General features: G+C 39.4%; 5 protein-coding genes, 4 long non-coding RNA genes and 2 pseudogenes across 16 annotated transcripts; 4 read left to right on the top strand and 7 right to left on the bottom strand.

Moving 5' to 3' along the window:
- Nucleotides 1-117,148: 117,148 nt before the first annotated feature.
- DIPK2A (divergent protein kinase domain 2A) lies at nt 117,149-143,657 on the bottom strand. Its single transcript, XM_005546012.4, has 3 exons — nt 142,739-143,657; nt 123,650-123,953; nt 117,149-120,019 (listed from the first exon to the last, which is right to left on the bottom strand). The coding sequence occupies exons 1-3, from the start codon at nt 143,393-143,395 to the stop codon at nt 119,688-119,690; spliced, it is 1,293 nt and encodes a 430-aa protein (XP_005546069.1). The 5' UTR covers nt 143,396-143,657; the 3' UTR covers nt 117,149-119,687.
- A 45,069-nt stretch (nt 143,658-188,726) lies between these two features.
- On the bottom strand, nt 188,727-235,550 carry LOC107128809 (uncharacterized). 4 transcript variants are annotated; one of them, XR_010584973.1, is made up of 4 exons: nt 235,303-235,550; nt 214,574-214,748; nt 195,658-196,043; nt 188,727-189,887 (listed from the first exon to the last, which is right to left on the bottom strand). It is a non-coding gene; the product is annotated as an uncharacterized lncRNA (long non-coding RNA). The 4 variants fall into 4 exon arrangements; XR_010584971.1 differs by having other exon boundaries at nt 214,574-214,687; XR_010584972.1 differs by lacking the exon at nt 235,303-235,550 and adding an exon at nt 233,418-233,843 and having other exon boundaries at nt 214,574-214,687.
- Nucleotides 235,551-267,159: 31,609 nt separating this feature from the next.
- Nucleotides 267,160-273,119, top strand: LOC141409752 (small ribosomal subunit protein eS17-like). Its single transcript, XM_074033694.1, has 3 exons — nt 267,160-267,343; nt 267,729-267,778; nt 272,742-273,119. The coding sequence occupies exons 1-3, from the start codon at nt 267,160-267,162 to the stop codon at nt 273,117-273,119; spliced, it is 612 nt and encodes a 203-aa protein (XP_073889795.1).
- A 7,241-nt stretch (nt 273,120-280,360) lies between these two features.
- On the top strand, nt 280,361-867,358 carry SLC9A9 (solute carrier family 9 member A9). Its single transcript, XM_005546010.4, has 16 exons — nt 280,361-280,671; nt 296,315-296,517; nt 331,523-331,600; nt 333,322-333,398; nt 440,010-440,125; nt 481,866-481,971; nt 550,727-550,865; nt 555,204-555,309; nt 580,891-580,979; nt 637,046-637,159; nt 638,727-638,838; nt 671,506-671,659; nt 747,202-747,256; nt 765,698-765,777; nt 863,918-864,023; nt 865,635-867,358. The coding sequence occupies exons 1-16, from the start codon at nt 280,497-280,499 to the stop codon at nt 865,857-865,859; spliced, it is 1,935 nt and encodes a 644-aa protein (XP_005546067.2). The 5' UTR covers nt 280,361-280,496; the 3' UTR covers nt 865,860-867,358.
- Nucleotides 507,824-511,280, bottom strand: LOC102114933 (ubiquitin domain-containing protein 2-like; annotated as a pseudogene).
- Nucleotides 619,609-631,087, top strand: LOC135969642 (glyceraldehyde-3-phosphate dehydrogenase pseudogene; annotated as a pseudogene).
- Nucleotides 734,625-747,362, bottom strand: LOC102115314 (uncharacterized). Its single transcript, XR_012430786.1, has 3 exons — nt 746,953-747,362; nt 745,363-745,490; nt 734,625-735,007 (listed from the first exon to the last, which is right to left on the bottom strand). It is a non-coding gene; the product is annotated as an uncharacterized lncRNA (long non-coding RNA).
- A 148,286-nt stretch (nt 867,359-1,015,644) lies between the features above and the next one.
- CHST2 (carbohydrate sulfotransferase 2) lies at nt 1,015,645-1,018,840 on the bottom strand. The gene is made up of 2 exons (XM_005546011.5): nt 1,018,066-1,018,840; nt 1,015,645-1,017,963 (listed from the first exon to the last, which is right to left on the bottom strand). The coding sequence occupies exon 2, from the start codon at nt 1,017,785-1,017,787 to the stop codon at nt 1,016,195-1,016,197; it is 1,593 nt and encodes a 530-aa protein (XP_005546068.1). The 5' UTR covers nt 1,017,788-1,017,963; nt 1,018,066-1,018,840; the 3' UTR covers nt 1,015,645-1,016,194.
- A 34,636-nt stretch (nt 1,018,841-1,053,476) lies between these two features.
- Nucleotides 1,053,477-1,055,786, top strand: LOC141409636 (uncharacterized). Its single transcript, XR_012430785.1, has 2 exons — nt 1,053,477-1,053,596; nt 1,054,436-1,055,786. It is a non-coding gene; the product is annotated as an uncharacterized lncRNA (long non-coding RNA).
- A 4,021-nt stretch (nt 1,055,787-1,059,807) lies between these two features.
- LOC135969641 (uncharacterized) lies at nt 1,059,808-1,060,212 on the bottom strand. Its single transcript, XR_010584970.2, has 2 exons — nt 1,060,083-1,060,212; nt 1,059,808-1,059,999 (listed from the first exon to the last, which is right to left on the bottom strand). It is a non-coding gene; the product is annotated as an uncharacterized lncRNA (long non-coding RNA).
- An 18,043-nt stretch (nt 1,060,213-1,078,255) lies between these two features.
- Nucleotides 1,078,256-1,135,729, bottom strand: U2SURP (U2 snRNP associated SURP domain containing). 5 transcript variants are annotated; one of them, XM_065540071.2, is made up of 28 exons: nt 1,135,658-1,135,729; nt 1,126,352-1,126,396; nt 1,124,547-1,124,678; nt 1,122,491-1,122,589; nt 1,120,247-1,120,361; nt 1,119,672-1,119,805; nt 1,116,612-1,116,679; nt 1,115,955-1,116,049; nt 1,115,294-1,115,329; nt 1,115,124-1,115,206; nt 1,113,996-1,114,161; nt 1,113,594-1,113,805; nt 1,112,633-1,112,676; nt 1,109,412-1,109,516; nt 1,108,257-1,108,327; nt 1,108,018-1,108,177; nt 1,103,768-1,103,930; nt 1,103,369-1,103,448; nt 1,101,723-1,101,810; nt 1,100,600-1,100,722; nt 1,099,363-1,099,519; nt 1,098,506-1,098,601; nt 1,097,752-1,097,818; nt 1,093,523-1,093,682; nt 1,087,747-1,087,857; nt 1,085,042-1,085,160; nt 1,083,682-1,083,858; nt 1,078,256-1,082,493 (listed from the first exon to the last, which is right to left on the bottom strand). In XM_065540071.2, exons 1-28 carry the CDS (start codon nt 1,135,700-1,135,702, stop codon nt 1,082,355-1,082,357), a joined length of 3,090 nt encoding a protein of 1,029 aa, XP_065396143.1. In that variant the 5' UTR covers nt 1,135,703-1,135,729; the 3' UTR covers nt 1,078,256-1,082,354. The 5 variants fall into 5 exon arrangements, with proteins under 5 accessions (XP_065396143.1, XP_065396144.1, XP_073887331.1 ...); XM_065540072.2 differs by having other exon boundaries at nt 1,115,297-1,115,329; XM_074031230.1 differs by lacking the exon at nt 1,112,633-1,112,676.
- Between the last annotated feature and the right edge of the window lie 17,704 nt (nt 1,135,730-1,153,433).

Here is a 1,153,433-nt window from a genome sequence, read left to right as displayed (position 1 = left end):
CATCTGGGTATGAGGAGCTAAGTACAGTTTACTGTGTACAAGCTGTGTAGTTATACACGGAAGCCCTGTAGTATCATTTTTAAATAGTACATATAAATATGTTTTACATGTTTCAAATACTATAGATAAATACTTATATACTTATATAGATATGTACTTATATACATATGTGTATATGTACATGTCTATGATATTTAAAACAGATATACATATATTTACACACACACAGGACAGGGGAAGGTATCTTACTATAATTATACTTTTAATCTCTATTGATGAGATTATACATATATGTATAGATGGATTGAAAAACACCTTGGAATCAGAATGCAACTCTTTGTAGGTGTAGAATCTGCATGTTTTAAGGAAAAACACCAAAGTGAGTCAGGAAAAATGGGAGATTGTGGGACTTCGGATAGGCAAAAATACTAGGAGAATGTGGATTGAAAGAGGAGAATGAGACCCTTCCCAGAACAGGGAATGTGGAGTTAAGACTTAGACGCAGGCATGAATTTTGGATTTGGGGGTCCCATCAGGAGTAATGCCTGTTGAAACTCTACTGTTTTCATGCCTTTCTATTTTCATAATCTAACATAGCCATGCAAATACCTGCTTTGAATGGAATTGTTCCTCATAATTTCTTGGCCAAAGGTATCATGAAAGTCATTTTAAATTGCTATTTTTCCCAACACAATGTTTGTAGGTCCTTAGGTAATTCACAGTAGATATGTATGGATTAGGCCAGGTCATCTGTAACACGTCCTTTGATTCTTACTAGTAGAGAAATTCTAAAGTGAAAAGTATAAAATGCCACACATTGATTTTAATAACTGCTCAAAACAAACAACTACACACACACGCGCACACACACACACACACACACACACACACAAAGATTCTTTGCAGCAGGATCTGGTTAAATGGATCCTGCCATGTCTGGAGTGGTTAGTCCTCTGGAGGGCACAAAGGTAGCACTCCATGGAACCACAATGAGCCACTATATTAATCTGTCTACTTATTGTATCATTCGTACTGAGAAGTACCAGTGATTATTTCTGCTTTTCCAAAGAACATGAAACAATAGTTAAAGTGTCATGGGATCCTTGGGGTGATGCTTTGCCAGCCAGAAACCTCTGTGGCTGGTGGTGCCTTCTGCCTGAGAATTGCTCGCACCCACTGGGTTCATTCTGCCCGTTCAGCCTGGCAAGTTGTGCTTGGGTTGTGCTACCGGCCCAGATCCCACACCTGCAAGGGCAAGCCAGACATGGAATGACAAGGGGTGTGTGGGTGAGCAAGCACAGGGTCTGTCTACTCTGCACACTGCACATGCTAGCTGCTGTGGTGGGGCAGGCAGTTCCAGGCATCAGAACAGGTACCAACTCCATGCAAAGCTGTGGCTGGACCAGATGTACCACACGTGGCTTCTGCTGTGGGCACCTGCATCTAGATGAGGGGAATTCAGTGGTGCCCAGAAGCTTGGAGATGCCAGGAACCACAGAGCCCCAAATTGGGTATCACAGCCCTGGCTTGGGGAGCTTCTAGGTCTGGGCTTCCTGAAAGGCCACAGCCTTCTCTCCTCTTGTCATCTGCAATGTGGTGAGGAAGGGGGCATGTTTCAGCCCTGTTTGTGTTACAGCTCTTTCAGTCCCACCATTTGGGGAGTCCCAAGTTCTTGTCCCATGCCCAGGAAGAATCAATTATGTGGACAACTGGAGGGTAAGCACAGCAGAGAGGAGCTTCATTGAGCAACAGAACAGTTCTCAGAGGACTCAAAATGGGTAGGTCCTTTCTGCAGCCAGGTCATCCTCAGCAGAGTGGAGACTGGCAGTGGGTAGCTCTTTCCCACAGCTGGTAGTCCTAACGTCTGTCTGAGTCTAGCTGAGTCAGAAGTTTTTATGGGCTTAGAAGGGAAGAAGTGAGTGCTGATTTGTCCAAGGGTGGCCATAGGTGAACCCAGAAAAAGCACCATGAGTTCTCACTCTGGGCTGTGGACTTCACCCAGAACTAGAAGCCCAGTCCAAGGCTTCAGACTGTCCCTGGCTTGAAGGTGGGGCTTTACTGGGGATCCACCCCTTCCTGCCTAGGAAATTATCTGCCTCCCACTGCCACCAACATGTCATCCATGGCACCCAGGCTGTTTGCACTGAGGAGTGCCTGCAGGCCTGCCCTGAGCCACCCTCAGCCCCACTTGGCCTCCCCCCCGTGAGCTCATCAGTGCCAAAGTTTTAGAGCGGGCCTAGCACGTCAATGCTGCCCCAAACACACATATACCTGGTCAGGTTATGACAGTACCTGGGCTTGGCTTCAACTTTGCTCCAGAATTAAGGTGGGCACTGGGAACAGGGAGAAGCTAGGGAGTGAGAGCAAGCACTCCCAAGTCTGCAGGGACAGGAGGGCTTCTCAGGCCAGGAGCACCAGGATGCCCAGGTCAAGAGTCATGGTTCAGTGGCTGCAGCTGCTCCCCAGAGCACTGGGCTCCTCCCTTGCCAACCCAGTAGGAGGGTGGTGCTTCTGCCTATTCCTGGTCCCTGTCAGCTCTGTAGAGCCAGCAGCCCTGGATGAGCCTCCCCTGTTGCAGCTGACGTACCACAGCGACTGCTCCAGACAGGCCAACTCCATCATCAAAAGAAATGATTACATTCTTCTCAGAGCACAAGGCAACATTTTTAGCTTTATAACTTGACATCTGAGATCACACACAGACAACATTCAGCTTCCTATATCCTCAGGCTCACAATATTTTACATCCTAAAATAGATTGTGTTGTTTCTCAGCTGCAACTTCAAGACAGAGGTCCTAAAGAGAAAAAGAGATATTAGAATCCTTTTTGTGACCCAAGTGATCCAGTGAAATGGAGGCAGAGCCAAAGTTGAAGAAATTGTGTTGCTTCTCATAAGAAAGTAGAACTAAGAGAGGAGGATGGTGTATTTGCTAGCTGTTGTTGCAATTATGCTGCGTAACAAAGTACCCAAAAACTCAGGGAAGTACAATATAAGTACAATTTTTTCTTTAGCTTGCTTCATTCAGACTGTAGGTTGGCTCCAAAATGCAAGTTGGAACCAGATTCTCCCCAGATGTCATTCAAATTCCTTGAACAGGAAGCTTCCTTGAGCAAAGTTCTTCCTGACACTCAGCAACCTGGGTCATTAAAACAAACCGAGAATCAAATGTGAGAAAAAATCTGGAGCATCTTAAGATGCTCTTGAAACCCAAGAAAAAGAAAAAATAAACATTTATAATTTGTGACCTGGGAAACATGGTTCTCTACATACAGAATTCCTGACCTCACATCATTGCTCCTCTCTTCCATGTACACTTTTGGTAGGTAATCTAAATTTTTCCTATTCCTTTAAAGTCTACTGATGCATGGTTAAATAAAGAACTCCAAAAATGCTGGATAGTAAAGGAAAAAAAGAAGCAAAGAGAGAGGACTCACTTTGAAAGCAAACAGCAGATCCCACTTTGTAAATTACTCATTCTCTCTGAACCTCATTCTCTACTGCAAAATGGGAATTTTTGATTACAGACTAGAAGCTGTAAAACACAGTTCCAGCATCATGAGTGCTTTGCTCAGATAAATGCTGGAATTACACAAATTTAGCAACATCTTCTCCTCAAATAACAATCACCGCCAAGTAATTTCTAAAGGCCAAAGCTGAACCCAAAATAAATAGGTCAATAGATGTTTATGTGGGACAATTGCCTTGAGATAGACGATTCACATTGCAGCTAAATTTCTTTTCTGAGAAGAAGATCAGGGTAGGGAGAGCTATCAGGAACAGAAAAGAGTAAGGTTAGAAATAATTTATAGGATGTCGTTTTTTTCTTGAAATAGGCAGAGGCACCATTAGAAACTCCATTTCTCACCCCTTCCTACCTGTTGATCTCTGTCTTCCCCACACTCAGTAGGGCTGGGCCCTATGCAAATGAGTAGACAGAAGATCAGAGGAAGTGAACCAGCAAAATCCACTTAGACCTGCTGGGAGCACTGGGCTCCACTGGGGTTGTGGCCAGTGGCCAGGTGCTGCATTCAGCCCTCTACAGAACAACCTCCTTCGTCAAACAAACAAGCTGCTATGAGCTTCCTCTGCCAACTACTTTACCACAGAAAATGTCAGTGGAGACACCAGTCCCCACCCCCCACACTTCTGCTTTCCACACTTCTGCTTTGTTTTTTGGAGGCATTTTTATATCATGGCCTTCAGGTTCAGGGCAAGTGTCTATACCTGCAGGGACAGAACATTCTGTTAATCACCAGAAAATCCTGCCAACTGCTGGAGGAAGAGGAACTTCATGGACTAGAAAAATCAACTTCTTAAAAGGCACCTATAAGGTGAGCAAAAATATATCCTCTTCCTTTGTTAATGTCCTACAAGATGGAGAAGGGGGCCAGGCTCACAAGCTCAGGAGAAAGCAAGGAAGGGGAGGATCATAAAACTGCCAGCTGGATGGTTTCTGTGTTCTGTGTTTTTTCTTAGTTTGCTTTTCTCATGTACTCCCTCAGTATTGACTAAGTTATATTTTTTTGTTTTGCATGCCAGCCTAACCCAGGTGAAACTTTCCAGTGAAAAGAGGCCTCCCCCAACCAAGAGCAGCCTGTGGTGGCAGCCATCACTCCCAAGGAGAGAGAGACTCAGGGTGGATGTAGCCACAGCTGCCCAGTTAGGTGGTTTTCCACCAGGAAGCCAGTCAATCTTAATCTTAGGAGGTGAATTTTCCTCTCAAAAGGGATAACAAGTTGTTTGTTGTATAGGGAAGAAGTTCCCTTGGTGTCCAAGGATGTGGTCTCTGGAATTAGACCTAGGATTGAATTTTTAGCACCTAAGAATAAGCCTCTTACTCATCTAAACCACAGTTTTCTCATCTACACAATGAAGATAACAATTTTAATTTGTAAGGTTGTTGTAAGGGTTAAATAAAGTAATGCATGTAAAGTTCTTGGCCCAGAATCATTAAGGGTTTAATACATATTTATCATTATCACTATTATGATCATTACTATTACTCCCCATGCTTTCCAGAAATATGGAGAACAATGGTGATACTCTTAGTCAAAAAAAAAAAAAAAATGTAGGATGCAAGGAATTGTTAATTCCCCTTTCTCCTACTTCTCTCTCCTACCCTAGGTGGATTGCTGACTCCAAATACATAGACAGGCCAAACATACCAGGGTGGAAGGGAACCATTACTAGAAGTTAGTGAAGCTTTTTGTTAAGGCAAATTGGCTTCTGAGATGAGCAGGAAGAAACCAAATGCATATTACCAGCATAATACTGACTTTTGCCTCATAGGGCAGAACTAAGGCCTCGATATTGACCAAATTTTCAGAAAAAAAAAATGAAAAACAAATGATCCATTCACCAACATTAAAGCTTACTTTTAGAGGACAAGGTTCTTGTGTTCGGTATGTAGTTTAAGAGTCTGCGATTCACAGTTCATAATGAGGAACGATCAAAGGGAAAACTTAAACTAGGAAAGCTACATCTCCATTCATGGGACGGAAACCTCTCCTCTTCCTTACTCGAGACAGCAAGATTCACTAAATGAGAGGAGAGAGAAATAATCCAGGGGCCCAGGCCTCTTCCTTTGAGAGAGAATGTTTTCAGATGAGGAGAAAAGGACAGGGATGTCTGGGGATGGGAATGGAGAATGTGAGGGCAGGGAGATTGGAAGTTGAAGCCCAAGACTAACTGGCTCACTCTCTGTTAGGTCAGATGAAAATGGAAGTCTCACCAGGAACCTTCCCTGAAATATGTTGTAAAGTCCCTCAGACTTTACCAGGATTTCCCTGAGACCCAGTGGAAAGTCCAAAATAGCTAGACTAGCCTTCCAGTAAAGAAAATTACTTATACCAGCCCATTTTGGAGTGCGAATCTTGGTGAGATTAATGATACAGAGTGAAAGGGGAAGAAAGGGGGCCTGTTTGGTCTTCTCCCTTTCCAGGCACAGGAAGAGGCAGCTCCAAACATGCATCATGCATCATGTCTCAGGTGCACTGCATCTTGTAGTTATAGATGGAGATCAGTACTTCAGGTTAGTGGGGTCAGCAAACCCAGAAGTGGCAGGACAGACAGACGGGGGGGTGAGGGATCAGGGAGGGGAGCTAGAGGAAGTGAGGAAAGCTGAGATCAAACAATAACCATTAAAAAAAATTGAATCAGGCCGGGCGCAGTGGCTCACGCCTGTAATCCCAGCATTTTGGGAGGCCAAGGCAGGCGGATCACAAGGTCAGGAGATGGAGAGACCCTCCTGGCTAACATGGTGAAAACCCGTCTTCACTAGAAAATACAAAAAAAATTAGCTGGGCGTGGTGGCAGGCGCCTGTAGTCACTCAGGAGGCTGAGGCAGGAGAACGGCATGAACCCAGGCGGTGGAGGTTGCAGTGAACTGAGATCGCACCCCTACACTCCAGCCTGGGAGTCAGAGTGAGATTCTGTCTCCAAAAAAAAAAAAAAAAATTGAATCAGTGGGAGAAAATTTCTCCGACAAAAAGACACTAGACTGAGACAATTTTACCAAATGTAGGCAGTTCTACCAAAACTTCAAGTAACTATTAATTTTACAGAAATCATTTCAGTAACCTGAAAAAGTGAGAAAGCTACTTAACTCATTTTGGAATGTCAATATAACCTAGATACTACAACTGGATAATAACAGTACTATAAAAGAAAATTTGTATCTGTGTTGCTTATGAAAATAGATTCAAAAATACTAAATAATAATAGTACATAAAATTCAATAACATACTTTTAGAAATGAATGAGAAAGTTCATCTCAGTCTTAATGTTTTGTGTTATTGGCAAAAGGAAATAGCTATAAGTTCTTTGAAAATCAGAAGAACACTAACTTTTTGCAAAACTACCTCGAAGCTCCATTCCATGAAGCTAAGATCCAGAAAATGTATACAGTGCATTTAAAGAGGTCCTTAAAACCATTTGCCTAATGCTTCAGTTACCATGTTCTTATTCCAGCCAATAAGAAGGAAAAACGGAGGAAGAAGAGCATCACCCCTCCCTTTTGGGACACTTCCTCACAGTATCACAGAATACATTCACTTCCATACCATTGACCTGTTGTCTGGAACATAGAGAAATGTCTCCTCCTTGTTTCAAGTTCAACTAGGAAGTGTGCTTTTTGTTACAGAAAACCATGTTCCCAATTAAAGTTAGCAGATTTCATACTAAATAAATAAATAGAGAATGGATAGTCACTCAATTTTAATTTAAAAAGATTTATAATAACAATATTACATTATATGTTATATAGGAACAAATCTAAAAAATAGCAACCAAAAGCCAAAGAATATGTGATAAAAGATGGAGAAAATTAATTATTAAAGATTACTAAAAAACATTATAATAGATTACCTTAATAATATAATAGTAGATCTGAATCTTAATAAGGGATAGAGCATGCTCATGGATAAAAAGACTCAGTGGTATAAAAACTTTATTTTCATCAAATTAAGCAGTGAATTCAAAGCAATTTCAATAAAAATCTCAGCTCGGTTTTTAATGAAATTCTCAAGCTAATCATAAAATTCACAAGAGGTCAACAATTAATTTTGAAGAAGAATCAAATGGCAAGACTTACCCTATCTGATATTAAATAATAATAAAGTAGGAAAGATACTGGCATTAGCAGTAGAAAAACAGACAAATCAAACAAAATAGAGGCATAAAAATACCAAAGCATGCACAGAAACTTGATATCTGACAATGAGGAAAATATGTGGTGTATTAGTCCATTTTCCTGCTGCTGATAAAGACATACCTAAAACTGGGCAACTTACAAAAGAAAGAGGTTTATTGGACTTACAGTTCCATGTGGCTTGGGAGGCCTCACAAACACAGTAGAAGGTGAAAGGCACATCTCACATGATGGCAGACAAGAGAAGGGAGCTTGTGCAGGGAAACTTCTGTTTTTAAAACCATCAGAACTCATGAGACTCATTCGCTATCATGAGAACAGCACAGGAAAGACCTGCCTCCATAATGCAATCACCTCCCATCAGGTTCCTCCATGACTTGTGGGAATTGTGGGAGTTACAATTCAAGATGAGATTTGGGTGGGCACACAGCTAAACCATACCATGTAGCAATCAAATCAATGGGTGTATTAGGGATCTATGTATCTAACTATCTATCATTTATCTATCTATCTCTGTATACAGAATTTGCTTACACAGACATAAATGCTGGCAAGTTCAAAATCTCCAGGATAATCAGTGGGCCAGAGACCCAAGGAAGAGTTAAAGTTGCAGTGTAAGTCTGACGGAAGTCTGTTGGCAGAATTGCCCCTTCGTCAGGGAAGGTCAGTCCTTCTATTCAGGCCTTCAGCTAACTGGATAAGGCCAACTCACATTATGGAAAGTAATCTGCTTTAATTATATTCTAATGACTTAAATGTTAATCCCATCCAAAAAACAAACACCTTCATGGAAACCTTTGGAATACTGTTTGCCTAAATATCTGAGTGCCACGGCTTAGTCAAGGTGACACATAAAGTTAACCACTGCAGTGCAATAAGATAGAGCTTTTTTAAATGTGATGCTGGGACAAATAATTATCCACGTACAAAAAAAGTGATAGATTCCCAGTCACTTCACTTCAAAAATTAATCCTAGATGAATTAAAGCCTTCAATGTGAAATGTAAGTTTCAAACATTTAGAAAAGAATGCAGGCTATTTTTGTTGTCCCAGAGTAAAAAATGAATTTATTAAACACAACAAAAACACAAACTATAAAGGAAAATTGATATATTCAGTTACCTAAAGGTAGAAACTATTCCTTCAAAACAGAACTGTAACCAAAGTCCCTAGATAATGACAAACTAGAAAAATATTTGTAATGATAGAAATAGCGAAGTCATAGTATCTGTATTTCAAAATGTCTTAAAATTGGCAACAAAAAGACAAACAAGCAAATGAAAAATTAGGCAAAGGACATCAGAAGGCAATTCACAGAAGAGGAAACTTGAGTGGCCAATAAAAATATAAAACTTGTTCAACCTGTGTAGTAATCAGGAAAAGAAAGTAAGACAATGCTTTGCTATTTCACATCCATTATATTAGAAAGAGAAAGTCTAATAATTCCATTTTGTGGTAGCAAAAATGTGAAAACAGGTAACTCATGCCCCGCATAATGAAATTACTTTAAAGAAAATTTTGGTCTTATTTAATGAAATTAAATATGCACATGCATTTCAAATCAGCAGTTGATTCTTCATATATCTCCTTGAGAAACTCTCCTATCTATGAACAAGAAACAAGAAGGAATGAACATGGTGGCATCATTTGTAATAGTTAAAACTGTTTTTTGAAATTGCTTTGAATATGATAGAGCACTGTAGTGGGTATCAGATGTTCCCTGTATTATTCGATGTACTTGCCTGTCATGGTTGAATATTTCAAATACAAATTCAAATAATATTTCAAAATAAAAAATACTAAGAGTTTACTAGTAATCTGTAATTTCTAAACTGCCTTTGTCACAAAAAGGCTAATATCTGTTCCAAAAACATAATTTTTTTCATATATATATATTTTTTTATTATACTTTTAAGTTCTAGGGTACATGTGCACGATGTGCAGGTTTGCTATGTATGTATATATGTGCCATGTTGGTGTGCTGCACCCATCAACTCGTCATTTACATTAGGTATATCTCCTAATGCTAACCCTCCCCCTTACCCCCTCCCCACAATAGGACCCAGTGTGTGATGCTCCCCTTCCTGTGTCTAAGTGATCTCATTGTTCAATTCCCACCTATGAGTGAGAACATGTGGTATTTGGTTTTCTGTTCTTGCGATAGTTTGCTGAGAATGATGGTTTCCAGCTGCATCCATGTCCCTACAAAGGACACAAACTCATCCTTTTTTATGGCTGCATAGTATTCCATGGTGTCAATGTGCCACATTTTCTTAATCCAGCCTGTCACTGATGGACATTTGGGTTGATTCCAAGACTTTGCTATTGTGAATAGTGCCGCAATAAACATACATGTGCATATGTCTTTATAGCAGCATGACTTATAATCCTTTGGGTATATCCCCAGTAATAGGATGGCTGGGTCGAATGGTATTTTTAGTTCTAGATCCTTGAGGAATTGCCACACTGTCTTCCACAATGGTTGAACTAGTTTACAGTCCCACCAACAGTGTAAAAGTGTTCCTATTTCTCCACATCCTCTCCAGCACCTGTTGTTTCCTGATTTTTTAATGATTGCCATCCTAACTGGTGTGAGATGGTATCTCATTGTGGTTTTGATTTGCATTTCTCTGATGGCGAGTGATGATGAGCATTTTTTCATGTGTCTGTTGGCTGTATGAATGTCTTCTCTTGAGAAATGTCTGTTCATATCCTTCACCCACTTTTTGATGGGGTTGTTTGTTTTTTTCTTGTAAATTTGATTGAGTTCTTTATAGGTTCTGGATATTAGCTCTTTGTCAGATGAGTAGATTGCAAAAATGTTCTCCCATTCTGTAGGTTGCCTGTTCACTCTGACGGTAGTTTCTTTTGCTGTGCAGAAGCTCTTTAGTTTAATTAGATCCCATTTGTCAATTTTGGCTTTTGTTGCCGTTGCTTTTGGTGTTTTAGACATGAAGTCCTTGCCCATGCCTATGTCCTGAATGGTATTACCTAGGTTTTCTTCTAGGGTTTTTATGGTTTTCGGTCTAACATTTAAGTCTCTAATCCATCTTGAATTAATTTTCATATAGGGAGTAAGGAAAGGATCCAGTTTCAACTTTCTACTTATGGCTAGCCAATTTTCCCAGTACTATTTATTAAATAGGGAATCCTTTCCCCATTTCTTGGTTTTGTCAGGTTTGTCAAAGATCAGATGGCTGCAGATATGTGGTATTATTTCTGAGGGCTCTGCTCTGTTCCATTGGTCTATATCTCTGTTTTGGTACCAGTACCATGCTGTTTTGGTTACTGTAGCCTTGTAGTATAGTTTGAAGTCAGGTAGCGTGATGCCTCCAGCTTTGTTCCTTTGGCTTAGGATTGTCTGGGCAATGCGGGGTCTTTTTTCGTTCCATATGAACTTTAAAGCAGTTTTTTCCAATTCTGTGAAGAAAGTCATTGGTAGTTTCATGGGGATGGCATTGAATCTATAAATTACCTTGGGCAGTATGGCCCCAAAAACATAATTTTTAACAGATTATTAAAAATGTAAAGTGACTTCCTGATTTGGTTCCATTCAACATACTCTACAGAACATTCTTTTTTATAAACTTTTATTTTAAGTTCAGTGGTACAAATACAGGGTTGTTACATAAGTAAACTTGTGTCATAGGGGTTTGTTGTACAGATTATTTAATCACCCAGGTATTAAGCCTAGTAGTCATTAGTTATTTTTCCTGATCATCTCTCTCCTCCCACCCTCTACCCTCTGAAAGGCCCCAGTGTGTGTTGTTCCCTTCTATATACAACATCCTTAATTCCATTAAGTACAAATTCTGTTTACCACCACACTTGTAGATTTTTAGTAAATTTTTCCATTGATATTAAGGATCCATTGGTGAACAGAAATATAGTAAATTGTTAAAGGAAAATATTAATATTTAAAGTGTTAATCCAAACAGAATAAAAATATATAACTAGTTCTTTTAACAACAATTTGTAATATGCATTCATTATATTTGTGTACACATTATTCTACTTGGCATGATATGTAATAAAACTGTACTAATATTCTTCAGTTAAATCCTATACTGGAAATTAAAGATTGCCACCTTCAACTTTAGAATATTTGAAGTTATACAGTAATAAAGAAAGGTGCAACAAAGCTTCACTCTCCTCTTTTCCTTTCTTGCATGGATCTTAAAGTGTATCCGATGTAAGTAATTAGTTGTGTGAAAACCATGTGGCATCTTAGCCAATGGAAATACCACAGGCTAAGGAGTAAGAGAGATTTGGTTCCATCACAAGTTTTGCTATTTTCTAAACATGTGACTTGACTTGAGAGTTTTCCCCACATTGAGCTTCAGCTTCTTTGCCTATAAAATCTAGATAATATTACTCACCTTTCAGAGTGAAAGCTCAATGAACACACTCATACATAAAGTATAAACAGTAGTCATATAATACATGCCAGCAAGTTGGAGCTATTAGTACCAGCTTTTAGGTAAGAGAGTGTACGTTTCAGCTCATATTTGAATTTAGGAATAGCTTCAATCAAATTCCATATTGGTGCAGTCCAAATGAAGAAAATTATTCAGTCATTCAAAGTCAGTGATTTGCAATCAAACTTTAAAGGCACTTGTAAATTTTGGGGAAAATGTATCATTGCCTATGGTAATTTTTGGATTTTGAGCAGTACCTGCTATGGTTTGAATGTTTGTGCCCCTTTAAAATTCATGTTGAAACTTAAACTCCAAGGTGATGGTAACAAGAGGTGGGGCCATGAAGTCATGAAGGCTCTACCCCCGTGAATGGCATCAGTCCTCTTATAGAAGAGGGTTTAAAGACCTGCCTGGCCCTTCCATCTCTTCTGCCAAGCAAAGACATGACCTTTGTCCCGTTCTGCTCTCCCACCTTTCTCACCTATGTCAGGATGCTGCGAGAAAATGTCATCCATAGAACAGGCTCTCACCAGACACCAAATCTGCTGACACCATGATCATGGGCTTTTCAGCCTCCAGAATAGTGAGGAATAAATTTCTACTGCTTATAATACCCAGCCTGTGGTATTTTGTTATAGCAGCAGGAATGGTCTAAGGCAATATTTATTCATGGAAAGACATGCTCATCTATAAATGGGCCATAGCATGTGCATTGATAGAAGCACAGAAAAAAAAATGCTTTAAATGTATACATTGATTTTAGTAAACACAGTTCTACTCTTTACAAGTTCGTATGTTATATCATGCTTGCTGAGGCAGCCATGGAGTGGAGCTGCTTGGCTTTTCCTTCAAGAAAGAACTTGCTGCAAAAAGTGCAGGTAGCTGACAGCACCCTAATGCAGTACCTTTTCGACCTACTACAGTCTTCAAGCCACAGCTGCTCTCACTGGGAAGTTTCCAGCCAATGAATAAGTGTGCTGGGGGTGCTAGGGCCCAGCCATTTCTGCAAAACATATACTTTCTCTATAGGAAATCTTTGCACCAGAACTTCTCATTAGTTTGAGAGCAAGACTTGCAGCTGCATCATAGCCTAATGTTCTTCCCACTCAATCCCTGCTCCTACTCACTCTCAAGTCATAGTACTTGCTGTAGAAGTAGTACCTCCTTATCTGGAGGCTTTCCTGCCTACTTTTGCCCCTGCTACCCTTCATCTTCCACGAGTGTAACCTCCCAGTAAATCTCCAGCACTTGCTTCTATCTTAGCTTCTGTTTCCTGGAGGACCTGAATTGACACAGGGAAAATAAATATTCTTGCCCAAAAGGAACTTAGAATCTAGAGTTGAATATAAATTATAATATAATATATAGTATAAATTAATTATATTACTATGACAGTAGGTACATTTTAAGCACATTATGATCAGTCTATTGAAAGCAAAATAATTGTAAACCTACCTTCCACCCTAAAAGCTAATAAGATTCAGTGACTTCGTAGACATGTAGATATATGTTCTGCCATAATCTCCCAGGAACAAATAGGACAGATATAGGGCAGTGGTTCTGCAAAAAATTTCAACTTTAACTATCAGATTTCACTATGGCTAACAAGTAGCTGTAGTTACTCCAACCAACATTATCCAACATTATTGAAACCTTTTTCTTTTTGAGGAATTACGGAGTATGATTGACTCCTTGCTTCCGAACTCTGAGGAACTATTCTTGAGATGTATTGATGGCTAGTTGAATTGATGCATAGACATACAAGCCGAAAAGTAATATTCGACGAGATATATGACAATATATCCAACATATTTATTTATTTTACAAATATTTGCTATGCCTTATGGGCAAAGCTCACTGAAAGTGCCTAGAACTACTGGAAAGTTATAACATTGAAAGAAATATGAATAGTCTCTCAAAGAACTTAGAGTCTAGTCAAGGAATTCAAGATTATTTGAATATTTCCATTTTTAAAGTCATACTTGCAAATTTAGAAATATTTGAAAATCAGGAGAAAGTCAGAAGAGAAGCAGATTAAAACAATAAAGATAAATGCAAGGCATCAACATGTTAAAGAGGCTAAAACAAAATGCTATGGCAATCCAGAATAAAGAGCAATACCTCTCCTGGGTTGAGAGCAGAGAAAGTGGATATTATAGAAGATTTCACAAAGGAGGTGGAATTGGAGATAGGAGGGATGGGATATGGACTTAAGCACAGGCTTGAAGCTGTGCCCTGCACTGGAAGGAAAGTAACAAGGAGAGGAGAGCACAATGGCAAGGATAAGTGAGGAGGTCTTGAGAGGAGGAGGGGCATTACCTCAGGTGTGCTGGCACAAAGAATAAATCAAGAGATATACGAGAAATACCGTTGGAGAGTTAAGTTGAGCTGGATATGGAGGGCTTTAAGTGTTACACAGAGAGGTCTTACTTTAAATACCCCGTATGAAAACCAATCAATGTACTATGCCACATTACAGAATGAAGGGAAAAAATCATCATCTCAATTGATGCAGAAAAAAGCATTTGACAAAATTCAACACCTTCTTATGATTAGAAAAACAGTAAACAAACTGGGAATAGAAGAATATCATGTAAACAAAAAACCCATATATGAAACACCCACAGTGAACATGCTCAGCTATAAAATGCTAAAAGCATTTTCTTTAAGATCAGGAAAAAGGCAAGAATATCTGCTTTGCTACTTTCATTCAACATTGGACTGAAAATGTAAGCTATAGCAATGAGGCAAAATAAGTAAATAAAATGCATCCAAACTAGAAAGAAAGAAGTAAAATTATCTCGGTTTGCAGATGACATAATCTCATATACAGAAAACCCTAAAGACACACATACACACACACACACACACACACACACACACACACACACACACACCTGTTAGAAATTAATAAATGAATTCAGGAAGGTTCAGAAAAGAACAAGAGAATGATGAAAAAATGCACAGGTATGTTCTTTTACTCTGCGTGACCACCAAATTAAAACATCAGAACCATCTTTGACTTCAATGTCACAAATACCTCTGACAAACAAGCAAAACTTTTCTACACATTTGAAAAATATTTACAATAAAGAACAAGTGAGTTAGTCAACCTGAAGAGAGATCATGGAAAAGCACTTTGTATTTTTTTTTAACTTTTTAAATATGTATTTCTACATTTGATACTGCTTTTATACTGAAACAAAATTTTTTCAACACATTTCACCATCAAAATAAGTATCAGATATTTATGTGCAAAGAACAAGGCATATTAAAAACATCACTTGGCGATTTAAGTTCTGGGTTGGAATGGGAGATTTAAGTTCTTGGTTGTGTCAGAAAGCTTTAAGCTCCAAGTGGCATAAAACGTCAACTCAACTAGCTAAAATAATGAAGAATTATCATCTCATATAACTAGAAATCCAGGCCAGAAAGTTTCCAAAATTGGTTAATTCAGCAGCTCAGTAACATTAACAAGAACCCCAGTGATTTCCACCTTTCTGCTCTGCCACCCTTATCATCCTGGTTTGCCTTCAGTCTAGTGCCCCTCATGGTGGCAAGATGGCTGCCTCAGCTTAACGCATCAAATCCCAAAGGAATGTGCAGACAAAAAGAAGGTTGTCTGTCCTGTGTGTCTGTTTTCATGAGCCAGAGATCCTTTAGAAGAAACTCTTCAGCAGACTTTGCCTCCCGTTTCATTAGTCAGTTACTACAGCAATTCACATACCCCTTCTTAAACTGATCCCTGGCAAAGGGATTGGGGTTGCATGATTGGCTGAAGCCAGTCTAGATTAGCTCTGAGTCAGTGAGGTAGGGGTGGACACCCAAAAATTTAAGTGGAATGGCCTTGGGTTGGTGACTAACAATGCCTGCTGCATAATATCTCACCACTTTGTATGACTGTGTATGACACTTAACGTCTATGAGCCATAATGTCATCATCTGTTAAATAAGATATTTCATAAACTCCATGTCATTTTTAACTTGCTACTAATTATTCTTTATGAAAATGTATCATTCTCTTCAAATTTTTCTTCCCTTTAGTTGAATTTCTTGTTTTTATATTGACAGAAATTTAAGAAGGTGGTGGTTTAAAATTGCAGTGTTTCAGATGAAATAAACAGAACAAAAACTAGAAAAAAATTTGCAATTCATACACAGAAAAAGGACTTATTTCATATACACACACTCATATACACAAAAAGAGAAGAAAAAGGACATCTACAATTAGGAAAAACTTCAGTTAAAAATGGGCAGTTTATGAAGAAACAGGTCCTGAAGGAAAAAATACAAATGATTCTTAAATACATTAGAATGACTCAGCTTCGGTCAAAAGAAGAGCAATGTGCATTAAAGCTAGGCTGTGATAACAGTTTTTACATGTAACACTGGCAAACATCCAAATGTTGGTAATGTCTTCTAGGGACAAAATTTCAAGAAAGCAGGAACTACGTATGTTGCTTGTAGGACTGGAAATTGGGGAGGTCACAATGGAGGGTAAACTGCCTATAGCTTTCTGTATCACAAATGTACCTGCTATCTGACCCAGGAAAGCAACTTTTAAGAAATTACCCTACAGAGGTACCTCTGGTAACAAGAAAATTTACTGCCAATTTGTTTCTTAAAACAAAAGACTATAGATATCAAAGTGTTCATCAACAAAAGATTGGCTAAAAAATAGTGTACTGAATCCATATAGATAAATAATATAAATATGAGGAAAAGCAAAGAAAAAAGACTGAGATGCTCATATATGTACTGATGTAAAAATATCTCTAAAAAGCACAGTCTAAACAAATGCACATAATATGATACTATTTGCTCAAGAAAAGCAAAAATATATATACTAACATTTGCCCGTATTTACATAAAATATCTCATGAAGGATGCCTTAAAAACTAATTATATTGATTCCCAGTGGGAAAGGAAACTTGAAAACTGGGGTCAGAGTTGGAAGAAATATTTTTTTCCACTGTAAATTCTTCTACATTTTAAGTATTTAACTATATGATTGCACTGCTCATTCAAAGCTAAAGGCAAATTTACATTGTTATAATAGATGACACAAAAATAAAGAGGTTGCTTCAACATCTATCTCATAAAATGTAACATTAATCATCAGTTGAAAAAATCCACAATATACATTTCTATCCAGGAAAAAAACACCTTAAACAATTTTTAAGTGTGTACAAGTAGATTTATGACAGCTTTTGCTAATTAATTACTGACTATCCCTAATTATGATGCATATGGGGTGATGATATTGGCTCACAACAGTGTATATCTGGAAATTGATTATGTATAGAAATAAAACTTCAGTATCCTATATTTGACTGAGGCAGCCATGTCGTCCATTGACAAGAAGCGCCTTCAGGTGGAAAGGAGCCAATACATTTCCCAATTTCCTGGTTCATCTGCCACAAACCAGCAAAATATGATTAGACCCATGATACAGACCAGCTCAAAGCTTCATATCATTATGGAGTTTGTTTTCTTTCTTAAAGATGGAAATCAATATCACAATTTAGGCAAGTACACATAATATTTATTTTGAACACTAGACAACAAGAAAACTTCTCTGATTTTTAGTTACAGCAAGCTATTTTGGGAAAACGGTAACAGTTTAGGTTACAATCGGGGGACAACAAGAGAGTTGTCCAGAACAGTTTAACCATTGCCTGAAATGAAACTTCTCTCTGTACATCCTGATTGCATCTCAACCCAACAATATAATTTTTGACTTCATATTCTAATATATATGCATATTTATTTGTAGTTATCTACCTACATGTAGTTGTTTAGTAATAACTTATAAGTACTATATGTTTTGCATAAGAAATATCAACTTTTAAAATATAAAGAGAAAAATAAATATAAATATTCTAATATTTACTTCTCACCTCCAATGTTATGCATTCTCTGTGGTGTGCACACCCTAACATGGAATATCAAAAATTAGTTAACTTAGTAATTTTGTCATAATTTTCATACAATTAGACTTTTTTATTTGTGATAATATTTATAAATATCTTCATCTAAACAGATAAAATGACTTAGATAAGATAATTTCATTTATCTAAAAGATATTTCACAATCCTGAACTACACATAAGGCTGTGTTTTGCTTGCTTTTAATGAAAAAAGGATTAAGAACTAGTTATCACTGCCCTTAAGGAGCCTAGAACTTAGTAGGGATGTTGAAATCTATACTTTTATGTAAAAGATATATTATTATGACATGATAACTACAGTACGCACCAGTGCTTTGGAGTTTAGAGGATAGAACATATGTCATCTAGACAGGAAGCTTCAAGAAAAGCTTGATTGAAATAGCTAGGGTACACCTTGGTTTTGTCTCATGAGAAGCCTTTCAATCAACAGAGGTGGCCATGGGCAGGGGATGGTGAGGCTGAGATGCCATTCCAGGCAGGTGGAGTGGCAGGAGCCATACAGGTATAATTAAGTCCTTGTTCAAAGGACAATGAGAGGTCAGCTGGAAGTGTTAACTGAGAGTCAGGTTGTGGAAGGATTTGAAGTGCTAGCTAAAGCTTTGGGTGTTTACTCGGCACACACCAAGAAAGCTCTGGAGCATATACAATGGAACTGAAAGAACTCTAGGAGTTAGGACACCTGGGTTCTAGTGCTACTTATACTTCCTTGATTTGGGGAAAATTACTCAGTCTCCCTAAGCCTCATTTTCCTTCTCAGATGAAAGCTTTCTTCACTGATGATATTCTATAGTTCCTCATGGACTTTTCAGGCTGCCTTGGTTTAAGTTGGAGTCTGCTTAAAAGAATCTCATCATAATCCCAAGGAGGATTATGGTTGCCTAACCTAGGGAGGTGACAATGGAAGGTGGAAGTGGTGTCCACAGTAAGAGTAAGTACTTCTCTGATACAGGCTCTACCTTATGAGTTTGTCCAAAGGCAATTGTGAAGAAAGATGAAATTATTGACATTGGCAAGATCATTCCACTGGAGCATAATGAGCAATTGGAAACAGGGGGTAAGGGTGTGAGAAAAATGCAAGATAATTTTAAAATTGTTAAACTACATTACTCAAAGAATTTCAGTACCATTAACAGGGAGATTGGAATAGTAAAAGAAAAATATTCCAAAAGGAGGTGAGAACAGTTTGGAACCTATTAAAGTGAGTGAAAGAAGATTGTCAAGGTCAAAATGTCCAGCAAGTTGATAACTTAAGGCTAAGTTTGAGCATCATCCTTTATGAAGGGAAAATTAAAGATTAATAAATGTTTTCAAAAAATTTATAAAGACATAGGAAAATATTCTGGAAATGTTTTCATGCAGAAACACAATAAGGGGTGTGTGTGTGTGTGTACATTATATACATAGATATATGTCAGAGAGTATGCATCTATATGTCCATAGAATAAAAGTAGGAACAAAATAATCAATTTCATTTATTCAGTCTACATTGTGACTATATATGAACAAATGAATCTTTATAGTGTTTATACTCCTTCATTTTTCTATGCGCATATATAACTTTTTAAACAGAGAATATAACATATAAATTTAGTTCTTTATTTTTTAGCATATTAATTTTATTTCACCTTTTAAGTTCAGAGGTACACGTGCATGATGTGCACATATGTTACGTAGGTAAACTTATGCCACAATGGTTTGCTGCACAGATCATCCCATCACCTAGGTATCAAGCCCAGTGTCCATTAGTTATTTCTCTTGATGCTCTCCCTCTCCTCACACCCACCTTCAACAGGCCCTAGTGTGCGTAGTTTCCCTCCCTGTGTCCATGTGTTCTCATCATTCAGGTCCCAGTTATAAGTAAGAACGTGTGGTGTTTGGTTTTCTGTTCCTACATTAGTTTGCTGAGGATAATGGCTTCCAACTCCATCCATGTCCCCTGCAAAGACATGATCTCATTCCTTTTTTTTTTTTTTTTTTTTTTTTGAGACGGAGTCTGGCTCTGCCGCCCGGGCTAGAGTGCAGTGGCCGGATCTCAGCTCACTGCAAGCTCCGCCCCCCGGGTTTACGCCATTCTCCTGCCTCAGCCTCCCGAGTAGCTGAGACTACAGGCGCCCGCCGCCTCGCCCGGCTAGTTTTTTGTATTTTTTAGTAGAGACGGGGTTTCACCGTGTTCGCCAGGATGGTCTCGATCTCCTGACCTAGTGATCCGCCCGTCTCGGCCTCCCAAAGTGCTGGGATTACAGGCTTGAGCCACCGCGCCCAGCCTGATCTCATTCCTTTACATGGCTGCATAGTATTGTATGGTGTATATGTACTACATTTTCTTTATCCAGTTTATCATTGATGGGCATTTGGATTGATTCCATGTCTTCACTATTGTGAATAGTGCTGGAATGAACATAGGCATGCATGTATCTTTATGATACAATGATTTATATTCATTTGGGTATATACCTAGTAATGAGATTTCTGGGTCAAACAGTATTTCTGCTTTTAGGTCTTTGAGGAATTGCCACACTGTCTTCCACAATGGTTGAACTAATTTACACCCCCAATAACAATGTAAAAGTGTTCCTTTTTCTCTGCAACCTCAGCAGCATCTGTTGGGCTTTTTTGACATTTTAGTAATAGACACTCTGATTGGCATGAGATGGTACCTCATTGTGGTTTTGATTCGCATTTTTCTAATAATCAGTGATATTGATCTTTTAAAAATACGTTTGTTGGCCACATGTATGGCTTCTTTTGAGAAGTGTCTGTTCATGTCCTTTGCCTACTTTTTGATGGGGTTGTTTAGTTTTGTTTTTTTGTAAATTTGTTTAAGTTTTCTTGTAGATTGGATATTAGACCTTTGTCAGATGGATAGATTTCAAAAATTTTCTCCAATTCTGTAGGTGTCTTTTCATTCTGTGATAGTTTCCTTTGCTGTGCAGAAGCTCTTTAGTTTAATTTGATCCCATTTGTCAATTTTTGCATTTGTTGCAATTGCTTTTGGTGTCATCATCATGAAATCTTTGTCCATGCTTATGTCTTGAATCATATTGCCTAGATTTTCTTTTAGGTTTTTTATACGGTTTTAGGTTTTACATTTAAGTCTTTAATCCATCTTATGTTAATTTTTGTATATGTTGTAAGGAAGGGGCATTGTCTCAGCCCAAAAGCTTCTGAAGCTGATAAGCAACTTCAGCAAAGTCTAGAATACAAAATTCATGTGCAGAAACCGCTAGTATTCCTTTAGACTAACAACAGGTAAGAAGAGAGCCAAATCGTGAATGAACTCCCATTCACAATTGCTACAAAAAGAATAAAATACTTAGGAATACATCTGACAATGAACATGGAGGATCTCTTCAAGGAGAACTACAAACCACTTCTCAAAGAAATTAGAGAAGACACAAACAAATGGAAAAATATTCCATGCTCATGGATAGAAAGAATCAATATTGTGAAAATAGCCATACTGCCCAAAGCAATTTACAGATTCAATGCTATTCCCACTAAACTACCATTAACATTCTTCAAAGAATTAGAAAAAAAAAACTATTTTAAAATTCATATGAAACAAAAAAAAAGCCCAAATATCTAACACAATCCTAAGCAAAAAGAATAAAGCTAGAGACATCATGCTATTCAACTTCAAACTATACTACAAGGCTACAGTAACCAAAACAGCATGGTACTAGCACAAGAACAGACATATAGATCAATGAAACAGAATAGAGAACTCAGAAATAAGACTGCACACTACAACCATCTGATCTTCAACAAACCTGACAGAAAAAAGCAATGGAGAAAGGACTCCCTATTTAATAATTAATGGGAGAACTGGCTAGCCACATGCAGGAAATGGAGTCTAGGTAACTTTTATAAGTAGAAATAAAAACAGTTAAAAGGAAATACAAAAATAAATTGGTAATAAAAAGTTGCTATTAAACCTTAATAAGACTTTTAAAATATAAATATCTCTAAAAACCAGGTCTGTTTCAGAAGTTCTAATACTAAAAAAAAATCACAACTCACAAAACTTCATGAGGTACAACGCAAGAATTAACTATTTCAAGTCTACATCGTTCCAGAGCAAAACATTTAGACATTTATTCTCACATTCCTGGTTGAATCAAGCACATTCTACCTGTCTTCTCCCATAAAATGTTTCTGTATACTTAAAGAAGATAGGGAAATACATTTGGAAATGAAGAAAATCTTTGAGGAGAAAAGGTAAGTGTCAAGACAGAAAACACGAGCTTCAACAATACAGGATTACTCTATTTAACTAACTCTATCACTAAGCGTTAGAACTGAGACTTAGATTTTAATATAATCTTTTAACACATGTTGGCAGTATCTGATCCCTTAACCCCTAGAAAAAAAGCTATATCAAACATAAGAGCAGTCTAACAGGGGATAAGGTACACTTTTTATTAAATCGAGAATTAAGCAAACTAATTTTTTAAGTCAAATGTAACCAAAATATAACGAAAAAGTAAGTAAATTGGTTGTGTCAATGAGACTCTTATTTATGATGGCATTAACTATAATTAGGCTGGAGCAAAATATAGTGAATAATCCACCAAATACGAGATCCCAGGATTCCATTGTAATTGGTTAGTATTTTTCTTTCCCAGCTGCTTGAAAAGAAGCTGTTTGAGTTATACCAGGTGATCTGAGACATTAATTCCTAATGAGAACCCTCTCAGAGCTACCTGAATATAATAAAACCATAAGTAACCCATGTTGTGTTATGATGCAGAGAATACATAGTGATGGTGATGAAGGAGAGGTCTATCTTTTATAACATTTGTGTGGGAAGTAGCTCAGGCATCTATACATTTTTTAACCCAATTATAACAATCACTGTATCAGCTTAGACTGCTGGCCCCACATCTGCAGCAGCAACAAGTGATATCTAGCTTGATACTAAAACTATTTAGAACAATTCTTCAAATAGAACCATTCCACCATAGTTGACTTTCTAATCTCTCTGTAATTTCTCATGCATTCGGGAAGGCACGTAGCATATTGGACAGAACACAGGTTTTGGAACTAGATAGGGCAGGATTTAAACCCTAGTGCCACCCTGTGTTATCACCCCGCAACCTTAGACTAGTCACTTAATTACTTAGAATCTGAGTTTTTGCCTCTGTTAAAGAGGGGAAAAAGTATCACAGGGGAAAAATAACACAGGGGATAATTGTGAAAATTAAGTGATGTAACAACATACAAATATTGTAACTATATCAACTCAATGTTAATGTAGCAAATTGCTATGTAATAAAAAAGTACTGTATTAGTTTCTCCAGAGAAACAGAACCAACAGGTGTGTGTGTGTGTGTGTGTAGAGAGAGAGAGAGACAGAGATTTAATTATAAAGGATTGGCTTACACAATTATAAAGACTGAAAAGTCCCAGAATTTGCAGTCAACAAGCTGAAAACCCAGGAGATACCCAATGGTTTAAGTTCTTGTTCAAGACCTGGTTGGTGGGTGAGTTTGGGGGTTCCTATTTTACTCATAGGAGGGTCAGCTTTTTTGTTCTGTTCAGGCCTTCAACTGATTGGGTGGGGGTCACTCACATTAGGGAGGAAAATCTGCTTTACTCAGTCTCCTGAATCAAATGTTAATCTCATTCAAAAGCACCCTCACAGACAAACCCAGAATGTTTGACCAACTATTGGGGCACCCTGTGGCCGAGTCAAGCTGACACATAAAATTAACCATCACAACTACAAAACCTCAGTGCTTTGCAAGGAGCATTCATCCTCTTTAGACCACTGGCTAGCTGAGGCACGATCTCACACAAACTGCGGAAACACAAGAGAACATGCCCATCTGCACAAGCCCATTTCAAGCACCTGCTGACATCATGTCTGCTAACATCTAGTTAGCTAAAGCAAGCCACATGGCACTCTCAACATTAATAAAGCATGGAAATATACCCACCTATAGTAGGAGAAACCAAAAAGTCATAGAACAAAGGGCTTGGATACAGAAAATGGCAAAAATTAGGAACAGTAATGCAATTCACTATGGTAATCAGTGGCTGACACAGGTTAGATATTCAAAAAATTTTATTTATGTGCTTTCCCATTCCCCTACCCCAGTTCCACTTGCCATTTTTCTTTTTTTTTTTAATTTTTTTTAAAATTTATTTATTATTATTATACTTTAAGTTGTAGGGTACATGTGCATAACGTGCAGGTTTGTTACATATGTATACTTGTGCCATGTTGGTGTGCTGCACCCATCAACTCGTCATTTACATCAGGTATAACTCCCAATGCAATCCCTCCCCCCTCCCCCCTCCCCATGATAGGCCCTGGTGTGTGATGTTCCCCTTCCTGAGTCCGAGTGATCTCATTGTTCAGTTCCCACCTATGAGTGAGAACATGCGGTGTTTGGTTTTCTGTTCTTGTGATAGTTTGCTAAGAATGATGGATTCCAGCTGCATCCAAGTCCCTACAAATGACTCAAACTCATCCTTTTTTATGGCTGCATAGTATTCCATGGTGTATATGTGCCACATTTTCTTAATCCAATCTGTCACTGATGGACATTTGGGTTGATTCCAAGTCTTTGCTATTGTGAATAGTGCTGCAATAAACATATGTGTGCATGTGTCTTTATAGCAGCATAATTTATAATCCTTTGGGTATATACCCAGTAATGGGATGGCTGGGTCATATGGTACATCTAGTTCTAGATCCTTGAGGAATCGCCATACTGTTTTCCATAATGGTTGAACTAGTTTACAATCCCACCAACAGTGTAAAAGTGTTCCTATTTCTCCACATCCTCTCCAGCACCTGTTGTTTCCTGACTTTTTAATGATTGCCATTCTAACTGGTGTGAGATGGTATCTCATTGTGATTTTGATTTGCATTTCTCTGATGGCCAGTGATGATGAGCATTTTTTCATGTGTCTGTTGGCTGTATGAATGTCTTCTTTTGAGAAATGTCTGTTCATATCCTTTGCCCACTTTTTGATGGGGTTGTTTGTTTTTTTCTTGTAAATTTGTTTGAGTTCTTTGTAGGTTCTGGATATTAGCCCTTTGTCAGATGAGTAGATTGCAAAAATTTTCTCCCATTCTGTAGGTTGCCTGTTCACTCTGATGGTAGTGTCTTTTGCTGTGCAGAAGCTCTTTAGTTTAATGAGATCCCATTTGTCAATTTTGGCTTTTGCTGCTGTTGCTCACTTGCCATTTTTCAAGGATTTTTCCATTTTTCTTTACTGTATTCCACACGGAATATAGATATAATATTTTTAAGATTTCAGATAATGCTTTAAATAAGAAAATGCTCTTTCACTCTGTCAAAGGTTTTATGTACCAGGCAAGCTGCTATTTTAATTGATCCACCATATCTGTTAGTTCATTTACTTAAGAGTTTTACAATCAATTAGACACATACAATGTGTTTAAGAAATTTACATTATGTTCTTCCTTGTGCCCTACTTCACACCAGCCTACATCAAATTTCACTTGCTATTATTTTTCTCAATTGGCTATGTTTGTTTCACAATTATCTAGTCAATTTATTATGTTCCAGGGGTCTTTAAAGAGCCTTTCTCATCTTTGTCCTGACTAAATAACTTATCATTGAATACGTTAACTGACATGCCATTCAGCCCTACTTGTCAGAGAGTTCTTTGAAAGTATGAACATTTCAAGTCCCAAATGAAGAAGGTGAAGATGTTGTACAATCAATTTAGTTTCATGCTGTGACTTACCTTCTCTTCCTTGCTTTACCAATCTTTCAACGCATTCTTAGATCTATAATAGAATGTTACATCTTACCACAATGGCGCCAGTCACTTTGGATACTTCTTTATGGAACAAATATATGAAGATCTTTTCATGACAGCAACAGTGACAGTTAATATCTTGAGGCAATGTGAAAGTCAGTCATAGAGAACTGAAAGATTCCCATGGTATTTTAATCCTTAGAAGCCATTGTTTAACATTAAGATATGGTTTTAACTCTTAAGATGTCTTATTTCAAGAGAAGAACACTAATAATTTGCCCTTTCTAGGCAACACCACTACTTTATAGATTTAAAAAAGCTGAGATTAAATGAATTTAAAGAACTTGACCAGCATTACCAGGAACCAAAAAATAGAGCAAAGGTATGAACCTTCTAATGGTTGATTACAAAATGCATCCCATAGCAATATTCAAAAATAAGTATCACATTTCAAAAATGAATTAAAGCAATAGGACAAAATCTACTTTTTTCAAACTATACTTTCTTTTCTTAAATTAAAAAAACAAACATAGCCTAAGATGAGGGTTTTTCCCTCTCATTTTGAGAATCAATCCTTTGTAACATTAAAATCAGTTGAAGAAAAATAGTTTCTCCATACAGGTGTTCAAAATCAGTAGCCTAATCTGTTTCTCTCACTATATAGTCATCGAATGTTTTTGATTACACATCCCTATTAGTAAAAATTTTTGCATATGCATCTCTAATGTAAGTATATTGATTTATAAATCATTTACATAAACTACTTTAATCTGTATGCTAAATTTCTCATAAAGCTAATGTTCTTTTCATTTATTAGGAAACAAACAATATCAGAAGTTTTCATATCTTTTCCCCCACCTCAGTGTGGGGAGAAGGGTAGTTAGTGCTAAATTATAAGCTCCTTGAAGTACTCAACAATGTCTTATTTGACTCTTGAAGACCTAGCACAAACTTGGAACTGCTAGAAATGTAAATGAGGCTTATTAGACAGATCATGAATGAATAATAGAACTGACTGTTTTAGAAAAAATCAGAGTCAAGCTTTTGTTGTATTTCTTTAACTCCAGAATAATATCCTTTTCCAGGGACACAAGATAATTTATATTCCAGACCCAAATAACATGAATTTTCCCATTAAAAGAATCTACTTTCATGCCGCAATACTCAAATCCCAGCTCTAAGATGGAATCATTCATAGGAAAGAGCACTGAAGTCAGACCTCCTGATTTGAATCAGCGCTGTCACTGGCCAACTTCATGCCCTTGTGCAAGTTACTGCAGCTCTGTCAGCACCTTTCTTATCATCTGTTAGAGAAGGTTTGGATAAATCATTATGAATATCCCTCAAACTATCCCAATCTAAATAAAAGAATGCTTGTGATTTTTTTCTTCAAACATTCATATTTTATATATTCTAAGCCTTATATAAACATCTTGAAAAAAATAATTACTGAGCCAGTCCAATATACTGAGGAAAAAAATTATAAACTATTCTTTCTACTTCATGTACCTAAGTAAATAATCAAATGATGTCCAGAGGTGAGTAAGGATTCAGCTTGGTTTGATGTTCTACTGGATCCAGGCATAGTAATCTTTGTAAGGTATGCCATCCTTTAGTTCCTCCCACATCAACCCAAGCTTATAAATTCCAAACTCTGTGCCCCTACGAAGCCTACCCTTTTGGTAGAACCTAAGGAGGGATAAAGGCAAGTAAATTAAGGCCAATATGTGATGCAATAAGGACTACAGTCATAAAGTTACTTGCACTAGTCTGTTACTTTCTGTTCAGGAAATGGATGCAACTTGATTAAGTTTGTAGAAATGCCATTGGAGGAAAAGACAAAGAAAGAGGGTGAGGGTCAGGGGTTGAGAGATTTTCTTAGAATAATTGACAATTTTCATTTTAGAAAAATTAGCATTTCTTTATATAATTATATATATCACATATAAATCATTCTGCCAGGCATACATTGTATCTAAAAATTGTCTTGTGGGATATTATTAAATTTTGATATTTCAAAGACTACACTAATGTGAATGATTGAAATAAGTTATGCTATATAAATGAAAAATTCAGCCATCAAATGGCAATTTTCCATCAGAGATCTGCCTTTTATCTCTTGAGTTAGATCTATTTGTCTTTCTGGAAATAGGCATTCTTATCAGCTATTGAAGCAGTCACAATATAAAAGAGAAAGCTTAAATACTCTAAAGTTTCATGAAGCAAGCTTCTGATCTCCCTGTATTTCTTGCTTTGAGGAACGTAAAGTCACGTACAGAATACAGACAAAATCAAAAAGGGTAAATTTTAATGTGCATTCAGCAGGACTGAAATAGAACTCTTAATTTTTCCCCTCCTTGAAATGGTTTCCTTAAGGAAATTCCACAATCAAATGTTCTATGTGAGAAGTGCTGCTGTCTGGACAACCTCCTGGGTAATAAAGTGGATTAGGAAAAGTTTCTCCTGATTTAAATGTTGCATCATTCACAGAAGCAGTTCTTTTGCTTTTTTTTTGTTTTATTTGTTTGTTTTTTCTCATTCTAATAAAGTGCTTCCCCTCACAGACATGGGACCTAGAGCAAGGAGTCCCCAAATCCAAGATTTGAACAAATGCTGTCAGTATGTCACTTGAATTTAGATAGAATAGTGTCTTAGTCTGTTTTCTGTTGTTTATAACTGGATAATTTATAAAGAAAAATATGTATTTCTTACAGTTCTAGAAGCTGGGAAGTCCAAGGTCAAGGGGCCACATGTGGTGAGGACCTTCTTGCTGTGAAGACTCTGCAGAGTCCTGACGTGGCACAGGGCATCACATGGCAAGGGGGCTGAGTGTGCTAGCTCAAGTCTCTCTTCCTTTTCTTATAAAGCCACCAGTCCCATTCCAATGATATTGCAATAATCCATTAACCCATGAATGTATTAATCCATTCCAATCCAGAGTCCTCATGACCCAACCACCTCTTAAAGACCCTACCTCTCAATACTGTTACATGGGGATTATGTTTCCACGTGAGGTTTGGAGAGGGAAAACATTCAAACCATAGGAGACAGTTATTATCTTTTTTAAAAAAGCTGAGGAAATTGAGGCCTAGAAAATTTAAATGACTTACAAAACCAGACAGCTGGCAAATGGCAGAGTTCCATTTACACCAAAGCTGACTATACCATGTTAATACATGAACAAACTGCTGATGTTCCAGTGTGGTTTTCACCTCAACAATGGTGGAATAAGATATAAATTCTTCCAGGTACTCTTGCTATCTTATACAAGAGTAACTCCTGGCCGGGCACGGGGGCTCACGCCTGTAATCCCAACACTTTGGGAGGCTGAGGTGGGCGGATCACGAGGTCAGGAGATCGAGACCATCCTGGCTAACATGGCAAAACCCCGTCTCTACTAAAAAGTACAAAAAATTAGCCGGGCATGGTGGCGGGTGCCTGTAGTCCCAGCTACTCGGGAGGCTGAGGCAGGAGAATGGCGAGAACCCAGGAGGCGGAGCTTTCAATGAACCGAGATCGTGCCACTGCACTCCAGCCTGGGTGACAAAACAAGACTCCGTCTCAAAAAAAAAACAAAAAATAGGGTAACTCCTACTATTAACTTGACTTTATATCGTGAGCATTTTTTAATATTTAAAATTGAATACAACGTTTTCTCTAAAAACAAATCTCACAAAGCCACAGTTCCTTAACTAATCATGTACATTCATGAAGTCGAAAACCAGGAAAAGTGAGGTACCCAGATTTATAAATAAACCTACTATAGTAATAGCATTCTCCTTACAATTTTATGTTTTCATGTCTTTGAGCTCATTCCTTACAACATCTTTCTATAAAATCTAATTGCCACACTTCATGCTTAGTCATAGGCTCCAAAGACTGTCATTTCTAAACTAGTTCATCCAAAGAAGCTACAACAGGAAGGAAAGATTAATGTCATTCATTGTCTTAGCTAAGGCAATGGTTTTTCCTAAATAAAAACAAAATTGAAGTGAGGACAGAAGGTGTATGTTCTAGTAAGAATAATTCTAACCGGCACCTACAGTCTAGTGACTTTTCACTAAGAAATGGCTCTTTCCATTCTGATATTAATGCCTGCTAACTCCTTTCTCCTCACTTTCCTCAAAGAAAATTGGGACAGATTTTAGAATCATAATCAAGTGAATTTCTCCATCATCCCCATGGCATACAATGCATACACATGAATGTGCACACACATGTCCATTTATTTATTTACTTATTTATGTGTTAGAAAAGCTACAAGACTATGTCTTTTCTTACTAAATCCAGATGGTTATGCAAGTTCAGGCATGAAGAATTTGTGTAATTGTCTCTGGAATTTTACAAACTTTGAATTTCTCACAATTTTCTTTCCTTAAAAACTAGTGAGTAAAGTGACACTTAAGAATTATGCAGAAAAATATACCGGACTTTAAACATAAATAGACTGGTAATTAGACTCAAAATGTGATAATGAAATTAGCCTCATGAGGTTTCACACACACTGATCTCATTCAACATGTCCTTACCCAGCTCAAGCATACATTTTCATGGCATTCGGAGAATGACGCCACATTTTATGAAGTAAGCTATTGATCTTAATCATCACCAAATTTTAAGAAGAGGCTGGTGCAAACACAGGAGAACCAATGATCATGAGGAAGCAGTTTCTCCCCTTAAAAGCTAACCAATCTAAGAGAGAAACTGGGCACAAACACAAGACATATAGCAGTACAATGTGCTTGTGACAAATTCTAAGATAAAACTTTGTAAGTCAAATTACATTCTTTCGTTTCCTTTTTATTGTAATTCTGCATTTACCGGTGCAAACAAATTGGACTTGTTTGAGCAACCACAGCAGCAAATTTCAGCCATGACTTAATAAGCGTGAGTAGAGGCCAAGTGCAAATATAAAATCCACCTGGAAATTGCTTTTGGGTATTATAGGCCAGTATCAGAGCTCAGTGTACAATAATATGTTAACAGGACTTTTATGTCCAGTTTCCTTGCTCAGAATGCTAATTGCTATATTTCTGCTAGCATGTAACGCAACTACCAGCTGTCACATAAGTTGTTTTATTTGTTTTTCACAATCCAGAGAGATGTATTGCACATTTTGAAGTGAGGATGCTGAAGCCCAGGGTACCTTAGCTGACCTGCCCAATGTCACACCACAACTTGGCAGTAAACACAGGACATGATTTTGAGTTCTTTCTCCTTATCCACACTGATCTGCTTGTCATAAAGTCAAGATAAGCAATGCAATCCTTGAGTGAGTAAGTTTGCTTTGTGCAGTTTTTCAGTCAATCTGCACCTGAGCCAGGAAGCTGTCTCATAAATGTGTTTTGTGTGCCACAAGCCTATCAGTGAAAGATTGTGGGTGAATCAGTAAAAACAACTCAAAATGAATGTTCTACCAATTCTGGTCCAGGAGCTATCTACCTATCTTCTTCCATGAAAAATATTCTTATAAATTGTATTACAGACAGCCAACTTAAAAACTGGCATTCTTTGGCGCTAGCTCTATCCCCAGAGCCATGATATACGAACTTTACAAATCTGTTGCCATGGTTCCATGCATTCACACAATAAGTTCCAATTTGCATGGGTCTTTTCCTTATAGACTGTAATAGACTGTAAACAGCAGACACAGAAGCAGGATAGTTGTTGCAGAGGAGGGAGATAAATGCAATAGAACAGTCTTTAGAGTTGAGCTTTCATGCTGGTGATTCTCAAAGCACCAGAGTGGTCATGGTCCTAGGGTGTTGCAGGAAGTCAGGGACCCCGAATGGAGGGTCCGACTGGAGCCGTGGCAGAGGAACAGAAATTGTGAAGATTTCATAGACATTTATCAGTTCCCAAAATTACAACTTTTATAATTTCTTATGCCTGTCTTTACTGCAATCTCTGAACATAAATTGTGAAGATTTCATGGATATTTATCAGTTAACAAATAATACTCTTATAATCTCTTATGCCTGTCTTTAATCTCTTAATCCTGTTATCTTCATAAACTGAGAATGTACGTCACCTTAGGACCACTATTGTACATATTGATTGTAAAATGTGTGTTTGAAAAATATGAAATCAGTGCACCTTGAAAAAGAACAGAATAACAGCGATTTTAGGGAACAAGGGAAGACAACCAAAGGTCTGACTATCTGTGGGGTCGGGCAGAATAGAGTCATATTTTTCTTCTTGCAGAGAGCCTGTAAACGGACGTGCAAGTAGGAGAGATATCACTGAATTATTTTCCCAGAAAGGAATATTAATAATTAATACCCTGGGGAAGGAATGCATTTCTGGGGGAGGTCTATAAATGGCCACTCTGGGAGTGTCTATCTTACACAGTTGAGATAAGGACTGAAATACGCCCTCCCTGGTCTCCTGCAGTACCCTCAGGCTTACTAGGGTGGGGAAAAGATCCCACCCTGGTAAATTTGAGGTCAGACCGGTTCTCTCCTCTTGAACCCTGTTTTCTGCTGTTGAAGATGTTTATCAAGACAATATGTGCACAGCCAAACACAGACCCTCATCAGTGATTCTAATTTTTCCCTTTGCCTTGTAATATTTATTGCCCTTTAAAACATGTGATCTTTTCTACCTACTCCCTGTTCATACACCCCCTTCCTCTTTTAAAGTCCTTAATAAAAACCTGCTGGTTCTGCAGCTCAGATGGACATCACAGATCTACTGATATGTGATGTCACCCCCAGAGGCCCAGCTGTAAAATTCCTCTCTTTGTACTCTTTCTCTTTATTTCTCAGACCAGCCAACACTTAGGGAAAATAGAAAGAACCTACAAGGAAATATTGGGGGCTGGTTCCCCCAATATCTAGGGAGACATCAGAACCATCTGGGATGGTAGATTATGTCCCAAAATCGCAGCAACAAGCCCTGGCATTCCCATGTCCTTTCAGAAATGTGACTGCACCCTCCTTTCATCTAGAGGTTGACATACTTCCACTCTATTAGAAGCTGGGTTGGCTCTGTGCCTTACTTTAACTTTGGTGCTATTTGAGTTTTGGACCTAGATCTTAAGAGTTTTAAAGCTTCCATTTGTGTCCCCTTGGAAGCCAGAGATCATGTAGAGAATCTGGGACTAGACTACTGAATGATGAATGACCATCATTCTGGGACCGAGAATGCTCCCAGCCTTCTAGACATAGCCATCAAAGACCCAACATGTGGCCATAGTTGGGGCTATCTTGAACCTTCCTCCTCAGCCCAGCTGCTAGATGACTGCAACTTTCCTGAGTTAGCCAGAGAAGACCAGCAAAAGAACCCCTGTGCCAACCCAAAGAATCATGAGAAAATAAATGGTCATTGTTTTAAACCATTGTTTGGGTAGTTCATTACACAGAAAAAGATACCTAAAATACCTGAGAGCTTTTCTGAAATACCCATACACCTCTAATTTCTTCCCTTGGACTCTGACACCCTGCCTGTCTTCCCAAGGACCTCGGATTTATCAGGTATGAACCCATAAGATGACTTTTGCCTGCCCTCCAGTTGTTCAAATGAAGACAATTAATCATAGTACCAGCCAGCTTGTGGTAAGTACCATAATGAAGGAGCATGAAAATGTTGTACTTTATCAGAAAAGCACTCCACGCTTGGTGTCAGAAGAAAATGAGAATTATTTATTTAAAGAACTGTTAAAGGTAATTTTTATTCAACAACAACAACAACAAAAATTTAAAAATGGACAAATGACTTCAATAGAAATATTTCCTAAATTCTGGAGAAATTTTTTATTGGCCAGTAAGCACAAGAAACATTTAACATCACAGATCACTAAGGAAATACAAATCAAAACCATAATGAAATACTGCCTGACATCCATTGAAACGATTACTATAAAAAATAGATAATACTAAGTAGTATTGACAAGGATGTTAAAAAAAATTGTAACCCTTGTGCAATGTTGTTGGGAATGTAAAATGGGGCAGCCTCTGTAGAAGGGTATAGTGGTTTCTCAAAAATTACACATAAAATAGTGATGTGATGCATCAATTTCACCTCTGGGTATATACCCAAAGTAACTGAAATCAAGGACTTTAAAAAGTAACCAGTGTCCATAGCAGCATTATTCCCAATAGCCAAAAGGTAAAAACAATGCAAATATTTGTCAATAGGTGAATAGATAAACAAAATATGAAGATATATACAATGCAATACTATTCAGCCTTAAAAAAAAAAGGAAATGCTGACACATGCTACCATATAGATGAACCTTGAAGAAATTATCCTAAGTGAAACAAGCTGGAAACAAAAGGACAAATATTGTACCATTCCACTTATGCAAGGTACCTAAAACAGTTAAATTTATAGAGACAGAAATAGAGTGATGGTTACAAAGCGGCTTGGTGGAAGGGGGAATGGGATGGTATTGTTTAATAGGTGCAGAGTTTCAGTTTGGGAAAGTGAAAGTGTTCTGGAGATGGATAGCAGTAATGATTACACAACGATGTGAGTTGAGTGTACTTAATGCCAATGAACTATACTTTTTACACTGGTTAAAATATTAAATATGTTATGTATATTTTACTACAGTAGAAAATTAACTTTAAAAATGATTCTCAACCTGGTTGCACATTCCAATAATCTGGGGGAAGCTTTAAAAATCCCAGTGTCCACCCACGGCATATGATCACTGTGTGGGCATTCATGAAAGTTGAATCAGTCTGCCCACTCCAGACCAAGTATATCAAAATTCTCAGGGATGGGGCACAGCCATCAGGATTTTCTAAAAATTTTCCAGGTAATTAAAATGTGCAGCCAGTGTTAAGAGTCACTACTTTAAAATACTGGAAGCGCTCCATCTACTTTATGCATTCAGATTAGCACACACCCAACACTGAAATGTATGCCATCAATTAAGATGTGGAGAGGATCACCATAATTAAAAAATCACACTTACGTTCTTGAACACTTTTTTTTTTTTTTGAGAAAGAGTCTCCCTCTGTTGCCCAAGCTGGGGTGCAGTGGCACAATCTTGGCTCACTGCAACCTCTGCCTCATGGGTTCAAGAGATTCTTGTGCCTCAGCCTCCTTAGTAGCTGGGATTATAGGCGTGTGCCACTATGCCTGGCTAATTTTGTATTTTTAGTAGAGATGGGGTTTTGCCATATTGCCCAGGCTGGTCTCGAACCCCTAACCTCAGGGTGATCTGCCTACTTTGGCCTCCCAATGTGCTGGGATTACAGGACTGAGCCACCGTGCCCATCCCTTAAAAATGTTTTCAGGTAAGTAATGTAATAATTTGATTGAGGCTATATGTAAATGCTGCTGATAACTAAAGCTCATCCAATCATTTGCTCATTCAACTGGGGTTGTTATAAAAATAAAAATAAAATACAGATCTTCTTGGCACTGCACCAGGATTTCTCACTTGTCACCCATCTCCGCAGGCTCCAGCTGTCTGTCCTGTTGCCCTGTCCCCTCTCTTTCCTTTCTCTCCCCTTCTACTCTTTGTTTCTTAGGCTGAGCAGTTTACATTTAATTATTATCTCTGTTAACTTTTTAACAGTGCCTGACTCAGAGCAAGAGGTTAAGAAATATTTTTGAAGAAAAGGAGGTAGAGAGGAAGGAAAAAAGGAAGTAAGGAAAAAAGAAAGAGGGAGGTCCTCCTCTAGCCTTTGCCCTCAGGACTAGTATATACTTCCAAGTGTTTTATAAAAGGTTTTTGCTGTTTTTTGACCCCCAAACTAATTTATCTTCCAAAGAAGAACACTTGTACTAATACTAAAATAACAAGTTCTATACACACACACACACACACACACACACACACACACAACATACTTATTTTGTTTGTTTGCTTGTTTTTGTTTTGTGAGGTTCTTTTGTTTGTTTTTGAGACAGAGTCTCCCTGTGTCACCCAGACTGCAGTTCAGTGGCGTGATCTCGGCTCACTGAAACCTCCACCTCCCAAGTGCAAGTGATTCTCCTGCCTCAGCCTCCTGAAGAGCTGGGATTACAGGCGCTTGCCACCACACCCGGTTAATTTTTGTATTTTTAGTAGAGACAGGGTTTCACCATGTTGGCCAGGTTGGTCTCAAACTCCTGACCTCAAGTGATCCACTTGTCTCAGCCTCCCAAAGTGCTGGGATTACAGGCATGAGCCACCGCACCCGGCCCACCCCACATATTTGTGTGTCTATCTTAACTGGGTGTGCTTAGGCATATAATTTCATTGTATAATTTACTTGTTAAAGAGCCTGTAACAAGAACCAGAAGTGACAAGTTTTGACTTTCTGAAGTTGGAAAGACAGGACCTTGAAAGGTAGAACAACAAACAAAATAACTTATCAATATTTACACATCTAAGAAGATACCATTGTTTTCTAGAGGTAATAATAATGTAAATTATAGAATAAGAGAATGTGAGAAGAGAATAAGAGAAGTAATTCTGGTGAACTGCCTCAATTTCCCCAATGCAAATGAGAACACATTAGGAGAGTAGTTCTGACAAGACTCAGAAAGACATAGAAGATCTTAATTTTGTACAGTATGCCTTTCTACATAGCTCATCAAGCACTGTGACCAGGAAGTTTCCTGCCAAAAATGAAAATGACAGGTCTACACCCACACAGATAAAATAAAAGATGAACTTCATATGGCTTGATATCAGTCTATTCTCAATCACATTGGAGAAATGAGATCAAGGTAGAAGTGAAGAGTGAATAAATGGCCAAGTTCTACCCTTAAGGCTCTCAAAGTTCATAAAAGAATTATGCACCAACAATTGGTGACTGCCTGATACAACGGGGGTTACAGTGGAATGCAGGGAGTGCCATGAGAAGACAAGCAAGGTAGCTGAACCAGAGCATCAGTGAAGACCTAAAAGGAGAAATGATATCTGGGTTTTATTTATTTTGTTTTTATTATTTATTCATTTATTTATTAGAGAGAGGATCTCACTCTGTTGCCCAAGCTGGAATGTAATGGCATGATTATAACTCCTGGCTCAGCCTCCGACTCCCAGGCTTAGGCAATCCTCCTACCTCAACCTCCCCAGTAACTGGGATTACAGGCATGCACCACCACACCTGGTGTGGGTTTTCCTGACGGTAACTGAGAACCATGAAAAGTTGTTAAGCAAGAGAATGAATCATGTTTTAGAAAGAGTTCTCTAGCACTGTATAGTAAATTGTTGAGGTAGTGACTAGAGGCAGAGAGACCAGTTACAGGGTGACTGTAACAGTCTGCATAAGAACTGCTGAGAACCTGACCCACTGTAGATGGGAGACAAGAAGGAAAGTATTTGAACTCTAGTTAGAAAAAAAGTCAGAAAGACTTGAAAAGTCACTTATGATGGCAAATTGTCTATGTTGACGGAATGGATAGATGCCAGTTTTAACCTTCGTAGTAAAAACCAGTAAAAAGCAAATTTGTGGTATAGTTTTCATAAAACTGTGCCACTGAGATCTCCTGCTGCAGACAGCATAATTGACTGAAGCCTCCAAATACTGTGAACCCACAGTTGTCTTAATACCGAGGCTATGCTTCCCTTAGGCTGCTCTCAGCCAATGACTAATGGGATGGAGCACTAAGGCAAGTTGGCAAGTTCTTCCTGCAAGGTTTGGTACTTCTCTGGTAGGAGACTTTGGCTCAAGGACTTCTTGCTGAAACTTTCTCAGAGCCATACTGTAGTTTGAGGCTCAGTCTAGCCAATCCTCTTTCCTTACCTCTCTCCTTCAGAGAGGTCGGATCCTAATCTCAAGCTCTTCCAGCCTCTCGCAGCTTCCTCCCATTTTTCCCTTACAAGTGTTCCCTCCAATGGATTTCTTTCAATCTTCTCCCATGTTGATATCTGCTTCTCAGAGGACCCAAAATAATAAATGGGGAAAAAGAGGAAAAAATTATGCTTTTTTCTCATTAGCATATTTTATTATTTTACACTGAAATTCAACATTCGTTGAGCAAATATTTTTGAGCACCTGTACATATAATGATCCAGACCAACTGAAACTGAATACTTCTTGGCTACAGTTGTTTTCCAAGGTTCTATGGTTTTGTATAACCTATTAATGGCTTGGCCTTGGTTCAGTACACTTTTTATATTGTAGAGGAATATTGACTATTAATATAAAAAGAAACTTTGCATAATATTGAGAGGAAGAAAAGGAAAATCAGAATTTTAAGGCTGTCTCAAATATTTTAAGCTACATTTATATATAAAAAGAGAAAAAAACTAAAGAGACAATAACAGACAAATGGATGCTGAATTTTTAGTAATAGAATTGCAGGTTATTTTCTGTTTACTCCATTATATTTTTCAAAATTTTCCAGAATTTCTGTAATAAACATTTTAATAATGAGTGAGAATTTTATTTTTTAAAGTTACCTATAGAAAGAGCTAAACTCTTTGAAGTAAATTTTTTAAAAAAGGTTATTTTCTAGTTTCAAAGACTTTCTATAGACTTAGTGTGTTGCTATGGGAATGAAAATAAAAATAAAAATTGCTGTAATTTTTAAAAAAAATCTAGAAATATTCATATACAGTGTTAATTTCCTAGATTATTCAAATTATCCCTCTGCAATTCAATGTAAATGTTTTTATAAGTCCTCTTATTAAAACCAGGTTTGAGATCTCACCCCTACAAACTGTACTAAACTATAAGAACCTATCCATTTAAAAATAAGAATACATGCACACCCAACACTCATTAACACCGAAAGGATATTTAAATAAAATGTAAATTCTCAAAAGAGAAAATTTAAGGACAGTATGATATCTGTGCCTGAGATTTCAGTTCCCTCCCACCTACTCCCACTTATTCTAGAGTTGTGGGGTTTTTAAAATTTTACTTTTGGTCTTTTTTTATAAAACCCCATCCCCTCACCCTTTTTCCTTTTTGCGGGTGGCAAAAAAGTCACATGGGGCATTAGCCTGTACCTAAAAGATAAAACATAAAGAACATTACAGTTTTATCCTTTGGAGATTTCATTTTGCTTGCTTCATTATGCCTACAGCAAGCTAGTCTTTCAACATTTGTGCCATTCGATTTCTCAACCAGAAGCCAGTCAAGAATAAAATACAATTATTTATAACTCTTGCCAACACTCAGAACAATCGTCCAAATAGAACTCCAGATTAAAATACCCACCAGCTATTAAAAAAATGGAGATTACTATTCAAGAAGTTTGACGTAAAAAGGCATTACAGTGTAAGAAATAATAGCATGATTAGAAATATGGAATCATTTTCCTTCCTTTGAGAAGACTAATTTCATCTTTAGAAGACTATATTCTAATTTTAAGCAGAGAGCTCAGAGCCAAAGCCTCCAGCTTTAACCTCTAACTATAATAAACTTTGAGCCAAGATTGGCAAGTCCAGGTAGCTCTCAGTAAATGTTGAAAGACATTTGATTTTTAGATAATTTATTTTGCTGAGAAACAAAATAAATTTGGAAAATATGGAGTCTATTTTGGAGTAATCAGAGTAATCTTGTATGCATTGCTATGAATTTGACTAGTGTTCCCAGTCTAAAGTTAGTATATATTTTTTAAAAAGTAAATGCTTCGGCCGGGCGCGGTGGCTCACGTCTGTAATCCCAGCACTATGGGAGGCCGAGGCAGGCGGATCACGATGTCAGGAGATCGAGACCATCCTGGCTAACACGGTGAAACCCCGTCTCTACTAAAAATACAGAAAATTAGCCGGGCGTGGTGGCGGGCGGCTGTAGTCCCAGCTACTCGGGAGGCTGAGGCAGGACAATGGCGTGAACCCGGGAGACGGAGCTTGTAGTGAGCAGAGATTGCGCCACTGCACTCCAGCCTGGGTGACAGAGCCAGACTCCATCTCAAAAAAAAAAAAAAAAAGGTAAATGCTTCAATACACAAAACCAACAGAACTTGAAATATAAGCATTCTCATTTCACAATACAGAGCAACAACAACAAAAGTAAAGCAGGTCATTATTACAAAGTCTATCTTAATTACTCCCATTTACTAAAACAATATTGGACAGAGAATTTTAAAAGGCCAGATTCTAATGTCAGACTCACCCTCTACAAGCTATGCTAATCGGAGCAAGCAAAATGAACTCTCTTGTCTGTTTCTTTATCTACAAAATGGGTTTAATAATACCTGCTCTACCAACCTCAATAAATTATTTGAGGTTTAAATTGAAAAGCGGCATAAAAGTGTTTTGAATATGGTGAAGCGTTACTCAGAATAAAGGTGATGTTTTCTTCCAACTCCAGTCAATTATGAATGTACAGCATGTGAAAAAGGTGGCAATGAGGATTCCTATCACATAAGCAATGGCTGATAGTACATAATATGGACCCTAGGACAGAAAGAGTAAGCCACAATAGAATGCTGGCCCCCACCACACACACACACACACACACACACACACACAACACACACACACACACACACAGAGACACTCCAACCGTGGTCAAAGACAGCTATGCGTAACAACTTGGATGATAAAAGGAAGAGTAATACTTAACAACAAATTAAAGATATTCTTAAACTCATTAAAGAAAAAAATTTAAGTATTTTGTGTTCATATTTAATATTAATTCAAGAGATAAAATATTCCTTTATTGTCAAATATATATGAGAAAAATTATAAACCTATCTCATACCATTGACCAAAATAAAATCTACATGATAAAAAGAGTGAAGAATATATATGTATACCTACACTTAAATATATACATATTTTAAACTTAAGCCAGGTAGAAAGAAATAGATGAGTAAACTTATAGGAAGATGAAAACTTTGCATGCATAAAAACAAAGGTAAAACTATAAAATAAATTATTGATGGAATGTAATAAATATTGAAACTTTATGTATATCAGAATGCTATTATAAGCAAAATGTAAAGGTGGATGACAAAATGGGGAAATATCTATAACTATAACCTGTTAGAGAAAAAATTATTCTTGATACTTGTTAAAGAACAGTAAGGCACTCTCTAAGCATAGCCCTCCCTACTACAATGGGGCTTTGTGGCAGGAGAGAGATATCAAAGTCACCTCCAAATATAACAAGGACAAGTGGAGATTTTTAGGCAAGGAGAAGGGTAGAGGTCAGTGGATGGAAATTACTAAGAGGAAACATCGAGGGTAGGAAGGAGTCTGGCTAAACCAACAGAACAGTTATTGCTAAAGGCAGACCAAGAGATAAGATATTGAGGGTGGAGGAATAAGAAATTTCATAAGGTATCAAGGATGGAGGATATTTGCTAAACTGACTCAGCAGAATTTTTGCTTAAACTGGACTAAGTGGACAAAGCAGCTAGATTGTGGACAGACCCTAAGGTTGGGGCAAAGTCAGAAAGAGGATTCAAAAGAGCCTGACTCAAGTCAGTCAAACGAGAGAGCCTTCATTACATATTATCAAAAGATTAATACTCTTAACATATGAATAACTCATTCCGATCAAAAATTTGATATAAGATAGTTCACAAAAGAATAAAATAGTCAATCAGCATATCTTTAAAAGGTAAATTTTCAACATAATTTAAATGGTAAATCGAAATAAAACAAAACCATTTTTCTCCTACAAACTTGGTGAAGGTTGCAGGAAGACTGGCATAACTTTAAATGGCAAATGGGAGTTTAAGTTATTACACCATTGCAGAAGGGTCATTTGGCAGTATCAATTATTTCACTTATTTAAGATAAATTTGGTGTCAATAAAAATCAGATACTCTGCTACAGACTGGGGAGAGAGCAAGATATACAATATCCCATACATCAAAAAGCTTACAATCTGCTATGAAAAATAAGCATTAAATTGTTCTACAAATAGCTACACAATCACTTGTGGTGTTAAGCACTATAGTGAAAATGTGTAGGTTGCTATGAGAGAAAATAATGAGAAGCTCTAATCTAATAATGGGGTAGTGAAGATGGATTCAGAGAAATGACAGCTAAACGGTTGGATGAGGACAAGTAGCCAGATAAAGTGGGGGAGAAGGGGCAAGAAAGAGACTCCAGAGAAAAAGAAAAATGGATGAGGATATCTGGAAGAATGAGAAGTGTAAAGTTTGGCAATTCAAGGTATACAATAAAGGACTGTGGCAAAAACATAATAAGATTATGGTAGGGCATGTTAAGAAATCTGTGTCTCGGAATAAAGAAGTAATTGAGTTTTAAACAAGAGAATAACTTGGTCTTGTTTAAAATGATCCCTTTGACACTGCATGGAAAATTAATTATCTGGGGCAAAGGAAGTTTCAGGAAGATCAACTAGAAGGCTACTGATAATATTGAATTTGGCCTTGGCCTTGTGCTCCAGGAAAATGGTGAGAAAATCTCTTCAAATTTTTGTGTTCCAGGAAATGGTTTACTACAAAGAACTACCCTTCCCCATCTGAGTTAGACATAAATCCCTGCTACTTTTAGTAGCAGAAGACTCCCTCCCATATTTGTGGGAGGTCCACCACACACCATTCCTCTTTAGCCCCTCCAACTTCCCATTCTTTTTCTCATAAATTACTAGCTGAGATTAGAGTGATTTATTTTGTTTTAACTGTCTGATTAAAATCAGTCTCCTCCTTTGTTCAATTTCTGCCTTTGACACAATTAAAATAGTAACGGTATAAGATAATGAACTGGAAGTAGGAGATAAACTTGAAATCTATTTTGGATATAGAGGTACTAGAACTTGATGTGAGGTATTTGCTATCAAGAACAGCTTCCTAGCATGAGCAGCTGACCACCACCTGGGCAACTGGATAGATGGTGGTATCATCCATTGATGGGGGCAAACCTCAGAGGAGGAACAGGCTGGAAGGGAACAAGGAAGAAGATCAGACCTGAAGACATTGGGTGTGATATGCCTGTGAGACATCCAAACTGAAGATGTCAGAAAACAGATCAGAAAAGAAATCTGTGTGGGAAACAGAAATTAGTGAATGTCAATCCAGTTTATATTTTAAGCCATGGTCATATATAAGATAGGCTGGTAACAGAGAATAGAGGGGAAAAAAGGATGTTGCTGTTGAAATTGCCGAATTGTGGATTTAAAAATATTGTTGTAGTCAAACGTGTCTAAGAAGTCGGAGAATATAAGAATGAAAATGTCCTTGGAATTTTCCAAGCTAGAGGTCATTGGTATGTGAGTAAAAACAGTTTCAGTCACTCAACTTCTAGAAATTTATTCCAAGAAAATAATGAGAAAGGCACAGAAAACATTAAGGAAAAAAGATGGCACAGAATTATTTGTAATAGGAAAACAATGGAAACAATCTAAATGACTCAAAACTGGGCGGTTAATTTGTGTTTCTTCTTAAGTAAAATGCTATTCAGCCATTCAAAATGTTTTTTGAGAATGTATAAGTAGACAGGAAACGTTTCATGAAAGAAATGTTTAATTTTTAAAGAGCAGGATATAAAAACATAGTGATTTCAAATTTTGAAAAAAATACAAATATAGAGCACACAATATATTTGAGGAAACTATATCAAATTTATTCCTGTGTGAGCTTATGAATAATTTCTATTTACTTAAGGTTTTTAAAACTTTTCTCAATATTCTACTATGACCGTGTATTATTGCCCTAATAGAGGAGAAACTATACATTAAATACTTATTTTCTTTTCTTTTAGAGGCAGGATCTTGCTCTGTCACCCAGGCTGGAGAGCATCTGTGCGATCACAGCTCACTGTAGCCTGAAATGCCTGTGCTCAAGCAATCCTCTCACCTCAACCTCTTGATATATATTTTAATAATAGGCTACCCATGCACCTCTGAGTTCCCTAGAGTTTTTACTGACACTAAAATCAATTTTCACAATTCAAATATAAGTTCCAAATGATGTGTTTAACGAGCCCAATATGTTTTTAATAAAAATATGGAAAATATTAATCCAAAAGTTTTTACATAAAATAAACTTAAGTTATGAGGAAGAGATAGGGGAGAATGAATAACCCATGTGACAATTTGGGAGGAATACTGGAAAATAAATGATCTCCAAGGCTTCTTACAAGTACCGAATTCGAGGCTCAGGAAAGCCTACCTCTCTCCATTGTCTCTGAATCCCTTAGCAAGAATTACAGGGTTAAAGGTGATTGGACAGCCTCTCTTCTTCTAAAGTCAAGACATCTGCATCTTCATTTATTTAGCTGATTCTGCTGCTAAAACTGCTAGCTGTATGAAAACAAAACAAAACAACAACAACAACAACAACACCACCAAAACTCACTCTCAAAAGTTAAATTTCTGTGTTTCTTTCTTTCTAAAGTGGTCTAAATAAAACTAATAACCTCAGAAAGAAAAGAACAAAAATTGACCTAGGCTCCTGGATTCAAAACCCAGTGTTCAAATCCATTGTCTATCAAAAATAACACTTCAAAGAGAAGGCTTAGAGATCTAGCTAATAGCTTCCAGCTAAAAACAAAAAGAGCAATAGAGTAGATTTCGAATGGGTCATTGAGTTTCTAGCCTAGGACAAGCCACTCTGCCTTAAACAAACAAACAAAAACTACAAAACCGCTCCAACAGTGTTGTTATGCTTCAGAACCATGATTGGGAAGTTTGTCATAAAATACAATGTCTACTTGCCAAAAAAAAGTACAGAATAATAAAACAGTTATAGAAAACACAAATCTTCAGTGAACTACCACCATCCCCCAACACTGCCCCACCACTACCCCCAGTACACACACACACACACACACACACACACACACACACATTCCTCAAAAATATGCCTGCCTGGATTGAAGAAACATTGAAAACCTGGTACCAAAAGTTATTGCAAGCATACAAAGATGTGTTAAAATAAGAAATCAATCTTTGGTTTCTGGAATTAAGAATTATAATTATCAGTGAAGATTAACAAACACCACACATTCTGAGCATATTCAAATGCAGTTTTCTCTTCTACATCTGGTCATATACCCTCAAACTTTCTCTAGCACTAGTTATCACAATACTTTTTTTTTTAATCTGCTTTACTTGCTTCAAAAGCAATTCCACAACAAAACAAGAACTTGAGGCAATTCACAGTTATAATAAGTTTGTTTGTTTTGTAATCACCTTAATCATCAAGGCTAAGAAAGAAACTCACCTTTATGAAATGACACACAAGTATATTTCCACCTCTGAGGGAAAGCACAAATTAGCACAGCTAAGTTTGTAACATGTTACAATACCTTGCTTACTAATCCTACCGATTCCATTAATTTTTTCAAAGCCTATCATTTTTTAGTTATACGTGACTTTCTGCCTCAATTTTTAAGATAAAGTGAATATATGCATTTCATTTTGACAGATTTTAATATTGCTAAGTGCCACTTCCAACTCTTAGATTTCCAGAAGTTTTTATTAGAGTGGATGGTTAGCAGAAGCTTTTTAAAGATAACTTACTTTTACTCAGCATCTTCTTTTAGTACTATGGATTTAGTTTCCAATAGGCCTCTAAAATACATCTACAAAGTAATGATAATTCTCAGCAGACAACCCACTTAGTTTCTGTATCATGGTTAATTTTAGCCATAGTAATGCAAGGACTTATGTGTGACTTTCAAAAACTTTGCCAACTTATGAAATCCAAGAGACTATTTTTTTATTATTGAAGAGCGGATAGATATTTTAAATTGTCATTTGATATCAAAGAGGCAAAAAAAAAATTTAATTTGCTCTTTGGTTTTTCTTGCTCCCCAAATCCAGGAAAAGCCCAAACACAGAGTGACTAGACCAGAATTTCCAAATGCAAATACCCACCAATGTCAGGAAAGTTAAGAATATGAGAAAAATACCACTGCACTACACAGTACGAGGATATGACCCATCCAAAAAAAAGGTAGCTGCCACACAGCAGCAGTCAACTCATTCTGAGAGAGAATGTGGACCAAGTGAAACCAGAGCTTCTAACTCATCAAGAGAAACCCAAAATTTGGATTTTAAGGGGTAATTTTCAGATTTACATATTAGCACCTAATAGTTTAAATACACAGAGTTAAAACAAACAAAAAAATGTTTGTGGCCCCTATCCAACCACCATTTTGCCAATTCTGAAATAAGAAATCCCTACATGTAAAGCAACTTGCTGAAGGCCACTCAGTGTGCCTGAAATTCCCACCATAGATGCTCCTTAAACAATGCTATTTAAACATAAGTATGCTATGGGGAAGAAAAAACAATAATAGCAGTTACCATCGTCTCTTAGTTTATAAAATCAGAAAATAATTAATCTGAAACTAACAAATGAAACACAAACACTAGGTTATTAGGAGGAGATGAAGGAAAGAGTCAGATTGAGAAAACTACAGTGGATTATAGCATGAGAAAGTCTAGCTGTAAAGGAAGCAATAATCAGGGATTTTTCATGAATACCTGAACTCAGGAGACTTTGAAGACTCAGAGGCTTCTTAAGCATCCCAAGGAATAGGGATGAGGCCACAAAGTCCCTATTTCTTAAAGTTGCCAGAGGCCACCCCAGCTCTCAAATACCTACTTCTATTGGTAATTTAGTTTAATAGGGCTCAATCAATTAATCAACTAAGTACTATACAGGGGGAGAGTTGTTAACTTATTTTCGTCAATCATGTTAAAATTGAACAGTATGTGCCACATTTAAACATTTAAGAATAATATTACTAAACCACCACCAAGTGTTGGCAACCAAGACACAACAAGGAATCAAAGCTAAAGAGGAATTTTAATAGTACAGCTGGTGTTTTTTGCAAGCCAAATTGTTTATAGGCATTGGGTAGCAAACGAGAGAGTTCTTGTACCCTCAAAAGAGGGCCAACTACTGACAAGTGCATTGCCAGTTTCCAAATTACGTATCTCAAGTACCACGAGGCCAAAACAGCCCCCACCTCCATCCCTCAACTACCTCTATTCTCCCTGTCCATTTTCACTCCTTTGTTTCCTTTGATGAAGAACAAAATTTTCTTGGGAGGTTCAGGATGTTAAAAATAAAAAATCATCCTTCTTCATTATGGTACTTACCACAAGCTGGCTTGTACTATGGTTCATTGTCTTCACTTGAATAACTGGAGAGCAGGACAAGGTCATATTATTATCACTAACAACTAGCAGGGAACCTGATAGAAAATATCAGCTCCTAGCCGGGTACAGTGACTCACGCCTGTAATCCCAGCACTTTGGGAGGCCGAGGCAGGTGGATCACAAGGTCAGGAGCTCAAGACCAGGCTGGCCAACATGATGAAACTCCATATATACAAAAATTAGCCGGGCATGGTGTCGCGTGCCTATAGTCCCAGCTACTTGGGAGGCTGAGGCAGGAGAATTGCATGAACCTGGGAGGCAGCAGCTGTGGTGAGCCAAGATTATGCTACTGTACTCCAGTCTGGGTAACAGAGACTCTGTCTCCAAAAAAAAAAAAAAAAGAAAAAGAAAAGAAAAAAAGAAAAAGAAAATATCAGCTCCAGAACTCTACATGAATCTGATTGATGCAGGCATTTTCTTCATGCTTATTGGCTCCTCTCTCTTCTTTATCTATTCGCAATAAACATCTGCTTTGTCTTCTTATCTGGCTCTCCTGCCAGCCCTATCAAGAGTAGTCTGACTTCTCTCTTCAGAGTCTGTCATCCCAAAACTGTTTACAAAGTTTACTTTTCATATTGCACTTAAGCTGGCTCTAATTTTGTGTCTTGGTATTGAAAATGATCTTTTAAAAACTAGTTTCCCTTTCATATTTAAAAAATTATTCTTGACACAAAGTTCTCTTAATCTCATATAAAACCTAAAAACTATCAAAATTGTCCTAGTGTAGTCAATAACCTTCGTAAGGCTTTATAATGATAAAGACTTCAGAAGTGACATCTACCTCTAAATTTCCTAGTATTGCAAATTCCTGCCTCTCCATAATCATTATTTAACTCTCACATAGGACATGATTTGATTCCTAACAGGTATTCCTCTTTTTAGCAGTTCAAAGACACCCTTATCCATAGCAATAGATGAGATTTAATTTTCCATTCTCTCTGCTAAAATAGCTGTTAAGAGAAATGTTGCTGAAAAGTGAATCAGATTTTCCATTTGGACGATGAATCTGTGTGTTCAAGAGGGCATCCTGAGCATCTGTCAGTGACCTTGAGAGATCAGAGAACCTGATTTTGTTTGAACAGGCCCTTGGCAATAGAAGCACGCAAGACCAGTGCTTCTCAACTTTAGAGTGCGTATGAATTACATAGGGATATTGTGAAATGCCCATTCTGATTCAGCTGGTCTGAGTCTCACATTTCTAACATGCTCCCAGGTACTATTGATATTGCCGGCCCCGAAAGACCACTCTTTAAATATTTAGGATCCAGACCATGTGCATTTTAAACTCTTCCCGTTGAAACTTTTTCAGTTTTCCTTTTCTCCAAAGCACCCACCCAATTACTACTCCTGTCCTACCCACTGTAGTAACCTGCTCAAACCTCCCTTACATGTACAGTCTACCTTAGTACCTCATTATCTGTTTATCTTTTCGATGTATATAGGAACCTACTCATATAGGATGCCATGTAGGCTGCAACACTGCAAAAGAAAGGTAGTCCACTGACTCACATGAAGCATTAATAGCTGCTTTTTGGGCCATGCTTTATTTTATGAATCTCTAATTGATTTAAGGGCAGTGAGAGAGCAATTCTGAAACAAAGGTGGGGGCTTTCTCTGGGCTCTTTAAATCCTTACACATTAAAGCTCCCTAATTCACTTGTGTCTGCTGATTCACTTTTGCTCTTGAATGTTATTATACTAGAAATTTCCATTATTTGGCACCTCTCAAGTTTACCTCCCTTCAGTGACTATGATTCCGCTCATTTTCTCCTAACCCCCAGGTTGAGATGCTGTGACAGCTTACTCAGAAACTGGGACTGTTAAAAATGTTGAAGTGCTTCTGAAATTCTATCAGACTTGACAATATTACAGGGATGAATCAGACACAAAGGAATGTTCAACTTTCAGCTGAAATGAGAATGTCTTTATCTAAATCTCATTAAACCTGGCACCTTTCAGAGATTTCTCTGACAGAAACAAAACTCAAACACAGTGTCTGCAAGCCTGCCAAGCTCCCCTTATCAGAATAACCTTCAATTTAGGGCTGGCCTATATCATTGACTTTAGAAAATTACCTGTCATTCCATTTTTGCTTCTTGTGTCATTTAGGTTTTGTTATTGTCAAGTTCAAGTATCATTTACAACATAACATTAAGATTCTCTTTATGGTCGTTATTTTCACCTCCATGAACATACATGTCCATGGATGAGAATGAGAAGAGATTCTGAAGTTGACATTTTCAAAGATTGCCTGATCAACTGTTGCGGTACCACCATGGATGAACTGCCAGCCCCCAAATATGGATGCATTTGTTCCAGGGAAATATGTGGGAAGCACAGCTGAAAGTTTCATGCTTGATAAACTGAATGAGGGTACCTCATCTCTTTCAGAGGTTGGACTTCAGTAGAAACAGAAAGAATAGATTCGGTCAAAAAAAAAAAAAGTGATTCATGTCATTAGGCAACGAAAAATAAGATAGTTACCAGAATGGGAATCAGAGAAAAGGAGAATGTTTGTCTAGAATTTTCTTCTAAACCCACTAGCAGGATTCTGATTATAGCTCCAAACTTTTCTTCTTTAAACAAAGATTACCTTAATTATCTTAATGATTTTTTTACCTTAGGTTACTTAGAAAAGCATTGCCTTATTTTTTCAGTTAGGCAAACAAAAATAGACTCTGATTTTGCAACACTGACTGGATGAACTCAGCCACATCCCAGGGTTAGCAGAGCAATGTATTGACAACCACAGACCCAATGCCGCCACTCCTGAATGTCAAAAGGCACATGAAGTGTTTCCTAGCATTTCGTATCTTAGAACTCATCATTTCCTTTTCCATCAGTCCAAGAAAAAATACAGATTAAAAATCTCAGGCTTAAATTTTTAAATTTGAAACTTCCATATTAAACACCATATAATGGGCAAGATACAGCAAAGTGAAGGTGCTCCTCTAACTGAGTTGTGAGTCTAAAGCTGACCGGTCTTTTTTTTTTTTTTTCTGACAGAGTTTCACTCTGTTGCCCAGGCTGCAGTGCATTGGCGTGATCTCGGCTCACTGCAACCTCTGCCTCCTGAGTTCAAGAGACTCTGGAACTAGAAATACCATTTGACCCAGCCATCCCATTATTGGGGATATACCCAAAAGATTATAAATGCTGCTATAAAGACACATGCACAAGTATGTTTATTGAGGCACTATTCACAATAGCAAAGACTTGGAACCAACCCACATGTCCATCTGTGATAGACTGGATTAAGAAAATGTGGCATGTATACAACATGGAATACTATGCAGCCATAAAAAAGGATGAGTTCATGTCCTTTGTAGGGACATGGATGAAGCTGGAAACCCTCATTCTCAGCAAACTGTTGCAAGGACAAAAAACCAAACACCGCATGTTCTCGCTCACAGGTGGGAATTGAACAATGAGAACACTTGGAACACTTGGACACAGGAAGGGGAACACCACACACGGGGGCCTTTTGTGGGGTGGGGGAAGGGAGGAGGGATGGTATTAGGAGATATACCTAATGTAAATGACAAGTTAATGGGTGCAGCACACCAACATGGCACATGTATACATATGCAACAAACCTGCACGTTGTGCGCAGAACTTAAAGTATAAAAAAAAAAATGCAGAAGCTCAATTAATATATCAAGTAAAATATTATAGTAGTATTAATTTAAAGCATATAATAAATAGCTTTATAAATTACATGGTAGAAAGTGTAGGATTCAAGAGACCCAATATTAGTTACATCTTTCTTACTTGCTGTGCTATTAAGTTAGATAATTTTAATATTTCTTTCAAATTTAAAATCCTCTAATCAGGTAATAAAATTGATTGTAGATAGAATCTATGTAAGTTACAAATGTTTCCAAGACAACATAATTAACAATATAGTTTACTTACTTCTATTCAGTTGTTTAAAACAAAAGTGGGAGAAAAAATGTCTTTGTAAGCCATCAATGTTTGACTAATATTTTTCACACTATCCTGATAAATTGATTTGTTTTTGTGATTATGCTACTGAATGAAAAATTTAATTATTAAATGAAATTGTAGTCAAAAATAAACAAACATAAAAAAGAGATTCTCATGCCTCAGCCTCCTTAGTAGCTGGAATTACAGGCACCTGCCACCATGCTCGACTAATTTTTGTGTTTGTATTAGAGACAGGGTTTCACCATGTTGGCCAGGCTGGTCTCGAACTCCTGATCTCAAGTGATCTGCCTGCCTTGGCCTCCTAAAGTGCTGGAATTACAGGCATGAGCCACCGCACCGACCCAAAACTGACCAGTCTTAAAAGTTGGTATATTCAGTCTCACAAAACCCTGGTCACCTATGAAACTTTGAATTATCAAGATGATCCCCAGACAACTCCAAGGCTCTGGCTTGAAAGGATCAGGCTGGAAATGATTAGTTATGGAGCATCACCCAGCAAGCATGCGCTGCAAGTTATATATACCCAACTAACTCCTAACTCCCTAAATCACAGATTTAGAGCTGGAATCCCAAGATGGCATCACGGCCTCCCACCAGCAGCCTCTGAGGTGTGAAGAAAGGAAGAATGGAGAAGCTAATGCAAGTTTGTATTCTATTGGTGACCTTGGAAGCTGGAGACAGCTCTGGGTGGAGAGCCCTGGAAGCTTGCACTCAGAGATTGCCCAGCAGCTAGGAAACATAATCCTGAAGTCACAGAGCCACTTCTCCTGAGCGTGGGTTGCTTGCAGGTGCCCTCCATCATCCTCAATAAATGTGTGTTAGGTTTTTGTCACGTTCAGGGTTATGGTCAGACAGAAAGAAAGATGACTATGGCAAGCTCATTTCCTTATTATCCTTTTGTTTACTTTATCTATAAATGCCACTCAACCCTTTGGCCCCAAAGAAACTCTCGGTGAGCATCTGTTGAGAAGGCACACAGCCCAGAACGCAGAATGGGAGCATTTCAATAGATTAAAGGACAAGAGCCAACAGAATCACTTATGAATGTTTAAAAAATTAGAAGAAAGAATTGTAGACAGAGGTTGGCTTAGTGAGTTTGGAAACTAATCAAGCTCCCGTCGGTATTAGCCGGATTTTAAAGACATGGCATTTTCAAAAATTTCCTTCCTTAAATAACATAATGCCCAAGGTTTTCCTTTCTGAAAATGGCCAACTCATGAAAATAATGTTTTTATGCAATATTTGAAAACTTACATTTCTCTTCTATTTTTGCACTAACATGAAATCTGGTCTTTTCTGTTCCAAAAAACACTTACCAATATGCAGCTTTAAAAATATTACCAAATATTTATTGCCTTACATCACTTCACCAGAAAGTGGGCTGAGAATAAAATGACAGAAGCATTCTTTACTCCTCACTCAGCAAGAGCCATTATAATGCCCAAGGCAAGCAATTCGTTGCCAGACTGAACTATTAAAATATCTTATGACTCAGAACCAGTTGTCAACATTATAATACAAATATTTTAGAAAGCTTATTTACATAAGACTAGCTGATGAATGAAAAGTTCAAAGTATATTTATTTAATAAATATTTATGTTGATCAGTAAAATATTAAAGGTAGATTAAGTTTTTAAAACTATTTCTGTTACAAAACACAAAAATAGTTATTATTATTATAAGGTATTTTTCTGCTTAATGTCTTCTTTTATTTATTTATTTTTTTAGGCAGAGTCTTGCTCTTCACCAGGATGGAATACAGTGGCATGATCTTGGCTCACTGCAACCTCCGCCTTCTGGGTTCAAGCAATTCTCCTGCCTCAGCCTCCTGAGTAGCTGGGACTACAGGCACGCACCACCACTCCCAGCTAATTTTTGCATTTTTAGTAGAGACGGGGTTTTGCCATGTTGACCAGGCTGGTTTTGAACTCCTGGCCTCAAGTGGTCCACCTGCCTTGGCCTCCCAAAGTGCTGGGATTACAGGCATGCTCGGCCAATGTCTTCTATTTGCTAGTAAAGTAGAATATTACCCCAATATATAAAAAGCCATACCCTTTTATAGGTAAAGCCAAAGTCAACACACTTTTTTCTGTCAGAAGGCAGATAGTAAATATTTTAGGCCTTGTGGGACATATGGCTTCTACTCAACTGGCCATAACTACTCAATGGCCATAACTATTCAACTCTGCATTTGTAGCAGAAAAGCAACCACAGATAATACATTTAAAAAATGAACATGGCTGTGAGCCAATAAAACTTTATTAACTAAAACAGATGACAGGCCAGATTTGATTCATGGGCCACAGTTTCTCAACCCCTGAGTAAAGCCAAACCTCAGTATAGAAATCAGGTCCAACAATGTTGTCAAGATTTACTTTAAAACTTCAATACTTGAGGTTTATTCCTATTCCATTTTATAATTACACTAAACTAATATTTTCATAAATATGTAGGGAATGAAAAAATTCTTATATAATCAGGTTAACAGTTTTTTCAATTAATAAGCATTCATTAAACTAGGATTTGTCATATATTACTGTGCTATTAGATTATACAGAAAATTCTATTAAGAGCAAATAATATTCTGCTAAAACATCATAAGCAAAGTACATTTCAGGATCTTAAAGTTGTGCTGAAATACAAGTATAAACAACTTTCATCATATAATATTGTTAAAATATAATTTTCCAAAAGCCAAATGATGTCTCTCAAGCACATATAGAATGAATGCATGTTAAAGATTTTATTAACTCATGATTTAATGAGAAAAGTGGTAAGATGCCAAAACTGGCCCAAAGAGCATTTGAAAAGGTAGGCAATTTAACAAAGAAATGTTAGAATAAGATTACTGGGTTAGATTTAAACTGGCTAAGGCCCAACAGAACCATAAACTGTGGTTATCTGTTCCACTGGACAGAAATTATTTGAGTGTCTACTTGACAAAAATCTGCAAGTTTATTTTGTCCTATTGAGTTGTATATGTCCCAGTTGGTAGAAGCCCAGCACGGCACTGAAAGAACACCCTGCAATCTCTTTGATCTATTTCCCAGTTTCAAATAATTTTTCTGACAATATTGGAAATTAGCCTATGTCTGTCCTGCATCTCTGACACATCTTGAAAGATACTAAATTAAATATTACCTTGCTGTCTTGTATTTTTTCCCATAAAAGTAGAGAATATGATTAGGAAATAATGACCTTCCCTGCATCATAGCACAATAGAGACTCATAAAAAGCAATGATAACAAACAACATTCTCCCAAGTTCTTCTGCACTAAGCCTTTGGTTGTGAAGACTGCACACCTGTGTCCTTGGGCTTTAGTGTTCTGAGATTCTGTGTTAATATGGTCAACAATGGACAGCTGAATATGTGGTAGTACATTAGCAGCGTGGAATATCCGCAGCTGTCGCCATTGTGTCGTAGAAACATGTTTATTAGCATGAAAATATTTTTACAATATATTCATAGGTGAAAAAAGTAAGTTACTAAATGGCATATACAGTTTTTTTTTTTTTTTTTTTCTGTGTGCACATTTTCCTGGTTTTTGGCATTACTTTTACAGTTTTTAAAGTTTAAGATTTCCTCCTCATTTCCTTTTTTTTTTTTGAGACAGAGTCTCGGTCTATCACCCAGGCTGGAGTACAGCGGCACGATCTTGGCTCACTGCAAGCTCCGCCTCCCGGGTTCATGGCATTCTCCTGCCTCAGCCTCCCAAGTAGCTGGGGCTACAGGCACCCGCCACCATGCCCGACTAATTTTTTGCATTTTTAGTAGAGACGGGGTTTCACCGTGTTAGCCAAGATGGTCTCGATCTCCTGACCTCATGATCCGCCCACCTCGGCCTCCCAAAGTGCTGGGATTACAGGCGTGAGCCAACACGCCCGGCTTCCTCCCCATTTCTTCAATGTGTAGGCTGTGTATAATGACTTTATTCCAAAGAGTACAGTATGGAAAACTGGGGGAGAAAAGTAGAGAAACCTGAAAAACGCTATTATCTCACCCAGGTGATCAAGGTCAACATCAACAGTGATGACATGTTAATAGCATGTGTCCTCGATGTGATGTAATGAAAAAGGCAATTTATCTCTGTACTCTTCCTTTCAAAAACCCATAACCCGAAATCTAGTCATGAGAAAAACATCAAACAAATTCCAATTATGGAGCACTCTACAAAAAACCTGACCTGTACTCCTCAAAATTATCAAGGTCATCCATAGCAAGGAAAGTCATGAGACAGTCATATCCAAGAGAAGCCTAGAGAAACATGACAACTAAATGTAATGTGTATCCTGGAACAGAAAAAGGACACTCGGCTAAAACAAATTCTGAATCAAGTATTAAAATAATGTATTAAAATTGGTTTATTATCATAAAAATACATCATGATAGTGTAAGATAATAATGGGCTAAACCGAGTGTGGGTATATTAGAACTCTTCTAACTTTGTAATTTTTCTGTTAATCTAAAATTGTTTTAAAATAACATTAAACAAAATTTTCTTAGGTTTAAGATTCTCTACTTTTGCATCATTATATTTTCACTTCAATTTCTTTAAAAGTTTTCATTAATTTATATTTCACCTTCATAAAGTGTTTTAAGTGAGGAAGGCAGATTCTGTGAATTTATGCTTCTGTATTTTCAAAACTGCATTCTTAAGTCTCAAATTCTCCTTTCTCAAGAAAAATAATATGCATCAAGCCACTATTTTCTTCAATCTGTCCTTAGCAGTCCCCTTTAAGAGAGTTCTCTGCACAAATATGAAAAATTGTAACTTTGATATAATGAGATTTAAAATTCTTTGTAGGGCTCACATGATTGATTTCCTATCACACAAACTATCTTCTGTAATAATATTTTACTTCATGAATACCACCCTGATGCCTAAGTTAAATCAATGCAGCTTTTCCAATCAATCTTGGTAAAGAGAAAAAATGATAAAAATATTTTACAGGCCCTACATTATAAACATTCCAGTAGAGTCTGCTGTGACAGAAGAAACTAACAAGTAATCCCAGGATCATAATTGATTTTGAGCCTGAACTTCACTCAATATGTACCAAGAGATCAAATTATTTGTGTGGTAATTTACTTTAAATATAACTAGTATTACATGTAAATGTAAATTCATTTAAATTTTTATTTCAGTGGTGGCTTGTTAGTGGTTGAAAAACTCAATCAGAAATCTACACTTCAGAGGTAGCTAATAAGCACTTCAAATGCCATTCTTGACATCTGCACCAGAATATTTGCTAATCAACATAGGAGATGTTTAGAAAATAACTTTCATTGGCGAAAAACTGTTGTTCAATGATGGTTGACCTGGACTAAAATTATTCTACAGACTCCGCCACCCTTGAATGAATTTAGGTAGTAAAAAGTCAACAAGCCAAACACTCTAAGCCTACTGCTCCACTGGACTCTGAGTCCTCCCCACTTCCCAGATGACCCTGTCCTCTGACCGCACTAGAGTGTAGGCTGGTTCACCAGGGTGCAGAACACCATTTGTGTCCACATCAGAGGGGAGCTCTAAATAGTCATTTATTGATCTTTATTGTGTGTCAGGCACTGTGCTAAGCTTCATACACATAGCAGCTAATGCAGTCTCTCTCGATTCTATTAGATACTCAGAGCTACATATTGCACGTGAAAAAATCGAGTCTCAGAGAGGTCACTAAATTTGCTGATAATGAAAGAAACTCTCCTTAACCCACAGAACTTGATTATGTCCTGTATTCTAACAGCTAAACACTCCAACAGTAAAAATAACCTTCAGGTGTTTACTGCCTTGAATAAACTCCATGAAATGACTCCTTCAATGTCATACTCTCCTTTGTTCTTCTAAAGGAATATTTGACGTCCTTATATTTCAAATGTTTGCTGTGATTCCCTTGTTTTACAAATGTTTATTTAACTCTCCTTTCAAATGTGTATTTGACTTTTTCACTACGGTCTCCTAAATTTGAGAAATGAACATTTCCACTGATTTCAAGGTAGTGTGTTATAAACAATTTTGTCATAGTCACCGGACTCTGGCTGGTGGTGGTCAGTCCCATCACTTCCTCCCCCAAAGTGACAAATGCCATGCTTCATCTTTGCCCACCACACATTGGTGTAGCCTTGGCATAACCTGAAACAGAGCAGGTCCTGAAAAACAAGAGGTGAGCTACAAGACATAGACCATCTACAGGTGGAAAAACGCATAATGTCTTACTTTCCAGAAAATCTCCCCTGAAGAGTTTTCAGTTCACATGGTTTCATCATTTTAGGTAGAATCATACTAAGGCCATCCTCTGTGTTTGCTTGTTCTTCTGACTTGCTTGTTCTCTGTTATCTCTCTCCACCACTCAACATAATTTCTGTGAAGTTTCATAAATGATTTTTTTCTAAGCAGCCTATTTTTATCCTTACTCAAGATCTACCTTTTACGGATGTTCCCATGTCCAACAATCAGAAGATAGAGTGTTCTTTACCTGCACAGTTACTTTCAATCAAATGGACCCCATTCTGCATTAATTTGGTGTACCAGGGATGAGCCAACGTATTCTCTTGATGGCTTTTAGAACTATCACGACCTGAATCAGCTAAGAGAATTTTTTTTTTTCCTAATAGAAAAATTCCATTATAGCCAAATGGAGCCTGGTATCTATGGGAAAAGGCATACAAAAGAAAGCCAACTCGTAATTGACTCCCACTCAGGTGACCAGGAGAGGCTGCAAGTCTCACTAAGTATAGAGTGAGACAGAGAAACAGAGACAGAAATAGATACACAAAGAAAAAGAGAGAGAGAGAATTTAGAGACAAACTTGCAAAAGTATCTAAAAAGCCCCCAGGGGCAAAAGTCCTAACCCTCGCATCTTGGAGGAGGCTCAGGTCCCTTCACCAGGCTATGCTAGGGAGCGTGGACTCCTGTGAAACACCTGGCGTTGATAAATCACTGCCCAGCTACCTCAGTAGCCTTTGTGCTTTGTTTCTAGACTTATAACCACCCTTGCAGTGAGTCCCTACAAGCTTCCAGATCTCCCTCCTCAGGCATGCCAAGAAAGGTTCTGTGAAATCACCTCAATATTAGATTAAATATTCAAATATTCAAAACATAATTATTGAAGTTTCTAAACCCTAAGGGGGTCACTCCCTCAGAAATAATAGCCAAGGCTGGCCACCTCACTTATAGCAAATGGAACAAAAACTGATCCCCAGGAAGTCTGTTTTTCAGAAATTAAAATGATCTGCTGTCCATTCCTCCACTTTTAAATAATTGGAAGTAAATCAAAATAAACTCTCTCCTCAAGTAAGCCTAAATTACAAAGGACAGTGGAATAGAACAAATGATTCATATGGCAGAAAACAGTGAGTACATGCTTAAATCCAAACAGGTATAACTGAGCAGCACTGCTTTCACTTGTAAAGTAATATCTCTTTTATATTGAAGAAAGACTGTATTATCCTAAAAAATGAAATAAACAACCTACTTGAACAAGTATAAACATATTATAAACCTATTGAATTACAGATGATGTTGAGAATTTCTTGACTTTTATGAATTGTCTGGAAAGTGGCACTCCAAATTCATTACCATATAAAATTTCTATTTTAAAAATGTATATAGTTAAAAAGTATTAAATGTGTTGAATCTTATAGAATATTTTGTTTGACTATAACAGTGGATTTTTTTTAACCACAAAGACACTGAAAGTCTATGTATGAAACTAAAAAATACATAAAATAATTCTCATTTGTTTCCTAGCAGAGTCTTAAGCTCAAAAAAATAAACAAATAAAAAATAAAAAAAACCAGTTACTATCTTTGGTCTGATAAAGTCCAGCTACAGTTTAGAGATTGATTATAGATTAGATCCTGAGGTCAGGCTCTGAAAGTGAGTAAAAAGGAGGCGGGAGGAAGAAATAGTGTCAGTTTAACATCTACAAATAGCAAAAACTTCAGTTCTAGAAAACTGGGAAAGGAGGCAACCTAATTACCTCTTTCTTCTTTAATGAAATATTCAATTTTATTTTATTTCCAAAACATTCATTGCAATTGGGAGGAGTTTTGTGTCTTGTTTGAGTTAAATGCCTTGTTAGAAAAAATTTATCAAGCCAGGCATAATGCCTCACGCCCATAATCCCAAAACTTTGGAAGGCTGAGGTAGGTGACTCACCTGAGGTCAGGAGCTCAAGACCAGCCTAGCCAACATGGTGAAACCTCGCCTCTACTAAAACTACAAAAATTAGCCGGGCGTGGTGGCAGGTGCCTGTAATCCCGGGTATTGGAGAGGCTGAGGCAGGAGAATCACTTGAACCCAGGAGACGAAGGTTGCAGTGAGCTGAGATCACGTCAATGCACTCCAGCCTGGGTGACAGAGTGAGACTCTATCTCAAAAAAAAGAAGAAAAAAGAAAAAATTATCTAGTACATAGAAATGGAAATAAAGAAAAAGGATGGCTGTGTGCTCTTTCATTATCATACTGGAACAGTCTACAAAGTCATCGGGTCTGGCACAGTGGCTCACGCCTGTAATACTAGCACTTTGGGAGGCCCACGTGGGTGGATCATTTGAGTCCAGGAGTTCAAGACCAGTATGGGCAAAATGGAGAAACTTCGTCTCTATAAAAAAATAAATAAATAAATTAGCTGGGCATCGTGGTACATACCTGTAGTACCAGCTACTCTGGACCCTGAGGTGGGAGGATCACTTCAGCCTGGGAGGTCAAGGCTGTGGTGAGCCGTAATCAGCCACTGTACTCTAGCGTAGACGACAGAGTGAGACCTTGTCTCAAAAAATTAATTCAATTCAAATAAAATGAAATAAAAATTTCAAAGTCAGCTGACTTTAGTTGACTATTTACCATTGATTGAAGTCCAGACTTCGTAAAGCTAGTTATTAACTTGTAGACAATTGATAACTTGTAAATAATTTTTGTTTGGTAAGGATGTAGATAATTTCTGCTCTGTAGGAAATATAAACCTAAAGGTTAAGACTTTATTTTCCTGTTTTTCACCTAATTTCATGCTCATATTTCAGCATTCTTTTCTGAATCTTCCTTCGACCCCAGCTTTGTATCCTGCTGGCTCCCTCACTGATGAGTTAAATAAATCTTTGACTCACTACATATTTATGCAAGAATTATGTTAACAATTTGAGTATTATATTTTGACATCATTAAATTTCAGACAATGGTTTAAAAATATTGCATAGTAAGAATAAAATTTCTATTGGTTTACATTAATTTTAAAGAATATAATTTTACATTATACTCTACAGTTACAAATGTAATTAGTACAGGATATGAAATTGGAAATCTCAGGCACAGCATAGTTGTTTCCAGACAAGAATTTGAAGTTCTGTACCAAAACTAAAGAGCCAATTAATGCTTTATGTCAATATCATGTAAAAGATGACATTTCCTTTTCTTTGGAAATGAATTGCAATTGAAATGTGTTATAATTGTAAACGTCAGTGTCCTTTACAAATATCATTCTAACAGGTCCCAGATAATCTAAAAATTACATTAATCCATAGAAGTGTTTCCACCTGAATTTCTCAAGTATAAAATCTTTCACATTTTCCAGTCATTTTTAAACCAATTGCATTTTATTTTGATATGCCTTTGATATGTTTTATAATATTCTTAGATTTTAGAATCTGAATTCAGTAGTGCTAAGGTAATAAGGTATCTACTTGTGTTTATCAAAAAGCTTCTGAAAAACTGGCATTGTACATTAGACCTTTCATTAAACTAAAGATATCAATAATATATATGCAGTAGGTTTACTTTTGACCCATAATTCTAGGCAAATCTAAGTACCTCTATATCCATCTTTTGTTCTTTGATAATTACATGAATCGTAATATATGGGGTATTGCCTTGAGATCCCAGGTGCAAAATTAAAGATTGACTTGTACTGAATTAATATGATCCTACTTGTGAGATCTGGATTTCTATACTGTAAACTTGGTATATCAATTTAAGTCATGACTTGTTGAGTTCTTGAGGGGATATTATACATTAGAAAAATTTTCTTTTAATTTAGCTCAGAAAAGGAAACAAAATAAATTTAAAAGCTTGGAAGATACAGATATTATTTAGCAGAGTTTAAAATATATTTAATTGAATGTATAAAACACACAGATTCTGATATTACTAAAAAGTCAGTAATATATATGAAGATGTAATGTATATGCAGTCATGATTATGTTCTCATTAAAGATACTGGTGATACTATAATATACAAACTTTTGAAGACCAAGCTATTTACATTTTATTTTATCACATGGCAGAGCAATTTCTTCTCTCTCCCAGTAGTTGACGATAGCCACCAAGAAAAGACGAGTAGCTAACCGCTCCTACTCTTAGAATTTATATAATTATCTGTAAGAATGCCAAAGCCTCAAATTGAAAGCTAATGAAAATAACTGAACCAAACTATCCATCACTAAGTAATTATGCAGCCACACAAAGACTATATACTTTCCAGAACAAAGTAATTTGATTGCAAATCCTTAGAGTAATGCAATTTATAAACAAAAGGAAATACACAGACATGTTTGAACTTCATTCCAGCAGTTTTATTGTTTGTATTAATGTTGTACTTTTATCTTGGCACTGTGGTGTTATTAGTAAATATTAATAATTATTATTATGCATTTAGTGAAGTAAATAACTATTTATATTGACTTTGTTAGGAACCTAGAGCTCCATAAGATTTATCATATACTATATATCATATAGGAGAAAATAAAGAAGGTGGTATTTTATAATTGAGAATTAAAATTGGAACTGATAGATTGAGTTTAGAAATTTCCCATAAGCAATATGCCTTTGAAGCAAGATGATCTCATGTCTTTACAGAGAATCTTAAAACAAACAAACAAAAAAACAAAAAAACAAAAAAAAAACCTTGTTTTTTAGCTTTGTACACTGAATATCCCAGAAATAATGCCACTCTAACAAAGCACGCTTCAGGTTCTGGCATCCAATACCTTTTTGCCAGGCTTCTTAGACACATGACTGATGCTGTATTTGAGGCAAGAAGGTATAAAGTGAATGAAGATGACCTTACTGTGCCAAAAAGCTAGAAAACTTTCAAAGTTTATGAGATCATGTCAAAATTACAACAAAGTCAATCTAAATGGGGCTTCCATTGGCCAAAGTTGCGATCACTAAGCATCAAAAAGACAAAATTGACTGACGTTGACTGCCATACATCAAATCTGAAGAGCCATAAATCCACAATTATACATGGAAAAGAAAAAGCTAACATAAAATAACCTAAGAAGGGAGAAGAGAAAAAATGTATTTCTATTTCGTTTTGTATTAAATCAAGTTGATATTATTGAATCATTTATTATGATGAATATATAAATAAGTAAATGTAAATACATCAATGGAAAAGAAAAAGCTAACAAAATAACCTAAGAAGGAAGAAGAGAAAAAATGTATTTCTATTTTGTTTTGTATTAAATCAAGATGATATTATTGACTCATTTATTATGATGAATATACAAATAAGTAAATGTAAATACATCAATTATAAGTCTTTTTCTGATTCTAGGGAAATAACATTAGCAAGATTCCATAAGGCATGACCTGGAGTCAGACAAAGCCACATAAAATGTTTAAAAAGTAATTAAAATAATAAGTGTTTTGAAGGAATGGTATGATCCAAAGAATAGAGAAAAATGCAAGATTTCATCAAATCTCCAGACTATATTTCTCAGGAGTGAGGAGGAGATTGATTTAGGTGGAAACTTCAGACTCATACAATTAATAAAAAGAATTCGGCTATAAAAATAATGCAATTTCAGGACTATAGGTTTCACCACTCTCTTGAAGTTATAGAATAATTGGCATAATAACTGCAAATAGGATTCAGCACATTTTTTAAAAGAGTATATGTGTAGTGTACAACCATATACACCACAACATGTAAGCCTGGAAGAACTACATGGAGGCACAGGACAAATAACTTCAGGACTCTGACATAAATTGGAAAAACTATTGGGTTAACAGTGGCTACAGGATTCATTCCATCTTGCCCTCACGTGCAGTTGTAGTTTGCTGCTGCCTACCAAAAGATCCTTCTTACTTACTTCTCATCATGTCCATCTTCTCCAGTGTCTCTTACAGTGAACAATGACAGTATTTTAAAAGGCAGAGGTAAGGCTAAATAATGTAACAGTATAAATATGTATATTTTTATATCCAAAGAGGAAAGAATATGATGATAAGATTAGTTCCCCTATAATCAAAATAAACTTGCAATATATGTTCTAAAATTTAAAATCTCAATTATATTTTTTAAAATCCTTAATTTTTACTCTATGTAACACACTTCATGAGCCCTTCAAAGTCGTATTGCTCTTTGTTCTTCCAAATAATAACAACTCCAGTTGTTTTCAAAGTATATCTACAGTTATTTTGACACCTATATTTACTTTATGGTGTGTCCCTGGGTTTTGAATGTACATTTAATTTTTTAAAAATCATATTTGATCTAATTTATTGTTAATAGTCTCATTTTCAAAATATTTATTTGAACCACTTTGAAACTGATGTCCTAAGAACTAAGGTGTCTGACTTCTGATATGTGCTCTCTTCTTTCTTTCCTCCTGCATGAAGATTTTAAATAAATAATAAGAGCCATGTTTCCAAAAACCAGTAGATTCCAAATGTAATCTATACTTGTATCCATGGAAGAGTCTGGGAATAAAACCTAGTATCCCATTGAGCAAGTGTTTGAAGACAGAGTGTGGAGCATTTCCCACAGACCTAATAAGTTCCATGGTATCTTTTTGTTAATAAGTAATGGTTCACTTGGTAGAATTTGGCATAGATCTTCCTTTCATTGTAACATACCCCTAGTACAAAGAGTGTGAAAAACCACTTGTACAAAGAGTGTGAAAAAATCTTGATATTTATTGAAAGAGCCTAAAAATTGCTGAACAGCTGCTGAACAGCTCTAGTCATAGCGCAAGGTTATTTTGCTATGTTAAATATTAATATTCTTATGGACTAGATCAAAATTAATCAATAATCAGAACTCAGACTTTGCACTTTGCACCATAAAGTTGGACAAAATGCTTCTTTAACTACTTTTGTATGCATTTTAAAAATAAGCGGGCTAAGTTTTGTCATTTTATCAATAAAATCTTTTTAAACTTATCATGGGTTTATTTCTTTCTCTTTTTCTTTTTTTTTTTTTTTTTTTTGAGATGGAATCTCGCTCTGTCACCCAGGCTGGAGTGCAGTGGCACTCAGCTCACGGCAAGCTCTGCCTCCCGGGTTCACACCATTCTCCTGCCTCAGCCTCCCAAGTAGCAGGGACTACAGGCGCCCGCCACCACACCCAGCTAATTTTTTTGTATTTTTAGTAGAGACGGGGTTTCACTGTGTTAGCCAGGATAGTCTCGATCTCCTGACCTCAAGATCCAACCGCCTTGGCCTCCCAAAGTGCTGGGATTACAGGTGTAAGCCACCACGCCTGGCCACCATGGGTTGATTTCTAATCATGTAGTGTAACTTTTTAAAAATGCATATGCCCCTGGAGAGCCAAGAGACCCTAGTGTGACTTCTCTCAGTGCTATAATTATCTGTAGTACCTTGCACAAGTCATCCTGATTTTAACACTTTTAACTCTCATTCTCTTTCCTCAGAGTATTGTGATAAGATCAAACAAGAAAATATACATGATAGCGCTTCAAAAAGTTAAAAACTAATAAGGCTACACTTCTCAACCATTTTTTTACTACCAAAGTTCACATAACAGATGACATTTACATACACTGTCTACTCCTATAGGAATATTTATATATTTTACGAACACAGCACTTACTATATTCCAGACACTGTTCTTAGCAATTAGTAAATAACAATGCATTTAATCCACAACTTCCTATGAAATATCTATCATTATGATTCCTATTTTACAGATAAGAAACTGAGGCATGCAGAGGTCACATGGCTTGTCCAAGGTCATGCAGATAGTTGAGTTACAGATCTAAAATTCAAATCTAGCACCATGGCTCCACAGCTACTACAAGAAACTGTCTCTAATGAAAATAAAGTGAATTATTGTTGCAGTTTCTGTTTATTGTTTGTTTTTGAGATTGTAGCAGTTAAACAGGCAAAGTCACATGAGGGTTGACATCAACTACTTGAGGACTCTAAAGTGTCATTTTTCATGGAAACAAAGAAGCTCTATTTAAAGTTTAAATCTTTTCTGAAATTGCAAGATTTTAAACCAGCTCCCCTTCAGCTAATAATAATAAAACAATCACTTGACAGGCATATGACACAGAGGAAAAGAGGAAGATTCTGGAGTTAAACTTCACAACAATTTAGCGCCAAAATTTTCGAAAGGTCTTGTAATTGTTGGTCATGAGTGTTAAGGCCAAAGAATAATTTTTGTGATTTTCCTTGTTCAAGACCTGCTGCTGAATCATTTCCCACAGGTTCAAGTTCCCTAAAGCATCTCATCTATCTGTTCCACAAGGGAGAAAAAAAAAAAAAAGCGGAGAACAGAGTAATGCTTCTCAGATGATAAAATTCCTGTGGCTTATTTTCCCTTCTTAATCAGAAAGCAGTAAATTTTCACTCATAAAATAATAAAATGAAACCCTTGTTCCCAGGCAACAGTCCTAGTGGTACCTGCCGGTCAGATGTTTAGCAAAATTTAGTACTGATGGATTTCCTCTTCAGCTAGAATTGCCACTAGCAGCAATTTCATTTTATGCATATTTCAGCAAGGTAATTTTTTAGAAATGATACCTCAACAGCCTTGCATCCTTAACAGAAACATGAGTTTTAAACACTGCAGCAAAACCAAAGCGTAATTTCATAGTTATTATTACACAACAAACATGCATGTTAGTGAATGCATACTAAGTGCCAGGCTCTGCACTCATCAGAAGAGACCACGACAAGCCAAAGACCACATCCTAAAAGAGGTTTCACAGCAGCAATGGAAACAGTTGTAGGAGTAAATAACAACAGAACAATGTGATTCGTGGACTGACATGAGCATATAAAACACTGTGGAAACACTGCAGGTGAACAGCTCCATCATCCTGAGGAATCACTGATGAGATGACCTTTACTTTTGCCTTGAAGGGCAGTAGAATTTTAATAGGTGGAGAATGGTGGCAGAAGGTGTCGATATTTCAAGGAGGAAGAACAGTACGAGAAGGGCAGAGATGAATGAAAGGCAATAATTTGTTTGTGGAACTGATGATAATTCTTAGTGGCTGGAGAATAGCACCCAGGGGAAGAGGTTGGTGAGGAATGAGGCCCGAGAGGTGCAGGTGCATGTAGACGACTCGTGAAGAACCTTGTCAGGCATTTTAAGGAGTTTATATTTTATTCCACAGGCAAATAGGAGCTGTTATTGTTGTGTGTATATGTGTATGTTTTTAAGTTTAAAAGCCAGCCAAATAACATAAAAAATTATGGTTTTAGAATATCACTCTGGTTGTAGTGTCAAGGTTAGAGTAAAAGAAGAAATTAGAGACAGGAAAGCTTGTTGGGGGAGTGTTATACAATAATTCTAGTGGAAGATAATGAGGGAGTAGCCAAGGACATCAAGAAGGTGGATTTAGGAACTCTTTATGATGTAGAATCAATAGGAGTCAGTGGCCATCAGGTTAGTTGAGATGAGAAAAAGGATGGCTCACAGATTTGTGGTTTGGATAATTGACACCACCAGTTAAGCTAGGGAGTACAGAAATAGATAGATTTACTCAGAAAGTAAACACTGAAAAAAGCATACCTGATCCCCATGCTCTACAAGAAGAAAAACAATTGGAAATAACTGAAACATAGTCTCTGAAGGGGTGTTTGAGTGCAAAGTGCACAGGGAGACAAGAGTAGGTAGCATAATCAGAAGTGGAGAAATGCTCAGAATAAGAGCAGTAAGAAGGAGCTATGATCCTGTAGAAGTCATAAGGCAGTAGAAGACACAGGGCATCAAAAACCATGACAAAAGGAGAGTGAAGAGAAGTCCGCTGGTCAAGGTAAAAATAATAGAAGCAGAGACAATGCTCAGTGGGTCACTTTTATGTGGAGCCCCTCCAGAGTCAGGATGCTGGCTCCAAAGGGTACAGCTTTTAGAGTGGCCACTAGGTCAGCAGGAGTACTGTGTTAACTGCAGGACAACTGCTGTCCCCCAATGAGTCCTGACCACATGGCTGTTCCAGGTCTTCCAGGACTGTACAGAGAGCCCTCCATTCCTCTGCTCTGTCCCATGTATCCTAACAACAAACCCAGATAACTTGAATCAGCATGAGCACATCCCTGTTTCTTTAAAAAAAACAAACAAATGAACAAGAGCACAATGTGTAATGCCTTTGAGAGTTTCAGAGCAATTATACTTTTCAAACAGCAACTTATTTATTTTCTTTCGCATGTTTTTTACCATTTTATTTGGTTTTTCTACAAGCTTGCTACAAAAAAAGACATTTAAACCCTGCATATTATTTAAGTCCATGGCATTGAATAATTTACTTGGCAAGCACTTCTAGAGATTTGATACAGTAGTACATGTTAACCCATCTGAAGGATAGGCCCTCTTAGAAATTAATTTCCAAAAAAGCTCATGTATTTGTGTTGACAATTTTATAATCATATGTGTATGATTTTAATGCCAAAGATATTTCAATACAAAAAGCTATTCTTCAGACACTGTACATTCCTGGTTAATTATATCTGTCCATAATTTCTAATGTGTTTTCTTCTCATGTTAAGTCAGAGGTAGCTGTAATTCCTGAGGCTTTATCTAAATCAAAATTAATAAAGAATTTGCTGTGGGAAGGTACAGAACAGATTATGTGGTTTCTTCAACAAATAATCAATAAAGATAAAAAAGTAAAAATTATGAAACCCACAGATTAAAAGAAACTTCAAGTCATATTAATCATCGTGTGTACCTGATTCAAATAATTTAAGTAAATTCAAATAAAATTTTAAATAAACATTAAAAACTGTGATTGATGAGACATTTGGAAATTTTGATGACAAGAAGGAATCTTATTATTTTTTGGTAATGTGTTTGGTTATGTTTTTAAGAAAACAATTCTTGTCTTTTGGAAACACATACCAAGATTTGTTTCAAAATAACACACGAGGTGAAAGAATGGGTGAGTGAGGACACAACTGGAAGAAGATTGGCCATGAGATGACAGCTGTTGAAGAGGGGTAAGGGATTCCTAAAACAATTCTGATTGCTCTTGCATATATTCTGAAATTTTCATCATAAAAACTTTTTAACATCAATGCAGAGCCTGAGGACTTGCATTTTCTGAACCGTGATATTACATAAGTGGGAGAATTTTGGCATCAGACTTCTTCCCCCAAATGTGTGTGTGTGTGTGTGTGTGTGTGGTGTGTAAAAATATGATCGGAAACAAAATACCAACATAGTAGTGATTATATGTGGGTGGTATAATTCTAAGAAAACTTTTTAAAACTTTTCTACTTATCTAGATTATATTTTCTATTCTTTCCTACACTGGATATATATGATACTGTAATCATATTTTTTCTTGCATTTTGCACAAATATTCATTACGCCTGTGATGACAGATGAGATTACAGTGCTTAAAGTATATTGCACAAATTGATTGATTTCCTTGAACTAAAATACGTGTATGTTGAGAGTTACTGAGACAATCGGACCCTAGCAGGCATAAATATTTTCATTACTAGTTCTTCCTTATTTCTTGACTCTCGCATTGAACATGGTATTGTTTCAACTGCTTTGAAATTTATACTTTCTTCATGATTTACTTTAAATTACCACATTTTCATAAGGCAAATTCTAAATTTTCTGCCAAAAATACTGTTTCTTTCTTCCTCATGTTTAAGGTGTCAAGTTAATTCTTTTGACAGGATGCATTTCCAGATATCTGTAACTTTGAAAACATTTATTGAGCATCAACTATGCTTAAGATACTGTACTGAGCACTGCAAAACATAAAAATATAAACAACATATGTCAGTCCTCTCTCTCTTTCTCTCTCTCCCCATATATATAAACAAACACATAATTTTTGTGAGATTACATACGTATATTTTAAATACAATTTTATATTCAGTCATGTGTTGCTTGACAACAGGGATATATTCTGAAAAATGCATTCTTAGGCAATGTCGTTGTCAGGCAAACAGGATAAAGTGTACTTGTTTATACAAACCTAGATGGTATAACTATACAGCTAGGCTATATGGTATAGCTCATTGCGCTTAGGCTACAAACCTGTACAGCATGTTACTGTGCAGAATACTGTAGGCAGTTGTAACACAGTGATAAGTATTTGTGTATCTAAATATAGAAAACATACAGTAAAATTACGGTATTATAATCTTATGGGACCACCACAGTATATGCAGTCTGTTGATGACCGAAACGTTGTTAGGTAGTGCATGATTGTATATAATGAGATTAATATATTAGTACTAGTATATAATATAATCATTAGTGCTAATATAAATCCCATACAATATATACAATATAATATATACTAGTATTAATATAATTATTAGCATTAATATAAATATTAGCATTATGATTCCAACTATTAATACTAGTATTAATATATTTTACTAGTATATCTAAGGAGGCCTTGGATGCCATGCTGAGATCTCTATGCTGCAGATGGTGAGGACCATTAAAGGCTTCCGGGCAAAGGATTACCTGGACTCTGGCAGCAGAACAGTGGGCTAACAGTGGGCTAAAGTGAGATGATCTTGGATGCAGGAAGACCAATTTAAGCAGGTAATATCCAGTCTAATGACTAATCAAGTGCCTGAAGAGATGAGAGAAGAAGAGGTCAGAGGAACTCCCTCTCCCTCCTTTCTAGAAGATGTACCACATGTGGGTCTGAGAGAGTAGCATTGTCATTCAGTGACATGGTGATTAAACTTGGTGAAGGTCAAAAGGGGAGGTGGGAGAGAACAGGAAAAGCTGGCCAATGTGGGGATTTGAGGGGCAGTCAGGGAACCACCAAGTAAATACCTAATCAGTAGTTGAAATGTGGGGCCAGAACTAGATATGTGCTGGAAGTCTGTAATGTAATCCTAAATACAATCTTAAAGAGGAGTCGGTTAGGTCTGGAGGAAGCACAAGATATCCAAAGTGGAAAAGAAGTTCAATTGTTGTACCCATATTATTTCACTTAATCATCACGACTATGGCAAATCTTTTAAAATATGATCTATTACAGATATTTGATGTCAAAGCAGAATGGAGTAAATCTGCAGGCAGATAGGAACTGTTTAAAATCTCCCCTATCTCTAATTCACTTACAGGAACTTTAGATTTAGTGTAAAACCTGAGTCGTTTTAAGGTTCAGATATTTCCATATAGAAGTTTCTTTTATTTTTTCATTTAATCTAACTCAGAGAGTTTCAAACTCGATATGCATAAGAATTAGTGTATAGTCCTAGACATACAAAGCTATATATACTTTATTTTATGGACATTTAAAGGATGTTGAAAGGCAATTTTGACTGAAATGTTGCCTTTGTGCTGATTTTATTAGTTAATTTCTTTGTTAGATACAACAATGCTATACCAGGAATGTAATACTGTATCCACAGGTTAAGGAAATTCAGCCAAAAAATTAAATTTTACTTTGTTGCATTTGTATTAGTGTCATAATGACTTCTAAATGTAATTATATATTTAATGGCTGCAATCCATACTATTGAAAATTTTATTTAAGTGGGTTCCTCAGAACCCTTGGGACCAAATACTCTGGTTGGATCAGTTCTCCACTAAAGGTATTGCTGTGGATAGAGTGCTTGGAAATGCTTACATACTTAGGAAGTAGGTAAAATAAGAAGGAAAAGTGGATTCATTAAAAGAACACCCCCTTGAACTTCCATCAAGGTTTTTGCTTAAAGCTCATACTATTCCTCTGCCCCTCATCCAATGCCCTCTCTCTGGTGACTCAGTTTTCCTTATCTTTCAGTTTACATTCCAGTCTCTGAACTTATCTGGACGCTTATCTGGACATACTTCAATAACTAAGCCTTTGTCTCTAAGATCACATGAAAAAGAAATATCCTCCCTCTCTGGACATTCTTTTTATACCACCAACACCCCCAAGAAATATTGATAGTAAAATCCCATTATCACAAGCCCCAGATGGGGTAAAATGAAACACAACATAGAGGATTCCACCTTGATTAGAGCTGGAGAAATGCACCAGGGTTGGTCCCTGTCTACATCCATTGTTCAGCCAGCAGGCCCAACTTGAGACCCAATGGAGGTGCCCAGAGTGAGAATTTTATGACCAACAGGTTTCTAGTATAAGAAATGTTACAAAGCAGCCTTAGGTAGTAGCGTATACAACTGTGAACAAAAACAATAAGACCCAAATGTCAGGCATAAGAAATGTATTTTTCTTACTTTACTCTGAAAGAATGCACTAGGGACAAATTCAACAAATAAAGCCTGTTGAAAATATGAGCATTCCTGCAGGCTTATTTCCAGTGGGACATTAACACTCACTTGCTGTAATACCTCTATTAATGAAGAGAATGTGACACACTTGTCCGTCAGGCATTTCATAAGCAAGACAGAGAAAATACAAAAGATTGAGGTGTTAGCCTCAAAACTCCATGTAGGAGAGTAAAAAAATATGACATGTGGCATGAAAATACGACAAAATACTAAAGGAAATAGCACCAAATCTGGGGGAAAAGATAAAATATGCCTCTTAAGATTTAGCATATAAGTAAATGAAGAGAAACCACACTAAAGGATATTAGTGAAGAAATACAATATTAACTCTATGGTCAAGACAGGTGGAAGGTTTGAATAGTGGTTGGTTGGAGAAGGGTCACAAACTGACCTGTTGAAGGGCAGGGCAGCATAGGTTTCAGTAAGACACTCAATGAACACAGTTTGATGTAGCTCCAGCCACTCCTGTAGTTGCCATCAGGGACACAGAGGTATGGAGGGTGTGTTGGAGGAATATGCTGGGGGAAAAAATTGATGCATCATCTCTCCCCTCTCATTTTTAATAGCAGTAACTCAATTTCACTTTCCTAGCCTTGAGAGCTTCTCTTCCACACTTCCTTCCCAAGGTCTGGTATTATTTTAAGAGAAAACCAAATCTTTCCCTTCGCAATTGAAATGAACAGGTATAAAACTTAAGTTTGTAAGACATAGTGCTATTCAGGGTAAGACATTTATTAAACACACTCAATAGTCAAAAGCTCACTCAACAGTCAAAGACTCAAATGCTCACAGGGGCTAGCTAGTGACAAAACTGAGTGAAGCCACTGAGGAGGGAAAAAAAGGAAGAGATGTGTAACTGTAGAGGACATGTCTTGTCTGCAGGGGACAGAACATTACCTAGCTTCAGCTGGGTGTGACCAAGGAAAAGTCTGGATCATTACAAATATTGCAAGAGCTTCATATATTTCAAAATGGATGTTGATCTCAATTTTTATGTAAAAACCCTTTTTTCAAATGTTGGTAACTACTTTATTAAAGCAAAGCAAACAGAAAAACCAGGTGTGAGCAAACAAAACAATTTTGCTGTCCAAACACAGCAAATGCAGGGCACAGATTAATGCTTTGTGACCTGCTCACCAAAGAGTATTCTGTCTCCCCATGGTCAACTAGGAGTTACTAGAATCTCTTCTACTAGAAGAGAATAGGAAGGAACTAGCCTAAGGTGGATGAGGCAAAAAGAGGTGAGGTATATTTTGAAAGCCTCACAAGTTTGCTCATTGCAGCCCTGTCTATTTAAGCAGAACAAGTAGAAGCTGTGTAGAGACACCTGTCAAACCTAGCCACATACAAAGCTTTGCTTCCCACAGTTTTAACTCTGCCAACTTCATTATAAAGGAGATTAATTCCCAGAGTTTTCACTAATCAAGGTAACACACTTACATTTTCTGGCATAAAGAATATTTATGAATCACATTAAGTTCTATCTATATGAATGATTCTTCCTAGATACAGCAGACTGTGGCTTTGGATTCTGTAGCCCAAACATCATTGAGGACCCCAGAATGCTCATTTTTTTTAAGGAATTAAACTGTAATCTGCAATGCAGCAATAAATTACTGCAGAGCTTTGAGCAAGAAGCCTGCTGCACATTGTCAGTCGGCAATGTTAAGACATCAGCTATCAAGGTCACCAAAAAACACTATAGAAGTTTCTTTTACTGTTCTTAGATGGTGAAATGTATAAATCACTTAACTGGTACATAGGACTTACTTTAAGCAAAGAAAAATTTAACATTTCCTCTTTATTTCAAGGAAGGCAGCAAGCTGATGAATAGTTCTGGGGATAATAAGAATGCCACAGCTTTAATTAGATGGCAGGAAACACCCACCAGGAAACCCTGAAGTACTCATGTCCCTATGAGTTTGAAACATACATATGTTTATAGGTATGTGCCTGAAGAATTTATCATGTGTGTGGAGAAAGTGTTCTCTTGGAGAAACTAGAAACATTCATATGGTTTCACTATGAATTTTTAAAAGCTGGTGCTGCTTGCTTACATGCTTTTTGCACTCTGTTGTAAATTTATTTTCTATATAAATAAATATTATCTCATTACCAACCACCTCCATTAGAATCTAGCAGACCATGAAATAGGCTTTGGAAGATCAAGCAATGCTCTTAGGCCCAGAAAAACATTGTTTTGGCTTCTAGCTTAAGAACTCATGGAAAAAATAAAACTTTACGTAACAGTTGGGAGAACATACACTATATCATCTTTTCTAGTCAAAGGCGGCAACTAAAAATGAAAGCAGATTACTCCTAACTGTGAAAAGTAAATCAGTTTCTATTTCTACCTACTCATTTGTCCACCTTTTTAGTATTTCTCACTCTTGCATTTTTTCAGTAATCTATCTTTATAAGAGAATATTTTCTTTAATACAAAAATAACACAAGGAGAAAGTATCCTGAGATTTATATCTACTAAGTTAAATACTAAGTGATCGATCTACTCTCCCGCTTACTCTAAGTATATAACAATTTCCAAGAATAATGTTACTAAAAGTGTTATGAATTCAAGAGCCACATTCTAGATTCCATTCTGAAATGTTGCTAAACTACCAATGAATCTAGTGTATATTCCATTAAATAGGTAAATGATGCCCAATGACAAACACAGCAAATGGACAATTTTAATTAAAATCACTTATTTAAATCTTTATTTAAATTGCATAAATTATGTCAGCTTTTATAAAAATATATCAGCAAGTCCATGTGCCCAGAGTTCAAAATTCACAAGAAATGTTTAAGTACCCTCCCAAAGAAACATTAAGGAGTAATGTATTTGCCCAGGATTTAAAAGTGAGCAGAAGTGTAACAACACAAGGTTTGTAACACAAATCCTATTGCCAGGTTTAGGGACTGGCAAAAGCCCAGGAACTGACACAAGAGCCTGGCACAGCAGGATTGGTCAGTTTTGACTGGCAGAAGGCACAGTTTGAGAAGTACAGCAAAGCACACAAAGCACACTTATGTTCCATGTCCTGAGAGCCCCAGAAAAGATACAGTGTTGGGACCCCTGAGTGCCTACACAGCAAAAGCTGTCATAGTTTTTGCAGCATGAATGAAACATGTCAGTATTTGTATTTAGTGGAACAGGAAAGAAAGTTTTAAAAGAATTTTGAGCTTATACTTCAGGAAAAATTAATTTGTTAAAGTGATTAGTCTAAGACAGTGTTTCTATTACCCACTAAAGAAAGTTGATGTTAGATGGCCGTATTTCAAAGTCAAGGACTTTTTTCACATACTCTAGGGGCTTTTCAAAATTAAGCATATTTAAATATGAGCTTATATAAAGATGTCTATTTTCAAAAAAAGTAATCATTCTTAAAATCTAGCTAATGAGTGGTGCCACAGCATCACTGTAGAGACTGTTGATTGGATGGGAAGAATGTGGCTTTGAGAAGTATCTGTCTGGGACCACCTTGACTCAGGGGTCAGTCTTGGCATAACAGTGGAGAGACAGCTGGACATCACGCATCTCAGAATAGGATGCCACACAAAGTAGGTGACATTACTCATAAAGCATTAATTCAATGCTGAATATTTGAATAAATATTCAACCTGAATATAATCAACCTTAAAGATTGAGCTTCTGGTTTATAGAAAAATGTGATAGAACAAGTTAAAACAGCACCACCAAGAAACAAACAAATTCAAAAAGCAGGCTGTTCCATAACACAATTGGCCCAGTCACATTAACAAGTTAATATCATTAAGATGGAAAAAGGAGGAAGGGAGGACAAGGGAGTGTTCTAAATTAAAACATACAGGAGACATCACAAATAAATGCAATGTGTGTCCCTCATGAGGATCCTGGTCCCAACAACTACAATTGTAGAAGGCATTTTTTAATAACGTGGAAAATTTGACTATGAGCTCAGTAGAGAGAATAAGGCAATTATTATTATATTTTTAATTGTGATAATAGAATTATAGTTATTTGGAAAATTGTCCTTATTTTTAAAGAGATGTACTTTGAAGAATTTAGAGATGAAATGTCATGTTGTCCATAATTTAATTTTTAAAACTTCAGAAAAAAATAGATGAAGTAAGTATGGCAAAAGTTTTAATAACTATAAATCTAACTGGTAGATATACAGGAGTTTTTTGTAGTATTCCCTCTACTTTTTATGTGTTTTAAATTTTAATAATATAAGCAAAACAAAGCTACCATTTTTTTAAAGTTGTTTCTGTTACATCCTTTTTAAACTTTAGTTATTCAAAGTAAAATAATATTTATTGCATTTAATTGTCTTCCTGTTTGATAAATCCTAAAGAATAACTTGTGATCTTCCATTTATTCCTATTTTTTAATTGTTTCCGAAAAAGCAGGTATCTGGGCCTTAATTCAATAACTTTTGTAGAACACTTAGGAGTATATTTTTTTCCACTCCATTGAAATCTAGATAAAAATACTATATCAATTTTATTTTAAAAACATTTTAAAGCAAATATGATCTGATCAAATGTGGTATTTCAAATGCACAACTTCCTTGATTTTTTTGAGCTCATTATTTACATTAAAATATTCAGAGTTATTTTTAGGGTAATTGTGAATGAAAATGTAATAATAATTATTACTATTGCAAAATTTGTATATGAAATTTTCATTTGGGCCTAGTCATGGTGTCTTTTATGTAACATATCAAAATTTTTTTTTTATAGCAAATGTGATCAGTCTCTCAAATAAAACTGAGACTTATAACTAGTTGCATTTAAGTACTCCTGTTGACAAAGGCTACAACAGGAGAAAGGAAAGGGGATATCAAGGGTGAGCAGCAGGGGAGTGGAAAATTCTCCAGTGCAACAGAGAAGAAAACAGTTTACGTCACAACATCTTGATCTTGCATGTGATATAACCACTTAGCTAGAAAGAATGAAGTGATCACACTGATATTCAGATGTCTAAACATCATAATAGTTAAGATTCGGAGTGCTTATTTTATCAAAGTCCCAAATACTTACATGCCTTATCCCTCTATCTATCTGTCTATCTATCTATCTACCTATCTATCTATCTGTCATCTATCTATCTATCTATCTATCTATCTATCTATCATCTATCTATCTGTCTAGATATGCCTTATGCCTATATCATCTACCTATTAGATAGATATTAGGTAGATAGATATAGATAGATAGATACATATCTAGATAGGTGATAGATGGATGGATGGATAGATAGATACATTTCCACAATTTCCCCATGGATATAATATCAGAATAAGAGGAATAAAAGTTGAAAAAGGTTGGGCATGGTAAATCACGCCGGTAATCCCAACACTTTGGGAGGCCGAGGCAGGTAGAGCACTTGAGGCCAAGACGAGCCTGGGCAACATGGAGGAACCTCGTCTCTACTTAAAACACAAAAATTAGCCAGGTGTGGTGGTGTACGCCTGCAGTACGAGCTACTCAGCAGACTGAGGCACAAGAATCAATTTAACCAAGGAAATGGAGGTTGCAGTGAGCCGAGATCACACCATTGCACTCCAGCCTGGGTACAGAGTGAGACTCTGTCTAAAACAAACAAACAAAAAAGTTGATAAGAAGTTGGGGGACACCCAGCAGTTCCTGATGGCATACTGCCTGGACCATTGTTGACATGGAACGATGAAGCATGGAATGAGTTACAAGTCACACAGGCCATTCAACTAGCTCTCAGACCCTGCTGTTGGGCCCAACACCACTCTGCCCATCTCCTGTTGCTGAGCCTCTGTGGTGTTCATGAATGCAGCACCAGGTTTAGCCACTAACATCTTACTTGTGGAAAGGGAAGCAGCAGTAGTAAAAACTGTCAGTCCATTATTCTTCATGTCTATTGGAGAAGCCTGCCTACACACACATGCTCACGTGCGTGCACACACACACACACACACACACACACATGGATGCCCTGGGAGCACTCTGGAAACACGGGAAAAATGACATGGGCTCCAGAGAGCAATGTTGCTGGCAAATCCAGATGGTGGTGATGTAAAACAACACAAAGATGTTCACTATTACTCTCAGCTGTGAAAATTTACGTGGCAGTACCACTTCTTACTTTCACTCCATTTCCCCTTTCCCACTTCCCCATTTAGCATCTGTAAGTTACTCAGTCTCATTTTATAAAGATACATTCATTTTCTCAGCAAGTATTTACTGAGTTCCTATCACATGCTAGGAACCAGGAATTTGGTGATCAACAAGAGAAAGACCCTGTCGGCTCTCCAGAAGCATACCTTCTAGTTAGGGAGACAAATATAATTTAGTAATTTAGTATAACTTCAGAGATGGAAAAATCACTCTGAAAACAAAAAAAAACCAACAGAAAAGGGACTGAGCAGAACTGAAATAAGATCAAGGATATTTAATATAAGGTGGTTTGAGAAGCCCTGCTGAAGAAAGGACATTTAAGCAATATGGGAATGATAAAGAATCAATCCGGTGAAGATCTAAGAGGGGAGAATTCAAAGCAGAAGGAATAGCAAAGTTTCTGAGCAAGACAGCTTGCCAGATTGCAGGACCAGATTTTGTAGCCTAATTATAGTTAATAAAGATATAAGTGATAGAATAAGAGGACCCAGAGCAAGTCTCATAGGCCGTAGTCAAGAGTTTAGATTTTATTCTGAATGTGTTATGTAACCATTGGAGATTTTAAGAAGTTGGATTAAAATGACCATGTTGACTCTTCTATGGAGAATAGGCTTTCATGATGCAAGAGTGGACATAAGAAGTAGAAAACAGGTTTTGCTATACTTAGATGAGAGATAACAGTTAGGTGGGAGGATAGTTGAGAAGATGGTGAGAAGTCACAGGATTTGGAATGTATTTCGCATATAGGATTGACAGAATTTTTGCCTATGGATTCAACTTATAAAGGGGCTGGCAAGGAAAGAAAAGAAAAATCAAAGATAACACCAAGTCTTTGAATTTCACTTGTAAATCTTCCTAATGGGAATGTGATGAGAATGCCATTGGTGTAAAATACATGTACTATGTCATTAATGATACAAAGAAATGTATATTTGTTGAATGAATGAAGGAGGAAAGATTATTGTATAAATAGTTGATATTAAGCATGGCGTTGTCTGCATTATGTTTTTTTTTTAACTGAACAATATATCCCAAATATTGCTACATAGAAGTATACAGAGGTATTCCTCATTTCCTTAAACATTTGAACAGGATTTTCAGTATGAATATAATATAGTTTTGTCAATCAGTCCCAACTGATGGGCATTGACATTTTTTCCTAGTCATTTACTGCATATAATTTTGCAATAAATAGCATGTAAATGTCTTTTAACTTTTTGCCTATGAATCTTTGAGGTAGATTATTAGAAGTGAGATTGCTGGGATACCTAAGAACCCAAGATAAAGAACAGCAATAGACCAGGGTAGGTGGCTAACATCTGAAATCCCAGATTTTTGGAAGGCTGAGGTGGAGGGATCACTTGGGGCTACGAGTTTGAAACCTACCTGCACAATATTGCAAGACCCTGAATCTTAAAAAAAAAAAAAAAAAAAAAAAATTTTTTTTTTTAAATAGACTGAGCAATGTTATTTGGCTGTGTCCCCACCCAAATCTCAGTTTCACATTTATCTCCCAGAATGCCCACGTGTTGTGGTACGGACCCAGGGGGAGGTAATTGAATCATGGGGCCAGTCTTTCCTGTGCTATTCTCATGATAGTGAATAAGTCTCATGAGATCCGATGGGTTTATCAAGGGTTTCTGCTTTTGCTTGTTCCTCATTTTTCTCTTGCTGCCACCATGTAAGAAGTGTTTTTTGCCTCCCACCATAATTCTGAGGCCTCCCCAGCCAGGTAGAACTGTGAGTCCAATTAAACCTCTTTTTCTTCCCAGGGTCAGGTATGTCTTTATCAGCAGTGTGAAAACGGATTAATACTAGGTGGGAGTGTTGTGGAAAAGATACCCAAAAATGTGGAAACAACTTTGGAACTGGGTATCAGGCAGAGGTTAGAAGAGTTTAAAGGGCTTGGAAGAAGACAGGAAAATGTGGGAAACTTTGGAACCTCCTAGAGACTTCTTGAATGGCTGTTATAAAAATGCTGATAGTGATATTAACAATAAGGTCCAGGCCAAGGTGGTCACAGATGAAGATGAGGAACTTGTTGGGAACTGGAGGTGACTCTTGTTATGTTTTAGCAAAGAGACTGGCAGCATTTTTTCCCCTACCCTAGAGATCTGTGGAACTTTTTGAACTCAAGATAGATGATTTAGGGTATCTGGCTGAAGAAATTTCTAAGCAGCAAAGAATTCCAAAGTTGATTTTGTTGCTATTAAAAGCATTCCATTTTAAAAGGGAAACAGAGCATAAAAGTCAGAAAATTTGCAGCCTAACAATGCAGTAGAAAAGGAAAATCCTTTTTTTTTTTTTTTTTTTTTTCAGGAGAAATTCAAGCTTGCTGCAAAAATTTGCGTAAGTAACAAGGACCCCAATGTTAATCCCCAAGACAATGGGGAAAATGCCTCCAGGGCATGTCCTAAGTCTTCACAGTGGCCCTTCCCATCACAGACCTGGAAACCTAGGAGGAAAAAATGGTTTACTGGGCCAGGCCCAGGGTACCCATGCTGTGTGTAGCACAGGGACTTGGTGCCCTGCATCCCGGCTGCTCCAGCCATTGCTAAAAGGGACCAAGGTACAGCTTGGCCTATAGTTTCAGAGGGTGCAGTCCTCAAACCTTGGCAGCTTCCACGTGGTGTTGAGCCTGCGAGTACACAGGAGTCAAGAATTGAGGTTTGGGAACCTCCACCTAGATTTCAAAGGATGTATGGAAACTCCTGGACGTCCAGGTGAAAGTTTGCTGCAGGAACAGAGCCCTCATGGGGAACCTCTGCTAGGGCAGTGAGGAAGGGAAATGTGGGGTTGGAACCTGCACACAGAGTCTCTACTGGGGCACTGCCTAGGGGAAGTGTGAGAAGAGAGCCACCATCCTCCAGATCCCAGAATGGTAGATCCACTGACAGCTTGCACTGAGTGCCTGGAAAAGGAAGATAACTTAAAATATGTATTTGAAAATTAAATTTACTCTTTATTCTTTATTATTATAAAAGTAATTCTTGTTTATTGCAGACATTTTGAGAAGCACTAAAAAGTATTTTATATGATAGCAAGTCACTAACAGTATTACCACCCAAAATGACCACTTCTAATACTAATATTCTAGTCTTTTTTTTGAGTACATATGTTTTTACATACTCAAAATTATTATATATGAATTTGTACTCTGTGTTTTTTTTATTTTTTATTTTTTTTTGAGACGGAGTCTCACTCTGTCTCCCAGGCTGGAGTGCAGTGTCCCAATCTCGGCTCACTACAACCTCCGCCTCCCAGATTCAAGCGATTCTCCTGCCTCAGTCTCCTGAGTAGCTGGGACTACAGGCGTCCACCATCACCCCGGCTAATTTTTGTATTTTTAGTAGAGACGGGGTTTCACCATATCGGCCAGGCTGGTCTCGAACTCCTGACCTTGTGATCCGCCCGCCTTGGCCTCCCAAAGTTCTGGGATTACAGGTGTGAGCCACCGCGCCCAGCCTCTGTGTTTTTTTTAACAGGCCACATAGTACTATTTTTTTTCTACATATTATTAAATTGTCTTGAAGAATTTTCCAATCACAGAGTAGATTATACAACTACAATGCACTTAAGTATAAGAAAGGATTTTTTAAGTCAATATTTAATTACCATTTTCCATTAGAGAAATCCCTATTGGGGAAGCCACAAAGAGGACAATCATAGTTAGTAGATAACCACTAAGCTATATTACAATTGGAATCATGCCTTCAGGGCTCCCCACTGCCTGGGTCCAGCCAGAGATGGGACCAAAGGCTCATTCCTGTTAAAGCTGCATAATATTGACATCTAATTTTATAACTTCAAACAACTTGAAACAACACCAGACAATTTAGGCTTGGGAGTATGCTTCTTCAGAGAAGAATAATTATGAACTGAGATAGTCAGAAATATACACAGAAATAAGATTTAGCTGGACCTGAAAGAAAGCATGGCATGGGTATCTGGGTTAAGAGTTAGGGTAAAGATAAAAGAACATGGGAAAGGATTGAATTTTATAAGGGTTTGAAAATGAACATCTCTGGCAGAGACAACATAAGCAAAGGTGTGGCACTGGGAACATGTCTGTACATGGCAGAAACCAATCTAGTTATAGCAGAAAGTGTATTCTGATAATATTTAAAAGACAACTTTTGTGTAATATTAGAACAATGATAAAAGACTTGAATAATAGTCTAATACAACTGGATTTCAAACTTCAAGCAATATCCAATTCCTGTGAGTCCTCAAGCCAAAGAAAGCAATAGTGAAAACAATGTTTTAGAAAGATTAAAGTATGGGAAAGTACATAGGGTGGTTTAAATTGGGGGTAAATAGAATCTGAAAAAAAGGGTTACATGTCTACAACAATGAGTGAGCGATGGCTATAGTCATGAGACTAGGAAGGAGGAGCACTGTAAAGAATAATAAACAGGACTCCATGGCTAATTAAGACACATGGTAAAGAGGAAAAAGTCAGTGATGATGAAGAATGTATTCCTTAGTGACTGGGGGAAAGTTATACCACCAACTGAAAAGTGGAGTGAGGAGATGGGAGGAAGATCACAATGACAAGTAGGTTTAATTTGGGATATTTACATTTGCGCTGCTTGTGGGACATGCATATGAAAATGTTCTACAGGTACCTGGAAAGATGAACTCAGAAATAAAGTGTAGAGTGAAGTCGGAAATAAAGAAATGTGAAGAGTTTCAAGAGTGGTTTGTAGAATCCACCATCTTAACTATCTAGATGCTCCTTAAATAGGCCAGTAGCTTAAGTAATCATTGAAACAGGGGTGAATATAATCTTCATTAATTAATTTATTCATTTATTTATTCAACAGATATATACTTATTGCGTCACAAATGACATATATCATTGATTCTACATCAACGACATTCTAATCCTATTCCCATTAAGAAGATTTACAAGTAAAATTCAAAGCAGGCTAAAGTCAATTCAGGATAATTACAGAATGTGTGCTGTCTCCTGTATGCTGGAAATTACTTGTGTATTGAAAAATCAAGACAGGTTGTTTTCATATCATGGAAAATATCAGTGTGATTCTATCTCCACAATTTCATAACACATTCCATCCTTTTAAAAATATCTGTTAATAAGCCTGGTCTTAAAATTTTATTGCATCTAGATTCGACATTGCATTAAACCCATTTATACCAAATTATATGCCTTCAACTTTGCTATACTTGTCAGTATTACTCAGCTTCCATTATCCATGATATGATTAAGTTCCTCTGAGTCTATTCCAGCTCTCTTACGTAGTTATTTATGGTGTTTCTGCTATGTCTCTAACCCAGATATGTAGAAGGTCACATAACAATTCACGAAACTGTCCAAATAAAAAGTAAATTAAAAGGACATTAGTGTAAGGGCTTAATCATCCAGTGTTAGCTTCACATGGCAAGCCAGCTGCCCCTTTAGAACTCTTTTCCCAGGGTATCAAATTCCTGAGTTTCTTTTATCCTGTGCCATGATCATCAAGGTTTTCCCATATCTTTGTTAACATTTTTGTACACAATGTCAGTAAAAGCCAACATGTCAGAAATAACCATTTTTTAATGGTTCATTAGTTGGTTGATATTAGCTTTCAGCTGCGAATAATAAACTGATATCAGCTGACTCAGAGGAGAATCTGTATTGGCTCAAATATCTAGAAATTCGGAGGAGGGCATAATGTAGGCTTTGAACAAGCCAATAACTCTAGCCCAGTTTTTCTGTAAATGCCTCCACTAAGACCTCTATTGTGTATTAATTTTGTTCATAGATTAACTTTCCTATGGTGGAAAAGTAACTGCGGCAATTCTGAGCTTTTCATCTGCAACTCCACAGTGACAAGGTGAAGAGACCGTGTCTCCTTCAGTGGGTCTTTTTTCAGAGCAAGAAAATTTCTTTCTCAGAAGCCCTTAGCAAACCTTCTCTCCTGTCTCATTGGCCCAAACAGGAATCATCTTAGGTCTGTGATATCGATGCCTAGAATCGGGAGAAAGGTCTTTTTTTTCCTGAATTCCATGGGCTAGGAGGGGGAAAGAGAATATAATAACAAAGAAAGGAGATGCAGTGAGGGAGGGAGGGGCCTGTTACAAAGAGGAAAGGAAAGAATGGATGCTATGGCAGACTAACAAGCTCTGCCACTTGATACTATTTTTGGTTTTTAAGTGGGAAACTTTGGTGTGGAGTAACGGAGAAAATGGAAAAGAAGCTATTTGACAGTTCTTATGGTTACCTACTCCCACAATTGCCTTTGTTTTTCTCTTTTTATATTTCTCCTAATATTTTCCCTGTTATTGATTTCCATTTATTTGCCTACTTGCAAGTTTAATTTCTCAATAAGATTAGTGATCAGGGTCTAATACACTGGGACCTCCAGTAACTTTTTTCATGTATGTATTCTTCTTTCCTCTAGTTTTGGAAATATTAGTCAACTTTCTAATATTCGAAGGGAAAATTCATTAAGAAATAAAGGCTTTCCATGTATAATTTCCAATGCTTTTTCAGGGGTGGGGGTATGTGTGGCATTTCTTTAAAGAGCATCAATTTCAGCACTTTGGGAGGCCGAGACGGGCGGATCACGAGGTCAGGAGATTGAGGCCATCCTGGCTAACACGGTGAAACCCCGTCTCTACTAAAAAATACAAAAAACTAGCCGGGCGAGGTGGCGGGTGCCTGTAGTCCCAGCTACTCGGGAGGCTGAGGCAGGAGAATGGCGTGAACCCAGGAGGCAGAGCTTGCAGTGAGCTGAGATCCGGCCACTGCACTCCAGCCTGGGCAACAGAGCAAGACTCCGTCTCCAAAAAAAAAAAAAAGAGCATCGATTTATCTAAGGTGATCTCACGTTTTCACTGCTAGAGTAAAAGCTAAACATTTAAAACCGTATACTTGACACTAGCCAGCTTTAATCTTTTTTTCTGTCTGCTGTACACTGCTCTTTTGAAAAGCGTGTAGTTTTATCTATTCACTTCATAAGGCTCCAACCCCTGGGGGTCAGACAGCAATGGGCATATCTCCTTCGTCTCCCACTGATATGGAGGATCAATTTCCTGGCCCCAGACTTGAAATGTATTATAAATAATAACTGCTGCCATTTGTTGAGTTTGTTGGAAGTTATCTCAGTCTACTCCTCATAAAAATCCTGCAAGGTGAATATTACTCGCTCATTTTATTCATGAGAAAACTAATGCCCAGCAAATTTACATTTCATAGCTGTTAGACTAGAAATTGGTGGAGTCAAGATTCAAATAATGACTGTTTTATTCCAAAAGTCATGTTATTTTCAATATCTCAAATAGTTTCTTAATCCCAATTGCTTACCAGCAATTTTTTAATTAATAAACTTTATTTTTAGATCAATTTTAGATTCGCAGTGAAATTGAGCAGAAAGTACAAAGTTCCTATATAATACCCCTGTCCCTACACATGCACAGCCTCCGAAGCTATTCACATCCCACAACACAATGGTACATTTGTTAAAATCGATGACCCTACATCAACATCACTATAACCCACAGGCCATAGTTTACATTAGGGTTCACTCTTGATGTTGTACATTCTGTCGGTTTGGACAAATGGCAAATGACATGCATCCACTATTGTAGTATCATAGAGTATTTTTACTTCCCTAAAAATCTTCTATGCTCTGCTTATTCATCCTTCCCATCCTCTTAACCGCTCGCAAACACTGATATTTTTACTATATCCATAGTTTTACCTTTCCCAGGATGTCACATAGTTGGAATCATAACATGTAGCCTTTTCAGATATGCTTATTTCACTTAGTAGTATGCATTTAAGTTTCCTTCTCTTCTCATGGGATAATAGCTCATTTTCTTTTAGCACTGAGTAATATTCCATTGTCTGGATGTACTACCATTTATGTATTCATTCTCCTATTGAAGGACATCTTTGTTTCTTCCAAGTTTGGGCAACTATGAATAAAGTTGCTAAAAACATCCATGTGCAGGTTTTTATGTGAATCTAAGCTTTCAAAGCCACTACAATTTTCAGTCACTTTCAACCCCCAACAAATCCCTTAGAACTACAACAGTGGTTACAAAGATTTACTGTAGACTTTTCTTCTGAGTGGAGTTTCCCAGGGACATAACCAATTCTCTAAATAAAAAGTAAAATGTTTTAGAAATAGAAATTTGCAGTTAATAATATTTTATTAGAAAATTTATATAAAAGTTTTACAAATGCTTAATATGGATAGCTTGATGCAAGTGAACTGTTGAAACACCACAAAAATGCAATTTGAAGAACATTATTAAAAAAGATTAGTTTTCACTTTTTCCAGCTGATAGAAATGAAAGTCTCAACACTAAATTAAAATGACAAAGGGGAATTATTTTCCAAGTATTATATATTCTTATATTGTCCATTCTTGGCACATATTTTACAGTGAACATATAAAGAAAAAAAAGACTGCAAAGCAAATGCAAGAACCTCATCTTCACAGGCTTTAGGTCCTGTGTTCCTGTGGGAAAGCGAAGGGTGTGATAACTGCAGCATTAGAGAGCAATACCATTAATTCCAAATCATAAATTCCATTGAGGGCTTAATGTCCAATATGAGTCAAGACAGTAATTTTTAAACAAAGAGACATAAAATAAATTCCATTTTCAGTACAATTTTAGGAGTTTAATTTGAATTAGATAAATTATGCTTAACATTTATATGAATTTTTATTTATAGAGCTTATTTTAGATTGTTTTTTTTATTATGATGGATATAGACAGATACAAGAATCGCCTATGGAAAAAGAAGTATTTAATCAAGCCCTTATAACTGATCATTTCAAAGTCACTGATAACCATATGTAGCTATGCAAGCTGACACAAGGGTACCTGTTTTGCAAGTTGGATCTGAAGGAAGGGCAAGAAAGGAGTAAAGAAAACTGACACTACTCTAAATAACAATGTGAAATACAAACTGTACAGTAACTGAAGCAGCCTGGTAAATGAAAATCGGTTTCTTTCTCCTTATGAACTTAAGAGCAGAAAGCAGTCATGTAACTCAAATGTCTATAAGGAGAGGCAGGTAACAGGCAGGGACTGAGGAAAACTGGAAAATGCATGCACAATTTAAGGTGGCAACGGCTACCCAGCAACAGCCAGTTGTTGCCGTACAGGAAGGAGGATTCAGTGTGGTTAGAGTTGATTACTTTTTTAAAGCATCAAGAATAATAAAATCTTATGTGAAATCTCCTGATTTTATTTATGTATTTATTTATTTTTTACAGACAAGTTCTTGCTCTGTCACCTAGGATGCAGTGCAGTGGCATGATCACAGCTCAGTGTGGCCTCAAATTCTTGGCCTCAAGTGATCCTCTCACCTGGGCCTCCCAAAGCCCCAGGCATAAGCCACCACGACTGGCCCCTGATTTTTAAAATACAATAGGGCCAGCCAATAGGACTTCATGCCAAATCTAGCTTACATGGCATTACTTTACAACCCCTTATGTATACTCTGCCATCTATGAGAATTCATGACTGACTTCAATAAGTCAGAAAAAGGCAGTCCTGAAAATCACAGCGATGAGATCTTTTTCTTTTTAATGACAGTACAATCAACATACAATAAACTGCACCTACTTGAAGTATAAAGCTTGTTAAGTTTTGATGTGTACACACGTATGAAACCATCATCACAAGCAAGATATAATAAATATATCCACGAACATCATGTTTCTTCATATCCTTTTGAAATCTCTCCTTCTGCTCCCTACCTGCCTCTCCTCACCCCTGTCCCCAGGCAACCACTAATCTGCTTTCAGTCATTGTCTAAAATTTGTCTATAAATGAAATCATATGGTACCTACTTGCAATGGTTTCCTGGGGCTAGGGTTTTAAAAGTATCACAAGTTGGGTGAATTGAAATAACAGAAATGTACTCTCTCGCTCTTCTGGAGACTAGAAGTCTGAAGGAAAGGTGTCAGCAGGACTCTGCTACTTCTAAAGGCTCTAGGGAAGTATCGATCCTTCCTTGCCTCTTCTGGCTTCTGGTGGTTGCCAGTAATCCTTGGCATTCCTTGCCTTATGGCAGCCTAACTCTAATTACTGACTCTGTCTTCACACAGCCTTTTTCCTTCTATCTCCTCTGTGTCTTCAAATCACCCTCTTCCTATAAAGATAATAGTCATTAGACCTAGGGCCCATTCTAACCTATCATGACATAGTTTTAACTTAATTATTAATAAAACTGCAAAGATGCTATTACAAAGTAAGGTCATATTCACATGTAATGGAATCAGAACTTCAGCATCTTTTTTTGTGAAACACAATTCAACCCACAACAGTATTAACAGTATTTTTTTTTCTTTTGCTGGCTTCTGCAACTATGAAATTATTTTAAGATTTACCCATTTCGTTGCATGTTTTAGTTTATTCCTTTCATAGCAGAGTACTATTCCATTGTATGGCTACACCACAATTTATCAATTCAGTTGTTAGTGGATATTTGAGTAGTTTTCAGTTTTTGACTATTACAAATCAAGTTTCTATAAGCATTTGTGTACAGGTTGTTTGTATTCACATAAGCCTTATTTCTCTTAAGTAAATACAAAGACGTGGAAGAGTTGAATCATACAACATATTTAACTTTATAAAAAATTATCACTGTTTGCCAAAGTGATTGTACAATTTTATATTGTGAACATCAGGCATACAAGAGTTCCAGTTTGTCATCAACAATTGCTATGGTCAGTCTTTTTAATTTTAACCAGTCTAATATGTACATAATTGTATTCACTGCAATTTAATTCTTATTTTCCCAATGAATAATGATGACAAGTGCCTTTTTATGTGCTTATTTTTCATTTGTATGTTTCCTTTGTGAATCGTCTTTTCAAATCCTTTGCCCATTTTTTTTTTTTTGAGTTGCTTGTTCTCTTACAGAGTTTTGAGCATTTTTAAAATGTTTTGGATAAAAGTCCTTCACCAGATATATGCTGTACAAATATTTTCTCTATTTCTGTGGCTTGTCTTTTTTTTCTCATGACAGTAACTTTTGAAAAGAAACCATTTTAAGAAGCACAATAGATCAGTCTGTTCTTTCCTGAATTGTGCTTTCGGTATTATATCTAAACAATTTTTAAATAGCCTAGGCCACATATATTTTGTCTTATGTATTCTGCTAAAAATTTATAGTTTTAGGTTTTACACTTTAATCTACAATACATTTCCAGGTAATTTTATTACGTGGTGTGAGTTATGGAACGAGTTTATTTTTTTGCATGTGGATTCCCAAATGTTCCAGCAACATTTTTGAGAAGACTATTGCTCTTCACTGATTTAAGTTTGCAATTTTGTTAACAACGAGTTGTCAAGACTTTTGCTTCTAGAAAATGAAGTAAATGTACCTTTCATGTTTGTCCAATGACATACAGCTAAAAACCCTATGCATTTTATATAAAGCAAATATAAAAGACCCTGAGAGGTGAAGAGAAGGCAGACTGCCTAGGGAACTCAGGACCCAAAGAACAACAAATTGGTGAGTTCTACAGGTTTTCTTTTTTCCTATATATCACGAATTTGCAGTTTGAAGAAGCCAATGATCCAGAAACACCAATGGGTGCAAACAAACAAAAAGCCTGCCTTCCTCACCCAAAGGATCAAGAGGGGAGAAACCTGGCAAGACAGAACACGTTAAACAACTATCACTATGCTCCAACCAAACACCATGGAAACAAACAAACAAACAAAAAAAAACTGTGCCATGCCAGCAAACGTTAAGTAGGGAGCCTGGGACACCCTGCTTTGTGAGGCGGTAATGAGGTGCTCCAACATCCCCTTTGGAGTAGTGTCAAAGAAGGCAAAGCAGCAAGCAAAGCCAGCAAAACCCTCCATACTGGAGCAGACATATATATTCTGCATTGATTCATACAAATAAATCTGTTGTCCATTTATTTTTATTTATCTATGGCATTTTTTTCTTGTCTCCTTTGGTTGTTTTTAAAGTATTCCTTTTATCACTCCTCTTAGGTAATTTAATTGTGATTAGCCTTGTACTTTTGTCCAGGTTTCTTGTGTATGGAATTCATTGTGTTTACTGAATCTGTGGGTTTAAAATGTCAAAAAATATGGAACATTTTTAGCCATTATTTATTTAGATATTTTCTATTCTCCCTTTAGAGACTCTAATTACATGCATATAAAGCTGCATGAATTTATCCCAACTTCACTCATGCTCTTTTTTTTTCTCTATTGTTCACTTTGGGTGAATTTTATCATATGTCTTCAAGTGTACTGATCTTTTTTTTCTGTAATGTCTAATCTGTTATTTATCCTATTTATTATATTTTAATATTTTAGCCATTATAAGTCTCCTCTCCTGAAGTCTGATTTGATTTTTTTAAAGATATTTTACTTAGCTTTTTGAAGATATGGAATATAGTTATAATAACTGTTTTGATGTCCTTATCTTGACCCAATTTTGGGTCAGTTTCCATTGATCATTATTTCTCATTATGACTCATATCTTCTTGTTTCTTGGAATGACTACTAGTTGTTGATTGGATGCCAAATATTGTGAATTTTATAGTTTTGGGGTCTGTATAGTTTTATATTCCTATAAATATTCTTAAGCTTTCTTTTTCAGCACAGTTGTATCATTGCCTGATGTCCAGTGCCTTAAAAACCATTGTTTCTATATTTTGCTTTGTTTTCTTTTTTGTTTTTGACAAGAGGGTAAGTTCAATCTCCATTATTCTATCTTAGCTGGAAGTAGAAAGCTGGTGAAAAGATCTTGAAGGAATCCAAATATGGAAATTGTATAGTCAAGGAAGAAGAAACCCAGCTCTGCCTATTCTTCTCTCCCTTCAGTTGGATCTGGCATTCTAGCAATCACCACCGATGAACTTTCTTGCCTCTTTAGTCCCCATCATCAACCAACTAGCAGAATACCTCAACCTTAGTGAAATGTATTATTAGGAAAAGGGGTCTAGGATACTTACATCCTACTTCTCTGTATAGGCATTGGGCTTTTCTGAAAGGTCAATGAGATTCACCCAGCACACTTTCAATAGAAATTTGGAACTGAGGGTGTAGAGCTGAGATTAGTACCTGACATATCTCTGTGAAGACCTGAATGCTTTCAGTGTGTTTTCACACCAGCCCTGGGAAGTGTGCATGATCCTAAAGTGCAAATTCTTCTAAGAGGACTTAGGAGGAACACATACTAAAATCTCCCCTTTCCTAATGTATTCTAGAATAAGCAGTCTTTACTTGCATTGCTTCATTTTCCCCAGAATAGAGTATAAATAATGAACTCATAAGTACAGGGAGAAGAAGCTGTGGTGAAAGCCACAAGTTCTTAAAGTTAAGCTCATTTGTTTAGTCTAAGATTGCTAAAACTTGATCTTTAGAGAGCAATACATTCTGGCTCTGTAAAAACAAGTTTATTCTTAGAGCAAAACAAAGAAATTACCATTTCAGAAAAAAAAATGATTTTCAAGTTACGTAGACGGATGCATTTCTTTTTCTTTTCTTTTCTTCTCTTTTTTTTTTTTTTTTGTTTGTTTGTTTGTTTTTTTGTTTTTTTGAGATGGAGTCTCACTCTGTCACCCCAGCTGGAGTGTAGTGGCACGATCTTGGCTCACTGCAACCTTTGCCTCCTGGGTTCAAGTGATTCTGCTATCTCAGCCTCCTGAGTAGCTGGGACTCAGGTTGCAGTGCATTTCCAATGCAGTGTTACCAGAACGTACCATTTGCTTTGAAGTTCTACTAAAAATGTTAATGCTCACAACTAACTAGCTTCTCTGACTTCTTCCAAACTTCACTCTGACTTTCTTCTTGAAGAAACACCTTCTGTTTAAATTAAGACTCATTTCCATCTTTTTATAAAGTTACTTCCTCAGAAAGAGTCCAAAAGGAAGAAAAAAATAAAGAAAACTGTATATTTATATTACCTTGTTTGACTTTCATGACATCAGACATGTTGATAAACTTTACGAGAAAAAACTTATGTCCTAATACCAACACTCAGGCTTAAAGGCAGATATACTGTCTGTTCATAGAATCTAATTCAGATCCTTCAAATATAGGGAGATGACTTAAATTTCTGCTTCATTAACTACCACGACCAACAATGACAAAACACATTCCTATTAGAAACCCAGAATAATAGCTGCAGCCACTTCTTCCTTAACCAATAGTCCCATTTGTCTTCCCTTGAATCCGGGAGGCAGTCAATAGATGTGTAACAATAATCTGTCAGAGGTAGCTGAGCCTTTCTTTATAGAGCATAGATGTGCCCAAGGGCCCTCTATACTCTGAGCACATAATCCCCTGTTCTATACTGAGATATGATCACAAACTGGCTAAGTCTTGATTTCCCAACTTCACTGAAACACAGATGTAATAATTAAGTACTTTTAGGCCCCAGAAACATGGCAGGGGAGATTCTCCCTATGATAGGACTAGAAAAATTTTCACTCAGTTCTAGAACATCAAGGCACCACGCAATCTCCAAGTCCTGGAATTACTTCCTGATCTTAGATCCAATTCTACAATAGCAATCCGTGCTCCTAGTCATCCACTGAACAGGTATTTATTGTGTTCCTGAAATTTCCTAGGCATTGTGCTAGCTATTAGACCCAAAAAACAAGTTGGAAAAGACCTCTGACATCATGAAAGGCAGAGGAAAGTGAGAACAAATAATAAGCAAAGAAACAAGGTAATTCCAGAAAAATAAGTGCTTGTAAAGGAGACAAAACAGAGTAATTATGAAAGAGTGCTTTATATGTGATGTGGGGGTTAAATAGGGTAGTCATAAAAGGCCTCTCTGAGTATGTGACATTTGAGCTGACATTGAATACAAGGCACATGAGGAGCCCAGGTAAGAATCTTCTCCCACTTAAAAGAGAAGTAAGGTCAAAGTAAGGTCCTATACTCCCCCAATTCCATCCTGAAGCCTCTGGCCTCCTAGACATCAGATTTCATGGACACTGACTTTCTTACCTGCTGTATTAAGTACAAGGCCTAAGGTTTCTTATTAGAAGAGGTCCCCACTCCAGGCCCAACCTTCTGCTAGTAACCAACACTCTATGAACTCCATTTGCTTTATCCTATAAGTCTATGTAGAAATTGCCTTCGGGTGTCTTCCCAGTCAGGAGTTAGCTCTGTGTTAAAAGTACACTTGCAAGAAGTTGAAACAAGAAATGGAGAGAAAGAAACTGACGCTTTCTGACTCCTGGCTTCACTTCTTCTTGAAGCCTGGTCATCTTTCTAATGTTGGAGTATGAGGCACTAATAATACTTACATTACAAACACAATCTAGTTTGAGTTACTCTCTGTTACTTTCAATCAAAGTATATTACCCATAATGCACTTCAATTTTTCCTCTATCATGGATTTCTATTTAATGCCAGTTCTGAATTATGCACCCAGTAATTTAATATAATGATGAGTAACCACACTTGGGCAGCTTTCTCATGTAGTTTCTTTCTGATTGTGAAGAAGTTTCACTATACAGCCTGTCATTTCTTAATGCTGGTGGCTTATATTCTTTTTCAAATATGATATTGGCAGCATCTAGCCTTCAAATTGTCCAACTGTTATACCACATCTTTCATCTACTGACTTTGCCTGTTGATAATAATGTGTCCATGCTCTTGGTTTTATTATGTTTGCATATCTTTTTATTTTTTAATTATACTTTAAGTTCTAGGGTACATGTCCACAACGTGCAGATTTGTTACATATGTATACATGTGCCATGTTGGTGTGCTGCACCTATTAACTCGTTAGTTACATTAGGTATATCTCCTAATGCTATCCCTCACTGCTCCCCCAACTCCACGACAGGCCCCGGTGTGTGATGTTCCCCTTTCTGTGTCCAAGGGTTCTCATTGTTCAATTTCCACCTATGAGTGAGAACACGCAGTGTTTGGTTTTCTGTTCTTGCAATAGTTTGCTGAGAATGATGGTTTCCAGCTGCATCCATGTCCCTACAAAGGACATGAACTCATCCTTTTTTATGGCTGCATAGTATTCCATGGTGTATATGTGCCACATTTTCTTAATCCAGTCTGTTATTGATGGACATTTGGGTTGAATCCAAGTCTTTGCTATTGCGAATAGTGCCACAATAAACATACGTGTGCATATGTCTTCATAGTAGCATGATTTATAATCCTTTTGGTATATACCCAGTAATGGGATGGCTGGGTCAAATGGTATTTCTAGTTTTAGATCCTTGAGGAATCGCCGCACTGTCTTCCACAATGGTTGAACAAGTTTACAGTCCCACCGACGGTGTAAAAGTGTTCCTATTTCTCCACATCCTCTCCAGCACCTGTTGTTTCCTGACTTTTTAATGATCACCATTCTAACTGGTGTGAGATGGTATCTCATTGTGGTTTTGATTTGCATTTCTCTGATGGAGAGTGATGATGAACATTTTTCCATGTGTCTGTTGGCTGCATAAATGTTTTCTTTTGAGAAGTGTCTGTTCATATCCTTCACCCACTTTTTGATGGGGTTGTTGTTTTCTCGTAAATTTGTTTGAGTTCTTTTTAGGTTCTGGATATTAGCCCTTTGTCAGATGAGTAGATTGCAAAAATTTTCTTCCATTCTGTAGGTTGCCCGTTCACTCTGATGGTAATTTCTTTTGCTGTGCAGAAGCTCTTTAGTTTAATTAGATCCCATTTGTCAATTTTGGCTTTTGTTGCCATTGCTTTTGGTGTTTTAGACGTGAAGTCCTTGCCCATGCCTGTGTCCTGAATGGTATTGCCTAGGTTTTCTTCTAGGGTTTTTATGGTATTAGGTCTAACATTTAAGTCTCTAATCCATCTTGAATTAATTTTTGTATAAGGTGTAAGAAGCGATCCAGTTTCAGCTTTCTACATGTAGCTAGCCAGTTTTCCCAGTGCCATTTATTAAATATGGAATCCTTTCCCTATTTCTTGTTTTTGTCAGGTTTGTCAAATATCAGATGGTTGTAGATGTGCGGTATTATTTCTGAGGGCTCTGTTCTCTTCCATTGGTCTATATCTCTGTTTTGGTACCAGTACCATGCTGTTTTGATTACCGTAGCCTTGTAGTATAGTTTGAAGTCAGGTAGCATGATGCCTCCAGCTTTGTTCCTTTGGCTTAGGATTGTCTTGGCAATGCAGGGTCTTTTTTGGTTCCATATGAACTTTAAAGCAGTTTTTTCCAATTCTGTGAAGAAAGTCATTGGTAGCTTAATGTAGATGGCATTGAATCTATAAATTACCTTGGGCAGTATAGCCATTTTCACGATATTGATTCTTCCTATCCATGAGCATGGAATGTTCTTCCATTTGTTTTGTGGATTCTTTTATTTCATTGAGCAGTGGTTTGTAGTTCTCCTTGAAGAGATCCTTCACATCCCTTTTAAGTTGACTTCCTAGGTATTTTATTCTCTTTGAAGCTATTGTGAATGAGAGTTCACTCATGATTTGGCTCTCTGTTTGTCTGTTATTGGTGTATAAGAATGCCTGTGATTTTTGCACATTGATTCTGTATCCTGAGACTTTGCTGAAGTTACTTATCAGCTTAAGGAGATTTTGGGCTCAGATGATGGGGTTTTCTAAATATGCAATCATGTCATTTGCAGAGACAATTTGACTTCTTCTTTTCCTAACTGAATACCCTTTATTTATTTCTCCTGCCTGATTGCCCAGGCCAGAACTTCCAACACTATGTTGAATAGGAGTGGTGGGAGAGGGCATCCCTGTCTTGTGCCAGTTTTCGAAGGGAATGCTTCCAGTTTTTGCCCATTCCGTATGATATTGGCTGTGGGTTTGTCATAAATAGTTATTATTTTGAGATATGTTCAATCAATACCGAATTGAGAGTCTTTAGCATGAAGCACTGTTGAATTTTGTCAAAGGCCTTTTCTACATCTATTGAGATAATCATGTGGTTTTTGTCTTTGGTTCTGTTTATATGCTGGATTATGTTTATTGATTTGCATATGTGGAACCAGCCTTGCATCCCAGGGATGAAGCCCACTTGATCATGGTGGATAAGCTTTTTGATGTGCTGCTGGATTCGGTTTGCCAGTATTTTATTGAGGATTTTTGCATCAATGTTCATCAGGGATAGTGGTCTAAAATTCTCTTTTTTTCTTGTGTCTCTGCCAGGGTTTGGTATCAGGATGATGTTGGCCTCATAAAATGAGTTAGGGAGGATTCCCTCTTTTTCTATTGATTGGAATAGTTTCAGAAGGAATGGTACCAGGTCCTTCTTGTACCTCTGGTAGAATTCAGCTGTGAATCCGTCTGACCCTGGACTTTTTTTCGTTGGTAGGTTACTAATTATTGCCTCAATTTCAGAGCCTGTTACTAGTCTATTCAGGGATTCAACTTCTTCCTGCTTTAGTTGGGGAGACTGTAAGTGTCCAGGAATTTATCCATTTCTTCTAGGTTTTCTAGTTTATTTGCATAGAGGTATTTATAGTATTCTCTGATGGTAGTTCGTATTTCTGTGGGGTCGGTGGTGATATCCCCTTTATTATTTTTTATTGCATCTATTTGATTCTTCTCTCTTTTCTTCTTTATTGGTCTTGCTAGCAGTCTATCAATTTTTTTGATCCTTTCAAAAAACCAGCTCCTGGATTCATTGATTTTTTGGAGGGTTTTTTGTGTCTCTATCTCCTTCAGTTCTGCTCTGATCTTAGTTATTTCTTGCCTTCTACTAGCTTTTGAATGTGTTTGCTCTTGTTTCTCTAGTTCTTTTAAATGTGATGTTAGGGTGTCAATCTTAGGTCTTTCCAGCTTTCTCTTGTGGGCATTTAGTGCTATAAATTTCCCTCTACACACCACTTTAAATGTGTCCCAGAGATTCTGGTATGTTGTATCTTTGTTCTCATTGGTTTCAAAGAACATCTTTATTTCTGCCTTCATTTCGTTATGTACCCAGTAGTCATTCAGGATCAGGTTGTTCAGTTTCCATGTAGTCGAGAGGTTTTGAGTGAGTTTCTTAACCCTGAGTTCTAATATGATTGCACGGTGGTCTGAGAGACAGTTTGTTATAATTTCTGTTCTTTCCCATTTGCTGACAAGTGCTTTACTTCCAACTATGTGGTCAGTATTGGAATAAGTGCAATGTGGTGCTGAGAAGAATGTATATTCTGTTGATTTGGGGTGGAGAGTTCTGTAGATGTCTATTAGGTCCACTTGGTGCAGAGCTGAGTTCAATTCCTGGATATCGTTGTTAACTTTCTGTCTTGTTGATCTGTCTAATGTTGACAGTGGGGTGTTAAAGTCTCCCATTATTATTGTGTAGGAGTCTAAGTCTCTTTGTAAGTCTCTAAGGACTTGCTTTATGAATCTGGGTGTTCTTGTATTGGGTACATACATATTTAAGATAGTTAGCTCTTCTTATTGAATTGATCCCTTTATCATTATGTAATGGCCTTCTTTGTCTCTTGATCTTTGTTGGTTTAAAGTCTGTTTTATCAGAGACTGGGATTACAACCCCTGCCTTTTTTTGTTTTCCATTTGCTTGGTAGATCTTCCTCCATCCCTTTATTTTGAGCCTATGTGTGTCTCTGCACATGAGATGGGTCTCCTGAGCACAGCACACTGATGGGTCTTGACTCTTTATCCAATTTGCCAGTCTGTGTCTTTTAATTGGAGCATTTAGTCCATTTACATTTAAGGTTAATATGGTTATGTGTGAATTTGATCCTGTCATTATGATGTTAGTTGGTTATTTTGCTCATTAGTTGATGCAGTTTCTTCCCAGCATCAATGGTCTTTACATTTTGGCATGTTTTTGCACTGGCTGGTACTGGTTGTTCCTTTCCATTTTGGTGCTTCCTTCAGGACCTCTTGTAGGGCAGGCCTGGTGCTGACAAAATCTCTCAGCATTTGCTTGTCTGTAAAGGATTTTATTTTTCCTTCACTTATGAAACTTAGTTTGGCTGGATATCAAATTCTGGGTTGAAAATTCTTTTCTTTAAGAATGTTGAATATTGGCCCCCTCTCTCTTCTGGCTTGTAGAGTTTCTGCCGAGAGATCTGCTGTTAGTCTGATGGGCTTCCCTTTGTAGGTAACCTGACTTTTCTCTCTGGCTGCCCTTAACATTTTTTCCTTCATTTCAACTTTGGTGAACCTGACAATTATGTGTCTTGGAGTTGCTCTTCTCGAGGAGTATCTTTGTGGAGTTCTCTGTATTTCCTGAATTTGAATGTTGGCTTGCCTTGCTAGGCTGGGCAAGTTCTCCTGGATAATATCCTGCAGAGTGTTTTCTGACTTGGTTCTATTCTCCTTGTCACTTTCAGGTACACCAATCAGACTTAGATTTGGTCTTTTCACATAGTCCCATATTTCTTGAAGGTTTTGTTTGTTTCTTTTTACTCTTTTTTCTCTAAACTTCTCTTCTTGTTTCATTTCATTCCTTTGATCTTCTATCACTGATACCCTTTCTTCCAGTTGATCGAATCAGTTACTGAAGCTTGTGCATTTGTCATGTGGTTCTCATGCCATGGTTTTCAGCTCTATCAGGTCATTTAAGGACTTCTCTACATTGGTTATTCTAGTTAGCCATTTGTCTAATCTTTTTTCAAGGTTTTTAGCCTCTTTGTGATGGGTTCGAACTTCCTCCTTTAGCTGGGAGATGTTTGATCATCTGAAGCCTTCTTCTCTCAACTCGTCAAAGTCATTCTCCATCCAGCTTTGTTCCATTGTGTGAGGAGCTGCATTCCTTTGTAGGGGGAGAGACACTCTGATTTTTAGAATTTTCAGCTTTTCTGCTCTGTTTTTTCCCCATCTTTGTGGTTTTATCTACCTTTGGTCTTTGATAATGGTGGCATACAGATGGGGTTTTGGTGTGGATGTCCTTTCTGTTAGTTTCCTTCTAACAGTCAGGACCCTCAGCGGCAGGTCTGTTGGAGTTTGCTCGAGGTCCACTCCAGACCCTGTTTGCCTGGGTATTAGCAGCGGAGGCTGCAGAACAGTGAATATTGCTGAACAGCAAATGTTGCTGCCAGAACGTTCCTCTAGAAGCTTCATCTCAGAGGGGCACCCGGCCATGTGAGGTGTCAGTCTGCCCCTACTGGGGTGTGCCTCCCAGTTAAGCTACTTGGGGGTCAGGGACCCACTTGAGGAGGCAGTCTGTCTGTTCTCAGATCTCAAACTGCATGCTGAGAGAACCACTACTCTCTTCAAAGCTGTCAGACAGGGACATTTAAATCTGCAAAAGTTTCTGCTGCCTTTTGTTTGGCTATGCCCTGTCCCGAGGTGGAGTCTACAGAGGCAGGCAAGCCTCCTTGAGCTGTGGTGGGCTCCACCCAGTTCGAGCTTCCAGGCCACTTTGTTGACCTATTCAAGCCTCAACAATGGCGGGCGCCCCTCCCCCAGCCTTGCTGCCGCCTTGCAGCAGACTCAGACTGCTGTGCTAGCAAGGAGGGAGGCCCCTGGGGTGTGGGACCCTGAGCCAGGTACGGGATATAATCTCCTGGTGTGCCATTTGCTAAGACCCTTGGAAAAGCGCAGTATTAGCATGGGAGTGACTTGATTTTCCAGGTGTTGTGTGTCATGGTTTCCCTTGGGAAATTCCCTTACCCCTTGTGCTTCCTGGGTGAGGCGATGCCTTGCCCTGCTTCGGCTCTCGCTCGGTGGGCTGCACCCACTGTCCCGCACCCACTGTCCAACACACCCCAGTGAGATGAACCCAGTAGTACCTCAATTGGAAATGCAGAAATCACCCGTCTTCTGTGTTGCTCATGCTGGGAGCTGTAGCCTGGAGCTATTTCTATTTGGCCATCTTGGAATCACCCCCCACATATTTTTCTTAATGTTCACTTTGATATTAGAATATTATTGTTTTTTTCCTCTATAAATATTTTTTAAAACTTTCTTATATTTGCCTTAATATTATTGCAAATACCAAATGAAGAATTCTATTGCAGAAAAGTGTCAAGGCTCTATTATTGGATCAGTAATATGTGAAAGAAATGTCACATTTTCCTTCCCCCTTGTTAATTTAGTTCAGTGTATTTAGTGGATATTGTAGAATCCATCAATTATAATCCCATGTACAAGTAAATACACAATAAAAGCAAAATCAGGAATTGACAATAAAACTTTTCAGGAAAGGAGACATTGGAAACTATTTTACAAAAAACAAGTTAGAATCTATTCCTAGTGAGAAAAAGGTCTCCTGAGAAAACAAATTCTGTGTTAATAGTAGCCATCATCTTTCCTATGTATACAGAACAATTTCAATAGAATTAAAAATTGTTGGGAACCAAAAATTGTTGGAAAGATTCAGACTTTAAGTCTCTTCCCTAGCTGAACAAATGATCCTTTGTTACTCTTTTTAAGGTAATTTTAGTAATCCATCTACATTTGATTTAATTATGCCAACAAATTTTTTTTTAATTAAAAAAATAACAAACCACGATTAGGCAACTGTTGTCTAATGGAAACCCTAATTTCAAATACAGACAGTCCCTGACTTGTAATCATTCAACATATGATTTTTCCACTTTCCAATGGTGCAAAAGTGACATGCATTCAGCAGACCCATACTCATACAACCATTGTTTTTCACTTTCATTACAGTATTCAGTAAATTACATGAAATATTCAGCACTTTATTCAGTACTTTTTTATTATAAAACAGGCTTTGTGATAGATGATTTTGCCCAACTGTAGGTTAATGTAAGTGTTCTAAGCACATTTACAGTAAGCTCAACTGAGCTATAATGTTCAACAGGCCAAGTGTATTAAATGCATTTTTGACTTATAATATTTTCAGCTTACTCACTTTATTGGAACATAACCCCATCATAAGTAGAGGAGCATCTGTATATTTTTTTAAAATACTAGAGATGTGCAGTGTTCATATTTTGGTGTTCACAATCCATAATGTGCCTGTAATGGGATAATTTAGCCTATATATTGAAATGGCACTCCATATATTGAAATGGCACTACTATTTTAAAGCATTAGGCCAGCCCATTTAATTTTCTGTCTAACATAATCACTTCATATATCTAAATGAGATTGTTTATTTTCAAAGTATTAGACCAGCCCACTAGCCATTTACCCCATTCTCTTTGAAATGCTCTGGACACACTGGGCTAAGATCCCAGCAATATTTGTATTATGCAAATCTATCTACTTGACCTTTGTTGATTGGATCAGGAGAAGAAATGTGAGAAAAAAAGAATAATAAAATATAATTTACATCAAAGCTATTCTGTGCACCCCTTTTTTACTGTAAAGGCCATTTCAAGATCTTAAAAATCTCTCCAGAACAGCATTTCAAAAGGATGAAGTTTTTCAAGTGAGGCTTTGTGTATCCCAAATTATTTCTTTTAATTCCCTAGAGAGAATATTAGAATGCTTCATTCAAACAATACTTTTTTTGACTGGACTTTAAATACAACTTTATATTATAAAGTAATGATCATTCTGTCTTATCCCCCAAATTGTTAATGTGTTTGATTTTCTATCATAAGAATAAAATGCAATTAGTATACATTTCTTGGTTTGCACCTTGTGGTTATATGCTTGCTAGATAATGAGAGTTACTGTATGTTTGGGGCTTGCTTTTAAATACAAAACAGTAAAACATAGTCTTTTAAAGTTCTGAAATGCACTCTCATTCATTCACTCAACAGATATTTCTTGAGTGTCTTTGTGGGGCAATATTCCAGTCATTGGGGTTAAAATAGTGATAAATACAAATGAAATAAAGATAAATATAATGAAACCCCCACCTTCATGGAGGTGACACACCAAGAAAGGGAGGGAAAAAGCAGTGACAATAAGCAAATAAAATATATAGTACTAAAAAATACAGTACATCAGGTGATAAAAAGTGCCATCGAGAAAAATAAATCTAGAAAGAGGTATAGTCATATTTAATGCACCTTTTCCACAGGGGAAAATGTATTTTCTATTTCAAATGTGAATATAATTGTGTCTTGCAAATACTTTAAAAAAAATGACAGGATTAGTAATGAGTTCGGGATCTAACTGAACACATAGCTATTTAGAGACTTTAAGAATATGCAAAGGAAATACAATTTTATAAAGCTTTATAAACAGCTCCTATAAATAATAATTTAAAAAGCCTTACTAAATTCTAGCAATAACACTTACATAGCAACAAGATTATCCTTTACACTTATCTCCATCAGTGCCACACCCCACCCCAACAAACTACACACACACACACACACACACATCTATGAAAGCAAATATATTTCATTTAGGTACTAAAATCGCTCACGAGAATATGGGAAAACAGATCTAAGAAGAACTTTATCCATTGGTCTTACTTTTTGTACTAACACATTTCTCACAAAATCTGCCACAACCCATTACAGTTTACAAAACATATCTAATCCTCATGTAAAATTTTAATATGGATCATCTTGTATCACACTATATTTATGAATGTTCACTTCCTATCACCCTCATAGACTGCAAGTTTCTTAAGGGAATAGATATTTATTGAAATAATATTTTTAAATATTTAACAATTTTTAATGACTTTTTCACTATGACTTATCCAATGATGTAATAACTACTATTTTAGAACAGAGATCTTTGAAAATTAATACACCTCTTAAATTATAATATGTAAATATATTTTAAAGACCACATTCAACATATCAACTTGAAATTATAGGAAACTGAAATTGTCCTTAAGAATAATTTAAACCTACTTAACCCTGCTTCCTTTTAAGAGCAGAAAGTTAAAAACCAAAGAAACGGAGTGATTTTACCAAGATTATTCAGTTCATTATTGGTAAGGAGAGAGCTCAAATATAAATACCGTCGCATACAAGTCACACCTCTTTTTGCTAAAACTTCATAAATGCCCTAAATATTAAAACTCAATAATCTGAATTATGATCTAGCACACAAAGTGAATCTTTAAAGATTTAGGTTAAAGAAAAATCCTTAAAATGCTTAAATATGCTCTGACAATGTATATCCTTATATTTACTGTATAGGCACCACTTGTGTTATCATAGACAAGCAACAGCATTTAAATCTTCTTTGCCAAATCATGTTTAAAAGAAATAAACACAGTCTTTGCCTTGCGGTTGCAGCCATCGTGACCTTGGTACACCCATTGTCCAAGATGAAGACATTTAGGTAGACATTGCAGTAGCTCTCAGCAAAGAATATCTGATTCTGAAATCTAACGAGCTAATTCAACCTTAAGAATGAAGCGTTTTCTTATACTGTCCTCCAGGCTTCACCTAGCCTCAGAGACAACGAGATTATTTATGGTGACTCAGCTTTGGAGAGACAGCAAAGGAGCTAAAAGGTGGGTACAGAGAGTACTTAAATATGGAACATTTCTGTATAAAGCAAAAGATGAGAAGGAGTTCTTTTAAGTCCACAGAGTACATATGGAAATTACAGTGGAAATTTTTGTCAAAGGTTTGACAAAATCCTTGCATTTTGCAGAGAAAAGCACACAAATAAATGTTTTTTTCTCAACAGAAATCACAGAAATGTCCTAAACATTCTTTTTCATTCAACCAATGTCACTACTGACCGGATATGCACAATTATTTATAAGGCGGCTGCTCAGAGGAGAAAGGGGGAAATCCAAGTATTTCTTCATTTTTAATAATGTGATTAAAATACATTTTAAGTGGAAAAATATTTTCAATAGCAAATCAAAGAAAAGGAAACGCAAAGTTTATGAAAGAATAGCTGATCTGAAGTTTTGTTTAAAGATACCTATATCTGTCAGTCACTTTGTATTAAATATTTTCCAAGTTACAGAGGGAAACGGAGTTTCCAAGCTGAGCTCTAAATGTGTTATACTTTAAAGTACAAAATTGCTTTCTTCTAAAATATATTTTACTTAATTACTCAACCACGTCAGGAAAATAACATGGACATATGTTCTACATCTGTACTATTCAATACAGTAGTAGCCCAAGCCACTGTGGCTTCTGAGCATTCAAAATGTGGCTAGAGTAACTGAAGCACTGAATTTTTTATTTATTTAATTTTAAGTAATTTTAATTAGCCTCCTGTGGCTAATGGCTTCCATATTAGACAATGCAATCTATATAATCACTTGATACTAGTGCCAATGCAAGGGAACAAGTATATGAGGCATTTGAATTGTTATGAAATATACTCCTATACTCTTCAGAAAAGAGCTCAACAATTAAGAAATTCCACCTAAAATGTAATGTTAATTAATGGACTAATGCTTAGTTATGATAAGACAGCACAAATCACTTTATAGTGGTAAAAGTGAACTTGGTTTCCTGAGGACTTGAAATGTAAACAGATAAAAAAAATTAACGACTATGTCTCACATTTTCAGATTATGCTTTTTCCTCTTTTAAGAATGATTTTTCAACAGTCTCTTATTTGGTCACAGGCTGAACATTTCTTCTTGGTCTTGTTGAAGACAAGTGCTAAGTTGATAAAGGATGATTTCCTGTGGCCACAACTCCTTTTCTCTGTATCTCACATACGTAACTCTAGGTACATTCATCCACGAATAGAAATGCCCTACAAAGGGAGAGCGGCCTCTCAAAATGTGGCAACACGTATGAGAATACATTTTGTTTAGCTCAAGGCCTGGTACAAGCTAACTTTTTAGTGTCAAAAAATAAAATGGTGAAGGCAAGTATTGAAGATCACATCACAGACATATATTTTTTAAACATCAAGTTGTCAGAAACTTGTCAAGAAAAAACAAAAATCACACACAGAAAAGAAATCTTGCCAAAAATTTGAAAAAAGCTAAAAAATAAGCAGACATAAAATTTCTTGCAAGTAGCACTGAATATAATGAGAGGACATGTAAACTCAAGGTAATCTCATCAAAATGAGTTATTTCCTAACATGTGACTTAAGAGTATTTTAAAAGGAAACATGAAACAGATATGAACATTACTTTTAGCTGTTGGCAAACTTTCGATTTAGAATACTTATTAAAATCATACATGAAGAATATAAAAAAACTGCTTGAATTCATAGTTTTTATAAAGACCCTTTTTTATTCCCATAAAACATACCAAAAAAGGCAGCAAGTAAATGCTTCTTAACCGAAACAGTATTAGTTTGGTAAAAATACTTTGAAGAAAGAATTTCTGAGAATTTTAAGTGGGATCAAACAACTAAACTGTTTACTTAACAGCAAAAGAAAGGGTTTCTTCTTCCAAAGACATGACACGAATTACTTTTTCTTCAGGGACCAAATTACCTAGATACGTTTTTGACAGCCTGGATAGCTTTTTGGAACTAAAGCATTGCTAAAGATCTACAGAGCTTAACAATGTTCCCCATGATTGCCAACATTCATCTAAATTTTCAAAATGTAACAGCATAGTTAGAATTCAGAGCTTAGCTTTATGAATCCAGTTAAGAATGGACAAATCATTTCCCACTGAAATATCTGTACTTGGGAAAAGTATGCATCCCAAGAAAAGAAAAAGAATCAAGTGAGAAATTTAATATCTTCCAACTTAGATTTTTTATTATGGCTACCATTAAAAATGAGATAAATGTGGCCGGGCATGGTGGCTCATGCCTGTAATCCCAGCACTTTGGGAGGCTGAGGCAGGTGGATTACTTGAAGCCAGGAGTTCGAGGCCAGCCTAGGCAACATGGCGAAACCCCATCTCTACTAAAAATACAAAAATTAGCCGGGTGTGGTGGTGGGCACCTGTAGTCCCAGCTACTTGGAAAACTGAGGCAGGAAAATCGGCTTGAACCTGGGAGGCAGAGGTTTCAGTGAGCTGAGATCATGCCACAGCACTCCAGCCTGACCTACAGAGCGAGACTCCAACTCAAAAAAAAAAGAAAGATAAATTCAATATTTACAGTTTTAAGTATTTTCTCACCTACTTCTTTTATTCACTATACCTTTTTAATATACATCATCCCACTATGATAGATATAAAAAGCATATCCATTTTAAATAAATCTTAACAAAACAAAATGCGTAAAATGAAGAGATCCTCGAATACTGGTAATAAGATTTAAATTATGAAATATTACTGAGTGAGAGGAGATTGAATGAGAACTAGGATGTATGTGAAAAAGCCCTGAACTGAAGCAGGATACCAAGGTTCAAGGCCAGGTACTACCATCAACGCCCAAATTGCCTGAGTAGACTGACCTTCACCATTCCTGATCTGCTTTCTTAGGTACCAAATGACGAACGAGATTCAGTGAATTTTTTTTAAACTGTGTTTTTCAAAGTAATACAGTTCTGAGAAAGTGCCTATTTTGGGGAACGCCATAGGGATGCACAAGGTGATGGCTACCAATCAGTCAGAGTAGGTCGGTATTTAACTGCCATATCTATTGGGAATTCATAGCAGTTTTTGTTTGCATACAAATTTACCTCTGCCCATAATAATTTCAAAAACTATTGGACTAAACTTCTCACATCCTTGTCCAGTTCTAATTTTGAAAAGAGCAGAATTAGTTACGTATTTTTAAAAAGAGTTTCTGCTGTAATCCCTCAATGTTATTGAATTATTTCCACTGAAGAGTAACATACCCATTTCTTTCTATGGCTGCCTTGCCATGGGTTTAAGTATTGTTCTTAATCCAGGTATTGCCTGGATTTTGGTGGTCCTTTACAGACAGAGGCAGTCTATGTGTCAGAGAACGTGATTTTAGTACCAAAAGATAATCCGCAAGACTGGAGAGAAGGGGATGTCTTTCTTAACAAGTTCTGTGTCAGCACTGTCCTAGCTGACCTGACATAGCAGGTCCCAGCTGACCAGGCTGATACTGGAAAGAAAGAGCAAAAGCATCAAGTGAAAAGGTGCAGAAACAAATACATAATAATCCAGATACAAATTGAGACAAGAGAAAGCAAAAAATAGAGAGAGAGAGATGAGGGTAATCAGAAAGTGTAGAAAGTTTCTTGGTTTTTTCAATTCAATTAATTTTTTAGAGACAATGTCATGTTCTGTCGCCCAGGCTGGAATGCGGTGGAACCATCAGAGCTCACTGCAGCCTGGACCCTCTGGGCTCAGATAATCCCTCCTGCCTCAGACTCCTGAGGAGGTGCTGGGACTAGAGGTGTGTGCCATGTGCCCAGCTAATTTTTGTATTTCCTGTAGAGATGGGGTTCCATCGTGTTGCCCAGGCTGATCTGGAACCCTGGGCTCAAGTGATCTGCTCACTTCAGCCTCCCAAAGTGCTGCAGTTACAGCACTTCAGGGTGAGCCACTACACCCAGCAAGAAAGTTTCTGATTTTAAAGCTGAATAAAAAAATTAAAATTAAATTTACAAAAAAAGCCAAATAGGGGTCATGATGGTTGAGGAAATGCTACGAGGTGGAAGTTCTATCTAGCCACTTACAAATGGAACCTCTGGCTATCTTCTGATATTCTAAAGATCCAGCATCAGGAATCTTTATGAAAATCATGTAAGATTTAAATGTCTCAACAAAATAAAGTGGGTGAAATTAAACAAGATATTTTCAAATATAAATCTGCTTGAAATTCATATTTGAAATACATTCAACATGAAATTTTCAAAATTGTTTGACTTCATATTTGTATAAAGAAATAGTAGCATTGTTTATCATGTGACCTGCAACAGTTTTAAGTTAGCTGATCTATAGCCTTATTGGAAATATTCTAAAAACTTGTGTGGGGTAAGTTATAAGACCCTCCTTGAACATGAAAAAATGCCCAGGCTGGGTTAGTGCCAGGATCATTCATATACTGCTACACCAAATCTTAAAGACAGAGATAGAAGCATAAATCAACCACCATTTTATACGCTCACAGTTCAGTGGGTTAGCAATTTAGGCTGCCTCAGCTGGGCAGTTCTGTGGGTTTTGCCTGGGGTCAGTCATGTGGCTGTAGGTATTAGTTGGTTCAGCTAACACAAGATGGTCTACGATGGCCTCACGGACATAATCTGGCAGTAGATGCTGCCTGTTGGCTGAGCCACATGTCTCCAAGGAGTGTCCTCAGGCTCCTTCTCAGGGGCAGCAGTGTGCCAAGCAGGCAACAGCAAAAACTGCCAGGCTTCTGGAGGCTTAGGTCCACCAGTCTCGCCATTCTGGCACATTCCATCTGCCCAAGCAAGCAACAAATCCAGTCTCAGATTCAAGGGGTGAGAAAATTGAATCTACCTTTTGATGCGAGAACAGTCACATTGCAAAGGAACCTGTGTATGACATAAGATGGGAGGAATTATTGGGCCTTCTATCTTTACAAACAATCAACTACTATGTCTTTAGTGTATGTTTCCTCAGTCATATTTTGAGTGCCAGCTCCAAATAATATCAACTGGCATTTAAAGAAAAGGTGCTGATGTAAGTCACCTTGGAAAGTACTATTTTGACTGGAAACTGTAAGACTAAACACTAAATGTACATAAACACAGTAGTTAGGTTGGTAAGCACATTCAAAATGCAAACAGGCACAAACATAACACACATGTTTAATCACTACATTGCAGAGACAAAACGAAAATAAATACACCAAAAGTACAAATACAACAGATAACCTTAGCTGACAGTCCTCTACGTAGCCAATTAGGCTCTTCTGATATAAATATATACACATATTTTATTTATGTATACATTTAAAACTTAGAACAGGGGACAAGTGTGGTGGCTCACGCCTGTAATCCTAGCACTTTGGGAAGCCCAGGCGGGTGGATCACCTAAGGTCAGGAGTTCAAGACCAGCCTGCCGAACATGGTGAAACCCCATCTCTACTAAAAATACAAAAATTAGCAGGGCATGGTGGCACGTCCCTGTAATCCCAGCTACTTGGGAGGCTGAGGCAGGAGAATCATTGATCCTGTAGCGGGCAGAGGTTGCAGTGAGCCGAGATCACACCACTGCACTCCAGCCTGGGCAAAAGAAAGAGTGAGACTCTGTCTCAAAAACAAAAACAATCCAAAAAAAACAAACTAAGAACAAAATTTTACATGCTGTTCAGGAACCTACTTTCTTCATGAAGCATATTTATGAAGCTTAATCTTCAAAGTCCCACATTGGCATAGGCTTTTTCCAAGTATCAGAACCTATTTTTTTAAAGATAGTTTCTAAATTATGTAAACTTCAGGTCCCACAAAACCTGTATACACTCCTATTTCTAAGTGAATAAATATATATTTGCATTATCATTTTAAGTGGCAGATAGTAACATAGTATTTTACTGCATGAAGGGACCATCCTTTTTTTTTTTTTAACCATTCCCTTAGACAGATGTTTAAGTTTTCTAATTCTGTGAACTATTACCCAGCACCTCAGCCTGGTTGTTGAGTTAGCATCCTCTAAGATACTCTCTCTGTGTCCTGAAGCCCTATGAGTGTGCACTCAATTCAGGCTCCTTGCTACTGCTCCTCACCCTGGTGCTCCTGACTTCTAACAGTCTTGAGAGAACAGAGAGTAAATTTGGGATAGTAGAAAATAAATGCAGGTTCTTGAGGAGAAATCATTGTGAGGCAGCAGTGTACTGTAGAACGTTATGACAATCAATTTATCAATAAATAAGTAATAGGGTGTTTGCACTGTGCAAATGTAACTCTCAGAGTAGCAGGGAAAAGAGAAACAACAGATCTGCAGACCCCTGTAGTTAGTTGCAACCCAGAGATAGAAGTCCCCTTGATATAGCATCTAGGAGACAACATTTCTTAAAATGAAAAATAAATTAAAAAGGGAAATGGAGAATCTGTTGATAGGGTAGGGGTGGGGTATGTTGGCACTTTAGGAAGGCACCCCTGTATGCCATTTTTTTTTTCTTCCAGTGAAAACACAGGGCCTCCTTATGAAGCAGAGTTGCAATTTTGTTGATGAGGAAGAACTTCCAAGCTCAGCAGACATACCTCATACACTGAAGCACGCCAAAAGTAGACAGAGAAGGTTAGAAGAAAGTAAAATAACAGCAGTGCAAAGGCTCAGTTTGAGCTTGGGAATGAAGCTTTATGCTTCACTAACCAGAAACCGGACACACTAAAGGAAAAACACACTCTGGGCAGTCTCACAGCAGAACAATGGCCAGTCCCAGTGCAAACCTGAAAGTGAAAAGAGAGGACTCACTCTTCCCAAAACAACTGCACACAGAGAGTGGTGGTCAAAAACAAATTCCATTACTGGAACTTGCAGGGTTTGTGTGGCACTGTGAAAAGGGCTTGGGCACATGAAGAACCAGAGAACCCTAAATTCAAATACCATCTTGGCAACTTACTGGCTCTGTGGCCTTGGACAAGTCATTTAATCTCTATATCCATAGTTTCTTTATATGTAAAGTGAAAATAGCATACCTATCTTGCTTTAAAGTACGTAGCACAATGTCTGTCACTTAGAGTGTGCTTGTGAGGAGTGGTATTCTTTATTTTTTATAATTTCAACTTTTATTTTAGATTTGAGGGTAAATGTGCAGGTTTGTTATATGGGTATATTGACGCTAATACATCTAAAGTAATTGTTCCTTCTCTCTCCACCTCCTCATACTGGCCTCTGCCCTTTACAAGCCCCAAATGATGCCTGTGGTTTCTCAATCTCTCTCCCTTCCTCAAGCAGCCATTTAATGCTTTCCCACCTACCATTTCAAACCTTTAAAAAATGAATTGTTCAGTATCTCTGGGCATAGGCCTACTCCTTAGAGTTACTTACAACAGTGTCTTTGTTTCTAAAGATGTAATTGAAGAACCTCTGGCAGCTCTTGCAACTGTAAGACAAACCTGCATGGATACTGTTGAGAGATGGGTCACTCCCAATTTGCTCACAGTCAATGCCACTTCCTTACTGGCACTGCAACAAGGGTGGACAACTTTCTACTCATCCCCACAGTATTAATCATATCTTAGAGATAAAAGATGTGTGACAGTTTAGGGGCTCCTCAAAAAGTTAAATGTACTATTATCATACAACCTAGCAATTCCACTCCCAGGGAATTGAAAACAGGAACTCAAACAGATAACCTATACACCAGGATTCACTGTGGCATTGTTCACAATAGCCTAAAGGTAGAAACAAACCAAGTATCTATTAACAGATAAGTAGATAAACAAATATGGTACATTATGCTAAACAAGAGAAGCCAGGCACAAAAGGAAAAATGTATGAGTTCACTCACATGAAATATCTAGACTAGGCAAATTCATACAGACAGAAAGATTAGAAATTATCAGGGGCTAGAACAAGGAAAAATGGGTAATTATTGCTTACTGGATACAGAGTTTCTGTTTTGGATAAAATATATTGGAAATAGATAGTGGTGATGGTTACACAACATTATGAACATAATTGATGCCCCCTCGTTGTATTAGGTTGGTGCAAAAGTAATTGCTGTTTTTGCCATAATGGCAACATCATTACGTGAGACAGAAAACATAAAAGTGAGTCAAGACAGTAGGTGAACTCAACATAGAATGTTTTGCAAATACCTTAATCATTTTGTTTTCACTTTTATTTTCTCTTCTAAATAAACACAAAAAGTTTAAATTCGCTTTTTTTATAAGTATAAAATAAAAATTCTAAGTGATAAGAACTCACCACAACTGCTTTTAGGATGGGCAAAAGATAAAACAAGCAGTTCACAAAAATTTACATGGCCATCAAACTCATGGGAGAGATGGTGAGCATCATGAAGTTTGGAGCTAAGATTAGGGGAAGATACTGAATTTCTACTTCTCAAGTTTCCCCGTGTAAGGACCTCCTACAAGGAGGACTCTCAATCTGTATTTTCCCCTTCACCAATGACTCATCTAATGGGTGAATTTGAGAAAAGGAACTAGGCATGTGCAGTCAGTCACTTTCTCTTCCCTTTCAGGATGGCTGTCTCATGAATCACAAATTCTCTGCTTCTTCATGTATGTTTCTCAAGGGGTGATTGCCAATGGCAGGTCTGTGGTTTCCCCACTCTGTGACAAAAGCAGAGAGGATTAATTTTGGGACACAGTATTAGGAAAACTATGTTACCTTGTATATAAACTACGCTAACAGCTTTAACATCAGCATAGATGATATTCCCTAGCTTCTTACTTCCTACATCTGTTTCTTATTCTAAATCAAGTAGGAAAGTAAAGGGATGTTATTAGTTCCTTTGAGCCTCATGAACAAATTAAGTAGTTGCAAACTAAGTAGTTGCAAAGTTACCTGTTTTACAGGTAATATTGGTAATATTTATAAAAATAAATCAAGTAAAATAGCCAGTGTTGGCACGGCCTATAAGAAGCCCATTCTCATACACTGTTTTGGGAGTCGAAGTTGTCAAAGATCTTCGAAGGAGAATTTGGAAGTTTACATGATTAAATATGCACACCTAATTGCAACTAAAGCAAAAGTTGACAAATGGGATCTAATTAAATGAAAGGGCTTCTGCACAGCAAAAGAAACTACCAACAGAGTAAAAACGATAATCTACAGAATGTGAGAATACTTTCGCAAACTATGCATCTGACAAAAGTATCTATAAGGAACTTAAATTTACAAGAAAAAAAAACATTTAAAAGTGGGCAAAGGACATGAACAGACACTTTTCAAAAGAAGAAATACATGCAGTCAACAAGCATAGAAAAAAAAAAAGCTCAGTATCACTTATCATTGGAGAAATGCAAATCAAAACCACAAGGAGATACCATTTCACCCCAGTCAGAATGCCTATTACTAAAAAGTCAAAAATAACAGATGCTGGTGAGGTTGCGAAGCAAAGGGAACGCTTACACAGTTGGTGAGAGTGTACACTGGGTCAACCATTATGGAAAGCAGTGTGGCAATTCCTCAAAGAGCTGAAAACAGAACTACTGTTCACTGGTTCAACCACTTTGGAAAGCAGTGTGGCAGTTCCTGAAAGAGCTGAAAACAGAACCACTGTTGAACTCAGTGATACCATTACTGGGTATACACCTGCAGGAATATAAACCATTTTATCATAAAGACACATGCATGTCTATGTTCATCGCAGCACTACTCAAAATAGGCAAGACATAGAATCAACCTAAATGTCCATCAATGGTAGACTGAATAAAGAAAACGTGGTACACACCATGAAATACTATGCAGCCATAAAAAAGAATGAAATCATGTCCTTTGCAGAAACATGGATGGAGGCCATTATCTTTAGCAAACTAACGCAGGAACAGAAAATCAAGTACTCCATGTTCTCACTTAAAAGTGGGAGTTAAATTATGAGAACACATGGACAAAAAGGGGGAAACAAGAGACATTGGGGCCTGAGGGAGAAGGGTGAAAGAGGAGCAGAAAAAATAACTATTGGGTACTATACTTAGTACCTGGGTCACAAAATAATCTGTGCAACAAACCCGTGACACAAGTTTACCTATAAACAGACCTGCACATATACTCCTGAACCCAAAATAAAAATTTGAAAAAAATATGCACATTTTGACCTGCAAATCTCACTTCTTGCAGAAGTAGTATTCATACATGTGCAGGGTTATTTGCATAATGATATTCATAACAGCATGTTTAATAGTGAAAAGTTGGACATTAACCAGAGAAATGATTAAATGAAGTATGGCATATTTTTATGTACAAATACTATACAATACTTTAGAACGCAGGTTGGCAAATTATGACCCACAGGCCAACTTCAGCCTATTTTTCTTTTGGAGTTTTGTTTGGCATAGGCATCCAAAAGGGCAAAGAAGTGTCTGGATCCACCATAGGATTTCTCTCTTTGCCTTATAGCACCCCTGGTCCCTCCACCATCTCCTTGCTGGAGACACATGTTCTGCTAAGTCAAGGAGGAACACTCAATCTGATTCTCTACCATTTTTACTGGTACTGTTTCCTTCCAATGATGAGGGTAGAGATGGAGTGACCCATTATTTGATTTTTAATGAGCTTGCACATTTTGCCATGTTAGTTTCTATTGTGTTTTCTCTTTTGAGGATGTCAAGATGTAAGTTAGACTTACTGGTTTCAAATACTGTAACTTATTTAACATAACTATATAAATATACTTAAGTATAACTTAATATAAATTTATATATACTTCATATGTATATAAATTTATAACAACATAAATAGTTACTTATGGTAACATTTTTCCTTACTTTTGATATTTCAACAAAAGATAGTTAACTTCAAGAATAATTTGACAATACTAATTAATAGTCTTGAACAGTCTCCTCCCCTCAAAATGTATTTTTCCCCCAGCTAATTATAAATGCTTATCCTATGAAATGCTAAGAATTGGAAACTTAAAATCTTCACGCCAAATCATATCTTTGGCAAATTCATCTAAATCACAGGAAGTTTTCTAAAAGTATATGCTGAATGTCTCTCCCCTGCTAAAACTAGTTTACAGTCTTGAGTTACAAAGAGGTAGAAGTCATTGGTGGCTGTGCCCGGCCAGCTAGCAAGAAATCAATTATTTAATTCTTGAATGAAGTCCCTTCTTTCTCTCTAGGCAAACCATCAATGTTTATATATTATTAAACTATTCTTGTATAGTACTTCACAGCTTACAAAGTGCTTTCCTATACATTACCCCATCTGTCCAGTGACCTTGTAGTAGGGTCAAAGAGAAAATTCTGTGTGAACAACTGTCTCACAGATGTTAAATGATTTGTCTAGGAACACAAGTGGCAAATGTCAAAGAAGAAATTCAAATTCTCCCTCTCAGAAACATCTAAGTATTCATTTTAAGTAGTTCAAAGATGTCTGTTTCCTCTTTTTAACTGCCTTTTATTAAATGGCATCAGAGAAATATTCTCTCCCTTGAAAATAAATGAGTGTCAACTGTTTGAGATTTCTATTTATGGTTTTAATGACAGCAATGACTAAAAAATGCTGCTAGAGGGAGATAGAGAAATAGCCTCAAAACTTGCATTACATCTCACAAAGAGTACACCAATCTATTTAGGTTTGTATGACCAAAACCTGCCTGTAATCTGATTCTCCTTCCCCAAATATTTGAAACTAATTTGTCAGAAAGTCATAATATTAAAGAACCACAGAAATATACAGTGTCCAAATGAGACCAAAAAAAAAAAAAAAGAAACTCAATCAATAGTAATACTATAAATATATAGGCATTGTTTTAAAAACCAACTCTAAAATGTTGCCTTTCTGAATTGCTGATGACACTATTGAAAACACACCTTTTAAGGTAAGTCTCAGAAAATAAGTGAGAGTGGGTATGTTTTCCTTACCACTCCTCCCACCCAAAAATATTACTAAGTGATTCTTCAAAAAATAGAAGGACAATTTACATGGAGTCCTTAGGATACGGTTGAGTATAATTAGAGTAGCTTTAAAAAAAAATGAAAACATGACAAGAAACTAAAACTAGTAATCAATGACTTCAAGTACAAAAAATAAATAAATTAGTTCACTTAATGATACTGGAGCACTATTGGTTTTGTTCCAGGATTAAAATGAAATACTAAAAGAACACTGCATCTGCTACTCCTATCTTCATCTAATAGCCTATAGGTGACCTCTTTCAATATACTAAGTTACATAGACATCTGATATACAGACAGAAAAGGCAGGCTAAAATTAACAAAATAACAAGCCTGATTGAATAACTGTCAAGCATATTTTTAATCATCCGTCACTTTAAAAGGTAGTTTTTATTTTTTTTTTACAAGTCTATACTCTTAGAATTTAGGGTACAAGGCATGGCCTGCAGTTTCAACAATATTCATAGATAAGGGGAAAGAAAAGGCCGAGGTAGATCCCTAGAGATAGAATACATTAGTAGATCCATGTTGAGAAGAGTAATCTAAATCATCTGTATACATATGTGAGAAGCCTCAAGTTTTGAGGTCAAAGGGAACAAGATCTTACCCTTTCTTTCCATGAGATGTTAATTCTCTCATTTTCTACCCTCTTCACCCCTCCCTCTAACTCTTTTTATCTTGTATGTCACTTGATTCTTCTACCTCTTCTTGTCTTCCCAAATCTTCCCTTCCCCTAATTTATAATAATTGAAGAAATTATTTTTTTTCTTTACAATTGTATGATTTTGCCTTCAACTATATACTTCTAGGACTTCAAGCTGAAGAACTTGGGCAGTAGAAAAATTGTTGAAGTCAATCAAAAAATCAATCAGAACACTGAACTCCAGCTCTGCTACTACCTATTTTTGTGACTAGGGGCAAATAATCTTTGGGGGGAAAAAAAGGAACCCTACTAAATATTCTTATCCAAAATTTAGACTTACAGTTAACAATATAAATTAGTAAACTATGAGTTACTTAATATAAAGTAGGTACTTCGTGGTTTTTTGACATGTCAAGATGCAAAATTAAAATGGATGAGCTTACCCAAGACATTCACCTTATTGTTCAGTTGTTCAAATTTCAACTTTTTCAAAAAGTTGATTTATTCAAATAAGTATACAAAGGTAACACTTGCATTTTTGTGTTTCTTAAATCTTGTAAAAGTCCCTCCCTCCTTTTCCCTACAACTTGTTAAAGAAAACCGAGTCATTTATCCTGTAGAATTGCCTGTTCAGAATTTTGTTGACTGCGCCCCCATGGTGGTTCTTTAATGTGTTCCTTTGTGCTGTTCACTCTCCATTTACAGATAGGTGTAGGAGCTTGATTCGATTCAGGGGTTTTGTACTTTGCCCAAACACTTCATAGGTGGTGCTGGGTACCTGCTGAGTCTTATCAGAAGGCACATTACTGTAAGATTGACCAGTGGGTTCAGGTATTGCCATTCTCATCTATCCTTACAAGGTTTCTCATCAGCTTTTCAACTAATACTCTCTGAAGCCATTGATGATCATTGCTTAGATTTGTCAATTTAACAGAATTGAAAAACAGCGATATTCTAACACTTCTTCTGCATTTGTTAATTGCAATAATTCTATGTAGTCAACAAAATTTTCCCTTCATAATTTGATCATCCTGAGGTAAGGCAGGATAAATGTTTCTTCTTCTCCAAGTTAGCAGTTTTCAGAATGATTTTTTCAATATCCTTTCAAAGGTTATCGAGGTAGTTTGCTGTTTGTGGTTGCTGGTTTTAGTAGCATTTTGAATGCATAGGTTTACATATTTATAATAGCATGTTGGAATCAATTTCAGTTATTACTCTTACTGATCAGGAAATTACTCCGTCTATACAGCCAGTGGTTCAGAATCCCTGTAGTGGATCCAGTGTTTCTGAGAAAAACAATGGTGTTTAAGTTTTCCTCCTTTGGTGATACTGAGTTTGTACTGTAATTTTTTAGATGTAAAATAATATTGTAAGACCAGAGCAGTGGCTCACGCCTGTAATCCCAGCACTTTGGGAGGCCTAGGCAGGCAGATCACTTGAGGTAAAGAGTTTGAGACCAGCCTGGCCAACATGGAGAAACCCGTCTCTACAAAAAATATAAAAATTAGCCGGGCGTGGTGGTGGGCGCGCCTGTAATCCCAGCTACTCAGGAGGCTGAGGTACAAGAATTGCTTGAACCCAGGAAGCAGAGGTTGCCGTGAGCCGAGATCGTGCCACTGCACTCCAGCCTGGGTGACAAAGCGAGACTCAGTCTCAAAAAAAAAAAAAAAAAACAGTATTGTGTTTTACTAGGAGAAAATGCCTAATATAAATCTAATGATACATCTCAGATGTGCTTCAAAATAAGCTGGAAGCAAGTAGTTTAGAGATGAAACTAGTTTGGCCACATGTTTTTAACTTTTGAAGTTAGTGTAATGATAGTTATACTACTGTTCATTATGTTATTCTCTTGCATACATTTGAAAATTTCCGTAATGAGGTTTTTTTTTTTTTTTAATTCCATTTTAGTGGTAAAAATTTTTTAAAAACTCACTACTACAGAAAAAGGAAACACACACAACCTTAAAGCCCGGTGTACAACCAATCAGTAGTTCCCTCAAAATTCTAATTAAAGTGCATGCAAGAGGAAACTAGTAACTTATCTACTCAAACTTTCCACTCAAGAAAATGTGAATATCTGAAATTAAGAAATAGTCTGAAAAGTGTCATTCTTAAAGTATTCTTTATTAAGATCATTAAAAGTTGTAGAAACAACTTCATATTATAAAGGCACAGGGAGACAGTTTGATAAAATATTCAAATTAACAGTAACTTACAGTACAAAAGACAATTTTAATGCACATACAAACCCCAAATGTCTGATTCAAAAATATTTTACTGCGTCTATTAATGGGCAATGATTAAAAATATAAATTGCTGCCATATAATAAATATCTGATAGTGAACTTCTTGATAGCAAAGTGAACAAAATATTTATTGCTTTTCACTTACATATTTTTCCCTGTAATTTTAAATTCCTAATTCTTTTACTATCTTCTCAACTTTTCCCAAAGATAAAATAAATTTCACATAATTTCATGGAGGGGAAATGGTAGTTATTAAAAACTACCTCAAGTAGCAATCACTGCTGGCAGTGTTTTCTCACTTTCTGTTCTGCAATTGCAATCACATTTCCAAAAAGAAAAGCAAATGTTTGCTAAACCATAGACAGACAACCTCTTTGTGACTGGTATTGTAAGGTTTATAATGAAAACTTATCAAATATAAAAGGTGCTCCCTTTTCAAAATGTGTATTTTATTTGAAGTTTTGAGTAAGAGGTGTTTGGCAATTTTAGCTACTCCCCTCAAAAATCTCCCAAAGTTGCAAAAGAGTCAGTTTAGTAAAATTCCAAGCACTTAAATGTTTCATTGAGGGCCAGTTGATATATGCAATGCACTAATATGTAAAAATTAACATAATGCAACTATTTTATAATGGAGAGCTCTTACCTTTTCCTTCCACTTTTTAAACTGGAATTAACTTTATTGACTTCATCCTCCTATTTTTATAGCAACCTAGTTTTAGATGGTACAAGTTGAATTTCTATCACAAGACAATAAAATAACATGAATGCATTATCCTAGTTAATGCTATTTCAACTTAAGAAATATGTACATTGAAGTATTTGATAATAATTGTAAAGTTACTTAACCATATGTCATGTTCAGACAGTATGTAGCAGCTAGTAACGTGCCTGGCACTGAGTTGATGCTTAATAAATAGTTGCTGAATAAATGAAAAAGAAAAACGTGGCTTTGGTTGTGCATACTTTAATCACTTTCTGATTTAGAAAAAGATCAGTCTAGAGCTCACTACTGCACACTACATCAAATTTTGCTGTAAACAAAAGTAACAACTTCAAACAGAAAAATATTACCTGTTAGTGATAGTCAACTTACATACCGTAACATTTTTTAAAGAGCCCACACATTTCTATGCAAATAATTAAATTTGATGTTTTGATGTTTAACCATTAGGTAAAGAAGACCAAAGTGGGCTGACTGGCTAACTTGTCTGCTTTACAGTAATAATGATTAGTTCCTCAACAAATAAAAGGTTATGATGCCCAATTAAATTCAAACAATGGCTACCATGTTACTTTTGCAAAACTACCTACTAGTAAAAGGTAGGATAACTTTAAATTACTTAAAAGCAGTAGTTTAACTTTCAACAGAAAGAATCATCAGGAAGATCTGAATTTAATAATGACAGAGCTAGAAAACTGGAAGTACGGTGGTAAGAATAAGTAGGTGACCAATTCTATTTTAAATTCTAAACATGAGACTAGCTGTAAGATTTCTTTGGCATATGCATTACTATCTTGGACTAGTTAACACTTTTTAGATACTGGGTTGTATTTTTTTTCTGAATCAAAATTAACATCAAGATACAGATTCCAGTATATTCTTCTTAAAGTCTTTAGTAAAAGATAAATGACATTTTGCAACATATGCCAAACTTCATGTTTAGTGTATACTTGTAATTATTGGCATAGAGGGATGTAACTGTTAAATAACCTGAAATGATACCATGCAATGGTGAAACTATAGAAGGTGGTGAAAAGAAGTATTTACATAATATAATATTTAGCTTTCTTTAAAAAAAACACACACACAGTAAACCTGGGAATCCTGCCCTAACAGTAAATATGTACCAAATAGCACTGAATGAGAACTAGTAAAAATTTAAATGAACACCTACAGTAACCTGAATTTTCAAAATTTAATTTAAAAGAAAAACAAAAATGGGAAAAAACCCTACACATCAGAAGGAAAAAGCGGCCTATAAAACAGGCCAATCTGACTTGACATTCAAAGTAAATGCAAGAGATTCACAAAATCATGATAGTAAATGCAAACTAAGTACCAAGTACCCTTTGATACACAAGTCAATGTACTATCAGACTCATTTCCAATAGCTTAACAATATTCATTAATCCACTCAAGCATTCCGGTGTAGTGGGGAGCAGCTGATGACAGCTCAAGCCTCCAAAGTATAAGAACATACTTATTTGCAGAAGCATCATGTGATTTTTGAAGTAATGTCTTATTTTGATGGATGTTAACATTAAGATCTATCAGTGCAAGTTTATCATCCTCTGAATGTAACACTTCCAAATTTCATTTTTTCAGATAGTTTTTTGGTGGTTTAGTTTTAGCCAGTGCTGTTTAAATGAAGGAAAAAAGAAAAGGTCACCATAGACTACCTCACGTTGTTACTTAATTGTGCTAGGTATTCACGCAGTTCTTTTGCAGCCTGGAATCTGCCATAGCGCTTCTTTGGGTTGGCACACTCATCCAGCAAGGCCTCGAGCCGGCCATCTTTGGCAATTTCACTTGGTGGATCATGAAGGAGTCCTCCAGAAGTGCCACGCCAGGTGGCATGTCTGGATAAGAGGTTCTGACAAACAGCATAGTAATTGTGGTCCACAGTGGCACGAGCACAAAGAATTTCTTTTGAAAATGATAAGCAAGCCTCCTTATCACAGTCATCAAACTTGCTTTCATACCATACATCCCAATTTTCAGGTTTATCTGTGAAAGGAGGAAAAGCAGAAGTAGAAAAAAAATGTTTTAAATAGTTTTCATTGCTTCCAAAAATAGAATATTTCACTAATTAATAGTATTTGTTCTACACTTTTAGGTAAAAGTATATTATAACTTTAAACATTTAAATATATAAATTCATACAAACATTCACTGAGAGCCCACCAACGCTAGGCAGAAAGATTCAAAAAGGTCCCTACCACTTACAGGTTTAGTCTAGTGACTTTCTATGGTACACAGAAAGTGCCATAAAGAAAATGACACAATGCTACAGGAATAGTGGGGAATTCGCACTTATCCCTGGGGCTGTAGAAGACTGCAAAAAGGAGAACATCTGATTTAGGTCTTAAAAGTAACAAATCTGAAAAGAAACTAGGAAAAATAGCACTCTAGGTTCAGGACACAGTATATGCAAAGGCATGGACTTAAGAGATTGGTCCATTTGGTTGACGAGGCAATAAGTTCACTGTGGCTACAGTGTGAGAAAGGTAGTTGGCAAGGAGATACAGGTGATGCTAGAGAAATAGGTCGTAACTTGTGTAATCATGACCATAATTTATTTTATAGAAAGATAACTGTGGCCTGAAGACTGGAAGGATTAAGACCATGACAGCAACTATAGAGGGCCCAGAATGAAAAGCTAGATTGGGGAAACATTTCAGGTAAAAATAAGTAAGTATATGGGTAAAGTTTAAGGTTCTAATTGGATGACAAGGTATGTACAATTGCATAATAGTGTCAATATTTTATATATAGACAACATAAATATAAAGGAGCTATAAGGTATCAGGTGGGCATGTCATATGTGCAACTAGAACTAGACTTGACACATGAGTTTGAGATAAGAGGGATAATAGGCATATTGAGAACACATAAGCACACACGTACTTGAAGGAGCCAAGGCTTGAAAAACAAATAGCTAGCTGTATATGGAAGGAAGAGACATTTTTGGAAGAGGAAACTGCATATGGGAATACCCAGAAGTGGGCCAATTCATTCAGGAAAACAAAAGACCATTGTAGCAGAAGCACTGAGGGCAATAGACAGAGGGGTATTAAAAATGAAACACTCGAAAAATACATACATATGGCCGGGCGCGGTGGCTCAAGCCTGTAATCCCAGCACTTTGGGAGGCCGAGGCGGGTGGATCACGAGGTCAGGAGATTGAGGCTATCCTGGCTAACATGGTGAAACCCCGTCTCTACTAAAAATACAAAAAATTAGCCGGGCGTGGTGACGGGTGCCTGTAGTCTCAGCTACTTGGGAGGCTGAGGCGGGAGAATGGCGTGAACCCGGGAGGCGGAGCTTGCAGTGAGCCGAGATCACGCCACTGCACTCCAGCCTGGGAGACACAGGGAGACTCCGTCTCAAAAAAAAAAAAAAAAAAAAAATACATACATACATAAGGCTGGGCGGGGTGGGCTCACATTTGTAATCCCAGCACTTTGAGAGGCGAAGGTGGGAGGACTGCTTGAGCCCACAAGTTTGAGACCAGTCTGGGCAACACAGCAAGATCCCACCTTTACAAAAAATAAAAAAATTAGCCAGGCATGGTGGTGTATGCCTGTAGTCCCAGCTACTTGGGAGGCTGAGGCAGGAGGATCACTTGAGTCAGGGAGGTCGAGGCTGCACTGAGCCGTGATCATGCCACTGCACTTCAGCCTGGGTGACAGAGAGCCTGTCTCAAAAAAGAAAAAAAAAGAAAAAAAACAATCAGAAGAGGGCCAAGTCACACAGATTACAGATTATGCCCTGGTAAGGTGTTTGGATTGTACTTCAAGAACAATGGGAAGTCATTAAAACCATTTAGGCAAAGGAGTAGTAAGATTAATGTTTTTTTAGGGTTACTATTCCAAAGGAGGAAAAAACTTCAAGAAGTTGATACTAGTCAAAATCACTTCACAAATTTGCCAATTAGGTGGTTGCTAATGGCAAGGCAGAGGTCTATGTCAGGTTTTAATGGACTAAGGAATGAACAGAGGCTGAGGAAGCAGAAAGGCAATAAATACTTTTAAATAAAACAGTGGACAAGCAAGGAGAAGCAGAAGAGAATCTTATATATACTTTTTATAGGGAGGCAAAAGAAACGTTGGATATTAAAGGAAGGAGGTGGGACACTGAAGAAGGTAACTGATGTAACAAATTCTCAAAGAAGAATCTATCTGAAAAAGAAAGACCAATGTGTGTTGTTTTAATGAGGTTTAGACAATAAAGGACACTGAGGGATTTGCCACAGCAAAATCTCAATTTCCCTGTGAAGAAATAAAATAAAGGTAATTTACTAGAAAGTGGAAAGAAAAGGGAGTGAATGAATAGACAGAGGCTTTTGCAAAGTGGCTACTTAGAGGACCCATGAGACATTTGAAAAGAAATGACCACACTTAAAGTAGCACTAGAGCAATGCTCACTGTATGAAATGCAAGAATACAGAAGCTATATGGTTGGATTCATCTAAGGTCAGGAATTAGTAATAATTATTCCAGGAATGTCTGCATAAAATGAATTATAAAAAAATTATTTTTATAAACACTGAAATAATTTTTTAAGCTTAGGAAAATTGCACTCTATGAATATAATAAAAACCACCTGCTTGTGTACACTTTAAAAAAGAAAGCATAGTATACGCTGCTACAATATTCACAAATGTAGGAAGAGGTAAATAGAGAGTAGAATATTTCAGCAGGATGTTCACCTCCCATAGGAGGATCTACGGGGCAAGTCAATAAATAATCAGAAAATAGTCTGGTAAGTATAAAATCTGAACAAAGGGGTGGGAAAATCAAGTATTTAATAGGATCATGCTAAGATCATGCAAAAAGTAAATGTCAACCTAATATATGGCTGTCACGTAAACTTTTCCCCAGGTGCCACAAATTTTCAGCCTTTGTCAAAAGATATTCATATTACTTTTATCAGGGGGAAAGAAGGGATTAAAAAATATAAAACCCTCACCCTTTGGTTTTTCTAACTGAATTGGTTCTAGACCTACAGGCTTTGTCCCTGACGCTTTAAAACTTCCATGGCATTTAATTTTCAAAACACTTCAGACACTATCCATCTATCCTGTGAAGAACTCAAAAACAAACGGAGAGCAAAGTTTTGGGTGAGATGTAATAATCAGAATATCAAACCAAACTCACAGCTGCAGTGCCAGGAATCACCAAAATAGTTAAATAAAGTACAAACCATATTTCAAGAACCCATACGACCATTCTGTTTTTCACTTTCAGTACAGAATTCAACATATTACTTGAATATAATTATATTCAACAGTTTATTATAAAATAAGTTTTACTTTATGCAATTTCTCCCAACTGTAGGCTAATGTAAGTGCTCTCAGTATGTTTAAGGTAGGCGAGGCTAAGCTATGATGCCCTATATGTTAGATGTATTTCAAATAACAATATTTTCAACGTAGACTGGGTTTATCAAGATGTAACACCCTAGTAAGTCAAAGAGTATCTGTATTCGTTTATTGACAGTGGTTATATAAAGCAAAGAAAGACGTGTAAAGTTGCCATCTAAGGAGGAAATTCAAGGCTCATTTCATATAAGTATAAACATTATATTGACATAGGAAAAAATGAGTAGAAAAAAATCTAAAAACTATATACTTACTTTGTCTAATTAATCTTTTGTCAGCAACCAAAACATTTTCAGCATCCACAATGATTACCTTCCCATCTCTAGGACCAACTGCAAAATTGTCAAAGCTGACGTCCAGGAGGTAGAGTGCAAATTCAAAGTCATTGTTTGTAAGCTGTTCTGCTATTTCCATTAATTGCCAAGCGAGGTCAACTCGTTTCTCCCATGGAGCATTAAAGTAACTCCACAGTTCTTCTCCAACATAATTTACAGCCACCATTCTTCCACAAGCTCCAAGATACTTTGCAAATGGCCAACCTTCATCAGACGGAAAACTCTACAAAAGAATTATCTTAATATTACAAGAGATTCTGATGAATATATCCTAGGTCTATCCTCAGATCCTTTCAGTAGAAATTGCTACTAGGAATGACTTTGGATTTTCTTACTACATTTGACAGTTTATTAGAGATTAAATTCATTTTTTCCTAATTCATACCAGTACTATGGACCTGAAAAATATTTAAATAGAGAACTTTACACTATAAAGCTGAAATAGGATGACAAGTCTTGCTTATCAAAATCTAAGAACCACATTGATCAATAAGAGGGAAGATACTGTCTTTATTACCAAATCTGAAAGTATTTATGCTTTCCCTTATCTTCTTCACTTGTGTAAATGTAGTCAACCAATCCTTTTATTTAAACCGATAGCACTGCAGCCTATTAACCAGCAGTTATTTACCAGGCATCAGGAACTGTGTTATGGTGGCAATTAAGGGTGAACCAAACAGTCTCCATTTAGCCATGGGCTTTTATTTTAGAAGAGCATGCAGACACCAAACAAATACGAATATGAAAAGTGTTAGTTACTAAGCAGCGGTGCAGGTCCCAGGGGAGCATTTAGCAGGGGCCTTACCTAGTCAGGAAGCAGGTGGGGTGGAATTCAGGGAAAGATTCTTGAGAGGTGTCTTTTACCCTACATCCAAAGGTTTGGAAGGGACAAACCGATATCCTATTAATGCAACCTCCATTCTGAGCACATCTGGTCCAAGTTTATCTTGTTTCCCTTTCCCAGCCATATTTTCTGTTCTCCTTGGCCCAGCCTCAAAATTATTCTCATCTTAGCAAGGTTTTCTAATGGATTTTAAAACTACTGGGAGGATTATCATCCTAAATCAAAAGAAAAGTGTTCCATGGCCATGAACATTCATTTTCACCTTAAGTAAAATAATAGGCTTTATCTAAGGTACTTTCCACTGCTAAAATACATATTAGAAAATGAACATTGGAGAAAAAAAGGAATCAATAAATGTGTGTGTTGTGACTGATCCACCAACCAGCCGTTCCCCCAACTCTTCCCTCTTCTCGGGCCTCCCTGTTCCCTGAGACCCAACAATACTGAAAATAAGCCTATTAATCCTACTATGGCCTCTAAGTAAGCAAATGAAAAGAGTTGCAGGTCTCTCATTTGAAATCAAAAACTAGAAACAATAGGCATAGTGAAGAAGGCACATCTAAAACTGAGATAGGCAGAAAGCTAGGCTTCTTAACCCAAACAGCCAAGCTGTGAATGCAAGGGAAATATTATCAAAAGAAATCAGAAGTGCTACGCCAGTGAACACACAAATGTTAAGAAAGCAAAACAGCCTTATTGCTAATAGGGAGAACATTTTAGTGATCTGGGTGAAAGATCAAATCAGTCACAACATTCCCTTAAGCCAATACCTAATCCAGAACGAGAACCCAACTCTCCTCAATTCTATGAAGGCTCAGAGTTCAGAAGAAAAGCCTAAAGCTAGCAGAGGTTGGTTAATGCAGTTTAAGGAACGAATTCATCACCATAATATAAAAGTACAAAGAGAAGCAGCAAGTGCTGATATAGAAACCACAGCAAGTTATCCAGAAGATCTAGCTAAGATAACTGATGAAAGTGACTAATCAACAGATTTTCAATGTAGATCAAACAGCCTTTTATTGGAAGAAAATGCTCCCTAGGACTTTCACAACTAGATCCAAGAAGTCAATGCCTGGCTTCAAAGCTTCAAAGCAAAGGCAGACTCTCTTGTTAGGGGTTAATGCAGCTGGTGACTTTAAGTTGAAAACAATAATTGTTTACCATTCCAAAAATCCCAGAATCCTTAAGAATGATGCTAAATTGATTTGCCTTCACTCTATATATGTAACAAGAAAGACTGCATGACAGCACAATGGTTTACAGCATCCTTTACTAAATATTTTAAGCCCACCATTGAGATCTACTGCTCAGAAAAAAAGATTCCTTTTGAAACATTATTGCTCACTGACAATGCACCTAGCTACTCAAAAGCTCTGATGGGGGTGTGCAAGGAGATTCATGTTGTTTTCACGCCTGCTAACAACATCCATTCTGCAGCCCACAGATCAAGGAGTAATTTCAACTTTCATGTCTTATGATTTAAGAAATAATATTTTGTAAGGCTATCACTGCAATACATAGTAATTCCTCTAATGGATCTTGGAAGAATAAATTGAAAATCTTCTGAAAATAATTTGCCAATCGAGATGCTATTAAGTGTATCTGTGATTCATGGGAGGAGGTCAAAATATCAACATTAACAGAGTTTGGAAGTAGTTGATTCCAAATCCCATGGATAACTTTGAGGGGCTCAAGACTGTAGTGGAGGCAGTAACTACAGATAGAGTGAAAATAGCAAGAGAACCACAATTACAAGTGGAGTCTGAAGATGTGGACGCTAAATTACTGAAATCTCACGATCAAACTTGAAAAGAAGAGGAGTTGATTCTTATGGATGAGCAAAGAAAGTGGTTTCTTGAGATGGAATCTACTCCTGGTGAAGATGCTGTGAATATTAGTGAAATGACAACAAAGGCCTTAGAATATGACATAAACCTAGCTGACAAAGAGCAGTAGAGTTTGAGAGTACTGACTCCAATTTTGAAATTCTACAGTGGGTAAAATGCTATGAAAAACATGGCAAGCTACAGAAAAATCCTTCGTGAAAGGAAGAGTCGACTGATGCAGCAAACTACATTTGTCATTTTATTTTAAGAAATAACTGTCATAGCCACCCTGATCAGTCAGCAGCCATCAACACTGAGGCAAGACCCTCCACCAGCAAACAGATTACAACTCACTGAAGATTTGGCTCAGATGATCATTAACATTCTTTAGCCAAAAATAAAAAGTATTCTTAACTAAAGTATCTATATGTTTTTTAGACATAATGCTTACATACTTAGTAGACTACAGTGTAATGTAAACCGAACTTTTATATGCACTGGGAAACCAAGAAATTCACATGACTCACTTTATCATGATGTTTGCTTTATTGAGGTGGTCTGGAACTAAACTCTTAATATCTCCAAGGCATGCCTATATCAATACTCTATTGCTACAAACTGAACAATCTACATACACTTAGTGACCCCAAAATCAGGCTCCTATTCTTGTATCTCTTAGGAAAACAGGCAATATTAATTTTGCCCTGAGCTTTATAAAACTGTCACAACTCAATATCCTTGCATTAAAATTTTATCAACTTTAAAACAAAAAACAAATCGAGAATTATACTTTATCCAGAATTACCAATTTCAATTGCTCCCTTTCAACTATAACAATGCACAATATCTGTACTTGTTCTTTGGGTATGTAACGTTTTTCTCTTAAGTTTTAATATTGCAGCTTTGTGATGAAATCCTAATTATGTAAATGAAAAACTTAGATATATATGAATCATTAATCAAAGTAATTTAATTGATTCCATTTTAGTTAGGAGGTCATAGGTACTGGTTCTTTAGAAATTAGAGGTAAACACATATCTAATTTTGTGCCTTGCCTGATAATTTTAAAATTTATTTTGGGAATTAGAAAAAGAGATTACTTGTGTCCAATTAGAAAAAGAGATTACTTGTGTCCAATGTGCAATACAAAAACTGTTGAGGAACCAAACAGCATTCTCAGCGATTCCCCTAACTTAAAATACCTCCATGACCTTGAAATTTTTGTTAGACAATTACAAAAGATTTAACTATTTCCCAGAAACATTCAGGTATAAAGACCCTGACATAAAAATGAAAGCACTAAAATAAGAAATATGTAAGATTACACAGTTTTGTCATGCAAAAAGTAAAACAAAAAACTCCTCCATACACTACTGGTATACTATTCACATGCCATATTGTAGAACAGATACAAACATATCTTTGTGAAAATAAAATGGTCTTTGACAACAGGAGAAATGAGGAACCGGGCCAACATCTGCACATGTACAAATGCTTCCTTGTTTTTGGAACCTTTCCAACTGACAAACGGCAGTCAAAACTACACTTCATTACCCAAGTTCCCCATAGAAGAGGGTAACATATATAAGTAAATGTCACATTGAGCAACTTTATATTCATAGAGTGCTTTCTGACAATGTTAACTGAAATTCTGTTATGCCTCATTTTAAGAAGAGCACTATAGTTCTTTCATATAGTTTGCTACCAAATCTTTCGGAAGAACTTTAATAAATGAATTCACACCATTTGCTCAGATGGTAAGAATTTTTCATTGTCTAATCAAAAGTCAGATTTCATTACTGATAATACAATTATATTGAACACACTGTAGTCCAAACAAAATCCTCAAGGAAAGCCAAAAATTTGTAATTTGCGATTAATGTAATTCGGGCTTAGAACCAAATTACCATGGTCAAGCAGAGTTTGAGAGACAAAATTTATATACGTTAGAACTTGGATTTGTTAAACTTATCAAGCAGTCAGAAAATAACTTATTCCTGATTACCAAACTCCCACAGTGCATAAAACACATTAGGTAGGATAGAAAGTTTACTGCTAAGGTCTACATTTTTCTATTTAAAAAAAAATTTAAAATCAGATTTTTCAGATTGTCTAGCACAAGCATATAGTTTAAAGTAATACAATAAAATGTGATTTTAATAAATTATTTACAACTGAACAAAATGTACAAATACTTTTCAAATGAAAAAAGGAACATTTAAATTTAGAATGATATCAGTCCTAACTCAGGATTGGAGGCACGTCACTTAATTTTGCTAGGCTTTTAATCAGGATTGAATATATGACATTAAGTGTAAAACGTAGAATTTTTTAAAGTAAATATTAGTTAACGGTTGTACAAAGGCCCAAAACAATTATATATTTACTTTTCTATAACTGTATTTTTTTTAAAAATTAAGTTGGTAATAACTAAAGAAGATGTCTTTAGAAAAGCAGCAAGGTTAACTGCTAAGAGCTGAAAAAATATTAAATGCTTTCACTTTTAATTTTTAAAGCAAAATTTGTTTTGAATTTGAAGTGTAATATAAATCACGTCTAGGCATCTTTTTAAAATTTGGTTACAAAACCACAACCTACTTCTCGGATAGCATACAACTCAAATAATACTAATAACAATATTGCACATACTGACAGTATCTGAAAGCCAAGATTTCAGAAACAAAACTACTAACGTTGCCTTAAGAGAAGGTGATATGTAATGTATGTAATCAATATTAAAGACTGGAAAATTTGGATACTTTATACTCTTTATAGGAATACAATATTTCATAAAATTTCCATATTTAACGGCCAATATAGTATATAAGTAGAAAAATGAATCTTAAATTACAATGCTAGATTGTGAAGTCCCTTCCACCCCTACATCTCACTAGCTATAACGATGGCAAAGCAGTAACTTTTCTGAGCTTTGGTTTTTTCCTCTGTAAAACTGGAATATTTGTATCACCATATTCATCAGGGCAATCTAAGGATCAAAGAAAAAAAGATATGAAAGGTACGTTGCACATTCAACACTATGTAGTAAGGAATTATTTACCTAAGTATTTACACTTTTATTATTATAAAGTTCTGGGATACATGTGCAGAACGTGCAGGTTTGTTATATAGGTATACACGTGCCATGGTGGTTTGCTGCATCCATCAACTTGTAGTCTACATTAGGTATTTCTCCTAATGCTATCCCCCTCCCCCAGCCCCGTACCCCCTGACAGGCCCTGATGGGTGATGTTCCCCTCCCTGTGTCCATGTGTTCTCATTGTTCAACTCCCACTTATAAGTCAGAACATGCGGTGTTTGGTTTTCTGTTCCTGTGTTGTTTGCTGAGAATGATGGTTTCCAGCTTCATCCCTGTCCCTGCAAAGGACATGAACACATCCTTTTTATGGCTGCATAGTATTCTATGGTGTATATGTGCCACATTTTCTTTATCCAGTCTATCATTGATGGGCATTGACTGAGTTGGTTCCAAGTCTTTGTAGGGCATGTGCACCCATGCCCAGCTAACTTTTGTATTTTTAGTGAGACAGGGTTTCACCAGTTTGGCCAGGATGGTCTCAATCTCTTGACCTCATGATCCACCCGCCTCAGCCTTCCAAAGTGCTGGGATTACAGGCAGGAGCCACCATGCCCGGCCATAAATGTCTTCTTTTGAGAAGGGTCTGTTCATATCCTTCACCCACTTTTTGATGGGGTTGTTTTATTCTTGTAAATTTGTTTTTCCTTGTAGATTCTGGATATTAGCCCTTTGTCAGATGGATAGATTACAGAAATTTTCTCCCACTCTGTAGGCTGCCTGTTCACTCTGATGATAGTTTCTTTTGCTGTGCAGAAGCTCTTTAGTTTAGTTCGATCCCATTTGTCAATTTTGGCATTTGTTGCCATTGCTTTTGGTGTTTTAGTCATGAAATCTTTGACCATGCCTATGTCCTGAATGGTATTACCTAGGTTTTCTTCTAGGGTTTTTACAGTTTTAGGTCTTATGTTTAAGTCTTTAATCCATCTTGAGTTAACTTTTTTATAAGATGTAACGAAGGGGTGCAGTTTCAGTTTTCTGCATATGGCTAGCCAGTTTTCCCAACACCATTGATTAAATAGGGAATCCTTTACCCATTACTTATTTTTGTCAGGTTTGTCAAAAGATCAGATGGTTGCAGATGTGTGGTGTTATTTCTGAGGCTTCTGTTCTGTTCCATTGGTCGATATATCTGTTTTGGTACCAGTACCATGCTGTTTTAGTTACTGTAGCCTTATAATATAGTTTGAAGTCAGGTAGCATGATGCATCCAGCTTTGTTCTTTTTACTTAGCATTATCTTGGCTCTACGGGCTCCTTTTTGGTTCCACATGAAATTTAAAGCAGTTTTTTTCTAATTCTGTGAAAAAAGTCAAAGGTAGCTTGATGGGGATAGCACTGAATCTATAAATTACTTTGAGCAGTATGGCCATTTTCATGATACTGGTTTTTCCTATCCACAAGCACGGAATGTTTTTCCATTTGTTTGTATCCTCTCTGATTTCCTTGACCAGTGGTTTGTTACTTCTCCTTGAAGAGGTCCTTCACATACCTTGCAAGTTGTACTCTTAGGTATTTTATTCTCCTTGTAGCAATTGTGAATGGGAGTTCACTCATGATTTGGCTATTATTGGTGTATAGGAATGCCTGTGATTTTTGCACATTGATTTTGATTTTGTATCCTGAGACTTCGCTGAAGTTGATTATCAGCTTAAGGAGATTTTGGGTTGAGACGATGGGGTTTTCTAAATATACAATCATGTCATCTGCAAACACAGACAATTTGACTTCCTTTATTCCTATTTGAACACCCTTTATTTCTTTCTCTTGCCTGATCGCCCTAGCCAGAACTTCCGATACTATGTTGAATAGAATGGTGAGAGAGGGCATCCTTGTCGTGTGCCAGTTTTCAAAGGGAATGCTTCCAGTTTTTGCCCATTCAGTATAATATTGACTGTGGGTTTGTATAAATAGCTCTTATTATTTTGAGATACCTTCCATCAATACCAAGTTTATCGAGAGTTTTTAGCATGAAGGGGTGTTGAATTTTATCAAACGCCTTTTCTTCATCTATTGAGATAATCATGTGATTTTTGTCATTGGCTCTGTTTATGTGATGGATTATATTTATTGATTTGCATATGTTGAACCAGCCTTGCATCCCAGGGATGAAGCCCACTTGACCATGGTGGATAAGCTTTTTGATGTGCTGCTGGATTCAGTTTGCCTGTATTTTATTGAGGATTTTCACATTGTTATTCATCAGGAATATTGGCCCAGGAATACTGGCCTGAAATTTTCTTGTTTTGTTGTGTCTCTGCCAGGTTTTGATATTAGGATGATACTGGCCTCATAAAATAGGGAGGAGTCCCTCTTTTCCTATTGTTTGGAATGGTTTTAGAAGAAATGGTACCAAGTCCTCTTTGTACCGCTGGTAGAATTCGGCTGTGAATCCATCTGGTCCTGGGCTTTTTTTGGTTGGTAGGCTATTAATCACGCCTCAATTTCAGAACTTGTTATTGGTCTATTCAGGGATTCGGCTTCTTCCTGATTTCATCTTGGGAGGGTATATGTGTCCAGGTATTTATCCATTTCTTCTAGACTTTCTAGTTTGCGTAGAGGTGTTTATGGTATTCTCTGATGGTAGTTCTAGCGGTCTATTTTTTTTAATATTTTCAAAAAACCAGCTCCTGGATTCATCGATTTTTTGAAGGGTTTTCCGTGTCTCTATCTCCTTCAGTTCTGCTCTGATTTTAGTGATTTCGTGTCTTCTGCTAGCTTTTGAATTTGTTTGTTGTTGCTTCTCCAGTTCTTTTAATTGCAATGTTACGATGTCGATTTTACACCTTTCTCGTTTTCTCCTGTGGGCCTTTAATGCTATAAATTTCCCTCTAAACATTGCTTTAGCTGTGTCCCAGAGATTCTGGTATGTTGTATCTTTGTTCTCACTGGTTTCAAATAACTTATTTACTTCTGCCTTAATTTCATTATTTACCCAGTAGTCATTCTGGAGCAGGTTATTCAGTTTCCACGTAGTTGTGTGGCTTTGAGTGAGTTTCTTAATCCCGAATTCTACTTTGATTGCACTGTGGTCTGAGAGACTGTTTGTTAAGATTTTCATTCTTTTGCATTTGCAGAGGAGTGTTTTACTTCCAATTTTGTGGTCAATTTTAGAATAAGTGCAATATGGTGCTGAGAAGAATGTGTATTCTGTTGATTTGGGGTGGAGAGTTCTGTAGATGTGTATCAGGTCTGCTTGGTCCAGAGCTGAGTTCAAGTCCTGAATATCTTTGCTAATTTTCTGGTCGTTTATCTGTCTAATATTGACAGTGGGGTGTTAAAGTCTCCCACTTTTATTGTGTGGGAGTCTAAGTCTCTTTGTAGGTCTCTAAAAACTAACTTTATGAATCTGTGTGTTCCTAGTATTAGGTGCAAGTATATATAGTTAGCTCTTCTTATTGCATTGATCCCTTTACCATTATGAAATGCCCTTCTTTGTCTTTTATGATCTTTGTTGGTTTAAAGTCTGTTTTATCAGAGACTAGGATTGCAACCCCTGGTTTTTTTGTTTTGTTTTGTTTTTTTGGCTTTCCATTTGTTTGGCAAATGTTTCTCCACCCCTTTATTTCGGGCCTGTGTGTGTCTTTGCATGTGAGATGGTTCTCCTGAATATAGTACACTGGTGGGTTCTAACTCTATCCCATTTGCCAGTCTGTGTCTTTTAATTGGGGCATTTACACAATGTACATATAAGATTAATATTGTTATGTGTGAATTTGATCCTATCATTATGATGCTAGCTAGTTATTTTGCCCGTTAATTGAAGCTGTTTCTTCACAGTGTCAATTATCTTTACAATTTGGTATGTTTTTGCAATGGCTCATACTGGTATTTCCTTTCTATATTTAGTGCTTCCTTCAGGAGCTCTTGTAAGGCAAACCTGGTAGTGACAAAATCTCTCAGCATTTGCTTGTCTGGAAAGGATTTTATTTCTCCTGCGCTTATGAAGCTTACTTTGGCTGGATATGAAATTCTGGGTTGAAAATTCTTTTCTTTAAGAATGTGGAATATTGGCCCCCACTCTCTTCTGGCTTATAGGCTTTCTGCAGAGAGATCTGCTGTTAGTCTGACAGGCTTCCCTTTGTGGGTAACCTGACCTTTCTCTATTTAAAATTTTTTAATAACAATTCCAGACATTCATCAAGAGATATGCTTATTTTCATGCACCTACTGAACACCTACTAAAACGGCATCTACAAATAATGAACCCCCTTCCAAATAGAGTGAAGAATCACTAAATTAGAGAAACATCTTTACTGAGCTCTAGTAATTTCTAATTCATAATGAAATATATAGACTAGTCACTAAACCTTTAAAACCACTGATGCTATAAGAAATGTAGACAGCATCCACAAGCACTAAAAGTGCAAGAAATTTAAAAACTGGAAACATGTACACACATAAACACAGTATTTTAACTGGCTTTTTATTTATTACTGATAAGCACAAAACAAATTCCAAATGCTGAAATAACCTATAATCTACCAAGATCAAAATCAAGTATTTTATGTGATCAATAAAAAATGTAAAATCAAAGAAATTTAGAGTTTAACAGTACCTCAATTGTAAATCCCATGCAATCTTATTAGTACAGTGTTAAATGATTTACCTAAAGTCACACAGGTAGTAAGAAGCAAATTTAGGTCAAGCTATAATTACCTTTGCAAGAGTCAAAATAGATTCAAAAGATAGATTAATACAACCCCCCTCAAGCCAATAGCCTTCTGTTGAAGTTAAACTTTATTAGTTTGGGGTGGCTTTTTTGGGTTTTTTGTTTCTGTTTTTGTTTTTGCTTATTTACCATCTGTTTAAGAATTTTTCAGATTTTATAAAGGTAACAGGTTATATATTACATAGCAGCATTCCAGAAGCCATTATGCTGGAAAAATAATGTAAGATTGACTATTTACCCTAAGTGATCTACACCTAGGCTGAGACCTAAAGGAAGAGTTTAATATTAAGCAGACTGGAGATGGGGCAGTTTAGGCACATGAAAATCTTCTCAGAAATGAATAAAAGACCAAAGCAGCTGCAGTGAAATGAATGGAGAAATGACTTGAGGTAATGGAATCTGGAAAGTGAAGCAAGGACCAGATCATGTTGGGACTTACAGAATCAAACAGAAATCTTCAAAACAGGCTTTACAGCGTGGTCTATATGTATGTCATGCAAAAACAAACACACGTCAAAATCTTAATGTTCAAGATTATCTTACATACTGAAATCAAACAGTATGCTGTGGTATATTTATTCTAAAAAACAAGTCTTTAAAATATCACAATAATACCCTTTGATCAATATTCATCATCCTGCCAGGTTAATAAGGCCATTTCACTCTATCATGTTATAACACAGTCATGAAAAAGGTAGACATGGAATATATGAGTAAAGATACATAAACGAATACATTTTGGTTTTATTTATTTACTTACAAACAATAAATGACATAAGACTAATAGATTAAAATAGAGTCTACTTAAAAGTGCTTGCATTCTTTTTTCTCCTACATGACCAAAAACATTATATACTAAAATTAAAAGATCAAAATTCCTTTTATACAATATAAAATATTTTATAATACTTCATTACCTCATAAGATTCCACTAAAAGGAACATAGCTTTGCAGTTGGCCTTAAGAGAGAAAACAAATACAGACCAAGAGATGTGTTACCATGCAAGACTGATTTTTGTTAAAGTTGAAAGTTCTTAGTATAAATAAACTAACTTCAAAAAAACTATTAATAAAACATACAATCTAAAATGTGAATATCGATTTTCTACATAACTGGCATTTCTACAAAAAAATTAAAAAGTTTAAGCTTGAAAATACTCTTACAAAGTATATGTCATCAAAAGGATAGAAAACGTTTAAAGGGGCCAGGCACGGTGGCTCACACCTGTAATCCCAGCACTTTAGGAGGCCGAAGAGGGCAGATCACCTGAGGTCAGGTGTTCAAGACCAGCCTGGCCAACATAGTGAAACTCATCTCTACTAAAAATACAAAAATTAGCCAGGCGTGGTGGTGTGCACCTGTAATCCCAGCGGCTGAGGCAGGAATTGCTTGAACCCGGGAGGCAGAGGTTACAGTGAACTGAGACCATGCTACTGCACTTTGGCCTGGGTGACAAAGAGAGACACCATCAAAAGACAGAAAAGAAAGAAAGAGCTAACTTAAGTTTTAAAATTATTTTTTAAAGCCCAAATTTGAATGAAATCACATTGTAGTAACACACATGTTGTAACAGCTGTTCATAAAGATTAGTCAACTGTACTGGTGACACACTAATGTGTTCACAGTTTGGTGAACTGTCTGGAGGGGAGATATAGTAAAATTACTGGGATGATTTAATGGTTACTGAATTTTTGCTAAAATTTCTCTAAGATCTTAGCTTCTTAATTTATACTGCTAAATAGCAGCCAAAATCCATGGCAAATACTGTAGAAGCTTAACAATTTCAAGATTTTAAAGTCCTAGCATATGTCCCATTTATTTCATGAAATAATTTTCTGAATGCCATTTTCCACCCACCTCAAATTCCAACGATATTAAGCAATGCCTTGGAAATAGTAAAGTTGTGTTATTTTACTGAATATCATCTCCAACAGCTGTATCTAAAATTGGAAACTGATGTCAAAACACATTTTTAAAAAACTAAATTTAACAGAAATACATTATCTTTTAGAATCAATTGCTTAAGAAATGCTGCCCCCACCAAAAAAAAAAAAAAAAAAAATCACTTGTTCACAGGTTTTAAAAATGCGTAAGTTTACTAGTGTCAACTGACCCTTACTGTGTCCCAAGGGTGTACAGATCAGTTCCTGGCGCTATTGACCAATTCCACATAATTACTGTCAGATCTTTTCACTTCAGAGTTAAACCTCAAAAAAAGCATTAAAGAAAAAATACAAAGAAGACACTGAAGCATCATACTTACTTCAGATTACAAATATTTTAAGATTCTGTCTGAGTCTAAGTTCCAGACTTAACCTGTTTTTTTGTACTACCATTTACAAATGTACTAAATAGAATTATTAAACTATAATAATGATTTACAGAGGAAAAAAAGAAACTATTTGCTTTTTATTTCTTAATCCTTATCTAAACCCTCTTTCCTAACATATTCATTCTATTCAGTATACTTCATATGAGACAAATCCTTAACCCCCTTTTAAACTGCTATTCTTAAAAAATTATAGCCTGAATAGGTACATATGATGTATGTATATATAAGGACGGTGACATTTCAATGTCTGCAATAAGAAAAGTAGGATTTTTACATTTCTAAGACAGATATCAGCATAATGTACTAAAGAACTTTTAACTATTATAGCTGACTAAAAATGGAATAAGCTGATTTTCAAAGACATAATACACTGTAAAAAGCTTTACAGCTGAAAACATTTAACAGATATTACTTGAATAATCCTTTCTCCTTTAATCTTTAAAACAATCCTGTTAGGTAAGTATTAACAACCCCATTTTACTGGTGAAAAAAACTTAGAATCTGAAACATTAAGTGACTTGCTCAATACCATCCAACAACTTTGTGGTAATACAGAATGTGAACCGGATGCTCTATCAATACTGTCTCCTCCACCCTTCCTCCCACTCTCCACCTCCATCTATTGGCAAAATCTCTGAAACATTCCCTGGTACCATTCCTATCAATATACAATGAGATGTCCCTCCTTGAGTCATGTGACAGTGTATATATACACCTTTTGTATAGGGCTTATTACATTACATGGATTGTATATTAATTAGTCACTTGTGTACCTACCTCCTACATAGTAAGCTACTTGTTTCCTAGGGCCGTTTTTCCATCTTTTCAATCCAAATGCCTTGTCACAGATTGTAAAATGAACAGACAAATTCAGTTCTTTTGGTTATAAATTCAAAAAGTTCCCAAGAATTTCACAGACAACTTCCTATCACCTTATACTAACCTCACCTTACACTAATAATTTTCAGTCATTTTACAACCATTTACTAAAGTTCATCAAGTGTATTAGAAAAATGCAAGATTTAAATTATAAGGCCATGATTTAACGTATAGGTAATGAGTGAAAGTGAAGAAAGAAAAAGTCAGCATTCTGTGAAGAGTCAGCAGCAATGACAGAAAAATAGGAAGTAAGCCAGAGACCACAAACCAGAAAAACAGAATAAAAACCAGTTTGACAATCCCCTGGGAAGCTGGACACCCATGTCCAGAAGACCTATAAAAACAAGCCTTCTATTTCCCAACATGTGTGAAGAATATGTGCTAACCTATGCAATGGAAATATAAAGAATAGTTCAAAGACTAGACAAACGTATATAAAGAACAAAATTCAGAATGGTCAAAAGATATGGATACGTCCAGAAACTAGACCAGGATGCCAAATGACTTTGCTCTACTGATTCGGAAGTGATGCTTTCTTAAGAGTGATTGTCCGTTTCTAGGGTCTTTGTAAAATAAAAGTCCCCACCCCCTTTTTGGACTTGAGGTACACAGAATTTTTTTATTATTTTTGTTTAATGGACTCTCAGATGAAAAGCCACAAAAAGTCCAAAAACTTACAAAATTCATTAGATTAAAAACTGCTCTACTAGGAACCATCTCCAATGTGTTTTGAAGCCGAAATCTAGGAAGACAGTAACTAAAGAAACAGCCAGTGAAGGAGAAGTAGGTGGTTCCTTAAGCTGTTGTTTGAAAAGAAAAGATCTTGCACACTATTGCCTCACAAGATCCTTAGCTACCCTTAACTCCACATATTTCCCCTTAAAGGAAGGTTTTGGTTTTGGTTTTGGTTTAATCTGATTTCATGTGTGTAGGGGGTGAGAAAAAAGGCTTGAAAGACAGCATCCAACTCCCAATCCCCTTTCAGAAGAGCTTAATTAAACCCACTCGTTAAAGTCAAGTTCAAAAGAAAACAACAACAAAAAAAACCCCAAATTTCTCAAGTCAAGAGTTTGGAAGCCCCAGAATGTTGGGGCTGAAAGGAGCTAATCCAATAGCTTCATTCTATAAAGAGGAGAGTGAGTCCAACAGTAAAAATCTATCAACTTTTCTAAAGTACCATTAGCTAAATAATCTATTTGTTTACTTCAAAAACTCTATTGTTACCAGTGAACTTAAAAAAAATGTTGTTCCCTATATAAATTACTTTTAAGGGCAAAAACATTCATTGAAGGTTTTCTACAAAAAAAAAAAATAAAGTAAAAATGGACAAAAATCAGTATAACTAAAGTATGGTTGATATTCAAAATCACTGTTATTTTTAAGGTGATCCATACCCCACATGAGCTTCAAAACAGCTGATCAAATGCACCAGGCAGTTACAATTACCTTTACTTTATTTAATATCTAACATTCATGGAATGCTTACAATTTGTCAGATACTACGTGAAGTATTTTGCATGTATTACAGCATTTACAAGAACAGAAAAACAAGCTTAAAAGCCATAGCTTAATGATAGTCACATACTATAAAAATAAAGTAAATCCTACTAAAATTATGATTCAGAAAATGTAAAGCAAATGAAGTTCCACAAATAGTAAAACTCCCAGCTCTTCCCCCTTAACAAAGAACTTTCTCCATTTCCTACAAACAAGACCATCTTCACTACATCCAGGTTATAAAGTCAGAGACTCTGTCTGAACTTCAAGAAATCCAGACAGCATTTCTCTTTCTCTCTTTCTGTAAGTTCAATAGGTGAAATACAAATACTGATAGAAAAGTTATCAACCATAACTTGTCGTCTTGCCAATAACTTCAATAACTCAATTTTTGAATACTCCAAGACTCCTATCTACACAATATAAAAATCAACAAAGTTCCTCTCCCCCATTTTTCTCCATAGGATTACAGTATACTTGGCACTAAAATACACCTCTTAGTAAAGTAAAAATGTGAAGATGAAAAGAGAGTATTAGAACAAAAGATAAAGGTACTACTAGCATTCTCTTGTTGCTTGATGTTTATAAACATTTTTTTGAAGACAATAATTCTATGGGTAAACTGTTGTAAACTAGTGAAACTATCCAACAATAGGAAGAAAGCCGTACTCTCAAGCCATTTTATATAGGGAAATTTATATTACAAATCTATACAGCCTTACATAGATAAGGTATGTGTGTACACATCTTACAGACACTTAGTATCTTTCACCTCTCCTTTCAAGACATAATAGCAACTTCAAATTTTACTGTTTTTTTCCAAATCAGAAGAGGTGAGTTTAATGGATTAAATTCATAAGTATTTTTCAGTTCTTAACCACCTTATCAAAAGAAATTTTTACATGCTTATTCTGAAGCATTCTTAATATACTGGAAGTTTTGTTAAGAATACTTTGATGAAGTCAGTTCGAAGACTTTTTTTCCCCTAAAGTTGTTAATTTCTGGACAATGTAAGAAAAATCTAGTTTGTCACCAGCTGTCCAAAAATTCGACAAGTAGCTCCCTCTCCTGGAGGAAAAAAGTGAGTTCCTCTTAAAGCTGTAAAACATTTGTACTCTTAAAAAAATTTTTTTTTAATACATGAAGTAATAAACAGCCAAATCTGAGTTTTTCTATAAGTATCAATTAATATCCCAATATTACTGTAAACAGCTATAAACAGTTTTATAGAAACCTGTATAAATACTAAAAATGTAGTTTCCTAGCTAACAAAGGTAATGAACATCATAATTTGACTTACTGTACAGCAACCTTTGTACTTGACCACAGAATGTTGAGATACCTTCCATTTTGGTGGTTTTATACAATCATCAGTCCTCAAGTATATTGTTCAGACTTGTAAATTCACTAGCTTTTACCAAAGATCAAGTGATTCTACAAAGAAAGCAGCAGCTCTACGAAGACTTTTACTTAAAAATATCTTCTTCCTCTACTTGCTTGTTAATCCAGTTTTAAAAAAATAACATGCCTATATGACTGGTTGGTACTAAAGACCCCTAAATTATACTACACCACACGTAATTAGCTATAATTATAATACATATATTAGTATTAGTACTATTGCCGGGAACTGGGTTGTGTAAATTTAAAATGTAATTTACAAATCTCACACTCTAAAATGTTGAGACATGTTTCATCACATACTAAAAACAAATTGTTATCCTATGGCCCATCTATTTACCCACTCAGAGCAATTGTGCCGTTATGTGTCATATATAAGAAAATAATTGGGCATTTTCAAAAAAGGCTGTTTCATCACTAAAGATGAGAAGAGATAAAGAGTACGTTTGAGGGAAAAGTTAAACAGAAAACAAGATAAAAGCACACTTTATCTCAACTACAAAGTAAACTGAGAATGCCATGATAAGTTCAAACTTAAAAAAATATAAAACCTTCCTGCACAAAGCACAAATTTACCTTAGCGTAAAATCAGATGCCAAAGTTTCTCAAATTCAATGCTATGACTACACTTACAAAGAACTGGCTACACAATGTTCTTAAAATATCAATTCTACTATTAGTTGTTACTAGTACACCACTATTCAAAATTACCTAATAAAAAAATCTTTCAGTAGGGACGCCAGCATTTTAAGTATAGTAAATGTATATTACACTAAGATAGCTTCTTGCTAAATTTTTGGGTCTCAGAGAATTTGTCCAGGTATCTACTTCAGCAAATTGCTAACAATCTCCATGAACCAACCTTGTTAATATAAACAAGGCTTTTTTTCTTTTTTTAAAGATAGCTTAATGAGAAACTTCAGTTCAAGTGTATGTACATCATAGATATAGGCTAAACCTTTAGAGACTGACTAGTTTGGAAACTACTGAATAAAGAAAATTTCATGGAAAGTTTAACCAGTTTTATGCATCCATTCAGTTAGGAGATACAGCAGTATTTAAAATACACTCTGACTTTAAAATTAACCCAATACACATAGCCTCTGATGTCCTGAAATTTATTAAGACCCACACTAAAGTTTCATTTGAGGCAAAATATTTGTTTTACATTATTTGGCTGAACTAATCAAACGAAGCTGGTTTCTTTTGGCTAAAATGGATAGTGTGGAGCTTGAGAAAAGAAAGTAATATAAATAAATCTGCACTTTCCTATTCATGCATTTTAGATTAAAAAAAAACAAACAACAACAAAAAAAACACCCTGTACAAACCCTCCAGCCCTCAGTGACATTCTTAAAAACCCAGAAAGAATGTGAAGTATACCAAAATTACTTGTGAACTTTAAATCATTTTTTTCTCTTGTCATGGAAAGGAGCACGGTAACTTTTCCTGTAGACAGCAAGAGAAACCACAACCCCACAGCTGTAATCACTGTTCAAGGACACCGCACTGAAGCCGGGTGGGAATGTGCAGAAACAAGTAAATACTCCGAAAGTAAACAGTGTTTTTGTTTTTTGTTCTCTTTTTGATGTCACCAGTAAAGAGATTCCATCCTATTCCCCTAAAAGACACATTACTTTTCAGAATAAAATCAGACGAAAGCAAATAACGCAATTGGTGAAAGGCAAGAATCTCCTTCCCTGATACTCGCTCTGGCCTACTATTTCACCTCCCTTCAACTAGATTACCAGATGAACAGGGCAGGTCACAGGATCAGGATGAAAATGTCCTTCTGGCCTTAAGCCCTCCCAGCCAAGTCCGACGCTGCCTTACTTTTCCTGTTTCTCTGATTCTAATCCCACCCAAAGCTCGGCTCACGGATTAACCCCACCCCGGCCACTGTCCCATTCTCCGACTTCATCCTCCCCAACTTGTCCCCGAATTAGCTGTCCAAATGACTGCCAGGTAAATGAGGGAAAACAAAGACTCTGAGACCGAAGTTAGGCCAGCCACCAGCGCCAGAAAAGAAGAGCGAACGCGGTGTAAAACACTTCAGAGGAACTAAGAAAGGGTCCAAGGGCTCGTGAACAGCCTGCGCCGCGGACCTGCAAGCCCCGGCAGATAAAAGCAGAAAGGCAGGGAAGCGAGCGGAAGGAAACTCGCGGCAGAGACATTTTGGGGAGCGTTAAGAGACGCACTCCCTCTGGCGTTGAAGGATCCGCAGTCAAATCCGAAATGCGCCCGAATCTAGGTGACAAGAGCATACTCTCCATCAGCCGAGTCGCCCTCGGCCTCCCTACACAGCCCCGGGGCTCCCCCGGAGCCGCCCCTTCCCAAGCCTGCACCCGGCCCAGCCTGGCCGAGTCCGAACTGGCGGCGAGCGCGGGCGGAGCCACTTCTCCCGACTCCGGTTCCCACGCGCGGCCCCTCCCAGGACGCCCCCCGCCCTGGCTCCGCGCCTACCTGTAGCACCAGCGGCTCGGGGTTGAAGGCCAGGGTCAGCAGCAGCTGCATGCGCTCCGAGTCCTTCAGGTTGCGGAGCAGGAAGCTGCCCGAGTCCTTGGTCTCCGCGTAGCGGCGCACCAGGCGGTCGAGAAGGCGCTGCGAGGGGCAGTGCACCAGGTCCGACCAGCCCTCCACCGCCTCGGGCGTGAGCAGACGCACGTCGCCGTTGAGGCGCGCGAACTCGGTCCGGGGCATGGCTTGCAGCAGGTCGCAGCGGGGCCGGCCGGTGGCCCGCTTGCAGATGCTCTGGTCGAGCTGCGCCAGCTCGCGCTGCGAGCCAAGGCGCTTGAGCACCACTCGGCGGCGGCCGCCCTCGCGGGGCTCGCCGTACTGCGCGAAGTACACGTTCTTCACGTTGAGGAAGTCCAGCAGGCGCAAACGGCCCCACGCCTCGAACACCACCTGCCCGTTGAGGAAGCGGCGGCACCAGCTCGTGCCAAAGCACGCCGGGCACTTATTGAGCTGCAGGAAGCGCCGGTCGGTCAGCTCGTTGCGCTGCCAAGAGGCGAGCAGCGACGGCGAGTGCAACACCATCAGCACCAACAGGCTGCCCAGCGCCGCCAGCTTCAGGGAGCGGGACAGGCGGCCCAGCTTCGGGGGCACCAGGCGCCACATACCGCCCGCCCGCCCGCAACGGGAGGGCGAGGGCACCCCCGGGGCGCCCCCGCCGCGCCAAGACCCGGAGAGCTACCGGCAGGAACCCCGGGCGAGAGAAGGAGCGAGCGCGGGGGCTGGGGTGGAGGGCGGAGTAGGTGTGTGAGAGAGGAAGACGGGGAGCGGGAAGACGCGGGCCTGAGCGGGCTGCGACTTCTCCTAGTCAGTAGTCTCCACAACTCTCGAGCTCCCTCCTCCTAGCTCCCCGCCCTCCGACTCCGGCGGCGCCTCCTCCACGCCAGCCAAGTTATAGAGGAGCGGGAGGGGGAGGGAGCGCGGGGGCCCGACGGCCGCGCGCCCGTGCCCGCGCGCACGCGCACTGCCGGCTTGGCACGAGAGCTGCGGCGGCAGCCAGCCACGACGAGTGGGGTCTGCGAGGAAAGGAGGGACTCACGGAAGGGGAAGAGGAGCTGGGATGTCTCACACCCACAAGCGGGAACGCACGTCCCAGAGCCGCACACCCCTGCTTGTGCGCGTCGGCTCTCCTGAGACCGAGAAGGGGGGCCGGGGGCGGGGCCAGGGGGCGGAGCTAGCGCGTTGCGCGCCGCCCGGAAAGCGTAAGCGCGGGCTCGCGGGAGCGGCTGTGGGGGCGGTTCAGTGAGGGCGAAGCTCGGGTTCTCGAGGTCTGGGCCTGAACTCGCGGTTTCTAGTTTCAGAAAGACTCTTAGTTACAGTCATCTTTTATGATTATTGTGGTTTACTGGTGCCTTCCTTTTACCATTGTGGAAACGGCCCTTTAAGGGAGGAGGGAATAAGAAGAAATGAACTGAGGAAGTCTATTGCAGTTCCTTTCCTCCGAAGGGCGCGCGAGGCGGAGGCAGAGCTGGCGCGATTGCCTCCCCCGCCTTATATGGGTTGCTTGCGCGCCTGGGGGCGGGGCGAGGCCTGGGAGTGCCCGACCGAGCTTGTGTTCCCCGCAGCTCGTGCGCCTCACGGTAGGGGGTGGGGCCTGCGGGGAGACGGTAGGAAAGGCGCGAGTGGTGGCTGGCTGGTTGGAGCTTCATCTTTGGGGTTGTGTGTGTAAAAGCATTTAAAATTTTCTTGAGTGGGCACAGAAAAAAGTTCTCAAGCCAACGTCTTAAAGGGAAAAATAGGATGAAGGGGAACCGACGCGGCCTGGTGTCGCCAGGACGTCTGCCTCAAGCGCCACGAAGAAGCCGGAAAGAGCTTGCCAGGCTTGCCTCTGCTCCCCGCTGGCTGCCACAGCCAGGCCCCGGAGCACTGCGGTTCCTCTCCGCGAGGCGGATTTCCCGGCGCCGCCTCTGAGGCGGCGGGCCGCGAAGCGTTGCCCTGGCGGTAGCCCTGGGGACCCGGGGCTGCTTGGCGCTCCGCACGGTTACGTTGACTCAGTCACCCCAGACTGTGAAAGTAAGGTGCAGATGCCGCACGAAAGCACTGTGTTTAGGGATAAGTTTTAGGGGACCCAGACTGTTTAGGTAGCGCCAGTGATTACATTATTATCATGCTTTTCACTTTTAGTGCTAGAATAGTTAAAATGAGAAGTGATTTTTAGTCTGAGGGACAGGTGGTTCCCGATAGGTTATTAAAACATCTGAGTCTTAACTGAGTTAATTTTAGGGATTGAACAGTGCTTTTAGAAGACCATGGTCACTGGCATGTATAGATCAACTCTTTACAGCAGGTGAATAAGAAACATCTATACCAATGCTTTCAGTATTGTTTGATTGTAACAGGTATTTGTTACAAAAAAAAATTTCTTAGAACTCAGATTTTGAAAAACTTTGAGAAATTTAATAAATTCAAAACACGTGATTTTGTAACGATTTGCATTGAATACAGACACAAATTGAAATCTTCAAAGCTTTGTAGAAATTGACTTACTGTACTTAAGTTTGGCTGCTTCTACCTAGTGCCTTATGCTACCTTTGGTGGGAATTTTATTTAACTTGCTTTCAAATATTCCCAAACTCCATATAATACAGAGTTAAAAGCTCAAGTGAGATATTCTTAGGAAAAGGAATTTGGTGATGGTTCTGGAGACCTGTGCTGTAGTTCAGCTGTGAGGCTGCTGCTGCTGCTGCTGAATTGTAAACAAAGGGAGTTATTACTTAACTACAATTTTTTTCTTTCTGACATCTTTTCTATCTGCCTCATGAATTTGTTCGATTAATACTAGACAATCCATGTAGAATTGGTTTAAAACAATAAAAGTACTACATAAGTTGCCATTAAACTGATTAAGCTGAGAGCACCGGGGCATAGTGACACTATTTAGGTAACTAGTAACAGGATTAAGGAGGTACCTGTACTGCTTCTTTGTATGGAATCGGTCTTTGGAGTTCCTAAACTATTCTCAGCCTCCAGATGCTTGGAATTGTATAGACATCGCTTGAAACATGGAAATAAAACGCGGTTACTAGTCTACGCAATTTGAATTTTGAAAAATGTTTGCTTTGCATCTAAGTAGTTAACATTTGTTTAAAAACTGATCTTTTCAGTTAAATTTTCTAGACGTTTATCAAGAAAGATAGTTTTCAAGAACTTAATATATTCATCAAAAGGAAAAAAGTCTTAGAACTATATAAGATAAACGTATAGTGTTCTAAAGTGCCATATTAGGGTTTGCAAAAGATCTCTTAATTGGGGCCGGGTGCAGTGGCTCACACCTGTAATCCCAGCACTTTGGGAGGCCGAGGCAGGCGAATCACGAGCTCAGGAGATCAAGACCATCCTGGCTAACATGGTAAAACCCTGTCTCTACTAAAAATACAAAAATTAGCCAGGCATGGTGGTGCACGCCTGTAGTCCCAGCTACTCGGGAGGCTGAGGCAGGAGAATTGTTTGAACCCAGGAAGCGGAGGCTGCAGTGAGCTGAGATCGTGCCACTGCACTCCAGCCTGGACGACAGAGCAAAACTCAATTTCCAAAAAAAAAAACTCTTAAGTGAAGGTTAATGTGCGTTACTCACCTTTCCCATAAACTACAGGATGCTTTCAACCAGTGGATCATTTAAAGTTCTTGACCATTATTTTAAATAATGGTAAATAATGTAATTTCCAGTGCACTGTAAAATATTTTACAATAACTATCACTGTTTTAAATGTTATCAAATGGAATTAAATACCATAGTAATTTGATACTAAAATCCATTTTGATAGTCAAAGTTTTACATTGTATGACTATTCTATTCTCTACAGCAGTGGTTCTCAGCAAGGGACTGTTGCCTCCCAGGGGACAGTTGGCAATGTCTGGAGACATTTTTGGTTTCATAAACTAGGGAATGGGATGCCACTGTTGTCTAGTGGGAACATGCCAAGGATGCTGCAAAATATCCTACATTGCAAAAGACAACCCCCAACAATAAGAAAATAACCCACTCAACATCTCAATAGTGAGCTGTTGAGAAACCCTGACTGACAAGAATTCTATGTAGTACGGTTTTAGGCATAAGCCTTATTGGTTATCCTTTCCTGCAGCAAAAAAAAATATGTGTATACTGTTGTCTCTTGAACAACACAGGTTTGAATTGTACTTACACACAGATTTTTTTCAACCGAATGAGGATCAAAAATATAGTATTTGCTGTATATGAAACCCAAGGACAGCTGACTTTTACTGTAAGCAGGTTCTGCAGGACTGACTGCAGAACTTGTGTATGAGAGGATTTTGGTAGACGGGAGACCCTGGAACCAATCCCAGGTATATACCAACAGACAACTGTATTTAAATTTTGTGCATATCCTGTGATCATAATCTTCTAAATGTTAACATAGGAATTTTTTGTATCATTACAACTATTATTAGTGTTCAGCTGATCAAAATAACATAAATATCCCAATTTGAATAAATAAATACAAAAAGTAACATTTTATTGAAATGTATTTCTTAATTAGCTTGGGCATTTTTTTAAATTAGATTTTCATGAACAAATATTATTTATTGCTAGAGTCAAAGTCTAACATCAGTTTTCTCTCTTCACTTTTAGACATGTAAAGGCCAAAACGTCTTCATTTATGTTGAAAAAAAAGTTTATATAGGAATTTCATTCATTTCTTTTTATTCTTTTTGACTAGAATCATTTACCAATGGTGATCAATCATCAGAATATTATTGATATGTATTATTATACATACCAATTAGGTTTTCCAAGTTAGTTGGATTTAGAAGCAAAGCATTGGAAGCCCATCTTGGAAAATGATTTTTTACTTGGGTATTAGAATTATTTTCTCATATTAAGTATATTTAGTGCTCTGGCACTCATGTCCTGGGACAGTGCACTATAGTAAGATTCAGGATGGATAAGAGGTATTTGTTTTGTAGAGTCCAAAAAGACAGTTTCCTGTGTACTAAAGAACCCAGAACAGTGTCTGGTTTAAGTGGTTTGTTCCAGTAGTGGGTAGATGAACAATTGAAGGAATAAACACTTTCAGATTAACTATTATTGTAATAATCCAAACTAGAAATGATGGGTATTAACTAGTTTAAAAAAAAAAAAAAAAAAAAAAACTAGCACATTCTGATGTATTGTGAACACAGAGCTAACAAAGTTTACTCAAGATTTTAATGTGAGAGAAAGGCAAGCATCAGGTATCACAGCATGGTTTTTGTCTTAAACTATTGTAAGAATTACCATTTGTCTAAGCCCTTTGGGGCTGCTGGAACAAAAATATTTTAGAGTAGTGGCTTATAAACAACAGAAATTTCTTTCTCACAGTTTTGGAGGCAAGCCCATGATCAAGGTGCTTGCAAATTTTGTGTTGGGTATTTTCCTCATTCATAAATGTTTCTGCTGTCTTCGCATGGCAGAAGGGACAAGGGAATCACTCTGGGGTCTCTTACAAGACTATAAGTCATCTCCCAAAGGACTCACCTCCAGATACCATCACATTGAGGATTAGGCCTCAACATAAGAATTATGGCACAAGGGGGTGGAGGTGCAACTGACACAACCATTCGGGTCCTAGCACCGTGTACTGAGATGGGGGAGACTGAGAGGAAAAGGATGAGGAAGATGCCAGTACAGTTCACGTGTCCATATTCTTCAGTGTCCATTTATGTTTCAATTTCCTGATTTATGTGTTAGGAGATGTACCTTAAGGACCGGTTTTGTTAACAGGGTTTTTTTTTTAAGCCGTTTAGCATTTTAATCAAATTTTTAAAACATTTTATTGTATTTTAAATCCATAACTCTCCACATAGGTATTTTCTAGGACAGATTTTGTATCAGACAGTTGGCTTCATTAGTTGTAAAAATAGAATTGTCAAACATATGCACCAAAACCATGATTTTGCTTGAAATAATTGAATCATATAATTTTCTGACCTTGTCAGAATAATGCAAATTAGCCCAAATGCAACTGTAATATTATAATTCATGATTTATATTAATTCCAAATAATTTGCAGTGTTATAGAGTTTTCCACATTGGCTAGGTTAGTAGAGAGGCACATTTTCGTTTTGCTCAGTAAATTTTTAAAACTTGTTTTTTTCCAGTTTGTTTCAGCACAGAACACAATATTTACAAATATTTAAAAAATTAACACATCACTGAGAGGGGACTTACGTACCCACTTGTTAAGATCTTTTGAAAAGTCATGTATGTAGGTATAAACATTACAATCGTCTATTTTAAAGCTTGGCATACATCTGAAAGTGTGGTTTATTTAGTTCCAACCATGTACAAGATTCTAGGCATGTGGGTTCTCAGAGTCCAGTGGAGGAGGCAGATATATGCATACCAATGTTCATTACGTGTTTGTGACAAATAGTGAGATAAAAGTAAATATTAAAAGAGCACAAACAAAAAATTCCTGTAGCTATAGATGTCTTTGCATCTATATGACTCCCCTCAGGAGAATAGGCTGTGTATACTAGGAGAATTTTGCTGCTGCTTTGTCAACTGTTTTTCTCTCAAGCCTCACCTCCTAAGTCTCCTACCTTTCCTCATTCTGACTTGTGCAAATGGTGTTCCTGCCACCTTTTTGGATGATGGATGCTACACAGCTCGTCTCTGTGGGCAAGCATGCCAGAGATCTTGGAGAAGAGCAGCTGCCTGTTCAGAGCAAAAGCATCCTTCTGGATACCAGAAGTGCTGCCTTGTTTCTGACTCAGTTTTTTTTTAACAGGCTCCTTTTGTGGAAACCACTTGTATAGGTAAAAGAGCTGCTATAGTCTTCAATGTAATGACCGTGCCAGTTTTAAAGGTCAGCCACAGCTGGGAGAGAGAGGCCAGGTAAGTGTTACACTTGGATATCAAATACAATGTGTATTTAATGTTCAAAATGATACAGTCCAGAAATGTCCATTTTGTTTTCTTATTACAAAAGGACTTATAAAACTCTGTAGGCAAATAATTAAGATATCTAAGTTTAGGGAACTAATTACAGAGATGTCTTATTATCCAGTGTAGTCTAATCAAAGAGTATGGCTAGTAGAATTATGGGTTCACCCAAGAGAGTCTCCATCTTTGAGCTATAATTGATACACTGGTCTATTTGATTTGACATATCATCTCCTACTCCTCTGCCCTTTGCAGCTTCATGCCTTTCTGTAGATTGATATCCAGGACATTTTTCTTTTTATATTTGGGAAATGGTAAAGCTCTAATTATTTTTTGAGAAATCAGGAATTAAAATTTACATCAATTGAAATAGAAATATGACATATTGTTTTGTTATAATTAGGTTTCCTTGAAGATTTGCCTGCTACTTAGAAAATAAAACTTGAATAATTATAAATAAGTGAAATATATATATATATATATATTTTTTTTTTTTTTTTGAGACAGAGTCTCGCTTAGTCGCCCAGGCTGGAGTGCAATGGCGCGATCTTGGCTCACTGCAAGCTCCGCCTCCCGGGTTCACGCCATTCTCCTGCCTCAGCCTCCCGAGTAGCTGGGACTACAGGCGCCCGCCGCCTCGCCCAGCTAATTTTTTGCATTTTTAGTAGAGACGGGGTTTCACCGTGTTAGCCAGGATGGTCTCGATCTCCTGACCTCGTGATCCGCCCGCCTCGGCCTCCCAAAGTGCTGGGATTACAGGCGTAAGCCACCGCGCCCGGCCGTGAAATATATTTTGTGCTGATTTAATCATAAGATAACCAGACCATAAGAACTTGTTGGCAAACTGAAAGTAACAATTTAATGGATTAAACTGTGATGTCATAATATATTTAATTATTCTAAGATAAAGTGACCCCTAATTGCAGTCATCAGTAAGCAGATTAAATAAACACAGTTATTGGAGTTCTAAAAGGAACGTTGAACTCTATAAAAATCATTACATCATTCGATAGTTAACATGTGTGTCTATCCATTTTTTGGAATGTATCTTCCTACCAAAATGACTACCAATGAATTACATTTTTACATTGTTTTTCCACATAACACTGGAAATAGATTGCAAAGGACATTTCGGGGAAAATTCTAAGAAAATAATTATTTTAAAAATTACTTTCCTCCAGGCATGGTGCCTGATGCCTATAATCCCAGCTCTTTGGGAGACCAAGGCAGGCAGATCACTTGAGCCCAGGAGTTTAAGACCAACCTGGGCAACATGCTGAAACCCTGTCTCAACAAAAAATACACACACACACACACATACACACACACACAAATTAGCCAGGCATGATGGCGCGCACCAGTACTCCCAGCTACTTGGGAGGTTGAGGTGGGAGGATCACTTGAGCCCAGGAGGTCGAGGCTGCAAGTGAGCCATGTTCCTACCACTGTACTCTAGACTAGGTGACAGAGCAAGACCCGGCCTCAAACAAAAAATTACTTTCAAATTCCACAGATCCTTCTAACTCATGTATTAAAAGAAAAATATTTTTCAAATAAAACAGCCTATCTTTTTTATAATTTTTCTATTTGTTGTTGGCATATAGAAATAAAATTGCTTTTTTAATGTTGTCTTTGCAATTAGGAAAATTGCTGTTAATAGTCATCACGATTAACTACCGCAGTAGTTTCTTTTGGGTTTAACATACAAAAAATTATATTATAAATTACAATAGCATCATTTTTAAACCTTTCAGATACCTAGGAATAAACTGAAGGAAGAATGTACAACATCTCTACACTGAAAACTACAGGTCAGTATTGAGAGAAATTAAATATCTAAATAAGTGAAAGTATATACTGTGTTCAAGGATTACTGGATTTAATACTGTAAAGATATCAGATGTAAAAATGTTAATTTACAATTCAATATAACCCTCATCAAAATTCCAGGAGATTAAAATATTTATATTGACAAGCTGGCTGGGCACAATGGCTCACGCCTGTAATCCCAGGACTTTGGGAGGTCAAGGGGGGCAGATCGCTTGAGCTCAGGAGTTCAAGACCAGCTTGGGCAATATAGTAAGACGCAGTCTCTAGAAAAAAAAAAGTAGCAAAGGATAGTGGCACCTGTCTGTAGTCCCAGCTACTGAGAAGGCTGATGTGGAACGATTGCTTGAGCCTGGGAGGCAGAGAGATTGCAGTGAGCCAAAATCGTGCCATGCACTCCAACCTAGGTGACAAAGCATGACCTGGTCTTAAAAAAAAAAAAAAAAAAAGACAAGCTTAAAGTTTACATAGATATACAAAAGGCCACAAATAGCCAGGCCAATTTTGAAGGAGAGCAAAGCTGGAGGATTTAATGGATTTGAAGTACCATTATAAAGAATTAGTAATTGAGACATATTTGTTCAAAACAGTAAGATGAACTAATGTAACAATAGAAAATAATATAAAAACATACAGATCAGCTGATTTATGGCAAAAGTGACATCAATGTAGTGAGAAAAGGTAGTCTTTTCAATGAATGATGCAAGATGAAATGAATGTCACATAAGGAAAAAAATGTATCTTGACTTGTAATTCATATACCACATTGTGCACAAAAAGTGATTCTAGAGTGATGGCATAACCAAATGTGCATTACAACAAAGCCTTAAAACGAGGACATTTGCATGACCTTTGATAGGCAGCAGTTCCCCAAAACCCCCCTCAGGTTCAGTAATTCACTAGACAAACAGAACTCAGCAAAGTTATTATACTCATAGTTTGCTATATCAAAAGGTTATAGATTAAAATTAAATAGAAGGAAGCATATAGGGCAGGGTCCAGGAGAGAACAGACAGAGCTTCCAGTTGTCTTCCAGTGGAGTTGCGTGAACAGTGCTTACTTCTAGCAAAGATGTAATGGAACCTTATGGCAATGGAACCAGGGAAGCTCAACCAAACCTTGGTGTCCATTGTTTTTAGAGGACTGGAGGTGGGTGTGGGGAGGGTATCAATGGCGTAATTATGACTCACTTCTCACATTGCTGACCTTGGAGCTGCCAGCATCTCCAGAGGTCAATGTGGTACCACATGACCCAAGGTCCCAACCATAAGTAACGGTGTTAGCATAGACTGGTGATGCAGTTTGGGTATTTGTCCCTACGCAAATCTCACGTTGAATTGTAATCGTCAGTGCTGGAGGTGAGCCCGATGGGAGGTGTTTAGTCAAGGGGACAGATCCCTCATGGCTAGGTGCTGTCTTTGCAATAGTTCTCGCAAGATCTGGTCATTTAAAAGTGTGTGGCACCCCCCAGCCACTCTCGCTTGCTCCTGCTTTCCCATGTGATGGTTCTGCTCCCTCTTCTCCTTCTACCGTGATTGAAATCTCCCTGAGGCTTCACCAGAAGCTGAGCAGATGTCAGCATCATGCTTCTTGTAAAGCCTGCAGAACCGTAAGCTAATTAAACCTCTCATCTTTATAAATTACCGAGTCTTAGTTATGTCTTTATAGCAGTACAAGAATGAACTAACAACTGGCATGGACCAAGGCATCCAGGTAAACAAAGATACTCTCATGAAGCAGGACATTCCAAGGGTTTGCAGATTACCTGCTGGGATAAGGGCCATAGCTTTCTTTGGACAAGCTCAATCCTTTACTATATGTAAGCAAAGACAAAATAACCATAAAAATTTTTTACATGAGCAACTGGCCTGTATTAAAGGTTGATAGATTTATTAGGCATTAAAAGAATGATTAGGCAACTCACAAGAGTGAAAGAAAGTATTTCCAATAAATATATTTGACAAAGGACTGGTATCTTCCAGACTATATAAAACACTAATATAAATTAATAAGAAACCCAATTAGAGGGTCCAGGAGGTAAACAACAGGTGAAAGATTTTTAAAGGCACTTCAGAAAAGAAGATATCCAAGTCTCAGCTTCTTTAGTTATCAGCCTAATGTAGATTAAAATGATAATGTAATACTATGGCATACCTAGCAAAATGGCTAAAATGAAATAGATGGACAGTAACAGAGTAGGCAGAGATGTGGAGCAATCACACCTCTCATACACTGCTGGTGGGAGTCTGAATTGGTACAACCACTTTGGACAACTGTTTGGCAGTATCTACTAAAGGTGAATATATGCATATCCCATGGCTCAGCAATTCCACTTCTAAGTGTTTACCCACGAGAAAATGGATGCATCCATTTGCCAACAGACATAAATTAGAATGTTCATAGAACACTCTTCATAATAGCAAAAAACTGGAGACTATGCAAATGTTCATTAATAAAGACAATAATATTCCACACAGTGGAATACAATACAATGAAAATGGTCTACCACTATAAAATATGGATGAATCTCAAAATGTTAAGAAAAAGTCAGACACAATAGAATACCTTGTGATTCCATTTGTATAAAGTACAAAATCAGTAATTTGAAATGAGGATAGCAGTTATCTTTGGCGATACAGGAGGCATGAAGTGAGTGGAGGGTGCACAAAGAGTTTCTGGGATGCCATTCAAGTTCTGCTTCTTGAGCGTTATATTAGTTATGCAGGTGTTTTCAGTTTGTAAAAATTAAGCAGTTCACAGGTTTTAAAAACTTCATTAGTTAAATTTACATCTATCAGATAATATCATGAGAAACATATTCTAATGGAAACAGTCAGCGTGATTTACTTTGCACCTGATAAAATTTCAATTTCAGGTCCCCTCACTTTCACGAGACCCTGTAAGTGCAGGGAGTTTCTGGGAGTAGTAATGAGTCCTAGGTACAGAATGGAAGCCAGGTTTCAGTCAGAAGCATTTCTGTGTAAACATGCCTGGTTAAATTGCCCAAAGAGACCTCAGAAGAAAGGCATCTGAATTACCTCACTGATGTTTTCTTATTCTAAATAAATACTTTAAACCTAATTTTGTATTTATTTTGTATTTTTTCTCTTAAATATGAACCACCACCACCACCACCATCCTCCGCTCTACACACACACACACGGTGTAAATTTCAGGTCTGGCAAATCTAGATCTCTAAAGAGAAGAGTTAGCTGTGGTTTGATTTTTTAACACTGTCATCAAATTGTTTTCATTATTTTCCTTGCGGTAATAGACTTCATTTCTGTTCAAGAAAATATCTTAAATACTCAGAATAAATAATCATACTTATTGTTTCAACTAAAACTATGAAAAAAGCCCCTATTTGAGATTGCAACTCAAAGAATTACACAAATGCTTTTCCTGAAGATATTGTACTTCAATATTATTCATATTTGCCATTCACACAAAATGTTAAAAGAATGTGCACTCAATAAAATGAATATTTATTTTTCTGTGTCTCATTCTGTCACCTAAGCTGGAGTACAGTGCTACAATCATGGTTCACTGCAGCCTCAAACTCCTGAGTTCAAGTGATCCTCCCACCTCAATCTCCTCAGTAGCTGAGATTACAGGCATGGAACACCATGCCCGGCTATTTCTTTTTTTTTTTTTTTTTTTTTGTACAGACAGGGTCTTGCTATGTTGCCAAGGCTGGGTCTTGAATTCCTGGTCTCAAGGAATCCTCCCCCCTCAGCCTCCCAAAGTGTTGGGATTGAAGGCATTAGCAACTGTGCATGACCAGTAGATCTTAGTAAGCTTTTAAAAGGCATTTTCAAATTAAACTGTTGTTTTGTTTTTAAATAGCTGTTACGTTCAAGGAAAAATACAATGACTGGATGCATGCTAGCAGTTTTACTCACTATTGTTTTTGAACCATTGATGCAAATGTCAACACAGGAGTTCTAAAATAAATTATGATGTTCAAAATATTTATTTAACATGTTAATATTTTAGTGCAACTTGCATTTAATGCCAAATATTCAAATAAAAGATATTTGATGATTACTTGGTGCTGATACTAGACAAATGCAAGCAAAAGAGCATGTCCAGCAAAATCTGTAGACCTGTGCATTTTTAGAAACAATTACAATTCTATAGACATCAATACAGTCTTCATCTTTGTAATTAAATCTTTCATTCAAAAAGTTACTATGTTTGGAAAATGGAGCTTTCCTGATTACTTTCAGTGACTTTTCTTCCAGCAGGCATTTAACACTGTAATTTGTATATGGTTTAGTATTTTGTTGCACTCTAGCCAATGCTATACAATAATTCATCCTGTAAAATGTTTCAGTAGCTTTTTCACTTATAATTTCAAATGCCATAATAATTTTTGGTTTAAGGAGCTTATCTCTGTTTAAATATTCAATTTCTTTTTCATAAAACTATGATCTCAAAATGAAAGTATAACTTATCTGAAAAGGTTTCTTACATGAGACACAATAAGATGGGGGCAAGGAAAATATACCTTTTCTCATATTTTTTATTTCTTATTTACATTATACCCAGTTTATATGAGTAAATTACTTCCTTCTATGAGTCAGAGGACTCTCTTATATCTGAATCTTATTTTTATTTTTTTTGGCATCATTAGACATAATGCAGATGCAGTTTGAAACAGCAATTCTTCTTATCTCCCTTTTTAAATCAATGATACATCTATTTCCCATGCTCCTCATTTAATGTCCATCTTGGACATTTTTCTTTTCTATTTCTTCCTTTACAATTTCTGGTAATGCAGTCTATTAGTGATGCTATTTCTCAAGTTTTTAGTCTGATAAAGCATATCACCTCAAGTTTTGAAAGATATTTTCTCTAGATGTAAAATTGTAGGTTGACTTTTTTCAAAACAAGATTTTCTTTCATTGTCTTCTGCCTTGCTTAGTTTTGAGAAGTCTGATGTCATTCCTAGCTTTATTCCTCTGCATGTTATGTACCCTTTTTCTCTGCATTAAATTTTTTTTCTTTATTACTGATTTTCAGCAATATTATTATTATGTGCTTTGGTGTGGTTTTCTTCACATTTCTATTTGGGAGGTATTGAGCTTCTTGAATATGTAGGTTTCTACTTTTGTCAAATTTGGACATTTTTTTACCCAATATTTCTTTAAATGTTTTCCCCTATCTCTTCCTGTGATTCCAATTACACATAACATAGCCTTTTTGAAATTTTCCCACAGGCCACTAACACTGTTGATTTTTTTTCTTAATTTATTTTTATGTTTCATTTTGGATAGATTGTATTGCTATGCCTTCACATTCACCAGTCTTTTCTTCTTTAGTATCTATTCTGCTGTTAATCCCATTCAGTATATTTTTCATTTCAGATAAGTATTTTCCAACTCTAAAAATGCTATGTGATTCTTTTAAATGCACACAAAAATGAACACACAAAAACTACTGAAGTGAAATACCATGCAAGTAACTACAAGAAAAGATGGCCATAAAAACAGAATAACCCTGTAGACAATGAAGCCACACTAGAAAGATATACTCGACATATGAAAATCATTTTAAAATGAATGAAATGATGTTGAGAAAACAATATGAGACGTTAAAAACAACATTAAATCAGAATTAGAAAAATTCAGAAATGAGCCGATTACAGCTCACAAAAGAAAGGATTAATGAATTAACCAGAAAAAATATAAAATAAAACATATGTGCACACACGTATGTCCACCAAACACAACAAATAATTCCTAAGGAATAATAAAAGGGGGGATTTTTAAAAACCAAATACAAGATGAAGAAGGAAAAAGGATTTGAGAGAGAATGACAAAGATTGAAGGTAAGAAGATACAATGTACCTATATAAGTCCCCACCCTCCCCCAAAAAAATCTAGGGAATAGAACAATGATTTAAAACTTGCTGAAAATACCATTGTGAAATACACATTAAAAGATCACACTCTTCTCTGAGAATAACAATCCAGGAAAAAACAGAACCAATACATATCCTAGAAAAATTACTAGACTTTAAAGAAAAAATAATTCTTTAAGAATGCAGAGGAAAATAGCACATGTTGTGCAAGGACATCAATATTATCAAATAGTCTTAATTTTCTTAAGATACTCAACAAAAGAAAATTTGAACCAAGGATTTTATATCCAGCAAAACTAATCTCAAGTATAAATGACAGAGTCAAACTGTAGAACATGAACTCAGAAACCATTTTTCCCATGAGCACTTCCTAGGGAATCTGCCAGACAGCAAGCCTTGGACATCCAAAACGACTTGACAGAGCTATCCAAGGACTGGAAAAGAGCATTAAAAATACAGTTACTTTTAGAAGTAAGAAGAAATAAAAGCTAAAAGGAGAGATTATAGTATGTAATAGCTATATGATCTGAAAGAGTAGAGAATATTTTTTAAATGGAGGAGTGGTGAAGAATAGCTAAAACATATGAAAAACCACTTTTGTTTAACATTCAATAATCATAATTGTAGTTATGCTATTAATAGTGTTATCTTAAGCCTGTTGTATTATAAAATTGGATAAAGCAAATGAATAATTGTATTCTAAATCTATCATTTTCTGTGACCTTGAGAACCAGAATTCTCACTGTGGAAGAGAGGAGATACAGATGTAAAATAAAAGAAACAAAAGCCCTGTAGAAAAAAAATTTATAATCCTAGAAAAAAATTGTAATTTCTAAAATCCTAAAAGAAAAAAAGTCACTAAACAGTAGCAAACAGCAACACTAGCTACCAAAATTGCAATAAGAATATGTTCTTGTTACTGGATTCTGGCCAAAGTAATGTGGTGGAAGTGATATACCCACTTCCAGTTTTGGCAATAAAATGTTTCATGAGATCTTCCACTTTCTTGACAAGCTAAAATCAGTATACAAAAATTTCTGAGAGACCATAGGAGATAGCTTGAACTAATTTGTTCTTTTCTAAATATGAATATATCTAGTTGATAACTTATATTTATTTCTCTAGAGGGCATAGCCTTTTATACCAGAAGGTAGCTTCTTCATGGGTAATTTTCTAGTTTCTGAGGCCTGAGTATGCTCAAATCCCACTTATCATATATCCTTAAACTTCAGGTAAAAGGTAATACTGAAGTATTGCTGGGTAGTTCAAATAGAAAACATTTCCATTCACCTACCTTCTACCGTGTAGTAATCCTGAATCACCAGCACCTTCCAACTATTAATATTTTTAAGTCAGCCCAATCATTTGATAATAATCTCATTCCAATCTTCTCCCTTTGGACAATTTGTTTTTCAATACTGTGTACTGGCTTTTGACTTAGGGTTATTGTTTCTTGTTCTTCTGGATAAAAACACAGCTAATCTTTGTATCCTCATGGTATTTTAATTATAAACTGGTTGCTAACTCCTGATTACCACTTTCTGTTACTAAATATATCTCACTTATTGTTGTTTCTTGAACCCACTTTTGACATAGTTTTTTTTTTTTTTTTCTTCCCCATAAAATGAGGTTTTCTGGTTTTTCTCTTAAACATCTAAAGAATTTGTGGCTATGGCATTTATACATATTTTTTCAGATTGGTGGTTGTAACTAGTGATAAAGTGCTGAATTATATCAATGTATTAAAATGTGCTGTAAGCATTTAAATAACGCCACACTTTAGATTTCAAAGTTCTATTGAACTGCTCTGAAATCTCAAGCTTAACGAAATCACTGTTGACAAAATGATGGATGTTATACTTCTTTAAGAGTTTCCTTATGGGATTATTTAAAATTCTCCCTGCCTCCTCCCCCATCTGTCTGGAGTGCCTGTACTACCTTGACCAAATCAAATACTGTTTTAGGAGTTTGGGTAACATAATAACCTCCTTTGTCTTTTAGGCCTGTGGCTCTGGTAAAGTTTGAAAGTACATTATTGGATGTTAAAGCCTCCCTTGTTACACTTGTAACACTAGCTCATATTCTCCAGGTTTATGTGTCTGTATAATTCTCTATCTAGAATCACCCTGTAGTTGTCTTAAAGTGGAAAAAATGTGCTTTATTGCAGAGAGCTACTGAGAAGTCCAAGATTAGCGCACAGGCAGGTTCAGTTGTTTGGTGAGGGCTGCTTTCTGTTTTCATGACATTTTTTTTACTTAAAGATTGTACTATCTGATTCATATTTGCCTTTCTGCCCCTCGTAACTGCTTCTGGAAGACAGTAGACATAGCCCCTTTTCCAATAAATCCCCACAAACAGTAAATCTTCCTAAACAAATAATATGCCTTGTTTACATCCGTGGACTTTATTGAAATAGTAGCTATATTAGTTTCCTAGGCTGTCTTAATAAAATGTCACAAACTAGGTGGCATCAAAAAAATTACCCAGAAATCTATTTTCTCAGAGTTTTGGAGATACCTCAAACCAAGGTGTTGGCAGGCTTCTACTCTCTTTCTGAAACTTGTAGGGAAATCCTCCCTTACCACTTCCTAGCTTTTGGTGGTTTGTCAGCAATCTTTGGCATTCTTTGGCTTGTAGATGCATCACTCCAGTCCTTTGTGTCTTCACGTGGTTCTCTCCTTGTATCTCCTGTTAGAAGCATTCCTCCCTTTGAAACTCAAAACTCTGGACCAGCAAAGCATAAGGTGCAGGAATTGCTATGCTTTCAATATGTCCCCTCCAAGACACAGGCATTGCCAAGTGATAGTATTAGGTGGTGGGATCTTTAAGAGGTAATTGGGCCATGAGGGCTCCTCCCTCATAAATAGGATTAGGTGCCTGTATGAAAGAGCTTCAAGAAAGGAGTTTGTCCCTCTTGCTCTTCTACCTTCTGCTATGTCAGAACACAGTATTCCTCCCTCCAGAAAATGCAGCAACATGGTATCATCATGAAAACAGAAAGCAGCCCTCACCAAACAACTGAACCTGTCTGTGTGCTGATCTTGGATTTCTCAGCTTCCAGAACTGTGAAATATAAATATCTATTCTTTGTAAATTACCCAGTCAGTGGTATTCTGCCACAGCAACACAAATGGTCTACTGCAGAAAGGGAAGCAAAAATCTTGCTAGTGTATCACTAGAAGTAACTGGTGCCACTTCTGTCTAGGAAGATGTTTGTATCTAAATCAGTTTCCAATATATGGTGTCTTTTTCTTCCATAGCCAGGATTCACAGCTCCAGGAAACAAGGGGTAGAAATGGGAATTAACACTATTACTGTTCAATGCAACTGTTTCTGTATTCTAAATGTTGACCAACAATAGAACTTTACTGACTAGTTAAAATTAACTCTCAAAAGAAAACCTGTCAGCCATAAACATATCACAGTTACTAATATAAATGTATGATTTGGTTGTTTATACTGTTGAATTTAAAAGAGACTTGAGTTGCAGTTTATTTGTGCCTTATCAGATGTCTTTATAGTTATTTTATTTCTCCCATCAGTCAGTGGTTAATTTTCAGTCTATCCATCTCAAATACACATGTTATTTCTCCATGAGAGAGAAAAAAGTATAAAACCAACCACATTAACAGCTCAAAAATAAATAATAAACTATCATCATCAGAGAAACAATTACAAAAGGGGGCGTGCCCAAGATGGCCAAATAGGAACAGCTCCAGCCTGCAGCTCCCAGTGTGAGCGACGGGTGATTTCTGCACTTTCAACTGAGGTAGCAGGTTCATCTCCCTGGGGCATGTCAGACAGTTGGTGCTGCTCTGCAGGTGCAGCCCAACCAGTGAGAGCTGAAGCAGGGCGAGGCATCGCCCCACCTGGGAAGCGCAAGGGGGAAGGGAATTCCTTTCCCTAGCCAAAGGAAATTGAGACACACAACACCTGGGAAATTGGGTAACTCCCACCCTAATACTGCGCTTTACCAAGGGTCTTAGCAAATGACACACGAGGAGATTATATCCCACACCTGGCCCAGAGGGTCCCACGCCCATGGAGCCTCCCTCATTGCTAGCACAGCAGTCTGAGATCTAACTGCAAGGCTGCAGTGAGGCTGGGGGAGGGGTACCTGCCATTGCTGAGGCTTAAGTAGGTAAACAAAGCCTCAGGGAAACTAGAATTGGGTGGAGCCCACCACAGCTCAGGGAGGCCTGCCTGCCTCTGTAGACGACTACTCTGGGGACACGGCATAGCTAAACAAAAAGCAGCAGAAACCTCAGCAGAGGTAAATTCCACTGTCTGACAGCTTTGAGGAGAGCAGTGGATCTCCCAGCATGGAGGTTGAGATCTGAGAACAGACAGACTGCCTGCTGAAGTGGGTCCCTGACCCCTGAGTAGCCTAACTGGGAGACATTCTCCACTAGGTGCAGAACGACACTTCACACCTCACACGGCAGGGTACACCCCTGAGACAAAGCTTCCAGAGCAAGAATCAGACAGCAACACTTGCTGTTCAGCAATATTCTATCTTCTGCAGCCTCCGCTGCTGATACCCAGGCAAACAGGGTCTGGAGTGGGCCTCAAGCAAACTCCAACACACCTACAGTTGAGGATCCTGACTGTTAGAAGGAAAACTAACAAACAGAAAATATACCCACACCAAAACCCCATCAGTATGTCACCATCATCAAAGACCAAAGGCAGATAAAACCACAAAGATGGGGAAAAAGCAGAGCAGAAAAGCTGGAAATTCAAAAAATCAGAGCGCATCTTCCCCTCCAAAGGAACACAGCTCATCGCCAGCAACAGAACAAAGTTGGACGGACAATGACTTTGACAAGTTGAGAGAAGAAGGCTTCAGTCAATCAAACTTCTCAGAGCTAACAGAGGAACAACATAACCAGTGCAAAGAAACTAAAAACCTTGAAAAAAGAATGGATGAATGGATAACTAGAATAATCAATGCAGAGAAGACCTTAAAAGAACTGATAGAGATGAAAACGACAACACGAGAACTATGTGACAAATGCACAAACTTCAGTAACTGACTCAATCAACTGGAAGAAAGAGTATCAGCCATTGAAAATCAAATGAATGAAATGAAGCGAGAAGAGAAGTGTAGAGAAAAAGAGTAAAAAGAAATGAAAAAAGCCTCCAAGAAATATGGGATTATGTGAAAAGACCAAATCTACGTCTGATGGGTGTGCCTGAAAGTGATGGGGAAAATGGAACCAAGATGGAAAACACTCTGTAGGATATCATCCAGGAGAACTTCCCCAACCTAGTAAGGCAGGCCAACATTCAAATTCAGGAAATACAGAAAACTCCACAAAGATACTCCTCGAGAAGAGCAACTCCAAGACACATAATTGTCAGATTCACCAAAGTTGAAATGAAGGAAAAAATGTTAAGGGCAGTCAGAGAGAAAGGTTGGGTTACCCACAAAGGGAAGCCCATCAGACTAACAGCAGATCTCTCGGCAGAAACTCTCCAAGCCAGAAGACAGTGGGGGCCAATATTCAACATTCTTAAAGAAAAGAATTTTAAACCCAGAATTTCATATCCAGCCAAACTAAGTTTCATAAGTGAAGGAAAAATAAAATCCTTTACAGACAAGCAAATGCTGAGAGATTTTGTCAGAACCAGGCCTGCCTTACAAGAGATCCTGAAGGAAGCACTAAACATGGAAAGGAACAACAGGTACCAGCCATTGCAAAAACATGTCAAAATGTAAAGTCGATTGATGCTAGGAAGAAACTGCATCAACTAGCGAGCAAAATAACGAGCTAATATGATAATGACAGGATCAAGTTCACACATAGCAATATTAACCTTAAATGTAAATGGACTAAATGCTCCAATTAAAAGACACAGACTGGCAAATTGGATAAAGAGTCAAGACCCATCAGTTTGCTATATTCAGGAGACCCATCTCACATGCAGAGATACACACAGGCTCAAAATAAAGGGATGGAGGAAGATCTACCAAGCAAATGGAAAACAAAAGAAGCAGGGGTTGCATTCCTAGTCTCTGATAAAATAGACTTTAAACCATCAAAGATCAAAAGAGACAAAGAAGGCCATTACATAATGGTAAAGGGATCAATTCATCAGGAAGAACTAACTATGCTAAATATATATGCACCCAATACAGGAGCACAGAGATTCATAAAGCAAGCCCTGAGAGACTTACAAAAGGACTTAGACTCCCATACTATAATAATGGGAGACTTTAACACCCCGCTGTCAACATTAGACAGATCAACAAGACAGAAAGTTAACAGGGGTATCCAGGAATTGAACTCAACTCTGCACCAAGCGGACCTAATAGACATCTACAGAACTCTCCACCCCAAAGCAAGAGAATATACATTCTTCTCAGCACCACATCACACTTATTCCAAAATTGACCACATAGTTGGAAGGAAAGCACTCCTCAGCAAATGTAAAAGAACAGAAATTATAACAAACTGTCTCTCAGACCACAGGGCAATCAAACTAGAACTCAGAACTAAGAAACTCAATCAAAACCACTCAACTACATGGAAACTGGACAACCTGCTCCTGAATGACTACTGGGTACATAACGAAATGGAGGCAGAAATAAAGATGTTCTTTGAAACCAATGAGAACAAAGACACAACATACCAGAATCTCTGGGACCCATTTAAAGCAGTGTGTAGAGGGAAATTTCTAGCACTAAATGCCCACAAGAGAAAGCAGGAAAGATCTAAAATTTACACCCTAACATCACAATTAAAAGAACTAGAGAAGCAAGAGCAAACACATTCAAAAGCTAGCAGAAGGCAAGGAATAACTAAGATCAGAGCAGAACTGAAGGAGATAGAGACACAAAAAACCCTCCAAAAAATCAGTGAATCCAGGAGCTGGTTTTTTGAAAAGATCAACAAAATTGATAGACTGCTAGCAAGACTAATAAAGAAGAAAAGAGAGAAGAATCAAATAGATGCAATAAAAAATGATAAAGGGGATATCACCACCGACACCACAGAAATACAAACTGCCATCACAGAATACTATAAACACCTCTATGCAAATAAACTAGAAAACCTAGAAGAAATGGATAATTTCCTGGACACTTACACTCTCCGAAGACTAAACCAGGAAGAAGTTGAATCCCTGAATAGACCAATAGCAGGCTCTGAAATTGAGGTAATAATTAATAACCTAGCAACCAAAAAAGTCCAGGACCAGACGGATTCACAGCTGAATTCTACCAGAGGTACAAGGAGGAGTTGGTACCATTCCTTCTGAAACTATTCCAATCAATAGAAAAAGAGGGAATCCTCCCTAACTCATTTTACGAGGCCAACATCATCCTGATACCAAAGCCTGGCAGAGACACAACAAAAAAAGAGAATTTTAGACCAATATCCCTGATGAACATCGATGCAAAAATCCTCAATAAAATACTGGCAAACCAAATCCAGCAGCACATCAAAAAGCTTATCCACCGTGATCAAGTGGGCTTCATCCCTGGGATGCAAGGCTGGTTCAACATACGCAAATCAATAAATGTAATCCAGCATATAAACGGAACCAAAGACAAAAACCACATGATTATATCAATAGATGCAGAAAAGGCCTTTGACAAAATTCAACAGCCCTTCATGCTAAAATCTCTGAATAAACTCGGTATTGATGGAACGTATCTCAAAATAATAAGAGCTATTTATGACAAACCCACAGCCATATCATACTGAATGGGCAAAAACTGAAAGCATTCCCTTTGAAAACCGGCCCAAGACAGGGATGCCCTCTCTCACCACTCCTATTTAACATAGTGTTGGAAGTTCTGGCTAGGGCAATCAGGCAAGAGAAAGAAATCAAGGGTATTCAGTTAGGAAAAGAAGAAGTCAAATTGTCCCTGTTTGTAAATGACATGATTGTATGTTTAGAAAACCCCACTACCTCAGCCCAAAATCTCCTTAAGCTGATAAACAACTTCAGCAAAATCTCAGGATACAAAATCAATGTGCAAAAATCACAAGCATTCTTATACACCAGTAACAGACAAACAGAGAGCCAAATCACGAAAGAAATCCCATTCACAATAGCTTCAAAGAGAATAAAATACCTAGGAATCCAACTTACAAGGGATGTAAAGGACCTCTTCAAGGAGAACTACAAACCACTGCTCTGTGAAATAAAAGAGGACACAGACAAATGGAAGAACATACCATGCTCATGGATAGGAAGAACCAATATTGTGAACATGGCCATACTGCCCAAGGTAATTTACAGATTCAATGCCATCCCCATTAAGCTACCAATGACTCTCTTCACAGAATTGGAAAAAACTGCTTTAAAGTTCATATGGAACCAAAAAAGACCCTGCATTGCCCAGACAATCCTAAGCCAAATGAACAAAGCTGGAGGCATCACACTACCTGACTTCAAACTATACTACAAGGCTACAGTCACCAAAACAGCATGGTACTGGTACCAAAACAGAGATATAGACCAATGGAACAGAACAGAGTACTCAGAAATAATACCACACATCTACAGCCATCTGATCTTTGACAAACCTGAGAAAAACAAGAAATGGGGAAAGGATTCGCTATTTAATAAATAGTGCTGGGAAAATTGGCTAGCCATCAGTAGAAAGCTGAAACTGGATCCTTTCCTTACTCCTTATACGAAAATTAATTCAAGATGGATTAGAGACTTAAATGTTAGACCAAAAACCATAAAAACCCTAGAAGAAAACCTAGGCAATACCATTCAGGACATAGGCATGGACAAGGACTTCATGACTAAAATACCAAAAGCAATGGCAAAAAAGCCAGAATTGACAAACGGGATCTAATTAAACTAAAGAGTTTCTGCACAGCAAAAGAAACTACCATCAGAGTGAACAGGCAACCTACAGAATGGGAGAAAATTTTTGCAAATTTTGCAATCTACTCATCTGACAAAGGGCTAATATCCAGAACCTACAAAGAACTCAAACAATTTTACAAGAAAAAAACAAACAGCCCCATCAAAAAGTGGGCAAAGGATATGAACAGACACTTCTCAAAAGAAGACATTCATACAGCCAACAGACACATGAAAAAATGCTCATCATCACTGGCCATCAGAGAAATGCAAATCAAAACCACAATGAGATACCATCTCACACCAGTTAGAATGGCAATCATTAAAAAAATCAGGAAACAACAGGTGCTGGAGAGGATGTGGAGAAATAGGAACACTTTTACACTGTTGGTGGGACTGTAAAGTAGTTCAACCATTGTGGGAAACAGTGTGGCGATTCCTCAAGGATCTAGAACTAGAAATACCATTTGACCCAGCCATCTCGTTACTGGGGATATGCCCAAAGGATTATAAGTCATGCTGCTATAAAGACCCATGCACATGTATGTTTATTGCAGCACAATTCACAATAGCAAAGACTTGGAATCAACCCAAATGTCCATCAGTGACAGACTGGATTAAGAAAATGTGGCACATATACACCATGGAATACTATGCAGCCATAAAAAAGGATGAGTTCATGTCCTTTATAGAGACATGGATGCAGCTGGAAACCATCATTCTCAGCAAACTATCGCAAGAACAGAAAACCAAATACCGCATGTTCTCATTCATAGGTGGGAACTGAACAATGAGATCACTTGGACACAGAAGGGTCCTATTGTGGGGAGGGGGTGGGGGGAGAGGTAGCATTAAGAGATATACCTAATGTAAATGACGAGTTAATGGGTGCAGCACACCAATGGCACATGTATACATATGTAACAAACCTGCACATTTTGTACATGTACCCTAGAACTGAAAGTATAATAAAAAAAAAAAGAAGAAAAAATAAGTAAATGACGAAATGAGTGGATACAGAGGGGGAAAAAAAGAAACAATTACAAAAAAGAAAACAGATAAGACTTTTAGACTTCATGCTCTTTAGTTTAAAATACTTTTCCACAAATGTATCCTAGTGAGGGTAGCATCATTGCCATTTGCCATGAGTTCTTGAGTACGAGATACATGACATTTACTAATAGAGAAGAATGCGGACAGTATTCCTTGATTTATTGTATCTTTCTGCCATATATAATTTGGTGTTTATAAAATGCCTTTACAAGATTATTTCACTTATCATCACAGGAGACTTTTGAGATAGATTGCCTTTTTACAAATAAAGAAATTGAGGTTCAGGGAAGTTAAACAATTTGTCTTCAATCACGCAACAGTTTAGTGGCAAATTTGAAAATTAAAGTTCTGTTTTTTTCTACTGTAACTCAGCTTTTCAACAATTTTACAAACTGAATATCCTCTTGTGACTATTGTAATAGAATATACTTGATGTATTAAAATTCTCCATTGAAGCTATCAAAAATAATGCTACTTTTATGAACTAATTTTTAAAATAGAATCACATAAAAATTAATTTTTATTCATAATTTATTTACTAAAAATACTTTTGTATTGTTTGCAAATTAAAATATGGGATAAAACCATTTTAAGAGAAAACACAGTTATAGCTGAAAATGATCATTTCTTTGTCATAAGAAGACCTTTCTCATTATAGTCTAAAAAGACCTCATGCGTCATCCAATATACTTTTCATAGTTGCTTTACCTGTGCCTGCCAATAACATTTTAAAATTTGTAGGGGACAATTGTTTCTCTTATGTACATTTTCTGTAGTAAATAATTGTAATTATATTATCAAGTGCTAGTATAATTTAGAGGTCATAGGTATAACTCCTAGAGAAGGTAATTCACTGTGAAAGGAAATGACTGTCCCACTTTGTTTAAAAACAGTCCAATTTATGTTAAACTTGAGAGAGAGAAAAAAAACCACTCCTGTTTGTATAGCCGATGATCTAAATTTATTTCTGCAGCCCTGATTGCTTCTCTGAACTCCAGATATACATATCTGCCAAATGGTCCTGCCCACTAGGATGATCATTATGCAACTTTAATTTAACATAGCCCTACTAGAACTCGTGTGTCAGCTTGTCATCGCCATCTTAGAAGATGGATACAATGAAAACATTCTTATTTCTTCTTTCCTTCACATCCACATTCAACCTATCAGCAAGTACTGCTGTACACTTTCAAAGTCTATTCTAAGTCCAGGCACTTCTTGAAACTTTGACTGCTACCACCCTAATCCAAGTTACTGTTACCTCTCACCTGACCTACTGAAGTTGTCTCCTAAATGTCTGCCTGCTTTTACCCAACCATTACCTAGCACCAAGTCTCTAGATGGAAGCCAGAGTGATATATTTATTATGTAAATTAGAACATACCTGTTACTCCACAACTCAAAACTTTTGAATGGTTTCCCATCACATCTGGAATATGACTCAATGTCCTTACCTTGGCCTAAGGGCCTACATACCATTCTGGCTTCATCTTGTACTGCTGTCCCCCTAACACTGGCTTAGCCATGCTGTCCTTCCAACTCTTACTAGGAACACACCTAGCTGGCTCAAGTCTCAAGGCCTTTCCACTTGCTATTTCTTTTACCTGTCTCTGGAGATGTTTGCATGATTCAGTTCTTCACCTCATTCATGTATCTGTCAAGTGTCCTCTATGAAGCTTTTTTTCTGATTGCTTTATTTAAAATGCAGTGCTCTCCACCACTCAATTCCTTTTTACCCCTTTATTAATTTTCTTTCTTACAAGTATTTATTTTCTGTGTTCATATGAATTGTCCCTCCTACAGGAATAGGAGCTTTGTGTTTTCCATGGCTCCATCCCCAGTGCCTGGTACGGTGCCCAGTGCTTGGATAGAAATAAGTATTTTTGAGTAAATGGATGAATGCATTTATTTAAATAATTCGTAGTTCTAAAATTGAGGCAAAATGGTTTAATTTTAAAATGTGTAATGCTAGCTTAATAAAGAGTTATTTTGCTTTGGAAAAATTTCAATCGGCTAAAATTGTAAGCCAATTTGCTTCTCTGAAAAGAGTTGATCTGCTCAGTGAAACAAGCATTAATTGGCACATCTGGTGGCAGGTGCAGGCTCTGCAAAGATAAGGCCTAAGAAAACCTAATTTGTCTTCATCTACAGCAAGTGGCTTGCAACTGTGGCCACACATTAGAATCACCTGGGGAGGTTATAAAAGTCTGATGAGTAGGCAAAACTCGAGAACAAGTAATTCAGAATATTTGAGAGATCCAATTGGGGCACAATTAACTTTTTTTTAAAGTTTCCCAAATGATTACAATAGATTGAGAATACTGAGATTACAAGATGGAGAATCACAGATGTGTTCTATGAAGTATGGGGTTTGTGGAAAACTATTCTTGATGCTAACACCAGTATGAAAGGTATTTAGATACCTACTAAATAAATAAATGAGTGAGTGAGTGAATGTAAAAAGTGTTGTATGCCAGTTTACCTCATGAGCACTACTTGAAAAACCATTCAAAGACATTAGCCTACTGATACAGATGCCGGATTTAGCAAATAAAAATACAAGACTCCCAGGTAAATCTGGAATTTAAATAAACAAGGAACTCTCTTTAGTAACATATATCTCAAATATTGCATGGGTCATACTTATACTAAAAACTATACTATTTGTCTGTGATTATTTGACTGGACATTCTGTATTTTATCTGGCAACTCTACATACTGATGAGGGAACAGCTAAGGTTCTCTTCTAAAAATCAGCATGTTATTATAGATTTTAAACAATATACTGTGGTATATTGTAGAAGTATTAATTTAATCTCTTCTGTCTTCAACAATACAAAGCTACTATGAAAATGTCTACACTTAGGAATAAATTTAATTTTGCCTTTTAAAGCTTTTAATGTAGTAATCATAAAAATGAGTTCTTGTGCATTATGAATTTTCCAGATTAATTTGGAATTTAAATTCTTCAGAATCTGGTTTTGAATTGTCAAATCTAATACTCTAAAATGGCAAAAAAAAAAAAAAAAAAAAGGAAATTTCAGTGCTTTTAAGACCTATGAAATCCACTCTCAACATGACCTCTGAATCAGGAACTGCATTGCAGATACTATATCTTCAGTTCTCATTATGCTCCTAGGCAAAGTGAGAAAGACAGGAATCCCCCAGGCTATAGAACTTTACCTTAGTTATTTTAAGCTCATTATACTGACCTGCTAAAACAACATTCACATGGTAATAATGAATAAGACCTGACTGTGATGCTGAAAAAATAAAACTATTGGAACAAATCAGTTGAATCATTAATAATGCAAGCAGAAGCCTCAGAATACTGCTTTTTTCTTAAAGGACCCAAAAAGTTTCAATCGATCTTTTGCAAATGCCTGATAAATACTTATCTACCACCAGGTGGCATGCTCACATGTTCAGAAATTCTCCAATGAGTGGGTGACACAAAGGGTCAATTATGGTACATTATGAGTATAGAAAGAATGGAATCATGAGAATGCAAAACAAAAAAGAAAGACTAGTCCTTAACTATTTGCATTTCTAGCATTTTCTTTCCAGGTTGCAAGGTATGGACTAGTCTTATGCTTCCTGCAGAATTTGCAAAGTGGCTTGCTTAGAATGGTCAACAAATATTTGATTTTTTTTTGAACACTGTATTTTATTATTTGAAGACATTTTCTTCAAAACTTGTCCAAATGTAATAAAAACCAAAGTTCTTCAGCAATTTTCCTGCTATATGTAATTTATTTACAGAAATTTTAGCAGCCATGTAAATAAAAAATCAGAAGAGAAAAAGATGTCTATTCAAATAGAAATTCTAATCCATCTATTCCATAATATCGACTATTTGGGTAAAGGGAGTCAGGCAAGCTATATATTTTCTCATATCACTTGGGCTGACAATCTGCAGTGAGGTTACAAGAACACAGGAACTCAAACTGATTTTTCTGACATTAAGTACATCTGGCATCATGTTCTTTCATAAACATTACTACACCTTACTTTTTCAGCGCTTGAAAATTGACAAGGCCCATAATAGCTTTGGGCTTTGTCAGTTCTCAGCAGCACATACTATTTAAGATGTTTGATGTAAACGCAAACATAACTTTGAAATAAAAAATTTCAAATTTTGTTATTTGAAGGCTTAGGGAAGTGGATCCAGAGGTGGAGTGTTTAGTGCTGTTTTGACTTTTAGAAGTTGTCTTCATATCTACTTTGCAATTCAGTACCAAGTTGGATGCTCTCAATTCAAGAGATTATACTTAAAACTATTTGGTTCCCTAAATATGTTTGTCAAATTTCAAACATATACTTCACTGTGGTTTTTAGCGCATAGATTTTTGTTTAACTGATACCTGTGGCAATAATAATAATAGTAATAATAATAAAAACAACAACAACAATACCTATGCCTTACTGAGGAGTATAGTAAAAGTTAAAGGCAAAGGACCTGGGAATTTATCTTCCTGGATTCTGATCCTAGTTCTGCCTCTTACTAGCTGTGTAACTTTGGCAAACTATTTAACCTCTTTAAATCTTAATGTTCTCATTTGTAAACTGGAGATGATAATAGCATCTACCTCCTGGCATTGCATGGTATATGAGAAAATATATACAATTTCCCCTATCCCAGCATGCAGTAGGCACTAGACAATCAGGAGCTGCTCTTTGTAAACTGGAAGTTAACACCTCAACTAACTCATCTGTGAATTAGGTATAATAACAGTAAAGTATATGACACTGAGCTTAGTGGTTGGCACACAGTTGATAAGTAAGAGTTATTTCATTATTCTTTTTCAGGCACTATACATACCACCACTCCAAGAAAAGTATTATCCAATATTATCTCTATTTTATTGGGTGGAAATTTAGGTTCAGACAAGCTAGAAAGTAGTTGGACCAACAGTCAAGCCCCAGTTGGGTCCAAAGCCCCAGATCCTTTCAAATTAATCTATTTGGCTCTAATGATATATTGAACCAAACACCATTCTGACATTAAGAGAACTGACATTGAAAGACCAAGAAATATGTTTTATTTCAACTTAAGTACTCAGAACACTACTCATACCACTTGGCTGATACTCTACTATATAATAAATGAAAATACATTGTTTATTCTGAGTTTTGAGGCCTTGTGTAAAACATCACAATCATTTCTTCTATCATTCACATAATTAAAATGCAAAGATTGTGTCACCAAAGAAAGAAAAGAAAAAAGATAATATCAAATTCTTTAAATTTTCCAATATCTCTGACAGAGTTGTCTACTTGTTTGTACCTCTTGGTGTACTTTAAAAGAGCAAGAAAGCTTATATTTTAAATTAGAAATATTTTTTACAAAGATGTTACATGAAATTGCTATTTTTACCTGTAAGGCTTTGTTTTTAGGTAAAGTGTTTATAAAATGCACCTGCCTAAATATAAATGATTTAATCAGGTGGTGTTCTGTATCTCTTGGGAAACATCCAGATGTTGTGGTCTTAAAAAAAAGATATTTTCAAAACATTTTATTTTGCCACTTTTCAGCTGCATGTGCTAGCCTCACTATTACAAACTTAACAATAATTTGACTTTTAGTGTAAAACATTCTGAATTGTTTCAAAAACAAATCCAATTCAAAAAATATAAACTTTAAGTCACTTCCAAAACATTCTGGTAAATTAGAATAGAAGAAAAAAGAGTCTGTCTAAACCAGGGATTAGCAATCGTTTTCTGTCAAAGACAAGATAGCAAATATTTTAGACTTTGTAGGACACATAGTCTTCTTGAAACTACTCACCTTTGCCTTTGTAAAGTAGACAGGTGTGGCTGGATGCCAATAAAACTTCATTTACAAAAGCAAGCAGCCAGTCATGAGCTGCATTTGTTTGGCCCAGTATAAAATACTGAAGATATCAGACATACTTTATTTTGGGTAATCAGTAAACATTTGCCATAATCTATAAGGGAGAGAAAATTTCAAAATGGTGGCATCAATCACAATCTAATTGACTTTGAAGATATGCTGCTTATGCTTCATTTGCTCCTACCTCCCTACTCTCCCTTTTTCACTCGCCACTGTCTCCTGGAAGGCTGACCTTAGACTGTATCACCCTTGAGTTTTGGTTGGCATCAGTAGGAGATGAGAAGCCAGGAGGATAGAGAAACTTCAACTTTGAGGATGCTTTATCCAGACACAGATTCTTCACTGTTTGCCAAAACTGGACTGCTGTCTCCTGAGGGAATCTTGTACTGTGCACAAATCTTTCTCCTCTCTTCCAAACTAAAGCTTATTGCTTCTCTATTTCTCCAGGACAAGTTGCCTGCTGATTCTCATTTAGAAAACATCTGATAAGTCTACTAAGTGTTAACTAATCCTCAGGGTAGAACTTTCTTTTTTTAGGAGCCTCCAAGAAATGCCTTAAAAAGTAAGAAAAGAATTTATAAAGGTGGGACCTAAAGCTGCTCTGCAGAAAGTGAGGGCAGAAGAGCCATTCTGGAGACTTACCATGGAGATAATTGTCCGTAAGGTCAACCTTGATGCTGTCAGTGAACCAACATTTGGGGCATAATTTTGTTTTATTCCCTCACCAAATAGCATTATAGCTTCAAAAATAAGTGGTATAATGTCTGCTCACGTTTGATAATACTTTAGTGTTCTAGAGAAATTTTAAAATTTCTCTGGATTCTCAGGTGTTGCATTACCCATGATATAATTGAAAAATTATAAAATGGAACTCAGGTGTAGTGATTTTTTTCATGTTTTCTTAAAGACAATTACAGATGTTACTGATTTGACTATGTGTCTACAAAGACTCTGCTCTTGAAAAAAATATATATTTTAAAATTATGTTAATGAGCCATTTGGACTTCTTCCTGAAGTTTGCTTCTTAGAACACTAATTCTATGAGTCTCTGTAGAAGATCTTGTACATATAGCCCGCTCTGAAAAGATCACAATGCACAGGAGCAGATATAATGCCCTGGGAAGAATTGCAGTAGCCTATTGATTTTCCTCATTAAATATTTTCAAGTTTACTTACCCAAGAAATCTTGATTTGAATGTGATATTAACATTCCATGGAAGTTACTTTGGTATATGCTGTGATACGGTTTTGCTGTGTCCCCACCCAGATCTCACCTTGAATTGTAATAACCCCCATGTGTCAAAGATGGGGCCAGGTGGAGATAATTGAATCATGGGGGCGGTTTCCCCCATACTGTTCTCATGGTAGTGAATAAGTCTCATGAGATCTGATGGTTTTATAAATGGGAGTTCCCCTGCACAAGCCCTCTTGCCTGTCACCATGTAAGATGTGACTTTGCTTCTCATTTGCCTTCTGCCATGATTTTGAAGACTCCCCAGCCATGTGGAACTGTGAGTCAGCTAAACCTCTTTTCTTTATAAATTACCCAGTCTCAGATATGTCTTTATCAGCAGCATGACAACAGACTAATACATGCTGGCATAAGGTATTAAGATGTTTTATTTTGATCTCTAGCAAAAAAGACACTATTTCACTCAGTTTTTTGGCATTTATAAATTGATTTGAATATGGATACTTATTACTTCAAATGCTTGTCTTTGAAAAGATTTATAAGGAAATAAGAATAATAAGACATTCTCCAAAATGTCTGTAAACACAGCTTTTGCCTAACCTAAGTGTTAGGTCTGCCAAAGTCAGGTCACCAATACTGCTTGACAATAAGTACTTCCTACCCGTGTCCAACATCAAACTCAAGTATCACCACTGGGAAGCTTTTTGAATCCATTACCTAGTGACTTGCTACCTCCTTTATGTTTCCCTTATTGTAATACTTAATGGTAACGTTTACAGTTAGTGATTTACTTTTCCAGTCGCATTCCTACTAGACTATAAAATCTGAAGGCAGAGACTATAATCATCTTTTTGTTTCTAATACTGAACACAGTACTTGCTTTTAGTAGAAGCTTAATAAAGTGAATTATTCTGCAAATTCCGTAGAATTAATTTCTAATCTCACTAGACATTTAAGTGGTGGTGTTCTGGAACTGGCGTGTACCAGATCATGAGAGCAGGTTTTTAAAATTTAAGGAATTTTGTAAACCACTTGATTTCACATTAGTACCTTGATGTTGGGCCATGATAAAAGTATTTACATTACAGAAATTGGCAAAAGATACAAGGCTTTTCTTTTTCCTAGAGCATCAGTTCTTAAACATTTACCAGCATACCACTATATGTGATTATCATATATATTGTATCCATATATTATCTATATAATATATATTATGTATTCTCTTATTTTTTCATTAGATAATTCAATAATAAAATAATGTTTAAGTGTTTTACATTTTTTAAAAATAAGTGGTCTAGTCTCCTCATTTAGATTGCAAAGTCTCTGTGGAAAAGGTTGGTACTTCTACTTGAATTGCCTCAGTGCCTAGGAATTTATAGACACTCAATAATTGTATGTGAAAGGGTTGACATCTTAAATAGTCTTTGTGTTTTGAGCAGTGGGTGCTGGTGGAGAGTCAAAAAAAAGTGAAAAATACAACAAAATGTTTTGAGTTGACTCCCAACACTGAATTTTATACTCAGAACTTATAAAGATTATAAGATTATATTATATATAATATTACATATTATAAAGATTGTAAAGATTATACCATATATTACTTTTCCCTTCTATTTTTAAATTCTCAAATTTTCTATATATTGAAACAGTTGTATGAAAATCAGTGACATAAACATAGCCACAACATTATAATCTCTGAGATGCAGGATTTTGTTATGGTAGGACTAAAAAGATACACTTTTGCTGCCAAAAAAAACTGTAGCAAAATGAGATGGAGTTACAGAATTCCTCTAACTTTTCATTTTTTAAATTTACCTTAAGAAATCATTAATTTCCAGGGATAGTAATTACCCTTATCTAGTTAATTGTATGGAATATGATGTTCCTCCAGAATTTCAATACGAGTTTTTGTCCATACACAAAGAAAATATAGTCCAGCTTCATGCCCAGCTAAAACTTATATTTATATTCTCCATTAAAATACCAAACTTGGATGCTTATTTCATGCCATATATTATTTCATTTACCAATATAAAATCATAACATAATTTTGTTTCAGGGAAATTGAAGTTTGAGGAAACATATTTCTTAAGTTGTTTTCCTACATGGACATGTATTTATTAAATTCACAATGCATTTTGAAAAATATTTATTCATCAGTAAAATAGCTCAATGAGCATGCTTTCACTTTACAAATTCATTATTTAAATATTAAGGTCAAATGCATTAAACATTGGTGAACAGGTTTAGTAGTCTTCAAAGTACTGTGCACACACCTCAGTTGCTATGCAAATGGATTTAGTGTGATGCGCGAAGAAAATATTAGAACATATGTTTCTTGTTAATTTTTTTAAAAGTTCACTCATTTAAAATGGCTATTTTTATGAATTCCCATAATATGTAAGATATTAGTATAGACATACGTGTATGTAATTTGTAGATAAGTTATATTTAATGGGTATGCTGGTGCACAATTGAATTTCCTAATAGCATTGCGCAATTTAAAAACTTTGTAGATCTATTTTAAACTTTGAGGAAACTTTATAGTATTTTTCATAATGGCTGTACCAATTTACATTCATATCAACAGTGTACAAGCATTCTCTTTTCCCCACATTCTAATCAACAATTATTTTTGTATTTTTGATAATAGTAATTCTACAAAATATGATGTGACATGTAATGGTGGTTTTAGTTGTACATTTTCCTGATGATTAGCAATGTGTAGCTCCTTTTAAAATATCTGTTGGTCATTTGTATGTCTTCTTAGAAATGTTTACTCCAATCCTTTGTCCATTTTTTAATTGGATTATTTGTTCTTTTGCTATTTAGTTGAGTCCCTTGCGTATTTTGGATATTAACCCTTTATCAGATATATGGTTTGCAAATACGTTCCTTCATTCTTTAGCTTTAGTTTTCACTTGATTGCTTCCTTTGCTGTACAAAAGATTTTCAGTTTGATGCAATCCCACTGGTCTATTTTTGCTTTTGTTGCTTGTGCTTTTGGTAACCTAACCAAAAAATTGTCAAGACCAGTGCCAAGAAGATTTTCCCCTGTCTTTTCTTCTAGTTTTGCAGTTTCAGGTCTTACAGATTTTAATATATTTTGAGTTCATTTTTGTATATGACAGGAGATAAGGCTCCAATGTCATTATTTTACATGTGGATATCTAGTTTTCCCAATACCATTTATTGAAGAAACTATCCTTTCCTTGATTATGCATTTCTTGGCATCTTTATCAAAGATCAGTTCACCATAAATATATGGATTTATTTCTAAGCTCAATTCTATTCTGTTGGACTGTATGTCTGTTTTTAAGCCAGTATACTGTTTTGTAGCTTTGTAATGTATTTTGAAATCAGAAAATGTGATATTTCTAGCCTTGTTCTTGCTCAAAATGGCGTTGGCTATTTGAGGTATTCTGTAGTTCCATACGAATTTTAATTTTTTTTCTCACTATAAAGAATGCCATTGGGACTTTGATAGGTATTGCATTCAATCTGTGGATCACTTTGGGTAGTATGGACATTTTTATAATATTAATCCTTTTTTCATTTGTTATTTTTAGATTACAGTCTTGAATTCTTGGGCTCAAGTGATGTTTCTACCTCAGCCTTCCTAGCAGCTGGAAATAAAGGCACATGCAACAATGACCAGCTAATTTTTAAATTTAGTATTATTGAGATGGGATCTTGCTGTGTTGCCCAGGCTTACCCAGAACTCGTGGCCTCAAGCATCCTGCTGCTTTAGTCTCCTAAATAGCTAGGTTTACAGGCACAAGCCATCACTCCCAGCTTAATTCTTCTAATCTATGAACACAGGGAGGTTTTTTCATTTATCTGTGTCATCTTCAGTTGCCTGCATCAATGTTTTAGTTTTCAGTATACAAGTCTTTCGCTTCTAAATATTTCGTTCGTTCTGTTGCTGTTGTAAATGGGATTGTTTTTCTTAATTTGGTTTTCAGATGTCTTGTTGTTAGTATATAGGAATACCACTGATTTTTGTATGTTGATTTTGTATCATAAAACTTCAGTGAATTCATTCGTTCTAACATTTTGATGTATTGTTGAGTCTTTAAGGTTTTCTGCATATATGATCATATCATCTGCAAACAGATAATTTTACTTCCTTCTTTCTTTGGATGACTTTTCTTTTTTCATCTCTAATATGTTCTGGCTAGGACTCTCAGTGCTATGTTGAATAGAAGCAGCTAGAGTGGGCATCTTTGCTCTGTACCAGATCTTAGAGGAAAACCTTTACTTTTCCCCCATTGATTATGATGGTAGCTGCAGTTATTTCATATATGACCTTTCCTATGTTAGTTTCTTCTATACCTGTTTTGTTGTGTTTTAATCATGAATGGGTATTAAATTTTGTCAAATGCTTTTTCTGTATCTTTTAATATGTTCACCTGGTTTTTATCTCTTATTCTCTTAATGTACCACATTGATTGATTTGAATGTTAAACCATCCATGCATCCCAGGGATAAATTATACTTGGTCATGCTGTATAATCCTTTTAGTGTGCTGTCAAATTAATTTTGTTAGTATTTTACTTAAGTTTTTTCTATCTATGTTCATAGGGATATTAACCTGTAAGGTTTTTCTTTTTCCTATGGTAACTTTATCTGGCTTTGGTATCAGCATAATGCTAACGTCATAAAATGAGTTTGGAAATATCCCTCCTATTTTTTGGAGGAGTTTAGGAGTTTAAAAAGGATTGGATTAATTCTTTTTGAAATGTTTGATGGAATTCACCCATGAAGATGTCTGGTTCTGGGATTTTCTTTGGGAAATTTTTATTACTGATTCAATCTCAGTATTTGTTAGCGGTCTGTTCAGGCTTCCTATTTCTTGACTGAATGATGATAGGTTTTGTGTTTCTAGAAAATTATCCATTTATTCTAGGTTATCCAATTGGTTGCCATATAAGTGTTCATAATAGTCCTTTATGATCCATTTAATTTCTGAGGCATTCATTATAATGTCTTCTCTTTCATTTCTGATTATTTATTCGAGTCTTCTCTCTAGCTAAAGATTTGTTGATTTTTGTCATTTTTTTTTTAAAAACTCATAATTTTATTGATTTTTTTCTTATCATTTTCTATTTTTTTATTTCCTTTCTATTTTCTGCTTTTTTTTTTCTGATAATTTTAGACTTTTCAGTTACTTGAGGTACAAAGAACTGAACCTTGTAAATTGGGTTGCTTATTTGAGACCTTCCTTCTTTTTTAATGTAGGTATTTATTGTTATAAGCATCCCTCTTGGTGCTACTTTTGGTGCAACACATTAGTTTTGGTATATGGTATTTTTGTTTTCTCATTTTTCTTGAATTTTTTTAAAAAATCCTTTTGATATCCTCCTCGACCCAAAGGTTCTTCAAGATTATGTGGTTTAGCTCCCACATATTTATTAATTTTTTCATTTCCATATAATCCAGCAATCCCACTTTTGGGTATGTGCCCAAAGGAAATGAAATCAGTTTTTCTTTTTAATTTTTATTTCTATTTTAAGTTCTGGGGTACATGTACAGGATGTGCAGGTTTGTTACATAGGTAAAAGTGTGCCATAGTGGTTTGCTGCAACTACTAACCCATCACCTAGGTATTAAGCTCAACAGGCATTAGCTATTTTTTCGAAAGTTCTTCCTCCCCCACCCCCATTCCCTGATAGGCCCCAGTGTGTGTTGTTCTTCTCCCTGCGTCCATGTGTTCTCATTGTTCAGCTCTCACTTATAAGTGAGAACATGAGGTGTTTGGTTTTCTGTTACTTTGGTGAGGATAATGGCTTCCAGCTCCATCCATGTCCCTGCAAAGGACCTGATCTTGTTCCTTTTGAGGGCTGCATAGTATTCCATGGTGTATATGTACCACATCCTTGATGGGCATTTAGGTTGATTCCATGTCTTTGCTATTGTGAATAGTGCTGCAATGAACATATACATGCATGTATCTTTGTAATAGAATTATTTATATTCCTTTAGGTGTATACCTGGTAATGGGATTGCTAGTTCAAATGGTATTTTGGGTTCTGGATCTTTGAAGAATCGCCACACTGTCTTTCACAATGGTTGTGCTAATTTACATTCCCACCAACAGCGTAAAAGCGTTCCTATTTCTCTGCAACCTCACGAGCATCTCTTGTTTCTTGACTTTTTAATAATGGCCATTCTAACTGGCATGAGATGGTATCTCATTGTGGTTTTGATTTGCATGTCTCTAATGATGAGTGATGTTTAGCTTTTTTTCATATGTTTGTTGGCTGCATGAATGTCTTTTCAGAAGAGTCTGTTTATGTCCTTTGTCTACTTTTAAATGGGGTGGGTTGTTTTTTTCTTGTACATTTGTTTAAGTTCCTTGTAGATTCTGGATATTATACCTCTGTCAGATGGACAGATGGCAAAAATTTTCTCCCACTCAGTATTTCAAAGAGATAGCTGCATTTCTATGTTCATTGCAGCATTATTCGTAATTGCCAAGATATGAAAGCAACCTAAATGCCCACCGATAGATGAATGAATAAGAAAAATGTGGAATATCACATGTCAGCTCAAGTTTTAGTTTTTCAAGGAACCTGCAAACTGTTCTCCATAGTGGTTGTGTAGGGGAACATAGGGAGATGTTGATGAAAGCGTACAAAGTTTTGATTGTGCAAGATGAATGGGTTCTGCATAGCTAATATACAGCATGGTGACTACAGTGAACAATACTGTATTGTATACTTGAAATTAGCTAAAGAGTAGATCATAAGTGCTCTCACTGAAAAAGGAAGAAAAAGGGAGAGAGAAAAAAGAGAGAGAGAAAGGAAGGATGAAAGAAAGAAAAATAGTTATTATGTGAGGATCATAAATTTGTTAATCAGCTTGATTATGGTGATCATTTCACAATATATCAGAGCAGCAAGTGTGTATCTTAAATGTATATAATTCCTGGCTGGGCACGGTGGCTCACACCTGTAATCCCAGCACTTTCGAAGGCTGAGGCGGGCGGATCACGAAGTCAAGAGATTGAGACCATCCTGGCCAACATGGTGAAACCCCATCTCTACTGAAAATACAAAAATTATCTGGGCGTGGTGGTGTGCACCTGTAGTCCCAGCTCCTTGGGAGGCTGAGGCAGGAGAATTGCTTGAAACTGAGAGGTGGAGGTTGCAGTGAGTCGAGATCGCGCCACTGCACTCCAGCATGGCGACAGAGTGAGACTCCGTCTCAAAAAAGAAAAAAATGTGTACAATTCCTATTTGTCAATTTTACCTCAATAAGGTCAAAAAATATTAAAACAGAAACAACAAAGCCTGTTGGAATTTTGATAGGAATTGCTTTGACGTCATACAGCAATTTTGGGAGAAGTGACATTTTCTTATCTGTGATGAGCATATGTCTTTCTATTTTTTAATGTTTTTCAGTAAAGATCTGTAATTTTATCAAAAAAGATAAATGTGAGTATTTAACTTTGCATATTTCGTTGACCACAGCTTACATCTTGGTGTCTAGCTGTTTAAGTATGTTATCATCCCAAAAATATAATAAGTTCCTTGAGGGTAGTAACTGTAACTCATTTCTCCAACAATATTTATCTCGGTGCTCAGGTCTCATAAATGTTAATAAATCCTTCTGTCCTGACTAAAATTGAAAAAAGTAAGATTCTAGCATTGACCAGGAAGTGATAAAAATGTCAAATTGTAACCTGATTAATAGTAAATATAAGAAGTAAGCTCAATAATATTAAAATATATAACTAAAAATGAAAACAATATTTAGTCAAATCACATTCTGAGTACAATATAATTCTCTGCATCATATGTCTTGTTGATTATCATGCAACTCTTAGTAAACTAATGTTAAATGTAAAAAAAAAGAGTTTGTAGATTTGTAAACATTTAACTCTAACTGTAAGCTTGTTCTCTCTTGTGGCTGGTATGTAATATAGTGCTTGACATAGAATAGAGATGCTCAGTAAATACTTGTGAATTAATAATTAATAAGAATGGGTAGAGAAGGACTCCATGCATTATTTACATTTTGGAATGCTATAGAAATAGACCCAATTCACAAATAGAGTCGATGATGTTTCCTATACCTGTTTGTTTTTGTGAGTTGTTTTTTGGGGTTTTTTTTTGACACATAAACTTAGTGTTTGCTGTAATACTGTATTATCTCAGAAAGTACAGAGACTTCTGAAATGCATTCCCCTATTTTTTTTTAGCTTTAGTGTAGAACAAAAACAAAAATAAAAACAAAAATAAACAATATAAGTACATAGTTGATATGCTTGAATTCCATTTGGACTTAATGAACAAGAGGTTAGGGAAAATGTTTGCTATCGAATCTAAAAATGTTGAAAGGGAGCAAAAAGAGGTGTTACAGGAAGACTCACAAAAGACATATCTTTTACTACTAATGTTCAGAACCTCAGCTTTCAAGAATAAATGTCATTTTACTTTTTAACAAGACTGTATATCTCTAAGTTTACCTAGGTTTCTAAAATTAAAATTAAGCATAAGGAGAAATAAAAATTTAGGAGGAATTCTTTTGAAAAGGAATGAGTAACTGCATAGCTTCTTACACAGAAATTATAGCCCTGTTATTTTGGAAGGAATTGTAGTATTTTCTCAGAAACCTGCAGTTTGGGTCTCAGCAAGGTGTAGGAAATGAAGGATATAAGATTGTTAACAAACTTGAAGATCAAAGCAGAGAGTATAATCCCTTAGGTATGTGAAGTCAATGGAAAGAGAATAGTCTTGGCAATTCCAAGTCTGACTGAATCATCATGGTCAATGAAAAATTATGCCAATAATGGGGGTGATGCTCAGTCAAAGAGCACCTATGTAGTAGTTGGACTTCAGAGTATTTCATTTCAGATGAGTTCTGGTATATCTACAGATTCAGGGAGTATAACCAATGGACATTTAAGGGGTTTTTTTGGTTTTTGTTTTTGTTTTAATCAAGACCATTCTTATGGAGAAGTTTAAGTTAGTGTCTCTGCTTGATAGGATTCCATCCCAACAAGGGCCTCCTTCTGATTTGGTTGCTTACATGGGCACATGTACTAATTAAATGGGCTTAGGTCCTTTCTGATTCCCTTGATAATGGTTCTTAAGGTGAACTAATCAAGTGGCTTCTGATGATGTTTGAATTCAGGCTGAGAAGATGACCATAGTAGAAATGTAGGCATTCTAAACCATGACGGGGAGTTCTTGTTCTTGTGTCTTTTAGCTGAGATTCACTTTAGGAACCAAGAAACTTGCTCAGGTCTTATCACTCCTGTGTGAAGATAGAAAAAGTCCTCATTTTTCAACAGTAAAAGGTTTTAATATAAAAAGGCTTAATATTGAAAGCATTTTTCAATATTAAAAGGTTGACCAAAAGCCAGGATTTCGCAGTTCAGTGAGCTCCAGCCAGCCTCCATTTCAAGAACCTAGCTAGCTACTTCTATGTTCTCTTTCTCTTAACCCAAAAAGAATTTTTACACAAAACACAAAGTCAGACGTCTACCTCTGCACAAAATAACCACCAAATAAACTACAAAAGACTTGAAGAACAAGGTGGGCATTTGCTTTGCAATTTCCTAAAGGGGTGGCACAGTAATCTCAGACTGCATCATACAACATCGACATAAAGCTGTGCTCCAAGTTTTCACACTTGAAACAGCTGTTTTAAAGTCAGTCTCTCTCTTCACCCCCATGTTTTTGCAAATGATCCTCTCATCGACACCCCTTGCATTTCATAGTCTTTAGCTCAGGTTCTACCACTTTCAAAATCTACCCAAATTCTGACCTACACTTCTTCTGAGAAAAGCAGTTGTTTCTGAGTGTTCTCTTAGTAAACAGTCCCCCTGAGATTCTGGAGAATAAAATCCTCTACCTCAGTACACTTGTAGGAACAAAAATAGCCTTAGAAAGTCTTTGAAATGATGTATCATTTTTGTTTTAAAAAGTAAGTATTGAATTGCTATTTTTATTTTGGCATAGGCACAAATTATTTAAATATAAGAATAACATATTGAGAGAAAATGATTATTTAAACCCTTGAGTTTGATAGTAAATTACCCTATCACAAGTAAAAAGAGAAAGGGTTTGACAAGAATTCCAAGGGATATTTGAAAATGTTTGGTAATGAAATAATACTTAGGATTGAATTTATTTTTGGTATTACAGAATTGATTGCTAGATAAACATTCTTCTTAATCTCAGGTCATTACTCAGGTTATTGTATTTTGCTTTTATTCTAAGGAAACTCATTTGGATGGACTTGACTCAATTCTTTTATTTCCTGGTGATATGATGCTAGCTAAGTCATTTCATTTCTTGGAACTGTAGTTTTTTCACCTGTAGCATAGGGTTAATATTTGTACTGTTATCAAGAATAAATGGTATAATTTTCTATGTGTAATAAGAAAAATTTTAACAACTGACATCACAATTCATCCTAGTAAGAAAGTTAAGAGACAATTGCCTATATGCTAGAACATAACATGTGAGTTTCAGTTTCTTCCTTAAAATTATTTATTCCTCAAAAAAAAAAATAGCGATCTTAAAGTCTCATGTTATAGGGCATTCTTTTAATAGTTTCATGTTGAACAACAGAAAAACTGTTTGGGGAAGCTTTCTGAAACAGCCTCAATCAATGTTAGTTTCAGTTGTTTATAAAGGTTACCCAAGATAATTGGTTACAAAAAAGGAGGCAAATAAATTTAACCCAGCTATAGTCATTATTCCCCAACCACAACTGTTCAATTGCAAGTGTTGAATGTCACTGAAAATAAAACTTAAAGGTCACTTGAAAAAGTAATAAGTGGTTACATCATGGAGAACATAAATAAGTGTTCGTTTTGGCATTGTCTAAAATTTTGGTAAAAGCAGCCTGCTTGGATTAAAAATGCTACACTTGGAGCTAGTTAGAAAGAAATTAACTTGTGTGTGGTGGTTAATACTGAGTGTCAACTTGATTGGATTGAAGGATGCAAAGTATTGTTCCTGGGTGTGTCTGTGAGTGTGTTGCCAAAGGAGATTAACATTTGAGTCTGTGATTGGGAGATGCAGACCCACCCTCAGTCTGGGTGGGTACCATCTAATCAGCTGCCAGTGCAATAGAATAAAGCAGGCAGAAGTTGGGAAGAGCAGACTTGCTGAGTCTTTTTCTGGACTTCATCTTTCTCCACGCTGGATGCTATCTGCCCTCGAACGTTGGACTCCATGTTCTTCAGCTTTGGGATTCTTGGGCCACAAGCAGGTGGGAGTTGGGAGCACTAAAGCGTCTCATAAAGTTAAGATAGTATTATTCTCAGTCCGATAACTTGTATCAAAAATTTAACATCTTCTATAAGTACAATGGAGTATTTTGTGTCCAATTCTATGACTTAAAAAATTAATTTGAGGCATTTGTGTATTTTTATAATTCAGATTAATTCTCTTATCTTTTGAGCTCTATTTTCAAATAAGGAATATTTGAGTAACCAATTGTTTATTTCGAAATAAGTATTTTATGAAATAAGGGTAAAGCATCATGTTTTTAGTGAAGACAAACCTGTCACTGAGATAACAATTGATTTGAATCTTCCTTCATTTTTACATGAAATCTCCATGCTTATGCTAGAGCCACAAGCTTGCTAGATTTCTTTGCACACAATTTTGTAGTTATTGCCTTCATTTTAAAAGAGCCATGTTAGAAATTCAACCGCATTATTTACTTTATCAGGGAGCTTTTCTCAGGTTCATAAATATTAGGTGTAGAGAACATGTGGATCACAGCACCTAGGTAGAAGGCGGCTCAGGCAAGATCTTTAGAAAAATTGCCTTTAAAAGTTAATGGAAAAAGCATTAACTTCTAGAACCGTAACTTAAAAAAAAAAAAAAAGCATGAGAAATTAAAACATTCTAATTGTATCATAAAATGATGTCATATATCTATATATCTATATCTATATCTATATTTCTATATCTCTATATCTGTATCTCTATATATCTACATGTCTATATCTATATTTATTTATATCGAGATATAGAAATATATATCTGGTTTCCATAATAAGAAAGCCTTCATCATTTTTGGTAAATGAAAGTGGCATTTTATAAGCTTTAGGTAAGAAAAGCAATTATGTGAAGTTATGTCTGCCAGTAACTATTGCCAAATTAGCCAGTCTTATTTAAGCTACTTTACATCTTAAATAATCTTAGGGATGTATCTGTTTTGAAAGCATAAGTCTAGTTTATGCAAAACTGAATGATAAGAATTCAAATTAAAAGCTGAATGTGCTTTGTGGTTTACTGTCTTCTGCAATAAGAATTTGTCTCCACTTAAAATGGAGGAGTGGAGAGGGGCAGGATACCACTTCCTCAATCACAAAGGGTTCTTACCATGTTCCTTATGTCTCTTGTTATCATGGATCTATTCCTGTAAAACTTGTAGTCATTATTTTCTAAAAAAAGACTTTGAGGCCTAACTGCTGACATATAATCATAGTAGAATTATTATGTATCTTGGTATAATCCACTGTAATCAAAGTTGTATACTTTCTGATTACATGTGCAATTGTCCTACCAGTTATGAAACAGTTGCTGGGAATGTTATTGAGAACCAGTTTTCCCCCTTATCAGTCCTTCATGAAATCTGCTTCTGCATTTACAGTAAAAATCTTAAAGACTTTGTTCCCTCAAACACTCATTATCTTCTATATAAAGCTTCATGGGAGGAATTTCTTCTGGAATTTCATTTTGAAGTCCTAACTTTTCTCAACAACAGAGAAGAATGAAAAGTCAGAGATGCTACCAGAGAGAATTAAGTAAGAATTCTAAGAGAGAAAAAAATTGTCCTTGACCAACCTTATTTATAATATTTTTATTCCTCACACTGGAAGGTTATTTTTGTTCACCCACAAACATCCCTTTTCATCCTGAGGGTTGGAGTAGCATCAGTATTCCTAAGTTCTCAAGCTGTACACTCTACTTCCTGTGCTTGTGACAGACATTGTTAGTTGATCTAGGTACTGTTTGTTGCATGATCTCAAAATCTTTGTCAATACAAAGGATTGGCAGCCAATGCCAAGCAGTCACTACAAGGTGAAAACCATCTGTCACCTTTAGGTTAGAAAGCATGACTAAAAATTCCCCCTTTAAACACTTTGGTAGATGTTTGTGTGAAGACATTGAAACCTTATCAGATTTGCAAAAGGTATCACAATGTGAAGGTCGACTTATGAGAGCAACTTAGTGTTATGCAAAGAACAGTGATCTGAGTACAAGCTCAGACTTTGACTCCCAGGATGATACTGTGCAAATCACTTTCCATCTTTTTCCCTTTGTAAAATTAATACCTTAATATACCACTTGGATCGGCAGTTAAGATCTAATTTAATAATGGCTGTGAAAACCCTTTATAAAGTGTCCATTGATAGACACTTGGAAACCAATGTTATTTTTATATATTCTTTGGAAAACTGTGAGACAGGCACATGTTTTACTCATCTATTGTCTTACCCTGTTTGGGCTTCCGTAACAAAATACTGTAGATTACATAGCTTAAATGACAGAAATTTATTTTCTCATAGTCCTGGAAGCTGGAAAGTCAAAGATCAAGATATGGCATCTTCAGTCTCTAGTGAGGATTCTTTCTGGCCTGCAGATGGCCACCTTCTTACCATGTCCTAACATCATGGAGAGAGAGCAAGAAAATTCTGATGTCTCATCTTATAAGGAAGCTAACTCTACTGGATCAGGATAGATCCTTATGTATCACTTTATTTAACCTTAATTTTATAAAAGACTTATCTCCAAATACTGTCACATAAGGGTTAGGAATTCAGCCTACGAATTTGGGAGGGACATATTTAATCCATATCAACTGTGTGTCTTGAACTCCTGGCTTAGAAGGGCTGACAGTCATGTCAGCAAATCTGAACCCAGGCACAGAGGAGCAGCATTTATTTTTATTTATACCAGGGAGATGCAGGGAGTTCTGGCCCAAGAGGAGCCAGGCTGATTAGTGTAGTTCTTAATAATACTAGGGGGCACCATATTAGATTCTGAGTCAAGTGGTACCACGAGATTGAGTTTAGTTAAAGGTTCAAGAAAAAGAAGGGGGATCCAACTGTGTCCAGAATTAGTGGGTTCTGGGTCTTGCTGACTTTAAAAATGAAGCCACGGACCCTGGTGGTGAGTGTTACAGTTCTTAAAGATGGTGTGTCCAGAGTTTGTTCCTTCTGATGTTCGGATGTGTCTGGAGTTTCTTGCTTCTGGTGGGTTCATGGTCTCACTGACTTCAGGAGTGAAGCTGTAGACCTTCGCAGTGAGCGCTACAGCTCTTAAAGGCAGTGCGTCTGGAGTTCTTCCTCCCTCCTGGTGGGTTCATGGTCTCACTGGCTTCAGGAGTGAAGCTGCAGACCTTCATGGTGAGTGTTACAGCTCATTAAGGCAGCGTGGACGCAAAGAGTGAGCAGCAGCAAGATTTATTGTAAAGAGCAAAAGAACAAAGCTTCCACAGCGTGGAAGGGGACCTGAGTGGGTTGCAGCTGCTGGCTTGGACAGTCTGCTTTTATTCCCTTATCTGGCCCCACCCACATCCTGCTGATTGGTCTGTTTTAGAGAGAGCTGATTGGTCCATTTTGACAGGGTGCTGATTGGTGCATTTACAAACCTTGAGCTAGACACAGAGCACTGATTGGTGCATTTACAAACCTTGAGCTAGACAAAGAGTGCTGATCGGTGCATTTACAATCCTCTAGCCAGATACAAAAGTTCTCCAAGTCCCCACCCGACTCAGGAGCCCAGCTGGCTTCTCCTAATGGATGCCACGCCAGAACCAAAGGCAGAGCTGCCCATCAGTCCTGCACTGCGTATCCACACTCCTCAGCCCTTGAGCAGTCGATGGGACAGGGCACCGCAGAGCAGGGGGCGGTGCCCATCTGGGAGGCTCGGGCATGGCGGGCTACAGGTCTTGAGCCCTGCCCTTTGGGGAGGTGGCTGAGACCTGGCGAGAATTTGAGCTTGGTGCAGGTGGGCTGGCACTGCTGTGGGACCCGGCGCACCCTCTGCAGCTGCTGGCCCCGGGTGCTAAGCCCCTTACTGCCCGGGTACGGCAGCGCCAGCTGCTCTGAGTGCGGGGTCTGCTGAGTCCACCCAGAACTCATGCTGGCCCACAACTGCCTTGTGCAGCCTCAGTTCCCACCCACACCTCTCCCTCCACACCTCCCTGCAAGCAGAGGGAGCCGGCTCCAGCCTCGGCCAGCCCAGAGAGGGGCTCCCACAGTGCAGCAGTGGACTAAAGGGCTCCTCAAGTGTGACCAGAGTGGGTGCCAAGGTCAAGGAGGTGCCAAGAGCAAGCGAGGACTGCCAGCATGCTGTCACCTCTCAATCCCCCCTCTAAACAGGACACCCAAACTGCTGTTGGGAATTTGACCGATGACCATTCTAGCTACTTCCTGCTGGATAGGGGTGATAAAGGGGTCCTGCAGTTGTAGTGTTCTCCAGAGCAGAGCTCTCTAGGCCAGGGAAAGTGCCAGCGGGTCAGTCCAGGGGTCCTCGGTAGAAGTTGTTAGTTGACCTCATTTGGGGTTCCATTTGTAAGACCATCTGTAGCTTAATGGCCTCGATTCTAGAGGAAACAAATTTGACAAGAAGGTTAAAAATACAGGGCCCAAAGGTGAGTAATAGCAAGATGGCTGCCGTGGGACCTAGAAAGGGGAGAAGCCATGTTGCCCAACTGCAGAGGTTGGTATAAGACTTTGAAAGGCATTGTCTGATTTCAGAAGCCTTTCCCTATAAACACCGGGTGGCATCTCATACTATCCCTGACTGGTTAGTGTAAAAACAACACTCTTCCCCTAAGAAGGTAAAGAGTCGTCCTTTCTCAGCAGTGGGGAGGTCTAGGCCTTCGCGATTTTGGAGAGTCACTGCTGCTAAAGAGTCTATTTGGGATTGTAAAGTAAGGATAGATTTCGTTATTTCTTGCAAACTGTCTGAGAAATCCTTTGAGAGTGTGTGGTAGTAGGATAATGAAATAGATAAGCCAGCTCTTCTGGTTCCTATAGCAGTAGCCATTCCTAACCCTATAAGTAGGGGTACTAGTTGTATGGCTCAGTGGGGAGGCAGACATAGGTCAATATTCCACATAAGAAGAATATACCTTGGCTGGGTAGACAAAACTTTACCCTGGCTTTTAAAGGAACAGGGTACACTGTTTTTTCTTTACTACCTCCATCTCTCTGTCTTTCTCTTTGACTTCTTCTTTGCTTTGTCTCTCTGTCACTTCCTCTCTCTCTCTCTGACTTTGTCTCTCTCTTTCTTTCTTCTGTCATTAACCACCCCAAGGGGAGAAAACTATGCCACTTCTGTCCCCATCCTGTTTCAGTTGGGGAATACTGGGGCTTAGTCTCTTGGAGGGGGTTGTTCCATACCTAGGGTCTTTCCATAGGTATTTCTAATGGAGGGTTCCACCTGGCAGTAATTTTGGCCTCAGCATCTGCCCAATGGTTTCTTTCTGCCTTTTCTCCTTCACCTTTCTGATGGCTTTGGCAGTGTAAGACTGCCACCTCCTTGGGTTTTTACACTGCGTGCAATAACTCTATAATTTCCTTGTGGTATTTAATGGGGGTTCCGCCAGAGGTTAGGAACTCCCTTTCTTTCCATATTGCAGCATGGGCATGTAGGATTAGATAAGCATACTTGCTATCTGTATACACATTTATTCTTTTTCCCTTTCCCAGTTCTAAGCCTTGGGTAAGGGCCACTAGTTCTGCTAACTGGGTGCTGGTCCCTGGGGAAAGAGGCTTACTTTCAAGTATGGTTATATCACTAACTATGGCATAACCTGCCCTTCGTATTCCATTCTCCACAAATGAACTTCCATCGGTATATAGGTTAAGGTCGGGATTAGCTAAGGGGACTTATAAGAGATCACCTTGGGTGGCATAAGTCTGGACTATAATTTGTTGGCAGGCTCAATTGGTTCCCCATCCTCTGGGAGAAAAGTGGCAGGGTTGAGGGCCACGCACATACATATTTGAAGCACCAGTCCCTCAAGGAGTAGCACCTGGTGCTACTCCTTGTTTATGTCTGGTGTCCATAAACTTCCTTTGGCACCTAGTAAGCCATTTACATCATGAGTAGTACAGAAAGTGAGATACTTTCCTTGTATTATTTTGATAACCTCTGACACTAAGACAGCCACCACCGCAACTACCCTTAAACAGTGAGGACAGCCTTTTGCTACTACATCAATTTGCTTACTTAGGTATGCCACTGGTTGTGTGGTTGTCCCATAAGTCTGAGTAAGGACTCCAAGAGCTATCCCTGCTCTCTCTGTAACATATAAAGAGAAGTTTTGTCCTGTCGGAAGGCTTAAAGCTGGAGCTTGTACTAGGGCCTGCTTTAAGGTTTTGAAGGCTGTTTCTGCCTCTGGTTCCCATTCTACTAGATGAGTATTTGCCCTCTGGGTTTCCTTGATTAGAGTATAGAGGGGCCTGGCTATCTTGCTGTATCCAGGGATCCATAGTCAGCAAAAGTCGGTAATTCCAAGGAACCCCTGTGACTGTTTAAATGTCTTAGAGTGAGGATAAGCCAGTTTAGGCTGTATTCGTTCCTTGCTGAGGGCCCTGGTCCCTCTGGCTAAGATTAGGTCTAGATATTTGACCTGCTGTAGGCAAAGCTGGGCCTTTGACCTAGACACCTTGTACCCTTGATTAACTAGAGAGTTCAAGAGATCTAGAGTAGACTGCTGGCACGAGGCTTCCAAACTGGTAGCCAAAAGTAAATCATCCACATACTGAAGGACCAGGGTGCCTAGACTTGAGAAGTGGCCTAGATCTTGGGCCAGTGCCTGACGAAACAGATGAGGGCTATCCCTAAACCTTTGGGGCAAGACCATCCACATAAGTTGGGACATGTGGTCTGTGGGATCCTCAAAGGCAAAGAGAAACTGGGAGTCAGAGTGGCGGGGAATTCAGAAGAAGGCATCCTTCAGGTCCAGAACCATGAACCATTCTGCTTCCTCTGATATTTGAGAGAGCAGAGTATAGGGGTTGGGTACAACTGGATACAGAGGAATTACTGCCTCATTGATGAGTCTAAGATTTTGCACTAGTCTCCACTGACCATTCAGTTTTTGTACTCCTAGAATTGGGGTGTTGCAAGGACTGCTGCATTTTCTTACTAAGACTTGAGCTTTTAAATGTTTAACAATATCCTGTAATCATTTATGACCTTCAGGCCTTAAGGGATATTGCCTTTGATAAGGAAAAGTGGTGGGGTCTTTCAACCTGATTTGGACTGGGCAGGCATTTTTTGCCCTTCCAAATTGTCCTTCCAATGCCCAGACTTCAGGGTTGATTCCCTTTCAAGTAGGAGACAACAAATGGGTAACTTGTTCCCCTTATTCATGTAGATAATAGGTCCAGCTTTGGCTAATATATCCCTCCCTAATAAGGGTGTGGGACTTTCAGGCATAACAAGAAAGGCATGTGAAAAGAGCAAAGTCTCTCAATTATAACTGAGGAGGTGGAAGAAATACCTGGTTACAGGCTGTCCCAGGATTCCTTGGATGGTAATGGACCTTTAGGACAATTGTCCAGTATAGGAGATTAACACTGAGAAGGCTGTGCCAGTGTCCAGGAGGAAGTCAATTTCCTGGCCCTCAATAGTTAAGCGTACCCAGGGCTCCATGAGGGTGATGACATGAGCTGGCACTTGCCTCAGGCACCCTCAGTCCTGTTGTTGGATCATCTGGTTGGGGGCTTCTGACCCAGAGAACCTTCATCCTCTGGGGCAGTGCACCTTCCAGTGATTGCCTTGACATAGTGGACATGGATGAGGGGGAAGCTTGTTTCTTATAGGACAATCTTTTTTAATGTGTCCTTGCAAACCACACTGGTAACAAGACCTACCAGGTGATTAGCCTGCTCCATTTTCTGTCCTCTCTGAACCACCAAGGTTGGTTTGTCTGAGGGCCATGACTAAGTCTGCAGCCTTTCTCTGGTCTCGCTTTTCCTTTTGGGCCTGTTCCTCTTGATCCCTATTATAGAACACCGAGATTGCCAGGTTTAATAATGCCTCCAAATTTTGTTCAGGACCCAGGGCTTGCTTTTGGAGCTTTCTCCTGATATCTGCAGCTGATTGGGTAATAAACTTATCTTTTAGAATCAATTGACCCTCAAGTGATTTGGGTAACAGGGGAGTATATTTTTCTTAAGGTCTCCCGTAGTCACTCGAGGAAGGCAGAAGGATTTTCTTCCTTTCCCTGAGTTATGGTGGACATTGTTGAATAATTCATCAGCTTTTTGCTAATTCTCCTTAGTCCTTCTAGAACACAGGTCAACAGATGTTTACGACTCCAGTCCCCATGATCTGAGTCAAGGTCCCGGGGGGGGTCCATACTGGGGACGGCTTGGTGACCGGTAGAGAATTTGTCCCTTTCTTTGGCTGTCATTCTATCATTTACTTGACTAAGATACGAAGTATCTCCAAACTCTTGGGCTGCAGCTAAAGCCGCATTCTTTTCATTAAAGGGTTTGATCTAACAGTAGCATGACATCTCTCCAAGAGAGGTCAAAGGTTTGCCCTAGACCCTGTAGGACATCTGTGTACTTGTCAGGATCATCTGAAAACTTCCCCAGATCTACCTTGATCTGCTTTAAATCAGAGAGGGAGAAGGGGACATGTACCCAGGCTGGGCCAAATTTCCCTCCCCCTACAGCTTGAAGGGGACATAACCGATAGCCTGGGGGTTTTTGTGGTCATTTGGAGATTTCTTTACTTATTTCCTTCTGGGCAGGGGAGATTAGAGGAGGATTATCAATAATAGGAAGAGGAGCTATAGGGAGGCTAGGATATGGGGGTAAGCTGAGAGGTCCTCCTGTGGGATATAAATTGTAAGCTCTTTGCATAGTTGTGTATTCTCCCTCAATGAAAAGAAAGCTTGGACATAAGGTATCACTCCATTTGCCTTCCCTCTTACAGAAAAGGTCAAGCTGCAGGATAGTATTGTAATTTGTACTTCCCTCAGGTGGCCATTTTTCCCTACCAGAGAAAGAATATTGGGGCCAAGCCATAGTGCAGAAAAAAATGAGACACCTCTTTTTTAGGGGTTGCAGGTCAAATTGGTCCCAATGGCTTAGGATGCATTTCAAGGGTGAGCCTGTTGATGCCTGAGTGTTTCCCATCTGAAAGACAAAACCACCTGCAGTTTTGGTTTGTTTTGTTTTTCCCCCTGCCCAAGTACCTGCAATGGTCCCTGGACCCTGCTGATTGGAATAGTTGCACTCACCGATGCAGCAGCAGAAACAACCCCTGCCCAAGAACCTGCAATGGTCTCTGGACCCTGCTGATCGGAATAGTTGCGCTCACCGATGCAGTAGCAGAAACACTAGTTTTCCTCCCAGACCACAAGGAGGACTGAGGAAGGTTGGATTTAGTGGCCCTTACCAACGCATTCTCGAAAACCTGCACCCTTACCTGTCCTCCTAGACCACAAGGAGAACCGAGAAAAATCAGATTTAGTGGCCCTTACTGACACATTCTCAAAAACCTTTTAGAGTCCTAAGCATTCTCCTGTTAGTATTGGGATCTTACCCATGTCTTATAGAGATGTTATGCCCCAAAAATGAAGTGGAGGGCCATACCCTGAGGGAGGAAAGGGATCTCCAGTGTTGGAAGAGTGACACCTTTTGTCCTCATATGAATAGGAAGGATACAATTTCTGAGGCTCCCTATATTCTAGCTTCAGGAATAGCTTTTGTTAGGCCTGCTAGTCCGAGGAGGGATCCTAAAATTCCAGATAGTACCCCCTGCAATGGGACTTTGGGCAAAAATTATGTCCTTCTGATTGGTGAGCCCACGTGCCTAAAGTAGATAACAGAGTCCTGGAGTTTATACTAGAAGTCATTCTTATAGGAGAAGCTAGAAAAACACCAGAGACAGGGAGTGATTTTTAAAAGAGGGACTAGCCTCAGAGAAGAGTGGTAAGAGGAACTTTGTTTGCTAGGCATTAGGACCCAGGGGGCAAGGGTCAGGATAGATAGGAGAGATGGGCAAGTGTAGCTTGGGTGACATGCCTTTGAGAGTTCTGCTCATGGCCACAAGGTCAACCAACTTGTCAGGACCCCGGAGCTGCATGGCTTTCCTGTCAACCCTCAGCTCAGTCCAGAAGTACAGGAAAAGTGGAAGCTGGTTCCAGGCAAACCAATGCTCCCAACTTCAAAAAGTCGGGGGTTGTTAGAGAGCCCTTTCCCAGAAAGCCTGACACCCATGTCTTTAGTCCGGCAGCCATGCTAGTTGCTTTTAACTGGCCAACAGGTACCTGCTATTTAGCCCCCGAATTCTAAGGAAAAATAGGACAGAACAGCAAGTGAAAGGGGTCCGATGGTACTCACTGCTTGGCTATAGTCTCACTGCTTGGTGATAGACAATAGTCCCTTCGTGGTCGCCAAAATGCATCCAGAGTTGGTGGGTTCTTGGTCTCGCTGACTTCAAGAATGAAACTGCAGACCCTCACAGTGAGTGTTACAGTTCTTGAAGATGGTGTGTCCGGAGTTTCTTCCTTCTGGTGGGTTCATGGTCTCACTGACTTCAGGAGTGAAGCTGTAGACCTTTGCAGTGAGTATTACAGTTCTTAAAAGTAGCGTGTCTGGAGTTGTTCATCCCTCCTGGTGGGTTCATGGTCTCACTGGCTTCAGGAGTGAAGCTGCAGACCTTAGTGGTGAGTGTTACTGCTCATGAAGGCAGCGTGGACACAAAGAGTGAGCAGCAGCAAGATTTACTGTAAAGAGTGAAACAACAAAGCTTCCACAGCATGGACAGGGACCCAAGTGGGTTGCTGCTGCTGACTTGGACAGTCTGCTTTTATTCCCTTATCTGGCCCCACCCACATCCTGCTGATTGGTCCATTTTACAGAGAGCTGATTGGTCCGTTTTACAGAGAGCTGATTGGTCCGTTTTGACAGGGTGCTGATTGGTGTATCTACAAACCTTGAGCTAGACACAGAGTACTGATTGGTACATTTACAATCTCTAGCTAGACATGAAAGTTCTCCAAGTCCCCACCCAACTCAGGATCCCAACTGGCTTTGCCTAGTGGATGCTATGCTGGGGTGTGGGCAGAGCTGCCGGTCAGTCCCATGCCACTTGCCTGCACTCCTCAGCCCTTGGGCAGTTGCTGGGACCGGGTGCCATAGAGCAGGGGGAGGTGCCCATCAGGGAGGCTGGGAGTGGGGCAGGGGCCTCGGGCATGGTGGGCTGCAGCTCCTGAGCCCTGCCTTGCAGGGAGGGGTGGCGGCTGAGGCCTGGCGAGAGGCCTGGTGAGAATTCAAGCATGGTGCGAGCGGGTCAGTACTGCTGTGGGACCCAGCACACCCTCCGCAGCTGCTGGCCCGGGTGCTAAGCCCCTTACTGCCCAGGGCTGGCAGTGCCAGCTGCTCTGAATGGAGGGTCTGCCGAGCTTGTGCCCACCCGGAACTCGCGCTGGCCCGTAAGCACCTTGTGCAGTCTCGGTTCCTGCCCGCGCCTCTCCCTCCACACCTCCCTGCAAGCAGAGGGAGCTGGCTCCAACCTCAGCCAAACCAGAGAGGGGCTCCCACAGTGCAGTAGTTGGCTGAGGGGCTCCTCAAGTGCAGCCAGAGTGGGTGCTGAGGCTGAGGAGGAGCCGAGAGTGAGCAAGGGCTGCCAGCATGCTGTCACCTCTCACAGCTTTGAGGTCTGGCTGAGGACACATAGAGATCATGCCCTGGTTTACTTCCTCACCGAGGCCCTCTAAGAAATCCCACAGTGGAAGGCTACAAAGCCTAGAGGGACCCATTCCAAGGATAGTGAAACCCCAGAATGTAGCAGACATCGTGAGACACAAGGGGTAGATGTGACTAATATTGTTATTTGCTCATTATCTAGGCAGGGCTACAGTCAAACAGACCACTCATGCCTAATAGGCAACTGAAGTGGTTTAGCTGTCAGATCCAAAGAACTGGAAATTTTCCCTTCCTTTCCATTCCCCTGTTCTTCCCCTTCCCTGTCTGCTTTCTTCATCTTCTTTTCCTTTTCCTTCTCCTCATCCACCTACTTCTCCTCTTCTCATGCTTTTTCTTCTTCTCCTTCTTCTAGAATATATTAGCAGAATAGAAGACTTTGTTTTCTTCCAGGCCTCAACTAAATGAATAGATTCTTTTTATATGGCAGTGAATAAAACATTCAAAATGCCAAGAGATAGTTATTAGTCAAGTTTCTGAATGAAGTTGCTTCATTTTCTACTCAAGAAAAACTGAGGTAACAGATATTACCTGTACTGGTTTCTCAGCCCTGACAGGTGAGACCTTACTTTATGTATTTCAGGAATGAAAAAAAACCATCTTAGGAAGGAGATATTCAAAGGGAGTCATCCATGTCAGACTCTGCAATACAACCTGGTCACTTTTTCTTTCCCCTTGAGGTGAGCTGTCTCTTTATAAGCAAAAAGGGTAACAGAAAATGAGGACTTCATGTCCATCTTTCCCGTTCTCATCTGGTGCAATGACAGGCCAGCTTCCTTTACTCTCCACTAAATTTATAAAGTCACAATCATGGAAAGTCAATTACCCAACAAAAAGCAAGCTATAAAGCATCTTACACTTTTGTTCTCTTTCTCTTGATTTAATTTATGTAAGTTAGCTTGTGGGAATAGACCAGGTTAAGTTTATCACATCAGGCTTCCTGAAGAGTAAGCACTCACTGCATGTGTCCACAGATTGCCCAGGGTAGGACACTCTCTGTGTGCCTTATGGGATTAGACAGGGTTCTCTTTGAATGAAACACAAGAGCCCATTCTGAAAATGAAATCTCACATAGGATTTCAGTGTGAAGATCAGGTGGGGCGGCTGTATCCAGAGAGAGGAGAGAGATGAGTTCAGGGAGAGGTGAGATGCACACTTTGAGAAAGAACCACTTTGCTCTGGGCAAGTTTTCATCAGCAGAATCACTTATTGGATTCTGTCCAAGATGGTGGAACTAAGGGGAGAGCCTAGATGTTATAGGACAGATTTTAGTTCAGTTTAGAAAACAAAAGAAACAGAAATAGAAACATCCTTGTTTAGAGCCATGTAACAACATAGTAGGTTCTTTCAGAAAGCAGCAAAATTCCTGACACTATAGCATTGAAGAAAGTCTGGTTGACACATTTGAGAGATATAACTATAGAACTTTCCTCATCAGGTGAGACTGGTTCAGATGACATCTGGCTGTTCATTATAATATTCATAAGTTTTCTGGTGATATTTGACATCTTAGCAGTATGCAGAGCCCACAGGCAGCTGAAATATAATGAATTGCTTAAGGAAAATATTGAGTGTATAAAGTGTACGATTATAGGAATTATGACTATAGATGCCAGTTCTGGCCAACTTACCAATACCAACACACAAAGGCTGCTGGCTGTCAGTGAGGGCCACCTCAGCTTTTCAGCATTAACATTTTAGATCAGTCCAATTTTTATATACTCAATAACAGCAAGGGTGAGAAGAGCAGTACTCCTAGGTACTCATACTTGGTATGCAACATTGGTATGGGAAACAGTCACAGAAAGAAGCACTTAACTACAGGGAATAGATCCCAAAGCTTCTGTGGCCAGAGGTCTGTACCATTGTTCTGTCCTCCCACATTTGAAAGTTGGTTATTTACTATATTTAAATAAACAAAATGATCCTTGGCACAGAGTAGACTCATAGACCCTGGGGTGCCCACTTGACCACTGCCAGTGGTGCTGGACGTGGGGTGCAAAGCATGGCTTTTACAGCAAAACACACTACTGTGCCTGTGTGTGTATGTGAATGTGGGCAGGAAACATGGGACTTCTAGATAACCACTCATGCATGTTCCTTTTTAGCATCAGATACAAGTATTTATAATTTAATTTGAGGAAAAAGCTTAATGCAACTTCAGAAATGAAAGTGAGAGTCAATTTCGGGTGTTAGAAAATGAAAGAAGGCCTGTTTCCATTTTGCTGCAGTTTTTCTCTTTTTTTTCCTCTCAACACTTTAACTTTGGAGTGAAGCAATTCAAATTATATTCCCTAATGGTCTTTGGCATGCATTTTACAAATTGAAGAAACAGAGCAAAACAGAAGAGAGAAGCTACCATTGGTATAATGGATTTCATTTCTCTTTTCTTTTTTAGTCTGTTGTTTTTGAAGTGGATTCCCACAGGTATAGAATTTCCTTCATGAAAGTTGAAATGAAACTGAAGAGCTCTTCACAGAGAGAAGGCCGTGTGATACCAAACATGCTTTCTATTTCATCTCCACAATGAGAATGGATTTTTGGTGATACCGCTCTGAGGAATTTGGCTCAGGTCCGACTTACAGTGGGTCCAGCAGGTACCTGGACACATCCTGTGATCATATCCCCAGTGCCAGAATGCGTAATTGACATAGACGTACTTAGCATCTGGCAGAACCCCCACACTGGCTGACTGGTAGAGTTAGGGTTACTATGGTGGAAAAGGCCAAATGGAAGCCATTGAGGCTGCCTCTACCTAGAAAAATAGTACATCAAATACAATATCACATCCGTAAAGGGATTGCAGAGATTAGCACCGCCATTAAGGACTTGAAAGATGCAGGGGTGGTGATTCACACCACATCCCCATTCAACTCTGCCATTTGGCCTGTGCAAAAAACAAATGGATCTTGGAGAATGATAGTGGATTATCATAAGCTTAACCAAGTGGTGACTCCAATTGCAGCTGCTGTACCAGACGTGGTTTCATTGCTTGGGCATATTAACACATCTCCTGGTACCTGGTGTGCAGCCATTGACTTAGCAAATGCCTTTTTCTCCATTCCTGTCCATAAGCACAAGCAATTTGCCTTCAGCTGGGAAGGCCAGCAATATCACTTTACTGTCCTACCTCAGGGGTATATCAACTCTTTTTGTGTCATAATCTTATTCAGAGAGACCTTGATCACTTTTCACTTCTGCAGAATATCACACTGGTCCATTACATTGATGGTATTATGCTGATTAGATCCAGTGAGCAAGAAGTAGCAAACACATTGGACTTATTGGTGAGACATTTGTGTGCCAGAGGATGGGAAATAAATCCAACTAAAATATAGGAACTTTCTATCTCAGTGAAATTTCCAGGGGTCCAGTGGTGTGGGACCCGTAGAGATATTCCTTCTAAGGTGAAAGATAAGTTGCTGCATTTATCCCCTCCTATAACCAAGAAAGAGGCACAACACCTAGTGGGCCTGTTTGGATATTGGAGGCAACACATTCCTTATTTGGGTGTGTTACTCCAGCCCATTTATCAACTGACCCGAAAGGCTGCTAGTTTTGAGTGGGGTCCAGAACAAGAGAAGGCTCTGCAACAGGTCCAGGCTGCTGTGCAAGCTGCTCTGCCACTTGGGCCATATGACCCAGTAAATCCAGTGGTGCGTGAGGTGTGAGTGGCAGATAGGGATCCTGTTTGGAGCCTTTGGCAGGTTCTCATAGGTGAATCATAGCAGAAGCCTCTAGGATTTTGGAGCAAGCCTCTGCCATCCTCTGCAGATAACTGCTCTCCTTTCGAGAGACAGCTCTTGGCCTGTTACTGGGCTTTGGTGGAAACTGAATGTCTGACTGTGGGTCATCAAGTCACCATGGGACCTGAACTGCCTATCATGAACTGGGTGCTTTCTGACCCATCTAGCCGTAAAGTGGGTCATGCACAGCAGTATTCTATCATCAAATGGAAGTGGTATATACTTGATCAGGCTCGAGCAGGTCCTGAAGGCACAAGTAAGTTACATGAGGAAGTAGTTCAAATGCCCATGTCTCCACTCCTGTTACCCTGCCTTCTCTCCCTCAGCCTGCACTGATGGCCTCATGGAGAGTTCCCTATGATCAGTCAACAGAGGAACATAAAACTAGAGCCTGTTTCACAGATGGTTCTGCATGATATTCAGGCACCACCCGAAAGCGGACAGATGCAGCACTATAGCCCCTTTCTAGGACATTCCTGAAGGACAGCAGTGAAGGGAAATCTTCCCAGTGGGCAGAACTTTGAACAGTGCATGTGGTTGTGCACTTTGCATGGAAGGAGAAATGGCCAGATGTGTGATTAGGTACTGACTCATGGGCTATAGCCAATGGTTTGGCTGGATGGTCAGGGACTTGGAGGAAGCATGATTGGAAAATTGGTGACAAAGAAATTTGGGGAAGAGGTATGTGGATGGACCTCTCTGAGTGGTCAAAAACTGCAAAGATATTTGTATCCCATGTCAGGGTGCACCAACGGATGACCTCAGCAGAGGAGGATTTTAATAATCAAATGGATAGGATGACCCATTCTGTGGACACCACTCAACCTCTTTCCCCAGTCACCCCTGTCATCACCCAATGGGCCCCTGAGCAAAGTGGCCATGGTAGCAGGGATGGAGGATACACATGGACTCAGCAACATGGACATCCACTCACCAAGGCTGACCTGGCTACAGCCACTGCTCAGTGCCCAATTTGCCAGCAGCAGAGACCAACACTGAGCCCTCGATATGGCACCATTCCCTGGGATGATCAACCAGCTACTTGGTGGTGGGTTGATTATATTGGACCTCTTCCATCATAGAAAGGACAGAGGGTTGTCCCCACTAGAACAGACACTTCAGATATGGGTTTGCCTATCCTGCAGGCAATGCTTCTGCCATGAATACCATCTGTGGACCCATGGAATGCCTTATCTACCGTCATAGTATTCCATAGAACATTGCCTCTGACTGAGGCACTCACTTTACAGCTAAGAAGTGTGGCAGTGGGCTCATACTCATGGAATTCACTGGTCTTACCATGTTCCCCATCATCCTGAAGCAGCTGGGTTGACAGAATGGTAGAATGGCCTTTTGAAGTCACAATTATAGTGCCAACTAAGTGACAATACTTTTCACAGCAAAGTTCTCCAGAAGGCCATGTATGCTCTGAATCAGCATCCAATATATGGCACTGTTTCTTCTGTAGCCAGGATTCATAGGTCCAAGAATCAAGAGGTGGAAGTGGAAGTGATCCACTAGCAAAATTTTTACTTCCTGTTCCCACAACATTTCTTTCTGCTAGCCTAGAGGTCTTAGTTCTAGAGGGAGGAACACTGCCACCAGGAGACACAACAACGATTGCATTAAGCTGGGAGTTAAGATTGCCACCTGGACACTTTCAGCTCCTCCTGCCTTTAAGTTAACAGGCTAAAAAGGGAGTTAGTGTTGGCTGGGGTGATTGACCCAGACTATCAAGAAGAAACCAGTCTACTACTCCACAATGGAGGTAAGGAAGAGTATGCATGGAATACAGGAGATCCATTAGGGCATCTCTTAGTATTACCATGCCCTGTATTTAAGGTCAGTGGGAAACTGCAACAGCCCAATCTAGGTAGGACTACACATAGCCCAGACCCTTCAGGAATGAAGGTTTGGATCATTCCACCAGGAAAAAAACCACGACCTGCTGAGGTGCTTGCTGAAGGCAAAGGGAATACAAAATGGGCAGTAGAAGAAGGTAGTCATCAATACCAGCTACAATCACGTGACTAGCTGCAGAAACGGGTACTATAATTGTCATGAGTATTTCCTCTTTCTTTTGTTAAAATCATGTTTGTGCACGTATATATTTGCACTAAGAAAATACACATGTATATATGTATATTCCATTTTGTCCCTCTAAAGAACTCTAATATATCATAGATGGAGACTAATAGGGCAAAGTCCATCTCAGGCAAAAAGAAGAAGAAGACAAAAAGTGAACTATGAGAGAATTTGCTTTTCCTAGTGCCCCTTGCCATGCACAGTTGGTAATTCATCAAACACCATGTCTGCCCTTTCTGAGGCTTTGGTGAGGAGCCCATTTGGGGATAGGGCTGAGCTGAGCTCATTGTAACACAAGACATGAGAGCAGCTTGGGAGGAGCGTTCAGATTCAAAGCCAGTCCTGCAGTCTGATTCAGAGCACTAGATGTTTGGGCCTAAGAAAGTGTGCTTCTTTTGAGAAATGTCTGTTCATATCACAAGCACACGTATGTTTATTGCAGCACTATTCACAATAGCAAAGACTTGGAATCAACCCAAATGTCCATCAGTGACAGATTGGATTAAGAAAATGTGGCACATATACACCATGGAATACTATGCAGCCATAAAAAAGGATGAGTTTGTGTCCTTTGTAGGGACATGGATGCAGCTGGAAACCATCATTCTTAGCAAACTATCACAAGAACAGAAAACCAAACACTGCATGTTCTCACTCATAGGTGGGAACTGAACAATGAGGTCACTTGGACTCAGGAAGGGGAACATCACACACCGGGGCCTATCATGGGGAGGGGGGAGGGGGGAGGGATTGCATTGGGAGTTATACCTGATGTAAATGATGAGTTGATGGGTGCAGCACAGCAACATGGCACAACTATACATATGTAACAAACCTGCACGTTATGCACATGTACCCTACAACTTAAAGTATAATAATAATAAATTTAAAAAAAAAATTAAAAAAAAAAAAAAAAAAGAAAGTGTGCTTCACTCCATGGCTGTGAGCGCTTTGCGGAGGTGGGGAAGGGATTACCTTCACTACTAGACTTGGTGTCTTTCTTTAAACCATCATGCATTTTCAGGACATCTTGAACTCATTTCTGGCAGCCTCCTACCATTCTATCCAATGAGATAGTTCTGTTGCCTTGACAGCTAGTCTGAGAGCTGCAGATAGCTTTCCAAATGCCTTTATCCCTTCTGTCCACTTCTCCCATCCTCCTACCTGCCCCAGGCCCAGGCCTTGCCTCTGGGCAATGGTAATACCTCCTCATGGGTCTCTCTACTTTGCTCAAATCTATGTTCCATCCTGGAGCCAAACTGTCCTGCAGATAAAGCCATATTCTTTCTAGGTCTCATAAAATAAGAGCTAGAAATAAAAATAAGTCCTAGAAATAAAAATAAAATGCATGTCTTATATTTTATTTGACAACAAATAAAATACAGGACATGCAGTTAAATTGCAGATAAATAAGGCATTTTTTTTAAGTATAAGCATATCCCAAGTATTACATGGGGCACATATACTAAAAATTTGTTTTTTTATCTGAAAATAAATTAACTAGGCATTCTGTATTTTTATGTGCTAAATATGGCCCTGCATATTCTGGCCCAACCTTACTTTTTGCCTCTTTGCATATTATAGGTTCACTCTGTTACTTAGCTGCTGGCAATACCCCCAATAGGCTGCTCAGCCTGAGCTCCCCAGAGCAGACCCTGTGAAGGACTGGAGTGCAAGTACTTTATTTGGGAAGTACGGAAAACACTGGTAGGAAGTGGTGACGCAACACAGGAAAAGAAAGTCAGAACTCACAGTGGATGGCTGGCACTAAATCCTGTGGGGAAACAGTGGGAAACATTATAAAACTCACTAAGAATTTTCCCACTTGTGGGGAAAAGGACCTGGTATTTACAAATCAACTATGCCAGGCATGGAGGGAGGGCTATACTTAGGGTGTCATTTCTCTCATGCATTTTACCAGCATTTTACAGGAGAAGGAAAGTGGCCTCTGCCACCTGGGGAAAGCCCTCCAGTAGAGATGCAGATGCAGGCAGGTGGAAGTGCACTGCTGGAGAACTAGGAAGAGTTCAGGCTCCAGGGACATGGGCAAGTTTGCCACAGGCCTGCTACACAGGTATTGCCTTTCCTCTTGTAGGTCCTTTTTGTTTGCTACTCCCTACCTCCTCAGACTGTTGCTACCTCATCCCTCACTGCCCTTTCTTCTTCTCATTCTACTCAGCTTAGATATCACTTCTAGATGAATACTTCCTCACCTCCACACCTACCCACCATACCTCTGAAACTCAAGTACTCCCCATATCATTTTACTGACTTTTATCACAACTCAGTAATTTCCACTGCAATGTTAAAAAAGGGCGTTCAGCCAATTTCATTATGAGCATGTGTCAAAATTTCATTATAACTTTGCTTCCAGGAAAACAAGGTCTGTGATAGAGTAGAGCAACTTAAAGATTCTTTCTTGGTAAGAAATTGTGTTGTTACCAAGAATCGTTAGATAATTATTGTTGAAGCAGATACAAAAAGAAAAGAATATTTCTTTAAAGATCACCAGGCTTTTAACTGACAGTCATCCGGGTGGCAAATCACTTAATTTCCCAGAACACATTTTTATCGATTAAAATTTATAAGAAAATTATTTAAGCATTAATCAGTCCTCAAAAGAATGTCATGAGTTACATTATACTAGATATATTCTTGCTCAGATCAGGTTTGGAACGACTTGCTCTTTTTCAAATAGCAATTACATGTTTTCTTCTATCTTGCCTCCCTCTAACTCCTTGAGTTTGATGATCATATCTGGTCCTCTGTCGTATGGCCAGTAACTCCAGAAATTGCAGAGACCTCAATATACAACTTAGGGGGGACTCAATAGATACACGTTGAATAAATAAATATTTAGTAGAACAGATACTGCCAATGAAGTACGACTTTGGCCATATAACCTTGAATTTTGTGGCTCAGCCCTTACTAAAAATGTACTTCTAATAAATTTCATCAGGAATTTCTAACTTATAGTTCAACATGTGAAGAACTTAAAAGTTGCTACTTTGTCCTAAAAACAACTAAAACCTAAACAAACTGAAAAAGTCAGCAACTCTTCTTGGACCCATCAGAGAAGTGAAGTCACAGGGCAAATTGCTGCTCTGAGAATTGGGGAGAGAGGCAGATGTAGAGAATCACAACATACTACAGCAGGAACCCCTGAGCAGAAACTGCCACAGGAACCAGTGCTGGTGTAGAAAAACTTAAGCTGTAATTGATGCATTACTGGAAGCTCGGCATGGGCAAGTCTGAGAGAGAAAAACTTCAGGGGCCCCACATTTCTGTGAGTTTTACTTCCAGGATCTCCACTAGATTCTCACAGTAAATTTTGAAGAAAAGTATCCTCATGGTTTGGCAAGAAGGGAAAAGTTACAATTTTGAGATATGCCATAACAGTCTGTTCTTAACAATACCTGTCCTTAGGAGAACTAACGTTACCAGAGCCACATTTGTTGAGGTTTTATCAGAGCATTACCTGAGGGAAGGGAAGGGAAAGATGAAACTCCTGTACCCTCTAAGATGGGAAAAAACCGAGAAGTACTGGTGAAGTTCACAGTCCAGACACAGGTTCACTAAAAGAATGAGACTTAATGATAAGACAATTGAACACTTCCCCTCCAACAAATGTCCCATCACTACATCACTAAAGGCCTATTTATGCCCATTCCTTTTACCTAGTATATCATGTCTACCTTTCAACAAAAATTTATAAAGCATACTAAAAGGCAAAGTGCACACTTTGGAGAGACTAAACAAGCATAAAAACCACAGTCAGATCTGACAGTAATGTTACAATTATTTGTCCATGTATTTTTTTAAACTATGATTAGTGTACTAAGGACTTTGATGGAAGAGGTAGACATCATACAAGAACAGATGAATAATATAATTAGACAGATGAAAATTCTAAGAATAAAATGAGAGCAAAAAAAAAAAGCTGTAATAGAAATGAATTATTTTGATGATTTCATTAGTGAACTGGGCATGGCTAAGGAAAAACTATTCAGAACTTGAGGATATGACAATAGAAACCCAAAAATTGAAAAAAAGACTGAAAAAAGAACCCAAAACAGAATATCCATGTAGAAAAAAGACTGGGGAAAAAAAAAAACCGGACCGGATTGGCCAAGAACGGTGGAACAACTACAAAAGATGTAGCATATGTGTAATGGAAATACAAGAAGGAGATGTAAAAGAGAAACAGCAGTATTTAGAAGCAATAATTACTGAGAATTTCCTCAAATTAATGTCAGAGAACAAACTACAGATCCAGGAAGCGCAGAGAACACCAAATAGGATAAATGCAAATGAATAAAGGAACAAAAACAAAAATGCATTTGTTAGTCTTATACAAATTTCAGAAAATCAAAGCCAAAAAATCTTTAATATTTCTATATTATAGTAGATGTGTATACTTACTAGGTACATTAGATATTGTTACAGGCATGCAATGCATAATAATCACACCATGGAAAATTGGGTATCCATCCCCTCAAGCCTTTTAGTTGTTTTTAATTGTACAGCTAGGCTTGGTGTGGTATATCACACCTGTAATCCCAGAAATTTGGGAGGCTGAGGCAGGCAGATCATTTGATCCCAGGAGTTCAAGACCAGGCTGGGCCACATAGAAAGACCACGTCTCTATAAAAAAATACAAAAATTAGATGAGCATGGTGGCACACGCCTGTGGTCCCATCTAATTGGGAGACTGAGGTAGGAGGATGGCTTGAGCCTGAGAGCTTGAAATGGCAGTAAGCTGTGATCATGTCACTGCACTCTAGCCTGGGCTGTTTAACAGAGCAAGACCCTGTCTCAAAAAGTAAAATAGAATATACAATTAAATTATTATTGACATAGTCACCCTGTCATGCTATTAAATACTAAGTCTTACTATTCTTTTAAACTTTTAAACCCATTAACCATCCAAGCATCTTTCCAGTCCCCTTCCTCCGCTATTATTCCCAGCCTCTGGTAACCATTCTTCTACTCTCTATCTCCAAATGTTTTATTGTTTTGATTTTTAGATCCCACAAATAAGTGAGAACGTGTGATGTTTGTTTTTCTGTGCCTGACTTATTCCACTTGACCTAATGACCTCCAGGTTTGTCCATGTTGTTGCAAATGACAGGATCTCATTCTTTTTATGGTTGACTAGTATTCCATTGTGTATAAGTACCACATTTTCTTTATCCATTCATCTGTTGATGGACACTTAGGTTGCTTCCAAATCATACCTATTATGAACAGTGCTGCAATAAACATGAGAGTACAAATATCTCTTTTGACATACTGATTTCCTTTATTTTGGGTATATACCCAGCAGTGGGATTGCTGGAACATGTGGTAGCTCTATTTTTCTTTTTCTTTTTTTTTTTTTTTTGAGGAACCACCTAACTTTTCTTTATAGTGGTTTTAGTAATTTACATTCCTACCAACAGTATTCCCTTTTCTTCACATACTCACCAGCATTTGTTATTGCCTGTCTTTTGTATAAAAGCCATTTTAATGAGGGTGAAATCATATCTCATTTTAGTTTTGATGTTCATTTCTCTGATGATCAATGGTATTGAGGACCTTTTGTTATGCCTGTTTGCCATTTGTACGTCTTCTTTTGAGAAATATCTATTCAAATCTTTGGTCCATTTTTAAATCCAATTATTAGATATTTTCCTGTACAGTCGTTTGAGCTCCTTATATATTCGGTTATTAATTCCTTGTCAGATGAGTAGTTTGATGAGTTTACTTTGTTGATTGTTTCCTTTGCCATGCAGAAGGTTTTTAACTTGCTGTGATACCATCTGTCAATTTTTGCTTTTGTTGCCTGTGCTCGTGGGGTATTACTCAAGAAATTTTTGCCCACACCAATGTCCTGGAGAGTTTCCCCAATGCTTTCTTGTAATAGTTTCATAGTTTGAGGTCTCAGATTTAAGTCTTTAATCCATTTTGATTTCATTTTTGTGTAAGGTGAGAGATAGTACTCTAGTTTCATTCTCCTACATATGGGTATCCAGTTTTCCCAGCCCCAGTTATCGAAGAGACTGTCTTTTCCCCCAGTGTATGTCCTTGACACTTTTGTTGAAAATGAATTCACCGTAGGTGTGTGAATTTTTCTTCTGAATTCTCTACTCTGTTCCATTGGCCTATGTATCTTTATTCCAGCACCATGCTATTTTGGTTACTATAGTTTTGTAGTATAATTTAAAGTCAGATAATGAGATTCTTCCAGTTCTGTTCTTTTTGCTCAAGATAGCTTTGGTTATTCTGTTTTTTTTGTTTGTTTGTTTGTTTGTTTGTTTGTGATTCTTTATAAATTTTAGGATTAAAAAAATTCTGTGAAGATGTCATTGGTATTTTGATAGAGGTTGCATTGAATCTGTAGATTGCCTTGGGTGGTATGGACATTTTAACAACATTGATTCTTCTAATCCATGAACATGGAATATTTTTCCATTCTTTAGTGACCTCCTCCATTTCTTAAATGTTTCATAGTTTTCACTGTAGAGATCTTTCACTTCTTTGGCTAAGTTGATTCCTAGGTAATTTTATGTGTGGCTATTGTAAATGGGATTATTTTCAGATTGCTCTCTGTTAACACGTAAAATTCTGTGGATTTTTGTATGTTGATTTTGTATCCTGTAACTTTACTGAATTTGTTTATGAGTTCTAATCGTTTTTTGTGTGGAGTCTTTAGGTTTTTTCAAATATAAGATTATATCATCTGAAAACAAGCATAATTTGACTTCCTCATTTCCTCTTATCTGTTTACTCTAGCTAGGACTTCCAGTGCTATGTTGAATAACAGTGGTAAAAGTGGTCATCCTTGTCATACTCCAGATTTAGAGGATAGGCCTTCAGTTTTTCCATTCAGTATTATACTAGCTGTGGGTCTGTCATATATGGCTTTTATTCTGTTGAGATAGGTTTATTCTATACACAGTTTTTTGAGGATTTTATTATGAAGAGATACTAAACTTTATTAAATGCTTTCTTGAAATCAATCATACAGTTTTTGTCTTTCATTCCTTTGACATGGGGTATCACATTGATTGATTTGCATATGTTGAATTAACCTTTCATCCTTGGGATAAATCCCTCTTGGTCATGATGAAATATCTTTTTAATGTATTGCTGAATTTGGTTTGCTAGTGTTTTGTTGAAGATTTTTGAAACAATATACATTAGAGATATTGGCCTGTAGTCTTCTTTCTTTGATGCATCTTTGGTTTTAGTATCAAGGCAATACTGGCCTCAGAGAATGGGTTTGGAAGTATTCCCTCCTCCTCTATTTTTCAGAATAGTTTGAGTAGGTTGGTATTAGTTCTTTAAATTTTTGATAGAATTCAACAGTAAAGCCACTGGGTCCTTGACTTTTCTTTGCTGCAAGACTTTTTATTACAGCTTCAATCTCATTATTTGCTATTGGTCTGTTTAGGTTTTGAATTTCTTCATGGCAGTTTTGGTAGGTTGTATGCATCCAGGAATTTATCCATTTCTTCTGGATTTTCCAATTTATTGGCATACAGTTGCTCATAGTAGCCACTAATGGTTCTATGAATTTCTGTAGTATCAGTTATAAAGTCTCCTATTTCATCTCTGATTTTATTTATTTGGGCCTTCTCTCTTTTTTCTTCATTTGCTTAAAGGTTTGTCAATTTTCTTTATCATTTCAAAAACCAACTTTCTGTTTCATTGATCTTTTATATTGTTTTTTCATTTCAAATTCATTTGTTTCTGCTGTAGTCTTTATTATTTCTTTTCTTCTACTAATTTTGGGTTGAGTTTGCTCTTGCTTTTCTAGGCCATTGAAATGCATCGTTAGGTTATTTATTTGAAGGTTTACTTTTTTGATATAGTCACTTATAGCTATAAATTTCCATCTTATTACTACTTTTGTTGTACCCCATACAGTTGGGTATGTTGTGTTTCCATTATCATTTATTTCAAGAATTTCTTCAATTTTTTTTTAATTTCTTCATTGGCCCACTGGTCATTAAGGAGCATATTATTTAATTTTCATATGTTTGTATATTTTCCAAAATTCCTCTTTTTATTGATTTCTAGTTTTGTCCCATTTTGGTCAGAGAAGATGTTAGATATTATTTCAAATTTGGAATGTTTTAAGACTTATTTTGTGACCTAACATATGGTCTGTTTTTGAGAATGATTCATGTGCTGAGGAGACAAATGTGTATTCTGCAGTCATCGGACAAAATGTTCTGTAAATATTTATTAGGTCCACTTGGTTTATAGTGCTGATGAAGTCCTACATTTCTTTGTTGATTTTCTATCTGGGAAATCTATCCCATGCTAAAAGTGAGCTATTGAAGTCTCCAGCTATTATTATATTGGGGCATATCTCCCTCTTTAGTTCTAATAATAATTGCTTTATATATCTAGGTACTCTAGTGTTGGGTGCATATATATTTACAATCATTATATCCTCTAGCTAATTGACTCCTTTATCAATGACCTTTTTGTCCTTTGTCTCTTCTTACAGTTTTTCTTGAAATCTATTATTTTCTGGTAGAAGTAGAGCTATTCCTGTTCTTTTTTGGTTTTCATTGACATAGAATATCTTTTTCCATCTCTTTATTTTCATTATCTGTGTATCTTTATATGGTGAAGGGTGTTTCTTGTAGGCAAGAGATCATTGGGGTTTGTTTTTCAACTATTCAGCCATTCTGTATCTTTTGATTGAAGAGTTTAGTCCATTTACATTCAATGTTATTATGGATAAGTAGGGGCTTGTTCCTTTTATTTTGTTATCTGTTTTCTTGCTATTTTGCAGTCTTTCCTTTCTTCCTGTCTTCCTTTTAGTAAGGTGATTTTCTTTGGTAGTGTGCTTTAATTTTTTGCTTTTTATTTTTTGTGTATCCATTAGATGTTTTTCAGTTTTAGATTACCATGAGGCTTGCAAATACAATCTTATTACTCATTATTTTAAACTGATGACAACTTACCACTGATTGTGTAAACAAATATGCCAAAAGAAAATGAATAAAAACTCTACATTTTCAGTTCTTCCACTGATTTTTAACTTTTTGTTGTTTTTCTTTGACTTATTGTACTGTTTATGTCTTAGAAAGTTGTTGTAGTTATTATTTTTGATAGGTTCGTCTCTTAGTATTTCTAATGAAGTCAAGAGATGTTAACACACCATAATTACAGTGTTATACTAATTTGTGTTTTGCTGCATGAATACTATTACCAATGAGTTTTGTATCTTTAGATGATTTATTCTTGCTCATTAGAGTTCTTTTCTTTCAGATTGAAGTACTCCCTTTAGGATTTCTTATAAGACAGGTCTGGTGTTGATGAAATCCCTCAGCTTTTGTTTGTCTAGGAAAGTCTTTATTTCTCCTTCATACTTAAAGAATATTTTTGCCAGATATACTGTTCTAGGGTAACAGTTTTTTCTTTCAGCAATTTAAATATGTCATGTTACTCTCCTAGTCTGTAAGGTTTCCACTGAGAAGTCTGCTGCCAGATGTATGGGAGTTCGATTTTATGTTATTTGTTTCTTTTCTCTTGCTGCTTTCAGGGTCCTTTCTTTATCCTTAACCTTTAGGAGTTTGATTATTGAATGCCTAAAGTTAGTCTTCTTTGGGTTAAATCTGCTTGGTGTTCTATAACCTCTCTGCACTTTAATGTTGATATCTTTCTCTAAGTTTGGGAAGTTATTATCTTTGAATAAACTTTCTACCCCTGTCTCCTTCTTTACCTCCTCTTTAAGGCCAATAGCTCTTAGATTTGTGCTTTTGAGACTGTTTTCTAGATCTTGTAGGTGTGCCTTATTGTTTTATATTATTTTTTATTTTGTCTCCTCTAATGATGTATTTTCAGATAGCCTGTCTTTGAGCTCATTAATTCTTTTGCTTAATCATTTCTGCTACTAAAAGACTTGCTTTTTTAGCAGTTCAATTACATTTTCAGCTCTAGAATTTCTGCTTAATTCTTTTTAATTATTTCAATATTTTATTTAAATTTATCTGATCTGAATTCCTTCTCTGTTATTTTGAATTTGAGTTTCTTCAACAGATCTATTTTCAGTCATCTGTCTGAAAAGTCATATATCCCTGTTTCTCCAGGATTGGTCCCCAGTGACTTCTTTAGTTCATTTGGTGATTTCATGTTTTCCTGAATGGTGTTCATGTTTGTAAATGTTCTTCAGTGTCTGGTCATCAAAGGGTTACTTTATTGCAATCTTCACGTCTGGGCTTATTTGTGCCTGTCCTTCTTTGGAAGGCTTTGCAGGTATTCAAAGGGACTTGGGCTCCAAGCCCAATAATGCTGTAGCTTTTGCAGATGCATAGAGGTACTGCCTTCATGGTCTTGGATAAGATCCGTAAGAATTCTTTGGATTGCCAAGCAGAGACTCTTGTTCTTTCTCCTAATCATATGGAGTACCTCTCTCGGTGCTGAGCCACCTGGAACTGGGGGTGTGGTGATGCAGGCACTCTTGTGGCCACCACCACTGGGAGCTTGCTGGGTTAGCACAGCACTGACCCTTTTCCAAAGCCCTTCCCTTTAGGGTGGTGAGTTCCCCAGGCCCTAGGCATGTCCAGAGATGCTGCTTAGGGTGGTGAGTTCCCCAGGCCCTAGGCATGTCCAGAGATGCTGCCTGGGTGGCAGGGTTGGAGAAAAAACCTTAGAAATTTACCTAATGTTCTATTCTACAGCAGCTTATCTGGCACTCAAACCACCATATAAAGACCTTCTCACTCTTCCCTTCCCTTACCACAGGTAGAAAAGCCTCTCCCTGTGACTGCCACCACTCATCAACAGGAAGTTCTGCCAGGCCACTGCCAGTATCCATGTGGTTTGTGGTAAATGTTGCTAAGCCTCGGACTCACCCTTTAGAGTTGTGTGCTCCCCTCTTCCCATGGCATGTCCAGAAATGCTGTCCAAAAGCCTAGGCCTGGACTTGGTGACCCCGAGAGCCTGTGTGTTACTCTACCCCACCGTGGCCTAGCTGGCTCCTAGGATGCAGGACAAAGTCCCCTTTACTTTTCCTTCTGCTTTTCTCAAACAAAAGGAGTCTTTAATCATAGCCACCACAGCTGAGAATGTACTGAGTTTCTCCTGAAGCCAGCATGTCTCAGAGACCAAGGCCCATGGCATACTCCCTGGGTACTACTGATGGGTATTCAACGGCCAAGGGCTCTTTAGTCAGCAAGTGATGAATCCTGCCAGGACTAGGTCCTTCCCTTCAAAGCAGCAGGTTCCCTTTTGGCCCAGGGTGTATGTAAATTATATCCAGGAGCTAGGGCCTGGAATCAGGGGGTCATGACTCTGCCCAGTACCCTATCCTACTGTGGTTGAGTTGGTATCCAACTCAAGATAAAGTCCTCCTTGCATCAGCAATTCAAGTCTCCTGCCCTTCTTGATATCTCTTTCCACAATAGAAAATTAAAAGCTTTGGGAGGCCAAGGAGGCATATCATGAGGTCGGGAGTTTGAGACCAGCCTGACCAACGTGGTGAAACCTCATCTCTACTAGGCATACAAAAATTAGCTGGGTGTGGTGGTGCATGCCTGTAATCCTAACTACTCAGGAGGCTGAGGCAGGAGAATCGCTTGAACCTGGGAGGTGGAGGTGGCAGTGAGCCGAGATCATGCCATTGCACTCCAGCCTGGGTGACAGAGTGAGACTCTGTCTCACAAAAAAAAAAAAAAAAGAAAGAAAGAAAGTTAAAAGCAGGTACTGTGATTGCTCACCTGATTTTGGGGTCTTGTGACAGTGCTTTGCTGTGTGCAGATAGTTGTTACATTTGGTGTTCCAGCAGTGGGGATGAACAGTGTAGGCTTCTATTCTGCTATCTTGCTCCACACCTCCAAAAAAAAAAAAAAAAAAAAAAATTCTTGAAAGAAGCTAGATGGGGAAAAACCTTACCTATAGAGGAAGAAAGATAAGAATTACATTAGACTTCCCCCCAGAAACTAAATAAACAAAAGGAATGTAGAATAAATCATCTGTATGAAAGTGAAATATTTAAAAGCATTGAGAGAAGAAAACTATCAACCAAAAATTCTGTAGCTGCAGAATTTTTCTTCACAAGTGAAGAGGAAATAAAGACCCAGACAAACAAAAATTGAGACAATTTGTTGTTAATAGACATGCCTTGCAAGAAATGTTAAAGTAAGTTCTTCAGAGAGAAGGAAAATAATGTAGGTCAGAAACTCAAATCTATATTAAGAAAGGAAGAGCACTGGAGAATGAACAAGTGAAGGTAAAATGAATGTGATACATTCATTGTTTTTATTCTTGATCGAACTAACAAATAAGTTTTTTCAAAATAATAGCAAAAAAATAGCAACAATGTATTCAATTTTGTATTAAAATGAATAGCAACAAAGAGGAGACAGGAGAGAAGAATTAGGAATATTTTGTAATTACAAGTTATTTGCACTATCCGTGAAATGTTATAATATTATTTGAAAGTGAACTTGGATTAGTTGTACATTTTTATTACAAACTCTAGGGCAACTACTTTTAAAAGGATATAATTGACATGTAAAAAAGAAGACATATATGCCTAGTAAAACCCACAAAAGGCAGAAATAGTCTGAAAGACAAAGTAGAAAAATAAGAGAAACTAATAGAAACAATAAAAATATGGTAGATATTAATCAAATGATACAATGTCTGCTCTCAGCCTACGGTGAAATTAAACTAGAAATCAATAACAGAGCAATAGCTGAAAAATACAAAAGTACTTGGAGGTTAAGCTACACACTTCTAAATAACATATTGGTCAAATAAATCTCAGGAGAAATTTTTTCAATATTTTGAAATAAATGAAAATGAAAACACAACTCATCAAAATTTGAGGTACGCAATGAAAGTAGTGCTTACAGGGAAATATTTATCATTAAATGTATATGTTAGAGGCCAGGCACGGTGGCTCACACCTGTAATCCCAGAACTTTGGGAGGCCGAGGTGGGCGGATCATGAGGTCAGGAGATCGAGACCATCCTGATTAACATGGTGAAACACCATCTCTATCAAAAAATACAGAAAATTAGCTGGGCATGGTGGTGGGCACCTGTAGTCCCAGCTACTTGGGAGGCTCAGGCAGAAGAATGGCGTGAACCCGGGAACCTGAGCTTGCAGTGAGCCGAGATCGCACCACTGCACCCCAGCCTCGGTGACAGAGCGAGACTCTGTCTCAAAAAAAAAAAAAAAGTGTATGTTAGAAAAGAAGGAAAATTTAAAATCCACAATCTTGGCTTCTACCTTAGGGAACTAGAAAAAGAAGAGCAAATACAATTCAAGGTAAGCAGAGAAGTAATAAAAATTAGAGCAGAAATGAATAAAATTCAAAAGATGATATAGATTAGGAACATCAACAAACAAAAGATAGTTTCTTGAAAAGATAAATAAAATTGACAAACCTCTAGCCAGGCTAACTAAAAAAAAAAAAAAAGAAGAGATGAGACAAATTACAAATATTATAAATAGGAGATATCACTACAGACCTCATAGACACTAAAAAGATAATGAAGGAATATTATGAACAACTCTATGCCTACAAATTTGATAGCCTAGATTAAATGAACCAAATCCTTGAAAGACACAATTGTGAAAATTCACACAGGCAGAAATAGATAATCTGAATAGCTGTATATCTATTAAAGACATTGAATCAATAATTAATAACTTTCCAAAACTGAAAAATTTGGTCCAGATGATTTCATCAGTGACTCCTACCAAAAATTTAAGAAAAAATTACACCAATTTCTCTACAGTCTCCTTCAAACAGAGAAACAAAGGCAATACTTTTTAAAATTGCTCGAAATTCTCTACAATCTCCTTCAGAACAGAGAAACAAAGGAAATACTTTCTAATTCCTTCTATGGGGCAGCATTAACGTACTACCAAACCCAAAGATATTATAGGAAATGAAAACTACAGACTAATATCTCTCAGCAACATCAATGCAAAAACCTCCAATAAAATATTAGTACATTGACCAAGAATGAATATAAAACATTATACATAACAGCCAACTGGGATTTATTTTTCCCTAGGTATCTAAGACTGTTTCAACATTGACAAATCAATTAATTTAATTCATCACATTAACAGACTAAAGAAGAAAAATCATTTGACAATATACATAGATGCAGAAAAAGCATCTATCAAAATCCACACCCATTTATGACAAAAAGTTTTAGCAAGTTAGGTTAAAGGGCAATTCTTCAACTTGATAAAGAACATAAAAAAAAAAACACAAAAAACCTAAAAACTACAAAAAAACTTAAAAACTATAGCCAACGTCATATGTAACGGTGAGAACTTGAAGCTCTTCTGTAAGATCAGAAACAAAACAAAGTTTTTTTGTTTGTTTGTTTGTTTTTGCCACTGCTTTTCAGCATCATACTGGAAGTACTAGCTAATTAAGACAGACAAGAAAATGAAGTAAAAAGTATTTAGATTGGGAAGGGAGAAATACAACCATCTTGTATGTAGATTACACGATCATCTCTATAGGAAATCTGAAGGAATCTGTAAAAAACTCTTGGAACTAATAAGCAATTATAGCAAGGTTGCAGGATAAAGTTAACATATTAAAGTCAATTGCTTTTCTATTTATGGGCAAAAATTACAAGTGGAATTTGAAACTAAATACACATTATCATTTACATTGGCACCCAAAAATTTATACTTAGGTATAAATCAAACAGAATAATTAAAAATATATTATTTTATAATTATATTAATTATTTTTAAATTATAAGTTGCATGTTATACTTCTTTATATTTATAATTTTATAATTATGTGTGAAAAACTATAAACCTCTCATGAAAGATATTAAAGAAGAATTAAATAAATGGAGAGATACTCCATGTTCATGGATAGAAAGATGTAATATTGTCAAGATATCAATTATTTTCAACTTGATCTGTAGATTCAATTTAATCCCATCAAAATTCTGGTAAGTTATTTTGTAAATATTAACAAACTCATTCTAAAGTTTATATGGAGGGGCAAAAAAAAAAAAAAAAAAAAAAAAACCCAGAAAGCCAACTTAATATTGAAGGCAGAAACAAAGTCAGAGGACTGACACTATCCAACTTCAGGACTTACTATAAAGCTACAGTAAGCAAGATAATGTGGTATTCGTGAAAGAATAGACAGCTAGATCAATAGAACAGATCAAATGGAACAGAAAACCCAGAAATAAACCCATATAAGTATCACCAACTGATCTTTGGCAAAGAGTGAAAGCAGTACAATGGACCAAAAATAGTCTTTTTAAAAACGATGATGGAACAACTGGATATTGGCATGCAAAAAAAAAAAAAAAAAAAAAAAAAAAAAAGACTCTAGACACAGAATTTATACCCTTTTCAAAAAAAAAAAAAACAAACAAACGAACGAACAAACAAAAAAAAAACCTCAAAGTGGTTCATAGACATAAACATAAAACACAAAACTATAAAACTTCTAGAAAATAACAGAAGAAAACCTAAGTAACCTTGAGTATGGCAACGGCTTTTTATATAAAACACCAAAGGCATGATTCATGAAAGAAATAATTGAGCTGGACTTCATTAAAATTAAAAACTTCTGCTGTAAGGAAGGGCAATAAATCTATTCTGTATGCTACCGTATTATGCTACAATGGTTGATACATGCCACTGTGCATTTGCCAAAACTCATAGAATGTACAATATCAAGAATGAACTGAAATTTCAACTATGGATTTTGGGTGATAATGATGTGTTACGGTAAGTTTATCAATTGTACAAATTGCACCACCACTGTGGTTCAGGATGTAGGTAGTAGGGGAGGTTGCACATGTGTGGGGACAGGGGCTATATGGGAAATCTCCATACCTTCTGCTCAATTTTCCTCTAAACCTAAAGCTTCTCTAAATAATAAAATTTATTCGTTAATAATCATCATCATCATCCCTGTGACACAGAGGTTTTATTTTTTTCTCCTGTGCCTCCATTACCTTTCCTGAACCCAGTCGCCTCCTGAGGTGATAATCATAGATAAGGCCTTTTAATAAAACAGACTAAAAGAAATGCCAAAAGAAGGAAAAATAAAGAAAATTTCTAAACAGAGATTGTAATTACCTTTCAGATATCTCCTAAAATAGGATTGGAAACTTTTTCCATTCCTAGTGCTCTAATTTAAGACCAACTAGCTGCCTAGTGCTGCAATGTCTTTTGCTCCAGTGATAGATACACTGAAGGTCCTGATTTCATCACAATGCAATATATCAATGCAGCAAAATTGCACTTGTACCCTATGAATATATACAAATAAATAAATTTTAAAAAGACCAACTAGCACCAGAGGCTGAAAAAGAGTTAGAAGAAGGGAGACTCCACAAAAGAAAGTGAAGTCCACATTATATGATCACATTTATATGCAATGTCAAGAATATGCAGATTTGTAGAGGCGGAAAATAAACTAGTGGTGTCCTGGCATTGGAGGGAAGGGGCAGTTAACCAATTGTGATAGCTGAGAAGTATATAGGTTTTAGGAGGAGTTGAGGTGATGAAAATGCTCTAAAATTTATTGTGGCAATGGTTGCACAAGTCTGAATATACTGAAAGCCATAGAAATGTATGTTTTAGGCAGGGTGTGATGGTTCATGTCTGTAATCCTGGCACTTTGGGAGGCTGAGGTAGACAGATGTCCTGAGCTCAGGAGTTTGAGACCAGCTTGGGCAACGTGGTGAGATCCCCATCAGGTTGCAGTGAGCCAAGATCACGCCACTGCACCCCAGCCTGGGAGACAGAGCAAGACTGTCTCCAAAAAAAAAAAAAAAAAAAAAGAATTTTATGCTTTAAACAGGCTGACTTTATGGCATGTAAATTATACCTCAATAAAGTTGCCACACACACAAAAAAAGTGGTAATTGAGGCAAACCAACAGTGAAAATGACCAAATGACCAAGGGATGGCAGGAAGGGGGAGGACCAAGAGAAAGAATCAAAAACAAAGAGTTTGCTTGCCAAATTCCAACCTCAGAGGGGTGGCCACATAGAGATACTTTGACAATTTAAAAATTCGGCTTCAAGTGTTTCAGGAACTGCAGACAAATGAGAGTCAAGAAGCCAATCCTAAATCTCAGTTCCCCTATTAAGTATGTAGGGCTTGGATTAATCAACCTGAACCAAAATAAAAGACACTTTTCCACATGATATTCAATGAACTCTATCTAATAATGCAGTTGTTTGCTACCAGCCTCCTTTTATTATAAAGGGAGTACCTTTAAACTCAAAATAACGAGTTACCTATATTTTAATCCTTCTTGATATTTTATATTTTAACATAGGATCAAACGTGAACCCCAGAGAGCTGTGTACCCAGACTGTATATTCTTTTTGACCACATAAAGTTTAATTTAATTGTTTTTTGCCATTATGTCATCTGCTTCTATTGAAGAATGCATTGAAAAAATATCCCTTGAAACTCAACATCATCTTTTTTGGAGGAGTGGTTTCCCCAAAGCATGTCCATGGATTTGACTACATCAAAAGCATCTGAAGTTCTTGGCCAGGCGTGGTGGTTCACACCTGTAATCCCAACACTTTGGGAGGCTATGGTGGGCAGACCACTTGAGGCCAGGAGTTTGAGACCAGCCTGGCCAACATGGCAAAACCCCGTCTCTCTTAAAAATACAAAAATTAGCTAGGTGTGGTGGCATGCTCCTGTAGTCCCAGGTACTTGGGAGGCATGAGAATCGCTTGAACCTGGGAGGCAGAGTTTGCAGTGAGTGGAGATCGTGCCATTGCACTCAAGCCTGGGCAACAGAGTGAGACTCTATCTCAAAAAAATAATAATAATAATAATTGAGGCTCTTGTCAAATGCACACATGCAAAGCTACTGAATCATAAGCCTGAGACTGTCGCTTAGGATTATGATTCTATATGCTAACATATAATTCTGTATATTAACAAGGACCTCTTCTATACATATCCCAGTTGAAAACCACTATGACATATCACATATCTCTCCTTTGTAAGAAACCATGAGAAACATCTCTGATATAGTTTGTATATGTGTCCCCACTCAAATCTCATGTTGAATTGTATTTCCCAAGGTTGGAGGTGGAGTCTAGTGTGAGGTGATTAGATCATGGGGGTGGATTGCTCATGAATAGTTTAGCACCATCCCTCTTGGTATCATCCTCATGATAGTGAGTTCTTGTAAGATCTGGTCATGTAAAAGTGTAGCGCTTCCCCTCTCACTCCCTTGCTCCTGCTCACACCACTTGAGATGCCTGCTCACCCTATGCCTTCCACCATGATTGGAAGCTTTCTGAGGCTTCCCCAGAAGCAGATGCCACTATGCTTCCTGCACAGCCTGCAGAACGATGAGCCAATTAAACCTCTTTTTACAATAAACTACCCAGTCTCCAGTATTTATTTATAGTAATGTAAGAATGAACTAATACAATCTCTTACTTCAATTCTAGGAATAACTGTCCAAAGTACCTCACCTCCACTTACGCTACAGCGAGCATTTCCACACACAGTACTTAGAGATACAATGAGTTTTGTAGTTGACTATTCTTTTTAATTCACCTACAGGAAGATTAGAATCCAATTTTCCACCTCTTTATATTTGATGTGCTGTTCTTGGACTAAGTTCATTTTCCTCTTAGTCCAATTACTTCAAATTATTTTAATTTGTTAGTTATCTAAGTCACCTCAAATACTTTTTGCAACAAGGGGGTGTAAATAAGTTATTAAGAAAGATCTTTAACAGTCCAAAGCATCAGGATCCTGTAGTCAAGGAACCAGAAGCTCATTTACACAGTCAGTTGCCATTCCTCCCTTGAATGCTTTACGGTTTCCTGTCCCCAGGGGACAAGTGTACATCATCCTTCTCTGAGGAGCAGAAATGCAGACTGTTTATTTTTCAGTTATTAGCCATAGTATTAGTAATGGAGACACTGTCAAAGCTTTACCTGAAACACCCCTACATTTTTAGAAGGAGCTAAAGCCCAGAAATAATAACTAGTTGGCTCAAAATTGTTCCTAGAATGAGAAAGCTGGGATAAGAAAGCAGGCCTCTTGATTCTTCACCTATTCCTTTTCTTACCATACTATACCCATAGCACTTCCCAATTTGCTAATTTCTAGGGATAATTCAAGGAGGGTTATTGCTTCTTATTGCAAGTGCTCCTGTATTCTAAACAGTAACCTGAGGGATGCACTCTGGATGACCCAAGACTTAAGCACTAAGAAGACACCCTCTGTTTCTTGCTTTCTGGGGTTAGTTCATGAAAGTAGCTAGAGCAGAGGGAACAATGACCAGGTGATGAATAGCCCAATAATCTACAAAACATTGGTTCATTTCCCACTGGGTTAGTCTGGCCTTTCTCCATATTATCTCCAAAATTCCAATCTCTACCATCCTTTCAGTGAGAGCATCTCTTAGAAATTTGAGAATCCTCTTATTTCTATGGAGAAACTCAGTATGACATGAGCATGTTCAAAGAAAAGATAGTTCTTTGAAGAAAATTTTATTGATGAGGGTTTTTTCCCCCTTAAGAAACATGAAAGGTTTGGTCTAAGAAACCCAGGTATTAGACAGAATCATTTATACCTTGGGGTTCCCAGAAACCACAGTGTATGCAAAGTCACAACACTCAGAAGGGCCATTTATTTATATTATATGTCAATTAGTAATATGCAGATGTCCTCAAATTGGTTGTGGTTATATATTGCAATAATTTCTAATCCGTTACTCATAAAATGACTAATGAAATTACAAAATACAGCAACAGATCTGATTCCTCTTGAGTCACTCTGCTCCTATTCTTGCTCATTTGCTATTTTTTCCTCCACACACACACACACACACACACACACACACACTTTCAGCAATTCAGTCACTCAGAGCCGCAGCAGAGATCAAAGTTTCTACATTTCCAGTTTGAAGTTTCCTTAAATAATTAAACCTAATCTAAAAATAACTTAATGTTTCATAAATCTTATTTGCATTCTTCAGCCACATTCTACCTGGTTCATTAAGTGGGGAAGGATGCCTAGATAGTATAAGAAATAAACCACCAACAAGCCAAATTAAAGATAATGTTAATTTGTAACAATTGTTCAGTTAGTTGGATTTAGTTATTGTGATTCCAGAATGTATGCAACTGAATATAGGGCCAACCGTAGGGTTCCTGGTATGCTTCTTTGACTGATCATGTTTTGGGCTGTGGTGTCAGTTTACTTTCCTGAGCCTGAAGGGAAATATTGCAAATGTGACCAAGTTAGGCAAGTTACCTTAATTCTCAGAGCTTCAATTTCCCCATCTACTAGTTTCTTAGCTTTCAAGTCTATAGTGAGAATTAAAGATAATAGGTGTCTGGCCAAGTGTGGTGGCTCACAGCTGTAATCCCAGCACTTTGGGAGGCTGAGGCGGGCAGATCATCTGATGTTAGGAGTTTGAGACCAGCCTGGCCAACATGGTGAAACCACATCTCTACTAAAAATACAAAAATTAGCCAGGTGTGGTGGTACACGCTTGTAATCCCAGCTACTCCTGAGGTGAGGCAGGAGAATCACTTGAACCCAGGAGGTGGAGGTTGCAGTGAGCTGAGATCACACCACTGCACTCCAGCCTGTGTGACAGAGCAAGACTCCCTCTCGGTGGGGGGTGAGGGGGAAAGATAATAGGTATCACTTACTTAATATAGTGCCTGGTACATAATAGGAAGTTGGTATTGTTATTAATAATAACAGAGGGGCTCTTGTTCTATGATAAAAGAAACTAGTTTTGTAGCACAATTAGAACAATTATAATAACCACAAACTGCTTTTCATATCACTCTACAAGCAACATCATTTTACCTGAAATTCTCTAGAAATCATTAAACAATTCCAGAATAGTTACACCTTTAATTTTCTGGAAACGTATGCCCTGGGAATATAGAATATTGAAACTTTTTAAAAAATATTGTGGTGCCTCACATCTGCTCCAATAAATTAATGTTATCTTGATTGACACTTTTGGTGGAGGCAAATGTAGGAACCGATGAATAAATTGATCCAATAACACATTAGCAAAATTCTGTGTTTTGATATCTTTAACACACTTTGAAACATGTCAAGTTTGTATTCTTCCTTTCTGGTTGTGCATGGTCAGTTACTGACCTTCATCTGGCACTTTGAATAATAGAACATGTGTCACTAAAAAGGTCTTTTTATGTTAGTCCTGAGCAAGCTTTGATGCTGTGGCTGCTCACTTTCTTCATGTGAGTGGCACAAATGGGAGGACTAGTGTGAATGATTGCAAGCTGTCTAACTTAACAACCTAGGGAGGTAACACAATTGCAACAAAAGAAAAATTTTGTACAGCTTTTCATGGGCGAGTTATACTATCTATAAAGATGGAAATAGTTACATATTTCTTAATATTTTTGAGATTAAAAAAGCTGTAACAACAAAAAGGATCACAAAAATTCAATCAATGTATCCATTTGGTTCCATTGGTTTTTGTTTTGTTTTGTTTTGTGCGATGGGGCGATCTCAGCTCACCACAACCTCTGCCTCCTGTGTTCAAGCAATTCTCCTGCCTCAGCCTCCCAAGAAGCTGGGATTACAGGCATGTGCCACCAAGCCTGACTAATTTGGATTTAAGATGGGGTTTCTCCATGTTGGTCAGGCTGGTCTTAAACTCCCGACCTCGGGTGATCTGCCTGCCTCGGCCTCCTAAAGTGCTGGGATTACAGGTTTGAGCAACGGTGCCTGGCTAAATGTGTCCATTTTTATCTCCTGGTTCATCTAGTATTCAAAGACAAAAGACTGATAATGCACATTGCAATACTCTGTGGTTCTCTTACTTGGGTATATTCCCAGAAATTGATATCTCTAAAATCAAAAGCACTTAAGAGCTATTAATGTTAAATAATATTAGGGTATCATATTAGTCATTTTGTGCTGTCGTAAATACCATAGAATAGGTGGCTTAAACAACAGAAATGTATTTCCTCATACTTTTGAAGGCTGGGAAGTCCGAGACCAAGATGCCGTCTGATTCGGTTCCTAGTTAGGGTTTTCTTCTTGGCTTGTAGGCAGCTGCTTTCTTGCAGTGCCCTCTTTTTTGTTTCACTTTTATTTTAGTTTCAGGGGGTACATGTGCAAATTGGTTCTATAAATAAATTGTGTGCTGTAGGGGGTTGGTGTACACATTATCTTATCACACCGGTAATAAGCATATTACCCAATAGGCAGTATTTCCATCCTCCTGCCCTCTACTCTCAAGTAGGCCTAGGTATGCATTGCTCCCTTCTTTGCATCCATGTGTACTCAATGTTTAGCTCCCACTTATAACTGAAAACATGTATCCTCTTCTTATAAGGCCACCAAACCTATCAGACTAGGTCCCTACCCTAATGGCTTCATCTAACCTTGATTACTTCCTAAAAGCCCTATCTTCAAAAACCATCACATTGAGGATTAAGACTTAAACATATGAATTTTGGGAGGACACAATTCAGTCCATAGCAAACATATTTTTAATGCAAAAAAAAAAAATTAATAGATTAGGAACAGAGGGCAAGCAAAGTGAGGGAAGAAGAGGAATTTTACATGGTGTAAAGAGTAAATATTGGTGTCTCTGTTTTTCAGTTACTGAAGAATGAGCTGCCCTTAAGTTTACAGACTTAAGTTTTAGTACTAGGAATAACCATTAAATAAGAAACGTTTCCTGGCAAGCTGTCCCACAGAAAGGTGTGAACTAGCATCCTTCTCACAAGTTTCCACAGAATTCTCAGCTAACTGGCATTGTTATAGCAACCAGAGTGCCAATGGAAGCAGTCATGGCCTTCGTAATCAAGTATCACTATGGCAACAGGAGCCTCTGGAAAGTAAAAGAAAAAAAAATCTTAAACTGTCAACTGGAATCAAAGACGTTTGAAAAGGAACAAAGGCGGAGGCTGAAATGAACACGAGGCTAGAGCAAGGGCCAGAGCAAAGAGAAATGATTGTACAGAAGCTGAACAAACAAGAGAGAAGGGAAACAATAAGCCAAACAGAGGGCAGAGACGTGGCTCGCATTAAGAAAGAGCAAGGCAGGAAGAAACGCGGAAACAGAATAGTCAAAGCCATGTTCAAATGAGAAGATTCATAATGTTTACCAATTTTAATAGCCCAGGGTCAGATAAGCATGGAATGTTAAAGTCTATGTTGAAACTCTCTAGAATGCTAATAGAAGTATTGAAGAGATATTTAGAATGAGGCCACAAGATAGTAAGAAAGGGGAAAACCATTTGTGGAGTGCTTTTGGAATAGCATCCTGCTGACTAGGAATTCTTGTAATATTTGGTGTTCAAAAGTACCACATTTGAATGTGAGTCTTCCTTTATTGGACAGTGTAATTGCTTCAGACAAGGGCACATTGCCATTTGGTCCATTACAAATATATGTTTTCTTCATTAAAGGATCTTAATGGATTTTTTTCCATGAAACAATTAAGGGAATTACTCTAATACTATTAAAAAGTAAGTGGCAATGTCATTTGGAATAAAACATCTTCACTTGATATTTTCTATGTTTTATTATCAGTTAGACAGGACTGAAGTTTTTATGGCCCAATATTAACTTTTTGGGAAGGGAAAATATATTTTTTACTAAAAGATGCCACTAAAATGTCAATACTTCATTTGTATAATTAAAAAATGATTTTCATAAGAGATTTCAAAAGGAATGAAAATAGAAATTATAGGTGCAGTCATAAATAGTCAAGAGAAAAATAACACAAGTTCGAGATTAAAGCATAGAAATAAAACCAGCAGTCTGGGTGCTTTGCAGAAATCTGGTCCCACGAATTATAATAGGATTTTTTTTTTTTTTTAGGCGGAGCCTCTTTCTGTCTCCCAGGCTGGAGTGTAGTGTTGTGATCTCAGCTGACTGCTGGCTCTGCCTCTCAGGTTCACGCCATTATCCTGCCTCAGCCTCCCGAGTAACAGGTGGCCGCCACCATGCCTGGCCAATTTCTTTTCTTTTTTTTTTTTTGTATTTTTAGTAGAGACAAGGTTTCACCGTGTTAGCTAGGATGGTCTCGATCTCTTGGCCTCATGATCCTCCCACCTCGGCTTCCCAAAGTGCTGGGATTACAGGCATGAGCCACTGCACCCCGCCTATAATAGGATTTTTTTTTTTTTTTAAATGACAGGCATTTCTTTCACTGTATTTTGGGTGTGATTTGCTAACACGGCAAGGGGTGGTTTGAGGTCATTGTTTCTTCTGCTAAGAATAAGTCCACTGGTTGACAGCCTGGATGAGGAAACCTCTTTAGGAAGGCCCACGTGTTCAGCCAGAGGCACTGCTGACCTGCTTTCATCAGAAGTACAGACCAAGCCACAGATCTCATCACAGAACCATCATCTCTCTGACCTTTGGGATCCATCCCATAAACTTGGGTGCCAACAATGACTGCCTCTTTCTGAGAGTTCACGATTCAAAAACCAGTACAAACCTTTTACTGGATAATCCTCAGTTTAAAATATGTGTTTTTAAAAAATATTGTGGCTATGTTTTTAATTTTTTTTTCTATTTCTCTACAAACATACATACCAAGCATCATTTGTAAAATATGTATAAAACTCAATGAAATACATAAATAAAATGGCCAAAATTCCCAATGTTCTAGATACATGAGAATTGAAATGAAAAAATCAAAGAAACATGATTAGGAGTAAAGTTAGGAACTATACCCTTAAAAACAAGCTTTTTAAAGTAAAACATGTAAACATAAAAGTACCTAAATTATAAATTTGCTACTTGTTGATTTATCACATAGGGAACACACCTGTTTAATCACCTCCCAGATCATAATATGAAACTTAATGTCTTTTCAGTGATTTTCTAATAATATAAGAAAAGAGTTTGACATATTTTGCAATCACATCCATTTACATTGTAAGATGGATAAGCAAAATAAAAATATTGCACTGTGACTGTTAAGAATTTTTTTGTACCATGTGCAAAGAGAGACCCCTGCTGGAACTTTTTTTTTTTTTTTTAATGAGAATGTCTAAACCAACTCAGATGAACTGTATTGTTAAAGAAATGCACAGGTACACCTAAACTTAAACATTTAAAAAAAAAAAAAAAAAAAAAAAGCAAAAAGGAAATAGCAATGACTTTGCAAGCTGTAAGATAAAATTTCTGAATACATTTTACCCCAAGACAAAGGAAAAATTTTTTTTGTTTGTTTTTTGAGTGGGAGTCCCGCTCTGTCACCCAGGCTGCAGTGCAGTGGGACGATCTTGGCCCACTGCAAGCTCCGCCTCCCGGGTTCACGCTATTCTCCTGCCTCAGCCTCTCGAGTAGCTGGGACTACAGGCATCCGCCAGCACGCCCGGCTAATTTTTGTATTTTTAGTACAGACGGGGTTTCACCGTGTTAGCCAGGACGGTCTCAATCTCCTGACCTCGTGATCCACCCGCCTCCGCCTCCCAAAGCTCTGGGATTATAGGCGTGAGCCACCGCGGCCAGCTGACAAAGGAAATTTTTAACCTCTCCACAAGAAAATTTCTACAGCAGGGGAGGTTTTGGGGTTTTCCTTGATATTTTTTTCTCTGCTTATTTTCTTTTGATCTCCAAGCTTGAGCAACAATAGGTTCTAACTGTTATCTGCCTGTCTTGACATGTCTGCGGAGGTGGTAATTGACTCCAAAGTGAAAACCAGGGTTTCTATAGCTAGATGGATCCATATCACTTACACTTTCTCTACTATGTGACTTGATTTATTCTAGAGTTCAATACTGCATATTCACTCTTTACTGGGATTTTCCTGGTGATGTATTGGGAGTGTGTGGATGTAAAGGATGGAAACTGGATTTCCAGTCCGTCGCTTGTGGTGAGGTGGGCCAGTGAAGACAACAAGCAAGAGAATTTGGAATTGAAGGAATAAATGCAGGGGGTGTTGTCCTGTCTGAAGTAGAAAGGTAAAGCCTGGAACCATTCCCTGTCCCAACTCTCAAGGCCTTGTGAAGGTTTTATTGAGGGTTCCTTAGGCAGAAAATGTGGCATGCCCAGAGGGATTCAGGTGCATAAGACATGGAAATGATAAAACTTTTAGAACCTGAACTACTCTAATTTTATCGAAAGCTCCCCACAAACCCCACTCCATGCATAGCTTCTCTATGTGTTTCCTCTCCCAGAAAAATACTGCAAAAAAGCCCTCCACTCCCCACAAACCCAGGATGCTACCACATTCACATCTCCCTCTCCTTCACTTGGACCACCAGTCATCAAATTCTATTGATCCCCAATTCTTAACATGTTCTGTATCCATTTATTTCGGCTTCTGAAATGCTCTGGGGCTGCTCCGTGTAGTGGTAATTTTTCACCTGGACCACCATGGCAGTCTAGGAATTGGTGCCTTGACCATCTCAATTCTTCACATAGCAGGGATAAAATCATAGCTCTCTTATTATTCAAATATTTCATCTCAGTTCTTTTGAGGTCAAAACTTCTTGGTACAACATAAAAGGCCCTTTCTCATCTGGAAACATCTTAGGGTTTTCATTCTGTCTCTTGGTAGATACTTCCCCACCTTTCTATACTAAGACATTCCTCGCTGCTTGGGGTTTTCTGACGACATCTGCGTATGCTCTTCTAACAGGAATATCCTTTGCCTCTTATTTACCATGCCAACTGCTTATAACTTCCTCATTTTTGAAGATTTTATAATCCTTTGCTTTCAACCCAATGGTTGAAAAGAACCATTTCCTCATGCTACAACTATAACCTCTACATACTTGCTTGGTCACCCCTTTGCCAATTTCTTGAACCTATTTATTTACCTGCCACTTTCTCCAAGCTGGAAGGTAATCTGGGCCACACCTGCTTCTGACTGATATTCTTAGTGCTTAGCCCTGGGTCTGGCTCCTAAAAGGAGCTCCTTAAATACTGGTTAAATGTGTAGTAAGAGGCTTCAAGGACTGAACCCCAGTAATTCTGAAGGAGTGACTGCTAGAGATGTAGACAAGTTTTTGTTGTTTTGGCTAAGAAGTAGCCTAAATTTTATTTTGTGAAAATATATTAATGGCCCTTTTGTTATGCAAAGGTAAAGACAAATCAAATTTCAGAATGTCCAAGCCAGGATATAAAAAAGCTAAGCTGAGCTACATTAGCAAGTGCAGTAGAGTCTCTTCATTTTCATCAGAGTGGCATTGTTGCAGAGATTATCATGGCATTCAAGGGGCATCATGCTGGAGATAGGTTGGGATAAGGAGATAATGTTCCCCTCCCTTGTGACATAGTTAAAGACACTTATGGGTACAGGCAGTAAGCTGATCTCTAAAACCTGGCATCCCCCTGGGGGCTAAAGAGACAAATGGGCAGCAGACCTGACCAAGGGAAGGAAAGAGAGTTGAAATATAAAGATATTTGCTTCTTCCTTTCTTGTATTTTAATTCCCCTCTGTAAGCTCCAAGCCTTCAGTTGCATTAAGCACTCTAGCTGGTTTCGGTTGAACTTTGGGGAAATATGTGAATGACATTGTTTACTCTTAGGACAAAGCAGCTTAGGAGCAGTCAGGGCATCTCATGATGTCCACTCATCTGGGCTGAAGGAGTGACAGAAAGAGCTCTTTCTACCTCTTACAACATTCTTACAAGAACTAGGAAAAGTGCCCATTCTTCTTCAAAGGTAACTTTTTACTTACCTCTGCCGGGAAATGGATTTGGTATATTAATTTGTTAAAACAAAACTCTTCAGTCCCATCTGCCAGAAAATTGTTACAATAAATCTATGGTGTCTATAATGGAAATGATGCCCCTTATATGTGGTGCCCTTGTGCATTACAGAATCTACATAACCAGACACATTATCTGTGTTAATGAGAGAGACAAAATGCAAAACATTAACATGTCCCGAAGATCCTGAGTACGATTTGAGAGTGAGCCTCCTAATCTTGGCAGGTGAGGGCTGACCAAGAACATTATCATTTCTGTTTACCTGAATGATTGATATCTTTAAACAGTTGCATAATGTGTACATTTTCCCCAGACTAGGCTGCAAAATAGACTGCTAGAGCTATAGTTCAGGACATCTACAGTTACAGGAAAATCCCCTTTGAAGCCAGTCCAAGACCTTTCCCCAGATACTTCTTTACAAAAGAAAGGCCGAGATGTCTAGTCACTTCGTTCAAATCCAAAGAATTAGATTCCTGCTGGTTCTGACTTTAATCTTTCTCTACTTAAAAGATATAAAATATCCAGCATTTTCTGTTTGTATCTGAAACTATCCCCTCTTACTTTGCGGGAAGCAAAGAACTGCAATGCCAAAACCACACAAGGGACCAGTGCGAGGGCTAAGTGTGAGAGTCGGCTCGTTGGCCTGTGGGCTGTGAAATGCAAAAGAGAATTAAATTTTACATTCTGGGATGGGGATGCTAGGAAGAATGAGGCAATATGGAACATGTTTTCTAATGGGAAACATGGGAAAAACAAGCACACTAGAACAAAGGGTCTACAACAGCTGAAGACTGACTTGGCAGGGTTAGGAGATGGAAGTGGAGGAAATACCCTGGGGTGACACTGCATAGAGGGAGACACTCCACCCAGAGAAACCCAGGAGCAGGAAGAGAGCCGCTAAAGCCAAGTGGATTCAGAGGGAACATTTGTCACCATTGTGCCTGTTCAAAATCCAAACACTGTTCTTACTTGGGGTTAATCCAAATAGATGAGAGGCAGGACTCCACCTCTCTTCATAGCATCATAAGTGAGTCAGATGTTCATTTTCCCAGTTCCCTGGCAGTAAGGATGTGGCTTGTAGCCCAGTATCAGCCAACTGACTGCTCCAGCCCAGAAGTTTAAAATTTAGAGATATGACACTAACTTAGCACATGTTCCCCAGGAAACAACGCCTGGGCAAAAAAAGCTTAGATGCCATGTTTTTATTGAGGATGTGCAATTCCAAGGAAGTGAAAGTAAGAGGGAAAAGGAAAGTGAGACAGAAGGAAGAAAAGGGAAGGAAAGGGGAGAAGGAAAATACAAAGTGGTGCATCACTAGGCTACCCACAGCTCTCAAGCAGACACAATTTGCTGGCTTAGTTATATGAGACATGTCCCTTCGGAGAGCATGGGATCTGTCTTAGTGGCAGCTTCTGGGCAAGGCTCTGTGTACCTATAAACAGGTTGTTCTAACCCTCAAACTGCTTTGGCTTCTTGACAAAGAAGACATAGTGACAAGATACTGACCATGCAAAACCCAACTCTGCCCCGGGGGGCCTGATCTCCTACTTCATAGGTGGAAGTTTCAGCGGGGGAGTAGGTGGGAGTGGCTGATGTGAAGGAGAAAAACTGCCGTGAGGGATAGAAGTTGGAATGCTAGCTGCTTTTTTAGCTGCCTTATCAGCATAAGCATGGTCCTGAGCAATGGTAGGGGGAAGAAAATAGATTTGGGAAGTTATGAGAACTGTAGAGAGTTGAGCATAGTTTGTGATTTTTAGGGCCTCTAACAGTATTAAAGCAGTGGCAGCCGCTGCGTGCAGACATGAGGGCTAGGCGAAAACAGTAAGGTCATTTGGACAGAAAGGCTATAGGACGCGGTCCCGGCTCTTGTGTGAGAATGCTGTCCGCACTAACCATGCCTAGGAAGGAAAAGAGTTGTTGTTTTGTAGAAGGGATTGGGGCTTGGAAGATTAGCCGGACACGATCAGCAGGGAGAGTAAGTGTGTGTTTATGAGAATTATGTCGAGATAGGTAACAGATGAGGAAGAAATTTGGGCTTGACTGAAGTAATGGGGCTGTCCGTGAGGCCTTGTGGCAGTACAGCCCAGGTAATTTGCTGAGTCTGATGGGTGTCAGGGTCAGTCCAAGTGAAAGCGAAGAGAGGCTGGGATGAAGGGTGTAAAGGAATAGTAAAGAAAGCATGTTTGAGATCTAGAACAGAATAATGGGTTGTGGAGGGAGGTATTGAGGATAGGAGAGTATATGGGTTTGGCACTATGGGGTGGATAGGCAAGACAATTTGGTTGATAAGATGCAGATCGTGAACTAACCTGTAAGCCTTGTCTGGTTTTAGGACAGGTAAAATGGGGGAATTGTAAGGTGAGTTTATAGGCTTTAAAAGGCCATGTTGTAGCAGGCGAGTGATAACAGGCTTTAATGCTTTTAAAGCATGCTGCGGGATGGGATATTGGTGTTGAGTGGGGTAAGGGTGATTAGGTTTTAATGAGATGGTAAAGGGTGACTGATCAGTCACCAAGGAGGGAGTAGAGGTATCCTATACTTGTGGGTTAAGGTGGGGGGATACGAGGGGAGGATGTGAAGGAGGCCTTGAACTGGGGGAAAAGGCGGCAATGAGGTGTAGCTGTAGCCTAGGAATACTCAGGGAAGCAGATAATTTAGTCAAAATGTCTTGACCTAATAAGGGAGCTGGGCAGGTGGGGATAACTAAAAAAGAATGTTGTCGAAATTGGCCCCAGAGTTGGGGAGTTTTAAGAGGTTTAGAAGCCTGGCCGTCAATACCCACAACAGTTATGGAGGCGAGGGAAACAGGCCCTTGAAAAGAAGGTAATGTGGAATGACTAGCCTTCGTATTGATTAAGAAGGGGACGGACCTACCCTCCACTGTAAGTGTTACCCAAAGCGTCTGTGATGGTCCAGGAGGCTTCCAAGGAGATGGGGCAGCGTCCATCTTCAGCCGCTAAGCCGAGAAGTTCTGGAAAGGAGTCAGTCAGCCTTGGGCCAGAGCTCCAGGGGCTCTGGGAGTGGCTGCCGGGCGAGATGAACAGTTCAATTTCCAGTGGGATCCCGCACAGATGAGACACGGCTTAGGAGGAATCCCAGGCTGCGGGCATTCCTTGGCCCAGTAGCCAGATTTCCGGCACTTGTAGCAAGCCTCTGGGGGAGGAGGTTCTGGAGGAACCCCTGGCAGCTGCAGTTCAGGCGTTTGGAGTTGTGTGCTGGAGATGTGGCTGGGGTTTGTCTCACAGTGGAGGCAAGGAATTGCAACTCAGAAATAAGTTGCTACTTGGCTGCCTCTACTCTATTATTGTACACCTTGAAGATGAGGATCATTAAGTCCTATTGTGGGGTTTGAGGGCTGGAATTTAATTTTTGGAGCTTTATTTAATGTTGGGAGCAGATTGGGTAATAAAATAAAACATGTTAAGAATAAGACAGCCTCTGACCTTTCAGGGTCTAGGGCTGAAAATCGTCTCAGGGTTGTTGCTAAACAGGCCATGAACTGGGCTAAGTTTTTTATATTTGATGAAAAAGAACCTAAATGCTAACTGATTTAGGAGGGGTAGCATAAAGAAAAAGGAGCATTAATCTTGACTATGCCTTTGGCTCTAGCCACTTTTTTAAGAGGAAATTGCTGGGCAGGTCAGGGAGGGCTAGTCACGGAATGAAACTGTAAGCCAGACTGGGTGTGAGGAGGGAAGGTGATAAAAGGATTACAGGGTGGGAGAGTGGACGGTGAGGAAAAATTGGGACCTAGCTCGGCCTGGCGAGGAGGGAAGAGGTCAGATAGGTCTGTAGAAAAGGAAGATTAGAAAGAGTCGGCGATGCTTGGGGTTGGGACTGAGGGGACAGGAGGGAGGGAAAGAAGGAAGATTTGGGATGAGTTGCATTGGGAACAGAGACTAGGGAGTGACCAATGTATAAAAAAATGCCTGGACATCAGGGACCTCAGACAGTTTGCCCATTTTACGACAAGAATTATTAAGATCTTGTAGGATGGAAAAATCGAAAGTGCCGCTTTCTGGCTATTTGGAACTACTGTCGAGCTTGTATTGGGGTTAAGCGGCATTGTAGAATAAGGTATTTAGGTTTTAGGTTAGGTGTGAGTTGAAGAGGTTTTAAGTTCTTGAGAACACAGGCTAAGGGAGAAGAAGGAGGAATGGATGGTGGAAGGTTGCCCATAGTGAAGGAGGCAAGCCCAGATAAAAGAAAGAGTAGAGATATGGAGAGAAGGAGTTCGGGGGTTCTTGCCCTCCAGAAAAGCGGGAAAGGGGTCAGGGCGTGGAACTAAGGGATTGGGTGCAAAAATAAAAGGTCGGGGCACAAAAGAGGTTGGGGTGCAAAAATAAGAGGTTGGGGCATAAAAATAAGAGGTCGGGGCACAAATAAGAGGTCGGAGCACAAAAATAAGAGGTTGGGGTGCTTGCCCCTCCCCCAGAAAAGTGAGACTTGCCTCTTAGGGTGAAGGACCAAGGCAGGCATCCCTGCAGCGTGGTCAGACACCTCTGAAACATGGGTGAGTAATGAGAGAGGCGTCCCTGCAATGATTAAATACCAAGCTAAGGCTGCCTTCACCAGTCCGTGACCAGCCTGGGCGTTTTGGGTCCATGGATAAAACGTGTCTCCTTTGTCTCTACCAGAATATGAAAGGAATTGAAATTAAGAGAAGGGAGAGATTGAAGGGTGGTGCCAAGATTGAAAGGAGAAAGACGTTGAGGGATAGTGAGAGAGGTGCAGAAGAGAGTAAAAAGGGGGCGCTTACCCGATTTAAAACTGGTGAGATATTCCTTGGGCTGGTTGATCTGAGGACCAGAGGTCATAAGTGGATCTTTCTCACGGAGCAAAGAGCAGGAGGACAGGGGATTGATCTCCCAAGGGAGGTCCCCTGATCCGAGTCACGGCACCAAAATGTCATGCATGTCCATGTGAAGAGACCACCAAACAGGCTTTGTGTGAGCAATAAAGCTTTTTAATCACCTGGGTGTAGGCGGACTGAGTCGGAAAAGAGAGTCAGCTAAGGGAGATAAGGGTGGGACCGTTTTATAGGATTTGGGTAGGTAAAGGAAAATTACAGTTAAAGGGGGCTTGTTCTCTGGCGGGAAGGAGTGGGGGTCACAAGGTGCTCAGTGGGGGAGGTTTTTGAGCCAGGATGAGCCAGGAAAAGGAATTTCACAAGATAATGTCATCGCTTAAGGTAAGGACCGGCCATTTTCACTTCTTTTGTGGTGGAATGTCATCAGTTAAGGCGGGGCAGGGCATTTGCACTTCTTTTGTGATTCTTCAGTTACTTCCGGCCATCTGGGCATATTCGTGCAAGTCACAGGGGATGCGATGGCTTGGCTTGGGTTCAGAGGCCTGACAGTTGGCAGTGGAGCTTTTCGTACCACAGGAATTGCATGAGCCATTTCTCTTGAATTGCCTGCCTGGAAAGCCAGGCGAGTGGCACAAGCCTGAAGATATGAGGGTTCAGCGGCTCTGAGATGGTACAGAAATAGGGTCTGGTACTAATAGATAGTCAAGGAAACCAATGAAGATTTTTAAGCACACATCTGGTATTCCAGGGTGACCATGCCAGCAGCGACATTGTAACAATTGCCCCCACTGCTAGGGGAAAATGGAAATGAGTGTTTATTTTTTAGTTCTCTATTGATTTTTAAGCTACTGGTCTTCTTTCCAATAAACCAGCTTTCAGCTTAACTAACTAGAGTAGAATTGATCTCTTTCATAGCCCATTATCCTTTGGCTTGCAAAATGCAATAATACTCTTTGCTTGCTCTGGATGTGGGTGTGTGTGAGCATATTTATGTATATATAGGGGCTTGTGACAGGCAGAAAATATTTTTTATGGCTCCAGAATAAATCATCAATGAAAACATTTGATAATTATTTCAAAACTTTAAAACACTGGGAAAAACGTGTTTTATTGTTTTGTTCATTACAGGGTATGAACAAAGAAACTAGCATTTGCTGGGGGTTACTCAATGTACCGTGTGCTTTATGTATGTTATTTCATTTAAACCTCAGAACGACATATGCAATAGGCATTAAACAGAGACACCACAGAGAGTTTCAACAGAGCCAGGACTGTACAAATACAATTAATAGCCATTTCTTGGAAATCTAAATATCTGTGTTTTGTAACACCCTCTCCCTCCTAAATCTTTATTCATATTTTTTGTTGGTATCTTTCAATTCCTCATTGTATTTAATACAATACCTCTCACATAGTAGGCCCTCAAAAATGTTCAGCAAATGGAGTTGGAGTCATGCCATATGTTAAAAAAAAAAAAGCCTTTTACAGATTAAGTAAAAAGCTACTTTGTATTCATTCTGCATATTGTAGCAATGGGTTTTCAGTTTCTTATGGACTATGTACAACATAGCAAGCATGATGTCTCATCAAATTTGTTAAAAAAAAAATTTACCTGTCTGCATATGTCTGTGCATGTGTAAGTCTTTTGTTTTAGAAAATGATGGTGACTGTGATTACCATCCACAAAACACTAAAATGACTTCTCTGTAATTAACAATCATTTCTACATTGTACACACAAAAATTCCCATTTGATTTTAACCCACTGTTACTGTATTAGTGAGCTGCTTGCTCTTCTCATGGTAAACTGTAACACACTACTTAGATGTAGTTTCAGGCAGATTTTTTTATGGAACAATGGGGTATCTCTTGCCTCAACAGTTCCTAGTGGTGCCATACTCATTCATTTAGTAACTATTTAATATTTATGGAGCACCTCCTGAGTGCCAGGTGCTGTGGGGCTTTGGTGCTATTTGGCCTTCAGTGAATTATAAGTGTGGTTTCAATTCCCTACATGGGCCCTTGGTTTTTGTATTGGTTACATGAAAACATGTTACTATAACAAAGAACTCAACAGATCAGTAGATTAAGGAAGATTATGTCTCTCACCTAATGATCCAGGACAGGTAGGTGGGCTCCTCTGCCTCACATGCCATTCAGAGACCCAGGTTCCATTTCTCTTGCTTCAACTCTAGGTTGAGGCCCTCATTTGTATGGTCAAAGATGGGTCACAAGCACCTCACTGTTCCGCCTCATGGGAGGAAAAGTGCAAAGCAGGTTTCATGTGCCATGTTTTAAGGTGCAGGCCTGGAAGTGACATACACATGACTTCTGTTCACACTCCACTGGTTACGTCTAGATTCAAAGGGGCCTAGGAAATGTTAGTCTCTAGCTAAGTGGCCACATGACCAGGTACAACTGGACTCTACTGGAGAAAAGAAAATAGTGAAAACCCATAGACAGCTAGTGCTCTGTCACAGCCTCTCAGGGCAATCAGGACTCCTTATGCTTCACACATGCGTTGGTTCAACAGCGTAGGTCAGCACATTTTTACAATCACCGCTTGAAAACCATTCTGAGACCTCACTTTTGGAGACAAAAGTTAGGATGACCAGCTCCTCTAAGAGTTGACACTGGTCCAGGGAAACCTCATCTTTCTTCCCTATACTTGATGTAGCACCTTTCTTTCACCTTTTATCCTGCTTTCCTGGTCTCACTCCTAACCCCTAATTCCAAGCCAGTACACTGCTACCACATCTCGTGCTTGGAACTTGCTATTTCAGAAACCTGTTATTGGTAAAGTTAACCCTTATGTGGCAGGATAATTTATTAAAATATTTATTGAGATATTAATTTGTGTTTTTGTTTTCCTGTTACAGAAAAGTTAGAAAGAATGAAACATGCTTATGTTTTATATTTAGTGTCTATTTTCTGAATACGGCCAGGCCTCTCCTTTCCCTTGCCTTGAGTAGAGCTGAGAGTGCTATATTGAAGGCTGAAAACAGAAGTTGCCTAATACTTTCATCTTCAAAACTCTGAGTTAATTGACAGGATTGTGATAGGTCAGTTTTTCTCAAAATTTAGCTTTGCATGAGAATCACCTACAGGGTTTGTTAAAACACTGATTTCTGGGCCCTTAGAGATTCTGATTTAGCCAGTCAGGGGTAGGGCCTGATGATTTACATTTCTAAAAAGCTCCCAGGTGCTGCTGCTGCTGGGCTCCGGATCACTCTTAGAGAACCACTGTGATAAAGGCTCATCAGGGCAAGAGTGTTCTGAGGGTACTTCAGAAGCAGCATAAGAAAGCAAAACAGTCTCCCCAGAGGAGAAAGGGGCAGAGATCTATGAGGACCTGAGGCCTCTTGGGTATCCTGGAAGATAACAGAAAATGAATATCATCAGAATCTCATACGTTGACCGAAGCAGGAGCAGCACCCCTGACCTTCAGCGACCATATAGCTTTTACTAATGCACGTAAGTAACACAGAGTGATCAAACTCCTGAATGCTTCTTACACCTTTGAACCATTCTTCTCTCTATAAGATTGCCAGAACCACCCCAGACCTGATAGGAAGGCCTAATAATCCTGAGATTGAATTTCCCAAAAACTCTGACAAATCAAGACATAAACTAAAATTGAATTTGCTTTAAATAAACATGACATTCTTGCACACCTGAGTCTGTAGGGTAAACTTGCTATGTGCTTCACACATTGCTAGCCAGGAATTTCTTAGGGCATTAACCCTTCTGTATACTTGTAAATTATTTTAAAGTACCTCCAAAGGTCACTTTGGTAGCCCACATGATTTAGATCTGGAAGAACACTGGGGCAGAAGGAACTTTTTCCAGAAGTTGTGCTCATGACCCTGAGCCTCCTCCCGTCTGAACCCAGAATGCACAGATGTCCTGAGGTTACCAGGGAGATGGGCTGCACTCTGCTTCAGCAGAGCTCTATTTGCTCTGAATCTCAGGACTACACTCTACTGCATTAGCGCTTCTACAGACACTTTGACATTTAAACAACAGACAGAAACCTTTTGCAAAAATTATTACTGTTCCCTAAATCTCCCAAACAAAAGGACGTATTAAAATATTTTTCAAAATAAGTGTTCTAAATCAGAAATATTTTCTATCCAAACATTATAAACAAAAAAAATTTCCAGTTTCCATGCACATACCCAAATAAAGTGTTTTTTGGAAAGCATGTATCAGGGAAATCTCCAAAATATCTAGAGTGTGGCATATAATGCTTTTGCCTGTGCCGTTCAAAATTACACTTTATTTGGACTTTGGTTGGCTCTTTATTGACTGAAACTCTAAGTGTAGCCAAGTGTGTCTTCTGAGTTACTTTCTGGTCATTTTTCACAGAAACAGGGAAGGAGATGGTCATTACATTTAGAGGAGATGGCAATGGAAAAAGTTGATTTAAATTCTTATCAGGTATTAACAGTAGGACTACCACTGCGAATGAAAGTGGAAGATGTCTCCATTATAAAAGTACAGTTTTCACGTTGGATCATTAATTTATATCTTGCTGTATACAGACCACATGACTATTTGATATAGGACCAGATAAGATTAGTCTTGGGCTAAACTTTATGTCACCTATGTGGAGACCACAACTCCTCAGTTTCTGTACATATATGAACTCTTTTAGGACACACATTGTATGGCTGTATTAGGTATGATATAAAAGAAATACAATATGTAGGACCTCTTCAAAAAGGCAACATTGTATTATTGTTTCTCTACTTTCATAGATTGGGTTCAATACATTTTTAGTAACTATTAAAATAAACAAGTTTCTGAATATAACTGCATACTGGGTACTGGTATTTCTTCACATTTCAAAATAAACTAGTGAAAGTAGCAGATTTTTTTTTTTTTTTTTTTTTTTTTTTTTTTTTTTTGAGACAGAGTCTCACTGTCTCGCCCAGGCTGGAATGCAGTGAGGAGATCTCCGCTCACTGCAAGCTCTGCTGCCTCCCGAGTTCACGCCATTCTCCTGTCTTAGCCTCCCTAGAAGCTGGGACTACAGGCGCCTGCCACCACGCCCAGCTAATTTTTTTGTATTTTTAGTAGAGACAGGGTTTCACCGTGTTCGCCAGGATGGTCTCGATCTCCTGACCTCATGATCCGCCCGCCTCAGCCTCCCGAAGTGCTGGGATTACAAGTGTGAGCCACCGTGCCTGGCCGAAAGTAGCAGATTTTGCTGCTGTAAATGTATCACTGGACCCCCAAACTCTTAACAGCAGAAAAAGAATACAATGTACTGGAGGGACTTCCAAGTCAGCTGAATAGTCAGCCTCTATTCACTGTGGTTTCAGGTTCTGCCTTTTTGGTTAAAATGTAGGGTGTTCTTAGACACTGTGCTAGAAGTCGTACATATATTTCTCATTTAATCACCCCAGTAGTGCTATGAGGGTCATCCTATTGTTATCCCCATTTTATAGGTAGAGAAACTGAGGCTCAGAGAGGTTCAGCTAATCGGTAGAGGAGTCAGGAGTTGTGCCTGTTCTGCCTCCACCTCCTAGTTCCTTAATGGCCAGGCTATCTTCACTGAGCCACCCTTGGGACAATTCCTCACTGGCTGATGTCAGTATCACCTAATTCCCCAGCCCTTAGCAGCCCATGCGTACAAATGGAGATAGGTTTCCAACTGGATCTCTCCTCTCCTTCTCATTCAGGGTCTCATCCCTTATAAATTGCAGCCCCTCAGTCCTTCTGGCAGATTACAGGGAGATGTCACCTGTGGGCAGCAATAAGCTTCAGCAGGACAGTCTGTCCTCAGGCAGCTCCCCTCCCCAGTCCCCACACTTCACCCTAGGCTGCGATCCTGAAGCTGTCAAGCTTTATGACTTCCTACTGGAAATGATTATTGAATGCCTTCTGTGTTCCTGGCACTGTGCTTTGTTCTCCCACTGTGGGCAAGACAGAAAATAAACAAGTGAAGTGTATATGTATATATATGTATACAAACACACACATATATACACACACACACACACAGATATATATATACACATATATATAACTACAAATTATGATACATGTGCAGAAGATTTCAAACCTATATGCTTGCAAATGTGGGAAAAGGATACCTTTCTTTTCCTTTCTCAGAGTGCTATAATTTGAATGTTTGTGTCCCCCTCACCAAATTCGTATGTTGAAAACTCATCACCAATGTGATGCTATTAGGAGTTGGGGCCTCTCAGAAGTGATTGATGATGAGGATGATGTTCTGTAGAATGGGATTAGTGCTCCATTCTATATAAAAGGGACTCCAGAAGGCTGCTGTGATGTTGCTTCCATGTGAGGACACAGTTAGAAGGTGCCATCTGTGAATCAGGAAATGAGCCCTCAGTGATGCCAAATCTGCTGACACCTTGATTTCAGACTTCCCAGCTTCCAGAACTGTGAGAAATAAATTTTGTTTTGTTTTGTTTTGTTTTTTTTTTTTTTTTGAGACGGAGTCTCGCTCTGTAGCCCAGGCTGGAGTGCAGTGGCCGGATCTCAGCTCACTGCAAGCTCCGCCTCCCGGGTTCACGCCATTCTCCGGCCTCAGCCTCCCGAGTAGCTGGGACTACAGGCGCTGCCACCTCGCCCGGCTATTTTTTGTATTTCTTAGTAGAGACGGGGTTTCACCGTGTTAGCCAGGATGGTCTCGATCTCCTGACCTCGTGATCCGCCCATCTCGGCCTCCCAAAGTGCTGGGATTACAGGCTTGAGCCACCGCGCCCGGCCAAATTTTGTTTTTTATATGTGATCTTGTTTATGGTATTTTGTTATAGCAGCCAGAACGGATCTGAGTAAATCAAGAAAAATCATCAAAAACTTCTTTTAAAATCACGCTAGACTAGTGGTTCTTAAACAGGGGCAATTTTGTCTTGCAGAGGTCATTTGGCTATATTTGGAGACACGTTTAATTGTTACAATTGGGAGAGGAGGTGCTACTGACACCTAGTGGGTAGAGGCCAGGGTTGCTGCAGAATATCATACAACATACAGGACAGCCCCCCACAACAGTTACGGGCCCCAAATGTCAATACTACCAAAGTTGAGAAGCCCTGTACTACAACATTGTCTACTAAGCCTGATTAAGAGTCATCTGATGCTCTACGTGATTTTAACTTTGTTTGGCTTTACATTGATTACGCCTTAGACTCTGCAAAGTGGGGTGCAAATTTAGAGAAGATTGACAAGTAGCTAATAAGTTCTGTCTAGTACAGAAGTTGTATTGTCCTAATAATCATTGACCAGCTCTAAAAAAAATCTAGCTGTGCAATTTTAGTCCATCATTCTTGTTTTCTCTGAATGTATATAGAGTCAATGCTCATTATCTTATTCATCCAGCTGGGAACTTGTGTGTTGGGTGACCCAAACATTTTGCTGCTCGGCACATGACATATACAGGTCTGCAGGAACTCTGCATGTGACTGCGAAAGTGCTGTGAGTCTTGATTTTGGGTTTACAAATACATTTTAGCAAGAAAATACAAACATGGAGTATTCTCTGAAGCACAAAATCTATAAACAATAAGGATCAACTGTATTAGGTTTTCATGTTCTGCTTTGAGCTAGCTTCTCATTCTGTGGCTTCCTTCATCACTAAATCAGATAAATATTTGACACCTGCTCACTCTATTTGTATGAGAGTTGTATCTTTAACTTTCTGGAAATCAAAACAGAAAAACACTTTTCAATGTTTAACATTTTTTTTTAATAGAAAAAATGCTTGCTGTCTTATGGTGTTTTAGAGCAATAGCTCTTCCAGGTTTATTTTAGTGGCATGATTCCCCAGCTTCACTGGGACTGGATCTAGAGACAAATGTACATGGCAGACAGCTCACTGTACTCATAGCCTTCTCTCCTTTCAGATGTTCCTGGGCTGAGCTCTTGGGTTTGGCACCTATTTCTCTCAGAATAAGTTCTCCCTCAGAAACCTCAGGCCAACACGCTGCTACTGAGCCCACCTACAACTTCCAGAAACACCAGACGTATCTACATCCCAGACTAAACTCGAGCTGGAAATCCTAGGGACAGCTAGGAAGCTGGTCTTTAGGATCAAAGCAAGCATAAAGTCAGGAAGGCTGAGGTCAGGAAAGTTTCAACAGATTAACCCAGAGAAAACACTGAGGAAAAAAGCTTCTTTCCAGCGTGAATCCTCTTTCAGTGCAGAGCTATCTGGAACCTAAAGAAATAAGGCCCAGGGCCCATATACTCCTTTTCCTCCCCTCCCCTCCCTCCTCTCCCCTCTTCAGTTTCCGTGTTCTTTCTTACCCTGCCAACCTGAATTGTCCTCATAGCCTCAATTAGGAGGACTTGTGCTCCCCAGGAGATATTCAGCAGTGTCTGGAGACCTGTTTTATAAGGGAAGGAGTAGAGAGTGGTCCAAAATATTGATAGTACCAAGGTTGAAACACTCTGATTTACCCAGAGGTTAGCAAACTGTTTTTTGCAAAGGTCCAGGTAGTATTTTATTTATTTTTTTATCTTAGAGACAAGGACTTGCTATGTTGCCCATGCTGGACTCCAACTCCTGAGTTCAAGTGATTCTCCTGCCTCAGCCTCTTAAGTAGCTAGGACCGCAGGTGTGCAGCACCATGCCCAGCTGATGATTAAGTGTTTTAGGATGCTCTCTGTTGCAATTACTCAACTGGTGATGTGAAACCAGGCATAGACAGTAGAAATAAAAAAGGTGACTGTGTTCTAATAAAAGTTTCTTTATGGACACTAAAATTTGAATTTCACTTAATTTTCATAAGTCACAAAATATTATCTTTCATTTGGTTTTTTTCGAAGATTGAGAAATATAAAAACATTCTTAGCCTATAGCCCATACAATATCAGATTTGGTCCAAGATCCCAGTGAATAGAAAGCTTTTTTTCTTCTGTCTATTTTAGAGCAAGCACAGTATTTTCATTAAGCATAACAATGTATTTTTCTTTTCTTACAGCATTTTAAAGTATGATTTGTGTTGCGTGTTAAATACCAGTGATTCAGCTAAGAACTGTGGATGAAAAGTAGTCCTTTTTATGTAAGCAATGGTGTTATGTTCTGGTCATTTAGAAGTGAATTTTTAATAGTCTCAGGGACTGGGGAAAATTATTCCTTTTCTAAGTGTTTATGATTTGCTTACTTAATCTTGGCCCTCTCTTTCAGTTTTCTTAGCTTCTGTTGGCTCTGTGCTAGATTTTCAGAGTGAAGCCAGACCCAATTTTCTGCGGGGCTGAAATTTCACCAGAGGCGAATTCATTCAGATTCTGGGTCATTTACATTTCCAGTCTGTAATATGATCTGATCATCACTGGTTGAGGTGAAACATTAAGAGCTTTACTTATCATGTGGGCTGAGGTGGATAACCCATCCCGAAGGCTATGGTAAAGCAGGGAGAAATTGGGAGTCGGGAGAACAGTTGTTTTCTTTTTATTTCTCAGCAGTAGATTAGTATGGATGAGTTTCACAAACATCATCTTTCCAAGGACAACTGAGAAAAGCTTGAAGTTTTTGCTGAAGAACCAGGAAGAGAGAAACACTTTCTGGTATCCAGAGCTGCCAGGGTGGAAAGGGAGGAAGAATGGAAGGGGAACAAAAATGGCTTGTTACGGGGCAGACTGAGACATGCCTAAGTAAAGGGAAGGGCTGCAGCATTGCACTTCCAGTACTTTTTCCTTTCCTAATGGATGTAAAGAGCACCTGAAAAACTTCTAGAATTGATAAGAGAGTTTGCTACAGTGGTCATATACAAGATAAAATATTTCAAAGTAAATAATTTTTCTAAGTTTACCTATTAGAAGACCTGATAAAGAAAACAAAGGATACAATTTCCAAAGTCACAAAAGACATAAAATAGCCAATTATCCTATCAAGAAATGTGCAGAGCATACATGATAAAAACTGTAACATCTTACTAAGAAGTATTTTTAAAATGGAATAAATGGAGAGACATATAATATCAGTCAGGGTTCTGTCAGTGAAGGAGAACCATTGAGCGCTGTAGAGTAAGAGATTTATCCAATTGTGGAAACCAGTAGAGAAGTCAATGCTTGTTGTTTCTGCATCTGGTGCTGGTGTCACGTCAGTGGAGCTGGCACATTGAAAAGAAAGATGGTCTTAATTTGGGGAGAATAGGGACAAAATGGAACCTGCATCTTTCATCACCTCCAGCCTCAATGACATGGATGAGATGCAGGATAAACTGGCACCTTCACCATGGGGAATGCACCACATGAACCCAGCCTAGCTTTGGAGAAACTGAAGGAGGAGATTCTGCATGAACTAGAGTAGCTGTGAATCCAGCCACTGCTTCATTTCCACCCTCCTAATCTTGCATAAATTTCTCTTGTGGCCAACCCTAACCAGAACCATATAGAGGAGGAAAATCTGAGAAGCATAGTTCTGCCTGAGATAAATTGATCCTGTATAAATCAACCATATATAAATATAGAACATGTCCCTGGGTAATAAGAAGAACAAATGCATAGCATTTATGACATGCTAGACACTCTCCAAGTGTTTTACATTTATTAACTCATTTTTATCGTCACCACAACCCTCTGAAATAAGTATGACTATTCACCTCATTTTATAAATGAGGAAACTGAGCTTTAAAGTTACATATCTTGCCTGTGGCCACATAGCTTGCAAGTGGCAAAGCTATCCAACCCAGACAGTCTAGAAAGACTTTTTAAAACGTTAAGCCTCCTCAGATTAATGTGTTTAATATTATCTCAATTGAAACCCTAATGGACTGAGCCTTGAGAATTTTTGAAATTTTTCTAAAGGGTATCTTGAAGAGTAAACATATAACCACACAGTACAAACCTCCAATAATGAAAATGAAATCTTTCCAGAGGAATCAACAGAGAATGAAAGGTAGCCCTAAACAGAACTTAATATGCAAACTTAGAAAAGAAGGGTTAAAACTTGGCAAATGGACCCATGAAAACTGGCTCCTGGGGAAGAATCTAGTGAGGCCCTCACATTCCCTGCATCACATTGTGACGGTGGCATCAAAAGAGACAGGGGCGTCAGTCCTTTCCATGCTTTCTCATGGCCATCTCTGCAAACCTGCCATGTTGACTCCTTTCTTTTGTGTACTTGGGTACTGTCCTGGAAGGTAGGTCCCAACATTTAGCCAACCATTTCTAGGTAATAAAAGTCCCTTCAGTCACATGGATTTATTTTATTTAGTCATAAAAGTAGGAGTGGTAAGGGTCAGAAAGATGTAACTGACAGGCACTGATGTATGTTGGCTTTGGTTTCCTGGCTGTCACAGATGTTTAAAGCTGGCTCTTTATTATGCAGGCATTCATGGGGGTGGGGGGTACCCTAAGATTTCCCTACTGGGCCCCTTCCGTTGCAGATCCCTTGAGGGGCAGAGCTTCTCCATTGGCTAGTTCTTGTCTCTTGCCTCAGCCTTTTTCCTCATAAAGGTTGCCCTGCCTCTTTTTGCTCAGCTCCTCCCACAAGGTATAGGACGGTGAACCACCCTGGTTTGTCTGAGACTGAAGAGTTTCCCAGGATGTGAGCCTTTCAGATTAAAACTGGGAGAGTCCTGGGCAAACCAGGATGGCTGGTCACCATAGAAGATCCCTTTTAAACAACACAAGTCTGACCTCCTCACCACTCCTACTGTCCATATCTGGCCCCTGGAAATAAGCACTCTGACCCACTGGCACTTCCTGATTGCAGCTCTCTGCTGCCATGGGTCACTTCAGCCACTGTGTCCCCACAGACTACTGAGGGGTGGCTTGAGTCAGACATGGTACACAGTAGCCCGTGAAAACACACACCATGCTCCCAGAGTGAAGAGCCCCAAATCCTCCCTTCAGTGTAGTGTGGGGCCCACCACCACAACTCTCTTCAGAGAAACCCACTGTCCCTTGGCTTTTTTGTAGTCAATATTTTTATGCCTTTTTCTACGTGCTACATGGAGGTATCTGTCACTCTTTCTCTGGTGCTGCAGAGGCACCCCTCTTTGGATGTGGGAGTACTTGCCACCTTTAAAAAAAATCACAGCTTTTTCAGGCCTCAGAAAACACTGTGATGGAAAGTATTGGAGTTTTAATATCATGTTTCATAAAACCACAACAAAATTTCTAGGCAAAAGAGGATTATGAAGCATGAAAATAATAGATTTGATATATATTGTAGAAAAGTTAAATTTCTGCATGTCAAAAATCATATGCAAATATAGAAGTAAAAAGACTAGAAATATACTTCCAACAAAATAAGAGGCTAATAAACATAATTATATTTAAAAATACTTTCACAAGTAATAATCTAGAATCCACATCTCACTGTCTGCCCTCCACTTTTCCTGTCCAAGCCACACTTACCAATTTTCTGTCCTGGAAGCATAGGGATTTAGAATAATGGACACCTCTTTTGCCTTCCTATGTTCTACTCACCACCCAACAGTTAGAATGATCCTTTAAAAATTTAACAAGATCATGCCATTGCTCTATTTAGACTTTCTTTATGGATTTTCATTACATTTAGAGTAAAACTGAAGTCCCTATACACCCTGGCACAGAAAGCCCCATCCCATCTGGTGCCAGCGGTATTTCTGACTTTATTTATATCCTGTTCATTTGTAAGGGCAGGGGCTCTGTTTTTGGTTATAAACCCACACTTAGAACAGTGCCTAGCACAGAGTAGGCATGTGTTAAGTTTTTGTTGAATGAATGAATTAGTGGATGGACGACTGTTTTTTTTTTTTTTTTTTTTTTTAATGAGATAGAGTCTCACTCTGTTGCTCACTGCAACCTCTGCCTCCTGGGTTCAAGCAATTCTCCCGCCTCAGCCTCCCGAGTAGCTGGGACTACAGGCGCCTGCCATCATGCCAGGCTAATTTTTGTATTTTTAGTAGAGACGGGGTTTCACCGTAATGGTCAGGCTGGTCTTGAACTCCTGACCTCAGGTGATCCGACCGTGTCGGCCTCCCAAAGTGCTGGGATTACAGTCGTAAGCCATCACGCCCAGCCGAGAGTTTTTTTTTTTTTTTTGAAGAAAGGATAATATTCATCACTGGCTAGTTGATAAGGACGTTCTCATACTCTTGAAGAAGTATAAATTTAGTCAACATTTTTGGGAAACAATTTGAAATTAAGAGTGTAGAATATATGAAGTATATATCTTTTTAAAACCTAGTACTTTCAATTCTAGAAATCCAGAATATGGCATGCCAATTGATATAGCTAAAAGGTGTTTATTACAGCATTATTAATCATAATAAAAAACTGAAAAAAAACTAAATGTCTAACACTTAGGGAAATAGTGTAATAAATTTTACTTTTTTTCTTTTTTTGAGATGGAGTCTCACTCTGTCACCCAGGCTGGAGTAGAGTAGCGTGATCTCGGCTCACTGCAACCTCTGCCTCTTTGGTTCAAGCAATTCTCTGCCTCAGCCTCCTGAATAGCTGGGATTGCCCCACACGGGTGGATCACGAGGTCAGGAGTTCAAATTTTACATTTTAATAGAGGAAAAGTTTAATACATTTTGATTTACTCACATAATGGAATATTAAACAGGCATTAAAATGATTTCCATGTGATCAAGTTTTTTATCTTCCACATTCAGATGAGAACATGTTGTGTTTACCTTTCTTTTCCCGGCTTATTCCACTTAATATACAGTTCCAGTAAAGAGTAGAACAGAGGACTCATGCCTGTAATCCCAGCACTTTGGGAGGCTGAGGCGGGCAGATCACAACATCAGGAGATCGAGACCATCCTGGCTAACATGGTGAAACCCTGTCTCTACTAAAAATGCAAACAATTAGCCGGACGTGGTGGTGGGTGCCTATAGTCTCAGCTACTCGGGAGGCTGAGGCAGGAGAATAGTGTGAACCTGGGAGGTGGAGCTTGCAGTGAGCCGAGATCCTGCCACTGCACTCCAGCCTAGGTGACAGAGTGAGACTCTCTCTCAAAAAAAAAATAATAATAATAACAATAATAGTAGAACAGAGAATACTAAAGGCTGACAATGGGAAGGAGAAGGGGGAGGATAGGAAGAGATTTGTTAATGGTTATCAAATTACAGCTGGGTAGGAAGAGTAAGTTCTACTCTTCTATACAACTGTCAGTTGACTATATTTAACAATATTATATAGTTTTACATAGATGGAGGATATTGAATGTTTCCAAGACAAAGAAATGACAAATGTTCGAGATGATGAATATGCTCATCACCCTGATCTATTTACTGTACATTATATGTATTGAAGCATCACTATGTACCCTGTAAATATGTACCATTGTTATGTCAAATTTAAAAAATTAAAAATTAAAACAATGAGTTCAAACCAATTTTTACTTTAGTCCTAGAAAAATGTTCATGATACAATGCTAAGTAGAAAAGGAAAAAGCAATATCTTAGATATCATATGATTATAATATATAAAATGTATGCATAAATAAAAGCAGTAAATCCTTACAATGTTAACTTTGGCTAAAATTCTCATTGGTAGAGTAAGTAGTGATTTAAATTTTCATATTTATATTTTATTTAAATATCACATTTTATTGTCTTTAGAATCAGAAAAGTATATATAATTTGTCTTAAAACTCATTGTAGTTCACAGGGAAACTTCCGCTCCATGAATGCTCATGGTCATTAGCACTTCCACTGACAGATGTGGACCAACAGATGGGTGAACAGGAATCAAACATGCGTAAAATTCAATTCATTGCCTTACAAAGCAAGGCCAGATATCCATTTAGCAAGATTTAAGTTCATTTCTATGGCTCAGATGTGTGTAAAAAGGAACTTTCTTTATTTACCATCATGGGTCACATTTCACACTACCTTTTCTCATGCCACTTGACAGAAAATGCTTGAGCTGTCAACTAAAGGGGTCTCTATCTGGTGTAGCTTAAAATAGTATGTTTGGGGTAATTCTTCTGTGTTACTTTTGGTTTTTCCATCTCGTCTTTCTCTGATTGACATAAATCAGGTGAACAGCATTTACAAGTTGGCTCCAGAGAAGTGCCATTTGGTCTTTGCTGGCCCTGGTTTCCTATGTCACTTCATTTTGCCACTTGCCACATCAGCCACAGTGGCTCTTGGCCTCTTGGTCACTTGGGTCCTGTTCTGTGAACCATGGGAGTGAACCTCGTCTCACTTGGTGTTTGGGGCAGTATTTGCAATTGATGTTTATAACAACTAGCTTTCATTGAGCATGTGCTATGTGCAAGATCATTGTTCTAACACCTTGAGGTGTCCTAGCTCATGTAATTTTCATGCCAGCTCTGTGAGGTAAGTATAGATAAGAAAATGGAGACTTAGAAAGTCCAAGCATCTTGTCCACAGCCTGTAAGTCTCAAGGTCAGAATGTCCATGGATCTTGCTACTGCTCCCAGTTGTCAAGACCCCCAAGCATTCTCATTTGAGCTCCAGTCTCCTCTGGATCTCTTCCTCAAGGGTCCAGGAACTCTTGGCAGCTTCTCCACAGGCTACTGGAGTGATCAGACCCTTTGAGTGTGTTCTCATCTACCTGTACCTAGGCTCCCCACCCATGGCTATTTTGCCTTTCCCAGGCTGGGCTGGAAGCAGGAATGAGAGGCTTGCCGTTTTCCCAGGCTTCTTACAGGGAAACAAGGGAACTTTTCACAATGACTGACCCAAACTTTCCAGAGCCTTCTTCCCATGAGCTGAATGTTTACATTCCCCTCAAATTCATAAGTTATGGTTCTAGCCCCAGTGTGATAATACTTGGAGGTGGGGTCTTTAGGAGGTAATTAGGTTTATATTAGGTCTTAAGGCTGAGGCCCTCATGATGGAGGAGGAGGAGGAGGAGGAAGGGGAGGGAGAGGAGGGGGTGGGGGAGGAGGAGGAGGAGGAGGAAGAGACAGCTTTCCATGAGCACACACCATGGAAAAGTCATAGCAAAGATGACTATGCACCAGGAAGCACCCCCTCACCAGACACCAAATCTCTTGTCACCTTGATCTTGGAAGTCCCAGCCTCTAGAACAGTGAGAAATAAATTTCTGTTGTTGAAGCCACCCAGTGTATGGTATTTTGTTATATTGCCCTCCCTAAGACTTTCAGGAGGCTCTTTCAGGGGCCGGAGGAACAGCCCTTGAAAGAGCTCTGTCCTTTCTCCTCCCTTTGATCTTCAAGCTTTGGACCTTAATGTATAAAAACATAGCTTTTGGATAATCAAGAAAATCTTTAACACAAGTTAGTTATGAGGAGAAAAAATATCTTGCTAGGAACTTGGGAAAAAGTCCAAACAAGTCTTAACTTCAGATGTTACCACTTTTTTGCTTTCCTGGGTTGGTCTTTACGGTATGTAGCTGAAGAAGAAGAGAAGCCACCTGCATTACACAGAAAGAACATTGGTGATATGTCATCACATTTTCCTGATCCTTACACTCTTTTTTTTGTTTGTTTGTTTTGAGACAGAGTCTCGCTCTGTCGCCCAGGCTGGAGTGCAGCCGCGTGATCTCGGCTCACTGCAAGCTCCGCCTCCCAGGTTCCCGCCATTCTCCTGCCTCAGCCTCCTGAGTAGCTGGGACTACAGGCGCCCGCCACCACGCCCGGCTAGTTTTTTGTATTTTTCGTGGAGACAGAGGTTCACTGTGTTAATCAGGATGGTCTCGATCTCCTGACCTCGTGATCCACCTGCCTCAGCCTCCCAAAGTGGTGGGATTAAAGGCGTGAGCCACCGCGCCTGGCCTCCTTACACTCTTTAACCCTGACTGATTGGTGCTGGCAGGGAGCCCTCCCCGTCTGGTAGCACCCCTTCCTGTCTCAGGGCTTTCCTCTCCCAGGCTCTGCCATACACACTCCAGAACTATGGGTGCCTAAGTTTTCATGTTCAAAGTTGGCATTTGGAAGGGTCTTGAGTTTCAAAGTGTCCTTACATAAACTCCACACGGGTGGAAGTAAAGGCTTAAGTATCAAAAGCGGACATCGTAGCTACAGTTAGCTTGTGTGTTACAAGTGAGAGTGGGAGGAACAACCCAGAAAGAGAGCCCCTAGAAGGCCAGTGACAGCATCAGCATTTTCTGCAGAACTGAACCTCTTATTTCTAATAGGAATGTTCTCATTACCCCAAAAGAATGTCGTGTTATATAGCATGCAGAAAAATACTTGCAGTTTCATTTATCTGCGGGAGTCAGGAGGCTATATAGAGATAATAATGAGTCTTAGTTGCTAGCTTTCATTTTGCCTGTGTATCTCGATCCAGAAAATGTTTTCCTCATGTACAGAGAAATAATCAACACTTTCTTTTTATATCAAAGGGTTCAGACTCACATTTTGAACTCTGTAAAAACTCTGTGCTGCTATTTCTATTTCCAGACTAAGACATATACAAGAAGGTTGGGTTTCTCCTACCTTCCACCACCCCTAGGCAATTGGAGCAGCAAGATTATAAAACACAAACACAGGCAAATATAGACAACCCAGTTTGAGGTTTATTTGGGTATCTTTGCCTTGTAAGCACTTCCTCAGAACATGGCAGAGCAAGGAAGTGGGAGGGAGTTCAGTTAGTTACTTGGACTATTTATAAGGTCAACAGGAAAGGCTTGAAATAATGGGAAAAATGCTCTTTTTTTTCTCTTTGTGTTTGCCATGGAGTCCACTTCCTAGTCTGTCCCACTGTCCCCAGTATCAGAAAAATCCAAAGTTGGCCGCATCCAAAGCAGTTGCAAAGCAGTTGCATCATGAACCTTACCAGCAATTTGCTCTTAGTTGACAATAACCTTCCCCTTCCCCTTTTCCTCCCATGTTCAGGTTCATTGCCACAAGGCATCCCCCAAACTGCAGCTGGATGAGACCCCCATGCCAAACTAGATATTTAGCAGATGATGAGAAACCCAGAGAATCCTATTCTATAACAATGATTATTATTATTTTGAGACAGAATCTTGCTCTGTCACCCAGGTTGGAGTGCAGTGGTGCAATCTTGGCTCACTGCAGCCTCCGCCTCCTGGGTTCAAGTGATTTTTGGGCCTCGGCCTCCTGAGTAGCTGGAACTACAGGCTCATGCCACCATGTCCGGGTAATTTTTTTTTTTTTTTTTTTGAGACAGAGTCTCATTCTGTTGCTCAGGCTGGAATGCAGTGGCACGATCTCGACTCCCTGCAACCTCTGCCTCCCAGGTTCAAGCGATTCTTCTGCCCCAACCTCCTGAGTAGCTGGGACTACAGGTGCCTGCCACCATCCACCATGCCTGGCTAATTTTTTGTATTTTTAGTGGAGATGGGGTTTCACCATATGTTTGTCAGGCTGGTCTCGAACTCCTGACCTCAGGTGATCCACCCACCTCGGCCTCCCAAAATGTTGGGATTAGAGGCATGAGCTATTGTGCCTAGCCCACATAATTTCTTTATATTTTTAGTAGAGACGTGGTTTCATCATGTTGGCCAGGCTGGTCTCGAACTCCTGTACTCAAGTGATCTGCCCCTTGGCCTCCCAAAGTGTTGGGATTACAGGCGTGAGCCACTGTGCCTGGCCCTATTCTATAGTTAAATAACGTATTTTTAGCTTGGGAACATTCTAAGGTGAATAAAAATGAACAAGCAAACAAATAAAAATCCACAGATGGTGTTACAATAGAAAAAAATAACCAGAAGAATCATTTTTCAGTCAGGTATTTTTTTTTTTTTCTTTTTTGAGACAGAGTCTGGCTCTGTCGCCCAGGCTGGAGTACAGTGGCTGGATCTCAGCTCACTGCAAGCTCTGCCTCCTGGGTTCACGCCATTCTCCTGCCTCAGCCTCCCGAGTAGCTGGGACTACAGGCGCCCGCCACCTCGCCCGGCTAGTTTTTTGTAGTTTTTAGTAGAGACGGGGCTTCACGGTGTTAGCCAGGATGGTCTCGATCTCCTGACCTCATGATCCGCCCATCTCGGCCTCCCAAAGTGCTGGGATTACAGGCTTGAGCCACCGCGCCCGGCCCAGTCAGGTATTGTTACCATTATAATTTTAATCAAAACAATTTTGCCTAAAAGTTGAGTCAACAGACAATCCACAATCCATTCTGCCTTACCTGGAAAGGCTCAACTAAGGGGAGGAACAACCCCTCAAGAAATCTCATTTTTCCTAGATACAAAGTTCTAGAGTTTGGAAGTTTGTGGGCGAATGATTACCTAGATGCTGAGTCAAAAGAATGAAGGCACGAACTGTTTCAGTATAATAAAGAAAATAGTTAAAATAAAAATAGTCATAATACAAATTAGATACAGAGATGATCATGGACACTTATCAGTCATTATAAACATTATTAATCATTAGCTTTTAATATGACTCTTTGTTTCATTACTAATATAACCTAGGAATAACCGTCAGGTATAGGGTCAGATACTGAAGGGACATTGTGAGAAGTGACATAGAAGGCAAGAGGAGAGCCCTCTGTCACGCCCGCATAAGGGCCGCTTGAGGGCTCCTTGGTCAAGCGGTAATGCCTGTGTCTGGGAAGACACACATTACTTAGCAAGGAGTCTCCTTTCCTTGGAAGAGTCAGGGAACACTCTACTCCACCAGCTTCTTATGGAAGATGATATTATCCAGGCCTGCCCACAGTCATCCGGAGGCCTAAACCCCTCCCTGTGGTGCTGTGCTTCAATGGTCACGCTCCTTCTCCATTTTCATGTTCCTCCCGTACTCCTGGTTCCTCTTTGAAGTTCGTAGTAGATAATGATAAAAAAAAATAGTGAAAGTCTGAAAGTCTTTAATCTTTCTTATAAGTACATAAAAGAAAACCCTGAAGTATGCTGCCTTCTCCCTCTGCTCTGGCTATCTAAAAGGGAAGGGCCCACTGTCCTATGATCGCGTGACTTACTTCACCTTATCAATCACTTAGAAGATTCACCCTCCTTACCCTGCCCCCCTTGTCTTGTATACAATAAATATCAGTGCACCCAGCTGTTCGGGGCCACTACCGGTCTCCATGTCTTGGTGGTAGTGGTCCCCTTGGCCCAACAGTTTTCTCTTTATCTCCTTGTCTTGTGTCTTTATTTATTACAATCTCTCATCTCCACACACAGGGAGAACACCCGCTAAGCCCCGTAGGGTTGGTCCCTACAAAAGTTCATCTAAGTTGGCATTTAATGGTCTTCTTTCTCCTTTGAATATATGGCATGTATTTGATATCTCCTTTATTGAAGTTACTAAAAATGCAGAACCACTTTCCCTATGCCACTCTGAGTGAATGGCTCACTCAGAGGTATTTTAACAATTGAATCATGAAACAAGTTTTTTTAAAAAAAAACTCTCTTAAAGAAATTTCTTCTACTCTGATGTCCATTGTTGTAAAGTCCTTCCCATTGTAGGTCCTTTCTCTGTCCTTCCTTCTGACTTCTCCACTGAGTGATGCATAGGGCAGTGGTTGCAGATGTGTGATAGTGGGCCAGAACCAGTTCATAGCAAAGAAGCAAAACAATAATGATATTGTTAATAATGATAAAAATGAAGTCATTGCTAGTCAAATAACTCTTTAAAGGGCAAAGAATATGAGCGGACAATTCAAAGAAAAGGAAATATAAAGGTCTCAACATAGATGCTCAGCACCATTCATAAGAGAAATGCACATTACCCCGGTAAACCATTCTTTTTTCACCCGGCACACTGACAAAGGTCAAAAAGTCTGATAACTCATTGTGCTAGGGAACATGTTGCAAAACAGACACTATCAAAATTAATGCTGAGATTTGGAAAAATTGAACAAAATTGTCCATGCATATAGTTGTCGACCTATAAGTTACACTTCCAGGAAATTTATCCTATAAATATATTCACACACATGCCAAGTGGCAGATGTGGAACATTATTTACTGCAGTATTGTTTGTAATAGCACTTTATTGGAAACAGCTTTAAATGTTTATCGATAAGTTACTAAATTATGGTACATCCCCACATTGGAACAGGTAGCAGCCTTAAAAAGACTGAAGAGATGGATAGATGATAGATAGATATAATGATTTATAATTGTTAAGTGGAAAAAAATACCAAAGAGAAAGATACCATTTACATGGAATGGGTGGAGGAGAGGTCTATGTATATGCACAGTATTTGCTTATAGAAGCAAAAGCTACCTCTGGAAGGACACGCAAGAAAGTGATAGCATATGCCACCCTCACAGAGGGAAACTGGAGGACTGGGGGTAAGGAGGGAGTGAAACTTTCCATTATATTTCTATCTATCTACACACACACACACAGACACACACACTTGTGTATATGTTTGAATTTTGAACTACAAATGTACTATCCATTTAAAAACTTAAAAACACTCTTGTTTGTAAGGAGCAGACATTTTTATTTTTAAGAAACACAATTTGTATCTCCTTAAACAGAGTATGGCAGATCAAAATTTCCAAAGATAAGTATATCAATATATCACATCCCACATGCTCTTCTTACAAGGTGACACTGACACTCCCCTTGAATCTGGCTAGGCTTGGGACCATGTGGAAGTGACTATTTGAATTTCAAGGGTAAAGTCATTACAAGTAACATAGCTGCCCCAACTGTCTTCCTCTCACCTGCCCTCAACTGCTTGTCCTTGGAACTCAGCTACCATGTTGTGAGGAAGCCATGCAGCCCCACTGAAAGATTTGGGGTAGGTGCTCCTGCACCACCCCAGCTTAGGCCCCAGCTGACAGCCAGCATCAACCACCAGACTTGGGAATGAACCAGCCTTCACACAGATAACTTTCAGGCCACCCAGCTGGTGCTGACCAGAGCAGAAATGACCCGTCCTTTCCTAGCTCTGCCCAAACTGCAGATTTACAAACAAAATAAATGATATGTTGTTTTAGGCCACTATGTTTTATGATGGTTTGTTGCTATACAGTGATAAATAACTAGACCAAAGAAAAAATTTTGGTTATTTTTGAGAAGATCCTTGTGATGCCTTCCTGAGATAAAGTAGAGTCAGGGATGCAGCTGGCCCCAGCTAGAATCTGCAGTTGGTCATTTGCAGGATTTGCTCTCCCTCCATCAGTTTCTTTCCAGTCCTTCTCCCTTGGCCCCTGGGAGCTCCTCCTGAGAATTAGTACTATTTTGTGAGAAGGGGAAATTATAAAACGAGTAGTCTCCACTTCTAACTTTGAAGGAATTTTGCCAAAATAATAAATTGCTTTTGGTGTGAATTTAAATCTCAAGGAGATTGTCAAGCAAAATGCAACTTTAATTTTATTTTTTAATCTGAATATTTAGAAATTAGTGTCAAATAGAATTAGTTGAACAAAATTTTTATAACAGTATCATCTCAGATTATTCCTATAAAAGTCATCAAGATCCATTAATTATGGCACTACCAAGGACATTAATAGTAAATTGAAAGAAAAATTGTGAAGGGCAAATTCGTCCAGTGGTTTTATGTTTGTGGAGCAGCAACATACTGTAAGTGTTCGGAGCCTGGACTTTGGAGCCAGATTGCTAAATGTGGCTGTACCACTGGTATCTTTATGATGTTGAGCAAATTATATTTCTGTGCCTCAATTTCCTCATCTGAACATTGGCTCTAATAACAGTTCCTGTCATATAGGGTTATTGTGAGTTTTAATAAATTACATTCAAAACACTCATTTCAGTATCTGGCACACAGGAAGTCTTCAGTGAATAACAACTGTTATTTTTGTATACCAAACACCAGATCTGATATCCTGTGAGATTTATTCTAAATTAAGCTTTTGTCTCTAGAATTTATAGCCAAGGTAAATTCAGACATTGCGAGCAAGACCGCCAAAAGCTATATGCTAATGGAAAACTCCTTTCTATTGCTAACACTTTGGTTCCTGTTTCTGTCCATATTTGAAAGAGACAGAAATGTTATATAAATGGTAGGTGCACTCAGCATCATTTCCAACCTCCTGCAAGGGTGCCTAGAATCCTGCAAAGGCCAGTGAACTAAAACCTAGCTTTCCCAAACTCCCATGAAGCTAGTGTTCTGAATACACAGTAGGTTTTCCAATCAGGTGCATTTATACAGAGTATTTAAGGTAGATGTGTGGTGGGGCCATTTTCCTGTTGCTTTGACTCTTCCTACTGGCAAATATGGTTGTCAGGACTCTGGGTTTTCCTGGAGCAGAAGCCCAGCATCTGCTCACTAATTTTGTGTGTGTTGAAGAGGCAGCTGTGATGGGGTGTGAAGGCAGTGGCTGCAGCTCCCTGATCCCTGGATCACAAGCATTAATAGTCATTTTGATGTCAACCAACCAAAAATGTATCTCCTGAAATCCTACATGTCTGAATGTGTCAAAGGTAGCAGCTCCCTTGGCAGAACTGTTCTCTGATGGTGACTGGGAATCATTTCTGGACTCCACACATGCAGCCCCTCCAGCGATTGCATAAGCACCCAATTCCCTGAATTCCATCCTTTCAGCTCTTTTTATTTTTTATTTTTTTTGTACCCAAATTCTGTCTGATTCAAACAGGGAGTCACAAAAGTTGTCTTCCTCATGGCAGTCCTTTATCAAGTGACTCGTTTTCCCAATTTATTCAGTGTGAACTTCCAGAGCTTCTCTTTATATAGTGCAGTAGAGTAAGAATGGAAGCAGCCAGCTGAGGTGTTAGAATGCTGATAAAGAATGTTTCCTTAAAACAACAGCAAACAGGGTTTATCATGTCTATAAGGGGAAAAGTCATTCTTTTGCTGTAGCACTGTTATGGGGTGCAATGGAGTCATCTGGTAAGAGCACCCAGACTAGCCCTCAACGTGGTCACTCTTTAAAAATATCAGTAGTTTTTGTGAGTTACTGTTTGATATTTCTGCTTCATCAGAGAGATTCAGATCTGTTTTAATGTCCTCTGCTGTGCACCTTGAAAAACTGACTTTTTAATGCCTCTCATCCTTCATCAGCACTAGCACTGGGCTTCTCCAAAAAGGTTCACAACCACGCTTTTTCTTGCCACCTTCCTCCACAGAGCCTAGAAAGCCATACACTCACTGCCCTCACTTCTTTTGTCTTGGTCAGATAATCCAGTTCTAGAGGAACTCTGTTTGAGGCAGCTTCTGGAAAAAGTTTTGCTTTCCTTATAAAGGAATAGATGTGGTTAGTGGAGTTTCTCTCCTTCCATTCCTCCTACCTTGAAAATAAATATGATATCTGGACCTCTAGCAGCCATTTTGATAACCTGAGATAACAAGCCCATTCACTAAAGAAAGCAGAGGGAAGAGATAGAAGGAGACTGGATCTTTGAGGACACCCCTGGGACTCTGCCCCAGACTCTTCCTTAAGTGAGAATAATAAACCCCTGTTTGTTTAAGCAAGTGTTTGTAAGGTATCCTATTTGCTGCAACTTCATTTCCACAAAATATGTTATTTATATCTCCCGGAATTTTTGTAGGAACCCAACAAGATAACTGGTATGAAAGTACTTCGAATACTATAAAAAGAGAACTCATTTTAAAGTTCTGTTTTAAAAGGAATCAGATGTTTGTCTCAGGAGTTCAAGCTTAAGGTACAGGAAGTTTCAATGAAATGATAAATGGTTGAAATAAATATGCCACATATTCCTTTCAACAACTCAGATGAAGGCTTGCTTCTTTCTTAAATTATTAATAACCCCATTTAGTACTTTCAAAGTGCTTTGCCATCATTTGATACTTAATCCTCAGAATTTCCCTAGAAGAATGTAAAATCTCATTTTACAAGGGAAGAAGTGAAAACAACGTTTTTCAAAGACTCTCTTTGAGACACCATCCACCTGTGGCAGACTCGGAACTAAAAATCAAAGAATTGAACAGTCCAGTGTGTAATTGGCTTTCTCATGTAAATTTGATATGCAGGCCATGACACAGCCCACAGAAGCTCTAAGAATTCTTAAAAATTTTACCTTACATGTATATTCAAAATCAAGTCAAGCTAACCATACAGGATTCCTTATGTGAATAAAATGCCTTTATGCCCAACATTAGAAGTGGACAAGGAAAGAATATATTCTATCGTTAGTGAACTCGTCTATTTGTACACCAAGAATATCACCCAATCCTGGCATAAAATAAATCATGTCAGAGTAACTCTTGTTTTACTGATGTATCTGGTAATAAGCAGTAAAAGAGTAGCTCTGAAACAGAAGCAAAAATAAAGAGAAATATCAGGCGGGCACGATAGCTCACACCTGTAATCCCAGCACTTTGGGAGGCTGAGGCAGGAGGATCACGAGGTTGGGAGTTCCAGACCAGCCTGGCCAACATGGTGAAACCCCGTCTCTACTTAAAATACAAAAATTAACCAGGCATGTTGGGGCACGTCTGTAGTACCAGTTACTTGGGAGGCTGAGGCAGAAGAATCACTTGAACCCGGGAGGCGGAGGCTGCAGTGAGCCGAGATCGTGCCACTGCACTCCAGCCTGGGAGACGGAGAGAGACTCCATCTAAAAAAAAAAAAAAAAAAAAAAAAAAAAAAAAAAAAAAAAAAAAGAGAGAGAGAGAGAGAAAGAGAGAAAGAGGGAAATATCTACCTGCTTAAACAGGAAGTAAGTTCTCAATCACCCTTTAAAAATGAAGCAAAGATTTATTTATGGCCAAAACTTTATTTAGAAGTGTGGTGCTCAGAATCTTCCATCACCTTCAACCCAGGAAAATGTTCTCTCAATTTTAATTGTGTTTCACATGATGAAACAGAAATTTGACCTTTAATTAATGATGTAATTTTTTAAAAATTTATACATTTCCAAGTCTTTTATTGAAATTCTGAATATGATTTACATGATATGAGATCAATGAGAGAAAAAAGAAAAAGCAGCTGAAACAGAGATAGAAAAAGCTCTTAATTAGACTATATTACTATTTTTATTTTCAAATCCAGAGAAGGCCAATTTAAAGATTTCCTGTGCCAGCTCTACTACTTCCTACCCATGGTTCCTTAACCAAGTTGCCTCCTCTCTCTACGTTTAGTTTCCTTATGTAGTAAATGGGCACAATAATAATGCCCACTAAATTGGGTGGTTGGGCAAATTGAATGAAAGAGTACAACATCAACAATGTTAGTCATTATTATGGTCTGAAAAATCCATAAAACATTGGACACAACTAAGAGATGGTACATGAGATAAATACGATACAAGCTGACTGAACATCTAACCTGATTGCAGTGGCAGTAAAGGTGGTTTGACTTTCAGGATAGTACTGCTCCACCGGCTCCTGCTGGGATTTAAATGATTATTGCTTAGCTCTTTCCTCTTGACTTGTTATCAAGTGCCTGGCAGGGCCTATTTCAAGTACATTTTGTAAAATACCACAGGAAGATCCTTAAGAAATAACCAACAGCATGCTTGGGTCTGGTCTGATATTAAGGGCAACAGTGGTCACTGGACATTAAAGGGGGCACAGCTGAATTTGAGAGCTAAAGAGGGTGGTGCTTAGCAAAAAACAAGGGCGTTCCTGAACAGAAATCCACCATAAAGGGGAAAGAAATTTTTGAGAAATTCTTATTCGTCACAAGGAGCACACAGCTGCCCAGAAATGCACTTTCCAGAAAACTGGAAAGGTGGAATTCTGACATGCCCTCTGGATTTCTAGCTGGAGCCTGTGAGTATATGGGAACAGGGCACACCTTGGGAGAATGGGAATTTTGTGAGGTGTTTAAACCTCTGTCACCTGCGGATTTAAAGGTTGTCGTATATGCCTATTTTATTTATTATCTCTTCTGCTCTAGTGTTATACTGGTAAGAACAAGGGAGTGAAGGTTACAATTGCAACAGGGGTTACAATCTTGCCTGTTTCATATAGCAGATATTCCATGAGTGCTGTAGGGTTGAGGCAGGAGGAAAATGAGGCCAAAGAAACCGAGAACTCGAAATTGGCAGAGTCAAACTGGGCAACCTCCTGAGGAAACATGCACAGAACATAAATGTCAGACCCATCCTGGCTTCTAAATATTGCATTGCCAGGAGTAGCCAGCGAAAGATTGAGCCCTTCAGCCTCAGGGTACCAAGTGTCTTCCATGTCCCAAGGTCTCCTTAGTGTGTCCACCTGCCTTCCAGGTGGCTCAACTGCAGATCCACTCAGCCTCTGTTGACTGAAACTGAGCTGAAGGGGGATATAAGATGAAAGAAGGGTGAAGAAGAGAAAGCATCAGGGAAAGGAAAAGGATCTAATGGAGTGTACAGAGGAGTGAGAAAAAAAATCAAGGAGAAGGGAAGCAGAAAATAAAATCAGGAAGAAAATAAGATAAAATACAGGGAAGAAAGATGAGAACGGGATAAGCATAGGATTCAAAAGACTTCAGTAGGGACCTGGGATCAGATGGTTGTACTAGAACTGGATACAGGAAGGAAAGAAAAAATGTATCTTAGAGGAGCTTCTGAGAATAAAAGAGGAGAAAAGAAAAGATAGAGGATTAAAAATACTATTTGTTATTCTAAATATCTGGATAATAATCATCTTTGTGTCTGTTGTGTCAGAGCTTTTAGTGGCACTGTATGCAGAACCACAATCAATATTATTTCAAAACAGTGATGCCCTTTGAGGAGGATATAAAGGGGAGGGAGAAATCAGATAAACTATGAAGGAGGAGAGAAGAAGCCAGTTCTGTCAGATACTGCAGAGACAGGTTGATGCTGAACCCTTGGGAATAGAAGTGATGCAATGCCTGTAAGAATGAGCAGGATGTTTACTATCTTTCTGCACAGAAAAAAAAAAAAGGAAAGGAAAAGAAAGAAGACAGAAAAAATATGGCAGTGGCTACGCACAACTCCTTCTTAAAGAAGAACACATTGGAATCTGATTCATTGATCACTGAGTTAATTGTTATCTTGAGGCTTTGGTATGTATAGTACTTATTTACATGTGACATTAGGTACCAGTTATTTTATTATTGTTTAAAGAAAAATTGGGAATCCATTAGGCTGAGACAACTTCAATGCCTTGAGTTCTTACATAAACAACCTGAAAGGAACTTAATGTAAACAATAAAATGAAACTTAAGCTTAACCAATCAGAAACTGCCAACTAACCTCTAACTAGGGACTTTGCACATTAACCAAACATTTTCATTGTCTGCCTTATGTAAACACTTTATAAAAGCTTTCACCTGGGCCGGGCATGGTGGCTCATGCCTGTAATCCCAGCACTTTGGGAAGCCTAGGTGGGGGGATCATGAGGTCAGAAGATCGAGACCATCCTGGCTAACATGGTGAAACACCGTCTCTACTAAAAATACAAAAAGTTAGCCAGGCATGATGGCACCTGCCTGTAATCCCAGCTACTCTGGAGGCTGAGATAGGAGAATCACTTGAACCCAGGAGGCAGAGGTTGCAGTGAGCCGAGATTGTACCACTGCTCTCCAGTCTGGGTGACAGAGTGAGACTCCATCTCAAGAAAGAGAAAAAAAGCTTTCACCTTAAGCCCCTTTGGTGGAGCCTAAACCACTCTCAGTTTGGTGCTGCCAAATTGATGAATTCCCATCAGCCCAAATAAATTATTTAAAAGTTTAACGTACTGAAGTTTATCTTTTAACACTATTTATTTTTAAACCAGCCTTTAGTACTTTTTTGTTTGTGTATTGGCTCCATTTACTTTATGACGTGAGTCATTTATTACTGTATCGATTGAGACATCTATCAAGTCATCTCTTAGGCAAGCAATCCTCAATCTTTAATGAGCATCAGGATCATCCAGAGGACTTGTTAAACACAGATTTCTAGTCTCTACAGCACCAGAGCTTCTGACACAGTGGGTCCGGGGTGAAAGAATCTGCATTTTAACAAGTTTCCAGGTGAGGCTGATGTTGCTGATCCAGATACATCACTTTGAGAAGAACAATATTTGAAAAACAGTAGAGTGTTTCTATGTGTAAACATTATTATTGCAGATGTGTTTAAATATAAAACTGTATTTCAAGGATAAAGTTTTTAGAGTTCAGAAACAATTATTAGAAGCATTAATATGCAAAGTGATCTACTATATCAATAGTAAAATCAAAGAGCTCTGTGGCATTTTGAAGGAAAAACTTCTGAAATGTATAACTTTCTATAATAAGATGACCTGGTTGAAGTTCTAAACTTTTCAATGTAGTATTTCCAATTTTGAAACCTCAAACTTAAGAGTTGTAGAGAAAAATATTTTCTCTTCTTCACATGATCCCAGGTTGGCCCAGAAAGAAGGACACATTCACCAACACTTCTGTCCTCTTGGAATAGTCCTGGCGAGGAAGCTTGGGCCTCTCTCCCATCCCCTCTGAACAGAGTGTGCTACTTTTGGGCCATGGTGTACACTAGAGGACTATGCTCTTAACAGTGGAAAGTGCCATCTTTTTCTCTTTCTTTGACTCCCTGAGCTTTTAGGTGCAAACAGGCTTGTCTCCTCTTTTGTCACCATGAAGTAAATCCACCTAGACAGTGTCTTCCGTAGTCAGAAGTCCCTGCTGAAGACAGAGTACAGTAAGTCTGTGCAACCAGCTGGGTGAGTGGACTCAGGGTCTTATATGCAGGCTTGGATATACACCCAGTGTGAATGTGCAGATTCTGGATCTAAAAAAACTTTGTGTCTAAGCAACATTCTCCCTTCTTTAGCAGAAGCCCTGCTAAGCCATTGATACAGTTGGCTATCTGTCCTTTGAGTGTTTACTTCATCAGTCAACATCTTGGAAAGAAGTGGGAGAGAATTTTAGAGCTGCTAGATCTCGAAAATGCAGGCTGGGAAATCACAGGATGGACGCTTGGGCAGCAAAGGGCAACCCAGGGAGAATGAGGATCTTGATATAGGCCAGCTTGGGCTGGGGCAGTTCACAGTGGCTTGTAACATAGCCACAGCTGGTACATCAGAGCCCAGAAAGGCTCCAGTTAAGTGCCACCTCAAAACAGATGGACTTCACTATGTAAAGTTTTTTTAGGGTTTTGTGAAAAGAATAATTATTACTTCCATAGTGTCTTTTTCCCCATACAGTGTTTCTCAGCCAGACTTGCAAAGGGAATTGAGTTTCCCATGGGGCACAGAATACTCTGTGTTCATGCTGACCTTCAGGTTGTCAGGGTCAGGCTGAAAGCAGCATCTCCAGATTAGTTAATCCAAATTCAGATTTCTTTATCATTCTGTAAATGACATCAAGATCTAAATGGTCTCTTGGGCTTGGGAGGCTCCTGCATAGGGTCTTGGAAATAACCTACTTCTATCACATCTTCTATACCTACATAGGGTCCTGAAAATACCCTACTTCTATCACCAAGTCTTAAATTGGTTCTAAACTGTGTATGTTGTAAAGTCTGCTCATGGGTGAGAATTTTAGAGACCCCTACTGAACCTTCAACCACAGAAGGGCAAGGGAATAGATAAACAACAATACAGATTTTCTCCTATAGGGCATATGACACATTCTTTAAGCAGAAGCAAAGCAACCCACCCTCATTATGGACCAAAAGTTTAGAGGGACCATTTAAGATTTTCCATTGAAAACTCCCTGTCATTAAGAATTTGGTTTGCATAGTGACATATTGGGGAAAGAAAACCTTGAAAAAAGGTTTGGTCTTGCAATCAGAACAACAATGAAAAAAAATGAAAGCAAAATAAAGGTATGCACATTGAGAAATAAGATAGGGTGGATAAACAGTTTTCTCCTCTAGAGACAGATTGAATTAAAAAAAAAAAAAAGGTGAGACTAAAAAATGAGAAATATTTTAGCTGTTATCTTTTTAAGGAGTGTTAGGGCAGGGGGGCTTATAAAAATCAAATAAAGGAGGCAAGATCATGAGAGCTCACTAGGTTAATTCCTCCAGTGAGAGCCCAGAGAGAGCAAACTATTGAGAGAGGGTGTTTGTCTTTTCTTTTATTCTTCTTATTTTTCAAAAACTTTTGATTATGGAAATTTCCAAACATACACAAAAGAAGGGAGAGTAATATAATGACTCTCCATGTGCCCATCTCTCCACTCCAGCAGTTATCAACATACGGCTATTCTTATTTCCTGTGTACCTCCCCCCTCCTCCTCCAAATCCCAGCACCTGCTGCAGTATTTTAAAATTAATCCTAGACATTATATGATTTCATCTATATTATCTCAAAGAAATAAGAATTTTTAAAAGTTTAACCACAATATCATTTTACATCTAAAATATTAATAATATCTCTTCATATTATATATCTAGCTAGTTTTCTAATTTCACCATTTTAAAAATAACATATTCTCTTTTTAATGTTTGTAGATTTGGGGGCACAAGTACAGATTTCTTATTTGCATATATTATTCAGTGGTAGAGTCTGAGCTTCTAGTGTGCCCACCACCCAACTGTAATTTCACCATTGTTTATAAATACCATATAAATATATGGTTTGTTTGAATCAAGATCAGAAAGAAAACTACCACATTACATTTGGTTGATATGTCCCTTAAAATTCTTTTTATTTATTAACTGCCTCCAGCTCCCCGCTTTCTTTTTCTAATTTATTTGTTGAGGAAACTTTGTCATTTGTTTTCTAGCGTTTTGAGAGGTGTCCTCTTAGAGTTGCAAGAATAAGAGAGCAGTTGGAAAACTTCATGGAAGAGCTGCATGGGGTGATTTCAGAAACATTGGACATTTGTTATAGAAGGGCTGAGAAGATTAGCAGAGAATACACTAAACATCCTTAGATGAGTTTGGAGGTGACACAGTCATTTCAGGTGGCAAAACTATGGCCATGGTTTGGGGGATGATTTCCGGGAAACACATAGAGTTAGGACTCTGTGCAAAGGTTTAGGGAAGTGAAGCACAGTAAAGGGTAGCATAGTAGGTGCAAAGGAGATCAACTCCAGGCCAGGGTTAGCTGTTGGGCTGATGGAGGGTAGCTTATAGACAGAATTTTCCAACTTGGGTTGGTGATGGCGACTGGATGCATTTGAACAACTGATGCAATTGACTGACTCAGAACTCAATGATTTCATATGGGAGACTCCAGGAAAATTGTCTGGTTCTAAAGAAAAAAGAGGAGAGGAATTCTGGTCCAGCAATCAGTGCTACACAGGAGGAGGAGGAAGAAAGCAAGGCTCTGCTGATCCTGCAGAATCCGTGGAAGAGCAGAAGGAAATACAACATTAGGGCGTATTCCATTGCCGCAGGTAAACATGTAGCTGAGAGAATAGTTCTACTGCTGATGATGTGAGAAAAAGGTTATAAGGCTTGGAAATTCAAAAGTCAGGAAAAGGAAAGGTTTTGGGGAAAATCACATGAAAGAAATCATAATGGAAGGTCCAAATAAGCTCAGTTAGAAATGAAACTGAAGATATTACAACCAGTACCACAGAAATACAAACAATATAATAATTCAAGACTACTATAAACACCTTTATGCACACAAACTAGAAAATCTAAATGAAATGGACAAATTCCTGGAAATATACAACTCTCCTAGATTTTCAGAAAGAAATAGAAATCCTGAACAGACCAATAACAAGCAGCAAGACTAAATCAGTAATAAAAAAAACTGTCAACAAAAATGTTCAGAATCAGACGGATTCACAGCTGATTTCTACCAGACATTCAATGAAGAACTGGTATCAGTCCTACTGAAACTATTCCAGAAAATAGAGAAAGAGTATATTCTCCCTAAATTATTCTATGAAGCTAGTATCATCCTAATACCAAAACTAATAAATGACATAAAAAAAAAAAACAAAAGAAAACTACAAACCAGCCAGACGCAGTGGCTCATGCCTGTAATAATCCCAGCACTTTTGGAGACTGGGGTGGGTGGATCACCTGAGGTCAGAAGTTCAAGACTAGCCTGGACAACATGGTGAAACTCTGTCTCTACTAAAAATATAAAAATTAGCCAGGTATCGTGGTGGGTGCCTGTAATCCCAGCTACTTGGGAGTCTGAGCCAGGAGAATCGCTTGAACCCAGGAGGCAGAGATTGCAGTGAGCCAAGATCATGCCACTGCACTCCAGCCTGGGTGACAGAGCAAGACTCTGTCTCAAAAGAAAAAAAAAAAACAAAAAACTACAGACCAATATCACTGATGAACCCAGATGCAAAAATCCTCAATAGAATACAAGTTAACCAAATCCAACAGCACATCAAAATGATAATACACCATAATCAAGTGGGTTTCATCCCAGGAATGCAGGGATGGTTTAACATACACAAATCAATAAATGTCATACATCGCATAAACAGAATTAAAAACAAAAACCATATGATTATCTCAATAGACACAGAAAAAGCATTTGAAAAAATTCAGAATTACTTTATGATAAAAGCCCTAAGCAAAATAGGCATAGAAGAGACTTACCTCAAAGTAATCATAAAAGCCATATATGACAAATCCATAGCCAGTATCATACTGAAAGGGGAAAAACTGAAAGCATTCCCCCTAAGAACTGGATAAGACAAGTATGTCCACTTTTACTACTTCTATTCAACAGAGTACTGAAAGTCCTAGCCAGAACATCAGAAAAGAGAAAATAAAGGGCATCCAAATTGGAAAAGAGGAAGTCAAATTGTCACTGTTCACTGATGATATGACCATATACATAGAAAACCCTAAAGACTCACCCAATAGTCTCCTAGATCTGATAAACAAATTTGCTAAAATTTCAGGATACAAAATCAGTGCACACAAATCAGTAGCACTGCCATACACCAACAATGACCAAGCTGAGAATCAAATCAAGAACTCACTCCCTTTTACAATGGCTGCAAAACAATAAAATATTTAGGAATATACTTAATTGAGTAGGTGAAAGATCTCTACAAGGAAAACTACAAAGCACTGCTGAAAGAAATCATAGATGACACAAACAAATGGAAACACGTCGCATACTCATGGATGGGAAGAATCAATATTGTGAAAATGATCTTATTTCTTAAGGCAATCTACAGATTCAATGCAATTCCCATCAAAATACTGTCACATTTATTTATTTTTGTTTTTGTCATCATTCTTCACAGACCTAGAAAAAAAAATCCTAAAATTCACATGGAACCAAAAAAAAGCCACATAGCCAAAGCTATACTAAGCAAAAAGAACAAATCTGGAAGCATCACATTACCCGTCTTCAAGCTATACTACAAGGCTATAGTTACAAAAACACCATGGTACTAGTATAAAAAGAGTCACACAGACCAATAATACAGAATACAGAACCCAGAAATAAAGCCAAAAATGTACAGCCAACTGATATTTGACAAAGCATACACAAACATAAATTTGGAAAAGGACACCCTATTCAATGAATGGTGCTAGGAAAACTGGCAAGCCACATATGGTAAGATGAAACTGGATCCCCATCTTTCATCTTATGCAAAAATTAACTCAAGATAGATCAAAGACATAAATCTAAGACCTGAAACCATACAAATTCTGGAAGATAACATTGGAATAACTTTTCTGGACATTGGCTTACACAAACAATTCATGACTAAAACCCCAAAAGCAAATGCAACAAAAACAAAAATAAATAAATGTGATTAATTAAACTAACAAGCTTCTGCATAGCAAAAGAATAATCAGCAGAGCAAACATACAGCCCACAGAGTGAGAGAAAATATTTGCAAACTAGGCATCCAAAAAAAGGACTAATATCCAGAATCTACAAAGAACCCAAACAAATCAGCAAGGAATAAAACAAATAATCCCATCAAGAGGTAAGCAAAGGATATAAATAGACATTTCTCAAAAGAATATATACAAACGGCTAATAAATATATGAAAAAATGCTCAACAGGACTAACCCTCAGGGAAATGCAAATTAAAATCACGATGAGATACCACCTGATTCCTGCAAGAATGGCCATTATTAAAAACTCAAAAAACAATAGATGTTGGTATGGTTGTGGTGAAAAGGGAACACTTTTATACTGCTGGTGTAATTTACATTGTATTAGTGTAAATGAGTACAACCACTATGGAAAACAGTGTGGAAATTCTTTAAAGAATTAAAAGTAGCTCTACCATTCGATCCAACAATCCCACTACTGGGTGTCCACCCAATGGAAAAGAAGTCATTATACAAAAAAGATACATGCACATGCATGTTTATAGCAGCACAATTCTAAATTGCAAAGATATGGAACCAAACTAAGTGCCCATCAACCAACAAATCGATAAAGAAAATGTAATATATACACACCATGGAATACTTCTCAGCCATAAAGCAAAATGAAATAATGTCTTTTGCAGCAACTCAGATAGAGCTGGAGGGCATTATTTTAAGTGAAGTAACTCAGGAATGGCAAACCAAATATTATATATTCTCACTTGTAAGTAGGAGCTAAGCTATGAGGATGTAAAGGCATAAAATGATATAATGGACTTTGGGGACCCCAGAGGGGAAGATTGGGATGGGAATGAGGGATAAAAGTTTATACACTGTGTTCAGTGTACACTGCTCGGGTGACGGGTTCACTAAAATCTCAGAAATCACCACTAAAGAACTTATCCATGTAACCGAAAAACGCCTGTATCTCATAAACTATTGAAATAAAAAAAGTTTGAATTATGTAAATGATAATATAGAAAAATATATGGGTAGAGAAAACAATGAAGTAAAAAAGATAAAGAAAAAAGAGCATAATGATTCCTACTTAGAAATATCCGCAGTGGCTTTAGTTAGGGCTTTGCTGAGGGTAATCCTCCAAATGAGGCCACTAGGGTAATGAGAGAGAACTTTATCCATAAAACAGAGTTCCCAGATGAAAGGAACTCCAGGACCAAAGCTGCTGCAGTGCAAGGCTAAAACCCTTTTGGAATTCTACTCAATAAGGAAAAACAGAGAAGGGAAAGAGGGTGGGATTTCACAGAATGCATATCATGAATGTGCTTAAAGAGGGAATGGAAGATACATTACTAGGCAGCATTCAAGCCCAGGGAGGAACTGGATCCCCCAAGTGTGAAAATCAAGAGGGAAATAAAAATACATAAAAAATCGTATTATGAAAAATTTCAACCACTCACAAAAGTAGAGAGAAAAATACCATACGTTCCCATCATGTAACCCCAGCAACCATAAAATTGTCATTACTTCCGTTTTAACTTTATCTCACAAGATTTTATGAGGGAATATGTTAAAGGTCCAGATGTTATATCATTTCACTAATAAATAATGAAAAGGCTTTTTTTTTTTTTTTTTTTTTTTGAGACGGAGTCTCGCTCTGTCGCCCAGGCTGGAGTGCAATGGCCGGATCTCAGCTCACTGCAAGCTCCGCCTCCTGGGTTCACGCCATTCTCCTGCCTCAGCCTCCCAAGTAGCTGGGACTACAGGTGCCGCCACCTCGCCCGGCTAGTTTTTTGTATTTTTTTTTAGTAGAGACGGGGTTTCACCGTGTTAGCCAGGATGGTCTCGATCTCCTGACCTCGTGATCCGCCGGTCTCGGCCTCCCAAAGTGCTGGGATTACAGGCTTGAGCCACCGCGCCCGGCCTGAAAAGGCTTTAAACACACTAGATGAACACAGAGGGGACTGACAAAGCCTTGCATAAAACTGGAGGACCAGAAGTGTCAAGTTGGCACATTTTAAAATTTTAGAAGGAAGTATTTTAAGTGCCACTCTCTAATGGCAGGACAGTACATACAAGTGATTTCCCCACTGGCACAGGGAGCTCAATGTTACAATAAATGGACAATTTCTTTCTTGTGGGTTTAAATTCTTTCATAATGACCTCTGGACCAAATGCCCAGTTGATGTCGATATTGGTCAGCCTGAAACAGAAAATATCATATCTATAACTTTGCATTTCTTCATGTTCTTGCCTTTCCCCAAATTGTACTATTTGCAATACTAGGAACAGATAATTTGGTTTAGGACAGCTACTCTAGGGGCATGGGATTTGCTCATGCTTCCTGTTTTTTGGCTCAGTGTGAGTAATCTGTAGTTAGGTTCATTCAACTTTATTGTTGCTGAAGACTCTATAGATATTCTAGTGCTCCAAAGATGGCCCCAAACATCACAGCTGGTGAAGAAAATCTGGCACCATGAGACTGAGCCCAATCCAACAAAATTAGAAAGCAAAGTCAGAAAAATTCCAAATTTAGCTTACAGAAGGAAGGGGAATTTGATTTCGAACTTTAGAGCTTTTTCTCACAATTTAATAATCAAATAACATTCAAATTAGGTGTTTGAATAGTGTATCTACAATATATTTTTTGAGTATTTTTTAAAATGGCATACTTTTTGCTGAACTGGTTAAACACAACTTGTGATCAACACAATTAAAAAAAACTGTATAGGAGGAAATATTAATCCTTTGGTATGGGGTGAAGTTAAGGCAATTTCACTGAGTTCGTATTCTCCTTACAGCCTTCAAGTGCAACATTTAGGCCACTCTACACACTAGCCCTAGGAGGATACAAAACACACATCCACATTAACACAGGAGCAGGCCTGCTCAGACACAATGCAGATTTGCTCTCCCGAGTGCGCCAGCCCTGCTCCAACAGGTTTAAAGAAAAAAGACATCGGGAGAGTTAACAGGGAGTCCTTCGCTCACATGACCACATTTGCACCAAAATCACGAAGAAGGCCACCCAGGTCTTCACAGACCAGTACTACACACCCCTGGGCAAAAACTTCTGCACGAACAAACGTGCGTGCGAGGAGACCACCATTATCCTCAGCAAGAAGCTCTGCAACAAGATAGTAGGCTATGTCATGCATCTGATGAAGCGGATTCAGAAGGACCCAGTGAGAGGTATCTCCATCAAGCTGCAGGAGAAGGAAAGAGAAAGGAAAGACAATTATGTTCCCGAGATCTCAGCCACGGATCAGGAGACCATTGAAGTAGACCCTGACACTAAGGAAATGAGGAAGGTTTTGAACTTTGTCAGTCTGTTCAACCTACAGGTCACTCAGCCTACAGTTGCGATAAATTTCAAAATGCCTCGGGGAGCTGTTTGAATCTGTCTGCAATGCTGTAATTTTTTCAGTAATCCTGGGACAACGGCAAATAAAACAAAACAAAATCCCCTCCCCCGAAAAAACCTAAAAATACAGGGGGCCCTTCTGCTTCTATCCCTACATTTCCACAGTGGTCCACGAAGGAGGAAACTTCTACCTCCACTTCTGACCTCTTGGAAGAGTCATAGAAAGTATATCCCACTCTTAATCCCTTGGAACAGGGATGGTCAGTGGGTGATCCAAGCACCACATTGGCTAGGCCACGCCTTACTAGAGGTAAGTTTTCTGGGCTCAGGTGCAGAGAAGGTTGATCCTTTTCTCTCTCTGATCAGTCAAAATGAGCCCAGAAGCTTGAGGGGTGGGAGGAGGAGCCCTAAGATTCCCTTTCTAGCTGCTGTCTCTGCAAAAGGCAACCCTTCTTTAGAGAGGTTGAGTACTTGGAAGTAGATTCCACTGTGCAGATAGATTTTACCCCAGCAAGCCTGTCTCGGAGTATGCTGTCCTTGGCTTTCCTATAGATTGAAGTGAGATGTGGGAAGCCTCTGGTCTAAGCCACGTTATCCAACAAAGTTCACCAAAAGTCTTACATTCTTGGTGTACCCTGTTCTTGTCAGCTGTATATTTTGTGTGTATTGTCTTTTGGTTACCATGGTGGAAGGGAGACGCCTGAGGTTTTGGCTGTTGAATCTCTAACAAAAAAATTTTGGTTTTTTTCACTTAGAAATAAATCTAGTTTTAAGAGTAGATTTTGGTGGAATCCAATACTGTTTGAATCTTAAACTGCTGATAATTAATTGGTTCTGCTTTTTCCCATTTCAACAATTCTCAGATAGTGCCATGAAGGACATGGCTTAAGTAAGAAGCTAGGAAGACATTTTTTTTTTCCAGAAAGATTATTCCTTTAACATTTAAAAACTGTATGTTATTTATAGTCCCTCAATTTTGAAGCCCAAATACCCTGGTGAAAAACTTTTTAAATTACCTTTTTAGCAAGGATTCAAAGGATAAGCAAATATTCATAATTAATCATCTTTTTAGTGATTTTGTTGAGGAACCTGGGAATCTGGAAGAGTCTGTCCAACAGCTGCTAGAACACAATGTTTCTGTTACAGATTTAACTGAGATTTATAGGTTCTGATTATATTCTGAGAAACAGTTCTTTTCCACACCTAGAGTTTAGAAATGAAAGTCGTTACTTAGATACTGGAGCTTCTGACTGGATAGTATAAGTGTCATTATTTGGGAATTCATATTTAGCCTAGCCAACAAAGAAACATTCTTGAAGCTACATATGGTGTAACCAAAAAATTGTCATTGTTTGCTCTATCTTGCTTTGTGAATTTGTTTTTTTTTTTTCCACAGCAATGCAGGACATTTTTATAGAAGTAAAATCACATTGTCCTGTGACATCCATTAAACCTGTTGGTCTAGATTTAAATGAATACGTAACCACCTGTTGTTGATTTAAAATTCATTTGGAGGAAGACCTTGGGTGGTAGGGTAGGGCATAGTGTATGTGTTCGTGTGTGATACACCAAGTTATAGTCTTCAAAGAGTCTCAGAGTAGTTTTAAACTTTTAACTTAAAACTTATACTTTAGATATAATATTACCATCAGAAAATTGTATTCAAAGTAAATTGAATTTTCTCTGCACAAGTGACATGTGGTTTTAACTCTGCTGGCCATGGAACATGATTTACCTTCTTATCTAAGAGAACCAAAGTGTTTGTCATAGAATTTGTTATGTAATTTAGTTGGCTTAAGCATAAATAAAATTCATCTTGTGTGCTACTTAAGGATTACTTTGAGCATAGCTATAAATTATAAAAGTTTCAAAGTGCATAGACCATATACAGAATTGAATGAAATGAAGAATGAATGAGGCTTCAATGCAAATTAAAATTGTATTTTTGAAAAATGGTATTTTCTAGTCTTTGTGCAAACTTTTTCACCTGGGATTCCTTGGATCCTTTCCTAAATAAACTACCTGTAAGTCCTTGTCTCAAGGTCTGCTGTGAGGTAACTCAAACAGAGACACCCTCTAACAAAGGCTGCCTCAAAGGCTAGATTTTGAATTGATATGGGAAAAACTAAGAAGTGAAACTGTCCAAATCTGCTTGATTTTGACATACTTCATTTCAGAAAATATTTCCAAGCGTATTCAACTTCTCCTAATCTGGAGCTCTGTCTTCTCTCCTAAGTCTCTTTTTCTCTTTAGAGAAAAATGTAGAGATCACGGAGAGGTGAGGGGCATGATGGCTTTCTTTGTTTATATAAAAATTTTATAATTTAACACACAGTGTATTTTAGCTAGTGAGGTCAGAGTTATTACTTTGTAAGACATAGAGTAGCAGTTATAGCCTAAGAAGAATGCAAATTTATCAAGTGGACACTGAATGGGAGATGAAAGAAATGAATTTTCTCAGCTCTTATTTCAGAAATTTTGTGCTAAAACAAGTTGTAGCATGGAGTAGCATGTCTCCATCTTTTCCTTCTTGACCTTGGCTCCAGAGCTCACACTTCTTTTCATCCTTGAAGTCTTTATCTTGGGTTAGGAGTAGGTTCCAACCACTGTGATGAGCCTGCATTACCTCTGCCTTATGCAGAACCAGCGACTGAACAAAACAAGAAGCCAGTGAGTGAATTTTTTTTCTCATGATGGGCCTTCCAAGATGTGCAAGACAGAAGAGGGGACCTATAGACTGGAGTTTATTATTTCTATTGAAGAGGTACCATTTCTAAAGGAAAAGAGATGATGTGCTGTGGACAGAAAGCTGAGGACAAAATGGGGGGATTGCAGGAAACAGGGTGAAGAGGGGCTGAGTTGGGAGTCAAGGGATTTGCATCTGGGACCCTCCTCATTCCCCAGGCTTCAGCTGTACGACGGTCCCCTCTTTGATAACATAGGGATGACATGACTGGATCACAGGTATTCTATCAGATTTGCCTCAACCTGGCTGTATACAGTTTTGGGACTCTTCAATGCAAAAATGCCTAAATAACATCCAGTACGTGTTTGGTGGGGCAAGGCCAGCCAAATAGCCTCTAGTGCAGGTGGAAGAAGATTCCCCTTTGCTCCGGTCATCACTGAGTGATGGACTTCTAAGCATCAAGAATCAACACAGAGATAACAGTTCACAGAGAAAAACAGTGAGGTCTTCACCCATTTTTCCCTCCTCAGAGCATGGCTGGAATGCACCTGTTGGGTAGAAGAAGGAAAGGATCCCCTATTCATGCCACACACGTTTCTACACTTGCATTGTTTGATAAAATGATACAAATTCTCTGATTTCACTCGTTTTCAATGATTTTTAATCTCACCTTCCCACTGTAATGAAGAGCAGTGGAAAGAACATGGAGTTGGGGTCACATCCTGGGTTCATGACCCTGGATCCCACAGACCAGACTTCGTAAAGGCTGAAGAAAAGAAACCCAGCATTGAACAGTGAACTTGGGGTGGACTTAATATTGTCTAAGTGTTTATTATGGGATTTAATTACCTGTGAAATTTTTGAACTTTCATTTCGCTATGGAAATATACTAATGGGAGGGGTCCATATTACTCAAATTTAGGGGCAATTTATGCTAACATGTGACTTTTTTCAGGTAGGGACAGCTAAGATAGGTCTATGATGAGCTTGAAAATAGGATAGGGGATAGATTTTTGGATGGGGACATTGTGTGGCTTTCAAACAAACTTAATTACAGTCCTGTCCTGGCCCATTTCAGAAGCTTGGAGTAGGGTGGGGCAAAATATGAAACTTCCATTTCACTGGTCTCAAAGATGGATAAATAGTAAGGGAAAGGCCACATGAAAGAGACAGTGGAATTTTCCTATAACCCAGGGCCTGTGTTGTCTTAAGCATTCTCTGTTAATCCTAAGGGCTGAGAGAGAACTAAGATGGCATTGTGGAGCTCCAGGGAGCTGGAGAGGGGACTTCTCAGTATCTCTCCCTACCCAAGGCAAACTTAGCTTCTCGATACTCTGACCCCACAATCTTCAATGACCTCTTACAAGAACCAGGAGCGCAGAAGTGATTGGATAGATTCTGTAAAGTTGATTGGGTCCCATTCACTAGTGGGTGCGATTACCGCACCATGCAAAGTTACACTGGCCTGGGAGGTTCCACTCTTCAGTTCTTTCTTTCATTGTGGCTGGATAGGCAAGCTGAGACAGGGCACACTGACTGCAACAGGCTGGGCCATCCTGTTCTTTCTCTTTGCTGTTTGTCACTTGCATGTTGTATCTTGCAGTGGCCAGCAGGTATTAATATTGAGATTTAGGGACTGTCAAGAATTCCTCTTTGGTCCTTGTGCCTAAGTTTTGAGTCCATCCCAATTTCACCTGAGAACCTGGAACTAAGGATTCTGGTTACCAGGTCATAAAACAACATGTAATTTTTAACTGATATTCTTTTTTCTGTGAATATCTCCTTCAGGAATCTCATGAAAAATAGTGATTATTGACAGTACAGGATCTGAGAATTTGAGGAACTTTGGCTGTTAGAGTGACCAACTTCCCTTGTTTGTCTGTGAGTGAGGGGGTTTCCTGGGATGCACAACTTTCAGTAGCAGACCAGGAAAGTCCCTGATAAGCTAGGATGAGTTGACCACCCTGGCTGAAAAGCCATCTAGGCCAATATACCCCACATGTAATTTAACTGCTAAAGGCTGTGTGACCTTGGCTATGTTGCCAACTCTCCCTGAGCCTTAAATTACTCACCAGGAGAAGGGTGAGTATTTTCTGCATATTAAATTAGACTAAATTAAATTCCTTGGCATATTTTCTGGTCCATAGTAGACTCTCTATTGTTACATGTTTCTATTTTATTTTCTCACTTATATTGGTACAGCAAAATTAAAAAATGATATTCTAAAAAGAAAACACAAAATAGGAAGAACTGAATTCCTTTTCTGGGTGGAGGAATTGGAGACATTTCCTGAGACCCCTTTCCTTTAAGCTTTTCCCCCCAGTGTGAAGCAGCATCAGGAATGAACAATGAAATAGTGAATGTACTCCATGCCTGGAATAAAGCAGGGGTGATACATTCAAACATCTGCAGGAGTCACACAGGGACCACGAATGAAAGAAGAGGGATGAATGGACTTGTGGCAAGCTGGCTGCAAATGCAGCAGGCAACCACTCAGCCCCAACAGATTGTGGCCATGTAAGAAGGGCCCAGTGTGCCAGATCTTACAAGTGTTTCCTGCAAGAAGCCATATGATTTTTTTTAAATGTTAAATATACTGATTTGAATGTGTTGACATGAAACCTAAAACTTTTAAAAAGATGTAAAAGCCAATCAAAACATTGTATGGGCCATTAATCTTTTGTCAAGTTGTTTCATTGGGTAAAAGAGTGAAACTGGATGTCACAGGTCAACCAGAAAATGTTTATTCTACTCAGATGGAATAACTGTGATAAAAGAAAACCAAAGTAATTCCATAATGACAAAAAACAAAAAGACAGGAAGTTTCTAGGTTTTGAATTTGTGTTATCTTGTATATCTGACAACTCGACTGAACCTGTGGAGTTGCAAAATTATAAAGGTAGAACCTGCTAGCAAAGCTCCATGCAATGCTTGCAAGCATTAGCTGACAGGTTTCAAAACAGTATGAATATTAGTCATCACAGATATTCCTGCCAAAAAGGGTAGCGTGTTAGAAGAACATCTGCAGCACACATAAATACCCTCTGCTAAGTTAAACTCAGAGAGGAAATAAGCTTCAAAAGTTGCACAAAGCAAAGATGCTGAAACAGCAGAGTTTTGTATTAAGGGGTTGACAGATTTACTCTCATGGTGAAACTGTTTGTTGAGGAGGTAGTTAGCTCCCAATAATATTATATGCTTGACCTTTAGCTTTTAGTGACAAAAATTGTTTCAGGATGCGTTTGGGCTCAGCCTACTCAATAAGAAATCACATTGTATAAATTGAGTATTTATTCTGTCAAAATGGGGATAATAGGTGATTAATACTCCTAAATTCCAATGATATGGTAAAATGAAAAAGAAAATCACTTAACCCCAGGATATATCCAAATGTGTTATGGGATCAAGTGTTAAAAGCAAGCAAGTCATAACATTTGCTAAGAAAAAAGAAAGAAAAGGGGGGAAAAAAGTTGCAGAACCCATGGTATTATCTTGAACTATTTTAAAGTAGAAAAACATGAAATTAAACAGAAGCAACCTGCCACATGGAAGATGATCTGAAGAATCATCACTATTATGGTCAGAATCCTGTGAATACAGAGCTTTCATTTCTGGTGGCAGAACCATTTCTCAGTGAGCAACATTGTTTTGCCACAGGACAGAGGACGTTGTGATCTGTTGCAGATTTCTGTGGGTCCTGGATGCCTAGACCAGGAACCCTACAAAGAGAAATCCATGCATGCAGCATTGCTGAGGATGGCTATGTGAGTTTCTCTTTCAAAGTTATGTGTTTTGTTTTTTTTCTTTTTTGTCTCAACACATCCAAACAGTACAGTTGTAGAGATGGAGATGGAATTTTATTTGTCTTTTGCTTTCATTGTTTTCTCTTGTTAAAAGAAAAACAATTGATTTAGAGTTTAAATGCTGTTCTGCAGCTATCAGTTATATAAAGCCAAACAGAGTCATATACTAAATCCTTTCTTGCTTCTCAACAACTACAGCAATAAAAAAAATCCTATGAAATCACTTTAGGTTTGCTTAAACAATGTATAGTCATGATTTGAGAACATAAGAAACTCTGTGCCTTAAGTGAATCCCATAGTGAGATACTTGAGCTATGAGGCAGAAGTTTGAGGCTAAGCAGTGTAGTATCTTTTCAGGAGGCTAATATGCTGATCCATTTAGTGCACAGAGGCTGATTGATAACTGTGCTATCAATCCCCATCACTTTGGCAGGTTTTGGTTAGAGAGGAAAGATCTTACATTTAGGTGAAGTTGAATCAGGAATTGGCTTTTGGAACTTAGAAAACGTTGCTTGTGCAAGTCTACCTTTTTTATTATTAATCTACGGTTCATATTTATGCAGCTTAAGAAGACTTGTTTGGAACAAGAAGACCATGATTCAAGATCTTAGAATCATTGCTTGCAGATTTGTCCAGTATGAAAGATATTTTCATGAGATGAATCATTTAAAGGCATTAAGAGTCAGTGATGAAACCACACACTCTGGAATTTGAAAAGAGACAGGGCTGCTTTAAGAGAGAAACAGGAAGTTGTAACTAGAAGCCATCTGAATACTAAGCCAGGGCAGAATGCTTGTGAAGTAGCAGCTAAAGTGGCAGTGTTTCTTCTGAAATTCTCAGGCAGTCAGACTGTCTTAGGCAAATCTTGATAAAATAGCCCTTATCCAGGTTTTTATCTAAGGAATCCCAAGAAGACTGGAGAATGGAGAGACAGTCAAGGATTATGTCAGAAAAAGATGAGTATCAGTTTCAACATCAGGGAGCGGTGGAGCTGCTTGTCTTCAATTTTTTGCTCATCCTTACCATTTTGACAATCTGGTTATTTAAAAATCATCGATTCCGCTTCTTGCATGAAACTGGAGGAGCAATGGTGTATGGTGAGTGCATAAATTGGGAGATTGATGTGAAACTTGTTGCTTGAGCGTAATTAGAGACTTGTGCTCAGATAGCAAAGTACCGAAACTGGAGAAAATGTGCTGATTGAAATGTCATTAGCTTGATGAAAGGTGCTGCAGCTTAATGATTGCTAATCTCTTTCCAGACAAGCCGCCGAAATTTGCCATGTCACGAGAGCAAATGTCATAGTCATGTTCTCACACGGCACATAATGCAAGTCTGTTGACAGATGCGGGTCCATTGTCATGTGGGGAATCGAGGGCGAGCTGTTTGTTTTTGTAATGATGTTGGGAAGTGATGGCTCTGCAGTCACAAAGAGCAGCCTTCTCTCACTGGCTGCGCTGATGAACATTACAAAGTTCTAGAAAAAACATCACTTCAAAATGTCTGGAGTAAATCCTCTTATATCAACTAATTTCAAAAAGAAAACTTGCAGAAACTAACCCCACCCCTCTTATGAGAATATAGTGTCCAAGTCCTTTTTATTTATATGAACAACGTTTAATTTTCTTGTAATAAAAAGTTTTAAATAAACGAGTTTCTTTATGCGGTACTTTTTACTTCTTAGCCTGATTTCAGATGTTCTAATTTATAATTATCTTTGCTAGTGTTATTTGTTATGTATCTTTCATTTATTTATTGGAGGCCAAGGTGTGGAAAAATATTTAACACCTACAGTATTGCTCTTTCTGGGCAACTTACCATATTATTCCTTTCAGAAAGTTTAATAAAGTCCAACAGAGATTATCTAGTCTGTACTCTCATCTTTTAAAGTAAAATGAAAGACAACAGTTTTTATTAATAAACTGGTGTTACTGATGAAATAGTTGACTTCACTGCTCTTATCTCAGCCTGATAATGGATAGGAAGTTTGAATACAATGGCAACAGGCAAGGCATTGCTATAATTTATAGCAATTTTGGAAATCCTGAAACCCTTTCCTAAGCCTGAGATTCAGGGTACAAGATCAATGCACATTATATAAGCTAATCTTGTGATGTCCTGATATTAACAGTGTATAGTCATGATTTGAGAACATAAGGAATCCTAAGCCTTAAGTGGATCCCACTGTGAGATACTTGAGCTATAAGGTGGAAGTTTCAGGCTCAGGAGGCTGATATGCTGATCCATTCAGAGCACAGAGTTAAATTCCTTGGTATTGAGGGTCTTTTAAAAATTTTTTGCTGTATTGTTTTATTTATTTTTTAAAATTTAGTCTCACTATGTTGCCCAGGCTGGTCTCCAACTCCTGGCCTAAAGAGATCCTCTGACCTTGGCTTCCCAAAATGCTGGCATTATGGGCATGAGCCACCATTCCCAGCCAGTATTGAGGGTCTTAGTGGATTCAAGAAAACTCTCATTTAAGAGAAAAAAGTCACAATCAGGTGGGAGAGAAATAGCAAACAAAAAGGAAATGATGCCATCAGATATGAAGCCCTAGGTTCCTGTCATTTGCCTATCTCCATCGTGAACAGAATTTTTCTCTTGACTTGACTAATAAGTAATCTGCAAGGATGTGGAATAGAATCTGAGACACCAGAAACAATGTAATTCTTGATATCATATTAAAGGGACATATGTGCTTTAGCAAAACTACCCAGATTTAATAGATTGGCAACCTTTATTAGAGGGAAAGATTTCTTCACGTCCCTGAATTTGATTGAACTATGACTCGTGTACCAAGTTCAATGGTGGGGATATTATTTTTGTAAAAGTTTTGATAACCTACTAAAATTCAGACATATTTTGCATTCACAATACAAACAGTAACTCTTATTTCTGAACCTGAAAAATTCCAGATTACCTTTAATCGTGAAAAACTCTCTGAAATATTTTTAAATTGTGCTTGAAATCATAAAATAATAGTTCATTGACCACTGCTGTTGAGGTAGCATTTCTCTAAATTGCTGTTCTTAAGGCAGATAAGGCTTAAAGTTTATGAGTGGAATTAAGTTGGGTTCTCTGATTCCTATTCTTCTTTCATGAGTTTTTAAATGTAAAAGTTATTGAAAGCAACTTCTGAACCAGTGCAATGTAAAAGGATTATAAAAATTATGAAGCTATGTATATGTGTATGTATTCTATTACTAGAAATTTTGAGTATCTTTCAGTTATCTTGAACTACATAAATCAATGAAAAGACATATTTTAGTGATGTTTAACTTTTTCTTGGCATAGAATCGTAATTGTTAGGATGTCACAGAATTTTAGAGGTTACCTTCTCTGTCCCCTTTATTTTACAGAGAAACAAGCTGAATCCCGGAGAAGTGAAGGGACTTTCCAAAACTGAATAGCCACTCATGGCTGGTCCATGTGCCTTCACTCCTCTGTGTGTCTTACTAAGGTTCACGTTCACCTGAAAGAACTCTCCCTATGTTTTCTGAAAGTACTCCATATGGGTGGCATTCATGACTTGTCACATTTCTTCTTCAGGGATGTCCTAAGTGTTATATCTTAAATGCTTATTAGGAACTTTCTGTCAGTAATGTAATAAAATAGTCTGAAACTACACCAGAAGAAGACGATGGGATACTCTAGTAAACACTTTTAATGATAGGGGAAAGGAGATGCCAAGTGAATTAATTGTCCAACAGTTATAAATGAACTTGGAATTCATAGATGGGGAAGGAGCCTCAAAGATCATAAATCCAGCATTCTCATTTTGCAGACAAAGAAATGAAGACAGACAGATGAAAGTCACATAGTTAGCTGTTGAGGTGGGATTCAACCTCCATCTCTTTACTAAGAGATGCTAAGATATTTAAAAATAAGTAAATTATTGCAATAATTTTCCTGGAGAAAGGATGTGTCTCTGGGATTTGGATGCATCCTCATATGGTTAAGCTTTCAGGATTAGCCAGATTCTCTTTTCCAGGAGGTCTAAAAGAGTGAATTTTCAGCATCCCACACTGTACAAATTCCCTTTTCCGTTAGAGGATTAAACTCATAGCTTTTGCAAGAACAGGGGGCATGCTGATAAGCTGATAACCAATGGGGAAGAAAAGAAACAAAACTATGTTTAAAACTTAAGCTTTTTGAGCTATGACTGTGCTACTTCACTCCAGCCTTCACTTGAGCCTAGGTGACAGAGTAAGACCCTGTCGAAAGAAAGAAAGAGGGAAAGAAAGAAAGAAGGAAGGAAAGGAAAGGAAAGGAAGAAAAGAAAAGAAAAGAAGAAAGGATGTAAAAACTTTTAAAATTTCTTATTCTTAAGGATGTGAACATTTGAGAGTAGACTGTGACAGTCATCTCCATGCTACACACACATATGCTTGTTATGCTTGTAATGAAACATGGTGTAAGATTTAGTGGACCTGCATGTAATGCTTATCAATGAATTTGGCTAGCAACTCCCCTACTCCACCGAGTACTGCTCTTGCTCTATTTGTATAATGTATCACTTGTCCTGTATCGAGAGTGATAAATGTTTTTCCCCAGCATCAAATTTCCTATAATACTTCAGCCTATTCTGCCATCTGCATTTCTGCCAGTATTCCTTTGACATGTGTCAAATGTTCTTTAGAAGACTCAATAGATGTTCAGTCTATTTTATCAATGTCCCTGAGAGTCCAATTTAAAAATTCTAGATACCAGGGGCTTAGAAAGTGAGCAGTTTAAAAAATGCAGAGAAAAGTTATCAAGCAGAATGTTTAATGTTCTTTTATATTTATTGTTAGAAATAATTTTCAAGTTGTTAACCTTAAAATATCATATGAAGAGTTGTAGAGACCAAGAAAAATTGTGTGGCATTTGGCTAGACTCTGTGTCAATCAGAGATACATATGGTACTCCAAATAGTATAAATAATCCATTATATAAAAAATATTTTTTCTTGTTATTAAGAGTCATAGGAAGCTTATAAAAAATTAGTGGCAGCTTTATAACCATATTTTTGCTTCACCAGGAACAGTAATGGGTAATCTATTATGATATTCGATGGTTCTCATTTCAAAATTGAAGGATTAGAATCCATAACTAGTTTAAAATATAAGCCATAATGATATTCATTTACATTGGACTGAAAGCATAAATGACAATTAGTGGTTAAAATATTGATTGACAGCAGCTGGTGCACTTAGTACCGCTCACTTAGGGCCTGTATCCCCTGTTCAGTGCTCTTAAAAGAAATTTGCTCCTTGCTCACTGATAGCATTAAGAATTCCATTATATATCACTGGGGGCTGCCATACTTTACAGGACATTTATAATCCTGTGCATTTGAGGTCTGGGATCTGAGCTTAGGGACGGAGCAATTTAAACCTCTTAGATTTCTGCCTTTGATTTCCTAGCCTTCCCATAGAAGTTAGTCTCTGAATTCATGTAAAAACTGTGGCCACTGTTTAGTGGGCAAATAACAAATTTCAAGGCACAAAATTTACATTTTGAATTCATTAAACTATTCCATATTGAAGCGTTTTCTGATTCTTTAGGAATGTGCTTAACAGTTAAATAGGATCAATTTAATTCACTCAACAGCAAGTTTTTCAAGATTTAAAGAAAATACAATTACATAGTGAATCATCAAGGTTTGAAAAATTATATTCTCTGAAAAATCTTCTGCAGGCATTAATTTCTTCCTAGCACTCCCTGCAGGTTCCTCAGGATTAAATTGGGTTGTTGGACATGTGTGGCTACACCGTCCTGATCCATTTTACCCTCTTCCAGGACAGTCCAGCCTCCCTGACGCCAGGCCTATGGGAGATGCTTCCTGCTATTTCACCCCCTTCCCGCTGGCTGAAGGTCCTTCCAAGCCTCTACTTATTTCACTGTGGCATGTTTTATAGAGAAAACATTGATGTGCTACCCTGGAGATTTAAGTTTCTTAATCTTGATGATTTTTTTTTTCAGTAGCTAGATGCATTATCTTGGGCAAATGATGTACATCTGGCCTTAGTTTTCTCATCTGTAAAATGGGGAAGAAAGGAACAGCTATCATACATCTCCCTTCCAGCTGCAAAAGTCCTTCAAAATTCAGGCCAAGACTGAGTTCAACCATCAGGCATCTTTCCACCACTGCAGCCCAAACCAGAAGCTTTCCTTCCAGAACATGGCAGTCTATAATGATACCCAGTCCTTTCTCTCAGACGGGATTTTAGTGAGTGTTATTTCAGCACTGTTAGTACTTCCTGCTTCTGCTCTGATTTTGCAAGGAGTGCTCAGTAAATTCTGTTGAGTTCCTGTCAGAAAGGTGAGGAGAACAAGTTAAACCACCAGAATAGTGAGGACTGGCTACGTATTCCACAGTTTGCAGATGCATTTTTTATGAAAACAAGAGTAGCTCTGGTTTAATTTGAAGGGCTCTGCAGGAAAGGTAATCAGGATTAGGAGCCCAGCATACCAAACTTCTTCTCCCTTTTGGTGTAAAAAACTTGATTTTTAAGGAACTTCAGAGATTTGTGCAATGTTTTCCTTGTGTTAATACATTTGCCAGAGAAAGGTAAAATAATGGAAGAATGAAAGGCATACTGCAGTCTGTATGTTTATTTGTTTGTTTGTTTGTTTATTTATTTATTTATTTTTTTTTTTTTTGAGACGGAGTCTCACTCTGTCACCCAGACTGGAGTGCAGTGGCACGATCTCGGCTCACTGCCAGCTCCGCCTCCCAGGTTCAAGCCATTTTCCTGCCTCAGCCTCCTGAATAGCTGCGACTACAGGCGCCTGCCACCACGCCTGGCTAATTTTTTGTATTTTTAGTAGAGATGGGGTTTCACCGTGTTAGCCAGGATGGTCTAGATCTCCTGACCTCGTGATTCGCCTACTTTGGCCTCCCAAAGTGCTGTGATTACAGGAGTGAGCCACGGCGCCTGGCCTGCACCCTGCATGTTTTTAAAAGTTGATTTTAAGAAAATAGCCAGGTCAGGTGCTGTGGCTCACTCCTGTAATCCCAGCACTTTGGGAGACTGAGGCGGGTGGACCACCTGAGGTCAGGAGTTCGAGAGCAGCCTGACCAACATGGTGAAACTCTGTCTCTACCAAAAAATACAAAAATTAACCAGGCATGGTGGCGGGCGCCTATAATCTGAGCTACTTGGGAGGCTGAGGCAGGAGAACTGCTTGAACTCAGGATGCGGAGGTTGCAGTGAGCTGAGCTTGCACCATTGCACTCCAACCTAGGTGACAGAGGAAGACTCTGTATCAAAAATAAATAAATAAATAATAGCCTCTATATTTTGAATAAACTAAATAAATGAATAAACTATATATTCTGAATCTCAAAGAAGCTATAGATGAAACTGTACTGTGAACTACTGTGGTGCCTCAAAGGTTTCCCCCCTCAGTGTTTGAAAGGCTAATGAATGTGCATATCAAGAAAATAGATTTATGATTCAAATTATTTATGTAGATATTGTAGACAATCTAAATTGAATTAATGTTATATAGTTAACGAGGTGGGGATATGGAGAGCTGATGTTTACTAAACATCTAAAATAGATGTTTGTTAAACATCTGTTATGTCAAAAAGTTGATATACGAAAATAAAAATAGCTAACACAAATAGCATTCCTGATATAAACTATGCTGTTATAAGCACTTTACATATATTAACTCATTTAATCCTCACAACAACCATTTTTTTAGGTAGGAAAACTGAGGTACTAAAACATTAAGTAACTTGCCCAAAGTTGCACATCTACTGAATGCCAGGGCTAGGTCTCAAACTTTAGTAGTTTGGCTTCATATGGTCATCTGCTATCTAAAATGTGGGTGTGTTTGTGTGTGTGTGTGTGTGTAGGAGGGAGTGTTATTTTCATGTTACAGATGAGGAAACCAACACTGAGAGACAGAAAGTAACTTGCTGATAATCAACAGGGCTGTACTTCAAATTCAGAACATATAACCTCTGTTCCTTCACCTCTATCGCTTATGTAGTCCTAGAATAATTGCTGTTTTTTAATTAACTGCTCTGTCCCAGATGATGATACCTTAGGAGGTTTACAGAAGAGAGATAGAGGTTGAGATATGTAACTATATACATTATCACTAATCCTCACAACAACCATGCTGAACAGGCAAGATCATCTTTAGTTTGCATATAAGGAAACAGAAACTCAGAAAACTTACGACTTAACCAACTCTGCCCAGAAGAGTTGGCAAGAACACTCTTTTGAAAGCGAGCACTCTCAAAATCTGGCTACAGTCGTTCTCTCGTCCAAGTCTGCTCTTGATGTGTAACTGTCCCATGAAGTCAGGGTAGGGAATGATTCAGGGCAAAGTAGTTAAGTTTCTCCTCTACCTGGAAGCCTCAGAAATGTTCCACTGTCTATAGCGAAAAGCCCACTGTGGGAAACAGAATGGGAGCAATACTGTGAAAATACATCCATATTAAGTAGCTGGAGTTGAAATATTCCAAGCCTACCTGGAAACATTGTCCCAGCTTGAGGGATAGTCATGTTGCAAGTTCATGTTGTTTCTGGTTTTAAATGCCTATGGTTGAAACAACGGGTGGGACAGGTACTATAAATAGTTTGAGAAGGGACTGTGAATGTATATGAATCATGCAAAACAGGCTTTCATCATATGTTAGTTAAACTGAATTTAATTTTTGGAAGAGACTGAAGGTAGAACCATTAACTATGCTTCTGGGTTTTCCAAGCTCTGAAACCTGTGTGCATGAGCCCAAGATGATATGAATTTTGATAGAATTTCAGGACTGTGAGGACTCATGTTGGTAGGAACTGTTGTCTCATAGGACAATGCTTCTCAGTGTGTTTCCTGTCCAGCACCATCAGCACCACCGGAGAACTTGTTAGAAATGCAAATATGTCGTTCCCAGCCCAGATGTAGGGAATCAGAAACTCCGGGGTGGGATCCAGCAAACTGTGTTTTAACAAACTTTCCAGGAGGTTCTGATGCAGTGAAGTTTGAGAACTACTTTGCTAGGAAAATAAAATTAAAATGTTGTTCCTAGTTTCATTTCCTGTTTTCTCTTATTTCTTTCTTATCCCTTTACTCTCCTATGGTGAAAGGGGGAGGGTCGGAAGACCATCTCCCTTTACTAAAGCGTCTTTGTTTCACTGTCTACAACACTTTGTAATGTCTCCACCTCTGGTTTGAGAAAAAAATAAACTGTGTTGTATAAACATTACAAAGTAAGAAATCATTTGTTTATTCAGTATACATCTAGTTAGACATCTCTGTCTCTACGTTTCTTCTGTCAACTTCCTAAGATGATTGCAAGGAAGGGTGTTAGCTATATATAAGCTGATGGCTGAGATAGGTTCTAAAGAAAAGTTATCTATTATACTGTTAGAAATCCCGGAGTTTTGTGAAGTGTGTACTTTGTGTATTTGTGTATGTGTGTGTTTGTATGTACTTGCATGTGTGTTGTGTCTATGTATGTGCATGTGTGTGTACATGTGTGTTATATATGTGTGCATGCATGTGCTTGTGTGTGTGTGTGTTGTTGTGAATCAAGGATGGATTGTGGACATTAGACACCCCACTCTGATGGAGGATCTGATGGTTGGAACTTTCTGGCAGTTTTCATGTGACTCTATCCTGTGAGGAGAGGGAAACTTTGAACAAGGCATCACAAGGTGAATTAGCTTCATGGACTACTTTCTACTTTGGAATTTAATAAGGTTCTCTTAATTGGAAGGTGCCCCAGATCTGTTCTGAAATCATTCTGGGACTCTTCACCAAAACAAATTGATGGTGAGCTAGCACAGAGCAATAAATTGTGACTTTTTAGTAAGACCTATACTTTCCTTAGTTTTTTGAATTTAAAAAGTTGGTGGGAGAACAGAGAAAGAACAAACTCCCTCACCAAAAACAGAAGGCATTATATGTTGTTACTTTTTGTTCCATCCCTGACTAATCTCAGAGCAAAACTAAATTGCTAAAAAGGAAAACATTAGGAAATGCATTTAGGTATTTGAAGTTCAAAACCATATTATCTCTCTAAATTCGTATTCTAAAAGACTTTTCTAAAATGGGAAGGGATAAACATCAAATAAAAAGTTAAAAATTTTGTAGATGCAGTTAAAATATGATCTTTGTGAATACTATCTTACAGTTAAATGTTGATCACTGATTTTGTTTCCTTAGATTATTTTTCAGATTATTTCCTTCTTCTTTATGCTCACATTTGAATTCCTAGTTCATAATTTTTTAATCTGAGTGACTGAAATAATAATGTCACAGATTCCTTGCCTTAAAGTCTTGCATTGTACAAAGTTCTAACGATGGTAAAGAACATTCCTCCTTGAGCATTATGCCTTTCATCTTGAAATTCCTCCACTCAGATGTTCTAAATTGTCCCTTATGTAAATATAAACTAAATATAATGTTAACTTCCTCTCGGTGTCTTCTCTGTCCCTCAATTCTCTTTTCTCTCTTCAAATAATTATCTCTAAATGCTGTTTCCTCTGCTCTAAAACAGAGCAAATCTGCCTCCCTACAAGAAACTCACTCGGTTTTTCCTCAAGACCACCTTGCTGACCACCTCTCCCTCCTAAACACTCGGCAGTCCTCTGTTGTGCCAAGGCCCTTTGCCTGCGCTGCCCTAAGTGCCCATCCCAAACTGCTTGATATGCATCATTGACACTGGGCTCCTTGATTTCTGTATACCTCTCCCTAAAATGTCATACCCTCTTCTCTAATTGGTGAACTCTTACACATCCTTGAGAACCTCTTCTATTAAGTTTTTCCAATACTGTAGTGGGTGGGGTTAGTTGGTCTTTTCTTTAGGGTCCGTTAAAACTTTGTACATTGCTTTGTGAGAGGAAAACCAATGGCTTTTCTATCTGTTAAGATGCATTCAGTTTCAAGTAACAGAAACCCTGAGAGAAACAGAATTAAGCAATAAAGACATTTATTATCTGCCATAACTGGAAGTCCAGAGAAAAGTAGTCTTCAAAGCTATTTGATTCAGCACCTACTTTTGTCATCAAAAACCCAGTTTCTTTCCTTTTTTCTGTTTTTCTACCTTCAGTGCTGACTTCAACATCAGGCTGGCAGTGAAGTGGCTACGGCAGTGCCTGGTGTCCTAACCGGGCCCAGTAATATACTGGAAAAGAAGAGAGTTCATCTCTTCTGTGTCTCTATTGTAGGATGTGAAACCCTTTCTAAGAAGCTCCCTAGCAAATTCCCTTCACTTCTTATTGACAGGAATAGGGTCACATACCCATTCCAGAACCAGTTATCAGCAGGGAGAGTGAGAACATCCCTGGAGCAGGAGTGAGTTCAACTTCCCCTAAGCATATGGCTATGTGTGGAGGGGTGGACAGCAAATAAACCAGGGCTTTGTGGGGTAAACAAGGATAGACATTGGGCTGGCAATCAATAGGACCTGATACACTTACCAGGCTGAAATATGATGTTATATAATATTACATAGTTTAAGGTTATATCTTCTTATTTTAGGGAATTGGCAATGCCTCATTAATCTAGATTATTCTTGGTAGCCACTCAATGCAGTGAGAGCAAAAGAACTGCAAAACTCAGTTCCCCTACAATCTTCATGTGTTAACTACATTTGCTTTAGACTCCTAAATTCTTCCAACATCATGTAGCACTTAAATATAGACCTTTGTAACAGTCTAAGTAGGCACATGTATATAGTTGTGCTTGCTGCATTGTGCAACTCTGGGGAAGCCCAACTCCTATAGGAATGGAGTCTAAAGCGATCTGGCCAGAGTTGTGCCAAGCAGCAGGGAACTCTGTGATGGTGTCTGGACACAATTATAGTGCTGAACACAGCCAAAGAGATTAAAATCCCCTTAAAACACTTTTGCGTTTTAAAAAACATTCTGAAATCTACTTTGAGCTTTTTAAAAAATAAGTCCCTATCTTTTATTTCTCTAAGAAAAGCCACTTTAAGAAAATGCTTCAGCATCATGTAGAATGACCATCAATAAGATGCAAGGAAAATTGGTTATGAAATGCAGACTTCATATAAAAAAATTAGTAAATACTTGTTATACCTTATTCTTACTGGAAATTAGGATGGCAGGATTTGGCAGAAGGGAAGGGGCTGGTAGGTTAACATAAGGACAAAATCATATTTTATTCATTTTTATAACAACTCCTACAAGCCCTAGAGCAATGCCTTGGGTGTCTGCAGCCTGAACAGGTAATAAGAGAATAATAGAGTAAGGGACTGGTGTTTTTCTCTTATTTTCAATGTGGATAATAAAATGAGAGTCAGTTCAGGAAGATAAGTCTCATCTTTCTAATGTTTCTTGGTTTGAGTGCTCCTGAGGCTGTTTCCTCCTTCTGTCCCCTCTCTTCTTTCTTCTCTCACAAACATCATGCTATCAACTGTATGCCATGCATGTGCTATATAAGAGTTATGTTGAACACTCTGCAAGGACAGGGACATCACAGCTTTTGGTGTGATGTTCCTTCTTTGTGACACTCAAAATGTTGGTAACTGACTGACTACATAAACTCGGAGGATCCTTTTCTTCTTGACTTCAGGGGAGCTTGTGGACTTGGAGAAAGTTGGGCTACAATTCTGCCCAAAGTGCTTGGCTTTTCTAGAGAAAAAAAGATAAAGAATAGCACAGTGCCTCTACCTTAAACAGTCTCATTGTCTAGTTGGGGAGAAAAAGCCAAGATCTGTAAAGCGGCACTGAATAATATGTCTTTATAAAGCTGGCCTCTAAAGTGTGTGGTTCAAACAATAAATGCTGTCAGAATGCAAAGATGAAGGACCTCAATGAGCACAGACTTTATCGGGGTTCTGGTGCTCACAGGTGGGACTTAAGAGGGACATTTTAGGATAGTGAGTGCTTTAGGAATGAAGTCTATTGTCCATGCTTTCTGTGGGACTTGTATGCTGTGGAGAGAAGTCAGGGTTCATGAAAGCACAGGTGCACCCTGCTGTCACCCTAGGTATCCAGACGCCCAGACTTGAAGGAGCACAGGATGCATCTAGACTAGAGTTCCTTCCTAGAGAAGGAGATGCCACCAACTGGCCAGGGGACAGATCTCAGAGAAGTGTCGTGTATGTGGGACCCGCGACCTGGGACCAGGGCTGTTTGCACATGGACTGGGTGGGTATCCCTTTGCAGGGGCAGGCTGGCTTCTTTTCTTCTCCAGCAAGAAGGGGCCTGCTTTCATGGTTTACCAACAAGAGTGGTGCTTGTGTACTGTTCATAAGCCATGGCAGCCAATCTCCTCTTTTCTTCTTCTGCGAACAAATGATTTCTGCTTTCTTAATCTTGTATCTTTGTGTGGTATAAAAACAACCCACTCTCATGAACATTTTCTTTCTACTAGCAGTCCTACTTTATCTGTCACCTACTCATATACAATATTGTGTCAGTGTACATTAATTCAACACTCCATATTTCTGTCAGCATATGGCAAAACACTGAGTAGATGTTTCGCTATAAAAAGCATTATGAGGCTCTATGGGTAAGTAGCCTCTGACAAATAAGGATTTTCCAGCTGCCGCTACTGCAGCAAGGGTGCACAAATGAGTGCATGGGTTTTTTAACCAGATGTGCTAGGAGGCTGAGATCTTCCCACTGGCTCTTAACATCTGGCAAGACGTTGTTTCTTCTCAACCCTTGAGGTCTGGGGAAAAGGAGAGCTGAAGGCTTTTGGCAAGTGTGTTAATTTGGGTCCTCCAAGAAGCAGATGCTGGAAAGAGATTCATTGTACAAAAGATTTTCATTCCTTTAGAGAATGTGGGGAGTGAGCATGAGGATGCCAGGACAGACGTCAGGTTTTGAGGCAGACCCAATCCTGTGAAGCGAGGAAAGGAAGGAAAGCTGGGTAGGAAATCTTTAGGCTGTGGTGCAATTCTAAGAAGAGTTTGGCAAGATTAATGATGGGTCCCTGAGCCATGGTTGCCCTTCAGAGGAGTCCCCATCTCCCTGCCTTAGTATCCCTGCTGTGTTCAGTCGTCAGCTGGGAGTCTGACCTCAGTGTGAAAGTGGTGATGGATTCCAGAGCACAGAAGCTGAGACCACTGGCCAATTGCCTCCTCAGAGTGGGAGATCTATCCAAGAGGTGCGTTTTCATGAATATTACATCTGGTCACCTCCGCCACAACGGTGGCAAGCAGCTTCCTCCGTTCACTTCAATGTGCTTCTTCTCGAAGGATGAGGCCAGAGCTGGTGCAGAGGGATAGTCAGGGCCATTTAGGTTTGGAGGTCTTGCATGAATTTAACCACTCTAGGTACCAGGCAGTCACTATTATGACGAAGACTTGCTTTCTCTGCTTGGGAAGTAGTAGTGGACACTTCCTGTTTATTTCTTGTTGTTTCATTGAAAGCATTTTGTAAAACAGAAAACAAATGGCTCACCCACTGGCAATTTCAAATGACATTAATATGGGTTCTTTCCATTTAGGCCCCATGCGGATAGTATCTTGCACTTCCCTTCTTTGTAGAAGTAGAAAGAGCAGTAATGGTGTCATTTGTGGTACTCGCTGAACAACTTTTAGGAATTAAATCCTTTCTAGGCAAAATGTGTTGAAAAAGTGATGTTCTTATGCAAGCACCCTAAGCCATATAGAGTGTAGATGATCTATCTTCCCTTCTTGCTCCTGACTAGTTTTATTGTCGTCATTCAACACTGAGCATTGAAGGTTTTCTACTGTGCTGTGGTGGATCAAGCACTCAGTGAGGGTTACATATCTATCACTTATTTTCTCTTGCTCCCAGAGATTAGGATACAATTTTTCTAATTACTCTAGAGGAGTCAGCCAAACACTGAAGCAGGAATAATAAAATAAAAATAATCTTGAAAGAAATCTGTTTGCATTCTCATCTCTCACTGATTAGTTCTCAACATTGTTGCCAAAGTGTTGGTGGTTACATGAAAGTCTGATTGTTTTACTCCCCCTGCCTAAAATCTTTCAGTAGTTCTCCATTACCATTGGGTTAAAAATCAAAACCTCTCAGCAGGAGAGAGGAGCCTCCTTATGACCTGGCTCTGCCTACGGTCTAGGTCTAGAGTCTCTCTCTGTCTCTCTTTCTCGCTATTCTTTTTACATCACTAGTGACTCCCTAAATGTACCAGATTTCTTACGCCTTTCTGTATATATGCATTGTGTTTGTAAGGTTATCACTAGTGATTTCTTACACAGTACCCCAACATTTTTCCACTGGTAAGAACCAGCCAGATGCAAGACAATCAGGAAGCATAGCCCGTGGCTGAACAACCACTTGCCAATAGCAACTCTGCACACAGGGAGAGCATAGATCCTGGTCTACACACAGGGAGAGCACAGATACTGGTCTACACACAGGGAGAGCATCCCAGTGAACTCTCAGCTGTCTCTGCTCTTATGTGCTGGTACCCACACGTGCAAACTGGATCCCTACTCATTCCGATTCAGCTCATCTGGACAAATCTATGCAACCTTTTAAGATTCGTCTCAAGCTTTGCATAATTCAAAGGGCTTCAGAGTACCTCCTGTCTATACTCATGTATCACAGAGTGCTTCCCAGCGGTCATAGCACATGTCATGTTGTATTATAATTCTTTGCTCATGAATCTTCACTTATACAAACGAGCTCCTGTAAGACTGGGCCTGTATTCTTATTTTATACCTATAAATGTCTGGTACACAATATGCACCCCAAAAATGTTTTACTGAAGAAATAAAAGGTTATTAAATGACTAGATTCATAAGAGAGGTAAAATCTCCAAAATTAGATGTTTTAAAGAGTGAACTCTGGATCATTCATCCCAAAACACATACATCAGTCCTAATTTTAAATTGACAGAGTTTAGGCTTCTGATGTTTCTTTGTTGCTTGTTAATAAATCCACATTTAAAAAGCCCACAGTTATCAGATTGCCATGAGCATCTTACCAGAGTTTAAAAACTTAAAAGTCAAGGACTGTCACTCAGGTTGAATTGTTTATGAAAAGGAATGTGGTATCACTAGAATGCATTTGGCTACAAGTAACCAGAAACTTGATTCAATTAGAATCAAGAAATTAGAGAATGTATTATATCACACAGCAAGAAGTTTAGAGTTAGGATAGCTCTAGGGCAGGCTGCTTGATCTAGTGGCTCTGTGATGTCCTTCAACACCTAGGCTCTGTCTTCTGCCAGTGTCTTAGTCCTACCCTCCTCAGTATATTGGCTACATTCTTGGACTGGATCTACTTATGGTCACAGATACCTGCCAGCAGAAAAAAAAAAAAAAAAAAAGAACTATATTGCCTTGGTCATGTCCTGAGAGAGAGAACAAGAACACCTCTCCCCCCAACCATGGGGTATGACATAATAAAGTCTGATGGGGATAACTGAGATTTGTGCTGGTCTGTGGACCAGAAACACTCCCAGGGGAATTCCATCTCCTAACTGATTAGATGACTCAGTGTCTACCACAGAGCAAAGGTTTTCTTGAAGGATTTGGATGGATAGAAGGAGTTAGGTGTCTTTTCTCTCCAAAATTGGTAGGTCCACTAGGAAGAAAAAAAATGGGAAGATATGCTGGGTATTCAAGCAATAGTCCACTACAAATGTTTTAACACTATATTATGTTGAACTGGTACCCATGCAAAAGTGAACACTTTTCTAAACCAGGCAATAAGCCAACACTTTCTCCTGTCACTTCTGAAGGTTCCAAATCATGTAGGTTTCCAATACTGGCATTTTAGATTGCCTTCCTCCAGTACCATTATTTATTCTTTTTTTTTTGTTTTTTTTTAGGCCTCATAATGGGACTAATTTTACGATATGCTACAGCACCAACTGATATAGAAAGTGGAACTGTCTATGACTGTGTAAAACTAACTTTCAGTCCATCAACTCTGCTGGTTAATATCACTGACCAAGTTTATGAATATAAATACAAAAGAGAAATAAGTCAACACAACATCAGTCCTCATCAAGGCAATGCTATACTTGAAAAGGTAAGGATCCTGTTGGTATTATATTTTTGTTTTACAGTATAAATAATTGCATCATATTTGAGCCTTTATACTTTATATATAATGCATTCACACACACATATATGCCTATTTTAACACCACTCTATTGGAGACATTAATTGACTAAGGAGTCAAACCCTGAGTTAAACTCTTATTACAAGCTGAGTTGTCTGTATTTTTTTTCCTAGAGGTTAGGAAAGAAAGGTTTTCTTTTTTTCTTTTTCTGCAAGCCACAGTTATATTTGGTTAGAAGAAAATAACATTCATCAACTCTGCCTTTCCTGATATTTGACTCAAGTTTTCACACATGTGTTTTAAGCACCGTTGTACATATTGCTAGCTGAATGTGCAGTTCAAATCTTTCTTAAGCCAAAAGGAAAATGGAGTAGAAATAAAAATATTTTCACTCGCAAACCTTGAAACCTAGGATGACTGGCTTTTGGCTACCAACACAAAACACTGGCCACTTGGCTATTTATAAATACACTGACATGCAGTCAGTCTCAAGAAATCATGACTCTATCAGTTTGGTTAGGGAATCTTAGGTAGAAAAAATTGTGAAATGATTCATCTTTTAAAAATAGTTTCATAATTGCAAATTTGTGAACTGCTTCAGTTACTGGAAGGAAAACTTTCTTCTGCTCTCAGGAATCTGGGTCAGAAATCAGATGAGGTTACCTTTTGTGGTGCCGTGTACACCCTGGATCAGTCCTTGGAATAAGTGAATTTCTGTTTAACAAGTGTGTACTAGGAACCAGGATCTCACATCATTTATTTGAGATTTTTTTTCAGATCGGAGCTGAGAATTTTCTGACATTATGGAAGTCTATTGTTTCACTTTTATCCCATATGTACTTAGTTTTTATGTTCAAACACAACTTTTTTTTTTTTTTTTTTTTTCCATTTTAAGAGGTTTGGGGCAGAAGGGGAGGTACTTGGCCTGCCCTTTTTCTCAGTCAAGATGACTAATTTATAATAATTGTTTTCATATTATCTTCCACTAGCACATTTTTAGATTAACTTCCCCTGGTACTTGGTGAGGGCTCAGGAAAGTCAAACTAATTATAATATTAGCCTAAATCAGACTTTGCAAAGTAAAGTGAAGCACAAAAAAAGAAAATTATATAATGTATTTCTGAAATAAAGAGGAGCAACTTCTAGCTCTGCCACTGCTTTTGGATTATTTGTTTTGGATTATCTCTCCCATGTGTTTCTGTTTATATAATCATAAAAATTATCTCTTTTAAAATAAATATTTTTTAAACTTGTTAGCAACATAGGATTTAAATTAAAATACATTCTTGAGTTTTACCTTTGGTTAGTACCTGGACAGAAATTATTTCTCTCCTCACTCTCCCACACATTTTTATCTGCATTTCTATACAGCACTATTTCTTCAAACAGGTTGACATCTCTCCTTCCACCAAAGGCTGATAATTATCCTTGTTGCTGTAGCAATTATGTTCTTGAACAGGACTGCCAATAAATGTCTGATCAGAAATTTTGTTATTGAATTATTGACATATTTATTCCTTCATCAGCATCCAGAGCCAAATGTTTGCTTTTGAAAAATTAAGGCAAGAGATGGAGAAAATGTCTAAGTTGCTGGAGCCCTCTTGGTGTTTTCAGTGAGTGGATTATGAGCTCTGCAAGTTCGGTACATAAAATGTTTACTTGACCTTGAGTGGCTCAAGTAGTTTCTAGAAGAACTTGTCAGTCATGGCATCTGGAGATGGGAATAGGTGACTCAGCAACCTGACTAAGTCCTCCTCTCATTGCCGGTATAGAAAGGGGCATCTACTGGCATACTTACTATATTACATGACTTTAAGGGATTTTGTTTATAAATATCTGGAGTGTGTCACAATGCGCATTTGTTGCTTATGTGCCAATGCTGGGGGACGCTAGTTAATCTGCAAAACTGAACAACCCATAGCCTGTCTTCCTTACTGAGAATTCTCTTTTGGGAGGCTTATAAGGAGGGAACATTGAGTAATGGTTAAACAAAATTAGGGTTAGACAGATCTTCCATCCCCCTTCTGTGAGTTTCTTAAGCTTCCAAATCCCCAACTTTCTTATTTGTGAAGTGAGGAGCTTAAAACCTATTCTGCAGGATTGTTTTAATGTTTAAATGAGGTGATGTATAATAAAGTGCCTGGCTAATGTGGGGCCTTTACATTGTACCATCGTTACTACCAATACTACTACTATTAGTACTACTGTCACTGCACTAACACTGCCAGTGTCACTGCCACTTCCACTACCTCCGAAAATAATGCTACCATTGCTACTATTAAATAATGTTTGAATGCTTAATATATGCCAGGAATTAATAAAATGTGTATTTATTTTATTAACTCATTTAACATTCATTTGGGGAGATAAAACCAATATATAATGGATATTTCTATATAATTCAGTCCTAAATTGTATCACATGAATTATGAGGACTGTGAAACTTTACAGATTCGTTGTTGTAGATACTTGAGCTTATTACATAGGCTTCTTGGGGAGATGGCACTTGAGAAGGGCTTTGGGTAGACAGTAGGGATTGAACTCAGAAAGGCCATCAGGGCAGGGTGCATTGGAAGGTGAGACAGCAGTAAGTGAGTATCCAGGTAAGAATTGAAGAGGGCTTCATGAAAAGCCTGGCTGCTTTGGATCAACAGAGCCTGCTTGATCTGTAGGAACAGTGTGAAGAGAAGAGCCTAAGATTCCAGGATTTTAAGCCTGGATGAAAGAATATGAGGTTCGAGGGTAAAAGTTTGGGGAGGAAAGACTTGAGGAAGGGGTGGGTGAAAATGCCCTGGATCTGCACATACATATCCCCTAATTTAGAGCAAGAAAGAGACCCGATCTCATTAAATTGAACCTCATCATTTTATAGATGGGCAAAACAAGAAATTAAGCACTAAAATCAATTTAAGTCAGTGGTTCCCAAACTGTCTGCACTTTGGAATCATTGGGAAGCTTCAAAACATACTAATGACTGTGTTCTGCCTCTGGGCTTGTCATTTGGCTGATTTAGGGAGTATCAAGAGTTTGGGAATTTTTAGAAGATCACTAAGGTGATGCTAATGGGCAAATGAGTTAGGGATTTAAGTCCTACTTCGAGTTCAGGTGAAATGGTGAGGAGGAAGATGCTGCTTTTGTTCTTCTTTACTTCACATCCACTGATGCAGATGTACCAGCTCCTTTTATTTTGTTCACTCAGCACAACAAGAACTTTTTTGCTTCAGGACCTCTGTACCTGTCTTTCCTTTTACCTAAAATGGCCTCATTTCTACCCTTTGAATATCAGCCACCTTCACATTCCTAGAGTTTTGGCTTGAAATACCATCTCTTCAGAGAGGGCTTGCCCCTACCATTTTCTCACACTGTATCCTCCCTCCCTTCTCTCTCTCTCTCTCTCTCTCTCTCTCTCTCTCTCTCTCTGTGTGTGTGTGTGTGTGTGTGTGTGTGTGTCTGTGTGTGTGTGGGTATGTGTTGGCGGGAGGAGTCAGTGCATGCCTGTCTCTTTCTCTCTTATTTCATAGTATTTGACACCATCTGAAATTATACATGTATTTGCTTACTTTTTGTTTATTAGCATTCTTACATTGCTTATTGTCCACTAGACTGTAAACTTCACAAAGGCAGGAACCATACCTCTTTTACTGACCAATGTATCCCCAAAGCCTGTCCTGGTGCCCCATGCCTAATAACTGCTAAACAGTGATGAATAAATAATTGAATGAGTCTGAGATCTTGGCAGAGCATATATGGCTAGAGAAATACACAGCATTTGGAAATTATCATTCTTGGAGTTGGTAGAACTGTAGTGTCCTGGATGCTTAATGTTTGTAGACACCTGACACATTCTTTAAGCTTAGCTGTGCATATGTGGAAAATACATTAATGTCTAGAGAAAATACATGGTGAGTTCAGGGTCCCACTACTGGTTAGAGCAGAGATAGAACTTGGACTATACTACTTAATTCTGAGTCCTAAGTAAATAATTGTACCCCACACTACTGGACAGGCTCTCTGAGAGGCCACATGGACAGAAAAGGGCAGGGCACCTGGGGCTGAGACCTAGGGTGTCTCACCGTTAGACAGGTGGAAGGAGATGACCAGTGCTGGGAAGAGTGCAGGGAAGTCAGAGTTGAGGAAGAGGTCCAGCTCAGCAGAGTCACAGAAGTCATTAGTGTGGCCCCACTGGGTCCTTTTCCTTTGTGATGTATTTTAAAGGGAGTATTTGGCCTTTGTTTCTAAAAGTTACATGATTTGAAAATGGGTTTTACTCTTAGAAAAAATGTAGTTTAGTGTCTTGGATGAAATTTCTGACTTCAGAATTTGGAGAGGCTGGAATGAATTCTTATGCTGTGTAATCACCTCTTAGAAGGTTTTATAAGAGCCTGCGTATTTCTGGGATGGTTAGGCATTGATGTGCTTAGAGACAGAACTCGTTTGATGGCTCTGTGAGTTCCTTCCAATAAGAAGGTATAAAACTGGAAATATACGAGAGCTGTTGGCATTTATATAAACAGCAATGCACTGTGATTTTATGCCATGTTTAAACATATAAAAATTTCAGGAAACACCATATGCCAAACTTGTTGTGTTCATGCTCAACATAGATAAAAATGTAGAAAAGAAAAATATTTTCACTTAAAGATTGGTGAAAACAGTATTCTTCTATATGTCATGAGCAGCTGATGAATTCAAAACAACCTTCTAAGAGGATAAAACTAGACCATGTTGCTCTGTATCTACTCAGCCAATGTTTCTAACCCCATTTGTCAAATTGTTCTGTGTATACAAGATACCTGCAACTGGTTGTAGTCCTTTAGGGCCTATATCCTATTACATGATAGTTTTGCAAGCATTAATTTGTTATGTAATATTTAGGAATACCAAAATGTCTACCAAATATTTCTGAATGTTATGTCAATAGGAAGTTCAAAACCTGCTTTTGAAGAGAAGATGATAAAATAACTTTCTCTCCCATACTTTCACTCATTTATTCTTTCAACACACATGAACCGAGTTCTATCAAATTCAATTCTGAAATAAGATGTGGTCTCAAGGAGTTTAGTAGTAAATCAGAGAAAAACATAGCATATGAATAAATGAATGAGTAACACTAAAGGCAGGTATCAAAAAAGTGGGACAAGAACCACAGGTACCCAGAACAGGACAATATGGTCTCTTATTAGGGGTAAGAGGAAAGACTTCAAAGAAGGGCAGTTGATTGACTCTGGTGATAGGGGTATGTGTGGTGTGGGGGGGGGGGTGGGGAGGCATTCCATGCAGAAGGAAAAGCATGTTGTGGTTGTGGGAAAAGAGGTAGACAGTATTCCAGGGGAAAAAAAAAAAAAAAGCATTTCCAATTTGTTGAAGTGTAGAAGACCAGTGAAACCTAGGACCGAAAATGAAGGCAGACCTTGATTTGGAAGCCCCTGAATGACAGGTTGAGTAATGCCCTCTCTATTTGTAGTCAGAGGAACAGTGTAACGTTGACAAAAGCAAAGGGACAGTGTGCCTGCTGTGTACAGGGTAGAGAGTGAAAGCAAAGAGACAGGTGAAGCCTAGACTTGGATGGTAACCAAGAGGTAGATGCAAGAAAAACAAGGAAGGAAGGTTGTGAAGGGCTTGGCCCAACTAGTCAGCAGAAGAGGAAAAACAGCTTCCTCTGCTACCCTGGTCATGTGGGTTCACAGAAGGGTGGTGAGGCAAAAATGTGGAAGTTAAAAGTTAGAAGAAGGATTTTATTTGATTTGTTGGAGAAAATCACAAATCACAAATATGGTGGGTTTTTTTTTTTTTTTAAATTTTAAAGACGAGTCTTGCTCTGTCACCCAGGCTGCAGTACAGTGGCACGATCCCAGCTCACTGCAACCTCTGCCTCCTAGGTTCCAGCAATTCTCGTGCCCTAGCCTCCCAAGTACCTGGGACTATAGGTGTGTGCCACAACACCCAGCTACTTTTTGTATTCTTAGTAGAGATGGGGTTTCACAATGTTGGCCAGGCTGGTCTCCAACTCCTGACCTCCAGTGATCTGCCTGCCTCGGCCTCCCAAAGTGCTGGGATTATAGGTGTGAGCCACAGTGTCTGGCCACAAGTATGGTTTTAAACTGGAATGAATGAATCGATCTATTTCATCATTAATTTATTCATCATTGATTTAGCATGTTAGGTGTTTATAATACTCAGTTGGAAAGGTCAGTGGGCCATTTGGCTGGAAAGGTCTTGCAGATGCAGTAAATTATCAAAAAGTTGTCAACACAGTTAAATTTACGCTTCCTATCACTCATAAATAAGTTGACTGTAATGTAAAAAGTCAAAGGAAACCACCCAGCGAAAATTTTGCCAAGTCTTCACTTCCTGTGTGACAAGTAGACACTATCGCTTGGTGAAGGAAGTTATTTTGAAGTAAGTTACACTGCCGAGCAATCTGTTCTTTCTATTCTTTCAATAAAGAAAATTGTCAAGCTGCAAATAGGTCATCAGAGCTCATTTCAATTGTGTTGATAATACTACATATTTTAGAGATATTTTAATGAAGCCCTTATAGAAACAGCTAACCATAAGACTTTTAAAGTAATTTTGTTTCTGAAGCATTAAATGAATAGATTAATTTGTTTTAGCTTTAAATAAATAAATCAAAGTCCTTTTTTTCTCACTAACTTTTCCTGATGGTGATTTTGATTTTTCATCATTCAGTTTTAATTCTTATATATTTATTTGTAAACTACATTTGCATTTTCTAGTCTTTTCCTTTACTTGAGCTTCAATAAGGCCAGGGGCAAACCTCTTCCTGTAACAGGAATAGCTTGAGCAGAGAGAGTCACTGGGCCAAGAGATAAATATGTACGCTTAACACTAAGACACTCTTGGGGAGGATAAAGAAAGGACTGAAAAGAAACTTTTTAAAAAACTTTTCTAGGCACACTGAGAGAAAACAAGCTTCATGATGATAAATCAGCATTGGGGGTTTGGAGAAGCATTTGTAGGATACTATCAATTATTCTTCCTTTCCACAGAGAATGGGGCTTCATGATTTGTGTTTCTCTATCATGACATGTCTTGGCTCTTACCATGTGAGATGGTTCCAGAGAATGTCAAGTCTGGCAGTAAATGGGAGGCTATTTGGGCGGATGTAGCTCCTTTCATCCTAAACCTTATTTAAGAGATTTGCTGTTAATAAACAAACTAAAAATTTATTTGCTTTAGCTGTTTTCTTCCACTTTCATTCAACTTTTTTGGCAAAAAGTTGGCCTGTGAGATGACCTCAGAAATGTATTTAAAGACTCTAAACATTCCACTTGATTTTGATTTAGTCATTGAACAACACAGATTTTCTTCATTCCTTTAGTCATTCAAAAAATATTTATGTATTGAGCACTTGCCATTTTCCAGGCATTGGTTTTAGGTGTTGCAAGTATGGCAGTGAACAAAACAAGGTCCCTGTACTCATGGGGTTTAGCTTCCTGGAGGGGGATAGACAAAGGAAGTTCAGCACAAGCATTTGTAATCCAGAGCTAAGTGGAGGCAAGTGCTATGAAGAGAAGTTAGCAAAATTAGAAGGTTCGGAGCAAAGGGTCTTCAGATACGTCCTGTGGAGAAGGCCTCACTGAGGTGAAGTCGGAGCTGAGACCTAATGAGGTGGGGACTATGCCATGCAGAAATCTGGAAGAAGGGAATTTCAAAGCAGAGGACAAAACTAAGTAACAGTAAGTGCCTGCTGCTTTCTGAAAGGCAGTTTTTTGTTTGTTTGTTTTCGTTTTTGTTTTTGTTTCCTGCCAGCTCTTTGCCATTTTATTCATGAATATTCCAAGATCATTTTTTATACATAAAAGGTTTTAGAAAAAAAAATATTTTTGTAGTAGAGAAGGGCAGAGAAGAAGAGAGCGATCAGCCTGGCATAGGGATTGGAAATCTAGAAACACAAGGATGCTCTGCTCCGAGGGGCATGAGGTGCCATGAGGTACCATGGCCACTTTTGAAAGCTTGCCTTCAGAATGCACCATGCAAATACTAACTTCCAAACTTTTGATTATGCACTCCACCAGTAAAATGCCTTTGAGCATATGTACCGATATGCCTTTTTATTTACAAGTTGGATGTAAGTACTACTGTATCAATATACTCTATACATTATAAAGCAAATATCAAACTAGAATTTTTTAAAAGGAAGAAATAAAATGAAATATAAACAGAAGTTACAGTATGTCCTTTGCACACCAAAATCATCCTTTCCATTCTCTAGGATATGGACACCTCATTTTAGAGACCGATATAATATCTTATATTTTGTTAAAATTTTATTTTTATTGTAACTATTAAATATTTTTGATAACTATCTTTAAAAATTCCACTCTTTTCTGAAATCTTTTTTAACTTTTAATTTTTATTTTAAAGTTTTATTTTAAATTTTTATTTTTTATTTTTGTGGGTACATAGTAGGTATATGTGTTTATGGGTTACATAAGATGTTTTGATACAGGCATGCAATGTGAAGTAATCACATCATGGAGGATGGGGTAGCCATCCCCTCAAGCATTTATTCTTTGTGTCTTTTCTGAAATCTTTTTTTATTTTTTTTTTGAGACAGAGTTTCCCTCTGTCGCCCAGCCTGGAGTGCAGTGGCGTGATCTCGGCTCACTGCAAGCTCTGCCTCCCGGGTTCACGCCATTCTCCTGCCTCAGCCTCCCGAGTAGCTGGGACTACAGGCGCCCGCCACTGCGCCTGGCTAATTTTTTTTATTCTTAGTAGAGACAGGGTTTCACCATGTTAGCCAGGATGGTCTCGATCTCCTGACCTTGTGATCTGCCTACCTCAGCCTCCCAAAGTGCTGGGATTACAGGCGTGAGCTACCGCACCCGGCCCTTTTCTGAAATCTTAAATCCTGTATTCTTAGTCTTGCAGCACCAGTATGGCCTGGTTGGCCTGACGTGAGGATGTTCATAGGGGCTGATTAGCTCTGGGAGAACACTCATCTTCACCCCAAATGTCCCCATACTACTATACTACAGTATCCAGGTCTTTTGTCTCATAAGTCTGCAGTCTCATAGCTCCACCTGTCATTCCCCACTGCATTTTAGCTGAGTTGCTAATATTTGCTTCTATTTTATATATATATATATATATTTTTTTTTTTTTTTTTTTTTTGAGACGGAGTCTCGCTCTGCCGCCCAGACTGGAGTGCAGTGGCCGCATCTCAGCTCACTGCAAGCTCCGCCTCCCGGGTTCAGGCCATTCTCCTGCCTCAGCCTCCGGAGTAGCTGGGACTACAGGCGCCCGCCACCTCGCCCGGCTAGTTTTTTTGTTTTTTGTTTTTTCAGTAGAGACGGGGTTTCACCGTGTTACCCAGGATGGTCTGGATCTCCTGACCTCATGATCCGCCGGTCTCGGCCTCCCAAAGTGCTGGGATTACAGGCGTTTCTATAATGTTTTGATTCATGTCTGTCTTCTCAATGTCACTTATCTATATTCTCACTAGACTGTGGGCTCCAGGATGGCAGAGGCTAGGTCTGTTTTGTGGTCACATTTATTCCACGATTCCCGGCAAATGGTGAATTCTCTGTGGATCTTGATAAATGAATGGATGATGTAACCAGGTATCTATCATTCTCTGCTTGTCAGTAGCTCCTTTTCACTGCTACTCTGTCCTGTCTTAATTGCTGACTATTTTGTAACCAAGCATCTACCTCAGATTTCTCTTCAGGGTGAATTCTGTGTGCTCTGTGATGGTTGTTTACTACTCAGAGGACTGAACTGCTAAAAAGTCTGCTCTCCAAATAATTGCTTAGGGATGGGAGGAGGCAGAGAGAGATTCAAGACAGGGAGAGAGGGAGAGAAAAGGAGGCTGAGCAAAGAACAGAAAACAGAGAGAGAGTGGAAGGGAAAAAACGAATTTCCCATTGTACTTTACGTCTGAGTAAATAATGTTTGCAATAGATCATTCAATTCTTTTCCCCATTGCTTTGTTCTTTCTAAAATATTACACTGTGGCAAGAGTGCACATTTATCATTCCTGGTCTCCAGTGAGTAGTTATTTAAAGCTCCACCCACCTGCATTTCCCTGTTCTCTCCTGAGGCCATTAGGAAGCTCCTGGTTAGTAGCAGATACAGCCTGAGGTAGGCTCCACAGACAACTGGGCACAGGAGGGGACGGGACCTACTGAAGCTGCACATTCATCTGGTTGTCTCTTGTTGCCTTTTAAGCTTGCCCGGAGTTATGGAGTCTCCCAGCTGCTCCCTTCACATCCATTTCTGATCACAGGGCTAAATGGGCTCTGATTTATCACGTTCCGCCCCAGGTTGGGGTGCGTGGAGCAAGAATGTCCTGCAAATTCAGGTGGTCTTCATCTTTCTTTCTAACTGTCACATAATGGGTTCCCAGAGGAGCAGCGGACCCTGAGGTAGTGTGTAGTGAGCAGGACGTTTATCAAGTACCCTTGAGACTGACACTTTCAGTAGAAGAGGAGGGAAGCCTGAGTGGGTAGAGAGAGAAATACAGCTGAGATGCAGGCCCAACGATTGTGGCTGCCTCCTTGGGAAGCTGTGGAGCTAGAATGAGCCTTCAAAGTCATTCTCAGTTGGACTCAGAAGGCTAGGCCTCTAAAACACCAAATTGCTCTGTTCTTTTGTGTGGGTCACTCTGGAAAGGGCGTGACCATGGGTGAGGTGCTTCTCTGCAGTCTTGGCAATCCCTGAAGGGACTGACAGTGCTCCCTGCAGCAGGGGCAACACAACCTTCATCGAAGGGGAGTCAGGGTGGCACAGCACAGCACCAGGCTCACTGACCCCCCATAGGCTGGGAAGCTTTATCTAGATTTTACACCTGAGAACAGTACCTAGATGATGAGTTAACACATAGTTGGAGTAAAATGCCTGCAGTGGAGTGCTGGAGCAGGCTTGTCCCAGCTTTTGAGAACTGATTATTAAATATTCAACAATTTTGTGAGCCTGTCAAAAACTTGAAATGGGCCATGATAGGAGTATTTATACCACAGAAATTGGCAAATGCTACAGATCAGGGCTTGTGAGGTTTTGTTTTTGTTTTTCTCCAGACAGATGGTTTACAAGCCCATCACTACATACAGGCTTACCTAATTTCATTTTTAGGAGAATTGGAAATATCTAAACACTTCATTTTTCACCTCCCCAAAAAGTCCTTTCCTACTTGACAATTGTCTTAAAATTTTACTGTTAGAGCATCACATTTTCAGCTCAAACTCTGACTGCCTCTAAGATCACATGGCGAAGTGCATAAGGTTCTACAATTAGACCTAATTGAATCTCATCTCTGCCACTCCTAGCACTGAAATCTTTGGTAGGTTAATTTCTCTGAGCATATTTTTTCTTATCAATAAAGCAGGGATTATTGATACTACTTTAGAGAGTTACTTTCAGAACTAAAGAGAAAAGTTATGTTTAAAATTAGGCAAGTTATAACTATTAGTCTACTTCCTTTTCTCCTTCCATAACATCTGTCCTTAGTGGGCATGGATTTCCCCTTGGAGTAAGAAGTCTGAGGAGGGCATGATGGAGAAAGTTTGGTGTTGCTTTTTATCGTACCATTTAAAATGGTGCTTAAATGCATTTTAAAAATGTGCATCAATTTAATTTTAAATCGTGCTTTCTGCTGATTTCAGCACACACAGCTTCCTGCTTTACCCCAGTCCCCTCAAGGGTGCCTGCTGTGACTGTGGTCCTTGCTGACTCAGCCCTTGCCAGTCCAGCTTCCCCAGGCCTGTTGCTCCCTGGTGAGGTCATGTGATGGGGGAAGTTGTATACACACTTCAAAGCTAAGGTCTGAAAAAGATACTGCAAACTCAAAAAAAAAAAAAAAAAAAAAAAGTAAGGCAAAGAAAGAAACTCTAGGATTGAGATGCTCCTGTATATTCTGAAGTGATAGAAAGCAGTTTCTTTTGCCTGTAATAAAAAAAAAATAGCCAATATTAAGATCTATTCTAGATTGGAAAAAAAGAAAAAAAGATATCATTGTTGATGTGCAAAGTTTCAATTGTTTTGGATGCATGGCTCCTGACACCTGAGGAATGAGTAGCTCTTGGTGAGATGCAGGACCAGGCTCTTCTCTCATGCATCTGGTATCATGTCAGTCTTAGAGTGAAGTCACATTATTATGTCAATACCACAGCTAGTGAGGGGTGGTAGAGCAACCCCCACATGAATGGCAGACTTACAAGGGACCAGCAGCAGCCAATTCAAGTGTGCAGAAAACGAGAAGGCCTGGAGTCTGGGCATCTATGTCCAAGGGTAGGAAACCCAGGATATATGGTGTTGACCTTAGCAAAGAGTCACAGAGATAGCAAAGGTGAGTTTGTGCATCAAGAATCTTATGCAAAGCATAGGAGAGTTTCTAGCCATTGGTGGTTTGTTGCCATGGCAATGATCTAGAAAATTTAGATGTCCTCGATGTATTTGCATCCAATGAGAACAAATTCAGCAGTTGAGTGGGTGACCTGAACCCACTTATGAGTAGGAGATGGGATACTGAAGTTAAAAGGCCAATCTCTGGAGCCATATAACATGGATCAAATGCCACTTACCAGCTGTGTGATCTTAGGTAAGATAATTAACCATCCTATGCTTCAATTTCCTAACTACTTTGTAGGGCTATTGTGAATTGCAAATGAGAAATTTCATGTGAAGCGCTTAGAATAGTGTCTGGCTCATAGTAAGTGCTCAAAGTATATTAACTGTTACTTGTTATTGTTGTTATCAGCAAAGCAATGGACTTGCAATTAGAAGCTATGATTTGAGTCAAGACCTTGGCTATTTACAAGGTAGGTAACCTAGGGCAAATGACATACCTTGTAAACAGCTAAGGCCTTAACTCTGAGCCTGGTTCCACCTCTGTAAAAATGAGGTGTGCATACTTAACTCAAAGGGTGTTGTAAAGAAACAAAAGAGACAGTGTGTATGAAGGAAACTTTAAAACTGTAACAGCCTTATGGAAAGATTTTTTTTATTACTTACTATTATTATTAATTGGCAAATAGTAAATGTACCAGGTTATATGTGAGGAAGTCAAATCCTAAACTTCAGCCCCACACAAGTTATAATAGTGACAGTGTATTTTCTTTTCCATGGAAATTTTTTATTTACAAAGGCTTCTCCTGTTGCATTGTCCATTCAGTCTCACCATTATTCCATAAAACAAACAGATATGACCCACATTACAGAGAAGGAAACCAAAGTTCTGGAAGCTTAAGTGATTTGGCCAAGTTTGATTTACAACAGAACTAGGATTCGGACCAGGGCTTCTGACTCCAAGTTCAATGTCCTTTCTACAACTCCATGCTGCCAAGTTAAATGTTTAGAATTATGTAAATGTTTTGGTCTTAATTCACCACTTAATTTTGCATGAAGTCATAGGCACTGCCTACCTCCAATGAAATAACAGTGTTTATATCTGTCATTTTTGCTTGTATAATGTTCACAATGGGACATTTCTAACTTCTAGCATTTTAATGACTTGAAAAGTAATTATAGCTTTGTGGTATTCTACTCTCACCAATTCTCAATGATAACTTGTTATTTTTCTCTGCATTGTTCTCCCTTCACTGTTCCTCTGTAATTTAGTTTTGCTTCTATGAATTTCAATGAAAATGTATATATTTCAGTGATCATCCTCTTTTTTTTTTTTTTTTTTGAGACAGAGTTTCACTCTTGTTACCCAGGCTGGAGTGCAATGGCGCTATCTCGGCTCACTGCAACCTCCGCCTAATGGGTTCAAGCCATTCTCCTACCTCAGCCTCCTGAGTAGCTGGGATTACAGGCATGTGCAACCATGCCCAGCTAATTTTTTGTATTTTTAGCAGAGATGGGGTTTCTCTATGTTGGTCAGGCTAGTCTTGAACTCCTGACCTCAGGTGATCCACCCACCTTGGCTTCCCAAAATGCTGAGATTACAGGCCTGAGCTACCACGCCTGGCCAATCCTCCATTTTTTAACTGTTAACATGCATAATACTAAGTTTTCTAGTTGGAGGGATTTGCCACAGACTTCCAGTAATTTTTGAAAAGAATGAAAATAACTCAATAGGTTTGGACATTCAATGAGTGTTTATTGCTCACCTGCCTGATTCTGTATTAGGCTTTTTCAGATATTTTATCACACTTAAAAATCATGGCTGGGCACGTGGTGGCTCACACCTGCAGTCCGAGCACTTTGGGAGGCTGAGGCGGGTGGATCACTTGAGGTCAGGAGTTCATGACCAGCCTGGCCAATATGGTGAAACCCAGTCTCTACTAAAACAAAAATCATCTGAGCATAGTGGTGCGTGCCTGTAATCCCAGCTGCTCAGAAGGCTGAGGTAGGAGAACCATTTGATCCTGTGAGGCAGAGGTTGCAGTGAACCAAGATCAAGCCATTGCACTCCAGCCTGGGCAACAGAGCGAGACTCTGTCTCAAAAAAAAAAAAAAAAAAAAAATTATAACAAGTCTGAGTCTCCAGGTCTTAACTTTTTCTTATATTCTATTTTCAGCTTTTATTATCCCTTGATCTTTAAAAGATAATTTTTAAAATATATTGATTTTCATTAATAACTCCATATTTGTAGAATAACTTCATAAATGGTAACTTTACAAGATATTCCTTTAGAATGACAAGAAAGTATTTTACCTGAAAGAATTAAAATAATCCCACAATATTATGCAATCACTATAAATTTTGGTAAATTTCCGTCAGTCACTTTACATATTTTTTTCTGTGTAGCTTAAATCAGATGGTCGCTAAAGCTTTGTAACTTGCTTTACTTACTTGTTATCATAACCTAAACCTTCTCTCAGACTTTTAAAAATTGACTGTAATGGGTGGAAATGTGCTTGATTTTGTAGTTGTTTCTAAATTTTCACTAATATAAAAAATACTTCAGTGAATACCTATCTGTATAAAGATTTTCCTATATTTTGAAACATTAAATAGGCTATTAAACATTAAATAACTATCAGATAACAGCTATAAAATATTTATTAGAATAAATATCTTCTGGGTCTTTGAAAAAGCGCTGGAAAGTGGCAGAAGAGCCAACTGAAATCAACGGGAAAAGGATTAATTACCAAATACCTATGAATTTTCCTAGGACAATTGGCTGTCAATATGGAAGAAAAAGAATTAGATATCTATCTTACATCTTATTGCAAATAAATCTGAGATGGATTAGAGACTTAAGTAAAAATCAAACTATACAACTTTAGGAGAAAATATATATATGACATCAGGATAGGAAAATATTTTTAAAGATATCACCAAAAGCATAAATAATAAAGTAAAAATGGAATAAATTTTACTACATTAAAATAAACTTTTGCATGAAAAAGATACTATCAACAAAGTTAAAAGACAAAGTTTAAAAGCTTAAGGAGATCATGAGAATAGAAGAATGTATATGAAATCTAAATAACCAAAGCAGAATAGTAACCAGATTACATTAAGAATTAATCAATAAGAAAAACTAATACTGAGTAAAAGAGATCAGAAAATTCACTAAAGAGATACCACAAAGGCCAATAAATGAGGAATATATGTTCCTTTAATTAGTAATGAAAAATTTTAAGTAAATGATCATGTGATATCATTTCATACTTACCAGATTGCCAAAAATTAGAAATTTGTCAATACTAAATATTGGCTAAAATCTGGGGAAATACTCTTATACTTTACTGTGGGAGTATAAATTGGTATAGCCCCTCTAATTTGGTGATACCTACTAAAGTTGAAGGTTTATATACCTCATACCCCAGCAGGCCCACTTCTAGGTATTTTCACTTCTGGAGAAACTCTCACATGTATACACAGACTTAAGTACAAGAATATACATTGCAGCATTTCTAGTAATGGTAACAAGAGAAGGGAAAAAAATCAAATCATGATATATTCATCTCATAGAACATTACACAGCAGTTTAAGTGAGTGGATGAGATTCACTTGTATATTAATATACATAAATCTTAAAAACTATGTTGAATGCAAAAGGCAAGAGGATGCCTTTTATATTCAATAAATGTAAAAGGGTATTTATGACACAATTTTAAAATAAATATACAAAAATATTTTAAAATTAGGTGGCTGTGGTGGTATGCACCTGGGGGTCCTAGCTACTTGGGAGGCTTAGATGGAAGGATCACTTGAGCCCACGAGTTCCAGGTTGCAGTGAGCTATGATTGCACCACTGTACTCCAGCCTGGGCAACAAAGCAAGACCCTATCTCAAATATAATAAAGTAAAAACACACAAGCAATACTAATTATGGTTTATGACCACACACATATGAAATACATAAATACAGTAATGGAAGGAAAGGGCACTGATGTCAGGGCACTGCTTATTTCCAGGGCTGGGTGAGAAGAGGAGGAACTTCAACTCTAGCATATCATTTAAAACTTGTTTGAGGTGAAGTTAAGCACATACATAAAATAAGAGAAAAACGTCTCTGGTTTAGAATTTCCAAGCTTGGTGCTGCCTCTGAACAAGTTGGACCTTACACATGTCTCTCCATCTCTCTGGAGGATTATATTAGGTCAGGATTTTTGTTTTGTTGTTTTTTGTTTGTTTGTTTGTCTTTGAGATGGAGTCTTGCTCTGTTGCCAGGCTGGAGTGCAGTGGCGCGATCTCGGCTCACTGTAACCTCCACCTCCCAGGTTCAAGCGATTCTTCTGTCTCAGCCTCCCGAGTAGCTGGGACTACAGGCTGTGCCACCATGCTGGGATAATTTTTTTGTACTTTTAGTAGAGACAGGATTTCACCATGTTGGCCAGGATGGTCTCCATCTCTTGACCTCATGATCTGCCCACATCAGCCTCCCAAAGAGCTGGGATTACAGATGTGGGCTACCGCACCCAGCTGATACTAAGTCAGGGTTTTAAACCTTTTCTTTTCCAAATGGCAAAAAGCCCTTCATTCAAAGAAAATCTAACAAAGAAAGGACTTCACAGTGTGTCAAGCAGGTGAAGTCAAAACTGCTAAGACAGGAATGGAGGGGGCAGTTGTCCCCACTTTCCATTACTGCCACCCTTCTCCCCAACTAGGTGACCTCTAAGGCAGCTTCTCCCTCTAATGGCCTAGCTGTCAATGCACTGGCTGTTAGTCTGCACGAGGTATGTCCCATTTCTTTGACAAGTGCCTGCCACGTCTGAGGGCTCTTCAGCAAGCACCTGGAGAAATGGAAGAATGCTTTTTACTATGAAACCATCCCCTAACTTGCCCTATCCACAGATTTGAATGTCTTGAGTAAAATTTCTCCCCATTTTAAAAGCATTCATTTATTAATTTTGCTGCTCTTATCACCTCTTTAATTTTCTTAACGTAGCACATCTTCATTATTTTGGCCCTTACCACTCTGTTTCCTGATGTCCTCTCCTACCTCCTTCCTCCCCTTTTGTGGCCTTTGTCCTTTTATTTCCCCTCTCCGTTGTTACTCCTGTTCATCCAAGAGCCATTTATCAGGTTCCTGAAAAAGCCACTGCTCAGCCTGCCCTGTGAAAGGCCCAGAGCCCACCTTGCCATCACTCATTTTTTCCTTAACCTCCTGTACCCACTTCTTGGTGTAAGTCAGTCAGAAATGATCAAAAACCACTTCCTAATTATGAAACCCAAAGGATTTTCCCTTGGTCCTTAAACTCCTTTTTTCAGCGGCTGACATCAGAGCAGGGAAGGTGGAGTCGGTTCCTCCCCATCCATTCTCTGAGCCAGGTGCAAAAACAGGTCCACTTTGGGCGGTTGCATTCTTACATCTCTTTCTGTTTATTGAATTTCAGATACATAGTCAATGATTGGGGAAAATTATGACTCAAATGCAATATTATGAAATTATTCTGAAAGAGTGTTTGATGTTTATCTGAAGTTCCAATTTCACTCAGTATCCTGTGTTTGTATTGCTAAGCCTAGCAGCACTGCATGAGAGAGTGGCAGCTCCTTCTCATCCTCCACCTCTTTCTGGCTTTCTGCAGCCCTGGGTTTCATTCTCCTCCTGTCTCTGATTGTTGTCTCTCTCCCTGGTGGGGCCACTGCGTCCCCTCCCAGCATTCTGTCTTTGATCCTTGGCTCTTTTTTATGGCACTCACTTCCCAGATATCCCATCTATGCTCATCAACTCATTTTTTCCATACCGATGATTCTGGATCATTTCTCCTTGGCCCTGACTTTGCCACCAGGTACATACTTCCAAGCGGCGTACAGGCACCTCCAACTTAGTGAGCAGAAGTCTCCATGGGCCTTCAGCCTTTCTGACCCTCTTACTCCTGGTGAGTCAGCTCCTCCTCAGTCATATTCTCAGTCACTCACCCAGGTACAGAAACATAGGTTCCTTATGGAGTTTTCTATTTTTACCTCTATTTTACCCACAAACCCTGCTAGTCCTCCCTGCCATGTGCCTGGCTTATTTTAAGAAAACACATGTTGAGTGAATGGATGTCTCCTGGTCTTGTTTCTTTCTTTCCATTCTATCACAGCCACCTTCATTCCCACTATCATTACCTTGTGCTCGTTCTGGTGACTGCAGCCTGGCAATGGTTTCCCTTCATCCGGGACAATCTTGAGGTCTCTGCAAACTAATCTGCACGGACATCTTCTTTAAAAATATATATATTTTTGACTAGGTAATACATTCACATGACCTGATGTTCAAAGGGTACAAAAGAGTATGTGAGAATCTTGAAGTTTCATTCATTGTTGTCTCTTTTGCCGGCTCATGTTGTAGCCAGTGGATAAATAGATTCAGGAATCAGAAAGATGGGGATCAAAAGCAAAATGCAAAATAATGGGGCTTGGTCTAGGGATGCCTTGCTCACCTTTACACCAGAATTAGAAAGACTTACACACCCAGAGAGACCCAGCTGGACAGAATTGTCCTCCATGCTGGGCTCTGCTCTTATAAAGCTTGAGGATGGGAGGAAGAGAGTGGGGATTCACTCATCAAGCGGGCTTATTCCAGTGTGAACAGAGGAGAAGGCTGAGAGGCACACACTTAATTCCTCTTCTCCAACTCACCAATCAGACTAGTCACTCTCTATTCCCTAAAAAGGGGTGAATTAAAGTTGGGACCAGGATTGGGGGATTGAAGCCTTTCCAGTACTCCCAGGCTGGTGTGCTGATGGATTACAGGTGTGTCACGAGATATGGATCTTTCCATCCTTGGATCAAGGATTAGCAGAGCCCCAGACTTGTCCTCTTCAGCCATGAGCACCTTCGTCAGAACCCTAATATCCTTCCAATTTAGCCTCATTGACCCAATATTATCATTTTCTGTTTGTATCATATTGGGGAAAATTCTGGCATGTACTGCTCCCAGCAGTGGTCACCTCTGTATTTATAGATTTGAAACCAGCACAAAGAAGGTCACCCCTTGCCCCTTACTTGGTACACACAGAAAATTCTTTTGCCAAACGCCCTTCCTGCCACCAAGCTCTCCCCAGCCTTCCCCAAAGCAACCAATAGTTACTCTTTCTATACACAGGTAAATATTTCATGTCCTTCTTTAAAAAAAATACACAAATCACAAGATAGGCCAAATACTTTAATAAAATACTATCAAATCTCAGCAGCTTAATGTAGTAAATGTTTATTTCTTGTGCATGTCTCAATCCAGTGTGGCTTTTTGGGTCAATGATGGGGCACTGGGTTCCTCTCCTGGAGTCATTCATGGATCTCACTTCCTTTAATCTAGTGTCTCTGTTAGTCTCTAGGGATTCATAACTGCTGCTGGATGCTCTACGTGAGCTGAAAAAGGAAGGAAGGAAAGAAAGCATGGAAAATCTGGGGGATTTTAGGGACTAGGAAGTGATAAATATTATTTCCATCCATATTCAGTTGGCCTGAACTCAGTCATATGGTCCCACCTGACTACAAGGAAATGTAGTCTACATGTCTGACCAGGACAAAAAGGAAATGGATGTTGTAAAGTCATAGAGATTTCTGTAACACATGCCAGACCTGCCATTCTGCACCTTGCTCTTTTGACTTGACAATACATTTTAGAGCACAGTCACATTATTTCATATGCAAGCAGTTTCCTCAGCTTTTCTAACAGGTGCATTTTATGAATTATATCATAATTTATTTAACTAGTCCATGGTCCAATCATCCTCAATGTTTTGTTTTTTTCCATTATTTCATCTGCAATAAATACTCTTGTAATTGTATTATTCCACACATGCGCAAGCATATCTGCAGGATAAATTCTCAGGTGAGGTGTTACTGAATCAAATGGTATCAACAGTTACTATTTTGATACCTATTACCAAATTACCCTTCTTAGGAGTAATACAAATTTTATTCCCAACAGCCATTTTATTATTTAATTCTGCTTGTGTACAATATTTTGTCAACAAGTTTGAGTAAATATAGTTTAAATCCAGTGGATCTGAGAGAGGCCCACAATCTTGGTTGTATCCTCCTGTTGGACTTTCCCTTCCCCTCTATTCCTTAGGAACCCAGTGTTGTCTATTTCTGTTCCCCAAGTGTTCCTTGTGCCTCATATTCTCAAGCCATTGCTTCAATATTTTATTTCATTTAGATTCAGATCTCGTGAACACTTCTTTACTTCTTTTTTTTTTTAATTTCTTTCTTTTTTTTTTTTTTTTTGAGACAAGATCTCTCTCTGTCACCCAACCTGGAGTGCAGTGATGCAATCCTGGCTCACTATAACCTCTGCCTCCTGGGTTCATGAGACTCTTGTGCCTTAGACTCCAGAGTAGCTGGGATTACAGGCATGTGCCACCATGCCCGGCTAATTTTTTTGGTTTTTTGTTTTTTGTTGTTTTTTGTTTCGGTTTTTTGCCATGTTGGCCAGGCTGGTCTGGAACTCCTGGCCTCAAATGATCCACCCATGTCGGTCTCCCAAAGTGCTGGGATTACAGGTGTGCCAGGCCAGTGAACACTTCTTGAAAAATAGGGCTGGGTACCAAGCAGAACCCTTTAAATTCATTATTACATATAATTCTCAGAAGCAACTCTAGCAAGTAAGCATTTTCATGCCCATAGTACAAATAAGGAAACTGAGGCTCAGACAGGTTAAGTAAATAGACCAAGGTCATCTAATTAGTAGGTGGTATATTTTCATTAGGTATTCTGAGAGTTTTCTTTTTTCTCTCACTCTGGTTCTTCCAAACCAAAGCATAACTTAAGGCAGAGGAAAAGAAATGCACACACTTGAGCTGTCCCTAGGTGTGACCCAAAGCTGCCTGAGCCAAGATGTTTCCTTTGAAGTCTTCTATTTGTATTAAAAATGGATACAGATTTTTAGTTTCACTTTTTCACATATCTGCATTTATTTTAATATTTTATTTTATTTTTTACTTTTTTATTTTATTTTAATTTTTTTTTTTTGAGACGGAGTCTCGCTCTGTCGCTCAGGCTGGAGTGCAGTGGCCGGATCTCAGCTCACTGCAAGCTCCGCCTCCCGGGTTCACGCCATTCTCCTGCCTCAGCCTCCCGAGTAGCTGGGACTACAGGCGCCCGCCACCTCGCCCGGCTAGTTTTTTTTTTTTTTGTATTTTTTAGTAGAGACGGGGTTTCACCGTGTTAGCCAGGATGGTCTTGATCTTGTGACCTCGTGATCCACCCGTCTCGGCCTCCCAAAGTACTGGGATTACAGGCTTGAGCCACCGCGCCCGGCCTATTTTAATATTTTAAATTCCTTGCTACCAACTGTAACTGAAACCCCAGGAAGCTACTGGTGTTCTCTGTGGTTTGGGGAACTCTGGCCCACTGCCCCCAGGGCAGGCAGGAGAGCATGGTTCTGCATGTCAGCGCCCCACAAATAGACTCTTACCCATTTTTCAAAATCCAACTCATATGCTGCTTCAACATCAAAGTTTCCTGGGGGATCAGCAAGCCCAGAATGGTGTCGCTGTCATAGAAAACTCTGAATTACGGCTTATCCCAGGGCCTAAGATGCAATTACACAGTGTCTTTCCTTCCTTGGACTATAACCTTCATGGAGTCAGTCTCTCTATAATATATCTTCAAGTGCTTTGCAGCAAAAAGAGGATTGTTAAATTTTTAATGAATAAAGCATTGAAGATGATTAACACGTTATTGTTAACCACTTTTACTTTTCCAAAAAAAAAAAAAAAAATCAGCAATTGCAAAATAGCAGAAGCCTACTTCTTAGTTCCAGCTTCTCTTAAACACTCCTAAATCTTGCTTAAAATTGTTATGTTAGCCTCATGTTTCCTTGGAAAGCACACATTTCGTTTGTCCATGCATATATATCCAATTCCCAGTGATAGTCCTGTCTTATTGATTGACACTGGGTAAGCCATTAATTTATTCTCCTGTCTCTGGAAAATGGGGATAATTGCATTTGCCAGCTACCACTTGAGAATGTTGTCAGAATTGATGAAACAATGTTTTTAAAAGACCTCTTTGGAAGGAATATACTATATAAATCACAATCTCTCACTAGGATGGTTGTTTTACTGATTATTTATTTAGTAGTTCAGTGGAACACTGATATTTCTTCCCAGATAAGTCATCTTGAGTCAATGGATTCCTTAATACTCAGACCTAAAAAGAATTTTGTATCTATAACCTTCTGATGAACTTGGAAATTAACTTGGTACATATCCTTTCTACTCTGGGAAGTGTTCAAGTTGATTATCTCTGTAAATATATGTCTGGGCCATTGCTAGCCAAATGCTGGTGCACATATGAGATAATGTTTAAAATATGCTGCATCCTTGTGAACATATTATTTTTCTCTCCCATATTAATAATTGAATTTTAATATTTAAAAATCTCACTGCTTTCATAAGACATACATAATGTTTCCATCTCGGAGTTGGAAGTCTGTTGCTCCAAATTAGTCACACCTTGTGTAGTATGACAGAACGTCTAAAAAGGAAATGGTGTAAATTTTAAATTCTAGTAAATGTACTCTCCAATTGCCGCTAGCCACCAGTGTTAAAATTAGAAATTCAGTCCCTCAGTTGCACTAGCTACTGTTCAAGTGCTCAACGGCTCATGTGGCTAGTGGCCACCATATTGTATAGTACAAGGAAAGAACATTTCCACCATCACAAAAAGTTCTAGTAGGTAGTGCTTGTCCATAAGATTTGTATCTTAGACTTATGAAAGGCTTAAGCTGGAATATTGTTAGCTTTCGGCTCTTCTCACCCATCCCTTGCTTGGATTTTTTCTCCCCGTGTTACAATAATTTCTGTTTAACTGTTTGGGCCTTAAAAACAGCCCCACCTCCAAGGCCATGATTTGAACACAAAGTCTGGAGAGAATGACATGTGGAATTCCCATCTGGAGGTTAGTACAGCAGCAGATCCAGCCATTTCTGAGAAATTGTCTAGGTTTGGACTTACTCCCAGAACTCTGATTTAGCAGTTCCTAAGCTTACAGCAAGTCTGAAAAGAACACAAATCTGTTTTGTATACACAAATAAATCCTCGCATGCTGCATGCCATTCTCAGCCTGCCAGTTTCATCTGGCTGCTCCAGAAAATATAATTCAATAGCATATTAGTTAACCTGCATGCAGGGAATGGGGCATTCTCATTATTGAAATGTTCTGGTTGAGTGATTAACCCGATTTTTGCAGAAAAACTGCTGAGGCAAGGGATTTTCTGTCCAGGAGGTTGTGCCACTGTGTTTCTGTCTTCCAGATGATCACAGCTGCACTGCTTCATCCCTCAAGCATTCAGAAATACATCTCTATGCTAAAAGCTTTCAAATATGCATTGATAGATTCTCAAAGAATCCTCATAAAAATAGATCAATAATGGTGTTCCTGATACTCTTAGAAAGGGAATGAACTTAGATGAAAAAATAAGATCTTTCCTCAAATTTTGCACAGTTGTGTAACCCTTAGGAGTTTCTGCCAATAGGGCAGTTTCTTCAAATGCTATAATTTGAACATACTCATTCAAATATTTTATTTTCTTTTGTAATAAATAAAATGTGCTTACTAGATGTCAGGCAATGTTTGGAGGGCTTTACAAATATTAATTCATTTAATTCTTATAACATCTTAGAATTAGGTACCACACTATTATGTCTATTGTAAAGATGAGAAAACTGAAGGACAGAGAGGTTAAATAGCTGTCCAAGTCAAGGAGCTTAGGATTTGAACCCAGGAAGCTTGGCTCTGAGTGTCCATGCCCTTAAACACTACTCCAAGTAATTTACATAACAGAAGGAACCTAGATCATGAAATAAAATGATTTGTTTTTCTCTTTAGTGCCTCAGTTTTCATATATTAAAAGCCAGAGGTCTGTGAGGTAAAAACAGAATCAAAACATTGGTGCTTCTCTTCGAAAGATAATTACAAGCTTTGTACACCAAAAGTCAAATGTACTAAGAGCCCAGAATCAATTATAAAATACAAAACCTAGTAGAATTAGATTGATTTTCTGAAAAGAAATTAATGTAATACGTTGGTTTTAAATATATGATGAGCAGAGATCATCGTTTTCAGCTTCTGAGTTGATTGTTGCAGTCCAGAGTTTTTTTACTCAGGTTTCTGAATGAGCCAGTATAACAAAAGAAATGGCTGGAGTTTAATCATGTCTGATTCATAATGTAAGTAATATAATTTTTCTAGACATGTGGAATATGTGCTAGTGAAAGGAAACCAACGTTTAATGAGCAGCTATGATTTAGCAGGCATTTGACCTTTAGGCTTTCTTACTACCTAAGCAAAAAACCTACAAGTCATTTCTCCCTTTCCTGTTATCCCCAACACCTAACTTGTTGACTGCTCGTTCTGCCTCCCCAATATACTTGGGTACTGCCTTCTCTCCCCAACTCCAGGCCACCATCCTCTCTCACTGCGATTCTGCAGCAGCCACCCAAGTGACTTTCTTAAAGCATGGAGGTGTTTTCTCATCCCCGCCCAGCCCTCTACCGGCACCTTCTCCATTTGGGACCAACTCCTAGTGCTGCCCAATTCCACCTTGTTTTTCTTCAGCCCCATTGCCCCATGCTGTGGCCTTTGCCCACTCCATCCAGCCCCTCTGGCCTTTGGGTTTCTGAACACAGCAGCTGTTTTCTTTTATTTTTCTTTTTTTTAAAGACAGAGTCTCATTCTGTTGCCCAGACTGGAGTGCAGTGGCGCCATCTCGGCTCACTGCAATCTCCGCCTCCCCAGGGGATCAAGCGATTATCCTGCCTCAGCCTCTCAAGTAGCTGGGATCACAGGCATGAGCCACCACGCCCGGCTGATTTTTGTATTTTTAGTAGAGACGGGGTTTCACCATGTTGGCCAGGCTGGTCTTGAACTTGTGACCTCAAGTGATCCACACTCCTTAGCCTCCCAAAGTGCTGGGATTACAGGCAAGAGCCACTGCGTCCAGCCTACACACAACTGTTTTCTGCCTCAGATCTCTGTGCGTGTTATGCTCTGGCTGGGATCCTCTTTCCTCCACTCATCTCCTGTTTTTGTCACTTTTCTGCCTTTGGATCTCAGTTCAAATTTCACTTCCTCAGAGAGCCAGTATGAGGAAGGGTGAAGGGAGGCTCTGACAATACCCAACCAGGCCCAGGGTAAAACATGAAGCCAAGAGAGGCTTTTAAAATTTTCAGTGGTGAAGGTATCCATCTCCTCAAGCATTTATTATTTCTTTGTGCTATACCCATTCCAAGCATACTCTTTTAGTTATTTTTAAATGTACAGTAAGTTATTGTTGACTGTAAGTACCTTGTTGTGCTCTCAAATACTAGATCTTATTCATTCTATGTAACTATGTTTTGTACCCATTCATAATCCCCACTTGCCCCCCACCCCCACCCCATAATACCCTTCCCAGCCTCTGGTAACCATCATTCTACTTACACTTTCTCTCCATGACTTCAATTGTTTCAACTTTTAGCTACAGAAATGAGTGAAAATATGCAAAATTTGTCCTTTGGCTTTTTAAAATTTTTAATTTAAAAATCCTTACCTGTGATATGGGTATAATTCATTCTATTTTAATACATTTGACTCTCAAAAATAAGTTGTTTTCTTTTTTTCCAGTTGAGCAAATATATACTGAGCATTGTGCTAGGCACTGGCAGAGGAGAAGGCAATGCAGACTAAGGCATCACTGTGATCCTTGATACAATCCCAATATAGTGGAGAAACAGTCAAATACAAACCAATAATCATCAAAGTATGCGATGAAACACAGATGCCACAAAAGAGGGGCCAAAGTGCTGAAAAAGCACAGAACAGAGAGTGGCTGGTTTGGAATGGCAAATCAGGCAGATATCACGGGGAAGTAACATTTGAGAAGCAGATTGAGAGATGAGTAAGAATTCAGGCATAAAAGGGGAAGAAAATTGTGAATTAGAGTTGTGAAACTCATACATTTGATTTTGATGAGGAGTCTAATGGTAAGAAGCCCTTAGTGGTAAAATAATGAATGCCTGTGTGTGCGGGTGGGGGGCGGGGGGTAGGGGATGTGGGAAGAGGGAGGGAAAAGAATAAAGGATAAAGAGAAATAGGGAAATAAGAGAATAAGTCCAGGAAAGTTTTAGAGATCAAGTGAGTTTTTATTTTCAGATTTCCCAGCAAAGGGCAGATAGATATTGGATTCACGAATTTCCACATCATTTCTTTCACTCGCGTCCCTGTGAAGAGACCACCAAACAGGCTTTGTGTGCTCAATAAAGCTTTTTAATCACCTGGGTGTAGGCGGGCTGAGTCCGAAAAGAGAGTCAGCAAAGGAAGATAGGGATGGGGCCATTTTATAGGATTTGGGTAGGTAGTGGAAAATTACAGTCAAAAGGGGGTTGTTCTCTGGCGGGTGGGGGCAGAAGACACAAGGTGCTCAGTGGGGGAGCTTTTGAGCCAGGATAAAGAATTTCACAAGGTAATGTCATCAGTTAAGGCAGGAACAGGCCATTTTCACTTCTTTTGTGGTGGAATATCATCAGTTAAGACAGGAACCAGCCATTTTCACTTCTTTTGTGATTCTTCCCTTACTTGGGGCCATCCGGATGTATATACGTGCAGGTCACAGGGGATATGATGGCTTAGCTTGGGCTCAGAGGCCTGACAGTCCTGCCTTCTTATATTAATAGGAAAAATAACATAAAACAGTATTGAAGTGTTGGGACAGTAAAAATTTTTTTGGGGGGTGGCATGGAGTGATGTTTCTCAGGGCTGCTTGGAGCGGGATTAGGGGCAGCATGGGAACCTAGAGTAGGAAAGGTCAAATTGAAGGAGGATTTTGTGGCAAGGGGTGATATTGTGGGTTTGTTAGTAGGAGCAATTGTCATATACAATGATTGATGATGGCCTGGATATGGTTTTGGATGAATTGAGAAACTAAAGGGAAGATACAAGGTCCTAATAAAAGAAAGAGAAAAATAGGTATTAAAGGACTAAGGATTGGGAGGACCCAGGACATCCAATTCGAGAGTGCCCAAGGGGATTCAGCATAATTATTTGCTTGGTTGGTGAGTATTTGGGCTCTGTCCTTGAGTTTTTTTATGTTGTCATATACCAGGCCAGATTGATTTAGGTAAAAACAACACTCTGCATTTAAAAACTTACAGAGTCTTCCCTTTTAGCAGTGAGTAAGTCAAGGCTTTGGTGGTTTTGAAGGACAACTGCAGCTAAAGAGTCAACTTGGGCTTGGAGGACTGATAGTTTGTGATATGTCTGTGATGCTAGCGTATAAGTAAACAAGAAGAGGGCCTGGGAGGAGAGTCTGACATTCAAGGGGCAGGTACCCAAAGACAGAATGAAATACAGGGTGTCTTCCTAAGCAATAATTATTGCTAATATCTTTAAGTTTGCCAGTATTGATAGAAGGCTTATCTGTAATACGGAGCTAGAAGGCTCCAATTGTTTCAGTGATGTGTGTAGTTGGGCTTTGGAGATGAAGAGTGAAGGAACATTGAGAAGGTGAAACATTACCCAGAGGAATTCCAGTGGGTCTTTGCCAAGAGGTACATAAAGGAATGGCCACAGGAATAGTAGTTTGTGTTGTGAGGGGTCCAAATATGGGAGGAGTAGAGTTGATATAAGGAGAAAGGCTTTTTAAGTGCAGAGGAGGGTGGCAGCTTGCTGATGTGAAATGTCTGGGGAGGTCTTGCTGGACCTGTCTAGAAAGTAAATGAGTTCTTCAGGAGGGTAAAGGTGAGGGCTGTTAAAGGAAGCTCAGAGGTGTAGGGAGACAGGAGATGTTGCCCAGTCTGTATGTAAGGCAGGGACAGCTGTGTAGGCACTGGAAGAAAGGGAAATGCAAAGCCAGCAATTGTTCACTAAGGAGGGATTAGAAACGGCTAGGAGAGAGTGGGTAAGGTTGATAGCGTGGTGAAGATAGTTGGGGAGATGTAGAGGGTGGCATAAGGATGGAAATGAGAACAAGAGTGAGTATAAAAGTAAATAATAGAATTTCATCATGGTGAAAGTATTGGAGGGTGCCCTACCAGCAAAGATAATCTGTCCACTCTAAGAAGGAGTTAAGAGTGGTGGTTTGGGGATAGCACCAGGAGATAACAGCTATGATGGCTGGGAGAAATAGTGTAAACCGGCAGTATAAGCAATAGTAGGGCATTTATGAGTAGTTGAGAATGATGAATAGGAGTATGACTAGACAGAAGATAGTAGAGATGACTCATTTTTGGGGCTCAGTCCAAGTAGTAGGGGTGACTACGTAAAGCCCTGTTGCAAAAAGTAGAGTAAGGATGAACAGATCTAATAGAATAAAGGGATGTATTAAGCTCATAAGGGTTATTACTGTTCTTCAGAAATGCGAGTGAGTTTACGGGAAGTAGGTGAGAGTACTTGCGACTTCCAGGAGGAAGAGGAGAGATTAGGCTGGCTGGCTGACGGATACAGTTTTATTCTGGAATGGTGAACCCAGTGGGGAGGATCCTGCAGGCAGACAGCAGTTGGGGTACTATAGATGACTAAGTAGGGTCCAGTCCATTGAAGTTGTAGAGTTTGAGGGGTCAGATTCTTAACAAGAACTGAGATTCCAGCTAGGCTGTCTTCATATGGCTGGGAATCTGGAGTAGGCAAGAGGAGATTAGTAGCCTGGCGAATTTCCTGTCTAGCCTGCTGGGGGACTGGAAGATAGTTGCCTAGAGGGCTGGTGTCTGGGATGAGGTTGGGGCCGAGCAAGAAAGTGCGTCCATATAAAAGTTCAAATGGACTGTACCCTGTAGCATCTGAAGGACAGGCTCTAATTCTGAGAAGGGCAAGAGGTAAAAGTACTGTCCAGTCCTTTTTAAGTTGGAGGCTGAGCTTGGTGAGGTGTGTCTTTTAAAGACCATTAGTCCATTCTACCTTTCCTGAAGATTGAGGACGGTAAGGGATATAAAGGTTCCACTGAATACCAAGAGCCTGAGAAACTGCTTGGGTGATTTGACTAGTAAAGGCCGATCCATTATCAGACTGTATAGAAGTGGGAAGGCCAAACTGAGGAATTACGCCTAACAGAAGGGAAGAAATGACCGCGGTGGCCTTCTCAGACCCTGTGGGAAAGGCCTCTACCCATCCAGTGAAAGTGTCTACCCAGACTAAGAGGTATTTTAGTTTCCTGACTCAGGGCATGTGAGCAAAGTCAATTTGCCAGTCCTGGACAGGGTCAAATCCCCAAGCTTGATGTGTAGGGAAGGGAGGGGCCCTGAACAATCCCTGAGGGGTAGTAGATGTAACACTGAGAAGTGATTTCCTTGAGGATAGATTTCCATGATGGAAAGGAAATGAGAGGTTCTAAGAGGTGGGCTAGCGGCTTGTAACCTACATGGAAGAGGTTATGAAGTGACGACAGAATAGAATGGGCCTGTGAGGCTGGAAGGAGATACTTTCCTTGGTCTAAGAACCATTTGCCTTGTGTGGGAAGAGACTGATAGGTGGAAGTTTCAGTGGGGATGTAGGTGGGAGTGACTGATGAGAAGGAGAAAAACTGGCTGTGAGGGACAAAAGTTGGAATGCTAGCTGCATCTTTAGCAACCTTATCAGCATAAGTGTTGCCTAGAGCAATGGGATCTGATGCCTTTTTGATGGCCCTTGCAGTGAATGACTCCAGCTTCCTTTGGAAGTAAAGCAGCCTCGAGAAGAGTTTTTATTAAAAAGGCATTAATGATGGAGGACCCTTGTGTAGTGAGGAAACCTCTTTCAACATATATAACAACATGGTGGTGCAGGATATGGAAGGCATATTTAGAGTCAGTATAAATATTGATGCATAGTCCCTTTGCAAGAGTGAGGGCCCAAGTTAAGGCAATGAGTTCAGCTTGCTGAGAGTTAGTGGTGCGGGGCAGAGCGGTAGCCTCAATGATAGATGTGGAAGATACTATAGCATAGCCTGCCTTTGCTGGCGAGTGGCGATGATGCCTGGTGGAGCTGCGTCAATAAGTCAAATGTGATCAGGGTGAGGAACAAGAAAGAAGGAAATATGGAGAAATGGGGTGAATGTCAGGTGTATCAGACAGATAGAGTCATGGGGGTCAGGCATGGTATCCAGAATAATGTGGGAGGCCGGATTGAAGTCCGGGCCAGGAACAATGGTAATTGTGGGAGACTCAACAAAGAGTGAGTATAGCTGAAGGAGCCAGTGAGCAGAAAGTACATGTGTCAGGTGTGAGGAAGAAAATAGATTTTGGAAGTTATGAGAGCTGTAGAGAGTGAGTTGAGCATAGTTTGTGATTTTTGAGGGCCTCTAAAAATATTAGGGTGGTGGCAGCCACTGCATGGAGACATAATAGCCAACCTAAAACAGGAAGGTCAAATTGTTTGGACAAAAAGGCTTCAGGGCGCGGTCCCGGTCGTTGTGTAAGAATTCTGGCTGCACAGTCCTGCACTTTGGCTGTGTGTAATGAAAAGGGTTGGGATGAGTTAGGGAGAGCTAGTGTGGGAGCAGTCTCTAAAGCTGTCTTCAAGGAATGGAAAAAGGAGTGGGGAAAGGATTTAGGATCTATGGGGTCAGCTAGGTTTCCTTTTGTGAGTTTATATAATGGTTTTGTTAGGATGGCAAAACCAGGTATTGAAAGGCAAAAGTATCCAACCATGCCTAAGAAGGAAAGGAGTCATTGTTTTGTAGGGATTGTGGTTTGAGAGATCAGTCAGACACGATCGGCAGTGAGAACACATGTGTTTTTATGAAGAATTACGCCAACGTAGGTAACAGATGGAGAAGAAATTTGAGCTTGGGGGGGATACCTGATATCCTTTGGAGAATAAATGTTGAAGGAGCAGGAGGGTGTCTCACTGGGAAGATTCAAAGGAGGGGCTACAAAGTAGAAGGTCATCAATATATTGAATAAGGTGAGAAGCAGAGGGGTGGAAAGAAAGTAAATCATGAGAAAGAGCTTGGCTGAAGTAATGAGGGCTGTCCCTCAAGCCTTGCGACAGCACAGCCCAGGTAAGCTGCTGGAACTGATGAGTGTCAGGGTCAGTCCAGGTAAAAGCAAAGAGAGGCTGGGATGAGGGGTGCAGGGGAATAGTGAAAAAAGCATCTTTAAGATCAAGAGTGGAATAGTGAGTTGTGGAGGAAGGTATTGAGGACAAAAGAGTATATGGGTTTGTCACCACAGGTAGATAAGTAAAATAATTTGGTTGATAAGGTGCAGATCCTGAACTAACTTGTAAGACTTGTCCACTTTTTGGACAGGTAAAATGGGGAAATCGTAAGGAGACTTTTTAGGCTTTAAAAGGCCATGCTGTAACAGGCCAGTGATAACAGGCTTTACTCCTTTTAAAGCATGCTGTGGGATGGGATATTGGTGTTGAGCAGGGTAAGGGTGATTAGGTTTTAATGGGATGATAAGGGGTGCATAATTGATCACCAAGGAGGGAGTAGAGGTGTTCCATACCTGTGGGTTAAGGTGAGGAGATACAAGCAGAGGATGCGAAGGAGGCTTTGAACTGGGGAACAGGCAGCAAAGAGGTGTGGCTGTAGCCCAGGAATAGTCAGGGAAGCAGATAATTTAGTTAAGATGTCTCAACCTAATAAGGGAGCTGGGCAGGTGGGGATAACTAAAAAGGAGTGCTTAAAAGAGTATTGTCTAAGTTTGCACCAGAGTTGGGGAGTTTTAAGAGATTTAGAAGCCTGGCCGTCAATACCCACAACAGTTACAGGGGCAAAGGAAACAGGCCCTTGAAAAGAAGGTAATGTGGAGTGGGTAGCCTCTGTATTGATTAAGAAGGGGACAAACTTACCCTCCACTGTGAGAGTTACCCAAAGCTCGGCATCCATGATGGTCTAGGGGGCTTCCGAGGTGATTGGGCAGCGTCAATCTTCAGCCGCTGAGCCAAGAAGATCTGGGAAGGAGTCAGCCAGAGAGTCTTGGGCCAGAGTTCCAGGGGCTCTGGGAGTGGCTGCCAGGTGAGTTGAACAGTCCAATTTCCAGTGGGGTCCCACACAGATGGGGCACAGCTTAGGAGGAATCCCGGGCTGCTGGCATTCCTTGGCCCGGTAGCCAGATTTCTGGCACTTGTAGCAAGCTCCTAGGGGAGGAGGTTCTGGAGGAACCTCTGGCAGCTGCGGTTAAGGCATTTGGAGTTCTCGTGTGCTGCAGATGTGGCTGGGGTTTGTCTCACAGTGGAGGTAAGGAATTGCAAACTCAGAAATACATTGCTACTTGGCTGCCTTTACTCTACTATTGTACACCTTGAAGGCGAGGTTAATTAAGTCCTATTGTGGGGTTCCAGGACCAGAATTTAATTTTTGGAGCTTTATTTAATGTTGGTAGAGGACTGGGTAATAAAATACATATTGAGAATAAGACGGCCTTCTGGCCCCTGTAGGCCTAGGGCAGTAAAGTGTCTAAGGGTTGTTGCCAAACAGGCCATGGATTGGGCTGGGTTTTTATATTTGATGAAAAAGAGTCTAAATGCTAACTGATTTGGGAGAGGTCAGATAAAGAAAAAGGAGCATTAACCTTCACTATGCCTTTAACTCCAGTCACCTTTTTAAGAGGAAATTGCTGGGCAGGTGGGAGAGGGCTAGTGGCAGAACGAAACCGTAAGCCGGAGCAGGTGTGAGGAGGGGAGGTGATAAAAGGATTATAGGGTGGAGAAGTGGAGGCTGAGGAAGAATTGGGACCTGGCTCCGCCTGGCGAGGAGCAGCCTGGGGAGGAGGGGAGAGGTCAGATGGGTCTGTAGAAAAGGAATGTTGGAAAGACGCAGCAACACTTGGGGTTGGGACTGAGGGGACAGGCAGGAGGGAAAGGAGCAAGATTTGGGATGAGTTGCGTTGGGAACAGAGACTAGGGAGGGACCGATATGTAAAAGAATACCTGGACGTCAGGCACCACAGACTGTTTGCCCAGTTTACGACAAGAATTATCTAGATCTTGTAGGATGGAAAAATTGAAAGTGCCATTTTCTGGCTGCTTGGAACCACTGTCGAGTTTGTACTGGGGTCAAGCGGTATTGCAGAAGAAAATAAGATGCTTAGATTTTAGATGAGGCAAGAGTTGAAGAGGTTTTAAGTTCTTGAGAACACAGGCTAAGGGAGAAGAAGGAGGAATGGAGGGTGGAGGGTTTCCTATAGTGAAAGAGGCAAGTTTAAAGAGAAGGGTAGAAACACGGAGAAGGGGGTGGGGAACAGCACTGGGCTGCTATGTGGGTGAGCAGCCAAAGCAGGTGTCCCCGTAATTGACTTGCCACCAAGGGAGTGTGGGTGAATGACCAAGGCAGGCATCCCTGCAGTGATTGGACATCAATGGAATGTGGGTGAATAATCAAGCAGGCATCCCCATAGTGATTAAACCCCAAGGGAAGACTGTCTTCCCGAGTCCGTGACCAGCACCAGAGTTTTGGGTCCATGCATAAAATGTGTCTCTTTTGTCTCTACCAGAAAAGGAAAGGAACTGAAATTAAGAGAAGGGAGAGATTGAAGTGTGGCGCCAAGATTGAAAGGAGAAAGAGGTTGAGGGATAGTGAGAGATGTTGGAGAAGAGGGTAAAGAAAGGCTGCTTACCCCATTTAAAATTGGTGAGATGTTCCTTGGGCTGGTTAGTCTGAGGACCAGAGGCCGCAGGTGGACCTTTTTCATAGAGCAAAGAGCAGGAGGACAGGCGATTGATCTCCCAAGGGAGGTCCCCCAATCTGGGTCACAGCATCAAATTTCACATGCGTCCTTGTGAAGAGACCACCAGACAGGCTTTGTGTGAGCCACAAGGCTGTTTATTTCACCCGGGTGCAGGCGGGCTGAGTCCGAAAAGAGAGTCAGCGAAGGGAGATAGGGATGGGGCCGTTTTATAGGATTTGGGTAGGTAGTGGAAAATTACAGTCAAAGTCGTTCTCTGGTGGTTAGGGGCAGGGGACACAAGGTGCTCAGTGGGGGAGCTTTTGAGCCAGGATGAGCAAGGATAAGGAATTTCACAAGGTAATGTCATCAGTTAAGGCAGGAACAGACCATTTTCACTTCTTTTGTGATTCTTCACTTGCTTCAGACCATCTGGACATACACGTGCAGATCACAGGGGATATGATGGCTTAACTTGCGCTCAGAGGCCTGACAATTTCACTGTACTTCATACCAAGTCATACTTGCTTTATGGCCAAGTTTATTTTAACATTTAAGTAAAACTCAATAAACAAATACTAGAAAACTCCATCTTCAAGTTCAAGTGTGTTCTTCCATGGACTGGAAAATGTTTTAAATTTTGGAATGGGACAAAATAGGGAAAGCGAAGACCCAATTTCCAAAAATGTTTTATTTGGGGAAAACTTTAAATAAATCCTTATCAGAAGCCTACACATATGTAAAATATGAAAATGGATAATTAATCACAGTAAGACATTTTTCCCAAAGAGATTTCACTGAGTTTTTGTTGTTGTTGTTGTTGTTAGCTATAGTGTGGAAGTATGTAGATTTTACATTTAGAAGCTACAGTTATACTATATTTATGAATTTCCAAATTTGCATTTTTTCCTACCGTCATCTCTGCCAAATTAATAGTTAATATGCCTCATACAGGCTTAGCAAAAGTAATTATAACTGTTTTTTGAAACATTTTTTTTTAATGACCCAAAGGCGCATCATTCTAACTATCCTTTTTTTTCCTTTCTGGCAGATGACATTTGATCCAGAAATCTTCTTCAACGTTTTACTGCCACCAATTATATTTCATGCAGGATATAGTCTAAAGAAGGTAAATATATAGTGATCGTTTTCTTCTTTTATCATTAAGTAGAGAATTTTTCCAGCACTAATGAGAAACTGTTATTTTTATGGGCTTCTCTTTTTGCTCAGAGTATCATTATCTTAGATTTGTGATGCAGATTCAAACCTGACATGCTTAGAATTCTAGACTTCTTCTAAACCTACTCTGTTGAATATAGGCCATTAGCCACATGTAACTATTTAGCTCTTGAAATGCAACTCATCTGAATCGAGATGTTCTTTAAATGTAAAATACACACTGGATTTTAAATACTTTGTATTTATTAAAAGAATGTAGATATTTCCATTGATTTCATGTAGAAATGTTAGTATTTTGGATAGATTGGATTAAACAAAACATTATCAAAACATATTTCATCTTTTAAAAACATTTTAATGTAGCTACTAGAAAATTTAAAAATTTTTATATATGTGGCTTGCATTATATTTCTATTGGACAGCATTATTGTGGATGATTGTAACCAAAGACTTTGGTTATTAATTAACATTGGGTTTATCCTTTCAAGTGAAAACTCAAGAATACTGTTGATGCTCATAGAGAGGAAAGTCCAGTTTTGCAGTTTCTATGCACTTGTCTAACAATACTTGGGCACAGCCTGACTATGCACATTTTGTACATTAGTAATTCTCATAATAGTTTAAGTACTGGCATCCCCTGAGCCACAGAGTGAGGCCCCAGCCTACATGGTTTTTGAGAGGCAGAGGTGATGTGACTGCTCTTCTGCTGCTCAGTTCCCACTCTAGGAGATTCCTGGGGCTTTCCTCCCCTTGACCAGTCATTTTCAGCAACCAGGCAGCTTGTTCACTACAGACCTGATTTTCTTGTGTGTACTCCAGGCTCCCTCTTGCTCTCAGTCTGGCTCCTCAGATCCCACTCAAAAACTTGGAATGGAGTTTTCCCTAAGCAAGCAGTTGAAAAAATGTAGAAGGCTGGATTTGTTCAGGTCACCCTTCCTCATTGCCAGTCCCAATACTAAGCATCATTTTGTGGCTCACTCGTTAAAATAAAGTGAATTGCTGTAAGTTGGGGGATTTGTTTTGTTTTGTTTTGTTTTGGAGACACGGTCTCCCTCTTTTGCCCAGGCACAATTATGGCTCAAAGCAGCTTCGACCTTCTGTACTCAAATGATCTTCCTTCCTTCAGCCTCCGAAATTGCTGTAATGACAGGCATGAGCAGGCTGTTGTAGATTTTTAAAGTTTATTTTCATCACATTTAGAAGACATAAGAGAAGTCAGAGATCCAGTAAAATCAAAAGGCAACTTAAAACTCTTAGAATAGTTTTGTTTGTTTGTTTGTTTTAATGCTAAAGGAGTTGCATTCACAAGGAAACTTCATGAAAACTGTGTCTTCCATTATTGCCCCGATTCTGGCATAGACATTGCCCAGTTCCTTCCTTCCCTGTCAGGTCCAGCCAGTTCTGGGAATTGCCTCTCTCATCCCTACCTACTCATCTTCCAGTGGTTTTTTTTTTTTTTTTCTGTTTCTTGCCCTTTCCCCCCAGTCCTTTGCAGTGAAAATCAGTTAAGTCCCTATTAGCACAATAAGGCCAGGAATGAGGCTCCAAAACCAAAATTTGCCTAAACAGTGAGGGATCTGTGAACTGCATACATTTATTTTTATTTTCTATTGTACTAAGAAAAAATTCTGATGTACTCTATTAAGTGTTTTTTTTTTTTTTTCTCCCCAGAGACACTTTTTTCAAAACTTAGGATCTATTTTAACATATGCCTTCTTGGGAACTGCCATCTCCTGCATCGTCATAGGGTAAGTGACATTCGGAGCTCAAGTTGCAGGTGGCTGTGGGGTCTGTGATCTGTGTGAGGGATCTAACACTTCTGGGATTCTTGCTGGCTGGGAAAATTGTCTTTTTTTTCTTAGTATGTCACATATTTGTACATTTTTTTCCTGGATTAATTCCGAGGCTTCTGACAAACACAAGACTTCAAAGCAAACTAGAGGATTGCTGGATTTTCTCTGTGAATTCTGGACTTCTGATTTAGGGAATGTGGATCACTTGCCTTGAGTTATGTGAAGTGCATTGCATTCTTCTTTTAGTTTGAATAATGCTGATATGTTCACTGCATTCTTTTTTGTTTTCTATTGAGGGACCTTACCTGTATTTGGCAGGATTGCACTAACTATATGCCAAGGGTTTTCTTTCTAAAAGAAAGTTTACAAGACAGCAGTCTGAAACAGATGTGTGCAAATACCAACAGAGTTGCTTAATACTGGGATAGCTTTTCAGTTAACACCCTGTAGAACGCAGACTCTTTTTCATTATATTTTCTTGATTATGCTACTGAGCCCTAAGTCACACTTTATACACTCTGGCTTGCAGCTCATCATAAAGCAAAATGTGGTCCCAAATGGTGAAGGCAATCCAGCCTCTGATAATCCCATCCAATACATTAAAGCTCCACTGCAGAAAAAAAATATATCCAGATACTATGACTGTGATGATGCAGATGTCTTCAATTTTCTGATACAGTCAACTCTACCCTTGATTTTTACTGTCTACAGCTGTTACAACCCAACACAAGAAACTGATGCTAAAAATACACACGGTTCATGCCTCCACCCCTTCTCTTATGGAGTTTCTAGTGTGTGTCAGTTGAAGACCAACCGGGTGTCAGGCAGTGTCTTTACTTGTGCCTGCAAGCAGAGGGATTTTGTGTTGAATGCACTGCTAAATTTCTGTTGAGTGGAGACTAGAACAAGTCAGGCTATGTTATATAAATATGTTCACAATGGTTTAAGACAGTGAGAAAATTAAAGATTTTAGTGCCCGAAAAGGGAGGTTTGCAAGTGTATAGATTAGGGAGCCCCATTAAGTCTGGACACAAGTGGTCTTTAAACTGTGAGTGACCTGAGAGACACAGGGTACTTGACCCTTCTTAAAGCATGTTCTAGGAGGGCTTTTTTGTTCTGTGAGTATGCAATAGCTAAATATTCACATTTCTAAACTTTGCAGGGGCCTAAGAGATCTATGTAACTACAGCCTCTCATTCTGAAGATGAGACATCTTCAATAGTTAAATAATTGGCTCACTCTTTCTGAGAATCAGGGCACTGGTCAAGACAGAACTCAGAACTTCTGCGTCTGATCCAGCAGGTCTTCACTCTCTCTTCCTTTAGCAATTTCTCTTGAATTCCTATACATCCCTATGCATTGTTTCTACACATTGAGAGAGGGTTCTGAGACATGTGAACTCACAACAAATGTTCATTGGTTAATAGTAAAGATATATTGCTGAGAATGATGGTTTCCAGCTGCATCATTCTCAGCAAACTATCGCAAGAACAGAAAACCAAACACCGCATGTTCTCACTCATAGGTGGGAACTGAACAATGAGATCACTTGGACTCGGGAAGGGGAACATCACACACCGGGGCCTATAATGGGGAGGGGGGAGGGGGGAGGGATTGCATTGGGAGTTATACCTGATGTAAATGACGAGTTGATGGGTGCTGACGAGTTGATGGGTGCAGCACAGCAACATGGCACAAGTATACATATGTAACAAACCTGCACGTTATGCACATGTACCCTAGAACTTAAAGTATAATAATAAAAAATAATTTTTAAAAAAAAGAAAAAAAGGCCGGGCGCGGTGGCTCAAGCCTGTAATCCCAGCACTTTGGGAGGCCGAGATGGGCGGATCACGAGGTCAGGAGATCGAGACCATCCTGGCTAACACCGTGAAACTCCGTCTCTACTAAAAATACAAAAAACTAGCCGGGCGAGGTGGCGGGCGCCTGTAGTCCCAGCTACTCCGGAGGCTGAGGCAGGAGAATGGCGTAAACCCGGAAGGCGGAGCTTGCAGTGAGCTGAGATCCGGCCACTGCACTCCAGCCCGGGCTACAGAGCAAGACTCCGTCTCAAAAAAAAAAAAAAAAAAAAAAAAAAAAAACTTTAGTATTAACCTCTCTAGCTCCAGAATAACAATGACAATGTTTTAATTGGGAGAACTACTATCTTGATGATATTGAACTACTCTATCCAAAAACAATGAATATCTTTTCATATGCTTAAAAAAAATAGTAAAGATATATTTTAGTGGTTCTATAATATGGAGTCTTGAAATTTATAATGTATCCAAATTCTAAACTCTTGGACAATGCTACCAAATTGTAGAATAGTAAGTTTTTATTGTTACTTCATTTCTTTGGTACAACTGGTTTTAAGTATATTTAAGTGCATTTATTTATATTATATGCTTTCACTATCATGAAAAATCTAAATTCTTTCTTAGATCTTTCGATATCCTTCTTTTTAAGAAAGCACCAATATATACTGTGTGTGTGTGTGTGCGCGCGTGTGTGTGTGTGGTATATAACTGCCTTTATCTAAAACATTTCAATTTAAGAGATCAAGTGATTTTCATTTACTGGGGTTGAGAACCTATTTTGATTTATTTTAAGACAAGATTTTAAATTGTTGGTTGTCCAACAACTTATAATGGAAAGTCATTTGAATAAAAGAGTAGTCCTAAGAAAAATTTTAGAACGGTGTTCTTAGTTTGAACTGGGTATAATCTGAGCAACAAAAATTTGTAGTTACTTTCTTATTGTGGGTCATTAAAGTACAGAAGGGAAAGATAGCTTAAATATTTTAGAACCTCATCTAGTGAAGTAAGGGAAATCATTGAAATGTTTTAGCTTGAAGATGAAAAGTCAGATTCCTACTTTAGGAAGGTCATTTTGGTAGCTGTGTGAAGGAGAAATTTTAAAGTGGGTACCATTTAAGAGGTAATTTACATGGGCCAGGTTGGAAATGATAAGGGCCTGGACTCAGTTAGTGGCAGAAAAGGTAAAGGTGGAGTCATTAGCTTGGCGAAAGCTTGGGAGAATATGGCATCACCCAGGGCAAGTACGTGAAGCGAGAAGGAAAGAGATCTAGGGAACACCAGCATTTTGAAGAAAGAGAAGAGACACTCACAAGGCACCGAGGAGTATTGGACTCGAAAGAAAACCAACACAGCATGTGTTCTGGAAGTCAAAGGAAAAGGAAAAGGGAGGGTCCACAGAACCTAACACAGGAGAGGTCAAATGGGATAGGAATTGTGGTACCACTGGATTTGACCCCTAGGAGGTAATGGGTGACTTTACACTTGTCTTATGGGCAAAAATGAGGGAAGAGTATTGGCAAGTCCAGTTGTTTTGGGATCCATATAATCAGAAACAAGAATTTACTTTTATGCTGCCAGTCTTGATATATAATTTCAGAACTTCTGAAGAAAAGGGCACATGCTTAAATTCAGATCAAACTGACACTTTCATAACTTGGTAACTTCCATTATATGAGATGCAATCAAACTGTAGAAAATGACTGGCTATATTTTCCTTACAAATAAATGGTGATAAGAACAACAACAGTTTATGGAGTGCTTGATACGAATCATGCCCTTTTAAAAAGTACTTTATATGGATTACCCATTTAATCCTCAAAATAATCCTATTAAGTAAGTAGATACTATTTATTAACCTCATTTAACAGATGAAACAGCTGAGGTTAAAAAAGAGTAACACAGTGGTAAATAATAGAGCTGGGATTAGTAACTAAATCGTTTGGCTCCAGAGTCAAATTCTTAATGCTAAAACCTGCTTTACTTCTGTTTGTTGAATATTAGCACCAAAAAAATGAAATTGTATAAATCAATCAATATTCATTCATCAACATACCACATTTCTTCATTATCCCAGTAGGAATTCTCATAGACATGGGAGATTTTTATTTGGGAAGTCCATCCAAAAAGAATTCACATTTTTAAGGGATGGCCTGAGTTTATGCAGATATACTCAGACTTGCATGAAATGGGCAGGGGGAGGGATTCAGAAGTTAGATCAAACTCTTTAAGAATGATTTCATAGAGGAAGTGGATCCCGGGCAGACATTTCATGGAGAAGGATAAAGAAGTCAGATTTTCCATGCCATTAAGTGCATTAGTTCTGGTGGGTGCCGGGAACACTGTGCAAGGTTCCAGGATGGAGAGTAGGTTTCGTATAGCAGCGCCAGAGATTGTGGGAATGAAAATGCTAGAGTCAGCTGACAAAAGGCCATGAAGTCCAGCATCCAAAATGTATGAGAATGTGAAGGCCATGGAGAGAGACTGTGGAACATAAATAAAACTCAACTAGTGGGCTGTGATCTTCTGTAGCTAAGCAATATTGGTTTTAGCTGGACTCAGATACTTTACAGGAATGGAGATCATTGGGTTTATTTGCATGAACGAGGTCTTTAAGTTTTATTAATTTCATGTCATTTCAGAAATTAGATGTAAACCATTTTTCATATTGCATGGGAAAGTTTAACAATATTCTTTCTGGCAAAAAAGTCGAATAAACCTTTTTTAATTTTAATGATGGATTGCTCTGAAAGAATTCACCTACCTTTTCTAGTACCCTCTCCCACTTTATCACTTGAGAAGTAGTATCTTACATCCATCTCCTTCTAAAAAGAAAAGTCCATGTGTTTGCAATACATTTGTATTCATGTCTTCCATCTTGGGGGACTAGTATTTGATCTTTGACTCTATGTCTCCACCATATACACCATGTCAATATATCACAATGACAACCTAGCTGAAGCTCACTGTCAGCACATACATTTGTTCTAAGAACTCATTAGTATCTATGAAGTGCTTCTTTTTAAGAGCAACAAAATTTATATTCTCTTAGTTTCTCTGTTAATGAGGAATTAATACAAATTCCACAGTTTCAAAACTATTTGAAGAAAGGGACATTAAATGATCAGGAATGGAAAATTAATTTTAAGAATACCTCATTTAAAAAATTTCTTTCCATGTGCCAGACAGTGACTTATGCTTTTTACATGTATTATCTCATTTTATCTCATACTACCCCTATGAGGTAAATACTGTTATTATCATCATTTTACATATGAAGATGCTGCAGTTGAGACTTGTCCAAGATTATACAGTAAGTGGTAGTAAATTCAGAGCTAGTCTGACTCTAGAACACATGCTCTTAGAATCTCCTTGTCCTTCTCCTCCTTCTAAAATGACATTTCATGTGTCCTGCAGTATTTCATGAAATGGGCAGTATATGTCAGTAATTATATCTGTCTGACAAACCAAGACCTCAATAATTTCAGATTCTTACCTTTATCATTATGGCTAGAAATTATGAAAAATCTAAATATTTCAGAATTGTCTGTGAATATAATTGCAAACAGGAAATCAAACCTGTCTTTTCTTACTGAAGGTGGTTGGAGGGATGGTATGAATCTATTTTACTTGCTTAATGTATTAGTCCATTCTCATGCTCTGGTGAAGAAATACCTGAGACTGGGTAATTTGTAAAGAAAAGAGGTTTAATTGACTCACAGTTCCACATGGCTGGGGAGGCCTCAGGAAACTTACAACCATGGCAGAAAGCACCTCTTCACAGCGGGGCAAGAAAGAGAATGAGAGAAAAGCAGGGAAGAGCACCTTATAAAACCATTAGATCTCATGAGAACTCACTCACTATCATGAGAATAGCATAGGGTACCACCCCCATGATCTAATCACCTCCCACAAGGTCCCTCTCCCAACATATGGGGATTATAATTCAGATTACTATTCAACATGAGATTTTGAGTAGGGACACAGCCAAACCATATCAGCTAGAATGCTGGACTCGGTAACTCACTCAGGAAAACGTGGATTTATAAATATTATGAGGTTGTTTATATTATTCATATACACATTCTTGAGAAGTATTGATTTCTTATTGGGCTTCTTGAATATACACACCATAGGACTGTACCTGGCACCTCTCCCAATCTGTCCGTGAGGCATAGGAGTGAGGGGGCTGTGTGGATGTTCTCCCTCTGCCCTCTTGTGTGCCATTGTGCCTGCTCAACTGGGGACCTTGAGACCTAAGTGCCCTTGGAACAGGTTCTGGAACCTGTTCTTAACTAGGAGAGATATGGTGAGTCTCAGTAGCCTGGAAATGCTGAGTTCTAAACCTGGATGACGGGACACATTTACTGGTCTAGAACCCAAACCTGAGGATGTGTCTTCATAGATGGAGGCCAATCTGTACCTCAGTGCTTTCCTTAAGCTCTAACCCTGGAAAGAGAATGATTTAGAGCAGGGTTTCTAACCCAGGGAAGAGACCCTGAAATGGTACATAGAAGGATTTCAGGGAAGCAGAGAATTTTTCATGGGAGACAGTCTGCATTGATTCCACCATTTTATCAGATTCTCTAGGAAGCTACAATCCACAAAAGCACAGAACTAGTATGTTTTTCAAGAGCCTGGGCAAAGAGAAAGTCAGGACAGTGAGAATTTTACCTATCTTCTTGTTTAGCTAGAACTAAAGGCTTCTCTAGGATGCACTCAGGGTGGCCATAAAGTATGGAGATAGGCATGCTATGATTTTGCCATGTACTGTGAGGTAATAACAATAAACTACTTATTATGTACCTATCTGTGTTTCCAGACTTGGTGGCCATCCTGTATATATACCTAATAGTGGATGTGCTGAGTTTTAGGGTCAAGAAATAAATTTATTTTTTTAAATATGCCAAATTGTTTTCCAAAGTACTGGTATCAATTTTCCCTCTTAATTTTTGCCAATCTAGAAAGTATGAAATCACATTTTGTTATATCTTCTTTTGTATTTCCTTGATTGTTAATAAAGTTGTTTACATTTTTGCATACCTTTTCAAGCTTTTTGTCCATTTTTCTATTGTTTTGTCATCTTTTCATTAATTTGCCAGAGTTCTTTATATGTTCTTCATAACAATCTATACTCATTTATTTTGCAAATATTTTTTCTTAGTTTGTCTCTTATACTTCATACATGTTTATACATGTATGAAGTATGCATCATCAGAGATGATGTCTTTTTTTTTTTTTTTTTTTGATGGAGTCTCACTCTGTAGCCCAGGCTGGAGTGCAGTGGCATGATCTCGGCTCACTGCAACCTCCACCTCCCAGGTTCAAGCAATTCTTCTGCCTCAACTTCCCAAGTAGCTGGGACTTACAGGCATGCACCACCACACTCAGCTAATTTCATACTTTTAGTAGACACAGGGTTTTACCATGTTGGCCAGGCTGGTCTCGAATTCCTGACCTCAGGTGATCCACCCACCTCGGCCTCCCAAAGTTTTTGGATTACAGGCATGAGCCACTGCGCCTGGTCCATACATGATGTCTTTTAGTGAACAGAAGTTCTTGATTTTTAATGTAGTCAAATTTATAAATATTTCCCTGTGTGGTTGGAATTTTTGTATTTTGTTAATAAGTGCTCCCCTACCTCAAAGTCAGAAAGATATTCTCTTCTAAAGTGTTTTAAAGTTGTGCCCTTTACGGTGAATTCATTTCCTGGAACTGATTTTTCTATACGACACAAAGTTAACATCCAATTAATTATTTTTCCTCCAATGGATAACTAATTACACTAATACCACTTATTGTCTAGCCGTGCCTTTTCTCAGGATCTACAACACCTCTTCTATAACATATTGTGGTATCTGTTTCTAGACTTTTAATTTTATTTTATTGGTTTGTAATCTATCCCTGCACCAATACCATACTTTCAATTATTTTAACTTCATAATAAGTCTGTATGTCTTATAGGATCAGACAGAGAGGATCTTCTTCTTCAGGAGTACCTTGTCTGTTATTACTGTAGTTCTTTACTGTTTCATATAAATTTACTCCAATGCATATATTTATGAGTATATATATTTACATTTATAAATATATTCTTATATAATTCATTTATATTTGTATACCTTATAACTCTATTTCTTTATATATTTACATTTATAAATATATTCTTATATAATTTATTTATATTTGTATACCTTATAACTCTATTTCTAAGTATTTTTCTTAGGGACCTGCTTACATATGAGCACGAGGAGACATGTATAAGGATATTTGTAGCAACACTATTCACAATAGCAAAAACTGGGAAACACTCAGATTCTATTAACAGAATAGGTAGATAAATTGACGTAATATTACACAGCAGTGAAAAACAGTGAAATAAAGTCATCTATGATGACATGGATAAATTTTAAAAACAATGTAAAATAAACAAATCAAGTCCTGTAATATCACATATGATATGGTATCTTTTCAAAATGTTCACAGATGACCAAGATTAAACCATTCTGTTTAAGCATGCAAGCATGTATGGAGGTGTGAAGGTATATATGCATGTATGTAGTAAGTAAGGGAATTAAAACAAAATTCAGTGGTATGATTATTTCTGGGGGAGAGGCAAAAGAATGGAATGAAAAGAAACAAATAAAGGGAAGTGATTGATAATGTTCTGGCTTGTGGGTTGGGGTGTGTTTCTAGGTATTCAAAATATTATTACAACTTATAACCGTATATCTTCTATATATTCTCTTGCATGTATCCATTATATTAAAAAGAAAATAAGAGAGACAATGAGTGAAAGGAGCTATTTAGTAGATTTATAAAACTCTGATTATGTTGCTTACTTCCATTTCTGGGAAACTCTGATTCTTCTGTTGTTTTTGTCTGTGTGTTTTAATAAGAACAACTCGGGTTGGCAGGCAGCAGCAGAGAGGAAAAAGTGCCAAGAGTGATGTCGCCAGTATTCCTGGTCAGTTCTAATCAGCTGCAGAGTCGCTGTATTTTCGTTCTCTTTTCCCAGCTGTCTTCATCTTCTTCTTGTTTCTCGCCTCTCCCTTCCCTTCTCTCTGAACCATGCCTTCTTCACTGCCCCTGGAGCCTATGTCTGGGCTGCTGCTCTCTGTGATTCCGTTTTCAGCCAGCTGCAAAACAGCGGAGCTTAGGGAGGCTGTGTTGACTTAGGCTGGAAGGCCCCGTGCTTCCTCTGTGCATTCATTTACTCTCTGGATTCTGAATGGGCACAGTAATAGCTGCCACTGGTGTCAAAGGGAAAAATAAATATACTGCTGCCCCGACAGAGCCAAATAAGACAAAATAATCTCTAATCTGTCAAATACAACCCAAGCTGCATAGCAGTGTGGTTTCTCATATGCATATCACAGCATGCGTGGGCTGCATTTCTGGCAGCAGAGAGGAGAGTGAAGTTTCGGAAAAAGAAACAAAAGGTAGAATGGAGAGGACTGTGGAGATCTTCAGAGATGTAGTTTAGAGGTAAAAGAGGTGAAGCCGTCAGAGCTGTGTGAGCCCGTGCATCATTCACCAATCCAGCCGCCTATCACAACCTTGGAGATGTTGCAATAAGAATAACAGTACAGGAGAGAGAAAAAAATGAAGCAAGTCCTGAGGGAATAAAAAAAGGGGAACAAATACTAACTCCAAATTAGGAAATGTTAAAAAATGATATGTAAGATTGTTGTGGTAAAAAAGAAAAATGCCTAATAACAAGAAAAATGTGTAAGAATAATTGAAGAAGACTCTATTCTGAAGGAGAATTTATCTGAGAAGTCTTATTATTAAACAACCTATCCTAAGGAATCCAGATATGAGATTCCTTTTAAATGAAATATTCAAGTCTTGGAATTACTCAGCTCACCTTTATTCTCCAATACCCTCAGACATAGTCATTTTCTTTTCTTGATTTGACCAAAATCTGATGGACTTTGTTCCAACCAAGTTACCGTAAATGTGACTCTGCTTCTACACACACATGATCACACACATCAATTCCATTCAGATAAAAGGTAAAAACAAAATCAGGGGAGTACATCAGTTGTCTATTTCTATGTCACAAACTACCCCCAAAACTTAATGGGCTTAAGACGACAATTGTTTTATTAGCTCACAATTCTGTGGCTCAACAATTTAGGTTGGGCTCAGCTGGGCAGTTCTGTGGTTCTCATCTGAGGTCACCCATGTGACCACAGTCATCCAGTTCCTTGACTGGGATGGATGGTCTAAGATGGGCCCACTCACCTATCTGGTGATTGGTCCTGACTGTTGGCTGATTGTTCTGGGGGGCACAGGTGGGATTGTTCATCTTTAATTCATGTAGCTTCTCATTCCCCAGTGGCTTCTTCATATGGTGCTCACAAGTCAGCATTCCAAGAGAGTGGGGACAGAAATGCAAGGCCTCTTGAGGTCCAGTCTCAGAAGCCAGACAACATTGCTCTCACTACCTTGTATTGGTCAAGTTATTACAAGGGCAGTTGAGGTTCAATACATAGGGAAATAGGCTCCACCTCTTGCTGGGAAGTGTAATAATGTCACATTGCAAAAGGGTAGGCATACAGGGAGGGGAAGGATGATTGTAGCTGTCTTAATTCAGGCTGCTATAACAAACTACCATAGACTGGTGTCCTATAAACAATAGATATTTATTTCTCACAGCTCTGGAGTCTAGAAGCCTTAGATCAGGGTGCTGGTATGGTAAGGTTCTGGTGAGGGCCCTTTTCACAACTGCAGATGAACAACTTCTAGCGTATCTTCGCATGGTGGAAAGAAGATGAGAGAGTTCTCTGGCATCCTTTTTATAAGGGCACTAATCTCATTCACCAGGGCGTATAACCTAATTACTTCCCAAAGGCCCTACCTCCTAATAAAATCAGCTTGGGTGTTAGGATTTCAGTATAATAATTTTGGGGTGACACAAGCATTTATTCCATCACAGTTGCCATCTTTGCAAATAATCTACCATAAGAAGGGACTATCAAATATCTTCAGAGGTATCAAGGTAAGAGATTGCATGATTCACGCCTGTAATCCCAGCACTTCGTGAGGCTGAGGCAGGTGGATCACTTGAGCCCAGGAGTTAGAGACCAGCCAGGGCAACATGGTAAAACCCCCCTTCTCTAAAAAAAAAAAAAAAAAAAAAATTTTAAATTAAAAATTTGTAAGAAAATAGGGCTTGGAACCTGATGTGAAACCTATGGCTACAAAAATGAAACATGCCAGAGTATCAAGTCAACCATAAAAGGGCTAATTCACTGGCCTCTTCCATTAGACATCCTGACATTCCAGAACGAGTATATAGTGAATTCCTCCCCTTTTGACTTAAGTGGTCTATTTAGCACTATTTTATAATGTTCTTTGTTTGAGTATAAAATTTGTGTGAGAAAACACATAAACCTAAAAGAAAGGGAGATAGAGAGCATGACTCACTAAGTTTTTATGGTACCAAAGCAAAGGGTATTCACGGAAACTTGACCTCAGATCAGCTGGAATGGGGAACTACGGGAAAGTTTTATTTAAGTTGATCACTTCAGTTGATCTTTTTACCACCAGTGATGCAGAGAATGTGGAGGTGTGGCCATATTAGCTGTAATTGCAGCAACATCTCTGCTGAGGGAATCTCTTCCGTGGCTGCATTTTTCTTATCAATGGCAATTGTGTGAACTCTGGTTTGCATCTATGTGTGTCTGGCTGGTGCTGGTGCTTTGGGAAAGGATGGAGCTTTGGGGATGGTGAAAGCTTGATATTGGCATCTTATTTACTTTTCTTAAACAGTTGAAGAGAGGTAAGTTTAAGGAGCTATGCCATATGGCCTTTATTACACCTTTCCTGGGCCTTGCAGAGTAACTTAAAAATGAAAATTCATGAATCTTTCAGCAAACTATAAACTACAATATTACCCAAACTGTCAAACATAATCGTTTGCTCCTCTCTATTCTCTTCTCCTTTCCACCCCCAGTGGTAAATCTGATTCTGAATTTTATTACATTTTTTTGATGTGGTTTAGAGCTTTATGAAAATAGTGTTATATTCTGTGTTGCTAAGCCATTTTCATTTTTCCCCACTTACGATTTTTATAAGATTCATCCATGTTATAGTTTTAGCTGTAGTTCATCCACTTTAGGTTGATAATATACAAATATGTGAATATTCCATACTTTACCTATTGTCCTATTGATCAAATGATAAGTCAATAAGCGCTGTGCCAGGGTAGGACTGCGAGACCACACTTAGGGTCTGGGGAAATGACTCCTCATCTGAGACCTTAAGTTTATTTCAAAAAGAGGGAACCAGGCAAAGATACGGGAGAAGGTATCCAGGCAGAGGGAAGGCATGTGGGAGGGCAGCAGCAAGGCAGAGCCTCTGTGTTGCCTGTTGTTCAAGGAGGCCAGAGTATGGGTAGGAGGGAGTAAGAGATAAAGATGGAGTGGAGGGCGGTGACAGCTCAGTACTTAAGACCTGTGTTCTACAGTTTCGACTTTCAAAAGCACGTATCTTCTGTTTAACATCCTATAGCCTGCATCCTACTCTGTAGGTTGTAGGATGCTAAACAGGGGATACACACTTTTAACAGTTGTTCTGACTAGACAATGAAAATGGATATAAGGTAGCCAAGGCAGGAAGCAATATAACAATTAGGAGGTTATGAAAGTTTGAACCTGGATGCTACTTGGTTGGATCTGAGAGCTGTTTGAATGATGGAACTGACAGAATGTGGCTTTGGATCAGATTTAGAGCAATTAAAGCCATCATGGGCAACTATCAAATTTCTGGCTTCAGCCATAAGTTCATTCTGGCTTTGATTGTCAAATATATCACAATTTGGGCCTCACGTACCATTTCTTTCCATCCTTTTGTATGTTCCCTACTAGGTTTAGCCTCTTAGTTATCATTTCTTTGCTTTTAATCAATAACTTTTAATTGTCAAATGAATCGATGAATTCATAAAAAGATTTATAAAATGCATATCCTTTCACTGACAAAGAGATAGTAGAAATAACAAAAGTGACAACAAGAGCTAGCTCTTTAGGTGCATTTTTTTGGTGTGCTTGGCCTTAAACTGACCATTCGGCATTCATTATCTCACTTAATCTTCACAATAAACAGTAGAGATAGGTAATTCTTATTGTGCCCTTTTTGTAAGTGAGAAAGCTGAGGCTCAAATTGCTTAGGCAACTTTTCCAAAGTGTGACTGACTCCAGAGCTTGTAAGCTAAACTTACTCTTGCAATTTAAGTTGCGCCCTCGGACCAACAGCATCAGTGGCACCAGGAGCCTGTTAGAAATGCAGTTTCAAGCCTCACCCCAGAGCTCCTGAATTTTTATCTGCATATTAGCAAGAGCCTTAGGTAATTCCTAGGCACACTAAAATTTGCTATCCTGCACTCCCAACCTAGTAGAGAGATTTAATACCTTACTTAGGATTTAGTACAGACAGACTATAGGAATGAAGATAATTTTAACCAGCATTTAATCCATATTATCCAGGCATCAATGAAACTAAACCAAATCAATTAATTGTATAATTCATATCCACAAGATTTATATGGCTGTGTCTGTGTACATATCTGGGTCAAATGTTGTATGTGAATCATATAGAAGATAATTGGTAGAATACTGTTAGGCACTTAGAACCATCACAGTGAGAAATGTCCAGTGTTCTGGTCTAAGGATTTTAGCGCTTTCAGTATGGTAGGTGTTCAGCCTGATTTAGCAATTATACTCTAATGTCATTAAAATGAAATGGCCCCAATAAAAAGGAATAGAAGTCAATCTTAACTACAGCTCTGTGATGCTTTATTGCTCTATTTCACCCATACTTACTAATTCCCACTGCATGAGAGGTAGCTGTAGAGAAAGTTTCCAAAAGGCAAGCTACATTATCAACAGAACCATGAACATGAATGATGACATCATTGCCTTAGCATTGATGAATACTTATAATCTTGAAGGTCATTGCTGCTAGATTATATAGGTTCCTACAATCTTTATTTTCATCTAATTCTTAACTATTTGCCCTGGGGTTGCATGTGTTTCCTCTAAAAATGTAAGCATGATTTCAACACCTATATGAATTTGTTCTCATTTTACTGGATTTTTCTTGGAACCTCTGTTACAGTGGTTTGTGAAGTAGCTTACTCAATCTTTTATTCAGCTTGTCATGGATACTATATTACCTCCTCAAATAAGTTCTGCAACGTATGAGAAATATTGACTACAATGATAACAATTGCCTGCATTTATTGAGCATTTACTTTGTGCCAGCCACTACTGTGCCCTTTATATGTGTTGAATTCATTTACTCCCCTAACTCCTCATTTAAAGATTTTTCTCATCAAGAGAATAGGTATTTGTTTCTATAATAAAAATTTCCCCAATTTTCTTTTATTGAAACAATTTCCCAGTTTTTCGTTAGAATATTAAAGAGGTTAGCAAGGTATTTTATAGGTATTTTTATTACTAGAATAGACTCTTACAGAATATTTTGTTAATTTACATTAAAAACTTAGCATTCTTAAGCAAGAGTGTCCACATAGAATGTACAATGCAAATAGTAAACCCTAATGTAAACTATGGCCTTTAATTAGTAATAATGTACCAATATTGGCTTATAAATTGTAACACATGTACCACACTAATTAATGCAAGATGTTAATAATAGAGGAAATGGGGTGAGAGAATATATGGGGACATGTTTTTAATACTTTCTTCTTAATTTCATACATAGGGATGTATTTTGAGTACTTTCTGCTTAATTTTTCTGTAAGCCTAAAACAACTAAAAAATATAAAGTATGTTAATTTTAAAAAGAATGTTTATATTATAAATTTTGTACACAATGTCTTTCTTTGACAGCAAATAGTATATACCAGATATTTCATATGACCCTATTGCTCCAACACTGGATGAAAATGGAAGATTCTCAGCCCCTCTGTGAATCTAGGACTCTGTCCACTTGGCCAGTTTTCATGGCAGCACCTTGGTTAACCAGTCATCCCCAACACTGTAGAAGGCAGACACTAGACGGCCATTGAGAAACTTACCCTCTGATTAGCATCATATGGTGGCTCCCTTTCAAATCCCTTAGAATATGTGTTATGAGGACAATGCTTTCTTAACTGCCCATGTTTAACCTTATATCTTCCACTTTGCGGAATGGATATTAGCCCTCTTGAGGTTTGTTTTTCCTCTTTCAGTGTCCAAACTACACTATAAACACAGCTATGATTGGATAAAAACTTTTAATGAGTGATCCTTTTGCATCATCAATCCCCAGTTGACTGCAATTCATAATTCTATTTCTGAAGCTAATTTTCTCCATCATTATGATCATAATATCTTCATTATATTTTTTGGTTGCATGTAATGTGCCAGTGTCTTCTTCCCTCCAAATACTAACAGTCATGTCATCACCTGTTACTAATTGGTTCTATCTGGTCTTACATGCTGTTCGTTTCAGGTTTGCCTATGTGTCTAGTTTTTCCTATTGATTTTTTATAATTTGGCATTCCTTCACTGGGCTCTTCTCTATCCAGGCAAATCTATGTCTTCTAACATATGTAGATAAGTTGCTTACATGATTGTGAAGGTGTTACTCTTAATTTGCAGCAAAAAGATATCTATTCTAGGTTACAAATTTAAGCCCTCCACAGAAATCAATAACCTGATTATTTTACAGGTTATCCACTGAGCGCCACCGGGCTAAATACGATTACAGCCTTATCCCAGCACAGAGAAATAGAGAGTGTAGGAAAAGGTCAACATTACCTCTAAGAGTACAAAGTAAATGGAGACTCATTTGCAAGAATGTAAGTGTTTATTGTGGTTAGCACGTGCTTTAGGAAATAATTTCACTTCAAGGCCTTACTGCATACATAGGAAGTCTACTCTAATGTTAGAAATATGGGCAAAATATATCTTTGCCCTCTTCACAATGTGTTTTCACATAGCTCACCATATTTGCATTTTACAACTATGTGAGATAGGCAGGGGCAGGTATTATCATACTTTATGCATTTTAAAACTGAGGATTAGGCTGAGTGTGGTGACTCACACTTGTAATCCCAGCACTTTGGGAGGCCGAAGCGGACAGATCACCTGAGGTCAGGAGTTCGAGAGCAGCCAACATGGTGAAACCCTGACTCTACTAAAAATACAAAAATACAAAAATTGGCCGGGCATGGTGGTGCATGCCTGTAATCCCAGCTACTCCAGAGGCTGAGGCAGGAGGATTGCTTGGACCCAGGAGGAGGAGATTGCAGTGAGCCGAGATTGTGCCACTTCACACCAGCCTGGGCAACAGGGTGAAACTCCATCTCAAAAAACAAAACAAAACAAAACAAACTGAGAATTAAAGAAGTTAAATTACTTTTTCAAATACTATTAGTTAATGTTTGTCAAATGGAAAAGAATATCATTTATTCTAATTCTTAGATCTCTACAAATGCTTTTCATACTAGGTTAAGAGGCCTACCCTCCCTTGAAGCTGACTGTCCTATTAATCACTCAAAACAACAGTAAAGTTTGAGACGTATGATAGATGTGATAAATAATAACAGTATAATATATGAATTTTTAAACATAGATTATTTCAATTGCCCATTAATCCAGCTGGGATAGAAAGCTTCCCCATAAGACATCCCTGAGCAAGATCCAGAAATTATTATAAATCCAGTGAAATTGTTTAGGACACTAGAGGTATAACTTCATGTCATTGAAAGAATCTAACATTGGTAATAGCACTCTGTTCACAGAAGTTTGGAGAATTGAATGTGGGTAATCTCTAGAGAAAATTACATACACAGAGCATGCAAGTCAACCAGCATTAACTCACTCAATTGCAGCCCAAATTATACTCTTCAGGAGCTGGGTCTCTAATCTTTTCTTAGACTCAACTGATCTATTACTTCCATTGATGTGCAGTTTAGCTTGGTTACTTCCAGTGAATAACCTTTTGTAAGGAAATTGGTTTTCCTGTTGGAAGAAAAGGTACATAAATCTCCCCAAAGGTTTATCTCTTTTTCCTTCTAAATTTAACTAGTTTTCCATATATCTGATTAGGAAAATACAGCTACTTATAAAGATATTTTCTTACATGGTTTCCAGATGATTTCTAACCCTCCTTTTTTTTCTTCCTCCTTGCCTTCTAGTTGTCTGAGATTACAAGAGATGTACTTAGGCATTGATACACAGTTCTGAAAACCATCTTTGCTTTCATTCCCCCGTATTAAAGAACTCCACTATTTGCCATAGTGAAATTGCTGTGAGATACTTGTTTTAAAATTCCGAAAAATAAATGGGACTTCAGTTAAACTTTGAGTAGTTAATAGCTATTTAGATGGTTGAAACATATTTTGAGTAGTGTTAATACACTTCAGACAATTTAGTTGGGAGCATAAATCAAAGTTTTGTTACAAGACTGTAACAACAAGGGAAAAAGGCCATTAGTACAATCTTACTGATAGCGTTGTCTGTAGACCAGTGCTCGTCTGTGAGCTCGGTGTTCCCAGGTTGGGAGGAATAAGTACAAAACCTGAGAATAAGCATTTAAAAACATTCACAGTGATTGAAGTCATTCTGTGTCTGTTAAATTTAATAATAAAAGATTTGCATTTATATCTTGTAATGTAAAAATGCCATTGATTCAGCATCTCTCTCTTTTTTTTTTTTTTTTTTTGGCATTTTATAAAAGTATCAGTGATGGGCTGGGCACGGGGCTCATGCCTGTAATCCCAGCAGTTTCGGAGACCAAAGCAGGCAGATCACGAGGTCAGAATTTCGAGACCGGCCTGACCAACATGGTGAAACCCCATCTCTACTAAAAATACAAAAATTATCCAGGTGTGGTGGCATGTACCTGTAATCCCAGGTACTCAGGAGGCTAAGGCAGGAGAATTGCTTGAACCCGGGAGGCTGAGGTTGCAGTGAACGGAGATCACACCACTGCACTCCAGCCTGGGTGACAGAGCGAGACTCTGTCTCAACAAACAAAGTATCAGTGACAATAGTTTGGAAATAATGATACAATTAATAAATTAATTAATGCCCCTTCACCAGAGAGAGTTTGAGAAACAGTGCTGAGGGAGGCCAATTCAAAGATTTCCTCATGGTAGGTGCATTTCATTTAGAAAAAGAGAGGAATTAGAAAATCATTTTTAGTTTATGGCTTTAAAAAGTTTAAAGTTCATTAGATAGATCACTAGGTACATAAATAGTTCACTAGGTAAATAGTTTCTCAGAACAAATCTTCATTCTGTGCAAGTTAATCAGAAAATTACTTAAACATTTTTAAGTGATGGCATTTTTTCTCTAGAAGGGAGTTTTTCATTAAAAAAAAAAGATTCTGACTCAAACTTTGATCAAAATTTTATTTTACTGGAGTCAGGGAGAAGAGAGAGTTTGATACTTAGAATTTGGGTTACCTCCATTTCTTCCTGTCTTAAATTCTATGTGGACTAAGTTTGTTTGAGGCAGCTGATCTTCGAGTAACTCTGATTGTCCAGTTTTAAATAAAAATGGCTATTTTTAGGAAGAGCCCGGTAAAACGGGGTTTCATTCATAATCTCTGTGGTGGGTACTTCAACACCAGGCTGGTATTTCTGAGAGACAATGGGGTCAGAAAAGAGGCCACAAAATGCCCTTTAGTGACTCTATTTGTTCTCCCTAAGACCCAAATTAACATATCTTTCATCAGATAGATATTCAGCTCCCAAATGTAAATTATTTGCCTCCACAAAAGATAATTTTTATATGGAGAATATATTATACCATTCCCCTAATTGAATTCATGAAATTCTTGTGATAGGAAGTGTTCACAATTTACAATCTTTTTAAAATAAACATATAGTCCGGGCGCGGTGGCTCAAGCCTGTAATCCCAGCACTTTGGGAGGCCGAGGCGGGTGGATCACGAGGTCAGGAGATCGAGACTATCCTGGCTAACATGGCGAAACCCCGTCTCTACTAAAAATACAAAAAACTAGCCGGGCGTGGTGGCGGGCGCCTGTAGTCTCAGCTACTTGGGAGGCTGAGGCGGGAGAATGGCGTGAACCCGGGAGGCGGAGCTTGCAGTGAGCCGAGATCACGCCACTGCACTCCAGCCTGGGAGACACAGCGAGACTCCGTCTCAAAAAAAAAAAAAAAATAAAATAAAATAAAATAAACATATATAGGAATACATTCTCCTCCATCAAAGCAATATTCCAACCATGATTATATGTGAAATACATTCATGTGTCAAAGGGGAAATAAAATATTGCTTTAGAACATTATTTATGGTAGAAAAGAATTCTGTTCTAGTAAAATAACCTGCCTTTATAGAGTTTCCTTGATTTTTAAGTTAATACCTAATTATATTTGAGTCTTTTTCATTTTGTTAATTTCAGTTTTAGTCATTTTCTCCAATTAGACAATTTATAAAATCCTTCTCTATACAGTTATAAAAATAGCTTTTATTTTGAATGGCATATTGCCCACTCTCTCACTTTCAAAAAAAGGGGAAAGAATATCACAAATTATATTTCTTAGAATGAAAGAGTTGATTTTATAGTGCATTAGAGTTTGTTTTCATAACCTGCTTCGCTGTTTAGATTTAATATTTTCTCACTAGTCTATAACTCCACTGTATCAGTCCATTAAATCACTATCAAGAACATCACAGTCCTAGGGGTAAATGCTCTTAACAAGATTTAAGATGAAGGAAAAATTCTATCATTGACCCAGAGATTGAGAGTGCTGTTAATAATGACCTTTCTATCTATTCCTTTCTAAAAGTAGGAATAGTACACAGTTTGTTATTATATGTGTTAAAATCTTGCCAGACTGCCAATATTTTAAATAAACACATATTTGGAGAAAGCAGAAAACAATCATAAATTAGGCCAGAAAACTCTGGTATTTTAGATACAAAGAATATACTTTTAAATTTTGAGGGTGACATATTTTATTTAGAACATGATAAAGAACACGTACGTTTCTTCAGTGTCCCAAGGATTTGCATATAAGCCAGACTCATAGCACAAAACCAATTGATAAAATTATCCCAGTGCTTTTTATTTATTTTTATTTTTTTAATTATACTTTACGTTCTAGGGTACATGTGCATAACATGCAGGTTTGTTACATATGTATACTTGTGCCATGTTGGTGTGCTGCACCCATCAACTCGTCAGCACCCATCAACTCGTCATTTACATCAGGTATAACTCCCAATGCAATCCCTCCCCCCTCCCCCCTCCCCGTGATAGGCGCCGGTGTGTGATGTTCCCCTTCCCGAGTCCTCCCAGTGCTTTTTAACCGCTAACACCCATGCAGAGTTGAAGCCAGATTTTAACGGTTCTTAAAGGCACCACAGTGTGTTATTGTAAGTTTAAATTTCAAGATTGTTTCAAAGTTAACAATCTCTTTGCCTACTGGAAAGGAAAGTTGGAACTTTAAAAAAAGGTCTGTTCCAATAAGCAGATGTGAAAAGCCATTTTGGTAAAATTATTTGCGGATTTCAGAGTCAAGCACACCCTAAACATGTGAAGAATGAAGTGTGGATTATATTAAAATGGATGTTAAACAGGAGGGGGCAACTATCACCACCTAGGAGGTTAAGTTCCGTTCCAAAATCAACAGAATGAAACCATTGCACCCGGTAAATGGTGCACCAGCTGCAGCTCAGCAGCCATTGGCTTTTATATTGCGCCCTCTGGTGGGAAAATTTATAAATCACAATTTTAACAGTTAAACTGACTCAGACTGTCGTTTCTCATGTCAGGGCTTTATGGCTTTGGGTATAATCAAACTTCAATCTAAGAGAAAGTACATGACAACTTTTACAGACAGAGTTGACTTAGGTATTAACTAATTCAACCTCTTAATTTTTCCTGGAGATAATAAATGAGTATTGAGGCTTGAAAGAAGTGAACTATTTATTATTCAGTTTCCTGAGTCCCAGGTAAGATATTAATTACTGAATACCTACTAAGTGCCAAACACTATAGAAGCATTGGTTCATTTAATCTCATCCGTTCTGATTTGAGTCTAATCCTTTTCCTCTTCATTTTCTGATATTTTAAGGTTTTCCCAGGGCTAAAATTCTATCTGTGTTCTACTGACACTTGCATATTCAGGCTTTAAGTATGTGGTTTTTGATCCCCTGAGAGAGGGGGTTCTAATCTAACTGATCCCAGGAGGTACAGTTCTCTCTAGGGTTAGGCTTGAGACCTGGAGTCCATTACAAAAATCAGCAGTGGGATTGGGAACTCCAACTTCAGGCTACCTATTCCTATGCCAGGTGAAGACAAAGGTCCGTGGTGGAGCACTGCTGTGGGATTAGAGAAGCCAGAAAAGCTGAGGAGAGAATGAACGGAGGAGGCAACCGAGCAGCTGAGGTGAAGCAGACAGGGTCCCAAAGGGGCAGGGGAGTGCACTGGGGCATTTTCACCCAGCCTGGACGTGGGCTTGTAGAGATACTGCCAGGTCAATTTGAAAGGTTCCGAATAGGCCAACAAATATATGTATAATATAAAAATGTTTAGAATTAGAAGATATTACAATTATATAGTTCAACTTTTGATTCTCCAACATCATCTTAGTTTTTTCCTTGTTATAAGATATAGTACATGATACGCGTAATAACGTAAAAGCTAATGCTTACAGGCTACTCTGTCTTATCCTCTAAGCACTCTGCATGTATGAATCCAGTCAGTCCTCACACACACCCTAAGAAGTGGGCAGCGATGTTGTCTTCAGTTTACCTATGAGGAGACTGAAGCCCAGAAGTAAGTGCCATCCCGAAGATCACATGGCAAATGGGAAGCGCTGGGATTTGAACCCAGGCCATTTGGCTTCAACCTGTGTCCCTAAACAATGCTCAGTGCCTGTATGAAGTTAGGTAGCATAATAATAAGTCAAACACCTGGAAAGCCCTGACTCAACTTCAAAAATAAAACGTATCACTGGGCCCAGTAAAGGCGACTCCCACACACCTTTCCCAGACTAACTTTTAGTTGAGTCAAGTACCGAAAGGTGACATGGTTGGCCCACAGTTATTATATCTTGCTGAGTTTAAAATCCAACTCTTCAGTTATATGGATGCTACGTAGTGGCATAAGTACGTAAGATGTTTACGTAGTTCATTGATTATTTATTGAGGCCAATAGAACAGAATTTTTGCCTTGTATGCCTTTTTGGCTTTTTGTTTTAAATGTGGGAATTACCCCCTTATTTGATGTTAAATAAACATGTCTGTTGTTGCATTTGCATTTGAAAAATTTTAGGCTCTAATAGTCACTCATTAACTAATGAACGAATTAATTCACCAACATTTGTAAAACCCCTACTTGGTGGCAATCACCATGCCAGAGCCAGGGATACAATGAACCTCACACTGGAAATGGCTTGTACCACCCATGAGACCTAATGGTTAATGTTTCAGGAACTTTGTGAACGAGCCATCAAACACAACCATTATTAAAAATTAGGGCCAGATGTGGTGGCTTATGCCTGTAATCCCAGAATTTTGGGAGGCCGAGGCGGGCAGATCACCTGAAGTCAGGAGTTTGAGACCAGCCTGACCAACATGGTGAAACCCCATCTCTACTAAAAATACCAAATTAGCTGGGCATGGTGACGCATGCCTGTAATCTCAGCTACTTGGGAGGCTGGGGCAGGAGAACTGCTTGAACCCGGGAGGCAGAGGTTGCAGTGAGCCAAGATAGTGCCATTGCACTCCAGCCTGGGCAACAAGCGCAAAACTCTGTTTAAAAAAAAAAAAAAGAAAAAAGAAAGAAAAAGTAAAAATTAGATTACATAAACATGCCAATATATAAATTATATTAAAAACAAAATAAATACAAAAAACTCATAGCTTCCCAATTTTTTCTACATTTTATTATTATTCGTGCTCTTGAGGTTGTGTATATGTATTGTAGCTGTATGGGGGAAATGCAACGTAAGAATGTGCTATTGAGCATCTCTTCCCAACTCCACATCCAGAGACCTCATTGCTAGCTTGAAATTGGCCATTGCGTGAGTACTTACTCCATGGAAATTTACAAATGCTACAAATCAGGGCTTTTCCTCCCAAAAAGCCACTTACTAAACATTTAGCACTGCACCACTAGTTACAATGAAGATTAATATGCAACCTCTAGCAAAATATAATTATTGATCTAATGGGACCAGTAATTTGAACAATGCGTACACACACAAAAAAATGTTTTAAAAGCTGAACAAAACTATCAGCTCCACCATGATTTCCAACAATGATCTTTTGTATAGAATTTTGCATCTCATTCAGTTCAGCTCTGATTTTGGTTATTTCTTTTCCCCTGTGTCCAACTGTGATAACTTAAAGTTTCATCCTTTAACATAGTTAAAATCCACCCAATTACCATGTTTTCTAAAAAGTCATCAGTGTTCTCTGAAATCTGCAGATGGAAATGGAGAGCTGACATGATGCTTCTGAAATTGGCATCATCCAGGTGGGACTTTGGGGCAGTAGCGTCTGTAACATTTCCAGTCACAGCTCCGTGACCTGTTTTTCACAAACTGGACTTGGGGCAACCACTGGGCTTATTAATCACACCTCACAATAGCTGCCATGTCTCTTCTTTAAGGTGAAAAGGCGTCTGCGGTATTTAGCTAATAGTGTTTAAGTGCCATGGTAGTGGCTACAGTTCCTTCCCGGACCAGCTTGTGCTTCATCTAGGCGGAGAAAATGCTCAGAAACATCCATGGAGTCTCTGGGCTTCCATGATGAATTACACACGATTTAACCTGGAATTTGAGGCCCTTCTAACCAGAACCTTCCTTCCAAAATATCTGTACTTGAATACATTTTAATCCTCAAGCCTGCGTGTACTAGAATAAATTTTTTCTTACTTTTTTCTGTAACTAAAATTATTTTCTGTTTTGATGCTTTACTATGCTGGGTAACTGAAACTAAGTCTCTTTCCCTGGGACCGTGTCCAATTTCTGGAGGCCTTGGAGCACAAAGGAGTCAGAGACAGAGTCCTCTGGTCTTGGTTGTTAGCTGGGTTTGCTGATTGACAGAGGTGATATGGTCTGGATTTCAGGCATGTGTCCACACACTTCACTTCTACACCCTGCTTGTCCTGGCAGCAAAGTGGCACTGGGGATGCCAGCAGGCTGGGGCATGTCTGTGCCACTCTCAGGCTGTGGGAAACATTCTGCTCACCCCTCTCCCATTGTCCAATACACACACAAATGTGCACGCATACACACACACACACACACACACACACATATTCTGGGGGTGGTCTGAGGCTGTCTTGTACCCATCTGCCCAGTCTTAAAGCCCAGTTGCAGCTCAACAGCCCTTCTGACCGTCCTGAGCATTTCCTCCTCTGTCTTCCTGCTCAACCTGGAGGAAGCCTGGAAAGGGGGCTTCTGCTTCTCCATCCACTCAAGAATGAGATGTGGTCCCTTCTCTACACCCTGGTAAATGAGACGAGGAGGTGAAGCCCTCTGCTTCCTGCCTCCAGGTGATGACAAGAGGAGAAAAGAGCCTGGGCGGTCTCCATTCCTTTCCCAGCAAGAAAGGTGATGAGGGACAACACAACAGCAGGAGCAGGGAGGAAATCATGTCTTATTAATCAAGTCTACTCCAAATTCCAGTAAAATTCCCAGATATAATTAAGCTGTTTCCTGCAGTTTAAATGACAAGTTAGGCTGAAACAGGACAGTTAAATGTAGAGAATAAATCCCCATTCAGTATCTTTAGCTCTACTTGAACTTGAGATTCTAACCTTTCTCTCTGTGACTTCAGAGTGTGTGTCTATGTGTGGGTGTGTGTGACTAATAAGATATTATTAATCTGGAAAGGCAGCCTTCATCTGATCTAATCACTCTAGCACCTTCCTTCTTTGGTTAACATCATACACTATACACAGTTGAATCATGATCTTGCCTAAAATGTCACAAAAAGAAAATAAATATCACAATGAATAACTGCATCTTAAAGAGCTGGCACCCAGTGAACGTCGGTTCTATTTAGAGAACGCTCTCCTGCCTGTTCCCTGCAGATGGTCCCGTCAGCCTTACAACTCAAGCCCGTTAGGAGGCCCCCTCGCTTCTTCGTGTTACTGTGTGCTCTGAATCAAGGCTCCAAGTAGAACACTACAGGGAGGCACTTTCCCTCCTACAGACCGTTTAATCTCACCTTTGTCATTTGGATAGGTAGAAAATAATCTCTCATTGTAGTTTTTACTTACATTTCTCTTATTGTAAGGCTGAGCATCTGAGCATCTTTTTTTTTTTTTTTTTTTTACTTTAACTTCCGGGATACATGTGCAGAATGTGCATGTTTGTTACTTAGGTATACATGTACCATGGTGGTTTGCTGCACCCATCAACCCGTCATCTAGGTTTCTTTAAGCTTGTTTAAGAGCTGTATTTCTTTTTGGTGCATGGCCTTCTCCATATCTTTTGTCTTTTGTGTTTTACTTATTAGGTTGCAGGAGCTCTTCTTACATCAATGAGATTAGTCCTTTGTGATGACAGTTGCAAATATATTTCCTGGTTTGTCATTTGTTTATGGAGAGTTTTTTTTTCATGGATATTTTCTTTCATATAACCGACATTATCAAGCCTTTGTTTTGCAGGGTTTAGATCTTTCTCAGAAAGGCTTCTCCTAGTCTGAATCAAAATTAAACATTTTCCTCTTGTTTTCCTCAAGTACTTATCTGTCTGTTTGTTTATGTTTGGATTATTTGATCTGTCTCCAATTTCTGGTAGGATAGTTGTGATGTAAGGCTCTAACCTTATCCTCCCCAAGGCTCCCCCCAACACAAGATGGTTACCCAGATATTCTTTTAGGAATACTTGTTGAATAATCCATCCCTTACCCATTGGTTTGAAATATTGCTGCTGTATACCATCTTCACATATTTATTTTGGTCCATTCATGAAAGTTGTATTCTATTTTATGGATTGTCTTTCTTTTTTAAACACTAGTACCTTACCATCTTAATTATTATGCCTGTAAAATATGTTTTAATATCTGATAGGAATATTGCTATTGTCTCTTCCTTTTTTCCAAGAATTTTTCTTCCTATTCTTGCTTGTTTATTTTCAGTATTCAGTTAGGATTTACCCATTAAATCTTTCACCCAGATCATCTAGAACTAGGTGTTTTCATTGGGATTGTATTATGTTTCTAGATTAATTTGTAGAGAATTCATATATTTATGAGGATGAGTCCTCCTATTCAAAAAATATGACATGGTATAAGAAATTTATTATGAATGATAAAGTATCAATGAAAGAGAATTAGTCATATTTTTAATATAGTTAGAATAAATTTCAGGCTATTTATAAGCACTCATACTTATTGCGTTCAGATACATGTCTCTTGAATAAGAGAAAAAGGAACCACAGTTGCAGTTAACTCCCTGGGGATTCCACATATCCCTTGGCCTATTTTACCTCTGCACTAAAGGGAATGTATTCTGCATGTAAACATCATCCATCCTTGAGTCACACTGAGGAGAAAAGGTTTTGAATAGCAGTCAGAGCATATGCCCTTCTTTAATACAAATTGCTGTACTTTATTGACCTTTTCCTGGGATATTAATGTTTCAGGTCAGTATTGGGTCTAACTTGCTGCTATATTCTTGTACTTTTGCATGGACTTTTTATTCTTTAGCTCACATGGCATTACAAGTTAGCATAGCTTCCTGGAAATTTGGGGGACACAGGGCTACTTTTAGAAAATAGCAAAAGACAACATTTATAACAGCGTGGAAAAGAAACAGTTCTCAAGTTTTCTTGTATTTACTTCTGGCTTTGCTTTTGTTTCAGAGGAATACTTTAGGGACGGAAGAATAAAACATTAAATAGACTGGACTGGTTATGCAATTGAATTCACTACGGGCTTGTTTTGGCTAATGTTAACATGGATAGAGATTACATGAATCCATCAAGGGGAATAAAGAGAAGTTAGATTTCTGGGTATAAGAAACATATGATGCAGATACTGCTTTCCCAGAGCAGGGTCCCAGGTGAGTTTAGATTGTAGTGAGGGTTAGAGAAACTCTTTATGTATTTTTAAGATTACAAAATACAATTTTATTTGCATCTACTTTGGCAGCTCCTTATTTCATTTTTAATTATGAGTAGTAATAATGTTTACTATCTATAATACTATGTATAACTTGCCAAGTATTTTACATACATTTACCTCCTTTAATTCTGATAATACCATTATGTCGTTTCTTCTCCCCATGCAAGTTAGGAAACTAAGGCACAGAAAAGGTAGATAAACTGACCGGAGTCACAAAGATAGCAAATGCAAATGGGGCAACCTGAATAGAAACAAGCTCTTAAACACTATGCCATGCTTAACCTTTTATGGCAGACTAAAAGACCTGATTATATTTTTGCTCTTCATATGTCAATATAAAACATTTTGTCAAAGTGGTAAAACATAAACATTTATATTCATTGTTGCACAGTGGCAAGAGTCTAATCTTGTTTTAAATTAAATAGCATTAGGATGCCAGCATTGGAAACTTTCCCAAGAAATCTCATTTCCCTGCATGGGCTCCACATTTTGCTGAATGAAGGCACATGCACAGAACACTAATATGCCATGTCATTTGTTCAACACCTGTTAGGTACTTATTATGCATATAGCACTGTACATCACAGTAGTATACAATACAGAATCTGTGTGTCTTATTGTATGCATAATTAGGAGTTATTTTCTCTAAAATAACTCTTTGATGTCTTAACAGTTTCCGCCTATGTTTATATGAGGTAAATCCCCTCTAGTTCCAATGCCTTGTAATAAGTATTCTATCACTACAGCCACATGCACAGGGAAATGTGGTACATCTCACGCCAAGAGATGAAGCTTTCATCCCTTAAACAAAATAGAGCAATGTTTCTTAACATCTATAACTTGGGCATAAAATACAGGGTAGGTTGTTGTGAAGATTAAATAAACTAATATACATGACACTCTTAGAATAATGCCAGATACGCAGTGCCCCCTCAATATGTGGTATTCTTTTGATTACTTATTATCACAGAAATCATTATTATGTTTAGGTAGAAATGTTCCCCCTCGCTGAGAATAAATGAGAGTGAGGAGCCCTGATGTGTGTACCCTGGGTGTCCGGCAGTCAGTCAGTGAGCCCTGTGTGACAGTGAGGAGAGGAGGTAGTGTGAGGAATAAGAAGGAAAAGAAAGTGGTGAGAAAGATGGAAAAGTCTAGCTGGAAGGGCAAAGGGAGTGGTTGTGGAAAGCGTGTCAATAGCTGTCATCTATTTACCTTTAATTGCCTTGACCAAAATTTACAGCAAACAGAGCAAGCATTAGCATTTACACCAGCTCTCTTCAAGAAAATATATTTTGATTATTACAAAACTTCTGAGGAAGTGAGAGATATAATTACTACCTGTATGGTTAATTCTAAATCATTAAACTTCCTCTTTATAATCATTAGGTTATAAGACGGAAAAAGATCATAGAAATGCATGAAGTGATGAAGATGGTTGGAAATTAGGCATCTGAATAGCCATTCCTTCAAGGAAATAGGCAATTTTTAAACATGCATTGGACCTTAAAAAAATCATGTTGTAAAGGATAGACAAACCACTTGCTATTGAAGAAATTCTAAACTGTTGTACCTCCATTTAAACAAGACTGTACTAAAAGTTCCTTACCACACAATAATATAAACCAGGGAGTCTACAGTGTTCTTTTCAATAGGTGTAATGCTACAGGTATATGAGAATGAGATGAGTCACCGGCCAGAGAGAGCTTTCTTTTTTTATTATTATTATTATTATACTTCAACTTCTAGGGTACATGTGCACAACGTGCAGGTTTGTTACATATGTATACATGTGCCATGTTGGTGTGCTGCACCCATTAACTCGTCATTTACATTAGGTATATCTCCTAATGCTATCCCTCCCCCTTACCCCCTCCCCACAATAGGCCCCGGTGTGTGATGTTCCCCTTCCTGTGTCCAAGTGATCTCATTGTTCAGTTCCCACCTAGGAGTGAGAACATGTGGTGTTTGGTTTTCTGTTCTTGCAATAGTTTGCTGAGAATGATGGTTTCCAGCTGCAACCATGTCCCTCCAAAGGACACGAACTCATCCTTTTTTATGGCTGCATAGTATTCCATGGTGTATATGTGCCACATTTTCTTAATCCAGTCTGTCACTGATGGACATTTGGGTTGATTCCAAGTCTTTGCTATTGTGAATAGTGCTGCAATAATGTGTCTTTTCATGTGTCTGTTGGCTGTATGAATGTCTTCTTCTGAGAAGTGTCTGTTCATATCCTTTGCCCACTTTTTGGTGGGGTTGTTTGTTTTTTTCTTGTAAAGTTGTTTGAGTTCTTTGTAGGTTCTGGATATTAGCCCTTTGTCAGATGGTAGATTGCAAAAATTTTCTCCCATTTTGCAGGTTGCTTGTTCACTCTGATGGTAGTTTCTTTTGCTGTGCAGAAGCTCTTTAGTTTAATTAGATCCCATTTGTCAATTTTGGCTTTTGTTGCCGTTGCTTTTGGTGTTTTAGACATGAAGTCCTTGCCCATGCCTATGTCCTGAATGGTATTACCTAGGTTTTATTCTAGGGTTTTTATGGTTTTAGGTCTAACATTTAAGTCTCTAATCCATCTTGAATTAATTTTCATATAAGGAGTAAGGTAAGGATCCAGTTTCAGCTTTCTACGTATGGCTAGCCAATTTTCCCAGCACTCTTTATTAAATAGGGAATCCTTTCCCTATTTCTTGTTTTTGTCAGCTTGGTCAAAGAACAGATGACTGTAGATGTGTGGAATTATTTCTGAGTACTCTGTTCTGTTCCATTGGTCTATATCTCTGTTTTGGTACCAGTACCATGCTGTTTTGGTTACTGTAGCCTTGTAGCATAGTTTGAAGTCAGGTAGTGTGATGCCTCCAGCTGTGTTCATTTGGTTTAGGATTGTCTTGGCAATGTGGCTGTTTTTTCGTTCCATATGAACTTTAAAGCAGTTTTTTCCAATTCTGTGAAGAAAGTCATTGGTAGCTTATTGGGGATGGCATTGAATCTATAAATTACCTTGGGCAGTATGGCCATTTTCACAATATTGATTCTTCCTATCCATGAGCATGGTATGTTCTTCCATTTGTTTGTGTCCTCTTTTATTTCACCGAGCAGTGGTTTGTAGATGTCCTTGAAGAGGTCCTTTACATCCCTTGTAAGTTGGATTCCTAGATATTTTATTCTCTTTGAAGCTATTGTGAATGGGAGTTCATTCATGATTTGGCTCTCTGTTTGTCTGTTACTGGTATATAAGAATGCTTGTGATTTTTGCACATTGATTTTGTATCCTGAGACTTTGCTGAAGTTGCTTATCAGCTTAAGGAGGTTTTGGGCTGAGACGATGGGGTTTTCTTATTTATTTATTTATTTTTTTGAGATGGATTCTCGCTCTGCCGCCCAGGCTGGAGTACAGTGGCCGGATCTCAGCTCACTGCAAGCTCTGCCTCCTGGGTTCACGCCATTCTCCTGCCTCAGCCTCCCAAGCAGCTGGGACTACAGGCGTCCGCCACCTCGCCCGGCTAATTTTTTGTATTTTTAGTAGAGACAGGGTTTCACCATGTTAGCCAGGATGGTCTCGATCTCCTGACCTCATGATCCACCCATCTCGGCCTCCCAAAGTGCTGGGATTACAGGCTTGAGCCACCGCGCCCGGCCAGTGATGGGGTTTTCTAAATATACAATCATGTCATCTGCAAACAGGGACAATTTGACTTCTTCTTTTCCTAACTGAATACCTTTGATTTCTTTCTCTTGCCTGATTGCCCTAGCCAGAACTTCCAACACTATGTTGAACAGGAGTGGTGAGAGAGGGCATCCCTGTCTTGTGCCAGTTTTCAAAGGGAATGCTTCCATTTTTTGCCCATTCAGTGTGATATTGGCTGTGGGTTTGTCATAAATAGCTCTTATTATTTTGAGATACATTCCATCAATTCTGAATTTATTGAGAGCTTTTAGCATGAAGGGCTGTTGAATTTTGTCAAAGGCCTTTTCTGCATCTATTGAGATAATCATGTGGTTTTTGTTTTTGTTCTGTTTATATGCTGGATTATGTTTATTAACTTGCGTATGTTGAACCAGACTTGCATCCCAGGGAAGAAGCCCACTTGATCATGGTGGATAAGCTTTTTGATGTGCTGCTGGATTCGGTTTGCCAGTATTTTATTGAGGATTTTTGCATCGATATTCATCAGGGATATTGGTCTAAAATTCTCTTTTTTTGTTGTGTCTCTGCCAGGCTTTGGTATCAGGATGATGTTGGCCTCATAAAATGAGTTAGGGAGGATTCCCTCTTTTTCTATTGATTGGAATAGTTTCAGAAGGAATGGTACCAGCTCCTCCTTGTACCTCTGGTAGATTTGGCTGTGAATCCGTCCAGTCTTGTACTTTTTTTGGTTGGTAGGCTATTAAATATTGCCTCAATTTCAGAGCCTGCTATTGGTCTATTCAGGGATTCAACTTCTTCCTGGTTTAGTCTTGGGAGAGTGTAAGTGTCCAGGAAATTATCCATTTCTTCTAGGTTTTCTAGTTTATTTGCATAGAGGTGTTTATAGTATTCTCTGATGGTAGTTTGTATTTCTGTGGGTTCGGTGGTGATATCCCCTCTATCATTTTTTATTGCGTCTATTTGATTCTTCTCTCTTTTCTTCTTTATTAGTCTTGCTAGCAGTCTATCAATTTTGTTGATCTTTTCAAAAAACCAGCTCCTGGATTCATTGATTTTTTGGAGGGTTTTTTATGTCTCTATCTCCTTCAGTTCTGCTCTGATCTTAGTTATTTCTTGCCTTCTGCTAGCTTTTGAATGTGTTTGCTATTGCTTCTCTAGTTCTTTTAATTGTGATGTTAGGGTGTCAATTTTAGATCTTTCCTGCTTTCTCTTCTGGGCGTTTAGTGCTATAAATTTCCCTCTACACACTGCTTTAAATGTGTCCCAGAGATTCTGGTATGTTGTATCTTTGTTCTCATTGGTTTCAAAGAACATCTTTATTTCTGCCTTCATTTCAGTATATACCATTTCAATATATATATATTATATATATATAGTCATTCAGGAGCAGGTTGTTCAGTTTCCATGTAGTTGAGTGGTTTTCATTGAGTTTCTTAGTCTAGAGTTCTATTTTGATTGCACTGTGGTCTGAGAGACAGTTTGTTATAATTTCTGTTCTTTTACATTTGCTGAGGAGTGCTTTCCTTCCAACTATGTGGTCAATTTTGGAATAAGTGCTATGTGGTGCTGAGAAGAATGTATATTCTGTTGATTTGGGGTGGAGAGTTTTGTAGATGTCTATTAGGTCCGCTTGGTGCAGAGTTGAGTTCAATTCCTGGATATCCTTGTTAACTTTCTGTGTCGTTGATCTGTCTAATGTTGACAATGGGGTGATAAAATCTCCCATTATTATTGTATGGGAGTCTAAGTCTCTTTGTAAGTCTCTATGGACTTGTTTTATGAATCTGGGTGCTCTTGTATTGGGTGCATATATATTTAGGATAGTTAGCTCTTCCTGATGAATTGATCCCTTTACCATTATGTAATGGCCTTCTTTGTCTCTTTTGATCTTTGAGGGTTTAAAGTCTGTTTTATCAGAGACTAAGATTGTAACCCCTGCTTTTTTTGTTTTCCATTTGCTTGGTAGATCATCCTCCGTCCCTTTATTTTGAGCCTATGTGTGTCTCTGCATGTGAGATGGGTCTCCTGAATACAGCAGACTGATAGGTCTTGACTCTTTATCCAATTTGCCTGTCTGTGTCTTTTAATTGGACCATTTAGTCCATTTACATTTAAGGTTAATATTGTTATGTGTGAATTTGATCCTGTCATTATGATATTAGCTGGTTATTTTGCTCATTAGTTGATGCAGTTTCTTCCTAGTATTGATGGTCTTTACATTTTGGCATGTTTTTGCAATGACTGGTATCGGTTGTTCCTTTCCATGTTTAGTGCTTCCTTCAGGATCTCTTGAAGGGCAGGCCTAGTGGTGACAAAATCTCTAAGCATTTGCTTGTCTGTAAAGGATTTTATTTCTCCTTCACTTATGAAACTTAGTTTGGCTGGATATGAAATTCTGGGTTGAAAATTCTTTTCTTTAAGAATGTTGAATTGGCCCCCACTGTCTTCTGGCTTGGAGAGTTTCTGCTGAGAGATCTGCTGTTAGTCTGATGGGCTTCCCTTTGTGGGTAACCCGACATTTCTCTCTGGCTGCCCTTAAGATTTTTTCCTTCATTTCAACTTTGGTGAATCTGACAATTATGTGTCTTGGAGTTGCTCTTCTCAAGGAGTATCTTTGTGGCATTCTCTGTATTTTCTGAATTTGAATGTTGGCCTGCCTTACTAGGTTGGTGAAGTTCTCCTGGATGATATCCTGTGGAGTGTTTTCCAACTTGGTTCCATTTTCCCCATCACTTTCAGGCACACCAATCATACATAGATTTGGTCTTTTCAATAATCCTATATTTCTTGGAGGCTTTATTCATTTCTTTTTACTCTTTTTTCTCTACACTTCTCTTCTCACTTCATTTCATTCATTTGATCTTCAATCACTGATACTCTTTCTTCCAGTTGATCGAGTCAGTTACTGAAGCGTATGCATTTGTCACGTAGTTCTTGTGTCATGGTTTTCATCTATATCAGTTCTTTTATGGCCTTCTCTGCATTGATTATTCTAGTTATCCATTCATCCTTTCTTTTTTCAACATTTTTAGTTTTTTGCGCTGGTTACATAGTTCCTCCTTTAGCTCTGAGAAGTTTGATCATCTGAAGCCTTCTTCTCTCAACTCATCAAAGTCGTTCTCCTTCCAGCTTTGTTCCATTGCTGTTGATGAGCTGCGTTCCTTTGGAGGTGGAGATGCGCTCTGATTTTTTGAATTTCCAGCTTTTCTGCTCTGCTTTTTCCCCATCTTTGGGGTTTTATCTGCCTTTGGTCTTTGATGGTGGTGACGTACTGATGGAGTTTTGGTGTGGGTGTCCTTTCTGTTTGTTAGTTTTCCTTCTAACAGTCAGGACCCTGAGCTGCAGGTCTGCTGGAGTTTGCTTGAGGTCCACTCCAGACCCCGTTTGCCTGGGTATCAGCAGCGGAGGCTGCAGAAGATAGAATATTGCTGCACGGCGAGTGTTGCTGTCTGATTCTTGCTCTGGAAGCTTCGTCTCAGAGGTGTACCCTGACGTGTGAGGCGTGAAGTGTCGGTCTGCACCTAGTGGGGGATGTCTCCCAGTTGGGCTACTCAGGGGTCAGGGACCCACTTGAGCAGGCAGTCTGTCCGTTCTCAGATCTCAACGGACATGCTGGGGAACCACTGCTCTCTTCAAAGCTGTCAGACAGGGGCATTTACCTCTGCCAAGGTTTCTGCTGCTTTTTGTTTAGCTATGCCCTGTCCCCAGAGGTGGAGTCTACAGAGGCAGGCAGGCCTCCTTGAGCTGCGGTGGGCTTCACCCAATTCGAGCTTCCTGGCGCCTTTGTTTACCTACTTAAGCCTCAGCAATGGTGGGCACCCCTCCCCCAGCCTCACTGCCACCTTGCAGTTAGATCTCAGACTGCTGTGCTAGCAATGAGGGAGGCTCCGTGGGCATGGGAAACTCCGGGTCAGGTGTGGGATATAATCTCCTGGTGTGCCATTTGCTAAGACCCTTGGTAAAGTGCAGTATTAGGGTGAGAGTTACCCGATTTTCCAGCTATTGTGCGTCTCAGTTTCCCTTGGCTAGGAAAAGGAATTCCCTTCCCCCTTGCACTTCCCAGATGAGGCAATGCCTTGCCCTGCTTCAGCTCTCACTGGTTGGGCTGCACCCGCTGACCAGCATTGACTGTCTGACATACCCAGTGAGATGAACCTGGTACCTCAGTTGAAAATGCAGAAATCACTCGTCTTCTGTGTTGTTCACCCTGGGAGCTGGAGGCTGGAGCTATTCCTATTGGGCCATCTTGGGCCTCTTCCACATCGTCAGTCCAGAGAGAGCTTTCTAGTTGAGGTTAACAAGACATTTGTCGACAAAATTATCCTCCCTCCCTCCAAAATAAACAGTTAATGTTGCCCTTGCAGTTAATTTTCTGTAAACACACACACACACACACACACACACACACACACACACACACACACACTCTTTCTGTTTCACAAACTAAATCACCTGAAAGGCAGTGCCATCTCATCTGTATATATGATAGGGAATGGGTAAATACATTTATTCAGTATGGGAAATTCATCTTCTAAGCTCTTGTTGCCCAGTCCTGCCCAAAGACACCCTGGCATGAATAACATGCAGGAAGTTAGACATGTTACTCTAGTCCAACCTCAGTTGCTTCATTCTATCCTCTGCAGAAATATCTAGAGATCCAGGCAAGGAGCATACCTCCTGAGTGAAACATGTGTTCTAAACACCATAACCACAAAATTAGCAGAATTCTCATGATTTCTAGCTCAAGCACACTCAGATCATAGTGGTATTAATGATACAGACACTGCTTTCCCATTGCTTACAGCAATTGTGGCCATGACTACCATACTTTTTAAGAATAAATTTGCAAAACAATAAATTAGTACACTGGAATGATATTTGGGACATGTGGAAAGAACTTTAGAACTCTTGCAGTCTAAGGCTGGGCATGGTGGCTCCTGCCTGTAATCCCAGCACTTGGGGAGGCCAAGTCAGTCAGATTACTTGAGGTCAGGAGTTCTAGACCAGCCTGGCCCACATAGTGAAACCCTGTCTCTACTGAAAATTTTTTTAAAAATTAGCCAGGCATGGTGGTGGCACCTTAGTTCCAACTATTCAGAAGGCTGAGGCAGGAGAATCGCTTGAACCCGGGAGATAGAAGTTGCACTGATCCAAGATCAGGCCACTACTCTCCAGGCTGGGTGACACGGCAAGACTGCTTCTCAAAAACAACAACAAAAAACCTTTTCCAGTCTACCTTCCACCCATAGCTAAGAAAACAGACCCAGTTGTAGAAGTCCCTTAATGTTTAAAGCAATTGCCCCCCCTCCCAATATTTAAATGTGTGATGAGAGTAGATCTTATGTGGTAGCCATCCTCCAACATCAGGACTTTCTTCCTTGCATACATATTAGCTAAGTATGTTTATATTTATTCTGGCCTTGTTGTCTGACTTCACATCCTTTTAAATTTTCTTTCTTGAAATATCAACTTATCCTCAATATGAGGCACTTTCTCACCTTCATTTTCTCTGACTCCCATCTATCCTATATTTTAACTTGTAGTTCTTCTTTGTTTACAGCTCACTGTTGTCCAACAGAACCTATATGCTATTCCAAAACTTAGTATGCATCATCTGTCAGGTATCTATTGTCTCAATAATGCTTCTTGACAAACCGCCACAAAACTCAGTAGCTTAAGACAATAACAGCTCAAGAGTCTGCAGGTCAGGGCTTTAGGCTTTGCTCTGCTGGGTGATTCTTCTTGTATCAGTTGGTCTCATTCATGTGCCTAATATTTGCCTGGTATGACATGAATGACTGGGCCACATGCCTCTCATCTTCTAGCAGGTTTGCCTGGACAGATGTGTTTCCATGGTTTTGGCTGAGATGTGACAGAAACAGCAGAAATTCACAAGGCTTTTTTAGGCTTGTAAATTTTGGCCAATATCTTATTGGCCAAAGCAGGCTACATGCCTGAGGCTACAGTCAGAGAGAACACTGCAAAGGTACATGGCAAAAGGATGGAAGGGTGAGGAGGTGTGGCTGTTAATGCAATCATTTCACCATATATCCTGAGTAAAAACTTAATTATGACATGAAAGTAATATTGAATTTGACTGTACAGGGCCCGGGTGATTTTGAGGCATAGATTTATATTGGTCACTTATATCAACAATCACAAATTTATATTTGTCACAGAGAGCAGTCTTTAGTGCCACCTGACAATTGATGCTTTCTTTTATAATAAAGGACAACTAGTCTATAAATTATGTGTTATTTAATTCAGTTTAATAAACATTAATTTACAAAATATATTGAATGAATAAACAACCTAATGAGCAGCACAAATATAACAAGAGATCCCTACTGAACTCAAAGTGGTCCCCATCTTTTCTAGGTAGCATGTTGACAGTGTGACACTCATATGATCTGAACCCAAGAAGTTAGAAAATAGGAATCTTGGCTAGATGCAGTGACTCAAGCCTGTAATCCTAGCACTTTAGGAGGCCAAGGCAGGAGAATCCCTTGAGCCCAGGAGTTTGAGACCAGCCTGGGCAATGTAGGGAAACCCTGTCAAGAAAGAAAGAGAGAGAGAGAGAGAGAGAAAGGGAGGAAGGAAGGGAGGGAGGGAAGAAAGAAAGAGAAAGAGAAAGAGAAAGAAAGGAAAAGAAAAGAGAAGAAAAGAAAAGAAAGAAGAAAGAAATGTTTCCTGGTTTAACTAGTGATGAACTCACACACATGAAACAAAATACCAGACATGGCCAGGCCTGGTGACTCACACCTGTAATCCCAGCCCTTTGGAAGGCCACACTGGGAGGATCTTTTGAGGTCAGGAGTTAGAAACCAGTCTGGTCTACATAGTGAGATCCAATCTTTACAAAAGATAATTAAATAAATAAAATAGTTGGGTATGGTAGTGCATGTATGTAGTCCCTGTTATTTGGGAGGCTGACTAGGAGAATCACTTGAGTTCAAAGCTGAAATGAACCATTATCACACCACTGCACTGTAGCCTGGGCAACAGAGCAAGACCCTGCCTCAAAACAAACAAACAAACAAAACCCAGATGTAATGAAGAAAAGATAGAAAATTCGAGGAAGGAATTCTTAGCCTTTCTAGATCACTGGGGTGGCCACATGAGGTGGTGATTGTGCATCTAACAGTTTTCCAAAAGTTACTCTGAGGGCAGTAGTTGGCACTTCTTGTGGGAATGTAACTTGCATTGCATATATTACATTCCAAGGACAGAAATAATTAGAAATGTTCTGTCTGGAAAATGACATGCTATCATTGAAATTTTTCCAGTCTGCTGCACAAAAATAGGCTGTGTTCACCCTGAGAAGCAGATGAGTGGGGGCATGACTTATTATGACTCTTTAACATACCTGAGAGAGCTCACGTCGTATGTTACATACCATCAACAACTTTCTCCATCAGACTGTTGATGAGAATTAACAACTAGAAGAAAAATGACTTTTCCTGAGTTTTTTTTCCTTTCCATTTCCTTACCTTGTCAGAGTGGATTTTTAAAAAACAAGTTAAATTCTATAATATGAGCTTGGGAAAGAGAAGGAGGAAGAACCCAGGTATCCCTGTAAGCAAAATGACATATGATGGTCTTTCATGGTTTGGAGACCTTAGTAGAGACTGACCTATTAATAGTAACCCAGGAAACATGGATTCTCTTAGTTAAAAAGAAGCAACACACACTTATCATATTAGACTCTCAATAAATGCGTGTGTGCAGAAAAAAAAAATATTTGTCTTATTTAATGGCCCCATCCCCAACTTTCCAGTGCTAAGAGATTTTACAACAGAGTTCTCACCTTAAAGATGCCACTAGATGGAGATCCTGAGCCATATTCCATGGTTTATGACAAAAAGAAATGTGAAAAAAAAAAATCCAAACATTTTCTTTCTCTTTTTGCTTCATTTTTTCATAGCGTTTTTTGAAAGACTGCAGAGCAGAATTACTTATTGGTTGGTATATTAAAGAAAATCTGGCATGTACAAACAAGTACTTCTAAGGTTTTTAGTAACACCTATCACAGGAAGCTGAATTGATACCAGAAACCAGGAGTGTACAAATCCATGATGGTATTTTATTATCAAAGAGAACTGGAAGGGGCTTATGCTTTTCTTTAAAATCACAGTGACAAAATAACACATCAATTATTTGAACTGATTTGTTTATAAAGACCTTAACTCAGATGATTGGATTCTGTCAACTCAAAATTCCTTTGTTCATAGTCTAGTAAGTAAGATAAAGTCAAGACGAAAAAAGTAGAGGGATGTAAATTTCTAAGGCTGTGAACTAAATGGCTCTTGCTATAATTACAGACGGATATTTGAACGCCATTGTGGGTTGATTCTTATGCATGTTACCTGGATTCTGAAGGAAGAGGGTCATGAACTACTTTGGTCGTAAGAACATATGCATTTCCAGTGCTGCACACTGAGTAAGAGAGCCACTAGAAGCTGCCACCAAAAGCCTAAGCAGTGGGACTAGCTAGCTCTTCTATAGACATATAAGGACTCTCCAGGATGTCATGAAAACTTTACAGCCAATAGTTCCATCCCTCCTCTTTTTTACAAATGGAGCCAAAAGGCCTCACCTGAGTGAATGGCAGAGCCTGGACCGGAAGGTCCCCTCCCAATGTCTGGCATTCTACTGGTTGCTCCCCGTTGTTTGTCTGAGTTGATCTGAGTTCTTCCATGAAAAGCTTAACTTCTAAGGTTATGAAACCTGTAAAAGTCAGCTACACAGTCTTCTCAAAGTTGTAGGATGTAAAGAGTTTTATATCAGGGAGATCAGCAGAATCAGAGGACAGTGCCACACTGGCCATATATTGTGGGACTCTTATTCTTCAGGCCTCAGTATCTTCGTCTGAAAATTGAGGAGAGTGGAGAAGACAATCTCCTTGTTCTGTGTTCATACACAGGCCTATCAATTGCTCTGGCAAGCTCAGATAAACTTCAGAAAATAATTCTAGGTAGTTTTATTGCCTCTATCTCCCTTATAAAAACATAGTTCTCTTGGGAAAATTGCTTTGGTGATCACCGCACTACTAAAGCAACCCATTACAAAGATTTATTAGGGTATATAGAAGTTAATCTTCCATCAGGGGCTATTTTAATTATTAAGGATTCCAACTGAATTCTATTGTAATGAAATTGGTAGCCCATCAAAATACCCCAAATACCGTTCTACAAAGAAAAGGTGTATTTAGATGTTACATATGATGGTGGTGGTGATTATTTTGAACCACTTCCATAAAGCCAATGTTTACTATATTCTCCATATTTATAACACTATCAAACTCAAGATAGTAAACTATTTGGGGAATTTCAAAGGAAGGTATGGCTCTGAGTTTATCCATTTGTTCAGTTCCTATGTGAAAGTGCTCCACGAATACTCACAATTAACTGTGTGAGATTTGGGTGTGGAGATCCAACTTTCAATGGGCTTGGTTGGGTTATTTTGTTGCCAGTCCTTCTAATAGAAGATGGATGTCTGCTGGTGCCTATAATATTGTTTTTATTCTAAGCCTAAATCTCAGTGGGATTTAGGAAAGCATCCCTCAATTGTAGGACAATAGAAAATGCTATTGAAAGAAACAAGTGCTTAGGATAGTGAAATAAATATGGGGAGATAGAAACCACATCTTGGAGGTCTGTATGGTATTTTAGTTATGACTCTCGTTGTAAGTGACAAATACCAAATCAGGGTAGCTTGAAAAAAATGGGGTGTTTCTTATGAGGATAGAGGATGTCTCACTGCAGCTGGTGGCAGGAAAAGAGCCGACCTCAGGCAGGACCCAGACAAAGGATCTGGACACCCATCAGTAATTTAGACAGGGCTCAGTTTCTGTCTCTTTTCTACGTCCTTCCACTTGTTTCTCTCCTTCTGCCTTTCAATAAACTTGAAGATAATAAGGTAGATATTGCATAGCACCTACATTGACAGTTTCTCAGCAAAAAAAGAATAAATAAATAAATAAATAAGACCAATCAGACTGACTGACTGGTTATTTCTGTACTAATCCCAAATTCTTAAGGAGGCAAATCTGAGTGGACTGACTTGGGGCCATGTGCCCATCTTGATTTGAACAACTCTGATCTGGGGAGGAGACAGGGCACACATGGCTTCTGAAGCCCACTCTTGGGGATGTCATGGTAGCTCTCAAGAGGTCTGTCATCCAGGAAATAGCAGTGTTAGATGGGGAAGGAGGCTGGGGAGCCTAATGTGATCAGACAGTTTCATGTAAGTCCTTTCTCTCTCCCTTAGCGCTCACAAGACTTCAGACAAGTTATTTAACCCTTACCTCCTTAGTTTCTTCAGCTGTAAAATGAGGGTGTCCATAGCATTGTTGAGAAGATGGAAACAGCGAATCCATGTAAAGTTGACGGCACAGTGCCAAGAACATAACTAATAAATATTGGTTTTGATACTGTCATTATTAAAAGGTACAGCTATTTTAAAAGAAAATATCCAGTTACCTCGAGTCCATTTCTGAGGCTGTAGAAACTTGTTAGTAGCCTCTCATTTTGCAGTCCTCCCTTTTTTGTCATTAAGTGTAGACATTACATTCAAACGCCCACTTTATACTAAGACTTAGAGGAAGGTTCAGAGGACTCTTTCTCCTTCACGTTCCCCTCACCCCTGCTAGTCTTGACTGTTCTGTCAAAACCAAGCTTAGAATCATTTACACTTCCTGACTTTCCCCCAATCTGAGTCTTCTGCTCTGCTTCACCTATCTCTAGCTATCCTCTATTTTGAAATTGTCTGACACTCATATTCCCACCCCATTACCCCCATCTTGGCTGGTTTTCTCTTCTCTGTTAACCACTTTATCTCTAAACAGCTTCAAGTCTTCAAATCTCTGAGACCTTCCCACCTTCCTTAAAAATGTGAGGGCCGTTGCCCCATCACGGGGAATGCCTACAGCCATTAAGTCCTATAGGTAGCAAGAACTCTCCATGCAAAAAAAGAAAACAAGAAAAGCCCAATTTTGAGAATTGATGCCAGATTTACTAAGAATATTATAACATGTGATCATTCTAAAGTAATTTCTATTTCTGAGTGTAACACTATATAATAGGCATATTAACTAGGTTGGCTGGTAAATGAACAAGGAGTTTAGAATACATCTGTTCTACATAAGATTTTCATTTAAGGGAGCTAATTATATCCATACCAGCAACCTTGGGTTAGTGTGGGCTATCGACCATGAGTTGGCAATGGCCTCATTATGTAGAGATGAATGTTATAAATGATAGCTATTAAGACAGGATTTTTACCTTTATTTAGAGGCCAAAGATACAAAATGTAGAGTTTCTCAAATTGGGCATTCTGGGAAAGTTCCAAGTTCTTAGAAGAGGATGAAAGAGAACAACTTTGGAAAACTGTGTGGTGGTAGCAATGACAAAGATGATGGGATCAGCCTCCCTCCCCACATACTTTTCTGGCTGTTTGCTTTACCTAGTGACTGCATTGACTTGCCTTTGATCTTTCCTCCTCCTCCTCATCTCATTATCTTAACATTTCCTGCCAACCTCTTCATACTCCCCCCCATTCTAATCCAGCGTAAGACAAAGGAAAGGGTCCCCTAATACATTATTCTTAAATCCTAAAAATCATATTATACCTTTATTATGAAGAAGCAAAAATACAAGGTGAAACATGAAAATGTTAAGAGATAGAATGAGTTAGCCAATGAGTTAGACACACTAGTTCTTACCCTGGATAAGTGGGTGGAGCAGGCACATGTTTGAGATGTTGGCAGAGGTGACATTTTTAGTTGTCTGAAGCATATTACAGTTTTTGGTTCCTGGGAGAGCCAGACATCCATTGACTTGCAATGAGCAGGAAAGTCCTGCCCAGTAAAAAAATTGTTGTACTCCAAATGCCAATAGTTCCACTGTTGCGAAAATTTAGAGGAGTGAAATAGACTGATTATTTAGATCAGGAGTCACAAAATGGCCATTGAGCCATTGACTGTGGCCAGGAGATATGCTTTGTTTGGCCTGAAGCATGTTTTATAAAAATTTGAATTTAAATAGTGGGGAGGCACATTTTCCATTTCTCCATAATGCCCAGCTCCCACTTGCCTGTTGTTATTAATCATATCACTTATTTATGTTACCCACTTGGAACTTGAAGGCATTTGAATCTGCCTGGTGAGTTTGATTTATGTGTCACAAATCTACATTATTGAAATGAAAAGCAAACCCTGAATTCCCCCTAGTATTGGTTTGATTTGTGAATTGTTTGGCTTTATGGATCATCTCTGCCATAGTTTACAAGGGGCAGTTCCTGGGCCATCACAAAGAAACTTTCCTTCTCCAATTTCTATCCACTACAGTCCTCCGCTCTACCAACTGAGCTATCGAAGGCTCCGCTGTCCTTCTCCAATTTCTGTTGTACTCTGTCTGATATGAATTTATTGGTTCCTCTTACAATTTACCTAAGCCCCTGTAGAAAGTATTTGTATTTTACACAATTGTTTATACATGACTTATGCCTTTTCTAAAAGGCTTTGAGGCAGTTTACAGTAACAGCACAATTAAAAATAAAAACGGAAGCATTTAAGAGATCAATTAACAAGAGTAGAACTACCAGGATTAATTTGTCACTTCAGTTAGGCGTTCAATTCAGCTCTGTGCTTCTTTGGATAAACCGAAGGATGGATTGTGTACTTCTTATTGTCAAATTACAAGAAGCATACACCTTTGGTGAGATAGACCTCTTGAGTTGATATTGAAGTCTAAACATATTTTATTGTATGAAGTTTTATAATGTGACTATTCCTATTAATACTTTCAACCTGTCTGCATTTATTTCTATAAAAATAGATTATCTATCCAACAAAACAACATTCTCTCCAGAGTGCCCTGGATTCTGTTATGCACAGGTGTGGAAAACCAATAAATACATTTGAAAATAAGTACTTTTGAAACTCTTTGGACATTGATATTCAGATGTTTAATATACATAGGACAAAGATTATAAGGCAAATGGATGTTGATGCCAAAGTTTGTGAAGCAACTTGGGGCACAGATATTTTTTAGAAAGCACACTGAAAACATGGCACTAGATTTAGGTAGTGTGTGGAAATGATACAGGTATGTAACCCTCATTTTGTGCTAAAGCCTTTGCCTGGTCAAAAGCTGTAATTGGTTTATTTCAAGGATTTATAAAGCCTGGTTACTACCACTGTGGTGAAGAATAGCTTTTCTTTTCTGAACCCTGAGGTCTAGTTATGGGATTGTGACCTTCATGTTTTGTGACCACAGGCACAAAAAGGCCCCTAGATATTTTCTCTTTATGAAACAGTCTATGGATGAAAGTGATTTGTTTGACATCGTGTGGGTACAGAGAGGTGGAAGACCTGACTGGTGAGAAATGGCAATTTACCTGGCACTGTATTTTAGAGACTTGTTCCTTGGAGCCACCACTGCATTGCCTAAGGCATGACACTGAGCAAGTTTCTTACTGGAACCTCAGTTTGCCCAAGAATTATGTAGTGTTTATCTTCTTTTCTTTTCTTTTTCCAAGAAGTTTAAGGAGAAATTTAGAGCCAGGTTGCTTTAACATACTTTTTGATCACCAACACAATTCTCTTCCAATTTTCCTCTGACACATTTGAAAAATCTCACACACACACACACACACACACACACACACACACACACACATTTATTTGTACATATATATACAATAGAATATATTTTATAATACAATATGTTTGGTATCTATATATATCATGGCAGTGTATTCTAAGTGACTTCAAAATCCTTTTGGAAGTCAGAGGCTATATGTTATAAATAAATTAAAGAAATAATATTTGTTTTCAGTGCTTTTTAGCAATGCTGCCATATTTCTATCTTTCACCTGACTGTTTAACTGGACAATTCTATGTGGCCACAATGGAGCCTCACAATAAATATCTATGGAATATCTTGTGCCCCTCTTGCTTCTAATACGGCTCTAACACATTTTGAAAACAGGAGATCTTATAAATTTTAATATGAAATGACAGTGATCATGGTTGCATGTAGATTTAGGCACCCCTCTTTCTCTGTGTCCTTGGATGTGATATGGGAAACTCCTCCTTGCTCTGAGATGCCTGTGAACATGTTAAGCATTTGAGAAAACACCTGTGGTCACATAACTATTTTGGGGGATCACCAAGTCTTACAGATGTGTGTACCAGTGCGCATCCAAATATGTTCAACTTGGAGAAACCTTGGCATACTTTTGAGATAGGAAGTGTCTTTGGTTTCATTGAGAGTTGGCATAGGGGCTGCTGGGGATCATCCTGGCAGGCCTCCTCCTCTCTGAGAGGTGCTGTAGACTCCTAAATCACCCATTGTGCAAACACCTATTTCCTAGCAAGTTGTGGTTATAAGATTATATGTCCATATCAAGGTTTTGATGGTGCCATAAACCACTCAAGCTCAGCTCTTATAATTTATTGAAACATCAACTCCCCTCAAGGGAATTACAGGCTGATAATTACCATTTGTCCGGGTGCCATAAACCAAGTCAAGCAAGGTTGGATTTCTCTATGGCAGAAATAAATGCTATGTTAGGGGACAGGGGGAGACTTTTATTAAAACTAAACAGATGGGAATCCCGCCACCCAAATGAGGTTCTTTTGATATACACACTCTCTCGTTCCTCCTCACCATACATGGAGAAGGTGGCTTAATGCCTGAAAAGATCAATTTTGGAGCAGTTTCTGTGATAACCAGCTTTCCTTTTGAACATCTCCAGAAGCTTTTGTTTTTATCATCATGGGCTTTGTCTCAGGACTTTGGCTCCGTTTCCACCCCTCTGCTTTCCCCTTGTCCTTTCCTCTTGAGCGTCTGCCTCTGTTGGACTTGCCCTTTTCAGCAACACAGCCTTTTCAGTAGCTCACTCACATGGGGAAATGTCTATTCTGCACTTGGGCCCACCGAGGCTCTCACATCAATAAAGCAAATTGATGGCAGGTTTAACACATTCCCCAATTATTTTCTGCAGATGCTTTTCAAAACAAACAATCTCTGAAACCTTTCAGACACAAGAAAATACTCCCCTGGCAAAATAGTCTTGTTTGGGAGCTTGAAAAGGAAAACCATAACAAAGAAAGAATAGAAAATATTCACTGACAGGAGCTTCCCAGCCATAGACCTGACTCCTGTTCAGAGGGATAAAAGCAGAATAAAAGTCCCAAGGCATCATATCCTAACCCTGGGGTTACCATATTGGGACTTTTACTGAAACAGAGAATGGCTGCAAGAACACTTTTCCTTATTTCATCATTGCCGTGGTTATGTTTTGCTATATTTTTCATTCCCTCTATCACACTTCTCCCCTGCTGTGGAATCGGGTGGTTAGTAGCACCAGCTGGTTGTCTCTTCTCCATACCTTTGTCTGGAGAGTCTCTTAGATGTGATCTCTGAAAGGCCGATCCAAAACTCTGGAGATGGCTGGGCCTCAAGCCCTTCTCCTGGCTTCTAGAAGGAGAAAGAGAAATCCTGAAATGTCTAGACATGCCTGATTGTAGGGAAAAATTGCACATATTGTTGGTCTGTCCCCTGTGGGCAGGCAGTCTCTGTGAGTTAAATGTAATGAACTTTTTTTCTCTTTATTAAAAATGTTTTTTTTCTTTATCCCCTTTTTCTTCCCCTTCCTATATAAAGTATTAGAACATTAATATGAAGACTTTTTCTTACATCTATTAGCATTACACATCCCTCTGGGCAGCACTGGTAATGCATGTGATCCCAGAAAGACTAGGGCTAGCCATGCATTAAAGCTCCAGAGGACTAAGCCCCCTCCATGCTCAGTCACTCAGCCACGACCACCTACAGTGAGGGGTCATCAGGCCCTGGCCGGCTACAGCACAGCACAGCATTCCTCCCTGCAGCAGCCTCTGGATAACCACCATGCTGAAACTCAATTACTATAGCCAGAGTGTCCTAAAGGATCCTAGGAAAGAATAAAATGCTTGTGCTGTGTTAGGCAAGGGGAAAGACCTCTGTTGGCTTCCTCTCTTTTCCTCTCTTGGGATAAAATTCCACCTTGTTCTTTCATCCATCCAGAGAAGGGACTGGAGCTCTGCATGCCTTGCAAAAATAGGGGATGGGGAAAAGAAAGCAGAGCTTTTAATCAATGTTTGGTGTCTCTGCAAAGTCCAGCTAGTCCTCTATTCACCAACTTGTATGCATTTAGTGTGAGCAAAGCGATACATCTACACTTTTTTTCTTTCATGCAGGCCAAATCCCAATTTCAAGGAGGCAGAAAAGCTGTCCAAAGGTCATAAAATACAATAAGGCAGAGCTACAGCCTGGAGGCAGATGTGAGCTTTCTAAAAGCAGAGCAAAACTTCTTGGAGCCATTCTGCTCCCAGGGAACAGGGAGAGGGAAGGAGTGAAGGTCTGAACTTCAAAGAAGTGTAAATAAAACATTCCTCCTGCTCTGATTTAATCTTTTCATTGACTGCTTTCTGGGATGGGGTACCTAAGTGAGTGGATTTGCCTACTCATTCAATAAATCAAAGATTTTCAGAACAGGATCATCAGTAGGGACTCCTTACGCCAGGAAATTGTAATTGGAGGTAAATATTAATTCCAAAGGAAGGCCTTTGAGCCCAATAAGTGCAGCAACAATATGTCTCTAAGGAGTCACTTCTTTTCTTTTCCATATCCGTTGGAAGCAGATTATGGGAGCAAAGCTTATCTCCCATTTTTATCCATTTTAACAATGTTCTACCTACTGCTAAACTGAGCTGCCTTAAGCTCAGCACAAAAAGCCCTTTTCAGAGCATCTAACAGATAACTTAAAAAAAAAAAAAAGAAAGAAAGAAACCTTTTCACATAGCTCTCCTGGTACCCTTTCAAGAGTTGGGGCTCTGTGCAGGCAGCCAGGCTTGAGCTGGCTTTTGGGGACAAAAACACGCCAAGTATTATAACTACACTCATTCTTTTAAGTTGCTGTCATACTCCTTCTCCTACCTTCTTTCTTTCTTGCAATGCTCACCCCCTTACCTCCCTTGAGATGGGCAGACCTATGGAGACCGCTATGTTTTTTCTTTATTCACTGGTCGGGAAAGCACAGTGAGCATCTCCTGTGTTAAATCATCTCAGCTTTATCAGCAACGGTGCCTAAAACTTACGGTCTCATCTGGAGACTCACTAGGCTGCCTGTGGCTAATACGATAAAAAAGAGAATTCAAAACAGGTGGAATGGGGGCCAGATGTAGCTAGAAGCCTGTGAATAGTTTGTTTCCATATCATCAGTGATAAAGGAGGACTGCTGTTCTCTCTGCTAATGAGAGAGATCTCTGGAATCTCATTTTCTTTCCATGTAAGGACAGGGGTGGTGCCCACTCTGCTGCTGCAGCTGAGGAAATTTCCGAGAACTCTGTGGTTTATTTAAAAATCTCTCAACATCACTTTGAAGTAAGTCTACTTTGAAGTAACTCTGAACCTGTTTCTGAAGAGTTTGATGTGTGTCTGAGAGGCAATTACAGTAGTCCTCTCCTCCCAACCCTGGTTCTTCCCTGTCCCCAGCTGCCATGTTGGCCTAAACAGGTTTCCAGTCAGGCTCACTGAGGACACCCCAGACCCAGGCCCAGAATCACACTCCACTCAACTCAGTGCTGAGGAGAAAGGCAAACATTGTCTATTTCATTTGAGTCTTCACTGTGGTCTACTTCTCCCTGTACCCTCAATTGCTTTCTTTTACTTCCTTTCAGCATTTGCCTCTTGATGCCACGTCTGCCTGACCTTGAATAGTGTCATGCTATTTACTTCCTGTCATCCCTGTCACAGATAGGCTCCCTTGGAAGCCAACTCTGAATCAGAGGTTCTTGTGCACAGATTAGGGAGTGCTTTGGGGATCAAACCTGTGGAAGGAAGCGGCGGGAGGTAGGAGGGTGCAGAGGAAGTTGTCTCTGGAAGGCAGCATGCCCTCCAGGAAAGATGGCTTCCTTCAAACAAGGAAATCCCCATAGGAAGTTCACAGCTAAGGGCTGTCTTTGCCACAGTAGGGGGAATAAATCCTACATCTTCAAAGGGAGTTGAAGGCTGGGCATCATATCATCCACCACCAACAATTAGGTGGATCTGCAGGTAACCTCCTCCTAGTGGTTTTAAGGTGAGATACTTAAAGAAGGCGATGCCCTCAGAGAGTCTGCAACCTTTTCTCCACACAGCGTGAGCCTGTTTAGACAAGAGCAAGAGCTGCACTCTTGACTCGCCTTGCAATATCAAACTGTGGTCCCAGGTAGCCTGGCTTCCAAAACAGAACTGCCCGTGAGCAATGACTTCCTATCTCCTTGAAGCAGCATCTGATGTGCATCTTCTCCAGCAGCCCCGAAAACTGGTTCTACTAGCTGGAGAGGGGAGAGCCAGCATTGATACTCAACAGGAAGCTTGGATTTTGACAGATTAAAAATATATAAGTATTTATCTAATCACATTATTAAAGGAAATCTACTGCCCCATACAGTTGCAGTCTAAATAATCCACTTCATTAAAATGCAGAAGTTCTTGTGAAATACTTTAAAATTTTTTCAAAAGGTTCTTTCCTCCATGGGTTTGTTTTTTAAAAGAAGTGACAAATATTTGTTATAAATATATAAGATATATATGTGCGTACATATATAGGTATATATTTAACAACATTTTGTTTTTACTCTGTACCCTCTTCCCATTTGACTATACAATATTATCAGCTATTAGCACTTAACAAAGATATTAGCAAATGACATCATGAAACTTTTTCATCTTTCACCATTACAGGATAGCAGGCAGGTTTGTCTACACAGGTGAGGGAAATGGAGAGCTGAATTATTCAGTGAATTTGATTAATGTTTATGTCAGAGCAGGAACAAATGTATCAGTAATGGGAAGTTCAATTAGTGCTTTAATTAATTAGGTTCCTGTTTTTAGCTCTATTGTGAAAGATAATTATTTGTTAGCTTTGCTTAGGACCTGGGCTAAGGCCTTGATTACAGGTATTAAAAAATACAATGCAAGAGAATTGGGGCTCTGAAGAAACTTAAAGCTTGTGACAATAGAAAATGCCAATGAAAATTCAAGCACATTGTCATTTACTGAAGTCATTAAAGGCTCCACTGAAAGTTAGAACAAAGTTCAAAATAAATGATTATAACTGAAGTTAGAATTGTAAGGCCCCTTTGGTGCGTTGTCTTCCTCTTCCATGCGAATTTAGGGCCACTTTTAACTGCTGAATCAAGACAATACGGCTTTATGCATTTAACCAGGAAGTTGACTTTAGAGTCTGTTTCTCTCTGTCTCTTTCTCTGTGTCTGCTAGGAGCTTTTATTTTTACAATGATAAACCTATTTGCAAATAAAGATCATAGAGGCTTAATCTTTATAACAAAAAATGGAGTAGTATCTCCAGGAGAGCCTGCATAATTTAGATTTCTCCCCCTACTCACTTTTAGAGTTTAATCATATCCAAAAGGCACAGTGATTTAAATGCCTAAACATCTGCATATAGACTTTCCTTTTGTTCCTGATTTTAGTCTAGCCCACAGTTCTCAAACTTCATTGTGTCCAAGGATTTCCGTATAGGAATATACTCTTGAAACCGGGATAGCTGTACCTCATGGACCAATTAAGAGAATTTCAAAGGCAATTTAAACTGTCTGAGAATTGTAAGAAGCAGATCAACTATTGAGCCACTTCGGCCTGGAAATCAACTAAAGATGAAATCTTTTATCCCAAGTAACCATTCTCCGCAACTCTAGCGTTAACATGTGACACAAATGATGTGGTACTGATGAAGTACTAAAGTTTATGAATGACTTGCTTTTTAATTTTGAATTTAAAAAGCATTCAACGTTAGTCCTTATAAAGTGGCATGCATAATCTTTGGCATCCAGGGATGCTTTGCTGAGTGGGAGCGAGGGAATTTCAACCAAGTATCCAGACATGGAATTTTTAGCTTAGCTGTTCGATGTTGTGGCCTTTTCCAGTGGGTTGTGACTCTCTTAGATTACTGTTGTGTTTTTGATTTTACAGCGAATTTTCTTCTTAATGTTAACCATGGATACATTTTTCTCAAGGGAAGAAAACAGGAGTAGAGAAAGAAAACATCTAGATCCTGTATGATAAAGAATGATACTATAGCTATTTTTGTTCTTAACAACACAATAGCAATGCTCCAAAGAAGGTAAAAAGATGTGATCAGCATTCATAAATATTAATTTAAAATATTATGCAAATATATAAACCATGTGTTTATAATGCTTCTAACATGCTTTATATTTTCTTCAGTAGTCTATATTTGCACTTTTATTACTATCATTCATGAAGCAAAATTAAGGTCTAGAAAAAAAAAGACTTGATGTTCAGTTAGAAAGCTTGGTCGAAAAGAGACTCTTTGTCAGTCCCTCCTCTGTTCAAAGAAAGAAGAGATGACATTCTTCTTTCCTTTGAACATTGTAAGTCCATTTTCTCATTCAGTTACCTTTTGTTCACGAAGGGTCAGCTGAACCATTTGGTAGCAGAGGATATTTGCTGGATGGTCAGAGCAGCAGCCAGGCATTTAGTGAGGGGAATTTTCATGAAAAGAAAAAGAAAATCAAATATTAATAGTTGGAAACCAAGTTTCCAAGTCCAGAGGGCAGCCAGTTGAGGTCCAGACATTGGGCTTGAAGCATCTTAATGAGGACAGTTGTGGCAAGCTATCAGATCTCCTGGGTTGCAATTTGAGTGTCTTTGGTGATGGCATCAGTTTTGCTGGCTTGGCTGAGACCAGACCTAGCCACAGGGCCCTTATATTTGTGGGGCCCAGGATAAGAGCACAAACAGAGTCCACATATCATGGGCTTGAATATCTAAAGTTCTAAGGCAAGTCACCAGACAGCTAAAGAAACATGTTCTATACATCTGTCTTGACAAATATGCATTCATAATGACTGAGAAGGCTACTTCAATTTAGAATTCTTGAAACTAAGTTCAGTGTCAACTAACTTAGAGGCAGTGGGATTGAGATGCCCTGATCTCTAGCTGCCAATCCACTCTGGCTCAATCACAGACTTAGGAAAGGGGTCCATGGAGACACAGGAGCAGTCTTGGGACCATCAGAGCAGGAGATTTCAGGGTCTCAAGTGCCTGGAGTGTGGCCTAGATGGGAGTGCTCCCTACCCTGAGGGGAAAGGACCACTGGACAAGGTTCTTAAGGAGGTCTATAACATACAAGGCGTACAGCAGGTGGCCATTTCACCAAGCTCAGGGCAGTGCTGCCTTTCCAGCAAGCTGAGAGGTAACGTGGGAAGATATAGAAAATAGACAGAAGGGCCGGGCACGGTGGCTCAAGTCTGTAATCCCAACACTTTGGGAGGCCGAGACGGGTGGATCATGAGGTCAGGAGATCAAGACCATCCTGGCTAACACGGTGAAACCCCGTCTCTACCAAAAAATACAAAAAACTAGCTAGGCGAGGTGGCGGATGCCTGTAGTCCCAGCTACTTGGGAGGCTGAGGCAGGAGAATGGCATGAACCCGGGAGGCGGAGCTTGCAGTGAGCTGAGATCCGGCCACTGCACTCCAGCCTGGGCGACAGAGCGAGACTCTGTCTCAAAAAAGAAAAGAAATAAAATTAAAAAAAGAAAGAAAATAGACAGAAGGCCAGGTCCCTATGGAGAATTCTAGAAATGAATAACTGAAAGCACAGCATGATTGTATTCATTTCTCATAGCTGCTGTAACAAATTACCACAAATGTGGAAGCTTAAAACAATCGAAATATATGATTTTCCAGTTCTGGAGACCAAAGTCAATATCACCAAACCAAGGTATCAGCAGGGCTTCTTTTTCCCCAGAAGCTTTTGGAGAAAACCTGTTCTTGTTTTCTTCTTCCAGCTTCTGGTAGCTGCTGACATTCCTCAGGTTATTACTGCATTACTCCAGTCTTCAAAGCCAACATCCTTAAATCCCTCTTTGCTTCACCTTCATATCTCATGCTCTGTGGGTGTATTCAAGTCTCTCTCTGCCTGTAGGTCATAAGGTTAGATGTGATTGCATTTAGGGTCCTCCTGAATAATCCAGGATCATCTCCTTATCTCAAGATTTTTCACCTAATCACATCTGCAAAGTCCCCCTTTTTTTTTTTTTTTTGAAATGGAGTTTCACTCTTGTTGCCCAGGCTGGAGTGCAGTGGTGCAATCTCAGCTCACTGCAACCCCCGCCTTTCAGTTGCAAGTGATTCTCCTGCCTCAGTCTCCCAGGTGACTGGGATTACAGGCACCTGCCGCCACACCCAGCTAATTTTTGTATTTTTAGTAGAGATGGAGTTTCACCATGTTGGCCAGGCTGGTCTCAAACTCCTGACCTCATGATTCACCTGCCTCGGCCTCCTAAAGTGCTGGGATTATAGGCATGAGTCACCATGCCGGGACTGCACAGTCCGTCTTTTTATATAAGGTAACATTTATGGGTTCCAGAGATTAGGACCTGATACCTTTGTGGGCCCATTGTTCAGCGAACCACAGCATTGTCATTGTCTGATGATTTAAATGATGGCATTTGAGGGGGAAAAAGGCTTAAAAATATGTTACTTTTGAGGGAAAAGCAATTAAACTCATTACCTGGTTTAATATGAAGAGAGAAATATCTTCATCTTGGACATTATGAAGAGTACCATCAGTGATGAGAAAAAAGTTTTTATTTTGTCACCTTTTTCTATGTTTAAGGAGGAAAACTGATAGCAAATGACTGAGAAAGCAAGGCATTTTAGCCAAATATTTTTCTAATTTTGTTTATATTAATCAGTGCTATTTTTATCTTTGATAGGCAGGCAGCAAACCACACCATACTGAAAATAAATTATTTGAGTACTTTAAAAAAAAAGGTAAATGTATTCAAATCGGCAGGGCCTGATGGCAAGCTTTTTTCCTGAGAATGTGAGATAAAAGTCTTGAATTCAATTCAACTTTTCAATTCAACTCTAAAACACATACACATTTATTGAGAGACTGCTAGATGCCAGGCACTGGGCTAGGTTTTGGAAACAGATAAATTATATCCTATACATGTCCTCAGAGAACTCACAATTTAACATGTGAAAGAGACATAGAAACAAACAATTAAGAAAATGAAAATACAATGTATTAAGTGCTGTGTAAGGGTTATGACTGAAATGTTCAAGATAAACTTTCATATGGAGAAAAAAAGAGAACCTAGGAAAGTATGTGACACTCAGGGGACACTCAGTAAGTATTCGAATAAATGGACAGCCAGCTTGTCCTCCCCAACTTCCCCAACTCTACTTTAAGCTGCCATTATCTTTTGCCTGAAATTCTGTAATAGCCTCCACACTGGTCTTCCAGCTGACACTGTTGTCCCCAAATCCATGCATGTCTTCTCTGCCTCCAATTGTTTTCCACCATATTGGAAATAAGATTCTGTCTACTAGCCATGGCCTACTGGCCTGGACATGACCTACATCCTGCCTGCCTTTTGACTTTGGCCTATGTTCACCATTTTCCAGGCACGTTGGCCTTCTTTGTCTTCCTGGAAACTCAGAGTTCATTCCTGCCTCAGGGCCTTTACTCCTGTAGTTTTCCTTGTTTAACCTGACTATTTCTTTTCATTAAGGTTGCTGCTCCAGTATTCCCCTTGTAGAAGGAACTCATCAGACCACCCTATCAAAAGGCTTTCCCAGTCAATGTTTTTATTCACAGCAATTATCAATTTCCAAAGTGATCTTTTCTTTTTATTTTCTTTCATCCTCCATTGAAATGCAATTTCTTTAAGGCAGGACCTTGTTAATCTTCTACAACATTTTATTCTCGGTGCCTGTCACACAATAGATATAAACTTTGGCACCTGGAATGATACGAAAATTCAAAACCTATATGGCTCAAGATTGGCACCTTAATGAACAGAATTTCCAAAAAATACACAGCGGCCTTAATGTTGTAGGCATTGGCACCATTGGCACCCTGCGATTTTAAGTGGGCTTAAGAGTTTAATCCCATAAAGGTCACAGTGCACAGCAGTAAAGTTTTCATAAAGGATGATATGAGTGTTCTGTTCTTTCCAGACTCCTAGGCTGAGCTAGAATTATGACACAGGAGTAAAAACGAACTTTAAAAAATAGTGTTGCTTTAAAATGAGAACAGCCCAAGAGATAAAATTGTGGTGACAATTTAAACTAGTTATTCAAAAATGTCTCTTCCTTCTTTCTCTGGAGACTTCTGCTGTGCTTCATCAATAAAAATATCTGCAAGTGCTTTGCAATCAGAGAAGTTTATTATAAAAACATCTTGGTTTTTAAAAACTACTCAGTGATCAGTATTTTTCGTTTATCAGTTTCTATGCTGTGTTTTGTCTCCAAGCCTCATCTCTCTCTTCTTTGAGTTATTGCCTGAACATCAAACTAGTATATTTCATATGTCAGTCATATTAAATTAGAGGTTAAATTGAAAAAGCTCCTTTGTGCAAAGGTCAAGCTCTTTTTAAAAAGCTTCTGGCATTCAAAGTTGAAGCAGTAAACAACAAAAGAGGATGGTGAAGTTGAACAAATGGGCCTTAATTGGCCATTAGACTTGGACTGATTTAAAAATGAATGCCTACCTCTGCATTCTGGGCTGTCTACCGTATCCAAGGCAGGTCCTCTTAGTGCGCACACTTCAGATAAATATCATCTCATGCCTGCCTCGTTAAAAACTTCTGGATGTTGGCATGGTAAATACCCAGTATAAAGAGCTATCCCTGGCTCACACCTCTTTCCTCTGATTCTCCACTTAATCAGATTTAATCATTATTCATTAGCCTAATTCAGGAAACATTTAAAGCTGTTTTTCACTTAATTATTTTAACTAAAAAAGCTACTAGACCAGTGGAGATTTTTGAAGCCTGTTAAAACCATTAGAGCAAAGAATGGTAAGTTCTAGTTATTATCTAGATAAGGTAGAGAGAAAAGGAATCAGGAGGCTTTTTCACTGAGGAGAGAATCACAAGCAGGGCTTAGGCAGGCTGCTGAGTAGTGATGGGGCAGTGAGGAGAGAGATATTTTATTATCCTGTTTTCAGCCTGAAGCGGTTTTGAGTTAAGGACACCTGCATGGGAAACAACTAGGTGTGGGTGACTGTCATCTCCAATTAACACAGCCTGGAGTCCTAAAATTAAGAGCCTCTAAGAGAGTCAGTCTCCCAATCAAGAGGCACCATGAGGGATGTCTTTGACAGGGGTGTGAAGTGGCCATATGCCCAGGGTTCTAAAGAGCACAGGGGTATCAGCAGTTTCCACCAGCAAAGTGGAAGTCTGAGGACACCAGAAGCAAGAGATGCAACTGGCACATAGTTAGGCTTTAAAGCAAAATCAAGAATTTTTTTTTTTTTTTTTACTTTAAAATTCTTTAAAGCTGGGGGGCACTAAAAATTCTGGACTGTTCAAGCCTAAAAATTACTTTGAAATCTGTGTTATCAGTATCTGGGACATTGTAAATATTTAATTGATGTTAGCTAGTATTAATACTATTAATCCTATTAGCTGCTTGTCACCTGCATCCATAGAATCACAAAAGTAGAATTTTGGTCATTTGCTCCAAACTTCTGCCTCTAGGGGCTTAAAAGTGTCAGGAGTTACTAAGCTGAATCTCTCACTTGCATTCATATCCAAAGAATTGTGCAGCAGAAAAAAATAGCCTTCTCCTCACTCTCATGCCTTCATTCCTGAAATAATTAGGCATGCCGTGAGAAACTAGTGCACAGCTAGCACATAGCGATCACACGAAGGTTCTGTATCATTCATTTTAGGTGTCAACTTAACGGGATTAAGGAATACCTAGAGAACAGATAAAGCATTATTTCTAGGCATGTCTGTGAGGGTGTTTCCAGAGGAGATTTGCATGTGAGTTAGCGGACTGAGTGGGGAAGACTGCCACTCTCACTGTGGGCAGGCACAATCCAATCAGAGGCCCAGACAGAACCAAAAACCAAAAACCAAAACAAAACAGAAACCCAATTTCCTCTCTCTCCTGAAGTTGGGACACTCTTCCCCGACTCTTGGACATCAAAACTCCAGGCTGTTAGGCCTTTGGACTCCAGGACTTACACCAGTGGCCTGCTGGGTTCTCAGGCCTTTATCCTTTGCCTATTGGCTTCCATTTCTGAGGCTTTTGGACTCGGACAGAGCCATTATATGGGCATTCCAGGGTCTCCAGCTTGCAGACAGAGCCAGTTCCCCTAATAAATCCGCTCTCGTCTATCTATCTATCTATCTATCTATCTATCTATCTATCTATCTATCCATCCATCCATCCATCCAGCTATTCATCTGTCCATCCATCCATCTATCTATCCATCTATCCATCTATCCATCCATCCTTCCTTCCTGTTGGTCTGTCTCTGTGAAAACCCCGACTAATACAGATGTCCCTTTCCTATTGGTGGAGCCTGTTACCAGGGCCAGGGGTTCTGGAAGTGGAGTAGTGGCTAAATTTCAGCACCTAGTCACTTTCCTAAACTGACATAAACTGGCATAAACTGGCACAGCCCTCCAAAGCAGTCATATTGAAATGATCAGAAGAGGACCTTCTAGGAACAAGGCATCAGGCTTCCTTGGAGAGGTGTAATACATTTAATTTTTAAATAATATATTTTATGTTTTAGAACAGTTTTAGATTTATGGAAAAATTGAGCACATAGTACAAAGAGTTTCCATTACAAACAAACCCCCCATTGCACCCTCCCACACCCCACAGCTTCACTTATTATTAACATCTTATGCTGATTTGATACATTTGTTATAACTAATGAACCAATATTGTACTTAGTTATAAACTAAATTTTGGTATATTATTAATTGATAGTTTATTTGACTTTCCTAGTTTTTACCTAGTGTTCTTTTTCTTTTTTTTTTTTTTTTTGTTTTTTGTTTTTTGTTTTTTTTTTTTTGAGACCGAGTCTGGCTCTGTGGCCCAGGCTGGAGTGCAGTGGCGCGATCTCAGCTCACTGCAAGCTCCAGCTCCCGGGTTCACGCCATTCTCCTGCCTCAGCCTCCCGAGTAGCTGGGACTACAGGCGCCCGCCACCACGCCCGGCTAATTTTTTGTATTTTTAGTAGAGATGGGGTTTCACCTTGTTAGCCAGGATGGTCTCGATCTCCTGACCTCATGATCCACCCGTCTCGGCCTCCCAAAGTGCTGGGATTACAGGCTTGAGCCACCGCGCCCGGCCTACCTAGTGTTCTTTTTCTGTCCCAGGATCCCATTCAGAACATCACCTTATATTTAGCTGTCATTTCTCCTTAGACTCCTCTTAGCTGTGACAGTTTCTCAGACATTTTCTGTTTTTGATAACTTTGATAATTTTTAGGAGTACTGGTCAGATATATTGTAGAATGGCCCTCTAGTGAAATATGTATGACATTTTTGTCATGATTAGACCGGGGTTATGGTGTAAGAGGTTCACCTTGCCTACTGCCTAGACAGAGCCAATTCATCAAGACGGGGGAATTGCAGTAGAGAAAGAGTAATTCACGCAGCGTTGGCTGTGTGGGAGACTGGAGTTTTATTATTACTCAAATCAGTCTCCCTGAGCATTGGGAGAGCAGAGTTTTTTAAGGATAACTTGGTGGGTTGGGGGAAGCCAGTGAGCCAGGTGTGCTGATTGGTCAGAGATGAAATCCTAGGGAGTTGGAGCTGTCTTCTTGAGCTGAGTCAGTTCCTGGGTAGAGCCCCAAGATCAAATGAGCCAGTTTATTGTTCTGGGTGGTGCCAGCTGATCCATCAAGTGCAGGGTCTGCAAAATATCTCAAGCACTGATCTTAAGAGCAGTTTAAGGAGGGTCAGAATCTTGTAGCCTCCAGCTGCTTGACTCCTAAACCATAATTTCTAATCTTGTGGCTAATGTTAGTCCTACAAAGGCAATCCAGTCTCCAGGCAAGAAGGAGGTCTGCTTTGAGAAAGGGCTGTTACCATCTTTGTTTAAACTATAAAGTATAAGCTAAGTTTCTCCCAAAGTTAACTCAGCCTATGCCAAGGAATGAACAAGGGCAGCTTGGGGGTTAGAAGAAAGATGGAGTCAGTTAAGTTAGGTCTCTTTCACTGTTTCAGTCATAATTTTGCAAAGGTGGTTTCAATGGGTTACGGAGAAGATCACAAAGGTAAAGTGCCATTTTCATCACATCATATCAAAGACTATATACTGTCAGCATAATTGATGACTGTTGATGTTGACCTTGATCATTTGGCTAAGGTAGTGTTTGTCAGGTTTCTCCACTGTAAAGTTACTATTTTTCCCTCTTTCCATAGTGTACTCTTTGTAAGGAAGTCATTATGCATAACCCACACTTACGAAGTGACAAGTTATGTTCCCCTACATAACTTTCTGGAGTATCTGCATTTCAGAAACATCTTCTGCATAAAGAGATTTGTCTCTTACCATCCATTTATTGATTTATTCAATTCTTTATTTACATCAGTGTGGACTTATGGATATCTATTTTATATTTTGTTTAATAATCCAAAGTTATTTATTTTGTTGCTCCAAGTATTTTAGCTATTTTAGCTTTGGACATTGGTAGTTCCTTCTATTGGTTTCTGTGCCCCTTTGACATAATGGGGTGATTTTTTGGGGGGAGAGTCACTTTCTTACTTTCTGGCACTACAAGATGCTCCAGGCTTATGCTGTATATTTCCTATCCAGTGGTAGGAACAGCCATTTCTCCAAAGAGCCTTAATTCTTTTTACTGGAGAATGAGATTAGAAACCAGGATCTTGGGTGGTTTCTTTTAGACCCTCTCAGATGACACAGGAAAGAAATACAAGTGTGTATACTAATGTGCATATACACACATATCTATAAATCATTCTATATGTAAGCATCTATACCTATATTAAGTTAAACATGAGTTCTAGCTGATGTCTCCAACTCTAATCTACATTCTAGCCTCCTCCCCTTGCTGAGCCATTTACTTAATTGTTTAACTCCAATACACATGAACAGTAGTGTCAGAATTTTTAACCTGTATCTCTGTGGAAAGCTACTTTATCAACTACAATGTGTAGTTCCCTTTGGCTTTAGTACTTAATGTGTAGTTCCCTTTGGCTTTAGTACTTAATGTGTAGTTCCCTTTGGCTTTAGTCTTACAGACTGCATTTCCAAAATCTTTTAGGTCAGCTCTTCTCCTACCCCCTTTAATGAGGTGTTTTATACATTTATAATACAGTTAGATTCTCTTGTCAGTCTACATTCTTTCCTGGAATTTCCCAATGGGGAGGTATGATCATTTATTAAATAAATTAATCTTGCATTCATCAAAGCATATCACCAATTGTATGAAAGATGTTGTCAATGGACCTAGTTTATTAAATATGTGTGTATTTTAATTTTACTAGAAGAAACATATATCTAGCCTACTGACACTATGATTTCAAGAACATTATTAGGACAAATATCACTATGTTTAATTTTAAAACTGAGCCATATTAATTAAAATTGACAGTAACAGAAGAATGGCTGTAATTTGAGAAATCCAGAATTAATTTATGCACAGGGTCCATTTACATGCTAGCTAATGCATTGCTCATTGAAAGTCCTACTTCAGCTTCAGATCTCTAACCTATGACATTCTTGGCATTTCAAAACAATATTTGGCTATGTATATACATATATATATCTCTTAATTTTTTTATCTAAAGTAGCAATGCTTCTCTCCCTCCTTTAGTCTCATACAGTTTTATGCTGCATGAAGCAACAGTTAATCCATCACTTTTCCACTTCTCACCAAGTTGGCAGCTTCTTCAAATGGCATAATCTGGAGATCCCCAGGATCTCTTAGTAGAAGTTGGACTTTGTTGGCATCTTTAATAACACAGTCCTGATGGCAATGCTCTTGCTCTGACTTACCATATGGAAACCCAATGGAGAAATAGCATCTTGGATACAGCATGGATAGGACCAAAATATCAACATGAATGTGGACAGTGATAAAAACAACCAAACAAACTTGAAGGGTTTATTGAGGCATAAATTGTTGGGGCTTACTTTCAGAGTTTCAAATTCAGTAGGTCTGAGGTGGGGCCTGAGAGTTTTCATTTCTAACAAATTCCCAGCAGATACTGAAGCTGTGAGTATAGAGAGCACACTGAGAACCATTGGTCTAGTTGTTCAGGCAGTGGATTAAGGGAAGCAAAAGGATAGATTAACCCTGAATATGTTATTATAGAAAATATCATTGCCTGAAGGCAAAAGCCTAAATAAAATTGTTGGAGAAATGAAATGAAATGAATTGAAATGAAATTTAGACCTTGGACTTCCTTATTTTTATTGTGGTTATTAATCATAAAATAAAGTAAGACTAGTAAGAATGTATTAACTTTGTAAATAAGTGACAATTATCAACATCATCTTTGTTGTAATTTTTTTCTTTCATAGAAAAGTATCTCAGATTTTTAGCATGTATAACACAAACCTCAGTGCTAACACTTTCTAGCCAGGTGGTCTTAATTAAGTTTTTAATCCCTTTGTGTCCTTCGCTATGATATGGAAGTTATGGGATAATGGGAAATATATACTTGGTCTTTTCCCTGGTGTCTGGCACAGAACTCTTAAAACCCTTGGCATTCTCTGAGTGATAGGAGTGATGACAAAATCATTTCTGAGTGACGGGACTGATGACAAACTCATTGTTATTCACAACAATCCTCTTTCATGTGTACTTGCATTTACATTAATGAGGTGACTCGCTGGGCCCCAAGAGAGCTACAGGGTGGGGACTGGTCATCAGAAAGACAAAGGCAAGATTACAGGGTTTGAACTTTCAGCTTCACGGCTCACCTTATACCACTCAACCCTAGGGGAGGGGAGAGAGACGGGCTAGAGATTGAGTTCATTCACCAGTGGCCAGTGATTTACCCAATCAAGCCTATGGCTTGGAGACTCCATAAAAACTCCTAAAAGGTGGGGTTCAGAGAGCTTCAGGCTGAAGAACACATCAATGTACTAGGAAGGTGGTATATCCAGAGGGGGTGTGAAAGCTCCACACCTGCACATGCCTTCTCCCGTGCATCTGTTTCATTTGGCTGGTCCTGAGCTGCATCTTTTATAATAAACAAGTCATTGTAAGTAAAGCACTTTCCTAAATTCTGTGAGCTATTCCAGAAAATGTTTGATCTGAAAAGTGGGTCTTGGGGACTTCCAATTTCTAGACAGTGGGTCAGAACTACAGGTGGTCTGAGTCTGGCAACTGGCATCTATAATGGAGGCAGTCTTGTGGGACTGGGTCCTTTACCCTGTGGGATGTGACACTAACTCCAGGTAGATAGTACCAGAATTGAATTTAATTGTTGGACACCTAGTTGGTATTCAGAGAATTGGAGGATTGGTTACTGGAGTAAAAACAGCCCAGGAATACTATTATTATTTAACTATAACAATAAGGGTTTCACCAGGGAAACATATCCACTCTAGGTATCACAAACAGAAAAGGATGTAATAATATTTAGGAGGTTACAAAACTGTTGTAAGGGCTAGAGGGGAAGTCAAAGTGTGGCCACTAGATTTTATACCGGTGTTCTGGAGAGTGAGGGAATTAAAGATCTCATCCAGAGGCAAAGGACTGTAGGAAATCTTGTTACTATCCAGTACTGCCCTAAGCCCTGTGGCATGTGGCTGGAAGGGAATTCAGAGGCTATTGTAAGAGTAATTTCTGTTAAGGCCCACATGTCTGCTACCGCAGAAGGGAGAATGGCTTCTGACTTCTTCCTGTCTCCCGAGTCTAGCGATAGAGCATCTCACTAGATGGCAAAATATAAATTACATGCAGCACATAAGTTGTAACAGAGTCTAGGAAATGTAGTTTTTGGTCTTCCAACCCCTGTAATAAAGGGAAAAGCATGGAATAAAATGTTAATATGTAAAAAACTTAAAAATTCATCATACATTCTCATAGGGATTTTATAGGGCTTAAATGAGAGAATGTGTGTAAAATATTAACAGAGCATGTGGACACATTTTACATATTTAGTAAGGGTATACATTCTTGCTGCTGCTGATGATGATGGTAAAGTCTTGGGCGAGAGTGACTGAGACTGGATATTCTGTCTTGCTTCATAGTTTTCTCATACTTTTGAATTTTCTACCATAACACAATTCTTATTTAAAAGAAAATTAAGCAAACCACCAACAGAAATGCTAGAAAGTCATGTTTTTTGTAGCTGCATATAAAACATTAGTATAGGATAGCATATTAGAAGAACCTGTAATATTAACTAATAAGCTAATAAGGAAAATATGTTTTCTATACCAACCAAGTACATAGAGCGTTATTGTGGACATATTTGAAACTCAAGATGAACGTGTGTTATCAGGACAGTCTTCTCCAGCTTTGCCATTCATGGGAGTTTCTTTCTTTTTTTTTTTTTTTTTTTCTTGTTTTTTTTTTTTTTTAACTCTCATTACATGGGTTCTTATTTTAGGTGTTGAGTGAATTCTGAATCAAGCCTTTATTTCTATGATTCAATCTTAATTATTCTACCTGCTGTCTTCCAAAAATAAAAATGCTTCCAATTCCTGTGAGAACATCATAGTAAAAATTGGAAAAGGCAAATGACTAACAGGAAGCACACTGAGTGTACCTGGAACATAACGAGTAATAGAACAATTAAAGGAGCTAATTTTTCAGTGAGCCAAGAGAGAAAATTCCAGTTAAAGGACTAATTAAAATACTGGAGCAGAAAATGTTATTTTCATGACAAAAGAGATCTAGAAAGTACGCTCCTTGCAGAACAAATCTTAACATGTGACTGCTTTGACATTATTAATGTGGCATGAAGTCTACTATTATTACTATAAATCTTTAATAATATAAAATATTATAACTAGGTATTTTAATCAAAGAATATTATTAGAGCTTTGCTCTACTTAGTGTGTTAAAATAATTCTTTCAAATACACCAATTATGATTGTCAGAGTAAGTGGGAAATAATTTATTTAGGAAGTGACCGCATTCTTAATGTTCCCTACCCACTGACTCAGAGCTGATTAATACTTTACAAACCAGATGTGATTAGCTGACAGCCTAGCTCAGAAGGGTCGTCTCATTACTGGCCCATTATCATGTTAGCCCTTTGCTCAAGAACTGATTATGAGCCAATTAACTACCCTCGCCTTCGTATGCAGAAGCACAGAACTGTGATATATTCGTCTTTTGTGATATTACCTACCGCAGTCATTTATTTTGAACATTATGAGAACTAAGAACAAATAGAAAAGAGATTTCTCCATCTCCAATCTTCTCACTATTGTTTAGAAAAATACCCCAGAAATTTAGGTAAACAATGAAAGGAGGGGTAGTTACTTCCACAGAGCCCTCTATTGAGTGTGTGCTCTGTACCTGTTCAACATTTACTAAACATCTGCTTTCACTAAAGCATAAGTTCTAGGAGGTCAGGATTTTATCTTGTTTATCCGTGAATCCAAATGCCTAAAATAGTGCTTGCCATGTAGCAGATGCTTAATAAATGTTTGTTTAATGAATAATCTAACACTTAACACAATGCTAGTATATAAAGGCAAAGAGGACATGGTTCTTACTTTTAGAAAACTCCCATTCTAGAAGAGAAACAAACATATAAACAAATAGATAGAAGGAAGTAGGTGATGAATTATTACCAGCAGGTACAAAGAAGAATGTGGGACAAGGGGAGACTAAATTTAGTGTCAGGAGGAGGTGGAGAGTTAAGAACAGAGCAAACTTTCCAGAGAGAGAGACACATAGGTTTTAAAGAATTGTTAGAAATTCAATGAGCCAAATGGGAGGTTCCAAAAAAAGAACACAATATATATAAGGGTATGGATTTCTTTTTTTTTTTTTTTTTAATTTATTTATTATTATTATACTTTAAGTTGTAGGGTACATGTGCATAACGTGCAGGTTTGTTACATATGTATACTTGTGCCATGTTGCTGTGCTGCACCCATCAACTCGTCATTTACATCAGGTATAACTCCCAATGCAATCCCTCCCCCCTCCCCCCTCCCCATGATAGGCCCCTGTGTGTGATGTTAAGGGTATGGATTTCTATAAGAGCATTTCCATTAAATATAACATGGGAAGTTGTTTGCAAAACCCATAACTGTTTGATATTTCATGGCCATTATTTTCAAATAAGGAAATTACAACACATGGGAAAGAACAGATAAGCTGAAAAAAAGTCTGAAAATGGCCCAGTTACAATTACCATTGAAGAAATTAACGCTTAGAGAGGCTAAGTAGCTTGCTCAATGTCACAGGGTAGCAAATAGCAGAACAAGGACTGAATTCATGTCTCCGTTACTCTAAAGCCCCATAATCTTACACACTAACGTTATACTGTTGGCAGTATTTGTGAGGCATCCACTCAGTTTATCCAGTCACTGAATTATTATACCTGAGAAATCAAATTAGTCATTCATGAAATGACCATGAAATCAAAAGGAAGCCTATGGTTTGAATGAGTTTACAGAATCCTATTTTCCTTCTAGCTTTTATCTGGCTCATTGCTTCATTCATTTATTCATTCATTCATTCAGCAGTTCCTGAGCTCATGTATGCCAGGTACTGTGCTGGACATTGCCTCACAGCACTCTTTGCCCTGGGCTTTGTTGGGCAGACCATGGGAAAAGACTTCATCTCCAACCTTACTTTTCCCAGGCTCACTTAAGTGTTAATGCAAAACTAATTTTACTAATGGTATAGTTTTTAAATCTAGGATTCTGGAGTTGAACAAAATATTTTTTATTGAGTAATTCCTAGAGTTCCCCAAAGGGCAGGAGTCCTTTTTATTTTAGGACTTTAGGGGTCTATTGTTCACTCGGCTGCTTCACATTATTGATTGCAGAAGCTTTAACCATTAGCAAGATTTTCATTTAGGTAAATAGCTGATTCTCTACGATTGCTTTCTCTTTTGGGAATAGAGAAAAAGAAGATAATTTATTTTCATTTTTATTTTACCAAGAAGACAGGAAGTGTGGCTGTCTCATGTATTAATGCTGATTTTGTCAGGGTTTGCATTCTGTGTCCTAGAGGAGTCCGTGAGTGTTTGAATCTGAGTATGCTAATTATTCTCATTTCTTAAATGGATCCAACTGGGCTATGGCCAGATTGAATCAATGTATCTCAATCAAAGTGCATGTGACAACACAATTTATAGTCTGATTGTCTTTATTATGCCTTAGCCACAAGACACTTACCTCGGATTTTCTTTAGCCATCTAGAGAGGAAGAGTAGATAGAATAAAGAGCATGGTCATGTTATTTGACCTTAGTTCACCTCTCAGCTCTGACACCTCTGTGACCTTGAACACATTGATGAATCTCTCTATAGAAGAGTCTACTTATCTTTTTTTTTTTTTTTTTTTTTTTGAGACAGAGTCTTGCTCTGTTGCCAGGCTGGAGTGCAATGGCGCAATCTTGGCTTACTGCAACCTCCGCCTCCCGGGTTCAAACAATTCCCCTGCCTCAGCCTCCCCAGTAGCTGGGACTACAGGCACCAGCCATAACACCCAGCTAATTTTTTGTATTTTAGTAGAGACAGGGTTTCACTATGTTGGCCAGGATGGTCTCTATCTCCTGACCTCATGATCCCCCCGCCTCAGCCTCCCAAAGTGCTGGGATTACAGGTGTGAGCCACCATGCCCAGCCAAGAGTCTACTTACCTATCACCTCCCCACCCAGATTTTAATAGGAGTTTTCATGTATTTCTTTTTCTGTAAATTTTATACACACACACACACACACACACACACACACACACACACACACACACATAAATCAGTCAACAAACTCAGGTGTATAAGTCATGTAACTTTATTTTTCAACTCAAATCACCATTATGCCTGGTGGCAAAAACCAAAAATCTTCCTTAGTTTCAATTCAAGGTTTTCCTTTTATTTTATTTTATTATTATTTGCTTTAGAGACAGTTCTCACTCTGTTGCCCAGGCTGGAGTGCAGTGGTGCAATCATAGCTCACTGTAACTTCAAATGCCTGAATTCAGGTGATCCTTCCATCTCAGTCTCAGCCTCCTGAGAAGCTAGGGCTACAGGTGTGCACCACCACACCCAACTAATTTTTCTGTTTTTTTGTAGACACAGGGTCTTGCTATGTTTCCCAGGCTGTTCTTGAACTCCTGGCTTCAAGTAATCCTTCTACCTTGGCGTCCCAAAGTGCTGGGAATATAGATATTAGCCACTGTGCCCAGTCTCAAGATTTTCTAAGTCAATTCAAGTTATCTTCAGTTTGTTCAAAGTGTTTCTCTCTCCCTTTTATTGGGGATAATCTACATTCTAGGTGTTGCAGTATTGGTGGGAAGTGGGGGCATGTGTTCTCTCATTGTCCTCTGTCTACAGTTCAAGGCTAGATCTACATCCTGGATACTTTCTCATCCTTGATTCAAGCAGATGACCACCATGTTCTCATGGTTTGTATACAGCAAGCCCTCTTGGGTATGCTGGCTGTCTTGCCTGTCTCTCTACCAGGAGTCACACGAGGGTGTATGGGAAAAGTTGCCTCAGGCTCATCTGTGTGGGCACCTCACACCCCTCTTTCTACTGTACTTCTCCCAAGGTAGGCCCCACCTATGACCTCAATGAGGTGGGCTCCCTTGCTTGGGTTTACCTAGAAAACAATTCATTAGTCCTGTGCTCTCAAATTGCTCCAAGTCTATGTGTATCTTCCCATCTGCACACCCAACCCCCAGCCCAGGGACATACCAATGTGTAAAATCTTCTCTTCACCCTCCTCCTACCCCCATTTCTTCTCCCCTTCTAGCCTGGAAAACTGCCTCTGATCTGGACTTGAGCCTGAGGGTGAGAGGTCTTGAATACCTGGCTTGGCTGAAGTCTTATTCTTCTGCATCTATGCATTGTGACCTGGTCCTTTATGGCCTTTGCTTTGACACTCAAAACCTAGGCTTTGGAGAAAAGACTCAAAAGCCATTTTCTCTCTAACCTTTTTCCATTTTAAAGTATGAAATCTGAGAATTTTGAAGCCTAAACTGACCTGAGATGAAACTAAACAGAAGTAATAATAGTTCATGAAAGAAATTACTTGGGAAAAATGCAAACAGCCAATTCATGTAGAGAATAAGGCAAAGTATGTTTATAACCTAAAGATGCTCAGGTCATTGATGGTTTTGATGACTTTTTGGCCTTAGTTGCACCACTCAGAATACTGGTTAGAGTCACTTGGCATATTCAAAGTAAGACAGTCTTATGTTGTGACAGAATTTGCCCTAATGATAATCGTGCTATATTTTACCACTTTTATTTCTCTGATCCAAGTTTTATTTCTCTGGAGTTCACAAACTGGTCACCATTATTTTCTGTAAGAAAGAAAATCTCCTTTATAAAAGGTAACTCCACAGTGCCTTGGAATCCCAGGAGGTGTGGCTGGGAAGGAGGTTAATAAAGTATTTAGATGGACTCTACTGAAGAGTGGATTTGTCTATTGTAAAATTGCACATTAAACGTTTAAGCAATAGCTCTGTAATGAGAAGTTAAAGTCAAAGTGGTCAGAGGTTGTCCTCAAATCCACACTTGAGATTCTCATGGGTCTCATTGAGACAGTCACAAGTGCAACTGAAGGCAACATTGTAGAAAGCTCTTTCTTTGAGGTTAAGGCCATAAACACATACTTTCATTTGTGAGAAACAGGTTGCTAATGGTATTTGAGGTATCTCTGACATGTGGGGAAAGGGTAATGAAGAGCTGCTCCACTTCTCTTGGTAGACTCTTTACTTTATCCATGATTAGATCATAGATTAAACCCAAAGTAAGACCATTTCTGAATAAATACTAAATAGGACTTGGGAATCTAAACTAAGGAATTTGTGGATTTTTGACAAAGACTCATAAGCTGGCACCAAATTCCAGACAATGCAAAATATTTAAAATTCATGGCACAATGTGCTTACCTGTTGAGGTGTGAGAGCTGGGCCTTCTGTTGTCATCAAGTTCATCCTCTGAATCAGTGACACATGCTCCAATAAACATCAAGTGACAGTTCCTAGTCACTAGCCAACACAGGGTTCCTGGAGCAGATCCAATCCTCAGGAACAGAAGCCATGTAAATAAACTCTGTTGGGCAGTTCATGTGCTGAGAGCGAACCAGACTAAGACATCAAGGCAGTTCCTGGACATATTGCAGTAGCTGAACAGATGGCAGGCAAGAAAAGTGCTTAAAGAGTCATTGGAGCACAATTTCAAGTGATGTCTCACATCCGTTGACAGTTGGAGAGTGATAGAGGCAAACAGATCATGGGGATATATTACCACTCAGAAAGGAATGATTTGGCTCAAAGATAACGTAGGAAAAAGACATAGTAGGACTTGTTCAGAAAAGGGCAATGAGTACAGAGGGGTGACTGCAACTTAGGCATTAAAAAGGATAAGCAATGACCTTCAGGACATATCCTGGGTCAGGAATATAGCAAGAGTCACTTTGTCACATCTTAAGAGAATCATGTTTGTCACGGGGCGCTACATTCAATATCATATTGACAATAAGAATACTTGATATTAGAAAGGGATGGGTACAGCCAAGCACTTCCTGGCTCAGAAATATGGTTGAGGACACGTAAGGAGGCTGAGCCTGCTGGTGAGAAGGTGGTGAGAGCAGCTATGGAGCTGGACACTAGAGAATTGAGAGACAGAGGAAATGAAGTGAGGGCTGATAGCTAAGCAGAAGCACTATCCCCAACCCTTTACAGACCCTACAGAGGCCTAGGAAGGAGCAGTAGAGTTCAAATTCAACCTTAGGTGTGTATATGGAATTAAGAGAACTGATTGGGAACTTAGACTTGGGGATCAGAGGCCTACTCAGCAGCCTTTCTTCCTCCCTGTGGCTAACAGAACCCCTATGTTGTTTAGGTGTTCACCTCTTACACACATGGTTCTTCTCTCATTTAATAGTAAATCCCTATTGGTGAGACCTGGCCCCTTGCCAGAGAGTGGTTGTGATCAGGCATGTACTCCAGTTCTGGCCAATGAGACTTGGGGGATGTCTCTTGCGGGCTTCTGGGAAAGGTTTTCTCTCTCCTAGAGGAGATAGCCCTTTAGTCTCTGGAGGCTCTTGTGTCTCTGTGTAATGGCTGGAACAAGATGCTGCAGCCATGTTGTGACCACAATGACATCAGTCTGTTGATTTAATGAGAAAAACAGAGCTGAAAAATAAGCAATATGAGCCAAGAATTTTTGTCAATTGTAGCCTATGACCTCTTTAGTGATAAACCTTTTTCTTTTTCTTTCTTTTTTTTTTAAGTCATGCTGACTTTTTAGAAAGCTTAGTAGTGGTATGGGTGCAAAGCTTTATATTCTCCCTGTCCATCCATCCATCCATCCATCCATCCATCCATCCATCCATCCATCCATTCATCCATCATCAATCATCCATTTATCTATTGCTTATTAAGTGCTTGCAGTATGTTCCAGGCATTTCAATAGGTGCTGAAATTTATGAAGATAAATTGGAAATAAGCCCTGCTTTTATAGCATTCATGCCTTGTTAACAGATGATAATATGATATGAAAAGTCATTTAACACAGGAATATGTAACATATCTTGGTAATGAAGAGTGAGAAGTGATGAGTTCTTATTTCCAGGTCAGAGTTAGGTCATACGGGTCATGCAGAGAATGATCAGAACTTGAGCAGAAGAAAGGATGTTCTAGGCAGTAGGAACTGTGGAAGCAAAGAGGAGAGTAAAGAAATCCCAACTGCTTCATCCCCAGATATAAACTCATGCAGAAGGGCAGGCCATGTAGAAATGTACTGTCTGCATCATACAGGAAGCCCAGAGAATGGTGAAGAAGAAAAAGAGATGAGTTAACTTTATTTAGATCCTGTAAGGAGGAGAAGGTGGGTTTGAGGAAGAGTTGGAGATGAGTTCTAAGACTAATCCTTGCTCTTGAGTTTCACAGTCATGCCAAAGTCCCAAAATATCACCTTTTCAAAGGGGCCCAACAAGTGGGCACCCTCCCTGACATCCTCAGGACCTCCTCTCTGGTTCTGATTGTCAAAATCAGATAAGCATTTCTTTCTACCTCACTTGGCCTTGACATGTGCGCTTCACTTCCTCAAACATTTATTTAAACAACTACCTGCTATTTGTGTCATATGGTTTGAAGAACAAGTTTTAGAGATGGATACCAGGCTCTGTACTTTTTAGCTCACAGGCTACAAGGGAAAACACACACATAACAAGTAACTCTCATATAATAGGAAGTATTATAATAAAACATATCTACCCAGGTTAAATCCTTGAGGGATACAGTAAGGGAGAGATTGTGCAGGAACAAAGAGTAGGTTATATTTTTCTTTATTTTGAAAGACGAGTAACAGTAAAGGTTGCCAGGCTGGGAAAGGCCTTAAGTAGCAGACACAATGACAATAAGGAAACCCAGAAGAAGATGTCTAAGGTGAGAATCTTCTAGGGGGTAAGAAGTCACAGTAAGGTGAGTTGGGGCAGAGGAGTGAGTGTACAGGAGCCTGGGGTGATGAAGGACAGAGAGGGCTCCTGGGAGAGTAAAGGTATTTTGTGCCATCCCAAGGAGTCTGGATTTCATTTGTTATATATTTACTTTGTCTCCTGTATGCCCAGGACTGCATTAGGATCCACAGATACAAAAAAAAAAGGGCACAGTCCCTGCTATCATGGAGGCCTGGCCCAGTGGAGGAGACAGACACGTGGACAGGAATAGGAGGGCTAGCTTGTATAGAACCCTGATCTGTGCTGGCATACCACCTAGTTTATGTCATCTATTCCTTACATCAGTCAATGAAGTAGATACTATTATGCCCATTTTACAGATGAGACACTGAAGTGGAGAGAGGTCAAGTAATTTTTCCAGGACTTCATGGCTGAAATGTAGAAGAGTCTGGATTCAAACTCATGTCTGTCAGATTCCAGGGCCAACACAGTCATTTAGAAGTTTGGAAGCTTAATGGGGTGGTATTTAACTCAGGCTGGGGGGCAAAGAAGACTTCCTTAGGGAGTCGATGCATAAGTTTAGTTTTAAAAAATGAGAAGGAGTTGGTCACATGATGAAGAATGGGTGTTCTAAGCAGAGGGAATAAGGTGTGAGGGTGGAACTGCCAAGTGGTAGGAGAACCGGGTGTTGGCAAAGCACTTATTTTCATTATGAGGCAGGGAGGGGCAGAAGATGAGCTGAAGCAGGGGCAGCTCGACAACCTTTAGATTATGAGGAGAGGCTCAGACATTGTCAATCCTAACATAACCAATGGACATTTTCACCATCACCCACTCCTCTCTAATGCATCTCCACCGTATCAGTTACTGGGACCACCATCCATTTCATTGCCAGAGCTTGAGAGTCATACTTGTTGTTTCCATCTCCTCCACCCCCTAATCCAATGAGTCAGGAATCCAGGAGATTTATTCCTTCAAATATATTTCTAATCTGTTCCCTTTAACGTCCTCACTGCTGGCTCCCTCCCCGAAGCTGAGGCACTATAATTCTTCTCTTGGAATATGGCAGTGGTCTCCTTCATGGTCTCTGTGCTTCCCCTCAGCAGCCACAGCAACCTTCTGAAAAAACAGGCCACACACCTTCCCATGCTGCTTGAAATTCCATGCCTTCTCTTGCATTTCAGAAAAAATCCAAATACCTTACCACCACTGGCAAGGCCCTGCCTTCCTCTGTGTGTTCATCCATCCCTCTCACCCCTTGCCCACTTTATTCCACTTCCTTTCAGATCCCAGAAGATGTCATCTTCCTTCTAGCCTCAAGGCCTGTGTCCATCTACTCTCCCTGTCTGGAGTGCTCCTCTCCTAGATCTTCACATGACTTCCTCCTTCCCATCCTTTCCATTGCAGCTTCAGTGATGCGCTCCTAGATTCCTCCCCCCATTGCCTCCATCTCACTCCCGTTTGTTCTCCACCACTGGCATGTCATTTTCTCCAGTGTCCTTACCACAATTCATGGCTGCCTCCTCTCTTGGTCTGTAAATTCCCAAAGAGGGCAGCACCTTGTCTGTTTTGTTCACACTCAGCCTTGAGTGCCTCGCCCAGAATAGTTGCTATCCTTAGAAATGTGTTTATCATCTGTTAATAGTTTAGTAACACCTCCACCCACTAAACTAGCACCCAAAAACAGCTATCAGGGAAAATATTCGAAGGAGAAGAACATAGAGAAGAAATAAAACTCTGTGCAGGCAACAAGGGGAAGCCTAGCCGTAACTGTGACTTAACAGGCATGAGGCCATGTTAGCTACTCTGTACAGTGTCTGGCACAAAATAGATGTCAATAAATATTTGTCAAACACATTAATGTTAGCTAAATGATTAAGTTGACAGAGACAAATAATGCAGTAGTAGCAGACTCTACAGTGGTGAGCAAAAGTAATAGCCCAAGCATAGATGGGTCATTGTCAAAAGTATTGTCTTCATCTATGAGGGGAAAGCACTCAGTAAAATAATCCGTTTTATTTTCTCAGCTGTCTTTTCTCTTTACTATCCAAATTTGAAGTGAAGATTTACTTTGTTATAGAAGATGGGCTCTGCCAGCCATAAAATTTTGGCAGGATAAAGGCAAAATTTTTCCCTCGGTAGTGAATAGAATATGATTCACTAAAGAGTAATAATAGTAAGAGAAACTAGTGTCAGTCCTAAAGAGTAGCCAGAGAAATTTTGGTCCTTATAGGCTAATGCAGCATGGATAGGGATATGTTGAAATAGAAATGCTTGTAATTTAAAGGGGACAGTGCATTGGGTCATTGGAATGGGTTCTATTGATGCCCCAATTAGTATTCTTACAGAAAGTGTTTTATAAGATTTTCTTCATTCGCCATTTACATTTGGAAATGTATTTATGTATTTGCACCACTTTGATTAGAAATGAAAAGATTTGGTTGTCAACGGTTGTCTCCTCATCTCAGAATACTCAGAGAAACTATTTTGTATGCTCTAGATATCAATCAATGAATATTTATTATTTAATACCTGCTATGTGCCAGATGGTGTTAATTATAAATATATTTGTTCTCTTTTTGTCATGTTACTTAGACTTTTATCATTGTGTCCTATCATTAGGGAAGTGGCTCCTTTTCTTACAGCTAATTTTTTTTTCAATTTACTAATGACTTTTTGTGGAGGTAGGGATCTCTTCTGTTCAAAATTTTCTAAGATTCATCTCAATGCTCCAGTGATTATTAAAAAGCCCCACTGTTGCAGTAAGTTCAGTCGTACAGGCACTGGAATGAGTCCTTTAAACTTTATGCTGCTGCTTTTGCAATGATGGATTCCTTAAGAATTAAGGAAAGATAACTACTCTCTTGGTCACTGTATTTCCAATCAACCATATCCTCCCAGAATATAATTTCTTCCCTCAGGCATTTTAGAAAAGAGACAGATTTTTTTTTTCAGGCAATGAAGATGTTATTTAATTAACTGGGTCAATACTTTTTAGAACTCTGGCCACAAAATGTACATTCACCTCTGGTAACCTCTTACTCTAAAAATACTTATATTACAGCTTATTTCATGGACAAGTAGCTTATCTCTTGAAGGGATGTATCACATACTGTGTTCAGAATACTCAGGGACAACACAATTCTAATGATGCATTATGAGACAAAAAAATTAATATGTGGTGGTATTCCTTTTTTTTTTAACCTTTTAAAACAAACTTTATTGAGGTATAACTTGCATACAATAGAAGATACCAATTTTAAGCGTACAGTTAGAGGCGTTCCAACAAACTTATATCTCATTTAAACACCACGTCAATCAAAATATAGAGCCTTCCCATTATGCCCAGAGTTTCGTTGGAGCCCATGTGCCGTTAGTTTCCCTACCTCTGGCCATCAGCAGCCATTGATCTGAACTGTGTTTCTAACTATGTGCCAATCACCAGGCTAGAATAAAGCAAAAGACACCTCTCCTGTCTTCAAAGCCTTTAAATAATATTAGGAGGAAAAAAAGAACACTGAAGAAATTCAACAGAAAAATAATGATATACTCATGTCTGGAGGATATATCGTAGGGGCCCAGGCATTGGGGGTCTGGCGGCAGGAGCACAAAGGAGGCTTATACCAAGCCATGTGAAGCCTAGGCTCTTGTGCAAACTCTGTTTCTGACTCTGTGTCCTGGTTTTCAAGGCTATATCATGAGGATCTTGAGCCACCTAACACGGAAAGGCTTTGATATTATATGTGAGGGGTGACTGCTCTAGTCCCTAGGAATGCCATTCATGAGGAAGTCTCTAAATACTCTGTGGTAAGTAAAATGTCTGACTTCTCTCACCAAATCCATTTTCATAAAAGTTAATTGTTTCTGTGTTTAACACATTAGACTCTTCTCATCAGAAGCAATCATTATAGTTTTGTTTCAGTCTATTTACATAATTTGACATAATTTGAAGGAGCGACTTTTTGTTTCAGTTTTGGGAAATATGTTAATTGATGTTTTCCAGCCAGGAAATAACTACATGAGGCTGTCCTCAACTGTCCATCATTTCCCATGTTGGCCAGTCACCTTTACCTAAAGAGAACTTTCCACAAAGTTAAATTTCCAGACACACTCAAACAGGGAATGAGATGGGCAATGAAGACATGTGTGTTAGTCTGTTCTCACACTGAGACTGGATAATTTATGAAGAAAAGAAGTTTAATCGACTCACAGTTCCACAGGCTTAACAGGAAGTATGACTGGGAGGCCTCAGGAAACTTACAGTCATGGTGGAAGGCAAAGGGGAAGCAGGCACCTTCCTGATGTAGTGGCAGGAGACGGTGTGTGAATGGCAGAGTGCCACACCCTTTTAAACCATCAGATCTAGTGAGAACTCACTCACTATCATGAGAACAGCATGGGAGAAATCCACCTCCATAATCCAGTCACCTCCCCCAACATTGGGAATTACAATTCAACATGAGATTTGGGTGGGGACACAGAGCCAAACCATATCAACATGAGAAAAACAATCTCTGCAGTGGGCTTCAATTATGACAAGGAAAGAACTTCCATCTCCAGAAACCAACTAAATAATTGAGCTATTATTTAAATGTTCTAGTACCTCTGACCATCGGGTGTTTATTTTCCTTCAATAGGCAAAGTTTCTCAAACTTTGAGTTGAACTTAAATTCTCAAATTCAAATCACCTGGGAATCTTGTTAATCTGTAGATTCTGGTTGGTACTCCGGCCTGGGATTCTGCATTTTTAACACACTCCCAGGTAACCAGGATGCTGCTGGACCACGGAACATACCTGGAGGGGTGAATGAAGTGCTAAGATGTCAGAGGACTAGGCTGATCTGGAAAACTGGTCCCCTGACCACGCTCCCTCAAGTTCTTTATATTATAAAAGGTCTATAGTTTAGAAATGTCACATATTCAGGGAACATGCTTCCTGCAAGTTGAGTCCAGTATAACATCAGTGCTCTGACAGTGCTGAAAATATTACTGAAAATACATATTTGCAATAGGGCAACCAACCCATTAGTCTAGCCTTCTGGCTAAAAAATGTGTCATCCTGGCCGGGCGCAGTGGTTCACACCTGTAATCCCAGCACTTTGGGAGGCCGAGGCAAGCGGATCACAGGGTCAGGAGATCAAGACCATCCTGGCTAACACAGTGAAACCCCATCTCTACTAAAAATACAAAAAATTAGCCGGGTGTGGTGACAGGTGCCTGTAGTCCCAGCTACTCGGGAGGCTGAGGCAGGAGAATGGCGTGAACCCAGGAGGTGGAGCTTGCAGTGAGCTGAGATCACACCACTGCACTCCAGCCTGGGCGACAGAGCGAGACTCCATCTCAAAAAAAAAAAAAAAAAAAAGTGTTCTCCTTTGGATTAACATGAAAAATATGAAAATCATCTTCTGTCCCCACTCCCCAGGGATGTGTATACCAAGTGTAGAGGTGCTATCCATCACCATCCTGGCCTCTTAGTGGACTTTAACTTGAGGCAATGGCAGGTTTGGGTCCCTCCATCCAGGACACCTGGACTCTAAGGTGTCTAACTCCATGTGTGCAGAATTCTTATCAAATTTTTGTCTTGACCTTGCTTTGCAGAAACACAGGCCTTTGTTTTGTTTCATTTTTTTTCTGCTTATTGGTTTGTTGATTTCTAAAAGCAATCTTTGTTCCATCAATCACATACCCAGGGAGACATATTATTTTTATCACCTAAAGAAGGCAGATGCTGAAACTCAGAGCAGATTTATGTGTTGTTGGGTTTATGTATCTGTAGGGGTACCAGAACTAAATCAGCCTGTTGGGTTGACTAGGGAGGAGTGAAGTGGAGAGTAATCACCAAACTACAGTCAGGAAACTGAGGGGAAAAATGACAATTTGAAAGTTGTACAGAAAAAATAGGTAGCATTGGTGAAAGCTACAACTGGTGATATGGGATAAGGGCCACACAGGAACTCATTTTTAAATAAAATGGAGAATTAAGAGACAGCCAAGTTATTGGTGTCCCGAGCCCTGTTTGTACTCAGCAAATATTAAAATAGCAATTGTCAGAAATAATTGAGCTTTATGTAGAAGGAAGAGGTAAATAAATAGAAAATCGTCTTGGAAAATGTAGCACCAATTAGTGGCCCCAAAAGACAGAATTGGCTAAGAATGAAAGGAAAATTTGGGAAAAACTGGGAAGTGAAAAGAAAATGTCACCAGACATAAGGAAGGGGACAACAAGAAAAGAAAATTAAGGCTAGAGGATTTTTGACTAAGTAGAAAAGGAGGGAAGTCAAATGTGAATTCCACAGCTTTTGTGAGCCTCTGAGAAGCCAGGCTTTGGTACAGTGGTTTCCCCTTAGGGTGCGCCATCAATTTTTATTGATAATGATGATTTATTTTAACTCGCAAGAAAAACCTACTGGATCAAGAAGAATGGTAAGCAGTACCCAGTTTTGAACCTGACAGAATTGGAGTTTGATACACTTCTCCCCCATCCGTCAAATTCTGTGAAATTTAACAGATACTGCTACCCTTTGTTCACTTTTTAAAAGCTGTGTTCACTTTTAAAAATTTTTCTTGAAGGCCATCTTTAAAATAATGTTTTTGTTTTAGATGCTGCCTAGTTAGATTGCTGAAATGTAAAAACCTTCTGTTTTTAAACATAATGTGTTTGCCAGGCTTTTCCTCATTTACTTCTGTCTGATGTCCATTGGACTCCAAGTGTATTAAAGTTCACCTCAGCAAGAGCTCTCCACTTTCTCTTCTTGCTCTGAGTTGTTACCTTGTGGCTGTTTTTCTCCTTCCTCCCTCTCTACTACTGCTGAGCCTTGTAACCAAGGCATTCCTGAATCTACCCGCCACTTCTGCCCGAGGCTGGTGTGAGGGACTCTGTAAAGCTGTGACTGCTTTAAGAAAGTTCTGGGGAGGTAGCTGTATAATGTACCACCCTCCTGAGTGCCCAGGGGAGGACTATCAGGGCTCACCTCCAGATCTTTCTCTTTACTCTTGATGACCGCCTCTCCAGAGACTGCCTACCTACAGCTGCACCTGCGCAGGCACTGCTGAGTTTTTGGAGTAGCACAGACTGGAAAATTCAGCACTTCGAAGTGTTTATTCCATGGCATAAAAGAGATGAAGAAATGGAAGTCCCGGTTGAACTCCTCCTGTCTGCCCACATGAGGGGTTTCTGGCTTGGTTCATGTGTATGTCTTCCTCCCACATGCTGTGAGGACCTGGCCTGGGCTTGCAGTTGGGAGATGTCAGGGGGATTTTAAAGAGGCACTTAAAGAGAGGACTTCTTTGGGGTACAAAGATTATACCTGGTAATGTGGACTTCTTTTGGGGGGGTGGGGGGAATGTCTCACTGTCACCCACACCTCACTTCAGCCTTGACCTCCTAAACTTGAGGGATCTTCCCACTTCTGCCTCCCAAGCAGCTGGGACTACAGGCATGTACTAATGTACTACCACACTTGGCTAATTTTTTCTATTTTCTGTAGCGACAAGGTCTCACTATGTTGCCTAGGCTGGTCTCGAATCTTGGGCTCAAGTGGTCCTCCCACCTTGGCCTACCAAAGTGTTGGGATGGCAGGCCTTGGACTTTGTTCTTTTAACCATGATAAGGCTTAAGGAAAATACTTAAGGATTGAACATGGGCAATAGCTTTAAAATAGTAAATTGGTCATTCCCATCCCTGAACAGCCAATATTTCATTGCTATTCCTTTGCCTTCCTAAACTGGACCCAGAAAAGTGATTTGAATGTGAGAACCTAAGACAGGCACTTTCCAGCACTCTGTCCATTTTTTTCAGCTGAAGATTACAGGCACTCCTTAAGGACAGGTGGCTGGGGAGGTTAGGAGGGGCAGCTGAGAGAGATTGCTGGAAGTAACAGAAGGTGGAGAGGGGAAGGGATACTGGCTCTTTGCAGTTACAAAGGGTGTGTCAGGACACCCACAGGCCTAGGAGACATTTCAAGGAGGCTTATATTGGGAGGAAAGCTTGGTTTCCTGACACCTCGGTACACCTGGGTGGAAAGAAAAAATAAAACTCTGCACCTGCTCATTTGTTCTTTCTTCAGCAAGTGAGGCCGGAGGCATTGGCAGCCAACTGCATTCTCCTCAGGTGGCCCCAGCCTCATAGTCCTAGTTCTGACTTTGATTGGCAGGAGAAAAATAGAAGAGAACAACCCTGAACCTAGGTAGAAATCTGTTTTGCTTTTTCAAATTACTTGCCATGTGTATAGTTGTATGGACAGAAATCTTGAAATATGTGCCTTACAATTACAGTGAAGAACACAAGTGTGAAAAAAAACCATATATATATAAATACATATACACACACATACATACGTATATGCATCTTATATAATAACTCTACATATATTACTTTATATACTATATAAGATATGAGATGTAATATATATAATATGTCTTATATGTGTAGTATCAGAATCTTTACAAAAATCAATGGGTCTTAGTTTAGAACATTCATTTGGAAGTCTTTTTAAAATTTCAACTATTGGGTTAGGAATTACAGCAAAATATGAGAGAAAAAGTAAATTTATTATATAAATTGAATAATGATTGGGCATTTACTTAACAGTGGGAGCAATCGCGGGAACAGTTTTCCAGGAGGAAGCTATAAAGGGTCTCATTGTATGAAGGTCTCTCTCAGATTTCTCCAATTGCAGGCCTCTTCACAAAGGCCTGCAAAAGGTATTACCTGTTTGATCTGCATATGGATTGATAAATGAAGGATGAAGGGTAATATTTAGATTGGAAAGCTTATGCAGGATCAAAACTGGGGATAGTTCAGTACTACTATAGTAGTATGGCTTCTTTTTCATTTATTATAAATGTTCTTAACCAGGAATTGTTCAGCACCTGTTACATGCCTGGCACTGACCTAGGCATTGAAGATGTGAAGAAGAAGAATATATGATACCTGCTCTAGGCCACATCATTGTAAAGAATCTCACCATCTCCCTGTTAGGGAAAGCAAGCATATCCTCAAATAAAATAGTGTCTTGATTAACTGGGGCAAAGGCAACTAAATGCTGACGACCCAGAACTCTATCTTTTAATGAATTTCTCCCATCCCTGAAAGGCCCTAGTTGGGGCCTTTCATCATGGATTTTTATTAAAGACACAAGAAAAGGTAACATTTTCCCAAGTAAAATCAGGGTTTAAATATACAATTGATTTCATCATTAGGCCTCTTGCCTGTGCAGTTGGTGCCCCAGGCTGCTGCATCCCACGTGTTTCCCGGTAGCAATGGAGGTGTGTTGAGGAAGCTAGGAGCCCTACCCCAATGTTTGTAGACTATAAGATGGCAAGTCACTCAACTAACTTCAAAGATCTGTCTGCACAAGGAAAATCTGAGCCCTTTATCTTCCATGGAACATAAATGCCCACAGTTAAAGCTTCTCAGTAAGTGTGTGTTGTGTCCTATAAGAACCAAATACAAATTTATAGAACACATTGAGAAGTTAATGTTCCATTTATCCGTTTAAGATTAAACAACCATTTATTGAGCTACCTACTGTGAAGTAAGCATAATAGCCCTCTAGGTTGCTATTGTTTTCATTGTGCAGAGGAAGAGACGGACAACTGAGGGGCTAAGTTGTCCTAGATTAAGTAGCTACTAAATAGCAATGCTTAGAGCTGAACTCGGAGTTTCTGATTTCAAGTCAAATGCTCTTTACCTCATATTCAATTGTCACCTCGAAACTCAGAAATTAAAGCCCTAAAGGAATGGAATTCATGACTGATAATTTTTGGTGAAAGGAGAAAAAAGAGGAAATTTTCAATACATGAGATATTCCCTGCATGGGCTGATCCGGGTGAGCAGCTGCAGAACTGAGCCGGAAAAGCCTGTGGGAGGCGCTATGAAGGGCTTAAAGGGCAATAGCTGAAACTGGCTGTTCAGGTACATGGGAAGGGGCCAGGAAGGTGGTGGAACCCAAGCATTTCACTCCATGAGGGTTTCAGCTCCAGGTGAGAGCTGCGGGGATGGCTGGGACACAGCTGAACCTGATCCAATCTCGCTGGCACGTTGCTGTCTGTGCCTTTAATTCAAACCTCTTCATTCTATTACAAAGGCAGAAATGTTCTTTCTGTGAGGATGCTGTTGGTGTTATGGATACTGTTTCAAAAAAAGCATGAAACAAGTAGGCAAAGAAAACATTTTCCCCTGAGTTTCTTCTCAAAATCCTGTGTGTGGGGGAGAGAAATATGTAAGAGGAAGAGAAAAATGTAAGTAAACAGTGCAAATCAAACCTGTAGGTGAGTTTGCACATCCAAAGATTGCAAAGAGGAAAAAGGGGTTATTTCAGCTTTATGTTGTTCTCTCTGAATGTTTCCTTTTGTTCTTAATGTTTTCAAGTCAGATCCTGGTAAACGTGCCAATTCCTATGAAACGGCTTAGGTAGAATGCACTATCTTTTTTTTCCTGTTTAACTCCACATTACCTATTTGATTTTTAACTTGTGTGGCTTGAACTTTCTGTAACCATCTGGATTCTTCAGTTGTTGTTGAACAGGATCAGCTGATTAATTTTGGCCACTTGAGAATATTGCATCCACATTGCGAAGTGTAGATCTACTAACCTTGCCTCTGTATAGCAATTCATTTTTCCTTTCCTTATCTGCAAATGGACAAGGCCATTTGCAACAGAAAATGTGATTTTTGTGTGTGTGTATAGACTTGTTTCTATCCTCAATCCCAATGATATAGCTCTCTCTGAAATGAAGAATTGCATTGACTACTAAAAGGACTTTACTGGAAGAAAAAACATCCTTCCAACAAATGGGGTGCATCTTGGTTCAAACTAGTATATCAGAATTCACAAACACAAATGCCAAAAGGGACTAGACCAGTGATGTAAAAGATTGAAACCACCTAGATACAAGGGTGGTTCAGCGTGGCAAGTGTAGAAAGTGTCCCCATCAAAAGGAGGCAGCCAGGCAGCCACCACTGAGCTCCAATGGATTGTTTCCATTGTTTCCATGAGAAAACAGTGGCCCAACATTGACAGATCTTCTTATTTTCCAAGAGAAGCTCATAGTCTGAATTTTCATGTATAATCTGTTTATTGTCAGCAACTAATTCTAACAATTTCATAAACACTCACTGCCACTCAACAACCAGTTTTCAACTTCTATCGTAGCTGAGGAATTAAAGAGAGAAGCCATACTCAGAGTCATTCCTTGGGAAATGACCTTGACCTTAGTTTACGACCTTGACACAAAACATCTAATCCAGTGACCAGCAACATGGTATCACCTGGGACTATATTAGAATTCATAATTTTCAGCACCTGCCTCCCCAACAGATCTACTGAATAATAGTCCAGATTACCTAAATGATTGATATACACATCAGAGTTGGAAAAACACTGATCTGTATGAGGTTATGTTTAGTGTAAGGACATCCCTGATATCCCAGAGGGGGTTCTGCCATGGCATACCCACCCTGGGAGGCTCTTGGGGAGGCCTTTTTAAACTCTAGGAGCTACTGATTGTGAAGCAGCTGAAGGCTGTGATTCATTTGCCATCCTCCCTCTCCATCCCTCCTTACCTTGCCCTTCCTTCTTTGCCCATCCCTGGTCTCATGAGTTGTGGTCAGTAAACACATTGCTGTTGCCTCCCATAGACCTCTCTGTTGTGCAAGCCAACAGCAAAAGAGCCACATAAATGGCATTGGTACCGTCCTACATTCTCCCTTGGAAATTGTCTCTTTTATTCTTTCCCTCTCCCTGCTGCATATTCGCTCACTCAGCATCTCCCCTGTGGTTGTCATCTTGGTTGTTTACTTATCTGAGGATTGGTTTGTTTTGTTTTTGTGTCAATACTTTGTCCCTCATCATTTGAACTGGCAACCCTGTTCTGGACTGATTTCCTAACTTTGATACTACTTCCCTAGGGTGCTGTTTCTGAGTATCCTTCCTCTTGGTTCTCACAACCTCCTGAAAGGAGAAATTTGCCTGAGTCCTGCCTAATCTCCTTGACCAATGTTGGTCACTCTTCTCCACTTGACAAGAATCTGGGATAAGACACTCCAACTCATGTCTTCTTTGATGTGAACTGATAATTAACTGATAAAACTTAATAAGAAACTAAGTATGTGATTTTTTTCCCTTAAAAAAAAATACCGACATAAAAAAAAGGCCAGGTGCAGTGGCTCATGCTTGTAATCCCAACATTTTGAGAGGCTGAGGTGGGAGAATTGCTTGAGCCCAGGAGTCTGAGACCAGCTTGGACAACATAGGGAGACCCCATCTCTACAAATAATAAAAAATTAGCCAGGCATGGTGGCACACACCTGTAGTCTTAGCTACTGAGGCAGCTAAGACAGGGATCGCTTGAGCCTAGGAGGTCAAGGCTACAGTAAGCCATGGTGGTACCACTGCGCTCCAACCTGGGCAACAGAGTAAGATTCTGTCTCAAAAAAAAATGACATTTAAGTCTCAAAGAAAAAGCACCATTTCTCTTTTGAAAATGGCTCAAAGTAACACTTATGTGAAATACAGTCAAGTTGCTATGGATAGTGGCTTGGTGTGTAGTAAGACAGAAGAGAATTTACTCTTTTGGGTATAGACCACACATTTTGAAAGTGCAATTAATTGAAGATGTCCTCTTTGGCAAATCATACCTCTTTGGACAATGTGACCTACAAAACAGTGTTTTGGTGTCATACCTCCCCAGGTTTTCTGTGACACTGAGAGGACGCTCGATGCTGCCCTCACTTGGCTTTGCAGTCTGGGAGCCCTTGGCTTGTTATGTTTCTTGTCACTCTGACTGGGGCTGTCTCCTTCCTGCCTTGACCTTCCTCCCTAATTCTTCCTCTCCCCACTCTTATCATAGCTTTCATTTGACAAGTAGCTTCTGATCACCTATGTGTCCATTATCTAGGGATCTGGAGATGGCTAAGACAGAGATGTTCCCTGCCCTCATCCTAGCAGGAAAGACAGACACAAGACAATCAATTACACAATTAATCATTTATCCTATGCTGAGTGCTATGAAAAAGTATAGGCATTATAAAAGCTTTTAATAAGGAGATCATACTCTTTCAGGAGAGTCCAGAATGGTTTCCTTAAGAGAGTGATGCTTGACGACTATTTGAAAGATGTGGGCAGGGTAAAGCAAAAAACATAAGAAGTAGTTCAGTTTCCCAGGGCTAGTAACAGTGAAATACCATTAACATCTGAAGTCAAAATAGTTGAAGTCATTATTAGAAACCTGGAAAGAGAACTGTGTGGACAGGAGCACCCAATTGGAGCAGTGGCCTTTGAACAAAGGACAAAGGAAGCCCATACAGACCCTAAAGAGAGGGAACTGAAAGAAAAAGAATAAATAACCTGTATTAGTCTATTTTCACACTGCTGATAAAGACATACCTGAGACTGGGCAATTTACAAAAAAGAAAGAGGTTTAATGGACTTGCAGTTCCACATGACTGGAGAGGTCTCTCAATCATGGTGGAAGGCAAGGAGGAGCAAGTCACATCTTACATGGATGACAGTAGGCAAAAAGAGAGCTTGTGCAGGGATACTCACGTTTTTAAGACCATCAGATCTCATGAGACTTATTCACTATTGTAAGAACCGCATAGGAAAGACCTGCCCCCATAATTCAATTACCTCCCACTGGGTCCCTCCCACAACACATGGGAATTCAAGATGAGATTTGGGTGGGGACACAGCTGAACTATATCATACCCCAACCTGACTCTTCTTCCCCACTCTGATCTCTTGCCAGTGCCCCTTCACCCCCATTGATCAAATCTAACTAAAAGCCAGAAGAGCAAGGTTATCCATTGATGGAGCCTATATAGATCAGCCTCTTGGGGTACATGGTTTGGTGGAAAGGGTGGATGAAGAATGGATCTTGGAGGGCATAACCATGTCAAGTATTTTGGCATTTGATGTAATAGTGATGGGAAGTCATAAAAGGGTTTTGAGCATGGAGATATATGGTCAGATTTGTGTTTTAAAATAACCATTCTGGCTACACATTGGTGGGAAGTGAGATACAGGGAGACCATTTCAGCAGCTAGAGAAATATCCAGAACAGATGTACTAGACTGGACTCGATAGTGCATGAATTTGAAACCAATTCAAAATGTAAAATGGCAGTTTAACACCAGATTACATAAGGTGAGGAGGTAGGGATGTGTTCAGAATGACTTCAGTTTTCTGGGTGGGAATTGATGCCTTCATGAAAAAAAGAGACACTGGAATAATGCCAGGGTTCTGGATAAGAGCCTTTGTTCAGACTTACAGCTGGTGAGTTTGAGGTACCTGCAGGTCCACCTCAAAGTCAGAAAAGGATCCTTCGTGTTAAATGTGATAGGGAGGCTTCTAGACTTTCTGTCGGGTCATCTGGGAAAGCAAAATGGGTTGTGTCCCAATTTGGAGGAGTTAAATGAGTTTTGCAAATGCCACCTTCTATCTCCTGGGAAGGTTGAGTTTTTCGACACAGACAAGAATAACTTCATCTGTTGTCATTCTAATTCCAAACTGAGAATTTGTGAAGAAGCCACTGTCAAGTTTGGAAAAATAGTGCTGGTTAACAAAATCAGTATGTGGTGCCAGATTTTGAGTCCTGTCAACCTTTTACAAATTTTTGCTTTGATAACTGACTAAATGCTAGAAAATATTGTTAATTATACATTTGGGAAAATGTATAATCTTCCTCTCTCAGTCTCTGCTTTTATTTCTTCCTTCAGCTTTTTATAAAACCATAAAATTTTAGTTTGAAATCACCTTAAAAGTTGTCTAGTTTTATTTCCCAAATTTGCTCCCCCAAGTACACCTGTATCTGTTTTTTGTTTGTTTCTTTCATCCTACTCACCCCTGACCATGGCAAGAACAATACCTGTATCTGTTTTCTGTTTTATAGAGCAAATCAATATCCTTTTTACAGAATATTTAAGTAATGTTTAAATTTCTTCAGGGAAGGAGGCTCACTACTTCTCACAATTATCTGTTTCTACTGCATTCTTTGGACAATTTTTCAATAGGCTGCTCTGACTCTTTGTAATATCCACCTCTTTTTTCCCCCTGCCCCTCTAGAACAACATAGATTAAATCCTTTTTCTTTCTTCCTTATGACCACCCTCCAGTTTTAAACTCTGGATACCATGTTCCTTCTTGACTTTCTCCCAGCCAGCAAACATAGTCCTACAACTCTTGCCCGCCTAACATGTTTCTAACCTCCAGTATCTTAGGAGGCATTTTCCCAACAGGGTGTTTTGAACAAGAAACTGTGTTAGCTGAGATCCAGCCAATGTTGAATACATTGGATTTAGTATGTCCCAATGTCTGCACAATAACCTTCCATTGATACAGATCTCTTCCCTCCATCCTACCACTCCTTTTGTGATAGATCTGCCTTCTTTTTTCATCTTCTCTTGTCACTTCACTGAGTCTTCGGGATTTTGTGTTGTTTGGATATTTTTCTGATGTGAAGGATTAAACCCGTTCAGGTATTTGTGACTTCCTGGAAAGCTTGCCTTTACCATCTTCTGTTTGGGTTCTTCCTCTACTTTCTTCAGGGGGATCTGAGATTAAATGTGGTGGTGGGTGGTGTTGGGAGAAGTGGTCACTCTGATACACATCTGAAACAAAACCACCCATAAATTCCCAAGATCCAATACAAAGAACCATTTAAAGGAGTAATTTCTTCCCAACAAGGTCTTGGCAATTTTCTGTAGAGCAATTAGATTTTTTTAAAAAAACACATATGTTTCTTTGTTGAAAACAACTTATTAAAGGCTTTTCTTGACAGCTTCCACATTGGAGACTTTCTCAACTCACTGGTTCTTTGAGGGAGATGGTTAATGCTAAGTCATCTTTTGTGTTTCCCAAAGAAAGTAATAGTTGGAAGAACTGAAGAATCCATTGAGTCATTCAGCAGTGATTGTCTGGTAGCAATACTAAAGGAGGACATTATGCCCATTTTATGGACAAAAAAATGGAGGAAAAGAAGAAATAGCTAACTTGCCTAGGGTCAAAGAGCTGGCAAATGGCCTTCTACATTGGATTTTAATAGTTTGTTTACTTCTCTGTTACCCCCAGTAGATTGCCATTATCTTTTTTCATTCTATGCCAAGCAACTGGCCAAGGTGCTGGGCATATATTAATCACTCAATTAAAAGTCTATTATATGGCTTAATAAACTTAATTCTTTCCTCTTCCTCTGAACCTCAGTTTCATAAAGGAAGAGGCACCTATTCTTTCTGTGCTGCATCCTCAAAGATCAAATCAAGCTTGATAATAGCAAGTGCTTTTTTCCCCAGAGAAATAGAGTTGTTAAGAAATCAAATCATCAACTATTGGGCCATTTATTATTCTTGACCCTCATCTGCAGATGGTTCATGAAACCATCTGTAAATAAAGGCCAGGTTCTGCCTTACAACTGAATTCAAAGCCTGCTCAACTCAAATCAAATGGGGACTTGCAGAATGGTGTACATTTCAGGTCAGTGCTAACAGTGTAAAGCCAGTCCATATGTCGGGGTGATAGGGGTTAGTGGGCAGGTTGCAGGGCCATAGTTGAAGAGTAAGTTATAACAATTGTCTGGTATTGTGTAGAGCAGATGACTAGGTGATTGTTAGAAATATTTCCACAGATTGTTCAGAACTAGCCCCATGTAGCTCTAGCCCTGGAGTTTGGTCAGTTAGTATTGTGTCAGAGACACTTGTGAATAACAAGGCTTAGCAAATCAAATTACCTTCCTTAACAGATACTTCTATTGCTGGAGTGGTGAGAAACAGGAGCAGTGATCTCAAAGCTCAGGATCTATAAGGAAATAATTATAAATGTTTTGGCCTGGAGCGGTGGCTCATGCCTATAGTCCCAGCACTCTGGGAGGCCGGGAGGCCATAGTGGGAAGGATCACTTGAGCCTAGGAATTCAAGACCAGCCTGTGCAAGTTGCTGAGTCCTCTTCTAAAAAAAAAAAAAAAAAAAAAAAAAGTTTGTGTGTGTTTTTTTTTTAAATTACCCAGGTGTGGTGGCACTCACCCGTAGTTCCAGCTACTCAGGAGGCTGAGACAGGATACCTTGATCCCAGGAGTGAGAGGCTGAGAACACCACTGTACTCCAGCCTAGGTGACAGAGTGAGACCTTGTCTCTAAGAAAAAAAATTATTTTTAATTTTTTTTAAAAGAGTAAACCTTCTATTGTTCTTTAAAGCATTTTGATGGTTTCTCCTATATTTGATTGGTGAGTAAAACCTATTATTATAAGAGAAGCCTATAAAAAGTCTGGGTGCTCTGAAAAGTGATTCAAAATATTACAAAAGTTCACTTTACAACTGCAAAGAAATTTCAAGTAACAAGTTGTATTACATGCCTCATAAACAAAACAGACCATATTAAACTCTCCATTCTAGATTTAAAAGGTTTCAAAAATATATTTATATGGTTGAAAACCAAGAATCAGGGCAAGGAATTGATGTTTGATTTTTATCACTCACAAGATAAATTGTTCATTCTATCTTGTCACTAATAATAACATATTTTAAAGCCATCAATCAAAGAGTAAATAGTGTAACATCCTAATTTGAGTTAAATATGTTTAAAGCATCTACATTATTTATGAGTTTGTTACTTGTTGGAAAATTGATCTGATTGGGGAAAATCCAGAGTTGCTTTTTCTTGTTATTTACATTCTATTGCAACCAGCAGTGGGCTTTCTGTTTCCAAATGCTATAGCTAAAGAACATAAATAAACCTGAGGGGATATGAAAAGGGATGGAAAATTTTCTGGAGTGATAGATTAGGCAAGTTATATTCAAATCACAAGTTTTATTCCCTTTGCTGAAATCCCAGACAGCAGAGAGTCTGCAAAAAATTTCCAGTCCTGATTCTCTTTAGGAGAAAACTGAGATTCTAGTCTTTGTTCTGCTACCAACTGGGTTCAGTGTGACCAAGCCTGGTTGGGTCATGGTTTCTATAGTTTTAGAATAAGGGATTCTGGGCTGAATAATTTCCAAGTGGCTTCTCCCCAAACCTAAACAACTGATTCCAAGCAGTGTTGCAGATTCATATTTGAGGAGAAATGGCAGCACATGGCTTGTGGGGTTGTAGATAAGCCTCTAAGCCCCTTGAGCTAGTTACTTGGTCTGTGGAAGGAGAATAATGGGTCTCAATTTTATTCACCTTCCAGGAAGGATAAGAAAATGCAACCATGCATGTATTTTTAAAGGTGAAAAATCATGGCTGATGGCTGAGTGTGCATGCACAGGGTAGCAGGATCCCCTCTTGCTGCTTTTGCCTGGCTGAATTTTATACTTTGAGATACTTTTGAAAGCTTCCTTACTTGAAAGATTATATGTACATGTATATGTGTATGTAAATATATATGTTTGTGTTTGTACACATGGACACTCACCCCTCCATGTTTGTGCTGCCAATTAGAGCTTCTGAGTTGATGCAATTCATCCCAAAGCAAAGAAACTTGTTGTTTTTCTTTAATGAATATGCAGTTTCTGCTAGGATTTTTAAAATATTTGATATGAAACTTGAAGATTCTCTTTGCCACTTTTTAAAACTAGGGAGGACATTACAGTGCTGAGCATCACCTGTGATGACACCAAAACAACCATCTGTCTCTTTCTCTACTGTCGGGGAAGGTTGGGTGTCTGTCCCTAAAACACAAGTCTCTGTGGAGCCACAGATCAAAGGAATAATGGAGGTCTGTTAATTTCAGTGGATGACACATTCTCTCACTCCCCCTCTCCCACTCCTTTTTTCATTTCCTACTGTGAGGAGCTTCAAATTGGAGTGAGGAGGTAACTACGCCTTGAATCCTCATATGCTGTTCAGTAATAATGCTATTCAATAATCATTGTCTCTTAGCCACAAATCAGCAGGGAGGCCAAGTCACCAAGCAGTGGGTATTGAGTGCTTATCTATCTGTGGACCTGTATTAATTGCATCTCAGGCAGCTCCGTTTGTGAATTCAAAGTGCTGCCCCTTAAGGAAATTACCATCAGGGTACACTAATGGCTGAGCTATTTTGCTTAAACAGCACCCTCATTTCGAGTTTCATGCTCAAAGTGTGGCTTGGGACCAGCAACAATGGTACCACCTGGAACTGATTAGAAATGGAGAATCTCAGGCCCCACCCCAGACCTCCTGATCCCCAGGTGCTTAGTCTGGACTTCAGAGTGCCCAGAGGTATTGATTTAGAGCACTTATTCTAGCCCCTGACTGCATTTTGTAACAGTGGAGGAGCTTTTTAAAATACTGATGCCTGGGTCCAACTTACAAAGATTCTGATTTACTTGGTCTGGGGTGCAGCCTTGGCATCATGATTTTGAAATCCCTATGTGATTCTAATATGCAGCAGAATTTGAGATCACTAAATTATACAATATAGCAATATATAGTAGAAGAATTCACCAATAAATTACCCAACTTTTTCTGCTCACACCTGCGAATTACTATTCACTTGTGTTTGGTGGTCCATGTTACTTTTTCCAGTAATGACTCCCCCTGTTCTTCCTACTACTACTATAACTCGTGTCTGATCCTATCTGCTCTTCAGGATAGACTCACCTTCAATGTCTTCTTCCCCAGACTATGGCTCTCCTTCCCTCCTCTGAACCCTTTATCACTTTCGCTTTAGCTTGCTTACTGAACTGGTCATTTTTTCACTTAGTAGTCAGTTATTTGCACTTGTGTCTTATTCCTCCTCCCAAGCTGTGAGTTCTGGAGGACAGAAGCCACATCTTCTGAACCCCTTAGCACCTAGCAGGACTGGGTAATGGGTACATGGAATGGAGATGGGAACAGAAAAGACAGAAGGCAGAATAGCCCAAATGTGTTGTCTCTCTAAATTAGTCACGTAAGAACATTCTGAGAATCATCTTCTAAGGTTTTAACAGTGTGTAAGTGGAATTTAGGACCTAGATGGAATAAAGGAGAGAGCTTTACAAACTGATCAGTGGGTGGAGACTGGGGATACAGGTTGAGAGAAGAATGGCAGTGAGAAAGGAATGCTTACTTCCAGTGAGTACTAAGCATAGTTTTCTCATGGAAGAAGGTGGGATACTTAGAGAGGACAGAGGTGAGGAGCTAGCTCACAGCATTCTAGTGTCCACACATTTCAGGATGGTGGTACAGGCTGGCCAGTTCTTCAAAGGAGGTTGTCATTTGAGGTACATGGTGCCTTTAGTGAATGTGACCGAGTCTTGCACTGCCTTCATTGCTCCTCTCATTCTTCTCTCCTGGGTGTGCTTTAGGTAAGTCAGAGAGTGGGCCAAGTGGGGCTCTGTGGAAAGGATCCCCTTTCACAACTGAATGGGCTGGCATGCTCCCAGATAGTGGATATGATAGACACACAATCAGGATGCCTAGTCAAGTTCTTGCCTATGTTTAGCTCATCTTTGAGTAGATCTCTACCTCCCACTGCATGTCAACATTGTGATTTATGCCCATTCCATATTCATGCTTGGAATTTATATCTCATTTCCTCCAAGAACCTTGAAGCACTCCACGGAAGGGAGGTTTGATCCCCTGCAGGCAGCTGTGTGGGTTGCTATAGCAGCAGAAACTGGCCCAAACATGCAAAGGTGAGTGAGGGCTTCTAGGAAGGCCCAGGAAGGTGACAAGTTTGAGGCAGGTGGGCAGCAGAATGTGTGGGAAATGCACTCACTTAACTTTGTTCTAAATGTCTCAGGGACACAACCATGATTAAAGGACAGTTTATTTCATCACAACCTTCTATCTGCAGTCTTTTCTGTTCTTAAAACAACCTGGTGGCCACTTCTAGACCCACGTGACACCAGATGTTGAACTGGCTTGCAGGGGAAATACGAAAGACACGGTGTTTTCCATATCCTCTTACAGCCAAGTTAAATGTCCGAAGGGAATATCTAATAGATTATCCATAATGCTTGAAGAGCTCATCCCATTATGATATTCTGTCAGAGACATTTTACTAGGAACAATGAACATAGTAGTTGACTTTATATTTGGGAAACAAAGGCAAAGCTATCTTAAATTTTCTACTTAGTATTAAATAGTAACAAGTAAGAAAAAAACATTTGTTTAAATCAAATTTCTATCACTTGTAGGGTTTACTTGTTTATAAAATAGGAATTATGATGGCTTCCCAGCTGGGCTGTGTGTGTGTGTGTGTTTGTGTGTGCGTGTGTGTGTGTGTGTAAATTTTAAAATATATAAAATGTACTAAGATGGTGTTTGACACAGAATAGGTACTCAAAAGTTGTCTGTTCCTTCTATCCCTCCGTATGTAGTTTTATTCATAGCATAGTCTTCAATTTTCAATACTGGAACTCCCTTCCAATGACAGATAAGTGTCCTGAGAACTACAGGACAGAAGACAGCTAAGAAGACAGTAGAGGCCAGGGAAAAGGAGAACTGTGGGGTTGTAGTTGTTTGGGTGATGGCCCTTGCAAACAAAATTTTGGGGTGGTCAAATGTCCTGGCACAGAATTTCCCAAACTCAACACACTCTCTTATGCTCCTAACAATGAACCTTCCCCCCATTGCTCTCCATCTTCCTACTGCCCCCACCCCATTCACTAACAAGCCTCCTCTTTCAGACTGGGGAAAAATTGGAGGCAACTTTCCCCTTTTTCTGTGCAGAGGTACCCGAACTTTTGGCTTCCCTGGGACACACTCTAAGAAGAATTACCTTGAGCCACACATAAAATACACTAACACTAACAATAGCTGATGAACTAAAAATAAGTCATAGAAAAATCTCATAATGTTTTAAGAAAGTTTATGAATTTGTGTTGGACCACATCCAAAGCTATCCTGGGCTGTATGTGGCCTGTGGGCTGTGAGTTGGACAAGCTTGCTCTAAAGCTTATCTCTCTCCACCCCTTACAGAGGAGAGAGGATTAAGGCCGGGCAATCTGCAGTCTTCATGGATCCTTGTTCAAGATACCATATAGGATATATATGGGGACTATAGGTGTCCCATATATAGGATTTGGTCAGGGACTCACCTGTCGCCACAGCAGAGCTGAATGGGGCTTCACCTGGCTCCCTGTTTTCCTTTAACATGCCATAAGCCATCAAATTGACTGTTTCATCCTCTTCTTCTCCACAACCTTCTAATTAAACAGAAAGAACAAAGTCTAAGCACAGTGGCCAAATGGATGAAGTATTATTGTGAGATCTGAGCATCTGCTTTATCTACAACAGGACTCCAGGAGCCTCTTACACTCCTTGGGAAGAACAGCCCATACTGGGCCCTAAGGCAATCCACAAGCAGAGCTACAGCTCAGTCAGGGCAGGCATTCCCCCGCTCCCCTATCTCTATAATGGGTAGCAGATGGCAATGATTCTCTGGATTACTAGAGAAGGGTTTCTTTTTTATTTATTCATATTTTGTCTGTTGGGTTTTGTACTATTTAAAGAAACCACCTTCAGTAGGAAAGGTTTTGCAGTCCAGGGGAAAAATTCAGAGTATGGGCAATCCCAAGTATAGATGAATTCTCCTTACCTGGCTGTATTTTTAAAATTCAGTAAATACGCTGTGTTCCTCTCAAAGCCTTTCGTAAGTCCCCAAGTAAAAGAGCGTTGTTTTTCTGTGGATATGATCTGTACCTCTCGTGGGACACTTACCACTTTCCACCATGTGCTGTGCTTATGTAGATGACGTCTCTCTCCTTCTGGAAAACAGAAATCATGTGTCTGACTCACTTTTGCATTATTATATACCTAGTATATAGTAAAGGCATGCTTTACTAGGTATATATACTAGGTATATAGTAAAGTATATATATATACTTTAATTATATAATGCAGTGTACATATACCATATATATATATACACACACACACACTCTTAAAGTCAGGTAAATATATACTTTACTGGTATAGGTGTATATATATGTGTGTGTGTGTGTATATATATATGTACATATATACACACATGGGATATAAGAAACAGCGATGAAAAAGGGGAGTCATTTATTTGACACCTGTAGGAGCCACATGGTCCTACACAGCCTCTAAGGCCTGCATCCTTCCACCACCCCAATTCAGACTCACCACTTCCTGCCACTAATCTTGATAAAGCAGAACTATCATTTTGTAATACCACTCCTGTTTGTAAGCCCTATGAGATGTGAGCTTCTTCGTAGCTTCTTCTCACTCCTTTGCAACCAACTCGTCTCACTTCAATGCCATTTTTCTGTCTGGAGAAAGACCTGGCTCCCCTTATAGCCAGACTTCTTAGAAGGGTTGGGTATGTTGCTTATATCAGTTTCCTCATCTTCCATGGACTCTTCGACCCATTGTAATCTTGCTCTAGCACCCATAAATCTAATGCCTCAAATATTAATAAAATGCTCTCTTGGCAATATCCAGCTCTATTCATTATACACTTCTTGAAACACTTTCTTCCCTTGACTTCTGTGACCTTCTAGTAGATTCCCGCTCATGTCTCTGTCGATTCATTCTTGGGATCCTCTGCTGCCTTATTCTCCTTGATGCCCTCCAAATGCCAGAGTTCCCCAGCAATCAATCATGGGTCCTCTTTCATTCTATGTTCTTTCTGGACTTTTATTCACACCCAAGGTTGCAATAACACACAACACAGTGTCTGCTGTCAAATCTATCCCCTAAGAAAACCCTTCATTGAGATTCAAATCTGTATACCCAACAGTCTGTCACATCAGCTCCTTCATCTCAACATTTCTAAAACTGAATTTGCAATCACTTCTGTAAAACAAAGTCATCCTTCAATGTTCCCCAGCTGGTAGAAGTATGTGTGCATTCTGGACTTCTTTCCATAGCACTTATCCACAATATGAATAAAATGACAAATCATAAAAGGCCTTTTAACTGACTTCTCCAATAAAATACAAGCTCTTTTTAAAATTTATTTTTTATTTTTAATTTTTGGAGATACATAGTGTATATACTTATGGGTTACATGTAATTCACTGATACAGGCATGCAATGCATAATAATCACATCAGGGTCAATAGAGGATCCATCTCCTCAAACATGTATTCTTTGTGTTACAGACAATCCAATTATACCCTTTCAGTTATTTAAAAATGTATAATTAAATTATTTTTCACCGTAGTCACCCTGTTATATTAACAAATATGAGGTCTTATTCATTCTTTCCACCTTTTTTTTGTACACATTAACCATCCACACTTCCCCTCCTCCGCACCCCCACTACCCTTCGCAGCCTCTGGTAACAATCTTCCTACTCTCTATTTCTGTGAGTTCAATTATTTTAGTTTTTAGCTCCCACAAGTGAGTGGTAACATGTGAAATTTTCTGTGCCTGGCTTCTTTCACTTAACATAATGACTTCCAGCTCCATTTCAGGTTGTTGCAAATGACAGGATCTCATTCTTCTTTATGGCTGAATAGACCTCCATTGTGTATATGTATCATATGTGTGTGTGTGTATATATATATATATATAGAGAGAGAGAGAGAGAGAGAGATAGAGTTTCACTCTTGTTGTCCAGGTTGGAGTCAATGGGGCCATCTCAGCTCACTGCAACCTTCGCCTCTCAGGTTCAAGTGATTCTCCTGCCTCAGCCTCTGGAGTAGCTGGCATTACAGGCATGTGCCACCATGCCCAACTCATTTTGTATTTTTAGTAGAGACAGGGTTTCTCCATGTTGGTCAGGCTGGTCTCGAACTCCCGACCTCAGGTGATCTGCCCACCTCGGCCTCCCAAAGTGCTGGGATTACAGGCGTGAGCCACCGCACCCAGCCGCACTTTTTTTTTTTTTTTTATCCGTTTGTCTGTTGATGGACACTTAGGTTGCTTCCAAATCTTGGCTATTGTGAGTAGCGCTGCAATAAATATGGGAGTGCAGATATTTCTTCAATATACTGATTTTCTTTCATTTGTGTATATTCCTAGAAGTGAAATTGCTGTTTTTTTAATTTTTTGAGTTTTTCTCATGAAGGGATGTTAAGCTATGTCAAATGCTTTTTTGCCATCAATTGAAATGATCATATGGTTTTTGTTCTTTATAATATGCATCACATTAATTTATTTGCATATGTTGAGACATCCTTGCTTCCCTAGGATAAATCCTACTTCATCATGATGAATGATCTTTTTAATGCGTTATTGAATTCAGTTTGCTAGTATTTTACTGAAGATTTTTGCATCAATATTTATAGGAATATTGGTCTGCAGTTTTCTTTTTTTGATGTGTCATCTGGTTTTGTTATGAGGATAATACTGGCCTCATAATATGAATTTGAAAGTATTCCCTCCTCCTCCTCTATTTTTCAGAATGAGCAGAGTTGGCATTAGTTCTTTAAATTTTTGATAGAAGCAGTAAAGCTACTGGGTTCCCCGGGCTTTTCTTTACTGGGAGATATTTTATTATGGCTTTGATCTTGTTACTTGTTACTGTTCTGTTTAGGATCAATCAACATCTGTTGGATTTCTTCAAGGTTCACTGTTGGTAGGTATGACAACAGGAATTTATCTAATTCTTCTAGATTTTCCAGTTTATTGTCATATAGTTGCTCAGGGTAGCCACTAATGATCCTTTAAAATGATCCAGTGGTATCAGTTGTAATGTTTCCTTTTCCATCTCTAATTTTATTTATTTGAGTCTTCACTCTCTTTTTTTCTTAGCCTGACTAAAGGTTTGCCCATTCTTGGGCAAAATAAAACAACCGACTTTTTGTTTTATTGATCATTTGTGTTGTTGTCTTCAAATTCATTTATTTCTGCTCTGATCTTTATAATTTCATTTCTTCCACTAACTTTGGGTTTGGTTTGCTCTTTCTTTTCTGGTTCGTTAAGATGCATCATTAAGATGCATAAAAATCTTCATGTTTATTTGAAGTTTTTTTCTTCCTTGATATAGGCACTTATAGCTATAAACTTCCTGCTTAGTACTGCTTTTGCTGTGTTCCATAGATCTTGGTATGTTGTGTTTCCATTATCATTCAATAACGGAATATCATTCAAAAACCGTTGTGTTTCAAGAAATTTTTCAATTTCCTTCTTAATTTCTTCATTGACCCACTGTCATTCAGGAGCATATTGCTTAATTTTCATGTGTTTGTATAGTTTCCAAAGTTCTTCTTGTTGTTAATTTTTTGTTTTGTTCCATTGTGGTCAGAGAAGATGCTTGATATTATTTTAATTTTTTCAATGTTTTAAGATTTATTTTGTGATCTAACATATGTCCTATCCTTGAGCATAGGACATATGTTAGATCACAAAATAAATCTTAAAACTTTAAAATAAATCTTAAAATCTTAAAACTTTCTCCTCCTTCTTTCCTTTCTTCCTGTTAATGAAGGTGATGTTGTCTGGTGGTATGTTTTAATATCTTACTTTTTATTTTTTATGTGTTTATTGTATTTTTTTGATTTGTAGTTTTCATTAGGCTTGCAAATACTATCTTATAACCCATTATTTTAAGCTGATAACAACACTGTTTGCATAAGCAAACAAACAAGCAAAAAGAGAGCTTATAAAAACTCTACACTTTAACTTTGTCCTCCTGCTTTTTAACTTTTCGTTGTTTCAATTTATGTATTATGGTACTGTCTATGTCTTGAGAAGTTGTAGTTATTATTTTTGATTGGTTCATCATTTAGCCTTTCCAATTAAGATCGGAATAGTTCATATACCACAGATAAGGTATTATAATAGTCTGTGTTTTTCTGTGTACTTACTGTTACCAGTGAGTTTTGTATCTTCAGATTATTTATTGCTCATTAACATCTTTTTCTTTAATGTTAAAGAACTCTTTTTAGTGTTTCTTGTAGAACAGGTCTGGTGTTGATGAAATTTTTCAGTTTTTGTTTGTCTGGGAAAGTCTTTATTTCTCCTGCTTGTTTGAAGGATATTTTCACCAGATATACTATTCTAGGGTAAAAGTTTCTTTCCTTCAGCACTTTAAATATGTCATCCACTCTCTCCTGGCTTATAAGATTTCCACTGAAAAGTCTGCTGCCAGACATATTGGAGCCCTATTGTATGTTGTTTCTTTTCTCTTGCTGCTTTTAGGATCCTTTCTTTATCCTTGACTTTTGGAAGTTTTATTATTAAATGCCTTGAGTTAGTCTTCTTTTTTACATCTGCTTAGTGTTCTGTAACATTCTTGTACTTGGATATTGATATCTTTCTCCAGGTTTTGCAAGTTCTGTATTAGCCTTTTAAATAAATACTCTACTTTTATGTCTTTCACTACTTCCTCTTTAAGGCCAATAACTCTTAAATTTGCCCTTTTGAGGCTATTTCCTAGATCGTGTAGGCATGCTTCATTGTTTTTTATTCTTTTTTCTTTTGCCTCTTCCAACTGTGTGTTTTCAAATATCCTGTCTTTGAGCTCACCAATTCTTTCTTCTGCTTGATCAGTTCTGCTATTGAAAGACTCCGATGCATTCTTTCATATGTCAATTGCATTTTTCAACTCCAGAATTTCTATTTCATTTTTTTAATTATTTCAATCTCTTCATTAAATTTATCTGATAGAATTCTGAATTCCTTCTCTGTGTTATCTTGAATTTCTTTGAGTTTCCTCAAAACAGCTATTCTGAATTCTCTATCCAAAGGGTCATATATCTCTGTTGATTTAAGATTGTTCCCTGGTGCCTTATTTAGTTCACTTGGTGAGGTTATGTTTTCCATGGTGGTCTTGATGCTTGTGGATGTTTGTCTTTGTCTGGGCATTTAACAGTTGGGTATTTATTGTAGTCTTTGCAGCCTGAGCTTGTTAGCACCCACATTTCTTGGAAAGGCTTTACAAGTATTCTAAAAGAATTGGGTGTTATTATCTAAGCCATATTTGCATCAGGGGGTGCCCCAAGCCCAGTAACATTATGGTTCTTGCAGACTGGAAGAGGTACTGCCTTGAAGGCCTTAGATAAGATCAGGGAGAAATCTCCAGATTACCAGGCAGTGACTCTTGTTCTCTTCCATTACTTTCTCCCAAATAAATGGAGTCTTGCTCAGTTCTGAGCTGCCTGGACCTGAGGGTGAGGTGAAACAAGTACCCCTGTGACCACCACCAATGGAACTGTACTAAGTCAGACCTGAAGCCAGCACAGCACTGGGTCTTGCCCAAGTCCCGCTGTAACCACTCCCTGGCTGCTGCCTATGTGTGCTCAAGGCCCTTGGGCTCCACCATCAGCAGGTGGCAAAGCCAGCCAGTCTTGTATGCTTCCCTACAAAGTGGCAAGTTCCCCTAAGCCCTGGATGTGTCCAGATGTGCTATGTGGGAGCCAGGTACTAGAGTCAAAATCCTTACAAGTCTGCCTGATGTTCTGTTTTACTATGACTAAGCTGGTACTCAAACTGTGAGATGTAGTCATTTCCACTCTTCCCTCTCCTTTCCACCGGCAGAGGGATCCTCACCCCATGTTCACCACCATAGGCCCACAGGAAGTACTCCCAGCCCCTGCCAATGTTCCCTTAAGGCCCAAGCTCTCTTCAGTCAGCTTGTGGTTAATGCTACCTGACCTAGGACTCACTCTTCAGAGCACTGGCCTCCCCTCTGGCCCAGGGCAGGTCCACCTATGCTGTCCAAGAGCCCAAGAGTCTGCTTGGTGCTCTGTCCTGCTGTTGCTGAGCAGGTACCTAAGATGCAAGTGAAAATACCTTTTGCTTTTCCCTCTCCTTATCTCAGGAAGAAGGAGTCTCTCCCCATAGCCACCACAGGCAAGGAATATGCTGAGTCTTACCTGAAATCAGCAAGTCTCAGAGTCTCACCCAAGGTCCATGACATGCTACATGGGTATTGCTGCTGGTTATTTAGGGCCCAAGGGCTCTTTGGTCATCAGATGATGGGTCCTGCCAGTACTGTGCCCTTCCCTTTAAGGCAGTGGGTTCCCTTCTGGCCCAGGTTGTGTCTAGAAATGTTATCTGGGAGCTAGGGCCTGGAAAAGGGGCCTCACAACTCTGACTGGTGCCCTATCCTACTATGGCTGTGCTGATATCCAAGGTACAAGACAAAGTCTTCCTTACTCTTCTTTCTCCTCTCTTCAAGCAAAAGGAAGGGATCTATCCGTGAGCTGCGCAGCCTACAGTTGAAGGAGGGGTCGCACGAGCACCGCGTTAGCCACCCTGACTGGTGTTCCAGTAGGTTGCATGCCCCCAGTCCACTGACTCTGAGCCCAGTTCAGCACTGAGCTTCAGAATCACCTAGGAGTTTTAGTCCGTGTGGCCTAGATTGCCTTTGAAGTTTATTTAGGGTCCCAGAGAAATTTAACCTGCAGTGGGGATGCTTGGCAGAACTCAAGTTCTAATCGCTGGGATAGAGAATTCCTCTCTGGCCAAGGCTGGTTTTGTATTTCCTCTGCGGACAGGCGTCAGCTGAGTTCAGCTCAGTTTGGCTTTCTGCTGTGACAGGGCACCGAAGTTCAGTGCAATGTTCTACAGTTGCTGCACTCTCCCTCTCCCAGATGCACTGATTCTCTTTATCCATGCTACACTGCTGCTGCCAGGAGATGGAGGAGGAGTGGCATTGGCATTTCAGGACTGTCTCCTCCCCTCCTCAGTACCTCTTTTAGCTATATGAAGTCAAGGCCAGGTATTGTGAGTGCTCACCTGCTATTTGGTTCTTATGAAGTTGCTCTTTTTGTGTAGATAGTTGTTAAATTGATATATTTGTGGGGGGTACAATCACTGGAGTCTTCTGTTCTACCATCTTCCTCTACCCCTATCTCAAAATATAAAGTCTTTTGGACAGGAATTATGTATATTATTAATTATTTGTTGAATGAATGAGTCAATGCGTAAATTAATGAATACATGAATGAGTGAATTTCGCTACGGGAACTTCCCAATCCTATCCAGCCTAGCACAGTTTGTGAGTTCTTCTGAGAGGGATTGCCCTTGAACGCATGCTTTGGAAGAAAGAAAATGTGAGACTGAAACTATCCATAAAATCTGCACAAATAAATAGGGAAATGTATTTTCCCAAAGGACATTTGGGTATAGAATTCAGAAATCTAGATGCAGATCATAACTTTCATATTGATTCCAGCACATGTAGATCCTGGGTTTTCCCACTGCAGAGCAAGCTCCACATAGTGGCCTATTTCACATGGTTTTGCAGTCAGGGATGTGGCTTTTCTGACCGTTAATGGGACTGGTCCACACAGCTTTGTCTCCAAACTGACAACTTCCTTTGCTTATCCCTAACAATTCAAAAAACTGCCTTTTCTGGTGATCTATTCATAATTTAGTGAAGGCTATTTTTAAAAAAGAAGAGGGAGGAGGAGGAGGATTCCTTTTTTAAAAATACTGAGATTAAGGTGCTATATTTTTAAATCATCCAAACAATTAAAACTTCTGGAACTTTTTGTATTGAAACATTTTTACAACATAGCTTTGAGTGTAGGACTTTAATAGTGTGAAACTAGCTCATGAAATTTAAAATTAGTGTATGCGTCATAACTCTAAATGAAATGAGTATGTTAAGCATTTTCCCAAATCCCCTTTTATGCAATGCCTTCTATTAGAGTAAAATTTATGACTGCCATCCTGTGTGTCTCTAGTCTTTGAGAGCAAGTCATGGATTTCTGTCTTTATATGCTCTATAGCACCAGCACTCTGTTTTTCAAAGGAAATTACTAATTGAATATTTGCTGAAATCAATGTTATTAATGATTTTACTTTTTATGATACAGTTTCTGCTTCTGTCCACCCCTGTAACCCAGGCTGTCACTAACCTCAGAGTGTCCACGGGAGGACATCTGACTCAGGTTTGCCGTCTTCAGGGCATTGTATGCGCTAGACTTCACCAGATTCCCTCTCCCATGAAATTGCATCTGCCCTGTCCTGAGCCATAGTGCCTTCTATGAAGTGATGGCAGAAAGAATATGCCACTCTGTGAGGATATGGTGGCTGGTAATGGGTGGCTTCATTTTTTAGCCTCCCAGTTAACGTATTTATAACTAATCGGTTTTTATTAATAATAATGTAGCAACAATAACAATAGCTACCATTATAAGAATGCTTGGCACATTGTAGGTGCACAGTAATTGTTGGTTTATTATAATTAGCAATGATAGTGGCCATTTCTATATTAGTAATAATAACAATTACCATAATGAGCTTGAACTGAACTGGGCTTTTTATTTTTATTTCTTGTATTATCTCAAGGAAGTGACTGAAATTATAGTTATTTTAGGTCAAGGAGTTGATTTCAAGTAAATAAGTAATTTCCTTTCTTTTTTGAAAAAGCAAACTGTGTGTGGGGGTGTATGTGTGTGTGTATACTCACACACATGCATGTTTCTCCTGATTTCAAAAGTGTTATAGAGTTGGTGGTTAAGAATGTAGGCTTTGGTGTCCAACCGCCTGGATTCAAACTCTGGTTTGTCACAAGCTAATTCTGTGACCTTAGGCAAGTTAGTTAACCTCTCTGAGTCTTAATTTTCTCATTTGTAAAAGGAATAATTATAGAACATAGCTCATAGAATTATGAGGATTAAGTAACACAATGAGTAACTATTGTGTCCATAATAGTACTCACTGATGTACATTGTTTTGTTTTTATTATAGCAATTATTTAAAAAGAACTGGAAAAATGCAGAAAAGTAAAAAGGAGTTGTTTAATTCTATTATATAACCACTATTAACAATAACACAGGGCTGCATGTGTCTAACTTTTTCTGTTTATATGTATGCCTAAGTATACTCAATTTTATACAGTTAGATGTAATCATTAACTTGTGTTAATAATTCACTTTTCTGTGTCCAGCCTAATTTATTTTATATATCACTTTATAATTTGTGTTATCAATTTACTTTTCTGTGTTTAATATATATTATTATATAGAGTTTTAATAGTTGCATATTAGTCTGCCATCATTTGTATTATGCTATTCATTCATTGGACGTGGAGATTGCTTTGAATTTTTATTATTATAAATAATAGGAATCTTAATCTAAATTCACATCTTTTGGTACATATTTTATTAATTTCTTGGTATAAATTTATAGGAAACCATTTAATAAGCTATAGAGTATTTTCAAAAATTAATACTTTTAGAATAAATTGCCAAATTGGTTTCCATAAAAACTTTAATTTCATTTCCAGCAATAGTATATGAGGCTTCTAGTTTCCACGTAACCCTGCCATACCTAGGTAGTATGTATACATATATTTTTTATAATATCCAATTTAATGGCTTCTGTACAATATGGAACAAGTCATTTTAATTCTGAGCTTCAGATTCCTAATGTGCAAATTAAATTAATGGGTATAGAATTCAGAAATATAGTGACAGATCACAAAGTTTGTATTGATTCCAGAACCAATTGATATTCAATATTTGAACTGCAGTTCAAGTGACAAAGGGCCAAGGTGAAGTTGGGCTAATGCCAGAAGAGGCAGAAGAGACTCATTATAGATGAATACTGAGGATCATTTCTCTGCTAATGCCATGACTGACCAGAATGTCCCAGTGTTGATTAGAAAGTAATGTAGATAACAGTTATAATTTTAATATCTGATTGTGTCTTATTGTTGTCTATCCTGATAAACTGTGTACCCTATGAGGGCAGAGATCTTTGTTTGTTCACTGAGACAATTTATGCCTTTAGCACGGAGCCTGACACATAGTAAGGGATCAATAAGAAGCACCTTATACAAAAGTTAACTCAAGATGGATTAAAGATTTAAACATAAGACCTAAAACCGTAAAAACCCTAGAAGAAAACCTGGGCAATACCATTCAGGACATAGGCATGGGCAAAGACTTCATGACTAAAACACCAAAAGCAATGGCAACAAAAGTCAAAATTGACAAATGGTATCTAATTAAAGAGCTTCTGAACAGCAAAAAAAACCAACATCAGGTGAACAGGCAACCTACAGAATGGGAGAAAAATTTTGTTATCTATCCATCTGACAAAGGGCTAATATTCAGAATCTACAAAGAACTTAAACAAATTTACAAGAAATAAACAACCCCATCAAAAAGTGGGTGAATGATATGAACAGACACTTCTCAAAAGAAGACATTTATGCGGCCAACAAACATATGAAGAAAAGCTCACCATCACTGGTCATTAGAGAAATGCAATTCAAAACCGCAATGAGATACCATCTCACGCCAGTTAGAATGGCAATCATTAAAAAGTCAGGAAACAACAGCTGCTGGAGAGGATGTGGAGAAATAGGAATGCTTTTACACTGTTGATGGGAGTGTAAATTAGTTCAACCATTGTGGAAGACAGTGTGGCAATTCCCCAAGGATCTAGAACCAGAAATACCATTTGACCCAGCAATCCCGTTGCTGGGTATATACCCAAAGGATTATAAATAATTCTGCTATAAAGACACATGCACACATATGTTTATTGCAGCACTATTCACAATAGCAAAGACTTGGAACCAACCCAAATGTCCACCAATGATAGACTGGATAAAGATAATGTGGCACATATACACCATGGAATACTATGCAGCCATAAAAAGGATGAATTCATGTCCTTTGCAGGGACATGGATGAAACTGGAAACCATGATTTTTGGCAAACTAACACAGGAACAGAAAACCGAACAGCACATGTCCTCACTCATAAGTGGGAATTGAACAATGAGAACACATGGACACAGGAGGGGAACATCACACACCGGAGCCTGTCGTGGGGTGGGGTGCTAAGGGAGGGACAGCATTAGGAGAAATACCTAATGTAGATGATGGGTTGATGGGTGCAGCAAACCAAAATGGCATGTGTATACCTATGTAAAAAACCTGCATGTTCTGCACATGTATCCCAGAACTTAAAGTATAATAATAATAAAAAAAGAAGTATCTTTTGAATGAATAAATAAGCTGAATGAAGCTACCCTATACTTATCAAGAGACTGCACCTGGTAACTGGCAGTGTGCTGCCCTCTGGATAAGTGTGGCTGAGCTGCCATGAATGAGGCCTCTTAGACTTGCCTTTTCCCATCTCCCATGCTATGTCCCACTGACAGTCTTTCTCAGATATTTAATACCTTCAGCCTCGTTAAGATTCAGCCTCCCCTTCTAGAATCCATGCTTTGCAAAGCGATGTTGGGCCCCTGTGCTCTAAACCATTATGGATTGACTTAATAGTTCAATTCAGAGGGTAGAATTATTTCTAAGTTCTTAGGGATTCTTCATTGCTGTCTTCTGGACTGCCTAGAGCAACTACCTCATGGTGTGGTTGAGGGTATATTACATGAACTAACATATCATGTCAAATATAGGACTGTTGATCTAGGCGATACAGTGTGGTGGTTAAAAGCCTAGACTTTAGAGCCGGACCTTCTCAATTCACATCTGGGCTTCACAACTTAATAGCTGTGTCACCTTAAGCAAATTGCTTAATCACACTATATTCAGTTTTCTTGCTAAAAAATACAAAAATATTACCATTGATGGGGGATTTAATGAGTTAAAGCATGTGTACAAGTAAAAATGGTAAGTAAATGTTACCTACTATTTTTATCATTATTATTAGCCTCAATGACCTCATTGAGCATTTGCTATGTGCCAGACACCAAATGTGTATTATCTCAGTTAATCCTTAAAACAATTACGTGGGCTTTTACTGTTATCCCTACCTCATGGATATTCAGGTTCAGAAAGTTTTAGTAATAACTTAAAATCATATAGATAGTAGGTAGTAGAGCTTGGATTTAAATGCAGGTAGGTCTGAAATATTCCCTCATAGCGATACTTTTCTTAACATAATTTGAAATATCTGCATTCTTATCGACATTTTTTAATATCTCTTAGCCTTTTTACCTATGCCCAAAACCTTAGAACTAACTTTAAGTTCATGTGAGTGTTTAAACATCCATCTGTTGGTTTCATGGTCTATAGTTTCTAAAGACTCTTACAGTTCTTAAATTACACTGTGATCCAGTTCACCCACCTCTCCATTTCCTCTACTAGGATCTTAGCAAAATCAATCAGTCAGTTAAATAATTAAATACCAATTAAAAGCTATAGGATGGCAAATGATGACCAAAACAGACAATTTGCATGCCATGGTGTGGGGACAGTAAGGTTATAGAATCTTTCCTTGAAAGATCACAATGCAACTATTTCAGTATTCATTTTAAACAGTGAGCTGGAGTTACATGCTCTAACCTAACAGTGATTCTCTACCCAGTGTGGAAGTGTCCTGACACCAATAGTAGCAGAGACTCATCTATTATAAGGTGACTGGTTGACTGAGTGCCCTGTGATTGGCTAATATCCTTCTCATCACAGTGATGGACTTGAAATTTGAACCCTTTTCAGTCACCCCCAGCAGACAAAACAAGGAAAACTGAAAAGCAATCCATTTACAGATGTCAGCACAGCTGCTGTGTTTTTGGATATGATTTGCTGTGCCACATTTGACAATTTTTTATATCTTTGAGATTTATCTTGTTTTCATTGGAATATACTATAAACTGTTCCATTACCTTTTACCAGGTGAATAAATTGTGATATTTGGTAAAATTGTCTTTCATAGCCAAGAGATTCCAGTGTACAGAGAGCTAGCATGACTGTCATTTGGCAGGGCGGTGGCAATTTGTGCATGATACGTATTTGGGAAAAACATTAGCATGTGGCTTATGATAGCATGGGTTTACACGGGGTTCATCTGGATGTTTGAAGGTCATGTTTTTCTCTTCAACAGGTTAATTATGTATGGTTTTGTGAAGGCTATGATACATGCTGGCCAGTTGAAAAATGGAGACTTTCATTTCACTGACTGTTTATTTTTTGGTTCACTGATGTCTGCTACAGATCCAGGTAACTGCTCAAATAATCTATTTTCTTCTTTTAAAATCAAACATTAAAAAAAAAATCAAACATTTAAATTGAATGTTTCTCCCCAAGACCATCACCTGAGTCTACATAATAATTTCTATTCCTCTTCATCTGCAGTTCACATATCTGTTAGTAATCACTAAAGAGAAGAAAAGGGGAATATTTTAATAGTGCTAAAGAAATTGATTAGAAAGTAATTTCAGTAGTGGGAGAGATCTTTAAAGTCATTATAGTTTATTTCTCTAGATAAGCTTGTCCAACCAGCAGCCCATGGGCTGCGTGCAGCCCAGGATGACTTTGCATGCTGGCCAACACAAATTCATAAACTTTCTTAAAATATAATGAGATTTATGCACAGACCTTTTAATTTGCTCATCAGGTATCATTAGTGTTAGTGTATTTTACGTATGGCCCAAGAAAATAATTCTTCTTCCAATGTGGTGCAGGGAACCCAAAAGATTGGACACCCCTGCTCTAGAACATGTAACCATTTTGAGTTATCATCCTGAATTTTTCTCCAGTCAATATGTCTTCTCTTCTTTTGAGAATGATGTATTAAATTAAATGATTTAAAGATATATTTTAAAAATGTTTACTATGGTACTTTTCAAGCATATCAAACATAACGGAGAATAGTAAAAAGAATTCGCATATGCCCTTCAGCAATTATCAAATACGAGCAATCATCTTATTTATACCCCCTCCACACGCACTCTCTCACATCATGACTGGATTATGTTAGAGCAAATTCTAGCAATCATATGATTTTCCTTGTAAATGTTTTGAAAAATGAGCATTGCCATTGTAAGACCTAAAAATATTAACAATCATTCTTTAATGATGTCCAAAATCTTTTCATTGTTTTAATATTTCTAATTGTCTTATTGTCATTATTCGTGTGTATAGCAGTTTGTACAAATCAAGATCCAAACAAGGGCAGCATATTGCAATGGATTGATATGATTGTTGAGCCTCTTTTTATCTAGAAGTTTCCCTTTTATTTTTATTTTCTTGTCGTTTATTTGTTTTAAAAAAGAGGTAATTTGTCTTGTGGTTGAATTGAATAGAGTTCCTTAAAATATTCCTCAGTGCCCTGTATTTCTTATAAACTGATTAGATTCAGAGGTTTAATCAGATTCAGGTTCAACCTTTTTTGTATGATTACTTTAAAGATGGTTATGTGAGCCTTCTGTTGCATCACCTCAGGAGGCAAATAGTGATTGGTGACTCAGCTGTCAGCCTGATCCATCATATTATTGATTGTTACTCTAGCAGAGACTACCAGAACACAACCTGTGGTTGAACAACATGGTTTTATTACCTGTTGCAATGAAAGTGAATACCATGGGGAATCATGTTACGTCTCAGTGGGTGTTAGAAAGGACTTATTATAGGACCTGGGTTTATGTTTGGTTATTTTAGTGAGGGTTTAAGGCATCAGGGCTTTGGTCTCGATTCGATGCTGTCAGGAAGTGGGAATAACTCCAAGACTGGGCATCTTAGTTAAGTCTTACTTAGAAGGAGGAAAGACTCGATCTAGCCTAAAGCTACAATTGGTGAAGAAGCAGTGGTCACTCATAATAGCCAGGATAGGGGGATAGTTTTGTGGTTTGGACAATGTTCATTATTTGTGTTTAGACATAATTACATAGTAGTACTGTTTTTGTCTGGATCCATCATGGTCACAGAATAACCTTGCCTGATGTCATTCTGTGAAGTTGTTTTTGTTCAATAGGAGAACACCAAGGCCTAGCTAAGAGTATCAGGCCAGCTCTTGAATGTCAGGCTACTTTTCTCTTTCTTAGGAACATATAAGAATCTTTCTCAGCTGGGAGCGGTGGCTCACACCTATAATCCCAACCCTATGGGAGGCCAAGTTGGGAGGATCACTTGAGCTCAGGAGGTCAAGACCAGCCTGGAAAACTTAGGGAAACCCTGTCTCTCAAAAAAAAAAATTTTTTTTTTAATTTAAAAAATACCCTGGTGTGATGGTGCACATCAGTAATTCTAGCTATAGCTACTTGGGAGGATGAGGTGGGAGGATCACTTCTCAGGCCAGCACGATTGGCACCACATAGTGACTTGTTATAAACGTAAAATCTCAGGCTCAACCACAGACTTAGTGTCAGATGCTAGAATTTAACAGTATCCTCAAGAAATTCATATGCACATTAAAGTTTGCAAAGCTTTACATTTTGGAGTTACCCAATTTTATCCAATGGTTTTAGTACCCACTGATAGTTTTTGCTTAAGCCAGTATTTATTAGGGGTTACAAACTAGTGGTATGCTAATCTAATCCTACCTTTTGCATTTATTAGCTGGTGGTACTCTCCTTAATGAAGTAGTTTTCCAGTTCAATTATTTCAGTACCCAATGGTATAATTTAAACAACAAAAGCAGGGCAAATGATCCATTTTTTTTCTTTATTTACTAATTTTCAAAAGAATGTGTTGGGTAGCATCCTGCACATGTGACCAATGAGATAAGCTTTTAAAAACATATCACTGTGAGCACATGGATTTTTACATAGATGATATGTTTCAATCTGCTGTTGTCATTATGTTCTTTTTCATGATCAAAAAAATCCATTTTTGACAAGTGGGAGCCTCTTCAAGTTTCTCCTGTATCCTTTTATTATAATCCCAACCGTTTTCGATAGGTTTCTTGCTTTTGAGTAAGACTAGATGTTTCAATCTTATCTTGTATATTTCCTGCACCCTACCTAGGAATTACCTTTCTCTCCGAAAAGCCTTGGCTTTTTCTAAGAGGGAAATTTAGTTAGAGACCATCATCTGGGCACTAAGGGATTGCATTGCTGCTGGATTGGTAATTGTTTTTAGACCTTTTTTTAAAAGGAGAAATTATATCACAAATTCATAATATTTTCAGTTAAAATTTAGTATTATAGGAACTTAACTGCCTTGAATTTTTATTTTCATTCTTATTTTCTTCTGCCTACTCTTTGTCTTCCTACACATTCATATAATTTCTTATTTGCTTAAAACATATGTTCTCAAAAGTATAATATATATACTGTTACTAAAAATATGATAACTAAAAACTGTTTAAGATTTTATTGTGGTTATTTTTAACCTGTGGATGTATCCCACTAGTGAGGTACAGTTAAAAATTATTCCCTTTTTTAAAATCACTTGAAATAACTTCTCTGTGTGGTTAAGCCACAAGTCGATATATAATAATGTTCATTTGTTTTATTTTGTTTTTAATTTTTGTTTTAAAACTAAAAAATCACAGAACGAAATAAGAGAAATCTAACTTCTCTCCCTGTCTCCTTTACCCTAAATTTCCAATGATTTTGGTTGGTTTTTGGCTTACCCTTCTATATTTTAATTTAAGCGACTACACAAACATGCACACATTCCACTATATGCTACTATGCACATGGTTCTTCACTTTTTATTTAATTAACAGTATTTTGGAAATCTCTTCATAACAACATATAAGAATCTTTCTCAGCTGGGAGCAGTGGCCCATGCCTATAATCCCAACCCTGTGGGAGGCCAAGGTGGGAGGATCACTTGAGCCCAGAAGTTCAAGACCAACCTGGACAACATAGAGAAACTCTGTCTCCCCAAAAATAAAAAATAAAAAGATAGCTTGGTATCTTTTTATGGTGCACACCAGTAGTTCCAGCTATAGCTACTTGGGAGGCTGAGGTGGGAGGATCACTTGAGCCCAGAAGATTGAGGCTGCAGTGAACTATGATCATGTCACTGCACTCCAGCCTGAGTTACAGAGCAAGACCATGTCTCAAAATAAATAATAATAATAATCTTTCTAATTATCTTTAGTAGTCGAAGAGTACCCCCATGGTCTATTCAATCAGTCTTCTATTGATGGAAATTTGGGTTCTTTCTTCTGCAGTTATGTATGGTGTTGAAATTAATAGCTTTTCACATTTTGACAGTGTTTCTTTGGGAGACATTTCTGGAAGGAGATAATGGTAAATGTATTTGTAATTTTCCTAGATGCCAAACTCCCCTCCATACAATTTGTTCCATTTTGCATTCATACCAGCAAGGTATGACAATACCTGTTCTTCACAGTCTTGTCAATACAGTAGACAATCAAAACTTGGGGGGTTTATCCATAGGAAAGGTGAGGATTTATATATCCCTATAGCATGACTTAGTACTTCTTTTATTATGAGTAAGATTGTATGTTTGTATTTTTGTATTTTATTAGAGTAAGATTCATATATTTAGGATATATGAAATTTTTAGAAAAAAAATTCTTATACATATATATTTCTATTATGTATCTATTTTTTTCTATTTATAAGACACCTTTTTCCAGTAGAATCATTAAACTTTTGCATTTCAATGTTTAGATGCCCTTATGTTAGGAATATTAATTTGTAACATAAGTTACAAATAGTTTTCCTGGTTTGTCATGTTTTATTTTGCTTATGGTATGAGAGGTTGATTGAAAGAACATGAAATAAAAGTGAGTCTTAGGTTTGGAACCCACAGTGTAGATTGAAGATCAGAGCCCCAGAGTGGTATACAGGGATAGACTGCTCTATCCTCAGGGTTAGGAATGGCCTGGTCACTATGGCATTGCTAGAAGATTTCACCCTCACACAGCCCAAGGGAAATGCAGAAGTCCCTTAGCAGCCACTGGAATCATGGACTCAAGACTATATATTTTCAGCCAATCTAGCTAGGTAAGGTTGTTCTCTTCTGTCATATATAGATATTCTGCTTTTCAGGGTCAGGCCTCACTTTGCATCACCTTTGCACAAATCTTCAAGTTCAGAAGCACTACAACCAGCATTCCCTGGTCCAAGCACTGAAGGCTGAGTTTGTTGCCTTCTACTGAGTGACTCAGCTAGCTGTAAACACAGTTGAGTTATATTCAAGTGCTGCTCTTTCCGTGGCAGGTGATGCCCCTGAAGTTATGTTTAGATAACACAGGAAAACCAATTAAAATGGAAAAAAAATCCAGGCTGGGCACAATGGCTCATGCCTGTAATCCCAACACTCTGGGAGTCTGAGGCAGGAGGATGGCTTGAGGCCAACAGTTCTAGATCAGTCTGGACCACATAGCAAAACCCATCTCAAAAGAGAGAGAGAGAGAGAGAGAGAGACAGAAAGAAAGAAAGAAAGAAAGAAAGAAAGAAAGAAAGAAAGAAAGAAAGAAAGAAAGAAAGAAAGAAAGAAAGAAAGAAAGAAAGAAAGAAAGAAAGAAAGAAAGAAAGAGAAAGAGAGAGAGAGAGAGAAAAAGAAGAAGAAGAAGAAGGAAGGAAGGAAGGAAGGAAGGAAGGAAGGAAGGAAGGAAGGAAGGAAGGAAGGAAGGAAGGAAGGAAGGAAGGAGCTAGAGAGAGAGAGAAAGAAAGGGGGAAAGAGAGAGGAAGGGAGGGAGGGAGGAGGGAAGGAAGAGAGGGAGGGAGGGATCCAGCTTCGTAAGATGATTATTTATCTGCATTGTATCAAACACCTGAGCGGACTGAATTTTTTAAAATACAATATTGGCTCGTAACCATAAACAGCATCCTGAGGCCCCAGTCTACTTTTCAAGTTTGGCATGGACCAGCTGTGCAACTTTGGGCAGCCACTTAGCCTCTCTAGATTTTATACATTATCGGAAGTAGAAGACAGTGTTTCTCATCGCTTCCAACTTCTTCTTTTTTTTTTTTTTTTTTTAACAGACAAAACTGACTCTTCATCTGTAAAATAAAAAGTTTTAGCTAAAGGTCTAATATCCTTCCAGATCTAACATCCCATGATTTTTACTCCTGTGAGAGTGGTTTTTATTTTAAAACAGCTTTCATTTTAGGGAAAATAAAAGTCAACCCAAAGCCTGCTAACTTTATATTCTGAGGTTCCAACCTCAAATCAACAAATGCGAAAGATATAAGGTAGAAACCCGCACTTAAATAGGAACCCTTAAATCCTCTTCTTTTACTGGGAACTAATCGTTATATTAAAACATGCTGAACCCACTCTCTGCTAAATTGGTTCAATTTAAGATCTTCAACAACCTTAAAACACCTAGTTAATCTTACCCCACAATTATTCATTTATTGCCTAAATTATTATGACTCACTCATTTATGAGAGGAAACCTATGTTCTCAGGTCTGATATTTCTTGGCCTTTTAAAAATTAATTCTTTCCCATTTAGCCTTAGCTAAATATTAGCTAGTGTTATTATTTCCTTCATATTCATCTTTTATGGATACACATTTAGTCTTAAATCTAATTCTTCCTGCACGTTTCAGACTCTCAGCCAATTTTTGATTTAGCTCCATTTGGGATTATTTGACTATAATTTGATTCATTTTATCTCCTCCTTTCCTTACTGATGAAGAGCTTCCTGATGATGGAAAAGTCATCATCAGCACTTAACAAGTGGATAATGAAAGGCAGAACAATCAAAGAGACAGTGTATGAAAAAATGGCAGGACAGGGAAAGACAGAAATACACAGAGGGCTCAATGAATGAGCCAGCTCTTCTTCTGGTATGTGCAAAAAACAGAGACTAGGAGGATGGGGAATGGGAGAGGAAAGATAAGCAAAACTCAAGAGAGCAAAAGTCCAAACAGATGATTTGTTTAACAGCTCTCATTTTGCGATCGGCCAAAGCTTGTCAAGGAGCTGTCTAGCCTCATACTATCCTCTTGCCTTTTTCATTGTTGTCTTGGGTTCTCGTTTGGTAAATTTAACTATCCAAGATAACAATTTTGATTAACAAATTGGAAATGTCCTTTCATATTGGGTAGGTGAGATAAAGAGGGGAGTCCTTAAGATGTGTAAAGATACGTGGAGATACCAGCATACTCGTGCATCTTGAACATACCAGTTTTGTGGCTGCTTTGGTGTATTTTCTCTCATTGCTCCCTCCTCACCTTCTTCAGGTCTATGCTCAACCATCACCTCAGTGAGAGCCTTTCTTGCTCACCCTATCAAATACTGAACCCCCTTCCCCAAGACGCCCCAGTCACAAAGCTTTCTGTCCCCTGTCCATGCCTTACTTTCCTCCACATCACTAATTACTAATTACTAGTGATCAGTTTATTTATTTATCTATTTACTCACTTACTTACTTACTTATTTCTTTGTCTCCTATGTGGGAGATGTTTTTTCCTATTTTTCTGGATTTTTTCCTATCTTTTCAGTCTTACAGTTCTGATATCTAGAACAGCAGGTTTTTAGTAAATACCTGTTAAATCAGTGAATTAATACAACTCGAGGAAGAAACTGCTAGGGCAAAGTGTGGAGTGTGGAAGGGCATCTCTTTTCAGTTATGCAATGTGAAGCAGTTGAGTATCCCAGATCACCCTTGGGGATGAGATGTCTCATGGCCCCTGGAAGGGCAGTCTCCCAAGATGAAGGTGGACTTGCAGCACGTAGTTGCATTTCTAGCACATAGCCGGATGTGCCGCCACTTCTGTCCGCCAAAGAAGATATATTTAACTAAAACAAAGATATGTGCCTTTCCTCTTGTCCAATCATGTAGCAGATATTTCTTTCTTCTGTCTATCTGGTGGTCAGTGGCTGAACACTATCCAGAGCATGCCAACCTATGGTTTGTAGACTTGCAAGAAGCAGTTATAATTATGTGTATTTTCTAAGTTGGAAGATGTTCAAAATAGTAGCTTCCTTTAGGAAAAGGAAGAACTCAGTACATTGCATCAAGTATTAAATGATCACCCAGAAGATGCCAGAAACTCATCCTGGTATTTACGGAACTGACATTTCCCCTAAGGTCTTCAGGAAGCCACTCATTCAAGTACATGTCTTCTGTGCATTTTTCTCGCTTCATCAATTTCCCTGTTTCTTATTTGGTTTAGAGTGTCTTCATTTTACATGATGCAGCTGCATTGAGACTCAAAGACAGCTGCACTATTTTGAACTCCAGAAGTATTAATCCAGTACTCAAAACTATAAAATAATTATTAATTCAGAGACTTGTCCGATTTTCCTTCTAGATAATTAATCCAGGGTGTCTTGATTTAGGCAACATTAGATAGGGCACATTCTAGAATTGCTGTGTCTGATATGATACTTAGAGATACATGTCGCTACTGAACCCCAGAAATGTGACTAGTCCAGATTGATATGGGCTGCAAGTATAAATACACCCTACATTTCCAAGACATCATTTGAAAAAAGTGAAACATCTCATTAATAATTTTATACAGTATTAATTACATGTTGAAATGATAATATTCACTTAATATTGAGTTAAATAAAATATTCTGTAAAATTAATTTTACTTGTTTACTTTTTACTTTTTTAAGATGACTACTAGAATATTTAAAATTACATATGTGGCTTGAGTTATATTTTTATTAGACAGCACTGCTATAAAGATATATAGAAATGAAACTGTTGGAAACAAAACCATGATCCTTAATAGAAATACCACAATAATTTAAAATTTAGTATTAAATACAAATACAGTATTAAGTATAGATACAATGCACTGCATAGATTATGCCATTAGGTAAAATATAGGCAATTTATTTTTATGAGATTGAATTAATATGTCTGAGATTTTCTTTCTAAAATCCTTCCTCCCAATCTCATTTTTCTGCTCTGATGCATAATAACCTATTAACTACTTTACACCCAAGCTTCAGAAATAAAAGAGAGTAAATATCTATATGATTCAAGTATCGTATATGTGCCATTTAAACTATGAATACTGTAGCCTCTGACTTGGGGACAGTGGATTAAATAAACTCCTGTCCAAATGTCTCAACTGTATTCTTTTTGTAAGAATATAAATAAGTTCTTAAAGCCTGACAATGTCAGCATTGTTTTTGGAACTCCCATTACTGTTTTGTCTTATGTAACATGTCACAGGTTCAAGAAACTTGACATTTATATTATGTAAGCATGGTTTCAGTATTAGGTTTTAATATTCCTAAATTGGGTAGACTCAATATCAAAAGTAAATATTTATCTAAAATTAGTAAATGGAGACAACCTGCATGGCCAGTTGGAAGATATAGTCCATAATTTTTTTCATCAAGTTTAGATTTTAAAAATCTATTTGATGTAAATTATGAGTTCAGTTCTCTCACCAAACAAGGCAAAATTCACAAGTGCTTAGTAGGATCTATTTCTTTATCTGTATCGTCATCAACACTAGATAATATTTAATGACTAGATCATCACAGATGCTTCACAATATAAAAGGCCCATTGAGTTCTGCACAGTGCATAATAAATGCTTACCGAATAAATGGAGCCGTCATTGAATATTGATTCAGAACACTGTTCATGGTGTGGGACAGTCATGTTTAAATCTTCATTTTATCTGACTCGCTTGGCTTCAGTTACTCCAAATATAAAATGGGAATACAAGATTTATTTTAAAGGTTCTTGATAAGGATTAAATAAGATAATATATCTTATTTTTATTGTTATGTTGTCATCATTATTTTTATGCTGCACTAAGATGGGGCTGCTATTTTTCCTTCAGTATAACACAGTGAGACATGTACATTGTTTCTTGTTTTCATGATAATAATGAATTTCCATGATTCTTCCTACCTGGTTAGTTCTCCCGGGACCAACTGTATTCATTTGTGAGTTGCTTGGTTAAAGTTGGGAGTGTAATATATGTAAGGTGGTAATTTTGCTTTGAATAAACCACAAATATACTTTGACATCTATTTTATAGATGAGAGGTAGTAATTTTTAAAAGCAAATCTCAGACATTGTCACTTTACCCCTATGTACTTTGGTACACATCTCTAAGATTAAGGACATAGTTCTTGTATGTCGTGAAGCCACTATCCAACCTGAAAGTTGTTCCATAATCCATTGGTATCATCTAATAACCAATACACACTGAAATTTTCCTGATTTTTGCCCTTTGCCTTTGATAACCCAAACACGTTTCACAAGTGATATTTAGTTGTCTCTTCTCTGCATTCTCCTTTAATCTACAGCAGTGCTCCTTCCTACCTTTTTAAAAAATGCTATTATTCAGAAAATTGGGTCAGTTCTATAAGATGTACCACATTCTGGATTTGTTGCTTCCCATGGTATCATTTAATTTTTCCTGTATCTTCATATTTCTGTAAGTGCAAGTTAGCTTCGGAGAGTCCTGATTACTTAGAACCAAATTCATCAGTTTTTGCAAGAATATTCAATAGGTGATGTTTGATCGATCACATTGCATCATATTAGAAGTCACACAATGACTTTTAGTCTCGGTGTTGACTAGTCACACAATGACTTTTAGTCTAGGTGTTGTCTTTTACTGATGCTAAGTGTGACCAATGAGTTCAGGTGATGACAGCCTGATCCCTCCTTGTAAATTTCCCTATAAAACTTTAGTACAATGGTTTCATCCATTGATGCTGATTGTTTGAACCTATTAGTTTCATTAGAATTGACAAAATGGGATTCTTTTCTAATTCTATCACTTCTTCCAAATTATTAGCTAGAATTATTCTTGCAGCAAAACTCTCCTATATACTTATTAGTTTAAGCTACTACTTATATCATCTAAATGGAATGTACAGATCTTATCTAGACCCTTGGTCAAATAATGCACCCATAAATAAATTACCATTTTAAACATATAGTTTTAAACATAACCACAATTCCATCATCACACCTAAAACATTAATAGTAATTTTCATGGTAGGCAAAATAATGGCCCTCCAAAGATGCCCATACATTAATCTTCAGAACCTGTGAATATATTACATTGAATAGCAAAAAGGGATTTACAACAGTGATTAAATTAAGGACCTTGAAACATGGAGATTACCCTGGATTATCTGAATGATCCCAGTTTAATGACATGGGTCTCTAAAAGTTGTAGAACTTTTCCTGTCTGCAATCAGAGGAAAATGTGACTATGAAAGAAAGGGGCAGAAAGATATAATGTTGCTGACGTTGAAGACAGAGGAAGGGGGCTATGAGCCCAGGAATTTGGGTGTCCTCTGGAAGTTGGAAAGGGCAAAGAAACTGATTATCCTCTTGTGCCTACAGAAAGAAATGCAGCTCTGCTAATACCTTAATTTGATATCACTGAGACATGTGTTGAATTTCTAATATACAGAAATATAAGATAATAAATTTGCTTTATTTTAAGCCACTAAGTGTATGATAATTTGTTTCAACAAAAATGGCAAACTAATATAATTTTAAATATTATAAAATATATAGTTTAGCTAAAATTTCCCAACTTATACAAATTTTTATAGCTGCTTTCATTAATCCAGACAATGTATATGCACAATGCTTTTAGATATAAAATGAATGATTTAAAATAATAAAATTGTAGAATGCTTTTGTGGAAAGAGCTACTTCTTTTAATTTACCACCCTCGTTTTATAGAAGAGCCAACTAAGGTTTAGAGGTGAGTGACTTGGCCCTAGGACAGTCATTTCAAAATTTAATATTACAATCACTTAAAAAATTCATGAAGGTCAGCAGTGGATTCTAGGAAAGTAGTGACCTTAACTTGGCTTTCTTGCCCTTTATTACTGTAATTTATCTGATTTTCCTAAGGCAAAGAGCTGTTGGTTCCTATATGCAACTGAGTGCTCATGAAGCCTTGAGCTTTGTGCAAACCCTACAGAAATAACAGATACTGAGCTTTCTCTACCATGAGTAGCCTGAGCCTCTAGATACCAGTTTCGAAGAAGTCTTTAGATGGAGACTGAAAAACTATGAATTCTGAAAAGTGATTTGGGTTGTAGAAATCTGTGGACATTGGTGGTAGGAAGGTGGTAGTAGTTGACATTAGCCTGCATGAGTGAGTTTGATTCTTTGCTTACTGGGTAAGGGAGCTGTCTCCTCGGTACCTGAAGGGTAGCCCACATGCCTCTCCATCACTAGCCTATCTTCTGCCACTCACAGGACTGCTATCACAGAAGATAGTCCAACAGTCTTAAACTCCAAAAAACTGACAAAGAAAGATAAAAACACATCAAGACTTTTCAGCAGCCTGAGAGAGGAAGACTGGTCAGAATAAACAGAGCACATACACAGGAAATAAATTCCTGAAATAGAATATAATTCAAACAACCTTATAAGAAATCTTATAAAAAGAACTCAGCAATGTTAGTTGCACGTGGTCAGAAATTTTGTTCACTAATATATTCACAATGCCTAGAATATAAGCTGTCTCAGAGGAGACTATCAGTAAATACTTGTCAGATAAATAAATCCATCCAAAGAATAATAATGCTAGTTAGGCAGAATATACCATGAAAGTGAGAGTGGCACAATATCATGAAACCCATTAACATAATCTATTACATCAATACATTATAAGAGAATGAAATATATAATCATATCAGTGAGGAAAAGACATTTAATAATATGCAGCAGCATTACTAGTAAAAATTCTGTTAAAAAAAGAAAAAACTATTTAAATATAATTCAAAGTATTTACCAAAATCTAATACCAAATGTTATTCTAAATGAAAACTTGAAATTGGACAATTCAAGAAGGTTTTATTTATAGAGGACTTGTTGCAAAGTGTATTTGTAGAAGAACTACAAAGAATAGTGCAGGCATATGGAGCTTGGGAGTATCCAAACAGTTATCACTCTTAGGTTCAAAGCAATAAGAGAGAGTGGTCATTAGAATCAGTGGGAGAAAGCTTGTGGAATATGTCACCTGGTGGAGAGCAATAACCTTCTGTTCAGGGACACTTTTAGTTCAAGGTAGCATTTCAGGGGGAAAATGTCAGGGAATAAATACCTAAGTCTTCCTTTCTGTCCCTCCTCTGATCTCTTCTGGGGCTTCTCGTTGGCTAAATCCAATCAGAAGCTAGAGGGCGTGGGAACCTATTGATGTAGTGCACATGGTCAGTGTCCCAAAGCAGAGAATGTGTAAAGGGAAAAATGGAAGATACTGGCATAGAAGTTCTAGCAAATTCAGTAAGAAAATGAAAGAAAATAAAACATTGCATACAAGTAGAAATTAGGAAATACAGCTGCTATTTTTGTTGATGTTACTCTATTTAATAAAAACTATTAGTATTAAAAACAAAATTTGGTGAGGTGCCCGAGTATAAGATAAATACACAAAATCTAATAGCGTTTAAAAAATTTAGCAGCAAGTTTCTAGAAATAAAATTCAACATCTATAAAACTTACAACTATTTGATACTAATTTTAGTAAAGAATAAATGTATAACATTTTAAGGGATATAAAATATAAAACAAGATATGAACGAATGAAAAGTCATGACATGTTCTAGGATGGGAAGATTTAATTGTGGACATACTTTATCTTTTTCTTCCTCCTAGATTTTTTTCATGGGGTACTTTTCAAACAATGAAAAACCTTAGCAAACTATATAATCCCTATTACTTTTCATAAACTTCCCAGCAGTTTCTAAATTTTTCATTCTATTCAAATACATCGTTCAAAAATGTTTTTAATGTCAGTTTATGTGTGACAATGTTTCCAAAGCCTTGTATGCCTGAAAAATTTTCATTATACCCTCACATTCATATACCCTCACATTCAATAGTAATTTGTTTAGATATAAAAGTATAGATTCAAAGTTATTTTCTTTTTTTTAATTCCTTCAAATATTTATTTCTCTTCATTTTTTATTTTAATCTAGTGGTACCCTTATTATTTATGTTGAACTTCTATTTTTAGCTCTCATGTCTCTTAACATTTTAAAAATGTACTTTTATCTCTTCAATCTTTATTGCTTCCTGCTGGAAGAGTTCCTCAATCAGGTTTCCCATTTATTTAATTCATTTCTTCAGTTGTATCCCTCATCCTATTTATTCCATCTATTATAATCTTTTCTCCAACTGCTATGTTTTTCATACCTGATATTTCCTTTTATTTAAATTTCTTCTGTCTCTTTAAGTGTATTTAATATACTTATTGAAAATGTTTATCTATTCTAATACTTCTGTTTTTTGTTTGTTGATTTTCTCTAAGTTGTTATAACCCTCAGGTGTCTAGTTATTTTTCAGGTTTGCTCATGTTCCTTTAGGAGTATCAGCCATTGAATTGGCAACATGTATTGGAGAAGGGCCTCAAAACTACAGTTATCATTTTAATTTGCTGTCATCCCACTAACCCAGTGTAGTGATGTTAAGCCTCAGAACACATTAACTATGGAGACATTTTTTGCTTGTTACAACTGGGGGAATGCACTACTGGCATTGGATGGGTAGAGGGCAGAGATGCTGCTAAACTTTGAAAATGCACTGGATAGCCCCCAACTGCAGATAATTGTCTGGGCTAAAATATCAATAGTGCCAAGGTTGAGAAACCCTGCCCTAGCCAACTTCTCAGGTTGGGGTTTAGGCCCTAAGGGAGAAACAACATTGATAATCCATTAGCCTAGGATTTGTAGGGAAAGAGAATGCCTAAGGCTGCTCAGTCTCTCCCTGTTCTTATCAACTCCTTACCCCAAAAGACCTTTTGCACTGCTCCTGACATAACCCCCATGAACACCTGCCCCATTGTTTAGCCAGTTGTGTATGCTTTGTGTGGCGGGCTAAGCAATGATTACGTCATGGAAATGCAAGTAAGCCAAATGGCAGAGCTTAAACAGTTTTTGTTTGTTTGTTTTTCTTAATTTGCTTTTATTTACTGCTGTATGTAGCCGCCCATTGCCGGATTTGCTGCACTCTTCCCACCCCCCTCACCTCTTTCCCACACACACCAATCCAAAACAGTGCTCCTTCTCCCTGGGGATGTCTCATGGCTTTTGTTGTTGTTAGTTTCAATTCCACTTTTCTCTATATACTTTCTTCATCACTGACTTTGTGGAGGAAGGCAGTAGCCGATGCTATTATAATTCACCATCTTGGTGATGAGAAGAAAGCTTTCGTAAACATTCTACTTTCCTCCAAATTCATATAAAAATTTAATGTAATTTCTATGAACACTTACCACCTTAAACATTGAAACTGGATAAAATTATCTTAAAGCTTATAAAGTGGAATAAAACCACGAGGTAACCTACCTAATCAGATGTAAGAACATGCTACAATGCCATTATAATCAAATCAGTGCAGTATTGGCCTAGGGAGCACAAGACCAGTAAAAAACAATAGATGATCCAGACACAGATTTCAGTGGAAAATGATAATTTGACAGAGGTGGTATTTCAATTCAATGGAGAAATGATGGTTTATTTAACAAATGCTACTAGCACAATTCATCGGCTATCCATTTAGATTATAAAATTGAACACACATAACCATTTACAAAAATATATTTAGAAGAATTAAAATGTAAATAATGAAATTTTTAAAAAGTACTGCAAGAAAATCTGTAAATCTATATCTATAGATTAAGGATATAGAGACTCTTCTTAACAAAGAATGGAAAACCAGAATCCGTAAATACAGACATATTTGAATATATCAAAAGAAAATACATGTAAGTGGAAAAGACACCATAAACAGTCAATAGATAGGCAACACAGTGGGGAAAAATTATGTAAGTACAGAGGACAGAATATTACACAATATTCTTTGTGTATTTCTAATACACAAAGAACACTTTAAAATGACAATCTGGAAATAAGTAACAGAAACACTGACAACGACTATGAAGAGGCAGGCCGGGCGCGGTGGCTCACGCCTGTAATCCCAGCACTTTAGGAGGCGGAGGCGGGCGGATCACGAGGTCAGGAGATCCAGACCATCCAGGTTAACACGGTGAAACCCCGTCTCTACTAAAAATACAAAAAATAAGCCGGGCGTGGTGGCGGGCGCCTGTAGTCCCAGCTACTCGTGAGGCTGAGGCAGGAGAATGGCGGGAACCCGGGAGGCGGAGCTTGCAGTGAGCGGAGATCCTGCCACTGCACTCCAGCCGGGGCAACAGAGCGAGACTCCATCTCAAAAAAAAAAAAAAAAAAAAAAAAAGACCATGAAGAGGCGATTCATAGACACACAAATCCACTTGTGCCACAAATGTGAAAAGTTATTCAAACTCCCAAGAAGTCATGGAAATGTAAAATAAAGTAACAGCGTATCATTTTACCCCTAGCAATTTGGCAACAATTATAATACGAAGTAACAGTCCTTGCTGGCAGGGATGCAGGAAAGAGTGGCCTTTTACACATTTCTAGAGAACATTGAAATCATTAACAGACTTCTGGAAAGCAATTTGGCAAAGTTATTATATCTTAAAATATATAGCCCCTTCTGCCCCAGCAATCTGACTCCTGGGAGGCTATCTCACACAAGTAAAACCACCAGTTCTTGAGGATATATGAACAAGAATGTGTACTGCAACATTTTTTAAGAGGATAGATTGTAGGACATCTGTACAATATTGTATATCTATTAAAAAAATAAATTAGTGCCCTTCCAGTTAACTTGAGAGTTTTCCAGCAGGCATTGTTGACTATTTAAAGTAAAATGCAAAAATCTATATAAAAATATGATTCACATTTTTAAAAGCAGTGGTCACCCCAATAAATTTATGTGTAGGTAATTAACCCCCATGCATGTGTGTCTGTGTGTAACTTTTATATTGAAAAGTGGGACTTGTGAGGTATAGCCACAGAAATGGCTTTTTTTTTTTTTTTTTCTCCCAGTCTCCTGTGAAAAGTATTGTGTGGGACTACTCCTTTCTGACTTGCCGGATAAACATATTTGGTTTGTGAGTTGTAATCACAGACTCAACTCAGTAATGAACATGTGCAATCCCATGTAATAATGCAAAGCGAGAGTCAAACAGTAGTCCACTGTATCCCCAAACTCCATGTGTGTCATCTTAAGCTGTCTGATGGTCTAGGGGAAGTCTCTTTTCACAGGCTTGAGGTGTGCAAACGACCCTCCCATTTTCACAGGCTTGAGGTGCACAAACAACTGCCCCATGTGGGAGTTGAGATTTACAGCTCACAAATAGTAAAAGAACTTCCTTCACAAATCTTAACCTCTAGTCTAGGATCTTTCACATTCTTAAATGGCAGAGAGGTTCAGTGGAGTCATGTAACTGGTTTTCAGACACGTGCTGGGTTTTTTTGTTTTGTTTGTTTGTTTGTTTAAGATGGAGTCTCGCTCTGTCCCCAGGCTGGAGTGAAGTGGCGCAATCTTGGGTCACTGCAACTTCTGCCTCCCAGGTTCAAGCAATTCTCCTGCCTCAACCTCCCGCATAGCTGGGACTACAGGCGCCCACTACCACGCCCAGCTAATTTTTGTATTTTTAGTAGGGACGGGGTTTCACCATGTTGAGCAGGATGGTGTTGCTCTCCTGACCTCGTGAACTGCCTACCTCAACATCCCAAATTGCTGCAATTACAGACATGAGCCACCACACCTGGCCACTTTGAAGATTGTACATCTCACTACAAAACATGTTTTGGTGTTTTTTTTTTGTTTTGTTTTTTTTTTGCTTTGTTTCTCATTTTAAACGTCTAATTTAACATTGTTACAAGTGTGTGTGTAATTGTTATAATGAGAATTTTAGTATACAGAAAAATTGGTAGGACATATACTAGGTCAGGTGTCCCCAGCCCCCTGGGCCACAGATGGGTACAGGTCTATGGCTTGTTAGGAACCAAGCTGCACGGCAGCAGGTAAGTGGCAGGCCAATGAGCATTACCACCTGGGCTTTACCTCCTGTCAGATCAGCAGCAGCATTAGATTGTCATAGAAATGTGAACCCTATATGTGCACATGCAAGGGATCTAGGTTGTGTGCTCCTTATGAGAATCTAATGCCTGATGATCTGAGGTGGAACAATTTCCTTCTAAAACCATCCCCACCTCACCCTCCTCCCCATCCCCCACAAGAAACCTGTCCCTGGTGCCAAAAACATTGAGGACCTCTGTACTGCATTGTAAAACTGGGTTACTTGGGGAGAGAGGAGATATGAGTTTAAGAGAGGAAGAGGTGGAAAAAAGAGAGACATACCAAAAAAGGAAAAGAAAAAGGACTCTCTCTCTCTCTCTATATATATATATATATACTTTTTTTTTTTTTTTTTTTTTTTTTTTTGAGATAGAGTCTCACTCTGTCGCCCAGGCTGGAGTCCAGTGGTGCAATCTTGGCTCACTGCAAGCTCCACTTCTTGAGTTCATGCCATTCTCCTGTCTCAGCCTCCCGAGTAGCTGGGACTACATCCGCCCGCCACCATGTCCAGCTAATTTTTTTGTGTTTTTAGTAGAGATGGGGTTTCACCATGTTAGCCAGAATGGTCTCCATCTCGTGACCTCGTGATCCACCCTCCTCGACCTCCCAAAGTGCTGGGATTCAGGCATCGGCCACTGCATCCGACAGAAAAAAGACTATTAAAGCAAACAACTAAACAAAGAGTATGCATATTATGATCATATTTATGTGGAAACACATCTGTACACTTGAAAACTTCAAAATTTCATAAAGGTGAGAAAATAACCAATATTTTTTATATCATATTAGTAAATCACTCTGAAGTGTAATGAGAAAATCTTAAAGGAAAATCTTCAAACTCAATATGATATTGTGTCTGCCGTGAAGTGAAAAAAAAAAAAAAATCAATGACTTCTTATATTACATGTAAGTCACACATCTCTGCTTGCTCCAGCAGCTAAAGTGTGCTAAGAATCCCAAGTGCTTGATGAAGCCCTGAGCCCTCGTTGTTGGCTTTCATAAGGAGACTACTACTGGCTCATGTTAATTGAATTTAGAAAATTTACTGTGGCATTATCCTGTCTGGTGCCTAAATTAAATGCATGGATGATAATTCACTTATTGAAATTAGAAGCCAGGAGGAATATAGATACAAAGTCAAAGTCTCTGTTTAGCTAATGTTTTGCCCAACCAGCCTGCACTTGACAAGTGTCATAGCACTATGCTATTTTTATTATTGGGAGTTAGGAGACCTCAGGTCTAGTTCAATCCCTGTTACTATCCTGTTACTATGCACAGGGCATATTCCTGATGTGCAGGGAAAATTCAAGGTGGTCACTTAAACTTTCTAGGCCTTGTTTGCCTAATATATTCCTAGATAAATTAGGTGATTTTTAAGGTTACTTCTTGATCTATGTTAGTAGGTTCTCCAATGTGAGTGAACATAAAACTCACTTGGAGAGTCTGAAAGTACTAATTAGGGGGTTCTGCCTCCTGAAATTCTGATTCCGTAGGTCCAGGGTCAAGTCCAACACCCCATTTCTAACAAGTGTCCCACTGATGCTAGTAGCGCTAGTCCACAGTCCTGATGAATATAAAAACTGAATGAAATATCTGCTTTTCTGAGTAAATGTCATGAATTATTGAGATGAAGGAGGCTGGGAACTGATATGTTTAATCTGAAATAGATATCATTTATTGCACTGGTAGAACCTGTATGTAATTTCAAGGGTGCACATCTTACATTTTATTATAATTATAATAAAGATGAACTTCCCTTATCATATAGTTCGTCCTCAGAGAATGTGAACTGCAGGAGTCCTAGTTCCTAGTAGAAAGTGCTGTCAAAAAACCTCTGAGATTTCTACCTCTGGGAGTAGTATCCTCTTGAGATGCCACCAGCCCTGATGTCTCTTGTCTCTCTTCCTTGCCCAAATAAGCTTTCCTAGCATGTACTACCTAAAATCACGGCTAGGTGTCGCTCTAATCCTGGGGCGCACTGGTTTCAGCGGGAGGTGTGAACCGGGGCGCTGGCACTGCTCCTGTGTTTGTGGATGAAAGCATCTAAGACAGGCCCTGGGAAATTGCCTGCGTAAAAGGATCACAGTTAGGGATGTCTCATAAACTAATCCCAAGAGGAACCTTCCGCTAAGAATAAAATAAGCATGTAATAGGGGTAGAAAAGTTTCCTAAAAATGAGGTTGGGATTGGTGGTCAGAGCATCCTGGATATTGAAAGTGTCTGTTCATTAAGGCAAGATGAGTGTTATGGGTGAATGGAGCATCACAGTTTAATGCTTTAACTTCTTGGAACCTCACTTTCCACTTCCTTAAAATAGAGACTATCAAAACAAAACAAAACAAAACAGAAAGTACCTTCCATTTCTTCAAAGAATTTTTGTCAGATCAAATGAAGTGCTGTATAGAAAATTATCAGTAAATTGCTAAGTGTTTTAAAATAAATTTTTATTAACAGTGAATTCTTCTCAGTTACTTTATTGGATTTTTAGATAACACTATCATAACATTCTTATTTATTTATTGCTGAACATAAAATTTCTAGATACCATTTTCTTCCTACATGGCCATAATGAAAGAATTTGTTTTCTTACATTTTTATTACTTGTCCATCCACTTCCATGGTAAATCTCAAATGAAAGGAGATTAAAAAGAAAAAATTAATAAAATTATATTTATCCTCATGTGGAATTTCTGCTTTTTGTAATAGCCACTATACACTATAGTATTTAAAATTGAGAATATTTTTTCCATGTTTCCCGATGCTGCTCCCCTAGACATATTGAACATTAGGAAATGTTGTCAGAAAGCCTTTTCTACTAGTCTCTGTTTTGGATTATCTAGATCATAATTCCTCTGATAGAATAATCAATATTATTAATATTATTAATTAACAATATAATTAATAAGTATGGTCTTGCTAGCCTTTTATGCCCCTCCCTCCCACCCTTCCCTACCCCATCCTACCCCAGCCATAAATTATAAAGCCTAATACAGATTTGTATTTGGATTGGTATTTCACTGATATTTCAAACCAATTCCACTCCTTCTCTAATTAAATGTCCATTTTCTTTGTGATTTGACTGCCAGTCTACACCCTAAGTCGCCATCTATACCTTATCCCAGGTAATTTGTGTCGACAATCATCACTAACCATAGCCATCCTCTCACTGAGTGCATGGACACAGAATATGCCTTCTCATCCAGCTTCTCATCCTGTAGGGCTCCTGTGGGTGGGGTTTTCCCTGTATGAATTCTCCAACTTGGCAAAATGATGATTACTGTCCCCTCGGTATAATCAAATAGAAGCACCAGAGAAATGTGTAGCATTGAGTTTTCATCTTTTCTATTATTAACACTTTGAGGAAACAAGAGTCTTCCAAAATGAAAGGCATTTCTATACACTGTACTTGCAAGTCATTATTTTCATTTAACATTTAAGTAGTAGGAATAAAAGCCACCTTTATCCTTTAAAGTTTGCTGCAGTGTAACTATTCCAGAGGCACATGAACTATCTTACCTTTGATCGTGTTGATAATCTGAAGCCCCTTTCTATTTGGGGTTACTATGGTTACGGCTGCACGGGTGATGTGTGAGCTGCACTGCTGTTTTGATAAAAATAGGTATTAACTACCAGTCATAGTGCTTTTCATTTCACAGTAGTTCTTGTAGAAGCACAGTATATTTTTTAAAGGTTGGCAGGGAGAAATGCCTTTTCAAAGACTTATGTGGGAACATCTGCATAAATAACAGTGATTGGTCATGTGTATAAAAATATTTTTAATTAAATTCATTTTAATTAAACAGGGCATTTTGCTGAATCCTTCTCTGTTATTTGCACCAAGCTTAGCCTTGAGGAAGATGTCTGATTAACAGACCCAAGAACCTATAATTAAAAGCAGGACTGTTATTTTTGGAGAAAACCCTCTTCAGTAAGGGTGACTTAATTGGACTGTCTCTCATATTTTTCATTCGTCGTGAAACTCCAGGTTTAAATATTTAATTCTTTTTAACACAGGAGAAATGATTACTCACATTGGCATAATCAGAAAAGTTTTTATTTTTCAGTTTTGTTTCCCTTCAGTTTCTCTGATCATGCTCTCTAATCACTGTTGTATCTCAATATTTAATTGTGTTCTTCATTTATTTCTTTTGTTTGGATCACATCTTTTTAAAATCATGTATATTGTTCTTTTTCACCTTCTGGCCCTCTCTGCCTCTGCATTTAGTTTTAGAGTATATTCCACTTGTGGTTTTTCATCACTGGTGTTATCAATATTCTACACAAGAATTCAAGAGAAAGTGGAATAATTTTCTATTCACGGACAAAAATAAATTTAAGATGTAATTGACAAAGTAGTTCCTTCAGTACCAGGGCTGGCTTAGAGAACAAAGACAACATTCATTTAATATCTGCTAAGCAGCATAGGAAGAAATCAAGATGGTTTTATGCCATATTATACACAAAAAATCTGCTCACATATAGTAAAAAGTGTATGTTCCTGAATTATTTGCTCTGTCATCTATAAAGAAAGTTGGATGACTCTACTTTTAGCATCTAATATTTGATAGAGAAAGATTGCATTGGTATTGCTGTGAGACAACAGAAGCAGTGAGAGATATTCATGTTTTCAATGAATTCCAAGGGGGGAGAAATTACACCTCAGAGAGAGTCAGAGGATATTAGACCAGAGTACCTCCCACTGAAGCCAGCAGGCTTCCAGAGAGCACAGACATACCAGCCATTTTTACTATGCAATCTGTGTTCCAAACCTGCACACAGTGTCATTTAACAGTACTTGGCTGAATTTTCTGTCTTTACAATTCAATGTTAAGCACAATGGAATAGCATCAGTTTAAAACCCTCTACATAAACCTGTGTCTGTAAAACACCATCATATACACTTAAATTCTATTCTTGAGTGACTTTACTCAGAAATAAAAATAACAGCTTTGATTTATATTGTGTGATTCCTTCAAAGAACTCAAAGAGCTTCTACCTACAATATTTCAGTTATTCTCACATTGTGTTCTTGGGTAGAAAGGACCCATTTCTTAGGTGAAATAATTGAGGTGCACCAAATTTTAAGATTTTCTCAAGGTTTCACAGCAGGTCAATGAAATATAAATATGGAAGCTAAGAATTCTGTTTCCTTGGATTTCTAGACTGTGTTTTTGCTAGATACTAAACACTAACGTCTACCTGAAAAAAAAAATCTGACTGACTTTTAGTAACTTGCAGCCAGCTTTAAAATCAGTAATGTCCTTATTCTACTTATTGAAGCAATGGCTGTACTTGAATCAATGTGTAGAAGCAACCCAAAGCCATGGATTGGCAGCAAATTAAAAGCTCCATCTGAATACTTCTACTGAAGAGTATGTTATCTAGTGATAACAGCCATTAACTAAGTGTGTACAAATATATCATCTAATTTGATCATCACCACAGCCGATCAATTATCTCCATTCCAAGCAACAGAGGTTCTAACAACTTAAGTGGATTATTTACATTTACAAAGCTCATAAGTGGCAGAGATGGGAGACAAATCAGGCCCAATATTCTTTGTCCTAAACCATTGCTGTTTCTCAAATTAGAACAGTGATGTGCCAATCAAGCTTTGGATGAAAATGAAATCCAAGAGTCAAGAGTCAAGTTCCCACTTTGTAACTGATTTTATTTAACAAACATTTATTCATTGCCTGCTATGTCATAGGCACTGTAGGATCTACTGAGGGAAGGGATAATAAACCAGACACAGGTTCTGCTGTCAGCATGCTCCTAGTCTAAAGAAGGAGGTAGATACAACAACTGGCAGTAGTTTAAAAGACAAGACAGAGGTAATCCAGGCAGTTTTGTAAACACAGAGTACTACCTGGTGGGGAGAAGGCTTAAGGTCTCCTGTAACTGAAGCCAATATTTTGCCTGGCTGAAGAAGATAACAGGTCAGCTGGAAGAACCATGAGCCATGTTTCTCTCCAGGGCCACAGACAACGTGACCTGCAGAATATTCGCAAGGTCTCCCTGGGCTCAGATACTCTTTGGAGTGTCCTGTCTTGGTAACCCTTAGAGTCAGAGTCAAAACAAGTGCATATGCATTTGAAATTATGACAGCCCTCCCCTCATTCATGCAGAGAAGAGTTAAACTCATGATCACTTTTCTTGACACTGTTCTGCCCACTGCACATGATGCTCTGTAACCCTGCAAACACACCCCTGATCCCAGCACTGCATCCGGGCTCCATCGGCATGATTTGGAAAATATACACATTCCACATCTGAAGTCTACAGTTTGGAGTTTGGAGCGAGACCTATAGAATTTTAGATGTGGAAGGCCCTTAAAGACAATCTTGCTCAACGTCCTCATTTTTAGATGAAGACCCTAAGACTCAGAAAGACAAAGTAAATCCTCACAGAATAGGAAATAGTTGTTCTTTCCAAATACAGAAGTTCAAGGGAGTAATTTGTGAGAAAGTAAGAGAGATAGAGAAGAATTTTTAAGACTTCTCTGCTTCATAATATCTACTTTTTCTCATTTGAAGTAATTTTTAAGTGTTAAAGGAAAAACAAACAAGTAGAAACTGTCATTCCATTTTATGCTGGACTGACCCACTAATAGTTTTGGTGGCATGAACAATAACAATACAGTAACCACCACTGACTAAGCACTTACAATATGCCAGACATTTTGCATGAATAACTCCAATTAATTATTCTTCAAAAACCTGAGGAAGGGATTATTTTATCCCCATTTTACCAAGGAAGCTTACTTGAAGCTTAATGAGGTTAAGTAGCCGGCTCAAAATCACCAAGTTCATTTGCATAACAGCTGGGGTCTGATCTGAACACAGGTTGGTTTGACATCAGAGTCAAGTTTCCAACCACTGTTTTCTACTTTAGTGCAGAGTTGTGAATAGCAAGGTCTTGGCACAAAGGTCTTGCTTCAGAAGTTGGAAGCCTACTTATGGAAAGTCACCTCCACAGAACAGAATTGGACACAATAATAGAGAACAACCAACTATATAAATGCTTCAGGATATTGAAAGTGGATAAAGCAAGGCTCCAGGTGTTCTGAAGATGAAATTTCAAGAACATACTGAAAACCATTTGAAGCAATTCCACAGCTCCATGGACAGCTGGGAAACAGCTGTGGTTGACAGACCTCTCTGGCTCACTGCTTTGGGGAACAGAATGGCTCTGTTTAAATGAAAGCAGTTTATTCTCGGTAATGCTCAAAGACGTATAGGATGGAAGTTTTGAAAGTCAGTGTCCAGCCCACACATTCCATTTATGTGTTAAAGAAGACATTGTACACTGAGACAAATTGGATTCAGTAATTCTTAGAGAGTACTTCCTTGCTGTCTGGTTCTTTTTAGGACTCAGCCAGGTTGATGAGGTCAAAACCATGGAAGAGTGAGGCAACTAGGGAGTAAAATTTAAGAAGGCACTCACTCTCAGGATTATGTAAATGCAGGATCAGCAGTTGTACAACCCTAAAAGGGAGTGCTTTCTTAAAAGGTACCTAGGATGAGAGAGCAGCCACTAGTCCCAGACTCGGATTTGGTCCTCTTGTTCCAGAAAGACTCACAGATGCTTCTTGGGCAGGATTTCTTGAAAAGCAGCCAAGAAAGGACAGGAATTGACCTTTTATCTTGGTGCTACAGACAAGGAATTGTGTTGTTCAATTTATTATTTTGCACTGAAATGGAGATAGCTTTTTGAAACAAGTTATGTCAGGTCAGTGAGTGGGCAAAGGAGTGACTGATTACAAGGGCAGAGTACAAAAGAAAAGGAGCTGTTCTGGTCCTTGAGGAGCTAACCACATGGTGGGTGACCTTCAGTGATTCATTCACTTGTTAATTCATTTATTCAATAAACAGAATGAATTGCCTATTGCTTGTCAGAAACTATCAAAGGCATTGAAAAATACACAGATGAACAAACTAATACCAGTGATAATCAACTTTTTAGCCAAAAAGTTCTATTGAAAAAAAGAAGTCAAAGTATTTCTAGGCTATCTATTGGGAGGTTGTTTTTTAAAATGCTACTTTCTTTTTTTTATTGTTATATTTTCAGTTCAAGGGTACATGTGCACAATGTGCAGGTTTGTTACATATGTATACATGTGCCATGTTAGTGTGCTGCACCCATTAACTCATCATTTACATTAGGTATTCCTCCTAATGCTATCCCTCCCCCATGCCCCTATCCTACGACAGGCCCTGGGATGTGACATTCCCCACCCTGTGTCCAAGTGTTCTCATGTTCAATTCCCACCTATGAGTGAGAACATGCAGTGTTTGATTTTCTGTCCTTGCGATAGTTTGCTGAGAATGATGGTTTCCAGCTGCATCCATGTGTCTACAAAGGACACGAACTCATCCTTTTTTATGGCTGCATAGTATTCCATGGTGTATATGTGCCACATTTCCTTAATCCAGTCTATCATTGATGGACATTTGGGTTGATTCCAAGTCTTTGCTATTGTGAATAGTGCTGCAGTAAACATACATGTGCATGTGTCTTTATAGTAGCATGATTTATAATCCTTTCGGTATATCCCCAGTAATGGGATGGCTGGGTCAAATGATATTTCTAGTTCTAGATCCTTGAGGAATTGCCACACTGTCTTCCACAATGGTTGAACTAGTTTATACTCCCACCAACACTGTAAGAGTGTTCCTATTTATCCACATCCTCTCCAGCACCTGTTGTTTCCTGACTTTTTAATGATTGCCATTCTGACTGGTGTGAGATGGTATCTCATTGTGGTTTTGATTTGCATTTCTCTGATGGCCAGTGATGATGAGCATTTTTTCATGTGTCTGTTGGCTGCATCAATGTCTTCTTTTGTGAAGTGTCTGTTCATATCCTTCACCCACTTTTTGATGGGGTTGTTTGATTTTTTTCTTGTAAATTTGTTTAAGTTCTTTGTAGATTCTGGAAATTAGCCCTTTGTCAGATGGGTAGATTGCAAAAAATTTCTCCCATTCTGTAGGTTGCCTGTTCACTCTGATGGTAGTTTCTTTTGCTGTGCAGAAGCTCTTTAGTTTAATTAGATCCCATTTGTCTATTTTGGCTTTTGTTGCCATTGCTTTTGGTGTTTTAGTCATGAAGTCCTTGCCCATGCCTGTGTCCTGAATGGTATTGCCTAGGTTTGTCCTAGGGTTTTTATGGTTTTAGGTCTAACATTTAAGTCTTTAATCCATCGTGAATTAATTTTCGTGTAAGGTGTAACGAAGGGATCCAGTTTCAGCTTTCTACTTGTGGCTAGCCAGTTTTCCCAGCACCATTTATTAAATAGAGAATCCTTTCCCCATTTCTTTTTTGTCAGATTTGTCAAAGATCAGATGGTTGTAGATGTGTGGTATTATTTCTGAGGGCTCTGTTCTGTTCCATTGGTCTGTATCTCAGTTGTGGTACCAGTACCACACTGTTTTGATTACTGTAGCCTTGTAGTATTGTTTGAAGTCAGGTAGTGTGATGCTTCCAGTTTTGTTATTTTGGCTTAGGATTGTCTTGGCAATGCAGGCTCTTTTTTGGTTCCATATGAACTTTAAGGTGGTTTTCTCCAATTTTGTGAAGAAAGTCATTGGTAGCTTGTTGGGGATGGCATTAAATGTATAAATTACCTTGGGCAGTATGGCCATTTTCATGATATTGATTTTTCCTATCCATGAGCAAGGAATGTTCTTCCATTTGTTTGTGTCCTCTTTTGTTTCATTAAGCAGTGGTTTGTAGTTCTCCTTGAAGAGCTCCTTCACATCCCCTGTAAGTTGGATTCCTAGGTATTTTATTCTCTTTGAAAGCAATTGTGAATGGGAGTTCACTCATGATTTGGCTCTCTGTTTGTCTGTTATTGGTGTATAGGAAGGCTTGTGATTTTTGCACATTGATTTTGTATCCTGAGATTTTGCTGAAGTTACTTCAGCTTAAGGAGATTTGGGGCTGAGACAATGGGGTTTTCTAAATATACAATCATGTCATCTGCAAACAGGGACAATGTGACTTCCTCATTTCCTAATTAAATAGCCTGTATGTCTTTCTCCTGCCTGATTGCCCTGGCCAGAACTTCCAACATTATGTTGAATAGGAGTGGTGAGAGAGGGCATCCCCGTCTTGTGCCAGTTTTCAAAGGGAATGCTTCCAGTTTTTGCCCATTCAGTATGATATGGCTGTGGGTTTGTCATAAATAGCTCTTATTATTTTGAGATATGTCGGATCAATACCTAGTTTATTGAGAGTTTTTAGCATGAAGGGCTGTTGAATTTTGTCAGAGGCCTTTTCTGCATCTATTGAGATAATCATGTGGTTTTTGTCTTTGGTTCTGTTTATATGATGGATTACGTTTATTGATTTGCATATATTGAACCAGCCTTGCATCCCAGGGATGAAGGCAACTTGATAAGCTTTTTGATATGCTGCTGGATTTGGCTTGCCAGTATTTTATTGAGGATTTTTGCATTGATGTTCATCAGGGATATTGGTCTAAAATTCTCTTTTTTTGTTGTGTCTCTGCCAGGCTTTGGTATCAGGATGATGCTGGCCTCATAAAATGAGTTAGGGAGAATTCTGTCTTTTCCTATTGGTTGGAATAGTTTCAGAAGGAATGGTACCAGCTCCTCTTTGTACCTCTGGCAGAATTCCGCTGTGAATCTGTCTGGTCCTGGACTTTTTTTGGTTGGTAGGCTATTAATTATTGCCTCAATTTCAGAGCTTATTATTGGTCTGTTCATGGATTCAACTTCTTCCTGGTTTAGTCTTGGGAGGGTGCATGTGTCCAGGAAATTATCCATTTCTTCCAGACTTTCTACTTTATTTGCACAGAGATGTTTATAGTATTCTCTGATGGTAGTTTTTACTTCAGTGGCATTGTTGGTGATATCCCCTTTATCACTTTTTATTGTGTCTATTTGATTATTCTCTCTTTTCTTCTTTAGTAGTCTTGCTAGTGGTCTATCAATTTTGTTGATCTTTTCAAAAAACTAGCTCCTGGATTCACTGATTTTTTGAAGCGTTTTTTTGTGTCTCTATCTCCTTCAGTTCTGCTCTGATCTTAGTTATTTCTTGCCTTCTGCTTGCTTTTGAATGTATTTGCTCTTGCTTCTCTAGTTCTTTTAATTGTGATGTTAGGGTGTCAATTTTAGATCTTTCCTGCTTTCTCTTGTGGGCATTTAGTGCTATAAATTTCCCTCCACACACTGCTTTAAATATGTCCCAGAGATTCTGGTATGTTGTGTCTTTGTACTCATTGGTTTCAAAGAACATCTTTATTTCTGCCTTCATTTCACCATTTACCCAGTAGTCATTCAGGAGCAGGTTGTTTAGTTTCCATGTAGTTGTGTGGTTTTGAGTGAGTTTCTTAATCCTGAGTTCTAATTTGATTTCACTATGGTCTAAGAAACATTTTGTTATAATTTCTCTTCTTTTACATTTGCTGAGGAGTGCTTTACTTCCAACTATGTGGTCAATTTTGGAATAAGTATGATGTGGTGCTGAGAAGAATGTATATTCTGTTGATTTGGGGTGGAGAGTTCTGTAGATATCTATTAGGTCCGCTTGGTGCAGAGCTGAGTTCACGTCCTGGATATCCTTGTTAACTTTCTGTCTTGTTGATCTGTCTAATGTTGACAGTGTTAAAGTCTCCCACTATTATTGTGTGGGAGTCTAAGTCTCTTTGTAGGTCTCTAAGGACTTGATTTATGAATCTGGATGCTCCTGTATTGGGTACATATATATTTAAGATAGTTAGCTCTTCTTGTTGAATCAGTCCCTTTACCATTATGTAATGGCCTTCTTTGTCTCTTTTGATCTTTGTTGGTTTAAAGTCTGTTTTATCAGAGGCTAGGATTGCAACCCCTGCTTTTTTTTGTTTTCCATTTGCTTGGTAGATCTTCCTCCACCCTTTATTTTGAGCCTGTGTGTGTCCCTGCACGTGAGATGGGTCTCTTAAATACAGCAAACTGATGGGTCTTGACTCTTTATCCAATTTGCCAGTCTGTGTTTTTTAATTGGGGCATTTATCCCATTTACATTTAAGGTTAATATTGTTATGTGTAAATTTGATCCTGTCATTATGATATTAGCTGGTTATTTTACTCATTAGTTGATGCAGTTTCTTCCTAGCCTAAATGGTCTTTACATTTTGGCATGTTTTTGCAATGGCTGGTACCAGTTGTTCCTTTCCATGTTTTGTGCTTCCTTCAGGAGCTCTTGTAAGGCAGGCCTGGTGGTTACAAAATCTCTTAGCATTTGCTTGTCTGTAAAAGATTTTATTTCTCCTTCACTTATGAAGCTTAGTGTGGCTGGATATGAGATTCTGGGTTGAAAATTCTTTTCTTTAAGAATGCTGAATATTGGCCCCCCCCTCTCTTCTGGCTTGTACAGTTTCTGCTGAGAGATCCGCTGTTAGTCTGATGGGCTTCCCTTTGTGGGTAACAGACCTTTCTCTCTGGCTGCCCTTAACATTTTTTCCTTCATTTCAACCTTGGAGAATCTGATAATCTGACGTTATGTATCTCAGGGTTGCCCTTCTCGAGGAGTATCTCTGTGGTGTTCTCTGTATTTCCTGAATTTGAATGTTGGCCTGCCTTGCTAGGTTGGGGAAGTTCTCCTAGATAATATATTGAAGAGTGTTTTCCAACTCGGTTCCATTCTTCCCATCACTTTCAGGTACACTAATCAAACATAGATTTGGTCTTTTCACATAGTCCCATATTTATTGGAGGCTTTGTTCGTTTCTTTTTACTCTTTTTTCTCTAAACTTCTCTTCTCACTTCATTTCATTCATTTGATCTTCAATCACTGATACCCTTTCTTCCACTTGATCAAATTGGCTACTGAAGCTTGCACATGTGTCATGTAGTTCTTGTGCCATGGTTTTCAGCTCCATGAGGTCATTTAAGGTCTTCTTTATGCTGTTTATTCTAGTTAGCCATTCATCTAAACTTTTTTCAAGGTTTTTAGCTTCCTTGCGATGGGGTCGAAAATTCTCCTTTAGCTCAGAGAAGTTTGTTATTACCGAACTTCTGAAGCCTACTTCTGTCAACTCATCAAAGTCATTCTCTGTTCAGCTTTGTTCCATTGTTGGTGAGGAGCTGCGATCCTTTGGAGGAGAAAAGGTACTCTGATTTTTAGAATTTTCAGCTTTTCTGCTCTGGTTTCTCCCCATCTTTGTGGTTTTATCTACCATTGGTCTTTGATGATGGTGGCCTACAGATGGGGTTTTGGTGTGAATGTCTTTTTTGTTGGTGTTCATGCTATTCTTTTCTGTTTGTTAGTTTTCCTTCTAACAGTCAGGACCCTCAGCTGCAGGTCTGTTGGAGTTTGCTGGAGGTCCTCTCCAGACCCTGTTTACCTGGGTATCACCAGTGGAGGCTGCAGAACAGCAAATATTGCAGAACAGCAAATGTTGCTACCTGATCTTTCCTCTGGAAGTTTCGTCTCAGAGGGGTACTCAGCTGTATGAGGTGTCAGTTGGCCCTTACTAGGAGGTATCTCCCATTTAAGCTACTGGGGGTCAGGGACCCACTTGAGGAGGCAGACTGTCAGTTCTCAGATCTCAGACTCCGTGATGGGAGAACCACTACTCTCTTCAAAGCTGTCAGACAGGGGTGTTTAAGTCTGCAAAAGTTTCTGCTGCCTTTTGTTCAGCTATGCCCTGCCCCCAGAGGTGGAGTCTACAGAAGCATGCAGGCATCCTTGAGCTGCGCTGGACTCCACCCAGTTCAAGCCTCCCAGACACTTTGTTTACCTAGTCAAGCCTCAACAATAGTGGACGCCCTCCCCCAGCCTGGCTGCCACCTCGCAGTTCAATCTTGGACTTAGCAAGGCTCTGTGGGCATGAGACCCACCAAGCCAGGTGCGGGATATAATCTCCTGGTGTGCCGATTGCTAAGACTACTGGAAAAGTGCACTATTATGGTGGGAGAGTCCCAATTTTCCAGGTACTGTCTGTCACGGTTTCCCTTGGCTAGGAAATGGAATTCCCTGACCCCTTGCACTTCCCAGGTGAGGTGATACCCCACCCTGCTTCAGCTCACACTCCGTGGGCTGCATCCACTGTCCAGCAAGTCCCAGTAAGATGAACTCGGTACTTTAGCTGGAAATGCAGAAATCACCCATCTTCTGCGTTGCTCATGCTAGGAGCCGTAGACTGGAGCTGTTCCTATTTGGCCATGTTAGAACGATCTCAAAATGCTACTTTCATATAAGTATTTTATCTACAACTGAACTTCTTCATTCTTATATTATTTTTCAGTCCAGAAAGGATTATTATAAGGCTAAAATTCCAGAAATGACAGAGCTAGTTTATGCTGCAGTATTTAGTACAATAGAACATTTCTGAAACTGGTTTCTTTTTCTCTCCTTGCCTGACCTTGTAAAACACTGAACTACAAAATGTGGCTTGCCTCTTAATATTATGTTCTCTAAAGTTGGAGATTTTTCTATTGTAAATAAGATAAATCACACCACTAAAAAATACAAACATAAAGTTTGTGGATCAGTGATGGTTCCACTCCTTGAGATGGTAATTCAAGTACAAGAGCAGCAGAGTTGCTGAGGCTAGTTAGCGGGTAGGGAATCTGTAAGACATCTATGCCCAGTGCCAGGCACACAACAGGTGCTTGATAAGTAGTTGTTCAGGTAGAACAACTCCCACTGGAGTTGTCTTGGCAATGGTTGGATATGGGAGTCTATAGCTGAGGAAGAGGAGGCCAGGCACAGTGACTCACACCTGTAATCCCAGCTGTAATTTGGGAGGCCAAGATGGGTGGATCATTCAAGGTCAGGAGTTCAAGACCAGCCTGGCCAACATAAGGAAACCCTGTCTCTACTAAAAATAGAGGAAGGGATGGACTAGAGATCGACATCACCAGATATTGATGAAATTACTCAAGTTGAGTTTACAAAGTTAGAAGGGGATTGGAGATTTTTTCCTGGACAATGCCTATATTAAAGGGATGGGTTTACAAAGGAGACTGAAGAAAACCTGGAGGGGTTAAAGGAAAATCACAAGGGGCTAGTCTCCTCAAAACAAAGGAGGAGAGCACTTAGAGAGACAGGAAGAGTTCACAGTGCCAGGTCCCACAGTGGGGTCAAGTAGTGTGGAAGCCCAGGGAGAAATCCTGAGGAAGGCCAGGTCCTCACAGACAGCATGTGGGGCCTTGGGGAAGAGACTCTGAGTTCCAGGCTTTATGTTCTTGTTAAGTTTTACCAGTTTCATAAGTAGGTTGCTGTCTTTTCTAATTCTAAAAATAGTGCACATTTATTGTAGAAATTTTAGAAAATACAAAAAAGCTCAAAAAGAAAATTAAAATGGCCATTGTTTGCTTCTATGTTGAGAGCTGCTTTATGACTTTTGGCTTGCTCCCCTCAGACTTGGCTTGCCAGGTTTGTTAACCTTCCATCCTAGTTTGGATTTTACCATTCCCATCTCATCACCAATTCTTCATAGTGATTGAACTCAACAGTGTAGCCCAGATAGGGTAAAAACTGGCAAATAAAGTGATTTGATGAGCTATAAAATGGTGCATTCCGAGTAAATGAGTGATCTGTGGCCTGTGATGATGGCACCAAGAGGGATACACATGGATAATTACATCACCAACAGAGGACCTCAAAGGCACACATATTTGAAAATCTATAGCCTTGTTATTGGTCCAGGTTTTCCCTTGCTAAGCATAACCTAAAACATGAATTTGTTTAAGTGACTTACTTCTTTCCTGCTAGTGGTGGGGTAAGGGGAGTGGAGGCTGTGCTATAGCTAAGAGAACACTCTAGCCACATCTCACTCATTAACTCATTGAAAAGTCAAATATCTGGGAGCTTGGCCTCCCCACCATTTTGTCATTCTTACTGTAAGAGAGGAACAGAGTATATTTGTTTGATAGAACTGCTATGAGAATTACTACAAACTTAGTGGCTTAAGACAGCACAGATGTATTACGTCACAGTTCCATAGGTCAGAAGTCCAGGTTGGCTCTATTGGGTTCTTGGATCAGAGTCTCACAAGGCAAAAATCAACCTACTGACTGGTAGGACTCTCATCAGGAAGCTCTAGGTTTAGGTTGTTGACAGAATGCAGTTTCTTCCCATCAGAAGACCAAGGTCTCTGTTTCCTTGGGGCTGAAAGTTGAGGTCACGCTTGGCTCCAAGAGGTTTCTCTCTCTCTGGCCCTTGCAAGTGATCCCCTACATCTCAGAGCCAGGAACAGTGTGTTGGATCCTTCTCACACTTGGGATCTTCCCAACCTTCCCTTTCTTTCACGTTTCTTCAGTTACATCTCTCTGACTATAGCCTAAAACATTTTTCTGCTCTTAAGAGCTCAGGTGATTAGGTTGGACCTGCCCAGGTAATCTAACGTGATCTGCCTATTTTAAGGTCCATAACTGTATTAGTCTGTTCTCACACTGCTGATAAAGACATACCCAAGACCAGCTAATTTATAAAAGAAAGAGGTTTAATTGACTCACAGCTCCACATGGCTGGGGAGCCCTCACAATCATGGTGGAAGGCAAATGAGGAGCAAAGTTACGTCTTGGCAGGCAAGAGAGAGCTTGTGTACCAGAAATTCCCTTTATGAATCCCTCAGAGCTTGTGAGACTCATTCACTATCACAAGAACAGCACAGGAAAGACCTGCTCCTCGTGATTCAATTATCTCCCACCAGGTCCCTCCCATGACATGTGGGAATTATGGGAGCTACAATTCAAGATGAGATTTGGGTGGGGATACAGCCAAATCATATCAATAACCTTAAGTACACCTTCAAAGCTCCTTTTGGCATGCAAGGCAACATATTCATATGCTCTGAGGATGAGTGCATTCTTCAGCTTACCACATAGGGTGATGACAGGGGTAGATTTATGATATAACCAATCTCTTTCTGTCTTTTTTCTTCCCTGTATCTCACCCAGGCCCAATGTTGACTCTTTTCAATATTACTCTTGTTTACCCTTGGCAACTTTCTAATCTATTTAGGGAACCGGCATGGTCATCTTCCACTTTGAAACAGTTCTGTAATGTCCCTCCGGGTCCTGATCCACTGGTTGGGAAGTGATGGTACAAGAAATCTGCTTCTTTCATATCTTTTTGTAGCAAGAGAAAAAACTTGTTTGGGAAGCCCTCTTATTTTGTGTGTACCATGATCATGACTAACACAGTTGTCTTTTGAACATGTCTCTTTCCTCACAGTTCTTACATGTCATGGCTCACAGTGATATTTTTACCTCCAAGTGTTGATTTTTCTTTTTTTTTTTTTTTTTTTTTTTTGGTGACCCATCCTAACTATGGCTGCTGCTTTTTTATTCCATAGAGCTTTATTTAATGTTTTTTCATGATTTGTAGATAAACCCTTGCCCACCGTTTTCATTTTTAGAAAGGAAAAATGCTGAAGTGATAATCCTAGTTGGAAAATGCTTGTATGAAGGGATGAGTCATCATCACTCAGATACTGGGCATGTTGCACAGATTCCCTGTTAAACTTCACCATGGCTCATTAAACCTCATTGGTGAGAAAATTGAATCTTTGTTAAATGTTTATGTTCTTTGCTAATGTTAAATTTAGAATATCTCTGATGTAGGTACCCTTGGGGAAGATTTTAAAACACTAGGTAAAGTGCCCGCAGATTTCAGTCCATAAGTTCCCAGATATAAGACCTGGAAAACATTCCCACCTGGATTGATCTTCCAGTTTCTCCCTTTCCAGTCTTAATATATCCTACTTTTCTTAATGCCAAACCACATGACCTTCTGGTTACCTTTTTCTACTCTCAGTGACTGCTAAGGATTATACTTCTGGTTTTTCATCAACAAAAGGAAATTGGTTATTCTCAAACACCACTCAGCCATGTTTGAAGTCAAGGGATAGAGGTGGGATTGTCAATATTTTTATTACGCACCCATAATAAATCTCTGCCCACAAAGCATTTACATTTCAAAAAAAAAGGCTTAAACAAATATAAATATCAGCAACAGAAATATGATTCTAGAAATGTGATAGTGGAGTTAATGTAAAAAGAATAATTTTCCTCATTTAAAAGTTATTAGAAATCTCCTACATGTATACCAAAAGAATCAGCTGGTTATTGCATGGCAAAAGATACTAAGATCTCAGGAGCCCTTCTCAACAAGGGAATTAAGCTCTACCGAAGATGATTTGAGGGAATATTTTCTCGTTTCTCTCAAGGATGTGCTTAGCTAGTATCATTCTCAACAGAGAGGAAACAAGTTAATTCATTACATATAACAAATGGCTTAGAGCAGTGGTTCTCAAGATTTTGGGTATCAACACCTCTTGCAATTAGGAAAGACCCCCAGTAGTTTTTGCTTATGTGAGATATATCTATCAATATTTACCATACTAGAGACCAAGCGCAGTGGCTCATGCTGTAATCCCAGCACTTTGTGAGGCCAAGGTGGGCAGATCCCTTGAGGTCAAGAGTTCAAGAGCAGTCTGGCCAAGATGGTGAAACTCCGTCTCTACTAAAAATTCAAAAATTATCTAGGCATGGTGGCAGGCACCTGTAGTCCCAGCTACTCAAGAGGCTGAGGCTGGAGAATCACTTGAACCCGGGAGGCAGAGGTTGCAGTGAGTTGAGATTGCGCCACTACACTCCAGCCTGGACAACTGAGCGAGACTCAGTCTCAAAAAATAAAATGAATAAATAAAAAATATTTACCATATTAGAAATTAAAACAAATTCTAAAACATGTTTTTATTAATGTATTTAAAATAACAATTGTAAAACATTTGCATGTTAATATAAATAACATATTTTCACCAAAAGTTTATTTTCCAAAACAAAAAAATTAGAAGAGTGGCATTGTTTCACATTTCTACAAAGCTCTTTAACATATAGTGCAATGGAAGACAGCTGGATTCTCATATCTTGCTTCTGCATTCAATCTGTTGCATCATGTAGCCTCTGGAAAATTAAAAAATGCAAGTAACGTATTCATGTTATTATGAAAATAGTTTTGACCTTGAGGATCTTCCTAGATAGGTCTCAGGAACCTCCAGGGGTCCCTGGGCCACACTTTGAAGCCATTGCTCTTGGGCGTAAGAGCTTGTTTTCCCCAAGGAACCCTATTTGAGGAAGGCTACAAATGTGTGCATGCATATCATATATTCTCCATTATTACCTCAGTACCAAAATGATATAGCATATTGATGTTTAAAATAAAATTGCAAAGTTTTAGGGCTAAATTCTTCATGATGTTTTGTGTAACTTAAAATTTAGAATGACCTCAATAAATTGAACGACTAGTCATTAGCTTTGTAATCTGGTATTGTTTCTCCGACTCAGAAGGGTTAGTCTTTTCACTTGTATTCTAGGATTACGATTGGCAAAACTTGACTGGCAAAATCAATCCAGGCATCAATTTTGCTGCTGAATCTTTGCTGAGAATTTAATAGTTCTCAAAATAATTACTATATTTCAGCCTGCACCCAGATACCACAACTTTTTTGAAAGCCTCTCCTTCAGATCTCACTGTATACAATATTTCGGGAAAGTAGGAAAAGTTACAGGAGAATTTCCTCCTCCATGCTCCTTCTTAGTAAAAGAAAATACATTTTCACAATAATCATTTTTTGGAAATGGAAAAATGCTACCTCGTTTATGAGAATACCAAGGTTCTACACCTGTCAGGCCTGATACCGATTCAGCTGCAAAAGCTTCAGATGTTTTTGATTCTCTATGTGTCATGGACAAGTGTCATACATACTGATTTGCACAGAAAACCATAGAGAGCAATCTCCAAGGGAGAGCCAGCATTCTGACAAGGCTGAATGACAACTTAGGAGGACAGGGGTAGGAACTATTCCATGTTATTGTTCTTCGACCCAGGCAGATCTTGTGCTAGGTTGCTGAGAGCTGCCACATTAAAGTATCATTTGAAATTTAAATTCCTTATAAAACACTTAGAAAATAGGGGTCACAGAGCTGCTAATGGAGATTCTAGGGAAGGGTCTGTCACTAAATCACCCTAAAGACTTGGAAGTTCTGAAAGGGCATCAAGAAAGTGGTCAGTTGAAAAGACAGCAGTTTAAAAAAATTGTAAAACATCTTAGAGTAAATACATTGAGATACTCATGGAGTCATGTAGTCACTCTCTGTATTTTTATCCCTAGGTGGTGTGGTTATCATCTTTGAGATGAAAAAGGATGAGTTTTGATGCTATAATAGAGTTGTAGTAGGGGAAAAGACCCTTGGTATGATGAAGAAATCAAAATATTGCATCATTTTAGTGCTACAGTTTTCTCTTACAGATTGAAAATTATCCTGTGTTTGACCCTAACAGTGTTTCATGAAACTTGCATTATCTGCCTCCAAGATATTCTGCACATTTTCAACCCTCCTTTAGCCTCTAACTCATGTGTTTCTCTCCTGACTCTCAGCAGATGATCTTACTTTCCTGAAAAGATGCATTCCCCATCTGCCTTTCAGTTTTCTTCTGCCTTCTCCAGACCTTGCTCCAGCAGTTTTCTCATCCTTTTTCTCTGTCTTCAACCTCTCTTTCCTCTGGCTTATTCTTGTCAACCTATAAATTAGATGTCTAGGAGAAAGCCTCACTTAGACCTCATAGGTTATGGATTTTTCTCTCTTCATCCTTTATCAAAAGCTTCTCAGAGTGCAGTCCACACCACTGGCTCCTCACTCGTTCCCCTCAAAGACCTTTACCATTTGATAACTGAAATTATTTTCTCAGCGATCTCCAGGGATTCAGTAGTATTTCTCAGTTATCACATTCCTCTACTATGCTTACCTAGAGGTAGGGGTGTGTGTGTGTGTGTGTGTGTGCGTGCGCGCGCGCGTGTGTGCATGCATGTTCATCTACTTGAGCATAAGATCATATGTGCTTGTATCTTTTATTATCAATTTGAAAGACAAAGTGAATTTTTCTCTCGCTACAACATCAGGTAGGAAGAGGGTATGTAGAGGAGAAGGAACTCCAAGCCACAAGTGAAGCATGAGAATCTGCCACTAAAAGACGAGTGGAACTAAAGTAAGATAAAGACAGAAATGACCAAATTGTCTGATAAAATCAAAAGTTTAAGAAATCGGATTGCATCTTTTCCCCTTCCTATCCACACGATGTCCAGAGTGTTTTCCTCTTGTGGTCCCAAGAATTCTCACTTACATGGGTGTTGACTTTTAGTCCTGCCTTGGACCTAGGTTATCCTTACCAACCTAGCAAGGTGTGGGCAGAGCTGCTATGTGCATGTCCACGGCTGTCCCAAAAATTCTCTCCTGGGGAGGTGCTGCAGAGAGTCTTGGACATTGCATGTAAGACTGAGCCCTGCCAGGGAGCTAATTAAATGAGTTTTTTTTAAAGCTCCAAGCTCAGCAGCAGAGTGGGTGACTAATTTCCTGACTCACCTATTCGACTCTTTGTGTTCCCAGCCAAATACTCCCTCTCGTAGGACACACTGCCTAGCTTTATTTCAAAACTATTCCATTTCTTCACAGGGTAGACAAGAATGTGCAAAGTAACAGTTTTCTCTTGTGTGTGGGACATCGTTTATGAAATGGAGTTCAGTTCTTTGTTCAAAAGGAATTTTGTGGGAATGTCAGAGCAGTGGTGAACAAAAACTGGATATTCAATTAAAAGCCTTTCCTCTTCAAAGCTCAAAGCTTTCGTTAGACAGATGTAGAGTCTTCCCCACAGGGCAGAGGGGCTCCGTAAGTGGAGAGGTGGGGTAAGGGCCTTACCTTCCTTTTTGTGGGCCTAGGAAACCTTCATGGAAGTGGAGATGGGCTGCAAGTCCTTTTCAGAGCTTGATGATACAAATGAACAGCTACAGAGACTAAAGTTAACAATAGAGAGGCCACGATAGAATGTTCTAGTTATAAAAAGTTACTTTTATTCCACAAAATCCTAGCCAAAGGAAAATGTTGCTAACCAAATCCCACTGTAACCTTTTTGTTTTGGGTAGATGCAGTGTCTTACCTCTATCCAAAAAGGAGAAAGAGATTACTTAGCAGAAGTGTTTGCTTCCTCCCTCCCACCACCTGCAACATCTAAAGGTTGTGGCAAATGTTAACAGCTTCATGCTAGTAGAAAGCTAGTAAAATCTCTGCCATTTTACCTATCATGATTAATAGGACCTATTCAACTAGAATAATAAAATTGATTCTATGCCTGATAAAATTGGATCTGGCCAATTGTCATGTCAATTCATGGCATTTTCTTTCTTTTTTTTTGGATTTTGCAGTAGCTTCTTTAAAAAAAACTTTTTAATTGACAAAAATTGTATATATTACGGTATACAGCAGAATTTTTTGGAATATGCATATCTTGCAGAATAGCTAAATCAGGCTGATTAACGCATGTATTAGCTTACATGCTTTTGTCATTGTACTGAGAACACTTAAAATCTGCTCTCTTAGCAATTTTCAAGTGTACAATACATTGCTATTAAATATAGTCACATGTTGTACCATAGATCAAAATCCAGAGTCATTCCTTGCTGCCTCTCAAGCACCAACACCCAACAATTTTCCATCTCAAATATCTCTGGGGTGCTGTCACCTCTGCTGTATCTTTCTTGATGGTATCTCTTATTCATTCACTCATTAAAGGCTTACTATGTTGCATCACTGTGCTAAGGGCTTGTGGCACACAGAGAAGATGAAAACCAGTGAGGTACCTTTGTGAAGTACAAAGCACAGTGGTCATTGGTCTATTAGAACCCAAGACAATGAAGATGTAAGAGTTTGGGAGCATGGATCCGGGCCTCTTCCTGTCCTGGTACAACTCACCTCTTACCGGAATTACTGGGAAAGCCTCCAGCCATGTGTCCATTCTGCCCTCTGCCCTTCTGCCTGAGCTTTATTTCCAAGGTTCAGATTGTGTCATTTCTCTTATTAAAACTCTTAATCACTCTCTATTATGAAAGAACAAGTTCCAAACTTCTTAATCCTACCTATAAAACCTTCAAAGTCAACTTGACTTTCTTGCTTTTATTCCCTCGTAGCACTATTTTGTACAACACAGTTACTAACCTCACCATCCATGAAATAGGAAAAAACAGAATTAAAAGTACCCACTCTGCCTTAAACATTTGCCATCAGTATCATTTTCAACCTATCTCTTTCCCCCTTGGCAATTAATTCAATGGATCATTTTCCTAATGATTGCTGTTCTCACTCTGCTTAACTGTTTTAAATATCAAGATATTGAATAGTTTTGATGAACACAGATAATCAGCATGTGATTATTGACTGCCCTAATGTACTTACAGAGGCTCAATACAAGAACATGGCATATAGTAGCAGGCCATGCAGCAGGCAACCAGAAACAAATCCTCATGTCCTGTTCTTAAGAACACTGAATCCGTCTTTATAGGTGAGCGTGATCTCCGGACAGAATGAGACCCAGGTGGAACCATGCCTCCCTTCACAGTAGTAGGCCATTGCAACAACTTCATTTATTCATTCACTCATTCATTTAGTCATTCATGCATCAAGCAGTTACTGAGTATGGCCTAATACCATGTGTCCAAAGATGAACCCCATTTCCAGGGAGCTCCCAGTCCTGTGGTAAGTTCAGTGATCTGATCCAAATGCTGGGATCCAGAAAGGAGTGAGTCAGGTCTCTGATGAGGCAGTTGAAGGGTTGGGAGGGGACACTTGAAAGGTTCTTAAAGAATGAAAAAAAAATGAGTCTTCGGTAGCAAGAAGTGTGTGTGTGTGTGTGTGTGTGTGTGTGTGTGTGTGTGTGTGTGTGTTTAAGGAATAGGAGGATGGTAGCAAGTGGACAAGAAGGGAATTGCTGCCATAGTAGAAGGAATCAAAATGCAAAGGTAGTTAAGAAACTACACAGTGTGTTTGGGAAATTATGGCAATTTCAGTGTGACTTGAGAAAGGCAGCAAAGGGTGGGCAAAGGGGGCAGAGGGAGATGAGGCTAGAGGGTAAGCAAGATGCAGATTATAGGAGACTTGTACTTGGGAGCTCAAATTTTGTCTTTAAGCAGTGGGGAGCCAAGAGAAGCCTCTAAGCATCAGATATTTTTTTTGAATAAAGGTCTGGTGTAAGTCATTGGATTTGAGAAGATAAGCATTTAATTAATGTTTTTGAGCAGCGACCATAGCCAAGGAAAACTCCATGCCTGCATCTCAGCTAACCTGCATGTTTGTGTGTGTCTTCCTAGTGACAGTGCTGGCCATTTTCCATGAACTGCACGTCGATCTTGACCTGTACACACTCTTGTTTGGAGAGAGTGTGTTGAATGACGCAGTGGCCATAGTCCTTACATAGTAAGTACCAGAACTTGGCCTATGTTTCTTTAACCATGTGAAATGTACTTTCACTTGTATCTTTTCTCTTATGTCATAGAGTTACAGGCAGTCTCTGGCTTTTTTCAAGGAATTGTTATCACAGAAAATCTCCATAATGGGCACAATTCATTAGGCATCTAATTTCTAATACTATTAATGGGTTTTATGTTTCCAGCTTATTACAAGATACTACCTAGAGGGTAACTTATTTTACTCAATGCATATATTTAGCTGATTCACTTAAGGTTCCTAAAATGCACATAAATGAGCTTTTTTCATTTCAAATCAATATCATTTAATTTTTTGCCTTATATAAGTCACTTTCCAGATAATAGACTAATAGAAACCCTTGTATTGATGGGCAGATTGGCAGATTGGAGCCAGAACGTAAGGATCAGAATACTCTTTATTTCTCAATGCAAAGGTAATGCTGTATAGGATTGCATACATCTTTTAAAAATCACATGACGGATGAAACTGATGGAGCTTCAGCTCAGCACCAATGCAATTTCCCTTTGTGCTGGAAGGATTTTAGGGTGGGGGGATGAGAGCCAGTGCTCTTTCCTTACCTCCTCTTTAGACACTTACCATTTATCTTTAATAAATGCCACTTCAGTGGCTTTCACTATGCCAGAGGTCTCTTCCTGGTTTTAGATTAAGACCAACATTTTGGGCAACTGTCAGATATCCCAAAAGAAAGTCGATATCTGATAATTAAATGTGACAAAAAGATTCTATTCTGGGTGTTAATTACTTCGAATGCAGTTGAAAATGTATTGTGAAGTAACAAAAGATTGTTAAAAGTCGGATCTCACAGAGGGGAGTAGGAAATGACAGAGCAGTACTATTCTTTTTTTCTTTCTTTCTTTTTGCCAGTTGACATTTCTTAAGGCTGCTGCCCCAAAGTTGTCAGTGAATTCAACAACTTTCAAGTGTGTCTCCAAATATACTTACATTTCACCTGGCCACGGAGAAGTGTCTTTCCTGCTTTAAATGAAAATATCAGCGAGTGCAAATTAAGAGCAAAAGCCATGGGCAGATTCACAAATGCTAAAGGATGCTTTTAAAGAAACACCAAGAACAATTAATTAGGACATCAGAAATCCCTGTCCAAGAAATACTAGCATTAAAAGAACATTTGGAGTAAAACTCTTTAAAGATCTGCTGAGTTTCTCATTTTTACTTCCTGAGCTGCCAAGTCAGAAAAGGCCAAGTAAAGCAAAACCACTAAAGTGCAAATGAGCTTGGGAAAGAATCATGCCGACACAACCAGGGAAGGTTTGGCCTTTCTGGTTTCAGGACTACCATTCACAGTAGTTTTCCATTAAAAATGCAGACGCTAAGGATAAATGTTGATGCTGTTGAGCACCAACCTGGGAGCATTTGAAATAGTCCATGTAGTATCTCCTCAGGTCAATACATGGTTGGTATTGCAGGTGCCTCTCCTACCTCTCTACCCATGTCTTCATAATGTTTAATTAAAGAAGATGTGTTTCACACCGTGGCAAGAGCTCTTCCTTTCTAGGAATGAGACGTTGCCATTCTAGCTGAAATCTTGTACTCCTCAGCTTCGGCAATTCTGGTATCGTACAGTGATCCCAGTGAGCTCCAATGTAAAATAAAGGGTAATTCTAAGTAAAATCATTTCACTTCCAAAGCTTACATATTCGAATACCAGCTCTTTCTTTCCATGAGCTCTACTGAGTGGTCTATAGCACTGCCATATCCTGGCCCAGGCTGTCTACCAGTGCTGTCTGCTGCTCACCATGTCCTCCTTTTTGCACATTTCCATGTGCCATTCTCTTCACTTATTCTCACTTGCTCATTTGCTTCTTAAACTTAATTTATAGCACACATACTATTCTCTTTGTACATCTATTTACACAGGTATATTTCCTCTCCTTGCAATGCCTTATCTCCACACACTCTCTGCCAACCATTTTCTGGTTCCCTTAGCAAAGCCATATTTACATATCATTTAAAGGTCTTCTATGACTTTCAGTCTAAAAGTTCAAACATTGTCTCTCCATTTTTCTTTCTCTTCACACTAGACCCTGTATAGCACCCTGACACAACTCTCTGGGTGGTATCTCGCTGCCTTTGGACAAAGCTCACTCCTCTTGGGTTCACCAATTCAGCTTCTGGTTCTGCCTAATCAAGTCTTTCAACTGTTCCCTCAGTCTCCTTCTTTGGGAACCTCCAGCCTGGGCTGAGCTTCTGCTTCACCCCTGTACAGCTCTGGATTTACATATATATTTGCCTTTCTAGATAGTAACTTTTTGAAAGCAGACTCTATGTACTTGAAGTGCGTCTTAGAACAAATGGAAACCTCTTTTGTGTTTTCCTTTTCTTCTTCCATCTTTGTGTGGTTTTGAAGTTTAAGAACAGTAATAGAGTTATTCTTGTGTCATGGGAAAAAAAGTTTTCCATTTCAATGTGAAACCTAATTATTGATGACTATAACCCTTGACCAAGCCCCAAGAGCCCCTCTGAAATAGCCATATACTTTTATTTACCTTCCCATCTGCCAGCGAACCTCCTTGCTTAAGAACCATCTTTTTTAGTTTTAGTATTTTTACACTTTTAATAGTATTGTGGCAATACTATGCTCTAGTATTTAGGCACATTTTAGATTAAAGCAGCTTTTCTTTACTAATCTAAGAAGCATATGATTAATTTTAATACTGTTTCTTGGGTTAACTGTGCTCTGAATTTCAGATACCTAACATAATTAAATTTGATGGCCACAACTCTTGTACGTAGCAGCAGCTGGTGGGTGCTATATCATGCTCCTGTGATTTAAAATGATCCAGAATTGTTTGTGCTAAAATGCAAATAACTTTATTTAACATAAAAGTTTCGAAATTAGCTTGTCCCTAACTCATACTATTATTTCAAACATAAAGGGAATGTCATGCTCAAACATGTATGCATACTGCCTCACAAATGAATTCCACATGATACATTTGCATTTCTAAATGTTATTTAATAGGCTATGAAGGAAGGCAAAAGATATATGGAAGAGATCTCAAAGGGTGTGTGTTTTTGAATCCTGAACAAAAACCTTAATTTCAGAGGCAGCATGATAGAGTAGAAAGAAGCCTAGGTTAAAAGTCATAGGATTTGGTGTCAAAATGGCCACTAATTAACCGTGCAATTACTACAGTTGACAGGAAACCAACCCAAACTGAGGTAAACAAAAAAGGAATCTGTATTAGCTGATGTAACTGAACACCAGTAATAGAAATGGCTCAGTCAAGGATCCAATGAAATGAGCAGGAATCTTTCTTCGCTCAACTTCATGGTTAGCGCCCTCTTCTGGTTACAAGATGGCTGCCAGCATTTCCCAGGGCTGTCTCTTCAGGAGATTTGACCAAGAATTTTTGTTCCACCATTCCCAGACGAAATTTTAGTACCTTTCATAGATTCTGATGCAGTTTATCTTGGAATAATCACTATGGCCAGTAAAGGTACAGCATTTATTGGCTTGGGTCTAAGTCAGCTGCTCCATGAGTTCAAGGGTATATAATCAGCTTCGTTGGAAGCACATGAGCTGAGACTGGAGAAAGGTGGAATTATTGCTCAGGTAATACTGCCATGATAAAGGAAAAGTGGATGCTGGATGGTAACACAACAAAACAAAACCTAGATCGGGGTCCTCAACCCCCAGGCCGTGGACCAGCACTGGTCTGTGGCCTATTAGGAATTGGGCCACACAGCGAGAGGTGTGCAGTGGGCCAGTGAGCAGTACTGCCTGAGCTCCGCCTCTGTCAGATCAAGGACGGCATTAGATTCTCCTAGGAGCGCAAACCCTATTGTGAACTGCGCATGTGAGGGATCTAGGTTGCACACTCCCTATGAGCATCTAATGCCTGAGAATGCCTTGCATCCTGAAGCCATCCCCTCCCCCAATCCATGGAAAAATTGTCTTCCACGAAACAGTTCCCTGGTGCCAAAAAGTCTGGGGACTGCTGACCTAGATGACCACTACCGTGATTTTGTATGGCCATAAATTCCCTATGCTAATTTATTGATCTAGAAAATGCGAGAATAGTTGTTCCATATACATTACGGAATTATTCTGAGTAACAAAGTAATTACGGTTGTAAAGGCCCTGTAATCTACATAGCCTATGCTATATAAATATAAATATAATTCCTACCCTTATTTGTATCAATATTTTTCATTCTACTTACAGAGATCTCTCTGGTTTTATTAAAATGACTAAAGATAAATCTGCTTCTAGTGAAGCATTTCTTCATAAATACGGCATTTTATGATCCAGGAAACTTAGAGAATAACCATTTTTACATGTGATTTCCTCTATTAGGAATGAATCACTTAGTTAAGACATACTGTCTAAAGTTGATAAATCAAGAAACAGAGGTTGAAGTATTAATATGTTACTTAAAGTTATAAAGGTGCTCACAACCAAAACTGATATTTCTTGTGGAAGTTAAGCAGAAAAAAAGGAGAAAGAAAGGAAGGGAGAAGCTAACTAAAATTCTGCATCTGGCATACTAGGAAATGAACAGATGCTATGTGGAGTTGCTAAGTCAAGAAATGAAAATGTATGCATATTGTTAAGAGTCATAGAATAACAATCAGAAAAAATAAACCCATAAACGGTTAAAATCAGATACCTTTGCTGTTTAGGATCACGATATAGGCAAAGGATGAAAAATAAGTTAACTCTTTATTTTATACTCTTCTATGCTGTCTGAATGTTTTTAATGTGTTTGCATTATATTTACTTATATATTCTTCCGGTGATCAAGCTATCAAACGCAGAAACTATAAAATAAAAGCCCATTTGTTTGATGGCAATAGAGTCAAGCAATCCTAGCAGGCAAAAATCACTACAAAAAAATTAAATGACGAATAATAAACCAAGGGAAGCATTTTCAACACATGTTGATCAGTTAATAGTCTTTGTAACATACATGATGAATTGTTAATCTCATCACTATACCTAATTCATTATTTACATTACCTTGGGCAAGTTACTCAATCCCCCTGTGCCTTGGCAGCCTCATTTGTAAAATAAAGACAGTAATAGCATTTACCTCACAGGATGGGATTAAACATAAAACACCTAAATCAGGGCCTAGTGCGTCATGCTCAATACACATTAAATGTTAGCTGTTGCTGTTACTCCTATCATCAAAGACCAATAATAAAAGGTAAGCATAATAGAAAAATGGACAAATGATATAAATAGTGAATAAACAAAAGAAGAAAGATAAATGGGCAATAGCTGTACTAAATAAGATCAGCTTCACTAATAATGAAATAAAACAAATTAAACCAACAATCGAGTACTATTTTTACCTGGCAAATATTTGAATCTTCAGGACTCAAAAAAGAATAATCATACTTGGAGTAAGTCAGAGTTTGGGAATTGAGAACCCTCCTATATGACTGGTGAAAAAGGAAAGTGATAAAACTTTTACAAAGGCAATTTTACTGAGTCATTAGAATTTGTGAATCATTTGATCCAGCAATTTTGTTTCTAGATATTTGTTCTAAGAAGTAATTATGGGCATGTGCAACAGTCTCTCCATGGAGATGAGTTGAGCAATGAGTCTCTCCATTGATTTGCGCAAGAAGTTGTGCACAGTGGTTACTAGTTGGTTGAGTGAATTATAATATATTAATATCATCGAACCCTATGAAGTCATTTAAAAAATGATAAAGAAAAAATATGTTTATGTTAATGGGAAAAGATATTCACAATACATTTTTAAGTAAATAGGAATATTTAATATATAATATTTATATTTAATAAGTATTAAATAAGAAAATTTAGTATATAATAAGATCTAGCTTGGTTAAAAATTCACAGCCAAATTTATGTGTGCAAATGCATCTAAAATTATTATATATACTAATATACATTATATGTATTATATATGAATATAATTATATATGATTAAATTTTATATATTTTTATTATACCTGTATATATAAATAACATATAACATTTGTATTATTTATATATAATTTATATGGAGTCAGAAGTGTTATGTGGACTCACAGGTGATTTTTATTTTTTTCTTTTGGCTTGCATATATTTATTTAAAATAGAGCAAACTACTTATGATAGACTCTGGTCCCGAAAATCCCCATTAACATACTTAATAATTGGCAACCTTCATTTAAGTGCAGATTGCACAGAGATAGAAGTCTGAAATTCTTTTTCTACCCATGATAGAAGAGAAAGAGGATGTTGAATGTTTTGGGCCATTTATCTGCAAAACAGAAATATTGCCATTGTTGTACTGAAACCTACTTGTAAAATAATTCCACAATGTGCAAATGCCTCCAGGTTTTCTTAGAGATAAAATAAGTATCTCATTAAACAGCTGACTCTTGGATGACAATAAATACATACTAGATGTCTTTATTCCCTGTTAAGTAAATGCTTATAAGGAAATTTGATGTCGATTATTTAAAAAGATGAAGAAATGGAGCACCAATTTTGACTTTTTAATGAGACTGTTATGCTGCAGACAAGTTCTTGCTAGATAATGTCATTTAAAGTGTGATACCAGTGAATGCTTGACACTTTGAGTGGCATTTTGAAAGACTACATTTCTTACCACCCATGTATCTTAAGGGAAATTTAATATGGAAGGTAATTGGATGGCTATGGGACTCAAGCAACCGTGGAACTGAGGGGAACCTTGAACTATCATCCAGCCATTCAAGAGAAATGTACTGAGGATAGGTATGTGCTAGACATTATGCCAGGTGTTTGTGATATAGATTGGATGGGGATAGCCCCTCATCTCGGCCCTCAATAACCCCTCACTGAAGTAGGCAAACAATAGCTATGAAGGGATTTAATATGCGTAACAAAACCTAACCCTAAAAACCATTTCAGAAAATAGCTTACATGTATAGGGTTTGGTTATAAAAAGATGTTCCTAAAATAATTCCATTTTTTCTCTTGGTAACGTCATCCTGAAGTAGATTTTGAGTTCCTTAAAGGCAAATTTTCTCCATCCCTCACAACACATAGGCGATTATTTGGTAGTTTCTCCAATAACTACTGAATGAGTTGATAGACTCCTTCAGAAGCAGATGGGGACATTTTATAATACTAATCATTAAAACCTATTCCAGAGATAGATATTTAACGTTCATTCTGATTCTTCCAACTTTTTGAAAAGCCTTGTTAGAAACCCTCATTAGTGCTCCTCCAATCTGATCCATAGTTGTAAACACAGAGGTGATAAGAAGCTGTCCCCTTTTGATCAGAATTAACTGAAATTGTTATCACAACCAGAGGTACATTTCTCATGAATCTGCTTAACTTAGAAAAAAGTATCTTATATCTTGACACATCTTTCTGAAGGTTATTCACTTTGATATTTGCCTTGAAAACTGATAATCAGCATGAAACTCATTTATTTTGATGCCTGTCTAGGTACCGGGGTGATACATAATTAAAAAAAAAAAAAAAAAAGTTAAGGCCATTTTTGCTTAAGGACTCCTTGTCCTGGCAGTCAGTTTCATGCTGACTTCATTTTTCAGACACCAGGTGGCATCATATGGCAGGAATGGGAAGGTTACCCTGGGATCTTTAAACAGAGGCTGGGAAGCAGTGCTCAGCTGGCTTCCAGCTTTAAGTTGTGCACTCGGTGTGCTGCCCACACCCCTGCCTGCTGCTGCTGTCTTGTTTGTTTTTCTCTCCTTCCTGTTCCCTGGTTCCTGACTCTGGCATCTCCCCTACCCTACCTCTTAATGTCCCTGTTCAGATTACTGGGACTTGACCTTGATTATATTCTGTGACTCTGTCTTTTGTCTCTCGGATGAGATCTGACATTCACTGGCAGCGTCTCCAGAACTCAGCCCCGTAACTTAGAACTTGCTTTGCTCATGTCAAGTCATGCATGACAAACTGGCCTACCAAAAATAGATAAAAGAAATCCATGTTGACGGTGTCTTATCTCAGTTCCAATGTACTTTAATTTATTGGTGTATAAGTCAGATGCAAGTGATGAAAGTGACAGAAACCGAATTCAAATTAGCTTCAGCAAAATTTGTTCATTGGCGTGTTTAACAGGGATTGAGCTGACTCTGGACATGCCAGGCTTAAGACTTCAAGCATGGCTGTCTATCCTTTCTTTTTCTCTATTGGCCCCGATTGCCTCTGAGTGCTAGCCTCATTCTTTCATGGTGCAGATAGATGGCTTACTCTAAAAAGCAGGAGAAGGTGACTAATGGCATGTCCAGGCTTACTTTTTCTTTTTCTTTGTTTTAGCTCAAAATAACATTTCATTCTCCCAATATCTGCATATCAGTCATGAAGATTCCATTTGCCTCTGCTTGTATCAGGAGATCACCCGTAGGCCAATCACATAATACTCAAAGGGAATTGAACAAGGTAACTGGTCAGATCTGAGTCACATTCCCATCCCTATGACTGGTGACATGGAATCCATTATTGGAAGAAAGTGGTTGGAGGACAAGTAAGAATAATAACATCCATATTTCATGATCCTAGAATGTTCAGAACATGGTGGATTAAAATGATAGGCCCTATGCACTAAAAACTCAAAGAAAGGCTTTATTTTAAAAAGCAAACATTACTAACTGTAGAGTTGATTTTGAAGGAGAGAAAAGGAAGTTCTCCAAGTGTGAGAAACAAGGGAAAAATCACAGCAAGGGTGGGAAGCTGCCACTGTCAGTGGCCGTGTGATTTTACATAGCATATACTGCCCAGAGGTTTTGGAGCTGGAATCCCATTTCCATATGGAAATCAGAACCCTGTCTAAATGTTCACTCACAGTAATACATCTTGAGCAAAGCTCTTTGAATAAGGCCTGCAATTTCAAAGTGTTCCTTCAGTCACACAGACTGTGTAGAGCAGCCTTAAGAAATAGCGATGAAACTTGCCATCTATCTGGAATGTGAGAAGTCAAAATCCCTAGCCTGGGCAGTTGTGATACAGGAAATGTAAGCCAATAAATTAACGTGGAGAGTTTTCAGGACTATTGAAACAACTGCCCCAGCCATATCCCCTCTTCCTATTTCCAAATACACTGAAACTGCCCTGAAGTGATACTTTCACATCCCAGGTACATAGAAATCCCACTTAAAAAACACAATCTTTTCTGAAAATGAGCTCACAATAAAAAATGTACAAGCCACAAAGAGAATAACTCCACCATGTTGAGTAGAGGAAGGAAAGAAAGGAGATAAGCAAAACAAAAGTAAATCAGAAGAACAAGCACCCTAAAGAACTAAACAAAAAAATACGAAACTATGAGAAAGACTATCAAATGAGCACACTAAAAAGACTAAAGAGGTAAATGGCGGAGTGGGGAAAAATCAGAAAAGAATGGGATAATAGGAAAAAAAGAACTTTTCAAAATGAAAAGTGCAAATATTGACATTAAAAACTAAAGGGAATGACATAAATGTCATATTAAACCCACCGATGAAACAGAAAATAAAGTTGACAAATGGCCCGGCATGTAGTAGAGATAAAAAAATATGAAAGGCTAGTTAAGAGATATGGAGTATAGCACTTTTTAAAAATCCAGAATTCATCAATAAAAATCTCAAAAGGACGGCCGGGCGCGGTGGCTCAAGCCTGTAATCCCAGCACTTTGGGAGGCTGAGATGGGCGGATCACGAGGTCAGGAGATCGAGACCATCCTGGCTAACACGGTGAAACTCCGTCTCTACTAAGAAATACAAAAAACTAGCCGGGCGAGGTGGCAGGAGTCCCAGCTACTCGGGAGGCTGAGGCAGGAGAATGGCGTGAATCCGGGAGGCGGAGCTTGCAGTGAGCTGAGATCCGTCCACTGCACACCAGCTGGGGCAACAGAGCCAGACTCCATCTCAAAATAAATAAATAAATAAATAAATAAAATTCAAAAGGAGAAACTAAAGAGAATTGAATTGTGGCAATATTTTCAAATGATAATGGTTGATAATTTTCCCAAATTAAAGAGATAAATGGAAACATCACATTATGTCTAGAACAGGATAAATTAACACTAATTCACATTCAAATACATTACAGTTTTTAGGTTTATTTTGTTGTGTTTTTAATTTTAAAGGGTCTATTTGAGGAACAGTGAGTCATGAATCAAGCAGCCCCAGACCTCAAGTGATTGAGCCTTCACCTGGAGGAGGGGAAAAGCTTTATAAGATATTTGAGGAAGCAAGACAAAGAAAACATTTGATTGATTATTGTTGTGAAATGTGAGATCACCAAAGAGAAAGAAGAAATTTTAAAAGCAACCAGAGAGGAGAGATGGTTTATTTCCAATAAGGATTGCTTACACTTACTTACAATTTGGATGGCAATAGTTTTCTCATTGGCAACAATAGCTGCTTAGCTGCTAGAGGATAGAGAAATAATAGGTTCAAAGTACTGCAGGAAATTTATTGACAGCCCAGGTTCTAAATTCAACTAAAATATCATTTAAGAATAAGATTAATACATTTTCAGGTACTTCACCACTCATCAATGATAGGATTTCTGAAGAATATGATTGAGTAGAAATAGGAAACTAAACTCGGAATAAGGGAGAAGCAAGGAGAGTTGAGCAGAGAAATTGGTAGAAACATTCATGAATCTAATAAGGAATGACTATGACAATAATAGTGATGACAGTTAATGGGAGTGGCGGCCAAAATAAGTTAGAAACAATTACTCATAATCCACTACAACATTTAAAGATGGGGGACACTGAATGGTCATGGAGGGAGAAATAATGTGTATAAAGAAAGTGGGGGGAAAGTGGAGACACAGCAAAAGACCTGTTTATTAGAGCAATCCAATTTTCACTCCAATAGCTACCTTCACCAGAATGCTTCTCAAAATGATGCAAAAAACTGTGACAACAGATAATCCTTTTTAATTTGGTAAGGAAATGCTGAAATCAGTTTATATCTGCTATGAGACTGTAGGTAGTCCTTAAGAATTTCAGACTGTGCAAAGAATACCTATTTATTAGGAAACTGGTAAAGTATCTTCCTCAGGGCCCCTCCATTTTTCTCTCCAGAATTTTAGGCTCTCTTCTTTGTGGATTTGGTGTTTCCAATTGTGGACATGTCATGTTCTCTCTGGAGGCTCTCCTTCATCTTTCACTTTGTCTTCCTAGTTTCTCTTACTCTGTTCTGACATCCTCATGTTCTCTTATTGTCAGATTTACAACCCACACTAGGAATCCACCTGTTCAGTTCTCTCCAGTTTCTGGGGAGAAGTTACCTCTGTGGGTGGTACACAAGGGACATTTTCTGCCACATCAGCTGTTGTTATGCTGTGTAACGGAGATGCTCTAAAAATCTTTCTTTATGTGCACAGATGACTTTGAGATGATTTTTCTGGCAACAAGTCAGTTTTATTTTGTTTTGTTTTGTTTTGTTTTTGAGACAAGGTCTCGCTTTGTTGCCTAGGCTGTAATGCGGTGGCACAATCTTGGCTCACTGCAACCTCCACCTCCCAGGTTCAAGGGATCCTCCCACCTCAGCCTCCTGAGTAGCTGGGACCACAGGCGCATGCCACCACACCAGGCTAATTTTTGTATTTTTTGTAAAGACAAGGTTTCACCATGTTGCCTAGGCTGGTCTGGAATTCCTGGGCTCAAGCAATTGTCCCGCCTTGGCCTCCCAAAGTGCTGGGATTACAGGCATGAGCCACCATGCCCGGCCTAAAATCAGTTTTGAGAGAAAGTTGGAGAAGGTAATTCTGTCTTCTGCTATATATCATCACTCCGTCATAGTAGCTCCTCATTCATTTTATTCCCTTGTTTGAAATGTTATCTCTCTAGTTTGGAGTGCCCAGTGATGGTTTCTAGTCTGGGCCCAATATAGCCAGCCATGTACTAAGAGAATGACTTGCACTAAATACAATACACATGAGGCAGAAGTGGAACAAAGGTGCTAACATAATAAACTAAGAAATTACAGGGCCAGGCACAGTGGCTCATGTCTGTAATCTCGGCACTTTGGGAGGCCGAGGCAGGTGGATCATGAGGTCAGGAGATCGAGACCATCCTGGCTAACAAGGTGAAATCCCGTCTCTTCTAAAAATACAAAAGAGTAGCCAGGCATGGTGGCAGGCACCTGTAGTCCCAGCTACTCGGGAGGCTGAGGCAGGAGAATAGCGTGAATCCGGGAGGCAGAGCTTGCAGTGAGCCAAGATTGTGCCACTGCACTCCAACCTGGGAGACAGAGCAAGACTCCATCTCAAAAAACAGAAAGAAAGAAAGAAAGAAAGAAAGAAAGAAAGAAAGAAAGAAAGAAAGAAAGAAAGAAAGAAAGAAAGAAAGAAAGAAAGAAAGAAAGAAAGAAAGAAAGAAAGAAAGAAAGAAAGAAAGAAAGAAAGAGAGAGAGAGAGAGAGAGGAAGGGAAGGAGGGAGGGAGGAAGGAAGGAGAGAGAGAGAAAGAAAGAGAGAGAGAGAAAGAGAGAGAGAGGAAGGGAGGGAGGGAGGGAAGGAAGGAAGGAAGAAAGGAAGGAAGGAAGGAAGGAAGGAAGGAAGGAAGGAAGGAAGGAAGGAAGGAAGGAAGGAAGGAAGACAGACCCAGGGACTAGAATATCCATGCTGATATGATCAGTTCATTTTTTTTCTATTGTCAAGGTACCTAAGAAGATGAATTATAATCAGCATCCACTTTATTAATTCACCACAGAAAATTACTGTCATCTGGATTTCAAGTACTCCAAACACCACATGATAAAAGCAGCCTTTCCCGTAGGCAGGCCTGCATATGAAAGCAAATAATATCAGAGGGTTGTATGGTAAACCCACAAAGGGACAGATGAAGGGTAGACTGATGTGTCAGATGTTTATCCTCATCCTTCACACAAAAGCTGTTGTTTATCCGATGGGTCTTTGAAATTTTGAAGTGCTTGGTAATGACCTCCTAAATCCATACCAACATTCAGGATAATTAAAAACTACTCACTTTTAGTAAGATGATAAAATCTGGCCCTCTCAATACTACACAAAGCTGGGAAGAAGACTAGCAGTGTTTGATTCTGTGATTCTTTTATGACTACCCAATCCTTTTTCTAATTAATACAGTGTACTTTTGTCATGATGCATCAGTGTCATTTGTCTCTATCTAATGTCCTTTAATATCTGGTCGGGGTTCATAGTGATTCCCTCTCATTCCCTCTGTTGTAACTGGTGGCATGAATGCCCATGCTGGTGCCTACTAACAGATAGTAGTTGATAGCTAGGCATCAGGCTGTCTATGAGAAGAACCAATCTTGACTTCTGCCTCATGCAAGGAAAGATTTCCAAAGGTTGCCACACTCATTTCTAATAACATAATCTAAACTACGGCATATGAAGCTTTTGGGTCAGAAGTCAAAAGAGTTAAAGGAAGCTGTGGCTCTCACTTCAGGGGTTGGAGGGTGGGTGCAGCTAAACAAAAAGACAAAACTCTATAAATAGTTTCAGGAGCTCTGAATTAAGAATATTTCATCTGAAGATATATTTTCTTTCTAATACACTTAAACCTGACTTCTCATTCTGAACAACCAAGAAAATGTCTTTTATTTCAGGTGACCAAGTCTGAGTTTTTTCTAAGAAAAACTTTCCAGAGAACAAGGGACCAAATCAATATGCAATAATAATTTTGGTCTAAATTAAAAGCTCTCTCTTGGCCTGGAGGATATAATCTGTTCATATTACTTGAGCTTTGTAATGAATTTCCATGGTAGGCTTATTGCCAGTTTTATGTGGGCTCTGCCTTACTGGGGAATGGGATACTTAGGGACTCTGATTAAAACCTTGGGAAAGAGCAGCTGTTCAGCAATAAAGGGTAAACTCTGGGCCCATTTTTCTGTGCTTGACTGCAGGGCCTGACACTCTTGCCAGCTATTGGAAGATAAATGAACTGTCTTTGAATGCCCAGTTCCTTGTTAATAGCTTTAAAATATTGGTTGTTTATGGGAAAGAAGTCAGGAGCTCTTATCAATTTTCCTGCCCCAGGGGTCCTCAAATATATCATTTTTCCCATTGCCAGAATGGCAGGCAGTATTGAAGGAAAAAGGAAGAAATTCTTTCACCATTTAGATGTTCTTCATGGATTAATAGCAAGAGTTTCTCATTTCAAAAGTTAGAGTGAATGTCCACTAATTATTAGATGAAATGACTCACATAGAACTTAGACTCCCCTCTTCCTGGCATTATCCTGCAGTATCAGAATCATAATGTAGTTTCATCTGTTTTTTCTAAAGGCAATTAATTCAAATTGGATATATGAAAGTCAAATTCTAAAGTCTGTGCCAAATGGCTTATTTTCAGAATGGCAGTTGAATGGTAAAATTTGATCTAATGATGTTAAGGTGAGCATGTGATAGTTCGGGCTATTAAATTAAATTCTTACCCTAATATGTTTTGAGGTTTATCCTTTTTCATTTTTACCCCCCATTCCCATTCTCACGCACCTACTTTGCTTTTTATGGAGTGCAGAAAATCTTCTTGGCAGAGTTAATTCTTACTTATGTAACAGTTGACTATTTAAATTTTCAGACTTTGTTTATTGTTCTTATAGTTGTTCACTTTTCGCCTTTTCATTAGCATATTTATAAGAAAAAGTTATGAAAAGTAGAAAAATATACCCATGTATGCAGCTGACTTTCTTTTCATTAGTAATTCTAATAAAAGTTTTCATGGAAAAACTTTAATCTTAGAACACACCTCAGATGTGGATAGTGTGTGTTTTACTTCTCCATGGAGAAGTAAAGGTTGGGTTGGCAGTCTGGATTCTGACTTTATTATTTACTCATTTTATATCAACGAGCAAGTCAGCCAACCTCTTTAAGTTGGCTTTCTCATTTCATCAAGATGGCAGTTTTAGTATACATATCTATCCTCACCTTTAAAAAATAAAAATCTGTTGAGATTTTAGATGTCTGTGGCGCTAAAGCTATAGATTTTGAAAGCAGATAAGATCAACTTTAAGGGGAAACAACACTATAGAAAACTAAAGCCCAAAACATATATAGTTACTAAGGTCAATATAAATGGCTATTATATCTACAAAACAGGGATAAGCTGAAATTTGAAATATAAATCATAGATATTTAAAATAGGAAAATCCATATTTATCAAAGGCTTTGTTCAGTTTTTAAATTCTTTTTTCTTTATTTTTGTTTGACTGGGTTAATTTAAAAGATATGTATTCAAGCTCTGAAATTTTTCTGCTTTGTCTAGTCTATTGTTAAAGCTTTCAGCTGTACTTTGTAATTCCTTCTGTAAATTTTTCATTTCCAGAGTTTTGGGCTTTCTTTAAATATCTATCTCTATAGTAAATTTTTCATTCATATCTTGAATTGTTTTTCAGATTTCTTTGTATTGGTTTTCAACTTTCCCTTGGATCTCATTGAACTCCCTTATGATCCATGTTTTGAATTCTTTATCTGTCATTTTAGAATCTTCATTTTGGTTGGGATCCATCACTAGAGAGCTAGTGTGATCCTTGAGGGGTGTTACAACACTGTTTTTTCATGGTGCCAGAATTCTTACGCTGGTTCCTTCTTGTCTGGAGAAACTGTCACTTCTTATTTTTGAATTTACATTCATTTTAATGGGATTTTATTTTTTCCCTTGAAGGTATGACTGTTGCGTATGTTGGGTAGGGTCATTTGGCTTTGCTAATTTGTGATCCTGGGGATGGGGGCTAAGGCTCTGTATGAATTCCTTGGTTATAGATAGCCTTAGTGTAGTGGCTTGCTCAAATACTGCTTGTTTGTAGGTTATAGTAGTGGTGTACTCTGCATGTTGTCAGGCTCACCATCTCCTGCAGAGATGGGGAAGTAGAGGTCTCAGGAGATTATCTCATTCCCCAGTGCTTTGTACTTCTGTCTATTCTCACTTATAAATGGGAGCTAAATAATGGGTATACCTGGACATAAAGAGTGGAATAATAAATAATAGAGACTCTAAAAGGTGGAAAGGTGGAAGGTGATGAGGCTGAAAAATTACCTATTAGGTACAATGTTCACCATTTGAGTGATGGATAAACTAAAAGCCCAGGCTTCACAACTATGCAATATACACATGTAATAAATCTGCACTTGTACCCCCTAAACCTATAAAAATATTTAAAAATTTAAAACTGGGAAAATCAAAATAAAATACTTAATAGATGAGCTGATATGAATGTCTACTTAGAAAATACAAGAGACTTAAATGGCAAAATATTAGAGAAATCAGAAATCTGGCTAGACAGATGACTGACAGACAAAAATCAATAGCTTTCCAGGACTTCAGCAACAATTAATGATAACATGTAATGGAAAATAGTTTTATTCACAATAACATCTTAAAAATCTAACACAATTAGAATAACATTAAATAATAAATGTACCAGATATCTGAGAAGAAAAATTTTAAATGTAGTAAAGCACCAAAAAGATACCACAAACAATAAGACCTACTATGAGACAGGATGAGGAGATTCAAAATTCAATTCTCCCACAAGTAAACTGTATCTTCAGTGTAAACTCACTTCTAAAATCACAACAAATATTTTTAAGCTGATTCTACAGATCATGTGGAACTTCTGCTTAAGACAGGATAAAATAGTTTTATTCTACTAGACTCCCTGAAAACAAACTAAAACTAAGAAAAACACTGAAAAATAGGAAAAAACATAGCCCTTGAAACAGGAAAGTATTCACAACTCCAAACTATAAACTATGAAATATTTAAGTATGAAATATTGCTGCTGAATAATGTGAAATCTTAAACGAAAGATGGGAAGATGCGGAGCCAAGTCTGTTTCTCTCAGATCTGACAGCACATCACACTACCGAAAGGAGTATCTAATAGTCTGTTTTTTGAGCGCAGTTAAGATCAGGTGGATGGGTCAGGGGCAAATGGGGGAAATAGTCTGACCCCTCAAAACAGCAGCCAAATAGAAATCATGCTGACACATTCTTGTTTCCTAGCCAAGGACTCTGCTGGAGGTTATTTGTATGGAAGAAAAGCAGAAATTTTCAAATTAAAACATAATTCATCCGCAACTTCAGGGGCTTTTCTCTATGCCGCCTCAATTTGAATGCCATAAACTACAAAAGGATGTATTCCCAATAGCAAGGAAATAACAGATTTGGTGACAGATGCTTGAGACAGCCTGTGACAGTTTTAAAACATAGCCCCCAAATTCATTGACACTCCTATCCAGAAATGGATCTGTGCCCCACCTTCAATGTATAGAATACAGAAGAAGGGATGCTGTCCCAGTTTCCAGGTCCAGGCCTTTAGTAACTAGCAGCTTCCACTTCCTCTCACTTAGAGAACTTACTCTTGGAACCCAGCCACCTTGCTGTGAGGAAGCCAAATCAGTCTGTGGAGAGTTCCACCTGGAGAGGGAGCGACAGCCAGCAAGACTTGCCAGACATGTGGGCGATCCATCTTTGAAGTGGATCCTACAACCCCATTCAAGCTGCCCCAGCTGATACCATGTGGAGCAGAAATGAGCTGGACCCACTGCATCCTGCCCAATTTGCAGAAATGTGAACAAAATAACTGATAGTTATTTTAAGCCACTCAGTTGTGGGGTTGTTTGCTCTGCAACAATGGATAACCAGGACAAAACCCAAATTAAAAGAGCAGTCAGCCTCAGCTTACTCTACCCTATTTCACCCCTTTCCCTGTACTATTATTTAAATAATAGTCAGGCTTTTAAAAAGATGAGTTATAAACAAAAAGGAGGGAGTAGTACATATTCATGAAAACTGCAAAGTAATTTTTTATAAATAACGGAGGGAATTTAAGCCAAAGAAGAGCCCATTATCCCCAAATAAATATACCAAAGTATTTCAGAGAAATTGTAGACAAAGAGTTCTCCATTATTCTGAAGGACTTACAGAAAACATGGATCTCTCTGTCTGTGTCTTTCTATATGTGTGTGTGTGCATGCGTGTGTGTGTGTGTGTTGTGTGTGTGTATGTAAAGTCATAAACATCAAGCAAATGCTCTTAAGTATCAAGTAAAAATGTTCGGAGTAAAGATTCAAAATTTTGTAGAAGAGAAGTAAAATAATTAAGGGAGATGAAAAGTGTGCTGGCAATACTCAGGGAAAAAGTTGGAGAGATAAATAAAATCACTAAAGAGACAAAAGACACTCTAGAAGCCGCAAAAATACAATGAACTTCTCTGAAAATATTGTGAAAATATTGTTAAATACATAGAAGATGCATTTGGGGAAATAACACAAAACAAAGTAGAAAAGAACAAAGATATAATGACTCCAGAGAATCTGATAGAAATGAATGACAGATAGTTGGATGGTTTTGAAGAAGAAAACACGTGGAAAAATATCATAAGAACATGACGTAAAACAATATTCTCCCGAAACAATGTCATAAATAGATAGACATAAAGGACCCACTAGATTCCAGGAAAGTTTCATTTGGAATCATCAACAGCATAAGATAATCTGAAAAAGTTACTGAATTTCAAGCTTAAAGAAAGGGTTATGGAAGCATATAGGCAGAAAATTCAAGTCACTTACAAGAGCAGAAATAATCAGATTGGCCTTCGACTTGACCACAGTGACATTCAATTTCAGAAGATGGAAAGGCAGCACATTTTCACTTCCGAGGGAAAGAATGTGAAACTCAAGCCAAATTGTTCTTCCAATATAAAGGCAACAGATTAGGTGCTTTAATAAATAGTATGGGGCAATGGGCTGTTCCTTTGGGAGAAAAGTTAAATGCCTAATTCACATTATTCCTAAAATGAAACTAGGATTATAGAGCTAAATGTTAAGAAAAACTACAAAAACATTGGAAGCATGTTTTAGAATTTTAGAATATTAACAGTCTTCCTAAATAAACTTCGAATCCTAGAAACAATAAAGAAATAGACAGTATTTTATAGATCTTGTGTGTGTATAGCTATAGATATGTTCAATGTTTTCAAGAATATTTTTGCCAGTATCAGCCAAAATTTTAAATGTGCTCAGTGAAGGTACTTCTAGCAATCTACCTTACAAAATATTTGCTTACATCAACAAAGATATTTATACATTGTATCACTGTAATAACAAAAAAATGTAAATAGTCAAAATGTCTCTAAGAAAGATTAAATATATTGTGCTACATACAAACAACAGCATACTTTGGAGCCTTAAAAAAAATCTATAGCCTAGGCCAGGCACGGTGGCTCAAGCCTGTAATCCCAGCACTTTGGGAGGCCGACACGGGCGGATCACAAGGTCAGGAGATCGAGACCATCCTGGCTAACATGGTGAAACCCCGTCTCTACTAAAAGATACAAAAAACTAGCTGGGCGAGGTGGCGGGCACCTGTAGTCCCAGCTACTTGGGAGGCTGAGGCAGGAGAATGGCGTAAACCCGGGAGGCGGAGCTTGCAGTGAACTGAGATCTGGCCACTGCAGTCCAGCCTAGGCGACAGAGCGAGACTCCGTCTCAAAAAAAAAAAAAAAAAACTATGGCCTGAAAAACCCTCTAAGACATTTTTTTTTTTTTTTTTGAGGCGGAGTCTCGCTCTGTCGCCCAGGCTGGAGTGCAGTGGCGCGATCTCGGCTCACTACAAGCTCCGCCTCCCGGGTTCCCGCCATTCTCCTGCCTCAGCCTCCCGAGTAGCTGGGACTACAGGCGCCGCCACCACGCCCGGCTAATTTTTTTGTATTTTTAGTGGAGACGGGGTTTCATTGTGTTAGCCAGGATGGTCTCGATCTCCTGACCTCGTGATCCGCCCGTCTCGGCCTCCCAAAGTGCTGGGATTACAGGCTTGAGCCACCGCGCCCGGCCCCTCTAAGACATTTTAAGTTAAAAAATGAAGTTTCTGAAAAATGTATAGTGTATAATAGTATTTATATAAAAATTATATCTGTATAGAAATGCATATAAATGTAAGTAAAAGGATTTTACTCTATATACGTTTGCATTGCCTTAATCTTTAAGGCAGAAAATACATTACTCTTTTACTTCTGTAATAAAAAATGATTTAAGAAATAAATGCATTTTTTAATTGGAATGAAATAATCTCCCTGCTCACCTAATAGATGTTGTAAGTTGTATTTACGCTGTATCCTGACCACCTATAACTAGCATAATAGTTGACTCTTTATTGTTAGTAGGTCTCTATCTATTAATGGATGAATGGATAGGAACATAGTAAGAATCCAATGAAAGGATGTTTGTAAAAGGCATAAGGTATTTGTGTGACAGCAAAACTTGACTTTAAGTGATGAGAGTAAAACTCTAGGAATGCATGTGTCTCTGATGCCAGGACAATTGACTGAAAAGTGAAATCTTTCGCCAACCAACCAGTTGTTTAACTGATTAGTTTGGTGACTTGGAACAGGATAGGCCTAACCAGACCTGACAGAGCCCTAATACCCTTGCTCGGAATTGTGTCCATGTTTGTAGAACAGTTACATCCATCTCCCAAACCATAGGAACAGCTTATAAAATCAAACAAATATGAGATTTATCACTTAACATGTGGACTTCCAAAAATATAATGAAACTTTCCTCTAGCTGCAACCCAAACATCAAATTTATCATTTATATTATTTTTTCTTTAAGTTCCAAATTACCAACCATGTAATAATGTTCAAGAGGTATTCAATATATGTACCATAAACTTGTCTCAAGAAAATAAATTTCCATAAAATCAAAATTTATTGTTGGGGTGGAAGATCTAAGAATTTTGGGGATCAGTTGGGTAATGTTACTGTGTCGTGGTCCAGGATACAAGAAAAGAAGTGATGGGGTCAGTAGGTAAGTGGAGGGTACATTCCCTCCAAAAGTGCCTCAGGTTCAATTTTTATTTTAAAACATGTGATAGCCAAACATAATTGGATATGGCCAGTTGTGACCCCCAGGCTTAATTGCCATAAACCCTCCATTCCATTAGAATCTTTTCATTGTGACCCCCATGCCAGGCCACTCTCCTTTCCACCTTTAGTCTTTTGTGTCTGCTGTTTTGTCAATCAGAAATTCCCTCTAAGTCATCTGCCTCCAAATGGCAATCATTTTGCAAAGCTGAGATCATATTCTACCTTTCGGGCAAACACTCTCAAGAACTTGCCAGCCACTGATTTTCTCCCCTGAATCCCCAGAGAATGCTTTATTTGGAACCATTGACTCTCAAAGTGAGACAAGGAGTTAAAGTTCTATAATCCAGTCACAGATATAAATGATATCCAATATGATCACATGAGGTTGCTCTGCTTAGATCTGATGATCTCAGGAGAAGGCAGGCAGTTGAGGGGCAACAGGTGCTTCCTTCCACTCATCTCTTGCCTACTTCGCTATATCTTCAAGTCATTCGTTCTGGTCCAGCCTCTGGGAATCATAGAGTCAGGAGCAGCCTATGTGTTGTTGCACCTGCCCAGTATTGACTAGTGAAGTGTTTTTTTAAGAAAAATATAAATTTATTGTCCAAATTTTAAAAAATCAAGAGAACTAACATAAAAATCCAGATTTCCAGTTTCTTTTGAAAAAACTGGAAGATGTAGGAATACTGGGAGACTGTAGATACATCTCCTCTGACAACAATTAAGCTGGCATTAAGAAGTGGCTATCCCTCCCCTTAACCCAGGCACAACACCTCCAAACTGAGCCTAGAGACCATTTGCTATGGAGTATTGAGTTTGAACAGTGGCTTTTTATGAAAGAGATAAGAGGAAAGGCAATATATTTTGTGCTTATGTCTCTATGAAAGAAGGAAATGTGAAAGAGTGAGACTTTCCTCACTCACATTGCCTGCCCAACCCCTGTGGAAATTTGAATTTGCCACCTATAATATTGAACAAGAGTACCCTCTCCTTGATATGAAAGTTGTTTAAATAATAGAAAAAGTAAAACTATCAAAAAGAATTAAATGTTGTCTCCTATGCAAGTTCCTACTTCAGTTCTATATAAGATAACGTTCTGATTCCCTTCATCATTGTAGTTGCTCTCCTGTGAACAAGTTTACTTCTATATTTTTAAAAGTGCATTAGAATTTTTGACCCAAATCCAGGGATTATTTTTAATCCCTACTAAGTTTTGTTTGGATTTATGCAAGGCACTTGGCCTCTCATCAGTAACTTGTGGATTAATTTGAAGGAGTTAGAGTTAGATGTAGGCAAAATTAAGTAATTGGGTATTGATTTATTTAGCAATAAAATCCAGTGTTTCTAGTAGCTTTGCAAAGAGCTCCATTTAATGATTTATCCTGTTTAATATTTTTACCAGTGACTGAAATCATGGGACAGATTGCAGGCTTGTTAAATTTGCAATTGATATGAATCTGAGAGTTATAGCAAGTATACTAAATAAAATATCAAGATTCCCAAAATATAGCAACAAGCTGGGAAAATAAACTTCTTGTGTATTTAAAATTAGTTTGACATAACTAGTCTCTGAATTATTAATTATATTTTAATCATCCTACCAGATTTTGTTTTAAACTATTAACTGATAAATAATCTTAGGTAACAGCATTTCCAAAGAAATATACTGTAAGCAAAGTCTATAATATTCAGAAAAAAAATTGGAATATGAATTTATTTTTAAATTTTTTTCAAATGATCAAATTCTAAAAGGAGCTATAAATCAGAATTCCATTTTCCCCCTCAAATTTTCACTTAGTAAACTCAATCCAGGGCCTGAGAGTTAAACTCTGATTATTTTTCCCCATGAACTGCATTATCATTAACAAAATTGATCTTATCTGAAAAATCTCACCGGTAATAGTCAAGGCAGAAAGAATCTACCTTAGCTTCTGTGATAAAAGAAAAGGCTTTGTGCTCTTATCCACAAGAATCATTTCTTCACCCCAAATAAATGGGTATGTTCAGAGCAAAAAGACAGTTCACTAAAATGGAAGGTACTTGTGGTTATCCTGCACCTTCTTAGAAGGTGGTTACATTGCTAGGGCAGCTCTGCCATTCTTGAGACACCATCAACCAGACAAGTGGTTGTTCTCTGCTGTTGTTTCTCTGGGTTTTGCCTTTTTTCCCTGCTTAAATGACTTGGTTTAAGGAGTTATTTAAATAAATGTGAAATCTCTATATTTCAATTCACTTCACTTCTCATTGAGTTTGAAGCATCTCCTTGATGAATAACCCAAAGATAATTATTATAAAGGATAACAAAAGGTTATCTATCAGGTTTTTTTTCTCTTTTTCCCCCAGGCCAAGTTGAGGATAAATGGTTGTTGAATTAACAAAAAATACACATTTTTGTTTTTTCGTTGAGCCTCATATTAGCCACTAAGGAAGTAAATATAATATAATTGGATTATCTTTCGTCTCCTTGCCAAAAATGATTTCTCTGCTGCTGTGTCCTGACATCCTCAACTGATCCTTCAGATTTACAGCTCTAAGAAGACAAGGAGTGCTTCTGTTCTGCTCACCGCTGAATCCCTAGTACCTAATGCCTGGCTCATAATAGACTCTTAATAAACACTTGTTGAGTGAATGAACATCTCAGGGGCTTTAAACATGCTATTCTTTTTGTCTGGAATTCTCTGCCCTCAGTACCACCTAAAACATTCCACCATTCCACTCCCTTCCTTTCCTGGACAGCTCTTTCTCATCTGTCAAATGACAATTTAAATGGAGTGTCCGGGCATGAATTTTGCCAGAGTATTATAGCTAGTAGATCTCTCTCCTTTGCCCCCCACTACACACACACACACACACACACACACACACACACACACACACATATACTGGTAGGATTGCCAGATTTAGCAAATAAAAATGTAGGACACCCAGTTAAATTTGAATTTCAGATAAATAATGAATAATGTCTAAGTATTTAATATTGTCAACTCTAAATACAATGCCCCGATCATAGCACTTATCATAATTTGTAATTCTATTTTGTTTACTCATTTATTGTCTATTATTCCCTAACATATTTTAAATTCCATGCCAGTAGGGACAATGTCTGTTTTCCTCACCAACCTATCCCATCGTTCAGCACAGTTGTCTGCACTAGTAGATACTCAATACGTACTTGTTGAGTCAGTAGTTTGGACATCAGATAAGCTGTCAAGCTTATGATTATTAATTGATAAATTATTTGGGTGGACAGACCATTTATTTATTTAGTGGTTCCCCCATGTGGTTACTGATTACAGTCAGTCACAATTTTTAAGTATTACCTTATCTCGTCCGGGCGCGGTGGCTCACGCCTGTAATCCCAGCACCTTGGGAGGCCCAGGCGGGTGGATCACGAGACAGGAGATCGAGACCATCCTGGCTAACACGGTGAAACCCCGTCTCTACTAAAAATACAAAAAATCAGCCGGGCGTGGTGGCGGGCACCTGTAGTCCGGGCTGCTTGGGAGGCTGAGGCAGGAGAATGGGAGGAACCCGGGAGGCGGAGCTTGCAGTGAGCCGAGATCGCGCCACTGCACTCCAACCTGGGCGACAGAATGAGACTCCACCTCAAAAAAAAAAAAAAAAAAAAAAAAAATTACCTTATCTCTTGTTGATGTCACCACAAAGGTAAGAGGAAAACAGGGAGATGGTCATAATATACCCCAAAAAGACTAACCAGTTAAATGTCAATAGTGTAGCTCCTCTGCTGTTTGATTTAATCTTTTTGGAAAAAATATATATACTTAACTGAACTACATTATTATTATTTTTGCTCGAGAAGAAGTTTTGTATATATTAATCTGGGAGAAAATAAAACAGTATTGACGATGATATTTTAAATACATATTTAAATATATTCCTTGGACCTGATTCATAGCATCCATAAAATGAGACTGTTGACAAAATGTCTTCTAATTTTATGTTATATAACTCTGATACCACCAAAGTTTATGCCATAAAATTATTTTGCAGTTCAAAAAATGATTATTCTAACAGAAATAATCAAATATAGTCATTTAAATGACTCAAATAAGTCTCTGTAGTTCATCTTACTAACATTAAATATTATAGAGTGAGTGTTTATAATACAGATGGTCTCCAATGTACAATGCTTTGACGTAATGATTTTTCAACTTTACACTATTGTCAACTCTAAATACTAGAGTGTTTACCGACACTCATTCAGTAGGAAACATACTAAGAGTACCCGTATAACCATTCTGTTTTTCACTTTTGGAACAGTATTTAATACATGATATGAGATACTCAACATTCTATTATAAAATAGGCTTTATGGTAGACCATTTTGCCCAAGTGGAGGTTAATGTAAGTGACCTGAGCACATTTAAGGTAGGCCAGGCTAAGCCATGGTGTTCCACTGGTTAGGTGTATATTAAATGCATTTTCGACTTAACTATATTTTCAACTTACCATGGTTATTGGGATGTAACCCCATCATAAGTGGAGGTGCATCTGTACCCTTTCTCTCCTTTTATCCCTCCATCCCTCCATACTCTATCTAGTTGTCCCTTAGGAAAATAGCCTCTGCTCCCTAGTTGCTCACATTCTAAACAAAAGCATGCTCCTCCTCGACAGTTACAGTGAGAAAGCCATATTTTCCTAATGGTGTTTAGAAGGGTAAAATACATAATACATTAAATTAGATAAATGAAATACAATAAATACAGATAGATTAAGTAAATAATGGCCTGCCCTCCTGGCAGCTCACAGTTTAATTGGAGAAGTAAATGTTCACCTCCACCCAAGCTCATTCATTACCAGCTTCCAGCTATTTTTTTTAGCTCTTTGTATTTTATTAATTCTTTGTGTTGGTCTCATTCACAGATGAAATTTTTCACTTGTAATTCCTCAGAACTAAATCCATTCATAGGGAATTCAGAGCAGTGCAAATAAATTTCACACCATAGAGTAGGACATGACAGCAACAATGAAAAGGAGCAGGAGGGGCCTGGGGACCAGCCAATGGGACCAATTCAGTTCTCAACTGGTGTTGGGTTTTGAAAAGGTTGCCTCACTCTCACCTGTACAGCACAGTCCTTTGGGATCTCTGGCTCTTCCAATTTCATTTTGTTAGTGAGAGGTCTACCAGAAAAGAACCACCACTGACTATATAGTTCCACTCCTTTTACTGCGAGTCACTGCCTCTGCATGTGGCATACTGTGTCTGTGCTGCACACCAAAAGTTTGAGGGCTTTGCCTGTGGGAAGATACAAACAGAGCTGACATTAATATCTAGAATTGGGTGGTGGCTGAGGAACGTTCAGAGTCTCTATGTTCTTTTCCTCTGTCATGTTGATTGCTGCTGCCAAGCAATAGATTGGAAGCTGATATCTATTCCCCAGTTCATCATAGCACTCTGTAAGTGCACCATGTATAATGTTACATTTGCACCATCAATGACTGCTTGTGCGAATTCACAGTAACTTCTATCAAAAACACGTGCAGCAGCCTTCAAGAAATCCCAAATCTCCTTACAGCCTTCAAAAGCTAGTGCAGTTGGCCGGGCGCGGTGGCTCACGCTTGTAATCCCAGCACTTTGGGAGTCCAAGGCGAGTGGATCACAAGGTCAGAAGTTCAAGACCACCCTGGTCAACACAGTGAAACCCCATCTCTACTAAAAATACAAAAATTAGCTGGGCATGGTGGCGTGCGCCTGTAGTCCCAGCTACTTGGGAGGCTGAAGCAGGAGAATTGCTTGAACCCACGAGGCAGAGGTGGTGGTGAGCTGAGATCGGGCCACTGCACTCCAGCCTGGTGACAGAGTGAGACTCTGTCTCGAAAAAAAAAAAAAAAAGAGAGCTAGTGCAGTCTCCCAAAATTCGACCCTCTTGCTGGTCAGTTGTCTATCTGTCATGGGATAGTAGTCTTTCCTTTTTTGTTTCTCCTTTTTCAAAGGCCGGTTACCACCTAGAGCAACTCTGGTGCCCTCTGAGTTCTCGCTGAGTCTACTTGAGGAGTTGTTCTGGATGCCCATACCCACGTGGGCTCCCTGGTGCTTGTCTACCACCTCCGGGCGCTTTTCTGAGCTCACCACCACAGGGCTCTGCACAGGTGCAATACTCCACTCACCCAACACAGCCCAGCCCCCTGCTGATTTTTAAATTTTAAAATTTATTGAGTGTTTACTATGTGTTAGTACTGATAAGTGATTTACATATCCCAGCTCATTTAATCCTCCCGGCAACTATGCTCTACTTACTTCTCATCCTATTTAATAGATAAGAAAACTGAAGTTCAGGGAGGTTGAACTACTTGTCAAAACCCCTCAGCTAGAAAGTGGAGGAATTGAGGATAGATCAGATATATGGTATATTTTGAAGTGACATAAATGGATTACATGTCAAATGAAATCAAAAAAGTCTTATAAAAGTAGGATTCTCCCTGCAAATGAACAAAAGGACTATAGCATGACTCATGGAGGCAGGGGCTACCAGAAGAAGAAGGATTCTCTCAGCCTCTCACTTCTCTTCTGTGGCTAAGATACAGCTGTGATAAGGAGTTTAGTGGGAGGGTATTCATTGACCCAAAGACACCCAGGTTGAAGCTCCACCTCTGCCACTTCCTCATATTCCTGGACAAGTTTCTTACCCTATTTGACCTTCAACAAAATTCAGGTGCAGCTTCGTGAAAACTTAATGAGATGGGCTCTTTGTAAACTGTAAAATATGATAAAAATGGTATTTATTACTTGGCCTGTTCTGTTGGTGGGACCAGAAGTTGCTGAGATACCGAGAAAGAAAAGGGTACACTCAGTCCTTTTTTAAACTGCTGTCCATGTGGGTGGTCCTCTGGATTCAGCTGGAGAAGAGTGGAGATTAATGAGAGCTAGTTTATCCTCTTACCCAAAGCTATTGTCCTGGTAAAATGAGGATTTACTTGCCTTTCCTCGGGATTGACACAGCATGACACCATGAGATGAATTTTTATCTAGGGCAATGCAAAACATTGTATACATGCATTACACAAAATAAAAGCTTCTGTAAAGATTTTAATATTTGACTGCTATGCATGGAAAATGTGTCTGCATTATGTATACAATGTAAATTTTTGCAAATTTGAAAATCCCATTTTCATCAGACAAACATAATGGTTCTGGTTTGCTTTGAGTAAGCTTCCTTTTTTCTAAGTATTAGTTAGTGTTTGGAAATGCTTTTTCTTTCTTTATTCCCCCTTACACAAACAGAATTACTCTGCTTAGAGCATTTATGACAAGTTCTCTCAAAAACTGAACCCTGTCTGGGATTTTACTTGAGAAACTATGTAATCTTTATAGTGACAGCATCTTCTGTGTTTTCTTTTTAACCTCCTTGATTTTCCTCTTGTCTTTCAGTTACTCCTTGTGGACATTCTTCGACATCTCTCTACAATATCAGTAAAATACAGGGCTTAGAAAATTGCCTCAGCAGCTCTTCTGAATGAGTTAGATAGAGGTGTGTGGGTTCCTAAAGAACAATACTTTCTCTTCTGTAAAATTATTTTCACTGTTATGATGAGCTTGATTGGGGAAGCTATCCCAATTTTCAAAATGCAGGGTATCATAGTTCTACAGTCCCTTTGATGTGATGCTCCATGGAAACTGCCAATTCTGTCCTCAGAGGAATGGTCTAAACCCTCTGAGTCTTTCACTAAGCCAAGTAGATAGGAAATTCTATCTGCTTGCTTAATTTCTCCTTCAAATAAATAGCTATTTTGATATTATTTCTGTGTTCATAGATGAAAGTGGCATTTCAATTTTGTAAGGTGATACTTCTTACTGTTAGATAAGAATATCTTTGAAGGCTCATCAGGATCTTTTCATCAGGCAAGAAATATCTCCCCTGTAGTGTATCAAAGGAGGCTGAGAAGAATGGTCATTCTCCTGTCATCGTGCCAGTCTGGTCCTAAGGCCACCTCTCTCTCACCATCAGGAACCACCTTTGGTCTTCTAGACAGTATTAAGAAAGAGTAGGAAGCAGCACATCAATTTTGTACTGTCTTTGAGACCCTGTTGGGTATCTGTGGTTTTCTGCAGTTACCAGACTTTCCAAATCTGGAATGAACATTGGGCCCTGAGACTCCTGACAAAGCCCCTTCTCTCTGCAGCTACCCTAATATTCTACTCCTATTATGGAAGGCTCTGACCACTGGCATCGAATACTTTTCTTTACGCTCTCTTCCAAAGACCCTCTATACTCCTTCAACTTCCGATCTCCAAAGCTCCCAATGTATTTAATATAAAACTCTCTTGACACAAGTTCAATCAGTTGGCCACATAAAGTAGGCCCTATGCATTACTGACTTTAGGACTCTGTTGAGAATTCCCTAAGAGGGCTCAGGAAATGGTCAATATTAATGCTTTTCCTCCCATGGTTCCAGCACTCTGAGATCTCCTACCTGTATCTCAGTCTCAGCTGTGTTCTTGGCTGTCATGCAGATATTCCTAGGATCCATTTTCTCTTTACCTTCACTCTGATACCACTTTATGGTCTTCCTCGATCCTTTTTGGACTTACTCAAAAGCCTCTTAAGTGATCTCACTGCCTCTGGACTCTCTCCTTTAGTCCATTCTTTATGTTACTATCAGTCTTGTTCTCTAAAAGACCAGTCTTGTCAGGCCAGAGGCCAGTGGCTGCCTGGCATCTCAGGATCAAGTTGAAAGTTCTTAACAAATAATTCCTAGCCCTTCACTGAATCACTACTACCTTTATCTCCAGCCTCTTCAGGAATTTGTAAACTTAGATTCCTACAGGGCTAAGGTAGTAGGCTGGGAGAGAGTGGGAAGGACAATGGGAAAATGGAAAGCCCATTCCCCACCTGAAGGCGACTGCTGCTGCTTAGCTCTATCTAATTCTTGCCATGCTGAAAAGTAGGTCCAGAATGGACAGATCTGATTTATCAAAAGAAGTTAAAAATCTGGATTTTCTATGTGAATTCTCCTAATTTTAAAATGTTAAACATATTTTCTTTTAAACTAATAAATGAAAAGAAAATGAGAAGACTAAATAAAGCATAGCAATTAGATGAAGCCCACGGGCCACCAGTGTGCAATCTGCCCCCTGCCTCCATCTATTCTAATCCAGGGTTCAGTCAATATTTTCATGTAAATGGCTAGATGGTAAATATTTTAGGCTTTATGGGCCATAGGGTCTTGATGGCAATTACTTGACACTAGATGTAGTGCAAAAGCAGTCATATGCACTAGGTCAATAAATGAGCATGGCTGGTGTTCCAATAAAACTTTATTTATAACAACAGAATGGATTAGGCTGACTATAGTTTGCTGACTCTTGCCTAATCAAAGTAAGATATCTGATACTTCTCTAGAGACTCCATGTGATGATAGATTCTATCCCTTTACCCAAAGTGGCATTTTCTCCTTCATTCACCTGGATCATTCCCTAGGCATCCATCATCAAGACTGAATGCAAAAACACCTGTCTTGGAAAACATGCCTGACTCTTTCTAAAGCCCAGCTGTGTTCGGTGCCCCCTTGGCTCCCATTTCATCCTGATCATTCTTCTTATCACACTGTGCTTTCTCTTTTATTTCTTTGTGTCTCTGACTGGAGCATGATCATCTCTCAGGCAGGCACTTATCTAGTATCTAATTTATTGAGCAAAAATGAGCAATTGATAAAAGATACAAGTAAAATTTAGACATCTAATTTAACAATGTCAAACAAGGAATCTCTTCTTTGTCTGTATTTATGAGAAGTTTCTAAGGTGTCACTAAACATCCTTGGGAGAAGCCAGGAAGAGTTGTTAGCCTCCTAGACCAGGATTTATGGAAAGTGAGGTCTGTGCTGGTCTCTGCCAATGACCAGCACTTGGCTGAGTCAACTCTGTTGCCTTCTAGACCTCGATTATTTATGTCCATAAGTCAACTCTGCATCATGATCCCTAAACGTCCCTTCTATTCCCAAAATTCTCTGGGAAATTTTCTCAACATTTTAAGCAGCATAGACTGTATACAGGTTATCCCTTTTAATGCCATAATCCAGTGATAACCTCAAAGATTATTGAGGGACATATGGAACTATTTGCCTCTTCATTCACTGTCCCCAAGTTATTTGTTTTGAGGAATTTTATGGGGGTGTTTTAGGTGTTTGGGGATGTTTTTTAAAAAGTTTTCTCCTCCTTCAATTTCAGTCATGAGTTTTTATACTTCTAGTAGTCTCCCAACTCCTTCTCATTCACTGTTTCTAATGTTTTACATTAGAAAATCAGGTAACCAACCTTCTCTAAACGTCTCAGAATTGTGCAGATGGTAAAAGTCAATGAAAGCAGAATACTGTACTGTAAAGAATATGAAATTTAGGCCGGGCGTGGTGGCTCACACCTATAATCCCAGCACTTTGGGAGGCCGAGGCGGGCGGATCATGAGGTCAGGAAATCGAGACCATCCTGGCTAACACAGTGACACCCCGTCTCTACTAAAGATACAAAAAAAATTAGCCAGGCTTGGTGGCGGGCACCTGTAGTTCCAGCTACTCGGGAGACTGAGGCATGAGAATGGCATGAACCCAGGAGGCAGAGCTTGCAGTGAGCCGAGATTGTGCCATGCCACTGCCTCCAGCCTGGGCGACAGAGCGAGACTCGGTCACAAAAAACAACAACAACAACAACAACAACAACAAACAAACAAAAAAACCCCACGAAACTTAAAGTTATAAATTTCAGATGAAGACTCAATTTTTCCTTCTGTTATTTACACTGTGCAGCCTTGGAGAAGGTGCCTAATCTCCCTGAGCACCTATTTTCCTCATCTATAAAATGAGGATAATCATATATACCTCATGCAATTGTTTTGAAAGTCAATGACGATAAATTTGTTTTTAGTACCTAATAACAAAATGCATCAAATGATACTTGCTACATTTATTTTACTATTATTATTGACTCTGAGTTATTGTCACATTCAGGCCTCTTGAGTGGTCCTAGTTAATCAGGTTGCAGGGGGATGCTTTTCCTCTTCCATCGAATTCCAGTGATGAGTCTTAGACACGGTCTAAGCGGTTTGTTCTGCCAGCGCTCTTACAAGACAGAGAGGAGGAGCAAGTGGCATAAGGGCATGGGCAAGATACAGTCCGGGCCAAATGATTGCTGCCTGATGGAGAGGGTCTCCATCTGTAGACCATTCTTTGGTTTGGAAGATTTCTGCTCTTATATCTGTATTCAATCTGGGTCAATTACTAGGTGATTCATTCATAAAGTGAGTTTGAACTATTCTTGGAAGGATAGGTTTGTTGTAAGGCTCATGACACTTGCATTGAGCCAATAATAATGTTTCACCTGCTTTCTTATTTATAGGCCTAGTGGTGACTGTCAGTGCCTGTGGTGTGGCCAGTGCACTTGGGATTATCATTCTAAATTCACAGTCCTCTGGGTCAGCTAGGTCTAGTAACGAGACTCTGAGGCAAGTTGGCTGACTTGTGTATGTTGTTCATGGGCTGCTTCCAGCAGCACCCAGCAGGCATCATTGTGGGTAGTACAGCCCTGGAGAAGCCAGGCTGTCTCCCTGTCACACCCCCAGTGTCCATAAGGACCTATTCCCAGGACCCCATCTCTTCTTACTTGCAAGGGGACCAGTGCACTCTGAAGGACTCTGAAGAACTCTGAACATGACAGTTATCCCCTGTCATAATTTCAGTACATGGACTTAAGCTTTCATAACCTTTTTTTAAATTTCAAATTTCTGGGCTCATGGCTATCTTTTGAAAAACTTAGTCAGATAGTATCTCAGAAAACACCAAGTACTCCACCTGACACATAAAAGGTTACTCTAAATGTGGAATCTGAATTGTTTGTTCCATTCCCCATCATGGGAGTGGAAAGTTTCTGACTTCCTAAGTGTGGTTTATATCTCTCTCACACTAATAAAGAGATAAAAACCTTAAATCATCTTGGATCCCTATTGAATACCATGTGAGTAAAGACATGATCCAATTATAGCACATCCAGAGAGCAATTTCTCCTCTTTTTATTAGACAGTCAGTAAGATGTACTCTATTGTCTGTTGGAGAACTATGAATTAAAGTGCCTGGAATCTGAAGAGAGCTCTGTACAGCCTATTTTCCCCCAAGCCGGACATATCCTTGAATATGCTTTGTGGCTCAGTATAAAAGAGAGGCAGAAATGGTTGCAATCCTGATCAAATCAAGGCACTGATCAAAGGACTAAATATAAAGCTTGCCAAATGATGTATAGCAAGAGTGAGAAGGAGAAAAAGGATCAAAAATTGATACAGGCATACCAAAAATGAGTACACAGCCTTGTGTAGAGAGCTAACCAGAAGCAGGAACATGAAACTGAGCCTAGGAAATACTAGACATACCAGTCTTAACCCTCAGAGATGGTACCCTTATTGCCTGCCTTGGTGAAGTCTCCCAGAGGAAACTAAGGAGGGACTAAGGTTCACTTGGGTGGTGTGTTTCTGCTGTGGAGCTAAGGGACAACTAAAAGCACAGCAGGGGTAATATAAAGAATCTGTAGAAAGGAAATTATAAAATTTGAATACAGGAGAGATATGCTATGTTGTTGGATAGGAAAGCTCAACATTAAAAGTGCTAATTTTCCCAAAATTAATTTTAAAATGTAATTCAATTCCCATAAAAATAATAGAGCTATTTTTTTCTAGAATGGACAAGATTATTTTAATTCCACGTGAAAGAATAAATGAGTTACAATAAGGTCTGAAGCAATTTAGCAAAAGAAGGTATAATGGAATAAAAATTGTAATTATTGCAGTGTGGCATGGGGATAGGAATAGAGAGGTCAAACGTACAGAATAGAACCTTCAGAAAAAAAGAAGCATGTCTGTGGACAGTTGTGCACATGCACTCCATGTTTAAAAGTGGCATTGTAATTCAGTGAGAAGAAAGGAAGGAGATGAAGTTGAGTCATTTAGCTGTCCAATTATAAAAACACAGAAGAAAGTTTTAATTCTACCATCATACTTCACATGAAAACAAATTCCAGATGATTTTTAAAATGTAAGAAATACCAGACTTACTACTACTTAATACTACCTGGTAAGCACTTAACATATCTTTCTGGAAGATTTTGTGATCATAAAATTGGATTGCAAAATTTGAGAAGTTTCAACATATTCTGGAGATTCTGGTTGCCAGAGCCTTAAACATATAAAAATTACAGACTGTTTCACAACAGTCTTAATTTTCTTTTCAGTAAGCTAACATCTATAATTGCTAAAAATTAAACCACTTGCTGTTGATATTTAGAATTCCTTTTTTACATTTTTGTTTAATTCTAAGATGCTTTTTGAAAAGAAAGAAAAGGAGGAAAACAGAGCACACCTCAGACCTCTTTGAGTTAAAGATTAATCATGCAATTTAAACCATAGCCCAGCATAAAGGTGGAAAGGTAATTGATCATGTTAAAAGCAGTTTGCCATAGAAAAATGTTTTGTATCTTTCTAGTACTTCCTGGAGTCAAAGAATCAAACTGAGAAGAAAATATAAGCAGTATATTATTGGGAGGCTATTGCAATCAGCACAGCTGTTTCCAAATTGTTTGTCACATATTTCAGCCCCTGCTGTGGTTTTTTTTTTTTAAATATATATCTTTCTACATTAGGGGGAAAAGTCCGTATCAGTCCAATTTAATGTTCTTAAAGTGCTTCAGGTTTATAAGACGCTTCTTTAAGCAAGTTGCTATTGAGATAATTCTTTTTGTTTATGTGTAATATTCAAGTTGAAATCAGAGTAGTCACCTCTGTCTGGCAGGCTGGAACATTCTGATGAGAAATGTCACAAAATTTGCCCTTAGGGATGTATGAAGATGTAACTTGGTGCAAATTCAACTGGGAATTCCCATACCTGCCGTTTCAAATCAGCTCAGACTAGTTGCAGGTATTTTGGTCTGTTTTGCTGTAAATAAAAGGATGCTATAAAATGAAGGTTTGATACATACATATAGTTCTGTTGGAGAAACTTGAAATCACTTCAGAGAAGCAATTATTTACCTCTACTTTCGATCAGGCATCCATGTTGGTAGTCTGGCATCCGAATACCCAGATGCCTCTTGGAAACATGTTGGAATACAGGGGTACCACCCTGAAGATCAGTGTGAGCTCAAGTCACGCCAGCTCTTATTCACCTAGGATTATCCCATGAGTGAGAGAGAGACTATCTAAGGACCATAGGATTGCACGGAGTTTGGTTCTTCCTCCCAGACGATATTCCATTTAAATGGGTTACACTCATGAAAGTTCTTGTTGGTTCAGGGTTTGAGACTTTGAAAGAAAAAGGTTGAAAATGCAAAGTTTAACTTCTCTGCTGCTGTAGTGACATCTGTTTCTCTTCAAACTTGACACTGACAATGGCAATCACTGTCTCTGCAGGGGGATAGGGTCAATGCCTCTCTGTAGAGACCCACCCTCTATAGGGGCAAGTTAAGATTCTGTCTTGGCTAAGTCTAGTACTCACTATCTATCTTTTAAGATGTTTCTGACATTGATGACTGACCCAAGGCTTTAACTTCAAAGTTTCCCAGGCCGGGCATAGTGGCTTATCTTTGTAATCCCAACACTTTGGCTTGAGACATTTGAACCCAGGAATTTGAGACCAGTCTGGTCAACATAGTGAGATCCTATCTCTAATTTTTTTTTTTTTTAATTAGCCAGGTATGGTGGTATGTTCCTGTAGCCCTAGCTATTCAGGAGGCTGAGACAGGAGGCTCACTTAGACCCGGGAGGTTGGGACTGCAGTGAGCCATGATCGGATCACCGCACTCCAACTTGGGTGACAGTGAGACCCTGTCTCAAAAAAGAAGGGGGTTCTTTCCTTTAATCTCCAGTTACTTTATATAACATTATTATACTTGATTTCTTGACCTTCCATCCAAGATCCACTCTGAGTCTGCCTACTATTTTTATTCATGCTCCCAGGCCGTAATTGAGACATATTTTATTGTCTTCTAGTTTTCAGTGCTGTTTTCAGAAATCTAGTGCTGTATGATTTTTATCACTGCATTTGTGATTTATCTTTTGTCTCTCAAGAAATCATATAGACTCTTCTCTGCATTTTATATTGAAATATCACAATAACATGCCTGGTATAATGCTCATTTCTACTCATCATGTTTCATGTTTGGGTCCTTCAATTTACCAATTCACATCTCGTATGGTGGAAAATTTTCTCATGCCATTCCTTTGATAATTACATCTTTTCTCTCTTCTCTTTGTTATGGAACCTATTTAATAAAAATATTGGACCAACTGATGTGACCTCCTCATCTTTTCTCTTCTACTTTTCAATTCTTTATGTCACTCACTCAAACGTCTTTTTATCTATATTCTATCAATATAAATATTTTATGGAAGATTTCCCCAACTTTATGTTCCAATTTTGAAATTTTTGTTTCAACTCTTGTATTTTTATTTCTAAAAGCTTTTATGTTTTTCTGGATTTTTTTCTAGCCTCCTATTCCCTTACATGAATGCAGTATCTTCTCTTGCCTCTGAAAATATTGATAATAGTTTTTAGAAGATTTTTTTGGCACCTTAAATTGTGTTGGCTTTCTGCAATTTTTTTTCAGTCTTTTTGATTCTCTGTTTTTCCTCACTTCTGTGGAAAGGCCATAATGAGTAACCGTATTTAAGAGTGAGGGGAAAAAGAAAGAGGGACTGGAGCGGGGGCAAGTTCTAAGCTCATCAACTGGTGAGCCTCACTGTAGGACAACTAAGAAACCTGGCCTTTATTTGAAGGCACCTCTAAATCTCATTATCTGTGAACCAGTCTATTTCTCCAGATAATTTCTCTCATAGCAGGTATAAATTGAGTGCCAACATTCTGGGAGCCCTGTGTGGGAAGGGGCCTGAGGTTCTCACAGTTCCTTCTATAGACTTCACTTCACCAAACTCTAGTCAGTGCTGCATCCCACTCCTGCTCCCTCCATGCCTGTTGTCCTTAGTCCAGAACCTTTTTGGTTTAATTTTCAAGACAGGAAAGCCTACAAGGTGGGGTCTGCGATAATGGCTGGCTCCTCAGCAAAACAGATTGGATATTTTAAACTTGATGAAATGATGCTAAAGTTCACCTGGAAAAATAAGCATTCACGAATAGAAATGTGGGCTGAGCATAGTGGCCCATGCCTGTAATCCCAGCACTGTGAGAGGTGAAGGTGAGAAGACTGCTTGAGCCCAGGAGTTCAAGACCAGCCTGGGCAACATGGAGAAACCCCATCTCTACTGCAAATTTAAAAATTAACTGGGTGTGGTGGCGTGCTTGTAGTCCCAGCTAATGGGGAGGCTGAGGTGGGAGGATTGCTTGAGCCTGGGAGATCAAGGTTGCAGTGAGTCATGATTGCATCACTGCACTCCAGCCTGGGTGACAGAGAGAGACCTTGCCTCAAATAAATAAATAAATAAAGGAAAATTCCAAAATTTTAAGTAACAGTAAGGAGTGAAGTCTATCAGATACGAAAATGTATTGTGAAGCACAACCATCAAACTTTGGTGCTTGTGAAGGAAAGGGCTGGCAGATTTATGAAAGAATAGAGTCATAAGAAAAATCTAAACAAATACCTGTGGGAATTTTGAATATGATAAAATAACTTTTCATATCTGCATGGAAAAGATGAGTTATTCAAAAATATTCATTGTAACATTATTTATAAAATAAAAAAAATTGAAAACCACCTAAATGTCCATCAACACAGAACTGGTTTAATAAATGCATTAACTGCATATAACATTTATAAATGTTGAAGAGAGGTAGATGCATCTATGTGAGCTGATGTGGAAATATATCTAATATATAAATCAAGTTAAAAACCAACTTATTGAATAATATGTTTAGCATTATCTCACATTTCTAAAAAATAGAAAGGGTGTAACTTTGCTAATCTATGCATAAAATCTCTAGAAGTATAAGGAATAGTAACAGTATTTAGCTCTGGAAGTGGGACTTGGGTGTCGGAGAGGGAGGAAAAGTCTTTCACTTTTCACTTTATACTCTCTCTGTTCTCTGAATTAAAAAGAGAAATTCCCCTTGAGAATGTATATCTTTGATTGATAAAATTTTATTTAAAATTAGTAGCTACAACATTCCTAGCTTGCTGCCCAAATACTAGATTGTGTAAGCAATTTTTAAATGTAATTGGAAAAAGAATTGATACTAGGCTATCCTATTCTATAGAAAATTCACCCATGAGCTGGAATTTCTTCAAGCTTGTCATTATTCCATATCTTTGTCTTCACCAACTCCAAGTGCCAATCACCATGTTTTCTTGCTTGCATTCTTGAGATGCAGTCATCTAATGTTTTTGGAACACTCTGTCCGGAACTTTTATTTACTTACCCTGAAACAATATGAAAGCTTCCCAGGAATCTGTTCTCTTAGGTCATTTGCTAGGGTTGCAGTGGATGTATACATAGCACAGTCTGATGGAGAATAGACTCATCTTCGACCCTGCTTTCACTCACTGGAATGAGAAAAAGGATCAGATAAGGGAAGTACAGAGCACCACCCACAACGAACTGTGTCCCATCATAGACAGCTAAGGAGTTTACATAATTTCAAATTTATTTTGTTCTAGATAAAAGTTTTAAAATAATTCGACTATATACAGAAAAAAACAAGTACTCATCACTTGGATTCTTTTTTAACATTGATATTACTTCAGAACCCTTTTTAAATGAATAAAATACAGGAACAGTCATAGTCCTGTTCCTCCCTATTCTTTCCCTTCCCCTAACACCCTTCTCTGCACAGGTAACCATCTCTTAACATCAACGTGGGTTCTTCCTGACCAGTTTTTCATATGCCTTATGTCTGTCTGTACCCATAAGCAATATATAACACATTTCTATATTTTAAAATTTTATATAAATGGTATTATACTGGTATTTATCTGTTTCAATTGCATTGCATTTAGCTACCAGTACCAGAAAAAAATCCTTCTACAGGATATTAAATAACTAAGAATATTGTTTGTCTTCATAACAAGAAGTCTAGGGAAAGCCCACCGTGGTAGTCCTTGACCCGCTGACGTCATCTATCCATCCTGCTTCACTATCCTGATGTGTGACTCTTCTTCACCTGTTGCTTGCAAGTTAGCAACTAAACCTCAGAAGTTCACATTCCAGGGAGGACGAAGAGGGAAGACAACAGCCTAAAGTCTTGTTCTTGTTATGTTTTATCTTTCTATTCCGGAAGGGAAAACACCCAGAGATGTTCACTACATATTATTTGCTAGAACAGATGTACCCCTTGCTGCAAGAAAGGGCAAGTTGCTGATTCTTTTAGCTTTTCAGCACCCTCAATAGAGAATATCACCAGAAAAATTAAAAGGAGGCTATTGATGACTTTCAGGTAGCCAGTCGAGAGTCTGCTCTGTTATCCTTTTACGACTTGCTTTTGCCATTCTTCACCATTATATCTTTTACAATTTATCCATATTGGTAATTCTAGACACAATTCATTCATACTAACTGTTGTTTATTATTTCATTATATATTACACTTTATTTGCACATTTTCTATTACTAGACCTTTGAAGTGTTGTCATTTTTTCTGTATTCCAAAAATGCCATGTGAATATCCTTCTGTATATGAATATATCTCTATGTACTCCTGGGAAAATTTACACATATAAGTTAAATATATTTGTGTTATAAAACATAACATATTTAAAACACATATAAATCATGTGCCAAACATTTATATATATTAAATATACACCTTTTATATATGTATATATAAATATATCTCACACCTTATTTTGTGTTTTCAATGTAAATGCTTTTTCTAGGGTTCTTGTTTTCCTCTTTCCTGATTTTGTTTGGATTGATTATTGAGTTCTCTATGTCCCTTTTATTGTTGTTGTTCTATTACTGTGGAGTGACTCATTCTAGTTTCTTCAGTTATTTTAGTCATTATCCTTAAATTTTAGCCTACATAATTAACATAGAATACATAATTAAAAGGTCTGAAATAAACGAATATTCCTAGCCTCATCCTGGACACTATGTGTAAATTAAAATGCTTTAATTCTTTTCATCCCTCCCCTTATCCATGCTATAAACTTGCTAGTGTTTTAGTTCCACCTTATTTTTAACCATTCAGTAATCATGATTATTTGACAATTTGTGATTACATTGGCTTCTCTACACGTTTAACAGTTTGTTGGCTTGACAATGCTTCATGCACTCTTTCCTCTGTGTTCAGTTTTATTCTTTCTGAAGCTTTTCCTTTAGTGATTCTCTTAGTAAAAGTATATGATTAGTAAACTATCTCGGCCGTAGTAATTTAGCAGGAATTATTAGTCTTTTGCTTAAAAATCTATTTTGTCCTCAATTTTGAAGTATAGTTTATCTGGATATAGAATTCAAAATTGACAAATATTTTCCCTCAGAACTTTATTGATATTAGGCAATTATATTTTATATTGTTTTGTATTTATTTTGTTTTTGATATTGATTTAAAATATGCTCTGCGATTGTTTTTTTTTTTTTTTTTTTTTGGCTAATCTGTCTTTTCTCTCTGGCTGATATTTTACTTTCTGTCTATGTATTGTATTGTACAGTTTTACTGCAGCAAATCTGAGTGTTTATTTTACTTACTCCACTCAGAATTTGGTATGCTTCTTCAGTTCTACAAAAAAACAAATTCTTAGAATAGTGCCTCTCTCACCTCCCTTCTTTCTTCTACAAAAGATATATGTTGGACTATCTTTTAATTTATTCTGCATGCCTGTTAACATTCTTTTACATTTTACCTATCTTTTTTTTTAACCTGTGTTCTGGATGATTCCCCTGAGGGAATCCTGTTGTAATTCTCTGTTGAGCTGTGCCAACTGAGTTTTCAATTTTATTGCCTATGGTTTGTACTCTAGATTTTGATTCTTCCTTTTTCAAATTGTCTACAGTCTTATTCTTTCATTGTATTTTATAGTTAATTTAATGATTTTTTAATCATTTAAATGCAGTTGTTTTAGAAAATCTTTCAGGCTGTTCTGTTTCTTTTCTTTTTTTTTTTTTTTACACTACTAGCTCTTCTTTTTTAATGTTTTTAAATTATCTCCCTTCCCTTCAGAGTGGTTATATATATGGAGAGAGAGAGAGAGAGAGAGAGAGAGAGAGAGAGAGAGAGAGTTTCACTCTTTCGCCCAGTCTGCAGTGAAGTGGCATGACCTCAGCTAACTGCAACCTCCGCCTCGTGCCCCGCCAGGTTCAAGCAATTCCCCTGCCTCAGCCTCCTGAGCAGCTGGGGTTATAGGCACCTGCCACCATGGCTGTCTAATTTTTGTATTTTTAGTAGAGAAGGGGTTTGCCATATTGGCCAGGCTGGTATGGAACTCCTGATCTCAGGTGGTCCACCCACCTCAGCCTCCGAAAGTGCTAGGATTACAGACGTGAGCCACCATGCCCAGCCTATTAATATGTTTAAAATATTTTTGTGAGACAATGTTAGAATGAAATGAAAATAATATTAATTTATATGATTCTTCGGGTCAGTTAAAGCAGCGCACACACATCTTCTGTGAGGGTTTTCTTTATAAATAGCATGGAGCAGAGCTTATTCTCACTTTGGGTTTTCCCTCTGCTTCTTACCTCTGGGGATTTGAGTTCAGCTATGTGTTTAAAACATTGTTATAATTTATATACACAAATGCAGGAGAGAGTTCTATATCAGCTTATTTGTACTTGTATCTGGAACTGTCTTTTAATGGCTTTCTGAGGATGCATAACTTGCTTAACACGGCTCTATGCTCCTGTCAGCACCGAATGATGTTATAAGGTCACCAAAAACAAATTTGAGGCCTTAAAAGTGGTTTCTGTACAATTCCTTCAATATGTGCCAGAGATAATATCTGCTAATATGATTGTCTAAAGCTTAAGTTACAAATGTGTGGTCCACAGGCCAGATCTCATCTGCAGATGTACTTAGTCCACACACAGCTTAAATCTTTTATATGCGATGCCAACATTTAAAAACTGGCAAATTTTACATAATGGTTTAGATTTTCAGTTTCTCTTAAATGAGCAAAAATAATCAGAAAGTTGATGTTCCAACACTGCAGCCCTGTACCAGTGTGTGTGAATAGCTGCTGGCTGGGTGTGTTGGGGTTCCCATCATTCTCCTGGGTTCCACACACAGGTTATTCCTTTACATTATAGGTGTGGCCTTGCAGGCACCTGAGTTGGCAACAGCTGTTCTAAAGATTAGAACAAGTCATAGTGTACCATCAAAGAAGTCACCATTAGAGTCCTACCAAATGTGTAAAGGGCTGATGAGTCTGGTTAGCTGCTGAATGTTTGAGCACGCAGGTACTCCTTTAATACACTGAGATTAGGATGCTGACCCTGCTCTTTTGATGTGCTCCAAAGGAAATATATTTATTATTTGGGGGAACCATCTAAAGTCCTGTAAAGAAAATATAGAGACCGCTTGTCGTCAATATGAACATAATGGGCTCCATGTGGTTGAGACAAGCAGAAAAGGGGCTTTCACTTTTGCTTCATGTTGGTACATTTGTCCCTTTGTGAAGCTTAATGGTTCGTGTGGAAGCAGAGCCTGCAGAATTCAGTCTCTAACTTGTTTCAACCAGAGGGGCCCTCATTGAAAACTTGCCAGAATCCGCGGGCAATGAATAAGAATTGGACGTGTTTCCAGTTCTGAAGTATTGCTTCTTTCTTGTTTTGCAAGAATTCAACAATATCACAGCTGAGTGGGAGCACTGTAAACTGTTATTAAATGGCTTTATTATTCTCTGATAGGTCAGCTATTTATTAATTTGGCCAGTACCTAATGTGGAAAAAGCAGCTTTTACTGTGTTGCAATCTCTTCCATGTAAACTGTGTTCCCACATACTCAGAGGCATATTAATTGTGTTCGATTTGCACCTTATATACTTCCACCTTCACTCCACCCCACTTCAGCCATACTAAACTTTTTCACCACAACCTAGATAACTATTATTTTCTCTGAGCCTTAATGCCAGCCTCTCCTTCTTCATCAGCCCCAGTTCTGGTTGCCATCCCAACTCAGGAGTCATCTTCTCCCACCAGCACTCCAAGCTTGCTACATTTACTCTATGAAGACTGTGTCTGTCTCCTAGTTTTATGGTTGGTTCTCCACAGAGCTCTTCATCACTAGGTTTTGAGCTCCATAAAAGAAAACCTTACTTCTTGTCTTACTCGTCTTTGTGTTTCCAGAGCTTTGCAATCTGCTTGGCACGTAACAGGGAATCAACAAATTCACAGTACCTTGAATTAATTACTCCCATAAAGAACTTGAGTGGGCTTTCAGGGCTAAGGAATATTTATTTCAAAAAGGATAACTAAAAGTAAAAACTGTATCTGTCTCTTAAAAAAAAAGTGTATATCTGGCACAAAATAGACCTTAATTTAGAACTAAATTTGATTCAGAGCCTCCTGGCAACAAAGTGAAAAGGAAAGTACGTCAGTTTTTATGCTTCTGCAGGGCAGTTAAAGAAAATACACAAGTCATCAACAATGTGTTTTTTTTCTGTTATTGAATTCTGTGAGAAATAAAGCATGAAGTGACGTCACAGACAACGTTCTTGATTATAGTCTTACCAAAAACGCAGAAGAATTCTTCAAATGCACCTTCTAAAAGTCACCCCTCTGTAAAAGCGAAAAGTAAAGCAGTGACCCCTAACTGAATAAAGTCACTGCTAAAATAGTCATGTCAAGTTGTTTCCGGTGATCTGCTATGAAACAACGGTAGAACCTAAGTAACGGTTGTCCATTTCTGTGTAACAAATTATGTCACAACTTTGCTGCCTAATATAGCAAACATTTATGATCTCACAGTTTCTAAGGGTCACTTTAGGCTGACTGGTTCTAGTTATGGTCTCTCATGAGGTTGCAGACAAGCTGTTGGCCAGGATTATAGCCTCTGAACACTTGACCAGGACCAAAAGATCCACTTCCAAGCTTGCTCATATGGCTGTTGGCTGAAGACTTCAGTTTCTTGCCACAGACTTCTCTGCAGGGCTGCACAAGAGTTGGCTTTCCCCAGAGAGAAAAAATGCAAGGGAAATATTGAGAGAGAATGAAAGAGCAACCAAAATGGATTCAATCTAATCTCAGAACTGACATATTGTCACTTCCGGCCAATTCTGTTGGTCACACAGCCCATCCTAGTACAATGTGAGAGAGGAATGTAGAGGGTGTGAATACCAATTGTCAGGGATCGTTGAGGGCCATCTTGAAGGCTGCCTACCACAGTAACCTGGAAGCATGATTGGATCTCACATACTTTAGATGGTCCTTCTAGAATCTCAGATGTGAGCACTTTTAAGTATTGGATGAAGACCATTCAGAGCTGACTTCTATGGGTGAAAGTCAATATTTATGTTATTGATCAGTGAGAAATGTATATACTTCCAATCCCAGGAGACAAATGTACCTGGACCAAATGATATGAAAAAGTGCAGGCCTGGTTTGCATATTTCTTTCCCATCTCTGCATTCATAAAGTCAAGAGTTTCCTTAAAAGAAACTTGAATATGCTCAAGAATTTAAGAGCTTGAGGCTGCAGATATCTGTACATAGACTATAGAAGAGGAAATCTTGGCTTTAAAAAACACCATTATGCTCACATGTGGTCACCAGCATTCTTATCCACAAATCTTGGAAATGCCATTTCAAATGCTCTATTTTTAGGAGGGCTGCATCTTAAATGGCCCTCAGGGACAGAGTTGAAACTGAATGAAGGGAACCATTTTCTAAGGTTCAAGGGGTTCCTTTGGGGAAGTCCAGTACTGTCATTATCCTTATTGTACAGGTAGCTTCAGCAACTTACCCAATAATACAGAGCTAAGCATCAGATATCATATTCAATCAGGAAAAACAGAGTTAACCTCTGTCATTTTAGACTACAGAATTGCCCCATTTGTGTCTATATTTCCTAGTCTTTTAAAAGAAATTATTAAAACATTAAAAATAAATGAAATATTTATTAAAGTACAATAACTATTATTAAACAGTTAAAGTAAGATATTTAAGCATTAAAAATGTCTAGAAGGTAAAAGAATTGTTAAAATTAACTAAGTTCTTCTCAAGGCAGCTAGTGAGTGTTTTGAGCAATTGACCTGTTCCAGCTGGCCTTCCCCACTGGGGAGAACATCTTAAGAGGTAGACATTCACCGAGATCTCACATTGAGATCTTGAAATGTGTTGACCTAGAATTCTTGGGTCTGAGCCAGAACCTTAGCTGAGGTCAGGAGCATGCACAGGAAGGAGGTTCTTTGCTCCAGACTGGGCTACGTGCCGCTGATCCCATAGTGAACAAGCCCTGGACATGCCAAAACAATGTGGTCAAACAGCCCTGCTCTCCTCTCACTCTTGGCTGATTTGAGACAATAAATGACACAACACCAAAGTTAATTTATTATATGACAATATTAAGGACAAATAAAACCTGTAGGAGCAATTAGTTTTTAAAACTTGAAGAAAGGCATTGGCTAAGAATTTAAACAAAAAATGACATGGGAATAATGCTGTACAGGCTGGAAAGGCAACGAAGTAGAATCTCTCCAGGAACAGCAGAGCAAGTCTGAGCCAGGGGAGTGTGAGCGAAGTGATGATGGCAGCGAGGGGTACTGCAGGAACAGCGAGTGTGGAGGAGGGATGTGGGAGCAGTGAGGGGGCATGGCACAATGCCAGGTAGCAAAGTGAGAGGGTCTTGGGACCAGTGAAGGTGTTTCTTCTAGAAAAGTCTATAGAAGGGGTAGTGATCATGCAAAGTCATGTTCACATTTCATCTGATGTAGGCACTTATCAAATTACCTTCCAATAGATTCTGTATAGTAAGCTTAATTTGAAAGCAATGATTTATTTGAAATCTGCAGTACTATAAGTTGGCACCAGAGGTGGGAGAGTTAAATGCATGAATTTGGAAAGCTGTTTAATACCAGATTTTGAAACTGCACATGGATGCACAAATGTTAAAAACAATCTGTGGAGGTGGTATGTGATACAGTGAAAGAGCAGAGGTTCCACAGAATAGAAACACTGGCTCCCGCATTGACTGTTGACATGGATTTCGCCAAGTCACTTGACTGAATTTCAATTCCAAAATCTACAAAATGAAGCTTACCACAAAATTTATTTCATAGGAATATGAAGAAATGCAGAGGAGATATTGTTGAAGTCCCTTTGTAATTCTAAATTCTGAATTATTTTAAATTTGGGGGTGGGGAGGGTTACAAATGATTTCCCATCTCGAAAGATTGATTGTTAATTTGTATATTTATTGTCTATATCCCTGAGTCCTTCCATGTCATATTCACTTGCATATCTCCAGCACCTACAACAGGGCCAGGCCCTCAGAAGGTACTCAGTGAATATTCATTGAATGAATAAACATGAATCTCAATAGAAACATTAATATCAGAATTACATCAAAGACAAGACATTTTGAAAAATAACTCCCCTACTGTCATTATTGAGACTGTTTCTCCCCTCAACTTCCCATGTCTAAGAGAAATGAAATGTGTGCTTACACAAATACACTTGCAGCATTTCCGCTTACATCCCCATTCACCACTTTGTTATGCTCAGTTGAAATAAATCACACAGAACTTCCTCCCTGCATTATTCTTCTGATCTCCAGCAAGCCCTGCCAGGAGTGAGAGAGGCAGCCCAGTGGGTCTCCTCTCACTTAGCCTTAGGCACAGTGAAAAAGAGGATTTGAAGTAGTTTAAAACATTTGTGGAGAAAATGTTTCAGCCTTACGGTTAATTTAACAGTCTATATCTCCTATATTTCATTCTCTTAACTCCTCACCATGGCTATGAAATAGTTTCCTAATTCTTTCCTTAGCCATGGTTGCTGACCAACATGGACATTTTCATGCTGATCAACCTTTCAGATTTATTGAGTTTGGGGAGGGGTGATCTCAATTCCATGTAGGGAACAAGAATGTCACTGATCTCTGCAGATCACTGATATTTAGAAATAGTAGAGTTACTAGCTTTAAAGCTCAACTTACCAATGTTAATACTGAAATCTGATAAATGAATGAGTTCTGCTTGTTTTATTTTTAACACACTTATAGAATTCTAGTTCATCCAGAGGGAATTTCTCGCAGTTCTTGCTTCTCTTTGAGATAGCAAAACATCCTTTCTTATGGCTGCATAGTATTCCATGGTGTATATGTGCCACATTTTTTTAGTCTATCATTGATGGGAAACCATCATTCTTGATAAACTAACACAGGAACAGAAAACCAAACACCGCATGTTCTCTCTCACAGGTGGGAGTTAAACAATGAGAACACATGGATACAGGAGGGGAGGGGAACATCACATACCAGGGCCTGTTGGGGGGTTGAGGGCTAGGGGAGGAATAGCATTTGGAGAAATACCTAATATAGATGACGGGTTGATGGGTGCAGCAAACACCATGGCACGTGTATGCCTATGTAACAAACCTGCACATTCTGCACATGTATCCCAGAATTTAAAGTATAAGAAAAAAAAGTTCTTAAAAATTAAAAAAAAAAAAGGTAGCAAAACTTCTGGAAGCAGCACTGGGCTGGAAGGTAAAAGCCCAGAGAACAATAATTGGGACAGTGACTGTTTAGTTGCTCTATGTTGGACGAGTGCATTCTCCATAATTTTTTGCTTTAATTTGGTTTCTGGGATTTTTCTTAAATGGAAAGAGGCATTGATTTCTTCGACGATAAGACAGATGAAATATTCTGAGATCCTTTGATTTCTTACAGGTCTCGAGGGACCCATAGATTTTGTTTGTTGTAATTATTTGAAGTTCATTACATATTTTGTTTATTTTTAATGTTTAAGGATGCCTTGAAGGAATTTGGATTCCTTATTGCTCATAAAGCTTGTCGGTGGTCAGCCAGTTGCGCCATTTGCATCTCAATAGTGCAAAGGAGTGAAATGATATTTTGCAGGATCATGGAGAGTATCCCTGGCAAGGTAGAATCAAACACAGGCAATTGTTGTGCTCATAAAGCCCCACGGCTTCTGTGGATTATTTGCAAGTCACATCTCAACCACAATTAACAGCAACCACCACCACAAAGATTGCTGACTACTCAGATGTTAAGCACAGCCGTATTTCTTTGCAAACAAAGGCTCTCCTTATAGAATACAAGAACTACTTATGCTTTCCAGGAAAAGTCCTTTTATTATTAGATTCCTGGGCATTTGGCGGTTTATACTGTTTATAATTCAATGCTCTTAGTAACAACAAAATAGCTGTAACTGATTGGCAAAATATAAAGACATTCAGAAACATAATTACGTTTTTTAAGAGTTAAATAGTTACATGAGATGGGGGACTATTGACAGGAAATACAATTTCTTTTAAAATCCTTTCCCCATGAGGCACACAGTAGGCTTTCTTCACCTAGCTATTCTGCTGCTACAGTCCCATCTGGTGCACTGCAACAATGTGACAGAAGAAATAACTCTCCAGGTCAGTGAGGGCGTCACTCGTTTGAATCTTGTTTCGAATGAGGGATTGAGGCCACCTGTGGGTTCTACTTACTTAATTTTCAGCATCTGGCTTGGCTAGCAAATCAATGGCCTCAAAACAAAAATAGAAACAAACAAAAGATTGCTGTTCCCTAAGAAAGATAATACCATTGTTCAGGAAATGGTGAGCTTGACAGGTATCTTTTTGTCCTTATTGGTGCCTACCAGACCACACACAGAGAAAACCAAACTCCCTCCATATCAAAGGACAAGGGCAGCAGCAGGCAGCACGCTTCCTCTAACTGGAAAGTGGAGAATGATTTTAAAAACTTGTGTTGACTTGCTTGCTTGCAGCATTTTAATAACGTGTAGGTAGGAGGCCATGGGACTTCAGATAAACAAGTACCGAGCCCCGTGAGCAGTGCTTGTTCTTGTCATGTTCTGGGGTAGCACGTGAGGATTTAGAGGGAGAGGGTGTCTTTTTCAAAGGAGGCGATTGGAGGAAGTTATAATCACAGTGTAAATAGTGATTAACTGGTACCAAGAATCTGCCTGAGAAAACTGGATAGAAATTGAACGCTCACTGGCTCCACTAATTTACCCTCCATGAGTGTTCTGAGCTTCAAGTGAAAGCAGGAGGCTCCTGTCAAGGCACAGCCACAGCCCCATCCTTTGACTCTACCTGGACTTTTAGACACATCTCCCTAATTCTGGAAAAAGGCAGGAGTGCCATTACATCTGGGCTTATTTCGTGATGCTTCATGGAAACAGCTGTGTTGCCTGTCTTTGTGTGGATACAGTTTTTAAAAATGAAAATCACCATGGCAACAGCTGCAGCCACTTATTACAGAGCAGTGAAAATGATGCTGGTATCGGTGGGGAAAGCTATGATCTCAGAATAATGTGTCCCTTATACTGGATTTTACCCACTAACATTTTCATTTAAAAAAAAAAAAGAAAAAAGTATGAGAATGTGTTCAAAAGAAATTTACCAGGGACTGGAGAGCTCAGGGAATTGGTAAGTGGGTACAGAATATTTTATCTGCAGGCCCTGAGTGGAGCTGTTGGCAACAGCTCTTGATACTGCGATTCTAGGGAAGGCAGTGCCCACTGCTTCTGTTGAACCCCACAGTGCCGAATATGCCACTCGAACAGAGTTGCATAATGGTGTTGACAGTGATGATTAGAATGTTAATTGAAGCCAGTTTTCTGCACCTTTTAGCACCATACCTTCCTTACAGCCTTGGTAAATCTCTACATTTGAGACTGTAGGAACCACCCAGCTCCTGCCTGCCAGTAAGTATAAAATAGTTTAAAAGTAAGCTTTCATTTCCTCTTAACTCTATTCTGACATTAACAGCATCTTTCATGGCTGTCAGATCCTGGGGTCTGGGTCCAGACCATGCTGAAGTCCAAGGGGAGTGGGTGAATGAGCAGAAAGAACACTCGGGGGGCCATAGGCAGGTGAATATGGTTTTATTCAGCAGCAGCTCTCATCAACAGCTTTCTTAAACTACCTCTCTCATGAGCAGCTTTTCTTACACTGTCCGCTCTGTCTCGGCTGCTTGAACAGGCCACCCCCACGCACGGCTGCGAGGCCAGTTCTCCTTTGCCTTCAGGGTCAACAGCTTAACTCTTTCTCTCTTTGAGCACAAGCAAGCCTGAGCTGTGTTTTGGGCCCCTCTTGTCTGTCTGCAAGAAGGACAGCTTTGGCTCTCTTTCTCTGGGCACCAGCGTGCCCACCATGTCAAGCCATGTTGAGCCGAGCCGAGCCCCGCAAGAGCTAAGCCCCGTGCACAGCATCAACAGGACAGTTACACCTTTTATAGACAATAGTGGCTCCAAGCCAAGTATGAACTTACACGAACAGGTTATATAGCAAGTGGAGGTGTGTGCCTGCGCACCAAACTTGCTGACTCATCCAGGCCTGGATATCTGCCTCAGCCTATTCCTGGACCAAAGCACATCCATGTACCTTACGATGGCTCATGCTACATGTTCTGGCACTTTCTTTTTACCGAACATGAAGAAGGTGAGTGAAGAGGAACGTAGGGGGAAAAAAAGATTTACTATGACATATGTTTAAGACCTCATACAAGGTCTGGGTGTGGTGGCTCATACCTGTAATCCCAGCACTTTAGGAGACCAAGGCAGGAGGACTGCTTGAGCCCAGGGGTTCAAGAACAGCCTGGGCAACAAAGTGAGACCTCAATCTCTACAAAAAATAAAATTTAGCCAGGTGTGATGATGTACACCTGTGGTCCCAACTACATGGGAGGATGAGGCAGGAGGATTACTTGAGCCCAGGAGGTCGAGGCTATAGTGAGCCATGTTCATGCCACTGTACTCTAGCTTGGGTGACACAGCGAGATCCTGTCTTTAAAAAAAAAAAAAAAAAAAAAAAAAAAAAAAAAAAAAAAGACTTCATGCATTGTAGGGAGAAACCCTGCATTTTGAGTTTTTAATGAGTTTTTAAAATATTCTATAAGCAAGAGGTCACATCATTTTAATGATCCCATAGACCATATCATTGATAAAAACAGCCAAATGATTTGACAGGATCTATGAGGAAACAGAAAAATGATATCAATATTAACTTATGGAAATAGTAAAACTTCAAAAAGCTATGATCTCTAAGACTACAGATGAATAAGCCTTGAGCATAGCAAGAAACATCCATCAAAACCAAAATCCTTCACTCACTTCCAAAGAACTCTGATACCTGATGAAATGAGCCAGGTGTGTGTGTGTTTGTGCACGCACACATACGCACACATTGAGAAGAGATTAGGATTTATATTATCTGCTTTATCTCTCACAAGTTTCAAATCTCTTTTAAAAAGTTATTCCAATTTTTTTTCTTTAGTTATGGGCCCTAAAGCTTTAGAGTATGTATTTTACCACCAAACTTACATGTGATCCAGGCTTTACTAAACTGTTTTGTACCCTGGTTTGTTTCCCTCTCATCACTCAAACGAGGTAGAGAAGCCCATGGAGAAAGTTTTTGCCCTAAGCTATCAGAAACATATTGCAAAAAGCCTCCATCTCATCCTGGTCCAGAAAATGAGTGAAACATAAAAACTTGCCCCCCTCAAAGCCCAGCCACTAGGGATTATTTTATTTTTTTTAATAGGACAAGGCAGCATGTTAGAATCTATTGTGCAACAAGGAGTAGGTCCCATCTCCCTCCTTTCCGCTGCCAAGCCTGTTCCTCATTTAAACTAACCAAGCAACTGTACACCCAACAATGCCAGATTGGGGATTAGAACACCACTTGAAGGAGTCTTTCCAGAGAAATCTTCATTGCTGTTTTATTGCCCGCATTTATCCCATATATCCTTTGTCTTGCCAATCATGGTTAATTTTTCGGTCAGTACAAGCTTCTGCCAGTCTTGTAGTTTCTGTCCAGTGCTCTCTCTCGCTCTCACTTCCTCATTTCCATATTTCACCTACATCACCCTAATCAGTTTATTCGTAGCATTGTATCTGATCTTAATTGAGAGACTCAAGAGGAATACAACTCTAACAATCTTATTTTCACTAAATTAAGCAAGATTGAAGGATGTATTGGTATAAATCCTGATTCAGGAAAAGGAATGTTGAAAGTAATGCAGCAATAAAGAAGGGAGATACCATTCTCTTTTAAAGAAGTCAATACATTTCCCTGGATAAGGTAGCCTCAGCAGATGTTTCATAAGGATTTTTGGTAGAAAACAGATCATCACCATCTGAAGTGAAATACATCTTAGTATAATTAATTTTTCATTTAGAAAATGTACTCAATTTTGCTGAACTCTGAAGCCAAAAGAAATATGGTGTTGTGGGAGGATCTCCCCAAAAGCTCAGCAAAGAGGGCCAAGTCCACTAGCTCCATTCAGAGTCTCTGCAGATAAGCTTAGGTCACAAGAAGCCACTGCCCCATATCCTTGTGTTTTTCAAAGCAGAAATCATGCATTCAAAGAGAAGTCTTCCAGTTTCCATTTCTTAGTGACATCCTGTCTAGATGTACTCCAGTCTGCTTTGGTGGTATAGGTTTCCATCATTTTGCCCCCGGAGGAATCTCCGTTTGGCAATACATTGTGTTCTGATAGAAAAATAATGTTTTAATTATCTGTACAATTTAGTAGCAGCCAAGGACAGATATACTGCTTGCTCCCAGATAACAAGCCAAACATTCCACCTTTCAAACATAAACATTTTGTTGTGCATAAGGGAAAGTCTGGAAGGAAGCTAATCCTTTTCTATTTCTGTTTCAAAGGCTCTTCTTTCTCAGAATAGCCCTTGGGGTCACATTTTTTTTTTCTGGTTTGATATTAAATAAACACACAAAGAGCCAAGAAAATGTGCAGATACAAGTTAAACTAGATACTTTAGAGACCTTACCAGTGGGGCCTACCTAGGCCCCAAGATAGGAACTTACCCTTTGGGACCACCACATACAACAAACTTTTGTTGATGCACAAACTTCCCAACATACCATTCTCTGGGTGGGAGCATCAAAATGGAAAGGAGCTTTGGAACCAGATCAACCAGGATTCAATGCCAGTCCTACCACTTGCTCACCACGTGACTTTGGCCACCTCACTAACACTCCTCAATTTCCTCTTGTGATATGTAAATAATATTATCTCTGCTATGAGGTTATTGTGAGGATTACAAATAATGTAAATAAGATGCATATCACAGTTATGGCTTGCAAGATGCCCTCAATAAACAGCAGCTATTAACATTGCAATGTAGAAAGCACAAAATCCAAGAGAATTTCAACATCAAATGTTTTGCCGAAATAGATCATATATGCTTTCCAAATTCAATATTTAAGACTCTAAAATTAAGCTGGGATTTTACATGGTGATCACTCAATTTACTAACAAATTACCTTTTTATATCTTACTAGCTTACTGTATTATGGTTTGCAAAGCCAGGAATTATTTTTTTCTCTCTCCTCATTTTGGGAACTTACCAATTAAGCTCTTATTTTAAAATCTAGAATTTTAAGGGCTGAACATTTCTAATGTAAATAATTTAACAGAACCAATACCCTCCATCCCCTCCATTGCCACCAACACATACTGGCTGTTGGCATAGCCAAGGATTGTCAGGCAAATCCAAGGCAGAGGATGATGGCAGGAGTACTTGTCTGGTTCTCTAAGACTCCATGTTATCATAGTCCCCACATTCTGGCATTAGGTTTGTGGGGATTATCATACTTTTCCCATGGTTGAAGTTACCTGGGTCTTCACCATCACATTTCAAATGAAGTCAAGGTGCTATAATCTCTAATTATGCATCAACCTCCTTTTAATGGCATTCATTAGCATTAAGTGATAAGGCAGGCTTTTCATGAATAAAAACAAGGATTTTGCTATTTCTCACTATAAATTTTACAGCCCCTCTCCCTCTTTCTCTTTTCCTTTCACACATGCACAATAGATCTGAAAGGTGCCACTGTCCTTTATTTTATTTATGTAAATAACATTCTCCTCTCCTGTCACTGGATCACCTCTGTTTCTATTTGCATGTTTCGTAACAATGGCCCTAAAGTATTCTTGTTTAATTGTATTTTCCAGGAAGGTGGAAACAGCCACTCTTTCTGATCTATAGGTTTGAATAAAAGTCTAATGAATACACTTAATCCAGAGGAGACAGTGGGGTATAATTATTAAATTCTACCCTTTGTATATACCCTTGGTTAGGGTATATAAGCTGGTGGCTTATCCATCAGATGGTGACAGTGGTAATACAAAAGAAAACCTGATCAATAAAAACTACAGAGAGAAAATGATAGACTTGCTATAAGGGAAAGCATCAGAAAGCAGTCCTCACTCTCTGCCACCTGTGCTCAAGGAGGAGCCCTACCTTTGGGCACCTTGTACCAACTCCTCCTTCTGGCCCATACCTTACCTACGTCCTTTCTTCCTTATGAACCATATGCACAGTTCTCTAGTTTTAACCCATCTTAGACAAAGCATCTGCATTCCAAATTTTTTTTTAATTACTATTACCAAGGTGTTACTTATCTCATAAATTTTCCCTCAAGGAACACTTCTCCCCCATGTTCCGGGGAGCATAGGCCTGTTTCACCTGTTTACTGTAATGACATGTATATGCAGACAGTGGATCTTTTGAAGATCTAGCCATGGGTAAACTTAACCAAGGACCGGGAGCTGCAGCGTTTCATACATTCTGGTTGACCTGGAGAGAGCTGAGCCCTGGTAGTGGTGGCAGGGATGGTAAGTCCTGGCCACATGACCTTTGATGTACTGAATCAATACAGTTAACATCGTTTACATGATGAATAGAAAGTAGAGCTGATCCAGGCCATAAATTAATGTATGCTTCATGGTGTTACCCACTACATTTCCCAGCTCTGTCAGTCACTCCCATGTACACACAACTCTCAAAACCTCACTTTTCTATCTACATATTCTTAGGTGTCAGGAACAGCCACTCTTTCTGATCTATCATTAATTTAATTGTGTTCTCACATATGTTGTCTGCTAGCCTGGAGCAGCCACGTTTGATCCCAGCCAAGCTGGTAGAGAGCAAAAGGTCATGGCCCAGGGCACAGGGTTTCTTCCATTACCAAGGCACTGGTTTTTTTGTGTGTTTTTTGTTTGTTTGTTTGTTTTTTGAGACAGGGTTTTGCTCTGTCATCCAGGCTGGAGTGCAGTAACCAGTCTTGGCTCACTGCAGCCTTGAACTTCTGGGCTTAAGTGATCCTCCCACTTCCACCCTGCTGGGATTACAGGTATGAGCCACTGTGCCCAGCCACCAAGGTCCTCTTGTTTCATCTGCCTTGCACTGATTATTCAATTCTTCCTCTTGTCTCACTTTCTGCCAGTTGCTGTTTGCCTCAGCTTTTGAACACTCCTTCCTTGTTCTACCATCAGTATTTGCAGATCCCTACTTCAGTGGCTTTTAACCTTTTGGGGGGTCATGGACCACATAGAGAAGGTGATGAAAGTTTTAAGGAATCTTCTTCCAGAAAATTACATGTATGCATTTACAAATGTTCAGTTTACACTCATCCCCAGGCTTCCAGAATATTGATTTCCTGAGTCCCTTGCTTGTTGTTCACATACTAATGAAAGCTTGTTTACCTGCTTCTAACTTGAAGTTTCCACTGACCTCCCTCCTTCCCAATGCCTGTGTAGTCTTCCAGTCTACATGTTCCCCAAGCCTCTGACCTATGGCCCAACTCGATATGTAGAAACCATCCTCTTGGTACTTCAAGGCTGTTCCAGCACACAGGGCCCTAGTTCCTGGCACCAAGCAATATCTTGTGCTCCTCCATGGCATGGCTATGGCCTTGACAGATGAACTGTTTATCCTTAAATCTAGCCTCTGACCTCGAGTTTTAGTAATTACCTTTATTGCATGGACAAGACAGGTCTATTAATTGCTTGAGTTAGGAATACATCAGTTCTTACAAGCTGTATTGGCTTGAGATTCAAATATACCTTAAGGTCCATATTCTTATTCCAGATAAAGCCATGTCCTAAAGAGCTAATGCCAGAGAGGATTCCTCTATAGAATATACACTTCATGGTAACACCTAGAAATATATAAGTTAAGAATATTACATAGAAGCAAAACTTCCTTTGATAAGGTTTGCTGGCCTGCAGTTCCCATGCTTCACACATGACACTGAAATCTGTGGGAATGAGGCAACTACCTTGGTGAAATACATTAGTTTAAGAAGATAACTATGTGCTTTCCTTCCAAAGATAACTTGAACTAAAGTGAAATTATCTGCAACTGTAAGAAGATGGATACAGATTCTTAATTAAATTAAGCTGTGATGGGGGCCCAGCTGCTCACTTAATTGCCAATAAATGGGAGATCAGGGAAGGGTCTGGGGGAATGAGTCTATCAGTGCAAACATTTTCCAGGAGTTGGCTTGTCACCAGGTGAAACTCCCTCAGGCTGTCTCAGGCAGCTGTTTATAATGGGAGTGGGGTTTATCTAATTCGAGAATGAAAGGCACCCAGATTAAGAAGGCAGCCCATTGTCTATGAAGACTCCTTTGACCCAGCCAGAGGAAACTAGCATTTTATTCAGCCACTCATCACAATCCTCAGCACACAGCATTTATGAAACACTGCAGGCTCCAATCCAAGCAAGTGTCCCTTTGCTGATTCTTCTTTATCTCTATGTAGCATGTGGTGAGCTGTGAATTGGTGATCTTGCCATGAAAGCAAACTCCATTGTTTTCATGGTTTTTTTTTTTTCCTTGACTGTTGCTAATTAGCAAGTCTACACAACTTTAATAAACATATTCTGTGCACATTTTCCTTCAGGTGTAGCCACAGGATTTCTGTGGGATGTCTACCTCGGTGTCCCCTTCCCTGAAAGGCTGCTAAAAGTTCAGCTTTGTTAGATTTGCAAAACCGTGGATCTTCCATGCTTAGTGATTGTTAACAATGTACATGCATCCCCTTGTTTGATACTCTCCTAGTAGCCTTCTGCTCTATAGGCCTTATTAAGAAAAAGATGAATTCAATATTTGATTGAACTCTAAGCCTATTGTTCATTCTACCCCAAAAGATTCTTATAATGTTCTAATACACTAGTTGGAATTACCAAATGCCTTTATATTATGAGTAAGTAGAGTTTAGTTTTTATTTAGTTTCTTTTGAGCAAATGGTGAAAGATATAGCAATCATTCCAACAATATTAATGCAAATAGCAATAATAACAGCTAATATTTTTGGAGTGCTTTCCATGTTGTAGGTAGCATTTTAAGCACTATACACATATTAACATATTTAATCCCCACTTTATGAAGGAAACACAATTGGTATCACCATTTTCCAGATGAAGGTGCTGAGACAGATAAGCAGTTACTATAAAGAGACAGTAGTTACTACTTGGAAAAACAGGACAAACTGCATAGGATGGCAAACCTAAGTTAGTGTTGGTATGAATGCCAGGAGATACGGGATATAGTTTCATATTAAAACCCACTCAAGATAGAGGAGGGTCTCCATTAAGAAATCTTGGCCTGTAAGTAGTACTAGGTTGTCAGCAAAACTCCTCATATTGAAATAGATATTTTAACTAATGTATTTTTTTTCTTGCAAATGAGTACTAGAAATTCTGAAATGTTCAACTTCCAAGAGTGGACTTTGCCTCAGTCTTATGAAGATGGGGTGTATGGTCGAGTTATTTCTCTGAGCACATTCCAATGGCAGAGCCAGGCATTTCCACTCTCCAGTCACAGGCTATCCCTTGGTGAGATCTGAATCTAAGGATGCTCCATTTACCTGCAAGTTACCTTGGGAAAGTGATTTAACCTCCCTGAGTCTATTTATCTCTGAAATGAGAACAATACAGACATGCATCTCTTAACAACAGAGATCTATTCTAAGAAATGCTTTGTTAGGCTATTTTGTCATCATACAGACATTATGGAGTGTACTTACATAAATCTAGATGGTATAACCTACTACAGGGCTAGGTTATATGGTTTAGCCTATTGCTCCTAGGCTACAAACCTGTGCAGTATGTTATTATACTAATATTGTAGGCAGTTATAACCCAATAGTAAGTATTTGTGTATCTAAACATAGAAAAGATACAGTAAAAAAAATACCATATTGTAATCTTATGGGACCACTGTTGTATATGCAGTCTGTTGTTGATTGAGATGTCATTATGCAATGCATGGTTGTACTTTTTTTGTTAGATAATTGGAAGGATTAAATGAGATGAAATTTTAAAAGTTACTTTATCTAAGTCATAATTTCTTTATCTATAATGGAAATAATAGTAGCACCTTCTTTGGGATTTACTTTGAGGGTTAAAGAAGATAATGCTTATAAAAATGCTTAACACATTACTTGACACATAGTGAACGCTTCATAGAAATGAATACAGGGAATAGTATTTTGAGGGCTCAGTAAACACTGGAGAACTTGACCTCCTTCTCTGTTTTCAACCTAATATTTAATATTTGGTCTTGCTCACACCTGTTTATGATTATATTTTAATTTTAGCTGGATTTCCATCTTTGGTGGCTATTAACCTACTTTTCTATATCTTTTTATATCTATTGTGACTAAAATTTTGCATATCACAGCATTCTTAGGAGCTAAGATTTCATTAATGAAGATTAAAGAAATTGAAAAGTGGGAGAAAGGGTAGAAATTCCCATTAGGCCATAAGAATTATTCTCTTTCTTAAATGAATAGGCTCACAGTAGTGGGATTCAAATTCCTATTTCTGCTTTAAAGAGAAATACAAAGAAAGAAAAAGAAGTAAGAAGTGAATTTGCAAGTTGCTTTTATCTTTAGGACTATCTCAAATTCACTTTCCTCTCAATATTAGATATAAGAGAAAATTTCTCAAAGCCTGCAGACTAATTCAGTTCTGACAAGACGCTTCAAGCTAAATTGCAAAGTAATTTAAGATCTCCTTTCAAAGGAAATGCACATATAATTCATAACAAACCTCCTTTAACTCTTCTTCCCTTTTAACCAATTTTAAACTCAGAGGCCTCTTTGTCACCTTAAAGTTCGAACTTAATGGACCAGAGCCACTTAGGAATCTGTCAAAGGCTTTATTCTGTGCTGAAATTTGTAACTGTTCTGCATGTCATCATCAACCTGGCTCCAGCCTAAATCATCTGCATCCTCACTCTATCCTCAATGGAAGTACTGCTCCTTAGTGGCTGCGTGCTCAGACATTTCCAATGTCAGGATTTGGGTTAGCACAGGAAGGCCAGGTACCTTACTACCTTTCCTGGCAGGCCTGGAGGCAGTTGGAAAATAGATAGCAAGTCAATGACCCTCAGAGTGGGAGGTTCCTTGAGGCCACATTATAACCCTCTAGTGCATGAATTTCCTTCACAGCACCCTGGCAAGTAACTCTTTTATCCTATGTTTAAGCATCTCCAACTACAGAGAATTCACTACCCTTTTATAGTATCCATACCATTTTCCATCCGATCTAAGAATTAGGAAATTTTGAAATAGAATATAAAGCTGGGAATCTGTCTTCCTATGATATGTTACTTTTGGACTAGATCTTATCTTCTGGAAATACAAAGAATGAGTCCAGTCCTTCCTCTGCACAACCATTCAAATGCTGACTGCAGCTGTTTCTGCTAAATTCATCTATACTTTGAACTCACATACTTCTCTCAATCTTTTTCTTCACCATTCTACTTTTTCTCCTGTGGTCTGCTGTTATTTGTCAGGTCTCATTTAGGTGGTGGCATCCAGGCTGATGAGGACAGGCCTGGCTGCTGCAGCCTTTGAAGAGTGCCATGGGATCGTGTTGTCTCCCACCCACCTTCTTCTACTATGACTAACACAGACTTCACCTGGAATATTCCAACACAGCCCTATCCTCCACCCCAACCCTCCAGTGCCTGCTCTTTTACCCTAGAAAAAAATCCTAACAGTGTCCTGAAAGACTCTATAAGACCTGGCCCTGGCCCTGGCCCAGCTCCAGCCTGACTCCCACCACTTTCCTCCCCATCATTTCCCTCCAGCCATGCTGGCCGCCTTGTGGCTTCTCAGACCCACTGAACAAGCTTTGCTTCAGGGCCTAGAAAGCTCTCCCTTTATTTCATTCAGGACTCCATTTAATAATCTGTGTCAGAGAAGCCTTCCCTGACTATCCCAGTCCTCTCTGTCCCATCCTCTCTTGCTGTTTTATTTTTCTTTCCAATCCTTGTCATTGAATTATACTTTTATTTGCTTAGCTATTTATTATGTTATCTTCTCCACTGAAATGTAAGGAACATGAGGTCAGGAGTTATGTTTTGTTCCCTGCAGTACCTTCAGTGCTAAGAACAATGTCTGTACTTAGTAGATGTTCAATAAATATTTGTGGATGGAATGAATCAATTAATTCAGCCTGAGATTGCATTATTCCCGAGGAAGCTGTGATACACTCGCTTATCCTTCCCATGGAATTCTTCTTATCTTTTTCTCTTGTGCCTGACATCAAAATGACAAGATGATATTCATCAAGGATTTAGAAAATCACTCTCTGGTATACATTTGGATTCTTAAGGAGCAGTCATTAAACGGTCCCTCAGAAGCAGAAAGAGTTAATTGATGTTCCCCCTCAAACACAGCTCTTGACTCTGCAGGGTCTTTGGCCCTTGGGAAGGTAAAACCCTATGGTTCTTACTCAAGCTCAGTGAACGTTAGCCAAGACCTCTTATTATTAAGAAGCAGCTCTTCTAACCTCCCAGGGTGCCTGGAATGCCCCCAATTTCTGAAGTCATTATGTTTTACAGCAGGTTCTCTTGACAGAGCTTCATTGGCCTTTGGCAGAACATAAGCCAGAATAATGGGCAGGCAGATGCCAGAACGAATTCCAATGTGTACACACAATTCTTGGCCCCATAAAAATCAATTCTTTATTCACAATTAAGCAACTTATCTGAGAAAGGGCAGGTTGGTACAGTTATTAAAAGATAAATAATAGATAAGGATCCACTTCTTTTTTTTAAGGCATAAAGAATTTTAAACACAAAATAGCACTGTAATTGTTTTTCATCTACTTGCTTCCTACCTGTGACACCCAGGCCCAACAAAACAGAGCAGCTTTTACACATTTTCATTGCCCCTTTATGTTGTGTTGGTCCTTAAAATGTGTCTTTAAAAGCAGAATGACAAGGCAGCTGTAGATGTGGAGAAAAGAAACTAGAAGCACTCCCACATAAATGTCACATGATGATCTTGTGGGTCTTTTCCTGTTTACCAGATTGGGGTTAGGGACCATGGCTGAAAACAGAAGTTGCTAAATGTTTTCATACTAAAAACAGCAGTTAGGATGCTAACCCCTCAACTGGCTTAATTGGCAACAGAAGCAGCCTCATTTCCCCTGCCCCCACCCCATCCCCTTTGCCTCACATCTGTATAAGATGGGGTGGGGAAGGAAAGGTTATCCCTGGGGAGAGTGCAGTGTTTGAGGTGTAAACTGTTACCCTCTTATCCCTTCCCGTGGAAGTTCTTCCTCTTCCCTAAGCCAAGGGGAAGGGGAGTCTAGTGGAATCACCCAGAAAGGCTGGTGCTACCTGCAAGGACAGAGGCTGTGAGCTCATCCCCCAGTGTAGAACCTGCAGTGGAGCCAAAGCCCTCTCAAAGCAGAGCAAGGGAAGGGAGTTATTGGACGTGGCCCTCACATTGTGGGATCACACAAAACACAGAGACCAGCGCCTCTTCTGGCCTAGAGATTTCTGAAAGCAGGAGTTGGCAGGAGGAGAACCTGAAGGCTCTTCGGTTTGATGTGTCTGGAGAGCACGGGGGTAAGCCCACCCAGCCCAGTGTTCTATGGCCCATGGAAGGTACTCAGGCGAACCCCAGATTAAGGAGTTTGGAGGATTTAACCCAAAATATCTGTGACAGGTCTCAATTTAGAAAGTTTACTTTGACCAGGTTAGGGACACAACCATGACACAATCTCAGGAAGTCCTAATGACATGTGCCCACACTGGTCAGGGTATAGCTTGCTCTCACACATTTTAGGGAGACATGAGTGTGTAGTATCTGTAAGATGTACATTGGTTCAGTCCTGTAAAGAGGGAGAGCTGGAAGTGGGGCTTCCAGGTTAGAGGTAGGTGACAGACAAAAGGTTGCAGTCTTTTGAGTCCTTGATCGGCCTTCCACTGAATACCCAATTTAGTTTGGCTCAGTGAATCTGCATTTGTATATAAACTATAGGGCAGAAACAATCAGATACGCATTTGTCTCAGGTGAGGCTCAGAGGGATGACTTTGAGTTCTGTCTGCCTTTTGTCCACAAGAAATTTCCTTGAGGGCAAATTGTGAGGGAGGTAGGTTTGCCCTAAGCAGTTGCAAGCTTGACTTTTCCCTTTAGCTTAGTGATTTTGGGATCCCAAGATTTATTTTCCTTTCACCTCCTGAGGGGTGACAGGCACTGAGCCGCCCAAGTGACTACTGATCCAACCCAAGGAAATGGGCTGGAAGTGTGTAGACCTGGAAGAGCCTGTGGCAGCTGTGAAAGGGTTCTCAGCAAAATGGAGGCACCACCATGCCAACAGAGGTCTCTAAGAGAGGGACCAAGGAGCAGCAAGACTGAGGCCGGGAGCCCTACACACTGAGAAGCAGTTACGCACATAAAGAGGAGAGCTGGGCTCCCCACCCCTCCTCCAGCCTTCCATCACCAGCAGGCGCTGGCACCAGCTGCGAGGAGGAGGAGTGTGCTGCCTTCCCTCCCTTCCAGTCATCCTGCTGCTGCTCTAGAATGTTCTGCAGGGACAACAGGAATCTACCTTTGAAGATGTAGGTTTTAAGTTGGGCTGCACTAAGTTTTAATAACTGAAAGGAACTCAATAATGGGATTTGACCAAGACATCATTAATGGAACTACTTACCCAGCACAAAGCAGGACTCGACATAGTACAGCTGGAAGCAGTGATTGGGAAGAAAAGTAAACCATTTCATATTTATGTATGTCCCAACTAATCAAGAACTTTTCAATGAACTGGTGCCAATAATTTTTTTTTGTTGGGGATTAAAGATTTGGCAGAGAAAATGGAAGGTTCTTTTGTATATCTTTGGCTATAGTAATCATTTTCTCATGTTTTTCCGTAATGACTAAATTAATAGAAATCCTGCAAGAGATACAATATGTTCACTTAATATATTCTTTTCATAAGCTTTCAAGTGACATTGATTTCATGTTAACAAAGGCTGGACTGAGGCTGGAGAAGCAGGCTGTTCTGATCGGCACGGGCACCCAGGAGAGTGAGTGGGCTGTGGGATTTGGGAGGACTGGTCAGGAAGAGCATCCTGTAGAACCAGGGCCGCCAGGAGCTTGAGGTCGCTGGGTAGTTTCTGTGGGTAACTGTGTGGCAAAGTATCTCAGCAGTCCCAGTGAAGAATAACAGGGGCAGATGGTGTTGGAAACTGGGAGACCCTGAGGAAGAGTGTCATGATCAGGATGAGAGATGACTCTATAGGGCCACAGCGGAAGGGCAGCCAGAGCCACAGAGGGGAGGGTGTTGTGGTGGTGCCATCTATATAATATTTTTCATACCTATTATTTTATGTTCACTATCAGCAGCATTTCACTCACAACATCTCTTCTTCCTCCTCTTTTTCTTCCTTCTTCTCTCCCTCCTCCTTCTTCATTACTAGCATTTATTGAACACTTTACTATGAGTCACACACCATTCTGCACAAAACAATTCATATGATCAGATGATCCCTGCCAGCTGAAGATGGTAGGCCAGGGACAGTCAGAGTGTGAGAGACAGGTGGTAAAATCTTAGTTCTGTTTGGATAGAGGTTTTGATTGAACATCTATTTGAAATGCTTCTTTTAGAACTAAATGAAGCACTCAAAGAGAGAGAGGTGATTTATTTAAGAAACGCTTATCTAGTTCTCACTAGGTGAGATGCACCATTTCAAATGCTTTATAAACATTAATCCATTTAATTCTCATAGCAACCCAGTGTAGTAGGTACTATTATTGTATCATGATTTTATAGAAACTGAGATAAAGGTGGTTTCAGTAACTTGTTCAAGGTCACATAGGCAGTAAGTGGCAGTAAGCTGAGACTTACACCCAGAACTCAGATTCAGATTCTATGCTCTTAACACTACCTAAGCTGTGAGATCCATTCCTTGCAGGAGCATGATATAGAAGAAAAGATGCGCTGTAGAGAAACGCTGAAGTCTGAATAATGTCTGTGAATGAGAAATGATACAATAAGCAAAACGATCCTTATTCATGTTGCTTTTATCAAAGAGTTTAGGATACTTCATACATTTCAAAATTTTTGAATAAAAGATGCTGTACACATTTCTTTTTGAGTATAAGTCCAATACACTGCCATCAAACTAATTTTGCTGAATAATCTATTGCTGAACAGAATGAATCAATATCCTGGACTTATTTCCAATTTACTTATTTTTAAATTTTTATGTATATGTATTTTTATTTATTTAATTTGGGATAAGGTCACCCAGGCTAGAGTGCAGTGGCCCAATCACAGTTCACTACAGCCTCAACCTTCCCTGCTCAATCAACCCTTTAAACTCAGCCTCCTGAGCAGCTGGGACCACGGGCACACACCATCACACCCAGCTAATTTTTGTACTTTTTTTAGAGATGGGGTTTTGCCATGTTGCCTGGGCTGGTCTCACACTCCAGCGCTCAAGCAATCCAAATCCACCCACCTCAGCCTCCCAAAATGCTGAGATTACAGGCGTGAGCCACCTCGCCCAGCCTGGCTTTTGCTTCTTTTGCCTCATTTCTTACTAGAAGCCAGAGGATTTTGCTTGTAGAACATCCTCCCCTAAACTTGAAGAGATGCAACTCAAGCTGAGTCTTCTGGCCTATTCTTGTCCCTGGAGCAGACCCCTGCCCACACAGCTGAGGGCACTCCTTCCCTCGTTGATCCCCTGAGCCAAAAGTTTCATGAAATACATGAGAACATTTTAGCCCCACTCCTGTGGCCATTTCTCTGGGATACCTGCCTGGTACTTTCCTTCATGGACACCCTGTTGTTCTTATGCAAAAGTGACTAGTTCAGCCCCAGCAACCTCAGAGCTTGGTGTGCCCTGAGGGCAGTCACACCCCATTTGCCCATAGTTGTAACTGACCACTCTGTTGTTATTGTGAGACTTGTGGAAGTTCTCAGCAGAATGATGATGATGATGGTGAGGATAAATAACATTCACTGAGTATTTATTTTGAGTGTACATATAAGTACTCAAGGAATGACTATAATCCACAAGATATATCTAAGAGTTCTAAATGTATCTCATATCCTCACAACATTTCTAGGGGATAAATACTATTATCATCTCCATTCTACAGATGAAGTAACTGATTCGGAACATGAAGTAACTTGCCCAAGGCCATATAGCCAATAAGTATCAGTTCTTGGGCTCAAATTAAGAGGCACAGGTGTCAGTTTCAAGATTAGACTGATACCCATAAAAGTACCCACAATGTGACTGTGCATGGTCAATGCCTGCTAAAAAATCTTGTGGGCGATGATTTGCTTCAAGAGATAATGAGTTTTTGCAAGCCTTCTTCCTTTCTCCTTTCCAGTTGTCCTACACCTTCATTCCATCAGCCTTTATATACCCTGCCATGTGCCCAACAACAGGCTGTGTCCTGGGCATCCAAAGAGAAGCAAGACCAAGTCCAGTCTCAGCAAAGCCAGGCAGGAAAGCAGGATTTCCTGAGAAGTTCTGTGTCTCACCTGCTAGTGGGCCAGGAGAGAGGGTGCTGTTTTCCTAGTCAACATACTCTGCTCTTAGGCTTGTGTACAGGAAGGTGCTGCCCATGTTCCATCCCTGGCATGAAAATAAATGTTCTAGTACCTGAACTCCTGTTGTCCTTATAGTTAGCATCACACTGTCACTCAACTATCCTGATGTGGGTTTATATTTCCCCACAATATGATCACCTTTTTAAAGGGAGAAACAAGAAATCTACATTGTGAATTTAGTAGCTGTGTGATCTTCGATTCTCTGATTTTTAGTTTATGTCTTTTATGCAAAGAAAGAGAAAGGAAGGCAAGACAAAAGGAGGGAAAGATGGAAGGGAGGGAGGGAAGGAAAGAAGGAAGGAAGGAAAGGAAGGAAGGAAGGAAGGAAGGAAGGAAGGAAGGAAGGAAGGAAGGAAGGAAGGAAGGAGGGAGGGAGGGAGGGAGGGAGGGAAGGAGGGAAGGAAGGAAGGAAGGAAGGAAGGAAGGAAGGAAGGAAGGAAGGAAGGAAGGGAAATGGATAAGAAGAGAGAACAAAACATGCCTTGCTTGCTTCACAGAGCTATTATAGGATCAAATAAAACTATACTGTAGGCACAAGAGGACTAAATATTATGTAAATGTGAGGGCTTTAGTATATTCTCACCATGGAATTTAAGGTTCTGAGTAATGCTGCCTCACCCATCTTTACCCCACCACACGTGCCCACATAGGTGCAGCCATGTCTTGCAATTGCCCTGAACTCACCTGCCTCCTTGCCTTTCTTAACACTCTTTCCACTGCCTGGAATACTCTCTCCCCATCTCTGTCTGCTGACGTGCTACCTTGCTCCAATGCCACCTCCTTTATTCTAAAAGGGTACCCCTTTTCTCTTTTGTACCGTTAAATGTTGGGTATTTCTCACAAAATCACACTTAACACTGGGACTAGAGCTATTTGTCATCTATATCTCAGGCTTCCCTGCCGAGGTATGCTTTGCATATATCAGGTGTTCAATAAGATGTTTATTGGATCAAATTCTGCTTACCTTCTCTCTGCTCTTCCCTGCCTGCCTCCCACTTCCTGTATCTACTTAATACATCACATGACACATGGCGGGCACCTTGTGCATATGTCTGGGGAGCTTTAGGGTCAGCATATTCAATGGACAATCTCCATAGGTCAAGGAGAGTTAAGCCTTTGCCTTCAGTTAAGTCAAACATCACGGGGAGGGTATAAAGTTTGGTGAACAAAGTGATCATACCCTGTTGAGTGGGAAGGAAGAGAACATTTCCCAAAGTGCAGACTGCAGATCAGTAGGTATACCCAGATGATTTTAGGTGACATACAGGTGAACTTTCTTTTTCTAAATTACCTACTTTTACGTATAATAAAAAGAAATATAATTAGCACGTCGAACTTATGATTTCATAGATATTCTTTAATAAAAGCTCCTGAATTTGAATAAAAATGATTTAAAGAAAAACATACATAAATAATGGTATGGGGTATGACCAAATGATGTGATGGGGGTACTCCGAATTCCAGAAGCACCGGGCTAGGGAAACACTCCTGCAAGTTATGGAGGTGGAGAGAAGCATAAAGCCGTGCTTGCTCTATGGGTCAGATCTACTAGTGGCAACCGCAGGTTAATAGAATTACTTCCAAAGCTGTGCTACTGTGCAAAAACGTTTGTTTGAAGGGCAGAATGCAAATGGAATGCTTTCTCATCACTATTGTTTCTTCATTGGAAGGAAGAAATATGTTGGAGAATGTCGATTCAAACACATCAAGCATCACAGCTTTGGACACCAGGTTTCCTAACAGCCAGTGGAGTTTTATACCTTTTTCCAGGACTTGCAGATACAAAGGACCCAGATGTGGGTTTACTTTTCCTTTTTTCCTGCAAAGCACAACACTTTACAAAAAAGAAAAACACTTCAAAGGCAGTCCTTTTCTCGCATACATTTCAAGGCTTCATTCAAGATCCACATTCATCTTCCTTATCCAATTACAGGATCAAAGCAGAAGTGTTTGGCCTACTTTGGGGGTTTAAAGACATCCAGGGAAAAACTAAGACCATTTAAAACTACCTTTTTTGATGCCACGCATCTTCCTGTAGAAGAATTGGAGTTGGTTCCCCTTGCTCTCTCAAGTCATCTCTGGGTACAAAAAGTCAGGTCAGGAAGCTAACATGCTCTAATCATCGGCAACATGAAAGATTCAGTTACATCTCTGTAAAATCCAATCTAATCTCAGTCAGTGTGTCTAGTGTACTTTTGCTCTCCACACTGCTGCTTTTGGAGTTTCTTCCAAAACCCACTGCTAAACTCTTGATTTTTCCTGATTAGTTTTTTAAAATTCTGTATTAAAATAAAAACTGCAAAAAAAAAAATCTGAAATGTCATTTCATTAGTCTCCCTAAAGCTAGTGGATCTAGCACATATGTTCATTTTAATGCTCAATATGGAGTTCATATTTCCTAAAATAGGACATGCCTTATCTTTCATATTCACACTCTGGGATCTGAGGCCCTGGTTTAAAAAGAAATAGCATATATGACGTCCTCAATAATATTTAAGTGAACAGACTGGCTATTGGTGGATTGATTTTTCTCTATGGAAATAAATCTGTTGGCAGCCACCAGAATTGGGGTATAAAAGATGACCTCGGGCAGCTGCTGCCATTTGTTTTGGTGGGAAAATGAGGGTTTTGTCTCTCCCTGGGGGTTAATACCGTGATGTTCTGAACACCATCAATGCTCCATTTCTGAAGGACTACACTGGAGAGGAGGAATGCTTTGTGGTTTATGACAAGAACACGGCAGAATATTTTGTGCACGCAGTGATTTGTATCACCCATTTGTGCACAGGCCATAAAAGTGCACTTTTTATCAGGAACATTTGTGAATATATAACAGCACTGGAGACATATGGCCACTAAATAATTCACAGTTATCTATCTTCTCAGCAGATTCCTTATACACCTACCATGTTTTAATGCCTAGTTTGCTCAGAAACAATATTCTTTATGACCCTTCCAATATAAAAATGTTTACTGACTGGCAGCAATATATGGATCCCATGGGATGGGGCTATGAGGAAGTAGAAAGATTTCTGCATTCTCCAAGTCTCTCCTTCTATATCTGTTTTTCCCTAACTCTTCCAACCAGCATCCAGCATTACAGGAGAAGATACCTCTCCCCAAAGTGGGTGCAAAATCCTATCTGGGCTGCGAGATGAAAGTCACTAACTAACCTCCACCCTCTTCTCTTTTCAGTTCTATATCCATTTACAGTCCCAAGGAGAATCCAAATGCATTTGATGCCGCAGCATTCTTCCAGTCTGTGGGGAATTTCCTGGGAATCTTCGCTGGCTCATTTGCAATGGGGTCTGCGTATGCCATCATCACAGCACTGATATCCTTTGTCTGTATGTGGAAAGCTGAGACTGTCAAGAACAGTCAATATCTGTGGAATGCTTCTGATGATGGACAACCTCCAGGTCCATAAAAGGCTAGATAGTCTGGTCCAAGTTTCATACGGCACCACTGGTGCCATCTTGGTTCTGAGTCATCCCTGGAGGCAAAGGATGGTACCAGTGGCAAATGGGCCCAAGCTCTCTTCTTGCCCAAGGTCAGTTCTAATGCTATTGACACTATCTGATCCTAGGACATCAACAACATTAAATAAATACCACCTAGGAAAACTAGTGAACAGGAGGCATCAGGATTGGCCTTACGAGGGTCAAGAGGAAGAACTAAAGATCTAGGGTCAAGAATAAGACAGTTGACTAAGAGTGATAAATTGGGTATGATCTGCCTCTTTTTCAGGCTTATTCAATCACTAGCTTATAGGGTAGCTCAAGCCAGAGGTCACTGTGGGTCTAAACAAACATCCACAGCTACTTTATAGAAAGGAACCTGCAAGCAATGCTGAAATATGTGTGCCATACCTGAGCAATCATGTCATTTGATTCCTTTTTGTTGTTAGGAATTTGGGATGATAGGTAGAGTTTCTAGAGAATCTGAGCCAAAGAAAGAAGCTGGTCTGGTGGGCTGCTCACTTAGAACACTCAGATAGGGCAAAAGTAAGTCGGGGTAGAGGAGGAAGGGCAAAAGGCCAATGTCAACTATAAGGGTTAGGTGGAGCCACAGAAGAGAGGTAGAACAGAAGATCAAGGACCAAAGACCTCAGGGAGAGGAGAAGGAAGAAGTGTGCCAGAGGGGTGAAGGCCCCAGGCAAAGAGAAGGCAAAATATTGGGGGCCTTTTTCTATGGGATCTCGCCCAGACATTTGCTGCTAAAAAACTTGGTTCTACTGGGGGTATCTAAGAAGAGTTACGAGACGCTTAAAACAAGGACCCTGGCCTCACTGAGTAACAGGCTTGGAAAGATGAGCGCCACATTAAGACTGGGATAGAAAGTGAGTGCCAGAGCCACATCGAAGTTATCACACTGTAAACACTCAAACTGGGACGAGGCCATTGTGTCTGGAATAGTATAATACCCTTGGCCAGCCTTATGATTCTGGAAAATAATTTGAAAAGTAGTATTTATAAGCAGAGTGAGTTCTGGGCACGGCCTGGAAGATAGAATAGGGGTAAAGACTAAGCAGTCGGTGACTCAGGAGGCGAAGGCTAGCATTGACTAAGGTATGGCAGTGGGACCAATGTGGCATCTGGAAGGCATGCCTGGGACGGCCAGAGGGCTCCAGCTGGTGAGAAATGGAGGATGAGGGTACTTAGGTGGGATGGAGTCAGCTTGTGGAGTATCTTGTAGTGGTATTTCAAAGAGTCTGAAGGTTTCTGCTCAGGAGAGTGACACACTGACAGTCCTGTTTTTAAAATGTAGATGAGGAACTGGCACAAAGTATGAATCAGAGGAAGGAGACGAGAATCAAGGGAAACTGTGATGACGAACTGCGGGGGAAGCATCAGGAAGGGGACTGATGTTCAGAAGGAAAAATCTCTAAGACTTAGTGATTGGCTGGTTATTGGAATCAAACGAAAGGAGACAGTCAAAGGCTACTCCAAAGTTTCATCCTGAGAACCTTGTAAAATGGCATCTCCATTGACAGAAATAAAGTCAGTGAGAAGAGGTAGTGCTGGTTTCCAACAAGAAAAAATGACCTACCCAGTACTTATGCTGTGACAGGCCACCTACGATGTGTTTTCCATGTGGTGTCTCATCTAACCTTCACAATGATCCTATCACCAGATGCTATTTTTATTGGTTGTGAAGCTTAGAAAGGGTAAGCTGTTGCCCAAGGTCACGCAGCCAGCCAGTAAACCCAGAGAGTGAGAATCAAGAGGACGACCATGCTCTCGTCACTGCTCCCTATTGCCTCTTCATTCTTAGTTGGAACTATGTGGAGGCCAGGCGTTGTTTAGAGTACAGTAATAGCCACAAGGATAGGAACATTCTGTGAGTGTCTAACATGTGCCAGAGCCTTTCTATGCATCTCCTCATTTGAATCAACCCTGTAAAACAAGTTATTATCCTCCTCACCTTACACCTGAGGAAACTGAGGTTCAAGGAGGATACGTAGCTCACTCTGGATCACATGTAAGTAATAGTGAGCACAGTAATAATCATATCATCTAACATTTATTGAAAACATTACTATGTGCTAACCATTGCCCTAAGTGTTTTGCATGGATTATCAGCTAAGTTTTACAAGAACCCTGGAAGGTAAATACTGTTACTATCCCAATTTTACAGCTAAGGAAACAGACAAAGTTAAACAACTTGGCTAAGGCCAAACAACTAGGACATTTCAGGGCCAGGATTCAAACCCAGACTTTTGGGCTCTGGAGGCTACACTAAATGGAGAAACTAAAATCAGAATTCTTCTCTGCCTGATGTGAGGAGAAGGTGCAACACGTGTGATCAGGTTGATAAGGGAAGAAGAAAAATTCCTGGAGATTGGAAGTCTGGCATAAGATTGGATCAGATCTGAAAGAAAGGGTGTAGAAACAGAAGAAACGGGGGCTCAGTAACAGTGGTGATATCAATCATGCAGTATTTGGTGGTCTTTAACAGGCTCTACAAACACAGGTTGTGAAGGAGGTAGATGCTTACTGTTGTCCTCCTCACCTTCCTAACCGCATACCTATTTCATTCTGAGGCAGTCTCCTCAGGTTGTAGGCCCCTGAGCTCTGCAACTAGGGACTGACCCAGACCTGATCTAGTTTCTGGAGGAGATAGAAAGAAAAGAATGTTAGATAGCTGATTGCTATTTTGTTACTCACCTGCCCTGAACATTCTCTTTAAAACAAACTAGAAGAGTGAATTCAGAAGAACAAACCTCACTAGAAACAAAGACTTCCCTCTAAGTAACAAAAGGGAATATTGTAAAAGGATCTCAGGGCAGCCTGATCTTTACAGCAGATAAAGAATTGCTTCCAGGTCCTTACTGATGCTATTTCCCAAAAAAAAAAAAAAAATTAGACCACAGTAGACAAGTTCATATCACTTGTTGCACGCCAGGCACTGTTCTGAGTACTTAACAGATGTTAACTAGTTTATAGACCTCTGAGGTAGGTTGCATTATTATTCCTGTTTTCAGACAGGAAAACTGAGGTACACAGTGATTAAGAGATGTGTCCAAGTGAATACTGTGAATTTTAATCCAGGTAGAGTTGGCTTCCAAACGCTACACTCCCATCCATGATATTATTTTGCCTTTGTGCTTTCTAAAACTTTACAAAACATGTTTAACATACTTCATCACATTTTACTTACCTCATGTAGAATCAGGTATTATTCTCATTGTCACTTTATGTAGAATAGAAATGAGGCTCAGAGAGGTTAATATACTGCTGAGAAATCACACAGCCAGTCACTGGCAGAGTCAAGAATCAGAATAAAATGTTCTGTTCCAGAGGTCACACTTTTACTTCCCTGCTCCCCTGCTAAACATCTCTTAATGTGAAATTTTCTTTAGATTTTGTTCTAACAGTATAAAAATGCAACACGATCACATCTCCTTATTTGTCAGGGCATTTTGTGCCTAATATTGACACAATTGCAATGTAACCCTTTCCCATCGATCACATACTCCTAATCATCTCCCCATGACCCCTTCTCTGCCCAACTTGGATCCTACTATCCCTTTGTTCTATTTGCAATTTATAGACCATTGACCAAGTGTCATCCTTGTCAAAATGAACCATTGCCTGCCAAAGGCATCTTGTCTGACCTAGAAATAATGTACCTTCTCTTTATCGTACTTATACCAAGAGAGCATGGGCAGCTTCCCTGTCACTGCATGTAACTTCTTCTTCTGATCCTACTTCCGTCCCCAGGCGAGAAGATTCTACCAAGCGGTCTGCCCGCAGACTGCACTCCCCAGGGAGCAGCGCTCCTTGGTTCTGATATACTTGCTGCATCTCATCCCCCCACACTCTCCTTGGCTTTGTTTTTCCATGCCTGCTACACCTCTCCTGAGGGGGTGCATCCCAAGGAATGAGGCTAAGCCCACAGTGGGCTGAATTGATAGTCTTAGGAAGACACCTTTTTAATCTGAACACAGGTTTGAATTTTTACAGGCAAGTTCAGCCCCCGGTGAAGCATGGAACTCATGTTGGCCTTCAAAGCAGGTCCCAGTAAGAATTACAGCCTTCCAGTCAGGTCTGAACATCAGTTCTTTTACTTTGCTCTGGAACTATCATCACCAGATCAGTTTTGATTCTCAGTCAAGAAGGAGATGTAGCTGTAAAAGCTGTTGTTGTTTCCCTTAACTTGTCTTCCTCACTTGACCAAATTTACCAAGCTGTGCGAGTTCCCGATGCTGGAAACCGGCCTGTTTTTCCTGCTTTCTTGGAGTGCCTTCCTGTCTGCCGAGGCTGCCGGCCTAACAGGTCAGTGCTTCATGCTGCACAGCCAACTGGGTGTGTGAATATGTGTGTGGCTCCGGTGTGTGCCCCTCCCTGACCTGGCAGGAGGTGAAATGAAGTCTCTCTTAAACAGTGTATGTGGATGGTTTGGGTGAGAATCAGCCTCTCTTGGGTACCCTGGAGAGAAAAAATAATAGTAATTCATCCATTTTGTACCGAGTAGCTTTCTTCCCCATTCTGTATTCTATTCTCCGAAATGCTTTCCTCTTTTCTCCTGGCTGGACAGGAGGCGTGTTGAAGAGACTGATTTATAGTGTGATGGATGACTTTTCAAATGGAAGTCTTCATTCAGAGTGTGAAAGGATACCCACAACTGTTTTGTAGAGAAGAGTGGTGGTTTTCGGTGGCTCTTAACAGCAGGTTTCAATGTAAACTGGCTCTCCAGAGTATGCACATCTCCATACACATCGGTGTTTGAGATCTGCACATATGTTCCACGGCACGTACGAAAACAAATAGCAAATGTGGTGGCTGTACAGTTTAATGTCTCTTAGCACAGAGAGTCTACGGAGAGAGTCCTCCGATGTGGAACAGTTGATAGAGAGGGGGCAGTTCGTTAGACCCAAGGGCTGCAGATCCCAGGATCTGGATTAAGCAATTAGATTGCCTGTCTGCAACCGTGAGGATTTGTGCTTGGGTAACTGCAACGACTGGGTGCTTTTCCATGCAGAAGAATCTCCGTGGCTTCCAGCAAAATGTTAATGCTGTTTCTCTCCTGGAGCCACATTCCCTGCTTCTCCCAGGTTTCAATCGTGGATCCCTTTCTGCTCATTACATCTCAACTGGCATTTGAGTGGTGAGAATCTTTCCTAACTGGTAGCAAGGTGTACCTCCCTGGGTTTTTGCATTTTGATAGGTGATACTTTAAGTCTAAATAATAATAAAAGTTGACATATATTGAGGGTGTACCATGAGCCAGATGCTGGCTAGCTGTCTTTCGTGGGTGATTTCATTAATCTATAGAAAGATTCAAAAGTAAAAGACTATTCCCAGTTTACTCAGCCAACCTTAAGTGATGGAGCTGGGATTTAAAACTAGGAAATTCAATTTTAGATCCTGGGTTCTGGGGGACCACGCATTTCTGCCTCAAATGAAACTCCATCTGTGGAATATCAAGCAGACCTCTAACGGTAGGTAGGAGGGAAGTAGTTGGAGCCCCAGGCAACTGCCTGGTTCGGTTGCTCCTTGGCTGGTCTTGGCTGTCCTGTGAATGCCATGGCAAATCTTTTTAGTAATGATAACCTATTGCTTCAATCAACTGGCCCAACTTACTGCAGAGCCACACAGTCCAAGCTATTCCCATTGGCTTCAAGGGTGTCTGTTGCCAATACAGAAAGCCACCCACCAGTTCTTATGACACTATAATCAAGACTACATTACTGGATTCCACCCTACCAGGCCAGTGTATCTAAATTATTTCAATACAAAGTATGTTATTTTAGTGCATTGCTACCTTATTAAGGAGGTAGCTGGAAAGCTTATGCATTTCAGAAAAAAAAATAGCATGTGCCTTCAGTGAAATAATGTAGGCAGATCATTTACATCACAGTCATTCGAAAAACATTAGTTCCCTTTCTTCCAAATTCTGTATTCTATTCAAGTTTAACTTATAAAATGATCTAAGTAATATTAATAATAAGAAAAAATATTTGACCTTCTAGAAATGTAAGGAAGTATCTTAACTCACCTAATATTTTTTAATCTACTGTTGAATATTATAATAAACACACACACACACACACCCCATTGCTTTAGAATTGTCAATTTGTGTAAAAATTGTCTATTTGCTTGTCCATTTCAGCAAGATCTTGTTCTATCAACTACATTAAAGTCTAAGATCCATGGGAAACTGTATAAATTGCTAGTTTGCTTGATCCTTGCTCTTTCACACCCTTTCAACCTGATATCCTTACTGAGCTACCACACAGACCACCTTCTAAGGAGCCAGCATCATGGGATGGGTGAATATGAGTGTGAACCTCAGTAACAGAAAGACCCAAGTGTCCACGGCTGCACCCAGGGGCAGACTCACTCCAGAGTAGTCCACTAGATTTAGGCAATGTGCCTAACAGACATTTGCTACAAACCAAATTCTAGGTGTGAGCATTTTCCATTGCCAAAGACCAAGACTGCTTAGTCCAAATTACTTACGTGTTTGTTTGTTGTTTATTATTTAATCCTTGCCTATTTCCAAATTGGATTTGTGACAACTCATAACATAAGCCATGCACATCACAGGACCATTTAGTTGAGGGTAAACACTCAAGTGCTCTGGGACAGAATTTTTCTGCAAAATTAGGCAGCTGTTCATTGCTGTGGTTTGGCAATAAATATAGCTCTGAGCTTTCTGGCAGTCAAAGCCAAAAGGGAAACATGATGAGTTATATAGGAATAATACAGCATTATATTTTTTTAAAAAGTCATGCTTATTAAAGTGGGCAAACTTTATTTTTCACACTAAAATTTTAGGGGAATTTATCACATGCATCTGTATATAAGGGACTTTGAACACCAGAAGAGACAATGTATTTAACAATAATTTTAGGGAAGATGGAGGTTCATTCTTCATATGGTCATTTCTCATATAAACTTTCAAGAAAACCTGAGGGTGTGGCATCAAATTATAATTCTCGAATTACTTCCATGTAATAATAAAATCATTTCAGTTCTAATGCACAGGTAAACTAATATGATACAAAACTAAAATCTAGAAAATTTTTAAAAATGATTTCTGAATGGACAACAATGAATATAGTAAACTAAAATGGAAAGAGCTATTAAATAGTTTATGAGCAACTACAGAGGTAATGAGCAATCATGGGGCCTTGTATGGGTTCACTAAAAACACTTAATGTAGCTCCTAGAGATGGTATTAACATGCAATGATTTCTCAGCAGAACTCCCCAGGCCCTGATCTTTCAAGGACACCTGCCTAGCGAGCAGAGCTCTCGGCCACCTACCCATACTTCACCCTTTTATTGGTTTCAGAAATTAGGATTTCACATACAATTCTATCTGAAAAAAAATGTTCTGCTACTTTAAAGAAAGCACATCTGTTTTTAAATATATTTTATTTTTTTCTTACCCCAAGGTAATCCATATTCATGGTAGAAAATTTAGAAAATGCAGATTTACAGAAGGAAATAAATTTAGAATCACTTATACTCTTACTGAATATTAACAGCAATTGTTAATATTTGGCTGTGTCAAGCTAACTATATATATATATATATATAATTATACACACACAGATACACTTAAATATGCCTACCTAAATATACTCATGCATACATATATATATATATATATTTCTTAAGTAACTCACTTTTTTCATTCAACAATTTATAATGAAAAAAATGCCATGAATGGAGCATTAAAAAATTTATAGTTAATGTTTTTCAAGACATTAAATACTTCATCATATGAACTTGCCATAATTTATTGTAACAAACTTTTGATTATTTACAGGTTTTAATATTCTTCTTATTACTGCAATGATAATCTTTATAGCTAGAGATATAAATTTTTATTTATATAACCGCCTAAAAATAAAATGTCTGTCTGGTTTAATAAAAAGACTAAAATTTAAATTTTTGGAGAAATTTATCCAAATTGTCTTTTAGAAAATTTGTATCCCCTTGCACTCCCACCAGCAATCTCAAAGCAAACTCATTCACTCACATCTTCACCACCCTATATCTTATTTTTTTTATTATTATACTTTAAGTTCTAGGGTACATGTGCACAATGTGCAGGTTTGTTACATATGTATACATGTGCCATGTTGGTGTGCTGCACCCATTAACTCGTCATTTACATTAGGTATATCTCCTAATGCTATCCCTCCCCTCTACCACCTCCCCACAATAGGACCCGGTGTGTGATGCTCCCCTCCCTGTGTCCAAGTGATCTCATTGTTCAATTCCCACCTATGAATGAGAACATGTGGTATTTGGTTTTCTGTTCTTGCTATAGTTTGCTGAGAATGATGGTTTCCAGCTGCAACCATGTCCCTACAAAGGACATGAAGTCATCCTTTTTTATGGCTGCATAGTATTCCATGGTGTATATGTGCCACATTTTCTTAATCCAGTCTGCCACTGTGGACATTTGGGTTGATTCCAAGTCTTTGCTATTGTGAATAGTGCCGCAATAAACATACATGTGCATGTGTCTTTATAGCAGCATGACTTATTATCCTTTGGGTATATCCCCAGTAATGGGATGGCTGGGTCAAATGGTATTTCTAGTTCTAGATCCTTAAGGAATCACCACACTGTTTTCCACAATGGTTGAACGAGTTTACAGTCCCACCAACAGTGTAAACGTTTTCCTATTTCTCCACATCCTCTCCAGCACCTGTTGTTTCCTGATTTTTTAATGATTGCCATTATAACTGGTGTGAAATGGTATCTCATTGTGCTTTTGATTTGCATTTCTCTGATGGCCAGTGATGATGAGCATTTTTTCATGTGTCTGTTTGCTGTATGAATGTCTTCTTTTGAGAAATGTCTGTTCATATCCTTTGCCCACTTTTTGATGGGGTTGTTTGTTTTTTTCTTGTAAATTTGATTGAGTTCTTTATAGGTTCTGGATATTAGCCCTTTGTCAGATGAGTAGATTGCAAAACTTTTCTCCCATTCAGTAGGTTGCCTGTTCACTCTGATGGTAGTTTCTTTTGCTGTGCAGAAGCTCTTTAGTTTAATTAGATCCCATTTGTCAATTTTGGCTTTTGTTGCCATTGCTTTTGGTGTTTTAGACATGAAGTCCTTACCCGTGCCTATGTCCTGAATGGTATTACCTAGGTTTTCTTCTAGGGTTTTTATGGTTTTAGTTCTAACATTTAAGTCTCTAATCCATCTTGAATTAATTTTCATATAAGGAGTAAGGAAAGGATCCGGTTTCAGCTTTCTACTTATGACTAGCCAATTTTCCCAGCACCATTTATTAAATAGGGAATCCTTTCCCCATTTCTTGTTTTTATCAGGTTTGCCAAAGAACAGATGGCTGTAGATGTGTGGTATTATTTCTGAGGGCTCTGTTCTGTTCCTTTGGTCTATATCTCTGTTTTGGTACCAGTACCAGGCTGTTTTGGTTACTGTAGCCTTGTAGTATAGTTTGAAGTCAGGTAGTGTGATGCCTCCAGCTTTGTTCTTTTGGCTTAGGATTGTCTTGGAGATGCGGGCTCTTTTTTGGTTCCATATGAATTTTAAAGCAGTTTTTTCCAATTCTGTGAAGAAAATCATTGGTAGCTTAATGGGGATGGCATTGAATCTATAAATTACCTTGGGCAGTATGGCCATTTTCACAACATTGATTCTTCCTATTCATGAGCATGGTATGTTCTTCCATTTGTTTGTGTCCTCTTTTATTTCACTGAGCAGTGGTTCATAGTTCTCCTTGAAGAGGTCCTTTATGTCCCTTGTAAGTTGGATTCCTAGGTATTTTATTCTCTTTGAAGCTATTGTGAATGAGAGTTCATTCATGATTTGGCTCTCTGTCTGTTACTGGTGTACAAGAACGCTTGTGATTTTTGCACATTGATTTTGTATCCTAGACTTTGCTGAAGTTGCTTATCAGCTTAAGGAGATTTTGGGCTGAGACAATGGGGCTTTCTAAATATACAATCATGTCATCTGCAAACAGGGACCATTTGATTTCTTTTCCTAACTGAATACCCTTGATTTCTTTCTCTTGCCTGATTGCCCTAGCCAGAATTTCAAACATTATGTCCAACACTATGTTGCCCCCACTGTCTTGTGGCTTGTAGAGTTTCTGCCAAAAGATCCACTGTTCGTCTGATGGACTTCCCTTTGTGTGTAACCCGACCTTTTTCTCTGGCTACCCTTAACATTTTTTCCTTCATTTCAACTTTGGTGAATCTGACAATTATGTGTCTTGGAGTTGCTCTTCTCAAGGAGTATCTTTGTGGCGTTCTCTGTATTTCCTGAATTTGGATGTTGGCATGCCTTAGTAGGTTGGGGAAGTTCTCCTGGATGATATCCTGCAGAGTGTTTTCCAACTTGGTTCAATTCTCCCCGTCACTTTCTGGCACCCCAATCAGACGTATATTTGGTCTTTTCACATAATCCCATACTTCTTGGAGGCTTTGTTCATTTCTTTATACTCTTTTTTCTCCATACTTCTCTTCTCACTTCATTTTATTCATTTGATCTTCAATCACTGATACTCTTTCTTCCAGTTGATCGAGTCGGTTACTGAAACTTGTGCATTTGTCACGTATTTCTCATGTTACGGTTTTCATCTCTATCAGTTCTTTTAAGGTCTTCTCTGCAGTGATTATTCTAGTTATCCATTCATCCATTCTTTTTTCAAGGTTTTTAGTTTCTTTGCACTGGTTACATAGTTCCTCCTTTAGCTCTGAGAAGTTTGATTGACTGATGCCTTCTTCTTTCAACTCGTCAAAGTCATTCTCCATCCAGCTTTGTTCTGTTGCTGGCAATGAGCTGCGTTCCTTTGGAGGGGGAGATGCACTCTGATTTTTTGAATTTCCAGCTTTTCTGCACTGCTTTTTCCCCATCTTTGTGGTTTTATCTGCCTTTGGTCTTGATGATGGTGACGTACTGATGGGGTTTTCGTGTGGGTGTCCTTTCTGTTTGTTAGTTTTCCTTCTAACAGTCAGGGCCTTCAGCTGTAGGTCTGTTGGAGTTTGCTTGAGGTCCAGTCTAGACCCTGTTTGCCTGGGTATCAGCAGCGGAGGCTGCAGGAGATAGAATATTGCTGCACGGCGAGTGTTGCTGTCTGATTCTTGCTCTGGAACCTACGTCTCAGGGATGTACCCCACTGTGTGAGTTGTGAGGTGTCGGTCTGCACCTAGTGGGGGATGTCTCCCATTTAGGCTACTCAGGGATCAGGGACCCACTTGAGCAGGCAGTCTGTCCGTTCTCAGATCTCAACCTCCATGCTGGGAGATCCTCTGCTCTCTTTAAAGCTATCAGACAGGGTCATTTACCTCTGCTGAGGTTTCTGCTGCTTTTTGTTTATCTATGCCCTGTCCCCAGAGGAGGAGTCTACAGAGGCAGGCTGGCCTCCTTGAGCTGCGGTGGGCTCCACCCAATTCGAGCTTCCAGGTGGTTTTGTTTACCCACTTAAACCTCAGCAATGGCGGGCACCCCTCCCCAAACCTAGCTGCCGCCTTGCAGTTAGATCTCAGACTGCTGTGCTAGCAATGAGGGAGGCTCCATCGGCATGGGACCCTCCAGGCCAAGTGTGGGATATAATCTCCTGGTGTGCCGTTTGCTAAGACCCTTGGTAAAGTGCAGTATTAGGGTGGGAGTTACCTGATTTTCCAGGTGTTGTGTGTCTCACTTTCCCTTGGCTAGGAAAAGGGATTCCCTTCCCCCTTGCGCTTCCCAGTTGAGGCAATGCCTCACCCTGCTTCAGCTCTGACTGGTCGGGCTGCACCAGCTGACTAGCACTGATTGTCCGGCATTCCCCAGTGAGATGAACCTGGTACCTCAGATGAAAATGCAGAAATTACCCATCTTCTGTGTCACTCATGCTGGGAGCTGGAGGCTGGAGCTGTTCCTATTTGGCCAAGTTGGATGAGCCCCCCCAAATCTTATTAATCGCTGGTAATTTGATAATCAAGTTCCATTTTCTTCTGGTTTCATTTATTATATTTTTATGAAGGAAAAGCTTCTTTAATTATATGTCATTTGCTGTTTGTATTTCTTCTTTCGTGAGCTACCAGTTTATGCCCTTTGTTACTTTTTTTATTGTTACTTTTTTCCTGTTGAGATGTTTATCTTTGTCACATTGTAGTTTAGTTACTCTTTATCTATGGAGAAAATTGGCTAGGACCAATGGCTCATTTCTATAATCCCAGCACTTTGGGAAGCCAAGTGGGGAGGATTGCTTGAACCCAAGAGTTCCAGACCAGACTGGACAACATAGTGAGACCCAGTCTCTACAAAAAGAAAAAAAACAAAAACAAAAACTTATCTGGGCATGGTGGCACACACTGTGGTCCTAGCTATCAGGGAGGCTGAGGCAGGAGGATTGCTTGAGCCCAGGAGTTCAAGACTGTAGTGAGCTATTCTAGCCTGGTCAACAAAGAGACACCCTGTCTCTTAAAAAAAAAAAAAAAAGAAAGAAAAGAAAATTAACCTTTGACTGTCATATAGGCTATAAATATTCTCCAATTTGCACTTGTACCTTTTAACTATGCTCTGTTTTGTTCATTTGGGTAAGGGAAAGGGATTGGCATAGGCATTTTCAAGTTTTATGTGGTTAATTATATCGCCTCCTTAGAAAGCCCAAGTGGATGGTATGTCCACAAACTTAGCAGTCTAAAAAATAATAAAAAAGAAAAAATATATAGAAAACCCAAGTGTTTCTTAATGGTAGTGTATAATTTCTGTTAAAAGTTGTTTGATTTTGTTTTTGCATCAGAAACCAACTGGAATATGTTTTGATATGAGGTGTGGGGTATAGTAGCGATTTGATTTTCTTCCCAGATGATAAGTCACTTGTCTTAACACCCATCAACTTTTACCTATTTAAAATGTCTGTGTATGTGCACACACATGTATGTGTATGTGTATCTGTATGTTCTGGGCTTTCATTTGTTCCACTGAATGTTTGATATTCACTGTGTCAATTATTTCAGCTTCGTGGTTTATTTTAATATCTAGTAGGTCAATCTTTCACTCCTCTTTCCCATATCCAAAAGCTCCTTTGCTATATTCATGTATTTATTATTCCTGGTGGACTTGAAAATAACACGTTCCAAACAGAAAATAATTTTGGAATTATAATTGGGGTATATTAAATTTTTAGATTAATTTGAAAAGAAATGGCATTTTTATAACATCAAGTCTTCCCACCCAGGAATATGTTATGACTCTCCATTTATTTGAGTCTTATTTTATGGCTCTCAGTAAATTTTTATAGTTGTCTTCACATTAGACCTACAAATTTCTTGTTAAGTACCTTTTTAGCAGCTACTTTATATTTTGGGGTGCTATAGTAAATGGGAACTTCTTTCTTTATAGTTTCTTACTGGTTATTGTTCATATACGTGCATCTAGATTGCACTGCACTATTTGATTTACTCTCTGTAGTTCTAAAGTACAAAATTAGAGCCGATGTAGAATTAGGATTAATGGGCAGAAGTTAGACTGTCAAGTTCAGGAGGGCTTTATCAGCACCAAAAGAATGACTGAACCATTGTAGGCACAAAATAAATATCGTTTGAGCAGTGGAATGAATAATTTTCACTCAACAAAAGAAAAAAACTCCCAAAACCTGAATAACAGATCACTTTATAAGGTAGTAAGTGTTCTGTGCCTGATAATATTCCTACAGATTTTACACATCCACTGGTCCAAATACTTCACAGCAGATCCATACATCAAGTAAATGATATATCATAAATTTCATTAATCTGTAACTTTATTTTCCCATTATTAAGTTAAAAATGAAGACATATAGGCATGACAGGAAGAGCTCTGTCTAGAGGAATGTGGTGGACACATGTTGGTTCTGGCTGCCCAGCACACATTCTCACTGCCACTGGTAATAGCATCCTGATGTTTCTTAGGAAGCTACCCCCGACTCCAATGGATAACATCTTCTAATCAACGTGTACCACCCTCCCCTGAAAAAGAGAATGAGGACATCTGAAGCTAGGTCAACTAGACACTCTTCCCCTGGTATGTAAAACTTTAGGAGGGAGAGAGGAGGATGTATAACTGCTGGCACCTGTTCAACAGCAGAGCCCTATTGAGAACCTCTATTTATTTATTCCTGCCACCAGATCCCTGGAGCAGCCATGATGCCTCCTTTCTAAGAGCTATCACACTTCCTTCCAATAAATTCCTTTCTGATTATGCTAGCCAGAGTCTGTTTTTATTACTTGCAAACAAAGAAATCTAAATGGTACAAAGGAAGGAAAAGTCCATTAGGTATTTCAACAAAAGAAACTGTATAACTTTGTGACAGATCAGAAGGGAAGAGAATCTCAAAGACAGCACAGCCTCTAGGCTAGGATACTTGGGACCATCTTATGCCAGGTGCATACTGATAAACAAACAAAAAGAATCAAGCTTTTAAAGACAGTTTGCAGTGTTCATTATCCTTTCCAATTCAGCTTCTTATCAGATTCATCATGAACACTTCAGTGTAAGCAGCTTGCTCATTAACACATCGCCTGTGTTCACTTTCAGTTGTTACTAATTTCATGATGATCATTTGATTTATTTTGATCATCTTTTACTTCAAGGGCCACATTTGTAGCCACCTCATCTCAGTCTCTTGGAAATTGCACCTGCCAGTGTTCAATAGTCACATAGAACTTGGTTTTATGGAAACAAGTGGCTTTTAGACATGCAAATGAAGGCTGGTGTTTCTATTACCCAGAAATCTGAATCTCTGCTACTTGAAATATACAAGCACATTGAGAAAACATTTATTTGGGAAGATAGGGCAGAATATAAAATGCAAGTGAAAAATCTTTATGGAGGATGAGAGTATGCACAGAGAAAGGGACATTAGGGACTTCTCACAAGTCCAGAGAGCATAGAAAGAAGAGAACATATACGGATGTGTCTGCCCTCCTTACAAAATCAGCCACCAAGGCATGTGTCTCTGGTTTCTGGATCTTAGCTGACTTGCTAAAGAATTGGAATAAGTCATCCTATTAATTGACATCTCTATTTTCCTTACTGCTAAAGTCAAAGGAATTTATTACTTTGTAATAGAAGGACATTGTACACATACAGAATGTGGCTTTTGGGTAAATACATGACCCTAAGGAATTCTCTCCATGAGGTACCCGGTATACATGACTGCCTAATTTTGGATCAGGTAGATTTTTCTTGTGCAGAGGGCTGTTTTCTAAAAGTCATTAGGTTACTGAGCCATTATTTTAAAATGAATATTGAAAATACTTCAGCAGTATTATTTATAGTGTAATCTCTAATGGAATTGAATCCTGTCATAGAAGCTGCTTTCCAGTTTATGAAGATAACGGAAAAGCACAGCTGGACAGGTTGTTTGAAAATTCATTTTTATACTCTGTTTCCCAGCTGAGACTTTGGGGGTCAGGTTTTTGCTAGAAGCAAGCTTTTAGGGACAGTCATTAAACACCCAAAGAGTAAGATTTCTAATGGCAGCATTGACACCGTGTCTAATGATTTCTCTGCTTCCAGGCATTGCTGTAATAAAGGTAGCTTCCATTTTTAGATTCCTAGGGCAATTTTATGTTCATTGGAGGCAAAGGAGGGGGAAGAGGGCCACTGGTATACCTCATTTTCTCATACAAAAAGTTAAACAGTATAGAACACTATTTACTCAGCTTAGAATAACTTCCATTTAAGAAAACAGGCATCCAGAAATATGAAGGAAAAAAAAGTCCTGATTATTAAGTAGTGGGGCTGGGCTTTGTAGTCTGATTCTAGAAAGTAAACGACTCTTAAAAACAATGAAAGTGTAGAAAGTTAAAAACAAGTAACACTCTGGCCCATTCATTAAGGAATGACCAAGATGTCTGAAAGAAAGAAGTGCTCAGCACATGCAAGTTGTGTTTACAACACAAACAGTTAAATCATCTCAATCCCTTCCCCCAAGCCTGTTTGCCTATTGGTCTCAAATCACAAGGGCCTAATTACATTGCCATGATAGGAAAAGCTGCACTTGGAAACTGAGGTGCTATACATTTGTCAAGTCAGTTCTTAAAAGGCTTTTGTAGAGTAAGCAGTGAGGAAAAAGGGGAACTTGAGAAAGTCTATTTTGCAATAGATAAGGAGGAGAGATTTCCAAATGAAATGACTATTACTGGACATGTTGAGATTTCACTTGTCTGAGTAAGTAAGTTGGCTTATTATTTCTCATCTCATCATTTCTCACTTGGGCAAAAATTGTTTTCAAACTCTTAAGAAGGCTTTTAGCTCAGAGGTGAATGTGTTCCATTTGGCTGGCCACTGATGCATTGCATGACTGGATGGGAAATGTATTTCTAGAGCTCAGTAAATAAAACAAATCTCCAGGAGGGGAATAGTTTGAATTGTTTCTCAAAACAAATCTGGCCAGTTTTAGCCTCCAAATACATGTCATTAGCCAGCATCTCTTACCTTAAAACTGGTTTGCTTTCTTATTGACAGAACCAGGTGAATCCAACTTAACCAACAATCCACCAACAAATGAGGTGAGGTGAGAGTGATTTCCAAGCTGGGGGGAAAAAAAAAACCCTGAGGCTCAAAATATTAGGCGTTTAAGCTGCAGAAATAGTGCCTACAATTCTCAAGGGGATTAGTTAACCAGCACACTGAACCAAAGGCAAACATGCAATGATGCCATCTCAATAAACACAGGTGTAAAATATGTCTTCTCGCATAATAACTCATTAACTCACACCTGCACTTCCTTGAACCGAATAGCTCTTCATTTCAATATTCAAATAACCTGCACATGTAGCTAAAGCAGTGGACAAATTTACCCCTGCTTTCTTCACTGTAAATGTTTTCAGTCATTATTTAACAACTCTTCGTGGTGCCAGAAGACATAGGGAAAAAGGTAAAATTATTTCCCAAGAACCCACATTCTGCACAGGCATGTAGAAAATTGTCAGAAGATGGCACAAATAACATATGGGTGAAGAAGAAAAGGGAGTCAAGGATAATTCCCAGGTTTTTGTGTCTGTTGGGTCAGTGGTTCATTTCACCAAAATGGAGAATACAAGTGAGTGAATACATGCAGCCAAAAGGAGACACAATAATCAGTTCATTCCAGGACCTTCAGAATTCCACACAAGGGTGGAATATTCATGTGGAAAAGTACAGTGGGCAATTGGCCTGGACATCTGGGATGAGACTGCCGATCACAGGTTTAGGTGACGTTGATGTAAACGTGTTAGCTGACTCCAAGGAAATGAGAACTAGAACGAGACCAGGGTAAGGAGGGTAAACCTAATGAACACCAAAACTTGAGGTGCCATGCCAGGGATCTAAGCAAAACAGGTTTTTCCTTCTTCTCCAGACCTCAAGATAATTTGCATAAGTACTCATTACTATGTTATGAAGAATTTACATAGAGGATATTTTTAAACAAAAATTTCTAAACCTGGCAACATAGATTTGAAGTAACACTTAAGTGCATATCTATACTCAGCATTGGAGGAATCAGAAATAAGAACATAGATTCATGCTGTTTTCTATATTGATGCTCTTATATTCTGCAGATGCATTATTAATCTGCCAACTATGGAGTTGCCAAATATGGTGAACTAGACAGCAATTGTACTCTTTGGAAAGCTGGATACTTTCATATTGCCTGAAGGATTTTTCCATTTTGTTAAATCTTTGACTTCTCAGTTCCAGGTTCACTTTCAGTGATTGTAGGAAACCTGTCAGAAATCTCTCTTTTTAGTAGATCAAAAATAAATAAAATGTGGCATGAAAAATAACCTATCAACCTCTTAAACCCCTCAGAGGACCATCTGAGTGCAAGACACATTTTTTTTTTCTTTCTTACTCATTCTTTTTCTGTGTTCTGGTGATATAATCAATATTCCTGTCCAAAAATGCAGTATTCTCTAGTCTTAGAAACTCTTCAAGTCTGCATTTAATGTCAAGGCAAAGCATGCTTCATGTGACAGACACTTATTTTTCTACTTCTGTATCTGACGGCTTCATCAACTTTTAATGAGTAAAGAATTCTGGAGTAATGTTATCAGAGGCAGAGACTGTATGTGACAATAGTCTTGAATAAGAAAATTTATTAGAAGACAATGGACACTGCCAGGAATAAATTCATATAAACATTTATGCATATGTAAGAATTAGGGTTAATCTTCGTGTGTTCTCTTTTCAAAGCACATAAACGTTTCTTGAAGTAGAAGTTCATTCCTTTGACAGATGTGTATTTGAGTACCTGACATGTGCTGGACACTGTTATGAGTCAGCGATAATACAGCAGGTCAGGAACCTAGCTCTTAAGGAGATAGAGGTCAAGAGGGAGACACTGGGTAATCTAGTTGACAGGAAGTCAAGTGAAGCTGTTAAACCCCATGCAATTCTTCAATCCCATGTATGCAGACCTTGAAGCAAATGTAAAAACTGAACCATTTATATCACAGATATTTACAATTGGAAGGTGCTTAGAGGTCATCTAGAGCAATGCTTGCCAGAGTTTCTTGACCCTTATTGGCAAGAAATAAAACAGATTTATTATGTAACAAATGCTTATACATTAATGTTCATTTTGGGTTTTTTGCCCACAAGGGTAATTATATTACCCTAGAATATACAAAAGTGCTAATTAAAATTATGGTGATCTTACGTTTTCTTCCTGCTTGCTTGGATTGTCTTATATACCCCTATTTGAAAACCACTAAACAGACTACCTTCCTCAATTTAGTGAGGAGGAAGCAATGGACGAGGCAATGGATTTACATTGCACCAGTCATCAAACTAGCAAAGTGTCTGAACTATGACCAGATAGATCCTGTTTTCTGACCCAGTATTGCACATTTTTTCTTACATAATTTACAACCACACATTGAAGTTTGATCATATCAACAAGTAAATAGACGTACTATATTTAGTAGCACTAATGCTTTCTGAGAGGGCCCAGAAGTGGAAGTCATGGAGAACAGTGTAAACGGTACTGCGTTAAACAAAAGGAATTAATTGTTCTCTGAAAATTGATCTCTCTGGAAATAATTTACTTGCCAGCAGAATCATTATTTTTCCCCAAGAATCATAGATCTCCTCATGCTGTTTCCTAAATTTCTTTGCTTGCCAATTAACTTGAGTTTAACTGTGTGCCTCTTTGTGGTTTTTCAAAACAGTTCTTTTAGATAGCATCAGAAAGTGTTGGTTCTAGTTCTTATCCAAAATTGTATAAATGAGTCCCTGCAGTCAATCTTTTGGGCTCTTGCCCATTACTAAAATCTCACTGTACAAACACTGAAAGGCAGTGTTGTGCACAAACATGAGTCAGATGCTCTTATTATTTTTTGTAGGCCACCTCCTGATTTCTTTCAGAGTCCCTTATTTATTTTAGGTTCCAGATATTTTTGAGCATGACCCACTCCACATGGACCCAGATGTATGTAGTTGAGTCCATTCATCATTGCTGCAGGGCCCCATACATACAATTTAAATCTAAGATCTTGGACATGTAACACAAGAGTTGCATTTAAGGATTGCTTGTTTTTCCAGCAGAGATGGAAACAGAATGATCAGATTTTATTTTTACTGGGAAAGCAAATGAAGAAATATTTTGCCAGCAGAGGGTAGACATACTAGATATTTTATATTTCTAATTTTTTGTATACCAGGCCTAACAAAACATGCAAGATAAATACCTTAGTGCTTATAATAAATAGTTTGACAATTAAGCATAGTTTATTAATTGTTTCTCCTATTAAGTTTTGTATTCAAAAATTTTTTAAATTAATTCATGTGTATTTATTCCTTATCTATAATGGATAAGCCCAAGTGTGCTGGTAAAGTGCATGTGTCTCAGATATGCCCCACAATCACCTGCCTCTCTCCCTTTGCTCTTGCTGAAGTCCCTCCCCATGAACCTGCACTCCCAAATTTTTCTCATCTTTCAAGATCTAAATGCCTCTGCCACTTTCAGGAAAACATTCTTCATCCCTCTCTCAGCTTTTCTAGCCTTAAAGAAAGTACTCCCTTTGAGAACTCCTTTGTTATCACCCACTATTCTACCCAGTTTTAGATGTCTTTGTATATATCTTATCTCTGTTAGGAGACATAAAGCCGCTTGAGGCCTAGGCCTGCTTTATTCATTCTTGTGTTCCTCATACCCATGGTCAATGCTTTACTCAGTATAGGATCTCAACAGATAACTAGCAATTGAGTGGAAAAATACCAGATACCAAACTCACTCATGTAAGTCTGGTAGCTTAATTGTGACATTACTGAGAATTGTCTAAGTTTAGATTACTAGGAAGAGCAAGCACATTTCTACCTGATTTCCTTGATGCAGGAGTTAAAGGTGAAGAGAAGACAACAAAGGTGAAAAAGGGCATAGAATGTACAAAGTATGTACTATCTCCCAGTCACTTGTTAAATAGGAAACGTTGCTGTGTTTATCCCTGAAATGAGTTTCTCCAAGTTATTCCTTTTTGTCTTCTTCCTTTCATCTCCTAATATTTATGGCAAAACCCTATATTTACTTAAGAGTATTGAGTTTGTAAAGCATTTTAATATCCATCATATTGCATTATACTAAAAACAGACCTCTGAGACCAGTAGCCGCCAGCCAGATGAGAACATTAAGTCTCAGTAGAGTGAAGCTATTGGCCAGCATCACTCGTGTTACGCCTGTAGCCATGGCCAGAGAATGGCAACCTGGGAAGCATCGAGGCCCAAGATACCACAGGGGCTGAGAGGTATGGACCTCTTATTTTACAGCTCTTTATTTTAGTGGCCAAGTCCTCTTTTTCATATATTCTTTTTGACTACTTTTTCATTTTTCTTTGTCAAGTTTTTTTCTGCTTACATTGGGTCTATTTTTATGTCCCTTGTCCAGTTTCTTGAGGTAAATAGTCTACTGATTTTCAATCTTTTTGTCCTAATAAAATGCACATAAGACTATCAATTTTCCACTAAATAATTATTTGATTTTTATCCCATTGGTTTTGATAGGGTATGTGGTATAAACTTATTGTTATTTATTTCTAAATAATCTAAAATTTCACATTTGATTTCACCTTCAACTCTATTTATTTATTTATTTATTTATTTATTTATTTATTTATTTTGAGATGGAGTTTCACTCTTATTGCCCAGGCTGGAGTACAATGGCACAATCTCAGCTCACTGCAACTTGCACCTCCCGGGTTCAAACAATTCTCCTGCCTCAACATCCCAAGTAGCTGGGATTACAGGTGCACACCACTATGCCTGGCTAGTTTTTGTATTTTTAGTAGAGACGGGGTTTTGCCATTTTGACCAGGCTGGTCTTGAACTCCCGACCTCAGGTGATCAGCCTTCCTCAGCCTCCCAAAGTGCTAGGATTACAGGCGTGAGCCACTGCATTTGGCCTCAACTCAAATTTTAATTTAAAAAACTGCATTTTAAAGTCTCCAGTGGATACATTTATTTAGCCTATGCTTTTTAAATTTTCAGTCTCATAACATTGTGATAAAAAATATGACAGCCTTATAACATTGTGATCAAAAGATGTGATTTATTTCCCTTTTTTTTTTTTGAAAGAAAAAGTTTTATTCAACTTTTTGGTAGTAAAGTATATCATCAATTTTATTTTATGTAATTTTTTCACATTCCAATATTGTTGGGATGAAAAGGAAGTAATTTTAAAGTAAAGTAAAAAAATTTTAAAACCGCTCAGATTTTCTTGATAATAATTACTCTCTGAAACTAAAATGACTTCACAGAACCATGCCAATTCTGGAAAGCTAGAAAAAGAAAACCAAAGAATAAAACACAAAAATATAATTTTGAAACATTTTTGGAAGTTAGCAAAAGATATTTATAAGCCAAAAAAAAAGGGTAGCAAAAATGACGGTACTCCTTTGAAGATGTCTTATAATTGTTCCAAAATGCTAAAAGGTCAAGAATAAGGGAAAAATCTCTTCTGAAGACATACAAGGTCAGAGCCAACTCTTAGCAAGGGTGAGTTGATACCTAGACCCAGACGTTAGTGAAAGACTTGCTCCTCAAAGTGTGGTCCAAGGACCAGCATCATGGACATCCCCTAATAGCATAAAAATGCAGAACTGGGGGCTCTACCCCAAACCTACTGAAGGAGGATCTGCATTTTAACAAGTTCCCCGGGTGATTTGGTGATTCAGATGTACACTAATATTCAAGGAACACTGGACAGAGTCATTGCTTCGTGGATTCTTGGGCCACTGTTGCACTTCCAAGTGCAGTCAAGTGGCTTCCGATATATGGAGAGGACAGTGATATAAGCTGTAAATTAAGCAAAGCCTGCAAGTGACAAGAACAGGCAAGGCAAAATGGTAAGAAACAGCAGTAAGAGAGAAGGAGAGAGGGAGTGGGTTCCTTTGTGGGGTGAACTGCTTCTGTCACTTGGGCAGAGTCATCAGAACTCACTATTTTCCGTGCCCTTTGATCTGAAGGTTTGTGTTCTAGAGATTTAAAAACATCCTTTTCTATGTGGAGACGACTTTGGGAGTTTCTCTTTAAACCTCATAGCTTATTTGAAAAAATTAAGTTCTTATGAGTAGAAGATATGGTAACAATATATTTTTAAATTTTACTTCAGACTTGTTTGAAATTGAAACAATTTTGAAAGCCTAAGTTTTTCTTGTCTTCACTTATTGAGAAAATTGGCCTCTATTCAAAATGCCTAAAGGTTTCATTTGGAACCAGTATTATTTCTTTGACCTTAAAAAAAAAAAAAAAAAAAAAAAAGGCTGAATTGAAGGGTTCATCCTAGTGGATTAATGAAGTAATACAAAGGAAAATGACAGGCCTTCAGAATTGGAGGAAATCCAGACTTTAAGAAAAGAATCCTTTCTACTACAATGCTGGCAGATAATCTTTCAGCTCAAACATATAATGGGAACTGCATTTTTACACTTACATGTCACAGTAGCTACTCTACCATAGGATAGTGCTTGTGTTTTGGAAGGATTATAGGATTGGGAATTGGAAGACATAAATCCAAGTCTGGGCTATGCCTCATTAATAGTTCCAGGTCTAACATATTTCTCTCTCCAAACCACTTGTTCCAATATAAAGGCTGGGTATTATCCATTCTCACACTGCTGTAAAGAAATACCCAAGACTGGGTAACTTATAAAGAGAGATTTAATTGACTCACAGTTCCACATGGCTGGGGAGGCCTCAGGAAACTTAGAATCATAGCGGAAGGCACCTCTTCTCAGGGCGGCAGGAGAGAGAAAGAGTGCAAGAAGGGGAAATACCTGATGCTTATAAAATCATCAGATCTAGTGAGAACTCGCTCACTATCATGAGAAGAGCATAGAGGAAACTGTCCCTATGATCCAATTACTTCCCACCAGGTCCCTCCCATAACACATGGGGATTATGGGAACTATAATTCAAGATTAGATTTGGGTGAGGACACAGCCAAGCCATAACATTCTGCCCCTGGCCCTCCCAAATCTCATATCTCACATTTCAAAACACAATCATGCCCTTCCAACAGCCCCCCAAAGTCTTAACTTATTCCAGCATTAACCCAAAAGTCCAAGTCCAAAGTCTCATCTGAGACAAGGCAAGTCCCTTCTGCTTATGAGCCTGTAAAATCAAAAGCAAGTTAGTTACTTCCTAGATACAACAAGGGTACAGGCATTGCATTCCATACGAGAGAAATTGGCCATAACAAAGGAGGTACAGGCCCCATGCAAGTCCAAAATCTATTACGTCAGTCATTAAACCTTAAAGTTCCAAAATGATCTCCTTTGACTCCACGTTTCACATCCAGGTCATGTTGATGCAAGACTTGGGCTCCCACAGTCTTAGGCAGCTCTGACCCTGTGGCTTTGTTGGGTACAACCCTGTCTCAGCTGCTTTCATGGGCTGGTGTTGAGTGTCTGTTGCTTTTCCAGGTACACGGTGCAAGCTGTCAGTGGATCTACCATTCTGGGGTCTAGAGGACAGTGGTCCTCTTCCCACAGCTCCACTAGGCAGTGCCCTAGTGGAGACTGTGTGGGTTCCAATTCAACGTTTTCCTTCCATACTACCCTAGCAGAGGTTCTCCATGAGGGTTCCACCACTGTAGCAAACTTCTGCCTGTACATCCAGGCATTTCCATACATCCTCTGAAATCTAGGTGGAGGTTCCCAATTCTCAGTTATTAACTTCTGTGTACCCACAGTCTCTACACCATGTAGAAGTTGGAGCTAAAGCAGTTGGGACACAGGGCACCACATCCTGAGGCTGCACAGAGCAGGGCAGGCCTGGGCCAGGCCCATGAAACCGTTTTTTTTCTCCTAGGCCTCCAGGCCTGTGATGGGAGGGGCTGTTGTGAAGGTCTCTGACATGTCCTGGAGACATATTACCCATTGTTTTGGTGCTTAACATTTGGCTTCTCATTACTTATGTAAATTTTTGCAGTGGTCTTGAATTTCTCCCCAGAAAAATGGTTTTATTTTTTTCTATTGTATTGTCAGGTTGCAAATTTTCCCATGTTTTATGCTTTGAGTTCTCTTGAATACTTTGCTGCTTGGAAATTTCTTCCACCAGATACCCTAAATTATCTCTCTCAAGTTCAAATTTCCACAGATCTCCAGGGCAGGGGCACAATGCCACCAGTCTCTTTGCTAAAGCATAGCAAGAGTCACCTTTGCTCCAGTTCCCAGCAAGTTCCTCATCTGAGACCAACTCAGCCTGGATTTCATTGTCCATGTCACTATCAGCATTTTAGTCAAAGCTATTCAGCAAGTCTCTAGGAAGCTCCAACCTTTCCCATATCTTCCTGTCTTCTGAGTCCCCCAAGTCTCTAGGAAGTTCTGAACTTTCCTTCATTTTCCTGTCTTCTTCTGAGCCCTCCAAGCTGTTCCAAACTCTGCCTGTTACCCAGTTCCAAAGTTGCATCGACATTTTTGAATACCCTTATACCAACACCCCACCCCACTCAGTGCCAATTTACTGTATTAGTCCATTGTCACATTGCTATGAAGAAATACCTGAGACTGGGTAATTTATAAAGAAAAGATGTTTAATTGACTCACAGTTCTGCTTGGCTGAGGAGGCTTCAGGAAACTTATAATTCTGGCAGAAGGCACATCTTCACAGGGTGGCAAGAGAGAGAATGAGTGCAAGCAGGGGAAATGCTAGACACATGTAAAACCATCAGATCTAGTGAGAACTCACTCACTATCATGAGAACAGCATGGGGGAAACCACACCCATGCTCCAGTCACTTCCCACTGGGTTCCTCCCGTGGCACATGGGGATTATGAGAACCACAATTCAAGATGAGATGTGAGTGGGGACACAGCCAAACCATATAACCATATCACTTTGTAAAAATACCAATTCCAACCATGGGTAGGATTAAAAAGAGGATGAGTCCCAGTTCTCTTGGACCACACAGGGTCTTGCCTGCCCCTAGTGTTCCTCATTGTTTCAGTTATGACAGGGAAGATACGAGTTGGATTTTATTTTCAAATGGAAAACTGTGGTTTCCAAGAATTATCAAAGTTTAGAAAGAGAAGATACCCACAAGAGAATATCAGCCAGGATTCACTCAGAAAAAAAAAAAAAAAAACAATCTGGCTATTGACAGAGTTTAATTCAGGAAATTGGGTAGAGAGTTGGTGGAGATCTCAAAAGGTACAAAGTGTGCACAAAGGTATCAGAGAGGTAATACTTACAGGAAGCAATTGTGAACCCTAGGAGTAGGAGGAGCAAAGGGAAATGAATCTAGAAGCTCCTAAGAGGGAACCACTGGGCTAGGATCCAGAATTCTAAGGACACTGCCTGGCTGCCCTCTCTGGGGTGTGTCATTGCTGAGATGAAGCTAAGAGGAAGAGCAGGCAAATAGGAAGGAGCAAGCCCTTCTCTCCTCCACTGGGTTCTAGTCATCCTCTGGCACTTCATACTGGCAGGATCCAACAGCACTGGCAAAGGGAAGCATGGTTTGTAGGCCCCAGTGCCAGGATCACGGAGCCAGTAAAGATGGATGGATTTGGAGCTGGGACACTAGTTTGATGACTGGCACAAAAAGCATTTCTGGGTCCCTTGAGGGTCCCCCTCACCCTCTTTCTTACACACAAGAATCTGAGGTTCATAGAATTTAAGAGAACTATTTAGGACCTCACATAACAGCAGCACAACTAGGGCTCACAAGCATGAGTATGTAAAATCATAGTGACAATTAAAATGTTCTTTCATAAGGTAGAAAACAGTCAATTTTGAATTTGTTTCAGTGGTGGAGAATTTTATAGATAATAGATGTATTTAGATGAGACATTTTCAAAATGTGTTTGGCTTGTAAGAGTCATACTAATTACAGTAATTTGTGTGAATTAATTACTAAGCTATGGAATTATGATTGTGTATGCTAATACTAAGGGTCAGATCAATTTTGTTGTTTTATTTTCATTACAACACCAAGCCTCTGGTCATACAGGTTCATTCTCCATTATTTGTTGTTTATATGACATATCCATCCATACAAGACTCAAAAGGTATTTAGCAACAACATTGCCTGTTAGTTTTCTACTGGAGGCAAGGAAATGATAACCAATGCAGCCACTAGGGAAAATATTCTCCAATGATAAGCCCAGTTAGTTCAGATATGTAATCTTTTTCATAAAATCTCTGGCTGGTTCCTGGGATATCAGAAATGATATTTTTTAGATGGCTTAAGATCACCTTAAAACATTCACAGATGGTCTAATATAGGCAGAAAAGCACAGGGAGTCTATGGACTATTTGATCTCAGCTCTGTCACTTTAGAGGTGACCTTGAGTAAATTACTTTAGTGTCTTACTTGTTCAATAGAGATGGGAATGTTCACTTATTTATTCAACAAATAAATGTTGAATCTGTATTTGTATTTATTCAACAAATACGGAGTGCCTACCATGTGCCTGGTACTGCTCTAAGCGTTAGGAATCCCTCTGCCTTCAATGAGCTTTGCCTTGAGTTACAGTGTATTTGTCTGTTTTCATGCTGCTGATAAAGACATATTCAAGACTGGAAAATTTATAAAGAAAAAGAGGTTTAATGGACTCACAGTTCCACGTAGCTGGGGAGGCCTCACAATCACGGTGGAAGGTGAAAGGCACACCTTACATGGCAGTAGACAAGAGAGAAATGAGAGCCAAGTGAAAGGGGAAACCCGTTATAAAATCATCAGATCTCGTGAGACGTATTCACTACCAAGAGAACAGTATGGGGGAGCTGCCCCCATGATTCAGTTATCTCCCACCAGGTCCCTCCCACAACATGTGGGAATTATGAGAACTGCAATTCAAGACGAGATTTGGGTGGGGACACAGCCAAACCATATCATACAGGAAGGCAGAAAGTAAACACGTAAATATATAAAATATCAAGTAGCAGTATATAATACAGGAAAAAAATAAAGCAAGTAGAGAATGATGAGAGTGAGCAATTTGTACAGAGTGGATGAAGAAGACCTGTCTGTTCATGTAACATCTAAACAGACATTTGAAGGAAGGAGGGAGCCATGTGGATATCTGCAGAGCTTTCCAAACAGTAGGACCTGGAAGGAAGTACAAGGGTCCCTGGCAGAACACATTTAGAGAGGATATTGAAAGGTAAGGCGGAGGGAGGGGAGTGGTCAGAGAAGAGGTCAGCAAATTGTGGGGAGTGGGGAAGGGGCAGGAACAGATCTTGCAGTACCTTTTAAGCCACAGGAATCCATTACAAAGTTTTGAGCAAAGGCCTGACATGGTCTGACTAGTTTTTCAAGAAGCATTATTGCTAGGGTGCTAGGGGCTACCATGGGAGGCAGGGAGACCAGTTAGGAAGCTATTGTTGTAATCCAGGCCAAAAGTTATGGTGGCTTGGAAAAGGATGCTAGGAATGGAGATGTTGAGAAGTGTTTGGGTTCAAGGTGTATTTTGAAGGACAAGTAAACAAAATTGCTGATTTGCAGTGAGAGGTGCACTTAGGGTGGTCCCAAAGTTTCCCCCTGGGCAGCAGAAAGAATGGATGCTATTACTAAAAAGAAGGCAGCAGTGAGAGAGACTGCTTAATCATTGTGAGCCTGTTGTGAGATAGTAACTCACTGCAGTAAACAAGAAGATGTAAATGAAACAAGCACTGTTCTTGGCCCACAGTAGGTATTCAGACAATCTTAGTCCCTTCCTTATCCTTTATAACACTTCTTTGTTACCTATTCTTGTTCTTACAATGAATTTATTTGCTATCCATACACAGACACACCTGCCCTTTTATTCACTACTTCTCTACAGATCAGTATCTAGTCAAAACAGTTCCACAACAGTGAACAGATCAGCAAAACCTCACCCAGAAAAACCCCTAATAGACTACACACTAGACAGACATAGGTCACATTTTTAAATAAATAAAGAGAAATGATTTATGCCAAAATAGTATACAGGGTAATCCTCCTTGTGCTTTGAAGTACTTAGGGCTTCAGCGTACTGAAAGTTCCCCTGGTATTTGTTGCTTTTTAAAATAGAAATTCTATGATGAGTAAAATATTTTGTAAGCATTTTTGCCTTAGAATTTCTGAAGAGATGCTAAGAAACTGAGAAGTTACCAAAAAAATCTGTTGAATTGCCCACTGAATAGATATTTCATGGTAAAATTTCCTACTTGTTTTATTCTTTTGTCTAAAATTTTGAAGCATAATGTTAAAAGGTAATAAGTCATGTAGATTCTACACACTTATGTAAATATGTGTTAGCAATGTTTTATCCAGTGCTCACCTGAAAAATAACCAACATGTAAGTGGAAGCATACAGTCTACGTATTTTTTTAAAAGCTCAGTTCTTTAAAATTCTTTGTTGCAGATTCACTTGAAATGTCAGTATTCAGTTCACATATCTCCATATTCTTAAGAATCATCAGCATTTAATTTATGAGTGTTTTTAGTTGGAAAGATTTTGCTGCTTAAAATTCAGTTCAATCCCCTTGGTCTGAGTCGAAGAATACTTATATCTTGCATTTTTCCCAAAGCCCTCCTCTATGCCCAATTTCCCATAATTGAGCTAATCTTTAATCCAAAGTACAGTGCCAACTCCCACTGCTTCCCCACTCCAGCCCAGGGACAATAACACAGAGAATAACAGAGCCCGGGGACAGATAGCACATCGGTCTCAGGGTCGCTATTCCTCTGTCTCCAGAAAGCATCTAGTGTATGTGTGACTTCATGTCACATTTAAAGCTGATATATGGTTTAAGGAATAAACCCTGCAGATGCCAAGAAGCAACTAAAGGTCCACTGTTGGTAGGAATCACACAACAACAGACCAGTTTACTTTCAAGGAGTGAATGCCTTGGGTATGTTCGGCAGCAGGACAGAGCACCTAGCCTTTCCAAAGAGGCACAGGAACAAACAAGGTCTCCTCTCTCTTGCTTGGCAAGTAGGAGCATTGGCAGGGGCAGCAAAACCCTTGTAGATGTCTTAGGTTTGTCACTCGTCACTTTTAATACTAAATTATGGTATGACAGGAACCTCTTCAGGCTACCCAAATTATACAGTGGAAAGCAAATATCTTTCAGAAAATAAGCCAGTATTTAGTATAAAATCCAGCAAAGTAGTTGGCACTGGCTATGAAAAACCCAGGGTTGACTATGCAGTCTTTTGTTCATGTTTTCAAATAAAATTTTTCTAGCTCATGAACAGGGACCCGTTTATCTCCAGGAAGAATCTACTTCTTAATGTTTTTCTTTAGGTTTAATCCTTCAAGACCCTGTTTAAACCCTGTTTAAAGCAAGTAGCAAGATTTACCTAGGTTTCATTATCATGGTAACTACTAGCAGTTTTAACTCTACTGACACCAAGTCTATTTTCCAGTGGGAATAGCCCTACCCTTTGACTTGGATGGAAAATAGAATTGGTTTTGACTGATCTGTTTTTTAATTTCAGGAATAGTTGCTGTTCTCTTCTGTGGAGTCACACAAGCACATTATACCTACAACAATCTGTCTTCGGATTCCAAAATAAGAACTAAACAGGTAAAAGAAAAAATTTACTACAGACTCGGTCTCTTTTCTCAGTGAAATGGTTACGTAGCAATTCTGGCAGTATCGTCAGAAAGAATTTCATTAGTAAAGGAAGAATGTAAGCTTAAGGCTTCTTTACGAGTTTGATATTTATAGATTTTTTTTCCCTCCAGGATAACCATTAACAATTCTCTTGGTAAGCAAAAATATAGTTATAATAGTTCTCCCTCCTGAGAGATGTTGAACTTAGACTGTCAGTCTTAAAGATGAAAGGCATACAGTTGATAATAATTCACAGTCACTTACATCTAAAAGCATTATAAAGCATGTGAAATTGGGTAGTTATAGAGAAAGAAGGAAATGAAGAAAAAGAAAGAAGTGAGGTTTGGTCTTTAACTGGGTGCTTTTGATGCCAAGCAAACTCAAATGCCAGTTGTCACACAAGCAGAATATATCTCCCTATGCCAAGAACACATCTGTTTGGATATTTCCACATAAACACACACATAGTCTTTCCACAGACATTTGCTGCACAGCCACTCTGTGCCAAGCACCATGCTAGCTACTAGGAATACAAGAACAGACAGTTTATGACCCTGGCTTCAAGAGGTTCATTATCAAGACTGTTGATGAGGACACAGATGTGTAGCTAACAACTTGCCACAGTTTTATAACTGCTGTCATAGAAATATCTCTATAGTGTCCATAAGGAGCTTTAGTAGGACATCACCCTACAGTTAGGATTGAGAAAGTCAGGAGAAAGTTTCCAGAGATGATGCCCAACCTGGAGCTTGAAATATAAATAGAAGTTACCTAGGTAAAGATCTGGGGTCTACTAGAAGGTAGAAGGTAGCCACAAGGGCATTTGAGGCCAAGGGATCAGCATGGACAATGTCTCTTGAGCAGCCAGTGGAAGCTCTGTAAATAGTTCAGCATGGCTTGTGAATGGGGCAAGGCTGAAGCAAGTGGGATACAGTGAAATCAGAGACAAACTCATGAAAGGACTTATGTATCTTGCGAAGGACTTTAGACTATAACCTATAAGTAATGGGGAGTAGCTTACATAACAGGAATGTATTGTCTCGCAGTTCTAGAGACCAGAGTCTGAGATCAAGGTATCGGCAGGATAACTCCTTTTGAGGGCTGTGGAGGAGAATCTGTTCTCTCTCTCTCTCTCTCTCTCTCTCTCTCTTTGCCTCTAGAAGATTTCTGGAATCTTTAATGTTCTTTGGCTTCTAGACAAATCCACCCCAATCTCTGCCTTCGTGTTCACATAGCATTCTCCCTTCATGCGTGTCTACCACAAAATTTCCTCTTTTATAAGGACACAGGTCATATTGAGTTAGGGGCCTACCATACTCTGGTATGACCTCATCTTAGCTGATTACATTTTCAATGACTCCATTTCCAAATACAGTCACATTTTGAGCTACTGGGGTTTAGGACTTCAACATATGAATTTTGGAGGAACACAGTTCAGCCCATAACAAGAAGTCATTGAAGGGTCCTAGGCAAAATAATTTTAAGATCATTGTAGTTCCATTTTAGGAATATGACTCTGGCAGACATGAAGAACATGGACCAAACAGCACTTGTATCAGTTAGCTTTTGCTGTGTAACAACCACAAAACCCTAGGGTCATCCAACAGTAATCATTTATTGATCACACACCTGCAAGCTTTAGCCATTTTGATCGGGGTTGGACTGGGTGCATCTGCTCATACCAGCTAAGCTTATGTATATGTCTGTTGGTTTGTTGGGGGCTCTATTCTAAAGTAGGCTTGACTGGTAGGCTTTGCTAGTGCCACATGTTTGTCATTCTTCTCCTGATAGAAAAGCAAGCCCCAGTGTTGAAGAAGGTCCATTTCCATACTGTGCTTGTATCATATCTTCTAAATATCTCATTGGCCAAGGAAAATTATATGGCATAGTCCAGAGTACAGAGGCCAAGCCAATCCCTGACCACAGTGGGAGAGCACTGCAAAGTTATGTGGCAAAGAATGTGGACATAGGCAATGATGGAGAATTGGACTGAATGATGCAATCTAGCCCAAAATGCAAGTGGAGGTAGAGAGGTCTCTTGTAATAAACATGGTGATGCTGAAGACATCTGATGTGATATTAGGGCAGTGGGAGTAGAGAAAGCAAAAGCAACCAAAGCAAAACCTGTAATTGGCCAGAAATTCCTAAACAGGATTTCCTGAGGGCTTACTTTGAAGCTCTCCAGAATGAGCTATCACTTTCATCCCTCTGTCTTTGTCGCATCCCAAGCTTGACTCTACCTCTACCTGCCCAGGGACTCTGCAAGGTCACCCTTCCCCTCTGCCCATCACCTCAAATTCCTCAGAGGAATCACAAGATGCAATTACAGAAATCTTGAGACCCCCTGAGTGAAACAAAAGAAAAAAGCCCCCTAAACAAAAAACTGATACCAATATCCAGAAACCTCCAACATATAGTCTTTCAGAATCCCTTTAATTTTGAATACTACTAGCTTTTCCTAGGGCTTAAAGGGAAATGTCTTGGGCTGTTTTTTTCCTAACCTCTTTTGGTTCTCTGAGCATATTTGTATGCTGGGAAGCTGAACCCTGTTTAGGGACTTGCACTTTTAAGTCGTTCTATCTAGACTGCTCAGCAGAACTTCAAAGATAACTCATCTCATGGCAAGACAGCAGCCCAGCATCTAGGGGAGACAAAGCCAAAATCAGTGCCCATAGCCTTCTGTTCTCCCTCTGAATGGCTTGACAAGCCCTCCCTGACAGGTTGCCAGCATTCATTTTTATATCACTCTCCTTTAAGGAAGATAATTTTACAAGTTATTTCCTTAACATCTAGGTAACTGCATATCCCCATCTTTGTTCCCCACACTGCCTTCTTTTTTGGGTGCCTGGCCTTGTAGCAGAAGCTTAATAAATGCTAATTCCCTTCCACTTCATTTTCATCCCTTTCCTCACTTCTTTTCTATCAGGATCTGTCATTTTCTGCTTATTTTTTTTCTTATAATATGTACATACACAGCATATGTATGTATTTATACATACTTGCATATCTATGCGTGCATATACACATGCACATCCCATACTCTAGTATAAAGAGTCTAAGGTCCCCACTTTGAAAGAGTGCAATCAGAGGCTCTCAGCCACAGCAGAGGCTCTGCACTAGTGTAACAAGCAGAGTTGAAATTCTCATGGGAAACGAATTCCAAATTGTAGAGAAATGCTGAGGCATGTACTAAAGACGTTGCCACTGTGTCCTCTCTGAAACTGGGAAAGGTTTGGGCAGTATTCTGTGATGTTACATGGTTACAGGACACAGTATCTTGCTCTACATATCCCGGGTTGCGTTCACACTGTCAATGGGAAGGTAGCATTTACACAGCTTCTTTGCCTCTGTTGCCAGGACTGTTTAATGAGAGTGTAGGAAGCCAATTAGTAAACTCAGGGAAATCCATGTAAATCACATTTGAGTTATAAAATTCAAAGATGACATGATTTACAAAAGAGTTCTATTCAACTCTGTCTATACCCATTAATCAAATAGCTATATCTGGATACAAAGGCTTTAGAGAATTATGCATTCTTTATAGCTTGAAGAATTAGAGTGCCTTTTTAAAGTTGTATTTTTTCATTTTAAGATATGTTTCGTCCATGATAATGACCCTTTAGATGTAGGAACTTCATTTTTGCTTCAGCCTATGAAAACACATGTAACATCACTATGTGTTAGGCAAAAAGCAGTATGATAGAGGCACTATGATGCTGTTACCCAACATAATGATTTGTATTTTGAATACCAAAGCATCCTATTAAAGAGTATATGAACATATGCAGCAATTCATTTCCCTGGACTTGGAGTTCTTTGTTGCTTTAGGGTGTGTACATCAAGTCCTAGAGACAGACAGATACTGTAAGCCCTGTCTCTTACCCTGGGAGCTGAGCACTGCTAGGGATACTCAAGACGGACATCAGCACACAGCAGTATAGCCCAGAGGTCTCACCCAGAGCCATCCAGAAGACTATGTACAGACCCCATGAACCCACTCAGATGATTTCCAGCCTTCCTCCTACACATTTCCTCCCACATTCCCTCACCCCCACCCCCCAGGCCGGCCTGGGAGCTTGTTATCTGGGCCAAACTCCAGGGTGTTCCCATCAGCTGTATTTACCTTGCCTGAGGCTAACTTGCAAACCCATGTACTTCCATAGCATCCCTTTTAATTAGAATTTCTCCTTCCCTTCACATAGTTGCCACCAAAAATTATTGCCAACAATACACATGGGTATATGAAATAAATGTAAATAATTAACATTTACTGTGCATTAACATGTACAAAGTACTTATCTCATTTACTTTCTACTTACCTTTCTACCTAAGAGGTAACTCTTATTATCACTGATTCCCTTCATGCATTGAACAATTTTTTTTTGACAGCCTACTTTGTGCCAGCCACTGCTCAAAGTACCGGGGATACAACAGTGAACAAAAAAAGAATTTCTAGTTGAGGAGCTTCATAGCAGTCAAAATAAATAAGCAAAGTATACAGTGCACTCATGGTAAGACATAAGGCCAGTAATAAAGCAGGGATGGGTAGCTAGGAGTATATGATGGGAAGGCAGGCTTGTAATATTAGATTGGGTATCCAGGAAAGGCCTCAGCAAGGTGATATTTGAAAAAAGTAAAAGAGGGAGTCATGTGGACATTTGGGACAGAGCTGTAGAGAAATCGGAAATGACAGATACAGAGGCCCCGTGGGGCAGGAGAACCAATGTGGCTGGTATGGAGCGAACAAGGGAGAGTATGAGAGAAATAGCAGAGCAGTGAGAAGAGACAGGTCATGGAGAGCCCAAATGAGGTGGGGAAACACTTGAGACCTTTAAGGACAGGCATGTACATACATTTTAAAAGAATAGAAGTGTCCATTATTCACTAGGGGAGACTATAAGAGTAACAGGTTTGGGGGGAAAATTATGAGCCCAGGGTTGACTTGTTAAGTTTGGGATGTGTATTAGTCAAGTGGAGCTGTTGTGTAGCCAGTTGGATGTAGAATTCTGGAGTTCAGAGGAGAGGTCTAGGAGAAAAATATAATTTTGAGTGTCGTCAGCATATGACTAACATATAGAGATGATAATTGCGTATCATATAGAGATGATACTGAGAATATGAGACTGGATGGAATCTCTAAGGCAGTGATAGAGAAGAGGTCCAAAAACCAATCTAAGGTACTCCAATGTTAAGAAATCCAAAATCAGCAAATGAGCCTGAAAGGTAATAGATATTAGGGAAAAGAAAAGGAAAGTATGGCGTCCTAGAAGTCAAAAGAAGAGTGTCTCAAGGAGCGTGATGAATTATACCAAATGCTGCTGAAATTTCAAGTAAGATGAAGAAAATGAACATCATCGATAACAGTGATAAGAACCATGTTGGCAGAAAACCTGAATAGAATGGGTTCAAGGGAGAATAAGAGGAAAGAAATTGGAAACCTCGTGTATCAACAAGTCCTTCAATGGAGTTTTGCTGAAGGGCAGCAGAGAAATGAAGTAATTGCTGGAGGAAGAATCGAGACCAAAGAAAATATCTTTTTATTTTTAAGGTAGGAGAAATAACAGTGCTTTTGTATGTTGAGGAGATGAAACAGTAAAGAAAAAAAATGATGTATTCAAGTTTTTTCTAGGCTCATAAGTAGCAGATTTCAACTCAGATGTTTTACTTTGTGGTTCAAACTGTTTTGCCTCTTACTAAATATCATTTGGTTAGTAGATGGGATAGTACCAATTGTGGGGCATCGTTTATTCAGTAAACCTTGAATGGGTGGAAGGAAAAACAAATGAGTGTTTGGCCATATTTATTATACTTTCAGCTAATTCAGATAATTAGTCATTTATTTTATATAGTATTTGATTCTGTTATCTTTGAAAATCTACCTATTTCAGTGCATTTTAATTTTTTACACAAATACAAGTTGGGATAGACATAGATGTTTTCATGTATTTGCTTTTGAAAAGCCAGATTCTTTGTCTAGCATTTATGGGCAATGACATCTTCATTATAGCACATTCTTTCCAGATGCTTATTTTATTTCCATTCCCCCCCAGATGATATTTATAGTGTTTATCGCCATTGAATGGAAAAGCAGCAATGCAAATCCAAATTTAAATTTCCAATAAAAGAAGACAATAGCAGCCAAATTATATGTTCTGTGCATGACTCTGAAAATTCAAATAAAGGATCTGGAATATGGGAGCAGCAAGATATAGTGGAAAGAACACTTGGCTGAGAGTCTAGAAAACTGGGTCTTGCCCCCATCCTCTAGTACTCATAGTATGGCCTCAGATAATTAATTTAACACACATGAGCTTCACTTTTTCCATCTGTAAAATGAACGATTGAATTAAATGACTGGGTTTTAAGGATCATGCTCTAGATCTAATGTACTTTTACTTGACATGGAGCATAACGCATGTGTCTGGTTCTTTCTCTTAGACTACAATTGAGTGGGGATCACTTGATTAAAGACTGAAATGCATACAGATGAGAGGAGGAATTAGAGTTTACCATTTAACTTGAGGCCAAATCACTGGGTATACCATTTCAATAAGTTGTCAAAGCAAATCCAAGGATGAGGCCATCAAAAACCAAAGTCCCTGGTTCATACTGGAGTAAAAAGTTTCATACCGAGGGCTGCATGCTTCTTCCTGGAAAAACTCAGCTGCTAGGTGAATGGTTGTGATGGCTTTCCCTAAGATTGTCTTCATCCTTAGGGTAGAGAGTAGAAATCTTATATTGCTATAACTCAGCATCTCAGGATATGACTGAAGAACCTTATAGCTTTTTAATTCAAGCATGGACTAATTGTGTTCTAAGAACTACAGTAATTGCATGGCCAGTACCATGCTGGAAGCCAGGGAGACAAGGGCAAATACCACATGGTTCTTGTCCTTTGGAGGTCCTAATATAGCAGAAGACATATACTTGCACACAAACATATATATGCGTATGCATGCACACACTCACAGGCACAAACAACCACATGTGGTATATGTTAATGTAGAGGGATGCACAACATGTCATGAAAACCAGAGAACTGAATTGCTTACTGGAGGGAAGGTTTTCATGGGAAGCTGGTTTTTAGGTTGGGTGTTTTGGAGTTTGGGTGTAGAGTTAATTAGGATATTGTCACCCAGATTTCATGGAGGATAAAAGCAAAAAGAATAGAGTATGCAAAAATATAAAACTAAGAAAGAGTTTGAAAACAACCCTAAACAAAAAGAACAAAGCTGGAGGCATGAAGTTACCCGATTTGAAACTATACTATAAGGCTACAGTAACCAAGACAGTATTGTATCAGTACAAAAATGGACACATAGGGCAATAAAACAGAATATAGAACCTGGAAATAAAGCTGCACACCAGCATCCATCTGGTCTTTGACAAAGGCAACAAAAATAAGCAATGGGGAAGTGAATCCCTGTTCAATAAATGGTGCTGGAGAGCTGGCTTGCCACATGCAGAAGAATGAAACTGGATCCCCTACATTTCGCCATATACAAAAATTAACTTAAGATGTATTAAAGATTTAAATGAAGGACCTTAAACTATAAAAACTCCTCAAAAGCAATTGCAACAAAAACGAAAACTGACAAGTGGGACCTAATTAAGCCAAAGAGCTTCTGCAGAGCAAAAGCAACTATCAACAGAGTAAACAGACAACCTACATAATGGGAGAAAATATTCACACACTATGCATCAGACAAAGATCTAATACTAGAATCTATAAGAAACTTAAACAACTAAACAAGCGAAAAAACAAATAACCCCATAAAAATTGGGAAAGCACACGAACAGACGCTTCTCAAAAGAAGACATACAGGTGGCCAACAAACGTATGAGAAAATGCTCAACATCACTAATTATCAGAGAAGTGCAAATCAAAACCATAGTGAGATATTATCTCACACCAGTCAGAATGGCTGTTATTTTTAAAAAGCAGATGCTAGTGAGGCTGTGGAGAAAAGAGAACTCATACACTGCTGATGGGAATGTAAATTAGTTCAGTCACCATGGAAAGCAGTTTAGAGATTTTTCAAAGAACCTAAAACAGGACTACCATTTGACCTGGCAAGCTCATTACTGGGTATACATCCAAAGGAAAATGAATTAGTCTATGAAAAATCATGCATGCATATGTTCTGCAGCACTATTCATAATAAGAAAGACATGGAATCAATCTAGGTGCCCATCAGCAGTGGATTGGATAAAGAAAATGTGGTACATATAAACCACAGAATACTACACATCCATAAGGAAGAATGAAATCATGTCCTTTGCAGCAACATGGATGCAGCTGGAGGCCATTTTCCTAAGCGAATTAACACAGGAACAGAAAACCAAATACCACATGTTCTCACTTGTAAGTGGAAGAAAAACATTGGTTACTCGTGGACATAAAGATGGCAACAGTAGACACTAAGAGCTACTAGAAGGCAGGAGGAAAAGAATAAAGGTTGACAATACAACTATTGCGTACTATGCTCACTACCTGAGTACAGGATCAGCCATACCCCTAACTTCAGCATTATGCAATACACCATATAACAAAAGTACACGTGTAGTCCTTCAATCTAAAATAAAAATGGAAAAAATAAAAAGCTTGACAAGTCTCAGAAACAAAGAGGTAACACACTGTAACTAGGTCCCAGGTTGCCTCAGAGAAGTAGGTAGGGGTAGGCCACTGGTATAGGTTGGGGAGCACTGAAGGGAAGCGTGTGGAAGACAGCTGAGAATGAAAATGGAGAGGTAAGTCCAGATGAACCTTTTAGTGTCTCAGTGTGCTCCCCTTGGGAGAACTCTATCCTATAAGGGTAATAATTGGTTAAGCCTTTTAGGCATAGAGATAATGATAATAATCAGATTTCTGCCTTATGCAGATAACTATGATAGCATCATTGAGGAAAAACTGGACAACTCATAGTATTTTTGTCTCTGTTAATGGTTTTAAGGGTTAATTATGGGCAAATATGGTAAGTGACTTCCACGACATCAATCTTAACACTCACCACACTTCTTTTTAGTTAACTGTGTACATATATAACATCTAAATTTATCTTAACCTTCTGTGACTCCAGACATATTTTTGTACTGTTTAACCTCTTAGAATATTGTGATCTATATGAAAAGTTTATGGAAATTTACCGTCTGGTTTTGCCTTGAACTTAGGAGCTAGATAAATTCTTTCTGAATTAATTAATAAATTAATGAGTGAATGAATTTTGACCATTAACATTCCAAGATAAAAAATAGAGAAGAGAATATATGCTAATTAATGGTTTTATTTAATTCTGATATGATGCATTAATTTAAATTTAATGAGTTGGATGCATAAGGCAAATGTCTAGGGTGATCTTGAGATATTGAAAGAAAGACGAAGTACAATTCCATTACTTGCGTGTTTCCTGCAGTGTGTCCATGCCTCACTGATTTGCATTACAGTGGGTTTTTGATTATGGTTTTGTGCATTTTTTTTTCTGTTTCTTTTAACAAAAGCAGTCACGTTCCATCCCAGTTACCTGTTCCAAGGCACAGTGGAGAGAGAATATCATGGGCAACAATGCCCCTGCCTCCCTGGCTTCTGAGAAGATCAAAGATATCTTCATAAAGCATAAAATTGCCGTTTTTTAATTACTCTAATTACATTTCTTTTGTCAAGATTTCTACCACTTTTCTTCTCTCCTTCATTCAAAATATCTGTAAAAATACCATCCTAGAAGGGCTGAATTTGTAAATGATGGCAAAGTGTTTCAATTTCTCCTTAGCTAAGCTGGTGATTCTTTTCAATGAAACTCATTATAGTGTATAAAGGACATTTAGTAGTTCAGCTAATACGTGTTTCCTTTTAAATGCTAATGAGAGTGGAGCTCCCACATCATGGCAAGAACACACTGTACTTTCAGTGCCCAGAAAGAATTATTTCCCTACTTGAGAAGGCTTTACTCCACAACCAACATGTATTATAGTAGGAGCCACAGATAAATATTTGGCACCTTCAATAGTGAATACCTTCTATGCCCTGGGTACTGGGACCCAGGGAGAAATAAAGATGAGTAAGACATCCATGCTTCTCCTTGAAAACTTTTTATGTAAATTGTTTTCTCTGACAAAGCTGTAGTTGGACTATAACTTCTCAATTAAATCTGTCCTACTCTCTCACCCACAAATCTGTTTATCATAGCATATAATTGCAGTTGGAAATTTTAAGTCATGAAATCAAAGAAGTTCAGAGCTAAGGGAAACTATAAAGATAAACTTTTGAACCCAGAATTTTCTTGGAGGAAACTGAAACCCAGGAAAATTCAATGACTTTGAGGGCTTGGGCCAGTTTTCCAACCCAGGGTCAACCTGGACATGGGTCATTGCTCAAGGAATATGCACTGTAAATTAAAAATACACAGTACCTGCCTCTAAAAACAACATTTGGTATATATGTCGTATATTGCTGTGTAACAAATTACTCCCAAATTTAGCAGCTTTAAACAACAAACTTGTATTATTATTTCATATAATTTGTGAAGTCCTGGAATCCAGGAGTATCAGCTTTGCTGGGTGGCTTTGGCTCAGGGTCTTGTGAGGTTGCTGACAAATTGTTGGGCAGGGCTTCTGTGTCTCAAGGCTTGGCTGGGGCTGGAGAATTCTCTCCAAGAGCCTCATTTACATGGGCTGTTGGCAGAAGACCTCAGTTCTTCCACCTGTGTCTTCCACAGGGCTGCTTGGGTGTCCTCATGATGTGAAAGCTTACTTTGCCCAGAGCAAGTGAAACCAGCGAGAGCAAAAAGAAAGAAGCAATGGTTCTGATTAACTAGTCTCTAAAGTTATTTACTGTCATTTCTGCCATATTCTATTTGTTGGAATCTATTCCCTAAAATTGGACCATGCACAATGGGAAGGAAATTAAGCTTTACATTTTGAAGTGGTGGTGGGGGAAGGGGTGTCAAATAATTTGTGGACATTTTAAAGTACGAGGAGGCCCAATGCCACTTTTGGAAGTAATGTTTGATAGTGCTTTTAATTTCGTAATGGTCGAATATTTGGGTTCTCTGCTTCTTCATTCAATTTTGGCCATATCCACTTTCTTAATAAACAATTATTCTATCCAGGTTTTTAAAAATTTTACTATCAACAGTTGTTGAACACAATTGTGTCAGACACTGAACATATATGTTTCATGCAATTTATCATTAATATTCACATAAAATCTACAAGGTGAATGCTATTATTAACCAGATTTTATAGTCTTAGGGAAGTTAAGGCCACACAAAGAATAGAGTAGTGCATAACAACTCATTGTTGTTTTTAATGTCCTTTGTATATGTTTGATTATAGACCTTTTCTTACAGAAAATTACATGCATGTCTTTCCCCCTTTTATTAAATTTATGAAACTTTACATATTATCCTGATCATTTTCAATTTATGCATTCTACTGTTTTCTCCTTTTATCACTAATCCATTCTTCTTCTTCTCCTTGGGCTTTCTGTTTTTCTTCCCTGTCCCCTTAACAGAGGATGATGAAGGAAACCCCATTCCTGCAGATCACTACTCTCCTCCAGTTTTTTTTTTTTTTTTTTTTTTCCCTGCTTTACTACAACCCTGAGAGAGCCTTAATAGGTACAGCCAACAATAGTCTTTTTTCACCAAAGTGTTGGTGCTGTCTCATCATCTATCCTGTTCACCTATTTATCTTATGACAGATATATTATTCCGTTTTGCCTCTGCTGGCTTGCTTTCTTCAGGATTCATCAGCATTCTACCTAACTAAGAGTACTTGAATAATATTAGTGTCATTTTATTCTGCTTCTTCATCACCGTCATAAGAGGCTCTGTATCAGAATCACCTCCCAGGACTGTCTTTATCTCTACCCAATAGGCAATGTCTTGGTGGCACATACTAATTTACCTTTAAATTGCTTACTAACAAGTTTCCAAAGTCTTCCCTTAATTTTGCTTTCTCATGCCCACCAAACCCGAAGAAAGTATACCTACCTCATTTAGCCTTTTCTAAATATTAATTTTCTTTATTATATTTTCCCCCAAATCATGGTTTTGTATTCTTTCTCACTACGTAGAGCCCCAACTCCTTAAAAAGATAGTGCTCACTGGTGTGCTCTCTCTCTCTCTCTCTCTCTCTCTCTCTCTCTCTCTTAATTTTTCACTTTTAGAAAACAAAAAATACCATCATCAGTGCTTGGATATCAACATATAAATTTCATGTCCTTCTATGTACTGATCTGATTCAATGCATAATGGAAAACTTGATCTGAATGGAATTTAGGAGATCAGCTTGTCTGGTACCTGCTTTGATGACACTCAAGACAGATGGTTGCCCATTATTACCTTAAAATTTCTAAGGATGGCAAGGGCATAACCCCCTTTAATAACCCATTACAGTTTTATCATCCTGCTTGATAGGTGTAAGTATGAAGGGCTTCAGTCTCATAATGGCATTTTAGAATGATAAATGGAAATTACTGTAATTTTTCTACTCATTTTAATTAAATTTTATTGGTGCAATTCAGAAAACATCAAGGCTGAATATGTGTGCCTGAGCATGTGTTTGTTAAAGAATGTTGCCAAATTTAAGGATGGCATTTCCTTAATAATCTTGAAAGATGCAGCAATTGTATTTAATAAAACGTTAAGTCTTTGTGCAAATCCTTCAGAAAAGAAATTGAATTGCTTCTGGAGGCACAGCTCAAAATTCCAAAGAATCCCATCAATGGAGATATGATATATAACTCTGAATAAAGTACCCGAGAGAGAAATCTAATAAGTGAGAACAAGAGTTTGGTTTTAGGAGAGTCACTTAATGCAATTGCTCTGGGTTACATTGAAAAAGGACTTGATTGGAATCAGCAGTGACCAACCTCTTCTTAAGGGAAAATAAATAACCGTTATGATGGACCTGCCTCAACAGTGAATACCTAGGTAACAAACTATTACTGTTGTATTTTTCCACTGGCTCTAACTGTTTAAAAAAAAAAAAAAAATCTCGGCTTTAAAACAGGTTTCTTTTCCCTGTTTGTGCTGTGTCTTGCTTTGTTCAAATTAAATTTTCAAGAACAAACTAGAAGGGAAAAGATACCTGTTGAAAAATAAAGGAATGCTTCTGTTGGGAAAAAATGTCTAACCTTGCCTTAGTCATTATAAGTACATGAATACACACAGTTCTTTTCCCCTAGAGATCTGTGAAAACATGATAATTGAGACTCACTTCTGGAGAAAGTATGATTTGGACACTCGTAATTTGTAATTTGTTTTGTTTCCAGGACAATTACTTCATACCCCAGCCCTTGACTTGCTTTCTCTTTCTGAAGATGTTGCTCTGATGATAGTTTGGGGGTCTATAACATAGGGCCGGGATAGAAGATCTCTTGGCCAACTAGAAACAGACAGGCACACAGGGAGCAGAGCTAGCACTTGGAATGAGTCCCGGCAGAGCTTCAATATTCTGAATTCTGACACAGCACGTTTCTGAATGGTTAATGTGAAGTTCTGTGAGTAGAGCCGAGGTCTTCCCTAGGGCCACGAAAGAAATTATGTTTTAACTTTTTATGTCCTTATACAGGTGTTCTTAATTGGTGGTCTGCAGGCTGGTGTCATAGCGATTCATTATTTTGATACTGCCTGTATTCATTTCTGGCATAAATTAATAATTTACAGTATCCCCTAGGGAAAACACTACTATTCTTCCCCTTTGTACTGATTTATCGTTTGGGTTTTGGCTTGCTTTTATAGTACCAAGTTGAGGTCTATAGGGATCTTTTGCTTCATCCAAGCATACTAGAGACTAAAAGAGTTTGAGACAATCTAACCTTCCAGGGAAAAATAGTCTGATTTTAAGGGCACATTTTTTTCCTCATTTGGCCCTGACAAATGTTTCGTGTAATTTCTGGGCTCTGTAGGACTTGGATATACTGGCCTGTAGAATAAGGTAACATCATTCTTTAAGGATCTCCCCTGTGTTCTAGGCAGAAAACACTTTGTTATAGGTTCTGGAATGTTCATGGACCTGAGACCCAGGCAAACCAAAAGAAGGAATTTAAATTTCATCCATAATTGGGATTTAGACATGTAGTGATATATGTGTGAAAAGGAGCTAAACGAAAGAAATCAGACACGGGAAAGGATAACTAAACCTTTAAGAGGAAAATTCCTATAAATGGAAAGGAGTTTGATGTAGCCTGAGGGCCAGCATCCTCTTGTGGGACACCGTGAGAATGAACTTGGCCCTCCCAACCCACCTGCCTGCTGGCATGCCTGCACTCTGAGAAGGGGAGCACTAAATAGTAGAATTCTGGGGGAAGTAAATTGTTTCCCTGGGAACACAAGCGACCCTGCTGGAGCCCACCCCATCCCCAGAATGCTGAGATGTAAACTTGAAAGAATTTGAGTGGATGCTCAACTCTAAGGGACCATCTCTGAAAGAACTGAACACATAAAAATGAGGTTCCTGCTGATTGAAGAGAAATAAGTAGTCAAGACCAGGGGACAGTCAAATATGGAGATTAAGCTGCCAGAAGCAGAAAACATAGCAGATACCCTAAGGAGTGAGGCAGTCCTGAAATTGCAGGTGGCAGGTGGCAGGTGGCAGCAGAGTGGGCAGCAGTGGGGAGGGAGCACAGGCTGCAGTTGGAATCCAGCAAGGGCAGGTTGGTGCAGGCAGTGAGGGATGGTCAGCTCCGGGCTCTGACAACACGTGCCACCCGGCTCCCTCCTCTCAGAAACTCCCAGAGCAGTAATGCTCAATCCTGGCTACATGTTAGAATTTTTTTTACAAATCCCAGATACCTGGGCTCCATGCCCAGGATTTCTGATTTATTTAGTCTGGAGTGGGACTTCAGCTGCAGTATTTTAAACTCTACCTAAGTGATTCTAATGGGTGGCCAGAGTTGAGCATCTAGAAAGACACCAGATGCTGGATGGGGAAGGGCAGAGGTCCTGTCATTTGGCAGGTGGGGTTTTGGATTCAGCAGATCAGAGCCAAACTGTCCAAGTGAGTTCAAGGAGAAACCACATGCTGATAGGCTTGGGACTTGGGACTCTAGAGAGTTTTAAAAATCTTGCTGGCCAGTGGCTTCCCCAGAGATTCTGATATAATTGGCAGGGGGTGCAGCGTGGGCAGCAGGATTGTTTCCAACTTCCCAGATGGTTCTAATGTGCAGCAGCGCTTGAGAACCAGTGACCTAGGGCACAGCAATGTCACTCATGAGGATCCCTTTGGGGAGTCCCATAAAAAGAGAAAAGAAAACTCTGCAAGGAATTTTATATTCTGTATGAGTAGGTGGAGACTTAGAACTATCAAGATTTGGCTATTTGTATAAATACATTTATATTCGCAGGCAGGATGTTTCCAAGACGTTATATTCCCACAGTTCTTAGATCTGGGAAGGCGGGAAGGCAGTCCCACAGTCAAAACCAAAAAGAACAATTGTCAAGCTCCCTTCTACAGTGACTTGCTCGCCTACCTGAAGCTCACAAATGGAGGTTTCACTTTAAGAAGCATAGATTCATTGTAGTAATTGCAGCATGTAAAACTATTAGGCTGCATAAAAAGTGGGAATCTACTTTCACTTCTTTGATCTTTAACTTAGTAAAATACAAATTTGGTTAATATTTATGGACTAATAGGTGCCAGTTAGCGAAAATTAGTACCTTTGACCCTCACAATAACCAGTGGGCTAGGTGTTATTGGCAACTATTTTACTGAAGAGGAAGCTGGAATGCAGAGAGAATAAGTAATTTACATGGGTCTATACAAGTAAACATGGTGGGAAAATGGGACTGGAACTGATTTCAAGTCCAGTTCTTTACCCACCTCACCCAGCTACTTTCCTTTCATCTCTATTGAGTCAAAAGTAACCTCCAGATACCTCTCACTTTCCAGTTTCAGTTTCATATAGTAATTTATATAGGATGCATTTCATGAAATACATCTGGAAAATTACTAGGTATAGAATCTCTAGGAACCTTTGCTATGTATTCTATTATGCCATAGATAATTCTAGAAAAGAGTAAAATTTCTTCACTTTTTCCCAACCAAATAAATAGAATTATTTGGCATCCCAATAAGTAATATCTTCTCAGTATCAATTCTCTGGAGGTTTAGGAGACTGTAATCAAATCTCATCAGCAGTGTTTCTAATTAGCATTCTTTACCATGTGTGAATTAGGAGAAAACTCGTCTATTTCTTAGAAACTATGGCTAAGGTACACTTTGATAATTTTCAGGACTATGTATGGGTGGAACATTTTACATGTAATGGAGTAAATATGTAAATAATCAAATGTGTCTTTAAAGTTATAATCTATGTGCAAATACTATTCTACATATTTGGGTTAGGAATTGTAGAATCTTTAACATTCTCAAGAACATTCATCTTAGAATACCTTTTTCCACTCACTAAATCCCTCCCCCAATGAAAAGTACCTTTGTATCTTAAGTCAAAAGTACTCTAAAATCTCTTATCACCATAAGGAACACATTAAGCTAATTGGTAATAGATAAAGAAAATCCTATTTCCAAAAGTGCATTTTACTACTTAATTTTAAACAAGTTACACAATGTTTTCCAAAGTTAAACAAACAAAAAATAAAGAATATAAATGTACTGATAATGTTCAACTGGACATTAAAATATACTGCTCAGATATCTTTGTCAGAAAGCAAAAAGATATGACCTGACTCCAGTTTTTACCTTTTAACATGTACCTTTCTGTTCAGAAACATTATATACTAGTGGATTTTATGATACAGAAAATACTCCAACTTTCATGACAGAACACTAAAGTGTTTGAACCTGTCTTTAAGACTTGCTCCAGTCTGTCTATTCATCAATAGCTTAATTTTACTTCAACTTGAACATGCCTTCTCAGTGCTTTTAAGTTAATTATTTCCTGAATGTTTTCTTTAGTCAAGGATTATGATTTAAGTGGTAACATATAGGAATTAGGTATCAGATCTCCTTTTAAGAGAAGAATGGTTTAATTTCTGTTGTTCACCCAAACATGTATATGATTCATGTGATCAAAGTTACTTTTTATATCACTTTTTTTAAGGCCTCAACCTTGGAATTCCATTTGGGAAAAAAAAAATGCTTGATTCAAAAGAGTGACTGTTTTTTAAGGTTTTTTTTTTTTTTTAAGCAAAATTTTAGGTGTATAGTTTCCCAATGACTTCAATAAGTGTTGCAATTTAAAGAAAATCTCAAGCCAAACTGAATGTATTTATCCAAATACATCTTTTTGATCCCGCTATTCAGCATCCCAACTGGTTGACCAGAGTTTCCAGATGTCAAGCCTAGCATCCACTTGGGTCATTAAGAAATTATTAAATATGCCCTGTTGGTCAGCACATGGGGCGCAGGTAGGTTCCAGGACCCCAACTCTGCCCTTCTCCCACTTCCTAGGAGTAAACCCAAATCCAAACCCTGTGTATCAAAATGCCCTGAAGTTTCACATCAGCCAGTGGTCTGCCTGCTAAAAAACTCCCACCGTCTGTATCCAAACAGCATCATTGCCTGACCCTGGAGAGTAGCAGTTCCAGAGCTCTGGGTGAGGCATCTAATGCAGTGAGCTCTAGGAGAGAGCAATTAGCACAGGAATGAATGCGAGACTTCTGGGCAGCCATTTTGAGGAAACCAGTATAAAATATTCACATTGTACAGTCCAGCAAACTTCATGGTCACACTTTTTTAACTTTGACTTAGGTGAACAGAGAAATTATTTGATTTGTAGCTTTGCTGGGTAGAAGTTACACATTATTTAAAATCATTTTAGAATTTATTTTCAAATTTCGAAAAGCACCAATACATCCTTTTTTATATTCCTTTGACTTCTAGATTTGCCTGATTCGTGAAACATTATTATCTTTTAATTACTATAATTACTATAAACTGATCTTGAGTTTCAAAGTATCATCTAATAACTGGATTAATTTTCAGTGTATAAAATGTGGGCTTTCTTCCCATAAACTGTTTTTTAAGTGAAATCTGGGCAAGGTGATTACTATACCCACTTTTTACCATATGAAATCTTTAATAAAAGCATTTGCCATAGCTTTGTAAATTAGTCCAACTTGCAAGATATGACTCAATTTATTCATGGATGCTCATGTTGGAAACTGCATTATATTTTAGACAACAGGTTAGGTGGACTAAGCCTAGAAATGTATTGCATTGTAAGAGATACCTACATTATTATTTTCTGGAAAATGTACATAGAGCTCTTCATAAATGTTCACCTCATTAACAAAGAAATGCCATTTCACTTTAACTACAAAGACCTTTCCCTGACAGAGGCGCATTTGCAACTATAGCCTATTTAAATTCTTTCTCTCTCTTTCTCAGACATATTTTTTAAAATACCCTTATCTCTGAATGATTCTGATATATGATATCTAAAGATGTAGGGTTTTTTTATGGTTATGCATCAGTAACACAACAAAGGTCAGCTTTGCTGTGTTTCGCTATGGTATGCTCATGTGTCTGACTACTTCATCTATGTGGCCTCACTTACTGCATTTTTCCAGATTTTTGTGACTTCATCTTTTTTGAAGCTTCTTCTGCATTGAATCTATGACTTTTGGAATTATTAATACCTGGCCCAATGCCTTCCAGAAGTCAAAGGATACAAATACTGAATTATCCTGTGTGTCTTGAGGTCAGTCTTTGTACAACCTCAGCATCTGGGAATTAAGGCAAGAAGGGGGAAAAGCACTAGGCGTGGAAGACCTGGGTTCTCAGCCTGGGTCTGCTCATGCATTTGTGGTATGTCCTGGAGCAAGACCCCAGGTCACTGTGAGCCAGGGAATGTCAGCCCCATGAGAGCAGGGACTTGGTCTCATTTGTTAACAGCTATACTGCAATGTCTAGAAATGTGCCCAGCATGTGTAGGTCATCACTTTTTATTTGTGGGTGAATAAATGAGTTGCAGTGTTCTCTGTAAAGGCCCAGGCCCCCATGGGCAGTTAGTGAAAACCTCCATGGGCCCTGTTCCCTTTGGGGCCCACACAACAGGGGATTAAGTTCTCTGAGGGGTGTAACATGGTTCTCTGGGGTTATATAACAAAGGACCCCGACAGAGAACGGGACCTCTTTACACTTCTAGAAACTATTGAGGCCCCAAAGAGTTTTTGTTTGTGTGAATTACATCCAGTAGTGTGCTGGAGCCAGCTGGAACCAGCTCTCTACTCCAGGTTCAGTGGTAGCTTGAAATCTGCCATCGTGGGAATATTTACACCATGGAATCAGCTTGCACTACAAATCAGGGCTCTCCCTGTCCCCCCAGAGAGCCAGTTGTTAAACATTTAGCAGCATACCACTGATTACATGTATCAATGTTTATCATATTAGAAATTTAAAATGAGGATTTTAGAAATATTTAGTAATTTATTTTAAAATAATGATAAATCCATTGCATGTTAACATAAATCACACTTTCTATTTTTGCAAATTTCCTTGATTTCTGGTTTAATGGAAGGCAGCTGGATTCTCAGATTTGCTTCTGCATTCAATTCATTGTGATTATCACACATTAGGTAGCCTCTGGAAGCCTCCATTGTATACTCAGGGTAGAATGAGAATGAACAAAGCAAAGGATGTCTTAGTAATAGTTTGAAAATCATGTTGACCTCATGAACTATCTGAAAGAGTCTCATGGAGTCTCAGAGGTCAGTAAGTCATACTTTGAGAACCATCCCTACACGTAAGTTTCTTTCCTTTTACTTTTTATCTTTTTTTGTTTTTAGCTTTTTAAACTTACTATGTCATGGGCCATGATATTGATCTATTTCATTACAATGAGACTCAGACATGTTAAATAACAATTACCTAGATTATTTGGTCTTATTTTTCCTAATATTTATCTTAATTTACACCCACATATTGTATTATACAACAAGTAAGAAAATTAAGAGGACATGAGAAGGAACTCAGTGAAGATTTGTGTAGACTGCCTTCTTCCTAAAGGTTTTTAAGACAAACTTCCTATACATTATGTCTTATTTGATTTAGTGCTGCTTCCAGCAGGAAGATGTACTCTGTGATAGCTCAGGGTTTTAGCTTCTTCTCTCCCTCATGTGAATCCCTATCTCCAAAGACATGAAAAGATGCCCTACCACTGCTTTGAGATGAATTCAAATAAATAAAATTCAGCTGTATTCTCCAGGATCCCTAAAGGCTTATAAATTAAGATCAGGATAAAGGAAATGTGGGGATGTGGTTTGCTTTCCTTGCCAGGGGAGCGTTTGAAATCTCAAGAGCTAAGTAAGGCCAAAATGCTCAAGAGGAGGCATGAGTTGATGTATCGAATTCACTCATAAACGAGGATAATGATAGCTTCTACTTCACGGCACCAGAATCTATAAAAGTACTCACCAAGTAGCGTTGTTGAATGAATAGTGTTGTAAAGATTAAATGAGTTTTCATGCATTAGTTTTTACAGAGTGTTTGTGGCTCATAATGAGCACTATATGCAAGTAAGTTTTGTTTCAGTTATTTTGTTGTGTTTTTTCTGAGTGCCGGAATTAGGACTGATAATTATATCTTCTAGTTCAAGCTTCTTATCTATAATGGGATTATTTTATTCCATGAAATAAAACATAGAATGCTAAAAGGAGGTAAGTTGACAGAGGCAAACCCTGACTCATACTATGGCAATTTTTCAATGAATTCAGTTAGAGTAGCTACCAATATGACACTGGTTAAATCAGAAACTCCCATCTTGACAGAACAGTGAGAAGCCAGATACAACCCTTATCAGTTGTCTGATTTTGTCTCCTTTTTTTTCCTGTGCAAAAACTATTTGAATAGGTTTTTGGTGTTTTTTTTGTTTTGTTTTTGTTTTTTCAGATTTCTGATGGACTTGAGATAATGCATGCACACTTTTCCATTTGGTCAAGGTTTTTCGTTACTAACTGTATTAGTCTGTTTTCACACTGCTGAGAAACACATACCCAACACTGGGTAATTTATAATAAAGGAAAAGAGGTTTAATGAACTCGCAGCTACATGTGGCTAGGGAGGCCTTACAATCATGGCAGAAGGCAAAAGCCAAGTCTTACACTGTGGCAGGCAGGAGAGAGAATGAGAGCCAAGCGAAAGGGAATTCCCTTTATAAAACCGTCAGCTCTCGTGAGACTTATTCACTACCAGGAGAACAGTACGGGGGAAACAGCCCCCATGATTCCATTATCTCCCACCGGGTCCCTCCCACAATATGTGGGAATTATGGGAGCTTCAATACAAGATGAGATTTGTGTGGAGACACAGCCACACTATATCACTAAGTTAGTAATTATCACTTGAATATTTTATTAAGGATGATAATTCATTTGCTTATAGCCACTTGTTAGCCACAGCCCTCTAAACTCCTCGAAGGCAGGTATCCCTTTCCTTCCCTCAGTGCAGTGCATGCTACAAATTCAATAAATGCAGGCTTCAATAAGCCAAACCTAAAATTGTATGGTAGGCTGCTTTCTCAGGGTTCTAATAACAGGTGGTGCACAGATTAGACTCCAAGCAAGCACAACCCCAGTTTCCTCATTCTCATTCCTCCCTCCTAGAGTCATAGGAGTTACTTCTGTTCTTCTCATCTGAAATCAGAAACAAAATAGGGCACTCCTTTGATAGACTTTTTATTTTCTAAATTTGCTAGAAATTCAGCATCAGATACAGTGCCCAATTTTCCTAGTCTTCCATTTCTCAATTCTTTGTAGTGTACATATCAATGACTTTATAAAATATTAATAAGTACTGTATACATTTATATAAATATAAAACATTTAACAAAATACTCTGGTATCTAACTCGCTCCCTAGAAGCCAGTAATCATTGATGGGTTACTGAGTCCTTGGAATTGAAAACTATGACTTCTATTCTCTTCCCTTTGTTACAGTTCTTCTCAAGTTTTCTTGATTAAAAATCCCTGCTGTCATGTGTTCAGTTCACCTGGTATATAAAACCATCCAACAAAACAGTGTTGAATCCTTCCAAAATCCACTGGCAAATACTTTCATGGGATGACATTCCCTAAACAAAACTTCATAATGCCCTTGTTTTATCCAAACCCCCAAAGAGGATTACATATCAAAGAATTTAAAATGTTTTAATAGAACTGAGGCCAAAATGCTTCGTATGAATTAAGAAATCCTTTGGGTCTTTTCCAAAAGCCAAAGTGAACTTGGACTTTTTCTCTCTCCTGTGTTTTTATAAAAACGTTTTAGAAGTTGAATTTGTGTTTTCTTAGCTATCTCAGTATTGTGGTTCTGATCATAAGATGTTGACTTCCTCCCAGAGGGGCATTTCCCACTCTGAAATTAGCTGCTGCATTTTCTGCTCGAGAGGCTTGACTGCATCTCTACCCTCAAGCACCTTAGCTTACCCCGCAGTTGTTGGCACAGGGTGACTCACTCTCCTCATCTGCAGCTTGGTCTCCTCCCACATGGCCCTGGCACTGTCCTTCTCATCCATAAGATAAACATGTTCTCCTTTAGACTTATTTCCTTCTCTTTAGAGTTAATGCTCTTGATGGCTTCACATTTCCACTATTTCATATTGTTGGTTCTCCTAACTTATGAGTCATGAAGATCAATCAAGTAAAGATAATAAACTCCTGATCTATCAGATAGTCTGATGCCTGGCACAGAGTAAGTGCTTAAGACATATTTGTCACACTTTTTTTTTTGGTTTGTTTTTTTTTTTTTTTTACTTTCGAACTAGAAGGACAAAAATACCGAGACGTAAGTTAATGTATAGAACGTGGCTTATTCTCCTTTGCCTTCTTCCAGGACTTTTTACTTGATCGGACCATATGAAATTGCTGCTATTTGATAGTTCACCTTATAGAAAAGGTAATTTTGTGTGATTCCGCTGTTTTCATGGGGCTAAGAAGCTTGATGTTCTGTTTACAAAGAGTTCCCACCCTCACAGAGTTGTTCATAGGGTTGTATGGTGACCAACTACTACTGGGATATAGAACTTTCAGTGCTAAAACGGGAAAAGATCGTGGCAAACTTAGATTCGTTGATCACCCGCTTATCACACTGCAGTCCAATTCTGCCTTCTGTGCTTTCTTATTTCCTAAATGTGTAAAGGAAAAAATTTCTAAACTCATCATAATAAAATGGTAATAGGTAAGATTTATTGAGGGCCTATCATGTACAGACAACTGAGTTAATTGGTTTAATCTTTCCAATAATTCTGAATTCTTCTAATAATTCTTAATTCCAACAATAATTCTTACCTCCATTTTGCTGGTCACTAAAAGGAGGCACAGAAAAGCAAAGTAACCTGACTGAGGTCACAGAGCCTACAGTGGTGGACGAAAGAACTGAACACGGGAATCTGAGTCCAAAATAAGTCTAAAAGAGGGATGTCCACTTTTCTCTACACTGAGTAACTGTCATTCCTACAAAGCCTGCCTATGGAAGTGGTTACTGGAGGAAAAGACATGGAAATGATTTTCTCCATTTCTCTCTGAGTTTGAGTCTTCTTCCTTCTCCTCCAACTCCTACTCTCCAAAGATCTACTTTCAGTTACAGCCAATTAGCCTTGGCTATACCACGATCCAGCCTAGCCTGGTGACAATGCCTCTTAACTTGTTCCAAGTGCACACTATCCAGTTCTTGACATCAAGTGCCATGCTCTGTCCTACTAATCCTGCCCCTTACCTCTACCTGGACCACTGCTTCCTGCAAAGCAGTCTTCTCTGTGGTCCTTATAGCCCTTTGGTTGTGCCCCACTGCTGAGGTGCTGAGGGAAGAAGGGTTAAACATTGGGAGGGATGTGGACCTATTCCTAAATCTTGGAGATTCTTGAGTCTTGAATGTGGTGCTAAGCAGTTTGGCTTTTATTCAGTAGACAGGAAGGAGCCAACCAAGATTTACAAGCAATGGCATGAGCACATCTGTGTTTTGGAAAGATAAAATATAAGATGGACTGGAGCAGGGAGTCTATAGGAATATCTTCATTATATGAGACCTGACAAATTTTGACACAATGCCACTAAGCACATACTGTGTGGCACCAAGACAACTAGTCAATTGACAAACTCAACCTCATGAAGTTCCTTCAGCCTTGTACCTCTTATCTAATTTTTACTCTCCGGAACCAATAGAAAATTCTAATAATAAAAAATACAAGTGGTCAAGTTTTGTCACGTGTCAATAAAATACTTTAACCATATTAGAGCCTACTGTGCTTCAGTATGACTAATGTGTTCAGTTAAAATGCTAAAGTTTATGAATCTTACAGTAAAGCTTGAAGAAGACCAGTGGAAATACATTACATGCTATCTGTGAAAAACGGTAAAAATAAAAAGCTAAACTGAAAATATTGAATCTTTGAGAGAGAACTGCAGGCACCAAAATGTGCTATCATCTCATCACTGTTCTCTATAGGCTTGTGGATTCCAAGTCATATATGTCTAAAACTGCATAGAGGGTGTTTCAGAACTGGAGATGTAAAAAACTTACTTTAAAATAAGAAAAGAGCTCTCCAATAACCCTAATCCTTCTCACAGGGCAGATCTGCTTTAAAAATGTCACACTTATCTATATATATAGTCCATAGTTCCCCAGGGGTGCCCAAGCCCCTTACCCCACAAGAAGCTTGATACATATTTCAACACACAGAATAACATATACTTTGCCCTAAGACTTCCTGTTATGCTTGCTAAGTTCAGGATCCTCACAATGGCTGCGAACTCCTAATATTTCAAAGACTGTCTACGTTAATATCTTTCAAAGCCTCAAACCCTGGCAAGGAACGAAAATTGTTTTTGAATCGGCTTCAAGAATTAATATTAGAGAATAGGAGGTTTCTCCTCTCAGCAAATTGAAGCTGAATAAATTGTTCTCTGTCTCCTTAGAAATGGAATTGGTTGCTCGAGGTGAGCTCTGCTGTGAGGAGGCAGGATGCAGCAGCACTGTGAGGGACGATGGGAGGGACAATGTGGGGGGCAGGATGGGGCCTTTCTTCTCTTAAATTATGGGCAAGTCTGTTTCTTTAAACCTGGTATAGATGCTAAAATGTAGGAAAAAAGTACATTAGCTTGGAGTTGCATTAAAAATAGCTGGAATTGCTGGGCTATTACCACCTCTTTTCTTGTATTACAAAATGCCCACAAAGCAGCCTGCCCCTAAGCATTCTTGGGCAGCCATTCATGTCCTCATGGCTCTGACACACATGAATTGAAACTTCCATGTGCAGAGACGCAGATGGCTCCATTCTTTGGAAGGAGAAAACAAACCCTAAAGACTTTCTTTTGGTGCTTCTAGTCATCTGCTTTGCCCACTGTCTTCCCCAAACAAGAAGATATGACTGTGGTTTGAGGGTTTAGCTTCCCCTGTGGATTTAAAAGACCCAGACATCACAGCTACTGGCCAAAAGATTTCAGTGATAGCTTTGATTTAATTATATCTTTCTGTTTATAAAAATGACATTATTGCATACTCTATTGATAAATGTAAAACAGAATAATAAGACTCAAGGCAACCAAAGGCAACCACTGTAACTGCTAATATTTTGACATTTTTTTCCTTCCAGTCTTTTGTAGCTATTTTCATTTATCAAGAATAAACTATATATGTACAATTTTGAATCCTGTGCTGTCTGCTTGACAGTTATAACTAAGAATTTCCCCATCAATTTTAATTTCTCTTTTTTCTTTTGTCATTATTGGTCAAATAAATGTAACTAGATATCATTTACTTTTCTTCTCTCACAACCCGTGGATATTGATTATTTCATTCTTTCCTGTTTACGCATAAATTTAAAGCAGATTCCACAAAAACTCACTGACATTATCTAAGTGAAGAGGCATGTTTGAAAGGGATAACATGTTCCTTGGTACTCACAGACTCAGAAATATGCTGCAAGGTTGTGATGACATTTTAATGCTATTTCCAGAGTAAATGATGAAATACTTCCCCAGGAAACACACGGAGCAAAGAGCAACTTGTGGGATGATTGGGAAGGTGAGACTCGTATGCTACCTCCACTTTCTAGATAAAGTATCAGTCACTAGGCTGACAGAGCCAGATTAGAGTCTGCCCTTGCCACTTAGTTGCTGTGTGACCCTGAATATGCCACTTAACTTTCCTAATCCACAGAGGCTTCATCTGCAAAATGGATCAGATAGTATCTGCCTCACACAGGGATATCATTTGGCATATAATCAATGCTTACAGAAGCTTCATCCTCACTGTTCACAGTGAGGTCTTTTCATAGTTGATCTGTATTAATTTAAATGATGATTTATTTAAAAAAGAGAAATAACTTTTAACATAAGTCTAAAAAAGATAAGAACTAGTTCTTAAATTAACTTCATCCTCCTTTGGCTAGTATTTTTTACATAGGTAACCAATATTTTGCCTAGGCTATTTCTTTTGACATCTATATAGCATTCAATATGTTTTGTTCATTGTCTTAGTCCATTTTTCATTGCAATAACAGAATACTTGAGACTGAATAATTTATAAGGGAAGGACTTTTTTTAGCTCATGATTCTAGAGGCTGGGAGGGCCAAGATCAGGCAGCCATCTTTGGCTAACTTCTGATGAGGGCTTCATGCTATGGCATCATAACATGGCAGAAAAGCACGAGGAGAAATAGACTTGCACAAAGAGGCAAAACAGGAGAGGCAGGCTCACTTTATTACAACCTATTCCCATGAGAACTAACCCAGTCTTGAAAAACAGACATTAATCCATTTTAATCACTTCATGAAGTCACTACCTTTCAAAATTGTGTCACTGGGAACTAAGCCTCGACATAAGTTTTGGTGGGGACAAACCATATTCAAATTATAGCTTCATCTTGATAGAGATGCAGACTCTTAAGAAATCTAACTAAACAAATTTTTCATAATGACAGGGGCTCTGGAAAGTCCAAATGATTTAGTGTAGATTAAATTATAGGGCCTCATTTCAAAAAAATATGCATAAGCTGATTTTATTACTGTTAAACATTTTCAAAATGACCATTGACATATAAAAAGAAAATGTAGTCATGGCACGATCTTCTCTGTTTATTAAAGCTGATCTGTTTCTCTCTCTGCATCTTCTCTGTTCTCATCTCTCCTTGGTCATATTCACTGACCATCTTGCCCTCAGCTTGACAGAGACAACTGAGGTCATCAGTTGGATAAGAAGTCTATTAACCTTGATCTCCCATCTCAGTTCAGCCTCTATCCCTTTCCTCTTCTATCTCAGCAGGGTCTTGGATCTCAGTGAGTTGGGTCATCCTCTCCATCCCCCACCCCTTGTATTTGTATCTTCAGGCTCTTAGATTTCTCTTAGTTTTTTTATCTTCAGTGTAACATTTTTTATTGTAGATAATAGGAGCATTCTTCAAAACCCCTCTCTTCATTTGGTTTCTCTGAAACACCCAGCCCTTTCTTGATCTTCCTTCTACATTCTGGTCTTCCTTTCTCAGTCTTCTATCTGACCTACTAAGGCATTAAAGTCTATATTCAGAAAGGATCCCAGAATCCTGTTCTTTCAGCATGTCAGAAAATAACAGTACCATTAGGTATCATTGTTTGACTTAGATGGAAGAGACATTTATATTCAATTCTTTCTTCTTTTTATATAGCTTATGTGGCAGACTTAAAAATAAATATGTGTACCATCAATATTGTGTTATATTTTTATTGCCTACTTACCTTAGGTATAGAAAATATTCACAATATTGTCATGATTTATTGTCTTCCAACGATTAATAATTGGGAATCCCTATGGGCTTGACATTAAGAGGATTGTGGAAAAATGTGATGATAATGATTACCCTTCACTGATCCCTTCATGTTTGCCAGAAAGGGAAATATGTAACAAGTTTGCACAGTAGGTATTAAATTCTCCAATTTTACATAAAATGATGTTGGGACTTCAAGTTCACAAGTTCACACAGCATACAACCAAAGAGCTGGGATTCACGCTGTGTCTTCCCACCTCAACACTTTCTTTACATGACTTAACACTAAGTACAACAGATCTTAACAGGTACAAGTTATGAGGAGGAGTGATTATTATGATTAGCTTGAACTTTTGATAAAACTAATTATATAATTGTTTTTATTTATTGATTTTTTTTCTGAAATTAACAAAAATATGAAGTTCTTCAGGGTTTTGGAGTTTTGTAAAAGACAAAAAGTTATTTCTGGACACATTTTTCATTTCAATGTACAAGTTGATTTCTTCCTGCCTTATAAAATCATACACTTTGCAAGCAAAGCTAAGCATTGTTTGGTAAAAATAATAACAATAATTTATTCAAAAAAGTTCAATGCTGGCCTTTTGTTAGTCACTCCCAAGACAAATGGACTAGGGATTTTTATATGATTCTGGAGGTGCTAAAGCTCTCTCTCCCTGACAGCTCATTAATTATTGACATTTTCTCTTTTTCTCCCCCATGGGATTCTGGGACTGGAAGAGACCTTGTTATATCGTTCCCATATGAAAATAAGCAATGACCTGGGACCCAAATGAAATCAGGGAAGGCCTAATGAGAATCAGGAGGAGTATGTAATGAGAGGCAGGCAGTGGGCCTAATGATACACTTAGCAGACTCTATCTCTTCTTTCTATTAACCTTTCTCTCTTTTTCAGGGTAATGATTTAGGGTGTGTTTTATTGGAATTTTTAGCATATTTCCTCTTACAGTTTTTTATATTTTTATAGGTGTCTAGCATAATAGCATGAAGATTATAATAGCATGAAGAGGCAAGGTTGCGTCTTAGTATGGGTAGATACAAGGACTGATGTTAAGGTTAAGGTGCAAAGGGAAGTCTTTAGTAGGTCTGGCTGTTTTCCTGCCACCCTGAAAATGCCCAATCTTTTGTGATCTTGGAAGTTGGTTTATTTATATTTGGTGGGAATACTAGATGCTACAGATCTTGCTCCTAGATCAGGGAAGATGAGATGATAGGGGATGCCAAGTGACAACTCATGAAGTGATAGTATGTTGTGAAGTTGCAGTCTGTGACAGTTTCTAGAATCAATGGAAAAAGAGCTGGGATCAACTAAATGCCTGTCGTGAGCATAGGAAGGAGAAATTGTGGTAGCCATATTAGATTTTGGCCATTTCTGTGTAAAAAAGACCATAAATCCTTGAAGACAAGAATTGTGTATCTTGGCACAAGGTAGATAGTCAACTAATATTTAGAAATAAATAGGGATTGAATTAAAGGGATAAAAATAATGGTTTTAAACTCTTCTCAAGTCTGATTTTTGGGATATATTTGTTTGATAAATAGTTCTTAAATGTGAGCAACTGTATCTACAATATCTCAGAAAGTATTGGTGTGTTCTAGATGGAGAAGATGTATTCCTAAGAAATTTAAACCTCCAGTTTGACTATGAGGTTTGTGGTTTAAGTTTATATTGCTATGAGGTGAAGAGACTCAAACTGAAAAATCAATTTAAAACATAATCTTAGGTTGGAAGTACTCTTGGAACAACTGGCTAAAACAAAGTCAAAAAGCATCTTTGGAAGACCACACTCTCAGCCCAGAGCACAAAGATGTCACCTTCACTAAAGCCCCACCAACACGAGCTCACAGTCCAAAATCTAAAATCTACAAAATTGTAAAATATACAAATCATTGAGAGACAGCAGAGTGGCAAACAACAGAATTAGACCTCAAGATTTGTATATAATATAATAACTAAAGATTATAAAGTTTGTATATGTATACTTAAAATAAAGAAATGAAAGATGAAAACAAAAACATAAGAAACAAATTATTAAAATAAAGAGCAAATAGATTGAAGGAATTTGAGTACTTATAAGGGGTATTAAGAGTAATCTACCCAAGCAAAATGCATGTATAATAATAGAATGTATAACTTTCTACACAGTGGAGACATAAAAAAGAAAAAATCAATACAAAAGTCAGGAAATGGAAGCAGCAACAAATATAAAAGTGTACAAAAAGGCAGAGTAATTTGAAAGCATGTGGTAGAAATAAATTCAAATATATCAATAGTAAACAAAATTATAAATGAATTAAACTCATGCATCAAAAGGGAAAGACTGTAGATTTTACTTTTTAAACTTGTTATTGAATTATACATGAAGGAAAGTGCATATATGTATGGAACTTAATGAATTTTTACAAACTGAACTCAACTGTGTAACCAGCATCCAGATCACAAAGGATATTACCAGCAACCTCAGAAGCCCCCTTCATGCCCCTTTCAGTGACTCCTTCCTTCTTCCTGAAAAAGGGTAGCTACTATCTTGACTCTATAAGCATTGATTAGTTTTCATTTATTTACCTAGATTTGATTAAAGATTTAAATATGAAAAACAAAAATCATAAAATGTTTAGAAGAGAGAGTTTATCATTTCAGTTTGGAAAGAATTCTAAAGCACAAAAAATTATAAGAGATTGGCCAATTTGACTACCTTAAAATAAAGAACTTTTGTTCATCAATATATATTTTTAAAACAATATAAATTCTAGTCACAAACAGTGGAAAAAGTTGCCATTTGACATATAACTATCAAAGGATCAGTGTCCAGAATAAGGAATTCCTTCAATTTGATAAGAGATAAGCTACCCATTAATGTAAAAATCAGCAAAATAAATGAGCAGGTGTTTCATAGGAGAGGAAATCTCAATGACCATCAGTATATCATAAAATGTTCAACATCAGTGGTCATGTGGGGAGTTCAAATTAAACCACAACAACTAGATTAGGAAAAATGAAATACATAGTACAATGTTCAGAGCATAAACTGGAGTCAGACTAGCTGGGTTCAGATCCCAGATCCATATACTAGTTTTGTGCTCTTGGGCAAGTCACTGCACTTCTTTGGGCTTTTGTTTTCTCGTCTATAAAGTGAGGTTAATGATTCTTCCTACCTAATGGAATTATTGTGATAATTAAATGAGTTATGATGTGTAGAGTTTTACAACAGGACCTGGCATGTTATAAGATCTATTTGTTAATTATCTTCATGAGTTTGGGCTGCTATAACAGAATACCACTGGGTGGTTTAAACAACATTTATGTCTTACATTTCTATACTCTAAATCCAAGATCCAAGTACTGGTAGATTTGTATCTGGTGAGGGCTCACTTCCTGGTTTGCAGGTGGCTACCTTGTTGCTGTATCCTCACATAATGGACAGAGGAGAGGTCTCTCTCAAGTCTATTCTTATTAGGACACTAATCTCATCATAGGGGCTTTGTCTCATGATCTCATTCAAACTTAATTTCTTCTCCCCACAAATGAATACCATCACAGTAGGGATTAGTGAGTGCATCAACATACGAATTTGAGGGAGACACAAAACATCAGTCCATAGCACTATATTAGCAATTATGACTATGGGATGCCCTCAGGCTTCTTCTGTTTTCTGTCTATACTCATTTCCTAGATGATCTGATTTAGCCTCATAAATTTAAATACCACTTATTTACTGATAGTTTCCAAATACACATCTCCAGCCTGGAGTCATCTCCGAATCCGTAGTCTTGCATATCCATTTGCCTTCTCTATCTATTATGCATCTTAAATTTCACATGTCCAAAATTGGCTCCCCCTTTCCTCCCTATTCACTCACCCAGAAACCCATTCAAGCATTAACTTCCTCATTAGAAGCAATTTTATTCTTCCATTTGTTCAGGCCAAAAATGCAGATGCCATATTTGATTTCTTTCTCTTACATCCCAACTTTGGTCCTTCAAAAAATCCTCTCACCTCTCTCTACTTTCAAAATATATACAGAATTGTGTCTCTTCTCGATAGCCCTATTGCCCCCATGCTGGTCCAGGCCACTAACATCTTCCACGTGGACTATGACAATAACCTTCTAACCAGCTTTTCTACTTCAGCCCTGACCCTCTCTAGGCCTATCTTAATACAGTAGCTAGAATGATGGCGTTAAAGCATTATCAGATCATGTCACTTTATTCCTCAAAACCCTCTAGTGCCTTCCCTTCTTCCAAACTAAAAGCCAGAATCATCACTAAGTCTTATAGGTTCCTAGGTCACCTGGTTCCTGATTCCCACACTGATCTCCTCTTCTTCCATTCTACTTCTTGCTCCAACCTTACTAGGTTCCTTGATGTTTCTCAGGGTCTTTATCTTGCTCTTCACTATAACTAGAGTGTCCCTCTTCCAAATGTCCACTTGGCTTGCTCTCTCACTGTTTTATTTTTTAAGGAAAAAAAAGCCAAATAAGCCTCCTTTCAGTGATACCTTTGTTGCATACTACCTAAAATTTCAACACCTACCTCAACGTTTTATCTCCCATTATGCTTTATTTTTCTACCTTAGCTCTTGTAACTATCTAATATGTTAGATCTTTAAGTTACTTGTCTTGTTTATTGACTCTTCCTCATAATTTATGTTCCAAAAAGGCAGATTTTCTTGTCAGTTTTGTTCACTACTGCATCTCCAGCACCTACAACAGTAGCTGGCACACAGTAGGTCCTCAGTTGCTTTTTGTTGGATGAATGAATAAATAAATGAACAAATGTCAAGTTTGGGCAAGGATGTGGAGCAACTGGAACACTTGTTTACATACTACAGGTAGAAGTGTTGTTGTGACACAGGAATTCCACTCCTAGTAGATACTGTCTAGTTAAGTGCTTCCTATGCACATCAAGAGACAAGTACAAGAATAGTAACAATGTTCCACTGTTCCACTGTTTGTTATAGCAAAGAACTAGACACAATCAAAATGTCCATCAACAATAGAATAGATATGTGGAAACACATTTCCACTTATTTATACCATATAGCAAGGAAAATGAGTGAATCATAACTATAGCCAAACAATGTGGGTGAATCTCAAGAACTAAATTTTGAGCAATATATGCAGCATTATTTCACTTATGTAATATTTGAAAAACAAAAAACTAAACAATACATTGTTCTGTGTTACTAAGATATGCAATAAAAGTATAGTGAAAAGCAAGGTAATCAGGGACACAAAATTTAGGATAGTAATTACTGCAGCGGTGGACAGGATGGGATGGAATCCTGGAGGAGTAAAGAGCAATTCTGAAATATAAAGGTCATGTTATTTATTTGACTGTATGAGGAGCATATAGATATTTGTTGTATTTTTTTATATTTCACAGCTATAAACATTCCATAATATCTACTCAATAGATAACAAATAATATTACACAAAAATCTAAAGAAAATAGTTAAAGAAATGGACAGGCTATTTATTAAACAAGAATTTCAATTGCTCAATAAACAGAAATTGCTCAAACTCACTATTAACCAGGGACTACAAATTAAAATGATTCATATCCTTTGCCCACTTTTTGATGGGGTTGTTTTTTTCTTGTAAATTTGTTTGAGTTCTTTGTAGGTTCTAGATATTAGCCCTTTGTCAGATGAGTAGATTGCAAATATTTTCTCCCATTCTGTAGGTTGCCTGTTCACTCTGATGGTAGTTTCTTTTGCTGTGCAGAAGCTCTTTAGTTTAATGAGATCCCATTTGTCAATTTTGGCTTTTGCTGCCGTTGCTTTTGGTGTTTTAGACATGAAGTCTTTGCCCATGCCTATGTCCTGAATGGTACTACCTAGGTTTTCCTCTAGGATTTTTATGGTATTAGGTCTAACATTTAAGTCTCTAATCCATCTTGAATTAATTTTCATATAAGGTGTAAGGAAAGGATCCAGTTTCAGCTTTCTACTTATGGCTAGCCAATTTTCCCAGCACCATTTATTAAATAGGGAATCCTTTCCTCATTTCTTGTTTCTCTCAGGTTTGTCAAAGATCAGATGGCTGTAGATGTGTGGTATTATTTCTGAGGACTCTGTTCTGTTCCTTTGGTCTATATCTCTGTTTTGGTACCAGTACCATGCTGTTTTGGTTACTGTAGCCTTGTAGTATAGTTTGAAGTCAGGTAGCGTGATGCCTTCAGCTTTGTTCTTTTGACTTAGGATTGTCTTGGAGATGCGGGCTCTTTTTTGGTTCCATATGAATTTTAAAGCAGTTTTTTCCAATTCTGTGAAGAAACTCATTGGTAGCTTGATGGGGATGGCATTGAATCTATAAATTACCTTGGGCAGTATGGCCATTTTCACGATATTGATTCTTCCTATCCATGAGCATGGTATGTTCTTCCATTTGTTTGCATCCTCTTTTATTTCACTGAGCAGTGGTTTGTAGTTCTCCTTGAAGAGGTCCTTTACATCCCTTGTAAGTTGGATTCCTAGGTATTTTATTCTCTTTGAAGCAATTGTGAATGGAAGTTCATTCATGATTTGGCTCTGTGTTTGTCTGTTACTGGTGTATAAGAATGCTTGTGATTTTTGCACATTAATTTTGTATCCTGAGACTTTGCTGAATTTGCTTATCAGCTTAAGGAGATTTTGGGCTGAGACAATGGGGTTTTCTAAATATACAATCATGTCATCTGCAAAGAGGGACAATTTGACTTCTTCTTTTCCTAACTAAATACCCTTGATTTCTTTCTCTTGCCTAATTGCCCTAGCCAGAACTTCCAACATTCATACAGCCAACAGACACATGAAAAAATGCTCATCATCACTGGCCATCAGAGAAATGCAAATCAAAACCACAATGAGATACCATCTCACACCAGTTAGAATGGCGATCATCAAAAAGTCAGGAAACAACAGGTGCTGGAGAGGATGTGGAGAAATAGGAACACTTTTACAGTGTTGGTGGGATTGTAAACTAGTTCAACCATTATGGAAAACAGTATGGCAATTCCTCAAGGATCTAGAACTAGATGTACCATATGACCCAGCCATCCCATTACTGGGTATATACCCAAAGGATTATAAATTATGCTGCTATAAAGACACATGCACACGTATGTTTATTGCGGCACTATTCACAATAGCAAAGACTTGGAACCAACCCAAATGTCCATCAGTGACAGATTGGATTAAGAAAATGTGGCACATATACACCATGGAATACTATGCAGCCATCAAAAAGGATGAGTTTGTGTCCTTTGTAGGGACATGGATGCAGCTGGAAACCATCATTCTTAGCAAACTATCACAAGAACAGAAAACCAAACACCGCATGTTCTCACTCATAGGTGGGAACTGAACAATGAGATCACTTGGACTCAGGAAGGGGAACATCACACACTGGGGCCTATCATGGGGAGGGGGGAGGGGAGAGGGATTGCATTGGGAGTTATACCTGATGTAAATGACGAGTTGATGGGTGCTGACGAGTTGATGGGTGCAGCACACCAACATGGCACAAGTATACATATGTAACAAACCTGCATGTTATGCACATGTACCCTAGAACTTAAAGTATAATAATAATAAAAAATAAAATAAAATAAAATAAAATGATTATAACATAATATTCATAGGACTGAAAAAAAAATTAAGTTGATCAGATTAGGAATTGGTAAGGTTTTAGGAAAGCAGATATTCTAACACAATACCCAAGAAAATGAAAAATTATATACTCATTTAAAGGACAATTTTGTAGTATCTATTAAAAGTAATCATGTACAAACCTATGACCAGCAAATTTACTCCTTAGCGTATTTTCAGAATGATGCCTATTTGAAACCACATGAAAATACACTACTTTAATAAATGTATCTCTCTCAATAAAAATATTTTACATAGGGTAGGAGAGGCAGGAAGCAAAGAAGGGTAATCAAAGGAGACTCTATCATCAGTAATACTCTAATTTTTAAAAGCAGATTTATGTATTTGCTTGATTGTAATTAATTTTATAATATAAATATGATAAAAGCTGCATACCCAAATTTTCCAGATGCAGCTAATTAAATGTAGCATTTAAATGAAATTAAGGCATTTATATCCTTTAATGTTTATGTTAAAAGACACAAGAGACTTAAATTTAATGAGTTAAGGTACCAGTGTGAGAGGTTAGAAAAAGAACACAGAGAACAAATCCAAAGAATGCAGAATTGAGCAAAAAATAAAGATAAAAGCTGAAATAAAAAGAAATAGATAATAAAACTGAAATAAAGAGGATTAACCAAGTCAAAAGTTGTTTCATTGAAAAGACAAATAGAATAGACAATTTTGATAAGTCAGAGAGAGAGAGAGCCAAAATAAGCAATGCTATAAGAGAAGAGCATGACTGGAGGTGCTGTGGAAATTAAAAAGTAAGAACATGTCACGTACAATTTATGCAAATACATCAGAAAACTTAAATGGACAATTTCCTAGAAATGCATAACTGACTAAACTATCTGAAGAAAGAAAGAAACCCTAAATAGCCCTGCAATCATCAAGAAATTGAGTGAGTAGCTAAAAATTCATTCACCCAAAAACACAAGGCCCAGAATTTTTCCTAGGTGAGTTCTACCTAACTTTCAAGGAATAAATCACTCCAATTTTATAGAAACCATGAAAGATAAAAGACAAAAGAGAAATATGCACCTCAAATCATTTCCTGAGGCTGGGATATTACTCCAGAAATGAAAATCAGTTTATGTCAGTAACAAAAATGAAAAATACATGCCAATCTCATAAACAGAGATGTAAAGGTTATGAACAATCAATAAGCCAAATTTGTCAATGTAAAAAAATACATATGACTAACCTGCATTTATCCCAGGAATATAAGAACAATATTAGAAAACTGTGAGTATAGTTTACTACATTAACAAATGAAGAGAAAATAATCTCTCAGTAGATACAGAAAATGCATTTAATAGAAAACATTCAAGACATATTAATTTAAAAATGTTTGGCAAGTTATAAAAGGGAAGAACTTCCTCTATCTGATACAGTATCTAGTGGGAAAAAAACTGTAGAAAACATTGCATATGCTGGTGAGCCTTCAGAAGTGTAATGCCTTTTGCAGACAGTCATACTTGATTTTATTGTGCTTTACAGATATTGCAATTTTTACAAATTGAAATTTTGTGACAACCCTGCTTGGAGCAAGCCTGTCTGCCTCATCTTTCCAGCAGCCTGTGGTCATTTTATGTCTCTGTGTCACCTTTTGGTAATTCTCACACTATCTTAACCTTTTTCATTATATGTTTTATGATGAGCTGTCATCCATGACCTTTGACGTCACTATTGTAATTATTTAGGGGCATTATGAACCATGTTCGTATAAGGTGGCCAACTTAATAGTTGTCTGTTTTGACTGTTCCACCAACTGGTCATTCCCCCATCTCTCTTGCTCCTCTCTGGCCTCCCTATTCACAACAACACTGAAATTAGGCCAACCAATCACCTTAAAACAGCCTCTAAGTGTTTAAGTGAAAGGAAGAGTTGCACATGTCCTGGTAGAAATCAAAGGCTAGAAATAATTAAGCTTAGTGAGGAATGCATGTCAAAGGCAGGGTAGGCTGAAAGCTAGGCCTCTGGCACCAAACAGCCAATTTATTGATGCAAAGGAAAAGTTTTTAAAATAAATTTAAAGTGCTACTCCAATGAACACACAAATGATAACAAAAAAAGCAAAACAGTCTTACTGCTGATATAGAGAAAGTTTCAGTGGTCTGGATAGAGGATAAAACCAGCCACAACATTCCATTAAACCAAAAGCCTAATGGAGAGCAAGACCCTCCCTTCAATTCTGCAGAGGCTGAGAGGCAAGGAAGCTGCAGGGGAAAAGATTGAAGCTAGCAAGATTGGTTCATGAGGTTTGAAGAAGCTGTCTCCCTAACATAAAAGTGCAAGGTGAAGCAGCAAGTTATCCAGAAGATCTAGCTCAGATAATTGATGAAGGTGGCTACACTAAACAACAGATGTCCAGTGTAAATAAAACAGCCTCTAATTGAACAAAAATGCCACCTAAGACTTTGTAGCTGGAGAGAAGTCAATGCCTGGTTGGAAAGTTTCAAAAGACAGGCTGACGTTCTTGTTAGGGATTAATGTAACTGATTACTTAAGTTGAAGACAATGCTCATTTGCTATTGTGAAAATCCTAGAGCCCTTAAGAATTATACTAAATCTATTCTGCCTGTGCTCTAGACCAACAAAGCCTGGATGACAGCACATTTGTTTACAGCATGGTTTCTTTGAAAAAACCTTGCCATTGAGATCTACTGCTCAGGAAAAAAAAAAAAAAAAAGATTCCTTTCAAAATATTGCTGCTCATTGACAATGCACCTGGTCACCCAAGAGCTCTGATAGGTATGTGCAAGGAGGTGAATGTTGTTTTCATGCCTGCTAACAAATATCCATTCTGCAGCCCATGGATCAAGGAGTAATTTTGACTTTCTTATTTAAGAAATACATTTTGCAAGGCTATAGCTGCCATGGAAAGTGATTCCTCTGATGGATCTGAGCAAGTATATCTAAAACATTCTGGATAGGATTCACCATTCTAAATGCTATTAAGAACATTTGTGATTTATGAAAGGAGGTCAAAATATCAACATTAACAGGAGTTTGGAAGAAGTTGATTCCAACCCTCATAGATGATTTTGAGGAGTACAAGACTTCAGTGGGGGGAGTAACTTCAAATGTGGTAGGAATAGCAAGAGAACTAGAATTAAAATGAGAGCCTGAATTGCTGCAATCTCATGATAAAACTCGAACAGATGAGGAGTTGTTTCCTATGGATGAGCAACGAAAGTGGTTTCTTGAGTAACCACTCAAGAAAGTAAAGATGCTGTGAACATTGTTGAAATGACAACAAAAGATTTAGAATATCACATAAACGTGGTTGATAAAGCAGATGCAGAATTTGAGAGGATTGACTCTAATTTGGAAAGAAGTTATATTGTGGGTAAAATTCTATCAAACAGCATCACATGCTACAGAAAAATCTTTCATGAAAGGAAGAGTCATTCAATTTAGCGAACTTCATTGTTGCCTTATTTTTAGAAGTTGCCAAATTCACCCCAGCCTTCAGCAACCACCAACCTTATCAGTCAGGAGCCATTAACATCTGGGTAAGACCCTCCACTGGGAAAAAGATTATGATTCACTGAAGGCTCAGGTGATTGTTAACATTTTTTAGTAATAAAGCATTTTTAATGAAGACATGTACATTTCTTTTGTTTTGTTTGTTTTTTGAGACAGAGTCTCACTCTGTCACCCATGCTGGAGTACAGTGGCACAATCTTGGCCCACTGCAACATCTGCCTCCCAGGTTCAAGCAATTCTCTGCCTCAGTCTTCTGAGTAGCTGGGATTACAGGCACCCACCCCCCACCCAGCTAATTTTTGTATTTTTAGTAGAGATGGGGTTTCACCATCTTGGTCAGGCTAGTCTTGAACTCTTGACCTCGTGATCCACCCGCCTTGGCCTCTCAAAGTGCTGGGATTACAGGCGTGAGCCACCGCACCCAGCCATGTACATTGTTTTTTAGACATAATGTTATTGTACACTTAATCGACTACAGTATAAACATAACTTTTATATACACTGTGAAACCAAAAAGTGTGTGTGACTCATTTTATTGCTATATTTGCTTTATTGCAGTGGTCTGGAACCAAACCCACAATATCTCCTGTAGTATGCCTGTAGTTTAAGTATTCTCTTTTTGATATATGTTTTGGTGGAAAACCACCCTTTTCATTTTAAATAGTTAACATCCTAAATGTAAATCTATGTCTACTTGTGACATTATTTCCTTAGGATAAATTCTAGTAAGTGCAATTGTTCACTTTAAGGTTTTAGATCCTATAAAGTTTTATTACATATTCCTAATCTCCATGCAGGATGATTATACAAACTTTCAGTGCCACCCAGCGATTCCTGAGAGTTGTCTTTTATTAATTTTATTCATTCAGCAGATATTTATGGAGCATTATGATATGCTAAGTTTTCTGCTGGGAGTTGAGGTTAGTGACAAACACAACAAATATGGTTGGTGTTCTTGCTGAGCTTACAGACTAGTTTTTGGGCTATCCATACATGTTGTTTAAGAAATTGCCTGTTTTGTGACTTTACCCTTTTTTTTTTTTTGGAGTGTTCAGTTTGATTTACCAAAAGGTGAAATTCCAGGGTATTCAGCATCTCAAGCATAAGGCATATAAGAAATGATATGTCTTTGGGTAGAATGACTATTTTTCTCTAGACCAAATATAGAACAAATGGTGGAAAGACAATTGTGTATAGATGCTGATAAAAGAGCAAAGTGTCTGAAAATAGGTCAGTCCCAAGAAATCTGAAATGAATGATTTCTTCATCCAAGGAAAGGAGGGTGTGCCACTTCACATAGAGGCTGAGGGCTTAGGCCATAGACTACATCATACCCCCAGTTATGCCCGGACGAGGTCTTCCAGTATTGCTGGGGTAATACATTGTCGAGTTAATACTGCACAAGTGGTCTGCCTCGTAGGCCACTGAGCCTTGGCTTAGTACTCCTAACATGGGCTGTAATTTCACTCAAATTAAACTGAGCATATTTCCCTGTAGACAACACCTCAATACCATTTATCATTCTCAATCAGCAATTCCAACTTCGAAAAAGAATACACAAATCAGTGCTGACGAGATAGCAAATAGCTTCAGCTGCTGGCTCCTTCCTCCCCAATTAAACCTGGAGGGACTGCGTAATTGAGAGGAAACTGGGAGCTGAAGAAGTAATAATTAACTCCGAGAACACCTGGAAAGGCCAAGGTTGTCTTAAAGGTGGTGGGGCCAAGAGAAAGCATGGCCACAGCTTGGACAGTAGCCAGAAACAGAAGTAGGAAGAGAGGTTCAGGCAAAGATTTTAACTTCTTCCTTGCCCTCTTTACCTCATTGTTTTGGGGTGATCATTCGCCAGCCCCCACTGCACCAGCCCAAGGCATCCATTGTGGTGTCAGGGGCTAAACAACTTGATGAAAGTGCGAGAATTTCCCGTGGGCATTCTTTTCTCCATCTTCTGCACCCCCAAATTCTCTGGGCTAATGGAAGATGGAGGACTTGAAGAAATCGTGTCTTTTCAGTGTTGCTTCATTCTAAAGATTTAAGGGCAAATTCCTGACAGGAATTTCTTGGAGAAGTGAACAGACAGACATTGATGGTCAAAAATTTGGTTGTGCTAAAGATTTTCTCCACCCTGGAGATTACCCTTTTCCTTCTGAAAATTACTGAGGGGATAGTCCAGTGTGTATATGGGCCTTTCCCCATACACCTTGCCTAACAAGTTTGACCCCAGGAAACTGTGACTCACAGGGCAAAACAGCAAGATGCTCAATGCATACAACCAGTAGAAAACAGACCAAAAGCTGAACATAGAATATAAACATGAAGCAAGATTACTGGAACATATGGACCAAGAATTTAAAATAGGCATAATTCGTATCCTTAAATAGATAAAGGAGAATGTTAGTAATGTGAAGCAGGTACAAGAAGACATAATAAGAACTGGATGAATTCAGTTTTATTCAGAAATCGAAATAGAGAAATAATAGACACTCAAAGCCTGGGTACCTTTATCCAACACAGAATCGGAACCAACCAATTAATGGAAAAGTCAGCTAAAGCAAAGAATCATTCCATAAAATGACACAAATAGGTATTTAATTTTCACTTATAAATTATATATTCATTTTCCAATCTTTTAACAAAGACAATTTTTTTCTTTGTATATTACAGTTCTTAGTTGCCTTTCTTTCACAAAGTACACCACAAATATATCAACCAGAATTTCTAGTTTATCTGTTGCTTTAGTTTTGAGATTAAAGACATTGGCAAATATAAGAATCCATTTGTATTTGGATGTACATTTTTGCAACATTTTACAATTGTCCTGCTCACTACTAATTTAGTAATATTTTCTAAGCAATTTAATTTTATCTAGTCTTTCTGCATATTTAACTTAGTTTTTTGAAAAACATGAACTTTCTTTCATATTTACATTTAATCTATGCAAATTATGCAATTACAAATATCAATTTAAAGTCGACATAAACAAATTTTGGAGCAAGCATGGTTCTTGTTAAGCATAAAATTCATGTGGTGGAAGCAGAAGTTACCTGGGCACACTGGAGAGCAACTTACTAACCATCAGCATTTAGTGTTTAGAGGACATTAGACATTATGTTTTACAGAACAAATACAGGATTAGTCTAGAGAGTGGAAACTAAGAGCTTCTAGCACATATCTATAGTACAGTCTTTCTCCATATATATGTATATAATTTTTTGCAAATAAACTAATTTTTGAAAATCATCATAAATACACATATACAAGAGCACTTTCCCAGGGAATCTTTGTAGGGTGACTTTGAAGGACCTAAATAGATTGGAACAAAAACAAAATTGACCCCAAACCACAGAAATAAGTCAGAGTTAAAGCTCTCTTTCAGAGCTGTGTTATGCATACATGGTCTTTATATGAAATATAACTTTCTTCCTTGGAAACAAAGAGAAATACACTCTTAACTGTAATAATTTATAATTTTTGACATTTTGCCTATATTGTCAAGGGTGTGCAGTAGCTTCAACACAGAGGTTTTACAGAAGGGAGCTTTATAAATCTCATCAAAAGAAAGCTCAAAAAACTTAATCGGTATAAAATAAGAATTTTCTGGAGTTTAGTATAAACACTGACAATCTATAGTCACTATATTTTAACTATCCATTACAAAGGAACAAGTCAAGCAAATATAATTTTCATCAGCTATTGATTTATTTGTAACCATGCCTTTATAAAAATTATCTGATAGCCTATTCTCCAATTGAATGACATTATCCAAATGTCATATATTTTTTGTCTTTCATTTTCATTTATTTCTCTGATTTATAAAGCCTCTTTTACAGTCTCCAATTTCTTATTATGTCCCGAAGAATCAATGTTCTACTCTAAGCTTCAAGCTTTCTATTGCATGCCTTTCCATAGCCCACTCTGCCATAGATCAGAAATTGAATTCAAAGTCATCTGCCTAATGACAATGATTTTTAACCATTTGTTGTAGCCTTTTATTTTCTTTGTTAGTTAAATCAAGTAAATTTATAACCACCTGTAGAACAAAAATTAAGAGTTTTAATATCACTTTTTACATATAGTATAAAGTTGAGTGCTATGTCCATTTATTAGATTTAAAATCTTACTGAAATACACAAGGAAAGCATCTGTGCCTCTTCACCTTTTAAATTGTGAAATATTTACTTTTCTATCTTACCCAAAAGATGACCCAAAAGCAAAAGGAAAAGTTGAGCAATGAATTTGGTCAGGTTAAATAATAAATCAGTTTAATTAGTCCTCTTATTCTTTTTCCTCATAAATTGGAGATGGGGGATAGTGGTAAAAGAAATTTTTCTGAGAAGTTCTGACTACTGTTGTACCATTACAGTAGAATATATAAAACTACCAAATTCAGAAAGTTTTTCAAAGGAATATCAATATAACATACACTAACACAAATGAAAATGTTTATTGGGAATAGCATAATATAAAACAAGTAAGCTCTTGAAATCTTCAAGCTGGTTATGAAACTGTTATTTCAGACAGGTGCAGCACTGGTGGTGACAAAGCCTACTTGAATGAATACTGGTTTGATTCTAGTGTTTCATGTTTGTCCTGATGATCTAATGCATTCCACTGTGACATGGCTGATTATGAAACATCACTGAATAATGTTCTCCATCCTGCATATTTTAGTTTGCAATACTTTTATCAAGGGATTGGGTTGGCATGAAGAGATCAAACACATCTCAAGATATCTGAGACTTAATATTCTGTTGCCAGCGGTAGATGTTAATTTAGAAAGAGCACATGGTTCTCATAGTGGATGGAGTAGAGTTCCTCAGTCATGTCTTAAACAGTTGTTACTCATCTGACTGGCAATGGCTAGGATTTTGGTATTCAATTCAGACACCTTAAAAAATCATAATTAGAAATCTTCCCTTTTTTCATGTGTTGCTATGGACTGCATGTTTGTATCCCCCATGTTGAAACCTAACCACCAACTTAATGGTATTTGGAGTTGGGGCCTTTGGGAGGTAATTAGGTCATGAGGGTGGAGCCCTCACTAGTGGGATTCATGCCATTATTAGAAGAGACGTGAGAGCTTGCTTGCTCATTCTCTCTGCTCTCCAGCATATGAAGATACAACCAAAGAGCCATCTGCAAACTAGGAAATGAGCTCTCAACACCAGATCTGCAGCCACCTTAATGTTGGACTACTCAGCCTCCAAAACTGTGATAAATGGGTGTTTGTTGTTTCAGCCACCCAGTCTGTGGTATAGTTATTATAGAAGCCAGAACTAAGACATGTATTATTCATACTCCCACCTAAGAGTTTAGCATAGGCTAATTACAAAGACAAAAAGATACACAAGTAATGTTTAACATCTAGAGTGAACATTTATGTAAACTATGGGCTTTGGCTAATAATGATGCTCCAACATAGATTCATTAATTGTAACAAATGCACAACTCTAATGAAGGATATTAATAATGAGAGAGGCTGTACATGTGTTGGGGTAGGAGGTATATGGGGTATCTCTGTACCTTCCTCTCAATTTTGCTATGAACCTAAAATTGCTCTAAAAAATAAAATCTTAAGATAATATGCAAAAGATGAATAAGGAAGGAGGTCAGGAATAGCTAAATTTAAAAAGTTAAAGAAAAGGGACTGTTAACCTTTGAAAACTGTGATAATGTGTGAATTTTCCATACCAGCACCTAATATTAATATCAATGTTTTTCTTGGCTTATTCATTAAGGGATTTTTTTAAGACACAATTTTAATTTCTGCACAGAAAATATATTGTTTCAACTAGGCAATTTTCTTTCGTTAGTATTTATTGGCAAAACTACAGAGAAACTAATTGTGTTATTCTACAACTTTTATTTTTTCAAAAGACCAGTACCATTAGATTTACTGAGAAAATTTTTTTGCAGGACCCTTATTTGAATGTAACCAGCATTACATTCAAATAAGTGTTCTCCAAAAGAGTCCCCCAGCCTTTGTAGATATTCTAGACTCAGGACCTCATACGTCAGCCACAAACTACCGGCAGCAAAATATTTACTTTCACGACTAATAAGACTGTTGAATGAAAAGTGGCTGTTGCTGCCTAAACTGTGGAATTGCCTACTGCTACAACTATTCTGATAAAAATCCTCTCTCTGCTGTTAGAGCCAAGCAATATAAAATAAAATGATACCCTATGTTACTTATTTTCTGTGAACCAAAGAAGTAGGAGAAGCGGTTGAAAGTAATAGCCAAATTTTAGCTGAACATAAGGAAGGATTTCTAACAGTTATATAGGTCCAAAAATGCCATTCACTTCCTTAGGAAGTAGTGAGGTTTCTGACTTTGGCAATGTTCAGTTCCAGGTTGAGTAGCCCCTCAACAAGCGTCTAGGAGCAATCAAGCATTTGAATGGATGTTGGGACTATATACATTACAAAGTAATTCTATTCTTGAAGTCTTACGGTTTAAACTCTGTGTGCATATGTGTACCTGTGTTTAAATTCATCAAAATGGATCTAAGGCCTATCTTATTTCATGACCAATATCTCTGAGCAGTATCATGATAAGTACTCTGTGAAGGTGCAAACATGAGAAGCTATTCTTAACTTAATGGTATATTAACTTAAATGCAACCTTACAAAATCCTGTAATGACTTTTACTTTAATAGCAAAAAAAAATTTTTAAAGGGAAGAGTCAAAAGTGGAAAACTTCCAGAAATATGAATACTGTTATCAGTGTTTACTGGCTAAAGTAATTAAGTAATTTCAGAGAAAATGGCCTTCCCCTTAAGTTATAAGCTTGAGGGTTTCAAGGAAATCTAGCTACAGTATTTGTTCAGTATTTATTCAGTTTAATGAAGCTCAATTCCTTGTAGCTGTAACTACATTTATTTCCTATATTAACTTTACTTACTTAATGATGCCTATTCATCTTCCTAAAATGTGTTGTGTTGTGTTTTTATAGGCTGTGCTTTTGAAATTCTCATGTTTTTAAAAAGCAAGATTAAGTTTAAAAGAAGACAATGAAATACAAGAGATGGGAGAGGGCTGGGTAGCGAGCAGGAGTGCATAGGGAACCCCAAAATTCTCAAACAAAGAAATATATGATAAAGAGCAGCTCTCTAAACACTGAAGTGATACACCTCCTCTACTATAGGGACTGGATAGTCCTAAACAACTTGAAGAATCTGATGTTGGATTTGGAGCCCAGCCTGCCAAACTGGATGACATTTGTCTTACTCTAGGCATATACATAATCTATAGGTATAATTTATGTGCATATATAAAGCTATATATAATCATTATCATGTTACTGTAGCGCACAGAGCAAAACACAGAACTTCTCTGAAGAAGAAATTGGGTTGAAAAGAGGGTTATTTGGAAAGGAATTTGTCTTAAAACTTCAAATACATGGCAAGAGCTTCGGTTTTGCCTTTGGGGAGCCGGGAGAGAGAATGAGTGTAGGAGGGATTGGCTTGGATGGGTGAGTGGTGATAAATATTTGGGAGAGGATAAGTATCCCCTGCCTCAAGCCACACCCTGTTGCTTCCACTAATTGGGTACAAAGAAATTTACCTTTTAAGTTTGTTTTTTTAACCTGGGAAAAATATGGTCAGAGTCACTGATATCTTTCCTGCCAACCCCTGACTTGTTCCGATGATCAAACAAGATGTATGTATGAAAATATGCCTTGCAAACGTGAAAGTGTTACAAATATTCAAACATCTTGCCACTTGAGAGCCTGAATCTTGTACAATGGGGAGGCTGCCTAATCTGGCAGAAATGGTGTGAGCCTTGGACAAAACGCAGGACAACTGACCTCTTCCCTTTACTGTGTAATTAATGCAAGTGCATTAATGCCTTTGAATGTAGTTTTCCCAATGGTAAAATGGGAATATTATTACCAATTCCTGGGTTTTGTTGACTTTATAACATAAAGGTTTTTAAAAATTGTTAAAGTATGTAAAAGCTTTTAATACATTTCTTAGTACAGTTTAGGTCCTAAAAAATAGGAATTTCATTAGCATTGTTACTATTTTAGAAGTAGTAATATTGATATTACTATAATGCTTTAGATATAGAAGGATCTCCAAAGATTGCACTTTACCTATATGTAACTGTAAATCTTCAACTTTATAGAGGAAACCTCATTTGGGAACCGTGACCTTAATAGGCAAAAAAGCCTTCAGAATCCTTATGTTCTGATGGTAAAGGTCTTTATTATAATTCATCTCCTATACCACCTCTACAGCCCATGGGAATTATTGGTTTCACCTCAAACACATTTCCTGAGTACTTGGAACTGAGTGAAAATTAAAATCCGAGGAGCAGCTCGCTTCTCCTTCCATTCAATAAACAGCCACATCTTCCCTTGCAGCCCCAGCTGCATCCCTGAGACACCATAGTGAAGGTGAAGGCCAGAGTAAATGGATTTGGCTGTATTGGGCACCTGGTCACCAGTGCTGCTTTTAACTCTAGCAAAGTGGATATTGCTGCCATCAACAACCCCCCTCATTGACCTCAACTACATGGGCTACATGTTTCAGTATGATTCCACCCATGGCAAGTTCCACAGTACCATCAAGGCTGACAACGGGAAGCTTGTCATCAGTGGAAATCCCATAATCATCTTCCAGGAGCGAGATCCTACCCCAATCAAATGGCGGTGATGCTGGCACTGATTATGTTGCGGAGTTCACCAGTGTATTAACTACCATGGAGAAGGCTGGGGCTCACTTAGACAAGGGAGCCAAAAGAGTCATCATCTCTGCCCCCTCCTCTGATGCCCCCATGTTCATGATGGACGTAGATCATGAGAAGTGCAAAAACAACCTCACAGTCATCAGCAATGCTTTCTGTGCCACCAACTGCTTAGCCTCCCAGTCAAGGGCATCCATGACAATTTTAGCATCATAGAAGGACTCATGATCATGTCCATGCCATCATTGCCACCTGGAAGACTGTAGGTGGCCCCTCTGGGAGACCATGGTGTGATGACTGCAGGACTCTCCAGAACATCATCCCCGCATATCCTGGCACTGCCAAAGCATGGGCAAGGTCATCCCTGAGCTGAACCAGGAAGCTCATTGGCATATCCTTCCCATGTTCCCACTGCCAACATCAGTCACAGACCTGACCTGCCATCTGGAGAGACCTGCCAAATATGATGACATCAGAAAGGTGGTGAAGCAGGCTTTGGAGGGCCCCCTCAAGGGCATCCTGAGCATCGTGAGCACCAGGTTATCTCCTCTGACTTTAACAGTGGCATTCATTCCTCCACTTTTGATGCCGGGACTGGCATTGCTCTCAATGACCACTTTGTCAAGCTCGTTTCCTGATATGACCATGAATTTGCTTACAGCAACAGGGTGGTAGGCCTTATAGTCCACATGGCCTCCTAGACCACCAGCCCCAGTGAGAACATGAGAGTAAAAGAGAGGCCCTCAGCTGCTGTGCAGTCCCTGCCCCACTTAGTATCCCCAATCACACTGAGAATCTCCCCTTCTAGACACAGTTTCCATGCCACTGTGAATGGGTGAAGAATGGGAGGGGCCTAGAAAGTCCCACTTTGTCCTGCACCATCAGTAGAGTCCGCATACTCAGCCCAAAATATTAATTAAATGAAATCCTAGGAGCAAAAGTTTATCATTTCAATAGCATTTATTATAAAGTTTATTTGCAAATTCCCCAACACAGGAATAAAAATTATTCACCTATATGCCAGCTTTGTTCAAAATAGCTATAGACGTACTTAATAGTATATAAAAATGAAATCTGAGCTATTCTGTATAGAAAGGTCCCAGTTAGGAATAAAGACAAATTTTATAAGTAAAATGAAAATACAAGCCAAGATTAATTCTGAGATACAATTCTAAAGAAAATAACCATTTCATTTAATTTTCATTGCAGTTTTGAGATTCTTTAACATCTCAGTTACGATGAATTTCAATGCATTTCATGGACAAGTAGATGAAAGTCAGTAGGTTGTGTCGAGCCTCATAAAATCTATGTTTGAGGAATTCATGTGAATTTAATTAGTATTAGCCAGGTATATTGAACTGCTGTAATATTTCTCTATGAACCATAATGATATGGTAAAATTACATTTTTTGTGTGGATAGAAGAAAAAGGTCAATGAGAGTTAGTGATAAACATATTTTATAAAATAGATATGACTTTTTCTTTTACTTTCTAGTAAATACAGTAACTCAGACTAAAAAGCATAGTATCCAGTAAGTCTTCAGAGAACATGGTTTGTGCTAACTAGATTATGTCACTTAATTAACATATGAATGGTTACCATGAACTTTCAGAGTTTTTAAACACAGATTGTCCTCTTATGCAGTTTAAACATTTCCCCAGTCTTGTTTGCACTATTAACTTGCTTCCCCCCTGCCCCTTGAAAAAAAGCCCTGCTAAGCAAAGATTAGTTTTAACTTGGGTCCTCTCCAAATGCTCACAAACTGTGAAGTAATGGAAACAAAATAAATGTTTACTGTACTGGATAAATAAAAAGTTGAGTCAAGTTATTTTTTACTGACCCTGAGTGGGGAGGAAGTAGATTTGAAGTTATTTATATTGAACACTGAATTGACTAGTTTGAAATGTGTTGTTTTTGTGATGATTATTATTGGCTTTGGGGTGGAAGAATTTTTTCATTTTTTAAAATTTTATCCAAAATTGACCAATAAGTTTATTCCCTCAGTGATCGCCTACTCCTTCGGGCCAGACTCAGGCAATAAAGTCCTAATGGTCAAATTGGTTCTGTCAGCTGGCCTTGCTGTATAGATTCTCCCTTTGAAACATGTCTTCAGGAGATTTTGGCATATGAAAAAAAAATTGAATTTGCCCACAAATTCTCATTAAATGCCCCAAGAAGGAAATTATTATGAAGCCTGTTCATTCAAAGAAATGTTGTTATATGATATAAATAGACAAAGGAGTGCTAATCAGGACTGTCGCATTGCTATGAAAGAAGCCTTTTTTAAAATGCCAACAACCATCTACAATTTAAAATAAGTTATTCTATCATATTGTCAAAGGTTTTTAAAAACTGATAAAAAATACTTTGGCAAGAGCATGGGGAAAAGGGCACCCTCTGCACCATTTGTAGAGATGCAAATTGGTCCATTCTTTCTGAAAGGCAGATTTTTAGTATGCTTAAAAAGAAAAATTAACGTATACCCTTCGTCAGAGGACAACTCATGTCAGGAATTTTATCTAAGAAATTTTATATAACTTTCACTCTATGGGCATCTGCATAATTAAAATTATCCTCATTATAACTAAAATTATGCAAATGTCCACAAAGTGAGTGAAAGTTACATGGATATGTACATGTTAATACTCAGCTAGATTTATCCTTATTATTTAAGAATAGATCTTAGATATCTTTCTATACTAGTTCATATAGAACTCCTTAAAATATAGGCTGTTATATGAATGTATTATACTATAATTTATTTAACTACTTCTTATATTATGGATATTTGTTTCCAGATTTTTATACTATGAACAATTCTTATAAAATTTCCTGATTGAAAACATGTGTACAAAATTACTGATGACTTATTGAATAATTCATAAGTAGGTTTTGTTTTCTCCTTTAAATTGATTATTTTTCTCTAATTTGAGTATAAGGAGTGAGCTAGAATCCATCTTTGGTTTCTGGTTATTTTTACCCAAAGTAGTCAACTTTTACTGTAAATCTTTCCAAACAATCTATCTTTTTTCTCAACTATATTATAAAACTCCTATTTTGTTCTAAATTGATATACATTTTTATTGTGGTACAATAAAATGCAAATTTTATTGCATTTATGATATTTTATAAATACCATAAAGTTGTGGTATTTATGGTATTTTTGATATTTTATAAATTTATGGTATTTATGGTATCTTATATATACATAACATTACAAATAACATAAAATAAAATACCATAAAATGGTTGGGAGGTAGGAAGGACTGACAAAAATTGGTTTTCACCTGGAAAAATATACATACAAGAAGAGCTAGCTAGGAAAGACTGCAGATGTCAGGACAGCTCTCTTTCAGAAAGCAACTAGAAAAGCTGTGTCATACACAGAAAAGCAGGTGTCTGATATGAGCAGCCATGACATCCAGGACTTGAAGGACCAAGGTACTAAATAAAAACAGATTAAACTAAGCTATGCTGAAGGCAGGAAATAATAAAGAGAGAAATTAATAAAATGGGAAGAGAGGGTACCATACAGAAAAATCAACAAAGCCAAAGTTGCTTCTTGAAAACATTCATAAAATTAATAACTTACCTTACAAGATTCATCCAGAATGAAAAAAAGTAACACAATTTCCTAATAACATGGGGAAAGAGATAACTACAGAAACAAATATTGAGGATATTAAGAACAATTGTTTGCCAATAAATACAAAAATGTAGATGGAATGACAAATTCTTTGAAAAATGTAACTTTCTAAAACTGATCCAAAAGTAAATAGAATATTTGAATAAACCCATATTTATTAAAATATTTGTATCTGTAATTAAAAATCTTCCTACAAAAAAACTCCAAGCCCAGAATTTTTCTAAGCATTTAAGGAAGAGAACAGGAACCTGTTTTGTGATACCTAAGTAACTTTAACAATACAATCTGATAAAACTGTATAAAATATACAACACAAAAATCCTAAACACAATCTTAGCAAATTAAATCCAGTGGTATATAAAAAAGGTTACTATATAATGACCAAGTAAGATTTATTGCAGGAATGCAAGACTGCTTTAGCATTTGAAAATCAATGAATGTAATTAACAACATTTTAAAAGCGAAAAAACAAATACCATATGATCATCTTAATAGGTAAAGGAAAAACATTTTATGAAAACCAACACCTTTTTAGGGTCTATTTCTGATAGACTAAGAACAAAAGGGAACTTCTTTAGTCTGTTCAGAATTTCTATAAATTTGATAGGAAATATTGAAAATGTTCATTCTGAGACTGGGAAAAAGACAAAGATGCCCATACCTCACTTGTATTTTGCACTGTGCTGGAGGTCCTAACACGTGTAATGAAACAAACAAAAAGATGCAAAATGTATGATGACTGGAAAGGAAAAAAACCTACCCTTATTTGAAAGCAAAAACGACCAATAAACTATGAGAATTATTAACTAAATTTAATAAGGCCCTGAATACTAGGTCAATTTTAAAAATCAATTGTATATGTGAATCTAGCAATGAACATTAGAAAAGGAACTTTGAAAAAGGTACTATTTACAATAATAACAAGAAACATCAAATATCTAGGAATAAATCTAAACAAAGATGTGAAAAATCCTTATATGAAAATTTAAGAAAGCCAAAATAATTATAAGGATATATGATGTTCATGGATCCAAAGCTTCAATATTAAAAAGAAGTACATTTTATCTGAATTTATCTATAAATTAATACAATTCCAACTAAAATGCCAATAGGTAAGTTTTGCGGAAATTGAAAAGTTGATTTCTAAGTTCAAGTGGCAATATCAAGAGGCAAAAGTGTCATTTCAGAAAACATCAGTAAAATGTGTTGGCAAGATGTCAAGCTACTAGAATTGCTGATTGGAGTGCAAATTGATACCACCGCTTTGGGAAACTGCATGGCACTATGTCCCAACAATTCTGCAGAAAGGCAAACATGTATTTTTAGCAGCAAAATTTATCATAGCCCCAAACTAGAAAATACCTAAGTGTCTATTAGTAGTAGTATGAATAAGTACGTTGTGAAACATTAATATTAAATGAACTAAATACAACATGAAGAATCTCACAAACATATTGCTGAGTCAAAGATGACAGATGCAAGGGTATGTATTGTCCAATTCCATTCATATAAAATTGAAAAACAAGAAAAGCTAATTTGTGGTGGTAGAGGGGCTAATAGTAGTTAAATTGTGGAAAGAGATATTGTGAGAGAGAAGAGTGATTCTGGGATGCTGGTAATATTTTTTAATCTTAAATTATAAACATATGATGTATGAACTTTCCCGGGTGATTAAACATCAAGAAACACATTTCTTTCTTTTTTTTCTTTCCTTCTCTCTTTCTTTCATTCTTTCTTATTTATTTATATTTTTGAGACAGAGTCTCACTCTGTTGCCCAGGCTGGAGTGCCGTGGTGTGATCTCGGCTCACTGCAGCGCCCACCTCCCGGGTTCAAGTTATTCTCCTGACTCAGCCTCCAGAGTAGCTGGAACCACAGGCACACAGCACCATCCCTGACTAATTTTTGTATTTTTAGTAGAGATGGTGTTTTACCATGTTGGCCAGGCTGCAACATTTCTTTAAACATGCAAAAATAACCAGGAAAATTCTGAATAATGTGGGGTGTGAGAACAGTCTAGACTATGAAATATTATCATGTATTATGGATCCACATTAATTTAAAAGAGTGCAGTATTGACAGCAGAATATATAACAACAGGAACAAAGAGCAGGTTCAAAAATGGACCTAAATGCAAAACAAAACTTTTGTACTATGTGTATGTACACAGTTACTTGTAATGCTGGGAAGTTTTAGATATCCATAAGTTGAGTGAGTAAATCAAGTTAAAATCCTAGGTTATTCAAAGGAAGCAAATCACTAAAACAAATATTTAAAATTATGGGCCTCCATGTAAAATGTTGAGCAAAGATTCCCATCACGTCTCAATAACAAATAGAAAAAATCAAAACAAAATGACTTTTCCTATATACTTCTTTTCTTTCTTTAAGATGATGCATAGATTTAAATTGGATGGTGGAGGTGAGGGGGACAAAGGTAACACACTTTCTTATTATGTGAAAAGAGACAAAAATTTGACCCTACGCCCTTTTGTTTATAATCTGTCTGGAGTGAAAAAGTGTTTTGTTTTGTTCATTTAACTAAAACAGGATTGTAAAAGAGTAATGATAGAATGCCACTTCAAATCAAAAAGTGATTTTGTGATCTCTTCAATGCAAAAATCCAAGGGTAAATTTTGTTTTGGGAGAGATTGAATACAGAAGATTAAACACTGTTATCAGGAACTGGCTTCTCTTTCAAGCAGTCATTTCCTCTGTGATTCCAAGATGGCTGCCAGCAGCTTCCTGGCAAGCATCTTTCTGATTTCTCACCCTGTGAAAAGGTGGGGGCATTTGTCTCAGCATTCCCTGCATTAAATTTGTTGAATTAAAATGGAATATTTTGGGGCCCAAACATGTCACACTCATTTCTGAGTCAAACATGCTGCCTAAAGAAATGCACCAATTTGAGTGGTTTAGTCCTAAATTATATGCTCCATGTTTGAGCTAGGGAGGCATGAACACATGGGCTGAGAGTAGGGAATGAAGTGGGCTCCCCAGGCGGAAATTGGGGTAAGGCCATTAAAGAGAGGCTGAATAGAGTCCAGGTGGCAAAGTGTTCACTCTAGGGTAAAATACAGTTGGGATGGGGACAAAAGAAAGAGAGGCGCGACAAATTTAACCTTGATATTTGTTTATTGATATTAAAAACTAAATAACTACTAAGAACAGAATGTTTTTGTTCTCTAAAAATTCATATGTTGAAGCTCTAATCCCCATTGTGATGATATTTGGAGGTGAGGCCCTTGTGAGGGAGTTAGATGGTGATAATAGAACCCTTAGAAATTGGATTAGTGCCCTTATAAGAAGAAACACAAAAGTGATGATCTTTCTCTCCTTGGTGTGAGGACATAGCAAGTAGATGGCCTTTTACAAACCAGGAAGAGGACTCTCATGAGCACCAAATCAGCTGGCACCTTGATTTTGGATTTCCCAGCCTCCAGAATTGTGAGAAATAAATTTCTGTTGTTTAAGCCATTCAATTTACGGTATTTCATTTCACCAGCCTGAGGAGATTAAGACAATAGCCAAATCTCACTTTTTGAAAAAGTAAAGATATAACGAGGCAGAGAAATATTCCCTATCTCCTACATTTTTCCTGATGTTTTCAAATTTTCTGTGGTTATTTTGGTGACAGTGTTTGTTTCCGTGAGCCAGCCTGGAATGTAAAGCAAGCACTCAGGATAATTGATGATAGCCGCCCCTGCAGAAAAAACTGTCTTGTACCAAAGGGACTGGTTTTTTTTTAATCCTTTTTTCTATTACTGGTTTTAAATAATGTTTCTGACAAGATCCTACTTTTCTTTCTGTCAACTGTCAGTGAACAGTATTGGGCATTATTTGTGGGGCTGTAAATACATTATATGAAAAAATAATGAGTCCTTAAAAAGTCAAGAGAAATGCCTCCAGAGATATTTACCTAACATGTGATTTATGTAGGTCCAGGAATGAAGTCTCAGAAATTTCCAAATGAGAAGTCTGGAACATAAAATAAAGTCTTTTCCAAATCAGCCTTTGTTGTAGCCCCTGGACACATTTCCATTTTACTTTTAATCTGAAAGTTGGAGAATGTTTTTCATGTTCAACTTAAATTGTTTAGTTAATGGTCTAAGAATAACTCTTGGGAACATCCCTCATCATAGCATGTTATTACTCTATTCTTCTGACTGAATTTGATGTATCTATTGTGTTCTTGCTGCAAAAACCGATCCCTGGGATTAATCATTTTCTTTTTAGCAGCTAGAAATTGTAGACATTTAATGGATATACCTACATCAGTCAATTTAATGAGTCTTATTGTCTAGAGTTTGAAATATACTGATCACTCTAATGTTAAAATATAATTGACATTCATCCTTATTTCAGGTTTCTAAGTTTTCCAACTTTGTCCCTCCTGCCTGCCTGAGAAGGGTAATTTAGTTTAAGCTTCAAAAAAAAAAAGTTGTCCAGTGCCTGGGAAGTCAAGTGGATCTACTGGGTAATGTTCACAGAGAGTAAACAATCTTTGTGTCATTTACTACAGCACACCTTCAGCAAATCACTTAGCTTCAGTTTCTTTAACAGGACTATTTTGTCATCTTAGTAGGAATTGTTCCATGGAAGGATCGCTGGTTAATATTATCTGGGGGTATCTCTGGCAGCCTTACAGTTGGAAAGAATGGGATGCTGATGTGGCTATGGCATCTGTTGCTGGGTCATGAGCCAGGGCCTCCATCCTCCTTCAGAGGCTAAGCACAAGGCCAAAGGGGTGGACTTCCAGATAAAGGAGACCCAGCCAGTTGTCAAATACAGTTACAAGAAAGTAAGTGCACTCAAACCTGAGTTATAATTAATGGTTTTCTGTTTATGTTTTGTTTCAGTTGTTTGAATTTATGAACTTTTTGGCAGAGAACGTCATCTTCTGTTACATGGGCCTGGCACTGTTCACGTTCCAGAATCATATCTTTAATGCTTTTTTTATACTTGGTGCCTTTGTATCCTTTGAAATACAGAACATGGGGTGATTAGAGAAAATAACAAATGACTTACTTTTACTGATTATTCTGTTAAATTATTAAAGCAGTTTCCTAAATTCTTCTGCAAGGTTCAGACACAAGGCAGATATGTGATTTCTAGTTAGGGGAGAAAAGCATCCTAAGAAATTTGGACCTCCATTAAATAATTATGGTTCAGGATAAGAACTTTGGAAAGAACTATGGAAATAAAGGGGGAAATTAAAGGAAAAGATATTTTTCAAGTCAAAATATGTTTAACTATAATTATGAATCACTTACATAAAAATTATGTCAGTGTATTCTTTATAGAGAAACAGACTTAATCTGCATTAGAGTATATCAGGAAGCATTCAGGATTATTCAGCTTTAGAAATGTTTTCATTGCAAGATGATGAAATCTCTTTTCCAATGAGGACTTCAAAAATAGGACAGATGATCAAATGAAATGAGCATGATGCATGTGCTTTCAACATTATAAGCATTGTTCAAATGTAGGTTCATTTGAATAAGATAGCACCCTTCCTTTCCTATGAAGACAGATAAAATCTAGACCTCACTTTTAATGCAGGGGTTTTTCCTAGCTCTAGGCCTGGGACAGGAGGTATTTCCAGTGGGAATGGATATCTATCCAAAAGGATGTTGAGCCATTAGGAATGTCCCCAAAGACAGTTAGCAACTGTTGTCCTTCTTCCCACTTGGAAGATGGGCCGAGGCCACCTTGGATCACAGATAATCCTAACAGCCAGGAGAGGCAATTCCTCTCTATAAACTGTGTTCCAATTACACATCTGCATTCGCTTCTTAGTCTCTTTTCATTAAGCATTCAGCTAAACCCTAAAATTTCATCCAAAACCTGGATTTTAAACGGAAGTTACCTCTTCCCAAATAACTCCATCCCATTGAGGACAAACTAGAATAGCCCATCGGGGAAGGAGTCAAAGACAACAAAAAGGGAAAGGTGAAGAGCACCAATATTTTCAAAGACTTTTACTTATAAAACTTTGATTTTAGCAAATTGCCACATAAAGCAACAGTTGTATTATGTAATTAGACAGGTAATTCCTCTCAAAATTAATTCACCAAAAGAAAAAGATATGCAAAGCTTGCTAGATATAGGAAATATAAACTGATAAGAAGGAAGATGGTAAACATGAACAGAAGCACATTTATCCTTTCCAAAGTGCCATTTGGGAAGATAATGCTACAGCATTTGAATGGTCTCTGCCTCACATTTTACAGCAGAATTGAGGATAGTCAGTCATCAGCAATATAAATGTGATTAGAAAATTTACAGTGATTGAAATGGTATTGGGCTAACAATTTTAAAGCCAGTATCAAAGAAAGACAGAATTCTCTATTATTTCTGGGAATAACGACATTGAAATATAAATTTTGAAAGCAAGTTGGACAAATGTGAATTGACATGTTTATTTCTGGTTTTTGGGTCATAATGTAGAGAAGCTTAAGGACATAATATTTAAGCTCAAGGATTCAAACCATCATTGCAGCAACATTTTCCTCAATGGTTCCCTGTGCTTATCTACAGCTAGCAATTTTTGTTGCCAGAGCCTGCAACATATATCCCCTCTCCTTCCTCCTGAATCTAGGCCGAAAACAGAAGATCCCCTGGAACTTTCAGCACATGATGATGTTTTCAGGTATGTGAACTACGTTATGTGTTATTGCTGCTGGTTCTCTCACACTTTTACAGAACATGAAAAACCATGAGGAAATTTAAACCCTTTTGGGGAAACAACTTCTCTTTACCCCACTGTACTTAACACTATGCTGATTCTCCCTAAGTGCTGAGCAACAGCAGGATTTCTCTTTCCACGTGGGAAATGAAGTTAAAGGGAATCTTGTTGGTATGGCTTCAAGGTACCATATCTGGTCGGAAATTGGCCTAAAGTGGACATTAGACTTTCCTCTGACCCATTTCAGATCAACTTTTCATACTGGGGAATTTGAGTGCACGCTCAGGGTAAATAGTTTGTAAATGGTGCCACTCTTATTCAATGTTCCTTCTCTATAAAAACCTTGCTCCTTCCTTATGCAAAACTCCAGAAACTCCTCATGGTTAATACAAAAGCAAATCAGACCTAAGAATGCTCAGTTGTTAGTTGAGAAAACAGATATTAATTGAGCACTCATCAGGTGCCTGAGATGAGTTCTGAGCACCGATTGATGAAACTGACAAGGTCTCTGTTCTCAAGACATTTGTGTTCTAATTGCTTAAACCATACCTCAAGGCTCCTTTCCATAAGAAAATAAACCAAATGAATTTTCTGACCTTGAAAACCTCTGGGGATTATGGTTTATCTTTAGTCAATTAATTTTCCTACCTTCAGTCTTTCCCTGTTCAAAGACCTTTTGCAGAGATCCTTACATGATTCCTATATAGCTGTACACTTACAATGTGCTCAGAGGTAGTTATTGGGGGATACACGAGAGTTTACAATAAAACCTGCTGTCAGCATGAACAAATACAATTTAGGGTACATAGGGGCATACAGAGAAAGTGAGAGAAATGAACATTTATTAGCATTTGCCATTTGCCACTCACTATTTTTTAATTAATCCTATGAAGCAAATATTAACACATTTTGTAGATGAAGAAACTGAGGTTCAGGATCTCAAAAAGGTTATGAAACTTGGCCAAGAACAAAAGTATTCTTGAACCGATGTCTGTGAGATTCCACCTAAACCCAACCAAGTGTCTCAAAATCCACATTCCTGAGAGCAATGAAAGGCTTGTTTCGCCTTCAGTGCCATTGTAGACTGGTCCATATGGTTAAAGGGGCAGCTGCCAAGCTGAGAGTGAGTCATCGATTCAAATAGGGACAAATGGAGATACAACATTAAATTTGCCCTACTGAAGGCCTCTGACAGTACTTCCTTACATTTCTAGACATGTTAGGGTAAGAGAGAGAGAGTCATAAGGAAGGTGAGAAGTTGGAGTGGTAGGTTATTTTTGACTTAGAACAGTAATAAACTTTGGCAATGAGTTGACTTTTATTATGAGAAAGGAAAAGGTAAACTTGAGCACTCATAAATGGGAAGCAAGCATTGGGTTGCATTTTTTCAAAACATTTCTGGGAATTGGAAAGCACTTTTCCTTCTTTCCCATCAAAACATCAGTAACTTTACTCTGGAGAACAGCAGTTTATTTTCAAAGCTTCAATATTACATTTTAAACATTGCTTTATTTGACAAACAATGCTTTGAGAAAAATGTAAGGCCTTAGATAATCATGTTAGGTTGTGAATTGTCTGCCCAAATGGCCACCTGGCTTGATGGTTTCTCCAGGCTTTGGCACCTTCTAAGTTTGTTTAACCATAGGATTGTAGCTGCATTAAAACCTCGTAGAGGCCAATTATATGATGTATACAGCCAGGGGATGTGAGGAGGTCCAGAATTTATCTTTATGGTATTCTAAAGCCAGGAGTCAGAAAACTATGGCTCTTGAATCAAATCTGGTCCATGGCTATTTGGTTAACATTATTAAGTTGGAACTCAGCCCAACCCATTTGTTTACTTATTGTCTATGGCTGTTTTTGCAATACAGTGGCAGAGTTGTGAACCATATGTAATCATGTGGTTCATAAAACCTAAAATATTACTGTCTGGCCCTGTTCTGAAGTATCCTTACCCTCTGGGAGAAAAAAAAATAACCCTATCATATTAATGGGGTTGTAGTTATTAGTTTAATTCATGAGAATGCCAATCAGCCAGTTCCCATCCTTAAAAAGACAACATGCCAAATTTTCAGGACAGCTACATACATATGGCTCTGATGTCCAGAGAATGCCACCCATTGTCTTCCATATTGAGCATCCATATCACCTGCTGGCATCGGCACTGTTAGTTAGAACTTAGCAGCTTGAACTCAAGGGCACAATCATCTTGGGCCAAGGTACACTTCTTTTATGTATTTGATTGGATTTTTGTTTTGTACACTTTTCACATTGAAATGAATCTGAACATCAAAGAGATTGAGTTTCTTCTTTATATTTCTAATGTCAGTTTTATTAAAAGTTAAAATTGATAGTACTCTTTTACATGGTAGAAATAACATTGGATTTTGCACTAAAAAGCTGTCTTCTTAGCTTTCAAATGAAGAGATAGTAATGTTATATATACATGTAATGGAATCATTGATGCCATGCTCAAAAGTCACTTTATACCTTCCTAAACGCTTTCATTGGCACTGCTTTGAGACTCATAGCTACAGTGAGATAGGATAGCCATTATGCTCTCTTTTTTTTTTCATTTTTTTTATTGTGGTAAAATACACATAACATAAAATTTCCCATCCTAACCATTTTAAGAATACAGTTCAGTGTTATTAAATACATTCAAAATGTGCAACCATCACCACTGTCTACCTCCATGATTCTTTTCATGATGTAAAACTGAAACTCTATACACATTAAACAGTTCATTCCCCCTCCTCCCAGTTCCTGGCAGCCACCATTCTTTCTGTCTCTATGATTTTGACTTCTTTAGGATCCTCATATAAGTGGAGTCATATAGTATTTGTCTTTTTGTGATTGGTTTATTTCACTTAGCATGACATCCTCAAGGGTCATCCATATTATGGCATATTATAAAATTTCCTCCCTTTTAAAACGGCTGAATAATATTCATTGCATGTATATATCATGTTTTATTTATCTATTCATCTATCAATGGACACTTGGGTTCCTTCCACATGTTAGCTATTCTGAACAATGCTGCTGTAAACATGGGTACACAGACATCTCTTCACAACCTGGCTGTGAATTCTTTTCAATATATACTCAGAAGTAGAATTGCTGGATCATATAGTAATTCTATTTTGAATGTTTTGAGAAGCTGCCATACTGTGTTTTAACGTAACTTTACCATTTTATATTTCTACCAACAGTGCCCAAATGTTCTTATTTCTGTACATTCTGGCCAAAAATTATTTTCTGTTTTTTTGTTTTTTTGTTTTGCTTATGGTAGTCATCCTAATGGGTATGATGTAATAGCTCATTGTTCTTTTGATTTGCATTTCCTTCATTAATAGTGATGCTAAGCATTTTTTTCATGAGCTTACTAGCCATGTGTGCATTTTCTTTTTTATTATTATTATTATACTTTAAGTTCTAGGGAACATGTACACAACGTGCAGGTTTGTTACAACATGTGCCATGTTGGTGTGCTGCACCCATTAACTCATCATTTACATTAGGTATATCTCCTAATGCTATCCCTCCCCTCTACTCCCTCCCCACAATAGGACCTGGTGTGTGATGCTCCCCTTCCTGTGTCCAAGTGATCTCATTGTTCAATTCCCACCTATGAGTGAGAACATGCGGTATTTGGTATTCTGTTCTTGCAATAGTTTGCTGAGAATGATGGTTTCCAGCTGCAACCATGTCCCTACAAAGGACACGAACTCATCCTTTTTTATGGCTGCATAGTATTCCATGGTGTATATGTGCCACATTTTCTTAATCCAGTCTGTCACTGATGGACATTTGGGTTGATTCCAAGTCTTTGCTATTGTGAATAGTGCTGCAATAAACATACGTGTGCATGTGTTTTTACAGCAGCGTGACTTATAATCCTTTGGATATATCCCCAGTAATGGGATGGCTGGGTCAAATGGTATTTCTATTTCTAGATCCTTGAGGAATCGCCACACTGTTTTCCACAATGGTTGAACTAGTTTACAGTCCCACCAACAGTGTAAAAGTGTTCCTATTTCTCCACATCCTCTCCAGCACCTGTTGTTTCCTGATTTTTTAATGATTGCCATTCTAACTGGTGTGAGATGGTATCTCATTGTGCTTTTGATTTGCATTTCTCTGATGGCCAGTGATGATGAGCATTTTTTCATGTGTCTGTTTGCTGCATGAATGTCTTCTTTTGAGAAGTGTCTGTTCATATCCTTTGCCCACTTTTTGATGGGGTTGTTTGTTTTTTTCTTGTAAATTTGATTGACTTCTTTATAGGTTCTGGATATTAGCCCTTTGTCAGATGAGTAGATTCCAAAAATGTTCTCCCATTCTGTAGGTTGCCTGTTCACTCTGATGGTAGTTTCTTTTGCTGTGCAGAAGCTCTTTAGTTTAATTAGATCCCATTTGTCAATTTTGGCTTTTCTTACCATTGCTTTTGGTGTTTTAGACATGAAGTCCTTACCCATGCCTATGTCCTGAATGGTATTATCTAGGTTTTCTTCTAGGGTTTTTATGGTTTTAGGTCTAACATTTAAGTCTCTAATCCATCTTGAATTAATTTTCATACAAGGAGTAAGGAAAGGATTCAATTTCAGCTTTCTACTTATGGATAGCCAGTTTTCCCAGCACCATTTATTAAATAGGGAATCCATTCCCCATTTCTTGTTTTTGTCACGTTTGTCAAAGATCAGATGGTTGTAGATGTGTGGTATTATTTCTGAGGGCTCAGTTCTGTTTCATTGGTCTATGTCTCTGTTTTGGTACCAGTACCATGCTGTTTTGGTTACTGTAGCCTTGTAGTATAGTTGGAAGTCAGGTAGCGTGATGCCTCCAGCTTTGTTCTTTTGGCTTAGGATTGTCTTGGCAATTTCGGGCTCTTTTTTGGTTCCATATGAACTTTAAAACAGTTTTTTCCAGTTCTGTGAAGAAAGTCATTGGTAGCTTAATGGGGATGGCATTGAATCAATAAATTACCTTGGGCAGTATGGCCATTTTCACAATATTGATTATTCCTATTCATGAGCATGGTATGTTCTTCCATTTGTTTGTGTCCTCTTTTATTTCACCGAGCAGTGATTTGTAGTTCTCCTTGAAGATGTCCTTTACATCCCTTGTAAGTTGGATTCCTAGGTATTTTATTCTCTTTGAAGCTATTGTAAATGGGAGTTCATTCATGATTTGGCTCTGTGTTTGTCTGTTACTGGTGTATAAGAATGCTTGCGATTTTTGCACATTGATTTTGTATCCTGAGACTTTGCTGAAGTTGCTTATCAGCTTAAGGAGATTTTGGGCTGAGATAATGGGGTTTTCTAAATATACAATCATGTCATCTGCAAACAGGGACAATTTGACTTCTTCTTTTCCTAACTGAATACCCTTGATTTCTTTCTCTTGCCTGATTGCCCTAGCCAGAACTTCCAACACTATGTTGAATAAGAGTGGTGAGAGAGGGCATCCCTGTCTTGTGCCAGTTTTCAAAGGGAATGCTTCCAGTTTTTGCCCATTCAGTATGATATGGCTGTGGGTTTGTCATAAATAGCTCTTATTATTTTGAGAAACGTTCCATCAATACCGAATTTATTGAGAGTTTTTAGCATGAAGGGCTGTTGAATTTTGTCAAAGGCCTTTTCTGCATCTATTGAGATAATCATGTGGGTTTTGTCTTTGGTTCTGTTTATATGCTGGATTACGTTTATTGATTTGCGTATGTTGAACCAGCCTTGCATCCCAGGGATGAAGCCCACTTGATCATGTTGGATAAGCTTTTTGATGCGCTACTGGATTCGGTTTGCCAGTATTTTATTGAGGATTTTTGCATCGATGTTCATCAGGGGTATTGGTCTAAATTCTCTTTTTTTGTTGTATCTCTGTCAGGCTTTGGTATCAGGATGATGTTGGCCTCATAAAATGAGTTAGGGAGGATTCCCTCTTTTTCTATTGATTGGAATAGTTTCAGAAGGAATGGTACCAGCTCCTCCTTATACTTCTGGTAGAATTTGGCTGTGAATCCGTCTGGTCTTGGACTTTTTTTGGTTGGTAGGCTATTAATTATTGCCTCAATTTCAGAGCCTGCTATTGGTCTATTCAGGGATTCAACTTCTTCCTGGTTTAGTCTTGGGAGAGTGTAAGTGTCCAGGAAATTATCCATTTCTTCTAGGTTTCCTAGTTTATTTGCATAGAGGCGTTTATAGTATTCTCTGATGGCAGTTTGTATTTCTATGGGGTCGGTGGTGATATCCCCTTTATCATTTTTTATTGCATCTATTTGATTCTTCTCTCTTTTCTTCTTTATTAGTCTTGCTAGCGGTCTATCAATTTTGTTGATCTTTTCAGAAAACCAGCTCCTGGATTCATTGATTTTTTGGATGGTTTTTTGTGTCTCTATCTCCTTCAGTTCTACTCTGATCTTAGTTATTTCTTGCCTTCTGCTAGCTTTTGAATGTGTTTGCTATTGCTTCTCTAGTTCTTTTAATTGTGATGTTAGGGTGTCAATTTTAGATCTTTCCTGCTTTCTCTTCTGGGCGTTTAGTGCTATAAATTTCCCTCTACACACTGCTTTAAATGTGTCCCAGAGATTCTGGTATGTTGTATCTTTGTTCTCATTGGTTTCAAAGAACATCTTTATTTCTGCCTTCATTTCATTATGTACCCAGTAGTCATTCAGGAGCAGGTTGTTCAGTTTCCATGTAGTTGAACAGTTTTTATTGAGTTTTTTAGTCCTGAGTTCTAGTTTAATTGCACTGTGATCTGAAAGACAGTTTGTTATAATTTCTGTTCTTTTACATTTGCTGAGGGGTGCTTTACTTCCAACTATGTGGTCAATTTTGGAATAAGTGCCATGTGGTGCTGAGAAGAATGTATATTCTGTTGATTTAGGGTGGAGAGTTCTGTAGATGTCTATTAGGTCCTCTTGGTGCAGAGTTGAGTTCAATTCCTGGATATCCTTGTTAACTTTCTGTCTCGTTGATCTGTCTAATGTTGACAGTGGGGTGTTAAAGTCTCCCATTATTATTGTATGGGAGTCTAAGTCTCTTTGTAAGTCTCTAAGGACTTGCTTTATGAATCTGGGTGCTCCTGTATTGGGTGCATACATATTTAGGATAGTTAGCTCTTACTGATGAATTGATCCCTTTACCATTATGTAATGGCCTTTTTTGTCTCTTCTGATTTTTGATGGTTTAAGTCTGTTTTATCAGAGACTAGGATTGCAACCCCTGCTTTTTTTTGTTTTCCATTTGCTTGGTAGATCTTCCTCCATCCCTTTATTTTGAGCCTATGTGTGTCTCTGCATGTGAGATGGGTCTTCTGAATACAGCAAACTGATGGATCTTGACTCTTTACCCAATTTGCCTGTCTGTGTCTTTTAATTGGACCATTTAGTCCATTTACATTTAAGGTTAATATTGTTATGTGTGAACTTGATCCTGTCATTCTGATATTAGCTGGTTATTTTGCTTGCTAGTTGATGCAGTTTCTTCCTAGCATCGAGGGACTTTACATTTTAACATGTTTTTGCAATGGCTGGTACCTGTTGTTCCTTTCCATATTTAGTGCTTCCTTCAAGATCTTTTGTAGGGCAGGCCTGGTGGTGACAAAATCTCTAAGCATTTGCTTGTCTGTAAAGGATTTTATTTCTCCTTCACTTATGAAACTTAGTTTGGCTGGATATGAAAATCTGGGTTGAAAATTCTTTTCTTTAAGAATGTTGAATATTGGCCCCCACTCTCTTCTGGCTTGTAGAGTTTCTGCTGAGAGATCTGCTGTTACTCTGATGGGCTTCCCTTTGTGTGTAACCCAACCTTTTTCTCTAGCTGTCCTTAACATTTTTTCCTTCATTTCAACTTTGGTGAATCTGACAATTATGTGTCTTGGAGTTGCTCTTCTCGAGGAGTATCTTTGTGGCGTTCTCTGTATTTCCTGAATTTGAATGTTGGCCTACCTTACTAGGTTGGGGAAGTTCTCCTGGATGATATCCTGCAGAGTGTTTTCCAACTTTGTTCCATTTTCCCTGTCACTTTCAGGCACACCCATCAGACGTATATTTGGTCTTTTCACATAATCCCATATTTCTTGGAGGCTTTGTTCATTTCTTTTCACTCTTTTTTCTCCACACTTCTCTTCTTGCTTCATTTCATTCATTTGATTTTCAATCACTGATACTCTTTCTTCCATTGATTGAATTGGTTACTGAAGCTTGTGCATTTGTCGTGTATTTCTTGTGTTATGGTTTTCATCTCTATCCGTTCTTTTAAGGTCTTCTCTGCATTGATTATTCTAGTTATCCATTCATCCAGTCTTTTTTCAAGGTTTTTAGTTTCTTTGCGCTGGTTACATAGTTCCTCCTTTAGCTCTGAGAAGTTTGATCGACTGAAGACTTCTTCTCTCAACTCGTTGAAGTCATTCTCCTTCTAGCTTTGTTCCATTGCTGGCGATGAGCTGTGTTCCTTTGGAGGGGGTGATGCGCTCTGATTTTTTGAATTTCCAGCTTTTCCGTTCTGCTTTTTCCCCATCTTTGTGGTTTTATCTGCCTTTGGTCTTTGATGATAGTGACATACTGGTGGGATTTTGTTGTGGGTGTCCTTTCTGTTTGTTAGTTTTCCTTCTAACATTCAGGACCCTCAGCTGTAGATCTATTGGAGTTTGCTTGAGGTCCACTCCAGACCCTGTTTTCCTGGCTATCAGCAGCAGAGGCTGCAGAAGATAGAATATTGCTGAATAGCAAGTGTTGCTGTCTGATTCTTGCTCTGGAAGCTTCATCTCAGGGGTGTAACCCGCAGTGTGGGGTGTGAGGTGTCGGTCTGCACCTAGTGGGTGATATCTCCCAGTTAGGCTACTCAGGGGTCAGGGACCCACTTGAGCAGACAGTCTGTCCATTCTCAGATCTCAACCTCCATGCTGGGAGATCCACTGCTCTCTTCAAAGCTATCAGACAGGGGTATTTACCTCTGCCGAGGTTTCTGCTGCTTTTTGTTTAGCTATACCCTGTCCCCAGAGGAGGAGCCTACAGAGGCAGGCAGGCCTCCTTGAGCTGTGGTGGGCTCCACCCAATTTGAGCTTCCAGATGGCTTTGTTTACCCACTTAAGCCTCAGCAATGGTGGGCGCCCCTCCCCCAGCCTCACTTCCACCTTGCAGTTAGATCTCAGACTCTGTGCTAGCAATGAGGGAGGCTCCATGGGCATGGGACCCTCTGGGCCAGGTGTGGGATATAATCTCCTGGTGTGCCATTTGCTAAGACCCTTGGTAAAGCGCAGTATTAGGGTGGGAGTTACCCAATTTTCCAGGTGTTGTGTGTCTCAGTTTCCCTTGGCTAGGAAAAGGAATTCCCTTCCCCCTTGTGCTTCCCAGGTGAGGTGATGCCTCGCCCTGCTTCAGCTCTCGCTGGTGGGGCTGCACCAGCTGACCAGCACTGATTGTCCGGCACTCCCCAGTGAGATGAACCTGGTGCCTCAGTTGAAAATGCAGAAATTACCCATCTTCTGTGTCACTCATGCTAGGAGCTGGAGGCTGGAGCTGTTCCTATTCAGCCATCTTGGGCACGCCCCTCCAAAAGAAGTCCATTTGTGTATTTTCTTTGGAGAAACTTCTGTTCAAGTCTTAAGCTATTTTATAAATGGGGTCTTTTGTCATTGAGTTTTAGGAGTTTTCTATTTCCTGAATACTGATCCTTTATCAGACATATGATTTGCAAATATCTTCTTCCATTCCATGAGCTGCCTTTTTTACTCTGTTTACATTGTATTTCGATGCCCAATATTTTTTAAATTTTTGTGAAATTTAATTTGTCTATTTTTTCTTTTGTTGCCTGTGCTTTTAGAGTCTTAGCTAAGAAATGATTGCCAAATCCAATGTTGTGACATTTTTGTCCTATTTTTTTTCTGAGAGTTTTACAGTTTTAGGCCTTACATTTAAGTTTTTGATCCATTTGAGTTAATTTTTATATATGACATTGCTTTGATTACCGTAGCTTTATAGTAAGTTTTGAAATTTGGAAGTACAGGTCTTTCTGCTTTGTACTTTTTCAAGATTGTTTTGGTTATTTGGGGCCTCTTGAAATTCTGTATTAATTTGAGGATATGTTTTACTATTTCTTTAAAAATGCCATTGGGATTTTGATAGGGACTTCATTGAATCTGTAAATTACTTTGGGTTGTATTAACAACAATATTAAGTCTCCTAATCCATAAGCATAAGATGTTTCCCTTTATTTATTTCTTCTTTAATTTATTTTGGTAATGTTTTGTAGTTTTCACTGTACAAGTCTTTCACCTCCTTGGTTAAGTTAATTCCTAAGTATTTTATTATTTCTGATGCTATTGTGATTGGAATTATTTTCATAATTTTAATTTTAGATTGTTCATTGTGAGGGTATAACAATGCAATTGATTTTTGCATGTTGACTTTATATCTTGCTACTTTGCTTAATTCATTTATTAGTTTTAACAGGTTTTTTGTGAAATCTTTAGGAAATTCTACATATAAAATTATATTATCTATAAACAGAGATAATTTTCCTTCTTTTTCCATTTGAATACCTTTATTTCTTTCTCATGATTAATTTCTCTGGCTAGAATTTCTAATATGATGTTAAATAGAAGTGGTCAAAGTGGGCATTTTTGTCTTATTCCTGACCTTAGAGTAAAAGACTTTAGTCATTCATCATTGAGTATGATATTTGCTATTTTTTATATACAGCGTTTATTATGTTAAGATAGTTTCCTTCTATTCCTAGTTGGTTGGTTTTTTTAATCATAAAATGTTAAATTTTATCAAATGATATTTCTGTATCAATTGAGATGATCACGTACTTTTCTTCTTCATGCTGTTAGTGGGGTGTATTACACTCATTGATTTTTGCATGTTGTACACAACATGGCATTCCAGGAACAAATCTCACTTGGTCATCGTGTATGGTTCTTTTAATATGCTACTGAATTCAATTTGCTAGCATTTTGTCGAGAACTTTGCATTTATGTTCATAAGGAATAGCAGTCTGTGGTTTTCTTATTGTATCTTTCTCTGACTTTGATATCACAGTAATGTTGGCTTTATGAAATGAGATAAGAAGCGCTTCCTCCTCTTCAAGTTTTTGGAAAAGTTTGTGAAGGATGGGTATTAGTTTTTCTTTAAATGTTTTGTAGAAATCACCTGTGAAACCATGAAATCCAGAGCTTTTCTTTGTGAGGAGATTTTTGATTACTGATTGAATCTTATTATTAGTTGTAGGTCTAATTCAGATTTTTCATTTCTTCATGCTTTTATCTAGGTAAGCTTTGTATTTCTAGTAAGGTATCCATTTCATCTAGATTATTCAATTTGTTAGCATAAAATTATTCATAGTGCTCTCTTATTCTTGTTATTCTCTAATTCTTGTTATTTCTCTAGAATTGGTAGTAAAATCACCAGTATTATTTCTAATTTTAGTAACTTGAGTCTTCTCTCTTTTTTCTTAGTCCATCTAGTTAAAGGTTTGTCAATTTTATTGGTCTTTCCAAAGAACCATTTTTTTTGTTTCATTTATTTTTTCCATTATTTTTATTTTCTCTATTTTATTTATCTCTAATCTTTATTATTTCCTTTCTTCTACCTCTGAGTTTAATTTGTTTTTCTTTTTCTTGTTTATTTAAGTCGTGAAGTTAGGTTGTTGGGTTGTTGATTTGAAATCGTTCTTGTTTTTTAATGTAAGTATTTAAAGTAAGTCTTAGCACTGTTTTCACTATGTCTTATAAGTTTGGGTATGTTGTGTTTTCTTTTCATTCACCTCTTAGTGTTTTCTAATTTTTCTTCTGATTTTATTCGTGATCCATTGATTATTTAAAAGTATGTTATTTAATTTCCATAAATGCATGAATTTTCCAGTTTTACATCTGTTGTTGATTTCTAACTTCCACTGTGGTCCTATTTTTAAAAAATCTATTAGGGAGTCTTAATGTGTGGTCTAACCTATGGTCTATCCTGGAAAATGTCTCATATGCACTTGAGAAGAATGTGTATGTTGTTGTCATTGGGTAGATTGTCCTGTATATGTCTGTTAGATCTAGTTGGTTTATCGTCCTGTTTATGTTTTCGATCCCCTTACTTATATTCTATCTGGCTATTATGTTCATCATTGAGAATTTAAGTCTCCAACTATTATTGTAGAATTGTCTATTTCTCCATTCCATTTTGTCAGTTTTTCCTTCATATATTATGGTGGTCTGTCATTAGGTATGTAAAAGTTTATAATTGTTTATAATTGTTTTATCTTCTTGCAGTATTGAAACTTTCATTAATCTTTGTCTTTTGTAAATGTTTTTGACTTAAAATCTACTTTGTCTGATATTAGTATAGCTACTCCCTTCTGTTTTTTGGTCAGTATGTGCTGGGAATATCTTTTCCTAGCCTTTTCTTCTCATCTGTTTGTGTCATTGGACCTAAAATCAGTCTCTTTAGACAGCATATAGCTGGATCATATGTTTTCATCCATTCTGCCAAACCTGTCTTTTGGTTAGAGTGTTTAATACATTTACATTTAAAGTAATTACTGGTAAGAAAGAGGTTCTGTCATTTTGAAATATATTTTCTATACACCTTACAGCATTCTTGTCCCTCATTTACTGCACTACTGCCTTTTGTGTTTAGTTGATTCTTTGTAGTGAAATGTTTAAATTCCTTTCTCACTTTCTTTTGTGTATATTCTATAGCTATTTTCTTTGTGGTTACCATGGAGTTTACACTTAAGATCCTGAAGCTACAACATTCTAATTTAAATTTACATCAGTTTAACATGAAAAACATACAAAAACTCTGCCTCCTTTACAACTCTGTCCCCACCCCTTTTGTCTGTCAATGTTACAGAACTGTATCTTTATACAATGTGTTACCAAAAATACAAACTAATAATTCTTTAATATGCATTAGTCTCTTAAATTATGTAGAAAACAAACTGTGGAGTTATAAACCAAAGTTATAATAATATTAGCTCTTATACTGACAATTTTTTAAATGTATTCATCTCTTAAATCACATAGAAAAGAAAAAGTGAAGTTACAAACCATGTAATAATACTAGCTTTTTAATTGTCCATGAATTTACCTTTACTGAGTTCTCTGTTTCTTCATATGGCTCAAATTACTACTTAGTATTCTTTAATTTCACCCCGCAGGACTCTCTTGAGGGATTTCTCAAAGGATAGGTTCAATGATAATGAAACCTCCCCAGCTTTTGTTTACTTGGGAATGCCTTAATTTCTCCCTCACTTTTGAAGAACAGTTAGTTTTGCCACATATAGAAATCTTGGTTGACAAGTGGTTTTTGTTTTTGTTTTGTTTTTTTATTTTTTTATTTTAGTGCTTTGACTATATCGGCCTACTGCCTTCTGACCTCCAAAGTTTCTGTTGAGAAATCTGCTGATAATCTTGTTAAGGATCCCTTATATGTGTGAGTACCTTCTCTCTTGGTGCTTTCAACATTCTTTAAAAAGTTTGAAAGTGTTTCGGTCCGCATCTCTTTGAGTTCATCTGCTTGGAGTTTGTGAAGCTTCTTGGGTGTTTCTATTCATGTCTATCTCTTTATTGGTATTTCCTTTTTGCTTATATATCTTTTTTTTTTACTTTCTCCACATTTTCGTTTTAGTTCTTCAAGCATCTTTAAGATAGTTGTTTTGAAGTCTGCTTAAAAGTCTTTGTCTAGTACATCTGCCATCAGGTCTTTTTCAGGGATAGTTTCTTTTATTTTATTTTTTTTTTACTTTGAATGGCCATACTTTCCTGTTTCTCTGTATGACTTGTTATTTTTTGTTAAAAACTTGACATTTGAGTCTAATATTTGGTAACTCTGGAAGTCACATTTCCCCTTTCCCAGGGTTTGCTGGATTTGGGTGTTTGTTTGTTTGTTTGTTGTTGTTGATTTTGTTGTTATAGACTGTCTCTGTTCTGGGAATCAGCCTGAGATATAAACATAAGGTCTCCTCAGGTCCTTTCTAAGCCCATGCCTTTCCTTGGGCTTGCAAAGTCACTTCCTAATTTCTCTGTATATGTAGTTACTTTTTAATGACCTAATCTTTAATGTCAGGCCCCCAAAAGGAGAAAAAGAAAATCAAAGGTGAAAAAATTAAAAGGGTGTTGGCCCTTTAAATCTCCTGACGGTCACTTCAGCTGAGGGGAGGAGCTTCCCAATAAGGGGAGGTGCAATAACAATGGCAGCGATTTTGTCTACATCTCTTTGATCAGAACCAGCATCAGTGATCAGAGCACAGATTTTTGATATTTGGAGAACAGAGTCCTTTTTGCTCACCCTGGCTCCTGCAAACTGTTTACAAGTTGCTCCAGGAACACTTGGCACAGTTGCCTGCCACAGGGCTGAAGGGCGAGGGTTGGAATACTTGCTACTGTGCTAAGAACTATAATTGACCAAAATTAACCACAATTACTTCCCAAGCCTTCTCCTAGAAGTTGCAATCCTTCAATATACTCCAGAATTCCAAAATAGTTACATTATACAGATTCTGCCAGTATAATAGTTGTCTAGGTGGGGAAACAAATTTCTAGTACTTCCTACTCTGCCCTGTTCCCAGCATCCTATTATTGGTCTCTTCTTACAGATTAAAAAATAATAACAATGAGACAAGGGGAGTTTGGGTATCTTGCTCACAATCTCTTAACCCTGAGTTGAACCCAGGCCTCTCGATTTTGAACTTAGAAACTTCTCTTCTACATAACACAACCTCAGATTTACTTTCAAAGTCATGAGAACAAAAGATAAATCAAAATCACGTCCTTTCTAATCCAGGCCAACCCCAGCATGTCTAACATGTCCCTCATGCAAACCTGACCCCCATCCAGTTCATAACAAAGCCAATATGTGGACAACACCCGCTCCCAGCCCTAGGCTTAGGATCTACACTCACCCACTGACCCTCATCAGGTATCGGGTGATGTATCAGGTGAGGTCATCACATGCAGGGTGGTATTTTTCTTCAAAAGAGAATGCTGCAGACTCAGCTTTGATTTTCTGCATGAATTCTGATAGCTATACATTACTTAGGTCCTAAAGTTTTAAATATATTTGCCAGAAAACAAAGCACTTGAAAGGTCAACTTAAGGTAACATAAACGAGAGGAGAAGGTTAACAAAATAGATCAAACAACACACTGTCTAGCCTTTTCTAGGTGTGTGAGAGCAAAACCCGCTCAACCCAGAAGAAAAAGCCAATCCCCTTAAAGAGTATTTGATTATAAATATAGTTTAATGTTTCTTAACTATGACTAGAGTATGTTTTCATCCAATAAGAGAATGACTTTAGTAACCCTCTGACACAATCTAGTTGGCCTGCTTCATGAATAAGTGTAGATGAAGCCTTTCTTCACATAGCTCAAAACATTTTGCAAAGAGTTCTTTGGAGAAGGTAAACAATGACACTCAATCTAAAAAAGGAGTGTGAATTTATTTCTTTATTTCCTCATTCACAGTCATCCAGATAGTCATTCATTCAGCAGACATTGATTGATGCACTCTCTTGGGTAGGTATTTGTGTGAACAAGACAAAGATGAGGGCCCTGCCCTTAAGAGAAAGCTGGGCTTGGCTCCAGTTTGATTCAGTAAGGCAGCACACCTCAGGGGTTCAAAGACCAAATAAGAACCTAAAATTTCTGTCTTAGTCAGTGACTCTTACCATATGATAAATGCTTGTCCATTATCTTTACCCTCAACTTCTTAATGCCTTTCGGCACTGGGCAGAGAAGCTTTCCAAGCAGAAGTGGATTCTCTGTGAACTTAATAAACTTCAGCTTTAGGATCCCTTTCACATGGCCCTTTCCGAGATCCTGAGAGGGGCCCTACCAGTGTGTTCTGATGAGCATAGAAAGTTTGCATAAGTAAGATATTTTGTACTATTTTTCTTAAAGTAGGCCTCAAAATTTATAAGCTTCAGGCCCCACAAAACCTGAGGCAGACCTGCGTCCAAATCTGGATGCACCTGGATGTAAAAGTTTAAGAAAGATTTAGCTGGCCGGGCGCGGTGGCTCACGCCTGTAATCCCAGCACTTTAGGAGGCCGAGGCGGGCGGATCACGAGGTCAGGAGATCGAGACCATCCTGGCTAACACAGTGAAACCCTGTCTCTACTTAAAAAAAATGCAAAAAATTAGCCGGGCGTGGCGGCGGGCGCCTGTAGTCCCAGCTACTCAAGGCTGAGGCAGGAGAATGGCCTAAACCCGGGAGGCGGAGCTTGCTGTGAGCCGAGATCGCGCCACTGCACTCCAGCCTGGGCAACTGAGCGAGACTCCGTCTCAAAAAAAAAAAAAAAAAAAGGAAAGAAAAAAGAAAGATTTAGCTACTTCTGACTCATCTCCTGGTGGTGAGAAAGGCCTTTGGTGAGCATTGAAGCAAGGGCTTGAAGCTGTGTAGATGACTCCAGTTCAGTAATGTTTTTGAGTAAAGCTCACGTTGTTGGTGGATGACTCTACTGCTACTCTCCACCCCCGCCTCCACCCCATTACCTCTAGAGCCAATGAAACTCACCTAGCATGAATCCCACCTGATTTATTGTCTGTAGACTACTCATCTACACACATGACGCCTTGGAACGTGAAAATGCCACATGGGTGTCAAGGTCAGAAATCTGTCTCCTCTGTCTTGAGAAGTTTTTAATAATGCAAATTCTGATCTTGGTATCTCCAATGCAGTTAAGAGTCAATTAGGAGAGCTTACCCTGAGACATTTTTAAGACCCTCTTTAAATTCAAGGCCAGGAGGCCATAACTGCTCTGCTGTATCGTGCGACACCCAGCACAAAGGGCTTAAGAGGAATGCTAAGCTCCCCTGAAACTGTTCCTGTTGCTCTTGAGCATAACCCTAGTTAATGCCACGAGTGAATAGCCCCGCCTCAGCTCTCAGTTCCCTTGAAACCAAAGAGGCAGCACTCTGTTGTTTAAATTAAAGGAGGAGATGTGCTTTGCACAAATTAGCTTCCCTATTGATGTGGTGCATATTACAAAGATCAGTCCACTTGTTTTAATTCAAATCTATGTGCTGCAATTTTTATTTAATTTAAAACTAAATAAGAACCAGGAGTTGCTGGAAGGAGGGGAAATGCCAAGCCCAACTTAGCCCTGGCAGCCTTCCTGAAACCACTGTGACTTGGGTACTGTGAACTACTGGGCTAAAGAGCCACGGTGCAGAGCTGCTGAGCTTATCTAACCAGGAGGGAGTTTAGGAAAGCACCTGGGAAGGTTGTAGGAGCCAGATGATAGGTCAGCGAACACTGCTTCTCAAATTCGTTGACTTCTATTTTTGAGAAGGCACTTTTGAGAAGGCATTGAAATCCCAAAATGTCCTATCACAAAAACTACGAAAAGTTTTAACCAGCAAAATGTGACCACAGTACATGGATTTATACAAAACTTCATCCATGAGCTCACATAGCCATAAAACAACAGCACCAACTATTGCCAGGCTTTGCTACTAATGTTCCTGACTCATTTTGTTGTGCACTAGCACTCATTCACATTCAAATAACTGCTGACACCAAAGGATTAAGAAAAAGGCATGGAAGACAAACTTTAAATTCAGAAAATGTTTTCATGAACATGTACTTGTTCCCCCCTCAATTGTGAAAAGGCTGCCATTGCTACTCAAGTTTTGTGGAGCACTGTTCTGCAGCTCATGGAACCCCAGTGTTCTATGGAAGCAGTTTTTAAGAGCCCCTGTCAAGGTGTAGACCACCTTTCCCAGTGTCTTTTGGGTGACCAACTGATCAAGCCATGGTGAGAATCCAATTTGAGACATTGACCCCAAAGGACCTTATCCAGCTGACATCAATGACAGCCAGAAAGGAAACATAAGTGAAACTCATGAAAGTGAAGAACCAAGGTCATTGTTTCAGCAGTGCCTAGAAATAAGAATCCATGTCTATGGCTATCCAGGCTAATGGAACTCCATTAAGCTACCAGGACCGTCCCACAGCAATTACCAGTCCCCATGTAAAGGCGATGCTTCCATGCTGTCTTGATCCTTGATATCCAAAAGTGTGGTCCTTAGGCCAACAGCTTTGGCATCCCTTAGAAGCTTATTAAAAGCACTGAATCCAAATCTGCATTGTAACAAGATCTTCAGGTAATTCATGTGCACGTGGAAGTTTGAGAAGCATGTTTCAGAACACAGTTACAATTCATGGTTTTTCTTCCGAACCTCTCTCTTCAATACATTTCTCCCATCTCATTCTGTTTGGCTTTAGACCCTCTTAGATGCCAACCTTGCCTCTTGTTCTTCCATTTGCCATCTGATCAGCATAATGCTGCTTATCTAGTTATTGAATTTCTTGTGGTTCCTTCAGCATGCTAAGGTCTTCCTCCCTATTCACTCAGGCTGTCCTTATGCCTGGAACCCTTTCCACATGCACCCACCCTCACTCGCTTTGTTTGTTTTATTCTTTGGATCTCAGTTTAGACATCACTTCTGATAAGAAGCCTTTGTAACTTCTCTGGTCTGGGTTTGTGTCACTTTCATCTGTTTCCATAGCTCCCAATACTTCTCCTCCCCTAGTAGTCATCACACTGTACCATGATTTTTGGTTTGCCTGCCTGTATTCCCTCTAGACTGAAAGCTTAGTGAAGACAAAATGCTTATCTCTACACCTTAGCACCCTGCATGCTACTTGAAGGTGAGTAGGTGTCTACAAATATTTGGTATATAAATAGGTGAATGAATGATATACCTAACTAAAATTATACATTTCACTCAGTCAAGAATCAGGCTAACCTCAACTTCAGCTTAGGAAAAAAGATTTCTTTAAATGTAGCTACAAGAGTTAGCTGAGAGTCTGGGACCCTCTAAAAGCTGGACTTTTCTTTCCTTCCCTCCCTTGATTTAGCCTATTTGACACCATCATGCTGTCAGGAATCCTTTGTCCAAGCTTTCCTCTTTGCAGCCCCTTTGCCTAGAGTCCAGTGTTCTCTTACCTTCCCATGCTACATTTCCTTCCTACCCTAGGCATATTTGTGTCTTTAATTATGCCACTGCCTCTTCCTCACCAGTACAAGGCCACTAACAAACTAATGGGGCGGAGGGTCAGGACTTTCTCCATTTGAGAAGATGAACTTCCCCCCAAGCCTCCATCTCTCCCAGGTGGTGCCCCATGCAGCTTGGAGCAGGCATTAGTGAGCAAAGCAATGGGAGTAGGTCTTCTGAGGTCTCCAGATGGGATAGGGTTAACCAGCTTATGCAGGAAATGAGCCACAAAAAATGTTTTAACAACTGTGTCAAGCAATCACAAGGAAAAGTCATCTTGGATAATGAATAACCACAAGCAGCATTGCTGTGACGAAGCAGACAGCTATAGTAGACCCATATGAATTGCAAATCCCATTAAGTCCTCATAGTTTCCAATGCTGAGAAAAGGTTATGTGATTATGATGAATTCAGAATATCTGAGAAATAGCTTAGAACTGTGGCCTGCCCCATACACTTGTTTTCTCCCATTATTAAGTCCAAGCATCATCATTCTTCACTGTGCTCCAAAATAAATTTACAATAAAAATTACCTGCTCTTGCATTTTTAACCAGCCAGTTAGGTTTTGCTATTTGGCATACCATAATATTTTTTAGATGGGAACTACTGTTTTGATGAAGTACAGTGAATTCAGGCTTTGAAGCTGGCTCAGCCACCTGGAACTGTGTGATGAATCCTGTTCAAACCTCAGTGGCCTAGGCTGTAAAATGGGGATATTAATACTTACCTTAAATGATCAGTGTTGAAAACCAAACTAGAATCTGTATTTAAAATATGCCTGGCACAGGAACTGCTACCTAGGAGACACTCAAAATGGGAGTTTCTTTTACTTTCTTTAACCACCAGAGATGACAAGACGGCCTTTAGTGCTTTCATAGAGATAGGACTCAATCTCACACCTGGTGTCAGGAAAAACGTTCTATCAGAGACTGAGGGTTTTATTCCAAAGAAGGTTTGACTGTCAAATCACTGCTGAGGACAGTCTAAGGTAACAGCTACGGGCTCATGACGTCCCTGTAGAAGACAGAGGCCCATGGCTCCTGCTCTCCTCCCTCCATTTAAGGACAATCATTGGTATTTTACTTTTAGTTCCAGCAGTGACTCACTTTTGGCATTAATACATGAAACAAAACGTGTAACTCAAGCCCGGCATGGTAGCTGACACCTATAATCCCAGCATTTCAGGAGGCTAAAGCGGGAGGATCGCTCGAGGCCAGGAGTTTGAGATCAGCCTAGGCAACATGACAAGACCCCATCTCTACAAAAAAAAATTTTTTTTTAATTAGGCAGGGGAGGTGGTGCTCACCTGTAGTCCCAGCTACTCAGGAGGCTGAGGTGGGAAGACCACTTGAGCCCAGGAGTGGGAGGCTGCAGTGAACTATGATCACACTGCCGCACTCCAGCCTGGGCAAGAGTGAGAGACCCTGTCTCTAAATAATAAAATAAAAAATAAAAAATGTTGTGACTCAAAATACCAGTTACTGTGAGTAAAATATATTGTCCCCCCCATTCCCTACTGGTTCACACATATAAATTGTCACAATCTACTTAGACATTTATTGAGTGTGAGACAGTAGCAATATCTTGTGGATAATCATAGACTGTCCTATGTATTGAGGTGGTGCAGACAACAGGAACGTGCCAGCCTCTGAGAGAACTGAGTAATAAAAGGAGACAGTCCAGAATGTGTGTCACCTCTCCCTGTGTTTAGGAGCCTTCTGTGTACATTTAGATTTTTAGGATATCCATGGTGTCACAGATACCACAAATATCTGAGAGTTTTAACCAAATTAACATGTCCCCAGAGGCAAACAAATGGACTACATTATTTTCCCTGTATTCTGCCTGAATTTATTTATTAATTGCTTGCTCGTGTTGGCATTGGGTAGACAAAACCTTAGAAAACTATTAACGCAAGCAAACCTTGTTCAAAAAATTAGTCTATCTGTGCCAGGCACAAATCCCTCTAATTCTGCCCTCAGGTTTTGTGGACAGAGTTCAAAAGAAGTCAGTAAAATTGACTCAAATAAATTATATGTGCAAATGAGCAAGAAGCAGTTACACTTTAAAATGCCTTGTACTAAGTATCCATCCATAGGGTCGTTAAGGAATTTAAGAATTTTCAGCATTATTTCTGATATATTGGAGAGGTTCAAATGCTGCTTTGTCAGCCAAGTCCTTCCCAGCCTCTGTGGAGTAGAGCAGGATCTCGGCCCCGCCTCCCAGCCTTCTGCTGACTCAGCCTGGAAGACTGCTCCAGAAGCACCTTTGAGGACTGGGGGTTCCATGTGAGGGAAGGAGGAGACCCCAGGGCAAGTGGATGCCCTGTCTGTCATTCACAGGCTTCCCCTCCTCTTAGAGGAGCCTGGTCACTCGCACCACTTTTCCTACAGTGGCTGAAACATTTCACTGCACTTTCTTGAAGCTGTTTTAAATTCCACAAGTCAAAGTGAAAGCATGTGTGTTAACAAGTATTCAAAATGCACTCCTCTCAGGAAGGATTGTGAGCTATCCTTCCTTAACAGATTTCTTCCAATTGCTTTCTTCCTGGCATGAAGCTCATTCTGGCTGCCCAAGGAGCTGGAAGTTTCCACTGGAGAGTCAAAAACATCACTTTAGATTAGGGTGGCTTGGGGAGAACTTGGAGCCAAATGAAAGCCCCAAGTGCCAGTGATGCTGGAGAAAGGGGCAGAGCTAGAGCAAGAGAAAGACACAGAAAGTTAAGGAGTGGGCAAGAGGCTGAACACCTGCTGAGCACACTGCCTGGGATTGACCCTTTTCTTAGGGAAGCAGAAGGAGATTTTCTTCCACTGTCCTTAGAACTCACATTCTTACTCTTTGATTTTTGAGCTTTGTCATAGGTGAGTCAGTAGGGATAACCTGGAATAGGTGCTCTACCAGCACCTACTTCCTCAGCTGTTAAAAAATATTCTGTGATTCTACAGAGACACATAGCATAGGTAGACACAGAACCATAGGATAATGTAAGCTTCTGTGACACACAGATTCCCAAAATTCAACAGTTTAATCACAGTAGCCATTGCTCTCTGGTTGATGTCACAGGCCAGGGTTGATATTAACATGGAACTGGGTGGGGTCGGGGGGATGCCTCTTCTCCAGATGGTGATTCAGATATAACAAGGCTGCTTCCATCTTATGACTTCAGAACTCCCTAAGGCAAGGATTCTAGACGTGTGGTCCATGGAGCAGCAGTCTTGGCATCACCTGGCAGCTTGTCAGAAATGCAGCTTCTCAGACCTACCATGAACCTCCTGAGTCAGACACTCTCAGAATAGAGCCCTGCAATCTGGGGCAAGGGCAGGCATTGAACAAGCCCTTCAGGTGATTCTGATACAGCTAACATTTGGGAACCACTTCATGATTTATATGCGGCTAGTGAAAGGAGAAAGAAAGCCGAGGATAAGAAGCTGCTGCTTAAAAGCCTTGGACCAGAAGTGACTCACATCATTTTTGCTCTCATTTTACTGGTGAGAACCAGTCACGTGACTGTACCTAGCTGCAAGAGCTGCTAGAAAATATAGTTTATGCAGTTATAACAGCACATCATGGACCATATAAAAATAGATTTCGGTGGATAGATAGCCATATTTGCCAAAATAGCCCTCTGCAGTAGGAATATTGTCATTATTTATAATGTCACATGGGAAAAAGCAATTCCAGATCCAAATTGGAAACCTATGCTAGGTTTCCTCAACCCCAGCAACTATGGACATTTGGGGCAGATAATTATTTGTTGTGGAGACTGTCTTGTATATTGCAGAATGTTTAATAGCATCCCTGGCTTCTACCAACTGGATAATAGTAGCACCTTCGCCTCCCCACTCTTCCCTCCCACTTTGTGGACAATGAGAACTATCTCCAGACAGTGCCATATGTTCCCAAGGGGTCAAAATCACTCCAGTTAAAAAAACCACTGGCCTCAACAGAAAATTGATAAATTGATCTTCGGAATACAAGCTGCCCATAAGTTGGGTACTCCCAGAATGTTGACTTTCTTCTGATCTATGTTAGCCTTTCTCTTGAAACTCTCTGCTAGTAATGAGGATTATTCTGATGATTCCACAGTTTACTATCACATCCGCCTTATCCACATAAAAACAAACTTCCAAAGCCAGAGGCATCTGTGCTTGTTGACTTCAGAGTTGTGAGAGAGCTAATCCTATTTACAATTCCCCTTTCTGGCTACCCAGGGCTTCTAAAAACAAACTTCTCTTTATGTAAAAATACACAGAAGTTATATCACATTTCTTCTTAGTAGCCTTAAGTTTAAATGATTCAAGTTTAGGAAGAGAGATGAGGGAAAGCTCTACTTGTCTAACACAGGCTTAGTTTCCAGAAACTCAATTTATTTTTGAATGCAGAAGATTTTCCCACTGAAAACAATCTGTTGGCTTCACTTCCATGTGATAAAATGATGTCAAACTGAAAATGGAACCACATAGCAAGATTGCATTATCCTGGAACATTTTGAAATCAGATTGACATTTTTGCTGAAAGTAGGTACCTTTGCAAGGTCACAGGATTCCAGTAAGGGTAAAAATGAAATGTAATTCAATTCTAGACCCAAACCAGGGTTTGATTAATAATAAGACTGTATTAAATCTTTTCAATCAACTTATTCAGAGTATTTGAAGTGAAAGGGAAAAAAAGGAATTGCAATGGATCGTGTCCCAAATGGAAAGACAGGCAGCAAAATAATGCATCTAAAGGACTTTTCTTTTAAAAGATAGATCCATTTATCAGGGATAGTTCTGCATCCCTGTCCATCTACTGCTCATTTTCTTTTGGGTTCCAATTGTGCTTTTAAACAAAAAAAATGACCTCCTCTTATCCATTCACTTATGCATTCATCCAATGCTTGCAGAGCACCTACGCTATGAGAGGGGCCATCTAGCTCTGGAAATGCCACAGCAGAGGCAGCAAACCAGAGGTCAGCTCTCACCAAGCGTACTTTCCAGGATAGAGAGACAGATCTTAAAGACTAGAATATAAACAAGATCATGTCCAATGGTGATCAGTGCAATGAAAAACAAACGGCCAGACGCAGTGGCTCACGCCTGTAATCCCAGCACTTTGGGAGGCCGAGGTGGGCGGATCACAAGGTCAGGAGATCAAAACCATCTTGGCCAACATGGTGAAACCCTGTCTCTACTAAAATACAAAACAATAATAATAATAATAACCAGGAGTGGTAGTGTGTACCTGTAGTCCCAGCTACTCGGGAGGCTGAGGCAAGGGAATCACTTGAACCCAGGAGGCGGAGGTTGTAGTGAGCCAAGATTGTGCCACTGCACTCCAGCCTGGGCAACAGAGCAAGACTCTGTCTAAAAAAAAAAAAAAAAAAAAAAACCTGGGTGAAGGTGAGAGCATTTAGATCTAATGGTCAGGGCAGCCCTTCTGAGGACTGAGATGATGGGCACAGCCAAGGGATGACTCAGGGGAGCACTGCGGGTGGGAGAAGCTGTAAGTACAGAGGCCTCAAGGCAAGAAGAAATCTGGTTCAAAATAAACTTCATCTTCGTACATTTTTCAATTCCTACATTTTTCATTCTTCCAGCTATCCTCATATCTTTCCACTCTCTTCAGTAAAAGATCCTAACCTTTCCCCTGAACTCCGCACTCATATCTACTCACTCAGCCTCTCTGCTTGGAAGACTAATAGGCAGCTCGGATGTAATATGGTGGGAACGTAACCCTTGATCGCCCTTATACACCCAAACATGCTCTTCCGCTAGGTTCCCCAATTCTTCCAGTGCTGAGTTCTCCCCTCATCCCCCTCATCTGACCCATCAACAAACATCAGCCTCTGACAGACCTTCAGCACCTACCATGCTGTCGTCAGTGGTCTGATCTGCATTCACTTCTTGCCTGGACTAAAAAGGCAGCCTCCTCACTGGCCTCCTATCACCAGCCTGTTTTCCTATCAGAGTCAGAGTTTTTAAGCATAGAACAGATCCTATCACTCTCTAGCATTAAAACCTTCCTAAAGTTTTCTGTCTCAAAATAAAATTCAAAAGCCTTGCGATTCAAAAGCCCAGTATGATTTGGCTATGTCACCTCTCTGGCATTATCTCCTTCTACTTCCTCCCAGCTCCACCCTGTGTATCCTACTCCCGTCACACCAGCCTCCTTGCCACAGCTTAAGCACACCAGTCATAGGCCTGCCTCAGGATTTTGTACCTACTATTCCTGAAGCCTAGAACGCTTTTCCTCCAGATACCCAGATGGCTTCTCCCTCTATTAGGTTCTCTGCTCAAATGTCACCTAACCAGAAAGGCTTTCCTAACCATGCTAACATCTCTCCCCTCACATGTAAATAGTCTCTATCCCCTTACCCTACTTTGGTTTTCTTCATACCACCTGACATAATCTAGAAGCACCTTTAAATTAAGGTCTTATTTGCCACCTGAATGAATTAATCAGTGAATGAATATGTGAATATCACCATCCCATATCTAGAGGGCCTGAAACCACTGCAATAGTTCAATTTGAAAACATTTACTGAGTTTTGTGTTCTGGGTATTATGCAAAACCTAAGAACTATGTAAGGAAGATATAACTCCAAACTTTTAAAAAACTGGGAGTTGGAGAAAAAGACCACATTAAAGTATTGATTCATTTCAGACAATGATTTAATAATACAAGTGTCATGGGCAGTATGTTTCATTAGATTTCTAAGAAAGAGAGAACAAAGTGGACTAGAGTATTCCAGGAAAACTTCATAGGAGTGGGTTGAGGGAAGAAAGATCGTTCAAATGGGTGAAGTTTGGAGAAGTACAAAGGAAAGGCAGAAACCCAGCACTAAAGCGACGAATTGATGGTGACACCATGGTACAGAGGTGGGGATAACAGTAGTTTATGGGAGGAGAGAAACCTGTCTTGCTTATGGAAGTTCTCAGTGGAGAAGAGGAAGTATACAGGAAAAGTAGGGTGGGGTTCTGAGTGAAAGGTATCTCTGGGCTATGGGAAGCTATTGGGTTGTGCTTGCTGAGTTGAATCGTGACCTCATAAAGCTAGGTTTTGAGGAAGCTGTTCTGAGGAACATCAGCAGGATGGACTGGAAGAAGAAGAGAATAGAGGCTTGAGGCCAAGACCAGAGAGTGGTTCGGGGCACAGGCAGGTTGTGAGATGGGTCTTGGGCCAAGGTGGTGCAGTGGGAAATGAGAGGAGCTGGGCTCTCATGTACCTCGTCCTCTGCTGCATCAGAATCTCTAGTTGGGATGCTGGCATGAGTGACTACATATATTTGTAAGTTCCACGTGATTCTGATGTGCACTTCTAGTGAAAAAAAAAAAAAAAGTCTAGTTGTAAACCTCCATTTGGAGATGAGGTAACAGAAATCTAAATGAGGTAACCTGCTTATGGTCATGCAGCCTGTGGGGCAGGCCTGACGGCAGATACCAGAACTCTTGACTCTCAAAATAAGATTTTAAAGGATCTCAATAAATAATAAAAAGGCTGAAATTGAACTTGCAGAAACTATTCCGAAACCATTGCATTAATCTATGTATGTAACCTGACATTACTGAAGAATCAGAAAATTCGTCCATTCATTGATTTGTTGGAAAAATCTTTATTGAATGCCTACTGTATGCTTAGTATTGCTGTAGATGTCATAGCTAAACAGAACTGGCCAATTGCAATGTACAGTAATAAGGGCTCTGATAGGGCAAACATGGATTGTGTTAGGAATATAACCCAGCCTAACCCAGACCCAGATGTCAGAGGAGGCTTTCTGGAGAAAACAGTGTCTCATTTGAGCTCTGAAGACCGGTTGGAATTCGGTGAAGTTTTGGTGAGGGTTACAGGAGAAAGAACTAGAGAAAATTTAGATGAGTAAAAAAGATTTGGGCATAGAAAATTATATGCGCAAAGGTCTCTTTTGCCTCACCATTTATTTCAGTGCCTTAAATGCTGCACATCAGTTCATGACAATGGTCACGATTTGGGCCTCATGAGGTATAGCAATCTTTTTCCTCATCAAAATGTACTTTCAAAGTATCCTCTTTTGCATCTCTAATACACCTTCTTACAGTTTACCTTTTAAAAGAGTCATGTTTGTAGGACCATGAACACTGGAGCAGAGCAGCCAAACTCTGTCATCCTCGCACTGTGTCTGGGATAAAGCTTAGCATGTAGTGAGTGCTCAGGAAATGCTTTTAGTTTATTGCTTTGCACCTTAAATAAAGATGCCCTAAGAAATATTTCTATTCCTGTGATTTAAGTTTAGCTATGTCTGACCTTCACCTATTCAGAACACATTTGCAAATTTGTAATTGATTAAAAGCTTCACTTTTGCCCTTTAAAGATACACAGGAAGCTGCACATTTTCTGAGCAGGAGTGCCTGCCAGATAGCTTTCCTTGGCTCAATAGTTTCCTATTGTTATGAATAGAACATCAACATAATTAACATAAGAATCCCTTAGAGGCCAATTTTAAATGAAACCACATTTAATTGCAGGGAATTCCTTTATTCCCCAAGGTGATGCTAAATTTCCAACTGGGCATATGAAATATGACAAAATCTCTGCAAAGTAAAGCCATTTAAAATGAAATGGTATAGTCTATCAACCCTCAAACGTATAAAATTATTTTGATTAGTTGGCCAAAACAAAGAGAAAAAGCAAGGTAAAACCTAAAGACTCAAACTCAAAGTATCCATAAAACAATACAAAATACAAGTTTTGACAAGTTCTAGATTTCTTGAGTTTTTAAAAGAAATGGATTGTGTTTTTTGGAAATAATGTTTGACTAAAAAGAAAATCCTAAGTCAATATTCATTTTTCATTTTTAGTATTTTGCTGGTACCCTAATAATCTATTTCAATCCTAAAATCCTCTATTGCCCAAAACCATAGCATAAAGAAGATAGGATCAGTATGCCCAGAGTCTCCACATAGGAGGTAATCAATACATGTACATTAAATGAACCAATGAATGCATTGGTTTTACATTTATCTAGGCTCCAAATGTGTGATAAGCAACTTCAGAGTCATAAAGAATGAGTAGGACATAGACAATAGTCCACCTCATCTGGAGTTCTACATTAGCTTCACTTTGTCCACCTGGCAGCCTCACCATTCTCATGTCCATCCCCGTGCTTCCAGTGCCACAGTGCCATGCATGCCACATGTTACCAGGGCTATGGACAGATGATCCCATCTCTAAAACCACCCTGTATCTATGTTTTTTTAGGTGGTTATAACATTGAGAAGGCATCCTCTTTTCAACATCTTGGGGTTTGGCCCCAATTAACAATGTTTCTCAACCTGCCACAAGACAGTGGCTGTACTTTTCCATTTGTTTCTGAAATCTCCACATTGCATCTCCTGTAAATATAGGGTATTCTATATATAGATATAGGTTGTTTCAGAAGTCAGCATAACATATATTTGAGTATAATTTTAAACCAAGAATTGCTCATGTATAGATAATTTAGATTTAAGAGCATAGTTACCCTAGTTTAACATAATAACAATACATTATTAAACATTCTTAGTAAGATTAATGATTGCTTACCTCCTTGCCCTTAATATCCAGCATGAAAGAGTTTATAGTAGGCATGTTATTGTAACTTTTAATTTTTATTCTAGTTTCTCATCTTTGTCACAAAGACACAAAGTTAAAAAACTACAAATATTTCTATCAATGAGAACTATTAATACTTAGCCACTCATTGTCTAATACTTCTGACATTATGTACTTTGCCATGGTGCTGCTTTATGAACCTATCACTATGAGCTTGAGGAAAGGAGAAATTGGAAAGTTCACTTTTCTTTTTTTTTTTTTTTTTTTTTTGTTGTTGCCCAGGCTGGAGTGCAATGGCACGATCTCAGCTCACTGCAACCTCCACCTCCCAGGTTTAAGTGATTCTCCTGCCTCAGCCTCCATAGTAGCTGGAATTACAGGCATCCATCACCACGCCCAGATAACTTTTTGTATTTTTAGTAGAGACGGGGTTTTACTATGTTGGCCAGGCTGGTCTTAAACTCCTGACCTCAGGTAATCCACCTCCCTCAGCCTCCCAAAGTGCTGAGATTACAGGTGTGAGCCACCCCCTCCCCCAGCTGGAAAGTTCACTTTCTAGCTCTAATCTTGTACTGTGACTAAACACTGCTAGGAGCTTTACCTTGACCTATAAATTCTCTCCTCAGATACAGAAGTCTATTGTAAGACTGTTTCCTTGAGTTCTCATTCCCTAATGATCCCATTTGTATTTCCTGGTGAGAACACTATTAAAATAGTTGCCAGTATTAAGGGTTATTAATATCCCCACTCTTATCCCCAGCTGGGTGTGAATGCACTCGTACTTCTGGTGGGGCCTTTTCTTCTTGAGTACAACCATCTCAAGTGTTCAGAATTTCTGATGTGTAAGAACTTTTTTATTAATATCTACTTCAAATGGTATCTTCCTTTTCTATAGGCCATTTCCATGTCTACACGGAGATTTAGAATAATTTCCTTTCTCCATTACATTTTGTTCCTTGAAGGTATTTTATAATCAGAGTGCATGTTCTTCTCTCTTTCGGAGATTTCCTTGTTTCAGGCAAAACGTATTAAGTCTCTCTAGTCGAATCCTGTGGATCTTGTGTTATGCCACTTGTCTCTTGAATAGTCTCAGCATGGAGATAAGAAAGGAGCATTATATTCTAAGCTGAGAACCTAGAAACAAAAACCAGTATGGTTATAGTTTTTCTCATCCTGCCCTGTATCTACTTTTTAAAATTCCTTTAATGTACGAATACAGATTTAGAAATTTAGAAACCTAAATGCTATAATAAATATTATAAAAAGTAGATCATTGAAATTGTATATGTATGATTTAAAGCTTTCAATAAAAATAACCAAATCACTACCTCTTTGGGTTATACTCGCTATCATTATAAATCTTTATTTGTCCTATTACACAATATAACAGGGACTATAAATGTCTTGCACATCGTGTGTTGCCCAAGAGAGACCTTCCATTTTAGCTCCTTTCCTTTACTAGTTGTGCTTTTATTTACTCTTCTTCCAAGTCTAAATTTCTATTTTTATTAGTGTCATCACACTTCAACTTCAAGTTCTAGTATTTCTTTTTTTTTTTTTTTTTTTTGAGATGAAGTCTCACTCTGTCACCCAGGCTGCAGTGCAATGGCACAATCTTGGCTCACTGCAACCTCCACCTGCCAACTTCAACCAATTCCCCTGCTTCAGCCTCCCGAGTAGCTGGGACTACAGGTGTGTACCCCCATACCCAGCTAATTTTTGTATTTTTAGTAGAGATGGGGTTTCACCATGTTGGCCAGGCTGGTGTCAAACTCCTGACCCCATGATTTGCCCACCTCAGCCTCCCAAAGTGCTGGGATTATGGCGTGAGCCACCATGCCCAGCCCTTCATCTTTAATACCTCTTGCAAATATATTTAATATGGATTCATAAAAATGCAATTAGCATATTATTACAAAAGAAGAAGTAAAAGAAGAAGAAAAATCAGGTTTTAATATACTAGTTTATAGATTTTGTAAAACTATGTAATCATTCTAGAGTAATTTTAAATGCCATTTAAGTAGTTAATTTTCAGTGGTCCATAAGCTTAGTTTTCCTTGTTGCCTGACACATTTGATTCTTAAAAAGTAATTGTTCCCAGAAAGTTTCTTTTGTATATACAGTCAATATTATTCTAAAATGTTATGGAAAGGCAAAATAACTAGAATAGCTAAAACAATTTTGAAAACAAAATTAAGGTGGGCAGAATCACTCTACCCAATGTTAAGACTTATTATATAGCTACAATAATTAAGACAGTGTGCTGTTAGAAGAAGGACAGACACATAGATCAATGGAACAAAGTAGAGAACTGAGAAATAGACCCACAAAAATATACCCAGCTGGTTTTTGATGGAGTTCCAAAAGCAATTCAATGAAGCAATTAAATATCCATAGGTGAAAAAATGAACCTCAACCTAAACCTCTCACCTTATACAGAAATTCGATCAAAGTGACCATGGACCTAAATGTACAACTGTAACACTTTCAGAAAAAAAATAGGGAAAAACCTTTGAGATCTAGGGCTAAGCACAGAGTTTTTAGACATGACTCCAAAAGCACAATTTATAAAAAGCAAAATCAACAAATTAGACCTCATCAAAATTAAAAACTTTTTCTCTGCAAAGGACTCTTTTAAGATGATGAAAAGAGAAGCCACAGAGTGGGAGAAAATATTTGCAAACCATGCATCCAACAAAGGACTATTATATAGAATTGTTAAGAACTCTCAAAACTCAACAATAAACACTCAACAATCCGATTTTTTAAAATGAGTTAAAGACATGAAGGGCCATTTCACCCAAGAGGGTATATGGATAACAAACAAATACATTTCAAAATGCTCAAGACCATTTTACTGTTAGGAAAATGCAAATTAAAACCACAACAAACCATCACCACATACTTATCAGAATGACTAAAATGAAAAATAGTGACAACACCAAATCTGCCAAGGAGGCAGAGAAATTGGATGACTTATATATTGCTGGTAGGAATGTAAAATGTTACAACCACTCTGGAAAACAATTGAGTAATTTCTTAAAAACCTAAATATGGAAATACTATACTACCTAGTGATTGTACTCCTGGGCATATATCTCAGGGAAATGAAAACTTACGTTCACACAATAATCTGTATGTAAATTTTAGCATCCTTTGCTGTAATAGCCAAAAACTGAAAACAACTCAGATATCCTTCAACAGACAGGTGGTAAAATAAACTGTGGAACATCTGGACTGTGGAATATTGCTCAGTAATAAAAAGGAACAACTACCAATAATTCAGTAACCTGAATGATTATCCAGCAAATTATGCTGGGTTAAAAAAAAAGGCAGTTCCAAGAGACTGTATACTGCATGGTTCCATTTATATAACTTTCTTGAAATGACAAAATCATCTTAACAGAGAATAGATTATTGGTGGTTAGGAATTAAGGAGTGAGTGTGTGGGAGGGAAGTAGGTGTGGTTATAAAAGGGCAATGTGAAGGATCCTTGTGGTGATGGAAATGTTTTTTTTTTTTTTTTTCTCTCTCTGTCTCTTTAGAGCCAGGGTCTTGCTCTGTCACCCAGACTGATGGCATAATCCTAGCTCATTACAGCCTTGAACTCCTGGGCTTAAGTGATCCTTTCGAGTAGCTGGGTCTAAAGACACATGCCACCATGCCTGGCTAATTTTTAAAAATTTTTTTTTGTAGAGACAGGGTCTTGCTTTGTTGCCCAGGCTGATCTCAAATGCCTGACTTCATGTGATTTTCCCACTTCAGCTTCCCAAAGTGCTGAGATTACAAGTGTGAGCCACTGCACCCAGCCAGAAATGTTCTTTATCTTGACTGGCTCAATGTCAATATTCTGGTTGAGATATTGAGCTATATAGTTTTGCATGATATCATTGAAACTGATAGAAACTGAAGAAAGAGTACACAGTGTCTTTCTGTATTATTTCTTACAACTCTTTATGAATCTATAATTATCTCAAAATAAAAAGATTAATTAAAAAATTGTGTCAGCAAATTGTAAGGATGAATCCATTGAAATGAAAAAGACACTTGCAAGGTATTTATTTTCTCCTTTGGTTTTTCCTGCAAGGTTTGCGAGGAGCGATCGCATTTGCCTTAGCTATTCGGAACACAGAATCTCAGCCCAAACAAATGATGTTTACCACCACACTGCTCCTCGTGTTCTTCACTGTCTGGGTATTTGGAGGAGGAACAACCCCCATGCTGACTTGGCTTCAGATCAGGTGAGTGACAACGTCTAGCAAAGGAAATCGTTACAAGGCATGACTGCGCTGTTCAATTTCTGGTATTGCTGACTTAGTCAATAGTACAATGGCAGGTCCTAACCTAACTTTCCCGGCAGTCAAGTTGACCTTCACCCATCGGGTGAAACAGAATGACATAGTACCAACCACACTGACTTTTCCAGAAAGCTTCCAAATCCTAGGATGATGTCTGTTTATAGTCTGTCCCTAGAAATTTATTTATTCATCTATCAATTATTCCATTCAACAATCTGTATTCAGTACAATTCGGTATACTATGGAGTTTACAAAAATAAGACACAGGTCTTGTCCTCAAGATACAATCCAGTTGGACTGATATAGAAAAAGCTATAATATGAAGGATAAAGTGAATTTATTGTTTTTTAATTCCTTACAGCACTTACAACAGGGACATAGGAAATGCTTAAACATACTTGCTTAGTGAGCCATATGCTTAGCCAGAGGGATGCTATAGATGCAAGTTAGACACTTTCATACAGGAAAAGAGGGTAAAGGCTTCAGTCAGTGGCCCTCCAGTAAGCAGTTCTGGAAGATGATTACTATAAACCTGAAGTATGGGAGGAGCAGACGTTTTGACAAAAATGGGTCGCTGGTGTCAATTGTGAAAATGGGTAAATCTATTTTAAAGTGTGGCTGTCTTTATTTAATGTTCTTGTGACCTGGGTCCTCATTTTCATATTCCAGAAGGTAACAACAGTGCTTTAGGCAAATCACTTTTTTTTCTCAAATCTATACATTTTTGATGATCATGCAATCACTTCCTGGTTCCTACCCATTGTCTATAAGACAAATTTATACCTACTACATTCAACACGTAAAGATCCATCTGACTGGAAAAGGACTTCCAAGAAGATTCTTACAGTCAAGAGTCTGTTATTACAGCGCCTAGTATACTGCCTGGCACACAGTAGGATTGAATACATAATTCATGAAAAGTTAAATGAATACAACCACAAATGTAAACACTTTCAGTCACTATTTACTGCAGGTCTCACAAGTTTAGTATAGGAAAACTTATGCTCAAACCAGGCCAACTGTCTATGCATTAAACCAAATTCTGAGAAAAAAGGGCTTCTTGAAGTACTGTGAATATTGCTAAACACAAAAAAAGGCTTTGACTAAAGGTGAATAGAGAGTGTTTTGAAATGCTTCTTGAATTACTTCCTAAGCACATAAATGTGACTTGCAATTTCTTTCACAGTGGTTGTTACCTGTAGGCTCCCATGGATGAGTACACAGATTGCATTAAACTCTATAGCACTGGGTCTCCTGTGAACTGTTAGTAAGACAGTGGTGTGTTTAGGTTTCTGGAAAATAAAATTCAGTAGGTAGATCCTTGCATGGAAATATTAGGGCTTGGAAACCAAGTTAGAGGATGCTGGTCCCCACAAAATACAAGTACTAAATACCCTATCAGGTGAGTTAAAATATTCAGAACATAAAGTAGTGATATCAGGATTTCCTTAAAGCAATAAAATATAATTTGTTTTCTACTATTTCTTTTTTTACCCTAAAAGAAGTTGTCCCCAAATCAGTAACATGTTTTATCCTAAAGTATTTACCTAGCTCTCTTCTAGTGTTTTCCAAAAGCATCCACTGACGTCAAATAGGTGTCATAACTTATGCAGCCCCTTAATATCTGGTTCAGCAGGGAGAGGGGAGTATTATAGTGGGGCTTTAAACAGGTTAGGATAGTTATCCAGATTATAGGACAAGGCCTAGTAAGAAAGGAAAGATACTAATGTGAACCATGGTGTCCAGGGGTGAAGTGCCTGGTAGTCAGCCCGGCCAGTGTTATGGCAGCCTGCCAGGGGGCACAGCATGGGGCGGCCAGGTCATGAAGATGCCCCAGTGGGAACTGGCTCCAAATGGCCCAACCAATTCAGTGCCAGACTTGGCCACCAGCCAGGAGGGAGATGGGTAAAGGCAGGACTGTGATGTGTTTAGGGAATTGAGCTGACAGGGTTCTAGTCTAGTGAGCAAGGTGATGATCTCAGCTGGAAACTAGAGTATAAATCTGACATCAGGGCAGAAACCCAGTCAGAGAGACCAGAGACCCATTCATGAGAAAACTAATGGGGAAAAACTGAAGTTCCTAGATTTCCGGGTACCCAGGAAGTAAACCCAGACAGATAGATACAGGGCAGAATAAGTTAAGACCAATTTGGCTCTTAAACTTGAATGAACATCAGAACCACCTAGAGGGCTCATTAAAACCCAGATTACTAAGCCCCAGCCCAAGTTTCTCATCCAGTAGGTCTTGGTCAAGGCCTGAGAACCTGTATTTCTACCACATCCAGGAAGTGCCTGTGTTGCTGGTCCCAGGGCCACACTTTGAGAACTGCTGGTTTAGACTTCCTACCCCTAGTGGAGATGGGGCTAATATTGATACTGTCGGATGTGGCTGGGGTTGCCAAGGGCCAGGCACACCTGAGCCTGCAGTGTAGATTCCTTAGCACCTATACTAAAGGGAGGAGGGGCTCACTTAAAGAGGAAGAGTCACTGTGCCCTGATCAGTGGGCGGGAAATAGGACGTAATAGAATAAACATAAAGAATAAAACTATGTCACTGTGTGTATACAAATACACAGTAACTTGTAGTGACACCATCATATGCTCCACTTTCCTACCATGGTTTATAATGTTGTCAAAGAAATTATCAATTCCATTATGGCTTTAAACTCCTAGTCACCCATCGTTTAGACTCCATTTAGCAAGGCCTTGCTTGTTTACAGAGCTACCTCTCATTAACCAACTTACCTGTCAGACTTTTCCCCAAACACACCATGAAGTAGGTAAATTGGAGCTTTAATAAAATGACATAAATGGAGAAATGCAAGAGACGCAAAGACAAAGGTAACACTGAATGAACCCAAACACCCTCAATTGGAATGTGATTTGTTTATCTACTTTACATGGCCTTCCTTTCTTGAGTCTATATTTTTTCTCTGAAATTATTTGATATGTACTTGAATTAGTTTTTTTATCCCCATAAAATTTGCCATTCAGCCGCAAACTACCACAGTAGGATGCGAAGAAAATGTTTTATATAAGGCAAAAATTGATAGTATTAATATGAATTGCACTTTGATGGAACTGACTTTAAAACAGCAATGATCCTATGTTTAGAGAAACAAATAATGATCTTTATATGTGAAACAAATTTTCCATTGATTGAGTCTTGTCCTAAGCACCATTCAAATTTCTTGTCCCGGGGCTGTTGTATTTTCTTTTTAAAAATAATCATAAAATGTTTGTAATGCAGCGTTGAAAATAAATCAGACCTTTGCTTTTTAAAATTCTGGAGAAAAGGAAAAGACTCCTCCAGCATTGTTTTGGAGGTTTTCATGTAAAATAAAGTAGAATGGTTTCTTGATTAAAATCCGGATCTCCTCCCTTCTGTAGAATACATTAATACTGGTGGTGAGGAAAACCCAACAGGAGTCTCCAAGGACTAGCTCTGCTGTTAGCCAGGAAACAAAAAAGACCAAAGGTGTTAGGCTTTGCCCTACAAAAGCCAGTAAACAAGATTATCAACCAAATGGTTGCACATGCTTACAAATAAACATTAAAGACCACAGGGCAGAGCTCTCTGGCAGTGGCACCAGATAATAAGCTTCGAGATGGTAACCCCATTCTCTAAGCCAAGAATGGGGTTCGGGTAGAGCACTACATGGAGCTTAGGGTAGGGCACCACATGGAGCTAACAAACTTTCAGCAAATAGCTCATGAGAAAGGAGCCTATACTACAGTGCAAACCTTTCCTGGGCTCCCCAAATGAGAATGTAGGGCCCATCTCTTCACAATATCTGAATCACAGTGTGGAAGGCCTTGAATGCCAGAGTAACACAGACCTTGTCTCCTAGCTGACATTAGAGAAGTATCCTCAACAAGATAACCTTTACAGCTTCAAATTTTGACCTCTAAACACTCTAACAATAATAACTGACTTGTAATGAGTGCTTACTCTGTGCCAGATATCAGATAATAAAATGCAAAGCGTATAACCTCCTTGTGACTCAGCTTCTAATCTATAACATGGGGATGATGATAGCAGCCGCTTCCTAGCGGATGATGATAGTAGCTGCCACTATGGCCCACGGTTACACCACCATCAGGCTGCAGAACCAGGATCCAATCCAGCGAGCCTAAGCCTAGAGCCTACACACCCAACTAGTGCATTCTTCTGGCACCCTGATAAATGAGCTTATTGTCAATGCCTGCAATCGACCCTGATTAACAAATCCTTTGAAGAAAGAGATGTGCTTTTTAAACCATGACAGGGCTGTTAAAAACAAACACAGGAAATCTTCATCCATCACAAGTGATTGGGCTGACTGGCTCATACAACACAGAAATTCTTCAGTGCAGGTTTTCTTTTTGACCTGGGACAGTTATAGGTAAATAAAATGAGATTAGTCCAACATAGCCAAGTGGAGAAGATTGTCTTCCTCAATTACAGGAATTTAGAATTACAGGACTTAAAGGAATTTGTTACCCTCACGCTCATCTCCCAATCCTATTCAGGATCCCAAACTATTCTGCCATCAGCCTCTTCCCCAAATCAACCAAAAAATTTGGTTGCATACATTGACTTACGTCTATTGCAGAGTGAGCAACTTTTAGATAGTGCAATGCTTCTACTATTAATTTTTTTTTTGAGAGTGTCTAGCTCTGTCACCCAGGGTGGAGTGCAGTGGCTCAATCATAGCTCCCCACAGCCTTGATCTCCTGGTCTCAAGCGATCCTCCTGCCTCAGCCTCTCGAGTATTTGAGACTACAGGTGTGCACCACCATGCCCAGCTAATCTTTTTAAAATTACTTTTAGCTGAGATGAGGTCTCATTACATTGACCAAGCTGATCTTAAACTCCTGAGCTTAAGCAGTCCTCCCACCCCAGACTTCCAAAGTGCTGGCATTATAGGCATGAGCCACCACGCGAGCCCACTGTCAATATTTTAGTTAAATATTTAAATTCAATTTTTAGTTTATGACGAAAAGCCATTCTCAAGTGATTTATCATTTATACCCATTGGCTACAAATTTTTAAGATAACAGCCATCACAAATATGTATATAAAGATAAAAAGAGAACTGTCCTTAGTAATATTTTTAAGTCTTAAATGATAGCAGAGTTAAATATATCTGCTTACATACAGACTTCCTTTATTATTGAGGTGAGGAAATGTTAATTTAATATGATGGAGGAATATATATCATTAAGTTATCTTAATATTAACTGTGTTCTGTTTGGTTTCCTTTCTAGCATTCAAAGTTTCATGCGGGTTTAACAGTTTGCTTCGTTGTTGTATTAATGTAGTCTATCAATACACACACATACTCTGGAGTTAGACTGAGCAGGTCCTAACCCTGCCGCCCTCTCTTAAAGCTGTAGGACTTTGAGCAATAAATGTGATGTCTTTATGCCTCAAATTTCTTAATCTGTAAAATTGAAATAAGGATATCTACCACTTTAGAACGTTATAAGGTTTAAGTATTCTGTGTGTACAGAATTTAGGGGCACACAGTAAGTGCTCAACAAATATTGTTATAACAGTACCCAAAAGATACCTATGAGCCTTTTCTTACCCAAATACTGTATAATTGTCCCCCTGAAACCCATGCACATATAAACTATTATTAATTAATTATATTTATGAAAGCATGGTATACATGGAAAATAGAAATAGTCTCTGGAAAGTTTAGTCCATTTTCCTTAGTAACGAGACTCACCAATTTTACAGGCAACTCCTATTTCTGCATTCAAAATGATAAACGCCATAAAGAAAAATGCTAACAAAAAGGATCATATCACCCAACAGCTCAGAAAGATTCTTTCTAAAACATGCTTCTATCTCCTTCTTAACATAATAATCTTTGCTTGGGAACTTTTTAGATATTTAATTTATAACAGTTCATCAAGCTGTATTGATTGTATTATATTTTGTAGTGATTTTGTACAAATTTGTATACTTCGTATCAATTTATATCAATCGACAGACTTGAGAAATATGCTCTCCCACGAAACATGGAAAACCAGTTTACTCATTTGAATATAGATTTATACTGCATATTCCATACCTGGTACTGCCTTTTAAAATTATGTTCTGTTTTCTTTAGGTTCTTCTACATTTCATAAATCTAAATATTTATTGCTTAAATCGATCTAGTTTGACTTGTTACATTAAAGATATTGGATAACTGTAGTAACCTATTGTTAACCTAAAAATATTCTAGGTTTATAACAATTGTTATGAATTAGCAGTTCCTAAATTTGCTTTCAGTGCCATCTGGGTTCCTTAATACGCTTTCTTTCTGCATGCCAAATTGTCTCAGTTCCAGAGATAACAGTCTTTATCTCCACAACTGCCAGCTATCCTCCACAAGCCATGTTCTTAGTCATCTTCTCTGAAGGTGCTCTTGAGAATAACAGTATCAATAAGCTTCTCTCATTTACTAAGTTTACCAAACAATGGACATTCTGGTCTATTAAAGGAGATTTACTAGCCTGTTATCTTAAAGCATTGTCCAATATGGTGTCCTTACTTTAAGTAATAGATGTATTTGTACTTTAGGTAACAGCCAACATTTGAAAAAACAAAAAAGTGATTTTGAATGCAGTAGGTGGGACTTGTTATTCAAAAACTATGGAGAAGGGTACCAGTTCTGGTCAAAATGGAGTAAGCATACTTACTCCACCCACTTTCTCTTCCTCTGAATGCAGCTGAAAAACACTGAACAGAATGCATGTAACAGTTATATGAGGATTCTAAAAAGTAAACGGTAGCAGACATTCAGGGAATAAACCAGAATTCAGAGTACTATTGAACTGGTGGTGAGTTTTCATTTTGTTTCCTCTCTGGAGTCTCCTGGCCTGGACTCAAAGACAATTTAGAGACCAGAATTATAAAATAAGAAAGAGAGAGAGAGCTGGAAGAGAAATTCTTTGTTTCTGGAACAAGATAAAGGAAAAGGGACATTTGTGGGTCGGAAGAGTGGACATATGCCTTGGATTTGTTATTGTTTTCTTCATTCCCTCTTCCCCAATCCTAGCAATCATAAGGTGGCAGGTGACGATGGCAGCAACATTTACAAAGGCAACTAAAATGTCAATCAGAGGAACTTTGGTCCTAAGATCATGGGGAAGAATTCCCATTGTATTTTTTTTCTCTTAATCCTCTCACCAATTAGCCTTGGAAGCAGGTGCAATATTATGGGAAAATCATAGAAAATATGCAGCAGTGTGGGAAAATTAAAACCCTGAGATTTTAGCCAGAGGACCAGGAAAAGGGGCTTTGGGATGCTAGAAAATGTAGAGAAGATTGTAGAGAGAAGGGAGCTTGAGAAAGCGACACTATAAAGTTGTCTATAAATTTTCAAGCACAAAATCAGGCTGTATATGCATGTGTCTGAGCCTAAACAGCACACACCAAAGACACTGAGAAATGAACTATAAGTCAGAACATTAGCCAGCTCCCCAACTGGACACTGGGTGTCACATATGCAGGAAAAATCTAAAGGCAACTGCATAGACTTTCAAACTTAACTGACATTGGAACAACAGGCAACAGAAGGCAGATAAGAACTTGCGTTCTGGACCAAATCTGGTTTGATTGCCTGATAAAACAAAATCTCAACATTCTCCCTAGGAAAATCCTATGTCACTTAACATCCCAGATCCAGAGTTATCTAACATAATATCCAAATTTCTAGAATTTTTAGCATATGAATACCCAGAAAAATCTTAATATCTCACAAGATCCAGGAAAAATTTTAATATTTCACAAGATGCTAACCCAATATGGACACATATATTGGAATTAATGAATCAAGACTTTAAAGCAGCTATTATAACCATGCCCCAAGAAGTAAGAGCATACACGATGGAAACAAATGGAAAAATGAAAACAAAAAACTGGAGAGAAATAGAAGATACATAAATAAATAAATAATTTGGAATGGAAAATGCAATGACCAAAACAAAATATTCATTTAATTAGCTTAAAAACAAAATAAAGGATGATAGATGAAAGATTCTGTGAACTTGAAGATTATAAGAAATTATCTAATCTGAACAAAAGCATGACATTTTTCACCAACAGATCTGCTCTTTAAAAAAAGAATGACAAAGGAATGTATTCATATGAAAGGAAAATGATATTAGAGGGAATCTTGGAACAGCAGGAATGAAGGAGGAGCAATAGAAATAGTAAATATCTGTTTAATATATTTTCTTAAGGTTTTAAAAATATATATGGTTGTTGAAGGAAAAAATTTAACATTGTCTTATGGGGTTCTCAAAAAGGAAAATGAATAGAGGGACCTGTAAGTGGTAAGTTTTCTACATTCCACTTGAAGTGGTAAACTATTAATTCAAAATATATTGTAAAAAATTATATACTTATACTGTAATTTCTAGATCAACCACTAAAACGCATACACAATGAGATATAGTCAAAAGTTCAATAGGTAAATTAAAATGGAAAACAAATCAATTAAAATAACTTCAAGGAAGGCAGGAGAGGAAAATAGGGGGGGAAAATAGAGAAAACAAACCGGAATCCGGTAATAAAATGGTAGATCTAAATACAAATATAACAATAATTACACTAAATCTAAATTGCCTAAAGACATCAGTTAAAAGAGATTGTCAAGGCAGATTAAAAACAAGACCCAGCTATATGCTGTCTATAAGAAACATACTTTAATATAATGATATAGATAGGTTAAATGTAAAAGAATGAAAAAATATGTGCCATGCAAATACCAATCAAAATGAAGCTGGAGTGGCTATATTAAATCAAATAGTCTTGAGAGCAAGAAAATTTTCCAGGGATTAAGGAGGGAATTATGTAATGATAAAAGAGTTTATTTACCAAGAAGACAGAACTATATAATATGTGTATGCACCTAAGAATATAGCCTTAAAATACATAAAGCAAAAACTGATAAATCTGAAAGGGGAGAGAGACAAATTAACACTTATAGTTGCAAACTTCAGTACTTGTCCCTGAGCAACTAATATAACAAGTAGACAGAAAATCTGCAAGGAGACAGAAGAACTATTCTAATAACCAACTACATTTAATTGACATTTATAGAACACTCTACCCAACAGCAGCATAATACACATTCTTTTCAAGTGCTTACAATTACAGCAAAATAACCAATAGCATAGGTCATAAAACCTTTTCTAATTTAAGAGAAATGATAACGTACGGTGTTACCCATGATCACACCACTGCACTCCAGCCTTGGCAACAGAGCAAGAAAGGAGAATATCATGACAGATTTTAAAATCTGTTTAATGTCATATTAAAATGTCATATTAAAATGATGATAAGGGAATCCTACAAACAATTTTCTCTGCACATATGTTCAACAAAATAGATTAAATGTAACAATTCTTGACAAACTACCAAAACCCTTTCAAGAAGAAATATATAAACTGAATCATCCTGTATCTATTAAAGATACAGAATTGGCCAGGGGTGGTGGCTCATGCCTATAATCCCAGCACTTTGGGAGGCCAAGGTGGGTGGATCACGAGGTCAGGAGTTCAAGACCAGCCTGGCCAAGATGGTGAACTCCGTCTCTACTAAAAATACAAAAATTAGTCGGGTGTGGTGGTGGGTGTCTATAATCCCAGCTACTCAGGAGGCTGAGGCAGGAGAATCACTTGAACCTGGGAGGCAGAGGTTGCAGTGAGCTGATATTGTGCCACTGCACTGCAGCCTGGGCGACAGAATGAGACTCTGTCTCAAAAGAAAAGAAAAGAAAAAACAAAAAGAAATAGAATTTAGAGTGTAAAACCTTCCAAAAAAGAAACTACAAGCCCAGATGGTTTCACTGGCAAATTCTTTGAAAGAAGATACAACACTAATTCTAAACAATCTTTTCCAAGAAACAGAAGCAAAAGCAATATCTTCCAACTCATTTTAAGAGGCCAGAATTACCCTAATACAAAAGTAAAACATCATCACAATAAATACAGTTCAACCTCTTTTATAAACATAGATGCAAAAATCTTGCACAGAATACTAGAATATCAAGTCCAGCAATACTTAAAAAGGCTACACAGCACAACTAAATGGGACTGATCCCAGGAATACAAGTCTGGTTTAGTAGGTAAATATCAATCACTGAAATGTATATTAGCAGATAAAAGAAAAACATGATCATATCAATAGATACAGAGAAAGCATTTAATAAAAATTAATTTTTATTCATGATTTTAAAAAACTCTTAGCAAGCCAGGAATAAGAGAAAACTTCCTTAAACTAATAAAATACATCTAAAAAAACTTACACCTAACATCATATTTAATAGTGAAAGGCCAAATGCTTTCTTCCTAATATTAAGAATGAGACAGGCCAGGCGCCGTGGCTCAAGCCTGTAATCCCAGCACTTTGGGAGGCCAAGACGGGCGGATCACGAGGTCAGGAGATCGAGACCATCCTGGCTGACACGGTGAAACCCCGTCTCTACTAAAAAATACAAAAAACTAGCCGGGCGAGGTGGCGGGCGCCTGTAATCCCAGCTACTCGGGAGGCTGAGGCAGGAGAATGGCGTGAACCCGGGAGGCGGAGCTTGCAGTGAGCTGAGATCCGGCCACTGCACTCCAGCCTGGGCGGCAGAGCGAGACTCCGTCTCAAAAAAAAAAAAACAATGAGACAAATATTCCTAATTTTAGGAAGAAACTCTAATTCAATATTGTCCTGGTAATCTTAGCCAGTGCAATAAAACAAGAAAAATAAATAAGATACATACAGCATAGAAAGAGAGAAATAAAAGCCCAATTTTCAGCTTTTATAATTGTTTATATAGAACAAAGAAACCTACCAAAAAAAACTTCTAGAAATAAGTGATTTTAGGTTTTACGATACATGGTCAGTACTCAAAAATCAAATGCATATCTAACTACTAGAAATGAACAATTGGAAACAGAAACTAATAAAGTCAATACCACTTCTAATAGTCCCAAAAAATGTAAATACTTGGGAATAACATAACAAACCACATGCAGGATCTGTGTATTGAAAACAAAATACCAGTAACAGAAACCAAGAGAGAACTAAATTAATGGAGAGGTATGCTGTGTTTATGAATTAAAAGACTAAATATAGTTAAGACATCAATTTTCTGTGAATTGATCCAGAGAGTTCATACAATTCTAATCAAAATCCCAGCAGGACATTTTGTAGATACAGGCAAACTGATTTTTAAATTTAGAAAGAAACGCAAAGTAACTAGAATAGCTAAAACAATTTTCAAAAAGAATAAAGTTGGAAAACTCAGATTGCTTGATTTTAAGACTCACTTTAACATTTCTGTAACCAAAAAATGTGATATTGGCAAAGGGATAGACATATAAATTAAACAGAAGAAAAATCCATAAATAGACCCACACAACTATGGCTTATTGATTTTTGTAAAGGTTAACAAACAATTCAATGGCATAGGGAGAGTATTTTCAGCAAATAGTATTAGAATAAGTGTCTATCTGTGGTAGGTAGAGTTCTAAGATGACTCGCAACATTTTCTGCCCCTCGCCACCCTGATATACATGCCTTGCATAATCCTTGGAACTGCAAATATGATGGATTATCTTAATATGGCACAGTAGACTTTGAAATAGGAAGATTACCTTGTGGGACTGACTTAATCACATGAACCTCTTTATAAGAAGAGCGTTTTCTCTGGCAAGTCTTTGAAGAGGAACTCATACATTCAGGAGGATTTGATGCACCATCATGGCATAAAGATGGAAGTAGCTACATGGCAAGGAATTTTGGAAGCCTCTGGGAACTGGGAATAATTCCTGGCTGACAGCCAGAAAGGAAAAGGGAGTCATAGTTTACAACTTCAAGGAAATGAATTCTGCCCACAACAAGAATGAGATTAGAAAGATTTTTCTCCAGAGCCTCCAGACAAGAACCTAGCCCAGCCAGTACCTTCATTTCAGCCTTGTGATATCCTAATCAGAAAATCCAGTCACATTATGCCAGAGATCAGACCTACAGAACTGTGAGCTAATAGGTGTTGTTTTATGCTGCTAAGGCTTGGTAGTGTGATATACAGCAATAGAAACCTAATACAATATCCATAGGCCAAAAAATGAACCTTGACTTAAACCTCAGAACTTACAAAGAAATTGACTAAAACTGGATCACAGATCAAAACATAAAACTATAAAACTTCTAGAAAAAACATAAGAGAAAATATTTATGACCTTGAATTAGGCAAAGGATTGTTAGATATTATATGAAGAGCATCATCCATAAAAGAAAAAATCATGAAAATACTTTACTTTGCCAAAGACACTATTCAGAGAATGAAAATACGAAAGTACACACTTAGAGAGAATACATTGCTGGTGGGAATCTAAAATAATGTAGCCAATCTGTAAATCACTTTAGCAGTGTATTATAAAGGTAAAAATACAATTACCATATGACCCAGTGTCTTAGTTTGTTTTGCGCTGCCAAAACAGAATACCTATGACTGGAAAATTTATGAAGAACAGAAATTTATTTTCTCCCAGTTCTAGGAGCTGGGAAGTCCAAGATAAAGGTGCCAGCAGGTTCAGTTGTCTGGTGAGGGTGGCTCTCTGCTTCCAGGATGGCACCTTGATGCTGCCTTCTCTGGAGGGGACAAACATACTGTGTTCTCACATGGCAGAAGGTGGAAGGGCAAGAAGGACAAACTTGCTCCTTTAAACCCTTTCATATGGGCACCCAATCTCATTCATTTTCCAAAGGCTGCAACTTCTAATATTGTTGCATTGGGGATTAAATTTCAATGTGAAATTTGGAGGGGACAAAAAGCATTCAAACCATAGCACCCAGCATTCTCCCTCCTAGGCAGTTACTCTAGAAAGTAGAATGGGGATAATAACAGCATCTATCTCTGGAAATTAAATGTATAAAGATTAAATGGGAAAAGATTCATGTTAATGTCCTTTGAGCAGTGCTCAGCACTCATAAAATAATCCTATTTTAACTTATAGCTTTGATTAGAAATGTCAGTGAATTATTTATATAGAGAGAGCATTTTCAGAATATGTTGAGATAATCATATAGTTTTTTCTTCTTTAATTTGTTAGTATGATGAAATATGTTAATAGATGTCCTGATACTGAATTATCCATGCATTCTCAAGATAACTATTTTTTCCTAAAATTTTGTATGTATAATAATAATTGAAATTAGTCTTACAGTTTTCTTTTTCCCTTTGTGGGGAGGGAGCTATCTTTACTGGGTTTAGGTATTATTAAGAATATGCTATATTCATAACATGAACTAAAGGATTTTCTATTTTTTCATATTCTGAAATGACATAACATAGAAATAATCTAGTCTTTAAAACCTAGATCAAAGTCAACTGTGAAGCCTTCTGGTTCCTTCAGTCATTTTTAATGGTATATTTTCTATCACCTTTCTAGTGTCTCCTATGGTAATTTGTGTATTCAAGGTAAAATTGTCATTTTTAGCTAAAAAATGGTCAAGTATTGGCAATTTCATGTGGTTCAACCTAGTAGTAAAATGAATATCTATATGCCCTTAACCTAGTTTCACCCATTATTAATAAATTGCCCATTTTGCATTCTTACCTTTCCCTTTAATATATATTAAATATAATTATATGTGAATGTTTTTTATTTGTTGCTTTATTTTTCACTGAACCATTTGAATGTGAGAATAGGCATCACACGCTTCTTATCTAAATATTAAAGCATGCATCTTCTAAGAATAAGGAAATTCTCTTAGATAACCAAAGTACCATTATTGTACCTAGAAATAAGGACATTCTCTTAGATAACCAAAGTACCGTTATTGTACCTAGAATTTTTTTTAAACAATTGACAGTATTATCAGTACATATTTAAATTTTTCCAGTTATTGCAAAAACGTATAAGATATTTTAAAATTCAGGATCCAATCAAGATAATGTGTTGCATTTGGTCTTTTTTTAATCAGTTTTTTCTTCTTTTTTGTTTTTTCAGAAGAAACCAGGTCAGTTGTTTCATACATTATTCCACATCCTGGACTTGCTTTTTTTCTCACAGCAACAATTAATGTATTCTTTTTGGTGCTATATTTCCTGTAAACTAGAAATTAGGTCAAGGCTTGAAATTCAGGTTGAATATTTTTGGCAAGAATATTCATCGATAATGTTGTGTGCTAATGGACGCATGAGGTCAGGTTCTTCCACCACTGGTAGTGCTAAGTTTGTTCATATGGTGACAGTGGTAACCTCAGTTGCAAAGGTATATTTTTACCTTTGTAATTAGTTTTTAATCTATGGGAGGATACTTCAGTACAGTATAAATATCCTGTTTCTAACAATCTTTCACCCACTGTTTTTAGCATCCATCAATAATCATCATCTGATTCAACTATTACATTTAGGATGATTCAGTTTTGTATTAAATTGAGTTTCTTGATTATGTTACTCAAATTGTCTGTATCTTTACCTATATTTTTGCTAGATGTATCAGATTCTGAAAGAAGTATGTTAAATTTCCCATTATAATTTTTTGTAATCAAGGCCTTACATTTCTATATTATTAATCATATATATTACTAATTGTATGTATATATTTGGCTATGCGTATCATGTTATGAGAGGAAATACTCAAATTTGCCTTTGAGTTAGTCTGATATGTCTTATCCCATAATTAAAACTTAAAATGATCATATCCTCCATATATGTTCATACCCTTCTTTCATTCTCTAGTCCTGGTAATGTGGAAACCTATAATGTAGTGTGAAAGCAATATAGAAAAGTCCTTTTTGTAAGCATTAAGCAGGGGGAACTTCCCCTTTTCTCCTTTTTTTTTTTTTTTTTTTTTTTGGTTATCGGTGATCTAGTATTGCTTTGAAACAGATTTCAGTGTTTTGATTACATTATTTAATTCCCTGGGATCGTTAACTTCTCTTTTAAAACATAAAGCCTTATGTTTTAATATATTACAGTCTTTTACTTACTAGTATGCATTTTAAACATTAATGAAACTGTTTAAAAAAATGACTGTGTAAAATCCAAAGAGTTGCAATAAAACACCTATTTTGCATCTACCCTAAAGATTAATTGTGTAACCAAAATATGAGATTTTAACTAAAGTTTTTAAAAATAAGTGCTGGATTCTACCATAAAGGGTCGCTTGGAAGAAACTGCTGAAGACAGGGAATTGCCCATTAGAGGCAAAATGTGCTTTAATGCAGATTTCATTGTACTCAGTACAGCTAGCTGTTTTGCAAAAACATTACAGGAATGTTTGGATGAAAATTAGCTCTTCTTTTCCTCTTTTTTTTTTTTTTTTTTTTTTAATAACACTCTTCCCGGTGCTAGATTTGCAGTAGAGATTGTAGTTGGCCAGTAATGAAGCTGCCCCACGTTTAGAGATGATTCAAAAGCATTTCCAACAGTTTTCTTCTTGGTGGCACTGTCTGCTTTTCTTTTATTATCTATAGGATGCAATTTGGACATAAGGGGTCACCTCATGACCCCTCAGGTCTCCTTTCTCTCTTCTTCTCAGGCATAGCACCCACGCATGAGTCCCCCTAAGATAAACCATTCTCTTTGTTGAGACAGCTCAGCGGCAGTGCTGGGAGTGGGTTTGCTGAGCCCATCTGATGGCCATCACAGCCTGCTGTGGGTTTCTTCACCTACCCCTATGGCTCTGCTGCCACCACTGCAGCCTGTGTCCATGTGGGTGGCAGTTTATTCTGACCTAGTCATCAAAATAAGCCCATCCTTTTCTAATTCAGTCACCATGGGTCTATTCAATTTTGTATAGCCCTTTTATCATTTCAGTGGGATTCTCAAAGGAAAGGAGGATGGCGTGTGTATGTTTCAAACAGTAATCTTTGTTTTTCATTTACCAATAGGACGCATTTCAGCAGTGTTTAATTTTTATGAGTATGAAATAATACATGCTTGTTAACTAAAATGAGAAAGCTAGAAAATTATTTTAAAAAATAAAATTCACCTGAAGTCCTTTCACACAGAAATAATTATTGTTAACACTTGAGTACATTTTTCTAAAGCCATTTTTTTTTATTGGCAATCAGCTTTTTATAAGATTCAGACATTCTATTTTTTTTACTTAAAAATAGTATGATCACTTTCTAATCTTATTAGCTATCTTGAGTTTGTTTTCAAGAACTGAATAGCAAAATAATGTAAAAATTATTTATTTAGGCCGGGCGCGGTGGCTCAAGCCTGTAATCCCAGCACTTTGGGAGGCCGAGACGGGTGGATCACGAGGTCAGGAGATCGAGACCATCCTGGCGAACACAGTGAAACCCCGTCTCTACTAAAACTACAAAAAAAAACTAGCCGGGCGAGGTGGTGGGCGCCTGTAGTCCCAGCTACTTGGGAGGCTGAGGCAGGAGAATGGCGGGAACCCGGGAGGCGGAGCTTGCAGTGAGCGGAGATCCGGCCACTGCACTCCAGCCTGGGCGAAAGAGCGAGACTCCGTCTCAAAAAAAAAAAAAAAAAAAAAATTATTTATTTAAATTTGTATTAAAGCATATTAGACTAGAATAATTTTTATAATATATAAGTTATATGTAATTTATATCTTATATATAATATATAAGTTATATGTAATTTATATATTATATATATTTAAAATTATAAAATAAATTTTAATTCAAAATTATTTACATTTGTATTAAAGCATATTAGACTAGAATAATTTTAGACTATTATAAATGATACTGTGATTATTTTATTCAAGTAAAATTTTTGTATCTCTAATTTCTTTCTTAGGATAGATTCTTAAAAACGGAATTAGGAAGTCAAAGGGTAGAATATGTTTTAAAGTTCAAAATACATTTTGCCAAATTGCTTTCCAGTAAGGTTGAGTTAACTTAAACACCAGCAATGTAATCTATTCTCTCCTTGGTGGCTTTCCAATTGGTTTCTTATTAGTCCAGGATAATTGCATGCTTTTGAGGATGCCTAACAATTTTCTAAAACTTTGTCCTGATTCCAGAAGCTCATTTTTTCTGGGTCTGCGGAAGATGTTCCTTTTTCCTCATTCAGTAAAACATCTTGATAAGCTTTGTGCTAATTTTCTTGTCTTTGCTAGTATTTGACTATAGAGAAATCTTTCCAGACTCAATATTTGCCAATGGACAGGTGTGTGGATTGCCCCTGGCTCCCCTCAATGCCCATCTGGTTGTTCATCACATTCTTTCCTTGGAGCCATAGCTAGCAGGTCAATTTGCAACATTTATTACCCAGGGCCCAGGATCTAGCAAACATTCATCTTTCAAGCTATGCCCTATTTGCACAGAATTTTCTGCTGTACTTACCACTTAGTTTCCAGGCTCTCTGGCCAATGGAGCACATTCTACTCCTGGGATCTCCACCCATGGCTACCACTTTATTAATGGGACATTTCGTCCCACAGGATGCAATATGTCTTTGAAAATGCCATCCTCCATCCCCCATTCTTTCCTACATGTATTCAGCAAATATTAATTAAGCTTCTACTGTGTGCCAGCTAATGAATAAAGCATAGAACAAAAGACAGAAATAAAACATAGAAATCCCTGCCTTTCTGTGGCTGACACTATGTCCGTAATTCACCTTGCACTCCTGCCCTATGACGTGTTGTCAAAGGTTTTTTTGGTTGATAAAGCCCATATTCTTTAAATTGGGGCAGACAGTGGGGTTATGAACAAAGTATGTTTCTGCCATCTTTAGACAAACAAGAATGCTCTATTCTCGTGGTTGCTTTTCTCAAAATAACCATTGTCAGCATTATGAGTATTGAAAACTCCTGTGATATTCTATACAAGCTTGTCCATTGCATAGTGTTTGCAGTAGTGTTGGAATTGTTTGCCTTTTCTGGGCCTTGAAAAGGATTTTAGTAGGAAGTTAGCAGGAACGCCATTAGGGAATGCTAACTGGAAACCATTTCAAACAGTGATACAAGGCATTTGCAAAAAACAACTTGCCCTGTTTTATTTTTTCAAGGTTAACTTTAAGGCAATGGTTTTCAGAGAGAAAATTGTTCTACTGGCAACAAAGAAAACACAAGACTATAGGAGTAAATGTATTTTGTAAAATTAATGATATAATAGTATTTTTTTGATGTTTTGTGTTTTACTTAATATTTTTGCTTCCAGTTCTCAACACAAACATTTAGGAATTTTTTTCAGTCACTGAGCCAAATTCTCAGTCTGTGTAACCCAGTTGGGCACCAAGGTGAAATGGAAATCTGGCCTGTGTTTACGTCTTCATATTAATTTCTCATTGGGTTGTGCAGTGCATCTCATAGCTCCCAATGCATGCTGTAAAAATAAATAACAACATTATAACTTGGGCTTCCTCCAGGTATATTTGCAATAGATGAGGCTTAGAGGGGGATAAGGTGGTAGTTTCAAGTATGTGGTGCATGTCACAGGGAAACGGGAAGGCAGAATATTGATCATGACTTTCAACACATGTGTCTCTGGGAATCATTTTGTCACACACATAACCCTCTTCTAAACATGCATGTGAGTACATACACATATGATTGTGTGCACACATGTGAGCACATGTGTGCATGCACACACACACACACATACACACCTACCTTATATCTCAGTCATATTGAAGCACTTTAATTTCCCCCAAACGTGCCACACCACCTATTTCTTCTTCCATGCCTCACACTAAGAGTCACTCATCTCTCCTGAGAACCTTTCACCCATTAGCAGCCTCCTGCCCCAGCTAAGGTACTTTCCTGCTTTGTACTCCCATGCCATTCCCACATTTCCTGTCCTGATAGATTACATCCCCCAGGAGTTCACTAATGGATCTGAATGACAACTTTCCACCTTAGACTGTGAGACTCCTGAGGGTAAAAGTGAGGTCTCGACTTCTTCCTTCTGTCTCTCAGCTGTTAGCACAGTGCCTGGCACCCAGTAGGCATTCAGGGCCTTTGGGAGCTGCTCATCAATCATCCTGAAGTGCCCTAACCCATTCACCTTCCCGCTCTGCTGGGCAACAGGTTCCAACTTTTTCTCGTCAAGGCCCCATCACCCCTTCCCCAGCCTTCTCTTTAAGCAGATCATCTTTCCAATTCATAAGAGAATAGAAACAGTCAGAAGATAACTTCCACAAGGTCCCCAGTGTATCTACCTCCTGCATCAGTGCCCTTAAACTCCACCTTCCACCATATTACAACCGACAAACTGGCCTCACTCCAGTGAGGGCCCGCCCTTCTACTGGCCTGTTAATCACATCCTCTCTACTTAGTGAAGACATTACTCCCATATTTGTCTCTTTTTTCCCTCACATCATTATTTTGTCCTTTTCACTGAATAATTTAAAAACCCAGATTAATTACTTTTATTTTTTTTAATAAAACATTTCTCTCTAGCTACAGCCCCATTCTCTGCTGTCCTTTGCAGCAAAATCCTTCAAAAGAGTTCTAACTTGTAGTGTCTACCAATCCTTTCTTCTCACTCTTTCTTAAACTTATTCTGAGCAGTCTGTAGCCCCATCATTCCACCAAAGCTGTTCTTGTTTGTCTTGATACTCCCCTCAGCATTGCTAAGTCCAATGGTCAAACTTTACTTTGCATTTCATTGGAAAATCAAAAACTTTTAACATAATTGATCTTACTCGAAACACTTTCTTCACTTGGATGCTAAGACACACTCCATCTAATGAATCTCATACCTCCCTGGCCACCTATTGGCTAGTGTATATGCCAGTTTTTGCTGCAGGAACTAGTCCTAATATCACAGTGGTTTACAACCACAAAGATCAGTGTTTCGTTCAAATTCCATAAGTATGGTGTCAGCTAGAGATCTGCTTGAGTCTGCTGGGCTCATCTGCAGCTGAGCTCGGCTTGACTGTGTTTGGAGCTCTGTGCCATCTGTTTTCTCATTCTTAGACCCAGGCTAAAGGCGCAGCCCCATCTGGAGCATGCTATTCTCTTGTAGAAGAAGAAAGGAGCAAAAAGGTTGAAACTTCCAAAGTTTCCAAGAGCTTCTGCTGGGACATGTCATGTATCATGTCTATTCACATTCCCTTGGTCAAAGTAAACCTGTGAATCACATCTCCTATGAGAAAGGGGTAATAAGTTGTTTGTCTTCATCTTAAGCCCATGAGATACGGCTTCAGTGAGACCATTGACAAGTTTAATGCATGTCCTCAAAGGACTGGGGAACCCAGTGATATACTCACTGTCTGACTCACATCTGAGAAATCTCAAGTGTCAAAAGCTAGCTGAAGTGGTCTACAACAGCAGAGTGAGAGCCACAGCTTGAGAAGTTGCTACGTTCCCACCAAGAATATATCTAAAGAGTGTGTTTCCTATTGATTGACCTGTGTGATGTAATGGAGAGAGCCTCTGTGGAGGTGGCTGAGATTCTGACCTAGAATGCTACCTGGAGGGGTGAGAAGACCGCAGCAGAAGAACACCGGGGCTATGCAGTTAGAGGTTCGGGGGCCAAGGCAGTGGTGGATGGGACACACAGTCCATATCAGGAAACCGCAGATCAGAGGGCCCAGGGGTAGTTGGGCCCCTGAAGAGACCTCACACATGCCCACATGGGCCAGCTTCCAACATCTACCACAGCCAAAGGGAGATATGCCACAGTCATGCCAATCGAATGAAACCTTTCTTTCCCATTTACCTCTTCCTTTTCCTCTGTCCCCTCACCTTGGAGAAGTCAAGCTAGCAAGCAGGAACGGGGTAAGGAAGAGAAGGAAAGTAAGAAGATTGCCCCTTCGCCCCTGGCAGCAGGCCCAAGCTGATGGGGGAGGAAGACTCCCTCCAACTGAAATTTAGGGATTGTTACTACTACATATTACTAAGCTGAGACTATTTATGTGATTAGAAGTAACCAGAGGACTTAAAAATCAACTATCTGAGAGTAATAAAAAGTCAAGGACCCCGTGCCTGAGTCTGAAAAAGCAGGTATGCCCGGATGTTTTGGGGAAAAGTGGGGCATGATAAAGTTATTTCTTTTGCACTCCACGAACCACATTTGTTCCAAGTGGCCTAGGCTTCTGGGTCATTATCTGAACTGGTTGCATCTCCCTGGGCTTCGTGATAGTAAGAGGTTGAATTTCAACTTTGTGGAAACCTGGCAACTTCATTGACATCTTCGACTATGAGAATATGGGAGGCTAGAATCTTAGTTTACAATTGGCTGGCCTCACATTTGACCCTGTTTACGTAAAGGAAATCTAGGCATCTGGCCAATTTAGGACCAAACAATTTCGTAGCTGGGGTGTTGAGCTTCATTTCCTTCTTCATTTATAAATGCAGCTGAAGCTGATTCCAAAGCATTTTTAGGAAGTCAGTAAAAACATTTAGGCGTCATTACTACTGTTTTATTAAATTGCATCTATTGTTTTGACCTTGCTTGTGCTTAAATACGGAAATAAAAATCTGGGTGTGGCCGTGGGGGAGTGAAAGGGTGTTAAGTCATTACACCACCTACTTATCCAGTCAGGAAACCCCAAGCCACGGGTCCATTTCCTGCTTTAGTAAGCCAAGGAATGCAATCATGTCGTGTATGTGACTAAGGGTAACATGACTCAGGTTAAGAACTAGGTCTATGGAATTTGTTTCCCAGCCAAGAAAGCTACAATTCAATTGCTACTAGAGTTAAGTGGAAAATATATACTTTTGCCTTCATTAGAGCTATTGTTACTTTTAAAGAATTGTTGGGAACATACGATCAAACTTAAACATGATAGCATACATTCTAGTTATTGGGAATTAGGACAGCCCTTGGGAATATTGCCTTTTATTCCCAGCTCGACATATGCTTTGTATTGGACCTTAGACATCATACCTCTGTACTTACACATGAAAGAGAGACTATTGCTAGTCAATACTCAATCCCAGGCAAATTAAAAATGTTCATTCAAACACAGGGTAGACTAATATGATCCCTTACCTGTGGATTTATTTGTTTATCTAGTTCTTCATTTCTTAAAATGGTACCCTTCACAGAAGCACCTCAGGGTACAAGCAGCACATTAAAATAGTAATTAAAATAGATAAAACCTTACAAAACAGCAATTAAAGGAGCAGCAAATGAGATTACGTCTTAAAACACTATTATGCTGAAAACCTTTAGAAAAAGAAAAACTGTTCACCTTATCAGTATAGCAGGCACGTGGGCGAGGAGTGGGAGAGCCTTTGTTGTGGCTTTGAGAAGTCACAAATGGAAAACATGTGGTGAGACCCATGGTTTTAAACCTTTCCTCTCAATGTAATTTTGTATCTCAAATGTAATATTCTGGCCCCCAGCCCCTACCCCCCAAGCTCTAATCTGTTCACCTCCAGGGGTGGCTTGTTTTATACCATACCTTAATGTGTCTCTTTAGCCAGAGCAGGCTACAGAGGATTCAGAAGCCTCTTTCTTTCCCAGAGGCTGTAAATGGAGTCCTTAGTCATACTTTATGTAGCTCAAATGGCAGTTGATCATGCTTAAGTCCTAGAAACAATCAAAGGACCATAACCTCAGAGAACATTCTTCCAACTTAGTAGGAAAATCTTTGTCATTCATCCCTAGCTCCCACCCCACCGGGCCCCATGGGCTGGCAGTTTTCTTGCACAACATCATGTCCTCTCCCGTCTTGTTTTATGCCTAAGCAAGCCTCTGTTAGTCTCAACTAACTGAACTCACCCGTCCCATTTCAGTTTCTAGTGCTAATAACACTTACTTGCAACATGTGAGTTTATTTATTTATTTATTGAGATGGAGTTTCACTCTGTCACCCAGGCTGGAGTGCAGTAGCACAATCTTGGCTCACTGCAACCTCTGCCTCCCGGGTTCAAGCACTTCTCCCTCTCTTAGCCTCCCAAGTAGCTGGGATTATAGGCGCCCACTATCACACCCGGCTAATTTTTATATTTTTAGTAGAGGCGGAGTTTCCCCATGTTGGCCAGGCTGGTCTTGAACTCCTGACCTCAGGTGATCCACCCACCTCGGCCTCCTGAACTGCTGGGATTACAGGCATGAGCCACCATGCCCAGCCCATGTGAGTTTAAAGTTAGAATTTGCATAGGTAGCAAGCAATTTACAAAAGCCAACGATGCTATAATTGTCCAGTTTTTTAACATGTGAGAGCTTGGTGAGCATTCTGAACCTGGGAACTGAAAATATATTGTCTGTTTTATCGACATGAGGGCATATCTCCACTGAGATGTTGCTCTGTAACAGTATATGAGTCTTTTCAGAAACTGTTTTGTAGGAAGCCCATCTTGTTTGTATAAAATTGTTACTTTATACTCATTTTGCTGTACATTGATCGTAAAAGTTGGAGCTCCCATGTGCAGGCACCTTCCTCAGCAACCTATCTCCCTCTCCCATTTCATTAAGACCAAACCACCCAGAATGGTTGGATCAACGAGTGGGTGGGTGGATGGATGGGTAGTTAGGGGAGGGGTGGTTGGGCTGATGGGTGGGTGGAAGGATGAATGGGTAATAAGAATATGGGTGGTCAGGTGGGTAGAAGGATGGATGGGTAATTAGGGGATGGATGGTTAAGTGGGTAGGTGGCTGGATGGATGGATAAGTAGAGATGGATGGATGGATGGATGGATGGATGGATGGATGGATGGATGGATGGATGGATGAGTAAATGACACACTGCCTAGAGGATATTTTAAAGGACACTTTACATATGGCCAAATTAATAGTACAGGGCAGAGTTGGGGAACTCTGCGAGAAGGGCCCACAAGGAGGCTGGCATAGAAAACAGAAACCACAGCCCATCCAGAGCACACATTGATCACTTCAATGTAACTCTGCATTGAAAGATAACAAGGTTTTCTTCTGGAAAAAAAAAAAAGTGCAGATACTGGCTCATGTGAAATTAGCAATCACAGTCTTAGGTTGTCCTAAATGCTTGAAGGATGCGCTTGTTTAACTGCCAAGATGCCTTTGACTAACTCTTGGGTTCTTGATAAAAGTAGAGAGACGAATGGCTAGTAAGAAAGTGACTATAAGTACATGCTAAGGTATCTGATGCAGTAGGAATATTAGTTTGTGTTAAAAGTGTTTATCTGAGGTTTTCTGTGAGGATCCCACCTTATTCATAAGTACACTTCCCGCCCACCCTGGCATAGCTTCACAGCCTTTTTCACATGGCCTGAAATGCCCTTTAAAGCTCCAAAGAGTACCTAGAATATCTGTTAAGCAGATATTCTACCACAAAGTAGAGGAAGGAGTTGAGGAGTCAAGAGGAATTCTAGCTCATTCTATTTACTCATGAATACTCATGAGATTCTCAGTTACTGTTTACCACTTTGACAAACAAAAAGTAGGGCCCTGAGAAAATTCAGCTTAGGATGGGTAAGTTTTGATGAAAGGGAGGAAGGGTGGAAAGGTGAGAATGATAAAAGAAAAAAACTGGGTTAACAAGAATATATCAGCACAGTAAGATCCTGGAGGAGGGTAAGCCTGTCTGAAAGGGCACAGCGCAGAAAATGAACAAACTTCCTGGTGTCACAAAAGAAAGTTGGCCTCAAGTCAGTAAATAGAATTCTCAAGAACAGCATCTTTAAGTCTGTAGTTCTAGACCAAGCTCTGTAGAATAACAATGCCCCCAAAGTTATGTCAGGCTAGCTTTAAAGCCTCTTGTCCATGAACATATTTAAACAGCTTCAGTTTTACCAACAAAGCTCCTTTGAGGGGTACACTGTTCAACTGGCTTTCTACCACCAAGCTGTTATCATTTTGGAATTTCACATCAAAGAGAGTATCACTACATTCAGTAAAGACCTGCATCGGTAAGCACAGGCTTGCCGTGGCCCTTGGCTAACACCGACAGGTTCCTACAGCTCGTTTCCTATACAGCTTCATTCACCCGGTGGGATACCCTGTGGAACATGAAGAGCATCATAGGCCTTGTGGGCTTTGAGAGCAAAGACCCGGAGGCACCTCACTCTGGATTACCTGTATCTCTTCTCTGCCTTGTGAAGTCACGGAGCCTTCACATATGCGACTTGTCCCCCCAGTTAGGGGCCAAACTCCTTGAACCACGTTAGTCTTCCCTGTATCCCCCACTCTCCTCATTCTCCAGAGCACCCAGCGAATAGGGTATGTCCCCTTACTCTGCCAATGATAAGCAAAAGGGAAACCTCCCAGAACTCAAGCAGCATTAGCACAGTGGAGATTAAAGATATCATTCAAATGCCTTAAAGGACTTTGTTGAATTCCCACAGGAAACATTATAAATTGCTGTGTTTTCAGCACTTGTAAAATCCCTAGGTGGGTCTCCCTGCAGAAGAGAGTGGCAAACAAAAGTCACATACATTCCTAGCCACCATCAGCATATGTTCCTTGTGTTTTCTGCACCATTCACTCCTTCTTAACTGTCCCTTACCTGCTGTAAGCACAGTTTGAATGTGGCTTAAGTGAGCATGAAAACAATGTAGTATGCATTGGTTAATTCTGCTGCTCTGGAAAACCAACAATGTCAGAGACAGGCTGAATTCAGCACCAGGGCAGTCTCTGAACTCCTGAAGCAATAAAACTGCTGAGGGCTTTATTTTAAGGCCCAGAGGTTAGTACCTGAGCTTTAGAAGGGCCACCTCCACCTCTGACGTGACTAACTTCCGCTTTATCCTCATGGCCACACATTCCACTGAACCACCTCCCAGAGCCCTTAAGAGGCTATTCCAGCCTCCTCTCAGAGCCCAGGTCCTTGTGTTCTTTGCATGTCTCTTTTCATTCATCGGGTGCTCTGGAGAATGAGGGGAGTTGGGGATACAGGGAAGAATGACATGATCCTAGGAGTCTGGCCCCTCACTGAAGGGATAAGTCACATGTGTGAAGGCTCTGTGACTTCTCAAGCCACGTGTGACAGGTAACCCACAGCAAGGTGCCTCCAGGTCTTTGCTCCCAAAGCTCCCATGGCTCAGGATGCTCTTCTTGTCCCACTTCTTCATCTTACCCTGCCTTCTACCCGGTGCTCAGTGTGGTGACTTCTCCTCCATGGTCTTTTCCTCATCCCTCTGAGAACTGAGCCCTTGCTCCCTGTGCCCCACTGAACTCTGAAAGTACAGTGAGCTGAGCCAGAGGCAGCATGGGCTCAAGGCTAAGAAGATGGGCTCAGAGGCAGTCTAACCACCAAAGTGCTAATCCTGGGTCCTCCCCTTCTTAGCTGTGTGACTTCAGGCAAGTTAGTTCACCTTTCTGCACATCTGCTTCATCATCTTCAAAATGAGGGCAATAGCATCTACTGCACATGGTCACTGAGGCTGTCACTCTTGGTAAGCTGTATGATTCTCCAGGGTACAGACACTGCTCATTTATAACCCCGTCACCTGCAGCTGGGCATGAAGTAGACAAATATACAAGTTTAATGCTGAAGAATTAAAGAAATGAATACATGACCAAATCAACAAATGAACAGACCTTAGTAAGAACACGGGATATTATTGCAGCAAAAGCCCTGGGCTCTTGGATCCATGAAGACCCTGAGTCCTCTTGGGCACTGACATGCCTGGAGTTCGTGGGGTGTGGCTCTGGAGGCAGCATACGCAGCTGAGGTCTCCTGGGTCAGTCGCTGGCAACTCGGGTCCACTCCCCACTCAACAACCATGTGGCTTCAGCAATCCCCAAACTTGGTTTCCTTTGCTGCCAAAGCAGGCGCTGGATGGAGCAGAGAGCCCCACACCTTGTTGGTCTTTCCAGACTGAGAGCTTTGCAAAGTAGAATATTCTGACTCTGCCCTGGGACACTCTGATTCCACTGTCTGGGATGGGATAGGGCTTCTGTGTTTTTAAAAACCTCCCCAGATGGTGGTGAATCTCAGGCACAGGTTTGGGAATGACTGGACTAGATTTCTCAGGCTGGAATAGGGAGAAGGCTTCCCCCACACTCCTCTTCCAGCTTCCATCACACACACACACACACACACACACACACAGACACGCCAGGGAGATCCTTGATGGAACCTGTCTCCACACTGTTCCTTAAACACAGAACTTTGGGCACTGCCAACTTCCACACAAGCCTCTGTTGCTCTGTAAGGGGAGTGGAGAGTTGAGGCCCCCGTTCTGAGACTGAGCTCCTCGCCGCCTCCCCTACCAACCGCCCTGACACACACGATGTACAATAGGATGAACTACCACCTGCGATTGATCCATGCTAGTTATAAACTGTTATGGACCTGGTTAATTGTTTTGCCTGTATAAGCACATTTTGTTTCATCCATTTTTCAAGCTGAAGGAAGGTTGTTTTATAAAAGGGGATTTAATTAAATGTTTTGTCCCAGCCTGGCCTTTCCTTTCTGCATCTGCATTATGCTTGTGTCATATTTTCCCTGGAGGGCAGGAAAACAATTTAGCAAAAATGAAGGATTCATTGATTTACTCTTGAAAAAGGAAATGCCAAGCTAACAACTCCCCTCTATAATTTTCTAGTGACCGTAAGAGAGAGCCTAGCCATTTAACTTAAAGACAGTGTGTTTCCTGGTGCACCTGGCTCTATCTTTCTATACCATTCATGCTGTTAAGTTTATAGTCTTGCTCTTGATTGAAATCACTTCATGAACACTCATAAGTGCTATTTTTCTGCTCTGAACAAAATAGATGTTCCTGGGTAACTAAGGTCTTTAATTGTTTCTACTGCCAGTTTAGTGACTGGGGGTGGGGAATTATTCTTTCTCCAAGACCCTAACAGTGGGATCATCACGTGTCTCCCATCATTTACCTGTAGCTATCCCCCTGCGTATAGAATTTAAGTTGACCTACTTTCCTGCCTGTTGAGTGGCCTCGGGCCTCAAATGTTCTTCTAGTAGATATCAGCTGTTTTCTGGGCTAAAGTCTTAGATCTTTAGGGCAATACAGTATCGTGCCTCAAAGAAAGCAAGATGTAGTAAAAATCTGAGGGAGCTGGGTATGACAAGGCCCTTGCCAGGCGCCACTTCCTCCAGCCATCCTGTGTCCACTGACGACTGTTGTGGGATCTGAGCTTGTCTGATCAAGGACCAGGGATGTTCTGGGAGCAACCTTCTTTCTGAGGTGTGGGGGGACGGGCTTGCAAGCGAACAGAGGAAGGAATGTGGGACTAGGAATCAAGAAAATACAATTTGCCACAGGAGCACTGTATCTTTGGGCCAATCGTGTCACTTCTAGAAGCTTCAGTGTCTCTTCCAGCGCTGTCTATGATTCTTTCAAAATGTATGGAGCCCCTGCTATGTGGCTGCCACTGTGGTTGGGACAATAGTGGGGAACTCAAGTAGACCTAGTCCTGCTGACATGAAGGGCCAAGTCTGGTGGGGGAAATAGGTTGAATCAACTCTTCACAAAAATGTGAGATGTTAATACTCTAATATGAGCTTTACATGAATGGTGCATAATGGTTTGAGATGCAACAGGGAAATCTAGCTCAATGCCTGATTGTACACGATCCAGGGAGTGAGGGAAGGCCTTGAGAACAAAGTGACTTCTGAGTGGACACATCAAAGAAAAGTAAGAGTTAACTCAGAGGAGGAGGGCTTCAGGAAGACCCCGCCCAGATAGAGTGGCAATGCTGACGAAGACACAGCCGACTCATCCCAGCTGAGGACGCTCATTTCCCTGTGATGAGCATTTGCCTTCTCTCTTGCTGGTCCATTAGGAAACACACCAGCTAACCTTTAGATTAGAGCTGGCTAGCCAGAATGCATTTGTACCTAATTAGCCACAAATTACAGTCCATAACAAGGCAATGTTTTATTTTGCTGTATTATACCAAAATCCAGGACAGCCTCACTTTCACAGTTTCTTCTTCTATCTGTACCAGGAAGAAAGCAAGACTTTGCCTCTGATCTGATTTTCACAAATCATCTGACCAAATTGGAAGGGACTCGTTAGAACAGAACAGTAACTCACCGATCAGTTTCTGATGGACTAAACAAGATCTGGCTGAGGCTGTTTTGCAATTATAGCACTTTCCAGCTAAAGGCCTCAAAATGCTTTGTGAACAGTGATGAGCAACAGGGCCTCCTAGTGCTAATACTAAGTGCTCTCATAATAAATTTTCACCGGCGACCGTCTGGCTCATTAGCCTGCTGGGGCAGGAGAGGGGGCATGCCTGTGGGAAGGAGGCCATGTGGTGATCCTGCCAGCAGTAGGACTGGACCAATGCCTGGTGCTCACAAGACGAGGTCGCATGTGGAAGTCTCGTGGAGGCTCGAACCCACTTCTCCCTGTGCCAGCGGGCACCCCCAGCCCTGGTGTCTGGACAGGTACTGTGAGGGCTGATTTGATGGAACTCGGAGCAAGGGAAGAGTAGAAGGGCAGAAGGAAAGGCCTGACCTGAGGATGAGGAAGGGCAGAGAAACACGGGTTGGACCCATGGGACTGGTTAGATAAAAAAGCTGGGTAAAGGATTGTTGTGTCGGTAATTTTTCTTTCTACATGGTTTCTCCCAGTTCTGTCATTGGCCCAGCCAGACTCTGCAGGGAGGGTAGCAATCCTGTTTTGTGTGTAACTGTTAACCCTCCAGGTGTATTACTGAGTTGGCAGAGCAGATGGAGAGGAGGACACTTATGTACTATTTCAGACTGTGTGGCACTAAGCTAGGGGGCTTTGGGGACAGGTCTCAGTGGGGCTTCCTATCACCCCACAAATCCTTCCACTGAACTGGCTGCTTCTGAAACCCACCCCAAGCATACTCTCCTCTCATTCCAAAGCCCCATGTCACCCAAAAAATTTGATCTCATTGATTCATACCTTCGAGATAATGTAGGGAAAGTCTAACGTGTCAGGCAATGTGTTGGATTCAAGGTGAAGACATTTTTCCTTGCTCCCACTTTTCTGCGTTTCCCTATTTTCTGTAATAGTCAGTAATTTTTTGAACAGTAAAGTTTGCCATAGAACTATATCTGAAAGTGAAAATATGTAAGCCACATTTTAATAGTTTTGAAGAACTAAATTACTTTTCTTAAGTATTTAAAGCTTGTTTACTTGAAAACTTTGACTTTGTTACCTTCTTAAGAAACACAAAGCCATTGGACCCAAGGGCTCTCACGACCAACCGATGCCTTTCCTCCAACTCAGAGAATCAGGTGAATTGGGTTTATAGTACAAAAGAAACTTCTTTAAAAATCAAAACAAACCAGTCATGAGTTCTGGCCACAAGATGCTTACAGTATAGTCAGGTAGGAGGGAAAAGGCATCTGAAAATACAACTTTTTGTAATATAAAATATTACATGATATTTTATAAACTATACGACAAAATTGAGAAGGATAAATACTTTAAAAGAGGTCTTGATAAGGTCAAGGGATGCCAGCAGAAGCCATTTTCCCCCAGCTGACGGATGGAAACACTTGATGAGTGCGGGGCCTGAGAGCCCTGCCTGAAAGAAATCAGGGCCTGGGCTGCAGACAAGAGCGATTTAGGCAACCAGGGAATAGGTCAAAATGAGCAGTGGCAGGGAGGTCAGAAGGGGCTCGTGGGGTGGACCACACGAGCTTGGTTAGGATAAAGTACGGAAGGCATGAAGAGAAGGAGGTGAGGTCGAGAGAGCTGAATATGGAGAGGTCATGGAGGACGATGGGGACCAGGCTGAGGGATTTAGTTCCGCAGTCAAAGGAGCTATACCTGAATCAAACTGATCCGGCAGCAGAGGTTAGCATGGCCCAGGGTGGAAAGAGGCATTTATGGGACTGAACCCAAGTGAGATAAGATGACCTAGGGCAGTAGCTGTGAGATGGGGAGGATGGGCAGGAGATGTTTCAGAGGCAGCATAGGCAGATTCTGGAGAAATAAGGAGTGGAAAGGATTCTTTTTCTCCAGCCTGTGCCCTCAGACTGGCTGAAGCTGGCATGAAGGGGCTACGGTGGTTAGAAGTTGCCGTTGAACACTGGAAAGGAAAATTACAGGTTGCTCTTCCATGAGGACTTCTTCAGCCCAGAGGAACTGCACGAGTTGCCAGCATAATGAAATCTAAACAGGGAATTTTCAAATAAGCAAAAAGGATAACCCATGAGGTTTCTCTTTTTTTTTCCTTCTGCCCCTCTTTCTCTTTCAAGTTATTCATCACTAAATATCTACGAAGCAGTTACATTATGTAGGAAACCAAAGGAACACAATTTAACACCTAGTTTCTGTCATTGAATGATTTTCAATATATTTGCAGACAACTGTATTCACATGTCTGCATACCATCACACCCTTTAGTTCAAGAGCCACCTTGAGAGAGATGCTAGGACTTGAAATGAGCTGTAAACATTGCCTAAATTAAGGGAAATTTAGTGTATGGGGGGTATTACTATACAGTGCTACCATGTGCCATATACTTTACTTTTCATCTTATTGTGTCCATTTTAAAGATAAGGAAATTGAGACCCAGAGAGATGAAGTTAGGAACTAAGTGACGGAGCCAGGAAAGCCTCATCCAAAGCACAGCGCCCCCCTAGAGAGGTAGACAGTGAGAGGCAAGTCATCCTCAATGAAAACCTGGCATGCAAAGGTATGGAAGATATAGGTTATCTATACTTCAAAACCATCAGAATTCTAAAGGTTTCATATGCAGCTTCCCACTTACTTTCCAGTTGGTTCTAATAAAGTTTTCTGAGAGACTCCTTTCTGAGAGACTCTGCTGCTGTCAAGAATCTGCCTATTTCTTCAAGATTTGGAGCAGGGTAGGACAAGATGGAAACACAAGTAAATAGAACATAAGTTAATTGCTTTCTGGAGAATGTTTCAGAGTCAGTGTATTTCCCATGGTGTTCTGTATGCCTGCCTCCTGGGCTTAAAGGGTTAAGAGAACACCCCCACCTTTTATAATATCACCAGATCTCGATTAATCTGGCAAACGCTATAAATCAAGAGACAGTGTGAAATTGAACACTAAATGTATTGGACGTTATTATAAAAAGAGAAATTGGATAATTTCTACTCATTTCTATCTGAAAATGAAAAACTGCCAGGGTAATGAATCTCCTTGATCTGTTGAAATGCTTATCAGTTACAAAGGACTTTTCCATTGAAGAGATAAGCAGAGTCAAAAAAAAAATTCACAATTTTTTGAATAAAATAAACAAATCTTCATGCTGTTTGTGGGATAAACTCCCCCAAAAGGACCCAGCAACCATCTCTTTTAAAAAGCTTCAAAGTCAATAGGATTTCTTATTGCCCTGAAACATTTCAGTAAACTAAAGAAATCTTTGTTACATGAACTGTCCACCCTTCCATGAAATCAAGAGCAAACTTATGAAGATTGATTCCTGTCATCAAGTGCAGTTAGATTTGCATAAAAGGGTTGGTTGGCCAAAAAGATATATCTAAATAACCTTTCATTGTTAAGGCTAACCTCCCTTTCAATGTTAAGTTCAAAGGAAGGAGAGTTCTTTGAAACACCACCAGGGCTGATTGGTGCTATTGGTCTAATCAGAGCATGTTTTGAGCCAAAGGTAAGAAGTGCCTTCAGCTGGAATAAAATGCGGGCAAGAGGCCGGGTGCAGTGGTTCATGCCTGTAATCCCAGCACTTTGGAAGGCCAAGGTGGGGGGATCATGAGGTCAGGAGATCAAGACCATCCTGGGTAACATGGTGAAACCCTATCTCTACTAAAAATACAAAAATTAGCCAGGTGTGGGGGTGTGTACCTGTAGTCCCAGCTACTTGGGAGTCTGAGGCAGGAGAATCGCTTGAACCTGGGAGGCGGAGGTTGCAGTAAGCCGAGATCGCACCACTGCACTCCAGCCTGGGCGACAGAGACTCCATCTCAAAAACATAATGTGGGCAAGATCAGCCAGGTGGCCACCATTCTAGGGGAAAGAGAGCCCTTCAAATGCTGATTCCAGGGCAGCCTGCTTGTATTAACAACCTTTTCTGGGTAAAGTTCTCCAAAACCTGGAACCGTTCCAGTTTTCCTTTTCTGCACGAAGTAGGAATGTAATTGTAATGAGACAGTTTTTCAGAAATCAGTGTTGCAGTTCTCATTCTTCCTGTATTTGATAATACTTGCCCTGTGCCTATTAATGAGCCTAGTCTAGTTGGGGTAACTGGAACGGGCAAACAGTTCACTGCGCTAAGAGCCTTTCCAGGGCCTGTACCACTGCATCATCAGGAGCTGAGAGAGTTTAGGACATGGTAATTACTCGGTGCATAGTAGTCTTATGCCAATCAATTGATTCACACACTTAACAAATACATATATGCCAAGCACTGTTCTGGGCATTTGAAATAAACAAAAATGCCTGTGCTCAGGGTGTTTTCATTCTGGCAAGAGAAAATAAACCATAAGAAATTAGTTTAACACATGGGCAAATTATATAGTGTATCAGGTGATAAGTGGTACAGAAAAAAAAAAATAGAGCAGAGGAAGAGAGAATAGAGGCTAGGTTATAGGGATAGGATTGGGCTGTGATTTGAATTAGGTAGTCCAGGTAGGCCTCAATGAGAAGTTCTCTCTTGAGTAAAGACTGGGAGGAAGAAGAGCATTTTAGCTGTGGCAATAGCTTATGTAAAGACTGTAAGGTGAGACATACCTGGCAAATTGGAGGAACATCAAGTGGGCCAGTGTGGCTGAAGGGTGAGCATGTAGGAGGGTAGGAGGGGCTGAGTTTAGAGAAGTAAGAGGGGTGGGAATACCATACAGGGCCTTAAAAGCCATTGTAAGGACTTGGCCTTTCACTTTAAGAATTGGATCACGAGGTGGGGAGATCAAGACCATCCTGACTAACATGGTGAAACCCCATCTCTATTAAAAATACAAAAAATTAGACAGGCATGGCGGCGGGCGCCTGTAGTCCCAGCTACTCGGGAGGCTGAGGCAGGAGAATGACAGGAACCTGGGAGGCGGAGCTTGCAGTGCGTGAAGATCGTGCCACTGCACTCCAGCCTGGGTGACAGAGCAAGACTCTGTCTCAAAAAACAAAAAAAAAGTACTGCCTGCCTGAACTGTGGTTAGAAAAGTAGCAGGGATGGACTTCTCTTTCCACTCTTCTCCTTACAAATAGGCTCCGCAGGGCTCTAACTTTTATCTGTTCTACCTTCTCCCCTCCTTTTCTCTTCCTATTGGCAGGCAAAAGCTGCTTTCACACAGTCATATTATGACATCTCAAGTTGGACTCTTACCCCAAACATCATCCAAACATCCTCACAGCCTACCATAGCTGCCTGAGTTACCACTTGATTCAGTTCCTAAAGCAATTCCTCTGTTAAATATCCCATTTATACTAACAATAAATATTTGTAACACCTTTTCAAGTGCTCTCATCTACTCTCTTTGCTCTCCTGGGAGGGGTAGTTTCTTTTTTAATTTATAATTGATACATAATTATGCATATTTATGGGGCACAATGTTATATTTCAATGCATGTATACATAGTATGATCAAATCAGGATAATTACCATATCACTTTCCACATTTATCATTGTGGTGATGACATCGAAAATCTTCTCTTCTAGTTATCATGAAATATACACTTCACCGCTACATGCTGTAGTCACCCTACTGTGTAAAAGGGCACCAAAACCTCCTAAGTCTAACATTTGTACCTATTGACCAGCCTCTCCTGATGCCCACCCCCACCCCTCTGCAGCCTCTGGTGGCCACTATTCTACTCTCTACCTGTATGAAATCAACTGTTTGGATTCCACAGATGAGTGAGATCACATACTGTCTGGCTTCTTTACCTTAATGTAATGTCCTCCAGGTTCATCCATGTTGCCACTCATAACAGGATTTCATTCTGTTTTATGGTTAATATTCCCGTGTGTGTGTCTGTGTGTGTGTCTTCATCCATTCATCTGTAAGTGGGCATTTAAGTTGATTTCATATCTTGACTATTGTGAAGTACACTGAAAACATGGGTGTGCAGATGTGTCTTCGACAGTGGTTTCATTTCATTTGGATACACACCCACTAATGGGGTTGCTGGATCGCATAGTACTTCTACTTTTAAGTGTTTTGAGAAACCTTCATACTATTTTCTGTAATGGCTGTAGTAAATTTACATTTCTACCAACAGTGTATAAAGAGTTCCTTTTACTCTGCATCCTTGCCAGCACTTTTTCTGGGGTGGGGGGGTCTTTTTGATAATAGCGTTCTAACTGGGGGATATCTCATTGTGGTTTTGATTTGCATTTCTCTGATGATTAGGCATGTTCAGTATTTTTTCGTAAGTCTGTTAATATTTGTATATTTTCTTCTGAAAAATGTCTGTTCAGGTCTTTTATCCATTTTTAATCAGATTAATTTTTGCTATTGAGTGTTCTGAATTCCCCATATACTGTGGACATTAACCCCTTGTCAGATGTATAGTTTGCAAATACCTCCAGTCTCTAGGTTTTCTCTTCGCTTTGTTTCCTTCGTTGTGCAGAAGCTTTTGGGCTCGATGTAATCCTATTTGTCTAATTTTAGTTTCGTTGTCTGTGCTTTCTTATTTTTAAAAATCTTTGCCCAGCTCAATTTTATGAATCATTTCCCCTATGTTTTCCTCTAGTAATTTCATAATTTGGGTCCTGCATTTGAGTCTTTAATTCGTTTAGAGTTGATTTGTATATATGGAGAGAGACAGGAGTCCAGTTTTATTCTTCTGCATGGGAGGAGGGGTAGTTTCTTGCGCAGACACTAAGTTGTGGTTTCTGAAAGATGAGCTGACAGCCAAGTAAGAGACCCTGAGGGAAGCAACCCCAGGAGACATAACTGAGAAAAATATCAGCATTAAGTGCTGGCAGCCTGGTGGGGAACAAGGATAAAAGATGAAATATCAAAACCTAAGGCACATTTCACCAACATCACACCATTGCCTTGTGGCCCTTTAGGGATGAAATGCCAGGCTCAGTTGTAGTATCTAGGTCCAGTCTTAAGTTTTCTGAAACCATCATTTTCTGTATGGCCCACTTCCCATGATTTTTTAAAAAATTGCATATAATGCTTGTCCTTGTTCAAAATCTTTTCTTGTGAGTTGCCTCAAGTCCTACTTTGTAAAAAGATGGGATACAAGTAAGAAGTAGGTTATTTGCTAATTATTAGAGATCACTTGCTTCTCTACATGAGATGCCCTGATGCAATAGAAAGATGATTTCAGAATAGTTTTTTTAAATATCTGGAAAGTAGCTTAAATATTTGTATCTCTATAGTTTTAATTATGTGGCAAAAATATAGTGGTATCATTTCTTAGATTTAGAGTCTGAGACCACAGAAGGCAATATGGGCAACTTCAGTGATCTGTTATGTGTGACTGCTTTACACAAGCGTAAGTTTTGCCATCATTTCCATGGATATATTCTGGGCATTTTAACCTATGTCATGCTTTAGCCTGGCACAGAGTAAGCAAGTGAAACATTCCTCAACAATCCCATCAGTGCTGATAGTCAGCATACAAAGAAGTTGCTTTTTAAACTTTTACTTTCTTTTCATGATTTGTTTTTTAAAAACAAACATTGATTGGGCCTTGCTTTAACAGTCACAATAATGCCTTGTAGATACCAGTAGACTGTAGCGGCTGCAAGTGTGGGCTCTGGGGTCAGCTGCCTAGGTTTGAATCCCAGCTCTGCCACTTACAAGTTCTATAGCCATGGCCTAGTCACTCAGCCTCTGTGTGGCTCCGTTTCCTCTGTTGTAAACTGTGGATTTTAATAGAAATTATCTCAGAGGATCCTTGTGAGGATTAAATGAGTTAATATGTGAACAGCAAGTATAGTACTTAAAACAGTGCCTGGTGCATAGTAAATGTTAGCTCTCGTAATTATGAACAGTTGTCTATTAACCTAAATAATTCCCATTTCTACTTCCTTTTTCCAGCATGACACTGGGTGACCAAACAATGCCTACTTGACCCTGAGCAAAAATGTTTTTTGCTGCATGCTGCATGCAGTGTATATTTGAAAAACATTAAGAATATGAGCCTAAATTGATATTTTTTAAATTATTTAGGGATGAACAAGAACAAAAGGGAGGAGAAAAAGCCTAGAAAAATTGCTACTACATTTTCCAGAAATGGAGAATCAATAAACTCTGAGCTGGGTATTTTAAGAAAGGAAACAATACGTTTCCATAAGATGTTTCTTATAAATCCAGATGAGCCTGGAAATTTCCAGTGGTTTAATTGTGAGGGGCCAAAATAGTTCCACATTAGTGACTGAATATAAAAGGGTTGATTAAAATACTTTTTTAGTAGTTCATATCCTTGAAAGCAAAGTCTCTGCTACAACCTGTGCCAATAAGAGCTGGTAAACAGCTAATTACATTATAACATGGGTTTTTAAATTGTTAATTATAATAAAAGAAGCAACAACCCAACAATAATTTGCCAGTCCGTACATCTGTGAAGTTTAAATGGGAAAATTGCCTCTTGTCTCAGCAAGGATGTAATTGATTCTTGGGCACTTAACGATATAATACTAGTTTCTGCCTGTTCGTTCTTCCTTCAAAGAGCTGACACCATTATGTCACTGATATAAATGGAATCTTGAAGGTACATCAAAAAATTCTGTCTTTTTAGGAAAAAAAAAAAAAAAAGCCATTGTGGCTCTGTAGTGTGGAGCAGGTACATAGTCAAGAAGGATGTATCCCTGGGTCAAGGTCAGAATTCAGCTCCAGATGGAGTTTTTCACCCTTTTCTATGGGGTAGGTGGAGCACATCTTGTCATGTTAGCAACAGTCATTGTGAACCTTCTAAAATGTTTTAAAGTAACATTTTAAGACTGTCAAATGAGAGAGCAAGAAGGCCTTGTCAGAGGCTATCTGTTCTCATGTCAACCGAAGCTAACTGGAAAAGAACTCTGGGTTCTTGAAACTCAATTTGATTCGTGGAGATGGACCAAAAAAGTGTGCATCAAAAAGGACTTGCAAAATATTAACTTCACTACCCATTCTCAAACTCAAACAGCCCCTTATATTTCATTTTTTCAGTTCGTCATTAAGTACAGAAAAGGAATAAATTTTAAAGAGTCGACATCAAAGTGCTGTCTATATTTCCATGCCAACCAGTACATTGTTTTAATTACCATTTAAAAACTTTCATTTTTAACTGACAGCCATTCTTGGTAGTGGATATACTTTAATTCTTTATAAAAAACCATACATACCCAGCACTTTGGGAGGCCGAGACGGGCGGATCACGAGGTCAGGAGATCGAGAGACGATCCCGGCTAACACAGTGAAACCCCGTCTCTACTAAAAAATACAAAAAAAAAAAAAATAGCGGGGCGAGGTGGCGGGCGCCTGTAGTCCCAGCTACTCGGGAGGCTGAGGCAGGAGAATGGCGTAAACCCGGGAGGCGGAGCTTGCAGTGAGCTGAGATCCGGCCACTGCACTCCAGCCTGGGCGACGGAGTGAGACTCCGCCTCAAAAAAAAAAAAAAAAAAAAAAAAAAACCATACATATATACTTGTAAAACTTAACAGACATCTTGTCAATTGACCATCACTTTTTCTTCATCCTGATGCCCAGGTTATTCCAAATACAATATTTTGTCCTGATATGATGATTATAGTTTTAAAAAAGCTAAGCCTCATTGGTCCCCACATCAAAACTAAGTGTACACCAAAAGATTATAAACACATCTGTTAATTTTAAACATCCTCCATTTATGAATCTATATATATAACCTGCTAGCTGAATAATTGGGTTGGCCACATGGCAAGTGTCTTTAGCTGAAGTATACTCTTCTGAACAAGTCAGAAGGAGCACAACAGACTGTTCTCCATGACAAATGCCCTGACGGGAAAATGGATCGCATAGAACCATATTTTGCCTCCCTCTAATAAAAACAATAAACAGTATTCAGCATGGATTGTAGAACTCATGCCATTAAGTACTCTGTGGTTGCCAATTCATTAAATTCACAAGGACCCTAGGTTGGTGCTATTATTATCATCCCTATTTTACAGACCAGGAAATGGAGATACAGATAACGAAGGCCTAAGTTCATAGAGCTAGAAAGTGGCAAAGCTAAAATTAAAACCCAGAGCCTGTGTTTTTAACCACTTCACTCCTCTCCCTGTTTCAACATCTGTATTCTTTCTTGCTTTTGTTTTGAGATTTTTGATTCTTGGGAAGATAGCTTTTTACTGTAAAAAAAAAAAAAAGCAAACTTTAAAAGGTTTTAGGCCGGGCGCAGTGACTCACGCCTCTAATCTCAGCGCTTTGGGAGGCCGAGGCAGGCAGATCACGAGGTCAGGAGATTGAGACCATCCTGGCTAACACAGTGAAACCCCGTCTCTACTAAAAATACAGAAAAATTAGCCGGGCATGGTGGCAGGCACCTGTACTCTCAGTTACTTGGGAGGCTGAAGCAGGAGAAGGGTGTGAACCTGGGAGGCGGAGGTTGCAGTGAGTTGAGATCACGCCACTGCACTCCAGCCTGGGTGACAGGGCAAGACTCCATCTCAAAAAAAAAAAAAAAAAAAGATTTCAAGTATAATGTACTTTTTTCTTGAATTTTTCACGTAAGTTGTTCACTTTCAAATACACTAACATCTAATTATGACAGACCAGAATCCTACATAACCACAACGCAACCACCAGAATCATTCAAGTTTTACGTGTTCACTCAGCGCTTTAAATCAAAAGACTGAAATTCAGAATCATATGTTACATTTACTTGGGTCCCTTTAGTCCCTTTTAATCTGGAACAGTTCCTAATCTTTCATTAACTTTCATGACCTTGATACTTTTGAGGATTACAGGTCAGATACTTTGTAGAGATCCCTTATTCTGGGTGTGTCTGATACTTCCTTGTGATTACATTCAGAGTGTACATTGCTGACAGGAATAACAGAAGCAGTGCTGCATTCTTCTTGTCACATGCCATCAGTTGGCATGTGATTTGGACATGTCCTGTTACTGGTGACCTGAATTTTGATCACTTAATTAAGATGCTGTCAACCAGGTTTCTCTGCTGTAAAGTTACTCTTTTTACCCCCCATAATTAATAAATATTTTGTAGAAAGGAACTTTGAAGCTATATAAATATCTCAGTCCTTATTAACTTTCAAGTCATTCATTTACTCATTTATATCAGTATGGACTCATGCTCTTCCATTTTATTCAATGGACTTTCATTTGTAACTACGATTATTTATTTTGATGTTCAAATTGTCTTTAATTTGGCCGCTAGGAGCCCCTTCAATCTATCTGCTCCGCCCTTAACATGTTCTCATCATTTTAAAGCCTTTTTATTGTTAATTGGCGCAATACGATGTTTTGGGCTTATCTTGCACCTTACTTGCTCCAGACCTTGGAATCAATCGTTTTGTTGAGGATCCCTGGTTCCTTTAAGTGAAGAATTGCATTTAGAAACCAAGATCTGGTGCTAGGTGTGCTCACTGCTGCTTCAAGGATGACCCTTTTGGTGAAAAGAATTAGGAACTCTGTGTGTGTGTGTACACATGTGTGTACATGTATGTAGGGAGGGTAAGTAAAGAGATTTACACATATGTTCATTTCTACATATATATTTGTGTGTGTGTTCTAAAACCTTCAATTCCAGTTCAATACCACAGGATTCATTCTAGTCTTTTCCTTTCCATATTTTTAACTCCCTTCTCTGGCAGTGAGAAACCCAATAGCCTGTGTTCTTAACCATTCTACTACATTGTCTGCCACTAGGAGGCTCAAGGAAAAAGTTGATGACTGCAGGGACTGGGTCATGGATCTCCTCTCCAATATGTCTATGACTTTAAACAAGTCTTGAACTACTCTGGGTTTGCCATTTTTCATCTGTAAATAGCTGTGACAATAATACCTGTTTCAGAAGCCTGTATAGGGACAGAGCACAGGGCCTGGTTCACTCTGGCTCTGATACTCACTGGCTGTGTGACCTTGAACAGTGACACAACTGCTCTGAGCCTTGTTTCCTTTTTTTTAATAATAATTTTTTTTAATAATCTCAAATAACTTTCATTTGAGATTCAGGGGTTACACATGCAGGTCTGTTACATGAGTGTAGGTGAAGTTTGGGGTATGAATGATCCCATCATCCAAGTTATGAGCATAGGACCCAATACGTAGCTTTTAAGCCCTTTCTTCCCTTCTCCCTCCCTCCTCTAGTAGTTCCCAGTGTCTATTGTTCCCATCTTTATGTCTATGTATACCCAGTGTTTAGCTCCCATTTGTAAGTGAGAACATGTGGTATTTGGTTTTCAGTTCCTATGTTAACTCACTAAGGATGATGGCCTCCAGCTGCACCCATGTTGCTGCAAAAATGTGATTTCATTCTTTTTATGGCTGCATAATATTCTATAGTGTATACGTACCACATTTTCTTTATCCAATCCACCATCAACAGGCACTTGGGTTGATTCCATGTCTTTGCTCTTGTGAATAGTGCTGCGATGAACATACAACTGAATGTGTCTTCTTGGTAGAACAATTTATTTTTCCTTCGGATATATACCTAGTAACAGGATTGCTGGATTAACCATTTGGTAGTTCTGTCTTAAGTTCTTTGAGAAATCTCCAAACAGCTGTCCACAGTAACTGAACTAATTTACATTCCCATCCACAGTGTATGAGTTCCCTTTTCTCTACAGCCATGCCAGCATCTGTTTTGTTTTTTTTTTTTTCTTTTTAATCATAGCCATTCTGACTAGCATGAGATAATATCACATTGTGGTTTTGCTTTGTGTTTTCTGATTAGCGATGTTGAGAATTTTTTCATAAGTTTATTGTCCACTTGGATGTCTTCTCTTGAAAAGTTTCTGTTCATGTCTTTTGCCCACTTTTTCATGGAATTACTTGTTTTTTGCTTAAGTTCCCTATAGATTCTGGTATTAGACCTTTGTTGAATGCATAGTTTGCAAATATTTTCTCCTATTCTGTGGGTGGTCTGTTTACTGTGTTGATAGTTTGGTTTGCTGTGCAAAAGCTCTTTAGTTTAATTAAGTCCTGCTTGTCAATTTTTGTTTTTGTTGCGCTTGCTTTTAAGGGCTTAGTCATAAATTCTTTGCCAAGGCCAATGTCCAGAGTGGTATTTCCTAGGTTTCTTCCTAGGGTTTTTATAGTTTGAAGTTTTACATTTAATTTTTTAATTCATCTTGGGTTAATTTTTGTATTGGTGAAAAGTACGATCTACTTTCACTTTTTCGCATGTAGCTAGTCAGTTATTCCAGCACCATTTATTAAATAGAGGGTCCTTTCCCCATTGTTTATTTTTGTTGACTTTGGTTGTAGGTGTGTGACTTTATTTCTGAGTTCTCTATTCTGTTTAGTTGGTCTATGTGTCTGTTTTTGTACCAGTGCCAGGCTGTTTTGCTTACTATAGGCTTATAGTATAGTTTGATGTAAGATAATGTGACGTCTTCAACTTTGTTCTTTTTGCTTAGGATTGCTTTAGCTACTTGGGCTCTTTTTTTGTTCCATATGAATTTTAGAATAGTTTTTTCTAATTCTGTGAAAAATGGCATTGGTAGTCTGATAGGAATAGCATTGAATCTGTAGATCACTTTGGCCGTTTTAATATTATTTCAATCCATTAGCATGTAATATTTTTCCATTTGTGCCATCTCTGCTTTCTTTCAGTAGTGTTTTGTAGTTCTTGTAGAGATCTCCCACATCACCTTCTTGGTTAGATGAATTCCTAGGTATTTTATCTATGTCTACCTGTTGTAAATGGGATTGCGTTCTAGATTTGGCTCTTAGCTTAGACATTATTGGTGTATAGAAATGTATTAATTTTTGTACATTGATTTTGTATCCTGAAATTTTACCAAAGTTGTTTATCAGGTCTAGGAGCCTTTTGGCTCTTGAGGATTTTCTTTGCTGATGATAGAATCATATCCTCAGTGAAGAGAGATAATTTGACTTTTTCTTTTCATATGCCTTTTCTTTCTTTCTCCTGCCTGATTTGAGCTTTGTTTCTTGATCTTTAAAATGTGAATAATGCTACCACCAATCTCCCAGGGCAACTGTGATATTTAAATGTATGTAAAACCACTTGGCACAATGTCTTGTAGATAGAAACAATCAAAGGTTGATTTCTTTCACCTTTCTTCTCACCAGAATATTATGTAATAATAATAGTAATAATAAACTGTAATCGTGTAGGTTAACAGAAAGCCTAACGCAAGTTAAAATGATCATGCCACTTCTTAAGTACAGCCCAGTGATATAATCTTCAAAAGATAGGAATTGTGTATAATAAGTTGCATATTGATGGCATTTTCACCCTTTCTGATATTCCCAAGATGAGGTAGAACTAGGATGGTAGTTGACTGCTCTGGCAATAAAGGATCTATTTAAGAAAATTTTGCCATAGAGTTTTAACTGTCATGCTTAAGTGTAATAATAAATATTGACGGCTTCAGTTGACTGGATGCCTATTGTACTAAGGACTTTACAAACTCATTGTTAATCCTTACTACATCCCTAAAGAAAGATATTACTTTCTTCATTTCATAAATTAGAATACTGCCATTTAGAAAGCTTAAATGTCTTCTCCAAGGCCACACAGCCAGTAAATGTCTGGGTGCAGATTGGACCCAATGTGCAAGGGACTCCAGAATCTGCCTTCTTTCTGTTCAGCCCACTGTCACATTACCCATCATGGCCAGAAACACGCTTAGGACATGAGCCTGTCCAGTTTATTCATGGAACTCTGGCCATGTCCCATTTAGACAAAAAGACAAAATTGCTAAAAATGACCTCAGAGTATCACTTTTAGTTCCCAGCATTCCATACTCCCTGTGTTCGGGAAATGCAAGAACAAAATGACCACAGTCCTCGGCATCTTGTTGCCACAGTATTTCTCCAACACAATCAGATGAGTTGGCATCTGCTCAGAGACTAAAAGGACTCCCACAGAGGCTGAAATAAATTCAGCATCATCAACCTGTTCTTTCCCTTTTTGTATCTTGTTTTTCATAGGGCCTTGTGTCTGTGGGGGTTTATCTGCATCCTTTGTTGTAACTTGTCTGTTCATTTATCTGGATCCCCAGCTAGACTGTGAGTTCTGGGGACATAAGGAGAGTGTTTTGGTCAACTTCATCTCACCCACGCTAACGCAGGGTAGGCCTTCATAAATACATGCTGGCTAGCTGGATGGATGGATGGTACTGGTACTGGTAATTTTTATCCTTAGTGATATGGGGAAGAGGGAGATAAACATAAACTGATAGAAACAGAAGGAGACAGCACAGTTAGAGGTAGATGGGGCCTATTATAAATTTCCTAGGAAGTTAATATTTTAAAGAAACACAAATGTTTTACCTTATTTTCAAGAGTAACTTAGAGAAACATAGAAGTACTGAGCATGGACTCTAGGGCAAGGCTGCCTGGGTTGAATTCTAGCTCTGATATTCTCTGTGTGACCTCTTGCAAGTTACTTAAGCTCTCTGTGCCCTCCCTGCAAAATGGGATTGTTGTGAGAAATGAGTGAGTTTTTCTATGTGAGGTGCTTAGAGCGGTGCCTGGCACATAGTAAGTGCTTTGTAAATATCAGCGTTCATGACCATCTTGTGCCTTTGTTGCTTTGGCAGAGATTAATGAAAAGAAAATATAGTAACCAAAGTCACTTAAACTAAGAAAATGGGTTCTCAGTCCAAAGCATTCCACAAATTAAATTACCATAAACTGGTAATTTACACATGTAGTATCAAGGGAAAGGGACAAGGAAATGAAAATGAAGCTGCAGCAAGGTGAGAACTCTAGTATATTTCCCTTCATTATTAACATAATGCATTATGAAAAATTGGCACAATCATTGTGTATAAAAGCAGACTTCAGTACACAGTGGGCACACATCCCTGCAAACGAGGACAATCAATCAGAAAGCAACTCCATGCCTTCTCCCTGCCGGCACCTGGGCTGCTGGATGTTGGAAGAAATTCACACAATCAAGCCTCTGTTTTCACTTTAAATTCATGATCTCAAGACTGAAATTGGCACTCAATATTGCTCAGCAAGCTTACTAGGTTTCTCTAGAAGGTTCATTTTCCCCCTCCCTTAGACATATAATTTATTCCTTCTCCATCCTTTACAAACCAACCACGGCCACTTCTCCATGCTCTTCATCAGCTGAGGACTTTGTTTCACACTGATTTAAGAATACAGAAACCAACAGGCATAACCTCCCTCACCTTCTACCATCAAACCTGCCACCCAACCTCACTTGTTCCCATCTCTTTCTCTTGATACAATCAAGAAGTAATTTCTTTTAAAAGCTCATGTTTAGACGTCAGATGTCCTTGCTTCTGCTCCAGAAACTGCCTTAGGTCACCTGCAATGAACTTGAGGGAGAGGGGCAGCAAAAAAGAGCCAACACTGTTTACCATATATACATTAACTTTCTTATTCTTTAAAACAAGCCTCAAAAGATAGTATTACTGTCCCCGCATTACAAACAAGAAAACTAAGGCACAGAGAGTTTAATCTGCTTTAAGGTTATGATTCCTTATTTCTTCCTCCCACATCTACCTAGTCTTCATGGTAAGGCTGCATGGAGTTAAGAATTCAATCTCTGGACCAGATGCCAGGATTGTCACCTACCAGTTTTGTGACTAGTGAGTGATAATCTGGGCATCTGGTCCAGAGATTTGTATGCCAACTTTTGACATAAATTTGTATGTCAACTTTTTGGTGCTCAAAACAGACTCTCTTGCTAGGTCTGCTTTCTAGATGCAGTACATGGAGGGATTGAGTACCCAAGTGGAATGAGATGGCAGCAGACCACAAGAAGTGCACGGAATGAGGCTCTTTCAGCTGGAAAGCAAGAACTACAGAATCCTGATACTCCTTTCTCTGAGAGTCTCCCATTTTCTCTATGGCCATAAGATAAAGGAAATCTGTGGTTTTCCCAAAGTTTAGATGCTCTGTAGGCCTTGAAGGATGCTCTTCCATAGTTCCATGGCCATATGGGGGAAGTTATTAAAGGATGCCTTCGTATTCTGGGACTTCCAGAACAAAATACCATAGACCAGGTGCCTTAAACAACAGACACTTTTTACTTACAGTTCTGGAGTCTGAGAAGACCAATATCAAAGTGCTGGTGGAGTCTGTTCCTGGTGTGGGCTCTCCTCCTGGCTTGCTGACAGCCACCTTCTCACAGTCCTCACACAGCCTTTTCTTGGTGCTTCCATGTGGAGAGACAGGGGCTGATCTCTCCCTCTCTCCATCCCTTTCTCCCTCGCTCCATCCATCCCTTTCTCCCTCCCTCCATCTATCCCTTTCTCCTCTCCTCTGCCTCCCTCTCCCCCACTCTCCATTCTCCCTTTCCCTCTCTTCCCCTCCCTCTCTCTTATAAGGACACCAGTCCTACCAAATTAAGACCCTACTGTTGTGAACTAATTTAACCTGAGCTGTGTCCTAAAAGTTCTATCCCAAAATACAGGCATGTTGGGGGTTGGGAATTCAACATGTAAACTTTGGGGGGAAGGCAAATTTCAGTCCATAGTAGGGGCATTTCAAAGTCTGCCACTACAGTTTCTACTGTCCTGAGAGCAGTGAAGCAGTGTCACCCAACTTGGAAAGAGCTTCCTAACCCGGTAGGAGACTCGCCCATTCTCCTGTCAAAGGCAGACTCCTCCACTGAGCTCTGGATTCTTCCCTTCTCACTCACTTTCCTTAGCTATCCTTTCCTTCTCTCCTATACTCAATATCTCCCTTTAGACTGGTTGGCAAATGTAAGCATACCAGTATGTTCTTCTATACCCTATCCCACCAAAATAACTACCTCTTCTTTATCCCTTCTCCATCCTTCTCCAGCAATGCTGCAAGACTCAGGGAATAAACTCAAGCAAGATGACATTTACTCTTTTCAGTCTAGTTCCTATGATGAAATGAATTGATTTCCCGCTTATAGTAGATATCCGATATGTACACACGTGCAAATGCATGTAGACATATACACACATACATATGCATACATATATACAGATATATACATGTAACATGTGCACATATAAAAATATACATACAGATGTACAAGCATACCTCAGAGATATTGTGGGTTCAGTTCCAAGCCACTGCAATAAAGTGAATGTCACAATAAACCGAGTCACAACATTTTTATTTTCCCAGTGCATATGAAAGTTAGGTTTACACAATGCTGTATTTTATTTGGTATGCAATAGCAGTGTGTCTAAATATATATATCCAGACCTTAATTAAAAAAAAAAAAAAACTTTGTTAAAAAAATGCTAATCATGTAATCCTTCAGTGAGTAGTAGTAGTAATCTTTTTGCTGGTGGAGGGTCTTGCCTCAATGTTGATGGCTGCTGACTAATTGAGGTGGTGGCTGCTGAAAGCTAGGGAGGCTGTGGCAATTTCTATAAATAAGACAATCGTGAGGTTTGCCACATCAATTGACTCTCCCTTTCAAAAAACATTTCTCTGTAGTGTGCAGTGCTGCTTGATAGAATTTTATCCATATAGAACTTCTTTCCTAATTGGCGCCCTCTCAAATCCTGCCATTGCTTTATCAATCAAGTTTGTATAATATACGAAACACTTTTTTGTTTTTTCAACCATGTTTATGGCATCTTCACCAGGAGTAGATTCCATCTCAGCAGAACATTTTTTCTCATCCGAAAGGAGCGATTCCTAATCTATTCAAGTTTTCTCATGGGATTGCAGCAATTTGGTCACATCTTCAGGCTCCGTTTCTAATTCTAGTTCTCTTGTTATTTCTACCACGTCTGTGTTACTTCCTCCACTGAAACCTTGAGCCGCACCTCCCCACCCGCCTCCAAGAGTCATCCATGAAGGTTGGAGTCATCTCCTTCCAAATGCCTGTTAATGTTGATGTTTTGACCTCCTTTCCTGATTCATGAATGTTTTTAATGGCATCTAGAATGCTGCATTCTTTCCAGAAGGTCTTCAATTTGCTTTGCCCAAATAGAGATAGAGGAATCTTCAATTTGCTTTGCCCAGATAGTGATAGAGGAATCACTATCTATGGCAGCCATAGCCTTATGAAATGTATTTCTTATATAATAAGACTTGAAAGTTTAAATTACTCCTTAATTCATTGACTGATACTGTATTAGCCACAAAAGCAACATCAATCTCCTTTTATATCCCTATCAGAGCTCTTAGGTGACCAGATGCATTGTCAATGAGCAGCAATGTTTTGAAAGGAATCTTTTTCTGAGCAGTAGGTCTCAATAGTGGGCTTAAAATGTTCAGTAAGCCATGCTGTAAACAGATGTGGCATCATCAGGCTTTGTTGTTCCACTTATATAGCATAGACAGAGTCAATTTAGCATAACTCTTAGTGGCCTTAGGATTTTCAGAATGTCAAATGACCATTGGAATCAACTTAAAGACACTGGCTGCATTAGCCCCTCACAAGAGAGTCAGCCTATCCTTTAAAGTTTTGAAGCCAGTCTTTGGTTTCTCTTCTCTAGCTATGAAAGTCCTATATAGCATCTTTTTCCAACGTAAGACCATTTTTGTCTACATGGACAATCTGCTATTTAGTGTAGCCACCTTCATCAATGATTTTAACTAGATCTTCTGGATAACTTGCTGCTTTACCTTTAACTTTTATGTTATAGAAATAGCTCCTTTCCTTAAACCTTATGAACCAACTTCTGCTAGTTTCAAACTTTTCTTCTACAGTTTCCTCACCCCTCTCAATCTTCACAGAATTGAATAGAATTAGGGCCCTCCTCTGGGTTAGGCCTTGGCTCAAAGGAATGGTATAGCTGTTTTCATCTTCTATCCAGATGGCTAAAACTTCCTTCCTTTCGGTAATAAGGCTGTTTCACTTTCTTGCCATCCGTGTGTTCCCTGAAGTAGCACCTTTAACTTCCTTCAAGAACTTTTCCTTTGCATTCACAATTTGGCTGTTTGGTGTGAGAGGCCTAGCTCCCTTGGCTTTCAATATGCCTTCCTCACTAAGCTTAATCATTTCTAGCTTTTGATTTAAAGTGAGAGACATGTGACTCTTCTTTTCACTTAGACACTTAGAGGCCATGGTAGTGATGTTAATTGGCTTAATTTCAATACTGCTGTCTCAGGGAATAGGCTGGCCTGTGGAGAGAGACAGATAGGGAAACAGCCAGGAAGTGGAGCAGTCAGAACACACACACATTTATCCATTAAGTTTGGTATCTTTCATGGGCAATGTCTGTGGTGTCCCAGAACAATTACAAAACAGTAACATCAAAGATCACTGGACACAGATCACTATAACAGATATGATAATGATGAAATGTTTGAAATATCACTAAAAGCACCAAAGTGTAACACAGAGACCTGAAAAGAGCACATTCTATTGGAAATATTCTGCCAATAGATTTGCTCAACATACAGTTGCCACAAACTTGCAGTTTGTTAAAAATGCAATATCTGCAAAGTGCAAGAAAACAAAACTTAATAAAACAAGATTTGCTTGAACACAGATACATACAGAACCACACACACAATGAAAATATACAGATACACACACGTAGCTATGCAGACATATGCACATATTGACAGATATATAGACATACATAAGATACATACACAGACTTTATACAGATGCACACATGTACAAATTGACACACAAATGCATGCACACCTACACACATACACATGTGACAGGAATTGTGAAAAGGGAAAGAGGAATTGGAATGCAGTTGATAAATCATGTGAAAGCTGAAAAGAAAAAAATCAGACTGAATTCCTCCCTTTCCACCAATCACTGACTATTTCATTTTCAGCACATTTTTCAAGAGCCTGCTATGTGTCTAGCCCTGGGCGAGGCACTGGCCCTTGCCTTTAAATGGTCTATTTGAGGCGACGGTGTGTTTAATGGGATTTTTAAAGGGGGCCACAGGCCCCTCACCAGAAAGAGCCAGTATATTTTCAGCCAGGGAAGGCTGCTTAGAGCCTGCTAACGTACCTTTACCATAACACACATGCATGTGCACGCACGTACACACACACACGGTTAATAATACTGATCTCTGTATTTTGGTGCCTGCAATATGGCTTCCAGAGCAAGAGCAAGAAAATGGTACAGTGAGAACAACTACTTCAAGGGGCTCACAAGGAGAGCCATGGTTGAGACTCGGTCAAGGACAGAGCTAGCAGTCTTTCCTTTGCTCATTCCCGAGTCACATAGAGGTCTGGTGACAGGTGAAGAGTTCTCTAGAGTTACAGTTGTGGTTCCTCTTTCCCCCAGCTACCTCCCCGTCTCCCACAGGACCGCTCTTGTGCAGTGGCCCCCACTGCCCCCACCACCGTTTCCAGCGTATCTCTCTGAGGTGGGATTCCGTAATCGGGAACAAGTGGTTGAGTCTTGTTTTAGTATAATGAGCCTCTTTTGAAATGGCAACCCCCAACTCTTGAGCATCCCCCAGGACTGTACCTCTCAGCATAATGCATCTTTTCAAACTTCCTAAAGTGTCAGAGGCATTTCCCCCTTGCAGTTCATCTTCTGTGGTCCATTGTGTGAAGTCTTTGGAAAAGCACACACCTCTGGGCTGGGTCTTTCCTAAGTCAGCCATCTTCTGCTTTACTGCCCTTCACACTCCCAGGCAACTGAGAAGGAGGCATTCCATGAAATTCAGCAGCTATAGAGGACCACAGTCCCTGTTATTCCACACCCCATTGCTCTCTGTTCAATGACATCACCATGAGGTAGCAGAAAATAATTGGAAGTTCCTCCTGTAGGATTCAGAGGACTTTTCTGTAAGGGAAAGCCCACAAATCCCTGGATGCTCAGGACCAGTTCCTCTGTTTAAAACTTTAGCCAGAGCTTCCTGGCCCTTTTCTCCCACCGAGAGTAAGAAAAAATCAGAATTGGTCCACTAATGTCCAGTGTAACTGCTTGCCATTGTCAATTCCTGCTACAGAGACTGGGCACCCATTTCATGTAAGACACTGTGGGAAGAAAGAAGAAAGATCCAGACCTGGAACCTGCCTTCATGTTATTTAGAGTTTGGGGTGGAAGAGGGAGACGGGTGCACAGAAAATCTAAGAAAAGGCAGATGACGTGCTGCCACTAAGGAACAAACAAGAACTCTGGTGGTGCTAAAGAGGGAGGAATAAATTCCAACTGATACTTCCTGTAAAAGGTGGCACCTGGATTAGAGAGTGAAAAGAATTCCAAAAGCCAGAGACAGGGAAAGTGATGGGACTTCCAGATGTGGGGGACTGTGCACAGAGAGTCCGAGGGATGTGCAGTGTGGGTCTGGGGAAAGTGAGGAGCTTGGCATGATGACAAACACAGTAGAAGGAGCCTGGTCTGATAACTCCAGCCAGGGGAGGGCAAAAGTGTTAGTGTTCAGATGCTATGCTGTAGAAGGTGCGGGGCCACTGAGGGTGTTGGAGTCATCACACCTGCACTTTAGGAGGATAACATGGATTCTGAGAAGATGGCTGCCAGAGACAAAGCACAGCCCTTGTTCCTTGTCCTTTTCACTTCCTTCCTTGAAATCAACAAAAGCGAGATTAGAGAGTCCAGAGGACCTGTCAGGGAGAGCAAATTCAGGACTTACGGTTCCATTGCATCTTGCAACACCTGGCAGCCAGCGGCAGAGGAGGAGTCTCGCCCTTCTTCAAAGAGAAGGTCTTAGATTTTGTGATTCCCTGAAGGAGCTCATCTGTCTGCCCCTTAGTAGGGGACTATATCTCTCCTAACTATAGGGTGTGGAATTTGATGAGGTTACCAAGTCATACTGACTACTGGCCCTCCTAGACTGAAATGGGACTTCCCTGATAGGCAGTATTGGTCCCAGTTTGGAAGGATTCAATCAGTGTCTCAGCAGAAGGGCAGCAGTTTGCCTGCTTATTGACCACTGACCCGCAAGAATAGATTCTGGCATGCCTCCTGCCTCTGGACCCCTTCCCGGTCTGATAGAAGACCCCAACAGGCAGACCTGTACAGGTATTGAGGGAGCACACAAAATGAGTAGGCAATGAAAAGACAATTAAAAATTGCGACCAACCTAAGAGGACTCTTGTAACCAGGGGAAGAAAGACCTGGCTGAGCGACCAGGCATGGCAGCTTTATTTATAGTAGAACTAATGGAAAGAGAGAAGATATTAATAGAACTAAGAATGATATTTCTGAATTTTTCAAATTCAGTCGACCAATTGAGAAAATGAATGCTCACTGCTGAGAATAGAGTTCGTGTTCTAGAAGATCGAGTTAAATACCTCAAGACACAGAACTAGCCCTCAAAAGTAGAAATTGTGGAAAAATAGACTTGGAGAACAAATTCAGAGAATGTACCATATTAACCATGGGAATGCAGAAAGTATGAAGTAGCAGGTGGAAGGAAAGTGGTAAGCCAAAAGTCGAAGGAAAAATTGAATGTAGGATCCAAGCTAAAGAAATATTTGGTCCTTCAGATGAAAAGGCCCACTGAGCCTTAGAGGATGAATTAAGAGGAAAAACAAACAAACCTTAAGACATACTTTGGTGAAATTCCCATATTTCAAAGAGGGAAAAAAAAAATCTTACAGACCTTCCGATAGAACAGGTTACTTACTGATTATCTAAAACACTAGAATGTACAGAACACTGAAATGACACTTGTAGAAATAAATAAAAATTCTTAATAAATTTATAAGGATTGTTAAAAACGTAATTCTAAAATTCTACATCCAGCCAAAGTGTTATTCGTCTGGAAGGACGAAAGAGTGATATTACAGACCCTATTCTCTAATTATAATCCAGTTGTATTGTAAGTCATCAACAACAAATGATTATCAAAAAAGGTTTAATTACTTGCAAATTCAGAAACATTATTTTAAATTATCTCTTGAATAATAGGCAAATCCTCACTAAAATTTAATGCTATTGAGTCAGAAAAAGAAAACATTTCATATCAAAGTATATAGGACACAGCTAAATTGTACTCAAAGGGAAATGTACAGTCTTAAATACTTTTAGTATATTAGAGAAATTAAAATGAAAGTAAGAAAAGACTGAAAATAAATAAAACTATGTATCCCACTTAAGGAATTAGAAGAATAGCAAAGTGCAAAAGAAGACAATTCTGACAGCAATGCCCTAAGATAAAGAGTAGAAATAATTCTGCAGCAATATAATAAAGTTCTGAGATACAGAAGCAGTAGGATCAAAATGAAGAGCTAGATGCAGAAGCTGTTTTGGAAGTGAAATAATCCTGACATCTGGAAATAGAAAACAGGAAGTAAGAGAAGTCGAAGATGAGTAAGAATTTGGGCTTAGGTAACTAAGTGGAAGGTGATATTATTAATACATAAGAGAATGGAGAAGAAAGACTAAGTTTGAAAGGTCAGACAAGTTGAATTTTGAACATTAGGAGTTGGAGATGCCTGAAGCACGCAGGGGGCTGTAAGAGGTACCATACTCACTATAAATCTGATTATGGCCCTGCTTACCCCAGATTTTTGTGTCACCAGTGCAGGGCTGCAGTTAGCCTCTCAAGGCAACAAATAAGCAAAAAACTGTATGTTTAATTTAGGCCGATCATGGAGAAGTCCAGTGCGGGCCCTGGAGTGAGAGAGAAGGCTCTATCCTCTCCAACCCTCTCCTCTACTAAACTCAGAGGGGCTATCCTAGGAGATTGGGTCAGGGCATTGAGGGGTAGAAAGAAACAAACGAGGTCAACATTTCTTCAAATGGGCTTTATTATTCAACTCAAATGCCCTACTTAGGAAACAAGTGAACTTCTCAAGAGACATGTCCCTGAAGTAGTTAAACACAGTCTCAGTTGCTGTTCAATGACTATTAAATTCAACTGTAGCACTTCAGCTCAATTTATGTTTTCCTTGTCCTCCTTCTCCTGCTGTTCCTGCAGCCTAGAACCCCAGCACCACATCACCAGGAAATTTCAATCTTGGGAATCAAAAGAATTGCTGGTCAAGATCTCTTAATATTAAGATAACTCTTTTAAACAAATCTGGTAACAAATGTTCTTGCTTCTATCCAAGTTAATCTTCCTGCATAGCTTCTAGGAAAAGCAGCAGCTCAATAATAATATTCACTTGGAAAATAGAGCCAGGCAGAGAAAATGCTGGAAAGAATCGCTTCTATCCTGTGTTTCTACTTAGGCCATCTTGACTTTCTCTTTGATGCAGAAGGATAGCTTCAGGCAAATTATATTTGCTTAATCCTCTACCACTGATTTGTGCCTTGTTAACTTAGCCCTTGGTAAGGTTTAAGCAGAATGAAATAGAAACTTTGAATACTGGCAGCAGATTTTAAGCTTCTCTGGTGTACTGTTTGAGGCTGTGGAAACAAAGGACTGAGCAGCTAAGCCATCATTCATTCTAGACTCTCAGAGGTGCTTATAATATGGAGACCTCAAGTTAGTCCTTCTTGCTATGTCACCTGTGCCTGAAAATGCCTGTGCATTATCCCAAAAAGGATGATCTTGTGTTCAAGCCATGGAAGGTCAGATAACTATTTTCATGCCTGCCATATTTCAATTAGAATAAATAGAAGGATATTACACCATTTACAGTTGAAGCCTCCAGAGCTTTATTGTGAGTTAATACCAGTGGTGGTAACTGAATATGGGCACTATGGCTTGACCTCACATCCAAACAAGCCCAATTCATGCTCCAGGAAAAGAAAGGCACAGACATCCAAAGTAGTTCTGAGAACCACTGACATAATCACTAGAGAAAACTGGTATTTCTGAGCCCAGAATTAACTAGCCTCTCTTGCAAGAAATTGTTAAAATGCGGTCCCAGCAGGCGTTCTTTTTTCTTTTCCTTTTCCTTTTATTTTTATGCAGATCTTTTGTAAAGTTAGTTCCCATGTTTCCTGGCTGGTGGTGCTCATTAGCAGTCCAAATAAAATGATGGCAAAATGGCCCGATTCTTGATTTTTTTTTTTAAGCTGCACATACCTCTTTAGAGTGAATGAAAGTACCACTGTGGAAATTTAGGCGAGGTTTTCTTTCCCTTCTATATGCTAATATTATTCTCTTGTTACAGTACTCATGTTTTTGTCTCTTTGCGTTAGCTGAAAACATACTTTTAATAATGTTCCAGAGAAGGGGATTTTGGAAATGGACTTTCAGATTTGTAGGAGTGGAGCATTTAATCTGGAGAATTTCACATCCCTTAGAAAAGGTCAGAGATCTGAAAGACACCCTGCTCAAGGCGGTTTCACCTGGGGTTATTTCTTGAATAATTGGGTGCCATTGTGGGATTCTCTTCATGCTTTCTTTGGTGACATCTTACATATAAGTATTATACAGTGCTAGTATCAGCAGCATTATTTCTGAACAGGCCTTATGAACATTGCTAGCTTTGAGATGTCCTGCCCATCATCATTGAATACCCTCACTCTGTCCTATAGCAGAACCTGGGGCCTTTGGCTTCACAGCCCCAATATGCGAAATGTGGTCCAAAGACCACCAGCATCCACATCACCTAAGAGTTTGTTAGAAATGCAGAATGAACCTCAGACCCCAACAGTACCTACTGCTATGGACTGAATCACATCCCCCAGCCAGATTCTAATGCCCAATGTAACTATAAAGATAGGGCTTATAAACAGGTAATCAGATTAAATGAAAGCATAAACATTGGGCCCCAATCTGATAGAATTAGTGTCCTTATAAGAGAGTGCTCTCTCTCTGAGCATGTGTGTACAAAGAAAAAAAATCATGTGAGCACACAATGAGTAGGCCCCATCTGCAACCCACAAGAAAAGCCCTCCCCAGGAACTTAATTGGCCAGCATCTTGATCCTGGGCTTCCCAATCCTCAGAACTATGAGAAACAAATTTCTGTTTCAACCATCCAGTTCTAGTTTATGGTATTTTGTTATGGTAGCTCAAGCTGCTAATATACCTACTGACTCAAAGTCTTTATCCTAACGAGATCCTCAGGTGATGAGTATGCATATTAAAATTTCGGAAGAACATTGCTGTAGTTAATATTGATCATGACATTATTTAAACTCCTTCCCTATCCTGACCATCACTTTTTCCATGGGAGGAACTTGAGACGTGAACTGGAGTGGACTTTGAAATGAGCTCTAGGATTTTTAGGCCCTGACTCTGATTCTAAAGATCCTTGTCAGCCTCAACTTGTGATTCTCTGAAATGGAGAGAACCCATAGGCCCTGGCTAAAGATGAACAAGTGCACAAAAGCATCATAAAAATAAAAGGATAATGGATATGTTCTTTTAAAAACACGGGATATTACAAAATGTTACATAAAGATTTGTTCAATAACTGGATAGAAATGGCATATTTCCTTTTTTGCTCTTAGAATTGTATTACAGATGCATAGAATCTTGAGTTAAAAAAAAAAACCACCTAGGAAATTGTCAGCTGCAGTATCATAGCCTAAGATTTTGCCAAACAGTTTGACTATCCTTACAGTATAGAGTCCTGCTGTATCTTTGCATTTGTCTTCTCATATGTCTAATAATTTTGAAATGGATTTTTTGTAAATTTTATTTTTGCCATATAGGTAAGAAATGAGAAATGAGATCTGAATTCTCAATTGTGTTCTGTGAAAGCTAAAAGTAGACTACAAAGAGAATATTTCCTGTTTTATCCTTTTGACAGATGATGTGATACTTTAGGCAACATAATAAAACTGAAGGATACTAAAGATGATTCATTTCACTATTATATCTAGGTAGTACCATTAATCTTTTTATTTTCATATTAATTTGATCTTTTTTTTTTTTTTTTTTGAGACAGAGTTTTGCTCTGTTGCCCAGGCTGGAGTGCAGTGGCACGACCTTGGCTCACTGCAACCTCTGCCTCCAAGGTTCAAGCAATTCTCCTGCCTCAGCCTCCCTAGTAGCTGGGATTACAGGTGCATGCCACTGTGCCTAGCTAATTTTTTTTTTCTTTGAAATGGAATTTCACTCTTGTTGCCCAGGCTGGAGTGCAATGGCATGATCTTAGCTCACTGCAACCTCCGCCTCCCAGGTTCAAGTGATTCTCCTGGTTCAAGGGATTCTCCTGGCTAATTTTTGTGTTTTTAGTAGAGACAGCATTTTGCCAGCTGGTCTCGAACTCCCGACCTTAGGTGATCTCCCCGCCTCGGCCTCCGAAAGTGCTGGGATTACAGGCATGAGCCACCATGCCCGGCCTAATTTGGTCTTTTTTAGCATCATTGGGAATAATGAGTAATGATGAAATAATTCCTAAAATGAAGAAATAGCATACTTTTTAAGATACAGGAAAAACCTGAGGTCAGGAGTTCAAGACCAGCTTGACCAACATGGTGAAACCCTGTCTCTACTAAAAATACAAAGGCGAGCACCTGTAATCCCAGCTACTCGGGAGGCTGGGACAGGAGAACCGCTTGAACCCGGGAGACAGAGGTTGCAGTGAGTCAAGATCATGCCATTGCACTCCAGCTTGGGCGACAAGAGTGAGGCTCCATCTCAAAAAAAAAAAAGGACACAGGAAAAATAGGATCACTAAGATTTTATAATGTATCTTAGATTTCAACAACGGTCCAATGGATCTATGTGGTAATTACAAAACAAAATGAGTATTATTCTCTGTTTTAAATAACTAAGCTTTCTCTGTGTGCTTTGAAAGATTTATGGGAAATAATTTTAAAAGTCATAAAATATCAATACTTACTTACAAGTAGAACTACTCAAAAGAGAAACCCCAAAACTAAAATAGGCCCAATGAATTCTTATAGTACACTGATGGTTAAGAGGTATTAACACATTAGCACATCAAACCATTATTTCATACACATTATTGCTTTTAAAATAAAACTAAGCTTGTAAAACATCAATTAAACAAGACTTCCAGAATGCCTCTGTGGGGAGGTTGGCAGACATTCTCCTCAACAGAAAGGGCATTTAAACCAGTGAAAATTATAAAATAAAACATTTAAAGTCTCTAGAAATTGATCTAAAGGCATACAGAGAATCCAGAAACATTTGTTCAAGAAAATCTATTCAATTTTAGTTAGAATGTCAAGTTCGTGACATTTGTGCCAGAATATGCTCTTCTCCCTCCACTGCTCTTTCAATGTTATGAAAACACTATTCCCAGTAAATACAACCAAGAATACAGGAACTCCTCCAGTGCCCCTTCAGAGAGCTCTGATTTCACCCTGGGAGAGGCAGACCACCAGTGTTTCCCATCCCACCCTCAGCTCTGTATTGCAGATGCTCTGAGTGTGTTGCCGTTTTAAAAAATAATGCTCCCTTTTCCCACATATATGATAAAGGTTCTACCCCACATGCAGCAGGCTGAGAATATTGGGTACCCAATCACCACCTTTTCAGCTTCTACCTATAGGCAGAGGAGCCATTACAGGAGGGAAAAACTGGGAAGACTGTGGGGCTGTCACCTCCCCTCCCAGCTTCTGCTCAGAGGGTAGAGTATCCACAAAAGTAGGCCCAGCCAGGAAGATGGGGCCCACCATCCTCTCCCCAACGACTTGCTTGTAAGGTAGATATTATCACTCCAAGAGAGGTAAAATGGTAGGTCTATAGATCCACAGCCTTGCCAAGAGAGTTGGCTTTACTTGGAATGGAACAGTGAGGAACTTATGCTTTCAGGTGTTTTGAAATGAATAGACATCTCAGTGGTAAGCAATGAAGTGGAGACTAATAGCACTTGAAACAACTAGCAACAAACAAAAAGGCAGACCAGCCAAAGTTCAACAGATAAAACAGGGAAAAATACAGATAAAAAGGGCCCTTCTAGGATCACATTCATGCCTGGGGGTCCAAAGACTGTACACATGGTACTAGGTTACACCCCCTTGGATGCCCCTGAGAGCTGCTAGTCCCTGGATGAAAGTGGGGCTGTTTTGAAAGCATTCCCCAAGCCACACAAAGATCCATCAGCAAAGAGGAAAAGACCTTCTGACTTAAGAGGGTTAAACATAACTTATGACCAAAATAACACTAACTGAACATTAAGCTACGCTGACCCAGGGACAACTTTTAGAAAGACTTAAAAACAAAGGAGAAAGAAAACTGAGCAGTGACATCAGGGGCTGCACAAGGCAAGGAAAATAGACTTCAACACTTTATCTAGGCAAGCCATTAAATAAACTAACGAAACCAGAATATCAACATGCCCTGGTTGTGGGGAAGGAGGCTAATAAGAATCCAAAATTGCTACAGTGTATTACCTAAAATGTCCAGTTTTTTACCAAAAATATATATATACATGGAAAGAAGCAGAATAGTGCAACCCTTGTACAGGAATAAAGAGAAAAAAGAAAGATTATGTGTGGGGCGGGCTAGGGGAATACAAACTGCTTTTGAGGGGGCACCGATGTGGAACTTAGGAAACGAAGACTTCAAAGCAGCTATTAGAAATATGTTTAAAGAACTAACGAAAACCATGTTTAAAGAAGTAAAAGAAAGTATGATAATGCTAATTTATCAAATGAGAGACCAAAGTGGGCAGATCACTTGATGTCAGGAGTTTGAGACCAGTCTGGCCAACCTGGTGAGACACTGTCTACTAAAAATCCAAAATAATTGGGTATGGTGGCAGGCACCTGTAATCCCAGCTGCTGGGGAGACTGAGGCAGGAGAATCAAACCCAGGAGACAGAAGTTGCAGTAAGCTCAGATCGCACCACTGCTCTCTAGCCTGGGTGACAGAGTGAGACTCTGTCTCCAAAAAAAGAAAAAAAAATTATACAAAAAATTAAAAACTCTTGAGGTGAAAGTATAATAACAAATGAAAAATCTCCTAAAAGGGCTCAACTATATATTTGAGCTAGAAGAAGAAATAGTCAGTGATTGAACTTGATGGCACATCATCAGAAAGTATATAATCAGAAAAACAAGAAGAAAAAATGAGCAGATAATTAGAGACCTCTGAGATACCATTTGGAACACCAACATGTATGTAATGGAAGTTTTCGAAGAAGAGAAAAGGAAGAAAAAATAATCTAAGAAATAATAGCTGAAAACCTCCCAAATATGATTTTTAAAAATCAATCTATACCCTCAAGAAGTTCAATGAATTACAAGTAGGGAAAACAAAAAGCCATATCAAGACAAATTATACTCAAAATGTTGAAAGACAAAGTGAAAATCTTGAATGCAATAAGAGAAGTTATTCATCACACACAGAACTCCAATAATAGGAATATCTGACTTCTTATCAGAATTAATGAAGTCCACAAAGCAGTGAGATAACATAAAGTGCTTAAAGAAAAACCCAACAGCAAGAACCCAATACCCAGCAAAACTATCTTTCAAAAAGGAAGACAAAGTCACATTTCCAAATAGAGACTGAATTTGTTGTTAGCATACCTGCCTGACAATAATTACTAAGGAAAATTTTTTAATAAAAGGAAATGACACCAGACTACAATTTAAATCCACGTGAAAAAAAAAAAAGTGCTGGCAAAGGTAACTATATATTAACTATAAAAAACAGCATAAGTATATATTTTATCTCCCTTCTTTTTAAAATTAAAAACAATATAAAATTATCTATAGGATATAAAGATATGTATTTGACAATAATAGCACAAATGAGGAGCAAGGAAAGGAAGCTGTAGTGGAACAAGGAAGTGGCATGAGACAGTAACTCAAATTCACAGGAAGAAATAAAGAGTAACAGAAGTAGTAAAAAAGATTAAAAGAAAAACTTTGTAAATATACTTTTTTCACAATTTTTAAAAAGATGTAAGATTGATATAAAGTAACAATAACGTTGAATTGTGTTTATAACATATACATGTGATATATATGACAGCACAAAGGATGTTATTAAATCTTATTTCTGATTCAGGAAGTAAGAGTGGAGCAAATGTTCTACATCTTACTGGAATCGAGTTATTATAAATCCAAAGCAGAGTCTAATAAATTGACATGTATATTGTAACCCCTAGAGCAACCACTAAGAAAAAAACAAAATTATTTTAAAAAATCAACAAATAAACATATACAAATAGCAAAATGGAAGAAGTAAATCCAATTATATCAATACCATTAAATGTGAATGAACTAAACAATGTAATCAAAAGGCAGACACTGTCAGACTGAATTGAAAAAAAAAAAAACTAATTTCAGCTAGATTCAAAGATACAAATATCCAGAAGGGAAACGGAAAGGGAAAGAGGATGGGAAAAGATATGCCATGCAAACAATAACCACAAGAGATCTGGAGTAGTATACTAATATCAGACAAATAGACTTATGAAAAAGCATGAGACACAAAAAGGGACACTTTATAATAATGAAAGGGTTAATTCACTTGGAATATATAACATTCATAAACAGAGATGCACTCAACAACAGAGTCCCAGGATACCTGAAACAAAAACTGACAGAAAAAGAAAAACATTAAAGAAAGTATCTTTCAATTCTACCAAAAAAAAAAAAAAACCACAAAAGTGCTAAGTAAATTGCTAGTTTGAGAAACACCACATTCTACCACACTACAATAATATTTGTAGATTTCAAGTTCACTTTGCATTGTTATATATGGACATCTCAAGCAATAAGTATGTTCCAATAATTTCTACACTTAAATCTTCTCATAGAAGTCTATTCATGCCAAAGGATTTTTAAATTTTTATAATTTCTTTTTATTCATTAAGGTAGGCAGCATGTCAAATTAAAATTTTTTTAAAAACTGTTTAATTCTTCTGTTGCTTACTACCAATGTAACTTTTCTCAAATTAGCTAATCTTTGTGGGTCTCAGTGTTCTTATCTTTAAAACGACATTGGTAGGGTGGTATCATCTGAGCTCCCTTCCACTTACAGTTCTGAGACTGGTGTTTTCACCATGAAAATGAACTATTTCACCAAGCTAATCATCAGGAAAGCCAGATTTCTAGAATCTAGATTTCTCCATCTGAGATGGTGAAATGTACCTCACTAGGGTAGAATTTCAGCTTCTAGAAAGACTTCTGAGAACTCTTAACATATGAACCATATGAACCTTGGTTCATATGGAATTCATAGGTTTAAGTTGGAGCACTCAATAAGCATATTTTGATTTAAGGCATCATAAGTGGATTATGTTCAGGAGCACTTTCATTCCTCCTGTGTAGGTCCTACTATATCTTATGATATGATCTGCACTCCTAACATCTGCCATTGTCAGATGTCACAACTCGTATGTGAATTTCTTGTGAAAACCTGAGCCAGACTAGGAATAGGAACAGTCTATGTCAAGTTGTACATGAATATTCAAGTACCTTAGAGAAACATTTAAAGACACAATTCTGACATTAAGGCTGGAAACAAAGCTATGTTTAAGATTTATTATATTTATGGATTTCTTAAGAAATTTCAAGTCCCTGAAAACTTAGTTTCCAGTTTAAGTGAAACCTTTTTACTGTTGCATGCTTACTAATGTGAATAGCTTTCTACATTAGTCTGTTGCCAGGTAGGAAAAACAATGGCACATTCAAGCTGAGTAAATTAAAGGAACTTAGTAAGGAACTATTACATGAGCTGGTTTTAGAAAACAAGGAATAGTGCAGTACCCCAGGACTGGAATCAATGGAGAGCAGTTACCAACCTATACCCAAATGGGAATATTTACCAGAACCCAGAGAGGGTAGCTGGGTAGGGTAAATAGAGAGGGATTAAGGAGCTGAGGCTTTGATAGAAGAATACAGACAAGCCTGGTGACCTGGCAGGAAGGAAGAAATAGATACCCTGTCTCACTCTCCTCTCTCCTTCCAATATCCTGCCAGTGCTTCCTATTGGCTAAACCAATTCAAGACCAAAGAGCACGATAACCCAAATGATGCCATCTACATTGGTCTGCATTCCAGAGTCCAGGATAATGTGGAGAAAAGGGAGTAGAGTAAATGTAGAGGGAAAAATGAAAAGGTCAGCAGTCCGGAAGATCCAAGGGTAAAATAGTAAAAACAATTACAAAGTTGTTATTTCACCCAGGATCAGGACTGGGGGAGGCAAACAAGGTACCTAGGATGCAAAATCTAAGGAGGCAGTCACTCTCGGGCTCATAAAAATGCTCAGCACTTGCATGATCCTGAGAGACAGGATGTCTTCCTTGCCTCACTCTAGTCCTGGCTCTGATTCAACCCAGTGATGACTAAAAGTTGCTTGACACAGAATTTTAAAAGGGAATGAATTATCTTTTTTTTTTTGCATTAATTCAGTCAAAAGTTTTTTTTAATTGTTTATTTCCTTAGGTTTTTGGGAAACAGGTGGTATTTGCTTACATGAGCAAGCTGTTTTGTGGTAATTTGTGAGATTTTGGTGCACCCATCACCTGAGTAGTATACACTGGACCCAATTTATAGTCTTTTATCCCTCACCCACCTCCCAGCCTTTCCCCTGAGTCCCCAGTGTTTAATGTATCATTCATAGGCTTTTTCATCCTCATAGCTTAGTTCCCACTTATGAGTGAGAACATACGATGTTTGGTTTTCCATTCCTGAGTTACTTCTCTTAGAATAATAGTTTCCAGTTCCATCCAGATTGCTGCAGATGCCACTAATTCCTTCCTTCTTTGTGGCTGAGTAGTAGAGAATGAATTATCTTTTAATCTGTAAGCATAAAAAGAACATTTTGTTTGAAAGATTTCAAAATATGTCTTTTGAATTTTTCCCCAAGGACAGCAAATAACATACTAGCCATATATGAAGTATCCAGAGGCTAGTATGTGTAATGGCTTGACATTATTATTGAAACCTAGATTTTTATTATTTTGTGTGGGTATTCATTTATTCTAGCTGCACATTTTTTCACACTTTAGCATTTTTGAAGTCAAGTGTGTCTCATAATCAATGGTGTCACAAATATAATTAACAGCATTTTTCTTCTTAGATGTACGTAAAGTAATGGTATGCCTTATTAACTACATCTAGGTTTGATGAAACTTACTGTATGTACTTTGAAGATATATATGAGTGTAACAAATTTTTCATGTCCACCACAATATCTAGCATATACTAATGGTCTTGATATATTCTCAACCGGTATTTCATGAATGAATGAGTGGGTGAATTAGTGAGTGAAGGAGAGAATTAATGAAATAGTCTATCTGCCCTGCTTTTAGGATGTGGATAGTGTGGTGTCAGGAAAAATATCAGTTCATATACAATAGTTGTTTAAGCTTTCATCATGATCTCCCAGAATGATAGGCCAAAACAGCCTGAATGTTACATTAGCCACGAGGATCCAATTAACTTTCATTATGTCATTTTCTGCAAAATTAATGCTAATTCTGTTTCCATGCTGTGCACTTTCCGTAGTCTTCATAACAATTTCAGAACCTGTTTTACAACATATTCTTGCTACTCTTTTCCTCTTTGCCTTTCTCTTCTGCTATAAGACAGCTTCTTCCCCATAGTATTGTTGCCAATTTTCATTCACTTTCCTGATTTTAAACCATTGATTCCAAAATCAAGGTACAGTTTTCATTATAATTCTAGTGTTAACCACAAATTCTTTCCCTTTTAAAATTTTAAATATTTAATTTCTTTTTAACATAGTCATGCACACAAGCATGCACTTCAGCCCAATGGTTAATAGCAGACTTGACCAGAGAAAAACATTATTTTTCTAGCGATTTACTTTAATCCATCTCAGCAAGAAACTGAAATGATTTTCTTCTCTTTTTATGTGTCATGCAGTAGCAGCTTCCTTGCTTACCCATTGTCTTTCTGTCAGCTTTCCTTTTAAAATTAAGATATTTATTCATTTTTAGCAAAAACCAAGATAATGCATTATTAAGACATTTCTGACTTGATTCTCTTCTGGGACTACGGAAAAAGTTTTTTTCACTAAAGTAAAAATAGAAGTGAAATATAGATATATATGTGGGTGTACATATATGTGTGTGTGTGTATATATATATATATACAACATCTGTGAATTAGTAGCATCTGGTCTTAATATGGTCTATAATATAATATGGTCTTACAGAATGTTAACTGCTCCAAATGAAAATAAGATTTCAGTTATTTGTAGAGATTGTAAATCAAATCTGCTTCCAATTGTGGGCTTAAACAACAGTTTTGGCAACCATTATATATCCCAAAGCTGTTTTAATTTTAATTTTAGTGATACATTAGTGTTGGTGAAACAATCTTCTTTGGCTATTTTTTCATGTTTTCAGTCCACGTGGTTAATAATTCTGTACCGTCTCCAGGATGTTGGTGATGGATAGCCTGAAGCAACAAATTTACTGGTGCAAAATTATTAAAGAAACCAATTGCAAGTGCTTTTTAATAGTTAATCTAAAGAAGTGGGTTATAAATTTTTCTTTTTTTGCTTTTAATAACTAAAATACATGGTGTTGTAATAACTTCAAATCCTCTTCCCAAACTCCATATGTTTTATATAATACATGAATATTACCTAATGTAGATTCTACATATTAGCTGTTACTATAATAATGTTGTGTCTCCAGCTCCCTTTTCACCCGCTGCCTTCCTTCCATGCTTCATGGTGGAGATACCTCTGTTGACCTTAGGCTTTTGTTCCCATCTCTTTCTGCTCTCAGGAATAAGTCTGATTCACTTGTATCTGGTGTGAATACAAGCTCAAATATTACCTCTCCTAAGTCCTTGCCTTGTAAGGCCTAATCTTCAATGAGGAATGAAGAGTTTTATCCTGTGCTAAGGAAGTCTAGGCATTGGCAGTTAGCGAAAGTCCTGATTTGGGAGGAAGCTTTCTCAAAACATCTTATAAACCATCTTTCCCTATTAATATGCAAAGCTGATCTGGTGGTAAGGGAGTGGGGGCGGGGGGCAGTTCAGCATCAACCATTAGAATTTTATGTTTTGAATGAGTTGTGTTGTAGGTACATATCCATCAATTTTGCAAAGCTTTGTTGTTTCCTTCTAAGGATTCTTTCCAAGATATCACTCCACAAAAATATTTGCTTTGGCTGGGTTAAATGTTATTTTGGATTATTGCATAGAGGAGTTTTACGGTTCTTTAAATATATTATATATATATTCCATGCATTCCCCCCTTATTGTCAAAATATACTTGTGATTTTGTAGATGATGTTCATGGGGAGAATATGCTCCTTGCATCAAGAGAACACATTCCCATTAAGGCTCCTTCCCTTCCAGGTTTCCCACTGAAGCCTGAGCACATCAAAGAGCAACAATGTGGAGACTCACCCTGAGATCTCACTGCTGACCCTGATGCACGCCAAGCATGGTCTTTAATGGCAAGCTGGGATTAGGCCACAGTTCTGCCTGGAGTTCCTCATAGCTTAGCGTTTCACTTGACAGTGAAAGTGAGGGAAGGAGATCCACTTCTGGCATTAGATCATTCTGTTTATTTAACTGTGAAATAACCACAGTGATTTTCAGGTTTTAGGTTTCCACTTCTTGCTCAGACCCCTGACAGCCTGGGATTTGTTTTTCAACCATTTATGGTTTCATACCAACATATAAAGCTGCTACAACTACTTCATATTCAGTAATAAAATGCCCCTCTTTTTTCCCATATAACTTGTTCAGTCTGACATTGTGAAGACTCCCCACCCAGTAACACTAGAATTTTAAAAAGCAAATCCACTTGAAAGGATGGCTTTTCTGGGGATGTGCATTTGACTCTGATAAATCCCTAATTGCCCAGGCAGGCCACCCAGAGTGAAGCCTTAGGGAAGAAAGGCCAGATGCCTTGATAAGCTATTACATCTGTCTTCCTACCAAAGGGTGTCAGTATGCTTGCAGCTTAGGTCAAAAGAAATCAGTCTGTGTATTCATTTTCAATCTAGTTTCTAATGGACTCTTATCTGTAGCCTGAAATTAGCTTACATCTTGGCAGAACTAAGTACTCCAAACTCAAGGGAAGTTGTGCCAAACATAAAGCACAGGATGTAGATCTGCATTTGTGTCTGTGACATGTACTTGCTTATTCATGTTTATTTTTCAAAGAACATAATGTTTTCAGCACACTTACACACTCCAAACTGTATATCTAAATTGTCAGACACATGTAAACACCGGCCACACATTTTTATCTCTGCACCCAGAACATCCCCACTCTTAGTCTTTACACTCCAAAACCTCCATCATAAACAAGCCTCCACTGGAATCAGAAATCACAAGGAAAATCACAGGTGAGGAAGGGTAAAACATAACTGTTTTGCTGGAAATCTTGACAGTTAAATCTTTTATTCAGGAGGCCTAAGTAGCAAAGACAACAATATCTATTAATACCACTACCACAACAAGAACAACAGCTACTGCTTCTAAGTATTTTCTAGGGGCCAGATCCTGTGCCAAGCCCCTTACGTGTATTATCCCACAACAGCCTATGACATACTTACCATTCCTATCTCCATTTTGTGGAAAAGGAAACCGAGGTACAGTTTCCTGCCTAAAGTCACACAGGGAAGTGATGGGAACAGCCAGTCAGAATGTCTAACTCCTAATGTTCATGCTCTGTGCCTCTTCTTAGCTGTTACCTAGTATTTTCAGTCAACTGTGTCAGCAAAGAGTTAAAGAGAGACCTGACCCTTCTTTAGTCTAGTCAACCCAACAGAGTTTCATGAAATCCATTCCATCTCCATAATCTCTAAGAGAAAAGTAAATGGCATATGGGCAACCTTGGAATACCAGGACAGGAATGGTGCATGAATCCTTGACCCAGCTGTTTTCAATTTGGTAGACAAGTCCCAGGGGTAGAAAAATTGACCTAGCAAAGCATATGAGTACCAGGCAATGACAGTGTGTCCATGCAGTGGTGGAAACCCAGAGGGGCACCACTGCTCTCAGCAGCATCCCAGCTCTGCATCTTCATCTCCTATGGGGGGGCTCACAATCATATCACATACTTCATGTCCCCAAATTATAGAACCCCCCTTTCTTCCTTCTTCTCCCTCTAACCCTTCTTAAATAAGATGTCCAAAGTGTCTTTAAATACTTGACATGCCACACCCTTCTCCAGCTTCTATGAATATTCCCAGTCCATTTATCTTGACCTTGAAGAACTCATTATCCCTTCCTTATTCTTAGACTTTACCTTTTGGTCAGAATCTCCACTTCAGACAAGCAACTAGACAAAACTCTGAGGGGGTTGCTATTTTTCTTGAGTTGATAACAATGTAGAGAGCTGACTCTGCTTCACTCACAATAGAAGTGCTCAGATCCAATCTTACTGACCCTGAGTTTCAGTTTTATCTTTCTAATAGGATGTCCCTTGGGGGAAATTCCCATGCACATGCTTCTCCTTCTTTAATATGGCTAATGGTAGGATGAACCATTCAACTGTCTGGAGTAGAAACTCAGAAACACCTCAATACTTTCCTCCTCTTCTTCCCACAGTGAGCCTGTCATGTGCAATGGCCCTCACCACCCCTTCATGTATATATCTCTGAAATCTATCTCTTCTTTTCCACCACTGCTAACTTAGTTAGACCCTAATGAACTCTTGGTTGGACCATTGCAATAGACTACTAAATGACCTCCATGCCTCCAGTTTCTTTCTTTTTTTTTTCTTTTCTATCCCAACCTGAAGACAACCACCAGTTTCTTAATATCACAATGTATACTTCCAGTGATCTTTCTAAAACATAAATGTAATTATTTCACCCCGTACTGCCTACAGAGAAACAAAAAATGCTTTCCTAAGCATAGCACTCAAGATTCTTCATAATTTGGCCTCATGTTACTTTCTGGTGTCATCCAAAGCAACTCTGTTCACCTCCATGTTTATGACCCTCGCAGTCTAGCCATACAGAGTTATTTATGATGTTCCAACCTACTTTGTTCTCCTATGCCTTTGCCCACGCTGTGCCTGGAGTCCCCTCCCCTAAACTTCTCTCTTACCATTAACTTTTCAGTGTCCATCTCCTCTATGAAACTTACCTAAATGCTCCATAGCTCATCTTGATTGGGCTCTTTGTTGGTGTGTTCAAATAATTAATGTACAATGCTTATCACACCATACTGTAGTTCTTTGCTTCCAATCTGTTTTTCCCATTAGATCTTGGGTCACTGATGGCAGGAATCCTATCATTGACCTTTATATCCTAGCGTCTGTCATTTATGGAAAAGCCACTCTTGTCTTTAACCTATATTGTATTTATGACTCAATTTAGGGTACATCCATTTCTCTAATAATAACAGCACTAACAGGGAGAGCATCAACTAATATTTCATGAGTGCTTCCTAGATGGCAGCCAATATTTTATATATTTTATTAACTCATTTCATCCTTATAATAGCTCATGAAATAGATACATGCTTATCCCCACTTATAGTTGGGAAAACTGAGATTTGCAAAGGTTAAGTAATTTGTCTCAAAGTTATGCAAGTAGTAAATAATGGAAGTGAAATTTGAATCCATGCAACCTGATTCCAGGGTCCAAATTCTTAACTACTGTGCCACACTTAAATTACAAAATGAACCAAAGTGAGTTTTTCCGCTTACTTTAGTTCATTTTCTTGTTTCCCAAATTGAAATTAAAATATTTGAATTATTAACTGTATTAATGTTGGTCTTACACAAGCTCTGGGATTATTTAGTCAAATAATACAGGGTACAGTCGCAGATGTTGGCCCCCAAGTGATATTCTCATGGCTACGCAATAGTCCCCAAACCTCAGTGGGTATCTTTCAGACGCCTCCATTTCAAGCTGAATTTATGTGCTCAATATCCAGCCACTCTTCCCTTACTGAAAATGTCATTTTTTAGACTTTGCCATCAAAAGCAGGTCTTAGAGGAAATAATGTATCTTCCCCACCACCCAGGCCCTGTCAGCAGGGGGCTCAAAAGAATCAAAACTGCACCTAAGACTACTGGAATTCACAGGATGAAACTAAGCCCTAGTAGTATTTCAGTGCCTTTCAGAGGCGCTAAGTGATAAGAATCAGAGTGGAATTTGTTGGCTTTAATGGGAAAAGTGAGCCTTTTGTTAGTTACCTTGCTTTCCCTCTAAGAAAAACCCAACTTTGGGGCATTTTTTTTTAAACTATGGTTGGGTATAAGAGCATCCCGAGATTTTAATATGTCTAATAAAACTCACCAAAGAATGGAAGCACAATAGGAAGGGAGGGTGCATTATGGTGCACAAGAGATGTGTTGTGCTCTGAAAATGGAGCTTGATGCTCGTTGTAAATGAGGAACCCGGAGTGAGATGTATGAGGGCACAGCTGGGAATATGTGCGAAGCTTGCCTTCATTTCCATTTGAATACCATAGAGGCAGCACTCAACTTGCTTAAAATTAAAAGGTACATCAGGAATGCAAAACATCATATAAAATTTTAACCAGCCTTTTTAGTTGCTTTCTAATTCTTTACTGGTTCTTTATTTCCCTATATTTTTTCTATATTTTTTCCTCTATATTTTCTTGGGCTGTGTGGTTATTTATCCCTCCACCCTCGGCTCACCTTTTCTAAGGCTGCATGCACCTTTACAATTATTTATCCACCGCGGTCACCTATTCTTTATAATAATGTATTTCTTTCTCTTTCTTTCCTTTTCACCTTCCTTTTGTTTGCTTGCTTTCTGCTCAGCTCCTCCCTTTTTCTTCTTTCTCCTTGCTCCTCAGACACCATCTTTTCCTTCTTTGTGGCCTTGTTACCCTAACTAGTCTACCAATAAATTATAAATAATTCAAAACCAGGCGAGGCACAATGGCTCACACCTGTAATCCCAACACTTTGGGAAGCCAAGGTGGATGGATCACTTGAGCCCAGCACTTCGAGACTAGCCTGGGCAACATGGCAAAACCCTATCTCTACTGAAAATTCAAAAATTAGCTGGATGTAGTGGCACACGCCTGTAATCTCAGCTACTCGGGAGGCTAAGGCAAAAGAATCACTTGAACCCAGGAGGTAGAGGTTGCAGTGAACCAAGAACATACCACTGTACTCCAGCCTGGGTGACAGAACGAAACTGTGTCTCAAAAACAAAAGAAATAAATTTAAAAAAAAATCAAAACCTAGGAAACTTGGCCCTCTTTAAACAGAAACAATGTTTTGCTATGAGACCAGAAATCCTTGCTATACACTAGCTGCTCCCTGTGGCTCAGTTGTGGTTGTTGCTATATATTCAAAGGTTGCCCAGTGCAGAAACAAGTACTAGGAGGGCTTATCTCTGAAAGTAATAAGTAACTGAGCTCTGGCCCCACTGATAAGTACTGAAATATAATAATATCAATAATAGCTGCTAACATTCTTAAAAGCTTACTATATAACAGGTCCTAAATTTTCTCATTTAGTCCTCACCACAACCCTGTGAAATGGGTTCTCTAATTATCCCCATTGTACTAGTGAAGAAACCAAGATGGAGACAGAGTGAGTGACACAGGTCACAAAACAAGTGAGAAGCAGAGCCACATTTCTCAACCCAGGCAGTCTGGCTACAAACCATCCTCTTGACAGCTGGGTTTCACTGACCCTTCAACAACTACAGGGTAATCATGAAGGCCAGATTCCAACTAGGGCCAATGTATACTGTAGAGCTTGCCCTGCATGGTTGGGTATAACCAGACAGGTGAGCAAAGGGTGAGCCAGGGTTGCCACAGACAAAACAAGGTGATCTCTGGTGCCCAGAAGGGATTCTGTTTGGGAGCAGAGAGTAGAGTTGGAGGAGTACAGCTACTTCACTCCAAGTCTCAGTAACTTCTAGTGATGGGAGATCTGAGACCTAGGAAGGGCATCGTGGTGGATGGGCCAGGATGGTGATCAGACAGAAGGGAGGACAGTGCTTGGAGTTCAGGCAGGGTATCTCACAAGTTCAGTGGTAGCCAGCATGGCCCAAAATACCAGCCTGGAGTTTGGAGGGAGGGGGTCCAGTCCATGGGAGAGAAACTGGCAGATTACCGTTTGGCCAGAGCTCAGGGACTGTATTTGGTACCAGGGCTCAGAAACAAGGACGAGTCCAGTTACCGAATCCAGGACACTGTCCAGGTCAGATGAGCAGAAAGGGTAGCTAGCTTAACATTGAGGGAGAGGTGCTAAAGACCCTTGGATGTCACCTAAGGAGGTTGGACTTCATACTGTGATCTCACCTAGGGGGCTGCTATATACATGTAACACCACAATCTGGGACGATATTATGTCTTCTTTCTAATAACCTCTCAAAAACTCATTATGTATAAATGATCTTTTGTGCACAAAAGTGGATGTTCATGCATTAAAAAGGGCTGTAAAAAGTTTTTGAAAGTGAGTGGACACATGGTTAACCCTAAAATAACATCAGTTTCATATTCTGACTTGCTTTCTTGAAGAGGAGAGTAAGAGATACAGATGTAGTTGGCATGTTTGCATACCCCCGGGATGCTGTGTGAAGGTGCCATGCATGTCTATGTCAGCTTATATATCACAAACGAGAAAAGGCAGAAAATTGCCCTCCAAGGCAATGGAAGTTGGTCTGAGGGTGTGCAAGGGTATTATAAGAACAATTGTGTGTGATTGTAAGTCCTCCTATAATATTTGAATTAGATAGATAGGTAGATAGCTAGCTAGCTAGCTAGCTAGCTAGCTAGCTAGCTAGCTAGCTAGATAGATAGATAGATAGATAGATAGATAGATAGATAAAATAAAAATAAATTTGTCAGGGTTAGTCCTACAATAAATTAAAAGGGGTGGGGGTCATAGGGACAATATGTTGACATATTGTCACAGCCAGGAAAAATAAAGGCAATCTAACTGGCAGATATGAGAATTAAAAAAAAAAAAAAAAAAATGACAGTAGCCAGGGACCATTTATTGTGGTCATAAAAAGGTTCATACACCTCTCGGAAATCATTGTAATGCAGCAAGTGTTAGACTTTATGGGACCAGTTGCAATATTGAGTCCCCAGTTAAGATTAGAATATCCCCCTTACACCCTATTTAAGGAGGCAGGTAGCCAAGAAACATATATTAGCCAGATTTTCATCAAAAGTACCTAATATCACAAGTGAAAGAAGGCATTGTTTCCTTCATGGCACTTAAGCTGTGGTACATTTTTTATATTATCCTCATTGAACCTCCCAAACTGTATGCCCTGTGCAGGCGAGGACCATGTTCACCCTGGTTCCCCAGGAGAGAAGCACCTTTCATGGAGGTTGACTTTCCTCAAGCCACTTGTGGCATTTGTCCTGCTCTGGACCTGCCCTGAGATGAGATGTGGGAGGAGGTACAGGCTTCTTCCCAATCAGGCCTCTGAGATGCCTTCCACTGAGTCCCCATCAACTGAAAGAATTTCATCCACTTCCTCCGCCCCATCTAGCTGTGCAGGAATGTCTTCTGTGATTGCTGCTGTGAAGAAAAGCTTTCACTTTAGTGAAAGGCCTCAGTACTGCCTCAAACGTTAAATGTTGGGCTTCTTGTAAAATTCTGTTTTTGTCCTCTCCAGGTTTCTAGACAGAGACCTAGGAAAAGGCCCTAAGCAGATACAGTGGTGGGAGCCCCATGACCCTCATTTCAGTTCACTGCCAACCTGGGTGCCCAGCAGCTTCGTCCGTGAGATCTGGGCTTATCCAGCAATGAAGCCTCTAGGGAGCAGCCAGCACCTGCCGGAGGGCTCTAATCCACCACACAGCTGTGAAAGTGGCCTAGCCCCGTAAGAGAAGTGGGCTGGGAGCCTCTACACCTGGGTTCCACTGTCAGAGCCAGGCCATCCCCACCCCTCTCTACACTGCTGTTCTCCCCTCTTCCCTTCGTCCCTTGGTCCCTTCCCCTCTCCTTTCTCCTCCCTCCTTCCCCTTTCCTTTCTCCTCCCTGACATCCTTTCCCTCTCTCCTCCCCTTTCCTTTCTTGTTACTTCTCAGATGACATAGATCAAATTGCTCGTTTTCCTACTCCAAGAAGCAAAGGTTCCTCCCCTCCAGAGGCTCTTCCCAGTGCCCTAAAGGCAAAAACTTCAGCACAGAATAAATAGCTATGAATTTGCCCCCCTTGGTTAGAGAGACAGGGCTATTCATGTCCACAAGACACTTACCTGTGAAGAATCAGAAGTATTTTAAACAGGTGGGACTTTACTGTTACTGTTCTCCTTATAAAGAGTTACACATTTGCTTGACTGGAGGCTTCTCATGTGGCTTTGCTTCCCCCACCCCAACAGCAGGCCTGGAAGATGATTACAGAGGTGTTTATGATGAACAAGAGTTGAAGAAAAGTCCCTAAATGTCTAGCAAATGTGGATTCACAGGAAGGACTCTGGTGGAGCTTGGGCAAGACCTCTCCCCAGCCCTCCCCCCAGCCCTCCCACCCTGCCCCACTCCAGCTGAAGCAGGCAGAGGGACGCTCCCTGGAAACAGAGGAAGTTTGAGTTTCAGGGCCCCTCACTTGGTCTGGCCCTCCAAGGCCCTGGGAAGATCCCCAGTACTGTGTTCCCATGGTCTCATATTTTTGTAAGATTTGCAAAAAAATACATAGTTTCAACACAGTTGGGTTCAACTGCTGTTTCTTTCCACTACAGCTGCCTTTTCCTCATACTTCTCCTCTGATCAGATGGTATTGGAATAGCTGTGGGCATTTGGGGGATCCAACTAAGGGGAAACTGAATTGAGAGTGAATTTAGTTTAGATTGAATGGGATACATTCGTGTGGGCTGCAGTCACTTCTGTGCATGGCTAAGCCACTGCTGTCCACCCCAGAGTAGGAATGGCTAATGCACAAGTCTGAATTAAATATAAACGTGTCCTATGGTGCCTGGCATCAGAAGTCTGTGGGTAGTGAAGGAAAAACAAGGTTTGAGATGCATTGAGCCAGGCTGGAGACTCTGTTGAAAATTCTTCTAATCATGAGATATATAAAATGCAGTTTTCATTGATGCCTCATCAAAATGGAAATTCAGGAATATATTCAATGACAAAGCATGTACACTGATAAGTACACTGTGCATTGCTTATGGGAATTGCATAAAATAAAATTTATCAGAAATCTTGCATTTGCGGGACCTTACCCTGTAGCAGTGAGGCACATAGCAAGCATGTCTGTGTGTAAGAAATCGTGCCTTAATGCCTTCCAACTATCAACAATTTTTATCAGTCTTGCTAGAGGAAAGACTGCCTTATCTTTTTATTCTCTAATACAAAATCATTATCATATAAAGAGAGGAGCAAAGTTAGGAGGCAAAAATTCCAGAAGAAAGTTATTTTAGCAGTGTGTCAGACAGTTAATTAATTAAAATGTTTTGTGTTTGTCCTGGGCTTTGAGAGGTCTATTGCAGTTGCCAGCTTTAAAAACATAGTAATTTTTTTGTGACTTATCCTTCTGAAGAGTCACTTTCACTCCCAATTTTGTATTTATATTTTTGTATTATTTTCCTTAAAGAGAGAGCCCCCAAACTGTATACGCCTCAGACTCCACAGTCTGAATCCTCCCTATGGGGAAGTCTCTAGAAAAACGTTCTGTTTACTCTGCCTCAGGAAACACTGCTCCAGGCTGGACACACACATTCCCAGGACATTTTGGTCAATGGGTGGTTGCCGAGGTACCAGGCCATCTTCTCTCCAGAATGTGTGTTTTTGGGACTATGGAGGACTTTTTCCTGATGGCTGCTATCCTAGGTTTCAGGGATGCTTACCTTGCCAGGAAAGACAGTAGTGAAGAGCTGCTGTTGATGCTTAACTTCTCCAGCATCCTGAGGCCCAGCTGTTCAAGTTCTTATTTTGGTATAAATCTGAGGTTCTTTTGATTCAAGTAGAGGTAGGATAGTTTTCTGCCAAATCTTTTCTCAGATACACATTTTGTTTGGGTTAGGTCATCTGACACGCAAGACTGTCTCATTCCTTCTGCAGCAGGGGATTGACCAGTTTTCGGTTTTCTTTAACAGAGTTGGCGTGGACCTGGATGAAAATTTGAAGGAGGATCCCTCCTCACAGCACCAGGCAAGTCAAAGAAACCAATGCACAGAATATAGAGATATGATTGTTCTGTTCCATAGGCTGTTCCATGTTTGTCCAGCATGTGACCAAGGAGCTATTTCTAAATGGAGCTTCCTCTGCTGATAAAACAAATGAGATTACAATAAAATACAAGGGAATTCAGGGTGTTGATAACTTCTAGCATATGAATGCTTAGAACTAGCATGTACTTGCAAGCCTCTCTATGGCAGCACGAAGCCTGAAAACTTTACAAAGTACAAGCAATACCATGATGGCTCTTAGAATGAGGCACTCCATAGTTAAAATCCCTACCCAGCAACTTGCTAGCTAGCCGACTCAGTGAAATTTACACTAAGTATGTCCAATGCATGTTGCACAAACAACAAATTGACTTATTTCTCCTGGACGGCTTCTCATCCGGTCTGAGGCCCAAGAAACTGTCTAGGTGATCCATTCCTGACTTAATTGAACAACAATTATCTACAGAGACCTGAAAATCCTTTGGGGTAATTGTTTAGAACAATGAGCTCTTCCCTGATATATTAGTTCGTTCTCACAATGCTGATGAAGACATACCCAAGACTGGGTAATTTATACAGGAAAATGGTTTAATGGACTTACAGTTCCACATGGCTGGGGAGGCCTCACAATCAGGGCAGAAGGCAAGGGGAAGCAAGTCACATCTTACGTGGATGGCGGCAGTCAAAGAGAGAGCTTGTGCAGGGAAACTGTTTTTAAAACCATCAGATCTAGTGAGACCCATTCACTCTCACAAGAACAGCATGGGAAAGACCCGTCACCATAATTCAACTACCTCCCACCAGGTTCCTCCCACAGCACATGGGAATTTTGGGAGTTATAATTCAAGATGAGGTTTGGGTGGGAACATAGCCAAACCATATCACCTCAAGTAGGGGAAATGCATTCTCCAAACTGAATTTGAACCAAACGTCAAAGTAGAATCTATCATTGTCGGTTTTGCACTAGCCATTTTAAACTCAGTACTTGACACAAATAAGCAAATGCAGGGAAATTTTACACCTTTTTGCTGAAATTAGAAGTAGACAGACATAGATGTAATAGGAGAATATCATAAATAAGTGATATTACTTAATGAATTGTGTTATGAGCATATTTGTATTCTAAGGGACTCCCTCTCTTTTATTTCATGCTTATTTTTCCAATAATGCCATCAATGAGGCACAATTGGTGAGTTTTCCTGGGCAAGACACTGCTTTCCTGGCACACACAGATGAGACAAAGAAAGGAGCCTGTGCTCTGCGGAAAAAGCTGGGAAATTAAGTTGGTGATGATCCTGGCTCTCATGTACTTTGAGGTTTTTTGTCACATGTGTTCCAAGGCCAGGCAGTTTCCACAGACTCCATTGTCCAGGAAACACACCTAACTGCAGGATGGAGCACAGCAGGGGTGCCCAAAGCACTGGGATTAGAGCCAGCCTGGTGACCTTAGAAAGGAGATCAAAGCCCATCTCCTTACACTGGTGGGCTATAATGAATAGTCAGTAATGTCTGGTGGTGGCTGATTTTTAAAAAGCATTTTCATCTTGTATCAGTCAAATAATTCATTCTCCTACCTTCAAGCAAAACTTTTATCTAAATTTTGTCCTTCTTGCATACCTTTTTCTTTAAAAGAAGAAAAGACACAATTATAAAATTCATCAAATAAAATTCTCTATCTTCTAAATGCCTAATATTCTACAATCATATATACCATTATCGGTAAAAATTTCCTACTAGCCTAAATGCTTTCTTTTATAATTTAAATGTATTTTATTTTATCTCATTCATGTGACACTTTAAAACAAAGTTCATTATTAAATCAGTAACAACTCTTACCTGAAGATATTGTAGCAATAAAAGTCACTTTTTTATTAGAGAAATAGGATAGCATAACATAGAACAGTGAAAACCCTGTGATATTTGGGGTCTTGGGCAAGGTGTTTACGCCTTTGGGTCTCAGTTTCCCTCTCTATAAAATGTAAATGATAACGTCTACCTCTCCAGGCTGTTATTTATGATAAGGAAAATTGGGTTTATGAAAATGACCCAACTTAATTAAGCTAAACCCATCTCATTTTATGAATGATTGGAGACAGCTTAAACCACCACATATAATAATAGTAAAATATTTTTATAGAATTTAAAAAATCAGTAAAAAATATTAATAAGAGCAGATAGTCAAAACTAGAGGGGTAAAAAGAATCATGAATAAGCAGATCATAAGGACTTATATACTTGCTGTAGTCAAACCATAAGTAAGCTTTCTGATGGCCAAAGGGGAAATAAAGAAATAATAATTGGTAATTTATTAAATTCATATCATTAGAAGGAAAAATCATACCCTCTCCTCAAGTGATACAAAACATCACTATGTTTTTAAAGAAATCTCTCACTTGGGGCCTCCTGTAGAGGACACATAAAGCACTATCTAAATGTTAAGTAAGTAGCATTATCATTGGCATGGCTCTTCCTGAACTGCTGCTACCTACAAATTATTTTATTTTTAAGAAGTATCCTATAAGTGTTCTTATTCATGATAATGTTTGATTACCAAAGAAGTTACATTTCAGAAAGAGGTTTTCTCCACATATTGGGATAATTCTTATCTTCAGTATCAAGTACAGGAAACAGTGGGCTCTGATGGGAGGTAACAAGCTATAGTGTCCGCACAGCTGCCACTGAACCTGGACCATTTTTTGGTACTTTCCAAACTGTCAAGAACCTCTCTGCTCTCATTTTGCCTGGCAACACCTGTCTTCTTATCAACATCTCTTGCTCTGTTGGATTATATAATGTAACCCCAATTCTTAGGAGGATTGTATGTTTCCCCATGATTTGCATTTATTAAACTGGGTTTGCATTAACAAATAGGTTAATCCTTGTAATGGGCAGGCTTAATATATAAACAAAAGACCCTTCTTACTTACCAAAAGCTAAAAATTTTGCAGGTAGTTATAGTTGTTGCTGATTATACACTCTCAAAATCAAGAATAAACTATATAATTATATATATTTAAAATTATATATATTAATATGTTTTTAAATTTTTTCTTTGCTCTCTGTTGTGGAAAGTAAAATAACTTTTGGGAATGTGAACTTGTAGCTGTGGCTAACTACTAATGTCACAACTTTCCTTTTTGCCATACAATATGTTTAGAATGTGAATGGTGTTACACGATTATTTGCACCAGGCACAAAAGCTTTAGAAAGTATGTTCCATATGCAGATATTACACTCTGGATGTATACTTCATGCAAACGTGCTAATCTGAGAACTGGAAGATATTGCAGTTGTGAATTTCATGCCTCTTAAACGTGAAAAACAAAACCCTCAGGTAGCCTCCCACACAACAGGAAGTTTCCCTTGTAATTGACTCCTTGTACTTGAAAGCACACCTTTTCAGAGTAGGTGATTGTCACTGGAGCACCATACTTGCCTTCAGTCTTTTAATAGAAAACTCCTGCTACTCAAGGAAGGCTGCCAGTATTGCTTCTCTTTTTCCCTTTTGCCATTTGATCGTACTCATTCCCATATTCTTTGGGCACTAGCTATTATTCTTAACACTGCTCTAAGCACCTAATACGCGTTTGCTCACTTAATTTCCAAGATAACCCTGAGTGGGTACTATAATTATCTGCATTTTACAAATAAGGAAATTGTACACAGAGACAAAACTTGCCCAAGAACACACAGAAGGGAGAGGTGGAATTTGAACCCAGACAGTTTGGTTCCAGAGTTTCCACTTAACTGGGATGCATGCATATATTCATTCATTTACTCATACAAGTAATTCTTGGTACCCACTCCTATGGCACTAACCTAGATGTGAGGATTCAGGAGTTACCAATTAAGTTGTCTTCCTCCCGAGTATATACTGTAATGGGGGACACTGATCAGAGAAAGGTAAACTACATTCTGTGCTTTCAAAGCATGATCACAATAAAGCAGGTCAGAGGATAGAGAACAGGGGAGGAGGCTTCTTGGTCAGGGTGGAAGTGGCATTTGATCAGAGGCCAAATGATGTGTGGAAGAAACAATCCATGTGAGAAGGGGTTGAGGAGAGGTGGTCTGGCAGAGGCTACAGCAAGTATGGAGGCACTGGAGTCACAATGGGTTATGGTGTGCACAAAAGCAGCAGGAAGGCCAGCATGGCTGGAGCTGAGTAAGCAGGGTGGGAGCGGATGGAGAAAAAGTGGGAAAAACAGACAGGGGCAGGGGCCAGTCCATTGCCCATGGTGTTAGGTTTGAGTTTTTTTCTAATGTGATAGACTCCCTTGATGGTTTGGTTTGGAGCTTGAAAGTAATAGAATTAGCCCATTAAAAAAAAATGTCTCCCCATTCCACCCTGCCAGCTGTTATGATGAGGATAATTTTCATCTTTTTACATACAATTTCATTTTCTAACACTATGCTTGTTTCTTTATGGTTTCTCGATGTTACCTTCCAAATTTCTTTTGTTTCTGAAAGTCCCTTCATTGAAATTCTGGTTTGGGTTGTCCTTTATTCTTGTGTGTAACCTGGGTGGATCAGTTCTGGTCACTGCAGCACATGAAAGTGAGCAGAGCTGAGAAAGGTCTGAAGAAGGGCAACTTCAATAACTGACAGAGGGACCTGCTGTCAGAGCAACGGGGATTAAAAGGATTAGGATTTTTCCATCAGAAAGACTAGAACGAAGAAGGGATACAACAAAGTATCTGTAAACATATGAAAGGTGTAAAGCGAATGAAGACTTGTTTGCTAACTCCCAGAAAACCATAACCTGGAATACCTTTGAAGCCTGGAAGAGGCCATGGGTGAATAATAGAAGTATTTGTTCTTCTGCACAATTGATAGTTCTTATTCACAGCCATCCAGAGTTGCAAGACTTGGAAATATAAGTAGGTTCAAGAAGGGAAGAGATTAATTTAGTAGATAGTGGGGTCATCATGGTCATTAAATAAAATTTTTCTTTGTGAATATTTTCAAATGTTCCTAATAAACAGAAAGATAAGATAATAATGAATCTCAACATACCCATCCCCTAAATTTAACAATTGTCAACATTTTCCATACTTTTTTCGTTTATTGCTCCTATGCTGTTGGAGTTAGTCTCATAGAATGTAAATTTCACACTGCACTTCCACAGATATTTCAGAAATAGAATACTAGTCTCAAAATTTGATGTGACCCAGGTGAGAGTTTTTGTAATGTCATGTCGTTCCAATGTCATTGTAACTAATGGTATTTTGAGAAAAATAAACATTTCAGAGAAAATATCTTGGGTTTTCCCTTGGCCAACATTAAATTTATTTTGGTTATACTTACTTATGGATTTTAGATTCAAAAGTATGTCCTCTCCCTACTAACTTTTTACTGCATAGGACTAAATTCTGTATTTTTATCTTACCAGTAGTTCCTGCAAGTACGTGTTCTAGAAAGTAGGAATGATAACAAGGAAGAAGTGGAAGGTGGTAGCTATACTTTAATGAGCATTTTTATATATTAAGTGATTAACAATTATATACATATGTGTATATATACATAATCACATTTAATCTTTGCCTTGACCAATCAAGATACCTATATCACTCCCGTTTTACAAATGATGAAATTGGAGTTCAAAGAATTAATTTTCCCAAGACAACAAACCAGTGATGGGCTGAACCAGAACTAAAGGCCAAAGCTGTTTCATTCTCACCATTGCACCACATCCAATCTATAAATGTGTTCTTTCTTCCCAGTAAGATAGCCTGTCAGTCAACATTTGAGTAATCCTTTCCCCATTAACTCCTGGTCAGCCTCATTTCCCAACCCTATCGAGAGTATCAAGCATATTCTCATTTCAAGAGGCTAGAGTATATTCCTCATCCTTGGAATCCTTCCCTTCACCCAAACCCAGTAAGCTATGAGTATGGGTCCATTGTCTAGGAGGTCTTTTCCTACTGCAAAGTGTGTCATCCTTCACTCACAGTGCAGCAGGCTCTACTGTCTCCCAGGAGGAGAGGGCCAACCTGCATCATTCTCTGCTTGTTACTTCCTCCCATCAAGGGTTGAGTCTTTAGCTCTTATTCATGCAGATGTCTAAAGGAAGAACATACCAGACAAGACAAGGGTCCTGAGGCAGGAACATGCCTACCTATTCGAGAAATAGCATAGGTGCAAGTATAGCTACAGTGAGCCACCAAGAGTATTATAAGCTATGAGTCAGAGATACAGACACGATCAGTTATCTATTGCCACATAATGCTGCATAACAAACAAAATCTCAGAGGCATGAACAATAAATACTTATCTCACAAGTCTTTGGGGTTCAGTTTTTCTACAGTGGACTTGTTCATATATCTAGGGTCAGCTACAATTTGCTAGATAACTGCTGATCTTAGCTACGCTTGCTCATATGTCTGGAGTTGGAGAGCTGTCGGCTGATCTAGGATAACTTTAATAGCGATGACTTAAGTGCCTCAGCTGTGTACCACATGATTCTCATCTCATCTGGGACCAGTGGGCTACCCTGAGTGTGTCTTTCTCCTGGCCATGACAGAGGGCAAGAATGTAAGCAAAAACAGGCAAGGTTTCTTGAGGCTGAGCATCAGAAGTGATATGTTGGCACTGCTGCTACATTCTGCTGAGCAGAGAAAATTACAAGGTCGTCCTAAAAAACAGATGTATGAATAAATGACTCCTATTTGGTCAAAAGAACTGCAGATTTACATGGAAAAGGCTGTGGATACAGGGATGAAAAAAACGGCACCTCTAATGCAATTAGTCTGCCATATATTAGGTCACATGGGCCAACGTAAACCGTTTGGACCTTATAGTAATCTGTACAGTTTCAGACTTTCGAAATGTACTGATACTTATTTTATTGATTCCAATTGATATATCTTGGGGAATATTCCGTGTGTACTTCAATGTGTATTCTTGCAACTGTTTCAATACTATACCAAACAACTGCAGAATCCAGTTGGCATAGCTCAGTAAGTGCAAATTATGTCAACCTGTTTTTGTCTACTTATTTTATCAGTTACTGATAAAACCTCCAATCAAACAATTGAACTCATGGATCTAGAGAGTAGAAGGATGGTCAGAAGTGTCTAGGAAGAATAGTAAGGGTTTGGGGAAGTGGGAAAGGTGGGGATGGTTAATGAGTACAAAAAAATAGAAAAGATGAATAAGACCTACTGTTTGATAGCAAAATAAAGTGACTCTAGTCAATAATAACTTAATTGTATATTTTAAAATAATTTAAAGAATGTAACTGGTTTGTATGCAATTCAAAGGATAAATGCTTGAGGGGATAGATACCCCATTCTCCATAATGTGCTTATTTCACATTGCATGCCTGTATCAAAACATCTCATGTGCCCCATAAATATATATACCTACTATGTACCCACAAAAAATGGTTTTAAAAAATAATTTAAACATTTAAAATAAAACCTCCAATTATAATTAGGAATTTTCCTGTTTCTTTATCTGTTAAATAGTGCTTCATATGTTTTCACCGGATATAGAATTCTGGTTTGATGGTTGTCTTCTTTGAAAGTCAACGATTTAAAAATCACATTGTGTTGTGTTCTGGCCTCCTTTTTTTTTGTTGTTTTTGTTTGTTTGTTTGTTTGTTTTTGTTTTGTTTTGTTTTGAGACAAAGTCTCGCTGTCTCCCAAGCTGGAGTGCAGTGGCGCCATCTCGGCTCACTGCAAACTCCGCCTCCCGGGTTCACACCATCCTCCTGCCTCAGCCTCCCGAGTACCCGAGTAGCTGGGACTATAGGCGCCTGCCACCACACCTGGCTAATTTTTTGTATTTTTAGTACAGACGGGGTTTCACCGTGTTAGCCAGGATGGTCTCAATCTCCTGACCTCGTGATCCGCCCACCTCGGCCTCCCAAAGTGCTACAGGGATTACAGGCGTGAGCCACCGCTCCCGGCCTCTGGCCTCCATTTTTTCAGATAGAAGTCAGTTGAATTTTTTTTAATTTCCTGGAACATAATATGCTCCGTCTTTCCCTGGTTGCTTTTAAGATTTTTATCTTTATCTCTAGTTTTTAGAAGTTTGATTCCTATATGCCTAGGTTTTTAAAAATTTATCCTAATTTGTTTTCACTGAGTTTCTTGGAACTCTCGGTTGATATTTTCATCAAATTTTGGAAATATTCAACTATTGCTTTTTGAAAAATTTTTGTTCTCCATGTTCGTACTGCCCTCTTTCTAGCCCTCCAATATTATATATATTAGGCTACTTAATATTTTTTCTCATATCACTTAGGTATTAGTCTATTTTAATCTTGTTTCTCTGTGTTCTACAAATTGCATAATTTTTACTGATCTCTTTTCAAGTTCACTGACACTTTCTTCTTAGTATCCAATCTGCCCTTAAGCTAATCTAGTAAATTTTTAATTCCAAATATTGTACTTTTTGGTTCTAGAAATTTTTAATGGCTTTTTTTTTCTTTCTCTTTTTACTATTTCAGTGGCTTTGGGGATACAGCGGTTTTTGGTTACATGGATGAACTATAAAGTGGTGAAGTCTGAGATTTTAGTGCACCCATCACTGGAGTGGTATACATGGTACCCAATGTGGAGTTTTTTAATCCTTAGCTCCTCTCAACCTCCCTCTTCTAAGTCTCTCAATTTCATTGTGTCACTCTGTATGCCTTTACATACCCATAGCTTAGCTTGCATTGATAAATAAGAACAAAAGTTATTTGGTTTTCCATTCCTGAGTTATTTCATTTAGAATAATGGCCTCTCACTCCATCCAAGTTGCTGCAAAAGACATTATTTCATTCTTTTTTATGGCTGAGAAATGTTCAGTGGTATATATATACCACATTTTCTTTAGCCACTCATTGGCCAATGGGCACTTAGGTTGGTGCCATATCTTCACGGTTGTGAATTGTATTGCAATAAATGTACACGTGCAGGTGTCTTTTTGATATATGGACTTATTTTCCTTCGGGTAGATACCCAGTAGTGGAATTGCTGGATCAAATGGTAAATCTACTTTTAGTTCTTTAAGAAATCTCCATACTGTTTTCCATAGAGATTGCACTAATTTAAATTCCCATCAGTAGTGTATAAGCATTCCCTTTTCATCACATTCATGCCAACAACTATTGTTTTTTGACTTTTTAATAATGGCCATTTTTGCAGGAGTAAAGTAGTATCTCATTGTGGCTTTAATTTACATTTCCCTGACAAATAGTAATGTTGAGCGTTTTTTCATATTTTTTTGCCATTTGTATTTCTTCTTTTGAGAAATGTCTATTCACGTCATTTGTCCACCTTTTGATGGGATTATTCTTGATCCGATTGAGTTCCTTATAGATTCTGGATACTAGTTTCTTGTCAGATGCATAGTTTGCAAATATTTTATCCCATTCTGTAGTTTTCTCTATTGATAATTTATTTTGCTACACAGAAGTTTTTTAGGTTAATTAAGTCCCATTTATTTTTGTTTTAGTTGCATTTGCTTTTGGGGTCTTAGTCATTAATTCTTTGCCTAGGTCAATGTCCAGAAGAGTTTTTCCTAGGTTATCTTCTAGAATTGTTATGGTTTCAGGTCTTAGATTTATGTCTTTAATCCATCTTCAGTTTTTTTTTTTAATAAGGTGAGAGAAAGAGAGGTTCACTTTCATTCTTCTGCATGTGGCTATCCAATTTTCCCAGCACCATTTAGACCGTTCCATTGGTCTATGTATCTACTCTTTTACCAGTACCATGCTGTTTTGGTAACTATAGCCTTAGTAGTATAATTGGAAGTCCAGTAATGTGATGCCTCCAGATTTGTTCTTTTTGCTTAGGATTGCTTTGACTCTTCAGGCTCTTTTTGTTCCATATGAATTTTAGAGTTGTTTTTTCTCCTTCTGTGAAAAACGATAGTTATTTTGATAGGAACTGCATTGAATCTGTAGACTGCTTTAGGCGGTATGGTCACTTTCATGATATTGATTCTTCTAATCTATAACTATGTGATATGTTTCTATTTGTTTGGATCTATGATTTCTTTCAGCAGGGTTTTTGTAGTTCTACTCATAGAAATCTTTCACCTCCCTGGTTAAGTATATTCCTAGGTATTTTATCTTTCTTTGAAGCTGTTGTAAAAGGGATTGAGTTCTTGATTTGATTCTCATCTTGGTCACTGTTGGTAGACAGCAGTGCTACTGATCTGTGTACATTGATTTTGTAACCTGAGACTTTACTGAATTACTTTATCAAATTCAGTTGTCTTTTGGAGGGGTCTTTAGGGTTTTCTAGGTGTACAATCATATCCTCAGTGAACAGTTAACTGCTTGACTTCTTGTTTTCCCATTTGGATGCCCTTTATTTCCTCCTCTTGCCTGATTCTAGAATTTCCATTTTGTTCTTTTAATACTATTTACATCCTGCCGAAATCTTCACTTGTGTTTTCATTGTCTCTTTGTCTTTAAATTCCCTAGTATATTTTTTAGAGTATTTTAATGCCATTGCCTGTTAATTCCAGCATCTGAGCCATTTGAAGTTCTGTTTCTATAAGTTACATTTCTTCTGGCTGCAGGTCATGCTTTCCTGCTTCCTCCCATGTCTAGCAGTTGTTGTGACATGCTAGGCATTATGAATATTACATTGAATGGAGTGTGGAGTATTCTATAAAGGTCGCTGAATTTTATTCAATCAATCAGTTAAAATCTTTTAAGCCTTAGTTCTATGCTTGCCTTCCTTGATACATTTTCATTTCATCCTCGGTTTTAGGGTATGGTCATTATTCTAGAACATTGTGTTTACTCATAAAGCATGCTTTTTTCTGAGGTCTCAACAGAATAGCTGACTTTTGGCTTTTGCTGGACCAAACTGCAGTGTTTCCTAGCACCATGTGATCTCAATCTCTCCATTTATTTCTCAGTTTCACAAGAGTTTCTCCCTGCAAGCCTTTGTGAACCTCAACCTGTGCATGTACAGGTCAGTGTTCAACCAAGGACCTATGGGAAACATCTCCACAGGCTTCTAGGTGTCCTCTCTGTGCAGTTTCCTCCTCTCTGTACACAGCCACTCAAGCGGTACCCTAACTCCCATCTCTAGTTCTTCAATTCAGTGAGACTGCTGTTCTCTGCTTGAACTCTATCTCCTTACCTTCAAGGGAAGGACTTACAGGCAGCAAGTCAAGGAGAATAGCGGGCTCACCTCATTTGTTCCCTTCTTTCAAGGATCACAGTCCTTTGCTGCCAATTATCCAATACCTGAATCCTATCATATGTTTATGATCCAGTTTTCTGTCATGGCTAGCCATTGTGAAAGTGATGTTGAAGTGGTTTTTGTAGGAAGACATATTGTTTTGCTTTGTTTTTAGACACATACAAAATACTAAAGAATGGAATCACAAATCTAAATGTGAGACTCTTATCTTTACTATGGCAGTAGTGGCTCTGGGTTTTGTTATTACCATGAACCAGGATCTTCTTGTTCCAGGGAAAATTGTTTGTTAGGGCATGTGTGTGTATGTGCGCACACATGCATGTTCTTGTGAACATGTATATATGAGTTATCACACTAACTGAATTATGAAATGTGTCAGGTATTAGTTAAGAATATGATGAAGCAGGTACAGTGAGATGCTGTGAACTTCCTCCTCTAAGTTGGTCCATCACTTTTTGTCTTTGTATTTAATCTTCAATCTGTAAGATGGGTATATTGGACCCAGGATAGTTTTTGATATACTTTTAAGAGGGAACATATGTCTTCTATACCACAAATGTTACTTTTGTGAAAGCACTTCATAAACTGTAAAAAGCTATGCAAATGTAGGCCTCAACATATTATTTCTTTCCAAATTGTATTTCAATACCTTTCACATCTAGAATTTATTATTCCAGTATATCATTGTATTTTCTATTGCTGCATAAAAAATTATCCTAAAATATAGCGGCTTAAAACAACCCACATTTATTATCTCAAAGTTTCTATGGATCAGGAATTGGAAAGCAACTTAACTGAGTCTTTCTGATGCAAGGTCTTTCATGAGATTACAGTCAAGATGTCAGCTAAAGTTAGAATCATCTGAAGGCTGGACTGAGCCTAGAGGATTTGCTCCCATGTTGGCAGAAAGCCTCCGTTCCTTACCGGCCATTGGCAGGCATACTTAATTCCTTTCCACATGGATCTCTTCACAGAGCTTCTTGAGTGTCCTCACAAGAGGGCAGCCAACTTTTCTCACAGCACGTGGTCCAAGAGAGACAGCAAAAAAGAAAGCCACAATGACTTTTTATGACCTAATCTTGGATATGACACACCATCATTTCTGCTATATTCTATTTATTAAAAATGAGCCATTAAGTATGACCCACACCCAACAGGAAGAGAAATTAGGCCCCATCTTTTTTTTTTTTAACCTTCAAAGAGATTTTTTTCTTAATTTTAAAATTTTTAATTGGCATGTTGTAATTGTACATACTTATAGGGTACAGAATGATAATTTGATACAGGTATACAATGTGTAATGATCAAGCAAGATAATTAGCATAGCCATTACCTCAAACATTTCTCATTTCTTTGTGTTAGAAACATTTAAAGTCCTCTCTTCTAGCTATTGGAAATTATGCAATGAATTTATTGTTAACTATATTCACCCCACAGTGCTGCAGAACACTAGAACTTATTCTTCCTATGTAGCTGTAATTTTGTACCTATTAACCTCTTCTATCCTCCCCTCCCAACTACCCTTCCCAGCCTCTGGTAACCACAATTCTACTTTCTACCTCTAGGTAAGTTCCATACTTTAAAGGAAAAAGTATCAAAGAATGTGTTGATATACACTTTAAGACCACCACAATATCATATAATATTTTCCTGAACCAAAGAATTTATTTACCTCTGGATTAACTTGGATCTACTATACAGAAAAAGTTACCTGGACCAAGCCCTTTCTTTGTAGCTGAAGCATGAGCCAAGCCCATCTGGTAGTCAATCTGTGAGATCTCTGTGTCATGTTAACAGTTTTATCCATCTGTGGCTAGTTGTCTCAGTTTTCTTCTCTCTAGGCATGTATTTTCTGATTGTATCTTCCTGGCAACATTTATGAATTTAACTGGGCATTAGGATGGTGAGAATATTTTTATAAAGTGCTTTCTATGTAGAGGCTAAGAATTAATGATTCACCCTTTAAAATGTAAATTTGAAAAAAAATTTCTATTTGCCTCTTGATTATATACTATGTTCCCTCTTCAGAACCCAGAATTCTTTCTCTTTAGAGGCATGGAATCTGATCCTCTCCTTGGTAATTAGAAAATCAAGGTAATGCATTTGAAATTGTTACAGAAATATACTCCAATTTGGAAGGAGACAGTAGGGCAAATGTATTGGTAACAAATTCTATTCACATGCACTACCCTAAAAAGTGCTTTCGAGCCCATAAAGAGCTCTGCAGATTTGTTATGGTAATTATTTGTCTTTGTTATTACTTGGTGCAACTTCCACTGACATTAATATTGAATATGAAATCTTCAGAAATAGAAAGGAAAATCCTCCCTCTCTCGCTTAATCCACTGAATCCCCCTGAAATGAGGAGCAATCCCAGATGATTATCCCAAAGCAGAATTCATCCAGTTCACTTAGCAAAGTCCTCATATTTGAATATTGACAGAGGAACGTATTTACGTTTGTCTAGTTCTTTTTCATCAAAGTTTACAATAAACAATCCCTTCTTGCTTTGCTGTCTGTTTTTCACAGATTTCTTGCCAGAACCTTTGTTTTCCCTCAGGGGTTCAAATAAGCACAAAACAGAGTACCATCATAATTTTTCTGTTGCTCCCTCTCTAGAGGGTGTTAAATATTACGGGATCACCTAAAAGAAAACTACCCACTGCCTGCTATTCTCAGTCACTTCCCAACCTCTGGTCTATTGCCTTATTTAAGGAGAAAAAGATATCAAATACCCCAGTCATTTTTTAAATTTTCCCAGAAAAAAAAAGAGGTTAATAAAAGAGCCAGAAAATCCCCGTGTATCAAACATTCTGCTGCTTAGAGTATCTAGTAAAATAAAAGATGAGATTCCACATGCTTGACCCACCAGTTCCCATTTACAGCTGTGAAACATGACGCTCAGAGTTGGTGTTATTAGTAGTAGTATTACTAAAATGTTGTAACTAAACTCAAATCTTGGTCTTCAGTTTCTGGAACCTATGCTTGTTCTAACATGCACACCACATCCCCTCTGGAATAAAGATCCTCAAAAGAGAAGAAATATTGCTAATGATAAGAAAAATACCATCAAGTTCCAGATTTGACTTGTGATGACTGCTCACATCTATTGTCCTTGAGGTGTGACTTGATCTCTACTTCAGAAGAATCCAGATAGATTGATGCTACCTGCTGTCTGCTGCCCATCTGGACCCTCCCATGGGCTGGCTCTCTGTGCTGCCTCATCAGATACCTTCCCTGTTCCAGGGTGATTTCAAAGGCCGGCCTTCCCTTAGCACATTTATCTTCAACCCCCAGTGCACAAGCAGAGCACACACTAGACTAACTCATTTATTTCTACTCATTTATTGATGGCCTTTCATAACCAAGTTATTAAGTCATCAATAACTTCAGAGAAATAAACGAATGTATCCGGAACTGGGTCAACAGATATTTAAGACATATTCTGAACATTTTATCTAGGATCAGTATAAATGTCAATGCTGGGTTATCAGTGGTATTTTCCCCACCTGGGAAAACATATTTCACAGGTGTTTTATTCTAATTAGATCCAAGTTTATTCCTCATAAAGTATTGAAATGAATAGCATCTCCAGTCACCCACATAAAATGAAGGTTTTTAAAAAGGAGATTGCATGTGTTAATAATTTTCCAAAATACTACCTAACGTATGTTGCTCCCATCAGCTGACCATAAATATCCCTGGAAGGTTTGCCAAAAATAGAGTATAAGCTCTTTCAGAAGTGCTTATGAGTTCTGATATATTCCCCTCGGGAAATAAAAAGGAGAGGAAAAGGAGAAAAAGAGAGGATTTCTAAGACCTTGGGAAACCCTTGAAACCAGTATCTAGAAGACTAAAGAAATTCCTAACACTAAAGTTAAGCTTCTATGGGGACATTTTCAAAGCCACTGGCAGTTCACCCAGCTGAGGGGAACCCTGCATTTTCGTTATGTTTCAGGGTATGTATACCTGCTATATCTCAGCCTGCAGGAGGAGCATTCCACTGTTCTGACCTCCCCTTTTGCACTAGTTTGCTCTCCATTTGTATCCTGGGGCCCCATCTAGATAAGAGAAATCTTGCCTGCTTAGGGCCTCAGTATTTTTGGAAACCTATATGTATCCCAGTTATATCAGTTTCCTCATCTGTAAAATAGGAATAATAATAGACCACACGTCATCAAATAATTATAAGACTCTGAAGTGTTAATGTATGAAAAGTATTTAGAATGGTGTCTGACATATGGTAAGTGTTCAAGAAGTACAGCTATTACTGTTGCCATTAATAAAAAGTCTTTTCCATATGATTAGGACCTAAGAGACCAGCCAGTCCAATTTCCTCAATTCATTTTACAGACAAGGAAACTGCAGCCCAATGAAGTTACGTAGCCTATTAATAGAATGTCCGTGCTTTTGAATTAAAGGCTGAATTAGAAACCTGCAGAAAAACATTCTCTCTGAAGTCCGGCGGTCCTAGACTAAAATTCCAATTGTTACCTTCTAGTTGTGTGACTTTGAACTCACTTCTTTCCTTCTCTGGGACTCTCTAAAATCCCTATGTGCAAAATAGGTACAATGCTACCCACCTTGATAGAGTATTGTGAGAATTGAAAAATAATGACTGAAAAACTTAATGACTGGATAATGTAACTAGCATTCTGCCTGGGAGTTCATGGGCATTCAATAGCTTGGGCCCATCATTATTAGGAACATCATTCAGCTGCAGACTGTCTACCAGAATCCCGGCCCCTGATTGCCAGTATAGCTCACCACAACACTGCCCACCCTTACATTAAAAAAAAAAAAAAAAAGGAAATTTGCTCTCATTCCTTTTTATCAGCTTTTTAAATGACTTTCTAGTCATCAGTAGATATTATCCGCTTTCAAAAATCACCTATGATTATTGATGGATAAAAATCTGTGTATCCTTATTCTTAAAGGAAAGGGTGGGAAAAAAGGCAAGTCCCCACCCTTGGCCCTGAGCTTTTCATAACTAGTTTAGCTCAACATGAGCAGTTTTGCTTTGCCAGATGAACCCCAACATGCTGTTGAGAAACAGTGGCTCAGAAACAATTTGAGGATGATGGAAAAAACGCTGTGTGCAACAGTGATTTTGCAAATCTGACACCTTTGCTCCGGTAGAAATGCTTAGAGAAAGGTATGGGGAAGGACAGAAATTGAACCAGACACCCTGGTTTCCTTTCTTGAGGAAATATGCGTAAATTCTGACTATAGATAACAAGGCATGGCACTCCAGCCCTATGAGAAAACAGAGACCTGTGGAACTCTGATGTCCAGGAAAAGATCATCAGTGTCCCACAGCAGGGATTGGGAATAGGAATGGATTCCATGACCAAATAACTTTGAGACCCACTTCCTGTTGAAGATTTGCGATGCTCATTTATAAATGAAAGACTGAGAAGTTCTACATTTTCCTTTCTTTTATTTTAGGTTCAAGTGTACATGTGCAGGTTTGTTATATAGGTAAACTTGTGTCACAGGGGTTTGTGATATAGATTGTCTCATCTCCCAGATACTAAGTCTAGTACCACTAGTTGTTTTTTTCTGACCTCTCCCTCTTTCCACCCTCAAGTAGGCCCCAGTGTGTATTGTTTCCATCTTTGTGTCCATGTGTTCTCATCATTTAGCTTCTACTTATAAGTAAGAACATGTGGATTTGGTTTTCTCTTCCTGCATTAGTTTATTAAGGATAATGGCCTCCAGCTCCATCTATGTTCCTGCAAAAGACATAATCTCATTCCTTTTTATGAGTGCATATTATTCCAGGGTATATATGTACCCCATTTTCTTTATCCTGTCTACCATTGATGGGCATTTAGGTTAATTCCATGTCTTTGCTATTGTGAATAGTGCTGCAATGAATGAGAAGTCCTCCATTTAAGAAACCTATTTAACACTGTAGACCCCATCCTTTCCTGAATGATTAGCACAAAATTTCCATCAACATCAAGTGAACAGTGATACACTAGGAGACACTGGTAAACTACAAGTCTTGAAAAATCAAAGATCTTAAGACAATCAATGAAAAAGACAATGAAAAGTTTGGGTTTTAATTTCATTGTGAGTCTCTGCTTCAGCCATTTTAAACAAAGAATAAATGGCTGACTAAAAGCAAAGCACCCTTTGCTTTCTTGTGGGGGACAGAACAGCAGCGTCTACTGGTACACATATGTTTCAGGGGTTGAACACAACCTTTTGTGTCCAGCTATTTATCATTAACCAATGATGGAACTGGCTAGAAAAGGACAAAAAAATAAAAGCAAATCAATTTGAGCTCATCTAAGGGCTGTCTGTGGAGCGTCCAGTTGACTTTCATTGTCTTCCGTGGGTCATATCCTCAGAAGACTATTCATATTACTACTGGACTGCAATTCATGACAGAGTTTGGGCATGAAAACGGGGGGTCCAGACATAGCAACCAAGCCCACATTAAGATATATAAATGTTTTTAGTGATGAGGGTAATTACAACTGATTGAAATTCTCTTAACACACAAAATGGAATACAGTAAAAATGCCACTGGATACCCTCCTTATATTTTTTTATCTGTCTCTAAAGCTCACAAAATTTTACTTTCTTTCCTTTTTTATCCATATTTCATCCTCTTCTCTCACAAAAACACCCATCAAACACTTTCTCTTCCTCTTTTGTCTTTAATTCCTTATCATCCTCTCACCCTTTATGGCCCTTGTGGGAAAGAAAAAAAAGAGATAGACAAGCACATTCAATTGTTGCAGTCTTCTCATCAGGAATGTCTATTTCAAAAATCTTCATAATCTAAGCAGAAATATATCAAAAGTCAACCAATAGCCTTTGGCAGTAATCTATCAAATAAAATGAATAAAATATAGCATAACACTTATTAGACTATTATCCTCACTTTAGCCTTGACCTTTTGGTAATCCATAAATAAATATCATCCAAATTTGACACAAGTAAACTGTAAAATTCCCACAACAGCACTATGACAGAAATGTCATTTTTATTGATGTCAAAATAGCTTTTCTTAGCTATTTAATAAAATTGGGATTATTAAGAAAAGTAAATGTTGAAATACTCCAAAAGGGTCTCATCCACATAGCAAGATTTATGAGCTACTTTGCCTGGCAACTGCTTCACCATTTAGATGAAAATGCCTATACTTAGAAAGGTTTTTTTAAATGTAGTTAAATTTCATTTGGTTTGACATGTATTTTTATATTAAAATGTGTTTGACTATTTACCCATTGCCTTTTTTTATTGTTTCTCCCCAGGAAGCAAATAACTTGGATAAAAACACGACGAAAGCAGAGAGTGCTCGGCTCTTCAGAATGTGGTATGGCTTCGACCACAAGTATCCTTTGATAATAACGATCTCACAGATCCTGCTGCAGGCAGAGAATTACTTTAAGCTCTTAATCATTGAAGTGTGCACTCTCTTCAAGAAACACCGAAAGGTAAAGTGAATTCACAGCCAAACTTATAACAAGGAATGATTTCATAAAATAAAAAGCAGGGTAGTCCATACTTAAGTGTTTCAGAGAGCTAAAGTGAAACTTCTCAGAGTCAAATTCATCTAGTGTTTTCCTGACTGTAATGCCAGTTGATAAAATCATATAGTCCTGAAGAAGCTGTTTTGCTGTTCTTCCCTTTGTAAAGCTCCTACTTCTGGTCAGATTGGTCAAATAGGCCCGCTTGATTAAGGGCATTGTATGAACAGTTTCAGCAGCCTCTGGCCAGGGTAACCCAGCCAAAGCTCCTGCACCCTTCTCCCAGGAAGCCATTGGTGTGCTTTTGTTTCATGCTGTAAAAAATGAAGGAGTGGGAAGGAGTGAGGACAGGGGACAAAAATAAATGGGCCAAGGAGATGAATCCAGTTCATCAGAGTTCATCATAAAGTAGCACCGCTTTGTTTTCCAGGCAGACTTGAATAAGCTTTTTCCACTGAAGGGCAATTTAAAAAATCTGGCAATCACTGTAAATATAGTAGCTCAGATACACCTTGCAATGTGATTCGTGGGGCTAAGTCAGGCCTGAAGTGTTTTGCCATTGTGAGCTGCAGTAAGCAGTCTGTCTCTAATCCCAGGCAAAAGCTCCAAGGAAGAAAGGAAAGGACTGCACTGTAAATTGAATGTGTTGGGTCTTTATAGCTCGTTTTCCAGTCACAAATCCCTCTCCTTTCAGTGAGAAAATGTCAGTCACTGGATGATTTTAAGTGCCTAAGCAAAAATGATTAAAGCCAAACAGATCAATGGGAGAGAAGGAAGAATTAAGAATAGGGAAAGGAAATTCAAAGAATAGGTGAAGAAAAAGAGGTGAAAATGGACAGGGAGAGGAGGCAAGAGAAATATAGGAAATTTACAGCAGGAAGGAAAGGAAAGCAAATTAGAGGAATGACTGGAAAATAGAAAGCAAAAATTAAGAAAGAAGTGAAAAGAAACCAATTGAAGATTGCAGAGATAAGCAAAAGTAAAACAATGTGCGAATTAAAAAGCAATTTTGCAAAAGTAGAGCATTCCAAGAATTATGAAATGGTGATGTGGAAGATAGAGGATTTTTGAGGTTAGAGTTTGCTTTTTTTCATAGCTCTGTTACCTATGGCCAGATACCCTTTCTTGCTCAGTCTTTAGTTTTATGGACAAATGTAGGTTGCCACCATCTTGAGAGAAGTCCATCTTAGCCATCAATTATTTCTTAAAGGTTCTGGTATCTCATTAACTACCTGAAAACTTTCTGATCTCTCTAAGGGAATCTAGTTCTTAGAAAGTTATTGCTGGTTTTTGCTCCTGGTTGATCTCTCTTTGGAAGCAGAATTTGCCCCTGCCATTGCTTTTAAGTATCTGATAACCCAGTTTGTTCAAAATTATAAAAATTTGACTAAAGAGTAAACACAATGAGATGTACAGAAAGAACTCGGTAAATCAGAAATGAGATAAAAGATGTTTTTTTTCAAATTCTGACAATGCTATGAAGAAAGCTTTACAATGAAGAAAAGGAATAAAGTGAAAAAAAAAAAAACCTTGAAGACAAGAAAATAAAAGTTGGAGCCCATCAAAAATTTTAGCTTAGGGCAGTGACACTAAATTCAGATGATGTCATAGTTTTTGTCTCACTTTTCATTAGGGGTTTATTTCCATATGATTATAGACAGACTAGCAAAAATAAAAGCAGATTTACACTCTCAGTCATATCTCTTCTCATGGTAGTTTATCCTCCTGCACATTCATTCTAGAAATTGCTATGCTGCCACCACTACACAAATATATATTCACTTAGATAATGAAGTTTTTGTATCTTAGCTATGCTCTGAATTTATACAAAGAGAGTAGCAAGCAAACAGTTTCAACTATGTGGCCTCTTAATATATCTGTTATTTTAGAGCAAATTATCCATTTGGCATTTATGATCATTCTATTGTTCACCCAGAACCCAGGCAGTGTGTCCTGTGAACCTCATAAGTTAGGCTATGCCAGCCACCACCAGTGTAGAGATTAGCCCCTCACCCTGAGATCAGTTTGCTGGCCTGAACCAAAGAGAAATTGTCACAAGGCTGAAAGAAACTGGCTGTGTAGTTTGGAGCTGCTGAAGTTTCATTTCAGTAAAAATGAATCATGCAAATGAGGTATCACAAATAATTATTGACAAAAGAAAAAGAAGAATATATAACTTTATACACACCTATATCAGTCAGGGTTCTCCAAATAAACAGAATCAGCAGAAGTGCTTTACATATCATATACATATAGATTTATTTTAAAGAATTGTTTATACAGTTGTGGGGGCTGGCAAGTCCAAAATTTGCAGAGCAGGCTCTCTGTCTGGAAATTCAGGCAAGAGCTAATACTGTGTAGTCCTTAAGCAGAACGCTTTCTTCCTCAGAAAAGCCTAAGTTTTGCTGTTAAGTCCATGCAACTGATTGGATGAGGCCACAAACCGTATTGAGGGATAAACTCCTTTACTTAGTGTCAACTGCAGATATTAACCACATCTACAAAATACCTTAGGTGTCAACAATGACACCTAAGTTAGAGTTTAAATGAATAACTGGGTAGTCTAGCCAGGTTGAGCCATAAAACTAACAGTCACATACCGAATTTATATTCAATTAATGCTTAATATTCAGACTCAAAGGTAGAAAACCCCTCTTAATTTACTATTGTTATCAATAAAACCAGTCACTCACATAGTTTTGTTTTTTTCTTTTTCATAGCATAAGTAGTACATACATACCTTCCCCTAAAAGTTTTCCAAAAACTACAGAATAAAAGTTATAAAACTTAACATTCAATGATGATGAACAATGCCAAGCACTGTGTTCAGTGGTTTACATTTATTACTTCATTGCACCTCCCCAGCTCTGCAGGAGGCTGGGAGGGTCTAGAGATATAACAACACAAGTGTACTACTGATTGGGTTGGCCTCTGCTGCAACAGGGGCTCCCCTGTTGGAAGGAAGCCTATGGTGCCAAAACTGATGATTAATTAAGGTTCATTATGATTCAACGTGGGCAGCAATTCCAAATTATGGAGTACAAAGAAGACACTGATAAATGGGGAGATGAGAAAGGGAACTAATGTTACTGAGTAGCGATGCTTTGCCATCAGGCATGTTATTTCATTTAGCTCTCTTCATTTAACCACTCTTTTTGTTTTTTTTAATTCTTACAACCACTCTCTTTGATGTGGAGGAAACAAATTCCCAGATAACTTAAATAACTTTGTTTCTATAGCTAGTGAGGGTCAATTTCACGATTCAAGCCCAGATTAGTCTCACACTAAAGTCCATCAAGACACCTAAATAAGCTTGATTATTAACAATTCTATATCCGTGATATCTCTTACTCTACCTATAAATCCTCATGTCTCAGTATGTTCATAAATTCACCATTAAAACAATGAATAATTAGGACTCCTTACATGATACAGTCCAGAGCTCACATCTTGAACATTTATTGGCAATATATTGGTGTGATAACAAGGTTACAGGTTTTTGTTGGTCACCCAGAGAGCACCACCATGAAGGAGTCCCCAACTTCTGAATCAGATCCTCAACTTTTTAGGGGCAGAAAGTTAAATATTCAAAGACTCCAAGAGTGGTTCAGCCTGATAAAAGATGGACTCACTGTAGCCAAGCTCAAAGGAGGCAGTAGTACATACCAGACACCAAATTCCTAAATCGCCAAATCCCCATCGTGGAGGGGAAGTATGGGCAGGGGGAGATACTCTTCAGCCATAAGAAGGCTCAAGTCACAGTCTTATCCCTAGAGCCCCTCCTATCCTACTCTTTCCCCCTGGCTCACTCTGCTTCAGCTACCCTGTCCTTCCTCAGGCACACCAAGCACACTTCTGCACCCAGGCCCTTGCACTGGCTCTTCCCTCAGGCATTTGCTTGCTTCCTTCTTTACCTCTTTCATTCAGCTTGTCGGTGAGACCTTCCTGGCTGTATATCTAAATGTCTAACAGGAGCTAACTCTCTCACTCCTTCCTGCTTTATTTTTTTCACCGTAACACTTAACCACCATCTCATACAGAATGGACTTTTTTTTAATAGTTTCCTGCAACCAGGATATGTGCCTTCCATAGACAGAAATTGGGTCTGTTTTCATTCCCTGGTATGTCATCAGGGCATAGAAAAATTCCTGGCAGGGAGTGAACACTCAATAAATATTTGTTGAAGGAATGAATGAATCAATTAAGCAAGCAAGCAATATTTTCTATCCAGGGCACCTTCATTTCAGGCATTGATGTAGCAGGAAAATCCAATTAATTATGAGAAGGCTGCTAAGTGAGTCTGAAAGCAGAGCAAGAAAGAGTGGATAATATTAATGTTTTCATCCAGGCTACCCTGTGTAGACCCCCAGCCTAAGTGTCTCACTCCCTAGACAGGAACGGCCACTCACAGCAGATTTAAATCCCTATTGCTTGAGCTGACCTCCTTCCTATGGTTGGTCCCACCTTTGTTAGGTTTGATTAGTACAACGATCTGGCACATTCAAGCCTAGCTCTGGCTTAGAAGCCATTCTCTGAGTGACGTTGAATACATATGTCTTATCTCACCAGTCATGTTGATTTTATTATAACAAACTCAAAATTGTAAAGCCACTTATCATCCTCACTAGCAATCTCTTATAATGAGGAAGCAAGAAGAAGAAATCGATGCCCCCTTATTCGTATTTTAAGACATCAGATAAAACTATTTGCATGGATTCCCAGTGTTACAGCTGGTATGAGAACCTCATGTTGCCTTATTCATAGGTGACTAATGATGTTGCTTGACTATCTCCTTTCTAGAGTCTCTTTCCATTCTCTCATTTACCATCTCTCCCCTTAAACATGTGTATAAATTAGCCCTACAAATGTGAATGACACAGGATAAGAATGACCTTTTCCAAAATAAAAAGGGCAGCCTAACATCATTTTTAGCATTTCCTGTATGCCAACATCAATTGAAAATAAGGACTCATTATGTGGTTGCCAACATTTTATAAGTGTAAAGAAAGTGCAAAGAACAATGGATTGGCAAGTTGACACAGTGACAGAATTACATAAAGCCACATGGATGGAGATTTCCTTTCCGTCACTGGTTGGAATGAAGGCTGCGCTGAGGTATTGCCAACAAAATCAAAAGCCCACAGCAGGACGTGTGGATGCTGAAGATGCTTGCATTTCCCATCCTAAAGGGTCTGGCAAGGAAAGTGGCAGGTACCAGACCCCATCTTGTACAGGCTAAGGCAGATTGGGAATCCACTTCAAGAAATGTAAACATAAATATCAGGGGCATTCAAAATAATACTTGGAAACCACGTATTTAATAGATTTAAATGTAACGGCATTTTAGTCTTAACTAAAAAAAAAGAAAAGAAAAACCTTCCCCTCCTAAAACTTGACAGAATTTTTTATATCCCACACAGTCATGCTTATTTTAAGTCATAGGTATGAATATTGTGAACAGCAATTTCCATTTTAAATAATGATCCTGTACTGCAGTTTTTTCCCTATCCTGACTAGCTGAAACACCCATGAATTATTTATTGGGGTAGTTTGCTGTGGCATTGTGAATGACTTGAGTTTACTTCACAAAAAACTCTCAGAGGAACAAGCAATGTTATTTCTGTGATCCCAGTTTTATAAATGAGGTAAATGAGCCCAAGAGAGGAAAAAGGCACATCCAAGAGTACTCATGGACTTGGAGCCAACGTTTGTAATCAACAGAGAACAGGCTGTGTCCACCTAAGCAATCCAAGGATCTCAGTTCAGGTGGCCCATCCGGTGAGTTCTGGTAGCTTGAACATGACTGTGATGCCATTTTCATAAGTGTTCCTAGTGTATAATTGGTTGTTTTAGTCTGATAACTTCTTTGATGGTTCAGCAAAAGCCCCCACCGTCTGAAGGAGAGGTGTGTTTTACTTTCAGTAGCAAGCAGGAGAGAGAGCAGAGGATGTAAGTAATCTTTTGTTCAATGGATACTTTGATTGCCCACTATGTGGAGGCAGTATACTAGGTACTGAGGATAGTCATGGTTGACCCTCACAAAGTCTTGCTTTGTACCTCATGGTGGCAAAGTCCTTTGAAATCACAGGTAGTCCCTAGCACAGGAAAGGAAGGCACTGGCATCATCAGAATTTCATGGGGGGATGAACTCTTTAGGGGAGCCAAAAATTAAAATCATTGGTAACTCTCACTTGCAAAATGTAAAGATAACTCCACAAGTAGTTTCAGAAAGCAACGAAATTTCAGAATATTTGAAGTAAACATAAGCAGTCAGCTTCCTAAAGGCTCTTCCTAAACACACTCTGTGATGGCATCCGCACATGAATATGCACATAGCATTATAACTGCTTCTCCCGGGAAGCTGGCTGTAGGGAGGAGCCCAGCTTGCATTGGGCTGCAATGCAGCCATCACTCCCATCCGCTGGTTAATAACACCGAGAATACTATTATTATTTTGGGGTATTTAGGTTGGCTTTTGGTCATCCATATCCTCATGGGTGCTGCTGTAGAAAAATCTCATAGAAAGTCTTTGACTTAGCACCTAAGTAAAGTGGATTATAGCTTCCTGAAAGAGGCTGGGTTCAGTGGCTCAACCCTATAATCCCAGCACTTTAAGGGGTGGAAGCAGGAGGATCAATTGAGCCCAAGAGTTTGAGAACACCCTGGGTAACATAGCAAGACCCCATCTCTACAAAAAAAAAAAAATTAACTGAGCCTAGTAGCGTGCACCTGTTGTCCTACCTACTAGGAAGGCTGAGGCAAGACGATCACTTGAGCCCAGGAGTTCAAGACTGCAATGAGCTATGATTTTGCCCTGCCCTCCAGCTTGGGCAACAAAGTGAGATTCTCTCTCTTAAAAAATCCTGGGAGAAAACATCAGCTTCTTCCTGGACTCCTATGTTCTTATGATTTTTGGGTAGGAATCAACACAGGGGAATTTTAACAGTGTCTGGAAACACGTGCAGTCTTTTGTTCAGGTAACAACTTGGATCTTCCATAATTTTTTCTTCCGCATAATAGGAATGATACATACTATCCTCCGTTTTGGCTGAATCCATCAGAAAAGTTGGCTAGTTATTAAAACAGCTTCCTACTGATGGCAACTGATTCACTGGCCTCTCAGAACCAACACATTTAAAACAGTTAAATAGTGCAGTTTTCTCAAGACTCTATGGCCTAAATACATTGCACTATTCTTTAGTCAGTATAAACCTCTTCTGGAGACCTGACAAGTGACTACACGTTTGACTTTATGAATTGTTACCTAAACACAATGGATTCCCCACTGTGATTATAAAATCTTGTGGGTCCCGAGATGGTAACTGATTTTTGTACAATGATCCTGGGATGCTACGTAAGCTTTGGCATCTCTGCTTTGTTTTGCTTTTTTCCCTGGAAAAGTTTTAATAATATTTCTATTAAATGAAAATGCTTTCATATTTCAACTTCACTTTACACAAATGATATGAAGATCTAGATTTACACAAATAAGAAATCAGAAGGTCGCTCCTCCCCTTGTAGAATGGATAAAATAAATTCCTTTAAATCAAATTAAATATATTTATTATTTTCTCAGAGCAAAACACCATATTAGACTTTCCTCATTCATTTATTCATTCATTTATCACATTTATCAAGTCTACCACATGCCAGGTACCATCCTGGGCACTCGTGATGCACCTATAAAGAAATTCCCACAGAGCTATCATTCCAATATGATTCTGTTTCAAAATTTCTGATTTACGGAGATCTTTTCAGGAACACATCTACAGTATAAAGAAAGACACAGACATTCTACTAGTGGTTTTCATCAAACAGAAGAAAGTCTTGTTCTGTGGCCAGAAGTTATTGATTTGCTATTATAGCCTATCTACTTACTAGTTATGTAATTTTAGGAAAGTTATTTAACCATTCTGTGTCTCCATCGCTCATCTGAAAAATGGGGATAACGGAAGTCCCCACCTCATGGCTTTGTTTTGATAATTAAATGAATTAACACAAAACACTTAGAACAGTGCTCAATACACATATTATCATTATTATTTCTACCTCCACATGTCTTAAAGAGAGGCATCATGTAATGTGTATAATATTGTCATTTATTATCTGAGTGACTAAGTTTTCCATTATTTTATATACCTGTAATAATTTTTAGTTGCAACAGCTGTATTTTAATACCATTTCAAAGTCTTTAGTTTCCATAAAGGAAAGGTTTCACTTGGGCTATAAATCAGACATAATTCTTCTTCTTTGATTTTGAGTAAATGGATGGAGCTGGGTGTTAAGCTGTTCTTTTGTGTCCTCTGTTCTGCACATGCAGTTGTTTCATTTATGACTTTTCTAACTTATAGTCCATCATCTCATAGTTATTTTTCTGGAAATTACACTACAGATAGCAATTTTGACTTGATAGAGAAGTGCAGCAATTTTTCTCTTCCACAATGAAAGCAATACAAGCCTTTGATGATAATTATTCCTCTTGTACCTTACTGTGATAAAGGAAATCTTTCAATTGCACCTTTCAAGTGAAGCCATGGTGTTTTGTTATTAGCAGTGTGGTGTTATATTGAAGATTTCTAGGTCAGTACTGAATCATTTTATTAGGAAAAAAAGAGAAAGGAAAGATGATAGGGCTTTAAAAATATGTACTACCTTAATACTGCCAGTATTGAATTTAGTTTTAATATTTCTTTCCCATGAAAAAAAGAGTAGAATGTTTAAATGTCCTTTAATTGTTACTTGGTCACTCCTTTTCAACTGTAGGAGCCAAGATATTTGCAGGCCGCCAACGAGTTCATGAGCTACCAGAGACACATTATCAGCATGGGCCATGGCTGCCAGCTTCACATATTACCACTGCCAGTGAGACACAGTCCTGGGTCTAGCTCACAGACTGCAGTTATTCAGCATTTGTCTGCATGTGAAGCTGTGATAGACATCACACAGAGTGTTGGGCAGACATGTCTCTTCCCTAATTAAGGTTCACTTCACAAGGTAGATGATGGTGATTCTCAACGTATGTCAAACCAACTCATGAGAAAGAGCAGGCAAAGAGATTATTATGCTGGTGATTAATAGAGGAAAAGCTTGTTGAAGAAATAAATGCTTTTCTTCCAGTCATGTGGGAAAGGGTCCATAGAGGAACTGGGATTTCCTAACATGAAATTAAAACACCAGAAGGGAGGAAGAGCTTTCCAAGAATAGGGAGTGACATGGGGAAGGTCCTGTGGTGAGTGTGGCATGAATAGATGCGAGAGAGCCTGAATAACCCACCTGAAAAGTACAGAATTACAGGAGAGAGAAAAGAGGCAGACTCGAGGGGCAATGAATAAGCCTTTGAAGTCAAGCGTGAAACCCTTATTCCCAATGCCTAGTGTGATCAGAATTCTCTCTTGTTGGTTAATATTTTACCTTTTTTTTTGGTTACTCAAATGGCTAAAGGTAGAGTGATGTGGTACAGGCTAAATTATCCTTTCAAGTTTGCTTTCTGTCACAGATCTTACTGCTGTGAGGCTTGGGTTAGTTTTCCTATTTCTTCCCACAGAAAAAGATAATTATTCTATTATATTTTATTCAATTATTTTAACTAAATTGAATTTCAATACTTCTTCCTTAGGGGGCAAAAAGGCTTCTGCCTTCTTCTAAGCCACAAAGATAAAGAAATAAATGGTGATTGCCCTTAAGCTGCCAGCATCCTAATGAGGTAGATTGGTGGCACCATCCACCAATGCTGAGAGTTATCACAAAGTTCTGAGCAAAACAGTGTTTTCTTACTTTGTTCAGGCTGCTATAACAAAATACATTAGACTGGTAGCTTATAAACAATAGAATTTTATTGCTCACAGTTCTGGAAGCTGGGAAGTCCAAGATGAAGATCCCAGCAATGTCCATGTCTGGTGAGGACCCGTTTCCTGATCACGGGATTCACTTTCTTGCTCTATCCTTATGTGGTAAAGAAAGTAAACAAGCTCTCTTAGGCCTCTTTGATTAGGGCACTAATCCCATTCATGAGGGCAGAACTCTCATTACCTAATCACCTCCCAAAGGCTCCACCTCTTAAGGTGATCACCTTGGGAGTCAGGTTTCAACCTGTGAATTTAGGGGGACACAAACATTCAGACCACAGTAAGTGCTATGGAAGCCAGAGAGGGGTACAGCCAACTAAACAGCTTTGGAGAAGCCAGGAAGCCACACTGAAGTGACTTGGGAAGTGGGTAATAAAAGAATAAGAATCTGTGAGGAGCAGGGCTGAGAGTGTGAAGGACTTTGTGGCAAGGAAACAGCTCAGGCAAAAGCCTGAACAGGGTGCAGAGTGTTCAGAAAATGATGAAAAGTTCAGGGCAACTAGTGGGAAGTGAAACCAGGGAAGTATCATGTGCACAGATTGTGTAGGACTACATGCGTCACGGTTAAGAAAATGGATTTTATGTTATTGACAGCAGGAAACCAATGCAGCACTTTAAGCACAGAGCCACAGAGTCCTGTTTGTTATAATGCAGAGAACTGGTGGCTGTATGAAAGCTGATCTGACAGGGAGACGAATAAACTGAAAATAATCCACAATCCAGGACAGCTTCCCCGTGAAATACCCACCAGTTTTCTGTGTGGATAAAAATGTAGACAAACATGTTTCATTCTACTTTGAAAACTATTTTAGAGCATTCAGTGTGTGTTCCCAATATAAATGAGTTAATATATAAAAGTATCATTAAGAGATTATTCTTAAATTTCCACTACTGAAAATTATCCAGTGGTGTCATTGTTAGGGCCAGGGTCTACTAGAATGTTTTTTAGCTAAAAAGCCAGATCAGTCTCTAAGCTTGTCTTCTAGTATTTCAGTTTCCTGTCCATAGTCAGAAACTGGAGAATTTCAACTAATCTAACAAAAGGTTTTAACTAATCTAACAAAAGTATCTGAATTGCAATTCATTTTCAAATAAAAAGTTGTTTTTGTTCTTAAACTGATAAACTAGAATGCCACCAGCCCCTGAGCCACGCTCAGCTTCCTGGAGCAGCCTCTCGCCAATAGTGACTGGCACTGTGGCCTTTTACATGTAGGAGAAGCAGCATCAGAGAGCTAACCTTTTTCCAAAGGAAACAGACACATCCTGAAACAATTGCCTTTGACATCCCTTGAAGCCATTTCCTTGGAATTCCTTGAAATCTACCAGTGTATTAGGTTTCACTGACCTGTTGCCTATAAACATGGCCAGAACTGATTTCTAGCTCATGCAGGCTGCTAAGCAAATCTTTCCTTAATCCTTTAACATGTGTTTAATACCTCAAACAGGAAAGACTGTAGCAGCTTTATTTCCTCACTGCCCTGTCCCAGCAACTGCAAACACCTCTTCCCACATCCCTCGCTACGGACTAGCCCTTGGGTTACAGGTGTCAAGCCCTTTGCCTTTCCTTCCACTGGTTCATGTAGACACAGAATTACGCCTGGAATGCTCAAGAGCAGCGAGTGGGTGTCAGTCATGAGGGGTGGCTGACCAAGGCTGGCTGTGTGCACCGCAGACTCTAGGTGCTGAAGGAAGAGATGTCCCCAAAGTACCCCTAGGCAAGTGCCCCACATGGTAAACAACTCTAGCAGTACAAGCTGAGAAGTCTGGTATTTAATTGGCTTGGCCAACTTTTTTCCTTTTTTTCCCCCTTAGTCTAAAGTCCTCAGGCCTTCTCTGATCTGAAATATTCAGAAGAGGAACATTATGGTAATTGGTAATTGTACAAGCACTTTGCAAACATCAAGTGCTTCATAAAGTTAAAATGATACTAAATTCAGTGACAGGTTTATAGGCCTGAAGGCCTTCAGACTCATTTTGCAGATATAAACAAAGAATTTTATTACATTTTTATTATTTTTAAATTCTAGCTGATTTCCTGCTATATTCAAGGTTATGATGAGCACATAAGTCTCCTCTCAGTCCACAGATATGCCTTATTGAGAAATCTTCCTCACCTCAATCTTCGGCTTCTACAAATCCGACTCTTTGGAAGATATCCCACTGTGGAATGGGTACTCCCCTCCACCATCAACTGTTCACCCAGAATCCCTCTCCTTGACCTTCCAACAAACAGAAGTTGATGCTCTCCAGCTGAGGCCCTTCCTTCCTGGCCTAGCCTTTGTAAGAACTGTTTGTGTTCCTGTTGGGAACTACAGATTCAATCCCTGATGAACGCACCTATCTTTCTTGCTAGCTCAGTCTTTTGCAAACCTTTGAAAATGTTGTCTAGGCCATTTAGAAGAGACATAATATTTAAATCAGGGATTTTCAAAATGCTGATCATAACTCATTAGTGGTTCTCACAAGCAATTTAGTGGGTTCCTAACCAGCACTTCTTAATAAATAGTAGACTAGAGAAAATATCACAGTGCATTGATGAATTAGAAGTAAATTTTATTTCATAAAACTTGTTTCAGGGGTGTGTGCATGTACACTGGGTTGTGATATAACATGTATGCCTTAATGGGGTCATAATCTAAAAGCTTTTAAAACCTTGATCATTGCTGGTATGAAATTCTTGTGTAGGAACTCTCAGGCCTTTTCCCTAATTGCTTTAAGCACCCAGCAAGTTGAGCAAGGAGCCATAAGAACACAAAGAGAGAGAACCCTCAAATCTAGGTTTATTTTGGAAAAGCTAACAGTTGGTGGATTCGAGCTGGACTTTGAGAAAAAGATGGAATTTTACTAATAGCAACTGGAGGGAGCTGAATTAAAGGCCAGATTTGGGGGAGAGAGAAGCAACATGGAGCTGTGGACAGAGCAATGAGTTTGAAGATCTAGCTGCTAGTCATCCCTCAGCCCCTCAGCTGTGGAACTCTAGGTTCCAGGCCTGCCCTGAGCCACTATTTTCTAATCTGTAAGATGAGTATAATCATATCTGTCCCACAGAGTAACTGTAAATTTCAAATGGAAAAAGGTGAATGAAACCACTGTGAACACTAGGAAGTACAAAACACACAACATACACGTTTTATTTTTCTAGACAAAGCAAAGGTCACAAGTAAAGGTGCAAATATGGAAAACTGTTGTGTATGCTTGGGGTTAAGTGAGGATTGCAGCTTGGCACATATAAGATTGGCCAAGGAGGAGAGACTAACAAGATGTGTTCAGGGAAATCTGAAAAGATTTTGAGTATCAGGTGAAAGTGTCTAGATTTGACTCAGTAGATAATGAGGAATCAGATGATTTGTAGACATAGTCTTGTCTTAGAAAGATTGATTTAACAGCAGTGATTAGGGAGAAGTCACGGGGGCCTCAATTATGGTAGTTGCAATGGGAATAGAAAGGAAAAGTATAGATGCTAGAAAACTCTGGCCTCAAATCCATAGAATCTGATGCTGCGTTACTGGGGGCATCAGGACTACAGAGAGGAAGGGCCAAGCAGGTGCCAGTTGTGAGGAAGTAGGAGCCCCAGGTGACTGTGGGGTTCCAGCCCTCATGACTATAATTCTGCTTATGCCAGTCAAAGAAACAGGGAAGGCAGAAAGACTACTCTTGTGGGGAGACAATGTGTGTGGTTGATTCCCTATCTCCAAGTAGAATCCTATTTATATGAACCTGCTCCATTTACCTACTGAGCCAGTTCTTTGAGATAAGCAAGCCACTTGCCCAGCCTTGCCTCACAGATGGAGTTCCGTAAACCTCTGAGTGAACCTGTTTTTCTCTGAGTGGCTCTCTCATAGGGGGATGCTCTACAATTTATATCCTACTCAAAAATAGGCAGAATACTTATTTTAGTATTTTGTGCTAATTCAGTCTCATCAACTTGTCTTCTGTCTGTAGACTTCACTTAAGTTAATCCCCAGGTTTCTTATGTTATGAATACAACATTGATAACCACATCCTACCAATCAAGTTCAGACTCAATCGCCTGCAACAGCACAGAGCATGAGTCAAATAGCTGGGTTCAGATCTTTGTCATCTACTAGCTGTGTGACACTGGGAAAATTGCTTAAACTCTCTGAACCTTGATTTCATAATCTGTAAAATGGGGACAATGACAATAATACCTATCTTGCAAGATATTTGTGAGATCCGCATGATTAACATACATAGCATAGGGCCTAGAAAAATTAGGCCCTTGATAAAGGGCTGCTCTTGTCATTATTATTAAAGGACATGAGTTAACGGGCCCCACCCTCCTTCACAACCACGTGCTGAAGCTTTTCCCTAGTTCTGTGGGATGAGGCTTGTCCTGGTTCTATCCAAAGAAAGGAGTTTCCAGGGCTGACCTGGCAGGACCCACCTCTTTAGGAGCAAGAAGGTGATCACTGCCCGTCTCCTTTCTGGTAAGCACCTTTAAGCCCAGCTTCAGGCTCTTCAGACAAAATTACTTTGTTCCAGCTCAGGGATGGTCTGAAAATGCTAAGTGTCCCTCACAAAGAAGAAACAGGCAAAGATGGGACTGCTACATGCGTGTTACTCCCGTCTGCCAGTAGCTGGGGGCAGAGAGTTGGAGACTGAGGAGGGAATAGGTCCCCCTGGCTGTAGTCAGAGACCTGGGGCAGCTGGCTTCCTCCTGCTCCAAGATCAGGGGATTCTTGGGAATCTCAACATGCGGTTGAACCCCAGCGGTCACAAAGCAGCAAGGTTAGTCATCAGAAGTTCTGATTTTGAGCCCAGGCTTTGCAGGCCACATGAGCTTGAGCCAATCTCTCTAAGCTCCAGTGTCATTTGTAAAGTAAAAGAAATGCCCCTCCTTGTTTTTTAACCACAACAGCAATTCCCCTGTACCCAAAGTGTCCTACACACAATTTCATGAACTCCGAAGACCTTGGCAATCCATGACTCTCATATGATATTCTCCATATTTGTTGATAGGCTTGGGAAGCAGAGTTCATTTTTTAGCCTTTCCAACCAAAACTATATTGCACCATGGAAGTGCTTATAACAAAGTATTCTGTAAGAATTCGGCCTTTTATTCACCAAACGAAAGACACTTCTATAAAAAAGGAGTGTATATTCACTCATGGTTTTATATGAAAAAAAAGAAAGAGATGCCTAGCCCTCTGTTATACACTTGGAATCTATTTTCTGGAAATACGGTGCTCTTGTCATGGTTTTTATCCTTACAAATTCAACAAAATGTAATAGCTCTGTTTGATGGCATATAGTAAATAAACGTGCTTTCTTAGACTCCCAGGAAGTAAATCATTGGCATATTAACTTCCTAGGATTCAGTCACAGAAAGCTCACGTGAAAACGAAAGAAATAAATGGAATAAAGTCCAACAGACTGCCATCAATAGCTGCTTAACTTCGGGCTGGGCGCGGTGGCTCACGTCTGTAATCCCAGCACTTTGGGAGGCCGAGTTGGGTGGATCACGAGGTCGAGATCGAGACCATCCTGGCCAGCATGGTGAAACCCCGTCTCAACTAAAAATACAAAAATTAGCTGGCCGCCTGTAGTCCCAGCTACTCAGGAGGCTGAAGCAAGAGAATCTCTTGAACCCGGGAGGTGGAGGTTGCAGTGAGCCGAGATCGTACCACTGCACTCCGGCCTGGTGACAGAGTGAGATTCCCTCTCAAAAAAAAAAAATAGCTGCTTAACTTCTTATCCAGCTTTCAACATGAGCTGGTTTTACCCTATTTCTGATAGAAACAAGGAAGCAATCTGACTTCCCTTATGATATGCCACGAACTCATCTTTTTATGAGATAATTTAAATTGATTGTCACCCTACAAATATTTTTTTCTAATGGTATCCCCTTCATTGTCTTGGTTTTGGAATAATCCTTTCAAGACAGAATTAGAAATAGCTGCTCACTCATAGATCTATAAAATACATCTCAAGTATTTGGAAGAGAGGGTTGAAAAGATAGCTGTCCCAAGTCTATCAGAACAACTGTGGATGAGTGTGGGCAGGGGACAACATTGGTGGTCTTTTTGTTAAAGAGCAAGAAGCATTTGTTTCTCCTTACAAGTAAGGAAACGGAGGCTTAGCAAAGCTAGGTCTAAAACCCAGTGCATAGGATTCCCCTATCTGGGTGCCCTTTCCTCACCCTATGCTTTATAGCTCTGGACCTTAAAGAGATGTAGTTACCATTTAATTTCTGGTTTAGCCAAAAATGCCTGCATTTTCTTATGCCAGATTCTGTTTGGGGGAAGATTGAATTTCATTTTAATTCCTCCATTTATCTTTTTCCTTTGGGTTATCTTCTTGATTTCCCCTTTTATCTTTCTCACCATCCATTTGTTAATGCAAACAAACAAAACTGTTTCTGCTTCTTTCCCACAACTGCCATCTGATTAAACTCTACATAAGGTCCCTTCTTTATTAAAGCCCTAAGTAATTGGTTGTGATGCTTGTGAAGATTACTGGGCCAATACATGGCCACATTCAATGAAGAAATATAGCTAGGATGTTTCTTCTGAGGAAAATTTGATCTGTCATCTCCTAGCCTCACAGATTGGTATATTTTGGAGTTCTAGCCACTGCTTCAGTGTATGTCTCCTACCAGGTCCAAGTTAAGATCGTTGAATTGTTAGATGTTTTTTATTTGAGGCTTAGATGGTGAGGAGAAAATAGAAAATTCTGTTTCCTTTCATCTGCTTTTCTTTTTCTGTCTGAAAAATAGAGAAAAGTTAGACTTGTTCTGGAACATAATATTATTTATTATTTGATAAAGAAAATTGACAAGAGTCATCTGAAAAATTTTGTAGAGTTTGAATATAAAGTTCTTCCTCACTATTTATTCTCTTATTTTCTATATAGTTAGTATTTTATTTCTTTCCCTTTTCATTTTAACCACATTTTTGGTTTTTGTTTTTTATGAGACAGAGTTTCACTCTTATTGCCCAGGCTGGAGTGCAATGGCGCTATCTGGGCTCACTGCAACCTCCGCCTCCCACGTTCAAATGATTCTTGTGCCTCACCCTCCCGAGTAGCTGGGATTACAGGTACCTACCACCACGCCCAGCTAATTTTTTGTATTTTTAGTAGAGATGGGATTTCACCATGTTGGCCAAGCTGGTCTCGAACTCCTGACCTCAAGTGATCCCCCCACCTCAGCCTCCCACAGTGCTAGGATTACAGGCATGAGCCACTGCACCCAGCCTAACCAAAGGTTTTATTAAAATGATACAATATTAAAATAGAACAGAAAATACACATACTACAGAAAAAGAAACAAGACTTTAGAATGATTATTTTTAAGTTTATTTTCTGCAACATCAATAATCAGTTTTCTCTAGCAGTTAGCTCAGCCTTTATTTCATTAAGAATAATGGGAAAACTTAAGGAAGTTTCCATTTGAGTAAAGTTTTGGTTTCATCCTCTCCCTCCATTTTTTAATCATCTGGACTACAGTTCTTTTTATAGAATAATCTTCTTTTAGCCAAGTGAAAAGGCAAAAGTATTTTTTCCATAAGTTTTTTATGCTGAGAGAGTTGCAACTGGCATATTGGGAGAAATCTATATTCAGGTAAGAATATATATATATGCCTGGCTTTGTCTGAAATTTGTTTTGTCTGTGCTTGGGCCCTCCCACAAAGTCTAGGGAAGAGGGAGTTGTTAAAACTGGACCTAGGTCTCTTTGCCCTTTAGCTTAATTAAAAAAAAAAAAAAAAAAAAAAAAAAGCTTTGTATGCAGTAGCTTTAAAGAGGACATTTATTTTCCTCCCTCTATAGACAAGCTGTATTAGGATGGCATATGAATAAATGAGATCCTTCTTTGACCTGATAGGGACTCCAATTCACTAATGTCTGTCCTTTCTCCATCTTCCTACTTATTCGGATTGGAATCCATTCTCCTTTATTTCTGTATCACCCTTGCAAACAGTCTAGATTCCATTATCTTTTTGTTATACCCATCTGGAAAAACCCTAAGCAGAGATGAAGCCAACATGTTGTTTTTCGGACACTATATCTGCATAGATGAGCCCTGTTGGAGAGATTTACACACCTGCAGAGACTGGTTCCCTTGTTTATTATTGATCAACAACTTCAAATAGACCCACACTACCCAACTATCCTGCTTTACCTCTCTTTTCATTTTTATCCTTAACTGCGCCTAGCCCATTTGCTCTCCTTCTACTCATTCCTCAACCTACTTATCTGGTTTCCATCTTAACAACTTTACTAAAGCAGCTTGTTAGGTCAGCAATGACCATCATATTGCTAAACCAGGTGGATATTTTTCAGTTCTCCTCTGATGTGTCTTTTTAGCAACATATATGATATTGTTGGTTGCTCCCTCCTTGTAATACTCTTACCCTTATCTCCCCTAACTCAACACTCTGAATTTCCCCCTACTTCTCTGGTCATTTTCAGGTTCGTCTTTCTTTTCCATTAAATGCTGGAATTAATAAAGGTTCTATCCAAGGCCCCCTTCTTTTCTCTGTCTTCTATTGCTAGGTGATTCCATCTATATACTTGGATTACAATAACATGTAAACAAAAATGAATTTATACTCAAATTTATACTTCAGTCATATAGATGGAATTTATTTGATATTTCCACTTGTGTGACTCAAAGACACAGTCATGATATCCAAAACCAAACTCAGGAATTCTCTTCCAAACCTAATCCATGTTCAGCATTTCCTTCATTCTGTTATGCAAGCAAAAAGCTCGATTTTTCCTGGGTCCTCCCTCCCTCCCTCCCTCATCCAGTTATTATGGAAATCACCTTTTACCAGTTTTACTGCTTTCAGAGTTTACATTCACGATAAATACTTCAGAATGTTACGATTGTTTATTATTGTTTGGTTGAATGTTTTTAAAGAACTACATAACACTTTTTTTTTCCTCCAACACACTAAAACAAGAAAGAATTATAAATGGGGAAATGATGTAAGTGTAAAATACTGCACAGGGTCAAGTGTTTTTTGAAAAAAAACAATTACATGCCAGGAAACATTTTGTTTTTTAAAAGAAAACCCACATTAATAGTAGGCACCATTTCTGTTGCCTCCTCAAGGTCAGAGTCACTAAACTACACAGTGCTGAGACGGGTAAAAGACTGCAAGCAACAGTAAGAATTTCAAAAGGTCTAAATGGACTAATGCCTTGCCTTCTTAGGGCCATATATTTCTTACATTTGGTAGAGTTGTAAAAGAGTTTTAAAGTTAATTTTTTCATCATAAAATTTTGTAAATGGGCATCATCATATTGGATTTTTTAAAAGATCTGTAACTTGGCCTGTAAAAGAGGTGTCTCTTAATATATTAGAAAATATTATCTTTAGTTCAAAGCAGAGAGTAATACAGAGTTGGAATGAATATTTTGCCCTATTCTCTTTTAGTCTTGACTGCTTATACACTAGCAAAGAGAAATATATTCCTCTGCAAAGTCTCCTGAGAATACAGAGATAAATGCATCAGGATATTGAATTGTTTGAGAAAATAAGAGCTGGACTTTTGCAAATAAACTCTTGCACCCATATGAAAGCTCAATAGTCATAGAAGCTTTCCCAAATAATATGCCTTCCTCTGCCAATATACAAAGTAACCTTTGTCAGTTAATAATGAGCTAATTGTTAACCTGAACAACAGATGACATCAGAGAAAATTGGCATAAATTATTCCAAAATGAACTGTAAGTGAATCTGTCCACTTAATGAATCTAATTTACATGATTCTCCCTGCTGTTTCCTTTGTAAATAATGTTTTATTTAAATAATTGCCAGCCCAAAAGATGGAATCATAATTATTCTGGGAGTTACAAGGATTTGATAGGTAAACCATTATTTCAGTCATAACTTGCAAGCTGGTTAGACCATTGATCACTATACCTGGGTGTCAGTTTAGATAGAATATTGCTGAGGTAGTCAGCTCAGTACATTGTTGAGGTCTCAAGAGCAGAAAGACTCCTTGTTGGTAAACTCATGAGACCTGGAACTATGTTTCCAAGGCAGCAGTACTAGGTAAATATTCTAGGTGTATATTCTCTGTCATTTTTAATGTATGAATAGCAGACAAAAGTGCTGCTTTTTATACCTAACCAGGAATCATCTTTGACACCCTCTGAAGAATCAGTGGTAGACTCACCACCTTCAGAGTCCTTCAACTTCCACCAGACCATTTAATTCATTTTAAGGGGACAAAATAGGGACTCCTGCAGTTTTCTCTCTGTGGTATTTTCTGGTTGAATCCAAGACCACATTATGAAACCATGCCATTGATTTTTTCCACTACTGCTTGTGGCAGTTCTTGCCTAGCTGTTGAAAATTACTTTTCTTCCCCTCTTTACATCTTGGTAGAACATCTTATTCTGATAATTGACTCTCTCTCATCTTCCATTCCCACGCTTTGCCTAGAAAAAGAAAAGATTTTTAAAAGAATGCCCTCCTGTTCTTGCCACTACAAAAAAAATCAAAAGGAATTTAACATTTCCTGTCACACACTCACACACAATTAGTCTCCTTAACAATAAAGAGGAAAAGAAATGGGGAAAAAATATCCACGACCTCTATTGGTATTAAGTCTATAGGATACACTCTGCAGAGTCAAACCATCTAGCACAATCAAAACCATTATCTCCTCCTCTGGGTGTCTAACCTGCCCATATCAGTCATTTCAGTGAATAAAGGAATAAAGACTAGAAAATAAGATAGTTGCAGATTTGAGAAACAGTGAAAGTGTGGTGCTATGGATAGCAATGATATCACTTGTACTATTACAGTCATTTTTATATTACTAGCATTTGAGGATTATATCATCTAGCATTTGAGGTTGTTTTGACAATTTGTTCACATACAGATAAGAAAGAAGGAATGGTCTTTTCAAAGAGAGATTCATGTTTAAAAGTGTGTATATTTGCATGCACGTGCACCTGAGGCTGAACATGCGCCAGACACACCATACCCCACCTGAGTGATTAAATAGATCACTCAATAGGAATTTTGCAGGTCATTTTCAGCTTTCTCAGTCTTTTGAAATAAGGTGATATTTTATGGTGCCCCCAGGGGTTGGTGTCTACAAGCGTTGCCTGATTTTAAAACCTTGTTTAAGTTAATCTTGACAAATCTGGCTATAGGCAGCTGTTTGGCCTTGAAGGTTATTTTATTTGTAAGTGTTGCTCTGGTTGCCACATAGATGGTGAAATTGGGTGGGGTGTTTAAAATCTGAGATAGTTCAATAAGAAAGTGAAATACATCAGCAATAAGGTTTGTGAGTGACTTCATGAGGAATCATCCAGCTTCTCAGACAAGGGTCTGCTGGTCATAAGGGTGGATCACTTGAGGTCAGCAGTTCAAGACCAGCCTGGACAATATGGCAAAACCCCGTTTCTACTAAAAATACAAAAATTAGCTGGGTATGGTAGCACATGCCTGTAATCCTAGCTACTCAGGAGGCTGAGGTAGGAGAATCACTTGAACCCAGGAAGCAGAGGTTGTAGTGAGCCAAGATGGTGCCACTGCACTCCAGCCTGGGTGACAGAGTAAGACATTCTCTCAAAAACAATAAGAAGCTCCGGTGTTTGTTTCATTGAGAGATCCCTTCCTAAGGGACCTAACAAGCAGCTTCTGTGATGGTCAGTAAAGTATGAGCCTTACAACAATAGTTTCCACGTTTCCACCTTTGCCTCCTACTGAGGTGGCACCGGATCTGGGTCCTGCCTGTGATACGGGATTCCCATAACACAGCTCCACATCCAGAGGCAGCTTCACCCGGAATCAGTGAAACTCAGCTTTCAGGGCTCTTCATCTGCATGGGTCCTTTGTAGGGGACCAGTGTTGATATTCAAAAGTATGCATTCTTTTTATTAAGAACGGCCTCCTGAATTAGGTAACCTTCAGACTTCACTTCATGAAATCTGGATCTATCGCTGTCCATGTGAGTAAACACTATAGGGAAAATATGATAAACTAATGGTCTTATAATGAGTATTACAACAAATTATAGGATTGTAAAAAATTTCAATCCCCAGCACCTATATAACACTGTATTCTGTATTTGCATATTGGAGTCATTTTGGTAAACAAAATTTTAATTTATTTGAACAGGGTTCAGAAATTCCTCAGGAAGTTTAATTCGCAATTTGGTGTCTGAAGCTAATGTTATTCCTCTCCACATTTCTCCTCAAACATTTGGCACAGCTTTTCCTACCATGGCAAGCAACTTGTCCCCTTCTGAAAAGTGTGTTAAATTCACAGATACCCAATAATGATTATTACAGCACATTTCATCCAACACATTTCATCCCTTGGTCTAAATTTACACTGTACAACTATGACCTGGGATGACTCTCCTGCCCTCCTTTGTAACTCAATACAGTTATGAATGGATGATTATTTTTAGAAAATCCTACTCTGGAGTTCCCAAATTGACAGACATTGGAGGCTCCCAAACTGACCCTATCTCAAGTATATATTCTCAAGACCAAAAGTTTATGAAAGCTAAGCCCCATTAAGCCCCCACTACTCCAAAGGAACTGCAAAAGAAGCACATGAACAGTGAAAAAGATCCTAAAGAAATTCACCTCCCGATCACACCAAATTAATGCTATCCTGAGATACATCCAGAGAAAGGAATTTATTATGTTCAATATAAGTGCCAAAAGACATTTGGACAGACTTTCAGCCTAAACGATAGTGAGAGGGATAGTCTTAATAATTTTAAGGATTTCTTTAGAACTTTCCTAGAATTAAGTGTCCTATTCAGCTTAATTATTCTGCTACCAGCAAAAGTGATAAAGTTCAGGTGATCCTAACTGCAGAAAATATGCGGAAGTGAATAAAGCCTTTTGCACTAATGACTAGCAAATTTCAGTAAATTTCCAATCTCTCTTTTTCACATTTCTTGTAACAACTCATTTACATTGTCACTCTAGAAAGAGCACATAAAAGGGTGTCTGGAGATTTCTGGATTCTAAGAGAATCTTTACTGAGTGGAGATAAGACCTGAGCGGGAGACCTTTTATGAGTATATTCAGAAGTATAAACTGATGAATATGGTAAGGGGAAGAAACTCAATATGATTGCATCTAAGATAGAATAAGGAGTTAATGCCCCTTTCCAAGAGAAATCTTGAAGAAGGTACAACAGTGAGCCCCAGGAAAGATCTGAACTAAAACCTCTCTAAGAGTCTCTTCAAAGCCTCCACTAGCTATAGAGTGGTTGCAATAGAGAATCATCTTGTTATCCATGAAGAAATTCCAGCGACTCATTAGTACCTGTTTTATTTTCCCACTATAGCCTCCAGGCCTACCACTGTGCCTGGCACAAAGCAGGTGCTCTAATAAATGTCTAGTTAACATAGTCCTTCAGTTAAATGATAGTAATATCCCGAATGTATTCCTGTGAGAGACTTGCTTTATTTCAGGTTGGTGTTGGGCATTGTCTTTTGACCTCTACCCACTGTTTTATTTATTTATTTGCTTTTCCTTTAACTTCTGTGGTCCGGTGAGGTTGTGCACAGAATCTGGAACCTAAGACTGTATTAGGCCAGTCAGGCATGAAATTATAATTTGTTGGCTGACAACAAGGCACAGGGTGCTCAGGAGATGAAGCATGGTATAATAGTACTGAGGGCTTCTAACATCAGTTTAATCAACCGTGATTCCAAGTCACTTATTATTGTGTTTACAGTGTCACAATGCAAAAAGTTCTCATGTTGTGTTCTTAGTGCTTTTGAGATTTCTTCTATGCACTAGTCTTTGACTTGGTTGCATTTTTTTATGTCAGTTAATACCTTTTTGGAAGCATAATTGTGTGTAGCGCACCCCATCATTCAGGCAGCAGCATCCTTTTACAGAAGCACTTGTCACTCCCAGAGTTGTATTAATAATTATTTTGAAAAACAGTGAATTGAGCAACAGTTGTTAACATGAACCTAATGAACAGAACTGAATACAACCCAGCTCAGCTTTGGAACAGGAAAAGAAACTATCAGAGTAGATGTGATTATTGAGTATTCCACAGTACAGCTCCCAACAATCTGCCCTTTTAGTCATTAACTGTTGTTCACCAGCTACTGCAATATTTTCAAATGATGTGGCAATATAATGTGACGGGAAGCCTTAAGAACATCAGGGAAAAGAATCTGAAGAGTAATTTATTTACGTTAAGGAACAACATAGTATGCCAGTGTAGAAGGGGGGGGGGGGGGATATAACATAAAGGAGATAGCAGGGAAAAGGGATGCTATCTACCGTGTGAGAAATGAGCAGCTTGGGATTCAAGCAGAGAAAATCCTCAACCAAGGCTTGAGCTGGATAGGTAAGCAAGAGAGCTAGAAGCTGCATTTTGCATTTCTTCCCTCCAGCCACTCACCTCATATGCAGCTGTGCAAATTGCAATTAATTATGAAAGAAAAAGATGACAGGCAATACATACTAGCAGGGAGGGAGGCTCAGGGACCCTGTCCAAGGAGCCACACCATGAACCTCCACACCAGGAGGGAGCTCTAATGAGAATATTGTGAGATAGAGCAAAGCAGAATTGCAGGAGACTCACAAATAATTATTGATGTTGACTGCCACCATTGGTGGCAGATGGTGGCACAGAGAAACCAAAATTCCATCCCTCAAGCTGTCAGCTGACACAGTGCCTTGTGTAGGAGACATCAATAAGATTTAAATTATGGCATCTGAAGGGTCCCAGCTTTCTCAACCACTCCTCGGCTATAATTTATTAATAAGCCAGGAATGCTTACCAGAGAACAGAAGTGAAGAATTTTTCAATTCACATAACATTCTTTTATGCAATAAGTTAAAGGCGGTGTGATGTTGAGTAACATGGATTCAAAACACATGGGTTCACACTGCCCCCCTCTCCCCGTTCGTTTTCTAGTATTTAAAATGGGAGAAAGTGTCAGGCACCACACTCACATTCATAACTCTGGTAATACTTTTGAAGCCTGGATATATAATCCCCAGCCTGCTTTAAGTTGTTTTTAACATAAAGATGATTGATTTGCCCTGGACCTTTCTGATTCTTTTCCTCTACCCAGTGGTTACTGTGAGTGAAAACAAGCACCCGTAAGGCCACTGGGGTGCAGTCAGGTGTAGCATTATTTTTAAACAATGCCTTTTAAATATATGTATTTATGTCCCAAGATCCGCACACACAAGTTTGGTTGGGAATGATTTAATCGGAAATAAACGATTAATCCGAGCTGTCTAGCTCTTTTGCTTACTGCTTTTCTCCCTCCCTCTTTCTCTCCATGGGTTTCACAAAGGTGTTTGTTAAATATAACACTGCCCCGTCTGCTTGTCAGGATTATCAGTCTGACACAGAGAAATACCGAGACAAAATAAGGCTAAAAATATTTACAATGTCCTTCTCTTTATCACATTCCTTGTGCAAGCTGAAATATTACAGAAAACACAATTTACTTTTACTTATAATGAATCCTCTTAAAATGTATTTAGGCACAACTGGGTTGATGGCCATAACACTTTGATATTGCGGTGACAATGAGAGCTCTTTTGTTTCTTGAAACTCCCTGAGACCACTATGATAACACAGCCAGTTTTTCAGCCTGGTACAAGAAGTACACGTTCTGTATCTCTCCAAAGATATGTGAGTATATGTTTTAATGGGGCGTTTAATTTAAAGAGACATGCATGTTCGTCTCTTATATACAAAAGTCACTTAAATCGCATTCAGCGATCCCTCCTTTCTTCTTTTACCTCTTTCCTCAAGGCTAGAATAGCTACAAGCATGTTACTGTCCCTCGTGGGACCATGACTGGTGCCACTCCAGCTCTGACAAGAAGAACCCAGGCAGATGCTTCTCCACCAACAAAGGACACAAGTCTAGGAAGAAAGGGTCTGGGCACAAGGCCAAGTCACCATAGGCTACAGATTCCCCTTCCCTGTCTTTAGTTCCCCCAAGAACCTTCATCCAGATTTGCCAAGCTGCTTCTAAAGTGGAGGTTTCCAAGGGTGGAAGCAGTTCATAATCCCCTGGGGCACTTGCTTAGAGTTCACTTCATTGACACTAAAGCTTGGGATTCCAGCAGCCTGGGGATAGGGCCAAGGGAGCCGGATGTTTCTCCAGCGTCCCAGGGGATTCTGCTACAGCAGGTCATCAGGAAAGCTCCGGGAAAGTCCACAGTCCTGTGAAGGAGCTGCTCTGCCAGATTTGAGCCTGACTGAATCAGGGGACCTGTGAATGATCAGATCCAGTAAAGAAACAAGCAAGAGGAGTGAAGGAGTTATCTTTAACTCTTTGGAAGTAGGCAGTTTCATCACTGATTTCAGCTGATGTTTTCTATCAGCTGACATACAGGTAGAGTACACATGACAAAATACAATTTAGAGAAGGCCATAAATACCTCAGAAAATCCACAGTGGCCAGTTCTGAATGAGGGTGGGGGTGGAAGGAGGGAAGCTTCTGATCTCTTTGAGGTTGAAAATTCAGTTCAAGGGAGAGAAAAGCCAGTTATATCCTTGGTATTGAGCAAGCAATTTAATAGCTCTTTGCTCATGGTAGGGACTCAAGTATTTATTAACAAAATTGTATTCTCTCCCATACTATCCATAAATAGTTTCCTTTAAAATATATAGGTTAGCTATAGTTTAGTCATCCAATTTGGAATTTGGAGTTTTAAAAATGAACTGTGTAGCAAACCATGGTCCCTGCTATAACAATGTGCTCCTTGTGTCAATTTTCCAGATAACTGAAGCTAACACTTTAAGATTTTCTGTATTTTTTTAAAAAATTTTAAATATTAATGTAGTAAAAAGCACATAAAAATTACCATCTTAGAATTTTTAAGTATACAGTTCAATAGTGTCAACTATATTCACATTGTTTTACAAGTGATCTCTAGAACTTTTTTATCTTGCAAAACTGAAACTCTATACTCATTGAACCCCCTACCCTAACCCCCGGCAACCACCATCCTTTCTGTTTCAGTTAATTTGACTACTTTAAATAGCTCATATAAGTGGGTATTATGCAGCATTTGTCTTTTTGAGACTGGCTGATTTCATTTAGCATAATGTCCTTAAGCTTCGTCTATGTTGTAGCATGTGACAGGATTTCTGTCCTTTTTAAAGCTGAATAATATCCTATTGTATGTATTATGCATACCACATTTTCTTTATCTATTTACTCATTGATGAACATATGGGCTGCTTCCACCTCTTGGCTATTGTGAATAATGCTTCAGTGAACACCGGTGTGCAAATATCTTTTGGAGCTCCTGCTTTCAATTCTTTTGGATATATACCCAGAAGTAGGATTGCTAAATCATATGGTAGTTCTATTTTTAATTTTTTTAGGAACATACATACTGTTTTCCGTAGCAGCTGCACCATTTTACATTCCCACCAACAGTGCACAAAGATTCCAATTTCTCCATGTCCTCATCAACACCTATTTTCTGTTTTTATGATAGTAGCCATCCTAATGGATATGAGGTGTTATCTCATTATGTAGTCTCCTAATGATTAGCGATATTGAGCATCTTTTCATATGCTTGTTAACTTGCATATCTTCTTTGAAGAAATGTCTATTCAAGCCCTTTGCCCATTTTTCAATAAGGTTATTTTGTTATTGTTGAATTGTAGAAGTTTTAACATAATCTGAATATTAACCCATTATCAGTGGTTTGCAAATATTTTCTTCCATTCCATTGGTTGCCTTTTTTGTCATCTGTTTCCTTTGATGTGCAGAAGTTTTTAAATTTACGTAGAAGATGTAGTACTATTTGTCTATTTTTAACATTTATTGTCTGTGTTTTTGGTGCTATATCCAGGAAATCATTTGAGTCCAATATCGTAAAGGCTTTCCTCTATGTTTTCTTCCAGAAGCTTTATAGTTTTAGGTCTTATACTTAGGTCCTTGATTCATTTTGAGTTAATTTTTCTATATGGTGTAAGATAAAGGTCCAAATTAGTTCTTTTGCATATGGATATTCAGTTTTCCAACACCATTTGTTGACGAGACTATCCTTTCCCCATGTGTGATCCTGACTCATCAAAGATCATTTGATCATACAAGAGCTTATTTCTAGGTATTTATTTTGTTCCATTGGTCTAAATGTCTGTTTTTATGCCAGTACCACATAGTTTTGAATACTATAGCCTTGTAATATGTTTTGAAATCAAGAATTATGAAACCTTTAGCTTTGTTCTTCTTTTTCAAGAATGTTTTGACTATTCGGGGTTCCCTGAGATTCTACATGAATTTTAGAATCTTTTCCTATTTCTGTAAAAAATGCCATTGGGATTTTGACCAGAATGTTATTAAATCTATACATCATTTTGGGCAGTATAAACATTTTAACAATATTAAGTCTTCTGATCCAGAAACATGGAATGTCTATTTATTTGCACCTGCTTTAATTTCTTTCATCAGTGTTTTGTACTTTTCAATGTACAAGTCTCCTCCTTGGTTATGTTTATTTCTAAGTATTTTATTCTTTATGATGCTATTGTAAATGGGATTGTTTTCTTAGTTTCCTTTTAAGGATGTTCATTGTTAGGGAATAGAAACACAGCTGACTTTTTTGTGTTGATCTTGAATCTTGCAGTTTTTCTGAATTCATTTATTAGCTCTAACGGATTTTTTGTGGAATCTTTAGGGTTTTCTACATATAAGATTATGTCATCTGTGAACAGAGATCATTGTACTTCTTCCTTTCCAATATGGGTACTATTTTTTTTTTCATGCCTAATATCTCTGGCTAGGACTTCCAGTACTATGTTGAATAGCAATGGCAAAATGAACATCCTTGCCTTGTTTCTTAAAATTTATTATTTTAAACATGATTGTATTTGGAAAGTTTTCTGAAATGTATTACATAGCCTTCTCATTGGGCATAGCTTGGCATATCTTTATGAGTTGGGGCTATCATTATGAGTTAGCTAATATATATATAGTTATAATGCTCTGTTTTCCTCAACAGTTTTTGGCTTCTACAAAAAAAAATGACTCAGGTCACTTTAAAATCAGAACATTATTACTGAGCCTTTATTGTCTTCCAGAAACTGATACGTACCTTACATGCATGATTTCATTTAATATACACAATAACATTATGAGGTAAGGGTTGCTACTATGCCCGTTTTACAGAAGAGAACACTGAGGCTCAAAATCACAAAGCAAGTAAGGGTCCAAATTGGGTCATGAACCAAAATCCGTCAGACTTCAGAGTCCACACTCCTACTCACTATGAGATAGTCCCTCCAGTGCAGTGGGTGACTAAGTCTTAACTCACATCTTCCCTTGTGGCATCTATCACTTTTCAGCATGTCAGCTTCCAACAGCCCTCTGCTAATATATGCTCTTTCTTGAAATCTAATGACCAGGATTGTAAAATCAGAAACCTTATCTTTAAAACTCATTTTAATTCCACTGGCCATGACTGAGCACCTATAGGTGGATCCAGACATCTCCTAAGAGACAAGTTCATGGGCTTTATAAAAACTCTCTTCGGCTACATTCATGCCACTTTTTCCAGACATGTACAGGATCAAAATTGGATTTTGAATTTTCAAATTATTAAAAACAAGAAGTCCAATACATTGGCATATGCAAATGTTTTACCCAGAGATTTCTTATGTCTAGTGCAGTGCTCTTTGTACCAATTGTAGCAGATTATTTTTTCAAATGCAAAATTAATAAAAGCAAAACTATTCTAGTCGAAGTTGGGATGGAAATTGTAGAGCTGAGTGCAACTTCACCTTCACTTTCCCATGATATACACTGAAGTTTCCTTTATCCACTAAGAATTCCTGGGGTCCACAGAAAACAACTGGAAGACAAGGTTTTAGAGTCTCCTTCCAATGACAAGTAAGAAAGAAGATGCTAACATAATGCATAAGATTTTGCCAAAAGAATAAACCATAATAAATACAGTAAATAAAGCACCTCTTACTTTGTTTTGTTTCTAGTAATTAGTACAACTGGTACTTGAAAGCACTGGATTCAAAATTAGGAATTCTTCACTCTTGTGCATTCTATTCTTGGCATTCTCTGTTGCCATGCAAGCCATGCGGCTCACCTGGTTGCAATAGCATGCCCCTCCTAAAGCCAAACTTTCATGGTCTATCCACCAGGTCAGGAAGCAGCCTGCTGGCTTATAAATGAGACCCACATTGTTGAATTAAATGTATAGCATGGGTGCTGGCTATGAGAACTGCCTTGGTTGTATAGAGAGACTCTAGAATAGAAGTTTCAGTCAAAGTAAGAACCTAGTGTTTACTGTGAATACTATTGCTACTACTAGTTTTCTGCTTACTAGTTCTGAAACAATCCAAATAATTAGGCAGCCATGGAGCATTATTTGCTTGCTAAATAACAATTCGGGAAAGAAATCCAATTTGTATGGATGTTTTTAAAAGGATATTTAAAGGGAGCCAACATGTCTTTGATTTAGGCGGGGGGTGGGGGCTGGTGGTTCTTGGTACTGTTTGTTCACAGAAATCACAAGCATGAAAGCACACTTAGGCAGGGCAATTGTGCAGTGTGCGTACAGTGAGGATGTGAGCCAATCAGAACATGAAATGCACAGTTCCTGATGGATAAGGATGACCTTTTTTTGAACCAGAGAGAAACGTTCACATTCTCACCAGTCTTCCCCCTAAAAAACTACAGTAGTAGATGTATTGGCAGTTGTAGTTGGCATCAATTACTTTATAATATTAAGCAAGTTACTTAAAGTCTCTGACACTTTGTTACCTTATCTGTAAATTGGGGATTAAAAATACATACTCAGACTATTGATATGGTGGATTAAATGAAATATCTGTAGATAAGTCAGCAGAGTTATAGACGATGATCAAGAAAGCAGCCATTATGAGTAGTACTATATGAGTAAGGCCCAACGGAAGCAAATGATTTCCCATCTTCCTGAAGTCATCCACTCTCCTCTCCAAGTATACATTAAAAGAGATAAAACCTCTTCTAATAAATAAATGTTTTCATGATTGGATGTGCAGACAAGTGGATCTCAACCCTTGGGCACAAATGAACCACTTCGCTTTTGTTTCGTTTTAAATTCTGGATTAATTGGTCAAGGGTGAAACCTAGATATTAGACATTTGTAACAAGCATCTCAAATGTTTTAATGGGCCATCAAGGAACCAATGACTTGAACTATTAAACAGTTTCCTATTGGTTTTCCTGATTCAATATTCTCCCCACTCTAATTCATTCTCCAGTGCACTGGTTCAAATGGTCTTCCCAATAATCAAATTAGGATAGAGAACGACAGCACACACTTGTCATTTCCCTATTTAAAAACCTTTGCTTCCTTTGCCTGTAGCCAAGATGGTGAATATACTTCTTATTTGTACCAACTCCAGTAAGTTGGTTGAGGCTTTTTAGAACCCTACGTAGAGAAAGATTCCAAGAGTTGGCCTGGGCTCAGCAGGAAATAATACTATTCATGCCAGATTAGGGATATGTGCCATGAGGATAGAAAGGAGGGAGTTCTGGGATTTTCCATTCCCAACATTCAGAATAATGCCAAACTCTAACATGACGTAAAAAATCCTGCATAAGTTATTTCTGTAGTTGCATTTCCTCCCTAAGAGCCAAAAGCTATATCTACAATCAATTTCTTATTTTCTTATTTTTCCTCCCAAGATTGAAACCTTAACTCCATGACTTTGCTCATGCTGTTCCCTTTGTCTGGAATGACCTTGTCCTTCTTTCTTCCCAATAATTTCCTAATCCTACTTCAAGATTCATGTTGAATGTCACCTTTTCTGTGAGGATTCCTGACTGTCCCAAATACAATTTCTCTCTGTCTCTCTCCACCTCTAAGCTGCATAGCATTTTTTTCCTATAACTGATTTTGTCACACCATATGGTAATTTACTCTATGTTTACGTGCTCAACTCCCCTAATACACAATGCACATCACTGATGCTCAGTAACTGTTGGTTAAATGAATGAATGAATAAATGAACGGACTCCTAGGTGACAGAGACTATCGCTTACTCATCTTTGCTTCCCAGTGCCCAGCGAGTAACCAACGCATAGTAGGAGTTCAGGAGGAGCCTACTGAGTAACTGAATAGTGTCTACAGGCACTGCTGCCACCCATATGGCACAGTAATCTGGGCTCATTCTGAGTCACAAATCACAATCTGCCAGAAAACTTCCATCTGGAGAGGCCGCTCCCCACAGCAGCTTTTCCTTTCAGTCTTTAGGTCTGTTTTGTTCCCTATTCAACAGGAAATAATTGAATGCTAGCACTGACTCACAAATAACTCGGGAAGCTATAAAAATTGTAAAAGGTCTATTAGTAATATTACACAGGATGCTTTAAGGCAGTCCTGCAGAGTAGCATGCATCTAGCTCCCAGAGTTTCTTTATGCATTAATATTACACATGTTCTCCTTACCCATGTGGGCAAGGCAGCCCTCCAGCCCCTCACAACCCTCTCATGTGTAGTTCAGCCTTATTGGCTGCTCTGTGTGGCAAAACTGATCAGCTGCGGTATGTGGAGTAAATGAAAAATGCTCAGGGAATGCTCAGGATTGTCCCTAATCAGTTAATGTTATACGGAAGAAATAGTTCACCCATCCTCTTTTACCCCATCCCACTTGAATAAAAAATGCTGTACTCTATTAACTAAAGGTAAGATTCTGCCCCCAAAGACTTTCTTTATATGCATGATAATGCTGAGCTTCCCAAAGAGTTAAGATTTCTTGATTCCTTGTGATTTACTCATTTAAATCAGCGTCACTACAGAGTGGAAACTATTTTGGCTCTATGCATAAATGGAATATCTAATATAGAATTACATTATAATGAAATATGCATTAATGCAAGCCTCATAAAGTGCTTTTCATGTTCTGCGGGCATCCAAAAGTTTAAAATTCATATAATCTTATTTTAGTTGCTGCTCAAATGATGATATATCAGGTTAATATGCTTAATTAAAAGTCACATTTGAAACATTCAAAGGGATAGTTAATTCGCTATTGACATTTGTTATAACACAGTTAAGCATTGTGGAAACAAGACATTGGGATATGTCACTTCTGTTAGGAACAGAAGGAGGATATTTTATGATTTTTCAGGAAACAGTATGTGTTTGACACCCAGGAAAATTCAGCTAACCATGCCCTAAAATATTTGCCATTAATAATACATTTTTGGTTAAAGAGACAGTCTCAAAATAACATCCAAACCACTTAGCTGTCTACATTTAAATGAAGATTAATGAGAAACATATTTCAAAGCACCATTTATTCCACAATTCAGATCGGATTAGTTAACTGCTGGGAACATTTCCTTAGAAAGGGACCATGACTGTCCCTTTCAGATTCTGAGCTAGCCGTCCCCAGTGTTGAATGTGAGATTTGATGCTGGTCAAGTCCACTTACTCTCTACCTCTTGGCGCTGAATTTAAAATACAACTACTAAGTTCATTCCATTCAGAAATGCCTTGGTTTCCAATATATAAAGATTTATCCTTCTACTCTCCTGCTGTAAAGTCTATGTTTGCTTTAAAATGATCTGCTCTTCACTGCTGCTGCCGATTGCTCTGACCGGCAGTGATCGGGTCACACAGCTTTCCTCACCTCACCATCTGTCTCCTCCACCAGGGAGTCTAAGCCAGGCATGGGGGGGTCACAGCCAGGCCAAGTTCCACTTTCCATGAATAGCGCCGCCAGCATTTTTTTTTTTTCCAGTATTTTGAAGATTCTTTCTCAGGATTTCCTCCTAATTACCCTCCCTCCTGTATCATGGAGAAAAAAAAAATACAAGTCAGCAGCAGGGCGCAATGCCAGAACCTGTAGGGAGGAAAGGTGAGGAAGAAAAGCTGGGAGGAAAGTGAGCGCTGACGGCTGGGCAGGAGCAGGGCTGCTGTGCACCGGGGCATGAGGCTCACGTGGTGCGGGGGCCTGGGCTCCCAGCCCCGGAGGAGGAGAGGAACAGCAACCTATAAGGAGGAACTGCTGGGCAGCAGGGAGATGAATGGAACGGAAGTGAAGCTCCCTCTGCCAGAGAGGCGAGCACGTCTCCATCAGCCCCAGGGACGATGGGCGGACCGCGGCTGCCCATGAGGAGCAGCATCGCGCAGGAGGCCGAGGTGGCCTACACACCTGCCACATGGGAGGATGTCAGAGTCAGGGGGAACCCTCCTTCACCAATGTTATTTGCACCGCTTCCCCAAGAACTCCATGGGATGTTTCCCTAACCAGTGATTTCAAATTTCATGTCAATGGGGATCTGATGCTACCAATGCAAAAGAGAATTTCCTGTACGGGTTCTACAACTTTATTTTTTCATTCTGGCCGTCTTGTTCTACTGAGTACCCTGATCAGCCCCTGGTCTCACATTCTCATCTGTTTTCTTTACTCACCCATCAACTAACTCCCCTACCGCCACCTGCACCCTAAACACATACACACCTTCACCTTCAATGGACAAAAAGCATTGCCTGAGTTGTAAGGTTGCCCTTAATGGGAAACATCCTTTATGCAATATACAGGATTTATTGTGAGCATTATGGAGCAATGTTTTGTTTGGGTTATGGCTGTGCTAAGGCTGGGAAACATCTCCCTGTTCTTATGTAGTTAGATTGTGAAAAGTTGGTCATTTGACTTTGATACCCTTTTAGAGCAAGTACTGCTTGCAAAGGTCAACTCGAGTGGAAAGTTCAGGGCACACAGTAGGCAATAAGTGATATGTTCAGGACTCTGGCAAAATCCCTAAATGGGTCAGATATAGTCAAGCAAAACTGACAGCAGAATATGAAACATCACAAAACATTCAGACTTGCAGATAGGCAAGAACAGTGTTATTAGAGAGGAATGATCCAGGCATTGTTACCAACCCCTGGGGTCCAAAACAAAGCGAATATTAGGAGGAACGATCAAGCTAATCAAGGAGAACAATCCAAATATCTTCTAGCAGCTAAAGACATCTTGTGGTAGGAACAGGAGAGGCCTGTGTACAACATGTGAAGGCTGGAAAAGTTCAAGCAAATTACCACCAGGGTGTAGGAATGACAGAAATTACTTCCAGGTGGAAGGTTGGAGGTTCTGATAAAGGGGATGGCATTGCACTGGGCTTTGAATACCGTGCAGGGTTTTGAATCTGGAAGATGGAGAAGGGAATGTGTCAGACACAATTAGGGTTATCCAGGCTTCAGTGTTACATCAGCATCTCATTAAGATAGTGGAAGTTTACATGCCTCTTTATGGTTCACTATTGCTGTGTTTTCAGGCTGTTTACAGTAGTTCAGTAAAACAATCTTTGATATCATCAAATATCTGAAAACCAAGGGATTATAAACTTTCATATTTAAAAAAATTAATAGACCTTACATTTTGGAGCAGTTTTAGATTTACAGAAAAATTGAGCAGAAAGTGCAGAGTTGCCATATATTCCATATGTCCCACACATAGTTTCCTCTGTTATTAACATCAATATTGACATATTATTAGCCAAAGTCCATAGTTTACATTGAGGTTCTGTTATACATTCCATGGGTTTTGACAAATTTATAATGACATGTATCTACCATTATAGTATCATATGTAATTGTTTATTTAAAGAAAGCTCAGATTCTGATTTATAGAGATCTATTCTTTATCAAACACATGTAAGCAGAGAAAATAGATAGTACTTGTGCATACAGAAAAAAAATGTCCATATAGAAAAATGCCCTGTTGACATGGGTTGCAAACTGTTCAGAAAATCTTATCTAAGTTTGCAACTTCTAGGGAACATGAAAGAGGAATTAGATTAGTTAGTGCTCAATGAATTTAGAATGAATTTGAAAGAATTTGCACTGCTTTTCATAAAAATTATCTCATGTACTTGATTTTTTCCCTTAGTCTGGAAAATCTGCACCTAGTACCACATTGCTGAACAGTATGAGAATGCATTCATCAAGATTTTGAAGTCAGAATGTCTGTTAATCCTGTTACATTTAGAATATTACCCCCTAGCATGTAGAAAGAGAACAATCTTAGGAGATATTTCTGTATCTCCAGTAGGTGGCCATAGACGGAAGATGTTTGTGGAAGAACAAAAAATAGGGAAGGGGAGAGGGCTACGAGCAGGGGTGGGTAGAGGAAAATGCTTCTAAGTTCAAATGACAGGAAGCAGGAATAGCCTCAGGGCACAAGAAATGGAATCAATCTACTAGTAGTAAAAGGAGCTGGAAAAGTAACACTGCCAAAATCTGTCTCCTTTTCCTCTTGAATTAAAACTCATATTGTTCCATATGGTATGTGCTAAGGGATTCCTTTTTGGACTATCTGGTCCGGTGTCTAAGTTTATTTTCCTTTTCTTCTTTCCCACATTTAAGAGGAAAGTTCCTTTACCATTCATTCACCCTGACTCTGTGCCACCTCCACAAGTCTACTTTTATGAGATTTTTTTGTCTCTAATTGTGGGAGGTAGTGGTTTTTTAAGAGAGGAAGTGTAGCCTTCACTTGGCTTTATCATTTGCCATTTTTGGAGAATTTAGACTTCCTTCCTGTTTCTCTCCTGTTTGAAAGAGCCTCTACAAGTTAGTTCTAGTTGAAACTCTAGAGGACTGTGTTTCCGTCTCCTGGCTGTACTCTCACAATACTTGTAGGGACCATTTATGAGCTATTTCAACTGGAATTATCCTAAGAAGGCTTATCTTTGAGTGTATATACTCCGTCTACTGACAAATAAAAGGAGATCATTACCGCTGAGGAAAAGATTACTTTATTTCACCTCAAGATATATGCACAGGGCTAGAGAAAGTGGTGCCCTGATAGACTCCAGTGACCATTAACTTTAAGTGCACAAAGATACAACACTTCATTGACTTGACAAATATTTATTTAGTGCCTACTAAGTGCCAGGCACTGTACTAGACGCTGGGGATAGAAGGCACAGCCCTTATTACCATGCAGTTTACAATCTAACAATGTATGGGGGGTGGGGGAACAAAACTCAAATTAAGCAAGCAGAATAATTACACAGTATGATCATTATTTGCCACAATGGAGAATAGCCATGGAGGGGAGGACCTACATTAGAGAAGGTAGTTGGGGAAGGGCTTTCTAAAAGTGAAAATGAGAAGGAGCCACCCTCATGAGCAGCTGAGAGAAGACCATCCCATGCAGAAGGACCAGCACATGCAAAGGCCTCGGGGGAGACGGCCCACTGGGCAGGGGAGCTGAGTGCATTAAAGAAATAGAAAGAAGGCCAGTGTGGCTGAAGAATGGTGAGAGGAAGAGAAGAGGGAGGAAGGAAGGCTGAAGAAAACAGTGAGGCAGACAGATCACGCAGGGCCGGCAGGCAAGGCTAAGGGGGGAGATTTTATTCTAAGTGAACTAAGTGTCCATCAAAGAGTTTTAAGCAAGGGAATAATGTGACCTAATTGACTTTTTTACAGATCACTCTGGTTGCTGTGTGGAGAACTGCAGGAAAGCAAGTGTAGTGTCTGGGAGACCACTTAGCAGGCTGTTCCTTTAGGCAAGAGACAATGGTGACCTCGATGCCTCAAGGAATCCTGATGCCTTGAGATCTAGTGTGGGTCTGAAAATAGTCAAAATCTCCTTTTACTGCACATCCAAGATTTTTATACTTTTTCTTTCCATTATTGCTAATAACTTTTTATTGAGTTTTCTACAAATATTCACATACAACTGAATAAAGTTCTCACAGAGCAGTTGCATGCATGAATAGAAAACCAATACCAAGTGATATGAGAGTTTCAACCATTAAAAAACAGATACAAACAATATACTGAACCAGGACATATTATGATGCCTAACTCCTTATTGAGGGCATGTCTGCACATTCCAGAAGATGCACAAGTGATGCCTGATCCTCTCCTCTGTTTGCCCTGAGCTAATCCTAGAGGCAGAGACCAGGTCTGCAGGACTTCCTTTAAATAGTAACTGACAAGGCACCAATAGATAGTCCACAGCTATCCCTTTTAAGGCTGCTGCTCATAGTACTGACCAGCATGAGGTCCAAAGGTTTGAAAACCCCATACAGCCCAAAGGGACATGTCCTGTGGAACTGGCCACAGCCTTCCAAGAGTGTCTCTGGCCCTCAGTTTCTCCTATGCACAACACTCTCACCCTTAACAAAATTCAGGACGCCTTTACTCCTGGATTTGCCCATGTGGTATGGAAGACAGTGCCATGGCCTTGGAAGCCTGCAGTCAGAGACAGATGAAAACACAAGGACAGCCAGGCCGACCCTACCAAAGTAAAACCCTATCTGACTGTGAACTCTGTCTGAACTGAGGCCAAGGGTAAGGTTTTAGGTTATAGAAGGTTAATAAATGAGAGAGAAGTAGTTGATTATGTTCCACTGATCTATTAACAAATACTTAACAAGGCCAGGATTACAGGCTTCTCGGTGCCCAAACTTCCATTGCTTAAGCACTGTGTTGGGTGTTTTACATGCATTGTCTCGTTCAATCTTTGTAATGTTGTAATGAATTGTATTTTACAGTTGTGGAGAATCTGGGATTGAGGGAGGGTAAGTGACATGGTGACACAGCCAATAAAGACAAATTCAAGGAAGGCCACCAGAGAGTGATCTCAGGACTGTTCTCACTACGATGGAAAAAGGAAAAGTGTTGAAGGCTTTTTTTTTTTTTTTTTCTGGTTAATAAGAAGAGATAGAAACAAAGAAGAAAATGTTAGGCATACATAATCTTACCAGCCAGAGTAAAGGATTTGGGACATTATTACATATTTTTCCATAGAAAATTTTTGTTCAGGGAACTGACATTATTTTTAAAAGATTAAGCTGACATTAGTGTACAAGGTGGGAGAGGCAGAAGAGAAAGGAGGCCCTTTAAGAGGCTGCCATGAGAGTTTTAGTGCAGATTGCTGGGAAATTAGCTACATTTTTTTTAAAAACAGGGTTTCCTCTATGGCCCAGGCTGGAGGGTAGTGGTGCAATCACGTCTCACTGCAGCCTCGTCTTCCCGGGCTCAGGTGACCTTTCTGCCTCAGCCTCCCAAGTAGCTGGAACCACAGGTGCATGCCACCATACTCAGCTAAATTTTTGTATTTTTTATAGATATGGGGTTTCACCATGTTGCCCAGGCTGATCTCAAACTCCTGGGCTCAAACGATCTGCCCATCTCAGCCTCCCAAAGTGCTGGGATTACAGGCATAAGCCACTGCACCCAACCAGCAGCTACTATTTACTGAGCATCCACACTGCATTGGCACTGCCTCCGAGTCCTTTCCATTTACTGTCATCCTCACTCAGCCCTAGGCATGCACTGCTTCCAGAGATTAAAGAACTTGTTCTATGTCACACACTAGTAGGAAGAAGGTCTCTGGCTGCAACTGTAAACTAGATTGGTCTGATGCAAGATTGGTTCCCCACTAGGCTTGTGGTTGGAGCTTCAGGACTCAGGATGGGCTGTAGGAATGGAGAGGGAGAGATTTCTGGACTTAGACCAGGCTCATCCATTGCCTGGGGAGCATTGCAATGACCCCACCTTGCTCCCACTAATTCAGTGGCTCTTGTTCAAGGAAGGCTGGTGCTGTTCTGCCCCTCCCTCTGCCCCCTCCCAATAGAGCAGGTACTTTAGGTCAAGTAAAGGAGAGTGGTGATGATAATAGTAAAAAGCAGCTGCCTCTTCTCAGGGGGAAGTAACTTCCACCTGGATTGTCATCTCTACTGCCAAGAGCAGACTGACAAATATAGTGGAAAAGAAAATGGATACATTGGGACCATGTATATATGACCAACTAAATAATTGGAAGATTAAGTAACCTTTTTCTTAAAGTGACAAACTGAAGACTAACAGAAGCCAGTTTCAAGAATCTATTTTTTAAATATCAGTATCCTCAGGGTGCGTATGTATTATAAATGGAGCTGTATGTTGAGGGAAAAAAGCAAACATAACTTATCTTTTTTTAGGTTTTATTTGTACAAATATAGAGTACATTTAAAATTTTGTTACATGTATTTAATGTATACCAATCAGGTCAGTATGTTTAGGTGTTCGTCACATGAGTACAATATATTTTTGTTAAGTATAGTCACCCTACCCTGCTATCAAACACTGAATTTATTTTTTCTATCTCACTGTATCTTTGTACCCTTTAACTCACTTCTCTTCATCTTACCCCTCCCCATACTCACCCTTCCCAGTGTCTATGATCTACCTTTTACACTCTCTACCTCCATGTTATTGATTTTTTAAACTGCAATATATGAGTAAGAACATGCAGTATCTGTCTTTCTGTGGCTGGCTTATTCCACTTAAGATGATGACCTCCAGTTCTATCCATGTTGCTGCAAAGGACATGGTTTTATTCTTCTTATGGCTGAATTGTATTCCATTGTGTGTATATACACCACATTTACTTTATCCATTCATTCATTGATGAACACTTAGGTTGATTACGTGTCTCTGCTATTGTCAATAGTGCTGCAATAAACAGGTGAGTACAGGTATTCTTCTGATATATTGATTTTTTCTACTTTGAGTAGATTCCCAGTAGTGGGATTGCTGGATCCAATGGTAATTCTATTTTCAGTCTTTTGAGAAATTTTTATGCAATTTCCACAGTGGCTGTTCTAGTTTACATTTCCACCAACAGTATATAAGAGCTCCTGTTTCTCCACATCCTCACCAATATTTGTTATTTTTTGTCTATTTAATAACAGCTACTCTGCCTGGAATAAGATATCTTATTGTAGTTTTGATTTGCATTTCTCTGGGGATTAGTGATAGTGAGCATTTTTTCATATATCTACTGGCCATTTGTATGTTTTTTTTTTTTTTTTGGAGAAATGTCTATTCGTGTCCCTTGTCCACTTTTTAATGAAATTATTTGTGGTTTTTTTCCTGTTGACTTGTTTGAGTCCCTTGTATATTTGGACATTAGTCTCCTTTTGGATGAATAGTTTGCAAATATTTTCTTCCAATCTTCACGCATTTCTTTTGCTATGCAGAAGCTTTTTAATGAAGTCTCATTTGTCTATTTTTGTTTTTGTTGCCTGTGCTTTTGAGGTCTTTGTCACAAACTCTTTGCCTAGGTTTCCTTCTAGTAGTTTTATAGTTTCAGAGCTTACGTTTAAGTCTTTAATCCATTTTGAGTTGACTTTTGTATATGGTAAGAGATAGGGGTTCAGTTTCATTTGTCTGCTTGTGGCAATCCAATTTTCCTGGGACCATTTTTTCAAGGGGGTGCCTTTTCCCCAATGTTAGTTCTTATTGGCTTTATCAAAGATCCGTTGGCTGTAAGTAAAACAAAACCACCTCTTATGATTACAGTTGTGTGAAGACCATGTCAGACTCCCTAGTCTGGTAGACTTTTTCTTAAAATCTGCAAGCATCCTATTTTATACTAGTTAATACACCAAAAATATTCATAGGAGTTTCTGGTTTGAACACACACAAAAGAAAGAAACACCAAGAACCACTGAGAAGAACTAGTTCAAAAGTAAAATGAGGTGTAGATCCTGTTGCCTCTTTCCCTGGTTGTATTAGTCAAATTTCTCCAGAGAAACAGAACCAATGAGATTAGATAGATACATACATACATTTACTATAAGGCATGGGCTCATACAGTAGTTATGGAGACTGAGAAGTCCCAAGATCCACACTTGATAAGCTGAAGGTCCAGGAGAGCCAATAGTGTTGCTCAGTCTGAATCCAAAGTTCTGAAAACCAGGGGACCAATAGTATAAGTTCCAGTCCAAAGGCAGAAGACTGATGCCTCAATTCTAAGCGAGACAGATTGAAGACTCTCTTACTCAGTCTCTTTGTTCTAGTCTGGCCTTCAACTGAGGAGGTCCACCCACATTATGATGGTCATCTGCTTTGCTCAGTCTACTGATTTACATGTTAATCTCATCCAGAAATACCCTCACAAACACACTCAGAAAAACATTTGACCAAATATCTGGGTACCTCATGTCCCTCGTCAAGTTAATACATAAGATTAATAATCACACTGTTGAATTATCTAAAAAAAGAAAAAAGAGATGAGAGCAACCAAAAGGTCAGGGCTCCTCTGTCTTCCAACAACTAGCCCTTCTCCTGAGAAGTCATTGGAAGGGCCAAGTGGCTTTCCTTTTTGCCAAGCTGGGATGAAGGAAAAGATGATCCAGCTAGAGTAGAACAAGGATTCCTAACTTGGGACACAAGGCCTCATCCAGATGCTGTGTGGGTGTTCACTTATCTGGGAAGAGACTCTGTAACATCCTCAGATTCCCAAATGGTCTATAGTCTAAACAAGTTTGAGAATCACTACTCTAGAGTGAATAGAGTCTTCCTTAACGAGCTAAAAATCAGAACCAAGAACCATTGACATTCCCTATATATTTGAATTGAATTCTTAAATATTCCTTAGTTAGAAAAGGAAGTATAATTCAGAGCAATGGATGTACCATTTCAGCTGACTCTTTGGACCTTACTGACAATGTAACCATTAAGTATAAGAGAAAATACCCTAAAACATAACTGTCACTCAGGCTGCAGTGGTTTTACTAGAAACAGAATACAGACCACACAAAGTAGAACACAAAGTCTCAAAATGAAAGGCAGCCAATGAAGAGCTGGTAGTATTCATGGTGGTGAATGTGCCAAGTAAAGCTAACCCTGGGAGAAATGCGGGAAGGACTTCAGGTGGCCATACTTGAAGACCAGACAGACCAGCAAGGGTCGGGAGGTTCCTCGGCACAAAGGGAAAGGTTTGATAATTCTGCCTGTTTCCCTCCCTTCCTATCCATAATCTGTTACCACTATGACAAATCTGCTGTGATTAAAAACACACTGCCTTGCCCTGCAGGGGAGGTCATAGAAACTGAGCTTCTAAGCAATGGTGAGCAGGGCGTCCTGTTTCATTCCCCCAAAGGGTTTCTTGTTAGACTGTGATAACCTTCATGCATTAGTTTCTTAGGGTTGTTATAACAAAGTACCACAAACTGGGTGGCTTAAAACAACAGAAATGTATTCTCTCACAGTTCTAAAGGCTAGATGTTTGAAAGGATGGTATCAGCAGGGCCATGCTCCCTCCAACAGCTCTAAGGAAGAATCTTTCCTTGCCTTTCTAGCCCGTGACAATTGCTGGCAATCCTTAGTATCCCTTAACTTATGGATGCACCACTCCAATCCCTTCCTTTGTCTTCACATGGCATTCTCCTCTGTGTATGTGTGTCTCTAAGTACAAATTTCTCTCTTCTTTTAAAGGCACCAGTTATATTGGAGTTAGGGACCCATGCTATGATCTCATCTTATCTTAATTATATCTGCAAAAGATCTTACTTCCAAATAAGGTCACATTCACAGGTATCAGGGGTTAAGGCTTGAACATATCTTTTAGGGGCATATGATTGTTTTTCCCCTCCAAAATCATGCTGAAATGCGATTACCAATGTTGGAAGTGGGGCCTGATGGAGGGGATTGGATCATGGGGGCGGATCCCTCATGAATGGCTCAGTGCCATCCCCTTGGTGATAAGCAAGTTCGAGTTCTGCCTCTGGTAATTCACATGCTATCTGGTTATTTAAAAGAGTATGGCACCCCACCCTCTGCCATGTGCTGTGCCTGTTCCCACTTCACCTTCTGCCATGAGTAAAAGTTCCTGAGGTCTCACCAGAAGCTGGCAGTGCCATGCCTCCTGGACAGTCTGCAGAACCGTGAGCCAACGAAACCTCTTTTCTTTATAAATCACCCAGCCTCAGGTATTTCTTTATGGCAACACAAGAATGGACTAACACATAATTCAACCCACAATGCTTTGGATATGGAAACTTCCTCCTCTTCTAAACAGGAATCTGATGTCATTGGAGCAGTCGTGTACAGAGGACAGGCAGTAATTCACTCAAACAGTATTCATTGAGCAACTACTATGCACCAGGCTAGTTCCAGGCACTGAGGATACAATAGTAAGATGGATGAAGGGCCTGCCCTCGTGGAACCATTGGTGCAGTAGAGAGTGGCAGCATATCAATAAGCAAACAAGCAAAATAACAGTGGTTAAAAACCATCATCTCTGCCACTCCAAAGACACCATCCAGGTGGCAGGGAACTAAGTGGGCTCTATCTCCAATGGAAAAACAACTCATGTTTATAGGGCAAGCTGTGGCAAAATTCTTGAAGCAGTGGACACAAGTGACAGCACCAGCCCATATAACATGCCAAGGGAACAAAATGCCGAAGACTGTCATTCCTATTTCAGAGTCAGGAAAATAGAAACACAAAATGGGAAGGCATTTACCCCTAGTCCTGCCAGACCTCGACTCTCTGCTACCATTTTGCCCAGAGAAGCTTGCAGGTGTTTATTGCGAGGTTTTAAATTTCAATTTCAGCAGACATCCTTAGTGGCTTGTCACCTTCCCCACTTAGCTTTCCCCCCAGTACGTCTATCCTTTAGGAATTTGTGACTTGCAACAGACTGCAAATGTCAGCGGCAGAAAAGACAAATGATAATAATACACTGGGAGTTGCAGCCTCTTTGCTAATTCACAGAGGCTGGTTCCAGAAAAACATTGCCTGCTAATTAAACAAACCCCTTTCTTCTGACAGATGAAAATGCAGGGAAGATCTTATCCCTTCAGATGGAGAGCAGCCACTGTCCTGTGAGGCAGCCTCTTTTTCTCAGGGAATTGACTTCTCATTTTACATTAGGTAGAGCTCCGGTCTTCAAAGCAAATGACAGACATTCACTAATTAATCCATCCCACACCCTGTGGGAAGGTATCACTTATTAGCTACTGTTTGCAGATAGAAAACATGAGGCAGCAGTCCAAGTGGTTTGCCAAGGTCATGAAGGACATTTATGGGACTCCCCAGGAAAGAACTCAGGAAGCCTGTGTCCTGGACTGTTCGGGGCACACCTTGAGGACCATAATCTCTTTTTTGGCTTTCATTCTCAAACTGTTTTGAGGGACTTTGTCAAATCAGGTACCAGGGACCTGGTTATTAGACTAGCACTCAGTTATTGATTGGATCTTCAGTGAATGAGCTCCCATATTTATTTTATTAGCTGCCACTTCAAGAAGCCAAATTTGTGGCAATTTCCGTTATCTTTACCTAGTGGGTGGTTTGTTTTTAGTTTGACAGTTATTTATTATAAATCAAAGTTATTTGTTATAAGAAATCAAGGTCAAGATAAGAGACTTACCTAAAGACCTAGAGCTAGTGGCCTTCTCTGACACCTTTTTACTTTCCTCTCCGCCTTGACAACACATTTTGCATGGCCAAGCTCAAGCCCATCTCTCCCAAGAGACCTTCAGTTAATTTTAGCATCTCTCATCACTAACCCTCTTTGCCTTGCCTCTGTCCCGTGCAACAAGTCTCCAAGATTCAAGCAACATCTACATTTGTGTAGACAGGGGGTCTTATACCTTCAGGCAGGTAGCAGAACTGGGTATCGCAGGTTGAGTAAAGGACCAGGAATGGCCACTGAGACCCCACTCCATGTCAGGGAGAACTGGTGAGAACAAGTTCACACCCCACAAATAATAGCAGCCATTTGTGACAGATGGGTTGTTTTGTCTTATTTGGGCCACTTCATGCTTCCCGATGGTTAGCTATTACATTTACTGGCTAATTGTGAGGTCTGTATGTAGTTACAAGCTCTGCTTAACTGCATTGTGTGTTGTGAACAAGCAAATCACTTTTCCTGTTTTTCTCATGAGAAAAATGCACCTAATATTTCTCTCATATTTATTTCACAGGGTTAATTGAATGTTACTTTGAGTTCTTCAAAGAAATAACACAAAAATACTCGCTTATCTATTTTATTTTAAAGATTGCAGGAATGACAGCTTCTTCCTAATATCGTTTTCAGTTGTTTATTTCTCATTTTCCTGTCGAAATATTCTAGCCTTGATTTATTGAGAGAAGGGTAAAATGTATTTAAGAACATTTATTAGTCAATGGTGAAACAACCTGAGGTGTAGTTTTTGAAAGCATCTTGAGAAATAATAAAAATAAAAAGACTACATCACCATCCAGCCCCACTGCTGGTGGTTGTAACAATCTACTAGAAATCCCATTGAGATGCAAAGGCCTCTAAAGAGATTGGGATGGGGAGAGAAGGAAGAAAATGAGGCCGGGCGGGCGCGGTGGCTCAGGCCTGTAATCCCAGCACTTTGGGAGGCCAAGGCAGGTGGATCACGAGGTCAGGAGATTGAGACCATCCTGGCTAACACAGTGAAACCCCGTCTACACTAAAATTAGCCGGGTGTGGTGGCGGGCGCCTGTAGTCCCAGCTACTCGGGAGGCTGAGGCAGGAGAATGGCGTGAACCCGGGAGGCGGAGCTTGCAGTGAGCCGAGATGGCGCCACTGCACTCCGACCTGGGCGACAGAGCGAGACTCCCTCTCAAAAACAAAAAAAAGAAAATGGAACATAGAACATTTCAAACCTGAGAAATACGTAAGGAAATTTGTAGACACTGCTTTCTTTAAAAGAAAGAAAATAGATGTCTGCTTATCCCTGTAGCCAGAGGATCTACATCTTGCGGGGTGGCGGGGAAGGGGGGAAAGTGTGATTCACCAAATCTCGCCTTTCAGCCCCCATAAAGACCTCACACCCTCCTGCTGCTGGGGGAATCAGGAGGATTTTCACTGAAGAAAGTCTTTTAATCTCAGTAACACTGAGACATTCAGCCGGCTAGGAAAGTGAGGGGGCAACGAGGCAGGAGTTCTCCTTCGCCGTGGGCTCCTGGGAGGGCTGTCGCCGTGTTGTGCAGGAGCAGTGGCTCCTCCAGCAGGAGCTTGTCTCTGACGAGGGCTGCCCTGGCCGCAGTGACCATGTTCTCGTTTCTCAGTGGACCTGATGGCTGGTTGGAGAGAGGGAGCTGGCAAGTTCTTGGCTCATTTTTTAACTCCTTTTCACGCAGGTAATTAGTGTTTTTAATCACTGGGGGGGTTGACATTAGATTGGTTCTTTGAGGGGAGATCATTTGTTTTTCTCTTAGAGGAGGTGTGTGACAGGTTTATCTGTGTTAGTTAACGATTATTGAGTGCTGATTGTATTTCAGGCCCTGTTCCTAGCACTTTGCGAGTATTAACTTACTTAATCCTCACTGCAACCCTAGAATCAGAACTGAAATTGACTCCTGCGCCCACCACATAGTATCTGTGTGATCATGTGCAAGCTACTTCACCTTTCTGAGCCTCAGTTACTCATCTATGAAATGGAAATAATAAGAACTCCTTTCTCGGTGACTTGTTGACAGAATCAAATGCAGTAACACTGGTAAAATGTCTTAAGTGCTCAGTATGAATTCGCTCTTAATATTGTCAATATGTTTTTCCTTCTCATTCCCTGATTATATCCTACCGATTCCCAGCAGGCCTAGTTTTCCCCAGAGTTGTATTTTTGGACCATGTCAGAAGGTCAGAGTTTATCCAATGCCCAGGGTGCATTACTTCATATTTATGTGCCTGATATGGGGCCAAGAAGGTATCTTAACATCATTGTGATACATCATTGTCAGTGCCATCCTGTATATCCCCAAGGCAATTCACTGCATAGAATATTTGCTGATTGTAGCCAACTGTTCTGGGAAGCACCACAATATAGAGAGATCCACTTGCCACCAAGTTTGTAAGATCTGCCAGTCCTATATGCTCCCAGAGCTTCCCATCCAGTCCCTCTCAGAGCACTGAGCACAAGAAATCGAAGCTGCCTGTTTACTTTCTGTCTTCCCCAAAATAGGAGCAAGTTTGAGGGCAGAGATTATGCCATAATTACAGTTGTGTCCTCACTGGTGGCAAACTCCTTGACATATTTTAAATGTTGGATGGATTCATGACGAAAATGAAAGAAAACCAGCAACCCTCTTTGCCCATGTGGCCAAATTTATCTCATGAGTGACAGGTGGTTGCTAATGGCTAAAGATGTGGGAAATATTTTCGCCTGGGCCGTTTCTTCTGCATATCTGAAGCTCCAAGCCCTCCAACTCCCCACCCCTAATGTCCCTCAATTCTGGCTGTGTCAGCCAAGTATAATACAACTTGTCTGCTCAGAAACCCAGACACATTATCACAGAACCTTATAGATGTAGCTTTGGGCAAGGGGACTTGGGTGTCACCATGTCCCCACTCTGCTTCCTCTTTTCACCAGCTAAAGATCCTTCCCAGCTGACATTTGTAGACCTTTCTCTCCAGATCAGGCCATGTTTCCTTCTCTGCTCTTCACAGCATAGGGCCATGGGATTGTGTTCGTGCCACCGTTCCACAATTAATACACATTTTAGCTTTACCCCAAGGAAGCATTAAACATTGGGTTTATTTTAACTCTGCCCAAGTGGGAATTCTTCCAATTAAAAAAGATAATGTAAAAACCTAAAATTGGTACAGCCTCTGAGTGAGTATTGTTCAATCTCTTTGACCAAAGAACATACAAGCCCCTGGGTCTTGATTATCTATGGTTCCTGAGCCATGATCTTGTCACATGTTTTTAAACGTAGGAAGGTGACTAAATGGCATCTTTGAGTTCTTGTTGGGAGGATAGGGATGTCTGGCTAGGACCAGCTATGGACTTAATCTGTGTGGGAAGCAGAAGTGGAAAAATAAGTAGGCCACCGAGTTTTGTTTTGTCATGCCACATAGTAGTACATCACCTCTTGAAGCACAAAGAACACTTTATAAAGCTGAGCTGAACAGAATCTGCCCAGATGGAGCATGTTGCTGCTAGAGGCCCTCGCCACCCATCAGCCCTGTCAGGATAAGCCAACTCTATCTCTGCAAAGATCTGATTTTAGAGAGATCAGAGCTTGCTAATATGTGTCCAGTGTAATGGGAATAAAATGTGACTTCCATGAGTTAGATGACCAGAAGATATACTACAATTTGTCTTTACTGGGGCTTATAGCTGAGGCACTTTAAATTTATCCCCAAAAACTGATATTTTTTGTTTGGTTTACCTCCTGTATCAGACATTCTAAGACTGCCCGATTGAATGCCGTTAAGGATTCTGTAATTTCCTTGAGTATCACACCTTAGGGTTATTTGTTTCTATGAATTAGACTCTTAATTCTCCAATGAGAACATTTCAAAAACCAAACAGTATTTTATGTGTAACTTCCCAGGTGTTGCAGGGCTCATGGAAATAGCACTGTCCACCATCCCATCAGTTACAAACTATTGAGTGCAGTGATGGACCAATTCTAAGAGGCTCAAGGGCGGCTCTGAGGTTAATCACCAAGAGTGTGGCTCTTGCCCCAAAGCAGAATCAGGCTAACCCAGCTGCCTCTGTCTCAGGTGATATTTTACCTCCAGCTTTGCAGACAGCGCCAGGGCATTTGCTTGGGGCCAGTTAAAATTCGTGACAAGCAGCCAGCAGGGAAGAATTGGGATTCATTCCATCTCTGCTGTGTAGCCTCGAAGAGGGCTGGCCAGTGGGGAGAAGCAGGGCCAAAGGAGAACTTTTTAGTCATCAGCTGGAGAAACTTCTTTACTTCAGCCAGTTTAGGATGATTTAGAATAACTCGTTTCCATGGAGCTTTGTTTTAAATTCTGAGTTCATTTGTAGCGATACTTGCTAATCAATTTTAAGTGGAAACAGCTGCTCTGTGTCACTCACACATTCCCCTTTCAAGCCCTAGAAAACTATAATTCAAACCATCCTCGCCCCTCCCTTAAACCTTGTCGGCGTGGCTCTGTCTGCCAGCTTCCTTACCCCCCTCTGTGGGACAGGTCAGAGGGAGAAGGGTCAGCACAGTGTGGAGGGAGGATTGTGAGCAGGAAGGAGCACAGGGCCCTGACATTTGATGAGATACAGCAGTTTGTGATCCCGGCAGCAAGGAACGTGATCCACATAAGGTATTAATGTTTTTCCTTCCACTGGTCCAATACACATTTACTGAACAGTGAGTAATGTGCTAGCAAACTGCCATCTGCTAGAGATGGAAAAGAGAAAATGTAGACCCTAGTCTCAAGGAACTCACAGTTCAATGGGGGAGACAGAGGCTTAAAACCACAATACAGAGAGTTAAGTAGGATGGAGATGAGTACAGGCGCAGTGGGAGCCCAGAAGAGGGTTGCTGAACTCCCTCTCCACCCCACCCACGCCCTCACATCTGCAGTCGCACAGAGAGGCAGCTATGGGGGGCATAGTCAGCTATGCCTGCGCCTGGCCTGATCACTTCCTAGAAATGGGTTCTGCCCATTGTAAAATTGAGGTGGAATATACTCCCTGTTGATCTCCCTGCTCTGTGCTATGGTGTTTCCCGTGAGTGGCAGGCCCGTTTGCAAAGCCAGCACCCCAACCAGGGCCATTCCCCAGCAGCATCTAGGCAGAGAGGAAGATGCTGCCTGTCCTCTAGCCAGAATGGCGGAAGCAGGGAGACCTGAGTGTTTTCCAAAGCCAAGAGGTAAAAAGATTGTGAACTTTCAGTCCTCCATTGCTCTCGGGACATGGTATTTCTATATGCAGAATGGGAATCAAACTTGGAATATTTAGGCAGGATTCAGGGAGCAAATGGAACTGTTGATATTCTGGCAAGGGATCATAAAGAAATCTTATGACCAAAAAGGCTATGAGGAGGTGATGGGATTGGGAGGGGGTAAGAGGTTGTTTCTAGCCATTGTGGCTGCCAGAAAGGAGCAGGGCTGTAGCTTAGATGACTCTGCCAATCCCAAAACTGACTGGTCCTGGGTGTGTTTTGTGAATTACCTGTGGAGCTATGTTCCTATGGCTACAGAAGGACAAAAAAAAATGAAAAAACAAGGTAGGCACATGATTTAATCTGCAGGATGCAACTCTTCCCTATCACCAGGGTCCCTGCCCTCTGTGAGTGCCTGTGTAGTCTGACCACAGCTTTAGAATCTGCAAGACAGTGAACTGCAGTTCCTTCACCCACAGCAGACTCAGGCTCTACATTCTCAACCACAGAAGTGGCCGCAGCCAAACCTACCTTGAAGGACTCCATTAGGGTTAATTCGATGGTATGAGTGGGAGTCCCTGGCATGGTACTTGTTTTCCACAGTAAAGATAGATTAATTATAGGTATTTTTGTTGAGTTTTTTTTTTTTAATTTCCTCAGCCTATGTTCTGTTCTTGTGTAATACTATAGCTTCAAGGTCTCCTAAGAGGAATTAGTTAGCTTTCTTGCCCAGAGAGTGACCTGAAGGATGATATTTGAAAAGAGAGAAAGTGTCTATCTAAAGAAGAGCACGTTCTTGGGAATGGAAGAGTAGGGAATTTACATCGGCGACATAAAACGAGGGTTAGAGCTGGGATGCCATCTTGCCCTAAGCAATGGTCAGAGGTGTAAGAGACAAAACCTGGGGACAACTTCAGTCCTCAAATGTCTGACATGATTAGAAAATCGTGATCAGCTGTACTGAAGGATAAGGTGGTGGCCAAACTCTGACATGAGGGACTCAGCTTTGAAAATGAGAAGGCTGGGGATGCTACCCTAGGAGAGAGTTGCCTGAAGGAAGATGTAGAAAATTACTTCTCTGCCAGCTGTGTAAAGCAGGGTAAGTTTTCAACTACTAGAAAGCAAAGCAGGATGATGGAACAGATGGCTTCACTGGATCCCATCTCAGCCTCTGGCCTGGTAAGCCAGTGTCCCACTTGGAAGCGCCATGCCCACTGCTCTGGCATATATCATCAAGCAGCTCACCTCCTTCTCTCCTCTGGGACAGGTTCAGAGATAGTCAAGGATTAATGTTTGGGTTCAGAGATAGTCAAGGATTAATGTTAGAGCAGATCAAGTTCTTTCCATATAAGTGCTCATGCTTGCATTAATAGCAAGGCCAGACCTTTGGTAGAGGTGCTTTTGTGACATTGCAATTGAGGGTCAACCATTTAAAAACCACTTGTTTTTCCTCCAAAGTTTATTCCCACTCCTTTTGACTTGCTATTGGATTGAGCCTTGTGGCAATACATTTTTAACCATCCACCACACACACCAGTTCTTGTTCAGTAAATGACAGAAGTAGGTTATGCCATATCCTCTGATGGTGTGAGAGGGCAACTGATTATTTTCCTATAGTGTTTTGAATCCTTGTAACTTAAAAAAGATGTAACAGACAAAATTCTCAGCATCCAGGTTTTGTTCTCCATAAAAATCTGAGCTTAATGCTTTGTTTCTCTGTCTAACAGACAAATAGAATGTTTCTATCTCACAAAAATCTAACCCATTTCATCTTTTCCCCATTGGATAGGGAAGTGTAATGGATTTTCAAAATATTTTCTAAGACTGACCTTAGGAAGTTCTCAGAGGAACTAAAATGTGGAATAACAGTCCTCACTTTTCATTCTCATAATGCTTATGTTGATTTCAGTACACATGAGAGCAAAGTAGGTGAGAATCACACATAGAGACAAAAGAACATTCAGAACATAGTTCTTCTCCCCACCCTTGTCAGCATAATTACGTGTGCATCTAGAGAAAATATGCTCTTACAGAAAGGAGATACTTTTTCACAATACTGTTATTTTATGTAATGAGACCTGACATATCACCTGCTTCTAATACAATTGTACCTGGTCCTAATTCTCCCCATTACTGCTGTTTTGTTCTGCAAGATAAAAGGTGTAGTTACTTAGAGTAGAAGCGCCCAACCTGCCCAGGAAGGAAATCTGCTTTTACCTAGCTCCTAGAGAAGAATTTCTCATGTCCTGGACGACTTGAATTATCATGTGGCAAAAAGAATTTTGAATTGGAATAAGAATTCTGGGTTCAGGCCCCACATCTGCCACTTAATTGTATGCCCTTAAGCCAGTCATTCCTTCCTATGTTTTTAATTTCCTTATCTGTTAAAATGGGAACCACATACCTCACAAAACAGATGTTTGGGACACATGTGAATGATGTGTATGAAAAGTCTGGCCAACTGTGAAATCCTATACAAATCCTTCCTTTATTGCTAAAGTATAAACGCCCTTACCCAATAGAGAGACACTGGGCAGCTTAAGAGGAGGCCTGGTCGTGGTAGACAAGTCGAGCCATTGAGCAAGGGCCAACTGATACACAATGGACTTGCTTTTAAAGAAAAGACCACCGTCTCCCATTGACTGTGTGGGCTGAGAAGCCAGTTTTAGTCTTGGTTGACGTGGATGGGAAAGGTTCCCTGGAAATCAAGTTGTCTACAGAGTTCTTCCCTTTACAACCTTGGGTAACTTAACCTTTCTGGGCACCCACTTCCTGATCTCCAAAATGAGAGGCCTGAGGACTTCAGACATCCTCCCAAATAATCCAGTTTGACTCTTAGCTCTGAATGATTTTAGACCCAGAATATCTTTCTAGAACTTAAATTTTCCTTCTGATTCTCTGTTCACAAAAATTATGACCACCTGTGCTTATTAGTGTTAATATAATCTCATGAGCATGGGAGAGGCCCATAAACAGAATCTTTTCTGGTTACCGCAGTTCTCATCACTGCCTTCTCTGCACACACAGGATAATGCCCATTACTTTTCTTAGTCCCTCTAGTGTGTGCTCCATCTACCTACACACCCTATTCAATGATTGCTCAAAAGTTCTACAGGTAGAATGCCTCTCTTGTGTAGGAAGGTAGGCAGAAAGCATAAAGTCTCCATTTCTAAAAATTGGTACAAACTTAGATTCTAAATTCGGGTTTTTTTTGTTTTGTTTTGTTTTGTTTTTTGGTATAAGGCTTTCTGGTTTTGTTTTGTAAAGGCCACACCATCCCCGCATTTCGCTTCGAGCATTTTAGCTCTCATGTTGGTCTGACACCAGTTGAAAATTCATAGCAGCCCCAGATTTACGTGACTTTCTTCTAGAGAGGAGATTATTACCCAGCCTTATGGAGAAGGAAGAAAGTGTGTACTGGAAACTGTTCTAGGTTTACAAACCTCACTTACAGGCAGGCTCAAACTTGTTGAAAAATCGTAGTCCCTTCAAATGTGAGCCTTTAGTGTTCCTTTCTAAGCTGCTTGAAAATGGAGAAAATGGCATGTTGCTCTAGATGGCAATGAATGATGAGGGGAGCACCAAAAAAATCCTTTCCAGTTGACTCTGATGTCTGTGTCAGTTCAGCAGCACTGCAGCAGGAGAAGGCTGGCTTAAACTAAGAGCAAGCCCAAAAATTAAAAAATCAGTCTTACTCCCAAGTAAGCAACACATGTTTTGGCTGGTCCTGAGCCAGTTCATGTGAAAAGTGCAAACTTAAAAAATAAATCACTTAAAAAGTGAGCCAGATCCATTGCCCAGTCAGGGTTCCATGAGTGAAAACAGCAACATAGACGAGGGTGGGCACACAACAGGATTTCAAGGGACAGAGACTTTTTTTCCCCTCTCACTCTCACCCTTGGGAAAAGTTCAAAAATTTCCAACCACCAGGCAGATAACCAGATGCCCCGGGAGAGGCCTAGTGGGAATTCACATGAACCAGACCCAGGGAATGGCTGAGAACATTTCTAACTTCTTTCCAACCTTTTCTTTTAAGGGAATGACTGGATATCCCCACAAGACCACTTGAGATAGAGGGAAACAAAAGGTTAAGAAAATGCCCCTTTAAAGGAACATCTGCTCATTCACCCTAAAGTACAGAAAACATGAGAAGAAAGGGTCTGGAAATCCTACACTCAACTAGGAAGAGAGGAAACCCTTATCCTTGCTAAATAAAAACTACTGAGAAATCATGAAACCAAGCCTGGGTCAGGTGTCCAGGGTTTGAGAAAAATGGAGACATACTTGGAAAAAATCATCTCATGACCCCAAATGAAAAGTAACTTTTTTTTGCTTTTCTGTTTATTTTTATGAGAAATTACTCAAAGAATAATTGCAAAGCACAATCATAAAGGTACCCTGTGGTGTTTCCTTAGCCAGGAAAGAAATAATGTAATACTGTGGAGGACCTGGCTTTGATTCCTACCATCTGCCTATCCTATTATATGGCCCTAGGCAAGTCATTCCACCTTCCCAAGCCTCAGACTGCTCATGTGTAAAGTGGGTTGACCTTTGAATTAGAGGAACTTTAGAAATAATCTAAGAATCCTTGATTTATGTATTCAGGGTTGGAAGTAGAGACTCTTTGATATGAATGGAATTTGAGGTCCAAATAGAATCTTAGCAAGCCTAGGGAGGAAGAAGCTGCTTTGAAAAGAACATGAAGACCTTGCTCATGTGTATAAATGTCACGGAGTTGGCCAAAATAGATTTAGAGCTCGTAAGTTCTTTAGAGATTTCCTGCAACCTCCATGTTTTATAGTGGGGAAAACTAAGCCTAAGAGAAGCTGAAGTGACTTACAAAAGATAACCAGATATACTTCAGTGTCAAGGTAAAAATGTAGGTGTCTGTTCTGGAAGAGGCCAAGCAAGCCAGGGGAAGCCAGGGCAAACCACAGAAATAATCACCACCACCAGTATACTGAACGTTTACCCTGGGCCAGGCGCTGTGCTCAATGCTATTGATGATTTGGCCATTTAACCCCCAGAACTCAATCATGGGTATTATTATCACCAGGGCGAGCTTCACAGGCATGAGATTTGTGCAGTTATGTAGATACCCCCATTCAGAAGGGCCCCATGCTTTGTTTAATGCTCTGTGGTCACCACCTTTAAATCCTTTTTTTTTTTTTTTTTTTTATTTTATTTTTGAGACAGAGTCTCGCTTTGTCTCCCAAGCTGGAATGCAGCAGCATAATCTCTACTCACTGCAAGCTCCGCCTCCCGGGTTCACGCCATTCTCCTGCCTCAGTCTCCCAAGTAGCTGGGACTACAGACACCCACCACCACGCCTGGCTAATTTTTTGTATTTTTAGGAGAGACGGGGTTTCACCATGTTAGCCAGGTCTCGATCTCCTGACCTCGTGATCTGCCGGCCTTGGCCTCCCAAAGTGCTGGGATTACAGACGTGAGCCACTGTACCCGGCCAAAATCCTTAGTTTTTAAATAGGGGGTCCCCATTTTCACTTTTCACTGACCCCTACAAATTATGTAGCTGATTCTCATTATCTCCATTTTACATATGTGTCAACATATGTAAAGTTAAATTGCTCACTCTTGGTCCCAGCCACTCACCAAAATGGAGACACAGAAACAGAATCAGCAGTCAGGGTGAAGGTGGAGGCAGACACTGCTCAGCTACCATAGTGGCTAAGTGGATGCTGTGATTTCAAAACCCCTTTGGGATTTCCCTTCTTCTGATGGCCTCAAACCTGTGTGCTCATGGGTCACATGGCAAAGTAGGGTGATCAACCATCCAGGTTTTTCCAGGATTATAGAGAATCCTGGGAATCCCCTTTCAGTGGTAAAGTCAGGAAAGCTCCTAGCAAACTGGGTAGATTTGGTTAGCCTACCGCTGAGTCACAGACATGGGGCTGGAGCCTTCTCAGTCATATCTGTTTTCCATGTCCTGTGCCCAGTGGGCTGCATGTACGTCCATAAAGGCAGGGCCCACCCAGAGGTCAGGCTAGAGACCTTGATCCAGGCAGAAAGTGGGTGAGCAGCCAACTGGCTATCATTGCAAGACTGAGGACCAGGCAACAGAGGCCAGAGGGACCAATCAGCCTGGGAACAGAGAGGCTGCGGGGCCTATTCAGAGACCCAAGCCAGGCTAGGGACAATATGGGTGCAGAGGTGCAGACAGACAAGAGCAGAGGGCAATAGGCTCAGGCAAAGACCCAGCGTGCAGGTTCAAGTTATCTACAGCTTACTCTGTGACCTAGGCAAGTGCGTGCACTTTGCCGAACCTAAATGTACTCATTTGAAAAATAAGAATTGCATTAAGATCATTGTCAGTATGGCCATGTCAGTTTCTGTTTAAATCCATAAACATTTACAGAGGTCTATTATAAGCCAGTCTCTGTGGGACACATTAGAGATACCTCCTGCTCTCATGGGATTAACCAATGGTGTGCTGGTAACTGTTTAACAACCAGCTATTTGGAGAAAAAGTAAAAACTGCTTTGTAGCATATGCCAGTTTCCATGGTATAAACATTGTCCCCACAGCTAATGTCAATCTGCCAACATAGAGGCACCGAATACGGTATTGGGATGAGTTGTACATCATCATCTCTGCAGAGCCTAAACCAGGCAATCACTGAGCTAACCCTCTGTTAGAAAGAACAGACAAACTACGGCACCATAAGTTTCATAGACAAGGACACAGAGAGAAAAACAGAGCAATGTGTCTTGGACAGAGAGTGGGGAAGAGCTCCCTGAGAAAGCATGTTTGAGAAAAGCCTAGAGCAGGGAAAGACAGGGCTGAGAAGCACAAATACCAGAGAGTGTAGGAGTGAGGTTTGCCATATTCTAGAGTTGCATTTTCTGCTAAGGAAGCCATAGGCATACTTGTATTTGAGAACCGTCGCTCTGACTGAAGTGTGGAGAATGTGTTGAGGGATAAGAGGGCAAGCGGGGAGATCAGGTGATGGCAGGATTCCAAGCAGAAGGTGCTGCTGACCTGGGTCAGGTTTTATGTATTTGTTTAACAGGCATTTATTGAGCTTGTGTCACGTACCTATCACTGTGCTAGACCCTGGTGATTCATCAAAAAGAACATTGTCCTAGCCTTCATGTTCATATTTGTCAGTCTCACATTTTAGAGGGTTTTTTTTTAAAGAAATTCCATTTTTATGATTTTTCAGGTCATACAAGGGGGAAAAAATCAAATGTTCATAATCTGCTTAAATTGTCAATTAGAATATCCCACAAGGAAATTGTTAGACTGTTTTGTCCATTGGCAAATAAATATAAATTTGATGACTAGCAAGCATTCTTTTCCACCACTCAACAGCTGAGAAATTGAGACAAGCCAGGAAAGAAGCTGAGGAGACAGTTTTGTAACTCAAGCCGTGTTTCCAGCCAGCCCACTTCTGGGCCAAAGGCACACTCCTTGTTATCTTCAGTCATTTCTCTTTTAATGAAGTGATGGGCAGTTAGTTTTGATGAGGGGCTTTAAATAGAATTGATCTTCATTAAACAGATCTGTCAAATCTGCCAAAAGACTTCCTTGAGACCATTCCACATGATAATATTTGTATTTTCATAGGCAGCCTCTTCTCTAGACTCTTCCTGTCAACTCACTTCCCCCATAGCATCCCTGTATAAAGACATTGAAACCCCAGTGGTTGTGAATTTTTATCAAGGCAACAATATTGCCTTTGGGACTTTAAGGTCAAAAAGACCTAGTTCAAATCCTCAAATCCTAGTTGCCACCATTTATGAACTGTGTGACTCTAGGACATTTCCTTCCCTGTGCCTGTTCCTCAGCTATGAAATGCTATCCACCTTCTATCATCGTCAAGGAGAATGAATGAGGTAACGAACATAAAGGGTTAGCACTCAGCATGCTTATTCCCATCCGCAGCAGCTGCCTAACCAAGTGACTGCGATTCAGTGAGGGGGTTAAGAGGAGGGAACACGAGTCACCTGCTGGAACATAAGGAGACGAAGAAATGCTTAATACGGCTTCTCGAAAAGTTGCCCTCAACTCTCCCTTTCTCAGCCTACCCAAATGCCCCATATCAGTTGGCATTTAAGATTCTTGAGCAAACAGATATTGATATAGAAGTTGTGATTTTGCCTTATCCCTCCCTTAGTAGATGGAAGGGAATCATTTTCTCAATCACAGAAATTAATAATAATGTTGATATCTGGTTCAGGATCAGTTATCAGAATATAAAAGCACTCTCCAAAGTTATTCATAGACCCAAATTAATTGTTGACCCTGAGTTATAAACACCAGCAGGAGGAGCTAGGCTGCAGAAAAGTGTATGGGGGTGCTGAGCCCTAAGGGTGGTGGTGCTCTTCACCTGGCTTGCAGGTAAACAGCCATGTGTCAACACTGAGGCATTTAATACCTCTGGACTTAAGTTGTAATAGGAATGGGAGGATGTTAAACCAGCCTTTAGAAAGACTAATACAAGATGGATTTTGAATGTCTGAGGGAACATTTTTGGAAGAGTCATTATTAAACTTCAAGAGACTCAGTCTTATCAGCAGTGATAATAGAAACGCATTGGCTTTTCTGAAGATAGATCTTGGGTGTCTCGTTTATGAGCCAGCCTTGGCTGGACTTTTATCAAGTCTGTCAACTCAAAACCAAGTTCTTAACCCAAGGCCTGAATGCCGCCAAGATGAAGCCATGTCTGAACAAGGCAATAACATCCCCTCCTATTCCAAAGTGCCTCTCTTGTAAAACTCAAAATTATCAAGAGCCTTTGGATTCCTCGCTCAGTTCCTTGTCTTAACGGGAATACATCCCGCGTCTGACCAGAGTGTTCGTTGCTTCTGGAGTCAAACGTATGTGCCTCATAGGCACAGCCATTAAGGTGGGTGTTTCTTGGATGGCTCAGACAACCAGAGTTTGGATTTTAATGGCTCTTTTCACCTCTCTTCTCCCTGAGGCCATCTATCTAGGAGAAATCTCACCTATGTATGAGAGGCAGAAAAAGGAGAAATACTGAAATAATTACATTTTTATCATTAGCAGGCCTATCATGAAGTTATGTGGCAGGAACAGACCCAAAACAATGGATACAATTTGACTTATCCACCATTCCAGTGGGTGACTAAGAAGTGACTCTAGTTGCCATCTCCCCACAAAGGTCTAAAAGACCTCTTCATCCTCTTTCCCCCATTCAGTATAAATATGTTTTCTGGAAATCCATGCCAGTAAATGTCCAGTGTAGTATTTTGGTTTCGCTTTCTAAAGACTAATCTGGAATGAATAAAGTTCCTCTGTTAAGAAATGGAGAAAACAGATGTTTTAAGTCATCTTTTTAGGGGACCGAAGGCAGTGTCTCTGCTGGCCTGAAGCTAAGTCTTTTTTGGCTTTTGGGAGGAGTCGAATGGGCCTGGCAAGTTCTGCAAGGGAAATCTCAGAGGTCATCCAGACCTCAAGCATAGGTGAGGAGACTCTGGTTTAGCACAAGGTGGAGTAAAGTTCTTGTTCTGCTATTAACTGTGTCACTCGAAGCAGGTCACTTATAAATACCTCTTTGAGGTTTAGTATGCTCATATGTAAAAAGCACATAATATCTTTCCAAAGTAATCAGCCTCAAATGCAAGTCTCACTGTGTCTTTCCCTTGCTTAAAACCAGACACCTGGCCCTTCCTACCTAGTCTAACCTCGTCCTCATCACTTAGTCCTCCTCTTCCTGCCTCTCATGCAAGAACAGACCAGCAATATTGGATATCATGCTGTTTCACACCTCCCCCGCTTTGCACATGCTGTTCTAGCCCCTTAAGAGGCCTTGTCCTCCTTCCCTCAAAAAAAGAAAAAAAAAAGAAAGAAAAAGACAAATCCCCACCTGGAACAGGAAAAACATTTGTTCATCTTTGGAAACTCAGTTCAGATATCACTTTCTATTTGAAACTTTCCCTGAACACTCCTCTACACACCCCTCCCCCGCCCCAACACAAACACACAGCTACTTCTTTGAGTCTCAGACTCTGTGCCTTGTTCTCCCATTCATCTGCCCATGATCCAGGTGGGCCTCTCTAGTTTGTACAAAGGCTGTGACTAGGCTGGCAGTGGCCCCACAGGAGTAAGAGTCTATGTGGACAGGAAAGCGGCCAGAGCGTGTGTGTCACACTGGAAGTCCGGAAGGGAAATGCCTGGAGAGCCAGTTGTCCCTCTGCAGGGGAAGGGCAGGATGTGGAGAAGGCGGGCAGGGAAGGCTGCCAAGAAGTCCTCCGTGGTATTGGAAGTGCATGTCTGGGGCTTAACTGAGATGGATTTGTAACGTGGGAGGGACTCCATACTCTCATGGAGGATAATTGAGAACAAGGAGGATTATGCAATTTGAAAACATCCAATTCCAGAAAACGTGATGATTCTTGACAGTGACCCACTTCACTTGTACCCGTCTGGCTTTATCCTCCAGTTCTGCCTGTCTTGAGCCTGAGTCACTCCTCATCAAACACAGTCATTTTGTCTGTTCCCTGTAAGGAATAAGACCAAACCTGCTGGCTGGTTACAGAGTCTGTCCTTTCTGCCGGCTCTCCCTCTCTCCATCTTCCTGGCTCTTTACTGCTTTCCTCTGTCCCTCATCACTGCTCTTATTTCCTTCCCTCCTGCTATTTTTCACTTCTTATCTGGCTGTTTCAGGAGCCCTGTCCTCCTCCCCACTCCACACAAACCTCACTCAGGACTCCCAGCCTTGCCTGCATCTCCTTTCTTGGACTTTTTCAGCCCTTTAATTCATTCCTCTTAATATTTATTAATACGAACACCTCATTTTCACCTACTTTTCCCCTTCAATGTTTTTTTCTTTCTGTTTTCTGGCATTTTTTGGCTCTTCTCAGCTACCCGATTTTCCATCTTTTATTCATTCTTTAGACAAGCATTCATTAAGCACCTACTGTATTCTGGGCAGTATGTTGAGTGCTAGTGAAGAAAAGATGGATGAGCCTATTGGCTGTATATGCTATGGCATAGGCAATCATTCAGAGGAAATGTGGGCTGACGCCTCCAGCATCCCCCGCCCACCATAGCTTTAATGCTGAAGGCAATGTGCTCCTCATCCTCTCCATCACAATCCAGAGTTTCAAAAGGTTCCTGGCCCACTGTGACAAAGGTGGGACAACACCGTCTTAAAGCCCCTAGCAGAGGTGCCAGGTAAGATACACCAGGCCAGCAGCTAGCAACACCTCTCTCCCCAGCCCTCTCACTCTTCCTAGGGTGAAGGAGGACAAGTTGAGATAATGAGGATTCCGAACCTCTTATTTCCACTCTGCAGTTCTGTGAGGGTTGGCCTCTCCTGGTTTTATAAAAAATACCTCCACTGACATTATGAGTGGCTTGAAAATTAACATATACAACTAGTATTTTGCATACCAGAAAAAGAAAGCTTTTCAGCTTTGGGTGGGTTTAGAAATGTGATTGGGAAGACACTAACTGAAAAATACCAAGGGAAAGCGGAACACTCTAGGACAGTGGTTCTCACACTTCGGTCAGTGTCAGAATCACTAGGGGAACTTGCAGAAACACAGGGACTGGGCCCTACGCTACTTCAAAGGCCTGAGTCTCTGTGGGCTCCACTAGATCCCCAGGTGATTCTGATACACACCAAAGTGTAAGGACTGCTGCTGGAGAATGCCTCTGTCTCATCTCCTGCAGAGGATGGCCCTAACACCCAGCTATTCCATTCCACTCTTGCCTACTGAACCCTTTTTATCCACATGACCTCAACCCTCAAGTATAGATGGACTTTTCCACTAGAGAGCCAAGAAAAAGGCTAACCCTGCAAGGCCAATCTTCGTGCCACGGCTTTTAAAAAATCATTTCCGCCCTCTTGCTGATTTCTCTGCAGCTCTGGGGTACATTAAGACTAAACTGTGTGTGAATAGAAGAGGAAGCAGTTGGTACTATTAAAAGAGGGAGAGAGATAGAAGACTATAGTTTAAATATTACCAATTTCCAAGACTCACAGAGTATGCATTTTGCACAAATGTCAAAATTCAGTAAGCAAATCAGAACAATTTGGGAGATGGGCAGCACGAGTGATTTTAAAGCTGCATCTGACCATACACACATCCTGTGGCCACTCTGTAGGATTAGCCAAGTTTTGCAAATGAGAAAATATGGAAACATAAACATGAAAAGATTTCCCAAGGTCATGGTGAAGGCAGTAGCAGAGAGGATTATGGGCTGAATGCTCTTTCTCCTGGGCCTGTTTCTGAGCTACTGGACAGCAGTTTCCTGAATGCAGATGTTAAACAGGTTTTTGCCTTTAAAATAAAGGTTTTGAAAGTTCTTATTTTGGCCATATTTCAGTGCAAATCTCCTAGGGAAAAGGGGACCTATTTGAAGGGAAATTAATTACTTCCAGCTTCTGGAACACAAATCAATTCAACTTTTCTCCATGTTTTATTAAAGAGTGCTTTAAAGAGTGGTACTCCAACTTGGCTGCTGAGAAACATTTTAAAAACCTGATGCTCAGGCCTCACCCTGTACCAAATCAGACTCTAGCAGTGAGATGAAAGCATCATTCTTTTTTCAAACTTCAATATGCAGCCAACTTTGAGAATCAGTACTATGGTACTCAAAGTGTACACACTGGAATCGTCTGGGAAGCTTCAACTATAATGTTTGTATGCCACCCCAGAGATTGTGATTTAGTTCTGGGTATGGCCTGGGCTATTAAAAGTTCCCTCCAAAGATTCTGATGTATAATAGAGTTTAAGAGTCATTGCTCAAAGCATAGCCTTACTCAAAGCATAGCTTTGTGGATCAGGAGCACAGGCATCACCTGAGAGCTACTTAGAAATACAGAATCTCAGGCCCCACCCCAGGCCTACTGAATCAGAATCTGCATTTTATGATAACAACATCCCCAGGCATCTGAATGCATATTAAACATTGAGAAGCACTCTTTTAAAGCACTCCTTTAAAGCACTCCTCACTCCCCCTAAAAAAGTGTATACATTTCCAAACACTGGAGAGGTTCATCTCCTTCTTCCAGTGAGGTGCAGAATGGGCACGAGAGCAAATCACAGAATTTTAGAAGTAGAAATGAAAACAGCTAATAAGAATTAATATGCATGTCAAGTGCTCTACATGCATTATCTCTTGATATTCACCACAACCCTATGATATAGGTGCAAATACTCTGTCCCTTTTCACAGATGACCAAACTGAGGCTCAGATCTAGGTAAAACAGCCAAAATACCACCTGGAGAGGCAAAGTGAGGACTTACCCTAACGCTTCCAGGACTTAAAAGCACATGCTTTTAACCACTCAGTCAGACTTTCTCAACCTGTGTGCCAAACATTCCAAATGGGCCACAAGTGCCAAGACATTTGTTCCCCTCAGCCCTCAAACAGAATCTGGGATGGCCACCCACTACAGAAAAAAGATTAGGGAGCGCTGCTCTAAATTATGCTTTTCCCAAATCATACTTTTTGCCAATTGTTGGACAAAAGAGAAACTGTGTCTTCTAAGGTTTAAGTGACCTGCCTGAGGTCATCCAGCTCTTTAAAGCCAGGATAAGGCTCAGAACCCAGGGGTCCCAACTGCCTGCATGCCTCCTCCCACTAAGCAGTGGTTCCAAAGTATGGGCCCATAACCAGGAGCTTTGTATCATCTGGAAACTTGTAAGAAATAAAAATATGTGGCCGGGCGTGGTGGCTCACGCCTGTAATCCCAGCACTTTAGGAGGCCAAGGCAGGTGGATCAAGAGGTCAGGAGATCGAGACCATCCTGGCTAACACGGTGAAACCCCGTCTCTACTAAAAATACAAAAAAATTAGCCAGGCAAGGTGGCAGGCACCTGTAGTCCCAGCTACTGGGGAGGCAGAGGTTGCAGTTGAGCCGATATCGCGCCACAGAACTCCAACCAGGGCGACAGAGCAAGATCTGTCTCAAAAAAAAAAAAAATCTGTAGGTCCCCCCAACAAGCTTTTTAACAAAAGCCCTCCAAGTGATTCTGATGGTTGCCAGTTTGAGAACCAGTCCACTAAGGCAAGCAGCCCCAGATGGCCCTGCGCTTGCTCAGAGCTCCTATGCAGAGCTGCTCTGCAAATAAAGGTTTCTTAAGGGGCTTAGCTTTGAACTAAGCTGAAATTTACATGGTGGTTTTAATCTTCTTACAGTCTTTTTTTTTTTTTTTTTTTTTTTTTACCCTTTAGGAAAGAGCTGTAATGCTCTGGGAAGGAGAAAGTAAATGATGGCTAACAGATAAAATTTTAAATGCTCTTTCCACATTTTCAACCCACTTTCTGCTTGGGCAGTAAAAATGTAAGCATCAGAAAGAGAAAGGAGAACTGACATTTCTTGAGCACCCACTGTCTGCCAGGAACCAAGCATACAATAATACAGGCCTACATACCTTGCTCACCCATCACTGCATTTAATACAATGATCTCTGAGAAGTGAGGAAACTAAGACCCAGGAAGATGAAGTGACTTGAATAAGATCACAAAGTGGCAATGGTGGCCTCAGGATTTGTTCCATAGCCTGTACACCTACATTCTTTTCCCTCCAGCAGAAAAGGTAAAAAGTTTAAGACACATACTATCTAGAATGACTGGATTCCAGAAATCCCAGAGCAAGCTTTCATAAGAGAGCTGCCTACTCAAAGCCCCAGGGATGCCTAACTCAATCATCTTCTTTGTCTTTGGGAAAGGTCCTGTGCCGTTATGTTCTGTGTTCTCACTTCACTGTGGAAACTGCTCTCAAAGTATAAGAATAGACCAGCCATGAAAAGTGAAATAGTTCAGCTATACTTGAGCATCCTGAAACACTTAGAAATCTATTCTTAACCAGCAGCATCTGTTCCAAGGCAGCAGGTCTAGCATTGCCAATGCCCTACTGAGCAGCCTTGAGCTTTGGTTTTTAGAAGACTAGGGAATATATTTGCCATACCTCAGACTTGGGAAATGAAGATAGTGCTAGTGAGCCACATCCTCCCCAGTAAGAGCTTGTGTTCATGCCACTAAATGCATCAAGGCTCTGGACTATGATCCAGCAAGGAGAACAAAATGGTCACTGGCTCACTCAGTCGTAGGCAGAGATGGACACCTGGTTGAGGGTCTACATGGGCTAGGTTGCAGATCTATATGGACTTCCTTCCCTGTGTGTTTGCCCGAGTACAACCTCTCAACACCCAATTCCCAATCACCATCTTCATCCACGGAATGGACACACAGTGGCTAACCTGAACATCAACGCTGGGGGAATCCCTTCCAACACTTGGTCCAAATGGCTAAACATAATATAGAACTCAACAGGGAAAGTAAAAATCTTGTCTTAGCCTTTCTCATTCATGCAAGAAAAAAAGCCATTCTTTGCATTAACAAAATGCAACTCAGTTTTTCTGTAAGGGCTTTCATGGTTGATTTTTTTCCTCTTGTTTGAGGTTAAGTCAGACCTGAGATTCCTTGCAAACCTGCATCCAACCCAACAGTTACCATTTACTTGTCACTACTAGGATTCCAAGATCTACTCCCACTGCCTTTTCCAGGCATATACATCACAATCATGGCTGACTATTAAAGTCAAGAATGAATTCAATAAAGTTACAGGATATAAAAATCAGTTGTGTTTCTATACAACAACAAACTAGCCAAAAAGAAAATTAAGACAATTTCATTTATAATGGCATCAAAAAATACTTAGGCATAAACTTAAACAAGTAGGTGAAAGACTTATACATTGAAAACTACAAAACGTTGATGAAAGAAATTAAAAGACACAAATGTATACACATGCTGTGTTCATGAATTAGAAGACTTAATATTGCTAATATGTCCATACTAGCAAAGCAAAATTCCAATGGCATTTTTTTACAGAAATAGAAAAGGCAATCCCAAAATTCATATGGAACCACAGAAGACCAAGAATAGCCAAAGCTATCTTGAGAAAAAAAGAAAAAAACTGGAGATACCACACTTCCTGATTTCAAATTATACTACAAAGCTAGAGCAATTAAGACAGTGTTATGCTGGCATAAAAATAGATAAATGGACCAAAATAGAGAGTTTCTCATCCTCTGGCCTATATGTTTTCACACAATAAAACCATGCATATACAGTCAACTAATCTCTGACAATTGTGCCAAAACCCACAATGGAGAAAGAAGAAACTCTTCAATGAATAGCGCTGGGAAAGCTTGATATCCACATGCGAAACAATGAAGTCAGATCCCTACACCACACACACACACAAAAATCAATTCAAAATGAAGATTTAAATGTAAGACCTGAAACTGTAAAACTCCTAGAAAAAACATAGGGAGATATTTTCATGACATTTGTTTACAGAGTGCTTTCTTGGATATGACACCAAAAGTAAAAGCAACAAAAGTAAAAATAGACAAGTGGGACTATATCCAAAGGCTTCTGCATGTAAAGGAAACAATCAGAGGGAAAAGACAACCTGTAGAATGGAAGAAAATATTTGCAAACTATGTATCTGATAAAGGGCTAATCTACAAAATATATAAGGAACTCCTACAACTCAATAGCCAAAAAACACCCAATTTAAAAATGGGCAAAGGACTTTATGTTTCTCTGAAGAATACGTACAGATGACCAACAGGTATATTTTTTAAAAATGCTCAACATCACTAATAGTCAGGGAAAGTCATATCAAAGCCACAATAAGATACCACTTCACAGCAGTTAGGATGGCTATTATAAAAAAGAGAGAAAGATAACCAGTGTTGGTAAAAATGTGGAAAAATTGGAACTCTTGTACAGTGTTGGTGAGAACGTAAAATGGTGCGGCTGCAATAGAAAACGGAACTACTATATTATCCAGCAATCCCACTTCTGGGTGTATACCCAAAAGAATTGAAAGCAGAATCTCCAAAAGATATTTGCACACCCATGTTCATTGCAGCATTATTCACAACAGCCAAAGCATGAAATTGAGCTGTGTCCATTGGTGGATGAATGGCTAAAGAAAATGCAGCATATACATACAATGCAATATTATTCAGCCTTAAAAAAGAAGAAAATCTTCCCATATGGGACAACAAGAATGAACCTGGAGGACGTTACGCTAAGTCAAATAAGCCACTCACAGAAGGACAAATACTGCATGGTTCCACTTATATGAGATATCCAAAATAATTAAACTCACAGAAAAAGAGAGAATAGTGGTTTCCAGAGGCTGGGGAGGGAGAAATGGTAAGTTGCTATTTAATTGGTATAGCTTCAGTTATACAAGATGAATAGTATCTAGGAAATCTACTCATCATTCATCATTGTGTCTACAGTTAACAATATTACTATTATGCACTTAGGATTTCTGAAGAGGGTAGGCCTCCTGTTAAGAATTCTTACCAGAGGCCGGGCACGGTGGCTCACGCCTGTAATCCCAGCGCTTTGGGAGGCCGAGGCGGGCGGATCACAAGGTCAGGAGATCGAGACCATGGTGAAACCCCGTCTCTACTAAAAATACAAAAAATTAGCCGGGCGCGGTTGTGGGCGCCTGTAGTCCCGGCTACTCGGGAGGCTGAGGCAGGAGAATGGCGTGAACCCGGGAGGCGGAGCTTGCAGTGAGCCGAGATCGCGCCACTGCACTCCAGCCTGGGCGACAGAGCGAGACTCCGTCTCAAAAAAAAAAAAAAAAAAAAAAGAATTCTTACCAGAATAATTAATTCAAGAAAAAAGTTATCCAGCTCTGATGGGCAATGCCACATTATTAGCTATTGCAGGCACTTTAAACAGGAGTGATAAGAAAAGGAAGCAGGAAAGAGCCACGATACCAGGAAGTATGGGGGCCTCATTTCTGAAAGGGAGGGGTGCCATGAGCAGCTGTGTAAAAGGGTGCTAAGGAGAGGGCAGGAGACTTTGCATACTTCTCTGCTCACTTTTTCCACTGTGTATTATGAAAAGATGTTGCTATGTAATTACAGGAATATTGGAAATGGTCTGAAAGCACAATTAAAAGTCACTCAGCCAAATGAATGAGAGGGAAGGAAAGAAGGGAGAAGCGACCTACAAGAGGGTGTGGGTGATGATAAAGGTTAGCTATGAGGATGGATATGAGAGGTTGAAGGCTCATTGTCAGTTATGACATCCTCTGTGGGTTGGTGATAGGGGCAACCTTTAAGAAATGTTTTTCTAAGAATGTCTTGAGTCAGTTAACATCTACTGAGTATAACCTCATGGACTATTTTATTTAATCATCTCCACACCATTCATTGTTCCCATCTATTAATAACAAAAGAGGAATCGGGTTCAGAGTGGTTAATGGGCTAGCCCAAGATCATAGACCTGATTACTGAAATGGCAGGTTCTTGAATGCAAATCTGTTCTAGTAGCTTTTACTGCTGTCTGCATCAGGAAAGCCACCTTAAAATGCCTACAGGGCAAGGAAGGCATGCAAATAACTTTGAGAAGAAGAAAAGAACCAAGTAACAGAGTATAGTAAGGATTGATGGGAACTATGGCAAAGGGGAGAACTGCAGACATCTAAAGTGAATTGTTGCTACTTAGAACTCACTCTTACCTTTTAAGAGTGCAGTCTCAGTTGATCTGTCAGGAAAAACTGGAAGTCAGATTTTTACATAAATTCTCCTGTTTATTTTAACTTTGGGCCAAAACAATCTGAAACATCAGACAGGAAAAACAAAAGTAATCTGCAAACCAGATTCAGCTCATGGGCATGCAAGAGGTAACGTCAGTTTTTTCTAAACCAGTAATGCCAAATCATTAAATAAGATTATTCAGGACCCTCAATGATCTTCTGATCAGGCTCTTCATTTTGCAGATAAAAATTTTCTGTCATAAACAATAATTGAAATTATAAATATTAATCCTCATGATAATGTTACTTTACACATAATCCTATTTATTGCCTGGGCTATGTGTAGAAAGAACCTGCATGTTGGCACACCAAGGTTGGAATCCCAGTCCTGAGCTGTGTGACCTAAAGCTAGTAACTTAACCACTCAGTTCTTTCATCTGCAGAATGGCAACACTGACTTGGGAATTTCAGTGGAAGTAAGATTTAAAAGGGGCAATTATTAGAAGTTATCATACACAAGGTCTATCAGAGGGAGCTGGCTCAAACCCCCAGGGGTTGCCACTGCCTACCCTCTACCCCTCCAGGCCCTCCTTTGTCTATAAATTTATTTTCTTGCATCATTTGGATAGCTAATTTAGGATCCAGTTGATTTCCTCACCAAGTTCATGTAAAATAGAAACTGGAACTCCTCATTTTGTCTGAAGCAGGCTCTTTTTAATAGATTTCTATGCTGCCTTGTTGCATACGTATTGAGTGCCTTGCCTCGTCAAGATTTGAAAATGCACAGTAAGAACTTCAGCCTTGCCCTACTATAGGTGTTGTTGTCAGTTGAAAGCAGACAGAAGCCAAGGCTCCCAAATCGCTCCCCCTTCCTCCCTCAGTTGCCTAAATTCAATGTGTCCTTTCATGCTGTAAACAACAATTGCAAGAAAGAGTAGGCGATTTGGGTTTAGTTTAGTTTAGTTTTATTTGAGGTTAAGTGAATCCCACAACAATAAGAAATCAATACTGTATTTGGCCAGAAAGACATTATTAAAGCACCTAGATTAAATGGAACCTAAATAATAGTCCATTGATTTTTTAATCCAACTTTTTGTAATTTACTTTATAAGAAAAAGAATTATTCTTAGTGCACCAAGTGCTTGACTTAGGGCTCAGTATATTCTACAACATTTTACATGAATTTGTTTTTTATTATCTCATTGTATTTGTTCTATTTGTTTTTATAGATGTGTATGAGATTCATTTTTTTAACACTGGTTCCTAACTGAATGCTTGGTTTTAACAATGAATACTTTCTGCAAGGGTTACAGAGACATTCAAAACATTGACTTTTGCTAAAAGATGGGATTCTTCAGTATTAGTAAATACTGTAGTAATCTTATTTTAAAATCTGATCATAGTGATTAAACCAGCTTTTGACTCTGAGACTACCCAATGCTTGAGTGTCACATTATTCAAGAATTTCCAATTCCAGGCCAAGTAAGACCCAGATAAGCTGTGATTGACAGTAACATACTAAAATTCAGTCTCCAAACTCCATCTCAGATCATATTCAACAGAAAGTGAACTTCCAAAATAATACCCAGTCCCCAGGTGTATTTCATTTTGAAAGTCCTCTCTCCTATAAGTACTGGCAATATTGAAGGCAATTATAGGGAAAATGCCAATTATGACAATATCAGAACAGCCATGGAATGATAAACAGTGTGAATTAGTCTCCCCTGCCCAGCCATTTCCAAAAATTTCTGTTCATATCAGGTTTCATATTAAAAGGTATAATTGCAAAGCTAACTTTGTGCACATAGTATTGATTTTTGGCCGAAGAAAGCCATATAATACTAAAATAAAGTAAGAATGAAGAATACGTGCAGAGGCACATATCTGCCAGGCCGCTTGTTAAGCCCTGCCTAAACCAATGCATACAAGTAGGTCATTGAAAGTCAATGAAAACCGGGGCAGCTCCCCTGGCAGGAGACATTAACCTGCAGGAGGAATCTTGCAGACAAGTGATACATTTTAACTGAGCAGCTGTATATTTTATTTATGAATTGATAGAAGCATAGAGGTATATAGGGAGAGGAATGCATATAATGTGTTTCCTTAAACACACTCCAAAATATAGATAGATAGGAGAAAGACTTATACCTACATATGCTCTAATTTAAAGAACAACCCTCTCTCCTTACTGCCCTGCCCCAACTCCCCAGTAAAAGAGAAATAAGAGCCTTAGTGCAATTAGTGTCTTCCTTATGTCCCCAGCAGCAGCAGCATTAACCAGCCCCAGGCATGTGTCTCAGTTAAGACCACTTATGCTGCAGCCAGAACAGTGTCATCAAGGTGCAGAGGGTTCAGGGATCATATATGCCACTTGGTCCAAAAGGCAGCAGGGTCCTACATTTTGCAAGAGACCCTTAAAGGGTCATATCTGTCTTCCTAGGTGTCCACACAGCTGTGAGCCCATCTTAGAGAGTAGAATATGTGTTTGCATAGCATTATGGAAACGAGGTTGGGAAGGGACCTCATATTATTATAAGGTCCCTTCCTCATATTAATTTAATAATTAATTAATTATCATAGGAAGGGATTATCTAATCCACACACCTCATTTTACAGCTCTAGGACAACCTCCAGCTACAGGGGCTGTTCAGCAAACACAGGAGAGTAGAGGACCTCAGTGTGGCCAAGAGGTAACAGGATATAGGACATGGTGAAAAAAACATGGGCTCTGAAACTAGGCCAAGTTGGGTTCAGATCTCAAATATATGAACCAAGGCAAATTCCCTAACTCTTCTGATACTCAGTTTATTCTTCTGTACAATGGAAATAGTAGTGTAAGTCCACAGGCTGTTATCTGTAGTTCAGAAACCCAAACAGTACTGAAAACCAAAAGTGTTTCATAATTCATTTCATGCCAAATCTGACTGGAACTGGAATTACTTGGAGGTCAAACCTGACCTGAAGTAATATGAGGCTACACACATCATTATTTGTCCCATGGTAGCCAAGCACCATGTCAGCACCCAGCGAGGGGCTTCTATGCCAAATATAAGGCCTCTGGCTCTGTGTCCTCATCCCACAAGCTCAATGGAGAGGCTTCTGCTGGTTCTAAAGCTTCTGGCTCATGGCCACTCATCCAGCTGGAGTAGCAGGTTAGACCAGGACAAGCCCGGAGAATGGCTCTTCTTTTTCAGAGCACAGGGATACATGGGGGATTCCTCTCGGGCCCATCCCCATGGCTTAGAGCAGAGGTGTAGGGTGAGAGACCCCCAAGCTGGACTCATTTAAAACTGGTATTGGCTCCGCTGCAAAATTTCACTGTGGCATTTCCTGACTTTTCTCCTCTTTTTACAACAGAAAAGGGACATTGGAAAAGGAAGAGATTCCACTTGTGCTTTTATGGAATTTTGTCATTCTGTAACATGTAATCAATTCGGAAAAAGGAATGGCACCTCAGACAGAAAAACTAAAAGTAAAGTGATGTTGCAAAAAATCTTTCAAGAGACGTTTTAAACCTGGTCCATGGGAGCTGGATTTACGTTCTGATTGTTATCTTTTTCTCCTCCATTACTAGGTATTTTAAGTTGCGTTTGTCCTTTCCTGATGTCTCCAGCCCAATAGCCTTTTCTTGCTCCTTTCTGAGCGCTGACCTGAGAGGCCCCCTGACTGTCCCCTTTGGGTGGAGAGAGAGAACCCATGGCTTTGGCATATGATTAAGGCCAGCCTCACAAGTGGGTAGAGTGAGAGATGATGTGAGGGTATGGTGGGCAGGTTCCTGCTTAGAATAAACCCTGCCTCCCGGCCTTCCACCACCTGAGCTCTTCTCCTTTGAGGTCAGAAAGGTTTTAGTCAGCAGGAACCATCTAAGGGAAATGTGGCTGGATGAGGCTAAGTCTCATCAGCTTAGCACTTCGGTGAGCAGAAACTGACAGCCAAATCACCTGGGAGTAGACACTGGGAAGGTGGGGACAGAACAGGGGATGATGACAAGGAGAGTGCTGCTCAAAGGGAGGGTGACGGTATGTGAAAGATGAGCTTTATCAACCTCCCTATTCTCCATGTCATTTTTGGGCAAGTCAGAATCCTCCCTGTTCCTAAGCCACCTGAAGTGCTGGCCTGGCAGAGTTGCATGGCTTCACCCAATCCCATGCACTTCCGCCCTCAGTTAAATGTACAACATTCCAGGCCACATGCAACAAACATTGTTGAGCATCAAATGTGTGTCAGGTCCTTTTGCTAGGCACTGGGAAGAGATAAAGCATGGCCCTGCCTTTGAAAGACTCCAAGCTGTCACCTAACATAGAGGTGCCCGGGCAAAATGATTTTACTGATTCTCAAAGTAGGTTCCATAGTACATGAATTCTGGGAGATGCAGGGGATATGTGCTGGATCTAAATTTAAGGAACAGTGTTTATTTCACAGTGTTTAGAAAGGTCTCAGCAATAATGAAAGATGCTTAATTTTCATAAGTTATTTGGACCCAGAACCCATTTAACATCTATTAACGTAGTTGTCTGCCATGGAACACACTTTGGGACCCATTCGTCTGCTTTATTTCAGTCAGATGTGCTTTGGAATTCAGAATTCAGGGGGTGTTAGCAAGGCAATCTGATGGATCCCTTTTCTATGCTATGTGTGATGGCTGATAGCGTATCAGAGATAAAACAGAAAAGGCCTAGCTCCATGAGATACGGAGGCCTGCAGGCAGCGTTTACAGACACATAGCTTCCCATCAGACTCAAGTCTGGGAACGCGGGACCAGATTCCTGTTGTTTCGGCCACATTCATCCCTGTGCTCACTTATTTAGCAAATATGTATTGAACATAAACTATGGAAGCAACTATATTAAAAACTGGGCATTCCTTGTCATCAAGGAACTTGCAGTCTGCCAAGTGAGGGAGGGGAGGCCTGGCAGGTGTGACAAATGCCATGATCAGGGAGTGACCACACATCCTGGTTTGCCTTGGACCATCCCATTTTATGCCTATTGTTTATGTATGGTATGTATAGGTGTCCCCTTTAACTCTGTCCTAGTTTTGACAATAGATTACATGGTTTCCCTCGCCCCCCTGAGATATAATGGGTGCAGGCTGTAGAAGACCAGAGAAGGGAGGGTCAGGAAAGGTTTCTCAGAGCATCTGACCCTTGAGTTCTGAATTACTGAGGACAAGATAGCGAGGGACAGTGGTGAAGTCCACACTCAGGTGGAAGAAGTAGCAAGTACAAATGATGAGCAGAGAGAGGAGTCAACACATGCAGTTACAAAGGAGACAGGTCTCAGGGTAAGGAGTTTACACTCCTTCTGAGGGCCACAGGAAGCTTTTGATAGGGTTGTAAGCAGGGAGTCTCATGATCTGGTCAACATTGCAGAAGAACCTCTCTGGCTATGAATGGGAGGGGAGGTGGAGCAGGGAGCTGGCCCCATCAACAGAGCCCCTAGATCAGTGGAAGGTGGCTGCAGCCACCTAAGGGAGGGGTGCTGGCAGCAGCTGTGGGATAAAAGGAGTAGATGGATGAATGGATGGATGGACAGATGGATAGATGGATAGGGGAGGTCTTTGGCAAGTGAGTAGACAGAACTTGTTGATGGATGGATTGGCTGTTGTGTAGAAGGGAGAGGAAAGAGTTGGAGGTAGTGCCCATGCTTGAGCATGAAAGTGGATGATGACATTTTCAATGAGATGGGGGACATGAGAGGGAGAAACAGATCTGGGAGAAAGCGATACAGTGAGCTTCGTTTTGGACAGGACAAATATAAAGTGCTCGTGCTGCATCTCTGAGAGTCCTTAGCCTTTGCCAATGCTTAAGGGCTGGAAGGGTAAAGACAAAGGGACATTTAAAAAAATAACTGTTCAGAAACATTCTTGAAACTAAATGAAACAAAAAGCCAAGTCAAACTGTACCGGAGCAGCCTTGTTACTGGCACGATGAATCACTGGCTGCTGTTGTTTGGGATGCAGTGAATTGAGCCTCCAATGCTAAGCTCCTCTGTTTAGCCCCACAACAGAGCTGGTGTAGACAAGGGCCCTGTAAGCATCCCTCACACCCACCATAATCACAGAGCCCTTGGCCTCGGTCATCCCTACCACTGACAGCTCAGCTGTCATCAGGTGGTCTCAGTCCTGCCTCAGGCTAAAATGCATTTAAAGTCTGACAGTGGATGCTCTCAGTCATTCATCAGCTCCCTAAGTCACCCACCAGCCATGTCTCTTCACTTGCCACTGCTTCCCTGTGCACCAGACATACCAGGGGCATTTTGCAGGCTGGAAGAGGGGAGGGGCAATGGGATTTGTTTGGCCTTAGGTAAGAGGGTATTAGAGCTTTAACTTGCTGTGATAGTCCTTAGATCTTCCAATGTCATTTGAAGTCCTCTAGTCTTCTATCTGACCATTTTTGGCCGTATGTTCTTAGCCTCAAGTTTTATTGATATTATTCATCTTGATCATGGTGTGAGAAATTAAAGTGACCACATTTCTATAACAATCGTACTCTTTCCAAGCAAAGAAGAAAAACGTCTTTGTGGACCATCACTGCCAATAGGGCTCTGCTTGGTAGCTGGTGCTATAGCAGGAGGCATCTGCTGTCTATAGCAATCATTAAATCATTGCCCCTACAACCAGCTGGGTCAGTGACCAGAATGAGCCCAATGTCTAGAAACTGAGCCAGTTGAAGATGTATTATTTGCCCCCCAAAGTCTTCCTTTTGTAATTCAGAGGACTAGCCTTTGTACACAAAGTAAGAAAATTCAGGTTTCCTTTCTAAGTTGTTAAAATGACCCAGGGCCAAGGGCAGTCTTTTAAAGAGATCCTAAAAGAACTCTTGGGCCCCGAAAATGCAAACAAGTAGAACCTGAGCTGTGTGTTTATACTTAGCAGTCCCAAGAAACCTATGGGCATTTGGATTTTATAATGTGATATGTTCTTTGTTTTTTGTTTTGTTCTTTTTTTATAACAGGAGCCTAGGCTTAGCTTTTTTTTCTCCATACTCGCTCTGTGTATAGCTGAAATTGCAATCATCATAATCAAGCATTTAAGCAAACAAAAATAATCATTTGAAGGCTATTTTCCATAAGCTCTTTAGTTCTCAATTCACTACAATTCCGTTCAGAAGGAAATGTTCCATTTTTTCCTATTGTAGTATTGTCAGCAGTAGAAGCAATGACCAGTTCTCCACATTTAAAATTAATTCCACTTCAGCTTTTCTGAATAAAAACAAATTGATCAAAAGCCTAATTTTTTTTCCAGGAAGACTTTTTTTTTTCTCTACAGACCAGAATCTACTGGAGAATACCATCCTAGTTATACTTGAACGTAAGCAGTTGGTGTAATTTTGAGCCCTTCTTGAAAAATCAAATCACTTATCTTTGGGAAATTTTTTAATCTCTAAAATCCCCTTTGCAGTTCACTTCATGTGAATGCTCCTCTTCACCTAGGCCATTCCTAATTACAGCGAGAAGGTCTGTAGGTGTAACAATTCTATGAACTCACTGTTATTCCATTAGCACTGAAGGACAAGGTGCTGAGCAGAAAATGGGAAAGTAATTGTACTGGACTTCATGAATAGCAGCATTGGGAATTATTCCAAACCCTAAGGGAATAGCTATATAGTCAGCTCCTTCATTGTGTGGGCAAAGAAACAGAATTTGCTAGAATAACTCAGAACAATGGACTATCTGTTCCAGGTTCTTTCAGCTTCAGTAACCTGTGAATCATACAAATGAAACAGAATGACAAGAGAAGCTAGCAAAGGCAAGCAGTGGAATGGTGACTTTCAGAGTATAAAGATGGGGTAAAGGAATTTGGGTGGTTTTTTTTTTTTTTTTCCTTCTTGTCCATAGCACTTTTTGATGTCTACCCCATGATAGGCTATTTGAAGTCATCAAATAAATCAGTTTGCTTTATTAGTGAGTTTCTAAACTGGCAAAGCAAAACCTTTACTCAGGATGTGAACTTACCAAGCCAAAGGTCAAACTACAAAATAGGAAATGTTATCAGCTTTTGCCACCTCCTACCAGTCAGCGCAGATCTTGAGCTGTCTTGCTGAGCATTCTTGGGCCTTCCGCACTTGCCAGCAGTTATTCTGCACTCCGCTCCACACACACACACACACACACACACACACACATACACACAAGGGACCAGAAGGAAGGAGGAGGGAAAGTGTCTCAGAGAATCCAACCTTTGAGTTCTGAATTACTGAGGAAGAGGTAGGTAGGGACAGTGGTGACCAAGGTTCTGAGACAGAGAAGGGTCTGAGACATGGAGAGTTTTGCTGACGCGCACCTCGTGAGGTCCAGAACTAGTGGAGCCTCGTGTTGCTTTAAGATTCCTAATGACATGGGCTATCATGACCCAAAGGTGACCTGCACTGGCACCAGTTTCACAGTCTGTCAGTCACCAGGAAGTATTATGCTAAAAAGTTTGGTGTTAATCTGAGTTATTTGCTTCCTGGGGAAAACACCAAAAGATGCCATTCTGATGGTTATCTGCAGGCATTGAAATCTGGTGTGATTGCTTTCCAGCTCCGCTTAGATCTAGAGCCGCATCCCCAAACTGGGAAGCATCAATAGAAAAGAACATAGCTCCACAGCACAAAACAATGGCAGCTTTAGTCTGAGCAAGAACATTCTGTGAGGCCCCAGCTGAAAGGCGGGTTGGGATTTGGAAGGAATGTCACCAGGCAGTAAACAAGAATGATCTGGGAGACCCTGGCCTCTGCCTGTACTGAGAATGCCTTGGACTCCTTTCAAAATGTCAGATTTCTTCCAAGAGCTCTGAATGGCATCGGGCTTCTGTGACCCTGCAAAGCCAACAGAAGGAGCTTGGGAATGCTTGGCTTGGCCTTCTCCGAATCTGCAGGAAGGTCACAGCCTCTATGTCCACCAACTCTGTGTGCACCGGCCCACGGCTTTCCAAAGCTCTCAAGTAGGTCCTGGGAAGGTTTATTGAGATCCCTGCCCCTTCCTACCACTACTGCCTCTAGAGCACACATATACCCTCCTTCGAAAGCACTCTTAAAATCAGCAACAGAAAAAGGAAGCTCAATTAGGAGAAAATAACTAGCGTTCAGTCAGCAGATGGCATATGGAATATGAAAATTTCCCAGCCTCTAAAACCATCACCTTTTCCATGACCTTGACCTCCCTTTTGTTGGTTGAAAGAGAAGAGAATCTTTCAGCTCTGGGCATATTACTAACCCTGATATTCCAGCCTCTCCTAGGCTCTGGTTTATAAGCCACATCTCGTACTTCAACTGTGTTCTAATCAATAAAGTGCTCAAAACACCCCAGCTCATGAATAGAACCTCCTCAAAACTTTAATAGAAAGCGGGGAGAATGAGAGATCTCAGCTCCTATTCCATGGTCCTCTCTCCTTCTTTTTCCTTAAAAATCCTGGACACCTGTGGCAAAAATATTAACCCTGCCACCATTGCAAATGGAAGTCTCCAATAACCCCTCCCCTCTCATAGACAATCTTTACCAACAAATTGCAGCTAGTTCTGCTCCCAACCAATCCGAGCCCCATGAATCATGCCACTGAGCTCCCAAGTTATTGTCAACTGGGTTAACAGCTTCAGGTATGATGCTGCTGAAGCATCCTCAGGGAATGCAGAAAAGTGGAGGTCTTTTCTCAGAGGAGCCTCTGTAAACTCTTTTCAAGCCTAGGGAAGGGATCACGCTGCACTGAGCTCCCGAGTTAAAGAGGGGGCATGTTAGACTACAGTGCAGCAGCCTATGTTCACATCCTGGCTTCACCACTTCCTACTTATGTAGCCATGGCTGGCTCCTTTGCCTCTCCATGCCTCAGTTTCCAGACCCATAAAATGAGGATAATGATAAAGCTATCTCCTAGGATTAAAGGAGATTTTTCATGTAAAGTACTTAGCACAGAGCCTGCAATACAAATGCTAGACACCATTAATCGTGTAGTTCTAATGAGAACACATGGACACAGGGAGGGGAACATCACACACCAGGACCTGTTGGGATGTGGGGGGCTAGGAGACGGATAGCATTAGGAGAAATACCTAATGTAGAAGACGGGTTGATGGGTACAGCAAAACACCATGGCACGTGTATACCTATGTCACAAACCTGCACGTTCTGCACATGTATCCTAGATTTTTAAAAATATAGTAGAGTTCTGAGCCAGAACATCAGAAAGTTGAACAGACTTTGGGGATGAGAATAGCAGGACCTCATCCATAGTATGGATGAAATAGTATGGAAAGGATCATTGATATCAGCATATATTTACCTTCCCTAGCCCCGTTTGTGATATATCAATAGGAATATGAAAGGTATTTGAAACTTCATATAGAGCTGTCTGTATCATTTTGTCACAAGTATTGCTGGGCTTGGAAGATTACCCATAAATGACAACTTCATTTTGAGGTAAGGGAAGCCCCTGAATGCATGGCTAAATAGCAGAGACCCTCCCAGCATTGCAGGCTGCTTCCCATAAGACTTCAAGTTTTCTAAAAAGTGTTTAAATGATTAGGAGAATGTCTAGACACTGAGGTACTATTCGGTTGAAGTAGAAATCTCATAAGATCCAGCTTCCTTTCCAAATTCCAGTTTCCTAAGACTCAGGTTGAGTTGGAAATGTCTACAAAGAAATTATATTTTAGAAACTGTCAATACTTCCCACCCATGGCCACTACGGTAGTGGTGGGATACAAATGAGGGAAAATTCTCCAGCCTGCTAAAATATTTAGAGAATAATTCTGGCCGAAGGTCACAATCAATTCAGCCTTCCCAGTTCCTGAGGGTGATTTGAAATTGGATTTCAAAAAAAAAAAAAATAGAAGGGGCCAAATCCCACAGAAATTTCTGGAGCTGGCATTAAATGAATCTTCTTTCACAGAACTCCTAACAGCAGTTGGATATTAACAAGGAGAAAAGAACAATTATCGTTTGGGACTCCAAGTGCCACTTTATGTCACTTTAAAGAATGAATAGACTTCCAGCTTCACTCAGCTGTCTGTTCACAATTACAAAGCAATGATAAATAATCGTAGTAAATGGAAGGTTTGATTTAGGAGGGTGAAGTTGTGTAACGACTCGATGCTTTCTCTTGCTTTCTGTGGCAAGGCAAGCAGGACAGCTCCTGCCCTGGGTTCAGCTTAAATCCAGATCTGTGCCTTACCAAATAAAAAGAAAAAAAAAGGTCCTGGAACTATTTATTAAAGTGGACACACAACAAACTACCAAAACATTATTTTACAAGGAGAGAATGATCATATCATGAGTCATGGTTTAATTTGCTCTCTAGTGGTTTTATTTAGCCAAAGGATCATACTTGTTCGTGCCAACAAAACTTGAATGGTTTTAATAGAAAGTACATCTTTCCATTTTCTCAGCATGCCAGTTTTCAAGGAGCCATCCGAGCTCTACTCCTGAGAAGATGTGTTGATACGGTGGATATGGGCAGGACTTTCTGTTTGCACCCATAATTCACCCTAAAGGGAGGTTTTATACTCACGCTGAAAGGGGTCTAGACCTCAGCCAGTGAAGGCTTTGATCTTGGGCCTGAAAGCATCTTATCCAAACACACATTCATTTAATCTTGCAACTCAAGAGTGACGCACCCTTCCAAAGTGGTTTGGGAGGACCAAGGGGACAGGGTTGAGGCTTGCAGGAGAGACTCACAGGTATGCCTGAGGAGACAGTTATCTGTGATACCCAGTCTCAGGAGAGCAGCTTTGCCTCTCAGTGAGGCCGGAGGGCAATGTAAAGCATTTCTAGCACAGGTAGTTGCCTCTAGGGCTTTCCAGGGGGAGTGAGATTGTATATACAGGGAAGTATAAGGGCAAACAAGACCTGCCCTAGGGAAATCCCGACAGGCTGAGATCCATGGCTGCCGTTTTTCCCACCTTTCCTTCCAGTGTCCAGCCCAGTGCCCACCCGTCTCTTACACCCCTGTCCCTAAGGCCACCATCTTGTGCCACTTCCTGACTACATTACTACCAATTAAGTCCAAAATAAGATGGAGGTTTCAGATAATACCTTCCCAGAAGAATTTGTATGTTAACATAAAGCCCTAAATCCCTTTCAAGTCTCAATTCAACAAACATTGAGGAGACTCATTTCTGCCTACTGGGCATTAAGCACTTGTGGAAACAAAGAGGAATGAGACTTGCCCCTCCCTCAAGGAGCTCACAGTCTAACAAGAGAGGAGATATATAGTCAGATAATTCTGATATAATCAATGGAAACAGAAAGGTCCGTGGAAACCCCAGTGAAGAAATCCTGTGTTTGGGGTACAGGAATAGTGACAAAGAAGAGGTACTATTTGAATTGGGTCATGTATCCAGTATCCATTAGGATTATTGTCTGACTAGGTATAACAGAAAAATCCTATGGATTAATGAAAATAGCAGTATTTAATCTCACTAAAAGAAGTCTGGTATTAGACAATCTATGGCTGGTTACAGAGTTCCATATGTCACCACCATTCTATATTTCTTCTTTATCTTTTTATATAGCTTCTATCCTCAAGTTTGCTTCTTGGGCCCCAAATGGCTGCTGGAGCTCCAGGCAGTCCATTACAGTTCCAGACAGGAAGGCAGAAAGGGCAAAATTGATGCTTTGAGAGGCTTCTCTAGATTTCCACTCAAGAACTCCTATTTCATTGGCCACCCATTCTGAGGAAATAGAACACCTCCATAGATTCAGGCTTATATTGTAAGGAGGAGAGGGAGACTGGATATTGAATCGGTAAGTAGCAATCTATGCAACAGGCTTCAAGAATAAATGGGGCTTCCCAGAAAGACAAAGAGAAGAAGGACATCTCTGGTAATAGAAACAAAGCATGCAAAGATAAAAGTCTGTCAAGTATTTGGTGGGTGTTGGAAACTCAATAGTCTAGAAAGGCCTTCCAGGTCAACCTTAGTAAATCTTATTTTTCTGAGTGGGTTGTGGGTTTGGGGGTATGTGTTGTGGTTATTGCTGATGTGGAACCCCACCATGAATAAAGGTAAGAGACGCAGCTCTGGTCCAAAGTGCAATAGGAAGAGAACTGTACTTGAATAATTAGAATGCAAGGGAGAGTGACAAATCCTAAGAGAGTGGTAACTAAAAGATCAATGGGACTTCACAGGCAATCACAGTAGAGCTATACTGAATGGATTTAGGATTTCTAAGTGCTGAGGTGAAAGGAAAAGCTGTCCAAATGGAGGGAACAGCATTTGCAAAGGCCTAGAGGGATAGTGAAATGCAAGTGACATTGAGCCTGATTCCCCTTTATGAGAAACTACAGTTTGTGAAACAGTGTGGGGAATAAGATAGGAAAGGTAAGTGGGGCAGGATCAGTGGAGGACAGTCCAGTTCTAGTATCTAGCCAAGGACGTAACTACGATGGAGGCCTGTGAATTCAACCACTTGAGCAAAGTAGTAGCAATCATGCCTTTGTACTGCAGTTTCTTTTCATAAAAAGTAGGTTGCACTTGTAGTCTGGATTCTCAATGCACATAGGCCTATTGACAAAACACAGGATCCATGAGGCCTGAATCTTGATTTACAGAAAGACAAAGTCCACCACCACTCAGTTTTGGACTAGTCTCTGGTGCCTCTCCTGCCAAAGCATTCGCAATCTAACTCTCCATAGTCACACACTGTGTAGTCCTCAAGTCAACTCATCCCAGAGAGTTGGGACCCTGAGGGAAGGCAGTGCTAGTGTGTGCTGTCTTCTGTAGTGCTCCCTGTCTCCACTTTGGGGCTACAGATGTGGCCGATTCTGTGGGAGAATGATTTTCAAACTGTATATGACTACCCATTATGGGTCATGGAATCATTTAGGTAACTCAGAACCAGCATTTTTTTTAATGAAATAGAACACTGTATTAGAATAGGTTAGACTACATTGTGGCAAACATTTCTAAACTCTTAGTGGCTCATCAAGCAAAGTTTTATTTTCTCTCAAAGGCTGCTAAGGATGTGGTGATTCTCTAGAGCAAATGTCCTCCATGTAGCAACTCAGTGATCCAAACAGCTCTGATCTGTGGCTTCACCACCTTCACCTGAGGCCTCCCTGGGTCATTGTAACAGGGAGAGGGTCAGCTTGCTGGCTTCCTGTGTTTCAGTGTAGAAGTGATGCTATCCCTTTATAACCATAGCACATGGCCAGAATTAGTCCTAGGGCTGCACCTACTCAGGTACCTGAAAGAAGAGAGCTGGATATTGGCAGATACTAGCTAGCAATGTCCAGTATAAACAGAGTAGAAGACAAATGGAATGGAACAGAATAGATCTAAGTGCATCACAGAAGTATTTTAGAGTTATATGTATGTGGTTGAGGAAATGTTGAGGCATGTACTAAATAGCAATTGTAAAATGTATTTCTGGCCAGGTGCGGTGGCTCACGCCTGTAATTCTAGCACTTTGGGAGGCCAAGGCAGGCAGGTGACCTGAGGTCAGGAGTTCGAGACCAACATAGCAAGCCTGGCCAACATAGCGAAACCCTGTCTCTACTAAAAAGATAGAAAAATTAGCCGGGCATGGCAGCGGGCACCTATAGTTCTAGCTACTGGGGAGGCTGAGGCAGGAGAATCGCTTGAACCCAGGGGTGGAGGTTGCAGTGAGCCAAGATGGCGCCACTGCACTCCGGCCTGGGCAAAAACAAGTGAAACTCCATCCAAAAAAAAAAAAAATGTAGTTCTAGGTAGAGGCCAGATGTTTTTAAAAGGCTTGAAAGGGACTATATCTGAGGAAAAAAGTATGTCTAGCAGGAGAAGAGATTTGTGACATGTGACCCTATAAAAACAAAGGGCTCTCCTTTGTGTCCGCTCAAAGAAAATAGAGTTTCTGAAGTCTCCTGAATAGTCTTCATTCCGTAGCTCAAAAATAACCCAGTGTTACATACCTGGATTCCTATAACAAACTCGGTGGGCTACAGTCAACATTGCTGGGGTGGGAAGTGTGCGTGTATTCATTATGTTTCCTAAAAGAGCTACAGGGCATGCATTCTAACGAATTTGCTAAATGGCCAGGAGTCCATAGAGTTTGGGAAAGTTAGAAGGTGGCCTCAAGAACACCCAGAGACCGGAGAAACAAACATAAGAAAGGGGAGTTCTAGGCAGGGCCTGGTGACTCATGCCTATAATCCCAGCACTTTGGGAGGCCAAGGCAGGAGAATTGCTTGAGCACAGGAGTTCGAGACCAGCCTGGGCAACATGACAAAACCCTGTCACTATAAAAAATTTAAAAATTAGCTGAGTATCGTGGCACATGCCTGTAGTCCCAGGTACTCGGGAGGCTGAGGTGGGAGGATTGCTTGAGCCCAGGAGGTCAAGGCTGCAGTGAGCCATGATTGTTACTGGACCCCAGCCTAGTGACAGAGCAAGACCCTGTTTGTTTGTTTTCTTAAAAAAAAAAAACAAAGCTGCCCTAAGGTGACATTAAAAATCTAATGCCCCATATATCCATATATACCATGAAATACTATGCAGCCATAAAAAAGGATGAGTTCATGTCCTTTGCAGGGACATGGATGAAGCTGGATACCATCAGTCTCAGCAAACTAATACAGGAACAGAAAACCAAACAATGCATATTCTCACTCATAAGTGGGAGTTGAACAATGAGAACACATGGACCCAGGGAGGGGAATATCACACACCGGGGCCCTTTGTGGGGTGGATTGGGGGAGGGATAGCATTAGGAGAAATACCTAATGTAGATAACAGGTTGATGGATACAGTAAACCACCATGGCACGCGTATACCTACGTAACCTGCACGTGAATCCTAGAACTTAAAGTATAATTTTAAAAAAATTTAAAAATCTGATGCCCAACATGAAGACACCCACCTTCTAAGTAAACACCTCACTTGTGTGGAAACATGGGTCATTCCTATGGCAGGACCCTAATTATGTAAGTTCTCAGTTGAAATCCTGCTGCTGTGAAACTGTGACATCAGTCATGAAACAATGAGCAGTGCCTCCCTGGTACCTCCATGTGGGGCACTGCTCCGAGAAGAGAAGCAAACCTTCAGGGAGAAACTTGGCAATATTTTTCCTAGGGCTGCAGAAGCCAGAAGAGGAGATGTTATGAATTCTGCAGGGCATGTGGAAAGTATTACATTAATAAATTGACTTGGGGATGGTTGAAATATATCTCTGAAACCTATAACTCAAGGGACACAGTGAAAACAATGTTAGCTGACATTTATAGAATGATTATCATGTGCCCAGAACTGTGCTAGAAAGTGTATCTTCTCCTATATTGAGGCCACTACTGCAAGGTGTTTCCATGTTATGATGTCAAAGAGCTTAGGAAGTTTGCCTACTTGTAGATAATAAGTACAGGGCTATGCTTCAAACTCAGCTTGTCTTTTAACTGCTACAAAAAAAAAGAAAAAACTGAAAACTTGGGATTACTTAGAAGTAGCAAGGTGTTATGAGCTGAACTGTTTCTTCCAACAAAGACATGTTGAAGTCCTAACCCCCTGTACCTCAAATGCAACCTTATTTGCAAATAGGTTCACTTATAGATGTAGTTAAGACAAGGTCGGGCTGGAATACAGTGGGCCCCTAAGCTGACATCACTGGTTTGCTTATAAGAAGGTGATCATGTCAAGACATAGAACACCCTGTGAAGGCAGAAGTAGAGACTGGAGTGATGCATCTACCAGCCAGGGAACACCAAGGATTGCTGGTCTCAGAGCCTTCAGAAATCTTGGGTTTAGCCTCTAGAACTCAGACAATAAATTTCCAGTTTTAAGCCACTCAGTTTGTGTACTTTATAAAGTACAGCCCTAAGAAACTAATAGACAAAGTAATCACAATCTCCAAATAATTACCAAACCAGATCTAACACGGCATCTAGCGTCTCCTTAGTAATGAGAAAAATCTAGGCATAAAGCTTTGAAGACTTTTGCTCAAACTGAGCAGCAGGCACAACAGCCAGACCCTCAGCCCTTTGTGTTTTGTGTTTGCCTTCTTCCTCCCCATGTAAGCACTGAAGGTAGTTTCCTCTGTGACTTAGTGCTCTGACAATCCTAATCTGTGGGGCCTACACTGCAGTTGCTGGTGCAGACATAATGGCTGCCATCTTTTCAGAGGTAGGAGATGATTATGCACCTCCCTGGGATCCTTGCCCATGCAGGGGATCAGTCCTTTCTGAGGCACACACTCCATTCTGGGAGCCAAGCGTGGACCTAGGCCCATGGAGTATGGGATGAGCTGCCACCCTCATCTTAAGTGTGAGCTCTGGGGTAGCCAGCTAAAACTCCAGTGCTTTTAGGACCACATCCAGTCAGTGTTGGGGGCAGAAATCAGGTGGAAATTTCTCCCCAAACCAGAGAGAAGACTTGGAATGGAGGAGCACAATTGCTTCTCAGAGTCCATTTCTCTGACAAACTGTCAGGGAAGTGACCTTCAAAAGCCTGTTGTCAAAGTCACCATGAGCTAACAGAGGGCATCTAGGTCTGGTGGCACTTCCTCTGACCAGAAAGCCACTAAAAGCCAAGACTCACACTATGCAAGTGGCAGCAGCATTCTTCTCCAGAAATGTTTTCTTTCAAAACAACTTGAGCCAAATGTAACACTACTCCATATGGCACAAATAGATTTCATCTGTATCTGGTAGGTGGCAAAGATCCCTGGAAATCTGTTGATCTGTGTGTCCAAAGAGAAAAGTTTTAAAGACCTAATAGTGGTAAAATTTATATTGTTATCATGGCACTATGCAGCTCATAGATGCAACACTTCCAAACTCAGAGCCTTTCAAGAGACCAGATACCATTCTGCTCCAGTGGTTTTCAGCGCACTGTTGAAACGCAGATTACTAGGTCCTACCCAAGGAGATCAGCTTCAAGGCCCCAGGAATGGTATTTTAACAAGCACAAGAGGAAATTCTGATGCAGATGGTCAGGTGACTATACTTAGGGAAACACTGGGTTTCAACTTTCTTCTGTATTAAGATCCCAGGATATAGATCAGATGAACTCTCAGGTTTCCTCCAGCCTCATGATTCCAATTATGGCCCCTTGTTTATCTTGTATCCATTCGCCCTACTTAAGCTGGTTGCTTTGGTATCCTAGAACCACCTTCTTTCCTTTAACTTTTCCAACCAACTCCATTTCCCTTTCTCTGTCCCTTGTCTGGCTGGCTCTGAAGAGCCAAATAGTATTATCCTAACATTTGATAGGTAGATCCTATAGATATCATTGCTAAAACCAACTCCCAATACAACTAAGATAGTAAGCATACCACTTTATCAGCCTTTAATCTGCTCTCATTATTAATACTTAATCACCCCTGACCAGAGTTTCCTATCTCAGGTCTCTAGGAGGTTATGGATGGGTTTCAAGGCATCTGAAAACTCTCTGAAATGTCATGTGAAATTGTATGCAAATAATATGCATGTAGGCAGTATTTTGGAGTTTTTTGTTTGTTTGTTTGACAAAAGTCCACAGCCAGTGAAGGTTAAGAACCATGGTTTCAGATATCATCTGACTCACCTGGTTGTGATATAGGAAGTTCATTTTGATAATTCTAAGCTACATTGTTTGCCTCATGGACAGTTCCTAGTCAGCGTAAGCAGCCCCTACAGAAAACAATATCAAAATCTAACTTGACCATGTTTCTCCTATTCATTGGTAATATGCTAGACACTTTACTAGTCAACAAAGAAGATGGCACTGGCATCACAAGCATAGTCTTTCAATCCCTCCAAATCCCTACCATAGAAACAGGCAGAACAATTAAATAAACAAAACCAAAAACCCAGAGACACATTTACAACAAAACTAGGGGCAAGTTTTCTCATAAATCTAAAATTACAAGTGGGTGGAGACAAACTACCAATACCACAAGTATATATAGCAGGAAAAAGGAAGCAATGGAGTAGCCTCAGATGGACCCGAAGACAGGAAAACCTCTAATTACTCAACAGTATTCCCTGAAAAGTATAGTTGGAATGTTTTTCAAAACATCCTTAAAATTGGAGTTGGGGCTATCACATTCTCTAACAGTAGTAACTAGAGGGTCTCAGTAAGGTAGACAAAGGCTGGAGTCGTCAAGGCCCCTGAGAGCTCTCAAAATAGATCCACATGGGCTCCCTCCTAGGACAGGGCCCTATACTGAGGAGAAATTGCCTGTAGGAATTAGTATTGAGCAGGATAGGGTCAGTAGAGACGAGGGAGAGACAGACAAGGTCCAGATCAGCTAGGCAGGGAAACGGCAGGAAAGCTCATAATGCAAACAGCCATACTTCACACTGTGAAAAAACAACCAAAGAGAGAACTCTGAAGCTTAGAACGTTTTCTAAATCCTGCCTCATTCTCTAAGTTTAGGAAAATGAATTTCACATAAAAGTGAATAACAGAAACGAATAGAGATCAATTCCTACAACAGAGCTATTATAAGAAAAATGAGGGTGTGGAATAGAATAATACTCCTACAAACAATGAAAACATGCCAGAAAGACATGCTCATAAAATAGATCAAAATTATAACATATCAAACAAGTTAAGAGACTAAGAAAATGATACAAGACATGAAAGAATTAGAAAAACAAGCTCCAGAAATAGAAAAAAAATGTAAAAAATCAAGTTTACACTAGAAAGAATACAAAAGTGAATAAGCACAATGGATAATATCTTAAGAGAAATACCAGGTAAAGAGGAAGAAAAAAATTAATCAGAAACAAAAATAATTCAAGACAAAGTGACACATACTGAACGTAAAGAAATTGAACATCTGGAAAACAGGAGTCCCTAAAGAAGAAACGCAAAGCAAGGAAATAGAATGCTCCTAAAAACGATCTTGAAGTAACATGCTTGGAACTATACATTGAAAGAGCACACAGTGTACCTGAGTTGAACAACCAACATTAGATAAGTTTTAACAAAAGTAATGAACTTTAAAGAAAAAGTCCTTTGGGCATCTCGGGGGGAGGGGGGAAGCATGTGATTTATGGTAGAAAGAAAGGTTCCACAAGTTCATTAGACTTTTCAAGAACAACTTTACATGTCAAAAGAAAATATATTTAATTTGCTCCAAGTATAAGCCAATGCTTTTATTTCCAGCAAAATGACTTTCAAAATAGGCACGAACTATTATCAACATACACACCTCAGAATATTGTTCCCATGAACCCTTGCTAAGAACTCTACTGAAGAACAAGCTTCAGACAATCAAGATGACTAGAGAGATATTGACAAAAGTCCTGGAGGTAGGCATGAGATCACTAGTCACCTGATCATTTAGCTAGGACTAAATGATAGTTAAGAAGGAAACAATATAGTCTGTAATGGCTATATGTCCAGACAATATAAATATATGACAACTATCTATAGTTATACTGCAGGAGTTTTGTAAATGGGAGGTCAGAATGCAAGGAAATGCCAAAAATATTTTAATGCTTTAGGTAATTATTATGATGGCTTTATCAGTATTATTCTGAGATTGCTGTGTCTCTGATCTAGGAGAAAGCAAATGAATCATTGTGGAATATTCTCATTTTATTCTTTGTGTCCTTGAAAAACAGAAATACTTGAATTGGAAATATCCATAAGAACTCATGAGATCTAGAACCAGTGGCATGGTGAAGCCAATTCACACCAACAGTTTGTACACTTTTTTCAACTCCATGGTCAGTAACTTTGTGTCAGTAGCTTGAAATCCGCCATGATGGGAGTATTTATACACCATGGAAACCCGGAATTGCTACAAATCCAGCCTATCTTCCCCAACAGAGAGTCCATTGTTAAACCATTTGCCAGTACCCCACAGTATATAGCAATCTTTAGTGTCCAGATCGTAATTTTGAAGTACTATTTCTCTCTCTCTCTCACACACACACACACACACACACAAACACACAAAAAAAAAAAAAAACAGGAAATTTTGGAGAAATGGTTGGCTTAAGGTCTGAGACAAGAAATATATGAGAAGCCTAGAACAACTTGTCACACAGGTAAGTTATAAAGATACAGCCAGGCATGGTGAATCATGCCTGTAATCCCAGCACTTTGGGAGGCAAACACAAAAGGATCACTTTGGTGCTAGGAGTTTAAGACCAGCCTGGCTAATATAGCAAGACCCTATCTCTACAAAAACAAAAAAAATTAGCTGGGCATAGTGGCGCATACCTTTAGTCTTTTCTTAGCTATCAGGCAGCTCTGAGGTGGGAGAATTACTTGAGCCCAGGAGTTCAAGGCTGCAGGTTGCAGTGAGCTATGATCAAGCCACGGCACTCCAGCCTGGGCAACCAAGCAAGATCCTGTCTCTAATAAATAAACTTTTAAGTTGTAATGATATTGGCATCATGTCAATAGGACTCAAGCCAGTTTGGAGAAAAAAAAAAACTCCCACTGACCAAAGAGGGTCAATTTGACCATCAACAATGATAATAACTGCAATAAAATACATTGAAATTAATTACAATCATGTTCAAACAAAGTCAAAGAATGAGTCATCTTCAGAGAATGATAGGGAACAAATCGTTATCTAGAAGGCTGATAAATACATGGACTGAAGCAAGCATTTATCTTGCCATTCCTATATCAACTGTTCCACTGAATATCCTGATGGAGTAAATGAAAATGTCTCTTTACAAAAGTATTCTACCTTAGAAAACGATAGCTAATTACAATTCCATGATTTTGCAATTCCCAGTAAGCAAATATAAGCATTACATATCAACAGCTGCTCAGATCACACAAAGAGACCGCTAGATAATATTTCCTTCTTTAGTCTTGCTAAAGGGATAGACCAGAACCTGAATCTGATCTCTGGATCCAGCTGGAAATTTGCAGGAAATACCAAGGATAGAGGAACATGCTGAGCTGCACATGAGTCTGCAATCAGCAAAGTCCAGACTGTGGAAAATTCCACAGGTCAAATAGCCCAGGTTCTTCAGATAAATTGTAAAGAAAGTAAAAGGGTGAAGGATGAGTTTATAAATTAAAAGACAAAACATTTTTTATGGATAAGACCAAACTGTAGTGCATAGGAATACATATTTGTGTGATAAAACTATAATATAAACTCTAGGAAGTAATTGGTATAATCAAGATGGTAGTCTCTTGTGGGACAAGGGGAGACCTGTGATTAGGATAAGACACCTGCAAGGGACTTTTGGAGTGAGTGGCAAAGTTATGTTTTCCGCTCTGGGTAGTTTCCTTGCCTTAATTTGGATTTGTGAGGTTTGCTGTATCTCGAACGTGGTTTTGGAGACACAAAAGGGGGAGCCTTGCTCCATCACCCCAGGCTGGACTATAGTGGCACGATCATAGCTCACCACAGCCTCAGACTCTTGGGCTCAAGTGATCCTCCCAAGTAGCTAGGACTTCATGTGCTTGCCTCCACATTGTTGGTTTTGGAACGGGAAGGGGTTTGTTTTGTTTTATAGGAATGGGGTCTTGCTGTGTTGCCCAAGCTGGTCTCAAACTCCTGGCCTCAAGCATTCCTCCCACCTTGGGTTCCCAAAGTGCTGGGATTACAGGAATGAGCCACCATGCCCTGCCTCCCTGTTTCATTTTACAATAAAAATTTTTTTAAAAAATATAATCACATTCTTGCCCTCAAGGAGCTCAATCTAAAGAGTAGATGGGGCCGGGCACGGTGGCTCACGCCTGTAATCCCAGCACTTTGGGAGGCCGAGACGGGCAGATCACGAGGTCAGCAGATCGAGACCATCCTGGCTAACACAGTGAAACCCCATCTCTACTCAAAAATACAAAAAATTAGCTGGGTGTTGTGGCAGTCGCCTGTAGTCCCAGCTACTCGGGAGGCTGAGACAGGAGAATGGTGTGAACCCGGGAGGCGGAGCTTGCAGTGAGCCGAGATTGCACCACTGCACTCCAGCCTGGGCGACAGAGCAAGACTCTATCTCAAAAAAAAAAAAAAAGAGTAGATGGAGAGGTAAACAATTAGTTTCAAGACAATGTGATCAATGCTGTCAGATAGGTATATATATATATATGTTGCTTTGGAACCAGTGTGGCACTGAAACAGTTTATTTAGCATGGGAGGTCCAAAGAGGCTTCTGGGAGGAAGGGACACACCAGCCTGGCCTTGAAGAGACAGCCATTCTCCAAATGGCATAGGAGTAATAAAGCCCAGCCCAGGCTGCAGGGGGTCACATCACAGTTACTCCAGGCAGCCGTCTGCACCCATCAGTGTTCATTGCAGCATTGGTTGCTTCCTTTCTGCCCCTGCAGTTGTCTAGAGCAATTTCCTTTAAAATGACAAAGGTAACAATTATCAGCCAAAGGAGCACATGTTCACATATTTATGTGAACAAACTAGTGTCTCTGCCTTTTCCTTGTTTTTAACCCAGAACTTAATGGATAATGGAAGACAAGGTGCCATCTTGATAACTTTTTCTTGAAATAGAGCTGCTGCAGCAAAGACAGAATTCTACCCCCAGCCAGATTCTCTCTACAAGCACTCAGAGCAGAACTGGAATTCCTCTCTGAATTCTCTCTCCAAGCACAGAAGAGCTTAAGGCTCTTTGGTTGGACTCTTAAAGCCTTCCTGACCTGACCCCTGAACACCAGAATAGCTCCTCACATCCTTAGCCAAGAAAGCAAGATAGTGAATGTCCAATTACAGAATCTGACATATGCAAAAAGACGATAGAGAGTACAATTTGTTGGGCCACATTTCCTGAGAAACAAAACGGAAGGGGTGCAATTTGTATACTGGAATCAAAGAGCAATGGGATGTGGACAATTTCAGGTGTCCTCTGTTCCTGGGTGCTGTGTAAACAACAGTGTGGAGGCACAGCAAGTGGGACCTGGTTACTGTGCAGGAATGTACAGACTTGGAAAGCAAGATTGGTGTCCACTCCAGGATGCGCTTATCCTTCTCACCCACCGGGCACTGATCCCTGACCATCTCTGGTAGCAAGCTGGCATTAGAAGCTAAAAAGCACTTTAGAAATGGAGGTAAGAATAGAAGGGAATAGAAAAGCCGTCTGTTTACACATTTCCTGATCTGTAAAATGGGACTGTATACCTACAAGTGTAAAGAGAAAATAAGACATATGGAAATGCTATATAAATGAAAGGGCATAGGGTAGAGTATTCCTGAAAATTCTATATGGAGATGAATGTGCTTTCCTTCTTTACACAGCTGTGTGCTGACAAGTATTTTATCCTTATAACAAGACCATTTATCAAGTCTATAAACACTTGCAAATGCTCCCAATAGGCACAAAGTCTTCTTCCACAAGCTGAGATGTGATCATTTGTTAATCTACTCCCAAGTATAACATTGAGTATTCATTTTGTTGAGTCAAGTATCTATCCCAGCCCTCAGACAAGATGCAACAACTAGCAGAGACTATTATATAGGTCTGGGTTCAGAGACAAATGGGATTATGGCTTGCCTTATACCTGTCCTCACCCTGAAAATGATGGCTTATGGACATAGGGAGACAAAAAGAACATAGTCTACTATTTAAGATTTGAATCTTATGTGGAAGGTAATACTCCAGAGAGACCACTGTGTTCCAAACTCACCTGATCAGTCGCGTGGGATGCTTGCTGAAAATTCACTGTCTTAGTTTACTTCCCTGATCTGCTGAATCAGAATCTCCAAAAGAGGTCTTTAAAATCTGAATTTTTAACAAATGTTCTAGATGATTTTCATGATGAGGCAAGTTCAGAGAAAAATAGAACACAGCTCCACAGGGTTCTAAAAGTAAAGATTTTTAAAGAGGGCCCAAGAAAAGTGATGTCTTAGTCTACTTGGGCTGCCATAACAAAATACCATAGATTGGGTGGTTTAAACAACAGAAATTTTCTCAGTTTTGGAGGCTGGAAGAATAGAGTGGTCAGGTCTTGGTGATGGCTGCCTTCTTGCTGTGGTCTCACATGACCTCTTTGTGGAAGGTGGGAAGAGGGAGAGAGAGAACAAACTCCCCGGCATCCCTTCTTATACGGGTATTAATTCCATCATAAGGGCCCCATCCTGATTAGCTCCCAAAGGCCCCATCTCCAAATATCACACCTTAGGGCTAGGGCTTCGACATAACCCTAGCTATGTTAGAGGGTGGGGGGATGCAGACATTCAGTCCACATAGGTGCAATGGGACTTAGTCCTTCAAAGGGCCAGGTGCTCATTTGTGGAGCTGAATCTTTGGGGTTTTTGCTTCTCACCAATCTATGCAAAGCCACACCATACAAGCCATAGGTTTAAGCAAGCTGTGCGCCCATTGGTTTCAGCAATATACAATGAACAAAACATGAGGATTTAAAGCAAACAACAACAAAAGATAAATCAATGTCGCCAGGTGTTTTGGATGTTACTCAGTTAAACACCAAATTTAACTCTGGACCTGCTGATAGCCCAGACCAAAGGAGAAAATGCACTTGCTAACTGTCTTTCCTATTTCACACAAGTTAAATTCTGGGTAGAGTTCCAGCTTTTACTTACACCTCCTGAACCATACTGCTATTCTCAAACTTATGCCCTTTAAAGATGAGAAAAGTCATTGTTTTTCCCCCAGAGCTGAACATTTTTTGTCTCAATGCATTTCTGGCTTATTAGAGAAGCAAAACTAGTCATATTAAAAATTCCCAATGGGAAACCTCCCTCCCCATTCTGGAAGCTGATGACAAAAATAACACATTTTGCGAAATCTGCAGTTTGGGGTTTTTTAATAGATCAGAAGAGTTTTCTTACCTCTTAATAATTCAGGTAACCCTGGAGATCCAGCCACTTTCCAGACATTGCTCAGCAATGAAGAAGTCAGGATGTCCCCAATTCCAAATTGGCTATCCAATTAGGCAAGTTCCGTTACTCAGTGTCGTAACAGAAGGAGGATAGCTCAGTGTGGTAGAAGAGTCCCTGAATTCAGGCCCAGCTCTGCTATAAACTAATCAGCAGTTTCCATTGAACAATTTATTTACCCTCTCTGAGCCTGTTGCCTTCATTAATTCAACTACTATTTCTTAAGTATCTAAGAAGTGCCACACTATCCAGGTGAAAGGGACAGCCTTCAGGAGACCACAGTTCGGAGAAAAGGGAATTTTCCATTCTGTAATGTAATGGTTCCTTTCCTTGTATGGGTGCCTTGTCTCTGTTCCTCACTAGCTTGGCACATGAAACAAAACCTGTGAGTGTATGATGGAACAAATGAATGAGTGAGTGAAAGAAAACAGATTTTTAAATCACCTTATTTTATGCCACTACCACTCTTCCTAAGGTCCCTTTTGTCTGATAACTCAGACCCAAGTAGTCCAACTCTGATTTCACCTTTCTTAGGTTTCTAGCACTCATAAAACTCATTTGTTGGCTGTAATCTTCCCCTTCATTCTTCTCTGGCACTGTTCCTCCGAATCTACTTCCATCCCTCATACACCCCTGAATATTTTCCTATATCCTAAATCCAAACATCCATTGAGCACATAATATATAGCAAGCACTGGGCAAACCAAGATGCTGGAGAACAGACTCTGCTCCACATTTTCTGTGGCTGCAGACGGCGCCCTGTGTATCCCGTTCACGGCCACAGAGGGTATGCCTCCTTTGACTCACAGCTACTGAGATACCAGGACAGGCAAAATGATGCCACAAAATTCCCAGGAGAGTCTTACATCAAATAATTCTACCCACCTCTCACCACCTCATGCTAGCCCCCTGTACAATAAATTTTAACAAAAATAGCTGTTTAGGGGGATTGAACCACCTTAAATTTTCCATCCACTTAGTAGTCCATGAATCTGGGTGCCACACCAACTGACTGGAGCACAAAGCTCTTATCTCTACCTTCAGTATCATTTTCCCATCATTATCGAACAATGAGACACCAGTTTCTCTGGAAAACATTACTCAGTTTTTTTAAGTAAGTAGCATTTTTATAGCATATCAAGGTTTAAAACCATTTCTACATATGCTATTTCAGTCACTATTCACAACAAAGCCTGAGGCTCAGAGGATAAATAAGTAGGCCACATGGTCAGTAAAGTGGCAGGGCTGGCATTTATGCCTGGGTATGAGTCAAAATCCCAGAGCCTGCACAGAGGGAGCCAAGTGATCCTGTTTGGTTTAGTCCTCATAGTAACTAAAAGCTACACATTTAGCCTTTAAGCATTTACTCTAATAGCATTGTATAGTAGTACCCCCTTATCTGCCAGGGATATGTTCCCAGACCCCCCTGGATGCCTGAAACCTCACATATGCTAAGCTCTGTATACACTATGCTTTTTCAATCTGATAACCACAGTGGCTACTAAGTGACTAGCAGGCAGGTAGTGTAGACGGTATGGGTACGCTGGACAAAGGGATGATTCATGTCCCATGTGGGGTGGAATAGACAGTGTGAGATATCACTCAACTCAGAATGGCGCACAATTTAAAACTTGTGAATTATTTCTGGATTTTCCATTTAATTTTTTTGGACTGTGGTTGACCATGGGTAACTAAAACCATGAAAAGTGAAACCATAAATAAAGGAGCACTACTAGGCATAGATTTAAAGAGATAACCTCATCAGGATTTTTTAAGGGTGTTCACTACACAATCCTAAACTTATATTTTACTTTTGTAACATTATTTTGGCTTTTGCAGTGTGCTGAGCCTCTCAGTAGAAGTTGCTCAGGCCTCTTTCAAGCTCAGAGCCTTGATAAACTTTTTCTTTTCTTTTAACATGACATCACTAAAAATGTTGCTTACTGGCTGTCACTTTTCCATCTTTCCACCTGGAAAGAAAATGGGCTGGATTTTTTAAATTTGTACTCCAGTTGTACATATATCTTGTCCACCTCGCCTCCATAAAGACATTTTTATTGACCCACACATACTGTAAACCCCAGAAAGACCACATACCCCAGCCTGAGTCTGCAGCTGCCCAGCAGGGGTGAGATCTTGTGCTTTGCTCTCCAGAAAAACCCAGCTGGTTGCAAACCATGACCCTGCCCTGAGAATTGTCTTCTAGGGGTGACACTGGAGGATTCAAATAGCAGAGGGAGCCTTTGGATTATTTAAAATTGTATCCTTAGGCCTTAATTCCTGCATACCTAAAATGAAGGAAATAACACTAATGAAAATTAAAAGAACATCAAGAGTTTTTCAGATTTGTAGATATATTTACAAGATACTACACCCAATACCAGGCTCTGAACTTTAATATCTTCGCCTAACTGGGCACAACAGCTGCCCATCTGAAAGGAGGGATCAACTTTTCTATTTGCAGTTGGAATGGCGGGCCCTCCTAACATCTTCCCAGTCACTCTCCCTGCATCATAACAAGGCTTCATTCAGGTGCATGGCCTGCTTTGGTGACAAATGCATCAAGCCAGAAGTACCAGACTCTTTGGCCTCCACTGGGCTGCATCTTCCCTCTATGCCCACATGCTCAGGGCATCATGAGAATGGCATGTGAATTATCCAGCTATGGATGGACTCCACTAGAGGCATCTCCAAGATCTTCTCATGCCCTGAGTGCCTGAGCGCAGCTGCAATCTTCACGATCCAACCAGTGATCACTGCTCTCCATTCTTTCCGTTTCCCTATTTACCATAGCTTTTTGGAAAGCTGATGAAGTGAAATATTCTCCAGCAGAGGAAGTAATATAAAGCTTAAAAGGCATTTCTGATGGAATGGTGAAATAATTCCACTGCTTTCCTTTGAGCAAAAAAACTCAAGGCAACCTGAGGCAGCTTTGGGGATTTCATTATTGATAGACTGGAGGGAAACAATGGCTTTAGCTGAACAAGTTTTTCTCCTAACTTGTTAGAGCACTTTGGAATGAAGAGATGAGAAAGACAGGTGCTAGACGATAGAATAAACCCAGCACCAACTTATTTACATAATTTTGTATAGAAATCCATTGATGTATGAAGTATAAAGTGACTGTTGAATAGTGAAAATTAAGTATTTTGGAAAACAATCTATGTTCACTACCTAGCTCTAAAATAACTGAACATTTTGTAAAATACATCTTGCATCTTTGTAAAACTTACTGGCAGTTTAAGCTATGTGTGTGTGCAATTTTAAGAAAAGACAATCTTTTATGTTATCGTTCAAGGTAATTCTTAAGAATGCATTCTCTAAGCAGATGAGACATTGAGTCGGGGATAGGATGAGAAGAGCACATTTATACTTCTAATGCAGCATGGACCATTCACCATTTCTTCATGATTAAAGGCTATCAGGAAGGCTGGAAAAGTATGTGTAGCAAAGATGATAAACAGCAATTTTTGCAGGGCAAATTGCTTCCTAAGTGAGGGAGTAGGGGATTTAAAGGCAAATGTAGCTGTCTCAGCATACAAAGGTTTGTGCTGTGTGAGATTCCTAAATCCTAACTCCCTTTTGACAAGTATTCCTTAACAGCCCTCCCAGATATCTGAAACCAATTTTAACCCACTCTGGTCCCCCGCTGACTACAACATTACCTGAATGGTGTGGTCCAATTTCCAGGCTGCTTACCAGTCCTCAAGCCTATGGGGTAAGTAAATCTCAGGCCTCTGGGGTGAGGTAGCCCTTGTGGGACAGACTTGGTGAATATCGATGAGCCCAGGAACCTCAAAAAGCCTGCTACTTGCAGGATTGAGGAGGAAGCATTTTTTAAAAATTCACTGCGCCAGGAAGCATTTCTCTTATCAATTGTTGCTGATGTTGGCTTATTCTTTTTTATTGTTACCAATATTTTTAACCATAAAATGACCTTAGAAAATGTAAAAGAAGCATCCTCACAAACTGCTGTGTTTTGAGGTTTTGAATATTAGGCCTGTGCTTTATGACTCAAGGGAGTGGAATGAAAAATGCTGAGAGGCACTTAGAACCATTACCAACAAATCAGAGGTCAGGGAATTAGAGAAGTGCACAGTCTTAGGGTTGCAAGCGCCCTTAGAAGTGTCCAGCTGGCTACCCCTGTACACAAACAAAAACTCATCTCAGGTGTGTTCAGGGCACAGAAGCCTGAGGCAGTGGTTCTCAAACAGTAGTCTCCAAACCAGCAGCCTCACTTGGGAACTTGCTAGAAATGCACACTCTCAGGCCCCGCCTCAGAAACTCTGAGCTTGAACAATGATCTGTATTTTAACAAGCCCTCCACGTGATCCTGGGACAGGCTAAAGTTGGAAACCACTGCCCTAAAATCCCCCAGCGAGGGCCCATCCTACAAGTAGTTTAGTATGGCCTTCCCAAAGCCAATAGAAGAAGAATTGGGATCTTAATTCTTTCAAGGGAACCTCTGTATGGGAAAAATTATTATTATCAGATCCAGTTAGCTTCTAGCATTATCCACTATGGTGACTTCCAGCCATTTCTAGACTTGTGATACTAATCCCAAGAAATATGCTGAGAAGACACACTTTTAAGGTAAAATGTAACAGGAGGCCAGGTATGGTGGCTCACGCCTGTAATCCCAGCACTTTGGGAGACCAAAGTGGATGGACCACTTGCAGTCAGGAGTTCAAGATCAGCCAGGCCAACATGGCAAAACTCCGTCTCTACTAAAAATACAAAAATGAGCCAGATGTGGTGGCACACACCTGTAATCCCAGCTACTCATGAGGCTGAAGCCGGGGAATCACTCAAACCCCAGAGACAAAGGTTGAAGTAAGCTGAGATCGCAACACTGCACTCCAGCCTGGATGACAGAGTGAGACACTGTCTCAAAAAAACAAAAAAAATAGCAATAACTGTGTTTCGAGGATTTTTTGATAGGAATGTTACAAAACCAACATGAGAATCTTCCCCTATTCTGAGATCACAGGATTATGCTAACTCCTAATTCCTGTCAACCCTAGTTAATACCAGTGGTGGAAACATCCTTAACCCAAGGAGGGATGTAAGTAGCATGCTCTTCAACACCTCTTACCTCAAGCTTAGAGACCCCTTATGGCTGTACAGCATGAGATATTCAATGGTGACTCAGGGAAAGGCTGTACCATGCCTGCAGCAGAAACGTAGGCCAAAGCCAGACAGGGCAGTTACAGAAAGAAAAACATGCATTCTATTTAAAAAAAAAAAAAAAAACACACACACATTGTAGGACTGCTATTGTTTTCTGCCTTCATCATGAAGTGACACCTCTCTCTCTTTTCCCAACCAGGAACAGCTAAAAGATGATGTGGAATGCATTGTAAACCAGGATGAACTAGCCATACATTACCAGGAGCAAGCCTCCTCACCCTGCAGTCCTCCTGCAAGGCTAGGTCTGGACCAGAAAGCTTCACCCCAGACGCCAGGCAAGGAAAACATTTATGAGGGAGACCTCGGCCTGGGAGGCTATGAACTCAAGCTTGAGCAAACTTCGGGTCAATCCCAGTTGAATTAATTGGCACGAAGAGTACAGATGTAATCACAAGTAATGCAAGGCTCACTGAGGAATACAAGCCAAGCTGATGAGGCAGTATAGGGGAGAGGCTGGAAAATGTATTAAGAGCATAAATTGGAGAGAATCAAAGCCTTGTCACATGGATCCTCTGGTGCCTGAAGAAATGAGAATTTATTATCCCTCTCTATTATGCAAATGAATTTAGTTTTTTGACAGCAGCCATTTTGATTACTGGATTGACTGGGGTGGGGATGGGGGTATCAGGAGTCTAGCTGCTGGAGGCTGGGACAGCTGTGCTGGGTCTTCAGGGCATTTCTGCTGCGTATGCAGCTCTCCAGGCCCTTCACTTCTATTCTGGATTTTATTCCCTCCACTAGGGAGAGTTTAAAAATAAGAAAAGAAAGCTTCTGAGAGTAAACATTTGGCTCCTAAGCTGAAGGGAATGTACAGCTATTTAGTAAGTGATAAGTTTCTTATTTTGAGGACTTGACTCCCATTTGCTCTCAGTGACCCCAGGGCAGAGCCCAGAGAAGTGTTCCGTACCCACTGCTGATGGCTTCCCAGAGTCCATGCTGAGTTGAAGAACCTATTGTTCTTGTTGGCATCCTTCCTATGCTACTTCTCCCATCGCTCAAAGGGGTTGCCTATGGCCGGGTGTGCTCTGCACTAAATGCAGCACCACTTTCAAGCTTGGTAGGACCATTCCAAGAAAAGCAGGTTTCTTCTCCCCATACCACATTGTGCCTGAAGAACAAGGCTTCCCGTCCTTGCCTGCATGTGAGTCACTTCTTGGCTGTGCAGCAGGTCCCCCTGTCTCCGTATGCTGGAAGGTAGGATTCTGCAGCCCATGTTGCTCTCCACCTGGCAGCAGACTGTGCAGGAGCCCCAACCTGTCCTCCAATTCCAGCATTCACAGCTGATGAGCAGTGCAAGAGCAGGACGACAGGAACGGAGCCAATGATGTGTGGGTTACACTGAGGAGCCAAAGACAGGCCTTTAGGACTCCCCCTTACAAGGCATGGCTCATGGCCTACATTCCAGAGACCAACAAGATAGCTTTTAATTCAGCTGCATGACCTGTGCCTTTTAAGCCATAAAGATACCTCAAGTCTAGCGCCTCTTGAAATCCAGATGTTCATATTACACTCCAAAAAATAGACTCCAGGCCTAGGTGCCCAGGCTATAATGAGTCTGCTTTTGAAGGAGGTAGGGAATGACATCTTCCTTGGACCCAAAGCTTAAAAGTAATGTATGCTTTGCTGACCACTGTTAGGCCTTAAACATTCACTGTGGTGGTATCAGGCACACTGCTATGTGCATCAGGGTTTTTTTTGTTGTTGTTGTTGTTGTTGTTTTGCTTTCCAAACAGAATCTCTGGGGCACAAGTTGTTTTATACTCAAGCTAAGTATAATTTTGTCATTTCAGGTAAATATGATAAGTGATGGAACATGAAGTTTTCTAATTTGACTTAATCCTAATAAATTTTTGTTATAAAGTATGATCGTGTTTGGCTAATGTTTTATTTAAAGTCATTTTCTCTTTCCAGGTGACTTGGTGGTTCTAAGCTCTTATACTCAGAGTGCTGGCTGAAGTGGGCACTGAAAGCTAATGTATGGGAGATGCAGGGATCCTCTGGGTCAAAAACAGCCAAGGGGATAGCAGGACAAGTCACTGAAGGAATGAAGAGAGCAGGGATGGGCTGGGGAGGCATCCCAGAGAAGGGAAACCTGAGTCAAGCAGAGGGGCACAGACACCACCTTTCTCACTAGGGATGACCAGGGTTCACAAAAGCTACAAAAATAAGGGAAGGAGTTACTAGAGGAGAAAGAAAAGAAAGGCAAAAAGATAAAAGGTTCATCTTTTTTTCTGTCCCTATTATGCTAAAAGGGAGAGAGGCAAACTTGGCGTTTTCTTTCTCTTTGTGTGGAGAAAGACACCAAGGAAAGAAAAGATCCACCCAAAAAAGGCAAACATTAGTAGGGGGCAGGAGTGGAGAGAAGGCAGAGAAATATGACATACCAGATGGAAATGAGATCAAGTGGGGAGGGGAGGGTACACAATCTAAAACCAGCACCAACTTGCTAAGATGGTGTAGCAAAAATAGCCTCCTGCCCCACAGGCAAAGCCCTCTTCCTACTTAGAAGTAAAAATCTCTTTCCCTCTGAACATCATGAGCTGTTGCTAACATGAACAATGAAGGGCTATTTAATCTGGGCTGGTTCAGGTATCCCAGCCGACTTCAGGTAGGTACGATATAAGATTGAGTAAACTCTGCCCCACCCAACCTGTAAGACAGTGTTCCAGTTTCGTGATGTGATTGCCAGCCTTCTTCCCTCTGTATCAGTCCAAGACCCAAACAGAGGCTAGTGTCCCAGTTAGCAATTCATAAAACCAAATTCCCTTTATGCTGCTATTGTAAGGATAATAATTTATGATGTTAAGGAAAGGTCTGTGCTTTGATTAGCATCAGGACTGTGAAATTCAAACCTATTATTTACTGCCAGTTTTAATGAATAATAAAGGCAAAAGAGCCTTATGCAAACCACTAATTCTTCTGCTGATTACTAGAGCTTTAAGCAGGACTGTAATTCATTGACTTACAGGTCTCCCCTTAACTTCCTATCATGTACATCATACACACATTCACGGGTACATGCATACATACTTCCACTCACTTCCTCTACCAGGCTCCCAGCTACAGCCTCTATGATGTTCCCTGTGGTGCTTGGGCATGTCTGAGCAAGTCTGAAGCCTGGTAGCAAGTGACATCAGGGTCTTCATTCATGACATTTCAAGGAATTTTTTAGAGGGCAATTTAATGTAAATCCAAGCTGAAATTTTAAATACCCTTTGACCCGACAATTTCATGTGCAGAACTTATATTCTAGATGTGCCAGAAAGTTTATATATGAAAGGTATCTACTAAAACAACTGAATTGCCATCAGGTTAAGTAAATCATAGCACAGCCATTTTACAAAACAGCATATGTGCTGATATGGAATGATTTCCAAGACATTATTGTTAAATGAAAACACCAAGTTGCAGAACGGGATGAATAATGTGCGACCATTCTGGCAGGCTAAATAAGAACCTGGTAGTATCATTGCCTTTTAAGAACTAGGGGACCTGACTTTTCTCTTTTATACCTTTTGAGCTTTGTATTCACATGTGCATTATTTAATTTGGTGCTGAATACATAAGATTCCTATGAAATAACTCATTCCAAGTACTATGCTATTAAAGGAGTGAAAACCTGAAAAGCTGTTATTTTTGTCATAAACTTTTGGAGACCCTGAAAATACAAAGGGCAGCACCGATAGCTTCTGGGTTTATTTATATCATCTAACATACACAGATGCAAACTATATAAAAAGTCATGAAATTCAGACAAATTACTCAGTCCCATCCATCAAACATCTAGAAGACAGCTAAAAAAATGAATGATTTCTTATTAGATAACAAACTAGATGATAAAGCTCTAATAACTAGAACAGTGTAGTATTGACCCAGAAATAAGCAACAAAATCAAAAAAAAAAAAAAAACCTAATACGAGGTACAGAAACAGTCCCATGAATTTCTATATTTAGAAACTTAGTTAATTAAAATGGCATTTCAATTTGGGGTAGGAATTAATGGGCCAACTGACTATCAATTTGGAAAAATAAAAGTAGGTAATAACATCTAACATATACAAAACTAAATTCTAAGTAATATAAACAGCTAAGCAAACAAAACAAATGTAAATCTTGGCATATGGACCGTCTTCCTAAGACAGATGCAAACTGTAAACAATAAATTCACTACATAAAAATATGAAATAGGACAAAAGACATAATAAACCAAATTTTAAAGCAAGATGAGAGAAAAATATGTATACACACTTTGTGTTGTATATCAGACTGAGGGTTATTCCTCAGAATATGCAAAGAATTCTTACCAACGTATGAGAAGAGAAAAAACTACCAAGTACAAAACTGTGCCAAGAATATGTAGAATTAAATATGTACATCTTCTACCCGGAATTTCTACTTTTAGGTATCTCCAGAAAATAAGTCCTTGGCATTTATACATAAGAAGGTGTACAAAACAGTATTCATTGTGGCACTGTTTGTTACTGCAAAACACTAGAAGAGAAGGAAGAGAATAATGACACACCAGATGGAAATGAGATGAAGCTCCTATCAACTTAAATAACTAGGAGAAAAAACATATTCATTAATAGAAGAAAAGTTAAGTAAACAACAGAGCACCAATACTAGGGAATACTCTGTGGCAATTATACTCTGTACAGAAATGGGTCTATATGCACGCACTTACATGGCAATATTTCCAAGATGTGTTGGTGAAAAAACAGACTGGAATAATAGTCTAATTAGCAAACAGTGTAGGATTAGGAAAACTAGATCAAGAATGCTTTTTGGTTTATCTGTATTACTTTAATTTTCTACAACAACACTGTATGCATGTGTTCTCTGCTTATTAAAATAAATTTAAAGGTATGAAAAATATAAATGATTAATATGGACACTGTTGCTGAATTCTGTCTAAGTAAAGAGGACCCATGAAAGAAACTGTCTATTCTGAGGGCCGTCCTGCCTTCAAGATGGGAGAGTGGAAAGGAGAAGGGGGCATGGTCAAGAAACACTTCGAAGTAGTCACATTTGAGTGAAGTCTTGAATGATAAGAGTTTCTGAAAGACAAGGAGACATGACTGGTGCTGGTCTGTGGGGCAGGAGGTGGAGCTGGATCATTAGAGTACAGTGAAGGCCTTCCAGTTGAAGGAAGCAGCCTGGCATCTTAGAGGACCTATAAGCTATTCCACACGAGTCTGGGCCACAATCCTGTGAGAATGGGGTGCTATTGAAATATTTTAGGCAAGGAAGATAACTGCATGGTTTGTCAGGAGAAGGGGTGCTAGTAAGACCAGCGGCAGTACAATATCCTGAGAGAGGTGACAAGAGATGCAACTAAGGCAGTATCAGGTAGGATGGAGAAGACAGGTTCTAGATAAGTTTCTGAATTAACTCTATAAAGTTGGTAACTGATTGCATACGGAAGTTAAGGAAGCTGGAAGGGCCCAGAATTACCCCAAGTTTAAAGTCTAGACGATGATTGATGATTTCACTCACTAAACAGGAATTGAGAGAAGGAACAGATTGGAGGAAATTAGAAATGTTGATTTCTGCTGTTGCTGTGCTTGTGGCCTTACACACCTGCTCTACTGTCACCAGTGGAAAAGATCTGAGTTACCCCCAAGTTACCAGTGGCCTATGTATAAGGGGCTGTAAAAACTTCAGTCCTTGCCTCCTCAGAAGAATGAATTTAACTGAGGGTCATAACACAGAAAAAGAGACCAAGGCAAGTTCCAGAGCAGGAATGGAAGTTTATTTAAAAAGGTCTTAGAACAGGAGAAAAAGGAAGGTGCAAGCGGGCACATGAAGGTTAAAGAGAGAAGGTCAAGTGCCCCGTTTAATCCTGATCCTAGGACTTTTATAAGCTCAAGTCTCTCCCATGATTCTTCCCTTAGGGTGGGCTGCCTGCATGCGCAGAGCCCTCCTTACCCTTGGGAAGTGAGCACGTGCAGTGTGTTTAGGGAGGTAGACGCATGCCCATCTGAGGCTTTCTTCCTTTTTCAGGTGGAGTGAGCCCCTGGAAGATCATACTTTACTCATTTTTGTCTCTTAACACACAAGCCCAGGAAGTTCTCCCTGGAGCCTGCATTCAATCAACACTTTTAATGTTAACAGGCATGGACCATCAGGAGATTGTCTCTCCCTGGCTGCAGAATTATCATTTTTAGAGAGGCAGTGTGATAAATGTCACATCATCACCCGACATTTCTAGTGGGTGCGGGGAGAACCCTCTTCTGCCCCACTCACACCTCTACCTGTAACACTACTTCCCAGTTGCAAATGGCCAGCTTGAGCAAAGTATCATATCCTCTGGTACCTGACACGCAGTTATTAATCTGGCAAATGCACTTTTCCTGAATACCTGTTAGTAAAAACCACCCAAACCATTTGCTTTCAGCTAGCAAAACTAGCAATACACTTTCGCTCTCCTACTTCAGAGGTATGTATCAACTTTCCAGTCCTAGGTCATAATTTAGTCCTTAGGGACCTTGATCACTTTTCCCTTCAAACCATCATGCCTGGTCCATTGCATTGATGTTACTTGGACCTCACAAGAAGTAGCAGCAATTACTCAAGGCATACCGGTAAGGTATTTATTTGTATGTCAGAGGTTGGGAAATAATTCTGACAAAAATGAACGGGCCTTCAACCCCAGTGAAATTGTCAGTGGTATGGGCATGTTGAGATGTCCCCTCTAAGGTGAAGAATAAGCTGTGGCATCCGCCTTCCTACAACCAGAAAAGGCATGATGCATAGTGGCTTTAAATTTGAGGCAACATATTCTTCATTTGCTACTCCCACTCATTTACCAAGGTTGTGGGTTAAATTATGTCCCCCTGCCAAAAAAAATATGGTACCTATGAATGTAACATTACTTGTAAATAAAGCTTTTGAAGATATAATCGAGTTAAGATGAGGTTGTACTGGATTAGAATGGACCCTAAATCAAATGATTGGTATCCTTATAAGGACACACACACACACACACACACAGGAAAGAAGGCCACGTGGCAATTAAAGAAGAGATTGGAATAACACAGCTATAAGCCCATGAACACCAAGGATTGCTACAACCCAACAGAAGCTAGAAGAGAGGCATGGAACAGATTTTTCCTCAAAGCCTCCAGAAGGAACCAACCCTGCAAACACCTTAATTTCAGACTATGGCCTCTAAGACAATGAGAGATTAAGTTTCTATTGTTTTAAGCTACCTAGTTCATGGTAATTTTTTACAACTGTCCTAGAAAACTAATACACAAAGTGACCTGAAAACTTTCTAGTTTGGACTGGGGCCCAGAACAAGAGAAGGCTCTGCAACAGATCCAGGGTGCAGTGCAAACTGCTCTGACATTTGGACATGATCCAGCAGTTCTGATGGTACTTGAAACTGGAGTAGAAATTGAGATGTTGTTTGAAGTCTGTGGTAAGTCAGTTTTTTTTTTGTTTGTTTGTTTTTGTTTTTGTTTTTGGAGATAGTCTCGCTCTGCCACTCAGGCTGGAGTGCAATGGGATAATCTTGGCTCACTGCAACCTCAGCCTCCAAGGTCCAGGCGAATCTCCTGCCTCAGCCTCCAGAGTAGCTGGGATTACAGGCACCTGCCACCACACCTGGCTAATTTTTGTATTTTTAGTAGAGTTGGGGTTTCACAATGTTGGCCAGGCTGGTCTCAAATCCTGACCTCAAGTGATCCACCCGCCTTGGCCTCCCAAAGTGCTGGGATTACAGACATGAGCCATTGCACCCAGCACTCAGTCACTTTAGATAAATCATAGTACAGAGCCTTAGTAGGCTTGCTACTCGGCCTTAGTAGAGATGGAATACTTAACCATGGACCACAAAGTTGCCATGTGTTCTGAACTGCCCATAATGAACAGGATGTTATCTGACCCACCGAGACAAGATGAGCCTGTACAGCAGTACCCCATAATTAAATGGAAATAGTATATGTAAGAGATCAGGCTCTTGCAGGCATGTGTAATTTACATGAAAGCATGTATAATTTACATGAGGAAGTGGCCCAAATGTCCATAGTCTTTCTGCTATTATTTTTACCTTTTCTCTCCCAGCCTACACATAATAGCCTCATGGGGAGTTCCACAGGAGCAGTTGCCTGAAGAAAAGAAAACTCAGATCTGACCTACAAATAGCTCTGCATATGTGGGTACCACCCAAAAGTAGAAAACCACAGCACTACAGTCTTTCTGGAACATCCCTAAAAGACAGAGCTCAAGAGGATCCCAGTGCACAGTGCACCTGGCTGTTCATTTTGTTTGGAAGGAAAAACAGCCAGAGGTAAGAGTCTACACTAATTTATAGGCTGTGGCCAGTGCTTTGGCTGGTCAAGAGTTAGAAAGATCATGACTGGAAAATGGAGACAAGGAAGTCTGAGAAAAAGGTATGTGAATAGACCTCTCTGAATATACAAAGATTGTAAAGATAATTGTGTCCCATGTGAATGCTCATGAAATAATGACCTCAGCAGAGTTGGATTTTAATAGTCAAGCAAAAAGAGTAACCTCTTCTGTGATACCATTCACCTCTTTCCCCAGCCACTGGGCTGCCCAGTGATCTCATGAACAAAGTAGCCATGGTGGTAGAGGGATAGAGGTTCTGCATGGGCTCAGCAACATGGACTTTCACTCATCAAGGCCAACCTGGCCACAACCACTGCTGAGTGCCCATTCTGCCAGTAGCAGAGACCAACACCAAATGGCACCATTCACCAAGGTGATCAACCAGGTATCTGATATGGGCTGATTATACGGGACCACTTTTATCATGGAAAGGACAGCACTGTTTTGTTTGTTTGTTTTTGAGATGGAGTATCACTCTGTCACCCAGGCTGGAGTGCAGTGCCGCAATCTCAGCTCACCGCAACCTCGGCCTCCCAGGTTCAAGCGATTCTCCTGCCTCAGCCTCCCAAGTAGCTGAGACTAACAGGCAAGTGCCACCACATCCAGCTAATTTTTTTTTGTATTTTTAGTAGAGACGAGGTTTCACCATGTTAGCCAGGATGGTCTCAATCTTCTGACCTCGTGATCTGCCCGCCTTAGCCTCCCAAAGTGCTGGGATTACAGGCGTGAGCCACAGCGCCCAGCAGCACTGTGTTCTTATTGGGACAGTTACTTGCTTGGATATTGATTTGCCTTCCCTTGAAAGCAATTCGTCTGCCAAAACTACCATCCATGGACTTATGGAATGTCTTATCCACCATCATGGTATTCCACACAGCATTGCTTCTGATCAAGGAACTCACTTCACAGCAAATGAGGTACAAAAATAGGCTCATGCTCAAGGAATTCACTGGTCTTCTGTTCCCCCTTTATCTGGAAGCCAGCAGCTTGACCTACCAAGGAATAGAATGATCTCATGAACAAAGTAGCCACCGTGATTAGCCATGGTGGTAGAGGGATGGAGGTTCAAGGAATGGCCTCTTGAAGACTCAGTTACAACCTCAGCTATGTGAAAAAACCTTGCAGGGCTAGGGCACCATCCTCCAGGAGACTGCTCTAAATCAGCATCCAATCTGCAGTGTTTCTCCCACAGCTAGGATTCATGGGTCCAGGAATCACAAGATGAAAATGGTAGTATTACCACTATTATCCCTAGTGATCTACTAGCAAAAGGTTTGCTTCCTGTTCTCTCAACCTTAAGTTCTGTTGGTCTAGAGTGTGGAGCCCTGATAAGAAAGTAACAATGAAGAAGTGGCCCCAGGTGGGGGAGGGCCCCATGTGGGAAAGAACAATAAACAGTTATTTTGTTCTGACCCATAGCTAATCAAACAGCCCCAACAACCTCTGCATGTACAGTGACCTCCTTCTGTGGTGGCCCCAGCAACACAACCTTGGAATGCATGTGGCCCCCTCCAGCATGGCTCTATAAAACTTCCCTCCAGTCCCTGCCTCTTTGCATATAGCCCCTTCTCTGCTGTGCTACCTATTGCAACCTTACAACATATTTTCATACTTTCTCTGATAAATCTGCCTTTCTTTACCTATGACTGTCTTGGTAAATACCTTTACTGTCTGTGACACGGGTCCTAGGTAGCCGCTACCAGCAACATAGAGGTCAGTTCTAATGGGAGAAATACTTCCACCAGGAGATCCAATGATTCTACTGCACTGGAAGCTGAGACTGCACCAGACCAATCTAGAGTCTTCATGCATCTGAATCAACCAAGAAGGGAGTTATTGTACTGATTGGAATTATTGATCCTGATTGCTAAGGAAGATTTGGGTTCCTACTCCACAATGGAGGTAAAAAAGAATAATGAAGATCCCTTAGGATATCTATTAATACTACCATGTCTTGTGATTAAAGTTAATGGAAAACTACAACAATCCAATTCAGGCAAAACTGATAAAGACTCAGACTCTTCAGGAATGAAGTTTGGGGTTCATCTGTGAGCCCAAGAACCACAACTAGCTGAGTGCAAATAGAATATGGAATAGACAGTGGAAAAAGGTAATTATAAATACCAGCTACAGCAATATGACCAGTTATAGAAATGAGGACTTTAATAGTTATTTCTTATTTTGTTATGAATATAAATATGCAAATACTTTTGTTTTCTTCCCTCTTATGCCATCATCTAACGTAAGATAATAATAGTTATATGACAGTAATAAGTTATAGAAAATCCAAAGAAAATGAAAATTATGCAAGAACTTTGATTCTCTTCTGGAGAAAAGGTTAATGTGTTTTCAGTTGTATGCAGGATACTTGTAGCATTAAGAGGAAGTATGACTTTGTTATTGTCTTTATTTAGAGATTAAATGTGATTTAATGCAACATATATGGGTGCCAAGTTGACAAGGGTGGCCTATTGTGGCCATTTTTATGTGTCAATTTGGCTAAGATATAGTCCCCAGCTATTCAGTCAAACACTCATCTGGGTGTTGCTGTGGAGGTATACTTTGTAGATAGTTGACTTTAAGAAGATTATGCCAGATAATCTGAGTGGACCTGATTCAATCCGTTGAAAGGCTGTGAGAACAGAATGGAGATTTCTGGGAAGAAAGAGAAATTCCATCTCTGGACAGCAGCTTCAGCTCATGCCAGAGAGTTCCAGCCTGCCCTTTCTGATAGCCTGCCCTACAGATACCAAACTTCCCTCATCAGTCTTCACAATCACATAAGCCACCAATTCCTTGCAATAAATCTCTCCCTCTCTCACCCTTCAGATTAGAGCAGGGTAAACACTGTAAAAAGAATGTTCACAAAAATAACAAAAGTAGATTTGACAAATTCAAATGTTTTTGAAAGGAACATTCCAGGAATTTGTTTCTTAAAACCACATTCCACGCTGTATCTTTATTTACTTATAGTTTGATCCAATCTCCTGCCTCTTCTCTATCAATAGCACAGTTCAAGGAGAAATGATGTTCATAAGGATGGCCCTGAAGCAAAATCTTGGAGTACTTGAAGCGTTTGAAGCATTCAGGTACATTCATCATTCATGGCAGGGCAACTGTTAGGCTAGGTGTACAGGCAGTTCAAGGAAGATGTTTGCCTAATTTGGAAGGTTCCAGATGCCTCTCAAATATTGTTATCAACCTGTCATTCATTCTGTTCAAGAAACATTTATTGAACCCTTAAAATGTACTGCTGATAATCAAGGTTAGGAATTGCTGATGCTGGCATCATTAGTGGGATAAATGAAGATGGGGCAGAGGAGAAATGACAGAGTCCAGAAAGTACATTAATTTGCAGATATCATGACCCACCTCATCACACAGATTGATTAGTTTTAGCAATGAATGGGGAGGAAAGGGGAGCTCCAACAAGCAAGCCTATAGGTAAAGGAGGGACTGGACTATCTGAAGGCAATACTACAGTGGCCAGTGTCTCTGCCTAGCAGCATCCTCCTGCATGCCCCACTCCCCACTGGGAACTGGTCAGTGGGAGAAGAGCACCTCAGCAACACCCTAACATAAGGAATCAGATTCAAATGCCCCTACTTAATAATGTGGCCAAAAGCAATACAGAGTCATACTGTGAAACTCATCAATCACATGTGTGGTCTACAGGCAGTGCTCAGTTAAGCAAAATTATCAAGTCACCCTTCCTGACACCCCATTGTCCAGTCATCTAGCAGATGGCAAGTGTTCAAAATATGCTGATTAAGCAGAATTAAATTAAATCCTGGCTAGGTAGCATTCAGCTACTATCTCCAGAAGGGGAAATGAAAAATTATAAGAGAAAAAAATGTTAGTTGAGCCTTTGATACGGGCCTCACTTTTCCTCATATGATCTCATTTCATCCTCACAACCACCCTGGGAACATCAGATTATAAGCCCTTCTTTATGTACACAACCTGTGAGAAACATATTAAGTACTTGGCCTAAGATTACAGTTGATTAATGACAGAGGAGGTTTTATACCCAGGACTGTATAGCTCCAAAGATCACAGTGTTTTCCCCACTATACGAGGCTACAAGAAAATTTACCACAAGTCCGTCAATATGCACTAAGAACCCTTAATGCCCCAGCATTGGGGCAAGGAACTAGGTAGATGTACACTAGGTTTATGGAGTTTACAGTGGTAAGACCAGAGACTGAAGAATGGCCACACACAGAAGAGAGGACGGTGGCCTCTCTTGAGCAAGGAGGTCCCCGACCTCCAGGCCAGGGTTAGCCAAGACTCATTTGATACTAAGAGGCAGAAATGGAAATCAGTCTAACTGAAGAAATTCTTTGCTTACATAAGTTGCAAGTTCAGGAAGTTAGCTTTGGTACAGCTGAATTGGGTCTTTATAGACCCAAACCAGGTCATTAAGATGCTGTGCCTCTCTCTGTTCTCCGTTTTGGCTTCATTCTCAAAAGGTTCAATGCAGTGGCAAAGATGTCCACCAGCAGCTCCGAGCTCTCATTATTCTTAGAGTTAATAATCCCCAAACTATGACACCATAGGGGTGGCTTTCTCCCTCTTGCTCTAGCCAAATCCTAGGACTGCAGTGATTGGCCAGGTCGGGTCACTTGCTCACCTCTGCACCAGTCATATTCATCCAGGGGCAGCTACTGGGTCTGTCAGCCTACAGCATATGCCCGTCCTGTGGAGGATCAAGCAGAACACTTTCATCCATGACTCCTGCAGTGAGCAAACATCAAGTCCTTTGTGTTGCTCCCTCCCACGTTAACCCGTGTAGCTAACAGGATACATGGAGATAATGGTTCATAATTATAAAACACATTTCAGCTTCCGCCTTGCTCTCTTGGATCTTCACTCTGGGAGAAACCATTCAAGTAGTCACGTGGAGTTCATGTGGCAGGAAATTGAGGCCTCTCGCCAACGGCCAGCAGCAACTTGTCAGCCACGTGAGTGAGACACCTTGGAAGTGAGTCCTCCACCCAGTCTGGCCTTTAGATGACTACAGCCCTAATTGATCTTGCAACTGCGCCTTTATAAGAGACCCTGAGCCAGAGTCACCCAGTTAAGCAGCTCCCAGATCCCTGAGCCACAGAAACTACATGAAATAAATGTTTACTATTGTCTTAAGCCACTAAATTTGGGAGTAGTTCGTTATGTAGCAGTAGATAATTCTAACGAAAAGTTCCTGGACAGACAAAAAGAAGTCTGTAGCCATCCATACCATTAAGGACGCTTTTTCTAGCAAAGTAAAATACTTTGCTTAACAAATTTCCTAGAAGCATTAGGCTCTCCAGCATACCCACATCTAACTTTGCCCACCCCTAATCTCTGAATCCAGAAATGGAGGTGATGGGAGCAGCAAGAACCACACAGCCCCTGATGAGGGTCCCACAGTGGGGTGAATGATCAGAAGGAGAAGCAGTGTACAAGTGCACTGAGCCACGTGCTAGAGGCTGCAGGGGACTCAGGGGAGAAAGATCTGCTCCTGACTTCTGGGAGTTCAGTGTGGGTATAGGGATCAAGTAAAAATTATGTAAGTCATAGCAAGTTAGGGTTACAAGGAAGCTCAAAAGGAAAAGGATTATGGTACTGGTTTACAACCCTGGTTGTGATACAGGCAGAAGATAGCCAAATGCCTAGGAAGATAGGGGAGGGTCCCTGGAGAATCTCCCACCTGCCCAGGTCATTGTGCATAGGGGGCTTTCCTAAACATGCCCACGGTGAAAAATTCCATCCCTTAACACATGTGCAGTAAGGAAAATAAATCAATGTGGAGTGGCTCAGACTAAGGGCCCACATGCACACTGGAAGGATGGTATGGAGCCACCAGGAATTTGCACCTTATGCAAGGGAGGGGCCTGGCGTCTTCAGCTCACAAGTGAGAGCCCTCGTATTCAATTGTAAGGGGGAAACCTGCTTGGAGAGCTCCTCTCTTTGCTGAGAGCTTTTTTTTCCCTTAATAAATTCTACCCTCCTCACCCTTCAATGTGTCCGCCTGCCTCATTTTTCCTGGTCGTGAGACAAGACCCCAGATTTAGCTGAACTAAGGAGCAAAAAATCCTGCATCAGTTGTACATTGGACTCACCTGGAGCACTGTAGCAACTACTCATGCCTGGGCCCCACACTCAGAGACTGACTTAACTGGCCTGGGCTGTGGCCTAAATTTTTTTTTAAGCTTCCCAGGTGCACATTTTAAAGTGTGCAGCCAGTTTGAGAGCCACTAAATTAGAGAGACTTTTCAGGAGAGAGAGATATCAGTTGGAGAAAATCAAAGGCTTCCTAGAGGAACCAGTAATTGGGATGGGCTATACAGATTTCAAAAGCTAGGTAGGACTGGTAGGAGAAAGGAAGAGATGAGCAAGCTGTGACTGCAGAGGTGTTGTCATGTTTGCTGGGACAATAAGGAGCATATCGGCTAAAAAGTAGCTACAAAGTGATGAAGATGCTGCTATCGTGTATATTCTAGTTCTGAATCCTCAGGCTGTAACTACATGCACTGCCGAGACCACTGTCTGGCTCTAAAAGCACCAACTCACAAAACCTGTGAATCATCAAGTTCTAAATCCCTGGCATGCAACACATTTGAGATATCATTTTAGGGAGCCACAGCTGCTGCCTGAACAAAAGAAGAAAAAAAATAAATGCTCCCTTCAAGCCCCCGTGACCATGCAACGTCATCCACCACATTACTTCCAATTGTCTCTCTTTCATTAACACCAGATCCAAAGATGAGGACGGCATCACAATTTGGCTCAACCCTGGCTCAGTTATCCTTGGTTATGGGTCTTCAAAGGGCACCCTTTTCCTGGTGAAATCTTGACCAGGAATCCCCTTCTGTCCCCCGGCCTCACCCCACAGTCTGCACCAGCTGGAAATGAAGAGATGATTATTGATTCAATTAGGATTTACCAATTAAGCTGGTGTTTACTGCCATCCTTAAAGACCTGCTGCTTTTCTTTATTAAGAGAGTAAGTCAGCCCTCCTGTTATCCATCATAATCAGAAATAGAGCAGCACTTCTCAATCTTTGAGCCTTTGAATGCCCTGAGGATCCTGTTAAAATGCAGATTCAGAAACCCTGGGTGGGACTGGAGGGTATGCAATCATAGCCAGCTCTCAGGTGATGCTGATCTGCTGGTCCCTGGACTACACTTCCAGTACCCCTGGGCTGGAGCAGTATTTATCAGGCTTGGTTAACTGTCAAGGGTCTACAGGCAATTTGACAGTCTCAGAGATAAAGCAACAGAACTATTTCATCCAGTCATGTCATTCATTTGATATGTAGTATTACTGATTTTCACAGAAACCTCTATTTTATATGTATTTTAGGAGAAGGGAGTCTCACTCTTGTCACCCAGGCTGGAGTGCAGTGAAATGATCAGAGCTCACTGAAGCCCCAAACTCCTGGGCTCAAGCGATCCTCCCACCTCAGCCTCCCAAGTAATTGGGACTACAGGTACACACCATCACGCCCAGCAACCTTAATTTTTTGTAGAGATGAGGGTCTCGCTATGTTACCCAGGCTGGTCTTGAATTCCTGGTCTCAAGCAATCCTCTTTGCCTGACCCTGCAAAGTGCTGGGACTACCTTGCCCAGCCAGTCCTTCTATTTTTAAAGTTTGTCCAGCATTATCAGGATGGTGTTGGTCAGTTTGTCCCAGCTAATCTTTCAGTTAACAGGGCACAGCTCAATCTTGATCAATATACTTTCACCTTATTTTGACATCATTGTTTACATTTGTCAAGTATGCATTTTGGTTGTTAATACTGACCATAATAAAAATGGGTCTATGACTCAAATGTAGTTCACTGGCGCATAAAAGTAGAGATGGCAATAGTAGTGTAAATACTACAATTCAAAATGTTAGATGTGTATAGTAAGCAAGACTTCAGTGAGAGCATAGGCTATGATTCTGGTGGCCAGGCAGGGGAAGGCACAAGGAGGTCAACTGCACATAAGCAACCACAAAAGTGAAGTATCTGGAACTCCATGATTGTCAGTACACCCCTCTCCCCTACAGGACATCCTCTGTTGTGAAACTTGCCAGAAGTGGGCATGAGGTTAGTAAAGCTTTGCCTTCATCTTTAGAGCACAGAGGGAATCTTCTCTTACCTACTCTGGTAAGACTGTAGAATTTTTCTAGAGCAAGTACAAAATAATACTGTGTCCCCACCCAAATCTCATGTTGAATTGTATTATAATCCTCAATGTGGGAGGCAGAACCTGGTGGGAGGTGATTGGATCATGGAGGCAGATTTCCCCCTTTGGTGCTGGTCTCATGATAGAGTTCTCATGAGATCTGGTTGTTTAAAAGCGTGCGACACCTCCCCTCTTCTCTTTCTCCCTCCTACTCTTGCCATGTAAGAAATGCCTGCTTCCCCTTCACCTTCCTCCATGATTGAAAGTTTCCTGAGGCATCCTCAGAATCCATCATACCTCCTGTACAGTCGGCAGAACCAGGAGCCAATTAAACCTCTTTTCTTTGTAAATTACCAAGTCTCAGGTATTCTTTATAACAGTGTGAGAATGAACTAATATACTTTCCAATATAAATTGACAAATTTGGCCCAAAGTTGAAGAGCCCTAAGCCATAGGAACATTATTCAAAGTTGTATAACAGCAAAAATGGGCCAAGCTAGAATTTTGCCAAAAAGTCTATTGCACCAGTTTAAAGATTATGCTTACAGGGGGGAAACAAAAGTGAACTCCAGGACTCAATTTTCAAGCTGAAAAGCCTTTTTGATCATGTTTGTTTGCAAGTTAGTATTTCACTTTTCAGTTGGACAAAACCACCAATGAGTATAAATCAGCTCTTAGCTTATGTGAGATAAATAAATGAAGTAAAAAGGCACAATAACATTTTGTTCTTTGTTACTGAAAGCCCTTGTGTATTAGTCCATTTCCATGCTGCTGATAAAGACAACCTGAGACTGGGAAGAAAAAAGAGATTTAATTAGACTTACAGTTCCACATGGCTGGGAGGCCTCAGAATCATGGCAGGAGGCAAAAGGCACTTCTTACATGGCAGCAGCAAGAGAAAATGAGAAAGAAGCAAAAGCAGAAACCCCTGATAAACCCATCAGATTTCATAAGACTTATTCACTATCACGAGAATAGCATGGGAAAGACTGGCCCCCATGAATCAGTTACCTCCCCCTAAGTCCCTCCAACAACACATGGGAATTCTGGGAGATACAATTCCAGATGAGATTTGGGTGGGGACACAGCCAAACCATATCACCTTGCTACAGAAAAGACTTTTTTTTTTTTTTTTGGAAACAGTCTTACTCTGTTGCCCAGGCTGGAGTACAGTAGCAAGATCTCCGCTGCCTGCAACCTCCACTTCCCTGCAACCTTCTTCTGCCTCAGCCTCCTGAGTAGCTGGGACTACAGGTGCATACCACCACACCTTGCTAATTTTTGTATTTTTAGTAAAGACGGGGTTTCACCATATTGGCCAGGCTGGTCTTGAACTCCTGATCTCTAGTGATTCACCCGCCTTGGCCTTCCAGAGTGCTGGGATTACAGGCGTGAAGAAAACATTTTCCATTTTGAAGATGATTGTTCTGTGCTGGTGAGACAGACCAGGAAAGATGTGTTGGGATCATCCTGACAAAGTGCTGTTAGGGTGGCCAGGAAGGTCTTTGCTGTGCAAATGAAAATGTGTTTCCACACCCTGCTTTAGTCAGAGAGAGTAACCTCGGTGGTCACCAATATTTGTTGACTAAATAAAGGTCAAGAGGTATATTTAATAAGTGCCTACAATATGCCAGGCACTTCCTGCCCACATAAAGCTTACATTCTAGCAGAAGATGACAGACTTTAACAATGATGTAGCTAAGTGATATGGCTTTGCTCGGTGTTCCCACCCAAATTTCATCTCAAATTGTAATCCCTGTGTATCAAGGGAAGGACCTGGTGGGGGATGATTGAATCATGGGGGCAGTTTTCTCCATGCTGGTTTCATCATAGTGAGTTCTCAGGAGATCTGATAGTTTAAAATTGTGAGGGGGTGGGGGTCCCGTCCCGACCCACCCCCTGCCATTCCTGCGGCCATGGCAAGATATGCTTGCTTTGCCTTCGCCTTCCACCATGATTGTCAGTTTCCTACAGCCCCCCAGTCATGCTTTCTGTTAAGCCTGCAGAACCGTGAGTTAACTAAACCTCTTTTCTTCAAAAATTACCCAGTCTCCAGCAGTTCTTTATAGCAATGTGAAAACAAATGAATAAAGTAAGTTATACGGTATATTACTAAGTGATAGCACCACAGTGGAGTTGGGGGAATAGAGCAGTGTAAGAAAACACAGGATAGGAAGTGGTATGGAAGTTGGAATTTGAAACGGGACAATCAGTTTAGACCTCTATAAGAAGATTGCATTCGAGCAAAGACCTAAAATGAGAGAGTGAACCATGGAGATGTGTCTGGACTTGTGTGGAACATTCACGGACAGCAAGGAAAGAACATGGCCAGAGCAGAGTATGCAGTGGGGAAAGCTGTGAAGGATGTCAGAGTGGAAGCCAGTAGGGGAAAGGGGCAGTTCAGGCAGGTTCTGGTAAAGTCCTTGCTTTTATTCATAGTGAAACGAGAACCAATTTCAGTCAATCACAGGGGCAATAAATAACTGACAAAATATGACTAAAAGGATCATTCCGGCTGCTGCATGAAAATAGACTCCAGAGTTAGTAATAGAAATAAGGTATCTGGGTCAACTACGTAACAATCACAAAATCTCAGCAACACGAGCAGTAAGAATTTATTTAGCTCATGTGTCTGTGTGTCACTTGGAGTTCTACGATCTAGGCTGGGTCCTCTGAGGCCATCTCAATGGGGATGAGTGCTCCTCCTCCCTGCTCCACCTCCCAGACAGTAGATCTTCAGGGCATTGACTCACCAAAATGATCTAAATGTCAAGGGGAAAGGGGCTCACAGTTTAAGCAGGTGATAAGATATAACTCTGTACTTCATGACGCTGGATGCCAAGACATCATTTTTTTTTTAAAGTTAATTATTTCAACTGCGTTGCTCACATTACATACAACAGTTTACATTCGGTGTCCTGAACCTATCACTTCAAGAGCTGAGATACCATATTTTTAACGTTGGGGATAAGACATCTGGAGTTTTAAAAATCAAATTGCAGACAACTCCATCCCTGGAAGTAGCTATTCGCCAAAACTATTTTCTTGTCTTCTGAGAGAAATATACGGTTTATTAGTGAGCATATTTCAAAGCCACATCTAAATGTGATAGAACTGGAAGAAAAATTATAAATACAACCAAAGAATAAATGAGGGATCCATTCAACATCACCTTCCTTGTTGAAACATCCAGATTTCTACAGTAGGATAGTGAGGGCTGGTGGGCACCAAGACTAGAGACAGTCCTCTGGAATTTGGAGGTCATGCACTTTTCAGATACTCCGAACAATCTGACAGAGCCACCCTCCATGTCCCTTCATTACCAAAGATATAATTACGACTTCGGATCAGATAGAAAAACTCATCTGTGTCTCTCACTCTCCACCAAACAGGGCATGGACATATCGGTGAAAGATCATCAACTATATCATGTTTCTTACCATCACAACACTATTGTGGTTACATTTTAAAAGCAATTTCAATTTTACAATGAAGAAGTAGTGAATCCTTTTTCCCTTGCTAATAGCGGTCTACAGGTACACCAAATTCCTGGTAGGTAGCTCAGATAGTGCTAACATTGAGAAACACACGCCAAGAAGCTGCAAGCAAATCCAATTCATTCTCCCACCTACCACAAGTCACGTTATACTAAGTACCTTTAACAGATAGCCTAGGAAGAAGTACAGGCAGCTTTCCACTTGAAGGTAAAAAAATACTCCTAATAATTTTCAGTCCACAACACTCAGCTGTGCCAATAAGCCAAGCCAGTTATAAGAAAGATGAAACAAGTACAGCCATAAAAACAATGACCCTTCTACATTAAAAAGGAAAAACAAAATACACACAACTGCATTTAGCAGCTCAATTAAGATGACCTCTAGTCATCACACTTGTTACAATGACAGCTCCTCCCTCTAACACCAGCTAGATTTGGCTTTCTCTGGTGGCCTGGAAATGACAGGGGAATTATTAGCTCTTTCTCTCCAGGCGTCAGCATTTCACAAGCACTTATGGTGGCTTTAACCTCAAAAGAGTTCCTGCTCTGCGGGGTAAACTTTCCTCCATGGTATGTAATTAACCCATTGACGCATCTCCCATGCTGGGCTGATCTTCTGGAAGGCAGCATTAGCAGGTCAAGTTCAAGTGCTGAAGGCAGGTAGCACAGCTGCTAAGATTGCAGAGAGCTCTCTGTGGGGAGAGGGGTAGGCCTGAGGGTCTCTGAACAAATATTGATTCCCTGGGAGACAGGACAACAGTTTAAACCATATGTTACATAACCAAAGTATGCATGTACATGTGCGCGCGCGCGCACACACACACACACACACACAATAGGTGTGTGCCGGCCTAACTATGCCTCCTCTGGGACACAGGTGGTTCCTCTTCCACCATTCATAGGAATTCTGAACCAGGTATGGGAAGAGCTGGTCATGGGCAGAAGGAAGAGGGAGCAAAGTGGGAGACCAGAAGCTGTAATACATGGGCAGCCCCTGAGGGACACTTGGCAAAAAGAAAATTATTGCTTCAACATCATTTTCTATTAAACACAATTACAAGAAAGAAGTCACAACCAACTATAGCTGAAATAGCAACTGATTGGAGTAAAGAATATGGGTATGATGTTAAGCAGAGCTGAGTTAGTGCAGTCATATGGAAGAGAGACGCTGGCACTCACTGTCGGTTGAGCTGTGCCAGAACGTTCAGATTGTATTTCTCATTTAGGTTTGTGAGAAACATGAGGATTTTGCACTGCTGCAGAACAAAGAGAATCACAACTCGAGTTTCTCAAATCTTGAAGCTGAGTTTGATTCTGACACTATCTAATTTCAACACTTAGAATCCCTCCTCATTCAGGAATTTGGGGAAAACATGAAACGTGTTTTCTCTGTCTCCCCCATTCTTGCTAGGCTGATGGGTGGGTTTCCTGTTAGGAGAGTAGGCATCGCCCCCAATGGGCACCATCACCACACATGTGCATAAAACATGGCAGTGGCTGTGGTACCCAGAAAACACTCAAAAATGAATTTTCCCTCTGAGACACCACCAGCAACACCCATGCATAATGCATGAGTTCAGCCATCTGTGGAAATACACCAAAAGATTGTAAACCTGTGACTGAAAAGATTGGGAATGTTGAAAACTCCAATCAAGGGGGCCAGGGTGTAATTTCAGAGAAACAAAACTCAAATGTGAGTGTAATTTAGCAAAATAAATCTGAATCAATTTCATTGTACCCAGTTTAAGAACAGACTCTGGAACACAAAGGGGAGTGGGTGGCCTGGAGCCCAAAGAGCCCTGGTCGACAGGGTCTGTCCAGCTCCGTAACATCAAGGACATCTATTCCGCCATGGTGCAGGACTGAACCATCAGGCCACTCAGAGGCCACTGCATGTGAGGGGAAGGAACCCTGTGGCTGTTCTGGAACTCCCACCCCTGCTGTACCCAGAGCAGCTCTCCCTTGATAACTCGCACATACAGGTCCTTCACTGAACATTTCATTTTTTAAAAAAGAGTGCCTCCATCTGAAAATAGCTGTCCTGGGTTAAATATCTCCAAGACTGTCTTCTCTATTAATCCTTCCTTTTGCCCTAACTTCATAGCTACTAAGCAATCTTCTGATAATTCTTCCCCTACTAAAGGGAAGAAGGCTCCCAACCGGCAAGTATTCATGTTAGTCACTTACAGTAAATATGTCCAATTGCAGACATAAAATGCAGCATAATCAGTCTCTTCTGAGTCTAATTGGCTCCAATACCCAAATACATTCCAAGTCAAGTCACCCTCCTGTCCGTCTGAGGCCAGCCCTCTGATAAATTTGTCCCCGCTTCAAGACACTCAGTGACCCACTGGCTGTGCTTCTACGGATATCTTCACATTGCAACATGTAAGTGTGAATTACATGGTTAACGTTGAATTTGTCAGCTGACAAGAACCCTTCTATCACAGTAAAACCCAGTGAACAAGCAAGCGGACAGTTTTTACCTGCACCTGCTGTGGTCGGGGAAGTGGTTACTAGAACAACTCAAGCAGAAAAAGAAGAGTAAAGGCCTCGTAAGTAAAGGGAAGGATTTCTGAGGATGCATGCAAACCAAAAGTTATTATTTCCCTCCTTAGAGCCAGAGGGAAGCATGAGGCCCATCCACCTGGAACAAGGGAGGTCAGTTGTATGTCTTCACAAAGGTGTAATTAAAACACTCTGCGGCAGGTGGTTGCAGAAGGCATTTGCTGGAGGACAAAAATTCCTCCAGCACCTAAGCTTTGGTCTGAAGCATTGTTTTAGTTCCCTATGGCTACTGTAACAAATTACTACAAGGTAATAAACTTGTGTTGTGTACTTAAACAACACAAGTTTATGACCTTATGTGCTGTGTACTTAAACAACACAAGTTTATTACCTTACAATGCTAGGAGTCAGAAGTCCAAAATCAGTCTCACTGACCTAAAACCCAGGTGTAGGCGAGCCGGTTCCTTCCGGAGGATCTGAGGGAAGAGTCTGTTTCCTTGCCTTTATCTGCTTCTGGAGGCTAGCTGCATTCCTTGGCGCAGAACCTTTTCCTCGCATGGTTCCAACCTCTTGCGTCCATCATCACGCTTCCTACTACTAACTGGGATCACCTGATCCCTGCTCTATACTGACTCTGTGGTTACATTGGACCCACCTGGATGCTCCAGCCTACTAGTTCCATCTCAATAGCCTTAATCACACTTGCAAAGGGCCTTTCAGTGTGTAAGGTAACATATTCACAGGCTCCAGGGATTTAGATGTGGCTACCTTTGGGAGCCATTATTCAGCCCACCGCAAGTGTCATAGCCATGGGTGGGAACAGGAGTAAATCCTCGACTGAAATACAATTGCTAATCCTTAAAGGCTGAGCTCTGGATGGTTGCATTCTCAAAGACAAGAGAAGTCTTTGTAATTTAGATACCAACTCTGCCTCAGGAAGAAGATACACATGTGAAGTGGGCTGGCCTGCGTTAGTGTGGCACTCAGGTCACCACAGGACATTCACATGGACCAATGCAATTCCCAGGACTGGCGCAATGTAAGGAGAGAATACTAATAGGGCCCAACAGACACCTCCCAATCCCAGCCAATCTGATATTTTAATGAGTAATTGACACCAGATTCTCAAATATAAAGAGCACCTAGCATGTTTAGGATCTATGTGGCTTTATTTTACAATATATAAACTGAAATGAAAGCTGTGTTCTACACGGTGTTCTTAATTATTTCTTCTTCTTGTTTTCATGGAGTCCTGGGTAGAGAATTCCTTAGGTAGAGAATTCCTTTAGGTCTCGTTTGGCAAGTAACCTAACCAAAGGTCCTAACTAAAGCTGGTGGTCACCATGCCAAGGTCCGAGGTGGCACTGAGGGTCAACGCCATACATGACATGACAGTCCTGTTGACTGTGCCTCCCGTTGGGATGTCAGGCATGCTGAGAGGCCCTCATTAGCCTGAATGTCTCTCCAGCCACATCTGCCACAAGACTGTAAGTCAAAATCTGTTTCATATCAAGCTTGGCTTCCAAATTAGGTCTCTTTGAATACACACTTGTCCTCTTTGGCCACGTGGCCATGAACAATTTACTTAACTCTTCTGAACATTAGTTTCATCATCTATAAAATACAGATAATAATCTATATTGTAAAATATGTCTACAGTATATCTTGCATTATGACTGTAATGGATAAAGTAGAATTATAAATAATGTTGGAGCATAGCATTCAGTGAATAGTAGCTATTGTTATTGATACGTTTTTCTGATCTGTGAAACTGGGATAATGATACACACAAGATTGTTGTAAGAACTGAGTGAGGTACCTTATGTTAAGCACCTGACGCAGTATCTGACACTTAGAAGATGCTCAGTACGGATTCATTCCCAATCCCCTCTTTCCCTGCATCCTCACAATAACTCTGTTGAGGTTATCAAAAAGGGGGAACCATCGGCTCCAGGAAACTGCTGTCAAAATCACCCTTTCACCTGAGACAACCCTCCACCCCACCCTATCCCTCTTCTGCCGGTTCAGAGGTACAGACTCATTTTTCAGATTATCTCAACGTATACCCCTGCCCTTAGCCTGCCCCTAAGGAGACAGGGGAAACTGCTTCCAATGGGACAGGACACTAAGGTGTGCAAGAAGATGTCTACTAAGGGCCTCTTATTGAAAGATCCTATGAGTGACAGAAACACAGCTTTATCAAGCTTAACAAGAAAAAGGTAGAGTGAGAGATTTGTTGACTCATATAACAGAAAAATCCGGTAAGCATATCTGGTAAATATGACTGGATCCAGGTATTTAAAAGATGTCAAGAATTGTGTCTTGCTCTATCTCTTTACTTTGCTTTCCTCTGTTCTCTTTCTCTTTGTCAAGAAGCTATCCCACTCAGGTGGTCCCTGGTTACCAGCTTAGCACAGAGAGAGCCTCTTTCTCAATAGTTCCAACAAGATCCATGGACCAAAATTCACTGAACCATTTTGAAACAGGTAACCAGCCCTAGACCAGTCAGTTAGCCAGAGGAAGGTAGTATGCTTTCGCCAGGCCAAGGAACATGCCCACCCTTGCAGCTCAGATATATATGTTGAGGGGAAGAGGAAGTAGTGTCAGCTCCCATCCGAATTCCATGGATTGAGAGTTGGGGGATGAGGAGTTTGCCAAAACAACAGTGCTAGGATTAAAAGAAGTAAAAGCAGATGCTGGAGAAGCAAAATCTTCCAGAAGACGGGGGCCTGGGTCCTATAGGGGGGCCTGGGTCAGCTTGGCAACATGAGGTCTCCAGGCCAATGTAGCAGGCCGTGGAGGTAGGAGGAGAGACATGTGATTTCTAAGCAGCTCTTCAGGTTACAGTTCTTGCTTTGTCTGCCTGTCATTAAGTGGATTACCACAACCCATCAGCCTTTCAAAACAGTTCCTACAATGTCCATGGTTCTTTTTATAAAGAACAGCATGCTATAAAGAGCACTTTAGAAGAGCTGACGTTCTCAGAGTGTGAATCAAGGTCTGGGTTAAGCCAAACAAACAGCCATTTGACCTTGCTGCTCTGTCATGGACAAGCAGGGTGAAGGGAAGGATATGGGCTAAGACAGGTGGGCAGAAGGAGGTCAGAGAGCTGATAACCCCCGTGCTTGAGTCACCTTGTTTCTCAAAGGATGCTCTGAAAATGGATAATGAAAACAAGAAAAGAATCTTAAAAATCCATTTGTTGATCAGATTATTGTGTGGGCCCCTACCAAACCTGACCACATTGAAAATGGTCATTCATTCCTGACTCAAAGCATCCCATCTCCTAATCAGCCCTTAATCCCTAATAGCTCTCCAATTCCTTCCATGGTTACCAAGTCCCCTTCTTTTGAACAACCAAGGGCCTCAGGAAAGACTAAATAAATTATACCCATTAGTTCCTTTTATCTACTGCTTTATTTCAAGGACTTCTGACAGGTTCAAGAAGCATAACTCACTCCCAAGGCATGCCAGCTTGTTCTGTTCAAATTCCACCCAACCCCTTGCTTTAGAAGACGTTTGAGTGATTCTGTTTGCGTCGTCTGTCTCCTTACAGACGAATTATATCATCAGTCTGTAATTCCCAAGGATAAGCCAAGGATTCTGCTTTGGCATCTGCAGTGTAAAATAAATGTGGCTTAAATTAAAAATAGAGCAAAGTTCTGACCTGTTTGGCCATGGCTCTACATAGCCTGCTTTTCAGGATGAAATGGTTTTGTACCAAATTGGCAAGATAGCCAAAAATATGCTTAACCCTGGCCGCAGATGAAAATCATTCAAGGAAGTTTTCTAAAATAACCATGCCTGGGCTTCGCCCCAAACCAATTAAACACACATCTTTGGATTTGGGGCCTAAGTTCCGGAATTTTCTTTCAAGTGTGCAGAGGAGTTGAGAACTACTGGGAGAAGATGTTGGGGATCTCAGGACATTGAGTCCAAGTCAGGATTTATGATTCATCTTCAGGCTGGTGTCACCTGGGAAAAAAGTCTGAGGAGCTGTGAGTCCCATTTATCGTGTCTTGAGTATGTAAGGAGTATGAGTTTATGAATTAAAGGATCTTGAGTCAGCTTTAAAAGAGGTCAAATTTTCATGCCTATGAGAAAAAAAAAAAACAAAAAACCTCTGTCCAGTCATAAAGGAGGACAATGACCAATAGAGGAAGTTTGTCACAAAAAGTATAAAAGATCAGATCACCCGGGTACAGTTAGCAAAATCTTGCAGTGACAACACATCAACATGCTCACTCTTCCCAGACTTGGATGCTCATTTGCTATATGCCCTTGGATACATCTAGTACCCTCCCTTGCCAAGTTTACTAACTTAAGGAATGAGCATGGCCTTCATGGTACTTAAGAGATCCTTTAAAGAAACAAAAGGTATTCGCCATTATCTAAAACTAACTTTTGAGCTATAATAACTGAATGAAAAAACAGTCAGCAGAAGTTAATGGAAGAGAAGGGCAAGTCCTCCTAATAAATGCTACCTTTACCTCCCTCCCCATTGCTTTAATTCTGTTACTTAAATAAACAAGGTACAAAAATTCTGGAAATGCAACAAACTAGGTAGAGAATATAAGGTTCCCCCAGTGCACTGAAGATAAACATTTTGAAAAGTAAGCTAATCAGAGATATTCAGAACTGAATTATGTTCAGGGTAAATTGAAGATTCAGAAGTCTTAATCTGTTAAAAAGTGTAAAAACCCACAAGTTTTCAAAGAGTACCCCAGATCTACAGATCTATTTCTGTGTTGTCAAAATTTCTTTTTTGTTACAGAGAAACAGGAAATAATAATAAAACTGAAGTGGAGGAGATGGTATTAACCATTGCAAAGCCACTTGACAATGAAAACTAGCACATAAAAACCAAACAATAGGCCAGGCGTGGTGGCTCACACCTGTAATCCCAGCACTTTGGGAGGCTGAGGCGGGTGGATCACAAGGTCAAGAGGTTGACAGCATCCTGGCCAACATGGTGAAATCCTGTCTCTACTAAAAATACAAAAATTAGCTGGGCATGGTGGCATGTCCCTGTAGTGTCAGCTACTCGGGAGGGTGAGGCAGAAGAATCGCTTTAACACGGGAGGCGGAGGTTGCAGTGCGCCGAGATCACGCCATTACACTCCAGCCGGGCAACAGAGTAAGACTCCATCTCGGGGGGGAAAAAAACTAAACAATAATATACAGTGAGAAAGACTAGAGTCAAGGTTGACATACCAATGCATCCTGGCATTTATTCTTTCAGAATCTTCAGTACTCCTAAGACAAGTAGCTGAGAAGGTGGAGAAGGTGAACTTAAACTCTTTTTTTTTTTTCTTCTGTGAGATGGAGTTTCACTCTTGTTGCCCAGACTGGAGTGCAGTGGTGCGATCTCAGCTCACGGCAACCTCCACCTCCCGGGTTCAAGCAATTTTCCTGCCTCAGCCTCCCAAGTAGCTGAGATTACAAGCGCCTGCCATCACGCCTGGGTAATTTTTTTTTTTCTTTTTGTATTTTTAGTAGAGATGAGGTTTCACCATGTTGACCAGGTTTGTCTTAAACTCCTGACCTCAAGTGATCCGCCTGCCTCAGCCTCCCAAAGTGCTGGGATCACACGCGTGAGTCACTGCACCCGGTGGACTTAAACTCTTTATGTGAGCTCCATTGTCAGGACAGAACCTGGGAAGCAAGCTGGTTAATTCCTTCTAGGCCTAAGGACCTAGCCCCAGTGGGCAATGTTATTTTGATTCTAACGAGTATAATGAACAACTGGAGTTCTCTTCATGTGCGGGTAACTGAGATGGAGCAAAGGCATTTCATTTCATAATTTAAAGACCCCCGTGTCAAGTATCAACGTATAGACATTGTACCTTAGTAGACAATCTAACTCTTAGACTTAGTCCCATCAAAACAATGGTTAACATCTTATCCTCTCCTTCCTTCCTTCTTCCATTCACTCTTTCAGGAAACAAATATTTGTTTTCTATTGTGTGACAGACTGAAGAAAAGTATGATGGATACAGAGTTTAAAAAACCTACAAATTCCCTTCATTCCGGGAGTATGGTAAGAGTTGTGATTAAGGAATGCCTAGAATGCAATGAAAGGGAAGCCTAACACAGATGTGAGGGTCAGGAAAGGCTGTACACAAGTATCAACTGAGCTGAACACTGAAGAAATGAATACCATCCCCCCAAAAATTGGGAAAATGCATTCTAAAGGGAAGCATTGATACAATATTAAGGGATGTCCTTTGATCGGGAAGAGCTTCCAAGCATTCCAATAGGGCTGCAGTATGAAGAACTTAAAGTGAGAGAGATGGGCAAAGCTAAAGGGGCGGACCAAATCAGGAAGGGTTTTGCAGGCCTGTTACAGAGTTTGGATTTTACGCTGAAGGTAATGTGGAGCCCCTGGAGGTTTGAAGCATCGTGTGATGAATAGAGCCACGGAGTGAGGGATGGATTGGAAGATGGAGAAAACAGAAATGAGAGCCAGTTAAAAATGTTCATTACAGGCTGGGCGTGGTGGCTTACGCCTCTAATCCCAGCACTTTGGGAGGCCGAGGTGGGCGGATCCCGAGGTCAGGAGATTGAGACCATCCTGGCTATCAGGGTGAAACCCTGTCTCTACTAAAAATACAAAAAATTAGCCGGGCATGCCGGGCACAGTGGCAGGTGCCTGTAGTCCCAGCTACTCAGGAGGCTGAGGCAGGAGAATGGCATGAACCTGAGAGGCAGAGCTTGCAGTAAGCCGAGATCGCACCTCTGCACTCCAGCCTGGGCGACAGAGCGAGACTCCATCTCATAAATAAATATATATATATATATTTTTTTTTTTTTTTAAATGTTCATTACAGCAAAACTGTAATCAAGGAAATCGAGGGTCTCCAAGACAGGAGTGAGGAGGGTAGAGGGGCAGGGGACAATCAGAGGGACACAGCACATGGAGACTCAGTGGAAGGGAGACTGGGCAAGGCCCAAGTTCTGCCTTAAATGACTGGTAAGTGATGGAAAGAGAGAAACCTCAGAGGAAAACCACATTTGGGACAAGATCAATGAGTTCAATTTTAGTATTAGTTGTAAGCTGGGTTTCATCAGCAAGTGAATTTATCAATCTGGGGCTGGGAGGTGAAGCTTGACCAGCAGTACAAGCACAAGACTAGTGATACAGGCTGGAGGTAGAGGCAATTGCCCATGGAAGGCATGTCTGTGGGATGGAAACATGGTCAAGGCCAGAATCCTCTTTCTGGGAATATATGGGTTGACAGTGATGAAATGTCTAAAGCCTAATAAGGAACTTAAAGCCCAGCAAACATTTCAATGTACCAGTGCTGGTAGCATTTATGAAACATTTTTCAGGTGCCAGGCAGTGCATGGCTGTGCATGAGTGATCCTCATTTAATCCTCAAAACAAGGTTGGGGGAGGGTTCCTCCATTATTATCCCCATTTTTCAGTTAAGTAAAACTGAGATTTATAGAGCTTAACAAACTGAACCAAAGTGATGCATTAACTGGCCCAAAGTGAAGGAGCCAGGTTTTAAACTTCATTTTATCACTCAGCAGAGTACAAATCTTAACTAATGTGTGGTGGTTCAATACCACATACTACTTACAAAAAAGAATTTTTCTTTTTCTCTGCTCTTTGCCAAGAAAAGTGGTATAATTTTTAAAACGAAACTTTAAAATAACAAACTTAATGATTTGAAGGCTAGGAGAAACAAGAAAAAAGACATGGTTCACTAAGATCACATCAGAAACTGCCTTGGCCACAGCCTGCCTGTGTTCTGGGGGGGAAAGGACAACGTGGAGAACAGATGTCAGTCAGTACGATTCTTCCTTTCTAGATGTGACAAGCGCAAGATGATATTTTAGTCTAGTTCATGCCACATGGGAAAGACTCATGCAGAATGGGTGGTCCAGGGACCAAGATGCCGAAGAACAATAAACTTTAAAGGCAGGGTGGAACTTTGCCAAAAGGGCTTATTTTCTTCAGCGAATCATCAAAAAAGAAAGTGCCTTTTCAATTCCTTGACATCAGACAAGATGGTTCTCACATGTTTTTTCCTTTTTTTTTTTCCTGGAAATCTGTATCTCAGCAGGGAGGTCTGGGCTTGGCCTGGTTTTGTTTTCCACAGCTTGCAGTGTTCAGACACAGGCTTGGCAGGAGCCTGACCTCATCTCAGAAAGGGGGTCCTTGAGGGCAACCATGCTGATGCAGCCTTCCACAGAATCCCACAAAGGATTTGTGTTTTCCTCCTTCATTTCACATGGCTGACTGGAGCCAATCAGTTCATGGAGCCAATCAGCTCAGGAGCTGGTTTCTTGGTTTTTTTGGGTTTTTTTAAGGTGAGTGTTTTTCTTCTCTTCACTAAACACAAGACTGACCAATATTCTCTCTGTGTGTGTCTCATGTTCTCATTCTCTGCGTATATGTGTGTCTCATCTTCTGTCACTCTCTGTCTCACACACGAACACACACTCCTTCCTTTCTAGCACAATCTTACTGCCTTGATGAAGAGTGCAATGAAGCTGAAAACAAATGCAGGAAGTGACAGACGACACAAGCATGTGTCCAATTAGCAATAAGAAAATTATAAGCCCTGGTGGTGACCACTCATGTTGAACAACCAGCTCAGCAAAGAGCCTTGCTCCACGTCTCGCTGATCTAATTAGAACCACTCATGCCACGAGCGACCTGCCTTCTGCATTTTCCACATGCTGCAGTGCTCATGCTCTCTCAGGCATTCATGAGGGACATGGAGCCATCAATGGTTTTCATTAAGCCACAGACTTGCAAGCTTGTCAGATGTACCATATTTTATCAATTCTACAACAAGCTTTTCTGCCCACATTTTAACATCTTTAAAATCACAATATGCTTCAGAATCAAGGCAATCATGATACGGTTGTCATTGCCTGTGAGTGGCAAACTTGGTCACCGCTGTTCATATTGTTGTAGTTTCAACTGAGTTAAATATGTGGTTACAAAATGGGTGTTGGGGTTCAGTGATGTTTAAAAGTTCCTCAAAATGTTATCCTACATATTGGCATTCAAACAACGAGCTATTGTGTATGCAGAAAGTCGAACAGGGCTGGGATGTAAATTTTACATTTGTGAGGCAAATATTTGTTGTTATAGGAACAAATGCAATTCCATACTTTCTCACAAAGCAACAACAAATGGTTTCATAACACCTAATAACACAAAAAAGTCCACAAAAAATGAAGCAGTTACATTTGCTCCACATCAAGCAATGCAACGGCAAGTAAGAGTAATTGCCAGGTCTCTCACAAGAGAGGAAAGAAATTTCCAAGCAGTAAGGGGCCAGTATTACAGACTCAAGAGTCGTGCAGAACTACTGTTAAGACATTATGTCAGAATTTAAAATAACTTTTTAATCTTAGAGATTCATAAAGTAGTAGTACATCTAGATAGTTTCTTAGGTTTGATGAAATATAGTATGACCACAACAACTTTCACACCCAGGAAAACACACAACTCCCTTTAAAGTGCATTAGAATTTGTAAAAGGGTGACTCTCATTTCATGAGATAGTATCCACTTGCTAACTTTGATTGAGATAGAGCTAGGTTCCGAGCACCCAAAGGCATCACCACCCTGTAGCAGATGTGGTTGGTTGCCATTCGCCACCCTGTCTTTCTTGCTAACAGAACTTTGAATTGATTCAAGGCTTAGGGGTCTTGTGCTTCAGAGGAGAGTTGGCCTTTCTCCACCCCAGAGGATCTTCATGAATTGATCCCATCATGGTAATCTCAATCTCTTCTCTTTCCCACTGGTTTTTTAGAAGTGGGCCTGTAACCTAGTTCTGAGCAATGAGATGAGAAGAGATGAGAGTGAGAGGGTGGGGAAGATTTCTTGGATCTTTAAAAAAAGAAAAAAAAAAGATGCATGAGAAGAAACCTCTTTTCTACCTCTGGACTTGGTGATGCCTGGAGCTACTTTAGCCGGCTTGAAACTATGAGAGAGGCTACCTGAAGAACCAAGTCACACACTAAAGATGGCAGAGAGGGAAAAGAGGGGGGACCTGGATCCTTGATGACATCACTAAGCCACTTTTTAACCAAGCCTAAAACCTTAGCTTCTGGTTATGTGAGACACTTAGCATCTTTATTGTTCAGCCCATTGTTAGTAATTGAGTTTTGTGTTGCTTGCACCCAAAGACCCATAATTGATACAGTCCAATGTCCCCACTACTGCCACGAAGCCACCTTCTCCTCTAGACTTTGTGAAACTCCCACTTTGGATGAATGAATAAAATATGGACGTTAAAATAAAGAATATGAAAGCATGGTCAACTCTGAACTGAGCTGGACAGTCAATATCTACTAGAGTTTGTTCGACTCTATGGACCTCACGTTTCTTGAGGGATGAGGGAGTCACATATTAAGAAAAACACTGACAAAATGCAACTGGAACCTGTCCAAAAGAACAATCTGGTATTTGTAATTTTATTGAATACATTTGTTGAATAAATTGCCAGAATGATAAAGTAATATCAAAATCATGTGAGAAAGAGAGGGTTGAAAATATTTTATCTCGTGGGAAAAACAACTTTTGTTTGGGATAGGGAAGCAGAGTCTCTTCCAGGAATTGAAGGAGCAGCCTGTATAAGAGGGATGACATTGTTTCTGAATGGCTCCAACGTGTAAAACTAGAATACAGTCTTGTATTAAAGTAATGGTAAAAACCACAATTACTTTTGCACCAACCTAGTAATTCATACATTCTATCAACAAAGGTTTATTGACCTAACAGTCAGAACCTGCCCTCATGAAACCTATAATCTGGTGGGGCAGATGGAAGACAAGCAAACAAGCAAATAAATTCTTACGAAGTGTAATGTGTAGAGGAAATAAAATAAGGTGCTGTAAGAGAGAAGAGGGAAGGAATTCTAAAGTAAATCACACAATAAGAAATGACATTTCTAGACCGGGCACAGTGACTCATGCCTGTAATCCCAACACTTGGGGAGGCCAAGGCAGGCAGATCACCTGCAATCAGGAGTTTGAGATCAGCCTGGCCAACATGGTGAAACCCCGTCTCTACTGAAAATACAAAAATTAGCCAGGCATGGTGGTGGGCACCTGTAATCCCAGTTATTCAGGAGGCTGAGGCAGGAGAATTGCTTGAACCCAGGAGGCAGAGGTTGCAGTGAGCCAAGATTGCACCACTGCACTCCAGCCTGGGTGACAAGAGCAAGACCCCATCTCAAAAAGAAAAGAAAAAGAAATGATATTTCTGAGACAGTTATATTTCAACTGAGACATAAACAATGAAAAGATCCTAAGAGAGCAGGGAGGATGTTTCAGGGGACATAACAGCATGTAAAAAGGTCCTGAGGTAGAAAGAACCTGGCCTTAGAATCAAGGCAATTGTCGTATGGTTGTCATTGCCTCTGAGTGGCAAATGTGGTCACTACTGTTTATGTTGTCATCCTTTCAACTGAGTTAAGTATATGTTTGCAATAATGGGTTTTGAGTTTCAATGACATTTATAAGATCCTAAGAATATTGTTCTATATATTGGCAATCAAACAATGAACTATTGTATGTGTGGAAAAGACACACAGAAACAGGACTGGGGTGGAAATTTGACATTTGACATTTGGGCCACACTAAAGCAGCCAGAGTGCATGGCTGAATGAGGACATGGAGGAAAGGAAAGAACAGGAAAATGGTGAGGGGGCCCACATGGTAGAGAGCTTTAAGCCATCTAAAAGTTTGAATTTTATTTTAAATACAAAGGAAAGCCATGCCATGAAAAGTCTTTAAAAAGTTGAATAATTCAAATTAAAATTTTAAAAGATCACTGGCTGTGGTCTGAAAATTAGTTCTTAGGGGAATGTCATCACTGTTCCAGGAATTGCAGTGATGGCAGTAGAGATGGAGAAAAACGGACACTTTCAAGACATATTTTTTAGTTATAACGTAGGACTTGCCGACAGAGGCAGGCAGAATGAGTGAAAGCAAGAAATCAAGGGTGATTCCCTAATCTCTGGTTGAAACAAATTGGGAGAAGGTGGTACCATTTGTCATGAAGAAGAAGGCTGAATGAAAAGGTCTGGGAGGGTGGAGAATGGAGTATTCCATTTTAGATATGTTAATTTAAGATGCTTGTGAAATAGCCAACTGGAGGATCCAGATGGCAGTTGGATATATGAGTCTAGAGCGCAGAAGAGTGTACTGAAAAGGACCTACAAACTTGGGATCCATTAACTTATAGATGCTATTTAAACACATAGATTTTAAAAATGGATGAATTCATATAAGGCAAGAGTATGTAAGAAAAAGATGGTTTAACACCAAGCCCTGTGGAACCGAGAGACTGGGTAGAGGTAGGATGTTAGCCAAAGACAGCTAAAAAAAAAAAAAAAGACAGAGAGAAGAAAAAGAAGAAAGAAAGAACAACAAAGAGAAAAACCAGAAGTGCATGCTATCATGGAAGTCAACCAGATGTTCCAAGGAGTGGTCTGTCAGCTACAGCAAAATCATTTGAAAGATAAGTAAATTGATGACAGAGTAAAGTAACATTGGATTCATAAACTAGAGGTTGCTGGTAGCCTTGACAAAAGCTGTTTCAATGTAGTGGTACAGACAAGACTACAGGGGAGAAGGCTGACCAGTGATTGAGTGGCAAGAAAGTGGAGATGGCTTATGGGGACAACTCTTTCATGACATTGGCTATGAAGAGGCTCAGGAGATGCAAGGAGAAAATAGCAATAACAACAAGCAGAAAAGTTGCCATTTATTTTCTACTATCAGCAACCAAATTGTCTCCAATCTTTACAACAACTCTAGGTAGTAGATGTTACCATCTCTGGTTTACAGAAAGTCAGTGAAGTTAAGAACCATGCCTAAAATTATACAGTATATTCATTTTCTCTGCTGTGTAACAAATTACACAAATTTAGCAGCTTAAAATAACACACATATATTATTGCACAGTTTCTGTGGGTCAAAAGGCCAGAAATGGCTTAAGTGGGTCCTCTGCAAAGCTATAATCAAGGTGTCAGTCAGAGATGGTTTTCATCTGGAGACTTGCCTGGGGAAGGGACTATATCCAAGCTCTCTCAGGCTGATGGTAGAATTTATTCCCTGTGGCTATAGAAGTTATGACAGCTTGCTTCTTTAAAGCCACCACTGGAGATAACAAGACAATACACTAGGGGCATGGAGACTTATATAATGTAACATAATTATGGGAATGGCATCATCTTTGCCACGTAATATAATGTAACACCAGGGGCAAAAGCCCTGGGGTCACCTTAGTGTCTGCCCCACTCACACTTGGTAAGTGGCTCTTGTGGAATTTTATTCCATTTTATTTCAATACCCATTCCCTTTCAGTTTGACAGTGTAGCCTCACAAATATAGGAACACATTTCTAAAAATGTAGAGCCTTCTGAAAATTGAATGTATTGGCTACAAAGGTACTAAATTCTCTATCACTAGGATGTCCAAGCTTAAGTTGGACAATCATTTGATGTGGATGTGGCCAAAAGGCCTTACATTTTAATGAGGGTACTATGGGGCAAGACATGGGTGGAGGAAGGTGTTGAGCTAGGTGACTTCCAAGGTGCTTCTTAACCTTAAAGTTCTGATTTTTTTCAGGCACTCTATAGAATCACAGAATTTAAGATTGGAATGAGTCTTTAAGATGAAGCCCAGCCCCTATACTTAGGAAAACTGAGGTCTAGAGAAGCAAAAACTTATTTCAGGCTCAGTGCAAGCCACTGGTGACAGGAAATTAATAGACATAATTCCTGTCTTCAAGAAGGTTATAACCTAATCAGGAGAAAGCAGTAAAAGTGTAACATAACATACAATAAACAAATTCTATGATATAATTATGTTTAAGGCACCCCAGATATGCAGAAGAAGAGAGGAAACTCAGGAGGCGGGACAAGCTGTAGGGGTAGATGATTGGGTCAGATTCATACCAGTAGACGTTTGAGGTGCCTAAGGTACAGCCAAGTGATGTTATCTAGTATGGGGCTTCTCCAACCTTAAAGTGCACACAAATTCACCTGGAAATCTTGTTAAAATGCAGCTTTCAACTTGGCAGCTCTGGGGTGGGGCCTGAGATTCTGCTTTTCCAACAAGCTTCCAGGTGGTACAGGGGTTCTTTAGCCTCAGACCATAGTCTGAGTAGCAAAAATCTACTAAGGAAGTTAGTAACCAAGTCTCAAATACCTGCCCTTTGACCACTCCTTTCCAATCTCATTCTGCCATCTGCTCTCTGCACTGGAGAGATGAGAAGCCAGTGCCAAATGAGGAGGAGAGACACCGAGGGGATTTCCAGACAAAAGCACCTTTACCAGAGGCCATGTGGGACAGTCAGGTTACCTGGGAAGGGAAGATGCCCTTGAGTGATGCAAAGAATTCATCCACTATTTCTGACCTTAGGCTCACATTCACAAACCTGCCTTCTTAAGGGAATACAAAAATGAATGACTTAGTAATGCAGATGGGTATGTCTGATTAACTGAGAACTGTACCTTTGATGTGTTAGACAGTTTCAATATAGAGGGTGAAATCTAAAAAATGGTAGGCGGGAGTAGGACAGAAAAAGAGAATCAGGACTCAATGGAGAAGAGGCCAGAGCTAGAAGAGTGTCCTCAGATGTCCTTAACACCTAGAACCACTCTATGTAAGAAGAAATTATGAACATGCTGCATCTACAATTCTACGGGACTATTTTATCCATCAAGGCACTCTAGGTGCAATGCCCATGTCGTGTGAGTTCTTCAGGGACCTACAAAAATGTTTGAGGCCACAATATAAAACCACTGGCTCCCACATGTGAAAATAGGAAAATATAAATTAATCAATATTTATTGTCAAAATATCATATTATTTTAACCTCATTAGTTGTTCAGTTTAGTTTTTATAAAAAGTCCATTACATCTGAAAACCATTTTAAAGTTAGATTTGCTCACCTTGCCAAAACTCCTGAGCGAGTTATGATGATTGCCAAGGAAGACTAACAAATGGCCAATTAAGTAAATTTCCAGTAGCCAGTCATTTCTAAAGAATCATACAGAATTTTTGTCTTATTTTACATCTAAGTATATATCTTTTTGATGCAGTCTTTATATGTGTATTGATACATATATAAGGTGATACTACATATATAAGGTGATAATATATAAGGTGATGTGAGTTCTGAAGCCTGGCACTGGCTTTAGAATGTGGCAGTTCTTTGTGAAAAACTATAAACTGAAAAAAGGAGATGACTGTCCAGTTGACAATAACTGTTCAGGTGAAAATTACGAGTTCTTTTAGGGTTTTACTCAAAGTAGTCTAAGGATAAAAGAAACTAATGAATTCACTCATTCAGCAATACTGATTGAGCATCTACTATGTGCCAGGCACTATTCTGGGCAAAGGAATACAGCAGTAAAACACTTAAAGTAGCAGACACCAGTGTAATGAAAGAGTAAATTAAAAGAGAGCTCACCAAGCCATACTCACCCCCTGGCCTGAGGTGGGGCCAGGAGAGCCTGACGGAAGGGAAGTGGACCACATGGGCTCCTGGGAGCTGCCCTTGCTTCCTCAGAGAATGAAGAAAATTCACATGGATGCAAGGCCTACTTTGTGCCAAATTCTGTGCCCAGGGCTATTTCATTATCTTTTTTTTTAAGATGGAATCTCACTCTGTCACCCAGACTGGAATGCAGTGGTACGATCTCAAGTCACTGCAGGCTCCACTTACCAGGCTCAAGTGATCCTCCCACCTCAGCCTCCCAAGTAGCTGGGATTACAAGCATGCACCACCACACCCGGCTAATTTTTGTATTTTTAGTAGAGACAGGGTTTTGCCATATTGAACAGGTTGATCTCAAACTCCTGACCTCAAGTGATTTGCCTGCCTCAGTCTCACAAAGTGCTGGGATTACAGGCCTAAGCCACTGTGCCTGGCCCATTTCATTGTTTTGTGTAATCCTTTTGACAGCTTTCTGAGGGCTTGTCATTTCTATATTAACAACAAGGAAACTGAGCCTCAAGTGCTTGGCCACCTGCCCAAGGTCAGGTAGCTCGTACATGAGTGAGTCAGTTAGGATTCAAGCCCAGGGCTGTCTGACCCCAAAGCCACACTTCTTCCTTCAGACACCCTTCCTGAGGGGCAGCCACCCTGAGGATGTCATGCTGGGGAAGCTCAGTCAATGGGAGTGGTTGGCAAGAACCAGAGAAACGGGGCTGTGCTGTTAGTACCATGCCTCTGTCACCACCCAGGGACACAGCCCCACTCAGAGCTGGCTGTCAGAGAACTCCAGACAGTGGCCTTGAAGGGTCTAGATGTGCTTTGTCTTCATCCTCACTTACCTCACCTTTAAATAAACATCTCTCTCGCCTGGGGCAGGGTTACCTGGATTCTAAGGCAGGGCATTCTTATGGCTGCCCCCTCCCCCCAGCACCTTTTACTCCTTCTGATGCGCATCGTGGCTGCAGCGATGCTTGATGCTTTGCAGTGGGAGCTCAATGTCCCCCACCTTACTAGCCAGCTTGGAAAAGTGCCACTTCCTCCCTTGGAGGCCACAGCTCAGGCCAGCTCTTCTCCCAGCAGCCCCAGCCAGCACCAGGCCCAAGGGGCAGTGAACAGGCCTCGTGGGCCCTGCCGCACAGCCATCCTCCACATGCCCGTTGCTTCTCTCAGGTGACATGTGGGCCTGACTGTCCCGCAGAGCCAGACACCAGAAGCACAGGGGATTGGACATATCTCAGGCCATCCCCAGTCTCAGCTTCTCCCTTCCCAGCACTGCCTCCCTGAGGGTCCTCCTCCACAGGCTGCTGGGAAATGAGTGCGAACCCCAGCACCTGTCTCTGGTAACAGGGCTAAGGTCTCTTAAGAGTGGGTGAAGAAAGCGGTTGGCCTTTCTGCTTCATTTTCTAGCTTTCGTCTCTTTTTTGAAAAAGACTTAAGTGTGAAGAGACAGCTGTAATTATGGTTTTTTTCTTTCCTGCCAAAGAGCTGTACTTAGAAAGCTAGGGAGATTCCTAGACAATATATTTGGACTTTTTTTCCCCACTGTCCCTAAGATAGAAGTTTGTGTTCCTGTCCTTCCAGGGGCAGCTGCAGGTACCACAGTAAAGGGCTGGCTAGGAGCCAAAGCAAATCAAAGCCAGTGTAAACCATGCTGTCTCGTAGTAACAGCAATTGATCCCAGCCAATGCCCAAAATATACCAATAGAGACTTTCTCTCTCTCTGTCTCCACAACTGGTTTTCTTTAGCAGACACCGCCAGTCGCCTACTCAATATCCAGTCTCCTTGTCTCCTTCTTGCTGAAGCCCTTCACTTCCCAGCTCCTCACAGCAAAGCAGTTCTGACTGGCCACACTTGTTGTCCTGCCAGCTTCCCTTCTTTCTGCCTGTGAGGATCTGGGACAGAATAACTTGAGACGTGGGAGTTAAAGCCGACTTTCAAGATATGACATCCACCAGGTTAAACAGACCCTACAAGTCTCATTCCTTTCACCTATTTGGAATTTATTTTTATAAATGATACTAGACATGAATCATTTTTAACTTTCCTCCAGATGAATAGCCTGTTGCACTCACATAATTTATTAAATAAACCATTCTTCTTCCACTGAATTGAAACAGCACATTTTCATATAGAGAATATTCATATAAGTTTGAGACCTGTAATAAAGTTATATTATAGATATTTCGGGGCTTAAAAAAATAAGGAAACCATTAATATCCCAGGTAAAAATCAGGATTTTGGATATTCAGGTTCCCTTTATTCAAGCAGAAGGCTGAATATCTGAGAGAACTCTTGTCATGGGCAGTCTGGTGCTGTTTTATTACTATAACATAACAGTTTGGGATCTATTTCTGAATTGTCCATCTGTGTTCTAATCTACAGAGCTATTCCTGTTCCTGTATCATATTGATTTATTATGATGGCTCTTAGTGTTTTAATACTTAGTAAAGCAGGTGCCTCTACATCATGCTTCCTTCTCCACTTTTACTGGCTGTTCACAGGCATTTTTCTTCCATGATGAAAAATTTCTTAATATGAAGTTTAAGATCATCATCATCAATTACCCACCTCCCATGGCATTTCTATATTAATATTGACATAATTGATTTTGTATGGTATTATCTCTTGCCATCTAAGAACATAAGTTTTTCCATTTATTCAAATGTTAATTTATATTCTTCCATTTTGATATTATCATTTATGTCACATAGGTTCTGAACTTTCTTATCCATATTTTAAAATGCCATATTTGTTGGCATTGTAAGTAAAATGTTTCCCCTTTCTATTTCTAGGTTCTTATTTCTAGAATAAAGAAAAGCTTATATCCAACATTCTCAAATTCTCTTAACTGTTCCAGAAACGTTTAGAACTAGAGTTTCTTTATTTTTCTAGGTGTAAAATTATATGATCAGTTTAGCTCTTTTTCCACCATGCTTGTGTGTATTATTTTATTTTGCCTTAGTATATTCACTAGGACCTCCAAAACAATATTGAACAATAAAGGTAATAGTTGGCACCACTGTCTCATTTCTGAATTTAATTGATTGGCTTTTAGCATTTCAGTACTTAGAATGGTATTTTCTATTTTGTTTTCAAAAATAGTCTTTATCATATTTAAGTAGTTTGTCTTTATTGCCATTTAGAGTTCCTTGGTATAAATAACTGCTGTGGACCACTCTTATTGTTGTTTTTGTTGATCAAATGCCTTTCAGCACTGATTGCTCTGGCCGTATGATTTTTCTCAATTTGTTGATATGATCAATTATTGATATCCAATCACTCTTGCCTTCCCTTCTTGGTTATAATGTACCGTCCATTTGATACTTTGCTGTATTCTTTTTGCTAATATTTCATTTTTACTTTTTTCAGCTTTATCCATAAGCAACGTTGGTCTATATATTTTGTGTACTATTTGTGCAACAACTCGTTTTGATATAATGTTAATTTAATGGCTTCGTTAAATAAGTTTGGGAGATTTTCATCTTTTTTCTATGATCTTTAATAGTTTTCTATGATCTGGAGTAACACTGGCATTATTTTTTCTTTAAAGATTAGATATTATTCAGCTGTAAAATCATCCAATCCTGATGTGTTTTTACTAGGCAATCTTTAAGTGCCTTTCTGATTTCTTCCACAGTAATTGTTCTATTCAAATTTTCTACCTCTTCTTGAGTTATTTTTGGAAATGGTAATTATCTGGAAATCACTATTTTTCTCTGGATCAAGTTAGCAAACAGTGACCCACGGGCCAAGTCTAGGCCTACCACCTGTTTTTCTACAGCCACTGAACTAAGAATGATTTATAAATTGTTTAATGATTACATTTTAAATGGTTATTTAAATGCCCACATAATGGCTTTGATTTTACCTGTTGGCTCACAAATGCTAATATATTTACTACGTGACCCTCCAACAGAAAAAGTGTGCCAGTCCATGTTCTTGATTTTCAAATAGACTGCCAACGAGCTGCACGTCCTATGCTCTTACAGTTTTAATCTTTGCCTTATCTGTAGCTCTCTCTTCTTGCTCCTAGTCTTGTCTGTTTTTGCTCCCACACTTTTTTCTTAACCAGGCTCATGAAGAGCCTAACTTTTTCAAAACACTAGTTTTCACATTTATTTATGCATCTCACTCTTTTAGCGTTCTATTTCTTTAACTATAGCTTTTGGCTATATTATCACATTTCATCATTATTTTGGATACCGCTTAGAAAGACAAAGTGCTTTCACATAATCTAGAACATAAGGCCTCCTTATCATTTAAAATGTTTATTTGTACTTATTAGAATAGCTGTTTTAGATGTATTTAGGCATGCATTTTAATCACATCTTTGTGCATCCATAAAAGGAAAAAATAATTTTGCTTAAGGTATTTCTAAAATGTCTTCTCCTTGAGAGTCCAGCTCTTTTAAATCATTGTGGATTCAATCTTCAGTGTTCGCATTTTACACACAATATTGTCCTCTGTGCTGGTGATGTAGTATTTCTTAGGAGTATTATGCTGTTGCATCCAAGATTTATTCTAAACTGTTGATACTTACTCTGTAAGTTTCAATGCTAGTTATCTCCTTCTGGAAGTGTCATTCAAAATATTGCAGACATCAACCAGTACTCATACTCCCTCCCCAAACAGTGCTTAAATGGTTTTTTGACTGACATGCCAAGGGATTTCAATCATGTCACCAGGAAAGACAGCCAGGTTCTTACAAGCATAGGCAATAACAACAAGGTCACACTGCTACGTGGTCAACAGAAATTGAGGACACATCCTGATTTCAGAGATGTCAAACTAAAAAATAAAGCAGGCCTTGAATTGATGAGATATGGTAATCCTCACTTCTTGGTTTACTTTATATTTTTGCTATTTTTAAGATAGGGAATATGTTTAGTTGTAGTCTTTCTTCTATAATAGTAAAGATATTTAAGGCTATAAATTTTTTTTATGAGACTAACTTTTGCAGTGATCATTAAAGTTTTTATATAAAGTATTATTTTTACTGCTTTTAAATAGATTGTAAATTCCATTTTTATTTCCAGTTGGACAAAGTATTATCTATTTATTTTTATTCTCCATGTAGCGGTATTTTGGTTACTTTCCAGTATTTGTTTGTTTATAATTATATTGCATTATGACCATACAACTTGCCTCATAAAATCTCTAACTTTAAATGTAATAAGAGGTCTTTTGTGGAAATATGTATAACTAATTTTGTAAATTCTTATGGACACACAAAAATGTATAAGATTTATTCAAAGAAAATAAAATTAAAACAAACTAAAACAGAATTTACTAAGAATCAAAATCAGTGTCATCATTGTTTAATTCCTCATTGTCTTTACTTGATTCTCTGCTAGTAATAAAACAAAACAAAAAAAAAACTAGAAAAATTAAGAAATTTCAAGAAGCTCAGTTTCTGGGTAATACAGAAACTTAAGTGGAGCTGGAGAGTGATATTCTTTTTTAACCACATGGTCAAGCAAAGGTCAACCTGCAGCCATAGCGATTAGAGGTCAGGATGGTGGGTGCTCCTGTGGGGCTGTGACTGAAAGGGGCCATGAAGGGAGCTTCTGAGATCCTGGTAAGGCTATAGCTTTCTGACTCATGTGCTAGTTACATGACATGTTCAGCTTATGAAAATTTTATATATATATATATATATATATGCATGTGTATGTTTTTCTTCCTTAAAAGATTTTTTCAATACAACCACAAAGTAGAGTTATTAATGTCTTTTCTTCTCTCTTTCCCTATTCCCTTTTCTCTCCGTCAAGTATTGATCTAAAAGAAATATTGATTCTACCTTTAGACTTTTGTTTGTGAAAACTGTTTCGTGTTCCTTCTCCTTTTCTTCATCGTTCTTTTCCCATGAAATAGTCGGGATAGTTTAACCTATGTTTAACCCAACATTTCTGTGGCTTAACGTGCTCTTGGAAAGCCCTATACAGATCAGAATTTCCTGTCTTGTAGCTACTCCATCTAAAAGCATGACCTTTAGAGGTCTCAGTAGCAGAGAAAGAGGAATCTGGAGGGTCCACCCAGCAGGCTTTTAAAAACCAAGGTCTGTGGCTTACACCACTTCTGCCTGCATCTGATGGCCAGAACCCAGTCACATAGTCCCAAACTAACTGTAAGGGAGCTGGAAAAAAAGTAGCTGACATTTTCCTCTGGTTGCTTGCCTTAATGGCCTAGAAGAGCATATTTCAGGGCTCAACCCTGCAATCTTCTCAGCTGTGCAAGATATCTCTTAATCCTGCTAATCAGCTCTTAAGCTCATGAAACTTGTACCTTAATCCCTTATCCTTCACCCTAAGACCAAATGATGTATATAAACATTTTGCTTTATTAAGAAAGCAAAAAGATTCCAATGCTTGTTTATAGTCAGGTTTGGGAGTAGGAAGGGGGAAGTTTTATCTATCTATTTACTTATTTGTTTTTAACATCTCTAATTTTGCTTGAACATTCCTTAACACTGCTCCAATTTTATCTTCAATATATCTTATAAATGATATATTCAAAGGATAAAACTCCTGTGATATAATCAACAAATGGCTTGATCATTTTTCTCCTCCTACCCATTCAAACCTGTTTTGTCAGGGTAATTTTTCCCCTGCCCTCTAGATGAAATTTAAGGCAAGTCTCATGGTTTTATGGTCATTCATCATTAATTTTAAAAGTTTCCAGCTACTTGTGATAATAAAATCAGTCCCAGTCTAGTTTAAAAAAAAAAAAAAAAGGTTTATTTCTAGCCCTATGCAATAGTCACAAGATTTAACTCCATTTATAATTAAATCCCCCTGCCCCCCAAATAAGATGTGCTTTGAGAAAAAAAAAAAAAAAAATAGGTGTGGTCAACTCTTTTTCTCTTTCCCCATTTGGAGTTTCTATTCTCCTTCTCTGTTCTCTAGGCTACTTTCACCTCATTTTGGCTTAGAGAGCAGCAAGAAGTAAAGAGCAGAAATGTTCTTACTAAACAGATACTGTCATGAGTTAGTATGTTATGAAGGTTAACCCCAGCAGGCATGGAGTAAGCCTGAGCTGTTTTACACAAAAGAATTGTACCAGCATGGCACAATTCCGGTCAACAACTGATTAATAATGTCACTTTGTAACCACACGTCCAAGGAGTTTTGGGGTGCTTTTTATCAGCTTGTCAGCATTATTTATTGACAGCAGTAGGATTGATTATTTGAACCTAGTCTTAGTAAGAGTGCCTCCCGCCCCCCGCCCCAAAGCCTCTGCCATTGCAACTGGTTGCACAGCAAAAATATACCTATATCATCAGCAGGGTATAAGAAACCCCAGCTGAAACTCCACCTTGGGCTCCCTGGTTACTAGGTATTCCGTGAACACATCAGTGGTTCCTGATCTGAGAGAGCAAGTGCAGCCTGCCATGGCCTTACAGAGGGAAGACAATTGGAGCTTGCCCCTGGTGTGTCTAGACCCCTTGCTGGGAGGTAGCCTTTGCCCGAGATGTACATCCTTGCTTTAATGCTGATGCTATATTTTATCCTTTTCCTATAACAGAATATAGATCCATAGGTATTGCCATTTGGGGTCCTATGAGTCTTCTTTAGTAGTAAGCCCCAAAGGCCACATTAGTGTGATTGATGTCAGTGCTTTCTAGGATTAATAGCTACAAACAACTGACTCTTTGAGGGGCATTTTGTGGGTTCTTCAGAGACACCCCGCCCCCTACTGTACTGGATTTCTCCCATGAGACTGAGTTCAGCAGCACCCAACAGCATTCTCTGCTGGGTTCAACTTGCCCCTCCAGGCAGTGTTCTTGGTTGCTATTTAAGTGAACCCATCATCAGTTTTCTCACACTCCTGTGCAACATCTGGTCAAAAGGAAGCATATCAGTAGAACGTTTTCTTTCATGAGCAAAAAAAGGAAACATATATTCTCTGCCCCAGTCAACTTGGGGAGTGAAGTCATCCCCTTTGCAGCAGTATCTTTTCACTGCTCTCTCAGAGAAGCAAAGCAACAATAGTCTCTTGCCTTTCTGATGTCTCAAACATGACTCATGTGCCTGTCCACTGGGCCACATGTCAAGCCCACTGGTTGCCCCATTGAAGACCTTCTCCCTAGGCTGGAGTTAAAAGAAAAATGCTTCAACTTTCCCAACAAAAATCTTCTTCTAATTTCTATTTAACCTTTCTATAATCTTGATGGCTGAAGAAGATAAGAAATCCAAAACTGGTTTTAAACACCTCCTTTTTCAAGCCCTGCACGGCAGTCTCATACCTCACTTTGTAATGTAAGTTATATCATGGTCTAGAGGATCTAGCTGAAACTAATAGCAAAAAAAAAAAAAAAAAAAAAAAAAAAAAAAGTTTTACTTCTACATCCTATTACACTAATGTAACTTGGAAATTAACTATTTGGACCCAGATCTACCTGATCCTAAAATCCATATTCTTTTTATTATGGCAGACAACCTCTACCAATGTAAAATTAAGGATGCCAGTTCAAATTCATTTAATACTTTTTTGATAGTCTTCTGTTTTTCCTAAAAGAGATACCTCTCCAAATGTGTATGAGCCACACCCTTCCATTCTTACTGTCTTTTTTTCTACTTTATGAAGAAAAGAGAAACCAAGGGTTTTTTTGTTTTTGTTTTTCCTACTTTATGAAGAAACAAAATGCCAAAGGAAGCCACTGGTTTCCCTTTCCTTGATAAAGTGGGAGGAAAATTAATTTGCTCCTATGCTCCTGTAATGCAATTTTAACCATTGTCAAAATATAGTCCTTTCAAATCACTAGAAATTAAAACTACGCTTTTCTTAAAGACCCTCAGACTGAAGCTATACAACTTGAACTTCAGGAGAAATAACAGCAACTTATATATAAACAACTTTCTTGCCTACTAATGTATGAACTTCTCAGAAAGTTCACTTGAACACCTAATTCCAAACTCCAATCCAAAAAGAATCTGTTAGATTGCCACTGTCATCTGAAGATGCTTCAGAGACTCTAGAAATACTAGTCTGTAGATTTCTCCAGACATTAACATTGTTTCTATAGAAATGTCTTTTATTAAAGATCTGTTTGCCGGCATCCTGTACAAAGGCCTTGCCCATCTGCAATGCCACCTCCTGGAATGGGACACAACTGTTTAACTGAAGTGATCTATTATCAGGACTAAGAGACCAGCTAAAGAAGACGTGGGATGATATATTAAAATTTGCTCTTTTGGCCAAGTGTAGTGGCTCATGCCTGTAGATCCCAGCACTTTGGAAGGCTGAGGCAGGTGGATCACCTGAGGTCAGGAGTTCGAGACCAGCCTGGCCAACATGGTGAAACCCCATCTCTACTAAAAATACAAAAATTAGCTGGGCGTGGTCACAGGCACCTGTAATCCCAGCTACTCGGGAGGCTGAGGCAGGAGAATCGCTTGAACTGGGAGGTGGAGGTTGCAGTGAGCCAAGATCATGCCACTGCACTCCCACCTAGGCCACAGAGCAAGACTCGGTCTCAAAAAGAAAACCAAAAACAAAACAAAAAACTGCTCTTTTTTGTTTATCTCAATTTGTTTCCATTCCTTTGCCTCTATCTAACAACCTCTAACTCAAATTTCTCCAAAGCTATCAGGTTGGCATTTAATATGTGGAACTTTTTTAAGTTCAAAGTGGGAACTGAAAGAAATCAAAATACTTTACCCCAAAACATGTTTCTTTGACATATTTTGAAATGGCTGACAGCAGACTGAAGTGGTCTTGCAAAACTGTCTTTTGTGGGGAAAATTTGCATCTGTAGAGAATCTACATTAATGCAGCCGGGTCTTTCCTTTCTGGATTTTTCTGGGATCTAAGAGAGATGAACTGAGTCTGACACTTTAAAAGTCTGAAATGTATTCTTTCTCTCTCTCTTTCTCTCTCTCTCCACACACACACACACACACACACACACACACACTTCTAACAATGCTTGGAAAAGGCATTTGAAAACTTTTATTGCTGCATACTGACCTGGAAGATGCCTATGATTTCCAAATTTTCATTTCCAACTGAGGCCGTATCAACAAAGGTACAACTGTCTCTGCACCCTGTAGGTGATGTTGTATTCATCACAGGCAGTAAATGCAGGGCTGTGTGACACACCCTGAGCTTCTCACCCTGAGCTTGGGCCATGTGGCCAGCTGGTCAGGAATCACTAGAAAGATGCCTTCCGACAGCTTAATTATTCCCTTCACTCATTCTCTCCACCTCTTCCCATAATCACTACACAGTGGAAGCAAATCTAGAGACAATTTTGTGAAAAACACAATAGTTCTTCTTTTTAAATGCAAAATAATCAGTCTTCCCCCAATAGCACTTATCCAACCACATAAAAGAACCAGCAAGACCTCTACCTAGAAGCAAGTTTGAGACGACGACCTTACAGATAGAAATCTTTAGGACAGATGCAGCTCGCTACCATAGCAGAACATGCTGGGCTTCTCCGCCTCAAAAGCCTTCAACGGCATGGTTTAAATAAGCAACTTCATGTTAGCTGCTCCTATTTCAGGAAGACCTGAAATAATGTTTTTCTGTAAATTTAAAAGAGCTTTTATTATTATAACAAGTCAAACAACAAGAAACGATGTCAAAGAAAAATGGGAACACCCTCTTCCCTCCTCACCCCTAAGGGTATCAAAGTTAGAAACTTGGCCATATACTTTTCCACCATTTTCATGATCATTTCAATGTTTACAGGCATATATGCATATGTACAAAGTAGATTCTTTGTTTCACAGATATTTTTAAAGATACTATACTACACATATTACTGCACAACTAAATTACTATTTCTCCTTAGATAAGGTATTAATTAGACTTTGGCTTTGGTTCCAGGTAACAGAATCAAATGAACAAGATAGAAATTTTTACTAAAAATAAAATTCAAATTAAAATTAATTTTTTTTTCTAAAAAAGGAGTCTATTTCTGCCTAACTTAACAGAAGTCCAGGGACTTTCTGGAACTCTGCACCATATATTGAAGAATCCAAGCTCTTTCTATTTTATTGTTTAGCTTCTCCAAGCAGTACCCCTCATCCACATGGCCCAAGTTAGTTTTCCATCACAACCATGTTCTAGGAAATAAGATGGAGGAGGAAAGGGGGAAGAAAGGGCATCCCACCACACTCTCCACCTCCTTTTAAAAACACAGCAAAGAAGTTGCTCATCTCACTTTCCCTCGTATCTCATTAGCTGATCACATGGCTATAGCTGACTGCAAGGGAAACTGGGAAGTGCAGTCTTTTTTCCTGGTAGCTGTGTGCCCAGTGAAAAATCACTGAAAGGGGTGGACTTATGAGGAGCTAGGAGATGAGGTGTAACTAGCAGGCTTTGCCCCAGATAGAGCTCCTCCTATAATACATGTTGCTGTAAATCATTCTTTTTAATAACTGCTCAGCTTTCTAAAGTGCAGCTGTATCATAGTTTGCCCAGCCATTCACCTATTTCCAAAAACCTGGGTTATTTCCAGTTTTCTTTTTGTTTGTTTTCCCTTTGCCACAGCAAGCAAGAGTATTGAAATTGAGTGGGAATTACCAAATACATTTAAACAAACCCACTACACTTTAACTCTTCTTGACTAACAAGTGAGGGACTGCCAAGTCTCTCTTCTTCCATATTAAAGACTCTTGAAGAAGGATGACAAAACACATGTAAAAGGCCACAATCCTGTCTTGTTTTCTCTTGTCTTCTAGGTGCTTGTTATTTCCTTCTCAGTGAAAGGAGCTGCAGACGCCCACAGAAATAGAACTAGACATACTTACTTAACTAAGAGGAGGCTGCCTTTAGGGAAGAACAATGACTTTGCTTATTTTCTTCAGACAACAGATTATAAGCTATATTCTGGGAGGTAAACTCTTCAGCTTCACTTTCCCTCTGAAGTTGAGGGTTTATAGCTCTGGGATTCCTGGCAGGAAAATGGCTTTGGGTTAGAACAGGGATTCTCTGTAATCTGAATGCACAATTACAATGCAGTCTTGGGGGGAAAAAATAAAAAGAGGAAAGGGGGAGGAAAGAAGGGAGAAATGATGAAGGAAGGGAGGAGGGAGACAGGGAGAAAAGGTTTCACAGCAACATTTGAGCACCAGAAACATGACCAGACAAGAGGACCTCTGTCTTGGTTAAGTCTCATTGGTTGTAAGTAATGAAAAGTAACTCAAATTGGCTTCAATATGGAAAAAAAAGAAGTTTAGGAAGATATAGGAGTATCTCAGGAGTCAAAAGGAAAGTGGAATAAGGGAGGGATGGAAGCCAAAAAGAGCAGATCTATCTGGTAATCTGCTTCTTGTTTTCTTTCTGCAGGCCAGCCTTGATGTGTCTCTGTACACATATGAGCTGAAGGTAACAATATCAACTCCCAAGACTCCGTCCTCTCTTTTCAAAGGACCAGCCCAGGCTGACTAGGTCATATCCTTAATTCTGCATTCCTGGAAGAAACAAATCTAGTTGGTCCAGCTTGGGTGAGGTATCCACTCTTGGTTCAATCAACTCTGACCAGAGAGGGAGGGTCTGGAAGTGGAAACCTGGTTTCTGGGACTTCAGCCCTGTGAATAAAAGTCTAGTCCTACAAGAAAGTGTGTTATTGTGAGCTGGGAGGACAGTGAAACAAAGTAGCTCCTCAAGTCCCAATAAAAGAAGGATAAGATATTCTACCTCAAATAATATAAATATATATGTGACCCTGGCCATCTCTGGACATGTTTCATAGATTAAAGATTCAGATTATGCAAGTGAGGATTAATAACAATGGCTACAACAACTTTTGTCAACAATATGGGGCAAACCTTAATACTAATGCCAATAGGTCAAGAAAAGATGAGTAGTTATTTTACAATCATCTGAACACTACCCCAGCCCACAGGAAGAGAGGCTGGGGGTTTTATCCTCACATTCAGATCAAACTATCAGGAAAGTCATTTTAACTCTAGGCATACAAAGGCCTACCTGCTTCTAGGAAGGCATAAGCCAGGACAAAAACCAGCTCAGGGCCAGGTGCAGTGGCTCACGCCTGTAATCCCACCACTTCAGGAGGCCGAGGCAGGCAGATCACCTCAGATCAGGAGTTCAAGACCAGCCTGGCCAACATGGTGAAAAGCCATCTCTACTAATATACAAAAATTAGCCAGGTATGGTGGTGCACGCCTGTAATCCCAGCTATTCAGGAGGCTGAGGCATGAGAATAGCTTGAACCTGGGAGGCAGAAGCTGCAGTGAGCCAATATGGCACCACTGTACTCTAGCCTGGGCAACAGATCAAGACTCTGTCTCAAAAAAAAAGCTTGGGAAATAAAAAGAAAACTGAATTTATCCATGACACTTCCCATATCCAGCATAGAGATAGGCTGGTTAGAACAAAAAAATAGTATGTAATCCAGCACCCATGGCAGGAATTTCAAAAGAAGAGGTCATTTCTTAGTGTCAAGTGTTATGAATTCTAATACCTGCCACTGGAGAATGCTAGAAGCCAGTAGATACAGTATGACTTGGAAAAGCTAAGATTCAATTGTGCTTAGCCACTTGTTCCTCTGGCCTTAGACAAGTCACTTAAACTTATAGGCCTTGTTTTCCTCATCTGTAAATGGGATAACAATGCCTACCTCAAAGAATTGTCATAAAAATTAAATAAGGCTGTAAATATGATAGAAACTCTTAGTGATCAATGGAACCATGAGTAAAGAAGGTCAAATTGGTAACATCAAGTTGAGGTCACAAATTTATCTTCTCCGATGTTGTCATTTCTGAAAGTGGTCCAATAGCAACAGTTGCATCCTGCCAATCAGCAACTCAGATATTACCCCTAGCACTCAAATCTTGGTCTATAAGAAGAATCAGGATCCTTTGAAGGTAGAAGATTCCATATCTTGTGAAAAGGAAAATTCAGACGAGTCTGGAATAAGTAAGGAAGCTTTAAAGAGTGTTACGGTCAGTATTAAAAGTAAATGGAACCTGTGTGAAGAGACTCTGACTGGTGAACTTGTAATAATTTGAGCATAGATTGATATCACACTTTATAGTTAATTTAAATAAGTTTTTGTGTGTACATGAAAGACCATGAACTCTCAATAACACTCAAAACAAAAATGCTAATATAAATTATTCAAAATGGCAATTGTTATGAAAAAGAAAGGTGAACATGATAAATTATGCTTAATCTGTATTGATTTATTACAAGTATAAAACCAAAGTATTGTTTTGAGTGTTTTTAATGTGTTTTAAGTGTTTTTAATGTGTTTTGGAGACTATAAGGCAACTATACATGCATTTTTTCCTTAATGTGGGTTGGCAGGAAATAGTGAACATAAAAAAAAGTTGTCAGTAAGCCAAAAAATAATGGAAAAATTAGAAACTAGATCAGGAACAGGAAGGATGGGGCAGGACCAGTGGCCGTGCATCATAACCAGAGACACGGGGAGCTTCTGTTATATATCACATCTGTTAACTATGGTGGTTACATACAGTGACCCATTGCAAAGGGTCCAGCCAGGTGCAACAAGATGATGAAATGGCATGTTGCAGACTAGCCTTCCCAGGAAACAAACTCTGAGGTGGAGATGGCAGGCAGGAGGTTTACTGTGGAGTGTTCTTGGGAGTAATTCCCATAAGAGAGTGAAAGAAACAGGACAGTGGAAGAAGTTGAAATGAAATACAATTGCAAGAAAGGCCATAGGCAATCCGGTGGGGAATCACAAAGTTGGGATGGCCCTCCAAGTGGCCCACGGTGAAGTAATAGGCCAGGCTTTCCTACTCCCGCCAGTTACTAAATCAGGCTTTTTCCTACCAGTTACTAAATCAGGCTTTATCCTAGATCATGACCTTGGGCAAGGCAGCTTCCCTTTGCCAGAGGGAAATTCTTGAGGGACTCATCTATGAGCTACAAGCAGGCAACATTTCTGGGGAATAAGTTCCTTGATAGGGAAGGAAGGATCTGGGTGCACTACAGCATTCCCTACACTCCACACCTTGTGCCATTCAAATCCACTCCCTTCATATTTGTAAGTCTATCCCATTTAGAAGCAACTCCTCCAGGATTTCAGCTGGTCTCTTTTCCTGGGAAAGCTTGCAAGGGAAAGGTCAGTGGGGCAAACTTAACAGGTCCCATCACTGCAGCTGGTCTCCAGTCTGCAACTAGAACATAGAGGTTTCCTGGGATGCAAGATTTTCAGTCATAAAACCAGGATAGTCTGGGGCAAACTGGGAGGGCTGTTACCTTGGCAGAACCTTTCAACTGATACCTCAACTTCCTATTCTAGATGTCCCACACCATCAGCTAGCAATGCTGCCAATCTTGAGTTCTCTGTTCCTGACAGGTCTAAATTCCTGGTTACCGTGCTCTTCCTAGGCCTTCAAGCTGCACTTGACCACTTACCCTCAAAATTAGCCAGACAAGAGTCAACCAACTCAATTTCTTGGGTGCCAAACGTATTCTTTCCTGCCCCACTGTGAAACACTAGTCCTTCCTCGTGGTTATTATGGTAAATTAACTCTGCAAAAATGGTGACTCTTTTTCCTTACTTGCAGGTCTCCTGGTATAAGGATTCCAAAGGAACTAGGTGCCACTCAGAGTTTAAAGTTTAATGGGACTTATACAGTGTTGCCTAGTGGACAAACTCAGGACCTGTAGACCTAGAGTAGAGATGGAAGCAAAAATTCCTCAGATGGGCCACTGGAAGTGACAGTAAACTGTGCCACCATGATATGTACCCTTGACTTCTCAGACTCATGTACTCTACCTATTAAGGAAATAGCATATAATGACTGTTGATTTAGGGCATATACTCTATCCTTGAGGATGTCACCCTATCCTTTTAGGGTATCTGCTCTAAGCTAGCACCTCAGCAGTACCATCAAAAGGCTATTTTGTTGTTCTATCAGGCTAAAAGATTCTGAAGGATGCAGTACACAATGGGACTAGTAGGTCCCATGGTCATGTGCCCACTCTCATACTTTCTTTGCTATAAAGTGAGCTCCTCAGTCCAGTGAATTGTTATGTCAGATCCCATGTCAGTGAACAAAACACTCAGTTTTGTTTGGATAGTGATGCTGGCTGAGCCCTGTGGGAAATGCAAGCCTGTACCTGGAATACGTGTAAATTCTAGTTAAAATGAATTACTTCCACCTCTTCTACAGTGGAAGCAGCCCAATGTAGTCAACTTGTCAACAAGGGATGGGACAATATTGGAACTTAGTGTTGGTCTCTGTTGCGGGAGGGTAGCACATTCAGTAGTGACAGTAGCTAGATCAGCCATGGTAAGTGGGAATACCTGCCATTGGGCCCATTCAGTGACCACAGCTACTCCATCCTTGTGGATATAATCACTGTGACAGCATTGTGTCAGCCCTAAGGTAAATAGTAAAAAGGATGGCCAATGACAACTGACCACATCATTCTGTCTTCGTGGTTGTTTAGTGCTTCTTCCATGGGATACCCTCTGGTTGCCATCAACATGCATTAAAGAGATGTTTACACTTTGTGACCATTCCCATAGGTCCATTTATGTGCCACTTTTCTGCACCTCCTTATCCCCATTCTTCCAATATTTCTTCTTTCAGACCTCTGACCAAAAAGGCAAGCCATTTACCACCATGTAGTCAGTGGTCCAACTTGAAAATCCTAGTTTGGATTTTGCTTCCTAAAATTATACCTGGCACCAACCTTCATAGGTGCGTTCCCTCAAAGCAAACTCTGAGATGGAGGTTTCCTTGTGTGTCCTCTTGGGAACAGCTCCTGTAAGCCAGTGATGGAGCAGAGAGGAAAGCTGAACGGTGATGCAGTGGGACAGACCCCTGAGCTGATCCCATAGGGAGCTCTGAAATTGAAATGGCTCTTCAGAGATGTCCCATATTGAAGCCAGCGGATCGGCATATGTACCCCCACTTCAACTTGTCACTTTGCAAGGCAGCTCCCTTTATCCTAGGACAATTTCAGGGAAAGGACAGTGCTATGAGCAATTAGCAGGCAATGGGACACTAGGGGAATAAGTGCCCAGTCCTGAGGTACGGAGCTGAAAGGCACCTGTATAGCCCAGATAATTTACTACGCAAGCTTAATCCTCTAAGCAGACTTATTAATAATAATGAGATACTAGGAAGTATAACTGTGTTTCCAATAATACTGAAAGACCCAGCCAACATACGACAATTGAGGACAGTGAGAAAGTCGAGTATCAAAAGCCTAAAAACCTCAAAAACCTAAAATCTCATGATTACTAAAAGAAACAAATTTTTTAAAAAGTGAACCCAGCCAGGGCCACTAAGCAGGGGTATAGTTTAAATGATTTTGAACTTAAAAACCAAAGGTCCTATGTCCAGACCAAAAATCAGCTGGTACATCCCGAAATCTGACGTCTAAGTTAGTCGGGTAAAATTACTGCTACTCTGAGAAGGTATGAGAAAGAAAATGAAAATAAGGACACAAATAGGACAAAAATAATAAAACATTTAAGTCCACGATGTGAGCGTATCACAAGATCTTTAGTCACTGCATGCTTTATCTCCTTCTTAAGGGTGTTTAGAGTGTTTGACAGAATGGGATACATCAGACCTGTGAAAATTAACTGTTGAAAGGGGGTTAATTAAATAAATTGCTAATTTGCGTTTAAATGTTTGGGGAGAAACATCTCAAACTCCTAAGTTTTGGCAGATCCTAAGTGTTAAGTAGTGTGTTTATTTAGAGGAATATTAGTTATTTAATAATTAAAGAAATGCTTATTGTTTCATTAAATCCAAAAAGTTAATAAATTGAGCATCAAAGGAAAGTTATGATATAGTTTGGATGTTTGTCCCATGCGAATTTCAATGTTGGAGGTGGCGCCTAGTGGGAGGTATTGGATCATGAGGCAGATCCCTCAGGAATAGGTTAGCGCCCTCCCCGAGGTAATGAGTGAGTTCTTGCTCTGGGTTCAAGCAAGTTCTAGTTGATTAAAGAGTGTGGTAGTCAGGCGTGGTGGCTCATGCCTGTAATCCCAGCACTTTGGGAGGCTGAGGCAGACAGATCACGAGGTCAGAAGATCGAGACCATCCTGGCTAACATGGTGAAACCCCGTCTCTACTAAAAATACAAAAACTTAGCTGGGCATGGTGGTGGGCGCCTGTAGTCCCAGCTACTCAGGAGGCTGAGGCAGGAGAATGGCTTGAACCCAGGAGGTGGAGCTTGCAGTGAGCAGTGATTGCGCCACTGCACTCCAGCCTGGGCAACAGAGCAAGACGCTGTCTCAAAAAAAAAAAAAAAAGAGTGTCGCACTCTTCCCCCAACCTCTTGCTCCTGGTCTTGCCAGGTGATGTGCCGGCTCCTTTCGCCTTCTGACATGACTGGAAGTTTCCTGAGGTCCTCCCCAGAAGGAGATGGCAGCACCATGCTCCCTGTACAGCCTGCAAAACTGTGAGCCAATTAAACCTCTTTTCTTCATAAATTACCCAGCCTCAGGTAATCCTTTACAGCAATTCTAAAACAGACTGACACAGCTAGGTAGTAGTGAGTGCTCCCCTCCAAAGACAAAAGATAGTAAGTAAGAGAATCAATAGAGATAATATCACCAATGCGAAATTCCCTTACACAGGCTTGGCATGGAATCTGTACTTCATATATGTTGGTATTATTTTAACCATAAAATCCCCCAGATTCAAAAGACAGTACCAAATAAAAGACAGTTCAAAACTAAATATATATAATTGGGTATTGTCCATGGCTTTTACTTTTCTAAGTCCATTGTGTTCCATTCACCAGACAATTGTGAACCTATGTGCAGGTATTTATGAAATTCTCTTGGTTGGCCATGGTAAAGGAAGCTCTATCTGGTTCTCAATCAACTCCTTCCATCCTTGTTCTTCTTCCTGGAAGGCAGTGGATAGAGCGTGTTCCAGCATTCCAGCGACTGTCAGCTGGAACCAGCAATTAATTATTTGAGACTTTACCCAAAGTCATTTTCACTGAGAAATCTCCTCTACTTCCAGGGTAGAAAAAAATCAGAAAAATCAAAACAAATCCAGATTTATTTTTGTGTGGTACAATAAACACAAAACACTAACCTACTGACACTTCAGAGAAGCCAAGAGCCAGGCAAAGACTCGGATTTTAAAACCAATTCCTTCCCAAGTGTGTTTTTAAGCAGTCAGGGCTTCCAAAATGCACACTGTACTCTCAAAACGACTCTCCTGGAAGGATCAAAACAGACTCCAATGAGTTTATTTTCTTTTCTTTGTAAAGCATTTAAGCTCTGTTCCTGTAATGAGAGATCTCTGTCCCTGGACTAATAACCTCTCTTGGAAGTTTTTAATCCTCAAGCAAGATGTAGATGTGTGAACTTCCTGGCTCGAGTCAAAGCCACTTTAATGTCAAAAGAAATGAGTACACAATGCCCACTCTGTTCTCACAAGTTTGTTTTTGTTTTTTGCTTTTTTTCAGACTCTTGACTTCCTTTTCATTTTATGTTGAGTTAGTATTTTAAGTTTCAAGTCACTTTCTCGAGCCACCTTGTCATCAGTATCAGCGAAGTTGACCCAAGACTGCCTAGCAAGAGAGAGACCCTGGTGGTTGCTCTATGCCTGACCATCATCCTTCAGCACTTTCTCCTTCTCAACAGATTCACAAAATATGGCAAGTAGCCCCTGGAGAAACAATCTTCTTGTCTTCCCAGTGGCTTTCCATGCAGTGCTGTGGAGGACAGGGTAAATCTCTGGTCTCCAGAGACCTAGATTCCAGCACCAGGACAGCACTAGCTAGCTATGTGACCTTGGGCAAGTCACATCCCCTCTCTGTTTCTGAGTCCTCATGGGTAAAACGAAGGCACAGGGTTAGATAATATAATAAGACTTACTTATTATCAGCCTTCGAAACTGACAGCTTTTAAGCCTCCCCCTCCCTCTTGCGGTTCTGTCCCCCATCTAAGAAAGTTGATAAGAAAGCCCAGGTACTCCCTTGGAGTTTCAAGCAATGCAAGCACCTGCTAACATGTCAGAACCCTCACCCTGGCCCCATCCCCTAATCACCATAAAAACCCAAGCTAGTCTTCTTTCCCTGCTCTCAAGCCATTTGGGACCTCCTTGGGATCTATCCTGCCCTCTCCAGAAAGCCTCATTATATAAGAAACTAACCTTTTCTTACACTATTGATATGTGTGCAGCATATCAGCCTTGACATCTAAACCAAATTTTGGGTGAGAATCCATCCAGTTTCTACACAGTGACTGCAGATAATCTTTGGCATCTGTGTTCTAAGGCTGCACCATTCAAGAGAAATGTAATGTGAGCTGCACATGAAATGTTAATAGAAGCCACCATAAAAAATAAAAATTTTTAAAAGCCAGGTAAAATAAATTTTAATAATATAGTTTATTTAATCCAATATATCCAAAATATTATCATTCCAACATGTAGTCAATGAAAGTATTAGTGAGATAGATTTACATTATTTTTCCCACACTAAGTCTTCAGAAGCTGGTGAGTATATTGCACGGTAGCACATCACAATTTGAAGTAGCCACATTTCAAGTGCTTAAAACACGTGTGTGGCCCGCGGCTAGACAGTGCAGGTCGAAGGAATCCCAACAAAAGCCCCAGATTCCTGAAACTATGGTTGTTTATTAAAAGTATTGCATATTTATGAAAACTAAGATGCTTATCAGTTATAAGATGCATTCTTATTTCACAGACCATTTAAACATTTTAATTATGAATGCCATAAATTCAGAGATTTTAAACTGAAAAAAAGTATGCACCTCAGAACTCTTAAATATATATATTTATTTAAAAATATATATATATAGTAGTTTCCTCTAAAGGGCCTGACCCCAGGGAAAGATGTAAGGTGAGAAAATCAGTGTTTTGGTACCATTACCAATATGATATTATCACCCTGCAAGATCCTGTTTCTCCCCTTGGACCCTAATTCTACCTGATTAGGAATTCTACCCAATTCCTGTCAATCCTTGTTTTAATTATCATTAGATGACCAAAGAGCATTACGTGTCTCCCGAAAATGTACATGTTGAAATTCTAACCTCCAGGGTAATGGTGTTAGGAGGTTGGGCCTTTAAAAGGTGATTAGGTCATGAAGATGGAGCTCTCATGAATGGGATTAGTGCCCTTATAAAAAAGGTCCCAAAGAGACCTCTTGCTCCTTCCGCCATGTGAGGACAAAGCAAGAAGTCAGCAGTCTGCAACCTGGAAGGGGACCCTCACCAGAATCTGACCACGCTGGTACCCCGATCTCAGATTTCCGGCCTCCAGAACTGTGTGATAAAACTTTCAGTTGTTTATAAGTCACCCAGTCTATAGTACTTCATTATAGCAACCCGTACGGACTAAGACAGGGAGTACTCATTGATAAGCACTCATTGTATTAGGGGAATCCTTAATGTGACACTTGCATTTTCTAAGAAGACAACTAAAATGAGGCATTTATTGAGCACTGTGCCATGCAGTGAGCTCATCTAATCCTCCAACAACCTTGTGAGTTAAGTATTATTTCATTTCCATTTCTCCAAAAAAAAAAAAAAAAAAAAAAGGCAGACTCAGAGAGGTTAAGTAACTTGTCCAAGGTCAAACAGTATCTAAATGGCTAATTCAGCTTAAATCTCTCTGATTCATGGGCTCATTTATTTTCTTGATAACCAAAAGAGGGAAGTGATAAAGATGGGTTGAAAGATAGGATCCCAGAAAGCAACTACTTACCTACTCCTCTTTAGGAAGAACCCACTCACTCCTTCTCAAAGGCCTGAATGATTAAACTGTAGGTGGCCTCCTCCATCAAACCACCATCAAATGTCAGCTCTGACCACAGTATTTGGCCACCCCTGGTAACTCAGCAGGTTTTCTTTGCAAAACTGCAAAAAGCACTTGGAAAAGGCAATCCCCTTTTTTAAAAAATGCACCATCTTGAGCTTCAAGGAAATGCCTCAGTGAGCAGAATCAAGAGCACACACCACAAAAAAATGATTGTGTATGCAGTTTTGGAGGTGAAACTTTGCACAGTTCAGTGGCCATGGCCTCTCACTCATGACATGATGGCCACACAGCTGCAGTTCTCAAAAGCCTGGCAGCCAGGGCTGGGCAGACATTACTTGTTTTTTGTTGTTATTGTTGTTTTGGGGTTTTTTTTTTTTTTCTCAGTCCATGGGCTTGAAGCAGCCTGAAGACCTCAGCCCAGTCTAAAGGGCTGCCCAGCAAGCCACCCAGATTGAATTCCAACCCAGTTCAGAGAACTGAAATGTGAGAAGGAGTTATTCTTCAGCATAACCAGCACACAGCATAGGCAATGCTTCAAAACACACAGGCAAAGAAACCCCTCAACTAAGTCTCTCAGCTGGAAGTATGTGGGTACTAAAATTGTTCTTAAGCACTATTTATCACTGACAAGCTGAGAATATCAGGGGAAAAAAAGTAAACCTGAAAAGCATCGTTGGAGACATTACTACAGAAATAAATAAGACAGTGCCGGGAAAAAAAAAAAAAAAAGGGAAAAAAGGTGGTCCAGGCTCTGTCAACAATGAGGATTAGAAGTGTACCATTTTACAAAAGGATTTTCTGTACCACTTTTAGCTGGGGGTGAAGGCATTTCATACATTAACCTTTCCTGGACATCACTACAATTTAAAGATACTTTATAAATGCCTTGCTCATACCTTCCTACAAAAATTCACACTGAGTTATTTTTGTCATTATTTTCCAATTTCTAGGTATTTGGAATATTTAGAACTACTGCTGCTGCAAAGGCTAAAATAGTCTTATAACAAGCAAAGCCCTCACATGCTTAGAATCATGAATTAGCTCCTTCTTTGGCTCTGCCCCACCCAACGATAGCCACACACCTCTCCTCTCCCCAGCTTATTTGAGATGGAACAGAACCAAAGAAAGAGCCAGTTCCATGATTCTAAGCAGTGAAAATTCAGACCAGTGCATTACAGAGGACAGGCCTCAACTACTTAATCCTAATGGGTGGAAATAGGGGAAACATGCTTCATTTTTCTATAATCCTTAAGCCAAAGTCAAACTTCACTCATGCCTTGTCACTCCCTTTCCATAATGATGACTTGAGTAGTATTAACTTTAACAATAAAAATAATAGACCCCTTTCTATCTTAAGACTCAAGCCCTGGAGAGCCAGGGGCCTGTGATCGCCCTCCCAACCCCAATGACGGATAGCCATGGAGGCAGGACCACCACCCTATGGGTCCAGAGAGGATTATTCTCAAACCCTAAGGTTTTATGTTGTTTTCCCTGTCAGGTTACAGAGGACCTATGACCACTTTGTTCTGTCCTATTTCTCCCTTTCAGGATGGAATAGCCTACATTGGTCCTATCATTGTATTTGGTTTCACAGGTTTGAAGCTGGAGAGTAATTTTGCCTCAGGATGAATCATACTTTGAGTCTCACCTATATCTGATTTAAACAATATTTAGATGAGACTTTGGACTTTAGACTTTAGTGTTGTCTCTGGAATGAGTTAAGATTTTTAGAGCTGTTGGGATGGAATGAATGTATTTTGCATGCAAGAAGAACATGAATTTGGGGAGCTAGGGGTAGAATGCTATGGGCTGAATGCTTGTGTCCCCTCGAAGTTGATATATTGAAATCCTAATCTCCTGTGTGATAGTATTAGGAGATGGGACCTTTGTGAGGGATTAGATCATGAGGGTGGAGACCTTATGGATGCGAATAGTGTCTTTGTAAGAGAACCCAGAGAGCTCTCTCACTGCCTTTCCACTATGTGAGGGCACAACAAGAAAATAGCTGTCTATAAACCAGGAAGCAGGCCCTCAACAAACACCAAATCTGCCAGTGCCTTGATCTTGGACTTCCCAGCCTCCAGAACTGTGGGAAATAAATGCATTTTTTGTTTAAGATACTCAGTCTATGGCATTTTGTTATAGCAGCCCCAACTAAGTTACATTACTGCTTGCTTGCTGTGTGCCAGGCCCATGCTAAGCATTTTGCATACCTCACTTCACTTAATCTTTATAGTACTTGCCACTATCTAAGATTCTCTTGTTCACTTACTCATTTATTTTTTTGCACAGTGAAAGAATGTAATATGTGTTAACTATTCTCATTCTCAATAATTTTATTATTCTGCTGTTTTTGCATCTTTTTTTATACTTTAAGTTCTAGGGTACATGTGCACAACATGGAGGTTTGTTACATATGTATACATGTGCCATGTTGGTGCGCTGCACCCATTAACTCGTCATTTACGTTAGGTATATCTCCTAATGTTATCCCTCCCCCTTCCCCTCACCCCACAACTGGCCCCGGTGTGTGATGTTCCCCACCCTGTGTCCAAGTGTTCTCATTGTTCAATTCCCACCTATGAGTGAGAACATGCAATGTTTGGTTTCCTGTCCTTGCGATAGTTTGCTGAGAATGATGGTTTCCAGCTTTATCCATGTCCCTACAAAGGACATGAGCTCATCCTTTTTTGTCTGCATAGTATTCCCTGGTGTATATGCGCCACATTTTCTTAATCCAGTCTATCATTGGTGGACATTTGGGTTGGTTCCAAGTCTTTCCTATTGTGAATAGTGCCACAATAAATATACGTGTGCATGTGCCTTTATAACAGCATGATTTATAATCCTTTGGGTATATCCCCAGTAATGGGATCACTGGGTCAAATGGTATTTCTAGTTCTAGATCCTTGAGGAATCGCCACACTGTCTTCCACAATGGTTGAACTAGTTTACAGTCCCACCAACAGTGTAAAAGCATTCCTATTTCTCCACATCCTCTCCAGCACCTGTTGTTTCCTGACTTTTTAATGATCGCCATTCTAACTGGTGTGAGATGGTATCTCATTGTGGTTTTGATTTGCATTTCTCTGATGGCAAGTGATGATGAGCATTTTTTCATGTGTCTGTTGGCTGTAGGAATGTCTTCTTTTGAGAAGTGTCTGTTCATATCCTTTGCCCACTTTTTGATGGGGTTGTTTGATTTTTTCTTGTGAATTTGTTTAAGTTCTTTGCAGATTCTGGATATTAGCCTTTTGTCAGATGGGTAGGTTGCAAAAATTTTCTCCCATTCTGTAGGTTGCCTGTTCACTCTGATGGTAGTTTCTTTTGCTGTGCAGAAGCTCTTTCGTTTAATTAGATCCCATTTGTCAATTTTGGCTTTTGTTGCCATTGCTTTTGGTGTTTTAGTTATGAAGTCCTTGCCCATGCCTATGTCCTGAATGGTATTGCCTAGGTTTTCTTCTAGGGTTTTTATGGTTTTAGGTCTAACATTTAAGTCTTTAATCCAACTTGAATTAATTTTTATATAAGGTGTAAGGAAGGGATCCAGTTTCAGCTTTCTACATATGGCTAGCCAGTTTTCCCAGCACCATTTATTAAATATGGAATCTTTTCCCCATTTCTTGTTTTTGTCAGGTTTATCAAAAATCAGATGGTTGTAGATGTGTGGTATTATTTCTGAGGGCTCTGTTCTGTTCCATTGGTCTATATCTCTGTTTTGGTACCAGTACCATGCTGTTTTGGTTACTGTAGCCTTGTAGTATAGTTTGAAGTCAGGTAGCATGATGCCTCCAACTTTGTTCTTTTGGCTTATGATTGTCTTGGCAATGCGGGCTCTTTTCTGGTTCCATATGAACTTTAAAGTAGTTTTTTCCAATTCTGTGAAGAAAGTCATTGGTAGTTTAATGGGGATGGCATTGAATCTATAAATTACCTTGGGGAGTATGGCCATTTTCACCATATTGATTCTTCCTACCCATGAGCATGGAATGTTCTTCATTTGTGCCCTCTTATTTCATTGAGCAGTGGTTTGTAGTTCTACTTGAAGAGATCCTTCACATCCCTTGTAAGTTGAATTCCTATTTTATTCTCTTTGCAGCGATTGCAAATGGGAGTTCACTCATGATTTGGCTCTCTGTCTGTTATTGGTGTATAGGAAGGCTTGTGATTTTTGCACATTGATTTTGTATCCTGAGACTTTGCTGAAGTTGCTCATCAGCTTAAGGAGATTTGAGGCTGAGACGATGGGGTTTTCTAAATATACAATCATGTCATCTGCAAACAGGGACAATTTGACTTCCTCTTTTCCTAATTGAATACCTTTTATTTCTTTCTCCTGCCTGATTGTCCTGGCCAGAACTTCCAACACTGTGTTGAATAGGAGTGGTGAGAGAGGGCATCCCTGTCTTGTGCCAGTTTTCAAAGGAAATGCTTCCAGTTTTTGCCCATTCAGTATGATATTGGCTGTGGGTTTGTCATAAATAGCTCTTATTATTTTGAGACATATCCCATCAATACCTAGTTTATTGAGAGTTTGTAGCATGAAGGGCTGTTGAATTTTGTCAAAGGCCTTTTCTGCATCTATTGAGATAATCATGTGGTTTTGTCTTTGGTTCTGTTTATATGCTGGATTACATTTATTGATTTGCGTATGTTGAACCAGCCTTGCATCCCAGGGATGAAGCAACTTGATCGTGGTGGATAAGCTTTTTGATGTGCTGCTGGATTCGGTTTGCCATTATTTTATTGAGGATTTTTGCATTGATGTTCATCAGGGATATTGGTCTAAAATTCTCTTTTTTTGTTGTGTCTCTGCCAGGCTTTGGTATCAGGATGATGCTGGTCTCATAAAATAAGTTAGGGAGGATTCCCTCTTTTTCTATTGATTGGAATAGTTTCAGAAGGAATGGTACCAGCTCCTCTTTGTACCTCTGGTAGAATTCAGCTGTGAATCCGTCTGGTCTTGGACTTTTTTTGGTTGGTAGGCTATTAATTATTGCCTCAATTTCAGAGCCTCTTATTGGTCTATTCGGGGTTTCAACTTCTTCTTGGTTTAGTCTTGGAAGGGTGTATGTGTCCAGGAATTTATCCATTTCTTCTAGGTTTTCTAGTTTATTTGCGTAGAGGTGTTTATAGTATTCTCTGATGGTAGTTTGTATTTCTATGGGGTTGGTTTGTATTTCTATGGGGTTGGTGGTGATATCCCCTTTATTTTTTTTATTGCATCTATTTGATTCTTCTCTCTTTTCTTCTTTATTACTCTTGCTAGTGGTCTATCAATTTTGTTGATCTTTTCAAAAAGCCATCTTCTGGATTCATTGATTTTCTGAAGGATTTTTTTGTGTGTCTCTATCTCCTTCAGTTCTGCTCTGATCTTAGTTATTTCTTGCCTTCTGCTAGCTTTTGAATGTGTTTGCTCTAGCTTCTCTAGTTCTTTTAATTGTGATGTTAGGGTGTCAATTTTAGATCTTTCCTGCTTTCTCTTGTGGGAATTTAGTGCTATAAATTTCCCTCTACACACTGCTTTAAATGTGCCCCAGAGATTCTGGTATGTTGTGTCTTTGTTCTCATTGGTTTCAAAGAACATCTTTATTTCTGCCTTTATTTCATTATGTACCCAGTAGTCATTCAGGAGCAGGTTGTTCAGTTTCCATGTAGTTGAGTGGTTTTGAGTGAGTTTCTTAATCCTGAGTTCTAATTTAATTGCACTGTGATCTGCGAGACAGTTGTTATAATTTCTCTTCTTTTACATTTGCTGAGGAGTGCTTTACTTCCAACTATGTGGTCAATTTTGGAATAAGTGCGATGTGGTGCTGAGAAGAATGTATATTCTGTTGATTTGGGGTGGAGAGTCCTGTAGATGTCTATTAGGTCCACTTGGTGCAGAGCTGAGTTCAAGTCCTGGATATCCTTGTTAACTTTCTGTCTTGTTGATCTGTCTAATGTTAACAGTGGGATGTTAAAGTCTCCCATTATTATTGTGTGGGAGTCTAAGTCTCTTTGTAGGTCTCTAAGGACTTGTTCTATGAATCTGGGTGCTGTTGTATTGGGTGCATATATATTTAGGATAGTTAGCTCTTCTTGTTGAATTGATCCTTTTACCATTATGTAATGGTGTTTTTTGTCTCTTTTGATCTTTGTTGGTTTAAAGTCTGTTTTATCAGAGACTAGGATTGCAACCTCTGCTTTTTTAGTTTTCCATTTGTTTGGTAGATCTTCCTCCATCCCTTTATTTTGAGACTATGTGTGTCTCTGCATGTGAGATAGGTCTCCTGAACACAGTACACTGATGGGTCTTGACTCTTTATCCAATTTGCCAGTCTGTGTCTTTTTATTGGGGCACTTAGCCCATTTACATTTAAGGTTAACACTGTTATGTGTGAATTTGATCCTGTCATTATGATGTTAGCTCGTTATTTTGCCCGTTAGTTGATGCAGTTTCTTCCTAGCATCGATGGTCTTTACAATTTGGCATGTTTTTGCAGTGGCGGGTACCGGTTTTTCCTTTCCATGTTTAGTGCTTCCTTCAGGATCTCTTGTAAGGCAGGCCTGGTGGTGACAAAATCTCTCAGCATTTGCTTATCTGTAAAGGATTTTATTTCTCCTTCACTTATGAAGCTCAGTTTGGCTGGATATGAAATTCTGGGTTGACAATTCTTTTCTTTAGGAATGTTGAACATTGGCCCCCAGTCTCTTGTGGCTTGTAGAGTTTCTGCTGAAAGATCCGCTCTTAGTCTGATGGGCTTCCCTTTGTGGGTGACTCGACCTTTCTCTCTGTCTGCCCTTAACATTTTTTCCTTCATTTCAACCTTGGTGAACCTGACAATTATGTGTCTTGGAGTTCCTCTTCTCTAGGAGTATGTTTGTGGTGTTCTCTTTATTTCCTGAATTTGAATGTTGGCCTGCCTTGCTAGGTTAGGGAAATTCTCCTGGATAATATCCTGAAGACTGTTTTCCAACTTGGTTCCATTCTCCCCGTCACTTTCACATACACCAATCAGATGTCAATCTGGTCTTTTCACATAGTCCCGTATTTCTTGGAGGCTTTGTTCATTTCTTTTTACTCTTTTTTCTCTAAACTTCTCTTCTCGCTTCATTTCATTCATTTGATCTTCAATCACTGATACCCTTTCTTCCACTTGATCAAATCAGCTACTGAAGCTTGTGCACGTGTCACATAGTTCTCATGCCATGGTTTTCAGCTCCATCAGGTCATTTAAGGTCTTCTCTGTGCTGTTTATTCTAGTTAGCCATTCATCTAATATTTCTTCAAGGTTTTTAGCTTCTTTTCAATGGGTTCAAACATCCTCCTTTAGCTCAGAGAAGTTTGTTATTACCGATCTTTCTCAAGCCTACTTCTGTCAACTCATCAAAGTCATTCTCTGTCCACCTTTGTTCCGTTGCTGACGAGGAGCTGTGTTCCTTTGGAGGAGAATCGGTACACTGATTTTTAGAATTTTCAGCTTTTCTGCTCTGGTTTCTCCCCAACTTTGTGGTTTTATCTACATTTGGTCTTTGATGATGGTGACCTACATATGGGGTTTGGGTGCAGATGTCCTTTTTGTTGATGTTGATGCTATTCCTTTCCTTTTGTTAGTTTTCCTCCTAACAATCAGGACCCTCAGCTGCAGGTCTGTTGAAGTTTGCTGGAGGTCTACTCTAGACTCTTTTTGCCTGGATATCACCAGAGAGGCTGCAGAACAGCAAATATTGCAGAACAGCAAATGTTGCTGCCTGACCTTTGCTCTGGAAGCTTCGTCTCAGAGGGGCACCTGGCTGAATGAGGTGTCAGTCAGCCCCTGCTGGGAAGTGTCTCTGAGTTAGGCTACTTGGGGGTCAGGGACCCACTTGAGGAGGCTGTCTGTCCATTTTCAGATCTCAAACTCTGTGCTGGGAGAACCACTACTCTCTTCAAAGCTGTTAGACAGGGACGTTTAAGTCTTCAGAAGTTTCTGCTGCCTTTTTTTCAGCTATGCCCTGCCCCCAGAGGTGGAGTCTACAGAGGCAGGCAGGCCTAGTTGAGCTGCAGTGGGCTGCACCCAGTTCGAGCTTCCAGGCCACTTTGTTTACCTACTCAAGCCTCAGTAATGGTGGACTCCCCTCCCCCAGCCTCACTGCTGCCTTGCAGTTCAATCTTGGACTGTTGTGCTAGCAGTGAGCAAGGCTCCGTTGGCGTGGGACCCTCCAAGCCAGGTGCAGCATATAATCTCCTGGTGTGCCATTTGCTAAGACCATTGAAAAAGCGCAGTATTAGGGTGGGAGTGACCCGATTTTCCAGGTACCGTCTGTCCTGGCTTCCATTGGCTAGGAAAGGGAATTCCGTGAGCCCTTGCACTTCCCGGGTGAGGTGATGCCCCGCCCAGCTTTGTCTCACACTCTGTGGGCTGTACTCACTCTCCAACAAGTCCCAGTGAGATGAACCTGGTACCTCAGTTGGAAATGCAGAAATCACCTGTCTTCTACATCACTCACACTGGGAGCTATAGACTGGAGCTGTTCTTATTTGGCCATCTTGTTTTTGCCCACTTACTCATTTTTTCTGTCTTCCTTACACAAATCTAGGCACCATGAGGGTTGGAAGCTTGTCTCACCCAAAGCTATTTCCCCCAGTGCCAAGAATGATGCCTGGCACATAGCAGGCACTGAGTAAGTACTTACTAAATGAATTATTTTATCTTTCTAAAAATTTAGTAATGAAAACATTTTTATCCTAATTTTGTAGGTGAAGAAACAGAGACAGAGCAACTCAAAATCTCATAGCTAATAAGTGGCAGAACCAAAATTTAAACCTAGCTCTCTGGGACCAGAACCTATGCTCTGAAACATCTATGATCAGTTATGAAGCTTTGGCTGAATCTCTTTACCTCTGCAAAAAGGGTTAAACAATTAGAATATTGTATTATGTAGCAAGAAGTTCAAAGGTGGAGATAGTTCCAGGATTGAGCATCCTCAGTGTTGAACATCAAGGACATAGCTTCTCCATTTTTCTCTTCAACCTGTCGCCTAGACTGGTGGCTCCCCTGACAGCCCTAAGATGGGTACCACAGGTATAAACATTATGTGCAAACAGTAACATTCAAAGGTAGCACTGAAATCTATCCCGCCTTGCAAATCTTATTGAGACTAAAGGGAATTTTCCCAAAGCAGCCCCAGTCAACTTCTTCACTTGTCTTATGGGCCAGAATTGCATCACCTGTTGATACCCAATATAAACATGTTATAAAAGAAATGAAATGACCATACTGCCTTAGACAAATAAAATGACCATATTGCCTTAGACAAATAAACTTTCGCCCTCAGGATTTGAGAAAAGGCCACAGTCCCTCATCCAGGACATAAGCATGCAGAGAAAAGTGAACAATTGGGGTTCTGTTGGTGTCCCAGTTGTTATTGTTGCTTAAGAAAATTCCTTAAATTAAGCAGCATAAAACAACAACAATTTAATTATGCTCATAGGTCATTTGGCAAGGCCATAGCAGGGTGGCTGGCATCTGTTTTATGACATCTGGGGCTTCAGATCAGACGATTAAAATGGCTAGGGGGTTGCAGAATAATTCAAGGCTTTTTCACTCACATGTCTGGTACCTGAGTGGGAATTACTCAAAGGCTGAGCTCAGCTGGGATGGTTAACTGGAGCACTCACACATGCCCTCGCTGTGTGACTTGGACTTCCAAACAGCAAGTAACCTCATGATAATCAGCCTTTTTATATAGTTTCCCTATGCTCCAAATATGAGTGTTCCATTGAGCAAGGAAGAAGGTGGATCCTCTTTTATAATTCAGCCTAGGAAGCTACATAGCATCACTTCTGTTAGATGAGTCAGTCCTAAACTATTGGATGAATCAGTCCTCAGCCTACCCAGACTCCAGGAGAGAGTATAAAGACCCTATGCCTCAATGGAAAAAGTATCCAAAAAATTGTAATTATTTCTTAAAACCACCACTGTTATCAAAGGAGTAGACACACAACAGTATCTACCTTTGGATCAGAAATTAGTTACATTTTCAGAAAACGATCACAGAATAATCACATATTTAGAAAATTAGTAATGTCTTGCAGACTCCTATAGCTAATTCTCTGTTCAGTAGCTAGGCTGTAAGATAGACCACCTACCCACTGAATTCATCTATAATTTAACAATCAGTAAGGTTAGTATTTTTCAGAATGGATGAAGAGCACAATCTCTGCTCCCTAGAGTTGTAAAGTTTAATGAGAAAAAATGGGCTAGCTTACAGCTCTTTTCCTTTAGTTTTTTCTAGTAGTTAGAAATTCTTTCTGTATACTTCCTCGCTAATTCTGCTCACATGGTATGGCCCTCTGTGCCCTGTTTGCTTCTGCTTACCTGTCTGTATAATGGAGTTGGCCAGCCCTGGAGAAGCAGGTTCTTGTGATTTCTTTCCTCTATTCACAGCTGACATTAAGGTCCTTGGAAACTGTGCTGTTTAAATGCAAAATGTTGTGACTATCATTTCATTATTTGAAAGCTGAACAGCACGGGGATGCTTTTGTTGTCACGTTGCTAGGTTACTGACAGACCTCCCTGCCTGCACTGAGATGCTGAGACTTTGCACCAGGGCAGCCTTTCTCGGGCTGAGATGTAGGTGGGGAGAGAGTTGACCTACAGCCAAATAGCTATGGACATCACTAGGAAGAGAGGACAGTTTCCAGGTACTATGACTGTGTTTGCTTGCTCTGTGAATCCAACAACTTAGCTTCTAATATCATGCTAGCCAACTGATGAGCTTAACCCTGACAATGATCAGATTGCTTATCTGGAAGAGCCAAATCCACATGCACTTCATTTTCCAGAGAGTAAGGATGGAGATAATCAAACACAGCAAACAGGCAATAATCCCTGGAATGCCTTTCTTATGCTCAAGGCATGGCATTGCCCTTCTGACACATTTGCCCACATTTTTATAAAGGGAAGAGGGGAAAATCTCATGCTATTGACATTACACTGTTAAAAGGTCTTTCCCAGGCCAAGCAATCTGTTGGCAGTCCCATAGCCAATGTTATTATAAATGTCTAAAGAAAGATAAGCTCTCCCAGATACGACATTTAGATAAAGTGACAAGTAATTATACGCATACACGAAAGAAGGAGCTCTCACCCCACGTTCCTCCAGGTGAGAACTATTTATTGAATGTATTCTCCTGCTAGAGAAAACTTTCCAACAGTTTTATCCTGGTGGGCCTTTGTCTCTTTAATAATGATTTAAGCCAGACAGTAACATCCCAACTCTCAAAAACCCAGGCATATTTTCTCCCTGGCCATGTGACCGTGAAGAATAATTTTAGAAAATTCTGAAATGATCTCATCAATGGGGATGTGATATTCAGTATTCATCTGAAATCTTCTACCCATCTGTTTTCTTCTAGAGCAACATGGGAGAAAAAACAAGGAAACCAATAAAGTTGTTATAGATGAACATGGGAAAGAAAAGAAAGGCATAGAAAGGAAAAGAGAAAGTCAAAAGGAGACAGATGGTAATCAAGCTGGTGGCAAATTCTGCCTGGACAAGGCAGGGGGATAGACCAGTCTTCCTTGGAAAACCACAAGGCTTACTCATTTGTCCCCAAGGATTTACTGGGCACTTTCTCTGTGGCAGGCCAGTTTCAGATGCTAGAAAGGCATCAGTGAACCCTGACTGGGATGTACAGCCTGGCCAGAGAAGCCAATTAAGCACACAAATAAATGCGCATTTACAGACAGTGGTGGGAACTGAAAAGGAAACAGCCACAAAATGTCATGAGCGTATACAACTGGTACATCTCATTTACATGACCAAGTCATGGAAGGCCTCCCTATGGAGGTAACATTTGCTCTTGAGAAACACTAGGAACCCATGGAAGGTGGCTGGAAAAGTGACCAGCACAGCAGAGGCTGGTGGCCATGTGCAGCATTAGGGCATAGCCACAAAAGCAACTGGAAGAGAAAGTGCACCTCGTCCACTGCCACCATTTCACTTACAATGAAAAGTCCGAAATGAACTGTAACCTGTGGAGCTCTCTCTATCCCTCCTCCCCTTTCCCAGGACCCCTAGAGAAAACAATTGTTCTGTTTACAGGAAGGTTGGTTCACACTCCATCTTTCTTAGGTAGGAATGAAGTCAAAGAAAATTATCTGTTTGGTTTTATAATTTGGCAAATGAACCTCTTTCAATCCTTATTGCTTTTCATAGGATCTTCGTCACTTTTTTACCCACATAAACCCTCACTTCATCCCTTGGCATATAATTAAATGCTTTCCTAGAATCTGACTGTAAATGAGGCTTCGCAGTAAGCTATCTTTCACAATAAAATGGGAAAAGATCTCAATGTATACAGAGTGAATTTATGTTATACCATCTTTTTAAAAAAAAATTAAAGGTTTCTGGGGCTGGAAGAAAACCAAAAATTTCTTTTGATTTTGAAAGAGTTCCTTAAGGGGGCTCATCTCACAGAAACCTCCAGCATTGTTACATCAATTTGCTACAACTTAAATTAAAATTATATAAATTTTGTGAGGAAGGCCTAATGCTGTTTCTCAATCGTTTGAATCATTTTCTTTTTTTTTTTTTTTTTTTTTTTTTTTTTCTGAGATGGAGTCTTGCTCTGTCGCCCAGGCTGGAGTGCAGTGGCCGGATCTCAGCTCACTGCAAGCTCGGCCTCCCGGGTTTATGCCATTCTCCTGCCTCAGCCTCCCGTGTAGCTGGGACTACAGGCGCCCGCCACCTCGCCCGGCTAGTTTTTTGTATTTTTTAGTAGAGACGGGTTTCACCGTGTTAGCCAGGATGGTTTCGATCTCCTGACCTCGTGATCCGCCCGTCTCGGCCTCCCAAAGTGCTGGGATTACAGGCTTGAGCCACCGCGCCCGGCCTGAATCATTTTTCTTAATGCAGCATGGCCACATCCTCCAGACGCCGGTAGCCTGGACAGAGATGGGAGGCAAAATTCAGAACTGGTTATACTTATTCAAAGTCACATCTGCCATCCTGCAATAAACATTCTATATGCAAATTGCCTCAAGAGACTCCAGAAATTGACTAGTTTCTTATGCCGTATCTTAACACCAAAAGAAATTGAAAACATTTTTTATGGCTTACGTCCATAATACATTCCATCAGTGTGTCCTGTGTTTCTATCTGCCAATATATTAAACCCTTCTTTGAGTATTTGCTTATGCATCACCAGTTCATTTTTTATAAGAGAAAAAAAGAGCTTCCAAAAATATTTATCCAAATGAGAGCTATTAATGGCCACAACCAAGATGAGTTCAAGCCTTCATTGTTCCTGAAATTAAGTTGTTTCAAAAAAGCAGTAGGAAACGTTTTGCAGATTAAAACCATTTACGATGTAGAAATTCAATCCCATTTTTCCAGGAATGAAAAGTCCTGGTTGGACCTGAAGCTCTGCTTTGAGTTATTCTGTCCTGGCCATAACGTTTGGGCCACTTCATTGCAAAAGAATTTCCATCTCAGCTTTATAATCCAATTAAAGAGATCAAGCAAAGCCACTGTGCTTCATGTTTTCTTTTTTAACCATGAGATGAAGATGATAATATTTTTGTTTTGTAGGCTCCAAGGGGGAGTATTAAATTCTTGGTTATGCTCTTAGAAGCTACATTTTCCTCCTAATTCTATTGCTCTTAAGAAGAGTTTGGCAGAGACCTTCAAAGCCATTGTGTTTCTTTTATTTTGCTTCCCTGGAGCTTTACAAAATGGTGACAGCTCACGCCTCCTACATGAGGCCCACCTCCTCCCATTGAGAGCTCACATCTCACCCAAGGTTTGGAACTGCAAAAATGGCATTGTGGGGTGATTTTAAATTTGTTTTTATTACTGCACTGAAAGCTGAATATACGAAATGCAATTATTTCCATCGTATATACAGTTCTGTTTCTTGGTGAATTTCATCTAAGGAGTAAATACGTCCAATCAAGTTTCTGCGGATGCCTGTGACGTTGGTGCAGTGAACTATGGTAACATTACTCCTCCTCTGGGGGACACATGCTATACAAATTTTGCATCATGATTCATAGAATCACAGACTGTTGTTGCTGGAAGAAATCTTAAGAGAACTTAATCAAGCCTTCCTCATATTACAGGCGAAAACACAAAGGCCCAACAATACTTCCTGTCCAAGTTCACACAGCCAGTTGGTGGTAAAGCTGGGGCAAAAATTCAGGTTTTCTGATTTCTAGTCCAGGACTGCTTGGGCCAAACCACATTGCTGCATTATTCTATGGGTTTATTTAATATATTATATTGCAGATATTTTACTAATTATATAAAAACAAGTTAACTATCTGAATAAATGAAAAGATAGACCATTTTGGACAGAGAAGACTGAGCACTAAAAACATGTTACTTTTCTTTAAATTAATTTACAGGCTTAATTTAGTAGATTCCACAGATTAGGGACAGGGAAGAGTACAGTTAAATTATTCTGAAGTTTATGTAGAAGAATAAGCAGTCACTAATTGCTTTCAAATTTTTGGAAAAGGTAAGTCTACCACATATAAGAATAAATTATAAAAATACAGTATAAATTAATAAATTTTTATAAATAAATTATAAAAATACATTAATTAGAGTATAGTACTGCTTCAGGAAGAAGCAGGTGGATAGGTTAGAAAATATTGATATCACTGAAGCAGATCTTAATGCTCAGTTATATTTCAAAAATAACATTTCAATTTGGTGGGCAAATAAAATATAATTCAGTGGATGATGTTGGTACAACTGGCCATTTGTTTTTTTTTTAGACTTTTATTTTTTTTTATTATTATTATACTTTATGTTCTAGGGTACATGTGCACAACCTGCATTTTGTTACATATGTATACATGTGCCATGTTGGTGTTCTGCACCCATTAATTCATCATTTACATTAGGTATATCTCCTAATGCTATCCCTCCCCCCTCCCCTGACCCTACAGCAGGCCCCAGTGTGTGATGTTCCCCTTCCTGTGTCCAAGTGTTCTTATTGTTCAATTCCCACCTATGAGTGAGAACATGTGGTGTTTGGTTTTCTGTTCTTGCAATAGTTTGCTGAGAATGATGGTTTCCAGCTGCATCCATGTCCCTACAAAGGACACGAACTCATCCTTTATTATGGCTGCATAGTATTCCATAGTGTATATGTATGTGCCACATTTTCTTAATCCAGTCTGTCATTGATGGACATTTGGGTTGGTTCCAAGTCTTTGCTATTGTGAATAGTCCCGCAATAAACATACGTGTGCATGTGTCTTTATAGCAGCATGATTTATAATCCTTTGGGCATATACCCAGTAATGAGATGGCTGGGTCAAATGGTATCTCTAGTTCTAGATCCTTGAGGAATCGCCACACTGTCTTCCACAATGGTTGAACTAGTTTACAACCCCACCAACAGTGTAAAAGCATTCCTATTTCTCCACATCCTCTCCAGCACCTGTACAACTGGCCATTTGTTAAAATAATAAAGTTAAATCTCTGTGCCACACTTGCACAAAGGTAAATTACAGATGTTTTAAAGATTTAACTGTCAAAAATGCCAAAGCAAATAAATCCATAATACAAAGTATTCAGGCAAAAAAAAATGTTAAGCTGATCAATTTTCTAAAATTCTAAGCAAAATCATAGACTTAAAAATTGTTTATACTTATTAATACATGTATATCTATAGCTATTTGTATGTATAAAACAGAAGTCGATATTATTCATCTATAAAAGCCTTACAAATAAATTAGTAAAGGAGAAGAATGCTGACAGAAAAATGGGCAAAAGATCTGAACAGGGAAAAATCACAAAAGAAGAAATGCAAATGAAATAGATAGATGTTTAATCTCACTAAAAATAAAAAAATGCATGGGGAAAACATTGAAAAATATTTCCTCCTACCATGCTAATGGAAAATCTTTTTTCCCAGCCCTTTTCTTTTAAGATAATAAAGTTTAGATGCTAGTTCAGGCAAAGGGGATTCTTACACACTAACAGAAAGGGTATCCAGTGATATACTCTCAACAGATGGGCAATTTGCCATTATGTATCAAAAGCTCCAAAATGTATTTAAACACTTTAGCCTATATCTGCCATTTTAAGAATTAATCCAATGAACTAATAAAGATACCAAAAATGCTTTATGAGTAAGAAATTCCTCATAGTATTATTCATAATAGAAAAACTTCAGGAATATTTCAAACATCAAAAGGAGAGAACAGTTAAATAAACTATAAATAGCCATGTGAAAAATATCATGTAACCATAAAGGATCATGTTTTTGAAGAATATTTAAAGACATGAGCTATAAATTTTTTAGTCAAATAAAAACTATATATTGTATGCTACCCAATTCTTCTCAAAAAATCAGAAAGACATGCACTGAAATATTAACCTTTTTCTGACTGGAGAAATATTGAATGACAGTTAATATTTTAGCTCTTCTGAATTTTTTAAATTTTCACAATAAACTAATATTTACAGGAGAAAAATATGTTATTGTAAAATAAACACAGAATACCAAGTTAGAAAGATGCCAGAACTGGTCCAAGTATAGCATGCCCAGCCCCTTCTCTAGTCAATATAGATATAAACAATTGTTCTACGCTGTGAGTCCTGGAGGTCCACTGGACTGTTAATGGTTATGGCTGGGGAATAAGTCTGTGAGATACTCAGCAGCTAGAGGAGATAGTCATGTTGCTGTTGTTCGCGGGAGAAAATAAAATAAAATTTATCACCATTAAAAACCCTCTAGGGCAGGGCTGTCCAATCTTTTGGCTTCCCTAGGCCACACTGTAAGAAGAACAATTGTCTGGGGCCACACATAAATACAGTAACACTAATTATGGCTGATGAGCTAAAAAAAATTGCAAAAAAAATCTCATAATGTTTTTTAAAAGTTAATAAATTTGTGATGGGCTGCATTCAAAGCCCCCAGGGGCCGCAGGTTGGACAAACCTTCTCTAGGGTATTTAATGTATACAATCTTTACAATCGGCCTCATTAACCCATGGGAGAACTATCATCTGTAAGACAGACTCCCCTTCACATCTTCTCCTCAAGCCACATGTTGACTTTCCATGATGTCTTTCCCTAAACTCTTCCCATGATACTCACTTTATTCTGATTTCACTTAGATAAAATGTGAAACTGGCCCCCAAATACATATAGCCCAGAGACTTTAATGAAATCATATAAGCCAAAAGTAGATGTGACTCTATTAGGGAATAAGCTAATGGTGCATAGAAAACTGAATCTCAGAATGCAAAGAAAATAAGGCTCAAGCAGAAGTTGGAACCATTTTTCCTGGAGGACATACAGAAAATCTCCAAGCTCAGAGTAAAAGGTTCAGGGAGCAAAAATGTATCTGCGGGCCGTAATCAGAGTGATTAAAGAGCAGAATACAAAACAGCCAAACCAGAGCTCCTACATCTCTCACTTCCACGTTTATTAGTGAACACGTCAGCCACGTGATTGGCCTCCACATAAAGCCAATGCTCTGTCCTATAAAGATGTTGAATATTTCCCTTGTGTCTTAGTCTGTTTGTGCTGCTATAAAAACTGGGTAATTTATAAATTGAGACTCAGACTGAGGAATTTATAAAGAACAGATGCATTTCTCCGAGCTCTGGAGGTTGGGAAGTCCAAGAGCAAAGAGGCAGGTTTGATATTTACTAAGGATCCTGTCTCTGTTTCCAAAATGGTGCCTTGAATGCTGTGGTCTCCAGAGGGGAGGAATGCTGTGTCCTCACATGGCAGAAGGCAGAAGGGCAGAAAGGAACAAACTCCCTCCATCAAGCCCTCTTATAAAGGCACCGACTCCCCTTCACCAGAGGGGAGCCATCATGGCCTAATCACCTCTTAAAGGCCACAACACCTTGATACTGTTGCATTGAGGATTAAATTTCAGCATGAATTTTGGAGAGGGCAAAAATACTGAAACCATAGCGCCTTGAGAACACTGACTTTTTCACATAAGTGGTGGTTCTACATAATAACATCCACCCTATTTTGGCATTTTTTAAGCAAGGAAGTATGGTAAGATTTGCTGTGGAAATGGATCAACTCAGCTACAGAAGAAAACTTTAAAACTGCCTTAGTGGTCCATATTAATCAATCTAATCCTTTTATTACAAATAGGAACAAGCCGCCGAGCTTAACAAACGTTTAAGGGAAATCAACAGCTTGTAAGTGAATCCGTAAGGCAAAAAGAATGACTGATTACCAAGGATGCATGTATAGACTGAAAAGAGACTACAGCCATCAAAACAGAACCAAACACTTCAACACAGGACAGAGAACAAATACAATGTTTTGCAAATTAAAAAATAACTGTCAAAATAAAAACCATGGGTACAAAAATATAGTTAGATACAATGAATAAGATCTAGTATTTGATAGCACAACAGGGTGACTACAGTCAAAAATAATTTATTATACATTTTAAAATAACTAAGAATATAATTGGATTGTTGTAACAAAAAGGAGAGATAAATTCTTGACATGATACATACCCCATTTACCCTGATGTGATTATTACACATTGTATGTCTATATCAAAGTATCTCATGTACCCCATCAATATATCACCTATGTGCCCACAAACATATATAAATAAGTATTTCACCATAAACATATCACTCATGTACCCACAAAAATTAAAAATCTATAGAAGAGCTAGAAGACAAAGTCAAAGAAAGATTACCAATTATAAAAATAAAGAAAAAAAACAGGAAGAAATTTTTTTAAAGGAAGAGAAAAACGTAAATGATATGATAGATTGTATAAGGCCATTATTGCATTGCTATAAAGAAATACCTGAGACCACGTAATTTATAAAGAAAACAGATTTAATTGGCTCACACATCTGCAGGCTGTAACGAATGGTGCCTGCCTTTGCTGGGCTTCTAGGGAAGCCTCAGGAGCTTTTACTCATGGCTGAAGGCAAAGTGGGAGCAGGCGTGTCACATGGTGAAAGCAGGAACAAGAGAAAGTGAGAGAGGTGCCACATACTTTAAACAACAAGATCTTGTGAGAACTCACTCACTACTGGGACGACAGCATCTAGCCATGAGGAATCCACCCCCATGACCCAAACGCCTCCCATCAGGCCCACCTCCAACATTGGGGAATTACAATTCAACATGAGATTTGGGTGGGGACAAATATCCAAACTGTATCATAGCTCTAACTTCAATACAGGAATTCTAAAACCAACCCAACAGGAGTTCCAAAAGATGAGGAAAAAAAGGAGTTGGAAGAAAGGAAATAATCAAAACACCCATAGGAAAAAAAAAAAACAAAAACTCCTAGAGCAGTAGCAAGCCCATCTTGGATGCTGCAATTACTGAACACAAAGGCCTACACCTAAATATATTCTCATGAGATTTTGAAACATCAAGGATAAACAGAAGTAGTAAAATTTCCAGAGAGGCATATATATATATATGCCTCATATATATATATGCACTCAATAAATATTTATGGAGTACCTACTAGGTGCCCAGCCTTGTCGAGGCTCTGGGAATTAACAAGATACATATCTCTTTTGCATATAGATGTGTATGTGTGTGTATTAAAATGTGTGTGTGTGTGTGTATGCAAAAGAACTGGCATCAGACTTTTCATCGATCATACTGGATGTTAGAAGATGAAGCAATGCTGGTTGAGTTCTGACAGAAGTTCATTTTCAACCTGAATTCTATAGCTAGCCATACTATCTATCAGGTGTGAGGACAATAGAACGACTTTTCAAACATGCAAGCACTTGGAAATTTTACTTCCCAGTTACCTTTTCTGAAAAACTTATTTGTCATTTGATGTCAATTAAAAGTTAAATAAAATGGAAGAAAGAGAAAGACATGGACGCAACCAGAAGTGTAATAAAATAAAATCTCACAATGACAGCCATGCATCAGTATCAAAACTGGAAGTACAAATTTAAACAGGAAGTCAGAAGCCTCCCTTAAAAAGGTCTTCAATAATAGTATACTTGCTATACTATTATTGAAGTAATAATAGTATATTTACTTCAATAATAGTATAACTAAGAAGCTTGATAAGCTTACTAATCAAGTAAAGATATCCCAGTGTGGTGAAAATCTCAGGCTCCAGAATCATACCGCCTAACTCAAATCACAAACTACGTATGTGACCTTAGGCAATTACTTAAATTTTCTGTGGCTCAGTTTCCTTATTTGAAAAATGTGTATAAAATAATTTATACTTTGGGGCCAGGTGCAGTGGCTCACACGTGCAATCCCAGTACTTCAGGAGGCCAAGGCAGGCAGATGACCTGAGGCCAGGAGTTCAAGACCAGCCTGGCCAACATGGTAAAACCCCATCTCTACTAAAAATACAAAAAAAAAAAAAAAAAAAAAGTAGCCAGGCATGGTGGTGCATGCCTGTAGAACCAGGTACTTGGGAGGCTGAGGCAGGAGAATTGCTTGAACCCAGGAGGTTGCAATGAGCCAAGATCGTGCCACTCCATTCTAGCCTGGTCAACAAAGCGAGACTTTGCCTCAAAAACAATAATAATAATTTATACTTCATAAGGTCATTGTGGCTATTAAATGAAATAATGCATGTAAAATATTTAGTGTCTGGTTCTCAGTAACTTCTCTATAAATGTTGGTTTTTATTATTGTATTTTTTGTATCAACAAGAAAAGAGAGACAATTCAAGATTTTGAAAAACAAAACAAAGCTGTCAAGAAATGTCGTTATGTCAAGTCAAAGCAAATTAAAATGCAGTATGATTTTGAGCAAATGAAGAAGAAATATGAAGCTGAAAATAGAAAATCCATTTGACCTTGAAGATTGAAGTTTTTGCCTTTGAGTGCCATGGGTTTGGTGATTTAGGATTATTTTTCCTTCTCTACAAGTCTAATCAAACTACTTGGTTCTCCACTGAATAATATTTACATAATCATAATTTCCAATTGCTATTTAATGGCATTCAATTTTAAGAAACTAACCTATCGTCAAAGCACAGAAGACTTAATTATAGTTACAGATTGGAATATAAATGTAATAAACCTTGATCATGTAAAAGTAATGATCAAAGCTGAGGGGGAGGGGTCAGAGAAGAGTAGAAGTAAGTGTAGGAGGCATATATGTTCTCTTCTTACATAATAGGTATCCAAGAAATAGTGGTTTAAGCATGCTGTTTATGATTATAAAGTAACCCAAAGAAGACGTTTTAAACAATAACATACAGTTTTTAATGTCAGGAGAAGAGAGGGGTAACGTAAAGTGCTAAATTCTGTAACTTCTAAAGCCAACTTAGTTCTAGCGAGTAGGACCTGGTAAAGGAGGTCCTGAAAGTAGACAAAAGTATAACTTTACTTTTTATTTTATGCCTTGATTCTATTTGAGATTTTTCTCATGCTCTTGAATTGAAATTTATAGTATTCAAAAAATCAAAAGGCATTGGTTCAGTCACTCAGTAAATATTTATGGAGTACCTACTATGTGCCCAGCCTTGTTGGGGTTCTGAGAATTAACAAAATTCAGTCCTTAGTTTCAAAAAGGTAACATTCTGGTCAGTGAGACTAACAGTAAACATGGAAACAATTTGATGAATGTATTTGTCTATTTTCAAGCTGCTGATAAAGCCACCCAAGACTGGGTAATTTATAAAGAAAAAGAGGTTTAATAGACTCACAGTTCCACGTGGCTGGGGAGGCCTCACAATCAAGGCAGAAGGTGAAAGGCACGTCTTACATGGTGGCAGGCAAAGAGAGAACTGAGTGCCAAGCAAAAGGGGTTCCCCTTATAAAACCATCAGATCTTGTGAGACTTATTCACTACCATGAGAACAGTAAGGGGGAAACCAACCCCATGATTCAGTTATCTCCCACCAGGTCCCTCCCACAACATGTGGCAATTATAGAAGCTACAATTCAAGATGAGATTTGGGTGGGGACACAGCCAAACTATATCATTGAGTAAACTAATTTCGGATAGTAATTGTTATGAAGAATACTGGGTAATGTTATAAAGAGTGTCTACAAAAGGGGGCATGTGGAATTCAGTTTATCCAGGGTGACCAAAAGAGGACTCTGGGATGAGGTGACATTTTAACAGAGATGTGAATGAAGAGAAAGTAGCCACTCAAAACTTTGCAAAAGTGTCACATTCAAAGTCCTGAGACCAGAAGGAACTTGGAGTATTTACACTCCAACTGGATCAAAAGAAAGCCAGTTGGCTGAAATGGAGTGGGTAAGGGGGAGGCAATAGTGGAATCCAGAAAGTTTGGCAAGAAGTCAGATGTTATTGGTTCTTTAAAACCATGATTAATAATTTTATTTTGTTCAATTGCAATGCAAAATCATTAAAGGGTTTTAAGTAAGAGAGTACTATGATGTGATATTCACTTCAGTAAGTTGACTCTCACTTTAATAAGTTTGTCATTTGAATCAGGCAGTCTTATGCCACATGCTATGATTTTAACCACTTCCTAATGTCTTTCCCAATTAGTAACAGAGTAAGTTGTAACCAGTGAAAGTGAAGGTAACGTAGACAGCCAGGTATTGTGGTGGTTTGGACTAGGGCAATAGCAGCGGAGATGGAAAAACAGTCAAATTTAGAATACATTTGGAGGTAGAAGAAAATGACTTGAGAATGGATTGATGCAGAGTATTGAGAACAACAAGGAATCAACTGTGGCTGCTAGATTTTTGAGAGATACTACATGAATGGTGGGGCCTTCTGCTCAAGCAAAAAGGTGAGAGGCAGCAATTAGGGTATAAATAGGAGCTAAAACCCATTGTTCTGTTTTAGCCATGTTGAATTTAAAATGCCTGTTAGACATTCAAAAGGAGACATGAAATAAGCAGCAGAATATGCAAGTCTGGGATTCAGGAGAAAAGCTCTAACTAGAGATATAATTTAGGAGTCATCAGAGGAAGGATTTCATTTAAGGCCATGGGATTAGATGTGATCACCAAGATGAGAGTGCACCAACAAGAAGACATGCCCAGAGAGAAACCAGGGAGACTCCAACATTCAGAGACCCAGAAGAGGACGGGAAATCAACAAAGACTCTGATGAAGTGACTGATGAGGTAGGAAGTCAACCAGGCGAGTTGGTGTGCCACTGAAAACAAGAGAACATGCTTCAGGAAGGTCAGTTTTGTTGGATACTGCTGAAAGGTCAAGTAACATGAACACACAGGGCTGACCATAGGCTTCAGTAAGATAAAAGCAGTTTCCACAGTGTGGGGACAGAAGCTCAATTGGAAAGCGTTGCAAAGGGAACAGGAGGTGAGGAATTAGAATCAGGAAGTATAGATAATTATTTGGAGAAGTTGTATGAAGAGAAGCAGAGAAGTGTCTTGGTAGCTGAGTGGCGACATGGGGTCAAAGAGGGGTTTTATTTTGACTCATTTGTTTCATTTAAGGTGATGATATTAAGCCTGTGTGTATGCCAATGAGAATGATCCATTACATAGAGACAAACTGATGATATTGGAGAGAAGAAAGATATTTGTAGAAATTAAATTTTTGGTCAGATGAGAAAAGACGGAGGATACCATGTTTAAGTGGGAGGGTTTGCCTTGGATGGTATCAGAAATTATTTTTCCACTTCATTCAGCAGAACAGAAGGCAAAGTTTGCAAATGCAGTCACGTAAATTGATGGATATAATGGTACAAAAGTGAGGTACTTCTAATCTGATTGTATCTATTTCTCTATAAATAGTGAGACAAAGTTAACCCCAGTGTAGGCTTAACTAGAGGAGTTAGTTACCTAGTTAACTACTGTAGGCTAGAGGAGTGGAGTGCTATTCGGGATTTAAGGAGGGAGACAAGATGTAAAATGGAAAGTGAACATCCAGGAAACCAATAAGATTGTCTAGCAGTCTTCAGAGACTATTTGGTAATAATGTAAAAGTCAGAATACTTAGGGAAATTGTGTGATTTTTCTCCGGAAACATTCAACTTCTCAATTGCAGGCATGGAGACTATTGATATTTGGGATTGACCAGGTCAGGAATATTGCCACATAAGTAGGAAAGAGGAGAGGATAAGGGAGATATAGTGCTTGCAAGGAGAAATCATAGTGCTGTGTCACTATTAAATTATGTTTCCAAAGATGGCTGCACAACAATCCTCATCATTCCACATGCTCTTTTGCAGTACAGTCTTTGAGTGGAGTATATTTCATCTCTCTTCAGACCTGGGCTCAACATGTATCCTGTTTTGACAAATAGAATGCAGCAGAAGTGATGCTGGGTAACTTCTGGAGAAAGACCTTAAGCAATCTGCAGCTTCTACCTTGATAATTAGAACACTCACTCTTGAGGTCCAGGTGCCATGTGAAGAAGCCCAGGCTAGGCACTTGGAGGCAGCCCCGTAGGAAGACAGCGACAGAGAGAGACATATCCCAGCCATCACCACCAAGGTTCCAGACAAGTAAGTGAAACCATCTTGGATGCTTCAACTTCAATCACCATCTGACTACAACCTCATAAAACACCACAGCTGATGCCATGTAGAGAAAAAAGAACCATCCAGCCAAGCCTTGCTCAAATTTCTGACCCATAGAGTTGTGAGCAAATAAAATCATTGTTGTTGGGAATCACCCTCAGGGTGATTTGCTACATAGTAATATATAACTGGATCAGGAAATACTCCCGCCGCTCGGATGCCATCACCCACTAAAAGGGAATGAAGAGTTCCAGGGCTGTTGATAAAAGTGAAATAGTGGCAGTGTCAACGGCATTGTTGGATTTGAGATTTTCAATAAGGCCAGGGAATTTCTGAAGTGGGAGGACTACAACTGAAGAGTTGTAAAGACAGGAGGTGACACCAAAGAGAGAAAACATGAAATTGGTATTTTGAGATGGTGCTGTTGTAACTGATGACAAGATCATGGGTATGACCACAGGGTTGGGTGGCTGTAATAGGGCAGAGAAACCAGGAGGTCACGGGACAGAGAGGCCAGGGTGTCAACTGCACAGATGTTAATGTTGCCAGGAACACCAACAAGGAAGCAGCTTAATATAGTGTTTCAGTATACATGCCGTGGGGTCAGACTGTTTCCAACCCTGATCCTGTCACTAACTGTGTATGCAGTTAGGCAAATTATTCCCCTACACCTCAGTTTACACATCTATAAAATGAGGATGATAGCAACTATCTCATGGCATTGCAGGAATTAAATAAAATAATGCTTTCAGAGTGCTTAGAAGAGTTCCAGGAGAAGAGAAAGCACTTGGCTAATGCCAACTCTCATTATCATTGGCAGTAGAGATAAAGGCAGCAAGCAAGTGCCAGAGGCACCAAGGACTAAGGTCAGTGAATGACAGCCAGGTGGGGTAGCAGGTGGTAACATCTGATGATGTGCTTCAAAGGGGCTGAGGTCTTTGAAGTTGAAAGTAAGAGAAATGATTAATTAGAAGCAGCAAAGGACAGTAAGGAAGAGGCTTACCCTTTTTCCAGGCTTTAAGGTCCATGAGGTATAAAATCAAAGGTGTCTACCTGAAAGGATTGCAGGGAGGCAGTGTCCTTGGGGAGAGCAAAGTTGCAGTTGGAGTGAGAAGGTAAAGGGGACATTCAGAGAAAGAGATGAGATTTTGCATCTGCTGGTGACAGACCATGAGCTCCTAAGAACATAGTGGAGGGGTTTGGACAGATGAAAAGGAATGGAAGAAGGTCAGACTTTAGGATGTGCAGAGCAGTGTGAGGATAAGGGAACATGCAGTGTTGGGTTATCTAATGGGGATTAAGGATTAAAGCAAAAATCTTAATGACCCACATGGGGTTGGTCTAGAAAGTCTCCCAAGGGGAAATGTGGGAGGACCTGGGACGAGCTGTGTCCATTCTTGTGATGAAACATGGTATGTGGGTAGGGAGGATGGGCAGGAGCCACTTCAGGGCTATTCTGCTGGACAATTCACTTCCCTAGGTAAGCTTTAAAAGGTATCTGGGAGGTGGTGTTGGTAAAGGGGTATTTTTCCTATCTATCTCTAGCTGTAAAGGTGAAGAATTAGAGCATTCATCAGTGATCCATTTATGGAAGCCCAAAGGGTGAGTATTCTCTTCCAGGGACAAAGAAGCTGGGTCACCTGGCCCTGAGCAATTAAAGGGTACCAAGTGTCGACATCTTCCATAGTAAGAAAAAGGACTATTACTAGCCTTTACATTGCTTTAATACAAATCAAGAAAAGACACTTATTTCTGGCTGATGCAGTCTCCCAGGTACATGGCTTGACCAGCACACAGTGTTTTATAGGAATAAAAAGGCTTTACTTCCTCTTAGTACACATAGCCCATACCAAGGATACCATAGCTGGCTACAGGTTCAACCAGGTGCCCATATCCCATGGGTGGGCCTGACTAACTGCTGGGCTTTTGTTTGGCTGAACATATATGCAAGACTAGGCCAATGTAGAATTACTCAGGATAACAGAGGAAGGCTGCAAACACTGTCCTCATGTCCTCCATCTCCTCACTCAGATTTCTTCCGAATAAATCTGGTACAAGACCTTTTAATTTTTTCCTTTGGGCACCCACCCTCCTACACTCTCATTCTTATAAACTAACTCCAAGAATGAGGACCTACCTGGAAAATTGCAGCCCCACATCTTCTTGGCCAGAGTGATTGAGTCAGCAATGGGTACATGAACCAAGCCATGTCAGAGAGAGGAGCTCAGGGTATCTTGCTGGAGACTCATTGGGAAAAGGTTTCTTTCTTAAGAGGTGGTTATATGAATGGATGTAAGGCTGGTACTGCTAGGTCCATCTTCATCATCGTATAGAGAGAATCTGCCTGAAAATGCAGACAACTTAGAAGAAAGCAGAGTCAACAAATGAAGAGAGACAGTGTCTGGATGAGATATATATTTTTTTGAGGGGGTGGTGGTTCTCTCACTCTGTCACCCAGGCCGGAGTGCAGTGGCACAACCACAGCTCACTGCAGCCTCCACCTCCCAGGCTCAAGCAGTCCTCCCACCTCAGCCTCCTGAGTAGCTGGGACTACAGGCATATATCCCCATTCTCAGCTAATTTTTTTAAATTTTTTGGTAGAGATGGGTCTCACTATGTTGCTCAGGCTTGTCTCAAACCCTTGGGCTCAAGCAATCCTCCCACCTTGGCCTCCCAAAGTGCTGGGATTACAGACATGAGCCAGTGTGCCTGGCCCAGATGGTATGATTTATCCTGTCCAGGTCACCCACATATGACAGTCTAGTCTCACCATGGAGTAAGGCAGGAGCCCACTGATCCAGCTTGCGTTCCTAGGGCAAAGCACAAACTCTGGCTCCTAGTTCATCTCCTCCATTTGCAGGAATGAAAAGGAAGTCAACAGCTTCATATCTCCCCAGCTTCACTAACAGGAAACAAGTAGGGGCCCCAGAGCTCTGAGTATTCCAGGAAAGATCCCACACACCTTTCCATCTCCTACCACCCCCAACACTGTCAGTCTTAACATCTTTAGCTGCCTTAGAGGCCGTCTGGATTAATCCCTCACACCTCTCATCCCTGTCTGTATCCATAAGACACATGACTCCAGGTCACTCCTTACATCCCAGCTCTCTTTTCAGGCATCCCCTAGTCTGATTCTCTCTCCCACTCCTCCCCAACTCCTGGAACTCTCCCACTGTGTCCTCTGTGACTCACTGCACATTAACAAAGTTCTGAATCTCAATGTCTTTTCTGAGCCTTCCTGTCATCTCCCTACTCCAACCAGAACTGGCTGTCTTCTGAGGACACATTTTCCCTTCCAGCCCTCACAACTGATGGCTTTTTTCTCTCATAATTTTCATATCATGGGGCCTGGGGGTTGCTCTCCATTGCTATCTCCCTTCTTCCTAAAAACCCCCAGCTTTGAATGGCATGCCATCAGCTATACCAACCACTACTTCTCCTGGTAGTGGCTAGAGAAAAACACACAACCGTGCCATAGGTCTCACTTTAAAGTCAAGACCATTTTGTACAGGCTTTGATGCCATGCCATCCCTGCTGCTTTTCCAGAGGCTACTCACTCTCCCACTCTCCTGTGTTTCTCCCCTCTTTTTTCTCTCCCAACATCCAGCACCTCCTCCCCATCCTCCTTCTCTGTTGATGACCTGGCTTACAATTTCCTTGAGGAAGTAGAATCATTCACAGAATTTCCACATGCTCATAACTCCCAATCAATACCCACACCAAACCCATATTTTCTGCCTGCCTTCTGCTGCAGTGGATGAGCCATCCAGATTTCCAAGACCAGCTTCTCCTCAGGGACACACTATTATCTCCTCCTTTCCTGCCTACTCAAGCATATTGATCCAACACTTACCCCATATTTTCTGCATTGAGTGTATTTACTGGTTGTTGAATGAATAAATCCCATGGTCAGTTCCCAGTCCTCACCTAACTGGACCTATTAACAACATTAAACACAGAAGATCCCACCCTCCTCTTCAATACACCTTTGCTCTTGGTTGCCAGGACACTACCCTTTCTTGGTTCTTCTCCCCCGGCTGCTCTCCTCTGTCTCGTGTGTTCATGTCCATCTCATGTCCCTAGCTTGGAGCTCTCATGTTGGACTTCTTCTCTTCTCTATTTCTAATCACTCCCTTGTGATCTCATCTGGCTCATGGATTAAAATACATTGCAGATCTTGAATTTGTTATCTCCAGCTCAGACCTCTTCCCTGAACTTCAGACTCATACATACACCTGCCTACTCAGTCTTGCCACTTGGGTGTCTAGCAAGCATTTCCAACTTAATTTGTCCAACTGAACTCCTTATCTGCCATTCCCAGGTTCTCTCCACCAAAACCTGTTCCTCTACAGTCTTTCCTACCTCACTCAATATCTGACAGTGGCATCCTCCAGTTTCCCAGGCCAAACACCTTGGCATCATTCTCAACTCCTCTCCTTTCCCATTCCTCAGCAAATCCTGTAGCCTCTGCCTTCGTACACTTCTCGTCACATTGAGTGCCACCACCCTGGTCTCACCCACCACCGTCTCTTGCTTGGACTGTTACAATAGCTTCATAGTATGTCTTTTAGCTCCTGCCCTGCATCCTAACCATCTATACTCAATACATCCGCTTTTTACAGTGTAAGGTAAATCAACACCAGGCCTCTGCTAGAACTTTCCAGAGGTTTCAATATCACTCAGAGTAAGTCCCAAAGTCCTCACAATACCCTATAAGTCCTTGCATGAGTTGGTCACCTATCTCCTCATCTCCTATCCCTTTTCTTTCATCCTCTCTGCTCCATTTACACTCATCGCCTGATGTCCCTAGCCATGACAAGAACCCTCCTACCACAGGGTTCTGGTACCTACAGTTTCCTTATCTCTGGAATATGTACACAGCTTCCTATGCACTCCCTTTATCTCTATACTTAAATATCACCTGTTAGAGAGGATTTCCCTTGCCTGTTCCACATAAAATAGAAGTGTCATCCACACAGATGCTTTCTACCTTCTCACCTTGCTTTATTTTTCTCTATTACACTTCCCATCGCCTGATACATTGCACTCCTTTTTTTGAGGGCTTGTTTTCTGCTCTATCCCCAGCGTCTGGAACTATATCTAGAACATAAGTATTTGTTGAATAATGAATAAATTTTAATGCTCATTCCATCATGTTGGTCTTCATTCATTCAGACTGCTATAACACAATGCCTTATGCTGGGTATTTATTTCCCGCAGTTCCAGAAACCAAAAGTCCAAGATCAAGGCCCAGTAGATCTGGTATCTGGTGAGGGCCCTCTTCCCTGTTTGAAGATGGCCATCTTCTTTTTGTGCCTTCAGATGGTGGAGAACAGGGAGAGAGCAAGCAAGCTCTACATCTCTTCTTGTGAAGGCACCAATCCCATTCACCAAGGCTCTGCCTTCATGACCTACTCATCTCCCAAAGGCTCTACCTCCTCATATCAGCACATTGGGGGTACACAAAGATTCAATCCATAGCAGTGGTTTGTGTGTATTACCTTATACATGGAACCTGAACTCTCTAAAGTGACATTTCTTCACTGATAAAATGGTGACATTAAAAAAAAAAGTCTCATTCTGTTGTTGCTAAATTAAGTGACATGATATGTGTGAACTACTTCCATTGTGCCAGAACATGACAGGAGCTAAATAAACAGTTGTTGTTGTTGTTGTTGTTAATTGATGTTAATGATAGCAATTGTAGCAAACTGTGGTCAGGAATTCAGTTTTAAAGTACCCACAGAACTCTCCTGATCCCTTTCTAGAACCTTCAGGGACAAAACACAACCCCAATACAAGCAGCATACCTCAGGCAGTCTTGCCCCGTCCCAGCAGACCCTCAGCCACACCTCCCTCAGTCTACCCACCCGCAGGACTTGGGCTCTGCTGACACGCCAGAGCCCTTTGTATAAGAACACTTTTTCTCAGGGAGAAAATAGCTCACCCGTGTGACACCAATTCCATCTTCCAGGACACCAAGGTAGTATTCTGTGCAATGAACGTAATTTACTAAATGGTCCTCTGGTGCCGTGGAAGAGTGAATTCATTTTGCACAGGTCACAAGTTTACTTCCAGAGAGCAATTTCCTCCCCACCAGAGCAGGCCAAGTCTAATGGAAAAATTGAAGCACAGTACTGAGGGTCCCTGCAACAGTGGTTTCTGTTAGACCTGGGCCTCGGGAGCCCAGCTGAGGGAGAGAGAAACATGAGCAATAACTGGCTGTGAGAAGCCAAAGTTGTTCTCTCTTGTTGCTCTTGGGACTGTTAGCTTGTCCACCAGGAACCAAAAGACTGGAAGTGAAGTGGGGGGAGGGCCATCTTGGAAGGTGTGGGAAGAGAGAACAGAGCCAGAGTCCCAATACCAGAGCCAGAACCAGTTGTCCAGAAATACAATCAACCAAACCTGACTGGTACTGAGAGAGAGGGAGTGGCATGATGGGGAAGAAGAAAAGCAATGTGCTTAACCATATTCATAGAATGTGGTTGGGAACCCCAGCCCAGATATAGATAAATCAGCACATGGAGTTATAACGATGACTACAAACCCTTCAATAAATAATAAACTCCCACATCAACCTTGAACTCTTCTCTCTCTCTTCTCTCGTCTGTCTGTCTCTCTCTCTCTGTCTCTATCTCTCTTTCATTCTGTCTCTCCCTCTCTGTCTCTTTCTCTCTCTCTCCCTTTCTCTGTTTCTCTCTCTCTCTCTTTCTCTCCCTCCCTCACTCCTTCCCTCACATATTTCTGTGTTTTTGAAAGATCTCCTTTTCACGTATGTGTGTGCACCCCATGGCTGCTCTTCTCAGATAAGTAACAGCATTTCTTACCAGATCTGGATTTAGAATCTGCCCTTTTTGAGCATTCAGAAATCACTCTAAAATGTCAAACAAAGCAGGGCTATATGAGGAGACATCCGCAGCACACACCGTGAGGGCAAGTAAGGCTCAACACTGTATTTCTAAACTCACTTTGCAAGTTCCCTAAGATCAAAAGGAAATCCGACAAGGCAACAGAATTCAATGGTGTGAAATATGCATTGAGTAGATTACGGTAAAGCTTAAAAGGTGAATTTAGACACCATAGACAGAAAATGACAGTCTATAGCCTTGTTTGCCTTGTTAGTTCTTTTTCTTTTTTTTCTTTTTTTTTTCCCCCCAGCACTTTCCACTTGCCTTCTACAAATCTCAGAGCCTATGATTTCACTTTAAGTAACCAGGTCAAAATTGTACAACGCTAGTCTACAGGATGTTAACAAGTGCTTTGTGAAAAATAATTATTTGGAATTATTTTTAGAGTTTATCAACTTATAGGTTGAAAAAAAGCTAAACGTGCACCTTCACTTAAGTACTTTTCTGTACTTTTTTTTTTTTTTTTTTTTTGAAACAAGATCTTACTCTGTCACCTAGGCTGGAGTGCAGTGGTACAATCCAGTGATCATGGCTCACTGAAGCCTTGGGCTCCCCAGGCTCAAGTGATCCTCCCATCTCAGTCTTCTGAGTAACTAAGACTACAAGCACACACCAGCAGGCCTGGTTAGTGTGTGTGTGTGTTGTGTGTGTTTTGCAGAGACGAGGTTTCGCCATGTTGCCTAGACTGGTCTGGAACTCCTGGGCTCAAGCAATCCTCCCACCTCAACTTCCCAAAGTGCTAAGATTGCAGGTGTTAGCCACTGCACCTAGTCTTGGTGCTTTAAATATGTGTGTTATGACTCTCAAATATATGGATATAGCATGTGATATTCTCCAAAATTATTTGATGATGGAAACCTTTTTTTAGAGGGAACATCCTGCAGGGCCAGTTTTTCAGGGAACATATTTTGAGAAAGGCTAGATTAGATCTTTCCCTTTTATTGACCCAAAGAAAGAGTAATAGATTCTCTTATGATGCTATCCACAATATTGAACAATATTTTTAAGTTGAAAACTTGTATCTTGGGCGCTTTTGAAAATGTTAGTTGGAGAACTAAAAAGAAAACCACATGATTATCTCAATAGATGCAGAAACGGCCTTTGATAAAATTCAACATCCCTTCATACTAAAAATTCTCAATAAACTAGATATTAAAGGAACATACCTCAAAATAATAAGAACTATATGACAAACCTACAGCCAATATCATACTGAATGGGCAAAAGCATTCCCCTTGTAAACCAGCACAAGACAAGGATGCCCTCCCTCACCACTCCTATTCAGTATAGTATTGGAAGTTCTGGCCAGGGCAATCAAGCAAGAGAAAGAAATAAAGTGTATTCAAATAGCAAACGAGGAAGTCAAATTATCTTTCTTTGCAGATGACATGATCCTATATCTAGAAAATCCCATCATCTCAGCCCAAAAGTTTCTTAAGCTGATAAGTAACTTCAGCAACGTCTCAGGATATAAAATCAATGTGCAAACATTGCTAGCATTTTACACCAACAACAGGCAAACACAGAGCCAAATCATGAATAAACTCACATTCACAATTGCTACAAAAACAATAAAATACCTAGGAATACAGCTAACAAGGGAAGTTAAGGACCTCTTTAAGGAGAATTACAAACCACTGCTCAAAGAAATCAGAGCACACAGATGGAGAAACATTCCATGCTCATGTATAAGTAGAATCAATATGTGAAAATGGCCATACTGCCCAAAGTAATTTACAGATTCAGTGCTATTCCCATTTAACTACCATTGACATTCTTCACGGAATTAGAAAAATACTATTTCCAAATTCACATGGAATCAAAAAAGAGCCCAAATAGTCAAGACAATCCTAAGCAAAAAGAAGAAACCTGGAGGCATCATGCTACCTGACTTCAAACTACACTACAAGGCTACAATAACAAGAACAGCATGATACTGGTACAAGAACAGACCAATGGAACAGAATAGAGAATTCAGAAATAAGACTGCACACCTACAACCATCTGATCTTCTACAAACTTGACAAAAACAAGCAATGAGGAAAGACTCCCTATTTAAGAAATGGTGCTCAGAGTGTTGGCTAGCCATATGCAGAAAATTGAAACTGGACTACTTCCTTACACCATATATAAAAAATAACTCAAGATGGATTAAAGACTTAAATGTAAAACTCAAAACCATAAAAACTCTAGAAGAAAATCTAGGTAATACCATTCAGGACATAGAGAGGGGCAAAGATTTCATGACAAATGCAATGCCAAAAGCAGTTGCAACCAAAGCAAAAATTGACAAATGGGATCTAATTAAAAAAAAGAGCTTCTGCACAGCAAAAGAAACTATTGTCGGAGTGAATAGGCAACATACAGAATGAGAGAAATTTTTGCAATATATCCATCTGACAAAGGTCTAATATTCAGAGTCCACATGGAACTTAAATATATTTACAAGAAACAAACAACCCCATTAAAAAATGGCAAAAGACATGAACGGACACTTCTCAAAAGAAGACATACATGTAGCCAACGAACATGAAAAAAAGCTCAGCATCATTGATCATTAGAGAAATACAAATCAAAACTACAATGAGATACCATCTCACACCAGTCAGAATGACTATTACTAAAAAGTCAAAAAAACAACAGATGCTGGTGAGGCTGCAGAGAAAAAGGAGTGTTTTCACCCTGTTGGTAGAAATGTAAATTAGTTCCACCACTGTGGAAGACAATGTGGCAATTCCTCAAAGACCTAGAGGCAGAAATACCATTTGATCCAGCAATCCCATTACTGGGTATATACCCAAACATAAATCATTCTTTTATAAAGATATGTGCATGTGTATGTTCATTGCAGCACTATTCACAGTAGCAAAGACATGGACTCAACCTAAATGCCCATCAATGATAGACTGGATAAAGAAAATGTGGTACATATACACCATGGAATACTATGCAGCCACAAAAAAGAATGAGATCATGTCCTTTGCAAGGACATGGATGGAGTTGGAGGCCATTATCCTTAGCAAACTAACACAGGAACAGAAAGCCAAACCAAACACTGCATGTTCTCACTTATAAGTGGGAGCAGAATGATGAGAACACATGGACACATGGGGAGGGGAACAACACACACTGGGGCCTGTCAGGGGAGGGGGTGGTGGAGAGAGAGCATCAGGAAGAATAGCTAATGGATGCTGGGCTTAATACCTAGGTGATGGGATGATCTGTGCAGTAAACCACCATGGCACTCATTTACCCGTGTAACAAACTGTACATCCTACACATGTACCCCTGAGTTTAAAATAAAAGTTGAAGGCGTAAACCTGGGAGGCGGAGCTTGCAGTGAGCTGAGATCCGGCCACTGCACTCCAGCCTGGGCGACAGAGCGAGACTCCGTCTCAAAAAAATAAATAAATAAATAAAAGTTGAAGAAGAAAAAAGAAAATATTGGTTGGAACATTTATACACATTTCTATTCATAATATGCAAATCTGGACCCTACAGCAGCGAGATTATGATAAATTCAAGTCTCCATTGAATGCTAGGCGTAGTGGTTTAGCCCACAGACTCTGGAGCCAGACTTCCTGGATTTGAATCCTGACTTCCTCGCTTGTCAACTGTATGGCTTTGTGCTGGTTATTTCACCTCCCTGTGCCACAGCTCTCAGCTTTCCATGCGTATAATGACAATAATAACATTAGTATCTGCTTCACATTGTTTCTGTGAGACTTAATAAGTTAAAAATGTATAAAGTTCTTAAAATGGTAAATACTAACGAGGGTTTTAAGAAGAATAATATGCCACATAATAAGTCATTTCAACTTTTCGGTAATAAAATAGTGCTTATATCCTTTGAACCACAGATTTATCCTGTTGCCTTTCCCCATCTAAGAACTGTCCTATTTTCCATGTGAAAAAGAAACAGTGGAAATTTAGAGAGTAACAAAAAAAAACATTCACTGGCGAGTTATACAATATTCAAATGTAGAAATGAGAGATTGTTCAGTCTGGAATATTTTAGGGGAAAATATTAGATAGGAACTAAATATAACTTAGCCTAATCGCACATGGTCTCCAGGCCTGGGGACACATTGACATTTTGTGTAGGTGGGTATGCAGACAAGTATGTATGAGTACTTTTGCATATCCTGGGCAATAAAATTTCAAGATTTTGCTATTTTAAGTTGCTGAATTGAAAAAATAGCTATTTCTGGGTCATATACCATATTTGCATGGATATCATGAACCCTTTGTTAGCAGACAGATTTTCAGTATATGGTAGATTTAAAGGACTCTTTTTGGGTATCAGTGAATTTACACTGAGGATTTCATGTTCCGCTGCAGGCACCTTCTTCTCTGACTTCTCTCTGACTTAAATCTTTGTCCCCAGTCTCTCTCTGGGTCTGTCTCTTCCTCCTACTAGCACAAATGCCAGACTCTGCCTTAAAACTTTCCTTCAAAACTCCATATATTCTCATGTCCTCATAGTCTCCCAAGCTACTTGCAGGTTTCCTCAAAAAAAATCTCTGTCCTTAAAGACATAATGAATGACTGAAAACCCTTCAGACCCCCTATTCTCGATATAGGAAAGGCACCTTATATCATGTAAGTCCTAGTAAGGCTGAAGCTACAAAGGAAGCCTATAAACTTTCCAAATTCATTCTCGCTTGTCATCTCAAAAATGCACCTGCGAGTGTGGTTGGTTTGCGCCTCTCCCCAGGCCCATTCTTGCCCCTCTCTGTGCAGCCTTGGAGACTGCCTCCACTGGACCACATCAACCTGGCTCCACCACCAGCTGGCTCTTGGTTGGGTTTTGGCCAAGGAAGACCCCTCAAGGTGAGGCAGGAGGAAAGAGAAAAGAAGATGTTGCCTTCCTGCTCGCACCCTGCCCTGTACCATGTTTTCTGGTAGCAACTACATCCCTCCCTGACTTCAGCTCCCACCAGACTGGAGTAAAGCACTTTGCAATGTTCTGGGTGGTAATGACTCCCACTGTTGCTAGTCTCTGGGTGCCTCAGCAACGCTGCTTGTTCTCTCAACCCTGTCTACACCCCTTAAGGAGCCTTTTCTTTGCAGTTTCTTGAACTATGTGAATTGGATTGGTTCTTGCTAAGACCTTAACTGATAACAGAGCTCTGATAAAAATACAACAATTTTATGTAAATCCTAATTATTCTCATTTTTAAACCAAAATAGGATATTTGCACATACATGTATAGTCTCAGAGGTTAAAAAAAGAAGCTTATGTTAAAAATTTTAATTTAGAATCCCACAAATTTAATCCACTTTAGCATACTCCCTGGTCCCTCACCTTTGTTCCTCTCTCTGCCTGGAAATTCCCTAGATCTCCTCATGACTGACTTTTTCTTTTCATTCAGACCTCAACTTAATGGCTACCCATTTAGAGAAGGCTTTAAGTAGCCACCCACCTCCTCCCTCAGCATTTGAATTTAATCCTGTACACAACACCTTTTACTATTTGATATTCTTGCTATTTGTTTGTTTGTGTGCCCTGTCCCATGCTGAGACATGCGCCCTATGACAGCTGAGACTGTCTATCTTCTTCACTGCTCTGTCGTCAGCACTTGGCAACATAGTAAGTGCTCAAAACCCATGTTGAATGAATTAATGAATGAGTTGGCATTTTACAAGAGATAAATGAAATAAATTTACTGTCCTTGCTCTCACGGAACTCACAAATGAAAGAAAGAAACACACCTGGAAATTTATAGTAGAAGAAAGTATCACAATAGAAGAACACACAGACTCCCACATCTAGCCGTGGCAAACTACTTTATGGCAGTGCAACCATCCCAGTGAACAAACCACAAAGGTGTGATAAAATGGAAAACAAACAAACAAAAACAACCTGTTTTGAAGACGTTGGAAACTCAAGGAAGCCAGGATTTTCAGGGCCAGGAGTCCAGAGTAAAGAGAAATTCACTGAGGTGAGCCCAACTCACCACTTTTCTCCTCAGAGCATTTTCTGATTCATATGCAGCATGTGTGGAAGGACTGAGAAGCCAAGCAGAAAGCAGCTGCTAAGAAGCAAAAAAAAAAAACAAAAAAACAAAAAAAAAAACAGCAGAATGGAACTTTCATCATTCATCACCTAACAGTCCAGGGCCAGCAAGACAATGAGGACTTAAAGGGTCAAGATCCAGGAGAGAAAGGAAGCAGAAAGAAATGAGCCCAACCATGTGGGCAAACATTTTTCCCCTTGAGGTATTTACTGATTCATAAGAAGCACCTATAGAGAGGCATATAGTGGCTTCTGAGACTATAAGAAACTGGGCAGGACTATCAACAGTGTTACAGCGCTGGAATATTTTTTAAATTTTCCCTGGAAGAAGAAACTACCATTCATAATCTCTGCTATTTTTATACACCTTTGGTGTTCAATAAAATGTTAACAAACATATCAAGAGACACGACCAAGAAATTTTTTTTAAGATTATAGAAATAGACTCTCTAGAAATCCAAGGAGTTACATAAATACCTTAAAATGCCTGTGATTGATAAGTTGATAAAAATAGATAAGATTGAAAAAAAAAGTCACCAGAAAATTAGAATCTACAAAAAAGAAAACAAATGAAAAATCTAAACTGATATTATAAAGTAAGAACTCAATAAACAGATTTAACAGAAGATTAGACACAACTGGAAAAGGGACTAGCAATTTGGAAGATAAAACAATGGAAATTATTCAGAATAAGCACAGAGAAAAAGGATAGAAAAAAATATAGAAGACCTATGGGACCTAAAAATTTAACATATATGGAATTAGAATCCCAAAAGAGGAGGGAAAGAAAGGAGGCAAAGCAATATGTGGTAATGACCAAGAATTTTTCAAAATTGACAAACAAACATCAAGCCACAGATTCAAGAAGCCCTTCAGCAAGGACTTCATGTCTAAAACACCAAAAGCAGTGGCAACAAAAGCCAAAATTGACAAATGGGATCTAATTAAACTAAAGAGCTTCTGCATAGCAAAAGAAACTACCATCAGAGTGAACAGGCAACCTACAGAATGGGAGAACATTTTTGCAATCTACTCATCTATCCAGAACCTACAAAGAACTCAAACAAATTTACAAGAAAAAAACAACCCCATCAAAAAGTAGGCAAAGGGGCCGGGCGCGGTGGCTCAAGCCTGTAATCCCAGCACTTTGGGAGGCCGAGGCAGGTGGATCACGAGGTCAGGAGATCGAGACCATCCTGGCTAACATGATGAAACCCCGTCTCTACTAAAAATACAAAAAACTAGCCGGGCGTGGTGGCGGGCGCCTGTAGTCCCAGCTACTCGGAGGCTGAGGCGGGAGAATGGCGTGAACCTGGGAGGTGGAGCTTGCAGTGAGCCGATATCGCGCCACTGCACTCCAGCCTGGGCGACAGAGCGAGACTCCGTCTCAAAAAAAAAAAAAAAGTAGGCAAAGGATATGAACAGACACTTCTCAAAAGAAGATATTTATGCAGCCAACAGACACACGAAAAAATGCTTAGCATCACTGGCCATCAGAGAAATGCAAATCAAAACCACAATGAGATACCATCTCACACCAGTTAGAATGGCAATCATTAAAAAGTCAGGAAACGACAGGTGCTGGAGAGGATGTGGAGAAATAGGAACACTTTCACACTGTTGGTGGGACTGTAAACTAGTTCAACCATTGTGGAAGACAGTGTGGCAATTCCTCAAGGATCTAGAATTAGAAATACTATTTTACCCAGCAATCCCATTACTGGGTATATACCCAAAGGATTATAAATCAGGCTGCTATAAAGACACATGCACACGTATGTTTATTGCAGCACTATTCACAATAGCAAAGACTTGGAATCAACCCAAATGTCCATCAGTGACAGACTGGATTAAGAAAATGTGGCACATATACACCATGGAATACTATGCAGTCACAAAAAAGGATGAGTTCGTGTCCTTTGTAGGGACATGGATGCAGCTGGAAACCATCATTCTCAGCAAACTATCACAAGAACAGAAAACCAAACACCACATGTTCTCACTCACAGGTGGGAATTGAACAATGAGATCACCTGGACACAGGGAGGGGAACATCACACACCGGGGCCTGTTGTGGGGTGGGCGGGGGAGGGAGGGATAGCATTAGGAGACATACCTAATGTAAATGACGAGTTAATGTGTGCAGCACACCAACGTGGCACATGTATTCATATGTAACAAACCTGCACGTTGTGCACATGTACCCTAGAAAATAAAGTATAATTTTAAAAAAAGAAATAAAATAAAACGTGTATGCCAAAAAAAAAAAAAAAAGAAGCCCTTAAATCCCCATGAAGATAAACAGAAAGAAAAACATGCCAACACATATCATGGAAATCTGCTGGAAACCAAATACAAAGAGAAAAAAACTTGAAGATAAATACAAAATAATTTTTGCTTCAGATAATTGGATAAAGATTGACAAAGAAGGCAACAATTAATTTATTCAACAAGAATTCATTGGGCACTTAATACATATCTATCACTAACTTGAGTCTTTAAAGAAACAAAGATATAAATTGCATTATCTCTGTTGTCTAGCAGTTCAAGTTTCATATGTAAGAGAGACAGAAACGTAAACAAATTCTGCATAAAGCCTGCCAAAAGAGATTTTTTTTTTTTAACTGCAAAGGAAGAATGACGCTTGGAGCAGGCAGGTGTGAGGGGGCACAGAGAAGCTGCAGAATATTTGCATGTTTTCTTGCTAAAGTTTCTAGGCATGAAACAACCCAAGCAATGGCACAAAGGAATGAAATTGGACATCTCCTCGAGCAATCGTGAGTTGTCTTTTGGGGTTCAATGTGGGGAGATGACAGGGAGTTGCCGAAAATGAGGCTGAAGAGTAAGGTTGGAAACAGATTCGGTAGGCAGTTGGGACTCACCACGAGTTTCTTCAGGAGGAAAGGGACATCACCAAGTCATTCTTTACGAAGAGCACTCTGGGGCAACTGCAAGGGTACTCTTGAGAGGAAATCGATAGCAGCCCATGAGACCAACTAGACAGCTCCTTGTCATGGTCCAGGCAAGCAAGAGAGAGTGCGGCCCGAACTAGGGCAACAGAAATAGAAGTGAATACATAAGAGGGTATTCTCTAGACATTTCAAAGCCAGAATCAACAGGACTTAGCAGCCATTGCTTGTAGGAGACAGAAAAATAAGTCCAAGTTGACTTGGGTGTGTGGAGGATGTCACAACAATGTTAACACAAGGATAATATCATGAGGCTTGTTGAGTTAGAAATATCAATAGAATATTTCTGAAATGTCCATCAGGGAGCTGATGGTTTAGAGCTCAGATGCAAAATCAGGAGGTGACACCAAGCTGTGAGGGCAAAGAAGAGAAAGAGGCAGTCTGTGGCCTGGCAGAGCAAGAAGTGAATAAAGACCAGTGACCCTGAAGTTAACACATCTCAGGAAACACAGATTATCCCAACAACATAATCTTGGGTTACTCATTCTGAGACTGGTGAAAATATTTTAATTAAAAAAAAAAAAATCATTAGGGTACGCATTACACAGGAAAACTGTTTAAGAAACAGATCTATTACCCTTTGTATTTTATGTTTTCCCGAAGCCTTTTGCTAAGCTTCATCCCAATTTTTTCTGCTTATACAGCAGAAACACTAATGATATGAGCTGTAGTTAAAAAGCACTTTCCAAGTCTGCTAGTTGAAAACCAGTATGAATCATGTCAGAGGCATGGGGGAGGTGGTTAAAGGCTATGTCTCTGCTGTGTTTTTAAAATAATGCACATCAAATAAAGAAGAAACACCACTTTAAACTGAGATTAAATTTCCATTACACTAACCAATTACTTTGATTTAGAGATATATATACACATATACCTACACTGTCTGTATGTGCCAAGTGGGGAAATTTTTTCTCTGTTATCACTCAATTCCTCTCATTTCACTTATGATCTATGGATAAGAATGTAACTTTGTCAGGATTAGGAGTATTTTGGCAGCCCCACATGACTGCAGAATACTAAAGTTCAGGTCAAGAATAACAGACTTCCTTCTGCTGCAGAAATTTTCTCACAGAGTTACACCGGATGCAAATTGAACTTTTGTGTTTCTTAACTACTTGTGGTTTATTTCTTTAAAAGTCAGTTGATCTTGCTTCAAGTCCCTGAGGCCACTAGAGAGAGGCAGCCTTTTTTAAGATTTGCGCATTTGATCTTCGAAGATGACTCCCCCGATTCCTTTCCTACACCCCTAAAGACCAGCACCCAATAATATCTACTGTATAGCGGGCCTAATTAGAGAGTAAAACAATTAACAGTTACTGAGTTCCTCCTCTTTCAGCACTGCTTCACATAACAAGAAGCAAAGAAGCCGTGCAAGAGATTTAAGTAAATGGAAGACAGAAGTTATATTTTTAAAGAAACTAACCAAAAATAGCAAGGCACTATCATCGAGGGCTAAACTGAGCAGCATCCAGTATTAAATTCTGTAGGATCTTCTACAAAGGCGAGATTTGAGGGGACTGTGTGAATCTGGAAGGCTCTGTGGAGAAGGGAGAATTTTACCCTGGAAACACTAGTGTGTCTCTTTTACCCCTTTGCTCTGGGTGTGGCATTTATGTTACATTTTGCCACCCAGCCAAGGAAGAATGTTATACCACACACCTGGTATTAGACACAGTTGAATCCTTTGAAAATTCAAGCCTTCTTCATCATACTTTGTAGTAAGAGGTCAAAGCTACAGTTTCTCTCACTGCCAAGCCCTCATCTGTGCTGCCTGTTCCAATATTACACACACACACACACACACACACACACACACACACACACACACACAGCTGCCTGAATATGTATAGAGGTAAAGCAGGGAGAAGGATTCTCCTTCCCCAAAGTCTGTAGCCTTATGTTAAGGGGAATGGTGCAGCTGATTCCAGGCCAATCTCAGGCCAAATGGTGGCATCATGGAAGCCGGTCTGCAGAGCCCCTAGTTCCTCACCTCTGCCAACAGCCTCCTTTCATCCTCATTTACCTCCCTCTGGAATGTTTTCTCTGTAAGTTCAGATGTCATGGGTTGTCACTCACCAAATGTTTATTAAGCACCTACAAAGCATAAAGTACTCTGCATGGAGTAGAATGTGTGAAACCAACGAACAAGTGAAGGAACTGCCAAGAAGTATACAATCTATAGGGGGAGCCGACTGAAAATTCTGAGGCTGGCGGTATGCTAGATTTGTACACAGACAAAGCTACAGGATGGTGTAAAGCTTAAACCTACAGGCGTCGGAATTTTTTTTAAAGCCTTGTGGTTTGTGAAGGTCTGAAGGGCAGGAAGAAGGAGGCAAGCGTTCATCAGCCAGTTCCTGAACACACGAGGCTTGTTGAGGGAGGACCTCGTGGGTCAGCAGCAGGGGCACCCTCACAACACTCAGGGAAGATCTCATGAGACTCAATATGAGAGGGAAAGGCGAACGTTAGACCTAAAAATAAAAAATAGGGGAAGGGGTTGTTGATAATATATATTTGAAAGATGTCCCAGAGTTTGTCCAGTAAAACCTTCTTGAGCTGTCATTTTGCTAAATTCCGCCTCTCTTTTTCCTACTCCTGATATGTAATGTCATCTTATCAAGACAGGGGCTGGTTTCTGCATTAAGGATATTAAGGGAGAAAAAAAAAATCAGTTGGGAGGCTCAAGGAATATGGCCTCAGAAGATGGTAGGAGATGGCCTCAGAACCCAGCCCAGAGTAGACTCTTCTAATGTGGCACTGGGGAGAAGGGCATGATGGCAATAGATGGAGGGAGTGAGCTGCATGCTCCAGAGAGCACACGGACTCCAGAAGAGCTGGATACATTGATGTCTGGGGCAGGGTGGAGAAATTAGGAGGAGACCAGTGAGAAGACAGTGGGGCCAATTCCCAGAGGGCCCTGCATGCCAGGCTAGCTGGTGCGGAGTGAATTACGCAGGCACCGGGGAGCCAGCAATGTTTCTGAGCAGGGGTAGAGACTAGATCCCATCAAGCAACCCCACAAAGTCACTGACTGATACAGCCTCAGCGACTATTTCCATATAAATGTAAATATTTATATTTCAAATGAAAACTTCCTAAAAGCAAAGCATCTCTGTTAATTCAGTGAGAGAAGTGTTAAATGAGAGAATAAGGGACATTTCTAGGACAGGGGCTTCCATACACTCCTCAGACCACTCCTTGAACACCAAGATGGCATTTCTTGAGGCTTACTGAGGGCACGTGAAGAAGGTGTAGCCCAAAGGTTCTCAGTACATTTTCCCCTAAGACACCCAGCACAGATGAGGGGCCCTGACAGGATGTACTCCATGGTACACCCAGGATCATGAGAACAACCAGCTTATCAGACGGCCTGAATCAATCAGGGTTCATTATTTTCTCCCAGCCACTGCCTTCAGACCTGCCCTATCAGATTTCCCTTCTCTGCCCCTGGACCACAACTTCACAAATCCCAAAACATTCCAGTCACTGTCAGTTCAACAAACAAGCTTCATTCTGGTCATCAAGACTCACTCTCAGGCCCGTTCCAGTCTCAATCAAAATATCCATTCCATGGGATTCAATGCTCAGCCTCCTCACCCTCAACACCCAACCTATCCCACCCAGTCTTGCCCTGACCCGCATGGACATAAAGAGTGGTCTGCACTTCCACTGCCCCTTTACAGCATCTCCACCTTCAGCCATCACTCCTCCAGGTTGGAGCAGGGAAAAGGATGATGGTGCAAAGTGGGCACAAAAGCTTCCTGACTGGTGCTCTTATGACCCAGTTTGGTGGCCTCGGGAAACTCCCACCCTAGGCTGAGGAGGAAGAACCAAAGCCTTCTCCCCCAGAGTGTATGATTCATTTCCTTGATAACACCCCTTGAATCTTTATCTTCTCTGTGCACAGGTTGGAGATATTTGTTAAGCTAAAGATCACAGGGCTGGTTTGGTCACCTCTTAGATGTTACAGGGACCTATCAAGCAGCAATTCCCTGGGAGCTTCTTATCCTCCAATCCTTATTGGCTTTGGGGCTTTAACTGAATCTTTCAAGATAGCAAAAGTGTCATTCAGCATCTGTTGTATACACAGATTACCACCCACTACTTATAATAAACCCTTTCTCTCCCTTTCATTCATAAAATCATGTCAAATGCAAGTCAAAGAGAATGAAATTATACAGAAATCTGAATCTGCTCTAATTTATGTTTTAAAATATATTATTCACAAACTTGGATGCTTGAAGCATGACTAATAACAAGTTTCTTTTGACACACCTCACAAGTGATGCTTTGCTACATATGTGGAGCCCTTCCTTTGCTCAAGCAATTATAATCATATGCCAGTGTGACTAACTGGAATAATGGAAGAGAGGTCCATTTACAGGGATATATAAGTTCTAGGATGCCAGTGTTAAGCAATACTGTGTATTACTAAATCTCATATCAATGTGGGCAGGGAAGAAATCTGGCTCATTGCACCTGGCATCCCTGATTCACTTCTCTGACTGAGGCAGGAAGGAAAACGATGGTGAACAAGAGAGTGGGAAAAGGCAACAGCAAAGAGCATGTGGCATGGGGGTGGTACCAGTGGCTTCACACGTGCAACCCCACAGCATACATTCTAGCACTTTCCAGCCATAGTCCTTGTGTTGTGAATACCTTTGGTCTCCATTGCCCCATGTGTGGTGACCAGCATTATGGGCATTGTCTGAAAGTTGGCCTCAAATTCACTAGTGCTTGAACACAAATACCCATCTTCACCTCTTGGTCTCTTGAAGATTAGGGTCTTAATCTTCACAGTAAATTATTAGAAGATTGGGGCAGCTGCAGTATACATTAACCTGTGCTTCTGCAAGCCAGGGAGGTTGATGGAGGGTCACCAATTTTTGTCAATTTCCTGGACTCCTCTCAATTACAGTCATGCGTTGCTTAATGATGGGGATATATCCTGAGAAATGCAGCATTAAGCTATTTCGTCGCTGGGCAAACATCATAGAGTGTACTTACACAAGCCTAGATGGTAGAGCCTACTGCACACGTAGGCTATACCATATAGCCTATTGCTCCTGAGCTACAAATCTGCACAGCATGTTACTGTGCCAAATACTGTAGGCAACTGTAACACAATGGTATTTGTGTATCTAACCACATCTAAACATGGAAAAGACACAGTAAAAATACAGTGTAAAAGATTAAAAATTGCGCACACCTGTGTAGGGCAGCTTGGAGCTTGCAGGACTGAAAGTTGCTCTGAGTGGATCCGTGAAGGAGTGGGGAGTGAATGTGAAGACCTAGGACATGGCTGTACACTACTGTAGATTTTAGAAACACTGTAAACTTCAGCTACATGAAATTAATAAAAAATATTTTTCGTTCTCCAATAACAAGTTAACCTTCGCTTACTGTAAATTTTTTGTTTTACACACTTTTCCATTTTTTCAACTTTTTTACTCTTTTGTAATAACACTTAGCTGAAAACACAAACACATTGTTCAGCTGTACAAAGATGTTTTCTTTCTTTATATCCTGATTGTACAGGTTTTTTCTTTTTTTTTTTTTTTTTTTTTTTTGAGACGGAGTCTTGCTCTGTCGCCCAGGCTGGAGTGCAGTGGCGCGATCTCAGCTCACTGCAAGCTCCGCCTCCTGGGTTTACGCCATTCTCCTGCCTCAGCCTCCTGAGTAGCTGGGACTACAGGCTCCCACCACCTCGCCCGGCTAGTTTTCTGTATTTTTTAGTAGAGACGGGGTTTCACCGTGTTAGCCAGGATGGTCTCGATCTTCTGACCTCGTGATCCGCCCGTCTCGGCCTCCCAAAGTGCTGGGATTACAGGCTTGAGCCACCGCGCCCAGCCAACCTTGAACTATACAGGTTTTTTTCTACTTCAAATTTGTTTTGTTTTGTTTTTTTACTTTTTAAAAAAAGTAAAAACTAAGACAAACACACACATGATCCTAGGCCTACAGAGGGTCAGGATCTTCCATATCACTGCCTTCCACCTCCACATCTTGTCCCACGGGAAGGTCTTCACGGGCAATAGCACGCATAGAGCCGTCATCTCCTGTGATAGCAACGCCTCCTGGAATTCCTCATGAAGGACTGGCCTGAGGCTGTTTTACAGTTACCCTTTCTTTTATAAGTAAAAGTACACTCTAAAACAGTGATTACAAGTACAGCATAGTAAATACAGAAACCAGTAACATAGTTGTTGATTTTCATTGTCAGGCATTATGTACTGCACATAACTGTATAGGCTATACTTTTATAGGACTGGTAGTGCAGTAGGTTTGTTTACACCAGCATCACTGCAAACATGTGAGTCATACATTGCGCTGTGGCCCTAGGATGGCCACAACATCACTAGGCAATATAATTTTTCAGTTCCATTACAATCTTATGAGAACACCGTTACATATATGGTCCATCGTTGACTGAAATATCGTTTTGCAGTACATGACTGTATTGAAAATATTTAGAACCACAGGTCTATCAATCAGTCAATAAACATCTAAGAAGAACCCAATAGGTGCAAGGCCTTGTGAGATCCCCCAGGTCTATGATAAAGTACAAGCCAGTCAACCTCTAAGACTAGGGAGATTAGACTCCTATCTAATGACACTACAGCTCACAGCATATCCTCTTTGGGAATGGACTTCAGAATATGGTGTGGGTCTAGAGAAAAAGAAAGAAAGGAAGAAGCTCATTGCAAGGTAGAAGAGATAATAAATTTTTAGCAGAAAATTCTTGGAAGATAGTTAGAAATCAGGAACTCTGAAGAATTAAGATTTTTACGGGAAGGCAGATGCACTGATATGACCACTTCTGAAACTGGGAAGTATGACTCATGAACAAGTCAGATTCTTCCATTCAACAGATTAAGCTGAGTGATTTCTAGGTCCTTGCCAGTCAAAGCATGGGCCACAGACCAGCAGCATCAGCATTACCTGGGAACTTGTTAGAAATGCAGATTCTCAGGCCCCACTCCAGAAATAAGAATCAGAATCTGCATTTTAGCAAGATCCCCAGGTGATTTACATGCATTTTGAAGTTTTAGTACTTGTCTCAGTGCCAAGCATTTACTATACACATGTTTACAAAAGGAGACAGGGAAATCTGCCTGAGGAGACTATTCCAAGCTGCTGGTAAGGAACTGGCCCAAATTTGTCCTTCTCTACCGATCTAGAGAATTTTCAAGTGCCTGCTACCTCCCACCTGGCACCCATTCCTTCAGTGGGAGCCATTGATTGCTACAGCTGCCTTAGAATTCAAGAGAGCTCTTTTCTCAGCCACTGAGACAAGAAGAGCGATGTTGAATTAGAACTCATTTTGCCCACAGGACAGGGTTTGTAATGTGCTGTTATCTGTTGACATTATTTACACTTCCAAGTTAATTTATATAAAGTACTTGTATTTCCAAAAAAGATCTGGAACAACTTATAACAAGAGATATATTCAATAAGGCCATTCAAATGCAAAACCAACAACGAAAAAATCAGGACAAGAAAAAGAAGATGCAAAAAAGAAATGCTTCAAGCATCTTGGGTATCATGGTTATTTAGAAAAAGCAATATAGCTCTGAGGTTGCTGGTAGCCAACACAAAGAGGAAAACAGGAGGAGTTATGAAACTCTCATTATGTCAAACATATTACTCAAGGGAGGTAAGAAAAGAGACATTTTCGAAATGCCCTGATATCAGTGTCAACAGGAAGAAGTTCAGTATTTAGAGAAAGAAAGATTGAAGAAACAATTCTGGCCCCAAAAATCTTAACACACACACACACACACACACACACACACTTACTTCACATAGGTCTCGAGTAAATGTTTTGCATTTTTACTATAAATTCAATGCCGGTGCTCAAATTTAGAAAATATTTCTCTCTTGTCTTCTCCCTTACACACTTACAATTTAAAACCCTGGGATTTTCAAAACACCGTCAAGTGTTACATCTTGTTTGGCCTTCATATCAATCTTCTGAAATTACTTCCTCCATTGCACTGTAAGGAAAGCAGGCCCAGACGGGTTCTCTTACTGCCTAACATCCAGAAGTTAGTCTGGAATCCATTTCCCCCAAAACCCAGGCTTGATCCTCAATGTACTTAATACTACAAGTTGCCCCTTCTTTGAAGTCAAGTTTTAATTCCGTTGAACTCTCTCTGAAAATCTCATTTCCAGCTACCACATGGCAGACTCTTAAGGGAAGGGACTCTTTAAGGCACGCCGAAGATGGATCTATAATACATTGCAAGACCAGCAACCGCCTACACTTCGGTAGCTCACTTTTAGAAGGGTCACTAGGAAAGGGCTCTCTATCTAAAATGTGTCTCCATCTATGTGCTTGATAGCTCCAGTTAAAACCCTAAGATGAGTTTTCAAAGTCTAAAATAACTCTGAGAAGGAGAAGGGAATAAGTATGTCTACCATATTCAAAGAAAAACAGCCAAGAAGAATGAAAAAGACCTCTGCTGGGATCGGCCATTCAGTGACAAGCTTGTCTGGCCAGAATATAACTCAAGAAAAGGTGTCAGCATCAAAACTGAGATCTCAGAAAAACAGCATGAGGATGAACTGTGCAGTGAGGTAGCTAATCCACACAGCGGATGACAGCAGAGGCTCAGAATACAAATAATGCTGTCTCTGCTGGAGGGAGAACCCCAGCGCCATTCACTTCCAGAAGGAAACTCTCATTGTGTCCCTGCCAGGAAAACTGAGCCAAGCACAAAAAAAAAACCCAGTTTCTTCTCTCCTTACACTAATCCACCACTCAGGCAAACAAATTGGAAACCTGGAGCTCTGAATAACAGATACCAGCTCAAGATGCTGCTTTGGGATAAAGCGAATCTGCTCTGTGATCTGTTTAGCAACTAATCGTACTTCCCTTTTTTGTTGCTGTGGCTAGGAAGCTCAGAGCCAAATCTGTTGCCTGACTATAGCAAGGGTTCAGGACCAACTGGTGCCTTTCTTTGTGGTTTTGGTTTTACATTTGTTTCCTATACTAATTTGTCTAAAGGCTGGCATATTTTTATAAGCCACATTAAACTGGCTTTGGAATGAGATAGGATAAAGATGGTAGATAAACAGGAAGATGGGAGGGAGGGAGGGAGGGAAGGAGGAAGGACGGAAGGAAGGAAGGAAGGAAGGAAGGAAGGAAGGAAGGAAGGAAGGAAGGAAGGAAGGAAGGAAGGGAGGGAGAGAGGGAGAGAGGGAGAGAGGGAAGGAGGGAGGGAGGGAGGGAGGGAGGGAAGAACGAAGGAAGGAAGGAAGGAAGGAAGGAAGGAAGGAAGGAAGGAAGGAAGGAAGGAAGGAAGGAAGGAAGGGACCATCCATGATTATGTGCATATATATCTATATGAGAGAGAGATTTGATTCCTGAACAATTATCCAGAAAGACTGTCTGGGCAAAGTGCATCATTGGGGGTAAGAGAATGAGAACATCACAGCATCTGGCAAGGGTCCTGTGTGAGTCCCCTAGGATCCTGACAGGCAAGAGAGATGGCTGACGGAGCCACTGGCTTCATGGGGTAGAAGGTCAAAACTAAAATGCCTAGTGTTGTTGTTCACACCTGTATTACCCACAGCCACCATTAATGAGGAGGTACCATGTACTATGTACTTTCCCATGCTGTCTTTTTTTATTTAGGAATAATTTACACACAGTAAAATGCACAGCACCGATTGTTGAAAACACCGTATTTTCTCCCATTGAACTAACTTGGCACCTCCATCAATCCATGCTTTCCTACTTAATCTTTACAGCAAGCCTATAGTGTCTTCTCCCTGTTTTAGATACTGAGAAACTGAAGCTCAGAAAGATGAAGTGACTCACAAATGTCACACAGCTTCTAAAATGAGGCTGTGATTCATACTCAAGTCTTACTGTATATCAAGGCCATCCTTTTAGACATCATACTATATAGCCTTCAGCCTTCAAAGACCCAGGAGGACTTCCCTAACATATCTCATCTTCCTCTACCTCATTTTTCTAAATTCCACTTGCACTCAGACTTTGCATTTAGCTACAATGATGGTGGTCATTACAGCGACTTACATCATTTTCTAATTGATTCCTATGTCAACTCCCAAAACATGTTCTCCCCTTTTCAACAATTCTTTTTTGAAGTTAGCAGAGCCAGGTTTTAAATTTATGTCTTCCATATCACCAAGCACAGTGCTGGGTACACAGTAGGTGCTCAATAAATTCTTTTTCTGACTGGGAAAGTGAGTGTTCATTTGAACAGTGAGTTTTGTGCCCCTCCTACCTTGTTCAAGGTACTCTAACTTTTAGGTTAAGTCTCACCAGATCCAGACTCAGTTCACCCAGAAATGAACACAGTTGCTGCTCTCTGAGGCGGAGATGCAGAAAAGGATTTCCAAAGACAAGAGCACAGTCCCCTCATTGCCCCAGTCCCCAGGTGTTCAGGTGGGTTTGTGTCCCCAGCTGTTTGGGTAGCCAGGTGATACTACAGATTAGCAGAAGAATGGTGGATTTTTGAAATCCAAGGGAATGAATTTCAAGAAGCTTTCAAACTGCCAAATAGTTCATAAGCAAAACTAAAGTTAGTTATATTTTGACAAATACAATGACTTTTCCCCTACAACACATTTCCTTTTCTTTTTTGTTTTTCCTTTTCTATTTTTTTTTGTTGTTGTTGTTTTGTTTTTTGTTTGTTTGTTTTTTGGAGATGGAGTCTCGCTCTGTTGCCCAGGCTGGAGTGCAGTGGTGTGGTGTCTGCTCACTGCAACCTCCGCCTTCCAGGTTCAAGCAATTCTCCTGCTTCAGCTGCCCGAGAAGCTGGGACTACAGGCATGTGCCACCATACCCAGCTAATATTTTGTATTTTTAGTAGAGATGGGGTTTCACCAACACAACATTTCCTGAAGTTCACAGACAGTTTCCTATTTAGAGGCATTCAGGACAGAAGTCTAACACTGGACTTATTTTGAAAAATTGGCAACAAATGTGGGAGAATTTTCCTATGTAAACCTTGGAAAGTAAGGAAATGGACAACAAATGGTTAAGGAAAAGGAATGTTTGAAAATAATAGTTAAATCCCCTTCAGCCACAGTGAGGCAGCAAGAGAAGAAAAAAAGAACACCAGGATCAGAGTCAGAAGGCATGAGCTCAAGGCCCCACTCCACATTGCAGAGCTGTGCACTGGTCCCTTAACCCATCCACGCTCCAGGTTTCTCCTTTGTAAAGGAGCTGTTACCTAGGAGAGGCACATCATGCCCTTCTTAGACAATTCCAACTACGTAGGTTAAGCAAAATAATAATGCTTTTTAAAAATTAAAATGCTATAAATTTATATTCTACATATGTACTTTGATTCTCTTCTATATTTAACAATATATGGCCGGGCACAGTGGCTTATGCCTGTAATCCCAACACTTTGGGAGGCCAAGGCAGATGGACCACTAAAGGTCAGGAGTTCAAGATCAGCCTGACCAATATGGTGAAACCCCATCTCTACTAAAAACACAAAAATTAGCCAGGGGTGGTGGCAGACACCTGTAATCCCAGTTACTTGGGAGGCTGAGGCAGGAGAATCATTTGAATCCAGGAGGCAGAGGTTTCAGTGAGCCAATATCATGCCATTGCACTCCAGCCTGGGCGACAAGAGCTAAACTCTGTCTAAAAAAAAAAAATTTTATATATATATATATATATATATATATATATATATATGCACACACACACACACACAATTATATATACATATGACCACACAGAGTTGTATACCCTAACCAAGGATGCTACATTTTACAGATGATTTCAGTATTTTCCAAGGCAATTCTGGACATGTGCCACTTTCACCTTATGTACTATATTTAGAATCTGAACCCTCACCTAAGACACAGCTCTGCTCAGCCTGCTTCACACCTGTCTTATGAGGGTCAGTGGAGACAGTGTGTGCGAGCCGCTTTGTAAACTAAATTTGCCAGAAAACCATAGCTTTGTCATAAATATGAAATGTGTATGAGCTACTGGACACACAGGAATTACAAAAGAGACTGAGGAGTGAATCTTGAAGCACTGTCAGACAAGGCAGCTTCTAAGGAGTCCTGAAGATGTCGTTCTGAATAATTAAAAAGCAAATCTCCCCAGAAGATGTAAGTTTATAGAGCTGAGCTGTGGGTGGGGAGGTCCACACTAGAAGCTCAAAGGACCCCAGGAAATGCAGCTGAGAAGCAGTGCCCTTGGAGGACGGGAATGTCTGGGAGCCCAGAAAGCCACAGGCCTGGGGCCCACCAAGGGGGTAACACAGTGACTGAGAGGTTAAAGTAATTCTGCAAAACAGCTTGTCCCTTAGAGCAGTTTCCATCCCAAGGACACCATCAGCAGGAAATCATGCGGCGGTTGTGAGAGACCGAAGTCCCCCAGGGAGAGGTTAGGTATCCTATAGAGAAACACGGGGGAGTGAGGACGGACAGCAGCATCCGGCAACTCAGAAGGAATTAAAAAGCCGAATGGCAGAGCGTGTGATGTAGATATGAAATCCAGGTCACCTGAAGAGAAACCCTCCTGATTCCACAGCCAATGAGAAGGTGAGCTTCCAAATCTTGTTCGTGGGATCTGTGGGTGACCCCTAGTATCGGGACACAGTCAAGAATTTCTGTTTCCACAAGCAAAGTTAAGTGGAGAATTCAGCAAATCTGTTGGAAAACCAGGGACAAAGAACTTGGACTTTTTCAAAAAGGGCTGTCTGTTGTCTCCTTCATCTAAATTACGAGACTACATTCTCAGCTCTACCTTGGAAAAACAAAAAGAGCCTTGCAGGGAAGAATGAGTCTCACCATTTCAGAAATTCAAGAAGCAGTTTGATTGTCAAATCAAATCAGTCTATAAACCTTTTTCTAAGTCTCCTCAGGTCTTTGCAATCTTTTAGAATTATCTGAAGAAAACAACAGCAATGGGGAATCTCCTGCCAGATATGAAGCAATTTGCTTAAAATACAAGCAACTCAGTTACCCAGACCAATGTGATTTTGTTTTTCCTTACCAGTGTAAGGAAAAACAGGAAATTCACAAACAGCCACGAAGCCACACAGTATCAGTGGCCACCATTTACTAAGGTCTTGCCCTAGCAAGGAAGGACTACGACAAGCACCTCACATACAGAAGCTCATGTAATCCTCCAGAAAACTCAGTGTTAATAACACCACTGGCAACTTATGTACATTATTTCATTTAGTTCTCAGATCAAATCTTGGATGAAGGCACTACTATTATCCCATTTTACCGATAAGGAAAAGATGAAAAGATACTAAGTAACTTGCCCACAATCATATAACTAATGAGTGTGCACCAGAGAATCAACCCAAGCATCCAAACCCATTGCTCCTGCCTCTGACTCTGCTAGACCCTCTCCATATTTTACAGATGAGGCAACTAAGCCCTAAAGAAGTTAAATAACATCAAAGAACATACAGCTGGTGTGGGGCCACATCAGGATTTGAACTCCAGTCACTCTACTTGCAAAGCTCACACTCTTAAGCTTGGTATTGGATTAAATTGACTCTCATACCCAACCTAATTTCTAGTTGGATGTTATTTGAGGTTTTCATAAAATGTGAAATTGGGGAAATCCTAGTGCTTCAAACCAACACCCAAGCCCTATGGCAAAGGGCTGGCTGAAAAGAGGTGGGATAGATGTCTGGGGGACCTGTCCTGACCATAGGTTTTGTACTGCCCTGAAGGATGGCCCGGAGCAGCACTCAGACAACAGCAAAGCCAACCCCACCTGCTCATAACAGCCCTGGCAGTGAGGATTGGAATTTAATACTTGTAGGAAACAAGGAAAAGGAGAGTCTATTGTTTTGTTGTTTTATTGATAAATTAACTTATTTCTCACATTAAATGGGAGGAAGACGAGTACCTCATAAAATGTAGTGAACATCTGCTGTTTGGGGTTTACCAACTGCTCCCACTGGCGGCTCTCTATTCAAGGTGTTCTGCCTTCCCACCAAAGATAAGCATGTGTCCCAGGCTATGGCCAAGGGACACTCTGAAGAATTGAACCTTGAGGGAAGAGACACATAAAGAAGTTTCTGGACTTGACTCATCCTGGCAGCCATGCCCTGGACACAGTGATAGCTGGTTCCTGCTACTGTGCTTCCTGGGGTTTCCCCAGTCACTGTTTTTCTAAAACAAAATCCAACAGCTGCTCCTTCAATTCTGTGAGCTGCCTCATTGCCTCCAGCACATTCCTTTTCCCCTTAGGTTAGCTAGGATTGGTTCCTGTTGCCTGCAACCAAAAAAATCCTAACTGAATCTCAAGTGACCAGAGAGATGCATCATTTGGCACTGGTGAATTGCATCAGAATCCACTACAGAAATCAAGAGTTGACTATAATGTGGAAGAGCTAATGTGAGGAGAACTGCAGGCTATTTCAGGAGACAAGGACATGAGGGAATCACCTCTGATTGCATTGGGTTTCTGCACAGTTTTACACCCCTGAAGTCTTCTGTCCCTTGCATGATTCACATCTTTCACTGTTATTCACCATTTAAACCCCCAGATTTGTTGTCCTATGATAAATGACTCAGCTGTCTAGAACATGATGCTAATGAGGGCAGCACTTCTGACTTGACCCTTGTGGGCCAGTTACCTTAGTTCTGAGTCACAGACACTTGAAACCTGGTTAAAGCTCTTTTGACATTTCATGGAGCCAAAGTAATGAGGCTGATGGACAGCACTAATCAGTGCCACAAATTCAGGTTCAGCTCATATTTCTTAAGGACCTGCTCCATGCCAGGTAGTGCATTAGGCACTCCAAATGCATGATCTCATTGGCTGTCGAGTAGGCACTGTGACAAATGAACTTAACTGAATTACAAATGAATGACATAACTACATTGAAGAAGGTGAGGAAGAAAGGATCTGAGCTAAGTCACTTTGGAAAACAGTAACTTGACTGGACACTATAAGGCTAAAGACAAAAAGAATGTACATAAATACTGCACTCAAGTTGGTAAATTTGTTTCTCACAGGGGTGCCAGGTTAGCAATTCTGAAACTACTTTGTATGTGTGCTAGTGCTGAACATTATAAGTAAATATATTCTAGATAGTGAGAACCAAGTTTCTTTCTGTTAGAGGAAGAAATTATCAACAAAGAAAGGAAGATGGCTAGAATCAACCTTGTGGGGTTGGATTGGAGCCAGAGGTAGCAGTGTGAAATTATGGTTATTTTATTTTTTTCTGGTAAAATATACATAACATAAAACTTACCATCTTAATCCTTTTTAGGTGCACAATTCAGTGATATTAAGTACATTCACATTGTTATGCAACTGTCACCATCTACCTCCAGAATTTTTCTATCCTTCCGAACTGAAATGCTCATGCCCTTTGAACAATAACTCCCCATTGTCTCCTCCATCCAGCTCCTACTAACCACCAGTCTACTTTCTTTCTCTATGAACTTGACTATTCTAGATACTTCATATAAGTGGGATCACATAACATTTGTCCTTTTGTGTCTGGCTTATTTCACTTTGCATGTTTTCAAGGTTCATGCATGTTGCAGCATGCATAAAAACTTCATTCCTTAAGGTTGTATAATATTCCATTGTATGCATATGCCACATTTGTTTATCCATTCATCCATTAATAGGCATTTGAGCTTCTTCCACCACCTTTTGGCTATTGTGAATAATGTTACTATGGACTTTACAGTACAAATGTCTGGCCAAGTCTCTGCTTTTGATTCTTTGGGGTATATACATAAAAGTGGAATTGCTGGGTCATATGGTAGTTTTACATTTCACTTTTTTTAGGGACTGCCATATTGTCTTCCACAGTGACTGCACCATTTTACATTCCCTAGGGCAATACACAAGGGTTCTAATTTCCCCATATCCTCACCAACACTTGTTTTCTGTTTTGAGGATAATAGCCATCCTAAGAGGTGTGATGTGGTACCTCATTGGGGTTTCAATTTGCATTTCCCTAATGATTTCTGATGTTGAGTATTTTTTCATGTGCTTCTTGGCCATTTGTACATCTCCCTTGAAGAAATATCAATACCAAGCCATTTGCTCATGTTTAATTGAATTGCTTTGTTGTGGTGGTTTTTACTAAGTTTTTGGAGTTCTTTAAACATCCTGGATATTAATCTCTTACCAGTATATGATTTGCAAAAGTTTTCTCCCATTTTGTGGGTTGCCTTTACCTTCTCAATATTATCTTTTGATGCACAAAAAATTAATTTTGATGAAGTCTAATTTATCTATTTTTGGCATAATATCCAAGAAATCATTGCTAAATCCAGACACTAAGCTTTTCTCCTGTATTTTCTTTTAAGAGTTTTATAGTTTTAGCTCATATGTTTAAGTCTTCGATCCATTCTGAGTTAATTTTTGTGCAGGGTGTAAGAATTATTTCATGATTTCAAAATTTTGTGCGAGGCATAAGGAGTATTTCCTGATTTTAAAATATCAGGAAATATTTCAGAGCGGATACCTCCAGCTTTATTGTTCTTTCTCAAGATTGACTTGGCTACTCATAGTCTTTTGTGGTTCTATATAAATTTTGGAATTGTTCTATTTCTGTGAAGAAAGTGCCATTGGGATTTTGATAGGGATTGTTTTGAATCCATAGATCACTTTGGGTAGTATGGGCATCTTAACAATATTAAGTCTTCCAATTCATTAACATGGGATATCTTTCCATTTATTTACATCTTCTTTGATTTCTTTCAGCAATGTATTGTAGTTTTTAATGTTCAAATCTTTTACCTTCTTGGTTAAGTGTATTCCTACTATTTTATTCTCCTTGATGCTAATGTAAATGGCCCTTTCAGATCATTCATTGCTAGTTTGTAAAAATGCAGCTGTTTTCTTGGTGTGGTTATTTTGTAACCTGCAAGTTTGCAGAATTCATTTATGACTTAACAGTTTATTTGTACAATCTTTAGAATTTTCTACCTGTAAGTTTATGTCGTCTGTGAACAGAGATAATTTTACTTCTTCCTTTCCAATTTGAATGCCTTTCATTTCTTTTTCTTACCTAGTTGTTCTAGCTTGCCTAATTGCTCTAGGACTTCCAGTACTGTGTTAAATAGAAGTAGTGAGAGTGATTGAGTATGATGCATTGGATGTTGAAATAGAAATAGACAGTTAAAAAAAAACTCAGAAAATTCTAATATAGCCTATAGTTTAGTTAATAGTATTATACCAGTGTTCATTTCTTAGTTTTCATAATTATACTGTAGTTATATAAGATTTTAATGCTAGAGGAAGCTTGGTAAGGAGTATATGGGAACTCCGCACTATTTTCATAACTCCTCTGTAAATCAAAAATGATCTTAAAAGTTTTTTTTTAATATCTGAAGGAAAATAAAAGCATATAGAGTAAATATATTAGGAGTCCTGAAATATCTTTCTAGGCAAATAAGGCATACTTTCACTTTTCATTAGTTAATTACCCATAGTAAGTGTCCACCACTTCTGCCACTCTGGTATATAAAGGCCTGGAGGGTAATTGGCCAGGCATCACATTTAAGAAGCACTATGGCACTGGACTGAATCAATTCTGAACAGTTTTGGGGATTTCTCAGGGGAAAGTTGTTTAACATCTCTGAAATATGAAAATATCTTTCCAGGATTGTTGTGAATATTAAATAAGGTCATGGTTAAAAAAGCACTTAATCCATGGCAGGTATTCAATAAATATCCTTTCCTTTCTCTTGTTTTAAACATTTAACACTACAAAGGGAAAACAAGATATGGTACCTTTCACATAAGGGCCTTACAATCTAAATTGGGACAAAACGTACACATATGTTAAATAATTATCAAATAATAGCTTTACAAGCAAGTGCTAAGATCCAGTAGTGAGTGGGACAGTGTGCAGCAGAGCACAGCACACACAAAAGTAGAGAAATGTGAGCTGGCATCCCCGGGGCGGCCTTCAAAGGAGTGGGACTGTACTGAGCTTGGTGTGCACAGATAAGAAAACGCTGGGGGGTGGCCGGTGCGGTGGCTCACACCTGTAATCCCAACACTTTGGGAGGCCAAGGTGGTTGGATCACCTGAGGTCAGGCATTGGAGACCAGCCTGACCAACATGGCGAAGCCCCATCTCTACTAAAAAATACACAAAATTAGCCAGGCCTGGTGGTAGACACCTGTAATCCCAGCTACTTGGGAGGCTGAGGCAGGAGAATCACTTGAACCCAGGAGGCAGAGGCTAGAGTGAGCCGAGATCACGCCACTGTACTCCAGCCTGGGCAACAGAGCAAGACTCCATCTCAAAGAAAAAAAAAAAAGGAAAAAAGAAAAAAAAGGAAAAGGTTGGGGCTGAGAGCGGCACTTGAGCCTAGGACAGGAAGAGGCAGAGACCTGAAGATACACGTATATCTGGGTGGGTACCAGATAGTTCCACATTGCAGATACAGCAGACCAGTGGGAGACACATTCATTTGGAGCATGGAATAGATGTGAGGAACCAGGGGAACCATACTGACTAACAGGGAATGGAGCCAAATTCTGGAAAACCTGAAAGACAGGCTGAGGGATTCTTTTTTCTTTTAAACCGGGTCTCGCTCCATCACCCAGGCTGGAGTGCAGCAGCACCATCACAGCTCACTGCAACCTCGACCTCCCAGGCTCGAGCAATCCTCCTACCTCGGCCTCCTAACGAGCTAGGATTATAGGCGTGTGCCACCATACCCGGCTAATTTTTGTATTTTTGTAGAGACAGGGTTTCGCCATGTTGCCCAGGCTGCTCTTGAACTCCTGGGCTCAAGTGATCCACCTGCCTCAACCTCCCATAGTGCTGGGATTACAGGCGTGAGCCCCATACGCAGCAGGCAGGCTGAGTCATTCTTGATGGCAGAGGCAAGAGCAGCTGTAGTGGATCCTTAAGTAAAGATGGAGCTCAAGGTAAGCATATAATGCTTTAGTTTGATCTGTGTGTGGTAGTCACAGAAGTGTTGTTAAGCAAAGGAATCATAAGATCATAGCACAGTATCTTGGGCAGAGTTCTGCTGCAGGAAATCAAAAACACTTTGCCAATTTTAAGCGGAAATGTTAGATGCCCATAAAGTCATGGAAAGGGCTGCAGGACTGAGCTCTAGGCCATTCTGTTAGAGGGATTGTAAATTGGTGAAGACTTTTTGGAAAGCTGTTGGATGACATCTATCAAAACTGTAAACATGTATTATATTTGATTCAGTAATTGCATTCTAGAAAAAACTAAATTTTTAGAAAAATGTATTCCAGAAAAAAAATTGACATATGAACATAAATATTCAAGGTGTTCATGAGAATATTTTTTCTACTAATGAAAAATTAGGAACTCCCAAATGGAAGAGATTAAGTAAAATTTAGTATAAAAATATTATGCAGTCATTAGAAGAATATATTGAACCTTTATGGAAAGTTATCCCAAATTGTTCATTGAAAAAGCAAGTCACAAAGCAAAATTCATAGAATTCCTATTTATGTGTTTTAAACATATATGGACTAAACAAATGCAAAACAGTGTTCATAGTGCTTGCCCCTTGGAGTAAAGCAAGAGTGATGGGGGCCTGCAGTGGAGGACTCTATCATGTTTTCCCCTGAATATTCCTGCCTTGTTGGAATCTTCCATGAGAAGAATGCGTTCATGTATTACTTGTGTGGTAAAAACATCAGTAACTGGTCACCTCCTTCAAACTCCTCCCTCAAATGCATTAAAGAAAACAAACCTGCATTTAATTCAGATCATGATGGGGCTGGAGGATTAGTGACATTCCTATCACATGAGAAATGAAACGGTGTCCATCTCAGGTAAGATGATGACTGAAATGGAACAGCAGGCCAGTTTCTCATGATTTTGCTCTAGAGGACTGGGGCGGGAGGGAGGAGGGAATTTAATTTTTCTTTGGTGTGTCAGATAAGGTTGTAGGCTGTACCAAAGGGGGCATATTGAAATGATGTGCACACTTTTTGAATTGTTTGCAAGACTGAAGATTTAGGCTTTGAAAACAGGCAGAGAATGGGAGGCTGGGCAGCCATGAGCACAGCCAAGTTCCCACGCAGGGTGTTATGAGGTCATCTCCAGCACGGCCAATGCCACACGGTTCTGCCTGCTGCAACTAACCTCCAGCGGACCCTGCATCCTTGCATGACTCTGAAAATTCCAAATCTTAAAACAAACATCTTATTTTCCAAGCAAATAAAGAGTAAAGAATAAGATGTATCTGCCCCTTTTTTTGGTTTTATCAAGGGTCTCTGGGACCTGCCTCTCTCTAATACCCCCCAACAATGTAACATTTCCATCAAATAAGAAGAGTGCTCAGTGACAAACGGCAACCACACTTGGATGGTTCAGCTCCATATTTTGCCTGATTCGTAAACAAGAGCCCCAACCTGCCTGTCCATTTGCCTGGGTCTAGCAAATGGATTTGCTCCTGATTTTTGAGCGCTTCGAGTTAGCTTAGCACTTTGCAAAGTGTGTAAGGGAGGGATGCTCCCCAGAGAAGAGGCCACCTGACTTCTGAAGAGGGAGTGAGCAGTAGAATTCATGAGCTGAGAAGCAGAGGAGACAATAGATGCCCTCTTCCACTCACCTCAGCTGAAGCAGGGTGCCCAATTTCAGGTGCCCCCTCATGTCAGGAAATGAAGTAAATCAATGACTGAGAAGGCTCTAGGCTGGCTGACTGGAGGACTGGGGTTTCATATTCACTGACTTCAGCAGGCTGATGGGTTCTATTCCAAAAAGGAGTTATTCAGCCTAGACTGGGGAGACAAAAAAGCAAATTCAATGGAGGTTCATAAAACTTATGAAGCATATGCAGAAAAGTAGCTCAGCAACTCACTCCTGGGCCTTGTCCCACAAATAACACAAGGACAAAGGGGTGAGGAAAATGAAACTGAAGACTAGGGGGGAAAATATTTCTTTTACAACAAGGAGTTTAGACGGTGATCTCTCCTGTAGCAGCCAGTCGTTGCCAGAGTACACAGGACAGCAGCAGGGCTTTGGAGAGGTCCCTTTCATGTTAACGTTTTTACCATTTTTGGTATTTGCAGGTATGCATTACTGGCACTTCTTGATTTAGGATGTAGTTATATGTTTACTGGAAAAGGAAGAACTCAGAGGGAGATGATTTCCCAGGTGCAAGAGCAGTTCGTGACTACCACATTCACTTCTCCATTTCACCCATGCTCTCTCCACAAGACCATCACCACTTTGGGAGAAGAAATGTCCAAGTTTCTTTTCTGTGGGAAATCTCTAACAGATGTGGACACAGCAAAGAGGAGCCTGAAGGCTCCATCATATCTTGGCAGACATAGAGTCCTTGTTTGCTGATGGCTAAAGGATGTGCGTGTGCTGTTTCCATTGTTCTCTCCAAGCTACACTGAGGGATGGACAGGGGAGCGTCCAACTCCAGGCTGCAACTGCCTAAAACCCTGCCCCTTTTCTTCCTCCAGTAAACTGAGGACTGAAGCCAGGGGAGTTGGGGTGAGAAAAAACAATTACCTCGGGATGCATTGATCAAGAACCTTTTTCTAAAGGGCCAAGAACAAGCAAATAGTACTGCGGATGGTCTCTCTCTGGTCATTTTCACAGCTCTAGGTCTAGTCACTTTTGGCCAAAATGATGGAGCAAGAACTGCTCTGAAATCACAGTGACAGAGAGAGCAGTGTTTGATTTGTATGACAAATACAGCCAGGAAGAACTGGAGGGTGTGACCAAGAAAGAAAAAAAGCCAGGACAAGAAATCAGGCCAAGTAAGAGCAGAACTAAGCCCAGCCAGATCTAGAGACACAAATGGCCCATCTGCTTCTTCACAATAGATTGCTTCAGTTTAAATTTTTAAGAAACAAAAGACATAGGAGACTAGATGCCATAATTTAAGACAAAGCTGTAGCTAGAAAGGCCAATTCTACAGAGAACTAGACAGTATATTGTTTTCATTATCTGCTCACACAACTTCTGTTTTCACATAAAATCTAGTGCCCATTTCAGAAAGGAGAAATTTATATGCATTCACTAGCGCATTGTTATAGAAGCTATTTGTATCAGTTAGAAATGTATTCTTCTACAACTAACAGAAAACCTGACTTCCAGGGCCTTAAACAGATAAGAATGTATATGTATTGGTCTTATGCAAGCAGCAGTCTGGGGTTTGGCAGTCTTAGCAACAGCTCAGAGACTCAACACTGACAGCAGGGCTCCAGCTCTGCTCTTCTTTCTGCCGCACGAGCCTTGTATTTTAGGCCTCCATCCTCGTGCTTATTGCTTCATGTTTCCAAAATAGCTGCTGCACCTTCAGTTATCACATCTACATCCAGGCAAGAAGAAAAGAAAGAAATTGAAAGGCGTAACATTTGTATTCAGAAAACAAATAATTTTCCAAAAATCCCTTAGAAGCATTCTACTTACAATTCGGTGATCAGAATGTTGTCGCATGACTACTCTTAGCTATGAAAGAGTCTGAGAGGTGTACCTTTTTAGCTGGACATACTGCCAACCCTTAACAAAATCAACATTCTATTACTAAAGTGAAAATATATATTGGAGAGACAACTGGCAAGACCACTACAGCAGCTGAGCTGACCATACCACACACAACTACAAGCGGCAGCCAAGACAATGAGCCTGCCATTCAGTACAGGTGTTGTCATCTACAGGACAGCGGTGTGAAGAACACGGGCACTTTATGTTAATGTATTACACAAATGTGTAACGCTCATACATTTGTATGTGGGTTAGATTTGTCAGGAGTTCAGTTTTTCAAATCTATAAAATGGATCTAAGCAGAGTTGGAATTATTTGGTACAGAGAACAGGCAAATAACACTCCTTAAAATATGGGATGTGCAGCTAATTTAAGTTTTCTCCTCAGCTACCCACAGCCTACCACTTGTGATTATTTGCTCCCATAATTACCCAATTTCCAGTTCCATTCACAGGAATGATTATGGAACAACATAATAATCCTTGGAGTTCCTGGCCACAGGACTGTGTCACAGGTCTGAAATGCTATTAGTCTTTCTCAACCTCCAACTGTTGATATAGGCTCTAAGATCACCCAGCATTTATCATACATCAAGTTAAATGTCACTTTCTCAGAAGGCCATCCCTGGCCACCTTCCCTAACACATTCAATGCTTCCTTGTCCTCCTTTATTTTCCTTCATGGAGCTGCTATACATGTATTTCTTATGTGTCTAAAAGCTCGATGACAGCAGGTGCTCTGCCAGTACTCTCCTGTGCCCAGAGCAGTGCCTGGCATACAGAAGATGCTAAATGAATGTCAGTTCAATGATTTTTTAAGCAAACATTTGTTGAGTTATTACTAGGCATGATTCAAAATGCTTTGACCATTTTAATTCATTTAAACCTTACAGCAATCATGTAAGTCAAATGCTGTCACCCTGTTTTTCAGATGAAAACATTGAGGCTTAAAGAGGTTAAGATTGCACAGTAAATCACAGAGCTGGGGTTCAAATTCAGACATGGCTCCAGAGCTGTGATGTTAGCCATTATGTTATTCTGCATCCACATTGTGGAAGTTTCCACAACACAATGGGTTGGATAGTAGCAGTCTACTCTTCCTGACACATTAACATAGGAACTTATTATAGTTCTCCAATTCTGCAGTTACGTTTACCTACTAATCTTTTTCTCCTTTCTCTGACCTCACTTTCCTACCACTTGTCCTGACCTCAGATCTCCTTCAATGCTTCATTAACTGGGCATAAAACAGGCACTGATAAAGGTTTATTTTGAAATGCATTAAAGTCCTTAATTTCTTGCAAAAGTTATAGTTGGTTGGAAATAACATACATTTTAAAACCAACTATGAAAAATGGTTACTTTTTTTGCTCAGGAATTTCAATGACAACAGATGTAATTTTGACAGGTCCCATTAATTACTGTTTATTGAGTACCTACTTCATGCCAGCAGTGTGCAGAATGCTTTTCATGAATTATTTTTAATCCTTTACCCTGTAAGGATGGAAACATTTTTCCCATTTTTGAAATGAGAAAAAGTATCAAGAATTTCAGTGAACTAAGGTTGTACCACAAGGAGTAAGTGGGAGTCAGTGTTCCCATTCACCAAGTTTCACCATATTGTAGATAAATTAAGTACCTATCCAGTGCTGAGGTCCTCATAAAGAAAAGAAAACTTAAGAGGCAATAAACTCTCAACCATGGTCTTAAAGAAAATAAAGATCCTCAGCCTCCTGAGTAGCTGGGATTACAGGAGCCTGCCACCACACCTGGCTAATTTTTGCATTTTCAGGAGAGACAGGGTTTCACCATGTTGGCCAAGCTGGTCTTGAATTCCTGACCTCGAAGTGATCCACCCACCTCTGCCTCCCAAAGTGCTGGGATTACAGGCATGAGCCACTGTGCCTGGCCTTGTTTGTTTGTTTAGAGAGAGGGTCCCACTGTGTCACACAGGCTGGAGTGCAGTGGTGCAAACAGGGCTCACTGCAGTCCCAACCTCTCAGGGTCAAACAAACCTCCCACCTCAGCCTCCCAAGTAGCTGGAACTACAGGCACACACCACCATGCCTAGTTAACTTTTTAATTTTTTTGTAGAGATTAGGTCTCGCTATGTTGCCCAGGCTGCTCTCAAACTCCTGGCCTCAAGCAATCCTTCCACCTCAGCCTCCCCAAGTACTGGGATTACAGAGTCACTTCGCAAATCTCAAGAGGAAAGGAACATCATGACTCGGTAGTCACATCTTATCAGCCCAACTTCTCGCAGGCAGACCTCTCACCTCATTCGACAGCTCTTTTCTGCAAAGGGTTTTTAACTCTCTTCCAAAACATCAAACCCACCCTCAAAGGATTAAGACTGGGCCATCATTGGAGACGATGACAAGAGTATAATTATCTCCAATTTAGAGGAAGTGACGACTCAGAGTTTAAGTAAATTGCCTGAGGTCATTTGTTTAGTCATCTGTGGAGCCCATGTTTGAGCCATCATCTTATGACTGTGCTCTTTCCTCCATTTCTAAGAGAAGCTCCATGGTCCAGCACAGGACATGAAGGAATAAGAGGAAACACGTGGTGGGCATTGGCAGCACCATTGGAATAAGCCCATCAGCTCAGGTGTGACTTTGGGGGACGCCACAGCAACATGTGTTTAAAAAAACAGCTGATTTACTTCACAGTCACAACTCATGAGATTTCATTGGGTGATACCTTGGTGGTTCTTATCCCCAGGGAGAAAACATCAGACTCTTTGTAGAATTTATTTCCCTGGACATAAGAGACTTAGAGATTTCTAGAATTTCTGCTCATTTCCTCAATCAAACAGATGGTGGGATTAAAGGACATTCTGGGTCCCTTAGATGACAGGTTGCCTGTCACAATGGCAGAACCTGCTCTGGGTCAGACAGACCTGGGACCAACTCCCACCTCTGCCACCTACCAGGTGAATACCTTCAGTTCCTCTACCAATAAAATGGGGGTAACTGGTCATGCCTCAGGGGTGGGCATCAGGGCCTGAGGAGCTGATGGAAACAAGGCCTTGAGCACAGTGGTGGCACTGAGCAAGCTCAGCCGTTATTTCTGTCCCTTCCAGCTGGAGAGTCCCAGAGGAGTAACTTCCGCCCAGCTGTGGAGAGTTAACAGGGCAGAGAAGCCAAAAATTGCTCTTTCTTCAAAGGTCAGCAAGACATTGCCTAAAGGGACTCTGACTTCAGACCTAACGAACCACACGGGCTCCCTCAATGAATCATGCAGAGCGCGGGAGCTGGGACGCATCTTTGCGCCCCGCCACAGCAGCCGTGGGCAGTGTTTGCCGAGGAACACCATCACTCACGGAGGAAGGCCAGGCCAAGGAAAACACCCAGAAGCAGCTTGTTTGCAAAGCAGCCATCCAGAATCTAAATACAGTTTTTCAGTGAAAATGCATGAAAATACTGTTTTTCTTTGTGTATGCCATTTCTAGCATCAAAACGTTGTCTAAGAGACACATTACCATAACTGCGGTCACCCTCTGTGCACATAACCTGCTTCTTTCACAAAATATAATTATTCCCGCTCTCCATGCTTTTAGTCAAAGATTAACTTGTAGCAATTTAAAAGGTCAAAGCTGAGATCAAACTGTGTGTGTTTTAATCTCCAAAAAATGTAAATTGGACCAAAATTTCAAAAATAACAAGCCTTGTGGGTAGACTCTATGTTCATGAAAAGTTTCCCATGACATATGAACGAGTCTTTGGATAACCAGCCTTGTATCTGGGCAGCAGATGTAACCTCTGATGAGGTACTTGCCATGGTACAGTAAATGCTGATGCTTTATTGAAAAGGAACAAGCAAATAGAATAGAAATATCACAGGCTCCAAAACGCTCCATGGTTGAAATGAAGGTGGTTGAAATCTTCGGCATGGTGGCCACAATGATTTATTCAGCCAAATGTCTAAAATAAATGCCTTGGTATATTTGTATTGATTGTACTTATTTTTGCTGTCAGAAATTGTATCTGCTAACTCCATCTCTGGGTAGGGGGGTTGAACTGCGGACTATAAATTCTACCGGTAGGTACTGTAAACCGTCCTGAAAAACGAGCCCCACTTGCATGGAAACCAAATGCATTCCTTTCCACATGGTTGTTCTTCAACAAGAAATAATGAAGGAAAACAGTGCTGTGCAATTCTTAATGGCATTTTAATAGTTTAAATTAGGAGCAAAAGGCCTCTCGGCATGTGCTTTTGCATAAACATGGCCCTTTCATGATATTAATTCGGGTGGGGAGAGAGAGATGTCAGATGGCAGGCCTCAGTCCAGCTTGCATGATGAGGCAGCCGAGTAGCACAGACTCCCCTTGTCCCCTCAGAAGCAGCAGCCAGCCCTGGAATTTCATAGTAAGGCAAACCCTATCCGAACTCCTGCATTATGGAATTACTTACAAGAGGCAAATGACTCTTCACTTGCCACCAAAATCCAACTTTTCTAACCTCTAGAGAAGGTGATCATGATAATGAGATTCCAGAAGACAAACAGCTATGGGATTGTGCAGATTTACAATTTGGAGACATGTATGAAACCATTGGCGTGCCAATAAAGAAGCACCTAGGGCTTTTTTGTTTGTTTTTTGAGACAAGGTCTCGCTGTGTAACCCAGGCTGGAGTGAAGTGGTACTAGCATGGCTCACTGCAGCCTCCACCCGCCGGGCTTCAGCAATCCCCTCACCTCAGCCTCCAGGGTAACTGGGACCACAGGCACACACCTCCAGGCACACGCCACCATGCCTGGCTAATTTTTTGGGAGAGGGGGCAAGGGGGTCTCACTATGTTGCCCAGGTTGGTCTCAAACTCCTGGCCTCAAGCAGTTCTCCCCTTTTGGCCTCCCCAAGTGTTGGGATTATAGGCGTGAGCCACCTCACCCAGCCTAGACTTGTTTCTTCTAGGTGAAGTTGATGTTAATTGGCACAGGCATTGCAGACTTCTTCTAAAACAGATTTGTTGTTCCTATACTGACCCTGGGAATGCTAGTGACCAAAACGGGCAAAGTCCCTGCTCTGAAGGGGCTCCCATTCTAGCCACATGTGTCCAGTAAACAAATGAGCCAAAAAAAATCAGACAATGGTAAGTACAGCGAAGAAAATAAAACGGGGGTTGGAAAAGAGAGTACCCATGTAGTCAGAGAAGGGTCTCAGAGGAGAGGATGTTTAAGTTGAGACATGTGGCAAAACAGAAACAGCCATGCAGAGATCTCAGTAAAAAGCATTCTAGGCAGAGGGCACTGCAAGTGCAAAGGCCCTGAGATGAGCCTGTGCCATGTTCCTTTCCTTCACCACGAAAGTAGGTCCATGGCACATCAGATCTTCTCATGGCAGCACTTCTCCAACAGATAGTCTAGTACTTCAGGGCAGAATGTGGGCATGTTTCTCCTACAGAAAATGGCCACCTTACTGAAGAAATGGACGTCCTGCTAGGGGATCATATGGGCACAGAATCCCAAGACAGGAGGAAAATATAAGTGTTGGTTTTCTAGGTGCAAGAACTAATCAAAAACACCCTTTTGAATTCTCCAGGACAATTACAAGCAGCAACCACACATAGAATCAAAGTAGAAGCATACATGGGGAGGAGGGCAGTAAGGAGTTCTGAGAAGGTGTTTGGCAAACATCAGGTTGTTTGTTTTTAAGAAATACTGAGGAATCATACACTCTGTTGCCAAGTAGGCTGATCTGGGTCAGTCACAAGCTTTCCCCTGCCCCATACCTCTTATGCTGGCAACAGTACCTTAATCTACAAAGGGAAATTGGAGCTGAGGACTACCAGTTTGGGCAGCAGGAGCCAATAAGATGAGTCTCCGTGGGATGAGGGAAGTTGACTTCTATATCAGGGGCTTGGGTGAAGACATGATGCTCCCAACTGGCTTCCAAATGATACCATGCTGTGTCTTGAGCGCCTAGAGAGGAAGACTTGAATGAGTCTTATTTTTTTCAATTGTAAGGACAGAACTACATAAGAAGCATGGTTCTGTTGAAAGAGTCATTCAAAATGCACAAGAAGTAATAGAGATATCTGTTTGTCTTTTCCAAGCCTGTTGTAGACGTCCTTCCCTTTGGAAGGACAGTGTCATTGTAAAGTCTGGTATACATCCAATTCAGATGTATCCCTTGAACGGTAACTACTTTTATTATAACAACCCAAGTTTGATCACTTCAGAAACTGCTCACCTTTTGAGGAACTAGCTGGAGGCAACAGCAACGCCAAAGAAAATGCATTGTTATGAAAATATTTAGAATTCCTCCTAACATCTCTCTTGAAATCTTGCATTTTGCCTTCTTTATCATTTGCACCAACTACATTGAACACAATGTAGAAAAGTCTTTGACATTCTAGATAAGAAGAATTAGGTGTTTTGATTTATATGATTACTCTAACTGCATTAGCCCTGGGGAAGTTGTTGACTAAATCAACATGATTGAATCCTGTTCCAAGGGTTTCTCACTGCACTCCTGTTTGATGTATAGGGTGATTTTGATGAGGAATCCATAGAAAATGAAATAGAGACATCCTTCACCAAAATGGAACAGATTAGCTTTTGCACTGGAAGATTTGGCCTTAGAGTTCATAAATTACCTGTTGACTATGCATATAACTCTATGATATCCCTCACAGAAATGGGTGTTCCAGCATATCAGCTCTGCTGAGATTTGATATGATTCAACCATCTTGGTAGATGTATTACCAACTGGGAAATTGAATCTTTAACTAAAGTTGTATGTACACAACAGCACAATGGTTTAAAAAATGAAAAAGTATAATTAAGATCTAACAATGCCAATCAACTAGCCAAGCTGATTTTTGCTCCACTAAACTGACCAGTGGCTTAAGAAAATGGACTAAGATAACCAGTTGATAAGGAACTGAATAGATACATTCACCCCAAAACATACAAGTATATAATCAGAGTTATATTATCCATAATCTGTTCTCTTTTCAGCTGTGGCAGCAATAAATGTTGGTACTCACAAGTAAATAGATGAATTGTTAGAACAGTAAATATTCAATAAATGTTTGCTAAAACACAGTAAGTAAAAAAAAAAATATATATATATATATATATACACACACACACTGAAATTTCTATTAGAATAGTAGTTTATGCCTTGATACTTTACAGGCCATAAAAATAAGTTGATAACAAAGAGATAACAGAAGAAATAATGAAAAATGTAAAAGAATGAAAATGAAAAATGAAAAATGTAAGGCAACACCTTAACAAAACCCTCTTGTATTGAGATAATTGTTCTAGTTGAATGACCAGACACAGCATCCAGATGTTAATTTCTAAATACCATTCTCCAATAAAAAGGAATTTAGCTCCTTGGAATAATGGCTGATTCTAAAACAAAGAAAGGAAAGGAAAAGATAACCTTGGACCATATTATGCTTCTAAAAATAAATGCTTGAAAAAATGATGAGGTATGTCAAAATGCACAGGAACTAACTAGCCAAATCTGGGACTGTTAAAGGGTGGGTCTTTGTTCTCAGAGCTCCCAACATGGGGGCAAGCCATTTGTTCTCTGACCTGGGGTTCTTCGCCTCACAGACTCCAAGGAATGGAATCTTGGGCCATGCGGTGAGTGTTATAGCTCTATTAGAAGCCGTGGGTTACGGAAGAGAACCGTGGAACCCAGCGATTAGTGTTCAGCTCGATTAGAACGAACCCAGGCACTTAGCCACCCAGCAACACTGGCGAACCTCAACCCAGGCACTTAGCCACGCAGGAACAATGGCGAGCCTCTAGCCCAATCCGGAGAGGCAATGGGCACCTCACTGGATCAGAAGCACAGCGAACACCCTACTGGATCCGGAGGGGTGGAAGTCAGTGGCGGGTCTTCGACAGCTGAGTTCAACAGTGGTGGATGGCGAGCAAAAGCTCAGCTCCAGCCAGAACAAACACAGACCAGAAGAGTGTGCAGTTGCAAGATGTAATAGAGTGGGCCAGGCGCGGTGGCTCACGCCTGTAACCCCAGCACTTTGGGAGACCGAGGTGGGCGGATCACGAGGTCGGGAGATGGAGACCATCCTGGCTAACACAGTGAAACCCCGCCTCTACTAAAAATACAAAAAAAATTAGTGGAGCGCGGTGGTGGGTGCCTGTAGTCCCAGCTACTCGGGAGGCTGAGGCAGGAGAATGGGGTGAACCTGGGAGGCGGAGCTTGCAGTGAGCAGAGATAGCGCCACTGCACTCCAGCCTGGGCCAACCAGCGAGACTCCGTCTCAAAAAAAAAAAAAAAAAAAAAAAAGATTTAATAGAGTGAAAACAGAGCTGTCGTACAATGGGAGGGGACCCAAAGCGGGTTGCCACTGCCGGCTTGAATGCCTTGGGTTTATATCCCAATCATTGTCCCTCCCCCTGTGCTCTCAGGTGATAGATGATTTGACTGTTTCTTTACCTCCTGTTTTTAGCTTAATTGGTATTTTAGTGAGCCCTCTTTACTACCTGATTGGTCGGCTGTGAGCTGAATTACAAGTCCCATGTTTAAAGGTGGGTGCAGTCACCTTCCCCAGCTAGGCTTAGGAATTCTCAGTCAGCCCAGGAAATCCAGATAGTCCTGTCTCTCAGGACAATTTCAACAATAAAAGAACTAATCATAGCAATTGGTGATTATATTAGATAGGATAGAATAAAATAAAATACATTAATCCATACTTATATAAATAATTGAATAAACAAATGAGAGAGAAAGGAAAACTATTCCTTGCAGTAGAATTTTAATTAATAAGTGTAGAAGGAATGATGGAAATAGAAAATTATCATTTGACAAATATCACAGTAATAATTATTCCAGGCAGGAAGTATCAGTGGATGCTAAAACTAACGGGCACAAGTATGAAAAACAAGATATTTACATGGTCTCAAAGTATCTCCCCATAAAATATCCATTTAATTACAAAGGGGAAAATAGTAACTTTCCAGTGGAGAACCCTGTGAGACACTACCTTAACCAAATTATCAGAGTTCATATTGCCAGTTATAGAATAAATCAGTCTCATGTGCCTCCTCATATGTTGCACAAAGAAGGACACAACATCACTTCTGTGATGTTCTTGTCAAAATGCATAACCGAATTTAATAATTATGAAGCATTAGACAAACCCTAATTAAGGGATATTCCACAAAATAACTGACCAGTACTCCCAAAAGTGTCAAGGTCATGAAAGGCAAAGACTGAGGAGCAGGCTGTCACATATTAAAAGAAACTAAGGAGACATAGCAAATAAATGTGACATGTTATCCTGAATTGAAACCTGAACCAGAAAAAGGATATTAGAGGGACAATTAGAGACATGTGAATAAGATCTCCAGATTATACAATAGTATTACATCAATTTTTTTTTATTTTATAGTTTTACTGTGGTTGTATGAAATGTTAAATTTGGAGGATCTTGGTTGAAAGGTATATGAGAATTCTTTTTACTATCACAACTTTTTGTAAGTCTGAAATTATTTTAAAATCAAGCATTAAAAAATAAAGAAAATGTTTCTAGTGGTTCTGGCTGAGGTTATGCTTGGAGTTGGCAATTAGTGTCAGGGTGTTATTAGAACCAGCTGTGTAGAGATCAGACTGTATGGTCCATCATAGAGCTAAGAAGTCAGCCACAAATAGGGGACAGTGGTGACTTGAGGGTTCAAGGGTTCAGATAAAACCTAGTCCCGGCACTAACCTGACAACTTTACAATATACCTTTGATCACTAGTCAGTTTTCACACAGCTATAAAGACTACCACCTGAGACTGGATAATTGATAAACAAAAGAGGTTTAATTGACTCACAGTTCCGCATGCCTAGGGAGGCCTCGGGAAACTTACAATCACTGCTGAAGGCAAAGGTGAAGCAAGGTATGTCTTCACATGGTGGCAGGGAAGAGAGAGTGAGAGCAGGGAACACTGCCATTTTTAAAGCCATCAGATCTCGTGAGAACAGAGATCTTATCATGAGAACAGCATGGAGGAAACCAACCCCATGATCCTATCACTTCCCTCCAGGCCCCTCCTCCATACCTGGGGATTACAATTGGAGGTGAGCTTTGGGTGGGGATACAGAGCCAAACTATATCACCCACAGATGCTTCAACTCCACCCTACTTGCAACTGCTCTCAAAATATAGAACAGCCTTGGGGCTTTGGATAAGTTACTTAACTTCTTCGTTCTTCATTTATAAATCAGAGCAAATAATAGCAGTTAAGTCATAAGGCCATTGTGAGGATTACCTGAAATCATGTGTAAAGTTCTTTTCCGGCACAGAGAAAACTCTTGATAAACGCTGGCTACTCTAATCATCATCTTCTTCTTCATCACCATTATTTTTTTGCTTAGAGACCCTCACCAGAGGCACTCTGTCCAGCGCGGTCACCACTGTACCCCGGCCCCTCACACAATGCCTTCACAGAGTGGGCACTCAACAAGCACACTATTCAAATGGAAGGAAAAAACATCTGGCCCCAGCTGAATTATTTAGGACGGAGATCTAGCTGCTATAACAGAGATCCAAATTACCAGTAACTTAAATAAGGCAGAAGTTTATTTCTCTCTCACAGAACCACATCTGAATATGAGCAGTCCATGACTGTAAGATGCCTTCAGTATCAGGACCCAGCTCCTGTCTTGGGTGGGGCCATTCCCAGAGACTCCTGACCTCATCCACATTCCGGTCAGCAGGAAGCGGAAAAGACAAGGAGGAAGGACACGCCCTTTAAGGACACAGCCCTGAGAATATACACATAACTGCTGTTTTCTTCTCACTAGCCAGAACTTGGACATGGACCACATCCAGTTGCAAGGGAGGCTGGGAAATGTAGTCTTTATTCTGGGCAGTCGCATGCCTCTCTGAAACTTGGTGGTCCTGTGACTATAGATGAAGGGGAGAATGCGATTCAGAAGGCACCAGGAATCCTGCCAATCTCTCCAGCTTGATCACTCACATTCTATATGCCAGTCCTACTTGACTTCTCCCAGGCCTTTGAGCTCGCTGCTCCTTCTGTCTGGTACCCTACCTGGGCCCCAACCCCACCACTTAAGAGAATTCTGGTTTCACCTTCAGGCCCCAGGAGAGATGTTACTTTCTCTGTGAAGCCTCCTTGAGTATCCCTCCCCCACCACCCAGCATGGATTAGCTCCTCCCCCCTCCTTGAACTTGTCTTACAGTGGCATTTGTCACACTGTCTCTGAACTGTTAGTCTGTCTCTCCTACTGCAACATACATCCCAAGAGGGCAGAGACTATGTGTCCCTTGCACATTACAGTTCTTTCAATTTCTGCTGAATTATCAAGCACATACTTTTGAGAATCTATATTTGAATTTCCAAGCTACTGAAGCTTTGCCCAATGGAAGAATATTCTCAGCATAAACATGGCCACTCTACGTCAGACCCAGGCAGGTAACAGAGAAGGTACCTGTGAAATCAGACCCACTGCTTATGAGAGAAAGGACTTCAGATGTGGTGGACCTGGGATTTTCCTGCTCCTGACTTATGTTTCTGCTTGGCTGAGCTGGAGGACAACAGAGAACCATCACTGACACCTCCCGCAAGGAAATCAGCCAGATCAGGTGCTGTCCCTGGACTCAGGATGGCACCTGTGCACTTCTTGAGCAAGGAGAGTTGGTGTGGCAGCATTAGGACTGTGCCGGTTGAAGTCACAGCACAGATGGCTTATGAACATGAAAAGCCCGTTTAATGTTAAAAGCCTTTGATTTTTTTTTCCAGATTAATTTATCCTTTGGTGCCCCATGAGCCTTAGGCAAAACTGTGTGAGCCAAGGAGAAAGAGCATTTCAACCAAAACACTAATATATATATATATATATATATATATATATTTTTTTTTTTTTTTTTTTTGCTTAATACCATTTCCTTTAGTTCCAAATCAAAGTCCTAAATTTATGTTTGTGGATTTGAGGTTTGTTTTTGTTTATTTGAGTAAGGAGAGTGAAGGATATGGTTTTTGGTTGTTTTTCTTACCCAAAGTTCCACAAAGGGGCAGAGAAAGAAGAATATCAAGCCCATATGGAAGAATAAAGAGAAGTAATCATGTGCTAAGTTGCCCTGTTAAAGGCAATCTAATCCGAAATCTAATCCTAGTTCTATTACTGGGCTTAGAATTTCTATTTTACCCTCGTTTCTTTGCTTAATGCTATTTTCCTCACTTCCAAAGCAGAATTTTAAACAAAAGTTTGTGGATTAAGGGTTTGCTATTGCTTGCGTGAGGAAGGTAGAGTTCTTTCAATATTAGAACACCAAGCATTCTACGTGTTGGGCAATATCAGGGGTTTCCTCTCATTTAATTTTCTTGCCAACTACATAAAGGTTACAAAACAGGGTTCAGAGTGACTAGCTGGTACATGACAGTGTCTTCTCATCAGACAGCACCATCTGGAAAAGAGGCCATTAAAAAAGATACAGCCGGGCGCAGTGGCTCACGCCTGTAATCCCAACACTTTGGGAGACCAAGGTGGGCGGATCATCTGAGGTAGGGAGTTCAAAACCAGCCTGACCAACATGGAGAAACCCCGTCTCTACTACAAATACAAAATTAGCTGGGCGTGGTGGTGCATGCCTGTAATCCCAGCTACTCGGGAGGCTGAGGCAGGAGAATTGCTTGAACCAGGGAGGTAGAGGTTGCAGTGAGCCTAGATTACACCATTGCACTCTAGCCTGGTGACAGAGTCAGACCCTGTCAAGAAAAGAAAAGAAAAAAAAAAGAAAAAGAAAAGAAAAGAAAAAGAAAAAGAAAAATATACAATGTTTTATCTGAATATTTAGGGAAAGTTAAGGAGCACCCAAGAACTCTTTCATAAGGACATTAAAAAGCTCACAGATCGTTCTTGTTCCTTGGCCCATACTAGACTGCGATGTCATCAGCTGGTAACACTTCTATTCATCAACACCTCCCTCACTTCTTGTCTCTTACTGGCTGTTCAACAGGCCAGTGAGACTCAGTGTACTTTCTGAGAGAGGCATAGCCTCTGTGCTCTGTGGCTGTCTCCTTTGACAGTGAGCACAGAATTATCACATGAAATAGTAATAGTTGTCACACAAACACACAAGCAATGTCTTTATTTTTAAGTACATGATACTGTGGAAGATGACAGGTTTGGAGTTTTTTGGGGGGATTTTCCCCAACCTACTCTGAACATCACAGGATGTCTTCATAATGCCTTGAGGACCTGATCTCTAAAAAATGATATCCGTGTTTGACTAAGTTTTAAGTATGCATCTTTATTAACAATGGGGTCACTGAGGTCCCATGGCTGTACTTCTGATTAAGAAAATAAGCACATAGTCTTCCTAATCATTCCATGTCAGCTAATTCTAAATTGCACCAAAATGGAAATAGTTGCTTTCCCCATGCCCCTAGATAGGACATTTCTATTAACATTGCTCACTGGTTTCAGAATATAGATGATACGTGGTAATTATTCAAATAAAAAATTATGTCCTAATTGGGTATTTGGGTTAGATAACTTAAAGTATCCTTGAAAAAACTGAAAAAAAGAAAAACAAAGATTCTTTAGTATTATCCACATGTGAGAAATTTTCTGATGTTTTCTTCTTGGCAAATAACCAGACCTATTCTAGGTTTTTAACTTGACAGCAGGCAATGCAGCCATGTCAATCTAAAATAAGAACAACTGTTAACTCTTTTTCTTTTTTCTTTTTAGAGTCAGGGTCTCACTCTGTCACGCAGGCTGGAGTGCAGTAGTGATGTGATCATAGCTCACTGCAGCACCAAACTCCTAGGCTTAAGTGATTCTCCCACCTCAGCCTCCTTTTTTTTTTTTTTTTTTTTTTTTTTTTTTGTAGAGATGACGGCTCACTATGTTGGCCAGGCTGGTCTTGAACTCCTGACCTTCAGTGATCCTCCTGCCTTGGCCTCCCAAACTGCTGGGATTACAGGTATAAACCATTGTGCCTGGCCTAACCTCTTTAACGGGGAAATAAAGTTGAATAGTAAGAGCATGTGTTCTGGGATGAAATGGACTGGCTATACCAATTACTAGCTGTGTGACCTTAAGCAGTTTACTCCTCCTCTCTGCATCATCTGTAGACAAGGATATGAGCAGTGGCTATGTTAGAGGGTCACTGTGAGGACTAAATATATGCACAGCACAGTGGCTAGAGCAGGGCGCTACATCAAGGTTGCAAACAATCATCCTCTGGATGTCAAAGGAAGGAAAATATTTTCGACTCATTCATTGCCAATATAAAGTTGCTTTTTAAAAGTGAACAAACCACTGGGCGCAGTGGCTCACGCTTGTAATCCCAGCACTTTGGGAGGCCGAGGCAGGCAGATCACTTGAGGTTGGGAGTTCGAGACCAGCCTGGCCAATGTGGTGAAACCCCGTCTCTACTAAAAGTACAAAATTAGCCAGGCCTGGTGGTAGGCACCTGTAATCCCAGCTACTCGGGAGGCTGAAGCAGGAGAATCGCTTGAACCTAGGAGGCAGAGAATGCAGTGAGCAGAGATTGCACCATTGCACTTCAGCGTGGGTGACAAGAGTGAGACTCCGTCTGGGAAAAATAAAAGTGAACAAACCATCATCTTAGCTAATCTAAAAGGGCTGGTACTTCTCCCTGAGCAAAACTGCATTCATCTGCACCAGCTGGCCATTAAGTGCACTTGAGCCCTGTTTAGCCTCACCTTGCACAGCTCTGATACGTTAAAATACTATTTGTCTATGAGACAGCCTCCTTACAAATACACACACACATGCATGTTTGTGCACACATGAGTGTGTGTGTGTCTAGAGAACTAGATATAATGGATAGCTAACCATCTATTGCCATGCTCTGTGGACTTTTCCCCACACTCAGTGGTGACAGCTAGGGTGGCCAACTGTAGAGATTACTCTTGCCCAATGCGTGCTCCTCCAGGATACCCCAAGTCTAGTATTTTCCACAATGTGTTCTATTTAGTATGTGGTAGCTCTGTTCTCTGCCATTTACTGGAGTTATAGACCACGTTGGCTGTCAAAAATTATATAAATGAAGGTACTTAACCTGCCACAAAGAAACAAAGAAAGAGTAATATATTGGATATTAAAATGCAAGTTACCACTGGAATACTTTCATCAGAGTGGTGAGGTAACCATCTATAAGCAATTAAGACCTCCTGGAAGTCCTCTGGTATTCTGGGGGGAGAAGGGGAATCACAACATTACTGTAACTTAGAGAACTGACCCACAGTCTGCAGAACAGGGACTGGAAGAAGTGAAGACCAGAAGACAGAAGTTATTGAAAATGGTTTGAAAAGCCTGAAAGGGCAACTGTCAATGGCAATGCCGGGACCACATCCCCATAGAGACAATGCTGTTAGTCATTGCTTCCACTTCCAGGAGAGCAAACCACAGCTACAAGGGATATGAATGTGTTCCTCTCCTGCCCCCAGCTTGAAGCTTCCTAACATGCATTTTTAAGCAAATTCTTAAGTTACAGAGAAGAAATGACTCATTCTTTCTGCCTCACATTATTAAAAGTTGGGCAAATCATTTATGTCAATATGCATATGTATGGAAACATGCATATATGTTCCTTAGATGAGACCCTGTTTTTCTAAATTCACTCAAAATTAATGTGTTATAGCTGGGTGTAAAACTCTTAGGGTAGAAATATATTCTTACTAAAGGGGATAAACGGAAATCAGAAAAGAATAGATTTACCTTGTCATTTATAGCTAATGTAATTTGTAGAGGGTCTGACTAACCAAACTTTCTCATCACCCAAAAACAAGCTCAGAAATGGAAATATTAGTCTTTTTATGTGACTTATACAACGCTTGTTTGCCTTCATCCCTCCTAATATTATATGCTCGAAAAGACTCTAAGAATCGAATTCTGGACCCAGCCACATGGGTAAAATGCTGCAGGATGGAAGCCCAGAATTCATTTTAACATGTATTATTCCCTAGACTGTGACAGAATTCAGGTTTCACTTAGCCTTCTCCAGGCTCCCAAAACCAAGAATCTAGTGGGTTGTTAACATATTCATAAGTAAACAAATGCTCAGTCCTTTGGCAAGCTGCCAGGACATGGTGCCAGGAAGGGGTCCAGGCAACCATGGTGAAGCTGTGGGGGTCTTTCACTTCCCTCACTCGGTGGGACTGGACTACTGCAGATGCCACACCTGGCTTTCTGAGCATCTTATCTATACATTTATGGAATCCTGTGGGCAAGATACCTACTGGTAAGAGTCTTGAAATGCAGCCAGAATTACTGAACTGAGGTGGTGCTCTTTATGCCAGCACAACCACTCCAGGCCAGATGTTTGCAAAATGCAATTGACTATAAGTCTGTAGAGCAATCCTTCCCAAAAGCACAGGAATCACCCGAGGATCTTATTAAAATGCAGATGGGAGGATCACTTGAGCCCAAGGGTTGGAGGCTACAGTGAGCTATGTTCATGCCACTGAACTCCAGCCTAGGTAACAGAGTGAGACCCCATCTCTAAAAATAAATAAATAAATAAATGCAGATTACGATCTGGCAGTCTAGAGAGGGGCTGATACTGCTGCTCCAAGGACCCCACTTTGAAGAGCAATGTTGTAAAGCGAGACCATTCCATACACAGTGAAATAAACATGGTTTGGAGGCATCCCGCATGCCAGACACTGTGCCTTCTGCTGGAGGCACACGGATAAGACAAGAGCCCGGCCTCACAGGAGCTTGTCCTATAATAGAAGAAACAGCTTATAATGCACTGGGTAAATTCTGCATTTGTTGAGATTCTTTGCACTGTAAGGAAGAAAACATCCAATCTACAGTGGCTCAAACAAAAAGGAAATGTAACTGGCTCCTCTAATTGCAAACCAAGAGTAAGGCTGACTTCAGATCCACTTTAGCAGGGCTAAAATGACTTCACCAGAACCTAGCTTCCCTTTGTCCACCAGTCTGTGGTTTCTCTCTCCATATTTCTTGGCTCTGCTTCCCGCAATTTGACTCTCTTCTAGAGGCACCATGGATACCAGTCCTTATGTCTTCTCCTTTTTAAATAAGAACGCCTTCCTAACCCCGAAATCTCAGCAAAAATATCAAGATATCTCATTGGCTCTAATTGGGTCATGTGCTCAGTCCTCAGCCGATCATTTTGGTCTTGGGAAAGTCAGAATGGCAAATGCTAGAGTTGTGTGTGCAGTTAGCTCCAACAGAACCACATGCACCGAAGAAGCAGGAGACAGATTTCCAAAAGAAAATCAGGACTTGGATGCTGGGCAGCTAGAGTTCCACAGTCAGCGCTAAGAGGTGTTTTAGAAGCATGAGCAGGGGGCAATGAGGGCATGGAGAAAAACACTGGTACCTGATAAACACTATCAGAGAGAGAGAGAGAGAGAGAGAGAGTGTGTGTGTGTGTGTGTGTGTGTGTGTGTGTGTGTGTGTGTGTCCACAGATACAGGGCAAAGTGGCAAAGTGCACACAGCGCCAGTCTAGAAAGGACTGCTGATTGGTTTCTTGGGGGCTTTTAAGTCAACTCTCCTCCACCCCTACCTCCACCATGGTGCAAAATCAGTCACTTCAGAAATAGTTCATTCACTACTTCCTGTGCAGGAGATAAGAAGTGAAAAGTGTGGTTTAATTGCTCCCAAGATGATTAAATTGCCATATAGACCAGACTGACACACATCTAGTAATTTGAGGTCAATATAAAAGACTGTGCAGCTGAGTGCTAATTTGTGCTCAGAGAAAGGAGGCATGGTGTGGGCTAGAATAGAAGCTTCCACAGGCATTGAACAAACAGATGCAATAATGAGCTGGTTTATGCACTGGAACAAGAAAAGACCAAACGAGTTGTAGCATACGACAGTGCCATCTTCAAAAACAAGGACAATTGCAAGATTTGAGCACCCAGATCAATGATTTCCTCTCCCCCATGACCCTTTCTACCATTATTCATGATTTCAATATCCATTTTAGGAACCCATTTGACATCCTGGCCTTTCAGCTTCTTATCATCTTCATGCTCTGATTCAACACAGCTACTCTTGTTCTTGATCAGTGACAACCTCACCACCCCCAGAAATGTAGGTTCCAATAATTCTTACCCCACTACATTTCTGCATTCTATCATACCATAACCATACATATATTTCAAATATCTGATCTCATAGAGAGTTCCAGTCCAATATTTCTCCTACTTTTTCCCCATCCATTACCCATCATACAACGATCTTCTCCACACCTGAACAAAAGCAGCAGAAGGTAGCTAGAAAAAAATCATGCAACCTTTAAATTCATTATAGCCACAAATGTCCAAAATAGCAATAATGATTCTGATGACAACCTTGGTGATATCATTTATTAACATTTATTGAGTATCATTATGAGACAGCCTTATTCTCAGTTCTGAGTCAGTGTGTAATTTTCTTTGGCTTAATTTAGCTTGGTATTTCTCAAGGGGACCACTATTAACATTTGGAGCAGGACAATTCTTCATTATGTGGGATTGTCCTGAGCAAGGCAGAACATTCAGCATTATTGCTTCCAGCCTACTAAATGCCAGTCCCATTCCCTAGTCATGGAAAAAAAAATTCCAAAGGCTGTCTCCCAATCTTTCCCCCAACCAGATTGCAAGGACAGTCCTACATCCAGCTGAGAACCACTGGCTGAGTAGAAAAAGCATTAAATTGGGCATCAAATCTGATACATACCATATTTTGTGACCTTGAGCAAGTCACTTAGTTTCTCTGAGTTTCAGCTTCTTCCATAAGAGAAAGATCATAATCCTATTTCTGCCCAGTAATCATAAGTTTCAAATGATCTAATAAAATATTAATGAGAATATTTGCTGTATTCATTAGGACTGTACTTGGCTATGAGTAACAAAGTTGGCAGCAACAGCTTAAACAAGTAAGTGTTTATTGTTCCCACATCACAGGTATTCTGGAGACCAGTGGCCCACGCTGATGAAGTGGCTTCATGATGTCATCAGTATCCCTGGCTCCTCTTTCTGCAAGCAGCCTTTACCCCCTGGCTCCCTCTCAGTCACAAGGTAGAGGCCCCACTTCCGTACTCAATCTGCAGACCAGCCAGAAAAAAAAAAAAAAAGAAAAAGGACAAAACAGGCAAGAAAAAGCTCTGTCTATATCAGATACATAAAACTTACCCAGATATCCCCAGCAGACTTCCATTTACATCTCATTGGCTGTCACATGATCATTCCTACCTACAAGGGAAACTGGGAAATATTTTTAGCTGAGCATATTGCCTCCCTGAACAAAATCAAGGTTCTGTGAATAAGAAAGAAGGGGAGAATGGGCAGTGGGTGGGGAATCAGCAATATCTGCTATACTTCGTAAACTTACGAAGCATTATAAAAGTATAAGGCGGCATGATCATTAAAACCTGAAAGAAGGCATATCACAAAATACAGTATCTGCATGAATTTCACTACATGAATTCCATCTGGTGTCCCATTTATCTGCATTACTTAAGACAAAATAAGTGAATGGTCTTATTTATATCCAACAAGCATGGTGGCCCAATTAACTACTAAGGCACATCTCTGCCCACATTTTAACATAGCAGTGCAGAGTGAAAAACCTTGTATGTAGTGGACTCTAAATAAAATAACCCCCAATTAGTCAAGGTAGCAGGAGAATAAAGTATATTAATGAATACAGAAGACATTTATTGGTTAAGACCACCCGGCATCCACTTCTCCTACTTTTGATAATTGCAGCCTGATTTTCTTATGGAAAATCACTTGTCCACATTGTGTGCAGATTGGTGGGACTGTTAGTCAAGGTACCTTGCTCAGGTACCAAGGCACAAACACCTGACCCAGCCTCAGCTGATCCAACTCTCTCTTCCAGGACTTTGAGTTCTAAATGTGTGAAGTACAACAAAGAAAGAGAAGGAAGGAGGAAAGAGGAAGGGGAAAGAAACATGGAAGGAAAAGGGAAGGCAGGGATGGAGGGATTGGGGAGGGAGGGAGGAAACCAGAGTATCCCATCTGGTTCTTCAACTGTTCTTCCAATTGTGTGGGCTTTCCCATCTTTTCCAGCTAATTTCCTGATTTTCTCAATCTAGTTGAGTACGTTTTGCACCAAAAAACCTGAACTAACACTCTCAGACCACCCTATTCAGCTGTCTGCTTTAGTTTCAACCTCATCTCCTACTAAAGTTTGACAAGAATCCCAAAGGGCACTTCTTCTCTGATCCCCATTCTGTAAAGACATTGATAAACACTGGAATGACCAAAAGACTGGTAGGAACCAAGGAAATAAAAAGTCTCAGGGTGAGAGCATGTCAGAGAGCTCCCAACTGGGAATCACAGGCTGTAATTTCTAGTTTGTGCTCTTTCTCTAACTAGGAATGGGACACTGAGTACATCATTCAGCCTTTCTACACCTCACTTTCTACACCTACACCACACCACCACACTTGTACATGACTGAGCTGACACTATCACACAGCTTTTATGGCATGCCAACATTTCCTAACTTTGCTACATCTCCACCTGCTTACTGAGTCCTGCCTGTGTAGCCTTGAGAGTTGCAAGCCATATATTAGCCTCCTGGACATCCCCTGCTCCTTAAGCTTTGATGAGGCCACTTTGTCCTGTAAAATTTAAACAAGATTGCCTAGAATCATCATCTCACAGTTGGGAAGAAACTTTTCTCCCTCCCAGACATCTCTTGGGGTAAACCAACACTTCCATGGACCAAATCTACCTCCAGAGTTCCTTTTGGTGAATTTGCATTCACCTCTCTACCTTTCACCTCCATGTAGGAACTGGCATGTTTTTGCCCCCACGTCATCCCATTTGGCACTACCTTGATCCCTTCAACTTTCAAAGCACCACTCACTCAAGGCTAGGTATGTGGAAACCTTTACTGGAGGTTTGGGGCAACCAAAGTGACTTTATGGCAGCACAGTTGAGCAAACAACTCCACCATGGGCCCTGGCTCTTCCAGTCACTGGCCATTCTCTTTTCTTCTGGGGAGAGCCACTGTGATCTCCCCTCTTGGGTTCCAGTATCCTGTCTTGTTTGTTCCCTGTTATTCCACCCTTTACCTCTCCCCCACTCCTTTCAAGCTTTCTTTCCCACAACCCCCAAATTTCCTGTTTGGGTTCTTTACAGAGCTTGTTTCCACCACTAAAACAGCCTATTACAGTGTTTTGCTAAATAAAAGTCATTCTAAGAGGAATTTTGGCCAAAGGCACTTAAACTAACAATTACTTTTTTTTCTGCTGCACAGAAATGCATCTCTAAAGATACCGGTAACACCTGTTCACTGGCTGAAGGCATAATGCCATAGGCATTTAGGACAAGTTTCTCAGAAAGCACTGACTGGCACAAAAAGGGTTTGCTATTTTGTTGGTATCCCTTAAATGGAAACAGGGTAGTCTCTGATGTACTAAGCAAAAAGAAATAGATTTTGCCACACACTAGCTGTGTGACCTTAGGAAAATTACCCATCTGAACCTTCTACATTCCCTTCTGTAAAATGGGGACCATAATGATACCTATTTCATAGAATTGTGATGAGAATCCAATGGAATCACACTTATAAAATGCTTTGCACATTGACTGGTACATCATCATTCTTGCTATTAGGGCATTTGAAAGTGAAATGAAAATGGTGATAGAAAGTTATAAAGAGCACAGCACATGAAGAAGTCACTTGGGAAATGTGTAAATATAAATGAGAAACTATGTGAGGTAAAGATCTAACCTAAATAATGTGAACTCAGAACTCACATCCTTGGGAGAATACTGGTCTCACCAGCAAGTAGGTCTGGTTAAATAACAGGACTAAAAACGATTGATATGAATGTCATTATCTCAGAAAGAAGATGTGTTTTCATTCCTATTTTCCTTTAGAGATGAATAATGTAACACCATCCTTCATGTAAAAATACTGAGCACCAATATAAGAAATGAAAGATTTTAATTCCTCCCAGGAGCTAGTTCATTCATAGAAAGACTGGGAGTTTGCCAGAGCAACTGGGACATCTGAAAATGGAAATGTAATATTTAGACTTCTACATTGTTTCTTAAAATTTTTTCAGTTCCTGAAATGGTTAAAAGATGATCATACTGGCCATGACCTCTACGTGTCAGAAACAAATACAGCCTCAGCCAACATGACGGTAATATATTTTCCTACTTGACTCAAAAAATGTGTTGGACTGTGTAATTCAGTTGTTACCTTTCATTTGGGGCCTTCCATTTGTTTGTTTCTCTCTTTCAAACATTAATGTGGAAAAACATTTGAGGCCTTCCATGGGCATTATTTGGTATTCCTTTTTGTCTAGATTAATTTGCCTTGCTTTTTCAGCTTCTGTCTGCCCCATACATATGAAGTCCAAGACATGAGAGGAAATGGGCCTATAAACAAACAATTCCAATCTGTAGCAGCACACACTGACAGATCTATGCAGGAGGTAGTCAGGGGGAATAAGAGGACTGAAAGGCATTTCTGCATTTTGGAGTGGGCTGATGAATAAAAGTTTCAAAAAGATCCAGGGTCTTAATAATGAGATTCACAAAGTGAAGAAGAAATGGGAGGCAGGGGGTACAGTAGAGAGAGTGTAGAGAAGTTATTCAGAGGAAAATGGGACATATCAAGCCTATAATAAAAAAACTTAGCTGACTATACTTAACATAATAAAGAGGTATATCAGTGTTTAGCACATCTTGTACATTTACTCCTTGAGCTTATTGTGACTTGACCTTTTGCTTTTCCATGCATAGACTTTCTGTCTCTATTATATACTATGCAAATCAAGCGAGAGCCTTACAAAAGTTACAGAAGAAAGGGAACAGCCAGAGGACAAGGACACCATGTTCTTCATCCTTATGCAAGACATCTGACCTGTTCTTGTGAGAGGAATCCCAGGAACAGCAAATGCTCTCTCAGTCTCCAGCCAGATCAGTTCTGAGTGTTCTCAAGCCCAACCAGTGATTGAGGGGGCATTGTCAATCTCTTGCTGCAATCATCAAGGATTATTTGTCATGTATGCACTGACCTCTTTGGAATTCCATCATGCAAAGTGAGCTTGTGTTTGCTTTCATTATAGTTACCCATAATAACCCATACCTTTGCACTCATTTTCCAAGAACTTGTAGGACACCATTATTTGCTGTCTCCTATAGCTAGTCATTTCATCCTCTGCATCTGGAGATAGGACCAGCTTCAGGGATATACAACCTGCACAGTTACACAGGGCCCCCCACTCAGAAGGACCCCACACTTGGTTTCATTCTCTGCTGCCATCTTGAAAGGCTTAATAGTTTTTTCAACAAGGGCGTTGCATTTTCATTTTGCACTGAGCCCTGCAAATTATGTAGTTGATCCTGTCTAGAAGACTAACTGCTTCAAGGTGAATTTCTCTCAAGCCCTGTCTTTACACCTGGGATGGGAGCCATTACAGACTAGTTCTGAGTATAGCTTTTAGCCCCAGTGATCATTTTTATTGCCATTCACTTGGTAGGGTGACTATTACCAACCTAAAAGTTCAAGCAGCCCAAAAATACTTTTGACATTTGATTACAGATAAAACTAGTTTGACCAAAAGTTAAGGTTTATCCATGGCCATCCTTTATCATCCTGTTACCATGTGTACAGACAGGCTCCTGCTCCTTCAAAGCTCCTTCATTTAGAAACAATACCAGCACCCCCTACCCCAAACACTGGTTCATACAGTTTCCAATTCTATAAACTTAATGTGTTATGCAAAGTTTAACATTTTCTTAGCATAATTTGATTAAGGATGTGCAGAATTGCATCAGATCTAATAAAAGTCAAGCCCTATAATTTCAATTAAATACTTGTACCAAAGCCTGTTCCTGAGCAGCTCAGTGGCTCATACTTGAACTGCAAAAGTAGCAACTGAATGTCTCGAAAGCGGGGAAAGTATTTGAATGAACTGTTTTCTTAGCTGTGACAGATTTGAAAAGGGTCTCCTCAAGGTGAAGGACAAAAGGGATCTATAAACTATGCATTTACCTCAGGACATCCCGTCATACACCTCAAGTCATTCCTCAAATTGTGATTGTCATTTTCTACCTATCCCCGTTGGATCCTGACACAGAACTGTCATGCTTTCTAATGTAACAACTGGCCGACCACTCACTCTCCAGAAGCCTGAGATCAAAAGTGTGCCTCATCACATATCTGTTAGCTGGAATTAGAACATTCTCTCATCCACATCTCTTCAAGACAATGCATACATTCAATTGTATGTGTGTGTGCATGTGTGTTGTGTGTAGGGAAGAGAGAAAGTTGGGGGAGGATGGTAAGCGACACCTTGTCCTTATTTACCATGCCTACATGATGAGACATGCCTTTTCATTTCCCTCTTGCTCTTCCTAGAGTCATCTCTAGAGTCTGGATTTCAAGACCCAGGGAATATTAATTTAATAACCTCCTCCAAATTCACATTAATTTCAAACCAGTCACATAATCCAGCTGCAACTGTACTGTGTGCAACAGAAATCCTGGACAGAACTGGCTGTGTCCAAGCAGGGAATGTACGGAAACAGGCAGCCATTGTCTCATTCAGCATCCACAATAGGACAAACTTCCTGAAAGTAACCATCCCTATACCTGCAGAAAATCTATTAGGTGGGTGCAAATGTAATTGCAGTTTTTGCCATTACTTTCAATGACAAAAACCACAATCACGCTTGCACCAACCTAATACATCACAATCCATCAAACTACACATTCACAGCACTCAAAACAATAAGTGCCACATGACTTCTGCAAAAATAAACAGCTTTTTAGCCCTCCCTTACACACCCAGACAACATGTGCTCTGCAGGTTTATTCTGATCCCCACCCTTATGGTGTTCATGCAACTGGGAAAACAGTAACAATCAAATTCCTTACTTCAAACATTTACCTCTCCACACTTAGAAATTCTGCATTTTGTCTCTAATTCATCGGTGGGAAACAGTCTATAAACAGTTGCCCTGGAAATCCTTAAGATATTCCTATTGCTCACTCCCCACATCTAATTAGAGCCTATGGCTTATTTCCTTCAGCAAACTTTACTGAACAAGCTGGCATTTTCTCCACACAGATAATACATTCTTCCACTCTCTCCCTTCCAAGTATTTTCAAAATTTAGTAGTTGCATATTTCATTCACTTATTTAATAAATATTTATCATGCACTATGTGGTGGACACTGAAGGGTATAGATTTGCTCTGGCCCCTGCCTGCAAGGTATCTCTGCCAGTCTGAATGAGGTCTTTGAGTGGCTCTGAGCTCCTTGAAATTTAAGCTCTCAGCCTGTGCCTCTGCCTTGTTCCAAACTCAAATTTGTTGACCAAATGCACCGGGTAAACTTTGTTTTATAAATACAGCTTCCTCATTAACAAAGGCATTCCAAAGTCAAGGGGTAAGTCAGGAGTGCTATCAGTTGAGCAGAATTTGAAAATGAAAATCACTCTGACAACCTGCTCTAAAGATATTTTCTCTTGCTGACGGACATATTGCCAGCTTGGGAAATGTGAAAGCATCTCTTTCATATTTGCTGCCTCAAAAATGGTCACAGGCTCTGTTGCAATTTGTCATAGCACAGGTCTGCTTGTACTAGGGGTTGACAGAAGCTTGTTAACGCCAAAAATGCTACTCTCTCCTTCTCAAACCTTCGGAAGCTGAATGTCACTGATATGACTATATCAGCCCTTAGTGGGAACAACACCTGTCTCACTTTCCTAGAAGGCAGCTAGGTACAAATCTCCAGGAGCAACAATTCACCTTTTCAAATTACAGAGCACAGGAGTGGCAGAGTGGAGAGAATGCAGCTGCTACAAAACAAGGAGATTACGAACAGAAACCCTGTTCAAACAGAGCAAGCTGAGGATCTGTTGGTGTTTAGCTTAAAATTTCATCTGAGAAGAGGCCACAAATGCTCTGCCAGCTGCAAAGGCTCTATCTAGCATCTAATATTGTTTTAAATACAAGATCCAAACCATCGTAATTCTACTTTAACACAGTCCAAGTCCTTAGATAGGCTGAAAGAAGAATGAATTCAACTGCTTGAAAATCCTTCACTCAACAATTAGGCATGAATTTCACTGTGATTGATAAGAGCTGATTCTAATGCCACACAAAATTTGTTTATAAATGGTTATTTTATTCAGAGTGGTTGCTTTTTAATGCTGCTCTCTTAATTTCCTGTTAAATCTGTTTCATCTAGTCATTCGACATTAATTATTTTGTTCATTTAATTTTAAAGTATTCTTAAATTAAATCTATTACAAATATTCTACTGCTGGTGAAGCTAATTCAGCATAGGCACTACCACAAAAATATGGAAAACATGATCAATGTATTAGAGCTGTAATCTGGCTTCGGAAACACAATACTAAAAACTATTTCAGTAAATTAAGAAATAACCATTCTAGATTGTGTTATAAAATTCATTTCTAAATACACCCCTTTTTAAACCTTTATGCTTCTTTATCTTGGAATTCTTACCAGTGTAGCTAGATTTCGCATTGCAATGGTAATTATACTTAAGAATCATCATGTGTTAAAGTATTCCCCACGTACATATTATTTTTATCATCTTTTCCCTAAAATAAAATTCTCAGCATTTAACCTATACATGCTGGCTTTCAGAGATCTCATAAAAAATCATAGTAAAATAAAACCATGATGATAATGAACTTGTACTGTATTTACTGTAATATACAACTACACTGTCTCTTGTTCCCATTTGGGCTTCATAATTTTTTCCCATACTATGACATTCTGCAGAATGTTTCAGTACCAAATGGGTTCAGGACACAACATCATAACCACTACAGGAAAATTTACTGGTTTTCTCCTTGGAAAATACCAAATTTCAAAATCCTACACACTAGTTCATTTTCATTTCCTCTTTACCACAATTCATTATCATATCTAAAAGCAGCTCTTGGCTGAAGCCTTACACTGTCTGCAGCATGTTACTTTCTTTGCAAATTTACTTTTAGGAAACATGATAAAGAAAAGCAACATACTCCACAGGCATCCCAAGTAAAACATTATAAATTCATATTCTCTCCTGCACTAATTTAAATGGGAAGCAAGAAAGAAAAGGAAAAGCCCTTACGGTTCTCAGATGAAACTTCACTGCTTCCATCCACCTCCACATACCGTGTCATAGTCAGAAAAACACTCCAAACAGATACTTCTGTCACTTTGCTAAACCAAAGAAGCTGCTACCATTGCCAGCAATATGGTCACACTACTTTCTGAGGTCTGTGTTCTAATAATCAGACTTTTAAAAATTACATACTTTTTTAAAAAATCCTTTTTCTGAACCAACCTCAGCACCAAAACATTGGTCTCTGCTTCAAGGTTCCCCATCTTAACTGAAGAGGAATGAAAAACCAAATGCTTTCAAGTCCTGAAGGAGTTGCTTCTTGTTGTGTTCAAAGTTGAAGAAAAGAGTGTGCTTTTTCTTCCACTGCCCTGTTTGGTTTCTGCCTTTAGAATTCAAAGATGTGTTTCATTCCTGGGCACCTAACAGGCTGAGATTTACATGTGAGAAAACGTCCCCCAGGTTATTACCAAGGAGACAAAAATTGCTCCCACCCAGTTTAGCTGCCTTTCAGGAAAGAGACTGGAAAAATGGAAACAAGGGAGGGGAGGGAGATTCTATCTGAAGCTGAGGACAAGTAACACAGGTGAATCCAAAGTAATGGAGGCAAATATAAAAAAGAATATTATTTATTATTTTCTTTATTAATACTCACATGTAACCTTTGCTTTTTACACAAAAGTCGACTTTAGAAGAATGCCTCCTCGGCTTATCATGCCCAATGGGGCTTTTTCTTTCTGGACCACTTCCCCTTTCTCCACCCCCACCCCCACATCCAAATTACTCTTACATGTTCACAGATACCACGAAAATTTTGTAAACAAGATTTGGGTTACTGGAACTTGATTTCATGAACATCCCACTTCAAAATGGAAGGCAGGTGGAGGGCAGGGTAAGAAATAGGAGAAGGACGACAAGAGAAAGCAAAGGAGAGGAGAAGAGGGGCACCTGGACAGAACGTTCAAGTCTTGCCTTTTCTGAGGGGTGTATGTGTGTATTTTGTGGCTGTTCCTTGAAATGCACTGACTCAAAACACTGACAGCAAGTGTCTGTGTGATTATTTATATATCTATAATAGAGTATGTGGGCTTCCTCTGTTTGAGTCTGGACTGTGTTTGTTTAAACACACTACAATCCTCTTTATAGGTATCATCACAGGGCATCAGGTCTCCCCGCTTTCAGAGACGGGGCTTCCGAAGCAGGGTCTTGCTGAGGTCTTTGACCTCTTCAGGACTGTTGACCCGCTCATAGCCCAGGACGGCCATGGGCTGGTAGCAAAACTCCTCCACCTGTTTTATCTGCTGGAAGGTGAGGGCGGTCCGCCAGGCATTGGCGGCCTGCGTGGCATTGCGTGCAGATACCACGAAAGGTTTGGAGGAGGAGCCCGAGCCACTGGTCATGTTCAGGGCAAACTGCTCCATTTCGGGGCTCACCAACAGTCCCACAAAATCGTACACTCTCCGTAGTGTCTTGACGGGGTCTCCCACCAGGTCCTCGTACCGCACCACCAGGTAGTGGCCCTGCAGCCAGTCAGGGGGCTGGAGGGCTGTCTGCAGCGTCTTAGCCATACTATTGCAGATGACCTCCATAGCGCCCAGAGCGTGGTAGTCCGCGGGGCCGCCCACGCCCTCCTTCTTGGCGCCAAGTTTGTGGCCCGCTGCCTCCAGGAAGGGCATGCGGTGAGCTCGCGGGTCTCGGCTGCGCACCACCTGTAGGCTCTCACGGATGAGGCCGTGGCGCGAGCGGATCCGTGAGCTCGCCACTGCGCGGGGATCACGCACCAGGTGGATGACCTTGAGGTCCAGGGCCGGGTCTCGCAGCAGTGGCGCCAACACCGCCACGTCGAAGACGCGCACACCCTTTATGACTAGCGTGCGGTACTTGCGGCATTCCTCCTCGAAACGCGCCAGGCGCTGCGGCGGGCACTTCTTGCACACGCGGTCGTCCACCAACCCCACAACCTCCTTGCGGTAGGCGGGGCAGAGTGGTGACGAGCACACTACCTTGTTGGTGGCTGCGCCGAAGATGCCCAGCGTGGTGAGGTTGCGCCCCCCGCTGCCCGCGGGGCTATACAGTTGGAAGACAGAGAGGTCGCAGCGGTACAGAGCGCTCAGCATGTCCCGCGCTGCCCCCTGCAGGGAAACGGCGTCCCCCGGATACAGTTTTTGCCATACATGCCACACTGGCTCGTAGAGAAAGAACACCTCGGGATTCTGATTGAATAGCTCGCCGAAGAACGACGAGCCAGAGCGCCACGTGGTGAACACGTACACCAGCTGCCGCTTGTCCCCGACGCTCCCGGTGCCCCGAGTGCCATTGCCTGCAGGGGCCGCAAACCCCGCCATCCCTGCCGCGGCTGCAGGAGCCGCCCCGACGGCGGCAGCGGGAGGTCGGTAAGGAGTGCGGAGGTCCAAACGGGCATGAGCACGGGGCGGCGCGGCCGGAGGAGGCCCCGGGCGCCCCCAGCTGCCTCCAGCTGCCCCTGCTGCGGCACCCAGCGGCCCGTCGGGGTTGCACTGCTGCAGCGGCTCCTTGTGCCACTTGTAGTCCAGGAGGTTGAGCATGGTGAGCACCAGCAGCAGTGCATAGCCCGCGCACAACACCAGCGCCTTCCTACGGAACACCTTCATTCCGAGAGGGGACGCAGGCCAGCGGCGTCCTGGGCGCCGGGGCCACTGCGGGAGCAGGGCACGCGGCGCGGCTGCAGGCGCAGCGTGGAGCAGCCGAGGGAGCGCGCCCGGGGGCAGAGCTCGCGGCGGGCTGCGGCTCATCACAGGCACAATCCGGGCCGGCGGCGCGGCGGAGGCAGCCCTGCAGCCCGGGAAGGGTGCAACGCAGCGGGCTGGCTGCTGGCGCCGGGACTCGGGCCGCGACTCCGAGGTGGGCGCGGCGGCTGGTCCCCAGCGCCCAAGGCTGGCTCTCCCATGGCAGCGGCTCCGGGAAGGACCTGCGAGGGGAAGCGGAGTGAGCGGATGCGCCTCAATCTCCCTCCCGGCCTTCTCCTCCTAAGTAACGCCCACCCTCGGTTCTGCCCGGTTCCTCCGCTCACCTGGAGCCGAGGGCGCGTCCGGGAGCGGCCCCGGATCACCGCCCGGCGGACTGTCCGGCTGTCACTCGTTCCTCGATTTCGCTCCCTCTCGCTTCCGCTGTGGGTCCCCGCACCTTCGAGGGGACGGAGGAGTCGGCCGACTTATCCCTGCGCAGAGTTTCCGGGCAGCGGGCGCCCTGCTGCTCGGGAAGAAAAACTTTCACCCGGCCCGGAGCCCCGCTCAGCGCTCCACCGAACCCGGAGCGTCCCAGCTCCAGCGACGTCTCCTTCGCTCTCTCGGGACCGCAGCTTCCTGCCTCGCTCAGGGGAATGAAGCCGGCTGGGGGCGATGGCTGGGGGCTGCTTATATGGGACTCAGCTCCCGGCATAGCGGCGCAGCCCCTCTCGCTTTCGGCCTCCGTGCGGCGAATTTTCCCACCTCTCTGGCAGCGGTGGATGGGGCACAGCGCGACCCCACAGCGGCGGCGGCGGCTGCTTCCATCACCAGGAGGATGCCCGGGCGGGCAGCGCAGGCAACCCCCGCCGCTCCGCAGCCTCCGACTGGCCCAAAGGACCCTGAACACACAGCGCTAGGCAAGAAAACCCAGGTGGGCAGCACTGCCCGACCCGCCCCGCCCCCAGTACCAGCCGCTTCTAGCCAACGAGATGTCTAAGCAAAGAAAGACCCCGCCGCAGCCGCAGCCGCCGCCGCCGCGCGAAAGCGGCGCCCGGGAGGATGCTGCTACCCGACTCCCCCTACGCCGGGCGACCGCAACGCGCTCGGGCCAGCCTCTGCGCGGCTCCTGCCAGCCGGCGCCCGGTTGGTGCGCGCCGCCGTCTGTCGCCGCGGCTCCTCCCCTCCGCCGCGCGGCCCACCCCCGTCGCCGGCCCCGCCCCCGCCCCCAACGCCGCGCCGGCTCCCACAGCCGCCGCCTCGGGGGTGAAAATGTGACCCGCTTTACCGCGATGCGCTGGGGCTGCAGTCCACCGGTCCGAAGGCGTAGCTCTCTGCGCGCAAAGCGCCGGGATGCGAACGCGGGATTCGGAGCGCGTCGGTGCCGAGAGCTGCCAGAGGCTTGAATTCTGCGTGCAGCTGCCGGACTCGGCCTCATGTTTTTGCTCTCAGAAAGAGTTGGTGATAAAGTTTGGGCAGAAATCCCGTCGGCCGTCCGCTCCTTGCTTCCCTCAGGGCCGACACTGCCAGCCTCTCCGGGCACTGAGGACACCCCCGCGCCCTGGAGCAGTGAGAGGACGCGGAGCGCCGTTCTCTGGCTTCCGACACCCTGCCAGCCCTCTCTAGCGGGTCTGTGGCTGCTCCTTCTCGAAGGAAGTAATAAATCTTTCTGACCTTGGGGGTCAGAGGAGACGCTTCAGTTTTCCGGAGGGGTATGCGGGCGGGGCCGTCTTTCCGCTTTACTGGACCTCTGGCCGGGGCTGCTCTTGTTTCATTGTGCCCCACGCTGATGCTCTCCGCATTTCCGCTCGCGGTGCTGCGTCCACTGTGATTGACGTCCTCTGGAATTGGGGTGATGGGGGAGGGGAACGCCCCATTCCAATTTGCAGTAAAATACTTGTCCCGCTTCTTGGTTTTGTAGATGAGATAAAAGAACTTGACCCCAAAGGAAACACCGTTGTTGAAAGAAAATCATTTTTCAGTTGCTTTGGGTTTAAGTACTTTTGTTTAAGGTTATGAGGAAAAGCTTCTCTCTCTCCCCGCAACTCCCTCCCTCCCCAAGAACACTAAGCCGTAGCCTCAACTTCATCTGTAGAATGGGGACAGTTGTAACAGCCTCTGGAGATTGAACGGTGGCTGAGTATCAGAACGCGCACACGGAAGATTAGACCTGAGTTCAGGCCTCCAAGGGCCGAAAAGGGAATCGCTGCGGGGCCTCAGGCTCAGCACCCTCGGATAAACAGAACGCTCGCTGATCTGGAGGAGTTTTGTTGCCTCCTGTCCCAACAGAGTTTTTAGAAGTTTATCAAAGTTACTGCACAATTATCTTTGTAGCATTTTGGGCAGACTTTTCAGAGGACCGTTCCAACATTAAAATATTGCTGTTTGCGCCATTATTCTTCTGTGGGTCTTACAGAATTCCCTGAGTACAAAGACGAAAAGTCACTTAACTCGCTTTCCATGGGTTTTTAACGCTCTTTTTATGGATTTAGTTTCAGGGGAGAAAAATGTTCAAAGAACTTGATTTATCCTTGTTTTCCAGAAAAACCCGTAATGCCATGAGTACATTTCAGCTAATTTTTTCTCCTGGGGAGGGGGGTTGGGACAGGGACAGTAGAGCTCAAATTTTATATCCAGCTTTCTCAGATAATGTAACATTGCCTCTGGGAGTGGGTCGAGACAGGCAAGAATCCCTGTTAACAGATGAAGGTGGCAGAGTTCAATTGAACGACTCCCCATCTTTTCCTTTTCTGGATCCCCCAGCCTCCTCTTCGCCTGCTCTCTCAAATGCCCATGCCCCTTATTCACTCACCACTTTTCCCACGAAAACTAAAGTTACGTTGGTGCATGAAAAGACTGATGGGAGAGAGAGGGATTTGGGGAGGAAAGTAATTCTCAATTTTAATATTCAACATGCTTCCAAGAAAAATAATTTCTAATATTTTTCATTTAGTTTCTGGCTTTGTACTTACCCAGAAAAAAACTGAATTGCATTAGTCGATGTAGGGACCCTTTTAAAAAACAATTGTTTGCATAGAAATTCTGTTGCAATTTTGTAACACTTTACTGGTGTTGGCAAAATAGTAAATCCATTTGCCAAGTGCCCCCACAGTGAGTACTCAGCTGGCGTAAATTTACAGGTTCTGGCATCTCCACCCTCTCCTTGCTTGCAAATATTTTCCCATTTTGCATGGTGTCATGATTCATTCTGAACTTTGTTATAGCTAATGATATCTGAAAAGTTCATAATGCTTTCCTTCCCGCATTTGTTTGGAAAATCCTTTCATTTTAATCTACTTATTTTAGCATAGTAATGATCCAGACATATAATACGTCACATAATAATGTCACTTGCTCAAGAGCCAGTCATGCCACAGGGCTAGCCTTGATTTTGGCTCACTGGTTTCGTTTGTCACAATTCCATCTCCCCCAGGAGCTCCTTCAGTCTCTGTCTTCTCTGCTGCCTGTTATGTTCTATTGGAAACTTGGTGTGGCTTTTTCTTAATCCTGGACAAATAGGGGGCCTAACATTCTGGGGTACTGTAGGCCCAGTACCCCAGAAGATTACAGAGATCTTCAAGGATCTTCTTCCAAATGTTTGCCCCTGGGCACCAAGATAGATTGACTCCCTCATAGTTTGAACAAATATGCATTTTCAATAGAACTTGAGATTATAGATTCAGGTTACTTATAATCCTTGATTTAAGATATGCTGCCATCGTTAGTCCAAGAGTGGCCCTTTTAAATGTCCTATGTTTTAATATAATGAATATGCATGAACCCATTACACAGCCCAAAAACCTCCAAGAGTAACTTAGTTTGGAAACTTAGATGAAATGATAAAGTTCTAAGAGGAAGAAAAAAAAACTTCCTTTAATAATCTCAAAAAGAAAGAAGACTACTTATGGCCAGGCACGGTGGCTCACGGCTGTAATCCCAGCACTTTTGGGAGGCAGAGGTGGGCAGATCACCTGAGGTCAGGAGTTTGAGACCAGCCTGAAACCCCGTCTCTGCTAAAAATACAAAAATTAGCCTGGCATGGTGGTACCCACCTGTAGTCCCAACCACTCAGGAGGCTGAGGCAGGAGAATCGCTTGAACCCAGGAGGCAGAGGTTGCAGTGAGCCATGATCACGCCACCGCACTCCAGCCTGGGCAACAGAATGAGGCTCCGTCTCAAAAAAAAAAAAGAAGGAAAAGAAAGAAAAAGAAGAAAAACAGTACTTATAAATTATAACCACACTATTACCAGAGGGATTTAAAGGAGGGTTCCACCAAACTTTCAAGAACTAAATTGTTTCTGTCTCATCTCCATCAGAAAAGAGAACAAGAGGGCATATTTCCCCCAACTCATTCAAAGGGGATAATAACTACAGAGGGATTTCAGAGAAGAAATTTGGTCCTTTTTATATACATAAAACTTTTTATTATTATTATTATTATACTTTAAGTTCTAGGGTACATGTGCATAACGTGCAGGTTTGTTACATATGTATACTTGTGCCATGTTGGTGTGCTGCACCCATCAACTCGTCAGCACCCATCAACTCGTCATTTACATCAGGTATAACTCCCAATGCAATCCCTCCCCCCTCCTCCCTCCCCATGATAGGCCCCAGTGTGTGATGTTCCCCTTCCCGAGTCCAAGTGATCTCATTGTTCAGTTCCCACCTATGAGTGAGAACATGCGGTGTTTGGTTTTCTGTTCTTGTGATAGTTTGCTAAGAATGATGGTTTCCAGCTGCATCCATGTCCCTACAAAGGACACAAACTCATCCTTTTTGATGGCTGCATAGTATTCCATGGTGTATATGTGCCACATTTTCTTAATCCAATCTGTCACTGATGGACATTTGGGTTGATTCCAAGTCTTTGCTATTGTGAATAGTGCCGCAATAAACATACGTGTGCATGTGTCTTTATAGCAGCATGATTTATAATCCTTTGGGTATATACCCAGTAATGGGATGGCTGGGTCATATGGTACATCTAGTTCTAGATCTTTGAAGAATCGCCATACTGTTTTCCATAATGGTTGAACTAGTTTACAGTCCCACCAACAGTGTAAAAGTGTTCCTATTTCTCCACATCCTCTCCAGCACCTGTTGTTTCCTGACTTTTTAATGATCGCCATTCTAACTGGTGTGAGATGGTATCTCATTGTGGTTTTGATTTGCATTTCTCTGATGGCCAGTGATGATGAGCATTTTTTCATGTGTCTGTTGGCTGTATGAATGTCTTCTTTTGAGAAATGTCTGTTCATATCCTTTGCCCACTTTTTGATGGGGTTGTTTTTTTCTTGTAAATTTATATACATAAAACTCTTAAATAAAATATCAGCAAAAAAATCCAGTCAAGTGGGGAAGAAAGGACAATAAACTAGAACCAATTTGGGTTTATCCCAGGAATATATGGTAAGTACTACAGAGGAAATAAAATATTAATGTGATTGAGAGTGACTGGAAGCAGCTATTTTTAAATTGGGAAAGTGAGGTTTGCAAAGAGGGGGGTGACCCTTGCAAAGAATGAGGACACATCCAGATGAAAACTGAGGGATGAGAATTGCATGCAGACAATACTGCAAGTGCAGAAGCCCTGAGTAGGGATGAGGTCTAGCCCAATGAATGCAATTATGCTGTCTACCTGATTGGAGTATACCTGGTTTAAAAAACCTGAAGGGGTTTCCTTAACATAGACTTTAAAAAGCAGCTTGTTGAGAAACACAGATTGGGCACAGTGGCCCACTCCTGTAATCCCAGCACTTCGGGAGACCAAGGCAGGAGGATCACTTGAGCCCAGGAGTTTGAGACCAGCCTGGGCAACATAGTGAGACCTGCCCCCCAATACCCTCCCACTACCCCTTACCCCCATCTCCACAAAAAATACTAAAAATTAGCTGGGCATAATGGCACAGGCCTGTAGTCCTAGGTACTCTGGAGACTGAGGTGGGAGGCTCACTTCAGCCCATGAGTTCAAGGCTGAAGTGAGCTATGTTGGTGCCAGTGCACTCCAGCCTGAGTGATAGAGCAAGACTCTGTCTCAAAAAAAAGAGGAGGAGGCAGTGGCAGGGGGCAGGAAGGGGAAAAAGAAAAAGCAGCAGCACAAAAAGGATGTTATGGGAGAAGGGCACACAGGTTTGCTTCTCTAAGAACATATGTAGCTAATTTCTAAATGTGTCGCTCTGGTGTTGTCTCTGAGCACCACTCTGTCCTCCTCAGACTCCACCTGGACTTCCTCAGCCTTTCTGCATCTTCACCTTTGAGACCTAGCCCAGCTATCTACTTCCGGGGTCTCACCCCAGCCTGGAAGGTTGGTAACAAAACCTGTGGCTTCTTCTTGCAGTTTTTTCCTTCCAGATATTAGAGGACAGGAGCTAGCTAGCTGGACCAGTTATAGCTGGAGATGCTCCGCCACCCCAGCTAGAACCACTGACTCCTCTAGCCCGCCAGCCATTGCTCTGTTCCCTGTTGTAGGCATCCCATTGGGTTGTTCCTGACCCACATCCATTCTTCTTTTCTGTGGTAACAGTGTCTGAACCAACACACCCCATTGTACGTGGATTTGGTGGGACCTTCAGCCAAATTGCTTCTTCCCTCCTCCCAAGGGGCAGGTACCTGACCCAAGCTCAACCAATTAGATGTTCTCTCCATGAAAGTTGCATTCATTCATTCACTCAGTCACTCATTCAGTCATGCTGTATGTATTGAGCTGCCAACATGTGCCAGGCAATCTGAATCTTTAGCAGAGAGATTCATAAGAAGGAAAATGGTTGCTGCCCTCTCAGGCCAACAGCGGAGCCCTAAAGCAATGGCTCATTATCTCTCACAAGGGACCCTACCCTTTTTAAGACTATTGTTAGTTCTTTCTTTTTTTTTTTTTTTGAGACGGAGTCTCGCTCTGTCACCCAGGCTGGAGTGCAGTGGCCGGATCTCAGCTCACTGCAAGCTCCGCCTCCCGGGTTCACGCCATTCTCCTGCCTCAGCCTCCCGAGTAGCTGGGACTACAGGCGCCTGCCACCTCGCCCGGCTAAGTTTTTGTATTTTTAGTAGAGACGGGGTTTCACTGTGTTACCCAGGATGGTCTCGATCTCCTGACCTCGTGATCCGCCCGTCTCGGCCTCCCAAAGTGCTGGGATTACAGGCTTGAGCCACCGCGCCCGGCCTAGTTCTTTCTTTAAAGTCTGTGAGCCACCCCAAATGCTTGACCAAACCCCTTTCTCCTCCTGCTTATGTTACTCACCATCCATTTCTGTTATTTACAATCAAAAATTTCTGGCTGGGTATGGTGGCTCACGCCTGTAATCTCAGCACTTTGGGAGGCCAAGGCAGGTGGATCACTTGAGGTCAGGAGTTCAAGACCAGCCTGGTCAACACGATGAACCCCCCCCTTCTCTGCTAAAAATACAAAAAATTAGCCAGACATGGTGGTGTGTACCTGTAATCCCAGTTACTTGGGAGGCTGAGGCAGGAGAATCGCTTGAACCCTGGAGGCGGAAGTTACAGTGAGCCGAGATTGTGCCACTGTACACCAGCCTGGGTGACAGAGCAAGACTCTGTCTCAAAAAAAAAAAAAAAAAAAATCTAATTGACAGGCTGGCTCGCTGCCTAATTACAGATCTGGTGTCATTCATGCTTTTGTCACTGTACCTTGTTCTCCATCTGTCCTTACAACAGGGCTTTCTCTTTGAATCCCTGCTTTTAAATTCTGGTTTTTAGAGAGCCAGTCATGCTAAGGAACTCCGTCTCTGCCCCACATCAACATCAGTGGCCTCATCATTCACATCTTTCCTTGGACTTGATTGTCACCATCAACTGGCTGGGCTGCTCCCTTGTGACCCCTGACAGCCGGGATTGCCTTTACAATAACGAGTATACTCTTCTCATTGGATTTACTTCCAAAGCCACATCTCATTATCATTATCATTATCTCCTGATTTCTGTCCCAAGGACTTTCTAGGTTCTTTTACTATTATTTATTTATAGCCCCCTCTATCTTTTTTTTTTCAAGATAGTAGGTATGTGAGGTAGTTCACAAAGAAAAAGACAAAAAAAATTGATTAAAGGGAAAATAACATAAATTCAGGGGTATGGTCTGTGTAACAATTCATTCCATAAGGTTTTGCATTTGCTAGAGGTGAACAACAACAACAACAACAACAACAACAAAACAGCTTTGAGTTTCCCAGTAATCATAGTAAAAAGTGAAAATTAGCTGGGCATGGTCACTTACACCTGTAATCCCAACATTTTGGGAGGCTAAGGCAAGCAGATCACTTGAGGTCAGGAATTCGAGACCAGCCTGGCCAACATGGTGAAACCCTGTCTCTACCAAAAAATACAAAAGTTAGCCAGGCGTGGTGGTGCATGCCTATAACCCCAGCTACTCGGGAGGCTGAAATGGGAGAATCGCTTGAACCACTTGAGGTGGGAGGCAGAGGTTGCAGTGAGCCAAGATCTCACCACTGCACTCCAACCTGGATGACAGAGTGAGACCCTGTCTCAAAAAAAAATAGAAGGAAAATTGGAAAATCGCTTAGATTCACAGCTTTGCCTGACATAGGGACTCAAGAAAAAAATCTTATCTTCCTTCAATAATGTGAGCTTCACTCATGTGATTTCTTTATTCACTGCTTTATTCCCAATAAAGGGAATAGCACAGTGTCTGGTATATAAGTGCTCAATACGTATTTATTGACTGACTTACTCTGGCCCCTTATAAAAGAATTATGTGTTATAGAAAGTGGACTATGTCCTTCAATATATCTCTACAATAAAAACAACTGTAGAGTCAGCTAGGGATGTGCTGATTCTTATAAACAAAATCAATGCAATCAAATGGCATAACATCAATGCTCAGTTCACTAAAGGCAATTTCGTGTGGACTACGTCCACCACTCTGAAGGTCTGGCCTGCTGACTCATCTGAGCATGCTTTGCAAAGCTATTTTCATGCCAAAGTAAGTAGGGATGACCAGCTTCTAGGAAGAGGCTTCTTGGAGAAACTCCTGCAGAGAAGCAAGAGACTTAGTTTCTGTCACCTCTTTCCACAGCTCCCTGCCAAACCTTCCCAACAGCAGAAGAAGCTGCATCTTGTGCTACCCTCAATTAGAAAGTGGTCTTGAAGCATTTTGAAAATTATTTCAATTTTCCCCTGGGCTCTCCCCTCAGTTTCCCGTGATTCATGAGTTATGAACCCACCAAATAGGATTGAAGTCGGCTCTGTCCAGTGTGCCTTGCTCTGGCCACTGCCCCTCACCTCTGTCTGGAGCTCCAGCTTCTGGGAATTCTTCCCTGGAACAAGCCTGTTCTCTCCATGGGGGCCTGCCCCTGATGACTGGGTGCTTAGAGGCCAGACCTCCTTGTGCCCACGCACAGAGATGGCCGTCCCATGTACTGTGAACTTTCTGGGCTACTCTCCCACCTGGTCCTAATGGCTCAGGAGAGATGAGCCTCGCCGTGTTTTGAAATACAACATTTGAAATCCTGGAGAAGCTTTGACACTGAGGTTTTAGTGGGTGATCACAAATGCTTTAAAAATAAGTAACCAGCCCAGGCTCGGTAGCTCACATCTGTAATCCCAGCACTTTGGGAGGCTGAGGCGGGCAGATCACCTGAGGTCAGGAGTTTGAGACCAGCCTGGCCAACATGGTGAAACCCCGTCTCTACTAAAAATACAAAAATTAGCCAGGTGTGGTGGCAGGTGCCTGTAATTCCCAGTTACTTGGGAGCCTGAGGCAGGAGAATCACTTGAACCCGGGAGGCGGAGGTTGCAGTGAACCGAGATCATGCCACTACACTCCAGCCTGGGTGATAGAGCAAGACTCCATCTCAAAAAAATAAAATAAAATAAAATAAGTAACCAGTCACCAAAATCAACTGTCACGAGGAAGCAGAGAAAATGTCACATTAGTAGAAACTCCAAGAGACATTCATATGGCTCTGCAGTAATAGAATTCGGTTTAAAACAAATAAAGCAATGTCTACTGTAATACCCCCATGCCTTCAATGTCACTTCTACATCAGGTACTACAGAATCTGATTTAAAGGGTTGCCAATTGGAAAATCTCTTTATTGACAGAAAAAATTAAGTTCCTTGAAATTCAGAAACAGTATCGGCTCCCATACAGAATTTGGAATCAACCCTAGATTTAATTCCCTACAGGTTTACTTTCCAGGTCTACGTTCTTGGAAAAGATATGTAATTTCTTCAGGCCTCAGTTTTCCCCATCTGTAATACAGAGCTAATAGCTGTCTCATAGAATGGCTAGGAAAACCTGGAGAGAGCTCAGAAGTAAAGCATATGTCATGTCACAGCACTGACTAGTTATGAAATAATAATTCCTGCCCCAACTCCCAGGGAAAGCCCAGGGCTAAGAGCCTCTTTTTCCTGGGGAGGAGGTAAAGCTGGTTAAAAGGAGAATTCAGGATCTACAAGAAACAGGATGCTATATCACTTTCTTTACCCCTTTCTTGATAAGGACATTGGGGACTTGGTTTGGTGAAGTCCTTTGGCGGGGCAGGGAGGGTTGAGGTTTGTAAGGGAAGAAAGATGGAGAGGAGATTTCGATGATTAACAGAGAGGAAGGGGCCCTTCGCAGCCAGTTCACCTGTGAGTTTCATTGGTCTTGACATCCACTTGGCCTTGCTATCCAAAGTGTGGTCAGTGGATCAGCTGAATTGGAGTCACCTGACAGCTTGCTAGAGCTGCAGAATCTTAGGGCCTAGACCTCCTGTGTCAGAATCTGCATTTTAACAAGACCTCTGAGTGACTGGTTCACATTCAAGTTTGGGAAGCGTGGTAGCAGCCACTATAGTATTTAATGTCGAGTAAACCTCCACAGTGAATAACTCAGTGTTGTCCAGGTGGGTGAACTGAACCCCCTACCTTCCTGTTGCATGAGATTATCAGGTGCATAGTAAAGGCTTCTTCTGGAGCAGCTGCTAGCCCATGCAGTGCACTTGTGAAAATTAGAGAGACAGGTCCAGAATGGCTATTATTACAAAAGCAAAAAAATAACAGATGCTGGTAAGGCTTCAGAGAAAAGGGAATGCTTACTCGTAGTGATGTAGGATTTTTCTTCTCGGTCACTTCGCAAGCCAGGGACTTCTGACCAGCAATACCCCTCCCAGGTCCCACTTGGCCACACTGGCATGCCCCAGCTCACCTGTATTAGAGCTTGTGCCCACGTTGGGCCACTCCTGAGCTCTTGTACTGCACCCTATTTACACCTATCACCTGACAGGATTTGCAGGATAATTGTCCAGAACTAGAAGGCTGATCCAGATTTTTACATTACCCATCCTTTCTGTTTCTTCTGAGCTGTAACCGGAGATCACTGGTTGGTTCACAGGAATAGGCAGAGTTAGTCTAAAATGTAGGCAAAATTTTAACTTATAAGACTAGAATTTAATAACAAGTATATAACTTTTAAAAAAAATAATTTTTCTCTCTCCAGTCATCATTTTAGTTACAAAAAAAAAAATGACAGGACTGAATTATTTGCAAAATAAGCTTTAGTCTTATACTTGGCCCGATTATTTGCATCAAGTACAATAAGGATAATTATTTTTCACATAGGCTTTTAAAGTTGGCTTTGATGGGACTGGGCACAGTGGCTCCCACCTGTAATCCCAGCACTTTGGGAGGCCGAGGCGGGTGGATCACCTGAGGTCAGGAGTTCAAGACCAGCCTGATCAACATGGTGAAACCCCATCTGTACTAAAAATACAAAAAAATGAGCTAGACGTGGTGATGGGCACCTGTAATCCCAGCTACTTGGGAGGCTGAGGCAGGAGAATCACTTGAACCCGGGAGGCGGAGGTTGCAGTGAGCCAATATCACACCACTGCACTCCAGCCTGGGCAACAGAGTAAGACTCTGTCTCAAAAAAAAAAAAAAAAAAAATGGCTTTGATGGAACTCTGTTCAGGAATCTCAGATAAGACCTTTTAAAGCTGAGCCCAGCCATGGGTATGTACCCTCAAATACCTATGAGTTGGGTAAATTCCTCTCTTTTGTTGCTTTTGTTTTTGTTTTGTTTTGTTTTTGAGATGGAGTCTCACTCTGTTGCCCAGGCTAGAGTGTAGTGGTACAATCTTGGCTCACTGCCCTCTCCACCTCCCAAGTTCAAGCGATTCTTCTGCCTCAGTCTCCCGAGTAGCTGGGACTACAGGCACTTGCTGCCATGCCCAGCTAATTTTTTTGTATTTTTAGTAGAGACAGGATTTCACCATTTGGGCCAGCCTGGTCTAAAACTCCTGGCCTCAAGTGATCCACCCACCTCAGCCTCCCAAAGTGCTGGGATTACAGGCATGAGCCACTGTACCCAGCCTAAATTTCTCTCTTCTTGAGGTCCCAAGATAACATGGGGCTCCCAGGCCTGTTAGAAAGTGACATTCTTTACTCACCACAGGTTAGGAATCCTGTATAGGGACTAGGTAGACGAGGTATGAGGCCGGTTTTCCCAAGGGGCTTTTATTGGCTCTGCAAGTCAAGCTTGATTTTTTTAAGGGAAGCATGCCCTTTCCAGTCCAAGCCTTGGTAAAACAACCAGTTTCTCCAATTGTATCCTGCTGCAAAACAAAATGGATTCTTATTGATTGCACTGATGCAAATAGCTATGTTGCCGTAAGTTAAGAATACTCACAGTTTCCAAATTCTAGAGAAACCAGGCAGAGAGAAACAAATATGCCTCAAATTTTGTTCACAGGAGTATATCTTACTCAATTGTTAAAAGCTGTAGATAGCTCAAAAGAAAAGTTTCCTTGGCTCTGAAAAACAAAACAAAGATCAGCAATGTTTTAAGCAAAAAAGTTTAAAAAGATTACTTCAGTTTTTATGTTAGTTCAGTCCATTCAGTTAACTCTTGTTGGCTTGATATTCATGAACATTTCAGCTCTTCATGAGTCCTGTATGTTTTCCTCTATTCCAATGTTACAATATCCAAAGCTATCAGAAACCTGCATTTGAGATCACCTATCAAAGTCCTATAGCTGATTATAAACCATAGTTTGAAGAGGATCAAAACAAGGCAACAATTGTCTGTGAATGACAAAACGTCTTTGGGTAGTCACATTCAAAAATATGATTGACAAAGGAATTTGCTTATTTCTATGGTTTACAATAATATAACCTTAATCATGATTGATAACATATACTCAGATATTAGAATTTTAGAAATCCCATACAATTTTGGAACATATATTAATATTATTCACTGAAATATAACCTGAAGGTTAAACCTTATTTTTATTTTGGCAATCCCAAATAAATAAACATGTCAAATAATCCTGTTTACCTCTCTTTTGGATGCTCCAGGGGCCCTCTGTAGCATCCAAAAGTTAGGGATTAGAAAAGACAATTTTGAAGCTGATTTTGGGAAGCCTATCAAACATGCTAAATGTCCAAAACACTTGATAGTATGAAATAAAATTCCAGGTTACCACAAGTCATTTATTTAGCCAAAATGATGACTCAAGAATTTTTTAAAAGGCAAAAACCTTTCATTATCCTTTACTATTACATGAAAATCTTGTTCAAAAGAGAGGAAATCTGATTTCACCCTTGTGTTAGTCTGCTATTAACGTCAACCACAATTTTTTAATGAAACGTTATAAATAATTCTATCCAATCTTAACTAGTTTGGCCATGAGGTGAGATTGTTATAGACTTTTTATAACCCTTTATAAATTTTTGTTAAAGAGCAGATTAATGCCTTAAGAAAATCTTGTTGTGCTTTTATTTCAGTGCTCAATTTATGGAAAAACCATATATTATCCTTTTGAATTTAGTCAATATGTTCACAGAGTTTCTCTTACAAGATTAATTTTTACAAACTTTCCACAACTTGGTTAAGCCTTTAGCTTTATCTTATTTAATTTAAAACAATCTTGTAACCCTCTAAACTATGCAAAAATTTACATTTTCATGCCTTCTTATAATTTTTACTAAAAACATGTTTTACTTTTCTTACACACCTTGCATGTAAATCTATTTTCAGTAGTCTCAATTACATGTTATAATGGTAACCCTTGTCAATTTTTAATTTTAATATAAAACCTGGTAAGTTATTTTAATTATGTGCTAGGTGTAGCTAAAGTCTGACACTTCCCAACATAGTTGGGGGCGTAGTTAACTCCACATGTCCCCAGGCCTTACCAAACTGTAAAGCAGGCAAGTTGAACAAATTTTCAAAAGCCAGAGAAACAGTTTATAACCTTAAAACATTTAGCAAACCTAGTGTCTGATCTGCATAATCTCACCATATATTTACATTTTGAAGACATTTGTTTTTTTACCAATTATCTTTAAAGCTGTTTTTATTTCTCAAATATGAAAGTCACATGGACTAAAAGGCATTACAGCTTTTATTTTGTTTCTTCAAAAAAATTGATCTAAGTGCTTATTTTTCTTTAGGCCAATGAATTAGAGCTTTTTTTTTAATAAACATCACACATGCAACACATATATAATTACACAGGCAGACAGAAGAAGATCCAGTAGTTGTAGGATTTTTCATTTGCCCCAATCTCCTAATTGGATTACTGACTTCATGGTGGAGCCCTTAAAGAAACAGGGCTAGGAAAACATGCAGTTTCTAGGGCCTAATAAACAGGTATAGCTAGATGACAAAAACAGATTTTGAGAGGGATATATCTGCTTTTAATTCCTGGGGTTTCATGAGGAAAACAGAGGTCTTTTTTCCTAAACAGAGTCTGTGGTGCCTTCTCTGTTTTTCCCAAGGAGTCCCATGCTCTCAGAAGTTACCTTAGGGCCTCTTACGTGTGCATTGAGTGGCAAGACAAAATGGAGGAAAAAAATTCAGTCAACTGAGGAGAAAAAAACGTTTTCCAGCAACACAAGATCCAATAAGAGGAAAAAAAAAAACATGAAGATCTTTTAAATATACCTATAGCTTGCATATCTACTTTTAGTTAAGCTGGCTTTTAACTATAACATTCTTTAAGAAAATACTTTTAAATCCCTTTTTACCCAACTTTAGCCAATGGCCAATATTTCTGGCTTTTGAACTTTACCAAAAGTAACCTCACAGGTGAAACCAACAAGCCTCAACTAAGGTTATGACTTAACTGCGAGCATACAAGGTATTTTCAAATAGGTGGTAAGCAGTTTTCACAAAATCTGAAATCTTTAAAGGTAGCTCAGAGAAAGGAAGATTTAAGAAAGGAAGTTAGAAGTTGTTCATGGAGGGGAGATATTAACCAGAAAGTACTCATTCCCTTTGTAAAATGGTAGAGACCAAAAGAAAGTACTGCCACATGGTTACAAGGTCAAGCGCCCAAGGATGTAAAACAAGATGGAGACCTCATCTAGTTTTTTTCACAACTTTACAGTGATCTTTACCATTCCTTTACCAGTTTGCACAGGGAGAGAAAGGTCAGAAGTCCGACTTGTTAAAAAACCCTTTACCCTTTGCCGGCATGTCAGGCTTCTGGGTTCCCTTCCCTCAAGCTCAATTTTTAAGCCAAGCAGTTTAAGATTTGGGGAAATTAGCTTTTCCCTGTTTGGGGAATGCGTCTGAGGGGAGTGTACTCTGGTACAGGGACACAATTACCTATCCACAAAGAGAAGACAGAGGAAGAAAAGGAAAAAAATAAAAGTTCTTTTTTGCAAAGGAGTCCCAGTGATTCAGGGGGCATTTGAGAGAAATACAGACTGAAGATGATTGCTTACCCATTTGAAAAGGAAGGGGAAACTGTCCCTTAGTTCCTTTCTCTTCCCAGCAAATATCCAGGGTATGTGAGGGAGAGAAAGAAAAGGCATCCCCCTTCTTTCTTCCATCCTTATATCCCGAGTCCTGGCGACCTCACCAGGGTGCCACCCATGGGTGCCAATGCAGCTTTCACCCATCTTAACAGGAGGCCCAGGTGGTGGGAATTATCTGCACTCACCCACGCACTACCTGTACCCCATGCTGTCGGTAACCTTTGAGTTCCCCAGACCTCATTTATGCCATGGATACTAGCACGACCTCTATCCATGAAATGGAGGGGGGTGCCTAATCAGCAGGAATTAGTCATACTCATCTGCACTGTTCCCCTTTGCTTCCGTTGTTGTCTGCCTCTGGATCCCTCAGATCCAGCTTCTCTTTCGAGGGCTTCAACCTGAAGCTTGGAATTGAGTTTGGGACAAAAAGCTGTCTCAGGAGGGTACATAGACTCATTAAGTTAGGGAATCCCATGAATTGGGTCCTGGCCTAGTAAGACACCTTTCAAAAGGTAAAAACCTCTCACATAAAAAAAACCCCTGTATTTACAGGGCTATGTGAAGTCCTGACATGGTGGAGAAAAGAAAAAAAAAAAAAAAACTTAAGTGCAGCAGGGAAGATGCCTGGGGAAAAAAGCCTCTTGATCTATGAAAATGGGTTCCTTCAGCAGGGGAAAACTCTTAATCACTGTACCCTCCTTGCCAGGCAGAAACCACATTGTTCTGAATTGCATACCTGATGGCTGGGCCAAATGCTCATTCTACCTAGTAATATCTCTGCAATATGCAACACCCTTAACATTATAAAAGAAGAAATAGATACTGTGACAGCCCCCAGAAAAGAAGAAAAATACCATAGAAAAGACTGCTGGATTGGAACAAAGCCAACATTCCCAAACCCTGAGAGCAATGGGGTGGGGGGTTGGGGTCCTCTCCAGCACCCTGTCCTCTGTAGCTATGCCATTCATTCTTAATGGGCTCACCAGAGGTTCAGTGCTTCATCTGCCTTCAGAAAAATTGTCTGAGGACAAGAAGCCTCAGAAAAAAGTGAAGAGTCTAGGTTCACATTTACTCGCTCTTCAGGTATCCCAGACAAGCCCCCAAAATAATGTAGGATTTTTCTTCTTGGTCACTTTGCAAGCCAGGGACCTCCCACCTGGGCCCTATTTGGCCACTCTGGCATGCCCCAGCTCACCTGTGTTATAGCTTGTACCCATGTTCAATGATTCCCAAGCTTTTGCACCACACCCAAGAAGAATGAGAATATGCTTGGCATTGAAGGGTGAGGAGGGCAGAGAATTTTATTTTATTTTTATTTATTTATTTTTTTTGAGATGGAGTCTCACACTGTTGCCCAGGCAGGAGTGCAGTGGCACAATCTCAGTTCACTGCAACCCCTGCCTCCCAGGTTCAAGCGATTCTCCTGCCTCAGCCTCCCAAGTAGCTGGGATTACAAGCACCTGCCATGATGCCCAGCTAATTTTTTTGTATTTTTTTTTTTTTAGTAGAGAGGGTGTTTCACCATGTTGGCCAGGCTGGTCTTGAACTCCCGCCCTCATGGTCTGCCCACCTCGGACTCCCAAAATGCTGGGATTACAGGCATGAGTCACCATGCCCAGCCCCCAGAGAATTTTATTAAGTGATGAAACAGCTTTCAGCAAAGAGGGGATGCGGGGGTGGGCCCCCTACACAAAGGCAGGAAAGTCCCCTGTGTGGCTGGGTCTGGGGACTTTTATGGACTCAGAATGGGAAGTATGTGCTGATTGATTTGTGAGTATACGAAAAGAATGGTTAAAGTGAAGACACCACTCAAAGGTGGGCATGATTGTGTAGAACAGCAATGAGGAAAGGGTAGGTATATGTAAAATAGGTGAAGGGTGAAGATCAACTAGAAGAAAGCACACCAAATAAGGAGACAGTTCTCAATCTGGTCCAAGGATTTAACTTGTAGCTTGGCTTTCAGGCTTTAAAATGCCTTTGGCTTGGAGGCAGCGTTTCACCGGAGACCCAACCCTCTCTGCCTAGGCATTTGACTGCCTCCTGCCACTCTCAGTGGGAGTGTATAAATTAGCTCTGCCACTCTGGAAAGCAGCTTGGAGCTTTCTCGAGTAACTTGAAACAGAACTAACATTTGACCCAGCAATCCTATTACTTGGTATATATCCTAAGGAAAATAAACCATTCTACCAAAAAGACACACGCACTCATGTTTCATCAAAGCACTAAGCAAAGACAAGGAACCAGCCTAGGAACCTATCAACAGTGGATTGGTTAAAGAAAATGTGGTACATGTACACCATGGAACACTTCACAGCCATAAAAATAACACAATCATGTCTTTTTCAGTAATATGGAGGCAGCTGGAAGCCATTATCTTAAGTGAATTAATGTAAGAACAGAAAACCAAATACTGCATGCTCTCACAAGTGAAAGCTAAATACTGGGCACACATGGACATAAAGATGGCAACAGTAGGTCCTAGGGACTACTATGGGGGGAGAGAAAGAGGGAGACAAGAGTTGAAAAACTACCTATTGGTTACTATGCTTACTACCTGGGTGATGGGATCATTCATACCCCAAAGCTCAGCATCACACAGTGTACCCATGTAACAAACCTAAATGTACCCCCTGCATCTAAAATAAAGCTTGAAATTAAAAAGGAATGGACTGGGCACGGTGGCTCACACCTGTAATCTCAACACTTTGGGAGGCCAAGTCAGGTGGATCACTTGAGGTCAAGAGTTTGAGACCAGCTTGGCCAACATGGTGAAACCCTGTCTCTACCAAAAATACAAAAAATTAGCCTGGTGTGGTGGCAGGCGCCTATAGTCCCAGCTACTCAGGGGGCTGAGGTGGAAGAATCACTTGGACCTGGGAGGCGGAGGTTGCAGTGAGCTGAGATCACACCACTGCACTCCACCCTGGGCAACAGAGTGAAATTCAATCTAAATAATAATAATAATAATGACATTATAATAATATAAAATAATAAATGACTTCATAATACTTCGAGAGAGAGAGACGTGTCTCCCTCCTCTCTCTTATGCAGCCCCTCACCAGGGTACACAGCCAGAGGGCAGATGCAGGATGGATTTCAGTGGCACTCACTGCACCACTGGATATTTGGTGCCAGATATAACCTGTACAACTGTATGAGGCCTGTAAAAATAAGTAAAATAATGCTTTAAAATTCCCGAAAATTAGCCCATCACCTTAAACCTCCACATGTACCAAAAGCAACAGAAATAGCTGCTTTGCTTGCATTAACCAGAAAGAAAAAGAAATTATAGCCACAATTCATTACAGTAGCAACACATTGTGACACTGGTTCTCTATGAAGACAGACAAGCACTCTGGGCACGTTGTGAGTCTCACAGTGCACATTGCCACACACAGAAGCAAATTCTATTCTAGGCAATGTTATCTCTTATCCTTGTAACTTATAAACTCTTATTTTCCAGAGACATGGAATTTTCCACAGGTGATCTCTATGCTTGTGTGTGTAATTCCTATGGTGTATTGGTGAGTGAAGTGGATGTACAATTTCATACAGATATCATTTGGCATCACAGGATAAACACTGAATAAAGAAAGTAGCTTTCCACAGGGGAAAACACTGAATAAAGAAAGTAGCTTTCAATCTAGTTGGTTTCATTCCGCGTCTTCTCAGTTCTATTATTAGTCTCTTTTCCCCTTTCATCTTCTATCACAGTTGCTGACTTCTGAATTCCCAAAGTTTTTTGTTTTTTGTTTGTTTTGGAGACAGAGTCTTGTGCTGTCACCCAGGCTGGACTGCAGTGGCGTGATCCCGGCTCACTGCAACCTCCACCTCTCGGGTTCAAGTGATTCTCCTGCCTCAGCCTCCCAAGTACCTGGGACTAGAAGTATGTGCCACCACACCCAGCTCATTTTTGTATTTTTAGCAGAAATGGGGTTTCACCATATTGGCCAGGCTGGTCTCGAACTCCTGACCTCAGGTGATCCGCCTGTCTCGGCCTCCCAAAGTGCTGGGATTACAGGCGTGAGCCACCACACCCAGCCGTATTCCCGAAGGTTTATGTCAACTCTTTATACTTTGGCTCAGACCTTGCCTAGTTACATGCTGAAAAGTTAGATGCAATTTTGGTTCAAAATGTAACATCTCATTAGTTTTCAGATGATATATCTTCATCCTTCTATAGGTTTCTCTTTTCTCAGTCACAACATTACATGTAGTTCTACTTACTTCAAAGGAACAACCTTTCAGCTCAAGTACAGTTTCTGCCACATCCATTTTTAGAACACAAAATGTTTTGTTGATTTTGTGCACTGTTTCTTTGCTTTGCCTTGTTAGCTGTCAATTTTTATGCATTGATTTTATTGTTAGGACACAACTTATTATACAGAAAAGTCTCTTCTGCAAATCCATGCTCCACTTACAGTTTTTGGAGACAATCTGCATTGTAATGCCACAGGTCAAATTCCAATTAAACAAATAACCTAAACGCCTAGCCTTTCTATGAACATATGTTGTTTTCTTAATCTCCAGCCAATGTCTCATTTGTCATTTATTTCAGGATCCAATTGGCTCGATGAAATTTTTTGCAGCATATATTAGGAATTTATTGTAGTGAGATACTGTTTTGATTTTTATGACAAGCATCTGGGTTCATCTAGATTTATTTTCCCATCATTATTTTAATGCTGGATATTTTGTTTCTTTTTTCCCCAGTATCTCATCTGCCTAGAACCAGGAGACTGGTGTGCTTTTGACCTGTCATTGTAGTTAATCATTGTATACTCATTATAGTGAGCCATGCAAATGTACAGCCATTGCCACTGCCTGGACTCTGTGCCCAAAGAATGCAGATTTGATGTACGACATCACGACACGTGGTGTTGTGCTTGGCAGAACGGCAGCACCAAAGAAGCAGGAATAGTAGTCACTGATGACAGAAGGAAACGCTATCCTGCTGGTGAAAATTAATTCTTCTCAGTTAATATGCATGGCACTGCTCTGGAAGCTTTTGGATCTCTGGCTTGTTTAGCTCTGTCCACAGTAATGTAGAAGCCACAACATCTTTACATATTTGGAGCATTTTTGCTGGTGTCACCAGATCATGGCTCTTGGGTATCCATTTCTCAAATGTGGCCCTTCTGCATAGAGTGCTGTGTTGGAGATGAACCTAAGAGAGACAGTGGCAGTTGGTATGTTTTGGCTGAATGGCATTGTTTCTTAAACAGCTGGATTTGGCCAGCCATCATGGCCATCAGCTTGGTGTTTATGGCCCTTATGAAGCTCCCATTTCACTCAGGCAGGCAATCATTTACTTATGTTCTGCTGGAAACCCTTAGAAATACGTGCTCAATAGTTGCAGATGTGCCCACAGCTTTCCCATGGTCCCAGCCTGGGTCAGCAATCTTTTACATCCTTTTAAATAACCCACAGTGTAATCCCCCAATAGAATATTATCCATCTGGTTATTTATGGCAAAGTGCTGAATATGCACTGTGTTTATTTGGGCTCACATTTAGTCTAACCCCATGGTTCCTCCTGATTCAAAGTCTTGATTTACCTACAAGACCTCCCACATCACTGATTCTTGCTGTCAAAGGAAGGCAGATAATGTCATCAGCTTGCATGGTTTACTTTCAAAGCAACTTGCAGATACTAGTCCTTATATCTCCCATGAGAGAAGGATGGAAATTTTAAGAAGACTGAACACGTGGTACTAATTTTGCCCACAAATAACTAGGTCCAGCAGAATTTTAGCGTCTTTATTTCAGTGTCTCCCAAGGACTACTTAATGCCTAAACACTGCTCATACAGAGAACCCGAACAGAGAACGAAGAAAAGAAGATCTCCTCTCTATCCTCCCACATCCAATCATTCTCCTCCCCATTTCTCCCACAGAAATGCCACCTCGTTGGTAGCAAATAAGCAGGTAAGTCTCATGGGCAACATTAGAGATACATAAACATGGCAAATAAGATACATAAACAACTGAGATACATAAACTGACCTAGCCCAGTGGTACTGCAAGCCAATGACGGCAAAAGGAACGCTGAGTCCACTCAGGAGCTTCTTTCTGCCCTCGAATTCTATGTTTATTCTCCAGAGTCACACTCTCTTTCAAGTGGTCCAAAGACCTTCTTAAAGTGAAATTTGAACACTCCCCGTCCTCCCATAAATCATCATGTCCAAGGCTGGGTACTGGGAGCCTGTTGGAGACACCCTCCAGCTGATTCTGGTACACACTTAAGTTGAGGAACCATCGTCCATGGCAGCAGCACACACCTTGACTCAGCTTTTCATGGTCTTTTCCCCATTTGGAAAGTCCCCTGGTCCCATGCCAATCTCCACCCAAAGAAAGCCTCCTCCAGGGAGACTTACAGAATTACTACAGGAAAAAGCAGCAGCTAATGCCCAGAGCTCCTTCCAGAACTCATGTTTGAACCACTGAGTTAGCTGATATTATAGAGATGCATGTGCTTGTCTTATTTCCTTTTATATGGATTCCTAAACCTCATTCATTCCTCTACCACTTTTATTCTCTTTCACCATAAGCCGACTCCACTTGTCCTATTGTTTAGTATTTTCTTTCATCTGACTCACTGTTCAAGACTTAATTTATGTTTATTTTAAATAAAAATCATATACCACCACAGTAAATTGAAACCATTTCGTGTTCCAGAAATGAAAAGTAACCAAAAAAGTTATAAAATTCTAGTTTGATTATGGCCTATAAAAGGCTTAGACATTGTTCCTTGTTTTATTTTTTTAAAGGAGGGGGAGATTAGCTTTTAGAAAGCATTAAAGACAGAATACCCCGAACTAAAATTGAAAATCATTTCTCATTCTCCCAAAAATTACCTCATGAGTAAGTAGTAGGGTTCCTAGTCTTTAAGAAACCCTGCCCCAGATATTTAAAGTTTCTCAAAGACAAGGGTATTGCATTACAGGAGCTATTCTGATTCAAAGGTAGACATACTGCTGCATAACAAATTAATGTGAACATTTTCTAGTACTGTCATGTACATCTTTAAAACCACTTCAGGACTTCGCATGAGTGCTTTGCATATGGAGTGCACTGAACAAATATTTGTTGAGGGAATGAAGGAAGGAATGTACAAACATCCTGGCTGTAAAATTGATTTTGTACCTTTTCTCAGTGTAACTGCTCCATTAACCTCTAGCGGTTCAGTCCAGTGTCTCCCTAGCACAACACAAATTCTGCCCTATGATTTCCTTCTCCCATGTGCTGCATTCCAATTACACAATGCAAGTAGACAGCACCTGATTTGTATGTAATTTGATTGCAGTCAGTTTGGTCATTTATGGAGGCTGAAGTGGATTTTTTGTTTGTTTATTACACTTCCCATCTTGCATGCCAAATCATCCTTTTGGTTTACACTAGGTCATGAACCACACTGTTTATTGGGGCCACTAGTTGGCTTTTAAGTTTGGGTTTTGGTTTAGGGTTGTATGTCTAATATTAATCCTGCAGTCACTAGCTTCTCTGTACTTGAAGGTTTGTGTTTACAGCTATGAAACCTAAAGCAGTTTCACTCAACCTGGAGCTCTGACTCCAGCTCACTAAACAACTTTTTCATGTTATTTTCTTATTAACTTAATGTTAAATATTTCCATTCCTGGCTCATGAGCATTGCAAAATATGATAGCAATCTCTGTGCACCCAAAACTAGAGAATTCTTTTGAAATGTTTACATAAACTACATATGTATACAGTTTGCTTTTATTAAGACTTTTAAAAACTCTTACTTTGCTTTGCTTTTAAGTATATCTAGGCCTTCTTTTCAGAATAACTTATAATCAATTATTTTCTAAATTCAGAGTCACATGGGTACTATATTAGTCTGCCTGAGCATCTCTAACAAAATACTGTAAGCTAGGTGGCTTCAACAACAGGCACTTATTTCTCACAGTTCTGAAGGCTGTGAAGTCCAAGATCAAGCTGCTCATTGATTCAGTTCCTGGCAAGAGTCCTTTTCGTGGCTTGCAGGCAGCCACCTTCTCTGTCCTCAGGTGGTAAAAAGATCTCTCTTGATCAATCGATCGATCGATCTCTATCAGTCGATTGATCTATCTCTCTCTCTCCCTCCCTCCTTATAAAGCCATTAATTCCATCATGGGGGCCCACCCTCATGATCTTAGCTAACCCTAATTACCTCCCAGAGACCCTATCTCCAAATACTACCACATTGGAGGTTAGCACTTCAACACATGAATTTGGAGGGGACACAATTCAGTCCATAGCAGGTTTTTTTTTTTTTTAAGATAACAAGACTTGGTATAAAGCTCTTATAATTAAGACAATATGACATTAGTGTAGAAACAAAAAAATTGACCATGGACTAGAATAGACCAGGCAGCTCTATCACAGACTCATGTATATGTCTCAGGATCCTTGGGGTGTCACTTTGCCAGCAGGAAACCTCTGTGGCCAGTGGCGCCTTTGTCTGAGTTTTCCTTGGGCCCACTGGGCTCATTCCACCCACTTAGCCTGGTGGGCTGTGCTCAGCTTGCACTACCAGCCCAGAGCCCACACCTGCCAAGGGCAAGCCAGGCACAGGGCAGTAATGGGTATGTGAGTGAGCAAATATGCAGTCTGGCTACTGCACATAGCCAGGCATGCCAGCTGTGGCAGGGTGGGCAGCTCCAGGCACTGGCATGGGTACTGGCTCCCTGCAGGGCTACAGCTGGACCAGGCATACTGCAAGCAGCTTCCACTGTGGGCACTGGGTAATGTGGTGATGCCCAGAAGCTTGAAGACACCAGGAACCACAGAGCCCCAAAGAGGGTGTCACACCCCTAGCTTGGGGAGTTCCTAGGTCTGGCTTCCCAAAGGGCCGCAGCACTTCTCTCCTTCTATCTTCTCTTCTTCCCATTGCCTGCAATATGGCAAGCAGGGGAGTGTGTTTCATCCCTGTTTGTGTTATAGCTCTTTCAGGCCTGCCATTTGGAGGGTCCCAAGCTCTTGTCCCATGTCCAGGAAGAATGAGATATACAGAAAACTGGAGGGTGAGCAAGGCAAAGCGGTGCTTTATTGAGCAACAGTACAGCTCTCAAGAGACTCAAAGTGGGTAGCTCCTATCTGCAGGCAGGACATCTCAATAGCTCTGTAGCCCTCAGAAGAGGGGAGACCCAGAGTAGGTAGCTCCTATCCGCAGACAGGTCATCCTGTTGTCTGCAGCCCTCAGTGGAGAGGCGACACACAGTGGGTAGCTCTTCTCTACAGGCAGGTTGTCCTGTCGTCTGCTTGAGCCTGGCTAAGTCCAGGGTTGTTATGGGCTTCAGAGGGGAGGAAGTACATGCTGATTGGTCCATGGGTGGCCATGGGCAGGCCCAGAAAAAGCACTATACGTTCTCACACCAGTCCATGGAACTGGCAGTCTGGCCCCCAAACTTCAGGCCATCCCTGGCTTGAAGGTGGGGTTTCACTGGGGACCTGCCCCTTTCCACCCAGGAGCCTGTCTACTCCCTGCCACCATTCAGAGCACCCAGGCCGTTCATGCTGAGGGGCACCTGCAGGTCCATGCCAGGCTGCCCTCAGCTCCATCTCAGCCTCCCTTCCATGCTTGTCAGCACCCAAAATCCAGAAGGGGCCAAGGTAGCAGGAGGCTGCCATGTCAGTGCCACCCCGAGCACCTGCACACCCAGTTGGGTCATGACAGCACCCAGGCTCGGCCACAACTTTGCTTCAAAACTGGAGCAGGTGCCAGGAGCAGGGAGAGGCCAGGCAGTGGGAGCAGGCACTTCCAAGCCTGCAATAGCACCAGAGGTCTTCCCAGGCCCCCGAGAGCACAGGGATGCTTGAGTCTGCAGCCACGGCTGGATGGCTGCAGTTGCACCCAGGAATGCAGGGCTCCTGCCCCAGCAACTTGAAAGGGGGCAGGGTTCCCGTTGGCTCTGCTAAGCACGCAGCCCTGTCTATGCCTCCACTGCTGCGGCCAGCATCTTTGCAGCAGCTGCCTCCAAATGGGCCACTGCTGCCATCATATATATGGACCCTAAGTTGTGTCAGAGTGAGCACTGCAAAAGGGTAGAACAGAGACAGCCTGAGTAGGACAGAGTTCAAGACCAGCCTGGCCAATATAGTGAGACTCCATCTCTTAAAAAAAAAAAAAAAAAGGCCGGGCGCGGTGGCTCAAGCCTGTAATCCCAGCACTTTGGGAGGCCGAGACGGGTGGATCACAAGGTCAGGAGATCGAGACCAGCCTGGCTAATATGGTGAAACCCCGTCTCTACTAAAAAATACAAAAAAAAACTAGCCGGGTGAGGTGGCGGGCGCCTGTAGTCCCAGCTACTCGGGAGGCTGAGGCAGGAGAATGGCGTAGACCCGGGAGGCGGAGCTTGCAGTGAGCTGAGATGCGGCCACTGCACTCCAGCCTGGGCGACAGAGCGAGACTCCGTCTCAAAAAAAAAAAAAAAAAAACAACTAATGGAAGGATAAACCATGAAATGAGAGAAGATACTGGAATACATGTAAGTAACAATGGACTTCTATCCACATTACACAAAGAATTCCACAGATCAATAAGAAAATGGCAGGTAACCTAAAAGGAAAATATGTAAAAGATTTGAATAAGCTCTTCACAAAGGAAGAAGATGAAATTGCCAATAGACATGAAAAGTTTCTCCATCGTACCATCCATCATAATCAGGGAGGTACAATCAAAAACAACAAAGAGGGCCAGATGTGATGGCTCATGCCTGTAATCACAGCACTTTGGGAGGCCAAGGTGGGCAGATCACCTGAGTTCAGGAGTTCGAGACCAGCCTGGCCAACATGGTGAAACCCCACCTCTACTAAAACTACAAAAAGTAGCTGGGTGTGGTGGCGGATGCCTGTAATCCCAGCTACTCGGGAGGTGAGGCAGGAGAATTCCTTGAACCCAGGAGGCAGAGCTTGCAGTGAGCAGAGATCACACCATTGCACTCCAGCCTGAGCGATAAGAGCGAAACTTCATCCCCCAAAAAGTAAAAATAAAAACAAAAACCACGAAGAGCTACCACACACCACTGCCAAAAATGTAAAAAATCTGGCAGTGCCAACTGTTAGTGAGAATAAGAACTCTTACACACTGCTGGTGAAAATCATAAATTATTGCTACTTTGGAAAAAATGGTTTTGGCATTTCCTAGCAAACTTGAGAATTTTGATACCCTAAAACTCAGCAATTCTGGGTCATTCACTATTCCTTATTCACTGGGCATATTCATTAGATAATCTGTGGACATGTGCAGAAGACTCAGGCCACAACCTTCAAAACTACATTGTTTATAAAACCCAAAGAGCAAAAATAAATACATTGTGTAGTCAAATGATGGAATATAAAATGGAAAAGAATAAACCAGAGCAGCAGTCCCTAACCTTTTTGGCACCAGGGACTGGTTTCATGGAAGACAATTTTTCCACAGATGAGGACAAAGTTGGTTTCAAGATGAAACTGTTCCATCTCAGATCATCAGGCATTAGATTCTCATAAGGAGTGCGCAACCTAGATCCCTCGAATGCACAGCTCACAATAGGGTTGGCGCTCCTATGAGAATCTAATGCTGCTGCTGACCTGACAGGAGGCAGAGCTCAGGCAGTACTGCTCTCTTGCCCACTGCTCACCTCCTGCTGTACAGCCCAGTTCCTAACAGGCCTCAAACCAGTACCAGTCTGCAGCTCAGAGATTGGGAACCCCTGAACTAGAGTATAAACAAATACATGAATAAATTTTGCCATTACAGTGTTGAGTAAAAGGAGCAAAACATAGAGTATTATCTCATTCATATAAAGTTCAAAAACAGGTAATAGTAAACTATATTCTTTGGGGACACATACACAGATGACAATATTGTATTTTTTAAAATGCAAGGAAACACTTTTCACAAAAATCAGATAGTGGTTTCCTCTGACATGGAGGAGAAAAACCTGTATGATGGAGAAAGTCATATGGGGGTGCTTTGGGGAAACTCACCATATTATATTTGTTGACTTAGATGATGGTACATGATTATTTACTTTATCAGTATTAATTACAATGTACATTTTATGTACTTTTCTTATGTGTATTTTATTAGACAAAAGGAAATAAAAGGAGAAGGAAGGAAGATAAGACAAGGAAAGAACAAAGGAAGGCGAAGAGGGAGTGATAAGGAAGAAGGGAAAGAGAAAGGAAGAAAGGAAAGAAGGAAAGAGTGAGGGAGGTATAGGGAGGGGAAAAAAGAAATTGGAGGCAGAAAGACTGAAACTCTGCCCAACATTCTACTTCAGAAATATGTATAATAGGCCAGGCGCAGTGGCTCATGCCTGTAATGCCAGCACTTTAGGAGGCCGAGGTGGGCAGATCACCTGAGGTCAGGAGTTGGAGACCAGCCTGGCCAACATGGTGAAACCCTGTCTCTACTAAAAACACAAAAATTAGCCAGGCGTGGTGGCAGGTGCCAGTAGTCCCAGCTACTCAGGAAGCTGAGGCATGAGAATAGCTTGAAACTGGGAGGTGGAAGTTGCAATGATCTGAGATTGCACCACTGCACTCCAGCCTGGGCAAAAGAGCCAGACTCCATCTCCAAAAAAAAAAAAAAGAGAGAGAGAGAAATATGTGCAACAAAAATGATAGGGATGTGTCTGAAGTTTTAGTCAGGACTGTTCATAACAATGTTGTTTAAATAAGGGGAACGATCTATAAGTTCAAAAACAAGGCAGCAGATGATTATATACAGATGACCAAAGTCTATGTAACTATTCTAAATGATAGTATAGAAATAGAGTTGTTGAAATCATGGATCATTTAGTACAGTAGACACAGAAGTGTGCTGCCTAGATACCCCTTCAAGGAAGGCCATGCTACCCAGCTGCAGAGTGTGGTTGGCAGGCCTCCTTTAGCTGTCAGCTCCTTCAGGGTTGGCCTCAGTTCAAGAGAGCCATGGGAACACAGACAGGCCTGTGACCCAGATTTGATCATGTAGATGAGGACAATGCCCTATGACAGAGCAATAAATGGAGGAGCCATGGTCCCTGAATGACCATGTGAAGCACAGCTACCCTGTCAATCTGGGATACTGCTTTTATCTTCTTACAGCCTCTGTGTTTTGAGGTATATTTGTTATAGCAGCTTTGTCTTAACTAATACAGTTGTCTACATTGCAAATCAGGGGATTTGATGTAAAAATTCAGATTTCTGGCTTATGTTAAAAAATCTGCATAGGATATATATATATGATAATCTTCCAGAGCTGAGTAGTGGCTGTCCCCACAGAGGGGCCATGTGATGTATAACTCACCATAGCCCCTACCAGGCCCACTTCACCCTTTCATGGTACCTGCCTGGCCTCTGAGGCATTGCAAGTCCCAAATTAAATGCACTTTTATCAATCCATTCTCTTGATCTAAAAAATTTCATTTTTTCTTCACTGCCAGCAATATTTTGCTCAAACTCCTTTGCCCAGCATGGGAAGCACTAAGCATTCTTGCCCCACCTGTGAGTTACCTTTCCACTCCTGAGCAGTTGGAGTCCCCTCTCCAGGCTTTTGCTCACCAGCCTTTGCTGGTGCTGGTCCCTCTGCCCAGAGAAACCAGCCTCCTCCTCTCCGCTCAGGGGAAAGCAACCTGCAAAGTTTCCCAGTGCCCAGTGACTGATTAATTAATTACCTGTGCTTCTCAAAGGGTCATAGAATTTCAGAACAAGAAGGAACCATAAGGAAAAGAGACTGAGAGATGTAAAGAGGGTATTTGAAATGACAAAACTACAAAACTAAAAAAAAAAAAAATTTACAAAAAGGTCAATTTCTGCAGGGGAAATACCCAAACACCCCACACCTTGCCCTTTTCATTCCATCTCATTTATTAACTTCTCCAGACTGGAGTGTTGCAGACTCTATTATAAACGAAAATGTTTATGACCACCCATAGTAAGAAGCTGATTTCATGTCACAACCCTGTACACACACACACACACAAAATTTCACAAAACAGTATTTACATATTACATAAGATGCACTCTGATATTTTCCATTCTACTTTTTTTTTTTTTTTTTTTTTTTTTTTTGGAGATAGAGTCTCTGTCGCCCAGGCTGGAGTGCAGTGGCACGATCTCGGCTCCCTGCAAGCTCCGCCTCCCAGGTTCATGCCATTCTCCTGCCTCAGCCTCCTGAGAAGCTGGGACTACAGGTGGCCTCCATCCATTCTACTCTATTTTTAATGCTATTCTTAAGTCCTGAATTATTTTCATGGTGTATTAATGGATTATAACCCATATTTTGAAAACAGTCTGCTCCACAATGCCTCTTTGGCCAGCTGCCTTCAATCCTGGCTCAGCCACTAGGAGCTCTGAGGCCTTGGGAAAATTCCTTGGCCTGTCCGAGTCTGTATTCTCATCTATAATATGGCGTCATTATGTTTACTAGGTTATGATAGGGTTTAAGAAATGTATATGTAAGGAATTAGCACAGCGCCTGACACATAACGAGGGGTCAATAACCAGTTTATCTATTTGTGAATTATATTCTTCAACTGCATGACTTCTCTAGAATGCTATGGCTCACAGAAAGCTGCTGAGAGGGATAGATTGCTATGGCTCACAGAAAGCTGCTGATAGATTCCAGTGGGGATCAGGGGATGAGGAAGTATGGGGAGAAGGGAGGAAGAGAGGCAGTTTTCTGTCTTCCAAAGCCTGTGAGCACAGACCATTTCATCCTCCTAAGCACAGATTCAGAGGCTGCCAGAGCTACGAAGAGTCTTGAAGGTAATCAAAACAAAATTCTTAATGTGGGATCTGAAGGGAACATTTACCAGCTTGCATCAGGAAGAATGGTTTAGAACAGTGGTACTCAATTTGAGGAGGGGCAATTTGGTGTGGAGGGAAGCTTTTAAAAATCACAAACATACACACGCTCACACAGGCATGACCATGTGCACACACACACACACACACACACGAACACACACTGAGTTGGCTGATAAGAGTAATCATATAGTGCAACAGGCCCATTTTACAGATGAGGATCCTAAAGTCCACAGAACGACTAGCTGAAGGTCACAAGATCCGGGCCAGGAACCGTTCTCTTCTTAGCCAATGCCTTTCTCCCTCTGCAGCCGCCAGCTGCATATTTCCAAAGCATGCCCTAGACATGCACTGTGCCTCATGCCCCTGCATACAGTGGGGTTACATATTGGTTTTGGAAAACTATGGACAGTTAACCTTCTCTTCCTCTTTTTTTTTTTTTTTTACAAGAACCAAAATTGTTCTGTTCATTTGTTTGTTTTTTGTTTTTTAGTATTTTTGGTGGGGATAGGGTCTCACTCTGTCACCCAGGCTGGGGTGTGGTGGTGCAATCATGCTTCACTGTAGCTTCAAATTCCTGGGCTCAAGCGAATCCCACCTTAGCCTCCTGAATAGCTGGGACCACAGCTGTGCACCACCAAACCCGAGTAATCTTTTAAATTTTTTGTAGAAATGAGGTCTCACTCTGTTGCCCACACTGGTCTTGAACTCCTGGTCTCAAGCAAGCCTCCTGCCTCAGTCTCCCAAAGTGCTTGGACTACAGGTGTGAACCACTACACAAGTTTTTTGTTTTTTAAATCTGTGCAGATAATAACTTTGATTCCATGTGATGCTAGAAGTATAACCGCTCTATCGGCCTGTTTATCGGTAGCCCCAAACCATCAATTTCTCCTTTTGTGATCTTTTCTGAAGAAGTTACAGTGACTGTGTAAAACCTGTCTATCTTCCCATCTTTTCATTCACCTCATTTGATTCTGAAAATCAGAGAATAATCACTGAACCATTAAAACATAGCTGAATCACTGCTTGATGAGAAACCAAGTCATTTCATTGGTGCCATTTAAGCTGAGGGAAACAGAACATTTAGGCCATAGAGTCTGGGCTGGCCTGATCCACTCAGTCTGCAAAAGGCAGGAATTTCCCATATCCAGGAGGCCAAACAACAACTCAGGCTCAATGTTTCTAAGCTTTTGTCAGTTTACGTTAGTGCTTTAATGCAATTTTAATAGGTAGTGATTTTATTTTGTATCTAATGAAACCAGCGGAGCCTGAAAACAGACATCAGACTTTGGAAGATAATGAGTCTGTTAGCTCTGGTGCCAACGTAGCTGAGCAAGGTACAGTACTTAAGGTACAAAGAATAGATGGCTTCAGAAGAGGCTTTTATTAGATTCATTAGGATGGTCATCAAATGAATGATTTCATAGCAGATCTAATTAACCAAAGAATGTGCAGGAGTTGCATCTTCTTCCCGCTAATTGGGCATCTAGACACCGAGGCGTATTCGCTACCTTAGAGATACAGCACGCAGATAAACTTGATAGGCTCTTTGTGGGAAAGTGTTTCATGAGGGGGGATTTTATAGCAGAATTTTGAACAACACAAGATAAAAACTTTCCAGCCCTCTGGCTCCTGATGGAGGACCAAGGATGCCTGTGAACTTATCCCCTTTCCCAGCCATGAGGAGACGCGACAGCAACAGCAGACATGAAACTTTGAGGACTCCCTAAAAAGTGGTGATACCCAGGATAAAGGAAAGGAGAAAAAGTCAGTGCCAGACAGCAGAGCGAAGCGTAGGGTGGAGATTTGCTCTGCCAGGTACGCAGGGCTGCTCTGGAGCAAATCATTGGAATGCAGAGAAGGCGTTTGGGACAAGCAGAGGGCAGCTGGCAACACTGGAGCTCTCCACAGTGGAGTGAGGCCTGTTGCTGGCAAGGGGGACTCCTGGCCACCTGCCTGACTTTTCTTGTCAATACACCAGAAGGCTGGCCTTCCACATGCCCCATCCACTCACACAAAAGCATGAGCCTCCAATCTCAGGAAAACTCAGACCTCCACATCCGAAAGCCAAACTCATGTCAGCTACTGGGTGTGTGGAAAATGATCAATCAGAAAAAATAAAAGATAGCATAGCAATTTGAAAATATGACCACAAAAGTAATTTTTTTTAAAAAGGGAATAATGGAAAAGACTGAAGACCCAGTTGTTGATTTTAAAGCCAGAGTTAAAGTCTCCCAAATATAGAGAAGGAAGGGAAGGGAAGGGACGGGGAGGGGAGGGGAGAGGAGGGGAGGGGAGGGGAGGGGAGGGGAGGGGAGGGGGAGAAAGAGGAAAGGGGAAGGGAGAAAGAGAGAAAGAAAAAATATGTGGAACATGGTGGTATGTATCTATTGTCCCAGCTACTCCAGAAGCTGAGGTAGGAAAATTGCTCCAGCCCAGGAGTTTGAGTACAGCCTGGGCAACATAGCAAGACCCCAGTCTCTAAGAAAAATAAAGAAAAAATATGGCAGAAAATTGGAGTCATGGAAAATATATTCAGAAAGTTTTATACCTATCTAATAGTAATTCTAGTAAAAGTGTAGAATTATACCTGAAGAGAAGAAATAATCAAAATGATAATAAAAGAAGTTGCGGCCGGGCGCAGTGGTTCACACCTGTAATCCCAGCACTTTGGGAGGCCGAGGCGGGCGGATCACTTGAGGTTGGGAGGTCGAGACCAGCCTAACCAATGTGGAGAAACACCATCTGTACTAAAAATACAAAATTAGCTGGGCCTGGTGGCACATGCCTGTAATCCCAGCTACTCCAGAGGCTGAAGCAGGAGAATCGCTTCAACCTGGGAGGCGGAGGTTGTGGTGAGCTGAGATCATGCCACTGCACTCCAGCTGGGAAACAAGAGGGAAACTCCGTCTCAAAAAAATAAATAAATAAAAGAAGTTGCCACTGAACTTTCATCTGAAGAAAGATGAGAATTTTCAGATTGAAAGGGTTCATCAAGTTCCAAACAAGATTTTAAAAAAAAAAAAAAACCCTCATCTAGACACATCCTGCTAACATTTCCTGACTCCAAGGATAAAAAGAAAATCTTAAAAGCTTCCAGAGGAAAAAAAAAAATCAGATTATCAAAATGGAACAAAAATCCAGCTTTTTTAAAGCAGCACTGGGCTCTGGAAGACAATCATGCGATGTATTTAATCGTCCAATGAAAAATCATTTTCTACCTAACATTTTATGCCCTGGCAAATATTAGAGTAAAATTGAGACATTTCCAGGGAAATGAGTACCAAAGGATTTATCACCTACATCCTCCATATGAAAGAACTAAGCAAGCAAAATTAAGTGAAATAAAATATATATTATGTAAATCAAAGAGTGGCCATTGAATATGATCTCATAGAAGTGGAGGAAACTGGGAGAATTAAGGGAAAATGCATTAGGTTGTCATGCTTGAAAAATTTCTCTTTAACAAGCAAAAACATTTTTTAAAAAAGGGATTACATCTCTATTACGAGGCTCAAATCATAGTTGGCTCCACGGTGGCCAATACCTACATAATGGCATCATTGCAAATATTGTTAACAGGTTTTCAGCTTTTAGAATTAATCTAAAGACAAGATGACTGCCTTGGTTATAATTACATAAATGGAATGCAGTTGTGGTAAACCATGGCATTGTAAATATACCAACCATAAACTGAGGGGTGGAGAAGAGGTCAAAAAGAGAGACAGAAGAGATGAAGGGAAGAGTGGGTTGGTAAGCTACAGGAATTCCCCCAGCTGACAGTCCCTAAAAGAATTAGTCAAAATAACAGGCAACAGAGCAGTAGTATGCAGGGAGCTAACATCTTTCTTGATTGAGAAAAGTAAAAGGGTTCTACTTAAAGTTGATAAATCACGAAGTAGAGGTACAAGCATGTTACATCAATTTAGGACAGCAAGCACCAGAAAAATTCAGGACAAAATCTACAATCAGTGGCTGCCTCTGGGGGCCCTGCTATAAAAGTTGAGAGCACAGATTTTTAATTTCCATTTTTCATGTTTTTATACGTTTGAAACTTATCTTACCGTAAGTACATATTTCTTATGGAACTTTTTTAAAATTAAAAAAATGAATTTTTAGTATTGTAGTCTTTACCAATTCTTTTCAGATGCAGTTGATAGGAACTCACTGAGCCGAATAGCTTCATGGCTTTCACCAGATTGCAAAACCCACTTATCTTTAAAGAACCTTCTTTAGCTGGATGTGAAAGATCAAAATAAAGTCTCAGATATTTCTTTTTTTTTTTCTTAAGAGAAAAAAAATGAGAAGCTATGTGAGAACTCTAAAATATATACACAATTAGCACAGGTGGACTACAAGCATAAGCCTCCAAAACAATGACTGTTGCCCCCAATAGTTCATGCCACTGCTAAGGAAAAACATGTGCAGTGCTTTATCCTCGTTCTCTTTTCTGAGCGCTAAGCTCTTCAGGTGCTCAGTGATGATAATACTGATTATCATTAATGATGATGATGATTGGGATTGAATGAGACTCTGGAGAGCACAGAGAAGTCCTAAGGAAATTCTAAACCCCTGTGGCTTCTAGGATCTTAACAACACTAAATGTCCCCAAAGCCCTTTCCATGTTTCTTTTGATAAAATCATTGGAAACTGTGTCTCTCCTGGGAGCTCCACTATAACCCTGGCATCTTCATAGAGCAGGAAAAAAAAAAAAATGAGTTATCTTGGCCAGGTGCAGTGGCTCACACCTGTAATCCCAATACTTTGGGAGGCTGAGGCAGGAGGATTGCTTGAGGCCAGGAATTTGAGACCAGCCTGGGCAACACAGAGAGACTCTGTCTCTACAAAAAGCTTTTTAAAAATTATCCAGGAGTGGTGGTGCATGCCTGTGGTCCTAGCTACTCATGAGGCAGAGGTGGGAGGATTGCTTGAGCCCAGGAGATTAAGGCTGCAGTGAACCGTGATTAGGTCACTGCACTCCAGCCTGGGCAACAGAACAAGACCCTGTTTCAAAAAAAGAAATGAGTTGTCTTGCTATTTGTAGCGAGTTTCTATAATTTTGTGTTGCTTCAGCGTCCATTTTGAATACAGCTTTAAGCAGTTTCCCATACCAGAAGCAGGGCTTAGTCACTGTCCCAGTTCTCTGTCTCCTCCCATTTCCTCAATGTGGTCAGTTCAGATATCTGGCTCATACAAACCCCTCCTGGTGACCGCCTCCCCGTGGGACAGCTAAATACAACCTACTTGACTGGCTCTACTAACCAGACACAATACATGCACTGCGGAGATACGCCCCAGTGGCCACCTCTCAGTCTCAGCAGGACTCTAGGGAACTCACGCCTGCCTGCTCTGAACCCACCAATTGGAACTCCCACCTAGGTAATGCCCTGGACCCCAAAAAAAGACACAGGCCCGCAGGTCACCCGCACTCTTTCGCTCCCCGCCCGCCGGTGGGCTTCCCATGTCCCAGATGGCTCCCCACTTCCTATCGGTCCTGAGAGGTGCGCCGCCCTCTTCTCTGGGCTGTGGAATGCTCTGCTTCTATTAACTCACGTGTCTTGTTGAGAGGCCTCCTCTGTGTCTCCCCTGTCGGATGTACCTGAACCTAACTTCTTTCCTCGTCAGGGCTCTCCTAGAGAGTGGCTGTCTTGGTAGGAATGAACTGAACACAGACGGGACAAGAGCAATGAAGGGGTCTGCCAGGATAAACCTGTGTGTGGGACGCCTGGGGCACGGTCAGACACTTAAGCATTAGGCAGTCAGCCGGGATAAAAAAAGATTCCACGGGCCGGGCTCGGTGGCTCACGCCTGTAATCCCAGCACTTTGGGAGGCCGAGGCGGGTGGATCACCAGGTCAGGAGATCCAGACCATCCTGGCTAACACGGTGAAACCCCGTCTCTACTAAAAATAGAAAAAAAAATTAGCTGGGCGTGGTGGCCGGCGCTTGTAGTCCCAGCTACTCGGGAGGCTGGGGCAGGAGAATGGCGTGAACCAGGGAAGCGGAGCTTGCAGTGAGCCGAGATCGCGCCACCGCACTCCAGCTTGGGCGACAGAGCGACAGGACCAAACTCCGTCTGAAACAAAACAAAACAAAACAAAATATTGCATACAAGACACCCCATCAACACCCACGGGAGCCCCATGGGGCAGGGCAAGGGTTTACAGCCACTCAGATGGCTATCAAAGGGTGTAGCTCACCTCTCCACTCTGTGTCCAGGCCGGCCTTGTCTGCTGCTTTGACCAAGAGAATGCAGTGGAAGTGAAGTTGTGCAGCCTCAGAGCCTACACCTTCAAGGGCCTTGCAGTGTCCAACCTCATCCCCTCGGAACACCTGTGGCCACCATGGGAGGAAGAAGCCCAGGATGAAAGACCATGGGGAGGGAGAGAGTCCCAGGTGTCCCAGATGAGCCCACCCCTGGCTGACCCACCTGTCGAGGTCACACAGGCAAGACCCGCTAACAACAACCCAGTCAACCCGCGGGATTGTGAAATCATAAACCAGTGTTGCTTTAAGCCACTAAGGTGTGGGGTGGTTTGTTTAGCAGCCATAAATAAGTGACACAGAGCTCGGATAACACAGCCGACTAATTGTATAGCTGAGGAACTAGAGGTAAAGTGATTTATTAGGTCCTTAAAGGCAGAATTAAGATAGAGCTCCACGGGCCAGGAGCAGTGGCTCAGGCTTGTAATCTCAACACTTTGGGCGGCTGAGGTGGGCAGATCACCTGAGGTCAGGAGTTCAAGACCAGCCTGGCCAATATGGTAAAACTCCATCTCTACTACAGATATAAAAAATTAACCGGGCATGGTGGTGGATGCCTGTAGTCCCAACTACTCGGGAGGCTGAGGCAGGAGAATCACTTGAACCTGGGAGGCAGAGGTTGCAGTGAGCCAAGATCATGCCACTGCACTCCAGCCTGGGCAACAGAGCAAGACCCCCTCTCAAAAAAAAAAAAAAAGATAAAGCCCCACAATAAAACCAGTGGCTTCTTTAGCACGAACATTGTTCTGGGGTCTTGATATAGACAGAACAATGTATGTGCAAAGAAGCCACTGGGTATTGTGGGGTTTACATCCACTGTGCCCTGGCAGGATGGGCAGCTGGCTTAGGGAGCAGAGCCAAGTAGGTGGGGAAGAATGGGGAGAGTTCTAGCTTGAAGCCACAGGGTCAGACCCTCCCCATTCCCTGACTTGGCAAAGTACCAAGGAGACCTCCAGGTTGGTGTGTGGTGGGAGGTGGTGAGGGGTGACAGGGAAAGAGCCTGTTTAAACATGCTGGGGGCTCCTCCACCTTGTCTGTGGCCTGAGCTTAGAGGTTGACAAATGGAAGAAACATCAGAGAGAAGCCTGAGGGCTCCCTCCTGATGGCCTGAGCTTCAGATGAGAGGCTGCAGAATTGGGGTGATTCTCCACAGTCATCCCCTTGTTGAGGGCAGGGTGGCCTCCAAAGCCTCACACCTACCATAACCACCATGCTGGACCGCTCAGCCAGCAAAGCCAGACAGGCCTGAGGTGGGGGAAGTGGGGTGGTTAGAGGACACTCAATGATAACAGAAATGGGGAAGGAAGAAGGGAAAAGGGAGAAAGAAAAGAAACCCAGGGAGGGCTCCTGAAGCACCCCTCCTCCCTGGTGGATCTGCTTTATGCCCGCCAGCCAAGGAGGAGGAGGATGAAGGGTCATCTGCAGGGCTCAAAGCTTCCATCCCTTTCTCTCCAGTCCATGCCTGGTCCCTCTTTCTGGGCCATGGCAGGAGGCTCCCCCTCAGCTCTGACCGCCCCAACCACTCATCTCTCACCGTGTCCCACGATGGTAGAGGGAGCTCCTCAACACTCAGATCTAGCGCTCCCTCTCTTACAAAAATGTGACCTCCTCATGGCCTCTGCAAGCTATTAGAACAGCACATTTGAGATTGCTTCTCCCCCATAGCCAGGGACACCTGTACTATCGCGTAGTGTTTTTCTTTTAAATGACTCACTTTTTGACTTAAATAAATGTATTGAAGTCATTCTAAGCAATAATACCCATGACATTGTGGGTTTGATGTGCTGTTTATAGTTTTTCGGAATGTGCATTAAAATAATTACATAACTGAAAAATGTAAATGTTCCTTGTGTGCCACCTAAAACCATCCCACTGACTGTATTTCACTCTGAAACCGTATTGAAAGCACACCAGTCAGAATACTTGGGTTGCAAGAAACAGGAACTGAGTCTCTGATTATCGTAAGTAAAGAAAGATATTATCGGAGGCTGAGGGTGGCAGGGGGAAGCTGGTAGTCTCACAGGAGAGGGAAGAAGGCAGAAGGTCCAAGCTCACAAAGGACAGGGCCAGTAGGTCTGCCCAGGGGTCGAGGGGCCTCAGAGACTGGACTCCAGCCCACGAGGTGCAGGAACTGGATGAATGACAGCCGGGCATTTTCTGTCTCTACATCACTCTACGATTTAAATTCCAGTGAGGGAATTCGCATCAGCCTGCTTGGATCCCGTGCCCACCCCTTGGGTGCGATTATGGAATGGTTACTGCACCATCAAAAAACTGCTGTTACCGTGAGAGGACTCTTGTTTCCTCTTTACTGAAAACGGGCTCTGTAACAACATTTCACGGGTAGAACAGTTCACAACTTCACATGTAAGGTGGACATAATTTTGTGTCTTGGGCAGATTTGGTTTTTTTCGGGGGATTTTTAATGTTCATTTATTTCATGTTGGAACTTTATAGAAGGAAGGGTGAGCAATAGAGGAAATTAATAGCATTATAATTGTCTAGCTTTTAAAAGCAAATTCAATTTAAATACATGAGAAATGCTGTCATCATCACAATCTACTGATTACCTGAACCCCAAAAATATTCCTTCTGGCTCACATTCTAAAACCAGTTGGACTCCTCCTGGTTTGACTCAAAAGCTCAGAGCCAAATTTTGGCCCACTGATGGTAAGTGTGTGGATTTTTAGCCTTATTCCAATTTTATATATCCATACTTGTTTTTTATTTTTTGCATCACTACTTCCGAAACTCTACCCACTTTCTCTTATGCAATGTTTTTTGCTTTTGGAATTTTAATTAAATACGATGCAAAAAGTTGGGCAATGTAGTGATTATGATGATGGTGGTGAAGATGATAATTTGCCTGCACAGACCCAACAGGATGAAATGGGTCAGTTTTGGTCAAAGCTCCATTGGAGTCAATAGGTGTCAAGTACTCCCACATTTCACAGGTTGGTATGGACCCCTCACACAGGACTTGCAAAAGAAGAGATCAGGAATTTCAATCAGCCCAATACCACCTTAAGGGTATTAAAGTGGTGAGGTTGAGGAATGCTAGTGTTGACATGTGAATGTTTTCCTCTCCTTCCTTCTATGGGGAGAAGAGAGCACTTGTAGGGTGTTGAGGGGCAAGAGAAGAAAATATGTGGGGTTTTTTGTTTTTGAGACAGAGTCTTACTCTGTTACCCAGGTTGGAGTGCAGTAGCACGATCTTGGCTCACTGCAGTCTCGACCTCCTGGGCTCAAGTGATCCTTCTTCCTCAGCCTCCCAAGTCGCTGGAACTAGAGGCACATACCACCATGCCCGGCTAATTTTTTTAAATTTTTTGTAGACAAGGGGTCACACTAGGTTGCCCAGGCTGGTCTCAAACTCCTAAGCTCAAGTGATCCTCCAGCCTCAGCCTCCCAAAGTGAAAATATGTGGAGTTTTTTGTTTGTTTGTTTGTTTTTATGACTCCTCAGGATTCCTACTCTTTCAATACAACAGTTCCACAAACTCACATCCTAACAAACAGATCTTAATGATCACAGAAACCAATTCTTCACACAACACCGGTCACTGGGTTCACAGATGCAAGTCTACATGATTTCCACAAGAAAGCCTATCACTGAACTAACGGAAGCATTTACTTGAGAATGGACCGTAGAATTGTTCTAACTTCAGCAAATTCCACTCCAGCCAGAAGCCTGGACTCCCCCTAGGCGTCTTTGGATTTTGTTGTCTTGTTCTGCAAGCTTTCCAAGTTTTCCCTTGTTTCGTATTTGGCTAACCCTGGTCTTTTGAGGCGCTAAGGACTGGAGAGCTGCTTCCCCTTTCTCATAAAATGCGCTGACAGAGGCCATGGCCCAGTGGCTGTCAGGTAGGTGTGGAGTTTGAATACAGAATGGATAAGGAAGAAAATAGAATATAGAATGGTCGTGGGCCCAGGCAGCAGGGAAATCCAACATGTGAACATTAGGAAAGTGTGAAATACCTTGACTAGATTATCAAGCCAGAAATCAAGGGGTGAGGTCCTTGCCTGACTTCTTTATAGGCAGGGAGGTTAACAGCCCTGCTGCTCCGTGAAATGTGGTAGCTAAATGCAGCGCTCTCATGGGGAACCAACCCACTTTACCTAATTGCTAAACACTTCAAGATTGGGTCTTTATACATCTCCTTAATGATAGGTTGTAATGAATGTTCAATACATTTTAACTGATGTGGTAGGAAGAACGGGATTGTGCAATTTAAAGCAAGTGGTACGAAATTCTACCAGATCAATGCACTCTCAGTTAAATGTTTTTATTATAATTACAGAAAAACTAACAGATTAAAATAATTGGTTCAAAATAAGAAACTGTTTCTTAGTTTCCTGAGGTTATGGCTTTTAGAACATTTTCTTTTCTGAAAATCAAAACACAGCAAATGAGACTTTTTTTCTTCCATTGTTTAATTATTTTTCCTTCACCTCTGGGATTGTGCCTGACAACTAGAAAATGAGAGATCAAGGCATCCTATGGCTCCTTAATTCTACACACCAAAATTTTCCAAATAACCCTGTGTAATATACAGCTGACCATAAATATTTTAGTCTGAGAAATGTATATAATGTTAAATTTATGACTTGGGGATAAGCTGACTCTCCACTCCTTATGCTTTTGTTTCCCAGAAATTCCTAAAGATAGATGTTGCAGAAGGATTTTTTAGAAATAAATTTTTGTTAATAAGTTATCAACCCAAGAAATAAATGGGCAAAAGATTTGAGCATATATCAGTAACCAAATCAGTTTCCCATATTTGGAAATTTCCCCAATAGGAGAGCAGAGTCCACATCCCACTGGAGATGCCAAAGAGGAGCCAACACTGCATTCCTGGACCCCTCTGTGCCCCGACCCAGCTTGTGCCCTCCGTCTGGCTAGTCAGCCATTCAGGGACAGGGGCAGATGAGAATCTGGTCTGAGAGTGGCAGCAGTGGCAGCGGAGCGTCCGTGCTGCAGTGCCTCTGCTTCCGCCATTCTCCAAGCCTGGCTCGCCTGCCCTCCTAACAATTCCCAGAGCTGCCGGGCAATTATCCTTCTCTCAGTCAGCATGAGACAGTTTCTGTTGCATGCAACGAAGAACCCTGATTCGAACAGCACTAAACTGTGATTCATACAGTGGAAAGAGACTGTGCTTAGATAAGATGCCAGGCCTTGAATGTGCCTCATTTTCCCAATTAAAATATGGAGCTGCTAACACTAGCTCTATTTCACTGAATTCTTGAAAAAATAATAATAATAATAACCTGTACAAATGCAAAATCCTTTGGAATTGTTAAGTGACATGGACAAAACAAAGATGTGTACATGTTTTTGAACCAGTTTATTTTACTAAAAGAAATGCAAATTTCAAAGCCAGAGAAGAAAAACAACAACAACAAAAAAAAGATTTCATGCAGAAATGCTGTTCCATGTCCATGTTCCAGTTTCTCCATGCAGTAGGTGGGAATCCAGCCTACACAACAGCCTGCTTGAATTTCTCTGCTCCTGGGAGCCACCTGGGAGCAGAAAAGAGTTTATTCACAAACCCAACAATGCCATCTAAAGTTTTGAAAAGCATTCCACTTAGCCATAATTTCACCTGTGTGTCACAACTTCGGTGAGCTTCCCTGCCCTGTACTGAAGCCACTGAGATAAATACAGGACCCTGGTCTCAAGAATTCATCCGTGCAAGTTGTTTTCTTCTCACCACCTGCAACCTTCAATCGCAGCATCTGAGGTAGAGGTGAGGGACATGGTGATCATGTCACAAAGAATGATCTCAGAAGGAGGAAAAGCAGCAGACCCAAGGAAACCCAACATCCGAGGCCCGTTCTTGAAAGAAAAGGTCACTTAAAGAGGGAAAATTTTAAAAAGAAGTAAGTGCAGTGTATCTGGAGAATATTCCTTTATTATGACTCTCATTTTAAGGCTGGGCAACATACTGAGACTCTATTTCTACAAAAAACAAAACAAAACACAACTTTTCCAATTAGCCAGGCATGGTGGCACACACCTGCAGTCCCAGTTACTTGGGAGGCTGAGGAGGGAGATCGCTTGAGCCCAGGAGGACAAAACTGCAGTGAGCCATGATTGCACCATTGTACTCCAGCCTGGGTGACAGACTGAGACTCTGTCTTAAAAAAAAAAAAACAACTTTCTTTTTAATCTTACAACGTTGGGAAGATGCCCACAAACTTTAGAGAATATCACATACTTTCATTTGCAAATCTATCCAACAGTATCGTGTCCCCTTTCACTGCAAATGTGTTGGAGAAGATGAACAGGAGATTGCCAATGGGCTGACACCAAGGAGAAGGAAAAGAGCCCCCAGGGGCTCTGGGGCATTTGACCCAACAAGCTGCTCTGACCAGTTAATGTTTTCCTGCTGGTGTTAATGACTTGGAAAGTCCATTCTATCCATGCAGCCTTTTCATCAGTTACGATACCCTGAATTCATCTTCTGTTCACACCTGCAGAGAAAATTCTGTGAATCAGTCTGTCATGCACCTGCCTGCACATATTTCCAACAGGCACAGGTGTGGCTGCAGCCAGCCAGTCTACAGCAAACCCAGAGATTCCTCTTAGGGGAAAGTGCTACTGAGAGAATATCAAAATCTGGGCACATGTAAGGGAGACCTGCAGACCTCTGTCTCCATGAACCAGGCACCTCTTACGGGGAACAGAGAGCAGGGAAAGGAAGACCGTTCTCCAGCCTACAGGCTGAGTTTGTCCATCCTCCCACACACCTGGAGGGAGCGCCCTGGTTCAGACGAACTCAGGAAGTGCTTGTAGAATTCCAAGGAAAGAAGATAGGCAGTGAGGAGGGTCCAGCTCTGACCTCTCCCCGCAGCACAGAAGTGTCCAGTCAGAAATGGCTCCCCTTCAGGACTGTCAGGGGCCTGTGGTGCCCCGGCTCCCAGGGTAGGGAAGTTGGGCACCCCAGGTTTGCCCTCAGCCTGCCATGCCCTTCACCCAGGGCACAGTGAAAGGCCTCCACTCAACCAGAGATGGGCACTTCCTTTGCACAGTTTCTAAATGTGTGCGGCTGGGTGCAGTGGCTCACACCTGTAATCCCAGCACTTTGGGAGGCTGAGGTGGGTGGTGAGGAGTTTGAGACTAGCCTGGCCAACATGGCAAAACCCCGCCTCTACTAAAAATACAAAAAAAAAAAAAAAAAAAAAAGAATAGCCAGGCATGGTGGCGTGCACCTGTAGTCCAACCTATTTGGGAGGCTGAGGCACAAGAATCACTTGAACCCAGGTGACAGAGGCTGCAGTGAGCCGAGATTGTGCCACTGCACACCAGCCTGGGTGACAGAGCGAGACTCCATCTCAATTAAAAAATAAAAATAAAAAATAAACAAAAATAAATAAATGTGTGCAACCCCCTGAGCTTCAGCCACTGCAAGTTCAAATGGCATCTGCTCTGCCTAGCTAGTGGGGAAGTGGAGGGGGATGCTGCAGATCTCGGCTCACCCCCCACACCCAGTGTGGCTCTGTAATTTCTATTCTATACGGTGCATTCATAACTCATTCTACTGGGCCAAAGCACGAAGAACTAACTCTTCAGAGAGTTTCTACAATTTGCGTTAGCATTTTTCAAAATTATTCCTAGACGAGACACAACTTTATTACCATCTCTAGCTGCCCTTTAGAATTCTAATATTCTCATATTCTGTGCATCCCATGAGGCCCCTTTCCTGACAAAGATATTTACCTTAGATGTGTGTAACTTCCAGGAGTCTAAAATATGATCATAAAGCTATTAGCTAACACAGCGGCTTTTAGCTTCTTGAAAGCAGAATTCACATCATTAATGTCTTTTAGAATATTCGTCTTTGCACGGCTTTTCTTTATCTCCCTATGTGGGGAGAACTTATAGACTATATTATGTATCCACCAGGGTACCCACAGAAATGAGGCCTAAGTGACATTTTATTAGCCCCGTAGATTACATTCATGATGGAGGGGGAGAAAGAGCAAGTTAACATTCTCAGGAGGCTCGTAATGGTCCAAAGCTTTTCCTTCAGACGCCTTGGCCTGGGCAAGAGAAAAGCCAGGCTCCTTAGTGTCTTCTCGTAGGGCTCACTTCTGCCTTGAGAGGCCAGAAGACTGTTGCTCTTCTAGAAACCAACCCTGAGAGGTCCCTCTTGGATTCAGGGTTGGTCTAGACAGTGGCTCTGAAGCTTGAGTGCCTGTCGGAATCATCCAGAGGGCTTGCCTGTTGAAACACAGATTGCTGGGCCCTGCCAGAATTTCTGGTTCTGTAGGTCTGTGGGCCTGAGAATCTGCATTTCTAACCAGTTTCTGGGGATGCTGATGCCACTGGTTTGGGGACCACACTCTAGAACCATTGGGGCACTGTTTCAGGACACTCTAAGGTGGCCAATATACAAAGGTTCCTACTGGCCCCCCAGTCCAGCTGCTCACTGGGTCTATGGCCCTCAGACCCCAGCTGGGTGCACTGAGCACCCCCTCCTTAGGAGCCCAACTTTCCCAAGACTTCAAGCCAACTGTGGTCCATGTGGCTCCTCCCTCACCACAAGGACAAGAACTCATTGGCCCCACCCCGGTTTTCCTCCTGCGGAGATCGGCGATGTAATTTGTGAGACCCAGTGTAACATGAAAACATGGGGCCTCTCTTTGTAACAATAAGAATTTCAATACAGTGACAGTGGAGCATTAGATCAAGCATGGCCCTTCTCCCCAGGGCCTGGCCCCTGGGCCCCTGCAATTCAGAGCAGTGAGTTCTGATTCTTTCTGGGCCCCAGCCTCCCATCTCCCTCAAGTTTTCAAACAAGAATCCATCCTCCCTCTGCTCCAAGCCCCTCCTTGACTCTACAACTTCTGCCCCTCAAGAAAGGGGCATTGGTATGATAGTTTAGGAGGAAATGTTAAATAGCTGTTAAAATTGTAAAATGTTCCTACTCTTTTATGCAGCAATTTCACTCCAAGAGATTTATTCTTCCGTGGATAGAGTCCCCAAGGTGCTCTCCCAGTGCTCAAAGCCTATTCACTGTTATGGTGCTTGTAATAAGAAAAAATAAAAATAACAACAGCTTAAATGTCTCTCAATAGTAATTAAAGAATGAGGCAGATTTATAGGTAATGATCAGGAAGTATAGCCAAGATCTCATAAGTATTAAAGGCAAGTTGAAAACGTTGAGGCGGGTCGGCATGTGCGTACATGAATAGAAAAAAAATTCAGGAAACCTGAACAAAAAATTGTTAGCCATCGCCACTGGGAATTTTCACTTTACAGTTTATGCACTCTACATTTTAAACATTCTTATTACCTCATATTATTTCTGAGTATGTGTAGAATTGAAAAATACTTCAGACCGGCCGGGCGCGGTGGCTCAAGCCTGTAATCCCAGCACTTTGGGAGGCCGAGACGGGCGGATCACTAGGTCAGGAGATTGAGACCATCCTGGCTAACACGGCGAAACCCCGTCTCTACTAAAAACACAAAAAATTAGCCGGGCGAGGTGGCGGCGCCTGTGGTCCCAGCTACTCGGGAGGCTGAGGCAGGAGAATGGCGGGAACCCGGGAGGCGGAGCTTGCAGTGAGCTGAGATCTGGCCACTGCACTCCAGCCTGGGCGACAGAGCGAGACTCCGTCTCAAAAAAAAAAAAAAGAAAGAAAAATACTTCAGACCTTAACCAAAGCTGTTTTCCTCCAGAAACATCGACCACCAGTGAGGGCTGCCCCAAACCCCTGCCCTGTTCCTCCAGTCCTACCCCTCTTACACCATCATGGTCTCATTCCTGCCATTTTCCACCCCCACTGCCGCAGAGCCTCTTGGGTACCTGATCTAAGACTGACTGCAGGTGAATTTGTTGCATCTAAAATATGTTGATCTCCCCAGAAATCGGCTCCTATGAAAACCTAATTTAAAAATAGAAAAGAGGAGAAACATTAATGAAATTTCTTTTAGATCTATTGCCTTATTAATTTTTTCACTCTGAGGTAGCAGATGTATTCTTACTTTCACATTTGGACTTTGGATATGGACTGGGATGCCCACCCGACACCTCAAAGGCAAAGGGTTCCAAGGGAGACTCCAAGCCTAATCTTTATCTTGACTAAACAGCAGCTTAACACAGAGGCTGATTCTCCACTGAACGAGGCCCAGTGTCTGTGTTCCTCAGTGGTATTTTTAAATTCTACACATACTTAATAAGAGATAATAAGAATGTTAAAAATTTAGAGTGTATAAACTGTAAAGTGAAAACTTCCGGTTGTGAATGACCAGTCTTCTGCTTGGTCATCCGGGGCCCCAGACACCCCGTTTTTTTTTTTTTTTTTTTTTTTTTTTGGCTCTGCTTCCCCTCTGGGTCCTCAGCACAGAGAAAAGGAAAGACAAGGGAGATCTTGTGGGCCAGGCCTGAAAAAGAGGTCCTTATTCCTCTGGCCAGACTGGTAACAGTGGTGTAATAGACAAAATAAGGGCTCTCAAAAATGTCCATGTCCTCATCCCCATGTGAACCTGTGAGCATGTTGCCTTAAGTACCAAAGAGACTTTGCAGGAGTGATTAAGGTCAGAGTCTTTGTCAGGCCTCTGAGCCCAAGCTAAGCCATCATACCCCCAGTGAACTGCAGGTATACATCCAGATGGCCTGAAGCAAGTGAAGAATCACAAAAGAAGTGAAAATGGCCGGTTCCTGCCTTAACTGATGACATTCCACCATTGTGATTTGTTTCTGCCCCATCTTAACTGAGCGATTAACCTTGTGAAATTCCTTCTCCTGGCTCAGAAGCTCCCCCACTGAGCACCTTGTGAACCCCACCCCTGCCCGCAAGAGAACAACCCCCCTTTGACTGTAATTTTCCACTACCCACCCAAATCCTGTAAAAGGGCCCCACCCCTATCTCCCTTCGCTGACTCTTTTCGGACTCAGCCTGCCTGTACCCAGGTGATTAAAAAGCTTTATTGCTCACACAAAGCTTGTTTAGTGGTCTCTTCACACAAACGCGCATGACACTCTCAATATGAGATGATCCTGGGTTATACAGGTGGCCAGAGGGCCAAAACAAAACAAAAACAAGGAAACATGAAGATAGAAACAGGTTGGAGTTGTTCCGGGGTGGGGGCCCCCAGTTGGCCAGCAGCTTCCAAGATGGTGGCAAGCCTCCTGTTCTCTGACCTGGGGTTCTTGGCCTTATGGATTCCAAGGAATGGAATCTTGGGCCATGTGGTGAGTGTTATAGCTCTATTAGGAGCCGTGGGTGACGGAAGAGAACCATGGAACCCAGTGACTAGTGTTCAGCTCGATTAGGACGAACCCAGGCACTTAGCCCTGCAGGAACAATGGCGAGCCTTTAGCCCGAATGGGGAGCGGCAATGGGCGCCTCCATGGATCAGGAGCACAGTGGACACCCTGCCATAGAAGGATGGGAGTCAGCCGCGGGTCTGCGATGGCGGCACAACGGTGGTGGATGTGGGGCAAAAGCTCAGCTGGAGTGGTAACAAACACGGACCAGAAGAGTGCAGCTGGAAGATTTAATAGAGTGAAATAGAGTGAAAACAGACCTCCCATACAAAGGGGGGGGACCCAAATGGGGTTGCCGTTACCGGTTGGAATGCCTGGGTTTCTATCCTGATCCTTGTCCCTCCCGCTGTCCTCTCAGGCAACAGATGATTGGCTATTTCTTTACCTCCTGTTTTTGCCTAATTAGCATTTTAGTGAGCTCTCTGATTGGTCAGGTGTAAGCTAAGTTGCAAGCCCCCTGTTTAAGGGTGGATGTGGTCACCTTCCCAGCTAGGCTTAGGGATTCTTTGTCGGCCTAGGAAATCCAGCTAGTCCTGTCTCTCAGAGTGACTGTCCTTCAAAGCAGAAGAAGGAGCTACACTCCAGGCAATGCAAATGGCCTCTTGAAGGTGGAAATGGCAAAGAAAAGGATTCTCTCCTGAAGCCCCCGTGAGAAAGCAGCTCTGCCAGCACTTTCAGACTTCAGACCTCCAGAACTGTAAGAAAACAAATGTATGTTCTTTCAAGCCACTAAGTTTGTGGTTGTTACAGCAGTCATAGGACAAGTGGTCCAGCCACGTGCCAAGGAGGAAAAGGCAACAGAATTTGGTAACCAACAGCAGCCTTTTCCTCCATGGGTGACTCCACCCCATTCTTTCTGCTGCAGCCAGTTCTGTCACTTTCATCCTGGGATATTACTACCATATTACTACCTACGGCCTTTTATCTGGCCTGGCTTTGGCGCCCTCACACTCGTTTCACCTCACGCCAACCTCTTCCCCATTCTACACCAGCGTAGTTCTCCTAATTTATCTGCCAGACCACATCACTCCTTTGCTTTAAAGTTCCTGTGGCTGTTACAGAAGAAAGTCCAAAATTCTTAGCTCGGCATTCCATGTCCTCTGTAATGTGGCTCCTGTCTGCCTTTCCTCAAGCATCATCTCTCCTGTGAGGGTGAAATGCTAGGGTGATAAGCGGAGTAGATGCCAGCAGATGGGTTCAAGGGGACCTGGGTGGGTGCTAGCAGTCCCAGGACTTCTCTCTCCCCTTCCTCCCACTCAGCTTCACCTCAGGCACCACCTCCTATCAAGAGAGAGAAAGCCAGGCAAAGGCTTCCAGATGTGAGAAAGGATTTGAGAAAAGTTGCCTCATATACCAATAAATACAATCCAAAGGAGCTTGCTCAAAGTCTAGATCATTAAAAGTACAAGCTCAAACAAATTGTTATTGATTCCAGTGGTTACCAAATTCCTTAGCATGCCAGGCTGGACAGCCATCATCCCCAGCAAGGTGCATTTGTTGATGTTCTTGGTGTGAAAATGAATCCACAGTACTCCCCAGTGGGGAAATGGCTGGGATGTCCAAGAGAGAGACTAAGGAACTTTCAGATTCCAAGGCCCTGCTCGTAGCTGATGAGTTGATGAGCACTGATGAGCATAACAAAGACACGGGCTCAGGGAAAACTGCAGGGGAGGCAGAGTCCTGTCCGCTGTCACGCCCACCAGCCTTTCTCAGCCCGGCACTTCCTCCTCCAGTCCTAATACTCCCCAGGTATTGCCCCAGACTTTGAGCTGTGACTTGTACTCTGTGACCTCTCCTTTCCTAAGCCCTGTTCTTTCTAATTGACAAAGGACTGCAAGTCAGTTAATCATGTAATATTAGACTTACAGAATCTTAAAGTACATGTTTTAAGTAATTTTTAGAAAAATTGTGGAAAAGGACAGAGTGTAGGGAGTAATAATCTGTAAAGTCTACTAACCTACTACTATCATTTTGATATATTCCATCTTAAACTTTATTCGTATGCATATTTTAACATATCACAAATACAATTTTGCAACCGGCTACATAGTCCTCCCAGGCATCATTTAATGACCTCATAATATTCCTTGCAGTAAATTCTTAGCAATCTTACAAACTGCTCCCCATTTTTGGATGTTAGAGCTATGTCTAATGTTTACAATTTGCAAATGAGCTCTGATGCATGCCTCTTTTTCTGTATCTTAAAAATTGTTTTCTGCCAGGTGCGGTGGCTCACGCCTATAATCCTAGCACTTTGGGAGGCTGAGGCGGGAGGATTGCTTGAGCCCAGTAGTTCAAGACCAGCCTGGGCAACATAAGCAGACCCTGTCTCTACAAACAAACAAACAAACAAACAAACAAAACAAATACAAAAATTAGCCGGGTGTGGTGGTACACGCCTTGTAGTCCCAGCTACTCAGGATGCTGAGGTGGGAGAATCATCCCAGTCAGGGGAGGTCGAGGCTGCAGTGAGCCGTGTGTGCCACTGCACTCCAGCCTGGGCAAGAGTGTGAGACCCTGTCTCCAAAAAAAAAAAAAAAAAAAAAAAGTCCTTAGACCAGATTTCTAAAAGTAGAATTTCTGGGTCAAAGTGTATGAAAATATTTAAAGCATATTACATTTGGTCAAATTGCATTTAAAACATTGTACCAATTTAAAGCGCAATGCACAAAAGAATGTCACTGAAGTATTTTTTTATTTCATATTAGTGTTTAACAATCATTTCAAATATGTTTGCTACTTTAATTAACAAGAGGAAAAAACAAAACAGTGTTTTGGAGTTGGAAGAACCTCAGATGCCTAGCAGTTGCCAAACGTGGCTGCACATCAGAGTTACCTGAAGAGTCTTTTAATCTAATATGAGTTTCCGAAAGCTCCTTGGAGAAATGGTTGTTTTAGGTGTGGAGTAAAAAATGTACAAGATGAGCCTGGAGAATTTGTCATTTCAGAAAACAAGCTATGAAAGAGTAATGTCATGTGTCAAAGGGACTTCAGGAGCCAACTTGAAGAGGCTCTCATTGGCCAAAGAGGGGAATTCTAAGGATAAAAATCGTGATGGATTGCCAGGCACGGTGGCTCACACCTATGTAATCCCAGTACTTTGGGAGGCCAAGGTGGGCGGATCACCTGAGGTTGGGAGTTCAAGACTAGCCTGACTGACACGGAGAAACCCCGTCTCTACTAAAAATACAAAATAAGTAGGGCATGATGGCGCATGCCTGTAATTCCAGCTATTCGAGAGGCTGAGGCAGCAGAATCGCTTGAACCCAGGAGGCGGAGTTTGCAGTGAGCCAAGATTGCACCATTGCCCTCCAGTCTGGGCAACAAAAGTGAAACTCTGTCTCAAAAAAAAAAAAAAAAAAAGAATTGTGATGGATTAAAGCACATCAAATACATTAAAATCCATGAGGTTATAATAATACTAAACATAATAATAAAACTTTAATGGTCACTTTAGAGAATGGTAATAATATCCCAGCATGAAAGTGATGTTGAAAACTGGAAAATAAAGGAAAAAGGCATTGAGGCTGCCTTTCTTATATGAACTGTACTGTGGAGTAAGTCAATAGTAGGTAAGGAAGTTTCTCTGTATTATCTCAAGTAATAAGTGAAAAAGAAATGATAAATTTAGGAATCACCAGTTGTGACCCTAATGAATTGGCGAACTCAGGCAATGATGATCCATGGCTGCAAATGTCACAAAGAGACACGAGCAGACATTATGTGGCCCTGAAAGTGCGCATCATCTATAAAGTAGACGTGACAAAATTTTTGAAGTAAATCTGATCAAACCTCTAGATTAAATTACTGATCTACAGAAAATAAACTTGGGGAGCAGGGTGGTGGGTGTGGTGTTCAGCAAAAATCCAGACCGTGGGAAAGTCTCATGGACAAACCACTGAGTCTCGTAACAAGTTTAAAGGGCAAAAATGAAACTGAGGAACATCAGTAGGTTAAAAGTCACTTAAGAGATATATTAACCAATCATAATGCATGAACTTCATTTGAAAGACATCAAGCAAACTGGAAAAAAAAAAAAACTTGTAAAACAGTTGTGGATTTCAGAACACTGATAGGATTTTTGATGATATTAAGTAGCCACTGTTAATTTTTTTTCTGGTGTCTAATGGTACTTTTAAAGTCCATGTCTTGTACAGAAACATACAAAAATATGTACAATTAAAATTATGTATGGAATTTTAGCCCAAATTAGAGTGGCTGTGAATGTCATGTTATACCAGTCTTTCTACTTTTGTATATGTTTGAATTTTCCATAATTAAAAGACACTATACATACATCAGGTCCTAGGCCCCACCCCAGACCGGCTGAACCAAAATCTCAGAGGTAGGGACTGAGTTCTGAGAGCATCCCATAAGATTCTGATGTAGCTGGTCAGTGGACTGGTGTCTGGGAAACAGTGATTTGACTCAAGGAAACTGAGGTACAAGGGCAATAAATTGCCCAAGCTCAGTCAGTTCATGCAAGAAGCCAAGTTGCCTGACTCTGATCCAGGGTTGTTCTCGAGATAATAGGCTGCCCTTTGAATGCAAATGCATTAGCTTCTGAATGTATTCCTGTTAGGTAACATGATGCTTTGACCCAGTTTAAATGCATGTGTCCAGAAAATGCCCTGGAAGTTGTCTAGGATCTTTCATCACCCTTGAAATCATAGTCACATGGGGCTGCCTGATCCATGAAGACCTCAATGTCTACTACAGAAAGGGAGGGAGCCCTTTAGCTGCACCTGCACATGGGAACTCAAACGTAAAACTTCCAAACGAGATAATACATAAAGGTCACAAACCTTCCCCAGTTGTCCTCCAAAATTCAGAGTCCAGATATCACACCAGAAGGTAATAGGAACATTCAGAAAGGAGGATGAAGATACAGAGACTTTTGCTAAGAACAGGACATGAGAATGTCAGAGGTGAGGTGTAACCTTTGAGTCTGGGCTTCTCGTGATAACTGGCATGACCTGGGATGAAGGACTGGGTTCATTCTTGGTCAAATGTAGGAAAATGACATAGGAGAGGTTCTGAGAAGCTGAGGAGGGAAAGGAGAGGAGGGAGGGCTAGGTGTCGTGGTTTTCTCATGATCAGTTTTTAATTAGTGAAGGTCTCTCTTCTTGACCTTTGGTGACGGAAGTAGAGGCTTAAGGGAGGTTCACTCCTAATCTGACCCTTGTTGGGAAAGGGGCACACCCACACCAAAAGCCCTGGCTCCTCCTTGGCCCAGAAGGTGGGAGGTGTCTCATCACCCATGAGGATGGGGGTGGGAAGCTTAGGAGAGGTATGATTCACAAGATAAGATTTAGAGGACAAGAACATTAAGGTCCAGTTTCGGATTAACTTCCAGTGCAGGAGGATCCCACAGCATTCCAGCTCAAGAGTCATAGGGGAGAAGAAGGTTCCCCTTGACCATATCATATAACAGCAAACAAACCCTAACCTGGTAAAAGTACACATAAAAACTGAAAACAGATGAAGATACCCAAAGACTTACATTTAAGTTTATATTATACAATTTCTCTTTTCTAAAAATAGCATAGAGACTTATTTAAAAAAAAAAAAAACTCAGTTACAATAGCTTCATACTGGGAGTCTTTGGCCTTCTATCTTGGTTGTCAAAAGGAATCTATGATCTAGGGACAAGGCTGCCACACAGTATGGCATATGCAGGTGGAATTGCTTTAGACCTACCAATTTCTTCAGATGACTAGACCAGTTACTTCAGTCATCTTTATAGCTTGCCAAAATTTGCCTGTTTTATAGATCCCAGAAACCTTCCCAGCTGGGAGCAAGTAATTGCATCCAATTTGAATTACTTTTTAAAATGACATGTCACAAATTCCCAGTGCTGGCAAAGGTGCAGCAAAGCACCCATTCCTCAACATCAGAGGAAGTCAAAAATGGTGCGTTTTTGGAAGGCAAGTTGGCAACATGCATCACATGAGCTTTGAAATGTTTATATTCTTTGACCCAACAATTCCAATAATTTTTAAATGAATGAAAACAAAAATGTTATGCATAATGATGTTCATCACGGCATTCCTTAGAAAAGAAAAAAATGGAAACAACCCAGTTTCTAATAACAGGGTCTTGGCAAAGTAACCTACAGTAAATGATCATTTGTAGTCATTAAAGTTACATTTTCTAAAAATTTATAACATGAAAGGCTAGGTCCATCAAGTGCCCCCTTCCTAGAACTGGAACCTCCAGATGGACAGAGAGGCTGAAGGCTGAAGCCTGGCCAGACTGCCCCCATCTGTGTTTCTAGCTTCCTTGTCCTGCCACTGTCTCCTGTCCTGCTGATTCCTACATCTGGCTTTCCAGATGCACTGTCAATTCTCTGAGCCTCCATAGGCTTCCAACGAATCCTTTTTTCTTGATTTAGCTACAGATGGTCTCTGTTGTTTGTACCCAAAGACCCTGACACACCTAGCCAACCCATTAATTACATCATCAGACTGAAAAACAAAGTTGCCCAATCCCAGTTCTAAAGTGTTTCGAAAGTGTTTGTGGAACCTTAGACCTCTGAGATCAGTTACGTTTGGAAAATACGTAATGTCTCCTGCCTGGGGATACACAGTACATACTCAAGGTTCTGAGAAGTACTGCTATAAAGAAGCCTATTTAGTCCAGGATTTCCCAACTTAGTTTATCACACAACTCCCTTTTCCAAGTAACATCTATTAACACTCCACAGTGCAGTAGGTAGTTGTGCCAGTGACTACAGAAGCATTAAAGACTGCTTCTGCAGTCTACACAATTTATAATTTCCTCCTATACCAGCCTAAGAACAACAGGAGTGCTACGTCCTGATCATCCACTGGTTTGATTTCTGTATAACAGCACTCAAGTGAAGTTAATCTTAGGGTGAACACAACCTCTGTTGCAGGGAAAGGAATCACAAGATCCAAGGAAATGAGGAGTTAAATTATTAGAGAGCTGCTATGTGCTTGGGACATGTTAGATACTGTATTTATATAATCCCATGTAATCTTCACAGTCAAGAATCTCCTAACTTGTTTCCCTGTTTCTCTTGTCCTTCTCCCATTCTGTCTCTATACAGCAGCTGACGTGTCTTTTGAAATTACATCAGGTCACTCACTCCCTTGCTTAAAACTGTCAAGCCCTACCTAACCTCATCTCATATCAAACCGTCCTTTCCTCACTGCACTTGAACTCCATTGACTACTTTCCATTTCTCAGCACGCCAACATGGTCTCCCTCTAAATGTGCTTACTTCCAGCACCTTCGGCCTGGAACACTTGGTGCCCTATGTTCACACAGCCAGCTCTACCTTCTTACTCAACCTCACCACCAGTGTTTCTCCTTGACCATCCTAAGAAAGGTACCCCTCCTTCACCTTCTATCCTACCACCCTGTTGTTTTTCAGTACATTTTACCATCTGAAATCATCTTGTTCAAATTTTCGTCTGGTTCCTCCCATTTGTATGTAAGTCACAAGACAGTAAGGACTTTGTCTGTTCTATTCATCACTATATATTTCCCCAGTGCCTGGTGCATAGTAGATGCTCAACTTGTTGAAGAATCCTGTAAAGTAGATGGCACACTCATGCTGCAAATGAGGGAACGGGCTCAAAAGACCTTGGTTAAACATCTTGACTGAGACCACACAGCTGGGAAGTGATTGCCTTGCAATGGTTGAAGGCTGAAGGGAGTCTTTGGGTCTCTGGAGTCCAGGTATTTTATTCTATTGTTGGGCAAGTCCCACTGGGCCACGCAACACAAAAAGCCAGGTTTTCAAGGAGGCACTCTGGTTCTGTGAACCTTGTCTTTTCAAGCCCTGTATGAGCTCATCTAGATTCATTAAAGATGATCAAGGTCCAAAATTATCTACAGAAATTACATTCCACAAAAATATCCGAAGAACTCAAAGATCCTGAGGTTTGGCAACTAGATTTATTTACATATAAGATTATGAAAGTAATTATATCTAATACTTCATCTCTTTGCCCCAGTCTTTCTTTTTCTGGTGGGCAGTGTTTCAGTCAAACGTAAGAATCTGCACAAATTTAACAGACAGAAATACCACCTTACTCAAGACCAGGCAGCTGATCACGTTCACCTTGTCTCCAACACTCTGCAAGGAAAAAACTAAAGGTTGCAGAGAAAGTGGGGAGAATAAATGCATTGCAAGGCAATCAGAAGAGGCAAGTAGGGCACAGCAAGTCCTCTTATTTTCTTCAGAAGTTTATTACATCCTCCTCTGTTTTCATCCAAAGGGTCTGTTTCACCAGAGGTAAACCATCTTCCATACAGTCATAAGCTTTGCAAGACCCTCAAGGGTCCTTAGATGCTCAGTAGGTGCTATGCAAGGACACCTGACAAAGGGTCCAAGTGTGGAATAAAGAAGGGTAGGTATGAGTACACTTGGACACTAAAATAGCTTGAAGGCTTTTTCCCTATAATCTAAGTTATATACGGACATACGAGATACAAAGCTACGAAGTGGTGATCTGTGTAGCTAATATTTTGAATTTCACTATGGCACTTGAAGAGAGTCATTCACTGGGAGGACAATATCAGTATATACACTGATTATTAGTCATGAAGATAAACTATTCTAGAAATACACTAAACTGATCTAGACAGTTGAGTTCTGCAACTTATAAATGGCATGACAGGCTCTGAAATACACAGTGGACAGTAATTCTTTATCTTAACACCAAACTGTTCTCTCATTCTTCATAAATTATTAGTCATGGTTTTATTATATAATATAGACAAAATAAATAATATACTTATTACAAAATACATGCAAATAAAGAATATTCTGACTTTTTACAAGTTCCATGTCATGTCAGTCATGAGAACAAACAAGTACAAAGATCATTCCCTGCTTAAAGACTTTCTCTAACATAGCTGCTATTTAAGTCAAATTACACATGCTTTCAGGGCAATCAATTCAGAATTAAAACAGTATTTTTAGATGTAAATGTCTCTGTAGAAATACTTGATATTTTTGCTTTGTGGAACTTACACATATATAGTATTTGGCACAGAATTAGACATGCTGCATATTTTTCTGGGGAGAACACATTCTTAAAATAAGATAGGATGTATCCAAAGTTGAGGAAAGCATCCTATGAAATATGTAAGCTATACATAATAGGTAACTTTGAAATTTACAGTTTAAGTTCATGTTAGCCAAAAGTTATTGTGATTAGAAAATATAAAATAGCTACTTAGAATGTTTTTTGGTTTTTGATACCTTTCTACATCCTGTGAGAGAGAGTGCTTACTTTTCTAGAAGTGAAGGATATGACAGATCCTTTATTAAAATGTTAGCACAGCCAAAAGCCATCTGAAAAGCATTTTCCTAAATGTTCTTAATAAACCACTCACATCCAGTAGCTATTGCACAGTGCAATAAAACAAAATATGCTGAAACAAAAATAATTTTACTAGGTAATTTTGCATCTCTCTAAAGAAATACCTAAGGCTGAGCAAATTATAAAGAAAGAGGTTTATTTTGGCTTACGGTTTTGCATGCTGTATGGGAAGCATGGTGCTGGCATCTGCTTCTGGTGAGGGCCTCAAGAAGCTTACAGTCATAGTGGAAGGTAAAGGGAGAACAGGCATACTGTATGGGAAGAGCAGGAACAAGAGGTGGGGGAGGTGCCACACTCCCCCCAGACCTCATGAACTACCACAGCAAGCCAATCATGAGGGATCTGCCTCAATGATCCAAACACCTCCCACCAGGCCCCACCTCCAACACTGGGAATATTACATTTCAACATGAGATTTGGAGGGAATAAACAACCAAACCATATCAATCATCTAATACCACCCTCATGTAGTAAGAATATTTAGTGGCCTAGGTAGCCAAACTATATAGCAAGGCGCTTATTCTTTCCAAAGTCAATGTTTCAGCTATTTGGAGGACAAAATAATATTTCTAATCAAAGTTGTGCTCTTCTAGATTTACGTTTGTGCAGTTGTGAGAACTCCAAAGAACTTCACATGTCCTGAGGACGTTACTACAAAGTGGTTAATTTCTGAATTGAATTTAAACTGTAATTTCCTTTCCAAATTCCATATGGTTTGAACTCTATTCTAAAAGTAATTTTAGGGTACATTTCTTATTCTTGGATAATCTGAAAATACAAACTGTAACTTGCAAATATACAAAAACACAGGAGTTCAACTGTACTCACAATACTAGCCCTCTTCTTAATTCTCTTACAGGATACTGTTTTCTATCCACCCATTTTGTGAAAACTGCACACTGCTGCTCTGCGCTGATAATCTGTAGATTTTTCTTTTACTTTGAACTTGGACAAAGAATCCAGTGCTTCATCATCCTTTATACTATTCTCCAGGCTTTTTCCACATATCCCCTATTTCAGCTGTTTACATTTAGATTTTCCTTTATGGGATTCCTCCTTCCAGGAACTTTGGTTAGGGGAATTCACAGTAATAAATGACAACTAATAAAAAGTATATTTTAAAATCTATGTAATAGTTTTTCTCATAGGAGATCAAGAATTAAATGCCATCTAAAACACTGGGAAAGCAGATTATGAAGTGGTACTCCATATGCAATAAATATGCCAACATATCACTAACTTTATTTATAAAATCTGTTAACTGAATACAAATCAAGTACAAGGGAATCTTTTTTTTTTTTTTGAGACGGAGTCTTGCTCTGTCGCCCAGGCTGGAGTGCAGTGGCCGGATCTCAGCTCACTGCAAGCTCTGCCTCCCGGGTTTACACCACTCTCCTGCCTCAGCCTCCCGAGTAGCTGGGACTACAGGCACCCGCCACCTCGCCCCACTTGTTTTTTGTATTTTTTAGTAGAGACGGGGTTTCACCATGTTAGCCAGGATGGTCTCGATCTCCTGACCTCGTGATCTGCCTGTCTTGGCCTCCCAAAGTGCTGGGATTACAGGCTTGAGCCACTGCGCCCGGCCAAGGAAATCTTTTAAAGGTATCAGTGCTATGGAATTATAGTGTTATTCTTTATCTTGTTTTAGTTATAAGATGTTCCCACCATTAGTTTTCAGGAATAATGAATATTTATTTAAGCGCCACTGTATGACAACCCTGTGCCAGTGATGTACATGTGATTTCATCCTTTCAATAACCATTCAAGGTTAATATCCCCTCTTTCCAGGTGATAAAAGGGAATGGCTGATATACAAATTCAAATATGACTCCACAGCCCAGGCCTTTCCTCTTCCTTCCCCACTGTGCCATGCCACATCTCGTTTGAAAATCAAAAAGTAAGTTATTTATTCTAAAACAGTTCGACACACTGTTTCCTAAGGATGGGAGAAAATAACTTGAAAAAACCCGAAAACGCTATTTTTCCTTTCTCTGTGAAAAAAATGAATAATCTAATCAGCGAGTTTACTACATGTCAAAATTTTAAGTTTTCTTTTCGTCATGCAATATATAAAACTAAAAAAGCATTCAAGTATGGTCATTAATAGTATTAATCCACTAAAATTTCACAATCAGTTTGTTTCAAGTGTATTTTGTACCCCATTATATGAAGTGTTATCAAAGTACATCATATGTAACCATTAAAGAGAACAGAGAGCATAAAAAGTTGTGAAAATGGTTAAAAAATAAAGAAAGTGGAGTAGTTGGCATATACACTTGGTATTACATGTTCTCTTTTGAAGTTTTTGATCAAAAATAGAAAATACTAACGAACCATTTGGGCTAAATCATTTTCAAATTCCATAATATGGAAGCAAAGAAAAAGTGCGCTTTGTAAAGGAAAACAATATACATGCTGTAATATGGATGAACCTCGAGGATATTATGCTAAGTGAAATAAAGCACTCTCAAAAAAAGACAAATACTGTATGATTTCACTTATATGTTGTACCTAGAGTAGTCAAATTCAGAAACAGAAAGTGGAATGATGATACTGAGAGAGAGGGGAGGAAGAGGGAAATGAGTTGTTTAATGGGTACAGAGTTTCAAATTTTGCAAGACAAAAAACGTTTTGGAAATCAGCTGCGTAATCATATGGGTATACCTAACACCATGTTGTTAAGAGGTAAATTTTGTTATGAGCCTCTTCTCACAATTAAAATAACTGTCATTTTTTAAAAGGACCCAATGATTTGTTAATGTGACAGTGACATTGCAGGCATGTTTTAAAAACAAAGTATTTAGAGATACATATAAGTTGTTATCTGCATGTTGATGGTATGTAAGGTTCACTGTAGTATTTACTTTTGTAGAATGTTTAAAATTTTCCTCAATGAAATAAACAGAATAAAATAACTTTTAAAAAAGGCAGCAATAAGGAAATGAAATTTCCTAACCAAGAGAACCACTAGCATGAAAATACTTGATTATAGTTTAAACATGGAAAATGTAACATTTTAGCCATAACTGATAAACATGTCACATCACTTATTTCACTTGAGAGAAAGCTGCTGAAAAACTAATTATTAACTGGGCTTGCATCTGAAAAACAATATGGAGAAAATTACATGGACAGTCTAAGTTTGCTATGAAAACAATGTACTTTTATTAATTAAAAGTCAAAAACAACAAAAGGGAAATTTCACAACCTTTGTTTGCAACTATATAATCTTTATGTAGAAAAACTATAAAGTGACAGCCTGATCTGGAAAGCAGCTCAATAAACCTAATCCTTACATCAAAAGAAAGTAAATTATAGAATCAGTTCACCCAAAAGAAATTGTCTTGCTGTAGAGTATTTTAGCCCAACTGATTTCAACTATATTATTCTCATTTCTGACAAACTGTCTTTCCTGATATTTCAAATCACCAGAGATGTAACAGACAAGAACCCGTTGAAGTAAAATAATAAAACACAAATACTCCAAGCACAATTACATGTGACATGATGAGTGCATTTAATCTACAATCTACAAAACTATACAAATTACCAATTATACATATAATCCATTTACATTGAAGCTCCATGAGGTGGTACTGAATAAACACTGAGGCATCAAATTTTCAACAATGGAACAAGGCTCACGGAACAGCAGCACATTCCCACCTTTTAGTCTATCATCTCAACACTTCCCCTGGAATTTGCACTTATTTATATATTATCTAAGTCCTACGAAGTTGGTAACAAAAATTTTAAAAGTCAAAAGGATAATGAATTAAACACTCCCTAAAATCTATTCTAAAACATGCGTGTGAAATATGAAGACACCAAGCACTTTGTAAATGTGAGATTTTACAGTCACATGTTCCTTTAAACTTATACTAGTATCCTCACTAGTATCTGCACAATTTTCTGTAATAAAGCTTTTCACTAAAACTTAATAGAAGAGGAAAACAATAAACAAAAAAACCTTATTTTTAAACTGTACAGTCTTAGAAAAGTGGTACTATTTATTTTTAAAACCAACTTTTTCTGCTAAAGAAATCACACTGTGTGGTCATCAGAACAGTTTGTCACTTTGGCAATACAGAGATTTATTTACCCTTATTTTGAATAACAATGATGATGATAAACTATTGTCATGGTCATATTTTTCAGAACTTATGCCACCATGGAGGCAAATGTGTACAGAATATTTCTAATAAACCTAAATTTAATCACAGTTAAAATTTCTCAAAAGTATTTTCAAGTGCTCAAGAATATTAAAGTTTGGGGGGATATACATAAGTCATAAATAAGCAAGTATTCCCTCCAAGATTCATTAATTGGGATAAAGTCTCAGGGTAAGCCCACAAGAATGGTCTGCAATAAAGAAAAATCAGGTCTGTGTAGAATAACGTCTGCCACCTTTAGCAGAAAAGCCAAAAATATTCTGAGCCAAATAAAAGCATCTTTTGATTCAGCACTTTTTGTTGTGTTAGTTTTAATTTCTAACTTCTCAACATGTTATAGCTCAGAAATTCCCATATGCTTACTATCTATAACAAGGAACTGTATCGTTAAAGAAAAAATTCAGAGACATGATCATTTTCCATCATAGGTCTCTCTTTGGTAAGAAACAGACCAACACTTACTTATTTTCTCTCACCTACAGAAGAGAGGGGAGTTAAATGTCATTAACCTAGTAAACAATTCCTGTGTATAAACATTAAGTTGGAGGGTAAAGAGCCTAAATCATGCCCTTTATAAGATCTGTGGAAAACAACTCTAGCATGTAGCTGTGGTAGAGGACAACAGGTGTCCACAGATAGAACATGATCTTTCCTGTAACTGGAAGACCATGCCTATGAACATTCTAGTGAACCTATAGAAATTTTGCTCTGTAACTTGAGTGTCCTTCAGACAAGAAACATGAATAATGTTATTATAAAAATATGGTAGAATATCTTCCCCCTTATAAGTCACCAACTTCTGATCCCATTAAACTTTCATAGAATCCATGGGGGTATTAAGTAGGTTTACTCTAGATATTCTGTCATGAAGTAAAACTGGAAATAACCTATCTAATAATACCACTAAAAATTCAAGAAAAAAAAATCCAATACAATCTAATACGTACATTAACAAATTTCACAGAATATATATTCTATCAGGCCTAAGAAATCCTCACCCACCCAACCAAAAGAAAGTCAGTTTCACCCACTGTAAGATAAACTATGATACTTTTATGTGGATCCAGAAAAAAAGAACTGCTAAACTCCAATGTAGTAGGAAAAATATTACAAATAAGCACCCAAAACTGACCTAAAATTTTCTACTCAATCCTGCAGGATGTCTTTTTTTTAAGAGAGAGAAATAAGCATCCCTTGCAACCTGACTGGAAAGATTATTACCTGACCAATTATTTCTAAGCCTATACTAGAAACCAGTGTAAGATGGAATGCCAAAATCACCACCAACTCGACACTACCGTTATTTTTGCAAAGAAAGGTAGTTATGTAAAATTCCATTCTCCCAGGCAATGAACAGGAGAGAAAAACATGTTATTTTTTAAATGGCTACATTTATAGGTTTTTGAGTATCAGCACCAAATGTTCACTTTTAATTATTCTGAACAAATTTTTAGGAATTAATGTTTCCTAACAAAATGGACTAACAAAACAGTGAATAAGGAAATGACTTTCAAGCAATATTTGCATGCTGATAAGAACCATCAAGTAAAACAGCGATTGGTTCATTTCCAAAGCTACTGTGGGTGTGCACCGTTTGGAAATAGTGTATCTCACTGCTCAGCTAATATAGCTACTCTCCAAACCATGGGTACAGCGTATCTTATTTTGTGACTAGGCAAGATTAAGTAAAACAAGTTGAAAAGATTTTTTAAAAAAGCAAGTTAAATCAAAATAATCCATTGTTAGAATAGTTTTCTACTTTCTCTTTTAGGGAAGAAAAAAAAAACCCATCAAACCACTGTATAAAGTGTCTACATAAAAAACTGAAATCAAGATTCACAAATAATAGTGTCAGTTCAATTCTACATAACCCTTTATTATATTTATAGCAGTATTATGACCAACATTACACAAGTTTTATTTCTTCCTCATATCGTAGCAAATTTATTTTCATAAGAGTTCAACTCTGCAAATGGTTTAAATCAACTTTTTGCACCTTGAATTTACAAACCATTAGATACTAAGTTTCCTGAAATACATTTTATTTTTAAATTTTACTTAAAGCTACAACTAAACCCAAGTCTCTTGGGGGCGGGGGTGGGGGGAGTAGGCGGGGAACCAACTAAGCTGTTTAAACTGAAACTTGTAAAAAATATTCTGATGCCAGTGTTTGAAAGATAGCCTACAGAAGATTATAAAAGGTCAACGATCATACAAGAGAATTCTATGGCCAAACCTTGTTAGAAAATTTGTTTGACAAATAAACTTCTTTCATAATAGAAGAGGAATTGAAAAGATATTTAATTTCCCCCTAAAAGTAAGTAGTTGCTCAGAACATAGGTTGGATGTATGGAAATTATATTGCTTCTGTGAAAAAATGTTTTATCCAGGCATTCCACTAACAAAACGCCATGCCATATCTACCTAGTCTTTGATATGTGGGTATTAGTATTACCCAAGAGAAACTTATCAAAGAAAATGCTTAGCAAACCACCAAACAGGAGTCTCAGGTTCCTTAATTTGGATAGTCATCTTAGTAAATATAAAACTTAAGCTACTTGAACACTGGGGCTTATAAAGTGCATCAGGTATAAGAAACACAACAGTAGTGTGAAACTCAGTAGGACTTTAAGGGACTTAATATCACCGGTGGGGCAAAAAAACAACATTATAGTTTTCTGTTCAGATTTTATTTGAAATCTAATTCAAATTGTCAAAGCTACAAAAGGGGGGAAGACATCTGTATTATTTTTGCTAAGTCACAACATCCTAAAAATACTACTACTGTCAGCAGATCCATTATACACATTTCTGATGAAATCCATTAGAACAATAAAAATTTCATCTTGAGAAATAGCCACAATGAAAGTAATTTACACAATATAAAACAATGACATCTACAGATGCAGTTGCTCATGAGTTTACACATGCATACACAAACAAACAAACAAAAAACCCCAGGAATGCTCTTTCATTTGATTTTTTGTTTTTGTTTTTTTAAAAAACAGACCGTTCAGGCACAAAACAAATCGCATTTCCAATAAGTGACAGCATCTTAAAAATTTACGTCAGTGTTTGTTTTTCTTTGACTTTTTATGAGACCTGTGTGGAGATCTGGACTGGGATCTGGACTTCTTCCCTGATTTTTTAGGGGATCTAGACCGTGATCGCCTAGACCTCTTAGGTGTCCTTGAACCAGATGGTGATCTAAGGAAACAAAAAAATCCCAATTGATAAAGAAAGAACTCATGTGATCAAAATTGATTATCCTTAAACTATTGAAAATGACCTTTAACAGAGCATGGTGAAAAATCACTGGAATAAGACTATGAACTTCTAAACTTTAAACTCTATTATACATACACACACACGGATTTATTTTGTACTTACTATGCACTGCATCAATGATCATCAGTAGAGCACTTGTTTACAAAGACAGATTTCTGTGCCTTATCACTGCTCTACTGAATCAAAATCTCTGGAGGTTAGAACTAAGAATTCGCATTTTTAACAAGCTCCCCAAGTGACCGATAACCCCCAAATTTGAACCTTTAATCTACAAGATAAAGTTCAAAGTTGCACCTAAGATCATTCGCAAAATTTAAAAAACACAGCAGCTTTGAAGTTTATCACCTTGAAGCAAACAACTACTGCAGTATCATTCAAGGGCATCATTTAAGACATTATAATTTTGTAAGTGCTGTGTATGAAGATTACTCAAACCAATAAACACACATGTACATATACATACATATATAACACATACATACATATATATGCAAGTGCCATTTAGAAAAGGAGAAAGGTATCTATTCTATAAAGATTTCACTAAAAATAGTTACAGTAATAAAGTATTAGCATATAAAGCAGTTTTAGCTCTTAGGAAAATTCCTCTATGTATCACCAGATAAATAATACATTTCTGAACCATTTTTCTGGAACTAAAGGAAAAAAGTATATGAAATACTAAAATACATACTGAAAAAAATGTATTTATGATATGTATTTCCAAAAGTATCTACCCAAGAACTTGCTAATAATATTGCTATGGGGGAAAAATGTATGTTGCTTTCAGCTTTGACAAAAATCCAATAATATTCTATAGAAACTAAAGAACAGAATGAAAAGTAAAGCAGCTAACCCTATTCCACAGAAAACATTGGATATGATGTTTAAAATTCTTGGCTGGTCCTCACTTGTTGGAAGCCTTCACTTCAGTCATGAAAGAGATCGAGATGAGGAGGTGGGGAGGAATAACCAAAAATGAAAGTGTACCTCTTTGGTTTTCTAAAATCCTTAAAAAAAAAATGTATGCCAACCAAATTATTTTCAAAAGCTGATGAAATGACAAGGAAACTAGTATCTGAAATATTAGCAAAAATGACTTGCATTTACCTTTTGGCTTTTTTGCTAACATCTCTAGGAGAATCTTTGTGAGATGACCTGGACCGTGAGCTCTCTTTATGAGATCTTTCTGAACGCTCTGATCGCTCCGATTTTGGTGATGGGGATTTCACTCGTCTACCACTGCTACTGCGAGATGGGCTGGGGGATGTACTGTGTCGCCTCTTCCTATGGAACAAAGCCCCCAAAACATTCCATAAATGAGCAAAGGATCAGGTATTCATTTTCCTTTACTAAATTAGCTATTAATTCCTACCAGCTTACTCTAACTTTTATTCTAACCATGTAATGTTACTTTTAACAATATTCAAAGTCCTTTGTAACAAGAACAAGTAAGTCTTAAAGATAGGTTGTCAAGAGACAACAACTGAATTCAACTAAATTGGATTTTCTCTTTGCAATGAGAGAGGTTATTAAAACAACTGGCAAAATTCAATTAAGGTCTCTGGATTAAATATCAGTTTTTTTAAATGTTAATTTCCTAAACTGATTATTTTTATTGTGGTTAAATGAATGTGGTTAAGAGAATGGGGCATCATGTTGGCAAATTATTCTTAAATGGTTGGAGATGGGACAGAAGAGGAAGAATAAAGCGAAAGTAGAAATACTTTAACATTTGGGTAATGTGGGTGAAGGGTAACTATCAATTATACTATTCTTGCAACTTTCCTATAAATCTAAAATTATGTCATAATAGTCATAAAAGACAAAAAAGTGGCAAACTTTTAACCAATTGGCATAACTTGTTATTTGTAACTATCTGTAGAGTGACTAAGCTAGATTATTATTTGCAACAATAGGTCTTTTTATTAGGAAAACCTCAGTTCAGTTAAAGGAAACAATTTTCTTTACTCAATCAGATTTAGGAACTGTGAGAGTAAGAAATAAAAACGGAAAGAGAAATGCTTTTGATTAGAATGAAGACTTAAAGTGACCTATGGCCTATGTAACAATCTCCTTTAAAGATAAGACTAAGACTCAAGTTGACAAGTAGCAGCCTCAAGCACAAATACTGGAAAAAAATGCTTAAATTGGATGCAACAAGGAAGATCTAGCAAGTTGTTTTGTTACACAAGCCTCAGGTTTGATATCTAATACTGTAATTGAATTCTTGCACTGAACTAAGGCTAAGGATACCATATAAACCATGTGAAGGGATGATGCACCCAGTTAACTAAGTGCCAACTAAATGCCCCATTTCTCTGCTACTTCCGCCTTCTGCAAGCAGGACCCAAACAAGTTTATCATGAACAAACATTTCCAGTTTGCTGGCATCAATAATGAAAATATTATAAAACACCACTGCAAATCTTGAAACCACTAAATGCATTAAATATGAGAAATGTTATACCTTTCCTTCCTTGTCGGAGTACACTCATCTTTTTCCTTCTTGTCTTTGGAGCGAGATTCCAATTTTTCTTTATCTTTCTTGTCTCTTTCTCGTTCTCTTTCTAACTCTTTCTCTTTCTCCTGTTATTTTTTATAAAAAATATTAAGTTGTTTAAAAATATCAATCTGGGTTAATCTCATTTATATAACAATATTTTCTCTTATAGGAAATAATTTTTAAAATTACTACTTAAGGTACAATACTGTTTTAAAAAAAAATCTACCCCTCCAGGGAAAACTAGTCATTTCTTTTGCTTATACTAAATAAAACTAATCCTAGCAACAGCAGCTAAACATTTACTGAGTGCTTACCATAGGCCAAACAATGTACTAAACAACTTTCCACAGACCATTTCATGCAATCATTTAAAGCATCCCTAAGAAAATTATTATTATCCTCATTCTAGAGATGAAAATTGAGACTCAGAAAGATTAAGTACCATGTCCATGGTCACACAGGAGAGTCAGGTCAGAATTTGAGACCAAGCTCTAGAATCAGAGCTCTTCCCCTACTGTCCCACCTGCCGAAAAGTTCGAATCAGAAAAAGCCAACAATGTACTGCCCTATCCATCATAAGTTACAATAAAATAGTCAGTAGAAAGTGATCCCTCTAACTATAAACAAGTTGATTTAATCAAAAAGAGCTCTTACCAAAGAAAAAAGGCTGGAAAAGGAAAATGGTTATTCATAGTATCTTCCATCAAAATTTTATTAGTGGGAAACAAGTACCAATTACACTGCAAATTTTAAATCCTAAATACAAACTGACTACATGACTCTACAATAAACCAAAAAAATAACATATTTGCATGCTACAACTGTCACTTCTCATTTCAAATTCTGATTTCCGCATACAAAGGAGTGGCTACGGACAATAAATCCACAAAACTAACTAAGTTCTTCATTAACAGGAATTTAATTTCTCTATGATTTATATGCATCAAGCAAGCTATGTGATAGCTGATTCTTCTAATTTTTAAAAGGTGAAAAAAGCCTATACCAGAAGCTGGCAAACACTTTTTATACAGAGCCAGACAGTAAATACTTTATGGGCCACATACAGTCTCTGTCACAACTACTCCACCCTGCCACAGCAGAGTGAAAGCCACCCTACAAAATACCTAAGTCAATGTGCATAGCCGTGTTCTAATACAACTATTTACAGAATCAGGCAAAGATCATGTTCCTTCTCTCCAATTATAATCATAGAGTGCAAGGAGACTAAAGTGGTAATATAAGTATTATTCATTTTGTGCTTGCTACCATCAGAACAGTAAGCATCTCAAGGCGTAATTTCCTATGGGGGTATAGGTAAGCAGCATCTTTTTTTTTTTTCTTTGAGACAGTTTTTCAAGCTTGTTGCCCAGGCTTTTTCAAGCTTGTTGCCCAGGCTAGAGTGTAATGGCGCCATCTCGGCTCACTGCAACCTCCGCTTCCCAGGTTCAAGTGATTCTCCTGCCTCAGTCTCTTGAGTAGCTGGGATTACAGGCATGTGCCACCATGCCCCGCTAATTTTGTATTTTTTTAGTAGAGACGGGGTTTCTCCATGTTGGTCAGGCTGGTCTCGAACTCCTGACCTCGGGTGATCTGCCCACCTCAGCCTCCCAAAGTGCTGGGATTACAGGCGTGAGCCACTGCGCCTGGCCATAAGTAGCATCTTTTACAAAATCTCATTTATCTTTTTTCCAAATATATAGAGTGCAACTTTTTAAAGAGTAGTGCTGAGCAGACTGACTTCTCTGGTGATCTGTAGGATGCATTTCCTGATTGATAATGAAAATGATTTCCTGATTCAGATGTCTACTTTACAGGAACCATAGTATAGCTAAAATACTTATAATGAAGAGTAACAGTAAAAACAGTAGCTATTATCTAACTCATAATCTTACAAAATTGGGAATATCAACCCAGTTTCAGAGAAAAAGCAGGCTACAGTGACTTGCCTAGGAGTACGCAGCAGAGAGCGGCACCACAGTTGCTCTACCAGACTCCTCCCCGACACCAGTTTTGTATATTAACAACTTCATAGTGATTGTAAGTTCCCTTTTTATGGCTCTTTCCTATTTCACTTTCTATATAATCACATTATTATTATTACTCTTTGCAATGACAGTCAAAATTAATAGCAGTCTCAATAAAATTCCTGGAGTTCCTGGTTCTAAAATTCTCTGCATGTTCCTATAAATTTTGTGATGCACAAGAAGATAAAGTGCCTCAAACACTCAAAGCTCACCAATGAGGTATTCTACCACTTGCTGTCCCTCCTTGGAAACCATGAGAAATGAAATAAACTTCTCAACACCAGAACTTCCCAAACCCTGCCTCCATCTTTTTCTTTCTGTACCACCTCTCAGGGTTGTTGGTGTCTCACCGTCACAAATGTGACTTGTCCTGAAGGGTTTTCCAGTTTCAAAAGCATGCTGTTAGAATTAATCTTCTTGTCCACAGGTAGTACCCAGAATAAAATAGTGTGCTGTTGCCTTTCAGCTCCTTTCCAATCCAAACACTTTTAAAATATCAAATTTCAAATGTTTCTAATTGTCTACCAGTATTCAAAATTTATACAAAGGATATAATTTGAAATCATCTTTAGGTATACCAATATTCTAGGAAGTCAAATAAATAACTTCAAAAAATGTGTATTGTTGGGTATACTTATTCCTTACTCGTTGAAGAAGTTTATCTCTGTAGTGTTCTACTTGCTCCTGAAAACTCTGGCCTGGTTTTTTAGGTCTTTTCCCAGATTCCAATTCATCCTGAAACTTCATAACTTTGAGCTGTGAAATAAAACATTTTAAAAATAAGCATTTTCATCATTCTAGATTCTCAAGCATTGTTTTGCTTCTTTTCTATAGCAAAGTAGTAACTAATTAGTACTTAGTCAAAATATAACCTCACCTGAAGGCCAATTGTCAGACAAGTCCAACTAGGCAAAAATCAGCTGACCAGATGGGAGCCCTCTCTGGTCATGAGAGGATTCAAAAACCATGAGTCGTGCTTCATGGCTGTAAGAACCCACTTACTCTCAACACAATTATAACAAATTTGGTATCTGGTTCCCCAAATCAGAAAAGCAAGGTTGCTAAAGGCAAGCACACTGCCAGCAAGATATGACAGTCAGCAGAATGCAGATAAACATCTTTAAAAAACAGGCGGGGGTGGAAGGTGGGAGGGCTGTGACATTCCGGTTCAGCTCATGTAAGACCAAACACACAAAGCTGCACACAGTCTGAAGATCTCACTCACAGTGCAACCACTAGACATCAAAACACAAAGAAAAGGTTAAATCATATTTGGAGGGTACTTTATAAGACAGTAAGAGCAAATACTGATTAAAACAGATCAGGCCAGGCGCAGTGGCTCACGCCTGTAATCCCAGCACTTTGGGAGGCTGAGGCAGGCGGATCACCTGAGGTCGGGAGTTCGAGACCAGCCTGACCACCATGGAGAAACCCCATCTCTACTAAAAATACAAAATTAGCCAGGCATGGTGGTGCATGCCTATAATCCCAACTACTCAGGGGGCTGAGTCAGGAGAATCGCTTGAACCCGGTGGGTGGAGGTTGCAGTGAGCCGAGATGGTGCCATTCCACTCCAGCGTGGGCAACAAGAGCAAAACTCCATCTCAAAAAAAAACAACAAAACAGAAAAACTTCCATCTCTTATTACCTATATAAGTGGACAAAGGTATTTGTACAAAATATTCATTGTAGCATTGTTTGTAAAAACAGACCACCTAGATAGATGTTTACCCAGAGATTTCTGGCCAATACACCTACACACAAACACATACATATAATATATAATGGCAATGGATAAAGATGTGAAAAAACTAGTAAAATCAGTTACAGGGAGAGAAAAAACCTGCAATAAGTGAGCTTAATTTTGCTTTTTATTCTGGAGATATAAGTATCTTAAAATTGTGTACTATATAAAAATAGTAAAAAGAATAAATTCATTATTTATTTTGAATTTAAAAATAAAGACTTCACAAAGTAGTTAAAATAAAAACTACCCTAAGGCTTAAAGGAGCTTAAATTACCCAAAAAATTTACAAGGGTGAAAATACCTTCTTCTTGATTTCTAAGGGAGGACTAATAAGGTGGAAAAGTATGAGGACCTGGAAGATCCTCCAAGTGGTAGAAAGCACATGGATCTTGGATGGTACCACTGGGCTGCCAATCTGCTCAATATTGTTCCACTCAAAGAGAAACAGGAAACATTCTTGTCCCACGAAATTGCTGTAGATGCCAACATTTTATCCTATTTTATTCAGACATTGATATATCCTTTAAATGGACTAAATGCTGCTACAGCATTTTATTTATACTTCAAAACAAGACCTCATTTGCTTTTTACCCCCTTTACTACAACTTAGTTTTTACCATTTCTCCCCATTCTAAGTGGTATTTTCTTTTTTTTTTTTTTTTATTTTGAGATGGAGTCTTACTCTGTCGCCCAGACTGGAGCGCAGCGGCACAATCTCGGCTCACTAGAACCTCCACCTCCCAGGTTCAAGCGATTCTCCTGCCTCAGCTTCCGAAGTAGCGGGGTTACAAGGCACATGCCACGAAGCCTGGCTAATTTTTGAATTTTTTTTTTTTTTTTTGGCAGAGATGGGGTTTCGCCATGTTGGCCAGGTTAGTCTCGAACTTCTGACCCTCAGGTGATCCACCGACCTTGGCCTCCCAAAGTATTGGAATCACAGGCGTGAGCCGCCATGCCTGGCCTCAACTGGCATTTTCACTATTTTTGACTTCATGAATGTTTCTTCTACATTCTCCAATTTTGTCCTTTTTCCATCTGTTTTCGCTTTTTTTTTTTTAATTAATTATTTTTTGAGACAGTGTCTCACTCACCCAGGCTGGAGTGCAGTGGCAGTTATCTCAGCTCACTGCAACCTCCACCTCCCAGACAGAGTCTCCCAGGTTCCTGCCTCAGCCTCCATGCCTAATTTTTGTATTTTTAGTAGAGACAGGGTTTCACCCTGTTGGCCAGGCTGGTCTCAAACTGCCCACCTTGGCCTCCCAAAGTGGTGGAATTTCAGACATATTTTCACTTCTATAATCAGGGTCTTTTATAATCAGAGCTTGATGTTCTCTCCTTCTCTTCTTTCAAAGCTCTCTAAAAGTCTACATTTTTTTGTGTGTTTTAATCATGACTGCATTTAAAAAGATAAGATGTAAGGCTAAGAAAGCAAGGGGGTGGGGTGGGGTGGGCAACATAAATAGCTAAGTTCATCACTGTGTGAAGCCTCTCGTGACCAAGATGACTCTTCCACAGAATGTATTTGTAGTAAATCGGTTTGGGTTAAAAAGAGTCAAACAATAGACCTGAATGTTACTTAGGAGAGAGGAGGGATTCCTAAGATCATCTTTTTAAAAATCACTGTACAGGCGCCTGCCACCTCGCCCGGCTAAGTTTTTGTATTTTTAGTAGAGAAGGGGTTTCAGGTTTCACTGTGTTAGCCAGGATGGTCTCGATCTCCTGACCTCGTGATCCGCCCGTCTCGGCCTCCCAAAGTGCTGGGATTACAGGCTTGAGCCACCTCGCTACTCGGGAGGCTGAGGCAGGAGAATGGCATGAACCCGGGAGGCGGAGCTTGCAGTGAGCTGAGATCCGGCCACTGCACTCCAGCCTGGGTGACAGAGCGAGACTCTGTCTCAAAAAAAAAAAAAAAATCACTGTACAATTCCTACTTATAGTTCCTGTTAATATAGTCTAACCGAGGCTCAAGCACAAGTCCAAGACACACAGAAAACAGATGATCAAGAGTCTCAACACAAAAGGAAGTGGCCCATGCAATGGCTTAACCATCCCTCCCTTGTTGCCTTCAGGCAACAGACAGTTATCACCTTCCGACTCAACTGTTCACTCTTTCCTCAGGGACCAGGACAGAAAGTGATCCCTCTCTTCCAACAAGATAGAAGACCCTCCACTTGGTTCCCCACCCACTATTCTACTTGTTGGTAGAAATGGGGACAACAGAATGAGAAAAGGTAACTCCAGCCTAGGCACTGCTCTCAGTGGTATCTGAAAGATTAAGAACTGGCTTCTGGCCACCACCACATCATATAGCTACAAGATTTTTGTGTTTTTACAAAGCATGTTTTACAACACGAATCATTTGGTTTTTATTTACTCCATGCTAAAAAATGTTCAGCTATAGGTATCTTTATTAGGACACATGTGGAGATGCAAAATTATCGTATATACACTATAGAATATAATAGAACTAATTAGAGAAACTAATTTAGAACTTAATTCTTTATTTAATGGTTCTCCAATAAAAGGGTTAGTACTCACTGGATTCTAAATCTCGAAATGGATATCCAAATTTAGGGGCAGAGAAGAGAGCTAGTTGTGAAAAGCCCTGGGATAAAGCTCATGAGCCCTGAGTTCTAGTCCAAGTTTGCCACCTGTTGTGGAACTTTATTCCATATGACTAAATCTCTCAGGGGAAATACAGGAGAAGGATTAGATAATTCTAAGATGAAGCCAAGATACACATTTTAAAATCAGGACTTAGTTCATAGTCCAAATCCCGGAAAGAAAACTAAGTTGTAAGAGGCAGTACCTAAGAAAGCAGGAGAAATAATCACTGAATACATAAAGGAGAGGCTAGATTACAAAAGAGCACATGTAGTATGGAAATGTATGCATATAAGGTGTATGTGTGCAATGTGCATGCATGTGTATCGCATATACACATATACAAGGTGGAAAGAATAAGATTTGTAAAAACCACCTAAGTTAACAAAAAAGCTAAATTATATGGTTTCCTCTCTTTAAGTTAATAAGGAAATAGAACATTCTAAACAGCTGGGGCATTTATATAAGGGAATAGCTTCTATTATCAAGAAAATGTATTTTTATTTAACTCGAGTCTGTTTCTACTCCAACAGTTTCATCAGGTCAGAGAAAGGCAGAGCTTCTCATAAGGTGAGAGGTGTAAAAGAGGGGCATATGTAGGTTGAAAAGGTGCACAGGTGAGTGTGTTCACTGACATACATTTTATCCCCCTAAAAATCATATTTAAAATGTGTATGAATACATCCCAGGAAAAAATAAATCAACTAATCAACTCTGAAAATCCTTCATGTCTACTTATAAATGACACCACGATGACTCTACGTAAGGTTAAAACAAAATGCTGTCTCTGTTTACTTTTCAGTTCGGTGATGTCTGACAAAGAGGTGGGCAAGAACTTGTATCAGCCCAACAGTGGTTATGTGGAGAAGTGGCAATGAGGTAACCAATGTGATAGGTATCATAAGTTAGTAAGGGAGACAGTACTAACATACAGTAGGCATTCAAAAATACTGTTCAATGAATGTATACAGTATGAAAATTCACTCTCATACATTCTTTAGAGGTTTGAGACTGATTGCTAAACTCCTGCTAGCATTTACTGGGAATATTTCATCCCCTTGAGGGCATTACAAAGCCCTTCTCTCTCTGACATGTCTGAATAGCCTTGGACAAAACAAAAGGCATTTAAAAAGGAGAGGGCGAGACCAGCCCGGGCAACATAGTGAGACGTAACCTCTATGCAAAAAAAAAAAAAAAAAAAAATTAGTTGGGCTTGGTGGTGTACATCTGTAGTCCCAGCTACTCCAGAGGCTATCTCTTGAGCCTGGTAGCTTGACATTGCAGTAAGCTATGGTCACACCACTGCACTCCAGCGTGATCAACGGAGAGAAACCGTGTCTCCAAAAAAAAAAAAAAAAAAAAAAAAGAGAGAGGGGAGGGGGAAAAGGGAGGGAAATGTCTGCCTGAGATAGTCTGGGCTCTTCCATACATTTCCCCATTTTTTGGTATTAAGACCCACTCAGTGTCTACTCTCCTCCATACTACAGGTACAGACATTAAAAATGAGCCTAATAAAATGTAAACATAACTAGAACATGCCAGAAATATTTTACTTTTTCCTAGTTACATACTATGAACACTCAAAATGAAATGGATTTCTCATAGTACCTAACATATAACGTATTACATATGTATATACATATAATCTAGATATTAGAATCCATTTCTTCAGAGGATCTCCTATGTGCCATGTATTAGAGATACAATGATGAAGAGAAAACAGACATGGTCTTTTCTCTTCATGGAAAGTACAGCCTACTGAGGAAGAAAGACATTAAATAAGCAAGTAAGCAAACGAACAAAATACACATTCACATACATAACTCACAATACATATAAAATCACACAGTAATAAATAGGAAGAAGCAAGTAAGTCCAAAAGGGTAAGAAAAGGCTACTGTGAGTGAAAAGATGGTTGAAGAGGCCTGAAGAAAAGTCACCTGGTATGAAGAGTTCTAAGCAGAGAGAGGGAACAGTATGCACTAAGATATAATGCAATGAGGCAGCTTAGTTTGGTGGAGAAAGTGAAAAACCAATAAAGTGTAATTTAAGTTTCACTGCAACACCAACCTCAATTTCACGAAGTTTGGCTCGTTTTTCCTCACTCATTTCAGAGTACTTAGAGAACTTGGACTCAGTCATTTCTTCTTTGATTGGATTAGAGTACAAATGATGTTCTTCAGATTTGGAACTTTGAGTATCTTCTTCATCTTCACTTTCTTCTTCTTGACTTTAGAAATAAGCAGAATACATTATATGTCAAGGCAGCAAGAGTGTACTATATTTTATAGTCCACCTATTTTATTTTTCATTGTCTTAGAGCTTAAATAATGCAACCAAAACATAATAGGACAATTCATACCTCAAGCATTTTTTGCAAAATATTTGATCAATATTTTATAGACAATTTTATAAAACACTTCTTTCCTCCACAGAAAATGTGTGAGCTTCAACATAAGCATACTTTAATAAATTCTGCTTATGTTATCTGTGTGCCTTCCATTTGCAACAAACTTTCCTTGCAGCAGTTAAATGAAACGAATAATCTAGTTTCTGCATACTTCACAGTTCAGAGTGATTTCAAGAAGCTTCATGTTTTCCATTCCTGAGTTACTTCACTCATATTATTGTGAGTAACAATATTCAAATATTGTATGTTCTCATTTATAAGTGAAAGTTAAGCTACAAGGATGCAAAGGCATAAGAATAATACAATGGACTTCTGGGACATGGAAGGATGGGAGGGGGGTGAGGGATAAAAGACTATAGTATATATTGGGTACAGTGCTACATTGCTCAGGTGACAGGTGCACTAAAATCTCAGTAATCACCACTAAATAATATATTCATGTAACCCAAAACCACTTGTACCCCAAAAACTATTAAAATGAAAATAAAAATTAAAAAAGCTATATGTGAGACTTTAGTAACTTCAGCAGAGCCTATAATCAATCTAGAAAATTTACATGAGCTTGAGTCAGTTACTATGAAATAATCAACACAGCCGGTAAAGACCTTACCTGATTAGCACATAACCTTAATAACAAAGCAATGTATGCATTTTATATATTAGCAAATATCAGTATTCACATTTTAGTTGATTCTGAAAGTTGCACTGGTTCTGGGTCAGACAGGAAGAAAATAAAAACCTGAGAGACTATCATGAGTAAGTCACTTAGAATACAAAGAAGAAAAATTCTCCTGTCCTTCCAGAAGCTGTCTAGTGGAAACACAAACAGGAAACTATGTGTAAAGCTGGTCATCAATGCTAGTACAGGATTAACAAAATGTTCTTGAAGCACAAAGAATGAATGGGTTTTTAAAAAATATATTTTACATTCTGGGACTGGGTTGTGTGTGTGTATGTATTATTGGCAAATAAATCTGGGCAAAACAAGATACCCATGTACAAACAAACTCAGAATGTTTATGTATATACAAACAAAATTCCTACAAACAATGTTGACTGTGATAACAACATTACTGGCATAACCTAGAACAAATGCTGTTTTGCCTTTAATACTTGAACCTCACAAGCCTTTCTGTTAGTATTTGGGTACTAAGGACATTCTACGATAAGCAGAAAGATTCCTTTTAATACACATGTAGAATTATTCCTAATAATGTAAAAATGGTTATAAACAAATTCTTTCCAAATAAAATTTAATTAAAGTCTTACGTAATAAGACCTTCCTTGTATGACAGAAAAATTTACGCCAGGCAGATATAAAGAAAGGCTGTCAATTCAGAATCAGAAAAGATATGATACTGAGAAAATTCTGATACTAGTTTTTAAATTTCTCAACCAAAGGTCCTTTCTAGACATTACTAAAATATTTTACTAACTCCATCTTCAGAACCACACAAATCATTAATATCACCATATGGGTACAACTAAATACAATATTAGTTAAGGAAGAAAAAAGTCCAAACCAACAGTTTAAAAATATTCTTTTTGGAAAAAAAGTTTTACTTAATATTTCTCATTAATTTGTCAGTAATTTCCTAAATATACTTTTTAGTTAATTTTTTTTAAACACAAGAATTTCCTGTTTTATGGTACACAAAATTTTACAAGTGTTTCAGATGCTTTTAGATTGTTGAAGTGTATGTCTGTTTATGTAAACAGGGATGTTTACTGAAGAATTATTTTAGAAGAGTCAATAAGGACATGACTTTGTTAAACTGAGTCACAGTTACTATAAAATACAATACAGCAGATATTGATTACTTAACCAATTCTAGCCTGTAAAATTTTTTCTAATTTTTTTGCAATTTCAAATATTCTTTGGTAAACATCCTTGTATGCTTACCCAAATGTTTGTTTTCAATAATAGATGAACACAGAACAGGTAAATAGATTAAAATGGAATAATACCAATGATACTGAATGAAAAACGTGTCACAGAATAGTATGTACAGTAGTATTACATCATTTACGTTCAAAGAGCTATGCATGTTTTTATATACACAGAAAGGGTCTAGATGGTTGAACATTAACATTTAACCATATTACTTAAGACTTTTTAAATGAGCTCTATTCATGATTTAAAATATGTAAATATTTTAAATTGCTATTATAATTTTTTCAAGGCTTAAGCAGTTTTTCTAAACTGGTTTTGGCCTTAGCTTTTAGTCACAATTCGAGGTTCAAATCATATCATAGCTTATTCCTCTTGTTCTTTAAAAAGACATGCAAATTCAAGATTCTAAATCAATACAGTATTCAATACAAATGCAATTGCTTTTTGTAACTTTTCTCCAAAACGTGCTTTAAAAATCACATTTCTGCCACAAATCACAATATTGCCACAAAATACAGTAATTACTAGTTACAAAATCAGCCTTAAGTAAAAAGGCATTTAGGATTCAGCCACTAGAGAGTAGTAGTGAGGCATGAGAAAATTTCAAGGATCAGAAGCTGAGCAAAAGCTTTTTTTCCTTGCTTTGTACTTTCAGTTATGTTTACATTATTATGATTTACCGAGAATTCCTAAAAAAAATGAAAAATCTAAAATTATACTTCTGGTGATCCAGGCTTCCATCATTGTATGATTATTTCAACATCAATGCTAAAATGTACTCATATTCCAAACATTAACACAAATATCAGTTTTATGCCAAAAAAAAAAAAAAAACTAATACCTTTAGAAATAAAACTAATGAAACAATACTTTTTTCGGTTCAATGGCTTTTCTATCCTTCCTTCCCCCTAAATTAAATTATTTTATGAGTACATATACTACTTTTAAAGCAGTGATTCTAAAATGATAAGATGTTACTAATCATAGGATCATGAACATAAAAAGGGTTCAGAAAACCACTGTTTTAAAGCAAACTGAACTAAACTATTCTCAATTCGTGTATTCCTAAACAGCCTCAGACAGCTATTTCCATTAGCAAGCCACATCTATATTTTGTAAGTATTTTGTCATCATCACTGCTGACTTGTTCTAATCATACCAACATTTCTAAAAAACAACATTGTAGACAAGTTTTCACCATCATATCAAACTGTGTTTCTATAGCCTGCTGACTGATCACATTTTCCCAACAATCCAAATGCCCATTTATTAAATCCACACAAATGCCCATATTGTGCTAGGACACACAGGGGCTTTCTCTTTGCTCTCACTTCCATCTGAGAACAATAGAAGAATGCAAAATTTTAAAAGACAGTAACCTGTGCTTTGTGTTTGTGATAACCATCTCTTCTACTCATTTAAAAAAAAAAAAAAAAAATCAACTCCCTTTGCAATGATTTTGAAAAGTGTCAAGCACTTCCTAAAAACTACCAATATAAACTTGCAGGAGAATCTAAGAGCAGAGTGTCAAATACAGAAACAATTTTGGGGTGATTACCAAACAGCAAAATCAAAATTATTTCTCTGTATTTCAAAAGAAAAGATTTTTTTTCCTTTGTATTCATTCTTAGTTCTTCTGAAAGGTTTATATTTAAATTAACACAATGGCCATAATGCAGTATTTTTCTTAGCAATGTACAATCCAAAAGAAAGGAGTATAACCTTTCCTACTCACATTTTAAAAACCACTTTTTGTGGAGCCCAAAACAATATTTGATGGCAAAGATTTGAAACAAATGCAGTTGACCAATTAGTAACTACAAAGTGAGAATGTAACCCAGCGTAAAAAACTCACAAGCAAAATGAAACCAGATCCATCAAGACCAGAAAGCAAAAGTGAAGTTTTCCACTTCACTATTATTTCAACTATATCTCTTAATGAAAAAGGGAATGTATATGAACAAGAAACAGTATATTTGGAACTTAGATTCTTACTTTTGATTTTCTTCTTCCTCTGATTCTTCATGCTGGTCAAATAATTCCCATTTAGAAGTTGTAACAGCTGAATAGAAGGAAAAAGAGGATGTAATTCCATGAGGTAAACTAGCATTTTTGCAGCAGCACAGTGGAAGCTCAAGCTTTAGAACTGAAAAGTTTATATTACAGAAGTTTCCTTTATCTATGTTTATCAATTCTCTAAATAGCTATTTATATGCCAATTCTCTTTCCTCACACCTACAGTATAATTCAAATTCATGAAGTGATGAATAATGTCATCCCTGTTTCTGTGTTGAATATTAAGATTTCATTAGAACCTACAAATAGTAACAATTATGGATTATCAGCACTAGGATACAGGTCTAAGTAAGTGTGAGACAGGTCTAAATGGCATCTAATCAGTCTAGGATTATGGGAGGGTCAAATCAAAAAGTTTCTCTGAAACTGACCTCTATGTAGATTTCTACGTAGGTACAGCTTCCTATCTACATTTACTACTAAAATGCCTTAACTTGAAAGGTTTTCAGTGATATCTCATTACTCTCAAAGCCTCCAAACTGAAGGACCTAAGAAAATTGTAACAGCAACACCAACCACAATAAAAGTGTACATTAGACACAAAATACGGTAACATTGAGTATTAAGGTTAAAATGTGTTACAAAACATAAAAGGAAAACATATATACAAGCACACCAATAAATAACTTATTAAGTACTTAATGTAAAAAATACTCATTTTACTTTTACTCACCCTGTGCTTCCAATTCAGATTCATCCACAGCTTCCCATTTTGATGGGGCAACTTTAAATATAGGCTCATTCTTCTTTGAGTCTTCAGTTGCATCCACTATTAGGGAAGATAAGCCATTAACCCTGACGACTAGGGGATGATGCAAAGTATTACGTTCATGGGTGTTCACCATATTATTAAAAAGCAAAGTAAAATAAGGACACGGATGGACCAACCGTAATCCTGAGAACAAGGACTATGACTAAACCAATTCTCTGCATCTGAGGGCAAAATTTTTAACAGTATATATTATATCAATTCAGAAAATACAGGTTAGTAATATATTAAGCAAGTGAAGAAGTTGAGAAGTAAAACAAATCTTTAACAAATCTCTACAAAACTGCATACATTATTCAATATTTAAACATATAATTCAAATGTACCAAAGAGCTGTGTACAGTTCCTATTTTCAAAATGGTTCTAGGCAGCTAGGAAAACTGAAGTTGTAGGTTAGAAAAACTAATAATAATACAGAACTGATAAAACCAGGTACCCAGGAATATGCATAATTGAACACAAGATTTTGCCTATAATTTCCTGACAATTAAGACAAAAAGAGAAACTTGCTAATGTTATAGAAGGCTGACTGTCCCAGCAAAGAAATGTGACCAGAAAAAATGCTGCTTCTTGGCCTTTTATATACATAGCATACAAATAAATGTATTACTGGGTATTTGAATTTTGAAAAAATCAGAAATAGTTAACTTGATACCTTCATGAGAAACTATAACCTTCTTCCATATCAGCATGTATGGAAATTAGAGTTTTGGTCACCAAACTTATTAGCTAGATTTAATCAGTTTGAAATTTGAACTTACAAGGCACTCCATCAAGATCATCATCAAGACTTTTTATAGGGACTCCATCAAGATCATCAATGGGAGTAGCATCAATAGGAATTCCATCTACATCTTCCAGAGGTGCACCATCAAGCTCTTCCTCAATGGGGGCACCATCAAGGTCATCTGGAACATCCTATGGAAATGTGTACTATTGTAACATTTTCCTTTGCTTGCTGAAGTCACACTGCTTGTAAGATTAATTTGTAATCCAGTACAAGCCAACATACCAGGATACCCACAATCCAAGGTACATTGTAAGAACATAGTAAGAATATATATTCTATCATCCAGTTTGCTAAAGAAGCAGTCAGTTGTGCATTTATCTAACATTTACCAAGTGTTCACTGGTGCCAGGTACCATGTAAGGAAATGATGAGCAAAAACAAATTTGGTCCCCCTGTTACAGAGCCTGGTAAAGGTTTTTGTTGTTGTTTTGGGGGGTGGGGAAACCAGGAAATCAGATCATCACAACAATATATACTTATCTGTAACTATGGTAACTGCTACAGCAAAAAGGCGTATCATACTATTAGCATAATAAGTTTCACTTAAAGAGGTCAGAGAAGGCTCTCTAAGGTTATATCTGAGCTGAGATCTGAAGGATCTCAGGTAAAGATAAGTCCCAGAAAGAGGGAAGGACATGTATACAGGCCAATGGTAGGTGAAAACACACATTTAGGAAACTGAAACAAGGACCATGTGGGTTACAACAGTAAGGTCAATTAGGAAGATCCTGCAGGAGTGAAAGTGAAAATATAGTAGCTTGACTAGTAAGGCAGAATTAAACATTAAGGGTTCAGTAATTATTTAGGAGGTAAAGAAAAACAACAGAACGGTGGTGTATATCTGCTATCATGTGATGCATCTTTTCATGAACATATTTTACTTATATAGCTATCTTTAACAAAATAAAGTCATGCTACATATATACTGCTCTATTACTTGCTTTTTTTCTACTATTAATATCATAAGTCTTAGGTCATTAAATAAAAAACCACTCATCAATTTTCACATAAGGACACAAGACAGAGAATTCCTGTTATATGTAATTTTGACTCCTGGGTTCCAGCAATAAAAATCCACTATTTAGTGGTAAGCAACAGATATTTTTCACAAAGAAATATACCTCGCATATGTAATGCAGCATAACTCCAAGAAACCTCCACCCCAGAAACGAATTTTAAAAACAACCAGACAAATACAGAGTGCCTACCTCTGTTTCCTTTTCTTCAATAATATTTACAAGTCCTAAGAAAATATTTTGTAGTTTGATCAAAAATGGTTCTGGATAAATTGCCCAATCTTCCCATGCTCTGAAGCAAGTCATTACCCGTTGCTAAATAAATAGGAAACAGATAACAAATTTTTATTTTGGGCTATATGTCTCAAATTTCAGTTCATGAGAATGACCATCAAGATTTGCTAAATTTGCCTTTAAAATGACATTTTTTAAGAAAATTACTATATATCATTACCATATTTTTAAAGAAAAATCAATGTCACCTTCTAATTAAAAGAAAAAAAACCCTAAAAATAAATATAATGAAAAATAAACAGTAGTTGTTTGCTCTTTACCACCTAAGGTCAGCTCCCATACCATTAGTACTACACATGAGCCACATTCAGGAAAGACTTACATAGAAACTTATGAAAACTTAAAACCAAAGTAGCCAAGTTTTGACCTGAATCCCCTTATGGTCCAGTAAAGTACTTCCTAATTCTGGTTAACACTTTACTCTGTATCTTCCCTAAACTTTTTTTAAAATTCTAACTTATGGTCAAAATTTAAGGTCAAAAACTTTAAAAATGGGAGTTGTCTGAATGCCCTAAATGGTGGGGTCACTGGGCATCTTCCCAAACTAAAAATTTTTCGTAAAAAAGTCATCTTCCCATGAAAGCATATTTACTTAGTCAATTATAAATAAAGTACTCCACCTGGCTTTTCTTAACACTGGCCTACATCTTAAGAGGTTATAAAAAAATTGGTAACAGAGCAGACTTTCTAAATATGATTAAAATGTATGTCTTTAATCCAGCCAAATAGTATATACCATTACAAAACAAGTGATTCTTCTGGCTGTTTCATGAAAAAAGACTAACATTTATAATATTTAAACAATACTTAAAACTAAAATTAAACACCTGTCAAAACAGTATCTTTTAAATTTTTGATTTTGATTAAAAAAATGACAGAATTTTAAAACACTAACTTCGGTAACATCTAAGTTTTAATTTTATGTGTCATACTTGTCTTATGTACTTTTCTAGCCCTTCAAGGCCCTCTCCCCCCACCCATTTAAAACACTAGGGCAAAAATAGTAAAACAATAAACGTACCTTAAAGTTTTCAGATTGTAAATGGCCTTGAATTGTACGATAGGTGGCATTGAGGTCTGAAAATATCTGACATAACTTTGTTTCAAAACTGAAATTCAAATAATACATTCTTTAAAATAAAATGTTTAAAATTCCTTTCCCCTTCAGCATGCCAGCCAATGAAAACCCCTCCTGAACTTAAAATACCTACAAATTAATCAAGAAATTATTAAAAATCAAAAACTAGGTATTTAAACTCTAAAACCGTAACTGAATTGCTTTAACTCTTATTACTCTGAATTTTTCTCCTACAAACTCCCCAACAGTCCCTACTATCTCCCTTTATAAGCAAGAAACATTACATCTAGGATATGTTGAACCATCTCATCCAATTTCTTTATTTTATAAAACAGAAAACTTAGAAAAGGGTGACACATCCAAGGCAAAAAAACTAATAGCAGACATAAGAGTAGGACTCAGATCTCTAAATTTCTTTTCAGAGCAACTTCCTAGGGAAAAGCTTCCCTTTGCCTAATTCAAAAAATAAACACAGAAAGAGAGCTCTGGGGAACTGAGAAAAAGTTACACTTTTTTTTTTTTTGAGACGGAGTTTGGCTCTTGTCACCCAGGCTACAGTGCAATGGCGCAATCTCAGCTCACTGCAACCTCCGCCTCCCGGGTTCAAGCAATTCTCCTGCCTCAGCTTCCTGAGTAGCTGGGATTACAGGGCTATACCACCACACCTGGCTAATCTTTGTATTTTTACTAGAGATGGGGTTTCACCACATTGGTCAGGGTGGTCTTGAACTTCTGACCTTAGGTAATCAGCCCTTCTCAGCCTCCCAAAGTGCTGAGATTACAGGCATGAGCCACTGTGCCCGGCTAAGTTATACATTAATTATAATACAGCAACATAACTTCCTTTTGCCTTAGGAAACATTAGCAATGAACTAAAATCAATATGCTAAGGATCAGAAGAGAATGCAGATTCTATAGTTAATAGTATGTCTTTGGTTTCTTATGTCTGCCAGTATATACACTGTTTCTATTTATTATATGAATAGCTAGATACGCAATAAAGTTCTCTTTAACACACACCTATTTGTTCTACTGTCAATAACTAAGAAAGTGATACGATATAAAATCTTTCCAAAAAAATTGGTAATTTAGCTTAAGTTTAAGCCAATTTTTTAAAAAAATTCTACAAACCATGAAGAAATTCAAATTAGTCTTCCCTCAGTATCCATAGGGGGACTGGTTCCAAGACCTTCCATGGACACCAAAATCCACAGATGCTCAAGTTCTTGATTGAAAATAACATAGTATTCACCTGTAACCTACCCACATCTTCCCATGGGTTAAATCATCTCTAGGTTACTTACAATACAATACCTAATACAATGTAAACGCTATGCAGAGTTTTCATTACTGTATTGTTTAGAAAACGACAAGGAAAAACGTCTGTACGTGTTCGGTACAGATACAATTTTTCTTCTCAAATATTTTCAATTTGTGGTTGGTTGAATTCACGGATAAGGAACCCACAGACATGGAGGGCTGGCTGTATTTCTTATTCTTGGAGGACGTTAACAAAACAATCCTCTTTTCTGAACTCCTTACCCTTAAACACTTTATTTCAGGAATATCAGTTATATCATTATACTTACAATTTTCTATAATATGAAGCATTAGCAACTTTGGCTGAAGAGTTGTACAAAACATCAGAAACCAAATATAATCTGGCAATCTATAATACCAAAAGATAACACAAAATAGGTTAATGTAAGGCTAATGTTTAGCTATAATTTAATAATGGCTACTAATTAGAAGAGTTAAATGAAACTATCACCACAACCATGACTTTGGCAGGGATGAAATTTGTTAACTCATTTACATTTCAATTTGTTTGCAACTTGTATGTTAATGAACCTAAATTTCCAAGCAGAAGTAACATAAGACTGTATGGGAAAAATTTCATCAGTCAAGTTCTTTGTGCAAAAAGGAAACCACTTCTAATCCCAAAAGACATTAACTATCTCCCCTTTTCTTAAAATTCATTCCCATACCTTTTTAGGAAGGGGTGTCTTTAAGATGGACAATGACTCAGTAATGCAATCCACTATTTCTTCAGCAGCTTCAGCATTATTAAGACAGAAAACCATTGCATCTCCAATATCATTTTTCCTTGGAGTTAATCCCCGCAAGATTTCTTCCAATTTATCCCTCTGTCTGAACATAAATTGTTTTAACTTATAAATATTTAGATACAATTTCAAATGCCATTGTAGTTTTTGCTCACAAACTAATTTCTTTAAAACCTACTCACATAAAATAATTCTGAAGACTGTAATATGTTAAGTCTGATTTGTGTTGTGTCCCCCAAAATTGTTATAATTTTTTGAAGAACTTATATAAGAAAGAATACTCCGTAGAACTAATAAAAGATACCAATGATGTTTTCAGCTTACAAATTAAGTAAATTTAAAATCATGGGCATTTCTTCAAGAGTCTTTAAAGAGCACCCCAGTCTTACCATCCCATGATACTAAAGAATTTTCATGTTCTTTACTCCCCTTCTTTGAAGGAAGTCTATTACTTTAGCATTTCTGCCTGGGATTAGGACAAGCTAATTTTTCTGTAAAGGAAAAGACTGGCTGGGTGCAGTGGCTCATGCCTGTAATCCCAGCACTCTGGGAGGTCGAGGTGGGTGGATCATGAGGTCAAGAGATCGAGACCATCCTGGCCAACATGGTGAAAACCCATCCCTACTAAAAATATAAAAATTAGCCAAGCGCAGTGGTGGGCGTCTGTAATCCCAGCTACTCAGGAGGCTGAGGCAGGAAAATAGATTGAAACTGGGAGGCGGAGGTTGCAGTGAGCCAAGATTGCGCCACTGCACTCCAGCCTGGGTGACAAAGCAAGACTCCGTCTCGATTAAAAAAAAAAGATTATAAATATTTTAGGCTTTGAAGGCCATATGATCTCTATCCTCCTGCTGGTATAGCACCAAAGCAGCCAGACAACATGTACGGAAGGGGACTGACTGTATTCCAATAAAACTTTATTTTCCAAAACAGGAGGCAGCCATATTTAGCCTATGAGCTGAGTTTGCAGATCCTAGGATTACAGTGATTATGAACATACATCTTCAGACGTAAATACACTCAAATAGTATCGCACTCCATTGGCAAATGCTCTCATAGACAATGAATCAATGCAGCAAGTATTAAGATTTATAGACTGCAGTGAAGTACATAACGGCATATGGATTCAGTCACAGACCATTGCAATAAAGCAAATATCGCAATACAGCGAATCACACAAGTTTTTTGGTTTCCAAGAGCATGTAAAAGTTATGTTTATACCATACTGTGGTCTATTAAGTATGCAATAGCAGTATGTCTAAAAAACAATGTATACATTACTTTAAAAATACTTTGTTAAAAATGCTAACAATCATCTGAATTCTCAGTGAGTCATAGTATTTTTGCTGGTGGAAGGGTTTTGCCTCAATGCTGATGGCTGCTTGATCAGGGTGGTGGTAGCTGAAGGTTGGGGTGGATGCAGCAATTTCTTAAACAACAATGAAGTTTGCCGCATCAACTGACTCATCACAGGGGATTTCTCTGCAGCACAAGATATTGTTTGCTAACATTTTAGCCAGAGAAGAATGTCTTTCCAAACTGTAGTCAATCCTCTCAAACCCTGCACTGCTTTATCAACTAAGTGTATGCATATTCTAAATCCTTTCATTTCAACAATGTTTACAGCTTCTTCATCAGAAGTAGATTCCATCTCAAGAAACTACTTAATTTGCTCATCCCTAAGAAGCAACTCCTCATTTATTAAAGTTTTATCATGAGACCACAGCAATTGAGTCCCATCTTTGAGCTCTACTTCTAATTCTAGTTCCCTTGCTATTTCTACCATATCTGGAGTTACTTCCTCTACTAAAGTCTTAAATCCCTCAAAGTCATCCATGAGGGACTAACTTCTTCCACGCTCCTGTTGATGTTGATTTTATTTTATACACAAAAAAACTGAAACTGATTTTTTTTCATTTCTTTTTAATAGAGATGGGGTCTCAATATATTGCTCAGACTGGTCTTGAACTCCTGGCCTCAAGCTATCCTCTTGCCTCGGCCTACCATAGTGTTGGGATTACAGATGTGAGCCACCACACCTGGCCCACAAATGTTCTCAATTGCACTTGGAATGGTAAATGCTTTCCGCAAGCTTTCTAACTGACTTTTTCCCAGACCCATTGGAGGAATCACTATTTATGGCAGCCACAGCCTTATGAAATACATTTCTTAAATAATAAGACTAAAAGGTCAAAATTACTCCTTGAACAAGGGGATACAGAATGGATAATGTGTTAACAGGCATGAAAACAACTTAATCTCTTTTGTACATCTCCATCAGAGATCTTCAGTGATCAGGTACATTGTCAATGGGCAGTAATATTTTGAAAAAAATCATTTTATTGAGCAGGTCTCAATTGTGGGCTTAAAATATTCAGTAAACCATGCTGTAAACAGATATGCTGTCATCCAGGCTTTGTTGTTCCATTTATAGAGCACAGGCAGAGCTGATTTAGCATAATTCTTAATGGTCCTAGGATTTTTAGAATGGTAAATGAGCACTGGCTTCAACTTAAAGTCACCAGCTGCATTAGCCCCTAGTAAGAGAGTCAGCCTGTCCTCTGAAGCTTTTAACCCAGGCAGTGACTTCCCCTCTCTAGCTATAAAAGTGCTAAATTACATTTTCTTACAATAAAAGGCTGTTTTGTCTACACTGAAAATGTGATTTAGTGTAGCCACCTTCATCAATGACCTTAGATCTTCTGGATAATTTGCTACAGCATCTACATCAGCACTTGCTGCTTCACCTTGAACTTTTATAGTATGAAGATGGATTCTTTCCTTAAACCTCATGAACCAATCACTGCTAGTTTCAAAATTTATCTTCTGGAGCTTCCTCACCTCTGTTTCCACAGAATTGCAGAGTGGGCCTTGCTCAGGATTAGGCTTTGGCATAAGGGAATGCTATGGCTGGTGTGATCTTCTATCCAGACCACCAAAACTTTCTATCAGTAATAAGGCTGTTTTGCTTCCTTATCATTCATGTGTTCATTGGAGTAGCACTTTTAATTTCCTTTAAAAACTCTTCCTTTTCATTCATAACTTGGCTCACTGTTTGGTGCAAGAGGCCTGGCTTTCAGCCTACTTCATCTTTTGACATGCCTTCCCAACTAAGCTTAATCATTCTAGCTTTTGATTCAACGTGAGAGAAGTAAGACTCTTCCTTTCACTTGAATACTCAAGAGGCCATTGTGGGATTATTAACTGGCCTAATTTCAATAGTGTTATGTCTCAAGAAATAGGGAGGCCTAAAGGGAGGGAAAGATGGGAAAACAGCTAGTCACTGGAGCAGTCAGAACACACATTTTTTTATTAAGTTCATCTTCTTATAAGACCACAGTTTGTAGTGCCCCAAAACAATCAAAGATCACTGATCACCACAACAGATACAACAATGAAAAAGTTTGAGCTATTGTGAGAATTATGAAAATGTGGCAGAGACACGAAGAAAGCACATGCTGTTTGAAAAATGACAACAGACTGGTTTGATGTAGGGTTGCCACAAACTTTCAATTTATAAAAAACACTCTATCTGCAGAGCACAGTAAGTCAAAGCACGATAAAACTACGTATGTCTGTACTTAATTATATATTCTAAAAATGCTTTTAGCCAATTTTTTTCCCATGAGGTATACAGGATGTCCTCTGAACATTTAATATGTTTCTGCTTCTTCAACCAGCTAGTTGCACTGTACAATTGCTAAGTGAGACTAATAACAACACATACTTCCATGGTGGCCATCTCACAGCTCATCACACAATGCAAATGAAGTGTGCAAGTTACCATAAAGGGGCTTTGCATAGCCACGATATGATCCCACTAGCCACATAATAGTTTTTCCTCTCTATGCTGCATTCAGAGAATCAAGAATTCTAGGAATCCCCCAATAATTTCTGTAAGAATCTGAAGTACTCCAATGCTAAAGAAAGAAGTCAACCATGTTTAAAAGATCATCACTAATTTTACCTAGGAGAAAAGTCAAGGACAATAGAATACATACCTATACTTGTTAAGATGTTTAAAATTATAAAGCACATGATGAAAGATGTTACTATTTTAAACATTCACAAGTGAAAAAAAATTTATTTTAGGGTTAACATCTTAATAAGACCATTAATTAAAGCAACCATTACAGTGACTTTTCTGAATATATAAAAGAAAAATATCTTACTCTTCCTTAAGTGCTCCCTTTTTACTAGGTTCCTCTACAAAAGCTTCTGTTTCTTGCTCTTCTGACATTCCATGCAAGTATGGATTTAACGGTGGTGGCCTCCAAAAAGATCCATTTTTGAACATACGAAAATCTTCCGTCCGCCATTTAGTTGGAGAATCTCCCTAACAAACATTTAGAGAGTTATTATAAAGGTCTAATTACTCAAGAGTCAAAATTAACAAAGTAATTGATTCTACTTGCCTGCAGAATAGAATAAAGCTTCCACCTATAGTAAACATGGGCTGGTGTCTGGTTTTCAAATAAGAACCTAAACAAAACAAACAAACATTAAACATCATATTCTTCAACAGAGCTATCTTCAATTAAATATAAATAAATGAGAAGTATTATTTGCCTATTTAGTTCAAAATAAAACAAAAATAAAGATCCCTAAAGAGAACCTCACCCACTGCCATCCACTACCTATCCCCATTCCCTTACACCAGTCCTAAACTGCCTTAGTGACTGACATTAATAATCAGAAGGCATGCATCATGCTGAGTCTTATGATCGTTTTTATTGAACACTTACATGGCAGATACTGTGTCTGGCAATGGAGAGATTTTCCCAATATATAATTACAAAAGCAGTGATTTTATACTATTTAAGTGTTAAACTAGTGTTTTAGAATTCTGTAACAATTCAGAGGATAAGCAATTTATTTTAAAACTCATTTGTTCAACTGTATCTCACTTATGATTCCTTCACTGAAAAGCATAATGAAATGTATTTTCCTCCTAGAGAATGCTAAAAACAATACTATTTAATTAACCAAATCAAAATCTAATGGAAAATTGGCCTCAATACATTCTACTCTGATTACTAAAACTGCCTTCCCATCCCATTGCAGAACTAATCCCATACTTTTAGAACTTTATTCTTGGAAATATTTTTAATTCTAATAAATTAAAAGTAGTTTTAAGCTGCATGCCTGAAGATAAAATACGGCAAATACAAACAATGGAATATTATTTGCCCTTAAAAAAAGAAATCCCGATACATGCTATAATACAGATGAATCCTGAGGACATTATGCTAAATGAAATAAGCCAGTCACAAAAGGGTAAATATTATATGATTATACTCATATGAGTTTACCTAATCAAATTACTAAGAAACAGAAAATAGAATGGCAGTTGCCGGGGCTAAGGGGCCAGAAGACTGAGGAGTTACTGTTTCACAGGTAAAGAGTTTCATTTTGGAAGATGAAAAAAGTTCTGGAGATGGATGGTGGTGATGGTTGCACAACAATGTGAATATACTTAATGACAATGAACTGTATACTTAAAAATGGCTAAAATGGGAAATTTTATGTTACATATATTTCAACACAATTTTTTAAAAATGCACACCTGAACATAGGATTGTTGATTTCTCTGTTCATAATCATAGCTTCAAACATTGGCCCTTCACGTACAACAAACTCTATCATTCGATGTATCAGGGCGAGCAAATTCCTACAACAACAACACAGTTAAAGAAAATGGATTCAGACCTACCACTATATAAAACTACACTTGACCTAAGTTACTATAATTGTGCAGAAAATGATTATTCTGCTGACTAACACCAAATTTAATACCAAAACAGTAACCTGGAGCATATGTTAATGCCTTGTGCATTAAGAGGGTGTGGGGCAGTGGGAGTAGGGAAGTGGGAGGGGATGGAAAGGTGAGGGAGGGTAGGAAACCACAATATAACCTCATAGTAATATTTACTTTTCTAAATGTCACTTAATTTTATTTTCCAAAAGTAAAACATTATAAATCACAACTAATTGGAAAGTTGCAAATATTGATATATAAAATCAGTAAGTTTGAGCCTGCATGTTATTACAGCCATCTAGAAATTCACACACTATCTCAGTAAAAAAAAAAAAAAAAAAATTCCTAAACCAAGCACTTTTGTGGTGCTACTGAAATGTTATAACCATGACTATAATTTATAAAAATGCAAAACTACCTAACAAGTTTAAGGCCTGATTTAATAAAAAATCCATCCAACTCTTGTGTTTTTCTGGTACACATACCAGATGGAGTTTTTATTAAATCTGACCTTTAATGAGGCAACATCCCTTTGGACCATACTTCAAACTAGTTCACGATTCATGAAATGGATAATTCTGCCTGTATATTATCTTTTTTCCCTCCAAAACAAGAGAGATTGATATGCCTATACACTATAAATCAATGAAGAAATTATGTTGCCAAAGCCTTCTACTACTCTTTCCAAAATATTGCAAAATGGGGCACATGGTGAGATGCCCTTCCCATTTTCTGTAACAATTATTTTCCAAATACCAAAATAAACATATGTGAGTAATTTTTTAGTACAGTCGTTTTATTGACTGAACTCACAGGAAGTCTTTATCTGAAGCTAGGTCCTAAAATCATGTGATATTTTATTAGACTCCAAACACAATTTTGGACATTGATTATGGCGTCAGGCTCAAAATGACTCAGCTTATTTATAAGCTGCTTTTGATTTCTCATTTCACCAGTCCCCCAGCATACACAGTTGGCAAATAACAATCGGGAAAAGCAAAAGGATATTGGCTCTTGGTACATGGCACACACTAAATTACACCTTTAGCATTCCCAGCTCAAATTACATTCATATAACTGCTAGAATGTAAATAAATATATAGTTATAGAATAAGACAGACTTTTCTTGCTCCATAATGCCCTATTTCAGAGTACATAAACAATAAAATAATCTATCTCATGGTGGCTATAACTGTTTTCTCATAGCTTTCAAACAAACCTACTTAAAATGAAATCTCTACACAGTGAAAAAAATTTAACCCTAAAGGAAGTAAAAAAAAATGTATCACAGTTTAAATCTTTACAAAGGGGAAATTATGCATTTAAAACTACTAATTCAACCCTAAATTGTTAAAACAAAAAACTAAAAACATTGCTTAATTTTAAATTTAAAAATTATTTTTCTTTCACAGAAGTAATTGCTCTGCAAATACGCAGTTCCTCAACATTCATATGGTTAATGACATTATTTTGAAGGAAGGGAGATAATGTCAAGTTATGATTCAATTCCAAAACTCCCCACTGATATGAGCCAAATTAAAGCTAAGGGAAATTTTATGTATAAGACTAATTACTAGGTGGACAAATGTTATACACCCAGAAACTTGTGTGAATTAAGTCAAAAGCAACTTGACTTTAGCATTTAAGATAGAGGAAAATTGTTTAGCAAGTTTAAAAACAAAGGATTCATCCGAATGGTGAGTGAAGACTTCCGGCAAAACGCACACTCAAAATTGTTTAGAAATACGGTGAGCCACATACATGTAAAGCTACCACTAGATATGTGCTTTTTTTGAATGCTACAAAAATACTATCCTGTGAATGCTTTTATCAGTGGGGAAAATCCCACTTAGTTTTAAACAGGCTTGTAACTGATAAAATTAAAAGTTTATAAGTATTTTTTAAAATGTTTCATGATTATTTAAAATCAAAATCTGACAATTAATATTAACTTGATTTCAAGATTACTAAAGAACTGTAATCACATTCTTCTTCCTTAAGGATTGTGTTTATTTTAAAAATGGTGACTTTTCTATTAAACAGTGTAGTACAAAAAGATGATATATTCAAAGTGCATTATTTAATTTTAAAATGGTAATTATCTTATTCTGGGCAACAACAACCAAAAAAAAAAACAAAAAAAAAAACAAAAAATTGTCTCTCAGTTATAATAAAACCACATTTATTGGAGTCGATCGTACCAATGTCTGGTCAAAAACTGTATACTTTCCCAATCCATCCCATGATGTTTTCCTGGTCCCCCGCTGCCGCAGACAGTTCAGCTGGTGTTGCTCACCAAGGCCAATGTCAAAGAGAATTTGGTATTCTTTTGTGTTCATTTATTATTCAACCAGTGTTGTGTTCCTGTGTTTGGGAAAAGGCTTAGCTTGACTGAGCAAGAGCATACCTACAGCATGAATTCTTCTGCTTTAACAGTGTGTTGAAAGAGAAAAAAAAGGAAGAAAGGAAAATAAAAGAATTCCAAATACCTTTGTTATCATGAAAAGAAAGTTTCGAGTATGTCCAGTGTTCATGACAATAATAGGAATTTCTTCTTAAAATCAATTGAAAAAAAAAAAAAAACCGAAACAAAACAAAGCTATGCCATCAGTAAGGAGAACTCAAACCAACGTTATATATTAAATGCAGATAATTCAGAAAACAAGAAAAAAATAACAACAGATTGAGTCAAACTGTAATGTTATCTGAAATTTAAGACACATTTAAAACATCTATTTTCCCATGACAATAGTCTATTGTCTGACTCCAAATCAGAGCTAATAAATACATTCTAACTAGTCAAACTATAAACATTCCCTACAGTGATAACAATAAAAACAAAAAAGATATTGACATAAAATTGCACAGTATACAAAAGTTAGTTAAATTTCACACATCCCCCCAAAAAGTACTGGGAAGGAACCATTGCTCAGTCAAGATACTACCTTTTCCTCAACACCATTTCTTTTTAAATTCAGAAGGGGATATTGTCTATATTTAGATCAGTAATAATAAAGAAAAACATGTACCTTTCTGTTGGGATAACCACTTTGACTATGGCTTGCGACAGAGTCTGTATATGAAGTCACATCAGATAATAAACATAGAATATGTGAGTATTGTTAACAAGTAACAAGCAAAAATATACATATGCATTGAAAATACTACATATCTAATCACAAGTTTTGCAGGCAATCACTGCATTTGAAGTCATTATACACTAAGCAATTACATAAATGCAAATGGATGTGTTCAGTGAACAATAATGTTCACTAAATGCAAAGAATCAGAACATTCCTGCCAGAATGCACATCAATGCACTGAAATAGGTACTACACTGAGAATTATCAGATAAAGATTTTAATTTGTGAAATAATTAACTGTTTGCCTCTGACCATACAGTTCACTACTTTGTTCCCAAGCCTTTAAAACCAGCCCTGTCGTTTTAAGTGTAATTAATTCATAATAGAACCAACAAATTCTTATAACTTAAGTTGGTTTTTGTTTACTAAAAAGAAAATACTCACCCTTGGCTTTTACTAGATTAACTATTTTTTAAGAACCACATAAATCTTCTCAAATATTCTAATACCTCAGACCTAGCTGCCATCCAAACAATAACTACTTAGGAGGTCTTTCTAATTGAAATTTCTAATTGAAATGTCACTTAACCAAATACAAAATATCACTTTCTCAGAACAAAGTAAATTTAGATACTACACTTAAGCAAATCTGGATAGAACACCGGACAAAGGAAAAAAAACTTAACAAGTGGTCAAAAAAAGAATGGTAGCCACAAATAAAAACATGACCTAGTATTTCAAATATAGGGTTTCCATGGGCTAAGGCAGGGAACACATCTACTTATTTCTTTAAAAGTTGCCAAACAGAATTACACACACATTTTCTTTAAAATTGTTGAAAAGAAATACTACCACAGTTTTAGTATTTACAAATTAGATGCGGCCTTATGTCCATTTTTAAAATTACCTTCTCAAAATCCTCTTTGTTTTTAGGTGGCGGTAACATAGGAGCATTAGGGTTTTTTAACCGCTCTCTAGGCTGCGCATTAAAAGGCAGTCCGGATGGAGGTGGGGGAAGCGTATGTTCCATCATAGAAGGCGGAATGTATATTGGATGTGGAGGAATAGGTACAGCTTTACCCCAACCTAACTTCATTTCAAAAGACATAATCATTTTTCCTACAAGAAAGAAACGAAAGGTCACTTTGTTAACTCTCAAAAGTTTCCAAATAAAATCTTTCTGGTGAGTTGAAATAATTTTCATTTTAACCTCTCCATTTCAGGTCCAATCCTTCCTAGTTTTTATAAATACTTTTCCAAACCAAAGAAATATCTGAATTGTATAAATGGGTAATAAAAACATTCTTACCATTCAAATTTTTTAAAGCTCTTTCAGCATCTCTTCTATTCATAAAGGCCACAAAGCCACAATTTCTCTCTCTGGCTCTTTCTTCATCAGTTCTAGGCCACATGATTTTCACACTGGCTAACGGTCCAAATCTTCCAAATTCTTGGCACAGCATTTCTTCATTCATCTATTAAAAAGGGTAGGAGATTTTTATTATGCAAAAAAGGGAAAAGAAAAAATTATTTTCAGAAAACAAAGTAGTTTTTTACAAAATGAAAAGCAACATAGCAACATGCTTCAATTTTCCATTCAAGTACCAGGAACGCTACACAAGTAAAATCCCACGTGGGGCATTCACACATCATTTCATACTATAAATATTCTGGTTTATTTAAGATGCCAGGGTGGGCAAGTTCAGCGGATAGAGAAATCAAAATCACTTTTACTCCCTATCTTCCTTTGCTTTAAGGTCCTAGATCTAAGATAGATGTTTTATAGTGATGGTTTGTTTAGGCATTTAGGAACATTTTTCAAGCAGGCGTGGTTAGTACATTTAAATTAAGGAGGAAATATTTATTGACAATGAAGAAAAAAAGGATCTAATCATCTGTTCTCCTTCTAACAATCAACTACCCATGTAATCAAATGCAGAGAAAACAGTTAACAGTAACTATGCAAAATATAATTTTTAATAACAGTATATTATATACTACTGCTACTACATTCACCATAACATAATTAACAGCATCAATGTAGGAAAAGAATTAAAATGCAAAAGACAAACCACAAACAGTAGTTTGCTACTATGAGAAAAGGGACTCCACAAGGAAACAAGTATGCATCAGAAGTGGATAGTCTCAAAAATAATATTATTCATCAATGGTCATACCCTGATTTAATAATAAAACTAGCACATAGTAAAACATTTCAAATTCAGAGTTCAATCTAGTTACTGAAAGAGAAAACGAGAATATGTCGCAAAACAATTTGGGCCATACCAGTAAGTCTCAAGTTTACAAGACAATTCTAAAGACTATCAAATTCCATCAGATTTGTCAGCTTCAGAATCCTGATTTTTTTGACTGACAAAGTAGCTTTCTTCCAAAAACATAAAGCATATCACTCAATATTCATCTTACTTAATATTACCTGTGGATTAATGTTTCCAAGGTATAAATTAGTAGTGCTTGGATCTCCTACATCATGTGAGCCAGGTGCGTAATCATCAAGAACTAGGGCAGAAAGAAAAAAAGAATTATAACCTGCAAAATACAAAGTTTGGAAAATTTATCAATTAAAAGAGCAAAAAACTGTATTACCACCAGATGATCTATTTCTTCTTGAAGGTGCGTCCACTTAAAGGGGAGAAAAGAAAACAATTATTAGTTTTTATAATACAGTAGTCCCCCCTTACTCTCGCCTTTGTTTCCCCCAGTTTGTTACAGTAACAATTTCCGAGAGACAAAAAGAGACCACATTCACATAACTTTTTTTTTTTTTCTTTTTTTTTTGAGACAGACTGTTGCTCTGTCACCCAGGCTGGAGTGCAATGGCATGATCTCAGCTCACTGCAACCTCTGCCTCCCAGGTTCAAGCAATTCTCCTGCCTCAGCCTCCTGAGTAGCTGGGATTACAGGCATGCACCACCACGCCCGGCTATATTTGTATTTTTAGTAGAGACGGGGTTTCACCATGTTGGCCAGGCTGGTCTCAAACTCCTGACCTTAGGTAACCCGTTCGCCTCGGCCTCCCAAAGTGTTGGGATTGCACTTTTATTTCAGAATATTGTTATAATTGTTCTATTACTTATTAATTTACAAATTAATGTTTACCACAGCTATGAATGTGTAAGGAAAAGGATAGTATACATCCATGGTTTCAGACACCCACTGGTGAGCCTTGGAATGTAACCCCCCATGGATAAGGTGGGAACTACTGTAATTGATCACAAACATACACATTAAAATAAATGCCACTTACTAGAACGACGCTGACCATCAGAATCTGACTGAGGAGGTTCAAATCGACTTAATCTGCCTTTTGTTTTATGCCTCTCATCACGTTCCTCTTGAATTCTGTTGAAAATATTTACAATCACTTATAATGAGCCAAAATTTGTTCCTTCACATTTAAGAATAGCGCTTATCAAATTACTATCATCAAATAACTAGAAATATCTGTAATTAAATACTGGTACTGAGAACCAAGATTAGAGAGTCCCTCAGCTATAATAAAACCACGAGCAAATTTCTAATGTATCATACTGGCAATGGAACACAAAGCCTACTTTAAAGGTGAGGAGGAAATTCAACATTAAAACCACTGAATTTGTTTCTTGCTAAGTCTGGCTGCCCCTCACTCCCACCCCAGTGAGTATACTGTTTCCACTGCAAACAGGACTCTGGACATTAAATAAATCAATTGAACTGAATATTCATAATGCAAGCAACCCAGGTACTGGACTAAATGCTAATTTATTTTCAAAGATACCCCACCAAATATTATAATATCTAAAACAATCTCATAACAAAGTGGTTAGTAATAACTAACTGGTACAGTATATTCTTTATACTTGCATCTGTTTATGTATCAGCTCAATATACCTATGATAGTTATTCTCCACACTATAAAACTTACTGCTTTAATTCTTCTTTGAAGAGTTCCAAATTGCTTTTTTTCTTTTCTTTCTCTCCTTTTTTAAGTGGCTATAAAGGATATGACAAGTTATACTTCAAACAAAAGGTTAAGCAAATCTAATGATTCAATAATAGCCTTTTTACATCATTTCAGTACAAATTGTATGTTCTAATTAATTAAATTAAAAAGAAAGAATGCTTTTCTTATCATTTAACTTCCCTTCCCCTTCCTCCAAAATAACAAATTATTAATACAATTAGACAATTAAAATGACAACCAGTAGTCAGGGAAATTAATGAACATGAAGTAACTGAACTGCCATGGAAAGTAACTGCCAAAAATACGCACTCTTCAAAACAATCACCTTTGGAGGACGTGAATTACTGGAACAATAAGTAACATCTTTGGAATCCTCTTTTAAAACTGCTTCTTAATCTACTTTTGGAATCCTTCTTTTAGAAGTGCCAACATAATTTAATAGGGAAGAATAATATTTTCAAAAAATGGTGCTTGGACAACTGAATATCCACATGCAGAAAAATGAAGTTGGACTTCTACTTTACACCATATACTAAATGTACAAAATAAACTCAAAATGGTTCATGGACCTAAATGTAAGAGCTAAAACTATAAAACTTTTGGGAGAAAAACACAGGAATCTTCATAATCTTGAATTAGGTGATGGTTTCTTAGATATGACACCAAAAGCGTAAGTAACAAAAGAAAAAAACTGACAAAATGGACTCCATTAAAGTTTAAAACCTCCATGCTTCCATCAAGAAAATGCAAAGACAACCCAGAGAACAGAAAACATTCCCAAATCATATAGCTGATAAGAACCTTGACTCAAGAAGATGTAAAATACTCTTACAATTCAACAACAAAAATACAAATAACCCAATTAAAAAGTGGGCCAAGTATTTGAATAGACATTTCTCCAAAAGAAACCTATAAATGGACAATAAACACATGAAAAGATGCTCAATATCATCAAGTAAGTGCAAATCAAGACCACAATGAAGTACAACTTCACACACACTAAATGACTAAAATAAACTTTTCAAACAAAACAGTTTTGTGTTTGTTTGTTTGTTTTTGAGATGGAGTTTCGCTCTTGTTGCCCAGGCTGGAGTGCTATGCAGTGATCTTGGCTCACCGCAACCTCCGCCTCCCGAGTTCAAGCAGTTCTCCTGCCTCAGCCTCCGGAGTAGCTGGGATTACAGGCATGCACCACCAAGCCCGGCTAATTTTGTATTTTTAGTAGAGACGGTGTTTCTCCATGTTGGTCAGGCTGGTCTCAAAGTATTAGTGTACGACGTGAGAAAACTGGAACCCTCAAACATTACTGGTGGGACTGTAAAGTGCTACAACCACTTTCGAAAAACTGGCAGTTTCTCAAAAGGCTAAACACAGTTACCATGTGACCCAGCAATTCCACTTCTCCCTGTGTGTATATACATGTATCCAAGAGAACTGAAAACGTAAGTTCACACAAAAAAAGCCCACACATGAATGTTTACAGCAGCATTATTTCTAACAGCAGAAAAGCGGAAACAAACCAAATGTCCATCTACTAAATAATGCACAGATAAACAATATATGGTATGTCTATAAAATGGAGTATTATTCAACCACAAAAAGGAATGAAGTACTGATACATGCCACAACAAAGATGAACTTTGAAACATTATGCTAAGTAATGAAGCCAGATATAAAAGACCAAATGTTGTATGATACCATCCATACAAAATGTCCAGAATAAACAAATCAAGAGACAGAAAGTAGATTAGTAGGTTGTCAGGGACTGAAGTTAATAGGGAAAAAAAGAAAAATAGGAGTGACTGATAATGGTAGGGATTTCTTTTCAGGTTGATAAAAATGTTCTGAAATCAGAGTGGTGACTGTTGCACAACTTTGAATATACTTAAAACCACTCAATTGTATACTTTAAATTTTTTTTTTTTTTTTTTTATAGATGGGAGTCTTGCTATGTTGCCCAGGCTGGTCTCAAACTCCTGGGCTCAAGCAATCCTCCAGCCTCAGCTTCCCAAAGTGCTAGGATTACAGGCACGAGCCACTGCACCTAGTCAACTGTATACTTTAAAAGGATAAATTTTAGCCAGGCATCTGTAATTCCAGCACTTTGCGAGGCCAAGGTGGGCAAATCGCTTGAGTCTGGATGTTCGAGACCAGCCTGGGCAAAATGGTGAAAATCCGTTTTCACAAAAAATACCAAAAAATTAGCTGGGCATGGGACTACATTGCCTGTAGTCCCAGCTACTTAGGAGGTTGAGGTGGGAGGACCACCCGAGCCTAGGAGGTTAAGGCTGCAGGAGCTGTAATCACACTACTGCACTCTAGCCTGGGCAACAGTGAGACTGTCTCCCAAAAAAAAAAGAAAAGGTAAATCTTATTGTATTGTATGTGAATTGTATCTCAATAAAGCTGGATTTTTTTTTCATTGCTTTTAGAGACATTTTTTAAGCCAAACAAAAAAAACCAGGCTTACTATTCAATGCAATCACATTTGTTCACCACATGTGGCTCCAAATGACATGACCCACATCTGTCTGCCATCTCCCATAAAAACCAAACTCTCAAAGAAAAAGAATTTTTTTTCTAACACTAAGAATATTTTAAGTGTCACTAATTCTGACAGTAATTCCCAAAATGTTCTAAAAATGTTCTAGGAAACAGACACTACACATACTAATAATTTAAATACCTCAGTTCATAAATGTTTAAAAAGACAACCCCATTGCAAGTCAAATATAGTCAATTTTTGACTTGCATTATAGTAAATTTTTGACTTGCAATATATGATGAGCATAAATAGCAAATGTTCACTGCTCAAAGAGCATAAAAAGAATATCATCTATGTGTCCTAATTCATTATCTCTCATCTAAGTAAATTACTGGGTTAGAAAGCATCAAAACTTAACATCTACCACTCCTGCCCCCGCCAAAAATGAAAAAAAGCCAAAGTCTTGCTTACAGTGGAAGTATCACTGGCAGTGCCATCTCTGAACATAAACGGTCAATTACTTAAGTATGACTTACAGGTTTTTTGGTTTCTATCACAAGAAGAGATGGTGGTCTTTCATTGGAAGACTGATTTGGAGGATTTTTTTGATCTGCAAATCTTGAAGATGGCTTATAGATTTTACCTCTTTTCTCATCTGTTTCATGTTCTTCTGAAATTTAAAATACTAAGTTTCAAAACTAATTTCGCATTTTCTTTATTAAAAACAAGTAAAAATTAGTAAAATGCCTTTAGCATTAAAATGTTATCACTATTAACAAATATGAAATTCAAGTATCACCTCAATAATGCTAATTTAATCATTTTGTAGCAAAACTACGACACACATTAAAATCTATGACAAGTGCTCTGCTGTCTTAAAACCTGAAAGGGACTAAATATGTTTAAAATCTGTCTTCAGTATCTCATTAATTGACACTTGGCCATTTATTCTGCTAATATAACCACTAGAGGGTGCCAACAGAAAATGTAAAATTCAAAAGCAACCAAACTTTCTTCCATAATTATCTACCTGCAGTCATTCAACCAAGATGGAGTTTGCTCAAAAACTGTAATAGTTATACTTTATTAGCAGTTACACTTATAAACTTACCTTTAGCTGCATTAACAACACCCCCTCGCACAAATGTTTTCACCTTATTACCATCACTTCCTTCAAAAGCAGCAAGAAACTCCTCATATATCTCAGCAGCTGCCTTTTCATCCTCCTAAATACACATGAAAATATTAATATCACGCAATACAAAAATTGTTAATGTACACAGGGCTAAATTTATCAAGGAATAAGATGGAAGAAAACCCTCCCTTCCCAGGTTAAGCAGTCCTAACAATTAATAACATCTAATCTTTAGTAGATATTAAATATTAATTAATGAAACCAAGAGAGGCTTTGCTCCTCTACCGGCAATTTGTAGAACTAGAAAAGAACCCCTAAGTACAGATTAACTAGTAAATTTGTCTAGAGACTACTCAAGCATCAAATTGCATGACAATTGACTATATGAAAACGTATTTTGCTACTAACGTTTACCAAGTTTCCAAGGCATGATGATTTAATTCAGTGAATATAAATATTTTTCAAATCACCAAAAACATGTGTATTAGAAGTTGAAGCAGCAACATCTACCGACAAGGGGCATTAAAGAAAGCTAAGAAGAATCTTGATATAAAGAAAGCTCAGAAGAAATTTGATAGTTTCAATTATTCTAAATGTTCCCAAAACATCTACGAACAGAAGGCCAACAGAATATAACAGAAAATACAGAATAAAATCAAATAGCATGTGGAAATTTAGTGTTCAATAAAAGAAGCATCTCAAATCAATGGGAAATAAAACTTTTCAATAAATGACACTAGGATAACTGAATATATTATTTGAAAAAAGACAAAAATGAATCTATTCTTGACACCACATACCAGAATAAACTACAAAATAATCTGATTTAATATTCTTAAAAACGAAACCATACAGTAGTAGAGGAAAACGAGGAAATTCCCTTATAAGCTGATAATGGAAAAAACTGAAAAACCAGAAATCATAGGGAAACACTGATCTGATGTACAACAATAGTTTCTGCATGGAGAAAAACACCAGCAGCAAAATAAAAAGACAATCAACAAAGTGAGAGAAAAAAAAAATTGTACCTTGTATAACAAAGTGTTAATACAACTTATAGAAAAAAATGAGCAGACAGTTCACAGAAACAAACACAAGAAAAACTGTTAAACTTTACTCATAATGAGAGAAATCCAAATGTAAAACTACACCCAGATACCATTTTTCATGCAGGAGACTGGCAAAACTCCTCTACTGGCAGTGCTATGGAGAAACATTCATTCATACACTACTGACAGGCGTGCAAAATGTCACTGCCCCTACAGAGAGCAATTTGACAATGACAAATACAGAAAAACTACATTTATGCATTTACCATTCAACCCAGTAATCTCACTTATAAGAACATATCCCAGGCCGGGCACGGTGGCTCAAGCCTGTAATCCCAGCACTTTGGGAGGCCGAGACGGGTGGATCACGAGGTCAGGAGATCGAGACCATCCTGGCTAACACCGTGAAACCCCGTCTCTACTAAAAATACAAAAAAACTAGCCGGGCGAGGTGGCGGGCGCCTGTAGTCCCAGCTACTCGGGAGGCTGAGGCAGGAGAATGGCATAAACCCGGGAGGCGGAGCTTGCAGTGAGCTGAGATCCGGCCACTGTACTCCAGCCCGGGCTACAGAGCAAGACTCCGTCTCAAAAAAAAAAAAAAAAAAAAAAGAACATATCCCAAATCTCACCTATAAGAATGTATCCCAAAGATAACACTAGCAAAAAACCCAAACATATGCATAACATTATCCCTCACAGCATTATTTGTAATGACAAAAGAACAAAACATAAATGCCCGCAGTAGAATTTTAGTTGAATAAATGATTGCATATCTACACAGCCATAGCAAAAGAATAAGGAGTATTTCTATATACTTGAGGTAATTTCTGAGATATAATGTTAAGTTACAAAAGCAAGTTGGAAAAAAGTGTACTGTATAAAGCATACTATCATTAATCTAAAGGGAATGGGTACAATGTGCACACACACACACTTTACTTATACAAAAAGAAGATTAGAAAATAGCCAAAACTATAACAAAGAAAAAAGAAACAGGGTGAGGGAACAAGGATAGAAGCTCGACTCCTAGGAATATATGTTGTATTACAGATTTGACTCAGAGGTGGAGCTGAGAATATCCTAGAGGTCAAGAATCTTCAGGAAACATTCCTCTAATACACTTAGACACATTCATTTCCAAGGATAATTCAAAATACATTTTCAACATTACCTTTTTCTTTAATTCTTCCTGTTCCTTTTTACTTAAAGTTCGTTTAGCTGTACTCATTTTTCCAATACTGAATGCTTTAAGTTTGTTTTCCAGAAGAGGCTAAGAAATAAAAAGTATACCTTTACATATACATTCTTAGTGCTATCTAAAACTTTAATACACATCAACTGATAACTAAGTCTTCAGAATAGATTGCCATTTTTAAAAATTTCATTGTAAAGAAAAGCTGGGGCTACTCTACACGTCAGGTGCCTATCTTACTTGACTCTGACGTTAAGTATTCATCAAAGAATGCCTTCATTCACTAGCTCTAGGTCAAAAACATGCAAAAGGCATGTTCAAAAAAAAGGTAAAAATAGAAGAGACAGACACTAATGCTTAGAACAAGAATAAAAGCATTTGAGGAGGGAAAGTACAGATGTTTCTGGGGGAAAGTTGCAATGACAGAAAACAGATCCTGAAGTAGGCAAAGGGAGGCAAACATTTCCATGGTCCGGGGGCAGGAATTTACCATCTACAACCCTCATTTTACATATTATAAATAACTTCTTTTATATAATTTGGTAAATAACCTCATTCTTCATCAATAATACTGATATTTATGAACATAATTTCATTCTTTGCTGGGATTAAAATATCACCTACAGTATTCAAGGTTTCAGCTCAAGTAAAACTATATCAATTTTAAATATAAGAAAACAGTATTTTAATGAAGTCTTCATTTATGCAACTTAGAGGCAACTTCCTTCTGAAATATAGCCTGAATATACTGTCTGTAGACCTTTTTGTTCAATCAGTTACTCATTTGATTTATAAACTTAAAAGGTAGGAAATGTTTATTAAATACAACCTAAAATACTGAAATCTGAAGGTTTCTCTCTCTACTAAAATGAGAAGCTAACCAATTACAAAATTAAGACTTTAAATTCCCTAGTCATTAAATAGGCTTGCCTTTGGGAGATGCAGAATAGAAGAGTAACATTGCTGCTAACTATTTTAAAGTTAATTAAAATCCCTTTGAGAAAAATAAAGCAGTTTATAACCTAAAAGTCAATATTGGGTTTCAGGAGCAGATGCAAAATACATTTTCTCAAAATAGAAAATCATTTTGCCATCATTTGGTCTCTCCGGTTTCAACTTCAAAAGTTTAAACAAGTGGCAAAATTATATATGAATTAAATGAAACCCAAGGAAAAATCACCATGCTCAAATTTTACTTATACCCTAAGAGCTAAATTCAGACACCCAAGAGAGATATGGCTAAGGAAACTATGGGGTATTTATTCAAATAAACAATATAAGCAATCATTCAAAAGTTTGTTTACAGATTTTTTGCAGAAATGAAAAAAAATTTGTAACTAAAAACAGGGTATTTTAAAATGGGTTCTTGTAAAATAAATCTAGGCAAAGTAAAAATATACTTATACCTAGAACTATTAAACAAGAAAAATAATTTGTTGTCAGTGGTTAATACTGGCTGGTGATGACTGTGTTATGCTACAAATTTAACCACAAGAAAAAATTACTGGACATAGAATAAAAGTCTAAAAGAGCCTGAGAGCACTTTACAGATCTAAAAGTGAGGAAGTTCCTTCTCTGTGTTCCTGTATTACCCTGGGCACTGCACTTATTAGAGTGAATAGCACCTGCTCCTGTTTGTTTTCCAAAGTGAGACTATAAGCTCTCTGGAAACAAGAATAGTGTTTCAATGATCTGTGCATTTCCAGTAACTGATACTTGGTACTTGGTTCAATAAATTTTTGATATAAGTGGGGAAAGATAAACTTGACAATTAACCATTTTAAATCCAAACACCACTTTTCTTTTTGAATAAAATTTAAAACTCTAAAATAAAATATATCTCACATTTGAGCTAAAAGGATGTCCCTATATAAACGAGTTTACTGTTATCCCAAATACAAAAAGAATGCTATTTTCAAATAGAATAAGATGAAACACATACAAAACCAAATATTCAACCACTAAATTCAATCAAGGACAGATTAACACCATTAACTATCCTTTCTTATCTTTACCTTATCTTATCTATACTCACTCTTGAGAGATTCTGATGAGGAGAATCACAAAGGCTTTCACGGGCACTTTCATTCCTATAATTATGTTTTCTTGGGCTCTTAGGTCGCGTCCGACTTGGCATATCACTATCTGAGGGTCCAGATGCATCCATCTTTAGGAAAAGCAAAACAAGAGAAAAAACAAACCACACATGCATACATATACAGCACTGAAAACTAGAAATAAGCCATGTCAGATATTCACAAATTTCATTGTACATTATCAAAATATCACATCCCTTAATATCACCATTGATTTCATCAAAAGAGTTCTTTTTGTTTTTTTGAGATGGAGTCTGGCTCTGTGGCCCAGACTGGAGTGCAGTGGCACGATCTCGGCTCACTGCAAGCTCCACCTCCCAGGTTCACGCCATTCTCCTACCTCAGCCTCCCAAGTAGCTGGGAGTACAGGCGCCTGCCACCACACCCGGCTAATTTTTTTGTATTTTCAGTAGAGACATGGTTTCACCGTGTTAGCCACGATGTTCTCGATCTTCTGACCTGGTGATCCGCCCGCCTCAGCCTCCCAAAGTGCTGGGATTACAGGTGTGAGTCACTGCACCCGGCGTAAAAGAGTTCTTAAGAACAGGGGAAGTTTTCAATAACTCTAACTCACAAGCTTGAATTTTATATTGGTAACAGTTGTTTTCCTTGAAGTAACAGGTTCATTACCTTCATTTTCAAGAAAATGTCTGCCAAAATCCCCAAGTCTGATTCACCATAGTTTGCCTGTCAGTCACTCCCAAGTAAAACTGGTGTTTCATGAAAAAAGCAACTAGTTTCATTTCTCAACTCAAACAAACATCACATTTTGGTAAGCATAAGTGTTATACGTACTTCTTATCACATAGAATATTAAGACAAACTATACAAAAGATCAAGACAATGGTAAATTTTTACTGCTTGATGAAGTAGTAAAATAGTAGTAATTTTTACTGCTTCACCAAGCAGTAAAAATTATTTCTAATTATGCTGGTTTCTCAAGTGAAATTATTGTGCCTGCTGGGGAAGAATATAACGACTACACGTATATTCTGGTGTCACTGCCTTGATTTGTGCTGAAGTGCCAACAGTTTACCCACCGAATGCTTTTGCACCTCCAGCTATATTTGCATTAGTGCAAGTGCCAAAATGGTGAAAAAGGCATAAATAACGCCTTAGTATTATTACAAAATAGTTTTGAATTCACAGACCCTTCTCAGAGATTCTCAGTGACTCCCAGGGATCTTCTGACTCCCAGGGGTCTTCAGACTACACTTTGAACACTGCTGTAATAACATATATAAAAAAATACTTATTGCAGTATTATCTATCCAAAATGTTACTCGAAAGCTTTTAACAAAAAATATATGCCATCAACAAACAAATAACAAACAACTGCACCTCCCCACCATAGAACATTATGATGCCTTAAGAAAGAACAGATAAGAGTTATAACAGTTTACCTGCAGGGATTTCCAACACATGTTCTGTGCAGTAAGAAAAGCATGTGTATAATGCATTCCCATAGTCAAAGTGTAAGTACACATACGTATGTACAGATTTTTACACAATAAAAATCATAAGGAAATATACATACTAGGTTTCTAACATGGCTTGAGAGGGCTAACTTATGCAAGTAGAACATAAAAAAAAGGAAGGCACCTAGAAAAAAAGAGTAAAAGGAAAAAAAGCACACACAATATAATTGTACTTATTTGTGAAGTAAAATCATTGATGTAGGGAAACATACGAGGAGAAATTAAATTTTAAAGGAAAAAAGACAAAGATTGCCTTTTATACTCACATGTGCATCTGAAGATCCAGACGAATGAACATCTGATGATCTCGTCTACAAGTATTAAAAATAAAAGTCAATAATTTAAAAATGTCTTACACTAACAAACTATGTCTCTCATGTTATACAAACTTAGTATTTCCTTACTTCTGGCAATTTCTCCTCAGTTAATTAAACTGAGCAAAGGCAGTCTCTGACTTAGGAAAAGATGATGATACAAAGTAAACGTGTAAGTCATTTCTTTAAAATTCAGCCTGCATATTTCCAAAAATATAATATAAACACTAGTGAGATATATATGAGGCACAATTACCTTTATAGTATACACTGGAAACCTAACCACCATTTATACAACAGAAGTTTTAGGCAAAAGCTCTTCCTAAACATAGATGCATCATTTACTGCCACAGTACTGCCCTGCAACTTCTTGGTTCACAGTACAAAAACTCTCTTCCTTTCTCTAACCACCCAAAGCCACATAAAGAAATCCACATATAAATGCTTGCTGTCTATTAAAAGGTACAAATTCTGGCCGGGCATGTTGGCTCACACCTGTAATCCCAGCACTTTGGGAGGCAGAGGTGGGTGGATCACCAGGTCAGGAGATCGAGATCATCCTGGCTAACATGGTTAAACCACGTCTCTACTTAAAAAATACAAAAAATTAGCTGGGTGTGGTGGCAGGCACCTGTAGTCCCAGCTACTTGGGACGCTGAGGCAGGAGAATGGCGTGAATCCAGGAGGCGGAGCTTGCAGTGAGCTGAGATCGTGCCACTGCAGTCCAGCCTGGGTGACAGAACGAGACTCCATCTCAAAAAAAAAAAAAAAAAAAAAAAAAAAAAAAAAGGTACAAATTCTGCAGAAAGTTCAAGAAAATATTATCAAATTTCAATACAGCACCATTTACAACTCATTTTAAGGGAGATGATTCTATAGCATGTCACAGGCTGCCTGGTGGCACGAGAAAGAGTTCATATGGTATCTTCCAGCAATGTCAACTGTTAAAACTTCAATTTTTCTTAACTGATCAGATTATACATGGTATGCAATAATTTGTTTTCACTACGCATGTAAAGACAGAGATGACAAGCTGCAAGGCTATTAACTAAATATATGCTATCCTTCTGAAAGAAAGATTCTCCAAGAATTTTTACTTGGGGATCCAAAATATAACTGTCACTGAGCTGTTTTTATTTTTGAGGGTACAGGGTAGTGAAATTTTACTTGTTTTTATTTATATATTTAAGTGTTAAGTGTTCAAATGAAATCAAGAATATTGAGATCACAAATATCTCACCTGACCCCAACTCCCAGTCCAGATGTCATATAAAGCTCAAGACAAAATTATTTTAAGAGAAAATTGAAGATTCATATGTTATTTTAAAAAGAGCAAATCAGGAAGATTAATATAGATCCATACAGTATTGTTTTATTTATGTTGTCCAAACATAAGGCTAAGAACAGCTGGTAAGAAGTTTGCACTGAATCAATTTACTCCTCTGAACTCCACTGTATTGCACATTAGCATAGGCAAAAATCAGCCAAGGACAACCAAGCACTGGGACGCCTCCCATCTCATTCTTTCTTTTGTTCTTTTTTTTCCTTCAGACAGAGTCTCACTCTGGAATATAGTGGCAGGACCGTGGCTCACTGCAGCCTCCGCCTCCCAGGTTCCAGTGATTCTCCTCCCTCAGCCTGCTCGGTAGCTGGGATTATAGGCACGTGCCACCATGCCTGGTTAATTTTTGTATTTTTAGTAGAGACAGGGTTTCACCATGTTGGCCAGGCTGGTCTCGAACTTGTGACTCAGGGGATCTGCTCGCCTCTGAAAGTGCTAGGATTACAGACATGAGTGACTGCACCCAGCCCCATCTCACTCTTTCTGTCCATGGTTTTTTTGTCCCCAACTTTTGTCTCCACCTTCATTTTCTTCTTGCAGCTAATCTTTCTTAAACGTCAAGATGGTATAAAAGAAGAAAATTTTTAGTATTAACTATGAAACACACTCTGAAACATATCTTGAAACTCATCAATTTACAAATATCTAGAAATTTAAAAATCCAAAAGAATAAACAACCACTCTTACAAAAGTAGTTCAGGCAAGAGGCTGAAGGGAGTGAAAAAAATCAACGGCCTGGGCCGGGAGCTGTGACTCACACCTGTAATCCCAGTACTTTGGGAGGCTGAGGCAGGTATATCAAGAGATGGAGACCATCCTGGCCAAATCTGATGAAACCCCATCTCTACCAAAAATAACAAAAATTAGACGGGCGTGGTGGCGGGCGCCTGTAGTCCCAGCTACTCGCTGAGGCAGGAGAATTGTGTGAACCCAGGAGGCAGAGCTTGCAGTGAGCTGAGATCGTACCACTGCACTACAGCCTAGGCAACAGAGTGAGACTCCATCTCAAAAACAAACAATAACAACAAAAACAAGTCAACTGCCTTCCAATACACCAGTATTAACTTGCTAGGTAACAAAAACATCCTAATCATAAAAGCAACAAAAAATATAAAAACATCTAGAAACCAATTTAATAAATGTATATAACCCTTGTGAAGAAAAAACAAAAACTTTAGGAGAAATCCAGTTACTCAAGTCACCTTTTCAAAAGATTCATATTACTGGATGGGAAAATTCAATATAAAGATAATGTCAATGATACCTAAATTTCTTTACATATTTAATACAATTTCATTCAACAGCTCTAAATTCCAAAGGGAAATATCTGCAAGGGGGCAAAGGAATTGCCAAAACAATTCTAAAGTTCACCCAGAAAGAACAAGCATCCAAAAGAATAACTAAGAAAGTGTTACCCTTTCTTTAGTCTTTTATGCCATCACATCCAAATCATCATTTCTAGGATTTAAAAACAAAAGATACAAGAACCTAGACATTCTGCCTATTTCCATACAGTTAACTCTTCCCTGACTCCAAGTCGTCATCAAAAGATGAAGCTCTATAATCTTTAAGAATCTCACTTGCATAACCATTCATCAAATAAAATAATCTCTAATACAAAAATGAGTTCAAAAGTAACAATTTTGTCAGCTTTCAAAATAATACAATTTGATAAATTTGCAAATAGAGTAATAACAGCATGGTGTAGGACAATGCACCGGTGTACGATGTAGGACAATGCACCAGCTGATGTCAATTAGCTTAAGATGTCACTAATCACATTTATTGCAAACCAGACATTTTCCACTGATACACACCTATAGCTAAACAGCTTTCAGCACAGAACTTTTTGAGGGTTAAGAACAGTTCAAACAGCAGTTAACACAATTTTTAAAAGAATAATCAACTTCTAAAGATAACAGTCAAAGTAAACAGTAAATATAGCACTACTTCAGAAGCTAAGCCTCTCCCTCTTCTTAACCTGGAGCTGAACTGTATTATTTGTCTTGAGTTTGGCTTTTTATTGTTAACTGAAGAACACAAACGAATGATGCTTAAAGATCTCCTAAGTCTACAGCACAGCTCCTTATCCAAATGAAAGGACCCAAAAGCCGCTGGATGGAGTGGCTCACGCCTGTAATCTCAGCTACTCAAGAGGCTGAGGTGGGACGACTGCTCGAGGCCAGGAGTTTAAGACCAGCCTAACAAAGCAAGAACCCCGTCTCGGGGTGGGGGGGCGGGGGCGAGAGGGAAGAAAGAAAGCAAAGAAAAAAGACACAAAAGCAAGAAATGAAAAGGAAGACTAAGGGAAGTTTGAGACAATAAAGTAGCATACACAAGAGAAATTTTGGAGCAGAGAAACCAGACAGTACTAATGTGGGGAGGGACAGCAAGAAAGTCTAAAAAGAAAAAAAGATCATTCTGATGGCTGCTAAGGGGATAAAAGTGAAGCCAACTACACTACCTATTGCCCTACAGCTTGCTGGCTGAGAACAAAACTAATTTTCTTCCAGCTGCTCCAATTTTACTTCAAGTGAAGGCCCCACATCTGAGTTTCCAAATTAGCAAGCTATCCACAGCAACGTTCCTCCAACACCACCATTCTGCCTAGTGAGCTCTCTATTCTCGTATCTGTCTCCTCATCTCCCACGTTTCTCCTCTCACCCTCTAAGAGCAGCAACTTTCATTTCCACAAGTTTAACAATCTCTCCTGCAGGAAGCATAATAACACCTTAATTGTACTATCTTGACTCTCTTCTACTAGACAGCATGCTCCTCAAAAATGGGTGAAAATGGGTACATTCTTTTTTTTTTTTTTTTGAGACAGAGTTTCGCTCTTTTTGCCCAGGCTGGAGCGCAATGGCGCAATCTCAGCTCTCATGGCAACCTCCACCTCCCAGGTTCAAGTGATTCTCCTGTCTCAGCCTCCCGAGTAGCTGGGATTACAGGCATGCGCCACCAGGCCCGGCTAATTTTGTATTTTTAGGAGAGACGGGGTTTCTCCATGTTGGTCAGGCTAGTCTTGAACTACCGAGCTCAGGTGATCCACCCACCTTGGCCTCCCAAAGTGCTGGGATTACAGGCGTGAGCCACCGCGCCCGACCGCGAAAAATGGGTACATTCTTAATTTAACATTGTCTAACTCAACATCACGCACAAGATCTGGCAAGTGACAGAGTCTCAATATACTTGATTTGTCAGAACAAGTACCTACCACCAAACAAAATTACACTCCACACTGTCAACATACTAGGCTGTCCACTCATTAACCACAGCTACCTAGCTTAATACCACTATCCAAGCCAAATCAAGGTATCCATCTTTAAAAAAAAAAATCATCATTAATACAAGCACTATGTAAATAAAGTTAAATAACAAATGTAAGATGATTTGTTAAATTACTCAAAACACTACCAATACTATATGAAAAGTTGTAAGTACACTCTGAATAACCTATAGCTTATCTAAACTGAGGAACGGCCTTGTGAAAAACTTTAACTCAGGGAATAGATGCCTAACACTACCATTAGCCTCAAGTGCTACTGACAAATGTATCTTGCTTTCAAAAACGTTATTTCAGCAAAATATACAGCTCACAGCTGATGTGCAATAAAATGTTAAAACTACCTATACTAGAATAAGAGGCAGTTTGTAATATTACTATTTTTGATTTTAATATCTTGTAGCAAGTTTTTTTTATTCCAAAAATGACGGCTCCTTGTAAAAAAGAGTGGGGAGTAGAGGGGTAGATGTCTTCAACTTGCATACTAAATGAGCTCTTCTCTCTATGATACCCAGTAAGGCAAATGGGTATCTTTCTTAGAAGGTTTACTTTCCAAGGAAAACAAAGTTTCAGAACTAAAAAACAAAAAGTGAAAATAAAAACTGGACTTTCAGAAAACAATCAATTAAATCCAGAAAGATAGGAATTATTTTTAAAACCATACCAACAGGCATATTCTAGCACCAGTGCTGCAGGTTCAAGTTTCAAGAAAGCATCAATTGAGAAAATGGAAGGAAGTTCAGTTCTACCTTCCACACCAAACGAAAACCTTCTACCAAAAAAAACTACCTTATATTTTAAGATAAGGTTACAACCATATCATAATAAAGATTCAGTTTGAAACTGGCAAACTGTGAAAAGCCTAATTTTCAAGGTATGTATTTTGTTTGGACTTTTTCATAAACTTTCAGTTACCACAAAAAACGAAAACTGGCAGTAATAAATACCTAAGGTTCACAAGCCTTGAATAGATCCTCATTTTACTTATTTCTTAAAAGTGATACTTTTTGTTAATCAGCAAAGGCAGTCAATCAAAACAGTTTCCAAAGCAATTCAGCACTGAATGTGCAAGAAAGTCTGTAGTTTTTTCTGTTTTATCCATTCATCTAACTCAATTTTTAGCGATACGGCAAAAAAGAAAAAAAAGCCATAGTCACAGAGTGAAATAGCAGGGCACGCAATTCCATTACATTAGCAGTATTACCAGCACAGGAAATTGCAGAAGGAAAGAAAATACTAAATTTTCTTCATATCCTAATTTTGCTAAGTAAACAACTGACAGTCCAAAATAATAATTTTTTATAAATTAAATTATAAGAAAATGTTTAACAATTTTATAAGCAAACAATTACAGACTAGCTCTCTGTCCTCTCAAAATCAAAGCTACAACATAACGTCAACACCCCTCCCCAGCCAAGCAATATTTTAGACTAGTGATAAACAAATGCACAGGAAAATTTTAGCTCATTTCTAGAACATTTATTAAATGTCTACACCTGCCAGGCTCTAAAATGCAGAGAACAACAAAATTACACAGAAAATTAAAGTGCATAGGGGTCTCTTCACTAGGGACAATTATGAATAAAGATAAGTCATTCAAGTATACATTCATAAAGTATCATTTTAAAACTAGAGGCCAGGAACGGTGGCTCACTCCTGTAATCCCCGCACTTTGGGAGGCCGAGGCCGGGGGATCACAAGGTCAGGAGTTACAGACCAGCCTGGCCAATAGATGAAACCCCGTCTCTACTAAAATACAAAATACTAAAATACTAAAATACAAATACTAAAATACTAAAAATACAAAAATTAGTCGGGCACCTGTAGTCCCAGCTACTCGGGAGGCTGAGGCAGAAGAATCGCTCAAACCCGGGAGGCAGAGGTTACAGTGAGCTGAGATTGTGCCACTGCACTCCAGCCTGGGCGACAGAGCAAGACTCTTGTCTCAAAAAAAAAAAAAGCAACTAGAAGACCTGTAGAGGTTATCTAATCTAATCTTTTTATAATTAAGAAATGTTAATAGTTTTGCCATACTGTATATTTTAAAATTACCATTTTCCCAATGTCTAGAAATATAAGCATCCCTATCCATATTAATGGGAATTTAACTACCAAAGAAAACGACGAAACATGAAACAGAAGTATCTGTTCACTCCATCTGTATTGTAAAACATAAGCCACTCATCTGTTCTTTCCTGGGGAAAGGAAATCAAACCAGATATCAAAGGCTAGAAATTCCAAATACTGTAGTATTAGCCAAAATGATCTTACACTTTCTCTAACAAATTTTGTGTTAGAAATAAAAAGCAGTGCGGGGCACAGTGACTCACGCCTGTAATCCCAGCACTTTGGGAGGCCGAGGCGGGTGGATCACCAGGGTCAAGAGATCGAGACCATCCTGGCCAACATGGTGAAACCCCATCTCTACTAAAATACAAAAAGTTAGCCGGGTGTGGAAGTGCGCGCCTGTACTCTCAGATACTCAGGAGGCTGAGGCAGGAAAATCACTTGAACCCGGGAGGCGGAGGTTGCAATGAGCAGAGACTGTGCCACAGTACTCCAGCCTGGGCAACAGTGTGAGACTTCTTCACAAAAATAAAATAAAATAAAATAAAAATAAAAATAAAAAGCAGCTATCTGGGCAGTCATTATGACGGCTGATTACTTAGATTCCAAATCACAGGTTTAAAATTTATCCTGACATTTTGAAAGTTAAGAACTTATTTCCTCTAAAAACAAAAAAGGTGAGGGGAAAGAAACTACAATTTATTATGTTGTACTTTATAGACATTAGCTCATTTAATCCTTATATCAACCTTGTAAAAAAAGAATTATATCTACATTACAAATGAGGAAATTGAGGTTCCAGAGTTTAAGCAATCTGCCTTAATATTATCGCAAATATAATTAATTACCAAGTCACGATTTAAACCCAAATCTCTTTTGCTAACAAAATTCATAATCTTCCCACTACATTATGCAGCCTCCAAATTAGTTAAGATATTCTGATTCCTTTTACAGACATCAGTAAGAAATCTGTTAACAGCATCAAGAGATTATAATCTAAGACAATATAAACAGAAAAGATTACTGGATAATCCAATAATTTATTTATAGGGAACAGCCATCATTCACAATCATGAAAAGTACTATTTCAGAAGGAAGTCTGAACACAGACATTGAAATGTTTTCAATGTATCCAAGACCTCAAGTAGGGAATACTTAAAATATTACTTTGAGAAGAAACAGAAATTGTGAGGCTTATGCATGACTTGTTATGAACGTAGCTAACTTTAGTAATAGCTCCTTAACGGTATGTTCTTGTCATGAGTCTGTTGAGAAGAGTTGGTAGAGCGAGTTACCCCTGTATTCCCCCCGCCCCCAAAGAGGGGGAGAAGACGAAATGTACTGAGGGAAAAAAACTGACACAACACCTTGTAAAGCAGCCGAAACTGGCCCCTTATCAAAGTTTCTACGTAACTAAAGGATGTCTGGTAAGACCATTACTAATTATGAACTAATTATTTTGGTGTACATCATTCACCAAGTGGCATAAACAGTCGGATTAGAGAACGCAAGTAGAAAACGAGTTGGTGTTTCTCAGAACTGTAAAAGCAAGCTTCTCTCCTACAGTAAATTTAACTTTCTAATAACTGATTTATAGTCACACATACTCTTTAAGATGTAACAGTCCCCAGCACCTAAAAAAGTGTTATACACCTTTTTGCATCAGCATCGGGAAGTTTAACTACCTAGTGGCAGTACCAATTAATATATTCGAGACCAGAAAACCAAAGCAAACAACGATTAAATGTCCCGCCCAAGATGGCAACTAAGAACCCAACCTTACTAATGCTGAACTACTACCACAGCTCACTGGTTTCACAATACGTGCACAGGATTCCCTGTAAACACAAATGCAATTTACTAATCGTATGTAGCTTAAAAGTCTACGGGGCTTCTCTTTTCACTGTGTTTCTTCAACATGAAGAAAGAGACCACGAGTCCTCTACCCTAAAAAGTGCTTTTTACTTCCCCTTAAGGTAAAGACCACGTGTAGCGTGTACATTAACCTTGGCTATGAAGCACTGCAAAGGAGAGCTTGCTCCCGCCTCTGCATTTCCCACTTCGCGTCTTTGCCCTAGTGGTCCTCCCCTCACAGCTGGCGACCCTAAAGATTATTTATTCCTTGGAGGGAAACTGAGGGAGGCCGGAAGTGAGTGAGATCCAAAACCGAGAAAAAAGCAGCACTTAAGCACCGGGAAGCGATTCCCGCCTCTCTCCCAGGCGCTGTCTGGAGGCCTCAGGGCGCAGGAAGCTGAAATACAGGAGAGCGTTTTCACGACTTCAGACCTCAATCTGAATTCCTGATTTCACTCCAACGCCAAGTGCGGGCCGAAGCACTCACGCCACCACCCCCTGGGCACGCCAGTTTCGAGCTGAATCCAGGCTGGGAATAAGGGGAGATACCAGGCCTCTCAACCTGCGCACCACGGTGCGGCGGCGCCCGGGCCTACCGTCCCGAGCAGAACGCAGACCCCAATCCCAATCGCCTCTCACAGGCCAGAAGCGTCTGTGGGCCCCAGACGACAGTGGTAGATCCGCTGACTTACGAAATTTTGTCAGAAATTACCTTTGAACTGGCCTTCTGAGATCCGCCTGGCGTTTTGTCCGCCATCTTGAGCTTTGCCCCTCCTTCGGCGGCAGCAGCAGCACGGGCGAGTCGAGCACCGAAAGAGCGGATCTCAGCGAAGCCCGCCAGAGGAGCCTGCAAGGCTGAATAGTCGACTGTCGAGATAGCGACCTTGGGGGAAGCCGCTCACGTGACTTCCGGTGTCAGTAATTTCCTCAGCCGCGCTCACTACGCTAGTTTTCCTGGGAGTCACGGTGTTTGGTCACGTTATTGGGTCCGGGAATTCAGAGTATCTCCTTGTCCAGGGCCAGCTGATATTTCACTCTCTTATCCCAACGCCAACCCTTGACAGATGCGAACCAGTCGTATTTCCTTTGTGGGAAGGGAGCCGCTTTTTAAAGACGTGCACTGGCCATCTAGGGAGTAGCTTTTACTTCAACTCAAAATAGGACTGGAGCTGACCGGTGGCCTGGCGCTTGATCGACGGAAACGCTGTTCTCGCCACTTCGGCAGCTCCCACGCTTGCAGTCTGCTCATCTTAAGATGGTGAATGTTGACATACGGTTGCGCCCGAAAAGCCGAGAAGAGGAGCGTTTGACCCAACCTGAGGGTGATCCAGTAGACACTGTTAAGGGCGTCTGCAGAGTGGGTGCGCGTGGAGACAGTCAATGAGAGAAAATCGTAAATACAGACGGTGTTCTAAATCTAGCATGCATGTAAAGTTGTGTGACATTTTTAAAGATTACATTTTACACTTTAGTATTGTTTTCATTTTTAATCACATAAATGGGGGAGCATCATATTAAACTTTTCTGTACTTAGTACTTTTTTAAAAAGTTATTAATCAGGACCTAGATTCAAAGAAGGAAAGCTTGTTTGAGAAGACTATGCCTGAATCAGGCCAGGCAAGGAAAGAAAGGACATTCCAGAAAGAGGGAGTAATTGAGGTAAAAGCCTGTGGCATAAATTAGTACAGCCGGTCTTGCAGGTCACCTAAGCAGTCATTTTATTAGATCAGGTGTGGAGAGGGACGTGGTTGGACGGGGTGTGGGTGCAGGTTCACACAGCGCCCTGAGGTCACCATCGTGCTTAGGAGTTTGAATTCTATTCTCGCCGGGCGCGGTGGCTCAAGCCTGTAATCCCAGCACTTTGGGAGGCCGAGACGGGCGGATCACGAGGTCAGGAGATCGAGACCATCCTGGCGAACACGGTGAAACCCCGTCTCTACTAAAAAATACAAAAAACTAGCCGGGCGAGGTGGCGGGCGCCTGTAGTCCCAGCTACTCGGGAGGCTGAGGCAGGAGAATGGCGTAAACCCGGGAGGCGGAGCTTGCAGTGAGCTGAGATCCGGCCACTGCACTCCAGTCTGGGCGACAGAGCGAGACTCCGCTCAAAAAAAAAAAAAAAAAAAAAAAAAAAAAAAAAAAAGCTATTCTCAGAATGAAGATCGGCCTTTAACAAGGTTGAAATGGTCAGATTTTTATTTTAAAGTATTGCTCTGAGGACTAGGGTGGGAGCGGAGGGCGTTCGTGGACCTCTCCCTAATTCATTTATTCAAAATATTTTTGAGCCCCGTTTTGTGTGTAAAAGCCTGCCCAAAGTGTTGTAGGGCTTACAGAGACAGATAAACATGCACTGTCTTCATATGCTTTAAAACTTAATGAGAAATGAAGGAGACAAGGAAACCGCAAACTAATACTATGCATAACTAAATTGATGCTGCAAGGAAGGATCAATAGCTGAGGGACCTCTGAAAGAAGTAATTAATTCTGAGAGTAAGAGTGAGGAAAAGAGACGGGGCGGGGGAGGGATTGTGGTCATAGAGAATAAAGCATTTGAACCGGCTCTGAAGAAGTAGAATTTTGTTGAATGGCGGGGGTGGGGAGCGAGGGAAGCACTTAGAACAGGATCCGACACAAGGCTGGCCCCTCAGGAAAGATTAACAGACTTATGTGCCAGTGACTAAGGAATCAGCAGGCCAGGCCTCCTATTCTGTATGAGGGTATGAGGGTAGAAGAACAGACAGGAAACAAGAAATGATCAGAAACTGACAAGTGCTACACATGAAATTAGAATGACTTGCACCCTCCAACGCAATTGAATTTACTTCCAGTGCTGGATTCTGTCATACTTTTTCAGTTCTGGGCCTCTTCCCTCAACCTTGCCCTGACCTCTCATTGAAGTGTAATCCAATTCTACTCTTGGTGAAGATGTCCCTTCCTCCAGGAAGGCTTACAGTCCTCCCTCCCCACCAATCCTAAATGAGAGACCCTTCTTCTGTTTCCAAGGAACCTATACCTTCCCACTTTGAAGAGCTCAGCACACTAGATCTTAACTGGGTTTTGTTTTGTTGGTTATTTTTGTTGTTGTTTTGCTTTTTGGTAAGGAGTCTCGCTCTGTCGCCCAGGCTGGAGTGCAGTGGCACAATCTCAGCTCACTGCAAGCTCCGCCTTCTGGGTTCACGCCATTCTCCTGCCTCAGGCTCCTGAGTAGCTGGGACTACAGGCGCCCACCATCACGCCCGGCTAATTTTTTTGTATTTTTAGTAGGGACGGGGTTTCACCATGTTAGCCAGGATGGTCTCGACCTCCTGACCTCGTGATTCACCCACCTCGGCCTCCCAAAGTGCTGGGTTTACAGGCGTGAGCCACCGCGCCGGGCCTAGATCTTAACTGTTTACAGTATAGGATTAGAAAGTGAAATCATCAACTGAGATGAAGAGAAGTGGGACTGGGTATGCCTTGTGGTGTTCTAACAATGCCACAGGCTGATTTTGTCACTAGAAAGTGAATATATGCGCCTGTAATCCCAGCACTTTGGGAGGCCAAGGAGGGCGGATCACAAGGACAGGAGATCGAGACCACTGTGAAACCCCGTCTCTACTAAAAATACAAAAAATCAGCCGGGCTCGGTGGCGGGCACCTGTAGTCCCAGCTACTCCGGAGGCTGAGGCAGGAGAATGGCGTGAACACGGGAGGCGGAGCTTGCAGTGAGCCGAGATGGCGCCACTGCACTCCAGCCTGGGCCACAGAGCGAGACTCTGTCTCCAAATAATAATAATAATAATAATAATAATAAAGAGTGAATATATGCAGCTTTTCAGGCAAATCCCCAAAGTTCTACTTATTTTTAAAATAATTTTTACTAAATACTCCTAAAGAATTAAAAACAATGCAGACTTCTTTCTTCTTTTTTATACCGTAAGCCCCAAAGCAAGTCAGACAAATGTGATGTGACTAGAAATAATACATAGGCCTTTATTAAGGGTTAAGTACACTTTTAAAAGTTCAAAATCATGACCAGGTGCGGTGGCTCAGGCCTATAATCCTAGCACTTTGGGAGGCCAACGCGGGCAGATCAAGGCAGGCAGATGGCTTGAGCCCATGAGTTCGAGACCAGCCTGGGCAACACAGCAAAACCTCATTTCTACAAAAAAATATTTAAAAGTCAGCCAGATGTGGTGGCACACATCTGTAGTCCCAGACAGGAGGCTGAGGTGGGAGGACCACCAGAGCACTGGGAATCTTACCATTGCACTCCAGTCTGGGCAACAGAGTGACCCTAGCTCAGGAAAAAAAAAAAAAAAAAAAAAAAATTGAACATCACAATTATGAGCAAGAGTTCTTGATACATGAAATTCTGGCCCTATTACTCAAATTACAAATTCAGGAAAGTGAAATAGCATGAAAATAATCCAAATGGAATTTTATGCAATCTGAATAATTAGATTAACAATTATTAGTGCTAAGGGACTACACATAAACAGTAAGAATCAAGCAATTTACTGCAACTAATATTACCTTTTTACAATTACACTAAAACCATGCCAGTTTTCTCTTCCTGATGTGTTGATTCTCTGGTGCCCACACACCTGCCATTTGTTTTTAAGGCTTCTTCCTGCAGCAGATACATTCAAGAGAAATTACAAAGTAGTGCCATATATATGCAATACTGAGATGTTTTGTTTGATTCACTCAGGGAGATTTTTTTCTTTGAAATTTCAGCTAGCATTTTAAAACAGAGAGATTTTACATAAAACTCAGGGTTTCTAGCCTTTCTTGAAAAATGGGGAAGTCTGGCAACACTGGGGGACAATCCAGGTGATGTGGCCTGTAGTGACTTCTAGGGAAGGGAGCTATGCACACCAATTTAGCCACCCCCTCATCATACACAGTGGACAAATTCCCCATACCCAACCTGCTTGTAGGCATTTCAGTTTTCTAGTTCTGATGTACAGTGTAATTCTTAACTGGGGTGTTGATCAAAACATTACCAACCAGTTCCCCCAGGCATCAACCAGAACTGACTTATTAGTCAGGTACAGGAGGCTCAGTGCCTAGGGCTCACAATAATTTTTAGACCTCCCCACCAAAAATGTTTTGATTTCTTCAAGGAGGAAAAAAGTGGAGTAGAGAGAGTATTTAACAATACAAACAGCTGTGGAACCTGTGCATGCTAAAAGATAGAGACCTTAAAAAATGATTGCCCCAAAGCTACAACCTCCTGTATTGTGCCAATGGACTGCTCCTACTTGGTGGCATTTTCATTCTAGACAGTTTTTAAGCAGCTTTTCCCTGCTCTCTGGGCTTCAGGATATAGGTTGGTAAAAGGGACATTCCATTTGCTTTTTGGCATTTATTGAGTTTCTAGTATGTGCTAGGCTCTGAAGAAAGAAGATAAAAAGAGAGACAACTAAAAATCAGACTTAATGTCTTCTGCTAAGAGAGATCCTAGCTGCTTCTAGGAATAATTAGGAAACAGCCTTTACAGAGGTGTGGTCAATGTGGAATGGAAAATTCCTTCTGATGAACTTGACTGCCTGCCCCACACCCACCTCACAATGTAAGTGTTATGAGTAAGGTTTCAGTAGCAACACCAGCTGCTCCCCCTTTCACACACACACACACAAATTACCTGACTCACTTATTGATTATATACAGATTCCTTTGACAATAATAATTAGCAGTGGCAGGCAGGCGCGGTGGCTCACACCTGTAATCCTAGCACTTTGGGAGGCCAAGGCAGGCCGATTGCCTGAGTTCATGAATTCGAGACCAGCCTGGGCAACATGTGAAACCCCTTCTCTACTAAAATACAAAATAAATTAGCTAGGCATGGTGGCGTGCACCTGTAGTCCGAGCTACTCCGGAGGCTGAGGCAGGAGAATTGCTTGAACCCAGGAGGCAGAGGTTGCAGTGAGCCAAGATTGCGCCACTGCACTCCAGCCTGGGCAACAAAGTGAGACTCTGTCTCTACAAAAAATGTCAAAAAGTACGTAGCCCAAGAATACACTGGCGCCATGATGAAGATACAGAAATTGCCATTCTAACTATGATCCTAGTGAGAAGGAAACCTTTACTGTGTAGGAATTATTTTATCAACAAGGTTAATAAAATCTAGGAGGGTCCAGATGGCGTACTGTGGAAATGGAAATTAGTGTTCCTGAGAGTGTGTGTGTGTGTGTGTGTGTGTGAGTGAGAGAGAGAGAGAGAAAGGAGGACTCAAGGTGCCTGTGGCAGGTCATGAGAACCAGCACACAGCAAATCTGGGGAGCTCTCTCTTGCCATGGCCAGGCAACCCAAAGGTGGGCTTGACTTGGACCACCAAAGATAAGGCCTCACTTAACTTGTGACCTGGCTTTGGCCAGTGCGAAGCCTACATATCCCCATATTGACTGAAACGCATGAGACAAGACCAGGTAATATTAAAGGCGGGGTGGATAATTAAGTTATGAAAAGAAAATGAAAGAAGACTTTCCCTTATCAATTTCATCTGTTAATAACAAAAGTTGTTAGTAACAGTGGTCTTAAAACACATAAGGCTTTATTTTGACATTGCTATAGTGGTAAGATTCTATCAAAACAACATGGCATACCTTTCTTCTTTTTCAAGTTTTGTTCCATTTCCTTCACATTAACTTTGCGTATTTTCTGTTACTTTGTTAGGCATTTTGTCTTTTCTGTTGTTACTGTGGATATAGCAAGTTTTTGTATTTATGTATGTCCTAAATAAGCTGTTTATTGACAAATTAATGTTGTTAACGTGTCTACCGAATTCTTACATTATTTACATAGGTTTTCAGTTTATTCCCCTGAACTTTCAGGTATACAATCATATTTGCAAATAATTACCAGTTTGCCTCCTTTTTTTTTTATAAAAATAAAAAATTTTTATACTTTTTTCTTGTATAATTACATTAGCCAATACCCCCAGAATAATGTTAAGTGTGGTGCTAATGAACATGCTTGTCTTTTTTTTTTGAGACACAGTCTCGCTGTCGCCCAGGCTGGAGTGCAGTGGGGTGATCTCGGCTCACTGCAAGCTCTACCTCCCAGGTTCACACCATTCTCCTGCCTCAGTCTCCTGAGCAGCTGGGACTACAGGCGCCCGCCACCAGCTAATTCTTTGTATTTTTAGTAGAAACGAGGTTTCACTGTGTTAGCCAGGATGATCTCCATCTCCTGACCTTGTGATCCGCCCGCCTCAGCCTCCCAAAGTGCTGGGATTACAGGCATGAGCCATCGAGCCCGGCCAAACATGCTTGTCTCATTCCTGACTCTAGTGAGATGCTTTTAGTATTTCTATGAGGATGAGGATAACTTTTTGGGTTGTACATTGAATTTTATATATATATATATATTTAGCTAACGGTGGAACTGAATAGCATTTAAAATTCTCTTAAGAAAACTCAGGGATTGTGAGGATACGCCAAAGAATGCCCTGTTAGACGGTCAGACAGCCCTGTTAGAGGCACATTGTTAGAGGCTTTTGTCAAGAATAACCAGGACATTTCCATGACTTGGGAAAATAAGGGAACAAAGTAGAAATGTCCCACTCTGCACACCAGTGAAAATGGGCAGTGTGGAACACAGATTAGGAGGAGGACAGGTAGAAATCTGTATAGTTTCCTATTGCTGCCGTAGCAAATTATCACAAAGTTAGTGGCTTATAGCAACACACATGTATTATCTTACAGCTCTGGGGGTTAGAAATATAAAATGTACCACCAGGCTTGTGTTCATTTTGGAGTCTCTGAAGAAGAATCCTTTTCTTTCCCCTTCCCGGATTCTAGAATTTACCTGCATTCCTTGGTCTGTGGCCCTCTCCTCCATCGGTATCTTCTCTCTGACGCTTGCCTCCACCCTTATCTCTTCTCCACCTCTGCTCCCTCCCTCTTATAAGGACCCTTGTGATTACATTGGCTCTACTATGACAATCCAGGATAATCTCCCATCTCAAGAGCCTTAACTTAATCACAGCTGCAAAGTCCCTTTGCCATGTAAGGCAATATATTTGCAGGTTCTGGGGATTAGGGTGTGGACATCTTTGGAGGGCCATTATTAAGTTTACCATGGGATCTATAATGAAGTTTCTGTTTTTGTATTTTGTCTCTGGCTGAAAGGACACAGCTTTGATCCCACCAGAGAACTGAGTTGGGAATGGTCCTAATAAATACAGTCATCTTTAATCAATTTAGTTCTGAAATTGTTATTGGGGAATTCAATGAGTAGAAGGTGTGGTTCCAGTGAGGATGGGATAAGACAGGTCCCTGTTGTCAAACAACTTGCAGGGAATAAAAGAGACAGATGTATCACAACAAGATTCTAAGAAATACAGGCTGAAATTTTAGTTTGATTTGTTCACTGCTGCATCTGCAATGCCTAGAACAGAGTAAGCACCATGCAGGTACTCAATGAATATTTGTTAATGAATGAAATCAGCACCAAAAACAGTTTTATGGAAACACAGGAGAAGATTGGTTTGGGAGAAGTAAGGAAAGACCTAATGAAGGATACTCTAGAACCACTGGGAGTGTCTGTCCAGCTCTCAAGATTTCACCTCTGGGGTTAACTTCTGAGAGGGCAGGATGAAGACCTTAGCACAGTGTTACCTCACTTAAAAAAAATTCCAATTATGCTAATTTGAAACAGACTTAAAAGTCTCCCTTCAAGTACTAATTGTGAAATAATACAGATCCCCTTTCATGCCCAATTTTTGCTTTTTTTTTTTTTTTTTTTTTGCTGTTCAAGAATTGAGTAATTTCTATGCAGGCAGGCATAGAAATTACACACATCATTTACTATTTTGCCACGTGGTGTCGCTGCTGCCACTGGTAAACAGAACACCCACCTTCTTTGGTACATTTTCTGTGAACAGTGATCTTGGTGCTCTTGCCACATTTGTTACAATTCAGACTGTAATTTCCTGTTGTTGTCAACCAAGCTTTCCTTGAGCAATTACGCTTGTCCTGGTGCTGAAAAACGTGCTAAAAAATAGAGAGGAAGTTAAATGTAATTTTTAAAAATCATAGCATACTGTGTTGTTCATTTACTAGAAAACAGTATGCAAAATATCAGGTCTAACAAAAATACGAGAAATAACTTTAGAGATCTCTCTACAGTCAGGCTTGCTCTGTTTCAGGAGGTCAGGGATGCCACTGAATCCCAGCACCTTGCACAATGCCTAACACAGAGTAGACAAAAAATAAGTATTTGTTGAATAAAAAATGAACATGGAAAAAGATGACTGCCCTATAGCTCTCAACCATATTACCTCACCTTTACCCCTACACAGAGACTAACAGTAAGTTTCTGCAATCGAATTCCAAATTCTTAGGATAAGGTTCTGAATAGTCCAGCTGTGGCTAACCGCTCATTTTTGGTCTCATCAGTTGTGCTCAAAGAAAGTCCAAATGGCCCTCAGAGGCTCGCTGTGGAATAAGTGAAGATTTCAACGGTGGGGCAAAACTGTCGATTCTATGAATAGTAGATTTCAGATATATATACAACTACTTTTCAAATGTTTGGAGATGCTGCTGTGATTGATATGCCATAATTTCTCATTGTGATAAATGTATCTAACTTAAAATGTACCCTTTTAGCAATTTTAAGTGTACAGTTCAGTGGCTTTAAATACATTCACATTGTTGTGCAACTGTGTCTGGAATTGGTGGGTTTTTGGTCTCACTTCAAGAATGAAGCTGTGGACCCTCACGGTTAGTGTCAGAGTTCTTAAACATAGTGTGTCTGGGGTTTCTTCCTTCTGGTAGGTTGGTAGTTTCACTGGCTTCAGGCGTGAAGCTGCAGACTTTCGCGGTTAGTGTTACCGTTCATAAAGGTGGTGTGTCCAGAGTTGTTCGTCTATCCCTGTGCATTCGTGGTCTCCACAGGGAGTGTTACAGCTCATGAAGGCGACATGGACCCAAAGAGTGAGCAGCAGCAAGATTTATTACCAAGAGCAAAAGAACAAAGGCTCCACATCCTGGAAGGCGACCCAAGTGGGTTGCTACTGGTGGCACCAACAGCCTGGTTTTATTCCCTTATCTGACCCCACCCACATCCTGCTGATTGGTCCATTTTACAGAGAGCTGATTGGTCCGTTTTGACAGGGTGCTGACTGGTGTGTTTATAAACCTTGAGGGAGACATAAAAGTTCTCCAAGTCCCCACCAGATTAGCTAGACAGAGCAGTGATAGGTGTATTTATAAACCTTGAGCTAGACAGAGAGTGCTGACTGGTGTGTTTACAAACCTTGAGCTAGACACAGAGCACTGATTGGTGCATTTACAATCCTTTAGCTAGACATAAAAGTTCTCCAAGTCCCCACCAGATTAGCGAGATACAGAGTGCTAATTGGTGCATCCACAAACCCTGAGCTAGACATAGAATGCTTATTGGTGCATATACAATCCTCCAGCTAGACATAAAAGTTCTCCAAGTCCCCACCCGACTCAGACGCCCAGCTGACTTCGCCTAGTGGATCCCTGCTGGGGCAGCAGGCGGAGTGGCCAGCGCAATGCCCCCGCACTCTTCAGCCCTTGGGCGGTTGGTGGGACCCCGTGGAGCAAGGGGCGGCACCAGTCAGGGAGGGAGGCGGGGGAGGAGGGAGGCAGGGGGAGCAGAAATATTGATATGGAAGAGGGGCAGGAAAGTGCTGGGAAGGGAAGGGCAGGTTCCTGGTGAGGGCTTATCCCCCGGACCTGTACTCATGGACCTAGGTGAGGACAGGCATTTTTGTTTTCCTGTCCAAATGTTGCATTTCCCACGACCACCTTGGCCCCACCATGCCCCCATCCTGTGCCTATAAAAACCCCCAAGACCCTAGCACGAAGGCACATAGGCAGCTGGATGTCAAGAGAAGCACATCAGCTGAGGAACACACAGGCGGCTGGACTTTGAGAGGAAGGCACCGACAGGAAGCAGCATGCCACCAACTGGCAGAAGCAGAACGGCCTGGAGTTTGGCTGGGGCAGCGGGTGGAGAGCCCAGGCCACAGAGCAGCCTGACTCCAGGGAATACCTTCCCACCCCATTCCCCTTATAACTTCCCCCTTCTGCTGAGAGCTGCCTCCACTCAATAAAACCTTGCACTCATTCTCCAAGCCCAGGTGTGATCCGATTATTCTGGTACACCGAGACAAGAACCCAGGATACAAAAAGTCCTCTGTCCTTGCAACAAGGTAGAGGTCTAATTGAACTGGTTAACACAAGCCGCCTATAGGCGGCAAAACTAAAACAGCACAGGGTAGCACATTGGGACTTCAGGAGCTGTAAACATTCACCCCTAGACACTCCCATGGGGTTAGAGCCCCACAACCTGCATGTCTGTATGCTGCCCTAGAGATCTGAGCAGTGGGGCACTGAAGAAACGAGCCACTCCCCCCTCACACGCCCTGCAAGGGGGACAAGGGAACTTTTCCCATTTCAGTATCTTCAGAGGAGAGGAATTCGTGTTGTGGTTCATTTGTTTTGTTTTGTTTTGTTTTTTGAGTCAGAGTCTCGCTCTGTCGCCCAGGCTGGAGTGCAGTGGTGTGATCTTGGCTCACTGCAAGCTCCGCCTCCCAGGTTCACGCCATTCTCCTGCCTCAGTCTCTCCAGTAGCTGGTACTACAGGAGCCCACCACCGCGTCCGGCTAATTTTTTGTATTTTTAGTAGATCTGCGGTTTCACCTGGTTAGCCAGGATGGTCTTGATCTCCTGACCTTGTGATCCACCCGCCTTGGCCTCCCAAAGTGCTGGGATTACAGGCGTGAACCACCGTGCCTGGTCGTGGTGTATCTTAAAATTATTTTTTGGGAAAAAGGAATGATGCCAATTAAAATCATCCTCCTGGATTACTTAAGCCCAGGAGTCTGAGGCTGCAGTGAGCTACGATCACAGCACCGCACTCCAGCCTGGGCAACAGAGCAAGACCCTGTCTCGAAAAAAAAGAAAAAATACTCCTCCTGGAGAAGAGCAGACCTGAGGAAGCTATGGGAGCTGTTGACAAGGAACAAAAACTTTTTCCTTGTGACCACTTAGAGAAGAAAGCTTTGGCAAGAGACACAAAGCAACAGATTTTTTATTTCAACCCAAAGTACAAAATAATTTTTTAAACTCTAAAGTTTTTTCCTTGTCTAACAAGGGAACAATCTACCTTAATGAAATGAGTATTTGTGTATGAAAACACATAGACGCTGAAAGGATTTCAGAATTTGGGGAAAAGCTGCAGCATTTAAGCTAAGTGTGAGTTATAAGACTTCTTTTTACCCCCAACATTCTGTCTTTCTAATGACTGAAACATCAGTTAAAAAAAAAAAGTCAAAAGTGGCCACAGTTGTAAAGTTTCAAAAGTAAGTAATTAATCAGTGTAAACTTGCTTTGCTATCTGTTTTAGTTTGTTTTCACACTGCTGTAAATAACTTCCCTGACACTGGGTAATTTATAAAGGGAAGAGGTTTAATTGACTCATAGTTCCACATGGCTGGGAAGGCCTCAGGAAACTTACAATCATGGCAGAAGGGGAAGCAGGCACAACTTACATGGCACCAGGCGAGAGATTAATGCTGCAAAGGGGGAATTTCCAAACACTTCTAAAACCATCAGCTCACGTGAGAACTCCCACACCATCATGAGAACAGCATGGGGAAAACCTTCCCCATAATCCAGTCACCTCCCACCAGGTCCCTCCCTCAACACTTGGGCATTACAGTTGGAGATGAGATTTGGGTGGGGACACAAAGCCAAACCATATCACTAGCTATTAGTGCCATATCCTCCAGATGAAGTTGGAATCTGATATGCTATCTATTCAATGTTGTTAAGAAAGCCACACAACTCTAAGAGTGTAGGGACAGGAGCCACAAGAGATCACCAGGCATACTTGGGCCTAAACTAAAGGGTCCCGCCTCTCATTTGTATATTGAACTAGGAAAATAACCTGATAAATCCAGATCAAAATTATGCAGATATCAGAGCCTTGTTCCATTTCTGGTTAATAAGAATTAATTACTCCAATTTGTCCAGTTTACTGGACTTTGAATTTTAGTTTTTCTCCTGTGATCTCTCTTTTCCTTTTTCATTAAAACTTGTGGGAAAATGCTTCAAGAAGCTGTGGGTAAGTAGACAATTCTTATACTTCATAGTTGAAAAATAAATTGGTACAACCTCCCTTGAATGTCTATTTGGCCATAGCTATCCAAATGTGAAGTGCTCATACCCTTTAACCCAGCAATTCTACTTGTAGGAATTTACCTTCTAGATGCACTCTCACACAGGTAAAGAAGGTGTGCAGCAAAAGACCAAAAATGCCCTTAATATCCATCAATATGGGACTTTTAAGAAGGTTTGGTATGGCATGCCCGAAGAATGCTCTGTGTAGAGGTGGGGCTGAAATGCCATGCCACTGTTGGAAGAATGAGGGAGCTCTTTCTGTACTGACTTAGAAATTGCTCCAAGATACACTATCACATGACAAAAGCAAGTACAGAACCTTTTTTTTTTTTAAGGCATCTATAGATATATCTTACACAAGTATGTGGCAGGCAGCTTCTAAGATGGCCCCCAGTGATCTCCTGCTCCTGGTGTCCATGCCCGTATTTAATCCTCTCCCCTTGAGTATGGTTCGACCCGGGAATTTGCTTCTAACAAACAGAACACAGCAAATGTGATAGGATATCACTTCCGAAATTAGATTACCAAGAAACTTTGGCTTCTAGTCTTGCTTGCCTTTTCTGGCTCTTCTCTCTTATTCACTTGAGGAAGCCAACTGTCATGCTGTGAGGTGTCCTATGGAGAGGACAGTGTAACAAGAAACTGAGGGAAGCCTCAGGCCAAAAGCCAGTGAAGAAACGAGGCTCTCGGCCCAACAACGTGTGAGGAACTAAATCCTGCCAAGAACCCCCTGAGTGAGCCTGACAGCAGATCCTCCCGAGCTGAGACATGAGCTGACTGCAGCACCAGTTGACAGCTTGACTACATCCTTGGGAAAGCCCCAGCGCTGGGGGCCTAGCTAAGCTGCTGCATTCCTCACCCACAGAAAATGTGAGATAATAAATGTTTGTTGTTTTGAGCCACTAAGTTCTGGGTAATCTGCTACGTAGCGGTAGATAGCTAATATAACGTGTATTTGTTTATGCATATACACAATATATTTCTTTAAAAACTGGCAACTGTGCTTGCCACTAGGGAAGGCGTCTTTAGCTTCTGAGGGTCAGGGGTGGGAGGAAATTTACTTTTCACTCCCCATTCTTTCGTCTATTTTAATACATTGTTTATTCAACAAACAGACAAATAGGTCAATACTTTTTTGTTTTTGCAAATAGAGAAAAATCATTATTTTATAAGATGAACAATTTTTTTGATATGCCATGGTTTCATATGAGGACAAAAGCCACACTGAAACAACCAATTAAGTTATCCACATAACTGAATCTAGACTTTGAAAAATTACATTTGATCTGTGTATTTGGCTCAGGAGAGGTGGATTGTAAATCATTTTCATTAACCACTAGAGGGCACACTGCATTTGGTTGTCTTTCAATTTCATGTCACTGAAATGTGTACTACAAGAGAATGTCAAAGAGTAAGAGAAATGTGCTTTTCTGCTTTTTTCTTTTTTTTTGCTGGAGTGCAATGGCGCGATGTCGGCTCACGACAACCTCCGCCTCCCCCTGGCTCCCCCTGCCCTGGGTTCAAGTGATTCTTCTGCCTTCATCAGCCTCCCAAGTAGCTGGGATTACAGGCGTGAGCCACCATGCCTGGCCGAAATGTGCTTTTTAAATGTAAATATTTTAGAAAAAAACTTTCATGAACGTAATCATAAACATTTAAGTATGAAGAAAAAGACAAAGTAGAGGGAAAAATAATTCTTCAAACCTAAAAACTGGTAAATCCAGATACTGCAGTTGACAATCATATAAATGCATACATTTTTCTTTTCAGTTACTAAGTGGAAAGAGAGTAATTCTGAGTCTCTAGGAAGCAAAAACAGTTGCAGCAACAGGAAGAGCTGTATCGTGAAGTGCAGGCAAAGACACCGTATGGAGCTGTGATAAGAGGAAATTCATACATAAAGAGAAGTTTTAAAACGTCTTATTTTATTTGGTTGGTGATATATTTATATCATAAAATTAAAAAGGCACAAAATAAGTATACAGTGAGAGATAGAGTCGGCCTTCTCCCTACAATGCATTTGCCCTCCTTTGAAGTTACCACTGTTCCTGAATACATCCTTCAAAAAAAATCGATACATTTGCAAATATATAAGTTGGCAAATATATTGAGATTTTTTGCCCCCACAGAAATGGCAGTGTGCTACATACATGGTTGTTACTTTCTTTTTCTTTTTCTAAACTTACCAATAATTTAGAGATCCTTCTACATCTGCACATAGAGACCTGTCTTATTATTGTTAGCAGCTGTCTGCTTTAAAGTTATTATTATTGGCCGGGCGCGGTGGCTCAAGCCTGTAATCCCAGCACTTTGGGAGGCCGAGACGGGCGGATCACGAGGTCAGGAGATCGAGACCATCCTGGTTAACACGGTGAAACCCCGTCTCTACTAAAAAATACAAAAAATTAGCCGGGCGCGGTGGTGGGCGCCTGTAGTCCCAGCTACTCGGGAGGCTGAGGCAGGAGAATGGCGTGAACCCGGGAGGCGGAGCTTGCAGTGAGCTGAGATCCGGCCACTGCACTCCAGCCCGGGCGACAGAGCGAGACTCTGTCTCAAAAAAAAAAAAAAAACAAAAACAAAATAAAGTTATATTATTTAATAATTTGATTGAAATGATACCCATAATTTATCAGTCTCTATAAATTGACATTTAAGTTGACTCCAGTCTCTTACTTTTGTAAACACTACTGCAATGGATGCCCTTTTACATATAGCATTTTGCCCTGTGTATATCTGTAGGATAAATACTGGGATTGAGTCAGAGGATATACACAATTAAAGTTGTCACAGACACTGCCAATTTGTCTTCCATAAAGGTTGTGCCAATCAAATTCCCAACCCCTTGTCTTCCCATACCTTGCCCCACATCGTTTGAACCTGATTTTTTTTTCTTTTTTAAATCTTGGCCAATCTGCTAGGTGAAGAATGGTATGTCCTTATATTTGCTTTATGTTTCTCTTATTATAATTTAAGCACCTTTTCATGTGTTTAAGAGAAGGGCTTGTCTTAATCAGGCCAAACTTTACTATAAAAAGGGTGAAAATGTTAAGGTATTATTAGCCAAGTTAAGACCAGAGGGAGAAGTACATTTTAATGAGGGAAAAGAGATCCAGGGAAAGTCCTGAACTATCCTCATGACAATGCCCTCTGCATCACTCCTCCACCCCTCTACCTGGCCAGGCCCGTACTACCACCTTCTGGGCTGGAACCCTAGTCCCTTGGCAGAGCCCATGACAGTTCTCCCCGTCAAGCTGAGATAAGACCAAATACCACCTGGGACCAAAATGTATAAATGTGAGGCCATCATTTCCAAAATGCCTTTTAACCTCATAATCCTCAGCCCTGCTTTGACCTGATGCCCCTCTCAACCTTTTCCCTGTACTTTTTTAGATCAACTCTGTCCAAAAGGAATATAACGTGAGCCACATACATAATTTTAAGTTTTCTGGTAGCTATATTTTAAAAAGTAGAAACAGTCATAATATAAATAAAATATATACATACACTATATCTAAAACATTTCAACTTCTAACCAGTATTAAAAATTATTGAGATATTTTACACTCTTTTTATACCAAGTCTTTGTAATCCACTGTATATTTATTTATACTCACAGCACATCTCAGTTCAGACTAACCACATTTCAAGGGCTCAACAGCAGCGTGTGGCTAGACCTGCACTGTCTAACTGAACTTTCTGCAATAATGGAAACATCAGATCCTTGTCTCCACATATATTCAGTCTGTCCCAGGAGCACTTCTGCCTCATATATTCAGTCTGTCCCAGGAGCACTTTTCCTCGTGTTATGTCAATAGGATCCTGGCACTCTCCTAGGATCCAAAGGTCACTCTGCAACCTTTGGGCATTTCTAGTGGAGACCACTTATTCTTCCACACCCCGTATTACCAGTCCCAGTTCCTCAGGCACTTCAGTTTAGATGTGAGACTATGAGAAACATAATTAAACATGTAGCTATTTAAATTAAATTTAATTAAAAATTAAGTTCTTCAGTTGCACTAGTAAAATTTAAATGCTCAAGAGCTGCATGTAGCCAGTGGCCACTATATTGGACAGTCCAAGTCTGGACTATTTGTCTTGCACTATCAGATAAAAGTCCTCTCTCCTGCCATGCAGATCAGCTCTAGAACTTCCAGCCATCCCTTCTAGAAGTCATAGAGCTGCCTCAGTTGATAAAGAATTCTAGAGGCTCCCCTTCATTATTTGTAGCCTTCAGAGCTGCCCCTCAGTGTCTTACCCCAGCTCCCAGCATCACACTGGGGCTTTTGAACATCTGTGTACATCTAGGTAACAGCCTGGCTGAACATTTCTTGTACGTCCTGAACTCTAACCTCACTTTCATTCCATTTCAGTCACCAACTCCCAGAATCTGGGAGTTGATCTGAACCTTGATCTGGTCATCGCCAGACAATACCAACCCCAGAAAGCTTTTTTATTCCTTTTTTTAATAAGTGATTAACAAGTAGTGCATACTACATTCTTCTTGGGGGAAAAAAAAATGAACCATGCAGCTAAAGGGAAAGTCCCTCTTGGCCATCCTAACCCCACCATTTCAGGCCCCACTCTCAAGCCCTTCTTCTGAGCCCATCCCCCTTGTTTTTCTAGACATAGATTGAGCATGTGCACACTGTTCTGCTACTTGCTTGTTTTTCTGAGCAATATGTCTTGCAGACCTTTTCATGTCAGTATATGCAGATCCACCTCTTCCTCACTGTATGCATATGGTGGGTAATACATTTATATGGTTAAAACCGGAAGAAGAATAAAAAGATGTGCAATGAAAAGTTTCCCTCCCCATTCCTGTTCCTTGTCTACACAGTTCTCATACTGGTTTCCTAGGTAACCACCGTCATTTGTTTCTTATGACAAATAATTATTCTTCATGCATTTCCATCAAATATGAATATAGGTTATTTTTCCCCATTCTGCACACAATTTATGCATATTTTATGGCACTGTTCTGCAGCTTGAAGTGCCTTTCCACATCTTTCAGAACATCTATTAGAGCATCTTTGTCCTTTTTACAGAGGCATGGTATTCCCCTGATGGCTATACTATAATTTAACCAGACCCCTGTCAATGGAGTCTTGGTTTGTTTCTAATGTTTACTATCACAATCAGTGCTATAATAAAGAACCTTGTGCCTATGTTACTTTCCATGTATGTAAATACGTCTGCAGCATAAAGTCCCCAAAGGAAAACTGCACCGTCAAAGGGTATTTGAATAGCTAATTTGGATACATTTTGCCAAACTGCCTTCCACAGGAGCTGTGCCAATTTATACTCCATCGGTGCATATCTTGGTCTTTTTTGTTTGTTTTAGAGATA

The sequence above is a fragment of the Macaca fascicularis genome, chromosome 2, assembly GCF_037993035.2.
Source record: "Macaca fascicularis isolate 582-1 chromosome 2, T2T-MFA8v1.1".
In the NCBI taxonomy this organism is placed as follows: Eukaryota; Metazoa; Chordata; class Mammalia; order Primates; family Cercopithecidae; genus Macaca; species Macaca fascicularis.
Note: the sequence above shows the minus strand (reverse complement) of the source record. Positions and strands in the feature narration are given on the sequence as shown.

Bases quoted from the DNA above. Each gene is read 5' to 3' on its own strand.
- DIPK2A (XM_005546012.4), bottom strand. From the start codon at position 143,395: ATGTGGCGCCTGGTGCCCCCGAAGCTGGGCCGCCTGTCCCGCTCCCTG. The intron at 123,954-142,738 runs GTAGGCGCGGAG...ATTCTTTTGTAG, and splicing joins CCGAGCCGCTGGTGCTACAG to AGTTTTCCGTCTGATGAAGG. The intron at 120,020-123,649 runs GTAAGTATATAG...CTCCTTTCACAG, and splicing joins CAAAAGATTAATTAGACAAA to ATAAACCTGAAAATTGGGAT.
- LOC141409752 (XM_074033694.1), top strand. From the start codon at position 267,160: ATGATTTCATATGGGAGACTCCAGGAAAATTGTCTGGTTCTAAAGAAA. The intron at 267,344-267,728 runs GTAAACATGTAG...AAAAATGTTCAG, and splicing joins GGCGTATTCCATTGCCGCAG to AATCAGACGGATTCACAGCT. The intron at 267,779-272,741 runs GTATCAGTCCTA...AAAATCACGAAG, and splicing joins AGACATTCAATGAAGAACTG to AAGGCCACCCAGGTCTTCAC.
- SLC9A9 (XM_005546010.4), top strand. From the start codon at position 280,497: ATGGAGAGACAGTCAAGGATTATGTCAGAAAAAGATGAGTATCAGTTT. The intron at 550,866-555,203 runs ATATCCTTTGTC...TGTCTTCCTCAC, and splicing joins ATGCCATCATCACAGCACTG to TTGACCAAATTTACCAAGCT. The intron at 864,024-865,634 runs GTAAGTAAATCT...TTTCCCAACCAG, and splicing joins CCAGTCCTCAAGCCTATGGG to GAACAGCTAAAAGATGATGT.
- CHST2 (XM_005546011.5), bottom strand. From the start codon at position 1,017,787: ATGAGCCGCAGCCCGCCGCGAGCTCTGCCCCCGGGCGCGCTCCCTCGG.
- U2SURP (XM_065540071.2), bottom strand. From the start codon at position 1,135,702: ATGGCGGACAAAACGCCAGGCGGATCTCAGAAGGCCAGTTCAAAG. The intron at 1,116,680-1,119,671 runs GTAAGTCATACT...TATCCTTTATAG, and splicing joins TGATAGAAACCAAAAAACCT to CCACTTAAAAAAGGAGAGAA. The intron at 1,103,449-1,103,767 runs GTATGGGAATGA...TTGGTATTATAG, and splicing joins AGACACCCCTTCCTAAAAAG to ATTGCCAGATTATATTTGGT.